We start from the raw sequence: 1,128,763 nt of genomic DNA, 5'->3' as shown, positions 1-1,128,763 counted from the left end.
CCCCCACTGTGACTGCTATTTGACCTGTTGTCCGCTCAGAGACCCTGAGGGAAAGAGAGAGGGAAGTTTGTGTGTATGTGTGTGTATGAGAGGAGTGAGATGACGGGAGTTTCAGCTATGTTCCGACTTGTTTATATTCATTAGAAAGAAATCAACAGCACTTAGTATGTAAGACAACCTCTGAAGATAGGGAACATCTTTTATGCAGTGCAGGAAAAGAGCAGATTCATCTAAGGCGCAGGACTTGGGGATGAGTGGGGAGTTAATTTCAGTGTGTGTACTAGTTTTTACCTCACTTTTGCATTAGGATGTCATCAATGAATAGAATCTCAGCATAAAGGTTTAATTTAAGGGGGACACTGTGGGGGGTGCCCTCTTTCACCAATTCTCTTTGCTCTTGCATCTACAAGCCTGGCATGCCTGACTGTGATTAATAAGAAATTAGAAAGGATCAGAGTGCATAAGGGGAGGTACATATAATCATCCCTTCCCCTCCCAAGCATCTCTTGATAAATATGGTACCTTGATTCCTGGCAGATCCTGGAAGGGTTCTCCCCTCATTGCAATTGTGTTTTCAATGAACTGGGTTTCTTCTCCAAAAAATGACAAAAAATAAAGCTGAAAGCACCTATTAGGGTGGGCATCAAAATCACAGAGATCAAAGTTTCTTTTCATCCTCTCCAGAGACCCTCAGACATCTAGGAATTCAAAACAAAACTCCACTGTAAGAAACCTTTTCAAAGCTGGCACAGTGCTACAGCTTCTATGTTCTGCACTGAGAAGGAAAGCACTGCCCCAGATAGGAGAGCTCCTCAAAATACCCATGCAGGCAGAGGGGCCTGCATCCATGGCACTTTTAAAAATATCTTCCTCTTGAACTGCTCAAAAAGAGACATATCAACTGATTTGCTGTAAGGTTCAGACCTTTAGATTTTAACATTCACATCATTGCACCTAAGTAGTTGGTCTCCATTCTATGTGGCAGAACCAAAGGAATATCTCAAATACAGCTCACAGCTTTACTGCTGTAACTCAGATCTCTTTTAGGAAATGATATATTTCGGTATATGGGTTTTTTCCTCTTCTAAATTTTTGTATAGAACCTCTTGGTTTATGAACAAATACTGCTTTTCCTTTCTATAGCATGTTCCATTTGAATTTGCTGAGCTTTTGACAAACATTTAGGTAGTCAAACTTAAAACTTTTGAGGTAGGGAAACACTAGAAATATCTGCTTTGCAGGTCAGGGTGCACCTTGAAATTATGCAGCTTGCCCCAGGTCACACAGGACATCTATGGAAAAGCTCGAAATTCAAGTCAGGAGCTGTAAATTCACTCCTTTCCTTTAACCACATAGCCTTCCTTGAGGCGCTTCTCCAGTCAGGCTTGCTACTTTCCTGTATTGCAATTATATTAATTCCTCTTTTAGTACTGTTCCAATATGTTTTAACTACATTACTATGCCTAGCGCAGCACACTGCATCTGGCATAGGAATGCAATGTTGCTCTTACTAGGCTGTCAAAGAGAATATATCGTTACAAAAATAAATAATGTCTAGCTGCTTCTGGCGTTTCAGTCCGAGCAGTATTTATCACTTTTGGCTGATCAGTGCCTGATTCAATGCCCCTAAAAAACAATGGGTGTATTCCCAGTTGAATTCAACGTGCATTTAATCAGGTCTTTGCTAACTGTGCTTCCAAACTTCACATTTCATGAGCACTACAGTACTGGCTCTTCTATTTTTAGAGCATTATTCCACTTACTTCACTGTGCAGATTGATACAATGGATTTTCCTCTGCATGGATTATGTCAGTGAATGTATGTTTGTACAAGCAGGCTCTAGCTTTAGTTCTAGATTTAGTTAATCCCCAATGTGATGCTGCCTACATGCGTGGCAATCTGGGATTAATGCTAAAAATAGATATATATTTTATCATAAATGAACAAAAATATTCAGAAAGACAATTAAATTTCATATATGAGTTCAGTGACAGAAAGCATCTTCCACTATTCAAACTGTCGGCTCTTCTGACTGAGCATTCCTCTCCAGACTTCACAGGTGAAGTAAGACAGCTTTCTTGGGCCCAGCACAGTCCTTCCAGACAGAAGTCCTGGGTGGCCTTTAACAAAGAAAACATTGCTCCACAGTTTGCTCCTTCCCTGATGTGAGTTGGGAGCAGCTTCATCAATGGATGTAAAGTGAAGGAAGGAAAGGAAGCTTCCATTAACTGTCCATAACTTTTAGTTCTTCAAAGTATTTTTTAAGTTCCCCATTCAAAAAGCTGAAATGAAACCAGTAGCAGTTTGTAATTGCAGTTCCTCTGAAGAGAGGGGATAACGTATGGGGTGTGATGTGCTGCCTCTCAGCTGAGACAGCCTACAGACACTTTAGAAACAAAACTTACATCTTAAAACTATGAGTAGATTTAACAATTGAACTCTAAAGAATTAAACATCATATAAACATTTCACACTTTCTGTTTTTCTTTCCAAGGGTCCATAGGCTAGTCATTCAATCCTGTGCAAAGGTCATGTTACTATGGATATGACCTGCAAGAAATGTGTTGCCTCAGAGCAGTGCAAGTCACATGAGCAGGCTAAAAGCCAAGACTGCTGATTCACAGCCTTGTCAGGATTTTCATGCTTGTGTTGGTTTCACTGAAGAATAGTCCTTGCAGCATCAAGTCTATGTTCGTCCTTTGAAAGTGTTCATGCAGGTGTAGCTCCCAGAAAACTTGTGGATTTCTTCAAGTGCTGCCTGAGGGAGAATGCTGCAGGAGAAGCAGAAAGAAAATAAGCAGACCAGACAAACCTCTTAGTCTATTCTAATAAGAGAATGTGTAAATATGCATTTATGTATACACATACATAAGTACACATATTCTCAAAAATCAGGTAGTGAGAGTGCACAGACAAAACATGTGTCAGTGTCCTGCTGTGAGTAGGCCTAAAAGGAGAAGGTTACATAAAGTCACTCTTTCTCTACAGAACTATTTATCCGAAAAGGTCTGTAAAAACTGTAGCTTGGAAGATACCATCATGTTTTATTCCTCCCAAATATTGTGCAGAATCTTGCACTCTGAAATACATAAATTTAAACTGAATTCTCTGGTTAACTTCCATCTATTTGTGCTAGGCATGTGACCTCCTTATCCTAAGGTATGGATATAGATCTAATTTCCTGACAGCAACTGTAATGGAAAAGAAATTATTAATTCTTACAATAAAGAAGGAGAACAGCCCTTTTTCAGTCTGTAGAATTTCTGGAAACCTTTGAGAGTATCCCAAATTTTACATTCAGAGCAAAGCATTTATTGTGAATTATTTTTTCTTGTTTGAAACGCAATATTGTAATTATTTTCCACAGAAATCTCATGGCCTTGTTTCAGTTCCTGACTGAAGCTGGTTTTCCAAAGGCTTTAGTGCGAACTCTCATGGAAACACAATTTTAAATGTCCTTTCTCTTCAGTTGTTTCAGGATATGAACTTATGACTTTGTTTCCTTAGGGACTTTAAAATTCCTGTCTTAATCATACACAAAAATATTTTTTTAATAGTTTCATTGCTTTAACACAAGCAATGATCTCTAAATGCAGCTGGGATGTACATACCTTATTGTACAGAAATCCTTTACAATATAAAGCCCAGAGTGCAAAGAGTGGCTTACTAAATCAAAATCAACCACATGCATATGTTAATTGTTAAGAAACTTCCTAGATACAAGTACCAGTTCAGACCTCAGGAATCCAAATTTTGGGAGAGAAACCAGTTTCATAAAGGGGTTATACCCAGGGAAAACATCTACAAAGGGAATCTCAGAAAGTTTTCTCCCTTTTGCTTCTATGACTGTCTGTCATGGGAAGGGATGAACCAATCTGAGCCTGGATATTGGGTTGCCTTGGTGGACAAAGACAGAGGACTGTAAGCCAGTCTTGCCTAACTGGCTAGGCTATTGCTAGGCAAAGGAAATATTTACCTTTTTAGGATGACAAGAACATGCATTGTCCATGGAAGGAGGAGGAAGGCTTGATTCATCTGAACGGCTTCTACTGTCCTCCTAGCCACTGTCTCTGGCTTGAGAGGAGGAAAAAGATTAGGGAACCTGAATAAATAAAGTAAAAAATAAAATAATTATTTGTTAATCAAACTACTTCTTTAAGATATCACTGTCCAAGTCCTGTTACTCACTAAGCTATCACTGGCTACTGTCATTCAAACATGCCCCAAAGCAGGCTGGAGGAAGCAGAAAGTTCCAGTTCCAGCCAGTACTACTGGGTTAGCTAAACGGTTAAGAATGTACATGTTGGTGCCTTTAGGGAGAAGTGGCAGAATGCATTCAGAACCTTGATTCAGGGATTTTCTTAAACTGTATGCAAACCAATACCAACATGCTGTCTTTTCACTGTTGGTGTTTTTCCTCTTCCTCTCTGTTGCTCTTTCTTGATTCAAATCCTTGACAGGTGAAAGACAAATATTTTCCCCCGTTGCTTTTAATACCAATCATAAGGCTTTTCCCAGCTCCAGCAATAGCTTGACACTGCATATTTTCTTGACTAAGAGAGCACAAACTATATTAATAGGTTATTTTATCCATTGTAAAATATTAATTTGGTCAGCCATTAGTCTTTGAATTTAGCTTCTTCTCTTAGATAGAGGTAAAAAGGAGGTACTGATAGCCTTACCTCAGTAAGTGGCTGTCATGCCTTTCAGTGGGAAAGAATTAAGTATTTCAACGAATAAAGAAAGAATTTGTACTGTTCATTCTCAAGTAATTTGTAGACTGCTCCTTTTGAATGACCTCAATTTTCAGACTGCCTCCCTCCCCTCTCCAGTGGCTGCATATGGCCCAAATACACTCAGGGAAAAATAGTTTGCAGTTTTCTCTGTAGAAGCAAATGTCTCACTCAGTACAGGCAGGCTGTATGAATATGCCAGCAAACTGAGGGAACCAGTCTGATGAGTCCCAGGTGGCCTAGAGTGACCCTCTGTTCCCAGGCAGCCAAATGAGACATCAAATTCTCTTAACTAAATGAAGCATTAATTAGGAGTGTATTCTGATGATTCATTTAAAATGAGATGCTTTATTCTAGTTCCCCTGGACTAACCTGATTCTCATGCCCTGAAACATCTCTGTGCTCGTGTGGAAGGGCAGGACTGTTGTGGCATTCACTCCAGGACAGTCTAGCAGCCCCAAGGTCAGGCTCTCCATAAAGGCAAAGGACGAGGCTTTGGAGGTGCAGTAGTCAATGGCACCAGGGATGGCTGACAAGGCCAGGACAGAGTTCAGGCAAACAATGTGTCCATTCTGCAACTCCAGCATCCTTGGCAGGAATGCTTTGGTGGTCTGAAGAACAACAGAGTGGGAAAAAAAAAAGTTTGCTCAGCAGAGAGACAAAAAACCCAATAGTTGCTGAAAAAAATAAGGTGACATGGAGACAACAAGCCAAACTGAGCTGTTCATTATGCTAGGAAAGGAGTGAGAGAGCACTTTGTTGCTTTGTCATTTTCTGAAAGATTCTAAATAGGCAAAGTTTGCATAGAAACAAAACAAAATCTTTCCTAGCATGTAAGTAAGTAGTACCCACAGATAAAGGCCATGAACAGAATGCTTTGTACGTTTAAGAACTTCTTGTAGAGGATAAAATCTTCAACAAAATGATGAAATCACAAGAAGCTCTTTTTTTATTACTATTATCTAATCAAAATGGAATGAGTTTCACACTAGCTTCCTTCCCTGAGCAATGTAGTCTCATGCTCCTCTGATGTTCCATACACATCACTGTACAGAAAACTATCCTCTGTGAGCTCAGGCTTTCTCAAAAGAAATCAAACATTTTACTGGAAATCACAGAATGGGGATACAAGAGCATTGAATACTGTGTTACTACTGGAAAAATTAAATTTTTTTAGACTTCTTTCCTCTGGCCTTTGCCCCTCACATTGTTTTTTCTGTCTCCTTTTCACATCAGGCTGATTCTACCAAGCATCATTTAGAAAGACCTAGTAGCAGCCAAGTGTTTACTGGCTGTAAGCTGTCACTCTCGTTCCCAATCCTGAATACATGTGATACAAGAGCTTATCTTACCCAGAACTGTCCCAGGGTGTTTATATGTTGTGATTTGAGCAGTGCATCATCATCGCTGTCCATCAGGCTCTTACCATGGACCACAGCAGCATTGTTCACCAGGATAGTGATATCACCCACCTGCAAAAAAAGCAAGTGACTTGTTACAAGTAGTATCTCTCCTCACGAATCAGCAGTCACCATTATGTTGGAATATCTGTTATTGCCTAAATACATTATTATCTTCATAGCTTTTGACATTCTTGCCTATAGGCCTTGTAATCCTTCTGGATCACTTAAAACAGGTAGCTAGACTTTGTACAACATAATCTGGATGGTCACCCTTCTTTTTTCCCAGTTTGCCAATATATTTTTTTTCCTCATCAAATATGAGTCGTTACTAAATTCTGCCCACAATCGGTGTTTCCACAGACACTAACCTTTTCCCGCACAGCTTTGGCTTGCCGATAGACCTCCTCTCGATTTCCAACATCACAAATGAAATAATGGCATTCTGTCCCCATCATCCTGATTTCCTCTGTGGTCTCCTTCAGGCATTTCTCAGTTCGACCCCACAGGATGATCTGCAGCAATAAACTTTTGTTAGAGTCAAACTGCTTCTGCTTCAAATCTAAAATAATTAAAACATGCTTCTAACTTCAACAATTGGATTAACATCTTTGATGTAATTTCACTGCCAGCCCTGTTGCATTGTTTCATTTAAGACTAACAATGATCTTCTATTACATGGGGATGGGACGGTGGCAGCTGTATCCCACTGCTGACGCTCTATTTACAGGTTCTTTACAAGCAACGCAATAGCTAACACAAAAAATCAGATCTTTAGCCTAACATGACAAATATATGAAATACTTGGCAAATTTTCTGTATCATGAAATTTCAAATCTATCCCTACTTTTGCTATACACACACACAGAAAGATACATTTATTCTAAAATCACAGACCTTCCTGTCTATCTGGTATGTTATCTACTTCTTGTTCTACATTTGGAGATAGTATCTGCTCTGCAGTAAAACACATGTTTTCAGCATATCATATGTAACTATTTGCAATGCTGTTTGCAGGCTGGTGCCCTAGGTGCATTTCAAACAAGAGGCTCATCCTAATATAGACATTTAAAGTGAGAAATTTCAAGCATGAATTTGTTTTGCAACTAATATATGCAAGATTTCACTTGCCACTCCCATTTAACACAGTAAAAATGATACAATACTTCTTGTACAAAGAACAATTCAGAATATCATATAGCATGGATTTGATAGATAATGAAGACATAACCAGCGCAACCCTATCTGTATTTCTACACCATCATGCAGGTCACAAATAGAAATAACTTGAAAAGTTACCAGGTTCATTAACTTTCATTGTGGGGCTTTATCCAGTATGATTTTTCCTAGTGAGACAACAGTATTAGTCTCAAGTATGAGATGGTGCTTCCACCACTGTCTTTCAAACATTAATCTACAGCTAAACAGATTTAACCAAAATATTTTTATCCTAGTATATAAGCTTATTTTCTATTTCTTTTAAGGCTACTAGAAGGAATATAATTTCATCTCTCTGTTACGTAAGACATCTATATATGAATCAATCTATGCTTTTTGCTCTTCAAGCTCAATCTTCTCAGCATTCATCATGTTATGAATGGTGAGTCACTTGTTGTTCTGCAAAAAATAAATTACTGAATGGAGTATGTTACTGAAATCAGCTGATTGCTCTGTGAGTCAAACAGCAAGATCCAAAAGAGAAAGAAGACAGGGTTGCTACTGCTCACAATTCCAATTGTGAGCATTGATAATCCAAATTTACTACTTAGTACTAAAAAATAAATGAGGACTTCCACATAGTCAAATGAAGGTTTACTCTGATCAGGGGACTGGGAAAATGGGCTTTGAAAATGGAAACAGCTTTGTTGCTCTCAGAACAGTGCTATTTCCAAGCAGTGGCCGTATCACCTGTGATCCAGGATTAGAGTTGCTTCCCATACCACTGTGTGTTGAGTATGAATCTGAATGGTATATTGATTTTTTAATGGTTAAAAATAAGAAAACTTAAACTTTAAAGATTTAATACTCTTTGAGTTTTCCAAAAGTTGAAAGAACAGGCAAAAAAAGTCTGAATTCAATCAATTAACTTAGTAACAGCAAGATAAACATAAAAATTTAGGACCTGCGGTATTCTCTCCCCACAACAAATCTCTTGCAGAGAGCTTTAACGTGCTTATTTTTAAGCACTAATTAAGCTTATCTCATAACTGGTACTAAAACTAATCTCTGGCAGGGTCAAATAGCTCTTCCAGTGCGACTAAGCAAGGCTAAAATGCAGAAGTACCTGGGTCCTCAACCGTTTCCTAAATGAGTTAAATTTACAATTAATCCCATTTATAAATCATTGGCACATCTATGAACAAAAACACACACAGACTGATAGACTTATATTCTCAAAATCACCAAAGGACTAACGAGTTGATTAACCAGAAACTTCAGAGCATGTATAAATATGCCAGAGCCATCTCATGGGAAACCTTACCTCAGGGGAAGTAATTTTCAAGGAAAAAGCTGTGACCAGACTTCAAAACTGTAAGAAAGCATATGGCTAAAAATGTGGCTTGTGTATTGGCCTGTCTTCGAAAGTCTCAGCATATCACCCTTGGCCATCAGGCTTTGGCATTGACACAAAGCTTGTAAAACTGATGGCTATTTACTCGCTTCTGAACTTAGAGCTAGACTGGGTGGTATTTCTTATGCCTACTCTGCAGACTCGAAGGGAAATCAAGAAGGTGAGAAATTTCACAAGCTTTCAGGAAATATTTACAAAATACTGTTCAACTATACGCATACACACTTACTTGCTCTCTCTTTCACAACCTACATCTCTGTGGAAAGGGGAGAAAAAAACACTACAAAATGTCAACCGTAAGCATCAAGTTTGATGCCCACGGAGTTTGCATCAGTATGAGCTTCAGCCTCTTAGCAGGACTGGATCAGTCAAATGCAGACACTAAAAATTAACTGACAAGTTGAAGAGTGATGGAAGGTAGGAGAGGAAGAGGACAGAAAGAGAAATAAGGTGTCAGACAAGGGGAGTAAGGCAAGAAACTGACCTCACATACCTAGCACTCTAGGGTTTCACACTGCTATTGCAAAATAAAAAGTAGATCACTCACTCTTCACTTTAATCTGTTTCAAACATCCATACAGCCTCCTATTCCCAAGAGTTGCCACTGATGCATTGAATGTCAGGAAATATACATGGAAGAATAGTTAAGCAAAGGACGACCTGTCAAAGGAACATCTGTCTGTGATGCAACTCTTGGACATAACATTTTTTTATGCCCCAACAGTTACTTTGGGACCCTTAATATTCTACAGGCAAGTCTTGCAAGGTGACCCCACTAAAATCTGGGCCATCTGGGGAAGACAGAATTTGCTGGTTATCCTGCTGACAGCATTAACTTCAGTACTGATTTTTTTCCATGGGAAGTTTTTGTGTCCTTGATACTGTTCACACTCAGGTGAAGGCTTCAGCCTCCATAAGAGAAAAGCAGTAAATAAAAGACCATTCTTTCATGAAGGGTGAAAGTTCCCTAATGACACAGTGGGAAGTGAGGTTTCCTGCCATCGTTTCTGCTACTTTTTACAGATGGATAAAACTCAAAACTCCATACAACATGCTTTTGGTCCAAATTCAAGCTTGACTGCTCCTACAACATCATATGAGACTTTCGATTTCTCTCTTCCATCTGGCCAAATTAAATTGTCATGGGCTTCCCTCTGGCCTCCTAGGATACCAGATCTTACAGAGAGATAAGACTTTTAGTTGCTGGATTAGCCTCATAGATGAGGCTTCTGTTGCTCCTGAACTGTATCTTTACAGAAGGCTTTGGCTTAGGGTTTCTGTGTAGGCAATGCTTCTCTCTTCTTTTCTTGCTTGCAGCAATTTCATCAATGTTTTTCTAGATCCTTACTCTAGTATTGCCTCCTGAGATTTCTGCAAACCTACTAATCAGCCGCCTTCTCTCCTGAATTCACCTCCTTCTGCAGAATCTGCAATTTGACAATTTGCTGTTTGGCACTCATAAGGTTGTGTTATTAGTTACATTCTCACCAAGCCATTCAACTAGACAGCTTAAGAGTCAGTGGTAATCATGCATGTTCTCCATGCTCCTGAACAAAACCATTTGCTCCCTGTTGAAATGATGAATGATTGTGGGCCTGGGCCTGTGTTTTGCTGATGCCCCGTGAGCTCCAGTTAGCCTAAAGCTGTGCAGTTGGCACTTCACTTCCCTTTACATGCAAGCAAGCATGTAAGGAACTCTCATTTTATTCTTTGCTCAGTCAACATCAAGAAAGACATCATTTAGCTTTATCCTGCCCTCGTTAGGATTTGAGGGCTCTGCATTTGTATGGAGTCTAGATCTGCAGTTTAGGAAGTGGTCCATTTTACCAGGAAGCACAATTTTCCAACTGTAGACATGGGTCTCGGACTCTGGTCTGCGTCCCCTTTCCTTTTTAAGTTTAATACTAAATTGGCAATACGTGTGTCCCAACTGGAGGCTAAGTCCTGGAGATAATGACTCTTACAGACACAGAAGTTCCTGTCTGGGACAGAGGAAAATGCAGAGGAATAAAGGAGAAAAGAGACACGGTGTTCCTTATTACACAGCCTGTCAGGATGTTGCGCAGCCACCCATTCACAGTAATTTAATGGTGGATAGAGGAATATTTAATTTGTGTTTTGGAGAAGTTCTTGGACAGACAGTTTTCCGTCCTGGAAAGAATCCAGCCACTATTTCTTCTCCCCCTTCATCTCTCGTCATCCTCTCCTGCCTGCCCCTCCCTACTGCACTAGACACGCTCTCCTTTCAAAAAGTTACTGACCAGAAAATTGTTGAGGGCAACAGCCCGGTGAGGCGGTTAATCCCCGCTGTGGCAGGCCCGCTCCTGGAGGCTTCCTGTCCTGTGGTTACCTCTGGGTGACCCCAGTGGTTGGCAGTCAGGGAGGCAGGTGGAATGTTAAAGCCATCGCTTATGCTCCAGGCTGCTAGCGAGAGGCGATGGATGAGAGCCCGGGCAGCAGCAGGGTAGGAGTCTTCCTACCATTGGACATACAAGAGAATAGATTTATGATGACAGAGGAACTTCACACGCCCTCCTCTTAATTAACTTTAAAGTCGGTAAGGGCTGTGACATCACAGCTTAGTGCAGATTTTCCCAGGATTTATTAATGAGAAGATTTTTGCAAAACAAACCTGATCTCTAGATATTCTCCCCTCGGGCAAGTCACAAAACTCCTTTTCTGGCCTTAGGAAAATCATTTCAGCTCGAGTGGCAGGCTCAGTAGATGCTGCATCCTCCACTCCCAGAGGACTCGTTTAACTCTGGACTTAATCTGCTAATGAGACATGCCCTGAGGTCAGAGGGGAGTCAAAAGGAAGGTTTTAGCTGCTGTTGTACTAAGGCAAGACTTTCTAATAGAGGCCTGCACTGGCTACTTGCCAAAAGCCCCAAACCTGACTGCAGGTTTAAATCCCGATTTTCACGGTAACCCAAGTGAGTAAGAGTTATGCTTTTGACCACCACAAAATCAGATAACACCACTAATTTATATAAACCGGTCTAGATTGAGCTGCTATCAACCACAATATACACACAGGATCTGTGCTTCCAGAGTCTTGAGTATATTATTGGTGCAGGACATGAAGTTAGAGCTAATTTTACATCATTTACAAGGCTATTTAACTTGTTTGATCCGATTTTATCGCTAGCACAATTCAAGAACAGCAGCAAAGGAATGTTGCCCTTTTAGATCGTCAATTAATTTGGCACTGTATCTTCAGCAAACCTGCTGTGCTAGACTTTATCCCTCCAGTGAACTAGACCGGTATTGGAAAGGTGTCCCACAACAAAAGCATTTCTGAGACTGAACATGTGCCATTTCTTGACACTCCGCTTGGATTATCTGGGTTGTATTTTAGTACAGAATTGTTCACTCTTAGTCTTTTCCAACACAACAACGTGCATTGTGATTAGCAGATACAACTTCCATTCCAAAAGTTTCTGCATTTTATGATTCATGAAGCAATTCTCTGTATCCATTTGCAGACACTGAAAGCTTAAAATGTTGCAGAGAGACGGAAAGTGCCCTTCCTGCCTGATCTCATTATTGCTGCCTCCACAAATCAACCACAACTCCCAGCCACAGATCAGCAGAGATAGGAAGTAGTTGGGAGGTCAACACATTTAATTCCCCCTTTCAACCTCCTTCCTAGTCCAGTGAAACAAAAGTTGCTCAGTTTGAGCTGGTATCTGTAATTGCACAGACCACTACCTTTGTTCAAACAGAGAAAGCCTTTCTGCATCCAATACTGAAAGTTCCTGCATACTTTTAGGAAGTACAAAGTGTAGATAATCCACTGAAGTATGTCAGTCTTATCCCCATGTATTTACAAAGCCTACTAGTACTAACACACAGTTGGTCCTCCGAAGAAATGCATTCCAGTGTATCCCATAATCCTGGCAGACTTTTGCATATCATGAGAACAGGAGGCTAAATCCTACAGCCTCAAAAGTGTTCATGTGTTTTGCTTGTCAATGGCGTAAGGGTATTCTCCTCCACCCCTTCTCCTCTCCTGCCCCTAGGGCAAAGTCAGAAAAGTTCTTTCAGGAGTCCTTCATGGGAGAGGCATGCTAAAGACAGATTACTGGAAGAGTGAAAGGTGTGGCTGTTCAGTGTGAAAAGCCAATCTTTGCTTTAGAAAGGAAAAAAGAACCTTTTGATGCCTGAAGTAGGTCAAAATACTTAACCCAGCCCCTTAGTGACGCTTGTATAAAAGTAAGCAAACAAAGCAGGCCAGTGGCAAAATTTTCTCAGTTCCCACAGGGGAAAGTGAATATCAAAGCTGCAAGGGACAGGTAATAAGAAAGATTACAGGTAAGCATGGGAGGAATCAAGAGAGTAAGCCCATTTACCTATTTTACACACAAGCTTTCCTAGATTAGTATTTAGAAGTTGTAAAGACATTAGACTATAAGAATTTAATTTAAATTTAAGCCTGCCACCATGGCAAACACAAAACACAGACTTTATTATAAACTGGTTTGAGTTAAGGCCAGGAATAATATACAGTAATGAGATTAAAAGTTAGGTCTAAAGAGACTTCGGAAGGAGACTAAAAGAGTGAATTCCAATTCCTTAGTTGAGAGTCAGAACTTTTATTACTTTATATGTTGACTTAGCACTCAATGGGATTAACATTATTCACCTAAACCACCACCAATTCCAATTGTACCCCAGTCACCCTTTTTTTCCCTCTGAAGAAAACAAAACAGCACCTAAAAAGTCGTAGAGAAGTATGTAAACACCTGTCTCCTATTCAATAGAGGCCTTCCTCGGAAAGAAAACTGGTAATTTTCTGTCTGCATACAGGCATTTAAGACCAGCTCCCTCTAAAGAAGTGAACAAATGCCTACTGTTCTCACAGCCAGGACTATTTAAGGACAGGTGGCCCCATGCTGACTTTTTTCCAGTGGTTTTTCCAATTGCTTTCGTCTGCAACATGAACTGCGACTCCAGACTGCCTTGGGAGCAACACTTTTCAGCTCTGTTGTACAGAACAGTTGAGGAAGGGGAAGGGTTAGGGTTGTTTGCAAGAAGAGGTCATGCAGGAGTCAGCCTTTACAATCCTATTAACGCTGGGACAGGGTCAAATGGAGTGCACGTTCCAACAAAAGCACCAAGTGGCCACAAGCTGTCACCCTGCAAAGGTTCATGGAAGCATTTGGGGGGGAAACCGACAGATTTTTAATGGTGAGTGTCTGCCACACCATGTGTTAGAACCGGCCTCTGCTCCAGGGAACCAAAGCACGCAAAGAAATATCCAGCAATAAAATTCTCTGCAAAGCAGAAAGAAGTGGCATATCTAGGGGGTGGCAAGAGGGGTAAGTTTTTTCAAGTTATATATTTGAAGACACCTACCAACAGAAATATAATACTCCATCCTGTAAAAATAACTAGTGTGCTGCCGCCTCCATTTGCTTGGCGTGCCATCCCTATAATCCAGATTCATATAAAAATGTCCACAGAGATCTCAGGAAATTGTGGGGAGGGTAAATATGCAGGTGCAGAAAGCCCTTCTGTACTGCAAGCACAGCAGACAGGATGAAGGGATAGAAAGCCAGTAAATGACATTTCAAAGGAAAAAAAAGAAATTACTGGAACTGCTTGACAAAAATGCCATCGTCCAACAGGGCATTGCAATGTAGTTGCAGGTTTGCTGTTTGCATGTTTTCCTTCCAAAATGCTGCATTATTATTTTTACTTATTGCATATACCTCTCAGGGTAAAGAGTTCTTAACATGTGGCAGGTTAAATGTTCATGTAATATAGTTAAACATTTACTATGATGGAAAGTTATCTTGACACTGAACGGTAAGAGTGTTTGTTTTTGTAAAACTGAAAACAAACAAAAATTTAGATTACAGGGTAATGTTAGAAGTAAGGGACATGTGAAATTAAAAATGTGGATCCAACACAGTATTATTTCCATCACCTGACTGGGTGAAAGTAACTCCTAAAATTGCCTGGTTCAACCAACTGAAAAGTCTACTTTTTAACTAACTAATTGGAAAAAACAGACCTCACATAAATTTATGGAAAAGAAGAACTAAAGAGCTACAAACTGGGTGCCAAGAGAAGTGGATTGTTTTTGAGAGTTTGCCTTTATGAGATGATTTCTGTAACAGAGTGCCTGATCTTGAAATGCTGAGCGGTTTTAACTTCTAGTGGAGAAGGCTGGCCAGTGCATCACCACCGCTGAGAAGGCACTCAGAGACTCCTCGGGCTAGTCCCCTCTAGAGCTTACAAAGTACCCATTATCCTGGATTACCAGTTCAGAGTAAAAAATTGTCAGCTTTAATTCAGAACATCTTCAGTTTTGCCTTAAGCTAAATCATTGTGAGTATTTCATCGGCACTTTACTTATTTTGGGGAATATATACAATTCCACTACAAGCTCTATAAAAATAATAAATACAATGTTATCAATCAGGTGCTATACTCAAAAGGTAACTTAATTAGCCTTCTGATGCTGGACCGGTTCTGAACTTTGGCAGTAGTCTATGATCACTGCTATGTGAACTGGAGCCAAGTTTACTCCACATTGTTAGGTAGACCTGTGATATGTCATTACAGTCCTGTTATCAGTTGAGGGGACTTTGCATTTTGCCGTACTGTCACATTAGCAGAATCCAAAAGTGAGGTGGGCAAAATGGTAAATGTATTAGAAGCTCTGATGAATGAGGAAAGCCACAAGGAACGTTTACAAGCCAGAGGAAGACATAGGGAGACAGACAACCCCAGCTCTTGTAGGAACATCACAGAAAAGGAAGACTAGGGAAACTGTTTACCTTTGTTCAAGGGGAAGAAGGCTTGCAACAAAAACAGACTTGGAAACCTAAGGATGAATAATGTTTCTAATGCTGTCATTATGGACTATCCTCCAGAAAGCCCTGAAATATGCTCCAGACCATCCACGCGCATAATATGATGCAGCTCTTGACTGAAAAAATAATTTCTCCCATGAGGCTACTGGAGAAGTATTGAGAGTTAAAATAGCCTACATGAAATTCATATATAAACTGAATGCTAGCAACAGCTCCAGACAAGCTCCCCTGCAAGCCTCCTTTCCTTGCCTCCAGAAAAAGAGAATTGCTACCATTTTAAAATCATCTAAAAGCTGTCAAAAGGAGTTTTTCTTATAAGTATTTTAGTCAAAGAAATAAAGGATACTGTTAAGAAGAACGCTTCAATATTTAAATGCTTAACTGGTTTCCTATCTTTTTATGTACGTTTCAAAACGTTATTTTTTAATGGTGGCTGTTGCTATGCAACAGGGCAGAATTTCTAAAATCTATTCATCTGTTGTACAAATGACAGTTTTCAGGACACATTTAACTCTCTCAGCCTATTAAGTCAAAGAAGGAGGATGGAAATCAGAGGGTTGTAAGCTCCCAGAGCATGCATCCCCCAAAGGGGTAAGGTGTGGCTAAAAAGGGTCTTTCACTGACTATACCAATTTTTTCAATGCACTGTTAAGATGAAGTAGCTACCCTGCTTCTAAAAAATGTGAAAAACAGCACAGCTCTAGTTAAATAAAATGATATCTAAATGTAGAAACAAAACTTACATTAATTACTTTTATCCAGAAAATGATCAAAGCAATTCTAATCAGATTCTGCTACAATGATACTTATTTAAACTAGAGGGGCTGGTCAGTCAATCACAAATCAAGCTCTAGCATATTAAGAAGTTACAGCTCCCTGGAAGCTACCATCCTTTGGATGTGATTGCCTATCATCACATGCATGCTTTTTAGGCTACTGCAATGCAAAATGAAGTTCATTCACTTCAACATGAACATAAAATCAATTAAGCTATCACAGAACATGAGATAAGCTTTACTTTCCAGTAAAATAAACTATATAAAGTAACCTGAGGGAGGCAGTAATATAATACTGAGGCACAATAATTCCTTAATGTGTTCAAAGTTGGTAACAAGCACAGCTCGGTGTTGAAAGGGTTCTACCTACCAGTAGACTGCAGAGCATTGGGAATCTGTAAACTACTTCTGTGAAGTGTGTGAAATTTAGCCCTAAAAAACAGGCCTATTTTTGGTTGACTCACATTCACTGTAGAACAATCTTTACTTCCACTGAAAAATACTTATAGGTACACAAAAAGACTAAAATAATTGAACTAACTGACATGATTTGCAGGAGTGCTGACTGACAGCCATCTCCACATGCATCAGGGGGAAATCAGTAATGTACTGTCATCATTGAAATTGCACTTAGAAGCCTAAATCCTGATACAAATAACGCAACTTGGCCTAAATCCGTGACTCAAAAGTAAACCAAAAGTATTTTAACTGTTTTTACTGACTTTAGTGGCTAAAGAAGCCATTCTGACTTCATGTATTGCAGAATAGTTCATCCCAGTTATACTGACTCCCTTTGAGATGGATCTTTTTTTCAATCTATAACCAGCATTCTGGCTATTTAGTTGCACTAAATTTCAACGAGTATTCAATAAAATACTGTTCTTGTAATATAATTTCAATGGTTAAGAATTTTCTATCCTTTTTTTTCCCTTTTAACTCAGTCAGGAAGATAAACTAAAATCACTTTATAGAAGTAAGATGCTTTTCTAAATTTCTGATTTTGCAAAAATGCTGGACTAAAATACGATAATGACAGTGGTCAAACCCATCAGCATAGCACTTCCTCTGTGCGAGCAGTAAACAAGTGTAATGTGTCATTAGGAGCTGGCTGACCCACTGATGAACTCTGGGCTGTGAAGGAGATGCAAGGTGCCAGATCACTACGCACACACGTACCCGCACACGTACCCACATGTGTGCATACACACACACACGTCCTTACAGCATAAAAGGTGTCACAGAGCAATCTGCAACAGTTGCACATCATCATCTAGGGAAATGAAACCCTGAAAAACCCCTTTGATGGCTAAACGTTTTGCTTTTAAAGAGGCAAACCTCTTGCTTCCATAAAGCACACATTCAAATATAAACACAACACAGACAATAGTCTCTAAGGGGCCTGGATTAAAATCAAATAACAAGCAACACAAAGAACACTCTACAACATTGCACAATCAGCATATCTCAAAACCCAAAATCAAACAACTCAGTTCAGTGAGACAGGACTCCCGTGTTTCCCAAGAGCCTTGGAAATGTTCTTACATCACTTCTGACAGCTCACTGTGGTCAGAGCCAGCCCTGTTCTATTACCACTTTGGGAAAGAAGTATTTGTACCAGCTGGATGTCTTTAATATTCTACTTGGAAGCATGACCTCCTCTCTTTAAGGCAGTAAGCTGAGTTTTGTCCTCACTGGTAAGGTTTTTTTTAGGAGGTAGGGCACAGGGAATTTGAGTTTGTAGTCAACGTAAACCCAAGCTGCTGAAAGGGGATGTCAGGATTTCCCATTCTCCCTCCAAACTACCACAGCCAAGTCTCGCCCAGCGAATGTACTGATCCGACAGACGAGGTGCCTCTGTTTACTACTAGCAAAGAGATTAAAATGACAGATCTAAGACAAACGCTAATTTAATCTTCATGTAGAAAATACCTGATTGTCCACTGCTATTGTTGATCCATTCTTTTTAAGGGCACAGAAAGGTGAACTCTGCAGTGTCTTTACAACAACATCTTCCACTCCCATTAATTTATTTTAAGTCTAGTATATTTGAGGTTTTTCTTAAGGTCCAGCACCCAGCGTTTAATGACTATCTAACAATTTCTGCTTTCAGTTAAAGTGGTGCAAGTTTGTCCACTCCTCTGATAGGAAGAAAATCTTGAAAATGTAACTTGGGTGTACCCAGTGATTGAAAGGGCAAACAGAACGAAAAAACAATTATAATTACTTAAAATATCATGCTTTTTTTTGAGCAGTAACTCCTGATTTCTTAACGTAGGCCTAGCTATACAGGAGACATCTGCTGCACAGTGAAGCTTCTAAGAAACACTGAAATAAGATTTTGTTTAATGTCTGAAGTTTTCACCTTCTGATACAAGTCAGCACTCATAGCAACTTAGCTAGCAGCTTCAGTCCAGGACTTGCTGGGAAAGAGGACATATCTAAAAGACAAACACTGCCTATCGATACCACTGGTGCAAGCTGCTATCGGTGCTGCCCAAGAGAAGGAACACTGAATGAGAAGTCAAGCTTGAACTCCATTTGCACCTATATTAAATGGTTGTTTCATTTAGATAAGGCATGAAATATATTAGGCAGGTCACACCAACTGCCACCCCATCTTTATATAGACTCTTTCTAACCTGTGGCTAAAAATGTGTCATACTACAGGATAATCACAGCCCAGAATCTTTCCAGGCACCATTTTTATACCACCTCAAAATATGTATAATTTTAAGTTGTTTAAGCATACTCAGAGGTACAGCTGCCACTGATTACATACTGAGAGGCAGATTTATCTCATAGTCACATACGTAAAGCATAACTGATTTCAGCAGAGCTGCATTTGTGCTGTCAAACACTATTTTATTGCCGTAAGCGGAGCACTGACACATTTGCTCAGGCAGTGCTGGACAACAGAAATCCCTATGTTAATCAAAACAAGTAAGCTCTGTAGCACTGTATTCAATAAATTGTAATTAAGAAGGTGGCAACATAAGGGTAGCTGTCCGCAAAATCCTTTTGTAATTATGCATAGTTTATGGCTAAGCTAATAGGATGAACAATTTAAATTAGTTACAAACTCTGCCAAGGTACCCATCTATTCCCAAGTCTATTAATTAGGATCTATTTAATCCCCACTGGGATAAAGGTCAAACAACATGTATTTGACCCTTTTCTACTGGCGTCAGTGTTATCAGCCAATGGATCTGGCAGTGCCTGGGTCTGACTTGTTCGACTCTTCAGCATGTTGACATGATGCTTTGAAGAACAGAGTCTGCGCCCAGCTAAAAAGATCTCTCTAATAATTTCTGCTTTATATTCCTGATAAGCACACAGGTTTAAAAACTCCAGAGCTTGTTCTCTCGCGGTGGTCAGCTCTGAGGCTCTTGTTTTTAAGGTTTTTCCTTTTCAGTCTCCCTTTCCTACACAATACCTTAAAGCAGCAATGGGATTAGATTTGTATCTTCAATTCAGTCCAGAAATCAAAGTGAAAAATGAAGATTAACAACTAACCAACATTTGTTAATGGATTTTAAAACAAACACTCAAAATCAATAATTGTTAGTTGACATTTCCAAACTGTCCAGAAGGAATTTCTACACACTTGTCCAATTTTAGGGGAAGGAAATAGAGAGAACTGTTGCCTTTTTTTCTTCTGCCCATAGTTCCTGTAGAATTAACTGGCTACTTCTGTGGAGTTCATCATCATCATCTATTTGTCCTTGTTCTTTTCTTGGAAAAATTGTCATAAGACTTTCATACCTCTCAGGTTGCTGTAAGGCTAAGTTCCTGGTCTTGGCTATGGTAGTATGATGTAAAATCAGCTAGGTCTTGACGTACTAACTTTGTGTATGTTCTCTTTGAATGTTGCTGATCTGTTTGAGGAATGTAATTCCACGTCTATTCAGTTTTCAAAGCTCCTCCTTCATATTTTTACTATCCACTGCATAGTATCACCCTATCAAGACAGGTTTCCACAGCAGGCTAAAAAAAAATAAAAAATAATTGATTCCTTCTAAACTTTTTAGTCAGAACGCTTAGAAATGTATGCAGGGCTTATGGTCAGTCTTAAAGCAAATTGCTGTGCCAGACTAATTAGACATTCACTCAACAGCATGTTTAATTCATTTCATAATGCAGTAAAAACTACCTATATATGTCAGTGGTTCAGATGGAAATAGTTCTACAAATCTGAGACAACTTTTTCATAGCCTGTGCCAGACTCATGACATAAATGTAACAGAAATACACAGCAGCACATTTACAAGTCACTGTAGGTGATGAAACCATGCAAATAAAATAGGGATTAATCACTTCAGATAAGCAAGGTGAAACATCATAAACCAAAACCATCTTGTCAGCCATGAAATTCAGAAAAGCAGTCTTTTTCCTTTCTTTGGTACAAATAAGACTAAGATCACAGAATCACAGAATGGTTGAGGCTGGATGGGACCTCTGGAGGCCATCTGGTCCAACCTCCCTGCTCAAGATCGTATACCTAGTCTACTGCTTTGTCCAGGTCAGCTCTCATTTTGAATTTCACTGCCTCCTCTTCAAGCTTTCCAGATCTAAGATTCTCTATTCACTTTCAAGGCCACTATCCCCATGTTACTGATCACCTTTCATTTAGCATCAGAGCTCCTATTGCAGCCTTTACCTCCCAGCATTAATTTTTCAACCTCTGTGTTTTCTACCACACTCTGCACCTCTGTAAAAAGTTCCCCAAAACTCTTTATTGTTGCTCTTCAAATCCCACCTTAAAATCTCCATTGCTCTGATGCCTTTCCAAAATCTTAAAAATGGCTAAATGAGTGGTGATGAAATCACTTGCTTTACAATCCCCATCAGGAGACTTCTGTGTTTGTATTCAGCTGTTGCCTTTTGTTTTATATCTACATTGTAAACCCTGAGGTAGGCATCATCTTTTTTCTGTTGTCCTTATACAACACATTTACCATCTTTATGCTAAATTATTTCTGGTGCATGAGTGGGTTTCTGAGGCACTACAACAACATTAATATATAACCTCATCTTTAAAACTTACCTCAGGATTTCTTACAGCATTGATGCAGTCCTTATATTTTGTGGGAAGCCTCATTTAACTGTCTTGATGCCAGTCCTTAAGCATTTTAAAAAGTGCTGGATTTTGGTGTGCCAACACAGCACGGTCTCACTGGGACAATATTTTCACATGACATCACTGTATCGTGATGCGAGATGACAAGCCTGTTACTCTGCAAGTTCCACTTCTTGTTAACATTATTTATTCTCTTTACAACATACTCGGTAACAAAAGACAGGTATGTTCTAAATTATAAGCTAAAATAGCTCCAGCCGGAATGCTGCTTCACAGACATCAACAGATCCGATATCTGATAAATTCTGGCTGTGCTTGCCAACTAGAGACACTTATTCAGCATGTTATTCAAACTGCTGGCCTTGGCACTAGCACACGTAACAGGCTTAATGCCATCTAAGCCTGGGACTGGAAAGAAGGGTTCTTCTGCCCATCCTTAAATTCAATCAACGAGGAAGTGAGCTGCCAACAGGAAGCCATTAAATAAAGTTGCTGTCAGTATATAATCTTTATAGAAAGAAAGCGTTTCTAGAGACCATAAAGTGACTCAATAAAATCTATTCTCTCACGGTTTACCAACAGTTCCAAATTAATATATTATTTTGCATGACATGGAAAAACATTCACTCCCCAATTCTTTTCACATATTTCTGGTTACTGCTAAGTTATGACACGCTCTAATAGTTCACTGTAAGATTAAGTGCTTAAATTTAAGTAAGATTAAAGTAACCATCATTAAAAATATGCCCGAAACTGTTCCGTTCCTATGTTGTTGGTTTTTTTAAACCATACACAACAGGAGATATTAATTACCTAGAACCTGGTATTTGCACTATGGGTAAATATTCTCATTATACTAAAATATCTACAACATAGAAAATGCAAAATTTCCTTTTAGATTACATTATCTTTTTCACTTTGAGACATGTCAGATTGCCTTTTCAAAATGGCTAGTTACTTATTTGCATTGCTAAATTACTACAGAGAAATCCATTAGATATGTGGACTGTATGTCATTCTAGTATCTCCACAGGGCACAAAGAGCATTCAGTATGTGGACAGATGCTCTCTTGACAACATTGCCTTAGTACTGGAATCTAAAAATGTGTATGTAAATTTTACACTGAGCCTTTTTTAAATTATTATACACCAGGCCAACTCAACATCTGTTTGTGCAGTACATTTGCATACAGTATTTGCATTGGGTAAAGTATATCAGAACTGTGCCATTTCTTTTATAAACATCATTTTAAAGGCTTTATGATTTCATTACGTTAAATCATGGTGCCTGTTAAAACCAAGTACATGGTGTTTAATTATATTCTATGGAAAACCAGTTCCTCTCAGCTCTGAAATGATGTAATTTTAAATCAGCTCTTTTCCTTGTATCAGAACTAATCTCCTCTGGGGTGGCCAGATCAGGTCTATTCTTGTTCTGAGCTCAGAGTGAATTGCAGGATATGTCAGAAATCAGTTATTACTTACAGAATACAAGTGTCTTCCTGATGACTGGCCCAGCCACAGTGGATTTAAAAACTGACAGACAGCAAGCAGAAGGACTTACTGAGTTTACTTCAGGTATGCTATCTCATCCCTTCCCCACTCCTCCAGCACATTATCAGAAATTATACGCCTTTGTACATGACGAAATAAATGTTTTCAGGTTTGGAACACTACAGCCCATCTGGATGGAGCTCCGTGGCAGATTAAAATTCCTGTGCATTAAGAACTTGATGTCAGGTTCTTCTTTAGGCAAGAGCTAACTCTCAAATACAGTTTAGTAAGAGTATTCTACAGGTTCTGAAAGTTAAATCAGAGATGAATGTTTGAGAATGACCAATATTTTAAAAGACATTTTAGATTAAGAACTCTTACTGAGTTCTAATGTGAGATACTAATACCTTTTGTCCTACACCTTAAAAAAGGTCACAGCTCTGAATTACTTTTAGCATCAGCCTCAGTATTTTGCCCTCACTTTCAGGAGATTAGTATTAATTTCATTTCCAGCTCTAGTCACAATGCAGTTAATCTTTTATCATATAGCACTGGTATATGTTATAAAGAAGTTTTAAAAAGGTATATACTAATTCATACAAACCAGGACAATATGTCAACATGATTCATAAAGACCAAAGTGAAATATTCATAGAACTACAGATGCAGTTTGTATAGATAATGTGGGAGGAGCATGCCATTGTAGAAACTCATTTCAAAACTTGCCAAATTTTCCATTACTGAGTATACAAGGCTAAATTCTAAGACCTGACACCATTTTTTACATAACCTCTCTGCAATACTCTTGTCCTAAACAGAATTTATAGCCTACAAATCTCACTCAGCTAAAACTCTCCAATTATACAAGGCTCTCAAGCACCTGCAGTTCCTCTGAGGTTTTCAGTTCTGTTGAATTCAGTGGAACACTGAAGGAAACCAGCTCCAGGTTTCAGCAGCAGTGTGGGCTTGCACAGCTCTCATCCCTTCCTCCGTGCTCCTTCTTCCACTGACTTCTTATTACCATCCCAATTGTAATTGAACTGAAAGAGGATAGCACACTCAAATGACAAGGTATCTTCCTAAATGAAGATGTTAAGGTCTGACTTTGAAAATGTTGTGAAAGTAATGACAGAAAGAACAGCTGAGATTTCGGAGTGGGGGGTTTGTAGCCTGAAAAAAATCAGGAGTGATATCAGCAAAATACAAACAAAAAACAACAACAACAAATCTCTGATCAGTTTTCAAAGCAAAAGTTTTCAGGTAGTGCCTTCAGGATCTTTGTTCACTATCCCAAAATAATCACTGTATTATTGCTTTTGTGGCATTCGACAGCTGCCCATCACGTTGCCATCCTGTTATAAGTACCTTGCAGACTTGCAGACATAATTGTCTAGACTCCAGTGCTGACAGAGTGAGGTCATGGCTATCAAGCGGTACATTCCATGCAAGAGCGAAGTTTCCGTTTCATCTTTTTGTTGGTGATACTAGCTCCTTGCCATCTAGTAAGGGCTCTTGTCTGTCCTGGTATTTCAGACTGCTTACCTCCTCTGCTGCACAAACATGCAAACCCTTTGAGTCACATAGTCTCCTGCAATACAGGAAGTGAATGTCCAGAGGACAAAACAGTGAAAAGAGAGATCTTTCAGTGTATTTATGAGGTCATTTCTTGCACAGTGATGAATGTGAAGAACTCTCAACAAGGTTAATAGGAGCTGTTCAACTCTTCTCTGCAGTACTGGCAGACTAACACAAGGCCAGTGCTGCCCCTAACCCATTTGGTATTTTGGAGACATCTCTCATGCCAAAACACCCCTGATTCCCTAGAAGCCCTCTTGTTCATTCATCAATAGCCACAGTTACCACAAAGGCAAATGTATCACAGCTGGGGGGGGGGGGGAGCAAAATAGGAGGACAAAATATACATACTCTGAAAGAAACTGAGACCACAGAAATTATCACAAAGGAACAATAGAAAAGCACTGCTGTATAAGATCCCTTGTAGATATGCTACTGAAGATCCATTCTGCTGATTTCTGAGCCCAGAGCCCTCAGTGTAAATAAAAAACCTAATGAAAATCAATGGCTTTTGGCCAGTCTCCCAACAGGAAAGGCCCAAGAAACTCTTCCAAAGTCACTGTCAGATAACCTTGAATACTAAAATACATACTAGAGTTGGGGAATCTGTTTCTATCATATAATTATATCTTTTTCAGTTACTTTTATTAGGTTTTGGTGACATTTAATAATCCAGAATGCCTAAGAACCAAGCATCTCTTTCCTGTTCAGTCAGACTTCAGATTAAATAATCTGTGAACAAAGTAAGTTAAAATTACAAGGAAAATTTTTAGACATCAAGGAAATGCCCTAAAAGAAAACCTAACAAAGAGCAAGACATACAAATGACATACAGAAGACATACAAATCAACACTTCATCACTGGAGATCATCAAAGGGCGGACAGGGTGGACAACTCTCTGGCAAGGGCACTATAATAGAAAATGCTGTAGGGGAAGCAAATGGTTTAGAGGAAACCAGAAGCATTTTCCAACTCTAACCACCAGTGAATGAACCCATTCAGCCCCTACATCCCCCTGACTACTCACATTTGTAGAGGGCTGTTCTTCCACACAAGAACTATTGTTCAAAGGGGCCAGTCTTCTCAATATTAACTCGATTTTACAGTATAATCTTTGCAAAACACCATTAGGCTTTGGAAGTGTATTTTTATTTCACAGGCATTAAATCATAAACTCATAAAAATATCTCCTTCTCCCTTTTCATTAACACAGATACACTCTGCCGTCTTTGGCTAACCACAGAGCATCAAAAGCTAAGAGCCTTAACAAAGCTACCAATGTGTGAGACTGAGGCAGAGGTGATGCTCTATTGGTCAAATACTTTTAAGGTATAGTCAAAATCCTCAAGAGTTAAAACCAACAATAGCGAAAATTTTTAATTTTGCAAGCAACCAAAAAGGAATTGAAAGCAAAAAAGTACGTTTCTCCAGCAATTCAGCAGCAGCAAAGTAACTCCTCAGCCGGCACTTCTGTGGAAGCCGGACACATCTCTGGGGAACAGCGTGGAAGTGGAATTACAATACTTGAGTACTTCTGGAGAAAATTCAATGCTGTTCATCCCTCATAATAACACTAACATGTCCCGTATCATCTGTAAGCCACTCTTTCTCTGCATATAGCACATTTACATGCTTTTGGTTTTTTCCAGAAGTGCTACAGGAAGCATTTAAACACACAATGTCTCCCACGACCAAGTAGTTTTTGAAAACTTCTACCCGAAAGTAAAAATGGAATATGGATCCTTTGACTTCTTACTATACACCTGAACAGGGATGGTCTAATGATTAAAGTCTCCCTTTGCCTAAAAATTGCTGGTAGTCTTAACTGAAAAAACTAGAAGATAACACACTTCTGTAACTGAAAATACAACTGATGCCGCTTTGTCCCCTTATTGGCCACTTTGTCAGAGGCCAATGAACAACCATGAGAAAAGAAACATCACCTTAGCAGGAAGTGTCTCCTAGACATTTATCTTTCCAAGTCATATTTGAGGCACAATGGCAGAGCAATGGACTTAGAAGAATGGGGGTAGAGAATGGGAATCAGGATGGATTTACATGATCATGCCCAAGAGACTTCCATTCTGTTGGATTGAGAATTTCAGTCTCCGTGCTCATCTATCAAGCAGAAGACACTGTATTTCCATTTGCATAAGCCCTTTTTTGATTTATTTCTTGCCATCTTCATAGCTTTAAATGCAAGATGAAATTTTACAGTAAAAAAGTTGCAGATGTGACAATTCGTAATCTTAGTGAGCTACAACACTTGTCATCTTAGGTGAAAACTGCTCAGATACATCTCATTTGTGATTAACAAAACCAGCCTCTGAAAATAAAGATAGAGTGTAAGATGAAATCCAATCTAGTCTAATTATCAGAGGATATTTCATATCCTAACAGTCTCAAATAACCTATCTTTCAGAAGATTCTAATCTCAAAAATATGGTTATATATCGCCGCCTACCTCCAAAACTCCGCCACTATGTCTGTGTGCGCAAGCGCTGTGATGACTTTTTCAAGATATACTGCACACCCACTATTAGAATCTGAATCTGTATGTTACTGTTTCCATTCACCTCCATGTAACACTGTGCTTGGCCTCAGAATTTCATGCCTTTGGTGGAAGTGTTTTTCTAAACTTGGAATACTGTGACTACACCATCTGATAATCAGAATCTGTTATAAATTATTAATTATGATCAATAATTCAAGCTTTGCATATAATTGTAAGACAGTTAACTGCGTAAGAAGACAACAGAAAAATAGAATAGTTAATTTTCACAAGCCTTATTCAAAGACGACTTGCTAGCCACTTCAAGTCTTTTTTGGTTGTCTAAGGCAAAGCATAAAATTGAAGAGTAGTGCTAAACAGAAGTCTTGCATTCTACATGGAGACTGCATTACATTCACAAAGTCAGGGTTGAGCACAGAAGGCAGGAAAGAAATGAAATCTTAGAGCAAAGGGAATGGAAACTACCTTACCTAGGTAAAATGGCAATTAAAAATGTTAAGGAAGAAGAGGATAAGCCTACTGCAGTGTTGCTTGGAAAATGTGCCACTAGCAAAGGCAGAAAGGCAGTGCCACTACCACAGAGGATCAAAACCTGCTGAGTGCCATATTTGACTTACTGGATAGCCATGATATAACTGAAAGGAGAATCTCATTCAAAGTCAGTAAAAGCAAAAACTGAAACACCTTTATGACAGACATGAAAAAAACCCATAAGGCAAAATGCCCCAAAGTTCTAAACAATAACCAGCAACCACACAGCATTTCACAACGTCCTGTGAGACAAGTACAAAGGTTCCCAACAATTACTCTCATTTATTCTTTCCTTCTAAGATACATAGAGATTTTATAGATAAAACATACAAATGAACTACAGTCTATATCTGTTTACAGTAATTTCATCCTCAGCTCTGTATCTTAAATAGCTTCCTCTCCTTTTGGCCCATGTCACCTGGTTCATTAGGACTGCCTGCCATTGTTCAGCTTCTAGCTGAACTGCAGCTAAGCAGCTCTCGAATTAGCTGTAGAAATGGTGGTACTTTAATATCAGAGCTTAGCATAGCAACCAGCCGGACTAAAAAAATAAATAATCAAGCATGGTGTTCTAACAGATAATATAAATACACTTTCAGCAAATTGCTTGGGTCCAAAGGTCAGTCAACTTGTTTGCTCTGTCTCCAAGAATTTGTAAATCTCAACATGGTGTTTAAACACAAGCATATACAAACATCAAAGTTCAATGCTGACATATTTTACACCTCTAAGTTGTATGCCAGAATAGCTCTATACCACACATAGAAAATTGGAGTGCATGTGTAAGGAAGTGACAAAACACAATCCCAAACTAAATGCAAATTTTTCTTTAAATATCCTCTCATTCTGTATTTTTCTTCTTGTTTATGCTCTATTTACACTCATTCATCCTCTCACACAGACAAGTATTTATGCAGCTGTCTAATTTCACAATTCCTCCCTTTCATTACCCATAGAGGGGGAGATGGAACTTTAAATCTCAAGCCTGGTTTCAGGGTGTGTGTGGTTTTTGTATTCCTGATCGATTCACACATATGGAGACACCTGTACTTACGAAAACACAAAGTTTCAAGGTAAACTGAGGTTCCTGAGCTAGAGAATGGACACACCAGCTACACTGGCATTTCTAGGCTGTTGTGCAGACAGACCAGTCTCTCAGCCTCTCTCCCCTTCCCTCTTTCCTAAAGGAAACGTGCAGTCTCACAGCTCCTAGTCATGTTGTGCTTTTCTTCCTTGCAGGGGTCTCATTCATCTTACCTTTGAGCAGCTCTGGGCTGGCAAAAAGCAAAATACAAGGGACTTCAGAAAGCACAAGACATTAATTTCGCAAATGGAAAACCATCGAGGTGAAACTGAACCCTTCTCGCCACTTCCCCGAGAGAATGCATTATCAGGACCGAGAGCCAGAGCCCTCCTGCACGCACCATTTGCCCCTTTCCGAGGCAAGTCCCTCTCTTCTGGGGTGACACGCGTGGCAGCGGCGGTCTGGCTGTGCCCAAGGAGAGCTGAAGATGTGCTCAGCCTGAAAGGCTGGAGCCGGCGGGCAGCTGCCCCCTCTCACACAGCCAGGACTGCCAGGAAGCAGCCTAGTAAACAGAAATGCCAGCGAGCACTGGCTTCACGCATGGGAATCGCATAGCTCTCCTCCCCCTGCCAGAGGAAACCTAGGCTGGAGCGAAAACCTCTCCTTTGTCAGCAGAGAGAATTCACGAGGGGGCCCCTTTCTCACCTTCACATTTTCTTAGATGAGATGGGGAGAGACAGGATGCAGGGAAGGAGGAGTGGGCAACTTTAAATGTAAGTCAACGCAACGGCTCAGCACGCCAGGGCTTTGCAAAATTAGCGCCCCTCTCACCTTTAAAAGGTGAGCCCATCAATCCCACCTAGAGGCGAGGGAAAAGGCTTCTAAGTCTCCGAGTCGGAGGGCTCCCCGGGAGGGCAGCAGCTGGGGGCTGCCCCCCTCCAGCCGATGCTCACCTTTCTGGCTCCGCGTTTAGCGAACTCCCTGGCCAGGTGCCGGCCGATGCCTCTGCCCCCGCCGGTGACGAGCACGTTCTCCCCGGAGAGGTCTCGGAGCTTGGGCGGCAGCACCACGCACACGGCAGCTTTCACCACCAAGTAAACCATCTGCACGGGGAAAAGCAGCAAAGCGCCCAGCCACTTCCAAATCATCCTCTTGTTCCAGGCAAGTCAGGAAGGCAAAATTCTCTTCCAACCCTTCACAAAACCAAGTTACCCGAGAAAAAAAACCAATACCCTTCATGCACCCCCAAATGGGTGACAAGTCTTCAACCCCCTTCCAAAACTTGGGGGCAAGAGATTCTTGGACTGGAAAAATCCTTCTCTCCCCCTAAAAAAATTGGGGTAGGAGTAAAGTAGTGCAGAAGACCAAGTCACTCCCCTGTTTCTTGATCGGTGTCCTCTGGGATTGTCACATGCAGGTAAAACGGTTTCCTTGCTTTTTAACTGGAAGACAGTTTTTTTTAATTAAAAGAGAGAGAGAAAAAAGTAAAATTAAAAGTAACCATACATCCCTCCGCTTCAAAGACCGACATAAAAATCCAGTATCCAAATGGAAGGGTTTTATACTTGGAAAAATAAAATAAAGCAGCCTATGTCTCCAAATTTCAGCCTGCAGTGCCTTCCAGGCAGCTCATTTCTATTCTTAGACTCAGGAAATTGCTTAAATAAGACAGAATTGCCAGGACCTTCTTTTTAAGAAAGGCTCTATTCAGGGTAAGGTTGTTGTTTTTGTTTTAATATCTATAAATATCTATAGACGTTCTGTCCTGAGCCGGTTGCAAAGGTTGAGCTGATAACCGCCTCTCTCTGCCCCCTCTCCTGTTTTTTTCACTTGGAGTATCTGTGATCACAGAGCAGGAATTACGCCGTGCACTATTTCAGCTCTGGCTCTCACTCATTTCTCCCTATTGCTCTCTCTGCCTATCACAGCCGCGGCGCTGGGGAGTTTTTATACCCCATTAAGCCTGATTGACAGTTAAAGTGTTGGGGAGATTTCACTACTGTTTCTGTGAGTGGCTGGCTGTGCTCTCCCCTCCCCCAGAGCTGTCTTGGAGCCACTGCACACGAACTCACACATGCACGCAGGCTGAGGCGTACGCTGGCTGCCGAGCTGCGGCGTGCAAGTCGGGGCTTGCTGCATGCCACGCTGGGCTTGCTGCATGCCACGCTGGGCTTGCTGCATGCCACGCTGGGCTTGCTGCATGCCACGCTGGGCTTGCTGCATGCCACGCTGGGCTTGCTGCATGCCACGCTGGGCTTGCTGCATGCCACGCTGGGCTTGCTGCATGCCACGCTGGGCTTGCTGCATGCCACGCTGGGCTTGCAGCGGGAACCGAACTGCACTGTAACCCAGCCAGGCAACCCCTGCCTCCGCCCGAACGCACCCACTCCGCAGAGAAGGTGCTGCGGTCTGACGGGAGCCCAGGAAAAAGCAGTTCCAGGAACAGGCAGGGTTAAGGCTGAGTTCAAGGGAGCCGTCTCTGCCTTTACGGAGCGCTGGCAGAGAACTGCTTGCCCAAGATAAGCTGGTGTGGACGGGAAAACTTCTTTCAGCCCTGGATTGCCAGGCTGAATCCAGCCTAGGCTGATCATCATCAAAATCTATTACCGTTGGACCAAGGTTTTTATGGACAACGTGACAACTCATGGATTTTCCATGCTGGAGGATGCTTGCATTGCTGAAAACTGGTGATTTAGTAGCGGGGCAATAAAAAAGGCAGGCTCTGAATGAAGGAGGGAGACTCACTTTCTCACAACAAAAAGCAGTTTTTTTCCTCCCCTTTCCCAAGACACTTTTTGTCCAGTTATGAGGGCATAGTTGCAACACAAGGTCTCCACAGAACTTTAAACTATGTTGTAACAGGAGAAAGGGCAAAGTGCAACTAGGTCCCCCCAACTTGGTTGTTTGCACTGTTAAGCATTAGGCAGGCAAGTTATGTTTTCAGTTGTACTGATTAAGCATTTCTGAGGAGGATCTCACTGCACGTTTGAACTGAGAGCTGTTCATGCACGGTTAGTAGCTGTGGCAGCAATCACAAATAACCTAATATGCAAAGCTTTGAGGATGTCAAAAGATGCCCAAGGATGTCAAACCTGACATTGCTGTCTTCGCAGCTGAGCTGGAAAGGACTTCGTTTTTCTGACTGCATATATCATTAAGAATGTGCCAAAATGAAACCAGTCCCACATGTTAATTCAGGAGGTCTGGATCTATATCCACTATCCTGGGAAGCCATCTAGTGGTAAAAACTAGAAATACTGAAAAATGACAAATTTGAAAGACATCCTCAAACTTCTTTACATCTATCGTTACTAAAGCACCACTGCAATGGAAGTGTATGGGTCTAAGCATCTATACATAGGTAGCCAAGTTATATTACACAACAATAGAAGTGAGTTAGGAAGCTGAATCCCTTTGAAAATAAATTCAATTTAATGCTTTGGAATCAAGCAGATATTTTTGAAAACAGGCGTTGTTCAAAGTGGCCATATGGTAACAGAGCGTTGAGGCGTTATTTGCTTGCAAAAAGAAGAGCAACTGAGTTTTTGGTGCCACCCACATTTAAAAGCTATATCACACATAGTTTTTTTAACACGAAATATGAACAGTATCTAAATCCTTGAATTTCAGCTCTGTTAAAATTTCCACAAAAGTTTTCACTAAAAAAGAAAATAAAATTTAGAGAGAAACTTGCAGTGTTCTTACCTTTAAATGCCAGGTTACCTCATACGAAATAAGCTGTATGACTATCACTGCATCATCATAAAGTGTCAGGAGAGAGGTTTTTGGGGAGAAGGAGATGAAGCATTCTAACCGGAAACTGTAACTCTGTGCATATTGTCAGAATCAGGTAGTATTCCCTAACTTAGCTGCATCTGAAATAACCAGAGCTCAGAGAATTTCCATCGCCGCTTGGCAGCATTTAGCACCTCTGTGTGTTTTTACAGTAATACCTTTAGAAATGGAGCTAGGGGAGGCACCTGGCATTACAATTTTCCTCTCAGTCCAAAAACTCTGAAGGGGAGAGAGAAATTACACAGAGAGCCTAGTGTCTGGTTTAAAGAAGAATGACTCAGTGTCTGGACTGGTAACAAATATAACAACTTTCTGGTATGGGAATAAGGAGCAGTGTTAAAAATGAAAGGATATGAAGTTCATCAAAGTAAATTTGATTTTTTGATTCCTGAGTTCAGCCTCTTTCTGCATAAATCACCACAGACATATTTAAAATAGCAAAGTCAGCAATACTACACCGCTAACCTGTTCAGATTAAAAACAACATTAATTATTGTTTTAAAACATTTGCAGGTCCTTTGAAGCCAGTGGGAATGGAACAATCTTGTGAATATTGATTTCATGTATCTGTTTCCAGTTTGAATAATATTCTAAAATGTATTAGAAGTGGGGTTTTTTCATTCGTTATAATTTCGGTTTATTGATTTATGTGCAAAGTTGCTACCAAATTTGGAGTGGGAGTAAAAAGACAGTTCTAGATATTTAAAATTTTCCTAACTTGCTCTTCAAATTTCATGCAAGTATGAACTATTTTACTTCTTTACTACTTTACTTCAGATTTACCTTGAAGCAGTGAAAACCTGTAGTTACTACGTTGTACAAACGTACAAAAGCAAGAAGCAAAAGCAGACTTATAGTAAAACTGAAGTTACTGCATCTTGCCTGGAATAAATATGGTGAAAAATATATGCAAGTTATTTTAAAATTCACCTAATTCAACCAAAAAGTCAAATAGCTGTACATTCTAGACATACTATATAGAACACTGAGAACAGCTGAGGTTTGTCCCTTTTAATTGCAGTTCCACTCTGAAAAGTGGCAAAAAAGTAATATTCTGGGATTTCATCTGATTGTTGAATAGTAACCATTGCGCTCTTTTTTGGCAAGAGGTCTTTTTCCAAACTGTCACCTTTACAAAAACCAACATGTGCTTTCGTTCAAAAAGTTCATCTCTGTTAGTGAACCCTCCTAAAATGCACTTTCACATAAGTTTGGTTATCCAAACTGCTTTCAGTAAATGTCTGTAGGTGCAAACAGACACTTTGTACATACCTTTGCTGACAGTAACAAGGATCTGTCGCGTCACAGCAGTTGTTCCTAATTGTAAGTTAAAAGTTGTCCCAGAGTGAATCCCTTCCATGTTTCTACTCAGAAGTCTTTAACCAGTGCATGGGAGCATTCAATAAGCAGGCCTGTTAATTTTGTAAAATTGCATCAGTTGCTAATGCTATCACTTAGTTGCAGAATTAATTTTGCATTTTGGATAGTGGCACAGTACTGAACTATTTGTTTCCTATACAGACACTCACAACAAAGTATAAATTGCAAAAAAACTCCAAAAACTTGGTTTAAGCCATTTTCATGGCACTTTAAACTATGTTTTATTCCAGTTTGCAACAAAAGCAAGAAGGCAGTCATGGAATACATCTCAGTGGTAACTCATTCCTTTTTGGCTTCCGCTTGTCTGTTTAAATTTCTGGGTTTGTACTTCTTAACAGAAGTGTAAAGGAAGATGGCTTTAATACAGTTTTATGAATCTATTCTGAATTAATAGGTTTAAATTTAGATTGCCCCTGAATGACCCATTCCTGGGACCACAGCTCAAAAGATGCATTTATGCTTTCTGAATATTTAACCACAATAGTGCCTAACTGTAATAGTCCAGCTTAAAACTAAACCTGTTATTCACATTTAGGCTAGCTAATGTAAAGGTAGGTTAGGAAGGCCTATAGTAACTGAAACCCAGCTTTTGCATTATAGTTAGCGTAGATTTACTCATACTCTCAATAAGTCACAGAAACCTACTTTTTCTTACTTGCCCTGTCTTGAAAAAATAAACAGCAGTGAAAAAGCAACTTTTACCTCCAAAACCAGTTGATATACTCTCTATACACATCACTTGCATAACAAAGGTCCATTTTTGCAGAACATGGATCTATGAAGAGGCTCAGGCAGAGTGTCTGAATGCTTAGATCTTGATGTTGCACCTATATATATCAGCAAAACTCTAAATTTGTTCATAGAGCCTTTGCAGCCAAGTTCCTAGCAAAAGTTCATGCAACTGAAGTTGCTAAACTGCAAGAACTCTTGAAAGGAAAACGAGCTGGAAATTAGAAGCATGCTCAAGGCATGTCTGAAAGCCATTGGGGCTAACCATTCTGTGTTTTCAACTTTAAAAAACCCACCCAAATATATACAGTACATTGGTAAGCAGATGTGAAATAACTGGGAACACAGAACAGCGCTGTTACACAATGGAAAGTCTGTGTTACTAGGGTGTCAAGTAATACCAGTTTTTTACATCAGTGCAGGGTTCTTGACCACGGACAATCTATCACGATCACAGATTAAAACTAAACCTCCTTTAAAAAAGGAAATCTTTTGCCAAGCTGATCTGTTTTTTGTTATATGAAGTACTGCTGTCAGATTTGGATAAATCAAGAGCTAAATTTTTGTGCTTCTTGATTTCATTCTTCCCTTGAGTTCACATTTTCCATTTGAAATGTGTCCCAGTGGTTCTATGATTTCACACTGTCCCTCTATCTGCTATTAAGTATTAAGAGTCTGATACTGTTGCCTTGTAAGTGGAGTTTTGCCACGGACTAAGCTCAAAGGGACCAGGTTTCTGTTTAACTTCCAGCCTTGACAGAAAACAGTCTGTGTCCAGCCTTGTGCGAAAAGCTACATTTGGATGTCTTACTGCTTTCCCAGGGTCTCACAATAATCAGTATCATGAATAAAGATATAACAAGTGTCTTACTGAGTAATTCTAAATTCTAGATGACATCCCTCTCTAGGTTCAGTAGGTGTAAAAATAATTGTCTTTATAAGCAGAAGTACAGTGTTGTCAAAACGCATGTAGGTGCTACCTGGAATTCAGACAAAGGGATGCAACATCAAGAATGTGGTATTTCTTTCAATTGCTCAGTGATTTTAGTACATGTTAGATTTTGTCATTTGTACTAACTGCCCTTCTTTTTTCTCACCTATCTTTAATTAGAAGCCAAATCTGTCTCAATCTGTTAGCCTGCTTCTTCGTATTGGAAGAGAGAACAGTGAAAAAATACCACATGAAAACAGGAATGGGGTGGCTACATTTTGTTAAACTGATTGACCATCTTATGTCCTCTTTAGTACATTTACCTCACTTTTATGCCATTCAATATTTACCATTCCTTCTGACTAATTCCTTAGTCCTCACAAAACTTCTAAGACACACAAAGAACCAGGAAGACAGAAGAATTAAGTCCTTAAGGCCCTCAAAATTCGAGAAGCTTATTGTTTCAAGAGTCTGAACTGAAATCCCACTAAACCAACGTGACACGGATTTTGACAAAAACAGAACAGTAGGCTAATGCCTGTAATAAGTTTGCACTGGAAGCTTGTAAACTAGCTTAGGAAAAAATCTCTAGATAAAATGTTCCCTGAATCCTTTTTAACAATGTCTTTTTAAAATAATTTATTACATGCAGCTATAATTTATTTTCAGAGCTAGTGGTTCACTAGTACATACAGAGATGAAATAATTCAAGTCCTCTAACTGTTATAAGCTTCTTCAAACGTGACAATTCTAGAAAGGAAGCCAAAAAGAGGAGGAATGTTAGGAAGAGAATGCTGTTGTCAAAGGCAAACTTTTTTTGTTGGAAGGCTAGGACGGATCAGCTTTAGGTGTATGAATTGATGTGGGGGAATAAGATCACATTATAAATTGATGATGGGAAAATAAGATCTCTGGAGAGATTCAGCTGAGCTAAGAGAAGGCACAGAAGGATGCTGGGTTCTCCATTCAAAGAGAACCCACAGCATTTTTCATGATGGTCTGAGCAAGGATAAGGTTTGGATTTTTAATAATTTATCTGGATATTTCTAGAACTTTATCCACTGTTAGCAGAAAGTCAATTTGCTCATTCTTGCTGAATCACTGCCATTACCCCTACAAATTGGTATCACTAATCTTTTTAAGGGAAGAGCAGTTCTGGAGGAGGACATTGGAGCAAATGATACATGGGGTAAACAACACAGAGCTTCCAAAGGCCAACTGATCCTTTAACTCATTTATAGGGACTGCTGCCTTTTAAAAAGTTATTTTGTCTTTCCTGATATGCACAATATCACAGGGCAGTGAGGATCAGCTGATTCTTTGGAGGAACAAAGATCCGTTATAACAGTAGCATGCATAAATCCAGATGTTTCCTGGAAGCTGACCTGTAAAATAATTAACAGAGATGCTTTTTCAGAACACTAATCCCTGCCCTCCAATTAAACTTTGTCCAACACTATTTGATAAAAAAAAATTTCCTCTAAACCAACCAACCAACCAACCCCAAAGTCCAAGAGCCCCTCTTCATAGGACTCCTACCTCCCCTCCAATCTCTCATTAGATGCTTGGTTGCTGGTCTGAAAGTCTTGATATCATGGGAAAAATAATGTATATTGGGAGCTCCTAAGTGATTTGGCAGAAGGTAATTGGTATTTTGACATCCGGCTTTTATGAGGGGAAATCTGGATATTCCATGATCTCCTCAGATGATAATATCAGTGGGGTGTTTAAATCTACCACAAAGAGAATTAAAAATTAACAAAGAAGAAATGTCTTTGAACTTTCACTTGTCATATTTAAAAGTATGTTTATATGGAGACATTCAGAACTTAAAACCTATTAATTTTAGGATGGATTAGTTGAACTCATTAAATGCCACCCTAGATATTCCTTCTCAGAATATAAAAGTAGCCTTAATTTTTGCTTTAATTTATGTTGGTTTTTTTTTTCCTAAAAACATTCAAGTTAGTATACCCCCACAGGTCTGGATGGAGTAAGAAGTTGGGAGGGGCTCAGTTAAGCATCCTGCACCTCACAGTGATGGAAGAGATCAATTACTCCCCAGCTTAGTCAAATAACTTGAGTCAGTATTGGAAAGATGCCTACTATGATCACAAGTTCCAGGCCTGCTGAGTAAAGCCAAGAGTTCCATGCTATAACTTACATAGATTTCATGGTTTTCTTACCCTTAACACCTTTTAATTAATTAATTAATTTAAATTTTAAACCACATAATTCAATCAGTTGTACTCGCTGACTTCCACTGAAGTTAACAATTAGACCTATTTTCTTAAGAATCCAGTCTGGTCACTCTTATCATCCGGTACTTTATATCTTATAACTCATGTTGTTTACTCTCATTCCACGCAGCTAAATATTTGTTTACCCTATTGACTAATTCACATTAAAGTTTCTCGCTCTTTCCTGTAATGCATATTTTGCATAAATGGGATTTATAAGCAGATATATTTCATCTGCTTCTTTTAAGAGTATAAGAAAAGCTAGAAGGGACTCACCTTTTTTTAGTCAAGATCCCACTTTTTGAGGGAATACACTACAGGTTTGTTAGCCAAATGCAGAATCTTAAGGCTCATAAAAAGGAGTCTTTCTCTTCTACGACCATTATTACAAGCTTTTATAAGGGTTTTAAAATGGAATATCTGGGAGATTAGTGGGGATAAAGAAATATTTCAGAGTGTTCAGGGGATAAGCATAGGTTGTACTGATTATGTCAAGCTCAGCTGATGCTCATTCGCTTTTTACTTTTACCCAAACGAGTTTTGTCCAGTCACAGGGTGGACAGAAATACATGGAGTTGCACCTGGTCACTCCTTCCTTCACTATGATCACCTCTACTGCTACAAGCATTTGGCTAGCTACATAGTCTAATCACAGCCTAAATCACAAAAAGGATAATGTAGAGTTGTCTTGGCAAAAAATAGCAGACGATGATGTTGTAAAGACATCAAAATCCTTTCTTTAGAATGAATCAGAATAGAGGGTTAGGGCCAAAGTTCTCCAAGTCAAGGGGAAGTTTCCCTCTGATATCGCTGGACCATTGGTGAGCCCAGAGACCCTTGCTGCACACTCAGGTAAGGAGCTTCCAAATAACTGATAGCTCTGTATGAATCTCTAAAAGTAAAATTCCTTTAGATGTACTTCAGAATGCCTGTTCTAACTGTTCTGGCCAGCTGTCCGCCTCAGCAATATAGCAAGGAAAAAAAAGACCAGCACTAAGCAAAAAGCCATAGAATCATACTTCAGACCTATTCCAAGAGGAGAACCATTACAGTTCCTGAACATGGAGACTGGAGTTCAGCATTGCCAGACTTCCATGGGTTCTTAAGTAGAGGTAGCATCTTTCATTACACTAACTAGTACACTTGCAAAAAATCACACATAGCTTTTCAGGCCCATAAAGCAGAATACAATTAAACCAGATAAAAAATAAAGTTAATCTGCAATTTTGGAATATACAAACTAACGATGTTTCCTGGATGTGAGTCTTCTACGTATTAACTTTGACCATGTTAAATAAAGTTGTAATAGCCGGATGTTTGTATGCTTCTAGCATCTGTCAGCCTTATCTGTAGGAGGAGGGTGGAGGAATTTTGGTATGCAAATTACTTCTCTGTGGAGTCAGTCTGGAGGATATAAATATTGACAGAATCATATCCAACAGTTCTCATAAATTATTCCCACCAAAGAAAAATGGAATTCTTTTATGCTCTGGCTTTAATAGCAGGAATTCTAGTTGCTTTTGTGTTACTGGTTTTAATTGCAATTTATCATAATTCCTTCAAGGCAGAGATTCCTCCTGATGTTGACCAGCCATCAAAGCTCCGCTTGTATCATTGCGTGTATACTCTGATGGAAATTCTGGTGAGTTTATCATGCTCTGTGATACTGCGATTTTCAGGAAAGGAAAAACTTGAGTAGAACTATGAAGATATGCATCTAAATATTGCAACTATGTGTAATGGGAACCACACAGTAACACAAATTTAAAGATAAAGGCCAAAGTTTGATTACTGTATATAAAAGCAGCCAGTATGAGGTGAGTTCTTTTAAATACTGAGATAGGCATTCTTATGCTGCAATTGTAATTTGATTGCCTTCTATAATGAAATGATTGGTCCTGTGGATCACAGGAGGGCTGTGGATATAATTTACACGAATGATAATAACTAAACCTTCTGTATCTCAATGGACTTTGATATATTTAAGGTAATGTCCCAAATTTTGAACTATCCGTGCTTCTCTTCTTATTTCTGCAGTGACTGAATCACTGTGTCTTAGTTAAATATCATAGAATCATGTAGGTTGGAAGGCACCTCCGGAGGTAATCTAATCTAACCTCCTGGCCAAAGCAGGTTCAGCTAGACCTGTTATCACTTATTATTTAAGTACTTCTAAGGCAGAGTCACTGTGCTGTGTGCTTTGCCATCAGAGAAAGAAACAGTTTTTTGCCCAAAAAGCTTTCAAAGAAGGCAACGAGAGTATATAAAAGCAGCCGAAGCCCTGTCATGTCTGGCACATAACATGTCAAGAGAAAGCCTGCAAGCAAATCACAGAGTGGTTTCATTAATGTTTGTACGGAGCTCATCTCAAGTAAAGGTATTCTCTAATCCTCTAGTTATACATAATGAATGCAGTATCTAAGGCCCACATCCGGAAAGGTGATTTGGGATACTATAATCTATTAAAGACTTTATGTGGGTTGCTTGAACTTACATAGCAGCATTCACCAAGTCCAGTAATTGTCCCTGGTTCTCCAGTGGCCCCATGTACCTTTCTGCATTGTCTGGCATGAAAGAAGAGTCTGCTGTCCTTAGGTATTTCACACTGCTTTTCATGTTAAGTTAGATATAAACTTGATATAATAATATGACCGTAATATAATAATACGACTGTATGTTACTAAGTTGTCTATGTTTCTATACTTGGTTGGATGAAAAGATTCTTTCAGATGATTCTTTTTACCTGCTTTTACAGCTTCTAAGTGGCTGTTATGCAATAGTACATATTCTATCTTCATCGATAATACGTTCCAGAAATTTCAGCTTCCTTTTTCTGGATAGTTTTAAAGATGCATTTCAGCATTTGCTACACATTGAATCAATTCAATACCTAATTTTCTTTTGAAAATCTTTAGACATCTGCTGGTACTTTTGGTGAATTTCTAGGTTTATGTTTATACTCACAGAAGTAGCCCTCATAGTGTGGATGACTTCACAGGTTTCTTATAAAGCGCATGATGCTTTGTGCATTGCACATGTGCAATGAACATATCCTGCTCATTTTGATGAATGCTGGTCTTCTTGTGCCGGTGACGTGTTTGTTTGTAATGTATGTTGCACTAAAGACCTCTTTTTTCTGCAATACAGGACAGTCTTTTCCTCTTCCACCTTACTTGTGATATGTCTTAGAAAAGCTGCATCAACAGTTAAATGTGTACCTTCTACAGCTTAGCTGTCATACATACAATGCTTCTGCTGCATCTATCCACATACTCTGTCAAACAGAAATCAATGACAATCCCAAATGGAAGAGATGAGAGAAAGCCTCCTAGCTCACATCCTAGTATTTGTTTTAATCTATTCATACAGATCTGCATTCAGACTAACTGTGCATATTGCACTGTGATATAAAGCTTTGATGATAATTATTTTGGCTGGCAAAGCATAACACGTCAAAGTGACTGACAGAAAGACTGTCTAATGTAGTCTTAAAGCCCATGAAGCTCAAAGCGAGTGTTTTTTGCTAGTTGGTATGTGATTTCATAATTATTTTTAAAGTAAAAATCTGGTCCCCATATGATCTTCCACATAAAAAGCCAGTTTGTGCCAGAATTTAGGTGTTCCAGCAAATAGTTTTTCAAAGACCCCATTTTACAGGAAAAGGTATGCTGACATGCTGATCTGGGTCCTCTTTTTCTTACACATAAACACATTTTAGAACTTGACTTATATAATATGTTTCACCTACTAACACTGATCACATCTGTCTAGGAATAGTCATACCTTTTATTTTTTAAGTGTATTGTTATTGGTTCTGAAGTATTTTGTAATTATTGATCAAGAAGTTTTTCAACAGAATACATACCGAATTCCCCATTCTCCTTCATGATAGTGTTTTCCCTGAATTTGAAGGTCCCTCTGTGATGTCAGGAGCTCCTAAGATAAGGAAAGAGGATATTTAGATAGAATGCTCTGATACCAAGTTTATCATAGATATTACTATCTGTCATCTGAAAGCTCTGTAAAAACTCAGGGATGTTAGAAAGTACAGATGAGACTAAATAAACACTGTATGGCAATTCTGCCAACTTCAACCATTCCAAAATCGTAACTTTGACAAAAAGACTGAATTAAGAGTCATGAGAGGTTTTGAAAATTGCTGTTTGGGGAAGGTTATATTGACCCTGTGGTTTCTGCCACAATTGCCTTGGCTCTTATATTCATTTTCCTCTTTGCCATGATACCTAAAAATGTGCGTTTTCAAATGTAAGGCGAGAACTATATCTATCCATTTGTGTCTAGGAACTGGGACTTAAAACACCGCAAGGACTGCTGGCAGTTGTGGCACAGAGTGTTATGAAAAACCTCCAGATCATCTCTCGGTTCTCATCTTTGTCTCTAAATTATTTTTTCTCTCTTCCATGGCTCATGGTGGTTTCTTTTATTATTCCTCACCCAACTTGTTTATTGCAGCCTGGTTTAGATTATTAGGAAGAAAGAATCTGTGTGTTTGAGAAAGGTCTTGGTGAGGAACTGGGTGTTGCAACACACTTGAACTATGTGAGATTTCGCTTCATATGTACATGATAGCTGGGATCATGCAGCTAAGAAAGTTCTGCCTCTTTGTCTTACTCCAACATTCTTTCACAGAAAAATTACTGTTTAAGGCCAATATTTGAATTGTCTCTGAGACAGACAGAGCAGATCTAAATTAAAGGCCAGATACATAAGGTTGGAAAGAACAATTTACAAAAGCATAGCTGGCCATTAGTTTACAAGGGATTGATATAGCAGTGTACACGGAGACTTCTGTTGCTCAGAAGAGAACAATACAATTTGCAAACTGCTTGTGATGATTATCGTCATTCCAGAAGAATGAATTATAATAGTCCATAAGGGCAATTAAGTCACCATTTAATGGGAAGGGACATGTCATCCCTAGCAGGAAATGCATCTGTTACAACACATGTTCAAAATAAAGGAGGATTCCAGTGTGATCTTCAGGCTATCTTAATTATCAGTAGTTGACTGGCCTTGGATAAGAAAATGTTTTGACACATTTAACAAACCTCCCCTGTCTTCAGAATATTTGTTTTCCCTGATTAGATGTAAGAAACTGACTGCAGAGCCATTTCATGAATACCTGCGAGATCTTGATAAAGGCAACAGTTTCACTGATGGGGAAAGAGATAAGATTCAGAACCATTTTCATCAGTTCTTCATTTAGGCCATCAGCCCTTCATTATTGATGATAGGCACTAATGATTTTCTTAAAGCTTATTCTCACTGACCCTGTGGCATGGAGATGACCTAAGATCAGTAAGTTACTGAATCTTGCACACAAACTGGCATGAGTCTTTTTCTCCCAGTATACTAAATGCTGTCATGCTAGGGTGTTGTGGTTTAGCCCCAGCCGGCAATTAAGTACCACACAGCCGCTCACTCACCCTCCCCACCCTGCCCCCCGCAGTGGGGTGGGGGAGAGAATCGGAAGAGCAAAAGTAAGAAAACTTGTGGGTTGAGATAAGAACAGTTTAATAATTGAAACAAAATAATAATAATAATTGTAATGAGAAGGAAAACAACAAGGGAATGAGAGAGGAACAAAAAGCCAGGGAAAAAAAACAGTGATACAACCGCTCACCACCTGCTGACCGACACCCAGCCAGTCTCCGAGTAGCGACCGCTACCCCTCGGCCAACTGCCCCCAGTTTCTATACTGAGCATGATGCCATATGGTATGGAATAGCCCTTTGGTCAGTTTGGATCAACTGTCCTGGCTGTGCCCCCTCCCAGCTTCTTGTGCACCTGGCAGAGCATGGGAAGCTGAAAAGACCTTGACCAGTGTAAACGCCACTTAGCAACAGCCAAAATATCAGTGTGTTATCACTATTATTCTCATACTAAAATCCAAAACACAGCACTATACCAGCTACTAGGAAGAAAATTAACTCTATCCCAGCCGAAACCAGGACATAGGGACATTTTCATCTCACCTAACCTTAAATACTTTAACTGAGGCATCTGAAGTACACAGCTTCCTTTTATAATCAATGGAGATGAACAGAGATCTCCAGAGCATGATTTAACACACCTGAAATTGGAACCGTCCTCAAGAAATGCCTCTTTCTCTTCACTGATTAGAAAAGGAGCTTCAGGCCTCATGACTCCTAACTTCCTAAGCAAATGCCTGATGTTATTTGTGGTAAATCCAGATCACAGAAATTAGAAGGTATTTATAGAATACATTTCATGGAACAAGTATTACAACATTCTGCCAGAAGTAATGGTACCTCAAATCATGAAGATGTACATTTTCACTTTCATAATTGAAATCACAAAGCCACTAGAGTTATTTGTGGTAATACTATAAAGTAGGAAATGACAAATACAATTATCCTAAATATAGTATAGAAAAAGGTAGCTTGTGGCCTTTATAGAGTGGGAAGACTTGAATTCCCTATACTAATTTCTCATTTTTCCTGTTATGTTTATCTAGGCAAAGAACTTAGAAAGTTTGGGTATCTTGGAGGAGCACATACTTATGAGGTTGATTTTTGGTGGACTGCCGGCATTCAGGGATTCAAAGCTCTTCATAAAGGATCTGCATTTTGATGAGGTGCCAGTGAGGATTTACCTCCCAAGAGTACCATCTGCAAGCAAACGGAGAGGAGTCATCTTCTTCCATGGAGGATGTGGGATGTTCGGAAGCATCAGTAAGGAACTGAAAGAGAAAATATGATTATTTAGGATTGTTAAGTATATATTTTTAAAAACTCTCCTGAACCTAAGAAGTGACTGAAGCTTAGTTTGAGAGATTGAGAGACAGAAAGCACTTAATGTTCATTTTTACTTCTTAAACTCTCTAATCTGCCCTTATTTAGTATCTAAATTATTTTTTATAGGATATAGCACTCTTTATGGCATATATATTCTTTACAGTAAGTGGTGCTGCTAAAGAAATAAATTCTTTTTTTGTCTGAAAACCTGACAGAAGTTATTAACACCTGACATTCCTCCCTTTGATCTCTAACTGTAGCATGTTTATTGGGACTTCTATAAACAGTGTTCACGGCAATTCAAGTGGCCTATAGCAGCCATTTTAAAACTTGTGTCCATGATGCATGTACTTTAGTTATGTTGTCTTTTTTTCCAGCTTGATTTATTAGAGAAAGCAGCTAATTGCAAACATGTAATTTAAAAACTTCTAAAAGATACTGTTTCTACAGGCAGTAAACATGCACACATATTAAATGGTGTTAGAATTCTGTAATTGAAAAAACACTTCATTGAGCAAATACCTGTAACCCAAATCTTCTAAATGCAGCAAATTCAGAATTAAGCTTGAAGGAAAACTCAATGTATCTTTAAGTACATTAAAAGAGGCATATTTCTGCCCACAACCTTACCATGGAAAAATTACATAATTAGACAATTTACTGTAACACAATTTGGATGCCTTAGATTTTTGCCTGAATTAGCCACACAGAAATATACTGATTTCACAGGGGACATACCATCTGCACCCCTCATTCTTCAGAAAATAGTCAAATATTCTGCTTCAAATAGAAAATTCATTTAGACTTAGCTATAGTACTCCAATTACCATTTCCACAGCAAAATGATATGACATACCTAAGTCAGTCTCAGACTGACAGTTACTTAAAACAATGTAATAAGCTTTCACAAAGCTCTCGAGCTCTTTTATCCCTTACAACCACTCTAAGCAATTGTGCATAATAATCATAGAATGGTTTGGGTTGGAAGGGATCTTAAAGATCACCTAGTCCAACCCCCCTGCCATGGGCAGGCACATCTTTCAGTAGATCAGGTCGCTCAAAGCCCCATCCAACCTGACTTGGAACACTTCCAATGATGGGGCATCCTGTTCTGGGCAACCTGTTCTATTGTCTCACCATCCTCATCATAAAAAATGTCTTCCTTATAGCCAATCTAATGCTACCCTCTCTCAGTTTAAAACCATTGCCCTTTGTCTAATAGTAATAATAATTCTTTCTTTTCCTTACAGATCAACAATCTCCCTAAATGTAGGAACTTTACAGCATGTCCTGATGATCAAAAGTCTAGATTATTTTTATCCTAGAGAAAATTTGGGTAGTGCACTAAATAGGCAAATGGTCCACACTGAATCATGGCAATATGTCATAAAAATAAAAAGGACGATATTGCTTCAAGTATTCTAAGATATTAATTACATTAACAAACAACATTTGTTCTTCAGGAAGTCATGAAAGAATATGCTGGTACATAGCCAGAAAATCTGATTCAGTGGTTGTGTCTGTTGGGTAAGTGAGCTCCACCCAATGTTAATCCCAGAATTAGATAGTTCCGCTGCTTTCCCCCCTACTTCCCCCACCCTCCTGAACAATGACCATTCTGTACATCCATTTCTTTGAATATAAGAAAATAAACTGAGCTCTAGTGTTGTCTACCCCTCTGTTGTTGATATGTGTGAGCAAGCATGTGCCATGAAATGACAATGAGAAATACCTGATACAGGTTTACAAAGTTACAAAAGTAATATGTATGCCAGCTATTTTTAGTAGAACAAAGAGATTTGTTCGTTTTACATCATTATCACCACAAAAATAATTGCCTTGGTTTGATAATAAGGAATTATAAGCTGTTTTCCCAATTTCAGGTTTTAATATTTAGGGAGCTTTTGGGATGATTTAAAAGAGTAAATAATAAGTCTAAAATGTAATATTTTTTTTAAAACCTGCATGGACCACGGCTACCTTCTAAAGATGTTTTGCTTATGGAAAACAGTTGATGGTATGAAGAAGCTTTAGTTTCCTACAAATTTTTCCATGAAAAAATTAATTACTAAAGAATTTCATTAAGTTGGGAGGAACTGGTTTTGAGAATGAATTGCATATTCCATCTCTCATCTGGGTAAGTCACGATGCATTTAAAGTGACTCTGAAATAAGATACTGATATCCTTTTATTCCCTGGTTATTAGGATGTTTACTTCATGAATCCATTGAATTAATTTCACAGAATAGTGAAAAAACAGCACAGCAGCAGCAGTGTGCCTCAGCAAACAGTGAAGGGTTAAGAGAAAATGCCTGTACTGTTACCTTTGTAGTATTTATCTTTTCCTTATTAAACTTAATCTTCTTCAGAAAGCCTTAAGACCACTAATACAGAGAATAAAGAACCCTGGCTGTCAAAAATGTAGTCTCAAAGTAGTCTTATATGTCACTGGAATCAAATTACAACACTTTAACTTGACTGGGTATCTGACTGTTATGCCTGCCTTGCTTTTCATCATATGAAAGTTGTTAGTTAAGAAATAAACAAAGAGATTGTTACTTTAACATCACTCCTCTGTAATTCACTTGTTCCAATTAATGAAATAAATGAAAGAATTGTCTACAGGAAGCTATTTTGTCACTGCAGTACATTTAATGTATGGTGGTTTATAATATATTATTACATTATTCTTTTTATATTAAAATGCAATAATAATAGACAGTACTGTACTAATATATAATAATACAATGATCAGTGTCCCCAGTGTAAAAAGCTCAGGAGCCAGAACTTGGCTGGATCTTCTGGGTAAGCAGGGTTGACTCATAGCTATACATACATGCAAGGTCGGTCCAAATGAGAGAATTGCAGACTTCCCTGCCGGCATGAACTTTGACTCCCAGGAAGGTGCACTCAGATCAGGAATTGAGTAAACATGTGGCCTTGTATAATGTGGGTGATCGGACTGCACTACTCAAGCCCTCATGCTCTTCAATTATGCTAGAATAAACCTCAATGATTAATGGTCTCTGCATTTTGACAGAAATGGGAGGGGAAGCTTCTGGTTTGCTTCAGCATGCAAAACTTTAACTTAAATAAGTAATACTGGTTTTGGTGAGTTTTTGCAAATATATAATCCATGGATGCATTTAAGATGACACATTCAAGCAATTTACAAATAGGTGTGTTTGTAGTAATTGCTGTCTTTTGTACATTTCAGGTATCATTTATCTCCTGAGTATAAGTACCCAGCCCAGAGTTTGGACTGTCTCACTGCTACTGTACACTTTTTGAAGACTGCAGAAAACTATGGGGTGGATCCTGATCGGATTATTGTTTGTGGGGATAGTGTAGGGGGCACTTTTACTGCTAGTGTTTGCCAAGAACTGGTAAATAGAAGAGATATCCCGAAGATACGTGCCCAGGTACTGATCTATCCATTTCTCCAAGCACTGAACTTTAATCTGCCATCTTACCAGAAAAATGCTTGCATTGCCATCTTGTCCCGGGAACGTACAGTCCGTTTTCTTCTGAAGTACTTGAAAAAGGATTGCTCTATGAAGGAAGCTATTTTGGCAGGTTCTCATGTTCCCGAGAGTATGAATTTGAAATGTAGGAAATGGATAAATCCAGATCTTATCCCAGAGATATCTAATCTGGGCTACAGATCACCATTACCCACTTCATTTTTACCTCAAGTCCACGAAGAAACAAAAGAACTACTTGAGTCAAGGTTTTCCCCACTGTTAGCAGAAGACGCTGTTGTTTGCTGCCTACCTGATACTTGCATAATTACCTGTGAGCATGATGTGCTCAGAGATGATGGATTGTTGTACAAGAAACGGTTAGAGGACAACAACGTAAAAGTGACCTGGTACCACATGGAAGAAGGCTTCCACTGTGCACTGGCATTTTTTGGTTATGGTATTTTCTCTTTTCCATCATCAAGTAAAATGGTGAACCACACTGTAAACTTTATAAAAGGCTATTAAAATGTTTTCTTGAATACAGTGAACTGGTATGCAGACAGTGTATTTCAATTAACTATTTACTAGCTATTTGTACATTAGAATATAGGCAAGAAATAATAAGATTAGCATAGTCTGCTGAATTCTGATTTTCAATTGCTATTACTTGGGAACATGATGTGTTTTTAATCTTTTGCATTTTTTTAAAACCCATTAATTGGTATGCTTGTTTTGCTCTTCTCTTCTTACGTCAAAGAATTAAAATCTCACCATAGCAGAAAACATTTTAAAGCATGCAATATATGAGTAATCAGCAATGTGCATATGCATATCTGCATAATACACACAAAATCAGCATGACAGCACAGATAAAATGCCCTCCCAATGCCTCTGGAGACTGAAGATACTTTCAGTACTTCTGAGATGAGTAGTAATCATAATCAGACTATGTGTATAGGCAACCAGTAGCTTTGGACTTGGTTGTAAAATCTGAAGGAGGGAATTGGGTGTACTTACAAATCTGATTTTAAAGGGAAAGGGCTGACACAGAAGGGAGGTACAGAAATGTGAGCTGTACGAGATGGCTACCTGTAAGTATCCGAGACTGGCAACACAGATGCAGTGAGGGACAACTGCACAAACATAACTGAATGTCTGCTAAACTGTATTCTATAAAGTTCATTTCTGAGAAGCATTCGATTGTATTCAGGGAAGACAGAGACACAGTGTTTTTTGCCTTTTTGTAATCAGATAAATAACCAACTTAGTTGGAATTTGGGGAGAAAGTATGTAAACAGTATGGAAATTATGATGATATGAATTATGATGATGTGAATTATATCACAGAATTATGCCAAAATAATTTATGTGAATATCCAAAACACACAGGGGAAAAAAAAAATCTCATCTCAATTGTTACATAGCTTATTAGGACAGATCCACCTTTGATAAACACAGGTGCCAAGGTAATTGCCATTGCATGTCAAAGTAGGTGGCCACGCAATGCCTAGGAATTGTAAAGTATGTCATCATTGCTATGCAACCATGTTGCAGTTGTAATATTTATGCACACACAGGTATGGAAAGAGGTTAGTACGTATCTCCATCCTGTGCCAGCCAAACTGTGAGTAGGAAGAAAATGGTGGGTTAAATTCTTCGCGGTGTCACCATATTAATTAAATTGGTGACAAGTTAGCAGTTATAAATCTCTGATGCAACAAGTTGTTACTTGTGATTCTTGTTCTCCAGTCCCTCTCAGCAAAATGAAATTATGTTTCTTCGTGCTCTGTTGACACAACAGATATTTTGTTTCATTTGTCCTCTTGCAGGTATTAGCAATTTACTTTTCAAGCAAATAAATTCTTCCAGGAGTAAATAACATGATAAAGTTCCAAATGTTCCACTGTTTGAGGATTACAGGGTTTGCCTTGGTAGTGCAGCCTCATGTGAAATTGGGGATTCATTGTGGTTTCTGATCTCAAGCTGAAGGTTGGCTTACCAGCTTATGTGTCGGGAGCTGAAGCTAGGCCAGCAGAGTCGGTATCTGCTGTAAAAGCTATGCAAAAAGCTGGCTAATATTTGAGCAGCTAACCCTTGTCTGTTCTGCCACAGCTGTACTGTTACCTGTACCTGAGCAAGCTGGCTTAAAGCTAGTGTGGGTACGACTTCATGAACTTCAGTCAAACCTGTGAGAGTCATTAGGCTGATCTTTAAGATCATTTTTATTCTTGTATCACTCTTCTTTGCACATTCTACACCAGGCTTGTTCTTTTGATGATTCTTTGCAGGTGCAGAGATGGTTGGAAGTGCCAGAACTAAGGATGTCCATAGAATTCCACTTTGTATGTTTTAAGTTATGAGATGATCACATATTATTTTACACACATCTCATTCAGTGCAGCGTGTATTATACTCCTTGTCAGTTTAGCAATCCAATACTTGCTTTCTTTTCATTATTCAGTCTCTGGACTTATGCCTCATTTATGGGCCAATGTCCAAACTCTACACTGATCTACTCCTGAGATTTTTCCATGGTCCTTTATCTGTAGGTCTTAATTTACTACAAATATTAATACATTCATAATAGGTCAGCAGAATTATTAGCTCTCTTGAACACGTGCATTTTAATCTGTATTGAGGGTTATAACCATGGTAGTGCAGATGGATAAGTAGAGAACAGCAAGTCCTGAAACAATGTATTCCTTTTTTAGGAGCGACTCCCATATTTTCTAAAATTTAGAAAATGGCAAATTCTAATTGTCTCCACGGAACTTCCTGTCCTCTCATTTATTTTAATTAATTACAGATCTGCTATGTCTTGCACTGCTAAGACAGAATGTTTGTTCATTTGAAGACATTTTATAGTTTCCAAAGTGTGGAATTAGTTTGCAAAAATATCACTCATTTAAAGATTTTTCTTTTTTCTAGAGAAAGATACAAAATAATTTTTACTAGCCTCTTTACTCAGACACTTCCTGACAGCAGGTTCATCTCACGGTCTGCACGTCCAACAAGCTACAGCCAATTACTTAAAACACAATCAAGCACAAACTTGCAGTGCACCTCACCTACAGAATTATGCACACCAATGTTTTTCCACAAGGAATTATGCATACAGTAATCACAGATACAAGTGTGCACACACAAGTTATCGCACAAAATAAGCCATTAACAGATCTTGTCAGTGCTTTGCACACAAGCTTACAGCTAATGGCAGTCAGAGCATGTCGGTGAGGACTTGACTAAGCTAGTTCAGTTCTCAAGTTCAGATTTCGAGCACCAGATGGCTCTCACGCTCTGCAGACTCAAAAGGAGCTTCCTCTCGGGACGTTTCCCAGTATCCCAGTACAGGCATCCATTCACACTTGCCGTGTCCCAATCTAAGCAGCTGAGTACCTAGTTGACACCTAATCGGCACCATCATTCGGAGACAGGCAGAGAGTTCTTGGGACTGCCTGAAGACCACGTTGCAACTGGCTCAGTCTCTGTCTCCCCTAGCATGTGCAGCTACACAACAGAGAACAAGCTGAAGGATGCCAGCCCAGTATTGAGGTTAAAAAAGGTTAAAAAATCAGAAGCCAGAGAGACCATGCTTTGAAAGATTATTTAGGGAATGGTTCTCCATCCTGGGACCCAAGCAAGCTTGTAAATTGCTGAGTCTATGCTTATAAAACATTAAGTATTACTCTGTGTACCTGCAATGCCCAAAGAAAAAAATGGCTTATTACTTCAGGAATCAACTAGTTTCTTTCTTCTACAGCTGATACCAGATTCCAGCACATCCAGTCTTTGTGTGGACCCTCTGGGGTTGGTGAGGGTGCTGCGATGATGTCTGGACCTAGTTAACATGCCCAAAAGAGTCCAAGACCTACCAGCTGTTGGTAAACTGGTTATCATAAGGACTGGCACCAAAAAGATTTAGAGAACATGAACAATAGGTGGTAAGAACCTTAGTACATAGGATCTCTCCCAAGTGTCAGAGGACTTCTTAGATCCCCAGAGGGGCCAAATCTGGTAAGCATACTTAGACCACAGCTAACTCATTGGGACAGCACAGTTTAGCACAAAACTGATTAATTACTTGCAGTATTAAATGCTAAAGAAGGGAGCTGCAACCATGTTTTGTGTAACAGTATTTCCCAGTGATCTTGTCCAAGCTATAAGAAAGCTGAACCCTATACGCACCTCAGTCCTGACAGGTTTGAATTCACCACTTCCATTTCTCAAGACAGTGTCCCAATCACCAGGCAATGTGCTTTTTGCCAACATCACTTATCGAGCTAGACGACTGTATCAAGTGCCACAAGGAAGAAGAAACAAAAAGGAACCTGATTTTTTACTTAGCACATAAACAAATTCTGGCAAGGGAGGGAGAGGGAATGGGGACACTGGGAAATGAAAGTCCTCAAAGAGTTGTTGGATAAAATGAAGAAACTGGGCAGAGGGAACAGGATACGGAATCAGCTTCTTCTCAGAGAGCGGATCACGAGACTTGAAAATGGAAGTTCTTTCCTATTTATTCAAAACAATTAATAAATAGTTTCTAAACTCAGGAATCAAGTCTGAGGTCTTCTTTCCTATGCAGGTCATGGATTATGCATTCTAAAGCTCTGGGGTTCTCTGCGTTTAGTTTCATTTTAATATATTTCTCAAGGTCAGCTCATCCCTTGTACTCTTTTTTTTTTCAATTTAAGGAAAAATTTTACACACTCATTTTACCCATACTGCTATTTTTCAGAGTGAGGATCTGTTGCCTTCAGGTTGAGCAGACTGGTAAAAAGACACTGTTCCCAAAGGTGACATCATATGAGCTGAAAAAGCTTTGCTTTACAGATTTTTTGTTTCAGGTTAAACCTTAACGCTAATGATTTGTGTACTGAAAGACATGTTAGTTCCAGAGGAAGGCACAGATCCTAAAGCTCATTGCAGAGCATACAGAAAAGAGCGGGCTGCTGACGTCTAGTCATTGCTACTAGTACTGAAACCATGAAGTCCAAGTCTAGTTTTCATCAGCTGGAATCATATTTCTACCTGGAATCACACCTGTAAGTGATATATTCATGAGAAGACAGAGACTGCAGTACTCTAAGGCTCAACCAAGAGGCCGATAAAAAACCAAACACAAACCAAACAAACATAACAGTTGGTACAGGCTCTCACCTGCTGGGGAAAAGCTATCAAGGAGGATCAAGCAAGATGCAAAGCGCTGACACTTCAGGCCGCAGCTGCTTCTGGTTCTATTAGACTCAAAGATACAATGGCATAGACATAATATCAGTCATTAAACGTGATGAAATGTGTCTGCGACACTGAAACCTTGATTTCACTAAAAGTCTGAAGAAGTAAGGTGTGGAGGCACAATAAATCAAGAAACTGAGCAGCTCTGAAGATGTTTACTAAGAAATCCTCTTCCATGGGAACGCAGAGGAACTCAGAAATGTCTGAGTTTCAGGTTCAAGTTCAATTGACTGTATTCAAGAAATAGGCAGAGACATAAGGCTTTGTCTTCTCATAACACTGATGCTACAAATGATATATCAAGCACTGGTTCTATGGTGATGGGCACAGACTCAAAACATGTGAGCTGCAAATATGAAAAACTGCTTATGCAAGCCTCTCCCATGACTAATTGTTACTATCTGTTTAATTGTATGGTTTGATTGCCACATGTTTTCATCTTCCTATTGGCATTTTTAAAAGCTGGATGATGGGATATTAAGAGAATTGCTAATCCTGCGCCTTTACCTTCAGAAATACCTCAAAAGTCAGAGGGGGAAGGAAGCCACAGCTGGTTCTTCCATTTGGCTCCTAACAGTACAGTGAGATGGAACTTCTCCTAGCGATTTGTCTTGCTGTTTTGACCGTCTTTGTGGCAATGGCATTCTACTATGAACACCCCAAGGCATAGTCCCTCATGGATTTAGTCAGCGCCAAAAGCTTTGCGTTTTTCATTACATCCTGAACTTTGGTTTGGTCTGGTAAGTAAAACTTGATTAAAGCTGGAGTTTTTAATTTAATTTCTGATAGCAGGGTAACAGATTGGTAAGGTTTTTTAGAATCAATGTTTAAATATATTGCAAACATGCAACTGGATTAATTTGGGGATGTGAGCACTACTGCAGATACCTTCAGCTCACCTGGGTATAATAGACTCTACTGCTTGCTATACCAAAGGTAACAAAGGTAACTTGCTGTTACCAAAGGTAACAGTATGGAAAAAATAAAATTCTGCAGACTGAGTAATACCCATTTTTTTCTGATGGCCTATGTTTTAGCTTTTTAATCCTGTTGCCTCAGTGCAGTGCTGGAAGGCTTAAGAAGCTTACTGCACTGTATATGTGGAACTTCTGCTCTGTATAACACAGTGCTTATTTAGAGAATGAGCAACTAAATTATGTCCATGATCTCAGTTCTCTTCTACAACTGTATCACTCTACTTCTGAGCCATCTGAAAGACAGCTGCCACATTGATCATCTTTTGCCTTTCAATATGTGTATACAACTTTCTTTATTGAGATAGTACACATAACATTAAAGCTGTCTTTCTGTGCCATTGTTTTTGGCCCATTTTTGATCCTCCCTTGTTTGTCATCCTTGTTTCTCTTCAAAACTAAAATGTGACTTCCACTTGTCTTTCTGTTTCATCAGTTATCCTTTCCTGAATTAATTGTTCCCTCTGTCATTTAAAAAACACATCCTCTGTGATACCTAAATCAAGCTTCTTTTCTTTTAGTTGTTTAAATTGTAAAAAAAAACCCGTTCAGTTTCTTTGGCTTGTGCATTGCATTTCACTTCAATTCCATGTTCTAATGTTACTGTTTCTTCCTCCCTTTCCCTGCTACATTGCTTATTAAGTTTTGTTTGAAGTCAGCCAGTAAGCTCCTAAGAATGTGACTCATAATGTCTCTTGAGAAGTGTCCCACCCAGGCCTGAACACTGCTACGATAGTAAAGCAACGCAATAAAATAGGATAGTAATAGAAGTCAGATTACATTTTCTTACATCTACTATACATGTGGACTTCCACATTTTCAAAACACTGTATGAATACCCCTTATCCATCAGACAAAGTTTTATCTTTGTGTAATTCATACGTAAAAAGCTAAATTGCAGAATTTAGAAACTTACTGGTGATTAATGTAGTTTTTAACTTCTGACCTTATAATATTGTATCCTTTCTGCTGGCCAGTGAGAGGCCAAGCAAAAGCACTGTACCCCATCACCTCAAAGGAGCAGAAAGATAAGAATATTAACATGTGGTTATACAAAAGTTTAAGTGCAAGTAAAGTCCAAGTCACGTAGAAACTCTTAGTATCGCTGTTAGGCCAGTTAATTATGCCAAAGTAGCCAAATCCTTTCAAGGGACGACAACCCATGATGTCAAAACTGCAGGGAAAATTAAAGTTTACTAGCATATCCAGTCTTCAGCTGGGACAAAAGATGCATATGAAATCACTGGAGACAAACCAGCATGAGTAGTTGTGCCCAATCTAATAGATTTTATGAAGAAATGTCTGCATCCACCTATGAGGATATATTTAAATAAAAACAGCTACATCTTAATGTTAATAAAACTTCATTGAAAAACCTATTAACTCATCCTTTATTTTTTCATCTAATATTAAGTCTATAAGAAGAAAAACTATCATATCAGTACATATCAGTAAAGCTACACAATAGCCAGGGGACTGATGACTGATCCTGTCTGGGAAATAGAGGGGCTGATTAAATTATGCGACTTACTGTGTTAATAGTTTGTAAGCATCTTGTACCCAATTTATTCTAGCAATGATTTAGGTAGAAGGGCTAGCACAAAGTGCAATTCACATGAGTTCTGGGGTGTACACGGTAGGCCTGTGTACCTGTGTAAAGAGGACAAAGGACCCTAACACCACGGATAGCACAGCTCTGTCACATCCCTCCCACAGACATTACTATATGCATGTTGCTGCAGGCCCTAGTCCTTTGCCTGAACATGTGTCCGGACTCCCACTTCTAAGCCAACTCAGCTCTTACACAGCCTGCCTTCTGGTACATGGAAATCTCCATGCCAGTTGTTGCCAGCGGGATCAGTTTTTCAGTATTTCCCTGTGAATGCCAGACACTGTTGCACTCAGTGTGAGTGCAGAGGCTGAGCTAGACAACGCTTCAAACGAGGTGGCAGTTCTCTAGTCCCGTACTTCGACTGTCTTATGCTACCTGCAAGCCTTTATTAATTTTCAAGCTGTCGTGTCAGCTATAGTGTTAGAAGATCCTTAATGAATATATAACCAAACTGTCCAATTACTGGTTTACAAATTACACTACTAAGCAGTCGCACTTATTTACAAATGTCAAAATGTAGGTCATGTTTGACTGACCTGGTTAATCACCTGCAAAAGAGCAAGCTTTATGAACATGAACATCCCGAAAGTGGGATTTCAATACAATTACAAATACAATTAAAACAACAAACAATACAATTTAAAACAACAACACAAGATTAAAATTTCATTTGCATATTAACAGAAATAACTATGAAGATTATGCATGATGATACTAATTACGGATATCTGCCATAACTGTACGTTGTTGCAGGTAATCCATAGAAGATATTCACAGCTCACAGTGAAGTGACTAAGAGCAATATAAATAAATGCCAATCTCCATGAAAGTTGACCCGTGAAACTAGTGCAGGTTTAACAAAAATGAGATGTCAGACTGCCAACACTAAACACAGCAGTTGATAAGGACTCCTATTTTTTTTTAGTGTTTCCAAGACAAAGAAGATCTCTACATTATATACAAACCACATAGCTAATTACAGGTTTAACCTTTACTGTTACAAAAGTATTAGTGTGAGGAAAGAAAATACCAGAGGAAATTGGGGAATTAAAGAAACAAAATTATTTTCCCATGGACATCATACAGGAGTTCCGTACAAGTAATCAGTACAAGACTAAAACCTGGCCACAACATGATCCTTCATGCATATGGGATCAGCTCCTCAAATGGCCTAAAATAGGGTACCTGCATCAAATTTAACAGGACTACATTACTGAGCTACATGAGGTCTGTGAAATGTGAGGTGAAAGCCACAAGACCTATTGTAGGTTTTTAAGATACATGCAGCATATACCTTTGTATATGCAATTATTTTTGAAACATATATGCATGAATAACGGCAACACAACAAATTAAGTTACTCATTAGAGAAGTGTACTGCTGAAGAGGAAAAGTACAAAATTTAATCCAATATAGTGGAAATACAGTGATACTGCCTCATATTTTTCATCCTGAGCAGGAATAGACTAGAGCAGACAGCTGAAACAGCTTAAAGCCATCCAGATGCAATGAAGTAGACTAGCTCAGAGTGACATAAGACTCTTCAGCCTGAGTGTTTAAGTAAGAATCACTGAGCTGTGATTCTTAGCTCAGTGGTTCAAGGTTCAAAGCTATGCTTGTTCAGGAGGCCAGCTGTGGTAGATGCTACATAATTTTTTTTCTGCAAGTTAAAAAGTAGCATGAGTTTAGCTAAAGTGTTAGCCACATTTCTTCATCCAAAGCTGAAGTCTAAAATGCTGTAACTATTCTCTCCTTATTTTGTTCAGGCACATGGCTACTTAAACACCCGACAAGTTGAAGTATTTGACACCTTCTTTTATCTACTATTAATAGTTTGATTTTTTTTCCTACTGATAAAAACTAAGCCAGGATTTCACCACTGAAGAAGGAAATAATTTGAAAAACACCATGCTCTCATCCAACATTTCTAATAGAATGTAGAAATTACCACCAAAGCTAACCCTATGTTCTGCTAGATAGTACTGGTAAGATTTTTGCCAGAGGTGTAAGATTGTATTAATGAGCCAAGTTACTGCGCTTCTGTGAAAGCAACTCGCAGGCCGGCTTTCCCACAGGCTCAAAGGCCTTGCTTTTGGAGAAGCATGGACACAAGGCAGCTACAGAAGATAAGTTCATCCATTCCCGTCAAATCTACTGCTCTTTGAATTTCAAATTTTGGTAGGTATTACATTGCAATGAAGATGTATCCAAATCACCATCATAACTGGCCACTTCATTGTAAGAACCATCAGGAGACAAAGTTTGAATTGACCATGGAATTTTAGATTTTTCATGCTCAATCTCCAGGTAAGATGGAAATTTGCACTAATTTGTGGTTTCTTTCCCTTTATTAACAGGCAAAATTTTTGGAAAAAGTAGGTATCACCTCAGAGGTCTGTTTCCTCAGGACTGTAATGGATGGAATACCACCATTAAAAGACAAACACCTTTTTATCATGGACTTAAAGTTTGAAAAGGTTAAAGTAAGAATTCACCAGCCAAAAATATCAACCACTGGCCAAAGAAGAGAAATCCTTTATTTTCATGGAGGAGTTGGACAGTTTGGAAGCATTCATAAGTAATATGTATATAATATGAGCTATAACTACAAATACTATGTAGTTTCTGATCTGACATGGTATTTCTTAAATGACAAGAAGAGTTAGTAGGTTAAGCATTATAAATAACAAAATTAATTTCAGGACAGCAGAATAATATTATTTACATGCAGTAGGCATCATGTTGACTTGTCTTTATACAGGTCATGTATCTAGAACTTTTATTCTCTGATCATTTATAATACCTGTTTTCTTCCTTCTTCTCCCTCATGCTTACGAGAAAAGTTGAAAATCTCATTAGAATTTTATTTCTTATTTTAAAGAACCTAATTTGTGTTCACGTGTGTGTGCAAGCTTGTGTGTATGCGGGTATACTGCTGTGTGTCTTTACAGTGGCAAAACAAGGAAAAAATACATTTTGGCATTTGAAATGGAATGGCATAAGAGATTAGATGGTGGCTTATGCACAAGAAAAATTCTTGTGCTAGATTTAGCAGGGATTTTTTGTTTGTTTGTTTTTGTTTGGGGTTTTTTTGTTTGTTTTAAAAAAAACTTCTCATCTTCCATACCACTTTAGAAGTGGCAGCAGCAGTGCCTTCTATTAACTAACTTTTCAAAGAGGAGACTGAAACAATGCATTGGTGTAAATTCCAGGTTTCTTACTGGCAAGAAGATTCCCACAGACATAATGAAATTGTGAGCAATGTCCTGATTAGATCATGCCACAATAAGAGAATGACAGCGTAGCATTAATTGCAGAATAGAGATAAGAATTTAAGAATATTTTCATTCAACTTATTTTTAAAGCAAGTTACAATTCCATTGAAATATTTTGTTTTACAGGCTCCTATGAAAGAACAAGCCGCTATTTCGCTAGAAAAAGCAATTCAGTGGTTGTGTCTGTTGGGTAAGGGGAGTCAATCCAGACACAGAATACGACAGCCATTTGTGCTCCTTCTAGGTTTGTAAGTCTTTAATGCACAGTCACCGCAAGCCAAGCTCCTTGTAAAGTGCATACAGTACTTACATGTAATGATCACATGTGTTTCACCAGCACTAATTACTCTTAGGAAGAATTAGGCAACTAGTCCCCACTTGCTTATTTCCAAATAAAATCCATTATAATAATTTTATAATTTGTAGCCACCACTAAGAGGTGAGAATGTTTTTGTTTCCTAAATCCACATCCAAACCACCTGAAGTTGAAAGCCAACACTGTGTTTGAAGTGTAACTGATTCTGTTAAAAAACCAGTTGCCCAGACCGCTAAATATTTATTTTAGTAGTAGTTCTGAAAAACAGGGGGGCATATCCACATTTAACTTGCAATCAACCTGAGATGAACATTTCAAATTTTTTTCTGATGAGCTGTAAATGCATTTTTAAAAGAACCAATTTTTAAAAGCATTGATGTCTTGGAAATTGGTTAAAATTGCACTAATTACTATTTACATCCTAAAGTATTTGAAGATCCATTAACTTTTATTGATTCTTTTATAAAAGAATCAGCTTTATAAATAATTCAGCTTATGGAAAACCACTGAAAACCTTTCATATTTTCATTATCAATTTTCTACGCTCATATTCTCTAACAATTTGTTGGGAAATGTTCACTTCAATTTCTAAGTAGAATTGCTGATAACTGATTCATACATAACCTGCCTTGCCACCTAATTCTACAATAACTCAGCATGTGCCTTCAGTCACCTAAAAGATAGGTAAAGAATTATTTTGCAAAGATAGAATAGTGTACTGACTCCCCTAAACATTAACAAGAGTAGCAAATAATACATCAAAAACAATAATTACAATCAATTATATTGCTGTAATTATCATCTCAGTATATTTTCCTATCTTCAGAATGAAATATATGAAAGAAAAGATGACAACAGGATCATTCACTAGATATGACTATGTTAAAACACTTTCACTCCTATTTAGGTATCGCTTAGCTCCTGAGCATCCACATCCAACCCCGTTTGAGGATTGCCTCACTGCCACCATACACTTCATGAGGACTGCACAAGATTATGGAGTAGACCCTTCTCGCGTTATCACCTGTGGAGACAGTAGTGGAGGTACACTCACTGCTGCTGTTGCCCAAGCACTGGTGAACAGAAGAGATCTCCCAAAGCTGAGAACACAAACCCTAATATATCGTTTTCTCCAGTTTGTGGACTTTAATTTGCCTTCTTAGCAGCAGAATGAGGGAGTCCCCATTTTGTTAAAGGAACCAACCCTTGCTCTTGGTTTGAAGTATCTTAATAAAGGCTTGTCAGTCATGGAAGCAGTATTTAAAGGCTGTCATATTCCAGAAGACTTGCAACTGAAGTATCAGAAATGGGTGAGTCCTGACTACATCCCTCGTGTGAGTTTAAAACAAGAGGCTACAAACCAAGTACAACACATGCATTCTCAAAAGAACTGTATACACTGGTCAAGTCTCTGTTTGACCCTGGTTTTCCACCACTGCTAGCTGAAGACAGTGTTATTGCTCGACTTCCTGAGGCTTTCATTTTGACCTGTGAATTTGATGTGCTTAGAGATGATGGACTGATGAACAAGAAATGATTAGAAGATCATGGTATAAAAGTGACCTGGCGCCATCTGGAAGAGGGATTCCATGGAACAGTATTCTTAGCTCTTTGTGGTGCGGTGATAGCATTCTGATCTGGTAATAAAGGCCTGGAAAAGATAGTAAATTTTCTAAGATTGATGTAAAGTTCCTTTTCATGCTTTCCTTTCCTGATTCCTATCTCTTATTGCTTGCAAAGATTTTTAAAAAACGTCCTGAATTTTCCTTTTCTTAAATAATCTTCTTAAATTTCTGCATTGCATCTCTCTTTTTACCCAATAAATTGATTTGGTGATGGCTTTTGCTTTCTTTTATCTTATGAGAGGCAAAATCAAGTGACCTTACCTTTCTTTCCTCTACCACCTCTTCACAGTTTTCTCCTGTACCCATAAAAGATCTGGTCCCCACGGCAAGTGTTTTGCAATGCAGTTTGGCTCAATAAAGTTCTGGTAATATTAAAACACAAACTGCGATTTGAGGACAACTAGGGGCAGGTAACAGGGCATGAATCTACAGGTTAAGTGTATAATAAGCATGGTCAATGATTTATCAAAGCCTATATCTGGTGAAAGCTGAATTTGAGGCAAGCTTAAAGAGAACTGAATATAGCAGAAAAGATTTGAGCATGGACATAAAAGAAAGAAGTGGAAGGAAAGCAGAGGAGGTCAGGAAAAGGGTTAGGCCTGGAACTATGGATGTTATAAAAAGTATTGGTTAAGGAATGCAACATCTATTAAAAAAATCATGCATATACCTTTTATATATAGATAAAGGTATATGGGAATGTACAGCAATATCATTTACGTTACAAAGAGCTTGTATTAACTGTAGGCCTGCACTGTCTGAAGCAGGAAGCACTTTCTCATAGAGGGACAATGTAAAGTGCCATGGCAGAGAAAGGAGAATGAAGGAGAAAGAAAAAAAAAAAAAAATAAAAATAAAAATCAAAGTTCATGCTAATCTTAAACTGTTCACAAGATGAGATGAATGATCAAGTAAAACAATACAAAATAAAATGGCATAATAAATGTGTAAGGATATTGTCTTAGAAATGTAAGCAAGTATTGCCAAGGAATGTCAGTAAACGTTTTAAAGACACTGTTCTCCTGAGGTGAATGTCTCACAGTGTAACTGTTTCCTCTCTGTTTTTAATATAATCTTATATCCTGCATTATCTTAATATCTATCCTAATATCTTAAATTCTTCAGTAAGTTATACTTGGTGGCATGATGTATTTCCATGCAGAAATGGAAGCAGGGTTAGGATACAATTTTACTTATAGTCAAAACTTCTGACTATCTTTGCTTAAATTAATACCCGGAACACTACCCACACTATGAATTACTTTTGTTCTTGTCAGGGAAATTTCTAGCTCTATCATTTAAAAGCAATAATCTCTTTATTTGATATTATTGCACATATTTTCTGCCCACCACTGGCTTATTTAAATGATAATCAAAGGAAAGGATGCTGCAGACATGTAAGCATACATGTCTGTGTGCTTTTCATGCAGACATGAAAGCATGCAGCAGGTAAGGTAAGTACAGACAGAAGAAGACACCCTACAAACAATGGAAGCATGTTCTGCAATGCTCTGTATGGCTATGTTATTTATATTCAGCATATGAGAAAATAAAGCCTGCCAGAACAATATGAATGACATTTAGTTACACTCACATAGTATAGTCAGGAAAAAGAGGAAATTTTACAGGGCTCTTCCATATGGCCTTTCTGAATGAATACAATTTGAATAAGCAAAAAGCCCAAAAAATCTTCTACAATATTTTCCTGATTTCTAGGCACACACATCAGTTAACCCTGATTTTTGAATGATGCCCATTTTTCATATGAGCAACCTATCCCACTAATGCTGAAGTTTACTTGCTCCATGGACATCAGTGGCAGTTTGTCCATAAAGTGATAGAAGAGTATATTCCTAACACTAAAATACAGAATAAGTCAGACTAAGGCAAAGAGAAAGGCTGACAACTGTCAAATCTCTCATGGGTATTAAAACCCAAAGAAGACATGCTGAAGATACTCCAGATTTTTTTTTTTTTTACCTAGGTAACTGCGGGTTATCAAGGAGTCTTTGCCTATGAAGAACTTAGGAAAATATAATCTTGACAAGTTAGTTTCCTTAGACAGGGCAGTTACTTCCCATCTCGACAGAAACAACTCATTCCTTCCAAAAGGGAAGGTGAGTATGCCTGAGGTGATAATTTACTCTAGAGTTTGCATCCTGAGTAAAGAGACAGACCATGCCATGATGCTCTCCAGGCAGTAATAGGGTGCGGACAAGGCTGGCCCACTCCAGAGGTATTAACCGTAAATAACATGGACATGAGCCACATTTCTTTAGCTGGTCTCTAGACTTTGGCACAAAGGCAGTATATCACAAATAAAAGGATTCAGGAACAGATCAGAACACTGTCAAGACCTCAAAACTAGTGAAATGCTGGAAAGTTCAGTACAGCTGGGAGGTCTTGACACTATTTGAACAGCTATGTGTGACAGGATGATGTTAAAAGAAATTAAGAAAGGGAAAGCAAATTGTTGTGCATCATTCCCATCACCAGATGTCAGTACACAACTGAGTTTTTAATGCCAGCAAAATAACCTGGCAAACTTCTTTGTGCTCTGGGCACAGAATATGAGTACCCGAAAGACATTATAAAAGGTCAATCTATGTTTTAGACTTAAATATTTTTACTGAACCAGTTGTTATGCCTTCACAGACAAAAGCTGTACGTTTAATAACAGAGCACATTTTAAGCCATAACAATTTTAAAGTTAGATTACCTGTTCTAAACCAATCAAGTTACAGTGGTTTATTACAGAAGTCTACAACTTCAATTATCTTCTGCTTTGCTATCTTTACATCACCTCTTTGTACCACTCTAGTTAAAAGTCAATATACATTTTAAAAATAAGCAGGCAATTAGAAAACATTCCAAATTTATTAACTCTATGATTTATAAAAATATTATTTATGTAAAAGCATTTAACATTTATTTTAAAGCATTTAAAAGCATCTGCCTATGATGCATGTTCTCTGTACTGCTCCTGAAATAAATACGCATAATCTTGCAAACTATGGCTGCTCTTATTCCTGTCAATCTTCTTTCTCTGATTGCCCATTACCCTAATGATTCATTGTGTCTGCTGACTCTCTCGTGATAGTGAAGAAACTGCTAGCCTAAATATTTGGAGTAATGAGTCTCAGGCAAATCTGGCCACAGCAAATTAAAGCCAGTTGCTGGTTTTATATTTGCATTCAAACTACTTATGACTTTATAAGAATACATTTTGGTGTGGTGACCTGTCATGAAATCCCAGGTGGATGTTCCAGAGCAGCTTGTCTGGACTCCATTTGTGTGGAGCAGAGTTCATCCTGAGGAACAGAACTGCACAGCTACCGAGACACATATATCCGAGAACTCGTCCACATTTCAAAATGCTACATAACAAAAACCTTCTGTCTAGTCACTATTTCAAAAATGTACCTGCTCTGAATTGTACCACATAAGATCTGAATTTCCATCACTGAATGCTAATACATTATATTTGTCATCGTTTTTATTTGATTTTTTTTGGATACAGTACAGCTTTTTACTGCAGAATTTATTAGCAGATGTTTAATCTAGGAGTCATTTGGAAGGGACAGACTTCAAAGAATAACGTAGAGGAAGAAAGGAAAGGTTAAAATAAAGATTTACGGCAGAAAAGCCAAAGATTTATGGCTTTCAGTCATGAGTAAGAGCAAAACGCATAGGGAGTAGCTACTAATTTGGGTGGGTAGATGGAGATAACAAAAAGGGAGGACACCGAAAGGCAGGTAGGAGGCAAGCTAAATGAAGAAGGAGATAGATCAAGCAAATACATAGCACCTTTAAAAAACAGTATCATAGAGCACATACTAAGCTGTAATTTCTTAAAACTTCTTATTGTCACTGTAAAGGGCATACTAAATCCATCTCGCAGATTGGAAGACGAAGGCTTACACATATGAAGAGGTCTGAGATGCTTTCAGTCATTTGTTTACATAAATACAAGAAAAGAAATGGGAACTGGAGGACGGTAAGTTTCTTACATGCTCTACTTGGTAAAACTGAAGTTAAATTGCACTACAGAGTCTAATTGTCCTACTAAATTACCTGGAGTAAATTAAAACAAAAAAAAACCCCAAGCAAATTATATTTACCAGGGTGTTTAATTTTGAAATGTACATTAAAAAAAAAAAAGGAACGTATCAGAAGCTATTATTTCTGCTTTTAATTCTTCTTTGGAATACGTTATTTTTTCCTGTTTTTCTTAATTTTATGCCCTCCAGTTAGTTATTAAGCCTGGCTATACTTGATGGAATCAACACCTCAGTCATTATAGCTACTTTACCATGCTTTAGTTAATCCTCATAGTATTTCTCATATTACACATAGTAGCTCTGCAATAGTCAACTATAGGCTAACTGTAGGCTGTGCTTACTAACACAGCCTACAATCAGAAGTTAAATGTTTTGCAATATTTTAGAGAAAGACATTACAAGGAAACCAGTAACACGACATTCACATAACTCATTAGCACCAACTACACCAACACTTCTGCCTTTATTAGTGTTTGGTTTGAAAGCTGCCTGCCTCTTATGCCGATAAACAATTGATGTGAAGTGGATAAGTTTTATGCATTCTCAGTCTACATAGATGTCTGTGATTCCACAGCTACGTGAGCTTTACAAAACCCGACAGGTTAAGCCTGGGGAAACAACAGCAAAGATCACATTTCTTTGAACAGGTATTGTTATAATACTTTGCCTTCCCATCATTACTATGACCATTGGAAATATGCTGAAAAATTAAGAATAGAATGAATTTTAGAGGTGACTAACCTCTTGCATAAATGGAGGCTTGCTGATGAGAAAATGGGAAGAATTTACTCAATTATCATCAATTGCGTACTCACCAACTCATATATTAAACAAGTCAGCCTCCAGCAACACTAAATTCAATGAATTAAGTATCAATTTTGTGAGCTCTGAGTAGCTGACTGTTTTATAAGAACAAAGAACCGTATGTATATCCCTCATGCACATTACAATGCCAAACTCCAGGCTGTGTTAATTTTCTCCAGTTTAGTGGAATCTCTTCAATCTTCTTTAGCTAATGCAAGGCTCTTCTCATCTACGGATAGGTAAAGACTTTGTGGAAGCTGGGGTTTTGCAATGAGCTTGCTGAAAGAATAAAAGAATGGATGCAGCAAAACACATCAGCAAACACCTACGGTTTAAAGAGCTACTACTAGTAGCTTTTTATCGAAGATGGCTCTCTCTCTACTGCCAGAAAGAGAAAAAGCCTTTTTGCTTGCAAAGATGTAAGGTACTCACTTCATGGAGTGGATTGAAAGGGAATAAGACATTTTTTTGACAATTTAACACCTCAAAAACAATTGGAGAAAAAAACACCAAAAACCCCACCGACTGTTAGAAACGTGAGAGACCAATAGTGATCATGGATATTTCTACCCATACATCTGCAGGTACAGGAATGGCTGTCCATACTGGAAATATTTGAAGCATCTCTGAACAAGCATTGGCAGAAAAGTAACATGCATCAACAGGATTATGTGAGTCACATGAGCATTTTGGAATATAAGGCACCAAGTATCATGAAACAGTTGTGAATATGAGGATCCCCAGAAGGACCAAGTAGCTCTAAGACCATGGGATTTGCTTGATTCTGGGAAAACATGGGAACTGTGGTAACAGGACAGGGAGGAAGGACTGAGGTGCTGACATAGCATACAGTTAGAATACGCTCTAACTGAGCACACTCAGAGTATGCTCTAAGAGTAAAATACTAAGAAATTAAGAGATAAAGAGTAAAATATTAAGATATTATTCTGCAACATTACTTAACCAACATTTCTTTAACAACAGAAGGGCTATAATGCATAACTGAAAGATTTTTGTTCAGACTGTCACGACGGTTCAATAGATTCTTACTGAAAACAACGACCAGGGCATAACATCAAAAAGCAAACAAACAAACCCCCCAAACTGTCCTTTTTAAAATTTATTTTTAAATAAAAAAGACAGTAAAGAAACAATCCTTCCAGTCTATCAGATCCATCAAAGTTTCAAAACAGAATGGCATCTGTGAGGTGTTTTGCTTTTGATTAAAGGTGTTTAATTATTGACTCACCGAATACTGTGAAGAAATGACTCCTGCCAATACAGTGTCAGCAACAGCTCATACAGCCACAGCAGACATACACATCCTCTTTGGTACGAAGCTTTCATAATCTGAACTGATCTATTCCAAATATCAGGTATTTAACTAAATTGTTATTGCTTGCTCTTAAAAGTTTCATTTACTGCCACTGCAGTATTAAGTGCCTTTATGAGTTTACTATTCTTGATTACAGGTTCTTTTGAAAGTACAGACTTCTCCTCCTCTGAGGATTCAAACATAAGAAATCATCAAGAATGCTGAAATACAAAGCTGATCTCCATGTGGTAATTTATTTCAGGACAGCACAGGCATCAGAAATAAGCACTTAATAAGAACTGTGTTGTTCTGCTGTTTTGCCAGGAATATATGACAAAACAAATACTCAATAAAAAAACACAGGCTGTGCTATAATATCACTCTACATAGAAATTATTTACAGAACTAATAACCCAAGACATCAATAGGATGACCTTGCTGTGTTGCAGAAAAAGCCCTACGGATAAATGCTGATAAGCCTAGGACAGAATGAGCACTGACCATGGGTATCTGGGTTTGGCTTCACCACTCTACCACTCTGACATTTGTAACTAACTATTATGGCTAAATTTGTGCTCCATGTAAGGGAAAGGCAGCCCCAAATCAGTCACCTTCAGCAAAGAAAAAGCCCTTACTGTGAACAGCTGAAGATTTGCCTATTTCACAAACATTGGTACAAATCTATGTTGCTTTTTATCCCACACATTCTTATCCCCACAAGCTAAAATTGTGCAAATTACCTGTCATGATTGCTTTGCTTTAAGTACTATGCTAATGAAGCTAAGGACTGATTCAGTTTTCAGACTGGAATTTCATTTTAAAAGCCAGGACAGGAAGAAAGTTTGGGAGCCATAACTTTAAAATTGTGTGGAAAATGAAATTCCAATAAGAATACAAAACAGAAAAATTATTTCACCAAATAACTGCCACTAACTTTAATCATCCCTCACTAATAATATACATGTATTCATAATGCCTCTACATTAAACGACAAACAAGAGTTACAATTAATACAAATTCTGAGAGTTTAATTAATGAAAAGCTTTTACCAGAAACAATAGCGGCTTGAATCTACAAACACACCGCCATGTATCTGGAGAGACCTTAATGTATGTTAAGACTTGCACTGCGCATTCCACTATGAAACAAAGTTTATTAAAAAAATGTGGATTTGAGTATTTTTCTTCTCAGAGAAGTATATACCTTGATGATGACTGTAAGTAGCCCCACATCACTAAAATTTAATGCTATGACAGGAATGTCCATCCATAATGAATCCACAACAAACCAAACACAGACAATCTTCAAATAAGGGCCTCTCTGAATAATCATTTCTCATTGCTAGTGAAGAACTCATGATACAAATCAATTCCATATACTTTGAAATCCACCTTTTGTAAAGGACAAAAACTTCCCCCTCCCCTTTTCTTACTATAAGGTATTGTTGCCAATAATATCATTAGCAAAAGAGGGGTGGAGAAAATGAGGGTATTGCAACATTAATAAACTTTTTATTTCTGCTTATGAACTGAGTGCTTAGTCTCCTGTGAAGACACCTCAGAAACACTTGAAAACAAGGCTTAAGGCAGCATAGGTTTTTTTAGAATTCAGTTCTATTGAAGTGAAATGGCATCTGTTTATAAAACTTTAGCAATAATAGGAATGGTTTTAATTTCTCCTGTTATAATACCAACACTGGTTTTGGGGGGCGTTTTTTATGATTTTTTCAATTCAGAACTGCCACCTGGAATCGACCAACCTCTAAAGCTTCGTTTTTTCCATTCAATGTTGATTGCAACCATGATCTTGGTAAGTTAACTTTCTTAAAACTGGGGATTTCACTTTTATTTTGGTAGGATATTTGGGAGCTGGAAGATAGTGGCTTAAGAAAAAAAAGAAAAGAAGAAGCAATTCACCCCCCTGAAGCCTGTAAACATTGTTACGTGAACCAAATCATGTTAAATTAACTCTTAAAACTGATATGACTAATCTTAAAAGCTTATTTAGATTTTTCAGTGCATCTGTCAAACTGCAGCCACCTTACATTGTAAAACTGTTTCACATGAAAATTAAAAAAAACCCCAAACTATATGTATAATGTACCTATTGAACTGCATGTACATATAATAATGCTATCTATTTGGAAGCAAGCCTACCTTTGCAGCCTACATACTCTTCACATTTGCTTCATTCTATACTTACTATTCACAGTCATACCTATTTATTCATAGATTTATACACAGTGTGCTATGAACAATAAAATAAATAAAAAATAAAAATGGATAGGAATGGTGAGGTCTTTCTTCTTGTGTGGCTAGTTCAGAAAGGAAGATACAAGTGTATTTAAGAACAACGTGTTTAGATTTCACTTATTCTTTAAAAATGCCTGTGTGTTTGTGTATTTACTCACATGATAGTGAATTTAACATAATTCCAATATATTCATTTCCATTAAATCCATACCATAAAGACAAAATTAAAAATCTTTCAAATGGGAAGTGGAAATGAATTATTCTGGAAAAAACATAAAAATTGGGTATTTTCAGTTTAAAAAATTCTGTCTGTTTTTTTCCAGTTCAAGATAATAACAAACCTACTCCTTTTCACAAACAGTTATGGGGCTGACAAGTCATTTCTTGAATGCAAGTGTTACAGAATTTAAAAACTATCAAGTTGGAATTTGTTCCTTCCATCTCCAAAGTTTTATGATATTGTCAGCATCATGGAAACTTAGTAAAGATCTTTAGAGAGGAAAAAAAAATGAAGATAAGCCAAGTTCTTAGTGAGTGTGTTAAATCACCTTCTAGATCTATGTATGTTAGTCTTAAAACATCGATTTCCTTGGGCTAAAAGTGACCACTAAATCCGCTCCCTTACAAATAGCAAACTATTTTAATATTGGGCTTCAAAACAGTTGATTTTAAAGATAAGACATTACGGCGCAGCTTGAATACAGTAAGTATCTTCTTTCACACCAAACCTCAAAAATTTCTTTGTAGGGTAACACAATTTTCTTTGTACTTTTTCACGCAAAATATATAGCATCTTTAATACAACAAATACTAAAATATCTTCTAAAATGTTACCTTCTTTTCATTATAGCTGTAAAAAATAGAAACAAATGCTATTTGTCTTCCTGACCATGCTGTATGCCAGAGCCCATGATAATCCCATAGATTTTAACAGAGCCTACTTTTATAAACTACGGTTCTAATCTGCTTTCATCACCCTTACACCCATAGTCATTTCTAACACTTATTTCAAAAACAAAGATTAGTCTTCTCCTTTCCGCCATATTTTCAGCTTAAATACATTTCTGATTATTTTTAGATTCACAAAAATAAACATGCAAAAATAAACAATGAGCAAGAGGACAACTGGCTATGCAGAACAGGGTTGACAGGTTACTTTTTGGCAATCTTCAGCAACATTTAATTCAATCAAAGCTGCTCAATGACTTCTCAACAGTCACCATAACTCCACTGAAGCACTGTCTTCAGTACCTCCTGAAATACAACACAGTAAAATAAACCCAGGATTTTTTTTTAAATTAAAGAGAGTTGGAACCTTTCACACTAATCATTTGCTGAATTCTTTCTTTTCAACAGGGAAAGATTCTGGAGAAGCTAGGGATCTGCAGTGATTTAAGCTTATTGCGAATTGTGCTAGATGGAATACCACCATGGAGAGATTCAAAACTTCGTATCAAAGATCTCAAAGTAGATGAGGTACCGTTGAGGATTTATCAGCCTAAATGGCCACCTACTGGCAAAAGAAGAGGAATAATCTATTTTCATGGAGGCGCTGGCACATTTGGGAGCATTAGTAAGAAATCAGCAAGTTTTATTTTTAAAATCAAATTCAAACCTTTACATTTTTACCTTCAGACATGCGTCACTCAATATCTCACCTGTTCATCCTAATGACAATAGTCTTTGCAATCTCAATACTAACTGCAAAGCACCTTGTGGAATTAATAGTCTAGTGCTAAACCACAACATGCACAGTTAAGGGTAATCACATTTCTACTTCCTTTGGGCTACAGGCAGAGTTGATTAAAGCAGCCCTTAGTAGATCTTGGGTTCTAAATCCAGAACTGTGATCCAGAAAACGCTCAATCAGCTGTCAGGTAACAGCAGATGGACTCTGCTCCTCCTCCTGTTGAAGCTGTTCTGAGAAAGATTCAGTTTGCTGGGGCAGAGAAAGAGAGACCATTAAAACAAAACACATATGCTCAGGTCACTGTGAAGGAAGTTCAGCTCACAGGATGTTCTTGTACCTTAACTAATGGCTAGCTGAAAATAAGATATAGCAACAGTCCTGGAGTAAGAGCTGGAATCCATGTCTCTTCCCTCCTTCTCCTCTGTACTCCATCTTTTCTGGAAATGTAACTTAAAATCCTTTTAGGTGGATACGGAACTCAGCCTAGATCTACTTTCTGGAATAATTACAGTATCATGAAAATGGCAATGCTGTTGCTAAAAATAATACATTCTGGCTTAATTCTTTGGAACAATGCTTTGGTTACTTCTCAAGGAGAAATTTTTAGTTTTGGATCTCAACTGGACTTAAGTGTTTCCTTTAAGCTTGGATAGGGCCTCAAAGTACCGAATTTGAGACATACTTCTGTGCTCAGCACTCAACTTTTGTGTAGAAACACTACAAAACTCAGTGTTTCTCAACTTATAACTTATATAGATAACTTATATAGATAACTCAAGATATAACATGGTCCACAAAAGAATTTAAAGAATACTAAACAAAAATAATCTGTAAATATATTCCCATTCATGCAAACAAGGAATCAAAATGAAGGAAAATATAAATAATAAATGAGCATTAAAAATAGAACCAGTTTGGGGGAGTTTGATTCTTGTGGTAACACTGCACAGAATACTTTATGTCTTTTTCAGAAAGGGAGACAACCTTTGATTGTCTCAGTAGCTGCTGGCTCAGCCTCCTCACTGTTCTGGGTCTCTTTCTGGGCAACCAAGTCTATGTGTGCTTTGTCTGGAAGCCAAGGCACGTAACATGGAAATCTAGATTTCATTCCAGGGATCAGACAGGGAAGTTTGTGGGTTTTGGATCCTTTTCTGTTTCAAAGGGTAAGTCTCCACTAGCACTATGTTAGGCAGACTTCAGCTATCTGCAGATGAGTTTGACAGTCTACCTGGCTTCATTTAGCATCACGCAGAAACAATAACGTAACTTCTAGTAACTTAGTTCCCATTCTGCACTGTGGCAGAAATAATCTACCCTTGTTATACTGCAGAGCATGTTGGTCTGGGTGGAGTGTCAGGCTGACACCAGCTGTGATGCTAGTTTGGGTGGCAGTGAGGACGCAAGAGATAAGCCTCTATCATCTAAGTGAAAGGTGAATTCCTTGCGCTAGAAGAAAAAAACCACGCCACAAAGTGGCATAGTTGTTGCTCACAACACAATTGCTGTTGCACTGCGGGAGCTATATCACATGCCGTGGATTAATACAATACCCATAGTGCGTGACCTTTCATTTGAATTCCCATTGGTACTTGGTAACAGGAAAGCAAATAACATAATGACAAGTTTTTAAAAGGACATAGGGAATCTACATACTAGTAAGCCTGAAGTCTGCAACTAGCAAATTAGCAGAAGCTACAATGAAGAACAGAATCAGTGGACAGAAATATATTAGTTACTCCTTCAAATCCATACAAATGGAAGTCATGCTTCAGAAATCAAGGTAAGCTTTTTAAATGAGTCAGCAAATACATGAATAAAGGAGACTGAGTTGATACAATCTACTTTGATTTCCAAAAGAGTCTCTTAAAGAGGCTACACACCCATGACACAAGAACGAAGGTCTTTCATTTGGATAAAAACTGATTAAAATACAGAAAAGAGATGGGTTGTGGGAGGTTCCTGTGAGACTCCCATAAGGAGATCTGTGCTGGGACCAATGCTAATCAATACATTCAAAAACAGGAAAGATGGCGAAACCTGATATGATACTAAGTCCTTCAAGGTAGTAAATGGCTGGCTGCAAAACTGCAGAATGTCTTTATGATAGCAACGGATTAGACAATAAAACGACAGGTGAAATAGCATGTAGAGAAGTCAAACAGATGAACAGAGCATTATAATATAACTTTATAAACTTTATAAAGTTATATTATATAACTTTATATATTATATAACTTTATATAACTTTATAAAGTTAGGACATAAAACAATGGACTCTAAGCAGACTACTCCCTTGCAGGAAGATCACGGTAGAAATTTGCCTGAAAATGTTGACGTAGTGCACAGTAGCAGTCAAAAAGCAAATAAAATGCTAGGAATTACTATTAGGAAAGGACAAAACAGGAAACTTCTTTATGCCACTGTAATAAATCCATGGTGCATCTAAATATAGTATATTGCTTATAGTTCTGGTTCCCATACCTCAAAAAGGATATGGCAGTACCGGAAAGACTCAGACAGAGGCTGCATAGGTCTGTACAGTGAGTAAGTAAATAGACTATGACTCTTCAGGCTGGAAAAGACAGATAAAGACAGATACACTAAATGCCTACAAAAACATGAGAAGCAAGAGAAGTTAAACAGAGAATGATTATCCACTATTTCTTACAGTACAAAAGTTAATGTTACCAAATGGAAGTAGCGAATGCCAGGTACAAAATGAGCAAATAGAAATAGTTCTTTACATCTTTGTAAGCAAGCTATGGAATTCTTCACTGCTGAAGTTGTTAATGTTAAAATCATGGGTTCAAGAAGCGGTTCAAATAATTCAGGGAAGAAACATTAATCAAGGGCATTAAAGACACAGTTTCTGTCTCAAAGGAGTGCCCTGAGCCTCAACTTCTTGTATGCTTCTTACTACTATATGCTTGTCCTCAGCTTATGCTTCTCCTTAGCCACCTTTTGTTGACCACCAGCTGAGATGTCATACCAGCCTTCTGTTTTTTCCTAGTATTACTATGCTTACATGCTTATATTACGCCCTAACAGCCACTGACCAATAACCAGAAAATGTGTTAGCATGTAAAGACCGCATTGCATAGCAGAAGCTACTCATCAGCGTCATGCTGCGCTGCCTTCCACAGAGCATATGTTCAAGGATCTATATTTTCACTTCAAAAGGATATTTGATTTTTAAAATATCATTTCTGATAAACTTTCTCTTTAGGAGCCTTTGAGAGAATATGCCGCTATATTGCCAAAAAATGCAACTCCGTGGTTGTGTCTGTTGGGTAAGTGCTACTTTTACATAGGAGTATTTATGGTAATACAGTTCACAGTTGAAACATTTCTGAAAAATATGCTGAAAATATTTACTATTTTAGATTGTGCTCCCTATTTTTCGCTTCAGCCTTTCATTTAATTTAGAAATGTGCTTACAGGCAAAGTATTCTAAAATAGCTGTAACACCGTTAGTTTGTCTTTCCAATCTACACTAGTTAAAAACAAATACAATCTTTAAAATTTAGGAAAAAAGGCCTACATAACTACCATACCAGTCAATCATGAACAACGCAAATTAAATGTTTATAATTACTTTGACAATAACCACAATATCTTTGACATTTCAGTTATCGTTTGGCTCCTGAACACCCATACCCAGGGCAATATTTTGATTGTCTCAATGCCACCTTATACTTTATGAGGAATTTAGAAGAGTATCATGTGGATCCCGCTCTCATCATCATTAGCGGTGACAGTTGTGGAGCCAATTTTGCTACGGTTATTTGCCAAATACTGCTGAATAAAAGAGATCTCCCAAAAGTACGTGCTCAGGTCTTACTTTATCCAGGACTACAGGGGCTAGATTTTCATTTGCCTTCCTATCAGCAGAATGCTTCAGTCCCCATATTGTTTCGGAAGCTAGTTATCTACTTCTGTTTTCGTTATCTTAATAAAGAACAATCCATTTTGGAAGACGTCCTACAAAATTGCCACGTTCCTGAGAGTATGAAACAGAAGTATAAAAAATGGATAAGCGCTGACATTATTGCTGACGAATTTAAAATTAGAGGCTACGTACCACAGAAATCCACTTCATATAAACCTGAAGTCCATGAAGCAATCAAAGAACTTTTAACAACAAAATTTTCCCCACTTTTAGCTGAAGACTCCATTATTTGCCAGCTCCCTGAATCCTACATTGTGACCTGTGAATTTGATGTGCTTAGGGATGATGGGCTGTTATACAAGAAGCGATTAGAGGACAATGGCGTTCAAGTGACCTGGTATCATTCTGAGAGTGGTTTCCATGGAATTTTAGGCTTTTTTGGCTATGGGATTTTTTCCTTTTTATCTGGAGAAAAGATAATGGATAGTACTGTGAATTATATAAACAGCCTATAAAAGCATTTTTCAGAACAAAGATGCAAGTCTTACACTATCCTTGGCGAATTTATACTTGGCAAAGAATGTAAACACTTTTGATTTATGTTTTGGATTTTGAATGCATTTTATACTTTCTCATTTCTGCTTCTGCAGTGACTTTTAAACAAATGTTAAGATTATTTAAGGCACCACCATTCTAGAAAACATTATTATAAAAACACACCAATAAGATCCAGATGCAAAAGCAAGGCACCTGGAACATACTGCATGGCTGGCACACATTCAAGGCAAGCAGCAAGAACATCTCCTCCTGAAGATTCTTCGACTGCCCAGAAATGCTGAAGACAATAATCAGGGTCTACTTTGGCCCTTGTGAGAGACAGATGTTTAGGGTATCAGATGAAGAGCCCAATAACTCAGGTTCTGTGAAGTCTTATGTCAGACAGTGAAACTGCAGCTATGCATTTTAATTTCTAGGGTTAGTTTGCACAAAGACTACACTTTTCTTCAAAAAGTGTAGTCAAAAGAAAGGCTTCTCTCTGAAGCAGAAGTTCTCAACTGGAATTACCATGGGTTTGATTTTGTTTGGAATCTGAGAAATGATGTTTTGTTTTGGAACTTGATTCTTACACTGGAATCCCTGAACTTTAATGAGTGTGTGCATGTTAGGGAAGTGCAGAGGTGAGACTTCTTTTCCTTTTTGTACTCTTTGTTTTTCTTTCAAGATTATCTTATGCTCAAGACCACCTGTTATGCTACCTGTTATGCTGTGTTTGTTGAAAAAGTTTTGAAGATCACAGATGTAAGAAGGTAGAGAAGCACAACATTATATTAGCTTATCACTGTAATGCTGTGGCAATTTTGTGCTGCTTTCAACAACAAAAAAAAATAAAGCCTAGCACTTCAAATATTTCTATTACAAAAGCAAGTTACATTTGCTAAACACATACTCACTGATAAACCTAAATGAACACCTCATGGTGAAAGGAACAATGCAACACTGGCAGACAGCGACCACAATCTTGCTAATTCTACCTAGTCAAATCTGTGCTGTGCACAGTAATTAATTTACCAGACAACTGGACTATCCAAGACTATTGTATATGATCACATAACTGTCGAAACATAATAGAAACTGAAAGTCCAGCAACACCATTGGGTGGGCTATTTTTTTTTTCCTTCTATTTCAGAACATTTTACCATGACCATGTGCCCCATTAAAAACACTCAACTTCTCACTGGGAAAAAGTATAAGATTTCATTTTTTGTAAAGTTTTCTAACTAAAATGACATGGTACTTTCCCCCCATCACTTACAATTTAGCTTAAAAAAAAAAAATATGACATGGCTGCTTAATGAAGTTAGATTTTTACCTCTTTCATTTCCCTGGGAATTTGCAATTTCAAGAGCGTTCTGACAACCTAGTTGTTTGAAGAGTTGCAGACTCAGATTCATAATTAATATCTCAAGCACCATTTAAACTACAGCATATCTAGCACAATCCCATTCTACAGCAAGAACAAGATAAAGCAGTTTGATTTGAAACACTTTAATTGCTGATTACCTTAAGTCATTTTATGCTGTTCCTGTTGCACACTGAGAGTTACTGAAGTTTACCTGATACAAGGTAACCTGATCATGAACCTAAACTCAGCCTCCTGTGGCTTTTTTTAACCATGTTCTTTTTTTAGAAGAAAACATAAATACTAAAAAACCTGAGATTGAGGTAATGACATAATTTTATAAGTGCACCTTTCCAAAAAACCACTGGTGACAATCCATTTGGCCCTTTAGAGTGATAATCATCATACGCAGGGTCCTATCGCTGCATAACCCTAGAGAAACGCTTCTTCTGAAGTGTTTTATAGTGTCACAAACTCAAAGCACACAAATGCCCTGTGCCCTTTTTCCACCTGTAATTAATTTAATACTAATGCAGTTTATTCATAACACTCTTCTCCCAGCCAAGGACTGGTTTCTTGCAACAATTCTGAAATGATGCTGGTGTAGATCTTTTAACGAATTCAGGACTTTGACCAACTTACCTTTTGTGAAATAAAGGGAGGGGGAAGAGAGAGTGGGAGAGGGGAAGACACATACTAATGTATTTGTTAAAGGGAGGAGAAAGGTTTTTACTAGAGCAACCTTATGACAAACAAAGAATCAGGAAGTAACAAGCCAAAGATATCTGGGAAAGTCAAATCAAAGACATTTCAGATCACTTTGCTGCTCAGCAAAATGGCAGTTGTTTACACGCTGCTGGTGTTATTCTTAGCAGTTTTTGTTGCTGGATTTATATTGTTGGTCATGGGGGCAATTAATTTTGATTTCTCCAACTCAGAAATTCCTCCTGGACTGAATCAGCCTGTAAAGCTCCGAATCATTCATATAATTTTGATAAGCAGAGCTGTGGTGGTAAGTTAACCCGGTGTGATTTCTGGGGGAAGAACGGTGAACCTGTAGATTTTAAACTTAATGCAATGCTAGAACTCGGCTTGGAATTAATTTTCAGAGAGGAGAACAGGGCATAGCTATCATGCTGCATGTTGTATTTAGAAGCTCAGTTTTGCTAAAGAAACCTTTAGCAGATTTTTTACATTACACTCCATTATTACAGTCCTGCCTAGCTCTTATATTAGGCAGTATGTAAACGCTGCCTAACACAATCATTTGAAAGTCTGACTGTGCTTCTACAATGAATTGTGCTAACCTAGCAATAATTTGATTAATAATGCTTATTCATGTTGGATCACTTATATTTCCATTCTAGGTTCAGAATATATCAGATGCCTTTGGGCCATGCTTTCAAGTTTTCTGGGACTTGGGGATGAGGAATCATGTATTTATTTTGAAGATAAAATTAGAAACTGAACATTTCAGAATTGGTTTGGGGAAGGGGGAGTTTTTGTCACACAAGTGACAAAATTAGGTAACATTTCCCAAGAGGAGCCGAAGGAATTCCACCTCCCCTGAACACATATTTATAATTCCTGCAGCAACTAAGCAGGCTTGTCTGATGGGAATGAAGGGTTCTGGCCAGCCCAACTTCTTCAGGGGAACTGGCCTGTAAAAGAGTGGGAAGCTAACCAGTCGACAAGAAGCTCTTGCCAGCACTCAGCTTCTGGTGATCTCTGCTGACAAAGGGTCTCACTGAATCAGGAGTATTTCTGTGTAATGATAGATGCATAGATGCTGTGATGATGGAAGGTGTTAGAAATACAAGATAGCAGAAGTTGTGCATATATTTAATAAATTACTTAAACACCTCCGACAGGGACAAACTATTTAAAACAGAAAAAAAAAATTATCTGTCAGAAATATTCTGGATTATAGTGGACCACAATAAAGAATTCTAGATACATATCCTCATGCTTTGGCTGCACACAAGTTGTAATTACAAGGCGATTACTTCACTTAAGCAGCTGGAAAAGCCAGTTCTCTTTTTGTCATCATACACTGCCCATTAGTACCATAAAGCAGAATTGTATGCTGCAATGTAAACAACACAGGATGAAAGAAACCAAACAAGTTGAATGTAAAGGTGAGAATCTTCTTTGTAGTTATTCCATTTCTGCTTGGAAAATAGCAAATACAAAAGAATAAATGATTTTATCATGTTTGTATACAATCAGAGACACTAAGACTAGTTTCTATAATGAATTAAAATCAGTATGTTGCAAAATGTATTAGTTTGTTCAGCCTCAAAATCAGGCATGGAGAACATTACAAATAGCTGGAGTCACTGCAGAAAAGGTCTTTCACAGGTAAATATATTGAGTCATAACACTGTACTGACAATCCATACAAATGTGGCAGTCTAATAACAAATATTCATAACAACATATTGCATATTAAGACCTTGATCCAAATCTTCATAAGGACTGAAGTACTGGTTTGGCATGACTAAATAATGTATTTCAAAAGAGAGGTTTTACAAAGTTATGTTGGACCAGTAGCTCTCATTTGTATTCTCTTCATCTTCTGGTGCCTGGCATGAATATCACTATGGCATACAGAAAGAAGAGAAGTTTAGGCCTACTACATATCTCAGGATCTTCTTGCCAGTGCATTCCACACATCAGTGAAGACTTCCGAGACGAATCAAAAAGCACTTATCAAATATATTCTCAACTTAGTCAACTCTACTTTGGGTAAGTGTCCATATCATGAAAATCAGCACCAGAACTATGATCTTTCACTATGTTTTCACGTCTTCTCAGGGGCAAGGACAGAATAACCAGTGAAAACCAAACTCGTTTTCAACGTTAGGTAAAGGACCTGCTGAGAAAGCAAAGGGATGTATGTCACCAGTCTTTGTTAATACCACATTGTTTTGGGATTATGTTCTTTGGTGAACACTGCTGTTCATGTGACCTCTCATGATGCTACCGTTATTTTTTCAGTTGTACTATACCTGTACAACTACTCAAATACTCTATGATTGCCCTAAAATACACGACTTGGACATCATGAGGATACCGCCCATACAGTTCCTTTACTTTGGAAAATACAGAATCTCTTGAATGAACTCCCTATTGTCTTTGCCTTTGAACAGGGAAAGATTTTGGAAAACATTGGGATCTGCAGTCAGGTTAGCTTTGTCCGGTACATGCAAGGTAGAAAGACTCTAGGAGTGGACCCGAAGCTGTTCATCAAGGACCTGTGGTTTGAGAAAGTGCCTGTAAGGATTTATCAACCTAAGGTTCCATCTGCCAGCCAAAGGAGAGGAGTTATGTTTTTCCATGGAGGAGGATGGGTATTTGGAAGTCTTGGTAAGATATCTAATAGAAAAAATATTATAATTTAGTTAAAGAAGTATCTACTTCATAAATGGTAAAGTTGATTGTCACTTGATCTGTAGCAGTTATGAAGTTTGAGTATAACCACAGATGCACTCTCCTAAGTCTTGCTGTCAGAAGAAAGCATCTGCTGTGCATTATGTCCGTTTGTCTTAAAGACAAGGACAATGAGATATGAGGGGGAAAAATACAGCAAGCAAATACTGACATAGGAAGATGAGGGAGTACAAAAGATCTGAGGAGCTATGTTGGAAGGGGCAGAGAAAAGGTGAGACTATTTTCTTTTTGCAATTCTTTGACTTATGCAATAGACAACATTAGTACTCTGGCAAAAAAAACAAACCAAAACAAACCCAAACCCCACCAAATATGTTTCTTTCAGAGACCCATGAAAAGCTATGCCGCTCTATTGCCAGAGGAAGTGAATCAGTGGTTGTATCTGTTGGGTGAGTCTTTCCTCACACTGTTTTTCAGAGATTATTTCCTATAGGGTAAATATCACCTTATAGCTTCTGTGACCATAGCAACAGCCATTCTCAGAGAAATGTTTCTGTGGGACTTGTCAATCAATGTTTTCAAATTCTAAACTCAAAATCAATAGTAAACAGATAGTAAGCCATATACTCGACTTATTCAAGGAAACTGCTTGATGCTTACAGAAGCACTATGTGAATGACAAGCTAATATCATCATCAATATACTAAACAAATGATATCCTACCAAATTAATCTGCAGCAACTATCAGATTAATCTGGTCCAGCTAGCTGCAGTTTATTTATGACAACCTGTGGAGAAGGGGAAAATTCTGAGGTAATCAGGGTACTGCTGGCTGCAGGAACCAGTGTTATCAGCAATACATTTAAAACTAATATTTCCCTCTCATACTTTTGCTGTCTCTTTTTGTGTACTAGGTATCGTTTAGCTCCTGAACACAAATACCCTGCTGCGTATGAAGACTGTCTTAATGCCACCATACACTTTATGAAGAATACAGAGCACTATGGGGTGGATCCTGCCAATGTAATTGTCTGCGGGGACGGTGCTGGGGGCAATCTAGCAGCTGCCGTTAGCCAGACCCTTGCAGGTAGATCAGACCTCCCCAGACTCCGTGCTCAGATCTTGATCTACCCGGCCCTTCAGGCACTGGACTTCAATTTACCATCCTATCACCAGAATCACGGAGTCCCTCTCTTATTCCGAGAACGTGCCGCTTTCTACGTGTTACAGTACCTAAATGGGAATGCATCAAATCTGGAAGAGGTCTTGGAGGGTTCCCATATTCCTATAGATATTAAATTAAATTATAGGAAGTGGGTGAGTCCAGATAACATCCCCGAAAAATTTAAGGTCAGAGGCTACAAACCACATGTGCTACTTGACTGTACAACCGAAGTTTATGAGACAGTGAAAAGATTCTGTGAGCCCAACCTGTGTCCACTGTTAGCTGAAGATGCGATTGTTCACCAGCTGCCCGAGTCTTTCATCTTGACTTGCGAGTATGATGTGCTAAGAGACGACGGCTTGCTTTACAAGAAGAGATTGGAGGACAATGGTGTTCGAGTGACCTGGTACCACCTTGAGGATGGATTCCATGGAATCATAAATTCATTTAATAGTGACTGGTTGTCATTTTCGTCTGGAGAAAGGGGTCTTGACAATATCGTGAACTTTCTAAAAAGCTTATAGAAACAATTTTCTTCCCTTCTATAAAAACTGCCAATTTTCTGTGGTCTTTTATGCTTCTAAATTCCATGTAAGAGGTTTAGATAGGACAATTTGTTAATATGCAATTATGCCAGTGTGATCACTGAAAAAGATATTTCAAGAATGCTATGAAAGTTTCTTTTAGCGCTGTTTGAAGTATTCCATGTGCAGTCTGCCTATTTTAATGATCTAGTTGGACTAGGCACTTGCTACCCTCTCAGTAAATACTAAAGATGCAGTAAAATTTTAAATCAACATCTGGTCTGACCTATTTTATTCAATTATGATCTATGGTTTCATTCTTCCTAGAAGGCTAAGTGAGTTTTGGCAAAGGAGAAAGACTGATCTTACAATGCTGTAACGCAGTGCCTGTGCTATATGCTACACATAGCATCCAAGTCTAGGATCCCCAGTCACCAACTTGCAGAAAATTTCTATGGGCTAGGTAACTGGTATTTTAGACTTGAAAAAATGAAGGCAAAACTGAGACTGTCCCCAACAGAGATACTCTATTAACAGCTTTGAGTAAATTACAATGGAGAAAATGCTCTAAGTGTTTTCCTACGTTTATCAAACATACGAGTATTCTGAAAAATTTGTTCCTGTGCTTAAATACTCTAACAACAAAATAAGATTGATACATTTACTTTTGTAGAGCACACGTTAGCTTTTTTTTTCCCTTATGTTAGTTCCTGTTTTCTTTTCTAAATGTCCTTGTTAAAACTATAAGTTGCAAACTACTTAAAGAATGTCCACAATACAGGAAGCAATATGCTGTGGCTGCAGATCAGATGCAAGAGACAATTTAATCTCCACAGTAGTTGGCTCTCCTTGTAAACAACAACCCATCATAAACTAGAACTTCATTCAGTACTTAACTCTGAACAGTCATTTGTATCATCCGCAATCCAAGAATACCATGCAGAATACCAGGCCCTGCATCAGTCCCACAATTAACGTGAAGCTAGACAGGAAATGAAACACATACTCCTCTGCCTCTTCTCCAGTGTGATGTGTGCCGGCACCTTGCACAACATTTCCAAGGACTTCAAAGTGTGCGGCACCCGACAGATCTGTTGTAACTCGGACTGCTGTAAGGTTTACTGTTATCTGAGAAAGCTAAAGCAAAGATAGGCGTAAAGACACCTCACCTTTGGTTAAGTGAAATGGCATTTTTTTTATATACTGCCAGTGGTACTGCTGGTGATTTTTACTGCTTCATTCATACTAGCAATTATGGGAACAATTCAATCTGAGTACTCCAATTTCAGTATCCCTCCTGGAGTGAATCATCCTGGAAAGTTTCAAATTGTCCGTGCTTCTGTGATTAGTACATCTGCTATGGTGAGTTACTCTGCCATGATTTCTGCCAGAAACGTGGTTTCGGTGTTATTTTTGTAAGGTTGTATGTGTAAGTACCAGAATCCTGCTGCTGCATCAAGACTTAAATGAAGGCTTTCCTTTTTTTGCAGCTGACTTTAGAGGACAATTTTTGTAAAATCTTTTCTGTTAGACCTCACATAGTTTCAGTCAGGTTTTCCCTATTACATGGGGATGAAGCCAACCATAAGAGTCCAAGCTTTATCAGCTGAGCTTCCCTAATTCAGTTTAAATTAATTATTTATAAAAAGTGAGGTGATTGCTTTGATTTCCATTTTGGCTAAGCACAGATGACATTTTTAGGCCATTCTTGGGGCTTTCCAGTAACACTGATGGAAGGCCGGGTGCTTCTTAAGCAGATAAAACCAGAGACTGATGGGAAAACCTTAGAGGAACAACATCTGGGTTGTAAGCCTGTAAGCGGTGGGAAGCTGGTATGAAACCAAAGGACTTGATGATGCTGAGAAGGAAACACCTATTTTTCTCCCCTAAGACATTTTGCCTGACAGAGTGTGAGTCGGACGCATGGGCCTACCTGCTCAGGCGCACGGTGCCAAAGCAACCCTGCTCGCCCAGGCGCGTAGCCTCACAGGGGACTGCCACGGCTCCATCTTCTCCTGTGCCAGCTTTCTGTTGAGGACCAAACCGGAGCGGCCACCAAAGGCGAGGGCAGAGGCGAGCGGCTCTGGAGCAGGCTGAGCCCCGCCAACACGAAGCCTGGATGCCCCGCCAGGCCTCGCAGCGGCCGGGGGAAGGCAGGCGCAGGGTCTCCCTCACGGCAACCTGCCTGGCGTGGTGTCTGGCAGCCTCCCCCGAGGCGGCCCGCGGCTGCTGGCTGCCCCCGGGGAGGCCGCCCTCCGCTCAGCCGGGCTCTCCTCCCTCTCTTCGAACAGAGGAAGATTTTGGAAAAGACGCAGGTGTGCAGCCAGATCGCCTTCACCCGCTACGCGCGCTCCGGGACGAAGCTGGGGCCGGAGCCGCAGGTCTCGCTGGGGGACGCGCGGTTCGGCCGGCTGCCGGTGAGGGTCTACAGGCCCCGCGCGCCATCTGCCGGCCTGCGGGCGGGCGCCATCTTCTTCCACGGCGGCGGCTGGCTGTGCTGCAGCATCGGTAGGGCGGGCCGGGCCGGGCCGTTCCCCCCCCCCCCCCCGCCCCAGCGCAGCTGTGCGCTGCCGCCGTTATCTTCTGGAAGCGGGGGGAGTAATTCTGTCCCGAAAGATCTGAAATCTTGCTGAGCTTTCCCGTCATCTTCGGCCAGCTTAGTGCTCTCGGTGAAGCACTGCTGCCTGTCTTGAGGGGAGGCGGCAAGGCTGAGGGGAAGAGGGACAAGGGGAGGTAAGGTGGCGTGTGAGGGTCGGGAAGGGCTTGGCCAGGGCGGGAAAAAGAGGCTTCCACCTTCCTTGGCTATCGCATCTGGAAACGGAGCGGGCAGCTAACAACCCTCCAACTTTTTGCAGGTTCCCATGAAAAGATCTGCCGTTACATTGCCACAGAAAGCGAGTCGGTGGCTGTGTCTGTTGGGTGAGTTATGTCAGTACCACCCTATGGAAGTCTTTTTGCCTCTTGTCACTTCTCAGCACCACAGTGTTGCATGTCTTGTGGGAAGTCTCCTCCTCAGGAAACCATTTCCCCAGGATCCCAGATCGTCAGACAGAATTTCAAGGGGACTATTTTCATTTCATCCCCTCCCAATCTGCTAATGCACGGAGAGTGCAGACAGACCCCAAAGTAAGGTTCATGTATCTCACAACACAGAGCTATGCTGGCAACACACAAAAAGAAGGAATGCTTTCCAGAAGAGTTTTCTTATGTGCTGAGAACTGACTAATAAACAAACTTGGAAGGTGGTGATTCAGTGATCTGTTTAATTAGATGTAATCACCCTGTAAACTTCAAGGAGTTTTCTAACAGTAAGAATCAAATGCTAATGTATTTTAACACTAATAATACAGAAAAATATAACTCCATCCCAGTTATTTAAATAAACAAATAAAATAATTCTCAAGAGGAAATATCCTAAGTAAAGGTGAGGTGCAGGCTGATTAAATTACTTCATCCACAAGCCAGATGCAGTCTACACCAGAAAAATAAAATGAACTTGTATCACTCAAGTTCTGATCAGTGATGTTCTCAGAAGAAGATCCCAACTATGCCACATCCTTGCAACTTCATTCTACTAGCTGTCATTTATCTGTGATAACTCGCTGGATAAACACCTGTTTAGCAGATAGTAACACTGGGGTTTTTGCTGAAGGAAAAATACTCCAAACAACAGAGGGAAAGCCAAGGAATTTGTAGGAAATTTGTACTTACAGTTATGACATTTCCTTCTCTTATTTTTGTTGTCTCTTTCTGTGTACTAGGTATCGTTTAGCTCCTGAACACAAATACCCTGCTGCATATGAAGACTGTCTTAATGCCACCATACACTTTATGAAGAATATCGAACACTGCGGGGTGGATCCTGCCAATGTAATTGTCTGTGGGGACGGTGCTGGGGGCAATCTAGCAGCTGCCGTTAGCCAGACCCTTGCAGGTAGATCAGACCTCCCCAGACTCCGTGCTCAGATCTTGATCTACCCGGCCCTCCAGGCACTGGACTTCAATTTACCATCCTATCACCAGAATCACGGAGTCCCTCTCTTATTCCGAGAACGTGCCGCTTTCTATGTGTTACAGTACCTAAATGGGAATGCATCAAATCTGGAAGAGGTCTCGGAGGGTTCCCATATTCCTATAGATATTAAATTAAATTATAGGAAGTGGGTGAGTCCAGATAACATCCCCGAAAAATTTAAGGTCAGAGGCTACAAACCACATGTGCTACTTGACTGTACAACCGAAGTTTGAGACAGTGAAAAGATTCTGTGAGCCCAACCTGTGTCCACTGTTAGCTGAAGATGCGATTGTTCACCAGCTGCCCGAGTCTTTCATCTTGACTTGTGAGTGCGATGTGCTAAGAGACAATGGCTTGCTTTACAGAAAGAGATGGGAGGACAATGGTGTTCGAGTGACCTGGTACCACCTTGAGGATGGATTCCATGGAATCACAACCTTATTTGACTACTGTGGTTTGTTATTTCCAGCTGGGGAAAGGGGATTGGACAGAATTGTTAAATTCACAAAAGGCCTGTTAAAACAACTTTCCCTCTTTATGCTTCTCCCACTAATGTCTCCATTTAGGCTCCCAAACCTCAGGTAGTACTTGTCAGCAAAAGTGTGATACCCTTTGATGTGTAAAATACCAATTTTGATATTCATGAACTTAAAATACTGTCTGAACACCAGTCTTTGTCCTCATGAGACTATTGGCAGTTCAATCTTTACAGTTTTAATATTTTCCACATGCTATGTTTCAATCCCTTTTCTTTCAAATCAGCATCTGATTGATTCCTTGTATTTAATTACCGGATGATTTACTTCTATGTAAATAATGTCTGTGGAATGATTTGGATTAAATAACTCCTGTGAATTACAGTCAGGATCTTTGTGATGTCCATTTGATAAGCTCCAAAGCATGACTATTTTAGTTAGGTAAAAAGTACAAGTTAGGTACATAGTGAGCTGGAGGGAAGAGTTAGAGGAAAGCTCGGGAAAAGCAGGCAGAGATTAAGGTCTTGGTGAGGAGATTCAGCGTATATTCAGTGTAGCAAGAGCAGCAGTACGAGGCCCGAGTTAACTGGGGACACCTTGCTGGAGGCAGGTAAGGGCTGCCCTGATTCTGAAATAACCGTAGCTCTACAAACTCCTGTTTAATTTTGGGATGTCTCCATTATGCCCACTGAAGCTCAGGGCAAGAGATACTGGTTGAGAGGGACCACTTATGTTTTGGAACATAAGTTTTGGAAAGACAGTAGGGATCAGTGAACCGGGCTCTTGATCTGTGTATACTGGAAGGTTTAGCTTAAAGAGATAGAAAATATGAACCAAAATGTTTTCACGTTCTTTCAGAGCATGGTTCGCCAGTATTATTTTTTTTAGAATTTGTGCTGTGATGTTTCTCCATGTTTTGAGTTTTCTTTACAGGACAAGGCAGTATTCCTTGACATGATGCTTCATTATACCCTGCTGATGAAAGGAAGGAAAAACAGTAGTGAGCATCCTCAAAATAGTAAGACTGAGGAAATGAAAATCCTAAGGAAAAAAAAAATCCCAATCACAGAATCGTATAGGTTGGAAAAGACCTTTAAGATCATCCAGTCCAACCGTAAACCTAACACTAAAAGACCGAAGAGATCAGAAATTTTTACAAAACCAAATGCTGTCTTCCATTTAGATTTCACAGCGCAAAGGTAGCCTGCTCTTTAGCTTCCCGCAGGCTGCCTTTAGACAAAGAATCCCTAAATTCAAGGACAAACGACATACTCGGGGCCCCTCGAAGGTGAATCCGTCAGGAACGCAGGTGCCCTGCAGCCCACCGGCTCGTCTGAAACGGCAGCGCCAGCCAGAAAGCCCGAACCTCAGCCCCTCCGCGGGCCGCGGCGACGAGCGCCTTACTGATGCTGCCCGCACGGGTCACGCACTGCCTCCTTGAACCGAGATTACACCGCGCCTCAAGCCGGCAGCGCGGCCTCCCCCCGGGGCTCGCTGGCCGCCCGCACCATGACCCCGGCGGCGGCTTTGCAGAGCTGTCACAAACGGCCCGTGACGCCGCCGGCCCGGGCCGCGGTCGCGGCGCGGAGGGGGCCGGGCGGCCGCTGCCGGGCCCCGCGGCGGGCCGGGGAGCCCCGCGGGGCCGCCGCCGGGCCATGGCGCTGCTGCCCGCGCTGCTGCTGCTGCTCCTGCCCCTGGCGGCGCTGGCGGTGGCGCTGGCCGCGGTCCTCCTCGGCCTCCCCAGCTACGACATCCCGCCCGGGGTGAATCAGCCCGCCAAGCTGCGCCTGGTCCTGGCCGTCCTCCTCGGCACGGCGGCCCTGGTGAGTCGCGCCCTCCGCCCCGCTCATCGTTTCGGGGGGCGGGGGAGCGTTTCCACCCGAGCCGGGAGATGGGGGGGGTGGGGTGGGGGGCTGCAGGGTTTCGCTGGTCGCCCGCCCCGCCGCAGCTGCCCGGGCTGGGGTCCCCCGCGGCGAGGGTGGGCAGCCGCCGCCCCGCCAGCCGGTTGCGCGAAACCCGGGGCGGCCCGGGCAAGCCCCGGCCCACGGACTGCGCTGGGAAGCAAAAAAAAAAAAAAAAAAAGAGGAGCCCGGATTAAGATCCGCATGGCCCTGCCGCCCTCGTAGGATGGATGCTTGCGGCTCCCCATCATGGGGGGAGTGCTGCGGGGGAGCACCCTCAGCCGGGACGCTGCTCATGTCACGGGCAAAACCCATTTCACGTTCAGAAGTAGCGTGCTAGGGCTAGTTAGCAGAGATTGCCAGACGGCGGTGTTGATTTAAGTCTCGAATTCAGAGCTGAGCTGGTGTTTTGTCTGATAACTGCCCTCAGCTTTAGGCGAAGTCACCTTGTGCAAGGAAAACTACAGCCCTTCAGCTGCTCCCGCCACGGCTGACGTTTATGGTACAAAATCCGTTTAGGGCTGCTTTTCTTAATCCCTGGGCTCCCTTTTCCAGCATTGCATAAACAGCATTAGAGCTCTCCTAAATTCTTCCTCTGTCACTTGCTGTATCTTTTAATTTTTTTAAATCTTCAATTTTCTCCTTCCCTCCTTTAGCCACAACATCGCCTTTGCACAGACCCAGACCTTGTCTTCCTCCACACTGTTTCTTGCACCATTTACATCCTCTTGAAATTTACTGACTAAGCTACCCAGCTCTCCTGAATCCCACTAGCAGGTGGCAACAAGGGAATGGATAAAGACAGACTCTCATTGGGCATTTAAAACTGGGATCTTGTTTAGTAACTGACCTGTAACAGTTTATTTGTTTGATTCCATTAATTAATTTGGTTCCCAATTTCTTGTTTGTTTGCTTATTATATCAGATTTATATTCTAGCTTGCGAGATCACTGCGAGAGCACTGGGAAAAGAAGCTTCTTGATTTTGCTCAGCAAATCTGTTGTGCAAATAAAAAACAGTAACTAACTTGCACAACACAACTCAGCACTTAAGATCTGCAAATTCATTGAGTTTTATGGTCTAATTCAGGACTATTAGTTTATGCAGTGAAGAACTATTACGGCTTTTATTGCTGTTTCTATATACAATGTTTCATTGTTGTTATCAAGTATAAATGAAACAAGAATGAGCACAAAGATGTGCAGGACAATGCTGACAATTAAAATGTGTACTCCAAGACAGCCAGTTTGGATGTCTTGGAGTATACATTTCTGATGTGATATATATAAAATTTCTGATGTGATATTAGAATGACACTGGATTTGAGTAACGGAAGTAAATTTTTTATAGTCTGTAGGATGCGAGAGCTTGGGAAAATTGTTCTTCTCAAATCAGAGCGCTTGATTTTTATCAGACAATAGGGGTCAAATTGCTGTATGTGAAGCCTAGATTTTTCAATCTGATGGTTCAGATTGAAACCAGCTGGTATGATAAAAGCTAGAACTTCTCCTTTTTGGTAAAACTAATCTAGGCAAACTTAAAACAAATACTGTTTTCTGACTCTGTCCTGGGATCTCTCACTTTCTTACGACTGGGCATTCCTATCAAGAAAACCAACTGTGGAGTTACTTTTCCTCACTGTTTTCCACAGGTTTGTTAAGGCAAAAACCAAGGACTAAACAACCCATTAGAATGAACTCTCCTATCGGTACTTAGCATACAGGAAGCCGTTTAGAGAGTGTTTGGGAGATGCTTGCATAGCCATTACCCTCCTCTGTGAACAGTCCTCACGGTAGTTATTCTAACTTCTTGTGCTGTTATTATTATATCTTCTTACAGTGTATTCATATTTTACAGCATTACCACTTTTTTTTTGTTTGGTAAGCTCTGTGTTTCTTTAAAATTTCCCTCACATACAGTTCAATGTAAGTATGATGCAGAGTTTTTGTACCTTGGCTAACTCAATACTTTTAAAGAAGCCTTAATTTATTTTACTTTTAACAGGGAAAGATTTTGGAGAAGGCTGGACTTTGCAGTCAAATCACTTTTGGCCGATACGTGCGACAGGGACGGAAACTAGGGGTGGATCCAAAGCTCTTCATCCAGGATCTGCAGTTTAACAAAGTACCTGTGAGGGTTTATCAGCCTAAAGCTACCTCTGATGGGCGAAGGAGAGGTATCATCTTCTTTCATGGAGGAGGCTGGGTATTTGGAAGTCTTGGTAAGATATTTGCTGGAGGAATTATAGTAACGTAGGAAGAACATTCTCATCTTTTCATAAAATTGAGATAAGAGGAAGTTTCAGCATGTGATTTGGGAGGAAGTCTGAAGACAAATACATGCCTTTCTGGAATGAACATTCCCTAGCTGTCTCAAAGATTAGAGCAATAGCAAAGCACTAACAAAAATATTTCTTTTCCAGATACCTATGAAAAAGTATGCCGCTACATATCCAGAGAAAGCGAATCGGTAGTTGTATCTGTTCAGTAAGTGAACTCTACCCAGTTCTATTGTTTGGAGATTATTGTTGCTGTGGTACCACAGCAGAGCTGCACTGGTTTTGGAGATGTTCTTTTTTGCAGAGAAATTTCTATAGAATTCAGTGAAGTCCATAAAGAGACAAATAGTGATAACGGAGATTTCACAGCTCTTAACTGTTCATGCCCTGATATACTCAGAAAAGACCTGAATGGAAGTATTTGACACACTAAGAAAATCTATAAAAGCCAATCAAAAACTTAGGTAAAAAAAGTCTTCCTTGTGCTGAACATATGAACATGTAATAAGATGCTCCAAACAATTATGATTTTTAGAAAAAGAGAGAATAATCACTCTGTATTACTCCCATTTTACACATAGGAAGCAGAGGCACAAAATTATTAAATTATCTTGTCAAGAATGCATAGGGAGTTTTCAGTATGACTAAGAAATGTACAAAGTCTCGGTCAGACTCTTAATCAGAAGACAATCCTACTTTACTGAGTCCTTGTGATTAAATACACAATTTACAGCTTATCCGCAATCACTAACTGAGGAATGTCTGCTTAGGAGGTAAGGAATATCCTGACCTGGAGGAAAACCACCCCAAAATGATAGGGCTGGAAGACAGCATAGGATACCGTTTCCTGATTAATACTAATGACATTTCCTTCTCTTATACTTGTCTTCTTTTGTGTACTAGGTATCGTTTAGCTCCTGAACACAAATACCCTGCTGCGTATGAAGACTGTCTTAATGCCACCATACACTTTATGAAGAATATCGAACACTACGGGGTGGATCCTGCCAACGTAATTGTCTGCGGGGACAGTGCTGGGGGCAATCTAGCAGCTGCTGTTAGCCAGACCCTTGCAGGTAGATCAGACCTCCCCAGACTCCGTGCTCAGATCTTGATCTACCCAGGCCTTCAGGCACTGGACTTCAATTTACCATCCTATCAGCAGAATCGCGGAGTCCCTCTCTTATTCCGAGAACGTGCTGCTTTCTTTGCTTTGCAGTACCTAAATGGGGATGCGTTGCATATGCAAGAGGTCTTGGAGGGCTCTCATATTCCTCCAGATATGAGGCTGAAGTACAAGAAGTGGGTGAGTCCAGATAACATCCCCGAAAAATTTAAGGTCAGAGGTGTGAAGCCACTTAGGCCCACTGATTTTATAGCTGAAGTTTATGAGACAGTGAAAAGATTCTGTGAGCCCAACCTGTGTCCACTGTTAGCTGAAGATGCGATTGTTCACCAGCTGCCCGAGTCTTTCATCTTGACTTGCGAGTATGATGTGCTAAGAGACGACGGCTTGCTTTACAAGAAGAGATTGGAGGACAATGGTGTTCGAGTGACCTGGTACCACCTTGAGGATGGATTCCATGGAATCATAAGCCTATATGATTATTGCGGTTTCTCATTTCCAGCTGGGAAAAGGGGATTGGACAGCGTTGTTAGCTTCCTAAAAAGCTTATAGTAAACATCTTAGATTCCACGAGTCTGTTCATACCTTGTCCTAGGAAAATATCTTTTTAGGATATTTAATATCAGGTGATGGGTAGTCAATCAAGGGCAGCCATTAACAATGATAAACAAGGCTCCTCAGAACCTCATTCCAGCTATTAGTTGGAACATGGAATATGCAAACCTTATACAAACTTGTACCATGCTGCAAGCCCTTATCTTTAGGTATGTCAATAAAGAACAACATTATTTTGAATGGACATCCTGGTTTGTCCCACTTGTTTAAAATAAATTGTGTCTGCCTATGAAGAGAGACTGTGTGTCGTGCAGGTATGTGTGGTGTGTTGGTATACAGGAGTATGTCACTTATATCACAGTGTTTTGAGACATACTCTGTGCTCTGACTCTGAATGCTATTAGAGAAAAAAACTCAGCTGACTTTAGTGGGTTAGGAGCCACTGTTTTGCTCAACAGTAAATGTGATGCAGCCCAGAATGTGGTTACTGGAACGACAGTCACCGTGGAGATAGCAAACACAAATGGTTCTACGACCAAGCAGTTCCACACCTCACCCATGTTTCTCAGCACACAGGCAGGCAGAAATGGAGCCCCTTTCTGCCCTAGTTTGAGCACTAGACTGCTGAGTAATCTTTCACCCACGCAACTTGAAGGACAGTTCCAACAACTAGGGAGGGCAGTGCTGGTGAGACAAAGAAATATGACTGCATTGCAAAAAGATGGACAGGATTGGTGGAAAATTGAACCCAAATACTCTACTAAAGTTCTCATTGGAAACTGGCTGGATGAGAGGAAAAGGGTAAGATCAGGAAGGAAGCATGAGAGCAGGAATAGAGTGGGTCAGAATCAGTGCTGTGGAGGTAGTATACTACTGCAGTCGTAAGCTTGAGTCCAGGCTCATCTCAGAAGAGTAATAAAAGGGAGAAGGATAAGCATCTTGCTTGGCCTACGTTAATTCATTTTGTTTACGATCTGCCATTCTTCTCTCTAGGCCAGGACAGCAGCAATGCCTGAGCACAGGTTATATTGTGTGGTTCACACTGCACATAACATTAGCCTATTAAAAATGCTATAGCACTTCCTATGGCAATCACTTCAGACTGCTACACAATTTACATACAACTATACAGCAACAATATATACAACTTAATAATATATACCAACATTATACAAGAGAGGCTTCATTAACCCTTCCATAAGTAATACTTATTATTACTTGTATCAGAGGATCTTTAATAATTTGGATATTGGTTTCATTTACTTGTATAAACAAGAGCATCTCTGCTAGCAAAGATTGCATGCCCTGCTTAAGAGCAGAGCAAAATTTTATCATTAGACATTTAACTTTTTCAAAACATGCCAGTTGGGTTCAATATTGGAGCTGTTAGGGCAAACCCTCCTGACTCTGTTAAAATGACTTCCTTTAGATTTCTTTTTTTTTTTTCTCGAGCAAAATGCTAGACTATATTGCAGAGACTGGCCTGCTGCGGCAGAAGTAGAAACAAAGGACAAAAAAAAGGGTTCATTCGTCCTTTTCAGATGCTAGTTCACATGGCAGGTGAAAGTATTTAACACCAAACCATGAATAATTTTTCAAGGGCTGTACAGTATCTTATATTTACACCAAGGAATCAATCCAGAATTTTACAATGGCTGATTATACCAGCTGACTTTACCATCTGAGAAAAAGTACATAGCACAGGCTTCTTTCCAAATAAGTGCTTTTTAAATGTGTAGATGAAGAAAGCAGCACTGGAACAGAGCTTCTGTAACTATCAGATTGCCTTAGCTATACCGAGTGTTGTATATCTCTCCAGTTTATAAAAGACACTGGGAAACTCGGCAGCAGCATATACAGAACAGACTTCATTTGCTTCCCATATCATAAACCAGACCAAACAGTAAGGAGAACCATGACGGAGAAATGTGAGGTAAGTAAAAGAAATTTCAAATGTAGGGCTGTGTGTGCCAACATTCCAAACAGCAATGATCTTTGGCTAATACTTAAATCATATTTTATATCCTTAAACAACTATATGTGTAAAAGAAGGCACGGCAGCTCCCTGGCCAGTTTACAGGATCCAGAGCTCCCGCGTATGTTTGATTAAAGTAGGATGCCTTTCAGAGGTAGACGAACGCCACATACTTCTTGGTACTCCCTGTTTTTTTTCCCAGTCTCTGCCTCGGAGGGTGACCAGGGCACATGAAGAAAATCAGCATGTTACTACCAGCTAGGACTGAGTATTGTGTCTTCAGGACATTCCGCGGGCTATAATATGAGCTTGCTGCTAAAAGAGGGTTATTTTCATCAGCACACCTCTGATCATGGGAATGAACTGCACTTACACGAGTCCCAGATCTTTCACAACAATACCTTCCACACAAGTAACATCTGCTAGAATGTCCCTTTCTCCGAGGTGCCTCTCCACCCCCAAATATTCTTATCATTCTCTCCTCACAGACAGTTGGCAGGTAGTACATGTAATGCTAGTGCACAATGAAACACTTAAGCAGCACAAGACCATCAGCTTTTCATTTGCAGGCTTCTTAAATATATCTGCAAATCCGTGATGCATGTGTTGAAATCAGACTAACCAGATCTCATGCCATACAGATGTAGTCACTTAATTTAACTAGAAATTTACTTTACTTGAAGTGCAAATGCCCTTATTTTCAGGGATTAAATTATAAGTAATATAAGTACTAACAAAATCTTGTGATATCACTGGTAGTAGAGTCTGACTCAAAAGCATGCTAAGCCATCTGAATGCTATGTGCAAAGACAAATGGCATGGTTTCATGTACATCTCATTTCAGGGCCTGCCAATGCAGCACTTCTTCACCCATCATGAGGAACCAAGAAGCCGAAATTTAGTATCGGAGTATGACGATAAATACAATAGACAAGGTTACAACCCTGTCCTGCCTCCCCGCCGCAGCTGGAATGGACACAAGCTTGCCTGGATTCCTCAGAAATCAGATTTCCCCATTCTTGGTAGTTTTTGGCATTATTAATTCAATCAGATGGAACATGGTGCAGTGGTCAATATATAGACTTAGAGCCAGGAACCTCCTTCTGTTTTAATTCTGAAAACGGATCTTGCTGTGACTTTTGGATACTTTCTTACCCAGTCAGTAGCTTATTTTTCTGATTGATAAAGTGGAAATGTTATCCATACAACAATACTTAATCACCACAGGAAGCAGTGAAGGATAGTGTCAATGAACAGATTTCTCTCCCCTATGCAATAATGCAAGACACCAGCTGAAAGCAAGGAGAGCTGTGAGATACAACCAGAAGGAAAATTCACAGACTATTGTTATGTTTCTGAATTTAAGTGACAGGTACAGCTCTGCTAACTTTTTTAGTGTCTACCAGAGAGACTATGAAGAAGTCAGGACTCCTTACATTTATACCATTACTGCTGTCCTATTGATACCTAACTGTGATTTTCCCTTTCAGCCAGAGGGTAGACACACATGCCCTGGGAACAAAAAGATGTGTTTTGTCCTTAATCTGCTGTCAAAATAGTACAAATATTCCCTATGACAACTGTGGAATGGAAACACCAGGACCAAAAATTTAATTCTATCATTTCTAACATTTAATCATTTCCTGTCTCAGAACCACCCACCAACTATGGCCTTCTTGATCACCTGATGAAAAAATGGCACAAGAAAGAAGCTGGAGTGATGCACAGTGTCTACACCATTTCCTATGAAAGCCCACCGATTTCTGCTTTTGCTACTTGTCAACTGAGACAACTAGCTAAAACTCATTACCTCCCTTCCAACCACGGACATCTTCCCCGAAATGCTAGTAGAATCCTGGACTATGAAGGGGGTCAGAAATATCTACAAGCCATCAGCCAACTGGTGAGAGACAGAAAAGCAAGGGACGCCTCTGTGTAAACTGCTTAGGGTGATCTTAAGTACTACTTAATATAGCTTGTTGCTCATACACATCAGAGTGATCTGTTCCGTGCAGAAGGAATGAGAATGAGGTTATATAGGTGGAGGGCTGTCTACTAGTTAGAACAAGTTGCTGGGTTACATTCTGACCTGAACATAGCTGGGAATATTTCAGAAGATATATTAAATCACTGAAAACAAAATTTTCATCTGTTGGTTTCTATTCAATGAACAGTTGCAGTAAGAAAAAAAACAACAGAGTGGGATTGAACCTGAAAGGATATAAATCTCTTAATTGCTTTGTCTTTAGTTGTTTTTTTTCATTTTTACACAGCTTGCTATACATTTCTTTGAAGAAAGATGAGAAAAGAAACTTGTGTTATTCCATAATATGTCTGAAACATCTAAGAATAAAGTAAACATATGAAATGGCTGCATACCTAAGGACAAGGTGAACCAAGGTTTCTCCCAATGCAGTAAGCAAGCAGACCTTGATTGCCTTTGGCTTTACACACTGAACGGCACTTAACGGTAGATAAGCCGCAAAGTGAACTACATTAGCTGACCTTACATTACCAAACAGTAACCCTAGAAGAAATAGCTGTAGGTGGCCTTTATACTGCTGGATAGGCCACCCTGATACTTTACTCAGTTGAGAAAGTAAGTGAATGACCTAGGTAAAAAGTGATGACAGAAGTCCAAATTCTTATTGCACTGATGTGCAACTTCTGCATTTAAATCATGTTTGGTCCAGAGGAGATATTTGCAAGGTTCAGCTGCTATTGGTCTGAGGCTCAACAATAAACTTGCAGCAAGTCAAAGGCTTAGATTAAACACATCTGAAATGAATTCAATGCATATTTATACCTTCATCAATTTTGCTCAAGATTAGCAATAAAATAATTATTTTTAGGAACAAGATAAAGCATATACCTCAGTCTTGCCATGGACAAGCCTCTAGCCGTGGTCTGTACAGAGTTTTACCTCTGCAGAATTTTAGTCACTGTGATTTAGGCTTGCTTTTTCAAGGTTGGATTTTCAACTGAAGGACATTGACGATTCAGACGTGTGTGTAGAGCAACAGTGGCACCTATTGGCAAAGAGATTCTTCATTAATCTGTGAGGCATCCAAAAACGTCTGCGGGAGAGGTATGCAGACCCTCAGCTGGTTGCATGAATCGGAAAGCAGCACTGTTAATGAAATCTTTTAGAGATGCAAGAGCCCTGATAATGATATAAGCATTACATGGATTTTTTTTGGCTTCAAAGCCCCAGCAAGATGAAAGGCAATTTGAAAAAATTGAAAGCAAAATAGGTGAAAGTAGTCACTGAAACACAGCCAGCTATTAGTGCTGTGCTATAAAAACCACATGCTCTTGAAAAAAACATCTTTAAAATGATCCATAAAGAAGGTATGCCTTACAATGGAATGAAAATTGGTAGATACAGAAATTCTTGTATCCACAAGGAAGTCCATCCAGACTAATTTTATTGCCAATATGACTATAAAAAGTGTGTTTTTCTGTTTGTTACCCATGTGCTAACATTTTTAATAAAAATACCAATCAGGCATGCATTTTAATAGCACAACAAAGCCCATATAATATTTAGAATACAGCTTAGACAATTATACAAAGGTAGTCTTCATTTCACGCCGCTCTGTCGGTTTGCTTAAAAATCTGGTCATCAATCATTCATAATTATTAAATATTTATAGTAAATGAAACATTGATGGTTATTATCTACAGTGCTTCTAAAACCAAAGCTCAGATGTGGAAAGAAACGACCAGCTTGATGTACAGGGAATTACTGAGATGCACAAGTACCACCTATGAGATTTGTATGAAAACATTCATTCCAAATCTGTAAGCTGACTGGGCAGGGCTCCCAAGCACAGGTCTGATCTGTTCAACTATTGAGCCATTTACAAGTAAAATATATGACTACGACACCCAAAGGAACCAAACAAAGCATGCTAGCTAACTGGATGAAATGCATTTTGATAGAAAGCTTCTTAAATAGAAAAATGCACAACTCTATAAGACATGTCAGTTGAATTAGTAATACCCAGTAGCAAACTATCTGCTTTGAACTGTTTAACTAATTAGCTGTTTTCACTTCAGCAATACTAAATACGCATCACAGATATCTAGCTAGCTTTTTGGTGACTCAAGCCTCAAGCTGAACTCATGACAGAGAGTCCAGGCTTCTCCATCTCTTGATCTGAGTTCAGTGAAGGTGGAATCAAACACCAACCAGCCAGTAACAAAAACTGAATGAACAAACGTATCTTTCTCTCAAACACATTGCTCAAATATTCTACAAGACAAAATTTCAGACAGAATAGCACTGATAATCCAGTTTTTTTCCCCTTTTTTTCCCTACAAAATGTAGTTGACCTAGATTATTCCAGATGGAATTCCTTAAAACTGTAAGGTCGAGCCATTGCTGAAAGCAATGCTACAAACACACGGCTACACCAAGAATACCTCATTTATATTTTCTTGCTGACCATTTTGATTAGGTCATAATCCTAGGTTCTGATCCTGTACATCTGTTTTATTGCTAATAGGTAGAGGTAAGCAGATGCACAATTTTTTCCAAGTACTATACTGCATTTGGCAGAAGTGTGTTGAAGTAGGAATGGCAGATAAAAATGAAGGATACCTACACCTATAGCTTATAGACACTAATTCTTGCTGAGACAAACAATGCTGTTTAATCAGTTCCAATCTTGCTGTCCCAGAGATTCCTTTAATAATAAATACCCTTCCCTTGTTGTGTCTAACACAAATACGTTTCCCAACTCCCTCAAATCTTCAGAAATTACAAGGACTTTCATTCAAGATAAAACCACTAAAACAGACATCATTTTGCCTGTGCTTCAAGAACAGGTAAAAACTGAAACAATTAAGATGTTCACAGCTGCCATGGAAAAGAGGTGAGAAAACCTGAAATTTCATCATTAAAAAATTTGCAATAACTCAGAAACCCATTTACTAGTAAATAGAAAACGCAGACAACTAAAGAAAATGTCCAACAGAAATGCTGGGCTACATTATGAAGATGTACACTTTTCAGGAAGAGGGGATATTAATGATGAAAATAGCATAGCCTTATAAAGCAAAGAGATCAACTTGAAATATAGACCTGGTGATAAAAACTCTTGAACTTGGAGACCTCTGAAATATGGATCCAGTTCGGCACTTAAGTACATTTCTATCAAACAAGCAAATAGGTAATGTTTATTCTGGTACACTCTGATGTTGTAAGGCATAATTCATTAATGTACAACAAGCACTTTGGGACTCCTGGGAATCATTGTAATATGCAAAGGACTACATTTTGCTGATGTGTCAGATTTATCCAAGCTTTTTTTGAGAAACTTCTCTTTAGTCTCAGGGCCTTGTGGTCTCTTGTGACTGGAAAGGAAGAGTGCACCGGTGTCTTCAATTTTTCATGGAGCAAATAGATGTTTTGATACAACTCTCTGTTATGAAAACATTCTAGACAGTCTTGATTGCATGAAATCAGCCTCATATTTGAACTTCTGTGACATTAAAGAGACAAAGTAGTAGTTAGAATTGATGCACATCTCTCAAAGCAAGCATATTTCTTGCCTTGAAGGAGACCGATGTCAGCCTAGATGAGCTGCATAAAGAAGAAGATAGATTCTTTGGACTGAGAATTTCAGTCAGGGTTGGGACTCAGACAAGGAACGCTGATTCTGGCTGGCAAGTTCTGCAATAATTGGGGACTGTGGATGCCAGCTGTGAAGCGAGGGTGGTCACAGAGACTAAACGGCAGGGTTTCAGGGAGAAGAGAAACAAGAGGTTGTTCGCATGGTCAGGAGGCCTCTTTCAGAAAGTTATAAATATTCCTTGGAAGGTGCTTAAAAAGAACTATCCAAGTCAGTTAGCTGGTAAAACAGCTTCACTCCTCTGAATTTGAGCACTACCTAATGGAGACACAATGGCTGCCAAGTCCTGTCCTCCAAATCTGCACATTCCATTGCACTGATTTCTTTGAACAGTACCTTTAAGCACACATAGCTCCTGGGACTGGGATTCAGACTCACCCCGCCCCCATAAGAATATAAAAAAGCTTTCTTTGATGGCAGTTACACAAGGCACACATATCTGGCAAAGCTTGTTAAACACGTATTTTTCATATTGGTGATGAAAACATTAAACTGCCATTAGTAACTAGCCTTTTCCTTTTTAAAATTTTTGTACCGTTTGTTGAACTGACCTGAACCGATCAGCTCTTAAAAGGCACCATCTTAAAACCATGCCATTGATACTCTTCTTTTCCCCTGTAAGTCTAAGCAGTCTAAACAGATTTCATTTGCAATACACCTATGATGATAATCTTACTGCCATATGGGGTTGTAACACTTCAGGAAAAAAATTAATTTACTAGCTTTTAAAAATAATTCTTATTTGGTCCTTCTTTTCTAGACAGCGCGACTTTCCTCATAGAAATACTATTACACATCAGCAGGAACTACAGCTCCCATCAAGATTTGCATCAAACAAAGCAAATACCTGAAATGAAGTGCTGTATCACACAGCTCTTGGAGGCAGTGGCATAGAGGACCACATAGGGGCACAGTCCCACTAAGTTACCCATTAAGCAGGGTTAGGCCCTGCTTACTCACCTGAACGAAGAGCGCATAAACTTCCCAAAACGTGACACATTATTTGCAGAAACATCTTACTTAATCTATACTCCACATTTCAAAGGAGCTACTTGTCTTCAAGAGTAGCTGTAAGCAACAAAAATGCAGCAGCATATCATGAACCTGATTTGTGCTACGAGCTGTCTCTAATGAAGACATCCCCTTGGTTCTTTTCTTTTTGTCTTGTTTTCTTATTATTTAAAATCTATACAAGTTTGAAAGGCTATTTGTGGGAATTACTTCACAAAGGAGTACGCTTGGGATATCGAAGAACTGCTGTAGAATACAACTACATTTTCCTATATGTAACTGTGAGGTAGCTCTTAAGCTAGTTGGCGTAGAGAAGAACTCCGTCCTGACACCGTATAAAGGAAATAATTGTGTAGTTGCAGTGATGGGGGCATTCGCTCTAGGTATGGAAGGACCCGAGTTCTATTCAACAATGACCCATAAGGAAACTGTTATATAAATAATATACTAGTTGTTTTGGGGCAATAGCGTTTGCTAAGAAGGAAAAAATCTCTAGGCACAGTCATTTTATAGGGAGTTGCTCTTTATTGTCACATACTTGAATTCTTAACATTGCAACAACCCCTACGGACACCAGCCTCATTGTGCAGAACTCAATTGTAAACAGACAATACAAAGACAGCCCTTGGCCCAGAGAGCTCCCAAACCTAGGATTGTTTAAATACTCTCTCAGGATTTAAAAAAATACATTGAATAAGCCAGTCCATTTTTTAAAAATAAGAACTCAGGACTGGCTGCATAAATATGTACTTACCTGCTTCAGTGCTGTAATTTAGGCTGCTGCCTCATGACATATTTTGTGTCTAATTTAAGGAACTGTATATTTGGACAAGAGGGTCTGGACGCCTGTCAGGTAAATATCGCAAGCTGTAAATTTTCACAGCAGATTTAACACTAAATTTAGTTAGCACTATATATAAAGAGAACATTGACCTGATGGTAGCCCTTGTCCTTGACAGTGGTTGGCCTGAGAGGTAGTTAAGGATCCCTGGAGGAAGGCTGCCGAAGTCTCCCTTACATTCCAAACAACTACATTCTGTCGTGGCAACCCTAACATCCTTTATATCAGCACTTCAGCAGCTTCAGCTGGCCTGGAAGCTTATAGCCTTGCTCTCCCTAGTTCACCTCAGGGTGGGGAACACTCATACCAGACAGAAAAGCGCTTATGGAGAAGAGGCTTAGAGGCTAGGCATTGCCTAAGCTTCTTGCGTGCCTCAGCCTAGCAGCCAATAAAGAGAAAATCTTGGATTTTTAAAATTAAAAATAAAGCAATTTTGAATTCCTACAGTGATACAGAAGCTACGGCTTTGCACATGCTGGTTGCTGATAACTGCCCACAGAGTCAGCTTTCTAATTTTAACTCTTCATTTTGAGATATCTAGAGGAATGCTATAAAAATCAACTGGTTTGTACAGGCAAGCCTGCATTTTTCTTGTGTTCCCTCAAATCCTTGAGCTTTGAAAGGACCGTTAGCTATGTCAATGCTCTCACTGGACAGCCCACTCTCCCTCCATATTCTTGCCATTTTGTGTTATCAGTAATTTTAGTTTTAAATATATACTTAGCACAATCCAAGTATTTGCTTTTGTAAAACAGGTGTGGACACTCTTCACCAAGTATATCACTACGTACTGCATGGACACTTTTCATTACTGCTGTTACTTACAAATATTGAAAGCAAATCACTTAATCTAGCCTCTCAAGTGTTTTAGGCTTAAATACAGCAATCCCACTGGTAAACACAATCTCAACAAAATCTCAGCCAGGTTAGAGCAGACCAAGGCTTAGTCTACACTGAAAATAAGGGCACTGTAGACGTGTAGGGAAGCAGCAGGTGGCAGAATTTGCTCTGGTTTAGTACTCCCTGAAGACCCCACCGTGGTGCCTTGGGTTCTCTGGCATCTAACAAGTGCTTATAAGGAGTGGTCTCCTGGCCTCTGATCTGTGACACCCCGATCGCCCGTGGACACTGAGGCTCACCGCACGCTGTGCAGAAGTCCGAGTGCTAACCAAAGGGCTGCCGGCGGCTGAGATCTGGTACAGTCCCCAGTGGCCTCGAGCCCCTCTTCGATTTAAGGGAAATGAGTACCCTCTCTTTCTTATGGGGAAGGAATTTCTACACGTTCCTTAAAACAGCCATATCTCTGTTCAGAGGATGCAGCTTTTCCAAGCGTCTTGAAGTCCCTGGAGATGAAAGGTGCCATTGTTACTATTCGTTATTTCTGCTACAGTAAAAACGCAGTCAAAGCAGGGTTGAAGGTAAACTCTGCTTGATTTTATGCAATCAACACAAAAACCAGCCCTTGGCACAGGTAGTTGTTGAATGGTACACGGCTGATAGACAAGGTAGCAAGAGGTCTTGCTCACCTTCATGAATAATTTTTTCTTTCTGGAAATAGTAAATGCACTTATTACAGGGTACATGGAAGACAGAAAATGTTGATGCAAGCAGCCCAAAATGACCTGCAGTGTTTTAACATGAACAATTTGCATTGTCACACAAATTCGTGTGATTTACACACTCGCCGCTTTCACCTTTCACACTCCATAATGTAATTTTTGAAGACGTTGCTATATCCAAGAAATGTTGCTCCCACAGTTTTCAGGTGGAAACCAGCCCTTTGTCAGTGATTAAATTACAAGGAGGCAAGGTGATTTGCCTGCAGCTAGTCAGCAGGAGAGCTGGAGAAACAACACAGGCATTTTGATCCTTATTTCCATATTTTAAACACTTGACTAAACTTTCTCCCTACAAAATGTTAGCACAGACCAAAGCGTTCTGCTTGATTGTTCAGACAGCGTTGTCAGCCTGTGTTTACATGATCAGTGTTAGGCAGGGGTGTTGGTCTGTACCTGTTTCCCTGATTAATGAGTCTCTTCTCTAGCTGGTCATTTCACAGAAACAGCTTCTTATTTTCTATTTATAGGGACTATTTGCAAAGCCATCTCAGTCAGCAGCATTGAAATCTCATAATCAGCAAACTGCTACAGGGAAAAATATGTTCCAACTAATATTAAATGAGAAATGTGCTAATTTTTTTTCCCTTTTTTCAGAGCTGCTAACGAGGAAAATCAAAATAGCATCTTCCAGTGAACTGGTGATAGATCTAAGGTGTTAGAAGTTTAAATCGGAACACAAACGAAGCACTCTCAAGCCCCCAAATACTAACCCCGTTAATGGGAAAATGTCAAAAATGCCTGTGAGGTTTCAGATGGCCTTTTAAAAAACTGAACACTGGCACTGAAACCCTGAAATAATGGACCAGCATGTTACCAAGCTGGAATAAATTTCATGGTTTTTTAAAGTGAATGTAGCTTTGGCTTATGATGCTAGTTTGACAATCTTAGAGATCACAGGCATCTGCTTCTGCCTCAAGCTAAGACAGCAGGCGCAGAGGCAGGGTGAATTTATTCAGAGTGCTCTAATTTTATTCAGATTTGTTAGAATAAAAAAACATATTTAGCTTCAGACAGTGAGAAATAGCAGCTTTTAAATCATGTCTTTTACAAAGATTACTGCTGTGGAATCAAAATGGTAGAATTTGCCAGCTTCATAGTTAAAATAACATTTTTCTTTCCTTAAAACATATTGAGTCATAGCAAACTTCCAGATATTTTTAAGGCCTATTTTATGGAGACCCACTATTGCTAATTATTGTCTTCCCTTTAGAATTCTGCAACAGTAATTATTTCCTTATTTTCACATATCTGATGGAATTCCTATGTCAGGAATACAACAGATTGCCTATATAAAATAAATATTGACATGCAGATGTACTGTAATATCAGCCACTGTATGACTAAGTTGAAATACCTAAGCAAAACTTTTCTGTGAAACCAGCATTTATCATTGTAGGTCCTTAAACTCTGCTGGAAATGGCATCGTAATATATATTTAACACAGCAGGGACCCAGACTATATTTCCAGGGGGAAATTAGGAATTCTACAGCATGAGATGCTTTACATACAATATGGTCCAAAGTAAATTGAAAACAGTGGAAAGATTTCCAACTGTCTGTAAAAGACTTATAGTCAGGCTGTTAATACTTCTTAGAACTGCAACTCTTGGGATTACAAATAATTCTATTTCTAGGCCACGATAATTCACAAGACATCCCCCTTTTCTTGTACCCACTTGTATTTCAAAGTTTTGGGGGACATTCTTCCCCCTCCCCCCCCGTTTCTTTCTAGATTAAATCACACACTGTCCAATTAGCCAGTCTCAGCCTTGAAACCAAGAACTGTCATTATTAGGTTATGGTGGCAGATAGCTGCGTAGCACCACCAAATGTTTTTCCTTTGCTTTCAGAGGCAGAGTCCCATTGTGAAAGCTGGATACCCCCTGCGCCCTCTTCTCCTCCCAAAATGTTGGGACTTTCCATAAATGAGCACAAGACGTTTTAGCAAAAGATACCAACTGCAATTCATCTGTGTTTAATTATCCAAGAAAACACGGGCTGGCATCGATGTAGACATGGGTGGGTCTACAAACAAGTCACTGATGCAAGTTCACTATTAGGAACACAGCAACTTTTAAGTAGCAAACCTGCGTACTTGTGGCAGTCTAGCTATAGTGCATGGAGCTCAACCGTTTTGGTGGGTTCTGCCGCTTGTGCCACGTGCTGTGCAGCTGTGATTAGATAATTTCTTTGCACCCAAGGTAGTTAACACTGCAGTCACAGTAGTGGTGTGTCTTTCATCACTGCAAATAGTAATAGCACTCATCCTCCCAGCTGGTATAGAGCAATATGGCATTACCAACCTCAGCATCAGCATTTCTCTTCTCCAAAAAATTTCAGGAGACATTCTGGCCCCACTGAAGTCAGAGGTAAAAGTCGCATTTATCCAGATCTGTTAGACATGCAAAAAGATCCCCAATTTCTCATTTCTTCCCCTTTCACAGATAGGGAAAGGCAATAGCTATCCATTCACTTGCACCAAAGCTTTTGCCATCATGAGTTTGATTTCAGAGACAATTGCCTTCAGGCCCTACAACAAAGTGCAAAATACATGTTTGAAGAGGTTATTTAAACACTTGGCCTCTCCACAGTACAACATACCACCCAGGAAACAAATTCCAAGAACACGTGCCTTTAAAAAATAACCTTTAAAAAAGACAGCTGTTGATGCTACGCATCTAACCTCAGACATTTGGTCGGTCAGCTTAAACCTATGACAGGCTGTGGCCACCTACATATGGAAGCCATATTCCATCATCAGCTAAATATATTCATATTGCAATAGAGGCAGAATACCAAAAAATCTGCAAGTCTCCACTTACTAAACTAAGAGATCAATTCCCTAATTCAGTCACACTCCAGCCACCAGACAAACAAGATCGTATTGTGTGTGTATCCCAAAATAAACCTCATGTGAATGCTCTACTTGGCCAAGAAAATGGAGATAATTAGGAAAGGGAATCATTCTCTTTTGTATACCGATCTATTGATTGATGTGTTTTGCCCTAGCTTAAAAATGGTCTAAGAGTGGAAATTACAGGTGTTTGGGGGCTTTTGGAAACAAATTTTACTTGTTTGCTGTTCAAAAAACCCATACAAACCTAGGGGGTTCTACCTAAACTTCAGGGGCTTTTATATTTTGTATCCATACTTACAGCGATCAGGTGTGTTTCAGCCAACATTTTAGTATTTCCTCAATTAGGGGGGAGGAAGGGAGTAAGAGAGAGAGAGAGACAGATCTGAATTTGCCACACATCTATTATTACCTGCCGGGGCAAATATGTTTGCCTGAGCAAAGGCAGATAAGGCTAATGAAGTGGCTGCTTCACTAATGAACTGAAGAGAAACTGTTAAAATTCCTAAATCTAGAGCACATATTTATTACAAACTTGCTTAAGACAAAACTTATTTGCCTCAACATCTCACATCTCAGAGCTATAACAAGTCCAAATCAAGGACACTTAAAAACAAATGTTTTTTATTGGGAGGGTTGTTTTGCTTTTGTGGGTTTGTTGGTTATTGGGTTTTTTTTTCCCCCCAGTTCATTATCCTAATCAGATTCATACGCATACTGAGCTCTTCAGTGTATCACCTTGGGTATAATACAGCATAAAAAAGTGCTCCAAAACACTGCTAAAAGGTAGCAGAGACCAGGATTTCTGTATTTAGGGGGGCAGAATGTGCTTGAACTGAAATTTAACAGGAATACTAAGGCTTCCCAGTACTCTTACTTCTATGTGAAAGAGAATACACAGGCTCTAATTAAGATAAGCAGTTAGAACATTGCTTATGAATACAGTAATCACAACTTGCTGGTATTGTAATTAATAAAAGCAAGAAAACCAGTTGGAGATTTACCTCCGTCATCGTAACTAAAAACTTTATCAACAAAGTCTAGAAAACACAAAGTAACAATCATATTTATTTATTAGATAATTGAATAAAAACTTATTTCACATGAAAATACCTTGCTGTGCACTGGTGTCATAAAAATCCTGCTGTAAACCTGAGCCATTTAATGCCTGCTCTTTTTTATTTTGCTGATTGTGTTACTCCACAAATAAGTTTAAAAGGAAGGTGTTTGGGGCAGGGACAATTTATCTCCGTGTTGTAACACACCCTTGGATGCTGACAGTAATTCAGCAGGTGGGTTACTGCTATTTTGTATTTTGCAGATATGCTTCTTTTACTGGCAACCTCCATGCTTTCTTAGCCCATAAATTGCCTATTTTCCTCCCACTTCTGCTTTTGTCATAATTTTTTTATGTGAATCTTGTTCTCCTTTTAACTTGGGCACTGTACAGACATAAGAGATCCTGACCTTTGACTGGAATGGGGAGGCAGAACACCCGTAACCTTTTAAAGTGAACAATGTCAGAGGGGAAGGACAGCCTCAAGTTGATGATGCCTTTTGAGTGAATCTCTAGCAAACAAATCTCACTGAGTCACCCCAGGGGAAAAAAAAAAAGCCTAAGAATTTTTGCTGATAATTTTTTCCCTTTCATTTTAGAGAAACATAACGCTTGGTTGGATATACTCAACCAAATGTTTTATGAATTGGGAATCTCCCAAGCTTTTTTATTTAAAGAGCTCTTGATATTCTTTTCCAGCAAGTCAGCATTACTGCAGTAAACACTGAGCCTTTCATAACCTTGCTATGTGTGATCCCTTCTGAAAGTCACTCTGCAATCAAATGTACTGGGATTTCATAATAGTAATTTGCCACACTGTCAGAAATAGGCTTATCATGCTGCTGTCATTGGTATCATGTGAACATCACTCAGTATGCTGTGCCCTTCAAATGAAAGCCAGTGCTCTGAGCCAGTAGTAGAGAGAGAAAGAGGGGTTGGAAAAAAAGAAGAGTAAGAGAACATTAACTCTCTAAAGTCAAGTACAGCCTCAGTCTGAAGGAGGAAGCTGCAGAACTACTGTCTGTGGTGTGGGCACCTGTTTAAACATCAGTAATATTGACTGGGTAATAAAGCTGCATTTTTTTCCAGTCCACCTGAAATCTCTGATAAATCTGTTCCTGTTGCCTCTCATTCTGTGGAGTGTGGCATCTACTAATTTCCAATGCCACAAGAAAGACATCATTCCCAATGCCCACGGGCCGTTAGCAGATCCTGACCAGTTGTTCAGGTTTTAAAAATATATTTCCATCCTTTTCTGCTTTTTTGAAAATGTTTTTGTGAGTAGTTTCCTAAACTTTTCCTGTAAAAAGTCTTAGAGATTTGGAATTCACTAACAGAGCTTTATTTAAAGAAGCAATAGGTAACATCCTTTAAAAGGGGTTCTCACCTGTACTCACAAACAGTGCTTTTCTCAAAAGTTTCTCCTATAAAGTCACACACCCAGTAAACTCTTCAGTCATTTCCATGGTTGTGTCGATGAATCAGGGAAAAAAGAACCCTCATGTAGCTTAGACTGACCAACCAACTTGAATGATAGAAACTTGAGTGGATTTTTACAGTGACAAGTGTCACTGACTGATGTGATTGCTCTTCAAGATTATCTAGAAGCCTATTTTTATTGAGCAACTAGAGAAAAAAATATTAGTCTGGTCAGCTCCATAAATTCTAGCAACAAGCATAAGCTACAGGCTTAATACTGCAGGATTGTTTGGGCTATGGATTAGATGCATCGTGCCTGAAGAGAATATATCTTGGTGGATAAAGCTTTAACCTTCATAGCTGTTCAGGATATTTCTGAACAGCATAGGAAGCAAAAGGAAGATGAAAAAGAACTCGCTAAACCAACATAATCCAAAGCCATAATATTGGTAATGGCTGTTATGTCTCAGGTTACATTTTTAAACTTTTTTCCTCCACAGGAACTCATATTATGCAAAAGATCTGGTCTTCACATAGAAAAGTAATGCTAAACTTAAGATTTAGGATTTTCAAACATACTGAAGTTATTTGGATACCTCCAATTTTTAGCATTTTCCAGACAGCAGGTGCTCAGCACTTTAAGGTCAAGTTCCTCGGGATATCTCAAGTTGCACACTCAGAATCAGTAGTTACTTTAGACAGTGTTTGCTTAAGTCATTTGGTTGTTTTAAGAATTCATTTTATAAATTGTCTGAGACACCCACAGTGATATTTAGATGCTCTGGGGGGACTTCCCTGTGAATGAATCAGCAATGTAAAATAATCAAACTAATGTATTTCTAATGTCATAGTTTTGACACTCAGCGTGGATGTCTCTTCCAGCAACGCTTTTTGTTTAATTTAGACCCCTCCAGTTTTTCATCTGGAAAGTCTAATTTTCTAAGTGACTCTGAAAAAGAGACAATACAAATCTTGTGAGCTAATGGTTACATCTCCTGTAATAGCTTCATATCACATTGAGGTGTGTGTTCTTTATGACCTTTACCTACAGACTCAAGAAATTGCCACAATTTGGTCCCTGGACGTTTCAGGCTGTACTGTTCTCCATTCTTTTGTAAAGAATGCACATGTGGTTTGAGGTTCTGGGATGGCACAAAGAAGGAAACCTCACAAAACTACGTATGCAGTCACTTCACACAGTGGAACTGGCACTTCAAACATTGCACCTCCACTACTGTAGAAATGAACAGTAATTACAGTGTGGGTTTTTGTGCCTGCAAAGCACACAGTGTCAAATTTGTTTAAAAATATTAGGTAAGATTGAATACTGTAGCATATATTAGGCAATCTGTTCAAATATAATTAATTGTTGGTTTCTATTTCTGTTGGTTGTTACATATTATATTTTACCATAAACATAACTCCTGAATGACTCAAGTACTTTATTAGTAGAATTAAGTATTTTTATAATTATTTTTCAAACTGTCGGAGGGCATAGAGGGTAGAAAAATAACATCGAGAATGATACCTGGTCATATTCCATGGACAATCAGCCTGAAATGTAACGCCAGGGCCTTCTACAGAAATTATTCATAACGAGCTCCCCATGAAGGTGTACCATTACTTCCTGTTCTCTCTCATGGACCCAGGAAATCTGTTTTGTTGATAGTAGTCTGCTTTGGTTGTCACAGAAATGCCTTCAACTATGTTGTCCAGTTTCTTCGGATCCCAGGGTTAAATTAATTCAAAAGACTGCCTGCCAGGACAGAGGTCTGAGCTTGTGTCAACATGTCTTTAGAAATGCATTAACAAGTTGCTCCACATGTATAATTAATAGGGAAGAAGGAACCCTAGACTGTCAGAAAGTCTGTACTCCATCCCAGTACATCTCTTATGCTTCTTGATACTTTCTTTCCTTTTTGGTGTTATTTCTAGAACATGGATATAGTTCACCATATATTACTCCTGGAAATGTAAGTCTTATAAAAGCAATAATACCGTAATAAAAGTATTTTGCCTCTCCGTGCATCTATTATACAGTGAGCTCAAAGTGTTTTAACAGAGCTTGATTAAAAATTAAGCCTCTGTACAGCTGCGTCAGGCAGGTAAGTAGTATCATCTCCATTTTACCGATGGTTAAGCGCACAATAGAAAGGTTAACTGCCTTGTCCATGGCTGCTCACTAAGTTCGCTGCACTGCTGGGAGTGAGAACCCAGACCTGAATAAATAATCAATTTCTTGATCTGGTAGCTGATGTGCAAATCAGATAAATTGTGTTTTCAGTTTCACTAGAAATAATTTTCTTCTAATGGCTCTTTTAACCAAGTTAGATACAACTAAAAATTTAATTTTTTTCAACCAAAAAATTCAGTTTCATCTCAAAGGAAATCATACTGAACTCTTTTGCTAAACTTTATATAAACCTTAGGTCAAAGTTGAAGAGAAATCTGACATTTTGAAACCACAAGTTGTTTTCTGAGAGGACTCAGTTGGAAATAATTTGTTTCACCAGTGAGTTTTGACAGGTGAAATGGCTGGTACCTGGAACTGCTTTGAATGATAGCGCTAGCCTAAAAGTCAGCAGTGACAAGTTCTTTTTTTCAAAGTGACAGTATTCATGAAACACATTTGACATAGTTAATATTGAATCCCATACTGAATACATAAGTTCCTTCTTTCTAAAACACAGCACTACAAGCAGCAGGCTCAGAAGACAGGACTTCTGCCTTCAGAGATAGTTTTCCAACATCTACAGAAACAGATTCCAAAATGCCCTGCTTTGCAGCTGTAAAGTATATAGTAATGCACTGAACAGCACATTCCTACCTGCATCTTGTATGTAGGGAAACAAAAGCATGTATATAGGTTTAAGCCTGAGCTCTTGTTCCTTCCTGATTTTGGGACTTTAGAAAGCAGGTTCCAGGTAAGGCAAACTCAGCTGCACAGAGCATGCTGTGCTGACAGTTCAGAGAAAGAGATGTCTCCCTCCATGGCTCCGATAGAGCCAGCTATGGACCACAGGAAAGCATCCCTCTGTTAAGTTTATGCTGTGGTTTTGGTGAAAGGGCAGAAGGTAGAGGAAACAAGTGCAGTACTGTGGAAAGTGGGATTTGACTGAGCGATTAAGTCTACCGTCCAGCTGGTGGACACAACAGCTGTTACTGTCACAGTCCTGATAGCATTTAATTTATTTTAAAACCCTATCTTAAAGCTTTAATATATCAACCATTTTAAATCACTTCATCTGAAGGTGGCAGCTGGGGGGATCATCTAGTAAAGAACATGGAAAAAAAGACAAGTCTTATATGTCACTTTATGAGACAAAGCTTCTTACGCTTTTCCATTTAAGATTGGACGTCCCTAATTTTCTAGCGCTGCAATAGATGACAGACCAAAATCCTAGAGACTTGACAAAGGTTCATTTTTGCTAACAGTAGGCAGGTGGAGAGCAGTTTTATAACCCCCAAATTATTTCCATTACTGAAGTGAGCACCCTCACTGACACTTTCCCTCTCTGAGCCATCCTGTTAAATAGAAAAATGGACAGTTGCCATAAAAGTTTAAAAATAAAGTCTCAGGAATCTATGGTGAAACAGATATGAAACAGGCAAAGAGAGAATTTCATCAGGAACTGCAAAGGAAGGCTTGGAGAGGTAGAACGAGCACTGGGTTTCCCCTGTTGCCTGTAGACGCGGGACAGGGTCTTCACCTTGCTGCAAAAGGGGTATGCGATGGAGGCTTGCCTGAGCAGTGTATCTTGCTGACAGTGAAATCTCAATTCCTGCATCTAAGAAAAGAACAGATGGACTTCAGGATGGGCAAGCAGGCAACTAACTGAATGGCAAGCTTTCCTTAAATAAATACATAGACCATATGTCCTTGGAAGAATCTGAAGGCATTTGGCTTGATAAAAGCCTATCCAGTACGGGGTCAGTGGGGAGTCTTCTCTTCAGTAGCCATATGATTTAGATCAGGTTCTCAAAGATTCAAAGAGGTCAAATAATAGGTAAATTTGAAATCTGTTATCTTCTGTTGAAACCCAGCTTTGGAACTGATTCCCTGTGTGACCATGGGTTTTATAGTGAAACTATGCTAAGCCTCAGTTTCTGTGCATGTAATATAGGGAAAGGGCTACGTAAAGTACTGTGCCAAAGCATGCTGCCTTACATGTGTACTGCATATGAACTGCACCCAGTGATGCTGCAGGGGTGAAAATGAGATAGCAGTAATGACCCCGCATCTTAAAATCTTTTCCACATCTATCTATTAAATCAAAGATCATCTAAAACCAAAACAAAACCAAGCAATCAGTCTAAAGGAGGGCCGCAAAAGTGATCCAAGGGCTGGAGCACCTCTCCTATGAGGACAGGCTGAGAGAGCTGGGGTTGTTCAGCCTGGAGAGGAGAAGGCTGCGGGGAGACCTTATAGCAGCCTGCCAGTACTTAAAGGGGGCCTATAGGAAAGACGGGGACAGACTTTTTAGCAAGGCCTGTTGTGACAGGACAAGGAGCAATGGTGTTAAACTAAAGGAGGGCAGATTTAGACTGGATTTAAGAAAGAAATTTTTTACAATGAGGGTGGTGAGGCACTGGAACAGGTTGCCCAGAGAGGCAGTGGAGGCCCCATCCCTGGAAACATTCAAGGTCAGGTTGGACGGGGCTCTGAGCAACCTGATCTAGTTAAAGATGTCCCTGCTCCTGCAGGGGGGTTGGACTAGATGGCCTGTAAAGGTCCCTTCCAACCCAAAGCATTCTATGATTCTATGATCATTTGATATAACATTTGGCAAAGTAATAAATTAAACGAGCACGGCAGAGATACTTCTCCAACAGCTTAGTCCAGACAAAGCAATTATCTCTTTTTGTTTTTTGATCATCAATCCTACATGCAAGAAAATCCCTCCCTTCATACACCGTAGAAGTTAAACATTCCCATACCTACCACATCCCTCCAAAGATTAGCGTGTCATCTCTCTACGATTCAGCTGAGGAGCAATAATGCTAAAGTTTGGTGCCTATGTTCAGTAATACATAGCTCTGAGGTCTGCAGTGAGAGGGACAGTAACAGTAACAGCAGTAACAAAACAGGAAACATCTCTCTGATTTTTCTGCCCTCTGCATTTTAAGAAGGTTCACCGAAAAATGTCTGCCTGTCTCTACATAACTGTACCCCCAAGGAGATTCTACAAATGACCGCTTGCAAGCCTGGCTAATGTAATCACTACTCCAGCCCCCTTTACAGCCCCTGCTGAGGACATAAGTATGTCTATACTACTTGCTCTGACAAGCTTTTATTTTCCTCAGTGCAAAGGTTATTACTGTATTTGACTGTGGTGCTCTCTGCAACCTGTCTTTCTGACTGGGCATTCACACGGAGGTAGGTTACAATCTTGCTTTATTCTGGGGGGAGGAGATGATTCACTATTTGTTCTGTAAGACTACAAGGAGACACCTTGAAGCAAAAAAATGGCTTTGAAGTGCCAGCTTGCTTCACAGAGCAGATGGCTGGGCTAGGCTGAGGTTAAAGACATTCATTATAAATCCATCATCAAACTAGGACATAGATGTACAGTGATTATCAGATCCAGAGAATGTGCTTAGAATGACAACTTCTACGTTGCTGCCTGAGCTACACAAGACTGCAGTCAAGTTTTGGTAAGCAGGGTCAGATCCCTCTTTGCCGTTATTGACAGCGAGCAACACCACTGAATCCAGAAAGAATCTGGAAAAGCGATATGGCCTCTCTGCACAGAACATCTGCAATCTCCAAATAACGCCACCTATAATCCTAAATAAAATTAGTATTCACCCTCCAATGCAGAAACCACAAACTCAGGTTACCAACGTACATAGAGATTGCCACTACAAAAGGCCCACAGAGTTATTTTCTTGCTTTCTGTACGAAAACATAGAGAATAAACACACACACATACATGACTGCAGAGTTTCCATTGTCCAGGCAGTATCTTCATTAGGTAAATCAGCATATTGCAGTAGTCAAGTTAATGGAGCCCTACCGATCTTTACCAGATAATGACTGGATCCCAAATAATTTAGTAGTGAAATCAGAACAGAGGCCAACATACAATTATTTTTATCAAAACATACTTCAGGTTAAACAGAAAGCAATTACTTCCTTTGATGTACTCGCACAGTCTCACTACCCACACTACTCAGTGATGGATGATCTGCATCCCATACGCCAATATTGAAGAAATCAGTCTGCATGAAATACTTTCCTCTGAAAACAATACAAACTTCTCAGCCTAATGACTTCTGTTCCCTCAAGGAATAATATAAATTAGACTATGTTAAATCTGTAGTCATTTTCCTGCCATATAGTATAATGGTCATGAATTTATGGTTAGAACACTTTCTGCTTTCATTTAAAAAACCTACCTTGCAGGGTTTATTTTAATTTGGTTGTTAAAAAAAGCCATTCCAGATTGAATAATCTCTAAAGCAGCTTTTTCTTCCAATTTTTGTTTTAAAGAAGATTTTTTTTTGAAGCTGTAGACAATATATCTAACTTTGCACTCACAACATTATACCACTCTTGGAAACATAATTTACAATTGGATTTTGAGAATTTCCAACCTCAAGTTACTCTATGATAAAGTATTTCTGGAATATATTTATATATCACCGCCCTGTCACTTTTTACCAAACTCTTATCTCAGGACAGTTAATACAGTGACGTTTAGGACTTGCCATAGGAAGAAAGTAGTGAATCCACTTACAGAACGTTTCCTTGTTCTGTCTGTTGAAGATGCAAACTAGGTTTCTTTGGTTTCTTTTCTGTTGTTTGTTTTTTGTTGTTGTTTTCTAATTAATACAATCACAAGGCAACTGAATTGTTCTGAACAAAGCAAGGGTCTGCACAGTGAATCAGCATTGAAAGACAGACATTTCAGGTTATTAGTTAGGACACTACAGCTCTAAACCCATAACTAGTGCTAATTTGTAGTCAATATTCCACAGTATATAGGCTTTAACATCACCACGTTAAAATTAAGGTAAGTACTCAATGAAGTAACAAACTCAAAAATAATGGTCACCTATGAAAATACTAGTCAATCTAATTATGTCTCAGTTTCCTGTTTAATGATATTTACAATAGATCTGCCTCATCTCATCTCTCTGTTTAGACTTGTATTTTTAAAACCATCAAATGCCATATTTAAATGGAATCTTTTGGAGTTCAGAGAAGTGTTTTCCCACCTTCAGGTATACAGTTCATACTGTTAATAAGGGGACCTTTATGCATTTGCCCAACTGGCCAAAATGACCTTAAGGGATTTATTCTGGTCATTTCCTCCTGTGACCCAAATTCGTATTTGAAGCCAGATCTTCAAAGGATAAAGAGTAATACTTTAACCCACTGCAGATTGCAAACCTAAGCTACTCTTAAGAGAGCAACAGTTTCTCAATTTGAGAAAAACTAGTAGGTAAAAATAGACTAGAATTGTCAAATATGTTCACAGTCATTTCACTCCCTGTTAAATACCACGAAGACCAAACATTATTTCTACTGCAAAGTCTTTCAACACTTGCCCTAATTAAAGAGCAAACCCGCCCCACAACAACAGCAAGCTATGCCTTGGAATGTCAGTTAGCTAGACTGTATCACATTTAGATTTTAAGCGAAGGTCACAAAGCTGGCTTTCCTGCTCAATGCTCAATTCTCAATTCTTTTTTGCTCATTCTTCCAGCTAAGGGGAGTTTCTATGGTGGTGTACAACACCTGTATCTTGTACTTTGCTTAGTTATTGGTGAGTAGCACGACCAGGAGGAAAAAAAGGAAGAGTCAAAATCCAATTGCTTATATTCCAGTGATGTCATCTTGGAAGAATGACCTCACATACCAAAACAACTGAAGCGTATCTTGCTAAGCACCATTGTCTAGATGGACGGTTTTGACTTTCTCAGTTCTGAGTTGATAAGAGATTTTTGTACAGCCTACTAAGTGACATATCACATTTCAGATTCAAATTAAAGCTTTTAAATAGGCAAATAGTGCTTTGGCTGGGAGCAGTAAACTTTAGAAATTCAACTGACACCAATTTCTCCTTGAAATAGACTATACTACTTCATACCTGGGTGTGAACTGGCTAACCTTTAGACCTCATCACTGCTAACAGAAATTGGTGAAAAAGCAGCTCTGAGATCAAAACAATGCTCCTTTGAAGCAAACCTGACTCTACTGAACCACTCTGGCCCAAGCTGTTTCACTCCTTATTTGCAGGTCACCTTCCTGCAAACTTTTCACTTCCCACAAAACTAACAGTAGAAGCCTGCTCTGAAGTGTTTACTCGTATGTTTGACAACCCCCAAAAAAGCACATTATGTGCTGCTAACCCAGTGTTACACAATTTCACATGGCTTCATGGAGCTCTGGGTGGGGTGTGAGAGCCGATAGGAACTGGAGACACACATCATAATTCAGGCATTCTGCTTTGCAACAGAAGGTCTCCTGTTGCGCTCTCTGTCAGCTTAAAATCCAGTAGTTTTTTTCCTGCTAACTCTTTACAATCATAGATGGATGGTTGGTCAGCATAAACAAAATTGTGTTTTTCCTAGTCTGCTGGTTGGTTATTGCTGTTGGTGATTTGTATTGCTGTACCATGCAGAGATAGTACCAAACTGGGATTCTGTTGTTCTAAATACAGTCAAGATATGAAGATACAGAAACCAAGACACAGCGGGAAGATGATAGCAAGATGAGAGTAGGAATCTGATTAGAAAAGCAAGTATTTTTATTACAAAGCATCAGCTATCATTAGATAATGTATCTGAGGTTCTTCCATAGCTATTTTCTACAATTCTATGACAAGGTTATATTGCTCCAATGTTAACAGATAGGACATGAAATAAATGTTTCTGGTGGCTCATGCATATTACAGGCTGCTTGGCACCCAGAGTCCATGGCAGATCTTATTCTCCCAGAAATTTAATTTCCTAATGTATATTTCTGGTTTCCTTTTGGAAAGAGTATGCAAGGATTCAGCGTTTCAACATCACCTTCACCACAATGAATCACAATGACTTACATCCACAGTTTCAGGTTATTAGTTGCCACCAGAGATCAGGTAAGACAGGTTACACCACAAATTAAAACGTCGTTCTCTGAGAGGAATGGTCAGATTCGGAAGCTATCAAAACCCCTGCTTCTTTATTCTGGGGGACATGAGCTGAACTTGGAAACGTGCCAGCTAGCAGCCCTGGAAACTAAGGTAATTTACTCACGTAGCAGGTAGGCAGCACATGCTGAATCAGTAAAAGGTCCTGCATAGAGTTGCTCCCAGGGGTTTGAAAGCCAGCACAGAGGAACCTCCGCTAGGGATGAAGGACTGTCTCAGGCTCAGCATCCCCATCAGGCTTCAGCTGTTCCACTGAGGCTGTCTACAGGGGTGATAGTTACAGCAAGCTCTAGTATGGTTATACACACACCTTCTCCCTACCGCACAAGTGTGCCCGCCCTATCCACATATATAGGTGATTGCACACAGTTCTTCCCACAGCCGAAAGACGAGACCGTTTTTGGTCACCTCGAAATATGCCAGGCTACAGTTTAGCTGTCAGTGTACAATGGTTCACTCTACTATATATCTGAGGTAGGCAAGCAGTATGCTCCTCTTTACGAGCTTCCAGAACCACCCCTTCAAGGTACTTTCCAAATGCATTTTTATGCTGCTCTAAAAAATGATCCATTAATATTCACATCTGAGTAATAATCACAGCAGGACTGAAGCTGCCTCAAAAAGACACTGGCTGACTGAGAATGAAATGCTAGGTTAGGACAGTTGCTTCAGGTGATCTTTATTTTAACATTCTGTGGATTAGAGGTTTTTTTAAACCAAACACTTCTAAAAAGTCAGACTATCTCAATTACATCATGCAGATTTGCTTTCTTACACATTTTTTGGATCCTCACACATACCAAGATCCAGCATTTCATCAAGGAGACATAACTGCAGGCAATGTGACAGCTGCTTCCTGGCCCTTTGAGCCTGCAACATTTTATCTGGGTCACGCATAGTATCTTTCCTTCCCCTTGAAGCAGGTAAAACGTCTGCTCATTTCTGACACTGAGAGATACCACCACTAAAGTAAAGCCATTTTAGAAAGAAAACTGTAAACGAGGACAAACTTTCTACTGCACATTTATAACCACCTACAGGCAGCGCTTCTTGAGTTAGCGATGTATTGCACAGGGACCTAAATTCACCTCTTATGCTTGGCACCATTGTAACTTCACTAATCTTAATACGGGTTACTGCAGTCTGAGAAGGGAGGGCATACTCACTAGATCCCACCCACAGAAGCATTCTTGCACAGGAACACTTCCCGTGTCCACAAAGCTGGAGATGGGATTACCTCCATGTTACTACCTTTGTGGAGGTAAAACTGCAATAATAATGCAGCCTTCAGGCCATTTTCTATTCATGATGAAATTTTCTTTCAAATTTTGCAGGGGATCATTATGGTGATCACTAGTTCTGGCAATATTCCAACAGAAGAATGTTTTGCTCTGAAGATTACATAAAATAAGAAAAATCCCAGTAAGAGCTAAATCCACGTTCTGTCTCATTTACTAGCAATTAGCATTATGCAAAATCAATATTAATAGTAGGTAACTGCTGATGCTTACAATGAATAAATATTACTAACTGGAGGAGTTCAATACTTATGAAATACACATTACTTAGTAGGGGAAAACATCATTAAAGTTTCTTATCCGGAAAAAAACATACTTCGCAAAATCACTGCTGTGATGGAGTATCCAGAAATGGCAGCTTCATAAATAAAGCTTTACTAAGCCTTGCTCTTCAGCTTGCATTGGATTATGTGGGTGTCAGCTTGGTCTGTTCCTTGCTGTTCTGGGGGGTGCTAAGTTCCAAATACAATCAGTGTTTTCAGGGCTTTATGTTGGGTTGAGCAAAAAGCTACAAACTATAAACAAATCTAGATCTTCATTTTGAGGCACCACGGTAGGATGAACCTGCAAGTAAGAGCAGAACCCAGTCAAAATAGTTGAGTTTGAGATGTGACCTCTGCAAAATTACTCAGCCTTACAGGATAATGAAACAAAACTATAAATTTTTTACCAAAGGAAGGGCAGACATTTGCTGAAACATTCACTGAATGTCTCACTGAAAAGTCTGGTAGGACAAATCATTTTGCTAACTGACAAGTTTTGAGTCCATAATAAAACTTGCAGACAAAAAAGTGTGACCCAGTTTCTTGTTCCATGACTGAACAATTTGCACAGCTCTAAATATAAAACTGTTGATAACATATCTGTATTTGTTGCAAAGGGAGCGTACTTCATGAACGGTACGGGGCAACAAGTTGTATATTTCCAACCATACTGCAAAACCCTGCTTATAAATGAGAGAATCAGGCATGGTTTTTCTCCTTTTTTCATACCCACATACAAATAAACATGAAAGCCCACGTTGAAATAATAAATATATTTGTGTTATTTATAATCATGGCACTACACAGTGAAAATCATGTAATTTCATTTTTCTTGAAAGAATCAGAACAGAATAAGACAGTATTGATACAGCATATCCTCTCACCGTCCTACTTAATTCTGTTTCAATGTGTTTTCAGAAATAATAATCTTAACAACGGTAGCATTAAGTCACATTGAATAAGCTGTAGAGCTAACAGAAATAAACACTCTTGTTCTGGTTTTGACCTCAGCATGGTGCAAACCCCATTGCAAGCTCTGTTAGCCAATGGAGTAACTCCACTCATGTCAGTGAAGTCACACTGATATGACATCAGATTAGACCTACTGCGTAACATCTGCTGCAGCCTAACATATATAGTCATTATACATAGCCCCAACATAGTGCTCCCCCCATTGCATATCTCAAAGCACTTGAAAAAGATAAATAGTTATGATGATCTTCGTTTTATAGGTAGTGAAACTGAGGCACAGACAGATAGTGATTTGCTGAGGGTCTTCTAGCTGATCACTGTTAGATGGGGACAACACCCAGGAGTGCTGAGTCCTCATCTCGGACCCTATCTCCTGGGCCCTATTACCCCTTAACACACACAGTGTAGTTCACTCCCGTCTGCCTGAACAATTAGCACAACAGATACAAGAGATTTGGAAGTAACTGTCCATAAAAGACCATTCATATTAACTGAGCAAGGCAATATTTTAACCAAAGAGTGTTTTTTAAGAAATAATAGCATTTACAGTAGTGAAATAGATGCTACTTTTTATCAGATCTAATTCTTTTATAATAGCATACTGTCCTTAGATTGTTTATTACTATGTTATTCTTTACTCTAAGCCCTCACAGCTACTCTAGATAATACTTTAAATACACAGAGCTTTAAAAAAATATTTCCATTACAAATATTTTAAAAATATACTTATCCTAAAAAGCTGTCCAGCACTATTCCAAAAATCTCTTGTAATAAATGTCTTTCTTAATTTTAACAAAAATATCTACCGTTATATAGAAGAGCTCAAGTTTTGACAAATCTATAATACAGTCAGAAACATCTTGGGCCAGATTCCACTCTTGTTTATACAGTTGCCAATTTGGACCATGGTGTTCAGTATTACTTGAATATAATCAGGAGCAGAATATAGCCCTTAGTGTTTTAAAATAACTAAAGGGACTGGATACCGCAACAGTTACTTGTGCCTAGCATTACAGGGAAGGGAAATCCTTTACTTCATTACATCTCAAAATGCAAAATAATGTTATATTTAGTATTTGTGCCATGACCAAAGAGGTGCCAGCAGCTGCAGTGGATGACTCAGACCTAGAATCGTATTCACTTATAGAAAAAAATTTTTTTGGCTGAATGACGCCTGCAACTGCTGTAATTAAATGGAGCATGAATGTTTATAGAGAACATTTGTAGAGAGAAAATACCAACCTTCCTATAATGCTTTCTACAATTCTAGGAAAAATTTTAATTGCATTTTGTTACTTATAAAGTTGTGTGAGCTTAATAGAATCTCCCACTACTTAGATCTAGGAAGGAAACTATTTTAAACTGCTTCCATATTTTCCAGCTGAAATGCCTCTATCCAGCCAGTCCTTTTCAAAGTGCATTTAGAACAAGCTGTTAAGCACTTACAGGAATCTGCATCTCATCAGAAGGACAATCTGGAAGCTGTGAGTTAGTCTTTTAAAACACTGGAACTTTTTTTTTTGCCTTTCCCCCTTTTTCCTCCAATCTTCAAATTTAAATGTTTGATTAAGGATCATAGAAATTAACCCGGTCTCATTGCATCAGGTTACATACGTAAGCAAAGCTAACAGTCTTGGATGCAAACTGCAATTCCTACCTGTGACCGTCATGAGATTATAGAAGGGATCCTTACACATTGTGATTTCATTTAATTCATGTTTAAAGCTTTTACTCTACTTGTTTTCTTCCTAGACTTTGGCTGATAATCTAGTAACTTATAAACCAAGGAAGCTTATGTATATAGACTAAGTTCAGTCCTCACTGTCGTCTTCATCATCATCGTCATCTTTACTGGGAGCACATCTTTGGAAGCAGTGTACTAGAGTTGCTAAGAAGAAGCTTGATAGAATAGCAGCAATGGAGACTGCAACTCCAGAGAAGATGATGATAAAAAGGTCCGTCAATGACAAACTAAATTTGCATTCACTAAAGCTGACCTCAGATAATTCATTCAGAAAGATTCTTCTATTTTCTACAGGCAGGGAACACTGGATTTCATGGAGACCTGCAAAGAAGAGGAAAGGGAAACAAATCAGTGGAATATTGATGAATCCTTTTGCTGCTCTGCTCAGAGATGGAATGGCTGAAGAAAAGTTTTAGGGTTAATTCTAGGTTTATGAATTTGTACAACATTCAGGAAAAAACAGAACAAAACCTGTCACTATCCAAAAGCCATTACATAATCCCCTTGAGTGGCTCCTGGAAATTAACTTATTTCACCGTCACTCTTCCAGGAGGTCAGGTATGACCTAGGACCATGATTTTGAGGATTTTAAAAAGTCAATGTTGAACCCTGGATGCATCTAAATCTGGAGACCTGGAAGCAATTCTTAGCTACTCCATCTGAACACAAATTCTGACTCCAAAACAGGGTAACAGTGATACTGCAGTTCCTTCCACACCTTGGTGCCTTCTACACAACTTTTTTCCATGTAGTTCCAAAACTACAGTTGTCTTTTTCTTCCGGTCAAAACAACAGCTTAGGTTTAATGGATGCTTGTTTGTCTATGACCTGCTTTCACCTTTTCTCTCTGACTTTCATAAGGACATGCAGACCAGCAGATATTATTCCTCCATGCATTATTGAAGAATGCCTAGAGCTGGGTTCTTCATAGTCAAAGCAAAAAAATAAAAATTTAAAAACTGGTGAGAATATAGTTTGATACTGGATAGTAAAAGCATACACTTCACTGCATATGCCCAATTCCCTCTTCATTCACAACAGGGGAAAATCAGGAGAGTATATTAACAGGGCTAGAATGGAACAAATAATGAAGTGAATTAAGTCTGTATGGCTGTTGGCAAGATAGCTTTTATCTTGTTATTAAGGATATGAATGTAAAGGGGAAATACAAGAATTGCGTATTAATGACACGAGAACTGCTGCTGATTTACTTGATACACTTTTACTCTGTGTCCGCTCATGATCACAGAATGGCCTCCCAGTTTTTGTCTCTGCATGTGTGCACACAGTCTATAGGGCATTTCCATCACACAGCTCTACCAGGTAACCATTATGTCACTTTAAATAAGGAATGTGTGATGATAAGATTTCCTCTGCTTTTGTGAATCCCATTTTTCTTGTGGCTAAATAGCTATGGCATATAATGTTTTACCATTAAACCCAGGCTCTTAGGGTTAGTGGTGCAAACCTGACTGGTTATCTGGATCCAGCCCAGCTGTTACGTTGATTTGAGAGGGAGTTTTAGCTAAGTCTACTATAGATCCAATTATCACCCTGACTCATTTGACCTTGTAATGATGATTGCACTAAATTTTGATCCCTAAAAGCCATCCTGTATCTGTCGTATTTGCCTAAAATTCTGTTGCCTTCCCTCTTCTCACTGACAACGTAATAAAAGCTGCCAGCAGAATAGGACAGCAGTCAGCACGCCCAAGGCTGAATGGTTTTCTCTAGGCAAACTGCCACCTTAATACATGCTACATTTTTCCTCTGAGCCTGGAGTGCACTGGCGATGTATACCAGATGGTGAGGCAACTTGCTTTGCAGATCTTTGAAACCTCCTGTCTAGGGAACTGGTCTGGAAAGTAAAGGAGCCACATGGTTTCAAACATCCTCTGAGACCTTTGGAAATCTGGAACCTGAAGTATTCATATATATCATGTCTTGTATACAAGCTGACATACTGGAGCACTTGAGTGTGCCTATGACTGCATGGATGGCTAGAGGAAGTACCCACTATTGCACTCTATAGCTTATGATAGAGCTCTTTGTACAAACCTTTCTACTGAAAGGAGTGAGAGTTGTTCAGACTTGGGAACAGCAACTCTAGGGGTTAATGGGAATAACGAGGAAAAGGGGACACAAATGGATATCCTTCCCTATTCAAAACCATGAGAAATAAGGGATGAGTGAAAAGCCATAGGCTGGAATTCCAAGACCTGTGTCTTTTTAATCAGATTTTAAAAAGCGAACAGTTTTCAGTAAATCAACATGATGTTGACAGTAATCAAAGCAGTTACTGCTGTTGTGTAGAAACAGCAAGAAAATGAATGTAACATACTGCAAATTCGTTTGAAGAGAAAGATCCTTGCTAATAGGAAAAGATCATTGCAGTATTTTGGCAGAAAAGCCCGGTCCAAGTGAATAAGGCACCTAAAAAAATTCCATTCCACTTCTAGCAAGCACAAGAAAAAACATTCTATACAACTGTGTTTCTGTAAAACAAACCACTACAATAGCTGTTGAGACCTCATGAGAACTGCTGTTTTCATAGCAGCTGAGCCATGCTTACAGCATGTCTAAAGAAAGAGCGCACAGGTGACCATAAACAACACTACTTTTGCTATTTCTGACCAACTGCAAAAGAAATTCTCTAGTGTCCTCACCCGCCAGCTTTTAAAATGACCTCTGTGCTAGAGTGGCCTTGATGAGCTGGAGTATGAGTTCTAAGCTTCCATAGGAAGGAAGTAGAAAAAGAATATATTAGAAAGAAAGCAACAGAGCAAAAAAGACTCCAAAAGAAAACTATTGTTCTAAGCAATTCTACATACTGCAGCCCTTGCCTCCAGAAATAACTTAGTATGGTAGTATTTGCCCAAGATCCTAGAGATGGAAAAGAGTGAGCCCACTTATTCATTACCATTACCAACAGCAGTTTTGCCATGGATCAAAACTGAGCCTGTAGACTGTGGGCTCTATTCCTATTTCCCAGGTGCTTTCACCTAACATCACAACACACAGAATACAAATAGAAAAGAATCTGCAACATACCAAGTCACTTAGAGGGTATTTCTTGTTATGAGAATCAGTGTACTGTAATAATTTTGAGTCTGATTATACAATAACGAGAAATAAAAAAGCTCCTCTCCATGTAGCCATGGGTACTGGAATCTAGGTCATGTTCTCAAACCAAATAGATTAGATGGGAATTTTCTACTTGCTTTATTATGTGACACTCCAATGTGCTAGCTCAGCCTCAAGTTTTTACAGAGTTCTTAGTCATTGAGAATAATGGATGCCAATAGGCAAAATACAGCATCATAAACCAGGGGCCAGTACAGAGGGCTGGCTAGCTCTCAGCTATAGTTTCAGCCACCTTGTGTATGCACCATCTTTTCAACAAGAGAGGAATGAACTGACCTCTCCTATCCACACACGAAGCAGTCTGCTAAAATTGTGCTGGAAGCAACCTAGAAGGACTGCAGAGCTTGGTGGAAGCACATGCCAGTGACTGAGGGAGAGAGGAACATTTATTAGTCCATCCTGTTCAGTGAATGTTTTTCTTTGCCGTGTCGTGACCCTACTGCAAAACCCAATCCAGTTAACAGAAGCTTTTCTTTCGACTCCAAAGAGAATTTGGAACAGATGGTTCATTTGTAACAGTAGTAAGACTAGCAGCTATATCTCTGGTGGCACAAGGAGTTTCTCCTCCCAAAGCTAATGCAGTGGTCATTGCAACAGAGCTTCTAACTGCTTACCTGAAAACATCATAATCTGAAGGTCACATGCATGTCTGCTTAAGATGACATATGAACAGTACCATTTTATCTGCTTCCTTCCATAGCAAGAGATTACTTTCTTTACATTATTTAACAGTAGGTTGTCCTTATGACATGAGAATCCAGCGTGCGTGGAGAACTGATGTTCTGTACTCCACCTGTCCTATTACGTTCATGCCTAGCAATAGTTCCAATTTTGTTCTTTGCTTGGGCAGGAAGTAATCCCACATCATCATACACCCCCTGCAATGAACAATGAACAAAAGAATGGCTTCTATAAAGTGATCAGTATTAATTATAACGTGTGTTGTTTTTCCTCTGGGTGATTCCATTGCATATAGACTGGCTCAATCAAATTACCTGTCCCCACACAGAAGACTTCCAGAGCACAGCAGAGTGCCGTTTAACCTTAGTGCTCTACTTTCACACACTTTAACCACTGGAATGGTATTATTTATTTACAGTTTGTTTTGTTTATTTTTAAATTTTATTTTATTTTTTTATTCTGTAGAACCTGTTCAATTTATTCTTTTAAAAAAAATCAGCCAGGCTTCTTGTAAAGGGTACCTCAAAGAAGTTTGATATTTAGTGCTTGGCTGCAGCAAGAAAACCTTTGATGATAGTTATATATATCTCATTGCTCCCACAACATGTTCAAAGAGTTGCTTCTTCATACCAAACAAATCTGTAAATGAAATAACAAGTGTGTGTTATAAATATGTAGCTTATGTTATTTTGGTCAGGGCCATCACATTATCTGTAATAACTCCAGCTGTCCCAAGGACAATGTCACACACTCTGTATCTTTCTGCTACATCATCTGAAGAAGCAGATGTACTATACTGGCAAGCTGTAGTATATTGTTTGCTTTTAAAAAGGGAGTCCTTTGAAGTCCCAGTCAAGGAACGGGTGCTAGATTCTATATAGGCTTGTCTCTTAACACTGAAAAAAATAAAATAAGATGAAAATATGGGTCTGTACCCTGAGGAATAGATTGTCTAAGTAAGATGGGAAGTGTAAAAATGCTGGAACTCGAGAACCATAATGTTAAAAGGGAGAGGCATGTTTTTAAAAAGAAAAAAAAAAGATACATGTGTTTATAAAGAAGTGATGCAGGAGGGTTCCAGGTAGAGTTTATTTCAATGAAACACCCTAATAGGTTTTAGAACAATATGACTTTGAGATGCCTTACTGTTAGAGGATTATAACTCCACTGAAGTCTAGCACTTAAACCTTGACAATAAATTGTAGGCAATTAAGCTGCAGCTAGATCCTAATAAACACTTTGCATTTGTTTCTGTAAAGGACTATGCACAGGCCTACTTGTCTTGCAGAGTCAGATGCTGAAATACCTCCCCTGTAAAAATGAAGCTCTTAGAAAATGGATGCAGCCTGAAACCAGCCTTTAGACAAATAATTAACAACTTCCTTGTAAATTAATGAAAACAGACTGACAATGCTGTAATGCCCCAAGTTATAACTGTGCTAATCTTCCCATCTCAAAAAACCCACAAAACCCCAGATACCAAGTTTCATTAGCATTCTGCTGGTACTTTGCAGCCATCGTTCAACCATGTTTCTCATAGGTACTGTTTGATCAGGAATTTTCAAACAGTACGTGGCTGGACCACTGAGTGCATTGAAATCGCCTGCTCCTGGACCTGACATGGGTTTTCCCTAGACATGTTGACTGATGACGTATTGCATTGCGAGTTTCATTTTACATTCCTCCAGCTAAAGACAAGCAGCGAGAGGTATCACTTACTGCAGGTCTGCTTGACTATTTTGAAGGACTCCCTGTGTATTTCTGTCTTTGCTTATTTCTAATACCCATGCTAACTATATCTTTTATTGGAGAACTTCTGAAATTCATTATTACTTCAATATTACACTCTGTCTGTTAACCCTCAGAGCGAGACTTCCCAGCTATAATTTTGGATGCTGAGTTTAAAAACAAGAAAGAGAGGCCTCAATTCTGTTGGGTCGTTGTAGAGTTCACAAAAAACAGGTATCAAGAGAAATAGTTTCCTAACATTCAGCAATGTACAATAGTATGAGATAATGAAAGCGCCCACTCATACATACGTTGGTATGTATAGGAAATACATCCAGAAAAATATCTGAAGCCATAAACATTTAAGTGAGCTTCATGCACACGTGTTCATTACTATCCATACAATAAATCTAAGAGCACTCATGTTTCTTTTTTGAAAATTTTTTTTCTTTTTTGAAAAGTAAAATTGGTATTTGCCCTTTTGGGTGGAATTTAGCTGTTCTCTCATGTTGCTGAATGTAGTTGACACAGACTTGAAATGTTTAAATGTGCCATTTTCTTTCTTGTATGGTATTTTGCCTCCAGCTATAATTCTCTTTAGTCTATTTAAACACTGTCACTAATGTATTAAATGTATTAATAAGCAGCGAGAGAGATGTTGCCTCTAAAGAGATATGAAATTTCATTGGAAAGAGCCTCAAGCTATCAGAACAGTAAAGCTTAAAAAAACCTGAAGCCTAGATTTAGGTCCCTAAACAAAACTTTTTATGGCCAAGTGGCCTAGAGTGTCACAGATCAACATTAGAGGGTACTTAACAGTTTGTCTCAATGCCTAAATATAAAGTTTAACATTAGGTGTTCACATCTGCAAATGCTGTCCTCACATCTTCAAATCCATGAAAGATGGAAATACTCCAAAAAACCTTAAGATGGAAGAAAAAGAGTGAAAAGCCAGTGGCAGTCAGATCATTTTACTGAAAATGACTAGGATATCAAATTATATATTTATATACGTATATATATAGAAACAGATTTGATGCGCTTGTTAGGGAATCTAATTTCTGTTAAGAATTTCTGCTTGAACAGAATAAAAGCTGCTGAATGTCTGAAATGTCTTAAGGCTTTTAATTCCTTTCCAAAAAAACGGATATTATGTTCTGTACTAGTGATGTGCTAGCATGTGCATGATAGTCAGGGAAGAACTGAATGGCTGTAATGGACAGAACAGCCTGTCCTTATTAGCGGAAGCTTGCTCTGGTTCTGTATTAGTACATGAAGTTAAGGCAGCCTTCTCTACATAGCAGATGAATAAATAGGTACTGATAAAGAATGATAAGTTGAGAGGACTTACAAAATGCTCAGTTGTTCCACTGGCTTTTAGTTAGGTTAGAAGGTCAAATGAAGCCTGTACTCTCATGTAATTATGATGCTTTGTTTTGAAGACAATGTTTAACATTTTCAGTGAGCTCAGGGCTAATCTAGAGGCCTGGACTAGTGAAGTAAGATGTTATTTTATTTACAGAATAAGGTTAGTAATAGATCTTAGATTGGAATGGGATTACAGAAACAGCCCAAGAAGCAAGAGATAATCACCTCATGGCACAGTCTTTCTAAATAGGCTTACAAAAATCATTCCATTCTTCTCACTACACTGATTCACTTCTGAATCTCCTAACTGCTTTCTTTTAGTACTGAATTCAGTCTGTTTCCTGTTCCAGAGGCTGCTTGCAGTCACCTGCTCTGGCTTTTTTCCTACCTCCTCTCACTGCCATCCTTCTCTCCTATTCTTTTGCATAGACAGTCTTTACCTGGAAATACGCCACTTCACCAGAATTTACCTATCCATCCCTATTGAGGAGGTACTAGCTACAGTAGTCTTGAAAGTAGCTAAACAGCATCTGTATCAGTACTGGCACTAAAAACCCCCTTGAGTATCTTAAAAATTTGTAGTCTTGTGCACACAACTTTCCAAAGCGGAGCAACGCTTGACCAGATGAAGAGGAAAACATGGTCCTAGCTATGGCCTTTGTGTTGTGACATGGGATTTGCTGCTGCTAATGAACTTTCTTCCAGTAAAGTTCAGCAATTATCTTAGTTTAGGATACAGTTCTGCAAGTGGACCCAGTTCTGTCTTCTTCAGGCTTCTTTTACCAGCTCTGCTTCTAGTGGTATGAATGTAAACGTTAGCGTTCAGGAGGATGGTGCACTGACACTGTGCCAGCTAATCCCGTCTGTAACAGGGAAGTCTAACACTGAGCACTGATCCTCACTTAAACTTGTGCTACTTCAATTTCAAACATTCATAACATCTATTTCCTTTCTTTATCACACAGGCAGCACAAATCTATTTGGAATTCTGTTGCTGGCCAATTCTGAATGAGTTTTTAGTCTTTCTGGCAATATCATTGTACACAGGTTACCCATAAAAATACCCTGTCTAAACCTTCTCATCAAATTGCTAAAAGTCTTTCTAATACTGTTTTAATAGAGGGCAGCAAAATTTTTCATTCTTGCAATGGATAGTGGGGAACTTAAATAGAGTATGTGTTAAACACAAAAGATTGAGAAAACACCATTGCATCTAGCATGAAAAGCATAGACACTATTTCTTGCAATCCCAGAAACTCTACACAACTTCCCAAAAAGGTTTTTCCAAATATATTGATAAGAAAAAAGTAAAAAGCAAAATGAGGGCAAGATGACAGAAAGGAGACACTACAGTGACACTCCAAGGAATACTTGAACTCTAATTAAAAGTAATGTTAAAAATGCATTAGTCATTAGCAAACAAGGTCACAGGCACAGCTGCCCAAAGCACGTTCACAGAAAGTAAAAAGCAGCAACAGAGATCTCTACAGAGCACTTCAAGGCGGCCACTGCAGACTACTTGTACTTCTTTTTGTTACATGCATTTTATCTGAATCCAATCCCTTCATCGGGATGAGATCCTCAGAGGGGTTCAAGAAATGTCTTTTGCAGTGCTTACACACTACTTTTAAACCGCACTTTTCACCAAAAATTTATTCCAAAGCCATTTGTATTTAAACACTGAAATGGAAGCGTTCATAAACCTTAGTTCTATAGGTCACGTGCACCAGTGACAACCTTTTGCTGGATGAGCCCTGAGTTTCAAACAGTATTACTAAAAAAAGTAGGTAAAGAGCTGAGGCAAGAAAGGAAAAGTGCATTTTTAGCCAGGATAAAACGTGATACAGAACAAACTCTGAAAGCAGAAGAAAGCCCTTCCAAATATAAGAAATTACTGAGTATATTCCTGTAGGATTTCCAGCTCCCATTGAAGCAGAAAATGCAAGAAATCTCAAAGGTGACTCTTGAACTCAAAAAAATGAATGCCAAATTTCCTTAGACTTCACTGAATTCAAAATTTTGAAACATTATGCCCCAAAATTATTTAACTCAACCTATACCCATCCTTCCCTTTATTCAGTAGCTCTCTTGCTTTTAGTCATATTTTTCTTAACTTCTTCTGCCAGAGTCCAAACAAACTCTCTTCTTCCTTCTCTGCTTTGTTCAATTCTCACTTGAGAACTTCAGCCTTGTCAATCACAATTTGTAAAATGCAAGAAGATGGATCAAATATAGGCAAGCAGAGGATAGAACATAATAGCACGCACCTCAGATATACGATTTCCTTGAATTCTTTGAATAATATGTTTAAGACCAACTAAGACCTTTGTTCTTTCAAGATATTTTTTGTTCTGAGAGTTTGCATGCCCCTCACGGAGTAAAACCTTTCATGAAAGTTTTTACACCTATCTTTGAAGGGACAGAGATCTTACAACAACTTTTCTATTTCCATAAAATTATCCAATATTCTTAATCTCCATGCTCCTCCTAATGGGAAGCCTTTAATATGAATCATTGGCCACCACACTGCCGCTCAGGCTTAACAAATGCCTGTAAAATCAAACATCCTTCTACAGAAAATCGTTGTAAGTTTTATAACTTAAACATTTTGACCCATAGTGAACACTTCTCTAGGGTAACGAACAACTGTTATATATTCTCCACTTACCACCATTCTGCTGATCTTCACAGTTCCTTTGTCTACTTTGCACTACGCACACTAATTTGTTTTTAATCAATTAATAACCAAATCAGAGGCGAAAAAATGTGGTTTGGTTTTGGAGTATGACGAAAATGCTGGTTTTAATATCTCTTTATGAGTATAAAAATACATTTGCTGTTTTAAAGGCTGAGTTTGATTGCAGGCAAAGTGCTGAGTTACATTGCAAAACTTTTAGTGCAGTTTCTTTAATAAGTCTGCCTGCAAATCTGGCATGCAAGAGTATTCACTTACTGCCAATTAAGCCTTTATTTAGAAATTTAGGTTAGATGAATAAATGCTGGGATCTGTAAAATGATTCAAATCCCAGCTGTTTGTGTGAAGTGACAAGTTAGATGTGCAAAGGCAGCTCAGCTGGGAAGAGGCTTTACAGTCAGCTAGCCAGACAGGTCAGCATAAGTTATAACTTTACAAGCTATTTCTGGTAGCATGCCAGAAAGAAAATGGACCTGGCTTTTGCAAAACTAATGATTTGAAGTATGGCTTTTGTTCAGATCACCGAGCTCTCCAGAGGCCTTAATTACAGAGGTAGAGAGCTTCAGGATCAGTTACTGAGATTTCAGTTCACATTGACAAAACTCCAATTTTTAAATCAACCTGGTATTTCTTTTGTGAAAAACAAGGGTAGCCTTGACTAGAGTGTCATTTTACTGCAGTGCTAAAATTAAAAGGTGGAGCAGTGGCTGGGCTTAGTAAATAGTTAACAGCTTGAGTGATTTCTCTCAGACATGCAGACAGGACGCATTAACTATTTTAAGTGTCATTCAAAGTGAGGAATCAAAATGAATGCCCAGAACCTCAATCTGTCTGTCAATGTATTTCTCCCCACCATTTATCTCCTGTTTCTTGCTACCAGTTCTGAATCTTGAGGAACTCCTATGCTACAGCGACACTTGCAAATGGCAGCCCTGGATCCTAGTTCATCCACAGCCTGGTTGGAGCATGCTTCTTTTCTGCTTTGGCATATCCTTTCTTCTCTAACCCATGCTGAAGCATCCCAAGCCAGCATAAGACACACGACAGTGTACAGAGTCTTTAGTTTCTTTGCAGCGCTTTGTACTTTTCATGAAAGGACTGGGGATCACCGATGCAAGTTTACTGCCATTTACCCTTCCACACTGTTTCCCTTCTCAGTAAACCCAGGTTACAAAGTCTGCCATTTAAAGGCTGGGGAACTTCAGTCTGTCATGGAACCGTTCTGTATTGCTAATCAGAGTGTATTCTTAAAGAAAACCAAGAGAAGAAAAACACCAGCCAACTCCTTTTTCCTTCCTGCTCTTTCCCATTTGTGTAGGCCATGCAATGCAAATGCTTGAGCTGCTGCAGAATTATAAAAGAAAAGCATGCAGCCAGGATAACTAAGCTCTTTTCTTGGGCCCTGAAAATGTATCCCTTTTTCTTTTGCTGTATTTCCAGGCATAATGCCTGCTGCCCTACTTATCTTGATGTGTTTGCTGCAAGAATACTTCTGTCTCCAGCCTTACAGCAGTATCATGAGGAAGCCAGGGAGCTGAATCTCTCAGTGAGCAGCTCTTTCCACCCCTCCCAGGAAAGGCCAGGCGAACGTGGCTTTGGACAAGTATAACCAGAAAAGTAATGCTAATGTGATTACTTCCTAATGGGTATAATGTTGCGACATCATTAAAAACTGAAAACTGGATATAAAATGCAATCAAATCACAATTCTAAGAATTAGTTTTACACCGGCTTTCCAAAAGTTGTTTTGAAAGGCACTCAATTGTGGCCATATGGTTTTAAAATGTCATTGAGACAGTCTTTCCTTTTTGGGTTTAGTTTTGCCCTCAACTTCGTGAATAATGTTTTGCTAGTTTACTAAAGCAGACAGCCAGTATTTTTGTGGCAGCAGCTCCCAACAAGCAATGAAAACGCTGACTTTGCACGCTTTTCTGCATACGTGCACTAGATCTCACTGATATGACTGGCTGCAAAGATATCAGGGGACTTGCTCCTGGGAACAAACGCAAATCATTTGCTTAGGCCATGTCGGGGGGACAGCTCTGATAAAACCAACCATTTGAATATTTGCTCCTTCCCTCCTTTTCTTCCCAAAACATATCTAACTGAAAGTTTGGAAGATCAGAATAAGCTAGTAATTTTTTAGCTATTTGACTGAAACACAACTGTGGATGAGAGAAAATGCTGTGAGAAAGAACCTCTAAGCTTGCAAGACACTGCGGAGCGCTGGCAATACTATGGGAAAGCTCAATTGCTTGACATTTCCAGACATAAGTTCAGATATGCTTTAAAACACTGACAGGGCAGAAGAGAAGAGAGAGGTGGGCTGGGATGGACTCTCAAACTGAACAGACTCGGTCTGGATAAAGAAGAAGGAGCTAGAAGTTCATTAAAAGAGATGGGAAGCATGGGGAAAGTAAACTGATGTTTAGGATGAGAGATGGGAAAATACTTGGTTCAAACAGAGCAAACTCTAGCTAAAGCATCAGGGAAGGTGGGAGAACAGGCCCAGGTTTGGTTTAGAAAGAATCAAGATGAAAGTTTCACTGAGGCAGACAGGAAAAAACCCAACACTTTTTCCGCAAGTGACTTCTTCCTCAAAACAGCTGTTTTACAGCTAAGAATATTTAGGGCAACCTAGATGAGTATATTAAAAAAAATGCTCCCCAAGGTCACAAGCATAGGAAGAACTTGAATAACTGACTACAGACTCTGGATGATCAAGAAAGGAGAGAAAAGACCTCTGAAATTTGTAGGCTTACTGTGTTTTTCCCCCTTTTTGTCTGAATTCAAAGAAACAGTTACTTGACCTCAACCTGTTCTCCTGAGCTCTGCTCCCCCAGCCTTTTTGCTCTCACCATCTTCTGCACAGACGACATCCCCCCTCAGACACAGCCCAGACACCAGTGATTTCATGTCAGGTAATACTTGTATACCCTCTGTAGCCCTTACACAGTGTTCATGCTCCAAGCAGTTTGCCTTCTGCGAGCAGCTGGGCGGCTCAATGGCATGAATTTATGCCCTAGTGCTTGTTGGGAGGCATGAACTGTGAGATGATCTCCTGCTAAAGCTGGATTAAGAGAGGCTTTGGGGTCGGGTGGGAAATGTGGAGCAAGAGTTTGGATTCCCTATACATGGCAGCCTTAATACTCCACCCCCCCCCCCCCTTCTCTGAAAATGACTGGCCCACATACCAGAATTACATATCCTGCATTTTGGGGTGTTCCAGAGCCATTTCAATCTATTCCTAATATTGGAAGCAGTGCTATTTTAATGAAAAGAGCCAAAATCAAGCTACTGAAGAGAGTTTCAAACACAGGGTATCACAACAAAATACTTCCAGGAAAGGGCTGACAACCATAGTTGCATAAAATGGGGATTTAACTCTTCTGTAGCAGCTTTATAGCTGATCAGTAAAATGAGAGAAAAATCAGTTTTCCTAAGGAGCTGGCACAGAATGTTCAGCTGCTCAAAGGGCTTACTGTAGAAAATATATTTACCAGAGAGCAAATGAAGTCTGGAAGAGAACCAGCTCTGGGCTGAATGAATTTGAAAAGGCTCTTTCACTGCCTATGTAAGTTTAGTGTATAAATCCAAATTATTAGGGTTTAATTTTTAAATTTTATGTCTTAACTTGGAGGAGGACCTGCTGCTAAAAAGAAGCAAACATCATTTTAATGGACTCATTTGTTGAAAACATGCAATTACAGTTTGACCAAAATGCAGTTTGGGTCACTGCAGGCAGCACACAGACAATTTGACCGAGAACCCTCCTTCCCTCCAAGACACACATACAGAGAAACGTACATACTGCACTGTAAGCCACCGAGCTTTACCTTTCTGGAGCTTAGATGCATTGTCCTGTATCCAGCTGAAAAGATTGGCAAAGTCACAGTCACAGACCCAAGGGTTGCCCTCTAAGCGTATAGTCCGCAGGGAGGGAAGCGCTTCTAGGGCTGCCACATTTAGACTTTGTAAGTTATTGTCATTCAATTCTAACACTTGGAGCTGTTCCAGGTTCTCAAAAGCAGCCTCATCCACATCCACCAGGTTATTGTTTCCAAGGCTCAATTTTATCAGTTTTTCTGCTGATTTGAATATCCCAGCATCAAGCTGTGTTAAATTATTGTAGCTTAAGTCTAAATACACCAGTTTGGTAGAACTGCTAAAAGTGCCCTCTTCTAAAGAGGTGAGGGAGTTATTCCTGAAGTCCAAATAGACTAGATCTCCATAAAATATAAAGAAATCAGCTGGTATCGCCTGAATGTTGTTATCAGCTATAAGAAGTTTCCGTACATCCAATGGAAATGGATTAGGAACACTTGGGAGTCCTTGATCCCGGCAATCTATGGTGTGGTAGTCCATACAGCTACAGACAGCAGGGCAAAAATGACCCACGGGTAAGAAAAGCAGGCAGACAAAGACAGAAAAAGGCAGAAGGCAGAAAGGAAAGCATGGCAACATCGTCAAGGATTTGAAAGCTGTGATGAGCACCACTTCTAAGAGAAAGACATTTTGCTCAGCTAGGCAGCGGTGCCTGGTACTTGTGTGTGTGTGTGATTGTATCCAGGAGATCACATATCATCACAGATCCGATAGCAGCAGTCTTGGGAGGGGGGAGGGAGAGTGACTGAAGGAAAGAGGGAGGGAGGCAAATGTGAGGATTTACACTGTCGGAATATTATAATGCTGTACAGTGTAAGGGAAAGTGGTGATTGGGTAAACGGAGGATCTTTCAAAGGACTCCCTTGCTTTTGTGAGCTAAAAAAAGCTGAGAGCCTGTTTGCATATTTGCTGTATATTCCAGCAAATGGGAAGTCACACCTGATCCTGTGAGTCTGACAGCAACAGCCTATGCTTAAAAAGCCCTTCAGGTAACAAACCCTGATGAAATCCCTTGTTTTGTTTCTTCACTTGAGTCTACATCAAGGTGACCAATACCCTATAGAAATGCGAGCGAGGGTCAGGGAAGTATCCTGGCTGACTGCTAAGGACTGTTTTTTCCTTTCATTTGTAAAACAGGGAGCAAAGAGCAGCAAGGGGGGAGCCCAAAGACGAGGAACGCTGACTTGTGCTGTTTCTGGACCCCTTCTCAGCTTTTAGAGCAAGCATGTTAACATTATTTAAATATGACTCATTATCTTTTAACCAAGACCTACTGTAGCAACAAGGAATATGGTCTCAAAAGTGAGCGGTTTTTTCCTTCCTGTTTTAATGACCAAAACAGCTACTTTCTAATACAGCACCGGTAAAGTGCAAATTGTGGACCAAATCTTCAGCTAGTTAAAACTGAACAGATTTTCTTCATTTTCAGGGGGTTGAAATATTTGACAATCAATCTGCTTGTCTCCCACAGGACAGCAGAGATGATTTTGCAACAAGGCGTCTCTGTTTTTCTGACACCCCCAAATCCACACCCAGAAAGGCAAGTTCTCTGCCAGCTGCAAGCTTAACTTTTAACTCTCTCCCTCCCTCTTTATGCACATTGTGTAAGCAGACAGAAATGGGACTGTAGTGCCTGGGCCACACCTATGCGCTATGAGGGAAGATTTTTCTAAAGAGACAAGACTGTATTTGGGTGCATGTGTCCTGAAGATCAGAGCACAAACTCAAACACCTTTGGAAAACTCATTCCTAGGTCAAAGAGAGGCCAGTAATCTCGATTTAAGGTCATATTTCATAACTGAATTCAGAGCATCTTTCATCCAGGACAGGGTACAAAAATTGCCTTCTAAGACAGCCTATTGTCCCAAGATACCTGCACTTAAACTCAAATAATGAAAGCAGTATTATCAACCTCTCCTTCAGTACATATGTAGAAACACTAACTGCTGGGAGGGAACAAAGAAGGAGCCAGACTGTTCTCAATAGCACCCACTGACAGAAAAAGAGGCAATGGGCACAGATTAAAAACCATCTGAACACAAGAAAACACTTCTTTTTTACTGTGAGGGTGGTCAGACACTGGAACAGGTTGCCCAGAGAGGTTGTGGAGTCTCCATCTGCAGAGATATTCAAGACCCAACTGGAGACAGCATTGGGCAACCTGCTCTGACTCTGCTTGTGCAGGGGGATTGGACTAGATGATTTCCAGAGGTCCCTTCCAACCTCAGCAATTCTGTGAACTGCTGTTAGGAAATGAACATGCCAGGAAGGGTTATACCTTTGAACACCTCTCTCCCATGTTTTGCAACACACCTTCTTTCTAATTCATAGATCTTTTAGCTAAACCACCTTGAACTAGCCTCTAGATCCCTCCCATAAACACACATCCTGCTCCAGGTGTCTTTTATGACTTGAATTACTTTTAAAACACCACCCAGAAAGAAATGGACACAGCTGCCTCTATAAATCATAAGGGCAAAGCCCAATTAAATTCCTGAGATGATTATTTAAAATATTTACCATTAAATTACAGAGGAAGTGGAAGTTTGATAGGCTACCTCTGAATAAAAAAAACCAAACACAAACATGCAAAGTAACTCTTGTGGTCAAGATTCAATGAATCAGCATCAACAAGTAACTGCAACTGGTATTTCTCATGCAGAATTGATGCTTTTTAAATGTTTAAGGCCGTATCTTGCGAATACTTGCTCCTGCTGTAATTTACTGTTTTTCTGCTCCTAATTTAATTAAGGCTTTAGGTCCGAGATAAAGCTGTTCCTAACACAGGAAACTTGATATCTTGTAGTAATGATAACTTTATATAGAGAGATCTAGCTCTCTATTTAGTGAAGTTATCAATATACACAGGACTTAAGGGTCCCTATGGCTCCTCCTATGCAGACCCACCCTTTTTCTATGAAATGTACAGAATCAGACTCTGACATTTTATTTTCAAAGATGCCTCAGCGTTATTATGCCTGTTTCACAGATGGGAGACTACAGACAATAAGGCACAATTTGTGAAAGATCCAAGAACATGTTAGTGGCAGGGGTAGGAACAGGACTCAGCTTCCCCAAAAATTCCACCAGTTCTTTCTAAAGCTACCACTCCTTTTTGTAAGAAACAGACCTTCCTTTTGCTCAGCTGCTCACGTGTATTCTTTACATATTCTTTACATTCTTCCCCTGTAGGGGAAGCACTGTAAGCAACACTATCTTCACAGCTTATTCTGCACACTCATATGCAGTTTGCAATATCTCCACAGAATCTGTGGAGCTTTCCTGTCCGAGATGTTTGTGAAGGGGTTGGCAGGAGACTAGGGATTACTCTCAGGCTCTGGATATTTTGGGATAGGTATCCTGCAGGTTTGTCAAACATCGGCCCTGCTCCCACAGCATCCAGGCAAAGAAAGTTTCACTGCCAACGCGTAACAGCACTGATCTTCAGCTACACAAGACCAGCCGCAGTGCCTGCCATCACGGCCGCCTGCCATGGTCTGACACCTTTCTCTTGCTGTCTTTGATTTCCAGAGAGCTTCTTCCTGACCTGTCTTTCTCTGTATAACATTTCCTGTTTCATTTTGTCTGCTCAGCTTTATTCATTCCTTAGTTACTGCTTATTTCTGCACCTCATCTGTTTCCCTCACAGCATAGAAATTCTCTTGAATCTTTTTGAAGCTTCATTCACTTGCCAGACGTTTCAGGCAATTTTGGATAGCAGGAAGGAGATTCTGCAAAGCTGTCTATCTACTAAGATATTAAAGCTTCACTTCTTTAGTATTTTATTTGCATCAGTTACAGTAACCTGTACTACTAAATAAGGGGTTTAGCCTGCTATCTGCACAGCACCATCTTGTGCCCAACAGGACAGCAGTCATTCCACAGCCACTCTGGTCTCTTCCGATAAGCTGTTAGCAAGTTTTACCATACTCCTGTAGTTTACCTGTGCTCTGAGGTTCACTTCTTCCTCTTCCAGTGGCCTATTAAAGAAACCCCAATCACTCCATGCAAGAAAATAAAAGATATAATCCAGGTGGTGTTCTTACATGCTATTTTTAGAGGCGTACACTAAGACAGCAGAGGTGTCACAGAGCAAGCCTAACTAAAACCTAGACCTGAGAAGGTAGGGAAATGCAAGGAGCAAAGCAAGCTTCTAATTCCCTGATTGCACTAAGTCAGAGGAGCCAAATTACAAACCTTTGCATGCTGCCATTCCTGTAATTTGAATTTCATTCCACCTCCACAGCCCATCATACCTTTTGACTATTTGTTACAGTAACAGGGACAACTAAATCATAGATTGCCAATCACCTATTGGATCTGGATTCTTTTTTTTTTTTTTGAGGAAATTTGAAAGTACATTGCAATAGATAGTGCATATCAGGACTTTGTTTGGCTTCAACTGACACTATGGTAAAATACAAAATTGCTCCAGTGAGTAGTCTCAGAAATAAAGGTTTGTTTATCATCTATGCTTCTTCAGTACTCCCAAGCAAAGCCCTCATAGCTTTCTCATCTGTTATCCAAAAATACTTCCAGTACTAAGTTTTAGTTCATATAGTTTTGAAAAGGCACAAGCTTCCCAATTAGAAATTGATGCCAAACAAAACCAAATATTCTTCTCTCCACACAGACGGGATCCCACATAAATCAAATCTCAACTATCAGCTCATTTATCTATGATCCTGGCTTCCAGGATCCCCTAAGGCAAGAGGGACAGGATGGGTTTGAAAAACATGCTTGTAAAACAAACAGGGTAACAATTTCATAATCAAAGTACTATTTGACACAACTAAGGAGTTTGTGTCAAATCCTTTTGCAGAGAAGGAGGAAGCAAAAACAATTTCTCTCCATACCTCCCAGTTGTAGGAGCTGAATAAACGCAACAGTAGGCAGGCTTTGGACTGAAACAACAAAGATCTGGCTTTCCATTCCTTTAATTTTCTATTCAGGATACTACTAAGAGAAACCTCTAAAATAAAACAGGGAGTGACAAGCCACACTGGATCTTTAATGTGCTTGCAGTACTATATCATGGCAAGCAGTAGGAAACTAACAGAAAAACCATTCCCTTTCTTGCCTAGTGAAGTAAGAAATAGCTTTGTGGAAAAATGGCAGAGGTTTCATCTTTCCCTTAGAAACTTCCAGCCCTCCCCTTAAAAGTGCTCAAAACTTCCCAAAATAATTTGAGTAATGGAAGAAAAAAGAAAGAGCAATCACAGTAGACACACACGTGAAGGACTCAGACCTCAGCCAATAAATCCTTACTTACAGGAGACTGAAACTGAAAACTGTCCATCCTCATTCATATTTTTGAATGGCTAATTGAGCATATTTTTCCATGAAGGAAGTTATTATTCCAGGCTTATGCTTCATTGAGTTAAGGTGCATGTCATGTCTGAGGCTGCTGTACCAGGTGCACAGAATGATTGCAGAGGGTTGTCCTCCTCATTATCATACATTAGCAATGCATCATGGGAACCAATGTTCAAACTTGAATGACTAACAGTATGTTAATAAATTAATCAAACACTGAAATCAAGTGCTAAACAACATCTCTGAACAGAAGTCCCATTTTTATTCAGATATTTACCGGTTTGGCTTTAGTGCTTTTTTCTTTTGAGAAAAATCTTCCCCCGCTATGACCAGGCATGTTTTTATGAATGCAGCTAAGGGGCACCTTTGGACAGTTTTCCCTCAGATCTTACATCTAAGAAGGACTGAAAAAGCAAAAGAGAAAAAGAGTATATTCCTTTGTCGTACAATTTAGGAGATGATAGAAACTGTGAAGTGAACTGAAGCTTGTATTACACCTGCCCAGTCCTTCAGTGCTGCTGTCGCCATGCCACTGGGCGGGAAATTACATCAACATTAATCAACGTGGCAGCAGCAATGACTGAATCTGAAAACTTTAGACATTGCAGTTCAGCAGCCAAATGAGACCAGCCTAAACCTATCAAAAGACTTCCATCATCTGCTCTAGACAATGTGGCTTACGCAGACATGTGGTCACTATCTTATTGTAAACCATTTACAATCCCTAAAAGCATTCACGAGAGAGGGAACAGTGTAAATTATATTTCTTTTTTTCCCTCAGGAAGGAGTTTGTATCCAGCTGCTACAGTGTAGTCAACTGCTTGCCCTCTACGTAGTTTATATACTGGTCCAGTATTACCACAGCTTTAAAGCAAATTAAAGGTGACTAAAAGTGAAAGTTCTCCTAAGCTGTTGAACAGAGATCTGCTCATATATATCCACTGCTACTTTTGTATGTAATAAAGTCACAAGTAAAGCTGGTCTGGGGTTTCTTCTCAAAAGCTATTTATCTGGACAGATTCACCGATGGGTCTGTCAAGATCTGAAAAACCTTGGGGAGATAAGAGATCTGAGATTCTTTAGAAGCTCAGAGTTTCTAAATAAAAATATATATAAGAAATCCAACATAGCATTTGTAGAGGAAAATTTATGAAAGTCAGTGACTTCAAAGTAGCAGTCGGAGTTGAACATAACTTTCATATCTGAAACTTGTTTCAACCTGCAGCTAAGTTTCAAGCAGTGAAGCTAAACAGAGAAGAAAGTTTGAGCAAATTCTCAAAGCCCCAAGATATCACAAAATTTAATCCAGCTCTGATGTAAAGCTAAGTAGATTGTTATTTTTAACCCATGATTGCCCTTATAAACATGGCATATTTGCTTCAAAAGACAGGAACTAATAACTCTCAAACTGACTTCCTCCACATCATGCGCTGCACACTCACTCTTTGTAGCCCTTCTATGGAGATCAAGTGCTACACGCTTTACCAAAGCGTTCAGAGGCTGACTGCGCCATTGCACAATCTGGCTGAGCAGAGGGTAAACGGTGTATGTCCTGGTGAAAAGGAGACAGGTTTTCCTTTCCTGTAAGGAAGGAAAACAAGAAATTGTTCTGAAATATCTGGGAAGCAAATTTGTATTATCTCAGTAGGAAGTATCTAGTTTTAATTTGTACTCTGTGCCACCTAGAAAACCCTTTGGAGAGTTCTCTTTGTTCCAATGAACAGCAAACAGATTTACAGCAGTTAAAACAGTTGACAGCTAATGTTTATAAAAACACCACATATATATTCTTTGAGTATAAAACCCCTCCAGATCATTAGGTCTGCATAGTACAGCAGAGAGTAAAAAACACAAAACCAAAAAACCCAACACAAACGAAAAAAGGACTTGAATTCATTTTGCTATTAATATTGTAACATTAATGTTAAGGCTGAACGTCTTTTCCAGACCAAAGAAGATGGTGCACTTGTGAGGATTTTATGCAAATTCAAACCAAATATACACCCAGCAAGAAAACAGTTCCATTTACAAAGGCACGGCTAATTTAATTGGAGGTCAAGGTCTTTTCATGACTCCTCAGCTTGCTTTGATAAGGGGATTTCACAAAGACATTACAAGCTACCTTCCTTGGCTGTATTAATTTCACCTATTTGATGTGGTACAAGCTAGTCACAACAGGGGAAAAAAAAAAACAAAAAACAGGCTAGATCTTCTAGATCTTTTTTCTTAAGCAGAGGAAAAAAACCCCCCAAGACAGTCATTTGTGCTTACTTCCCTTCTCCCATCTACCATACTGACTATTGCCGCATACACTTCATGGACTTAAATATGCAGAAAGCATGTTTCTGTCAGTGGGAATTCCAAGCATCAGATAAGTAGTAGAAATAATGGAAATAATTATTACACCCCTCTCTGTTGCCCTTTACTATAAAAATACTTCATGAAAAATAGAACTAAGTGCTTAAAAGACCAGACTGTAATTTCAAAATAGGGCTTGAAAACTGCCCTTTAAAGCGCATCGCACACTCATTAAATTACGTGCACCATTCCCGCAAGTGTGCAATTCCATATTTTACAGGTTAATTCTGAACAACTGGCTTTCTGCAAAATAATTACTCCACAAAATGCATCCATCTCTGCACTTGAACCATAGAGCACTTAGAAGTACAACGGGACAACAACTAATAGATTAGGACTTGAGGCAGGACAAGGAACAGTCGAATCTTGCACTATGTTCAAATGGAAGTAAACTGACAGAATAAGGGTATGCAGATGTACGTTTGTGTGTATGCGTCCATATCTGAATGAATGCACGTGCAGTTCCTTTTTTTTTCCTAAATCAGATTCAGAAAATCCAGAGAAGACAATCTAGTGGAAACAACTGAAAGTTTGGCCCTTGCACTTTATTTGTAGAGCTCTTTCTGTAGGCAGATTTGCCATCCTTTTTAATCCTACATTAAATAAATGAAATTCCCTTTCTAAAGTCAGGAAATACCTAGTTCTTTTATACCCACATGAAGAACAAACCCAAACAAAATGGTGACAAAGATCCTTGAACCAATGGGATGAACTCCCCTAATGCAAAGGACTCATTTTTACCTTTAAAGTATAAAGTAAATGTTGAAAAGGCCCATACACTTTACTGTATGCAAAAAAAGTTTGTGAGATGACAAAAATTCATTATAGTTACCAATCTCTTGGTATAACTGAAGTATCTACAGTCCTGTTCATGGTAGATGATCCTGGTCATTCACTTGTCTTCACTCTAAAGTGATCTTTCTCTCTTCTTACAAGTTTCTCTGGCTATAGATAAGTATAGTGTCCCTTAGGGAATGCAGCATATTTTGACTTAATGCCTTCTGACATTTCACTCGCCTCGTTAATAAGACGGGTGAAATGTCAGGTGAAATTATATCAGCGAGTGCAGCAATCCCAAAAGGGAGATGTTTGGAGCCTTGTAATACTGCCTCTGGATTTGCTTTTCAAAAACATGTTGATAACCAATGATAATTATTACAATCACTAGCTTTCATCATTGCTTCAGAAGTTACCTCACTGACAATGAATTGGGGGTGCTTCTCTGGTACGCAGTGATATCAGACACAACCTTCAGAATTTTATTACAGTCACACTTTGAATGGTGCATTAGTAATCACTAGCACAGCTGCTCTCTTTAACACAACTTCTTTCAGCCTACATGCTGATACTGCAGTGGTATGTAGTCATTTTAAATACTAGAACTTCAGTAGGACCCTTAGTATTAGAAGGGGAAGGTGTTTTAGTACTTGGCTGCACAGTTCCAGCATCCAGGAGTTGTCCCACACTACTACATACTGCTGTTGTGCAAGGGTAACTCACTGCCCTTTGTCAGGAGGCATATCTGTTTTGTGCATATAATTAACGTTTGGATCCACTCCTTCATACATCTGCTTATACAGCCTTCGACAGTTTTGGGGGCTGCCTCATTTCAGAGATATTAAAGCTGGGAAACCTCATCAAAAGAGGGTAAAATGCAGAATTTCCTCCCTGGTGAACGTTAGTGAAGTTAATGAGCATTAGTGCTGGCAGTATGCAGAATGTAGTTCTCAGGCATCACAATCTCTGGGATGGTTCTACATTTTTTTTCTTTAGTAATATAAAAAATAAATCAATCTCACAAAAGTGGAATAAATGAAGTCTCTTAAATCTCAAGTTTGAAGGAAACCCAGAAGAAAAAGTATGTTTGCTTCAGGCTCTTGTAAATCTTTCAGGAAGTTAATGGCACAGAAGATTAATATGGTAAAAATATTGTTCACGTGGTAACATGTAGAATGTACTATACTCTCTACTTTCTCAGGCTGTGCTATAAGCAAAAAGATATTTTTAGGGATCATGGAATGGCTGCAGACTAAAAATAGAGAAGCCAAAAATGTCCAACAAAACACTTCCAACAAAAAACTAAAATTGAAAAATTAGTTTTAACTGCTAATTTCTGGGGTTTTTTTAGAAAATAACACATTCTTTTTAGTGTTTTCAGTTTTTAACCAGAGATTTAATTTGTTAATTCTTACATTTTCTCTATTATATTCCTCAGTAGGATATAATCTTCCAAGCTTTCTAAAAAGTAATCTCCTATAACTTATGGTAAGAAATGTCTTACCTAAGCATATAATGAAAAGCTTCAATTTATTTCTTGACATAGACACTTACACAAATTACTTAATTCCTTCTGCTGAAGCTAGGCAAACACTTGCTAAAATTATACATGTGGGGCTGCTTCTGATACAGATTTTACTTATGAACGCTATATTTGCTTTTCCTGCAAATACAAGTCTAGCTTCCTGCTCTTCCTTTATCAATAAAGTTTTCTTTGTTTTAAGGAAGAATGGTTTGAAATTAACTTCTTAGTAGGTGCATAAGCAGTCCAATTATTCAAAGCTACCACAGACAGTACTATACCAGTGTCAAAGCATTCACGTGACTATCACAGACACAGGCATGGAATAGTTGCCAAGGCATTGATATAGCATCTGTACAGTCCTCCTCAAAAGTTACCCACCAAGAAACAAGCTTAGAGTGTTTGGAGTTAGTAACAATGAAAGATTTTGATGGTGGTGGGAGGGGCACTTAGTTTAAAATTACTTTTTGTTATATTGCTATTGTTGGGTTCCTAAAAGTGAGACCTTTCTTTTCACCAAAATGACATGAGAAGTCACATGTTATCCAGAAGATAGCGATATCCAGAAGCGTCTCCTCTGGCTACTATTCCAACCAGGTATTACAGGCTATTCTGCAGGATTGCCAAAGGAATACAGTTACAAGTTGTACCACTGGGAAGTGTTTTAATGACTAGTTTTCAAGTAAGATGAATCATTCGAGATGCACTTTTGATGCAAAAAAAAAATCATCCAATAAAGAATTAGTTAATGCAAGTGTTCAAGAAAGCCCTAATGATTTCTGGTTTGCTTTTAGACTTGTCACTTTTCAGAAAGTATAGTATACTGAAATATTGTCACTGATAATATGGCTACTGGGCATCACTCAGTAGAGCAGACACCTTATTGTTACTTTTAAGGAGTACTGTCTGGTACTGCCTGCTGCCTTGTGGCACGTCATTATTACCCTAAGGGACAGAGGGCGAAGGCAGAAGGATGCAGGGTCACAACCGCTGAGACAAGAATAGAGCTCATCATTGCTGATGAGCTTCCTGGAAGATTTATGTGCACAGAGTTTTATGCAACATAAATATTCTACATGTTAATAAAGTACAGGTCAAACTCCCTGGATACACATTCTAAGGCAAAAAATCCATCTAAAAACCAGCGTTTTACCTTTATTCACACTTACAATATAATACCTCAGGGCCTCAGTTTCCCATTTTTAAACAGGGGAAGGGATAAAACTGCTACAAGACTTACAGGCTGTAGAGGGTATAAGATATATGGATCTCAATCTCTTATTTTAGGAATAATCTTCTTTGCTATGAAAGATGCTGTATTATCAATAGTGCCTGCAGGCAATTAAAATTGTTAATATTCTTTGTATTGTACTTGGTGTACAGCTGCCTAAGCCTACAATACATGAATCATGGTCCTCTAATTCAGTTTCCTGCAGTGAAACCAAGAGGATATTAACATTCAAATAAAGAAAAAACCTCTTAATTCACTACTTATATTTCATGAAATAATTTATAGAATAGAGACAGTGTTGGCACTAGAGGGAGAATCTGCAATAATTATTTCCACTCCTGATCTACTGTGTAACCTTGGAAAAGTCACTACAGCACTCAGTGCCTCAGTTTCCCCCATTTCATATGGAAATAACTAGAAGCAGCAACAGGACGGAGCTTTAAAGTTAGGTGATATTCACCTCAAAAGCTTTCAGCATTTCCATTTTAAAAGGCATGGGCTTTTAAATATTTATATTTTAACAATACAATAGTGCCTTGATCCAAAGACACATGTAGATGGCTTGGGAGTATTAAAGTGGTGAGCAGGCCTCCAAGAGAGCAACTGTGTCATTCTCCTTTGTGTCCTAGAATTAGTTGATGTAAGACAGGTCTTGCAAATACAGAGCAAAGCATAAAACATTTATTTCCTATTTTAAAGCATGAATTAACTTACCACTTAGATAGGAAAATCCTGCATTTGAACTGCCTTGCCTTCTCTCCCTTATAACTGACAAGCTAATATCACAAAAAGTGATCTCATGCAATGGTTTGACTAATTGAAAGATAAGGTCTATCTTTGTGAATTCCAGTTTAATCACATTCCTCTAGGTCCACCTTCTACACTCAGACTGGGACTCCACCCCTCTACACATTCTCAAGTCATCATTTCATTTTATCCAGACAAATTATTTATAGTGTAGTTCGGAGAATAATCAAGCCCTGAATCTAATAGTTTTAACTATGATGAACATTCATTAGATTTTTTTTTTATGTCCTCTGTTGTTCTTGTTTCCCTTGCTATGATACTTATTCACTATTTTTCAGGAAAACAAACCAATATTATAAACACTTGGCAAAAATATTTGTAAAGCCATGCTATTAGTCTAGTATTTCTCCTAGACAAAGCATTAGCAGTTGCAGCTGAGACCCTTTATTAAATTCAGTGGTATAGTATTTCATTTTAAGAGATTACAGTACATGATTCAGCTACACATCAGTGGAATCATATGTGAATGAATCCAGATTTTGCAAAATGGCCAAAACATCCACGATCCCTGCCCTGATTTCAGTGCTTGGTTTCATTTTCATTTGAGGTATGCTTTGCCCCTTATTAAAATTCTTCCAATTGCTGCTATCAGTTGAATTTGGTTGCCAGTCAGAAGGTGTGCTGGGGTCACCACAATGGCTGTCATTTCAAGAAAACCCATGGTTTCTACTGCTGAAAGATCACCATGCCTTATTTCTCGCACCAAACCCTTCACTGAAGCATGTATTTTCATACCTATTTGGACATGTGGAAAACCATGCTGCTACTTGAAAGATGCAGCAAAAAAATTGCAGCCCCAAACCTTACTTGTCTGGAGCACGTTTCTCTGTTCAGTTTCTTCCCTGGGACTAGGGAAGCAGTGGAATCCAGCCCTGTAGTGAGTGCGTTTTAAACAAAACAGTACCTGTGAACATATCACTCCCTCTGGTGGCTGCAGAGTACGATGTAGATGATCTCTTTCTGTTTATTCACTTCTATTATTTGCAGATAAATCCCAGTTATACGAAATGTGTCACAGAGTCAGGAAAGGCCACTGGAGAACATCACTCTGCACTCACTCCTTCCCTGCTTCCGTAAGTATCCATCCCCACAATCAGCCTGCTTTTCTGTCCCCGCCTGCCCTACCCCCATTTGAAACACAACTATTATTTCCACCAGCTTTTGTTCATCTTTGCACTTCCTTCATGAAGCTGCTTATTCTTGGGAACGTGCTTTGTATACAGAAAGAAAAAGAAACCATGTTCTTTTATATGTGATTCCTCCCTAGAATCAGAGTTGAAATGGGAATTTTGTCATGGAACTTAATGGGTGTACTATTTCTTATTTATTCATCCATGTGCATTTCATTTCTTCTAAGAGACACACAAGCTTATTCAGAGAGACAATTACTCATTTACAGGAAAACTGGCTGCACCCATATGCTCTGTGTGCCTTAGTCTGTCCATCTCCTTGTAAACCCAGGCAAATCCTGCCCCATGCTGAAGATGCCCAGACAGCTGCTAGGACACAGTACAGCTTCAAATAGCACAGGGACTGGGCTGGATTCTGCTCAAATTCCAAGCAGGTGTGATCTCAGCCACATTGTCAGGATTACAACATTTCTTGGTGCACTTTCAGCATGCTAACACAATGTGCATTTAAAAAAATTAGGATGTAAATTCCTAATGACAGGCATTTGCTTCATCTGTATGAACACACTATAAAAGCAGTGAAAGTCTTTGAAAGTACCAAGAAACAAACTCATAGAACCATTCTGTAATAAATGAGAGACCAAATAGACAGTATGTGTGTGTTTTTCTCCCCTTCTGGCTCCACTGCTGTGTTGCTTTCCTTATATAACTGTTCTAGTTAAAAGAACACTCCTGACCTAAGAAAACCTACATCAACCTTATAATTTTTTGTTAAATAGATAGTGGTCATCCACAGGATTAAAAGTAGTAAGAGTGGGCATTCCATATTTAACTCTGAGTCACTCCATTGTATGTCACGTAGAGACAACTGCTGGCAGACTTCGGAAAGACTTTTCCTGGGTAATGTACTGACTGACAGAAATCCCAACTCCAGTGTGTCCTCCGGAACATGCCCACTCCCTACAATCAGCTCTTACACCATACATAACCTGTTGCATTCAGTGCAATTTATGTTTTCAGGACTGTGACCCCAGAGAACTTCACTCTCACAGGAGAAAGCTTTATCAAGAAAGCAGCTGAGAAGCTCTGCTCCAGGGGTCTTTGCAAACAACATACATATCCCTCTTGAGAAAGGCAGTGTAGCCTGTCTACTAAATGTGTCCTATTCCCTTCAAACCAGTATTTTGCTTCAGGTAGACAATGGTGTTACTCTGAATTAAGAAAAAGATTAAAATTCCTGCTTCTGTGTTAAATGGCCCAAATTCATCTGCTTCTAATGAAGAGCCTTACAGTATGAACCAAAAACAATTTCAATTTTGAAGTTATAAAAGCAGGAAATAAAGTCACTTCAACATCAAATCTCAGACTTTGAAACGTCATAGAGAAATCTTGACATTTTACATAGATCAACTTGCTCTTACATAAAACTACTGTATAGCCCCCTCTACCCTTTCCCTCTCCCAGCCCATCTTAAGTCTTTTCAGGACTGACTGAAATGGCATCATGGAGAAAAGCAGTTTGTACAAAGAACAATTGTCCATAAATCTAAAATGAAACTATTGCAAGTGTAGATGCTTACTTCCCTTCCCTTAAATACCAGTTTATTTTGAGAGTCAATTCAATACATCTGGATTTCCTGGCTAGGATGGGACCTGGCTGCTTCAGAACTGCTCTCAGAGGCACTGGCTCAGTGTGTGCCCGTTTATCAGATCATAAAATATTTTAGGTTGCCTCTACACCTCATACAACCAGTGACTGGAGCACTGGCTTGTGAACAGTGGTATATATTGATTTTGGTGAAATTGAATTATACCAGCTGAAAATCTAGCCCCATCTGTAAAACTGACTGATAAATATCATTACGAGTCTAGCTTAGGATCTCCAACTTCAAGCATTGTTGCAATTTTCTGATTCAATAATCCCTCTTGTCTACATCTGACACCTAGGGTTGCTTACACATCTGTGCACATAATATTTTATAGTCAGGAGCACAGATGGTCAAGGAACAGGATTTGATTTATAGTTGCTTATCTTAAAAATAGCTGCATAATATGAATATTTGAGTTTGTCAATGCTAATACCAATCCCTTCCTATAGGACACATTTTACTTTTCAAACAGTGAATTCTTCTTCTGTCTTACACCAGCTGCAAGTCTGACTTCACATCAAAAGTGGTGTCCCTGTCAGTCAGGAAAGGATGCCTGAAACATAAAACAGGGTGAAAGCAGCATCTTCCAGTTCTCTCATTCCCCAAGACCTGCCCAATGAAAAACTTCTGGATTGCCATTTTAAAAGCTAAATAGAAGCTAATATGTATTCTCATATCTTGCATATGAAATGCATTTCCAGAAATTAGAAACTAAAAGCACAGTGACTCAAAACCAAAAGCTACCACAAAGCCACAGCTATTTAAGGCCTACACAAATCCATGAAGAAATACGATAGACTGACTTCAACAATTTGTGAATAAGGGAAGCCAACAGCCATTTCTGAGGGCAAGGGTCTGTATTTCTGCAAAAGCCTCCTAAGAATCTTTGACTTCCATGTAAATATCTCCATAAGATGGGAACATAATCATCTATACTCTCAGCTTAAAGCCCACTGGGTAGACCTGAGTACATGCGTGTACATATACAGATGACTTCTCTATATACACACACAAAAACGCCACACATCTCATTTCATGAAAGGAATATCCAAATTACCCTCTATTGTCCCACAGAGTCCCACAAGTTGTCAGAGATTGTAGCATAGTGACAGATTTTAATGTTCTGGCTTCCGCCTGACTTATTACAGAGTTTTCCATGAATGTGCAGCTCCATGTGCTGCTAGAATTTCTCTTTCTATAGAACTGTCTCCAGTACAAGTGAAATCTTAGCTTACAACATCTTCAGAACATAGAAAGCAAACCCATATTTTCTCTTCCTACTCTTTCGCTAAAAATACACTTGAAAAGTGTAAATTAAGCATCCAATTTGATTATATCCTTTGTAAATCTGCTCTGTAACTAAAAAGATACTGCCTCTTTCTGTTGCTGAATTTCCTGTTTCTGTACCCCGGGGGCAGCTGTGAGCCCTGCAATATTTGGTCAGAAGCATAAAAACTGTTTTCTGCAAGCTTTATTAATTTTCAAGCCATTTCCTGTTTTCCCTTTACAGCCAAACCCACCCCTTTTGGGCAGGTACTGAAATACAAAACCACCCAAATCAGTCTAAGGAAATAGTCTATTACTTGAAAGAAGAGGAGACCCTGAATGATGGCTACAATTTTTCATTACCTGCTTTCAACAAGGCAACTTTGCTTTACTTTGAGGTAATCTTTCAGCAAATCATGCTGTACAGAATTGCCCATCTCAGTTTTCAAATCCTTTATGTAACAGATTTAGTCTTAGAAAACATTGTATAAGTCACAAGCAGAGAGTGTCCACAAAACAAATTCTTCTGGAAGTGGAAATAGAAAGCAAATTCTATTCATAGGTTGCATTTTTCATAACTGATGTTTAGGCAGCTTTTTTTGATATGTAACCCAAACCCGTAGAAACTATCTTCTGTCCAATTTGAGACACTAGAGGTTTACAGAAGGGACAGGCATGCACAGGCTCAGACAATTTACAGGAGCTCTGCATGCTTGGCACTCCTGAACATCAGTGCTAGAAGGCACAGGTGTCCTCAAAGGGTTTAAAAAAATCAAACAAAAAATCAAATATCAATTCTGGTAATACAGCCCTTAAAAGTTTAGACCTTAATAAATGCAATTAATATATGTAATTCCTTGTGTTTTAGAGATGGCTGTAGTGAAAAGGGGAATAATTCCTGAGATAGTCAGGAAAATGCTAATAAAATTGTAATCTGATATTAAGTACAATTAACAGATTCATGCTCTACCTGGAGCTCTGTAACAGTTCCTTCTTCTCTCCAGACCATTTACCCCAGAAGTTGAATCAGCATTGTCCGCAGAGTTCACTGTCACACTTTGCCTATGTAGTATTCCTTACTTTCTAGATCATAGTAATATTCACTTTCAGGGAAAGAAAGTCTGGAGCTAGGTTTTTGTACTGTAAACAAATTAAATGTACACACCACAGATTATTTCATTCAGCAGAGAAATGCAATCAGTTCCAGGATAAACTGCCAGACAAATCACCAATTATAAGGCCAAACCAATACTAGAGCAGAGATGATCATAAAGCATTACACTTGCAGAAGAGTGTCCTTAAGCAGACTGACCAACCCTAATACTGCAAGCAACCATACGTAGCCATGCAGTCACAGAAATCAAGCTGCCCGCATTCACCCCCTGCGTGACATCCGTCATATCAGCAGAGTTAGAATCGGTGGCAAGGCTGCCCTTGCCAATACTGGTGATGTTGTTTAAAGGCCTGGTTCAAAGCCCATTTATGACAACAGGGAGTCTTCCATTGACTTCAGTGCTCCGGGGTTCATATTGCAACATTGACTGATTCAGAGGAAAAGGCAGCATCCCACACAACTTCCACCACTGAGGCATAACACTTTGCAGGATATAGTCACTATTTTTCTACTCCCCCAGCTATGTTTCATTCTTTGCTCTTACTGAACCAGAGACAGCCTAAGCCTCTCACAAGGCTGTGCAAATGACCGATACGGTCAGACAGAAAGAAGAGATTATGAAATGAAAACAAAAGGGCTGCTTATACTCTAGACTCCTTCCACCTCCTCCCTTAAACCACTGTGATTAAAAACACAGAGCTGCCTGGCAAAAAAAAGAAAAGAGGGTGACCCATGCACTCATATCCTGGCAATTTGTGGGAATCATCATAACACACCCAGAACAAAAAAGACTGAATTACAACATCTCCACATAGACCCAAACCTCATTTCATTGCAGCATTTGAGCACATGCGCAAGTCCACTACCAGTCAGCAAAGACATACACTTAACATATAGGTATGCGCTTACCTTCTATTTTGAAACAAATAGACCACTTAAGTGCTGCTTTAAACATAGATGGATTGTTAAATCAGAACCTTAGAAGAACTCCTTTATTTTCACAAAGCCTATTGGCTCAACAGAATTATAATATAGTGAACTATAGTTTCAGTAAAGACCCTTAATTTGGTATAGTTCAGAGGAAAACTGCTCCCTCATCTCTCTCTGGCTCCATACCCTCTTCCCAAGGGTATATTGGCTCTTCTGAAAGAATTTTGTTGATGTTTTAAATCAGAGGGCTCAGCAATGGCTCCCAGCCTTAATCTCCTTACTCAGCAACATGCTGTTCTCACTAGAAGGCAAGTTGCTGTCATGGTTGTCCTTAAGGAAACAATTTCCTCCCAAGATAACAATTAGTAAGACATTCCTAGTTTTTTCACTAACTTGTTTTGCATCTGTAGGCAAACTTCTTTCCCTTTGTTGCACTTTGATACCATGATAGCATCTGATTTTATTAAATTCTTCATAGTTCAATAAATTTATCTAAAGAGTTTTTCTTTGAGGAACAGGCTGGAGCAGGAGAAATAGGCTGGTATAGGAGAAAGTATTCCTTATTGGGAAGAATAATAAAAATGTTAAAAAGTGTTGAAGTGGCCACTGGAACTTGGACATCTCCAATTCCTGAAAGCTCAAGAGCTCCAGTTCTATATCCAGAATACAGTACAGTTTAAAGGAAGAAGTTATTTAATTCAGCAAATAGCTTATCCTCCTTTAGAAAGGCTTATTCCTAAACCTGAGACAAATTTGTGGATATGAATAATCATAAAAATGAAAGGTCTTCAGAATACCTTTGAAGAAAATGGAATTAAATCCTAAAAATACCTTCTTTTTATTCCTGATGAAAATTTGTTAACATTAAAAAGTCACTGTGTGTTCCAGTTTGTCTTTCATAGTGTACTACATTTATTTTGTTCTGAAAATACACAGAGAATTCCAAATGTTCCATTCTGATAAGGTAAAAAGTTGTTTCTATTTTTCAAAATAAGTTTAATTAAACCTGACATACTCCCCTAGTAAATTTCAGTTTCATATGAGTGGCATTTCCCAATAAGCAAACATTCTTTTAAATAAATTTGAAGCAGCATTATCAAGGAATAATTAATCCCAGATTTTAAGATTCAAGACATGCTGAAAGTTAGTATATGGGAATATTTATTTTACTGTTTTTCTAAAGACAATAAGCCAATATTGCCTGTGGTTTCTTTGCATTGACTGTTTTCATCCCACTCTCCTAGTGATCTTCAATACAAAGAACACAGTTATAGCACCATAATTTATATCTATAGCTAACAAATTCCTTTGGCACCTATCACTTTCTGAAGTAAAGAAAAGCCCTATGGGAGGTGTTGCACTTCCTATCTGCAGCCCCCCTACATCACTGTATCGCTGCTTACCTTTAGATTTGCTTTGCTCCTTTATAGCGCAAAGTGTAGCAGGGTCTTAATGACAGCTCTGACTCACATTCACTGAGCAAAACAACGTAGCCATGTTTTAGGGTTTTTGTTGTTTTTTGTTTCAAAAAAAGATAAAACCTCTCCCACAAGCCTGCCCCACTCTTCTGCAGAGGTTACTTCTTCCACAACTGTCAGTAGAAAGGAAAAAAAATATCTATGCTTCTGCTGCTATGCTTCAGTCTGACATCCTATAGCACCGCAAGACTTCAAGGCACAGAAACTGAGGGAGAAGGTCACATACTTCCTCCACTCAGCTATGTGGCACACTGGTACACTTAGTTCACATGTGAGCACTGATTAAAACTCACCACATTCCTAAATAGACATAAATCAGTAGATTATTACTTGCCCAAGACAAGGGAAGATTCAGAAAAGGATTAATATAAATCATTGCACCTCAAGTCCTGCTTCAGCCCCAGTTGGTAGAGCGTTAATCTAGTCTTGCATACATACCATGCAATGCTGATGTGCAGAAACATATACAAGAAAAAAGTAACTAGTCTTGTACAGACCATTGTACAGCTGTACGACTAATAGTTACACACAAAAAGGAAAAGTCATCTCTGTCTATCGGGTGATATTAGCATGCTGAGGCCAGCAAGCCTGTGGGCAGAGGTAAATGCTAGAGTATGGCTAGGATGTCACTTGAGGACACAAGCTGAGACTTAGACATGCGGAAAAATTCAGACAGTATTTACTGCAGAATTAAATAACCTGTCCTAAAACTATTTCAGTATCCCTAAATGCACATTCACTACCACACTTACTCAGATAAACATGGGGGCTCACTTTGAAATGAAAAACACATCAGTTCACTGCTGGAAATAACAGGAAAAATGTCCTTAGTGTTGTTCCTTAAACGTTTTTTAAGGACAGTTTGCAGAAGGGAGGGAACTCCCTGAACACCTCGCTCTGCTAAATACCCTTTCCCCCTTTCCTAAATAAAAGTCTTCTGAAAGCCACAACAGCTCCTGTAACTTTAAACCTGGGCTGAGATCATAGTTTTAGTACTGACCAAACAGAGTGCAGAGGGCGGGCCTGGCTCTTCTTTGAGGACCACCTTAGGCATGCTCCCACCCCTTGGCTAAAGAAAATAATGCCGACTCCACTCAGTTTTCTTTAGCTGTATAGTTATCATCTGGGAAAACCTTCCCCCTTTAGACTACAGCAGTTAAAGGAATATTCGGAATACCAAAGTATTTTTTGCAGCGATTTCTTTTTGTGATCTCAGTTCTCCCGTGCCTCTAAAAATATTACTCAGAATTTGAATCCATCTGGTCTCAGGATTGGAAAGCCATTCTCTAAGCAGATCAAAGATGTTTATTAAAGTTCAATTCTTCATCTTCATTCTAGGGAGCATGCCTTTCATAGCACTTGCTGAAGAAGGTAAGAAGAAACTTTGGTTAAAATTATTTCCAGTCATTTCCTGTAATTTAAGAGTTTGTGTGTGCTTACTCATAGGCAATATAGTTGCTCTGTCCTGTTTATAAAACTTTCTTTTGAATTCTTAAGCTACTACTGGGCATCTACTATGGCTGTAATGAGGAAAGAAACCCATCAAAAGTTTTCAGATGGGCTGAGTTATGGCTGAGTTTCAGATGGGCTCTATGAGAAGAGAATTTTCTGTGTGTGTTTAAGGGAAGGAGAACAGTACAAGCAGTGAGGGAAGGCATTACATCAACAGCCCTTGGAAAGGTCTGCAGCTTCATTGTAATATATGCAAAGGAGACTGCAAGCAATAATTTAGTTGTAACTGACATTTAGGTGGTGAAACTCTCTATGAAAGTAACTTACAAATCTTTCCATTCAAGAGTTTAGCTTCTATACTTAGAGGCATTACAACAGCTTAGAATTTGAGCCTTATGCAGGGTTTTGCTAATATTAACTTAGCCATAAGAAATATATACAAGGGAGGGAAACTAAACCAGGAAGAATTATTACCCAAGATAGATTTGAAGACTGTTATGTATCTACTCAGAAAAAGTTTTTGGCAAACTATTTTTTGAATTTTGTAAGAAAGATACAATATACACTTTTAGGTAAAACAAATGTTTAAGTCTTTTTACAGCTAAAGGAGACAAGTGATTTATTAACACTAGATCAGAATTACCCTGAGCAGTACTTGATTTCAGGAACATCACATTCAAATTCAGCCTTTCTGCGTAGTATCTGACTCATTATGAATGAACTGGCCATCAGGCAATGTGCCTAATGTATGATGTACGTGCAAACAGAAAGTATGTCTGCAGTGGTGAAATACAGCTGCCGTTGCTACGGAACACGTCCCAAGTACATGCTCTGTGAACAATAACCTGAAACTCAAGCCACTGGTCTTCCAAAGCATAAGTCTACTTGTCTGACTTGCAACTGGGGACCCTAACCGAAACATGTGTCCTGATTTTGGCCTGGTGACAGTCAATATCATTCTGCTGGAAATAACAGAGCTATATCAATATACAGTTATGTGTGGATGTTGGCTTGAAACTTCTAATGGGAATTCCTGTTGTTCTGCATGTCAGAATAAGAGGCTGAAAGTTTGGAGTTATGCTTCAAAATTTCACAGAAAATCTAAAATCCACAGATATTAGGCAAGTCCCAAATATTGCTTTCTAGGCTTCCTCCGAGATAAGCACTTATGGCTCACCCAGCTAGCTTATCCTTAAAAAGCGTCAATATTAAATGTCACAAATTTTAAAGCCATTAAAAATGAGGCAAAACCCACCACCATTTTATAGAATTGCCTTAAGCAGTTTCTAGGATACCAGACTTACAGGAAAAACAGTCTTTCATCTTAAGACTTTTGGGGAATTTTTGAGCGTATTTTCCTCTCAACTCAGAGAGAGAGTCCAGCAATGATCAGGTTGAAACCCTACTAGCCCGAAAAATGTCAAAATACTTCCTGCTTGCAAGATTCTACCTCTGTTTTATTACCAGTATAGTTTGCATTGAACTCCACAGCTGGATCTAGAATATCGTTTACAGTATTTAAGGCTTTCTGTGTCTGTTTAGGTTTTATGACTTTTTCTTCACATGGCACCAATCATTTAGGATACCTTCCAAAGGATACACCAGGAAAATAGACGCCAGATAAAGTAAGCAAGTCTCAAATATTTAGCACATGTATCACCACTGTTTACTGATAACCATCAGCAATTACAAGTTAGAACAGACTTAAAGTGACAATGCCACCTTCAGCAATCTGTGACTGCACTGACAGTGAAGATGGAGAATTTTTTTGACTTGTATAGTACTAGGTGGAGTGGGTATATTCAGATACCTGAGCCTCTGGGGTAGACAATTTGGCCTGAGGGTTTTAGAGAAAGAAAGTCTCCTTATCAGATTCTGATACCTCTTAACCCTGATCAGGCCATAAATAAATCTGCAGCTACCCTTTTGTTATATTTGGGCCCTCCATTTTCTGGACTGAGACTGAATCAAGAAAAGCAGGTTTGTTTTGATCAGGAAGCATATTTCCAAAAGGATTATTTTTGGTTCCAAATTCCTCCTTGAATTGCTAAATAAATTTAATTCAGCTGTTGATCCTTGCTGTAAGCATAGCATTTTTCCTCTTCCAGGTAGTGATCCACAATTTGAGTAGTTTCAATAGTATCTGCTGTCTTCGAGTTGCTGCAAGTTTACGGAAAAAGTGGACAACTGTGAACCAGAAACATGACTGAAAAATAGCAGTTACCACTGACCCAATAACAGGACTATCAGCCAACCTCTGAACAATGTTTCAGTGAAAACCTATGAATCTTAAGGGAGAAGTCAGAAATGCTTAAACATTCTTTGCTCATAGAGAACATGCAAATTAAATCTAACACCAGTAAGTTAAAAATGAATGAAGATTTCAGTTAGTTTCCTTGATTTGTGCTACTCTTGACAGGAATTTTTGGTCCCAGTCAGCAACGTGGTTTCCAAAAGAAACAATAAAAGCTGCTTTAATTGGGTCACATAAAGCAAGACAAAGCTGTAAAAGCATAAGATACAATACTGATGTGGAAGAGGATAAGATAATTAACCTATTAATTTCACTCTTCATATGTGAACTTCCAAATAAAGTTAATGGCAGAAATTAGCAAAAATACAGAAAGAAAGCCTAGTAACAAATCTTAGATCACTGTCTACTTGAAACACATTCACACATGCTCTGTTTGTATTATCTATTGATGGTTTAAATCCTGACTGAAATAGCCAAGTATTTTGTCTTTCTTACAACCAAGGACAGGACTGAGCACTATACAAGCTGAAGAATTTTTAGACTAAAGCATTTCCGATTGAATGATTAGCATATATATATTTGCCCTTCTGTGATCCTGTTCAGCATATACAAACTCAGGCAAATCTTAGCACACAGGATCAGACCAAATGAGTTGAAATGGAAGCTGGCCTAAAATTTTTCTGGGCACAGCATTAATCAAACAATTAAAAGCACAAGCATTCAAATGAGTGCTTTACAGAGGCAACACATTTCCTAATTTGAAACCTTTCCCTTGATGCAAATACCACTGCAGAGAAGGAGATACTCTATTGGCTGTCACATAACACGAACAAAAATTAACATGATTGTTAAACAAGTTACTACATGTCACTTGAGCTGTATCAACTGTCCACATGCCTGATCTTACCTAGAGGGAAATACTAGATTATAACTCCTTACGCAAGTCTCAAAATTAAACAGGTTTATACTAGGTCATGTTACTTCACATTTGTTTTGGACTAAAAGTAAGCACGTGGACAGGATAATTCAGATGAAAAGTGTTATATGATAAGAAACAAAATTGAAGTTTACAGTCAACCATGAAAGACTAAAACCTTTTCTATGTTTTTCAAAATCATAAAGAACAGAATTGACAAAAATCACAAGAAAGGGTTTTTTCAAAAGTATCTTGATTTACCCAAACTCGGTTGCCAGTTCAGTGGCAAAACTAAACAATAAAGTCATGCAACTCACTCTAAACTCTTCTGAAAAATCAAATTCTGTAACTGCTGGTAGTAAATAAAATGAACAGTCACATGTAACTCCAAAAGGGAGCCAGTTTTCTGCTAAATAAGCATGACAAAACCTTTCACCCTGCATCTGGCTGCATCATGAATGAGTGCACTTGCACATGTGTCCTCATATATGCCTCTTGTAAACTACATTAGCATGATATGAATCTAGCTTTACATGTCCCATACCCTAAACTTCATTATCACAAAAAGGAGAAGGACATCTTATTGGATCTCAGTCAGCGGGTTTGCAAATTAATGAGTCTGTATTTTGCAGTGTCTTTGTAAGAGACCAGCAGAGAACAGATAAAATTTGCTTTCTCCTCTTCATTGAGGAAGTGGAGAGGCTTGCCCATCTGTATCTCAAAAGTTAGTTTTTGAATCTGTGTCGCTTTACAAGCAAAGGAATTAGTCATATTTAAAAGCTCACAAGTGGACCTTTCATTAACTCAGGCTGCACAGTGAAAACTGGAAACTAAGGCCAGATTCTCAGCTCCACTAATTCAAGTTTCCACCGAACCCATGCATTTACCCCAGATCTAGTACTTGTAAATCATCTGCAAAAATAAGCAGCTGAGAACCTAGAGAGATAAAAGAGCATTTTAATAGATAAACAGTAAAGGAAGAATAGCCCACAGCATGCAGGCTGTTGGGCTCTGACAAAAGCTTGCAGTGTTTCCTCCTTGTGTCATTTGAGGCAAGCCATACATACATGCATACCACATAAATGACTACTGCTTCCCCAGCTCTAACATATGGTCTGTCTCAGCTGCACATTCGTTTTGTTGGTTTGTTTGCTTTTTGTCTGGATGCGGTCAGGTACTACAGGATGGAACCCAAATGCTGCCAGGTCCTACTATTCACTGCATCCCAGATCCATGCTGCAGACAGGCAGCCTCTAAAAAGGGCCTCCTCTGATTTGTGTGTGCACATAGACCATAACCTCAGTTTGAAATAATGCTGCAGAAGCTTATGTAGCTGTGTGGTACAGAACTTGCTACACAGCATTTCAGAAAAAGATGTAGGATTGGGAGTATAGGTATGCTGGGATGTTCTAAAGAGAAACAAATGAGAAAAATAAGACACATTTACTATTATTTCCAACTCACTGTCTCAGAAGCTTTGCCAAAGACTCTCAAAGGAAATAGAAACTGTGATGCTGTGCACATTCTCATGTTGCTTTATGACTTCGTGTTTTTCCATCTTTGTATTTGTTGATTACAATCACTACAACATCCAGCATAAATTGCATGAGAATAATCCTTTGTGAGGGCACAATTCCCCTGTGTAACCCTTTCAGGCAAATGCATAGTCTCTTAGGAGGGCTTGAGTAGTCTATGAGCTGCTGCTAAATCTGTAAAGGTGACAACCTTAATTCCAAATGCATATTAAAATGTTTTTATGACTATGAAACCCATCCAAATATTAGCTAGTAAGTTATTAGTTAGTATGAAAGTCAGACTAAATATATTTGAACAGATCTTGCTTGCTGTGTGGCAATAAAGCAGCTAGCCAAAAATCATTGTGTGAACAAAATTAAAGCCTAACCAGTTTCCAGTTTGCGTTCAGCATGCATATTTCAAACAAATGAGTTAAGAAATGATCATGCAAACAGTTCTGCTGGCGGATACAAAGGGTTAGTAACCTTCATCAAGGCAGCTGTGAAAGGGCATATGGCTACAGCCTCAGAGTTTTGGGAAGGAAGTGATTCAGGGAAAAAGATTAGTTTATTACTGTATTAGAGGTAATTTCTTAATTCCTTTCATCTGCATTTACACAGCTCAATATTTGTACACAGATTGTCTGCTTTCTGCTGCACACCCTGCAAAATTTGCTGATCCATTACCCGAAGTTTTGTCCTTTTCTCCAACACTCATTTCTTGTCAGCCGTGCAGTGATAAACATACTGTAATGCTGCAGTTTTCAGTGCCACTTACAGAATGATGCAAAACAGACTTACACCTTGATCACAACTCCAATCTTGTTGCCCCAATCAAACCCTTACTGTTCAGAGAAAACAAAGAAATTGCTAGTAAGACTTCAAACAATTGCCACAGGGTCATGGGGCAGCAAGTATCAATAAGTGGTTTTATCCCACATTCATGGGATAGCAACTCTGGGGTCAGTGTACTTATGAGACAAAAAAATCAGATATTGACACAGCAACATTATTAAAAGCATAAACCTTAGAAGACTCATCTCTAGTTCTGCAAGGAATATTTTAAAGGAATATCCCATAATGGACTTAAATAATCTCTTCCTTCTTAATGCCCACAGCTCTGTGGCCAATTTTATCATGCATAAGAGAAAGCTTAGTAAGTTACCACCTTTTCCTCTTGTGGCTTTGTTTCATAATTTTGGTTGTGGGTCATATACATATAGCAAGCACTCAAAAAGCAGTTATTTTTCTCTATATCTGCCCAGTTAAAATATATTTTGTTTTGCTTTTCTGTGGGTATCCTATATATGGGCAATGTAGAATATTGTAACACTCAGAAGACATGTGATTTACTTCAGAAGCAGCTGAATGGTTCTTTGCCACTTGGCACTGTAGATTTAAACTCTGGCTTTGTTCCTTTGGCTAAGCCAGCTCACAGCAATAGAAACCATCTGTAGTAGGGTGTGGTGACCAAAGGAAACTGTTCTGACAATTCAGCAAAACATTGTCATCATGAGCTACATGGAATACCTGAACAAAATCAGTCATACTCTAAATAAGGCTGAGCTAAATCCTTCCTTGTGCATCATGACCATTTTTCAACTGGCAGATACTTTCCAATGTTCATGGTATTTTGTCATCCAGCTTCCTTCATTATATAAAGCAAAGCTGTCAGTTTCTGTATACGGAAACTGCATTAAGCACTTCAGGGTTTAGATAGACAGTATATACTTTCTCCAGAACAACGAGAAGTCTAGACACTTAAACATATGCCAGGGCATTTCTTTATCATGGCATGATATATTACTCCAACTTCCAGAAAGAATTAACAGAAAAAGAGAAAATGCCAATGCTGTGGCCCCAAACAGGCCAAGGATGCTGCAGATGTCATTAATTTTGCAGGAGCCACAGATACAAATGAGAATTTCAGTTCTCATTGAGAAACTTCCTTGCCTTTCTAAAGTCTGAAACTTTTAACCGTCCAAAGGCTCAAAATCCAGAAGGCAAAACCCAGAATCCACTATATTATATTCTTCAAAACCTCTTATTTTCAAAGTCCAAAAAATTTTGTAGCCTGTATTTGGCAGTGTTGACCCATATAACAACAACAAAAAAAGAGACACCTATATGGTTTTTTTTAAATAAATTGCTTAAGCAATTACAGAAAAATAATGGAAAACTACTTTCAGAGAAAAATAAGCTGATGAGGTAGGTTTTGGACCTGACTGTGGAATACATTTAAATTGAGGATGAAGCCAAATAACAGACAAAATTGTATTTGAAAACTACAGAGCTGCTGCTGAGACACTATGTATTCAAAAGGCAGATACCTTATCGAATCATACATTTTTGTTAAACTTCCACCACCATGAATAAAAGTTTCCGCTGAACTACAACTGAACAAGATTCCAATAATGAGATACTGACTTTAAGACTCACTTTGCTCACAACCAAATTAAGGTCTGTGAGTGGAGAACACTTCCTCAGAAAGGGAATTCCTGTAACAGAACATAAATGCTGAGTAAAATATGGCCAAAACAGGATGGCTAACACACATGTATATACACAGCTCTTCAAACACCACCACTTGGTCTGTAACAGTTCAGGAAGCAGATACTGAAAAACAGTCAACTCCAGATAGTTAGCTCAGTAATACCTTAAACAGAAGAGTGGTATCTCCCAAGTGACCCGTCCCACTAAATTCTTTCCCTTGCTTTTCTAGAGAAGCATTCCACAAAGCACCTATCTAGCACAGCTGGATAGCATAAAATATGATATCGATAAGGTACAGACAAAAATAAGCTTGAATTTTAAGATCAAAGCTTTTGTTTGACAGTTAATTTTTTTAGCTGTTATTTATAACGGAAGCTGCTTTTCTTTTTTTTAAATAGGAGCAGAGGGGCAATGATTATTCCAGTTCTTGCTAGAGGGAATCCTTTAAAGTTAGCTATTTTTACCTACTGGTCTTTTATCGCAGAGATGGAAACTCATTCTACTTTGAGGGCTTCCTATTTCAAGGACTAAGCTAAAATACAGGCTTACAACTGCCTTTGCCCACTAGTGTCTGGGTTTCTTCAGACTGCTGGGAAAGAAACAAGATCCTGCAACATTTTTCATCTTCAAAAGTATCTTTGTTGGTTTTGGAGATACCTGAAAGAAACGCTAATGAACAACAGTTTTACAACTCACTCTCCTTTCCAACACAACCACTGTGCTTTGAAAGCAACCCTAAGAGGTTTTTCTAGTAAACCGTCACTCCATGCATAACAATGCGTAGTGAGCTCATCTTCCCCAAAGTGGGTCATGGGATGCTTAACCATGGGATGTTTTCAAAGCAGTATTAAAGTTTTAAAGACATCACATTTTCTCCCAGTGTGAGAAGTTGCAGCCTGATAGCAGCTGGGGACTTTGAACTGAAACACACCCAGCTGGAACTCTGGCAGAAAGAGATGCAATGATTAATTCACATCTGCACCAATGTATAGCTGCAAACAGAAGAGGCCATAGTGCTAGCTGGAGACAATCACAGCACTGAGGCACTGTTTTTATTTACAGCCTCCTCTAAGATAATATTAAGAACATATGCAGAAGCACTACTTAACCCTATGGCTCTTGCTACATTTGGCCCACATCAGAGGAAACCAACAAATGACTAAAGCACATACACACTTACATCCCATTTACATTCTCTTTGATGTCAGTGGCATATCCGCCTTGTACTTGGGTAGAGGGAAAGAAGTTTCACATCCAGTAGTTTCTCTCAATGTCATTTAAATATTTTCTACTTTATTACTTTCTCTGACAGAGTTGTCTAGTATCAAATGTTCCTTCCTACAAATGCAGTACATTGATAAAAAATTACCTCCTAGTTTTCCTTTTGGTAATAATTCAGTCGTGTCTGCTCAACTACCACTCAGACCACCTCCGCTGTCTGTCCAGAAAAACAAACCTGGAAATATAGTCCAGGGACCATTCTCCAGCAAACACAGGACCTCAGCTTGAATGCAGTATTATGCAGATTGGACAGGGCTGGGACAAGACTTTCACATTGATAGAAATCAGTTTGATCTGTGAGCTTTAGGAAGTTAATAGGGGAGCCATATTATTCTAATTTCCCTTTACAGTTAAGGAGAGGCAGCACTTCCAAGGATGACCCAGATCTCAGGCGAGCTGAACTACCTTCTGGAAGTATTTATCTTTCCCTACAGACTATAAAAGAAGATAAGGGCAAGCAGACACCTTATTTAGGCACCTTTATTAAGAACCTAAAATTAGGCAAGATTAATCTGGGCCACCTCCTTTTGTCAATCACTGTACACTGAGGGCAAATGCACTGAAATAGATTTTCTACATGTCACTCATTGTCAGGAATCTGCAATAACTTTATCACACAAAGAATAATTATCTCATGTTTCTTTGTGACATTGACTAATTCTCCACACCTTTGTTCTGTGACACAGTTTCCTTTCCTGCCTTCACTATCAGGTAACTCTTCAGGGCTGAAAGCTACTGTCACACCAAGCAAGTATAAGCAGCTTCTCTGAATAAGCTGCTTGTTGTTAACATATAAAACTTACTTCACTTCCTACTCGGGGTTTTTCTCTGGTAATTGGTTTTCTCCATCTGGGCTTATTTTGCATCTAGTGAATAAAGGATGTTTTTTCAGTTCCGACTGGGATTACGATGTAAACTGATCCATACACAATTCATGTTGTTGAGCTCTATTGCTATTTCTTTCTTTACACTTAACATTTACATAGCATAATCCAAATATTGTACTTCAGAGACATTACTTCATAAGCAAAAAAAATAAGTATTATAAAGTAGTGCCATATCTTAAAATGCCCTGATATTTAGAAGGTGGCTAAATGAACACACCGAAAAGTCAAGTCCCCTTTATGCTATCTCAACAGAAAATTTTCAAGGCTGCTCACCTGGGTTATTTCAATCAAAAATGACCAAAACATTATTTTTACCATCTAACTTAGAAATATGATTTACCCTGGCCTGTTCTAGTCTTTCCATGGATTATAAGGTGATTTTTGGGAGACTGCCTGGCTTTATTAGCCACTCACTATATTAGGCCTCATGTTGGCATAACATGAATATAATTTCTTCATCTGTTAGTGCCTAAAGTACTACTTGCACACCCTTTTGGCTCTTAAATAGAAAGTGTATCTGTATTCAGGCTTATAAAGGTATAAAAATATAAAATCCTATTTACTTGAGTAAACATGAAATAAGAAATCTAAGTTTAGATCAGTGTTTAGTCTCTTGGCAATAGGACAAAGCTCTCAGTCTTGCATTGCTAGAGACGGATGAAAAATTTTTAGTTTGATTCAAAAAGGAGTTTTGGGAACAAGGAAAAATATTTGCAAGTTTCCAGTATAATTCAGATGAGAGTTTCAAGCAAAAACAGAGATTATTTTTTTCCAGTGTCAAATCATTCATGCTCTGTATGAAAAATTTCCTTTAAAGTGCTGGTGCATTTTTTAAACTCATTTCAAAATTAAGCATTGGCTTGTTCATTTGAAATACCATTTTTATTTTAAAATGGGAAGTTAAAAAAATGAACAAAAGTTAAATGGAACTCACCATTAAAGAAAAATCATTTCCAAGTGATATATGTGCAGCTGATCCAAAGTGATTCTATCCTTTTTTCAATTTTGACTGATACTGAGCAAAATGCCCATTCTTTCTAATTTCAGTCAGAGAACAAAATTCTGTTTACTTGCCTCTATATCGTATAGGACACATTTGTATGGTGCACAGGGTGCATTTAGGAGTATTAAAGTCTTTCATAAGAAATAGTCTATTTGGAGCTAGTCTAACAATTCAGAAATAGTCTAACTTCAAATGCAGAAGAGATAAGAATGTTTTTAGGTGACTAAACAAACACAGGTAAAATTAGTAGAAACAGTGTTAAGATTTAATAAAACAAACCGGTCATGAATATTTCTCTTACAGAAAATATTCAAGTGGTACAGTAAATCCCTGTTTTTAAATAACTCATGTGAATATCTGTCATCCTCCCCAAAGAGATCACTACACAGCACTACCAATCTACCACTTACTATTTACCAAATTACAGAGGTATCAAACTACCTTGCAAAGGAAAAAAGGATTATGTATTCTTTGTTCATTATTAACCTATTAGCAGCTGACAGTTTTACCTTACATACATCATAGGCAAATGATGTATGAGCATCCAGGGTTTTCTCCAACCCTCCTAGAAATTCTCTGCTTTTTGAAGAGAATGAACATGGCTCTCATTCACATAACCTACAGTTATCATTGCAATATTTCCTTGCAATAACTCAGTATTATGCTGGCAAAGTATAAACTGGATTTCAAAATGTTTGGACAAAATTTTGCTCTGATTGCTGAAATAAATAGAAGTTAGATGCAAAATTTGAATCCAGAAAATAATTTTCCAGAAATTTTACTTTTTTGCCTGAGTTTTTGCTCAGGACAATGTCTATTATTAGCTCTTTGTTTAAATTTAAACACTGGTATTTGGAATTACCAGAACTCTTATGCCCCAGGCAACAGCATAACAAGCAGCCTCACCTAGCTTTATAATCATGGTGAATTAGAAACTCCCAAGACATATCACATTACATTAACATCATACCGTGTATGGCCATAGTTTTATGAATCAGCATGAAACTTAATCACATGAAACCTATGTTTTCAACATTTTCTTGATACTGCCAGTTATCTTCACATATCCATATCTTTTGTGTTCTACCTTGTTCCATCTCATTTTTCCTACTGATGAAGTTTGACTGCATTTGTAAAGAAAAAGCATTGTGTGGGCCAAAATCTAAATATCTGTTATACTAAAGAGCACAGATGACATAGAGGTCTAGAATAAAACCAGAGACCTCACATTGTTACCTAAAAATTCAAATTATGGCAAGCAGGGTTTGCAACTTTAGAAAAATCTCTGAATAGATTTGCATAGGAATATTTTCTAAACTATAGCTACACCCATAAACATTAATGATAGTTCTAAAAATAAAGGTTGCAGCTGGGACTGAGCTGAAAGATGGGAGAAGGCTCTTATTTTAGAAAATGGAAGATGCTTGAAGTAATTTATCCAAATACATAAGCTAATGCTTAACTTGAAATCTGGAGTAGTCACATCCATGTGGGGGCAGGGGGGGAAGGGGAGAAATATTTTCTTAAAAAATATTTTCTTGGACAAAGTGTTTAGTAATCAATATGTTTCAAGGTTTTGCCAGGATTAAGTGATGTGTACTTAAGCTCTTTGTCCTCCAGCTTTGTCCAGGAATATAACAGAATAAAAAGTTAATCCAAAGACTTTTGCAAACCTAAATGCGCAGGGGGCAGGGAGACTGAACACTACATAGATCTCATGTTTAATAAAATTTAGATGTCAAAGTAGCCAGAACATGTAACTACCAAGTAAAATCCTAACTAATTTTCTAAAATTTTATTCAGCAAGCTCAGTTCTAGAAGGAGAAGAAAGTGCAACAATTGATTTCGGAGACAGAAATAACACAGAATTTGAAGATACCCTGGTGAGTATCATTCTAAATAAAGGTTCCTTTAAGTTACCCTGATTTCATATTCCTGGTATTGTCTTGTGGCTTAGATTTTGAATAATCATTATAAATTATAAAGAATAACCTTGAGTCTTAACATGAAAAAGATCTCATGCCAATGCCTTTGCTTTGCAAGCAATCAGGTTGAAGGTGACAGAATTGAAAACATTTTCTTGGCAGTTCCGTACTGCAAAAAGCATTCATAACCTGCTTATTCACTGCCATTTGCCTCTTCTAACTCCCTATCTCTCTATTAGCTTCACTGAAACCAAACTGACAAACCAGTGTTAAAAAAAGAGGCAGGTCTGCAATATTCTGCAGTCCTCTCCTACACCTTTTGTAATCCTGCTGAGAGGTCATCCGATTTAGAAAGCCTCTAGGCAGGGAAGACAAATCAGCTTACTTGGGTGGTTTTGTTTTTGGTCACTGTACACAAGTCAAAGATGACAGGTGATGGCTAAAAAAGCATCCACAGGGCACCCGACAGACCAAGAAATTTAAATGCTTATTTCATACACATAGACTGAATGTACTGAGGTTTTCTTCTCCCTCTTTTTCCCCCCCCAATTCTTGTAGTTGCCCACAAGACTACACAATGTAACAAATATTTTGCAGTTTGGACAACTGATGACCACAGAAAGTGCATTTGCCCCACCTGAAGACAGCAATAATTCTACTGGTTATGAAGCTAACCCAGAAAATGTTGATGGTAAAAAAAATTTTTCATTTCTATTTTATTATATCAAAGTTCTACTGCCATCTACTAAACAATATCTGGAAAATTCAAATACCAAGTTTAAGGTGCTCTCAAAGGTAGCATTGCTGATTTTTGAAAGGGAAGAGTAAGATTTTTAAAATTAGTCCTTAATAATCACTCAGCATCATAACTTCATAACAGATGTGTGCTGACAAAAGGAATGAGTAGCTATACCATTTTGCTCACCAGTGCACTGCCAGTTCTACCCCAAGGCAGGCAATAACTCTCCAAAGCCATCACTTTCTTTTCAGGCAATGGGTATAAAAATCAGACAGCTCTCCAGAAAAAAAAATTTTTTTGGACCAACTCAAAGATCCTCAAATGCAGAAAACATAACTGGTACAACCTGGCTGCCCTCTCGATTTTTGCTGAGTTGTCTGCCTTAGCTTCCCTGGAGAGACACAAGTTACCATTGTGCACATACAAAGCAGATTGCACCCACATCCATACAGTAGTCAATAAGCAACAGATTGGTGCAAAACATTGATAAAGTGCATTCTGACCTGTTTACCTTGTACCTGCTTAGCTGTCTTCCAGACAGCTTGCTGAGTACCTATGCTTTTGTGTCTGAGTGTGTACAGAAGAATGTACGGGCAAATAAATGGGCGCATGCTCTATATAGCCTCTTTTGGACCAGGATTGTTCTTAGTGGTTCACTCTTGCGCATACCTCTGAAAAGTAAGAGAGCACAAGCATCATAGTTTCTGCTCTGATATTCCAGTCCTGGAACAGTATCAATGACTGGTCATAAGTTTAACGAATCTCACTTTAAAATGGTCAGATGAGCTGTTATGAGAAGAGAGGTCTTTTTGTTTCCAGACCAACTTTTTGATAACTAAGTGCAAATTTAGCACAGTGTCTAAATAAATGAAGAATGGTTTCTCCAATTTATGTGAACAGCAGTAGCCGTTGCCAACAGATGCTCAGAGTGCCCTTTACCTCAAGTACAAACTCAAGAAATGAGATCACAAATATTGGAAGTCTGTGAGGCTCACAAGCATGTCAGATTCGCCTATCAGAATACGTTAGTGATAAACTTAATTCACATGAATGGCAGTCTGTCAATCACATTTCAAGTCAGTTTGTTTTTAGCATATAGGCTTTGCATTGAAACAGATAGCCAAATCAAATCTGGTGACAGTTGTATTTCTACAAAGTCCTGTAGTATGTATATTATTTACTACTTCTCCCCTAAGTAGCCTAAGCCAATTACCTCTAGGCAACAGCTATGAGCAAACACTTCTTTCTTTGGCTAGCTTCTTTTTGAAGCTTCCATGTTCTACAGCCATTTCATATCCCTTGATAAATATGACACATTTGTTTAAAAATTGTACATGCTTTTATCTCCTTTGCCAGCCTGCTTCTCTCAGAGTGTAGACCTCTTGTCTTGGCTTACCATTAAATAACAGAAGCAGTGTTTAGCATATTTGAATTTTAGATAGAATTTTCAGACTTCTCCTAAAGGATATGGTAAAGATTTGGGATTACGTACTTCTAATGAATTAAAAGTAGCATTTGTGTTTCATCTGTTTTTGATGGGGACTCAGCTACAAATTAAATTCCAGAATTAGAGAAGTGTACTAAGCAGATTTTGTACAATCTTCTATACACAAAAAAACTATTTAAGGAACTTGAGGAACTTTTAAACAGACAAAAAGCCATTATAAATAGACAAAGAATAGTTCAGCAAATACACTGAGAGCAAGGCAAAATTTTATCAGCATAAATCAGTCTGACAATTAAAATCTGATTTCTGTCTTAATTATAATTATTTTATACCAGGTATATCCTTATTGATCTTAACATAATCGCACTTAAGTTTCACTAATATATATTAGATCACAATCAGTCCCTTAGATTTTAATTTCTTTCTATTACTTCAGAGAGCTCTTTGCACTCATTCTCTCAAGCTTTTCATTTGCTCACTTCCTATCAAAAGGACAACCTATTACGCAGCCCTCAAACCATTCTGATATAGTCAGTAAGTTTTCCTTGGATATAGCATTATAAATTGGGACGCAAAACTCTGTGCAAAGCAGAGTAATTAAGTCATTATTCTCCTTCTGGTTTTACAGGTGGACCAAGTGGAGAACCAGAAAAAACTGAAAAAGGTATTAAACAGAAGAATTGCTTACAAAGACAAGGGAGAACTTAACTGCCAGGCAACACCCTTCTAGAAGCCACTAGCTACGCCCATGCTATTCTTAAATAAAAGTTTTGGGAGGAGCCACAACCTGGTCCCTGATCTGCCTCCTCTAGTTCACCTGATTACTGTCTCCATGGCCGCATCTACATGGAGCCCTCCAGCCCAAAGGCACCTTTGCAGGCTTGCAGGCCTGCTGAACTTACCAAACCTACTTCAGAGTTCACAAGATACAAGGAAATTTTCCCCAAGGAGTGGGATGCAGCAGAACAGTGTCAGTTCTATCAGTAGCCCCTTACCAATGCTCTCCATGAGAAACATGCTATCATTCCCAATTTCTTCTTTCAGGTGGTCTGGAAACAATTGCACTGGTTGGAATAATTACTGGAATCATTGTTGCAGTTGGAATCCTTGCAGGAATAATAATTGCTGTTGTAAGGAAGATGTCAGGCAGGTACTCGTAAGTAAATTGCTAATTGGGCTTTTCAAACAAGCATCATCCTCTAAGCGAGGTCACAGGAATCACTTTGGAAATGTCTAATGCTTCCATTTTGACAAAATAAGCTATTTTCATGTTATAGAGTGCCTGTTGGTTCAGCAAGAGCAGCTAATGTGATGTAGGTGATCTAAACCCCCTCACATGCTTCAGAAAAATTTGCCAGATGCATGCATGCTGTTACAATATTCATCAGGTGCATGGGTTTTGGATTACTCTGCTGCACAGAGGTAAAATTCACTACGTAGTATTACAGGACCAACTTCTGGAAGTGCTGGATAACATGTGAACACTGACAAGTGATCTTTCTCTTATTACTCTGGCCATTTGTGGAAGCTGTTTTAGTACCAACAAGATTTGTTGGTGCTGTGCAAATCTAAAGTGCTTTACAAATTCCAAAGTAGTAAGAAAACCACACTACATTTAACAAATACTATTCACCCAGCATTAGGAGAAAGCAAAATATAAACTGGGAAGAGAAATAAAGCAGTGACAGGAAAGACAAGGAGAGGAAGGAAAAAAAGATCACATTAACTAAGACATTTGGGTAACTATGAACAACAAAATGACTGTGTTTTGTTTTACAGGCCCTGAAAAATAGTTGAAACCAGCAACCATGCCATTCTACACCAGAAGATACAAGTGCTTCTTATTATAGAATAACTAAAGACTATTCCTGTATTGGTGTGTGAAGATGATCCATGGAAAATACAAAGAATTCCAGATCTATGGGGATCCCACACAACTCTAAAGACTCCCCCCCCGCCCCAGACTACAGATTATGGAACATTTCATAGGATTTTTACTAACCAGGAGTTTACTAGAAGAAAGAAAAAGATTATGCAGTAAGGAAAAACCCAGCAGCAATGAGATTTACATCTGAAATGTGATGTGCAGGTAATATATGCTAGCTTGATTTTTAAATGCTACCAAAGATTATTTCACACTTTATGCACTTCTTTAAAAAACATATCCAGAATCTTTTAAGTGTTTTTGGCTGGTTAAGTGCTTGTGGCATGTTTATCTATCAAATGATGTATCAAAAAGAAAGAATTAGCTTCAGAGAGAAGCAATTATCTACAAATTTAGAAAATACTAGATATGGGAAGCTAAAATCTTTCCACTATTGATACAGATTTTCCGCTCTTGATACTTATGTTATTATGTGGCAAATACGGTAGGCCCAGCTGGAACTGACCTACCAACCGAAAGCTTGCTCATCCGACTGTTGCACCAGGAATTTCCTGTCTTCTCTTGTTAGAGACATGCAGGGATTGAAATATACATCCTGAATTAAAGGGTGCTTGGAAAATACCCAATTTTGATGGGTCACTTTAACCCAGTTACTCAGCACACTTTAGAGCTGACATGTAGAAGCTTCTGAATTAGTGTATACAATTTTTTTCTTTATAACTATCTCATTTTCTAACTGTATAGTTGGCTTGTTTGATAACGTGTGCAACACTAGATCAGAGTATGTCAATGAGGTATAATGCATCTTTGGACTCTACAGCTTTTCTATGGCATATTTAGTGCAGCAGTAGCTGAATGCGCAGAGTTCACAGCAAAGGCTTTGTATGTCAAGTGGCTGCAATGCATCATGTTTTCTAAACTTTAAGGCACTTAAGTGTTTGGTGTAAAAATCATGATAATCCATATGGTCAATAGCTGTTAAACATGTCAACTTATCTAGATTTGCTTTTCTGTTTCTTTTATGTGCCATGAACTATATCAATCTGGGCTTTGGAAATAAAAATTATAATGTAAATTATCTTATTTTACAATAATTGTTCTTTATTTTCTTTAAAAAACTTATAAAATGTTCTAAAATTCCCTCAATTTTCCTAAATTATTTTGCTACCTGTCTTGTCAGTGCAGTGTCTACAACTGACTCATTTGACACTGATAAATGAAACTACCATCAAAACTAAACATGTGAGAAAAAACAATTTAGAAGTCTTTCCAGTGCAGTTCTTAAGCTCATGTAATGGGGCACTCAGTCTGTGATGACTGGTGAGTGGTAAGCTTTATCTTCAGGCTGGTCTATGCTGAGAAGAACTGCAGACTAGATCCAAAGGCTGTGATTTCCAGATACAAGTGCTTTTTTTTGTCCCATCTGTAAAAAGAAACTAGTTTTCTGCAGTCTGAATTTAGACTTTTTTTGTCAATCTCAGAATTAAAGCATATTTGGATACAAGGTTTTGGTTTGTAGCTTGCTGTCTGTAAATACAGTTGTCTCCAAATTGCTGAGCTTATACTCCTAAGAATACTTTACCTGGAACAGTTCTCCCTTCCTTACCAAAGGAAAATTCTAAACTACAGTTTTCCCACAGGGATGACTTTCCTCTTGAATAACTATTCCTATCACATTACAAGCAGTATCCACAGGTAGGCAATTTATAATGAAATTGAATTATACCTTTACTTGTATACCTTGTTTTGAGAGTCTACTCTGATAAAACACAATTAAGGTTGTTACATGTAGAGTGAAATTATAGAGTATGTATGCACCCACCCAAGGATGCAACTAACATTAAGAAATTTCCATGTGTTTGGATTTAAGTACTAATCCCATGCAGTGAAACCTCAGGTATCAGAGCATATGCATCCCAGAATTTGTGTACAGTAGTACAAACCATGGAATAATACATTTGTATGTCACCTCCAGCATAATTTCATTTGATTTATTTCCACTTACACTCAAAAGCTGCATAAAAAAGGGAAAAATTAATAATACCACTGTACAAAGTCATGTATGCACTATCTAAAAAAATCTATAACAAGTTTAAACCCAGTGTATATCTTAAGTCAGTTCTTTACTAATGCTCAGTTAGTATTGGGCATTTTTAAACTACAAAATCCAAGGCCCAAAAGTGGGCTCAACGTAGGCTGCAAAGTTTTCACTACTGTTAAAGCCACAGGACCTCAGTTTAACTTATTTTTTTTAAAGGCATCTTTATTTAAGTGTCAGTAAATTTTTTACCTCTAACTCACTGCATTCTGCAGCATTACTCATGTAACAAAGTCATGCCATTTACCCAATCAATTCTGAAATTTCCGGTATATTAAATCAGTTATCTTTCAAGAAAGCACGTCTGCAGGCTCTTACAGATGAGCACATGAGGTTCCATCCCTGAAATACAATTCACACACACCTTAATACACTTTCGGGTTCCTGTGACTCAGTTCAGTTGAAGACATTTGTCTTGGCTAGAAAGAGTTTAACTTTTCACACTAGCATCTTTTGCCCCTGTACTTTTAGGTTACAGTACTTAAAGGGGGCCAGATTACTTCAGGTATTTTGTTTCCAAGTGTCCATACATCCCACTGGTTTTTCAAAGAGAATTATGACCAAGTTTCATGCTTGACTGTTCTGTTTGCTTCTGTGACTTGTATGAATAGCTAAAACTGCATGTAAACTCATGTGAAAGCATGAAGACTACAGCTTTTTCTTATTGTGGCAACATAAAAGAATAGACATTTCTGTTACTTGAGATTTAACAATTTCTTGTCTGTACTGGAAACTACACTGTAAGATGCACTTGATGTCTGACCAAATGCATGCCGTATGGAATTACGAATTATTTAACCATTGTTGGAAATAGCACAGGTGTCACCAGTTTCTTCTGCACCAGCTCAGTTGCTGCTAACTTGCAAATACCACAAAAAAAAGAGAAAACTGTTCTTATGCCTGTTCCGAATATTGGTTAAGCCAGAAGTAACAAGACTCCATTTGAAAAAATGCATAGCATTAGAGCAGACAACCTTTTTGGGAAGTTTTGAGTTTTCCTGGATCATGTACGGAACACCAGTTGTACAGACTGCATTCTGCTCAAGTAAACTGTGTTTTGCTCCTACTCCAGAATCTCTCACTAAGAGCCATTTTAACTTCATATACCAACTATCTATGTTTTCTGGTCTTAATGTGCCTTTATATTCTGCCCTCTAGTTTAAAGAAAGTTTTATTAATCTTAGGTGGAATCAACCCCTAACCAAATAGCCCATGCTCCACTGAAACATAATCTGGGGGGCTTCCAGCACTGGAGACTCAGCATTAAATATTGGGCTGTACTAAATCTGAACCTGCAAAAATGTGAAGACATTAATTTCCTTCCAATCATCAGCTAGAGTACAGGATACTCAGTATATGGCTGAAGAAAGCAAGGGCTCTGAAGAATCAGAAGACCTCCATTATTCTGTCAACATGAAGAAACAGCAACTGCTGCTACACTGATACATTTGATATTCTGATGATTCATACCACCTTGCTGCCTAGAAATCTCAAGTGTAGAACATTCCCTTCAGCTTCAAGCAAACCTCAAGAAACAATGGCTTCTTCATTAAAGTCTTTGTCATATTTATGTATTCTATACGATACTGAAAAATTCTTAGTGTAGCTCCCTTCTGTAACTTCATGATACAAACATTCTAGAAATATAGACCTCTGCATGGATTTTTAGTCTATGTTCCATAGGCAAACTACTGCAGTGTTCTGTGACTGAGCTTTCATTGACTTGTATTATCTAGCTTCCCATTACTAGTCCAGGACTTCAAAGGTAGGTTGAACACAAGCTATGTGTTTTTTAGAAGAATTGATGTGGAAGATGGGATCTTTTCTGCTTTGCAAGAAGTCAAACAGCACATTGTCCTAGGGCAAATACTTCTGTAAGCTGAAATGAATGATCGGTATACATGCTTGCAGAATCAAGGCCCAAGGTCAGGAGACTTCCTATGCATGAGAACACATCAGGAAACAACAGCTCCATGCTTTCACCAGCTGGCCAGGTTTGATTTTTATTCACAGGGAACAACATTCAATATATCAACACTTGCTTTTAACTTAAAGTCCTTACTCCTGATCACATTCATTCCTTTATAGTTAGTAACAATAATGTTCCCTTTTGCAGCTTGGCTTTGAGTCATGAAAGTGGCTCTCCCTAACAGACAAGCAGGCACCAGGCTTCCTGTGAGAATGCCAGATGTCACTAAAAAATATCATAAACATAGTTGTCCCCTTGTATTTGTGTCTGCAAGGAAGATATACAGCAGTAGTATACTATGAAAGCAATGACTTGATGCATCAATATTTATAATACTTCTAGGCATCAGTACAGCAATTCTTACAAGAGTTCATCTAAGGCATGTTTTCACTATAAGAACAGAAAATGTCAGAAGAATGAATTCAATAAAACTAGCAATAATTAAGTATGAACCAGAAGAATTATGGAGATCAAGTTACTCCTATAAATTTAAAAAGTGTTAATTTATAGTTAAATACCAATTAAAACATGCAGCAATTGCTTTTAAATATACTCACTATTTTAAGAGCACCTGCAGTATGCTATTGCAAGTACCTTAACTATATATTATTTCATTAAAAAGTAAGTACAACCTCAAACTCAAAAGCACTGATGTGTCATTCACATGAGGATAGCAAGTACTACCTCCAGTTCAGGAGAGTACGATTTGCCAAGGGTTATAACTGCAGGTAAGGGAAAAGCCACCAACCCAGGAATCTTTAAACATTAGTCCTCTCACAGCTTCGCATTAGTTCAAATGAAGTGATGTTTCATTATGTTTTATGATAACTTGATCCTTAATATTCTTTAATATAAGATGGCAACAAAGGACACAGGGGAAAAAAAGCAACTTACTGAATCCAAGAACCCTCAGGTCAGAAGTATGCTCTGATTATTTTTGATCAACAACCATTCCATCTAAAAATAACTCCCCTCCACCATCTGAAGTTTTGTAGTGTAGATACCACTGAACCACTGCAATTTAAAGCTTAAGTCAAAACTGGCCTACACCATGCCTGAAGACATTGTTATGGCTATTTATACTCATCTACTTAACTAGATGAAGTATCAGATTAACCATACCCATCCTTTGCCAGACAGCTTTTTTAACCTAAAGTATTAATCACACTGAAGTTCTCAGCATCTAGTTTTGTTAGACATCTACTGATGGATATAGAAGGTAACAGTGGATATGTAACTTGACACTACATGCCATAATGAGAAGTTTGAATTAGTGCTTTGTACTTTTTTCACAGCTGCAGCATGGAGGCATTTACGTATAAATAAACCCAGCATCACACTAGCCATGTGTCTTTGTCCAGGCCTTGTGGATTTAGGCCTCAGACCAAACCCACAGCTCCCCCTGCTCTGCAACAAACAGTTGGACTGCAACACAAAGATCCCTATTCAATCATGTAGCTTGTTAGGCTCTTCCAGGCTGGAGAAGTCAGATTTTCAGACGCTGGTAAATGCTAAATTGGCAAGTGTCTTAGCAGGCAAGGAGTGCTGCACATTCCATGCATTTTCAAGGTTGTGTTCTGTTTCCAGAAAGCAGTTGGGCAAGGATGATTGATTTTGAGAGTTCAAAACCAAAACCATACAGTGCCATCCATGAAAAAGTGGAAAATGGAAGGAGTAGGGAAAGTAGAGAACTGCAAAACATTGTCTTCACTAAAATTTGATTTTCATTCACATTTCCAGATTGAGCTAAAATGAAACAATGGACTTGCCCACCTGTGGGGGCTATTTCATATGTTAAGCCACATCAGTATTCAGATAAACTTGCATCAGGTGAAAAAAATTCTTAAAAATGTTTCATTATGACAGATTAGAAGTTTGTCTCAAAAAAATAATTTGTCCAAGGTCAGGCATACAGGGGCTCTAGGTCAATCTGATCTTTTCCCAGCCTACACTTCAGGTTATCACAGAATCATAGTTCTCAAGTCTTCTGTGGGATCTCACAGCACTAACACAAGGATAAGGAACCACTTAATTCATCCTGGGCTGCTCTTGCAGTTATTAGGGAGGGAAGAAGGAAGTGTTTTAATAAGGACTTAGGTTCATCCACTTCTAGTCAATGATTTAACTCAGTTGCTGGTCAGTATTGCCTTTAAGTTGTTACCAGATGGCAGTCTTCTTGTAGGAAGAGTGACTTTAAGGGCTTATTATAGTACAGAGAAATTCATTTTCTTAAAACATCAGTAGCTTCCTGTTCTGCACAGGAGAAAGAAGACAGAGGGGTTCTCTGAAGAATAGGACAGATTCTTTCTACAATTTTTCCCCCTCAAAAGCCAGAAGGAGCTTCTGTTTTTACCCAGGTTTTATTGGAATTGTTGCTGCATTGTATCAGTATCACTCTTACTTTGCTCCCTTTCCTATTGGAAGATAAGGTTGTAATTACTTTCTGCTACTCTGGAATGACTAAACATCTTCTAACAAGGCAATTTTAAATGTACTGATGTTTCTCTTAGGAAATTAGTACTGTATGTCTCATCTGAGCTGGGAAGCAACTCCCATTTCCTGCTTTTATCAACCATGTTATCTTCAAATAACACATTCCTTTAGAGTCCTGTGGATATTTTGCCTCATGACATTTTTGATTCATCCTATGCAGGAAACAGGGAAGGAATTAGCAGGTTCAGCAGGTGCACTCAAGGGAAAAGAGATGGGAATGTCAGGTTTTCCTCATTTCCTATCTACCATTTTGCAAAAAAAAACACAGCAGTTGAATAAGCAGTAATAACCAAGCATAGCATACACATGTTAGCTTCCTTCTTGAAGGAATGTCCTCTCCTGTGCACTTTGCACTGATGCAATTTGCTGAGAAATAAGGGACAGCCATTTGCAGAACTGTCAGTGTTTTCCTGCCTACACCCATACAAACTGTTTATACAAAGAGAATTAAGAAAAGTCCACTTCTCAACCTAAACATTGCTTTAGAAATTCGTGGTACAAGAGATTTTTGACCTAAAACCCAGCCCTTAAAGGTAAATTATATAATAAAATACAGCTTACATTTAACAGGCAGCCTTTGCTTTATAGTAAAGTAGTGAAAGAATTTACACAGTATAAATTGCTACATAAAGTTACCTCTGTGATGCAGAGCTGGACTTAGCCAGAGGAAACTACTCCCGGCACTAAGATCTGTCTCTTTGCAAGTGACAAAATATTAATGAGGTTATGAAAACATACATTGCTATTAACCACAACTCACAGGGAGGCAAACCCTGCCATCTGTTCATTTAAACCTAGAAGTGCTGAACTTAAGAAATGTTTAACTCATAATTATGAAGTTACTCCTTGAAAACAATTTTCCCTGATGGATTTTTCTAGCTCATTTTGTCATGATTAATAATTAGCTTACTTCCACAATAAGCATGCTTGATTGACTGAGTGGAAAAGTAATAGAAGTATCTGAGAAGGTAAAGCATGCTTGCATTTCAAGCAGAAAACTGAGCAAGAACTACAAGAATGACTTAAGATTTGATACATCTGACAAGAAGCAATATATAAAGAAATACACAAGCTGAATACTAAAATAAAAGACTCCTCACTGCAGGCTAATAATGCAGATGCACCATGACTGCATACTCAGTAAACTGTATCCTAGCACCAGCTAGTGGTAAGAACTACTGAAGGCATTTTTACAAGAAAAATGAACGTGTTCACAATAGAAAAGTTTCAGATTATTATATATGGCCTCCTAGCCATCAAGCCTGATATTATTTTTAAAATGCTTCCAACAAAACCAAATTTACATATTGGTTTCACAGAGTATGCCTACACCATCTATACAGCACCTCAAGAGTTTAGCTGATCCAGTTGCTAGATGTGGGAAGAAACAGTAGTACAGACAACAACCAGATCCTTCCTCCATACTCAGTGCTATTTCATCCTCAGAGCCAGCTTGTCACTGCACAAGTAGTAGGCAGCCAAAACAAGAGTTAAACACTATTCTTACTATGCTTTCCCTTCCACAGAGTACTGCCAGCATCTTCTCTCAACATAAATATTTCTTGTGTTTAAGTTTAAGTGATTAATTCAGCTAAGAAACTCATGATCATCCATTTTCTGAACCCAATCCTGTAGTGTTTGAATCCATTTACAGAGGCAGTCCTAAAACATCTGCTCTAGTTTGCAATGGATACCATCCAGTGTCAGTTGATAAATTTAAATTTACCTAAATTTAAATGGACTTATCTTTATCCCTGTGTCACCATTGGTATAATTAACACAGATGAATTTTAACCAGTTACTAGTCATCACCTGAGTACTACTCCTACTAAGTCCTACATAACTTACCTGATGGGCTAAAGACCTCAGCAGCTGTCAAGTTCTAGAGAGGGCAATGTTCAAGAGAAGCATGTCTATTCAGTCTTGGACTGAAGTCACCCGTTCTGTAAAATGGAGAAGATGAAATCTTAGGTTCCATACCCTGTGATCAAGAGGTAGTGAACTGACTTCACTGACCTGACACCGTTACCCTGCCCCATCAGATATCCTGGTTACCTTTTTGCTAGAGTCAGTCCTACAGGAATTGTGGGAAGGCCACTTGGAGCATGCATATGGCAGCCAAATAGCTAAGACTAACTAGGTATGACCATATCATCAATTCCATAAAGTGGTCTTGAAAAGGAACCTTTCCATAGCTATAGGAAAAAAGCATTTGTTGGCCAGCAGATGAGGAACTTATGTACAGTATAATAGGCAAGCAGTGAACTCAGACAAGAACAACAAGCAAAGTGCAAGACATTTGTGAGTAGTGTAAAACTTCAGTGATAAGCTTGGACACTGCTTTAGGTTGTGAAAAATTAGAATTTTATAACAAAACCTGCTACTGGTACAATGATGACCCAGGCTGTAGAAAGCAGAAGTAAAAATAAGGACTGTGAAGCACCTTGAGGCTAAGTTAGAAAGGATCACCTAAACTAGAAGGACGTGAAAGATACAGGCATACTTAAGTGCTTAAGTTTTAAGAGACTCATTTCCCAGGACATTTCAAGCACAAGTTACCTAAATATCTTAGTAGTTCAGCCAATTCTTTATCTGCCAAAAACACTCTTTTAGAAAAAAATTGTAATATTACTTAAATTCAGAGCTACTAAGTAACCAGTAACCCTAGCAGTTCAACTCTATCAGTCTTTCCCAGGGAAATTATTAGTTCAAGCCATAATATGCAGCACATTGTCTCCTATGTTTATAAGGACAAACCAGAATAGCACAGGAAGTGTTGATAGAGACCTTGCTCCAATTAACAAGGGAAGAATTGGCCATATTGGGTCTAGCTAGTTTCAAGGCTACTTCAGATCCTCTGATGAGGAAAAAATCTTTTCTAGAAATATTTTTTCCTGCCATGGCTCACTAAGACTTCTACATACAAGAAGTTCCCTGTTTTTAACCACATAAGCATCATCTTTTCAGTCACCCTGAATATATGCAGTCAGACATCCAGATTTACAAAAGTGTTTTTGCTAGTATTTGTCTCTACTGTGTGCTGGTATTATGTGCCCAAGTGTGCTTAAGCACACCCAGGTAACCTGAAAGGCTAACTCATTATTTTAGAGAGCACAACAGCAGCAATACTGATACTTTCAGAATTCAAAATATTTAAGTGTTCAAAACTTTAATCAACTAAAGATTTGTAGGCTTCTCTGACCACCAGAAATAGTGTAAATTGAAGTGCAAGTCCACTGAACACCACCAGGTGGTATATATTCTCAACATAAATGCAGGGAAAATAAAGATGACTTGTACACACATTGCCAGATCTACCTAAATTTCAAGCACAAATAAGTGCCTACACAACATAATCAACAGCAGCAAAAATTTCCAGGCAAAGAAAATTGAGAAGTCTATCTGGCAATAAACAAGGGGAAGAGAGGAACAAAGACCAGCACAAACTATACCAAAACTAGACAGTTTGTTCCTGTTCAGTGTGATTGAATGATGGGGTCTGGAAAAACAGTATTAGCAGTCACAGATGTGCCCTGATACAAGTGAAGAATACCATAAGGAAGTGACTAAGTTATAGAACAAGAGTGTTTGAGACAAGGTTGATATTGGAAGCTGTACTTTTATTGTAACAATGGATGTTTCCTTCATGTTCCCCTCACAATTAGCCAAAATCCATCACCTGCCTTTTTAATGCTGCCAGTCCATTAGCCTCACTGGTTCTGGACCCCTCTGAAAACAAGGAGTGATTGGTCTGCTAAAGCATTTCTCACTCTAAGAAGGTAGCATGTTGCAGTAAGCTTTATAGAGACATTTATAATTTAAATGAGCAGCTTGAGAGCCCTAGGATTCATACATGGAAGACTTCTATATCAAGAGTGACATGCTAAAATATTTATAAATAATGTGAGTTTCTACTATTCAATGACTCCAAACTAGCAATATTAATCCCAGGCCAGAGATAAAACAGCATTTTGCTCCCCTACATCCTTTTTCACCTTTTACAAATAAGCAATGACACTCTTAAACTACAAATGCGTTCATGCACATAAAACTCCATTTGTGTCAGTACTTTGGTTATCACAGTTGAGATAAACACTACCTATTTCCAGTAAGAAATGTAGCTTTGAACTTTGACAAAGATTCTGTCCTGTTGGAGCCTACCACAGCTTTAAAAACATACTGCCCATACTACACAGATCCTCAGTCTTCTTTCAAACGTTAGTAAGGCCTTACAGCATAACAGGAGTGAGTCTCATCCAAGTTTTCCCTTTGGTAGTGTTTTGTTTCAAGCAAAGTACTGAAAAAACACCTAACATTTTATTTGTGAAAAGCAGCAGTTATTAATGAAACAAATTAATACATTTTTAATCAGAAGGACATATGCCAGATTCAACTACCTCACATAGCCCTAACACTCTTTCTTTTAAAGAAATGTAAAATACCAGCATCTTTCTGGTCCACCTTTCACTTTTAAAAGCTATATATTAACTGAATCACAGCAGCACAGAAAAGTGTAAGTGATTTGGAACTTGGATAATCAACAAGAAAACAGGGAAAAACATACTTCATTACAGGATTACAGGTCTCACTACATTAGAAGCATATGCAAAAATAGTTGTACTGAAGGTACAGAGGTATTTTACTCAAGGCATGCAGGCTAAATATACAGAACTTGGTTAAGTGACAGCTAGTTGCAAAACAATAGTGTCTATTAACACTTGAGCAAAGCACAGCTGCTTAGAGCAAGAGTGATGGGATAAGCCAAAAATACACAGGCTGTGAAATTACCAGTGAGGCCCCTAGGTAGAATAATTGGAATCCTGTAGTTCAATACATGTAATATTGAGCTGACAAATCATGCCTTATGCCTCAGGTTTCTTCAAGTCTTCTTTCACAGATAAAGTGGAAGTTTGTGTTTGTGGATATCCCATTACTCCCTATTCTTGTGTCTCAAAAGGCAGTAGAAATCTGCGAAGATGATCATAGAATTTAATCCATTACAAGTCACTGCACGAGCAATATAACAATTCTACAAAGCAATTTTACTGCCTCTTGTCTACCCTCTTGGTTTAATGAGTCCCACTGACACCCAAAGAGATCAGTATTACTATTAAACAGCTTAACAACAACACTGAAGGTATTTCAAGCACTTCCCAAAGCAAAGTGTGTATTTTCTACATGATTTATTATCACACACAACTAGCATATTATTATTATTGAAGGATACCCTTATAACAGGTTCACCAAGCATTTGACATAGATACAGCTATATTTGCAGTGTGGCTTATTTGCATCTCTTGTGTGTTCACTTATTCTATTATGTACAGTAGAAGTTCCTATACTAACTTTGTCAGGTTAGTACTTGCACTATTACACCCACAAGCTAATATTCATCACAGGCATTCTCACAGGCATGAGGAGATCTAGCACACAGATAATGGGCTTCTTGTCATAAATATTTTTATTATTCATTCATTTTTGTGAGGCAGGGGCTGGGTTGTGGGCAGACAGACTCAGTACAATATTTTGGAAACTGTTGTTAGGATTTCTAGCAGACAGAAGTACCCTACCTCTTTCCTCTCACTTTTCTTTCATGCTTTAGCTTTTCTTCGTATTACTTCTGTCATCCTGAATTTTGGAAAGAAAAAGAATCTGCTGTAAGACATAAATAGAAACACTATACTATGCAGTACTAAATGAGAACCCTTTACTATATATATATGTAGTAGTGATGCTTAACAGTTTAAAATGAAGTTTTTTGGTCAGGTGATTTCTTTAATGCACTGAGTATCCTTATATGCTTTCAAAGGTCTTGCGGGATATTTCAAACTAAAAATTGCAAATATCAAGCCTAGAAGAGACTGTGCACCCATTTGCATAAGAACAGAAATAGACAGGATACAGGTACAACAGCATATTTACTACCAAATAGCTGACACAGTTGAGGAAATGGCTTAGGAATACCTAGAGGAAGACCAGGACTACACACAGCTCATTCTGATAATGTTCTAACTGTTCGCTACCAAAATTATTGATAAATTGACAGCACCAGACAAGTTTTTTCCCACTTTTTGCAATTATACACATAATATGCTTATAACAGCTACATTTCATACAGATACTGAATGAATATTACTGTTTTCTACTCTGAGAATTTTGACTGAAAAAAATGAACTAATACTTCTCTAAAACACCTACAAGTGCAAGTTCCTTAGTTTATAGATAAAATAAATACAAGTTGATCTAAAAGCCTATCTTGTCTTAGAGATCGATTAGCAAACTCTTCAACATTTAAATTCTTTGTTTTTACTTACTCTAACAGTTATAGTTGAAGTCTTATTAACTAACAGACTAAAAAAATAAAACTTTGAGTAATAGTTTATCTAAGCATTCAAAATTCTTCTAACATTCATAATGCAAACCTTCCAAGAAGCTAAAAGCTTTTCTGAAGGTATTAGCTTTTGCTATCATAAAACTATAACATTACATTAGTAGCAGTTACATACACAAAAACAAACAGGTGGAATGAGCTACCTGAGAAAAGACTGTTTCTACTTAGTTCAGAGCTCCAGCTTTTCAAGAGTCCCTTCTTTACCTACAGTGTAACAGAGTACAACAAAAAGTAGTTAACAGAATAAGTAGTAAGTGTGAAAAACAACACAGAGTTAGGTAGTCTTCATAAATGATTATACAGCTGTAAAGAATTTCATATTGGTTTAGCATTACATTTCTAAACAATAAGAAATAAAATTATATTTTTGAGCAATCAGAAACAATTTAAGGCTTAAAAACCATGCATAAAAAAGCTGTTCAAGAATAAGCATTTAATACTAAAATACATCAAAAAAGCTTTTAAAAATCTTCAATTAAGCTAAGTATAAACCAAGAAAATAATCTCAGGTATACAACATTCCTACTTTATCACTACACAAAACCAAGCAAAAATCTGTAAAGAAATAAAAAATACAAGAAAAGACAAACAAGCAGTCTCACTGAAAATAAACTCACCTTCATGCTCTAGCCCTCAGCCTAAGATTACTGTGGACTTCCACCATGACTTTTAAAGTTACATCCTCCAATCAGTAGCAGGGCGAGTCTTCAAATTAAGCCTCTGAAGAGCCAGTATACCCTTGAGCAGGAAGGAATAGAGAAGTAGTATCAGTATTTGATCAAAAGCCTTTACTCCTTTCAGCCTTAAACAAGTGAGTAAACATTAATACTGTAGTAATGAAACCATAAAAACAAAATAAAATTAACAAACTCAAAGGAAATATTAAGAATATAAATATTTTGTAGTTAACACTGTAAGTTTGTGGGCTAGCTTGTTGATACCTACCCTGCCTGGTTTACAATCTCAGTAACTATACCTCTAGAATACAGGAAAAAATGTTAAAGAAGTAAGAAGATAATAGGCTAATTTATTTTTTAAAAGGACTATGTTTTGAGCTTTTTTGGAAACTCTTTCTAGAGCTCTAAGTATGCTGAGGAAAGTCATAATTTGTATTATTTGTGATACTTTTGTGGGACACTTTATACTTAATAACCTTGAAAGTAGAAAGGTTTGTATTCTAACTGATATGGTATGTATCTTGTTCTATGTTTTTGTTTTTTCTGTTATAGGTATAAGGCTCTAACATGTCAAATGGGAGCCTTAGTTTTTCTTAACCCCAAAATTTTACATAGGTGTAATTAGTCTAGCTTATTTAGAAAATGAAATGTTAATACAGCCAAATTTGAATTAAATTAATTGAGCCTAATAAGTTAAAGTAGTTTAAATATATTTATATGAGGATTTGTTACTACTAAAATTAGAGGTTTCAAAACTGATTTTAGTATACTTAAGCAACAGTTTAAAATATAAACACATCCTGAGTATTCCAGGTGGGAAGATCACTGTGTCCTGTTATTTTTCAGTCTGCTGTTTCTTGGCAAAGTTAAGCATTACCACAGAGGCATTCAAATTCTCTGGCTTCAGAGTGTGTGTTCTCCTTATGCTTGAAAGGTTATCTTTGTAGCTATGTTTGTTGGAAATATGGTGAATTGTTTTAAAAAGCTTCAGTTGACAAGAGTGGGTAGCTGGGTGATTTGCTTGGCTGCTTGCTAAGGAAACCTTCCACCTTCATGGAACGGGACTCATCTATCCTGGTACTATATGAGCACTTTGTGTGACCAAGCTTACTGACAATTTTAACGTAATTCCTTGATGTACATGCACAATGGACGTGAAAACAAAATAATCAAAGACATGTAAAACACTTCTGAACTTTAGACCTCTAATCTATAACTGTATTAATGACTGCCCATCTCCTATGGGTTTAAGTCAGGGGGTTTTCCTCTGGAAAAATGGCAAATTCTTAACATTTCCATGTAAAAAGTAGTCCTAGCCCAGGAGGATTACATGTCTTTGACAGTATTATGAATACAAAATTCAAGTGAGAGATAGAATTATTTTGTTCTTCAAGTTAACGGAAGGGAGACACTGTTACGCCCAGCAATACAAATACGAACACCTCCCAGGAGGTGACCATGGGCTTTTTTCCCTCTCAGGTACTGGCTCAGAAATTACAGTGAAATAAATTTGATTTACACGGGACAGCACAATAGATGTGAAGCAAAAATGGGTCTCAGCCTGTCAGACTGCTAGCCCAGAGAAACCGCCCGCGCCTCCTCAGGGGGCAAGGATCTTTCCATACATCACCACCACTTATTCAAATAATTTCACCTCAGCCACTCATTTTTTTTTCCGTTTTCAGTCAGAGGCGAGAAAACCACCTCCCTGCGGAGCTGCATTACTACGAAAAGAAGAAAAACAGACGGAGAAAAAAAAAAAAGAAATCGGGAAAGAGAACCTGCTCTTCTCGACAGCTCATTGTCTGGGATGAGGGTGGTGGCTGGAGGCCGCGGTGCGGAGGCCGGCTCCGGCAGGTGGGATGAGCTGAGGCGGTCTCGGGGAAAGACGGGGGGTGAGACGGGTGCGGGGAGCTGGGGGCTGCGGTAGAGGGGCGGCGGGCGGGGGCGGCCCCGCTCCGGAGGGGTCCCGCGGCGGGGGGACCTGCCCGCTGGCCTCCCCCCAACGTCACTTCCGAGGCTGGAGACAAAATGGCGCCCGGATGGTACCGGAGCTGAGGCCGCTCCGCGCCGCTCCGAGCCGGGCCGCAGGCGGCGGCAGCGGCGCAGGTGAGCGGGAGGCGGCGGGGCCCGCCGCGCTGCCCGCGGGCGGCACCGCGCCGGAGGGCGGGACGGGGCGTGGGGGCGGTGGGCAGAGCCAGCGGCGCGGCGCCGGGGGCGCGGCTGGGAGGGGGCCCGGCGCGGGAGGAGGGGACCGCGGCAGCGGCCCGGCCCGCGGAGGAGCCTCCTTCGGGGGGGTGGAGCCGCCCCGGGGGGGGCCCGCGGGAAGGTGGCGGCCGGGGGTGAGGCAGCCGTGGCCGCAGGGTGGGCGTGCGGGCTGCAGGTGCGAGGAGTGAGCGGTGGGGCTTGTGCCCTGCGGGAGCTGGATGCGGGAGAGCCTCACGGAGAGAGGGCCCAGGGAGTGAAAGCAAGGGCGAGGGAGGAGGATGGCGGCAGAGGCCGTTTGGAAGAAGGTGCTCCATCCCCTGGGCTGCTTTTTCAGGTTTTTTTTCTTGAAAATGCTGTCTCGGAGGTGTCAGCTGGCGAAGCAGAGCTCTATAACCGCTGCCAGCCTGACGTTGCGAGACAACTGTTGTCTTCCAAATAGCTCGTAGTACACAGTCTTCAAAAGTTTTGGCAATTCACATGCCTTAAAGCTTGCTGCAGATTGAGTGTCTGGCAAGCTGGGTGAGCAGGGGCTTGGAGACATTGATTTCAGAATTGGTTTTCTCACTGGAAATGCGCTTCACAGGACACATCACATAAATCAGAGGTTTCTTCATGATGGTGCAGTGGTACTGTGGGGAAGAATGTTTGGGCTGAGAGAGAAAATTTGCATGTAAGACATTTAGAGCAGCTCGAGAGTAGTATCTTCAAGTACATTCTATATTTGAAGCCAGAGCAGCACATGGAGCATTGCTGATAACTATCTCATGAGCAGGTAGCTGAAGTCTTCAGTAAAGTTTCTAGTGGTTTCAAATTCATATGAAGTTGCAAAATTTCCATTTTGAAATAGTGAAGAAGTAAGTTGTTTTCAACTGTTGAAGAAGGAAGGGAAGGTGATGTGGTTGCACCTGCTATCTGATCATTCAGTGGCAAGAGAAATATTTTTCTTATTTTACATTTGAGTAATCAACAGTGGACAGCTCTTGAAAACAACAGGACTGCTTGCATTTCTGATGCCACTCCAGTTTGCTGTTCCCAGTCTATGCTCTTGACTTTGGGCATGTTATTTTGATGCAAAGTCTTTTCCAGTTTTCTTCAGACATACTAAGTAGATCAGGAGAACTGGAGATGTACAGCAGTGTAGTATGTAATTATTATGTTGTTGTCTTTCGGCACTTGGCACATTTTAATAAAAATGATGTGCACGTTAAGAATTCAGGTTTGCTTTCCTTGCTATAGACAGAGAGGCCTCCAGCTCTTCCAACTGTTGAAATGTGTGATGGTGAATCGGTGGCAGCATTGGCACTCTTCAGATAGAGAACTGCATCATTGATAGAAGGGGGGAGTAACTTTTAAGTAACAAAAGAACTATTGGACTTGTAGAGACAGCAGTGAGAACCATGTAGTAGTACTTGTTGGTTTTCAAGCATTATAGCTCCAAGGATTTGCTAGGGCAGAAGTCTCAGCAGCCTGTCTACCCATGGTGTAGACCATAAATGGCTCAAGTTTCACTTACAGTGAAACCCTAGTTACGTTAAATAAAAGGCAAGTCATCACTTTGGATAAAATATCTTAGGTAGAAATGCCATGATGAGTATGGTGTTTGGAGATTCCTGAACTGATGCCTGCTTAGTGTAGGTATGGGGGTCCGAAGAACAGCCTTCTTCCAGAGTAGCATGGAAGATGGGGGATGGATGTTGAAGTACTTATGTACATTGGTATAACCCATCCTTATTTTTCTACCTGAATATTTGCTTGAAAATGGAAGGGAAGTAAAGCAGAAAGTCAAAGCAACCTACTGTTTTTCTGTAAAAACTAAAATGGCTCTTGAGGACCATCTTCCAGTGCAGTGATGTCCCCATTTCACTGTTTTACATAAAAGCCTTGATCCTTTGAGGTAAACAAGTAATAGTATATAAAAAAGAGATCTGAATATTGTTGCCTACTAGGTGGCTGTCTGTTGAAAACAGAAGTTCAGAGAGATTTAGAGGTGACCAGCATGGTAACATATTTCTGTATCACTGGTATCCAGTTGATAGTTTATTTGCAGTGTGCCTGCAAGACCTACGAATGACGATCTCAACCAGGGGGGGAAAAAATTAGTCTATGGCTTATAGCAATAGCATAGTACCTTGCTCATCATGAGTCGTTTGCTTACTGGTGGAGATTGGAGACTGCTACTTTTGTGTTTTTTATCAGGGATTTATAAACAGCTGGAGTTCATAAACTCATGTGTGTTGAATATGTGCACTGGCATACCTTTTTAAAGTACTGCAATGTATTTGCTGTTGAACTTGTTAGCATGTGAAAAGGCAGGTATGATCCTGATACTTAACAACTCCCCCCCAGTGAAATAATTTCTTTTACCAATGTGTTTTTTCTCTGATTGTATTCTTAGCTGGAAAATATTTCTTCTCTGCCTCTGTATAAAACATGTCTTTAGACAAAAGTGGGAGGCTCAGTCCTGTATTATAAAAAGAAATGACTGAAATGGCCTTCTTCACGTACTAGTAAATCAGCAACGTACTTTGAGAAAATTCCCATTTGAATTTACTGTCTTTGCAAGTAGAATTAAAAGGTGTACTTCTGTCTGAAGAATGGCATGGTATTTCTGTATATTTGCAGTTTAAGTTAGAGACGTGTTATTTTCTGTTGCTTCTCTTGACTAGTTGCTGTTTAATTAAGAAACTCAGGTTATATTTTTGTGTTGGTGATTTCTTGGCATGATTATCTGAATAAATCTGTCTAAGGTATAACAGTTTATTTGGTTACATGGCAGTAAGCAAAGCCTTTTTTCTTAATGGACATCAGGTAATAGATTTTAGTGTTCAGAAAATCATTGTTTGCCCATTTTTTCTCTGTTCTTATTCTGGCAGTCTTGAGTAACCGAAAATGTCTTTGCAATTAAGTGCCCATATATAGTGCTTCTTGTTTCTATCAAAGACATATTCCAATCTTTCAGAGCGAACATGAACTTAAATTTCTTTTTGGCAAGCTTTGTTTCACCTAATACATTGAAAATTTGTGGATTAGAGTATTTCAGTATTGAATTGAAAAAAACGTAAATGTCCTGATGTTAAAAAAAAAAAATAAAATTCATGTGCTGCAACTAAAAATGAAAACAAAGAAAAAGACAATTTCCAAAGCCCTGCAGTATCCCAGCCTGAACCCCAGCCATTAGGAAAGCAGACTGTTGAGACTTTCGAGTTTTGTTCCTAGTTCTGTAATTAACATGTTTTTACCACCGGAGCAGTGACGTAATGCATGTCCCATTTTCAGCTTACAGAGTAGGATTAATACTCTTATGCCTGTTTTTTCCTTTCTCTGAATTGGAAGCAATGATCTCTTTCAAAGTGCTTTTTTGATTCTGGGATTTTTTTAAAAAACCCCCACATACAGAAATGATAAATATGGCTTACAAAATCAGAAGATAGACTATATAGTGTAACCTAGGAACGCTTACTAGAAGTACCATCTGATTTAGTTTGAAAAAGATGATCTGTAATGTTGGTTTTGTATACAATTACGTGCTCTTGTTTGCAAACTTTATTCCCAGTAAGTTACATTTTTTTGTAAGGGAATATTTAAAATTCTTAAGCATAGAATTCAGAAACAAGGTCAAAATGTTTTTTGTTTCAAGCGTTTTGTTTTAGAGGGACCACAGTACCACTCAAGTATGACTGTCTCGTATATTCTTGTCTAAATAAATGTAATTTGTTGCCTAACAATGAGCCTTTCTAAATACACTTTTCTGAAACTCTCAGATGACATGACGCAGTAGATCTTCCTTCTCTTGTGTTTGTTTCCCAGATGCTTTAATGTCTTGAGAAAGTGCATAGTATTTTTGTACTCATGAGATACAGTAGTAGGTAGTGGTTTGAAATAAATATGTCTTGGCAATGTTTTCTGGAAATTAATTAAAATTCAGGTTACTGTACTGGTGAGCGTGCTTCACTTTCAGCGTAGAACCTTTATCTTAAGGTCTTCAGTGAATCTTCAGGATTTACTGTGGTAGATGTTATTAACAATATTCAGGTCTTTGGTAGATGCAGGTATATGTTGCTGTTGAGTTTGGAGGAAAGGTTGAATGGAAATAGTTATCTCTGTTTGATGGAGCTGCTGATGTGACTTTTTCAAAGTACTAACACAGTTGTAGTCTATTTTGTTAACTTGGAAACTGATTTAATGTGGTCATCATCACTTCTTTAGACTTAATATATCACAATTCCCCCGATGACAAATCAGAGCAGTATCATTTTATTTGGGGCTTTCCTGGAAAACCTTGCATTGGACTTGACTGTATGTGTAGCTAAAAAGTCATTAACCTATGAAGTGAAAGCCTGTTTCTGCTTGCAGTGACAAGAGTAAATTTGTTGGTCATACGGGGAACTAATATTTGTGCAGCAGTTGTAGAATTTGATTCATGTTTTCTTGTTTTGGGTGAACTTTGTGCGCTAGAAGTTAAAACCCAAATTTAGTGTTATAGATACTTTGTCTTCTGTTCTTATGTTTCATTTGGGTAGAAAGAAAACTAGTGACTGTACATAAATCTATATATAATCTTAATTTTATTTTTTTTTCCCCAATGCAATTAATCTTGCTTTCCACGTAGTTGAGTTCCGTGTTAAAATAGGTAATGTGGAGGACAGAAAGAGTAGGGAAATATTTTCAGCCATTTTTTCAGTTAGAGAGCTCATACATATAACTTGTCAGAACTGCAGGTAGAAAATTTTAAGATGGAGTGTGTGTTTTAAATTAATTGCTTTATAAATACTTGTTGAAGCTTTTGGTTTACTGTAGCTTAATTTCCTATCTAATTGTTTTTTTATGGTCAACTGGTTCCTCTGGTAACTTGTAGCTGAAAGAGTATAGAGTAGCACAGTCTGGTAGGAATGTACCTAAACTGTGTTATGTGGACATTTAAATTACATCAGTATGTTAAGATTTGTCATATTCTCCTAAGAAATACCATTGAGAGGTTTGGATATAACCAGTTCTGTACAAGCTGCATAAAGCATTTATAAGATTTGTAAAAATACCAGGCTTATTTTTTGTTTTGAAAATTCTTTGAAAACAGTATTAATTCTAAGCAAAATAATTTGGAATTAGTATATGAAATACAAGAAAAGTGTATTTTTACTGCTTAAATGAAATCAAGTAAAAAAAAAAGTATTTGTTTTTCAAATTTTTGACTAATTTATTTAACAATTTGGGTAAGAAAGCTCAGCTTAGAGGAAATTTTCAGCTTGGCAGGACTTTCCTTTAGCACTGACCCCTTCAACCCATCACTTAATTGATATTTACTTGTTGTCTCTCAGACTCTTTACATTTAGTGGCTGAGTAGCGATGGTATTGAATGTTTGCTTCTGTAAGACAGTGCTTTAAATCCTTATTGCCTTCACATATCTAGAGTTCTGGGTTAAATGCCTTCCTTGTTTATTCAGTGTTGAAAATCACATATGTACTTCAGATGACTGTCATTTACCGCAGTGTAACATATGTGCACTTCTTACAGTAGGTTTTCTAAATCACTTTCCAGAACCATGATAGCAAATGGTTATGTGAACAGTTAAGCCCTTGTCATTGAGGGACTGGTAATCTTCAGTGAGAGGGAGGAGAAAAGGTAGAAATAAGCAGCTGGAGACAATAACCACTTAAACTTGTATGCTACTGCCATAGTAGCTCAGCAGGCTGTGCTCTAAAATCATGTCAATAAAAGGTTCTTGCTTTTGTTGTCTTTACGTGAGTAATCGTTTTTTATTTTGTAGCCAAGTGTAGAAAAACAAGACATTTGTTACTAAAAATAAGTTGTTTTTCACACTAGGAAATGTTTTGATGCCTCTCTTGCTATCCAAATTATTTCATTTATAAATTGACATTGTGTCGGTATTGTCCCAATGAACAATGAATAAAAGAGCACTGGATTTTTCCCTGTTATTCAGGCCTCATCTCAAGTACAGAAGTTTATACTGACTCCAACTTTTGCTTTTTCTTTAATCAGCATTTCCATGTGCTAAGGCGACTTTCAGCAGATGACAGCAGTCTGTGGATCAAATTTCAGAAACCATTTGCGTAAAGCATTTGCGTAAAAATGTCTGAAGTAGAAATCATATTTGTCAGGAGGGGAAAATGAGTTAAGATATCAAGGCTGAGGGAAGTAAAGGGTATGTGGAAGATGTGTGAGAAACAACTGCGTGCTAACGCATGAGAAACTTGGAGCCAAAGGGAGCCAAAGTTATTGTCGTGGCAAGATTTAAGTCTCAGGAGTGACTGTAACTAGTAATGAAACCTGGGGAGCATTCCCTGCTTGGGTAGTTCCTTGGTGTTGGCTATGTTCTCCATCAGTGTTAGAGAAGATTTTAGAAAATCAAAGGCCTGGGGTGTATCATTCCTAGGAATTGATTTGTATTTGACAGATGTACTGAAGTAAGTTAGAAAGTTGTAATAGCACATGCCAAAAGGAATGCCTTTCTTCAGATGTTTAAAAGCTGTTCAGATGGAGCTCCTTATCCTGTAACTGGTCTGTGCTGGCAAACTAAATCCCACAGAACCAGTTGCAAAACTGGAACTGAAATACAGATGTTTCAGCCGTTTGGCTAAATGCTATTGTTGCATGGAAATATCAGGACAAAGGAGTTAATCCTGGAAGAGCTGTATACAATAGAAATATCCTTTTCAAGGAATTTTTTCCTTTTCTTATGAATTTCTTAAGCAATGCAGCATTTGTATGAAGAATTCTTACAGTGCAAAGATGTGAAAGCTTATGCGAAATTTATTTGGAGTATATTTTGCTTGAATGCATTTTAAATTAAATGTTAGTATTTATACAAAGTACTTAGTAAAAATCAGTTAATCATTGTTTTAATAAGAAAACTAAAGAGAGGGAAGAAATAGTAGTACTTGAATAAAGTGCTTTAAGTAATTAGGTACCAGTTAACCTCCAAAAAAGGGTATTGTTAATTTCTTGAAAATTCTGTATGATACCAGGAAGGATAGAGTTTCCAGCAATAATGCTTTTTTAATGTGTTTTAAAAAAACAAACAACCCAAAAGGAAGTGAGTTGATGTGCTAGACTCTTAGATATGGCATTGTTCTGATTAGTTTTGTCTTAAGTCACGAGTTTCCAAATTTGATGCCTACTTGAACTAGGAAACCTTTTGAAAGCTCAGGCCTCTGTTAAACAAGACTGCCAAATGTGTTAGTGTCATAAAATGCCTTAATAAAAGGCCCAATTTTAAGGAAGAATTTCCCGTTTCTAATACAGGAGAGTGGAGACTCAAATGCATGCATTTTGTTAATTTGAAAACCACTTGAGGTCTTTCATAATGCTTTGATATTAAATTCTGGAGAGATCTGGCTCCTAAAGTTCTTAAAAGTACTCAAATCTTGAACAAGCTAGCTTGTTTTTAAAAACAAATGAAACAATCCTACTTGAGCACGTTCCTGTTGCATCATCAGTTTAAACTGGGAGAAAGATTAACGGTAGATATCTGTCTTGAGATTATTCGTATACATTTGAGCTATAATAACAACACTATAGCTGGGAGCAGATTTTTTTAATAAAGCAATATGCTGCTTTTTGACAAATGCTGTAGGAAGAGAAACTACAGGTCTGTGTGTACTTTCAATTCAGTGTAAATTTGTAGGTAGGTACGTGTTACAATTGTCTGTTTTTCTTTTTAGGGCTCATGTAATCAAAGGAGTTTCTTTGTTGTGTGTATCTTTTCAGAACACAACAGGAATTCAAAATGAATGAGGTGAGTATAAATGTAAGACTTTATCAAAATACTTAGATGTTAGAACAGTTAATTATTAATAAGAAAAGTAAATCATCCACTAAAAAAGAAATGTTATTTAATATCTTCAGTGTCATTAAATTTCATAATCCTCCTTTCCACAACGTGTACGTTTGTGAGATTTATTTTATTTCATGGATTTAATTTTTGTGTGTGTGAATTCCCTTTACCAGCATGTAAGTTATTACTGCTGGCACCTCTTAAGAACACCTCTCCAGAAAAATCTATTTCATCCTGAGGCTTTCAGTAATAATTAAGCTCCTTACAAAAGTGGCTTGAAAATTGAAGGCTTCCATTTTTTTTTAACCTTTTTTAACCACTTTACCATTTCAAATGTGCAGTGAACAATCTGTCACGGAAACTGATTGATCGGGAAGTTTCACACTTTTCTGGAACCCTAAGTGTTTCCCCTAGAATCGTGTGAAAACACTGGGCAAGCGCATTTCTGTTGTGATGCAGTACTCTACTATATGGATGCAAAAATACCCTGACTGGAGGGTGTTGTTTTAATCAATGCCAAGTGTACATGATTTTTATTTTGCATTTGTCTATCCAAGTAGGAATTATACATCTGTTTGTCTATCACGCACAATTGTATTACTTAACGATACTTTGAGAAAAAGTACATGTTGCCTTAAATTTTTCTCATAAGTAATTATCTCTGGATGATCTTACAAAGTCCCTTTGGCGTGGGAATGTGAACATAGGATATTACACTGAAGGAATGCCATTTTTAATGTGCTAAAAAAGTTGGCTATGAGCAGAAGCCTTCTTAGCCAGGAACAGCCATGGTACGCAGTCATGTAAAATGCTTTGTATACTTTTTCTTATTGATGCCTGTATCTAATGAGTGCTTTTATTGCCCTTTATGCCCTTATTTGATCATCAGCAGCAATGAATACAATTAGCACTTTGCTGAATTTCTCACTAAAGTTATAGAAGTATATACATAATATAAGTGTGAAATGGGTTGGTGGGATGTTTCCTGTTGCTTTTTTCCTCTGATTTAAAGTGAAAAATCTTCAATATATACATGCGTATTTAAAAAGTAAAAAGCAAAATATAATCTCTGTCAGAGCCTTGGAATATGTATTGTAAAAAATACATATTTGTATTATATCTATACATAAATATATTATCTTATATATAATACAAATAACATTTGCATTAGCACACTTTGAAGCATTAGTAGTCTAGTTTGGGGTAGCTAGGTTAACTATTGCTTCACAATTTATTTCTATGGGGACTTGAAATTTTTTTGCCTGTAAGGTTTGTTTTGGATGCACTCAGTGGCATGAAGCGAACAGCCTATTGCTCTGTCTGCTTGAGTAATAATCCTGCTTTATTAGTTGTTCTTATAAGCTTTGGATTCTGCTAAAACTCTGAAAGCTGCAGATCCTAATATTTAATTGTTATCATTGGCTGTTTCCTTCCAATTTTTGTGTGTCCATGTGCCCTCATGTCCTGTCTGTCATCGTGTCCCGTCCCCGCCCTGATCTGGTTCTAGAATTAAGATTTCTGTGCTGTATGGAAACAAAGTCATCCTTCTTATTGCAACTGCTAATATTGCTTATGCAGTGCTGTGATGTATGTCATCTTACAATTAAATAATGAGATGACCCTGCCTCTGGGAGTAGTTACAATAGCTTAGAGTCCTTCTTGGCGTTTCTGGCTTTCACGTTTAGTTTCCAAAGTGTACGGAGCTCATATGGGTTTTTATTGTTCAATTACCATTCATATTAAGTGTGTATTTAGCATCAACCCTGTGGTGTTTTTTCTTGCAGTGCCCTTGTCATTTCATTCACTGTTGACAAGTTGTAGTGCCAGGTCTGTATAAGAAATGTTTTTGCCTGATGCCAAACATCTTTTAACTGTTCTGTTCTTGTATTTCTTTCATTCTGCTTGTCTCTGCTTTTGGTGTGACTTCAGTGACCCGGAAACTAATTGGGCTATTGTTAATTTGGTTTATATGAAAAGACTGCTAGTTTTGTTGTTTATCCCATAGAAATCTTGAAGTAGTGAAGGAAAACCTTTTCATAAATACTTTGATATGGCCTTCTTGTAGTAAGGAGAAGAAGGATTAAAAAAAAAAGTAGCTGTTGGAATTAATATTTTGGGGTTTCCTGGAAGATTGCTGTCTCAGGATAGATAGTATGCATTCTCTATCTCTTTTAAAGAGAGACCTGCCTTTAATATGTAAACTACTTCATCAGAATATGCTGAATAATTTATGTAAAAAAAAAAAAAGGCAAACATGGGGTTTTGATTGGTAGCATTTACTGCATCTCAGACTGCAACATGAAGATAGAGTAGGAAGAAGGTTGTGTGCTACCTGGAAAACTGTATGGGTAGTTATTTAAAAAATGGTGAAGGCATACGAAGGCATACAAATTACACCTGCACTTCTACTAAAACTCCCTCCCCCCATTCCCTCTGAATTTTTCAATGATTATTTCAAATATTTCTGATACATCTTTAATTTTCAAGCACACCCAGTGAAACTGTGGCAAAGAGGGGTAGCCAGACAAGGCTCTTGGACAAGCAGAGACCTTTCTGCTGCTGACTTACCTTTCTTGTGCTACTGGCTGTTTGCCTCAGCAATCTTCCTTAGTCACTTCATCTCCTTTTCACAACTACCTCTTCTAGCTTCTCTGCTGTGTCCCTCTCTTCAATGGCATCCTTTCCTTGATCTTTTAATTTATCTTAATCCTATTTTCACCAAAACATGACACTAACTGAATGTTTGTCATTCATTACACCGTTCAGGATGATTTTTTTCCTTTTCATTCTAATCTCTGATCATCTGTAAACATCTCATTGCAGGTACTGTTTCTGGTCTGCTTAAATACTGCTTGTAACATAATAGTCTAATTTGTGGTTGGTCCATAGGTACAATTATATTGAAAGTGTTGTGAAAAATTACTTAATCAATGTGTTGAAAGGTATTGTCAAAGTGATTGGACTCTGAATCTGATGCAAAGAGGAAAAGATAGTTTCAGTTAAGGCACCCCTTCAGCCCTCAAATGATTTTTCGGCATTATTGTTATGTCACTTCACTCTGGCTAATTTGAATGCTAGCAATGTAATATTTCTGATGATCTTCAGAGTAAGAAGCTTAAAAGTGAAATAAGCTTCAAGTGCATTTGTATTCAAAATGGCAGTCTTAGAGTGAGTGAAAAGTACCTTACTATGACTTCAGTTAAATGCAAAAGGTGGCTGTAGGACATGCACCAGTACACTGTCTTTATCAAGAGGTGAATTTTTTAAACAGAAAAATAAATTTAAATGTGATTGTTAAGTGTTGGTGGAAAAGTGATTGAAATATAGTATTTCTTCGTTTGGTAGACAGACATTCCTTGGGGACAAGTTGTGATCTGGAAAATGTTTTAAGTAGCTACATTTAAATTGCAAATAAAATGAGATTGCACTGATTTAACTGAACTAAGTTGTTTATTTTACTGTATAGTATTTGGTTAGTGATTACCATTCGTTTGAGGTGTGAAATGTATTGTTATGTACTAGGCCATATCCAATTTTCTGGTACTTGTGAAGTCCATTAACATGACAGGTGTTGAATGAGTCTGAGTGTTGTGCTCTCTGAATGTAGCTGCTAGTCTTTGATTTATGTAGGTAGATGCAAAATAAAGTTCTGATTGTATATTATGCTGTACAAATAAACTTCTTTAATGATAGAATAGTTTGGGATATTTATGGCTAAAAGGAGGTGTGACTATTAGGGAATATGCCAGACACATCAGAGGATATGACACAGTGCTCTCTAAATCAGTTGAGTCCAATTTTTAAAGTTTTGGTAGGTTAAAATTTATTTGCAGGCTTGAGATTTTTAACTGCTCATCTAGCTATGGTTGTTTAAAAAAAAAAAAAAACTAACACAAAGAACCAAAACAAAACCAAAACCCCCCAAACAAACAAAACCCCAAAATGAAACCCGCCCAAAAAAACACCCCACTTTTGTTAGCTTTAAACTTGAAGTGCATCATTCTGATAGCTATCTTGTTCGCTCCCTGTGCTCCCCCTCATCTGTGCCTAGATATAATTTGTTAGAAACCACTGTGAAAAATAGTTCTCCCCTAATGAAATCATGGGGTAATGTATTGGAAAGATATTTAGGTTTCTTTGATATGCTGAGAAGAGCATGTTTCTCTTTCATCTGATGAGACATGGCTTCTTGCGTGTCAGTTCAAGGCTAACAGATGTCTGAAAATCCGACTTCTTTCATCACTGTTTTTCCTTTTGGATTGCTGGAAGAGCAAAAGAAAACTTTGCTCTGCTTTGAATAGACTTCAGCTATTATAATTAAAGAATAAGGATTCCCCCCCACCCCCCCCGGTCTCTTTGCTCTCTTGGATGGGAAGGGATTTCTGGCATTCTATTCCTTCCACGGTTTCCAATTTGGGGGTCTTTCTCCCCTACAAATAGCTCTCTAGGATGTGTCTGTGCAGCTGTTAGGGCTTACCAAGGCAGCAATAGAATAACCTTGCTATGACTCCAGGTTTATCATTTTTCTCGTTGTTGCTGTTAAAGCTGGCAGAAGACATGTTCTTGTAACTTAACTGAGCGAGTCATAAAAGTAGAGAATAGTTGCCATAGGCAGCACCCTCACAAAGAGTGAGTGCTAAGTAGAAAAGGTTGAGAAGCTTTATCTGTTTTGCTTTAGAGGTAAAAACCTTAAATTTGATAGCATATAGAGATGCATTCTAAAATATATTTCCAGTAAACTTTCAGCATAACGTATTTCATAAGTGCTCAATGGAAAATGCTCTGAGTATTACTCAGTACATGAAAACTGCTATCGTATCTCTGCTTTATGGTTATATGTAAAAAGCAAGAATCATTTCCAGAAAGTTGGGGTTTACTTGGACAACTGTAGTGTTGCCCAAGTTGTTGTTGTTTCTCAGTTTAATACCTAAAGCTTCTTCAGAGCTTAAGTATAACATCCTTCATATTAGAGTAGTTACTGCCATCACCACCAGTATTTGTTTCTGACCAGAATGATCAAAGTTCCATGTCAGAGGGCAGGTGCTTTTTTTTTTTTAGGGCTGTTGCACATGGTTCAACATATGCCTAGTTCTCACCAAGCACAATTCTTTCATAACGTGGACAGATTTTATGGGAAACTGTGCATGCTTGTAACTTTGAAATTCTGGTCATTTTTATCAGGAATAGTGTTTTGTTGATTATAATTAGGTAATAAAGAGCTAGTTGCTTAATGACAAGTGTGAGTAGTGTTTACTGTTGTTATACAAATAATAGTATGAATAATATTATAAGCAGCCTATTGAGCCTTGTAGGCTCCTTAAAATGGAACTAATCACTTACTAGACCTTCATAAATAATTTATTAGCTTTCTATTGCCTTTAAAATTTTAATATAAAAATACCTTAAAACCTTTTGTATTAATTATAACCTGCTGGCTAAGGATTCTGAGCTGTTGATTTATTTAGGAATTATGATTAACATTTAGGATACTGAAAGACTAACTTTTATGACATTACTTAAAACCCTTTGTTCTCTCTAAAAGCTGCTTTTAGCTTATTCTATTTGGTGCAGAGCAGTAAACTTGACATGCAGATAATTTGTCGATCTTTGGAGTGAAATGGCATGTTTGTAGGTTGTAAATAGAGCAGTAGAAGGACAACAATACACCCAGCAGTAGCTCTGTGAAGTACATTAAAATACCAGCTCCATGTCAGCTACACTACCGTAAGGGTATATGCACATTACTAGTCTCCAGTATGTGCAGGGTAGCTTGTCTCTGTCCACCTAACACTCAGTACTGGGTAGTTCAGGATATGTCTGTGTTTATGGCAGAGTAGATGGTATATCCCAAGTGCAAGTTCTAGTATATACATTGGAGTAGTTAGTTTACTGCAACATCCTCAATTCAATAGGTAAAACAATAACTTTCCATTTTTGGGAACTGTATGCGCTTCTCAGAACTTTGAGTATGATTTCCTCAAGTTACTGTTTAGTCTTTCTCACAAGTGATGATATTTTCACGTAAGGCAATACCATAAACTATTTTAGATTGGTTTTTGGAGACTGATTGGATTGAGTATGCCTGGAGGTCATAATTTGAAAAGGAGAAATAAAGAATTGCTAATATATGTGAAATTATCCTCAGTGTGGTGGGCAGCTGATGTTCTGGCTTTGCTCTGTATCTCCAAAGTCATCGCTTGTGTGTTTCTAGGCAAGTTGTTCCTGTTACTGAAACTTTACATCATTCTTTCCTTTATGCATAGAGGCATGCGCAGTGGTTTTGTTTAGAACTTTTATGTGCATGTTTAGGAAATGATTGACAAAATTAAAATGGAAGGCTGCGTGGGCAGGTCTGGATCCTCAGACCATAAGTGCTCTGGAGCTGGAATTGCCCTTTGTTTTGAAACTTCGAGATGTCCTTATACTCTAAGCTGACATACCAGTTAGCTTTCATTACGAACACAAATAGTACAAAACTAGGCTATACTCAGGAAAATTGCAGTATATCTCAGTTTTCACTTAAAAGAATTGAAGGATTCTTTAAAAACTATAAAGAAAATAAAAAATGCTTAGAATTGTGTGTTGAGTACAGCTAAATATTTTTAGAACTTAACAACTTTTAGCATTTAATTTCCGACTTCTGTATTAATAGACATGCCTTTAATAGTTAAATATTTTTTTTTCCTTTGGTATTGGTCACCATTAATTTTTATGGACAGATATTTATGTTAAGTCAAACAGAAAATGAAATGGATGGTTGATAAAACATAAATGTTTTTCCAGTCATCCTTTTCATTAACGCTGTCAGTTATAATAAAGATAAGTTACGTGCCACACCTCTGAAGCGGATCCAATCAAGCCTACATGATTGTAGTAACGTTTAGGAAATTTACTTGCTGAGGGTCGTAATGGAGAAACTGCTTTGCTGGCTCAAGCAGGTTTATTTGATCCACATTTGTTCTGCATTTTGAAACAGAATTTGCAGAAGATAAGTGTCTAGGCGTTAAGAAAAGATAATGAAAAGCAGTGGTTGATGCTTTAGTGCAGAATCAACTTGCGTTATACTTCTATTTTAGGGACTTTTACCATTTTATTCTTTGTAGGAAACCCAGGGTTTTAAAAAACTGTCAATAGGATGGTTATGAAATAAAATGAAAAAACCTCCTATTCTTCCTGTGTTCTGGCTGTTTTGCTGCGTACTGTTTTAATCAAGTAAGTGTATTTTAGCATGGCAGTTCACTTGCCTCTTGTTACTTTAATTGCCAGTAACATGTTTCAACAGTATAATTTGGACAAATGATGTATGTGTCCTGAAACACTTCTAACCACTTCTCGCATCTTCTGACTATTCGGTATTCAAAAAGTACGCTGCTAACAAAGATTTTGACTAAAAGCATCATGTGTTGCTCTTAAATATACTAGTCTTTCAGAAGCAGTCAGAAACATTTTCTAGCAGAAGAGATTGTATTTAAGATCTATTGTACAGCTGAAACTTAATGAAAACTTTGTGGCTTATTTTCAGAAAAGACTAGGTCTGCATATTAGATTATGTCTGTTGTAGCTGTCTGTAATTTAAAGGGAAAATTAATCTACCTCCTTTACTTTTTTAATTGAGTTAGACGTTCCAGACAGGTTATATGAGAGCTAATATGTTTTCCTGCTGCATACTTCTTTGAAAAATTTGAATTGTTGATTTTAGAACTAGGATTAAACATATTGTTTACAAATATGTTGTGTAATCAGAGTAATTCTAATGCTTCAATAGAATGTTTAAGGAACTGGAGATTTTTATAGTGCTAAGTCATAGATACTAAAACTCTACGACTGTTTCTATGAACACCTATGTGATACTTCTTTGAAGAAGTCTCAGCATAATAGACTAGGCAGGTGGATCAACTTTACAATGTATTTTATCTGAAATTTGGAAGAACTTTAATCAGAAATGGCACAAAGGAGTGTTGTCTCAACATAATGTAGCATGTAACAACACTATTACTGACCTAATTACTTGTTAAATGTAGTTTCTCATGGCATAACTGATCGGTAAAAATAATGCAACTGAAAACTGTTCCATGGATGAGTTTTAGATTACCATATTAATGAGCGGTTTCAAAGACTTAACACTAAGCCTGAACTCATATGAAAACTATGTTCTGAAAAAATATAAATATTTTCCAAGGTATAGAACCAAGGTACTTTTCTGTTAATTCTTCTTTAGGTATGTAGTAGTGCTGTCAGGTAAGTCATATTCAGACAGGAAAAATAAAATACCTTTAGCTCTATTCTCCAGGTAACGCAAGGGAGAATTTCAAATTTGTTTTTAAGGAGAGGCCAAGGAAAATGAATGAAATGACAAATGGCCTAAGAGATACATGAAAACCCTTTAGTTAGATTTACTTGCTGTGTACTGCTTGTAATCAAAACACATCCATTAACTAAAGCAAAAGAATATTTACAGCAACTTTAGTTATCAGTGTTTTACATGTATCTCTCCTGTGGTCTTAGAACTCTGCATTAAAGCATGAACAAGTGTAATTAAAATAATAGTGAAAACTTGAATGTTCTAATAAAAAGATACTTCTACGATAGCATTGTTGATGGATGGGACCCTAGTTGAAATGGCAATTTGGAAATTTTACTTTCATTTCAAGTCAGGAGTTTTTGTAGCTCGGATGGGTTGATCATCTATTGTGGTATTGTTTTTATCCGTTAATGGTTGTGGCCCTTCTGGCTTTTTGACTTGTAGAACACAACTGAATCTACTGTCGCTGTGGAGACCTTAGATGATGTACCTGAGCATGTGCTTAGGGGGCTTCCTGAGGATGTGAGGCTTTTCCCATCTGCTGTTGACAAGACACGGCTTGGTGAGTGCTACAACTGTGAAAAGAGAAGGAAGATTTTTACACTAGCTCACATAAATTACAGTTGCTGTGAAAGTTTGGTGCCCTCCTGTGCTGGGTAGAGATGACGTCTGGTGCATTTATCTGAAATAATTTCTGTTGGAAAGCGTGGACAGCTTCTAAGTTTCTGCAACATCCCAAGATTATGTTCCCAGAACATCAGAACTGGGCTCAAAGGTGGACCAAGATGCAAATAGATTAGGTTATGAAAATACTGATATGTTACTTCACTGGTTTGTTTTCCCTTACAGCACTTTACCACTTTACCACTTTTGTGTTTTGGAACTATCTTACTGTTGCCTCTTCAGAATGCTGCATCTCACTGTCTACTCAATATAAAAAGTTTAATTTATAAGCACAGACTCCATGCAGACTCGAAAGCTGCTATATGGAGCAAAGTGTTGTTTCTGTAATATGTCCAAAATGCTTGGCTTCTTTTTTTAACAAAGTTTAATGTGGGAGAACTTTGGAAGTCAGAATTGCAGACCCGATACTTGATGTTGAAAGCTGGTAGTCTGAGGAATAAGCCTGACAATAGATAAATTGTTGTTAGTAACAGGTTGTAAGCTCATTGGAGCAAGGTTAATCTTTTCTAGTATGAACCTGATCTAGCATGGTCTGAATGAGAATGTTATGTTTAATTAGCAATTATTTGTCAATCTGTTCTTCATTTTTGTGCTATAAAATGTGAAATGCAGCTGTCCATTTTCAGTTTGGTTAAATCTTGTCAATAAATTAGTGGGCAGATGCACATGTTTTAACCAATCCTAAATATTTTTTCCTTCAAAATATACTACTGATTAGTTCCACAACTTTTGTGAGGGCTTAATTTGCCTGGCATTGTTTCAGAGAAAGCAAATAGGATTTTTGTTTTAACAACATGTTTACTCAGCAAAACAGCTGAAATCTGGGACTTTACAATATAAAACCTGTAATGCTTTTATGGTATTTTGAATATCACCTGAAGGACAAGAAAAATCGAGGTTGTTTTTTGTCTTCAGAGCTACAGTAGCCCATGAGCAAAGAATGAAACCAAGTCAATGCTTAAACCTTTCATGATTTAAGTGAGTTTTGGGGAGATGATTGTTTGAATTCGTTTTAGTAAACTTCAGTTTCTGTATTGTGATCTTAATATTGTAGAATGCTCCTCAATCTGAGACAGACACATGCAATCATCTTAAGAAATATGAATTGTGAGTAGAACATTTGCTTGAGATAAGTTAGATTAGTTTTAACTACTGATATGTGTCTCTTCAGGTGTCTGGGCAACAAAATCAATTTTAAAAGGCAAGAAGTTTGGACCATTTGTTGGTGACAAGAAAAAAAGATCTCAAGTTAAGAGCAATGTTTACATGTGGGAGGTAAGAAACAGCTTGTAAATGGAAGAAGATACCTGTCACTAGGTCAATATTTTGTATTTAGCCTTTAATTTTTCCAGAGATTTTAGAAATAGATGTGATGTGAAATAATTGCCATCTATATGTCTACCATTACAAACAGTTATTTATAGACACTTGGATTGAGCAACCGTTCTGAACTACTAAGCTTTAAACTATTGGCATTGTTTGAAATTGCTGTATTAATTTTCTTATGTACTGTCTCTGGATCACGCCTCGCCTTAAGAGTCTATTGCTGATAAAGCGTTGCTTTGTTGGCTTGAACCCTGAGTGATATCCCTTCTGCAACTGAGTCCTGTCAACTGCTTATGAAATTAGGGAAATTAGGAGGATATGGAATCTCTTAAGGAAGCCACAGCACTCCTCCTCATCTAGCTCTTTGAAAACCAGCTTTGTTCTGGGATTTGGCTTTGCTTTTGGAGTTTTTATAAAAGTTCTCAACTGTTGCAGTATTTCTTGTGCTGCTTGTGTTTGGGCTTGCCTTAAAGCAAATACTGTCTGGACAGCTGAATAGCTCGTTAAGCTCCACTGATAGTCATAAGACCTTGGATATTATGTAGATTTCAAAATGTAGGTGTCTTAATCTGGAGTTGAATCCTATCTACGATGTCTTTAAGGCAGTTCATAACTACTTCCAAAGACTTCTTCAGTCTTTCTGAAGACATATACAGCAAACGGTATTAGCAAAGTAAATGGTCAAGGAGGGGAGGGATGGAGGAACTGTGGCATAGTGTGTTCTGGAAGAGAACTTGCTAGTTCACAGATTTTTAGGCTAAAGATATTGATAGTAGTCATCCTTCTGGCCCCTGGCCTGTGAAAATTGAACTGCATAAAACACTGGGTACACATACAAAACTTAATGTTAACCCCTATCAGAGGAATTGATCTAGAACAATTTCCCATAACTGCAAATTCACATTCAGGAAAGTAATAACATGTTCAAGTATAATGTTTGTTGCATTGAGCTACTATTATCACAAGCTCCACTGCGTAAGGTATCTCCAATTTTGATCTGGTACAAGAACACGATACAAGTGAGATTGAATCAGTCAAGTAAATTATTGACCTTGCAATTTTTTCTCCCAGTGCTGGATTTTGAATGTTCTCAGTGGCTATGTCTTAATATTTTTAAAATTTGTGTTGAGAAATGATAGTTGTAAACAAGCTGTTAAAGTTTCATAGTTTGCAATGAAATGGTGATAATGGGAACCCTTGCTAGATGTTGAAGTAATTGTGTGTTGCTTTGATACTGATTTTGGAATTAAAAAAAAGCAGCTAAAATGAGACCGCAGCAGTTGGCCCCATATGCTGATATCTGAAACCACTCCAGAATCTTAACTGTTAGAAAATATGGTTTGTAAAAGGATGGCAGCGTGTGGGAGTAGTTAGGTGGATGGACCGTCAATGAGGAGAACAACCTTTTCCACAAGAATCCCAGTTGTTTCTTTAGTGAAGTTAATCTGAAGAAAAAGTAAGGCTTCTAGAAGCTGGCATCTCCAGTCAATTTTAATAATTTTGAACTGTCATGTTAGAGGATCATTCTGAATAAGATAAGTTTTGTGTGTCAGTGTATGCTTGCTGTGTCTGAGGAGAGAAATAGAGACTTGAACATATTTTCATTTTCTGTCGGAAAAAGGCCACAGATAGGAAAATGACAGCAAGTGACTGAAAACTGAGGGAAATGCCATCTGCCGATTCAGAATGCCTGGCACAACTGTGCTGAGTGATCTTTATTGTGGTTTACAGGAATCACTTCAAGTTGCAATGTTATATAGAGGAGTTGGAGCTATTTCCTTTCTCACAGCGCACAAGGCCTTTAAACAATATTCTGTAAATTAGAAGCTTTAACTGAAAAGTAATAAAGTATTTTGTTTGTGCAAAAAACATAATAAAGTCATATATAAAAAAGGTAATAAAGTATTATGTTTTGCCATATATTCCATACCTGCTGACTCTTTCACAGCACTGTTTGCCTCTGTTCTTCCATTTTAACCGAAAGGATTGCTTTTACAGCCTTGGTCTGTGAAGCTGTTTACATTTTCATATTGCAAGGGCTGGGTGTGCTGAGGAACATTTTTTCAAAAGTCAGCTGATGAAATCCGTGCTGGAATAGTTTAAGGGAGAAGTTTTCTCTTTGCTTGGAAAGAAACTGAGATGATTTTGTCATATTTATTGAAACTTTACCTTTATTGATAAAATCCTATTTTATTAAATCAACAGTATATTAACACAAAAAAAAATTATTAAATGGTTCTTGTTTTAAGCTGTTGTAGAAGTGTACTTGAACTTGAAAATCTCACAGTTGGAAAAGACTTAGAATTATTTGTAAAGTAAGTATCAGAAACAATAAAAAGCCACAACATGGTGTAACAGAATGGGAAAGTTATAGTGAAATCAGAATTTTAGCTTATTCCTTATCTGCAGTGGTGCTAGGTGAATGTTGCAGGAGGTGATGAGCTAGGGAGGCTGGGTTTTGAAAAGAGCTCTTCCAGGCAGAGGCTGATATTTATAGACTTGACCAAAAGGAAAAAAGCAAATAAGATATAACCAAATTGCACATATTTTTCCTTTTTTTGTTTTTCTAAAAATGTGTGAGCTGCCCAATACTTCTGTGACATTGTGTACCTGTTAGTATGCCTACGTTCTGAGACAAAGTCATGGAAGAATGATGGTTCCAGTTGCTGAACAGTGGTGTGCTCTTCGGAGTGGAAAAAAATGTGTAGCATCTGCTGATAGTTCTTACAGGCATCTAACTTGGATTATAATAAGAAAAGTGGGAGATGCATAACATGTCTGGAAAGAGAAGCAGAGTTGCCTGTCAGCAGAAAACGCTGAAGATGTCAGTAACCTTGCTTTATTGCAAGCTGTCTTGAAGTGTAAAACAGGAGTAGGTGTTAAAGTTTTCTCCAAGAATGGAAACCAAAGAATTTACACAGCATCTTGGAACACGCAGAAATTTATTGACGTGATCAATTTTTTTAAGGTGATCACAAGATTTCTGAAAGGTTAAGATTTTCTTTAATACCCTGAAAAAGGATTAAATAGAAATTATTCTTTGCCTTATTGTTCCAAATAAAGCAAATGCTTTTAACTTCTATATAGTTACTTCTCCCAGTTCATCAGATAGTAAAAATAAAGCTCTGTTGCCTTTATATCTTAAAATCAGTCATTTTACTAAATGCAAAATCTAGAGAATAATTTCAGGCTTGCCAAACTGAAAAGAAAACATAAAATGTTATAAGTGTTTTGGCTTTTGAGCCCAAAACCTTTGGAGAAGAGCTTGCAGGCCAAAAGTTGTTATTTTTTTCCAATTGTACCAGTTCCGCTAAAAAGATTGCGGAAGACCAGCAGCAGCACACACACACACCCCCCCACACCCCCCCCCCAACCCCTGCCTCTGCTCATATCCTTTGTTATCCCTGTCCTTAGATGATGATTACTACTTTGTATAGCTTTAAAATATGTAGTGTTTTAGTGCATGTACACTTCAGTGTTAACAGTTGTCCATTTGCTTAATGCCATTTTTCTCTCATAGGTGTATTACCCAAACTTGGGATGGATGTGTGTTGATGCAACTGATCCAAAGAAAGGGAACTGGCTACGATATATAAACTGGGCACGCTCAGGAAAGGAGCAAAATCTGTTTCCTCTGGAGATCAACAGGACCATATACTACAAAAGTTTAAAGGTATCGATGTCTGAAGAATCAGTTACTGCTCTGTTACCTTTTATTATTAATATCTTTTATACCCCTTTATTCAAATCCTATTTTTTTACTATTTGTATTAAACAGATTTTGAAACAATTTGTGGAATATAATTAAAATATTGCAAATGCTACCTTTCATTGGTCTAAATTCTTCTGTGCCAATACAGTTGACATTAAGATCTACTGTTAAAATGTAGGATATGTATAAACACTATGTCTATCTTGTTGGTTAATGACTTGCTGTAGCACCAAATTTGATACAAACTAGAATGAAAAACTATAGCAGATTACATAAAATAAATGTTTTTATATTTCTGTAGATACTGAGGCACTTTCTACTGAAGATTTTTTGCAGAAGTCAGTTACTTTTATGGTCTTTGCATCATATAACAAAGATTGGTTGTCAAGACAGTTTTATAGGAAGCTTCATGAAACAAATTTTCCTGGTTTTATACCCTTCCAGTTTTATTGGAGAGGGCAGGAAAAAAGGTGTAATTTCTGAGGTATTGTGTCTCCCAAACCAAGAAAAAAATGGTTTAACTGTAAATAATGGTAGAGTATGTTAGTGTTAGAATATTGTCACTATAAAGTATTATTTGAACCTCTGATCAAGAACCTACTAGCAGTGAGTTATATATAGCTCAACTTTGTTTTTATTTAAAATGCTTTTGTGGGTTTTGGGTATATGCAGCCTTGCTGTTACGCTATTGCTGTTTCTTACATTTCCTTGTAAGGCCGACAACATCTATAAGTAACAGATCTTCACTTCATAAAAGAATGAGTTGATACCATGCAGTTTTGAAGTTTATAGGGCAGTATAGCAATATATAAAACTGCTATATTTTAGGTCACTCAAACTAGACTGGAAAAAAACAAACCAAAACAACTTCTAAACATTTTCTGAACTTTCCAGTAGCTTTGAGATAGCGTTCAAGTAGAGGATCGCTATTGCCAGCCAGACTACTGACTTCTCTTCAGTGTTTATTCACTGAGGGCAGGCTCCCAATGTGGATCTGTAGCCAGCTTAGTTTTCTCTAGACACTTTATCCTGGGTTGCCTCTGCCTTTGCCCGTAGTCACACTAGTTCATTAACGTAAGTGTGCTTTTGGAGTCACTCTGACACTTTAAATTTCTTTCTCATTGAATCTTTTCTGCAAAGATTTTAGTCCTGATAAAGACAGGCGTTCACATATTTCAAATTTGTTTTCTGATGGGTAACATTGCACTTTGGAAAATGATTGTACTGCTAAAAGAGGCTGAGCACTGCTGACAGAATAACAAATACCTTGCCTCAGCATCTAAAATATCCTTTTGTTCCTTTGATTGTCTTCTCTTGCGACCTGATGAATTTTATCCTAGTAGGTCTTGCCAACAAGATCATGCTGCCAAGCAGCTCTTTCTGAAGGCTATTAGAGCAGCCTATAAGGATTGGGTTTATTGGTTTCAAAATCTGTCTCAGATTTGTTGCAGTGTGAGATTTTGAGTTTGGGATGGGAGGTTCTTCAAAGAGCCATCTTCAGCAGGGTTTATTTGCCCCTGCAGCAACCACTTAGATATGTGTGTGCTGAGCCTTTCCCTGTGTGCTGTGGGATTGTTCATTAGCTTCAGTTCAGTGTTAGCAATACCAGTCCCAGGCAAGCTTCTGGAGATTCATGTTGGCATCTGCAGTGTATGCTAGTTGGAGGGAGCGTTACATCAGAAATGGCATTACCTCCAGGCTGCCTCTGCGCAGAGGCTGTACCTCTTAGAGGCCAGTGTAGAAGCAGTAGCTCTGAGTAGTTCTAGGCTTGAGTGTCGCACAAAGTGGGGCACCGGGACCTGAGCTGCTATAGAACCACTGAGTTGCTTCTGCCCTGTAGACCTAGTTCCAGGAACGAAGTGCAGACATGCTCGAACTGGTTCTGCACGAGCTAGGTTGGGATGGCTTGTATTAGTAATCCCAGCTTCATGCTGCGCAGAAGTAACCAAACTGTTTCCAGGACCAAGTTAGTCCAAGTAGTGTTGCAGCTGCGGTTCAGTGGTGCGCTCCTGCTGTTCCTTGATTGTCACAGGTAACTTGGCAAGTAATTTAAGAGGTGGCTGTAGAAATGTCTGAGTTGCTTCACTATACAAAACTAGGTTATAATGTAAAGTTTAACTTCGTTCCATTTGGGGAAAAAAGCTCACAAATCTGTAATAATGAATGTTTGTTAAAAGTGCATACCGATATTCCAATTATTTTTTGAACCATCTATTTCAATATATTTTATTCTCTTCTCCCACCTTTTAGAGAAGTGATGTGTAAGGAAAATTCTGATCTTGCTAATCTGTGATGATTTTTGAAGTGAAAGCTTGACATGAAATTGGACAGTTTTCACTACCATTAAATATTCAGCATTCAGTCAACATACTGATAAATCAGGTCAAGATTTAGAAAGTCACATTGTGTGTTTTTTAATTGCACAAGTGGACTATTCTTGTAGTTTAATAGGAATATTTTAAATCCAATATTATGTTTAATTTCTTGTCCATTCCAAGAATATGAAAACCAAAGGAAGGTGTTAAGAAAGCTTGTTTTGTCTAGTGTTTTGTAAACTTATTTTTCATTATTCAAAGTGACAAATTAACAGTAACCAGACTTTTAAAATAAAGTTAGTGTGAAGAAATTGGAAGTTAAGCTGCAAGTGACTGACAGTGTGGGTAGAAGTATAATGTAGAGGAGGTTTCGAATGTGTGGTCTCAAGGGGAAGTTACTACATTAAAGCATTTAAATATTGTCTGTTGTATCAGTTTTTATTATCCTATACCTTAGAAACTGCAGGGAAAATTCATACATTGGGAAAAAATTGTGCTGTTTTCTGCTGTCTTTACAAAATACGGTTGCTTATGTGTCTGCTTTTTATTTAAAGGATTGTTTTTGTCTCGCCTTCTGTATCAGAGATGGTGGTGTTCTTATAGGGTCCACATCAGTCTTAGATGCACATCACACCTTACTGACAAATGAGACAAAAGAAAGCATGTAATAAATAACATCTTAAACGTCCTTCTCTTTCTGTGTATAATGTGTTATGGTGTGTACACTGCCATTTCAAAACTGTTGTAAGTTTACCAGCCCAGGTATGTACACATGGTTCCTTCCTGATCTTTGTAACAATTGATAAATTTAGGGGAACTCCATTTGGTGATAAATAAACAGCACAGTTTTTATTTACCCCCAAAAGAGAATTAGTGGCTTGTATGTAATTTTGTCCCGCTTCACCTCAGAGCATTTAAAATGTTGTCATAGCTATTTATTTTTTTCCCAAGGTTTTCTTCAGCTTTTTGTAGGTTTCTGATTTGTAAGTTAAACAGGCTGATTTCCAGGCTTCATTGCTAAGATAAGCAAAGTCCAAATTTGCTTGGTGTAAAGAACCTCAAAACTGCACAGAGCTTTAACTTCCCTGTTCTCTGCTGTAAATGAATACTAATAGGATAGAACTTGTAAGTGAGCACAAGCAAATATTTTTTCTCTTCATCTTTACTGAAGGACTGAGGATATTTGTAGGCTGCTTTGCATATGCTTTCCCCAGGATGCAGATATGAGAGCTGTGATATTTCGATGAAACAGCTTAAACTCATTATGGGGTTTCAGAAGTTCTTCCTGCCTCTCCTAATGAAATGAGCGAGTTGAATAGCCTTGTTCTGCACATAGTACAGGATTTTGTAATTCCTAAAGAAGTAAAATGGCAGTGAAAACCCAGTTTCAAAAAGTCTTCTAAATAAGCTTGGCTGTGGAACTGTCCTTGATTAAGGTGAAATTAATTTGTTTATGGAAGAATGTTTTGTCAAACTGGTTTATAATAACTCGAGAACCTCCCTGTTACATAGGAACACAATGTAACATAGGGTTATACAGTGTGAAAAATGCACACAAGTACTAATGCCACAGGCTGTCCACTGTGGTTACATTTGGGGAGATAAGGCCAGGTCCAGGTGCAGCAGCACAGTATCACAATAAAATGTGGGGTCTGTAGTGGAAAATACATACTGTAATAAGGTCAGACAGGCAAATGCCTATCTCAGTCTGTACAAGACACACTGCAGTGCTTGCGCATGTACAGTGAATTGAATTTTTGGCAATCTGTGCTAGAACTTCTTAGGATATAACTTATTAGGATATTACTCTTGAAAATAACAAATTTTGAAATTACTTTAAACCTTTTGAACAGAAAATACTCTGATTAAGGAATGCTAAATGTTGCAGTTAAAACCTAAAGCACCAAAAAGCATGTGGGAGAATAGTAACTTAATGAGCCTTTCCAAAATTCATACCTTTTTTAACCAAGCTATCCCAACCTGACCACTACTACACAAACAATCTGTAGGTAATTTGGAGGAGGTTGATTTTTGGAGTTGTTATTGGAGGGTGTCATCAGTAAGAGAGCCGTGTGCTCTTGTGTCAGAGTAGCGGTAGAAGTGGCACTTGGTTGGTGCAGTCCTTTCCTTGCTCATATTGCTAGCGAAGGAGCTGTTTTAATTGTCTGGTTTTGAAGCTGCTGCTGCATCTCATTTTAGAAGGACAAGGTTAGAGGGCTTAATTTAGATTCTAGAGTAGTTACACCAAAACTAAATTCATCAAGTTGAATGTTAGCTCCAGCCATGCAGTGAACAAATTGCATGCTCGTTATCATCCTGTGTTTGCATTGCCTAAAATTTTTGCCAGCTCTTTTCTCTGAGTTTGTATATTGTTTAGATTATAAGTTGTTTGCATCAGACAACTCTTCTTCATTCCTTGCTGCTAAACAGCTGCAAAATGAGACCATGCAAATAGGTTTACCACTATTTATCCTGCCAGGCCTCCAGAACTGTTAAGGAAGCCAAACTGTAGGCTCTGCTTATAATACAACTTAAACACTTAACATTATTGTTGGGATCTTGCATCTCTTGTTGTTCCAGTGTCTGGGGGTATGAAGATAACTATCACCTTTATCAAGCGCTGTGAGACCTAAAAAAAAAAAAAAAAAAAAAGCTTTAGAAGGAACAAATATTACTATTGTTCTGGATACAAAAATTCCCTTTGGCTTCAGACTTGAAATAATAGTCTAAGGATACCCTTTGCTCTAACGTAATGACTCTAAAAATAGTATCTTACCTCCACGAGCCCAATGTTCATTAAGCCCTGGGAAAAGGGGGCTTGTAGTTAAAGGAAGGCATTTAAGTTGATTTTTCTTGGTTTTGGATAGAATGCTTCAGGAAATGGAGAGAGAGTGGTGAAGATTTTAAAAATAGGTACAAACACATCTTTAGTCTGCAAACTTGGGGACTTAGTTTGAGTGTGATAATGTTTTAAGGAGCATGTGAAATAGAGAAACTAGTATTGATCAGTTTGGTGACAGTGCTGGGAATATGAGTAGTAATTGCAGTGATGCCTGCTTGGCTAATTTGGTCTTCGGTGTGCATGTTTTGATTGGATTAAAAAAAAATTAGAAATAAAAAATTTGGAATGGCAAACAAATCTTTCATTATTGTGTGTAAGTGGATCTGTTAAACATGTAGTAATGATCTGTTTTCCTCTGTATTCCCTTTAACTCACTGCGCCAGTCTTTTCCCGTACCTTTCCATCTTGTTCCAAATTCCGACTTTAGCGGATGACTGAAGGGTTTTACTCATTATTTAAGGCTTTGTGTGAGGTAGGTGTGTTTAGCTCCCTGGAAAGAATTAAACTGTAAATAGCAGTAGCGATGAACACCGGGGAGTTCACTGCGGTGAGTTCAGCCTGCACGGATTCGCATCGACGTGGGAAGCGAAATTTGGGGTGCGCCAGCTGGAAGCGTCGAGTCTGTGTAGTGATTGTGTAGCCTTGTGCGATGCATTGGTAACGCTGGCGGGAAGGGCCGGGGTCCGGCTGCCGAGGCGTCCCCATGGCGCCGGGGAGGAGGTGGGGTGCTGGGGCGCGGGGGTTACCGGCTCCCGGGGCCGGGCCGGGCGGGGGGAGCTCGGCGCTGCACACGCTGCGCGCCCTCCGGCCGGCAGGGGGCGCGGGCGGCGGCAGCCTTGGCGCGCGGGGCGCCGCGGGCTGCGCGGGGCACCGCCGTCGGCGCCGCCGCGGCCGCTCCCCGCCCCGCGGCCCGCCGCCAACAAGCCGCCGCCTGATTGGCGCCGCGCCTCTCTCTTCTCTCCCGGCAGCCAATCGCGCCCGGCGAGGAGCTGTTGGTGTGGTACAATGGGGAGGACGACCCGGAGATAGCCGCCGCTATTGAGGAAGAGCGAGCCAGCGCCCGGAGCCGGCGGCACTCCCCGAAAGCCAAGAAAGGTAGGGCCCTCCCCGCCCGCCGCGCCGCGCCGCGGGCCCCGGCCCTCCCTGCCGCGCCGCGCCCGCGCCCCGCGGCGGCCGGGCATGGCGGCGGGGGAGAGGGGGGCGACCCGCAAACTTTTGCCGGGTGGGCGGCGGCAGCGGCCGCCGTGACCTTCCCCCGCCGCCGCCTCCCGAGCCGGAGGGAGGGAGGGAGGGCCGGCGGGCCGGCCGGGGGGGTGGGGGGGCGGGCCGCGGGGCGAAACATGGAAGTTGTGCTGTCTCCCGGCCCGGCTGGAAAAGTTGGCCGGGGCGGCGTGAGAGGAGGCGCTGGTCTGCGGTCGGCAGCCGGGCGCTACGCGGGGAGGGAAAATGTCTCCGTCCGGAGCCGGGCAGCGCCGCGGCGACTGGGGGGCTCGCCGGGCGTGTGGAATGCGTGCCCTTCGCGCCCCGGCACGCGAGGCTGGGTCAGCTTTCCGAAACCTGGAAACTTTTCGTGTGGGTGGGGTGGCTGCTGAAATGATTTGCAGGCAGCGTTAACGAGCGAGGTGTCGCCGAGGAAGGGGTTTACGTTACGCGCAGGGATTATTTTTTACTGTAGTCGAGCGCTGGTGCAAATGAAAAACCAAGGCTTTGTTATTTTTCTGGTGTTTAATTTCTTGTTATTTTTAGGGCACCGGTGATCTTGTTGGTTCTGAAATTTTGCAGGCAGCGTGAGTGACTACTTTTGGCTGACTTTGGCAGAGGAGGAAGGATGGGAGAAGAATTTCGGGGGGGTTTACACACTAGCCTTTATGTAAATATGTATGTCAAACCAGACGTCCATTATTTTTTCCATGATTAATTCAGTAGCAATATTTTTTTAGAGTGCATGTGCCTCCACGCATGGCCTTATATAACTGACATTTTGACTACCGTTTTAGGCCAAAATCGCCGTAGAAGCTATCACTTACAGGGAGTAAATGTAAAAAGGAAGTATTTACAGTTGTAGCACGAGGGTATTGATTCCTCCTGTAGGTGAATATGTATATTTTGGAATTCTCTGAAGGTTGCAAACAAACAAGAACAAGGTTACAAACAAGAAGGAAAGGAGGTAATAGTTTAAATGGTGTCATTGTAAATTTTTTTAACTTAAAATTTAGGGCCTGATCTTACTTGTAGTGCAGTTGGCCGTGGAACTCACATTGGGAACAAGCTCAAATATTTAGGAGAACAGTTATTATATAAGTGGGGGTTTTTTTCTTTTATTTTATAGATTGAGGAGGGGGCTGGGAGAAAGAAATGGTGCAACACAATTGGTTATTCTTTTGAACAGTAATTCGTAGGTTAAGCTAATACAAACTGAAACTCAAGCACTGATTTTTATTCTGCTGCCTGAAATGAAAAGCATATTTAGCACATACATAAGTAAGGCTTGGTAAATTAGAGGCTGTATTATGCTTTTTCCTAAATGTGCATTATCTTAGTAAATACAATTTATGTGCCTGTGATTTACCTGAAAGGCTAGAAAAACAACTTGAAAGAATTTGATTATATTACAAATCAGCAAAGCCAGACAGAATAATTTCTAAGGTAATTTTTCATGGCATAGAAGTTTTATTTGCATTTGTGAAGTTATAGATAAAAATATCAGTAAACTAATTTGGTGGGTCCTGAGTTTTTTTGGCTTTGTGCTATTTTGTAGGTTGAAAGTTTTAACAGTTACGGGTTTTACTGATTTCAGACTGTCGCAGTTAGGAACAATAGGTCTTTTCCCCCATTTTATAAACATAAGCTCCTTACCAACGCTCACAAATATATAGGAAAAAAAACCAAAAACCAAACAACAAAAAAACCCCCCAAAAACCAAACCCAAAACCCAACCAAAACAAAACAAAAAAACCCCCAAAAGCCCCAACAAACAACAACCCTAAACACAATATAGATGAAGCATCTGAGAATAACCAAGAAAAATTTATCTATGGAATTATACTCTTGTATCATGAAGCAGAAAGACCAAATTCTTAGTAGTTAGTTGCTTTGAATTGTTATGATTAAACTTTCAGCATCCATGCTGTAAAAGATAAGGCAATTCACAGTATGTGCTTTATTCTTTTCTAATACATGCATATTTTGGAATTGTGTAGTTCTATTTTTAGTAGGTTCCGTTGGAATTATTTTTACTCCTCTACATTTACTCTCAGTTATTTTAGTATTTGTAGTAACATCTGCTAATATTTGCAATTCACAGCAATTTTCTTATAAGAAACATAATATTTTTCTGCTGATTTGATAGCAGTAGCTGCAGTTAGGATTCCAAAATGGCTTCTACTGATATCCCTTCTTTTGCAGATTCAGCTATATCTCTTGGATATGGAAGTTTCTTAGCCCTGGGGTTGAGGTTTTATGGGAAAATAAAGGAAATTGTGATGAACAGGGTTAAAAAGTAATTTTTTTTTTTTAAACAATTCTAACTGTATGATAAAAGGGGGGTGGGAGGAGAAAGATGTTGTGACTTGACTTTTTGCATGTGAAAAATTGGGAGTCAGTACAAGGTAATCTTAGATTAAATACCAATATAAGAAACTTGCTAGAGAGTAGCTCCTCTGGAGGGCTGTGAAATTTGAATTTATTAGCTACCTAAACAGATCAATTCTTTTTTTATAAACTTTTTTTTGGCCTGTGTTGCAGGTTGTAATCTTATGCATTGAGGAGGAAATAGGGCTAAGAAAGAACTGCCAAGTTTAAACAACTGTGAATGAGTGTGTCCTTTAGAAACACATTTTCCAGAAAAGTAAACTGACAGTTTAATACCTTAGAAGTGACTAGACAAGACATTATTTGAGAATTGTATTATAATTTAGTTATTCAAAGCATGCAGTTATTAAATAGCTCATAATTATTCTGTATTCAGTAAAACAGATATCCTTTTGAATTTTTAATGCATCTTAGGCCTTGTCCTTGGACAGCTAAGATAATCTATCATTTGACAAATAGTTTTGTTTCTGCAATTTATTTAATGAACTCTGATACCAGAAAAGGAGACCATTTCACTGGTATTAAAAATGTGATGTGTTTTGCCCAGTCAATCAAAGCTTTCATTATTGTAAAAGTTTTCATATTGCAGTAGGGGAATGCTCTTTATTTCTGAATAAATCCTCACACACTCTCAATTCAGACTGTCTTACCATAAGAGGTAGGCCTGACTAAATTTGTAAAGTCGAGATGGCATTTAAGAATCAGCAGCTGACCAAGTGTAGGGTAGACACAAAGTACAGATTGAACTATTTTCCTTGACCTTGATCTGACCTCTGTTTGCAAGTGATTACTGACACAAGGTTGGTAATCTCCTTTACAGCATATTTAGGATGGCACCTGGCATTCTCCTCTATGTACCAGTCTTCTCAAACATGTTTGCGGAAGGTGGGAGCTTGGTTATGCCTCAGTCATGTTTCTTAAAGCTCGCCTGCTCTTTACTTGCACAACTTCTTCAGCAGTTCAGTGTCTTTTGTATTTTTGTTCTTGTAGTCTGCATTCAAAATACTTTGTCTCCCAGGTGTTAATGTTCAAATAGTTACTGCCTGGCTTGGTTGTAGGTTTTCATACCTGGAGTAAATCCTTTACATCTTTCTTCTACCATGCACAATGGCTTAGGAGTCCTTGAAGAAAAGAGGCAGTTTTTACTAATTTATTTTTATGCGTTGAAACATTGCATGTTGTTGCTAAGGTGATGAGTGCATTTGAGATTTAGAAAGAAATTAGGTAGGATAAAAGGGGGTGGGGGTGGGGCAGGGAATGCAACCCCCCAGAAAAACCAACTTTGTGAACTTGGGTAGCATCAAAGATTTTTATCGGAGCCAGCCCCTGTTATCTTTGACATGATTACTACATGGTTAAGAGCCAGCAGCTGCTGGTGCATGGTCAACAACTAGCAGAAAAATGATCTAATACATTTTTTTGCATTTTCTGAAATTTCATTTGTTAAGTGTTTATCATCTGTTTCTCCCAAGTTGTAGTTAATATGCTCCTGTCCTGCCTGCCAAGCTTGTATGAAAATTTTTCAAATCAAATGCATTAGCACAAGATTTGTCCTTAATTCCCTTTCTAAGGAAAAAAAGAGAACAGCCTGGCTTTCTCTTTACAATTGAATTCGTGTGTCCATTAGAGGAGTAGCATGGACATTTTTTTCCTTTTATCAGGGCATTTCTTCCTTTATATATAACAGTAGTAATATGCATCAGCACTAATATCGAAGATGAGTGTTTCCTTCAAGAACACCTCTTTTGGAGTCTCTGGCTTCAGACTCTGTCTTCCTTTCAAAAGTAACTTTTCACTAACTAAATAAAAGTATTTAAAAGAAAAAAGGATGGTCATATATAAAAATATCCAGTGGTTTTATCAGGCTATAATCTGCTTTAATGTACTAAGTAGGCTCCAAAGCGTAATCAAACAATGCTAAAATAATCTAGGCAGTTTCTGTCATGGATTATGTGGCAGATCAAAAGTCTGTTCTCAGAGGAAGAGAGATGCTGATGTTACACAGGATAAAAGTTTGCTCTGCTACATGCTTGTGAATAATACTTTTTAAAAAAACCTGGTTTTGGGGGGGAGAAGAGGGCAATGCTTTACTTCTCCTGTGCTTGCTTATCTCTCTGTGGTAGTGGTTCCATGCTGTGTTATTCAGTTGTATTTGTGTCTTAGCTGTGTTCCACTTAGCACTTTATCTAGGCAACAAACCCCAGTGGCATAATTCGTACTATTGTCTGGAATGAATGCTGCATGTGCCTCTTTCATATCTTCTCTCTGTACAAAGTCAAGCTGTCAAGAGAGGGGGAAAAAACATTTGTAACTTCATTTTACCAAAAGCACATGCTGCATAAGGCAACTTGAGTGGGAGTCTGTTGTGAAACCAAATGACCTCTTAAAAAACCCAGTTGTCACCTCTTAAAATAGTCTTCTATAGTAGTGCTGACAAAACACCTGAATCGGATTCACCTGTAACTTGGACAGCCCCTGGTGATTATTTATTGTAGTACAGTTTTAAAGTCTCAAACGATTGCTAATAAATCTTATAAAACTTAACTCCTTTAAATGGCTCTTCTGCTATCATGATGTTGCTGTTTCCCATAGTTCTTATCTGATTTCAGGGAGAGCATGAACTGTAGGGTAACTCTTAGTAAATAATACTGTCCCAGAGATAGCGTGAGATTAAGGTGGGTGGGTTATGAATCAATTATCATCTATAATAAATAATTATTATGCCTTGTTTTATACCAGTCTGAATGCCAAGAGCAACTTTAGGCTTCTGCTTCACAGATTTCTAAATAAATGCTGTCATAATAGAAGTTACTCTGGATTTTCTTTTGTCTATAAGCATGACGATTGCTGAAACAGTGTCAAATTGCTGCTGCAGAAAAGGGAAGTGTAAAGATGAAGTAAGCAGGTTAAATTCTGTGATGATAGAAATCCTTGCAGGATTTTTTGTTAATACTTTCATAGGCGTTCTCACTTAGTTGCAAATAATTAGCTGTACTTGAGAGTCACATAAATATGCATCCTGTTTACAAAAGGTAGGCCTTGGATTGCCATTTGGATGTCATCACAAATGGAAATCATGGCCAAACGATGCCCTGATAGTCCGTTTTTTAAGTTACATTAATTTATTAGACTTGTACTTGGAATAAGTTTAAAAGTTTATTTCCAAACAGAAAAGAGCCTGTGAGAAAAATGATTGTGTATTAATTGGAATGTAGCTGATAGAAGGATGTTAAAGTTCTGTGAGTTGTACATTTGTAGCAAGGATAACATGAAATGATACTCTCCCCTAAGCTCTATTTCCAATAGATGTAATGAAAAACTTAGGAACTCAAGGCTTCAAAATCTCCTACCCAATGACTAGGGGAAGATGAGGGAGGAAGAAGGTCAGCAAGATAATCTAGAACAAAACCTTAAAATGAAATTTACTTTGATTTCCCAAAATCACACTGAAGAATTATGTAACTACAGCTAAAAAGCTGCATTTGGGATGTCAAAGGAACTGTATCTCTCATGGCAGCTTCTATCTGGTGAATATCTAATGTATTTGAGGTCTTCTAACCAGCGGAAATTTTCTTTTATCCCTCATAAACGGGGCCCTCTGAATAGGACACTCGTATTACTTTAAGTTTCCATCTTCACTTCTACAGCAACGCCCCCAGTTCCTATGATAGCTGCTGCTCTGAGCTTTCCTGAACAGCAGAGTGAAATTGGTATGATTCATTCCAGCCTTGCTCCTGCCTACGGTTTTAAGAATAGGAGAACATAAGCCTTCATTTCAGAGGTAAAAAAATAAATTATCTGCATTAAAAAAAAAAGAAATTCAGCACTAAATTGCATGTATTGACCCCTTAAACTCAGTATTTCTAAGTATAAACTTTCGGAAATATGAGGCCTTAGCACATTCAGGTATTTCCAAAGTTATTAAAAAACATCAGTGTTTTTGCTTTAGTCAGGTTGTATCATATTTATGTGAACATTGGGAAACTTGTTTACTTATGTGCTGTAATTATAAGGTTAGGGAAGCCTGTAAGGTTTGTTTCTTCTTCAGAAGCCTCCGATGTACTGTTGTGTATACACTCCCTTTAAAAGTTTCCACATGTGGAGCTGGTAATGGAAATCCACAGGTGCTATCAGTGTGCTCCCTTGGCAGTGTGGGACTGTCGCTGTTATCGGTGTATCATGGTATGTATTTGTGCTAGCAGTGGGATCAGACATCCTGATGTTTGTAGTGCCGGGGCCCCCAGCTTTGTCTACGCAAGCATCTGGCTGGTGATGCCCCTGAGAAAGCAGAACTTATAAGAAGAATTTAGCAACGGGCTTGAAGGTGGTCAGGAATGCAGTGTAAGGACTCAGTGCTGATTATCAGATCTTTGTTAAAACACGTACTACGAGCACCTTGCATACTCTCTCTGTTACTTTATCTCTGTGGTTTTTTTGTCCTTAACTTAAAATAACAGTATGGTCTTCATGATTGTAAAAAGTTGGCGTGTTTTTAGCTACTAACTTATTTCTGGTTAGGGCAAATGTATACATTTATCTAACATGATAAAAATATTTTTTGTGGGTTATTTTGTTTTTCAAATTCTAAAGTGTTCCATATTTTTCTTTATACTTTTGCTTTTTCAGCCACACTTCCTTATACTATTTTTTCCAAGTTAAAAAAATAAAATACATCTAGACCGCAGTTGCAGCATTTCCTAGCAAATTGGCTAATGCTGTCTTCAGTTACATAGCATTCAGTGGGAAGTGAAATAAGGCACCAGACAGCTTTCCAGTATTAATCAATTTTTTTTCCTATTGATCAGGGTTAGCTTTGAGACAATGAGTGACCTGGAAGAAAAGAAGCTTGGTATTTCACTACTAATTTTTTTTTTAATTAAGCCAGTGTGTTTTGAAATTATTCTCCTCCTTTCTTAGCAAAATACTTTCTAAATTTTCCTGAAAATAAGTTAAAAGTTACTAAGTTTCTATTGAAAGAATTACCTTCCTTGCAGAAATATTTTATTGTATTAGGATTTTCCAAAACTTTCTTAGAATGTTCTCTTCTGAATCATAGAACTGTTTAAATGCTTCTGCGTAGAAGATGCAGGGAAAATTTGGTGATTGCTGTTTTAGGGAAGAGCTTTGAGATAAATAGACTTGGAGATTATGTTCCAAAATAGGAAGGGGATGAATTCCTGCAGAATAGGAGAATAGACACTGTTTTCCAGAGGGAAACAAGTGGTTTTTTATTCCCTTAAGTGACCTATTTTGTGATTTAGAATTGTCCTGTTGCCTATAGCATACAAGAGAGCAAACTCGGTGAGTTACTGACTGCCTTACCTATGTTAAAGTGTTTGGGTTTGCTGTCTCACTTAAATCGGGATGACTTTTATTCACATGAAGAATCCTTTCTTGAATTCCTTTGCGTTAACTTATGTTAAGTCAAGGGTTTACCAGACACTGTTGCTCTTTCTATGGTTTCCTTACCCTCCTGTGCACTCTCCTACTTCATTTTTTGTCTTATAATTGGAGACTCTGGCTCTTATGGTGGATACAAGGTAAAGCCAATGTTTGACTTTGAATGTATTCTTATTTTATTTACCTCTATCTTGAATCATGTCTTAATTTAGTGAAGGCTCTGAGTTCCTCCTTGTAACGAGAATCTTACATACCTCTTAATCATTTTTACTGCCTTTCTCTAGATGTTTTCTTTTTATGCTTCGTCTTTTCAAAACCATTTGAACAGTATTATTCATATTGATTCTGTATCATCAACAGTACTAAACTTTTTTAGTGCTTGTTTTTATTACAATTTACCATAATTTTGCATTGACCATTTATTCCACTTGAATTGTTTACAAGGAATGTCTTACGCTGAGGGCCTGTCTACAGATGCCCTGTGTAACTTATTAGGCAGTGAAAAACAAGCACATTTAACTTCAAGCGTGTGCATACAAAGTTTTGATAGCTGGTTTATTTATGGGAAGAGATGCAGACTCCATTTGTGTGTGTGGCTGAGAGCTGTTTTCTTTAATGGTGAGATCTCCTTTGTAAGGTAATTTGTGTTTGTAAAGTCTCTCTGAAGATTCTCATGTCACTGGATTACGAAACTGCAAAATATTGAAGTAATTTGATATTCCACTTATTAACTATTTAGTACATTTTCCAAATGAAGAAACAGGAAAAACAGTTGTCAGACCAGAGTGTATTTATTTTTTTTAATCTGTCAAACCTTCAAATTTATTTTGTTATTCTTGCCAAAAGCCTTACACAGATTGACAGGAATGACTTTGTTCTGAAGAATTCTCACTGGCATACACTTGCTGTGTCAAGTTCCTCAAGGAAATGTTAGAGCAGCTGAAGTTTTTACTTGGGTTTAACAGGTATTGAAGTAAGACTCACTGGTATTTCAACATTTGTAGCTAAAAAATTAGATTATGTCTGACCATCAGATAGTCACTAGCAAATGTTTACTTACCTCTTAGACACTTTTTCCCCTGGACTAAGCAAGCGCAATATTTATTTGGATCACCAGTGCATCTAAGTTATTGAGGATGAAAATTTCAGAAGCACTTAGGAGCTTCTCAGGGTTGCTGTTAAGAGTTAATTTTGCTGCCACACTTTCTATCAGCGTTCTGCAAGAGCATTTGATAGACTATGATTAATGCTTTAGAACTTCAAAGAAGCAGTATTATTAATGCGATGATTGACATAAAGTTACTCTAGTGAGAGTATTACAATAGCTGAAAATCTATCATCTTGATTATTATTACTGCAAAATGCCATGGAAATGGGTAGTCAGCTATACATCTATTCTGACTTGCATTGAGAGCCAGATGCCTCTCTTGAGTCTAGTCAAATATGAATCTCGTTTTATTTGGCAGTCCATAAGAAACAATTTGATTGTTGAATGGGAAAGACCTAGTGTTTCTGAAAGTGACTTGATTCATGTAAATTTTCTCGTGCATCACCATTATTCAGACCCAAGTCCAATGAAGACTTCCTTATGTTGCTGCCAGTAAAATTGGAAACTAAGTGTCTAAATAGTAAACTCTGGTGTAAAGCCACTCAACTGCAATGATAGCTGACCTTTCTTTAGCAGTAAGTTTGTATCAGAATGTTAAAATACACACCTTTGCCATAGAGTCACGCTCTATAAGGAAACGTGTGTGATATTGCCGCCGAGTGTTAGAGTTGTCTTGGGCTTTTACCAAGGAGTAGGTCATACTAAGTTTCAGTGAGTTGAGTAGAAAATTGACTTTCCTGCAAAGTATTCTATTTCAAGTTGCAGGTAAAGAGCAGAGAGTCCAGTGTTTCAGATCTCACGGACCCTTGTCAGGGATTGCAAAAGCAAAGTGGACTTTGTGCTGGAAGTTCGCTCATAGCTACCAAATCCTTAACTGTGAAGTGTCAGCCTCCAGTCTCTCCACTCTCATAGACCAGAGCTATGTTTTTTCTGGTTCCTGGCCTCCAAATGAAAATGCCTAAGTTACTTTTCAGTGATGCTTTATTTTTGTGTTCTGTTTTAGTTGACATTTTATGCTATGAAAAGATGTGTGCAAAAAAATTCTACAACTTGAAAGTCTAATTTGATCTAAACAGGTTAATCTTGAATGTAGCAGTTAACTGAGCAGAAGACAAATACATTTGTGCTTTGGGAGTTGTTTTCACTTTATTTGAAAAATGGAGGAAGTTGCCATTCCCTTTAGTGACTTTATGAGCCTGTTGACCTTTCTTGATTTCATAAATTAAGCAGATACAAGTTTGCTGTCGTCTGGTTTGGGGCAAACTATAAACTTAGTAACGTCTGTTGTCGGTTCTGTTAACATGAGCACCAACTGTTGCTATTGTCCTGTAGTACTCTCTTCTACATCTTGAGAAATGCACTGACTGCGCAACTGGAGCATTACAGCTAGAGTTCCTTTGGAAATATAATTCAGTATATCTTCTGTTATCAGAGAAGACTGAGAAGCATTTCTCTAAGAAAATATCAGTGGGCTGCAGCTGAAATGAGTGAAGCACTTGGTTTCACAGAGAAAGCTAAGGAAATCTTTCACAATTTCTCAGCAGATAAACATGATTGGGGGGCTATGTTGTACATTAAAACAATGAGTTTACATAATGTTTGCCCTCCTCCTTTATTTACTTTTATATATTAGAAAGGACCTGCAGTGATATTCTGCCATATGACCTTGGACTGTCACACTGAAGTTGGAAGGAGATGAGTCTTTCCAAATTTAACAGACACAGAGAAGCAAAGTTTTCATGCCTGCAAATGTGTTGTGACAGTAGCTGCTTATTAACAATTAAAGATGTTCCTTGTTGGGTTGGAGACCCAGTTCATAAAACGCTATGATATTTTTAATGGGGACTAGTGGAAACACACTGTGTATTTACTATAGTAGGTAGCTGGTAATTCCATTTTTGTCATCTCTGCTTAAGTTATTAATCATGTTGTTTTCCTTACCTTGTACAAATACGAGTGCATATCATTTGATGTGTATTGTTGTTACATCTCTGTTCTTAGTGTCTGAGCAAAAAGCTCAGGGAAATTAATAATGCTATGCTTGCAGTAAATAATAGCCTATAAAACTGTACAGAAAAAAGAAATACTGTTTAAGGCAAGCTTGCATTGCGTGCCAAAACTGATACCTTGGCACTTTGGAGTGTGCTGGTAAAAGGAGGGCAATAAGGGAGTGTGTGCTCTGGGGAATACTACTGAGTATGTTTTCTAAAGTAGTTTTCCCTTTTTGAAATGCAAGATATGAATCTATTGCAAATCTATTGGATTGCTGCTGCTAACATCGAAAAAAGATTTTCATCGACAGAATTGTGTGCCTTATGTGTTTTTCCCTATGGAATCCCCCAAAGTAAAGATTACCTCTGCAAAATAAGAGAAAAATAAGAGAATAAGAAGTTTAAAGGAAGTAAAACTGGAAATGCATGCCAAGGAGGGGGACGAAATACATTGTAAAACAGAAGGGGGCGATTTTACTGAGAATACTGTTTTGTTGGAGAAAAACTTCTGGCAAATGACATGTTGTAGGTATGGTAAACAAACAGATTCAGTTGGGTAAAAATGAACAACAGAGGACAAATTTGAGTGAATGTAAGTAAAAAATGTTGAGTGTGACCTTGTAGCGATTCTGAGGGGTTTAATTTTATCCATGGGAGATTTAATCTGGTGGTAGCAGCACTGTCCGAATCCTACATCTGTGAGAGGCTTTGCTCTGGTCTCCTCAGTGTTGGAGACTCCTGTTACAGTAATCCCAGTGCTCCGGTTAGATACAAAGGCAGTCCTGTTTCCTGGGAATTGTAGCCCTTGTACAGCTGCATTCTCCAAGTAAAGCCATAGCCTGGACAAACGTTTGGATAAACTGTGCATTTTTTTGGTCTTCCACGCAATTGCAGCTTTTCACTAACCTTTCGAGAGTTCTGTTTGGCATGGTGGAGCAAAATTGCTCTTGATAGCAGAACACCACCTTTACCAGCAGTGTATGAAGGGCATTAGCTTTTGGGTCTGCATGTGGATTCAGCAGTCCTTTTTTCAGTTTTTTTCTTCTCTTTTTTTTAAATGTCACTTATTGGTATCACCACTACTGAATTTGAACATATCCAGTTTGTCAAACAACAGAATAAAATGGCAGGTAAAGTCCTAAGTAGTTACCTTTAAAGATAACTGAGCTAAAAAACCCAGATATTTTTGGTCTAACCCTCTCAAATGTATAGTGATCCAAATAGGATCCCATGACAAATATTTGGGTTATTTATTACAGATAAAGGTAGACTGATCTACTAGTGATCATTTTAAACTTTGTGGTACAAGTAGTCGTGTAAGGTCTTTCATTTGTATTATCTTGCAGATGATGCTATCAAAATGCATGTTATTTCTTAATTGTCTGAGTGTAGCTTCATTTCAGGCCCAGAAAAACATTTCAGGGAGAGCTATAGTGAATGTAGAAGCAACATTTTCTGGATTCGAGTAAAAGCTCATATTCGTTAAAGCAGAGATTTAAATTTTGACTAATTCTCTGTATTTAAATACAAAATTTGGTTGCTCTATTTTGTAACTGAATTGTACATAAAAACTGGCTAAATATAGAGAACACCAGTTATTTCTGGAAAATCTATGCCAGCTGTCATTTCTCTTGTTATTTCTTTTGTTTTAATACTTAGCAAAATAAAACCTAATGGAATATAACTACAGAGAAGAATGTTTATCATATTTTCTGTGATGGGTTGGCTGTGTCAATGGTAGCTGTGGTTAGCTATCAAGTGACTTGCTAGGAATTTGTAGTGAATGGTGGGAGGTTGTGTTATTAGGGAGGGTAGGAGGCAGAAATACACAGCTACGTTGGGCGATTGAGAAATTCTAGAGCAAGTCTGATTGCATAGTGGTGTACTGTCTGCTATTTTAGTTTTAGAAATATTGGCATGGGGCAGAAATAACATTTTTTTTTAAATCTTGCTAAGATAAAAGCTCTATGTTTATTTATACTTAATTGTTTTGTCACAGCTCTTGTGTGGGTTAAAATTGCATAGAATTAAACCCTGTGGATGTTTGTTTGCCATACTTTGTAATTGTTAGGTGACATTCTGTACTACTTAAGTCATTATACATGAGTAAGTCTTCTAGTCTATAAAATTCAGACTTCCTATGACTTATACTTAGGTTAGTCAGAAGGCATAACATATTAAGGATTTGAAAGAGATGCTGCAAATGTGGATGGCATACTATTGCAAACAGATAATATGAACCACTTTTTGCCTCTCTTTCTGTTAGAGGGTGACAGTACATAATTTAATTTACAAAACATGAAGTGTATGAAGAAGACCAGAGACAATTCCTGTTTCAGTTTTTGTGGACTGGTGTAATACCACACATTTAAGATAGGCTTCCTGCTTGTAGGATTTTTCAGCCTAAATGTTTGGGGTTTTTTTAATCTGTTTATCTGAATTTTGTGAATAGCTTCAGCTAAGCTTTTCTGGGCTCATGAACAACTCCGTATAATGGTAATATATTCCCTTTTGCTTCTTGCAAACTGTTGTATCATTTCTTTGTGTTGGCATCGCATACCCCATGATGCTGTGCTAATGTTTCTTGTACTGATTATTATATAATTTAAGAAGTTTGTGGTGAGATAGAGTAACATGATCTTCAGTGCTATCATTAAAGTGGAGACTTTGCCAAACATTTGCAGAAATTGGTGTTTTAAATAGCCCAGCTCAGAATTTTCTTACACTTTCCATGGCAACAAATTCATCTGTTATGCAAATGTCATGTTAACAGTCTCTGTAAATGCATTGCTCTCTCTCTTTTCTGCAAAATGGATATTTAATGCTTGGTATGAACATATTTGAATACACATATATGGTTAGGTGTATGTGCATCTGTCTCCAGGTATATTGAAATATCTTCCCAAGGTGAGACTTTATTGCAGCATTTATAATCTGGTTGGAAGATGCAGTCATTAAAATGCTACTGTTTGTATGTGAAGTGGTGGTTAATGTGTAGCAATATGTTTATACAACAGGCAGTTTGATATTAATAGAATTACTGTGAAGTTTGTCTTCCATGCTTATTCTGTTCCTCTTTCTCCTGCTTTTACTGTGTAAGCTTGAAAGTGTCTTTTTAAGGAAGAGGAGATGCAAGTTCTGCTGGAAAAAGTTACAGAAGAACCTTTGCTCACTGCATTTGGTTTTATTCTTGATGTCAAGCAGCCGTTTATCTCTGCTGCTGCTGTTTGTGGTCTTCGAACAGCAGTAGAAGTACTGGTCATTGAGTTTTGAATTACAGTGAGGGAAAATACATTATCTAAAACAATGGGGCATGCATTTTCTCTTCAGAAACCTTGCTTCTATGACTTTTGCTTTTGAAAGATCCCTCCTGGAGACCTTTAGTATCACTTGACACGTGTGAACCTGTTGCAGGACGGACTATGTGTATGCACTACTTTTGCTGCTCCTACCAGCCTGTGATGGAAGGATGTGGAGAGCTGAACTAAGACAAGGGTGGTCAGCCCCTGGCATTTCGATTACACATGGATCGCCAGCAGTTCAAATGCAGTGCCCTGCCGAGTCTTTGTTGTAAGAACAGTGGTGGGCTTGTGCTAAGCACAAGGCCTGACAGATAATACGAGCCTCCAGCTGTGGGAGGCAGCAATGCAGCAGGGTATGGTGAGGCCAGCATAGCCTGAATGTCCAGTTCTGTAGAACAAGGATGGGACTTTGGTTATAGATAATTTCCAAGATTTTTCCAATTTCTTCCAAAGTATATCGCTATATGTATTATGCCCGTCCACCTTTAAAATTATTTGATATATTAGGATTGGGCAGATTGACAATACAGAACTAAGACTGTCTGTAGCTCTAGATTATTCTCATGTTTCTCAGGAGTCGAAGTTAAAATCACATTGTGATAATTTTTGTATGCTGCAAAACAGCTCGTGTCAATTTGTGTTTCATTTGCTTAACAGTACCTAAAATTATGCCTACGTAAACTAGTTGTATCTGGTAACTTTGTAACGGTATTGCAAGAAAAGTGCCCCACCATTTATTTATAATAATGATGGATTGAGGAAGACAGGGTAATAAAGGCATTTAAATGTTGTCTTTTTCTGCACGTTTTCATACATACTTGACAGCATTGTTGAAATAGGCCTCTTAATGTGTATGTTGCCATTCAGATTTAATTGACATCCCCTTTAATTAAAAGTTTGTTTCAAAAATTGAGCTGTGCCTTGTATGACTTGAATTTCACCCTTAGAATTGCTGGAATACAAATAAAAATGTGCTGCTTTTGCATCCTTTTCACATCTTTTTTTAAGGTTCAGCTTTAGAAAGATTTAGTTTTGAAAATGGAGAAGTCAGTTACTGTTGTCTGTGTTTTTGAATTGGAGAGATAAGCACCTTCCCACTTAGGGGAAGACTTTTGTCTTCCCCTAAGTGGGAAGGGAGTTAGAAAGGGTTTTATGTGTGCGTGCACACCAACAAGTGGGATGCATCTCTATAGCCAAACTGGAAAATGCTCCTAGTACAGCGTATCTTACACTAACAATAAAATAAAAATAAAAACTTTTTCTGGCTTGACTCATACCAATTCAGTCTCTAGAAAAAAAAAATCTACTACCAAAGCTGTTCCATGGCAGCACTTGAATATCTGAACCTTGGGGTCTTGGGAGGCATCCTGTTGGGTTCTGCAGTAATTTTTTTTGCCAGCAGAAGAGCATTTTTCCCCAAAGCTTTTGGTAGGCAGTGATTTCATGTTCTGTTTTAAGTAGCAAGCTTTTGAGTTCAAAAGACGTTCCCTCCCCAGGTGATAAGGTATGTGTCTGTTCAGAAGTACACTTCAGAGTTTTTCAGCTAAGCTTGCTCTAATCAAGTTTCAAAGCAATATTTAAATACAAGTAGTTAAAAGGAACTTTGATATATTGTTGTATTAACAGTAATATTAATGTAAGAAATATTGGAAGTTGATGTTTAAGTAACTTTGTTTTAATAAAGCAGAATTGTTGAGGTGTTATCTTTCAAAGCTGTCACCTTTTCTATTCCTAGCCTAATATTTACTAGCTTTGTGACTTATCCCTACTATTTTTATTCTCGCTTCCTTTTTCTCCAGTAATTTGCAGCGTGACATTTTGAACAACACAGTGGAGTAACCTCACCTATCCTAGATCACTTAAAACTTTGGACAGCAATTTAAAAATGGTTTTATTGCCATAGGCTATGAGGTGGTGGATGCTGTGAGTCAAATATTCTTTGACGCAGTAACATGATGGAGGTGTAAGTTTGCAGTGCTTAACATGCAGCCCCTCTTCAAAAATGAATAGCTATGCAATGAACCTGTAGTCTATACTTTGAAACGTGGCTGTTGGCTTAGATCTTTAAATAAAATATTTGCAGAACCTTGTGGGTTTGAGGTCATGTTTTTGGCAAATTTCTGTAATCCCTGTGATTATATGAATAATCCTCATATACATATATTTATATATATATATGAGGCATGTCATACCTACCAGCTTTCCCTAAACGTTGAGTTCTTAGCTGGTCTCGGTGACTGTAAGCAGCTCTTAACACACAGGTATGTTGCTGTTTATTTAGCCAAGTGGTTTGTGATTTGGCTTTGTCTGAGCAGGTGCTGGTAGATAATAATGAAAGGTTTTGTAAACATGATTTTGCTATGTAATGAGAGGTGGCTAATGGTAGAATTAAAAAAAAAAAAAAGGCAAAAAGCAAAATGAAGGCACTTAGATGCTAACAGAGGAAAATGTGTTAAAAGAACAGCCTTAGTATTCACATCTTCATAATGGGCATTTTGAACTCAATACCTTTTTTTGGTGCTTAGCTACTTTACTGTTTAATCAGTTCCATTTATTAAATATGTAGCATCTTTAACATTTATATGCTGCGACATTCACGGTTGGACAAGATTCTAAGAAGTCACTGCAGCATGTTTCTGCGTTTTTTCATGTTCCTCCAGCTAACACAACTTGGATCTAATTTTTTGGAGCAATTTATGCTGTTATTTTGGATATGACTTTTTTATGTGTAAAAGGCATTCATTTTTTTTCTAGCCTGTCTTCCAGAACAAACAACTAGTCAGATTTTTACAGATGCCTGAAGGTTTAAGGAATTTACTTTGAAAGGCATAACATCTACCAGTATTCTGGATACAGGAACAGAGGAATTCTGGTGCACAGCAAACTGTTTCTCAAATTAAAAATGAGGTTGCATCAGTCTTTTAGAATTCATTAATCAAAATAGTGTGGAAGTGGTAATGCAGTTGTCTTCTGCTGAATTTTCTGTAAGGATTTTTTTTTTTAGCTTGTATATACACTTAATCTTTATTTCATTTTCTCCAATGGCAAAATACAGATGATTTTTTTTTTTTTTTCCCCAATAGGGGAAAAAAATCAAAAGCTGACTTATAGAATAGTGGCAACTACTGGTGGGATTGATGCAAACTTTCACTAATCCGAACCAGTCCCAAAGGGATTTGACTAGCGGGTTTGTATTATTACACTGTAATTTGCATCATGAAACTGTGTGGTGATGACTGTTTGTCAGAGTATAACATGCAAATTTGTCCTTTTCCCTTTAGCCATACCCTTTCAAGGTGGCTACACTCGTCTGTGCTCTAAGAATACTTTTCAAGGGGTCTCAGAGGTAGCTTCTCCACTGTTTTCCAGGAGACTTGAGATTTGGGCAGGTATCTGTGGTACTTCTAAGCAACAGCACGGATAGGATATGGGGTGGATATGTTACTGGGCTGCAGTTAGTTGCTGACTATAAATTTCAAAGGAATACCGGAAACTCATACCAGTAATTCTTTTCCCTTGTTAACCCAAGATTTTTGGGGAGGCAAACGTCTGTCTGTCATGTAAGTGATCAAAACAGTGTTTGAGATCAGACGTGAGTGTCCTTCTTACTTTATGATCTTAACTGTGAACATGTTTGGTGCTGCACTTAAAGGTTATTAAAGATAATAGCATCTTGTACAACTTAGCAATATTTAATTATAGAATTCAGCTCCAAGTGTATGGAAAGACTGTCTTTAACTTCTTCCCTCCTGGCATCTGAGTGTGCTTATTCCATCCCACCAGAAATAACTCAGTGGTTTTACAGTTCCATTAGTATTTTGGTTAACAGCAAAAATACAAGCACAGATAACTGTAGGTTGTCTTGGTTTGATCCATAAAATGAAGTATGGGCAAATAAAGATTATTTCTCTCTCTTAAGTTCTTACTCTGTTGTCATCTGAACTCCTCTGAAATAAGCAGGACTACAGCCTGAGTATCAGCTGATTATCTGGACATTGGCAGTAGCATGAGACCTCCTGTGCCTATTGCAATGTTTGTGCTAAATGTTATACAGGTATTGTAAAGGTGTAAAGGCAGATAATGCTTGTGCTGACCTATCTACAAAAGTGAAGGAAAGGGGAGAAAAAGAAATGATATTTAAAAATTAAGTTGCAAACAAATTGATGCATTCCTCTTTTGATCTTTGTCACTATAGACAAGTAGCTACTTTCCATCTGTTTCTTTCATTCATTTTCCTTTGCATCTTTCTTTTGCAATTCTTTTAACGCACATACACATATATTAAGTTCTGCCCTTCATTTATTCTTTTGTCATTGTTTCCATTTCACTTTCCCTGTGTTTCATTCCTGTATCTTTCTTGTTTAGACCAAGTGGAGGATCCAGCTGGCAGTAGCAGCCATGTAGGACCCTTCAGGAACCTGATGGTAAGTGCACGTGTGTACTTATACTCAGGCTTCCACCAGGTTCTGTATTCTGAGGCATTTTCCCTCTCCTGCAGGCTTCTGTTAGTTCTTGACATCTTAAACTGTAAGAAAATTAAGGGACAGACCGTGGGCTACTCATTGATATCCTTTATATCGGAATCATAGGTTGTGTTTTTCATTGAAAATCTGCAGGAAGAAAATTATGCAAATCTTTCAGGATTACATGGATTTAAAAAGCACTTTGAGAACTCATGGAGGAAAGTCTACCAAAAGCTATTAAATATCTTCAAAAGTTCCTGAACTATAGATATGTGAAAGCTGGGAGAGGATACCAATGAAGTATCACTTTACTATTACTCTATTCTTAAATTCTCTTCCTGGGCATCTGCTATTGAACATTGAGAGCCATGAAATGGATGCATCTGGGACAGTCATTGCCATGCTTGAGTATAGTGGATTCTTTTAACCTTTACAAAGAAAGCTGCAACCTAGAAAACGAACAAACTAAAGCTACTAAAAGGAAAACATCAAAAATCGCTTGGTATCTCTAGTTGATAAGTGTCAGAAATTGATCTGACGCATCTAAAATAATGTATGTACGCAAGCAATTTTGCTCGCTATTCTGAGTAAGGGCAAGTAGGTGCTAGATGAATCTTCTCTTCAAATGTGTTTATGCTTAAAGGCTAAGAACTTGAAACATTTCCAGCTGTATCAGTGAGCAGGTTGCATCTTTTTTTTAGGTGTGTGGCAAGAGAACTTGCAAATTATCTTCTTTCCACCAATAGCATAAGGAAGTATGTGACTTAAGTAACTCAATTTTGGGTACAAATCCTGCTATTCTAGTGATTTCCCAGATTATAGTTGGATTTGAGGTACTATAAATTTTATATTCTATAAATGGAGAACATTTTGGAAGACTTACGCACACTTTAGCACTTATGAGTGACTTCTGTTGTTGCTTTTACATACTTCACCTCACACTTTAAAGAGCACAATATATTTCTAATCTTGTTATAAGAAAGAATTAATTGGGTCTGGGTTTGAAGGCTTTTACAGTAACCTGTCATTATGCTGTGAAATTCAGTGCTGCTGTAGAATTAGATGTAGAATTGCCCAGTGACTTCATCTGCAATACCATCATGTGCTACATCATCTAGTAAAATGTTGTCTGTAACCGTGGCCAAGTTTGGCATAGATGAGAGGGACCTGTGGACCAATCTTTTCCTTTTTGTTTCTACTCCCACCTGTAGAGGTGAGAGGTGAATCTAGAATTTTGTCACTTAAGTCAAGATACTGATGTTGGTCTTCAAATGATAAGCAGTTTGCCAAAAATTTGATACCTCTTAAAGGGTTCTAGCAATTAAACACGTTTTGTTACGTTGCTCCTAAGCTGTATTGTGATGCATGTTTGATTCCCTAGGCATGTTTTGAAATTTTACATTTAGACCTTTTACCTAGAAATGGAACTGTTTTGTTGATTGTGTTACTGTGCGTTTCAAGAGCGATTTCAGGTGGCTTGGCAGATATTTCTGGAAACTTATTTGAAATCCTTCATACTCAGATTGTGGTAGTACCAGTTGTAATTACAAACATTGGAGGTGCTGATAATAAATTATGTTAAAATTGGACATTCAGTAGCCTGTCAGGTAAAGATGCGCTTAAATTCCTTATGCCTGTGTGAACACTAAAATATATGCTAAATCTTCTGACAACTTGCAGGTGTTTGGTATAAAATAGGATTGAGTATTGTATTGTCAAATAAACCAGCGTTGGCTGGTTTAGACACATAATGGCAGGTTTAGACACAGGGATTGTTACAATATTTTGAGGATGTTATGAGATAATTGCTAGTTCAGTTTAGGAAGGGTGCATGTGTATTTTCCAAAGGTGACAAAAATTCATTCTGAGTGACTATTGTCAGTTTCTCAGACTAAAAACTGTTAAATTGGAATAAGAAAATGAAAAAAGGATAATTACATACATGAAGCTGAAACACACCGGAATTTGGGGAGAGCCTGTGAAAACTGAGTTCCTTGAGAGGAAATACAGATAATTACTTAGAATAGAATAGAATGTTCAAATAAAAACAAGCATTTCCTTTTAAAGCTGACCTGTCTCTGATCTGTTCTAGTGGAGGGGGTGCATACTTGGAAATTTTCAGTTTGAATAGAGGAACATTTTTTAAAAGGCATTGCAGCTTCTTGGCTCCAGATGTGAAAAATATTTTTGAGGAAGAAAAGGAGGAACTTGGTGACAGGATTGTGAGTTGGAAGAATGTGCTTCTAAGTAAGAAATGAATTTAGGGCTATGATGCACACTTCTGATTAGAGGGAAGAGTCAGTGCATTAAAAAGCAGCATTTTGTGTGTTAGAGGGAGCAAAGGAGGAGTTTGGATTGCTGCTTTGGGACAATTCTCGCTACTAAGAGGTGATGTGTAGAAGCGTGACGTTTCAGAGGAGGCTGGTATCTCAACCCCAGTGTTGTATGTAAAATAACCGTTCTATACGGAGAATATGGTCTTTGCAATGAATTGAATTGGGAGACCTTAAAGTTTCATTTGTTATTACACAGTCCTTATCATAATTTCTGTATATTATAGGACTGAGTTTTTAAAAGTAATGGAAAAAAATAACAGTATAACTTTGTAGTGCATTGGTAAATGAAGTTTTCAGTGTCTTTACATCTTGTGTCACTGATTAGGTCTTCGCATAATGCCATTTTGCCCTAATCTTCATTGTGTTCATCATCCTGTGTAACTAATACATGCTTCTTAATGTTGCTAACAGAAAGCATTAGCAAGCTTGTTTGTGTCAGTGGACATGATGAAATACCTCTATATTTTACTGTTACCAAGTTCCATCTAATTTGGTTTTACTGTCTTTGCCTTGTTGGTCAAGATCATGCTGCTTTTAGTCTTCTCATAATGTTATTCAGAGAATCATAGAATTGTTTAGGCTGGAAAAGACCTTTAAGATCAAGTCCAACTGTTAACCTAGCACTGCCAAGTCCACCACTACACCATGTCCCTAAGCACCACCTCTACATGTCTTTTAAATACTTCCAGGGATGGCGACTCAACCACTTCCCTGGGCAGCCTGGTCCAATGCTGGACAACCCTTTCAGTGGAGAAATTTTTCCTGATATCCAGTCTAACTCTCTCCTGGTGCAACTTGAGGCCATTTCCTCTCGTCCTATCACTTGTGACCTGGGAGAAGAGACCGACCCCACCTCTCTCCAGCCTCCTTTCAGGCAGTTGTAGAGAGCGATGAGGTCTCCCCTCAGCCTCCTTTTCTCCAGGCTGAACAACCCCAGGTCCCTCAGCCGCTCCCCATCAGCCTTGTGCTCCAGACCCTTCCCCAGCTCCGTTGCCCTTCTCTGGACACGCTCCAGCCCCTCCATGTCTCTCTTGGAGTGAGGGGCCCAACACTGAACACAGCAGTCGAGGTGCGGCCTCACCAGTGCCGAGTGCAGGGGCACGGTCACTGCCCTGCTCCTGCTGGCCACGCTATTGCTGATACAAGCCAGGATGCCGTTGGCTTTCTTGGCCACCTGGGCACACTGCTGGCTCATCTTCAGGCGGCTGTCGACCAACACCCCCAGGTCCTTCTCTGCCGGGGTCCTTTCCAGCCACTCTGCCCCAAGCCTGCAGCGTTGCAGGGGGTTGCTGTGGCCCAAGTGCAGGACCTGGCACTGAGCCTTGTTGAACCTCACACAGTTGGCCCCAGCCCATGGATCCAGCCTGTCCAGGTCCCTCTGCAGAGCCTTCCTGCCCTCCAGCAGATCAACCCTCCTGCCCAGCTTGGTGTCACCTGCAAACTGACTGAGGGTCACTCGATCCCCTCGTCCAGATCATCGATAAAGATATTAAACAGGACTGGCCCCAGCACAGAGCCCTGGGGAACACCGCTGGTGACCGGCCGCCAACTGGAGTAAACTCCATTCCCCAGCACTCTTTGGGCCCACCCATCCAGCCAGTTCTTCACCCAGCGAAGCGTACGCTCGTCCAAGCCTTGAGCAGCCAGTTTCTCCAGGAGAACGCTGTGGGAAACCGTGTCAAAGGCTTTACTAAAGTCTAGGTAGACAACATCCACAGCCTTCCCCTCATCCACAAAGTGGGTCACCTTGTCGTAGAAGGAGATCAGGTTGGTCAAGCAGGACCTGTCTTTCCCAAACCCACGCTGACTGGGCCTGATCCCCTGGTTGTCCTGTACGTGCTGTGTGATGGCCCTCAGGATGATCTGCTCCATAACCTTCCCCAGTACCGAGGTCAGGCTGCCAGGCCTGTAGTTCCCTGGATGTTCCTTCTGGCCCTTCTTGTAGATGGGTGTCACATTTGGTAACCCCCAGTCGACTGGGACCTCCCCAGTGAGCCAGGACTTGCTGGTAAAGGATGGAAAGTGGCTTGGTGAGCACTTCCACCAGCTCCCTCAGTACCCTTGGGTGGATTCCACCTGGCCCCATAGACTTGTGTGTGTCTCAGTGGTGTAGCAGGTCGCTAACCATTTCCCCTTGGATTATGGGGCTCCATTCTGCTCCCTGTCCCCGTCTCCCAGCTCAGGGGGCTAGGTACTGCTGAATTATTACTTCATTGCTTTTATTATAACTCTCTTCAAGTTGTTATTCAGAATGTTCATACAAGTAGAGAAGCCTCTATGGGTTTCTACTTCATCAGGTCTTCCAATTAACATTAAGGATTAATAGTTTATGAAGAAACTTCATATTTGCCATATACTTGTATGAGATACAGTAATTTAATAGCCATATGAAGGTATTGGGTAACTGTATGATGTGAGCTGGTTAACTCTGGACGATACCTTTCTGTTGTAATATATTCTTGCTTTGAAAGTGAGTAAATTAGTTCGGAGTCCTAGGTTTTTAGAAACTCACTGTTATCTTTACTTTTAATTTCTTCTGGCTCTAGAGACTTACTGGTTTACCTGAATGCTGTCCTTTTTACTGATCTGTCATTTGTATTCCTCAGGAAAATAGGGTTTCTGCAGAAGTCTGTTATATTCCAAAGTTGGGTGTTTTAATTCTGCCACTCAAATATGAAAAATAAAAATTGTTGGAATAATAAATGCTGGGTTTTTTCTCCCCAGGAAAGAAAAAGACTCAGGAAGGTAAAAACAAGGGAAAGAAGGCAGTGGATACAAAACAGAAAAAGGCTGATTTGGATTTTACTTCTGCAGATATGAGGGATTCTAAAGAGGGTGAGTTCTCAAGCATCTTATTTTTTTCCTTCTATCTTTTTGAATCAAAGGACACTTTTTGTCATGTTGGTATGTTAGCATGTTATGTTAGTGTAGCAGAGTGAACATGTTCATATTGTTTGCCCAAACTTTTTTATTAGTAAGGAACATGGATATCAGAAGTATGTTGTTAAACATGCAACTCTGACAACAGGAAAAACTAATGTACTGTAAAGTAAAATGTAGACATAAATCCAAACTCCTTAGAACAGAAGAGCAGAGAAAAGTCCTTATTCTGAAATAATGTCTTTGGAGCTTAGTTATACAGTCATTATTTATTGCTATTTAACAGAAGTCAGTGTCAAGGGGAAAAAAATACAGTATTAATGCACTGAGTTGCGAAGCATGCTGTTTATCCTAAAGATTATCTGCAAAGTTTGTTTATAATTTGGCTTGGCTTTTAATTATATAGTTTTTTCTGTTTTACAAGAATGTAAAACTTGCCACTGCTGTGTAACTGATAATTGTTTACAGCTCTGTATAGGTGCTGATTTCTTTCAAGCTTCTTTTCTTGTACTTCTTTTGACCCATAACGCTTCCATTCCTTCACTCTGTTGTCCCTTCTGCTTGCACACCACGTGCACTGCTGTTCCAGGTGTCTTTTGCCTCAGCTAGGGAATGGAGAGGAACTTCTTGCTCTGTACATGTAACCACTTACGCAATGCTGTGTGATTTGTCAGCAAAGTTATTTTCTTCAGCAATGGATGTATCTGACAGCAGATAGGTAAGACTAGCATGCAGAGGTGTGAATAAAGAATCCGTCCACACCAATAAATGAGATGCATCTAGGCTGTGATTCAGAAGTGCAGGAAATAGCCATTCAAGCAATGGCTAATAGGAAATCTGATACGAAGAATGCAAAGTACTATTCCAGATACAAGGGACACCTTGCTATGCATTACAGTGCAAATCCAGATTGTTTTATTGTTAATAATTCAGGGAAGATGGTCAAAAGCCAAAATTTGCTTGACAGGCTTCCTATATGCTTTATCTATATGTATTGCAATACTTTCCTGACACTTATTTGCTGTAAGAATAGTCAGTGAAAGTTTTTGGAGGCTTCTTGAAATGTTCTGAGGTCTACTTTGAAATATTCTGGTACTCTTGAGGCTGGTTTGGGTTTCTTGGCCACAATGTTCAATCCAAAGATTCTCTGTTAAGTATAGGCAGTTGCCTACATTTTCCTGAAGTTCCAGAAAGGAAATTTCCAAATACAGTTTTGCTCTCCGTACTGAATCACAACAGTGAGAAGTAGTGGTGTTGTGTAGGGTCGTAAATGTTGGATATGTTACGTTAGAGGAAAAGGTAGAAGAAAGGTGTGGCATACCTTGAAGTGTTTGGTAAAAATGTCTCATGCTTTTCTTTTCATACTTTGTGTATCAGGTCATAAAGAGGAAGATGAAACTCCTTCTGTTTCTGCTGTACTCTCCCTGGAACAAACAGCTGTGATTCAGGAAATGGTAAATCAAGATGTACTTCCAAAGCTGATGATCCCCAGTCCTACCAGTGAACCACAAATGGTAACTGAAGACAAACAAGGAGAAGCAATAAACTGTGGATCAGATGATTTAGATGATGATGAAGAGGAGGATGATGAAGAAGAGGATGATGAAGAGGAGCTAGAAGATACCAATATGCCTAAAGAAAATGCTGAAATGCCTTTGATATGTGAAGAAAAGTTAGACTCTATGGAAGAGCAAAAGAGTACGTCAGAAGAATCTCCAGAAAGCTCTCCAAAGAAAAAACTTGTTGTGAAAATTCCAAAAGCGAGAGGTGAATCAAATGGTGATGTTCAGGAAACATTCATGTTTCCCTGTCAGCATTGTGAGAGGAAGTTTACAACAAAGCAAGGACTTGAACGCCACATGCACATCCATATATCTACTGTTAACCATGCTTTCAAGTGTCGATATTGTGGGAAAGCCTTTGGTACTCAAATTAACAGGCGAAGACATGAGCGACGCCATGAGGCAGGGCCAAAAAGGAAACCGTTCTTAACACTAACGTCATCACAGCACTTGGATAATGTTGCTGATAACCAGGTAATTGTGGATGATGGTCTTAAAGATGACCTGAATGTTTCCAGTCTTGTGCAAGACTCTGTTGTCTTGGATTCTGAGAAAGTTTCCCAAGAAATGTCAAACTCTGCTTTTGCTGAGGAAAATAAGGAGCCCAAAGAATTGCATCCATGCAAATACTGCAAAAAGGTTTTTGGAACTCACACCAACATGCGGAGACATCAGCGTAGGGTTCATGAGCGTCATCTTATTCCCAAAGGTGTCAGAAGAAAAGGATTCTTTACTGAAGAGCCACCGCTTCAGGCAGAGCAGGCCCCACCAGTCCAGAGCATATATATAGCAAGTTCAGAAATAGAAGAGGAAGGTGAAGTAGATGATGTCTATATTATGGATATTTCCAGCAATATCTCTGAAAATTTAAATTATTACATTGATGGTAAAATTCAGTCCAACAGCAGCACTAGCAATTGTGATGTGATTCAGATGGAGTCCAACTCTGCAGACTTATATGGACTAAATTGTATAATCAGTCCAGTCACAGTGGAAATTTCGCCAAGTTTAAAGGTTACACAAACGCATGTGAATGAACCTCCTAAGGAACCCTCTAGCAGTGGGAGCAATGAATCCAAAAAGAGGAGAACTGCCAGCCCTCCTCTCGTACCAAAAATAAAAACTGAAATAGACCCAGAACCTGTAACTCCTACTAGCTCTTTAAATCTTCCTCTTAGCATTTCAACAGAAAGCTTACCTTTTCATAAAGAAAAAGGTGTTTATTTGTCATCAAAATTAAAACAGCTTCTTCAGACACAGGACAGTACGAAGATAACTCCATCAAGTGAAATCCCTAAACTGGGACCTTCAGTTACGTCATCACCTATTTTGCCTCCAGTATCCAGTAGATTTAAAAGAAGGACCAGCTCTCCTCCCAGTTCTCCACAGCACAGTCCAGTACTTCGAGACTTTGTCAAATCAGGTGAGGGAAAAACTGTGTGGAATGATAATATTTGGAGTTCAAAAATGCCAAAGTTAGAAAGCCACAGCAACTCACCTGCTTGGAGCTTGACTGGGAGGGAAGAAAAAGAGACTTTGAGCCCTCTTTGCTTCGAAGACTATAAAATATCGAAAGACTGGACAGCAGCTCCAACTTTTGGCAATGTGTGCAACCAGCAGCCACTGGATTTATCTAGTGGTGTGAAACAAAGGTCTGACGTCAAAAATAAGAATCAGGTTCCCTGGGAATCTGTTTTAGATTTAAGTGTGCATAAGAAGCCTTGCAGCGATGCTGAAATTAGGGAATATAAAGAAAATTCCATACAGCCAACCTGTAGTGGTGTTAAAAAGAAGAAACCAACCACTTGCATGTTACAGAAGGTTCTGCTGAATGAGTATAATGGAACGGATGCAGCCACAGACAGCACACTCAGTGTAAACAGGAGCGCAAGCCCAAGCAAATCCCTGGAGCCTCAGGCAGAACCTGACATGGATCCCAGTCTATCTGCATTGTCTTCTGTTGACACTCAGCCCCTTAGTTCCTCTGTTTCCCCTGTGCCACAGACATCTGCTGTACCTTCCATGTGCCAGCTGCCTCCTTTGTTAACACCAACCAATCCTCCTTCCCCCCCGCCCTGCCCGCCTGTGTTAACAGTTGCTACATCACCTCCTCCCCTTCTTCCAACGATGCCGTTATCAATTCCAGATGTCTCTGCCAGTGCCACTAACACTTCTTCTTGTCCATCGCCACTTTCTAACACTACTACCCAGTCCCCGCTACCAGTTCTTTCACCTACAGTTTCTCCTTCTCCATCTCCTGTTCCTTCTGTTGAACCTCTTATTTCTGCTGCTTCACCTGGTCCTCCTACACTCTCTTCCTCGTCTTCCTCCTCCTCTTCCTCCTCTTTCTCCTCCTCTTCATCTTCTTCATCTCCATCTCCACCTCCTCTTTCTGTAGTTTCTTCTGTTGTTTCCTCTGCTGATAATCTTGAAAATACTCTCCCAATAATAAAACAGGAAGAAGCTGACAATGAACAACAGAAAGCAAGAGAAGATCCTCGTACTTCAAGTGAATCAGGAGTAGTGCAGGAAACATTCAATAAAAGCTTTGTGTGCAATGTCTGTGAATCACCTTTTCTTTCTATTAAAGACCTAACGAAGCATTTATCCATTCATGCTGAAGAATGGCCCTTCAAATGTGAATTCTGTGTACAGCTTTTTAGGGATAAAACAGACTTGTCGGAACATCGCTTTCTGCTTCATGGAGTAGGAAATATCTTTGTTTGCTCGGTCTGTAAAAAGGAATTTGCTTTTTTGTGCAATTTGCAACAGCATCAGCGGGATCTCCATCCAGACAAAGAGTGCACACATCATGAGTTTGAAAGTGGGACTTTGAGACCCCAGAATTTTACTGACCCCAGTAAGGCCAACGTGGAGCACATGCAGAGCCTGCCAGAAGATTCTTTGGAACCTTCTAAAGAGGAGGAAGATGAAGATCTAAATGATTCCTCTGAAGAGCTTTATACTACTATAAAAATAATGGCTTCTGGAGTAAAATCTAAAGATCCAGATGTTCGTATGGGCCTCAATCAACACTACCCAAGCTTTAAACCACCTCCATTTCAGTATCACCATCGTAATCCTATGGGTATTGGAGTTACTGCAACAAACTTCACTACCCACAATATTCCACAGACTTTTACTACTGCCATTCGATGCACAAAATGTGGGAAAAGTGTTGATAACATGCCTGAGTTACACAAACACATATTGGCCTGTGCATCTGCCAGTGATAAGAAGAGATACACACCTAAAAAAAATCCAGTACCACTGAAACAGACAGTGCAGCCAAAGAATGGCATGGTTGTTATAGCTGGCCCTGGAAAGAATGCCTTCAGACGAATGGGTCAGCCTAAAAGACTTAATTTCAATGTTGAGATTAGCAAAATGTCCTCAAATAAACTAAAAATAAGTGCATTGAAAAAGAAAAACCAGCTTGTCCAGAAAGCTATCTTGCAAAAAAAGAAATCTGCCCAGCAGAAGGCAGAATTGAAAAATAATCCATCCGAGTCAGACTCTCATATCTGCCCCTACTGTAATAGAGAGTTTACTTATATTGGAAGTTTGAATAAACACGCGTCGTATAGCTGTCCCAAAAAACCCATCTCTCCCTCCTCTAAAAAGAATTTTTCAAAAAAAAGCGCAAGTTCTTCACCTGCAAGCAGTGAAAAAGGCAACAACCAGCGTAGGCGAACAGCAGATGCAGAAATCAAAATGCAAAGCATGCAGCCTCACTTGGGCAAGACAAGAGCACGAACCTCAGGGCCTGCACAGACCCAGCTTCCCTCTGCATCCTTCAAATCAAAACAAAATGTTAAATTTGTACCTTCCATTCGATCTAAAAAGCCAAATTCATCTTCGTCATTGAGGAACTCTAGTCCTGTAAGAGTGTCCAAAATGTCCCATGTTGATGGGAAAAAAACTAAGGTGGTCGCTAAGAACAATTCCTCTGGAATCTCAAGCAAAGCATCCCGGAAATTGCACGTCAGAATACAAAGGAATAGTAAAGCTGTTTTGCCAAGTAAGTCTGCTGTGGCGAGTAAGAAAAAGGCCGACAGATTCACTGTAAAATCTAGAGAGAGGATTGGGGGACCTATTACACGAAGCCTACAGCAGGCGGCAAATGCAGAGGCAGCAGAAAACAAAAGAGATGAAAGCAGTACAAAGCAAGAACTAAAAGATTTCAGGTAAGCGTTTAATTTGAAGTTGAAACAACACAGGAACACGTTGCTTGCCGTTTTGCCAGTTTTCTTGGTCTTTTTTGAGTTTCTTATACTTAAATAAAAAAAAAGGTTGCATTTCCTAAAACATGGTTAAGTAGCTCAGTCATGCTGAGGTATGATGTACATACTTGATGCATTTTGTCATGTTGTCATGAAATAATACATAGTTTGTATAGAGAATGTCTTTAATTATAAACTGAATTGAAAACTCTGGAAAAAAATGTCAGTGCCTGAGTGCAAATAAACTTAATGTCATTAAACTTAATGTTATTGGAGACAAAAACCTTGTATTTGATATCGAACATGTATGGTGGCCCAAAATCGTTCTAGGTTTAGTTTATGGTGGTTCACTAAGCTAAAAATCATGACTGCATTTTTTACTTGCTAAAATAACTTGCGTTGTTGGTTTCTAATAAAAAGCATTCTCTGCATATCATATTAAAAAAACCCCCATGACCAAATACTTCAAAACGTATGTGCATACTAATTGAGTCAGATCATTAAACACTTAATATAAGGGAAATGGACGTGTAAGAAAAGTTACATGAACATGTAAATTTGTTAGAAATATCATACTCTTATGTTTCAGTATAAACAAATTTTATAATTAAAGTTCTATTTCTTTTTGAGAAGAAGCATTTTAATCACAAGAAAGGGTAATACTTCAATAAATAAATAAAATCTTAATCTACGTGCCTGAGTCCCGACTTACGTCTTCATGTAGTCTCTCAAATCAATAGGATATTTTGCAAAGTGTTTATAACTTTTATTAGCATGCTTCTGCCCTGTTATTCTTGGAAGCAGGTATCTGATTTGCTGAGTAACTTTCACAAAGCTCACCGGTAATTAAGAGACCTTTTGGGTTTGGTCATTGCAGTGCATGGCTGTGATTAACACCAGATTTATGGCTGAAGGTAGTATTTTTTTTTATCCAAGTAATTGGTAGCGGAGGAGGGGGAGGAACTGGCAGCCTCCTTCAGAACAAGTGTCCCCTAGCAGAATTTGTCAAGAAGTGTCAAAATCCAAACTGTACGCAGCTTGTGTGTCTTACGGTGAAGACCACCTAGGTGAAAATTTTGAGGAAATATTTTGTAAAGTAAAGGTTCAATATAAAATAATTATTTCAAAGTGCTAGAGGGGAATTTGACTTAAAATAGTCAATATCCAAATTAGGACGTGTTGAAGGAGGAAAATGTTACTGGAATTTGGAGACTAATGGTGTAAAAAAATGCCTTTAAGGAACAAGAACTGTCTACCAGGCCTGTTCTCTTGGGACATAAACATCTTCATATTACTTAATTCTCATCAGCTGCTCTTAGTGTTATGTGTGAAACTATTTTACATGATGCCAGAACAGATCAGTAGAATTTGAAGCCAGAATGACACATCTTTCCATCTAAATTAATCATTTGACCTTAAGCAAAATAACTGAGTACTTGGAAATCTGTGCATATGGAAATTGTTTAATAGTATTTGGGGTAAATAGCAATTTACCTAGGGGCAAGATTTCCTTGACTGTCTCAAATACTGTTAGTTTACTTTGGCAGCTTGCAGTCTTTACTGGTTTAATGAATAGTTATTCTAGAAGAATTCTTGCTTTTTGTTTCTGAAATAATGTTCATAAATCTAGATTGTGTAGTCAACTTTTTTATATCAAGTATATTGTATGAAGAATTTTTTTACCTTCATGCACTAATGTCAGCACAGGCTAACTTTGATTCTACTCTGTAGGCACTGTTGTTGGTTCCCACCCAACCCCCCCACCCCCAAAAATCTTAATTCTTAGTATTTTTTTCAAGACTTGCTTCATGTAATATTTGTCTCCAAATTTGTTTTTCACTTTTCGGTTTTTCTGTGTAAACATACTCCGTTCACAAATAGTTTGTTTTGTCATTTATCTTCAGTTTTTGTTTTTTATTTTCTAGGAATCTCCTGTAAAAACAAACCAAACAAAATAATCCCTTAATGACATGGTAGAGCTGTTGCATGCTCAACTTAGGATAAGCACTACGACAATGGATGTGAAATCCACCAAGCTTGCGAAACCAGCTGAAGCTGACTCTCAATCATAAAATTGCCTGCAGGCTTCTTGCTAATATTCAGTGTCAGGCATAGATTTTCTTATTTTGTGCTTGACACACGTGCTGGGCTACAGGATGATTCGGATAAAAGAGAAGGGTACTATTTAAAACAAAACAAAACCCACACGAAACCATCAAAGTAACAGTGGGATTAACTAAACCAAATCTCTTGCTCTTGTGTTTGCTTAGATCCTGGTTTTGTTCGTACCTTCATGAATGGCATACAGGCAGTTCAGTTGCATACTTGGCAAAGCAGGTTCCTTAGTTTTGTCAATAACTCAGTGTAGATTCAGGGACAACAAATGTTGCTGCACTCAAAGTATTTTTATCATGTATTAAGTCTCTTAAAGCCTTTTGTCTAAATGAATCGGTAGAGGCCAACCTAGCACGACAGAATTTCCTTTTCTTCCCACCTTCTCCTCACTTTCTGAGTCTTTTAGATGTCCAGCATACAATGGGAAAAAGCCTGATTTGGATGTTTTATGGATTTTCCAAATTCCTATTTATACACGCAGATGAAACTTTATATAGCAATGAAATACCAATATCGATTTCTAAATACCATATATATAATGAATGCAGTGTATCTTTTTATCGATAAGAAGGCTAGACCAGGACTACATACCTGTATATTTTGAAAGTTAAATATATAATTACTCTAAAAGGTCCTACACCTCTATCTAATAACTTAAGACAACAAATTGGTCTGTTGTTCATAACAGTTTTTTATGGAAATACATTGTAATGTGTTCATATAGCTTTCAAGATTAATGACAGAATTGATGGAAAGTGACTAGTTTCTTTATACAGCCACCCCTTTTATTTTTTGTTCTTGACTTAAAAAGTAATCTACCTCTTAAAATTTGTAGTTTAATACTTGTTTGGTGAATTTGTGCCACTTTAACTTTCACTTTCACTATCATTCCCATTTTGTTACATTTCTGTTATGGGGACTTTATGTTGAAATATTGTATAAAGCATTTGTAGCAAGTTTAAAAAAAATAAAATATTTAAAATTATTTAAATTGTTTTGGACACTTCAATTGTACTATATGTGATTTACATTTTACATTAATTTCATTTTGTTTTCATTTTGGGTTGTTAATCTTGGAGCATGTTCCTGTATTAAAGTTTGCTGTTAGTTATATTGTTTCTTCTATTGGAGAGTGATATAAAGACTATTCTAATGAAACCATTAAAAATTACAATTTGACGTACAAGTGGGGTTGTCATTGCTTTTGAACATTGTAGCCTTGCTGAAGATACTGTAAATGCAGGTAAGCAACCGAAGAGGGATTTTTCTCCTGCAGCATGCAATACATCATGTAAGTTGCGGATGTATTCAAGAGTGTTGCAAGCACTTAATGGCCAACTAGATGGAACTATCATGACACATTTTATATAACTGTAACCAATAAAGTAAACTTTTTAAAAACTTGTGGGAAACTTGCCTTTTGTATGGAAACCAGATGTACCAGGAAAAATGAAACAATGTACATCTAGAAGGAATTAAGTGTGCTTGCATCCTTCAGTTGTCTGCAGCCAGTTCACTGAAACAAATGTATACCAATTCGACACTTCTGAGTCAGTCTTAGGTTTTTGGGTTTTGATTGTGGACACAGTTAATAAATTTAAACTTTTAATTAAAATTACACGCACCATTTCAACTTTTTCTGATATTATAGTGTTCTATTTTTATATGCTTTAAACTTGTAAAATAGTTTACTTTAAAAAAAAAAAACACATGTAAAGAGTTTTGGCTCTGAGAATTTTAGAATGTTGTATTCCACCACCAAGATATGTGTTGTGCCTCCTGCAGTGGAGCTGGAAGCATCTGTGTCCATATTAGTGTGGCAGGTGGGTGGAATAATGTAACATCATTAAGACTAACAGTATTACAGTAGCCAATTTCTTAGCATAGTCACTACTAATCCAGGAGTAAGTTGATATTTTACGTAGTTGTCTGTTCAGATTAATACTTCTGTTTGAGTAAGATTCTTTGGCAAGAACTCCCTGTTTACTTTCTCATGTGATATGTCACTCCTTGAACATGTTATCCTCTCCATAACAAAGTTTTCCCTGAATTTTAGCTGATGGGGAAAATCTGGTGCAATGATGCAGAAGTTCTACCATTGTTCATTGAGTGCTTTTGCAGACACATCTGCATTGTGATAATATACGCTGCAGCTTGATAGTTGCACCACGATTGGAGGTGAATTCTTAGTCTAGCTTACAGCAGCAATTATATGAATTCGGTGGTAGGACAGCCGCAGCAAAGGTTTTTAGTATTGTTTAGGTTTTACTATATTTACTTAAGTGAAAACATTTTGTTTTGCATACCTATAGTTGTATTTGGATATTTTATAAGAATTAGGAAATGTGAAAAAAAGGTAAAGACTCTCCCGTAGTTTTGAAGTTACTGAGGGTGGGACATGAACTTATCCTTAACTAGTCGTTTCACATCGTTCTTCTGTTACTGACAGATGAAATACCAGTTGGTGTTTGGTCTTACTGCAGTCTCGGTATTTTGATCACCTTGTAAGGATTTATTAGAGATGTCTAGCAGTGAACTGATCATAAATAAACCAGCTTCCTTCCCTCATTCCTTAATTTTATGGCAGAAGTCCTGTTGCCGTTGTCTTTGCTGTTTTTCTGCGGTGATGTTAAATCCTGCTGTGTCCCGAGGATGTTGCCACACTGAGATGTTCGCACACATTCGTCCACAGTAGTTCTCAAGTGAAGTGCTGTATGATGGAGATCTGTATTCCAAAATGAGCGCTAATCATCAAGGAAGAAGTTTCATTCCTAAATAGGCGACTCATCACAGATAGGAAATGTACACCTTCTGTAGTTACTATTACTGTTGCATCTCATCTGCATAATTGAATTTCTGTGGCTTTTATAACTGCCTCTTTATGATCTGAATGCAACAATAAAGCCATAACGATGCCCATAAAGTGCTGATAGTTCTTGAAATGCATCCAGACAGACAATGAAAACAATTAAACTTGTCCTGTGTACAGAGACTAACTGACATGCTGGTCAAGATCGAGTGCACTGTCAGTTTAATAAAAACAGTAATGCTGAAGTGTGTATGGAGATGGGAGATCTAACACTTTGTGCTTACCTTTTTTGTGTTGGTTTTTTTTTTTTCCATTATCCGGTTTGCTAGAAGGAGTTAAAACCAGCTTGTATCAGAGGACGTCTTAAATGTGTTCAATCCTAGGCGTTACAAGCAGCCCAGGTGATGCAGCCAGGCCCCCTGCGTACAGTGTTTCCTGCCTTGCTCTGCAAGCTCCTGACCCTTTGTGTATGCTTCCTGCAGTTGATTTAGGCTAGTGTATTTCTGGTACTAGGCTTTGTTGGCTTTTTGTATTGTAAGCCTTTTATTTAAAGTTCTAGTTTAGTTCCTGATGATTTTCTTTAGGGACATGTCATAGAAAACTAGATCCTGGCAATTTGATGTGTAAACTTTAAATTTCAAATGCCGAAATGAATAGTACTCCCTTCAGTTACTGAGGTTTGTGACTTTGTTTCCAAAATTATGGGGCCAGTTCCAGCTTTTTACTGGAGTCAAGTTCAGCTAAGAAGCTGAGTTGCAAGTGATAACCTGTGGCAGACAAATAGCTTGTGAATGACCTTAAAAGGAGAACTTAGAAGACCTGATGTACTAATTCTAGCTTTTATTTACGGCATGCGTGATCTACATGAGTCACATGATATTCTACTTCTGTTCGTGATGAAAATGAGCTAAAGGATAGATTCTGAACAACAAGTGCGTGCTGGTTTGGATCTGAGCTTTTGTGGTAAGTGAATTATGAAAAAGAGGTAAACCTCCACATCTTCTATTTAATTAAACTGGTAAAGAATTAGAAAGAAACTCTTGGGACTAGCATGAAATTTCATACTAGTAACTGAAGATACTGTGATACCAACATAGAGCAAAGCTGATTTTTGAGTCACCCTTACAGAATATTTAAAAATAAAATATTAATACTTGTAAAATTAATACCATATAGTGTTTGGTGTTTTTAAGCTGTAGCTGGAGTTTTGAAAAGTGCTCAACAGTTGGATGCACAAACCTCACAGAAGTTTAATGGGAACTCTGTAAAGCTTCACCTACACAGCCACAATAATCCAAATTACTTTTTGAAGTGGATTGCTTCATCTAAACGTTGTGGACGGACAGTTATCCAGTATCTAGTGAGCTGAGAGCTAAAGACTACTCAAAAGAGATGTCTTAGGAAACACTTGGGCATAAAATACAAATTCAAATGCTCAAGAGATTTCAAAACTTATATTCAAATTGCAGGAAAAGTCCATAGTTTCCTGCTTATATATGCCATGTGATGCATTTTAATTGTATAGTTGCATACTGTATTTTTTTGGTAGAAACCAGGTCACTTAATCCATAGGGTGGAACTGCTCTAAAAGTGAGTAGCAGCTCTCTAGTGGAAGAGGGTATGTGTAGGACCTTCTCATATTTTTTGGAAGAGTGGGAAGGTGAGGAAAATATTTCAGAGCAAGATGCAAGTAAAACACTCTAAGAAAGGCGTGATATATTAAGTGTACAGGTAGTGGTCCATTTTACCCACCAAATGAGCCAATGAAAAATGTTAATGTTATTAAAGATGGGTCTTTATTCCGTATGTATGAATGACTTGATGTCATTTCCTAAACTTGCTTTGGGATCTTGACTTTGCAATTCAAGTAATGTCTTGTAGGTGTGTTTTGAGTGAAATTAATGCCAAGGTAACACTCAGACCGTAGCTGAAGTTGGTGCTACTTCGTGCTCATCACTTACACTCAGGCAAGGGTCCCCACCCAAATGTTTAAAATGCAAATAGATTATTAGACCAGGAGTGGGAAAGGAAGCTGTTGGTGTAAAGCATCCAGTGTCTAATACGAGATCACGGGCAGAACTCCGAAAGGAACAGGAGGTATTGGAGTCCTGTTGTGTCTCTGGACCGCAGTCTCTTCAGCCTCTAACTACTTTTAAACCTCTTCCTTAGTGAAGAGGAAGCCTCATTGCTATTGAGTCACCTCTGACTACTGCTGCCCATGCATACTTCATCGCTTTTCGTGCTCGTTTTGCTGATCCTGCACATTTACTTCTCTTAGTAAGTCTTTAAAAATGCTTTTGGTAGAGTGTACTTTTGAAAGCCTGCATTTGAAAAAGAGCATTGAAATACTGCTTCTTTTTTTTTTTTTCCAGATACAAGGCAGTAAAACACTGAAACTCAAAGGGAAGCTTGAGCAGGCATCAAGTTGGAGGGAGGCTTTTTCTTGAGATAGGTAGCTGCTTCATTCTTCTAATTTATTCAAAGCTCGAGTGGTTTGTGGAACATAGTATAGTAATCAGCAACATGTACTTTGTGTCTCCTTATTTTTTGTAAGACTTTTATGTTTCACAAGCCAAACAGGGTCTCTGAGTCATGTTTTGGATGTCGGTACTCCCAGAAACTGCCGAAGGGTTGTGAGAAACAGCTTTGATTATTCAGCAGGTGACGTTCCATTTTTCAGAAATAACAGGCTCAGCATTCAGTCCGTATGGTGCAGGGTGGTATTACATGCTGGAGGTGTGCTGCCTTTCAAATGAACAGCAAAATTGAGACTTGTGCTACTCATAATGCCCTGTGTCAGTCAAAACAGAATAATCATCTCCTATCTGGGCCTGTTTCAGCAGAGCCTGCCTCAATTCCTTCTGCAGTTTAGGCAATGCTACTCAGCAAAGTTAAATGCTTACGGTAAAGTAAACGTGAGGCCTTTTTTTCAGGGAAGTGATTTTGTCGAGAATGCAGAGGATGTGCTACCTGCTAAGGGTGTTTGAAGGCCCGGCAGCAAGTGGAGACGAGAGCTCAGTCTGTTATCCTTGCTGCAGTTCGGTGTTGAACCGCGAGCGCTGACGCTGCTCCAGTGCCGCTCTTGGGGGGAGTTTGCTTTGGAAGTGCTCAGGCAGACTGAGCAAACTCACTCTTGTGCAGAGCGTGTGCGTGGAGCAGTTTGTCGTGTTCCAGCTGTGACTTGATGGTAGAATTGATGTAGCATTTCATTTAGGTACTGTGATTTCTGCTAAACATTGCAGTGTGGAAGGAGGTAGGAAGATGAGAAATAATGAATTCTTCCATCAGTGAGCTGCACTGAAGAGTTGCACGCTCGAGCTCTGCTGTCATTGAAGTTTGACTGAAGTTATATTCCCCGTTCTTCATGGCAAATGCTTTCACTCATCTGTCTTTTTAAATCAAAAGCACATTTTGTTCTGTGGCTTCTTTTTTATGTAATGAGATGTGCAGGACTGAGGGGTCATACTAGTTCTGCTAGCCTTCAGTAATCATTTGAACTCATTTGGAGTAACCATTTCTGCATAGAGCTAAATGAAAATCAACTACAGTCTTCCCTATGTCTGATAAAGTTTTCTCATGCTTTTCCTCTGTCATGAATGTGATTCAGTAGATAACAAACTTTTTATCAAATTATCAGATTAGATTACTTGACAGTGTAGAAGGTGTGTTTGAGTACTGCTATTTTTAATCCAACATTCTTCACCTTTTGGCTCGCACAATGCTCTGTGCTTCTTTAAAAGGGCAGGGAGGTAAATTGCTGACATGATAGTGTTCATCTAAATTTATAGACCTAGACCAAGATTTCTTAAAGTGACTAATAATTTCTTTGAGCTCAATTTGGAGTACCATCAAGGAGACTGATTTTCCGAAAGAGCTCAGTAGCCATCCTCAGTGCTGAAGGCCTTTAAAGTGGCTACTTCAGATCACTAGTTGCTTTTGAAAATCTGGTTGTGTTTAAGTAAAATGTTATTGATACATTAATTGTAGGTAGTCCCCTAAGTGAGTTGTAGGCATAGTGTGAGATTTTTTTTCAACAGTCTCGATGTTGGTTTGGTGTTTGTCACTGAAGTTAATAGTGGTCTGAAGCAGGATTTCACTGGGAGTGGAACTAAGTCAACAATGAAGAAACTTGAACTCTAGAGCACGTGCGTGAAACAAAACAATTTGTGAGTTATTGGGGAGGAGCAATGCTACTTTAAAGGTATTGAGTTCTTTGAACCACTGTGGTTAGAGAGCTGCTGTGTATCTTCTTGAAAGTTGAGAATGCAAAGGATCTCAATAACAGGTTTTTCCAGTTTAGATTCATGAAAGACCTGACCATAAAATCATAATATTCATGTTGTGTCCTTTAGCATCACGTGATTGCAAGATAAAATCCTGACGTGTTCCAGCTTTTTCACCGCTTTCATAAATAAACGCACGTAAGTCTCAAAATAGCTGCAGTACAGCACGTTAAGATCCTTTTTGCTTTCTGCTGCTCTCCCATTTTTTTGTACACAGAAGCAGGTCTCTTCCACAGAAAACAGAGACATCCTTCTCAACAAAATCCTATCCACAAACCTTATTGTCCTGCTAAATATTTTGTTTCACTTAAAAAAAAAAAAGTTCATGTAATTGCTGGTTGATGTTTTCCCAAGTCCTTGTTTTGTGTATTTCCTTTCCCATTAAGCAGTATGCTAGTGCAAGAGAGTACATGCCAGTTAGGTTAGCAACACGATGTTTTAGTGCTCACTGAGAGCAGAAATCCCAGAAATCTCATTTATCCATGCCCCGAACCCCCCCTCGCTTGCCTTCTGGCCTGTAAAATTACCTTGCCTCATTCTGCAAAGCCAGGAATTTAGGCTTAATCATCCACACCTCTTTATCTTTTTTTTCCCAGGCAGTGAATTATTTCAGAAGTCAGTCTGTGTCAGCTTAGACATTGTTTTATTTAAGAGGAATAAACACTTGATAGAATATGTCCCTGACATGTCTGTTGTTGGAGTGTGTGTGTGTGTGTGTGAAATTTTGGACCACATGCGTGGGTTTTTTAGATTAGGAGTGTAGAACTATATGCCCTGCAAGAAAAACACTTTAATTGAGGTTAAAATGTGAACCTAAATTACCTGAATGTTTTATCACATACTGTGATGACTTTGTTCACTGAACTTCACTGGTGTGACCAGCAACCGTATCGGATCACTGCAGGCCTTCGTTCCCACAAGTAATGTGGCTTATTTTTCTGGGACATTTCTAGTGAACTAAACTGGCAACTTGGAAGAACATTAATTGCACAAGTGTGGTAGAAGACAAGGTAATTTGCATTGAAAATACCAAATGTATTTTGAGAATGTCTGAGGGAAGGGTGTGCACCAGGATCTGGCATTTTTACTAGCTGCCTAGCTTGCGTGTGCTGCTCATTTCAAGGCTCAGTGGCCGGGAAGCTACATGGAAGTAGGAATTTGATTTAGACAAATAAGGTGAAACTTCTGAAGTATTCAGGAGACAATTTAACTTGGGGAATAGTAATGCAGTGCGATAGGGGAACCTTTGCCTTTGTTCCTGCCTCTGCTTTAAGACTGCAGATTTTCTGGGTGACCTTGGCAAATCGCTTTCCTTCTGACTCAGTTCTGCATCTGAAAAATGGGGATTATGGTACTGACTCATACCACAAAACACTTTCAGATCCAAGGATGGAAGACTGTAAGACCTGGGATTTAGTGGATTTTTATTGTAGCGACTCTCGCCAAATTCAGTGATCTGTCTCTCTCTGTAGTTAGGGTGTGCTTTCAGTTGAGAGAGAGGGATTTAGGCCCTGTCTACATGTGAAAAAAAAAATTTGTCATTTAACTTTTGGTTTAGCTTTAATTTATGGTATAGCTAGTACATTTACCAAAACTGTTTATCCTGATTTAAAAGTCCTAGTTGACAGAGAAAACTTAGTGTAGACAAGTCCTTCCTGCTGCCTAACATTTGGTTTCTGTGCCCTTTTTCTTGCAAGCATAGTATATTTTCTGATGCTATTCCTTTTTTCCCTTTTTTTCTTTTCTTTTTCTGGCTAGGACTGTTCCTAAACAATGCTCTTGACAGGGCTGGATGTAGCACGGGGCGTGCCATCTGTCCTCTGCTGTTTGGTCCAGGAGGTGGACTGTGCGCTGTGGTGTGATGGGGCTGGGGTACAGCCCCCTCGCCCCTTCCCAACAAAGTCCTTATTGCTCAGCTGCATCGGCACAGGGTGTCTAAGAATTCCTTTTCTTTTGCCTGTCTCCAGTTACCCCATGATGGTGAAAGCAGGTGCAAAGTGACAGTGCTAAAAATAGCAATCTCCATAGCTGTTCCTACGTGCGATGGGGGTATGTCAGCTCCCCTCCCCCTCGGAGATTAGCTTGCCTTGCAAACCGGCGAGTTACTCCTAAAACATCCAGGCATCCCTCCATTTCTTTAAAAATAGAGTTATCGATCCCCTTCAGTTTCATATCGGTACAGAGGAGGGCACTGATTTCCTAACTGCTTTCGCAGAGCAAACATCGCTGCTCTGCCGAGCTGCACGGGGAGCCGTCGGTGCTTTGCCGTGTGGTCTCAATGCGCGGCTAATTGAGAGCAGAAGGGAAAGGAACAGTAAGAACTCCATTAAGAACTCAATTTCAATTGCTATCTGGAAAAACAATCCCTTTTTATCTCGTTCCTCTAATCCTCACCTTCCGAATAATAAGCCAGTGGTCTATTAGCTTTAAAGCTAGATGAAAGGAGGCTGTAGAGAGGTGGGGTCGGTCTCTTCTCCCAGGTCACAAGTGATAGGACGAGAGGAAATGGCCTCAAGTTGCGCCAGGGGAGGTTTAGACTGGATATTAGGACATTTTACTTCACCGGAAGGGTTGTCCAGCATTGGACCAGGCTGCCCAGGGAAGTGGTGGAGTCGCCATCCCTGGAAGTTATTTAAAAGCCGTTTGGATGAGGTGCTTAGGGACATGGTGTAGTGGTGGGCTTGGTAGTGTTAGGTTAACGGTTGGACTCGATGATCTTAAAGGGCTTTTCCAACCTATACGATTCTGTGAAATTAGGGGGTGAAAGATCCCTTTAGCATACTGGTTTGGGGGGGGATGAGGGGTGTCATTTGAAAATGCAGGTCAGATTTTCTCAGATACTTCGTCTCTTTGGATTTGAGGGTTTTGTTTTTTTTTTAAAGTTTCCCACAGGATCTAGGCATTGGCTCATTGCGTGCAATAACACACAGATGTTATTGATTACAGAGGAACTTTTACAAGTCATAATTAATTTCTTGACATTAAGCATTACTTAAATGGAAACACTCTAAATAAAAAGAAACTAAAATGTCTCTCTTCTAGTTATAGTAAAGAACTGAAGCCAAACAAACTGAACTTATTTTGGATATTCTGCTGTTTCCCCTGGTAACAGCCCTTATATGGGACAACAAAATCTGGCTTTTGTTGACTTCCTCATTACTGCTTTCTGATTCTTACACACTAAATGAATGCTTCAGTATTAAATTCACAAAGGCTGGAGAGTATGATTTACATACAACAATAACAAAACTTTGGCAGACTATTTTAACCACAAATTTTAATTTGGAAATAATTGAATTGCTTACTTTTCAAAATTTCTGTGGTTTTGTTTTTGTGTTGTAATGGAAAATTTTGCATTTCTTTATGTCTAACTTGCAGTTACACTGCCCTACAAAATCTGTATGTAAGGACAAACAGTAACTGAAATTGCCTTTAAAGGGTGTATATTGAACTCTAAAAATAACCTGGAGAAAAACCTCACTTTTAACTTTTCTTAGACATGTTGTTATGTAATCAAATGGTATTTCAAGAGGTGTTCCCTTGGAAGAACATAAGTAGTTGGTTTTGGTTAGGCTTTTGAAGAAGTTGCGTGTACAAGGTAGGTATGTAATTACTGCAAGTCTGGGGGTGCGCAGGTGCGAGGGGGAGCAGACGTGCAGCTGCGTGCGCCCAGGAGGTGCAAGTATGTGCAAGCTAGCAAAAGATGCTGAATTTAAAAACAAATAGGGGAATTTTTTTTTCTTTTAGCGTAAGGAAGTTTAGCGTGGGTATACGTTTGAACTGAGATTGTATGTTTAGAATAGAGCGTAAGCCTTTCTACTTCCCGTGCTTTGACTCATGTTTTCAGGTGTTCTTGAAATTGCAATCGGCAGAGATGTAATACTGTCAGTTAAAATCTCCACTTTTCACTTTCCCTTTGGGATTCTTGGAGTTGGTCTAAAATATGAAGTGAAATAACGTATCATCTGCAATAAAGGCACTATAGCAGTGCTCACTGTAGTGACCTGTGTGCGTCCTTGCCAAGTCTGCCAGTGCTATAGTGGCAAAAGTGTACTGCAGTCTTTGACCTTGGGAAGAATGACCAGATGTGGTATTATGCTTAAATAAAGTAAAATTCCTTTGCCATAAATATGTGTTTTAAAACCTGATATGGACTGTCCTGAGAAAACAGACCGTGGCTCTCTTAGTTGTTCTTTACATAAGTGTGGATTTGTCTGTCTGTCCCAGTTGGAGGGTCTCTAACTGGGACATCGGGTGGGAGGCTGGATGCAAGTTCCAGTTGACGTTGTCTGTTTCCTACTTAAATAAACTAACAGGGTAGGTTCAGAACAAGGCAAAAACCCCCTCTTGCCTTCTGAAGCGGCTCTCAGTACTTGCAGTGTGGGTGGCCTGTCGGCTTGCTTTCTCATCACTCACTAAAGTCCCTATAAGGCCCTAAAGCGTGTCTCTGTTTTTTTTTCCCCTGGTACCCTAATGCATGTGTATGAGTTTCTTCTGCCTCTTTGTACAGTTACAGACTCCGCATGGCCTCTAGATGTCCCTCCTCCTCTTCGCATAACACCAGCACCCGGCAATGCAAGAAGTCCAACTGCACCGCATCCCACTTCTTCAAGGAATAGACTCTTCTGCATGTCCAACCAAACCAGGTACAGCAATGCAGGCAGGCGCTGCCACGGGAGGATGTGCAGAGCTTACCTGTCTTGTGTTTCTGTGGGCAAGGAGTGCAAAGCACTTTACAGATACTATCCGGGCCTCAGAAGACCCACAGCGTCGTTGCTCTTGTTGTAACCGGTCACTGGTAAGAAAGCAGGCGTGAAGGGGGAGAGCAAGGTGCCCTATGTCAGAAACAGGGCCTCTGAGTTAAATCAAGCACAAGGGAGAAGGTCTTTTCTAGTGATGTGTACTTACATTCTCTGGATCAAAAGGATCTGTTAGGGCAGAGTCAGCTCTTTAGCCTCATGGAAGATGTAAGGAGAGTTTTCTTTCATTTGTGAGCTCTTAAGACCCGAGGAGTTGCTCCTCTGGGTCCTGTGGGGAGCTTGAAGATGGTGGTAATTTTTGTAAGGATGGGGTTTGTCCCGTCTGGGAAGCAGTGCTAGCTGTATCTGATCACAGTAGTGGGCAAAGTCCTTTGAGATCTTTTAGGCTGAATGGGTAAACACTGAACAAATATTAACTCTGACCAAAAAAGAATTGCCTGGGAATGTGTCTTATGGCTGGCTGCTTTGGTTGAATGCCAGGAGCTCAAAGACCAGTATTGCAATGCAAATTGCAGTGCCAAGATAACATACAAAAACATTAGTTGGGGTTGTGGAGAGATTAACTGGTGTAATGAAGCTGTATGGGCTTGGACAAATTAATGATCTGGTCCAGTGTTATTGGTGAAGCTGAATTGATTTCCTGTTGGTTGACTTTAAACAAGACACTGTCTTCTGCTCCTTCATTTCCCCACCTGTAACATGCAGATAATTGCCTCCTTTATACCGATGTAATAGCTAATGAACATTATACTTACATGTGTAAAGTTAAAGGTGAGAATGAGTGCCAGCAAAATCAAGATGCTGCAGCCTGAAATTTATTCTTTGTTAAATATGTTCAAAAAAAATAAGATTTGGGGAAAAAGTTAGTAAAATTCTGAAGTTTACTGCCTCCCGAATAATGGGAGTGGTTGCTAATGAAATGTTAACATCCCTGACTGCAGCATAGACCATTTAGTTGTGGGAAACCCAAGCAAAAGTTAAATCATGGGCATGTCTTTCCTGCGCAGCACTCGCTGAATGACTTGTCCTGCTTCCAGCGCAGTGTAACGGGGCAGTTACTCTGACGGCTTAATCTTAAAGCTGACTCTGATTAAATGCAACTCTCTGTGTGTTTTCAGGTACTAGGAACTTTTGACTGGAAAAGGTGAGGTGAAGTAATCCTCAAGCATTATCCTCTCCTGCTTTTTCTCAGATGAGGTGAGACCAGTTCCTCTGCAGATAACAGGGACAGCGGTTTCTTCTGCTGGAAGCAATGGCATGCTTCTGTCATATCGTCCTTCCTTCCAGAGGGAGAGGGAGAGAGCGCAGAGCAGGGCTCCTGCCTTCTCCAGAGAGTGATGAACTGTGGATGCTGGTGAGAGGGTGATCTCGGGGTCCCCTGCCACGTGGAGTCCACGCATCAACAGCCAGTGGAATAGCATGGAGAAACGTTCAGACATTCGCAGGCAGATTAACCGTGTTCAGAGGGTTGATGGGTCTGGATGAGTCTCCTCTTTCTGGTAGAACACAGAGGGGTTTAACATACTATGCAATTAAATTCTGAAAAGACTGTTACATCATTTTAGTTTCTACTTTACATCCTAACGGGTAAAGAACTGGGCATCCCACAAAAATCCACTGAAGGGAGTGGTAGGTTTTGCTGAGGTTTCCACATCTGAAGTCTATGGGTACCCCAGTCTCTTGACTTTGTACCATTAGCTTTAACGGGCATGATGCCATTGCTTTCGAAGTGTGTCAGGACCCACATTTTTTTGGAAGGCCACCTGTTAAGTGATCTCTGTGAAATGCACTGGTAGCCCAGTTTCATAAAGGGACAAGCATCCATTTCTCAAAAGCTGCCATTACATTTGTCACCAGTCTGGTACTCTTGTTACAGCCAGGATTTATTTCTTTAGTGAGAGCGTCAAACATGCATGTTGCTGTGTGGTATCAAGCAACACTTTTCCTTAAATACAGAGCTTGTGTTTGCGACTCTCAATACAAGCATGTTGAGTTTCCGTGGTCCTGTGGAGAGGGCATCCATGAAGGTAGCTGGCAGCCAGTAAAGACAAGTTGCAGAAACATACAGGTCAGTTGGTAAAATGCAGTGCAAAAAGGTCTCTTACCTCGTGCTCCAAAATGGTGACAATCACACACAGGTGCATCACCTGGGGGTGCTTCTCCGGGCCCCTGCAGTTTCACCTCCGGGATGAAAGGTTCCTTCTGTCAAGACAAGTTTTTGCAGGATCCCCGCTAATGTAGCGTCTGGGTTTGGGATTTTTCAAGGATGCCAACGGGGTCGACTGCCCTATTTCCCCCTTATTCCAGTCCATTTATTCCTCTCCTTGTCTTTGCACTCCGCACAGATAAGCACATGTCTGTGTATGCACACGTTAGTTGAGAAAAAACAAGTGCCGGTTGATACTCCTTCCCACCGCCCTGAAAAAGTCAAAAAAGGATCAATTTTATATATATCTCTACATATATATATGACATATATATTAATATATATATGTATGAAATTGCTGAAAACAGTTAATCTTGTTATAGTTTTGATGAAAATCAAATTGTTCAAAATGAATACAAAAGCTTTAAACTACAAACATTGGTTTTGTTCACTGTAAAAATGTTTTAGCTACATGTTGTTTGAGTTGGAAAGAAAAGGTCTTCGGGATCTTGTATTATCTAGCTACAGATTTTTGGGTTAAACCCCTATTGGAGGCTTTCTAAGTGCAATTGTGGTTTGGGGGAAGGCTGAGATGCTGAGAACTAGATGAGCCATAAAAAGCTACATCCCCTCCCATGTTGGAAGTGATGCTTCCAGTTGAAGACTGTGAGACCGTTGAGATACAGGCTTTGTGGGGAGAGCTTGTGCCATTGCTGGCTGCTCTGTCTGTCCTAGAGTGGAGACTCTCTAGGATTTGTCCCCTCTTGAGCTTTTGCTAGCAATAATTTCCTCTTGAAATACGTGATGTACCTAATTCCAAACGAAGACTTAATTTTTTCATAGCAGCCTTGGAAGACTGAGATTCTCATTATTCTTTAAAACTAGTCGGAAGCGAGTATCCAAATCTGCTAGGCAGCTTGGTAAATCGTGGTCAAATAGCACAGAAATTAAGTGTCCTGGCCTTATGTATATCTCAAAGAAGCTGGTGTGCACATACAGCTCTCTAATCAGTTTGGCTCACTTAAGTTTTGCACGTTATCTTTCTTTATATTTTCTCTCCACGTTTTCTCCTTCCTCTCATCATCTAGTATTAGTATGGTAAACCCTGTTCTTTCAAACAGGAATTATCTTCCTGTGTGTCTGGACAGCATCTAGGTAATTTGAAAAATGAATATACAGTGCTAATAAAACCCAGCTCCAATATACTCTGTCTTGAAGCACCAGTATGATATGCCCTTGGTTTTCCCAGTGCAGCTTTGTTAGGCATTTTGTTGAAGATCACACTTACTATATAAATTTTCACTGGTCACTTGAGGATTGTTGCTGAGGAAGAGCTTTCTTGCCATGCAGCCCAAATCCTGCTTTAAACAATCAGTTCTTCTGAGACCCACTCGACTTCCAGCAACAGTAAGTTAAATTAAGTACAGAGTTTCTGGCACGGATGCTGCTGAGTTTAGTGCCTTTAAGGCATACCAATGAGGTTATTAGAGGTCACTTTTGTGCAATTTATTTTTGCTGCTTTTTTTAGCGTGGTATTAACTGTAATAACTGACAAACTCAAGGAGAGAAGTATGTAAATTGTTGTGATATACGAACATTTTTCCCAGAGAAATTCTGGTTTATCACACAAGCCTGTAAATATGTATTTACAATTTTAAAAGCACGTCTTTATGTCCCTGGTTGTAAATGCTCCGTTTTTAAAGTTTTATAACATGTGTTACTCAACCAAGAGACCACAGCACACAGCTTTATATTGTACTGGTCTATTTGAAGGATCCATTACGGTCTAAGCTGTGGCAGAAAAATATCCATGCCACTGACAAGAAATAACCCACGGTTGCACCAGACTTTGCATCATTTTCCCTCAGATAACAAATGCAGTTTTTTGGGAGGGTGGGGGAGTTGATTTTTCTTGCAGAAAAAAGAATCCGTTCAAAATGGTGTCATTTCTCTAGAACGCTGAGGATATTTTACTCACAGTAAATTCAGGAAAGTATGCCATTTTTTTTTTTCCAAGGGAGAATTTCACAGTTTTGCAGCAAATTTTTAACCTCCCCCGTGCCTGCTGATGAAACGTGAAATTTTGCCCTTGACTAATATCACAAGTTCTTGTGAAAATTCAAGGAGAGGGTGGGGAAAAAGCTCAGGTTTTGCATGTAGGAATTTGCGAGGCTGACACCGGTAGCTCTGCAGTGCTCTCATGACAATGCTGATACTGAGAAGTTTATTAAAAATAAACTGTGTGGAGATGTGGTATTACCTGGTTGGTGCTTGGGTTCTGAACATTGCTCTGGAAGACTGAAAGCTCTGTTGTCTGTCCGCCATGTAAAGAAAAAGAACAACAATAAATTAATGTGACAAACCGCATCATGGACATATTTATTATTATTTCGGCAAAGGAAGTCTTCAAAATGGAGATCCAATGTATTCTAGCTCTGAAATGGCTGAATGGGTTGGGGTTTGGTGGGTGGCAGGAGAGGAGGAAGGAGATAGAAATGTCGCCTTGGTCTATCAAGCTCCATGCATGCTCCCAGGAATTACTGCAGCCCGAGCTCTCCTGACAGCCTCGGGCTCTGGGTCTGCACACCTGGATAAGCACACCCAAGCCCTTTGTAGTTTGGACTCTCCATTCAAAGCCAAACCTCTTGTTGAAGCGTTGCAGCGTTGTGGAAGCAACACAGTACAATGAACCTCAAGGGCTGCTGTCCTCTGTCGGAAGGTGAAAGTTTGAGCAGGGCATGAAGTGGGAGGGTTTTTTGCTTCCTAGAAGTGGTCCCTGTTTCATTCATCTCTGTCAAAGAATATGCTCCATCACAACACCTTGAGGGGGAGTTTTATACCTTGTCCAGGGCTGTGGGACTTGGCACTTTTGTAAGGGAATTGCTGAGGCTCGGTGGGCAGCCGCTCATCACTGGTGCATTAATTCAGCCACATTCTTTAAAAAAAATAGCAGATACAACAAACAGGTTTGGGAACAGCTGAAGTATAGGTATTAATATTAATTTCACATAGGCTAAAAATGGCTCTTTCGCCCCAGAAAAATCTGAAGATTCCTTATGCATTATAAATCTGACCTGTTAGTAAAAAATCACGTTGTCACCGTTGCGTGTTGTTGCCTTGCCTGCAGCAGCCCGAGTCAGTCATCCTCCTCTTGCAGTGTTGCAGCCCACCTGATTTTTATTAAATGGCATTCAGTTTCAGTTAAGTTTTGAGTGATCAGATTTTGCTGAACTGTAATTCTCTCCCTGCATGAGAATCTTCTGAAATATTCTTTGACTAAATAGCTACATACTTTCTTTCATCTGCCTGTGCTGTCACAGGAAGCAGAACTAATTACTCCTTTTTATAAGAGCTGTGGCTTTTTTGGAAGTAGACTACCTTCAAAAACAGGCAAGGAGAAAAAGCTTTCTTGTAACGAAGCTACTGCCTTAATGCTGTTTGTTGCACCGCTGTATGTATCACGCTGCTTGCAGCTGCCAGGAGGCAGAAGGACGCAGACCACACGACATGGCCGGTGGCAGAATCCCCTTACAAAATCTCAGTTAGGAAAACCAGTTAGGCTGTTTTCAGCCTTTGATGCCAATTGTAAATAGTCTTTCAAGGCGATAGGACATACAGAGTATTGTGTGTGCTCAAGAAAAAAAACAAAACCCTTAGTGGAGATGGAGGACACAAGTACATCGCACCTGAGATCCCCAGCAGCTTGTCCTCTCCTATGTGAGATGGGTCAGCGGTGGAAGAACAGTAGAAATAGAAATGTACATCAAGCACTGCTGAGTAACATTTCCGTGGATTATGAGCAATGGAGCCTTTCACCTCTGGGTCGTTGGCTTGCATTAAGCCAAGGTCGTTGCTCAGAAATCGTTGCGGCTGATGGCCAGCAGCCCGGGTGAAATGAACAGCGGATGCTCCCCGCCCAGTCCCACAAGGGCACCGGAGGGCATACCGAAACAGAGCTGTGCCTTTTGCTGCAAGAGACGTTTCTGTCAGTTTAGGGATGAGCTAGCCTGGGAAGTTGACGGAGAAGCACGTTCTGGCCTACTGATCATGAACAATCATCATTTATTCTCAAGTGAAGAAGGGGAGGGGGACAGGCAGGTGCTTGGGGGGTAGGAGAGGATTTCAAGCTGTGCTGCATTTGTTTTATGGCTTGCTTTGCAGCTGCCTTGGAATAAGAAGAGGCAGTTGTTAGAGATTAGACTGCTCTGGAAATATTATATTAAATATGAGATGCTAATGCAAATAGGCTCCCCCCCCCCCCCCCCCCTTTTACTGCTCTGCTAAGTTTTGGGTCACCTTGACTTTAGCAGGGCTTAGCAGGGTTGGATGTCTTTTTATTAACTTTTTTTGCCCTTGCTTTGCCAGTGCCAGTGGCTCTGCAAAGAACTAGGCGAGAGGGTGTTATCTCCAGGCTCATCTCCTCCTCACCCCTCCGGCTGAAGCTCTGTGGAACAGACTGTTTGGGGACCAGCGTTACCTCAGAAAATTTGTGCTATAAAATACGCTGCTCATGATTGTACTCACGTCCTGTCATCTACGCAATGTATTTACTCTCTCATACCTTGAATCTTCCTACAGCCAGAGTGCTTAACTGGTAGACTCCCTGAACTTCATTCTTTGGTTTCTCTATTAAGTGGAGAGATTAAGGTTTACCTAGGGTGTATCAATTTAGAAATGCATCTTTCTTTAACCTTGAGAACTGAAATATCCAGACTGTTTCCTTTAGTACTCTGCCCTAGTAGATAATGTCTGTATCTGAATTCAGCTTCTCTTTGTGCCTAGCACTGACTGATTAGAGTCCTTTAATAGTCGGTATTTCTTTTCTACAAGGATATTTATACATTAATGAAGCCATACTTCAGTCTTACTTTTGATAAACTACCCGCAGAATTCTCAAAGTCTTTTAGAGTAGGACTTCTTCTCTCTGCACCACTTACATAATTTTCTTCTGTAGCATTCAAACTTTTATTTTTTGGAAAGAATAAAACCCAACCAAACAAAATTGTCTTTCAGCCAAGAATTGATGGAGGTGTATTCTGAAGGAAGGGAGAAATATGTTTAATTGCTGTCTCTGATGCCAAACCTTGAGTGCATTGCTTCGAATTCATTGTGAGTTCTACAAAATACTTTATTTTCCTTGCGTGACACAGGCATCAGAATTGCATAAAGGTTCCAGAAGTGATCTCAGTAACGTTGTCTGCGGAGGAATAATTGCATCCATGCTTCCCCATGCATCCAGCCAATGATTTTGCCAGCCCTCCTTGTGACAGTGCTGTGCTGGAAGCAAATGCAGAAATCCTTCTCTGTTATTTTTTTCAGAGTCTCTGCCTCGTAACAGTGAAACACTGGCTTCTGCCACACAAGAAGTGAGTTCTCACTTGTTAGTATTTGTTGCTGATGACATCTCATTGAGGATAATGTCTGAATTTTTCCATGTTCTTTCCTGAGTCTCCCTCCATTACAGAATCCTTTGCTACTAAGAACTTATGGGGGGGGAATAACCCCCATATCTTGCAGAGGGTATTTCTAGAGATGTTAAATATCACTGTAATGAAACGCCTATTCTATTGATGTAATGAGTTTAACCGAGTTTCTTTCCCTTTCATACATATTCATGTGGCACATTGTTGTCTCTTCAGTGAGATAATTACATGTGGAAGAGAAGCAGATATCCGTTAAGCTGGCATTTACAAGGCTCTTCTGTCCTGATGTGAACTGCTTCTGTGCTGCTGTCGCTGTGGACTGGGTGCTGGCGGTGCACAAAACCACTCCCTTTGCGTTTCAGGACTTCTGAACTCGCTGTCAGATCAACGGATCATCAGTGTGGAGAAATTGCGTTGCTACATCCCCCTAAAATGACATGGGGAGTCTTGTCAGCAAAGACATGAGTCGCTCCAGACCGAGTGCTAATAAAGGTGCGTTAGATGGACTTTTCATTGCAATTGGTGTGTTGATGGTAACTCAACTGCGGTGTTACTAAGCTGCTTGTGTTGTTACTGCATCAGAGGAAATTACCTGATGGACAAATCTGTTTGGCTCCATCAATGAACTCCTTTGCTAAGCAGAAATACTATAATCATATTGTCTCTGACCAGGAAGCTGACATCAACCTGGGGTAGAACAAGGCTCTTCAAAGACGGGATGCTCCGTGCGGTCTGGTAGATCTGAGATGAAGGGAGTAGACCACTTGAAGTCTACTGCAGTGTTACTTGCGTGATTTTTTCATTTGAAAAGGAAGCAAGCGCCCAGCTGAGATCGCATCTCTCTTCTTCTTGGTAATCGAAAGGCACACAAGACCAAATCTACCCCTTGGCAGCTAAGGCTTTGTCTGTGACAAAGCTCACAGGAAGCAAACGCAGATGAAGAGAGCGAATTTTCGTTTCTAGAGATGACTGTCAGAAACACAGGCTTTCAGAGCCAGTGATCATCTGAAAGCCTTCATGACTGCACAGAACTCCCACAGAGAAAGTGAAGGTCTATCAGAGCAAAACTGCCCGTGAGAGCTCAGTCCGAGGCGGTCACAGTCACTGGACATCTTTTGTGTTCCCTTTTGGTGGCCATGGGAGAGCTCAGTCCGAGGCGGTCACAGTCACTGGACATCTTCTGTGTTCCCTTTTGGTGGCCACGGGGCAGCTATTGGAGTGCTGTACCCATAGATGCTCTTTGCCGTGTACGGGATTTCCCATTAGCCAGGCTGCCAGATCGATGACTCGGGTCTGGCAAGCCCTGCAGGTGCTGGCAGAGGGCAACGTAAGGAAACGCTTGGTGTTTTGAGAAGGGCTGCAGAGGTAATCAAGTTACCTGGTTGGGTTTTTTTGCCAACGGAAGTCTTTTCATACATATTTGAGAATGCTGCCGTTGTTTTTATGTCTCATTAAGCTTAAAAGAAGCTGAAACTTCCCGGTTTAGCACACAGCTTGCGTTAAGAAGCAGAAGAGCAGAATAAGCTCCCACTTACTAATGGGTAGGGATTGATCCTTTCCCTTTCACCTTCCTCCCGCGCTGCCAGTGCAGCACGTCCACATGTTTCATTCACTGCGTGCAAGCACAGCACCTCTTAAACTGAGCTCCAGTGTCTTAAGAAGGGTCACATTATTCCTAACCCTGATGTTTTTCCTTCTCACCTAAAAAGATAAGCTTCGAATCAGGTTCTCTATCTGGTGATTAGTAGTTATTTTCTATGTGGAGTCAATCGCTGTAGCTGATGGAGTTAGCAGGGACACCTGCAGAATGGGGGGGGACCTTAAGGAACCTTGTACATGTTAAATAAACCTCAGATTGTTGTGGCAAGCACAGAAGCCCAGAGGAGGAAATCTGGCATTGGATCCTGCATGGGACTGGGCACAGCAAGGCAGTTGTCAGCTGTGTGGGTAAAATTCAGGTGAGCTGCAGTGAAATAAGCGGAAAATGTCCTACGACATTTCCCTAGGGTCCTCTTAGAGGGTCATTTCTTAGGAGCAAAATGTGCCGAGCTAAACTGGAGCATCCCTTGGCCTGCTGTGCCGAGGTAAGATCAGGCGCCGGGGTCCTCCTGCACTGTTGGTCTCCTCCCAGCGTCTCGCTGGGCGAGAAGGTAATCGATGCTGAGCAGGTACACAGCTCCCAAACCAGCCCAAACAAGAGGGCTTGTTTTCTTGCTTTCTGGTTTTTAGGGACATGTACTGACTCGATCTAATGGCTGCAAGCTGTGAACAATGGTGTTAAATGAAGCGTGGTCGCGCAGCTTGTTGTGTAACCACTGCGGCGCGCTGGGCTGTACGCAGTGCCCCATATAGAGCCATCAAACCGCTCCTGAGAGCAGGAGATGGTGGGGAGCCTGCTGTCTCCCCAGCCCTGTAGCTACAAAGGCACGCTGCGGAAATCAAACAGCAAGCAGGCTTTAACGCTTTCCCGCTTTCCCTATTCCCTCTCTTGGGAAGGTTTCTCCTACCTGGGGTGCCCATCCTGTCAGTGACAGAGTCCTTAGCACCTGCAAAATACAGATTTTCTAAGACCTTTGGGTGGGTTTTTTTTTCTTTTCAAGAACCTTCAATGCACTCTCCTAATGCATAATGGAACTGGGGAGGAGGACAAATATATCTGTGAATTGCTCTGCAACACTAAAATCCCTGAAATCTTGAAGAGCTGGAAAAGTTTTGTTAAGGAAATAGGGGAAAGGGACTTGCAGGTAGCCTCTTGCATTTTTTTTTTTTAAATTACGCTTTAATATGTCGGAGCTGGATGCGGCTGTGCAGTGGATTTTGTAGAGAAGTTGTGAAGCAGCTCTGGGAGGGTTTCCTGCTACACGATCAGGAGTGCGTGCTGCATGAGGTGATGCTGGAGGTAGAACTGACTCTAGTCCCTTTGCTTTTCTTACCCCTTCCCACCCAACTAAACGCCACTCTTTTTATATCCGCCTTTCCTGACGTTTTGCATAGTTTTAGAACGTGCTCCTGTAGGCTTCAAATATCAGCAGGCTTTGCCCAAATGAGTTTGCTCTGGCAGCTGGGCACGGTCAGAGAGAGCAAACAGGCAACAGAGTCAGGAAGGAAAAAACCAGCCACAGGAATAAATACCTGGATGTTGAAGACGTGTGGACCGAATCGCCCAATTTTTGCTTTCCTCCATGTCATAGATGAGGTCAAATTAAATTTCTGTCTTCTTGCAAGGCAAGAAATTGTTCCTGTGTCTTTAGCAACATAAACATGCAAAGATGGGTCTGTTTTTTGTCTGGACTGTGCTCTGCCATAGCTGATCTGAGCCTAAAACCATTTAAATCATTATAGGAAGGAGCAATCTCAGGGGAGGCGATAGCTTTCACAGTACAGAACCAGTTTAGCAGCTGTTAAAGTACTAAATCTACCAGTTTCTTTGGACTAGCAGGGAGAGGGAGTAGACACAATCAAATTAGAAAGCTGGGCTTTTTCTGGGCAACACCAGTTCCCGGCTGAGCATCCACCCTGTGCAGCAGCGTTGCTGGAGGAGCTGCGCTGCCTGCAGCACGGACCAGGAGCTGTGACTTCAATTCCCTGCTGCTAAAATTTCTCCAGGTGTCCCCAGGGAAGTCGCTTTGCCTCTCTCTGCCTCGGCTGGCTGCAGAAAGGGGCTAAGACCACCACCCTGCCTCTCCCGGGTTTTGAGCTACCTGCAGCTCTACCCTGGGCTTTCCGTTGTTATAATCCGGCAGTTTGGTATTTCCACCTAGGCCACGGCGTGTGTTTTCCTAGCCGTGCCTAACCTTTCTTCCCAGCAGGCTTCCCAAAGAAAGCACTGATGACTCAGAGGACAAAATTACGTAGAGCTCCTGGAGTCAGCAGCCCTTGCATTGGCAGAGGGAGTTTCTCAAACGAAGATGAATCAGCTGTGCCAGACTTCCCTGGGAGTTAACTCTTAGCCCCTCTTCCAGGCAAACAGCCCCGGCTGGTGTCTACGCGGGAGGCGGTACCCGAGGCAGCGGCCGCAGCGCTGGGCAGGGGGCGGCAGGGCTGGGTTCCAGCCCCCGCCGCCTGCCCCCCTTCCCCCGGAGCATCTCAGCGAGCAGGAGCGAGGGGGTTAAGGCAGGCGGCTCTGCTGCCTGGCAGAGTTAGCGCTTCCATGTGCCTCCAGAAGAGCTCCCGGGAACAGCCGCTGCAGCAGGGCCGAGGAGAGGCAGGCAGGGAGGGAGGGACGGACACTGCAGCAGGGCAGAGGAAACGTTATTTAACGGCGGCTCCGATCTCCTCCCCCTCGCCTAGTTTTGCTGGGGGGAGAGGGCTGTAAGGAAGGAATAAAGCCCGGGGGGGGGGGCTGATGCCGAGCGCCGGCAGGGCCCCCGGAGCAGAGGCTGCTGCCGGCGGGGGAGGCCGGGGGTCGCGCAGCCCCCGGCGCGGCAGGAACCATCTTGGGCACAGGGCGGCGGGTGCGGGGGCTGCTCCGCCACCGGCCGGGAGCCTCCGCTAAATTCCTGCCGTGGAGCTCGGCCTCAGAACCCCGGCGAGAGGCAGAGATCCTGCGGTACCGCGGCCTCGGCCGCGGCGGGCGGAGCGGGGCTGGCGGGGCGGGGGCTCAGCGCCCCGCGGTGCCCGCGGCCTTGCGCGGGGGAGAGCGCCTCGAGCGGGGACGTGGCCCGGCTCCCGGCGAGGCAGCGGCGGGGCTCGGCCGTCGCGGCTCTGCGCGGAGAAGGAAAGAGACTCGTAGGTTGCTGTAACTCCGGCAGGTGCCCCGGAGGGGCTCGGTCCGCTCTGCCTACCGCTGGTTTGCGCCTGAGGCCACCAGACCCGCCTAGGACGCCCCACACAACTCCTGGGAGAGGCAGAGACAGGTCTCGGTGAAAAACTGATGACGCCCAACTGAAAACGTGCGTGCCGTCACTCTCCCTTGAAAAGAGAGGCAGGAGCATCCTCTGGGCTGGGGTGGGGGTCTCCTCCGGCCCGCTGAGGATCTGTGGGGGACGGGAGGCTTCTCGCAGCTGCTGGGCTCTGCCCCATGACCAACACAAAGGACCCGAAGAGAGCTATGGACTCCTCTCCAGTGACCTCCGGCTCTGCCGCAGGCCCCGTTACCTTCTCGCAAGTTTTCGGGCAGCAGTGTCAGCTGATGGAAGCAGGTAAGAGGGGAAGGCGCGCGTGTACCGTCTCGACATCCTACAACGTCTCGCCTCCTGGTCTGCAGATGTCCTTAACCTCTTCCCTCCCCTGTCCCGTTTCCCAAGTTCTTCCCAAAAACCTGATGTTTTCCAAAGGGAAAGTTGGAGTGACCCCTGTTGCATTTGCACACCTGCCTCAACTTCTCCCCAAACCACTTAAAAGCTTTGCGTCCAAACAGTCACAAATTTGAGGCAAGGGTTGGGGTGATTGCGCGTTTTGGGTTAATGTGGACTGGAACAAGCTGCTCCTCGCCTGATAGTGGAAGTTACCATTATGTTAGGTGGGTACGCAGCACGTACAGCAACTTGTCCAATTTCAAAATAATGCTGTTCATACTGCAGGCTGATTTGCTGTTTTGGAGGGTGACTGTTGCAGTACAGAGCGTCTCTGGGTGTGCGGATCGCTGCTTTGGTATTCAGTTCTATGAAGGACAAAGTGTTTGGGTTTTTTCCTTTGCTTTTTATGGCTGTTTGTGTTACCGTAGCACCTAGAAGCTCTATTCCTTTTCCCACTTGTCTCCATACGTTTGTAACATCTCTGCAGATGGGCCTGATTATCTGTTGTCTGTGTCCCTTAGATATTAAGGAGGGAGTGTGTAACACGACTAATCCCAAATTTTCCATTTTTGCCTCTTGCTTGTCTTACTTGCTCCGCACAAGTGCTCCGAAGCACCGGTCCGTTGAGTGCCCCAGAGCTTTGCACTAGCATCCTCCCTCATACCTGAGTTCCCAAGACTAATAGATTTAGGCCTAATGAATTTTACACGACTTGCTCTCTTTTCCTATCCCTGCTTGCAGGTAGCTCTGACAATGGATGTATTTATTTACCCACGGCTGTGGAGAAAGCCTGGGTTTTTGCAATGATACCATAACAACACTTGCTCTGAATTTCTAGGGCCCATTTTACTCGGACCTAGTGGTACTTTTTTATTACTGTCTGTGATGGTGTATATATCTTAGCAAATGTGTTCTCCAAAGCGTTCCATCCCCTCTTTCTCTCTCCTCTTTTCTCTCTCTTCTCCCAAGCCAATTCTGTAACTAATGATGTTTGGATTGCAGTGTTTCTGTTTACATGGTGAGATCCAAAATATTATATATTAGGGTTTTGCTGCAGATCTCTGTGTGACTTCTGTTGTGCCTCTCATAGTACTTTCACAGGTTGAGCTAAGAGAATGACTCATTAGCTGACAACTACTCAGTTAATTAAGCCTGCAATCATGCTGCTGCCTCCAAGGAGATGTCAGGCAGTTTTTCAAGAAGGTTTGGTATTAATCTTTCTTATTATATGGCCTGGGATCAGTCCAAGGGCTGTGGATCTGTTATGTCAGATCTTACACAAAGAAGAGATGTGTGAGAAAGTGCTGGTCTTGGGTGAAGGTTTTGTTCTCCAAATTAGTAACACCAACCAGGTGGGAAAACACAGGTGGTAATTTTAGTTTTGTTTGTTTCTCTTGTCCCTTTCTTACAGGGAAATGCCAGAGAGGAAACCTGTGAATCTAGGGCTTTTGAATCCCACCTCAGTAACTCAACCATAAGATTTTCTTCCTTCCGGTCCGTCACTTTGGTAGGATTTTCTAGATGTCTTCTCAGGCATGTGCAGCCTTCAGGTGCAAGCTGCAATGCAATGTAAGGATGGCTGCCATGAACGTCACTGATGTTCAAAGCAAATGAGTAGATTATATGTGCGCGAGATCTACATCTGCGTGAGCTTTCTATTCTTACGGCAATAACAATATATACTCAGCATACCCGAGAGCAGAACTTCAGCTGATGTGTTTGCGGATAAGTCTGTGTTCATAGGGCCTTGCAAAACTTGGCTGCCCAAGCTGTCACCGTACTCCGGTGTTTTAACGTGGGCAGGAAGGATGCCCTAAGGAAACAGGAGTGGATACAGGTTTGGGACACCAAGCTCCCGTTACTTAGTTGTGTCCTACGCCACTGAACAAATGACACTTGGGATAGAGCCGTAAAAGGGCTCCGCGTTGTGTAGGGCTGTGCCAGTGCCTTTATAAAGCATAAAACCAGATCTTGCCCCCTGTGATCCTTTTGCAACAACAATTTCTAAGGAGCTTTGCGGAGTAAAGTTCTGACCTGTACACTCCAGATTCCACAAGCAAGACTTGTAGACACCCAGTACCACATCGCTGTCGTTGGTGACATTTGGGCTTTTTTAATAACACTTCGATGTGCTTGAATGATAAAGGTCCTGGCCTTAATTAAATGTCAGAATATGTGCCTGGAGAAATGCCGAACTCTAAATAAATCGCAGACTTGACAGCACAACTTTCATGTACCACCGGGAAAGATCTCATGTTTTCTATAGCTTCTGCCTTTGTTATAGGTCCTCTTTTCCTCCAAAGCACCTGCAAGAAGAGCTGGGGTCTGCTTGCAGAATATACCTTAGGTTTTGTGTAGCAGTATCTGTCCTGGGGCGAGAGAGTACGGCACCCTCTTGCAAATGTGTGTCCCCTCTCGCCTAACGCTGCGCGGCAGTAACTTGCTCTGAAAAACAAATATTGAATGTCTTGAAAGTTAACTTTGCTCCTGCCAGCTGCACGTTTTCCCGTTTGATGGAAGACTGGAAAAGATGTTTTGTGCAGCTGATTCTGCATAATCGGCTGATTATTCATGCATAGTTTTTGTAGATTTGCATAATACCCAAGGATGTACCACGGTAATCACAGTATTAGTCCAAAGAGTGTGTTGTCATGTGGGAGCCCTGCTCCAAAGCTGTTTTGCCCTTTGCACAAGCGCGTGAGCTTTATTTAACGTCTGAAGCACTGTTTCCTTGTACATTGCGTAGGATGCTCTCTTGGAAATTAGTTTTCTATCTTCCTATTCTACCCTACCGTACTGTTGCCACTTTACCTTACCAAGCTTACTATGCCTCAATAAGTTTGGTTGCTGGGATGTGTTGCTTGCAGCTACCTGGGTTTTTTTATTATTATTTGCACTGAGCACAGGGAATAGTGCAGATTGGAAGACTGCTGCTGGCTTAACTCGCTGGTTTGGGAGTTCACTGACAAAGCTCCAGTTTCCCAGGGCGGTAAATCCTTGCTGTTGGAGGCATTAAATTTGCCCGATGCCGGAAAGATCTGTCTGGGTTGGCTGGAGGCACGGTCACCTTTCAAGAGAGAGTACTTTTGAAAGAAGGACTGTAATTCCTTTCTAGGATTGCTCAGAGAATAAGGTTTCATGGGCAAGCCAGGTTGGTTGGTTTTTCTTCTGGTCCCACCTAATGACAAGGCTGATGATTTCCTGAAGGAGTAATTGAGAAAGAGGCTGGCTTCATAACCCAGTCCTAAATCTTCCCGATCTCAGCTGAAAGTCCTGTCCGCCAGGCAATGCTGGAGGACCTTTCTTGTTTGAAGCATGAATTGGAATCTGGCGCAGAGTCTTGCTATAAATTTTGCTAAAACCAAAATGAAACTCAAGTTTTTTTCCGTTTGACAGTTTCTGAATTAAAAAAAAAAATTTAAAAATTGACTGAAAGATTTAGGATTGGCACTACCAAACTAAAAAAGGAGTGAGACTGAGAATTTGAAGGGTATTTCCGCCCTGCCCTCCCATGAAGTATTGAATATATGGAGTGAGACCTGAGCTCAAGGAGAGTTGAGGGCTCTCTTGAAGGATTAGGCTTAGCAGAGAAACCACTTGCTTTATATGTGGGCAAATTCCAAGGAACTTGTTCAGCATAATGCAGTTTTCTGGCGTTATCGCCATGTATTATTCTCTGACTCACTGCTCCATTAGATTGTCATTTTCCATTAATTCTTTGGCTCACAGACGCTGCTGATTTGTTAGGCTCACAATTTTTTTTATATCTTGCCAGTTAATTTTCCATTGGTTATGAAATAAGGAACTCGGTTCAAGATGTGACCAGAATGAACAAGAAGGCTTAAGTGATTTCAAAATCATTCAGACTTTAAGATGTTGCACTGAAACTTTTACATATTATCTTTCAATTACATATATATTATCCAGTATGTGTATTTTGTATCCCGCTCTGGTGGTTGCTCCACAAACAGATGTGAGTTTGGTTTGGCACCAAGTAGAAAATTAAGGACATGATGCAAAGTTGTCAGGAGTTCTTCCATGGAAATTAATGTAATGTGGCTCAAAGCTTTTGCCTTTTCCCCCTGGATTTGTAGCTTAGCTCTTGATCCAGTTCCTCTCAAGAGGAATGTGAGGAAAGAGAGATGCAGCATTACCTCTGCAATAGATTTCTCCTGCAGCACGAAATCCCTGGAATCTCATCTGGTCTGGCATCTTATTGCAAACACAACCTTGAATATGTAACGTAGGATTCCTTCTTCTGGTGCCTGAATATGGTTTTTAAACAAAATTGCATTTAAAAAAAATCTGCTATATGCCCTCTGATTTGGATGAAGTTTTCCTTGGGAACTGGGCTCCTTGAAGCAAAGAGTGCGTATCTGATGTGTGTTGAATCTGAATAAAAATGTGCCTTGAACTGCGAGCCAAACCTAGAGCTCTGATGAATTATGGATTGCATTTGTGTGTCTGTTTGGACAGAGATATCCTGTCACTCTAAGGTTTTCTTTTTTTCCTGTGAAGCACAACTTGAGCAAAACTTTATCTTCAAACTTCAGAACACGGCGATGTTTCCTTTAGCATCTCCTCTGCAACAGCAAGGTGCTTGAGTAGGTAAATGGGAGGGGAAAGAAGCGTGCTTGACATCGAACAGTACTTGGACAAAACTTATGGCTGTGATACAAAGCAGTGGCTCTCTCGTGGCACAGCATGCTGGGCAACACGTCTCCCACCTCCAGCCGCGATGAGCATAAGGAGCAAACAGCCTCCTGGGGACCCGAACCACGCTCCTCTCCCAAGCTCTTTCCAAGTTTACCTTTCCTTGCAGATGCAATGTTTTCATCTCCCCTTGGGGAAACCGCTCCCACCCCTCTTGCTGCTTTGCACCAGAAAAATGCTGGTAGCAAAAGGAGTTTTCAGCAGCGTCAGCAATGACTGGGGAAACTGCGAGCAGGGTCGAGTCGAAAGCGAAGCACCTGGGAGGGTAGCGAAGGTGCTGCTGTTCATATTGATGTGCCAGCCAAGGAGTAATTAGGCCCTTGATGCTGTTTGGGTTCATTTTTTTTTTTACTGGAGAAGGCAGCAAATTTTCCTTGAACAAATTTGAACGTTAAACATTTCCTTGAATATTTCCTCAAGGAAATGCCTCTAGTTGTTGCATCGGACACTGTAGGAGCGCTGACTTGCTTTTAAGGGATGATAAGGCGCTGAGTCGACAGCAGGGCGCTCCCTGATGAGCAAGGAAGCAGGGAGTCCCAGAGCAGACAAATTGTGCAGTGCACAAGTGGGGTCTGAGGGAAACCTGGCACTGCAGCTTAATAAAGGAGCAGAGTCACAGCGGAGCAGGGAGGGTTTTTCAAAACAAAACCACGGATCAATGCTTGTCTGTAAGTTACTGCATTTCCATGTGGGACATTTCTCTGCCTGATAACTCCTTTATAGCCAAGTCCTTTGTTAAGAAAACTTTACTAATATCAGTGCTGATCTAAAGCATGCATCAGGCAATTGGGGAAGAATTTATGGGAATATCTCAGCCCCTTGGAGGATGTTGAGGGAAATCTCTGACCTTTCAAAATGAGGCTGAGGAGATGAACATTTATCATCTGTGCTCTTATATTTTTTTTGTCCTTTAGTCCCTTGTACATTTTTTCCATTATTTAATTAAACACCAACCAAACAGGATCTGGTTTCAAACCTTTTACCCGGAGCTGAAATGAAGCACAGGGGACTCGGTTTCACCTTCTTCCCAAAAGCTGAGGTTAACAGTGCCCATCAGGCACTCAGGGAGCCGTGTCCCTCTCTTATTTTCTACCACGTACGTGTGGTGAAAGATGATTTAATGGGTTCACATTGAAGCTGCGATCCTTTCTGGTCCTGTTTCCTTAAGTACAGCACTTCAGCGAGCCCAGGCTCCAGCTCCCAGAGCATTGGAGCAAACCTTTTGTGACAGCTCTTCTTTCCTCCCACGGACAACAAGAGAAAACAGTCAGCATAAAATTTGTTTGGATCGGTTGGTTTGAGACCACAAGGAATCAGGGCTGGAAACGTGTTCCGTGGCACTTAGCGCATTAGGTTTCCTCTGTGCATTAGTTGCTAATAAATCTTTTACGGTAACAAATTGTTTCATTTGCTCTCCCAAGAGAAGACAAGACGATGTGCAGCAAAGAGACTTTGTTTCCAAAGATGATTGCAAGTCTTGGTTAATTAGCATGCCGCAGGTTAGGTCTGTGCACCAGCAGATTTCTTAGTTTTGGGGAAATAAGAAGCAGGAACAGGTATCAGGTGGGCGATGTGAGATGAATTCAGTGGTCCCCAGGAGTCTGGTCCTCCCGGGCGATAGATTGTGATGCTGAATGCGGGTAGCAATGCTGTTCGACTGCTGGCCAGCCCTGCCACAACCTGGAACAGAAAATTATTTACTGCAGTGTTACAAAACTAGGGCCTGACTGTTATTTCACAGAAATTCAACGGCAGGGGTGGGAAGGTTGCTTTTTTCCTTTAACTAAATCTGCCTGCCCTTGGAGATTTCTGTTCCCTCGGGGTGGAGCTATCATCTGGGTTTATGTCCTGGTTTTATGGCAGGCTTCAGCAGCTTGAAAGCAACCGGCATAAATCTCCGTGCTCATCACTGTGGTGCTTGAGAACGTATAGACAAGATCCCTGCCAACTTTCTGTGTGTGATACTGTCACGCTAAATAACCTGGTGTGCGTTGGTGTAGAAAGAGGTGTCATTTTTATCAAAACCAAACCCCTATTTTTCTGAGATGACAAGAGATGTGTCAGAAACAAACTACTCCAAAAGTGCGTTGAGTTTTGTGTTTTAGGGGAGAACAGGATAATCTGTTTGTCTCCGGGGCCAGCTCCAGCACTAGGAGGAAAAGTCATTTACTTCTCCCCAGAAAAGCAATAAGTAAAAATCCTCCTTGACAGATGACGTGCTCCTGCCTGAGCCAAATAGATTAAGGGGCCACAGAAATGAAATGGGAAGATCACTAATATTTTTCTTTTCCACACAGTGCAATGAGCTCTTACTAGGGATAAAAAAAAAAAAAGTGACATTTATCTCTCTCTCTCCATTTTGCTAGGTAGTGCTGTGCTCCCCAGGAGGAAAACAGCGATCAGTGCCTTGTGGATGGAGTTCACTCGCTGTTTATACCTTTTATTGCTTTACGATGTTCTCCTTTTAGTGACACAAATATTGTGCCGTTGCTACTTGCTTGGGAAGCCGCAGGTGACCCAGGGGTGCTGCCCAGGGCTCCGAAGGGCAGGGGCACGGAAGGCAACGACTAGCTAATACTCTAGAAATGTTAATGTGAAGTGCATGAGAAATCAATGGAGACCGCGTTTCGGTGAGCAAAATGCGGTTTAACAGATTGGAGGGTTTGTTATCTGTGAGTGGTTTTGCTGGTTTGGGTTTTTCAGACTTGCAAAGCTCACGGGAATTGCGGTGCATGGCTGAGATGATGGGTCGGGGTCTCTTAGGGCAGAGCTTAGCTGTTTCTGGTGGCCAAATAGTAGATCCTGTCCTGAGGGTGTTGGATTGTACCTGCTTGGAAGAGGGGAGAAAAACAGTATTTTCTGAAAACGGGAGTGTAGGGTGTCTGGGTATTAAAGAAGTGGGGAAAGCTGGACTTAGGCCGCAACTAAATCCACATTTCCAGTGACGGATCTGGTGCTGTACTCCCCAAAGCAGTACTCTGGGCTTCTGGGGTCGGATTAAGCAGCCACCAGCAGCCGGGAGCTGAGCAAGATGCCCAGTGCTGCGGGTCCGCTTCCCCCCTCCCCGCGGCCAGGTAACTCCTCTGTCACCTGCCCTGCGGGACAGTCCCTTGTGCTGGGCAAATCCACGTAAACGTGATTAATCTGCTTAAAACCAGGCCCATAGAGTAGCCCTTGGAGGGAGGAGGGGGCAGTGACTGTGGGCATACTAGTAAGTATGAAATTATGTATACGTATCTACATCTATATATATAATACACAGCAGGAGGGGTTTATTCTTCAAACTGAGAGGAAAAGCTTTTCCAAAATGTTAGGACTGCCATATGCCATTAAGTATCTGACAAAAAACCCCCAACAACAGAAAGCAGAGAGAAAATACTGAAAATATTTTTCTTTGCATAAATTAAATATAAATTGTTCCCTGTCATCTCAATAGAGGGACTCAATTATTACAGCGTCTGTGTACTAACCAGTTGCCAGCTGATTTATTCCTGATTAAATTATGGGTAGCATTCATCTGCACTCCTGACAGACAAATTTGGTTTTGTCAATTAATGTTCACGAATAGCAAAGTATAAGGATATAATAATTCCTTCAAATGGAAAGCAATCATCATATTTTTATGACACCAAAATAATGAACTGAAAACATGTGTATGATTAGATTTGCAGCTACAAACATGAATTAGTTATCCTTTCTTTCTTTGGAGGCAATTTTAATGGCCGCGCGTTGTTAAAAGGGAAGCGGAATGAAAGGCATTAAGCAAGGTATTTGCCTTTACTGTGGCTTTATCCTGTTTCATGGAAGGCGGGGATTTTTGATGTAGCTAGCTGAGAATTGTGTAAGTGGATATTTTTAAATTGCCTAAATTCTGATATGAAATAATGGAAGTGTTTTACTGGGACATGTCCAGGCCATCAACATTTTAATTGGGAAATCAGCTGAACAAGGCTGAGCTATTGCCTCTGTACTTTATCATTCTGACTAATGCCATGGCTGCAATGGTGAAATTAAAAACATTTGAGCCTTTCCAAAACAAAACATTCCTACAGAGCCAAAATACAATACTCTTGAAATATCTATATGTTATCCTGGCTTTGAATGAAATAAAATATATGAAGTCGTATGAGATGGAGAAGCTATGTTTGAATTCCATTAGTCCTGGGAATGGAAGTGGAGTGTCATCAAACCTCTGTGTAAAGAGAAAGCAGGTTAGGATAGAGAAACCAATGCTTTTTCTGCAGAAGAGAAAGAAAATATTGCTGTGTCCCAGGGGTTGTGGGTTGCAAATGAAGACTGTTATCAGCTGATACATCTGGGCATTTTTGCAATATCATTCTGTAAGATTTGATCCAAAAAGCACTTTTTAGCAGCTCCCAGTAAAGCAGCTAGAGACGGTGACCTTGGAGCAAGTTGCCGTGAGCCTGGTTAATTATACAGTTCATTCATCTGGGTACAAGCTGCATTAGTGCTGCTCCGCCAACTGGGCTTCGCTGCCTGTTGTGTTGCGAGCGAGTTCCAGCTAATTACATTTATTTGTATTTCTACTATTCCTTTTTTCCTGATCACCCAATTGCTTGAGCAATGCGATTATGCTACACGATCTCCTGCACGCATGCTTAACACCCACCAGCGGCTGTCGGTGCCGTGATCCGCTGCGGGATCCAGGGACCAAGTGCCCTTGTTCCTGCTGGCTGCAGCACGGTGCGTCGTGTTCTGTGGGCACCGTGCTGACCGACAGTCGAAGAGGAGGCTGAAACTGCTGCACTCATCTAAATGGATAAAAAAGTAAATAAGTTAAATTTCAGGAAATTCAGAGTGTGTCTGTAAAGACTCGGGGAGGGGGGAAAAAAAAAAAGGAATCTACTGCTCTGAGCGTATGCAGAGCTTGCAGCAAAATGAAACTTCATTCTCCCTGCAGCGTCTTTCTGCATGGATAAAAATAGTTTCTGCTCCTCATTGGAGCTGTTCAGGTTATCTTACAGAGGTGCTTATTATTAGCTTGATTTTGCAGACACCGAAACAAAGGTACATTGTGCTTTGGTGGCTGCAAAATTAAACAGCTCAGCCTCAGATTTGCCAAAAATAGCCCTGAGGATTGCTGACTGATGGCGCGGTGACTGTGACACCTCCGGGAAAGGCGAAGCAGCGAGAGAGGGCAATGGAAAAGCTTGCAAAGCATCAGGCCGCCCCAGCGCTTCCCAGAGCGATGGGATGTTCTGTTCTGTTCTGTGCAGCCAGGGAGGGGAGAGCACAGAGGGTCAGCTCTGCCCTTCCTCCGAGCGTCAGCCTGGCCCGAGTTGTGCACAGCAAGGAAAGTAAACCTGCAGAACTCGCAGGAATTACTCTCGGTTCGTGTACCATTCTCCGTCTGTTCCACACCTCCAGTGGATGTAATTTATGTTTGCGTGCTGCTGCTCCAGGACCCAGTTACGTGGTATTTTCTGTAACGCTTGCTCCAAACACAGCTATAGCTGGAGGGAGTGACAGGTAACAGCTCTCTGTTCCAGATGCAGTTTGCCCGAGCAGAGGAAGGCAGGACAAGTCCCACTTGCAGGAAAAATCCTGCTTAAATCTTCCAAAGCAGTGGTTGCCAGGATTGCTCTAATACGTGGAGGACCCCTTGGTTTTATTGGTCTGTGTTCAATATTCAAGGCTGCTTTGACAAATATCTAACACAAAGACCTCGTGTTTCTGTGATAAACAGTACTTGTGTGCTTAACTGGGAGCGTTCGTGTAATTTCTATAGGCTTTAAATAAGGGTTCAATGCTTTCCTGAATGGGCTGTAAGCTTTGCGGGGCAGGCGCAATGCGGGGCAAAGATACTTCAGTTCGCTTAAATGAATTGGAAGTATTAAGAGTGACCTGGCTGTGGCATCACAGAGCTCTGGGTAGGTTAATTTACTCCTTTTATCCTTATTTCCCAGCTGCTGCAGGTGGAACTCTGAGCACCCGTGCTAGCTCAGGTATTTCCCCTGCCCCTGACATGCAGATTTGCACTCCAAGTGAGTTGCAGTCTGTCTGCAAAGTTACCTCCTCATTTGGAGGTAGCAAAGGCTTTCTGGGCGTTTCCTGGGGATATTCCTTCCAGTAACCATTAGAAAGGTTTTCAGCTTCACTGGGTATTGCGTTAGCAGGTTGCCAAGAGAGCTGTCCTATTTTCCCTGCTGTGTTAAAGATCTCCAGCACAATGTGCTCGAAGGGCTCTGTTTAGGCTGGGAAGATTCCAGCTATGTGTCAGACAACAGGGTCAATTAATATGTCATTTTTATGATTGCAAAGGAATTGGGCTTCCTCCTCTTTCCTTCCCCTGTGGGCAGGTATAATACACAGGGTGGCACATCCTTTGCCATCAGGCAAAGGACTTTTTTAAAAATACCTCTATCCATGACTTTAAAAAAATCTCACTAAATAATCCAGCCCCTCTCTCAGACACGGCTCTCCATCAATCTGTGCGTGGCTAAGGTCGGGAGCCACCCCTTGAATATTTCTGTTTTTCTAGAAAAGCTGGTATTTGTTAAATAAATGTCCTTTCTGCTGGGGTGCTGATGCCCGGTGGCCGCTGTGCTGGGGTCTCCTGGAAAGCAACTCCTTGAGCAGCCGGTGCATGGATCCTGCTTCCCTCTCAAGGACCTGTTCTTTAGTAAAAGAAATTTGGGGGAAAAAAACCCCCCGTTTCTTGGAATGTATTCTGAGTGATAGCACAAAAATTCTCAAAGAAACACAACACTTTTTTTTTTTAAATATTCAGCTTGGGGAATATATTTCCAGTGGCCTATTGCAGAACTGAGAGCAGTTTGTTTTTCACGAGCTTATCTTTTGGTTTGCTGTGTGTTTGTTAATATGCTGATAACGTCCTGACTTGAAAACCACTGAGCCATCATCACAAATTCCTATGGATTTGAGTCAGGCTACTGCTATGGGCAGCCCCAGCTGAGTTGGTTGCTTTAAAAAAATAAAAAAGGTAGGAAAAAGACTTTTGGGGCTTGGATTTATGTTTCTAAATGTCCTCTATAAATAGATGCAATTCCTTAATTGCAAGCTGAGATTTTCTTGCCCTCCCCCCAAGAACCAGGGCTTCAGTAAATACGTGGTAAGTACAGCAAACACATCGAGTTATAAATGTCAGCTACCTGAATTGCTAAGCTAGGATTTGTTTTCCGTAAACAGCAAAATGCTGCCTTTTGCAGATACAAAAAAGCTTTTTATCTTCAAGGCAAACTGTAAATGAACTAGAAGAGTAACTTAACATTCACTATTGGTTAAATTGGATTAAGTCCTGTAAAGATTTATACACATGTAGGAACCCCAGAAAAGGCATTTCAGAAGTGAGATTTTTCCATGAAGTTACAGAATCACAGAATCGTTTAGGTTGGAAAAGACCTTTAAGATCATCGAGTCCAACCGTAAACCTAACACTACCAAGCCCACCACTACACCGTGTCCCTAAGCACCTCATCCAAACGGCTTTTAAATCCCTCCAGGGATGGCGACTCCACCACTTCCCTGGGCAGCCTGGTCCAATGCTGGACAACCCTTCCGGTGAAGTAAAATGTCCTAATATCCAGTCTAAACCTCCCCTGGCACAACTTGAGGCCATTTCCTCTCGTCCTGTCACTTGTGACCTGGGAGAAGAGACCGACCCCACCTCTCTCCAGCCTCCTTTCAGGCAGTTGTAGAGAGCGATGAGGTCTCCCCTCAGCCTCCTTTTCTCCCGGCTGAACAACCCCAGGTCCCTCAGCCGCTCCCCATCAGCCTTGTGTTCCAGACCCTTCCCCAGCTCCGTTGCCCTTCTCTGGACACGCTCCAGCCCCTCCATGTCTCTCTTGGAGTGAGGGGCCCAACACTGAACACAGCAGTCGAGGTGCGGCCTCACCAGTGCCGAGTGCAGGGGCACGGTCACTGCCCTGCTCCTGCTGGCCACGCTATGGCCGATACAAGCCAGGATGCCACTGGCTTTCTTGGCCACCTGGGCACACTGCTGGCTCATCTTCAGGCGGCTGTCGACCAACACCCCCAGGTCCTTCTCTGCCGGGGTCCTTTCCAGCCACTCTTCCCCAAGCCTGCAGCGTTGCAGGGGGTTGCTGTGGCCCAAGTGCAGGACCTGGCACTGAGCCTTGTTGAACCTCACACAGTTGGCCCCAGCCCATGGATCCAGCCTGTCCAGGTCCCTCTGCAGAGCCTTCCTGCCCTCCAGCAGATCAACCCTCCCGCCCAGCTTGGTGTCACCTGCAAACTGACTGAGGGTCACTCGATCCCCTCGTCCAGATCATCGATAAAGATATTAAACAGGACTGGCCCCAGCACAGAGCCCTGGGGACACCGCTGGTGACTGGCGTTCTGCATTTTTATTTAAGTTCTGCATTTTTATTTAAGATTTGATATTCCTTAGAATCAGAGGTGGCCGAAATGCGTGCCATTGTTCCATGAGGGTCTTTCTACCATTTAATATCTATTAAATGGTATATTTATATCCCACCACATAGGAAAAACCAAAGACAACATCATCTCCAGCCTCCAACACACAGGGAAGTTTAAAATGCAATTCTCAAGAATCTAACTGCATGAATCTAATTGCATCTAATGCCAATGATCCTATTGATCCTGAGCATTTTACCATATTCCAGGTACATCTAGAAGTCTGGTACTTCAAATGTTGACAACAAGTAAGCATACATGTACGTTTATCCACATAAAAACGCAAATGTAGGCTGGAGCTGCTGCTTTGCCTTGTAAGTAGAACAGGTTTTTTTAGTTGTCTTTTCTTTTTTTCCCCTTCCCTTTCAGCTTTTATAACCCAGCTGGCCCCCTTTACCTGGGAATGCCCCAGTGTGGTTTGACTGCGCTCCAGGAAAGTTATGGCTTCCCTGCGGAGAGAGGGATTTTGTTATGCTTAACTTTCATTGAGCTTGATAATGTTTCACTTGAGGTTTGCTGCTTTCGTTCCTGGTGATTGAATTAGGGAATCATGGCTTAAGATTGATGCTTTTTCCCCCCCCTCTCTTTCCCTTGGGGAGTGCATTTTGTAATAAGTTTAAAATGATTAATGAGCGAGTGTGATTGTAATAGTTTCTTTTAAGAAAGGCTGAGTAGAAATTGTTAGGCTTTGATACCCGTGCTTGTGATCTTAGACAGGGATTACTGGTGTTTTGGCTTGTCTGTTATCTTTTCTTTTGTCAGACATTTGTTACAGCTGCCAGTCCATGGCGAAATCTGCTTTTTGCGAGTCTCGGCACGGGGTCGGGAGGTTAATGACGGAAAGGATTTCCTCAGGGCTCCGCTGTTTTCATCTACGGGCTTTGGGCTTCTTAAATGGACAAATATCCTAGTCTGGCTAACGCTGCTTTCATTTAACTTTGCACCAAAGTTTTGGATTTCTACAATGCCTGGGAACAGGCCAGGAGAGGGAGGCAGAGTACGCTGCAAAGCAGAGCTCCCTTCGAGTCCGATTCCAATTTGTCCGAGTTTATGGACGTAAAAACGTTCGCACTGCATCAAACCCTCCACCCCGTCACCGGGAGCAGCGCGGGGGCTCTCCTGGGCTCCCTCCAGTCTCCGAGCCATTCCCGCTCCCTGGCTGGTGGCAACACGCTTGCGATACAGCTGCTTGCTGGTTGGTCTCCCTTATTCGTGGTATTGAGCGAAGCCGTTCTGGGCTCCGGGTAACCTCGGGCCCATCCATTCAGCCTGCGGTAACAGCACCTGCGCGGCTCGCTCAGTTAAATTCTCCCTTGCTGGCAGCTCACGATTATCCCAAAGATGGGTGGGGGCTCATCGTGGCGTGCAGGAGGAGTCTGGCAGATCCTAGGCTGAAATCTAATTCCATGAGATGATAGCGGTTTCAGGTTAGCTAATCTGTACAGATTTAGGTTCGTTTCAGGGTAATTAGGCTAATTTAATGTAATTTGATGATTACAAGCAGCAGCATTTGGTTTATCAGATAGGCCACATTTGGTATAAACTAAATGTCCTGAGAATTTAAGCCCAAGAAATGTTCAGCTGTAGGCATCATGTGGTGGTGATCTCACCTGCAGGGGGAAAAAAAAAGGGAAATACAAATTTGAAAATCAGAGCTTTTCTGTCTATGGCTTTTTCTGTTGTGAGAATTTACTTAGTTTCATGTGTTGAAGCCTCCCAAACTGAATAGCAAAATCCCGAAAGAAAAATTGGCCTTCTCATAGCAATAGGTCTGCTATCTGCCATTTTGCTGTAAAAGAAGGCGTTTCAAGGAAATAAAAAATATTTTGGGGAACTGTAACTCTTACAAGAGTCACATCAAAGGCCTCTCATGCTTCTGGGGGTGAGTCCAAATTCATCAATGAGTTTTCATGTAATTGTGTCCTGTGTAAAAGCTTTATTTGAGGTCCCAGGCAACCTTGAAAATTCTTCTGGACTGCATCAATTTGATTTAACTTGGCTTCATATTGGAGTAGATGATCTCAAATTGGCCTGGAGTACATGCACTGTGCTTATTACAGGATTTTGCCTGGTGCATATTTAGGATCGATGCTAGGACAGTGTGACCAAGGAAATGACAAAAGTCTTTGCGTCATGGGTAAGTGCAAAGAAAATGAAATTACTGCTTGGTGTTGCTTGCAGTACCCCAAGGAAGCATGGAGTTACCCAGGCCAGAAATAACTCACCCTAAAATAATTATGTGATTGCAGCTTAGGGCAAGCTGCACATAGAATTTCTTGCCAGAGAAGAGGTTTTAGCTAAATAAAGTTCTGGTGAACAATTACTCTCATAATTCAGTGGTAATCCTGTTGGGGAATTGCTCTCAGTAACTCTTATATTATTAATTAGTTCAACTAACATGAGGGATTAATAAATATTGCAACACTCATGATGAAATGTTTTTTGTTTATTCCCATTTTACACATGGCGTACCTGAGGAATGAAGGTTTTTCCTCATTTTTGGTAGGCACAGAGGTACTGTTGCACTTTTCAGACACAGCCGCCAACTCTTAACCTGAGGGTTTTTCACACTGATACCTCATCTGGAAACTTCTTCTCTTTGCCAGCACGGAGCATGGCATCTCTTGTAGTTTCTCATCCAACGCTGTACTTTGTCCATCCATGCAGGAGATACCCAGGCATTTAGCTAGCTGTGATAGCACCTTGATTAGTTGGGTTTTTTTTTGTTTTTGTTTCTTTTTGGGGTTTTGGGTTTTTTTTTTGAAAAAAAGAGTTAGGGAAAACGTGAATCTTGTGAGAAGACCGTGGTGTCTTCTGGGTCTGGACCAGCGAGGAGTGGTATTGAACACCTCGAAAGAAAGGACTCTTCCAACTAGCTGGCATATTCCTTAAAATCACAGCAACCTGACCCCAAATCTGAGCATTGGAGTCTCCTGCGGCGCAGGCGGAGGCGTGGGTGCTCCTGCGGCACGCTCCGGGGCTGTTGGACGTCCTGGGCAGCAGCGTGAGGGACGATGGTGGGATCAGGCTGAGAGCTAAGCGAGCTGATCAGCTGGTGCTGTTTTGACCTGCTGTGTGGTTTTTGTTTTTGGTTTTTTTTTTTTTTGTCAGCAAATGCACCTGAGGCTAGGCTGACCTTTCTCCATAAGCAGCCTGAGAATTAGTTATGACATTTCTTGTTAGGAAATAAACTCCATGTGCCATTTTTGTCTACCAGTTTTTTTTGCCCCCCTTTATAAGTCTAAACCATTAGCACTCTAATGCATCATCTAGACGATGATTTTTTGTGGCTTGATGGTCTACTCAGCCCTCTCTAGTCTTGTCACCAAGACGTGACAGCATTTTTATGGCTCTCTTGCTAAGAACAGCTAATCAGAGTGCCAAGCAATTGAAAGGTCAATGTGATAAGGAGCGGCGCGCAGCCCGCGTTCCCCTATCAAAGCCTGCTGTGGGGAGAGAACACAGCACGGTACGGACCTGACCTAGTGACAGGCTACAGCAGAAATGAGGAACGATAGGCGTTTATTGGAAGTCACTCTTGTCACAACCTCAAACCCATAATCTCCTGGACTTTCCTGGGTGCTGGAGGGGGCTGTTAGGCTGATGAATGGCTCCTTTCATTTGTTTTACTACATGGAGAGAAGTGCGTCCACTGTGGGTATCCACAGAAGTGCATCCCTTCAGGGTATATTTTTGCATGTGTTGCGAAATGTTTTTCAAGTATCTGCTGCGGTGCCATTATTTCCTTTAATAAACAGAAATAAGCATACCATGAGAAAGAAGTTGCTAGGGTTGTTGCACTATAGTAGAGAGTAACGTGTGCGAAGAAGAGCGCTCGCCATATTTTCTAGGGCTTGTGTGGTTAATAAATGGATGAATAATTAAGTAAACTTACACGTAATTAACTCTTCAGTCTGTGGGCATATGACCAAATTGGACAGACCTTTTGTCAAGGCATATATATTAGCCCTTGGAGGAAATCCCAAATCTTTATGGAATAGCAAGATTCTTTGAGCAAGTATTAGCCGTTTTCCTTGCTGAATTTCCAATTAACTTTACTAGGTCTTATTTTGTTTGTATTTATTTTACAAATACCCTTTATTGTTTTACCACTTATGTCTCACCCTTACAGCTCATCATGTATGGTGTGACTTATGTTTTTCTGTACAATGCTTTAGGCTTCACTGTGTTATCGTATACTGTATTATTCCACACAGAAAATGGTGTAGAGTCATAAAACTACTTGATGGCATTAAATATGTAAAGCTCACTGTGATTCAGGGGAAATTAAGGGCTACAAAACTTGAGGTTCTCTTAGATTTATTTTTTTTTTTTTAGCCTGAATTTTTTTTCTCCAGCTTTGCACCTAAATTTTTTATTTGGCTTTTGCAGGCTTATGTTTTCATTCATATAAAAAAGCCCCTTACGTGGATATTGGATGAATATAAGAGTTATTGCAGATGTATTTTGCTCTCTGGGAGACTGAGTTATTGGGTAAGGATCTGGTCCTTGAAGATCCTGGAAGTATTTTAGCCGATTTGGTTCCCCTTTGCTGCTTGGGTTGTAAAGGAGCAGCGAGCGGAGCGAGTGTCGGTGGAGCCATCTCCTCTGTTGTTATGGGAACACCAGCGGTGAGGTGCCGGGGAAGGCAGCGGGGATGTTATTTGCTGAATGGCATGTAAAATCAGAGCTCTGGAAGGAAGGGCTCTTTCCTCCATAGAGAAATTTACACTCTTGCTTTCGCAGCGATGCTCTGAATACAAGCTGCCTGGAAATAAAGCGGGTTTTGGAGATGTAATCCATGCTGGTAAAAAATATGCTTTACATCCATGCAGTACTGCTATGCAGCCATCTGCATACTGTTATCTGTGGATGTGCAGCTCCTTCCCTTTCTATACTCTTACAACAACTTATAGCCACTCGAGACGTGGGAAATCCATGTTCACAGCTCTCCTGAACGCCTTTTTGCAGTTTATTGAATTATTGTGTGCTTCAGGTCCTGAGGTTCAAAATAGGGTCTGTAGTGCTAAGCTACATCTATTTCACACTGCAATAACAGAGGCTGTACAAGTGTTTAATATAAACCAACTCGCATTTTGAGTAGCATGTCCTCTTTGAAGCATGAATAAAAGAGACGACGTGAAGTCTTGAGGGATGTTTCAGGGTGAGACAGTGCAGACAAGCCGGCTCCAGTGCAGCTGCGCTTAGCAGCCGTAAATATTCAGAGGCTGGTGGGTAAAAACCCTCACCCATGGGTGGAGAGACACTCTCTTCTGGCTCTGCGTAAACCACAGCCCTTCCCTCTTTACCCGGCGAATCTGGCCCAGCAGACGCCGCTTGTCCTTTGCCGTGGCCGTGCCCCCAGCCCACAGGCTGCGCAGGAAATGTATATGGGGAAAACGTATGTGGTTGTAAAGCTTCCTGGCAGCGACCACGCAGCTCTGAGTCTTGTAGCTTTTGGAGGCTGCTTTGGGTGGAGGATATGCAAGCTGGGTAGTTCAAGAGCTTATTTAACGTGCTTTTTCCTACTTTAAGACAAGGCAAAGCCTTCTGCATTTGGGAGCCCGTTCAAGCATGAAGTTCTGAGCTGCAGTGAAGCGTTTCATTACTTTTCACTCCATCTTTCTTCCTAAAAATGTCTAAAACACACGTAACATTAGAAATGCTTGAATGCGTAACAGTAAAACTGCAGAAACTTTGGTGTCATATCTGATTGGAAATTGAAATGGAGTTTGCTAGTGTGAATCTAAATCTGTCTTTCAATGTACTACACGTGAAAAAGAAGGTGGGGATGATGTTACTAGAAGTTAGCATTTATGTAATAATTTGCATACATGATTTGCAGCATGGAGGTTTCTAGACAGTATTAAACCTCATGTTTTAAAGAATAGAATCAGGAAAATAGAAGATGATTTTTTTTTTTCTTTTCTGAAAAAAATGAGTTGCTTCTAGTTACCGTGTTTTATTTTCAGAAGCGCTGAGAATCCCAAACTCTAATGCTTCTGGAAGTTACTTGCTACGTCAGTAGGCGCTCCAGTTGTAGCATCGGGATCTCGCTGGTCTAAGTCCATGGAAGAGTTCACCAGCATAAACCACAGAATTCGGTTGGAAAGGTGCGTGTGCTTTTCGGGGCCCGCAGAGCGGCCGCGCTCCCTGTCCCCCCAGGTCGAAGAGGGATTCTGCTGAACAAGGGGTTTTATGCTATTGCGTACTTCCCCCCAAGACACATTTTTGCCTTGCAGGGTTGTCTTTGCTTAATTCACTAGATCATTTCCCATAACTACAAGAAAAATCAATACAGCAACTAGCCCTCTTATTTTTTCTTAAATATAATTGTTTCATGGTTGCTATTTTTCACTTTTGCATTCTCCTCTTCCCTGCTCTTACCTAGCCAGGGATTAGAAGCCGCTGCTCATCTTAAATTTGGTGATACCACAGGGTCTCGAGCATGTTTGGGGAAGACCAGTGCATGAAAGAGAAAACGCAGCCCCACGTTTTCAGTGTTCCTAGTCATTCCAGGAGGAAAAAAGAAATTGAAATCTTGCAAGCAAGAAATGCAAATGTGTGTTTTGCCAGCTGAAGAACTATAGATAATTTTGATAATTTTGGACTTTCATCTTGGGTTTTTTTCCCTACCTGACCCAAATATGGACTTCTAATTTATTTATTTATTTTAGTTCTGTGCATTGCCAATAGAAACATATTAGGCATGTTGACAGTAGTAGCCTTGTAAGAGACATTAGTTATTAAAGGGAATAAGAAAGATGTGCAATAATTATCTGTGACTTATTTTTCAATTAAAAATAAGCGCTCTTCAATCTAACCTTCTAGTCCTCCTGGAGAGACTTTACAAATGTTCTTATGCCTTTGTTTCAGAAGGGAACAAATGAGATGCCAGTTAATAAAAATCGGTAATGTAATATTTTAAAACCTCAGTTTGTCCTTTCCTGTCAAAGACACAAATGCCTGCTACTCTGCTCAGAAGCTTACCAGAAGAAACCCCCTTCGTGTCAAGGAAAAATTGCTCCGTATGGTAATGTAATCACAAAAGAGAAACTTTCTTCTATTGATTATCCCCTCCAGATATCCCAGTAAAAGAATCATTCTTTGTTTTTTACAGATTGTTTTAAAATTCCTGGTTGCAAATCTGATTGACTTTTGTTCCTTTGGGAAGATGCAATATCCTCTTTTCCCCCTCTCTGTAAAGGCACTTTATTTGTAGGGGCTGTTCAGTAATTCTGAATTGCAGAGAAGCAGGTGTAAGAAGTCTGAGTAACATCTGCGTGACTACGGATGAAAACATTATGGCCGTTACGGTATACCAGACAGTAACATCTTTTGGCTGATGTGCTAAAACAGTGGGCACGGATCTGCCCGCCTACGTGGCTGGGCATACATTCCCCTTTCTCATTTCGACAGCTGGCCTGGGAACGGCAGTGTTGGGCTTTGGCTTCTTGAGGCGGAGTTGTAAATCGCAAAACAACTACGTAAAAAAGGCACCTCCTTATTCAAAAGCACTTTTGACTGGGAGCTGAGGTAGAGATCTGATCTGCTTGGTTCCCCGACAAAAGCTGCTTTTTTACTGCTGGTGCAACACAGGCGCAGGCGGTGGATAAGCAACCTGGGACTCTCTTCTGTTTTATCCTTCACATGAGTTAAAAAAATCCCGCCCTTGTCTGGGGAGCTTTGAGCGTAAGACCTTTCATTCTGATTTGGGAGGCAGAAAAAGGTATTTGCGGGATCAATTGTTTTAGCTGGGAAACTTAGCAAGTTTTATCTGAAGGTTGGGGAGAATATATGTAAAAATGGCCATCATAATTCTGGTTGTATTTCCAAATTTATCTGTACTTCTACTACTGTAGTAGAAATATGTGTACTACTAGAGGTACTTCTACCTGTTGTCAAATCCTTTTACGTCCAAGCTAATAGGTTAGCTGCAAAAGGAAAAATATTTCAGAAGATAAAAGGGGTTTTTCTAATATTAATCCTTGCAAAATAACCAGACATTTTCCTTTCTGTATTTACCAGGTAATCCTTTAGATCTGATGCTTGCGTGTAGGGAGGCATTTATGTGTTTTACACGATACTTTGAGATCGGTGGAAATGAAAAGCAGTATAATTACCCTCTGGCCTTTTATCTTTCTGTGGTGTCACCTCTAGAGAATGCAATGATGGGGTAGAGAAGCCTTCGCACAGCAGATAATCATAGCCATTAGAGGAAACAATACTAACTTAAATACAACTGCGTTTTTCTCAGTGAAACGTTGATGTCGGAGTCTATGTTGATCTATTACTGAAATCATGCGGCCAAGAAACAGCCACGCTCATGGAAGGACCTACATGTAAAACCAATCGCTGAATATTCTAGTAAATTCTTAAAATATTCAAAGGATCGGTATTATAAAACGGGAGGGATGACGACACAGAAAGAACACGAACGTCTGCTTTAAGTGCAAAATACAAATGGGCCTTAATTACAAATTTGCGATCAATGCTGCTGTATTTTGAATGTGTTGGTAAATAATTAATGAGCAAGTGCAGCACAAGGATGAAAATTTCCTTTTAAAACTGTATCTTGAGCGAATGCCAGTGCTGGTACTTTTAAAAAGAGGCAAAGGAAAGGACCAGATTTATGATACAACTGGAATTTAAAAAGCGAAGTAGGTGTTTTATTCGGTAGTTAAATGCATGTGAAGTGTTTCACCCGCTCCGGTTTGTCGTTATCCCTGATCCAGGAGCAGCAGCTGAGTGAGCGGGATCTGTAATTGTGTGGGGAATATTCGCGTGTCAATAAGATCTTGACTGAATGTCACATCCACTTAACGGTGTTTAAAGGGGAAAGGAAATCACTCTGTCTTGCACCCCTGAGAAAGGTCAGAACATCAATTTCTCTCTGTTTGTCTGAAACCAATTGAAAGTACAATGCAAGTTTGCCACTTAAGGATTTTTTTTATTTTATTTTAAAATGGGTTCGTTAGGGGACAAAACGCTGGTAGCTCTGAATTCTTGTGCCGTCACTTTATTTTCCAAAAGCCTGCGGGATTAAAATGCAGGTGTGGCTGTGTTCAGTGAGCGTTTTAGTGGAGAATTCAACGGGGATGCTTTTTGCATTGTCTTGGCTATACTTTAGTGGGTAAAACGGGGAATTTTTCTTTCTAGAAAAATCATATATCCTTGTATTAAGTCGAATTTAATCAACCATACCATACCATCCAAGAACAACAGTCAGTTTCTTTAGTGCAGTTTATTTGCAGAAGTGCTGAGAAATTTGCAGCAACGCTCGAGGTTACTTGCGGTTGTGCCCTGGAAATCAGTTAACATTCAGTATAAGGCAAAGTCCTTTGAAAATGCTGGTCCTGATAGTCTCAGCCAAGCGAGGTATTTTCCAAATATTTCAGAAAATAATGATTATTTTTTGTTTTACCTCTGTCTTGATGTACCTCACTGTTCTGTAGGCAAAATAGGGATGATTATATCGTCCCTATTGGGACAATAGATTGGTGACAAAGTTAATGTTTTTGTATTTATTTAATCTTCTTGTATTTAATCTTGATATCTTAAACTTCAAGACGTATAAAGGGAAAGAACAACGTGGCAGTAGCACTGTATATCTTACCTGTGATACGTATGGAATCTTGTTGTTGCATAAACGTTTTTACTACCACATCCTCCTCCCCAGTGTGAGAATCTGGAGAATCTGGATGTATGCTCCCCAGGTTGGGGCCAGGGTGCCTGGAAGGCAGCAGCTAGGTACCATCGTGGTCTGCCTGGAGCTGGCTGATCCGGGCTCAGGATTGCTCTGGGGGTTCTTTTTTTGACAGGGTTTTGAGCCTAAACCCGCCGTGAGCTTCGCTGGCTTTGCGGAGGGATTGTGGCATGCCCTGCCGAGGTTTGCCTTCGGAGGAGCAGTAGGTAACGCCACAGCTCTGCTCGCTGATAAAACCACAGTGTTTGCACCAAGTCAATTTGCTTTGCTCTCCTGGTAATTAACGTTATGCTACCGTTGCTCGAGAAAGGAGTAAATGCAACAACCCTCTCTTCTGCTTGCCCTCGGTGGGAAGACACCCTGCGTGTGCCTCACCAGCATCGCAGGGCTCTTGGTATCAGCAAACCGCCCGTTCACATAAACAGTCTGAAAAAGCTTGTCCAGGTGGTCGCTAACTCCTGGTATTCTTCTGCAGGGGTAAAAAAATAATTCACTCTCTCTCATCTTGTGGTCAATCCCTTTTTGCCTACTTATTGGGGATAAATGAAAAGAAATCTTTCTCAACAAGGTGCCCTGCTCCACCACCCATCCCCTGGCCACAGGGTCGACAGCTAAAACCCAGCAACTGCCTGGGAGGTTTTGGGAGACAGTGGTGTGATCCCATGGGCTCTTTGCACACCCCTGGGCAGGACGTTTTGCTGTTTCGCTAGCAACAACTGCCCTCTTCTTGTCTTGACCTCAAGGCAAAACCATTGCAATTTTCTTTTAGGATTGAGTGCTATGCAGCTGACCCATTGGTATTTGGAAATACTTGTTCACTAGTCGGCAAAGGCAGTGGAAGGAGCACTTTAAGGGTTAACAATAACATCTTACCACCTTAATTCTATGGCAGAACTGGCTTGGATTTTGGAAGGAATAAATGGCCTTAAACCTGGGAGGGCTGCAAAGGTGCTGTATTTACCAAGAGAGAAGAGGTAACTGTGCAAGAAGAGGCTTGTCCCTGGGTGGAAGTAGCACGTCCCTCTCGAGCTCAAGTCATTGCTGTCACGCCAGCTACTGTCCAACGTGGCTGATGAAATTTTGTCCAGAATGCATAAAATGCAATACTACTAAATTCCAGTTTAATCCAGGGCAGAAAGCAGCTACCAGTGTGTGCAGAAATGCTGCCGTGATGAGTGTGTTGGGAGAGCAAGAATGTAAACTATTGCATGGTTTTGCAACAGGAGCGGAGGAAGTTTTGGACATAAATACACGGGCAATACTCTCTGTGTTGTTTTGGTGCAACAGAGCATGGGCCTGATATCCTCATCACACAAAATGTCATCCTTAAATCTTGGTAGTTTGATCACTTGTCTTAATTTTCATCATTCCTAAAATGCATCCTGATAAACTGTTGACGAATCAAGCTGGTACCACCAGGTTGATCTGTAATTGCGCATAAGTGAAGCTGTTAAAAACGAAAACAGGCCCACCCATATCTTCCTAGATTTGCTTTTGAATTGGTATCTGAAAGTGCCAAGACAAGAGGATTTTACGTCTTCTGAGATGAAGTGGCCTCAAGATTTAGGAGGAAGCGGGTGAGTATCTAAATAATAAATGATACCAGGAAAAACATCATAGGAGAGGTTTTAAAACATATGTTAACATTGTAGAATAAGTTACGCATGAGATGCATTGTCAAGAAATGCAAATATTACCAGATTTGTACAATACTCAAAGTGGTGAAGTGCTCCTTTGGTGAGAGCAATGCTGCTACGGCGACACCGATATTGTAGCAATTTACCAAGCGATAAAATGCAAGTAATTTATTATAATTTTACAGTATTTTTTTCATATGGAATGAAAGGCTTGATTGCCTCCAGTTTAGGCCGTTTCACTCTTAATAATATTGATTTTACCATATATTTTTCTCATGTTTTTAGAGCCATTTTCTGAACTTGGCATAAGATTTAAATTTTAATGCAGTTGACAACATAAAAGCCAAGTTTTAAGAAATCTTATTATGGTAATTACATTTCCCTGCTGGAAGCTAATGTGTATATTACATGGAAAAATACTTTCTGTAGCTGGGGAGCCAGTGTAAAGGGACAGTAAAAAAAAGTTACGAGCACACTTCAAGTCTTTGGTGTAAGGTAATTTCAGTATGTTTGAAGGACTTGAGACTAGTACCTGTCTTCCAGTGCTTTTTTTTATATTTTTTCCCCACTTCTAGTGATGAGAAATTTCTCCTAGAGATGCTTAATTCAGGCCTAACTTTTCTCAGAAAAGCAGTTGAGCTGTTGTAATTCCTAATCCTGGTGTATATTTTATGTATAATGTAAAAAAACAGACTAGGCAGAACAAGTGCAATGTTTGAAAAACTCTGTGGACTATGAAATTTGGATGTGGCAGCAAGAATCACCCAAATTCATATTTTTGGAAACCATTTCTTAAGCATCTGCCTAGGGGTGGCAGAGTTCAGGAGAAATAAATTCATCAAACAAGGTCTGCTGCTTTCTCTGCACAAAGCATTTAAAATAAGATGACCTGGGGGAAGTCCTGGAGAGGTCCCAGAATAGATATAGCCACCTGCTGAGGATGAAAGGTAGATTGGGGTCATCTCTCTGGAATGGGTGAAAATGGGTTATAAAAAGGCAGAGAGTGAGGGAGGTGGGAGGGAGAAGGGGCTGCTTTGGTAGTCCCGGGGAGAAATGGGAATGCTTGAAGCAGCGCTGCGGACTCGAACAGGAATAAAAAGAAAAATAGTTTAGGGTTAATGATTGTCCAGCTCGCTTCTGCCTTGCACGTGAGAGGCAGGGGCAGAATGAGATGACAATGATGCATGAATAATCGCAATGACAAAACACCTGCCTGCCAGTGAGCAGCAGTGAATGAATTCCTTATTCATAGTTTTAAAGCCCAGATATCTAGTTAAAGCATAGCTGAGTTTGGGGAATAGAAGTCAAGAAGATGAATGGTTGGACCTTACTGAATTAAGAAGGAAGAGGAATAAAATAATGCACGTTGTACCAAACGAATACGTTCTGTTTCACAGATTATGGGAAAATCAGTGGTGTTCAGGAGAGCAGGGCAGCACGCTGCCGTTCGTTACCCTCAGCGGCACAGTGTGGATGGGATTAGAGGTTGGTCCTTTAGGGAAGACGAAGAAACTTCTTTCCCCATCTTAACTGGAGAAAAACCTAGGTTCAAATCATTGCTGCAGTAAATATTAAATTATTTATACAAAGAGGAGGAACGGCTGAGAACAGCACACCCAGACTGGCTGGTGGCCCAGCGGCTGAGGGACCTGCAGGGCGTGGGAGAGAGAAAAAGGTACACTTTGTCTGCTTCAAATCAGCAAACTAAACTAAATTTCCCTAGACTTTGGACTTTCTTTAGAAAGGCAAAAGGCTCCTGTTACTACCTGCATGAAATTAATGCACCAAGAGCAACCCAGGAAGGCAAGGGAGTTTCAACTGCAGCCAAAACAGGGCAGACTCGAAGTCCCTCGGGAAAGCGGTTTGGCCACGGTCAGGCTCATGTCTTCCCATTTGTGTTAATGCAAAGGGAAAATCTGAGGGGGGACTGAGTTTAGTCGCTCGCTGGCATCCCAATTCGCTGCTTATTGAGAGTAAGAGCTTTGCCTGTTTGCGTTCACCTCCCAATAAACAGAAATTTGCTGCCAGCAGCTCAGGGTATCCTCTCAGCAGAAAAGCATCAGCCTGGAGGGATGCAGATTTGTGCCCTGCTGAGGGCTTGGAAATAAAATATCCAAAGGTTGCATTGTAACTTCTCCTCAGGAAAAGATAAATGAATAAATTGCAACTAAGCATTAAGTGTAGATAAATACTTTTTGGATCCAGAGGTCAAATCCTGCCCATTGGCCTCAGCCTGCTATTTTTCTATGGAGATAAACAGAGCCTTTTAGGGGAGACCTTTAAAAGACAACTTGCCAAATGCAGCCTGGGCTTTTAAAGACTCCAAGGTGCTTCCCATCACTCTGGTGTCAAAATTTCTTTTCCTTTCTTGACCATCATTACAAGTACGTTGGTTTTTTCCTGACCTTCATTCCTCAGTGCTGTTTCAGAAGCCAAAATACATATAATTGGTTAAAAACCACCCAACAGCTAAACCTCTAAGTTACCAGAAGTGGAAGGTCTACTCAAGTCAGGTATGTTGCTGTATTTTTGGGTTCCTCTTTGTCCCAGTTCTGGTTTGAACGCTCATGCCAGGACGCAGAAGAAGCTGCACTAGGTAGGCAGTGGCTCAGGTACATCATGGGACTCCGGGTCTATGCTAGCATCCCCCCCTTCATCTTGCACCTTCTGCTTCACTTGGGCAAACTTTTAAAGCCATCCTGTGGCTCAGTGCCCAACCTATAAAATGACGTACAAAGAACATACTATCTGCCAAAGGCTTTAGGAAACAAAATCCACATGCAGCCTTCTTTGAAGAAAAATAACAACAATAATATGTGAGCTCATAGGTACCAGGATTCCTCACCTTTTTGCAACAGCGCTAGAAGGCTCACTGAAATCCATAAGCAATTATAGCAATGACTGACAGGTTTTTGATGCCTGCTTTCCCTTTCTTATTAATGAAGTCCAGTCATTCTAAGGAGGACCTTTGAACCTCGACACAAGACACCAGCTGGCCTTGGAGCAGCCGTCAGCGCAATCACCCCTGTCTGCAGGGGTGGAATGCTAAAATCTGCTACAATCTGCTATGGCTGAGCTGCACAGAGCCCATGTGTGGGCTATGATATAGGCGCAAGTACTGATGCAATGCAGCGCTGAGTCGTTTTTGCAATTACCCACATTAGCACCTGCATTTCCAGATTTAGTTCCGATTTCACTGCAATGCCCTCCCAGCTCAGAGGGAGAAAATAAGTCTTCATATCTGTTCTTAATTTCTTCAGTTTTATCTCAATATTTTCCATCCTGTTGGTGCAGTTGTCATCACTCTGGTGGATTAAAAACAAAACCACACCATCCTAAGTATGTTTGCCCTGTTTCTAACAAATATGTTGCTATGGGAACTTGATGTTGCTCTCGCTGTTGCGCCAGATGCACCAGCTATCTGTCCCTAGACTGTTTTTTTCCTAATAAATTAATTGCATTTAAATTAAACATATGAAGTTATTTCATGTCAATTAATTTGAATGTTAAGCTCGGTATTTGCAGAGTTTCTCTCTTCCTACTCACCCCACAACATTAATTAACTCCTCCAGATACTGTAGTCCATCACATAAAGCTGCGGTCTTTCCCAGCTATCTGCAGTTACAATACTCGCTGCCTGCACGGGAAGTAATCAGCGTCCAAAATAATTGCTTTTCACAAGCCTGTAGTCAGCTGTCTTGTCAGATATTTAAGCTGTAATGAAACTGTTTCAGTTTCCAGGAAAAAAATATGCGGCTGAAAGGTACTGTAATTGCAGGTGGAGAGCAAAGCTGATAATGGAACTGTTTTTGTTTAGCACATAATGTTTTCATTTGTTGGTCCTCTTGTGGAGGTACTTCCTCCAGCACTGGCACTGTCATGCTCTCCTCTTTGCGTTTCTGCTGTGGGAGGAGGAGGTTTGGGTTCCTCCCAGTCTCGCTGTTTTGCATGAAGGCAATAAAAGGTGGAGAAGAATTCACGCGTAGTGCAGAGCGGAGGAAGAGCATCCTTTGGCACAGAGGCAGACAAATGGCACCCGATTGCTTTGTACGTTGCTCGTGTACATTCAGCCAGCAGCGGGGACTTGTGAAAATACTTCAATTGGAACTGCTCACTTAAAAAGTCTATAAATAAGATTATCCAAGAGTTGTTTCTAAATCCAAACTTTCTGAGAGCCCAGCAGCAAATGAAGCCATTGCTTAGATTTGCACCATACTTTCTCCTAGGCTTTCTCCTAAAATTCAGAATTCTTGGAGCAGAATGTTTGCTGTGGGTACAGGTGCCCAGCGTTAGCCTAAAGAAAGACAAAGAGGAGAAGACAGTGAATGTATGTAGCCGACCTAAACATTTTATACTTAGCTTTCTGATCTGTGGTCATAAGCTGTAGAGAAACTGGCTGATAAATTAGTAGCCCACAGGGAAATCTTATTTACAAGGAAGGCAACAGAAACATTAATGTATCTTTATTAGCCTTATTTAGACCATATGCTTTCTACATGGTGGGAAACTGCACGGTCCCTGCAGTAAAACAGCAGTGGGTATATGCTGAGTTACAAACTCTTCTAATTTGCATGCTTCCTTAGACCCCTTCAGCTGCTGTTACTTTTTGCTGCACTGAAAAGTAGGCTGATAACCAACAGGCAAGGGAAAGTGGAATTTTCTTTGTCTCCTCCAGGATTTCATTGGGTAACAAAATTATGGAGGGTACCGCGGGAGGGAATGCTGATTTTATAGAGGAGGGGGTGCACAAACTGGAGTTTGTAAGCTTTTGCGAGGAAGAACGTAGGGGGGTGTTTCTGTTTTCTCTCACTGAGAGGTGACTTCTGGCCTCCTTGTCCCCCGAGATCTCCCCCCCAGAATAACAAGAGCTATGGCGCAACCTGGACATGCCATATTTATGGGTTTTTTTTGTTGCATGTTGCAAGATAACCCCTATCAGAGTTAGGAAATGCTGTCCTGTGCTTGCAAAATGACATAGCTGTGCCTCACACATCACTGGGAGACAGGGTAATTCCTTTGGCGGAGGATATCCTCTACAACCACGTATTACATGTAAACTTGCTTGCTCTTGCCTGATTGAAACTGATGCATTTTTCTTTCTTATTACTGATCTTTGACTTGGATTTTGATAGGCTTTTGGGATCGAGTTGCCATCGAAATCGCTATGACCCCAAATTTGATAGCAAATCCTACACTTTCAAAGACATTCATTAGGAAGGTTACTAGCATTTTTTGATTAAGCTACGGTTACTTGTTTTTTAATGCATGCACACGTTTTTCTGCATATGTTTAGATAAATCGAGTGTAGCCCAATGAAAAGGAATTAAAGAGTTGATGACCATAATTTTGAATTTGATTTCCTATCTGGCTTTTCCTATTCTAAGTGTTTCACTTTGCAAATTGTTTTGCTTGGTTCAGGCTAGTGCAATCCTTGCAATTTTTCACTGAATACAGTGAACCTAAGATATCTGGCTGCTCTTAGTGGCAACAGCTTCGTTGCCAAATGTCCCTTGGCACCTTTGAAGCATTATTTGTTTATTTACTTTTTTAAAGGAATGAAAGTCCATGCACCATGGTGACTTCTTGCTCTCCTGTTGAGTCTGAATTTTTAACTGAAACGTAAGCCTAAGCAAGCAGTCTGTTAATTCCTAGCTAACCTTCTTGCTGGCTGATTGTAGCTGGAGAATGGCGACATTCCCATTTTGTTCCTCCCCACCCATGAAATAAATAAATTGGGAGAAATGTGTGGAGTGAAGCTTGGGGGCTACATTAATGCCAAACACAAAGACGCTCCTGCTTAGATTGTACTTCTTTGATTACTCAACTGAGTTATTAGATACATGAAGAACACACATTTAAATGTAAATCCATTCTCCTTCTGTAATAGATAAATGTGCTTTGCCTTGAATTTGTAAGCAGAATACATCACTTTGATATACTAACTGGAACTGAATAAAGCTAGTCAGTAGACCAAGGGAAGGATGCGGATGGCTTTAAAGCGAATGGAACAGAGGAGTCCCTCAGTTAGTTAATTAACTTCAATTTCTATTTTAATGAACTTTCTCTGGTGCTTGTTTAAGCATCCAGATGCTTGCAAATGTTTTTTCCCAACAACAGGCTTTTGTTGGCATGTAATAATTATCAGTGGGGGGTACCTGTCTTCTGTATCCCAGACATACTCTTAGTATTTGCACTGCGGCAGCATCAACGTGCTGGTGGGACAGAGCCGCGCAGCGCCGGCCATGACGCACGTGTGTGTCAGCCTTGGGGCCAGCGGCAGCACGGGTTCAAAATCTGAAAGAGGGGGGAAAAAAACAGTGATTCAGTGTCTTGGCACGTTCCTCGTGACTCTTCTAGAAGGCGGGTGATCAGAGCTGGGTGTTCACAAAAGGTGACCGGTCTGGTGAAGCTCATCTTCCCAGGCTGCTCCTGAACAAGGGGCGCTTGGGCTAAATCAGATTTCTGCTCCGAATGTCTCTCTGGATTTGCTGTCGAGAATAGAGGGGTTGAGAGAGCCTAGTCCTACTAGACCCAAGCTGTCCAAGGTGCATGAAGGTAACCCTTCCCGCAGAGGTTATCCTTCCTAAATCCTCAAATGTTCTTCAGGAATTGGCTGTACTTACAAACGCCAAGGAAATCCCCTTCGCTATTTGTTACAGGAAACTCTGGAAGAAACTTTAATTTCAGAATGACAGCGCAGCAATTTTTCAAATCGCGCTTTGCTTCCAGAGAGGGATTGACCAAACCCCAGGGAACGGCACTGCCTGGCGACGCCTGCCAGAGGAATATGACAAACGACAGTCCCGCAGTCGGATGTCTCGCCTCGGGCGGTATTTCGGAAGTGGGCCGTGCCGGCTGAGCTCCCCAGCAGGAGCAGAGCTAAGCAGATTCGCAGTGCCTTGGAAAATCTCGCCCAGCAGCAAAGCTGGAATAAGCACATCCGAAGTTAAATAAGCGGCACGGTCGGATTTCTGACTGAACGCAGTAAAAAGAGGAATTGTCCCGTGGGTGAAAACCTGGGCTGAGAGGTGGGGGAGCTGCCTGCAGGGCCAGGCTTCCACCCCTCCCACCCGCCCCAGACCAAAGGCAGATGCCTTCCCCTTGCTGACTTCCCCTGACTCATCCTGCCGAGGACTCCCTGGGTGCTGTTGAGCACATCGCTTGTTCTCTCTCGCATCCGTGTCCCTTTTTGCAGTTCAGCTCCTGCACTCTTGGCTTTTGTTTCCTTGCGATAGAAGCACGCTGGAAGAGGAAACGTCTTCTGTATTTTACACAGCAAAACGGGGCCGTGTTCTCACAAACAACTACAAAAGTACCGTCAGGAACCAGGGAAACAAATGGCAGAGTTTCACCTGGGTAGTCTGTAAGAAGTTTTCTATTTTCTTTATCCGGGACTACTTGTGTTGTAATTGTAGATGCAACCGTCCTTGTTAAAGGAGGAATTTCAGTATTCCTCCTATTATTGGGTGCTGCTAATTGGCTGCTTAATTCTTTCAAACATCACAGTCATCTGTGGAATGAAACAGATTTAAAATCTAATAGTAATAGCTGAATAAATGCATCTGCCAACCGTAGAGCTTCTCAACTATTGCTCACTGTAACTGTAATTAGCCAGTTAAAGCCATCAGACATCTGTGTGTTAAGAGATTAGGTCCCTCCTGCTGCTTTCATTAGCGCTGTGAGAAGTGGGAGGGTTAATGAAACAGTACTCATCTTGGAAGCATTTTTTCAGTAATCGTGGTGGCGAGATTTTGTAGTGATGGCTGCATTAAAAACGCCCTGAAAAAAAATTATATATATTACAGATGGATCTATTGCTGTTCAGGTGGTGGGGAGTTTCTGGTTGTGCTCTTGGGTGAGGAGTCCTGCGCAGACTCGAATTAAAAGTTTTCTTGCAATGGACCACTTTTGCCATAATGCTTTGAGATACTTGTTGCAGTTGTTTGGCATTGTTTTATGTTTTGCGTTTTTTTCACATTACCCTCAGCACTTGAGACCGGTTATGAAAACCACAGGCTGGGAGCTAGAGGAGCAGAGCCCTGATTGCAAATAAATTATAAAAGGGGGGTGCCGGTCTTATATATCCCAGAAATAGCCTTGCAAAATCTGACAATTGGTTTTGGAAACTACCTGGTGCTGCTTTTATTACTTATAAATGCCAAGGAAGAAATTAAATTGCTTTTCATACTGTATCTCTCCAACCTGGGGAAGTTTCTGTTGAAATCTCTGGAGGAGAGAGCTTTGCTTAATCCTCTTAAAATTGGTCCGAGTGCTCCAGGTCGTTTGAGCCCTGTTTGTCCTTGGGTCTTCTCTTGCTGCTCTGCAGATGGGGGAGAAGGTTGATTTTTCTGCCAGTTTATTGCCTTATTCTGAATCACTGTGGCGTTGGTTCTAAACCGACTCTGGTATCGGAGGGTGCCCCACGTAAGCCCCAGCACTCGCCCAGTGTGCTTCTTGGCCAGAAGGGTATGGGGCAGCTCTCTGATGCTTCGTGGGTTACTGGGAAAGCAAAGGCTTACAGTCAAATTTCTACACACCAATTCTAATGCCCAGGCCACAAAATCACCCTTTTTCAGGTATAACACAACAGAACACCTGCTGCTACATCTGAGATGTAGCTGTGTTGGGTTTTGGTTGGGTTTTGTTGTCTTTAAGCTCTTTTTTTGAGATGTTGTACTAGAGACTTGATCTTGGCTCTGTGAATTACCTGCTCTTGAACCTGTCTCCATACATTTCTGATTACTTGTTTGACAGAAGAGGTTAATTAAAAATTATGAGTCTGGAGATATAGTGGGGACAGTGGGATGGAGGAAGCTATTTTCTTTGCTGAGGTTGTGCTATAAACAAAGCCTTCTACGCTTTGGGTAAAACTCTGGCAGAAAGAAAATAGGACAGTTAACTTGATGAGGATTTATGTCAGCTGGGTTTCTCTGTCTTTATATACTGCCTACCGTGGAATCTGAGTTATTAAAGCTAGATGATTGATGTACCTATACAGACCAAGGAGTGACCCTGAACCTTTGAAAACCTTAGGTTCATTTATTTAGATTTTCTTTCTCTGTCTGTAAAACTAGAATGGAAAAAAGGAGTTTAGGGCTCACCTGAGAAGGTCAGTGAAGAGCAGGAGCCCTCAGAGGTGATAGAGGTGTTGTGAATATAACATTTCTACAAATAAGACTTAACTAGCGGGCTACATTTTCTGGAAATCTGCTAGAATTAGAGATTGAGCTTCGTACATTCATCTGCCATTTTGGGTGCTTATCTGACTGCTCCACGCCCTTTCTTTTGGTAATCGCTACTCAATATTTCATCTTAAATTGATGATGCGTAAGCTAAATATTTTCTGAATATGAACTGTTGCCGTAAGAGATCCTTTGAACATACGAGGTACAGTGTTAATGAGCTGTGCATTACCTGCATCATTGCCGTATTTCCCCATGCTGAGAGCCTGGGGGAGATAAGACTTTTAATAGTGATGGACTTGCTTCCTGAGGTTTCGTAAGCTCTCAAATTTGCTCAAGGTTTTGGGTTTTAAAGACAGAAGAGAGAATAGACTTTCTACAGCCACCTGTTTTAGTCTTCAACCAGTAAAAAACCTGACTTAACTGGCTTCGTTGAGGGATGCCATGCACTAGGTTTGCCGTATCCCAGGTCTTGGAGCAGTACTTCTATTTCCTATATTAATTATTCCTCCCTGATATCTCAGGACGCAGCCCCCCAAACTTTTTTAATGCACTTTTGAACTTGCAGCGTTCAAGTGGGCACAAAGTAATGGAAGAAATGAGTTAAATTATCCCTTGTTTCCAATTAGGTTTGCATATGAGGTAGCGTGTGCATTGACTTAGCTCCTCACTGAAGAGCGATACTCTACTGGGTCAATGATTGCCGGTTAAGTAGCCCCAAGATACCCTCTAAGGCTAATAACAGCCTTTAAGTAATAGCATGGATCGGTCTGCCAGGTCAAAAGCTATTTATTGTCAGAAACTGTGGTGTTACAGCATGCTTTCAGATGCATCGCCTCTCCATACTGTTTTCTAGACACAGCGAAGTGTGAGCTTACTCAAACTGATATTAACATTTCATTTTTAATGGGCTAATTAAACTGACCACTGCAAAACCTCAGAGGTCAAGCGTAGTTTTGGCTTCTATCAGTTAATTCCATTTTTCAGCAGGACTCTGACAAAATGCTGAGGAAGTGTCGTCTTCGTGTCAGGATTGCACTATTCACTTTAGTGTCTTCTGTATTTAAACTTCTGCTCGGTACTATAAATACCACCTTGTTTCCCAAATTTTTCCAAGGGATAGAAAGCTTATGTAAGTTTTCAAACAGATATAGTAACATGCAAACATGTAATTAAGATCGTAATCAAATACATACAATTATTTTATTGTGCAAGCTTGGAGTTTTAATAGAATTAAAAATGCATTTGAATTCAAGTCCAAGGTAATGAGAAATCAATGTGCCAAAGGCACGCTGGAGCAGGATGGGCATTTGGAAACACCTTCATCATCTCAGCCGTGATTCTGCAAGACTTGAAAAAATTGAATGGACGGTCTGCGGCGGTGAAGCGGGCGTGCGGGTGTTGGCGATGGGGCGACTGTCTGACCTGCCACGGCAAACCCTCTTTGCTGGTGTTTTGCAAACTTGGCAGCATTTTTCTGCCCTGAGAACAGACTGTCTCCGTGAAGTGTAGTTCAGTGGCATGAGATTGCTTTCACTTTTGTAATTATGTGGATATAGAAAAATTCTGAAGACAATAAAATATCTTGAGAAGGAGGGGTTTGAAAACGTCACAGAAAACACAACCGACGTAGTTTATCACAGACACCCACAGGATGGGCCAGAAATAGGGTTTGGGTACAAATCTGTAAATCACAACCCTACGGTTGGCTCATGGAGCCGTCATCTGTACAATTACCTCCTTTCCACTGATGTTGGACATGCTTTTCTTTGATCTGTACAGTGTTTGTAATTTCAAATTTATAGTTTTTAACTGAAAATCTATGCGGCTGAAGAAGATTAAAGTTTCTTCAGGTAGGACACTGGCAGTGCACACAATATTTCTGTCTGATTTAAAAGTTAACAGGATCTTATACCCTGAAAGTGGCAAGCTGCATGTCAATGTGAGGCAAATCAAAAGTTTAAGCTGTTTTAGTTTTCAGTGGGTCTGTATGGATTCTTGTAATTAGCTAATAATCTCTGTGAAGGTGAAGATTTTGGAGATCTTTGCTGACGCTGAGCTCCCTGGGGCTGGCTGCAAAGGCGTGGATTTTTTTCTATGGACTCGTAGAGCTGATCCCATCAGGGAAATCCCTGAAACCTGTAAATCAGGCAAAGAGAAATGTGTAATTATTTCCTATGATACATTTTCATGCATCGCACAGAGAGACTGTGAGGTATGCAGCTCTGACTGTTTCATTTTTGCAACTTGAACTCCCGTGCCTTTTAAAGATCCATATTTCCATGAAAATTCATGGTGGATGAAAAATTTCTAATCTCCCAACCAAACCGAGTAGCTGGAAAGGAGCAGACAATTAAGATGCACGATGCTTTGCTCCAAGTGACAGACCATAAATCACGGCCTGTGGAATATTGCATTTTAATGCACTGCCTAGCCCTCGTGCTCTGTGTATCGCACTGCAGCGGAGCCCCCACCATAGCTTAGAAATGAAGTCACTCTTTGAGGGAAGTGAGGGAGGTCATGCTGAAGCTATAAAAAGGTGTCAGGCCTTTGGTATGTTGCTTGCAAAAATAAAAGAAACAAGTGCCTGGGTATCTGCTTGCTCTCGCTTTTAGAGGAGGTATTTAGGAACGTAGCGGGTTTCTTTCTTGCTGCTCTTTAATAAACGTAATTTATGGCAGGAGACTGAGAAATGCTGTTAGCAGAAACATTTGTGAGAAAAATTAACAGAAAACATGACTTGGGGCAAAGCTCAGAGCAAACTCACTAAATTCTGCAAGGGAAATATTAGCTCAGCAATGTGCTTGGGCACTAAAAAATCCCTATAGTCAAGCAACATGGTCAAGAAAAACACCCTTCTGAATAGAAATGGATATTATAGCCACACACAAGGCCAGATTCACAATTTCCATGAAAAGTAACAGAAGAATGTTGCATAGTAGCAGCACAAAATTTCCCTAAACTTTGATTTTTCTCTGATTGCTCTTTACTTTTATCTTTAACTTACACTGGCCAACCCCCTATTAGGACAAAATAAATGGGGAAGGGGCTGTCTGGAGTAGTGCACATTGATTTCTCTGAATTTTGAGACGATTCAGAGCCGAGTTTCACGGCCCCTCTCCCTGGGGGTGATCCCCAGCTGAACTCATCCTGAACGTGGGGGAGACTCCCCACAGGAGCTGCTGGGCAACTCCGGCTGGGGGGATCTGCCCTTGCTCTTCTCTTTGACTCCATCCATAAATTGTTACGAAGCCGGTTGCTTCTTTGAGAAATGCTCATCTCTATGTGAATTCCTGCTATTTCCCCATCCCCTCTGAGCTCTGGTGTTTTCGCTGTGCCTGAAGTATCCTCCAGAATTTTACAGTTTTGTTTCTTTTCTTTCTGAGGGGTCAAGTGCATACAAGGGGATAAATCAATGAGAAGGGAAAAAAAATAGCCAACCCCCAAAACCCAACAATGTAGAAAGAAAGAAGTGACATTGCCTGTGCCTGCCAGTTCTTCTTACCTTCCAGTAAATGAATTCTTTACAAGTGGCAGGGAGATGGAGGAGACTGTTCCCGATCTATCCCTCCAAAGGCCAGACCATCCTCTGCAGAAAGGGACTCCGACAGGCTCTGACCTCAGGAGCAGCTTCAATCTACCGCAGGCTCAGACATAAATATCTCCGAGTGCTGCACAAATAATTTAAAGGAGAAACACATACCTTTGGGCTACTTTCCTTTGTGCTGGGGACCGCTTACGTACTTAAACAGGAGAGTGATTTAGTCCTGTTGACTCCAGAACGATGAAGATTAGTGAACTGATCCCCAGACACCAAAGATTGTGTTTGTGATTGAAGAGAGCAGTGGTGTAGACAGTTTGCATGCACTAATTTGATATTTGCTCTGGATATATTAATGACCTGTAAATGTTAGATACAGGGTGATGTCCTTCTGCTAGGGAATCAGGTGTGTAGGCAGGTCTCAACACCGGCACCATCAAGAGTCCCAAATTCATCTGGAGCCAGGGACCGGCTGATGAACCCCTCTGCAGCACCCTCTGCCCCCACTGAATTTCCAGTAGAAACCTTGCCCTCGTGTTTGGAAAACAGAAATAGTCTGGCGTGCTACCACTGAAGGTTTGCTGATCTCCAGACTAAACGGGTCCTCCCCACCGCTGCTCTTTCAGGATGCAAAATTGTGCCCTGCCTTTCAGTTTCTACCCAGAACTGGTGCTCAGTTCCACCTGCACTCATTTATTTATTTTTGTTGAAATGTAGTGATCAAAGCGTAAAGTTATAAAAAGGCACGTCCCCCCTTAAAGATTCTTGCATGAATAATTCGTGTGTGTGCGTGCATCACTCATTGTCACGTACAGCATCCTACGTTTGGGACTTGGCAGATGAAGAGGTCATCCCTTGGCCTATCCAAATGTTAATCCAGAGCTGAATTTATCTTGTTTTGTTTTGGTTTTTTTTCCCCCTCCTCAGGTTGCCAGCCCTTTATTTAAAATGAAAATGCCTCTAATTCTCTTTAATTTCTTATGCATAAAAATGGATTAATGATAAGGCAATTTTATGCTACTTGAGCTTGTTTGACCTTGAAAGGTGTAGGAGTTAGTTTGAGTTTTATTTGCCTGAAATGATAATATAATTTCCCACACCTTGCAACACTGTTGTGCACCCTGGAAAATCATAACCCACCGATTGAAAAATACTCAGTCTCTGGGTTTACATCAGTTTTCACTTATTGTGTTCCCCCATCTCAATACCACTTGGAAGTGGCATAATTAATTAAGCTATATGAGAATTGATGTATCTGCAATGAAACCAATTTACTGAAAGTACCAGAAATCGGTTATACTGAGTACAAAAGGAACCTGATTTTGGCTAAGGCCGTTGTAGTGCTTTTTATGAATTCTTGATGACTCCTACTTTATTTGTCCCCTCATCTGAGGCAACTTCAGAAGATGTGGTTGGAAGCAGAAGGAAGCCATGTTCTCAGATTTCCAGCCCAAAGAGTGCCCCTCTCCTTTTTTCATCTCGTGTTTATTATTTTACCCCATCAAAGAAAAAAATGTCAGATACTTCTGTGACAGGAAAAGCAACGTGTAGGAGTAACCAAAGGAAAACAGGCTGGAGGCTTTCTCAAGAAAGGAGAAATCTCATTGTTTGCTCCTTATCAACAGAAAGCAATGGTGACATTAAATGGAGCTGGGTTAACCGAATAATTAATTCCTCTGTCTGAAACCCTGTGTCATCTCTGCATGCGATTAGGGCAGGGATGAAAGGGTTTGCCTCTTGAGCTGCTTCTCTGTTTTATTTCTTAAGGTTATCGTGACAACATCCTCCTCCCGTGTGTGCTCAGGGCTGCTGTAAAGCTCTTCCAAACCTTCCTTTCCATCAGTGACAGTCAGATGCGGGTTTTGGCACATCGGTGCTGCGTGCGAAGCCAAAAAAAGCCCCTCGCCCATCAGGCAGATGTCAAACCCACGGGTCTGAACTAAGTTGTGTGGACGGGATGATGTTTTTCCTTTTTGTTTCCCTTTCAAAGCGAAGAAGGATTACCGTGGCCTGGAAACAGTGGGGAGGGAGTGGACGCTCATGTGCTTTTGTAGTCTTCCTTTGCTGAGCAATGGCCAAAAGTAGGGTTTGCCAAGGGGCAGGGAGATTTCAGTGCAGGAGCAGAGCAGTGCTTTGTCTTGTTCAGTATTACGCATCTGTGGATGGCCAAAACCATGTGCATTAAAGGGAGAAGCAGTATGGTCTATACTGCCTGTTGTATAAAAGCTGTAGTCATTTTTTTCATGAACGACCTCATTTGAATGGCCTTTTTCTTATGATAATTTAGGCTATGCAAGTAACTGGCATAAGGAGCATCTGCATTTATGTTTTGCATTCTTACCTTTTGTTTCCAAAGTGTTGGGTACCTTAAAGGCGTACAGGACAGGGCATGCCCCCCAGGAGCTCACGTGCTAAGCAAGGAGTATTTGCTTTTATTAAAAGCAGCATTACTCCTACAAATGACCCTGTTCCAACCTGCCTGCACCTTTCTCCCCCAAATCAAAAAGAACCACGCCGTGGTTTATGGTACATTCCTTGGCTTAACTGCTGTGTCCAGATTGCACTGTCCATTACATGCTAAGCACACGCAGACTTTGCAAAATGGGGATCGCTAATCTTTGCTTTTCCTAGTTTTCCTCAAACCATTTTAAGACCTCATATGAGGTCAGTGAGAGCTGTGAACTCTTCAAATTACGCTCTGAATAACTTCACATTTGCCCTTTGTATTCATTTGCACTAATCAGTCTCATTCCTGTTACCGCTGGATGAGTCACTCGCTGCTTCCCCACTTCACATTTGGAGTTTGCATAGCATGGTCGATTATGACCCAGTTTGGGTAATTTGTCCTCGTAATGATTCATTTATCACTATCCAGAACCCACTTCAGCAAAACACTTAAATGTGCTTCAAAATGCTGTACTTATGAAGAATTAAAATAAGCACTTGCTTGAATGGTCTGGAGGTGGGGGAAGTTGTGGCTAATCATACTTCTCCCTTACTCATGTTGCTGACAAATGTTCCCACCTTACAGCATTTTGCAAAAAGTAACAATTGGAGATAAATAAATTTGATAAGCAGAATCAAATAACAGCAGCGTGTCATTCCTGATTCGATTTGACATTGTGCTAACATCTGTCTTCCAGAAACTGTGTTGCATTGACGCAAGTTTTTTCTGCTGGAATCTGGCTCGAAATTATACAACTGTCCAAACCATACAAAAAGATTTGTTTCAATTCAAAGATCATTGATTTGCCAGAGAACAACAGAGGGAACCGCAGTATTGGTGGATACCTTTGAAGCACTCTTTATTTAATCATTTGCCTTTTGCAAACAAATGCATAAGAAATATTAAGTAGAATTGCTTCAGTCTGAATGCTGCTCCACATGGGGAATAGTGCTGCAGCCAGTACTGTTTTATTTATTTTTATATATATATATATACACATATATATACACATATATATACATATATATATGTATGCCCTTGCCAGCTGAGTTGTGACAGTGAAAAATTCTACCTGGGTCCAAGCAAAGTTCTTATGTTATTAGAACTTATGTTATTATTCTTATGTTATATCTTATGTTATCAAAGGTCTTATGCTTTTTTATTGAAACCACATTGGAAATTGAATCTTGACTAAATAGGTTGTGGAAAGTTTTAAAGTGTTAACAAGTTGACTCTGCGTCCCAGTAAATACTTCGTTTCATTTGCATTTGTGAGGAAATGTTCCTATTAAAACTGCAGAGTGTGAGCTGCGGCATGGTGTATGGTTTCAGGACAAGACTTTTACACCTTATTAGCACTGCAGTAAGGGAAAAGTACTTTAAAGAGCATTAAGAAAAAAAAAAGTCATTAAAACCATATTTGTCAGCTTTCAGAGATGCTAATGAACAGAAACATAATGACATATTAACAGCTTGAGATCCTCTCCTTTTCCAGGGAAAACCTTAGCCTCACACACTCCTTTCATCCTGGTATGGAAATGCACGCTAATGAAGGCTCTTTTCAGGACAGGAGCTATTTGAGGGTTTAAGATGTGGCAAAAAAAGCCGTATGTGTGTAGCTGCTCCTTTATTTCATTTAACATATAAATAAAAGCCATTAGAAAGAGCAGCAAGAGGAGGCTGTGGAAAAAGCCAGAAAATGGAGGTGTTATACCTAAGCGTTATTTTCTGGTGGTGGTGGGAGCGTGGTGACACGTCACACAAGGAGGGAAAACTGCGAGGAGGTGTCTGATGTTCTCCTTGCTGCAAACATTTCTAAGGCTGAGGAGCAATTCTGAGGGGAGGGAGGTTGTTTTTGCTTTTCATTAGCCTAATCTCATCTGAGTTTAATAGCGAAAACATGATAAACCTCATGTTCTTTTCATTAAAGAAACCGGTATCTATTCTCCTCTAGTTCAGCGCGTGCTATCTGCTGGCATTATTAAAGAGTTTATCATTTTGACTCCTCATGCAAATCACAAAGGGGTTGGAAGGATTTGATCTACAGCTGAAGAACTGATTAGGTGAAACCAGTGGACCCGTGCACCGTAATTGGCACCTAAATATGCTTTAGACAGATGGTGCTGTAGATTCTGCAAGCAAATTACTTCTTGACCATGGCTACTTCTCTTCTGTGATTTAAATCTAGCCTTTATTCTTGCCAGAATACCAGTGGAAGTATTTTAAAGTGTAATTTTCAGCGTTTTACTTCTACAGGTGTTAATACAGTAAAATGAATCAAAATCAGAGTAGACACAAATTTATAAAGTGTTTTTGTTTGTCTCAGAATAAAAGCAGTATCTGTGTGTAACTCGGCCTGAGAACTATATCTGATACAGGTTTCCCATTTCTGTCAGAGGAAGAGCAAGGGTTGACTGCTGAAAATTTATGCAAATAGACAATCTAAAATGAGCTGACCTTTTCAAGCCAGGGAACTTTCCCCTGCACTGATACAGCCTATAAATGTACTTATCTTGCCTTTTTCTCACGTTAACTTCATAACCTCTGATGATAACTTAATGATCATCAGCAAAAGGGCCCTTTTAATGAGAAACATGAAGAATACGTGTAGTCTGAATAGACCGTGAAAACGTAATGTTTTAAATACTGCATACAGATAACCTGCGTGTTTTTGTGCTATGTGTCAGCGCAGCGTTGCCAGCCCCACGTGTTCAAACACTGTGATGGTTCAAACAGCATCCGTCTCCCACCTCTCTGAGAGTGTCTTAAGATCGTCTTTGAAATGTGGTTAAAATACACGCTCTGATTCTCACTATGGCGTTTTCAGTCTGTGCTCAGCTGCGTTTAAGACGTAGCTTTCCAAAACCGAAGCGGAGCTGTTCAATCCATTGCATGTTTGCAAGAGATGCGCTCTGAGAAAATAGAGCTACTTAGGGGTGAAATAAAGTCACAGTTGCTGTCAGCTACTATCAGAACAGAAATATTGCAAATGGTGGTTAAAAGGGAAGAGGAGGAGCCTCCCGAGCACCTCGCCTGGTCTCGCCGTTATTTGGTCTGCGGTTCCATCCGATAAATCAGGAGTAACACCAATGAAACGAGTCAACGGAGTCCCACAAATACAAAGCACTTTGCAGGGGGAAAACCAAACTGCTATAATACGTGAATCACTTCTTGCCCTCTGATTCTCTGTGTGTGTTTCTGTTATGAGCTGCTTTTCAGTCGCCTTCTTGGCCAAAGCAATCCTCTCACAAGAGCAATTTCTACAGCTGAGGCTTTTGCAGAGACCCACCATGGCAGCTCACCGTAAGCTCATGCTGTGCCAGCTGCAAGTCCTAAGATGTCCAAAGAGTCCTCCTCAAAATGCAAGTCATTTCTGGGCTTTGCTTTTCAATGGCTGCCTTTCATTTTCCCCTGAAAAACTGACTGAACAAAACACATGCTTTAGCTCACGCTATCAATAAGATTTTCCTAGCTCAGGATTTACTCGCGGAGGAATTTGGAGTTAATGGACCCGGATGCGATGCTGTTGCTAAGAAACCCTGGCTTGCCTCTGCAATGGCCTTTTGCAGTTTGGCGAGTGCCTCCTCGATGGAAACGCTCCTGTTTCAGCCTCTCCGGCTTGCCCAGAGGAGGGTGTGCTTCGCTCGCAGCTCGCCCGGCTCAGCCTCGCAGCGCCCACGACAAAACGAAACGGGAAGCCAGTGGCCCCTATTTTCTAACCACCTTACCTCTTGGTTTCTGAAGTCATGAATCTCCTGCCTGCCCTTTGCACGTGCCTGCAGCCCATGATGTATTTACTGTCTGGGATTTACTGTGCTGCGGCTTTTCACGGCAGCAAGCGTACTGCCGGGCTTGCATGTCTTGTAGCTAGGAGATGTCGTAACCCGGCTAGAGGCAGAAGGACAATTTAAAAGCATAACCCATCCATTTTACACTGGTAATACGCAGTTTTCTTGTTGCCATGGCAAACCTGGAAAGAAGAGCAGAGAGCACCGTTCAGGTGAGGGAACGCTGCCTCGGCAGGGAGGCAGAAAGTGGGTTTGGGGTCGTTTTCTTTCTACTGGGGTGCAGAAATCCATGGGAATTAAACCAGAGGCCTGTGCTGTGGGAGTTTCCTCGAGCCACCACCGTCTCTTGGTCTGAGATTTGTATGGGAGAGCCCAGGAAACCTGCACTGGGTCCTTATAGGCTTCATGAGACTTTGTTTGATTTGTCCCAGTCTCTGCTCTGGGTGTGCTGTTTGACACGGGGCAAGCAACGTAGTTCCGCTGGCTCTCCCTTCCTGTCTGTGATTTCTGATATGGGGGTGGAAGGGAAGTGCTGGAAGCTGGAGAAAAGGAGGGGGTTCCAAAAGACCAGGGGTCCTTTTTATGCTAGGGTTTCCCAGCGCTTTTCCCTTCCCCAAGCTGGCAGAGCAGCCCCTCGGGTATCTGGAGCCCAGCCATGCTGGCTCACCCATGTCGGGTTGGCCTTCTGTGAGCCTGAAATCATCGCGGGATGTTGAGAAAAAGCAGTGCAGAGGGGAGACACATCGCTCTGCGTGACACCGGCATAAATAAGGATGAAGCCCACCAAAGACCTCGAAGTTACTCTGGTGAGAGCAGAGGTGGCCTCTGTGCAGCTGGAGCTGGTGGGGAGGCTCTTATTGGCACAGGTCTATGCATATGGTTCTTTACATTGCTATTGAACTCCAGCAGGTTTGATGCTGCTCTCACCCTGACTTTGTAAGAAATAGAGTAAATAAACCTCTTGCACTGTGCAGTCTTAGCTCACCCTACGCATCTTCGAAGAACCCCCTAAATATGACACCAAAATTAGTTTATGGAGCTGTATTATAATTTTCCTCTCTTTCTGTCTTTTTGGTTGTAATTAACAGGGACACTTTCTGTCAGTCAAGCGTCAAAATGAAACGCTTTCCCTTCATCCATCAAAATGCTTGTGCCGAAGAGAATGGTTGTTCCCTTAGGCAGCTGCCAGGGGAGAACACAGAGTGATGGGCTGGGTTATTAACAGTGCGAATTAACTTTTAATGTTAATGTTGTTGTTTAAGCATGCTCGGGAGCCTCAGGAAGACGAAAGGTTCCCAGAAACTCGAAGTCATTCTCACTGCCAGCCGAAAGAGATTCTCACACAGGGGAAGACAGTTGGAGCTATAGCTGGTTGGCATCTAAAAAGTGAAGACTGCAGGATGAGTCGATCGGCTCCAGGGCTTTTGCAGGGCTATCTGTCCCAGCCGAAACCAGGACATCATGGCAGCGTAAGGTTCAGATAATGCTACCTACAGGCCTATCCACTGAGGACCTCAGGTGGATTTTGCAGGTGATATCCAGTTTTGGTAGGACGTGTCTGCACTGATTGCATTTGCAGCTCACGCAGCAAGTAAATGTGCTTCCAGGTCTCTTCTTTTGAGGCATCTCCTGCCAATCGAGGGAGCTCCATCCTCAAAAGCAAGTTAGATGCTAAAATGCCACAGTTGCTCAGGAGCCAAAGAACCGTGGGCGTGTTTGAAAATGAAATGAGTCTCTGAGTCACTTCAGGGGTTTTGAACATTTTAATCAAAACCTTTTCTATTTACCTAATATTCTGTGTTACAGAGGAGAGGAAGGCATTTTTATTTCTCTCCTGCTCTGCTCCTGTTCTGGTTGTACCTGATTCACACACCGCTGGGGTATGGCAATGATCTCATCTCTCCAACTGCCTGGCTGCAGTCCGAGCTCCTCGCTTGGACTTGGCACAGGAACACGACTGATGGAAAATCCCCGTCCTTCCAAGCGTTGCTTGCAAAATGCTGCTTCCCCAGTTTCATACCGGATGGCAGTTACTCCTCTTGTCCTTTATTAAACTTTAATTTCATTGCCTTGCCAAACAATCTCGCTGCAAAGGCTACAGATGAAAGTGAGGAAAGGAGGTTAATGCAATATATTTTATCCCTGTCTACAGGGATATTTGGTTTTGTCCTGCTTTCTGACTGCTGAAATAAATGCCACCAGCGAATGTTTACAAATGCAACGTGAGTAATTTAGATATAAAATGTGAGGTCAGCCATGAAGTCAAGGTTCAAAGCTAAATCACAAAACCTAGAAAAGTCAAAACAAAGAAGGCATTGTCTTCTGCAGTTAGGGAAATTTAGGAACACATTATTTTCGCCCTGGTCATCAACAGGAAAAATGCACTTGGTCTTACATGAGGCTTTACTACGTGAAAAAAAGTTATGAGGTGCTCTCTCCCTACTGCAAATCCCATTGATTGCAACAGAGGTAAAATCTGCTTAGCAGGACCATCCAGAAAACCTGATAAATAAAAATAATGATTCCAACAGAGACAAACATTTGAATACTATGTAATTAGTATTGAATGCTCTACTTGTCCTTTTTTGCTGGAAATGTCGTAATTTTGACAAATGATCGTGCTCAGGTAGAATGAAAATAACATAACTGAAAAGAAATGGCAGCGCCCACGAAATTCTGCTAAAATGCCATCCTGAACACAAGAGGAGGATCTGTTTAAACATCATCAAGATTTGTGTGTTTTCTAAATGAAACCTTACAATTGGCTTGCCTTTCAAAATTAGGGTTTTTTTCAGTGACATAAGCATTTCTGCAGGAAGAAAAAACCAAAACCAAACCCAAGAAGAGTTTGACACGTTTCCTGCCGTCCCTTTTTACCGCTGACCGTGTCAGGAGCTATTCCAAAATTTCTTGTTAGGTAGGATGAGAAAAGGCAGAGCAATCTGCCCGCGATCCGGGCAGCTGCTCCAGAGCCATCCCTTGTCCCGTGAAGTACACGGGAGCTTCAGGTACCTTTATTTTGGCTGTGAAGCATGAGCCTCTTGCCAGACTAAAGCAAGACTTGCGTTATTGTACTTCTTGCGAAGGAGTGCAGAAGGAGTAGTTTCCTTCACTGCAGCTTGTATTTCCCATTTATCCTAAGGACAATTAAATCCCGTTTTCTGGAAAGTTAAACCTGTCTGTTTTTCTGACTGCTTGGGAAAAGGCCGGTGCACTGTTACACAGAAGAAATAGAAACACGAAAGATTTTCTAAAACTGCTGCTTGAGTTACTTGCTCTTACTTACAGGGAAAGTTAGGTTTGAAGCTGTGGATACAGACATAGTTGATCACAGGATCATATTCTTTACAAAGAATACTCTCTTCTCACGTTTTATGGACATAGTTAACAGAAATAACAAGTTTAAATACTGGTCTGAAAAATCTGCTTTGTTTTAGGAGGAGTTTATTCAGTTCTGTGCCCATAAAAATAAATGACATACTGAAGAAGTGTCTTGAATGTGGAGCTTTTGCTCCAAAGATATAATCGTGTCAGGCTTATTAAATGCTGAGTATAGTCTCATTTTAACTTCGATTGCATGAATATATTTCTAGACGCTTGTTTTTATTCTACATAAATAGGGTTGGTGATACTGAATGTGATGGCTTAGTGGGTACAAGTCAGAATTGGGCAGTAATTGACACAGTAATGTCAAAATCGCATAAATTACAAATAAGCCAAAATATCCATGGCGTTGTACATCCACAGGTGACATTCTCCCATGAGCTGAATAGTTTAAATGAATAAAAAAAAGGTCTGGATTTCTCAGTCCGCAAAACAAAGTAAGACTACTTCTGCACATCATGGATTATGGGTCTTGGACGAGAAGGAAATGCAGGAGTAAAACAATTAAGAGGCAGGAACGGAGAGCGTGTGGCTCCGCTGGCAGTACGGGTGCAGATGGAGCAGCTGGTGTGGTCCTCAGTGTCACCTTTATCGGCAGCGGGAGCCACGGCCCCCTCCCAGGCTCTCTGAGACAGCTGGGTTTGTGCGAGTGCTTGATAAAGCTTGACCCTCTGATCCGCTGTACTCAGCCGCGGTTTATCAACCTGTGTGTTTCCAGTGTTTGAATTTTAGCTTTTTATAATGCTTTGCCAATACAGGGTTGGTTTTTTTAAGATAGAATTGCTAAGCCCAGGGTTTTGTTAGTGTCAGTTTTAAGCAGTTTTAAGTTTTAAGCAGCAGAGCTGCTCAAGAAGGCGGCTCCCAAGGAAATTTAAATACTTGCTTTAACAGCATCCTCCATCCCTTCTTTCATCTACGAGCAGCAAATATAGACACATTCAAGGGGAGATTTGCAGGTTGCCAGTTTTCATGACTTTATTGCAAGTCTCATAATCGTTGACATTTTTCTTATGTGATAAATCTGTTAGTTTTGGTTTTGGTTTTTTTTAAAGTTTCTAACCTTTTTGGTTAAGAGAAGTGCAACTTTAAGGGTGAAAAAAAGATCTCAAGAGCTGATGTGAACAAACCCAGTTTGTTTAATTTTTACATCTTGTTTTTTAAGCCAGTTCCAGGATTTCTGGTGACCCTCCCTGATGGTTGCATCCCCAGCAGATTGGCACGACAATATTCATTAGTCTCTCAACACTCACGCCAACACGTAACTCTGCTTCATGCTCTTCCAGATGTTTGGTGGGAAACAAATCAAGCTCAGTTGCCTTCTAACAATTTCAGTTCATTCAAAACCCAGAAAAGCCTGCGATTTGTTAAATTCCCTTCAGGAAGTGTTTTCTTCCACCTTTGACACCGAGGAGACGGAGCATCCTGTTTGCACCAGGAGCTGCTTGTTAAACCAGAACAATCCCGAATTCGTAGTTGAATGGCAGGAAAAAGCCAAACGAGTCCCTCACCAGTGGTGGCATCTTGTGTTTGTGGTTTATGATGTTTCCGTGGGCTACAGACGTTGGATTTACAGATGGGAAGCTGCAGCACTAAGGGTTTAGGTGGCCCATCCAAGATCCTGGGGCCAATTCTGGGCCAAGTAGGAACCGGTCCTCCTGTACCCCATCCAAAGCCCATACCACTACCATACCAAACTGCCCACACCATACCACTGCCCGTATGCAAGCACAGATGGGCATCGCTCCTCTGAAGTCAGTTTATAGCAGCTGGATGTCTGGCCCATGCTGTCTTTGTGTTGGCATACGTAATTTCTGTTGCTCACTTCCTTTTTGTCTAAATAAAGTAGCGATTGTTTATGAAATATAATAGTTGCACAATTAGCTAAAGAGGCGACAAATAAATGATTACCCAATAGAAACAAGAAAGCAGCAGCTGTAAAGCTGGGTGTCACCACGCCTTGTCCGTCTTTGCAAAGGGTTTTTTGGTTCTTGGCAAATTTAAATTGAGTTTCTCTTGCAGAAGTTAGAGTTACCGGTTTGGCGCTATGCCTTCTCTATTTCTCAAAGTTTGACGTTGTTCCTGGCCTGGTAGTTTGTAGCTCTCTGGGGAATTAAACATCTCAAATATTTCTGTAAACAACAATAGTCCAGCTGTCAAAGTTTGGAGTCCAGTTTGCTGAAGGAGTCGTGGGCTCTTTCGGCTCAAAGCGCTACCAAAAGCAGCAGGACCCCATCGCTGGCTGCTTTATTCTGTGCTCTGACTCAGTCTCCCCGTCATAAGCATAAACGTAGCAGAGAAATTTATTTTCATTTGGGGTTTTTCTTTTAGGTTGAGTGGTAATATTACTTATTAGTCTAATACAGCCGGGGGAGGGGATAGAGAAGTGTTTAGGCATGGGAGCACTTCTTCAGCTCGCTGGTATTCTCATAGCTCTAGGGAGACTATTGCCCAAAGAGAAACATGTTGTTTATTTTCTAAATGACCCTGGCAGTATTTTAGGTAGAGTAAACACTGAGCCTTTTAATTTTAAAAATTTTGGCCAAACTCTAGTGAACTGCAGCTCACTACTGAGAGGCATTAGCCGTCATTTACAGATGAAGAAACTGAGGCAAAGAAGAAAAGTCCTTTCCAAAGGGCTATAAAAAACCCCAGAAAGACGCAGCAAAATACAACAGCTCTTCTTTCCCTGCTCAGCGCTACCTTGGATACATAATCTCGGGAGATTTTGAGCAGCAGGTGGTTTCTGCAAGGAGAACGTGAACATCTGTCCTTGGAGCATGGTTCTGGAACTCCCATCCCTTTTCTCCTGTCTGCTAACATCTATGCTTTGCGATGGAGGGGGAGTGTGCGGAGACATTACAGAATTTGTTTCCGTGTTGCTGGATTCGAAACATATCCGTGTTTTTAAGGGCAGTTTCAAATTGATGTTTTAATTGAAATAGTTAAAAATTCAACTTTGAAAGAAGCTCCTGCACCATTAAAAAAAAAGGTGGCAATGAAAAGCTTTGGTTATTAAAGAGCTGCCACGACTCCACAGAGCTCCACTTCTTGATGTCATTTTTCGTTTCCAAAAAGGTCAGATTTGTAAGGAGAAACTAATAAGCTGAAAAAATGACCAGCTTCATTTCTGAGCATGTTTTCCTCGGGAACTATAGGGCCATTTATTGGTCTGATGGCTTTCTTTTGCATCTGGGAAGCTCTGAATGCAGCTCTTTGCCAGTTACACACAAAACATTTACAGCCCAAAGAGGCCAGCTCGTTAGTAATTACCGTAATGAGTTCTTCACAGTGTTTCTCTGAAAGGTGATTGAGCCCCTAATGCAGACACCAGATATTTTTTCTTCAGTTAATGGTGTGGTAAATTATTCCTGCGAGGGGGCTCATTGAATGCCTCCTTTGAAACAAGTTAAAGACCACAAAGGAAAGAAAAAGCTGTAGGTCTCTTCTTACCAGTAGCAGGAGAAAATATTGATGGAGTGTTTCAGATCTAGAGCTTCCCAATGTTTCCACAGGCAGGTAGGAGTCTAAGATTGTGTCGCGTAAACAGACCGGCCCAAGCGAATGGACGGGGCAGATGCTGTCGGGTGTATTTTCCAGCTGCACAGACATGGGACAGCTTGGGTAAAAGAATACGGGCTCAGTTTGCGTGGACGGAGCTACTGCCTTGGGATCCCGACGGTCGTGGGCTTTGCAGCTTTGCAGATCAGCTTCTCATCTCCTTGGAAGTGAGAGGTGTTAAACCAGTGCCGTCCTGGTACGAGAGAGGGGGGAACGATTTTCATGAGCTTGGCTTTTACAAAGGGAGATTTCTGCTGCTGCTAAGTGAATAAATTAATTGATGTGTCCAAATGCAATTAGCAAATGCTACAGTGGGAAAGGCTTCCTAATCAGAATCATTAATCAGGCAAAAATGAACTGTTGATGTCTTGCATGTCCTTTTTTTTTGGACCCAGCAAAAGACCCGTCAGCCAACCTCAGTAATATAAATAAGGATGGCATTATTTATAATGTAGCTCTATAAAGATCATCTTTTAATACATTGTATGTGTCTACATGCCATAACCCTGAACGGCCTTGAATTTCCAAGCTTGCACCCGCAGGGCTGGCTGCATATCGGTCCCAAAGTCAGGACTTGGAGCTTTAACAAGAACATTCTTAATTTCTCCCAAAACCTATGCAGAGAGAAGCCATCATTGCCAGGGCGATGAGGGAGTATTTGGGAAGTGGCTGTGATTCAGAGGAAGGAGAACACGCGCTGCTGATCTGCGTGCCGTCAGTCTCTCCGTGCCCTTAATGCCCCAAGCCTGCGGGTTGCCCAAGCATCAGAAGGGGAAGCCTTGTGCTCGGTGGTCTCTGCTGTGTCTGTTGGTATCACCTGGCTCATTGCTGAGAGCATCTCATACGGGTTGTGGCCAAACGGCCGGGGAAATGAAACCTCACAGCAGCAACAGCCTGGATTTTCCTGGTACTGTTGTGGTGAAAAGTGAGTGCATTTGGAGAGCATCCTCATTGCGAGCGGGGTCATCGTTCTGGGGACTGAAGTTGCACAGAAGGTTGTTATTTGATTATTAAAACCCCCAAATTAAGAAATTTAGTTTTTAACTGCTCTTCAAAAAGAGGTGTCAGCTGGACTTATAACGTGGGAGATGTTGAAATCCTCTGCTGAAAGGCAGCTGGGTGCTGCGGGGCCCCGCGTGTTACAGAAGCCTGTGGCCGACTCTGGTGCGGTAGTGCAGATAAGATGGGGACAGCTCGTACAGGAAAGGCCTGAAGTGCTTTGAATTTTTTTTTTTTTTCCTCTCTGCAAAAACAACACCCGTAGATGTTATTCGAGAAGCCGTTTGGTAATATTAAGCGATAATGAATTGCACAATTTGCCCACACACATCATTGCCTTTTGCTGGATAGTCAGAAACACTCATTAGCAGGCGAGGTTTCCCTGGCAGCCCGGAGCTCTACAGACGGCTCCGTGCTCGGCTGGGACAGATTTCCAAAGGATCTGTGCAGGCAGTGGGGCTTTTTGGCTTTTCTCTCCGTGGGAGCAAACCTCCGGTGGCGGTGGCAAGTGCTGACTGCTTACAGAGAAGTCCGGCTGCAATGTCTTCTCTCATTTTTTGCAGCAGAGTCAGCCGATGAGCCCAGGAATCCTTATACCGCATCCTTGTTAAAATTATGATAGTGTCAGTCCTCTTTCATTTAGTTACTCCTGCGAGCAAGAATTAATTTTAGACTCTGCTGGCTTTTGTCAGTAGATCTCAGGATATATTATCTACAGTTTATTTTATTTTGCACTCATCTGGGCAGGAGCTGGAGTGTATGAAATGGGGTCTCCTGGAACAACTTTATTGCTTCAGCCTCTTCCTTGAAGTAGTCTTTGGCACAAGTATATTTTTTCCTTCGTCTCTGACAGAAAGCAATTTCCTTTCTGCCCTGCACGTCTCCGGTGATTCACACCCCGAAGCACCCTGCAAAAACCCAACTTTGTTGACCCGTTCTTGCTTTTGGGGGTGGCAAATGGTCCTCACCCAAAAAAAACCCCAAGACGGCACATCATCTCTGATAGCAGCAGTGAAAAACACCGCGTCCTAAATATATAATTTTCTCCCTTCTCGTAGGTGATGTCAAAGCACTAATGGAGGATCGTTATGGTTCCTTCGCCTCTTGAAATTTTTCCTCGCAGTGAGGAAATGGTGAAATTGGAAGGGGAAAAGCTGGAAAGCTGACAGCACTTTGATAGCTGTAACTTTTACTTAGCTGGCTGTCTCGCTTGCAGCGTTACTGATGTGTTATCAACCTGAAGCCAAGAGGACCGATGCGGCAAGGGAAAATTGTCGTCTTTCTTTTTTTCTTTTTTTTTTCTTTTTTTTTTTTTTTTTGTAAGGGGATCAAGAAGTATCTTTTAATCTGAGCTGAACATACCTGTGTTTATTGTTGAAGTGTTGCTCAGCAGAAATGTTTAAGGCTTAACGTTGAGAGGGATGGAGGGTTTGCCTCATCATCCTTCTTGCTTAGACTTTTAGTGGGCGCAAGGCAGGAAGTTCCTCTTGATTTAAATGAGAAAAATCAAATATCTTCTGCTTATGAGAAGGGCCCTTTGGAAGTTGTGTTGCAGACTGCCACAGGACATCCAGAAAAGCAGTGTCAGAAATTGTTTGGTTTTTTAGGCTTCCTTTGTTTTTACTTGGTGTGTAGGCTGGAGGTTCGGAAATGCATGTTTTACTTTCATGAGGAAGACTCAGACGATTTTATTTTCAAATACGGTTTCCATTGTCTGCATGGAAAATGATTTGTTTTGCTAAGCAGAGTTTAAACATAGCACTACGGCAGATGTTTGTAAAAATCAGCGCAAGTCAAATACCGATCTGCTTTTTCCCCATTCTTACTGGCAAATATTTCTTCTGATTTCTCTGGCATCTCTCTAAACCTAGAGATTTACAAATGAGAGAAGCATTTGCCCCTCAGAGCTTAATGCGCCACATACTGCTCCAACAGCACTAAACTTCCCAAAGGGTAAGAGAAGAAATATCAGAGAATATAGAGCTATTGCTTCAGATAAGGAGGTTAGAATAGCTTAAGACAATGTAATTTTGTTTGTTTTGAATTACTTTAAAATCATAAAGCCTGGGAGAACTGCTCCACCTACCAGTTTCTGGTCGCAGTCAGTGTAAATCTGGAAGGAAGCCCTTAGCTCGAGGAGGATAACTCTGGTATACATTCATATTACTAAAAGCAGATGTGGGCTTATGGCTCAAGCCAAAATTTCGGCGTAAAAAAAAATGATCTGTCCTCGATTCTTTATTGGCCAGAAAGGATGGGATGAATCAATCCTCGTCCATTAGCGCTGGGAAGATGGCTTTCAGGACTGACGCGTCGGATAGAGATGCTAGTGCAGCCTAGGAGTGATAAGAAAATCAAACCTGCTGCTGCCTGCGTGCAGCCATATACCTGCTGCTATTCTGTATGAAAAACCTACGGCTTCCTGGGGCTTTTGAGTGTTGGTTGGTGTGAAGACACATGATTATAAAATGATTGCTTCATGGTGACTTGGAGAAACGTAGCTACGCGTGGTTTCCATCGCACCTATGTGCCTTGCTGCTCCCCAAAAGCCAGTGTCCACAGCAGAGCGTCGCTCGGAGATACCTCCGGCTTCACGTGCATTGACCCACGAGAAGGAGATGTTTGGTTTACAAGCATGATGCTGGCCTGGGTTGTGATGTACAATACCGTGTGACATATGTAAGTCTCATAAGTAAAATCATCATGTAGTCAAGATAGGCGTAAGCTCTTGCTTGCAGGCCATCAAATTTTTGGTAAAACTGTGTTTGGAAAGTGATATGGTGCTGGAGAAATCCTTCTGTGCCTGTGAATGGAGGAATGCTAAGCCCTGATTTTCTTCCTTTCAAGAAATAAACCTAACTTCCCAAGATGGCAAAAGCTCTGTGTGGCTTTTAGTTCCTCACTTCCATTTTTGTTAGAGAGAAGAAAAATAAATCACATCAGCACCACACTCTTTGCTAGAATGAATCCTTCTGCCTGACTTGCAGAGATTTACAATAGAAATGCTGACAGAACCTTATTTATAATGGTGTGAACAAAGCCATGGTAATGGGCCTCGGAAAAGAGAAAGTGCTTAAACTTTTAGATGGCTGAGTACGGGAAATGGATACAGAGACTTTCCAGAGGACTGTGGGCAGAAAACTAAAAATGTTGTCCCTGGTATTGGTGCAGGACATGCACATTGACAAAATACGGGTGGGAGCAGACTAGAAATCAATGGGCAACGCACGGACCTCAGCGAGCGATTTGCACGCCCACGTTGCAGTTTTATGCGTTTGTTAGCAATAAGTGACCACCCCCCGAATCCACTTCTGCTTCCCTCTCTGCGCACGGCTCGTGCCTCCGCAGCCAAAGCGGGGTTTGATGGTGGGTCTGCTGCCGCGGAGGCTCAGTCCCCCGTGGCTGGGTCCTGCCGGCTAAAAGGCGAGGGAGGGTTTGTGGTGCGGGTGATTTTTGCCTACGTGTTATCGGTCACTTTTGCTCTGGAGAGAAGCACTGAAATGTTTTGGCCACAGGCAGTGTTTCTTGAGGCTCCTTCATCTTCTTATTCCGTTCAGCTGCAAATGAGGTATTGACATACTGAACTAAACAAAACCAGACCTTACAGAATTGTCGGTAACAGCTCTTGATCTTGTCCAGTTTAACCTCAGAGTAGCAAAGCAAGAAAGAAATATATTTGTAAATTGTGGGGGGAGAGTGTGGGAGGGAAATGCAGCTTTTAGGCACTCGGTCTGTAATCGCTGCGGTGCAGCGGGAGGGCGGCATGAGATGGATGCATCAAAGCCCTCACATCCCTTTCTGGCAATCACCAGGACAGAGTGCTATGGAAGAAGGCCCAGATTTCACATAATAGATATGCTAAACCGTGTTGTGCAGAGGGAAGAGAAACTGTGATGTGAGAGAAAGTTCCCAAGTGTGTTGATGGTCATGTATTACTTAAAACTTAATCACGAGAGGAGCTGCTGGTCCGTTGCATGACCAGCTTAATATACTACCCACCCCAGTGAAATACTTGTCAGTACGCTGATTTGCTGTACCTTGAAGGCGCCAAGGATGCAGGACTCCGTTGCTTTGATATGGAGGGAGCAAGCCTCCATTTTGCTCGGTGGAGCGATTTGCAAAGCTGAAATCCCAGCTGAAATCCCTTCCCGCTGCCCAGGCTGCTGGGCTGCAGCCTCGGTGCTTTGCCAGCGAGCGCAGTGCACGTGTGTCACCCACTGACGCCCCAAGCCCGTGCTATTGCACGCTTGGGAAAGCTGGAACTGGTTCAATTTATTCCAAAGCCTTTATCTTGAATATGATTTATGGTATGGTTTAAAATGGACCCATCCACCATGGTGAGCCACAAATACCTTTCCTATTAGCAGTGAGCACCCCGAGCCTGGGGAATGAACACCCCGAGCCTGGGGAATCCTCCCACTCCCCTCAGACTGTCCCCAAGGCTTTGTAAGGCACAGATTTTATTTTATTTTTTTTTAATCAAAAATAAACACTCTCGGTAAGGAGGATTCTGTTCTTTCACTCTTGCATTTTGGAGACATACCTGTTATTTGTTAGGGACCTTTTGTCTGGGGAAGATTTGCTCCTTAATCAGTATGGCTTCTGGCTAATCTTTGCTACTTTGAATTTTGTGGCGAGATCTTCTTTGGACAGAACTAGGTCGAGTATATTTCAATTGCCTCATGTTCTTAAAAACAGTTTGTCAGAGAGTCCTTAATAACACGTTGCCTTATTCATAAACAGCCTGAGCAAATCAGGATTTGCAATGTGTACCGCTGAAGCACAGTTCAGCGTGTGACAGTGATGTGTTACTCTGGACCGCAGGCTTACCAAAGGGTTTCACCGCATGAACCGCCGGCAGAAAGAAAATACACTGAAGAATTATTTGAGCCTCATTTATTTAATGAGCCTACAGTAAAAATGAAAGCTCAAAACCCGCGATGCTTTAAAAGCAAATTGCGTCGCAGACTTTTCAAATCTGTAGAAATGCAAGGCTTTTCATTGGGCAGAAATATATTTTGCCATTAGTTCGTATCATTACAGCCTGCATAAATTGCAGCATCATAAAGTGTGTGAAATTGCTGGGGGGCTTCTGTGAGCCATAGAGGTGGAGGTTTCTGGTGTGCATGACTGGGAGCAGAATCCCACTTATAATACCTGGGTTTTGACCCTATGAAGGAGAATTTAAAAGATTAACAGTGTTTCAAATACCGATAATCAGGAAGAAAGAAAATGAGCAATATTTCAGTTGTTGGTTCTGCTCTCTCCTACCCTAGCTAATAAAAAGCCAAATTTTACCTATAGAAGCATGTATATCTATAGGTTATTTATAATTATTGATCCTTATAGCAATAGCTCAGTATTTTTGTAACCCTCATGTCCGTTGTGGCATGCATTTACTATTAAAAATACAACTTCAGTGCTGCAAAACCTTATCACAGAGGGAAAATTGGCTGCAGGCGGATTGATTGGCGGAGCAGTGAGACTGCGGGGTTTAGATTCTGGTTGACTCTGGTTGATATCTGGAAGCAGCCAAAAATTAACACTATAGTGTTAATTTAGACCGCATCATCCTGTTGTTATTGTTGCAGTTCTCCGTCAATATTGGATTTTACGGTAGTCACCAGTCTTTACCATGCCTTTGCTGGCCCTCTCAGCAGAGAGGAGAAGGGCAGTAATGGGGAACAATTTCATTTACACTTTTCAAAAGGAGAGTGCACGCTGTAGCTCATCTCAAACTGAGAAAATGGTCTCAGCTCCCTCCGGCACGGTTTCATGCCTGTTTTGCTTTCCTTCTCTGTCTCCGCAGCCGTGGAGTCGCTGCATTCCTTGAACGACCAGATCTCCCATTTTATCGTCAACAAGTCAAAAACGCTGGACGAAGACGAAGATGCCTTTTTGCCCAGCGAGAAGGAATCTCTGAAAAATGCCATGATGCTGATGAGGCACCTCCTAATGGATGCACAGGTAGGAAATCAATAAACTCCCATCTGTTAGGACACAAGGAAGGCACATGGCGCAGATCCGGAGGCAGTACGTCATTTTTACGGGCGGTTTTAGCAGTGGAAAACATTAGTCCCTGACACTTGTTTAAAACTGACTTTGGCTTCTGAAATCTGCAGCTGCGGGAAGGACATCTCGGTGCACGGAGCATGCAGCTAATGATGGGTCTGGATCTCAGATTTAGGGTTGAAAATCGCTCTGAAGTTTCAGGAGAAAATGCAGCAATATACCCGTTGATGAGAATCCAGCATCAGCCCTAGCAAATGAAAATCATTTTGCCACTAAGCATCTGTGCTGAATGCTAGTTTTAGAAGTGCCAGACACATAACGGAGCTGTTGGTTTAGCCATGCTCTAAAATGCCAGTTAAAAGTCATGAAACGATGTGCAGATGTTTCTTTGTGCCTTTGCCGCTTCGACATAAAATCTCTCACTCTGTAGGTTTACTGTGTTACAGCGTGCTTCCTTCACCCTATAAAAAACCCCCTTTGAAATATTCAGTCTATTTATTTTTTTATATTCCCTTTTAGTCTTTATTTGTAAAGCCTGGATGGCAAATGGCAGCTTGTATTGGAGGGTTGTTTTGAAAACAGGGCGGTCTCCTCTCCCTTCTCCTCCGATGAGCCCTAAAATCTGGCAAAGCGGATCTGAGACTGTCCCGAGCACTCCGAAGCTCTCCAGGGGCGGGGATCCCACAAGCCCCGCTCCACGCTTTGACTGCTCTCTCCGGAGGTTTTTTGTTTATCTGAACATCTTATTGGTATTTCCCGTATTGCAGCTTGTGCCCGCTGCTTCTCGTTAGAAGCCTAACAAGAAAATAAAAGAGGAGGAAATTATTCCTGGAAGGATTAGCAAAATAATCTTATTCAGGGCTTTTCCTGATTGCTATCCTGTGCTAAGCCTGGGTTGCCATGGCAAGTACCAACATGGGTCGGTGCCTACAGTATTACTGCAATTACCCGGTGCTCCGTTAACTAACTGGTCCCCAGGGCCCAGGTTCCTGTGACTTGCTGCCAGCATTTTACAAATTGTAAATTTACAAAGCATTTCAAAGCCTTTGGTCCTACCTACTTTGGCTAGTAGGGGTCTTGTTGCGTGCGAGAAGTGGCCTGGGAATCCCTGGTATTAGTGACGTGTATTTTAATGTTGGATATTTTTGCATGCGGAGTCAATCCAGGCTTTGGAGGCTGCGGAGTGCACAGTGAGCAAACCGTTACAGCTGTGCTCAGGATTTCCTTTCTGTTAGGATGGTGTTGGTGTCACTTCTGCACATCTTTAGCCGAATTACCTCCGTTTACCCCAAACCAACGGATGGGATGCTGCTGCAATGGCATGGAGAGCACGAAGGGTTTGCTTGTGCATTTGGATTTGCTCCCATAGCCTGTGCTGCAGGTGGGAATACCTTTGGCAAATCAGGCATGAGAGTAGGCAGACGCTTACAGGCATCTGCATGTCGCAGATTAAAATAAATATGGGGCAAAAAGGTACCTATTGCTAATCCCCTTGTGCAGGAATCCTTTTTTTAGCACCTGAGAATTGCTTTCCTACTTATCAGTTGTCCTGAATGCATATTAAGCACTGCCTGTGATAGAGTGACTGATTAAGGAAATGCTAATAACAACAGGGAAACGTCAAGCGCTCCTGCATCCTCACGATGCGCCTGGATCTCTTCCCAGAAAGGACAGGACGGTTTTTTGCCTGGGGTTTTCAGGTTGGAAGGATGACAAGGTGGGAAGTGGTAGTGATGAGGAAAAGGATGGAACTAAACAGGTGACAACATCAAGTGCAAAAAACCCCAATAAAATAAATCCTCAGAGGAATGAAAGAAACATGAGGCTGGCAGCAAGGTACCTAAACAGGAATATCACCGCCAGTGTGTGCATATAAAGTACGTACTAACCCTGACTGCAGAGTGCCCTATGGCTCTAATTACACAGGAGGAAAGAATATCACCAATGCAATTATTTCCCTTTCCTTACCTGATCTCATTTCTTCCCAGCTAGTGATTTTATGGGAAGATGGAGCCCTGCAGCTCTAAACAAGATTGATCGTGCAAAGCTCTGTACAAAGATAAGCTGAAATCCAGCGTTTGGCCCTTTTACTCCCTTGTCTCCCCTCTTGGTGTGGACCTGATTTTGGCTGGCAGGTAATTTGAGGAGAAAACATCCAGCGGGAATTTTGGGGTAGAAATTAGCTGGACTGCTGACCCACCAGAAGTGACTGATCAGAGGGGACGGTGAATGGGCGTTTCTCACTTCTCTGACACTATTAATCTGCTTTTAAAACACAGCCTGTGGGGATGATGTCTCGTGCCTGTTGCCTTTCTGGCGTGGAGAGAAAATGTACACGTTAGTGACTCTGTCTGGACACCAGCAGGCCAGGAGATATGGCCAAAGCAAAGGCTTTGGATCCACCATGGATCTAACTTTGATCTTGAGTCATTTGTTTTGACTTAAGATGAATCGTGAAACCAATCAAACGTAGTTTTCCACTTTGGAAAATGCTGTGAGCATTCTTAGACCAGGCTGCACCGGGGACCATGTGCATCTGGCTGTGAAGGTACAGGTCCCCGCTCTCAGCGATGTAGCGCCGAGAAGACGAAATAGCAAGGACGCTTATCAGTGTGGAGAAGAGGGAGCACAGCACAGAGGCATTGGGGAGCTTGTTCAGGGTTTCACAGCCATATTTTTTCGTAGCCAGAATGCGGACGCCACGCTTCTGAGTGCCAGCCCAGTCCCTTCATTAGACCATATTTATTTCTCCCTTGGCTTCTTGGAAGAACCTCTTTCCCCCGTCTGTTTTGTCAATTTACTCTACCTTTCACTGATTTTCATGCCTCAGTTTTTGCGATACTGGTGTATAAGCAACTGTGGCAGTAGTGACTACGGCTTTATTGGAGAAATTTGCCATGCTGGAGGTCACTTGTTGGTAAACAGAATAGAGAAACAGCTGTCGAATGGGGAAAAGATCATCTCCTGACAGGACTTTCTCCCATGGAGAATGGGGCATTACCTTGCATATTTTGCACTCCTCCTGCCTGCAGAAATGTCATTGATGTCAACTGAAGCCGCGTTGGCAAAGAGGAGCGTAAGCACGGTGCCGGGAGCTGCAGTGCGGACCGGCCGAGAGGCGGCTGCCAGTACATCGGCCCCGTCAGCGGTATTAAACTGCATGCAGGGATAGGTAATAAGCTGTGTGGAGTCTCTCAGCAATAGGCTGTCAGCTCAAATTCTGCCCAGGGAAGACAGTGATTTAATGAAAGTCATTACAATCTGCAGGGATCTCTTGACCCCGGCGGTCTCCATCCATTACGCACCCTGGATAGGATTTCCTCATCACGAAAATACCCCGTCGGAGGGATTGCTCGCTGACCTGCACGCTTGCTGCTGGGCTGGCAGAGCTCTGGAAAGGGAGCCTCACCCTCCCTCCGAGTGAGGGTTGGAGCTTTGCATCCAGATTGCTCATTTCTCATATTTGTTTCAGGTTTGCAGCAGCTCCCTGGTGTCGGTCTGGAGGATAAAGGCATCATGTTCCCCTAAACAGAGCTTAGCAAGTCATCGCCTGCACAGCCGACCTGAAAGGGGGGAGAAATCTGAGAGGAAATTGAAATAGTGTTATATGAACGAAAAGGTGTACTTAGATAATGCGGGTGCATAAAAGCAGATGGAAAGAAAAGGTGCATTTATTCTATATGACATGTTCCATCCTCCACATAGTATAGGAATGAATAAACAATTTCATTTCTGCCAGACAGCCCCGTGCAAGATGCTATCGCAGGGATACGGCCGCCTATGATAGATTGTCATTGTTGTCAATCATTTCTGACAGTCCTATTATGCTCGGAAAGGATGTTTTCTCTGTGCATGTTGTTTTATAATCCTCAGAGGTGGAATTTTATAGCCTAGCAGTGTTTTTTCCTCAGACGTTTCCCTAAGCAGGATTTATCACTTCTGAAACACACGTGACGTGAATCCATTATACCTTCAAACTTTAAATCTCCCCCCAGCTTGGCCTAAATTACTTTTTGTTTTGTTTGGCTTTACTTGACTTTCTGTTTCTAATTGCTATTGTGAGAGACTTAACTGGCGTGGAGCAGAAGGTGCATAACGTCTACGAGCTGAGTCATACGCATCAGCTCTCATCTAGCAGTTTGCCCAAGCAATTTGTCTAATGAATCGCAAAGGTGCATCCAGGCACCAGCAGCGGCCTCAGAGGCAGGTTAATCTTCTCTCTTACGTGAAAGAACACATGTAAAATAAAAGACTTTTTTCCAGATGCCTGACCTTAAAAGCCAACCTTTCGGAAGTTCAGTACGTTTAGTTACTTCCATAAAGTGCTCAGTTGGCTTCAAGTGGATTTCAAGTTCTTTGGGACAAATACCATCTTTTCATTCCCTTCCTTCCCCAACAGTGATGTGATCATCATCGGGGCCCTCTTCGGTGGAGTTGTGGGTGGAATAAACAGATATAGAGACAATCTTTTGGTTTGGACCGGACTTTTCAGACGCAGTCATACCACAAATGATGACTTAAGAGCAAGATTAGCTTAGTAACCTTGTGGGGCACCCGGCTTAATTTTAACTGGGTTTCAGTTGTTGACTAGGCGTGAGAGCGTGAGGATGCAGAGATATGCAATTGCTTCTGTGCCGAGGGGTTCTTTTCATTCTTAGGCAAAGAAAGAAAATAAACCTGGCGGTACTTCTAGCCTAAGTTGTGAACAAAATAGCATGGTTGTTGCCCAAACATCATAGGGGGAAGAACCTTTTCATGTACATTTTTTTTCTTTAAAATCTGGTGTTCTAGCACTTCACCTGAATAAAATGGCTCCAGCTCTCATTAACTAGTGGGACAAACCCTCAGCAAGTGTTTACCACAACAGGTCTGTAGATATTGCTGAAAGCTGACAGTAGTTTGGGTAGAGGACTGTGCCCTGTTTTCCTTTGGAAAATAGTATTTGAGTTGTCACCACCACAAGCCTTTTAAGTTTGACACTGGGATCCTGTAAATAAATCATTTAAGGTGAGAAAGAGTCTTTCAGTTTTTCAAAAAAAAGAAAAACCTCCGTGGCATGACTTACTTTTAGCCATTCAACATCCCACCAGCTGTTTATTTTTGGTTTTTTCTATTAGCCTCCATTCCCTCTCTCACCTGGAAAAAAAGGTAATTTCTTGAGCTCTTTTATATTACAATCTTTTCTTCAGTAGTCTCTGTCATCTTTCCGAGGCAGGCTGTTACTGAGACGGCCGTGATAATAGATGCAAAACTAGTAACGGAGCAGTGCTATTTCAGCGACTGACCTTTAAAAATAATCCTTATTTTCTACAGAGGTCTGTTGTACAAAACCAACCATGTTGCTGCAATATTTTGCTTGCTAGTTAAACACTTTCCACCATCTGCTCTTCAGACTTTTAGCAGACAGAGTTCAGGGAACAAAACCCCAAGACCTTTATTTTCACGTGAGTGGGTCATCTTAGTATCATCAGGAAGAAAAGGGAAGGGAGGATTTGCTCTTTGTTTCGATAAACTTATATGATTTGAGTTCTGAAAGCATCCTCGCCACACGGATGTGTTCTGGAGGATGCAGAAATAGATACGACGCTAATTCTCCGTTAAGGAATATTATCAAAATGCAATTGTAAATTGGCATTCATGTATGTCAGCGTTGTGAGTTGGTTCAGCCTGGAACAAAGCTTTGGGTAAAATCAGGATGTATTTTTTAGGGGAAAGCCTGAAAAACAAACTTGCTGCACCACACCTTGTATCTTTTACGTTAATCTTGTCATCCCATTTCCATAAGAAGAAATCTTCTCAGCCACTTCCGAGCCCATCTTCTAATGATCCCTCTAGGTCTAGTCTGAAAGGGAGCACAAAAGACTCTCAGTTCTGTTGAAGGAGGAGAAGATAAAACGCAGAACCTAGCAAGCTTCGTCAAGGACCGTGGTGCGTCTAACGACATCATTAGCATATGTTACACGAGCCCGGTTTGTGGCGCCTGTCCCTAAACATGTACCTGACAACCCGCTGCCTCTCTTCATGGTCGGGGAGAGTAAAAATTGATTTGTGGACTGCCTCTATTAGTTCAATTTATCTGGAGAATGATGTGCTTATAATGAGGGGAGATCAAAGATACCCTTAAAATACGCAGCGCGCTGTAACGTGCACGCTGCTGTCTTTACCAGCGCAGCTCCGTGCATCCTTAGTCACCCCCGAACGGTGGCGTTTGGGAGGAGCTGTGACCCTCTTGAATGTTTTGTCCCTTGGGCTCACTGCGTATTCATCACCTGGTTTTAGCCACCTGTAATTTATTGGTTCATATGGGGGGGTTTAGGCTGACATTCTCTGCCCTTCATTTTTAGCGTGAGGAAGAGACTTTCTGAAATGTGTGATGCCATTTAGTTAGTACTGAGTTAAGTGGCAGAGAAGATTTCCTTACCGTGTATAAATGGAGGAAAAGGTGGGGTTTGTGCAACTCCTGATGCATGACTGAAGAGGCCAAAAGCCCTGTATTGTTCAAACCAATCTATTTTAGGTGCCTTCTGCCAGTGAAGGAAAAGCCAATCCAGATTTGAAGACAGTATTTCTCCGAGTATTTAAATTTAATTTATTTCCAGTTATTTAAATCTGGAAAATTTGCCTCGCAACAGGTCCACGCTGACCTGACATTTTAGGCAGGATGGCCATGGCTGATTCAGGGTCTGTTTTAGCCTATTCTTGTTGTAATTCCAACTCTTGACCCATCCGTCCTTCTCCCCACGTCCCACACTGGAGTGGCCCCGTGGCACCAACGGGGCTCTCAGCGGCGCGGGAAGAGCAGGTTTGTCCAGCGTTTTACGCTGACACCAATCCCTGTGACCAGCCTGGTGCTTGGATGCCGAGTAAGAATAGTTGTTGCTGTACATTTTTCAGTGTTACTGCTTGGCAGGGTTGTCATCTGAGGGTCACCGTGGTCATTTAGCTACAGCTGTACCCTGGCCAGCCTCCGCTCCCATCCTCCCCTGGGACTGGGAAGAAAAAGACATCTTGAATGTGTTAAATGTACAAAACATGACTGTCTGCATCATGGAGAGAATCTAAATTCGGCTGGTTCCTCAGGCACCAATGCTTGTTGTTGCCATCCCTCCATGGCGGTGGCGTGTCCCAGTTTGCTCCTTGCCCGCGTGGTGCAAAGTGTGCGTGGCAGGTCTCAGTGTGTGTTGCGGGTCTCAGTGTGTGTTGCGGGTCTCAGTGTGTGTTGCAGGTCGTCTCAGTGTGTGTTGCAGGTCTCAGTGTGTGTTGCGGGTCTCAGTGTGTGTTGCAGGTCGTCTCAGTGTGTGTTGCGGGTCTCAGTGTGTGTTGCAGGTCTCAGTGTGTGTTGCAGGTCGTCTCAGTGTGTGTTGCAGGTCTCAGTGTGTGTTGCAGGTCTCAGTGTGTGTTGCAGGTCGTCTCAGTGTGTGTTGCGGGTCTCAGTGTGTGTTGCAGGTCGTCTCAGTGTGTGTTGCGGGTCTCAGTGTGTGTTGCGGGTCTCAGTGTGTGTTGCGGGTCTCAGTGTGTGTTGCAGGTCGTCTCAGTGTGTGTTGCGGGTCTCAGTGTGTGTTGCAGGTCTCAGTGTGTGTTGCAGGTCGTCTCAGTGTGTGTTGCGGGTCTCAGTGTGTGTTGCAGGTCTCAGTGTGTGTTGCAGGTCGTCTCAGTGTGTGTTGCGGGTCTCAGTGTGTGTTGCAGGTCGTCTCAGTGTGTGTTGCGGGTCTCAGTGTGTGTTGCGGGTCTCAGTGTGTGTTGCAGGTCTCAGTGTGTGTTGCGGGTCTCAGTGTGTGTTGCGGGTCTCAGTGTGTGTTGCAGGTCGTCTCAGTGTGTGTTGCAGGTCTCAGTGTGTGTTGCGGGTCTCAGTGTGTGTTGCAGGTCGTCTCAGTGTGTGTTGCGGGTCTCAGTGTGTGTTGCAGGTCTCAGTGTGTGTTGCAGGTCGTCTCAGTGTGTGTTGCGGGTCTCAGTGTGTGTTGCAGGTCGTCTCAGTGTGTGTTGCGGGTCTCAGTGTGTGTTGCGGGTCTCAGTGTGTGTTGCAGGTCTCAGTGTGTGTTGCGGGTCTCAGTGTGTGTTGCGGGTCTCAGTGTGTGTTGCGGGTCTCAGTGTGTGTTGCAGGTCGTCTCAGTGTGTGTTGCGGGTCTCAGTGTGTGTTGCAGGTCGTCTCAGTGTGTGTTGCAGGTCGTCTCAGTGTGTGTTGCAGGTCGTCTCAGTGTGTGTTGCGGGTCTCAGTGTGTGTTGCAGGTCGTCTCAGTGTGTGTTGCAGGTCTCAGTGTGTGTTGCAGGTCTCAGTGTGTGTTGCGGGTCTCAGTGTGTGTTGCGGGTCTCAGTGTGTGTTGCAGGTCTCAGTGTGTGTTGCAGGTCGTCTCAGTGTGTGTTGCGGGTCTCAGTGTGTGTTGCGGGTCTCAGTGTGTGTTGCAGGTCGTCTCAGTGTGTGTTGCAGGTCGTCTCAGTGTGTGTTGCGGGTCTCAGTGTGTGTTGCGGGTCTCAGTGTGTGTTGCAGGTCGTCTCAGTGTGTGTTGCAGGTCTCAGTGTGTGTTGCGGGTCTCAGTGTGTGTTGCAGGTCGTCTCAGTGTGTGTTGCGGGTCTCAGTGTGTGTTGCAGGTCGTCTCAGTGTGTGTTGCAGGTCGTCTCAGTGTGTGTTGCGGGTCTCAGTGTGTGTTGCGGGTCTCAGTGTGTGTTGCAGGTCTCAGTGTGTGTTGCAGGTCGTCTCAGTGTGTGTTGCGGGTCTCAGTGTGTGTTGCGGGTCTCAGTGTGTGTTGCAGGTCGTCTCAGTGTGTGTTGCGGGTCTCAGTGTGTGTTGCAGGTCGTCTCAGTGTGTGTTGCGGGTCTCAGTGTGTGTTGCAGGTCTCAGTGTGTGTTGCAGGTCGTCTCAGTGTGTGTTGCGGGTCTCAGTGTGTGTTGCGGGTCTCAGTGTGTGTTGCAGGTCGTCTCAGTGTGTGTTGCGGGTCTCAGTGTGTGTTGCGGGTCTCAGTGTGTGTTGCGGGTCTCAGTGTGTGTTGCAGGTCGTCTCAGTGTGTGTTGCAGGTCTCAGTGTGTGTTGCAGGTCGTCTCAGTGTGTGTTGCGGGTCTCAGTGTGTGTTGCGGGTCTCAGTGTGTGTTGCAGGTCGTCTCAGTGTGTGTTGCGGGTCTCAGTGTGTGTTGCAGGTCGTCTCAGTGTGTGTTGCGGGTCTCAGTGTGTGTTGCAGGTCGTCTCAGTGTGTGTTGCGGGTCTCAGTGTGTGTTGCAGGTCTCAGTGTGTGTTGCGGGTCGTCTCAGTGTGTGTTGCGGGTCTCAGTGTGTGTTGCAGGTCGTCTCAGTGTGTGTTGCGGGTCTCAGTGTGTGTTGCGGGTCTCAGTGTGTGTTGCGGGTCTCAGTGTGTGTTGCAGGTCGTCTCAGTGTGTGTTGCGGGTCTCAGTGTGTGTTGCAGGTCGTCTCAGTGTGTGTTGCAGGTCGTCTCAGTGTGTGTTGCGGGTCTCAGTGTGTGTTGCGGGTCTCAGTGTGTGTTGCGGGTCTCAGTGTGTGTTGCGGGTCTCAGTGTGTGTTGCAGGTCGTCTCAGTGTGTGTTGCGGGTCTCAGTGTGTGTTGCAGGTCGTCTCAGTGTGTGTTGCGGGTCTCAGTGTGTGTTGCGGGTCTCAGTGTGTGTTGCAGGTCGTCTCAGTGTGTGTTGCGGGTCTCAGTGTGTGTTGCAGGTCGTCTCAGTGTGTGTTGCGGGTCTCAGTGTGTGTTGCAGGTCTCAGTGTGTGTTGCGGGTCTCAGTGTGTGTTGCGGGTCTCAGTGTGTGTTGCGGGTCTCAGTGTGTGTTGCAGGTCGTCTCAGTGTGTGTTGCAGGTCTCAGTGTGTGTTGCAGGTCTCAGTGTGTGTTGCAGGTCGTCTCAGTGTGTGTTGCGGGTCTCAGTGTGTGTTGCAGGTCTCAGTGTGTGTTGCGGGTCTCAGTGTGTGTTGCAGGTCTCAGTGTGTGTTGCAGGTCGTCTCAGTGTGTGTTGCGGGTCTCAGTGTGTGTTGCGGGTCTCAGTGTGTGTTGCAGGTCGTCTCAGTGTGTGTTGCGGGTCTCAGTGTGTGTTGCAGGTCTCAGTGTGTGTTGCAGGTCGTCTCCGTGTGTGTTGCGGGTCTCAGTGTGTGTTGCGGGTCTCAGTGTGTGTTGTGGGTCTCAGTGTGTGTTGTGGGTCTCAGTGTGTGTTGCGGGTCTCAGTGTGTGTTGCAGGTCTCAGTGTGTGTTGCGTGTCTCAATGTGTGTTGCAGGTCTCAATACGCTTTGCTCTGTTGCTGCAGAGCTGTGCTGGGGCAATGGAAAAAAGCAATTTCCAAGGCAGGGAGGAGACTGTCACCGTATTGCCGGGCTGAGCGTTGGGATGAGGCGGGGAAGGCCAGCTTAAATGATCTGATTCTCCAAATGAGGCAGGACTTAGGAGGGGGTAGACAACTCAGTCATGGTGGGGGACAAATCTGAGCCGGGACCATGCAAAGGATGGACTCTCTTGCCTACCATCGCTGCAACAAAATAGTTATATCACTAAGTAACAGTACTGAAAAACAACATTGCATTTGCTGCCACCCAAGTCCTGTAAAACCGGAGCTGATTGTAATGCATTGGGTACAAGATGGTTCAGCACAGCAACATCGGCTTCGTTCTGATTTCGTTCTCCCTCTTTCTTATTTTGCTCTCCTTTGGTACTGGAAATGCTCATTATTCTGAGTTAGGTTTGATAGTGCGACTGAAAGCTCAGAAATGCTTTCAATATTTGCAACCCTGCAAGAGTAGAAGACTCAAAAAAAAAAAAAAATCACTTGTACAAACAGGAGAGCACAACCTCCTGTTTAAAGGGTGCAGGAGTGAGATTCTCAACAGGTCTGTTGTTCATTTAATTGCTTATAAATTCGTATTGACTTTTATGTTTTCATTACGGTGGGAAGGTCAGCAAGAGAGAACGATCATGCCAGTGGAGAGGTCAAAGTTGGATGTTGTGTAGCAGCAACTCAGCACTGTGCTTCAGAGAGAGAGAAATACATGTATGTGTGTCTGTATAAAAGGGTATAGCACTTGAGAAAACAAGATAGACACCCTTCTTGAAGTCAGAGAGGAACCAAGACTGATTAAAAGAGAAAATGCATAAAGAAGCCGAGCTCTCTGCAGGCAGATCTCTGCAGGTAGTAGATACTGCAAATCGAGCTCATACCCAGATAATTCCAAAATTCCAATTTCTCTGACTCCTTCACTCCCAAAATGCCCTCGCACCTCTGAGCAGGTGATCCAGGACGGAGCGTTTCAAATGCAGAGTCCTGTTGAACGCCGAAGAAAAGAAGATGACAATTTTGTGTCACTTAAAACGTGATCTATATTCATGAGTGGGGGGTGTGTGTGTGTGAAACCTAAAGCCTTAATTAGAGTTTGTGTGAGATAAACAAGAAGTATCTTCATAAGTGTAGAAGAAGCAATTAGGGGAGACCAGAGTGTATCTGCTATCGCAGCAGTTTAGCAGCAATGCAGATTTTCTGTTAATAAGAAAAGAAAACCCCAATTGTGCAGCCAACAAATGAAACAGAAAATCCCGGTTAGCTTCACTCTGCACTCGGGAAGCATTTTCTGCACAAGTCGAGCACATGACGACTGAGGAAAACGTGTTTTCTTCCCTCCAAACGCTCAATATGTTTTCTTCTGCCTGGAGAGTCTCTTGCTCCATTTCTACTTAACAAATAAGAAAAAAAACCCCACTAAGGCCCCAGAGCAAGCGGCATCAGTACTGTGCCGCTGCAGGAAGCCACCGGGAAGCCCAGGAGCTCCATCACGAAGCAATTACTTCTCCTGAGTCAACTGCAAACTTGGTCTCCAACCTGTAAGCTCAGCGGTCATCGAGGTTGAACCCATCTGGGAGGTGCAAGCCAGCCAAGCTTTACATTTGTATTTTTGTCTCGGAAAGACTAATAAATATTTAACGGCTCTGCGAGATAGAGTGAGAGTTCGCGTTCTTTCTCCATATATCAAGAGCTGCTTTAAGCGCTTGCTCGATAAAAATTAAGCCATTTCTCTGAATTCATGCCTCGGATGCTGGATAGGGAGCTAATTTTGCAAGCAAAAGCTGTCTTGTTTTTGAAAGCAAATTCAAATGGAAGAGCTGGTTTTTGAAAGAGAATGCTGGTCTGCTATTCCTGCTGAAAAGAGGCAAAAATATTCAAAACAGTCATGCGAGTGAACCCTGGCAGCAGATCTTGTCCAGATGTTGTAATCCTTTATACTTAACTCCTTCTAGGCCGTAGGCTAAGCTGCTTTCTGGTGCAAGCATCCATGTTAAATACGCTCTGATTTCACTTGCACAGAGCTTTGGCAAACTGTAGATTTCCTCTGGACTAAAATTTTCCGAGCAAGGAGATGGATTCCCTGGTTGCAAGACCTCGTCATCACTTGAGATCGGCTCTCCCTATTGGGAAAAAGTGTCTTTTATATGTTGTGTAAATTTAAGGATATAATTTAATTCCTATCTTCCTCATTTATCTGTGAGTAGGGAATATTTGCCTACTTCACAGTGATCGTGTGAGGCTCTTCATTAATTAATGTGTAAAAGCTTTGAGATCCTTAGGATGAAAATTGCTTTAAAAGATGCTGTTAATAATAAATATCAAGTAATGCACCTTGGTACCTCTTAGCAATAATTGGTGCTATCATTTCTGCCCAACTCTTCCATGAATTAAAAGGCTTTGAGGGAGACTGGAACCACGAATGGGGTTGGGACCAATTAACGCGTAATCATATGTCAGTTTTTATATCCTTGACTCTTCTGTCATGGGACTCTCGGGAAAATCTCCATGGATTTTAATGGTGCAATGTCAGAATTCAGCCCCAGACATGTTTGTGTGATAATTGCCAGATAGCCTGCGTTCTTCTGGTAACCTGGTTGCTTAGTGATTAAGCTAAAAGCAAATCTCTGCTAGTTTAATATTAACATAAATGGAATTAGCCACTCTTTCTGCAAGTTAAATGTTACAGGAAAAATTTCATTATAAGGAAGCCATGATTTTTTTTTTCCTTTTGATATTTGAATTCGATTAACTATTTTGTTGAAATGCTGATAGTTTTTGACCTGCTCTTTGTGCTTAACCTCCACTCCAGTATGTGGAGATTGGCTCTTACGGAAAATCCAATAATTTGCTGCTCGGTCACCCAACTCAAACTTTTATTAGATTTCAAGCATGCAGCACTTACTCTCCGAAATGTGGAGGCTCTGAATATGTATCCCATGTAAATAAAGAGCTCACATAAAGAAATTACCTTGTCTTTCAAAGATATCAACATTATTTCTATGGAAGGGGAAAGCACCGAACCCTGGAATGACACGTGGGATGGAGCCAGGAGAAAGAACCATGTGAATTAAACCCAAATTAATGCATAAGAAAGTTGGCGCCCAGTAAGGCGCGAATTTACAGCAAAGGGTTTCCCCCGTACCAGCCACCCTGGCAGCCCCTTTTATTCGTTGCCGAGTACGGATTGCACCGCAGGAAGCGCACTGTGAACATGGCTGGTGCCACATGGGGGAGATGTTGAAGAAGAGCTGGATTGCTCCACTCCGGCACACCGACTTCCCAGGGCAGAGCAGCCCGAGGTGTTTAGGAGCCCAATTCCGTAGAATTTCCCCCCGCTATAACATAAGCATTTAAATAGCCCGTATAAAAGGGGTCTGCGGCAAGCCACCTGAAAAATGATCCCTCCTGGCATGAGAGTGCATGCAGCATCTTCCAGTTGCTGAAGGAGCTTTTGTAAGCGAGACCACGAGGGGATGAAAGAAGTAAAACCAGGAGCGACGCAGTCGGCGTGCCGAACCTCTTCATGCTGACGCGGTGCCTTGTTTTAGCGTCTTTGCAGCTCTTGCACTCCTCTCTGGCCAGCCGTGGCTTGGAAGGGAGGGTTTGGGGGAGCAAAGGGGGCTGGCGGGCGTGCAGAGCAGCAAGCAGGATTCCTGGCTGCTGTTTCCTAATACGCAAAAAGTAACGATAGGCCCGGACAAGTGGCTTGTGATTTACTCAGGCCCGGTGGCCGTCTTTCTTGTTTCTTCTTAAAATAATACTTTTCACGCCGCCTGTGAATTAGTGGTTAATGCTTCTTTACGCATGAGAAATCTCCATAAAAATGACTTTAGGGAAAGAGAATATATGTACTATGTAAAAGGCAAAAAAGTAAGGTTTTCTTTTTGAAATACCTTTCCAATCTCTGTTCTTTTCTGCAATGGTTTAAAAAGACATTTGCTCTAGGACTCCGATGTATTTTATAATATTCTAGCGGCTAAGTTAACAGGTAGAAGCAAGTACATTTGTAAAAGGGGCAAGTTGTGAACACAGGGGTAGGTAGCCTGCGGGAAGTCAAGATATCCTAATTTTTCAGCTTAAAAAACAAAGAAAAAGCTACCAATACACAGCGTGTCCCCCAAAAGCAAGGGAGTGCTGCCCCTTTTGAAAATGTGCTTCAGCTGGCTTCAGGGGAGCTTGGGCTCCTCTTTCAAGCGTGACCTTCCCGTTCTGGCCACAGACTGCCAGAGGCTGAGGGAATATAGCCACTTTTTTCCTCTTAGTCTTTCTACATAGAGGAGTTCAAAATCACTGCATGATGTGTGCCCCAATTAATATTCCCCAATTGTTTCCTTTTCCCTTCCAAATGATGTCAGTCTCCATTATTTTTGGCATAATGGCAGTAAGAGGAATGTCTTTTTTTTCTGAAATACTTTATCTCTCATTTTTGTGTTCTTAACAATCTTTACTCATCTCAGGATTCTTTTTTTTTTCTTTTTATCCATCTGGTTTTGTCTTACATTGCAAAAGGCCTAAAATAAAATAATGAAAACTGTCTTAATCTATTACTACTCAGTTTGTACATTATTAATAATGAAGGCAGTGTAATTAGGCTGCAGAATGCACAGTGAACACAACATTAAGATGTCCTTAGCTAACATCTGTGGCTGATGCTTGTCTTACATTGGCAAAAGCCACCAAGATTTTACATGAAAACAGTATTTGTGTCTGGCATTGCTTTTAGAGAATACAGTGGCTTCATTTTTTACTAGCCGCCCGCTAAAAGAAAGCATGAAATTCATAGCCTCCGCTGAAATGAATGCTCAGCTCTATTTAAGTCGTATTTAAGGTGCAGATCCTGGTCTCAGCGGCGTCGTTGCTTTGCTGAAGACTTTTGTCTCTTGCGCCCTTGGTTGTTGAGCTGATGGGACGCGGTGGGCAGAAACTGCTCTCTACGAGGCGCTGCTTCTCTTCTGCCGCTTGCAGTGCTCTTTCCCATGGCAAGCCCCTGTGATCCCCATCCCCCTGCTCAAATACAGCTGCCTGCAAGGAGGCCAGGAAGCAACAAGGTGCTTCTCCACTCTTTCATCAGCGTAAGCCGGTGGTTTGATCCTCTGCCCGTGCAGTCCTGAGGAGTGACCTGTGACACATCAGATCTCTTGAACCAGGGCCATCAAAGGTGTCTCCGTTTCAACTTGTTCCTGAGGTGGTGGCAGGAGATCTTACCGTTAATGCACGCGTAGTGCTGCAAGGACATCGCTGCCGCGGAGCTAGCCGTGTCCGACATGCCCCATCCTGCCCTCTTCAACAGCTTCGAGCTGCTGGCAGGGGACCGGAAAGGGACCTTTCGAAGAAGAGGGACACTTCCCAGGGCAGGCGTGTCAGCCTCAGCATCTTCAGCAAGGGTTGCTATTCCAAAGCAAACTGCTTCAGAGTCCTTCTGAACTAATTCAGACGAAATTTTTCAAGTGTAGGCCAAACTTGGGTCAAACTTCCAAAACTTGTCTTCTTTGAATTTTCACAGTGTAATTTTTTCAGCACGCAAAGTTGCATTTACACAAATGGCATCCGGCCTGAAATGGGAGCTGAAGTGGTACTCGGAGATCCTTCCCGTGTGGTTAAAAATATAAAGGAAGCAGTTCCCGTGATTACAGACTTCTTAAAAGAACCCTATGAATAATGCACTTGAGTTTCTGTTAAAAAGCTGTGGCAGCAATGCTGTAACTCTCAATAATGCATGGAACTAAAAGCATAATTATGATTTTTCCATGTGGCCGGTTGCCACTTCCACAGCTGGGACACTGCTGGGGGTGAGGGGGAGCAGAGGCTCTTCCAGCTCTGGGCACGCTGCTGCCTGCATGGGGTTTGTCAGAGCCCTTCCTTGGTTAATCCTAGATGGGAAAAGGCTGTCTGGAAAATGCTACTGGTATCTTCCTCCCTCAATTCTCTGACTTGGTGAAGGGGTACTACGTCAAAATAAGTGTTGTTTTGTAGGCATTTACTTCCACTGGGTTTTTTGGGTTCCTTCTCTACCACATAGGCATCCTGTTAAAGCTGGTGCAGCAAAAGAAGCCGAATTCTTCCAGATTTCTTGGTGTAAACTTGGAAATAAAGGGGAAGCTTCAAAGCTGCTCATTGCAATCATTCGACATTGTCCTTGCAGCCAAAGCGTGGCCCTGCTCTGCTATCAGTCCCCCATGGACGGTTCCTCGCCAAACCCTCTTTTGTACAATCTTTTGTATGGACTTGAGAGGAGGATTAAGCTGTTACTACCCAAAACGCAGGTGGAAAAGCATCGCCGGTTACTGCCTAGCGCAGTAAAAACCAGCACACTTTGGCAGCAGGTACTGTAGCTGGGGCTTCATTCGCGTGCGTGTCTGAAATGAAAACTGAATAAGGGCTTTTTTTAAAGGGTTTTAAAAATAGTGTTTACAGCGAAAAGTTGCATAGAATAACTATGCTCTCCCCACTCATCTTGTTAATGTAACCCTCCCTGTCAAATCCAACATTATTAGCTGACCCGAATCTTCCTGCTGCTCTTACATTACTCATATGATCAGTGATGACTCTGCACAAACAAGAAAATAAGCCAGTCCTACAGCTGTAGTAATGTATCAGCTCCACTGAAAACACAGAAAAATGCAATGTTTGCAAAAGGGGGAAGGGGAATTGATAGTGCAAGGGATTTTATTGTGGCACATTTGAGAGTAGAGCACACAATGGAGGGTGAATAAAGACCTTGTAAAAATACTTGGCAGCAACTCCTCTAAATCTTTCAAGGTATGAGTTTCTTATTTTAGTTGATTTACTGGTCTGACAAAGCAGCAATCATCGTTAATCAAAATAACTCACTCTTACTCTGGGTATGAAAGCTGAAGTTAGATGAAGGTCATGGAAAAGAGATGATAAACTAGCCTGGGGTGTTTAGTGGTTGGAGTTTATTAGGAAGCCCATTCTAGAGTGGAAACAGATTTTTGCAAATGCTGATTATTTTTAAAATGGATTTTTTAGAAAAGTAAAGTTTGTATCAACAGCAGATTCACAGATGTGATGTTCTTAAGTATGCACGAAGGGATGATTTCCGGACTGCTTTCAGTAGCAAGAGGTGCTGTATTGAAAAGCATTTGGTATTCTCCTGGAGGCAGGGAGGGAAGTAAAGATTTGGATCAGATATGAAGGAGGCGAGAAGTGATATGGGTCTGTAGGCGCCAAACCGCATTTTCTGAGTAAGCTTCAGGAGACTAAGCCACTGACAGTTCTGAGAGATTTCTCTCTCGTGCATAATTGAGATTTCTGTCTCGTGCCTAAGTCCATTTCTATTTAGGTGTCTTTCCCTGTCTTTTGGTGGTGCAACGTCTCGTTGCTACATTCCTCACCCTGCTCAGGTCACCCTAGCCCATGTAGCGTCCCACTGAGGGGGACATCGGTAGACACCTTACTCAGCAGTTTGCCAATGGCTGAGCCCCAAACAAGGCAAAGCTGAACAGGCAGAAGCCCAAGAAACCTTCAAAACGCTTATGCTAATGGCTCTTAACAAGTTCCATGTTTTGCCTTGAAACTCACGTCTATAGCTAAAATGTTATCTGTATTCTGTCTAGAAGTAAGAGAGTAATATCGAAATTCAACCAAAAGCACTTCCCCGAAACAGCGAGGACTGCCAGTGCCTGTAGGCAGTACCAAGTAGGGGCTTGGTACCAGAATTTTGCCACTAGCATTAAGCTGAGACCTGTGTATTTCACTTGGATAACGTAACGCATGACCTTAGAGATGATGAAGGACACTAAGTCCCTTAGAAATTTCATTTAAAACCGAACGTTTTGCAGTTGAGGTTTATTTTCCATTCCGTGTTGTTCTTGTCCTGTGGACGCATCTGATGAGTCTATAACTTTTCATTTAAAAGCTTCCATGAGGCATTTGAAATTTCTAAAGAATATGCTTATACATTTTTTGTTTGCATAATCAGTAACACAAACACTCCTGGGGACCGCAAACATTCACGGAAAGCAAAGAGAAGATCAGCTCCCAAATACTGGGGACCAGTCCAATATTATGAAAGCTGTAAGTTATAATATAAATAGCATACACCTATGTCAGCTCATGAATTAAATTATATTTCCAAGAGATCTCTTGCGGCAGCCTGCTAAAATAATATATTACGTGCTCCGAGGCAGCCTCCGACTGATACAACGAAAGGGGGATAATTAAAGGCTTCTCAAATCCCAAACGTGCCAGCAGCTGCGGGTCCATTCGGGAAGCGGCTCTGGGACCCACACGTGTCCCTCCTGCAAGGATGGAAACCCATCGCATGACACTTGTGGAGAATGAACCTGGCGGGGGAACAGCTTCTCTGCCCAGGATAAATATGTAGAAGTAAGCCACTGGGAATCATGCAAAAAAAGTGGTAGCAGGTGGCAGCGCTTCTTTTCACCCTACAGAATACATATTTAGAGGCAAAATGGAGAGGAGGAGCCAATTAGTGGGATTACTGAGCTTCAAGAGGCAGGTGCTTGCGTTCCAGCTAGGAAACCGCTGCTTCCTATTAGATGAAAAGCAGGTGCTTCATATAGAACAGGGGCTTTGGCCACAAAGTTTGGTTAATTACAGAAGCGGAGGATAAAAAGGGGTAAGACTCCATGGTAGCTTGTTTCTCAATGAATGAAGGACCCATAAGGCAGCATTAAAACTCAATAAAAACTGAATTTTCAGAGCTGAGCAATTATGCATGTTCATTGTGGAAGCCATAAAGAGAAGGTGATATGTCCTACGTGGTCTTTTGAATGGTGGGGAATAGGGAGATGGTGATAGCTTGCATCTGTAGGATATTGCTTTGGGATGTAAGGAATAAAATGGCATAAAAGTTTTGGCTTTGAACAGAATAATAGGACTATGGCCGTACATTCCTACTTAAAATATAGGGAAATGAACAGCTGAGAACAAAAACCTATGGGTTAGCACCAGAGAAGAGGCTAAAATAGAAATCCTTTCCCTCGTCTGGATGTAGCTCTCGCTCGATCTGAGCCGTGTGTGTCTTTTCCTGGCTGCGAAACAGATGGGCTTTATCGGCAGAATACTGGGAGTGAGAGACCCAGCCAGCGCTGGGAGGGCACGGTGCCCATCTCCTGCGGGAAGACCAGATTTTGCAGTAGTCACCAGCAACCTGTCCTGGATAGTAAAGGAGGGACCTTCGTGGAGCTACAAAGCGATGATTACTTTGTCTCGCTCACAATTTAGAGCCTTGAAGTCTGTGCCGCAGGGAAGAGGTGGAAAGGCAAGCGCTGGCAGAGTCCAGGGGAAATTCGGGGAAAATAAGGATCCTGCGTGCTTGGCTTAGCTCCGGCTGCGTGCGCTCTGCGAAGGATGACAAACCGAGTCAGGGCTAAACAGGATCCGAGCGTCGGTTTCCAATTACTTTGGGATCAATAAAAAGCAAAAGAGGGACATAACTTTGCTGAGGTGTATTTTGGGGTGTTCGGGCCGTGTTTCTGGTTAGCGAGGTGGCAGTGCTAAACGTTTTGGAGCGTCTCTGGTGCCCGAACCGTCTGCCGTCAGCTGTGTGCTGCGTTCACCCGTCGGGTTGGCTGCATCCCGCTTTCTGGTGCGTAAAAGAAAATCCCTTGGTTCTGCAAAGGATGGTCTTCAGCAGGCAACCTTCTTCCAAGACAGCAAAGCTCTTGAGACCTCATTAATTGCTGCAAATGTATCGATAGTATTTTTTCTTGCCATTTTTAAAACGTGATCGCTTGTAACTAAGAAAAAAGTAGGATTGGCGGTCAAATATGGTTGCAATATAGAAATAGCAGTTCCCTGGCATGTGACGGGATCAAAGCTGAAGTCAATAGTTTTGAAATGGTTACAGTATTTATGAGACGTGAGATCGAATGGTTAGCATATGTAGATATCATTATTTTTACAGAAACATTTTTTGTAGTAGTACTTACATACAAACATGAAGATGTTAAAGACCCAGGTCCCACTTGCTCTTCCAGGTGTTAAAGGCTGATGTAGGCAGCTGATGGTGGGGGCAGGTTCTGTTACAAGCTGTACGCAAGCTTGCAAGGAAGCGAGCAGGACGTCTGAAGTAAAGGCAAACCTCTGAAGCTTTGGGTGACCCTCTAAAACGGCTGGACTCTTGGGCTCATTATCGTCATACAACCACTCAAGTTATTAAAGGTGAACAGAGCGTGGGCACTGAAAAAAGCTGCATTTGTCCAGCTCTGTGATTGCTGAACAGCTTTTGTAACCGGGAGTAAACAGCAAAGTCCCCGAGCAGAAGAATAGATCAGTAAAAAGCTGCATTAGAAAGAAACCTCCTGGATACATCAAGGACAATAACGGATGTTTTAAACAACACTTTGCTCTGTAGGTGTCACAAAAAAGAGGGCAGCCAGAAGGCAGCCTGATTTCTGGCACTGGCTGATGGTGAAGCACTTGGTGTTATTACAGCGTTCAGCTGCCTCGGGCAAAGGAGGTTAACTGCGAATCCTAGGATAGAAACCTCAGCCTTGTGCTCCTTATAAAAATGAGAGATCTGAGTAATGCGTTTTTAAACAAAACCCCCAAACAGGGGAACAGCTGGAGGTATTTGTGAATGATCCCAGCACAAGGAACCGGCTGGAAATTTTTTTGTGGCTTTCTGGGCCTCTCGTAAGAAACTGAACCGAGAGCTGGATCTGGGATGAAATAGCCCAGCGAGCCGGCAGAGTTGTGAAAGAGCGGTAATTATCTTCTGACAAAGCAATTAAAATTTGACAAGCAAAGGCAGTCTCGGGCAGCAGAGTGAAGCTTATGGAGGTGGACACGGCTCCAAATGTGAGCTTCATAGTGAATTCAAAACACCACGGGGGGAAAAACTGCCCGAGGCAGAAGCCTGGGTGACATTCAGTGTGAGGGTTATACCCCATGGAGCCACGCTGAACTCCCCAAATACCCAGGCAATAGGTAAGGAATTGCCTCCTGCCTATGCCTTTCACTAGGGACGTTGTTGTGGTTTTCCCTTCTAGGCTCTCCAACGCTCCAAACTGATTTAGCTTAAGACTGATCTTTTTTATTTCTTTTTTTTTTTTTCCCCTGGTACCCTGGCCTTGCTTGCACTTTGGGACAGGAGAAGAGCAGCAAAGCCATCATCCTGGACCAGGTTCGCTGTCTAGGGCTGATGGCTTTTGAGCATTTGAAGGTCTGCAGAGAAAGGCTGTGTGTGTAGTTACTCAGCCAGGTGTGCCGCTGGGTTATTTTAAAGAAATGGCCTTATATAAATTTCATTACTATGTGAAGGCGGATATTTGGTTTCTTCTACCTGAATTTTGCCATTTGCTACTATTTTAGCTAAGCCTTGTTAAAGAAAAATAGCTCTATTTTGCTCTTGTCTCTCAGATGTGATGAGAACAACGTACACGTATGTGCCTGGCTACTTTTTCCCTGTGGCTCAGACCCACCAATCAGATAAGCTATGAAAATAATTAAAAAAAAAACACTTAAGGACTGTCACCAAGTCTGACACGGCATTGTGCGTGAGCTCCACGTTTTCTCACATTTGAGAAAACTGGCGCAATAACTTGCAAATCTGGAGGAATGGTATGTGCAGGTTGACCGCACAAATGAATTTAATCGTTTGCACAAAATCTGTTTTGCTTCTTCACACTGTAACGACACTGATCTGATTATTTTTCTTTGCTTTAACTGACAAAATGTATCTCATTGCTGTTTGAATAATTAATGCTATAGGATTCGGCTTTGATCCAGCGCCATGCCAGGAAATGCTGTGCTATCCAATCTGCTGCAAAACAGCATTTCCTAGTGCATTACTTTTATTCTAACGCTATAATAGGGAAGGCCCTGCAGTGCATTGGCTAATGTGGCTTCTTCTGTCTCTTCATCGCAGCAGTTGCCTCTTCCCTAACCTGGGAGAGCTACAAATCCCATTAGTTTAAAAACAGCATCAGCCTGAATATCCTGCTTGCAAACTCCGAACTGTGTTTGTCTGTTAGATATATCTACAGAGTCTGGTTGTAATTGGGGTGGTTTAAAAGCTGCTGGGGCAGCGAAGCCCCACGAGGTGGGAAGTCAGAGGGAACTTACACAAGCTTCGTGCAGTGGGTTTCCTGGTGCAGCTTCCCATTTAGACTGGAGAGTGCTCGGATCTCTGGGGAAAGCCCATCGCGGCCACTGCTGTCCTGGCGCTCAGAGGATATTTCTGCAGTGGGGTAGACTGGTTTACCTGGGAAAAGCCTTGGAGGTCACTTTATTACTTCTCTGAATGATCCATGGACCTGCTGGCCAAAAAGGAAATCCTTCTTTCGTTTTCCAGAGGAGGGAATATTAATAATGGTGCCGTGCCCCTCTCATTATTATGTGGTGGTGTAGCGAACAGGGAATATAATGGGTAACATCAAATAATACAATCACAACAATCAAACAATACAATTAATAACATACTCAGATGATTATCCCCTAACAGGGAGCGCATCCCCTCCTTCCCTGTGCAATCTGCAGGAAGGCTCCCTGCGGTTCTCGCTCAGCACACAGCCCTGGAGCCTTTCTGCCAGCGGAGTGGGGCAGGGACTTTTTGGACCCAGCATCTGCCTTTTGCTGTAAATGGATTGAGAAGGGCGCTTTTTTTATTTATTTTTTTGTTTTCTTTTTTTTCCCCAGCTCCCTCTTGCATGCCGCAACCCCCAACGCCCTCCCCTCAGTATGATGCTTGGCCAAACGTACGTTATCTGGTAGGGTGGAGCGGCAAAGCAAGAGCTGGGAACGCTTTTGACTCTTCATCCCTGCTTTGCTACCGTCTTGCAGAGAGGTCTTGGACCGAGTTCTTGGACCGAGTTCTTAACCCCTTACCGTCTGTTTTTCCATCTGCAAAGCACAGGAAGATTACCGTCCTCGGCCATACAAATGTTTGCCTTGGGATGAGTAGGGTGGTTATTTTATACAGCGCTTTCATGATTTGAAGGGCTGCTCTAATCTATCTTTCATTGCTTTAAAACAATAATGGCAGAAGGCAATGGCTTAAATAACTTGACACATCTGGCCAAATATCAGTGAGCATCAAATTGTGCCAGACCTCTCAAAATGCATGGAGGAGAGTACTTCCGTGCTGACTAAACATCTATCGTGTTCTTCTGTTTTTCAGTTCCAAAAAATGCTTGCGGGGTGGAGGGAAGGCAGGTGGGTGAAGTTGTCCTAAACAATTCTTGGTATGTTTGGAAAGTCTCCTTTTCATCTAGCAGGTATATGGCTTTGCCTGATAAGCACTGTAGACGGCCTGATTTGACAGGATAAAATGCAGCAAGCGGCAACATTAATCTCTTTTAGCCAAATGAAAATGTTGTCTTCCCTGCAGATCTCTCTGTCTTCGCAGATCCGAGAGACTGCTGCCAGGAGTGGAGATGTTTATTTCTAGGGGCTGCCCCTTGCGGTCCCAAAGGCTTCGGTCTGGAGATAGAGTTGGTGTACACCTTGGTCTCCCAAATTCCCATGAACTATTTTAATTGCTTGTCACCGAGCGCTTGTGAAAATCGCTGCCTCCTTTGCAGCTCTGTTCTTTGGGGGTATGGATAAAGAAATGATTGAGTCTGAAGTTCACGGACCTGGTCTGGGTTCCTCCGCAGCAGGCAGGAGGAGCAGCGTGGAGGACAGTAGTGCAACATCAATATGAGAGGAGGATGAAGGCTTTTGCAAGGCAGACTGTGGTGTATGCTCCTGCAAATCTAAGCCTGGCAGTGTGGGTGATGGGTTTGTTGGTACTGGGACAGTCAAAAATCAAAGGGCTAATTTGATGTATTTATCATCCCCACCTCTGCTCCCTGTTATTCATTACACTGTGATCAAAACGGGGTGTGCTGTACTGAGCAGAGTTAGAGTTCAACTTCTAATTGAAATGTTAAAAAAGCCATAGGACTTCTAATTAGGAAAATAAAGTTTAATTCTGATAATTAGTCAAAAAGACATGCTTGACTTTCAATTTTACTTTTTCTGTTAGATGGCTAAGAGCAATGAAGAGCTCGTTATTGAATAAATGGACATGCTTGGCTATACTTAACTGCCCTGTGCTAACAAGATGCTTTCCCTCCTGCTGTGTGTTGGAGGTTTGCTGGTTCCTTTTCCCCAGCGAGTTTCTAGAGAGGGTCCTTGGGCAGCTCGGCTGTGCTTATTGGCAACGTGTCAAAGGCTTTGCTCTGCTCCCAGACTCCTATTCGGTAAGCCTGGGAAGTCACAGAATCACACAGAATGACACAGAATTGTATAGGTTGGAAAAGACCTTTAAGACCATCGAGTCCAACCGTAAACCTAACACTGCCAAGACCACCACCACACCACGTCCCTAAGCACCTCAAAGTCTGCCAGGACTCAGTAAGGAGGCATGACCCGACCAAAAATGACCTGGGACCAGGCGGTGGAGCCTGCTGCTACCACCTTATGCAAACCCCAATTATCAAGATTTCCCTAAGATTACTTGTATGAGCGGGATGTATCAGTAGATATAGCAAACAGGGAATATAATGGGTATTATATATATATTGTATAATGGATAAAGCTCCTTTTGAGGTTTATTTTCAGAGCCTGATCATGAGCGTGTTGAGAGAACTAATGGGCGATGAGAAAAGAGATTGTTTGCTGTGTTAAATGGCCATCCAAACAGCATGTCTGAAATAAAGAAAGGAGAGGGAGAGGGCAGGCAGTGGAGTTTTATTACTGGAAATCTGATGTTTTTTGTAATGCCGGGATAAAAGGAGGAAGACATTAAGCAATAAACCTAGAGGGACTTTTGGAAACAAAACCAGACCAAACCCCGAAACCGACTGTTTGTTTTAAGGCCATAAAGCAGAGTGAAGCTGGTGACGGCACTCCCAGGCCATGCACCTTCACATGGGGAAAACAGCGGGGACCATTAGTGCTAAAAGCCAATATGGGTGGTCCAGTCACCCTCAGAGAAAGGGTCGTAAAAGCGAAGTGCACTTCTGGGGAATTTTCGGAGCTAAAAATATGGATAAAATAGAGGTAAACTTCCCAACATCATTGTTAATCACCTAAGGAGTTCGGCGAGCGTGCAACCTGGAGGTGCATATCGGAGGCGGGGTAAGTTGTGAATGCTGACGTCTGGCAAGAAACGGGGAATTTCTACTTGAGCCTGTGATACCAGTTATAATGGGGGATAATTTCTGAGTGGAAAACACATTAAAAGCATCGCTGTTTCTGCAATCCCCCAATGAACATTTTTCAACTCGAGCTTCTTGGTCTTTTTCTTTCCAGCACTAAAGGGGTCACTGTTACTACACAGCCTCCTGCGACAGCTTTGGCTCCCATCAGAGCTGGCTAAAGGCTTCTGCTCTTGGCTTCCAGTGATTTCAGCATGTGTCTCCCATTTCCTTCTCTTCCATCGTTTCATTACCCCAGTAACTCCTATCTTTGTCTCCTATAGAGTAGTTAGGTGGTGAAGCTTTTCTAATTTTTTCCCACTTGGCACAGGAAAATAAGCTTGGTTTAGCACGCCAACAGTTAATTTTTAAAGGCATCGTTCAGTAGAGCAGCTTAAAAAAAGTCTAAATCAAATGAACTAAATAAGAATGGGATCTCTTCTGTGGATTTATAGGTGGCAAACTAAAATGTCAGGGGGTCGTGTGTTCATCTGTCAATGTGTAATGCAATTAGACAAGATAATTGGGCAAACTAAGTTTTTACTGAGGGCTGAAAAATGTATTAACTTTCTTTCATTAGCTTTGATAGCAGTGCACTGTCATTGGGGGTGGGTGTAAGCTGCAAAACAGCCTGGATTTAGGATCAAGGCAAGAAATTTTCCAATGGGGAACATACATCCAACCCGCTTTCTGAATGTCCCAGGCTCAGCTTGGAGGAGAAGCAGTATCCTGTGTTCACGTTGCTTCACGTGGTGACTGAGGAGGGTTCAGTAACTGAAATGGCGGGGGCAGCTGTAAATAGGAGCCCGGTAATATCTCTTAAGTTAATCAACACTTTACAAAAATCCCGTTGGAGTGTAAACAGCAAGAAAGAATTAGAATTAGGAAACCTGAGCTCTGCTTCTATTTTTTAATTTTCTTTTTTCTAAGAAAGGTTACGAAAGACATCTAGACATCTTAAACAGGGTCACAAGCAACAGGAAGCCACGGAGACTGGGGCACGAGTTTGGAATGCCGCCTTCTGCATGTTTAACTGTCCATCCAATTGGTTGTATGCCTTGCACGTGTTGGTATGTGTTTACATATGCTATCATTTTTAATAGCTGGCCTATTTCAGGTATTGAGTCTGAAATAGTCATAGCCTATACAGGAAAAAAGCAAAAGTAAAGTCTGTAACAGGTAGGTTTAGAATTGTTACCACTGAATTAAAAAGCATGCTTCAATACTCGACGATAAAGTATTAAATGATGTACTGACAATTTTGTTAAACTAAAGTAAGGCAGCACGTTTGATTTAGGCTATCCAAGCTTTCTGTTCACCAAGTGTATGAGGTCTTGTGGTAGTAATCAACTGGCTATATTCAGAGGAAATTGTTTCTTTATGGTATAAAGTGGAAAGACTCTTCTAGATAACCATATATTGCATCCAGCAGGACCCTTTAGTACATTCAGCATCTGGGGAAGGGAGCAAATAGCAAAAAAATTAAGGGAGAAATTGAAGAGCAATGGCCTTGAACTGATGTAGGGCCCTAATTCAGCAAAGCACTCAAGCGCATGTTTAACTTCTAATCTCTGTCAGGTTTGATGAAGGGGTTGTGAACCCAAAAGCTTTTCTATTTTTTTCCAGTTACACCAGCAGGTCTAATGAAAGATATTAATTCAGGCTAAAACTTTGTTTCTTATGTCTGTAGACCATTACCTAGATCTGCGTTGCTGCTGCCTTGTGCCGTGCAACCTGCAGGGACCTTGGTTATCGATGCTTACTGATTATCGATGCTTACTGATTATCGATGCTTATTGATGCTTTCAGCACAGGCTCTTCTCCAACCTGATTTGCAGCATCAGGAGTAAGATTGTCTGGGATCCTTTTTAATGAAGCAACATAAACACACTATTTTTATGTTCTAGCTGAAGGTAGAAGAGAGTTATTTCCCACAGCCATGGGCTCCTGAGTTAATCAAGCAACAGCGCGTAGCATCATAGTGGGTTTGTTGCTGCGATTTAAGCACCACGTAGGAACAGCCACCAGTGAGGGGAAGGACAATCTATTGGTACGAGGCTGAATTCCCTCGAGATTTAGCATTTAAGGTAATTACTGCACTATTCCTTCATGTTTCGTGTACGGGAAGCTCTTGGATAATTATCAAGTTCAGAGGGGAAAGCACACAAATAGAAAATTTGTGGGTTTTTAAGATGTGCTTAAAGGTGGCTTTTTGTCTAGCGTGAACCATTCTGTTCAGTTAATGGGCACGAAGGCAGTCTGCTGCTTCATAAATACAGTTGGAGCCATTTACAGAAGCTCAGCTAAGCCACTGGAAGAAGCAGAAGGACGGGATGCCATGCCTTCCCCGCGCAGGGCTGGGGCTGCCTGGCCGCAGGGGATGCCTGTGCAGGCCAGGCACCGCAGGGATGGCACCGCTGGGCTGAATTAGGATGGAAACACAGCCCCCGGTCCTACGGAAGCCCCCGTGCCGTAGCTCGGGTGGCAGAGGAGGAGAGGACCCCAACGGGCGTTTAGCTGTGATTTATCGGCAGCAAGTGAGTTACGCTTGTCCCCGTTGCTCAGCCACCGTGTGCTTTCCCTCTGCTATGGGACGTTTCTCCTTCGTGTAGGAAATCGGGCAGAGCCGATGAGATCTTCACGTGGGTGTCGAGTGCGGGACGGGTGACGAACCCAGCGGGTCCTGAGCGACCTTTGGCTGATGCAACGGCTCTATCCCGCCTCTGCCAAGGCGGTGCTGCCCTCGCCATCCCCCGCGTCCCCTGCGTGCCCGCTTACAGACGAAGGCATGCCCGCTGCCAGATGACCTCTCCTGCATTTGGATGCAGGTGCACTTGCATTTGCATTTGCATTTGGTGCTTCCCTTTCTCTGCTGCCTTTGCCAACATCACGTTAGCGCGGGCGGCTCCAGTGGCTGTAATGGGAAGTATAAATGCAAATATAAACCACGGGGCTGAAAAACAAGCATGTCCTTTGCCCTTACTGCAACGGGCATGCGTTGGAGTCCATCCCAGGAAAGCCCAAGGCTTGGGCATAGCTTTCAGGGCACAAGGGCGTCAGGGGGGTTAACAAAGCATTTGTATTCAATGTATTGGGACCCCCGTCGTTATAGATTATGTGTCGGATAATCTTGAGCACCACTGACAACACACGTTTTCAACAGGCAGATATCATTAGCTGGTTCTGATTTCTCCCTGAGGATGCAGGAATTTTTGGAAACCACTGCTTTGGTAAAGCTTTCCAGTAGGAATTGGATGATGATGCACAGCACTGTGAAACCTAGAATTTGAATGTGCTAGGTTAATAAACACCAGCAAGTTACCATAACTCACGAATTAAAGGCCCTAATTTTCACAGTCAGGCTGCAAGATCTAATTAAGGCTGGTGGTGCAATTCAGTGTTTGGAGAGTAACTGCCTTGTTTAATTTATCAATGGATTTTGCTACCTTCATTTTTAAAAAGTACTTCCCGTATTTTTTCATAGATAAGCATGATAAACCGGGTAATGTGAAGGGGACCGCAGGGCGTGAGCAGTGCAGTCTCTGCAGGACTGGGAACCAAGGCAAGAGCTTTTTTGGGGCTGTTCAGCACTGGCAGCATTTTTCCTTATCCAACCTCTGTCCGGGGTCGGAGAGTCACTGTACCCAACCTGTGCAGCCCTACAAGCAGGAGCTGACTCTCATGCTCATCTGCTGCCTATTAGCTAGCATGGATTCATCCCTTGTGCTTGGAGAGCTTAAATAAAAGAGCGCGGGGAACTTGAAGGTCTTTGTTTTCAGCTGGGTGATGGGAGGGTGGCTGAGAGCAGGGCAAGGGGAGCTAACGAAGGAAGATAAAGCAAGACGGAGACCTCTTCCTCGGTACCGAGTCCATCTGCAGGAGAAAGGTCTGGTTCCTCGGTGGTTTGCATTTGATTATTACTTCTTGCTGGTTGTTTTCTGGGTAATAGAGGAAGCTGCTGGGTTTATTTTATATCCTTCATCTCTTTAAACAACAGCAAAGACAACTAATGCCCACAATGGACGGTTCGCTTTTATAAATATGAGTATTATTAAGTATAATTGGTACGTTGCTGTTATCTTAGCGGCATGCGCCCCAGGCTAGGTGCCTCTGGTGTACCTGTAGGCCATCGCGTTAAGTCTGGCAGGAGGATTAAACAGCCTCAAGTCACTCTTTGTTTCCTGGGAAATGGGCGGCTAATTGCAAAGCCCACACTGCATGAGGCTTTTGGGGGCTCGTGTTTGGCCAGGTTATCGCGATATTCTTGTTACACCACAGGCTTCTCCTGGTCACAGAAAAAAAACCAAAGAAAGGGGATTATTTATGAAAATTCATGTTGGATGCTTAGAGCAGCTTCCACCCTGGGAAACTAAGTCTTTGCATCTCGGCACCTTCAGGTACCAGGACTCATTAGATCGCAGCGTGCCAAGAAACTGTTCTTTGCACTCTTTAAATAACCCAGCGCCTGCAGGCACTCGCTCCGCACGGGCTGCAGGTGGTATGGGCAGGGCGAGCAGGCAGGGCGAGCAGGCAGGGCAGCCGGTACCCAAACCCACGCCAGAGATAAACGAGATGTGGCTGTCAGAGTATGAGAAAGGATGCCTTTAGTGATACTATTCTCCTGTAAGATATATAGGATATAGAGGCTGTGTAAATGGACTCTGACACTCCTGCGTAGCACTCATGAACTATAAAAATTTCCAGAAAAGCTTTTATTTTGCGTTATCAGCTCTTCTAATCACCTCTCCTACTAGAAAATCACCTGGGAGAAAGAAATGATGCCACTGCTGCAGAAAACTCACCCGAGTTGGCCGGTTAGATTAAAGAGCCGCTTCAATTCGGGAGGTAGATATCATCTCCCTTATGTTCATCTGTGCAGAGTTATGTCCACCATAAACCATTTTTTTAGCCTTCAGGTAATCAAATACCAGCTGTTAAGTAAAAACCAAGTATTTTGACCCTATGCGTGTGTTAAGTACTTGCTTTAACTGGTAGACAATTGGTTCCTCAGAGCAGGGTTAGGGTTAGGCAGCCCCTTTTTCTGGTATTTAATGCTGTGCTTAACCTGCCCTCGGTCATTGTGCTGCACACACAAATCATCCTGCTATCTGCTACGCTGGAGCAAATGAGAGCCCTGCAAAGGGACAAAAAAGCCCAGCTTTGCCGGAGAAAAACCCCAACCAACCCGTGTCGCATTGTTATTCATCTAAAGATCCATGTGAGCGATGAGCCATGATGAGAAGCGTTAGCTGGGAGAGCCTGCTCGGGCAGCATCTGCTCGAGGGGCTCCTCTGCCTGGCCTGGTGGGACCTGGCTCGTCGCGGGGGACAAGGTTCCTCTCCCGCGGCCCTCAGCCGGTTTTGCTCATCAACCCAGTTTCAAGCGGTTTCCTGCTTTGCTGCTTTTCTCCATTTGGCTGTGCATACGCTGTGAGAGCTGGGGGATTCGTTGCACGGGGTTTCTGTTTGATGGGAGACCCTCGGGCCCTCGTTTTTACCGAAGGAGCTAAATATCTTGCATCAGATTTTTGAGCACCCACCGCTCCAGATGAAATCAGTGGGGAGCTGCATGCACTTCAAGTTTCAGAGCCCATTTAGCTTTGATTTGCATCTGGTATCTAGGGCAAACTCTGGGAAGTGTCTTATTTCATCCGGTCTCGCCAACGTCTGTGATTTTTATCAGAAAGTCTCATGGTATTTGGAGTGTTTTTTTCTTAATGTCCCAGCTTTGACTGTCAATTGATCACGTCAGAACTGAATCATTCAGTTAAAAATAAAAGCCCATGTCCCCTGAAACGTTGAGTAACAGTCAGAAAAACACGGAAGCTGCAAGAAAAAGGAAAGATAAATCACAAGAAACCAGAACTTTCTATTGTGGACATCTTGCAGGTGTTCCCCTGGCCAAAACACGGAGGCTTTCGGGAGGTCTGGGTTTGGTAATGCAGGAGAGCGGGCGAAGCGAGGTAGTGGATGGGTTTCTGGATGATTCCATGTAATTTGGAAAGGCAGGCTGCCCACCTCTGCCTGGTTTTATCACGGGTAAATGATAAAAACATTGGTTTTATAAAAGGTAAATGATGTTTTACCAAGGCAGGGAGAAAATGGGAGAGTGACTCCGGTCACGCAGTTCGTAGCAAATGCGGGAAGAGCTCTCCTGGTCCAGCCCTACCGGGTGATGTTTCTTCCACGTGTGGTCTGTTCGTGCGCATTGCTCCTTTGGCAAGTCTCAGTAGCAAAAGCCTTAAAATGAAGAAATACAGAACGTCTGAATGAGCTTAGGTATTTTTCACTGCAGGCACAGAGCAGCCACCCCAGGACGGGACTCGCTGCGGAACACGGCAAAGGCAAACAGGACAGGCTGGGTGCGAGTGGGAGAGGTGCTCTTTTTGAGCAGTGGGGTTTCTGCCGTTGGAGGGGATAACCGAATGGGGGCTCCGAGACAGTTGGTGCGGGGAGCGGGAGCCGGGGCTGCGGTCAGGCTCCGCGTGGCACCCGAAGCACGTCCTGAGCAGCCTCCGACCGCCGCCGCCCGAGCAGAGCATCGCTCATTTTGCATATTTGCCAGCCCGATGTGCAGAATCAAAACGTGCCTTTGGCCTAGGTATCCCCGTAGGCATTAATCTTGCATGAAGCCCTCGAGGCTGCTGTCTCCGCAGCTCCCCCAGCTCTCTTTGTGAGAATCAGATGGCTGATAAATGTTTGACCAAAGCTGCCTTTCCCATTTTTTTTTCTCCTTTCTCTCTCTGCACACCCAGCGTTGTTTCTCATGTCCCCAGATGGATGGGAGGGAAAAGGCGGCTTTTGGACGACCCGTGGCTCTCCGGTCCCCCTGCTCCCAGCTGCAGCAGGCCCTGCGTCCCCGTGTCTTAATGCCGTGCATTCGGCAGCGTGCAAGGAGGAAAATTTCCTTTAAACACGCAGAGTCAGGGAGGTTTCCCGCATGGACGGCTGCCCTTTTGTCCACAGCCGTGACTGCTGCTTCGGGCAGATGGTTCTAATTACAGACATGTAATTGCACTGCTGCACTCGGCCATCCCAATGAGGGAGCACTGCAGGCAGGGCCGTTCCTCGGAGAAACGCCAGCTTGGGGCTTCCAGCGCTGGAGTGAATAGCTGGGAATATTTCTTCTTCCCTCTCTCTCTGCCCCGGCATTCCCCAGGCTCTGCAAATCCTAACTTTCACACACCCAGGGAGGAACAGTCATTGTTATCTCAGGCCCATAAGCCAAGGAAAGAAATACGAGGACAAAAGAGCAGTTTGTGGGGTTTTTTTTGTTCCCCCCACTCCCAACTTCATAATTCTTACATTACTAAATCATTCTGTAATTCCAGCCTGCTTTAGGATATCTTTTGCCAGCCGCGGACGTCCTGTGGAATTGCCCTTTCTCCTCCATTGTATTCGCCTGCTTTCTTGCAGATAATAGCGAATACCACAGCTTGCATCACAACACTTCTTGGAAAAAATACTGTGTGCGGTAGCCATGCTGTCTGACAAGGGGACGCCCAGATGGCGAGAGGGAAAATGTCCTGTACAAGCCTGTAAGCGGGAGGATAGGTGCAGTAAAAACCTTTTCGTCGCTATTGCAGTTGCACAGGTCCCCAGCGCGCAGCTGCTCCGCAGCATAACATCGCAAACATCACGGTAGCAGAAATAAAGGGGAAATTTTCATTTCCCGTTAAAGCAGGTATAGCGAGGCAAAGCACCTTCAGCTGCCTGAGACCGAACCCCACAGACTGGGGGAATGAACTGGAGCGCTGCAAGGTTTCTATTAGGACTGGCTGAGCTCTGCCTTTCAATTGCTGTCTGTGTTACATGGGGCTCCAAAAGTGCTTTTTGCTGCAATGGGAGAATTTGTCACTCCGGCACCTCCTAACCCAGCGCACCCAGGCACGGGGGAGACGTACGGGGGTCTAATCAAAGCAGAGGCCAGCAACCAGGAGCTGCAGTAGAACTGGAGGTACGTGTGAGTGTGTGGTGGGGTATTCTCATCCCCTATTTAATTACAAACTTCTCAACCTCGGTTTTTAGGGTAGCTTTCAGTGAGGGCTGGATTTTATCGCCTCGTATTTAATTACTATGTAGATTCTGTTTAATTTACAAACAAAAATTTAGTAAGGGAATACAACACAACAGAAGGGCATGTGCTTAAAAATAATCTAAGCTATTTGGGAGGCAAATGAGGATTTGCTGGCGTAACGAGAATGAGAAGTATGTGCTTAGTGCCCCTCGCAGATACCAGTCATGCAGTTCACTTGCAGATCTCAAAGCCTTTGAGAAGATAAATTGACCTGTTTTAAAGGGGAGGAGATTGGCCATAGGACTCTGTGCTAGGTCATGACCAGCAAAGTCAGGCAGGGTTAGCCCCGGAGATCACAGCTTGTCTAGAAAATGTCTCATAGCCTGCTCAGATGGTGGTGAGGGCAAGTTTATGTCCAACGAGACGTCAGTGTTGTAGAAACGTTGCAGGGTGAGACTTGGATGCCATAGCATCCTGCAGCAACACGGGCACCTACACCCGGATTCCTCTGTGCTTCTGCCTGGTGGATGGGGCATCCCACTGGGCTTCGCGCGATGCTTTGGGGTGGAAAAGTCCTTCTGTGTCCAGATTGCAGATTCAAGGCTGTGGGGACTGGAAGCCCATTAGGTAAATGGAAAACCGTAACTCAGAAAATTAACTGGCTTCATTGCTTGGGCAGTTCTTCAAAGCTGATTTTGAAAAGCAAAGTTTCTGCTGGATCCTTTGCACTTTTAAAATAGTAGGCGAAGAAATTATTTGAGAAGAATTATGCATTGGTCTCCTCCTTCCTCCCTTTCATCCCCCTAGACTGAGAAGCTGTTTTCCAAACCTCATCTGGACACACATCTAAGTGACCGTGGTAGAGAAGAGCGTTACGCGGGCACGGTTTTAATTAGCGAGCTGCCAAGTGCCCGTCGCCCCTGACTTGCTCTGCAGTGCATTGGGGTGGACGGCAGGACACCCACCGGCTTCAGGGGCTGTGCACCAACCCTGCGCTCCGTGTCCACGCGTGTTCATGCGGTGCCTTAACACACGCGTGGACAAGCAGGGCTGGGTATCGCCTGTTAGCTTGCGCGTGGTGGTCCAGCTCTGCTGATTTAATTCAGGATTGCAGGTCTGTGGCCATAGCAAATCAGAGCCGTGCTGCTTAACCCCAGAGTGGATTTCAGCAGCAGGGACGTTGTATCTCGTAAGACACTCGGATACGTTTGTTTTCGTACCGGCTGTCTTCACCTGCAGCCTCCCTCAGCCGTGCCGCAATCGGCATTTCATCTGCCTGGTCAGAAGAAGATCGTGGTGAACTACAAACGCTGCATTTGTTTCAGATTGCGTTGACCCCTGGGCAGGCTTGATTTGGTCCTCAGTAGATGCCAGGAATGGTAAATGGCAGGTGCCAGGGATCCGTTTTGCTCCTTTTATAATTGTATATTCTGAAATTGGTGATTATAAGTCATTAAAAGCAACAGATTTCTTATTAATGCCAGCACTCGGGGCTTTGCAGTTACATTTCCAGTGCTAATTTGGCTATGAGCCTCTCCAGAGGAAAGCCATCTCCATGCCCTTTTCTGCCGTTTGCCACTTGCCCGCTGCTGTAAGGACTCACTTGTAGCACACTGAGAACTCTGGAAAGTGTTTAATTTAGAAACAGTTCTCTTTAACTTTATATAGCTGTGCATTTCTTGCCCTTTATTTATTTTCATGGCTAAGAGTGCTAGCACAGAAGGAGATTTATTTTTTTTCCCTGAAGCTTTTCATCTACTTTTGCTGCCTCTGGTGTGCCTGGGCTCATGCTCTGCCCACGAGTTCCAGATGTGGAGTCCAGATGTACGAGGAACGGGTTCCCTCGACAACTGTCTCTAAGGAGAGCACCAGTCGGGTGGGGAAGTGCAAATCAGTGCGGGTCAGAGGCAAGACGACTGGGAGAGATGAAGAGGTCGCAGGAATAATTTGCTTAATAAGATGTGTCTTCCTACCTACAAGCAGTTTATGTTATGCTTAGTCCCTGAACCGTGAAAGGTTGTAAATCACTTGTTTATCTACCTAATTTGTGGATGTTTTCATTCTCTGCGTGACATTCAGATCCCTTTTTCTTAATCCTTCTGCTTTGGTGCACTTAAAATCTTGTCGCAATGGTTCTAATAAATAATTTTTAAAGGTAAATTCAGGGTTTCAGGGGCTTATTTTTCCCCAGCAGTATCTGTTTTGGAGCTTCTTTAGTTTGGATAGTATGTTTAGCAAATTACATTTTCATTTTTCTCATAAAATACTGTCCAAATTTTGGGGGCATTTAAAGGGCCACAGAGAGAAGATTCTTGCCAGGGTGCATCTCAGCTGTGAAGGGCTCAGATAAAAGCCCAGGGCTGGGTAATCCCAATGTACAAATCCTCCTGGCTTTGGAGGGATCTCTGCATTCCCATGCCACTTTTTTTTTTCCAGTGAGGACTTTTCCACAGTGTCTTAGTATCAAAGTGGGCAAAGAAAGAAGAAATAAAAAGGAGGAGGCTGGAGAACTGTTTCCCACAGCGTTCTCCTGGAGAAACTGGCTGCTCAAGGCTTGGACGGGTGTCCTCTTCGCTGGGTAATGAACTGGCTGGATGGCCGGGCCCAAAGGGTGCTGGGGAATGGAGTTTACTCCAGTTGGCGGCCGGTCACCAGCGGTGTCCCCAGGGCTCTGTGCTGGGGCCAGTCCTGTTTAATATCTTTATCGATGACCTGGACGAGGGGATCGAGTGACCCTCAGTCAGTTTGCAGGTGACACCAAGCTGGGCAGGAGGGTTGATCTGCTGGAGGGCAGGAAGGCTCTGCAGAGGGACCTGGACAGGCTGGATCCATGGGCTGGGGCCAACTGTGTGAGGTTCAACAAGGCTCAGTGCCAGGTCCTGCACTTGGGCCACAGCAACCCCCTGCAACGCTGCAGGCTTGGGGAAGAGTGGCTGGAAAGGACCCCGGCAGAGAAGGACCTGGGGGTGTTGGTCGACAGCCGCCTGAAGATGAGCCAGCAGTGTGCCCAGGTGGCCAAGAAAGCCAACGGCATCCTGGCTTGTATCAGCCATAGCGTGGCCAGCAGGAGCAGGGCAGTGACCGTGCCCCTGCACTCGGCACTGGTGAGGCCGCACCTCGACTGCTGTGTTCAGTGTTGGGCCCCTCACTCCAAGAGAGACATGGAGGGGCTGGAGCGTGTCCAGAGAAGGGCAACGGAGCTGGGGAAGGGTCTGGAGCACAAGGCTGATGGGGAGCGGCTGAGGGACCTGGGGTTGTTCAGCCTGGAGAAAAGGAGGCTGAGGGGAGACCTCATCGCTCTCTACAACTGCCTGAAAGGAGGCTGGAGAGAGGTGGGGTCGGTCTCTTCTCCCAGGTCACAAGTGACAGGACGAGAGGAAATGGCCTCAAGTTGTGCCAGGGGAGGTTTAGACTGGATATTAGGACATTTTACTTCACTGGAAGGGTTGTCCAGCATTGGACCAGGCTGCCCAGGGAAGTGGTGGAGTCGCCATCCCTGGAGGGATTTAAAAGCCGTTTGGATGAGGTGCTTAGGGACATGGTGTAGTGGTGGGCTTGGTAGTGTTAGGTTTACGGTTGGACTCGATGATCTTAAACTTCTTTTCCAACCTATACGATTCTGTGATTCTGTGAAAATTCAGAGAGAGAGGGAGAAGAGCAGAGGAGGAACATGTGCCCAAGGCAATGAAACAGGCTCCAGGGAGCGGAGAGGATACAGGGATGTTTCAGCACTTCTTTTCTCTTCAAAATCTTCTTTTTCAAAACCCACCTGACAAGTTCAGTGGTTTCGCTCGGAAGGGAATACTCTGGTTGAAGGAAAAACAAATCATAAAACTATGCAAGAGAAGTGGCGAGATCGGCACCGGAGCTGTAAGTCTCTTGCTCAGTCCATGTCCTGTGAAATCAAGATTAGAACAAATATGTTTTTAAAAGCCATCACAAACTGGTTAAATACTGCGAAATCACCTGAAAGCTATTCTAATATTTTAAGAGAAATATTTTAAATTTTTGAAGTGCTTCGAAACATCATTATGAATGTCCATGCCAGGAGCCCGTATAACCCCCGTGATCTACATGGGCGTAGTAGTATGAAACAGGCGGTTTAATAAAATCAGGTGAGTTTTTCAGTGCTCAGCTATAACGAAAAGGTCATGCAAAAAGAGCCCCTGTGTTTCCTAACTCTAAAACTAATGTGAGACATACCAAAATAACCTATTCACCATCAAACTGAAAACAGAAAAGTAGGCAAAATTTATAACAGAATATTCCATTTTTCCCCAGGTCAGGCTACTTTGTCCTTGCCTACATCACCAGAATCAAACCACTTATATTTTCTTGGTTGCTTAAGAGGGTACATAAAAATTTACTAAATACATGTTATTGCCAAAATATTTCTAAGCAAAGTTTATTTGCACGCATTCTGTTGCTAATTCCTCTTGTAAATATTGTGTGAAGTGTTTGTTGTTTTTTAAAATGTGAGCAGCTGTAGTGGTCTGGGAGACAGCTCTAATGAACAGATGTGTGTGTCAGAAAAAACCTATTATCTTGCTTTTGTTCTCCAAAACTCATTAATTTGGGGCGTTTTGCATTTTTAGCTGCAATTTTGTTATACACCAAAGGTGTAACGGTGGCCTTCAGAAGAGGAGATTGGTGTTTTATCTTTACCTTCCCCTCTCCCTTATTTACCCATCTGTAAAATGGAAACCCGTGCATTATCTACTCCAACCGAGTTTCCTAATGTTTCCTTATGGTCTGCAAGAAGCTGGTATAAAATACACTGGAAAAAAGTTGGCTGTAATTCAGTGGAAAATGAGGTGTAGCTAATACACACAGAGTTTCCAGAGCCCTAAACAGTTTACATTAGCATAACTTATGTAAGAAAACATAATAAGGAAAGAATTTAGCATCTCTGAACTCCTCTCTTCATGTCTCTATTTAACCATGGTCTAATTCTAGCTTTACCTAAATAATAACAACTCTTCTAGTGCTTCAGTAGAGGCAGGCTTAGATCTTGTCATTTTGGTGGCCATAGCCGTTGCTGTTCTCCAGAAGCTGTTTCGAGGCTCAGGGAGTGCACGGCAGCAACGTGCAGAAGGAGCTACTGAATTCCTCCGTCCTCCCCGAGATGGCTTCCGTTCCCAGTATACTCCCCCGATTAAAATAAATCCAGCACGTTGTTCAGTGTCTCATACATCACTGGTTTTTGATGCCGACTTTTTCCTGCGAGAAGAAAAGGCAAAGATTTAAATCAGTTTGTCGTTGTTGGGGTGATTTTTCTCTCCAAGCCACCAGCAAAAGCTGGAAATCTACTAAAAAGCAGCGTACAAGGGTGTTAGTCATTTTAGGTCTTAAACTATGTTCCTGCTGAGAAACTTAGTTTTCGAGGTGTTAACATCATCGGGCGGAGATCAGGGGGCTCAGCCTGGGAACGGCCCGTTGGCGCTTTCGTAACAAGAGATTACGAAAAAGAAAATCAAAGCATCTCCCTGATAATTCAGAAAAATTTCCTGCGGGTCCTTTTGTACCACCACCGTGTGGAAATCATAGTGAGCACCAGGGATCTGCAGAAGTCAAAACCTCTGGAGGGGATGTTTTGAGGAGGATGGGGATGGGGGGGATGTTCACTCCTTCCCCAGGGAGGGGATGTTCACTCCTTTCCTTAGATTGTTCTTCTTGAAGCTAAAATATACCTACAGATATATATGGTTATAAGTATAGAAGTGTATACACGTATATATATAACAAATGTGTGTCACTTTGGGGGTGTATTTCCCCATCCCCAGCCTGAATTTCATTTTATTTTATTCCATTCCTTTGTTTCTAGCTCTGGCCTTCTCAAACCATTCATTTCCCCCGCGTCTTTGGCACTGGCGTGTTTTCAGCACGTTCAGCCTTGTTTGTCATCTCGCTATGCTGCACGTGTTAGGGATCCTTGGTAACCTTTGGTGTAATTGAGTGTTCCAGTTACAGGTCGTTTGGGCTGCTTTTCTCCACCGCGAGGTGAAGGGGAGATTATTCGAGGGTCGTTTAAGAACAGGGCGATATCCTCCCTGATTTGCAACGGGAACCTGTTATTATGCAGCTTGAAAACCTACTGGCAGTTTACGCACATACCTCATGCTGCAAACTCATATCTTATTTATTGTCCACCATTTAAATTAAGTCACATTTACTGTGGCTCCAAGGCATCTTTTCCCCCTTGAATCTCTGTTTCCAATTATTTTTCCCCAGATGTCATTAGTTTGTATTTGCCAGGTTGCATCTCATTTTGTTTTCTGTCTTTTTGGTTAATAACAAAAAACATAAGGGGTCACTTTGAGGCAGTGGAACTAATGGGCAATCATGAATATTAGGGAAGCTTGAAAAATTATTAGGGTGATGAAATCTTTCTCATGCTACATGCTAATGAAAACTCAGCATGTGGCTGTTTCTGAGATAATCCTATTGCTAGACTGATTGAAATATCATCGTGAGTGCTTTCGTCCAAATATACATATTCTAAATATATATACATTTAGCTTTCCGTGAAATTGGAGTTCCTTATTCTGCTGCTGATGAACTCTCATATGAAATACATTAGATGGATGTTTGTAAAAATCTTATAAAGCTGCTGTTGCTTGACATTTTATGCATCTTCTGGAGTGATAATCTGGAGTAGCCAGCTGAGCGTGCAGACGCTCAGCGTGTTCTACCTCCTGCCTACAGCCAGTTAATGCCTCCCTCGCAGGTCAGCGGCTGCAATGCAAGATGGGGACTTAGTAGCCTGCTGGTCTGCAAGAAGCTAAGTACAAAGGATTTTAAAACAAATTTTGGAAAATGGTCATATTCGTGACCATATTAAAAAGCAAAATACGTCCTTGCTTCTCCCCTTGCCAGGACCACGCTGGTGATGCGAGCAGAGCGTTATTGGGATGGCGCAGGGAGGTAGCACTTGCTGCGTGAGCCTGAGCTACCGCTTAGTACAGTTTCCAGCAATCACTGCGTGTTGCAGATACCAAATGTAATTGGGACTGGTTTGTGGCAGTTAGGTGGTTAACAGGTCGCCGCTGCCGTGGTCCTCACCAAACTGTCGTGAGGCGGCAAGCGGTCACGCTCTCCAGATGCAGCAAACCTTGACTCACGGGACTGCCATGGGTTCCCCGTGTGCAGGGGAGTCTGAAATACAAATCAAGGGAAGAGCTTTTCCCTGCGTGACCCCTTCACTGTGCTTTTGGTGACTTGTATTCACTCCGTGGGCTGAGTAAAGTCCCAGTCTGGGCTCGGGCTGAAATAAACGTCTGTAGCTGAATAACTGCGCTAATGCAGTGAACGCATAATAAGAAGTGCAGATTGTGTGCTGGGATTTTTTTTGATTCAGTACAAGCAAAATTCTCTCCCCAGAATGAATGGCAGCTATTCATGTCAATGAGAGGAGAGAGAAGGAGTCAGGACAATTTTACTGACCTTTAATAAGGCTCTCAATCTATTTATAAATTGCCATCGATGTGTGGCTACGCATTCAGCTGAAGACAGATGGCAATAGTTGAGTCCAAACACTTTTTTTTTCTTTAATGCAGTAAAACCGTTATGGACTTTGTCACTGTCTTTACTTCAGTTAGGTGCCAACGTTTAACTTTCCTGCAGCTTGGTCCCTCATACCCCAGGGACGATGGCAGGACTCTTCCTTGGGAATGCCTTCCTCACCAACACAGGACACACGGATCTCTCCTCCTCCTCCTCCTCCTCCTCCTCCTGAAGAGCCCCCGTTGTCACGTCTGTTCAGAGATCCCCCTTTGCTCCTCGCTAACCCTTTCACTCATAACATTGTCCTTCAGCTTCACCTTGTCAGATATGGGTCATCCTCCCTTATCTACTGAGTTTAAGTGGCATTTGAGGGACATCGGCACCCGTAAGGATGAAGCCCGTGGGATTAGCACCTCCGAGAGCTGCAGCGGTGCAGGAGGAGATGATGGGCAGCCTTGTATGTCACTGTCTGTCCACCCTCAGGGAGCTGATAGCTTGAAACAGTCTCTGTTAGTCCCAGCAGATAATTCCTGCTTACTCCCCCGAAAAGAGGTCCCTTGATGCTGATCTGACTCCCTGCCAGGCTAACAGACCCCTCGGTGCCTCTCTCAGCCCTGAATTTGTGCCTGTGCACGGCCACACAGAGGCGAAATTTAGCAAGTGCTTCTGAAGCAGGCGTTCACGGAACGAGCAGAGATGCTCGAAAGGTTTAAGGCAGGATCCCTTGCTGTCCCCGCAGCGGAGCGGCTGGCGTGGGCCATGCGAACGGCAGGGAGACCAGCAGCTGCTCGCTCCCCCGGGCAGCCGGGCAGCGGGAGGCAGCGTGGTCCCCCCTCTGCCATGCTAACAGCTGGAACGGCCTTTCCCCGGGGGGGTTTGTGCAGCGCAGGGGTGGGGAGGAGGCCCTGGGGACGGCAGTCGAAGCACCCATCTGTGCGTCATCTCCTCTTTCCACCTGCTGTGTAGGAACCCACGGGAAGGGCAAGGTGCTACAGCATCCTGGCCAGGCAGCACTCGCCGCCCAAAACCTGATGGTCCCTGCGCTCCTGCTGGTGTTTTTGGAAACACGGGGCGTGATGTTGCTGCCGCGAGTTGAGTCCAACGAGGTTCACCAGCAGCAACCTAGCTTTGGCCGATCCCTTTGGTACACAGCGGTGAGGAGACGCTTCTGCTGCTGGGAAAGCTCAGAGATGCTCCTGCCTTTCCAGCAAAATCAAACTGTTGCAATAATCCTCCGTACTGCAGCACAGACAGTTGGTTTAGGTCTGGTTGTGGTTTGACGGTGTTTAATGGCAGGGCTGGCACATGGCTGGTGCACCTCAGAGCTCCCTCTTGCCGAGGCACCTCTCCTGGAAATCTGGGTGCTCTGTCTTTCTTAAGAAAATAATAATTTTAAAAAAGGCTTTGAAAAAAGGGACCAGAATTGAAGTGCTTGTATTTCTAGGCAAAGGGTTTGCCTTTATCCTTGTTTGTCTGCGGTGACCGTCGCGTGGGATGGAGGCAGACCTGTGCTCCGCATTTAAGAGGAATGTGATGAAAAATAATTGAGCTCACCTCACCTCCGGGCGAGCCGCTGCAGCAAGTGCAGGCGAGAGAAATCTGCAGAGCCAGGCTGGCTCTGAATGGTTCAAAACAAATAAATACTTCCCGCGTTAACTAGGAGGAGAAAGGCGAGCAACTCCTTCCTTATTTATCTTCCTTAGTTGCAAAGATGCATTCATCCACAATTGTACCTTATCGCTGCGGCGTTCCCTGGGCACCCAGATCCCGACTTCACCCGAGGACGTTGCTCTCTCTTCGTGGGTCCGTGCAGAGGCCACAGCGTTTGCTTTCACGTACCCCTGGTGCCTCCACCCCCGTGATGCCCTTTTGCAAATCTCCACCAAGCGATGTGTTTCGTTGCCAGTATCGTGGCCTCTGAATTTCTCCAGTTTCTGTAAAATCCTGGCAGACCGGATTACTTTTCTAATCTCACCCAGGCAGGGAAGCCGAGGATGCTTTCTACAAGGCATCTGCCTTTCAGATACTTTTCAGTGGCTTTTGATCAAAATCAGTGCTTTCTGAAAAGAACTTTGATCCTTTCTTCCCTGTCTTTAAGGGACACACATGTAATAACAGAGATTAAATGTTTTGTTACTAAAAAGTGAGAAAAGGCGCCTTTAAAATTCCTTTCCCGTAATAACATAAAGGGTGTCCCAACAGTCTCTCTAAGTGTCTTAATTTGAGGTGTATCTGCTTTCACTAATGTGAGTATCTTTAGTTAATTATTAATTGCAGTAGGAATTGCTTCTCAGTCTCAACATTGTTGTAAAGTGCTTTAACATGAAATCGGCAGAGTGAGACAGGATCGTCGCTCGTGTGGGACTCTGCTCCGTGGGTTCTCCCATCTACAAAACAGTATTTTGGGAGAGGCGGCCGCTGCCTCCTCCCACTGCCCCGCCGTCAGCCTTGGACAAGCCCCTCTTCCTGGCTCTGCTTAACCTCCCTCCCCTTTCCCTGGGCATCTCTCTGTGCACCGGGGTGACATGAGATGTCTCCTTGCGTCTTTGCATGCCACCCAGCATGTGTCCATACACATACGTAAGTAAAATTAGCATGGTACGTAGGTTTCTGCCTTCTCGCTTCACGGTCAGCACAAGGCTAAAATCTGTTTTCTGAATTGCATATATTAAAAGTGATTTTATTATTCTGTTTTTACGAAATAAAAGCTGCGGCTTCTTGGACGTGCGTATTTCCCCGTGGTTTTTCCGGCGGCACGGTTGCGAGGCCGTGCTGCTTGCTGCGCGCCAGGCAGGCAGCCCAGCTGGCAACTGGCCTGAGCACCGCATTCGCCTGCCGAAGGGCTGAAGTTCCCGTGATTAACAAGGGTAACTGGGATTTCTGAGAAGCTTTAACATTCTAAGCAATCAATAAAACAAAAAAAAATTAATCGGTAACATGTCAAAATGTGTCTGTTCAACATATCCCAATAATATCCCTATTTTGTCCATGCAAAACTGTTGGATGGCTGTAGCATGGCAGTGGAGGACATCGATGGTCACCATGGCTGGGTGGGAGATGAAGCTTTAAGAGAGAGCCATTAGTGTGTTTTATTGACATGGAGGAAAATCTTTAATTCTAGACTTTATATAAATAGTTGCTGGGGTCTTTTGGTAATACATTGAGCTGGATTCTCAGAAATCATCAGGTGAAATCTCTGGCCCGTGCTCGGTCTCAGGCACTCGTAACGATCAATTTTAGCCCTAAAAGCTGCGAAGCTGCTGATCACGCGCGTTCCTGTATTGTGGTTTACTGAATCCAAAGATCCCAATTGTACGCTTATTTTATCTTTTTCTTTTTTTCATGTATATCCGCATTCTTTGTGGTGCAGAAGATGAGGCTCGTACACCCACTGGTCACTCCCCTAGACCAAAACCTCCTCTGACGGAAAGGAAGGCCACCGCTGTCTGTCGTACCTCCAATAAACCCTTCTTGGGGCTTTTTGTACCAGGGTGTGATTTGACATATTACGGGGAAGTTTGCGAGGAGGAAATGTTTCTGCTTAGCTGCTGAGATAATTTTCTCTGGAATTACATTCCAGGAGGCTTCTCCTGATGTTTTACCTCGCATGAAGCTAACCTCTTTGGCTTTGTGGCATCTGTGTCTTACAAATGTGCTCTCTTCATAAAAGCTTCGGAAATGCTCTGAAGCCCCAGAATGCAAGAGCTGCAGCAAGGACCAAATTCATGCTATGTTGTCATAACAACAAACAATGATTTGAAATGCAGATTTTTCATCTTTACTCTTTAGTTGTGATTGAAAGCTGTGGAAAATGGGGGATTTGCTGTACTGAGATTGTGCCTATTAGAATAAGAACATCATAATGGAAGTTGGTAGGATGACCAAGGGATAAAGAGTATGATTTATGAAGCATCTAAACCAAGAATTATACGTGTTTATGGGGTGTTCTATCCAGCTATTTCTGTTCAGCCTGTAAGACCAGTGTCACCGCCAGGGAAGCTCTGGGATCTCTGGAACAAACTGCTTTACCGCAGATAAAACGCAAACTTCTGACCCTCTGATAAAAGCAGTGGAAATTATAGAGTCTTTGGCGTTCCGTTCAAAAGAGGTGTTTCGTCCCTTTGAGCAGCTCAATCAAGTTTGCTGTGTTATTTGCAAATAGCTTTTACTGCTAAAAAATGCTGTTTTCTTTCTCCAAGGAAGGAGTCGTGTTATTCCCTGATGTCTGTCACTTCATTAGCCACGGTGCTGGCGTCGCCCCGCTTTTGTGCCGGTGCTGGAGAGCCGGCCGGGCTCCCGGCTCAGCTCACGGCAGCTGAACCCGTGCAAAGACCCCAGGCAGGTATTCTCCACATCTCCTCCGTGAATGCCCACCTGAAGCCATGCCCCTTCCGTCCTGCCATTGCAAACCTGCGGGGTGCTCCCGAGCAAACCCTCCCTGGGGAAAAAGAGCGTTTTTACTGCGGTTCAGCCCGCACGTGGCTCAGTCACCAGGTCCTCCGGGAGAAATCCCCATTGCCGTGGGGAGTCCCGGGGTGCGACCCCACCGCTCCTCCTCGCCCAGGTGTTTGGGCCATCACAGCAGAGCAAATGCCGCCTCAGGGAACGTGTTTTCTGGCACTTTCTCCTTTGACCCTGCAAGTCTCTAACAAGCGCCAAAACTTGGGGAATTGCATTTGAACTCAACAGCCAGTTTTCAGGAGCGACGTCTCGCTCTGCTCTTTCCACCCCTCGGCTCACTTCGCGAGTGCCGAGGTGAGCAAAGTGCCAAGCTAAATGCAAAGGGAGAGAAGGATAAGCGGAGCAGGGGTGTTTTGGGGGACATTTCTGGAATGCCGAAGTGCCCGTTTTGAAAACAACGTCTGACGTGGAAAACCCACGTTGCAGGACAGCATGATTTTGCACAAGGACGCTCACAACTGCATCTCGGCTTGCTTCTCCGGCTCTGTTAACAAAGCGCTAACACCAGAGCACAGAGCTGTCGGGAGCAGCTTTTACAGCATGGAACGTAACCTGTGCCAGCGCCGAAACGTTGATTCTGGGCGCTCAGGATCAAAAAAACCCCCAAAAGTTCTTCACCCCATGAATTGGCAGATAAATCGTGGGAGAGCATTTTTCTCCTCTCGTTATCCAAGCATAACACACAGGTCTGCGTGGTTATTTTGCTTTGCCGAGCAGCCCTTCTTCCAGATGTGGATGAACCCCTTTTTCCTAAATTATCCCGGTATTTGCACGTTTCTTTCCACGTTGTGATATGCGATGCAGTACACCAGCCACGGTGGCGCTTGGGGAAGGAGGGGGTGAAGGTACAGCCCGGTGCTCGGCCCCTGCCTCTGCTTTATTTTTCATTTATATTCAGATAATAGAAAATCACATTCTCCACGTGAACTCCAGTCTGTTTTCTCTACCCTTTTGGGCTTGATTCATGCTCCCTTTGTTACTCTTCATGTTTCTTGATGCCTCAAATGTCAGAAACCTTCTTATTTTCCTTGATAGGTTTTGTGATTTCCTTAGTCATCCATATCTGTCCTAGCTCTTGTACTCATATTTCTGAGAAGGCAGCTCATTTCCTGAGCTTTAGACAAGGGCTTTTTCTTTTCCTTTTTATTTCTAATCTTCATTTCCTTTTTCTGTCCCTGTCCATCCTCTTTCCACTCCCTCATTTATGCTTTTCCTGTTATACCAGCACTTTTCGCAGTTTGCCTGGGTAGAATCTAGCAATTTTGATTTTTATAAAAGAATAATCAGAAAGAAAGTGAATATGCTCGGTATATCTATACAGGCAAGATTTGTTCTGAGCAGTGTAAATATTCTTGAGATCTGAGAGCCCTTGAAATGAATCTTTCACCTTTGGAAAAAAATGTGCTGTTCACATTTGTTCGTGCTCTGCGGAGCACTGGGCCGAGCGGGAAGAGCACGTCAGTAGCCTGCAGTTATTTTCAGACATATACTGCCAGCATCACCTATAGAAACAGCTGTTAGACAAAAACAAGATAGGGAAAAAACGGAAGCAAGTCTCAGCTTCAATTATTTTTGGTGACAGGTGCAATCTCCAAAGCTGCAGAGATTTCTGCTTGCTTCGGATAACTCTCCCCGCTTCGGATGTCTTTCTCTGAACCTCTTTGAGCGTTACTTTGCTGGGGAGCAGTGGCGGGTCTGGTGGCCGCGGCTAGCTGGCTGAGGGTCGGGGCCCGGGGCTGCCGCGGTGCTGGGGGACCTGCAGCCGGCCCTCGGCTTCCCCTGCAATGCTCCACGCCCAAACTGCACCCTAAGAATGTGACTTCTTGATTTCGCCTTGCCTTATTTAATAATAATTCTGGAATAAACAATTCTTATTTAATAGTAATTTGCTGTTTAGGACAACTCACTGCTATGGCTGCTGCGGCAAGGGCAATGGCTTCATTAAGAGATTTTCTATGCTAAATTATACTTTGCATTTTATTCCATGCGGTGGAATTTATTCCTTCCTCCCTCCCCTGCAGGGTCACAGTTGCAGCCTCTCTCTTGCCCATCTTTCTTAGCAAATACCAAGGCAACACATTCTTAATATTTCAGCAACATCTATTTCCTCTGTCAGCAATCCGATCCCACCATATTTCCAGAGGCCCCTTGAGTCTCTTTCAACGATTCTTTTTTGTATTCCACACTTGGAAAAAAAAAGAAAAAAAAAAAAGGAAAAAAAAGGAAAAAAAAAAGATATTTATATTTGTCTTTACCCCTCATGCAATTTCCATTTTCTTTCTCATGCGGCTCACCTCCACCCCACGCACACACACTCCCTTTATCCTGCGCACCGTTTGCTTCTGCCGCTGATGGGTTTAGGGGCTTCTTCCCCCTCTTGATTATTTCTGCACCTCCCCATTCACACACCCTGCACCCTTATACAATTATTCATTGCTAGATAACCCCAGGGCGTGCAACTATTTTCCTTGCACGGTTTTCTACCCTTCTGTGGCCTCAATTGTTTTCCCCCAGGAACTTCAGCTTAAAGCTCTTGCTGTACATCGCCCATCAGGAGCGATCTGCGCATCTTGACTAATGGCAGCGGCGTTTGGTTTGCTTCACACGAGCTAACGATCAAGTCAGTGGTCCGTGAGTACATACCTTTGCACGCTGACTAACGTACATCAGGGACAAGGGGATATTTCAGACACAGGCACAGAAATGGATATGGATGGGTGAGGTTGATCAGCCACAGAAAAAGAAAACCTTGGCAGGTTTCAGGTTATGAAGTACCTGAGATGCGCTTGTTTAGCGGGCTGCATTTACAGGCAGGTCTCCATCCAGCCGTAATTTTGTATTCATAAAGCAAGATGTCTCCTCCCACTGGTGAATAAGGCATGCGAACTTCTGCACTCCTTCTCCAAAGGCTTAAAGAGCGCGTGGCGTAGGTAGTGCCCTCCGCAATTTTACGCCGTCTGTGTTAGGAAAATGGGCATATTTTTCAATGGAATAAATCAACATAAAATACCAACACAGGTCGAGATGGTTTTTTATTCCTGTTAGTAGATCAAAGTAAGTACTAGACTTCCCATTAAGGCTTGCTTTAAACTGCATATGTGTGTTAAAACCCTAACCGTTTTGTTTACAAGTAGGTTGCTAACACGTCTTAAACCACATTTCTCTTAATCCAGATACAATCAGAGAGACAGGGCTTTTACGACTGGGTAAGTGCTCCTCTAGCATTTCACCTACCAGGATCAGATCAGCCAGCGGCAGGAAAGCTGCCGGGTTGTCGTCAGACCCATTAGCAAGAGTTGGGGGAATCTGCAAAATCACTGCAATGCTGGGACGAGTTATTTTTCTCTTCCTTTTAAATCATTTAATTGTGTCATGCCTGACTATGTGGATGATAACAATGGTTACAGCATTTTTAAGGCTGCCTTGGATAGCGAAATCACTTTAGAAATAAGGGAAGTGGATTTATTCTCCTTTTAAGCATGGGGAAAATGAGGAGCGGCTCGGCCAGCTCGGGTCATCCTGGCTCAGAGTGGGGTGTGGGAGCAGGTCTGGTGAGGGGCTGGGCACCTGCATGCCAGCAGCCGGGCACGGCCCCTCTTGTAGAACAGCAAACGTCTCCAAAGCCAGTAAAACTTTCTCAGAAAAAGCCCCTGTGACTCACGGTGGTGACTCAAGGATGACCTAAAGCGCGAGAGGTCTTTGTAAAGGCCAGAGAATTAGGCTTGTGTCTGGGATTTTTCATAGGGGCTTGAGTGCTTTCCTCCTGCTGCAGCTCAACGAGTTCTCATTCATAAGAAAGACGAAATCTGGTTACCTGCAGCTCCTTGAGCTCCTGCTTTCACATAGGTTGGGTGCTGCTGGGTGGAGGGGAGCAGTCGCCTTGAAACACTGTTCTTGTTCTGGTGGGGACCTTGAAATAATGGAATAAACTCAACCTCTCCTGAAGCTTCCTGACCAACTTAACAGGCAGGAAAAGTTCACCTGGTCTAATGAACTCTGGATAAAGATTCAAATTGTTTTGGTCCTTTGTCAGGGTGAATCTGTGGCTCCTGAGTTTCATCTGTTTCTACCCAAGATACTTCATATTTTGAAAAAGCTAGAAAGGAGAGGGGTTGTAGGACAAGAACGAGGAGCTGTGGGGCAACTAGGTCATACAAGGGACCTTGTGATGGAGACAGGAATCTGGAAGCCTTCAAAGCAGTTTGTTATTAAGGATAAAACCCATGCATTGTTATTTTACTTGGACGCATAGCCTTGTAGCTGCCAGGATGTAATTCCCTTAACATGAGTTCCTGGGGTAACAGGTCGGTGTTGTCTGGGAGCCATGCGCTAGGAGGGGGACAGTCTGGAGGGGCCCACACCTCACCTGAATGTACTGATGGGCAGCAGGAGTTCAAGAAATAGCGCTTGAAAAAACAGCTATTTCCTGATACGTTCCAGGAATGTATCTGAGTTGTGGTGCTTTGTCCTCAAAACAGAATTTGCACTTGATTTACTGCCTGGGATGTGTTTGATCACAGCTTGAAGTGCAACATGGTGTGTGGCAGCCGTTCCCAGCAGCAAGGGAGCCCAAAGCTGTTTTTCTTTATCTAGCTCTGTGTTAATAGTCTCTCTTTCAGCATTTTGCCCTTTTCCGTGTGATCAAGGAACCTCTCTAGAGCTTTCTTAAAGTTTGTGGAAGAGTCCAGCTTAGCAGCTATTAAAACTGGTGGGTTTTTTTAATCTGAAGCAGCAGAATCGTGCGTTTCCTCGTGCCAACTGAGTGAGGCGTCTGGACAGGCAACCCGCCACCCAGAGAGAAAGCAGCTGGCCCAGAACCCGTGGAGTCCTTCATATTTTCCCTTGAAGTGGAGTGATGTGGAGAGCCATCCACTGGGCTCACAGACTGGCTTTCCATGCCTGAAACAGCCACAGATAATCCCGGCTGGATCAAAAACCATGGCCAGAGCCGCAGTTCTTCCAGATGCTGGGTGCTGCCGCGGTTAATCTGCTTTTGCGCAATACCTGCCCTTTTAACTCCTTGCTGTGTGCTACATGCTAAACATGTGGCATGGCATTGGCCAAAGAGGGGACGCAGTTTCCAGGATTAGTTTCCTAATCCATTTCCAGTAGCGTCAGAAATGGCTAAGAGCCACTTCACAGGGAGTCGTGATGAGAATTTATAATTCCCCCTCTTTGCAGCACGAGATATTTTCGGCCCGTATGGCTCTATTATGATGCTAAGTAGTCTAAAAATGGTGCTTTTTTTTCTGCTTTCGTCATTTTACATCGAATACAGAGTGTCACCTCTTTGCTGGCAGATCGTGAATGGGGTATGAAAGTCCTGATGTCGTGTGCAACAGCAGAATGCTCTGCAGTTATCTGGGCTTCGAGGAGTATCTCTAGCAGCGCTGATAGGCCTTGAGTTTATGCAATTCAAATAATTTGTTCATCTTCTTATTCTTCCGCGAATATTTCCAGCCAGCCAGGGAGAAAAACCCTATTTTTAGGCTCTCTTGCTGTCGCAGGTGTAGCTGAGCTGCTAACAGAAAATTCTTTGCAAGGAACTCGGTCTGCATGAAGTTGGGTGAGCTGCGGGCAGGAGGTGGGCAGCGCACGGTGCTCACGCCGCTCGCTTGCACGTTTCTATCAGGCAGCCCGTGACACCGAGTTTGGAGGAGACAAACGTCAATTTGTCTGTCAGTAATTTCGGCAGCATCACAGTTACTTTTAATCAACTATTTAAAGACTTCCCGGGTGGTGGCCAAACTCCCGCTGCAGATTCAATGGAGCAATTTACTCTTCTGCTTCTCATCACGCCTGGATCTATTGCATGATCGCACGATGTCGCCTGAGGCGTTACGGCAGAGCCGTGCTGCGTGCCTGCAGGCCCTGGGGCTGTTAGGCATGTCCCTATACCCACTTACACTTCTGCACTGGCGCAGCGTTATTTGTGCAAATCTTTGCTGAACGTCAGGTTTCTGCTGGAGATGAAGCCCACGCAGGCAGTATGGAGATAGCAAAGGACGGAGTGCATCTTCTCCTTCGATTTCCATTTGGCTCCTCGTGAAGATGGTCAGCCTACCACAAAGAGAAAAGCCAGGAATAAGACGGTCTTATCCATCCCTATCGCATGCATGCTCAGAGCAAGGATGCATTTGGGATTGCAGCCTCTGGTGCACATGGATTTCAGCACTGAGGAGTCTGCTTGGCCTCGTAGAGCACCCACAGCCCAGCAGCCGTTCAGCTGCACCAGCCACCGAGGGGTCGTTGCAAAACAAGGTGCAGAAGCTTCCTCTCCTGTCCACGTTGCTGCAGGCACTCCGCTTTCTCTGCAGGGTACAGAAAACGAGAGGCTGATCTATGTGCCCCTAAACCCCCACTGCCCGCAGAGCCGCTGCTGGCAAAACCACCGGGCCAGTGAATATGTTTTGTTTTAACTTGACGGGCTTTTTTATTGTTATTGTTATAACAGCCCTTAATCATCTGGCAGTCTTTAGCTCTCCTCAAGGGGGAGAATAAAAGATATGCAAAGGGGCTCCTAATGGGAAAATATAAGTCAGTTTGACACCGAATTCCCCCTGCTCCTGGAAGATCCTGTAGCAAAATGCGTTGCCAGAGTTGAAGCAAGAGAACTGCTTCACTGTTGTTGCTGGAGTATTTTTTCTCTGCCTTGCCATCAGAGCAATGATGCACAGCTCCATTAAAAAGCCAGGTTTGAACCCCAAACTGGGGTCTCCCTCTGATCCCCAACTGGGAAAATATTGGCATCAGTGACGTGCCTGATGTTCTAGCTAATAATGCATCACCTTGAGATTGTAAAACCCAGGCTCCACATCTATTCCTTGTAGCCTTGTAGTCAGGCTACCTAAGCAATTTCCATCAAGCCCTTAAAGGTAATTTTCCTGAGGTCCGCTCAGCCAGCAGGTGAGATCTCTTTTCAGCTGGAAACTATAGGAATGTGCTGCAGCTGCTCCCTGGGAGATGGGTAAAAAAAGGCTTTTCTATAGAAGTAGAGGAGTCGGCATGCATTTGGGACGATGCTGTAATCCAGGCAACACCTACTGAAGGTCCAGACCCAACCCTGGTATTTAAACAGCTCATGCTCCATCTCAAGGTATGTTGGAATCATCTTTACATTATTGAGGACTAGCCCCAATTTTTCATTTTGGAGTTGCTATGTTAAGCAAAACAACTGCAGTTTCCTGGAGCTGAAAAGCTTAATTTCTTACAATAAAACAAAAAATGAAGTCCTGTTTCTCTGATCCTGGGCTATTTGGCAGTGTGCTGGATATCACTGTATTCACAGGAGACGTTATTACCAGAAATACAAGCAGGTTATTATTACTCATGCTCAGCCTGGGTTTTGATGGGTCTCTCCAGGATCCACTTCTATTCACTGTTTATTTTCATTAGTGGCTTGGACTGTATAACAGATGATACAGTTACAGAACTTGTGAATGATCGGGGGTGGACGGGGTTGCAAGTGCTCTGGAAGGCAGGATTGCGACTCAGATTGACCGTGGCTCATTGCATTGCTGCTCCGCACAAGACAAAATTCGGTCTAAAGGGTAGCAAAGCTTTTCTCTTAGTAGGGCAAAATCAACTCTGCAAAATGGGGACCAGTGACCTTGGCAGAGGTGTGTGCTAAAAGTACGTGGGGTCCATCACGGCTCACAGTAAAAACATGGCTCAGCAATGCAATGCAGTTGCTAGGAGAAAAAGCAAATACCATTTTCAGAGGGCAAGAGGAGTGTTGTATGGAAAGGCATTACTCGCTTTGGGTCGTCACAGGATACATCAAGGCCAAGTCTGGGGGAAAATCTGGTGCCTGTCAGGATAGCGGGACACGGGGATGTGCTACCTACGGGTGCTTTAGGGTCCCTGAATGGGTTCGTCGGAGCTGCTCTGGGGGTGCATCCCCCAGTTTTGGAGCAGGAGGTGGGACTGGGTAGACTCCTGAGACCTCCCTGCTCCGGCATCCGTGATTACCTGCTCCTTGTGTCACTGTGTCACCGAGGCATCCAGCTCACAGCTCAGCAACAAACACGTTTGTGCTGTCAGTATTTACAGCCTTCTGTCTAGATAAAAGCAGGTATTTATATACTTGCAGTAAACCAAGATCTTTATCTGTGCAACTGCTTCTGGTTGCTGTTTAAGCCAGCGAAGAAAGAAGGTTTGGCATTTTCAAGCCTGTGAATGTTTTTTTTTTAGAAAAATAAACCTGAATCTCTTTCAATCTCTTTCTGTCTGAGGTAAATGAAATTCTAAATTGCTCCAGAGTGTTTGAGTTTTGCTGCCCTAAGAAAGAGGACCTTTCAGGTAAACCAGCTCGAGCTTTGCTTTGGCAAAGCTAAGCCCTGACGTTTTCCTCCCCACTATCAAAATTGGAACCAGCTCATATTTGTTGGTGATAGAACCAAACCAAAACTTCCTCCAAATTGCTGCAGAGATGGATAGCCTGGTCAGGTCACCTACATTTTTATTAAACTCAAACTCAGGTAACCTAGGTTTTTCAAAACCAAATCTCTCTTAGTCCTTGTCCTAATGCTTGCACCTTCCTGGACATCCTGGCTGCATCACTCAGATACGTGTCCTGCTTGTGCTAAGGCTGAGCACGTAGGCAGTACTAAGTGGATCTCAGCTGGTGGTTTCAGGTTGTGGTTGCAGTCCCCTGGGAGCCTTGGAGCTCCTCTGCAGGGTCTTCAGGATTTGAATAAGAAGGATGCTGATGGAAAATTGTGAACAAACTGGACTGTTTTAGAGTCTAAACTGTTTTAGACGCTAAATATATATTCAGATTTTTTTTTTAAATTATTTAACTTCATTGCTGGCGTATGAAAACAGTAATTTCATGAGGTGGGCAGCAGGCTAGGGCTTCCCTCAGAGTAAGACAGCTTTTAATGTGTTTCTTAGCTTTAGACTGTTAGAGGAGGTCTCATTTCATCATGGCACGACTGACCCTGTTATTAGCAAAGTCCATCCTTGTTAGGTTTCCACTGGAATAAAATAGTATCTGACCCCGTAACAGATTCTCTTTCAATGAACTACTGGCAAAGATCCTTGTGAAGGCTTTCTTCTGAATAAATTCTTGGCAGAGCTCTGGGTAATGAGATTTCCATTGAATAAGCTGTTAGCAGAGCACCTTTTAACTCAATTCTGATGGTTAGAGAGGAGCCCTGGGAGCCAGGAGTCTCCAGTTTGGGCTCTGGTGGTGTCACTGGGTGAGTAGATGGAGGCCTGTCCTCGCCGTGTCTGCAGGATGGGGATGTCCTCACCTCTGTGCTCAAGCTCGGGCAGGGTTTGGAAATTCCCCCAAAGTCGTCAAAATGTTTTATCGGGTGCAATGACAAGACTATTGAGGACAAACATTTCTGTCCCTATGAGCTTGAATAGTGATGCCAGGTTTACTGTTTGATATGTGAAGTGGGGTGACTTGCTTGACCAACCTGATCTCCTTCTATGACAAGGTGACCCACTTTGTGGATGAGGGGAAGGCTGTGGATGTTGTCTATCTGGACTTCAGTAAAGCCTTTGACACGGTTTCCCACAGCGTTCTCCTGGAGAAACTGGCTGCTCATGGCTTGGACGGGTGTCCTCTTCGCTGGGTAAAGAACTGGCTGGATGGCCGGGCCCAAATAGTGCTGGGGAATGGAGTTTACTCACCTCCGGTCACCAGCGGTGTCCCCAGGGCTCTGTGCTGGGGCCAGTCCTGTTTAATATCTTTATCGATGACCTGGACGAGGGGATCGAGTGACCCTCAGTCAGTTTGCAGATGACACCAAGCTGGGCGGGAGGGTTGATCTGCTGGAGGGCAGGAAGGCTCTGCAGAGGGACCTGGACAGGCTGGATCCATGGGCTGGGGCCAACTGTGTGAGGTTCAACAAGGCTCAGTGCCAGGTCCTGCACTTGGGCCACAGCAACCCCCTGCAACGCTGCAGGCTTGGGGAAGAGTGGCTGGAAAGGACCCCGGCAGAGAAGGACCTGGGGGTGTTGGTCGACAGCCGCCTGAAGATGAGCCAGCAGTGTGCCCAGGTGGCCAAGAAAGCCAGTGGCATCCTGGCTTGTATCGGCCATAGCGTGGCCAGCAGGAGCAGGGCAGTGACCGTGCCCCTGCACTCGGCACTGGTGAGGCCGCACCTCGACTGCTGTGTTCAGTGTTGGGCCCCTCACTCCAAGAGAGACATGGAGGGGCTGGAGCGTGTCCAGAGAAGGGCAACGGAGCTGGGGAAGGGTCTGGAGCACAAGGCTGATGGGGAGCGGCTGAGGGACCTGGGGTTGTTCAGCCTGGAGAAAAGGAGGCTGAGGGGAGACCTCATCGCTCTCTACAACTGCCTGAAAGGAGGCTGGAGAGAGGTGGGGTCGGTCTCTTCTCCCAGGTCACAAGTGATAGGACGAGAGGAAATGGCCTCAAGTTGTGCCAGGGGAGGTTTAGACTGGATATTAGGACATTTTACTTCACCGGAAGGGTTGTCCAGCATTGGACCAGGCTGCCCAGGGAAGTGGTGGAGTCGCCATCCCTGGAGGGATTTAAAAGCCGTTTGGATGAGGTGCTTAGGGACATGGTGTAGTGGTGGGCTTGGTAGTGTTAGGTTTACGGTTGGACTCGATGATCTTAAAGGTCTTTTCCAGCCAAAATGATTCTGTGACCTTGAGTAGAAACTTTTTGGGTAAGATCTCAATGTAACTTCTTCAAAACTGCTCTTCCCTTTCTTTCTGGAGATACTCAGTCTTACTCCCTTATTTGTGTCATTTCTGAAAAGGCAGTAGCAAGTGTCCAGGCATTGCATGCAAAACGTACCTCTTTCTCCTCCCAAATGTCATTTCCCTGTTATTCCAGCTTTCCATCTGAGCTCGGGATTATAAGTGGTTGGCTTTCATGCTACAAATCTTTATAATGGGATTAAGCGGATAAGGACATGTAGAAAATGATTAGCGCTCTCCTGGGAGCCATTAATGGTTTTTAAAGGCCCTCACAGAAGTAACATCTACCGAGTTATGTTGTGCAGGAAGAAACTTGCACTTCCTTTAACACTAATTTTAGAGAGGCTGCGGCTCTTTGGGTAATAAGTATTGATTCCTCAGAGATCTGCTGAGAATTGTCAAGCATATAGATTTAAGTGGGATTCTGGCTGTAGTGCGGATAATACACGGAAAATCACACATTTCATTAACTTTTTTTTTGGATGAAGATAGGCAGGCAGGATGAAAAGTCTCTGTTCCCCTTCCTTCTGATCCTACGCTGCCCACTGCTCTGCAGAACCAAAAGCAGCATCTTCCAGACAATAAATTTTTGCGAGAAAATGCCCTTAGATAATTCCCTTAGGTGAGGTCCTGAGCACCTCTCCAGCCGTGCCGAGGCAACCCACGGGGCTGCGCTGGGGCATTTGCACTCCAGAGCATCGTCCGACGCCGAGGTTTGCAGCAGGTTCAGAGCTCCCCGGTGCGCACAAATACACGTAGGAGCGCGATGGGGAGAAATCGCTCCTCCACAAAGACTTTATTTACCATCTCAAACACTGCAGCGACGAGCTCGTTCTCTGAAGGCACCAGCCATGCTGGTCTGCTGTAGAGAAGAGCTGTGGATTAGCTCCCCCGAAGGGAAACCCTCCTCTTACACCGAGGTTTTGGTGTTTCGCGCCAGCTGCTCTGCGAGCAGCAAGATCTGCGTGCAATCGTGTTTATGTCGCAGCCAACTGGCGTCCTACTCAGACTGAGCGTATTCGTGGAACGCGTCAGAAAGCTGTGTCTTTTTGAGTTATTACCGTGCTAGCTGGGGATTACTGCTGCAGTCAGCCAGAGGGACAGGGACCCCCTCTTGCTCCTCATCCTGACGACTTCAGCAGGCTCGGTGTTGTGGGCGTTTTGAATAGAGATACTCTGTCATCTTCTGAAGGGAAGTCTGATTATTCCAACTGCATTTGAATGTCATCAGGGTTTACACTTTCTAAACAAAGCAAACTGCTTTACAGTGAAGGGTGGATGCATAGGCAAGTGAACACACACATAACTTGGTGAAGAATGAACTGGTTTAAAAGTCTGAAAAGCTGCCTTATTGGAAACACACAACTCAAGTGCAAGGCTTGAGAAGAGCAAAGATGGCTAATGGTGAACAGATAACAATATATATCATCTCTCCTGGTTGGGTCCCTGATGCTGAAAGTAGCAGCTCCTTGGGGAAATTCTGGGCTGCAGGATAACATGGCTAGCAGCCAAAGTAGTCCTAGCTTCTTCAAACACTTCCTAATTAAGTTCTGGCTATTAATCTGTCTTTCTGGGTTAAAGTTCTTCTATGAAATAACAAATTAATGTGAATCATCTTGAGGTAGAGGCATGAGGTCGGTTTGATTTGAAATGGGGTATCATCCAGCCCGTTTGAAGTGGCTGGTTTGTGGCTGAGGCATAGTGAAAGCTTTGGATCTTTTTTTAATTGATCCTAAAGCTGTATGGGCTGCCCTATTCTCCAGTGCACTGATTAAGGGTGATTATAGAATTAGCTGGAAAAAAAGATACAACGGGATGTCATTGCCATGCAGAGATATTCTTGTGTTCCTCAGTTCCAGGCTCTAATCCTCAGAATGACTCATCCCCTTTAATATTTTTCATAAAGCTACTGACATTGCATTGTTATTTACCCAGATAAATCTGTTCATGGCAGCAGTGTTCAGCTGCTCACCTGCCCTGTCCTCCTTCTGAGTACAGCAGAGAAAGGCATCCTTCTCCATCCATCAGCTGTGCCCAAGCAGGAGAAGGCCTCCTCCTTTGGTGAGCTTTGGGCTGAGCTTTTTGGGAATCATCACGGCAAAGCCAGTGGATGAAACGCTTGAAATTAAAGACACGCTGGAGCTGAGGCCCTTGAGGACCAGGGAAAATGACAGCAAGTGTGTCCACCTGCCTGTCCGTGCAACATACAAGTTCATCCACTTATTATCAAAGGATCTAAAAAGCTCAGGGGAAAAAGGGGAGTTGAATTCAGGCCATAACCTGATGGCCTTTGGGCACCCCTGCCCTAAACCCCTCCTCTGAAGGGCCCTGGAAATGACAGGGATTTTTAATAAATGGGGATCTCTTTAGCCTTGAGGGTTGATGGGGTTAAGGTGGCCTTGCTGAGATGTGAACTTGCTGTTCTTGGGCGCTCGCATCTTGAACCCCAACGCAGCTGTGGGTGCTTTTGTGTCTTGTGGGCATACCGAGTTTTTGCCACTGGGACGCTGCTAATTTTCGTCTGCTGGGCTCTTCACGACCCGTTAGACTATAAAATGTTCAAGGCCAGGTCTGTCGTCGCCTTTTGTATATTAAAGGGCAGCAGGAACTGGATCTTGGTGGTGGTTCCTGGGCACAACCATAATAAATGTGATTAATATGGAAGGGTGTAACACGACTTCTGTTTAATTTGTGAGTGAATGAGGTGGTTTGGAAGGAGCGATTCAAACGTCACACGGCTTCACGACAAGCCTGCATGCCGGGGTGCTCTCTGCTCTGTAGCAGCAACCCCTGCAGTGCTGGTGGCCGCAGCATGCAGCTCGCGTTGACGTTCCCATCCTCGGTCCTCCTGTATCCCACTGCATGAAAAAAAAGGCCTCACCACACATTAGGAGAATCTGAGCGAGTGCAATTTTCTCTAAACACCTAATTTTCTACCAGGCCAATTGCACCTATTTTCTAATATGCAGCTGTGACACCGTAATGACTTGTAAAGCACTGTTCTGGGTGCCCTCCTATCTACATGAAAGCAGTCACGGCATCTAACCGCTCTGCTCTGCTTCAGCCTTCCCTGACCTAAACTGCTCACAACATCCTGCTTTTATCAGGCGAGAGAGCCTCGCAGCAACTTGGTGTTTAAGTTGGATGGCTGTAGTCCATTAGCCAGTGCCCAAAACCTGAGCTCTGCCTTCCAGAGTAGCTGATCCTTCTGATCGGTCATTTTTATTAGTTTGAGGTTTGACTCGGGAGACTCATGAGCACAAAGACGGACTTTTTTCCTTGGGTTGGAAGTGTGGATGGAATTTAAAGCAGGTGAGGAAGGAAGCTATAAAAGATCTTGCTGTTATTCACCTTTATTGGGCAACATGCATGATGTAAAAGGGAGAGGAGGAAAATGCATCACTGGTAATTGAGACAAGCTGCATGGAGAGAGAAACCCACAGAGGCCAACAGAGGTTCACGTGCTCACCAGGGTTCAAAAAGCACATTAAAAACCACCAGCAGAGGAACAAAATTAAAAATAGTAAAATGGAGGAGAAGGATTTACACATTTCTGCTTAGAAAATTAGCATTAAAATAAGATATTCTGGACAAGCAAGTATGATGTCTGGTACCTGTAACAGTAGCTTTGTGGAGTAGTTCGTGGATCTCCTGGACACCAGGGACTGTCCTGTGTGGGCTGCAGAAGACAGCCTCGTAGGCTCACCAAGTGGAGTTACTAAGGAAATCACAACAATCAATAACTGAAGAGCTGGCTCTGAAAATCCTACTTTTGCTTCCTCACCCCTCCAGTTCAGCCCCTAGAAGAAGAGGGATCAAGTCTGCTTCTCCGTAGCCCTGGAGGTCAGCTCGCACTGGGGTAACCTTGTCTTTCTGAGCTTGGGTGCCCACTAGCAAAGTTTCTCTCCCCTCATTTCTCTATTATTTTTTTTTTTGCCCCCCCCCAAGATAGGAGCGAACACGTGTGGCTCAAGCCAGACGAGAGCGAGGTGTTGATGCAGTGCCTGTACGCAAAACGCTTCTGCACGTGCTGGGTGTGCAGCCGAGGGGGAAGCTGGAAAGCAATTTTGTTTTCCCTTTCTCTTCACCTCCTCCTGCTCTCCCCTTCCCTCGTTGAAATCTTCTGCTGAAGGAGATGTGGAGGCCGTTTGGGGGAGGCGGGGAGAGATGTTTTTTAATAATACGCCTATTGAAGGCTTCGCGTGTTCTGCCTAATCCTTTGTTTGCCCTTGTTCCGTATCAACTTGGCGAACACGAGCTATCAGTTTAATTACTGGGAAATAGGTAGTGGGAACAAGGAGCAGCAATACAGAGCGCTGCAGAGCTTCCCCTCTCTTACTCTGATCAGATCATTCCAGGCTGGAGCTCTCTTTTGAACTTTGGAGAGGATATTGGGAGACAAGATAAAATGTAGGGCTGCTCTTTGACGTTGCTTTTAGTTTCCACTGCAAAGCTGTTTGCACTGGGAAGTTGTAACTTGGGCATGGTTGGGTATCTCAGTGGCCGCTCGTGTGGCCGCTCGTGATCGTTCCCTTCTGCAGGAGTTTTATTTTGCAGGATGTCCCCCAGGACTATATTGCTATAATAAAGGCAACGGTATCTGGGAGTCAAGCAAGGCATGGGAGCAGTTCAGAATCTCTCCTTAGGGACCCCTGGTTTTGGAGCGGAGGAGAAAAGTAGAAGGGGGAGATTAATCCGTGCAGAATGCACTGCTCCTTATACCACCGTGATGGGTAAATAACGGATAGGGGTATTGGATACAGTTTTCCTGAGAAAAGGAACTTTCACAGTCTAGTCAGTGGTGGTTGGTTTTGATAATCATTCTTTAGCCTACACCCAGTGTCCACCACCATAACAACTAATCAGCTTTAGCCCAAGGTAGCATGCAGCTCATCAAAGTGCAGCCTTTCCCTAGCCCATTGCAGCAAGTGGGTTGTTTCTCAGCATTGTTTTCATCTAAAATTGTTTTCTCTTGGTCTAGGTTTGTGATTCCGTCTGTCCTTGCAGTAGGCAATAACCTAGTCATTGCCTTCTTCCTCATGATGAACGACCTGCTTTCTCACCAGAAAATGGCTTGTAAATCTCTCTAAGTGGAGTTTTCTCCTTTTAATTGATCCTATAGTTTAAGATCACTTTGTAATGAAACTTTTTAGGACTTCAGTTCATAATGATTTTTTTTAAAGAACAAACTCCTATGCTGTGTAACTACTATGATTTAATTGCCTCTTAGCACTTATTGACTCGGTAGACCAGGGGAGATTCGATCTAATGGGGCAAAACAAAGCTCAAAAAATGTCCCTAAACATTTGTGTGTTAGATCTCACCTCTGGAGATGTTACTGTTCTCCCAAGTAGATAATTTGGCCAATTACACTTTTCTAGACACGCACTGCGCTTGCACAAAAAGCACCTGTGAAAATTGCTCATTACAGCAGGCTCACACAGTCGAAGAAGGGTTTGCATCACGAAAATCCCAGTCTCGTTCAGAAACTGTTAAAATGCCATTAAAGACAGCAGACAATTAGTGCTCTGACTCCGAGTGGTTGGGGTGTAGCAGGATAATTCCCGGTTGCCAACAGAAGTTGGCAATTTCTTCTTGGTTTCGAGGCTAACTTTCAGCATCTCTTTGTTCCGTGCAGCACGACTTTCCTCTCTGAGTAACAAGAGATCATTTACTGGATGTCATATCTAAGCCTTGATGAATCTTTGTGAATCTATGGTGAATCTTCGACAAATTAAATATTTTTCAAGAGCACAGAGCCACATGCAAAACTAAATAGCCAAAACAACCCTGGTTTTGCTGCCTGCAAGCTGTTGACTCCCAGAATGTCAGTCCCCCAGCAAAATTATTTCCACTATGCAGTAATAAGCTTAGCTGCTGCTTAGATATCCAGGAATGTTAATAAGTTATATAAAAGATGATCCGCCCTGGGGCAGATGTCCCTCTTGGAGGCACCCAGGAGTGACATTTTGTTCCTTATAGCCAGTGTGGCTCCAGCATCTGGCCATTGGGTTTTGGTACCTCCTTTTTCCTGTGCAAGTCCTTATATTCCAGTCACTTCTTGGTCTTCATAGAATCATTAAGGTTGGAAAAGACATCTAAGATCATCTAGTCCAACCGTCAACCCACCACCTCCATGCCTACTAAACCATCTCCCAAAGGGCCACATCTACACGTTTTTTGAACTCCTCCAGGGAAGAACTGAACAGATTAAATTATGTATGTCTGGGTGACCTTGAGTAAGATTTGCAGGGTCAGGCCTCAAATATCCTATCTCTTCCTTTCCAACATATCCGTGTCGGGGCAATATGTGTGTGCGATTATTCTGGGTGGGTTAACGGGGTGGCAAATTAAAATAAAGGAATCGATGTGCTCTATACATGTCAAAGGATCAACATCTTCCTCTGTGTGCTTGTACATACAGATTAGGTGTGTTACAATAAATCAATGTATTCAATTCCTACGGAGTTGCTGGAGGTATCTCAGGGCTGCAGGGATGGAGCAGAGGTTTTATCGCTCTTTCATCAGTAAACATTGCAAATGATCGATTAGACAGTGAAATGTTCGGGACAGCTTTTGATTATCAGCTCTTCAGCTTCTTAAGCCTCTCTGAACTGAGCTGGGGCTGCCAGGGGCCCTCCAGAACATCTCTTCCCTTCTCAGCGCCGCAGGACCGAGGGCTTTTATGCCTCATGCAACGGCTCGTCCCTTCAGCTCTGGCTGCGCCGGGGGTGCGATGTTTCTCTCATTCCATCGAATCTCAGGCACACTGCAATTATTGAAATTAAACAACGTTAAAACATCTCGGCAAACAGCACTGATTCGGAATTAATCACAATTTTAATTTGACAGAAAGCGATTCTGCTCCGCTCGCTGCGATTTCTCCTGTCCCCACCCACGCACGGAGCCTGCTGCAGGGTGTCTGGGGGAAATGAGACGTACAGCCTGCCCTGCCTGGTAAAAGCCTATTTAAGTGATCAGCCACAGACTTGGTTGGAATATTAGGCAGTAAAACAGGTTTTCTAGATAATGAGATTGCCCCCGGCACTGGAAAATCCATTCAAAGATTCAAGGAACTCGGGTGGATATGGGGACGTTTGGGAGGCAATAGGTATTTTTCTTTCTTAATAACTCGTATACTGAGAGACTATAAATTAAATAGTTTTCAAACACAGGACCCGATCCTGCTCTTGTCCTCATTTTGTACCTGTTTCAGTCTCACTTATTTCATTGGGTTTAACCCTGAGAGAGAAAGGCTAGATGTAACTTCTGAAATAACGTTAAAATCCAAGCATCTTCCATGGTTTCTGGTAGGGTCCATGTACGTGGGAAGTGACCGGCTCTGCTCCATCAACAATCTGATGTTTTAATGGGGGCAGAAAAAGCAAATGAATGTTTTGCCCAGGCCAGGCCGTGACGAGGACGACGCTTTTGGCCTCGGACATCTCTCGGAAAGGATCGCCCATGCCGGCGGTGCGTTTGAGACACCTGTGATAGATCTCTGTCCAGGCTGGCAGCTTTAAGGGAACGCTGATTTCTCTGAATGAAGCAAGACGGGAGATCTGTGCAATGTGTGGTTTTAGTAAATTAAGCGTTACAAATGCTGCCACCGCCCATCCCCCCTTGCATATGTTCCCACTTTCCCCAGTATTAAAAAACAAAGAGTCTGCAAAGCAAAACTGTCTTGAATCTCATTGCCTTGTCTACCGCTTTACAAACAAGGAGAAATCTTGCGGGTCGTATACACCAACTGTGTATTGCTGGTCCCGGCCGTACGGAGACTATGCACGCTCACGCCTAGTCCTTGCTAGATTAGCTTTTAAATATTTCTGTTTTCCAAGAGGAAGAAACAAATAAATGAAGTGTTCTTCCCTGGGGCTGCAACAACTGTTGGGAGGGTTTTGATTACTGTTGGTTGTGTTGCTGGAGAAGATGGCTGTGATTAAATATTTGGTGTGGGGCTTGAAGAGGTGAACCCCAGCAACGGCAGAGGACACAGCGGTGTTGTCCTCGCAGCCCTCGGGCAGTAGCAGGAGCTGAGTCTGGGAAACGCAGGACATTTCCATTCCTTTCACCCAATGTTTTCTCCAGAATCGGGAATTAAGGAAGATTTTCCAACGGTGCCAAGCCAGGACTCATGCAGGGAGGAGAGCAATTGGTGTGCGGGTGGCAGGAGCAGAGCAAAGGAGCAGGGACTGACCTCTTTGGACACGGGGCTGGAAGCAGACGGAGGTGTAGAAGGCAGCCCAGGCTGCGCTGAAGCCTTGCAGAGGGGAACAAGTAGTTGCATTCAGGCATTACCCCTGTCTTGCCCTCCGTTACCCTCTTGTAAATCAGGAGGAGCTTTGCTGGCTTCGGCAAAGAGCAGACTTGGCATCCCTAATGCTCCAAGGGAGGACTGATGCTGGAACAAAACTGGCAGAGCACACGGCCTGATTTTTGGGAAGCGCTGAAGGTAACTCTGGCTTCAACCGAAATCCGTGGGAGCTGCAGGTGTTTGCATCACCGGGTCTGACAGAGTAAGAAATGCAGTCTCCACATGCTGCCTGGCTTCCAGGAATATTAAAAGGCTGCTGTTAAGCAAACTGTTACAGTGTCGTCTTCAGGGTGCGTGCCAAGTTTCAGCCCGGTGCAATCTGCAAAGTGAAGACAGAGGACCTGGGAAATTGAGATGCATCATGGAAGCACTGACAGATGCTTAACTGAAATATTTTCAGGCCATGATGGCAGGATAATTTTGTGTCTCTGACTTTATTTTTAGAGTTAGGTTGATAGTTGCAAAGAGGGAAAAGGAAAGCTTGAATCGTTGTTCGGAAGGAGTCTGCAAGACCAGGTTTCCTGTTGTGCCATGTTACAGTTATTTTCAACACGATTCTTGTTCCTGATTAAAATAATTCAATGTGTTTCTGCAGCCGGCAGGAGGTTGAAGTCGTTTGTGCAATGCGAAATGTAATAAATGTTTCTGAAGGCAGCGAAAAATATTTAGTAAATCTAAACTAGAGTCAAGTCCCATCTCTCTTAATTTGACTAAACAAGGCAGTAGATAAGGCTTTTGCTTTTGCAGAGCAGGAATTTCAATTACTCGCAGGAAGTTTTCAAATTAAGAAGAAGGAGGCTAACAATGAAAATCATTTCCTTAGGTTTCAAGTTCTGCAATGTGATGAGCCAGGATTTAGAAGTGATTAAAATGATAAGTGACTCCGTAGCCCTTGCCAATGCCTGTGCACTCCAGCTATTTATGGCCCCAAGGGCTGGGGGAGCAGGACGCCGTCCTCTCCCAGCACCCCACTGCTACTGGTTGGGTGCCTCGTGTTGCGTGAATGAATTTTTGGTCCCTGTTAGGATTTCGGCGAGGGTCTATGCAAGCAGAGAGGAATTTTAAACAACAACAAAACCCCCCAGACTGCAGGAGTAAAACATCAGCTTGTGAAAGCAGGTCTTCCCTCCTGCAAATCCGCTGGTCTGCACGGGCAAACGTATGGGGCACCCGTGGGGCTGCTTAGGCAGGTCCACGTTGGGGATGGGACTGTGGGAAGGCAAATGCAAGGAGCCTGGAGGTGGGATAATACTGGTGTCATTTTTTGGTTTTCCTATGGCAAACACATTTTCATTCTTTCAGACCTCTCACTGTTACTGATGCTCTGCTCTGGGTTGCCCCAGTTCCCTCACAGCTCCCCTAATGTACAGTGGCAGAAGAGGTGGCACAGTTCGAGCCAAGGTCTGCTGCGAGAGAAGCGGGGCACTTACCTCCAGCTGTGTATCTAAAAGCAGATTTATTTATATTTTTTTTTGTACCGCTGGACCTAAGGACCCACCTCTGCCTGTGGCATGGCCCAGCCACAGGAGGGAGGCAGCCAACAGCCTAATGCCCTCTCGGTGCTGCGAGGAGGTGCCGTCTCCAGATGTGCCGGCACCCAGAGCCTCCTGGCCTCGCCTGGATGTCTCGGACGCTTTAATCTTTCCAGGGAAAAACCAAAGGCAGAAGATGTCAGAGGCGGCTGCGGCACCAACCTCCTTTCCTTAGTACAAGCTCAGCCCAGGGAAAGCTGCTGACCCCACAGAACCTCTGTGGAGGCTTGATCCAAGCCTAGATCCAACCAGGGAGCTCATATTGTGAGTTTTTGGCCTGTGACTCCATTAATAAAGAGGCTAAAATAAGCCTCAAATATTGTTCCAAGAAGCTAAACATGAGCCATCCTATTTAGGGGAGGGAGGGGAATCAGTGTTTAAGTTGAAATGGGAATGGGACTATTATATAAAAGCTACAGTGACGGGATGTTTGAGGAATGTGGATTATTAGATCCAAAAGCCCAGATCAGTCTGTGCTGGGTTCCTCTGGCCTCTCTCGGCAGCTTTTCGGAGGGGTGAGATGGTGTGAAGGGATGAGAGAGGCGGGAGGCCGGGCAGCCCACAGCCGCCCTCAGCCTCTTTATTGATGGCTCCATTGAAATCAGCAGGAGGTCATTTTTAGGCATAACACTTGTGCATAAAGCCCAGGGATAGAAAGATCATGGCCAAATTTAATAAAGCTACTAGCGTTTTCAGAGTTGTTTTATTTATTTTCTATTATGTTTTTTATCACCCTCTTATTAGGCAGCAGCTATTCTGTGGCCGCTTTCAATCTCTTTCCATCAGGCGGCTGCATTGATAATCAATTTTTTGCAGCACAGATCTCTTCCGGGTTTGAATTATTGGGATTTTATTAAATAAATGTGCATTTGTGTAGAATGGAAACTTTGCTCCTTATCGGGATCATCCGTCTCGGTGAAGTGACTTGTAACAGCTGTTCCACGGAGCAAAATCCGATAGAAACACTGGGACTGGATATCAACACAAACATTACTCACCATGGCAACAAAAGTTCCTGCGAGATGGCTCCAAAAGCTGTGTTTCTCTCTGTTTCTTAGCCTAACTAAATATTCCCATGGGTTTTTGCCAGCCACTTCATTTAAAGCTGTCTATGAAATGTTCTGCTTGCATGCATACAAATCACTCCGGAGCGGCACATCCAGATTTGGGTACCACATAGCTCCGCCGTGAACATCTACGGGGTTATTGATTTATCCTGTCTCCCGGAGGCTGGGGAGGGACAAAATACCATTTTAAAGTATCAAAGGCCAAGTCTGAATTTAGGTACTTGCGGAAGAGAGCGCTTGCGCTTTAGGCTGCCGGTTTAACCCAGTTCCAGACTGGGATGCCCGCTCTGCATCCCACCCCAGCAGGTATTGCTGCGAGCGCGGTGTGAAGGGTCGGTGCCGCTCTGCCACGTGCTGGGCTGTAATCGGGATAATCGGGGGGCTTTGCTCCTCCATCCGCCAGTCCTGCGACTTCTCTGTGCATTTACAAAAAGACATCGATGAAGGAAGAAGGTTCACCCCCTGCCAGAAGGGCTGCAATTAAAAACCAGTTCCTCTGTTGACAGACGAGCTGCGTCTTTAGATAACCCTTGGAGACTGCTGAAATAAATATAATTGCTGGACAAAGACTGGCATCTTGCAAAGACGAGCCAGCAAAGACCTAACAGTGATGTTTGCCAAGGCACAGAAATCACCACCGCGGGCAAACGGGGGGCTGTTTGAAGGGAACGACTTGCTCAGCCGGAGGCGGTATCGTGGCTCAGGGCGTCGCGCAGCAGCCGTACTCGGCCCTAAAACCTCCCTGCAAAGGAGCTGCTCTTCCTTTGCTTTCTTGGGCCTTCGGTCTCCTTTTTGCAGGAGTTTTAAGAAAATCCACAGTCGCCATAGCAACCGCCGGCTGCGTGGCACGTGTGCCTTCCCGCGGCACATGCGGGACCGGGTGCCTTCAAACGGGGGTGCGGGGCTCAGCACCCCAGTAACGGCTGGAGCACTGCCTGCCCTCACCCCCCAAGCCTTGCAGGCTGTCCAGCCCAGCCGGAGGGGATGCACTCAGCTGGTACATTTTCTCCCTTCGGTTGTTGATGCGGCGAAGTTTTGGGTGCCCAGAGGGAGTTTGAGGTGCAAGTTCTCACTGTTAATGCACTTCATGCACCAAATCCCCATCCTTGCACCGTTGCTATCCCTCCCCACGTGGCTATCTTGGGAGAGGCAGCGAAATCGTCGTTAATTGTTTTAGCATCCGCTCTGGTAGATGCCTGTGCATCCTGATCTCGTTACGCAGGCCGTTAAAAGGCCACCTTCCGCCTTACCGTGCTGCTTCTGCAGCCAGCCAGCTCCCAGCGCTGCCGCAAAGGGCTTTTTACGCAGCCTTCCCAAAGATGTTTTGTAGCCCAACGTGCCCGGCAGCGTCACTGAGCAAGGCAGGCAGGTTCGTCCTGGGCTTTTGCACAGTTTCCATCGATGTAGTGCCCGAGCATCTTGCAAACTTTTGCTGAATTCCTCCTGGCGGTGCCCGGCGAAGCTGGGAATGTGTCGGCAATGTGCCGGAGCAGAGAAACGGGTCGGGCACATGTGAAGGTCTTATCTCTCCGGTGACTGACAGCTGCTGGCAAAATGCGTTTGGCTGGGGGCTTTTCTTTTGCAAAGTTCCACTGCCCTACTTTAGAAAATAGTGACGTATAATTGAGTGAGTCACCGGGCACGTCAGTTTGTCAGTCAAAAAGACGGCAAAGTCTAAATCTATTTTTTTTTAATGGCTCCTTTCCATAGAAAACTTGCTCCTAGTTATAGTAAAGATCTATTTTAAAGGAACAGAGAAGAAGACGCAAAGAGCAGAAGCCTAGGCGGCAGGCTCCCTTTGAAGCCTGGCTGCTCCCGTCTCTGCGGCGATTCAAGATCATTTTGGCAGTGCGGATGGGCTGACTCGTACCTGCCCGGGAAGCCCCGGGTACCAGGGGTCTCATTGACCCAGCCGGCACAGGTGGATGCTGAAGCTTAGGGAAACGTGCTGCCCAAGTCCAGTGCCACAGGTACCAGGGGTGAAGAAAATTAACTGGGGTTAGGGAAAATTTGGGACAACATTGAGAAAAGCATGCATTAAGGGGTTTGGGGTTTTTTTTGTGGTGTGCAAAAATGCAATTTCTTTTTTCGTGGGAAATTTAAGTGTTGTTTTTTCTCCCCCTGTATCTTTCTTCGTAATTGTTTTATCGCTCGTTAACTTTACCTGAAAACCCCTTTTTAACTTAACCCCTCCTCCCCACACACTTGATGGAAATCCATTGATCACCAACTAGTTAGCGGCACTTGAGCTAACAGACAAACCCGGGAAGGAAGATGATCCCAGGCTGTCTGAATAGCTAGCTCCTGCTGAGTGCGGCAAGATTTGGGTATCTAATTCATTTAGACTCTTCCTCCTCCTCCTCTTTGCAAATCCCAGCCTGGTTGCTCCCAGTAAGTCTATCCCACGCCAGACTGAGCCGTGTTGGCAGGCACTGGGCTCAGCAGAATAAATTATCCCGGCTTGTCAGCTCATTCCCCCCAACTCTTTGCAGGGATTTCGTTATTACTGGGGAGCGGGGGGTGTTGTGCTTGTGTAACCACGTCGGGTTTGGCCTCGGTGATTATGTCATTATACCCACAGCAAACATTTTGCATAAATATTAAATAATCCTACCAAGTCAGACCTTGTTAGCACTGGCAGCAGAAGGCGAGCGGCTCCGACGCCGTGAATTGAGAGCGCGGGAGGGGGAGGTTTGTGCCATTCAGCCCTTCTAAGGCGCGATTCACGATGTGTGAGCCGAGGGAGACGCCTCCTGCATAACTAAATGGGTTCGCTGTGCCATTAGGATTCCCAAGGCTGCGGGGAGTCGCCGGGACCCCGCAGTGGGGACCCCCCGTCCATCTCCCCTCCGACTTGCAGCAGCAGTGGGGTGGGACGGGCTGAGAAGCAGCCCCTGCCTTTCCTTCTCTGTGCATTTACCAGCCCTCGGAATCCCCAAAGACCCTCCTTTTGAAAACAAACAAACAAAACCTGCAAGGATAATAATAATTGGAATAATGTTATTGTCAAGGATAATGATAATTAGAAAAAACTGGGGTCTTGTTCCTTTACCTCCCTTTTCTTTTGAGTTTGTATTGCATCCCCAGAGGCCAGCTCAGCAGAGCACGGCAGTGCCTATGTCGGTGCAGCCCTAAGGGCACGTGCCTACAGTAAGCTTCAAGGTACGGTCGCAGGTAATGAGAAGGGGTGAGAAACATCTGCTGGTAGATCAGGATAGGAGAAAACACCACGAGATAAGGGAATTGCTTCCAAGAAGATGGTTTCGTGGCTGTGCCATGGCCACGCGGGTGCTGGTGACCGGCGGGATATGGTGGTCTTGCTGGGGGAGCGAGGTCGCAGGTGCTGCGAGCGACCAAGTGTTTCATCTGGGGTTTTATAAAGCACGATGGGTTCAGGCTGGATAGTAGGCAGCTTCCCCAAATCCAGCATAATTGGCTCTTTAATCTGCTCAAGAGATTCCTGAGCTGGATACCGGCACTATCTCCTCCTTTTGATGAGGGTGGTAGAAAAAGAAAAAAGAGGAAAAAAAAAAAGGGCACATGATGTGAATTTATTTGCATCTCCCAACAATAATCCAGTCATTCTGCCTGGGAAATGCATGTCCTGCTTAATGCCCCTTTATGCAGGGTTTTTTATGACCCCCAAGAGTTTATTTATTTATTTACAGATTTATTTTGCAGAGATGGAAAACGAGAGGCAGAAAATGCCTTTCCTTTTTTAAATTTAATTTTCTTTTATTTTACGATGTTTTATTTTGTAAGCAGTGGATTGGCCGGGGCTCGGCTCAGCCCCCGGCAGGTGGGAAAACGCCAGCTCCCCGAGCCCCAGCTGTGCCGCTGCAGAGAGCCATTGGAGCAAGTCCCGCGGCCCGCAAAGCAATTGCGTTTCCTACAGAAATAAATGGCAGTTGTCAGAGCCGAGCGCTTCTATCCCGCATTTATCGCCCGGTTTTGCCCATTCCGGCTCAGAACAGCACATGCGGCAGCCCCTGATGCTGGTCCTGGTTGAGGTCTGAGTCCCGGCTCTTCAACACCCAAAGGGTTAAAACTTGGGTATTACTTAATCAACTAAAGCCAGGTACCAGCCAAGACAATCGTCGATACTCAAATGTCTCAGAGTCCCAGGCAGAAAACTGCACCGTAATGTTTTTCCTCTTTTGTATAAATTACATCTGGAAAACGCAGAATTGTTAGGATTTTGAAATAGGTGCCTTATTTCAACTTCGCTTGCTAGAAACGATGCTGTTGCACAGAGTAATTACATAATAAATTTGTTAGAGGAATATAAAGCCATAAAAGCAGTGGTAATGGTTTGCAATTTAATAGCTGAATTGTAAATGAATTTTCCTATAGCAGCTTTAATGTAGCAGGCTGCCACAATTAAGAGAACATTCTTTGGGGTGCCTTTAATTTTTTGTTGTTGTTGTGAAGTTCGGTGTCATTAATTCTCTGGTTTAAAGAAGCCGTATAGTTAACCACTTCAAGCCGTAAAAGACAACTTCGACTTCCTCTGCAACCAACAGAACATTGGCCTGGAAAAGGTGGTTTTAGCCCATTTGGCGCTTAAATTTTCTTATAGTAGCTACCATGGAGTTGTGCCACGTACTGAGCTTATGACCTTCATCTCCTCTCCCTGCTATCATCCATCTCGCTCCGTGATGTGTGGCATCTTCTGCCTTGACGGTGGAAAGCAGAGAGGACTGAGCCACGCTGCCTGGCTCGGGCGGCAGAGACACCCTGCTCATAGCACTTTATCTTTTTTATTTATTTATTTGCTTGATGAAAGAAGATATAAATGGAGGTATGTGGGTCTTGCAGTGCTGCGTGGGCCTTCGGAGCTCTCTGGGCAGAAGGGGTCCCCGTTTTTGCTCCCGCTGCGAGGATGCTCCATCCAGCGATGGAGCCCCGTTATCCCCCCTCCCATGAGATCCTCCCCCTCCTCAGTGCTGATTTCTTGCTCTTCCCCTTTCTCACCCTCTGGATCTCCAATGGCGTTCGAAAGCAGCTCGAGCTTACTCGGAAACAATTTCGTTTGAGCGGGTGCCCCCGGCCCCGGGCCACGGACCCTTCCTGCGGCGGTTTCAGCGGCAGGGTTCCCAGCGCCCGTTTCCCTTGGTTTGCCTCATCAGGTTCCTCTTCTCCTTCTCACGTTCGCCTAATTACAGCTTTCCACTTCGATACCAGCGTCACCTCGGTGGCCTGCGCTTGAAGGAAACGCTGTGAAATACCGTATCCGATTTGCTTGCAAGCATCTTTGGGGCAATTTAAATTTTTGATAATTATTGATGGCATGTAATTACGTTGCCAATAACACCTGCTATTTCTATAGAGGGGCCGGGAACTGTTGCAGCACAGTGTGTTGCAAATGCAAATTGACACAGGCAACCCTAATATGAGTACAGTGGGCGATAATTAAAAGACGTATGTAAGGGCCAGGGAAGCTGATGGAGACCCGACGCTGCTCCGAGGGGCGGCTCTGAGTCCCCTCCTCCCGGTGGTGATCCAGTTTTAGGGCAATGCATAAGATAGTGCACGTCCTAATGCAATTTTTGCTCTGGTGCATCCTTATTACTGTAACTTGAGCTTCAATTTCAGGGGTTTTTTTGTTCATCAGCCCTTAATAGTTGGTAATTTGCTTGTGCTCCAGTCTGCGGGTGCAATGTGTAAAGCCCTGCCCCACTTGCAGCAGGGATTTGACCTTGCTGTTATTCCTCCGTCATCATAAAAAATCCGCCCCCTTGTTGCGTTCTAGACCGAGGCAGGCAATAAAGAAAAATAATTTAGCGAAGACTGGTCTAAAAGCGTGCTCTCGATGTGCCCCCCTCCCCTTCCTCCAAAGACTAGGAGTGCAGCAATGCTGTTTGCGGGGTTGTGCAGGGATCTGCTCCTGGATGCCGGACACGGCCGGAGCGCCGGGATGTGCCAGTTGTCAGGGCACCCCTCGGTTTGTTCCCGCGCGGCCGAGTGACCCAAGCGGCCGATTCCTGCCTCGCTGTGCTTGCTCAGGAGGGCGGAAGGTAGCCAGGAGGTGACTGCAGCCTCGCTGCGCCCGAGGGTTGGGAGAACAGGCTGGAAATCCTCCTCTGCCTCACTCCAGCCCCCCAAAAATACAGTTTATCTGGCAGCTTGCAGCAAAATCACCTCCAAAGGCCAGTGCGCAGTCAGTGCTAGCTCAAGCAGGGGCAGCCTGCGCTTTGCTGAGGTCCGTGGGGCACAGACGACTTGTAGGGTGCTACATGACCGAGCAAAAACGGGGTCCTCTGTTGCAGAAAGTGTCACCCGTCTCTCCCAAAAAAGACCCCAGAGGCATCTTTGGAGCACAGGGGTGAGGTGGGAGCGACGCTGCCCTGCACAGTGATCTCCTGCCGCCGCCCGTCCCGGATGGGAAGGTAGGAAGGGCTCTGCTGACCAGGGCGGTGATTCCTGCTCCGGAGCCACCGCTGTCCTGCCAGGAATCTGCTGGGGGAGGCAGCAGCAGTGGGTGCCGCTTTCCCGAGCATTTATAGATGCAAATGGAGAGCAGGGGAGGGGAGTGAAAAATGTAAGAATCCATTGTAAACCCTAAAGGCACCGCGAGCGCTGGAATCTGAGCTCCCGAGGGAAAGCTGGAGTCCACGGCAATGGACTTCAGGCAGTAAAAAAGCTTGGGCGAGGATGTTTCTGATGAACGTTAAATCCCCGACTCTATTTCAAATATCCCGTACGAACGCACCCCGAGCAAGGTCATGCCATTTAGTTGGATACGCTGCAACTTTCTCAATTTTTCTTGGAAAATTGCAGAAACATTTTGATCTTTCACCCCGCCACCCCAGTGCCTGTTCTTGACCTTGAAATCCGCCACCTGCCGTCTCACCCCTCCTACGTGACCGAGCCTGGCCAAACTCGTCACACGTCACCATCTGTGTTTGATGGGGATGGAGGTAATTTCTGTAAGCCTGGGACAGTGTTTGTACAGCACCCAGCACAGGAGCATCTCGGCCTTTTTATCTAACAAGTGCTTCCACAATATAAATATTTAAGTATAATAAACAATTATGATCAAGTTTCTTGGGTGACTGCACACAGCAAGTGAATTTAAAATTCATTTCCCATGGGTATTCAGGCTTCAAATTCACTTTCTGCGAATGTTCATGCTAATAAAACTCCATTGCACAGAAAGAGAACACAAGAGAGATGCAAATATGACAAGGGCAAATTTGCTTAGGAGTTCAAATGAATATTCACCAACTTTTTGTTATTTTTAAGTATTCATCCCTATTTGCTATAAAAAGATTATTTTAGCTTTACTCTCCAAGCTCAGTGAAGCGTGTATTTCTGAGGTATAATATATATTTCCTCGTACTAAGGGAAAGTTTTGTTACTAGCAAGTAAGGAGTGCACTTAAAATGTACTTTATCTTCAGGAAAAGTCTCTACTAAACCCACGTGAGTTATCACCATCCTGATTACCATCTGCATTTCAACACATCTTGCAGTTTAAGGCTGGGATTTTTCAACTAAGCCTAAGGGACAGAAGAGCCTCCGCTCCCGCTGAAATGCAGGGGGGTCAGAAGCAAATTTCCTCCCTCTCCTTTATAAGCCCCCTTTACGACTTGGTCTGGCTCAGCGTCCTCACAAAACCAAACCCATCCGAGGAGGGTCTCTGTGCTGTTCTGGTGGCTTGCTGCCGAGCTCCCTGATTTTTCCCCAGGTTCTTACACCATTATTTTCCTCTGATTTCTCTTTGCTCATCTTTCAGCTAGCGCTGCCCTCAATTACGAGGGTGCCAGAGATGCTTTCTCTGCACACAAGCTAAGCTCATGGTTGGAAGGACTTGGGGGTCACCCTGTCTCCTGTTTGCCTGAGGCAGAGGTAGCACTGTTTTGACATCTTCATTTGATTTCCATCCCAGAACTGAAAGAGATGCAAATGAGCAATAATGAATATTTTCATTAAAAGTGCCTAGACATTATATCTGCGAACAGGATAATGATGCTGCTGCTTTCTGTAGAATAGTCTGAAGTAGACCCAGACCACTTTATTTTTTTTGTCAGAAAAGATAACGTTTACTTAAGAAAAAAAAAAGTAATTTAATGTAAGTGAAATTAGGGTAATTGCTAATTATGTAACTGCAAATGAGGCAGATCTTTATCTTGAGGCGAGTTGGTCCAGCGCAGATTATGAACGTTAGTTTTAATGGGGTGTCATCAGAAGGCAAGAGAATCAGCCAGACAGTCCTAAGGCATTTCTGGTGCCTGTCCGGACCTTTTGGATAGCGAGGGCCCGAGGGGTGGATCATCACACCCTCTCACCGCAGGTCTGGCCTAACATTTAGTCTAGGAACATAAATGCCGATGTTACAAAAGGTACCGTGGGGTTTTTTTTTGCCTTGTCCCTTTGTCTTGCGCCGGGACAGAGCGAGCTCCCCACCTACCAGCCCTGTGCTTCCCACGCCTCAGCTCCCATCTTCTCCATCAGGTCTGAGGTCCCAGCTTTTTCCAAGCTTAGCGTCCACCCCTGGGCCTCTGGCACTATGACAAATTGCACTCAACGCCCGACAAAACTTCATCCCGGGGTTTTCGATGGGGAGAGGTTTTATTTTTCCATGCACTGGAAGGAAGTTAATAATACAAAAAATGCCCTAGAGCCAAGTACTGCGTTATGAAATCACTGACTTTCTAGGATAAACACATTACCCTCACACAAACTGCAGTATGTGGGTATTGGAAAAATTAAATGCGCTTGAATAGCTTTGTAGATAGATATCTCTGTATCCATAAAACCTACTGACTGAGCAAACACAAGAGCTTGGCAGGTGTCCTGCTCTGTTTAATTGCCATCAATAGGTTTTATATGTATCACCTTCTTAAAATCCCTCTGCCAACAGTCCTGCCAGCTTAGTGATTTGAGTCTTGTCCTGAAGACCTTTGGGGTGACGGACGTGCTGGTACCCACAGAACCTCCTGCCTGCACCGGAGCTTAACAACGTTTAGATTTTTCTAAGGAATCCATCCAGCTGTGCTTTTTTTAAAAGTATTATTTATTTGGCATTTTGCATCCTTATTTTTTTTGGACGGTCCTACGTATCTGCCCTGGCTTTCTCTGAGACCACTCGTAGCGTTCTCTCTCTGAGGAGAACCTCAGCTTTCCCTTGGATCCCTCTGCTCCACCAAGCCCTCATCTGATGGCATCTCCCCCTGCTCTGGTGCACCAGACTTGCGGAAAACTTCCCCGCTTTCACGAAAAGCTATTAATATCAATAATATTAATTTTAATAACTCTCACCTGAGTTAGCTGAAGGGCTAGATAATGCTTCACGCCTCCTCTCTACCAGAGGACTGAGCTCCTCTTGGCGTGCCGGCCGATGACCAGGGCTATCCATCTGGGACCGCAGATTGCTCCCAGCGGCAGCCGGGAATCACATGGAGGGACCTGGCTCCGTCTGCGGCAGCTCGCGGCTGGTCAGGCTTATCTCCAGTTTTCCCTAAAAGAGGAGGAACCGGTAAGAAAGCCTTGACGGCGGGGGCTTCCCCCCGGCCACGGGCCGGCCTGTGGATGGGGAGTGCTCGGCGGGAGGTGATGCTGCAGGCTGGGACGGGTGCCGAGCTGCCTGGTGCTGCCCCGGGGAGCAAGGAGAAAGCGCAGGGATAATGGGAATCATTTTAGATGATTTTAAGTGTCGTATATCAGAAGCAAAGTGAAATGCCCGAGTGAGTTGACAGCACCTCCATTTGATCTCTGCCATGAACGGACTTAGAGCCAGAATTTTTCAAAGGCTGCTAATCGCCCCGGTATTGATTTTATACTGAGATACTTTATCACGCTTGTGTGTTTGGTGTGGGGGCTTTTTGGGGGGGTATTTTTTTTTTTAAAGTAACCTATGTCAGAAGGTAAATGGACTTTATTAGAAGCAGCATACCCCGTGGCTGGGTGTTACATTAGGGTAAATCAGCCCCCAGCAGGTTTCATTAAAAACTCCTGTTTCGACAAAACCCGTGTGCTAGCGCAATACCTAAAAAGTGGGGGGGAGGTTTGTTACCATTTTTTGCTTTGGTACACTGCACTAAAGTAGATAATACGCCGAGCCGTTTTGAGTCAAGATAGCACGAGCAGCCATGCCCCCGTGCTTACAGCTTCGCATTCCCTGGTTTTTAACCCTCATCTCTGCACCTCCGCCTCATGAGTGTCAGAGCGCTGCAAAAACCGCCCGTCCCACGAGGAGCAGCGCTCCTCCCGAGCGCGGCACTGTACGAGAGTACCACTAACAGCCCAGTTCTTTAGGCAAGAGATGAAGGAATTGTTCTGTATTTAACTGGAAAGGCTTGCTGGGTTTTGCAGGTTGCAGTAGGTGCCCTTTTCCACTGAGCCACAGCACCCTTCGCACCCAGTTTCAGCCCATCTGTGCCTCAGTTTCCCCTTCCTGTGAAATGAGGTCTGCAGTATTTTCCTACCTAACCAAAGAAATAAAGTGCTTGTGAATTATCTGATGTAAAGGGATTTCTCTCAGTCCTGGAAAAGTGTTATTTTTCACAGCGTAGATGACTCCAGCCAATCTGCGTTACGAACAGTTAAGGAGATGGACACCAATACGCTCCCAGCCCCAAACGCGTAGAACCAGTGAATACATACTGAAGCCTTAAAACATGGCTATAAATCATGGAATGGGTAAACGTATGAATATTGCTCCCATTTTTCAGCTGCCTTCTCAATGCTGAAACTTTATCTATGTATATTTTTAGAGCTTTCATAGTTTAGTGGGGAATGTAATGGTAGGTTTGTAATCTTGAGCAATACAGGATAGTCCACGCTGCTGGTAGCATCTTGAAAAAAAGAAAAAAAGAAAACAAAGCTAGTTTTATTGTTCCACGCTCCCCAGCCACACTCTTTTGTTGTAAAAGCGGCTGGTTTTTCAGTGTGGCAATCCTCAAACTAGGTGTGCCCCCGTGTCGGTGCCGCTGACAGAACACGGGAGGACGCCGACGCTTACAGCAGAGCACGCTTTCTCCCACTTGACATGAAAAGGAAGGATGCTCTGCCTTGGGTAGCCTTGTAAGAACGAATTAAGTTTCGCTCCTGTCTAGATTGCACCGTACGGTCCCCGAAGCACCTGTGGGAATTTTGCGGATGCCAGCGTGCACCCCGGGTGGCAGGGGGCCGTGGGGACGGTGCGCTGCGCGTGCTAAATCCCCTCTCCTTTACTCTGTGGAGCTCTCCATTTCTGCATTAATCTTAGGATTATTTTAGAGGCCTGAACCCCACTCGAGATCTTATCTTTTACTTACTTCACAAATATTACAGTAAAAAATAACATTTCTCTCCAACATCTTCCTTTTCCAGGATGCTCTTGCTGACTCGTCCCATGTGCTCTGCCCTGCAGACCCCGTTTCTAGTTTTGTTTGCTGGGGAGGGAGGAAAGGGCTGCTCTTCCACTGGTTTTGCCGATGGTATTTATTGCCACAGTTGAAACGGATGGGTACAAATGTTTATTCCTGCCTCCTGCCCAATTTAGGACAGTGATCTTGCCTGTAATCTGCCAGCTAAAGCATCTAGAGGGTCATGAAAATTCAAAGGTGTCTGAATTTCACCGTGCCTCTTGCTAATGTCAAATCTTCATAGGAATTGACTTCACAGGACAAAGAAACTGTCAGATGAATGCTGATTCTGTGTTAATGACAGGGTACATTGACCCACCCCGGTGCGTCATCATTGTTGCTGAAGGAAACACAGAGGCAACCCATAATCACCTTTCCTGCATCTGTCCCACTAACACCTAATTTAAGTATATATTTGTCTGCTGGTTGATCACAGGATTTTTTCACGGCACCTATTATGCTGCTATCTAAGTGCTTCAGAATCTCCCTATTCATTTAAGTTTTCATATGATCCTCATAATAGCGCCTGGACAGCTGGTAAATCGGGTCTGCAGAGCAAACGTCCCGGCGGACTTCCCATTCTTCCCTTCCCAAGAGGGCAGACGATGTCTTGTAGTAAGCCAGTAGGACCTGATCTCCCAAATCACCCCTGCAGTTTTGCAAAACCGAGCTACATTTTTCCCCTCTAATTTGCGATGGGGAAAAGACAGGGAAATGGCGTTTCATACGGACTTTGCCCAAAGTTCTTTCTCTTTGCTCCCTATTTCTCTCTTCCTTTATGGACAGGTATTTGTGAAATCCAAGCGGTTTTACAGAACTTCACCGCTGCTGCCAAGCGCGTAGGTACCGCGTGTGCACGTTTGAGTTCGCGCTCGCTCTCCTTGCTTCTGCAAGTGCATTCCCACTGCCTGTGACTGAGCTATTTTGAAATGCCCAGCTGCACTCGTGGGTCTCCACGACTTGCTGGTGTTCCACCCACCCACCGCTGCCAGGGGTCCTGTGCTTCGCTGAGCCACCCCCAAGCACCCACGCAGCGAGCACAGCCCCGGCCAGGCAGCTCAGCTCCGAAACTGCCCGGAGGGGCCAGCACTGGAGCCCAGGGCATCCTTCTGCATCCTTCTGCATCCTTCTGCATCCTTCTGCATCCTTCTCCTGGGGAGCGGCTGGCCGAGGGCAACGGCTGTGGACCGTTTCAGATCAAGTGCGACCTTGCACTTGGTCAATGCTAAAAACAGCTCCTTAGGGATATTTTAACCCAAACTACAATGAAAACAGTTTTTGCAGCAAAGTATAACCAGGCAGCTCTGCTCCCGCGGATGCACCTTTGGGGCTCACCCCTTCTCTTAGTGAGACCTACAGCACCTACGTAGGAACAACCTAGCAAACCTGCTCCCGGGTGGGGAGAGCTGGGCTGGAGACCACCACAAATCAGAGGTATCGATGCAAGAAAGCTAAATATTATCACAGCACCATCATCGCTATTGCTTCTACATGCACGTAGTCTGCAGCAGGGGATACGTTAAAACAGGAGGGTGGACCAGAGTTAGATTTTTGTCAAGGTTTACATATTGACCCGTGAGATGAAGAGGAGGTCATCTTGGAAATAGCTGCGGCACGTCAACCGTGTTTGACTGCGTGAGTTTTAACGGCTTAATTCACCTTTCGGTTGCGTGGACTAACCCCAGCCAGGTGGGAGATGTGCGACAGTTTATATCTAGCAGATGACAGACGTCGTTCATCAACGGGGAGAAACCCCCCTAAATTTGCACTGAATGCAAGCCGTTTTATGTTAAGCAGAGGCCCTGAACTCCTGGGTAATTACACTTACGGTTTTATAAAACTAAACAATCAACTGCCCGCAATAGTGAAGAAAGCAGATACCAAAAAATGTTAAGAAGTTTTGGGTACCTTGCAGCGGGAGCTGATCCCTGACACCGATACCTGCTTGGGAAAAGCTGGCTGCTGACGTCGTCCCCATAAACATTTAAATATAGGCTGAACGTACACAGATTCATTGGATTGCTGTAATTCATTAAACAAATGTTGGGTTTAATAGAGCTGCGTATAAAGGCTGGTGCCATAGATGCGCTCAGCTGTGAAATATGCCGTGGAAGTCATTTGTTTGCAAGGGGTCTAGAAATCTGCTTCCTATTAATGTAAAATGGGTTTACTGGAGAAAAATCTCTGGGATCACATTTTTCTCTCAATTATCCCTTCTCAGTGGGATTCCTCGAGGTTTGCGCTGGGTAACTGAGATGCGTCTAAGCTGGGGGCGGTTGGATCTGGGGTTTGTTTTGATCCATTAAGCTTGTATCTCGCCGCGGTGATGTAATTCCCCCAGTCCGAGACACTTTATAAACATTAATGGGTTTGTTTTCGTGGTCCCGGGGGATGTGCAGCAGAGGAAGGTCGCCGGGACCCTTTCACCGGCACACAAACGGAGATGGGGAAACGCGTCACTGCAGCATCGCAGGGAAAAACAGAATATTCACCCAAGTTTTTAACCTGCCTATCCTTAGCTCCGTTTAATCCTGTTATAAGAACTTATTAACTAAAGCACTGGCGTTTCAGCTACAGCGCAGCAGTAACACATCAGCAAGGTTTGCGTTAAGCTGCGGCTATATACTCCAACTGAGGAAGAAAAGAGCTGGTGCTCGGTATTTTAAGAGCGAGAAGGGGGGTCAAATGCAGTTATAAATACACGAATAAAAACGTGACCTTTGGGGTTGGGGGGGGGGAATCGTAGGCATTAGCAAGTGTTGTAACTTGGACGGGAATTACTTAGACGAGACTACTGAACCGGGAGCACGCTGTGCTTTTTCTGGGGATTGCTGCTCAAGTTTGCTGGTCTCTTGGACCGGATTTTCTTGGTGTGCTTTGCTTTGCTGATGAACGGCCACACAGCTGCCTCTGGTGACACTGGGAAAGGGCCAAACTGCCGCTGTTTGCAGTGCAGCGTGCCAGGGCGTAACAAAACAGAGGCGCAGATCAGAGATCCCGTCTTTGGCGATTTTTTTTCCAATCACCGAAGGTCCGTTTCAGAGGATGCGCTGAAAGAAGCTGGTGATACTCGCAGCCCTTTCAGCTGGGAATTGTTACTGCAAGCAGAGATACATGGAGCAGCTGAGAAAGTAATGCAAATATACAGACAGAAGGCAATTTTTTTTGGTGGAAGTGAGGCACAAGCAGATAAAAAGCGATCAGCAGAATTTACATAAGCCTTCGCCATCTCAGAGGTCATCATTCCGCAGGATGACACATTGAAATTCATTTTTATTAGATTCTGGCTGATTATTTAATTGGAAAAGAAAGGATTTAATTGAATCAAATCAAAGGGCTGTATTAGATTACGTTCAACCTTAACACAAAAGGCTTTTCCCATTTAGTTAAACTGGTTCCTTTGCATATTGTACATATTAAACTACAAAAAGTGGTAATCTGAATAGCAAATTAAGGTGTTTTGGAAGGCCTGAATGGTACCCATGTGCTACTCAGCCCTTTTTCATCTCCTAAACCTTCTCATATTCCCTCTCCTGGCCAAAAAGAGAGCAAACAGGATGGGTAGTATTCTCAAATCTTCCTCCATCCACATTTATGCCATCTATATGTTCTTGAGAAATAGCCCGCCTGGATGTGATGCTACCACTAGAACACGTTGCCCAAAATTGAGGGTTTTCTTCAGGCTTTCAAGGCTACCCTTGCACCTCCTGAAAAGATGCTGAGTGTAGCTAAGGCTGAACGGAGACTTGAGACTTGTCGGCGTTGACTCAGGTTTCCCGCGTGTCCTTAGGAAATGTTCCCGACCTCTCTGTGCCTCATCTGCGTGGCCGGGACTCCCACCCCTTAGGGACACGGACTGGCTGCACAGCTGTCAAGCTCCTGGTAAAAGCTGGAATTACAAAAAAAAAAAAAGCCCAAGTAATTTTGGGAAATAATGTATTTCTAATTTTGGCTATTTAATTAGCTTTTAATTTAATTTTTTGTTAATTCAAAACTAATAGGAGAAAGGGAATGAGGCCCAAGTCATTTCCTAATGCTTCATTTCATCCTAATTTTGAGGATTTCAGCAAAGGCTTGGCCTTCCGAATGGGAATCAGCACAACTCAAAATAATCCTCAGGTATCGCACTTTGAATGCACACCCTGGCAATATTTTTAATCCTTCCTTCTTGAAGGCAGTTTTGCTGCCGGAGCAACGATCGGGACCTTTCTGCGGCTTGGTGGGTTACCCTTATCTCAGAACCAGGGTCACAGCGCAGGGAGATTTTGGGTTGGGAATGCGTAGGGGTGTGCGCACGCGGCCCAGGGCGCGGGATGGGGAGTCGGCATCGCTGCAGACCCCGGGCAGCAATACCGTGGGGTGCATCGCAATGCTTTAATTGGAGGTGGGCAGCAAACCCCAGCCACCCTCGCGCTGGAAATCCCTTTGCCGCCCCGTGCTTGTGCCTGCACCGCTCGCCTTTGGCCGGGCTCGAGCTCTGCCAGCTGCTATCTCAGGATTGCTGCGACATCGCACGCTCTTTCCAGGCAGAAGCTCGGAGAAAGCAAATCCTGCTTTGAGAGATTGAAATCAATTTTAAATGGACCCAGCTGTTCCCTAGTAAGGACAGGAGGAGGCATGGGGAAGGGGAGAAAATCTTTCCAGATATCTTCAGGGGAATCTCAAAAGGACTTAATAAGGAAGATTTTTTTAAAGCGAGGTTATTAATTTACGGATGAGTCCACAGCCAAGTTTAAGAAACATATTTTTAAATAGCACACATGCTAATGTAGAAATTCTCTTGCATCGGTAAATTAAAAAGATTTCAGCGCTGCCAGTACAGCAACTCAACTAGTCTATTACTAAGGTTAGATTGAGTACGAAGCATAATTTGGACTTTGCTTCGGCAGCTGAATGTGTTCTTGGAAGGCTCAAATCAGTTTTAACCTGATTTTTTTATGATAAAAATAATGTGCCTGCACTTTAAAGCTGACTTCTTTTCTGCTGAAGCTTACGTTTTATTCAAGTGCAATGACTAAGTTTTGCATACACGGTACTGCGATTGCACATTCAGGTTATCTGGTTACGTACATAATTCTCTCATTTGCAAGCAGAATTTGCAGCAAATACTCATGTAAATTAGGCATGAAACCGGGCATTTATCTTGATTAGAATGCAGTTCCTATATATACTTAAAGAATTTTATCTTCTTCAGGGATGGCTGCATAGATGATGAAGAAAGAATTTCAAAAATTGCATCTATTCTCCTTGCGAGTTGTTTGTCCGCCCTTCGGGAATTCATTAAGGAAAACAGCCCTTTCCACCAACATTCCAAGTGCCCTGGCCCAGTGCTAGCGGTTGGGTTGCAAACGCTGCTGGAAACTCTCAGTCAAAAATAACTTTCCCTTGAAAAAGCCACTGTACCATTTGTCTGAACACTAGATTTTCTTTGGTTTACAAAATCCTTTTACAAGGTCTAGATGCTGCTCGACAAGGACTCGGTCCTTTTCACTCTGAGAGAGCTGGCTGTACGCACGATCCCAGATCAGATCTGAGGTTTTGGGAGACCCAGGCCGACCTTAGCGTTGTTTTTCAGCAGACCGACGTGACAGATTTACCCGATTTCTGTTCCTAAAAGCTGCCTGGGGACACTGCATGCCAAACCCCGCTGCTTCTGCAGGGCCGCATCGCAGCGCTCCCCGGGGACCATCACCGCGCGGGACGGTGACGTGCTCCTGCTTTATCTCACGTCAAGCCTCTCCCAGAGTCATCTTTGCAGCTCTCGGAGAAGGGAAGCGCTTTTCTGTCCGTTTTACTGCATCTGGGCTAAGGTCTCTGCAATGCCGGCGCTGATGCAGGAGGAGCATCCTGAAGTTCAAGGAAACGCCCCAAATTCTCAGGTTGTTCAGCCAAAAGCCGGAGTTTAGGCAGATAGCGGAGGATGTAGCAAATCATACAGACACGGGCAGGACTGTTTTGCCCTCCTTCCTTAGGGGTTGTGATTTTCTCCAGCTTTTCCCTCGGCAAGAGCCCTTCCTCGCCGGCCCCGGCTCTCTGCCGCGCTTCCCGCACCCACTCGCATTTCCGCAGGGCCCCACGGGCTCCCACCCCGCTGCCGTGGGAGCTCCTGCCCGGTTCCTAAACCCCTTTGTGAACTTTTCCAGCCGCACGTGGCTCAGGCGAAACCAGCCAGCGCCGCTGCCCGCAGCTTTCAGAAGCGGGGATGGTTCAGGGAGGTGCAGCCCTGCAGGCCACGCTTCCCAGAGCGCGGGGATCAAAATCAAATTCCCGTTTGACGTTGGCAGGGATGAAGCCAGCCTGCACGGCTGCCTTGGCGAGGACGGCAGCTCTGCAGGCTCGCTGCAGCCCAGGCCCTGGCAAGCAGGCAAGTGGATCCCTCCGAGACATTGATAAGGCACAGGGAAACATCAGCGCTCCCTCTAGCAGTCGCCAGCGAGGATACCAAATAATTCTCGATTTTTCACCCTGGGTTCGTGCCACATGAACTGCCAGCGTAAGGACTCTCCCATTAACCGCTGCTACAGCGCTGAGAGCGTACGGGTTGCGCTTCCCCCCGCCCCCCCCCAAAAAAAAAAAAAAAAAAAATCCTTCCGGGGGATTTTTGGAGCCCATTTTACCTCCACCTGCTGCACGCAGCTTTTGGGGTACGGCCGCATCTCGGGGCGAACCCGAGCCCCATTAGCGTTGGAGGAGCGGTATTTGGTATTTGCAGCGCGGCCGGCTGCGCGCACTGCAGCACTCACCGCCGCGCTCACCGCACCCGCGCAGCAGCCCCGGGCTTCCCGGGGGGTCTCGCCAGAAACGCGGGGCTCCCCCCCCCCCCCTTTGCTTGCCCGCCCCGCGCAGGAGGGACCCGCCCCCGCGGCCGACGCTGAGCGCCGCGTAACGCCGCGGATGCCCTCGGCCGAGCCGCGCTCGCCTCCGGCGCGGCCCTGCCCGGGCTGCCGGGGGGGGCAACAGGTAGAGGGCACCCCCCCCCCCCCCAGCCCGTTCCCCTTTGCGCAGCCCCCTCCCCTTTGCTCCCCACTTGCACAGCCCCCCTCGCGTCCCCCTTCGCACGGCCCCTCCCCTTCGCACAGCCCCCCAGCGCAGCCCCCTCCCCTTTGCTCCCCACTTGCACAGCCCCCCGTTGCACAGCTCCCCTTCCCCTTCGCACCCCTCTTGCACAGCCCCTCCCCTTCGCACAGCCCCCCAGCGCAGCCCCACTCCCCTTTGCTCCCCCTCGCACCCCTCCCTTCCCCTTCGCACCCCTCTTGCACAGCCCTCCCCTTTGCACAGCCCCCCAGCACAGCCCCTCCCTTTGCACCCCTCGCACAGCACCCCTCCCCTTTACACGCCGCTTGCAAAGCCCTCCCCAGCACAGCCCCCTCCCCTTTACACGCCGCTTGCAGAGCCCCCCTTGCACAGCCCCCTCCCCTTCGCACCTCCCTCGCCCCCGCCAGCCCTCTCCCCTCGCCCCGCCCCTCGCCCAGCCCACTCCCACTCGCGCGGCTCCCCATCAGGCAGCCCCTCCGCCCGGCCCCCCTCCCGGCACAGCCCCCCCCCCCGGCGGCGCATGCCGCTCCCTCTCTCTCACCTCTCTCCTCCTCTTCCTCCCTCCCCCAGGCCAAAATCCTGCACATGATGGACGACAACAAGCAGCTGGCGCTGCGCATCGACGGGGCGCTGCAGGCGGCGGGCCAGGAGGTGACGGCGCTGCGCGCCGAGCTGGCCGCCACCGGCCGCCGCCTGGCCGAGCTGGGCAGCGACCCGGCCATGGAGCACGGCCCGCACGGCGCGCAAGGTGGGTGCCGCCGGCCGCGACCCCCGCCCCGGCGGGGGCTGGGGGTGATGGGGCGGGGGGGGGGGGGTCCTTCCGCGGGCGCCGCCTGGAAGCCGGCTCCGTTCGTCGTTGTTTTTCATTGTTTGTTTGCGTTCTCCGGGGAGGGGAGGGGAGGGGCGGGGGGTGCCCGGAGCGAAGCCGCCGAGGGGCCGGCGCGTCCCGTCGGGACCCGGCTCCACCCGCCGGGTGCGGATCCCCGCTTGGATTTTTAGCAGGCTCCTAATTCCCTGCTACTTCTTCGATCCCTTCCGGCCCCAACGCCCCCAGCCCAAGCAGGGATTCCCCCCACGCCCCCCCCCCCATCCCCAGCACGCTGCCTAACTCGCCCGCTCCCGGCACGCCGGCCCTGCACGCCGGCTCTCCCCGGGACCCGTACCCCGGCTCCCATAACCGGTTTCGTAATTCGGTAGGGAAGCAGCCATGTTACAGCCGCGATCCGGCCGCTCCGGCCCCGCCGCTCCCCCGCTGCCGGCGGGCCCGGGGCTGCGCTCGGCCCGGCCCGGCCCGGCCCGGGGCGCGTCGCCGGGCGGGGGCGGCGGGCGGAGCCCGGCGGCGGGAGAGCTCGGTTCCGTGCGTGGCTGCAGGGAGCCGACCCCAAACGGCCGATGCCCAGGGCATGCCTCTCGCCAAGCCTGGGGCGAAGGGCTCGCCCGGCCCCTGCGCGCTGCAGACATCCCCTCCCTCCGCCCTAAATCCCCTGAAAAGTTGTCGTCGGGCCTCGGAGCTGGAGCGGCAGAGGCCGAGGGTGGCAAACGGGGTGCAGGGGGAGCGGGGAGTGATTTATGCTCTCGGCTTTGCCTGAAGGTTGCCAGACGGGGTGCGAAATGTTTCTGCAGCGCTCTTGACGGGGTCTGGCTCTCGCCTGGCTGAAATTCACTGCTTTCTGCTGATCAACGTAGTGCTGCCATCACTGCTACTTTAGAAACATTTAAATACAAATGCGTATATCAATTTACCAAATAATTGCAGGCTTGCGTGACAGTTCACCCTGGAGCAGCCTTGGTGTCAGAGCAAAAACAGTGCAAGCCCTCTCCTTTCCTGCTAACTGAATTTACACCTGCGTGATAAAGCCATCAGTAGCTGTTGAAAAACATCAGTAGGTGTTATTGACTTGTTACTTATTTACTGTGAGTATCCCCTGGTATGGCGGTCAGGCGTTATTTAACGGTTGCGTTTTGGTTTTGGTTAAGCTGTAGCTTTTTAAAGGTAGCGTAGCTCTTGGTGGGCATCGCCGCTCCCGGCAGGCTGCTGTTGCACCGCCGGTGTTTTGCTGTTGGTGGCATTAATGCAAATGCATTTAGAGGGATTAATCGGTGGATTTGTTCCATCCAGCTTGGTTTTGCTCTTTCGGTAGCGGGGGTGTGGTGTGCGGAATTCCACCTGTTAAACGAAGTTAATCCATCATCAGGTGGGTTTGCTGTGCGGCGGGGGCTGGACCCAGCAGAGCTTCCCGGTAGCTGCGGGTACGCGGGGAGTGAAGTTACGTGTGCGGCCCGGTATTTTCAAAACTGGTATGCGTAGGTGCCTGTTGGTACCATCTGAACTGGACCCTGCTCTATACCGCATCCAGGCTACCGAGGCGCTTTCTTTTATAAAAATTTGCTGAAAGGGCAGAAGGAGGATGCCTTCATCTTCCCCCGCCGGAGCGGGGGGGGATGAGGAATGCAGCTGGTGACCTGCTGTAAGAGGGCATCGGCGTGAGTGTGGAAATGCAGCCTTCCAGCTAGAAAAGGAGGTAAAACCCTTTGGCTGCTCGTGCACACGCCTGTTTCTGGGGGTGTGCGCTGTGTTTTGTTTCGTTTCCTCTCCAGGAGACTTTTGGAGAGACGTGTGTGTGTTAGCGGAGGGGCAGTGCCTTTGTTCCCGCAGCACGCCCCGGCAAGGGAGGGATGTGCGTGTGGTTCTCCAAGGGTCAGGGTTTCTTTTTTGTTTTCCTCAGTGGTTTTCTAATACGTTGAGCGATGGAAAAACTCCTCTTTGGGTTCCTTTACTGTTGGCGTGCTGGAAAGCAGTCGGTACGCTGTAACGGTGCCGAAGAAATGTGCTCTATTCCCTAAAGCGTGTGTGTTTCTGCTTAATAACTCTAAGTACACGTGCTTTGGAGCTGTGGGGTCCCTGTGACCGGTGGCAAAGAGCGGTCCCATCTTCGGCTGGGTGCGAGAGCGGTACCTTCGGCAGCTGCTGAAGTTGCTGAAGGGTCTGCTCCATCTTCCCACTCTTTAAGCCGGCAAATTTGGCTCAGCGTGCTGATTACCAGGAGCTAGGAGAGAGGACGCTTCCCTAACAAGGTGTGACTCCATGGCCTTGTAGCTGTAGATGCAGTTTTTTCCTTCCCCACGAGTTTAAGAGGCTGTTATTTAAATAGTGATCTATCCAGCCACTTACCACTGGTGTTGTAACAGAAGCCAATCAGTTAAGTGTAAAATTGCATCTGAAGTGCACTGTGTTCGTCGTGCTTATTGAGGAGAAGGGGGAGAGTACTTCGTCTCTGCAAAACCCCCTGATTAGATTCACTCTCTGTTTTGGGTTTCCTCCCTAAGTTGTGTACTATTGTTTGTGTACTGCCATAAATGCTCTCCTACATCGCTCTGTGTTTGTATAGGCAGGCCCAAGATATCTGTAGTGAGCCTTATGCTTTTCCTCAAGTATTTTGAGACGACGTTCAGAAGGATGGGACGAAAACAAGTATCTCTGTATAGCTCTGCTGCCGTGTCTTAAGTAGAAGCGTTGCCAAGCTGTATTACGTAAATATGTTAAAGAAAAGCAGGAGGCTGGTGAATTGGGTGGGCAGCCGCTTACCTGTAAGTGCAAATGTGGGATATGCTGGTGGTGCTGGGGTGGCTGGTGGGTTTGCGGCGGGGATCTGCTTTGGTCCTGGCCGAGAAGCCCGTGGCAGAATTGTCGGGTCCCTTTGCTTGTGGTGGGAAGGAGCTCGGTGCTGCAGGCAGGTGCTCCAGGTCAGTCCCAAGTGACGTGAAGGGAGGTAAAGGTGTGCCTCTGTGCTATGCCTGGTCGGTAATTAATACCGAGTTTGTGAAATGTGTTATTTGTGTAATTATGGTGCAGCTTGAGACAGCTCGAGGTAATAACTCTGCCCCTTTTGAGCACACTGGGACTTTTCTCTGCTACGATGCGCTGTTTTTCCAGCGGCGAGGTACGCTTCAAGGGCCTGTTTGACGTAATTTAAAACAAAACTGGAAGAATTCAGCAAAGAGAGAGAGCAGCGCTGGAGGGTGGGTGTGCGTAGGTAGGTAGGAATGAAACTTGTGTGTTGTTACAGTCCTTAGTGTGAGCGTTAATCATTCGAACCTCTAAGTCCTGACAGGCGTTTTTAAAAGGCGAGTTTGCTGGAAGAAGTATTTTGGCCGCAGCCCGTGTGTAAGCCTGGATGCCGATCGGGGTGGAAATCAATACTTCATGTCCCTGGCTCTTAGTGCGGCAATTACAGGCAGCTCTGGGGAACATCACTGGAGCCGCGTGTCAGCACCCTCGTGTTTGAATTCTTGTTTGAATTAGTATTGGTTGAATTAATTGCGAGCAAAAAGGCGTGCCTGTGCCCTGTGGTCCGGGTCAGGCTGCGGCGGCGGGGTGGGATGCTGGTGACGACGGGGGGGGACGCAGGTGGGCAGGCAGAGCATCGCAGCAAGCGCTGTGGCGGCTTAGTGGTCAGCTGCGGCCCCCGTTCACGCTGCGTGCGCCTCTGGGCTTTTGGCTGAGGGTCTTTGCCGAACCTACACCTGTATTCTCCGGAGTCTGAGTAAAAGCAATATCGGTGCGGAAATCCGAAGTTTGGGTGCGAGGACTCGCCGTGCTGAATCAGGTGGTTGGTCTGTTTAGCCTCATGTTTTTGCTTTAGACTCCTCCCAGCATTAAATGGAAAACACCTTAATTAATTAATGTTGGTAAAGTGCTTGAAGATGTAAGGCGCAATCAATAGCTAAGTGTTATTAATAATACCTCGCTCGGCATTTGGCTTATCTCGCTTCCTATTTCAGAGTGTTGGTGGCACGGGGCGGTCACTGGGTCCCAGCTCGCGTTGCGTGGAGCTGGGGTGCGATGGTGGGGATGGTGGTGTTTGCACGGATGCTGCCGGAATTCAGCTGGGAAGGGAGCAGGAGCTGCACCCTGCCCCTGGAATAACGGATTTCTCCTCCCTGCTGCGCAGGGATCTCGGGCACATGCGGCATAAGAAAGATTTCAGTCGTGTCTTGGTAGTTGGTGATGCCAAAGGGCTAGGAGGACCTTTATGCTCGTGACAGCCTAAAATAGAGTTTTCTCTTTTTCTCTTTGATCTCTGTACACTTTCATAGCTACAATGCAAAGACTTTGACTTTTGCCTAGGAGGCAATCAGTTACCTCTGTGCTCTGTGCTGTTGCTATTTTGTGAGTAATCATCTCAGGCTGTTGAAAATGTACCATTTTCATCTTTTCAGAAATCTTCCCTGCTATTTGTTCTTCCAGAGCTTGAGAGCTGATACTGTAAAGGAACCTGAGGAATTTGGATACTGCTGTCCAGTCGGGTATCGGGAGCATTTTTGCGCCAAGCTTATAGCAAGATCGAGGTCTTGCTCTACTATTACTCTTTCTAATAATTTCCTACTTTCTTTACCTCTGTCCTGCATAGTTCATGGGGTGAGGGAGCAATTCGTTTCATGCTCTGAAACAATTGCATGCACTGGGAAATAAATTTCTGCATAGTAATATTCACATGGTGGTTTTAGATGCAAGGAACTGGCTGCAGATAGCACTTCAGGTCCCCATTACATCTTAGTCTTTGAAGATGTTAATTTAAAATACCCTTTCTGAGTTTTCCTATTCAAAAGCCTCATCTGGCACGGTTAGCGTAATATTTAGATTATCATTCCTTTAGGGCCTGTCCAGGGGAGTTTTAGTGAAGCTCCTGAGGATGAGTAAGCTCAAGTAAACTCTGAAGTTGAAGGAGGACTTAATCCAGGGTTTCTGACTCCCCGGTTTGTAGCATAACCATGAAGACCTTTGGTGTTAGCCTTGCAGATGGGGAGAGGGAGGTAAAACAGGTCCCAGTCTTAAACTCGGGGAAGATTAAGGGCGGTTTTGTCTATTGGATTTGGGCACTCTCCAATAATCACTGGTGGGGCTGGGTATCCTCCAAAAGGACAGCCTTTCCTCCCATTACTTATTCTTTGTTACTCCAGATACGTTAGTAAACTCAGCGTTCTCTGGCACCGGGGCCAGGTGATGCAGACAGATCTGCGTCTTCCAGTATGAAACTCTCTGAGCTGCAAAAAGAGGCTTTGCAGTGGGGGAGGCTCGTTGCCCAGCCTTTGAGGGCAAATGGCTTTCCTCGAGCGGTCCCGACTCCTCTCCTTGCACCAAACAGGGCTGAAGTACATCACTGCAAATCAGGCACTGAACTTCAGCGCTAGCGTGTTATATAGCAAAGCTTCAGTCTCCAGCTTGTTAAAATTCAATTCTCATAATTTCTTGTTGACAGCGAAGTGTGAGATAAGAGCCTTTGGTACTGACGCAGCAGCTTGCAGAACCGGCGTGCTCGTAACGCGGCGCGGCGTGCGGAGCCTGGCTGCGGTTACGTCTGCGTGTGAAACCCTGGGGAACCGGTCGACCAGAGGCCTCGTTTTTCAGGATATGTCCTCACCCACGGGAGGGCAAAGGCTCGGGGAGTTGCTCCTCGCCGCTGGCAGATTTGCAGTCTATTTGTGCTTTCTCTTGCTGTGTAATTTGGCACGAGTCTTCGTGACTGATGCTTTCAGGTATTGAGATGGATTTTGTGGAAGCAACGGGTCTGGAGACCTCAAGCTGGACAAATCTGTGTTTTGATGTTTGGAGAGGAGTCCTGTGTTAACAGGAGGTGGAGTGGGTTCAGCTTTTTTCAAAGAAAAAGCAGCAGCAGGTCTGAGCTGTCCCACCACAGCAGACGTTGAATAGCCGCTTTTGAAAGCCTTGGCTGAAACCCTTCCCATAGTCCGTTTGTTTGCAGGAGTTGCAGAGGGGAGGACAAGCTCTTCCCAAAGTTTTGCTCACGCACCCCTGGCCGGGGGGGGGTGATGGGAGGCTTGGGGGTGCCAGGGTTTGGGGGTGCCTCCCCCGGGGCGAGAGGCTGAGGCTGAGTGATGGTGACGGGCTGCGAACTGAGGGCACCTAAGATAACAGAGGCTTTGTAGGAGGATGACGCGGCGCTGGGTAAGAACAACTTTGCAGACCTATTGATCGTGATTGAGTGTGACACTGGCCGGAGGCGGCGGCTCCCAGGGACATCCTGATACCCCAGTGCCCCTCAGCCGGGCTCTGGCTGCGCGGCTTCAGTAATCTGATAAATTGCTTATTTCTCTAATCTTGTTAGTCCTCTCCTTCCCCAGATCCCTGCGAGGAGCCGCTAGGATGGGGACAGAGCTGGCCCGGTGCGATGCAGGCTGCCTGCTCCCAGCTGGACTCCGCGTGGGTGGTTTTGGGGCAGGTTTCTGGTTTATGGCTGTGCTTGATGAGGTGGCGTGTCCGTGTCCAAAATTTGCTAAATTGCAAAGACCTCTGCTTGTGAGTGCAGAAGATGAGCTGCAGCGGAGAACTGTGGTTTTGCATAGAGCACCTGATGAGAAATGGGCTCTTGCCATTAGGATCTCTGACATCTGTGCGGGCTGCAGCAGGCAGGGCCGTGTTTGCTGTGAGAAATGCAAAAAGCTCTCAAGTTTTGCTTTGCAGATGTGTGGTCAGCTGCAGGTTTTAAGTACACGCAGCGCCGTGGCTGGAGTTCGCTTTCGGATCGCTCGGATGATGGGAAAGGAGCAAAGATGCCCATGGAAAGATGAAGGGGAGCGTGGTGCCATGGTAAAGGCATCGTGGATCTCCTGCGGGCAGCCAGGAGACCCAGTGTTTGGGAGAGGATCAACCTCACCGTTGAAGAAGGAAAAGGGACCGAGGGATGCTCTGCTGTGGCGTGGTCCAGGGCTGGGCTGTGTCCCGGTCTTGGAGAATCGCCCATGTCTCTTGCTGCTTCTGCAGACTTTTTTTCTGGAAGGAGCATCTCTTCTGAGGGCATCCGTAAATCCATTTCTCACCCTTCTCGGTCCTTACAGGGTCATTCTGCCTTGTATCTTTTCATGCCACTTCTCCCTCTAAATTGAAATTTCACAGGTTTTACAGGCTGCATCTGGGAGCTGAACCTTCGGGGTTATCTGACGGGGAGCTGGCGTGTCGCAGCCTTTGCTGCTGCCCTCCCCAGGGACGTGCTCCTCTCCCGTGCAATCTCTGCTTTATTGTCCCGCTTTCCTGGGTGGCATCTGGAGGAGAATCCCAAATCTCTCCATCGCCTCCTCTCTCATGAGAGCGTGCGTCCTCCCTCAGTGGGGAGTTAAATCTCCTTTCTGCAGAAAATAGCATGCATTGGGGGGGGAGGGGGGGAATAGTATTTGGTGTGAATACCTGTGATATGTGGGATGTAAAGAAAGCAGGCGAGCACAATGCTGTGCTGATGCCTATCTTCAGGTTTTTCTGCGACTCCTTTTTGCAACAGCAATCAAACCTGGAGAGCTGACATTGCTGTGGGGAAGTAGGTTTTTGCAGAGAAGATGAAACAGGGCTTGTGCCTCTGCTCCAGCAAATTGAGGCCATTGACAATGTTTGGGGTCTGTAACCAAGAGCCTCGCTGAGACTTGAGTCTCTATTTTCAGTTGCCTTTTAATTCTTGTAAAAACATGGGATTTGCAGAAGTGGACGTGTCCTTTCTGATAGTAACAACCTGCGCTACCCAGCACGTTAACGTGCCAACCAAATTCCTCGGCCACCTTACAACGAGGGGGTTTTCCAATAGCGAATGCATGCGAGCATGCACGCCATTTAAGCGCAGAGATGATGATAGATGAGGGCTGGCAGCGCACCCGCAGACTTCTGCTCCAGCCTGTTATTTTTAAGCAAGCTGTCCGTCATCCTGCCCTGGAAATTAACTGGGAAAAATAGCATGGGGCTGTTGTTGGCCTTCGCCGATGGGCTGAGAGGGAAGCCCAGCACTGGGTCTGCGCGGTAGTTATCCAGCAGGCTAATTGCCCTAAGTAACAGCTTCCCTCGCTCCCCTTTAACAGCAGAATATCCTAAAATGCTTAGTTCGGTGTTGTGTTCTTGTTTAGGTGTGCACAAGAGCGTTGCGTACCCTTTAGGGATGTGTTAAAAGGTCTCTGTAGGATTCTGCTTGTGGTCCTTGGGCTGGTTTGAGCAGTCTCTGCCCTCCCATCACAAAGCGGTATTTTTTTTCAGGATATTTCCGATTGCTGTAAGATACTGTTGCGCGTCAAAATTTGCTGTAGGCGCCCAGGGAAGCGTTTGCCTGTTTTCCAGGGAGATGTGCCGTGTTAGGGGTGGAAAGCAAAGTGAATTGATATGAGGAATAGATTTGAGGAACTTACCTTTGATGTCTAGATTTGGATGGTCTAGAAGCTCTCAAGTTGCAGGAGGGGAAAAAGAACATCTTAGAAAGAAACCTGAAAGACTGCTGTAAAGGTTTTAGTGGACTATACGTAGATTTTCAGTTGGAAAAATCTCCAAATGCAGCTGCCGTTTGAATTTTGAATAGCAGCTGCCCTCTGATGTGGAAGCCGGGATGGCACAGCATTTTTTGGCACGGCCGTCAGAGCTTGGTTCGTGGGGTCCGGGCACAGTGATGCTGCTGGAGGAGACCTTGGGGGATGGGTTTTCAGCTCGGAGCCCTGCTCATCCGCAGTGCTTCTCTGGAGCGACTCTCGCTGAGGGTGCAAGGAAGAGCAGAGCCCAGCTCGGAGTTACTTGTTGGGCGTCGGATGCTCCCTCGGAGCTGAACAATGTCGTTTTGTGATTTTGTGTGACAGCAGCACATTCAGAAAACAGATTCTTCGTCCTGCGACGGCAAAATATTCCCTCTGTGTGTGCTTGGCATCGCTTTTTCAAGTCTTAAATGCACCCAATTATTTGCTTTTATGTTTGTCAATTATCGCATTATCTGCTTGGGCAAAACCGGTCTTTTTATCCACCTGCGGATTCTTAACATTAATTCCTTGAACTTTTATATCCCCTGTAATGTGTCTAGTGTTGTTAAATGCCTTTGTCCAAATTTGTCATTATTTCTTTCCTGCCGAAGCGATGGCTCAGGCAGGAGAGGGGGAACCACTTCAGGTGGAGACGCTGCATGCTCTTCGCACATTTGCATCATCTGATTGAATCTGCAAAGATCGTCGTTGTCATCCTTGGGAACGGAGCTCGTTTTAGAGCCGCGCAGGGTTTCGTTCAAATGAGCTTCAGTTTCCTGCAGGATCCCCGTTCGTGGTGGAGAGAGGTCTAAACCTGATGGTTTGGGGCCAGAGGCCTCATTAAAGGAGTTCCTGAATTTCCATGAGGAGTAGCGGGAGTTGGGGCTGAAGCTGTGCAGCTCCTGTGGGAAAAGCCATCAAAATCAAAAGCTCATAGCGGCGTGGGCCTGAGAAACCGTAGAAGGGCCACCTATTTAGCAAAAAGGCTGTATTTAATGCCATGAAGGCGTATTTTGGAGGAGCGTGTTGTAATATAAGCAAAAATGCTGCAGGCTTTATTAATTACGAGGTACCCAGGCAGTTGCTGAGTGTTGGCTTCAGGGTGGATTCCTGCAAAGCCCTGGAATCCCGATCACAGAATCACAGAATTGTTTAGGTCGGAAAAGACCTTTAAGATCATCAAGTCCAACCGTAAACCTAACACTACCAAGCCCACCACTACACCATGTCCCTAAGCACCTCATCCAAACGCCTTTTAAATCCCTCCAGGGATGGCGACTCCACCACTTCCCTGGGCAGCCTGGTCCAGCGCTGGACAACCCTTTCAGCGAAGATGCTTTTGTACACGGGTGCTTTTGGTCAGTTGTTGGAGCTGCTGCGAGAGGTGGTGGTGGGGACGAGCCTGGGAACGGAGGGGAGCTGAGCGGTTCTCCGCCGGCCGGTCCCGAGCATCTCCTGGGGATGTCCCCTGCCCGGTGCCCAGCGCTGGCTGCCCCAGTTTCGGAGCTGCTGAATGAGCCGTCTTCAGAGGGAGAGAAAGGGGTTAATGGGGCATGCTGGAACAGGGGTTACGATCTGCCACCTTGCCCTACTTGCCTATGTTCTCATGCCCGTGTCGTTGTGTGGCTTTGGTCCAGCTCTGGGACTTGAGCTCCCAGAAGTTGCTTGCAAGCTGCTCAAGTTTTGCTGGAGTTGTGTAAAGCTCTGCAGCGGCCATCGTTCCCCAAGCAAGGCGCGTGGCCCCCGGGCCGGTCGCCGGCAGCTGCCGAGGTTGCTCCGAGTGAGGCACTGAGTACAACTTCTTGCTGCTTTCAGGCAGAGCAAAGCTTCAAAAAGAACTTTGCATTTTCGCCACCTTTGCAGAGAACCTTTTGATGCGCTGTTCCTCCTTGGACATGCATCGTTTCCAGGGTATTTTGGTAAATGATCTAATTTAACACATCTTCTACACCCTGCTTATCGCTGTGGTTTCAGAGTGCATTTGTTAGGGACCAGTTTAATTTTGGGCGTAATTCCTCTGATGGACGCGCTCGCTCTGCAGCGGCAGAACACCTTTGATGCAGCATTACATATATGGCAAGATTAATGGAAAGCACTTTACTAAATAGGTTTGAATACCTCGTAGGTTCCTTAAAGATTCTTTTCTTTTTCATTTAAATGGAACCACATTATCTTGGGCTGAGGTTTATTTGATGCTGCTGTGGTTTGTGGACTGTAGTGCTCCCTGCGCTGCCGGGGTTGGACTGCTGCGCGCCAGAGCGTCTGTAGCTCCTGGAAATAGCCCGATGCTAAATCTGGATATGAGCTTGTGATTATTTTATATTTGTTTTACTGGGGGCGGGGGGAAGCATGCGTAAAAAAGCCATGAGAGCTCTGCCTGTTAATTAGTCCAACAATAACGTGGTAATGACCACCCTGCAGGATTAAAAACCCATATGCAGATAACGCATTAACTCCGCTTGTTGGCAGCATTAAATGATCCAGATAATGTCAAATGAGCAGAGCTGGCTGGTGTGCTGCTGACAGCCTGTCGATGCCGTGATGTCAGCACGCACACCTTTGACCTCATCACGAAGTTTAGTCCAACCTAGCTTTGCACGGTCACGTTTTTCCAGTGGATGTGAATATCGCGCAGGGAGAAATCAAGTAAATCCTCGTTGGTGAGAGACCCTTCATGGATGGCCTTGGAGCAGTATTTGAGTATAGATTTGCAGGGCTGCAGCCTATGTCAGAGCCTTTATTAACGTGCTGATATACCCGGTTCTTGGACACGTGGGGTTTGGTGCTGCTGTGAAGGTTCATTTCCCTTAATCTCGAAGGGTTGTTTCCACCCCTTGGAGCCATCCTTACACCGGGAGATGGTTACCGGCTCTGTGAGAACGTGGGTGACCTGATCCAGTTCTTTGCCACAGTGCGAGCCAAGCCCGTGGGCTGAAAGGTCTGGCGAGGTATTTTGGCACTCATGTGGTTGCAGGGACCTGCCCCTTGGTCAGGACATGCATAAGGGTCTTTGGCTGTTGGGTTGGTAGATCCTTGCTGCGGGAACTCGTGCCCAGCGTCATCCCGGGCTGGGTGCTTGAAGTCACCCAGATACCTTCAAAAATGCTGGTGTTGGATCCTCCAGCATATTCCGAGCTGGGAGCAGCTGAGCTTTTGGGTTCTCTTAGAGAAGGGGAATTATCCGAGCCTTGAAGACTTGCTGTGATTTATGCCAGTTCCTTTTAGTTGCAGCTGTACAGAAAGGCTCCAAATTGGGGGATATTTTGCTTAACTGCAGTTTTTGTGAGGTACCTCTCATTTGCTAATTCATTTTTGGTCGTTACTGCCGATGCAAGTACGAGCTTATCTTGCAGAAATGTTTTGCATCTTTCCTGGACTTGAATCAGCAAATGAGTGTTGATATCTTTGTGACAATCTGGTGAGGACAGGGGAAGTGGAAAAATTGGAGTGATGCTCTGAAGATAATTTTGTTCATGCTTTTTGTCATATCAATGGTCAAAGACACTTATCAAACCAAGTGTCATGAGTAAGAAGGGTGAGGTGGGTATTGCTGGCTACAAGTGGATGGCGTGACTGGACGTAGTGCCGGAGATAACCGGTAGGAAATTATTAAACATACTCTGGTTCCTCTGGGGTGTGTTTTCAGCGTATCTTGAATTTCTTTAAGTGTGTGTACACAGTTCAGAGGGTAATACCATTAATTAGACCAACAAGAAAGACTAATAAAAAAGTATAACCCTCTGTAGTATACTAGGTTTATCCCTGATTAGTAGAGCTGCTCTGATCTCATCGTAAATCTGTGTATATGTCATTAGGAGAGCAGTATTAAGTTGGTAATTAACATTGCCAAAAAGTTTTCATCATTTGTTTTGTTGAAAATGAGTGAAAAATGGTAAGGAAAATAAACCAGCACAGAACTTTGAATGAATATGGGATAAAAGCACAAAGATTTTCCTTTATTCCAGTCTATTAGGGAACAAGGGTGAGGAGAGGAGGCGTGGGGTACCACAGATGCTACGGCTGAGACTCAAACTAAATCAAGGAGGATGTCAGCTGCCCGCCTGGGACTCGTCCCCTCGCCCCGCGGCTTTTGCGGGCACCCCGGGCCAGAGCCCTTTTCAGTATGCACGCAGTGCCGAAAAGGCCATTTCTGCCTCCACGCACGTGAGCACGGCTCCCGTCGAGGCCGGGGGAGTTACGGGAGCCTGTCCAGAGCAGAACAGAGCCCGTGGATCCTAGTACAAGTGCTGCGCAAAACACCGTATTTTATCAGCGCGCTCACGCTCGAGCTGGGTAGATAGCGTTCTGGGCAAGATGCAGCCAATTCCTTCTGAATTTTAGCCAAAACTTTGCCGGGTAAAGCAGCAGACAGCGTGCGTGCTCGCTCGCGTGCTGCTGCGGGCATCTCCGTTTCATAAGGCGAGAGGAGGGGCGCGCAGGAGAGTCGCGTAACTCACAGGCGAGTTGTTCTGGGTGTTATTAAAAGTATTATCACGATGAGGTGCTGGTCAGGCGCCGAACACCGTAAACACGAGTACGGTGTCTGTCTGTGACAAGTGCCGTCGCCGACAAAGAATCCTAATGAGGAGCCGTTGCCGGCGCGTTATCCTGCCGGGCTGGCATCTGCGCACGGCAGAGCTTCCTTCCTGCCTGTTGATTCAGGCAAGCACGAACTTGCTTTCTTAGTTATTTCACCTCTTATAAATGATGGCTATCAGGGAAGATTAGCTACTTTCTGATGAACTCATGAATGTAATTTTTTTTTTTTAAATATTTTAATTTTTTAAATTTATTTTTATGGTGGAGAACAGCAGCACAACCAAGAGGTTTTTGCTGTGGATGGTACCTGTGCTGGATTTTTGTCCTTTTTGCTCTTCAGCATTTCCTTTAAGCTTATTTGCATGAGGTTGAACTGCTACGTAAACGCTCCCCGTGTTTTAACCTGTTGCACAGCTCCACCGTGCCTGTCTTCGTGCTGTGGAAATGAAGGCAGATAACTGGAGCTCCCATTGTGCGGATGTGCTCGCACATAAACGAGGGCACAAAAGCCCTGGCGTGGACCCACATCTCCTACTTATTTGGAGATTAAAAGCTCTTGAGGCTTTGGTTTGTTGTGAAAGTTAATTGCGAAGCACTTGAACCTTGGCAGGGCTCCCGTGCCGAGACTCGGCACGCCCAAGCTGAGCCCTCCAACAGGTACGGGTCTTGTCCGGGCTGGTCGCAGGGGAGGGACCGGTACCTCCAGAGGGCATTTCTTCCCAGATATTTCAGACATTTAGACATCCCAGGAGATGGTCCTCGGGAGATGCCAGTCTCTCCCCGCCGACCGTAGCGTGAGCCAGGGCAGTAGGCGAGATGATCCCACCCATAACATTAATCTTTCCCGCCGGCTGCATCACTGCTGAGGCACCGCTTCAGCTTAATTAAGGGTTGCGTTTGGTAAAGGCCGTCGTGCTTGCGTCAAATTACGTCTGGAGGTGCCTGCAAGCAGAGTCGGTTCCTCAAGGGTGTTCCCAGCACTGTTCGTTGCAAAACACGACTCCATGACCCACTCGGGGAGGCATCTCTTCTGTCAAGTCTTGGTGTCCCGGAGCATCCACCGAGATCTTCTCGGGTCTTTTGGGGTTGTGACCCACATCCAGGACCCTTACGTTTTTGGGCTGATCCTCCAGGTCCTCCACGTGAAGGTGGTTCTAGCTTCAGAGCTGGCAGTGCTGTCAGGTGAATGAACCCAAAGGCCATGCCTCTTCTCTTCATGCTTCGCCTTGCCCCTTTCATTAGCATTTCAACAGGCACGCCGTAGGAGCTTTCTGCATTGCCAGTGCTCTGAGAGATGGGAAGTTCTGTCAACCAGCCAGGCTGCTCAGCCCAAACCTGAAAGAAAAGCAGAAATAAAAGCCAAGCCACATGATTGCATGGGGACAAGGGGTTTTTCTGCGTGTGTGGGGTTTTTTTGTTGTTGTTGGGTTTTTTGTTTGGTTTTTTTGTTTTTTTTTAAAGATGCTTTCTGATAGCTCCTTCCTGGCCAGTGGCTGTGCAAAACCTCACGCACCAAGTCACTGCGGGATCCGCTGAACTACAGGATGGGTGGGCAGGTTGCAGGTGTTGCAGTGCTGGAGATCTGCAGTGGAGACAGAGGGTCTAAGGCTTGCTGTTGTGGGGCTGGTTCAGACAGGCTGGTCCCAAGCTGATCCTAGCCTATATACGTGGCTTGCCTTTGGTCTCCAGTTTTCGTCGCAAGCTCCTGATGGTTTTCCTGACACCGGGGCTGTGCACGCAGGGGAGCGTGATGGGGAGGCACCGCTGCGCGTGAGGGATCAGCTTGGTTGTCATGGGGGGGCAAAAAAACCCCCAACAGTCTCGAGTATGACAAATACAGCGTTCTCCATCTTGAGGCTCCATCCTCCTTTTAAAATAAATAAAAATACTGCCCCGTCGGTATTGTTTTCTACCTGAGCTTTTGTGAAACAAAAGTAAATGTTACTGATCTGGCAGCACAAGTAAAAGGAGAACGAGAAGCGATGTATGAAATGAATTGCTAGCCAGTTTTTATGTTTTTCCGTATTGGTCTCGTAGCATTTCTGTTGAGCAGGCAAGAGCACAACGTTCCCTTACATAATGCTCACATCACTGGAGTATGATTATATCCGACTGTCACAGATGAGGATGCTATATTTATGTCTCAATGAATTTCATCCCTTGGTTTACAGGGCCCGGTCCTCTGGGGAATATCACAAATCCAGTGTTACCGAGTACAATGGCACGTTTGATTTATCAACTCTATTAATGATCTGGTTGAAGGGAGAAACAACACATTAATTAAATTCACAACCAATGATTAACTTGGTGTTGCGAGCACCAGGCAGGACAGAGATTTAGCACGGGGAGACCGGAGTGAGGCGAGAAACGCAGGCAAGGGGTGGCAAACCGGCACGCAAACGCTCCCGTGTTCGCAGCGGCAGACAAAAATGTGAAGAATGGGGATTTGGTGAGAAGATGATGTTTAGAATAAATGAGGGTGTTGGGCTCTCTGCAGTCTCCACCGATTGTGGCCAAAATCAGTGTTGCTGTAGGTGTTGCAGGCTTGTACTGGTGTATACTGGTGCGATGGGAAAGGGGGGTGCTGGGTATTTATGCTCGGGAAGACCAATTAATATTTTAAAAACCAAACCCTACAGGTTGTCAAGTGTGAGTATTTTAGGGCTGCTCTGTTGATGGTATTAACGTAAATTCAGGCTGACCTAAGCGCACTGGGATGAAAACAAACATTTACCCTCGGAAAATCCTCTGACTGAATCTGATTTTCACCGTTGGCTTTGGGCTGTTTCGTGTTTTGCATTTCTTTTCTGTGGGTTTTAGTAATGAAAACAAACAACTTGGCTTCACCTTGGGTTGTACTTCATTTCCAGTCGTTTTCTCTTGTTCTCATGCATTAACGCACTTCGTATGTGCTCTGAGCTGCAAGGAGGCAACAGGATGTACTTTTTCAGTTTGGATTTAAAATGTTTCTTTTCTAGCATGATGCAAAACCTAGTCAAGGCTGACTAGCTTCCCTGGAAGGATCCACACATACAAGTATTCCTACACGAGATGCTAAGTGCCCAGCCAGTTCCGCAGGCTTCAGCGTGTGTAGCCACATGCTCCGAGCTAAAAGCAGGTATAGTGGGCTGACGGTCCCTGCCGGTGCATAACCTCCTCCTCTCTGCTTTTGGGTTGTATTCTTGACCTTCCTAATTGTCTCCAGCTGAAGCTCTCCTTTAAAAGTGAGCTCAGACGGAAGATATTTTTGTGCAAAATGTTAACACGTTTGCTGGGGGAAAAGCCTCTTTTTTTTTTTTTTTTAAAGGTGGAGTAGGCGAGAGGTGGTGCGTTCATTAAAGCAACCAAAGATGCTTTATTTTAGTGCAGGTACCTGTGGATTATCTGTAAGGAGGAAAATGCAGCAAACGCTCCTGTGAGTTACGCTGTACTGAGCACTACGAGGGGAGGTTGAACCAAAAGCCTCTTCCTCTTCACCCAGCGTCTAACTTGGTGCAGGCTGTCGGAGGCAGGAATTTGAGGACCGGTTTGCAAGGAATGGAGTTAATTATTCGGAGCTGGGCTAAATAAAATTACTTTTGGACGCTAAGTGAATTAATTTGTCCTTGTCATAACCCCCAGTACAGATGATCAGCGCTCAGGTTATTAAAAGGCTGGTTTAAGATGAAGAATAATTTTGTTAGCTCACTATCTTTCTTCTTGGTTGGAAGAAGGATGTTATTTTAAAGATCAGTTACCAGTGTCCAGGTCCTATTATGGCATCTCAAAGACACCTAATGTTTTGGATTTATTTTATTTATTTTTAAAGTGTCTTGCAATCAATAGTTTTCTTTTTTTCCTCCATAGCTTTTTTTTCTTTGTGCCACATTTTCTTTTTGTGCTATACCCTGGGGTACAATTAGGGACGTGTGCTGCCATTCTGCATCTGAGTAGTGCCAGGTCTGTAGCAAGCATTAAAGCCCTCGGAAGGTAAATATTGCAAAGGATGTAACAGAAGGAGTCCTGGAAAAAACCCAAGCCAACAGCATCTAGGGGATTTATCCACCCCTTGATGTTTGAAGACTGCAGAGAGAGGGGGATCGAGGGCTTGCAGCGGCTCGCAGACCATGGATGGGAAAGGTCCGAGGTGGGATCAGGAAGCGTCTGTTTGAGCAGCCCCCACAGAGGGGTAAGGTTCGGTGCTCAGGGATGCGGGCAGAGGAGCCCGTCGGGTTTGCCCCAGCGCCGGGCATTGCTGCAGCGGCACAAGGAGGTCCCTTACTCTGCGTTCCTGAAATGCTCATGAGATGCTGCATGAGAAAACTCAAAAAAACTCAATTTTGCTTGCTCTGCTTCTGCTGAGGGTCCTTCGAGCGTTGGTTGTAGACTAAATTGTTCCTCCTTCTGCATCAGGATGGGAAGAAACAACATGGTTAAAACCCCCGGTTACAGCATCCCTGCAAAGATACACAGGTTGTGCCTGTGGGATGGTTGAGCAGATAAGCAAGGGGCTAAGCTTTGCTGTAAAACGCAGGTACCTGACTGTGTTTCACCCAAGAGTGCAGGCTTGAGTAGTCGTGCAGTGGGGAAACGCCACGTTGTCCATTGGGGTACGCGTGGCAGAGCGCGGGGATGGAGAGCTGGACCGGGAGCAAGAGGCAGGTTTGATGCTGTGCGTCCCCCACCCTTCCTCTCCACCTCGTGCCGTTATATAGGGCAGGGGCTGAGTCTGGTTAACGCGCAGCACTGAGGGACCGGGTGATATTAAAAGAAAGCTGCGAGAACGCTTCCTGCGTTGAGCGCTTGAAGGCATCCCTCGTTCCCCCGGCTGTTATCTGCAGCAGCATCCCCGTCCCCAGCCCGTCTCCTCTAACAGAGCGATTACATGCACAGACGCGTGCTCGCTCCCAGTAACGCTGGGAGAAGGTCCCTGGTGCACGCAGAGCCTTTGCAGGTCTAACAGGAGTTGTCCTCCCGCAGAAAGCCTCTGCGGGCGAGGGCTGGCTTTGCACCTTGCGTGGTGCAGGACCTCCTGGCTGGACCAGTATTTTTTGTATTCCAGAAGTTTTTGCGTGTCAAAGGAGCGTGCGGGCAGGAGAGGCGGGCCGGGGGTTCGGGGAGGGAGCGACGCTCTGAGCAGCGGAGGCGAGGTCTTTAAAAGGAGTTTTCAGCAATTTTAAGGTGAATTGTATTCATTGAATTGCAATAGGCTTCAAATGTTCCTGCCATTTGATGTGTCTGCAGAGATCAGCTGCTATTTTGGAAGAGTAATTTATACAATTTAGATCACACTTGTAGGGGTGGGGTTTTTTTTTTGTTTTCTGGCGTTTCTTGTTTTACTAATTGCAATTGTTTCATGTCCTCTAATCTATTATACTTTTTAATAAGGCATATAATTCATTATTTAAGCGGTAGTGTTCTGATAATTAGATGAGTTATTTTTGTCAGTGCTGATTAGTTGGTAAGTACAGATTAATATTTGAAGACGTGATACAGTCCCTTGATATTTTTGTTTCAAAGAGGTGATGTGGCACTTGTTTCGCAGCGTTCCCCACAACTTCATCCCTTACAGCGGGATGAAGGTGCCGACAAATTGTAAAGAGGGTTTGAAAGGCCCCGGATCACGTTTCCCCTGTAAAACTCATTATATTATATGAGAAAAACTCCAGCAAGCACAAGCTGGGGCTGGTATATTGAACTTGCAGCTCGCTGGGCAGGCAGCGTCTCTGTCTGCACGTGCAGCACCGGCTGCCGTGGGGGTCCTTACCCCAAATGGGGTTTTGGGGTGTGCAAGCAATATCTTGCAGGGCACGAACCTGCCGTTTGCTGGATACGTGCTAGAAAAGCTTTGCCCCTTCACAAAGAGAGAGCCCGGGCCTTGATTTTTCCCCTGGAGTTAATTGCGGTGTGGGACAATGCGGGCTTTGTGCACCGGTCCCCGCGCCGGCGGACGGTTTCTCCTCTCCCCCTCGTGCAATGCCGGCAGCGGAGCTGTTCTCTGTTCGTGATGCAGAAGCTGTTTGCAGGATTAAGGCTTTTTTAGTTCATTTGCAGACTGCTTAATGAAGGGTGTGGTGGCCGAGGGGAGGGAGTGGGCACTCGCAGGCTGTTATGACTCAAGTGCAGATATCTGTGGGGTGACACATCCCGGCATTCCCCGTCCCCTGCAAACGCGACCGAGTGAAACAGTGGATACGCTGCAGCGTAATTAAGCATGTGTTTTTGGAGTTGCAGCCTTCTGCCTCCTCCAAGATGATATGAACCATGCTGCTAGAAGAGATTATGTAGTTGGAGCTGAGCCATCGCATTATTCGAGACCAGATCTCTGGGAAGAGGGAGTAAAACTTTTTTCTTTTTTTTTTTGTCACTTGGTCACCCCTACCAAGGGAACCACAGTGCTCTTCAGTGGCTCGTTTTTATTGTAGACTGTTTCAGCCGTCCCTGGTTTAGCAGATGGCTCCAAACACAAATAAGCCTCGGGGATGCCTGTCGCTGCCTGTGACCCCGGGGAAAGTAGAAACCGCATCGGAAATGAGCAGGGACGAGGAGATGCCTGGCATTTTTCTTGAGCAAATAAACGTGGCATAGGGAAAGCCGGGGTAAGCTCTGTGCATTTATCAGTGCCGCGAGCGCAGCTTGGGCAAACCCCTCGCACCACCCTGCGATGCAAAGGGGGTTCCAGATCCTTGGTGGTTCGAGGGCACCTGTGTTAATCGGTGGTCTCTGCCCTATCTGCAAAGGTGTTGTAGGGTTTGCGTGTGTTGCCAGAGCCCCTCTGCTTGAGGAGGGGAGTTGAAGTCATTGGGATGCTCTCCCTCGAGGTACCGGGGGATGAATTTGGCGCTCGCCGTGTCTTTCACGTGGAGATCCAGCTGTGAGCGATGGTGGGATGGTTGCACGGGCTTTGGAGATGAGTTCGCAGACTAGTGTAAAAGCAGTGCAAGAAAAGGAGTTACGAAAGCAGAAACAGAGGAGTGATACTGAGGGTTTCCATACTTCCCCTGGTTTCAAGTCTGTTGGGCTGTGGAAATAAATTAGGGGCTCAGCAACTGCGAATGGGGGACAGGAGGGTCTGCCTGGAGGGCAGAGGTGGAGCAGAGAAGACCAACCATGTCTCCATCACCCCACTGCAGTCCTGTAACGCGGCCCCGGATTTCCAGCCCCTCTTCGCTTGGGCCGCGGCGTTGGAATTGGCGTGTTTTACGAGAAATGGCTTGTGCTTTATGCATGATCTCGCCGCTGCTGAAGAGAGGGGTCAGAGTGTAAGTCGGTTAAGCGGCCGGATTGCCCTGGTATGTTTGCCACAGGATAATGGAAAATTCCTGCGAGGAGTCTTGCTTGATCTGGGGCCAGAGGAAACAGGATGAAGTCTATTCCACTGGCGAAATGATAGAAGAGTACACTGTGCATCTTCCGGTGCCTGCTGCCAATGTTTTTCTAGGCTTGAGATTTTATTTTGAAGAAGAAAAGTAACCATGTTCAAGGCCAACCTGCGGTTGTGCCAGGCTTCTTGCCTTGCGTCCTCTCGCGCTGCTTGTGTGCCATTCCTTTGTAGCAGTTTGGAGGACCGCATGCACGAAGCCTGTGATAACTTCATTTTCTGCTTCCCAAGATGATGGGAGGAACCCAGGGCCGCGTGGGTCCCCTGCAGTTAGACCCTGCGGTCAGCGTCCTGACACGGCATACCAAGCACGTCAAGCCTGCTGACACCGATGAGAGCCTTTCTGGGGCTGCAGCAGGCTTTATGTCCTCTTGCTTTCCCTAAGTGGGTTTGGGTCCACGCTGCTGCAGGGAAATTTAAAAATTACCATCAGAATTTGTGGAGTTAAAGGGAATCTTAGAAAAACAGCATCTAATAGAAGTCTTTGAAAGGAAGTTTTAATATCTCTTAGGACTTTGTGGCGTCTTCATGTTACAAAACCATTTGTGCTGTAAGGCTTTAGACTGAAGGATTCAAATTGCAGTTCTTAGACTGTTATCGTTAATAAAATGGCTTTGCACTTTGATAGCCCCTTTCATTCAAGGATCTAAAAGTACTTTAAAAATGCTAATGAATTAAGCTCCTTGATAGCTCTTGAGTGCAGCTCTTTGTACAGGAATTTGGTCCAAAGCCTGGTGAAGTCAGTGGAAAGATGTCCATGTCATTAGCTCAGGCAGATCCCTTAATCTGTCCCTGCTCGTCCCATCTGCAGCCCGAGCTAATGGCATGGACATCTTCCCATGCCAGGAGCTCTCATCCTTTCCCCATTGGGATTTTTTTTCTTGATCTTCTGCCTGGTTCCACTGCTGAGGAGCACATGGGGGTAGTGGTACATTCAAGGCAAGGGAGGAGGACATAAAGATTTAGGGTTACCTATCTTGTCTGCTGTTGAGCTCTGACTTAAGGTCAGAGATTTAAGAGGAACCTGGGTTGGAAATAATATAGACTAATGCTGTAAGAGAAAGCCCTGTTGGCCCAGCAGCAATGCAATGTAGAGCAATAGCTCCGTGCTGTTCACGTGCCATCGTGGTCCAGCTCAAGGAGCGGTGGTTTCCTCTAGGAAATCTGCAGCAGTGGGAAGAGCCTAACCGTGTCTCACGGTTTCTAGTCCAAGACCATCCCATGAGCTTTATTCCTTCACCCATTTCTAGTTTGTTGGAGGTTTGCCATCGATGTAGACATTCAGGATCACGCCTTGGAGAGGACGGCTCCTTCTGCTGCGGGACGTAGCTGTGGACAGGAGCAGCAGGGCTGGGCTGTAAGGAAGAGTGCATTGCTGCTGGTGGAAACTCTCTTTTGATCCAGTTCATGGCTGTGAACTGAACTAACAGGGGCATTCTTCCCCTTGCCGTATTAAAAAAGGTAAAAGCAGTTATGCCCCTGGCAAAGCCGTAGACACAAGGCGCTGTGACCATCTTGACACCCCTTTCCTCTTCCAGCCATACAGTGGGTCGTGTAATGTCCTTACGTCTGATCAGCCGTTACAATCTGTATTTTATGGATTCTCGCTCTTTGTCACCCTGTTGCAATCTCCCCTCTCCCCTACCTTTCATTAATTGTCTCTTAAAACTATCTCATTGCTGCTCTGCTGATTTTTTCCAGTGGATAAGCCTGTTAGAGATAATCTGGTTTGCTGAATTTCCTTTCCGCTGGGCAATCTCCTTAACAGCCGCCTCGGAGGATTTCATCGTGTTTGGTATCAGGATGTGGCTTCGTATAAATATTCTGTTTCTCCGTGGTTCTTCTGCTGATTAAGGTCTGTTCTTTCTCCTAAATAAATTGTCTCATAAAATACTTCTGCAAGGGGAGAGCTTCACAGAGACTTAGCGTATGTTTGGTACTTCTGAGCTAATTGCATTGGCCAAGATGGTCAGAATTCCCTGTTGGTTTTGGATACGTCAGCTTTGACAGTTCGGGGGCCAAAACAACGGAAGAAGAGGGATGAGAGAGAGGAGAGTTATAACCCTTAAACGTGACATCCCACGTACCGCAGGGTAGAGTCCTACGTGATTGTGGAGGTATCCCCTTTCGGATGCCCCATGGAGAAAAGGCGGCGGCCAAAGGGCACATCCCTTCTCCTTTTACCCGTTTCCCCGCTATGCAGCAATCAATAGTATCATTTAATCTCTTCCAGAATTTTATCAGACTTCACGTAACCGGATAAGGACGTTTGTCACCACCGCTCCTTTTGAAAAAGCTCATTTTCAGCAGTTTTAAAAACAACCCTCTCCCTTTTTATATGTGCTTCAAGGATGCTTTTTCTTTTCCCTGTCCAAATCGGCGCTGGAGGGAGGGTCAGGAGATTACAGTTCTGTTCCTGGCGTTGCCAGCGAGTTGCTGAATGATCTTCAGCAACTCATTTGATTTTTCTGCGCCTCGTTCTCACAAATAAGGATGCTGGTAATAACTTTCCATTGTTAAAGCTCTGGTAATAACTTTCCATTGTTAAAGCTCTTAAAGCTCTTGTATAGAAAGTGCTATATGGGACTCAGAATAATTATTGTAATCACTTGTGAGCGAAGGCACTGGAAATAAAAGTTTCTGCAATATAGGACCTTAGTTCTTGTTGAAGGGAATTATTAGAATAATTTTGGCTGGAATGACCAGTAAAATGTGAATAAGGCAACCTCTTCTATTGAATTTATCGTCTGTGGGGAGCTAGATGATTGAAAGATATGAGAAATGGGGGGAAGGTGTAGGTTTCCATTTGAGCTGTCCTGGGGAAAAAAAGAAACCCTCTGCTTACTCCAGCTGATTTTGGTCTTGTCTAGCATCTATACACCATGTGGGTTCCTTGTACGTGTCGGCAATGAGCCATTTTGGCCATTATTTAAAAAAAAAACAAACCCAAAACCAAACCACCAACCCCCAAACCAGTGACATTTCCCCCATCACTGCTCCTTCTTGGGCTGTGGCTGCACGGGCTGATCTCATGCAAGAAGGCAACTTGAAGCAGTAAAGGCAATATAATGCCGACCATGATTGTCCATAGCGTACCCAGATACAGCAGTTATAGGTGCATTAGGATAATGGAGAAATAGGTAAGTTTGCTCTATACATTTCTCAACTCTTGGCTCCCATCCTGTCCCTTATTGCCTCTAATTTACAGCTTGCTAAAAATAGGTCTTGGAGAAGACTTGGAGCTGTTGAGACGGAGACAGAGCAAGACCGTAAATCACTTGACAGCTCATTTCCTTATAGCAAATATCTTACTCTTATGACTATATGCTTAGATTAAGGAAGGAATAAAACGTAGCAAGAACTCGGTTCGGTTACTGCGTGTTTCAGTCTTATTTCTTTTTCCTTTAATAAATAAGAGCATAAGTAGATAGGAATGGGACAAATCCTGTAGGAAAGGCCTGAACTGGACATCAGTTTCTATCTTTTAAACGTCTCAGATTGGAGGTTTTTGGATGCTCGTGTGGAAAGGAGACTTGTGGTTAGTGCAGGAGCTGGGGTCTGAGCTGCGTGTTGTGCACAGCTCTGTGGGAGGAGCAGCGATGCCCGCACCGAGTGCCATGGCATTAACGCGTCTGGGCTGGGTTATTTCACCCGACTCTCCATGAGATGATGGAGAATACACCTCCACTTCATATCTGCTAGGCCCTTTTAGCTTTTGTTGTCACTGACTCTGTGCTCTGCAGCCCTTCGAGCCCCATTCCTGCAGCCAGTGGGATCTTTGCCAGTAATTCCAGCCGGGATGGGATCAAGACCTTGACGGTCGTTTCCTTCCCTTATGCACGCAAGGATCTCCAGAGCTCTTTGCAAACACCGCTTAATCTAAGGCGCTCTCGTTAGGCGGGTCAGAGGGGTTATTCAGTCGCCGGGTTAGTTTTATTCCCTTGGGATATTTGCTTTATGCTCTGGCTGGGGATGAGAAGCCAGCAGCCACAGCTTGGGCTGGTTTTTTGAAAGACATGGGCAGCTTTTTCAGAAGACCTCCATGTCCACATCTGTCCTCTGCAAAAGCCACATTTCAGAGGGATCTGCTGGAGGTTACCCATATTTTGATGCATGTTTGATTTCCTCTAGCACTACACCCCACATAGCCTTAGCTGCTCTTCCCTTCTTCATCGCTGCCACGAAGGGACCAGCCAGATGAAAGCAGATTGTGCCAAAGCTCCACGGTGCAAATAAGAGTCACGGGATCGAGCCTGTAATAACAGACTTCATCTTCTGGTGTGGCAATATGTGTTTTAGATGAGTGAAATCAGAGCCTTGTCTTGCTGGGTGCAGCTCCTGATAATCAGATCCATTATCCGAACGTCGCGCTGTTTTTTCACAGCAAATATTTCGGTGGTGTTATGCACGGCTGGGTGTTTGCATCATTTAATGGCAGCTTGGGAGAGATGAGTCCTGCTTCCAGATCTGACAATAACCTGTGATAAGAATGCGGACGAGGCTCTTCTTTCACCTGAGCTGCTGTTTCCCGACCTTAACGTCTTTGCAAGAAAAATGCTATATGACAGCCAGGGGTTATAGCGTTGCCTTAGACTTGCACTATCTATCTACATAGCACAACAAGAAAAAGGAGTTATCGCTGTCCCAGGAGGCAGAGAACAAATTTAGGTCCCGATCTTGCATATGCTTGTGCAGCTAATGAGCTTTACTCAATGGAGCCCATTCAGCCCATAGCACTTGTCCTTCGTCTGTTCAGGACCGCGCGTGTGAATGCTTATTGAAACGCCAAGTCAATTGGCGTATTGTTGCACGTACATTATTTCTTATGTTCTTGTTTGAAGCGAGGAACAGTCTCTCCATTATAGGAACTTTTTTTTTTTTAAAAAAAGTAATACAGCTATTGCTGTGAAACTATGGGCCCAGGTAAATTTATGCTTTTCAATTCCCGGGTCTGAAATTGCTGAGCTCGGCTGGTTTTGGGCAAGGAACGTTTAGCAATATTTGTCATTGCGTGGGTTGATGTGGCTCCAGACGTGGGTGTCGTGCCAGCTCTGGGACTTTGAGTAATAGACCCATAATGACTGATTACCCCATGGTTGTTCGGTGGTTGTATTTCAGGACCTTTCTCTCTTAGCAATTAATCTGCTTGTTGATGAACGCTTGGCCAGATTCTGCGGCCCTGCTGGGATCTCTCTTGTCATTTCGGTCATTCGGCAGCAAAAATGGCAATGAGACTTTTACCACATTTTGAACTAGAACTTTACCGATGCTGTTGAAGGATATAGGAGTATGTAAGAACGAGCCAATCCTGTATGCAGCGGAGAACATGAATGCCAAGTGTGCTGTCCAGATGGGCTCTGTGCATTGAGCCAGCCAGGGACCTCCCCGCATCGCCGGGTCCTCCCGGGCGTGAAGCACAGGTCTAAGCCCAGGTCGGTGCATGAGCTGCTTTTACTTTGCTTCTACATTAAAACTACCTTGTGATAGCTACCACTGAGCTTAAAAAACAGAATTTACATAATGATTCTGTGTTAATGATATTAACATAATGGTACTAACAATAGATTGTTAAAGGCAAATCTGCAGAGATTTCTTTTTCCATCTGACCTTGAGTGCTGATGTTGGACTGGCTCGGTATCGCATTTTTTTTCCTCACGTTTGAACTTGAAAGGTTCTTTAAATACTCAGCTCAATGTTTCTGTTTTGCTTTTTCAATTCCTTATTATTTCCCATGGCTGTAAGGCGCAGTGATACTTCGTGCCAGGTCATTTCCAGGACTTGGACCCAAATTAGATTCGGTAGCTGGAAGGCACTGAGCCTCAGAAATGTTTGTACATGATTCAGTTCCTGGAGGACAAAGGCTCATCCTTGGCCTCGGAGCATCGTACACGCGACTCTCCTTGTGCTTCCAGGGACTGGAAGAAGAGAAACGTGGAGGCAGGCTGTTCCCAGGATAGCCCAGCCTAAAATTTCCCGCCTGCATGGCTAATTTTGAGTTTTGTCTCCTTTCCCAGCCAGATTCTCGCTCTGAATCTTTATCAGATGCTAATTAGCATTTGTTCCCACCCAGCACCGGGATGTTTATTAAGCTTTTTGAGAAAGCTTTGCAGTTCTGGCACTGTTGCAACCCTGCCGGTGAAGTCTCCCGTAACCCCTTCATGCCTTGGCTCTCCCCCTTGTGCTGGTCTGCAAGCGCCCAGTGACCCCGAATTACTGAATTTCATCCGTCCTCAGCTCCGGCATCTTGTGACGAGTAAAGTTTAGGGATAAATAGGGTTATGGCAGGATCTGCTGCGCTGGCGTGACTTCCAGCTCGGTGCTTGCTAGAGATGCTCCAGTTGCGTGGTCCTGCGGAGCCCAGGGAGTCGCTGGTGTTGGCTGGAGACCGATGTCAACGTGTAGTTTGAGACTCCAATAGAAGCTGCTGCCTGCTGGCTCTGGGCTGTGTATTGCCCAAGTCAGCAGATGCCATCACGCACTTGCTTGCTGTTGCTCCCCGCTTATTTTTATTTGCATGCCTGGGATTCTTGCTTTCAGCTCAGCAGCAGTAAATGAGCCATTTGCATAATGAATGGTTTTAAAATCTGCATCCCTGCAGTGTCTTGAGCCTTGCCCTTCAGAAGGGCCTGTTTTCCTGGAGAAGGTGGTATAATTCAAAAAGCTTAAATTCCGCTGGGAAATGGAAGTTTGGATGTGCAATACTTGGGTTATTTTTTCAGCTAATTTCTCCTGTGGTTACATGGTGCCCTCGCACAGCTCTGTGAGCGCAGCATCACGTAGGCTTTTGAAGCAAGCAGAGAAAATGCAATATTGCTCTGTGTTATAGCTGGGGGGGTCAGATGCAGCTGGCTGGGGGGGGCTGCAATGGGCAAGAAATGGGGGGGAAAAAAGTGCTGGAAAAGGCTGCTCTGCTCCAATTCCTGGTGGTCATTTCCTGTAGAAGTAACTTTATTGCTTCGTGCCTTGTTTTTTCATGCAAAGTTGCTGGGGGTGGGGGTTGTCTTTGCTCCTGGGTGGGGAAGGCAGCCTGGTTTCTGGGTGCTGCTGTCCTTCGCCGTAATAAAAAAGCATGCGAGCAGGTTTAATTTCCTACCTGTATTTCCTTGAGACCCTCTGAAAAAAACAAAAAAGAAAAAGGCAAAAAGACATTCAGCCCGTTCCACGCTCTCCCTTCTGCTTTTCCCCGTGCCTGTGGCCATCCTGGCCGCGGTTTTGGCTCCTTTGGGATAAATGTTCATTTCCTGCACCCTTGCCGCCCTCCTGCAGCGATGCTCCCTCCGAGGACAACCCTGTCAGAAGGATGTGCGGGCTCGGGTGGAAAGGCTTAGCGGAGAAGCGTTTGTGCTGGGAGGAACGTTAATGTGAAAGTGGCAGTCGGAAGGGGATTTTGGCTAAAAAGGGGAAGAGAGCAGGCCTGCAAGGTGGCAGGGAAGGCCAGCATCAAGAGCTGTGCGTCGGCCCCGGCTCGGTGGCACGTGTGCCCTACGGGGTTCGAAAAAGAGCATGGCTCACTTTAATAATCCCAGCAAGGCATGAGCTCTCCTGTGTCCCCATGGAGCCTTTTGGGGGGACCCCATCTGTGGCCACGGGGCTACCAAGTGCCCAAGACCCCCACGCCCTCCACCTGAAACTGGGACATCCACCAAATATAGTGGGGTACTTCTCCCCCCCCCCCCCATACTGGGATCATGGAGCAGAAAATGGGGTAAATGACCCCAAAACAAGCCCCTGAAGGGGCAGGAGCCCTTGGTCCTTGTGCGCAGGGAGTTTCTGCCGTGTTCGTGCTGCTGAGAAGCCCTGCGGCTCGGCGGGTGATGGCTTTCCTAATCGTTTCTAATACAAAAAAGGAGGATGAATAATGAGCAGCGATAACTCTCCTGCAAATGTTAGCATCCCACTCGCTCTGATAAGATGTCGCTCTCTTTCAAGTCTCTTAAAGCTATCTGTGTTTCCAGGACTCTTATTGCAAAAATTCTGCGAAGCACCAGTTTCTGTTTGTTTTCCTTTAAACTACTTTCACATTTCTGTTTGTCGAGTTTGTTGAACTCGTAGCAAGCTTCATTTGAGGAGGAGGAGGTGAGTGTAGTTGAGTCCTTAATGCAAAACGAACGTGAATCAAAATCCAGTCCAAACCCCGTAATCTCTGCCCCACGCAAGAAAGCTCCACTTCAAGGAATAAAAGTAGGAAAAAAAATAGGTTGGATTTAATTGCTTTGGATGCCCTGTTACAGCAGAAGTGCGAAAAGATGATAAAAGATGCGATTTAAAGCTCAGCAGCGGTGGGTTGGAAACGCTGGTGCTGGTGCGCTGGGAGATGGATACTTTATCCCCAGCACATCTCTGCTGACTTAAGATAAATTGTGAGCTATTAAGTTCCTGAGAGCAATAAGAGGCTGGGAGAAAGTCACTTACTGCTTCCCCTGTTTTGGATTTGCCTCTGTGCTGCATCACTTGCTCCCTGGGGCTGTAAGGAGGATCCCCTTTCTCCTCCAAGATTCTCCCAAATGAGCCCCCCAAAAATGCTGGGGGGGGGGGGGGGGCTCAGGACGGCCCAGCTCAAGGCACGGGGGGGTTGCTTCACCCCATCACTCTGGGACACAATCCTCAGCGGCTGAAATAGTAGTGCTGGGGATGATGGGCATCGTCACAGCTTGGTGGGGACCCCATCTCGCTGCCCGTGGGGGTGAATAAAGCTCAGGAGGCTGGGCTGGAGCTTGTCGTGCCTTGGGTAGCACCCGGGGTCTGGCGTTAGCATTTCTGTCTGCGGTAAAATGCTTTTGAAGGGCTTTAAAACTCATGGTCACCTTCTGGTGAGCAACCCCTGGTAGAGCCCTGATGCTAAATATTGCCCGGCCAGGGGGAAACGGGGTGTGGAGTGCCAACAGCATCTGCAAAACCTCTGGGTCCCCCAGTTTGATTGCTGTCCTGCCGCCCGAGGCGGAAAAACCCAGAGCAGCGGGAGGATGCTGGGGGAAACGTGAACAGGCCAGCGGTTCTGCTCCTTCTTCCTCTAATTTTTCTCCGGGCTCGGGAGGTTGTGCATGGCTCTGCCAGATAAAAGGCTCGAGTGAGGGAGGACAGAGGAGGGGAAGATGCATCTCCTGCATTCATTATTCTGTATGCAAAGAACATCAAAAGCACTAATGGAAAAGCCTTTTTATATTTTTCATCAAAGCAGTTGTTCAGATTTGGCAGGCTGATTTCTTATCGGTTAAATATTTATGAATGAAGCAGCTGTGGGGTACGGCTTTAAGAGGACAGCAAGTAAATGCTCCCTCCCTCCTCGGTAAATATGTTTTTCCACTTGGTCCTTTTTTCTCCCCCTCTGCTTTATTTGTGTTACTTCTATTAGAAGAACTTGTAGACGAGTCAAGACCGAGTTTGCAAACTGCAGGTAGTAAGGTGTGTCTATTTCTTGCTTTACTTAAGTCGGGAAGAAAGAGGGAGACAGTGGTGAGCCAGACCTCGGGGAGACAGATGGGCTGGAGGGGGGCAGCAACGGGGGTTGCACCCTGATTTCTCCCTGCCAGTGCTTCCACGTTTAACCTGAAAACCTCTTGACTTATTTATGTAGCTAATAATTCATCAAGGTTTGTGGGTTTTTTTCTGCTAAGAAAGGGGATTGCACTGACCTAAATGAGGTTTATTTTTTTTCTTCTCTATCAGTTAGACCCACCCACACGTAGGGAGCATGAAATGATTTATGAAGGTGTTTTGATCCCAGTTTATTAATTCCTAATCCTGATTTATTACTGTTCTTTCTAATTTTGCATTGTCACTTGGTGAGTCAGGGAGTTCAGAAAGCAGGGATGAAGAGCTGATATTGAATTTCCAGTGAAATATCAAGTGCTTAGAAATAACGGGCTCACGGAGGGGAAACCTCCTGTCCGTCCGAGGGGATGGGAAGAGCGGCAGTCGGTATCAGCGTAAACCGCTGCGTCCAATCTCATGGGCAGTTATGCTCTCAATTTATTTTAATAAAAATAAGCTGCTTTTCCTTCTGGCTTTATCCAGAAGATGGTATTCCGATATCCCGATGCCGTTACAAATCAGGGTTTTGCAGAGCGACCCTGTTGCTGCCCGTCCCTCCCTGGAGATGGTGGGCAGACCCTGCTGTCCCTAGGGATGTGTGGGGTGGCCACGTTCGATGGCCACCCCACACATCGATGGCCACCAGCAGTCGATGCCGCGTTCGGGATGCGGGGCGCGGAGCTGGGGCGGTGCGGGGACGGGGAGGAGCTGCTGCGGCTTTGTAGGGGATATGGGAATTCTTGGGCATCTCCGATGGCTCGCCGTGTGTCTGCGCAATGCGTAAGGAGGAACACAGCTGTGTAAAATTTAAAAGCTGCATTGCCGTCAGGGCATTGTGTTCTTTAAATATAGATCCTTTGCAACGCGATAACTTCTGTCATTGAAGGATAGTAACAGTAATTGTATAAATATTTATGTCATGTAAATTGGCTCAAAGCAGTGTCCTGGATAGTTCTATGCAATTTCAAAAAGTTGTCTTGAAATCGCAAGTTTTGACCAGATTTGTAGGTGGGTCAGCCCATAAAAATAGGAGCAGTTGTCTGAGCTCGTTTCTATTTTAAAAAGTGCATTCATGCACCGAAAGAGCGTAAAGTTCCAAACGTGCAGTTTATGAAGCAGAATTGCAGGCTGCTTGCTGCTGAGGTTTGCACATCTGCTGGCTGGTGCTCGCCAGCAGTCGAAGCGGGCACACGTATGGATATGTGCATGGGTGAAGAGCCCTGGCGAGTCTCCCGAGGTGCTGTGAAGCCTTCCCTTCTGCGTGGCAAATAGAGAGGAAACATAATGACATTTTGCGTTTGTTTGCTCTTTTAATGTTTCTTTTATTTTCTGTGTATTTTAATATTACAGTGCCTCATAGCAGACTTTCTTATTAGATCCTCATGTTGATTTAGCATCTGGTCAAACACTGCGTAATCGCTCGCCTCTGTCCAGATACCTCCCGGTAAGAGGAGTTCCCCATTAAGAAGCTCTCGCTGTCCTTAATGACGATCATACCCATTTGGTTCCCTTGGTCCTGGTAAAAAAAATGCCCAGCGTGATGCTTTTCCAGGGACGGTGTGACAAAGGGAGAGCGCCGGTGGCCGTCCCGTTCCCAGCCGCTCGGTGGCACGGCACCTCTCCCGGTGCCAGCAACGCCGAGCGGGAGCTGTAACGCGTGTCCCCACCGTGGCCGTGGAGAGGACAGAGCCTCACCGCACCGAGCCGCTGGTGGCTTGCGCTTAATGGAGAAGATGTAAAACCTCGCACGCTCAGCGCGGCATTAACTCTCCGGTCCTAGCACGGCTTCAGCAGCGAGCTGGAAGAAGACAGCCTATTAATCCTTCTGACATCCCCTTTGAATACCGTCTTATTTCAGTCCTGTTAAGCTGTTGGGCCGTAGTTTATGGGTTTCGTGCTGAAAGGAAGAGCTGTGCTGAGCCTGCAAAATGCCACTTTATTTTGGTAACGCCCCCGCAAAAGCAGGCAGCTCGTCCTCGCTGCTGCCACCAGCAATCCTCCTCCGACCCCAAATCCTGCCCGTGCCCAGCCAAACACTTGCCCCTCGCAAAGCCTCGCGTGGTCGAGCATCGCCAGCTGCTTGGAAAGAATGGCAACTTGTGCAGATCAGCTTGCTTGAGGGAAATACCCATTTATTAGCGGGTCACCCAGTTCCCCCTTCCTTTCTGGGCTGAGAAGTGGGTAACACAGCCAGCGGGTTCCCCTCTGCCTCCTTTCTCCTGGCTCTTGCCTTGCTGCTCATCCTTTGCAGGGAGATTGATTGAATTTGATTTTTGCAGGGTGATGGGTTAGCGTGTTTGTGAACCTGCGTGCTGCTTTCCTGCCCACCCTCGCATCGCTTGCATCTGGTTAAAAACACAGGACGTAACGGGCGTTGGCAAACAGGGAGAGAAATATTTAACACAGTCAAATGTAGTCCCTGAACTGATGTATTCTTCTGAGCTAAATCCTTTGCTTTCGTTCTAGCGTAGCTCGTTAACCAAGGCTAATCAGAAGGCCTGTCCACCAGACGGTGGAAGGCAGCGTGAGCGTGTCTCGTGCTGGCAGGAGCTCTGAGCTTGCCTCCTCATGTTGTGGGCTGAAACGTAGCGTGACAGCTCTTTGCATTCCCTGCAAATTTTAGGCTGCGCCGGTCCTGGGCCGATCAAACGGGACCCGCCCGGGCCGTGCGATGTGCCGGCGGTAACCCCGGCCAGTCCCCGCGCTCGCTGCAGCGATGGAGACGCGGCCGATGGAGCTGCTCCGTGAAAGCCCCTGGCTCTCGAGGGCAGCTTCAGCGTGGGAGCGTGAAAGCGGGACCTCTGGGGCGCTCTGCGGAAGGAGGGGAGTGGGACGGATCCTTGCCGGCAGCACTGGCCTCAGTAGCAGCTTCCCCAGCCTGTGCTTTATCAATCAGGGGTTTTATTTCTTCCAGTTGGCATTCCTAGCCCCCAGGGTTTTCTCGCATCTGCCTTGCCTGCACGTTGTTTTCCTTAGCCCGTGGGGAGGAAAAATACCTTTCGGCTTGTCTCTGCCCCATCCCGGTGCCAGCTTGGACATCTGTGCCAGGGGAGCCAGGGCACGGTGGTGCTGGGGCCGGAGGTAGTGGAGGGTGCTGCACGGTCGGTCGTGTCACAGCCACAAAAGTTGCATTTAGCAGAGTTTTCAACCAGGAGCCGGCGGTCCCTGCTCTCCCGGTCTTGCAGGTCTCCCGGTCTTGAATATTCTTGCAGCAATATTCAAGTCATACTTTTGTCCAGGTGTCTTGCAGCGCGTTTGCTGGATGCAGACGGGCCAACAGAGATGCTGTACTCATAAAAGGAGGAGAGGCGAATCCCACCCGTGGCCTGGTCCCACCCGGTGAATTTGCGGGTGCCTCCCCGGGTGGCTGCAGCTCGAGCTGCCGGCCGCGCTCTGTGCAGGAGAGGGTTGCGCTGATTTTTGGGGCAGGGAGCTTTCTTCCTTCCCCCTCTGCAGGTGATAATTCCCTGGCATTATAACATGTCATTCTTCTAGCATACCTGAGGAGCTGGGAAATAATGTCTAAGCCTAGAGGAACAGCAAGGATGGGACCTCCCAAGGGGGGAGAGATTAGGGCAAGGAATTAAAGTTGTCATTTATTTCTATTTTCCATCCCTCCCAGCCTGAAAAAATGGCCACATTCCTGGGGATCCCTTTATTTTACAGCTTTTGAGTTTGTGTTGTTTTAAAAGCCAGCGGATGCCGCCAGTTCCCACCACCTAATCAAAGCCCTGTCGAAGGGCCGGCGTCAAACGAACCGGTGGTCTCGTTATTACGTCCCATTTACCCTCCGGCGGCGGCTGTACTTCATAACCGCCCAGGATGGCTGACAGGTAACCAATGAGACGCATATTCCAGCGACAGCCTCCTGCCCCCCGGGGAGCCGGGACCCTCTTCGGTGCCGGAGCCGGGTCTCATTGTGGCCGGGTGCTTCCCGGGGAGCAGCTGGGGCCATTGTCTGCCCGGCCGCCCCTCAGCCGCTGAGCGCGAGGCCATGGCGCAGCGAGGTTTGCTCTTTTGTTCCCTTCTAATTTCATTGTCCGTTCGGTATGGATTGCCATCAAATGCCTGCGCGTCGGTTGGCTTGATGTAAGAGGGAAGAAGAGTCGCCCAGAGACGCGGGGACGGCTGAGCCGGAGGGATGGAGAAGGGGGGGTGAGCTGGGAGGCTGGCGAGGGACGGGGGGGAGAAATCTGGCTAAATAATTTTATCATTGCAGCTCCGTATTGCACCTCAGCGCAGCCTGATGGTGTATTAATTCATACCTCATTTCGCTGATGGAATCCAGCCCGCAGCCTTGTGACCACCACCCTTAAATCAGTATAACACAGTACACGTGCTGCCGTGTCTTGGGCACCAAAGGAAAAGGAATTGTGTTGATTTTGGAGCAGTGTCTTCCCTCCGTCCCTCCCCAGTGCTCGTTCGTCGTGTTTTACTGTTTGTCGTGATGAAGTATGGAGAGACTGAAATATTTGGATATTTTATATTTTTGGGGCTCGTGCCTGGGGCGGGGTGGGAGGGTCGGGCTGGATGTGGAGGGGTGAGGGATAAATTGGGATTGGGAGGGATTTTGGAGTTGACTGGGGTGGAGCATGGCGCCTGGGATAACTTGGTAGGTTAGAGTTATTTGCTGGTTTATTACTGAGTTAGTCGTGGGCTGTTTCTCTATTTTTCTACTTTTATTGCAAAAATCAAAGCGATGCCAAACTTGGCTGGTTCTGGTCCGGAGGCAGGCACTAGTAAATCCAAGGATGCTGAGGCATTGGTGAGCTGCACGCAGCCCGGGGGCGGGGGGGCGATATTGGCTGCAGCATCTCATTTCGGCAAGGAATTGAGATGTCATTATAGCAGCCCGAATAACCGGCTGTTAGCGAGCGCTGGGCAGCCTCGGGTGAGACCCGAGCGTCAGTCTGCACCCTGCGCTCGGGTGGTTCTAAGCGTCGTTTGGTCCGAGGCTCTTGCCGCGGAGGGCTGGGAGTGCAAGTTCAGGGCTGCAGCACGACGGCGCGAACCGAGTCTGTGGACAAGTGGAGTCTTCCTGCTATTAAAGTGAATTTTGCCCTCTCCTGTCGTCTTCTGGCTCTGGTGGATGTGGCGGCCAGAGGGACTCTAGGAGCACATTTTATTCATCAGAGGTTGCCTTCAAATCCTCCAGCCCTGAACACGACAGCTGCTAAATCACCTGTTATTATCCAGAGAACAAAGCTGTCCTCCATGAACAAAGGAAAGATAAGGGTTGGAAACTGGGGGGCAGGAAGAGCATAGCAGCAGGAAGGAGATGGTGTCCCCCGGGTGAGGTCAGGAGCCACCAGCAAAGCTGCCGGGACTTGAGCGGTGGAGAAACGTCCCAGCACGGTAAATAAACCTCAAGTGATGGCTGGGTCTGTCCGGTGATGCTCCAAACAGCACCCAGCCGCGTGCTGCAGCATCTAAAGACCAAGGAAGAGCCCCATCCAGGCTTGGCTGCAGCTTGGGGTATTGGCTGCATTGCTCAATTCCTTCGAGTCTGTCCTGCGTGGCCGTAAGGAAAGAAACGGGGCGTAGACCCGGGTTTCCACTCAACGTGCCCGCGTTTGCTGCTCTGTAATCGTGTCGCCTGATGCCAGGCTGTCCGGCCGGGCTGTGCTGGCAGCCCCTTTGCAGCTCTTAGTTCTGCAGCTCAGCTCGCAGTGAAACGATGCAATCGAAACCCCAACGCCGATTTCCCCCAGCAGCGTTGTTCGTGCCACCCCCGAGGTTTTCCTGCAAGCTGCTTGACCTCCTGCAAGCTAAATCAGCAAAGCAAGAGATGCTTCTAATAGCCTTTTGATGCTAAGAAGTTAATCCCTCAGTCCCAGCCTGGTGTAGCTGTTGGACACGAGCACCGTGCAAGCAGCCGGGAAGCGGGCTTGAAACGGCGTGGGAGCTGCTTGAAACCCGTTCTGGACGTGGTGCACAGCGGTGGATGAAGTCTTTCTCTTGCACTTCTGCAAGGCTCTTTGCTCCCCGACGGCGCTATCTAAATAGTATTAATAATTAAGGGCTCAAGCTGGGCACGGATACGCTTCCCGGGGGCTGCTGCCGTGCACTTAAGCAACTGCGCCCAAGCCGGCAGATGCCATCTCCTCTGCCTGATGGCCTTGGCCGTCCCCGGCAGCGGTGCATGGGTCGAGAGGAGTGGCAGCGATCGCAGCGGGAGCCCTTCTCAATATTTAAAGACTATTGATGGGCGAGTCGGTCTGGGATGGTACAAAACAGAAATGTCTAGACATAGCAGAAAGCAGAGAGGCTGCTTTCCCTCTGTGCGTGAGGTCTGGCAGGAGAAAAGCTGCTTTATAAATTTTTCCTTTCTCCTTCGATGAAAAAGTTGGGGCGTTGCCCTGTTCTGCAGCCCAGCTGATGATGCTGGAGGAAGCACATCGTGTCGTGGGAAAAACTGGCCGGTGGCTCTAGGTCCAAATCTGTGTCTGCACTGCCCTGGCAGCAGTGGGACATCTTCCCAGCATCTCAGAAGTGAGAGGAGTGCTTCAAGTTTTGCTGCGTTGTCCGCAATAATTAACGGAGAAGTAGGAGGAAGATTTGCGAAGTAACTCTGGAAACAAGGCTCTTCGAGGAAGAAAAACACGTTGATGGGAAGAGAGAATCATTAGCCTGGAATGAAAATAAATGGCTGTTCCTGTAGACCTAAATTTCAGGTGTAAAAGCAGACTTTAATTTCTTCTGCGACTGTTGCAGCAGCCAGTGTTCCAAAATAAAGCTCTTGCAATGGCAATATCATTTGCAATCGCTGTGATTTGGATTATATATGTTAGAGAAGAGAGAGGGGCAGCTGCTGAAAGGCAGGTGTAAAAGGCACTGCGGAGCGTTGTCTGAAGAGGCTTTTTAAAGTTGCTGTAAAACATAAAGAGAAAAGAAATCAAGCTCATTTTTCTCCAAGGACCGTAACAGCCTTTAGGACTTAATTCTGCTTAATATTTTGCCTGTCCTCTCTGGGCTGCGCTGGTACGGTTTAATCTGTTACGGTACAGTTTTGTGAATTTAGAGACGCATTTGAGGGCTGGGCGAGCTTGCTCTCAGCCTTTCCCCTTTCCTCGCTGTTTTTTGGTGGGGAGCAGGAGACAGGATTTTAGCGTATGTATTAAATAACGAGAGGTGTCCTGCTTGGGTGACTCCTGCCTGCTCCGAGTGACCCTTTGCTGTGGTTACCTGTTCAGATATCCTGCTTTTTTCATTCCTCCCTTCTCCCTGTTCAGATGGTCCGTGTCTCTCCGTGCTACCAGGGCAGGGAGCCGCATTAATTTTATGTATCTGTCTCTCCTGTCAATATTTGTGTCAGGGAAGCACTTGGGCAATTTCTTAGAGAAGTCACCGTCTCCCTTCACTGACCTTTTATTTCTTCTGTGGAGGGAGCGTTTCTTCTTTAATATCCTCTGCAATCTTTGTTTCACCTGCCGCTTATTCTCTTATTGCTTTTTATACACTCGCCTATAATCTCCCCAGTTTGCATCTACGTGTTTCCTCAAGTGCTTCCCTGCTCTTTAACCCTCGAGGAGCCGGCTGCTCGTGGTTCCTCTCGTGCATGGCAGTGGCCCATGCTGTGAACTTCTGCTGAAGGGCACCATTAACAGATGAGGATATTAATTTGTTTTAAAATAGTTTTACTGCATAATTGCAGTTGTCTTGAAGCAGAACGCGTGCTGTCCAAGAGCATCTTGCAGCCTGGAGAGGCGAGATGGCATCCTACACCCTCTTCTCATACCACTTGCCATTGATGTAGCATCTTGCTTTTCCCCATCTCCAAGTCCCTTGGAGCTACTGAAGTGACATGAAATCAGCCGTTGCCTTTGGACCCGTTTCCAAATCAGAATGACTGAGTGACTGTAGCGGGACTGCGTTGCATGTGCAAGTAGGTTTTACGCTAGCTGTCCCAACAGTGCTGCAAACCCCGTGGCACCACTGCCGTGAAAGCTGGTAGGCCATGCAGAGCTGTGTCTTTAACTTTCAGACCACAAATTTCCTAGTAAATGCTTTCTGTTTTCTTTCTCAGTATTTCTATTATTTTATTCCATTTATCCCAGTCCTTCAGTACCAAGTTGATAGGTGTCTTATAAACACCAAAGAAAGAAGGTATAAGAGATCATACTCAACATTTTTGGTAGAGAAATGGTTGAGGCCACTTTTTTTTTTTTTTTCCCCCCAGGAAGAAAGAGAAATTATTGTCTCCTCATTAAAATTTCAAAGCAATAAGGTTTTGTTGCTCCAGTGGCCATCTACAGGACCCAAACTCTCCTGGAACCGTGTTGGCCCTTTTTGCCCTCTACATGCCACGCATTCCTCCTGTCCGGATGAGCTGGGCTCTGGGAAGTCTCATTAGTTCCTTGTGACCCCCCTGGCTTTTCGCCATTTTCCCAGTGCGTCCGTCCTTAGAGGAATTCCCCTTTTCTCTCCAATTCCTGTGTTCAGCTTTCGGTTTAGGAGGAGAAGCCCTGGCAGAGGGCAATGGAAATAATTTTGATGATGTTAATGGAATTAGAGGAGCTGACGGGGAGTTTCCCGGGTTGCTGATGGGAACAGACTGCTGTCTTCTCATTCAGCATGTTCGTTAAACCCCCACGCAGTAATCACCACACGTTACCTTGCTTTTGTAGGCACCCCGGCATGGTTCTCCAACGGCAAATTTACAGCCCTGCAAGAACACAGGGAGGGAGAGTGTGCCTAAAAATGCCCGCACTGGGTTTTTTATGAATAGTACTTGAGATGGTTAAGATGGCATGGTGGAGACCACTAAGCAGATAAACACTGGAAGCAATGATGATTTGTCCTTGAAAAGCTCTGTGGGCGGTTCGTGAGGAAAGGGGAGATGCATTGACTTGGACAGCTACTTATAGAAAACAGATGTGCAAGTTAGGAAACACGAGCGATAAATCTGAACCCATATGGCAGCCCTCTCACGAGCATTGAGAGTCACAGCCGGCCATGAATGGCTCTCAGTTTCTCTTCGGAAAGAAGAACTCGCCGTCGCTTGTAGAACACGAAGACGGTTTTGTTTGTGCCCCTCCCCAACCTCCAGTCTTCTTGGATGGAGCAACCTACATCCTCCAGATGTTCCCCATGTGCCAGGCAGGGAAGGAAGAGCAGGGATGTGTATCATTGGGACAGGTTTATGGTTTTTTCTTTTGCAAATGCCAGGATTGAAAGCATGAACAGGTAGTGCAGGATCTGTGCTGGTTTATGAAGCTGCCGGGGGCTGGCACTGATGCGGGTGGCTTTCAGCAGCTCCCGCAGTTGGGTTGGATTTTAAGCAGTCGCAAAGTCTAGTTTCTTGCGAGGAGGGGGAAAAAAAAAAAAAGGGGGACAACTTGAGTTACTGTCTCGGGACCCTCCACAGCTTCTCTGCAAGGCTGGGGGATTTCTGCTCCCTCCCTGCCAAAACGGGCAGGACCCCTTGAACGATGGACGTCTTGGAGGTACCTTCAGGAGGACCCATGTTCTGCTGTTTTGGATCTCAGCCCTTTTTCCCTTTCTTCTCCCCTTTCTCAAGCTTATAAAGAGAGGCAATTTCCAAGCTAACTATGGACATGTTGTTTTTCTCATACCCATCTGAAAACTGCTTTTCAGGCAAGTTGGGGCTTAGTGGGCTGTGTAACCTCCTCTGTGTTGGAAAGCCTATTCTGCAGTCCTCCGCCTCCTCTCAGCCCGTGGCATCTCCTCCTCATCGGCTCTTCTAAAGTCCTTTGTACAGGAATCTAATGGGTTTTATCGGTTATTGTCTTAAGTGCACGGTCTATGAAATTAGAGTCCTTTCCCCACAATATCATAAGAAGATTAAAAAGAAAGCCCAGATTTATGGGAAAGAGAGAATTAACACATTTATAACCTGAAGAAAGAGTGTAGAAATGTATCATAAGCAAGCATTTTCAACTTCAGATCGCAGTTTAACCCAATGATTACCATTCAGGAGTGGGGTGTTTTTCTGTTCTGGAACTTGGTTTGTAGAGATGACTGTGGTGCAGGTCCCCTGTTTTTTGTCATTACCTTGGTCTTGCTGCTCATGCCCCGGCAAGCCGATGTCCCCGTTACCGTGGGGCTGGGCTGTTGTTTTCTTTCCATCTCCTTTTTGATGTATTGCTGCACCCTAAAGTAATTTCTTACCAATCCCATTTGCAGCCCTGTAGAGTAAATGGGTCTCTGGAGGAGGACTGCTTTAACGCTGACAAACTTCATGACAGAGGCGTGCACCAATGGACATAACTAAGGAAATAAGTGCCATGAAGTGACTAAGGAGTCTGGTGCTCTTTGCAGCCTGGCTAAAGTCCACGTCCTCTTCCAGTGCTTGCCGAGAGTCCTGGTTTGGAAGGAAAACCACAAGGCGCTTACTGAGGCCACAGGTAGGAGGAGTGGTGGGGAATGAGGTCCCGGGCAGAGTTCTGGCTTGCCAAGGTTCATGGTTATCCTGCAGCAGCGTCACCCGGAGTCAAACACTTGCTTGGAAGCACACGTGGGGTCATCCAGGGACTCGTTCCGTTCGTGGTGCAGCGGGTCCCTGCTCTCCTTATCGGCCGGTGAGCTGCTCCCTCCCCCGGGCTCTCCGAGGCTTATGGTTTGTTTTGTGGCTTTCGCTGATGGGAGGGTTTTGGCACGGAGCGAGCAGGATCATGAAGGTTAGCCTCCCACCCTATATGTGGGTTTTTTAATATATATATATATATATATGCATTGGTCTGTTGCAAGTCTCATATGCTGCCACCGCTGGGCTGGCCAGAATTGCCTTGTCTACTCCTGTTCCTCTCCCATCTCTCCGTGTTAAGTTGGCATCTTGCATCTTATCCCAAAGACTGCGAGTCCTTTGGACAGAAGCCATCCGTTTGTCCTGCTGGCGCCCTGCTTGGGCGTGTAATGCTGACACCTTGCACGTGCTCCTGTGATGCTTCCGAAAATCCCACCCGTGGCCCTCTGGGCTGCTCTTGGGTCTAGATGAGAAATGCACGGGTGTGCGGCACTTGCGAATGAAGGCGTATTAAACTCAGAAGCGATGACAGCTATGCCAAATTACCTGTTAAACTGACCTCAGTAATGATAACAGGAGAGTCAAATGAGGATAACAGGCTATCTAATAGCATAGGCGAGGCTGTAATTTATGGAATGGAAGGCTTTTAGAAACTTCCAGGGCTAAGGACTCGTCTACGAAAGAGACTGGGACAGCTGTTTAATAAACTTGGTGAAACCTCATTAATTAACACATTTTTAAAGACAATTTAGTGCTCCCTTCAGATAAAAAGTGGTAACATCTTCAAGAACTGGTTAACCTTGGCCTTTTCAGATACATTTCTGGTATTGCTGTGTGTTCTCAGGGTTTGAAGTAGGATTTTGTAACATGAGGGAAGACTCTTCTCTTGTGCTTTGTTTGCGTTAAGCAGGCTTAAGTCCGACTCTGAAATATCCCAAGACCCCAGAAGGTCTGGGAGCTCAAATTTCCCCGGCATCTTTGGAAATCCCAGCTGCTGCGCCTTCCGCCAAGTGTAAGTTTTGATACTTTGCAGATGGCATTAAATCAAAATACTTGCGGTCGGTCCTTTCGGGTTTCGTTTGTTAGTGGCAGCGGTTCATTTCAGGGCAGGGCTGACTGTGTCCTCTGCATCCCGCTTGGCAGCGGAGCTCGGAGGGCTTTCTTATTTTGAAGGCAGCTGAGGAGGAGAGCTGGGCACGTAGAGAGATGGGTGTCAGCTCTCTCCAGCCTTTAGAAGAGCAATTGCTGGTGGCCAGTGTCCTGGCTGGTGTGCAAACCTTTGCTCAGGGTTGGAGCTAGGTCCTTGGCAGAGGTCGACAGGGTTTGGTGGACTCATCCTGGAAGCAGTACCTCCGGTACCTCCTGCCTCTACCCGCATAGAGCCCGCTTTCTCTTAAGCTTTCTTTTGCAGTGGAAATGGTAGAAAAACGTGGAAATCCTGCCGTTGGGGAGTGTCAGCGTTTGCTGTGGCGGTTGGCATTGCTGAGCACTGTTTGTATTGATTGGAGCGGAGGCAATTAAGAGACTCCCACTGCTTTCACTGGAGGTTTCTCTGCATAAGGAGGCTTGAAGCAGAGGGGAGGACCATTACAGTGTATAAACACCGTGCAGGCGCGCGGATGGGGTCTAGAGGCATCTCGCAGCCTCGTTTAAGCCTGAAATATTTCTTGCTGACTGGCAAGGGGGCCAACAAGAAGCACGTGTGTCTCAGCAACGTGCCTCGTTGGCTTTGCGGTGTGTGTCCAGGGAAGGTGCCCTCCCTTCTTGCAAGGGCTGATGAGATGTGGAAGTGGGGTTGGACCCCTCCTCGCTGGGCTTCATCTTAGGAGTTTTCCTGCAATGCAGATTTCTCCAAAGTTCCTTATTCCTGGACTTCTTGTTCTTAAATCTGCCCAGATCCCTTGCAAGTCCTCTTTTGTGGTGGAAAATTATTTCTGTCTGTGAGGAAGCTGAAGCTGTGAAAGGATTGTTCGTGCAGAAGAGAGGAGTTCCGTGGCATATAAATTGTCTGCATGGAGATTTGTGTGGCGTTGCTTCCTTCTCCTCCATCCCGCGCTCTGGGTTGGGTGTTGGCGTTGGCCACGGGCTTGGTCCTTGGCCTCCGGGACTTTGCTTCGTTCCCAGCTAGCAAATAGTTTCCTGTGTTTCCTGGCAAGAGTTCACGAGTGTGAAATGTAGGAATTTGGGATGGGTTTGTATAAAGTTAATTTGATCACTTGGCGAGAGAAGTGGGGTAATCCAGTTCTCATGTGTTTTTTAAATCTGTGTAATTTTCTCTCGAAAGAAGAGAGTGGCAGCAAAGGAGCTTGGTTCTCAGTGCATTAACACATCCCTTATTGTCCTGATGTCTTTAACATCGCTCTTTAAACATGATATTCTGCAGTGGCCCTTAGAGAGGCCCCAAATCCTGTTTAGACGAAGTAAGCCTTGATGAAGCTGGATGTTTCTAATTCGATAACGTGGCTGGGAGAAGGCTAGCGTGAAAATGCTGGAGAAAAGAGTAAAATGCAACCTACTCTCCCTCACGCTGCAACATCTCCTTCTCTCTTAAGCAGGATTACTTGCTGGAATTTGAAAATTTGTGTTTTGTTTAGTAGTAACGTGGATAGACTGCTCCTGTGATGCTGACCAACTCTTGGAAAAGGCAGCAAAGCCGCAGTGTTCCCCAGCAGTGCCATGTTGTGGGAGGTAGGCTGTAGCCCTGGGGCTCGTGTACGATTACGGTCCCGGGAAGTCGGTGAGAGCCGGTGGCGGTGGAGTGGGAAGAGCTGGAGGAGGGTGTTAAGGAGGCAGCAGCCATCCCTCCTGCCTCAGGAAGAGGAAAGAGCCCCGGTGCCGTGCTGGGTCGGGCAGGTAGGATGTGACTCCGCTCCTCCGGAGAAAGGAAGTTTTGAAATTGAAGAGGAATTGCAAAAATGCAGCTCCTTAATGGAAGCAAAACAAACCAAACCACTCAAACTGGATCTCATTTTCACATTAAAATTATGCCTTTGCTCTCAGTTCTAATTCTGCTGGCATGAAAACTCGCTTGCTGCTATAATTGAGAAAAGGTGGAGGAAAACATGTTTTCTTTTGTTTTGCCGCCTTGTGTATTCGACAGCTTTGGGTACGTACTCTGATTTTTCCACTGAGGATTTAGTTTTCTTTTAGTAAGGGTACCGAGTAACACCTGGGAGTGCTTAAAACTCGTCTTAGAAACTGAGGATGGCTCTGCAGTGTATCACAGAGCATAGGAGCATCCCATTTATTCTCTGAAGCTTTCCCCTTTCTGCTTTGATCCGTGGCAGAAGAAGCTCTGCCCAAATCTGTAGAGCTGGCAGAGCAGGACCGAAGCAAAAGAAAGCAAAATACAGTCTGCACTCGGCGCTGGTTCATCCAAAGGACTAAAACCGGGGCAGGTCTCTGGGCTGTGCCGAAGGAGCAGGAGGGGACCACGGGGAAGGGCTCGGTGGCCTCAGCGGTGGCCAGCCCCAGCCAGAAAATATAAAGTACCGGCACGCTAAGCCTCTTGTTTGCTCTAAGCTGTTTATTTTGCTGCTGAAGGGTTTTACAATCTATTTGGCTGAGTGGAAGTAGCCAGAGAACATCATGGTCTGAAATTCCCTCCTACCTGTGTTAGAGATATATATATATTTATATATTTATAATTTACTAAGCATACGTTTACTAAATGCATGTGTATTTACTGATGTGGAGCGAGGGTATTTGTCTTCGATAGCGCGCGGGGACGCAAAGCCCAGGTCCGAGGCCAGGTCAGTACAAAGCAGGAATACAAAAAGCTTTCTGGAAGGCTGGCTCACATCCATTATAATATTACTAAACACCATAATCCTGTCAGCCTTCGCTTCGTAATACGATAATGAGTTATTAAAGCTAAGGCAGGGTACTTTGGGGAGGGAGAGTCTGAGGTTTTGGGTTGGGGTTTTTTTCCCCCTGCTGCTGGCCCTCCCTCTTGCCGTGGCTGAGCCATTTCTCTTGGTTATTCTCCATTCCTAAGATGCTGCAGCGGTTTCAGAAGTTAACAATATTAAGGCTATAAAAATGCCAGTTTCTGAATACTGCGTGCCTTTTCCAGACGAGACGAGCTGTTGTACTCCGTTCCCTGAGACACCAGCTTGCCCCGCAGCCCGTAGGTCCTCTCCAGGAAGAAACCCAGGGTGTGAGCCAAGAAACAGCCACGCACTGGTGGAGTTTGGGGCTGCGCTGACAGCTCAGCCTGGGCAATGAGAAAGGTGTTCCCCTGGCCACACGCGTGCTCTGCTCCACGTTAGCACCCGGCGAAATGGGTGAAGAACTGGCTGGATGGCCGGGCCCAAAGAGTGCTGGGGAATGGGGTTTACTCCAGTTGGCGGCCGGTCACCAGCGGTGTCCCCAGGGCTCTGTGTTGGGGCCAGTCCTGTTTAATATCTTTATCGATGATCTGGACGAGGGGATCGAGTGACCCTCAGTCAGTTTGCAGGTGACACCAAGCTGGGCGGGAGGGTTGATCTGCTGGAGGGCAGGAAGGCTCTGCAGAGGGACCTGGACAGGCTGGATCCATGGGCTGGGGCCAACTGTGTGAGGTTCAACAAGGCTCAGTGCCAGGTCCTGCACTTGGGCCACAGCAACCCCCTGCAACGCTGCAGGCTTGGGGAAGAGTGGCTGGAAAGGACCCCGGCAGAGAAGGACCTGGGGGTGTTGGTCGACAGCCGCCTGAAGATGAGCCAGCAGTGTGCCCAGGTGGCCAAGAAAGCCAACGGCATCCTGGCTTGTATCAGCCATAGCGTGGCCAGCAGGAGCAGGGCAGTGACCGTGCCCCTGCACTCGGCACTGGTGAGGCCGCACCTCGACTGCTGTGTTCAGTGTTGGGCCCCTCACTCCAAGAGAGACATGGAGGGGCTGGAGCGTGTCCAGAGAAGGGCAACGGAGCTGGGGAAGGGTCTGGAGCACAAGGCTGATGGGGAGCGGCTGAGGGACCTGGGGTTGTTCAGCCTGGAGAAAAGGAGGCTGAGGGGAGACCTCATCGCTCTCTACAACTGCCTGAAAGGAGGCTGGAGAGAGGTGGGGTCGGTCTCTTCTCCCAGGTCACAAGTGACAGGACGAGAGGAAATGGCCTCAAGTTGTGCCAGGGGAGGTTTAGACTGGATATTAGGACATTTTACTTCACCGGAAGGGTTGTCCAGCATTGGACCAGGCTGCCCAGGGAAGTGGTGGAGTCGCCATCCCTGGAGGGATTTAAAAGGCGTTTGGATGAGGTGCTTAGGGCCATGGTGTAGTGGTGGGCTTGGTAGTGTTAGGTTTACGGTTGGACTCGATGATCTTAAAGGTCTTTTCCAACCTCTGTGATTCTGTGAAAATGATGATGTTTGAATAAAAAGGTTGGAAGCATCTTGCAGCCACCCCGTGTCTCAGGTCAAGGGCCGTGCGTGTTTCTTGGCAATCCCAGCGTGAGGAAATTGTGCGCAGTGCCAGGAGTGCTGAGGGGGAGGGAGACGGTTCTTGCGCACTTGGAAAATAAAGCAAGAATTAAAAAAAAAAAAAGGAAGGAAAAAAAAAGAAAGTAGAGGAATGTGCCAGCCATTATTTGCAAACTCATTAACTTTGGTTTTGGGAGCACTTGGCAGCTCTGGGCTATATTCAAAGTAAAGGCAGATACTCACATAACCCCTCCACCCCAGAGCGGAGGGAAGCCTGGGTGCTTTTTTATTGCAAAGTACCCTTTTATTTTTTTACCGTCCTTTTCTCCGATCAAAAATAAACACCTTGCAAAGTTGGGTTTGTTGCTGGTTTTTGTTTGGTTTGGTTTTTTAAAGCCTTTTGGATGGGGATGCGGCTGCATCCCTTGGCCCCCATGCTGCCTCCTCCAGCCCTAAGCTGCAGAGCAGCCCTGCAGTGCAAGGCACCGCTCTCCAAATACTTGTTGGAGACAATACAGGTCTCCAAATGTTGTCCAGCAACGCGAGGACATGTATTATTAACTATCAGTGGCAACTTGGAAGCTGATAAAGATCTTTTTATTATTTTACAAGCACAGTAATTACCACCTAGAGATGTTTTCCTATAGCTTAAGTGCTCTGCTCCTCCTTTGGATATACAGGATGTACACGTTTGTCCTCGGCTGCTTGAATGTTGTCTGCAGAAACCAGGATTTCTCCCAGCACACTGAATAGCAAAGCATCACTTTTGAAGAGCTGTTTAAACCACTTTTCTTCTCCCTCTAATTGTCAGTGCAAAAGCTGAAGAAGGGGCAGAAGGACAGATTTGGATTGATTTGCTCCAGCACTCGTTAATTAATGTCGCACTGAAGGAACCCTCCGCTTTGCTCTCTGGGAGAAGACAGCCCATCGTCACGCCGTGACGGCTCGGGGCAGAGGTCTGCGGTGGGGGACCGCGCTGTCGGGGTCGCAGAAGGAACCCGTACCCATCTGCCTTATCGGGAGGTGCTGTCAGACGTGGAAAAACACGAGGGGTTTGTCTTCGCTGTGCTGAGTTGAAGCTGTTGTGTGCAGGCGCATTGTGCCATCGCTACGCTCTTCCCATGCAATTTGTGCGCTCCTCTTGGAGCGGGGGGAAATTTCCGACGGAAAATGGTGGACAAATGACAAAGTCATCGATCCAAGCCTGGCTGCAAAGCGATAGGTAGAAGCTGGCAAAAAGCAAGGTGGTGTTTTCCATACTAAAAATAATAATAATATCCATGTAAATCTGAATCTGTATTAAAAATAGTGGTTTCTAGGTAAATCTGCACAGATGTATTGCTGGCGTAGGAGAGCGACGGTGCGTGGATGTAGGAACGGCAGCGCTTGGTGTGTACGGATAGGAGCATGGGAGGGAGAAAGAGAAATTCAGTGCTTTGTCTGTGGCAGGACTGCGGAAAGGGCCCTCCTGGATGTCATTTTTGGAATGCACATGCTTTGGCCAACCGCTTCTGACAGCGTGAGCAAAAAAGGAAGGGTTTCACCCAGATGTGCAGCTGCCGTCACCCCTGGCAGCACATCTGGGGGGGGCAGGGGTTAATGCAGAGCGTGGAGGTCATCGCTGGTCCCCCCACGTTGGGTGGCCTCAAGGTGCCCTTTGTGGTCGCATGGGCTCTGCCGTCGTCCTCCTCCCGAGGCCATCACCCTGGCACACGTGTCCTGGCGTTTTGGACGGCCACCGAAAAGCTGCCTTGGGCCCAGTGGAGCTGGGGGAAAGGTGGGAGAGCCCACGCCGAAGCGGTGGCTGAAGGGGACAGGAGGTTTGCAGGAGGTGGCATGGGGTTGAAGATACAATGCTCAGGTTGGGTTAGGGCAGCACTTCCCCACCATGCTAATTTTTCTTTCTTTTTTTGTTCTCTTTGTTGGAACACATATATCTTTCTGGTTTTTACCCCCCTTCTCTTCCTCGGGGTGCAGCAGGTGATATGTAAAGGACTCCCTGCTGGCTTTGCCTGATACAAATCTTGACGGCACGGAGATGTCTCCACCGCAGGGTGCACCTTGGCTGCTGCCAAGGCGTGGAGACACCGTGGAAACCGAAGGGTGGGTGAAAAGGGGTGAAGAACGTGCTAAGCCCCGTGGTTTGGGGTAGCTGAACTCCTCCTTCCAGCTTTTCCAGGCTCTGCTTTCCAGGGCAGCATGTGCTGTCGGTCTGCAGATGCAAAGCCACTTTCCTGGGCGTCACCTTTGGGTGGTGCCTGTGTTGATCCCGTCATCTTGCCCAATGTCACGCAGTCCCCACTGCAGGGGACTGTCACCATCCAGGTGGCAGTTTAAGTGCCAGTTCCAGCTGAATACTGACATAAATACACCGTGAGTGCATTTTTTTTCTCTGGATTTCAAAAATGTGGTCTTTGACATTATAGCTCACAAATGAGCAGATCATGGTTCCTCCGTGGTAATGTATCTCTATCAATTTATTTCTCATTAAAAATTTTATGCGCTGCAATAAAAGTCAATAGTGAGAAAACAGTGGAGCTTTATAACCTGTTAAATCAGGCCTCTGCTTATACATACGGCTGCCTTAGGCTGTCGTCAGGGTTTAGACTGAAATGAAATCAATCCAGCGTTCCCCCATCCTGCAGCCACGCGATGCTCAATACAAAAGAAGGGGGGAAAATCGTTGCATTTCAGTGACTCTTACTAAAGAGTTTGGCGAGTGGGAGAGAGGGATCGATCTCTGGATGATCTGTGTTACAGACAGCTTTTTTTTTTTTTTGTTTCCCCTCCTTTCTTTCTGTGCACATGAAAAGCAAAAGAGGTTTGGGTTTGAGGGAGCCTGTAGTGAAAATATTTTTAATTAACAGTGGATTAGCGCTGGAGCCGTGCTTTAGCTGGAACAGCAGAAGACTGTGCCTTGTTTTGCTGGGCAGCCGCGCGGGCTGTTAATTATTGTTTGTGAGGGCGAGAGGGTGCAGTGGGGTTTGTCCCCCACCCTGTCCCTTTCCAGCACCAGCCTCACCCCTTATGGCATTTGCTCCACTTGTGCTAATGGGAATTTATTCCCCCTATTTTTATTCGGATCAAATCGCATTCATTGCCACCTCCAAGTTCACTTCTGCCCTCTGCCTTTGGGAAGGGCTGTGCTGAATCTCGCCCTTGGGGCTTGCTGCGCGGGAGCGGGGCGCACCCCAAGCGATGGTGCCGGTGCCTCGTGCCAGTGCCGAACGTCCCCGCCGCGTCCCCTCCCCGCCATCGATTCGGCTCTGTTGCATCTGGAGGCTCTCGCCACGGTCCCGCTTTGCTCTAAGTGCAAAGGAAGGGAGAAAAATCAATTCCCATCAGCTGAACAGTGCCCTTTGATTTATTGCCGGCGGAGGAAGAAATTCTTTATCTCCTTCTCCTGGAAGGGGTTGGTTTGCTGTTTGTTATTAGGGAGCGATGCTGGAACAGCCCCCTTCCTCCCAACCCTGGTACTGTGATAACCTTTACCATCCCGAGGGCATTCGCTCTCCTGTTTTTACTGCGAGAGCTCTCTTTTGACTACGTAATTACAGGTATTTAATTATTTCTTTAATTTGGAGCTGCAAGGCTGGGCAGCCGCTATCCCTGCGGAAGCAGAGCATGTAAAGGGACTTTATTTTTTTTATTTCAAACCCAAAGGGATACTAAGACGACGACAACGCACTGGATGGAGCTGGCCCACAGCTGTCCCCAAAGGTCCTTTGCCAACGTGTGGTATTTGACGGCGTTTTTGCAATTGCATGAGGTCTTCTCATAGCGGCAAAGCCATTTAGCATCTGCACATGGGTACCCTTCTGCGTGGTACTGCTGTGACGACGGTCTGGTCGGGACAGACAGACGGCAGTCTGGGGGCATCTGGCCTGCAAGCGGGTATTTTCCTCCCGTCCTTCAAGGGATGCTCTGTCCAGGGAAGAGCATGCAGGTTTGGAGGCAAAAAGGCCTCATTTATGAGTGGTGTCCAAGGAACGTGATGGAAATAAGTGCGAGGAATGTGCCTAAAGTTTTTGAGAGAGCCTCAAAAATCTCCGTGGTTTTTTTTTTTGTGCATTGTATGTGAAACTGTGTAATTTCTGGCATTTACCAAACACTCACAAGTTACAGATACTTACATTTAACTTGTTGCCCATGCAGTTCCCCTCATGCCACATAGTCACAAAATTATTCCCCCCTTTTATCACTGAAAGGGGAGGATGGTGCCCATGGGCTGGTTGCAGTGGCTCTGCCTCTGTTCTGCTCTTCGGAAAGGAGAGCAAGAGCTTTGGGTGGCGTGGTCAGATCCGCAGGTAAACCTTGAGGGCACATCCCCAACATGCACCGAGGAGCCAAAGGTTGACAGTTTTTTATTTTTATCTTTTTTTTTCCCCCCCTCAAAGTTTCCTGTAGCAGCATCTGGCACTGGAAGCCAGCATGCACAGTTCACTTGCACGTGCATCCTCGGCATGGATTTGGGGTGGGGGAGAATAAACACCTCTTCAAATATACTTGGTATTCAATAATACTTGATAGAAATGTGTGTCCCTCCTTGCGCATCTCTCCAGTACTGGGGTGGCACCGGCTCAGCCAGGGGCTCAGCAAAGCCCTATGTTTAAGGGGCTATTGAGACCTTCCCCAGCCCCGTATTTGCTAGGTTGAAGAGGAGTTGGAGGCTCTGGCGTCTTCTCCGAAGACGCTCCCTGCAGACACAGCTCCCTTGGCACTACCAGCTGCCCTCCCCTCGCCTTTGGCTGGCCCCCGCCTCTCCTTCGGGGCCGTTTAGTGTAAAATCGTGGGGCGGCGTGCTCTGCAGTCAGCTCTGCTGAAGCCACCACGACCTACAGAGTCAGTAGAGGTGTCGAGCCTGTAAATCACAGGGACGAAAGAAATGCCATTTGAAAGAGGAAACTTAGCCAGCTTCGGCGTATTTGTGCGAGTGGAACAAAGCTCAGACAGCCCTTGCAGGCATCTGGGCACAGAAATGGTCTCCCCGGCATGCAGTGAAAGGGGGCCGTTGTTAATCTGGTCTGCTGTGGGGGTTAGCAAAGGTCCAGCTCTTCTCCATGGCTCATGGTACGTGGTAGCTTGGGCGCTGTGTTCCCCCAGCAGCTTGAGTTACTCGTATTCCTTAGACTTCAGAGTCCATTCTTGCGTCTGACTGGGGTTATCTAGCATGGTATTTTTGGGCTGCAAATTGAAAATAGCACCGCTGCACAGAGCAGAGGGGGTTGTCTTGGTTCTCCTTGCTCCAACTTCTCTCGCTCCAACTCCTAGGCAGTTGGACTAGATGATCATTGTAGGTCCCTTCCAACTGAAATAGTCTAGTCTATTCTTTTTTTTGTTTTTTTCTTTCTATTCTCCTTGCCTTCCAACCCCCGTCACCTCTCCCGTTGGTGTAAATTGTTGCGCTGCCGCAGAGAGCAGATGTAAATGTGTTGATTTACACCCGTTGAAGATTTCTCCCCTTCCTTCATCTCCCAGCTGAGGTCCAGACCAGCAGTGGGAGATGGGCACACCAGAAACCAGACCTGACGGAGCTCTTCTTCAGGGGACTGATTTGAATTGTAATGACTGCAGGGCGATGTTTTAATTATCCGTAATTGCTAAAGCAGGTTAGTGGCCAAATGAGCAACTGCAGTTGCACAACTGGCCTAATTTGTTGGCAGCAAGTGTGAGCTGATACCCTGACAATGTGACTAGTGCTAATTTTGCATTTCTGCAAAAAAATCCCCTCCTTTTCGGGGTCTGGGGTCGCTTTTGGTCTTGGTCCTCCTGGTCAGATGCTGACAGTGGCGTAGCGGGAGGTGGGTGGCCGTTGCTTGGTCTGCTAAAGCTCTCCTCGATGGAAACGCAAGGCGAATTCTTCGTGCCAAAGTTGCTCTGATCGATACCTTTCCTGCAGGATGACTGATTTGCAGATGCTTTTGTACGTGGGTGATAGCAGGACTGCGCAGCAGCAGTATCTGTGATTTAGAGAAGATGGAGAAAATTCAGACAGTCTCAATACCACTTAGTGTCAAAATTAGCCTGTCTCCCCTTTTACTTACTCTGATAACGTTTATCTGTGTGGCTTTCTAGGACATCCAGGTTTTGCATCATCCACAATCCATCAGTTTAATTCCCTCTTTAAAGCAGTGATCATGAGTTTTAAAATAGAAAAAACAAGGCAGCCTGATAGGCAGCAGGGAGCTTGCTTCCAGCCTCGGGCAATGCAGCTGCAGGCATGAAGTTCTCCTGGAGGAGAACCACCTGGGGTGGTCGTGCCCCACCAACAGTCCTAGATCTTTTGGGCAAATCCCAATTTTTTTGAGCAGCAGTTCCGCGCAGATGAACTTTCAGGGCTTTGTGAGTAAAGATAATTTCTTTATAAACCAACTGTGGGCTGGTTTTGCATAGCTGGTGGTGATATCTACCCTGGTTGGGCTTGGATGAAGCTCCTCATTTCTAGCACCTGCCTTGAATGCCTTCCCTTGGGTCTTTCCTCGTTGTTCGTTAGCAGGGAATGGGGAAAGGGGGAACATCTGAAGGGAAGGGTGGGTCTTGGAAGACCTTCCTGGCAGGGGATGCTGCCCACAGCTATCGAGGCAGCGGGAGAGCAAAGCCAGTTGAGGGCTCCTTACATCCCCGGGCTGGCCGCGGTGCAGAAGTGCTCCGTTATTGATGGTGAGAGGTCAACTCAGGGTAGGTTTGTGACAAAATCTGGTCGTTTTATGAGTGAGGTATATGAGATTTTTAGAGTTGCCCGTGAAGGTAAATGAAACACAGGGGTGGTGACCCTGTGGAGCACAACCATCGGTCTCGTTACGGGGATGAGGTATGTGGTGTTGAATAGCCTCAGAAATCTGAGACTGGTGTTAGTTTGGGCTGGATTCTGCTTTTAGGGTGAAGGTAGCTCAATTTAAACTATTGCCCTTGATTTAATCGACATTTTTTTTGTGCGATTTCATGTGAATTTTGGTTTAGAGGACTTCTGAATTGCTGTCTCTTGTCGTTTCACTGGTGCTTTTGGTCCCTGTTTGTGGAACATGCCAAATCCTGCTGTGATAACCGTATAGAAAACACAAAAAAAAGTGAAATTTAAGGGGAAATAAAGCCAAGAGGGTCGTTGGACTTGTGCAGAGCTCGGCCAAGGACCAGAACGTATCAAATGCGCTGCAGAGTTGAGTTTCTTTCTGCAGGATTTTACAATGTAAGGCAATTACAGAGCTAAACAGCATTCTTTAAGAAGATTATAATTCCGCCTCCAGTGCAGACAGCCTTTCTGCAAGGGCATCCCCGTCTGGGCTGTGGCAGTTCTCTGGTGTATTGGGGTTGGACCAGGTTGTTAGCATGGTTGCAGCATTAATTACTCAGAAAGCAAAAGGTTAATTTGAAGTTTTGTGGGTTGCAGAAGGTACTGGGGAGAGCGAGGCCTTTAATTTGGTGCTGTCATGTAGATGCAACAGAAAAATGTATTTTTGCAGGAATGGTTGGTGAAAATGGTTTGGGTGTGCTGCACCCAAGGAGATGCAGGGTCTGTGAGCTCCACTGCTTTCTGGAAGCCGAAATAAAAGCAAACCTCCATATTTCTTGTATTGATTTTGCTACTGTATCCTGGATTTAAAAAAAAAAAAAAGGGAGGATGGAGATTTGTCAAAGTGAATTATTAAAAAAGTCATACTTCACATTTCCTTCCAGTCTGAGAAAGCGAAGCATGTCCTTTGCTATGATATAGCTGCTTTTTATCTCTTATTTTGTTCCAAGGAAGCATTTCCAACCAGTGGCCATGCAGTTATCGCTCTGCAATAACTCAGCGAACTTCAGATTTCTGCCACAAATCTTCTGAGAACAGCTGGAATCGATAGATGGTTTTTGTTTATTTTGATACAGCAAAGCAAGGGGGAAAGAAACAATCAGGCAGGTGAGGGAAAACACGAGCTTCAGCAGATTTATTTTTTGTAGAGAGTTGTTGGTCTTGGTTTTAAAAAAATAAAATGAAAGTGCCGATCGGATTGGATTCAGATTTCCAGCCTGGATTCAAAACGCACACGATGCTCCCGAGCACAAAGACCGCCTTTCACATGGGGCTCAAAGGCAAGATTTGTGCTTTTCTTGCTGGCATTACAAGGAATATTTGAATTATTACGCCCTGGCTGCCGTTCCCACCTGCCAGCTCCATTACAGCTGCGAGGTGGGGTCCTGCGAAGGTGGCGGAGGGGCAGAGGTGGCCCCAGCGCTGAAACCTCGGGGACCTGCAGGGTCTTATTTTCCCCAGGATGGTGACTACCTGTGCAAAACGCTGCTTAAAGCTTGCCCCCGCTTGCTTGGTGCGGGAGGAGCTGCTGTGGCTTTGTGGTTTCATCGCGTGCTTTTTGCTTTCCGAGTGGTCCCGTGGCTCGCCCTGCCGTAGAGCCCCCCAAACCAGAAACCCCCTCATATTGCCCCTTGTAGAAGCCCTAATGCTGGCGAGAGCCAGCTTCGGCGGAGAAGGCAGAGACCTCGGAAAGACATGGAGCATCAATCTGTTTTACGGTGTAATTAGAGCTGGCCAAATTAATCACGGGAAATAAAATTATCCCATGAATTTAGCTCTTTTTTGTGTGTGTGTGAATTAATTGCGACCCCATTCAGGTTTCTGCACCGGCGCTGGCTGCTCATCCGTTTATAGCCCAGGTCGATAATTCCTCGCCCAGCGGATAATTCGCAAACCGTCCGTGTCGGCGTTTATTTGCCGTAGGGGCTCTGTCCCTGCCGGGTTTATCGTGTTTCTGTCCCCCGGTTGAAGGGATGGAGAAGCAAACAGCAGGCGCCGTCATCTGCCCGTGGATGTGAATAAGGCTATTGATGAAAATATTATAGCCAGGCAGCGGTGGTGGAGAGCCGAGCATCCTCCCCTGAACATCAAGCATCTGGGGGGGCTGGTCGGCCGTGCCTGTAGGTCGGAGGAAAGGGGACGTGCCCCCCCCGGCACTGCGTTAATGCCACCCATCCCTCCGCCGGTCAGCAGAGGAAGGGGAGAATCTCTCCAAATCCCTCGCAGTTATTAAAATTGGAGTTTGCTGCCTGTTCCTAGCTCGTAGCTAACTTTAAACATCTCGTGATGCTTTTGGAAGAGCTGCCCTTTAAAAGTTGATCTTTTTGTTCCCGTTGCTGCAGCCCCTTGTTTTTAATACCGACTCGCTGAGGAGCGATAAGCTGCAGAGCAAAGAGGAGCACATACATTTCATTTTCACTCGGATATAGCAGGCATGCAGAAATTATCAGCAATTAAAGTGCATTTGACATGATACAAGCCAAACGCGCTCGGGCATGTTCTTTCTCTGTGTTATCGGAGAGATTTGTAGGAGAATTAAATTGGCTTAAGGGTGGGGGAAAGAGAGCTGGGAGGGTCTGCACACCCAAAAGCACACCTTGCAGCTGCCTCCCCTGTCCTTGCAACCTCGGAAAGGTAAAAATCACCCTGATGTGGAAGGATGGTGTGTTTGCCAGGAGGGATACGCAGTACCCAGGGTCGGATTTGCAGCATCTGGAGCACCGGGTGCCTCCAAACTGCAGCTGCATCCGTGCGTCCGGAGTGCTGCCGGCGTGCCGAGCGGCCGGCTTTAGTGCATCTCCCTCTTGGGTTGCCCCTTGCTTTAAAGGTTGATCCCACGCTGGGACCAGGGTGGGGGCCCGCGCCAAGCAGGAGGAAATACAGTTTGTGTTGTACGCCCGTATCAAAGAGACTTTGTAGATAGCGATCTTCCCTTCCTCACGATGCTCGCTGCGATAGAGCAAGAGGGTGATTAAAAAAAAGAAAGAGAAACCCAAGCAGCCTTCGCCACGCCGGGTTCCTGGGTCGGCAGGGGAGGGGTGGGAAGCGGCACGAGTGGGTGCCTGCCTGGTCTGCCCCAAAACAGGGGTCCCGTGCCCCCATCTTGCAGAGCGGGTGAGCCGGCAGCTGGGGCTCCTGGTGGCCAGCACCTTCCCAGGCATGGGATTAGGTGTGGATGGAGGTATTTAAGTGTCTAATGAACACTAATAAGCACCGGCTGGGATTTAGGAAGGTCGCAGTATTCAAAGGGACTTTCCGTGGGATTTAGGCGCCTAACCAGCTTAGGTGCTTCTGAAAATCCCCCTAAGCTCTTAAATAGCTGCTGAAAATGTACCCTGAAGTGAGTGATCCCAGCCTTCCACGCATCCCCTGGTGCCAGGCACGTGGCTTGCAGGGGTGCCAACAGGGGAAATCGTCCTTGCTCCCCAAATTAACCCCAGGCTGCCAGTAAGGAATAAAACTGAGCCGTCTGCTCCATGCCTTTGCCTAAATCACCCCTTCCTTAGCTCAGACAGCATCCGGCAGGGCAGACATTACTCTTAATTTAAAATGATGGGTTTTTTCCCCTCTTACCACCTTTGGCACAGTTTTTTTCCATTTATTCGCAGTCCCCTACAGCATCTCCCTTTCTCGTGCCTTTTGGCTGGAGTGGAGCTGTTTCAAAAAAAAAAAAACCAAACCAAAACCCACCAAACTCCAAGCGAGCAGGAACTCTTGGGAGAAGTAGCAAAAGCAGGATCTCCTGTATGCAGGGGGAGCGAGCGGGAGGCGAGCGAAGCGCTCCGGGTCGTCAGAGCAGTGCCAGAGATAATTGTAATTAGGGTAATGCCTTCAACTGAACTTGGAAGGTAAGTAAAGAGGGTAAAGGTTGAGCTGAAAATGAAAGGTGGGACCGGATGGCTGTGGGAATTGCCGGTGGGATTGGGGAGCTTCCCAGTTGTTGGTCGGCGGTTCCCAGCCTGGGTACGGGGCTGCTGGGGGTTTCTCTCGAAAAAAGGGGGTCAGGGAGCTCATGTTGGGTGCGTGCATCGCCTGGGGGTGGTTTTTCCCCTGCTGGGACTCCAGGCAGCCACTTAGAGCTGCTGTTTCTCGTAGCAATAGCCCCTGGTGCGGGTTTGGAGGAGTTCTGCACGGGAGCGTGTGCTGTCCCGGCTGTCAGAGCAGAGCACAGCCAGGAAGCAGGAAAAAAAATTTAAATAAAACATCTAGGGAAAAAAAAAAAAGGAGGCTTTTAAAGCATGCTGGGGCTGGGTGATGGTGCTTTGCATGTTGGCTGCTCCTTTCCTAGCAGATCTCTTCCAATGTGTGTTTAGAGCAACTTCTGCTTGCAGGTTAGGGGTACATCTCGGGTTTGGCTCCTGTAGACCCAGCTCAGAGTATAAGCCGGGTTCTTACGCAGGTGCTGCAGTAATTCGGCGGTTCCCAGGCGGGCTGCAGCAGGGAGCTGCTCTGCCCCAGGGCTGGGAGCATCGCTCCTGCTGCACTGGCTGTGCTGGAAAGGCTTGGCTGGCCTGCAGGAGCTTGCTGGGCCAGAGGAAGAAGAAAATAAGTCCAACAAGCCCTTTTCTCCATCTTCTTTTTCATAAACGAAGTGTATTTGATATGCAGATCACCAAAGAGGCAAAAAAAATACTGTGGAACCACAAACGTCCATTTTCAGTGTTTTAAGAGAGTTTTGTCATTCAAATGATATCCTAGGAAAAAGAACTGGGCCATAAGCTGAAAATGGCTTGGTTTTAAACCCAGTATTATTGCTTCCAGGAAGCAGAGCTGAGCTTAGGCCAAACCTATAGAGTGGTAGAAATCGGGGAAGTTTTGGGAGCCGGTGGGGGCCCGGTGCTTGCTGAAGCAGCGTTGCAGGTGGCAATCCTGGGTTTGGGGCTGGAAGCTTTTTATCTTCTCTGTCCGTGATCCAACATGTGCTTTTTAACCGTGCTCTGGTGCAACTCAATTTCCCCCTTCTTATTCCCACCGTGTTTTATTCTGGGTTGGAAGAGGGGCTGGGATGCTGTCGGCAGAGGTGGTGGCTGGGGTGACGCCTCCTCGACGTCCCCATCGTCGCGCTAAGCTGTTCGGATGCCCTTTGCACATGGGATTTATTCACGTGGGGTTTCTCGAGGTGGCCTTCTGCGGGAACAAGCCCCTCACCTGCAGCGAAACTTTGTGCGCGGTCGCTTACATCACGAGGCGAAGCCTCCGGGGTTTATCTCGTGGTGGATAAAATATTCTTTTCAAATGCGCTTGGCAAACAAATGAGCGAGGCAGAAATACAGATTGTGTTTCCTAATGGTAATGCAGTTGCCAAAGAATGTACAAACCGCTATTCACTGGGAGAGAAATTCCTCTTTTTCATGTGAGATGTTTGAGCTGAAAAGCCCAGGATCGCAGCTTTTCTGGAATGGCACTTCTTGCTCTGAATCTCGGTGCAATTGTTTTTGGGGGGAGTTAGCGCTGCTCTGCTGAAGGAGAGCCCGGGTCAGCCAAGCCCTCGCTGACGTCGATTCGTGGTGAGATCCTCCGGACTTCAGCAGGTCTTTAGGCAGCAAAGATAAATGCCAGGGGTCTGTTGCATGGATAGAAATTAGGTCTGTGCTTGCGTTTTCAGTGCCCCGGCCGCTCTGGGGAGAACTGCTGCTTTGCTGCGTCAGGAAAGATGATTTTGGCATTTAATCTGGTCAGGCAGCACGTTCCCCAGGTCCCTGCATCCTCCTTGGGCTTGTTATTTCTGGGATGTTGAATGTCTTGTTACACTGAGGATCACAAAGTTTCCTGTCCTTGTGTAGTTCCTGCTGAGCAGGAGCGATGCTGCCTTGCAAAGGGCACGTTTTGGGCCTCGGCATTTTCTGTGGGCAGGTGCGGCCGAGGCAATATATACGTTTATACGCGCGGTATGGCTTAGCGGTCAGTTTGGGGTTGGTGATCCCTGAGCGGCGAGGGGACTTGCCCAGCCCCGGGGACGTGTCGGCTGGGGCTGAGCATCCCGGCTGCCCCGCAGCTCCCTGAGGACCAGCCCACGGGTTTCCAGTTGGAAACAGGGTTTGGCTTTGAAGTTACTGTTCGCAGCTTTGGGGATAGATAAGAGGAGAACTGAGGGATGGGGAGGTGACTGAGAATATTCATGTGTGGAATTCTCTCTTGCAAATATTATATTTTTGGAGTATGCTTGCTTCCCCTCTCCCCCCCTTGTTTTGGGTGTTAATTTAAAACATGCTTTTGATTTCAAATTAAACAAATTAAAAAGGCCTCCATGTATAAAAGAGTACATTAGACTGCATTAAATTATTCTTGGGAACCTCTCCAGAAGACGGAGAGGGCCTGGGAAGCGCAGCCTCCGTGGTGCATCTCTTGCATGGCAGGATCCAGGGGGGCCGGTGGAAACGTGCCCGTGCAAGCTGGGGGTAACGCCGCGCATCCCGAAGCAGGCTGCTGTAAAATCCTACGCGACCGAGTCAATATTACACGTGGGTTGTGCCCTCTGATGAAATTCCCCCCGGCGTGGCGGAGGTGCGTATCTCCATCGTACCGGTGGTCTGCATTTCTCCCCCAGTGGAGTAAAGCTCTGCTCAAGGAGCTGTTAAAGGAGCAAGAAGTAATTGCTCTGCAGAAGTTGAGGGGGGAAACAATCAATGTGCAGCCCTTGGAGGGCCTGAGCATCCCCTTCGTCAACCTGGCAGCCTCCCGTGTCCCTCCCTTGCTGTATATTACTGAGTATAAAAGGGCTGTAATTATTAAAGTGGTGTGTATAGGAGAATTTAGCCTCTCATTTGAGTTGTCCTAATGACACTGCAACAACTGGTGTGGAAGATAATAGGCTTTGTGGCAGTTACATAGCCAGGGCAATGCCGAACGTGAACGGTTGGGATTCAGGCTGGAAGCCGGGGTGATTCTCTGCGTTTTTGTTAACGCGCGGCTGCTTTGTGAAACGCTTTGGCAGGAATCGCAGAGCTGTCCGTCGGCCGGTCCGCTTCCCCTCGCGGGGTTTGCTGCTGGCTTCCTCCGTCAGCCCTCGCCCCGCGCTGCCTGCTCCCCGACAACGGTCCCTGCGCTGCAGGGGATGCTGCTGGGCGCCGAGGGCTCAGCGTTTGGCTTATCTTTGTGCCCCGCTGTTGCTTCTTCACAGCAGGCACTGTTATTTGTTTCCCAAAAAACCCTTGGATGTCTAAAAATTCGGCTTTTAGTTCACATTTGCATGCCAAGATACCCTGCCATCCACTGAGGCTGCTGGGAGTATTCGGGGCCATGGCATCATTCCAGAGTTACCTTTTTTACCAAAGAAATAGAAGGGCTGTGTTTGTGTTAGGATAACGTTCTTGAAAAACGTGGTTGCGGTCCCTGCTGAAAAGCTGTTTTCTCTCTGAAAGTGAGCCGTGCGTTCGTGCCCATGAGTGCTGGGAACGTGGTGCTTCACTGTTTGCAACAGGTTTGCCCGTTCCTCTGTGTTTTCCCTGTGTCTTTCCTCAAAAATCAGGTGTACTCAAAAGCCCGGTAGCAGGTAAAAGAAACTCAGTATGTGCATTTTTACTCTCGTTATTATTATTTTTTTTTTAGCTTTCATGGTTTTGCAGGGCAGGGGCTGGATTAGGGTTGTTTGCTGCTGACCGTACATTTAATGGTTGTACAGCGGAGCGCTCTTCTGCGGGTGGCAGCCCCAGAATGCGATCCTGCAGCAAGCGAGCAGGGACGTAGGATAAATAGGAGGTGACAAGCCCCGAGCCGGTGACTCGGCCGCGTTGCAGCCCAGGCTGTGATGCTTTTCTTCTGGGGGGGTGTAGCAGGATCTCCTCCCAGCGCTTCGTTATGGGTGCCCTTTTCATTCGCCTGGGTATAAACCAGCGAGCACCTTGCCGGCAGGAGCTGAGCAGAGGTGAAGCCGGTGTAAGCGTGAGGAGAAGCCCTCCCTCGGCTAGAGGGGGACTGAGGTGGTACCCTGGGGCCGGGGGTGCCGTTCGGTGTCCGGCTGGGCGAGGGGCGATGCCCCGACCTGGCCCTTGCAGCCCCGCATTTACCCCTAAGGCTCCGTGGCATCTGTGCGCAGCATCGCCTCGGGTACCCGTGCAATTGTACAGGGCATTATACCCCCCTTCTGTTGCCTATGGATTTCTCTGTTCCTCCTCCGCTCTGTATTTGTACCTTGCGCCACCGGCACAATCAAAACTCATTCTTTTCCCCGCGTGGCTCTTTTGATCTGTTTTTCCTCCCTTCCAATGCTGCGATGGCGGAGCAGAGACATGAGAAGTGGCTGGAGCAGATGCTGGTTGTCTGGTCCTCGAGTCATGGCAGTCCTTAAAATATGGATGTCTCCCCAAGGGCTCCCCTTTTCCTCCCCGAAACACAATTCCTCCAGGCATTCGGAGAGAGACTCCTGGGTGTAAATCTGCTCATGTTTCTGTTATGGGATATTTAAGGCTTACAGATCCCCTCGAAGGTAGAACTGGGACCTGGTGGTATTGATTCGGCCCAAATAACAACGGTCGCTAAGGAGGGCAGAAAGGAACCCGCTCCCAAACAGATGCCATTTCCAGGGAAAAGCTGGCTCTGGGACGAACCCCGTTCTCCTGCACCCAGTCATAGTCTCTTAAAGCTGAGGAGTGCTTTGTGTGGTGCTGGCCCTTCCTCAACCACGCTTAAGGAAAGGAATTGCTCCAGGTAGCTTTATTTGTGGCCCTGAAAAGAAAAAAATATTTAAAAAATAATCTTTTATTAACTGCGGATAATTTTCCAGCAGCAGAATAGTCGCAGCTGCAGTTCCCAGGGGTGGCTGAACTGAAATAACTGCGTTAAGCATCGCAGATAACATCCAGTCCTACCCTATTTATAGCTGCGAAGGCGAGGGAGAGTTTCTTTTGGACTCCTTATCTCTGGAGATGCTGCTTGTGATGCCGTGAAGCTGAACTCGGCTCTCCGGGGATCTCTCCGGAGCGCAGCCGGCGTTCCCAGCCCAGGGCAGTGGCTGGGACCGCAGCCCCCACCCCGGGAGCTGCCAGCCGGGACCGGCTGCTTTCTGGCCAGCCGGCTCGGTTATTTCCGCTACGGAAGGGATTTGATAACATTTTCACTTTGCAGGTGGGCTGGGCTGGTACGGCTTATAGGTGCTTTTCCCCATCTAATGAACCGTGCTCACAGGACACCCGATTTCCAGGCGTCTGTCCCCAAAACTCCCAGCACGCGGGTCCCGCCGAGCATTTCTGGGGCTGCATTTCCACTTTCTCTGCGGTGCTTAGGGCTGCCAGCGCCTGGAAAAGCTGCCTTTGCTGAATTCCCCTTGGAGCCCTGCTTTCCTTTCCCAGCCGGAGTTGGATCAAATAATATCTCTCTGCCGTGCTTTGGAGATAATTTTTATTTGCAAATAGCGTCGAGCCAATGCTTCTCTGCCTGGATCAGCTCCTCTTATCGGAGGGATTATAACTGGCTCACTAAACAATATAATCCCTGTATAACCCCCAGCAATCTTTCAGGAGGATTTTGCAAGTGGCTGAAGAACAGAGTAAAATCTCTGGCTATAGGATTAATTGGTATAAAATCAAGCTTGTATTTGACCACGTGTTTAAAAAAAAAAACAAACCCAAACCACAAACAAACCAAACTATATAAATACAAGTGACTGTATTTCTGCTTGTTTCCTCTTAAATGATCCCTCGGTGGCTCCTGCACCTGTGGAGCCTGATTTATGGGTGCAGCAACCCGGAGGTACGTAACAGTGCGCAAGTTTGGGACTTCAGGTGTCAAAAGCGTTTGCTCTTGGGGCAGTGCTGCAGGTGCAAGGTTTTTAGATGGAAATATTGTCCCGTTTATAGGCCGTGTCTTGCCACGGATGCTCTGGGGCTGTTCTTCATCTGCCCGGCTGCTCCCCGGCCCCTGGGATGAGCCTGGTCCGTGCTTTGCTCCAGGACGTGCCGTCCTGCTGCGCTGCACCTCTCCCAGGCAGATATATTCGTGCCTGGGCAGGTTCAGCAGCCCAGGGGAATGATTTTGTCTCCAAATCTTTTTTTTGTTGTTTGGTTTTTTCACTTTGGAAACTCGGCGCAGAGTTTGCCAGCGCTTTTCTTTTTGCTTGCTGAGCCGCTGGTATTGAATGCGAGTGGGCAGGCTGGATTACTAAAGAGGCTTTGGTTTCCTTGTTGACCGTTCACTTTTTTTTTTCCCCTCTAATAAAAGGAAATCGATAGCAGCGAGCAGCACCGAATAGCTGTGTGTTGCACGGTTTGGTTCTTGTCCCAGGAACCGGCTGGGATTCTCGGTTGTCTTTGCACTTTGAATTTTAATAGCATTAACTATAGCGTAGTCATGTTATTTTAAAATCCCGTCTAAAGTTGCCTTTGTAACGCAGAAGCAGACACCGCTTGGGTTGCGTTTTTCTCCTCCCTCGCCTGCAGAAATCGCAACCAGAATTAAGAGACAGATTTTGAAGGTTAAAACTTCCCAGATTGTTTCCCTCTCAGTTGTCATTTCGGGACGGTTTTGTTTTCTTGCTGATTGCATCAAATATTTGTAATCCTGCGGGGACTGTGGTGCAAGGGTGAATCTCGCTCAAAAAAATAAAAGGGATTTTTTGAATCATTTCTGCAGCGGAGCTGGGGGGAAATTGGTGAAAAGAGCAGTGACCAAACACGGCTAAACTTGGCGAAGGCTGGGGCCGTGCTCCCCGGTGCCTCTCCTAATGCCTCTTAATTGGGTATTTGAAGCATCGCCTGAGACTTTTATATTTAGAAATATTGAGCTGTCAGATGGAGACTCTTTCACCCAGCCTGATTTTGAGAGGTTTGTTTTGGTTTTTTTCTTTCTTTTGGTCTCGCAGGCAGCCCCTGGGAGAGGGGACTTGGCCAGCGTCCTGTCCCAGCACACATATGGCACAAAACAGCTGAAATATTAAAACCCTCCCTGCCTTACTAAGGAAAAAAAAATAGCTTTGAACAACGTTGAGTCTTTGAAATCTTCTGGCTGTGCTCTGCGGGGTGTGTGTGTGGGGGGGGGGTGGCTGGTGTGTGAATGACCAGTTAATTCCTTTAATTTTTCCAGTTTTAAACCTAATCCTGGAGTCATCATTAGGTGGCAAGCATGCCTCTGGCTCTGGGCTCCAAGTCAGCCGTAGCAGCTCTTATTCACGGGGCGGAGGGTTTCGGGCACAGCGACCTCCTCCGTGGCTCTCGCCCGGCAGAACCCCACGCCTTGACGCTGTGGCGCGGGTCACCCCGGACTTCGGTGCCCGTCCCTGCGCCCAGCCTGGCTTTCCCTGAAACGCCTCGTTATTCCGTGCCCCCCTTGCAAACGCCCCGTGCCCGATGCATCTTGCAGAGGGAGCCGGGCATCCTTTTCCCACGCGCCATTGCTTGCATGGGAACGCTTGCACCAAGTTAGGCGCATTGCATTTGCTCCTTCACGGCTTATTTTTCCCCTCCCAATCCCCAAGTTGCTTTGGTTATGTTTTTGTTGTTATTGGCCTGATCTTTTCAGTACAACAATATTTTTTCTGGGGCAGCGCCCGGTGCCAGGCACAGCTTGGGAGAGGTCCTGCGAGGGCAGGGTAGAAAAGGTGCACGACATAGAAGCCTTTATGCGAATAAATAGCAGGAGACAACATCTTTTTTGTCTTGCTCAAGTAATGCACTGAAAACCCATACTTGAATTATTATTCTTGATCGCATTTAGTTTTGAGTTAATACAATTGCTTCTTGGGTACTTGTCTCCTAGGATCATTTAGTACTATTTTCATTTTCTAACTCTAGCTATTCAGAAATCATGGTTCAGGTTATAAAGTATATTTGGAAGAGATAAGGGTTCCTTTTATTTGCTCTGCTTTCTGAGCCTGTGCAGTACATCGGCGGGGGGGGGGGGAATGCAGAAGTCTTTTATAGAAAAAGGGGGGTTGTGAACTTTTATTTATAAACTGAAAGCTGAGATTTTCATGAGTCCATCTGAGTGAAGAAGCTGAAGTTTGGGAGGGGAAAAAAGCAAACAAACAAACAAAAAAACCAAACAAAAACCAACCCACACCCAATAATTACTGTGAGACTTGTGATGAAGTAGTGCAAATTGGCAGCAAATTGGTTGCACATCTTCTTCCAGTAATCTTTTTTTCCTCTTTACTCCTTGCATAAACTCCCATTCCACCTCTTGTCCCCGGTGCCCCTCGTTCTTCCCAGGCACACGCCGCGCCGATGCTGGGAATATCAAGGATGTCACCTTGGAGCCAGGATCCCTCCCCGTGGTCACAGTCCCGTGGCCACCATCCCCTGCAAGGGCAGCAGGACCTTGAAACAGAAAGGGCATCGAGGGTTTCTGCACACCCACCTGTAACCTCAAGTAAGCACCGGATGCCTCCTGAAAGGCATTTAATGCAATTTAAAAACCAAACCGAGCCTTCAGCTGCCTTTTCCCAGCCGCGATGCAGTGTTTGTGTCCCTCGGGAGCGGGTGCTAGCGCCTTGTTTTCCTGGAGCTCGATGTCTTCGGCCGCTCCGTGCTCACCTGGCGGTGTGGTGCCGGGGGAATTGCAATGCTCGACCTCCCCGGGCTTTCCGCGTGTCCAGATAAAACATTTCAGAGCGTGGCTTCCTCCAGAAAGCATCGCTATTTTGCTTCATCTGGTTGGAAATAAAAAATAGGAGTTGGTTTTGCTCTGCTTAGCTGGGTTGCTGTGCTTCCTCGCACGCTCGCCTTCTCCGGGATGCAATTTTCCACCCTAACGAGAGTGCTCTCCCGGCAGTATCGATGCTGAGCTCGGTCCGTGGGGATCCAGCCCCGGACTCCAACCTGATGCTGCCAGAGACTGGGCTTTTGCTACTGGCTTTGGCATGCAACTTCTGTAGCTTCTGCCGCTCCTTTTTGGTTTTTGTTTGGTTTTAAATTTTTTTATATTTTATTTTCCCAGCCCTGGGTTTGCCTGGTGCAAAGCACTGATAACTTTGTGAGCGCAGCTGCCTGCCGGCTCCAAGCGCTGCGGCGCAAGTTAAGATTAATAAAAGGCTGTCGCTTTTATTAACTTTGCAACCTAGTGCGTTATTTAATTCCAGGCAGGCACCAAGTGCAGCCCTCCAAGCTTTAAATGGCTTTTTCTGCCTTTGTGCATGCGTATAAAATAGATGTGCAGCGGGCGGTGTTACGCTGCCCGCCGCAACGCTGCCATTGAGCGACACTGCGGGTATTTCAGAAAAAAAAAGCACGTTTTTGGTAGCAGTTGGGGTTCAGCTCCCTATTTTCAGCCTGCCGGTACAGATTTGGGGTCTGTTTGGTCTTTTTATGGTGCAGGGGTATATTCATTTCATTGCAGTCAGGTGTGCCGTGATATTTAGAGTGGCGGTAAAGTTTTGGCGAAAAAATGGTTGAAAACCTTCGGGCGCTTTATTTTTGTCCTACACCTCCTGGCAGGGAAAGACAAACTTTGCTGCAAAGGAAGTTTTAATAAACATAGTTTGGAAGCTCAGTAAGTGGCACATAAATAAAATGTATCTCCCTCACTGCTTAGGCACTTGGAAGGACCTTCAGGGTTTTTTTTTATTTATTTAAAAAAGGAAAAAAGCTTTTGGAAATGGGGCTCTGAGTCACTTTGTAGGGATGGGCTGCAGACGCGGGAGCAGAGATGCAGTGGGGCTGCCGGGGAGCATCCGGCTTCCGCGGGACGTGCAAATTCACACCCGCCAAGACAAGCACAAGGCTTTTAAATTGACATTAGCCCCTTAAACGTCAGAATCGGGGGCACTTTCCCCGCTGTTTGCCCGTAATTTGCCATTAAATTGATGGGCTGCTTTAGCAGGGAGAAAGCTGCTCAGTAGTGCCCTGCACCGTGCTGTCCGTCTCCTTGCTGCAGTGCAGTTATTTTTATCTATTATATATTGTTCTTGGTAGAATTATTCTGCCCCTAGCCTGTAGATAAGGGCTGTTACTAAATGAATTTGAGCTCTTCCTTGAAGGTTAAATTGCTGCCTTGCAAGTTGGCGAGCAAGGCGGGGAGGTGCTTTCTGTCCTTCCCCTCCGCAAAACACGTGGGCTTCAGCCCTGACCTGGCAATTTTGTCGAGTGTTACTTGAAAAAGGCGAGTATTGCTCCGAAATGCTGCATTTTGTCCTCTGAACCGGCAGCTCTTTCTGAGCCCTTTCTTATTAAGATGCCCACCCGGGCGTCAGCTCTCCGGCGGGATCCTGCAACACAAATTTGGGAAGGTTCCTTGTAGGCGGCCGCGGGGACGTTCCCGGAGGATGCAGGTCACGGGGGGGGACGTGGTGTTTTTGGGTGCTCCTCAAAAACAAAGTGGCAGCTTGTGACCCCCCTCGGAGCAGCGCAGGGGTGTAATTCTGGTGAAAAGTGCACGGTCCTTGGTAGCACCGTCGTGGTGATGCTGGTCCTGCAGCCTGGATTAAGCCCAGCCTCGGTGTTGGCATCGTCTGTGGATGTGAAATACATAATTAATGGCAGCAGTATGGGCAAGGAAGGTGCTGCTGAGCTTGTCCTGACACTCCCTTTCCCAAAGTTTGGTGTGGAAGGATCGGGATGGAAAAATCAGTAGGAAAACATACAGAAAATGTGACTGTTGGCTGCTCTGCCCAGAGGTGAATTTTTCGGTTGGCAAGTGAAACGGCAGCGTATTTAGTTCTGGCCTTGCTGACAAGGAGCGGGTTGGTGATTGGAAGGCTACCGTGGGATACATGGGACGGGTAATATTAGGCTGTATGTCCCTGGAGGCTTCCCCTCAAGTCCTGGAGTAATTTCTCCGTTATTATTTATAACTCGGCTAGGAGGGGTTGGTCACTTAAATGAACCCAGCAGGACGGCAGCGTCGGACCCGTGCAGCTCTCGGCGTCTGCACGAGCATCCCTCCGAGGCGCAGGGCGATGGCTTTTCTGCGGGTCCTTTAGTCGACGGGCCGCGTCGGTTAACAAACATGGCTGCCACGGGTTTTTAGAAGCTGTTAGCATGAACCATTAACTCTTCCTTTTAATTATTCAGGTTGCCTCTTTTAAATTTCTTTTTTAAGTGGAGCTAATAGGCTTTGCAGAGGAGGCTTCCAACCACAGCGGTTCCTCCCTGGAGGAGCTCTGTTTGTGCATCGCCAGCTAATCTCTTTTCTTCATTATCCCTTATCTTCCTCGAGCTGATTAATTGCTTTCAATTGATTTATAAATATTCTGTTGATACACGCAGCGGACGGGAGGGGAACGGGATACGTCCGGGCACATAGGGTCATTGATCCGTGCAGCCCCCCCGGGCTTTCCTAACCCGCCTTGCGAAGCCGAGCTATTTCAGACAGGCTTTATTCCTTTTTTTTTTTTTTTTCTTTCTTTTTTTGCAATTCCTGCAAGCAACCAAATAACTGTCCTGTAGCATCATTTTGAGTCTTTACTGATGCACATGAGCAAACTCTATTGCTTTTTGTGGTCCCAGTTGAATAGCCATTGGGACGCTCGGCACGATCGAGGGCACGCTAAGGTGAGTTTTGTGCTTTGCCAGCTTCGCTAGCGGCAAAGAAGGTGCTGGCGCGCTGGCACGTTTCCAGCTCCATCAGTGCATGAAATCCACTCCCGAATCTGTATCCGACCGCTGCATGTGGCCCCAAAAATGTTAGCGGGTGAAAGCTTTGTTCCTTGCAGCTTTGGGGCTGCTGGACGTGCAGATGGGGACGTGAGCGGGACGTGGGGGGCTTCTGCCCAACCTCCCCTCCGTGCCCAAACTGGGCCCGTGCCTCCGTGCCCAGTGAGTGACCGGTTCGGGGTGAAAAGAAACGGGGTTTGGGTAAATGCTTTTCATATCGATAAATGCGGCAGGTTGCGTGGGCAGCGGCTTGGCTGTAAAAGGATGTTTTCTGTACAGGATTCCCCAATATGCATGTATATTGCTGGAGTGGTTAAAGAAGAGAGATCATTAGAATTGTTTATTTGAAACTCTGGAAGCTGAAGTGCAGCTTCAGAAAAAATAATTTAAAAAAGGCAGTAACATCTGGTTAGTAAAGATAGTGTCCAAACTCGGAGACGAGTTGCCTGCCTTCAGCCCCATTAAAATCATGCATGTCATTGAGGATGCAAAGGGGTTTTTAGAAATGGGAGCACATTTTTACATACGGATAAATTATTAACCTTTCCTGGTAGGCTTCCTTTTTTTTTTTTTTCCCCTGTTATTTCTGAGCACGCAGCCTGTTCCCTGCCGGCCCATCCCTGCTCGGGCGGGCTGAGCTGGTTGGCTCTGGGGACGCGATGGCCCTTGGTGGCCTTGCGGTGACGTTCCCGGCTGTGCAGCGGGTGAGATAAGGCTTTGCAAACCTCCACAAGAAAATGTTTCCAAAAGTTTGAGAGCTGCCACGAGGCTGTGGGTTTTGTTGCAGTTTGATTTATGATGATTTTGATTTGTTATTCTCCTCTTTCACCATAAAGTGGCTGGTGGCACAGGCACAACCTCAATGTATAGCAGCTTAATTACGTGCTGCTAATGAGAGACTGCCAATCGAGCGGGCTGTTTTAGCAGCCCAGGCTGCCGCTTTATCGTATATTTGCAGGAGTTGTGTAATTTCTTTGCCATCATATATGGTAATATATTCACTGCAGGATGACATAGGATGAGGTTCAATGAATAATGTAAAACCCAGAATAACACTGAATCTATATTAGATGTGCTTTTCCCCCCGGCGTTATTTTAAAAGGGAAAATATTGATTCTGGTGGGGTTAAGCAGTTCAAAGCTCTCGGAGAGCCCACGTTTCACCCAAGCCGGGCGGCCGACCGAGTCCCGTCCCGTCCGCGGCCGCAAATGAGCGGCTGTCGGTGCTGTCCCTCGCCTCCCCGCACGCTCGTTAGCGCTGACGAAGCTGGGGAGGGCAGGAAGGAGTGGGTGGCGTTTGCCTCTGGATCCAGATGTGGCAGGAGCCCGCCGCCGGTGCCACGCCGCGCGGCGAGCGGCAGGCTGCTTGCAGAGGGCGCAGCTGAGGTTTGGGGCGCGTGGCCCGTGAGTGGCGGGAATATAAACTGGCGACGAGCTCAGAAATGAGGATTTTGGGGGTTCGTTCCCTTCTAATCCGATGCAGATGTGCTCATCTCGTGGGCTGTGTTGGGGTTTAGGTGCCACAACCCTCCCCAGAATACATATATTTTTTTTTCCCCCCAGTTACTGTCTTTGAATGCTAATTAGGATGGGTAATTTCAATTTGTTTTCTTTTTTTTTAACCAAATTCCCCCTATTCCGATCTGTATCATTTATTTTAGTGGACCGTTATCTTAGTCTCATTACAGCCGTTTAGCATTGGAATGAAAATATCACGAGGAAGCCAGGAGTTGTTAGGCATAAAACGTCTGTGATAACAACAATAATTCTCATGATAAAATAAAAAACACAACAGAAATAACTGTGATGAGTTCAGGAAACTGTACCAAATGAGACCGCAACTGGGAGCACGGGAACCAGCACGATGATGTTTGCCCTTTACTTGTTACTTTTTTGCCTCTTTACATTGCAAAGAGCTTTTGCAACGCTGTTTTTAAGAAGGGGAAAGTCTATGGGTAGGGACATTAAAAAAAAAAACCAAACAAACCACTTTGGATTTTTCTCTGTTTGAGGCTTTAATTAATCAACGCAAAAACTCTCGGCGATGCACGTGCAATTTTTGGGAGCTTAAAATACTCCGGCAGTGCTGGAGGAGGAGGAGGTGCCAAGCGGTGCCAAGTTCCTGAATGAAAATTATTCTTACCGCCTCTGCTTCTGGAGCTAGATCTATGTTAATTAATCCTTCGCCTCATACGTTACATTTTGCAACCTCGCCGCTGTCAATTCTTAACTCGGTAAAAGCAGACGGAGGCTTCCCGAAGCGCTTCCGAAATTCCCAGCCGAGCGCTCTCCTCTGTGACAACGCCAATTTGTCACGAGTGAAATGTTTGACAAAAATGTGTCATTTTTGAGAAAAGTTTTCCTTGAAAGAAAAAGCGGGGGGGAGGGGGAAGAAATCAGCTCTGTTTCGAAACAGCTTCTCGCTGATTTTTCTTTTTTTTGTGAGAGACAGGGATGGAGAAGGGGCTTTCCACGGGTGCGGGGAAAATGTTTTAGCAAGTTTTCCTGGAAGCAGATGGCACAAGGTCTCCTTGTACAAGATGTTGTACAAGATCTCCTGATTTTTCTATTCCAGTCGATGGGAACGTGCTTTTTATGGACAGCTCTGTTCTCCAGGTCGAATTAGCTCTGCAAGGACCAGCTCCTGTCCAGAGGGACATAAATGCATTGCTGACCTTCTGCAGATACACTTCTCACAGGGCTTAGGTTATTCAGCAATCACGGCGGGTGCCTGTGCCTTCGGGGCACTAATATACGTTGACATCCATATGGTCAAGCTGTACTTCATCCACCGCCAACTGCCGTGAAGTGTTTCGGTGAGAACGGTGACCTTTTGAGTGGCCGTGCTGAAGTTGAAGTGCTGCTTCACCCCAGCTTGACTCTCTGTTGCAAGGCTCTGGTGGCCCCTGCCTTTGTAGGTGTTGGTTGGGATTTTCAGCCCAACTTTGAAGGAGTTGGGGGATTTTGGTGGTGACCACCCCTAGCTGGCTTGCTCCAGAGCCTGGTGGGACCTCCAAGCCCAGGAAGCCGCAGATGCAGGTTTGTCCCCCGGTGGAGGCTACCCGGTTTGGATCAGCCCCCTCTTGCCTCGTCGGCAGAGACCTTCTGAGCCGGGCTTGGGTGGGAACGCTCCCTCCGGTCCCATCCCTGCAGAAGGGTCTTGGCTAGGGAGGGCTGAAGGAGGCCGGCAGGTCCCCGCCGGGATTTGGGAGGAAGGGCCAGACCCGCCTGCCCTGGCACCCAGCGCCCGTCCCCTTCCCCGCGCAGGCGGCGGCCGGGAGCTGCGGGAAGTGACTCAATGGACAGAAATACCCCGCTGGGCTCGGCTCCCCCCCGGCCTGGGGCCAGCGTCCCCTCCCCGCCCGCTCCCAACCGTACTCAGCCCCAGCCCCATCCTGCGTGCAGCCAGCAGCAGCACCCCGCGGCCCCTGTGCATGGACAAGGACAAGTCTTTTGCAGAAGGCGCTTATTTGCTAATTAGCAAAACTGCGTTGTGCAGAAATAGGGGTGTCCGGGGTCACGTGGAGATCCCAGTCTCAGATACTGGCTCCGTTATCGACCTCTTCCCTCCCAGCCTCCCAAATAGGTGTGCTGTGACCCCAGGAAAGCCGGCTCTCGTTAGGGCTGATGCCTTCTCCATGTGTTGTCTCTGGAGGAGGCACTGTGCCAGCAAAGCTCCCTGTCGTGTCACCTCCCTCCCGGCAGCAGCCACCGCCGGTGCACAGTAACGGCTTGCTCCAAAGCAAGGAGACGAAACCCAGACCCCAACCCCAATTTAACTGCAGCCAAAAGCGCGACTGCTGCCCGACACGGGGGCACGCTCGGCACTCGGAGCCCGGCTGCACGCCGCAAACCCGGCCAAGGCGTGTGCTGCCTTTTAGTTACCTGGCGCCCTTTTTCTGTGCACCTTCCAAAGGGCTCTTTAATCAAGTAGGAAGGGGCAGGGGAATCCGTGCAGGCGGCATCGCTGCATTAAAGAGCAGCGGTACGGCACCGTCTCGGTACCTTCCACCGCGTGCGTGCGTTGGGGACGAGGACAGGTGCTGCGGGTGTGAGTAGTGCTGCTCGGTCCACTATTAGTCAGCAAGGACGTGAGCCCAGCCAAGGAGGAGCGCAGCAGGTCAGAGGAGGCTCCGAGGAGCTGCTCTTGGCGAGCCTGGGGCTTGCGCAACGCCCGTGACGTGGACAACCTCCTCCCTTTGCTTTGGGTCGGGGGCATCGCCGCTCTGCACCTCCCTGCGCCGCGGCAGGCTACGCCGTGAGGTGCCCGGTTACCTTTGCGCCGTGCTTGTTCGTAAAGCAGATTTAAATCGGCAGGTTCTCCCAAACCCAGCAGCGTTTCCTTGCTCGCGTGGGGTTGCTCTGGCTGCCACGGCGTCCCCGCCGCATGGGGAGCTGAGTCGGCACGGGCGGGCGCGCTCTGACTCGATCCCTGAGGAGGGGAGTTGTGCAAGCAGGGAGCGATGGGAGGTGATGCAGCGGCCGAGAGCGGAGGTTTTGTGGGCTTGGAGGAGCCGAGGCTGGGGTGGCGGCAGGGGTTGGGGCAATGGGAGCGTTGCACGTCCCGGCAGCGATGCTGCGGGCGGTGCCGTGGCGCGCACCGGGCTGCCAGGCAACGTGAACGCTGTCAGTGCCGGCCCGTTGCGTGCACCGGGGCTTGTTGCAATAAGAACCGCAGCTTGTTGCAAAACAAAACCAACTCCCTTCCCATGCCCGAGCCGCTGGTGCGGAAGCAGCAGGGTAGGGAGGGGGGCAATGCTCAGCAGCAGGGCGTGGGGCTGGTAAGGGCCTGGTTTATTGACCCAAGCTTATTTGGTCTATGCGACGGCTGTGGCTGCATCTCTTCCGAGCCGGGGGCGGCTCGCTTCTCCTGCGGTTACACTCTGTCACCCGCTTCCCAAAAATGTAAAAGCTGGTGCACGCGGGGTGTGCCTCAGTTTCCCCGTGCCTCAGATGCCGCTGCTGTAGGGCGGCGGAGCTGCGTTTGCAGTGGCTGGCGGAGGCTTCGTGTGCCGGGCGCTGTTGGAAAGCAAAATATGGTGAATTTCCCCCCCCACGTCCCCTGTCTCAGGCTGTGTTTTCTGAATTTGGTGCAAGTCTTACCCCCCTGGGCAGAGCGAGATTCATCCTCACTAGCCCAGGCAGCGGCAAAGAGATTGGCACAAATTCCGAAGCCCAAAGCGCCGCTGCCCAGTTCTTTATCTCTTTGGTGGGGTCAATAAATTTAAAAAGTGGGTCTGCTGCGGAGGGCTTGGAGACATGTGGCCCAGGCGGCTGGATGAAGGCAGGTAACAGTGCAGCGTGCACCATAGGCAGCAAAAAACCAACACCCAGACAACCCAAGCAACCCAAAAAACCTGGGTTTCGGAGAGTTGGGTTTTTCTAGTGTGTATTTATGCAGCTTTTATTATAGAAAAGCAAGCGGCCCCTACTTTCTCTCTGGGTTTTGCCGTGTCCCCGCTCATCCCATCCTCCAGCTCCCCCTTCCTCGCTGCAGGGCCAGTCGTGGCGGTTTGCAGGGGGAGGCCGCTCTGAGACGGAGCTCCCGCAGCCGTGGGTGTCGTGCAATTGTAACCTGCCCGGACAAAATCAATAATTGCATTGCAGGAAAAGAAAGAAAAAAAAAATAAATTGCATCTACTTCCCTTGCAAGGCACAGCTAGCACGAGCTGTAGCTGTGTGCCAGAGACAGGGCGGCTTTGCGGCGTGTTACCTTCCTCATGCCTCAGTTTCCCCGCTGTGCTGCCGGTGATGGCTGAGTATTGCAGAGAGCGCGGTGGCCGAGCCGGTGCAGCTGGGACGTCGCGGGCGTTATCCGCCGCCTCGGGCTCGGTGGGTGGCGGCAGGAGCGATGGCCGGTGAGCCGGGAATCATTTCCGCTGCCGGCCGGGCTGTGGGTTCCTGCGCAGCCCTTGGCTCCGGGGCAGCGGGGAGAACGCTCGCCCACTCCGGGGCTCGCTCCGGGGCCCCCGTCTCACGCACCTTGGCTCGGCGGCCCGCAAAGCCACTCCTCTGCCGGCGTGACATCAGGCCGGGGAAACTCGGGGACCTGCGAGGGGTCAAATTCCCGGCACAGGTAGCGCTCGCCGTACTTCCGTGCCGTGCCGGGAAGGAGCCCGGGGACCCCCAACCCCGGGGACCCCCAGCCCCGCTGCCCCCCGCCATGAAGTCGGAGCAGGAGGAGAGCAAGCCGGGGACGTGCCGCTGCGAGCACGGCTTCGCTTCGCGCCCGGCCTATTGTTTGGGTCCCTGGGGACGGCGAGGGGCGGCCGGGGACGATGCTCGGGGCAGGGTGCTGTGCCCCTGCTTAGCCCACGCAGGTAAGGGGGGGTCCCCGGCGGGGTCCTGCTGTCTTGCACCGTGGCGGGGGGGGGGGAACGCAGCCCGGCGTGCGTTTCTTCCCCTTGCTTGCTTTGTGCCGTTCTAGCTCGCTTCCTCCTGGGAGAAACAAAACAACGCCGGGCGGTTGGCGAGCACGCCTCGAAGCTGGCCGGGGCCGCACAGGAGGGCGGCTGCGGGTTGCGGTGCCGTCCCCCCGTGTCGAGGGCCAAGCACGGGGCAGGGGCGAGGGGCTTCGGCTCCCCCGCGGCGGTGGGGAGGGCGGGCAGGCGGCTGCTCGCGCCCCGTAGTCCATTTTGTCTCATGGAGAAGTTGGAGCGCGCCGGGAGCTCGCGCAGGGCTCGGTGGCCGGCTCCGGGGGCCGCTGCGGGGGTCGCAGCCCACCGGCCGGCTGCCTTTAAACCGTGCGTGCTTTTGAAAGCCTTTGCAATCTCCAGCCTGCCTCCTGAACCCCTCTTCCCCCCCCACCCTCCGGCGTGCGTGAGATGTTTATATCAGGTTTTATTTCTTTACATCCGCTGTGAGACACCCGCAAGCGTGTGGATGGGGCAGCCGAGCGAGCGGGCTTCGGCTTGCTGGGAATAATCTTATTTTTGGGGGGTGTTGGGGGGGTGCCAGGACGCAGGGGGTAACTTTGCATGCGAGTGGTCTCTGCGTGTCCTGCCCGATGGCCGCGAGCGAGATGGGTGCGAGCGCTGGTTGATGGTGCGCGGTTCGGGCGTGCGACCAGGGGGTCCCGTCCCGGGGCTGCGACCATATGGAAGTGCCGAGGCTGAGCTGGCGCCTAACTCGGGAAATGCTCAAAAATGGTGTTTGCAGGGATTTATGCTCCTTGGGTGAAAACTTTAATCTGAACTTGCTCAGGAGTGTCCGTACCCGCGTCCAGGTGTGACAGCTCGCTCGCTTGCAGCATCATGGCAGTAGCAAGCGATGGAATCTAAAGCTTCCTTCTTTAAAAGTAAAAGATGGATGCACGGAGCCAAAAATCACTTTATTAGCCCGAGAGGCTCTGCAGCACGTGGCCGAGAGCCCCAGTGCCCACCCAGGAGGGAGCTGTGGTGGCCGACGGCTCCTCTGAGGGCCACGGTGCTGCGGGAGAAGCCGTACCCAGGGATGTAGCTGGGACCCGTGGCAGCGGGACTCGGCTGAAGGTGCGCACGGACAAATTATGGGCCCTCGTGTTTATCCTCACGAGGAGGCGATGCTGCTTGGGCTTTGGTTTTGAGCTGCTGCGAGTCCATCATGGTGTCCAGGTGTCGAAGGGAGAGGTTGGACGTGTTGGCTTTGCACCGGTACATCTCAGGCAGCGGCGGTAACTGGGTCTTTTTGCAAATCCGCGTGTATTTTGGGCTAACCAAATGCTTTCTTGAGTGTGACGTGTGCTTCGCGGAGAGGCTGGCTGTTTGCATGCGTGGGGGTGGCAGTGGTTCGTCTCCAGCCCTGTGCCTGGCAATTTGTGCTTTTCCTCCGAATTACTCCTTGCGGAGGTGTAGCGAGAGAGGAAAACAGTACGTAGGGCAGGCTCCTCGGAAGGAGTGTTTGGTTGAACCTTTCTGCAAGAGACTCGGGTCCCAAACTGGGGAGCTACTTAATAATCAACGGTGGTGAGATGCTCTTTAAAAGACTAGCTCGACTCATCCCTAGGGCTTGAATCGCTGTTTTCTTCTCATAATGTTCTTTATCCTATGACCCTTCTGTTTCCCATCCCAGGACAGAGGTGTATGTACATGTATATTTGTGTTTATATATATATTTTCTAGGCTAAAGCTCTGCAGGAGGGAGGAGGGACGAAGGGTTGCACCATGCTCTCGATGGGTGAGGGTCTCTTAGGTGATGCCGTTAACATAGAGATTTTGCATTTTCCCATTTTTCCTCTTTTTTTTCCCCATCTGCCTCTCTGTGCAGGGCCTGTGAAATCACCCTTTGGGGTGATCCACTGCTGATTTTAAGCCACAAGCGAGGCTTTTCTCTCTGCCCGCTGTTGGCCACCATTGTTGATACGCCACTGCTGCAACCCAGGGCACGCTTGCGTCTTCTGGCCATTTTCCTGCTGATGTCCTGGATAGAAAACCCCTTGAGTTGTGCCCAGCAAAGCAAAAACCATCTTGCCGGTAAACTTGCAAAAGCGGCACAAAATGCAGCTTTCACCTAAGATCCTCATTTCACCAACGTAAACCTTGTCGTTTATACTGCGTTCATTTTTAATATGTACCCTCCAAAGACAGAAACGCGTGTACGGCAATCGTGTCAGCTGAGCGACATGGAAAAAAAAGGCTTTTAAATGGATGTTTTTAGAGTGATGTCTGCTCCAAGGCCAGTAAAAGGCTTTGCTGCTGCATGGCCAGCGGATCTGCTGCGGAGAGGAGCCCGAGATGGGATTTGCAGGAGCCAGAGTGGAAACTTCAGCCTCAAATGCTGTCTGGAGGTGTTCACCACAATTTAAAAAAAAAAAAAAAAAAAAAACAAAAAAAACAAACAAACCACAACAACAAAAAAAATCTTATTTACATTGTCTGTTAACACTAATCGGTGCTTAAAGCATAAAGGATGCAGAATCCAACAGCGTCATGGAAGTTTAATGCTATCAACTGAAAGGTAATTAACAGCCAATTATTTTGGTGTGAATGGTAGTTGTCGATTAGTCTGGGAAATGTTTAAGTTGCATTAATTTCATCGCTGCCCGCTTGCAGCAGATTTGGAAGGGGCTGGAATGAGCCAGCATGTGACGGGGCTCGTCCGTACGGGGTGATGCCTCCTTCCACCCCAGGGTGGTCAGGAATTACAGGGCATGGACAACCACCCTCCCCAAAGAAAAAAAAAGGTTAAAAAGAGGAGGAAAAAATGAAAAGGGGTAAAAATGCTGGGGAAAATGTGCTGTGGAAGCTTTTTGCATGGGGGTTGTTGCATTTGGGAGGCGATTCCTAATAGCGAATTCATCTTTGCATCCCAATATAGCAATGCTTGCAAGGTTGAACTGCAAAACAATTTTTAAAAATTATTCTATTCTCCCGATTGTATTTTTGCATTGTGTTGTGGATGCGCGTTGACCACCTCGTGCAGGGCACTGAGCCCCGGTCCGCGTTTGAGGGGGCTGATGCTCACTTCACGCCACGTACAGCTCCTTCACGGCTTCACATAGAGGCACGAACCCAGCCAGCTCACGGGAAGGCACATGGAAACCCCCGCCGAGCTGTCTGTATGTGTAAGAAATAGAGGCTGAAATGAGGTTTCTGAATAATTGGCCCCATTTTCCTGGTTATTGGAACTTTTCTGTAACAATCGCAAAGAGCTGCCTGCGAATGGTGCTTTTCGGATCGTTTATTTAGGTGCTTAAACTTGGCATAGCAGCGGGGATTCCCCCCCCCCCGTTTTAAAACGAAGTTAAAATTTCCCTTGCAAGCAGAGTCGTTCTCTTAATGCAATTTATGCAAATAAAACGGGCTTTCTCCGTAGGACCCTCTCGAGCTGGAGATGCCGGTTAAGACGGGATGGAAACTTGCAGGAGAGGGGTTGCCAGCAGATGCTCGGCGCCGGAGGGGGGAACCGCTTTGGGGGGATAATTGTGTTGGTGCGATTTTGGCGGGTGCGTGCTGACGGGCTGGGGGGAACTGGGAGCCCAGGGAAGCGTCAGAGCGGGGTGGAAATCCTGGATGGAAATGAGGGCAATTACAGGTGTAAGGCAGCGCGTGGGATGGCTGCTGCGGTCCAGCCCCGGTCCTCCTGGCAGCAGGTGCTAATAAAAAGCTTGATATAAGGCAAGAAATTGCCCGTTAAGTGGTTTCCTGAGGAAACTGAGGAGGACAGGAGATGCCGCCATCCCCATCGCTTCCCTGAAACGCCAGCTTCTTTCCCAGAAGACCCTTTAACAACTTTCTGGGAAGAGCGCGGAGGGTTTGACTTGCCTTGAAGCCCGTTCCTGGTTTCTACAGCCAAGACATCGGCGGGAGCCCCGGGAGGGAGTTGGGAAGAGAGCGAGGACCACAGCACTTCGCGATGCCTTAAAAGAGCTGACGGCGCATCTTTGGCTGTTTGAGCCTAGCAAGAGGTGTAGGGTTTTTCCCCTCAAACCTTGGCAGCGTGGATTGCGCTTTGCAATTTTTATATATATAGCTATACAAAAAATGGATTGTGCGTTGCAAGGTATGTATTGCAAAAGAGATGTACATTGCAAAAATAAACATATATTCCAACGCACAATCCATTTTGTGTGTGTGTCTATATATCCTAAATTATATATATATTTAAAAAAAGCAAGAACCTCGGGTATCTGGCTGATCCTGAGTTCAGTAATTCAAGTTTCACCGTAGGTGTTGGCTTGCAGGTGATGGTGTGGGGAGCGCAGTGCTGCATGCTCCTTTCCAGATTGCACCTATAGCTTCTTATAGATCTTGGATTTTAATCTTGCAGTAGTTTCTGCCCGCATCGGGAGCCGAGTACTAAGTTGGGGATTAAATTGCCTTGCTGCATGCTTCGGAGGAGGAATGCTTTTGAGTTTTTCCACCATTTTCTAACTGGGACCAGAGGGGAATGGTGTGGTTTTGGGGAAGCTGCTTTGTGCAGCGCTTTATAGAAAGGAGCTTTGTAAAAACCAGCTGCAAATCTGCTTTTGGGCCATGCCAAAGGACTCCTCCAGGATGTTCTGCTGCAGAATTCCCCCCCGGGCTGCCTTCCCTCGGGCTTCTTTTCCCCTCTCCCGTCCCTGGAGGGGTCCCTGCAACAGGGGCCGGATTTTCTTGGGTTCCCACCAAAATGCTGCGATTTGCAGAAATCCCGTGGGGCCGGTGGCCCTTGAGCAAGCTGCCCTGTCTGGATCCTCCTCTGCAGGTTAATCATTTGCCAGGGAATAGCTCGCTGTATCTGCTGAGCAAAGCAGCTTGCGATAAAAGGTGCAAATGAATTATCAGTGGGGAAAAAAATGGGTAATTAGCAGCGGCCACGGGTGTTTTGTGGGGTCACGTGGGGCTTTCCGTGGCCGGGGAAGGCGCTGGGTGGGTTTTGCACAGTAAATACTACTCCGTGTACGAGTCCCTTGCATCCCCTCCCCGGTTTCCCGAAGGCTGGAGGGGACGAGCTGCATTTCTGCACCCCCGGGGAAGGGGAAGATGCCCTTGGCCTTGGCCGCCTCTCGGTTCTTGCTTTTTGCACGGATTTCAAGAAAGCCTTTTGGACCGCACCGAAATCCCCAGCCCGGAGCTCGACTGTTCCTCGTTAGTGACTTTATTGCTGAATAATTTACAGAATGGGGCCTTGCCAGTTTTCATACGGGAAGCATTTCAAGTATGCAGACCAGATTTTATGCCTTCCTGGTGCAGCTGCTGGCTGGGCCGGGGCAGCCGCCTCTCCCCGTCCGGCGTCACCTCCCCGCCTCGCTTCGCAAACGGTGGCGGAAAGGAAACTGCCCCGTGCGTGTGCCCAGGGACCTGAGCAAAAATAAGGGGAAAAAACCCTGTATTTCATGCTCAGCTGGTGTCCCCCAGGCTGGCTGATACACGGTGGCGGTGGGGAAGGGACCCAACTGCAGTAGCTTGGAGAAGGGGGCTTTTATTTTTTATTTCTGTTGTATTTTTCCGGTAACTGTAACGTGCCTGCCAAGGGATTTATTTTTTTTCTCCCCATGTCCACGGGCATGGTGCAAACCCGATAAATCAATAAGCCCCTTTTGATGAGCAACGGGTTTTCTCCGCGTGTTCTCAAAGGGAGGGGGAAGCGCAAAATCAAACTCTTTGCACGCTTGCACAAATCATTTTGGATCACGATGTCTGGCTCGTGTAGACGATTGCAGTAGCAGTGCCCGTCCAAAAAGTGTTTTGCAGGAAGAGGATTGCGAGGGGGGACGAGGGCGATGGGTGCAACGTGGAAATAGCAGAAAAGCACTTTATTACACGAAGCAGCGGGTGCGGCGGTAGGAAACGAGGCCGCTGGAGCTTCCCCCGGTGCCCGCTGCAGAGGGGCTGCAGGGGACCCGGGCTGGGGTGTGCTGGGATGCTCCTGCGATTCAGGGCTGCGGGTAGAAGCGTCGTCTTCCCCTTTCCAGTCTCAGAGGGGTTTTGTTAAATTTTGTTGCGTACGCCCTGAACACGTGGATGGCTGGAGGCAGAGCTGAAGCGTATCGTATGGGGCAGAGGAGCTCGGCAGCCTCTGTTGGACGCTGGCCATGTGAGCACCCCATCAGCGAGTGCTTTGGCTGGGGAGGTGGCTCTTGTTTTTTTAATTACTATTATTATTATTACTACTGCCACTACTATTATGTATTAACATTTATTTTTAATTTTTTAATGCAAAAACTAGAAACCAGTACCCAGTGGAATCTCTCCCCTCCCTACCCGGTGCCTCCCTATTGCATCCCTCTCCTCCAGTCCCGGGGTGCCGTGGGCACCGCTGCGGCTTTTGGGCTGTGCAAAAAGCGGTTTTGCAAGCGGGGGAGTCACCCTGGCAGCGTTTCCCCGGGGTCTGAGTTTGCAGCGAGGACGCGGGGCCGTGCCGGGAGCCGTCGGTCACTTCCTCACATTGTGTCTCCTCTTCCTCCAGCGCTGCTGCGGGAGGAGGTGGCCCAGCTGCAGGAGGAGGTTCACCTGCTCCGGCAAATGAAGGAAATGCTGACGAAAGACCTGGAGGAGACGCACGGCAGCAAGTCACCGGAGGTGCTCTCGGCCACCGAGCTGAAGGTGCAGCTGGCACAGAAGGAGCAGGAGCTGGCACGCGCCAAGGAGGCTCTGCAGGGTAAGGGCTGCGCGTCCCTCTTCTCACGCGCCTCTCCCCGGCACCCTAAAGTTTTAAGAAGTTAATTAGCGAGGAAAGGAAAGGCCGTCCCTTTTATTTGGACTATGCAGTGTGTTCACCGTGTATACGTGGGAGGTTGATCGCGGGGCAGTGCTCCCCGGGACCCCGCCGCTGTTCTGCCGCAGCAGTGCGGAGCCGGGATGGACCAGGGTGCAGCGACGGGCTGGGAAACGGGGTGTGGGGGGCGTTTGCAACATCGCAAAGGCATTCCTCCATGGCTAGCTATAGAGTGGAGCCGAGAGAGCAGCTGAGATGCAGCTGGAAACGTTTGCGAGGTGGGGGCGGGTTGGATTTGAGCCCCTCAGACGCTTGCAGGAGGGAAGCAGTGAGTTTCCTGGTGAGGGTGATTTCCCTTGTCCCGGGTGGAGTTATCGGGAGCGCTGCAGGAAGCAGAGGCCGGGTTTCCAGGTGACGTGCAGGTTCTCCTCTCTTCTTTGTCTATTGATTTGGGTGTTTCCCCGCTGGGGTTGAGGCTGGGCTCTCCCTCCCTCGCCGGCGACTTCGCTGCAAGCCCCAGGACCGGGGTGTGCCGTGCGAAACGCAATATTGCAGCTTTTCCTCCCAAAACCGAGCTGGCAATAAGTCCAGGTGGGATGGTTTGTTAGCCAGAGCCAGGGGATGATCCTGAGCAGGGGAAAGCTCTTGCGCATCAAACCCTGGCAGCGCCACGGCTCTGAATATCATCTCAAATCCCCAACACACCGCGTGTGACTTCCACTTGTCAGCTCATGTTTGCGGATTATGAAGAGAGGCTGTCAAAAATTCTCAGGCTCCGAGGCTGAGCAGCCAGGGGGGAGAGCCCCAGCCCACCGCTCTCCCCCAGTCCGGGATGCTGAGATGCACAGGGGAGGCAGGGAATTGGGCTGAGTCTGTATTTGGGTGGAGGATTTTGGAAAAAGAAGAGAAAAACTAGCCCAGTCTACGTGCTTTTTATTTTATCACTCTCTGATTTGCAAAAGTATCCCTATAAATTAGTAACAGCCAAAATATCTTCAAAATCTTGCCCCCCCCCCCCCCAGTGTAGCCACCAGCAGGAGGAAGTGCTCTGGGTTTATAAAACCGTAACTGGAGAAGAAAAACCTTAATTAGAGAATATGTGCTCTGCGCAGACAGGGAGGGGGAAGTGCTGATAAATGCAAAATACAGAAAAGCAGAACTACTTTAAGACTATTTGCCAAAAAAAAAAAAGTAATCTAAGAAGCTGCAGTGAGGTCATATGCGCTTCTGTGGAGGATGGTACAGAGAAAAAGTGAGTTTGGCTTGAGAATTGTGAGTATTTAAGGAATATAATGTTGGGTTTTTATTGGGCTTTTATTGGCTGCTGTATGAGCCGCTGGGACTGGTTTTCCAGGACTTCTCTGCAGGTGTGATGGCTAGGAAGAGGGAATCTCAGCTTGCACTTGGAAAGGCACATAACAAGAAGCCTTTTAAAATCAATGCTCCTTCCCTCCCCTGCAATATTGGAAAGCTTTTGCATAATTTGGAAAAGCTCGCCATGCTGGATCCGGCCCCGCGAGCTGGGCTGGAGGCGCTGGGCAGCAGAGCAGGCTTAGCACGGCGGCGGATACGGAGACGGGTAATGTGGAAACGGGATCAGCAGCTGGAGAGGGGAAAAAAATCCTTTTTCCTTTCCGTGACAAATTGTCCATAGAGAAACGTAGGCAAAAGGGGTGGAAAAATAGCGATAACTGCACCTGGTGAATGGTTCTCCCAGGAGAAACGTATCGGCTGGTAGAGGGATTTGGGGAAATAATGGCTCTATATTAAGGAGCTGCAGGATAAGGCAGTGCAAGGAGCTTGGGGAAACCTGGCCGTGCCATCCTGTAGCTCAGGGGTTTGTGTCGGTCGCGTCCCGCAGCCAGAGAGCATCGTCCAAGACCACCTCCCACCTCACAGCGTGCGTCACTGCAAAGCCCCGCAGTCCTCGCTAAAGGATGCCCCGCGCCCGGCAGCATCGGCGTCCCTGCCCCTGCAGCGGCGCGCGACCCGCATTGGGTCGTGTGTAATGTCATTAGCCGATGAATTATATGGAAATCTGTCGTTGCTGCTGGCTCTGAGCCTGGAAGCGCGACACGGTTCAGATAGATATTGGCTCGCCGGGCCTTAACACAGAGGGAAGCGGAGAGGGTTTGCCGGCGGGGTTTACTTTTGGGGGCTCCAGCGGTTTTAACAGCCTTCGTTTTGCGCAGCCGCACAGGGTTTGGTTTGTGCTGATCTGGATGGAGGAGGGTGGGTTCATCATCCCTCCTCGGCCATGCATTTCCAGCCCTTTCCGACAGCATTTTAGCACGGGGGTAAAGCCGGCGATAAGCCCCTGCAGCGTCTTCCCTGTGCTGTGCTAACAACCCCTTGCCGCGGAGGGAAGAAGCAGGGATCTGGAGCAGCACAGGATGCTCTGTGGGAGTAACTCGACCAGTTTCTGTATCCCTGGCAGCACGTGCTTTACGCATCTTTATTGCTCCTTTTTCTAGGCTAATTCTATCTCTTGCATTTTTTTTTTTTAATCAATTAACGTCCAAATAAAATCCCGTAGCACTACATCCTATCGTTCTCTCCTTTGCTGGGGCTGGGACTCGGGATCATGCTTACAGTGTTAGTGCAATTATATTTTTTTTCCTGGCCCCAGCTGGAAAGGGATGGATGTGGTCTGGATTTCTGATGTGGAAATCTCCGACGGGAGAAGTTGCAGACAGCTTTATTACTGCTGGGTCCTGCTGCGGGAAGGGACCGTGCCCGAGCGCCTGGAGGACTCCAGGAGCCTCTTGGCTGGGTGACATGTACGAGCGTGTGGCTAATGGCAGAAACCCCATTTCTGGGAAGGTTTATCCAATATGCTGGAGCTCGCCTGCGGGATTATCACGCGGAGAGCAAACCTGGTTTCTGTTTCCTTTTCGAGTGCCAAGGTGGAGACCTTGGGCTGGCTTTCCCCGCTGCTCGGGAAGGTGTGAACCAGCTTCACGTCTGCTCCGCAATTGGGTTGCAGCCCGGTCTCCTCCCTCCCAAACCTGTGGCTCGGAGCTGTGACCCCCCAGGGACGGCACTTGGGCTGGGACAGGCCTCCTGCAGAAACCCCCAGCACCCCCAGCTGGCTGCAGCAAGGGGGTGGGTAGCAAAGAAGCGGGCGGATGGGTGTCCCAGCAGATGGGTGTCCCAGCCATGGACCACCTGGCCAAGGAAGCCCTCTCCGCCAAGAGGACACGGGGCTCTGTACAGAAAACCCACTGTGTTCCTTTGAAGACCCACCTTAAACTCATAGCAGAAGTCATTGACCACCTTGTCATGACCATGGCAGGTCTGATCTGGAAAGTCCTTGGCCTCGTAGCAGCGTGTTTCCAGGTAAATTCCCCCGAGGCAAATGCCTCACCTAATTTTTTCCTGAAATTCGACATTGCACTCGAATTTCCTGCCTGCACCATACCTCCGCGTGCCCAGGAGTGAGTGCTGGCACTGCCCGACACCGTGTAACGTTGACATCTTCAACGGCAAGATCTTCTCTGCAGATGGTGACGGCTGCGCCCGGGGAGCGCACGCGCCTGTTTAATTACAAAGCAAGGAGCGGCGCTGCAGTTCTTGCGCAGGGCTGACCGATTTTATGGGTTAGTCATGGTGACAATATTGAATTTCATGGTTGGGATGGAGAAACAGGAGAAATTAAGTGAATGTTAATGGGACAGGATGGGTTTATGCATTCCTCTTGCACGGGGCATCACCGAGGCTTGAGCTGTGCCCCCCAAGGATGCCTTTCCCCACGTTAGGAAATAAGTATATGATTTGGTATGTGGAAAAAGTCAGCTCCGATTCCATTCCTGGCGTGAGAATCCCCATTGCACAGGGCAAGAGAAATACTCACAAGCGGATGGGAGCCGGAGGGAGCTGCTCTTCGGGAGGGTCAGAGGGGGGCTGAGTCTGCTGCCAGTGCCCTGGCTTGTGTTTGGGCTCTGCCGCTTCATCCCGGGAGTGAGAAGCCAGGCAGAGACACTATTCCTATGGTCCAAACATAGTCGTTATTCATCTAATAACACATTAGCAAGGCAGTCAAACGAATTATTTGCATGCCCTCCAAGCAAACCTGGGCTAGATGGTGCGACCACCACCGCCTCGTTTTCCCTTAATTTGGTATTATTAATTTCAGAAAGGGGGTGGTACTTACAGCAGCCCCCATTTTAGGGGGGAAAATGCTTGGTTTTAGCATGTGGTAGCTAATTCCCATCCACAAGTTGTTAGATGCTAAGGCCAGACAGGGGCAATGGGGTGGTGGCACCCTCGGTGGTGGCATCACTGGGAGGTTTCAGCCGTGCTGCTGCCCTGGGCAAGGCTGTGCCCCTCGGGTTGGTGCATTGGAGCGATTAGATGTCAGCTCATTAGGTTAAAGCTGGAAACAGAAGGCGCTGGGGAGGGATTTTTAATAGTTTCGGCTGCGAGAGGAGCGCAGCGCAGAGCGGGTCCCGTTACTGCTCTGCGTCCGTCATCCTTCTCCCGAAGGAGCAATGCTCGGGGGACGGATCGTGTGGCAGGAGGTGGAAGCTCAAGTAACGGCAACGCAAGCTGACCTCGTGCAGGATTAATGGTGCGGGTGGGGATGTGGGGGGTGATGGCAAGAGGACGCGTGACACGGAGGATCCCCTGTCCTCTCTCCGTCTGGCTGAACACGGTGACTTGAGGGATAGGGGCAATGGCGACAAGTCCCTGCCCGGCGCAGCGGGCACGTCTCCTCTGTGACTACCCCACCTTCCCCGGTGCCCTTGCATACAGGTATGAGGCTCTGCAAGAGGAACCGAACAACACCGAGGGCGATGGTTCATCTAGCTTGGAGGTGTCGCCAAGGTTAAGTTGGCCTACGCCCTGCGTCAAAACTGCTTCCATAAAGATAAAAAGATGGGTCATTGTCGTAGGAGACTCCCTTCTGAAGGGAACAGCCTTCCTGACGCAGCCGGTGAGTGAGCCAACTAGGGAAGGTGCCTCGCTGGACCTGTTGTCCTTCTCTGTTCGAAAACTTGTGGGTGATGTGATGGCTGGAGGCCGTCTTGGGCATAGTGATCACAAAACGATAGTTTTTGATTCTTGGAGAAGTGAGGAGGGGGGTCAGCAGAACTGCTCCCTTGGACTTCTGGAGGGCAGACTTTGGCCCATTTAGGGGCCTGGGTGACAGAGTCCCTTGGGGGCAGTCCTGAGGGGCAATGGAGTCCAGGAAGGCTGGACGTTCTTCAAGAAGGAAGTCTTGAAGGCGCAGGAGCAGGCCCTCCCCATGTGCCGAAAGACGAGCCGGCGGGGAAGAAGACCGGCCTGGCTGAACAGAGAGCTTTGGCTGGAACTCAGGAAAAAAAGGAGAGTTTATGGCCTTTGGAAGGAGGAGCAGGCAACTCAGGAGGACTACAGGGATGTCGTGAGGTTATGCAGGGAGAAAATTGGAAGGGCCAAAGCCCAGCTAGAACTTAATCTGGCTACTGCTGTAAAAGACAATAAAAAACGTTTCTATGAGTACATTAGCAACAAAAGGAGGGCTAAGGAGAATCTCCATCCTTTATTGGATACGGGGGAAACATAGTGACCAAGGATGAGGAAAAGGCTGAGGTACTTAATGCCTTCCTTGCCTCAGTCTTTAATAGTAAGGCCAGTTGTTCTCGGGGTACCCAGCCCCCTGAGCTGGGAGACGGGGACGGGGAGCAGAATGGAGCCCCATAATCTAAAGGGAAATGGTTAGCGACCTGCTACACCACTGAGACACACACAAGTCTATGGGGCTGGGTGGGATCCACCCAAGGGTACTGAGGGAGCTGGTGGAAGTGCTCACCAAGCCACTTTCCATCCTTTACCAGCAAGTCCTGGCTCACTGGGGAGGTCCCAGTCGACTGGGGGTTACCAAATGTGACACCCATCTACAAGAAGGGCCAGAAGGAACATCCAGGGAACTACAGGAACATCAGGCCTGGCAGCCTGACCTCGGTACTGGGGAAGGTTATGGAGCAGATCATCCTGAGGGCCATCACACAGCACGTACAGGACAACCAGGGGATCAGGCCCAGTCAGCGTGGGTTTAGGAAAGACAGGTCCTGCTTGACCAACCTGATCTCCTTCTACGACAAGGTGACCCACTTTGTGGATGAGGGGAAGGCTGTGGATGTTGTCTATCTGGACTTCAGTAAAGCCTTTGACACGGTTTCCCACAGCGTTCTCCTGGAGAAACTGGCTGCTCAAGGCTTGGACGGGTGTACTCTTCGCTGGGTAAAGAACTGGCTGGATGGGTGGGCCCAAAGAGTGGTGGGGAATGGAGTTTACTCACCTCCGGTCACCAGCGGTGTCCCCAGGGCTCTGTGTTGGGGCCAGTCCTGTTTAATATCTTTATCGATGATCTGGACGAGGGGATCGAGTGACCCTCAGTCAGTTTGCAGATGACACCAAGCTGGGCGGGAGGGTTGATCTGCTGGAGGGCAGGAAGGCTCTGCAGAGGGACCTGGACAGGCTGGATCCATGGGCTGGGGCCAACTGTGTGAGGTTCAACAAGGCTCAGTGCCAGGTCCTGCACTTGGGCCACAGCAACCCCCTGCAACGCTGCAGGCTTGGGGCAGAGTGGCTGGAAAGGACCCCGGCAGAGAAGGACCTGGGGGTGTTGGTCGACAGCCGCCTGAAGATGAGCCAGCAGTGTGCCCAGGTGGCCAAGAAAGCCAACGGCATCCTGGCTTGTATCAGCCATAGCGTGGCCAGCAGGAGCAGGGCAGTGACCGTGCCCCTGCACTCGGCACTGGTGAGGCCGCACCTCGACTGCTGTGTTCAGTGTTGGGCCCCTCACTCCAAGAGAGACATGGAGGGGCTGGAGCGTGTCCAGAGAAGGGCAACGGAGCTGGGGAAGGGTCTGGAGCACAAGGCTGATGGGGAGCGGCTGAGGGACCTGGGGTTGTTCAGCCTGGAGAAAAGGAGGCTGAGGGGAGACCTCATCGCTCTCTACAACTGCCTGAAAGGAGGCTGGAGAGAGGTGGGGTCGGTCTCTTCTCCCAGGTCACAAGTGACAGGACGAGAGGAAATGGCCTCAAGTTGTGCCAGGGGAGGTTTAGACTGGATATTAGGACATTTTACTTCACCGGAAGGGTTGTCCAGCATTGGACCAGGCTGCCCAGGGAAGTGGTGGAGTCGCCATCCCTGGAGGGATTTAAAAGCCGTTTGGATGAGGTGCTTAGGGACATGGTGCAGTGGTGGGCTTGGTAGTGTTAGGTTCACGGTTGGACTCGATGATCTTAAAGGTCTTTTCCAACCTAAACGATTCTATGAGAGCTGGGGGGATTCACTCTGCCGTTCCCATCGCTTGCTGCCAGGGCTGGTGCCGAGCTGCTGAGTCCGAGGCGGGGCTGGTGGGTTCCCCCTCTATTTCTGCCACGCACTTTGGGTGGGAGGGAAAAATAAATAATGCACATAAGCTGCACGAGATAAATACTTTCTGCTCATGGCAAGGGTTTAGGATTTCTTGCTTCTCTTGTTGTCTTGGGTTTATGAACAGGTCGGAGGTTTTGCCAGAGCCCACCGTGCAGACAGACTGTAGGGGAGCTTATTTAGGTATTCCTGGAGGGTTGGGATACAGAAACCTGGCCCTGGATCATCAGAATAAAGAAAAAAGCCATTTTCAGTGGCCCCGATGGCTATTGAAAACCTGTTTTATTTCTCCTTGGCTGCCCCTGCCGTCACGCTGTGGATTGCAATGGCTCGTTTTCCCTGACCGAGTAATTAGCCGGGCTTGTTTGCTAAGGATGTATTAAGCCGCCACAGCAAGCTGTGCGTGGTCCAGGAATTGCTGGCAGCCCTAACTGCTCACTTCTGCATAACTTTTTATTTTTCTCCTGCCTCTTTCAATTAATTTCCTATTAATTGGGTTTGGAATGAAGTTCTCAAATGACTGATAAATCTTCTTTAAGCTTAGGAGCTAATCGGTTTTGGAGGAGGGAGAGCGCTGGTAATAGAGGAGGAAAAAAGTGCATTAATTTTAGCAAATCTCTCAAATATGAACTGAAACAAATGGTAAATTGTCCTGTTGGGTTAATAGGAAAAAATACCCCAATAGGAAAAAATACCCCAAGTCCATCCTCTTCTTGCAGTACTGGTTGGCATGAATATCAGTAAATATTCAACCTTGGGAGATGGTACGTACTCTTCTCCTAATAGTACTTCTGAGCTTTTTTATTTTATTTTATTTTATTTTTGGCAAGCGATGAAGTGTTTTCCGTAAATCTTTTAAGGACCCTGAACACTGCCACTAATCAAAGCAGGTTGTATACTATAGGGGACCCGCTGTTTAATTAAATTCTTTAGGAGCCTTTTGTCGCCTCCAGCATCAGAGAGTGCAAATGTGACTTAAACTTTTATAAGAGCTCTCAGTATCCTCGAGGAAATTAAATATATGTGTGTATCGCAGAGCGTTCAGTACCTGCTTCTGTGGGGTCCGGATCTCGCCCCTCTACGGCTTGGTCAACTTACTCATTTTTCTTTTTCAGCAAGTTTTTAGTTCATATGAAATAACTTGGCAGGGGGAAGGTTGTTGTTAAATACACACAGACGACAGGAAAGTGCTTTTTTAAAAACTTAGATGTGGTCCGGTTGTGATTATTTTTAGAGGGTTTCTGTGATAATTTCCCCAGCTGGAAATAAAGTAAGGAAAGTCCCGGTGTTGGAAGGGGCTGAGTTGTCCCAGGAGGAGTCACGTTCATGGAAGTGAGCAAGGAAGAATCACAGGCGCTCCCTGTCACGGGACAACGTGAATCGTTGTGGCGTTTCTTAGCTGGTTTGTTGTATTTGTGTGTTGATTTGATTTTTGTGGTTTGATCTGTGTTTTGATTTGCCTCCGAAGCTTAATGGCAGAGTAGTTGGTCCAAAGAGTTTTATCTCCTGTTTTTTAACAGATTAAAAATCTCTGTTGTCCCAAATATCTCCTCCTTCTTCCACTATTTGGTCTGATTTTTTTTTTCCTCCACCTTTTTCTCTGCTAACCTGCAAGCCCTCTCCCTTCCTTACTGGCTCCATCCCAAGCACTTGGTTTATTATTCATCTTCCCAGCACACACTTACGGTAATACCTGTGCCCAAAATAATTCCTGCCTGAGTAAATCTCTCCTGGGGCCGGCGGTTGTAAGGAGCTGGGTAGCTGAAATGGGTTCTGTAGAGCTGGCCGAGCAGAGGTGCTGCTCCTCTTTAGGGGGCTGTTTCGGTGCGTTACGGTGGTACGTTGTATACGGCGCTGGGTGATACCCCCTTATTAGATTATTCTGCCTGAGGTCTGCAGTACCTATCTAATAATAATGCTGCCCTTGCTTACACACAGGTGGGAATGCTTTTATTGAGTATTTAACAGAAAGCAGCTGCGGGGGACGAGGGTCCCCGGCCGTAGGAGGGTGGGAGCGGAGCTCCCCAGCACGAGCTTTCCCGTGCTGGGAGAAGGCAGAGCCCTGAAGCCGAGGGTACCGAAGTTGATAATTGCAGGAAGGACATTAATTTTCTTTTAAGCACGCCACGGTAGCGGTTTTCTTGTATTCCTCGGTCAGATCTTTATCCCACGTGCGTCTCACCAGGAGGAGCTCAGAGGCACGTTACGGTGCAGTTAAAGCCCCCAGAAGAAGGGGCTCGTTACGGGGGGCTGAGGGGTAGGAAACACAGCGTGGGCTGAAATGCTCATCGTGGATTTCTTCAGTCTAGTAGAAATAGGTTGGACCTGTGCGTGTGCGTGGAGATGGGTCCCACTCGTGATGGTGCTATCGTCTTCTAGCGGCTTTTGTAATACAGGCAGCTCTTGGTGGCTTTGGGGTTGGTTTTTCTGGTGGGTTTTGGGGGCTTTAGAATTTTTTTCAATATAGAGGAATGACTTGCAAGGCTCGCCTGCTTGCAATGCAGCGAGCGCAGGGAGCATTGGAGGGGCAGAGGGTGTTTCATACCATCCCGTTCCCTCGAGAGCAGCACTTCCTCAGGGTGGAAAAGCACGCAAAGCCTTTCCTATAATGAAAAGCAGTATTTGTGTTCTGATTGCTAAATTGGGTATTATTTTGGTGGGGTGGGGTGTGTCGGGAGCAGGGAGCCACGGGACATTTCAGCCGCAATGCCAAGGACCAGGTTCAAGGCTGGGCAAAGCACTTAACATGCAGAAATTACTGAAGTCCCTTGTCCTACGTGGTATTTCTGTAATTCTCCCTGGTTTTAGCAGACTTCCAGCAAGCTGTCCCTGTGTCGGCGGGCAGCGAGTGTCCCTTGCTGGTGCGTGGGAGAGGGAAAACGTGAAGGTCTTGGTTTCATCTTGGGGCTGCTGAGATGTCCCCATTGCATCCCGTGGTGCCCCCACCCACCCAGCCTCCCGCTCTGTCCCCTCGTCCCCACGCAGCATCGTTGAGCTGGAAGGGGACGCCTGGGGAGCCGTGCCCCGGGCTTGTGGGAGCGCTGCAGGAATCTGCCGAGCTGCTAAAAATAAACCGGTTGTGGTTTATTTATCCTGGAAGGGGAGCAGCAGGTTTTCCTGTGCCAGGCCCTGAGGTTGCGGCAATGTTTTTGCTCCCGAATCTCCTTTTCCAGGGGCCGAGCTGCCCTGTGGAAGGTGGGCGATGCTTAGGAGCCGCAGCGGAGATGCCCTGGGCGTTTTGGGGTGCACGCAGGAGGTGCAGCAAAGGGGGTGAATTGGGCGTCTGCTCCCAGCCCAGCCCCTGAGGTCATAATTTTGCTGCTTTTTTCCTTGAAAAAGAAAAGCAGTGGAGGCAAGGGGGCTGCCGTGCCCCCAGTGCTTGAGCCGTCATCTCTCCCGCAGCCATGAAAGCCGACCGCAAGCGCTTGAAGGTGGAGAAGACGGACCTGGTGAGCCAGATGCAGCAGCTGTACGCCACGCTGGAGAGCCGTGAGGAGCAGCTCCGTGACTTCATCAGGAACTACGAGCAGCACAGGAAAGTAAGTGCGGGAGCCCAGCACCGTGGTCTCGTGGCACGGGGGGGCTGGCAGCGGTGTGAGCGCGAAACCCGGTTTGCAATCGGGCAGAAACCCACCGAAGCCCCAGCTGGGCTCTTGCAGCCGGGCAGAGGCTCCCCTGCTGCAAGGGCTGGACCGCAGCAGGTTAAGGATACGTAAATACTGGAGGAAATCGGGCCAGCGAGCCAGACCTGGGAAATTCGAAGTAATTTTAACCAGGTGCACTGCGGGAATCCCTCTTTGGGGGACTGGCCGCATCTCGCAGCTCCCTGCTCCTTCCCGGGGAGCACGGGGCTCTCATGACACCCCAAGGTACCGTTGCCCTTTGGCACCGCGGCAGTTGGGTGGTCTCCAAGGGGGTCGTGGCAGAGGGTGGGAGAGGGCTCTCTAGTAGCGTGGGTTTCCCCTTCCTGATGGCCACCCCGTGTCCCGGCAGGAGAGCGAGGATGCGGTGAAAGCCCTGGCGAAGGAGAAGGACCTCCTGGAGCGGGAGAAGTGGGAGCTGCGGCGGCAAGCCAAGGAGGCGACGGACCACGCCAGTGCCCTCCGCTCCCAGCTCGACCTGAAAGACAACCGCATGAAGGAGCTGGAGGCCGAGCTGGCCATGGTGAGCTCGATAACACAGCGGGCACGACTCGAGGGTCAGCCCTGCGCCACTGCTGCAGGCGCTCGGCTCAGCAGCTCGAGTGCTTGAAACACCCTGGCAAGTTTTGCTGAAGCGAAATATTTATTGCAATATTGCATTTAAGTGTTTGCTGCAGGGGTTGCATTATTGCAATACTGGCAGAAAAAAAAAATCCATCTCAAAAGGAGCTGGGCATCCTCGGTGCAGGGAGCAGCACAATTTGGGTATTCACTTGCAAAGGGGAGGGTGGCTTTGGTGCAGTGCGTTGCTGCTGGTTCTGCTGCGCCGGGAGATGTTCATACGGTTCGCCACCGCCACCTTGGTGTCCTTCCCCAGGCCAAGCAGTCCCTCGCCACGCTGACCAAGGACGTCCCCAAACGCCATTCCTTGGCCATGCCGGGTGAGACGGTGCTGAACGGCAACCAGGAGTGGGTGATGCAGGCCGACCTCCCGCTGACGGCCGCCATCCGGCAGAGCCAGCAGACCCTCTACCACTCACACCCCCAGCACTCGGCGGACCGGCAAGGTGAGTCCCCGTGGTGGATCAGGGCGCAGGGCCAAACCCATTTTGGGGAGCTGCCTTATTCCCTCACAGAGCTAAAAAAAACGGGGCAAAACACTCCAAAATAGGTTTTTTTGGAAGCGCATCAGAGGCTTTGCGTGGGGTCAGGTTTGCAGCGTGATGTTAATTCCCCGGTGCCCCCCCTGCCTTCCAGCGGTCAGAGTGAGTCCCTGTCATTCCCGGCAGCCGTCCATCATCTCCGACGCCTCTGCGGCCGAGGGCGACCGGTCGTCCACGCCGAGCGACATCAACTCGCCCCGGCATCGAACGCACTCGCTCTGCAACGTAAGGCGCGACGTCACGGGGGGGCTTGCTTTGATGGGGGGCTTGCTTCCCCGGGTTGTGTGGCTGGGGATGCTGTGGGTCCTCCGCTTCCAAAACTGATGTTGGTTTTGGGGTGGGGTAGGGATTGGAGGTTTGCTGACCTGGAGAGCTGCTTTCCTGGGGTTTATCCCAGCCCTGCAGTGATGCAGCCGCCCGGACGAGCTGCTTTTTGCCGGGGTGGTGGGGGGGGGGGTCCCGGGCTGTGTTGGGGCTGATGCAATTGGATCTGTCTGCTTCTGCCGCAGGGGGACAGTCCTGGACCGGTACAGAAGAACTTGCACAACCCAATTGTACAGGTAGGGCACAAAGCCCTGTTTCAGTCCTGCTCGTGAGACCCGGTCCTGTGCTAGTGAGTGATTTGAGGGGGCTCAGAGGCACAGATTAAGGGTTTTCTTATTAAAAAAAAAAAAAAACCAACAACAACAACAAAAAAAACAAACCACAAAAAAACCAACAAAACAAAACAGAAGCCATCCTGAATTCTAAGTCTGGAATGACTCAGATTGCCATGATTTGCCCCAAAATCCAGGTAATGCCGTGGGTGGTTGCTGTGCTCAGGGCCCATCGCGGTCTTGATTTTTGTAAGGCACAGCCTAGATTAGGTTATTTTTCTGTATTTGTCCCTAAAACGGCAGGGTATTCGAGCAAGCCGTGGACAGACCCTTGCTCTGACCATCCTTACATACCTGGAGCTGAAATCCTGAGCTGGTTGAATTAAGAAGCCAAAATCCCTCAGCGTTGCTTTGGACCTAGACCCGAATATTTTCGGGACCTGGACCTGTGGTCCATAGTCCTCGGTGTGGGGCTGGGCGGGGGTGAATGAAAAGCTCGGTGGCCAAGCTCCTCTCTTCTCCCCCCGCAGTCTCTAGAGGACCTAGAAGACCAAAAACGGAAAAAGAAGAAAGAGAAGATGGGCTTCGGCTCCATCTCCAGGGTGTTCGCCCGGGGGAAGCAGCGCAAGTCCCTCGACCCCGGCCTCTTCGACGGTACGGCCCCCGACTACTACATCGAGGAGGACGCGGACTGGTGACCCCCCCACGCCAGGCAAGCGCCGGGAGCCTCTCCCCGGCCTCGCCGTCGCCGATGTACATACTCCCACCCCAGCCCCGCCTGTGGACGTGTTACCTGTCGTCTTGGGAGCGATGCAGCTGTGTCGTAACTTCAGTTTTTTCCCTTTTTTTGTGTCTTTTTTCCGTACCGGTAACTCCTTTGTTGTCGCTTCAGTTTGTCGCTTTGGGTTGGGTTTTTTTGTTAGTTGTTTTTTTATTTCCTCCTTCTTTTGACGAAACTTGAAACTTGAAGGACTGCTGTGTCTCTGTAAATACCAGAAATATTGTGCACTTTGTGCTTGTGACGTCTCTTGTCCGAAACCGCTGTTTTCCGGAGCCCAGCCCGCGGGATGTCCTCGCCCGGGGACGAAGGACCTGCCTAGCTGAGGGACCTTAGAGAGAAAACACACACACACGAGAAAAAAAAATCTCATTCGCTGTGATGTCTTCCTGGCCGAACCCCGCAGAGGCGACGCGGGCTGGTTGTAACGCCTGCCGGTCTGGAAATAAGTGTTTTAACGTTCCTTTTTAGTTGTTTTAATTTATTTGCACAAACCCAGAGGAGCTATTCTAACTAAATTATTGCAGAAGTTTTGGGATTTTTATATTTTTCCACGTCGGTTGGGATGGGGCGGGGAGGAGGAAGAAGGGGGTGTTTGTACTGTACTGTCCTGGGAAGCTGCTGCCGGGGGGGCCGGAGCCACGGACCCCCGCCCCGGGCTGCCTCGGCCCCACGGCTGCAGATGCCCCAGGAGCACTTAACGCCTTGGAAAACGCAAACCGAAATACTTGCCGGGAACTCAGACGGGGGGGAAGCTGGTGGGAGCTTTGCCTGCGGTTTTTCCCCGTATTTGGGGGGCTTTGAGTAAAATATGGGGGATCCGGCATGAGCTGGGAGGAGGGGAAAGGTGATATCCCGAGATATCTCCCTATCCCGAGACGTCGCCCATCCGGGGCCGGTCGCCCCGCTCCCGTTTGGGGCGTTATCGCCGTCGGAGGGGCCGGGGAAATCGGTACGAGTCCCCGCCGGGGAGGTTTTTCTGGCGCCGGGGCGATTTTGAAGCGCGGGTGGAGCTTGTGCTTCCAAATCCCCTGGAAATGCCCCAAAACCCCCCCCCGGCGCGGCGGCCGCTTCCCCTCTCCACTAACACGCACCGCGCTCTGCTTATGCCAAGATAAGTACCTTATGCTTTAATGCTTACGATATAATTTTAAGCTCTTAAAAATGTATTAAGATTTATTTAATGATGCTATAATAGTGTATTATTTTTCTTAATTCTGATACGCGCACCCTGGTTGAAAAAGGGGTATTTTGTCTTAAATCACCGAACTAAATCGCCGATGCCCTCGCGCCGTGTATTCCTGCGAACGGGATGATGCGGAGAGGCTACGGGGGGTGGCAGGGCAGGGTTTGCCCCGTGGCATCTTTCTCTGCAGAGAAGCATTTTTATACGTTTTGTTGGTTTTTTGGTTTGGTGTTTTGTTGGTGGTTTTTTGGTTTTTTTTTTTTTGTTCTCCTTGCGTTTTTATAATTTAAACTATCCACCACCAGAACAGATGAGCAATCTCCTTGTTATCGAGTAGTTTCCTTTGCATTTCAGCTTTTTTGTAAATTAGGAAATAATTCTAAAAATTACTAAGAGGATGATTTATTTAAGACAACTTCGATAAATAGCATATGGATTATGGGTAACATTAGATTTAACTTTTCCCCACATGAGTGGGGGAGAATCCTTGAAGGCATGGATGCAAATATAAAATTATAAAAGATCTAAATAAAGCTTATTTTAAAGTACGGATGAACTGCATGTGATTTTAATTGCTTGCCCGATGGAGATCCTGGGCTGACGCCGGCGGTGGCACGTGGGCATCGCCATCGTGGCACCGGGCGGAAGCCACGTGGGTGCAGGGAGGTGAATGTCACCGCTGCGTGCAAATGGGGGGTCCCTGGGGTGCTGGGGGGATGCAGGAGAGGCTGCGTCCCTGGACTGGCTCTTTCCCACCACCAGCTGCTGGCCGAGCGCTTGCACCCGGACCCGGCACCGCTGGCAGGAGGCTGGGGCTGTCGGTGCGTCCGTTTAAAACGGGGATTTAAGGTAAGTGAAGATTTGGGAATGGGGGGGAACAGCCAGGAGATGTCCCCCTCGGGTAGGGAAGATGTAATGCCAAGAAAAGCAGGTGGGACAGAGAAACGAGAAGTTTTTGTGCTCTAACGCATGCTAGTGGATAAATTAATGTTAATAATTTACAGATGGATAAATTATTATGAATTACTTATGGATGGCGTTTGTCACTTGTAGGGTCGTGCCAGCGCTTCCAGCAGGGCCTGACGCTGTTTTGGGGTTGTGGCTGTGTTCGGAGGACGGACGGAGGACGGACGTGCCGGAGGCGAGGGCTGCGGGCCCGTGCCTTGTGGGTGCAGCGGAGCCGGGGTGGCTGGTGCCCCGGTTCGATGGCGGTGGCATCCCATGGAGGGCGTACGGCGGGGTCGGCGTCCCTCGGAGCCGCTCTCCGCAGTCGGAGCCGCTCGAGGTACTCGAGCTACGGTCGACCGGGGGAAAAAAAGACCATTTCAGACAAGACCTGCAATGATTTTCTGTTTTTCAAAACCATAATGAAGGTAGAGATGAAGAGGTGTACGTTCTGTCTTTTTTTTTTTTTTTTTTTTTTAAATAGAAACATCCTGGGTTTGTGAGCTGCTGCAGAGCAGGTGAGAGCCACCACAGCCTGAAATGGGGAGAGTTTGAGGGGAAAAAAAAAAAAAAAAAGGAAAAAAATAGCTAGAAGCCAGCTGGCTATGCAGCCCTGTCACCTGAAGCTGTAATAGAGTATGAATGAGAATTAAACGTTGCATTAAAGTGTAACTATTGAGGGCGGCAGAGATAAGCCGGGCACAGACTGTAGCGGGGTTTGCCGCACTTGGAGCCGTTCCCTGCAAATATTTGTTTCTGCTCCTCGCTTGCAGCGTGCAAGGGATGGGGTGCGGGTGCTTGCTCACCCCACCCGTGGTTTTAAAAGCTCTGGGAGCAGAGCTGTGGGTGCAACGCCGGTGCCGCATGGCTTCTGCCGCTCGCTTGTTCTAGCAGGGGCCGTGGGGACTGCGCCGGCTCTCCCACGGCCCACGCGTGTCCCCGGGGAGGGGGAAACGGGTGTCGTCTGCTGCGCCAGAGCCGGTTGCAGCCGTGGCGAGCAGAGCGGGCTCGTTCCCCGCGGTCCGTGGGTGATGTCCGGTGCTGAGGGGTGTCTCCTTCGTGGCTTCGCATCCCCCCCCGGCCCTGCATTTCCCCGGCGGCGGGGAGCAGGCACGCGAGGGCTGCGGGAGCCGATGCCCGCTGCATGGCTGCTGCATCTCCCTTGCACGTCGGCCGCGTCCCCGCTGCAGCGTGCTGCGATGCTGCCATCGTGTGAGCAGTCCCCAAGCCGCATCCAGGCCTGCCGCCCGCTGCGGTGCCTCTGGCCGGGAGCGCTGCAGCTGCCGCAGGAAATGCAGGGGACACCGCGGCCGCCCCGGTGACCCTTGCGCCCGCCGTGAATCCCCGCTTGCCGTGTGGCCGAAGGCTCGTGTGGCCAGCGAACCCCCCCGCCCCGCGGCAACTCCTGGCTGAAAATAAGGCTCATCTGTGCCTTGGAGATGCAGAAAGCAGCCCAACAAATGCAACGCGAGGTGGTTTTTAGGCCTGGCCCAGGGTTCGTTTATTTTAAGTCTGACTCGCAGTGTTTGTGCACTTTGCACCCGTAACGTTTTTGTGCAGATGGAGTCACAAGTGCGTTTCCCCAGCGAGGACTTTAGACCGAGAAAGGGAAATATCGCTGCCCCGTGCCGGGGCACGAGGTGTTGTGCCGGGACGGCTGGGGTGCCCTGCAGAGGGGGGCACCTGGGGACCACTGCGCTCCTTTACCGGCCTGTAAGCAAACTGTGCTTGTCCCGGCTTTGGTTGTGGGCGACGTTATAACCGAAGTCATGTTTACGTGTTGCACCGCAGCCGTGCCCTAAAAACCTGTAGATCAGGAGCAGGTTTGAGAGGTGGCAGCAGGAGTGAGTCCTGGGGAGGCTTCCTGCCTTGGCACTGACTCACCCCATCGCCTTAGGCAGGTGATCTCACCTCCCTGGGCTGTATTTTTTTTGCATTAAAGAGCTAAACCTGTATACAGTAAATAGCTGAATAAATCATCAGGATGGACGGTGGGTCTTGAGGTGTGGTCGGTCACAGGCTGTGGGTGATGGGGGCCACGAGCGGTGGCATCTTCCCAAACGCTGGCGTCGAGGGCCGCCGCCGAGGCTGCTGCTGTATTGCTCAGGATCGCGGAAAATTTGGAAACGTCTCTGTTTATTCACCCGTTTTCAGTGTTTTCCTTGAAGGTGTCATCTGCTCTTGCTGCTTTGTGTGTACGCAGCCAACGTTGGCAATGCCCTTCCGAGTCCTCGCCCGTGCAGCCCAGGGGATGCGGCAGTGCCCGAAAGCATCCCTCGCCGCAAGCACGCCGCGTGGCCTTCGGGACGTCCCGCTCCGCCAAGCGAGCGTTGTCCCTGCGACTGTCCCCGCCTTCAGCCCCTGTCCTCGGCTTCCCGCTGCCCCGACCTGACGCAGCCACGAGCAGCGGCAGCGGCGCAGACCGAGCTGCTCCGCTCCATCCAAGCGGGACGCCGGAGCTGCGATCAGGCCCCGCAGCCAGGTAATAAGGTATCCGTGGGGTTTTATCATCACCGGTGAGGGATTTCCTAGCATTTTGCTATTCTAGGGCCATCGCTCATCATCTGCTCCTAACTCTGCAAAGCTATGTTAAACCTTTGCTCAACTCCTTTAAATATCCAGCCACGTGACACCCCCATAGCTCCTCTTTTCCAGCCCTGTTATTCTCAAGCCCTGGATTTCGTATTCTCAAGCCCTCTCTTGTCCTGATCAAGCCACTCGCTTCCCGATGGCACAACCCAGGACAGAGAAGCCCTGAGGAAAATGAAGACGTTCCTCACCCCCTCCCACGCGTTGCGCTGGCAGCGAGGGGGTGGCTCTCCTGCCCAGCCGAGCTGCGCTTTGGCGAGGCAGGGCTAAGCCAGAGCATCACGGGTGAGATGCGGCAGCCCCCAGACCGGCGCCAGGAGGAAGCTGCGGGTTACTTATTATTTTACTTACGCTGTCTTACAGGTTGCCGGATGTGTGTGTGCTTGAAATGGCCGCCGGTGACCTGGCGCAGCGGTTAGACTGGTCGTACCGGCAGCCCCCGGGGACGCCCGCTGCCTGCACCGCCTGGGAGCACGGTCCCGGCGTGAAGGGCAGCGCAGGGGCAGAGCTGGCTCCTCGCCTCGCCGGGGCGATGCCGGCCGGTCACGTCCTCCCCCCGGGTGAGCGCCGGATTGTGCCGAGCGGGAGCGTGCAGAAATGCTTCCTAGGCTGCTGCTGTTCCTCTTTTTTCCCCACTTGCAGAGCAAGTTCGCAGCCTGCAGCCCCAGCAGGCGCTCCCTAAACCGGGGTATAGATACCAAGGCATGGGGAAGAGAGATACCAGTATAGACCAGCGCGTGTGGGCTGGGAACTGGGATCTGAGAGTGAAGCCCTCAGCCGGGCAGGGAGCCCACCACAGAGCTTTGCAGACTTTCATCCCAGGGACGAGGCCGGGGCTCTGCTGTGCTCCACGTCCCCGTGGGAAACACCGGGAAAACTAACCCGGGCTGGAGCGCAGGGCCGGGAATTCGGGGCCAGGCTCCGGCTGGGAGCGGGCGGCTTGCCGGGGCAGATGGTGTGCCTGGCAAATACTGTGCTGGCGTTTACCCACACGCCAGCAGCCGCGGCGAGCAAGGAGCCGGGCGCTTTGGTTGGCGGTGCTGGGGAAGGGGCTGGACGCGGCCCCGAGGGCAGGTTTGCGTGCAGCCTGTCGGGACTCACCACCGCAGGGGCTGTTGCTCCCGGGGCTGTGCAGCGGGGCTGCAGCGGCCCTCGCTTCGCACGAGCCTTACGATGCTTCATTAGCGCGGCTGGGGAAGGATCGTTTAATCGGTGCTCGGGCTGCCCCGGGCCCCTCCGTTTTATTTTCCTGTGCCGGTTGTTGGTGCAGCTTTGCAGACCTTGTGCAGAAATTCACCTTCCCCGCTGCCAGCAGCTGGCGACCTGCTTCTCATGGAGGGGTGCAAGTGCCCGGGACAAGACTGATTTGATTCCACCCCATCGAGGTGGAAATCAAACCTGGAAAACCATGGAAATCAAACCTCCCTTCTCCTGAAAGGCTGTGCTGTCAAGGGAGGGGGTGGCTCAGGGGTTGTGGGACTCGGGCGACGGAGGGAGTAGAAACCTGAGCATCCTCCCCAGCCCCAGATGTGTTATATTTCTGGTGCTAATTAAATGTAAAAAATAACTCTCTGTATTAATATACATATGCAATCTGGTGGCTCTGCTGGCCTGCCTCGAATGGATGGGCTTTTCCTCTTTCAGGACAAGCCATCCGGCTGCAGGTATCCAGGAGCGGCCCGTCACCCGGAGCAAGTGGTTTTGGCTCACTGGTGGAAAGGTTTGGAGGAATCCCGGGACATGGCTGCGCTCTGGGCTGGGCTTTGCAGCGGTGATTTTAACGTACGTGTCGAGCACCTTCCTTTGAGCAGAAAAAAGCAGGGGAAAACTGCTGGTGACCGATTTCTGGTGCTAACACAGGGTAACATGAGCCCCTGGCATCTCCAGCAAGCACCAGGGCATCAAATGCCCCGCTGAAAAGCCCTTTTGTTGCCTGCTGGTGGCTCCCAGTGGGGCTCCTGTTTCCTCCTTGGTGTTCCTGTGCAAGCAAAGTCTTTATCCCACGTATTTGGCTGGATGAACACCCTGGAGATGTACCAGCTTGCCCCGGACTGGGCAGTGAGTGTTTGCAAGGGGAGGATTTGAGCTGCCCGTAGATAAATACCCATGCCAGGATGGCTGCTATAGCTGGAAAGGCAAATGAGCCTAAGAAATGCATGCAAACGCCTTAGCCCGCAGCAAAGTGTACGGCAGAGAAGCTGTCCAGGCATTAGCAGCCATCCAGGCTCTGGTCTCTGAGGGGTGCGAGCGAGCCCCTTTAATTTAAGGACACCAAACCAGTCTGAGTCAGCATCGTGAGGGGAGAGGAGAAAGAAATCTGCTCCAAAGGGAGCAACTGAGCGGAGGGAGAGCTGAAACGGCTCGAGCATGCCAACGCAGAAACGTGCAGCCGCCTCTGGCTCGCCCGGCCCTGCTGCCACGGAAAAGGCTCTTTCTGGCCTATATTCAGCTTTGCAGAGCGGGAACACGAGGAGCGGCCTTATGAATGTCCCCTCTGTGCTCGTGGTCTCCAGGGCCCCTCTGCAGGGTGGGTGACCTTGCCCCGGCTCAGGCCGGGTTCTCCCTGTGCTGGATCAGTGACAGTCACTGTCTAAAGTACATTTTCCCCCCCGCTTTCTTGCAGCTAACCTGCAGAGAAGACAAGTCCCTGCTATAGCTACTGACTGCTGGAGCTGCTGGAGACGACGGGTTTGTGTTTGATACAGAAAGGTGCTGCGGGGAGGGGAAGGAGCGGGGGGGAATTTGCCTGAGTGGGTAAAAATTCAAAACAATCCATACAAGGAAAGAAAAAAACCATATGCGGATAGATTTAATAAATTATTTTTTTCTTATAGCTCTTGAAATTGGTCTTTGATTAGAGAAGGAAGGTGCGAGCAGGGAAGGGCAGCGCTGCCGTGCGCTGGAGGAGGAGCCGGGGCAGGTGAGTCAGTGGAAAATACCATGGGCTCTGTGCGGGGCTGTGCTGGGAGGGAGAGACGCAGGGAAATGGGGGTTTCCACCCCGGCATCCCGGTGCCCCCGAGGCAGGGCTGCAGCACGCTGACTCAGTGACAAAGTTGTGCTGGGTTCGTGATGGCTTTTGCCTTCGCAAGGACTTGCAGGGCTTAAGGGACAGGAAAAAACTGCAGTGGCTGGTCCAGCAAGCGTAGCAACGCTGCTTTTTCACTCGTGGTTGGGGAAAACCCACCCCGAGTGTCATCTCCAACAGAATTTGAGTTCTTGGTGGTGTTTTGTATTAAGGCTGGGTGTGAGAAGGGCCTGCAAAAACACAAGTCCCAAGTGGTGCTGGGATGGCAGCCAGGGAGAGGTGACACCGGATGCGGCATGAATTAGGGTGGACTTTGCTAAAACCCAACTACAGCCTGTGCCCAGCCTCCAGCTGCACCCACGGTGCCACTGCTCGGGGAGCGTGCTCCCGATTTTGTAATTATTGTATGTATATTGCACAGAAAGATTGTTTAGTCCCGTCATAGACACGCACACAACCGTGCAGAGGTTCCCGCTTCCACGCCCCCGTGCATAACTGCGGCTGTTAATTGCTTGTTAGTAACGTCCTACTAAAGAAGGGGCAGGAGCCGGAGGGTTGATCCCTGTGGTTCAGCCTGGAAACCACGGGACTGTCTGGCTATGAGGCCAAGGCACGTGGCCAGCGGCCCCGGTGAGGGCCGTACCCAGAACGGCTTTTCCCGGTGAGCGGGTGGTTAACCGGGAGTGTTTATAGAGGGCAGCAATCTGATAAAAGCGCTTTCCAGGCTCGTTGCGAACACGAGCCCGGCTTTGTGGGGATGTTGGCTTTGCCCTGTGGAATGGAGCGATGAGCCCGAGCAGTTGTGTTTCCTCAAAACGGGGCTTCTGCAATCAGTGCTCAGAACCGCTCATCTGAGGAAAGGCTCTGCTCGTCGGAACAAGCCGGTTTCATGACGCAGATCCCTCGCAAGCTGGTTTGTAAACTAGAAATGGGGGCTGTGATGCTCGGAGCACTGTGTGGGCCCTGCTTGGAGCGGGTGACAACAACCTGCAGCCCCAGCCGTGACCCACGCCTGGGACGAGGTGCAGAAAAATACGTAATTTTTATATATGGCAGGCTGGATTGTAGGCATTGCAGGAAGGAACTGCTGCAGGAGCAGCCTCCGGGGTGCAGGGACCCCGGGAAGCAGGCGGCCTGGAGTCTGTCCCCTTCGTGCCTGGGTGCACAGCTAGCCTAGGAAAAGGAACAAATTTCGCTTGGTTGCCACCATAGCAGGTCCCTTTCCTGACTAAGCGCGTTGTTGCTGGAAGCGCAGACCTTCTGGAGAAGGGGAACCAAAACCAGCCTGTGCGGTACCCCCCGCCCCAGCTTTTTGAGAACTTTTAGAAAATACCCAAAGAAACCACAGCTCCGGAGAGGGGACGGAGGAGGAGGGGGGCAGTGACGCTCAGGATCAGCCCGGCCAGGCTGCTGCCATGTAAAGGGGCTTCCAGGAGAGCAAACCCCCCTCGGGTCGGGTCTGCACGGCCCCCAGCCGGGTGAGAGCCGGGGAGAGGAGCGGCTGGACACGCTTGGGAAGGGGGAGGAGAGGAGGGGAGAGGCTGCCTGCAGCCCGGAGCCCGCTGCAGCCCGGAGCCCGCAGCAGCCCGGAGCCCGCTGCAGCCCGGAGCCCGCTGCAGCCCGGAGCCCGCCCGCCGGCCCGGCCCGGGGGTCTCCGCCGGTTTTCGGTGCCTCCCTGCTCCTGCTCCTCCCCACTCTCCCCGTTCCCAGGGGCGGCTCCCGCTGCGGGTGGGCCGGAGCCGGGGAGCTCTGCCCCGGGCCGCCCCGCCGCCGGGGCCGGGCCCTGCAAGCGCCGCCCCGGGAGGGGAGGGGAGGGGAGGGGAGGGCGGCCCGGGAGGGACCCGCCGCAGCCGCCGCCGGGGAGGGAGGTAGGCGGGGGCGGGCGGGGGGCGGCGGGACCCCCTGCCCCGGGAAGGGACGCGACGGCACCGGAGCGCGGGGACCGGGCGGGGGAGCCGGGCGGGGGAGCGCCGGGGCGGGCTGGGCTCGGTCCCGCCGTGCCCGGGGCAGGGGACGGGAGCGGGCCGGGCTTAGACCCAGGGCAAGGGGCAGGGGCAGGCGGGACTCGGCGCCGGGGCGGACGGGACCCGCTGGGGTTTAGTCCTGCGGTGCTCACGCCCGGCTGGGCCCCCGGCACGGTGGGGCTGGGAGCGGGCCCTTCCCGGCGTGGGGGGTCCCCGGGAGGAGCAAGGGGTCCTGGCCGCCGGCCAGAGCTCAGCCCGGGCTCGGGAAGGTGAAACCAGCCGTGGGGAAGCATCCCCCAAGCAGGGCGTGGGTGAGGGGGTCGGGGCGCTGGGGAGCGGCGGTGTCGCGGGGGTCCGTCCCTGCCGTCACCCATTCGTGACGTGGGCTCGGGGCACCTCGTCGGCCCCTGCGGGTGTCGGGGTGGCCTTCCGAAGAGCGGGGAAGAGAGCAGCTGTCCTTTTGGGAAGGATCGAGAGAAAGGGCGGGTGTGAGATGAGCCCCACGCCAAACCCACCGGTGTCTTTGCGGCCGGTTCCCACGGCTGGCGGCATGGCAGGGCAGTCACGTACCACGAGCCCGTTGCTCAAAGACGTCAGTCCCCGGGAAGGTGCAAGGGACGGCGTGCGTGGAGTCCGTTTGGAAAGCAAACAAAGACAAAGAGAAGGAAACCTGTGCAGAGCAGGTCCGTGCCGGGTGGTTTACGAACTCAGTGCCAGTCAGCAGGGCTTCAGTTCTTCCTGTCGTGTCATTACTGCGAAAGAAAGAGTGGCTTGGAGCTTTAAAGGGCTCCGGCAAATCTGCGAACGTCTCCTAAGTGTTGCTTTAGAAAGAACTCCCTTCGTGAAAGCAAGTCAGCAACTGCAGCGGGTGTTTTACACGCTGGGGCCACGGCTTCGCCAGCTGCGTGGTCGGTCACCGTGGCTGTGTGCCGGGTCGGCACGCTCTCCTGCACCGTGGTTTTGGGATACGGGCCCTGATAGTCATAATTATTTTAGGAAGCTCCTATCCCTGCCTGCTGCGATGATTAATTCTTGTATTGTCTTGATGGGTATGGGAAGAACCGCCATATCCTTGGGTTTGGAAGGCAAGGTTGGGTAGGAAACCCCATCAGGTGGGTGTTTCTCGGGGGCTGTGAGTTTCGGTAGCCCGGTGCCGGTGGCTGGGAGGGGAGGAAGCCTGCCAGCCCCGCTCCACCTGCACTAAACGTGGCCTCTGTCACAGCACCTTGCCAGGCTTTGAGTGCTGGGAACTGCTGGGGGGTGGGTTTATTGACTTCTACTGGCAGCTTTGCCTGGGTGGTTTTTTCCTTCTAAGCCAGCTCTGCATGCTTGCGTGTGTCAGGTGCAATCCCAGTGTGTGTCTTCCCCACGTTGACTTAAAAACGGGCTGTCTCGGGAACCACGGTACACCCAGCGCCGGTGCAATAGAAGTGGACTGAGGTGCCTTGCTGCTGCAGAGGTTGCACGCGAGGGAAACCAGCGTCGAGCATCACCTGCGCTCTGCCGAAGCTCCCCGGGCCTGGGGGAGCAGCGCCTGCCATCGGCAGCGTGTCCCAAAGCAGTTGTCTGCAAAGACACCGGTAGTTGCTTTTTGGAGGCGACGTGGTGGGGGTGAGCGTCTCTGAGCCCGGCGTAGCTGGGTTTGTTGAGAAGCACGGCCGTGTGAGCAGAGATCAGCAGTTCTGCGAGCGCGTCCCGTGAGAGAGGGGCTGCCCTCGGCTTTGCATGGTGGAGCCTGGGTGAGATGAAGCTGCACCAGGAGGTGCGGTCCCGGCTTTCAGCTAACGGGCTCTAGCTGCTGGTGGGCTTTCAGGCTCCTTAAAGCTCCTCCGGCGCAGACCTCGGCCGCTGCTCGGTGGGATGCAGCAGCGTTGCATTGCTCTGTGATGTAGCGGAGCATCCTGCAGCTATCCAAGGCTCTGGATGTCGCGGTGTGACGGCCGCAGAGGGAAACGTCCCAGGTGGCAATGAGGAATGCGTGGGTGTGAGGATGTTGAACCCATCCCTCAACCGAAATGACTCGGAAGTATGTGAGATGTCTTTGATTTTATCTGTGAGTAATTACACGGGTGGGAAAATCCTCGGGAAGGGAAGTTCCTGGGGAAGGGGGAATGTTTGGCTGTCGGTGCCCTGAAGATAGCTGAGTGTCGGTGACGCTCAGCATAGCTTGGTGCTGCGGTGCTGCCGTAAGGCGCTGCCCACAGCCACGCTCCCATGGAGACTGGGAGGCCAGGGCTGGGCAGGGCTGTCTGCCGGCACTCCCGGCCAGAGCCCCGGAGGAGGGATCCCTCCGGCAGCCCACGTACGCGTCTGTCTCCTGAACGTGTTTCTTGTTCCCAGTGTATTTCTTAGGCAGAAACTGGTGTCGAGGCTCTGCCGAAGCAGGTGAATATCCTGCGTGAGCTGTGCAGGTAGCGTGCAGCGGCATAATTCCCCCGCAAACCTCCATCCCTATCAAAATACCTGTGCTCGACTGGCTAAACACTGCTGCTTTGTGCATCGCTTGGCTGCCCAGCCGGCTCCGTCACTCCCCCCGCATTGCCCGGCTCTCCCTTTCTGCCCCGTTGGCTCTCCCTCTCTGCTGTCCGCAGCAGGTTTTGTTTGTGGGTCTTGCTCGTTGGACAAGGCTGTTTGAAAAGTGCCGGGAGAGGCGATGCTGCGTCAGGGTGCGGCGAGATGAAGGACGTAGCTGAAAATCCAGGCTGAGGATGAGGAAGGCAGCACTAGCGAGGCCGATGGCAGCGTGGCATCCCGGGTTAGTGGCTTGCAGCGAGGGGAGCTCTGGGGAGGGGAGATAGGGCTCGGGAGGCTCCCGTGGTGTGACAGGAGCTGCTTAAAGCACTCTAGAAGGGCTGGGAAGCGCTGCGAGGCAGCAGGAATGCCAGCTTTGGTTTCGGAAGACATCAGAAGGGCAGACGGATAACGTCTACGAGCGCTGAAAGGCTCCGGAGGAGAGTGTGTTATCTGGCACGGAGGCAGGGTGAGGTCACAGGCCAAAAACCACAGGAAGGCTGCTGGGAGGAATGGCTTTATCTCTGGCAGGAAACAGCAGATTAGGAAAACTTAAAAAAAAAAAACCAACAAAAAAACCCACCAACAACAGAAAACCCAAACACAAAGGTGCAAAGTGGAGTCAAAAAGAAAGCAGGAAGGAGACAAAGTCAAAGCACTGGGATTTTCCCAGGCTGGCATGCTTTCCCAGGCCGGCGTGCACAGGGCAGGCTGGCAATTCAGCTCCTTTTCTAGCCTGAAGGGAGGCAAACCTCCCAAAACCCCATCTCTGGTTTAGCAGAGCCCGGCTGGGAGGTGTTTGGCCAGCACCAGCTACACACGTGAGCCAGGCTCGCGAAAAGCCACGGGATGCTGCTCGCGCAGCAGGCTGGGACGTGGCGAGGGCTCGCTGACCTCCGGCGCTGCTGCGAGTTCATGCCGGCGCAGTCTCGGTGGGTGCGGCAGCGTTATCCCCAGGAATAAATGGCAATGTCCTTAAGTGTAAATTTAAAAGGACTCTTTGTCCGAGTCCATTACTGGTTTGCAGCAAGCGCTGCTCTGATGGCCGTAATGAAATTATGGGGAGAGAAAGAGTCTGGCAGGCAGTATCCCATGCAGGGATGGCAAAGTTCAAGCTAATGGCCGGCTGCTGCACGGTGATGATTAAGGCTCGGGGGATACGCTTACCGTGGCTTGAGTGATCTGTGCCAGTTCTTAAACCGGTGGCGACTTGATCTCCCGCCCATGTCTGGAGTTACAAAGGATGCGGTGGTGGTGGCAGATGCCTTCAGCTGGAGAAGGGCCGGGCGCTGTATTGTGCAAATGGGGTGTTTTATGAGCCCCGTCGCTGTTATTCTGCAGCCATCAGCGTGGCTGCGGTGGCCGCGGTGGCCGGCCAGGCGGATTGCAGCATCCTGAGCCCGCAAGCGGGCCGGGTAGCTTTTGCTTTCCCATGACACCCTTGTTTTGCAGGAAGCTGCAGCGCCGGGGCTGGGCACCCTGGGCTCCCTTCCGGGGTGGGCTGGCGACAGAGCGGGACGGGGGGAGCACCTTGGGCAGAGTTTTAAGAAAACACAGCTGCTCGCCTGGCGCTGCCTGCAAGAGTGCAATTGAGGAGGAGTTGTTAAAGATAAAAATAAAAAAAAGATGGTGAAATAGCTCTTAAAACGTCTGTAGGGAATGCAAAGAGTGATGAATGTGGGTGCATTCCTGTGCGCTCTTGGCAGGAAGCATAAGCAGCAAAATGTGGAAAAGCCCTGATAGTCTGCACGGGGCTGTCCCTCCAGGTCTCTGTATTCCCTGGTGAGATGCTCTAAAACGGGCTGGGTATTAGTCCAAGTGAACAGGAATCGGCCAAATCGGCAGCAATGCTGCTTTCCCCAGCTCAGCTGGATATCTCTGGGTATATTCTCTCGCTGCTTTCCCCACTGGGGCAGGGGAATTCCCCGCATCCCCTGAGCTGCATCTGGCCAGCAACGTCCCTGCTGCTGGGGCAGGTATAATGTGGGCAGCAAGAAGGGCCAAAAAAAAAAAAAAAAGAAAAATATTGCCTGAGTCCTGCCCTGTCGGTTTTCTGACTGCGCGTGGAGTTCTGTGCTGCTGGTGGATTGACCCCTCGTGTAACGAGGGCTCCGTGCAAGGTCCCTGCCACTGCAGGAATGAGCTTGTGAGGACGTGCTGCGGTCACCAATTAGCAGGGAAGGTGGTTAATGAAAAGGCTGGCTGGGCGTAAGCGTGAAGATGAAGGTAGGTGCCGCTGCAGAGGAGCTGATGCGGGGCCGTCTGTCCCCTGGGGCTGGGGCCGGGCAGAGAGGCGAAGCCCAGCCTGGCTCGGTCTTACCCCCATCTCTGATCATCTCCCCCGAGCCGGGGCTGGGGCCAAACCCCTGGGACTTCCAGCCCCACCTCCAGAAGGCGTCAAGCTCTCTGGAAGTGCCCGCGCACGAGCAACTGATCTCCGGTGTTGAGGACTGGTGTTGAAAGGAGCTGGAGGACCTCGTGGCTGTAATTTGGGAAGGGGTGAGTGCTGAACCGCCGCCAGCCCTGGGAGCAGCTCGGGAAGAGGGTGAGCTGCAGCTCTGGTCATCCAATGTAAGCTAACATGCAACGGGCTCTAGGTTCCTCGGATGTTGGGAGAACAGATTTATTTTCCCCACAAATTTTCCAGAAAATTAGTCTCGTGTTTTACAACTGGTGCTGGAGTCGCACACCGGTTTTTGGAGGCAGGCTCCAAGGGGACGTGCCGCTCCGTGACGGTGTGCTGTGAGCCGTGCATCGTGCTGCGACTCCTCCTCAGGAGCGAGAAAGCCCTGGAGCTCAGTGCAAGCGAGGTCGTCCCGTGCCCTGTGATTGCATCGGGGTTTGACCCATTCCCCGAACTGCAGACTCATTTCTCGTGATCCCGTGACAAAGGTGTTGCTGCTGGAGCATGAGCGGGAAGGTGATGTCATGGGAGGGGAAAAATCCAAAGGTTGCAGAGGGCAGAGGAGCGTGGGTGCCGCCGTGGGCAGCGATGGGTGTCGTGCTTCCTCGTGAGTCACCCGACGGGGTTGGCGTTTCACCGGGAGCACCGAGATGCGGAGCACGATCCGGGGCTGGCTCCGTCGGGGGGTCTGCGTCCCCGCGGTGGGACCGTTGTTGCAGAGAGCTGGTGTCCCCCACAGAGGGGAAGATGCTATCTGCCACCACCCCGCCTGCGTGCCCGTGCCAAAAGCCTTTGGGGTGCGTCCAGGTGCGTTGGCACGCAGTGCGTGAGAAAGGGCTTATCCCGAGTCCTCCCGTGCTGAATTAACAGTCGCAAGAGAAGTCGCAAAGCGTCCCTTGGCTCTGGCAGCCTGCAGGGAGCCGGTGAGAAGTGCGGGAAAGCTTGGCTGAGTGCGGAGGAGGCACGGGTGCCCCCGGCTTTGCAGCTGTGCCAGCGGAGTTTAATGATTCGGAGATCCTGGTGTAAATCATTGCCAGCGCAGCGCGGGGCTGCAGGCGTGCGTGGGATGGGGATGAAGGTGGGTCTGGCTTCAGGGAAGACCCCGTGCTGCAGGTGGAGGGAAGAGGATGTGGGAAGGCAGGGGCTGGAGCGGGGCTGGAGCGCTTGGCCACCACTTGCCCGCCTGATGGAGGGGTGAGGTTGGCAACGGGAGCCCCGGCTCTGCGGTGCCGGTGAGCTGGGGGGGGCAAGAAGAGAGCGGGCTCGCCTGACGTGGTGTAAGGATGGTGAGTAAGGGTTGGGTGCTCGGGGCTTTGCGCAGTGGGAGAGTGCTCCGGAGCGGTTTTGGTAAATAAATTGGGTAAATCATGGAGGAAGAATCCCTCGAGGATTATTAAACGGGTGCAGCCACAGAGCAGGGAATTCCTCCGTTGCCAGATCTGGTAGGACGGCACTGTTTGTGTGCCGCTCCACCCGGTCTGCTCAGGACGGCCGCAGCAGATGCCACCTTGGAGGTGCGGTACCGGCCACAGTGAGATTTTTGGGTGAGTCACCGGTTGGTTTGGGGCTTCCCTGAACCCCCAAGTTGGGGCACCCTTTCACCGCGCTGACCAGTGTCCATCTCGGCGGGGCTGCCCCTGCTGCTCCAGACAGCGCCAGGGATGCTGGACCCAAGACAGAGATAGCAGCAGCTCCCTTCTCTGGCCGCTGATGTCAGGGCACCGGGGTTATTGCTAAAGCAGCGATAGGAGTGCGCTCCGGAAAGCCAAAAGAAGAGTTAATTCAATGGAGAGAGAGACTCGTATGTCAAATTCCCTGCTTTAATCTGATTTGCCTGGGCTGCAGGGCAGCGCAGCGAGGGATCTGCGTAAATCCTGCAGGCACAGAGATGATGTGGAAGCTTAAATCCTGTCCACTTCCAGGGGTGAGGTGCCCAAGGGAAGCTGGAGAGATCGGGAATGGGCACGGAGGTTTAGACACCACGGGTAAGTGTTACCGGCCCTGCGTGTTTTCTGTGCCCACCGTGTGTGCAGCGCAGTTTCCCTGCCCCAAAGCCATCACTGCAGTTTGCAAGTGAAATCTTGGCTGGCCGATGTCTGTGAAACGCCTTGCCAAATAGCACGGAGATGGGAGCTCATTTGGATAAATTTGTAAGGAAAAAGCCCAACAGCCACCCATACGGCCAAGTTTGGAAGACCCCAAAGGAGAAGCAGGGGTGCTGATAAATCAGAGCCTCGGTGGTCCTCACTACAGGCTCGGGCATCACCAGCGTGGCCGGGAGCGAGGGCTGCTGCAGCAGAGGGTGGATGAAGGAAGAGGATGCCTGATGCCATTTGCCTTGCGCGTGATTTTACGAGCCTGCGCGGCGTGGCGAGCGTGCGGCGAGTTTGCATCGCGGGTGCTCTCCGGAGCAGCGGGGGCTGTAGGGGAAGCGTGGGCCGTAGGCAGTGCTCTACGTAGGCTTCGCTCCCCGCAGCGCACTCGGTGCCCCGCTGGCAGCGGCAGGCTCAGAAGCGCTCGGGTAGGATGGGCTGCCGAGCAGCGATTGCTCTCGGGATGCTGGTGAGGACCTCTCGGATGTAGCGTGTGCCGCATCCTCAGCAGCTGCTTGCTAGGACCGAATTGAAGTTGGGGGCAGGTTTAGGGGGGCAGGGGGTGCCTTCCCCGCGGGGCAGACGGCGCTGCACGGCTCTGGCAGCGGGGCTGGGCCGTGCCGTGGGGAACGGCGTGCTTGCCCCTGCCTGCCTGCCAGCAGCTCCCGTCGGGCAGGGCTTGGCAGCTCACGCTCGCCCAATAACCCCGGACAGGCCGCGGGAGCGAAGACTTTGCCCTGCCTGGATCTGCACGAACGCCAACAACCCCCATGCGGGGCCAGGGCTGCGTCTAACGGGGTTGGGACACCCCTCGGTGAGCCCCTGACGCGGTGCTGCGGCACAGAGGGTGAGCGGGCTGCGATGGGGAAGTTGCTCTGCAGCTTTCTCCTCCCTAGGCTTGCGTGCGTATCTTTTCGGGCAAGCAGCTGGAGCCGGTCTGTTTTCTGGGAATTCTGGCTTCCTCTGGCTCTTGACCCTGTGAACTAGGCTTGCGCTTGAGCAAACGTGAAGCTTGGGACCATCGAGCTGGACGGCCGTGCTGAAGGGTGAGGGCGTACGTGGAGACAGCACGCAGCAGCAGCGTATCCGAGGGCGACTTTTAGCACAAACAAGCGTCGAGAAGCCAAGGCTGGGGAGGAAGGGAGAAGACCCTGACACGTTCGCGTAGCTGCACGTGGGTTTTGGCACACGCCAAAAAAACTGGGAGGCTGCAAAGGAGGCTGCTGCGAGGCTCGCTCGGGTGGCGATGGGGGAGCTTTGCTGCAGGGATCCGAGTTACTCACCCGTGGTTTGCAGGAAGGGGTTGCACTCGGAGCTGCCATCTTTTCAAGCTGAGGTCAGGGAGGCGAGCGGCCAGGAGATGCGGTTCCGTGTGTTTATTTTTGGAAAGGGAGCACATCTGGTCCTGGCGACTCAGAAAACGCAGACGTTCGGTCGAGGCGGTGGAGGAGGACTTCCCACCCGTGGCCCGGCTGGTCAGGAACGGCAGTGCTCGCACGGCCCCGCGCCTGCTGCGGCCAGCGGGACGCAGCCAGGGGACTCGCCGCCGCCAGGGGTTACTCCGGGGTGGGCAAGCACTGGCCAGAAGCAAGCCAGGGGCTGTACCGAGGGCTCGCTGTCGCAGCAGCCCTTGCCAGCAGCGTTCGGGGGAAGCCTCAGGGTTGGCTTGGCTGGGAGAGCGGCTGTTTTGCTTTCTCTTCTCCGGGCAGGGAGGCGTTGCAGGGCAGGCAGCCGGTGCCGCAAGCAGCCCTGCTCCATCCCGAACGGGGGGAAAAGAGAAGTTGTACAGCTAGAGATTTGTTTCTGAGCAGTTTCAGGTTCGTTTGCATCAACAGTGGCTGTTTGTCTAAGGCAGCGCAGCTCCATAAAGCAGGGAGGGTTTCTATAAGCAGTGAACTTTTTTTTGGTGGCCTTTTTTTTGGTGCCGTGAAGAGGTCGGTTATCGTGCTCCTAAGGATGTTAACCTAAGTCCTTAGCAAGCGTTAGTAGTTTGGTTCTTTCCTAAGGTTGGTGATATTACAGCCAAGAAAGTAGCAAAGGGTCGTGATGAGAACGGCCAGCAACGATCCTGCTGCTGACTGCCGTGTTATGTCCTGACGTGCTCTCCGCAGGCACGGTGGAATGAGATTTCCAGCGTTCGTGGAATAAAACGATGTTATCGCGGCCACTGAAATGGTAGCTGCATAGCCTTTGCATCCCGCCACGCACTAACCATCGTTCTCCGTCTCTTCCCAGAGCTTGCCGCCTGCCGTGGGAGGGGACGGCATGCATGCTAGCTGGCCTGCACCCCCCCTGCCTCGAGCCATGCTGTAAGGTGGAGCAGCCCGGCCGGCCGACCAGCAGCAGGAGCGATGGCCCAGTCTCGGGCCAACGGCTCGCACTACGCCCTGACGGCGATAGGGCTGGGGATGCTCGTCCTTGGCATCATCATGGCCGTCTGGAACCTCGTCCCCGGCTTCGGCCTCGCCGACAAACCCAGCACCCACGCCGGGAACAGCAGCAAGCCCGACCACGGCACCGGAGGCATTTTGAAGAGCAAGACCTTCTCGGTGGCGTACGTGTTGGTGGGGGCGGGCGTGCTGCTGCTGCTGCTCTCCATCTGCTTGAATATCCGGGACAAGAAGAGGCAAAACGAAGACATTGTTTGCGTGCAGCACCAAGCACCGGTAGAGCCCTCGCACCAGGAGGACAGGTGAGCCTTTTTGGGGAGAAAGGGAGCGGGATCAAGTGTAGGAATGAAACGAAGAGCTGTTAGTCTTCCTCAAGGAGGTCAGGAGCAAGGAGAGTAAGGCTGATAGCAGCATATGCTAAAATAAAGGCAAGCACGCCTCATGGTTTAGGGCTTGAATATCCTTTAGAGATCAGGAAGGAATGACTCCAGCTGTATTTCCTTTAGAGATCAGGAGTCCAGCTGTATTTGTGGTGCTGTAGGTGAAAGGAAGCGTTGTTTGTGTGTAAGCTGGGGTCTAGATGGAGCCGTGGCCGAGCCAGCATTGCGGAGACGTGCCGCTCCTGGCTTTGTCAGTACACAAGCAGCACGCTGAGAGGTAACGCTGGGAGCGGTGGTTAATGGTTAACGCAGCAGAGCGGGATCGCTGCTGCAAGCCAGGCAAGGCGGGCGAGGGGCTGCGGAGGGAGAGGAGCAGGAGATGCGGGACGTGCTGCCTCGCTGGGTGCAGCCGGAGGTGCCAAGCAGCCTTTCAGCTGCAGCAGCGTAGGCAGCGGCTGGAAATGGAGTTTAGACCCAGTGGAAGTCTGCAGGGCTCTCCTGTTTGCTTGGGGAACTCCAACCAGCAGAGCAAAGGCTGCTGCCGCAGCAGGCACGGTCTGAGCAAACACAGGGCGCAGGAGAAGTCCCCGGCCGTCTCGGTCCCTGGGGCGGGCTGTGCCTGTGCAGAGAGAGGCCGGGGCGCTGGGACAACGTGGGGTGTGAGGTGGCAGGAGGAGACGACGGCTGTGCTGGCTGCTGCCTAGGGAATGCTCCGGGGGAGAGCTGCCGTCGGTGACTGCAGAGAATTATTCTGTGTGCAGAGCCACCCAGAAAACTGGTTTTGCCTATCAGAATGTAAAGGTAACTTCATAATGCAAAAGAAATGCCAAGTATATGCGTGCAGGCTATGTGCAGGTACCTGTGGTATAGTTGGTAACGTATGGCAGAGCTGAATATCCTTGCAGAAAAACTCGAGCTAGATACCCAACCCAAAAGGCATCCGAATGGCAAAGACGGAGGGGTGATGTCCCTTTCAAATGGAGTTCGACTGAATGTCGAGAGGCGAGGAGAGAAATCGGTGTGCTGCTGGGGGAAGAAATCACTGCTGTGCAATAGAGAAAGAGGTTTTGTGAGCAAAGAAAGTGGTGATCAAAGACAGACATATGTCACAAGGAAATAAAAACGTGTTTGAATAGAGGTGGGGTTGCGATCTGTTCTGTCAAAAAAAAAGGAACTGGTATAGAATGTAGAAGGGCAAATAATTTGTTAAGGTTGGGGGGGGGGGATATTCTCTCCTCTCCATCCCCTACCCGCAGTGAAGCTGAAATGATGTGCTACTGATAGCCTTAATTTTGTCCCCCTCTAGTCAAGAAGAGGACGAAGATGTGTCTTCCCAGTACTATGTCCCCAGCTACGAGGAGGTGATGAACACGGGCTACTCTGAGCCCAGAGACTCGGACAGGAGCAACAGGATCAGCGTCTCCCTGCCCTCCTACGAATCGCTGACGGGGCTCGACGAAAGCAGCCAGCCGCCGGGAGCTGCCGGCGCAGAGCCCGGCACAGAGCGGCAGCCCGGCCGGCACAGCTCGCGCCTGAGCAAGCGCCTGAAGCCGCTGAAGGTCCGGAGGATCAAGTCGGAGAAGCTGCACCTGAAGGACATCAGGCTAAACCTCGCGGAGGGGAACAGCACCGCCCCTATCACGATAGAGCCGCTGACCCCTCCGCCCAAGTATGAGGAGATCCAGGAGAAAGCACCAGAGAGCCAGCAAATGACTTAAAAAAAGAGGAATCTGTGATGCTGCTGGGGTGGGTTGGTTGGTTGGTTTGTTTTTAAAAAAAAAAACACACTAAGAGGGTCTCGGTCTGTGGGTGCAGAAGCGGTCAGGGCTCCCTGGAAGCTGCGATGTGGAGGACACGATGGGTGTGCAGCGCTGCAGCACGGGGCCAAGGACAAGTTTTCCCTGGGATGGGGCTTTACCAAAGACTATGGGGAAAGAAACCTGAATGCCAGTAGGTCTGCTGCTCTGAAGTAAATGAAGGCTGGAAGTACCAAAAGTGTGATTTGTGGTGTTTTACGTAAGGACACCCAGTGTATCTTCTCACCTCCTCTCCCCTTGCCCCCAGCAAGACTTTTCTAAGCCACCAAACTGATGCTGAACAAGGATTTTCCAAGTGGAAAAGGGAAATGTTCCTTTTTTTTGGGTTTTTTTTGGTGTCTTTTCTTTCTGAGTAAGGGAAACGACGTTGCCAAAGTGGCACTGCAGCTTTCCCCCGCTCCCTTCTGGGCTTGGGACGGTGGCCCAGAACCCAACGCCTGCCAAGGTCTGTGCTTGCTGGTGGGACGTGGGATGAAACAGGCCTTGTGCCCCTCAGGGAGAGGATGGATTTTTTTCCTCGGTTGCTTTCTCTGTTGCATTTCGTGCGCCGATGCGAAGGGACGGTCTGTTTGAGGCAAGCGGATAATAAATCCAGGGGGTTGGGAGCTCTCCGAGTGCACCGCTGCCGGGAGGTGTGCGGCGTGAAACGATTGCTGAGCACGCTGTGCGAGCAGACCTGTTCTAAATAAATATTTTGTACATTGTGTTTGTGTGTGCGTGCACTCGTGCGCGGTTGGCCCTTCCCAAGGTTTGCAAGCCGGAGCAGTATAGAAGCAGTCGGCTGTTTTCGGGCGGATGCGGCTCTGTGGGCATCCCGGCCACCCGCTGCCTCCCGGGCTTCCAGCAAAAGCTATCGACCACAATCGTCAGCGTGTTCAGCCCCGGGTTCCCTCGAATGGTCTGAATTTTGATGGTGTGGGTAGAGAGCAGAATCTCCCATGAATTTATAGCAGATGTTGGCGTGGCCAGTCTGCCCGCTGCCGGTACAGATGTGGCTTTGTAGGTGTTGCTGCTGATATCGGTGTAGGTAAGGACCGCTCAACAGAGGTTGACTTGGCAATATGGTTGATATAAGGTACAGGAGGAGTGCAAGTGACCAAAACGAAGACAAAGAAGAGATGCTGGTGCAAATGCATGTAACAGTTTATCTCGTTTAGTTATTGTTTCATATATTGCGTCTTGTAATTTCTGTTGTTGTATCACAGGAACTTCACTTTGCTGTGCCCCAGGGCATGATCTCAGATAGGCAAAATAATGTCATTAAATAAGGGACTCCCTTATTGAAGAGAAGGAAAAAAATAGTAGAAGAATATACCCCAGATTGAGGGATTTGGGGCAGGGGGTCCCGTGTGGGTCTCCTTGAGGGGTTGGAAAGGTGGTGCAGCTCCGTGGCAGTTGTCTCCCAGGCGCGTGTGCCCCTAAGAGCCTGCCCGCAGCGGGAGGCAAGGCATGAAGTCCCCTCTCCCTGGTGAAGAAACACAACCCTAACAGTTGTCTTGGCAAATGTGGGTAAATATTGGGTTACTGAAGCGAAGCCTCTTGTCTGAGCAGTTGGGAGTTGAAGTTTCATGGAGCTTCTTTACCAGAAAGTCCCGGTTTCTTTCCCCTCTTCTTTACCAGAATTTTTCCCAATGTCTCATGTAGGAAAAGAGCTGAAAAAATGACATAAAGTGAAACGGGCTGTGACTAAGGTAGTAAATATGTGAAAAATGCCCGAATGGCTAATGAGCATCTCCAACTACTTGCATACTTGCCCTGGGACGGTATGTGGAAAGCAGAGGGAGACGTGGGGTGCCGAGAAGTGCGAGTGCTCCCAAAGCTGTGACCATTGCTCTCCTAGGATGGCTCGTCCCTGTGTGAAATTGAGGTGGCACTGTAATACATCGTACGAGAACAGTTATTCCTGAGGGCGAGTATGATGGAGATGTTTTTCCCAGGTAAGACATGCTGGTAGGCGAGAGATCAGGATGTGGTTTCCCCATGCAGTTTTCAAGATTGCACGTATATCCCAGCGTCTCTGGAAGGTAACTCGTGTTCAATGGCAGCTCACAAGATGTGCAGACCTGTTATTAACGCAACCGAGGAAGCCCGGTGCTTGTTAGCTTTAAAAGGCATCGCCGCAGCGCTGGATCGGGGCCGGAGGACCTCGGCTGCTGTGTTTAGCGTGAAGCCCTTGCAAGGAAAGGAAGGGATGAAAATGGTGGCAGTGGGGGCCGGCACCGGGGTATGTGCTGAAGTACCACCCTTGGGTTCCCACAGGAGCGCTCCTTTGCAAAATCTGCTGCTTCTGCCTCGAAATTAAGCGTGATAAAATCTTGCAGGATGTGCTAGCTGTTCTCCTGCATGGGTTTTGTTTGCAGTTGTCGGCGGTGTCCGGTGAGCCCGGGGTACCGAACGGCCACGGCACAGCCGGCCGTGCCCCCGGTCAGCAGAGCAGCCTCTTTGTCCGGGGTTGGCATTCGGGTCCTGCCAAGCATCAGAGCAGCCCTAGGAATAGCAGGAAACCTTTTTTTGCAGTTTATTTGTAGATGGGCAATTTATTTTGCGGGGGAAGCGCTGTGGTGTTGCATGCATGCATCTGAACTGATTTGCTGTTGACTTGCAGCCCGGTGGGGCAATAGCCGCTCTCGCAGCACGATGCCCGCTCCTGCTGTCTGTGTGCCTGTGAGTTTGGCCAAAGGGTGAATTTGTGCTCCGCTTCCTATGTCTTTCAGCCGGATGATGTGGGAATTTCTCACCCGTGGGAGCGGGACTGGGCCAAAAAGCAATCTTGGGGTTTGATGTTAACAAAAATGTGAGGTTTAGGCTCATTTCCAGCAAGCCTGGTCTGCTTTTCAAAAGAAATATACTCGTGTTGTGTATGGCACACCACTGGGGTTGAGGAAAATGCTGTGGTTTGGGGCAACGTAGGGCTGCTGCGCTTCCCTCCTTCCCAAAACTCGTGGGGGGGGTGCGGGTGCTGGAGCTGCACCCAGCTCACCCACCCACCCGCCTCCAGCCGGTCAACTGCCCCGCGATCGCGCCTGAAAGCTGCGCTAACAGAATTCGGAAAGCAATGCAGGAGAGGCACGGGAGCTAGCAGAGTGCAATGGTGGGAGCCCACGCTCATGAGGGGCTGTCATCTGGGGTGCCGTTTGCCAGCGGCGAAGGCGAGACGGGTTTGGGCGGCAGCGGGGCGGGAGGTCGGGGTGCGGTGCTTGGATGGGGGGAAAGAGGCTCAAGTGGCGTCGGTGAGGCCAAACCGGAGGCTGCCGGGGGGTTGTTGGTGGCGGGGGTGTTATTTTCCCTTTTTCTGCTGAAAAAGGGTGTGTGGCAGCCTGGGACGAAGGCACGTTGACGGAGAAGCGTGCCGATGGGTGACAGTGTCCCCGTCACCAGACGCAACGTTTATCCCGTTGCCTGAGGTTGCAAGACCTGTTTGTGTGTGCGTGCACGGTATTAAATAAAAAAAGAAGTAATAAAGGGGAAAAAATGTTCACCGGCAGCTTGCACGGCCCCCCGTGAGTTGTTTGATACGTGGGGAAATGTTCCTGTCTGTGTCACCCGCTGGCAAGGAGAGCTGTGGCCGGCGCCGGCGCGGAGCTGTGTTGTGCTGCCGGGCCAGTTGCTTGGAAAAAGGAGAAAGGGAAAAAAAAAATCCAAAACAAAGAGAAAAACGCACCCAGGAGGAGGGCGGCAGCAGGCTCCAGCGCAGCCAGGGTTTCCAAGGCTACTGCGAGGCTGTGGCCGCGCTGCCGGCTGGAGCAGAACCGCCTTTGGGTTGATTTTGTACGATTTCTAGTGCACGAGTTGGTCGAGACGTTCTTGGCTCAGTTGCGTGTGTTGGATGGGGGATTGCTAAATGAGTAGTTGTTTATTTTAATGCAAGCCTTGCAGGTGAAGGGGCTGGACGATGCGAGCCTTTCTGAAGAGTTCGGAGGGGTGTTTTCAGCTGAAACCGCACACCACGACGATAGGCAGGCACGAAGGGTCCGACATCGTCCTGCAGGTAGGGGTGAGGAAGCCGACCGTCGTAAAATGGCTGGTGGTTTGGGTCTAGGGAGTGGGATGCACCGGGGTCCTCCGTGCAAAGCGTAGGGGCTACCAGCTTGCTTATGCAGGGAGGTACAGCAAGGAGAGGGGGGCTTGGCAAATCGCTAACAAAACCCGAGCTGCTTTCTGGCAGGTTTCCCTGCTTGCCTGTTGATTGCCCGCTGCCAGTCCGCAGGTGTAGCAGATCATCACGCAGCCCTCGAATTCACCGCCTCGGACAACAGCTTTGTCCTTCAGGACTTCAACTCTCCCCACGGCACCTTCGTCAATGGCTGCCAGGTCCAAAATGCGGCCGTCAGAGTGAGTCCGGGGGATATCCTGCGCTTCGGCCCAGGGGGAGCGTCCTTCGAGCTGGTGGTGGATGGGGCTCCCCAGGTAAGGGTGGGTGGGGGTGCCCGGGGAAGGGTGGGTGCTGCTGCCCAGGGAAGGGTGGGTGCTAAAAATCTTAGCAATCCTGGTTCCTTCTCATTAAAAATGGTTAAGTCGAGCTTGGGCTGCAGATAAATGGAAAAAAATGCAAGTAATTTGTACAATTAACTTTTTAAAAAGTCTTGTCCACTACTAGGTTAAATAATTGGAATTGGCGGTAAGGGTATTTTGAAATGCCAAAATGAACTGTGCACAATAAGCTTTTACTACAGGGCTGTGATTTTTTAATTACGCAAAAATTTACATTTTGCCCAGGGAAGGGTGGGTGGGGGTGCCCAGGGAAGGGTGCCCAGGGAAGGGGGCTTGGGGGTGCCCAGGGAAGGGGGCTTGGGGTGCCCAGGGAGGGCCCCGGGAGCAGGAGCAGGCTCCCAGGCTGTCCAGGCGATCCCCGGGAAAGGCGGGGGGCAGAACTGAAAAGCTTGAGCTCCCTCTGCTGAAGAAACTCGGGCAGCTGGGTAGGGAAAAGGAGAAGCCCGGGACAGGTTTCCCACCAGCAAGGTGGACGTGAGCAAAGGTAGGTCTGGAAAATGTCCTTTTCCTCTATTTGCATTTTATGTTTTCTCAAAAGCTGCTTACTAACAGGGAAGTTTGCATTTGGATCAAACCTAGAGCAAACTAAAAGGTGCGGCCCTGACCGGTGCTTTGCTCGGCAGCAGCGTGCGTAGCTGGAGATACCGTGGTGTTCCGCACAGCACGGCCAGGGCATCGCCGCTGACTCCGGAGTGCCAGAGAAATCCAAAGCCGTTGTAAACTTGGGAAGAATGTGGTCGAACGTAGTGGCAGTCTCCTATCTCCGGGAAAAGAACTGTTTAGGGATGTCTGTGGAGGTCATTGAGCTTTTGGGTTATTATACAGTTAAGGATTGATAAGTTCCAGTATGATTTTTATTATTTTGGTTCTTTAGGGAATCCAGGAAAATAGATAGTGAGACAGAGTCCTCACAAACTGCGTGTGTAGCGTGCCTGGTAGCGGGAGTCGCAGAGCCTGGTCTCCTAGCCGTGCCCGTGTACGAATAAAACAGAACTGGAGTCAGCCAGTTTGTGCACCCAGATACTGGGTTTGGAGGTCTCGGCAAGATTCCTGGTGTAGCAAGCTGACCTGCTGAATCCAAAGTTGTCCGGAAAGCCTTGGCCAAGAGACATGTAAAAAAATGCTCTGGTGCGTGACGAAGCCAGAGCAGCTGGGGTGCCAGTGCTGGATAGGTAAATTTGTTGTTGCTGGAACCGTCGGCCTTTTAATTGCCAAAAGTATAGGTATAGGATGCGCCCTGAAAGCAGTTGTGCACCGTGACGCTGAGGAAGCTCTACGGGTGCCTCTTCATTGCTCTGGGCTCTGAGATCCTCCTTTGGTGTGGAACACCTTTGAAGCCTGACCCTGCTGACTGCAGAGAGTAAATAATCCTCTGCGTTGCACCCTGTGAAGTGTGTATGGTGTCTAACGCAGGGCGATCTCTCTCATTTTCAGTAATTATTAGAGGAACGTGTTGTAAAGAGGAGCAACGCCCAGCTAGGAGTCACATCCCTGCAGTGCCTCGGAGCACAGGACAAGTGCCCAGAAAGGGACAGCGTCATGCTGTGGTGGAATCCAGCCGTGAGCAAGCGCCCAGGGTAGCATCAATAGCAAAAGCGATGGGGCTTAGATGTGCTCTGGGAGAAGGCAAGGTGCCGGGAGCAGTGGGGAATGTGCGCTGGGGTCTTTGGCTCTCTCTCAGGAAGATGCCAGGATAACAGCCGGGTGTTGGAGGTCCGCATCCAAGCCAGGTCCGAGGCCACGTTGGCAGATGTTTAGTTCAACCCTTGTTATTGAGGACTATGCGTAAGCCGACGTACGAGACCTTAATGGTGGCTTGTCTCTACCTTACGGGAAAGCTCTGCTCATAAGGAGAACAGCAAATAGTGTCCTAATTACACGTCTGCCAGGCTTAGCGTAAGGTCTGATAAACGCGATGGCAAGCCAGGAGTGCCATGAGAGGCTTTGGTTCAGCACGGTGAATGGGAGAAATGACAGGGTAGGACCGCTTGTGTGTCAGCCAGGAGAGGCGTGAAACGAGGGCTTCCAGGTTTTGCAAATGACGTGCAGAATTAGGGTAGTCAAATCTAGAGAGAGACGGAAGACCTGAAAAAGCAGCAAACCCCAATAATTTCTTTTGGTTTCAGCGAAATATTAGGGATTCCTGATTAAGATCTGATACTTGGGCAATGGAAACAGGAAAGAACTGAAAATCTGCTTCCACTCAGATCTGCGCCCCTGGGTTTTTTACGACATAATGTACGCACATCAGGGGCTAAAACCCTTCCTAAACTCTTGCTGATATTGTGGTCTTTTTCCACCGCAGATGTCCTATCCCCCCGTGAAACGTCGCACAGCGTGGACCGGGCAGCTCCAGTTGGTTGCAGAGCCCAAACCTTCAACTCTGGCATCTCCTCCCCACCTCCCCTTGCTGCAGGGGCAGCATCCCCCCGGCTCTCCCAGCAGCTGGGCTCCCGGAGCAGCCGGCCACGTGCCCCATCCGCCGCCGCGGAAGCGACCCGAGAGTGCCTGGGCCAGGAGCGTGGCCAGTGCCGTCCCACCGGACGCTTTCAGTAGGACCTCCACGGTGAGGCCAGGTACTCCCCGGTGCCAAACCTGGTGGTTCGTAGCCTGGTGTCCTCTCTGAGCAACTTAACGTTGAGTGGAGTTGACCCAAGCAGAGTCGGTGTCGAGAAGTGACGAGTGTCGGCAGCAATTGGGTGCAAGTCCTTGTGCAGTGGAGCTAATCGGAGATCGCGTGTGGTCCTCGGTGGCGTGTGGGTCAGTTAAGAAATGGGCCGTGACGTACAAAGGGGAATGCCGTTGCCCTCGTAGCTGAGGGTGACATTTCCTCTTCCTTTTTCCTTGTGTGTGCTCGGGATGGGCGACGGCTAACTTTATCTGCACCGGTGACTCATGCACCTATTCCCGTCTCCGGTTTGAAGTGATGTTTTCTCCTCCTGTGAAGTGCTGCCTGGCTGCCTTGAGTGCAGGAACTTTAAAGCTGATATGCTTCTGGAAGTGAAGTATGCAACATCAGTGGAGCAGAGGCAAGGCTTTGGGGGAATAGTACAGCTGGAGACCGAGACTTTTGCCGTGACTGTAGCTTGTTGTGGCCTGTTACACAATCCAGTTGTTTTCCTGGCTTGGGGTTGGGTTGTTTGAGCAGTCATAAGCAATACACAGTCAATAGCGAAGTGCCAAAGTACGGCCGGTGCTCCAGAGCAGAGGCGGTACCGTGCAGTCCCTGCAGCATCGCTGAAAGACACGTGCACGGGCAGAATTTGAAATTGCGGTGAAGGTAAAGGGAAGGAAGCACGCGCTCCAAGGTAGCACGTACTCATCTGATTTGGGGGAAATCGAGCCAAAAGGATCCACACGCAGTAATCGTGGCGAGCATCGCTATTTGCACGCGGGAAGCCATAAAAGCGTGGCTTCTTTCTGTGGGGCTGGGCAATGCTGAAAAATCAGAGGAGCCTTTGTCTGCTGTGTGTCTGCTGCCCTTGGGGCTTTTTTGGTTCCCAGAGGTGTATTATTCCTCTCTGTTGTGCAGACTGTTTGCACTGGTGTCTTTGTAGTGCCAAAGAGTTGTTTTCTCTTCTGCTTGTGAACCGAGTTCATGGACTGTAAAGTAGCTGCCGCCTTAGAATAGTTTTGGGACAAGTGAGAGGGATGCTGCAAGAAGCGTCACCGCTGCCGGCAACCAGTTCTCACGCTGACGTTTGCTGCGGTGGTGTTTGCTTTCTTCCAGCCTCGACCAGCACCTCGGGTGACGGTGCGAGCGGTGTGGGGGGAGCCCCTTCCCTGGGGCCTCGCGACACGGATTTCCTCCCGCAGGAGAAGGTGATGCTGGGGAAGGGGTGGGCGATGCCATCCCTGTCCTGGTCCTTGGCAGAGCAGGCAAACCCTGCCAAACGGTCGCGTGTCTGATGGCGAGTCCCAGCAGGGTGCAGGGACTGTCGTCAAAGGGGACGGCTCCCGTGGATGGGGACGGCTCCCGTGGATGGGGACTGCTGGGTGGATGAGGACATGGGCACGGTGGGACGTGGGAAGGCAGGGCGAGCAGGTCCGTGCGGTCGACGGCCGTGAGTCGGTACCCCCTGGAGCAGGCAGCCCGGCATCGCCGTAGCGGGGGAGTGACAGACGGCACCCGTAATCTGCCCGCAGGGTGAACAGCTTCTGCGACTGGGGAAGGAAATCGGTCGCCTTTCTGGTTTGGAAACAGAATCAAAGCAGAAGGATGCGGTGATAAGAGATCTGCAGGGTGAGCTTGCAGCGATGGCAAAGACCCTGGCTGAGGTGGTGGCGAGGAACGAGGTGGAGCTGACCCAGAAGCTGCTCACCTTCGACCGAGAGCTGGGAGCCAAAACGGAGGAGATCAAAGCCTTGAGGGAACAGGTACTGAATGCTTCAATAGGCACCGAGCAGGGAAAATACCCCTCTGATATAGATGTTCTTTTAGTGTAACACCCAGTTTTTCGGAGAAGCAGGTTGCATGTCTGAAGCCAGGGGAAATGAGGGAGGTTTGGTTTGGTTTGGTTTTTTTTCCTTCCAGTTGCTTTGTTTTGCGCATTTGCTGGCTTTCTGTGCAAGTTTCCCTTAAAGAAGCTGGTAAATAAATATCCCATGTATGTGGTAGGATCTGTAACGCTGCAGTGGGGAGGGAAACAGAAGCTGAAGCGGCATTTGGTGGGGGAAAGGCACGCACGAGCACCTCGGGCCAGGCAGCCGGACCCTTTGCTCTTCCCCATCACCCTTCTTGCCCCAGGAAGGGACCGGGCAGTTGCATTTGCAGGGGGAATCCCTGTCCCAAAGGCAGCGCAGCCCCTTGGCGTCCTGGTGAAAACAGGCAGCTGGGTAGAGGAGAGAGGGCTTATAGTTGTCATGGCCAGGGGTATGTTAACAGCGTGCACCCACGTTTTATGAGACCTCAGAAAATGTCCTGGAGTCCTCCTGAGTATCCCCAGCGTGGGAAAAGGGTCAATGCAAGGTGTCGGTCCGATGTGAGGCACACCGGTCAGCAGCCGGGCATCTTCGCCAGCCCGTCCCGGCTGCATCCTGCCTTCTCATCTAATCCTGGGTCTGAAGGAGGCTGTGAAATGCTTTGTGCTCGTCCTGACTGTCTGTCGTGAAGAGGAAATTTTGCTAAGCAGGTTCCCGGTGGAGAAAAGGCGATATAGTGTTGGGGTGCTGTCAGCATCACTGCTGTTACTGCGCCAAGACGGTGCCTGTCTTCCTAAAGCCTCTTCCACCTGTGGATTCGCTCTTCTGTACCCTCCAGTATTTGCTTCATGAAACCGGTCATTTGAGCAGCAGGAAGCGTATTTGTGCTGTCTGCGCGGCGATGATATGCCGAAGTGGATAGCGCAGACTATTCCCCGCTCCCGATTTCCAGTAGGGACTGTAAAAACTGTCTTTGCAGCAGAAATGTGAACGTGAGTTATTAGCGGCTCCAGATCCACGTTTGTGAGTAATAAATAGGTGTGCCTGAGAAGGCGATAAATCTGCAGGCGTTTCTGCCTGCTGCTGTGTTAGCAGCGTCACCCAGCCCGGCCATGGGTTCCTGGCCTGGCAGGCAGTGGGAGGCATTGCTCCTCCGTGCCTTTTACATTAGGATTTTAGCATGAACGGCCAAAGTGAATTTAAGAAGATCCTATCCGAAGCAATGACTGCTGAGAGTTAGTAAAAGATGCTAAAGAGTAACCCCATCAGAGCGTGCCCTGGGAGCCAGATTTCACTCTCCGAAGGGGGCTGTAATCGAGTTAATAAGTGATCCGGTGAGGAGCGCGGGTGAATCTGTGTTTTGCAGAGCAGCAACCTGCAGAAAGGCTCGAGCCAGGTTTTCAGCCATTCCCTCTACGAAAGAGACCTGGAGATTGGAAGGCTGCGGAAAGAAAGCGAGAAGTTGAAGAGGGACCACGCGTTGGCCGCAGGTATTGTATCCCTGGAGCTCCGTGTAGGGGCACGAAGCAGTTTGGGACCGGCTGTCGATGCTGAGTGAGCACTGGCAAAACTGTCCGGGCAACAAAGGAATTGTAGCGGCTCGTAGAAATCGTCCTACCTCTGATTCTGTGTCCTGAAGCTTTGCGGGAGTTGCAGGTAGTGTCTGACATGACGAGTGCCCCTGGAGTGAGGGACAACGTGGGGACGGAGGCAGAGAGTGATGGGACGGAGGATTTTGTTAGGAAGAAAAGCCTCGAGCACCGAACACAGAGCAGGCTCTGAGCCGCTCGAAAGCGATGCTGTTTGATGGGCTGCCGTGCCTGCCCACCCGAGCTGCTGCGGGGCTGCACGTGGCTGCAAAGGCCACCTCGGACCGCCAGCCTTTTCCGATGGCCTTCATCTCTGCCTTCATCAGGCACGAGGAACATCGAGCGTGCACAAAGGATTGGTTTTCATAATGCATGCAGAGTAACAACACTGTTCTGCTTGGTTCCATTGCCCGAGATAAGGGAGCGGTATCGGTGCTTGGCAGGGAGGAGGCATCAGAGCTGTGGATCTGACATAGTAAGGCAGCAAAAACAGATCCGTAAGAGCTGCTCGTCCTCCAGGGAGCGTGTGCTGCAAGGCCCCGAGGAACTTGTTAGCGATGTTGTCACGGAGCAATGTCCAGCACAGCATGCCCAAAGCTGAATCCGCTGTCCAAGCCTGACGGTTGTCAAAGAGGGAGGATGGCTGCTCCGCGGCTAGAGGGCTTTTGCAGGGACATGCTTGGGTAGCCTCTCACCGGAGTTTTTTTTTCTCAGGTCTAGTGACCAGCCTGCAAAGAGAGATTGCCGGGAAGGAGCAGAAAATCCAGCAACTCAAGCAAGATGTTGAAAAAATGAAGAAGGAAAACAGAGAAAAGGACAAGCAGCTAGCAGTCGTTTCTGCCAAGGTTAACATCCCTAAGGAGGGGCTCAGTATTTTACGGTCTCACGTATGGGTTAGCGAGGGAAGCTAGGATGAGAAGGGTCATGCTTCTCTCTGTTAAGGAGCGTAGCAGCTATATTTGTATGGCTGTTTATTGGGGCAGTTGTAACCCGAGGGTCCTGGCTGCACGCAAACCGAAGTTGCAGAGCTCTGCCTCTGGGACGTAGCCGCAACGGGGCTGCGGTTTTGCCCAGGGGCCGTGCGATGCCCGTGGAGCGGCGTCGCCTTCCCCAGCTGAATCCCCCTCCTTGTTCTGCATTCAGGTACTGTGTGCCCTGGATTTCTCTGAGCACAGTAGCTGTTTGTACGCACAAAGCCCTCGTGCCAAAAGCCTCCCAAGCAGCCATGGAAACCCTGTCTTCGTGTGGCTCCCGGTAGCCCAGCCTGGTTTTTCCCTTAAAGAAAGCGGCCTGTGCAGCAGGTTGTTTCTCTGTATTTGCAGCTCCCTCCTCAACTGGCAGAGCTGCATCAGCCGCATAATAAGCGCAGAGCGGGCGCTGCGTGTTGGCTGCCTGACTAGGCACTGTACCGGGAGATTGGAGCGGTTCGCTGTGAATTTTAAGCCATGGAAAAGATGCGCGGAGCCCCTGGGCTGCAGGCAGGGATCACCCTACCCGGCAGCCTGTACCTGGCGGAGCATCCACCCCGAGCAGCTCCCTGGAGATGTGCCCCGCTTTGCCGAGGATCGGCCCTTTAGCTGGTGGGAAGGGGATACGGATGAGCCCTCGAGCCGCCGTGTGCGGGAGGGGGACCGGGCGTCCCGGGGAAGCATCCTGCTGAGTGCCTGCTGGCACCGGGTGGCCCACAGCCACAGCACGCGTGTCGAGGCAGAGAGCACGTCCCAGAGCATCCCTCTGGGGTTTTCCCTGCTCCATGGATGCGGGAAGACCCGGAGGAAGGTGGGAGCTGGTGCCCGCAGGCTCATGGGAGAGGCACCCGGGCGCTCGGGGCAGGTGGAATGGGGTCGGTCTCTGAAACACCGATACCCTGAAACGCAGAGCTGCGAAGCACAGTCTGATACAGTGGTGAATAGCCTGGAAATGTCTGGTAATGTCACGTTCAGCTTACTGTGGACGTTTTGAAGAAGCGTTTGTTTTCCTGCATCCTTCCCCCCTCCCTGTTATACTGTTTCTAAGGCCTGAGGGATTTCTCTCTGTCGGGTACTCCCTGCAGATATTTGTCCTTCTCTCAGCCAGGCCAGGCTTTAATACAGGCATTTCCAGATATACTGGTGCTCTCTGGATACTCTGGTACTGGATACTCTGGTGCTCTCAGTGCCTCGATGGCCCCGTCACGGGCACTCCGCCACCCGTTAGGTATCTGAGCGCTTAGCTGGGCTGTAGCGCAGAAGTACGTGTTGACATTTGCTGCAGAAGTGATGGTATCTGCCTGCCCTGATGATATTTTTTCCTCGGTTGCCATTCATTCTAGTGCTCTAGAATTAAAGAGGAAATGAAGCGTGAACTTGGAGAGCGAGAAGTAATTGCGTGCCGAAATGTGAGTCGCAAGTCATTTGGGGTGAAGGAGCACATGGGAGAGCAGCGACTGCAGGAATGCGTCATTGAGAGAATAATTAACTGGGCATTTGAAGGGAGTTGTTTTGAATCCAGCTCCTGTAATAGAAGGCACCTAACGTGCATAACGAACCGGAGAAATGTAAATTCCTGTAAAAATTGTAACACCGCATTGCAATGCAGGAGAATGGTGTCCATAATAAGATTGGCATTCCACTTGAAAGCCAATCTAACCGTAGTAAATATAGGTTAGAAGACAATTCCAGGGTAAATGAAATGGGGTAGGTGGGGAAAACATATTGCTTAGCAGTTAAAATCCTCCAGAGAAGCAATGCCCAGCTCCTCTGGTGACAGCCCACGCTGTCCCGGGACTCTTGCAGCGCATCGAGGAGCTGGAACGTGACCTGGAGGGGCTGCAGGGGCAAGTCCAGAAGTATTGCGCCGAGCAGGAGAGCGTCCGAAACCAGCTGGCCGAGAAAGCCCAGGTAACCGTCCGGCTGTGGGGTACGCGGCGGAGGGCAGGGAGGGACGGGCACGGCAGGTACCTCGGCCGCCTGGCACGGGCGGCAACGCGTGGGACGAGGGCCAGCAAGCCCCAGGCACGCAGGCTGTACAGGCAGAGGGTCCCAAGAGCTGAGCTCTTCCCCGGAGCCGGAGGGAAGAAGGTAACTGGTGCGGCAGAGGCTGCCCTCTGCGAGCGGTGTGGTAGAAAGTCAAGGATGGATGATGGCCCAGGGACCAAACCCGGGCAAAAAAGCAGCATTAAGCGTCCGACGCTGCAAAGCCACCCCCCTGCGAAAGGATTGCTGCCTGTCTCCCGCTACTTCAAAGCTATATTTGGAGTCGTCTGATGGGAATAGTTGGGTTATAGTAAAAGTGCTTATGGCGTGATTTTCTGGTATTGCTTTGATATGCAAAGGCTCTCGTCCTTGCAGGCTGAGGAGGAGCTGAAAGATGCCTGTGCCAGGCAAGCTCTGCAGCTGCAGGAGATGGGGCGCAGGGAGCGGCTGCTGAGAGCCGACGCGGGGAGGGCCAAGGAGCAGGTAGGGAGGAGGCAGGGGTGGGAGCACCCTGCAATCGGGGCTGTAGGCACCCAAAGTACGGGTTTTCCCACGGGGAAGGACATCGCGCTGGAGTGCAGGAAACGCAACGCAGAGTCCTGAGCACCAAACCCTGGCCCGGGGCTTAACTTGTCATCGGGTGAGGTATAGGAGGCTTATCCACAGGATTTGCGTAGGCATCATAGGAGATGCAGTGAGTTGAATAGGATACAGAAATGCACTATACTCTTTCGAATTGTAGTTATGCGGTCCGGGACCCGTGCAAACCCTCCTCCGTGCCTGCTCCGGGCAGAGGCAGCCCTGTGCAGAATAACATCGGGCTAGATCACCAGGACAGAGCTGTGCTTCGCACAAGAAGATCGTGCCCCCCCCCCCGTTAAACTGCAATGCAGAGTTTTGCTAGCATGAATTTGTTAGGAACCCCAGTCAATGAGAGGCAGAAAAAGCTATGAGTTGTTGGATCACGTTTGGAAAATAACCCCAGTTTTTGTGCAGAGTGGAGCCAAAGGGCAACCTCAAGCTTTTAAGGGCAGCTGGAGACTTTTGGGTCTGCCATGGAGGTTAGCACAGGGAAGCCCCAGGAGGAGGCAGCACCAGCTGCGAAACAGAAGCGTGAAGCACTGACCTGGGTGGGAATGGCTGTCACCTCCTGCAGAGGGGCTGGGGGTGGCATCCCCAGCTGTCCCCAGCCTGCCCTGACTGTTTCGCAGGAGGAAATAGGAGTCAGCCCTAGGAAATCCCCGCTGGAGCGTGGGACGGAGCAACCGCCTGGCTCAGGCGCTCTGTCCTTTGCAACGTATGCCAGCCCTCTGTCATCGTAGTCCTCCCGCAGCCGTAGCAGGGCGGCAGGAGACGTTCGGAAGTCGTCACGTTGTCCCGGGTGGTGGGGAGCCGACAGCCTCCCCCGTGCGTGGCACTGGCGATCGCACCGTGCACCTTGTAGGCAAAGTAACGGGTGCGATGAACCGCAGCGCCTCGCTGCCGGCGGGGTGCGAGCCGCCGGGGTCCGAGGAGGGGAATCAGGGAACCCTGGCGCAGTCGCAGGGTGAAAATGGTGCGTGAGCCAAAGCGACGTCCTGAGGAGAGGGCAGGAGCGTGCACGGGGCCTCGGTGTCGGAGACGGCAGGCACCGGGACTCCCTTTGCATTGGTGTGTGCAGGGTTGGGTAGAGCAGACCGGCAGAGCTGATGATCGATTCTCTGTGCCTTTTGTTTTCCTGTGTCGATCTCTGCTGTAGCTGGCGTCCTTCAAAACCCAAGTGATGCAAGTCTGTTCTCCAGCAGCAGCAGGCGTTGCAGGGAAAGCCGTAACGGAGCAGCAGGTGAGTTGGGAGGCACGGAGATGCTCCCAAAGCCCGGCGTTGCTCGAGTCGGCCGCTGCAGAACGGCTCCGTACCAGTAGTGCTGGTAGCGTCCAGGCTTCTCCAGCTCGTAAGTCATGCCACAGCTATCCCAGGTTAATGACACCGCTCCGTGATGTGAAGGCGACACGATCCTTTTTGTCCCCCAAAGCTTGGGTGGAGTCGGTGGGCTGCAACAGGGAGAAGCCCAGGAGTCTGACGTGGCTACTAGTTTGCAGCAAGCCTCAATCTTTGCTCGCTGAGACAGTCCATGGTCCTTCAGCTGAAAAAGGGTATTAATAAAATGCCTTAGTCTCCTCTTCCTTCACATGCTTTTTCCAGGTGATAGAGAAGGTCAGGCAGATCTCCGACGAGAAGCAACAAAGTCAGGAGAGAGAGAAGTGTCTGCAGGAGGAATTAAGCTCCAGGCTCTCGAAGGAAAAGGAGGTGTCTGCAAATGTCGAGGTGTTCAAGAAATCCCTGCGGGAGCTCCAGGTCAGTCCTTTAAATACTGATGACCAACTGGCAGCGCGGAGAGAAGTGGCACAGGGCATTTTTTTGGCCTGAGGATAGGTCAGAGCAAAGAGAGGCTTGTGCGTTGGCGCTAGCCAGTGCGCAGCTCTCCCGATCAGCGAGAGGTGAGCGTAGCCCCGAAAAGCGTTGGTTAGAAAGAAATCGGAGGTGTCGCAGAAGCGTGTCCTCCCCTGGGCCTGCCGGGAGCCGTTCCCACCAAAGATATCGACCCAAGAGGTGAAGCGTCGTACCAAAGTGTTCGTGTGGTGCTGCGCAGGACTTTTTCAGAGATGATGTGTTATTTGCCAAGTCCCAGAAGCCCGCTAACCATGGAGGCTAGCTTGTTCACCGGCTATATTTTTTCCAGGCTTGCCTGAGGAGCTCCTGCAGCAGTGACAGCCTGCGAGGGGAGCTGGGGAGGCTGGAGGCAGCGTGCCTGGACCCCTCCATCTCAGCCATGGGCACGGCGGTGGTGGAAATGGCACGTGTCCCCCTGTCCTGGCTGGAGGACGCAGAGCGGCTCCTGGCCAGCGTGGGGATGGACCCGCGTGCCTCCGGCAAAGGTCCGTGTCCCGCTGGGTGTCCCTGGGAACAAACCCACTGCAGGTGGGATGTCCTAGCTAGCCAGCCATAGAGCAGAAAGTCCAGCGTGAGGCACTGCTTGGGGATGCCAGGCCCCCACATTGGTGCAAATCTCGGGCGGTTTGGGCAACTAAGCAACCTGCTCAGGCAGCGTTGCGTGCTGTTATTCCCTGCCTCTGCGGCACCGGTCACCCTGTGTAGCCCGTGCCACCCGTAGGGCTCTGGGGGGTTTGTCTGCGGGAGGCGATGCCTGCGTGTGGTGGGCATGGTCTGCTGGCATTGTGCTTATTCAGTCACGGTGGGTTTTGCCTTGGTGGCATATAGGACGTGCTTCTTGGCCGCGCTTGTGGCCGTGGTGCTGGCTGAGATCCGAACCCCTTTGTCTCGAGGCGACAAATTACTTTGTCTTCCCTTTCCTGTGCCACCTCTGTTGCGGAGTGGCAGAGCAATTGCCACGTGGATTTTGCCGAAAACAAGTTTAGGTGAACGCGGTGCGTGGAAAACGCAGCAGCTGTAGAAGCACGGGCCTGCGTCAAAGCATCGCGTGTCGCGAAGCGTCTCTGCAGAGGAGTAATGGCTCTGACAGTGGCATGGGAGGGGGAGCACCGCTCTCACGGCAGCACGGAGCGTTGCACAGGGGTGCAGGGCGTGCCGGGTGGCAGCGGGGTGGAGCGGAGCGGCGTCTGCGAGGGCGCAGGAGGAGCTGCGAGGCCGCTGTGGTTAGCGGCGTGGTAATTATAGCAGCGGGAGGACCGTGCAGCAACGAGCCGTCCTTGGCTCTTGCAGAAGTGTCGGGCCTAGAGAAGACGGGGTGACGCAGCAAAAAGGGTGACAGCGCGTGTGACAAGGAAGACGTAGTCTCCTGGGCTGCGCGTGCAGTCAAGCTCCCTTCCCGTGATGTCTCGGCGATAGCAGCGATCTCCCAGGGGTGGGAATGTGCTGCTGGTTCCAGTAAGCGCGGAGGGGAAACCCTCGGCTGGCTCCTGGGAGCCTTTCCCAGATCTCCGAGCCTGAATCCCATAGCAAGAGGCTCGCGAGGGTCTCTGGGTGCAAGGCAGAGCTGTTGCCCACGGGTGTCTCCTTCCCCGACAGCCGACAGCAGCGCATCCGCTGCCCCAGCCTGGGAGGGAAGCCCACGTCGAGCGTGTTTCCTGGGTATCCCAAGGAGCGTGGGGGGGACCGCGGGGGAAGTTAGCGTCGGTCCCTTCTCCTCCCTGCTGCCTATGGAGGAACGCGGAGCCCCGCCGTCGGGCGAGGGGTGCGAGGGCCAGGGCTGAGGGTCAGCGGTGGCCAAAGCGAATTTCGCAAGGAGGCAAGCGGCGTCCCCAGGCCTCCGAGGATGCTCCAGGTGGTATACGTGGGCTGTGTGATACAGCGAGACCCCGTTGGCTTTTGCAGGGTTGTTGGCTGCTCTCCGGGGATTGTTGGAAAACAGTCAGGAAACTGCCCAGAGGAATCAGATGTTACAGGTACAGAAACGTGTGTGGACGTAAAGCGAGTGGATTGGGGATCTTTCTATCAGTAAACACGATGGTAGTCCTAAGCGAGCCGATGTGGGACCCGAATTGGGAATGTTACGGTAGCAGAGGTCCCTGGGTCTGCGGCAGACGCAGGGAATGGAGAAGACGGAGCCCGCTGTCGGCGTGTCGGTGTCTGTATCCCTAACGCGGCAAGGATGGAGGGTGTAGCGCTCTCTTTAATTGTTTGCTAGCGAATGTACGCAGGATGTTTATTTCTGGCCCTGCTGCTAACACGCTTCCTTTAACACCTCAGTATCTGCTGTCTCCCCGTAGGCCCAATTAGAGAAGGTCCGGGAGTCGCAGGCAGCTTTGCTGCAGGAACACGTCAAGGAGCTGGAAGCGAAACACGAGCAAGACCTACAGATAAAAATCAAGCAACTTATATTGGAAAAGGACAAGGAGAACAAAGAGGTAGGGTGGCACGGTTGTTTTTTAGGAAAATGACTGTCATGCAGGAAAAATAGGTGTCTGTGATAGTGGGGCCGAGCGAGGGGAAGAAGTGTCTAGCCCCAAACTGTCTAGGTGCAGTCCCAAGAGCCTGGGTATCGGCTGTCCTCCTGTATCGATGTGGGTGATTTTAACTCCCCAAAGTATCCCCGGTGGAACTGGAAAGCATCCGGTAATGGCAGGATGCGCTGCTGCCGGTCAGTCCTCCTATATTGATGTGGGTGATTTTAACTCCCCGAAGTATTCCCGGTGGAACGGGAAAGCATCCGGTAATGGCAGGATGCGCTGCTGCCGGTCAGTCCCTGGGAGAAAGCGGCAAGCCAGGAGCACCATCCAGATAGGTGAGCGTAGTCAGACATTGCGCTGCCTGCAGTAAATGGAACGCAAGCGCAGGTCGGCTCCCTTGCAAGCCTTTTGCTCCCTCCCTTCCCCACGCTGAGCTCCTTTTGGGTCTGTTCTGGCTGGAACAGTATATCTATCCCCTATGGAGCACGGGGACGGCTGCCCGGCGGGTTCTCGCTGGGTCACCCTCAGCCCCGGGGAAGCCCAGGCCGCCGCGCCGATGGCACTGGTGCAGGACGTAGCGTTAGTAAAGGTGTGAATTTGGTGCTTTGCTGCATCTGTATGTTGTGATGGGGACAGCATATCGTGGTGGTCTTGTAAGGCAGTTTCTAGCGTGCTTGTGTGTCTGTCCCTTCGGCAATGGTTGTTTCCCGGCATCGAGTTTTCTAAGGAGGTGGGTGAGGAGCAGCAAAGCAGCTCCTCCTGGGTGTCTTTGCTGTACCTTTCCCCAGGCGCTCTCGTCCCCTCCCTCAGCGAGTCGCCTCGTGTCCTGCCAAGGTGTTCTCCCATAACGTGCCCCTGCTCCAGAGCAGTGACCCTCCTGGTTGCTTTCCTCATGGGAGTCGAGGTCTTTTGCTTAATGGCACGATTTATTTTTTTCTGCACTGAAACTGTGGGCTGTCAATTCTCAGAATCTGGAGAGCGCTGTTGCCGAGGAGAAGGACAAGGGCAAGCAATCCATAGAGGAAGAAAAGAAGAAGATCCGAGACCTGGAGAGCCACCTGAGAGGCTTGACTGAGGTCAGTGGCACACATGGGAGGAGAAGCGGAACCGCTCACACTTGGAATAAATAAATCTGAAAGTGCTCTGTAGCATGGCGGTCCATTTGGTCAGGGGCCAGCAGTGGACCATGGGTTGTTTCCCCCCAAATGCACATAGATGCATATCTGCAGAGAGAAAGGTGGATTCTTGCGAGCTTGTTAACGTAATTACTGCTGATTTCTTCATGTAGGCGTTAGCAAGGAAGTCAAAGGAGCAGGAGGTTACAGACTGCAAACTGAGCGAAGCTGTGCACAAGCTGGAGGAAGCCGCGGCACGAGAGGTATTTCCAACAAGCCTTGTGTGCAGGCAGAGGACGAGGCATAAATGTGGTTTCGGTGAAGAAGGCTTCCCCGGTCCCGGCTGATGAGGGGGGAGAGCACCGCAGCCTCCTCCCTCCCTGCAATCCTTCCCTTCCCTCTGTCCTGACTGCTGGCCAGGAGAGATGGTGCCGATCGTGATCCCAAAGGAAAACGGGCGCAACGCTTCCAACCGAGATCATGCGTCTTGTTTCCCAGATGGCATTACAGCAGCAGGTACTCGCGCGAGATGAGCAGCTCCAGACCATTCAGGAGGAGAATGAGTTAGAGAGGCAGAAACTGCGGGAAGAAGTAGCGGAATATAAAGAGCAAAGCAAGCAGCATTCTGTGACAATTGTGGCTTTAGAGAACAAGTTGCTGGAGGCCCAGCAGCAGCAGAAGACACTGGAGGAGGAAAATGCAGCGCTCCTGGAAAAAATGGAAGGTAGCTAAGGGTTGCGTGGGATGAGTCCGTACTGGGAACCTTCTCAGTTAACGTGAACTTGATAGAGAGGTGCAGTAGTGCGCTTGCTGCTATGGAAAGCATGGTGTAAGACGTTGGTTTGAGGTTTGCCTGCATGCAGGACGAGCTCGGCGAGTCCCTGAAGAAGCCGTTTTGCAGGGAGTTGCAGTATATTGTTCAGTGGCTGTGGGGACTGTTGGTAGTGTGCCACGGTCGCAGACGGGGCTTTCCCGCTGGAGAAGGGCTCTTTGCCCTCTAAAGCGACGAGGCTGGAGCACTTTGGGCTGCACCCAGGCGTAAGTGGTCCTGAGCAAGGAAGGACGTAAGGAACTGTTGGAACTGGGCCCTAAGAGACATGGGTTTCCAAAAAAGATGGTCTTCAACGCTGTCGTGGAGGAAAGGATATACATAGCAGAAGCAAGCAGGCTGAACGTGTATGCGTTACAAAGAAGTAATGATTGGCCTTTGTTATTGCGTCCTGTAGGGCTGCGGGCGGACGCCCGCCGGTCGACATCGCTGGAGGTGTCTCCTGCCGCAGAGTCGCACGGTTGTCTGAGGTAAGCAGCGCTTGCGGAGGGTGGTCTTGTTCAGAGGGGCTTGGAGGAGAGCAGTTATCGCCAGGAGAGCTTAAGGGAGACCGAGGGGCTGACCGCAACTTGTCCTGAGATCTTTTTTGTCTGTGATGGCAAAAAGAGTCCTTTTGCTAGGCTGAAATGGTCTTCGGTGCACGTAGCGTCAAAGTGACGCCAAACAGCGTGTGAGTGATCTGCTGTCCCGTCCGGACGGCTCCAGGTAACAGAGTCCCCCAGTGCCATAGGCGTGAACATAGGGGACTGAAAGGCAGTTAAGAAAGTAATGCGTAGGTATTAATCATGAGATGCAGCTCAGGAAGGCGTGCGCAGGCTCCCTGACATGAGTCTTTCAAATGCACTGTGAGATTTGCACTTATCTGTCTCAGGAAATTCCATGAGGAGCTGGCAGCGGCACAGAGCGTGCTCCTGGCCAAGGAGGCCGTCATCGCCGAACTAACCAAAGAGCTCGTGGAAACCAGAGCCAGGATGTCGGACATGAGAGGTGGGTGAAGCGTACTGCGTGGTTTCCATCTTCCCATCCCTCTTCCGAGCAGTAACGAGGGTAGGTACTAGCAGGTGCACGCAGATAGAGATAGATGTCACCATCCTAAATAGATGTCACCATCCTAAAGCAATGCTGTTGCCCTGCTCGGGGCAAAGCAGGCGGTGCATCCCCTGTGGGCGGGTGAATGTCTCCCTCTCCTTGGCTAAGCAATAGCAGTGATGGGGAGTGAGGGCAACCGGATGGAGATGGGGTGGGCAAAATTTAGGCCATCGTTCTCACAATCCCACTGGTGGGCTCTTTGAGCCTAAGGTATCTGAAGCCAGCAGACTGGGAGAGCCCTGCCTGGGCTTCCTCAGTGGGCACGGTTGTGCTTTGGGGAGGCTTTATGGGGGTACCCGGCAGAGCGGACAGAAGTGAGCCTGAGCCTGGAAGCTAAGGGATGCGCGTGGCTTCCATGCTCTCGCTGCCATTAGCACAATGTGAACGTGGGGACAGAGCCTCCGAGGAAGGTAAGAAGGTAAAGGGCTGCAAGTCAGGACACACTGGCAACCCCGTTCTTCTCCAATCTGAAGGAAGACTGCCGTAGCAAGTGGTTACTCTGGCGCATGCCCACGCAAAGAGACCGGCCTTGTGCCGTGATTTGGTAGGGCAAGGTCTCTTGGCACGGCCTGGGATGCGAGGGCTGCTATCAAGGGCAGGGCAAGGGTCCGCGGGGCCAAGCTCCGTTATTGCTGACAGCCCAGGCGATGGCGCGCTGGGAAAAGGGGACGCATCCGTGAACGTCGTTTCACCGAGAACTGCGGATCCCCCAGGGCTGGGTGATGAGACAGCCAGAAACCCATGAAGCTGGTGTGTGCCTAGGGGAGCTGAGCGAGGAGCAGAAGGTGGAACTGGAGCGGAACATGAGCCGGGTGAAATACCAAGAGCGGGAACTGAACCTGCTCAGAGAGAAGCTATCCCAGATGTCCAGCCTCGTGGAGAAGAAGGATCAAGCCCTGAAAGCAGCAGCTGAAGAGTTAAGGTACACGCTGCCGTGACCTGAGGCTTTGCCAAAGCTGCTCCGTAGATGCCCGGCAGCTGATGGCAGTTGGGTATCTCCCTGGGAGCAGAAGGGCAAGTTGGAGAGCATCAGAATTGAGCTCAGCGAGTTTGTCTCTGTGGCAGTGCCACGTGAACTGAACCGGGGGTTTAGTGGAGCTCCTGCCAGGACATGTAACTAAGTCATTTCTAAGTGAATGTTCCCACCCACGCTGTGGTAGTCATCGGCGAGTGCCCAGGGTGCTGCTCTCTGCAAGCTGTTTGGGCAACCTTCATCTGTCATGGTGTGCCACAGCCATCTCGTCTCTTGGCACAGGCAAGCCCAAGCCGACTGTCGGGCGCTGAAGGATGCCTCCCGAGAAACGGTGGAAAAGCCGGAGGATGCTCCTGGGACGCCAGCGCAGGCGGGTGAAGCCTCCGAGAGGGTAAGTCCGCACGGAGGCTGCCGAGGTCTGGGTTTGCTGAGGGTATCGATCACGTGTGCCGTGTGTCTCAGCATCGTGGTGAGACCTGGCGATGGCCAGCCGAGCCTTGGGTCTGCTCAAAGCTGGCTGAAGGCAGGAGCGCGGGGTCGCCGGCCACGCTTTCCCTAGCCGAGGGCTTCCTGCAAGCCAGGGTAGCCGTGCTGGCAGCGCTCCTGCGCAGGCATTGCTGCTGGCTAATGAGCTGCTGTTTGTACGGCACTTTGGAACCATGAAGTGTTGTGTGTGCTAATGGCTGCGATAATTGCTGTTTAGAGTGGATAGCAGCGTACTGAAAGATTTGCGTGTGTTCCCTCCTCTTCCCAGCCTTGCGCAGCCGCAGGTGCTGGCTGTATTGGCGACGCAGAAGCAGCTATAGGGTGGAATGTGCAGGAGCAGGGGTAGCTTGTTGCACAGGACAGGAATAAACGCTCCCTGTGCTAGAATTCCGATTTGATTTCCCTGGTGCTAGAAATGGGAAGAACTCAAAGGGGGTTGCAGCAGCAGATGGAGGGACTGTAGAAATTGTACATCCTGTACCGCAACAGTGGCAGAGAGCGTGCCAGCGAGGAAGGCTGGATGTGTGGGGGCCAAGCGGTGACTCACAGCCAGATGACGAGCGGGAGGTATCGCCCGTCCTCTTCTGCACATAGAGATGGGGAGGGCAAGCGCGGAGCGCTGGAGGTGCAGCCCAGCCAAAGCCGTGGTTCGGGAGCAGATGGCGTCTCACCGAGCAGTGCCACGGGGCGACGGCGGCCAGACCTGAGCCAGTTTGCAGCCAACGTTAGCTGTGTGCAGGGTGTGATGATGGGCCTGCCCCGTGCCAGATTTTTGGATGTTTGTCATAATGCAGCAAGCCGGGTGGGGCTGGAATAGGGAAACGCCTGTGTCTGCGCGCACGGGTGTAGTTTAAAAGAGAATAATGCATGAGATCGTGTATAAATGCAGGCCACAAAGCGTATCGGTATTTGGATGTAGAAAACAGGAAACGCTCTGCGGTAGCACAGAGCACAAGAGAAAAACGGTGACGTGGCCGTTCCAAGCCGCACATCGTCCTTCTCCCGGCTCTCTGGAGCGTTTGCAGGGCTTATGTCCTCACCGGAGCGTTGCTGGCGCAGCGGAGCATGAGAGGGGTCTCTGACACCGCTCTTCTACCCCACAAACCCACAGAGAGGGTGTAGGGTGAGACGCTCCGTGGGCTTTGCTCTTGGCACGTGCCAAGTGTCCCAGCGCCTCTCAGCAAGGCTGTGTCTAAGCCAGGTTTAAGGTGAGCTCGTGTTGAGCCAGACGCAGTCTGGGCGAGAACTGGCTGGGCTGCTTCTTCCAGGAGCCAGCGTTGGACTTGGCCGACCTGGGCGCGAAATGCCGAGGCCTCAGGCACGAGGAAACGATCCAGCGCCAAAAAGAAGGCTTGGCCGAGCTCCGGGAGAGAATAAAGATGCTGGAGAAGAGGCAGTCCTCAGGTAAGCGAGGCTGTCACTAGAAAGGGAAGATGCGTCCGCTCGCCTTTGCCGGACCCCGGGGTCTGCGCCGGTGGAGCACGTGACGCTAGGGAAGGCGCAAGGGGCTGTGCCAGGGGCTCAGGCTCGTTGCTTGCGACGGGCTCAGGCTTCTCCCTTGCAAAGTCAGCGCTCGCGTGCACGCGTGTCAATCCGTGCAGGTGATAGGAAAACATCTCTGAAGAACCCGCAGCGTGGCTACAGGCTTTAGAAAGGCACCTGGTGTCATTTGCAGGCATCAAGCGTCGGTAGGTGTATATGCGTGAGGAGGTGCCACGCGCAGGAGTGAGCAGAGCGAGGCAGCTGGCGAAGGGTTTTGCAGCAGTAGCTGCCGTGCAGTCGGAGCCAGAAGCGAGCAGGCGCCCAGCTCTGTGCTCGATCGCTCCCTGCTTGGGTGCTGCTCTCCTCAAGGCGAGAGAGAGCAGCTGGCACCTACAGGAACCGAGCCTGGGGTGGGGTGGTCTTGCAAAGCCTTGCAAGTGCTGTACGCTGTGAGAATCTTCTGCTTGCCCTAATTTGTTCTCTTTCGGTCCCTTTCCATCCTGAATATCCCTGTATCGAGAGCAGTATGGAAAAGCAGTGCCATCTCAGTGAGAAGCTACAAGTAGAGTAGCAGTTTGTGATGCAATCTCTGAATTGCCACCTGAACAACAGGTTTGCATCCTCCTGAGGTAGAGAAAGCAATGCCCAAACTCTCGGAGAGCGATGTCTGCAGGGAAGGCTGGTGCAGGCTTTACTCCCTAGCCTGTGCACGGTCTGTGTGAGGGCAACCTGGCAAGCCTCAAAATGGCCGAGGTAGGAAGCCACAGCATGTCGCAAGGAGAGTGGAACGACTCGGTGGGTGTCTGTTTGCCTCCAGCTGTCGTGAAGAAGGGTTCAGAGCCGCTGGTGGTCCTGACGAAAGACTTACCAGAGCAAATAGTCCAGAAAACAGGTCTCGAGAAGGACCCTGCACCCGTGTCGGGAGCAAAACTGAAGGCTGGCAAGGTAAGAAGCCAGTTTGTGGTTCGTGGTGCTTGTGGCTTCGTTGGAAAAGTATTCCTTGGAAGAGGGAGAATTAGGCTTTCAGATATCATAACCGAAATGCCAGGGGGGAGGGAGAGGGAGGTGCAAAACCTGGCAGCGTGCAAGATGCAGCCTCATGGAAGGCATGGCTTGCGGAGGGTATCGCAGCTCCTGTAAGGAGCTGTGCATCGGCCAGCGCCCTTGGCCAACCCGTTGGCCGGCACTGCTCGGGGACGCCGCCGCCTGAGCGGGGTGGGAGGCTTTGGACCGTGGTGGCTTTCCCGGGCAGCGGAAGGGAGGCTCGAGGCGGCTCAATCCAAAGCTGGGCGATCTGTGGGTCCTTCCCTTCCTGCACAGGTTCCTGGCCATGTTCCTGATGGGAGATCCCATGGGGCCACCGATGGGGCAGTGAGTTCGGTGATGGCTGAGGCGACGGACCTCGGCGAGAAGATGGTACGTCAGCGAGAGACCTGTTAAAATGGTACCCAATGCTCAGAGGGGGTAGCTCGTTTTCTAACACACTGCAGAAGTAAGCGCGTGGCATCAGGGCTCCACAGGAATGTGGTGAGGGATCACCTGGGGATTTCAGGACCCAGGGTGCGCCGGGCATCTGCCGGGACGTCTCGGGACCCTAGACCACTCAACGGCGCATCCTTCTCCCCTTCCCACCTGCTTTGGGGATGTTCCCTTGGGCGGTCAGGGCTGATCCTCAAGGAGAAGGGTAGGGTTGGTGAGGACAGAGACCTTCACCAACTTAGACGCCCGCTAAATGACACAAGAGAGGCTGCGGAGTGATGGAGGTGGCTGCTAGAGGAGGTGGCCATTGGTAGTGCAGTGGGTGGGTTGTGAGAGCGGGTCTCTTGCCTCCGACAAGGGCAGAAAAAGGTCCAGCAGGGGAAAACAGGTCATCTTGAAAAAGGAAAAATCCAGCCCCAACGAGTCGTGCGGCTGGGAATCGAGCGCTAGGTGTGAAAGGGGCTGGCCTGGAGCTGGGATGAGCTCCGGTGCGTGCGTCGCCGCTGCGAGTGCCTCCAAGCACGCAGCCCAAAGGCACGGACGAAGGGCAGCCGGCCACATGTGTAGGAGCGCTCAGAAAAGCTCACCCAGGGAAAGCACCCGTGGCAATGGCAGAAAGGGGAAGGCATGCGGCAGTCTCCTTGTGATATTTTCATCTCCTCGGCAGAGCAGAATGAAAGCAGATGGCTGAGCGGTGTGATGTTATGTGGCAGAGGAATTGGCAGGCCTAGTAAATAATGCATTCCCTGTTCTTCCTACAGTACCTTGACGTACTTGGTGCTCTGGGAAGCCTGATGAAGGTGAAGGAGCTGTCAGGAATGCAGTCGCTGAAGCACCTTCCTCGGGAGGAGAGGGAAAAAGCGGGACTGCAGAGACGGAAGGACCTGGAGCTGCTGTACGATAAGATCAGGAACCTGAAGAGTCGCCTGGAAAGAAAGGAAGAAATGCTGAAAGATTACGAGGCCGGCATGGAGCAGCTCAGGTACCGGAAGGCGAGGTGGCTGTTACTGGCCACGGGTCTGAGTGAGACCGAGTCCTGGGACACAAAGTGACGGGGAACTCGGGGAAAGGAGCGGTGCAGCCCCTTGCCAGGTCGTGCGTCTGCCTGGCACTGGTCATGTTGTGGCCACGGTATAAAAAACAAGTGGTAGGAGGAACGGCGGAGTGTCCTCTCGGTTCTCTGCAGTGGTGCCTTGCAGTTAAGCAGCGTCAGGGCTGGAGAAACCTTGGCAGAACCCCTAGTCCGGGGTGGCCGGACCCTGTGACAGCAGTGGCATCGGCCGGGATGGAGGAACAGCGTCAGCAGGCCCAAGGCAGGCGTGGGAGCCGATGGGAAGGGCTGTCCAGAGCGCAGGCGACGCTCCCGCTCCACGCGCTGCCGCACAAGGTGATGTGTTAGGGAGCAGGGAGGAGCCCGTGGGAGCGCTTGGGCGAGCCCCGCTGCTGCTCGCCGCACGAATGCGGAAGTCGTTTTGCCCACAGCACCGGAAAAAGCGGTGGAGAAAGACATTTCTGGGCTGGTGTAAACATGCCGCCTATTCAAAGTAGGCAAGAGGTGCGATAGTGATCTCCACGCCGGCCACGGTGACACAGCCACCCAGAGTCCCCCTCCGGGCTCGTACGCCGAACAGAAGGGATCGCAGCCATCGCCACGTGTGTGGTAGGGTGGGTGTGAGGAGGGGGGGAAGCCTTGAAGAGGTGGCATCTTGGTCTTGGCAAAGGCAGGAGGAGAGGGGTTCTTCCGTGGTGTAAGGAATCGGAGCAGGGAAAACACTGGCTAAAACGTGTGCAGGTCCTCGCAAGGTGGTAGCTGCTCTGATGTCCTTTAGTGTCACCCCGTGGCGTGGGGAGGGCTAGGAGTGGACGCAAGCGCAACAGGGAGATGGCTCGAAAGCCGTCTGTCCCGGGCAGAGCCCGGCTGGCGGTCGAGGGGTTGATGTGGGTGACAGACCCCCCCCTTCCCGTTTCGCACAGGCTGAACCAAGCATCGCTGCGAAGGTGCCGGGAGGAGATGTCCAAACTCGAAGATGAAGCCTACAGGGAGGCAGAAGAGAAGGCTCTGCTGAAAGAGGCTCTGGAGAGGACACAGCTCCAGCTGAGCCAGGAGAAGAGGCTGCTGCGAGCGGCCAAACTGCGCAAGGTGAGGACGCGGGAGCGGGTGAGCAAGGCCCACGAGGACACCGGGAGCCCCAGGAGCCAAGCGTCCCCGTGCCCGAGCGTTCAAAGGCAGGTCGCGGTGGTCAGCAGGCACCTCCGAGTTCAACGAGGTGCTTCAAGCTGCGTCTGCCGCGGTGATGTAGGAAGGCACGAGGGGCGCACGGCGCAGCCTGAACGCTCAGCTGTTGGTAAGATGCTCGAGGCAAGTCCTGCAAGTAGGAGGAAGGTGGCTCCTGGCGTTATCCAGAGCCTTGCAGAGGACAAGGTGAAGGAGCCTCCAGGCTGTGCCCGTTCTCCAGAAGGCAGAGTCAGGAAGGCCTGACGCCCTCCGGTCACTCGGTTGTGTGGCTCACGATGGAGGCGAGGCGAGGAGGGGCGAGCGAGCGAGCTGTCCGCTGCCGCAGGCACCGGCTCCCCTCGTAGGTGCAGACGCGTGATTTTGCTCTCTCCGAGATGACCGCTCAGGAGGCGTTTGGGAAATGAAGAGCAGGGGTTGCGGTGAGAGACCCTCAGGGTGTCAGCGGGCTGAAAGCTGCGAGAGCCCTCTTGGCTCTGGGGACTCCTCTCTTGCGTGGGGCACCTCCGTGGTGGTGCCTGCTGCAGCCGGAAAGGCAAACGAGCCCGGCGTGGAGTCTGGGCAGAAGCCAAGAGTGCCGCATAACGCGCTTAGGGAGCTTTTGCGATCGGCTAGGAACACGTGGTGGGTCTGGCGCAGTTTTCTGGCTGTCGAGTACCGCGGGCGTCTGCGCCCTTCTGCAGCAGCAGCGGGGCAGACGCCGGGCGAAGAGCTGGGAGCTGCGTGCGATACCCAACTCCTGCGCTTTACGCAAGAGCCAGCTCCGTCTGTCAGGGAGCCGGGATTGGGCGGTCTGTCTGACCGTCCCAAGAGGCGAGGCATCCCAGGGCCCTGCTGCTCAGCCAGGCTCGGCTGCACGGCAGCATCCCCATGCCAAAGGTGGAGGGCGACGTGTGCGTAGGCAGCTTTATCGATGGGCTGGGGCCACGCAGGGCGAGGGGGAAGGGAAGGGCACGCACATCCCACGGACGCTGCGAAGGCCGTGCCGAGCTCTCGCGGGCGAACGTGGTGTTCGATGTCTCTCTGTGCTGCAGCCTGGAGCCAAGAAGCCTTTCTGCTCGGGAAAGCTGAAGGCCAAAGAGCGCACGGCAGAAGCTGTCACGACGGGAAGCACATAGGAGAGGCACCACGTGGGCCTTTGGTAGGCGAAGGTCTGCGGTAGGACCGGGTCGTTGCACTGTGGACTCTAATGTTGGACGTGGCACGAGGTGCGGGCGCGTTTTGAGGAGCCCCTGTTGGTATCCCGTAGCTCCTGGGCATGCTGCTGTGCCTGTACGGCGTGTAGGACCTTATTTTCCCGCAGTACGTGTTCCATACCGCGTGGTGGGGTTTATGACAATAGAAAAGGTTGTGCGGAGACAGCCCGGTGTATATGTGTGTGTGTGTATTTATATGTGTGTGTGGATACAGCCCAGCGTATACAGTGTACGTGTGAAGTCCGTTGTGTGGGGGTCTGTCCTGTCCCTGCTGAAGTGGCCTCGAGCACGTGAAGCCTGCACGGCGTGAATTGTCCCTTGCACTTGCAACTCCCGTGTCCTCCGGTCCCCGTGGGTGTCACGGGGGAGTTGGAGCATAAGGCGCGATGCAGTATGGACACGTAGCACACCCGGAACGCTGGAGCACAACGCCGACCGGAGCCGCGGTGAGCTGCCACGAAGTAACGGAAAGGAAAGAAGAGGAGCCGTGTCAGCCGCGCTGGTATGTTACAGCAGCAGCGTGGGAACGAGCCCGGGGAGACGAGAGCAAGTCCCGGTCGGTTGGGATGGGGCAATACCACGGGCTCGTCCGCCCGCTGTTGCCATCCGATGCAATCCTGCAGCCACTGTTCCTGTTAGCAAAAGGGTGGGAGCAGACCCTGGTTTCTGGGGAGCGGTGGCATTTTGGGGAGAGGGTCTCTGCGGGGAACGGGCAGTTCCAGCGCACGTCGCCCCTGCAGCCGCTCTGCCTTAGCATCGCTCGGAGCAGTCCGTGCCGAGTCCTCTGCAGATCTTTTCAGCCGAGGATAATTTGGATGTGAGCAAAACCTCGGGGCTTTGGGGAATTTCTTTTTTAATAGGATAAAAAGGTCTAAAAGCAGCGCAGGGGGGCTGCGGCTCGCTGACGCAGGAACCGCATCGTCCGCAGGCGTGCCGTCAGGCGGCCGGGCACCCAGGGGCGCGCGATGGCCGATGCCTAATTTCTGGCACGGACTGCGCGGTGAGCGGCTGTGCCGCGGGGCTCTGGTTGTCGACGGGGCCTAATTTCCCCCCCAGATGTGCCGTGGGCTTCCATCTGCCCGCTGGCCTGGGCTTATCTCGGGGCGAGGCACGACCTCGTATGCCCGCCTAAGGTGAGGGCTGCGCCGCGAGGTGCCGCGGGCATCCCCTGCGGGTTTCTCTGGTGGCTTTGGGCTGGGCGAGGCGATGCTCGTCCCCTCGAGCCCACCCCTGCCCGACCCCCGACGGCTAACGGAAGGGCCGCCGGTGTCCGGAGGTGCCCCGGGGGCTGCAGAAGCCGCTTCCCCTCCCTTGATCCCGAGGAATCGCGCCCGCAGCCCTGCAGATCCCACCGCGGATGGCACCACCGCGGGCAGCGGCGCCAGCCGGTGAGGGCCCCCCCCGCCCAGGCGGCGGGGGAGGCCGGGGAGACGGTGAGGGGCGGAGGCAGGGCGGCGGGGCCGGGGGCTCGGCTCGGCCCAGCCGGGGGCTGCAGCCCGGCCCCCGGGGCCGTCCCCGCCGGCGGGGCGGGGCGGGGCGGGGCGGCGCGGCCATCCGGGCACCATGGCGGCGGCGGCGGCGGCGGAGGAGCTGGCGGGGCGGCGGGGCCGGGGGCCGGAGCCGGGGCCGGGGCCGGGCAGCCCGGCGGGGCGGGCGGGGGGCGAGGGCTCGCCCGGGGGGGGTCGCCGCGTCTTCAGCCCCGCCGGGGAGTTCCGCGAGTTCTCCCGGCGACAGCTCCGCGACATGGAGCGGCTCTTCCGACAGTGAGTGCCGACGGGGGCGGGGGGACGGGGACGGGGACCCCCCGGGGGGCATGAGAGATGGTAGGAGAGATGCCCCTGCCCCCCCCGCCCCGCGCTTGCAGCAGGGACCCCTCCGGCTCCTTGCAGGGGGGACCCCCGGCTCCTTGCAGCAGGGACCCCCCCATTCCTTGCAGGGGGGACCCCCGGCTCCTTGCAGGAGGGACCCCCAGGCGCTGGCGGCTGCTTGCAGGAGGGACCCCCCCCATTCCTTGCAGGAGGGACCCCTGGCACCCTGCAGCAGGGACCCCCCATTCCTTGCAGGGGGGACCCCCGGCTCCTTGCAGCAGGGACCCCCCCATTCCTTGCAGGAGGGACCCCCAGGCGCTGGCGGCTGCTTGGAGGAGGGACCCCTGGCTCCTTGCAGGAGGCTTCCCCCCAGCTCTTTGCAGGAGGGGTGGCTGGGACACCCCCCACTCCTTGCAGGAGGGATCCCAGGGGCTTCCCCCCTCTCCAGCACCTCGCAGGAGGGATGCCAGGGACGCCTTCCCCCTAGCTCCTTGCAGGAGAGACCCCTGCACACCCCCAAATCCTTGCAGAAGGATTTGTCCTGCCCCGTCCCCTGTGTCCTGGGAGGAGGGAGCCTGGCGCCTTGTGCCGAGGCTGGGGAAGGGGGGCTGGAGCATACCGCAAGGGACCCCTGCGTACCCTCTGCCGCAGTGCCGAGGGGCCCCCGCTTCTCTGCCAGCTGTGCAGCCCCCAGGGCTGCGGCGGCAAGGCCAGCGTGGGCGGGCAGCGTGGCCCCAGCATCCCTGGCCGTGCTGCCTGCCATCGTGCACGGTGGAGCGTGAGTCCCCGAGTTTGGCCCCCGGCCCTGGGGAGGGGTGGCGGGAGGCTGGCAGCGAGGGTCGAGCCCTGGAAATTTCCAGGGCGAGACAGAAACGGGGGTGGCTGCGACCACGGTCACGGCAGGATGCACGTGAGTAGCCGGGGGCGAGCGGGACGGCCCGGAGCATCCCCGGAGAGCCAGCAGCGTGTTGGGCGCTTTGTGCAGGCAGCGTGCAGGCAGCAGCACGGCTCCGGGGAGCGTGGAGACGGCGCAGGCGAAGGCACGGCTGTGGTGCGCTGCTGCCCCTCGCCCCGGCCGGCCCCGGGGTGGGAATCTGCGTCAACGTGCTGCGTGGTCTTGCTTGGGTACGGCCAAGTGCTGGAGAAAGCGAAAGGGGATGGAGGCAGTGAGCCCTGAAGCACAAGGCCGGGGGGCTGTTTGGGGTGCAGGCAGGCCCTCCCGGCGTCCCTGGCAGCGCGAGGAGCCCCCTCGTTCCCCACTTCTTCCCGGAGGGCTGTCGCCCCATCACGTGGCCACGGCAGCGAGACGCGCAGGTTGCTGCTAGCAGTCTCTTGGACTGCAGCCGAAGGGAGCCCGCGGGGTGGGGGGACCGTGCTTGGGGTCCCTGGGGGAGGAAGCACAGCCGGAGCGGCCGCTCCTGGTGCCGGCGGTGATGGGCGGCCGTGGGTGCGGGCGCTCCGGCCATGGCGCAGCTGGCGGTGCGGGGGAGAAGTGGTGTGTGGTGGGAGTCTGGCCGGCGCTGCGCAGACGAGGGAGCCGGGCGTGCGAAGCAGACGGGTTTGCTCTGACACCTGCAGCGTCTCGCTGCAGCGAAAGGAGCAGCGCCGGGGCTGCGTGCCTTCCGGCGGGGGGGCTCCCAAGGAAAGGATGCTGTCAAGCCCAGCCCTGCCACGCTGCCCTTGCCGCCGCTGCTGTCCTCGTGATGCGGCGATCTGGCTGTACGGGGTAAAGCAACGGGTGGAAGGGTTTTGCTCTCTACAGGGGAGATGTTGCCCTTTGGGAGCTTCCCCAGGAGAAGGAGAGGGATGCCTGCATCCCTGAAAATCAGAGGGGGGGTGAGAGCGAGGAAGCGCCCCGCAGTTGGGGGATGGCTTACACAGGATGAGGCGGCAGGGCCACACTGGGTGCGATGCTGTGAGAGGGGTCTCGGAGACAGAAAGCGCGTGGGGTCTGCTCCCCCAGCCTGCCTCCTGGGGTTATGATGGCGGTGGCAGCGGCAGGCAGAGGTGAGCGGGGCTGGTGTGGGGCCAGCCCCGTTTCAGGGTCCCCAGCAGCGTGAGAGAGCAGGAAGGCGCGCCGCTTGCGACACGGACGGAGCAGACCACAGCAGAGAAGGTACAAATGAGTCATGGACCCGCAGCGTGGCGAGCGTGGTGCTCTGCGTGGCTGCTGCAGTGCCTGCAGGCACAGAAAAGGCAAGACAAAAAAAAAAAAAAAAAACCACAAAAAAAAAGCCCGGTCTCGATGCTTGCAGCCGAGTAGCTGCTCGCCCACTTCTGCATTGCCCTGGGACGTGCTGCAGGGCCTTCCGCTTGCGCCTGCGGTCGTGCCCAGGAATGGCGCCGGGCGAGGTGACAGCAGCGAGCCTTGCAGAGGCACCGCGGGGAGAGCAGCCACCCACGCCCTGGACCGTAGGAAGCGTGGATCCACGCTGGCTCCCCAGCGAGAGCCCGCTGTGCCGTGCCGAAAGGCCCCGGGGCGGAGGGCAGCGTGCCGCCGGGCCAGCAGGCAGGGCGAGCTGCCGGCTCTGTGCCAAGCTGTGGGGCAGTTGGTGGGGGGGCAGATGGGACGGCGGTGTGGTCGCAGGCGGGGGTCTGAGGTCCCTGCCGGCACCTTGTAAGCAGGCTCGGTAAATGGACACACACCCGGATCTCTCGGGCAAGCCCAGGCCAGGGCTGGAGTGCGGGCGCCGAGGGGTTCCGGGCAGGCAGGAGCGGTCACCTGGAGGTGTCGCAGGGCGGAGGAGGCGGCTGCCCCAGACGGGCTCATGGGCCCCACAGTGAAATGGGCAGGGGCTGCCGGGAGCACCTGCACGGTGCCAAAGCCCTGGGAGCCGGGCAAGCTGCTGACTCCGCTAAGAGGAAGGTGGGTCGTGACCACGGGGCGACGGGAGCAGCGGCGCCTGGTGGCCTTGGCACCCTGGTGGCCTTGGCACGCTGATGGCCTGTTATCCCTCGAAGCAGCCAAGGGGAGCGTGTGCCCAGGCTCCCGGCTCAGGGAGCCAGCAGCAGGTTTGGCAGCATCCCGGGGGTTCCTCCTGCCAAGTGCCTTGCGGAAGCAGAAATGATCCTGCGTGATGCTCCAGGGGGCTGTTAGAGGTTCCCCAGCAGCTTCCCGTGGTCTGGCAAGCTGCCCGAGACCATTGGTGGCCGGGTCCTTGCTGTTCCCACCTCGCTCCCCTGGCTGCGCCTGCCGCCTCGCTCGCCAGCCAGCGTGGGCACCGGGAGTTGGGCGCACGCAGAGGTGCCGGCGCCGGGGGAGCCGGTGCGGGGGGGCTGCATGAGCTCGGTGCCCCGTGGCAATTTGACAGGACCGTGCCTCCATCCCGCAGGTACGATGCAGGGAAAGATGGCTTCATTGACCTGATGGAGCTGAAGCTGATGATGGAGAAGCTGGGGGCACCACAGACGCACCTGGGCCTGAAGAACATGATCAAGGAAGTGGACGAGGACTTGGACAGCAAGCTCAGCTTTCGGGAGGTGAGGGGCTGGGTGGTCTCCATGCTGGCAGGGAGGTGTCCCCGGCCGCTGCTTGGCTCAGTGCTGGGCTGGGGTGGTGGTAAGAAGGTGGGAGGGTGTTGTGGTGGCTTTGAGGGCTCGAGGGAGCTGATGCCAACATCTCCTCTCGCAGTTCCTGCTGATTTTCCGCAAGGCAGCAGCTGGCGAGCTGCAGGAGGACAGCGGGCTGCACGCCCTGGCCCGGCTCTCCGAGATCGACGTCTCCACGGAGGGGGTGAAAGGCGCCAAGAGCTTCTTCGAGGCCAAGGTGAGGCAGGTGCCGGGGCACGAGAGGTCCTGACGCAGGGCGGTGATGCACGAGGGCAGTTAGGTGCCGGGACGACGGGTGGGCGGGAGGTGGAGATGTCAGGGTGGGCGGCAGGGCTTGGTGGGGGTCTCGGGGGAGCCAGCCAGACGTGCCGCTGTCCGCAGGTGCAAGCCATCCATGATGCGAGCCGCTTCGAGGAGGAGATCAAGGCAGAGCAGGAGGAGAAGAAGAAGCAGGCGGAGGAGCTGAAGCAGAGGAAGGCGGCGTTCAAGGAGCTGCAGTCGACCTTCAAGCAGTGATGGGGCGCGGGACCGGGCAGGACTGGTCTGCGGTGCCCAGGCCGGGAATGCTGTGCGTGCCATGTGCCGACCGTGCCGGGAGCGAGGCCCGAGCCGCGTGCCGCCCGCGACTCCCCGAAGGCCGGGCTGCCGGCGGGCTCCTGGCCTGGGCTCGGCACGGCGCCCGCCTTGCTGGCAGAGCCCGGTTGGCCCCGGCTCCCCCCCCCCCGCTTGCTGTGTGTGGTGTCTGTAGGTGTTGTTCGTGCCCCCCTGCGTCCCCAGCGTGCCCCCCCCACCGAGCTGCTCCTTCCCCGAGGGGCAGCGCCGCGGGCAGCAGCACCCTGTCCCCTGCCCACAGCCGTGCCGCGGGTCGCTGCTGCCGCCGAGTCCCAGGGGAGCCGTGCCGGGACGCCTGTCCTGCGGGGAGCGCCTGTCCCTGGGCTGTCGTGTTTTGTGCGTGCACCGTGAGGTTTGCAGGACGGGGGCTTGCCCGGGCGGCCGCGGCGAGTGTCGCGGCGGCTGCGCCAGCTCGGTGCACGGCTGCACGTGGCTGCCTCGCTGCTGCACGCCACGCCGCCTGTGCCGAAAGCCGGGCGTGCCGCGGGTGAGCGTGGCGAGGGCCGGGTGCCGGCGGAGGGGCTGTGTGTGTGTGCATGTGCATGCCCAGGGTCCGTGTGTGCGGTGCTCGGGGGTGGGAGCCCACCCCGCTGGCGTGCAGTCCCCGAGGGGCTGAGCGACGCTGCACCCGTCTGCCTGCGTCTCTCTCAATTTTGGTAAAGGACTTACGGAAAGGCAGCCACTGGCTTCGGAGCTGTATTATGGGCGTTTGTGTTGTATTCAGCCCAGGAGGGCGGCGAGTGTCGCAGCCATGAGCGGTTCCCGTCAGTCGATTGAAGTTCCCGTGTTCGTGGGTGGCTGTAAAGAGGCACGTCTGTCCCGCAGCGTCCCCCGTGCAGCGGTACCGGGGGGGTGTGTTACGTGTTTTTTATTTTAATCCCAAATAAATATTATATTTCGTAAGTGCGCTTGGGTACCTGTGCAGGGGGCCGAGGTGCAGCCGTGGTGTGGTCACATCTGCGGCGGGGGCTCAGGTGGGGGGAAGGCGCCGGCCGGTGAGCAGGGTCTGGCCATGGGCACCCGGTCACCGCTGCTGGAGCCGGACCCCCCTGGGTGGGTGGTGGCAAACAGGGATTGAGCTGTGGCAGCACCGGGACATCAGCGTGGGAAGCAACGGGGGCCTGATCCAGGCGTGTGGAGTGGTGTTATCAAAGGTCTTCAGCATCCCCGCTGGCATCTGCCCGTGTCCCCAGGGGCTGCCCCCCCGGCCCCGCTCTGCGGCACCATGGGCACCCGTGGGGTTTTGGGCAGCCTTGGCCGCACGGAGCATGAGATAAGGGGGCCTTGGCCCTGTGGCTGCGGTGGGCTGGGGGGGCCACGTCTCCTGGGGCAGCTGGTGCTCGAGGTTGGGGTGCCGTTGGGCTGCCCGGCACCCCACGGAGAGCGGCGCGGCTGAGGGGGCTGCCTGCCAGCCGTCCCCCGAGAGGGAGCCTTCCTGTCCCCAAGTTGGGGCCCTGCATCCCTGCCGTGGCGTGGTGCCGGTGCTCGCTGGGCAGATGTGGCCGTTCCCAGGTGGGACGGGTGAAGGCGATAAGATGGGGCGGGGGGGCCCCCGGCGTGGGACAGTCACCACATGTTGGTGGCAGGAGGAGCAACACCAAGGTCCCCGGTGGCAGTGGGTGCTATAAGAGGGCCGAGCGGCCCCGCCGTGGTACCTTGGGACCGCACAACCATGCTGGGGGCTGTGTGTCTCGCTGTGCTGCTGGGCTACGGTGGGTGCGGGCGGCGGGGACGGGGCAGGGGGGACGGGACCCCAGTGCCCGCCGTGGCCCCAGGCACAGGGGCGCAGTGGTCGCTGAGGTCCCTTTGCCGGGTGTCGTGCAGCCTACGGATGCGGTCAGCCGGCCGTGCCGCCGCTGCTGGGCACCCGGGTGGTGGGCGGTGAAGACGCCCAGGCCCACAGCTGGCCGTGGCAGGTAAGGGGGTGCAGGGACGGGGAGGGGGAGGAGGATGGGGACATCCCCGCGCTGATGCCGTGCCCCTGCCTTCGCAGATCTCGCTGCAGTACACCCGCTCCGGGGCTTGGCACCACACATGCGGCGGGACCCTCATTGCCCCCAACTGGGTGCTGACGGCCGCCCACTGCATCAGGTGGGTGCTGGGGTGCCAGGGGGGTCCGCAGCAGGGGACAAGACGTTTGTGGAGACTGACACCCCCCTCTCTCCCCCCGGCAGCTCTAGCCTGACGTACCGCGTGGTGCTGGGCAAGCAGATCCTGTCGGAGGAGAACGAGCCGGGCTCGGTGGCCGTGGACGTGGAGAAGATCATTGTGCACGAGAAGTGGAACTCCTTCTTCATCGTGTAGGGCACGGGACGCGTCGGGGGCGGGCAGGGGGCGTCACGGCTCGGGGTCCCCTGTCCCCACGGTTCGGGGTCCCCCGTCCCCACGGCTCTGCTCTGCCCACAGCAACGACATCGCCCTGATCAAGCTGGCGCAGGTGGTGGAGGAGAGCGAGAGCATCCAGCCCGCCTGCCTGCCGCCCGCCGGCCAGGTCCTGGCGAACAACTACCCCTGCTACATCACCGGCTGGGGACGCCTCTGGAGTAAGCGGGGGGTCCCTGGGGAGGAGGCCAGGGGGAGAGGGAGGGGGTTGCAGGTGCGGGGTGCGAGGTGCGGCTGTCGTTGCAGCGGGCGGGCCCCTGGCCGACGTTCTGCAGCAGGCGCTGCTGCCCGTGGTGGACTACAAGATCTGCTCCCGGAAAGACTGGTGGGGCAGCAATGTGCGCACCACCATGGTGTGCGCCGGCGGCGACGGCGTCGTCTCCGGCTGCAACGTGAGTGCCGGCGCTTCGCGGCGGGGGGTGTCCCCAGCCAGAGGTGGGGGGTGCTGGGAGGGGTGGGTTGGCAGGGGTGCCCGAGCGGCGCGGGGCTGCGGACCCTGCGGGAAGGGCAGGAGGAGAGAGGATGGAGCCACGGTGGTGGGTGGCCAGGGGGGAGGTGGGGGTGTGTCGGTGGGGTGCCCAGGGAGCGGGTACCGAGGGTCTGTCTGTCTGGGCAGGGCGATTCGGGCGGCCCCCTGAACTGCCAGAGCAATGGACGCTGGGAGGTGGACGGCATCGTCAGCTTTGGTTCCGGGCTGGGCTGCAACACGGCCAAGAAGCCGACGGTCTTCACGCGGGTGTCTGCCTACATCGACTGGATCAACGAGGTGGGTGCCCCTTTGTCTCCCCCCATGGAGGGGCCGACCACGCTGTCCCTGTGCTTCCCCAGACGAGGCTCTCACGTGCTCCCCCCCGCCCCCCCCGGTGTCTTCTTGTTGGCAGAAAATGAGCACGAACTGAGGCGGCGGCGTGTGGTGCAACGAGTCTCGAGCGTGATAAAGGCAAAAGTGCTGTGCTGGCCTCGTGTGTCCCGCTGGTTATTTGGGGAGGCACGTGGCGGAGCCGGGGGCGGGCACCCGGGGTTGTCTGTGGCAATGCCGGGGTTTGGCCCGTGTGCTCGTGGGGGTCCCCCGAGCTGTGCGGCGGGGCTGGCCAGGGTCCCGGGGAAGGCGGAGTGGGCAGCCATCCCGCAAGGTGCCCCTGGTTGTGGGGAGGGAGCCTGCGGTGCCGAGGGGTCGAGGCTTGGCCGGTGTGTAGGGGGGAGAGGGGCTGGGGTCTGGCTGGCTGGTCCTGGGGGGCTCTACGGGACTTGGTAGATCCCAGGACGCTTGAGGGGACTTAGCTGGCCCAGGGATATCTCAGAGGACCTCGCTGTCCCTGGGCTACTTGAGGAAAGGTGATTTTTAATGGGGGTCCTGAGGGAACGGGGTTGGTCCTGGGGGGCTTGAGGGGGGCTGATTGGTTCTGGGGGGCTCAAGGGAGCCCGGTTGGAGCCGGGGCCCATGGGAGCTGCATGGCATGGCCGGCTCTGGCTCCAGGTGTCGTGACGTGGCCCAGAGGCTGAGCGTCTTACCGTGGGTCTCCTTCCACGGTGGCCAGAGAAATGAGGCGGGGGGTCCAGCGAGGTGGTGTGTGTGTCCTGGCTGTTGGGGGAGCCGGGGCTGCCACAGGGAGGATGTGCGGTTTGCCAGGGAAAGAGGTGGCTGTGTCGATGGGAGCAAGCGTAAAGAGGCTGCCCGGGACACGCAGACGGGTGCCGCACCGTGAGCCGCTGAGCAGAGCTGCCCACCGCGACGGAGCCTTGGGGGAGCGGGGGTGATGCTGCGCCGCCGTTGTCTCATCGCAGCTGCTGGAGCCCAGCGGGGAGCCCTGTGGCGGGAGGAGGACGATGACGAGCAGAGATTGACAGCGGCACCTCGAGCTCGGCGGGGGATGCGATGGACGGTGCCCAGCTTAGGATTCGTGCTGCCACCGGCCCGGCGAGCAACGCCACTGCCCGCGCCAGAGCCGTGGCGGGCATCGAGTGCGCAGGGGAGAGCGGTGGGGCCGTGCAGGCCACTTGCCAGGGCCACGGCTCGGCTGGGGCAGGGTTGTGCGTCCCTCCAGGGACCGGGCAGCACTTGCCAGCCCGGCCAGCGGGACAGTGGGCAAAGCAGGGGCGCGGGGTGGGAATTGTTTGAAGGGCCTGGAAACGTTCGGCTGAGTTCTGTGGCAAAGGGATTGTACCCGCGAGCTGGTGGGGTAATAAACGCCTGCCCGCAGGACGCGTGGAGAGGGAGGCCCTGTGTGCAGTGCCTGCGCGTGAAGCGGGCCTGGGGCTGGGTGGTCAGGGCTCGCGTGGGACGGCCGGTGGCGGCGTGCTGGGGTCTGTGCTGCCTGGGGTGGGAAGGTACGGGCTGCGTTAGTGAACTTGAGCAACGTGGGGTGCCACCCGTCCTCTGTGGCACGTTCTACCGTGTACCGCCACACGTCCCACGCGTACAGCGTGTACCGCACGTTCCACACGTACCGCGTGTGCCGCAGAATGTGGCAAGCCTTGGCGCGGGGCAGCGGTACCCAGCGGGCCGTGTCCCACGCAGCCGGCGATGGTCGGGATGGAGCGGGCCCGCAGCCGGTGCTGCCACCCGCAGCGGTGTGCATTCCCCAGTAAAAGATGTACTCCCCCCAAGGAGGTGGTGGTGGTCCCTGTGTGAGACTGGGCCGGTGCCGGCACGCTGCGGTGGCGACAGTGCGGTCTGCGACACCGCGCCTGCCCCATGGGGCTTTGCGGCAAGACCCCGCGGCGGTGGGCGGCTGTAACGGGCTGGCAGTGTGTGGCCCTGAGGTGGGTGCGTGACCGCGGGGCGTCTGTTGCGGAAGGAGCGAGAGTGCACTTCACTCGTAAGAGAGAAGCAAAAATACACTTTATTGATATAGAACAGGGAGTTAAGAGAGTTGAACGCGACAGTGGTTTAACAAGATTTGATGGCAAGGTGCACTTGATTATCTACTGCCCAGAGGACAGGGTCAGACAAAACTGTCAGGGAGAGCCTCCCGTTGAGTCACGAGGTTCAGAAAGGATCCCCTTGCTTTCTAAACTCCTCCTCAGAGAGGAGTCTAGGTGCCGCTAGATCCAGTCCTAGTCCCAGACTTGGTCAACGGTGTATGTCTAAAGGATTATATGTGTGTAATTAATCCTTTATATCACTTAGCTAAGATTTCTAAAAGTTGAGCATGCTATTAGTCCCTTACCGAGGGTCTGTTGCGGCGAGGAATCTCTCAACCTCGAGGCGTAACCTTGAGAGGCGTCCCTGCTCGAGGGGAGACCGTGGCGTGCAGCCCGCTGCCGTGCAGGAGAGCTCAAAGGGCTCTTGGGCTGCTCAGTATTTATGGGGGTAAGATGAGAGACTTACAGTCATATTTGTACACCGACCAGATTTTAGTTTCTTTGGTGGGCGCATTGCACAACAGCCCTTGGCTATCGTGTTGTTATCTGTCTCCCGAATCCACTTTGAGCCGGATGCAGCCACCATGACCGGGTGCATCCGTTACGACCACCGCTGGTGGTTATTACCTGAGCAGGGTTACAGGAGAGAAACATCAGGGGCGGGGGGAAGCACACGGCTGCAGCGTCCCAGGCGACACAGACCCCTTTGGGGCGTGCAAATCCCCACATTGGCTGTAGGAGCGCCCGGCAAACTTGAGGGGCGAGCGGGGCGTGCCAGGGCTGCGCCGTGGCGGGGCCGGGGGAGCGGGGCGGGGAGACGTGAAGCGCCGCGCTGTTGCTGCTGTAACCGTCCGTGTGCCTCAAATGCGTTGGAAATGCCTGTAAGGGCGGCGATGCCGTGGCTGGGGGTGCCGTGTGGCTCCTGGTACGCGGGCACGGGGGGTATCGGTGCCTGGGAGGGATGGGCCGGGGGGCCGCGGCAGCAGCGCGGTCCCGAGCGGCGATGTGCGTGGGAGTAGCAGGTGGGAGCGGTTGCAGGGTGGGCAGCGGTGTTGGATGTACCAGCCCGGCACGGCCGGCAACACAGTCTCGGTGTCTTTTCTTGTTCCCTCTGTGAGGAGACGGCCGGATGCCGGCAGGTGGGTACCGAGCACGGGTGAGGGCCGGGGGGCAGGACTGGCGGTGTAGCACGGGCGGGCATCAGGGTCACGGTGTAGGCTGAGCGGTCTGTAAGGAGACGCATAAAGAAACTGAGAACCTATGGTAGCTCGAGATCTGTTGTGTGCTTTCCGTGTGAGTGGGGAATATGTCGAATGTAGACGTGAAATAGCAGAAGGCCGGCGAACTTAAAATCTGACTGGCTCTGTCACCTGCCTCTCAATGGGGTTCGCCACCAAGGGCAGCAGAGACGCGAGGGGTCTCAGCCAGGGTGCGAGGGGTCGGAGGCAGGCGACAGTGTGGAAGGTGAAATGGGAACTGCAAAGCAAGCAGTCGTCTCCCAACAGAAGGTGAGCTCTTGTAAAATGTATTGGGTAGAGGTGCCAGGGCTTCCGTGTAGATGATAGGGGAGCGCCTAAGGGCCGGCAGGACGCGTAAGCGGTCACCGGTCTTTGGGGTCCTTCAGTTGAACCCTGCAGCTTTCACGTGTACCGTGGAGAGATGTCATAGGCCTGCAACCTTCCCCAAGTAGAGTGTAGGGCGGCGAGGCAAAAGCCAGAGAAGCCTTTGACCCCTGGACTAAGCGCGAGGGTAATGGAGAACAGGCGGCCGTTCGAATCTTGTCACACGAAGAGAAGCTGTAGCGGGACATTAGTCTAAAGCGGTAAAGGAAGGTTGATGTTTTGGGACATTGAACGCACACTGACTGATACCTGATACCTTTATTTTGGTTTCAAAAAGCAAAAAAAGGTATCATGGGCAAGTTTTCATCAGACGGAAAGCTTAAAAGGAGCACATGGGCACGACACGTAGCAAACAGAAAGAGCACGCGAGGTAGTAAAGGTAGATAAGCCCAAGGCTTTGCACTCTAACCGAAAACCTAGAGGAAGGCCTAAAAGCTGCGAGGCCAAAGGGGTGTCTTCAGGCCAAGCAGTAAAGCCCAAGGCGGTAACTGGAGACAGTGCTAGTCAAAGGTGACCTGTCTAGTGCAGGCGACTGTTGCAGAAGCATTAGGATGAAACAGTGAACCCACTCATCTTGCCATTGAGCCTACAGATGTGAACGTACGGTGAGAAGGTGGCAAAGTCTGTGGAGGAAAGCTAGGTCAAGAGAGAGGAAGCTGTAATGCCCGTGGCAACTTTCCCAGCCCAGATGTTCCCGTAGCTATGTGGACTCGGACAGCGCCATAGGAGCGCAAGAGGCAACCACGCAGGCAGCTCTGAAAGGAGCAGATTTCCAAAAAGGGAAAGAGGTGAATCTCCCCAGGCGGTGAGCGTATGAAATCTCACCTCGAGGGAGGTTTTGCATCGGCTTGCCCGTAAGACCAGAGACGGTCAAGTCCTAGTAAACTGAGGCTGTGTATTGTCGTGAACAGGATGGGGTCGAAGCAGCGAACTAGCTGGAACTCGGAGTGGCGTAGAGTGGAGGCTGGGTTACCCCAAAGCCTGGGCAGCGTTGCCTGTCAGAGAAAGGGTACTGGAGAGTTGAAGCCTTTACCCAGGACCATTGGGTTCTAGTCAAACCAAACAGCCTAAGAGGTCGCTAAGATGAGGGTTGACCTTTTGTTCTGCCTTGGGTCAGGACGATGGGAGAAAGTCAGCAGAAACTAAAACGGGATGTGTTGATGTTTGCTGTGGCATGGACATGCCCAGGTGTTGTTGAGCGCTCGCTAAAGAGGTGTTCTCGTACTCTTGGAGCTGACGGTCTGACAACGCAACCAGTAAGGTATCATCTAGCGTGTCGCCTTGTAACAGAGGCAGAAAGAAGGTTCTGCAAGGTCCTTGAAAGGGTTGCCTATGGAAACCCTGAGGACAGCACCCTATTCAAAACCTGTAAAACCCTTTAAGGCAGACAAAACATTTGGGTTTTGGTTTCTTTTTTTCCCTCCTCCTCTGGTCAAACGTGACTACCAACAGCATAGGTGCTGTGGCGTGCCTTTTGAGGAGGGACCCTGACTTCGCCACACTCGCATGGCCAAAAGAAGGCGTGCTAATGAGAAAAAGTGAAACAGTATAGAAGCTCGAGAAGCACCAAACCTTGGAGATGAAACAAGCCATGCTGCTGCCGCCTTCTTTGTTCCTGTAGGAAAAAAGAAGCAGCAGCAGTAAATAAAGCAGAAACGTTAGGCAGGTACTTCAGCGAGCGGGTAGGACCAATGGGTTTTCTGTAAATCTTTCTGTAAATCTGGAGCTGTAGGAATACGCTTTTTTTTTAGCCTAGAACTGCTCCTCTGTAACCATGGGTAAAGTAAGGTGAAAGAGAGTCTGGGTTAGGTTTTACTTAATACCACACCTAACCCCTTAAAGTGTCGTGGTGCCCAAAGGGAAGGGGAGCTTACGGTGACCGTTAAACTTGGGAAACTTCCAGTGACCTTACAAACTTCCGGTTGTAAAGTAGGGAAGTAAAGTGTCGTTATACAAGCACCGCAAAGGTGCTGTCAGTGGGTCTTCCCCAGCGGCATTGTGTTTCCCATGCAAGAGTAAAGGCCCTCCAAAAAAAAGCGTTCTACCTCGTGTTGGAGGTGCTGTGTAAAAGCCATGGAAGTATAGAAACGGTGAATGACAAAGCGTAGCAGTTTTCTTTACCCTACTGTTGGTGTCTGGGTGTTGAAAGGTATGGGCGAAGAGGTGGTCTTTTTGCCTGGGTCTAAGCCCAGTGAAAGGGTGAAAAGATGTTTGCCTGTACAAACGTAGAGATTCCAAAGGGGGTTTGGTTTCATTGGAGGTGTCGCGTAGGTGACCTAAGCGTACACTGCACTTAATCTCCTGGTAAAAGCGGTAAACTTATGTGAAACTGCTTACACGCAGTGGAAAAATGGTAACGCCACCTAGTCGGGAAAGCGTTAAACCTTGTTGGGGTTTACCCACCTTCTAACTATCTTCTAACTAACTTGAGACGAACAACCACACAATTGTTTGCCAAATCAGATTTAGCCTTCCTAACCAGAAAGGTGTTCTGTAGGCCAAGTGTAGCATTGATGGTTTGTTGTCATCAGCAAGGAAGTAAACGCCGAGTTGTGTAAAACCTGAGGAACTGCACAGACCGTATGCTGCTGTGTAACTCTCAAGTCGGCGTCACTTCTGTTTCTCAGCACAAGCCCTCACCACGTGGTTTCGGTGTAACATGCTTGGCGGTCCTTGGCACTGTCAAGGTAGGGCAAGTTCACTGAGGTTGAGGGGCGAGGGTAAATGCGGAGGTGAAAAAAGGCAACAGAGAAAAAATGTCATCCACTTAGGATACATTGTAGCTTGACAATTTAGGTTGGTGGGGGTTTTTTTGTTTTTATTGGGGTTTTTTATTTTTTAAGAAACCAAAAGGTTCTGCTTGTCTCAACTTCAGACATCAACATGAAGGCAAGGCCAGGCTGAGACGGTAGGTCACAAACCCTGTGTTTGGGCAAGGAACCCTTTGGGCGCTGGCCACGGAGACCATACCGCTGTCAGTACGGAATGGCAACCCAGCTTGTCACCTCACAGTGGTTTCCAAAACTGGGTGCGACCTTACTGGTGTCTTATAGTGTAAGGAACCCGAAACCACAAGCGAGTGATTTCACTGAGCGGGTTTGTTGGTGAATGAAGGTTGTTAGAAAATTGCGAAGGCGTAGAGGTGGTTGGGACCATTTTATACATGTGAGCTTCCTTACTGCTAAAAGCTGGAGGGTCAAGGGATAGAGTCTAAAAGACCTACTGTAAAAGTCGTCCTGTGTCAAAAGCGACAAACTTTTCAGAGGCCGACAGGAACACTTGCCCAAAAGCGGAGCCAGCCTAGGAAGCTTCTCTCGTACGTGGGCAGAAGAAAAGTGGAAACCTGCCAAGCGTAGGGTGTGCACTGTACGCACATAGCCGCTTTAGTGGGAAGAGTTTGGCCTTCCCAACGAGCATCTGTTGGTCAGAGATTATTCTGAGGTGTCTTCCTGCCAGACCTCTCAAACCCTACCTACCAAAGGCGTGACAATGGTTGGACCCCCGAGACGCCGTTGCTGTCGCTGCCGCTGCCATGTGCATCTACGTAGGATGTCTACCTGCAAGCCGGCGACCACATGGCAAAGTGACCAAAAGAGACATTTCGGTAGACTCTGCTAAGGGAAATGCTACCTGAAGGTTGAAAATGTGGTGTCTAAAACCTTCCGTCATCCTCAAGCAAAAGCGAGACCTCTAAAGACGTTCTGCAGCAGGGCAAACAGATTAGGCCATTTCCGGAAAAGAACTGAATCCAACCAGCACAGGTTCTTTACAGGTACCGGCCAAAACTGTGGAACAACTTACCACAGGGCAGACGTGTCACTCTCGAGCAGCCAAAGCAGCTTGTTGACCAGTTGGCGTAGCTGGCAAAGGATGGACATGAAGAAATCTAAGCAATGAGGTCCGTGTAGGCCCGTACCAGAACCCTGTGAGCTTCGTCTGACGGAAGACCTAAACCTTTCCTGGGGAAATCTGTCTTCTCTAAAAAGGGTAAAAGCAAAGTTATTTTGGTGGGTAAGAAAAACTGTAAACATCTGACTAAAAGGTGTTGAAGTATTGTGGAAACACCTGCCTAAAAGCTGTGTATTAGGGGGTGAAGCCCAACACCTCCACTTGTCAAAGTAGTATCGGGTTGGATTGGTCAGGAATGCCAGTCAGACGAAAGCGTACGCCAAAAATAAAGGTCTCATTGAACCGCTCCCAGGATAACCAGTGTAAGAGAAGCCCCAAGCCAAAGGTCTCACCGGTCATCAGGTACTTCAAGGAGGGGGTGGTAGTGCAAAAGCCTCTGTTGAGTCCGGCTCAGGGAAAGCGGGTGTTAACAAGGGATGGTGTGAGATAAAAGTGTAAACGGCAGAGTCCAACTGTAAAAAAAGCGTGGATTTACGAAAACCCATATTAGCAACAGTGTCGAAGGTTTAGGTTTGTAGACCTTTTCATGGTTTGTCTAGGGTTTTTTTCTGTAGAAATCCAGAACTTCTAATGTAGATGGTGGTAGCCAAAAGTTTAACTGGGAAGCGTAGTCTAAAAAATGTCTTTGTAAAGGACTTTGTGAAGTGAGGTGAAGTGAAAGCAAGTTTCTAACTGTTAGGTTGGCACGTTAGCGGATTAAAGTCTTACAGTAACTAGTGGAGTTGTGGCACTTACCTAGAAAGGGAAAACGTGTGCAATCTGAAGGTCACGCTCAGATTCGATGTCCAAGCCAAGCAGTGAAACCGTATGCCTAACACCTAACACCGTTGGACAACCGTTTGTTCCGAGTAGGATGGGAGATGAAGTGTTATTCTGCCAGAAGTGTGAATCTACGAAGGGTGAAAAAACTAGCTAAAAAACCCCTTAAAGACATTAAGGAGAAGGGTTGTCCTCTAAAACAGCAGAACAGTTACAAAGCCTTATTGGGGTAACTGTTCTAATCAACTTCTTCATCGACAAGCATAAGCTAACACGTACCTAGGTGGGGAAATGTTGCCAAGCGAGATTGGCAACAAAACAAAGGTGTGTACAGAGGCGAAGACAGGTGGTGATCTGTAACGCACTGCATTTCTAACTAGAGTACGCAACTGGCTTTCACGGTTGTAAAAAGCATTTAGAGTAAACAGAACAGTTGTGTGTAATTATCTACATAAACAAACCGCTTACCGTTTAATGTCATTGATAATTAGTGCAACCTTCAAGAGGTAGCTGAGAAGAGCGGTAAGCTAGAAGAAACGTCCAGAAGGTAAAAACAAGGTGAAAAATGTCTGACCGAAGCATTAGGAGCGTAGACCGTTGAAGGGACAAAAGTGTATTGACAGGCTTTCTGACAGAGAAAGGTGATGTTTCATAGCCTGCTTTGCAAGTGTAGACACTTGACCTATGGTTTAAAAGCTGTCGATATAAAAGATTAAACAGAGGTAGTCACAGAACACCAAAAATATTGGCAAGGTTTAGCTGGAGGTGTTTTGGTTTCTTTTAAAGGACGTGTAAGGTTTAAATGGAAGGAGGTGTAAGGTGTCAAAAGGTTAAATGGAAAAAAATACACACCCTTTAAAGAGTGAAGTGGGGGGTTGGGTTTTTTGTGTGGTTTGTTTTTTTTTTTACCATACACACCCTCTAGGTCTATAGTGTTTTAAATCTTTAGGAAAAGGCAACTTTAGTAGGGTGAAAACAGTGTTATAGATGAAAGTTACAGGTAGGATGAGATGAGAAAAAAAACAACCACTTACTACAACCCAGTTGTAATACAGTTTGGTTTTGGTTTTTTGGTTTGTTTTTTTTTTTTTTTTTTTTCATCTCATGCTAACTGTAAACTGTAAAGGTTGTGACCTCAACAAAAATCTGCAGTTATAACAGTTGGATTTTGGAAAGCGTAAACCTTGTTAGTATTGAGACTCCACAAATGGACCGTTAAAAACCCTGAAAACTAGTTTGGAAACCTTAACAATCTCTAGAGGCGGTGCAAGTAGCACTTTGTAACGTGGTTAAATGTTTAAAGCTTTTTGTGTAAAATACAGCTTACAGAAACAATGAACCAAAATCCTCCAACAGTTTACACAAGTCAGTTTTCAGCTTTATACTTTAAAAGAATCTCCCAAACTCCTTAAGGTGAAAGGGTAAGAGCTTGGAGTCAAACTCTTTCCATAAAACTCTCTAAACTCCAGAGCTCTCTAAATCTTTAAACCACTTCTAACTCATCGAAACTCTAGGAGTTCACCATTTTCCAATGGAGTTTTTACAGGCATGTCCAAAAAAAAAACCATAAAAAATTTTTTTGGTAACACAAATACTTTGGAGCTAAAAAAAAAAAAGGCAAACTTGCAAACTGGCACTCCGTAAGTCTATGTTGAAACACTGTCTACACTTTAAACTCGATAAGAACTCTTGAAACTCTAAGAGGATGAAAAGATTTTTGAAAGTGCTTCCAGAAGATTTTCTTTAGAGTTGTTACAGGTGACACAACATGTTGGAACTGAAAAAAATGTGATCATTTTTAATCTCTTGATTAAAAATCTCTTCTTTAATCTCTTGAAGAGGTTTTACCTGGTTTTGTAAACCCAGGTAGTTTGTAGACGAGCTGTCACTCTTGAGGTGTGAGTCGTTCAAAACTGAGTGTTTTAAAACTTATTTTTCCTAATGCAATAATACTATACAGTTGTGTAAACACTGTGGTGGTTTTTTGTAATGAAGTGTCACTCTTAGAGTTTAAGTGTAGAAAGGTCTTACAAAGATAAAAAAACCCAAAGCATAACATACTTTAGAGGATTGTTAAGATCATCTTCCTGTTTTTATGTCTTGTATGACTGAAAAAGTGTACCTAAAAAAAGAAGGTGTTTCACAACAGCCTTAAAAGGTTTTACCTGCACTTTTGACCTCAAAAATCTGTAGGCAGGTGTTGGGGTTTTTTTTAACACTTTAAAACTAGATACTCACAAGACCTTTTAGTTTAGCCTTGAAGGTCTTCTTTTTTAACTGACCTCAAGTTTAGAGGATTGTTTAAGGTCTTATTCCTTGTAATAAAGGATAAGTTTTTTTAGGTTGGGGAGTTTTTACTGTAAACCTAAATCTTCCTGGTAAGAACGGAATGAACAACACTTCTAAAGTTCCTAAGGTCTTGCAGGTTTAAACCTGAAGAAAGGGCTAGCGACAGCATATACACAAAACTGGAAAGTTTAATTAAATTTTGTTACACCTTCAGACCTTTAAAAGTGGATTGTGAAAGACAAAAGGACACTGAACTGTCGTTTTAAAGGTCTGGAGCTTACACTAAGGCATACGGTCTTGTGCAACTGCACTTGTATAAGAGAAGCTGAAGTTCTTTAGGACCGAAAGAACTTTAATGTCTGCTTTACAAAGACCTTAGTGCAAGCTGTGAATAATAGCTGCATAGACCGTTAAAGCTCCTTAGCTTTGTAACACTTGGAGTTCCAACAGTGGCTTAGAAACATGTACTTTGTACCAACGCTCCTGCAGGTCTTAGCGTAGCAGGTCTCATGTATACAGTTCTGTAACAGTTTACACACGTAAAAGACCTTGTTAGATCTTGAGGTCTTACAAGACCTTAAACTGCTCGCAAGACCTAAAGTATGAACCATTGTAAAGGTTTAGGTATTTAGTCCTAACTGTAGTCTGACCTGAAAGGTCTTTTACAAGAGCTTTTGCCACTTAAACGAACCCTTTAAATACAAGGTGTTTAAGTATGGAAAAGTGTATATAAAACAGTGAACTAGCTCCTAAACACTTACTTACACTTACTACAGGAGTAGACTATAGTTTTGTTGAAAAAGAAAGACCTAGAAAGGTAGGAACGGTAACTTTGCCTCTATATTATGGTAGTTAAGAACTATAATGTCATTTTTCAAGTAAGAAGGTCACAAAACACAAAAAAGTGGTTTTAACACTGACATAAGAACCAAAGGGGTTTGTAATAGGAAAACACCTAAGTAGTTATTGACATTAAGTAGTTTGTAGTAAAACCGTAAAACCTGTACACGTCTTCCACACTTAAGGTCTTTGACAAGTTCTTTGTGTCTGTTTCAACTAGGAAAAGACCTAAAGAGGTGAACGTCTTTAAGTGGAAGAATGAACGCTCCTAAGGGCTTTAGGTAAGCGTCAGTGTTAAAAACAATGAGCGAGGAACTTTAAGTAGGTTTGGAGAAAAAAGGGAGGTAAGAAGGCAATTAAGGCTTTTGTAAAGAACAGCATCATTGTGACATGAAGGTTGTCTTCCTAGGAAAGGTCACCTTTTTTACATTGGGACCTATCAGCACAAGAAAAAGCGGCTAAGTGGACAGTAATGCTTCAAACTGGCTTGGAATGCCAAAGAAACCCCCAAAACTGTATTAATATAGAGCTTACCGAGTACTTTAGGGTGTACCTAAGACCTGAAGCAACTTAAGAACTAGGCAGAACGAAAGACGGAAGGTCCTCCGAACTGTCTCAGCAGACCGTTCCAAACAGGGAGGTGAAGTCTGAAAGCCTCAGCTGAAAGGGATGGAAAACCTTTGTGGAACTTTGTAGGACTTTTAAAGGTTTTCAGTGGGAAGGTCTTAGCAGAGCTGTAAAGACGATACAGGTTGAAAAAAACCATTCTTTACACCTTGGAATAACTTTTAGGTTAGCTTTACAGGGCTATGCAAAGACCTTAGGAAAGTTCTTATGGTGTTGCCTAAGAAGGTAAGAGCGTTAAAGCTCTCGGAGCTTGTGAAAGACGACAGCTAGCAACTCAGGATTCCACTGATGCCCTGTTAGGTCTGAGGTTAAAAGCGAGTGAGGTCTTGGTCAACTGTATGAAGGTTTAGTGACTTCCTTACTAAGAACTCACTGAAAGAGCAGTTTGACCATAGTGTAGTCTATCAGGAGCTGGTGGAAGGCCAGGACTTACGTAAAGTTGATAAGGGGGATTCAGACTGGAACGCAGAACGTCTAAGCAAGAATTAGTGTCCTTGTGAGTGAAACACATGCTGGAGAAGTAAGTCAGCTAAAGAGGACTTTTAAGGAACCATCTGAAACAACTTGTAGAAGTGTGATAAGAAGCACCCTCACGTGACCTATCCTCATTGGAATACTAAAAGTCACACCCCTCGAGCTGGAGACCCCGTCCCAAGCAGAGACCCCTCACCTTTGAGCGTGCACAGAATATTAAAGTAGCACTGTAGCTTTAAGGTGAAATAAGCGAACCATAGACCAATAGAAAACTGCTTTGTGTCATTACTTATGCATATGTATCACCAGACTGTATAAATACCGTACCTGCAGGACCGAACTTTGTGGTAGCTTTGTGGAGCTGCCACCTAGCACCCATCTCTGCATAGACAGGAAAGAAAAAGCCTCTGCCCTGGGTGTATGGTGGTGTCTCGCACACCGGGTGAATGACCTCACACTTGCGGGATAACAGTAGTACAGTGGTTTAAAAAAAAAAGATGGTGTACTCAGTGAGTAGAAGGGAAAGAGGTCTTTGTAGACTTCAGGAACTTACCTGAAGTTAATGAAAGAGGTCTTTTGCTCCTTATAGACAATGTAATGGTTAAAGAACCGGTGTCTTTCTTATCTAAAGACTAAATAAAAGACAGAAGAACTCTAATAACTAACTAATTAAAAATACAGGTTGTTCTACTTGTGGTTTTTTGAAAAGTATAGGAAAATTTTTTTTTTTTAGAACTTGGGTGAGTTCCAAGAATGGGAACTAAACAAAGTGACAAAAGTTCAGGTAGTTCTGGACCCGAGTGAAACTCAAGGTAAAACAAAGCACTTTTAGACTCGGTTCAAAGTGCTTTCAAACCATGTCTGAAAAAAAATAACAAGGTCTGTCTTGAGAACCTCTTTTGGTCTTGTGATCTGAAACAGAAACAAAGATCTTGGGAAGAGAAGACACAGCAAGGAATAGTCACGTAATGTAAGCACTACATAACTAAAAGCTTACTAGGGTTTGCTAATGGTATGGATCAAAGTAGTGGTCTTAAGAACTGAATGTGGGCTAAAGTTCGAAGTTCTGTGTATGTACTAAACCTGCTTTAAGTGCCACTTTTTTGGTACAAGTTGTTATTTTTATGTCCTATAGGTTCACAAGAACTTGTCTCACTTCCTAGTGACCTTAGAAGTTTTTGTCTTCCTAGGAAGGTAAAATGAGCTCCTAAACCCTTCTGTAGACATTTTGTAAGAAGTGTTTAGGAATGTGAAAAGAAGCGTTTAGGGTGGTCTTAAAAGGTTTTTGGTTCTGAATCTGGTAACCAGCTTTAAGACCTCTAGACATTCCTAAGTTATTTGTTCTTAAGGTGGTTGTAAACTAAGAACCTTGGCTCTTAGTGTACGACCACCTTAAGTTGAAGATGTCTTCCGAACTTCTTGGTAAAAGTTCCTAAAGGGGTTTAGGTTCCTGATAACTTAAGTTGACATTTAATACCAAATAAAACACTTCAGTGTTCTTTGCTAGCTCCCTTAAGTGGCTTACACATCCTTACTTCCTCACTTCAGAGTTTAACCAAGACCTTTAACCAACTCAGTTAAAGGATCTGGACGCAGAAGTTCCTAACTTCTGAAAGGTCTCTAGTAATTTTTATTGTTATGACATGTCGAAACATCTTAGTAAGGAACGTAACTTCTGAGTAGACATCCTGCCTTTTGACCGTAAGAAAAGTAAAACCTTTCCACGGTCCTCAGTACAAGTTCTTAGCGATAGTGAGTATGAAAGACACGTTCCTGAGTTCTTAAACTTGTAAGAAACCATAACAAGATCCTTTATGTAAGACATTACAGTTCTTCTAGCTTCTTCAGGTTCAGTCCAGAAGACTGATTAGCAATTACCTACGTACTTGTCGTTATTAAAGTTCCTACCCATCAAAAAGTTGATCAAAGCCTTTCCAGAAACTAAAGTTCTTCCAGGTTCTTCAGGTTCAGTACAGAAGACAGAACCTAGAAGTTGTTCTTTTGGGTCTAGTTTCTAGAAGGGCTTTGATCAACTTGTTGATGGGTAGGAACTTGAGAGCCATAAGAACAACTTCTAGGTTCTGTCTTCTGTCTGAAAGGTTCCTAACAATCCAACCAGCTGATCCCAGTTCTTCTAGGTTCTTCAGTTTCACTACAGAAGAGCAACTGAAAGGCTCCTCAGGTTAACTTCCGAAAGCTTTAGTCTTTCAGTTCCTGAAAGAAACGCTACAAATCTGGTGTAATGACATATCTCAAATACAATAAAGGGAACATAAAGTTCTTTAGGTAAAGAACTTCTGAAACTTTCTTTATAAAACTTAATGGAGTTTGGAGGGTTCTTACAGTGAACCGATGAACCCTAAGACAAACTGACTGTAAAAACCTATCTTGTCAACAGTTCACTCGTAACAAGGTCTTTAGTAAGACAGCTGTTTAGACTCAGCTCCTAAGATGGTTGTAGTAGTACAAACCAAAAATTTTAGTGAGTATTAGGCCTTGTTTGAGAGGTAGGAACTTGTTTAAAAGGTAATAGGAACCTAAGGTTTTGGTTTTTAGTCAAATAGGACTCAAGCACAAACTAGTATCTTGGTAGAGGTATTTTTAAAGTTAGTACCTAAACAACTAGGCTTTACCACAAGTCCTTACCCTTCATGAGTTAGAGGGTTTTGGTACTAAGTAATTGCTTGGACTGCAGTTACTTCCTAAAAAAGTCCTGAACAGAGGACTTTCCCTCTCATAACTGTGAGAGGGAGAGTTCTTAAAGCTCTCTAAGACCTTGTCTTGGGTGTCCTTTGAGGAAGACCTTAGGCCTAGAGACAGGTCAAAAACTCCTAAGTTTAGAGTTATACAGTTTGTCTTTTAGGAAGACCAAAACAGGACTGAGGACTGTAGGCTAAGACTTATAATACCTACCTTTTAAAACCTTAAGTTCCTAAAAAAGTCTTAGACTATGGACTGTAAAGAACCTATTGGTTTTAAGTCCTTTGGTTCTGTTGTTAACAAGGCTAAGCTAGGAAACTTTTAACGAAGACAGCTGTTTAGGTCCTTAGGAACTTACTAACCAAAACTAAGTCCTTGAGGGGTACTTGGAGAAGGACAAACTGTTACTGTTAAGAACTTCTTATGACCTGTAGAAACCTTTTACTAAAAGTTTGTCCTTCTCCAAGTACTCCTCAAGGACTTAGGAACTTACTAACCAAAACTAAGGACCTAAACAGCTGTCTTCTTTAAAAGTTTCCTAGCTTAGCCTCGTGTTAAAAAGTTTGACTTCACTTTTTAAAGAACTTTGTCTTGTCTTACTGTTATGAACTTGTTATGAACTCTAGAAACCTCTTAATGAAGTTCCTAAAATAGTAAAACAATCTTTTAACCGATTTATGCATTCAGATTTTTGTTAGATAGAACGCTAGCCTTGTTAGGCTATTACCTTTGTTATTAAGTCCTGGTAACAACAGACAAACCAAACCTTTTACTTTGTTAGGAACGTTACCTTACTTCATTAAAAACTTTTAGGTCAGAGGTTTATTAAACTCACACTAGGACAAACTTTATTAAAAGGTTGGTAAGTCACAACAAATCTAAATCTGCTGTACAGATTTAGGAGTTCCACAGCTCAGGTGTAACGTTTAGTAAAAAGAGTTAGGTTCTGGGGTCAGAACCAACTAGGTTCTTAACTGGCCTTAGAGTTCCTAGCGTTATTAACCTAGGTATAAAAAGGTCTTCATTCATAACGGGGGTTTAATAAAAAGGGCAACGATTGCTTTCCAACTCCGAACTATCTCTACAGGTCTCAAACAAAAAATAACTGGTTTTAGGTTTTGACTGTTTTACAAAGAATCAATAAACTTTTGGGACTTTCTAGTAAGGTTATGAAAGACAAACTGTTCTAAAAATCTGTTTATTATTACTTGTTGAGATCGGTAATTGAGTCGGACTTTTTAAAACTCAAACCTTTTTAGAACTCGGTAGAGGTAGCTATTTAAAACGTCAACTTAAAGTCCTATTATGAAGCTGAATTTTTTAAAAGAATGCTAAATGTAGTAGGTACCTAGAGTTTATTAAGTTTAATGCCAACTCCATTAAGTTATGTTACCTTTAGGTGACTTGATTTTTTTAGACATCAAGTACTTTTAAAGTCTCGGATTGTAATAAAGACATATTCCGCATTCTTCAGTAACTTACAGTTGTTACTATGAGCTCTATTTACTGTTCTTAGAGTTTAAAATCTGAAATCAAACAATAGTCTTAGCTGTGAACTCCATAACCCTAGATACTTAGTTCAATCTTTATTTCTTAACAAGACCTAAGTTTACTGTCTTTGAGGTCGTAAGTAGAGTTCTTATCAATCTTTATAGTGTTCCTGAGCAACTAATAACCAACTCTAATAATTCTAACTTAGACTAGCGTTTTAGACTAATAAAGAACATAGTACCTACTCTTAAGTTTACCCTAATAAAGGAGGTCTTATTAGTTGCTTTAGAACACTATACATTTCTAAGTACCTAGTCTTACTAGGAACTCGAGCTAATAGGTTTTTTTATTATGATAAAAAAGAGTTTAGTAATAAATGTGAGGTGCCTGGTCTTAAACTCGAGTGAAGCAACTTTTAAAAATAACATTTCATTTTTAAACTCTAGAGTTAAATACTTTAACACGGTATCTTCAAATTTAATTATTAAACAACTATTACTAGAGTTAAACTCCTTTAAATAGAGTTCTTAACTTAAACTACTATTTATTTATTATTACTAACCTAAACTCTTATTATTTTTACTAATACTTTTTAGTAGTAAACAACTCTAGGGAGTTTAATAAACCTCTTCATAATCCTAACTCAAGGTAAACCCCAATTAACAGGGATTTTAATATAGTTGGTAAACAGTCTATTAAGCAAAGTACCTAAAGACTTACTTACCTAAAAAAATTAAACAACTATTAAAAACTTGGGTTTGAGTCTAATTACTAGATTATTAGGTTAAAGACTAAGAGGTTTTTTTGAGTCTATTAATAGTTGTTAGGCAACTATTAATATATGTATTAATAAACAACTAATAAGTATTTAAACTGTTATTAATAAACAGATAACCTTAGACAGAGGTAGAGTTTATTACTAAATAAAAAAATGGTTTATTTAGCCTTTTAAGTTAAAGATAGATGAACTCTACCCTGTTATTTCAAAATTAAGGTAAATTTACTATTAAAGGTATTTAAACTTAACTAAGTAGTTATTTAGATAAACATATTTGTGGTTCTGACCTAAGTTAGTTAAGAACTTTTCAATGAGGTAATGTTTTGCTTAATAGCTTAAACTAAACTGTAAACTTCAAGTATTTTTGAGGGTGATTAAGAAGTTAAAAAGTTTTAAAGTCTAAACTTTGTCTACCTCAACAATATTATTTTTAATAATCACCACAGATACAGTGTAAGTTAGAGTGATAAACTCTATTAAACTTAAACCTTTTAAACTTTATTTTAAAAAACTCAAGTTTATAGTTAAACTAAATTATTAGATGAACCTTAGGTTCAAGTTAGATAACTTGAAGTTAAACTAAGAATGTAACTCTAGGTTAAGTTTATTTTGAGGATTTTACGTTTACTTTAAAAAGTTTAATACTTAGTTTAAGGTAAGGTAAAAAAGTTTAATCTCTACAGTTTAAAACTTTATCAAACTCATTTGAACTTAAAGTTTTAGCTATAAAGCGTATGTAGTCTAACTCAACGTTTAAGTTGAGGTTAAACTATACTTAGCATTTATATCATATATAATGTTAGGTTAAACTTTAAACTGTAACCTCAACTTTAAGGTAAACTATATATAAGGTCATTAACCTTTATAAAGTCCAAACGTCACCTTTAGGTTTAAGTTTTCACTCTAACCTCAAAATTTTCACTCTAAAGTTGAGGTTACAGTTTAAACTCAAACCTCAGCTAATAATGTTTATCACACTTTAAACTCTAAGTAAGTTTATACCTCACCTTTAGACTCAGTTTACCTTTAACCAAATTTTAAGATAAACTTTTTAGCAAACTTTACAGTTTACAAATAATGTGTTACTTCATTTAAATTACATAAAGTTTGAGTTATTTAAAATGTATTAACTTTAACCAATCTTACCTCTAAGTAAGCGTATATAACTCAAAACTTATATAAAGGAGAGTTTACCTTTAAACCTATAAAAACTGTATTTAACAGTTTAAGAGTTAGAATTCCAACTTAGATACTTAAACTCTAACTTAGAGTTTATATAAAAATAAACTTCAGGCAAGCTGAGACTTTACCTTTTTAGCAAAGTAACAAGTTATATAGGATTGTAAAGTAATACTTGAAACTTTATAGAAAACTCTAAACCTCTACAAAAATTTTTACTTAAACCTTTTACCTTTAACTTATTAAATTTCAAGTAAATTTATTCAAAACTGAAACTTCATTCAACTTTCAAGTTTAACCACATAAACCTAATGCATTACTTTTAGGTTTAACCTAACTCTTTAAACTTTATTGAGCTCCATTACAGTTAAAATCTAAAGTTAAACTTTAGAGTCTTGTTTAGGATTACACTCTAAAGCTTACTCTTATTTTTAGGTAAATAAAGTTTGAGGTAAAAATATTATCTTCTATTGCTTTAAAACTGTAAACGCTAAACATTTAAGGTAACCTTTAAGGTAAGGTTTTATAGTTTTAAACGTTTGAGTTAAAGTTCAAGTTGAACTCAAACTGCCCTTTTATATAATGTAAGGGTAACCCTTAAAAATATTTTTACTGTCCTTAAACTGATAAACTCTACTACAGAAACTGTACAGCTAATTTAAGTAAGTGTGATAGTTTAAAGGCAATGGTTACCTTTAAAAATTTTATATAACTTACCTTAAACTCTAAGTAAGTGTGATAGATGTTTAAACATCTAAATAAATACAAAGGAAAGGTAAACTTTAGCAAACTTTACTTTAGGTTTAAGTTGGATAAAAACAGTAAACATTTTTCTCTACCTTGTTCAAGCTTTAAAGGTTTTCTACAAATATTACCATTTTTAGGTAGGGTTACATAAACTCTATATTCAGGTAAAAAGTTTTAAAGTTTAGTTTAACCTTAACAGTTTAGTTTAACCATTTTAAGGTTAAACCTTAAAGGTAAAGTTTTATATACACTCAATTACCGTTTGGAAAAAAGGTATATTCAAAATTTAACCTAAAACCTTTGTTACGTTTAGGCTTTTACCTTTAATTAACAGATTTTAGGTTTCAGAAACTTGGAGTTTATTTTGTATTGCCTAAACTTTAAACCTAAACAGTTAAGTGTAAGGGTACCTTTATGAACTTAAAGGTGAAGCAAAATAAAGCCATACAAAATATTACAGTTTAAGTAACCTTTAGCTTTGATGAAAATTTTAAGTAAATACCCTTTAAAGTTTGCAATTTGATAAAAAGTTTGAAACTTCAAATGTTAATAACTGATAAACTAGAATCAAACATTTACACTTTATGATAAACATTTAATCCTACAGTTTAAAGGAACAGTTTGTTTAAAACATTTAGGTTTGATAAAGGTTAAACTGTTTAACTTTGTAAAAAGTAACATTTAAACTTTGCCCTGAAGTTTAAAGTGTGATTGATATTTAACAGTAACAGTGTAAACTTTACAGTTACAGTTTTGAAACCTAATAACTTTGATAAAAAGTTGAAACATTATTAACATTTCAAATGGTAAAAATTTTTACCTTCTTTTTGTGTTGCTTTGTTTTTAAAGATTATAAATGTTTAAAACTAATAACTTGAATGTTTATTCAAATGTAAAACTTTTTACATGCTTACAGTCTTAAAGCATTAAAAAAAAAGTTACAGGTTTAAACCTGTAACTTTAAAGTTAAAACTTTTTTGTTAGTAGGTTTTATTACAGTTTACCCTTTTTAAGTTTTAGGTTAAACTTCGTTTTAACTTTATCAAACCATAACATGTAGTTTTAGGTTGATAAACACTTAAAGGTAACCTTTTTAGGTTAATAAAGTATGATTACCAATTATCAAACTTCTAAAGGTAAAAAACTTTAAGTTTAAACTTTTATTGTGTCTAACAGCTTAAAGTTTTACCTTTTGTCTTGCTTTATCACACATTTGTAGTTTAAACTTTAGGTTTTAAACTTTAAACTGTAAACTTCTTTAAATCTAATTAACATTGATACCTTTAAAAATAAGTTTAAATTTTGGTAACACTGACAATGATCTTTATTATAAAGTTAGATTGAAACATTTTAAAAGTTTAACTAAACTTTACACTTTTAGGTGTAAATTTTACAGTTAAAACCTAACCTTTAATCAGTTAAACCAAATTTTAAAGTGTACTTTAACTTTAAATGTTTAAAATACCTTAGGGTAAAGGTAGACTAGGTAGATGAAAACTTTTTTATTTAAAAAGTTTTATAAAAGTTTACACTGTTAAATTTTTAAACCTTAAAAAACTTTAGGTAGATGAAAACTTTTAAAATCTTTACCTTTTAGGTGTAAATTTTAATCTAACTACAAGTTAATCTCTTTTGGGGCTTTTTTGAGGTCAATAAACTTAGGTGTGTCAAGCTTTTGCTTTAAATGTTTATCAAAGTTTAAAGTTTAAACAAAAGTGTAAACTGTAAAAAATGTTAAAGGTAAAAATATTAAGGTAAAAATTTTTTCTTTTTGGCCTTTATCACTCTTTAGGTTCAGGTAATATTGGTACCTTAAATAAACTGTGCTTAATCTAATCCAATTTATGGTAATAATATTAAGGTAAGCCTAAAAGTTTTTAAACATCTATAAGGTGATATTTTTTTCAGTTTAAACTGTAAACTTTCTCAAACTGCAGAAAGTTAGAGGTTGTTAGGTTTGAAAGGTTTTCAAAAAATATTACCTTTACATTATTAGAATAGTATCAAACTTTAAATAGTTTATAGTTTAATGTATAAAACTATCTTAACCTGTAAAGATAAGGTATATAGCAAGGTATTATTAAGGTAAAAAACTTAAATAAAGGTTCTAAAATTTTATAACTCTAAATTATTTTTACCTTTTTTATATATAGCTTTAGTTTAAAATGTTGCCTTTTTAATATATTTCTATAATCTAAAGAATAGCAAAAATATTATTTGTACTGCGGGTTAATATTTTTACCTTTCTATAGAAAGTGTTTATTAAAATAGTATCAGACTTTAAAGGTAATATAGTCTGATTCTATATAGTTTTAAACCTTTACCTTATTATGTTCTAGTTGAACCTTATTTACCTTAAAGGTTACACTTGATAAATTAGTAATCAAGTCTACCTTAAACTTTTCACCTTTAAACTTCCTATTTTAATAATTAGGCTTTAAAGTACCTTTATAAACCTAAACCGTAGGTTTAAGGCCAAGTAAAGTGTAAAGTGTAACACTGTACCTTACAAACCTAAACTGTACCTTTACAAACTTTAGAGTTTAAACTAGGTTTCTACACTTAATAAAGTTTAAACTGTACCTTTAGACATAGTATTTCTGTACTAAAGTACTTTTCACAACATATCTGAAGTTTAACGCTGTCAAAATATATAAAGTTTAAACAAAAGTTAGGTTTATATATATATAAACCTAAACCTAAAAATGCAACCAATTTTTATGCTAAAAATAGTACGGTACAGTTGAACTAAACTTACCTAAAAAAACAAAACCTAAAAGGTGAACCCGTAAACTTTAACTAAACACATGAACTAAACTTGTTTAGTTAAAGTTTACAGTGTACCCTAACCTAAACTTTTTACAATTTAAACAAGTTTAATAGAGTTCCAAGTGAAGTTCAACTTAACTAAACAGTAACTTATTTTATTATTTAGGGTTTCAGTTTATCACTTAAGGTTTTTTTAAAGTTAAGGTTTAGAGTTTATGTTACAGTACCTTCATGTTTTTAAAGTTTACAGTTTACCCTAAGTACCAAATAAGTTAAGTACCTTTAGCTCAAACCTAGAGTTTGTCTTTAAAGGAAACCTTTATCCAACTCCAAACATTACTTACCTTTGAGTGACACTTTTTATAACTTACATTTTAATTTTTATAAACTTTTTAGGGTTATGTTAAAAAGTAAGTTACCTTTCTAAATAATATTTTTCTTAAATCTAAGGTATAGTTTCTCCCAGACTGAAATCTAAACCTTCTCAACTACAATTATCACATTAACAAAAAGTTTGAGTTAACTCCACTTTACCATATCATTCTTTGATTAGGTTTAAGTGGACTGTTTAAAGCAAACTCAAGCAAAAAATAATACCTCCGGTTGTAAATTTTTTACCTTTAACGCTTTGATAAAAAAGTTTAGAGGTACAGTTTAAGTCTAAGTCTAATCAAAGTTTCACTCAAACCGAGTTTAAGGTAAACCTAAAAACTTACCCTAAAACGAAACTTATTCACACTAAAAGGTTAAAGTATTATTAACTGTAAACTCAAATCAAACTTTCTTTAACAGGTAAACTTTATTAGTTTTAAAATTTAACTCTGGGTTTAGTTTAACTAAATCCTAAACCAACAGTTGAGCTTAAAGTTTTCAGTTTACAGTTAAACTGTTTACAGTTATTTGTGGTTTAGGTTTACCTTTAACTAAAAATTTTAACCTAAAAGTTAAAGGTCTATAATGTAAAGTTTAAACCTTATGTAATCTTTTAAACCTAAATGTAATTTTCATTTTGCTTTAAAAGGTTAAGGTAAGCAAACTCCTAACAGTAAGTTTACCTTAGACTTTAGCTTTTAAACTTTTAAAAAGTGTAACGTAGGTTACACTTTACCTTTTAAGCTCAAAGTTAGAGTTATATAGGTTAAAGTTTTAGTTTAAGTTTAACAAGGTTTAGTTTAAAGTTTAGGTTAAACTGTAAAACTCATGTAGTTAAAAAGTGTAACCTATCTCAATTTTTAAAGTGTAACCTACAGGTAACTTTAGGTTTAGGTTAACTTTTTAATATTACCTGAAAACTAAACCTAAAAAGTTTGATATTAACTCTAGGTTTAAACTCAAAGTGCAAATGTAACTTTTTCCAGTTTTTACACTTTAAAAAGTTAGATTACCGTTACAGTTGAGTTGAATTATTGTATACCTTTACCTCAGCTCAGCTGTAACATTAATATTTTTCACTGTAACACTGTAAAAACTCAACTTACCATGACAATTCAGTTAAGGTAAATTTTTGTTAAAAATTAGGCAGGTTAAACTTTTATATCTATTAGAAATTTAAGGTAAGCTACTTGGTTGACCTTAAATTTCTAATAGATATAAAAGTTATTAACTTTTGAAAGGTAAGCTTACATTTTTTAATTAATATTGTTATTACAATCTATTAAAGGTATATAAAAATATTTTCAATGTGCAAAAAAACTTTAAAAACAAAAGTTTTAGTTACCAATAACTTCTATCTAACTAGCTTATTATAGCTTATTGAAGTTAAATCTAGGTTTATTTTACCTTTAGACTCACTTTAACCTTAAGTAACGGTTAGTTAAGTATTTTTAACTGATATTTCTAGAGTAAAAGTGTTACTGGCACATAGTATAACACTAATAAGTAACTAGTTTTTTACCTAAAGGTAAGTAGGCAACGTTTACCCTGACTAAATAATAAGTGTAATAATAAGTGTAATAATAATAAGACGGTAAGGTATACTTAAGGTAGTTATTTTTCAGGTGAGGTTTCTATGGTACATGTTAGTTACTGTAGGTTAACCTCACACTTTAAAAAATATTAAGTTAATTTTACCTAAAATACAGTGTAGTCTAAAGTGTAAAGTTTAAAGTAAGTTTAGACTGAAAGTTTAAAGTTTAATTTCAACATTTTACAGTTTACACTTAAACTTTTAGATTTTAAACTTTTAAGGTATTTTAATCAATACTTAAAACTTAGGTAATAGGTAATATTTATTATTTCCTAAAACTAAGTTTAGAGTAGTTTACGGTTTAAAATAGGTAGGTTTAAACTTTAAACTTTTATTCTGACCTTACACTTTAAGGTATTTTAGTCAAACTTTAGGTAAAAGTTGGACTATAAAAGCATTTATTAACTTAGTGAAGTGTTACTTAGTTTTACTTTTTTACTTAAAGTGTACACTTTAAGTAAAAGTTAAACCTACACTTTTTAAAGTTTAGTTTTGAGTAGGTTAACTTGAAGTGTAAAGTTTACAAGTAAACTGTAATTAAACTGTAATTAGTTTTAAACCTAATAGTTTTAACTTTACACTTTATTCTAAACTTAAAATACTTAACAATGTTACCTACAATACTTAAAACTTCAGGTGAAACTTTACATTACTTAAGTTAGCCTTAAACTTATTTTTAAAAGTATTACCTATACCTTACACATAAACAAAGTTTTACTTAAAATACTTTCAAACCTAACAATACTAAAATACTTTTTCTTAGTTTAAACTGTACACTCAAAATTTTAAACCTTTTAAAAAAAAAGTTCTATTTGTATATACCTTTTTACAAACTTAAAAATGAAAGTTTAAAACCTTTTAAAACTTATATAACTCATTAAAGCTTTAAGTAACAATAACTAAACAGTGTACACTTAATTTTAATCATTCTTCAAACTTAGTTTTCTGTAACTTTAAACTTGAAGTTAAACTTTCTAAACCTGTTAATAACAAAGAATACAGTTTAATTTTTAAGGTATTCTTCAAAATAACTAAACTTTTAACTTTACAAACATTACCTAGACAACTACAAGTTACATAGTATTAAAAGTTTGATAAATGTTAAGGTAAAGGTTTAAACCTTTACCTTTCAAATTTTAATTTAGATATCTTTAATGTTAAAGCTTAGGCTCAAAATGTTAACTCACCTTAACTTCAAAAATCAAGGTACTTAAACTTAGATTTAAGTTAATATAAGTTACCTAATCAATTTTTATCTAACTTAAAACTTTGACTTTTGTAGGTTTACTTAAACTTAATAAGGTAGACTTAATTTTTAATTTAATTAAACTGTATTAAAAGTTTAGTGTTATTTACTAAGTTTCCAAGTTTAGTTTTACAGTTTTATTTCTTCTATTACTTACCTTTACTTACAGTCATTCATTGACTTTTAAATTGTTAGCTTTAGGTTCTAGTGTATGTTTACCTTAGGTTGTCTAAAAATATGTAATTACCTTGCAAAGGTACAGTTTTTACCTCAGAAAGGTTAAACCGCCTTTGGCTTTTTTAAAAGACAAGTGACTTTAACTAAAAATAATGTACATTTCTGAATTGCACTTATATAAAAGGTCACCTTAAGGTGTTCAAGTAAATATAGAAAAATAAAAAGTATGGTGTAGATTAAGTCACTTTTACTACTTTAAACTTAAATCTAAAACATAAAGTACCATACAGTCTTAGGCTTACAAATTTTAAGTCACTCAAACTTTAAGTTAAATTGTATAAAGTCAATTGCAGTCATTGAGTAAGTTAAGGTTACCTTTACTTAAACCTTTTAGTTTAAGGTAGATTATCTTAGGGTGACCTTTACCTTATTTAAAATCAAATGTGAAGGGTAACTTTTAAAAATCTTATATAAAAATAAACTTAGGTATCTATGTATTTGACCTAATAACTTTACCCTTATCTTATGCAAAGTTGGTAGTTTGTTTGTTTGTTTGTTTTTGGTTTTTTTTTTACTTACAGTCAAACATTACCTTACCGTTTGCTTTACATTAAGGTAACCTTGAGCTTTAGTTTCAGACTTACCTTTAACTAATTAGTTTCAGGCTTTAAAAATATCTTTTCCTTCTGGTAGACTTTAAAGTTTCACCTCAGTTGGACTTTAATTAAAGATATTTTTAAAACTTCTATATAAATTACATAAACGTCTTTATTTTGATTACGGTTACCTTTCTATGTATAAATAACTGTACCTTTTCATGTATTACAGCTAGGTGAATTCCTAAATAATTAAAGCTTACAAAAATACAGTTTCAAGCTTGACTTTGATTAAAGCTTACAAAATCAAAATCTACACTTAAGGTTAGCTTTAAAGTCATTCAAACCTTTATAAGATTTTAGCTTAAGCTAAAAAGATTTTTAAAGCTAAAAAGATTTTTAAGCTGATGTTTCACCTGAACTTGTTTAACTCTGTAAATCTTAAGGACAGAATTACCTTAGCTTAAAGCTTACCTTAGCTTAGGTAAGGAAAACCTAAAGCTAAGTTTAAAGCTACGGTGACCTTTAAGCTAAATTCCCTTAATTTTATAGGATAAAAATTTGTACAGTTATCCTATAAAATTAACTGTAAAATTAGACTGTAAAGTTGTTGAAGTTTATAGGATAACTGTACAAATCTTTAACTTTATATAAACTTCAACAACTTTATATAAACTGAAAAATTTACTTTATATACAGTTTACCAAAACTGTTTTATATTCAGTTTAACAAGTCAAAAGGTGATATTTATTTTAAACAGTAACTTTAACTCTGTCTATCTCGCTTAGCTGAAACTTACCTTTGTATGAAAAAAAAAAAAAACCCTTTATTTCTTTAAAATCTTTAACTTACACCTTTAAAGTTACCTTTAGGTCCCACATAAAGGTAAAACTTCCACCTAATAAAAAGAACCTGTAAGGTAAAGTTTGATAAAATTTTATTTCTTTAAAGTTGTACAGTTCACCTTAACTCATATAGAGACCTTTACATTCTTAAAGTTAACCTTAAAAGGTTAAGCCTATTTTTACCTTGAAATTCTTTAATTTTACAGTTTAGTAAGGTATAAGTTTATTATCTAAGCTTAAAGGTAAACTAGACATTAAAGATTTTTTAAACTAAACAAACTTACCTTTAGTTAAGTTTGATAAATTTCAGTTTACTTTTAGGATTTTAATTTAGATAAACAGGTAACTTTACACTTAACCTACAGATTAGTTTATACTGTTATAATAAACTACCTTTGCTAACGCTAACTGAAGTTTACCTGTACTTAGGTTTGTTATCAAACTAAGTTAGTCCAGATAAAAACTATCTTTGATAATAACCTACCCTTATCAAACTGAAATTTTTAGAAGTAAAGTTTACCTTAAACTGTACCTTTAGGTTTTTTATCTAAGTTAACTTAATCAGATGCTAAAGGTACAGTTAAACTGCAGAATTTTTATAGTGAACATTAGTTATCAAAGTTTGATAATAAAAACTGAACAAAGTGGAACCTTACAGTTCGTTGTTAATATTTAATCAAAGCTTAAACTTTGATAAAAACTTAAATTTTTATAAACTTAAAGGTAATTATTACAAAGTTTAACATTTTGTATTAATCAAAGAATTTTCAAAAATTCATTATCAACTGTGATTACCTGAAAAAATTAATATTTAGGTTTAGTTTATCAGAATTTCAGTTGAAGTGTAAGGAATTTTAACCTAAGTTAGTTTACAGATAAACCCAGATAAATGGTTATTATTTTTGAGGTTAATCAAGTAAGTTCAAACTGTAAAATTCCTTCGATAGGTAAATTTACGGTACAGTTTGGTACTCATTACCTTTACCTGTACTTAAATTCAAAGTTAAATTCTTAAACTTAAATGCAACTTAGGTTAGGTCTGTTAAAAACAAATGTCAAAGAACCTAGATAATAAATCAAGGTAAGTTAGGTAAAGTTACATAAATGTAGGTAAGAAGGTAACGTAGGTCCGTTGTAAGTTAGATTCAGGTAAACTATTACTTTAGGAACTTAAAGGTAAAGCTAAAAATTCTTAGATAAATTTTTAGGTGGAACTTTACCTTTAATCTATTTATAGCAATTTACTTTTAGGAATTAATCTAAAAGTTGTAATCTAAAGAACTTAAAGTTACATAAAATAAAGTTTATAAACACCTTTGACTAAAAATGTTGCTAAGGTGTTTAAATTTCTAAAAATAGATCATTTACAGGTTACCTTATTTTTATACTAACTTTAATTTTTTATACTACCTGACCTAAGGATTTTAGGTGTTACCTTAATTAGCTTCTTAACTCCTAAGTAAGTATAAAAATCCTCTATTAACACCTGTGTTAACTTTGCATATTTTTGTAAGAATTCAGCTTTTACTTTATTAAACACCATTCTTATACGTCTTGTTTAAAGTAATAGTACTGTTATTAAAAGTCAAGGTAAGAAACAAACCTAATAAACTGTTTAAGTAGTGGTAAACGTCATTTCTTAGAGTCTTCAGAAGCTCTTTCTGCGTACAGTTGTTGAGGAACTCTAACTCAGTGCTCCTACGCTGTATTTTAAGGACTCTCGTTCTTGTTTAATAACTACCTGAGCTATTCAAAACCTCTTACCCTATACCTCCGTTATTACTACGGAAGAGTCTTCCAAAACAGTTTGAGGTCTACGCTGAGTTATTAGGCTGTCAGGTTTTAGCACCTTAAGACCTCAAAACTCTTCTGTCATTATTAAACCAAGAAGTTAGCTTAAAAACCTCTGAGGTCTAAACGCTGAGGTGTAAACGACTGTCTGGTTAGTTTAGACCTCTTAGGACAGTGTCTTTTATTGAACTGTAATTAGAGATCTAATCTGTGGTTGTAAGAGGTCTAAACTGAGTTAGACCTCAGAGTGACTTACCTCCCATCAAAACGGTAGGTGAACTTTAAAGTCTTCAGTTCTAAAACCGGCCATCGCCTCAGCTCTTACTGTAATGACACTGTAATCAGAAGAGGTGTAAACTGAGTTTATACCTCTGGGTTACTTACCTCTAATAAATACAGTCTTGGCTTCTAAGACCCGGCCTCGCCTACGCTCTTGCTTTACCTCTAGCCCTCTCATGACAGACTCTTCAGAAAGGCCTGAGCTCCACAGCCTGACACCCCCGCACAGACACCCCCTCACCGACCCGGCCCCCCGAGGCCCAGCCCTCGGCACCCGGCGCTGCAGCCTCGCACCCCTCCTGACGGAAGGCAGCCGGCACCGGCCACCCTTCAGCACCCCCTCCGCCTCCTCCGGAGATCTAGGATGATCTCCTCCTCCTCCACCCTCCTCCTCGTCCTCCTGAGCTCGCCAGGGTATGGCGGGAGCCCGCCCCGGCCCAGCGCTCCCAACTGCCGGCAGCACCCCCGCCCTACACAGCCCCAGGAGGAAGCCTTGCCTTGCCTTCCCTTCCCTCCCCTGCCCAGCCCCGGCTGCCGCCACCCGCCGCGCCAGGGCAGGGGGGGCCGCGGGCGCTGCCGCCGCCGCAGAGGGTTTGCCCGCCTCCACACGCTCCTCGGCGCCAAGGGAAGGGCTGCGGCACCGCGGGCGGGCCCCAGGCTCCCCCCGCCCCGCGGCAGCACAGCCGCCGGCCTGCAGAGCCCCAGCCCTGCCGGAGCACCGGGAGAGGGAGCACCGGCGGATGGGGCTCCGCTCACCGACGCTTCCAGGCCAGGCAGCCGCGGCACCGCTCAGCCGGCGGGGCACAGGGGCCGTCTCCGTGTGCTGGCCTGGGTCCCCGAGCAGCCCGTCTTCGCCTCTTGCGGGGCTCCAGGCACCTGGATGCCTCCTCTCAGACCGAGGCACCCCACATTGCCTGGCACCACCGCCCTCACACACACATCGTCCCACCGCTGCCAGAGGCCACCGACAGCTCCCAGCCTCGCTGTCCCACCACGGCACCTGCCGAGAGAGCAGGGACACGCCGTCGGGAACAAGGAACGCCGCCGCCACCCCCGTCACCTTAACCAGGAGCGGAGGAAACGGTTCTGCCAGCCAGGCCTCGTGCGGACATTCTCCTCCTGCAGCAACACACCTACAGCTTCATTACGTGGCCTCCACAAAGGCGGTAAGGGCAGCCACGGGGCTCGGCCCCACTTTGTCGCAACCCAGTGAGGCGAGAGGCCGATGGACAGAGCCAGATGGCGACCGCTCGCTCGCCAGGCCTGCCGGGCGCTTGACCTCTGCCGTGTCAGAGGCTTGCCGCTAAAGACAGACAGCCACACGGTGGTGGAGAGAAACAGTCCCCCTTGCACCATGCCCCACATCCTCCATCGGGCTGCTGACCCTCCAGCCAGTGACACTGTCAGCGAGTCCTTTCCCTCCATGCCTTCTGACAGGACCCACATCCACCGCTCTGGTGTCAGGGAGCAGAGCCGAGACCCAGAGGCAGCTCCACCGGAGGCCACCTCCTCCTCACCCGCCGCCAGCGCTCCCCCTGCTCTTCACCTCCCTGCATCCGTGGTCCCAAGGTGGGGGAGGAGGGGGGGTCCCACCACAGGCTCACACCCATGCCACAGCTCCCGCTCCAGTCAGGTTCCGAGTCCTTCCTCCCAACATCCTGCTCCACACCAGCACACCCAGACCGTGGCACATCTCCAGCTCCCACCACAAGCACCTCCTTCAGACACCACTCCAGCTCTGGCTCCCTGATGTCCCAGCCTTGACACCTAGACTCCATCACCACCAACAACCCTTCCAGAGTCTTGGCCAAGACCCTGGTGGAGATGGCCCAGGACGGCACACACCATCACACTGGGCAGCCATTTTCACCCCCTCCCCAAGACAACCCATGCCTCCTGAACCTCCCAGAGCCAGCCTCCTCCACTTCCTCTGCAGCGCAGCCTGACAGATGACCACCAACACCCACCATCGCTGCCCACCAAGGCTCTAGCTCTTGGGGCCAGACCCAACAACTCCCATCCCATTCCCAGAGCACCATGCCAACAGGCCATCGGCAAAAGCGGCCACCAGCAGTGCCTCGGCCAAACAGCGATCCCCTGTTCTTGCAGACATCTCCAGGGTGCCAATTTCCACGCTATTCTACCCACGAGACCAACAACACGCTGCCACCACCGTCCAGCTCGTGCCACAACGCCCCAGCTCCCAGCATTCCAACCCTCAAACGCAGCATCGCCAGCAGCCCTCCAACCCTCCCACCCCCCATCCCAAACTCCCCAGCCATCCTCCAGCAATGCCAACAAGGACAAGACAGAGGCTGCACTCAGGCACAAGCCCACACTCATGGATGCCGACGCTCCTTCTCAGCAACACTACTGCCATTGCTCCATAGCACCGGCTGCAGGGCCCAGCCATCCCAGGAGGGGTTGGCACGCTCCACCGGCAAAGACAGGGCCACCAGGTAGGAGCTGCGCCTCAACAAAACCTGCCCCTACCCCAGCAATTAAAACCCCACCAGCCATCTCTGCCCCCTCCCCAACACCCTGCAGCTGCGCCCAGGCGGCCGTGGCGCTTGGTGGAGCCTCTCCTCCCTCCACCACCTTAAGGGGCACCAAAGCTTCAGGCACAGCAGTTAGTTACCCACAAGAAGAGGAGCTCAGAGGCACTCTGCACCCCCAATAAAGGGCCTGTCCCCCAGGACAGGAGCTCTCCACCGTCCAAGTCCCAAAGCCCCAGCTCTTGCCACCCAAGACCACCCCCAGGGTGGGAAAAGGGCTCAGCCCTGCAGCGCGTTGCCCACCATCAGCAGAGTGTCCATGGCCAGGACAGAGCAGGTGGCAGAAAAACCAGAGGCCAGGGCAGCAGAGCTGGGACACCCCACCCTCCAGGGACCGTGTCCCTGACCCCAGCCAGGGCTGCACCACAGCTGGGCACCCAGGCTGATGGGAACATGGGGAACACCACCCACCCCCCCCACAGCAAAGAGCCAGGCTGCCAGGGCCCGCATGACAAAGAACCCCTGGCAAGAGGAAGATTCCCCCCCCACCAAAGAGTACCCCAGCCCCCCAGAACAGAGGAACAGGACCCACACCACAGTGGCATCAAGTTCTCCCTGTCCCCTGCAGCTCCACTGGTCTCTCACAGCCATCATCCGCACAGGCACAGACATTTCACCCCCCACACATACCCTGTCAGCACCCACTGTGCCCGGGACAGCCTCACCCTGCACAAAAACCACAAAAAAAAACCAAAACAAACCCAAACCTAAACTAAACTACAGCCATGGCTGCCATACCAAACCATAAACACCACAACCCACACCAACCACCTCAGGAAAAAAAGGAAAAAAAAAACCCAAAGCCCTGCTCTCCCACACACACACACTCAACTTCCCAGGCACAGCAGGCACTGGCAGCAGCTGAGAGCTACCCCAAGCCCTGTGGCCATGGGTCCCCACCCTGCAGGACATTGAGCTCAGGACCACCCTGGGAGACAAGGACAAACCCCTCCCCTGGGCCAGCACTCACCAGGCAAGGGACAGAATAATGCTCCAGGGCAGGACAAGGCTCGGCCACCAGCAGAAAGAGAGAGCGAGAAGGGAACAGGCTGTGAGTCGCTGCACCAGGGCATCCTGCGAGCCCCAGACACCCCCGTGCCGGCTGGCCCTTCTTCCCTGGGCTAAGCCCCAACCCCACACCCCCTTGGGACAGAGGGGAAAGGGGCAGGGGTTGGACAAGGAAGAGGAGGAGATGGAGACGATTTAACCCTACAAAAAAACCACAGGCACCCAGGGCCATGCCATTCTCTCCCCCTTCTCCCCATCCTTCTCTTCCCAACCCCAGCTGGGGGCAATGGCCTGGGGAGCGAACTTGGAAATCAAACCCCAAGGCCATCCACCCACGGGGTGTGAGCAGGTAAAACTCAGAGGAGGAAAGGAGAAATGGAGAAAAAGGATTAAAAGGCAGGGGGGCAGGAAGTGGGCATTAAGAAGGGAAACAGAGGGCAGACAACATGGGAAGCCTGTGGGTTTCCCCTCAGAAAGAAGGAATACAAGGAAGACAACAAGAGCAGGGCAGGAAGAGAAAAAAAACAAGGCAGAGGAATACAAGAATCACTATAGGACAAGGCAGGGGAGAGGGGAAGGGCAAAAATACAAGGGGCAGAGAGGAAAAATGGGGGAGAAACAACAAAAAGACAGGAGAGGGGAAGAGGGCAAGACAAAAAAGACAATGGAGGAGTGGAAGGGGGGAAGAGGAAAAAGACACTAGGTGGGAAACAGGGACTAGGGGAAAGGGAAGAAGACAAGGGGGGGGCAAGGAAAGAGGGGAAGAAGAAAAAGACCAGGGGCAAGATGAAAATGGAGAGGGGCAAGGGGAACTAGAAGAGAAAACAGGCAGAGAGGAAGGAGAAAGATAGGGAAGAGGAAAAAAACAAAGCAGGGGGACACCAAGAGGACGATGGGGGACAGGCAGGAAGAAGAGACTTAGGGGGAAAAGAGATATTTCAACAAAAGCATTTTAAAAAAGCAGGGCTAGAAGAAGGCAGCAGAAGATAGGGGGGTCCCCACAAAGACCGAGGCAGGGGAAACAACAGCAGGAGAAAGGGAAGAAGGAGGAAGATAGACAGCAGAGAAGAGGCAGGAGGAAGACAACAGGAGGAAGGCAGGAGGACAGACACTAGGAGGGGAGGAAAAAAAAGGTCCAGGATGGGGGGGCATAGGGCCACCCGCCCCAGGGGCCACCAGTCACCCACCCCAGGGGCCGCCAAGCTCTCGTCCCCAACCTTGGCACGCTCAGGGCTGCTGAAGCCACAGCCAGACCCAGCCCTGGCCACCACCAGCCACTGCACCCCAGCTATGGGGACACCCCCACCCCAGCCCCTCGCCCGCTGGCACCCACTGTGCCCGGGAGAGCCCCACTCAACCGCTACAGAAAAAAAACCAAACCCAAAATGAAACAGCTGCAGCACCAAACCATAAACACAACAAACTACAACAACAACCTCAGAGAAAAGGAAGAACCCCCCAAAGCCCAGGCACACCCTCACACTCACCCCCCCCCCCCCCCCCCCCAAGCACACACACACGCTGGCCCGGGCACGGAGGGTGCTGGAGGTGGCCGAGAGCAGACAAGGGACCAGGGACTCGCTCCCAGGGTACCCCCACCCCAGGGCCCCCCCACAGGGACCTGAGGACCCTCTCCAGGGAACAAGAGCTCAGGAACACCCCAGGAAACAGGGACCGACCCCCCAGGCCTGCACTCACCAGGCAAGGGACAGCCGCTCCGGGCCAAGGATGGAGCGATGCTCCAGGGCAGGACGAGGCTCAGCCACCGGCAGGAGGAGAGAAGGGAACAGGCTGTGAGTCACTGCGCCGGGGCATCTGTTGCCCCCACACAGTCCAAGCCAGCCACTCACCAGCCCCCTAAATCAACCACCAGCCCCCCAACCCAGCCAGCCCCGGGGCACCTGGTGCCCACCGGCCCTTCCCTGGGCTGAGCCCCAACATCCCAAACCCCCAGGACAGAGGGGAAAGAGGGGGATGTGGGGGAGATTTAGCTAGAAAATACCAGGACCCACAAGGCCACACAAGTCAGGGGTTTTTTTTTCCCCCTTTTCTCTCTCTTTTTTTTTTTTTTTTTTTACCCAAACCCAACCAGAGGACATGGGCTAGGGGGCAGGAACAGGGAGAACCTGGGGGGAAAAAAGCCCAAAAGCATCAGCCTGGGGCAGGGAGGAGATAAAGCAGGGGGGAAGGAAGGAGAAACAGAGCTAAGGATAAAAAGGCAGGGGGGACAAGCAAGAATAAGGGAAAGACAGAGCACAGAGAAGAGGAAACAAGGACAGGGGAAGGAGGATGAGAACTGAGAGAGACCGGAGAAAGACAGGGGAGCTAAAAGAGAAAAAAAAGAGAGAGGAGAAGGAAGAAGATAAGGGACAGGACAAAGACAAAACAGGGGGACACCTGGAGAAAGGGAAGAAGGAGGAGAAAGACAGTGGAGATCAGGAAGGTGGCAAATGGGCGCAGGAGGCAAATGGGAGAGCAGGGGGAAAAGTGGGAGGGAGAGGACACTTGGGGGGTGCAATTAAAAAAAAAACGGTGGGAGGAAGGGGGAAGGCAGGGAGGCCGGAGGAAGGCAAAGAGGGGAACTACAGGGGGAATGCACTTGGAGAGGAGGAAAAAATGCTCAGGGCAGGGGGGCAAAGGGCCACCCACCACAGGAACACCGAGCTCTTGTCCCCAACCTTGGCACGTTCAGGGCTGCTGTGGCCACAGCCAGACCTGGTCCTGGCACACATGGTCCTGGCCACGACCGGCGACCGCACCCCAGCTGTAGGGACACCCCCACCCCAGCCAACGGGGACAAGCCCCCAGCCCCCCAGTGCCTGCTCTGCGTGGGAGAGCCCCACTCAACCACAACAGAAAAGAAAAATACCCAAAGTAAAACGGCTGCAGCACCAAACCATAAACACAACAAACTAAAACAACAGCCTCAGAGGAAAGGAAAAATCCCCCAAAGCTCAGGCATGCCCCCATGCTCACCCCCACCCTCCCCACACACACACACAGGCCCCAGGCTGGCCCGGGCACAGCGGGCACTGGAGGCGGCCAAGAACAGACAAGGGACCAGAGGCCCTCTCCATGGAACGAGACTCGGGGACACCCTGGGAAACAGCGACAACCCCCCTCCAACACTCACCAGACACCACACAGCACCCCAGTGCCGATGGGACGGAGGTCAGGGGCAAGCACAACCCCGCAGCTGTGGCCACAGCCACGGCTGGCAGCGTCACTCCACATCCAGGGCTCTGCTCAGGCACAGCCGGCACTGCAAGATGGGGAGGAGCAGAGTGAACAGTGGAGCCCATGGGGGTAATCCCAAAAGGGCATCCCTCATCCCTCCCTGAGCCCCCACCGCCCTCTGGCCCCAACACGCAGCCCCGTACCTGTGCTGCCGGAGTGGTCCCGCTCTGCCAATGGACACCTCTGACCTCCACCACGGATGCGCCAGGAAGGGACCGGCCACCACGCTCCGTGCCATGGAAAGAATGTAAGGGACAAGATTGTGAGCCATCTCTGCCCAAAAACACCCACCAGCCCCCTATGACCCCACCCCAGCTGGGGTGTCCATGGGACGCCTCAGTCCCACTGCTCCCATGGTGGGAGAACTGGGGAAAAAAACAAGGGAGAAAAGTGCAGGGTCACCTTTCCCGAGGGAGAATGGGTGCAGGGGAGAAGGGATCAGGGACAGGGGAGAAGGGATCAGGGACAGAATCACCTGTACACCCAGGTGCTCTGTGCACAAGGAGTCAGGACAGGAAAGGGAGCACCAGCACCCCACAGCCTGGGGTGACGGGGAAGGGGACCGTGCTGGAACTGAGCTCTCGCAAATTCTCTGGGCATGGCCAGGCCACCACAGCCACATCCCAGCTCCTGATGGACCCCCCAGCCTCCACCCTGGCCTCAGGCTGCAGGGTCACGGTGCCCAGCTCGGGGCCAGCTCCGGCACCAGGCCAGCACCCCCTGGCCCCAGGGTGCTCAGAGCAGCCCCGGCTCCCTCCGGCAGAAGTGGCCGCACCTCCCCGGGCACTCACCCCCAGCCCTGCGCAGGCACGGGGCTCCCACCACTGCCCTGGGGTGCCCACGGCCCCCAGGAAAGCTAAAAACAATGGGAAAAAAACCAAAATGAATGGCTGCAGCTCCAAACCATAAACACAACAAGTTAAAATAACAACTCAAAGCAAAGCAAAAGCCTCCCAAAAAACTCACACACACGCTCCACAGCCACACACCCCACAGCCACGCACACCCCCAGGCTTTCCCAGGTACGGCAGGCACCACCGGCATCCAAGCCAATGCCATGGCAGTGGCCAGGACCCCACACCACATCATGCCGAGGACGAGCACCCAAGGTGGGCCCCCAACGGTAGGGACTCACGGCCGTCCCATGCCGAGCCCCCTGGGAAAGGCGGCACCAGTCCCGTGCCAGCCCCGATCCCGGGCTGCTCCCAGCATCCCGCCACGGCTGTGGCCGGCACCGTGAGCCCTCCTGCCGGGGGGCAGAGAGCTCAGTGCCACAGGGGGGACAGGGGTGCAGGATGGGGATGAAATACATGCCCCATCCCACTCTCACCTGTAGTAGATGGGGCTGCAGGCCCTTGGGATCACTCCTCTGCTGGCCAAGCACCGGCTCTAGGGACAAGGAGAGGACAGAGACCGACGGTACCTTGGATCTGTTTTGTTTCCGTGTTCCTCTCTTCCTGTTTGCTGCATTTCCACCACGTCATCTTAAAAACCAGTTTCCATATACCAGGCTTTTGTCCTTTTATGTAACACCCAAGATTCACTTATTTTCTTCCCAGCTTTCTCCTCCTTCCATCACAGGATCTCATAGCAGGGCAGATCTCCAACAGGATGCTGCAATCGAGTGGTACCTAGAAACGGAGCTTCCCTTACCCCAGCAGCACGGGCGATAGGCAGCGGTGGCTCCCAGCCAAGCCATCCAGCTTCACCACGAAGGATGCACCGCTCCAGCTGCAGCACTGTCAGCAACTTGGGTAGCTCCAGGCCACAAGCAAAGACCAGCTCCTGCCCAGCTCCTGCCCTGCTCACCCTGGCCCTGGCCCTGCCCTTTCAGCCCCAGCACCACCCTAATTGGCTCAACCTGACCCCCCTTCCCAATTCCCCCCACCTGGGGCCAGGCAGTTCCCCCCTGCCCTCCTCCCCCCCACACATATCCCGCTCCCCACTGACTGCTCCTCACCTCCAGCCATCCCTTCGCACCCCGCTCCCAAGCTCCCATGTTGTGGAGACAGGGGCCACACATCCCAGACCCCTACAGCAGCCGGGGAAGGTCCTGCTCATCCCCTGTTCCCGATTTCTAGGGCAAAGCACAACCTGCCTCCAGGCTGCAGGGCTTTAGAGTCTCCCAGTAATGTCCCCCTCATCTGGCTTCGCTCCACCAAGCCCCTGCCTCTCACAGCAGCCCCGGCAGGTCCTTTCACAAAGCAGGGAGTGCAATTCGGGGGCATCCCCCGTGGAGAGAGCCACAGCAGCCCAAAACGGGCCCCCCCTGGCATGGGGCAGCACCCTTCGTGCAGCTCAGCTTTCGGAGCTGATAGGGACAAAGCATGACTAGAGGGACCTCGTGCTCGTCAAGTAACTGAGGGGGGCTTTTCTTTCAACACGGACACTTCAGGTGTGTGTGGGGGACAGCCAGGCACGCACCCCTGCGGGACACTCTTCCCTGAGCAGTAGGGACTGGAAGCAACTGAGTTAACACCCCGTGGGGGGAATAAGCCCCCCCCACCCTACTTGTAATTGCTTCTTTCAAGTTTTCAGCTTCTTTTGCCATTGCTCAATAGTTGAAAAATAGTTAAACCCAAACCCCAGGCTGAGATTCACTCTGCCGGCAGCACTCCACTTCCTCAAAACACCTGAAATGCTCCCAAAAAAAAGGAGTGTGGAAATACCTAGCACCTGCAAAGGCAGATTGGAGATCCACTGGTTCCCTGCCCACTCACAAGCATCCCTCACCACCCCGGCAATGCAGAAACAAGGGGGCACAGCACCATCTGTGCTTTATGCTTTATTGCGAGAGCATAAAACACCCCACCCAATGAAGACAGGCCGGGCCAGGCAGCCATACGTGCTGCTCTCGGCCCTGTCCTGGCTCTGCGCAGCGAGCGTGGCAGCGAGCACGGTGGCTCACCAACGCTTCCCTTTCCCGCCTTCCCCAAGGCAGCTGTGCCTCCTGAGGGCAGCTCCTCAGTTTCCAAGGATGCTTTCCCCCCAAAATCCCACATACATCCAGGGTTTCGGACGCAAAACCGTCACCGCAGCAGCTCATCAGGGTGAGTGCTTTACCTCAGCCCTGATATTCAAAGCAATCCTCATCGGTTTCCTGCTGTAACTCCCGTTTAGCGTCCAAACAACTCCTCAAAAGGACACGAGCTGCCTTCTCTGTACACTGGCACGGCTGCATGAAAAACGCCACCAGTAACCATGGAAGGCTAAAAATTTGCATGAGCAAAGTTTTTCTCACTCTTCCTGTTTCAGAGAAGCCTTCAGGAGATGCTGAAATGGCATTCACGAGACAGAACAGATGATGGAATAAAACACAAAAGATTTCTTTCCTTTTTTATTGCGTTTTATTGAAAAAGAGAAATATCGATCGCTAAAATCATTCCATTCCACTTAAGCGCCAGACCTTAATTCCATCCATCGGTTATCCAGGCAGCGAAGGACACAAACATCGCAATCACCGAAAAAAAAATACTCAGAGGCCGAGGGCGGCCGTGTCACGGCAAGCTAGAGGCACTCTCCTCTGCGAGCATAGAGACTCCAGGCTGGCATGTGCCCCGGCGAAGGGCTTTCCTTCACCACCCCTGCTCCGTCCCTAACGTTTCCCCTCAGCACAGCGCCAGTCTCTACTTTATCTCCACCTCGCAGCAACGGCAGCATTCACAGATTGCATTTCTCAAGACAGACATCTCGACAGACAGACAAAAGCCACCGAGAGCACCGATGCCGAGTCACGGCAGGCACAGATTTCATCCGGCCGCAGGGAGGTAACTCTCACGCTTGGCGAGGACCTTGGAGCTGGCCTGTCATTTGCACATGAAGAAGAATTTTTTACGGAGAAAGTTGAAACAGCCTGGGATCTGCTTGTACCTCCCCTTGGCAGAGACGGCATTTGACACCTGAGAACAGAAGGAGAGCGGTTGAGGAGCGGGACACTTTTCCAACTCACATGTCGGGGCGCAGCCTCTCGCGGGAAGCACGGTAATAAGGACAGGGAATGGGACTGCGGGACAGGAGAGTGGGCAGGTCCCTGAAAATGAGATATTTTCGCCAGCAAAAACAAAGGGGACCCAAGGGAATACAACCTTTCCAGAAACCCCGGCTGTACCAGCTGCTGCCGCCTCCGGCGGGTGCTTCTCCGCATGAGCCACAACTCCCTCTTTCCCTTCGGGGGTTTACTGAAAAGCAAATTCCCTTTCCACCCATTTTCTTCCAGACATGCCCGTCATTTCCCCAAGGTCACTTCCCTTGCACCGAATGCCAACCGGCAGAGAGGGTCTCACGCGACTCCCTTGCAATCAATAGCTGCCGTGCCACCGCATGCCAAAGAAGCGCCGTGACATCGGGAAAATGACAAATAAAAAAGTAGGCCCCCTCTCCCCTGCCGCCACCACAAAAGACTTTTCTCCTACCCGCGGAGAACAGTACAAGCGTCTGCAAGTACCTGCGCTGGTCCCCTACTTTGGCAATCTTCTCTAGTCAACAGGGCACGCAAAGGAAAGCGTGTATTAGCCATGCTGGTTCCACGTTCCCAGCAAGTTGCACCCCTCGCTCGCCAGGATATATGAACGCAAACATCCAGCGTCATCTTCCCGAGGGCAAGATACTCCTTGAGACTTTACTAAGTCACAGGAGCTCCAGAAGACACAAAGCCCCGAGAGAGAGCACCTGGGGAGATCTCCAGGCATGAGAGACCCAGCGGGTCTTCCTTAAGAGCGCGATCTGCCCGGACGCACGGCAGCACGCTTACGATGGTGCCCCGAGTCCCATCAGCTGGGACTTGTGAGGATGGGACAAGCTCTGCAATTCTTTGGCCGTCTCCTTGGAAAAGGTTAAAGCCCGTATCTTCAGGATGACTTCTCACTAGAGAACCTCGAGGTGATTTTTGGCAGAGTGAGGCCAGACTCTTTCTTCATCGTGAGGCCTCTCCCCAGCACCTCCAATGAGCCGACCCGTCAACTGAACGCTCAATATCGTCATTCCTTTCTGAAGCATAGACTTCCACGCCCTGACCAATCGCAGCGCCAACTATGTCCTTCATTGCGACTACAAAAAGCAGGACGCAAAGACATTTACCCGCAGTAACATGTTCAGCAGGTCTTCTGAACGGGCATATTGCTCCAGCACGCTGTCTAGCATCTCCACGTACCACGAGCCCCTCGACGCCTCCCTCCAGGAGACAAAACCTTCAGAGAAAGAATGAGAACGCGACCGCTAAAGCCAGTCTTCTGGTCTCGTCTCGCCAAGTTACCACCGCTCCCTGGGTGCCATCTCCAACAAAGCCGGTCACCCCTAACCGTCCCTGACTTTGGCCGCAAAGCTACGATTTTTGTGTTACTTCCCCCGTATCCCGCCAAGAATTTGCACAGGCTATCTCACCTGGGAAAGTTGAGTAGGAGACCAAGATGTCGCTGGGCGTGGGCAAACTGGCTACGGCGTCCGGCTCATCCACGTTACCTGCCGGAGTCTGAAAAGGAGCGGCGTCCGACTCCAAAGAACCTCCAGGAGCTTCATTGCCGGGTGAATCGCAATCCACTACAAAGCCTCGATCTCTTTGTTCTGCAAAAAGCGGCAAGAAGACAATCCCTGAAATTCACCTTACCCAAGTGCTCAACCATCGTACATCCTTCCTTAAGAAAAGATGGAAAAAAAAGAAAGAAAAAATTAAAGGCTCTCCAACAAAACAAAGCTTTTCGGCTCTTTGGCTGTGCCGGTTGAGTCAGAGCCGTTGGGCGATTCACGTGAACGCCCTCAGTCCATGCTTCCCCACCGACCTCAGGGCTGGAGACCCGGAGCAGCCAGTCAGCATGCACCACCTGGCCGTGCGCCGCGATGACTCCCCTCCTTCCATCCCGCATCTCCCTACCGTGCAGTAAAACCCTTCCAGCACCGGCGAGTCGGTACCGCCCTGCTACGAGAGGCTCGTGTCTGAGCCCTTAGACTCAGCCCATGCTAGCAGTAAGAATACGTGGCCAATAGTAAGAGAAGACAGCTGGAGAAACAGGTGACGAGCAAGAAAGGAACGAGAAGCCAAAGCCTAACCACATCTCTGAAGCCTGCTTACGCCCAACAGCTGATTCGCTTCAGGAGCTAAAACAAAGATTCACCTCCACCGCAGGCCTGGATGAAGAAGAGTTTGGGTTTTCCTCTCAAACTCGGGCAATTTGTCCCATTGAAATAGTTCACAACCTTTTCTATGGGAATGGGTTTTCCATCCGTTCCGTAAATGCCTCCGGGAAATTGCATATGGCTCGTCTGCAAGAGGAAAATGCAGGAGCTAGTAACACAGAAGGTGAGGCCAGTTTCAAGGGAGCCTGTTTCTGATCGGGTGCTTTGGAACCTAAAGTTCCCAGAACAAATCTCGCTTCCTCACGTTTGTGCAAATGCATGCCACCACGTCAGGGTGAGGGGATGCCCGGGACTCCTTTGCGGCACGCTAAAACCAAGCAATCCGACTCCTCGGATTACTCAACTCCTATCCTGCCTCCTCCAGCGACAGGGTTCTTCATCCTCTGGGATGACAGGCACGTAATAGACACCATTTTCCTAACAATTGCTCTCCTCTCCTCATCCTTTGAGGCCTCTACCTTGCGATAACTAGGCTTTACTACTAATAGCATCTCCCTGGTCAGAGCTGGAGAAACAGGAAGGCCTAAACAACCACAGTACGAGGGTTAGCGCTACCTCCCTGCGCTCTCTGCCCATCATTCACTTCCAAATTATACGCCCCAACTTCCAAAACCGACAGCACTTGTCCACAGGCCATGCTGGATCAGGCTACACTGGAGAAGCTCCCGTTTTCTTTAACCCAGCTACGAGAGTGTAACTCTTTGCAACGTACGGCCATCCGATCCAATCCGTTGCGCCAGACTGTGTCCCTCCCACCCTGCGTGAGACCGCAGCACAGGGCATTAACCCCTTCCCGCGTGGGCAACCTGGCTGATGAGCAAAGGGAGAGAGGCGAGGAACCCACCTGACAACCATGGGAAAGGATCACCACGACGCAGCAGTCCAAGGCTCTGTGGTCCTGCCGTGCCAGCTTCTGCAGCTCTGAAACCATTTCCTACGTAGAAAACGTCACGGTAACACTTTTTCAAATCACATCTCAGCCACAGATTACTGCTGGGCCCTGCTCCTATCAGTCTATCGCAGCCACGCTGCTCACAAGGACCCGGTCGATCTCTTGGCCGCGGGATAATAACGTGCACCGCACGGACAAGCGGCAAAACCCATCAGCAGACAGCAAGTATTTCTGCTGTTCTGCCCTGATTTAACATTGTCTGCTTTAATTACAGAGATTTCTCTCCTCGCCACGTTCTTTACAACACAGCAACGTCAACCAAAACACACTTCCACGGCACGTCTCTGCTGAAACACACCGCTGCCGATTAGGGGCCGGTGGGTGAGCAGAGAACCTTGTTTTCCTTTCAGCGCCCGCTCCGGATGACTGAGCTCCCCCCGCCGCTTCGAGTAACAGCTGAGGCCTGTACAGACAGGCAAATCACACCCCCGGCTGCACACAACACGGAGGCTGTCGGAGCTGTCACAGATATACAGCCTCGCCAATTTCCCTACAAATCACAACCAGGAATCAACCTTCAGGCAGAAGGGTGAAAACACGCGAGGTCCTTTCTCCTTCTGCAATTGCAGCCTGACAATAAAATAACAGGATGTCAGCGGTTGATTATTTCTTTGTGCAGTGCAGGCCGGGGCTTTCGGCGTGCTGCCGATGCGGGGATACGTCCCGCAATGCGCTCCCATTGCTTCCGGGGGCTCGCCTCTCGTCCCTTGCGCGAGCTGGACACGGCCGGCCTCACCTCAGCTTGGAGATCCTGCCGAGTCAGGACATTAAAGCGCAAGGCCTTGAAGCGCTTCTCCAGCTTCTCGCAGTCCACGTTGGAGCCGTCTCGAGTCGACAGATCCGAGTCTCTACTGAAGTGGACGTTGTTGAGGATCAGGCAGTGTCCGCACGGGTCCGCTTTCAGCTTGTAAACCTGGCAGGCACATATCGCAATTAAACACCCTCTTCTTCGGAGCACTCACCAGCTAACCCAACGGGACGCGACGCCAACGAGGAATGGGAGTCCTTAAAGTAACTCGTTTCACAGCTGTTCCATTTCCCCAGGCCTAGGGATGCAGGAGCATCCGTTCTCCACATGCACATTGTTAGCAGCAGCCGGAGAATGCAAAACAACCTGCCATATCGGGGACCATCTTTGCGGAAAAGCGGCTGCTTCTTTACCTGCAGCATCTCCCACGGCCAGCTGAAGTTTCCGGGAGTTTTTTTAGGTATTGGCATCAAACCTCGTCACGAGAACCCACGCGAGGAGCCAAGAGAACCGGGTAGATAAGTCTCCCAGAGACTCAGCTTTACCATCGATGACAGCACTGCAGGAATTTTATGAGGGCTACCCAAACACCCGCATCCATACAGCTATGAGCCTCGCGCATACACGGCCAAACTATTCGCTCTGCATCAGGAACCCGCAGGCTGACAGAAGGCACCTCCACACACGCGCGCTGCCATATTCACAATACTCACTTCCCTGCATGTCTCCCAACGCGCCACAGTGTGCTGCACGCGTTCCTTATTGTCTTCCCGGCTTCTGTTTCTCAACGCTGAGATTACAAAGTCTAAACGCTGCTTCGCAGACAACACGTGAGGCAGTGCCTTAGGAAATTACCAGTTGCCTTGCTGGAAACTGTTTCAGTGCAACCTTTCGCTCTACGATACGTTGCTTGGGCTACAGCTACGGTAATCCTAAGGAGGAGCTGGCTAATGATTGACCTCCTCCGAGCTTATCAGCCCCGTTTGACCAGCGTCAGCCTCAGAGCGAGCACTCTGAGAGCAAGCAGCAAAACCCAGCTGTCCCAGGGCCATTTCCCGGCAGCCTTCGCTGAATGGGGAACGCTTTGGGCCTAACCAAATACTAACCAGATCGCTGTTCCTCTTGTCAACGGCCGAACCTACAACACACAACAGAGACACGGTATTTAGCTCTCTGCGCTCCACAATAAGCCATTATACCCGTTCCTCCTCCCGGAATTAAGGTCAATCCCTCCCTGTAGCCTGCAACGTGTTGGCAATGCGTACGACTTCCCTCTTCCCACCGCGCCACGCGCTGGAAACGAGCGTTTGGCACCCCGTCTCTCTGGAACAGCCTGGGACATGGCTTACCCCAGGCTGGAGCGGGAGGCCTTCCAGGTCTTTCACTCTCAGCTTGGACTGGGATGGACAAACGTTCAGGAAAGTTCACAGCTGTAATGACACAGGACAGTCGGGTCCCACCTTCTCCCCTTTCCAAGTTCATGCTACAAGTCACCGACCCGGGGTCCCCGGAAGGACCTGAACCAACAGGTGCCTGTCGCAGTGACCCTGCCACGAGGCTGCGATATGACATCGCGCCCGTTTTCCCCTTTTCAGGGTTCAACAGACTACAGTTTCTCCCTACAACTGCACGAGCTGGATCTGCACACAGATTCAGCAGAGCGCGAGATGGCAAGGACGTGGCAAAATCGCTTTTTGCCAAGGTACCATGGAGGTCACATGCAAAAAGACGGAGAATGAAGCTCCTAACGCCATGGGCACACAGCTGGAGCTTAGAAGCTTCCGCTGCCAGAAAGTGTGCCATTCTCCCACCAGCTCCACGTAGCCACCTCTACAAGCCACACTCCCGGACGATAAGAAGCAGGACTTCTCAGACTATGCCCCACACCAAGAGGGATGCTGCTCTTTGCCCAGAAAACAACCAGGCCCTTCATACTTACTTTTATTGCGCTTTTCTCCACGTAAGTCCAGCTCAACAGGCCTCAGGTCCACCAGCTGCGGCGGTGCCTGCAGGCGTTCACATTCCTCGATCAGCATATCCGCGAGGTCACCCTGCCCGGTGTCCCGCAGGATCGAGAGGAAGATAGGAAAAGCCTGTTTCCCTCGAGTCTCCAGGTCGATGACCAGCTGCCGGGCTTGCTCCCCTCGGCTGCCGGCGCTCTGCAGAGGATAAAGCCCAGAACAACGCGTGTTCGCTCCAAGCCAAGGCGCTCTGCCCAGCCAGCCCTTCTGACCGGCACCCAGCGAGGGGAAACATGGGCACCTGCATCGAGCACATCTACACGGGGCGAACGAGACCGAGACCCAGCAGCCACAGTCACAGAGGCCCCCAGCAGCCACCCGAACCCCAGCCCCGACCCCGAAGCCCTGCCGCCTCTGCTCAGACAGGCAGCTGCAGCCCCCGTAGGGCTTGGAGGGAGAGGGGACAACCAGGCATTCCCCAGCCTGTCACCGGTGCGTGGGACAAGGTAAGACACCCCCAGGCCTGTCACCAGTAACAGAGAGGGGAAAGGGGGGCCCCTTAAGCCTGTCCTTGGGATGGGGGCCCAGGGAGAAACCCCCATGCCTGGCACCAGCTGGGGCAGGGGACAAGAAGGGACAATGAGATTTGGGGGGGTTCTTACACTTCTTACCCGCAGGGCTTGGGGCGGGAAGGGACAAGGGCGACCCTCCAAGCCTGTCACCAGAATGAGGGGGCAGGGGGGCCTCCCTTGGGCCTGACACCGGGGTGAGGGGACACGGGGGCCTCCCTCGGACCTGTCGCCGGGGCTGAGGGGACACGGGGCCCTCTCTCGGGCTCGTCACCGGGGCTGAGGGGACACGGGGCCGCCCCCCGGGCCCGTCCCCAGACCTGAGGGGGACAGGGAGGCCGCCCCCAGCCCACCTGCAGCTCCTCGACCATGGGCCGGGTGAAGAGGCCGCGGTCCTCCAGCGGGTCCCAGAGCGGCGCCACCCGCAGCGCCGCCACCAGCCGCGCCCGCCCGCGCCGCAGGGCCCGCCGCTGCGCCTCCTCCATGGCGCCGCCGCCGCTCTAGCCGCCCGCCTCGGTGACCGGAAGCGGCACCGTCTCTATGGTGACGGCGCGGCGGGCGCGCCGGAAGCGGCCGCGCAGGGTGGGTGAGGGCGGCCCGTCCGCGGCCCTCGCCGGTCCCCGCAGCACCGGTGTCCGTCCCGCCCCCGCCGAGCCCGCGGGGCCTCCGCCGGCCCTCTGCCCGCCGGAGCCATGGAGCTGGGGCGGGCGGGCCTGGCCTGGGCCGCCGCCCTGCTGCTGGCGGCCCTGGGAGCGCAGGCCGCGGCGGGGGATTTCGACCCGTACCGCGTCCTGGGGGTCGGCCGGAGCTCCAGCCAGGCCGACATCAAGAAGGCCTACAAGCGGCTCGCCCGGGAATGGTACGTGCCTCCCCTCCGCCCCGGCCTTCCCCCGGGCTCTGAACCCGCCCCCCAGCACCGGGGCGGGACGGGCACACGGACCCGGGGACAGACACACGGTGTCGTTCCGCGTCCCCTCGGCTGACAGAGGTAGGCCGCTGTGCTTTGAGGAGCGGGTGACGCTGCCGGGTGGTGGCATTAGCCACCTCACCTGGCTGTCCGGGCCAGACGAGGCTCAGCAGGCGGTCAGAGACGAGCGCCGGGTCTTCCTCGCAGGCCGAGCGCCATGCTGAAACCAAGCAGACACCTTCCCAGTAGCAATCCGTGCTGTACAACCCTCCCAGAGCCTGGCTACGGGGAGGAACGTTCTCCCCGACTCAACTGAGAACCTTTAATACGCCAGCATCCAGGTCTCGGTTTGATACATGGATGCCCAAGGGCAACTCGACCCCCGTGCCAAAGGGAAGCGCGTTGGATCTGCGAGTGTCGTGCTCCTCGCTTCGGTGGTGTGCGTGAGAGAGGCAGGCTCAAGGCGTAGCCTCAGAAAAATCACCTCACCCGGCGCTTTGAGAGCCTGCCTAGTTTTGCCTGAGACATCCCCGAGGGCTGCGACGGGCGATGTTTTACCAGAAGAACCTGGTAGATATGTAGGGCAGCAGCTGAGGGATGCGTCCCCGTAGCGGGTAGGAAGGATACACGCTCCCTGGGCCTGGGCTCGGGCCGTCAGCGACGGATTGGATGGAGGGACAGGTCTGCAGGTGCACGGCGCACGTCCCGGTGCTGCATTTTGGGATGGGGTTTGGGCAGGGAGAGCACGGGCTGGGTATAAAAAATCTGATCTCGGTCTCGGGGATGCTGCTGCCTGCCCTAACTGTCCACATCCCGCTGGCCTCTGACGGGAGGCCGACGGCTCGCTGTGCCCCACCTGGGGAACTGCTGACCCCCTTTTCCTCCGGTTCTGCCCTGTAGGCACCCTGACAAAAACAAGGACCCGGGAGCAGAAGACAAATTCATCCAGATTAGCAAGGCCTACGAGGTAACACACTCTTCTCGCTAAACTCCCGCTGTCGTTAAAAGTTACACGACCTTATTTTTCCCCCTGTAGCTTTGGGCTTTTTCCGCATCCGTCTACATGGAGGGGTGCTTGACCCTGTGGAGGCGGACGCTGTGGACCAGAAACGTTTCCTTGGCTTTCTCAACAGAGAGCCGCTGGATGACACCAGCGTGGCGTCTGTTGCCAGTACTTTGCTCTGGGTCTGCCCTGTTCTCACTAAAAAGCCTCAGATGAGGGAGGAGCGGGTATTTGCCGAGCCCCGCACGGCTGGGGGCCGTCTCATCCATGTCACGCATCCATATAAGCATTTTGGGGGTGATGTAAGCAATGTTCATCACCACAGGGCTTGAGTCGCTTCAAATTATTCTTTGCACAAGTAGGTATTTGCACATCACTCCCGCACGGCTCTTGAAATCGGCTGCCCCAGTTTCCGGTGGCTGACCCGATACTTCCACGACAAGCGAGCTGAGCCCATGGAAATAAAGCAAATCCTCATCTCCCAGCCAAAAAACACAGTCTCTCCGTGAGGCTTCGGGCCACTCGCTAAAACTTCTGGCGCTTTCGATGCGCTAAGAAAACCCTCCATGTTCAAGCAGACACCGGCAAAAGCCGCTCCAGAAAAGAGCGTTAATGCTTAGACGGCGTGACGTCCAGGCTCAAGGAGTGATTGGTGTCAGAAACGGGTGCAGCAGTCTCGATTTACGGGCTCCTATTCTTTGGCTTTTGCCTTTTTTTAGCCTTCTTTACCACAGCAAGCCTGGAGGCGATGCGATAGTTTCCTTTTCCAGAATATTTATCCCTCTGCCATGCGGCAAAGGCTGCGCGTTCCCTCGTAGCCCGTCCTTAGGCAGCTGCACTTATTTACTACAGGATTATTGTCAGGGCAGTTCCCCCTCACGGTTTCAGGCGACCATTCTTCTATCATCTGCTTCCCAGATTCTCTCCAATGAGGAGAAGAGGGCAAACTTTGATCGCTACGGAGATGCCGGGGAAAGCCACCAGCATCGCCAGTTCCACCACTTCCATGAAGGCTTCTATTTTGACGAGTCCTTCTTCCATTTCCCCTTTCATTCGGAGAGGCGCGACAACTCCGACGAGAAGTATTTGCTCCATTTTTCCCACTACATCAATGAAATCGTGCCAGATAGTTTCAAGAAGCCTTACCTCATCAAAATAACCTCGGACTGGTGTTTCAGCTGCATCCACATCGAGCCCGTGTGGAAGGAAGTCGCTCAGGAATTGGAGGCACTGGGTAAGGACAAGGCCGTTCAGGCTGGGCGCGCGTCCCTTGCCCGGCACGGCCGTGGCGATTGCCTTCAGCTTTGCAGGGATGAGTTTCACCTGTAGCTTACCTTGGGCATTTATCCTAATGCTTTCCTGAGCATTACTAACATCGTCATCGATGAGGCTACATGTTAGAAACGAGGAAAAAACTAGTCCCATAGCTCACAAGGGTGAGATGCCTTTTCTCCTGACCGTACGGCTAGCGGCTTAGTCCAACGCCGATGATAATAAATGATGGCGTGGCCAAGCGCACCACCACGCGTTTGGGCCATCAGCGTAAGCGCTGTGTCGCTCTCCGTCCTGCACTTGGATGGCTTTGATAAGCAAAGATCCTGGCAGAATACGGCCTCGGCTTTAGGGCTGCTACCATACAGTGATGTTTTGAGGCTCATTGAAGATGTTTGGATGCCAAGGAAGTATTTTTTACTCGCCCCTCCAGCCCCAGCTTCCTTGTTTTGCCCACAGATGTGGTCTGCACGCACTTCTGGAAAAGCACAAGCTCAGCAGACAGCAGGAGACAAAGGCAGTGTAGTTCCCTCCTACTAAGATTTTTCTCCTTGAGGTTTTAATGTAGCACATGAACTACCATTGGACAGAAGGAGAGAGGACAGCGTGTTCTCTCTCCCTCCCCTACCCCCCCCAGATAGAGCTATGAGTTTTAAATACAATCTTCGAGGATTGCAAGAGGAGGAAAGTACAGAGGTAGGAGGGACAGTCCCACGAATAACTCCCGAGCAGGGTGCTGGGCAAGGGAACGGGTCTTCCGCCTCAATGTTCTACAAGGCGTTTTGGGTTGCCGGCGCTCTTTCACGTGAACCCACTCTCCTTTTTCAGGAGTGGGAATCGGAGTCGTCCACGCTGGGTACGAAAGGCGCCTCGCCCATCACCTAGGTGCGCACAGCACGCCGTCCCTCCTAGGGCTCATTAACGGGAAAATAACCTTCTTCCACAACGCTGTCATTCGAGAAAACCTGCGGCAATTTGTGGAGAACCTTCTGCCAGGGAATCTCGTAGAAAAGGTACGTTGTAGTAGGAGTGTGTGTCTTCTTGTGTGTGTCTGCCTGTTCATCTCTCTGCAGCTGTTTCGGTGGCTAATCTGTTTAACTCGGCCCCCGAGCTGGTCTGCGTCACAAACGCGAGAAGATCCGACTGAGACTGGTGAAGCGAGGCGTCTTGAGAGCTGTAATTACAGCTCCAAACCCCGGAGCTGTCGGAAGCAATGGCGCGACGTGGCTCCGTACCGCTTCTCCTTGTAACCGCTACTACGCGGTTACACCAGTGACTTTGTGCGCCTGCTGCTCTCCCGGTTGTGATACCCCACGGCTGCATACACCAGATACACCAGAGCTGTACAAAAGCTACCCCTGGGTTAGGAATCTGTGATCGGGCCCGACCTACCTGCTGGATTTCACTTCCCTTCTCCTTTCTCGGGGTTTCAGCCAGCAAATTGAGGACCGCTCCCTAACTTGTAGGCATTGTCTGCTAAAACTCACCCACGCAGAGACCCGTTGCTTGTTTTGTCCGGTTTTGATTCAGACCTTTGAAACTGGAGCCGGCAGCACAAGCCCTTTCAAAGTTTTAGGTAAAACCTCCTCCTAGATAAAAACATTCCTGCATTTTGGCCTTCCTCAGTTATTTTTGGCAGTGTCCTAAAGCACTTGCCTCCCCTTTCAGTGCAATGTGGCCGGGTCAGCCCCCACAGCGCTGTCACCTGCCTGTCCTCTGCCTGGAGCCTCGTCCACCTCGCCTCATTTTCCCACGGGGTCTTCAGCGAGGGCTGCCCTTCCCAACGGACTCTCGGCCGGCTGTCCTCTGGGTATTTGAGTTCTCGCCCCAAAAGCAGGTTCTGCTGTCCCTTTCCACACCTAAAGCAGCCATTTCCCCTCCCGCAGCGAGGCGTTCCTCAAAAACCAAGCTAGCCGTAAAACGAGCCGCCGTGATCTCCCTTTTATCTCCTTCCTCTGGGTCAAAGAGGTACCGCAGCTGGAACAGGGCAGGTTTGAATGGAGCTCATGGGTGCCTGTTAACCCTTGGCTTCCCACTATGTATGAAGCGTACGACCCCAATGAACAGTTGTGAGACTGAAAGTGGCATCAGCATTGACTGGAAACAGCCTTGAGAGGGGATGCAATAACTAAGAGGGGTGGTGGGGGACGAAACCGATGGTTGCAGTTAATTTCCTGCATCAAAAAAGCACAGATCGGGCATAGCTGTTGGAAAGACAAACCCACGGTCTGCTTCCTCTAACACCTGGACAGCTTTTCCAGACTCGGCTCTCATTCAGCCACCTGATCGTGCAGCATTGCACACGTCTAACAGCGCCGCGGCTAAACTAATGTGCTGATTCTCTTTAAAGATTACAGATAAAAACTACATCCGCTTCCTCTCCAACTGGAAGAAAGAAAACAAGCCCCACGTCCTTCTATTTGATCACATGCCAGTTGTGCCGTTATTATACAAGGTAATAGGATTTCTATTGCTGCGTTGTTGACGTGCGAATAAATCCAGCTGTTCCAAAAGAAAAAGCAATACTGCCGTGAGCAGAGGTGGATTGACACCGCTCAATACTATTGCCCGGTTCCCAGAGAGCAAGGTGATTTGTATCGGTTGAAAATGGCATGGCCAGATGACCGACCTCATTAGGAGACGGTTTCTCTGTCCTGCTACGCATGTACCCTTAGCGAACATGAAGGCGCGGGTGGGTTTTGGAGGGAGCGGCAACAGAGGCGTGTATTAACCTTTATCGGCAACGAGAGAGACTTTTGCGGCACATCTACTTTGGGTTAGTGGAAAGCCTGTTTCCTAAGAAACCCCTGCTACCGTGCCGGATGTCAGGTTGTAAAATAAAGCTGCAGATCCACTGAGGCTCCCTGTACGATGACTAAACGAATGCAAACCGCAGCTTGGCAAAGGAGAGGAAGGGCTTTTTCCTCTCGCGGCGCCCGCCCGATGACATTTAAACAGCGGGAGGTGTTCTCGAAGCAAAGTCACCGCAGGCACTCGGGGGAGAAAACGTCGTTTGCTCTCTAATGTAAACACGCGCTGGTGCTTTCTTCCCGACCAGCTGACTGCCTTCGCCTACCGAGATTACTTGTCCTTTGGTTATGTGTACGTCGGACTCCGAGGCACCGAAGAGTTGTCCCGTCAGTACAACATCAACGTCTACACTCCCACCATGATGATCTTCAAGGAGCACATCGACAGGCCCGCTGATGTCGTGCAGGTATTGCTCAGAGCCCTCTCCGAGAGCTTATGTGAAACGGATGCTGAGGTTTGCTGCCTGAGCTTGCGATGAGGGGTCGGTCGGTGGTGCGTTTCAGAGTAAAGAGCGTTTGTTCTCAGCGGAAACGGGAGCTTCGGCAGAGGCAGAGCGCGACTGTTAGGAGGGAGGGAGCTCGGTAGGCTTCAGCGATGGTGTCTGACCTTTTGAGGAGGGTGGCTGCAGGTAGCGTCCCAGTCTCAGGGCCTCAAAACGCCTTGGGCGATTCCAGCGAGGACCGAGCTGGCTGGCAGCCTTCCCCAGGCTTCGGACAAGAACGTTGCGACAGCTTTACTCTCCTTGTGCCGCCCAGTACTGACCTCCGCTTTCTTTGTCCTCGCCAGGCACGAGATATGAAGAAGCAGCTCATTGACGACTTCCTGTCCCAGAATAAGTTCCTCATGGCGGCCAGACTCACCAACCAGCGATTGTTCCAGGAGCTGTGTCCCGTGAAGAAGTCTCACCGTCAGCGAAAGTAAGGCTCTGCGGGTGACCTGTCCCCCTGTTTTGTTCCCCGAGGCTCGGGGGCTGCTCCTAAAGCCACTTTTTGTGTGATTCTGAGGGAGAAGGGAAATGACTGCATTGGATCGTGCTGGGTCTCCGCATTGTTGGATAGGTCTCTGGCCATTCAGGATCGTTGTGGCTAGTGGAAAGGGGATGGTTGTTTCCTCTCACGTCCAGAATGGCTCTTAATCCTCCATCTCGTTGTGTTGCCTAGGCACTGCGTGGTCTTAATTACCGGAGAAGGCGATAAGTTTGCTGAGGCTTATGAGACATTTTTGACTTTTGCTGTGGCCAACACCAAAGACACGCTGAAGTTTGTGCACATCTATAATGATCGGCAGCCGGAATTTGCGGACGCCTTGCTGATGGATGAGGAGAAGTATCGGGGAAAATCAGCTGTGAGGGTTTCCTTGTATTCCCCCCCCCCCCCCCCTTCTTCTTTTCATCTGTCGTTCTAATTCACATTGCTTTAGGTAGGATGCTATACCTTGATCTGACACCTAATTCTGGGCAGCGATTTGAAGCGTCACATCTTCCCCGTAAAAAGGACCTTCCTCTCTGACATCTGCGATGTTATTGGCTCGTCCAGGTGGTCATTTTGGAGAGACGCAATAACGCGGGGAAGATCGCCTATAAAACCTTGGAGGAGGCCTGGCAAGGCAGCAAAGAGGACAACTTCATCCTCCTGGATCTCCTGGACCAGCTGAGGACAGACCCCGGCCTTCTCTCTTCAGAGACCGTCCTGGCAGACTTGAATGATGAACTCGCTCCTGTAAGTGCACGGCCTTTCCAGCCACCTAATGACCGTGTTACCTTTTGGGACGGTCCCACTGTGGTCCGTCACGGGCGTTAGTTATATTTTAAAATACCAAGGCAAGACTCTTAAAGGTTTTCTCGCTCACAGAAGGAAGCTCGTGGCATGCTCCAAAGCTGCTTCGGCTCAGGGTTCTCTTTAAGGGGTGGGGGTCCTATCAGGGTCCTGATTAGCGCTTTTGTCATTTGCTTTTTTCTTTTTTCTTTTTCAATAGATGTTCCTTATCCGATGGCTCTACTCCATGCTGGATTATCTCTGGGACTGCTGGGACAGTTTGTTTCACAGTAACTGGTATGGATTGGGTGTTAATGAGTCTCGATAGGGAGCAGGATTGCTATTATCTTGTTCAGATGCGTAGTAGCACCAGGTTCTTATTAACAGGAATGGAGAACATATCAAAACACAGAGGTGCCTGTGCTCTCTGGAGATTTAGGTGAAGAGCGCTGACACCACAGTGACGTTAGCTTCTGCCTCGAGTACTGGGCGCTTTCGCCTTGAGGCTGAGCGTGGATGGTACGCTCCTGAAAACACACGTCCATTGCCATTTTTCACCACGTCCCTGTCACCTGCTTTTAAAATGGATCCATTTTTGTCCTCCTCCTTTTGGGCGGGAGCCGGACACTGCTCAAAATCTCGGTCGTCTTTAAGACCCCAGGAAATGAGCCGAGTTACTGGGGAAACTGCACGGTATTGCTCGAGGCAGACGGGAACTAAAATTCGAGCAGAAACTGCGCAGCTCCTCCCGGACCTGACTGCTGTTTGCAAATCTTCCCCTCAGGCGAGAGATGATGCCGCTGCTGTCCTTGCTCTTCTCTGCGCTCTTCATTCTCTTTGGCACCGTTATCGTTCAGGCTTTCAGGTGAGTGCACGCCAAAACGCCCTAGGGGATCTTACGGTCCAGCCGGTAGCACCTCCGTCCAATCTGGTGCCTTAAACACACACAGGATAATCTTCCTTTGCAGTGATTCGAGTGATACAAGGGACTCTCCTCCCTCTGAGAAAGAAGAAACCGCCGCAAAGACCGAGAAGAACGATGCGAGCTTCGGCAAAGAGAGTAACAGGTTCCCTCTCTCTTTCTCCAGACATGTTTTCTGCTGACGCGTTGCTCGGGGAGCGCTGCGCAGGGCACGCGCAGAGCGCGTTAGGTGGACGGCAGAGAAGGGCCAGAGTTGCCCGGATGTGGTGCGGCCATCCGCAGGCGCAGCGAGGCGAGCAGGCGTGGTGGGTAGCCAGGACCCGGGCCAGCAAGGATGGGGGTCCACAAACTTGATTATTAAGCGATTCCCACCAAGTTTTCCCCAGACAACGTCCTCGGGGGAAAGGTAAAGGTCTGACTGACTTGTTGAAAAAGATCCGAGTCTGGCCGTCACACCAATTAAACTGGCTTTAGCTACAGGGCACAGCATAAGGAGGCAGGGAACAAGTTCACGGTTTGTCTGTCCTCAGTCACTCCCAGTGCCTCGTTTCCCTTTCACTCGGTCACTGTTTCGTTGCAGCAGGATTCCCAAAAAGGGCTTCGTCGAGGTGACTGAGCTAACGGACATCAACTATAACAGCAACTTGGTACGCCTGAGGCCGGGTCACATGAACGTGGTCTTGATCCTGTCCAACTCCACCAAAACCATCCTCCTCCAGAAGTTTGCCCTGGAAGTCTACACGTTCACAGGGTAGGCTGGGGCCCTCTACCGGGTTTCTTTCTCTTTTAACAACTTGTGTAATGCCGCTCTGACGACAAGTTAGGAGCGGCGTTGGCTCGACTGCCAGGAGGGAATGCTTCTGGCGAGCGAAGCGGCCTCCGCGCTCAGCAGCGGCGACGGGCCGCCCAAAACCAAGCGGCCTTTCCTGCCTGTACCCGGTGAAGGTGGCCAGACAGGTCTGGCACTGCTGCCGCTTTGGCTGTACCCACATTTCAGCAAATGGAGAGCACGGCAGCACTGCACGCTAGGTCATTGTCACCAGTGCTGGACTGGGGTAAAGGAGGAGCTGTGGCGACACGGCTCTGCGCCTGCCCTTGTTTACAAAGGCTTACCTGTCTGGTAGGAATCCGCCCGGACTCGGGAGACATGCTAATCCTGCTTCTCCTCTGCTCTTCCCCCAGGAGCAGCTCTCTCCACTTCTCCTTCCTCAGCCTGGACAAGCACCGAGAATGGCTGGAGTACCTGTTAGAGTTCGCGCAGGATGCGGCCCCCATCCCGAACCAGTACGACAAGCATTTCCTCGAGCGTGACTACACGGGCTACGTCCTGGCTCTGAACGGCCACAAGAAATACTTCTGCCTCTTTAAGCCTCACAGATCGGGGGATGAGGGGGGAACCCTGGGATCGTGCGAGGATTACGATTCCTCGCTACCCACGGAAGCCAGAGGGAAACCCTCCTGCAGCCCGGGATCTAGATCCATCAAAAACAAATTACACAAATTGTCCTTTTGGATGGAACGCCTCCTAGAGGGTTCCTTACAGAGGTTCTATATCCCCTCGTGGCCCGCGCTAGACTGAGGGCTTTTACAGAGATTCTAACGGACAAACTTTTTATGAAGATGACAAGGGACAGCTCTTTCCAGGATTCCACGAACAAGCGTGACGAATGGACCTTAGGTTTTAGATGAACTCTCCTAGGGCCGGCGACTAGAAAATACCTCCCCGTGTCTGGAGCCCGGGAGCGCAGCCAAGCGCGCCGAAATTCCCTCCACCGACTCCTTCGTGCGTTCGGATGCCGTACTACCGAAGAGCCAAGAAGTCTGTTTCTCCCTTCTTGTCCTGCCGCATCTTCTTCCCGAGTCGCCCCTGTTCCATCTCTCATTTTACCTCGGTTGAAGAAAAACCCGTGACTTCGCCACCGCAGCGACTCGGTCCGGACCGAAGGCGGCCGGTGGCGCAGGTCGGGTCGTGGTTCTCTCTCCCCTTCCCCGTGTGCTTAGCCCATGGTGCATGGTGTAACACTGGCAAGACCCTGCAGACCCTCCCAGGCCCTGCCCTTCCGAAAGGCCTCCTCCCGCCAGGCAGTCGTACTTTATCGGCTTTCCCCGTGGTAAGTGATCTAGAGGACGGTCGGGAGCGTCTCCCTCGTAGCAAACCCGTAGCTGGGACTCGCCTGTGGTGCGGGCTAGTAGGCGATCTGCATGTTTCATGCTCCTCGTGTCCTAGTTCCACGTGCAGCTTCACCAGCTAAACCGTAACCGGGGAGGGAAGGGGTTTTGCACGGCCGTAAATACTGTAAGGTGTTGAGCCATTTAAATGTCACATTGATTTCTCAGATGCCTTTCTGCTTCTGTCGATTTTAGACGATGTATCCTAGAGCCATAACTTTTAACTGTGTCCTCAGATTGTAGGCGTGAGCTGCTATGAGCCAGTAGATGTGTAAAAGAAACTCTACCTAGCTGCTAGGGAGTTGGTCCGGGCTCCTTTCGAACACCCTTACATCTGTAGTACAAACCAACCTTTCTTTGTATCAAGGAACCTAAATCTTCGATGATTGTATTCTTGAAACGTTGCCCCAGAAGTGCTGTAGCATCAGACCGTCGCTTACGTGTCAAACTCCTTTTGGTTTAGGCGTGGGTTGAAGATGCTTGGTTTCAGCCTCTCACCTGTTTCCTTCTTGCCACAAACCTTTGTTTCTCAGCACGCAGGCTGCTGCCTGGGGTTTTTGTTTGTTTGCGTTGGGGTTTCTTTGTCTTTTTGAACTCGTAGGTCTGTGTGAAGCTAGAACAGTCGTAAAGCGCAGGGTTTGGTTTGTGCTTTGCTCTAGCAGTGCTCCAACAGCTGCTTTCAACACCGCAGGGGGAATGGGTGGCCCTTTGTAAGGCGGAGGGAAGGCGAGCGGCAAACTCGCGGCCGCTTTCCGCTCCTCAAGCGATAAAGCAAAGCAGCAGGGTTTCTCTTCGCAGCCAGGACTGAAATCCTGTGGGGCTTGCGCTTCCTTTTCACCGCTCCGCGGCAGACGCCGTCGCCCGGGCTGGTACTCGCTGCGCCTCCTCCTGCCGCTCGGCGCAGGACCCACGCCCCCGCGGTACCGAGTCACCGTTAGGCCACAGCTCTGCCAAAGCACGGGGTCTGAGTGGGGCGGCTTTTGCCATAGGGCTCTGAACCCAACGGTAGAGCACTCGGTCGAGAACACGGCGTTAATTAAAAGCTCGCTCGGCCCTTGCCGCCTTAGTTACCATCTTAGCAGAGCAGCCAGCAGGAATAACAACTACACCAATCTCTGAGCTAGCTGCTGATCCCGTACAAAATGCAGGAATGCTCAAGTCATTTGGCTGCCTACGTGACCTAGTTGCTCACAAACTCTTGGCTTGCTGCATTCTTCCCGCCCTGGGAGCAGATTGGCGTGCTTCAGCCACCACAGGTATCTCAAAGGCCGTGTATGACGTACTTCCAAATAAAGGCTACGATGCTACCAACTGACCCCATGTGAGGTTACTTAATTTTAGCTCAGCAGACTCTGAGCTTGGGCTGCTGCACGAGTGAGGCACTAGAGCTGAGGGAAAGAAGGAAGGTGAGGTCTTCTCCCTGCCCAAAGCTCCGAGGCGCACACGTACTGCTGAAATAGAACGGGAGGGGGAACGAAACGCTGGCCTGATGCTGCTAGGTTTCATTTTCATTTGGCTGGAGCGATCGCCGTAGCACTCTTGTGTTTTTCCCACAGCCTACCGTGCAGAACGTGGCTAGAGTAAGGTCGTAGCCCGGTGGAAGGCTCCGCGTAACTCTTTAAATGTTTGCAAAAGCAAAAAAGAACACTCTCTAGGTCTCTGCTGTCTATTCAGCTCGTCAGAAGCCAGGAGAGAACCCTGGACACGTTAAAAAAAGTGCCTAGTTGGGCTACAGCAAGGGAATTCAGCCCCACCCCAAGTAAGAAGATAAGGCCTTATGGCCTTCAAAATACAGTTCGTGTGCTGCACACCTGCCTTTTTTTTTTTTAATTTTCTTTTTAGCACAGGTAACCTCCCCTTTTAGACAGCATTTTGTTTAAGGAGTGCTTGCAGCAGTCCACCCTCGCCGGCTGTGGCAGGATGGGAGCACGGCTCCTGTTTAGCTGTAACTCTGCTCTTCACGGCTTTTAACCAGGTCAGACTAACTCAGCTTGTGTCGATGTTTTATGGAAAAACTTCTTTTGTGGGCTGAAGCCAACGCCAGACTGTTCTAAACCCCTCGCTGAGGTAGCGTTAGTGACCATCGAGGAGCACGGGTGCTTGCTTTCTTGTAGACGAGCGTGGTCAGAGGCTGCTTACGCCTGAGGTCTGTCCGCCCTCTCCCAGCAGGTGCAAGCCATTGCCCCCTGATAATTTTCCAACCTGCTGCCTCCAGCGGCGCTTGACCCATATCGTAACGTCTCATCAGCGAAATGCACTTGCGATTCCGTTATGCACATGGCGGTCGGTGACCCAAAGATTGAGAAAATGCAGTCCTAATGCACTATTCTAGCGAAAGCCGAGCAATCGCACACCGCTCAGAAGCTGAAGCGAAGGGATAGAGACCCCTAGTCTAAAGGTTGTACCAAAACTCCTCCCTGTACCGAGCGTGGTGGGCAGCAGCCGTCCGCGGCTGCCTGCCTGCGCTCTGCCATTCACCGAAAGCCTGCCAGGAACTAGTACACTAACGCAGCCCGAGAAGTAGGACTGAAAACTAGGTACATATTTTGCACTTTTGATACTGGGAGGGGGGGGAAATTAACTTATTTGGCAAACTTGTCTTTTTTTATTTTTGGTTTTTTTTTTTTTTTTTGTATTTGTGAACAGGCACTGATGTCATGTTGTTTTAAGACGATTACAGATTCGCAACCAAAATAAACTATTTTAATGTGTGATGAAGTGGCTCTGTGTTTCCATGTACAAACGGACCACGCCTCCGCGTCAGCTCTGAAATGCCAGGGGCGATCAAACCGCTCCTGCCACAGGCGATGCCTGGTTATCCCCAGCAGGAAATTCAGTCAAATATCCCCCTCCTCTCAGACCGAGCCCCGGGCCACCTTCGGCGGCCCTCCCTTCCTCCACATTCATTGTCCTGCTGCTGTGTCTTAATGGGAGAAACCTTTTACCAGCGACAGCTTTGCCGTGAGCCCCTGTGAGCCAGGTGAGTAATTCCAGCTGTGAGAGCAGAGGCGAAGCGCCATTAGCCTCATCTTTCCCTTTCCCAGGCTAAACGCAACAGCTACAGACACCGGTAAATGGGCTGTTCAAACCCATTTGCTACCTACAGTTTATCAGCTTGAAATTACCTTTTCTAGTGGCAAATGGCATTTATTCCTTGCTGCAAAGCCCGTGTTCGCTGCAACCGGTCGAGGGGAACGGGACACAGAAAGCCTCGGCCGAGGTCGGAGCTGCCCTCACATTGTCTTCACTCCGGGGAGAATGCACAGCATCTCGAACAGCAGGTTTGCCCCCAGGAGGGCCGTGTTACCTAAGACAAGACAAAAAGGCGGGGGAAAAAAAGCAAGCCAGGAATGCGCAACTGCTTTCACCCACGGCGGTCTGCCGCCTCTGCCAGGGACACGTCTTAGACTCACCAGAGACATCGTACATCGGTGCAACTTCTACAAGGTCACATCCCACTACGTTGAGTCCTTTACAGCCACGAATAATCTCCAAAGCCTAGGGAAAAAAAAAGAACAGGTTTGGGATCAAGAAACTTATCTGACCTGGCAGACTGGTCGGGGCTCTGCTTTCCCCTTGTGCAGCTAAGGAAACCCAACCTATACAGACCAAATCACAGCAGTTCAACATTTCCTTTCCTCATTACCACTCTGAAATGCTCCCTGGTCTCCCTCACCCTTCGCTTTGCTGCGCTGGTGGCACGACCTCCTTTAACGGGAGCAAAAAACGTTCCCTTCACACTGGGAAACGAAGCTGCGTTCCCCCTTACCTGCGCAGGCGTCAGCCCGGCTATCTCCGGCGTCCCAGTGCCGGGGGCGTACGCGGGGTCTACTCCATCGATATCGAAACTGATGTACACCGGCTTGTCCCCCATCTGCTTCCTCACCTCCGCCATCAGCGGCACCAGGGACCTCCTCCAGCACTCTTCAGCCGGGACCACCCGGAAGCCCTGCGGGCGCACAGACAGGAAGGCAGGCAAAGCCGAGCATCCCCTGCCCCGCTGGGGATTTCTGCCGGGATAAATCCTCACCCCAGGGCCAAGCTGCAGAGGCGCACCTTGAAGCAGCCTCTGCCCACCCCCGCCTTTCTGATTCTCTGCTCAGCTAACGGCTCGCTGTGCTGGGAGCGCCTGTCCTGCGGGCCACGCCGCTGGCACGGGACGAGACGCAGAAGAGACATTTCTTTTCCCGCTGACGCTAAGGGAATATTAATGACATGGGAAAGTTCATGGCAGGGAAAGAAAGCAGCGCTCGGCGCATGCCTGCGGCCGAGCTTACCTGGTCCCGGCAGTACTTGTAAGGATCGGGGTCATAGGAGGAGCCTCGGATGCCGATCTGGACCACGCGGCTGCAGTCCAGCAGCCCTTCCTCCACGCAGCGCCGGAACGGGGTCCCGTGGCAGATCTTCTCCCCCAGGGCTGTGTCTCCGGTGTCGGTGTGAGCATCCACGTGCACCAGTCCCACGGCACCGTGCCTAGTCGAGACGGGGGTGGCCACGTCAGTCCCCATCCCGTGTGCGATGGCCCTGCCTGCGCCGTGGACGGCAAACCAGGAGCCTTCCCAAGGCTCCTTCCCAGGTCCTTATTCTACATCTCCAGGTCAGAAACTTACTCTTCTGCCACGGCCTGCAGGATGGGGTACGTTATGGTGTGATCTCCACCTGCAACAGGACAGGGAAGAGGGTGTAACACGCTGCAAGAGGTGCTCAGCGCTCATGACATTTGTTCCCCGGTGATTTTTGTCCCCTTGCGTTTATTCTGCACTCATTTATACACCCCAGGGCTTCACTCCCTAAGGAAAACCTGAGGCTCCCAGGTGCAGGTTGCTTCCTCTCTCCTTTTCCCTCCTCGGAAAAACAGGGGGACCACCGAAGACGCGTGACTCTGCTGGCAGGGGCAGCCCGTGGCGTGGGGCCCTTGACCGGGGTTATAAATAGGTGCTTGAGTCACTTCTGAGGACGCTGTAACTGATAATTTGCCCCACGTTACTACATACGCTTGCCTCATTTAGGGATGCCAAGCTGCGACAGCTGGAAACTTGAACACGCGTCCAAATCACGCCTCGTGCAAAGCAGCACGCTGCCGGGCGCTCGGTCAAGCTCGGAGCTTTTCAGAGGGACGCAAACTGCTCTTGCTTTGGGTCCTGCTCACCGGGACACCGAAAGCGCGCTGCTGATTGCATTTGCGGATGAGCTTCAGGCTGTGCACTGAAACAGCCTCTTGGCTGACCCATTCTCCCCGGTTTTGACACAAGAGGCATCACTGATGGCAGTACTTTCAGCAGAGCGCGCGTAAACGTACCCACGATTTACCCATTTAGCCCATGACTTAGCACAACACCCCGTGCAGAGGACAGATTCATCGCTCACCTTCTACCATGTTCAGACTGAACGAGGGCAGGAGGAGAGGGAGTTGGGATGAGCAGGGATGCGGTGGCAGGGCAGGGAGAGGCAGGGTCCTTACCCAAGGTGAGGGGCACGCAGCCGGAGGCCGCTATCCTCTGGTGGGACTCTCGGATGAGGCGGCAGCTGTCAGGCAGGTTGTAGAGGTTCACGTTCACGTCCCCGATGTCAGCCACCCGCAGGGAGTCGAAAGGCGCTGCCCCGGTGCTGCCGTTGTACCTCCTCACCATCACCGACTCGGCCCGGATCTGGCGTGGACCAAACCCGGGCAGAGAGCACGGCCAGGGAAAGCTGCTGGGCAGTTCCCGATGCCAGCACCGCGCACCCAGCACTCCTCTCGCGGGAGGAGAGCCGTGCCGGCGGGCCAGAGCGAAGCACCAGCTTCCCTGGCACCCCGGCTAGCCCTTACCTGGCTCCCGGCCGGTTGGACGTGCCCGTGTCTAGAGGAACACCAACGAAAGCTGCGTCCACTCCCTCCGCCGACACCTGAACGGGCAGTTTCATCACGGAGCAGACACCCACGGGCCGGGCCACGAGCTGGGCGCTGGGGGGCACGTTGGACTGCGAGCCCCAGCGGCAAGGGGCCCCGTGCCCCAGGGCCGGGTGCCGGAGGAGCCCCGCGGACGCACTGGGCGAGGAGCCGGAGGCAGCCAGAAGAGCCGGGGGCCACGGGCTGCGGCGTGGGGTGGCCGCCGCAGCAGCCGCAGACAGCTTGAGAGCGCGGAGCCCGGCTTCCCGGGGCAGCAGCTGGCTGCAGCCAGCCCAGAGCAGGCGCCTCATCCTGCCCCACGGGCTCCAGCCCTCTGCCTCACACGGAGCGGAGCAAGGGGCACCGCGGAGGCTGGAGTGCCGCAGCCGGGCAGAGAGCCAGCCACCTCCGCCGTCCCTCCCTCCGCGGGGTTCAAAGTGCAGCCGGACACCCCGCTGCTCGGGGAAGGGCAGAGATTCAGCTTGGGCCTCGTGCTCCCCCTCCCAGCCGCCCCCTTTCCCCACGGCAAACGCCGGGAACCAACGCGGCAGCAAGGGGCTTCAGCTCGCGCGTCTCCAAGAGCCTGCCTAGGGATTAGCATGACAGGGCAAGAGGGACGCGCTGGGAAACGTTCCCGTTTTGCTCCCCTCGGGCATTTGCAGAAAGTAAGGCAGCATTTGTTGCATTAACAGCATATACTTTTAAACTGCGCTTTACGAAAGCACCCGGAATGCTGAAGAATCATAAAAATGTCTCATTAATGAAAGGCAGGCTGTAAAAGAAAACAAAAAACCATCTAACCTCAGCAGAACCGTAGACAGACAAAATGCAAGCAAAGGAGAAGCAATAATAGGGATTTAAGAACCAGAGGCGGTGCTGCGGGACAAGCGTTTTAGGCCTTTTTTGAGGACAGAGAGATGAAATGAGATGATTTCCAGGGGAAGCAAGTTTCCAATGTCTGGAGTTAACCAGCACAGATCAAACCCTGGTTGGCCTAAGAACGACACACTTGCAATCAGATGGCTCCAGCTCCTAATTCTGCTCCCTATGCGTGTAGGGATTGGACCTGGGCGGAAAATCAAGGGAAAAAAACCAGAGTATGTTCACAGCAGAAAGCCTGCTCCACACAGTTGGTTTGGCTATGGAATACGTGTGTATTCCACGCCTGGTACTGCAGGGACGAGGAAAGACTCAGCATGCCAACAAGCGGAGCTGCGCCTCGCTGAGCTAACCAGCTCTTGCTGGCTCAGAGAAACAGCAGAACAACAGCAAGAGAGGTCAGCGCGGAGATCTACCAAAACAGCGACAGTATTTACTCTTCAAAAAGCTCCAGAGATGGTGTCTGAGGAACTGGCCTCGCTGCTAGGTACAGGGGCACAGAGCCCACAGGAGAGCGCGCACGCAAATTCAAGGCAGCCATCCCAGCTACAAACACGCTGCAAGAACTCCGTATCTAGGAAAAAGCAGCAGCAGCTTCGGTTAGGGTCAAGATGAAAAAGTTCTTTTTCTGCAACTTTTTGCCCAAAGAGCTCATTTTCTGTGATTTCCCAGGCTCTGTGCTCTTTGCTGAGCCTTCTTTACAGCCCCAGCAGCGTGCTGCGTTCGCAGGCAAAAGGAGCGGGGCCATTTCCCGGTAGGTAGTTTCGCACTGTTGCTGAACTAGACGCCGTTGCAGCGTGCGCGACCTTGCCGGCACGTTACTGCGTGATGATTTGATACATGATGTCATCGACCTGGAAACTGCAGGAGCAGCCAATGATTTACCGGTCAGGAGCGTACGAAACGGGCACGCTCACACGAGGCAAGGTCCATCCCTCTTCGGGAAACTCCGCTTGGTGGAATAAAATAACATGTTCCAGAGGCGGCACTGGAAAGAGCCGAACGATCTTCTAAGATGCCACCGAACCAGGGCTCCCTCGCCCCCTTGCCCTCCAAGCCAGCCTAAAGCCTGGATCCCATGAACGGTGGTGAACCAGACTTAGAGAACCCACTCAGGAGCCGAGCTTATCTTCCATTTATTGTGCAACAAGCATAAATAACTCTCCCCAAGCTCCCCTAAACACAATTACAGATATGGAATCGAATGAAGTTTTCATGAACACAACTGTTGCTGTTCAAACATCGATGTCTCCTATCCTCCCCGACCAAAGGATATTACTTCACTGTTAAACTGAAAAAAAAGGTAGGTAAAACAGAAGAGCATCACGCTAAACTCTTTAAGCAGGCACTGCTGCTCAGCCCTTATTTCGTTTGCAGTATTTTCCCTAACTGGACACGGTCTGACTCAGCCTTGGACTCTGCGGCAGCAGTCGCTGCACCAATACAACAGTTGAGAAACAAATCTACGCGGGTTTTGGGTTCATTGTACTTGCGCTATTTAGCATACACCTGGCTAGATATGTAAGGGTGCGTTATCGTAAGAAGCGAGCAGCTCCTGATGCTCACCTTACCAGTCAGCACCTCACTAGGAGGCTTTTAGGCTGTCATTTTACGGCAAGATACATCCGTGGCTGCAGAGGAATATCACCTTAAGACCACCGCCAGTTTCCCTAAGAAAAGAAAGATTGCACGTCCCTTTGTCAGCTCAGCTTTCTCAGTGTATTGCTTAAATCCGTGATGCTTCCGTGTAAAGAGCAGCTAGACAGGGCCTCCTCCCACACACCCCCCCTTCTGAAAGGGAACTTGCTTCATCCAACACACAGCTTAGAAGTCAATTATGAGCTCCCAAATGCAAGCAAACCAACCACGTACCTCAGGACACCTGCAAGGTCCGCAAGACCTCGCCGAGAGAGTAACGAAGCGAGGGCATTTCCTCTAGCAGGGAGAGAAAGGCAGTGTGTACTAACACTTGCTAGAGATAAACTCAACCTCTTGAAGACAGGCCTGCAGTTTTGTTCCCTAAAGCGCTACAGGATTCCAGGCAGACAGAAAAGACAGATTCCTATGTGCCTTTAGAAAGTGCCGTTTATCTATCGCACGGTCGTGTCCCGGATGGTACTCTTCACCCAGACCGGCTTCTCCAGGCCAGCAACAGGAATATCGCTGCCCAGAGGTCTTCATACTCAAGGTTTGCCAAAAAGCACATCTTCATTTTGGTTTCTACCCGGCTTTTATCCACCAGTCCGTCCATGAGCAAAGCGGCCGCAGACTGGCAGAGAAGCCAGGCGATCATCTGGTCGGGTTTCAGGGTCTCGGATGCTAGAACACTTTCACCCCAGAGGCTTAGGTGAAGCACGTTAGCAGCAACTCTAGCAGTCAATCTCTGCAAAAGGAGGGAGAGGGAAGATTAGCCGATCCTGCTGCGCTCACGTCACATCGCTAGCACGTAGCATCTACATTGCCAAAAGTCCCCCAGGCCTCCTCTAAGGCACCACACGGTCCCGGTGAATTAAAGAGCTCTGTGTGACTATTTATTATCAGGCAACTGCACGTAACCCCCCAATTCAAGGACCAGTCCCTGACACAAACGTCCACTGAAATCCCTGGAAGTATTCAGTGCTGCATGGGAGAGGCCGCACTGTACTTCAGCAAAGACCTTCTGTTTGTCTTTGATCACTATCTGGACTGCAGCGATAGCTGGATTACAGTCCTGCACCCGGAGCCCTCCAGGGAGAAACAATCTACAAACAATACTCCCAAAGACTGGCTCCCACAGGCCGGTTAGACGACGACTTCAAGACAAGTTTCTTACCTTGTTGGGATCCCTCTGAAGTAGCATCTTTACCACTTGCTTCACCTCAAGGGGCAGGTGATCGGGCAGGCTTGGCAGCTGGTCTTCACGGTAACTTCTGCTTTCCAGAGTCGAGGCCCCGGGGCCGTAGAAAGGATTGGCCAGGCCAAGGATTTCATAGGCGATCGCTCCAACAGCCCAAGCGTCGGCTTTACTGTAGTTGATCACCGTGCCTGGACCAGGTGACGCCGTGATCACCTGTCACAGAGACGGGGATGTTCAAATAAAGAGCTCTAGTGCGGGCTCTGGGCTAACACTAATTTTCAAGGGTCAAGCCAGCATTTCCACTGTAATAAACTGAGAGAGACTGAAACCAAAGCTAGGTTTCATCTAAATCTCTGGTGTAAATATTCCCTATTGGCATGCTCGGGACACTGCTCAGTCCACCAGGACACTGGGAGGAGCCTGGTCATTGTGCCCAGGCTTTAGTCGTTGCCCCTGACCAGCATTCAGAGAGTCCTGAGGGCTGTCTCACGCTGGGATTTTAGGTAGACAGCAGACATGCAGATGACCAACCGATACTGCACCGGCACTTAAGCAATGCAAGGCAAGGTGCTCCAGGTCAAGCGGACAGTTAAGGACGTCTTCGCTTTTATTACTGTTACCATCAGAGAAATAAAAAGGAACCGTAAATAATTTTACAACCGCCTTGAACTTCATCCAAAAACTACTGTCGCAACACAAGGACCGCTGCTACATAAACTTCTTTTAACAGCTACACAGAAAGGGGCCTGAGAAAAGACTGAAGAGCAAACTTCGTGTGGGAAAGGTCAATTCCACCTCGTAACACCGACTAATTACGTTTCACCTTTTAGAGCTCAAGGTGTCTGTTCGACAACTGCTCAGCACAGGTCCGAAGAGGACTTCTTTTATTAGCACACAGATGTTTCACAAGCGTAACTCAAGTTCGGACATGGACCTCCTACGCCGCTTTACGGAACACGGCTCTCCGTGACAGCACAGGGTGAATTAGTTACGCAGTAACCAGCTATGGGTACTGCCTCGCACGACCGAGTTACATCAATAAGCAGGAACGGGCAGAAAATGACCGATCTGATCAGAGAGGCTTTCAGCAGTTATTACCACGAACACACACCAGCAGGGACCACATAAGCAAGTATTGGTGTGCACACGTAGGGGAAGGCTCAGGGACAAATCACAGCAAAGTGATGTGCACGCACGCCCTCCACTGCTTCTACACCTAATCCCACCCTTCTTCAAGTCCCTATCACAGCCTGCGCCACAGCTGGGGCTGCAAATTTTAATCCCGACAGCAGGATGAGCAGACAACCAGCAACACAAACCGTTACTCCAGCGGGATTTACCTCGGGTGCCATAAGACAGCCATTGCCGCCCCGATCCACGTAAGAGCTGGTGAAAGGCAGTCTCAAGCCGACGTTTTCATCTGCCAAACAGCAACCGAAGTCCGTGATCACCAGCCAGGGGCAGCCAGCTGCGAACGACACGGGGCCAGCAGAGTTAGCATTCAGTTCGGGAGTACCTGCCTGTATTAGACACCACATCACATGGACACCAGAGACAGTCTTCGGGAACAATCTCAAAACCCCCAGGAATCAGCACAACCATATGCTGTTTTCCTCCTTCTCCTCTCTATTATTAGGTGAAACATTGGTTTTATTCCAACAAAACTTGCTATTCCGTTGCCTCTTTAGAGGATATTACTGCTCCCCATGGAATATGTGTCTCCCAAGATGTTGCGGATACCATAAAATTGAAGACGCATAAGGTGAGAGGAGGAATACATGATGGAGGAATACATTCTTTTTTTTCCCTTTGTTTTTATCCATAGCAAAAGCTATCGACATATAGACAGATACTTAGCCATAGCAAAAGGCTGGAGAAACTTTGCGTTAGTTCATAGTTCTTGTCCTGATGACAAGTCAAACATTGCAAAGTAGAATCATTACTTCTCCAGACTCCAATGCAGAAAAATCGATGCTTTAGATCATTCCTAACCACATTCAGCATAGCTCCACAGCAGCTTTTCCTTCAAGAAAAGGATGGCATTAGTATGACTGAAAACCTTCCACGGCTGCTGCACCAAGACCTTTAATTACACTGATCTGGCTGCCTGCTATTGTGTCCTGCCCATGTGAATCTCAATCATGCTGAAAAAGAGCTCAGGTAATTAAAATCTCAGTTGGAGGGGCTGACAGGAGAACAAGACGATGAAAACACTGCTTTTGGCTTTAACACCGTCGGTTCCCTTGCCTTCCAACAGATGTTTCATCATCCCAGGGTGCAGCACTATTAACCTGACCGTGAGGTGGGATTTTAAGAACTGCCTTGTGCTACTTGGCTAGCGAGAGATGACAGAGCCGAGAGCCTGAAGCAAAGGCACCTCCGGCATCATCAGTGTGGCACTATTATATGCCCATCTGCTCCGGCCAGCATTCGCTGCGCTTGTGCAACGCCTCACCTTAGCAATATGCTGCATCTCTCCATCTGATTGCAGCGCAACGCTCCTTTCAAGTCCATTTTAATGATTCAAAACCCAAGGCACAGACAGGATAAATGACGTCCCCAGTGCCGCAGTGACAGCACACAGTAAGCTAAAAACTAAAGCTGAGATTCTTCAAAGGGTTTGATGCCAGTTTTTCCCCCAAACACACGCCTGGGTAGGACTTCCCCGCATACCGACACGACTGCACCACTTCTGCGTGTGACTCAATTGGCATTTCTACTCCATGATCTACATACCGGAATCAAATTCAACCAGGATGTTGTCAGACTTCAGGTCTCTGTGTGCTATTCCATGTCGAACAAGATGGTCCACGCCTTCCAAAAGCTGTAAAATCATCATCGTGGAGAGACGAACATCTGGACTGCTCTCCCTCAGATACTGGCGCAGGGTGCATGGATAACTAGTCGGAACAACGAAAACCTCAGAATTAGCATCCTGGAAGCTTAACGCTTGCGGTTCAACCTCAGCGCTGGCTGGCTGGGGATACTGCACGCTTGTATGTGCCAAATTCTTCCTGACCTCCGCGACACCTTCCCACCTCCCAGCCTCAACCCGACACCGCTCCCCTGTCCGCGGTTCTCAAACCCTCTGTTTTGCAACAACACGCACCACCGAATTTTCGGCGCTCTCGCCCGAGTTCAACAACTATGAATAAAATAAGCCTCTTGAACAGCATGGCGAGGAGCTCCCGGTATACAGTGGTCATTCTTACAGGTTTTTATGTACCGGTGTTCTATTTGGCATGAAAGAGGAGGCAGATTAATAATGCAGACCGTACGAGCAAAATGAGGAGATGTGCTAATCAGGAGAAAGAACATATTATTGAAATACAGAGAGGACAGAGCACTTCTCCAGGCACAGGCAGAACAAAAGGAGTGGGAAACAGAAGGTGCTTTTATGTCCATGCCACTGCAATACCCATTTAAAACCAAAACTCAGCTGAGAAAGCCAGAGATGAGAGCACTGATAAATCTCATTACCCATTCTACTCCGTCTCTAGCGGCGTGTTCAGACTAGGGGTGATGTTCAGACTTAGAAGGGCAGACAAATGCGGACAAGCTCCACATTTCTTACTTGAATTTGGGGTAAATATTAAAAAGAACGCCTTGTCTTCATTGTCAAACCAGAGTTAAAATCTCAAGGACTTGGAACACGTCTTGGGAGGTGTTTCCAAGAGCGTACTCTGCTTTTTGGCAGCAGCCCAGGGCAAATCTTTGCAAGGACCTGTGTAGCAGCAGAATACACAGCCCCACTGGGCAGTCTCACAAAAAGCCCGAATCGCATCACAAGCTTCTTTCTACCTACTTCTTCATCACCAAGAAGAGCGTGCGGCTGTGACCGATCCCTCTGGGATTCAGGCTTAACGGAAGAACGTCGGGATAGTCTGCGAAGGCTCCGGGCAGCAAAGGGACAGAGGACGTGAACGCTCGTATCACCTGGATTATATTCGGATGAGGCTGCAACTTCTTCCGCCCAAGGACAGGTTTTCTGTGCAAATGTACAGATACCACAGATGACATCGATCTCCTGGTTGGTTCTGGTTTATCACAGACACATCTCTGTATTTTCTGGAATTACTTTTCATTAATATGCTCCCCACCAAAGAGTTCCAAAGCAGCGTGCAAACATGTTTATTCTGCAGCGAAAACCTTATTAGAGAGAGCGTTAAGGCTGCTCAGTACAGATTACAGGACCGCACATTAAGCAAATATTCAAACGTTCACATCCTGGAAATCATTTGGTTAGAAAGAACAGTGACAGCAACCTCCCTGCCCTCACAGCCAACTTCCTAACCGGTGCCTCAGCCCAGCGTTTCCCACGCTGATGCAAAGCACCCGCAGCCTGAGCGGATCCACCGCAGCAGCAGGCGGGTCCCAGCACTTTCTCCAGGGTTCGAAATCTCTCCTGGTGCTTCCCACAGCAAAGTGAACCATCATCAAGGCAGTGCCGCCTGCTGATACACCAACGGAGGGTACGCAGGCCAAGACTTCACCTGTGGCTGTTCAAAGGACTCTGTTGTAACCAGATTTCCCTATATACAATGGTCAAACAGGAAATACTGGTGCTTCCCCAGTGCAGCAGAAGCAGCTTTGCTGGAAACCCTGACATTTAACATGCAGCCTTTAATTTTATTCAAAGCCTACTGGCCCTTCCATGCTGCTAAAAAGGGCAGAGCTAGTCACAGGCTGCTTCTCAGTTCAAAAAGAACTCCGACAACAGCTTCAGAGAAAAAAAAAAAAAAACAAACACAATTACTTTGTTAGACATAAAATAAAGGTCAACTTCACAGTAGGCCTATCAATTTACACCCTCTATTTTACAGCACAGGCAGGAAGCACTCACTACAATGAAAGGCAGGCTACCTATCTGTATCTGCAAAACAGATCTCTCTCCCCTCGCATCCCCTGAATGTCAAATATCCCTTTGGCTGCTCTGTTGCATTCTCAGCTAGCGACATACCAGGCAGCGTTCATTATTCATTTGTATTGGCAGCTGAGATGTATTTGAAATTTAAATCAGACAATCTGGACTGCAGACTCCATTGTTTCAAATTGAACAAAAAGACGCATTTTTGAACAAAAAGATAGGTAAACTCAAGACAATTTAAAAGTTGCTATGCAATTTTCCACCTTCATGCTGTTTGCTGGCTTTTCTGTCGGGTGAAAGAGTGGGAACCAAGTCATTTTCCATTTTCTTTCTTGCCAGTTTCCCTGCCCTAGAACAGTTTCCACCTCCTGCCCAGCACCCATTTTACAACCAAACCAGTTCTAAAATAGTCAAATTGTATTACAGTCAAATTGTTTGATGTTTAATACAGTCAAATCGTTACCGATTGTAGGCATTCATTTCTGTAATTAAAAAGCACCGTGACACACATTTAAATGATTTTTAATTAGCTCCTCCTAGCCTTTAACAATATCTGCAGATATCAAAGCATTTTACACATGGGGAAACTAAGACACAGGGCACAGAAGTGCCAGGCCACAGTCAGCCATCAGACCGCTGGCAGGACCCCAATCGGTCCCCAATTATTGGCATACCCTTCTGGACTACACCATCCAAGCCAGTACAGTTTAGCTGTAGGTATTCCCCACACGCCAACAAGCCATGCCACAATCTGCTCCACAGAGTAAACAAGATGGTGTTAAATCACTATTTGAACAGCGGTATGGCTATGCGGCTTCCTAACCGTGCTGGAGAAAAGCACGCCAGAGAAAAATCCCCAAGGCAGCCAGAAGCCCGTCCCTGCATGATGTTTGAGGCGTGCGGCGCCTCTGAAGGCACCGGTGTTCAGACAAAACATACGTACACGCCTCCTTGGCCGTTAATAATCCCAAAGCTTCGTTTTTATCTACTTTCAGGAACTATTATAGAGACCCCTGGCCATCTTCTAAACAGTACAGACATGCTGCAAAATTAATTGACGTATAAAATTAGTGCATCACCAGTTCAGAACTGCCGCCATTTCCATCGTGACTGTACCTGCAGCCAGAGACAGCTCCGTATTCTCCAGCTAAGGCAACCCCGGTGGCTGGAACAAGCTCTCGGCCCATAGCATCGAGGATGGCTTCACTTGATGAACCAGCCTGCAAGAGCAATTACACACCACATTGATTTAAGCTCCAAAATCATCCAGCCTCAATACAGACTGAAGGCAGATAATCCTGACGCTGGCACTGTCTGTGAAGTTAGATCAACTGAAACTAGATCAAAGGGACTCCCTTCCCTACTTTGAAAATCGGGGAAGGCAATTAACTACTTAAAGAATTTACCAAGGGACGTGGTGAGGCCTTTACGTGCAGAAAGAAATCCGTTTGTCTCTTCAAATGCATCTTCGACTGTTAGCGCTCTGAGCTGTATGTTAGCACTCATTTTCAACCTTAAAACCTGGCCGGAAAAGCCCACAGCTAAATGCCAGGGTATTTCTGGAGCCCAAGGAATTTCAGATGTTGGCACTCTGGAAGGCTCTCTTAGAATACCCACTTGTCACATCAAGTGCCACAAAAACTCTTCAATGGGAAAAGCCACGTGGGTTTTTTTAAATGTGGAATAGCCACATTTAGGGGTGGATCATCAGAGAGTCACCCGGCTGGGAAACGCTCGCGCAGATCTCGCCCAGTCACTTCACGGCAAGGGGACCCAGCACGCAGGTTACTGGCCCAGCCCTGACTGCGACCACTGACTCGCACCTCAGCTGCACTTTGCAGAAGAAAATGTATTTCCATCCTGACACTGACAAGGACACCGATTCCTAAAGCACTGGCAGCAGTGGCTTTCCATTTCTTGCACTTTGCCACTACAGCCAGCTTCAGGAAAGCTTTTCTTCCAGAAACATCCTCTATAACCAACAACTCCACCACCAGCAGCTCTCAATGCCGATTCCAGAGGAATGATGAATGCTAATCACCTTGCTCTGGGACTGCTCGCTAACAATCGACATCTCCAGTGTCATGTATCAACAGCTTTGTTTTTGACACATTCATCGTGCACTACATAATTAGCGCTTTCAACACTTAAGCGTTAAACATTTCAGCCAGACTTTCCCAGTGACAGACAAGGAGATGAAGAACCGACTCCTTACCGAAATGTTCCACATCATTTTGATAGCTAATGGAAAAGCCTCTTTCGGTTGGTGATTCTCTACGGGCTCCTCTTCAGCCGCCTGTGAAGCCAAGCCACTATCCCGCTGCACAGCTGGCCCCTGCCCTGCGAGACGGCTGCTCTCCGCACACCCCTGACGATTGCTAGAGAAAGGAATAGCCGCTTCATACACAGCAGCGCTGCAGCCCTTCCCGATGGGTTGGCCAATGAGGTATTCTTCCAGCTTGAAGCCCTGCCAGCGGAAGGAGCTCAGGGGATCTTTCTGCGGCTTGTTCTTTCCAACAAACACTGTCTGAAAGGAATAAGAAAAGACAACGATAAAAAAACCCACTCAGTTATTCGAGACTTCCCAGCGAAGAAGAACTCCCTTACTGTTTAAGCGGTATTACGCGTCCCGTTGGGTTGGTCCAACCTGAAAGCCACAATCAGGCTCTAACCATTAGGCTCAAATCACTATAACCACAGGGAAAATAATTTGCAGACCGTATATTTTTGTCTGAAACAGATTACACAAAAACAGTCTTTACCACAGGTTCCCTTTCCAAGGGCGCTGCAGAGGAATGGGGAGGGGGAGTCACTGGCTAATCCAGAACATAAATACGTTTTGTAAAGGCAAGTCTAACTAAGTACTTCTAAAAAGAGATGCACTGTTACACTTTTCTCCCCCTCCATAAATAAATCAGGCAAATAGCTTTTAAAAGAAAATCCAATTAAGAGCAACAGCAGATGGAAAAACAATGCCCTGAGCTTTTGTGACAGCTGAGTACGAGGGCTGGTTAGTTCAAGGAAGAGTGGATCCGTGATGGGAGAAAGCTAGGGGAGGAAATCAAAAGAGACATGAGAAAACAAAGCACAGGAGGGCTGTTCTGGAGTTTAACCACAGCATTCACGATCCGAGAGGTCTGGTGGTGCCACAGCTGTCACCTGGACCGATATAACCCAGTGCACTTCCCTGTGAGCTACAACCCCGATGCGCCGGTGGCCACCCTAGAGATATGCCCCATGGCAAAGGGACAGATTCAGGGACGGCGGAAGGGGGAAGATAGCAAATTTAACCACCCAGCGAGGGCAGGGGAGAGAAAGCATCCTGAGAAACTTCGGGGAAAGGCAGAACCTCCACGGCAATGTGTTTGTCTGCCCGTTAGTGGGGCAGGTGACAGCTGGCTCTGAACACCAAAGGTCTATTTTTACCCATGAAATATGTCCAGCACCATCCGTCCCCAGTGCCCTGCCGCACGGCCTGGCCCAGCCTTGCAGGGTCCCCGTCTCTCTCGGGGAGAGGGGCCAGACCTGGGGGCTCACACCAGCCTCCTGGGACACGAGGCCCCCATCACCAGGGCCCCGGCCCCCTCCCTTTGTGGGGGGACAGGGACTGAGGGGCTCCCCAGAGTGAGGACCCCCCCGTACCTGCTTTAGGGTGGTGAGAGGCTGCTGACCGAGAGGCTTCCCCAGTACCCTATTTTTGGGGAGGAAGAGGCATCTGTGGGGCTGCCCACAGCAGCCCCCGCTTTGGGGATGTGCCTGAGGGCTGCTCATAGCAGTCCCCGCCATGTTCCTTGCGGTGAGATGGGGAGGTGTAACTGAGGGGCTCCCCACAGCAATGATCCCCCATCCCCTTCATGAGGGGTGTCTGAGGGGCTCCCCACAGCAAGGATCCCCCATCCCCTTCATGAGGGGTGTCTGAGGGGCTCCCCACAGCAAGGATGCCCCGTCCCCCTCATGAGGGGTGTCTGAGGGGCTCCCCACAGCAAGGATCCCCCGTCCCCCTCATGAGGGGTGTCTGAGGGGCTCCCCACAGCAAGGATCCCCCGTGGCCTTCATGGAGGGTGTCTGAGGGGCTCCCCACAGCAAGGACCCCCCCTCCCCTTCACGGAGGGTGCCGAGGGGCTCCCCAGAGGGAGGCCCGGGCCGGGGGTCCCGCAGCAGACCCCCCCCGAGGGGACGCGGCACCTGGATGTGGCGGCACGCCGCCTCGGCCCGTCGCTGCTCCTCCAGGCGCGGCTCCACCAGCCCCAGCGCCATCGCCAGCGCCAGGCAGGCCCCGCCGCGGCCCCGCCGCGCCACGGCCGCCAGCCCGCCGGCCGGCCCGCGCAGGAGGAGGCGGCGGGCGGCCGGCAGCCAGGACAGCCAGGGCCGCCATGGCGAGGGCTGCGGGGCGGGCCGGGGGTCGGGCCGGGGGTCGGGCCGGGGGTCGCAGCGGGGGGCGCGGGGCGGGCGGCAGCGCTGCAGCAGGCGCAGGGCCCGGGCCAGCAGCAGCCGCACCGCCATGGCCGCCGCCTCAGCGCAACCGGCCGCGGCGGCGGAGGGGGCGGGGCCGCGGCGGCGGAGGGGGCGGGGCCGCGGCGGGGCGGGGGCGGGGCGTCAGCCGCGCGCGGCGGAGCGCCACGCCCCTCAGGCTCCGTCCCTGCCGGGGTCGCGCGGCGGGCACGAGCCGGGCAGAGGCGGGGAGCGGGGAGCGGGGAGCGGGGAGCGGGGCCGGGCACGGCGGGGCCGGGCCGGTGCGGTGCGGGACACGGCCAGGGCACGGCCCGGTGCGTGGTGGGGCAGGGAGCAGGGCACCAGCAGCGCGCCGCCCTGGGCACGGCCAGGGCACGGCCCGGTGCGCGGCCCCGTGCACGCCAGGGCACGGCGCAGGGCGGTACCCTGGGCATGGCCTGTGCACGGCCGGGGCACGGCCCGATGCACAGCAGGGCGCAAACCGGTGCACGGTGGCGTGTAGCCAGGACACAGCCCAGTGCACGGCAGGGCATGGAGCACGGCACCGCCCTGAGCATGGCTTGCGCACGGCCAGGGCACGGCCCGCTGCGTGGTGGGGCAGGGAGCAGGGCACCAGCAACGCACCACCCTGGGCACGGCCGGGGCACGGCCCGGTGCACGGCAGGGCACGGAGCAAGGCAGTATCCTGGGCATGGTGTGTGCGTGGCCAGGGCACAGCCCGGTGCACAGCAGGGCACGGGGCAGAGCAGTACCCGGGGCATGGCTTGTGCGTGGCCAGGGCACGCAGCAGGGCACCAGCAGCGCACCGCCCTGGGCACAGCCCGGTGCACAGCAGGGCACAAACCGGTGCACGGTGGGGCATGGCCAGGACACAGCCCGGTGCACAGCAGGGCATGGAGCCTGGCACAGCCCGGCGCACGGTGGGCCACAGCCACGGCACGGCCCGGGGCAGAGCCCTGCCCTGGCGTTGCTCATGCACGACCCAGTGCGCAGCAGGGCGTGCAGCCCAGCACGGCCCGGTGCAATGCGTGGCACGGTGCGGGACACGGGTGGGCACAGCTGGGCAGGCCCGGTGCAATGCGTGGCACGGTGCGGGACACGGGTGGGCACAGCTGGGCACGGCCTGCGCACGGCCAGGGAGGGCAGGAAGGTGCTGGCTGCGTGGGCAGCGCTGCCCTGGCCACGCTCGGGGCCGTGCGTTGCACCGGGCCGTGTCCTGCCTACACGGCCAGCACCCTCCTGCCCTTCCTGGCAGCGGGGCGGCCCCGGGGCCCCGCTTCCCATTCCCTGTGATTCATCATTCGCTGCAACTGCAGGGGATAAACCAGGACTGCTTTTATTTCACGTGGGCATAGGCAGTAACGCCCAGCCCAGCGCTGGATGGGAAATGTAACGCGTTCGTTTTTCATTGTGCATAATTAAATTAATATTACAATCAGCAAACGGCATTACTCTGGAGGCAGAAAACCCTCCAGAAGCCCTCAAAACCTCCTCTCCCTCTTCATCCCCACAAACGGAAGAAAAGCAAAGAAAACAAGCTGGAGAGAAACGAGCAAAGGACACGCTCGGCATGATAACTGTCCAGTTCCAGCAAATCACCTAATCTGAATTGGCTTATTAATAACTGCTGGGGTTGATGGAGCCTTTCCTTTTTGCTTCTCATTTAGAGCTGGAGAATTCAGCATTTTTCCCAAGCAATGATTTTGGATTATTCAGGAGTGGTTTCTGTACAAACAAGCCCGAGCTTGAGCCGTGCATCAAACCCTTCTCCACCCGTGAACTTCCCCCTCGACTACAGCGATATCTGGACGCTTTTTTTCTAATAACAGGGAATTTCTACGATTTGATTTTGCCATTTCCCCGGGGCGAGGTGGGGCCGGCATCTGCAAATCAGCGCTGAATCAGAAGATGGGCGAGAGGAACGGGGAACTTAACACTATAAATGCATTTCCCATTGCATCGTCCCCAAAAAGCCGCTTACACACCGGGGAAATTGGGGAAAACCATCCTCCCCTGCTGCCGAAGGGCAAAGGCCAGTGGCAGTCGCACCACTCACACCTTCTTCAGGTCCTCGGGGCCGAAGGAGAGCGGCAGCAGCTCCTCCAGCCTCTTGACGATATAGGTGCCGTCCGCTTTGGTCAGGTAGACATCCCAGTCTGTGCCGAACTGGAGGAGAAGAGGGGGGAGAAGTGCCTGATGCAAAACCTGTGCTTGTTCCTCAGATTACTCAAATAACCCTGGTTTTTGGCTGGGTTCACGGGGAGCATCCCCCTCTATTGCATGTTTTTTGGGGCAGCTTTTCAGCATCACCTGCTCAGGCGGGTATTTTGGGCTCAGATCCTGCGTTTTTGCCCCCACAGGGTGAGCCCCAGTGCCTCCGAACCTGCCGAATCTGGCCTTCGAGCTGAGCCCCACGGCCCATTAAATATTAACCACCCAAAAACGGGCTGCAGGTGCCGGGGTGCCTGTGAGGAGGACGGAGGCGAGAGCAGGACGGGCTCCGCAGGGAGCTCGGCTTTTGCAGGAAAACTCCTGTTTTCAGGTTTGGCAGAGCCAGGGTGCCGGCTCCGGGGCTGAACTCTGCACCCAGCAGCTCACGGGAGGAATAAAACCCCCTGGGGAGGGCAAGTTAATGAATTATCACCGGGCACCCGCTCCCGTGGGACAGGGAGGAATACCCCTTCCCCAGCGGACAGTGCAATTTGAGGAGCCCAGAGCCGGCCCTGGGGCTGAGGACGGGGGGGATGCAACCCCCCCCTTTGCACCTCCTTGTGTTTTGGGGGGAGATGCCTGGGGTCAGGACAGGCGGGGACCCCCACGTGAGCCGTCACCTCTCTCATCACTTGTCTGCAGGCGCCGCAGGGCACGATGAAGTGGTCCCCCATGTCACTGCCAAAGGAGAAGGGCACAGAGCTCAGTCTTGCAGTGTGTGTGGGGGGAACACCTGCAGAAGACCTTCAGGCACCAATAAATACAGAGCCACAGCAGATTTTCCCCCCAATTCCTCCAAAAAACCATGCAAAAACCTGCCTCCCCCCCCCCAAAACGCTCGGGCTGCTGCAGCAGAAGCTGCCCCTTGGGCGCACCGGGGGTTTTCCCGCTGGCCCCCCGGCCCGTCCCTCGCCGTGCCGGCTCTCGGCACACCCTCACCTGGTGATGGCCATGGCCCTGAAGCTGGTGTGCCCCTCGGAGATGGCTTTCTGGATGGCGGTGCGCTCGGCGCACACCCCCAGGCTGTAGCAGGCATTCTCCACGTTGCACCCTGCGGGGAAGCCCCTGGCACCGTCAGCCACCCTGAACCCCTCCAGGCAATTTTTGGGGGGGGAATTTTCAAAGAAAAGCCCTTTTCCGTGCACACCGCCCTATCTCCCGCTCTCTCCAACACATTCCCCGCTTCCCCTAATTATTTCCCGTATTTTCCCATCCGCCGCGATCTTTGGCTCGCTCTGGGATGGCGGCTGCCAAGAGGCAGCCGGGGCGGAAGGGACACCAGCACCCTGTGCCAACCCCGCTGCACCCCCACGCATGGCCAAAGGGTCACGGGGGGGACCCCAAAACCCAAGGGGGGGATCACAGGGCCCTGGCTTACCGGAGAAGATCTCCCCGCCGGTGGTGAGCAGCGCAGCGCCCACCGGGAAGCGGCTGTAGGGGCAATAGGCGCAGTTTTTGGCCTCCCGGCTGCGGCGCAGCAGGAGCTGCAGGCGCTCGCCCTGGGGCTGGCCCGGGGGGGCAGCGGGGGCCGGGTGTTGCCGGCTACCCTCCATGCCTGCGCCCGCCTGGCCTGCCCGCTGACGCTGCGGTTAAATATTTCCTCGCCTGGAAAATAGGCTGGCCGGCCCCGCCGGGATAACGCCCCAGCACGCTGCCGAATGCCGGGAAGCATCCCCAGGGGCAGCCCTGACCCCCAAGGCATCGGGCTCAGGGGGTCCCGCAGCCCCTCCCTGCCTGCTGTCTCATTTTTTCCAACTTCTCCTTTTTATTTTTTACCTCTGTCCCGGCAGAGCACTTTTCCACCGCCGCCTCGGTGGTTTTTTTCCTCCCCACTTGAAAACTGGTTACGTGGCTCCACAGGAAAATGTCATTAAATCCTGGGGGAGGAACAACAGCTCCTGATCAGTGAGATCAAAAGAAATAAATTAATTTGATTGAAAATAGAAAAAAATATATATAGAGATCTATCTTACATTTTCCCAGCTCTTTTAACTACTGGCTGCTCTTTTAACTACTGGCTGCAGGGAAAGCTGGCTGAAGGCAGAGGCGATAAAAGCCCATTTGGGGATGCCCTCGTGCCGCTCGAGCCCAAATTTGGTTCGGCTGGTGCTTCCGTGGGACTCAGCCCACGTGGGGTAAAGGAATCCTGGGATGCCGGGCTGATCAGCAAATTGCTCTTTAATTAAAGATATCTCTTCTTTTCCCCTTGCTGGAGGAGCTTAATGCCCCATTTTCTGGCTGCAAGGACGGGTGTCACGGCCCCCTCTGATTTATCACTGGGATTTTTGTCCAGTTTGCTGGATTTTGGGAGGATTTTGATCTTACCCACCGGTTTTGCCAGCAAATCTTGGCACTGGGTCGCTGCTGACAAGCCAGGACGCGGCACCCGAATTGGCAGCAGCCCCTGATGTGGCGTAAATGCCGGGAGCTGAGAACAGAGCGCGGGGCAGCAAGAGGACCACAGGCACCCCGAGAAATCAAAGCCGGGATGCTGAGATCAGTATTGTCCCAGGGGGGATAACCGGGCAACCCTCCTTCCTCGTGCTGTACAGGTGCTTGTTCACCCTGGAACCTAATGACAACAGTTAGCTACTTGCAAGGGCAGCCAGTCAAGGCAATAGGCAGCTAGAGGAGGGATTGGCAGCCCTGAATCAGCTCAGAGCCTTTTTCAGCTTTCAAAGTGCAAATCCTGGTTGTTTTCCCATCTAAAATGGGCCGCAGATGCTCCTGTGGCCCCCACCCCCTTACGTGGCACGATCCCCCCCAAAACCTGGGAGAGAAAAGGAAAATCAGCCCCAGGGCAGCCTTGTGGGAGGCACCATGGGAGCAGACCGGAGCAGGGAGACCCCCCCTCCTAAACAATGTGGGATCTGTAAATAAAGGAGCTTTTGGGGAGAGTTTAAACCTGTCCTGTCAACATGAACGCCGAGGAATTAAATAAAGAGTCCTCACCTCTGTCCATGAGGGCGAGAACAGAAATAACGAGAGAGAGAGGCTGGCCACCTCCCCGAAACCATCCTCATGCCGGGAGCAAACCACACACCCCAAGCTGCAGCAGAAAAGCCAAAAAACCACACAAACTCATGCATTTCTGTATTATTTTGGCTGCAAAAACCTACGAGGCTGCTGAGGCCGCGACAGCGAGAAGAGTGGGGCCGGTGCTGCCTGCCTGCGAAGCAGCTATTTTAAGGTTGCAGTTGCTTCGCTCAAACCGTAGAAAAGCTGGGAAGCTGCTGGGAAATGGCTTCCCGCTCCCTGCAACACCCCACTCGGGTTTTCCTCCCCAAGTGGACTAAAACTGGGGGCACACGCTGTTATTTTACCCCTTTCTCCTCCCCGTTTTTCAATCCCAAGGCAGCCGGAGCATCTTTGTGGGTCCCCCCACTGCACCCACAAGAGGCCCCAAGGTGGTAAAAAAAAAAGGTGGAAATCAGGGTTTGAGCCAATGGAGCTGAATCCTGAAAAGCTGCAGACTCCACTGTGGGGCTGAAATCTCACACGCTCCCCAGAAATCCCCCCCAGGCTGTGCCACGGGGAACCATTTCATTTTCCCCGGAGAGAAGCCATCCCCGGGCCTCCGCCGGAGTTAAAAGCAACAGGTTAAAAGCCAAAAGCTCAGCCCAAGAGGAGCAGCGAGGAGGTCTGGCTGGCTTGGAAATAATGGGGAAAAAATGGGGTTTCTGGAGAAAAAAATGCCAGCAAACCCACAGGATCTGCAAACCCCGGCGCACCTCCTCGTGCAACGCTCAGGTTCGGGGAAAAAGCCCCTCTTTTCTCGTGCCAGGGTCAGGAGCCGACATCTGACCCTCCCAAAAATCATCCCTCCGGGTCCTGCCCTAATTTCCCCCCACGCGGGTGGGCTCTGGCACTGGGGGTCCGGCCGCTGCATGGTGGTGGTGGGGGGGTGTCTTTATTTTACCAGCATCTTTATTTCCCTGCCCGAGCACGAAGCGAGCGCGCGTCCGGTGGCGTGCACGGTGGCGGGGGGAGTCTGCCGGCGGCTCCCCGCGTGCTCGGGGCCGGGGCGATGCAGCATCGCGGGGAGGTGGAGCAGCCCACGGAGAGCTGCGTCCCCGCAGCCGCCGTCGCTCCCGCAGCAGGCGCAGGCAGCAGTCGGAGCGCAGCGGCTCCTCGGCCGAGCGGCTCCGCGTCCTCCGTGGGCTGACGGCATCGGATCCGGCAGCTGCATCCCACCGTGCCAGGGTAGGGGCATCCCCCCCTGGGTGGGGGGGGGGGGGGTGCGGAGACACCCCCCAGCCAGCTTTGGGGTCCGGGGCAGGGGGGTCCATCTGCTCGCAGATCGGTGGGGCCGGGATTAGCGGAGGCGTGCGGGGCGGCCGGGGGGCCCCTCGGCGGAGCGGAGATGCTGCCCTGGCGCCGGAGCAAGTTCGTGCTGGTGGAAAACGAACGTAAGTGCAAAGGCAAGAGCTTGGGGCCGGGGCTGAGCTACGCTGCGTTGCTGGCCGGCTTCCTGCGCTCCTGCCCGGACCTCCTGCCCGACTGCCCGCTCGAGCGGCTGGGCAGCGTCTTCCGTGGCAAACGCCAGAAAGTGGAGCTGAACAAGGAGGACCCGACGTACACGGTGCGGTACCTGGGCAATGCCGTCACCCTGCACGCCAAGGGCGAGGGCTGCACGGAGGAGGCGGTGGGCAAGATCTGGGCTAAGAGCGACGCGGGGGCCGGCGGGGCCAAGATGAAGCTGACATTGGGGCCCCAAGGCATCCGTATGACCCCCTGCGAGAAGGGAGCCCGCCGGCCGGGCCACGCGTACCTCCTGCACCGCATCACCTACTGCGCCGCCGACCGCCGGCACCCAAAGGTCTTCGCCTGGGTTTACCGGCACCAGGTGAAGAACAAGGCGGTGGTGCTGCGCTGCCACGCCGTCCTGGTGTCCAAAGCCGACAAGGCACGTGCCATGGCCCTGCTCCTCTACCAGACCTCCGCCTCCGCCTTCAACGAGTTCAAGCGCCTCAAGAGGCAGAACGATTTCCGCCATGTCCAGCAGCAGCTCCTGGGCGATGCCATCGTCCCCTTGGTGCCCCTCCGCAGGCTGCTCAACGCCAAGTGTCCCTACCGCCCGCCCGCCGAGAGGGCCCGCTGCGCCCCCCGCCTCAGCTCCATCCTGGAGGAGGAGGAGGAAGAGGCCTTCGGCACCGGGGCACCCCGGGGGGACGGCGGTCCCGCCGCCGTGCTGCGGCTGGCCAGGGAGATGCGGGGCTGCAGCCTGCGCGGCCCCCGGCCCCCGGCGTGCTGAGCAGCAGTGGCGGGTCACCCCGTTTTGGGGATGAGGTGCCCTCCCTGCGCCCCAAGCCGAAGTCGGACCCTCCTCGGGGACAAATCTGGACGAGACGGCGGCTTCGTTTGCAAGGAAGACCCCGGGGGGGGTGGGCTTGCACCTCGGGGACCCCCCGGCCCCCACACACGAACCCACTCTCGTGCCTCCTCCGCGGCGGCCATAATAAAGTTAATGTGTGTTTTCTGCAGTGTAACGGCGCCTGTGTCTCGCCTGGACTGAGCCCTGGCAAACGGGAGAGGAAGAGTTAAGCTCGGCACCGAGGCAGTTTTGGGGGGTTTATAGCGAATTTACCCCTCGCTAGGGAAGCCAAGCCGGGGGGGGGCTGCGGGGTCCCCGGTGCTTTCTGCACCCTCCCTGCGGCACCAAGGTTTGGCGAGAGCTGCTCCGCGTAGTCATGGCAACTCGGTTTTTTAAATATAGAGCTGGGGGGGCCACAAGGCTGCCCGTGCCGGGGAGGCTGCGATGGGGGTTTGGCCCCTCGGGTCCCCAGCGGAGAGTGGGGCTTGCCTGCATCCCGCACTGCCCACCCCAAAAGCAGCGCCGAGGCCCTGCACGTGAACAATTTACCCCAAAATTACTATTTTTTTCCTCCCCTTTTGCTGCTTTCCCAGAATAAGCAACGGCAAGGGGATAGGTGGGGGGAGCAGGGCCTCGTCCCCCCCCAGCACAGAGCCGGCAGGGACCTGCCAGCCTGGCCGCAGCCCTGCATGGGGTGTGGGAGAAGGACCCCACAAAATGGGGCTGGGGGCTGCATCCCCACAGGCTCCATGCTGAGCCGTGTCCTCGCAGTGGGGGGGCCCTTTGGGGCCGTCGGGTGCTGCTGCCCCACACCCTGGTGAGGGGGTGTAAGCAACCCCCCCCAAGGGTGCTGTAGGGCTGGGGTTTGGGCAGATCCCCCTGCTCCAGCCCAGGGGGCACAGGCTTTGGCCTGACACCCCCCAAGATTTGGGGGGATTTGGGCTGCCCCCCCCACCAGGCCCTGGAGGGGGGGGTGGGGGCACTGGGGATGCTCCCCCCGGGCCCTGGGAGCATTAGGATCTGGGCCCCGCTACCGATATCCTGAGGGGTGGCTGGGATTTGGGCTAATCCCCCCCAAGGCCTTGTGGGGCCGGGGTTTGGCCTCCCCCCAAGACCCCCGGGGAGGCTGGGACCTGTCCTGCCTCCCCCAAGGCCCCGGGGCTGGGATTCACCCCCACTAAGGCCCCGTGGGGCCGGGATCCGGCCGGCCTTTCCCCTCCCAGGCCCCGTGGGGCTGGGATGTGGGCTCCCCCGCCCCCCAACAAGGCCCTGGAGGGGGTCAGGGCCCTTCGGGCCGGCCGGGGCCCCCCTCCCGCCCCGAGCGGCGGCCCGGCGGACCGCGTCTCGATGGTCGCGGTGCCGCCCGCCAGAGCGTCGCGGGGTACGTCATCACTCGGCGCCGGCGGACGGTTGCCGCGGTAACGGCGCGACAGCGGCGGCGATGGAGGGCGGCGGGCGGCCCTCGGCCGTGCAGGCCGCGCTGCTGGCCGCCAGCACCGCCCTCACCGCCCTGGTCTACTCCGTCTACCGGCAGAAGGCCCGCGTCGCCCGCGGCCTCGAGGTGGGTGCGAGGGGCCCCGGGCGGCGCGCAAGGGCCCGGGCCCGGACCGCGGCCTGGTCCCGGCGGCTGAGCCGCGGCCTCCGTTTCCTCCCCGCAGGGCGCCAGGAGGGTCCGGCTGGACGGGGACCTGCGGGCGGTGCTGCTGGAGGCGCCGGGGCGCTGCGTCCCCTACGCGGTCATCGAAGGTAGGGGCAGGGCCCAAAGCTGGGGCAGTGGGCCCGCATCCTCGCCCCAACCGCCCCCTCGCCGGGTGGGTTTCACCCCCAGCCCCGCGGTTCTGCTCCCGTCAGCTCATCTCCCCCCCGTCAGGCAGCCACTGGCTATCCTGACGGCTCAAAACACGAGCTCTCGGCTCTCCAGCCCCCTGTCTCGTTCAGATACCGCTCGTACTCGCTGTACGCAATCAGAAACGGAGCAGAAAATTAACGAGCACCTCACACGTGTGTCGGATTTGTCTTTCAGGCGTGGTGCGGTCCGTTAAGGAGACCCTGAGCAGCCAGTTTGTGGAGAACTGCAAGGGCGTCATTCAGAGGCTGACGCTGCAGGAGCATAAGATGGTGTGGAACCGAACAACCCACCTCTGGTACGTGCCCGGCGCCCACGAACGTCCGGCTTTCAGACAGGCTGAGGTGCCCTTGGAGGGCCTGACACGCTGAAATGACTTCAGGCGTGGCCAAGGTGACCAAGGTGCCCCAGACCTGAACCGCACAGTGGCCCCGTTAAGCTGCCGAAATGGGGCACGTCTGGCTCTTTTCAGGGCTGTAGCCTTTCAGAGTTTTATAGGGGTTTTATACAGAGTTTTATAGATGACAAACACGTAGAGTAACCCAACATGGGCAGAGCAGTTATCAGCAGCCCCACGTTGTTGTTACGGAGGTGGCCACAGGATGGTATTGCCCGACCAAAACGACACCTTCAAAACAGAAATTCAGTTGGATTTGGGCAATACCTGCACCCAGGGGACCTGAGGATGGTCCTGAGAGCAGCCTGGCCCACGAGAGCTGCTGAAATGAGAGCACGGCGACGCTCTTCGAGCCTCAGCTAATTGGATAACGCTTATCAAATTTGCGTGCGTGACAGGCAAGCGCTTCTCCTCACAAGGCGGTTTCTGGCAGCCAGGAACACCACAGGGAGATGAGGGGGAATTAGGTGGGCTGAAGCACTCTCCTGGTGACAGCGGAAGCCCACGCTACTTCTGCAGGGACTGCAGAAGAGTTGAGGTGAAGGCGGAGGGCCCTCGTGCGCACCCAGACGGTGCCGCGAGGGGAGAAGCGCCGCTCTCCAGTGAGTCCCACCCAGATAAACTTGGCTCAGGACAGGTGACAGCTGGCAGTACCCAAAAATGGCAGGTCAGCCCAGGCGGTGTTTCCCTGCCGGCCTCAGGGGAAGCGCTAACGCTTGCGTTTGCTTTATCCCTTTCTCCTTCCCCAGGAACGACTACGAGAAGATCATCCACCAGAGAACCAACACCACTCCCTTCGACCTGGTCCCTCAGGAGGAAGGCGTCGGCGTCACCGTCAGGGTGATGAAGCCGCTGGACGCCGCCGAGCTCAGCCTGGAGACGGTGTACGAGAAATTTCATCCCTCCGTCCAGTCCTTCACCGATGTCATCGGCCATTACATCAGCGGAGAGCGCCCGAAGGGCATTCAGGAGACGGAGCAGATGCTGAAGGTGGGCACGGTGCTGACGGGCGTGGGAGAGCTGGTCCTGGATAACACCACGATCAAGCTGCAGCCCCCGAAGCAGGGCATGCCCTACTACCTGAGCGGCGTGGATTTCGACTCCTTGCTGCAGAAACAAGAATCGAACGTCCGGTTCTGGAAAATCCTGACCGTCGTTTTCGGTTTTGCCACCTGCGCCGTCCTGTTCTTCATCCTACGGAAGCAATACCGGCATCACCGAGAGAGGCGGCACCTCAAGCAAATGCAGGATGAATTCCGGCAGGCCCAGGAGCGCCTGATGCGCGAAATGAACGTGGAGGGCGGAGAGACGCTCAAAAACGCCTGCGTCATCTGCTTGAGCAACACCAAATCCTGCGTCTTCCTGGAGTGCGGGCACGTTTGCTCGTGCAGCGAGTGCTACCGGGCTCTCCCCAAGCCCAAAAGCTGCCCGATCTGCAGGCAGGCCATCTCCAGGGTGGTTCCCTTATACAACAGTTAAATTTCTGTGGCCGGGGGGAGCTTTTGGCATTAAAGCTGCCTCTCGCAAAGGGGTTTTCTCACCTCGCTGCTTGGGTGGTTGATTTTGGGGAAGGGGAGGGAGCTTGAGTGAGCAGGGTGCTTCGACTGGGGCACAGAGCCGGGTCTTCGAAGGCGACGGTCCAGCTGATCAGGGCTCACATCGCGCTCCGGAGGGTTTCGGGGCAGGAGACGAGGAGTCCTCGCGAAGGGCACGGCGCTCAGCTAGGAGACGCAGTTTCAAGCTCTTCTGTTAAGAGTCGGACTCTCGGGGTTGGCATCACGGTTTACTGAGCCTGCGGTCCCTTACCCGGCTTATAAAAACGTTGTGGGGGGGGAAAAAAAAAAGATGTATTACAGCTTCTCGGAGGCTGCAGGATTCGGGCGAAGCTGCCACCTAGCTCAGGTGCTGACGGAGCAGGGACTGACGGAGCAGGGAGGGCTTTCAGAGAGCTTGTACGGCGGTTTGTGTGAACACAAGTAATTTTGTGATCATCCGCAAAAGCAGTTTGTGACCGTATCACGCTGGGATGCGAGAACAGGGAGGTGAAAACGCTGTGGGTGATTTCTGCACTTGGCTTGAGCTGGGATAAAAAAACCCTGGGATGTAAAGTAATAAAATAGGATGAAAAGTGTGTTTGTCTTGGATCGTTACGTCACCCTGAGGGGGGTGAGGGGGTCTGCTGCCCCTCTGCGCTCCCTGGGGTGTACACGCTGCGCCGATGAACACCGGAGGAATGTAAATCGCTGTCCCGAGCAGTGATCGAGGTCGGGGTAAGGGGGGTGGGATCCGGTCCCTCTGCACTGCATCCCACACCGGTTGTGACAGACACCGCTGTCCCCTCGCCTGCAACGCAGGCGGTACCAAAACCCCAAACTTTCACACCGAAGAGGAGAATTCCCTTCCCCGACTCCCCCGTTTTGCCATAAATCACGTACGGTAACTGCACCCGAGAGGGTTAACGCACCCAAAGCAATGCTTCAGTTAACGTTTGCTGTGGAGGGCAACGAGTTTTCGATTAGAGAAGCACAGGGGCAGGGCGGGGGAGCCCCTGTTTTGGGAGCCTGGAGTAGGAACAGTCAAAAACCCCAGGACTGAAGCAGCCCCCGGGATTTGGGGGAAGACCCCGCGCTCCGACTGATGCCTGCAGGCAGGCAGAGCCGCTCGCGTCCCCCTGAGGGGTCCCCGTGCCCCGGCACATTGAAAAAGAAATAGTTTTCCATCGACTGCCAGGAAAAATGGTGAATTTAACAAGGAAACGGGTTATTTCCTCGTTAAATGTTAACCAGGCTGGTCGGGCAGCGTCCGAAGGCCGCTGTGGTTGCACGGCACAAAACCACCGGCTTAATTTCCCCGCCGGCCCGAGGAGCGGGGCCTTGGGCAGCCCCAGCGCCGGGAAGGGCCGCATCCAGCCTGCCTGCCAGCTGTAGATGGCGGTGGCTGCCCGCCGCAGCGAGGCTGCCTGCCTGCACGCTGCTGCCGGCAGGAAAAGCCAGAATCCCAGCGGGAAAAGCCAGACTCCAGCCCGCTGGTAGAGACATCGCTCCTCCGATCGCGGTTATCGCCCTGCCTTGCCCTTCGCGCCCTTCTGCTGCTGCCAGAAAATAAAGTCTCCTTTTATCAGCGGCTCAAAGTGCATCGCGTTAAAAAAAAAACCACAAGAAACCCCCAAGACTTTCCCCGAGGGATCGGCTCTGCCAAATCACGCACCAAACGCTGCCATCTTCCCAAGAGTGTGGATTTCAGATCCAGACCGGCTGAGACCCCGTCTCCTTTTCTTAAAAGTAATTTTCTGCTGTAAAAATCATATTGAGAGGCTTTTTTATTTTGGCTGTTACTGCCTATCACTCCCTGCACCATATCAAGGCTTTGCCTTTCCCTCCCCGGCTGCAGTTTCTGGGGGACCAACCACCTCAAAAAGCCTTGTCCCCTCGACGGGGACAGCGGGGAGGTCACCCCCCCTCAGGCGGACCGGTGCAGGATGCGGCCTCGAGCCTCGGCGTTTTCCCCAGGGAACAGAACCATCATGCGAAGGCTAAAAATACGCTTTTGGGGGGGCTGTGCTTTCCCCGTTACCTTTCGCCTCCTGGTTTCAAGCTTTCCCCCGTGATATCTCAGGCGTAGATGCAACCTTATGTAAGGAGCTGACAGCTCGGGGGTGTGCGGGGGTGCGCGGGAGAGGGGCTCACACGGCTCCCGGAGCTGAGGATTTCAGCAGACGAGGGGTTTGGAGATGGGAGCAGCCCCGGGGGCAGCATGCCCCGGCCCCAGCGTTGCAGGGCACCCTGTCCTTCCCGTGCCCCCGTCCTGCTCAGCCCCAAAATGAGCCGGGCTCCTGCTTCTGGAGGAATCCGCTGGCAGAGGTGTTGTAACCCAACCTTGCGCAAATGGGTTTTTTGCTGCCATCCCCACTGTCCCCCCGACTCCGCTTTGCAGGGGATGCACCAGGGGTGCACCAGGGGTGCCTGACCCCCCCCACGTAGCTGCGGTCTTCCCCAGAACGGTAGCCCCAGCCTTCCCATCGCCTCTTGGCCAGGCTGGGAAATAACCCCAATGGCCTGTGCTGCTGCAGCGAGGCCGTGGGGAAGACTCCTCGGAAAGCTCGCAGCGACCCAAAAGCCCTCCCGCAGTCCCCGGGGAAAGGCTTGTGCAGGGACACGTCCTGGGGACCGACAGCCAAGTGCGCCCAGATCGAGTCCCTGCCTCACAGCCCCCCACGAAGTGCCAGAGGCCCCGCGACCGCTTATTTCGGCTGGGCTCCCCAGGGCAGCTGTGGGGCAGCTCCGGGCTCAGCAGGGATGCTGCAGAGCAGCTCTGAGCTCCCCAGATGTGGCTATGGGGCAGCCTAGGCTCCCTGGATGTGGCTGTGGGGCAGCCTGGGCTCCCCAGGGATGCTGTGGGGCAGCTCCAGGCTCCCCGGTAGTGGCTGTGGGGCAGCCTGGGCTCACTGGGAGTTGCTGTAGGGCGGGTCCAGGCTCTACAGGGGTACTGTGGGGCACCCCGGGGATGCTGTGGGGCAGCTCCAGGCTCCTTGGGGATGCTCTGGGGCAGCTCGGCTCTCCCCCAGAAGTGGCTGCGGGGCAGCTCCAGGCTCCTTGGGGATGCTCTGGGGCAGCTCGGCTCTCCCCCAGAAGTGGCTGCGGGGCAGCTCCAGGCTCCTTGGGGATGCTCTGGGGCAGCTCGGCTCTCCCCCAGAAGTGGCTGCGGGGCAGCTCCGGGCTCCTCAAAGTGCTGTGGGGCAGCCTGGGCTCGCCGGGGGTTGCTGCAGGGCAGCTTCGGGTCCCCCGGGGACGCTGCGGGGCAGCTCGGGGCACCCTAGGGATGCTGCGGGGCAGCTGCGGGCTCCCCAGAGACGGCTGCGGGGCAGCCCCGGGGATCCCCGGGGATGCTGCGGGGCAGCTCCGGGCCCGCCGGGGACGCTGCGGGCTCCCCGGAGTGCTGGGGGGCAGCCTAGGCTCGCCGGGGGTTGCTGTAGGGCAGCTCCGGGTTCCCCAGGGATGCTGCGGGGCAGCTCCGGGCCCCCCGGGGCCGCGGCGGGGCAGGCCGGTGGGGCAGCCCCGGGGATCCCCGGGGTGCGTGGGGCAGCCCGCCGGGGGCGGTGCCGCTGCCGGGGGCCGTGCCGCGCCCGCCCCGTCCCGCCCGGTCCCGCCCCCCGCTCCTCTATCGCCGCCGCCGCCGGAGCCGCCGCCGCCGCCGCAGCCGCGGAGCCGCCAGCAGCGCCGGGCCGGGCCGGGATGTGACGGGGCGGCCGCCCCGCGCCCCGCTGCGCCGCTGCCCCGGGCCCGCGGGCCCCGCGCCCCGGGAGGCTGTCGGGGGGCGGCGGCGGCGGCGGGCCCCCCCCCGCCGCCCCCATGTCGGAGGGGCCGCCCTACGGCGAGGGGCAGCTGGCGGGGGACGCGGCCGTGGGGCAGCTGCCCTTCCCCGTCCGCCTCCGAGGCCCCGACGGCCTCCTCGCCGGCGGGCAGGGCAAGCGGCCGCCCAAGCTGGGGCAGATCGGCCGCAGCAAGAGAGGTGGGTGCCGGCGGGACCCTCCCCGGGGACGGGGCACCGGGGAGCGGGGAGCGGCCCCGGGGACGGGGCGCGGGGCACCGGGCAGCCCGCGGGATGTCGGGCGCCGTGTCCCAGGGACCTTCTCCGGGGCGCTGGGCTGCGGGGACCTTCCCCGGGGACGGGGCGTCGCGCCCCGGGCACTTCGCCGGAGCGTAGGGCGGGAGGGACCTTGCCCAGGGGCCGGGCACCGTGCCCCGGGCACCTTCCCCAGGCTGCAGGGCAGCAGGTACCTTCCCTGGGGACAGGGCACTGTGCCCTGGGGACCATCCCCGGGGTGTAGAGGAGAAGGGACCTCCCTTGGGGACAAGGCACCCTGCCCAGGCACTTTGCCGGGGCGTAGGTACCTTCCCCAGGGACGGGGCACCAGGCACCGTGCCGGGGTGCAGGGTACCGGGGACCCTCCCCAGGGACGGGGCACGGGGCACCCCGCGGAGCGTCGGGCATCGTGCACCGGGTACCGGTTCCCCTCTGGGGCACCGTGCCGGCTTTGCTGCCGGCCACACCAGGGCTGCGGACCCCCCCAAACCCACCCCAGGGTGCCCACCACCCCAGGGTGACCTTGGGCGAGGGGAGCACGCGGCAGCGTATTCATGACGGTTATGTTTTTTTCTGCTTTCCAGTGGTTATTGAAGATGATAGAATCGATGATGTGCTGCAAAATCTCTCGGAAAAGGCCCCTCCTGGTGTTTAAAGCCTGCCTGGGGACCCTCTGCTGAAGCCGGGGGGGGCTGGGGGGGTCGGTTTACAACGGCACAGGTTATCGGCAAAAAATAAAAGCCCCACAACGCCGCAGCGACCGCGCCGAGCAAGCACTTGGAGAGCCGTCCTCGCCAGCCTGCAATCCCCACCGCACAGCAGCACATCCTGCCCTCCAGGAGACGCGCGGAGGGGAAGGCGGCGAGCGAGACAAAGCCCAACGACAAATAAAAAATTTATAATAAATAAATAAAAAATAATTGGAAAAATAATCACCTGCTCCGAAACCCCCGCCCCAACCCGCCGACACGAGGGATGAACGGAGGCATCGTGCCGCGGCTCTGAATTACTTGCGATTTCTTTTCTCGGTCCGATGAACCTTGCACCACGCTAGATCGGGGGGTAAGAGGAGAGGGGGCAGCGGAAGACGGGGGGCCAGCCCCTGGGGTCTCCCCCCAGCCAGGGTTGTTCCCAGTGGGTACCTTGTTTACATTATTTAATCTTGCAAAAATGAATCCGTGCACTTGGATGTACCATGCTACCCCCTTCCTTATGATTTTTTTTTTATGTTGATGTCTTTGGATGTTAGAAAATGATATAAAATATATATATATTTCATTTTAGTCATGTTTTAAGGTTCTCGAGGGGAAAAACAAACTTTTATAAAGGAAAGGCCTAGAGGAAGAATTGCTGGTTTATTTTTTAAAGCTTGTACTTCTTGGTTGCTGTGAGCAAAGGGACAGATTTTATATGTACGGGGGGGCGGGGGGACGCTCGGCTTTTCTATCTACCATGCAGTCTGTAGTGTGGGTGATCTTGTTTGGTTGGTTTTTTTTTTTTTTCTTATATTGTGGCAGTTTCCTCTCTTTAATAGACTGTATTAAAAAAAAAATATAAAAAAATCTAATGTGATCACAAGAGTGCCAAACACTTGGAGATGCCGGAGGGCAGCGATTCCCTCCCTGAGTCGAGCAGCACTCGGGGCTTTCTGCTCTTTCTAGGGCTCGGTCGATCTCTCGTGGGGTTTTCTTTGACTTCTCTTTTCTAATCTTTCTTTTTAACTATTTTGCATGACGTGCATAAAAAAAAAGAGGAAAAAAAAAAAGCGCCTCTTGTGTGAGGGCTTGGTTTCTTGTTTCTGTTTGCGACTCTGACTGACAGACCTCAAGGCAGGTTTGCTTTCCTCCTTTTCTTAAATATTGTGTATGTTGCACTTTTATCCACTACACAGGGCTATTTCTGCAATGTCCAAATAAAAAGGAAAATGAAACAAAATGGAAAAAAATTAAATAAATGCAGATCTGCCGTGCTTTCCCGTGTGAGCATCCCTCCCCGTCCACCTAAATAATGCCAGAAATAACCAAGGAAAACCTCGCCGCTCTCTGGCACGGACCCCCCGCGACCTGAATAATTAATTATAATTAATATTTATTTATGGGATTTTTTTGGTTTTTGATGGGAAAACACCTCTGGGGCACAGATTTCATGGAAAAATTCAACATGAGGTCCCGAAAGCAGCTGCTGGGGATGGAGACCCAAAAAGGCGTCCATCCCCTTCGCTGCTGGGAAAGCCTGCAGAAAATGGGGATTTTTATCCCAGCATCGCCTCCCTCCCCACCAAAACTCAAATCCCGGCCGATTCCCTGCAACCGCTGCCGTTAATCATTGCCCAGGAGCGGGGCAGCGTTAATAAGAGCCATTATAGCTCCCGCCTGCGCGACCGAGGGCACGAGCAAACCTGTGTGCCGGGGGAAGAAAATAATCACGCCAGGGGAAATGGGTCCCCGGGATGGGGTTTTATTGCAAAGAAAATAACATACTGCAATAAAAGCAGCATGCCGCCAAGCAGTGCTGGCATGGCTTTGTACACTGACGGCCTGGGGGGCAGATTGATTAATTTGGGGTGGGACAGGGCACCCAACACCCCCATTTTTGGGGTGCCAAGGTTGCAAGAGTCTGCGCAGCGCTCCCCTCCCCAGCATATTTGCTATTTTTTCCTCCATTTTTAACCCCCGCAGGCTCTCACGGGTCCAGGATGGGATGGGGAGATTTGCTGAAGTGCTCCCTTGAAAAATCCCCAATTATTTTAATTTTTTCCCAGCAGGTTCAGCTCCGAGGTCACAGCCGCGTAGGTTGGACTCAGTGGACACCACCAACCCTTTGGCCCCAGGGTTTTCTGTTCTGGGTGACCCAATGCACCTGCCAAGCATGAGATGGGCCCACAGGAGGGTTTTTTTTTTTTCCCCAATCTAATGGTTTTTGCCCCAACCAGCCTCTGGGTTTGGGCACGGCTTTGGGGAGTGCAGACGCAGCCCACGGAGGAGCAGAGCATCCCGCATCTGCAAAGGAGGCAGCGCTGGGTGGCTCATAAGACCCATAACCACGGGCTGGATGCGGCCACCAGCACCTGGTTTATTAGGTTTACCAAAAAGCTCCTGTTTTGTGTGAAAACCTGATCTATGGGTCTGCCAGACCCAACTGCCCACTTTCTCCCACGCATCGAAAAACCCCTGAGCACCCAAATCCCCTGAAACCCAGTTGCACCAGATCAGGTGCTCCAGGAATGGGGTCCATGCCTGGCCCCAGGAGCCCCCCAAAAACCCCTTGACACCTGGGAGAAGCCAGGGATGAACCAGAGAAAGCCTGAAGCCCGAGGGGGAAGGGAGCTGAAAGAAGAGGAGATTCTGCTAAATTATAAACCACTCTTTTATATGCATCTTTCATGCACAGCACATAAATAATGGAGCAGGAGAGCCCAGCACATCGGTGAGCTCGCTTACGGGGAGGACGCAGGATGGAGGGGCGAGAAGAGAGGGCTGCAGGATGGATGGTGGGGAAAGACGTGCCCAAGAGGCCGAGCTGGGGATCCCCCGACCGTGCATCACCGGGAGATGATATTCTGAAGGAGGATTTAAGGATTAAGCTGGCCACGGGGCAGGAGTTTATTGCATACATTATTTAACAGATGGCCCAACGCAGGCAGCCGGCTGCCTACGGTCTCCCCGGTGACCTTGGCCGGGAGATGCCGGGGCCGGGCAGGGAGCCTGGTGCCACTGCTGGGCTCCGGTTACCGGGACCGGAGGAAAAAAAACCCCTGGGAGCCAGCACCCAGCAGCTCCAGCGCCAAATCCCCATGGAAACCACAAAAAACCCACCCAACCCTGGCCCATATGGGCTGCTTGTTTTGGCAGTGGTGGGAAAAAAAGGAGGGGGGGGTGGAAATAAAAAGAAAAGCCCTTTGCAGGTTTATTTACCGAAAGAAACTTGGCACCTTTGGAAGAAGCAGGGTGCTGGAGGGACAAGTGAGGTGCAAAGGTCCCAGCGGCACCCAGAGCGCTTACAAAATCCCACTCTCACACTCAAACACGTGCTTTAATCCCATTTCCCCTGGGGATTTTGGCATTGGGGGAAGATGCTAAAACACTTGCTCCCCCAGCAAAGCCAGCCCCGGCCCCTTATGCCCAAGAGCCGGGGGGGTATTTTTATCCATCTCTAAAGCCGCTCATTTTCTGTGGGCTTTAAATCCCTGCAGCAATTGCGGCATCAGCCCTTTGCATCGCGTAAGCCCCCCGGGGATGATACCAGCCCCGGGGTGCTCAGTGCAATGGATGCCCATTTTGGGGCTGCATCAGTGTCCCCGCCACTCATTTCCCACATCGCCGGAGCCGTTTGCTATAACCCACAGAAAAACACCCCCAAAATCGAGGGCAGTGGGTTGCAGCCAGGGCGAAGCAGAGCACAGGGGAACGGGCAAACCCCCCAAAGCGCTTCCCCCGAAAGGACGCCCATGTAGCAACCGCCCAAAATAAATATTCTTTTTTTTTTTTTTCCTCCACCAAAACTAGGGCATGTTAAACTAGGCCAGCGCTCCCCTGCAAAGTGATTTATTTATCGTGGGGGGAGCGAGGAAGGACGGCGTGGGACCGGGGGCTGCAGAGCAGCGTGTCCAGGGCAGGGACGCTCCATCCTGCCCCCAAATGCTGTGGTTTTGGGGGAGAAAATGGGCTCAGTTTTTCCTCTTTTCTTGTTGGAAAAAAAATAAAAATCACAATTACTCAGAAGGGGGCAGTTTTAGTGACCTTTGGTGGGGAAGATATGAAACTGGTCATTTTAACAGTGTCAAACCCCTTTTGATCCATTCGCTCAAGACCGCTACTGTTTTCAACTGCATGTGGTTAATGTTTTATATTGCAGCGTTACCAACATAAAATATGCTTTAGCGAAATGGAAAATGGATGAAAACATGACGGAAATTTTGCCCTGCAGAAAAATTCCTTCCCCCCCCCCCCCTTTTTAACATAGGAATGAGGAAAAACCCAGAGATCTCCCTGCCGGGCGATGGAGCCGCGGGCAAGGGGGCTGGCCAAGGGGGACGTGGGGTGCAGCACCCTCCTGCCGGGTGCTCCCCCATCAAATGTGGCCTCGGAGCTTTTTTTTTTTCCCCCTTAATTTCCCTATTCCTTTGGGTTTCACCCTGGGAAAAGGGCTTCTCACGGCACGGACCTGAACCATCGCTTGTTTGGGGGGACTTTGGGGGGACGCGGGTCCCCCATCCCTGAGCTCTTTGTCCCACAGCCACTAGAGGCCACTGAGGCTCTTTGATCCCACCTAATTTATTCGCTTGGGACATTTGGACACAACATTAGTACCCAAAAGGCTAAAACTGGGAGAAAATAACATAATGCACGCAGGCAGCAAAATTGAGGGCAGAGAAGGGCTCATCCCCAAGCTCCATCGGTATCCCCAGGACATCTCTGTCCCAGGGACCCTCTGGGCAATGGGGAAAGCACTTTTTTCACCTCAAATCCGGTCAAGCCACTCAGCTGCCCAGGCCATGGCGAGCACTAGCAGGATTTTTGGGCATCCTGCCCCAAACTACACGTCTCCAGAGGACAGGGAAATGCTGCCCCACATGTGGCTTCCCTCCTGGGCCAGCACACAGAGGAGCTGGGCTCACCAGGAATTTTTTGGAGGGGTCAAGCAGCCAGGATGTGGCATTTCCCACCTTGGGAGCATCCTGCAAAAAAAAAAAAAAAAAAAAAAAAATTCCCAAATCCTTCCTGCTGCCTGCTTCGGGGAGCCTGAAAGCAGAGCTGCCTGCCTCCCCAGGCTTCTGATTCTCTTTTTGCCTGGAGTTAAAATTTCTAGGATATTATAAACAGCTGTTCCTGCTAATGAGGACTAAGCGAAACATCAGACATCTTAATTTATACGTTGCTCAAGGTGTCAAACTGTTGCATTACAATAACAAGTGGGAGACACCTCACCAAAAAATGAGAAAAGTTTCACTCAGAGCTAAATGCAGAAGCAGATGCTCAAATAAAGACCAAGCCCGAGCAGAGAACCTGGCTCTGCAACCCCGCCAATGTTTTTCCATTTAAATATTCAAGGTTTGAGGGGGATTTTTTTTTTTGGGGGGGGGGCGTGAGGATGCCTGCACAGCCTCACATTTGTGCAACCCGGGAGCATTTTCACACCCTCAGCGGGCAGGCGAGGGTCGCCGCTGCCTTCTCGGGGCTGCCCCAGTTCCCAGCCTCATCGGCCTCGGCAGAAGATTTCCTGACGGAGATTTTCTGCGACGGTTTCTCCCCTGGGTTTCGGCGGGATGTGCCTGCAATAGCAATCGCCTGGCCTCCTGCCAGCGATGCAGCGCGGGGGATATGAAGGAAACCAGAGGAATTAGGGCTCCCCTCCACACTATGGCATTGCCATTATTAATATATATTATTTTTGCAGAGGTGCATGTGTGAGACCCATACGAGCCCTTTGCTTTGAAGGCCTCGGTCCTCCCAACGGCTTTTAGGCATCCTCCCACCCCGCTCATCCTTTCCCATGGAGTCACTGTTGATGAGCAAGCATGGAAAAAAGGGGAGCAAAGCAGCTGCCGGGGGCACCTCCCGGGGTCCCCAGAGCTTCATGTGCCCAGCTTGGAGCATCAGCCCCTTCCCAGGGTGGGGGACAAAAGAAAATAAAGCAAAATAACCAAACCACAAAAATAAACCCCCAAGCAGGCCATGTGATTTAACACCCCAAAATACCCGGCGGTGAGTCACCGCGCTGGGTGCGGAGATGGGGCTGATCCAGCTCTGAGTCAGCCCAGCGGGCGCGGGCAGACGGCACAGGCTGTGTTTGCCCCCCCTCCGCAGCTCCATGTTTCCCATTTTTGCTCCAAACCCGCACAAATACAAACAAATACACCGTGACTCAGAGGCACGCAGCGGGGCTTAGCCCACAGCACCCCCTCCTAACCCCCAGCATCCCCAAATCCCCAGCGGTGCCACAACGACGGGGCCGGACATACCAGCGTCTTGCAAAAGCCAGGCCTGGGAAGCATTAAAGGGGCTTTTTAAAATGTGTATTTTTGGAGGGGGACACATACACAGGAGGTTTTGCTGATGCCGCTACAAGGAAGCACTTAGGATTTTCCAGCCAGCTCTAATTAATCAGCATTTCCTCAGCTTAGCATCGTTTTAAAACTGAAGCACCAACTAATTCCCCTCGGTCACGGCCAGAGGAAGCGGACACGGAGCAGAGACCCTGCCCAGGGCTGGCTGAGATGAGGGGGTGAAGTCCCGTGGCTGGGACACCCGCATTGCAAGGGGCGGTGGTGCTGGCAGGGCTGGGACAAGGCTCAGCTCCCGGCTGGGTGCAACCCGGTCCCAGCCCTTCCCAAGCCACAGCACCCTCACCATCCAGCGGGGTGGAAAACAGCAAGAGCAGGGCTTATTTTGGAGGAGGTGCCTTTAGAAAGCTGCCCCGGGGTTATTTTCACCTGATCTGGACAAATACATGGGGAGGGAAAACTCTTAAAACACACTGCTGTGTGCTAGGTCGAGCGGTGTGCAAGGTCTAGCATGGTGCAAAGCCGAGCTGTGTGCTGGGTTTAACCTCCCACGGGGTTTAACCTCCCGGGATTCTCCAGGCCGGGTTAATCCCCAGCCTCGTTGCCCAGGTTAACGCACCGTCCCCGTGCCACAGGTTAAGGAAAGGCAGACGGCGAGCCGCCCCGCGCTGGAGCGGGATGAGACCCGGCAGCATCCTCAGCATCCTCAACCCATTCCCATGGCAACGGGTTCATCCCCAAATTGGCCGCGGGGGCCGGGGAAGCGAGGGGTGAGGAGGGGGCTCAAAAGGACACCTCGCACAGCGAAACAACGGGGTTTAATAAAAAAAAATCCACAACAAAACTTTGCACCTCGGTGCACCGGGTGCGGGTGTGAGGGGAGGCTGAGGCTGCAACCCAGTGACACCCCCTGGGCCAGCCCCATCAGGGGGTTCGGGAGCTGCCCCCCATGCCATCGCCCCTGCATGCGAACGCCGCTCCGCACAGCTCCTGATCAGCCCGTTTCAGGTGTATCAGCCTTCCCGGTTTAATTCCCAAACTGGCTGGGAAGTCCGGAGCTATAGCCTTTCCTGGCTCTAGCCAGGAGCAAACAGCCACAAGACCCCCCAAAGCCTTCAGCCTACAGCCCTGAATGCCAGAAAAAAACGCACCCAGGGAAGGTGCGGGCAGGAGGGAGAGCCCAGGCAGGCACACAGATGCTCCCGGGCGTACGGATGCCTCCGGGCCCCCGCAGCTGCCCGCCCCCGCAGCCATGCCACATGAGGCTCCCGGTGCTTGCATAAGCCACAGTGGCACGTGCAGCGCCAAGAAGAGAGGAAAAGCGAGCAGGGATCACGGCCCGAAGCTGTGCTGTGGGTTGGGTCCCGTGTCCTGAGCCCGTCTCCCGCAGGGGAGTCCCGTGGGCCCTCCGGCAAGGACATGGCGCAGCCGGAGCCGTCCCTAAATGCGGTGGCGTGACCCCCTGCAGCATGACCAACCCCATCGCTTCACCATCCTTGCTGGGGAGACCCAAAAAAGGAGGAATTCCACCCGCCACAGCTCAAGCCCAGGAGAAAACTGCTAAAAACCCCAAAGCCAGTGAGCAGCGTGCACACCAGCCCTGTAGCATCCTGCACTCACTTGCCTCCACTTCCAGCCCTGGGACTGGGGGTATCCCCAAGAGAAGACCATTTTTTAAAGACTTTTAACCAAGCAGGAAGAGGTGTGCGACAGGAAAGCACTTTGCAGGGCTCGGGCAGGCTGGGAGCAGCATCGCCCGCTCCCGGGGAGCCCCTGTGGAGCTGCACATGCACGGGCAACCATCAGCCTTCGGCTCCGAGCCCTCACCCTGGGAGGAATATACACTACCTTTAAACCGGGGTCACAGCAGCAACCCAGGCATGCCTGAACCCCCGGTAGGTTTGCGCAGGGAGGCTCACCCTCTTTAGCACCAAGATACGCTGTTTCTACCCTTCGTGGTGCTTCGGCATCAGCTCATCTCATCGCCTTGCACAAGCGCGTGGCGAGAGAGGGTTGCAAGGAGCTGCAGCCCCAACCAGACCACCTCTCCCGAGAGATTTACACCCCGCAGCCCAGGTGATCACACTCCCCAGGGCCCGTGCCCCCCCAGACCGGCGTGTTGGGGCTGGGGCCAGCGCACGCATTTGCCCCGACACCCTCCCACCCTGCAAACCCACATACATTTGTCACGCTACCCGCATCCCTTGCTTTCCTCCCTTGTGCACAGAAAGGGTTAACAACGACAACAACAAGCTGAGAAAGCCCCTAATTCAGTGAGCAGGGAGGGAGGGGAAGCTCACAGACCTTTAGCTTCGCTTTTTGAACATCTGCAATATAATATCTGCGTGTTCAGGAGATTTAATGATTTTAACAATTAAAGGGACCTCCCGAGAGGCTGCGCACAGAGGGGACGAGCACTTGCAGGACTCCTGCTCACGTGTGCATCCCAGCCCAGTGCACACTTCCCCTGGCAAAGGTGGCTTCGCAGGTGGCATAAAAAAAAAAAGAGAAAACCAGAAAAGGCCACTGCACAGGGGGGCCAGTTCTCCTGATTTAAATGCAAGCCCCAAAATCCACGCTGCAAAGCCATAGGCATCCCCAGAGCCGAAACAAACACTTACTAGTGGCCCTTGGGCAATGATACCAGCTCCTTGCAGCATAAAGAAACAAATTTCCATCCTCCTGTCTCACGTGGGCTGGGGAACGGCACAGGAACGGCACCATCGGGGCTGCAGCCACCCCAAAAGCAGAGCCCTGGGGCAGGGACAGCCACGGCTCGCTGGCAGGATCAGGCTGCCCGGAGTCCGAGGCACACACACGTCCCTCTCTGACACCTCACAAACCTCAGTCTCCGGCCTTATATTGCCTTCGGCATAAATAAATTACAAAAACTGTCCTGGGTGTGAGCAGAGGAGGGGAAACCAACCCAAAAGGGCCCAAACCCCAGGTGCTTAAAGAGCTCCCAGCCCCATGTGAGCACTGGACAGGCTGATTACCACTAATAAACAGTATTAAGGTGACGCTTAGCAAAGTGCATACGCGGGGCCACCGAAACGCCACCAAACCCTCCATTTGCCTGCAAAGCGGAGCTGCGGGAGGCGGCGAAGGCGGCGTGCGAAAACGCGGGGCGGCCGGCAGCTATTTCTGCGCCGTGTCAGCACCCACTGACAGCAGCCGCAGTTTGCTTCTGCGATGCATTGGCGTGAGCGCCCCTGAGAACACAGCAGAGCTATAGGCGTATTTTTATGTACGAAATCCACGTATATATATGTATTTCTACGTTATCCCTGCGGTGCGCTCGGCAGGATTGCAAGGCGTGGAGCTCGCTGATTTTGGGTGCAAAGTTGGGAGTTTGGGGTCAAAGCAAGCTGCTGGCAGGCGCTGGGCTGTGGCCATGGGGTCTCCGTTTAGGGGCTCCCGGGACTCCTCATTTCCCCTTATCTGATGGGCAGAAGCCTCTGGAAATCCCTTTTCCTTGTGCTCAGGGTCACTCTTTTTTTCCCCTCAATTTCTGGGACTCGGAGACAGAGCCAGGCAAATGCAACCGACTGTGTAACGTTTTGCTCAAAAAGCTTCTTAAACAGCCACATATTTCTATTGGATTTCCCTTGCCCTTCGCTGCTGATTACTGGAGTATTTATATATAAATAGAAGCTGTCTTCCCTGTAATCTGCTTGTTTCTTCTAATTAACTCGGGGCTGCTCTCATCGGGCTGCTCAGCCCCTGGGTTTTGGGGGTGCCGGGACCCAGTGGTGCTCGGTGAACCCAAATCTGCCAAATTTCAGCTGGAATCACTTTTTAGCTGGTTTTGAGGGAGCAAAGCCCCCCCGGCGCCCGGAGGCTTGGAAAAAAACCCTTTTCCAAACTTTATGTGCTCAATATCGGCCCTGGCATCCTCCCCGTCCACCCAGCCCCCTGCTCGAGGCAGCGCTCAACCACGATTTCTTCACCGCACCTTCCTCCATCCTGACAAAGCTTTCCCCTAATTTATGGAACGTCTCGATTTGCTAATTATTTTAATCATTATTACTCATCTTTCCCCTTCTTCCCCCCTCAATACTTCGTCCTGGGCCTGTCAATCACTTTAATAGCTGTTTACAACCTATCATCAAGTCTTGCATAACATCCACATGACTTCGCTCAGATGCCTCCGACACCCAAAAGCTGCCCCTGAGCTCTATTTCGGGAGCGATGAAGCCCACGGCACCAACCGGCCGCATCCCCCGCCAACACGCCCGGGCTCCGGGATGGGGAAAATCATTGGGAAAAACATCCTCGAAGCAGAACAATTTTGTAGTTCGTATAAGACAACCCCACGCTGCTCCCTGGTCTGGGTTTTGGGGGTGAGGGCTTGTTTGGGTGGCTGCTGACCCCCTCCCAAGCATCGCAGATAGACGTTGCTCTGCTGCATCTCTTTGGAGAGATGAGGAGCAAGAAGCATCCCGAGCAGCCCCGGACCACTTTGCGGATGCTCTTGGGCGGCTGCGGCTGCAGCATGGCCTCTGCCCCTTGCCCTTCTCAGCAGCAATGGCGGGGGGACAGAAACAAAGCACGGCAAACGCTGTTAAAAAGCTCATTTTCCAGCAAAGTTCTCCGCCCCGTGGCATCGCCCGTCGGCGGTGGGTTGGCGGGCGGACGGGGGCAGAGGCGCAATCTGTGCTTGAATGGCTGCCGGCACATTGCCAGCCCTTTTCGGCAGGCGATGGCTGGGTTGCGGGGGGGGACACACACACGACGGCTCTTTTTTAAGCTCTCCCGTCCTCCCCCTCTCCTGCAGGTTTCATAACCCTTCAAAGCAAGGAAAGGCTCCTTCGGTTGCCGGCTAATGAGCCCCTGCGGAGGAGGAGCCGTGGCCCTGGCAGGCAGGGATGTTTGGCAGCAAAATCTCCCCGCCGCGGCACGTGTCGGGGCAGGGGGGACGTGGAGGGGTCTCTGCGGGGTCCCACCGTCTGCCATAACCCCCCCAGGACCCGCACCGGCAGCCCCAGGGGTGCAGTTTTGCACCAGAGTTGCCCCAATTTGCCCAGTTCTCTCCCCAAAACGCCCCTGGGCACCAATCATGGTGCGATGCCGCCCAGGGCTGGGAAACCTCTCCCTCCCCACGCGGACGCTGCGTGCAAATATTTATTTACACAGCGTAAAGGGGGTTATTTATTAAGCTACGGCTGACAACTGTATCCAAACTAATTTCTCTTAATAAGGCACTTGCGGTCACCCTGGCAACATCAGAGCACCCTTGCTTAAGACAATGACTTAACCGGGTGAAAATCCCCTCGGATGCAAAGGGGGATGCTGAGGGGGACCCTTCAGAGATGCTGCGGCTGCAGAGACCCGTCCCCACTCCTGGGGAGACCCACTCCATCCCCGGAGAAGACGGCAGTTCCCAGCCTCTCCTAGCAGCCAGCCCCGCTCTCATTAGCGGCCCAATTAGGCAACGAAAGGCCAGCTAATAAATCAGAGTTGCCGTGGCACAGTGGGCGGGCACAGCCAGGCACTTTTTTAGCACGTGGTGGGTCCCAGCAGCTCGTTCCCGGGGCGAGATGATGGGGAAAGCAGCGTTTTCCATCCATGCGACTTTGCCAAGGGTGCAGCAAAGACGGGCAGCGCCGCGGCAGGGAGGAGAATTTGGAAAGGGAAATAGGATTAGGAAGCAATCACCAACCCCTGCCCCGGCACCCTTCCCCGCAGGCACAGACAGGGGGGCTGGTGGAGGTGGGGGGACGAGATAGAAACAGCCAGCCCCTCTGCTCTGGTCCCGAGGGGACTAAATGGGGCCATAACTATCTATTTTTTTTAAATATATGTCTATATACCTAGGTCGCCAAAGGCAAGAGGGCATGGGAGCAGGTCTTTGCTTGCCAAGAGGAAAAAAAAGGACAACATAGCTCCCACCTCCTGCTTTGGGTTGGAAACATGATGGCTGCTTTATTAATAACCTGTAATAACACTAATTAAGGAAGGTGTAGGATGAAGGCAGAAGGATTTCAGCATCCTTCCAATGGCCCGGGTGACCGGGTAAATGCTGAAAGCCCTGATACTAGAGATAGAGATGGTAGCAGGATTTCTCTGCTCCTCTTCTCTGCCTCACGGAAGAATTAAAACCAACTGCTCCTGGTTTGTAAAACCCCGTATCCATCAGCTTACAAAGTGCTGCGCAGTTTGGGGTTTGCAAAAGCACAACTCCCCAGAACCTGACGGAAGCTCCTTCCCCTCTGAAATCCAGATCTTAACTCATGCACAAAAGTAGGATGGGATTTTTTTGGACAGCTCACGCAATGCTCCAGCCAGCTGGGGTGCCCCTGGGGAAGAGGGCAGGCACAGCCCCGGGAAACCCACCCCAAAACAAAGGACTCGCGCCAGGCAGTCAAGCAGGCTGTGATTTACTGGGACAACAACACTTCTGCAACAGAGAACACGACTGCACCAAGGCTCCCGGCCAGCAAACCCGCAGCGCTGCTGAGCATTGCCACGCTGGGACCCCGGAGAGGTGACGCCGGGAGCAGAGAGCGGAGGGATGCTCATGGATCCTGGTGCCGGTTTCCCTCCTGTCTGCCCCCCAGACACACAGATGCAAAACAGAGACCTGCTGAAACACGGCAAGGCTGCTACACGCCAAGGGAGGGAGTGAAAGGCAGGCAACAGGTTTCGGATGGACTCCACGAGCATTGCAGCCACGCTGGAGGCGACGGCATGCGATTCCCTCCATAGGCACTTGATCCGCAGAGCTGCCACCGGCCGGATCCTGCAGAAAAGCCCATCCTGGGGGCCACCAGGCAGGGCCCAACGCTGCCGGGGCTGGACAGCCAGTTCGATGCCTCCCCAGTTGGCAGAGAGCAAATTGGGAGACCTGGGAGTGAGGGCATCCAGCTCCTTGTGCAGAGTGTGGGGTGGCGATGGCGAGTGTCCTCACGCCTGCCGGGGTCCCAGGCAGCAGGTTTAAGGAGACTCACCCCCTCCGTGTCCCGGCACGGACCATCCTGGAGCATCCTCTGACGCTGAGCCAGCCACGGCAGCTGGGCAGTGGCGCCGGCAGCGTGCACGGCGCAGGTCAGGGCTGGAGAAGCGAGAGCAGTGGTGAGAGCAGCGTTGGGCTCCGAAACAGGGTCACCCACTTCATCCCCTTTTCCTTCCCTGAAAGCCAAGGGGATGTAGGAAGTGGTGCACCGATGCCGCGCGCTCGCCCCTGAATGCAGAACAAGGGACCCGTTGACTCCAGGAGCCCCCAAAGTGGGGGGGACACGCTCGTTTTGCCGATGGCTCCAGATTAACAGCTCCTAGGAGTCAGCCTGGGTCTTTTGGGAGAAGCAAGGGATCAGAAACCAGCTCACTCGTAACCCCAGGAGGGCAGAGATGCACATGCCCCAGGAATAAACCCTGCTCTGGTAAAGTCACGGCGACCGGAGGGGTGGTGGTGGGAAGGAAGCTGAAGAAAGGCAGAAAACAAGAGGTAGGTTTTGCTCATGAGCTAAAATACTCCCGATCTCCACCAGCTCTGCTCAGAAAAAAGCAAAAGATTTCGTGCAAAGCAGATTCCTGCTCACGACACTTCGCTAGGGAATGGAGAGGATGCTTTCGTCCATGGGAAAGTTTCAAAGAAAAGATGCTTTGTCTAAGGAGGAAACACCCTTTCCCATATTCCCACATTTCCCCAGTTTCCCGGCTCTCTGCAGCTGGACAATTTTCAGCTCTTACACTCACGCTCCCCTTCTTACCCGTTCCTCCTTGGCAGAGGAGCCAAAACCCCTATGCCTGTGAATCAACTGCATTTCCTTTGATTTTTCTAAGCCCCCAGACAAAACCAGACTAAGTCCAACCAGAACTGAGGCCTTTCTCCAGCAGGAAATTAAAGATTAAAAAATTAATTAAAAAATCCCAAAACCTGGAACCTATATTTCCCCCCGGGAACGCCACTGAATTCTAGTAAGAAGTGAGCTTTTGGAGAAGCTCCCAGCTTCTCCTCCCTGTCTCCTCCTCTTCTTCCCATCAGCTTCTGGAAGCCACAGTCCTCGTGGTGCCTCCAGTGCCCTCAGTCTGCTACGAATTACGGTGGATAACGAAGCCCCTGGCAGTCGCCTGTGTATTGCTGGGCTGTGCTGGAGCCGGTGAAGGGACTTTGCTGCACCATGGTGAAAGCTGCCCGTCGTGGAGAACAGCTCGGCTGGGCTCCCGTGGAGCCGTGGTACCCACAACCGGTCTGGGGATGCAATTTGTGTCCGGCCACCTCCGGGCTTTAAGCAGCACGAATGCAAGAAGCGGAGATGGGGAGAGCGATGGTTCCATGTCACCCTGGGATTTGGGAGGGCTCTTCCTCTCTCTCTTCCCTTCGAGGGGGTTAAGGCGAGGGCAGGTCTGGCCACGGCTCTCGGGATAGATGCTGCGAGGGCCCCAGGGCCCACCAGCTCAGAGGGGTTTAGAGGGTCAGGCATCCTTAAGAGAGCCAGCCTCCGAGCCTTTGGATTCCAAGGCAGGTCCCTGCGGTTCAGAGCCAACAGATCAGCGCACGGGAGGCTCGTGCGGAGAAGGACGCAGGGAATTTGGCAGGGAATAAAATTCCTCCATTATTTAAATGCAGGGGATCTCTATTTGGTGTCGAGCGCAAGGGGCTGGTTTCCTTAGCCCGTCCCTTCCTTCAGTCCCAGGTGCCCTTGCTCTGCCCGCAAAGCTCCGAAGGCACGCTGTCGGCTGCAAGGGGTCTCGCAGACCCCCTCTGGGATGGCAGAGGGGCTGAGGGAGCCCAGCACTGTCTGGATGTGATGGGGTTTGGTCCCAGCCTCCGACTGGCCTGGCTTGTCTGTGCGTCGCTGGGTCGAGGCAAGGCAGCATCCTCCCAGCCGTGACAGCGGGGTTGCTCTTCAGACGGTCAGTCCCAGCCTGGATTTCTTTGGTCCATGAGATGAGCATGTTGTCAGATGTTCACCTTCGCCAAAAGACATCTGAGATGCAGAAGCCAGGCAGGGGCCTCGGGGCTGGGGGATGGCGGCGGGGCAGAGATTTGGGGCTGGGAAGAGGCAGCCAAGTGAGGACAGGGCAAGCCGAGCAAGTGTCAGGGAGACCTGCGCTGGGACCAGGGCTGGGCACCAGAAGAAACCAGGCTCACGGGGAACTGCTGTAGCTGGAGGTGCTGCTCCAGTTAAAAATAAATAGCATCCTACTGTGGGCAGCCGTAGGTACCCTCCCGGGGCAAAATACCAACCGCTGAGCACAGGATTTTGCCCGGGCTGCTTCCGTTTGCAGGGCTTGCTCTAATAAACACGCACGGTCCCTGCAGTAGAGGAATTGAGCTCCTCGGAGATGTTTCCTGCTCCTGCGCCCTCAGTAAGCTGCCCAAGACTCTCTCCTGGTCCTCTTTAAACGCTGCTTGGGTTGTAGCACAGCAGGTTGAACTCCAGGTTTTCATCCCAGTGCCGGAGCAGGACAAAGAGCTGCTGGGCTGCAGCTTTCACCGTGGCCAGGCTGTATCCCTCCGGGAAGTCCTGTTCACTCAGCCACAGGCTGGCCTTGGCGGCCACCAGCTCCCACTCGATGAAGTAGGAAGCCGAGCTGTGCTCCAGCCAGGCCAGGGCCACCGCCGTGGCCCACAGCATCCCCTCTGGCTCCGTCTGCTGCTGCAACTCAATGTCAAAGAGCAACGCCTGGACCTCGGAGCCATCTGTCTCCGAGCCCTGGCCGCTGTCAGCTTGCCACTCGGCCGAGGCCGGGGTGCTCTCCGGGGAGGAGAAGCGGCGGATGGTGATGGCTGGTGGAGAGAGTTCCTTCTCAGCTTTCAGGGCTTTGGAGATGCTTTCCACTGCGCTGCCTGAGAAGTGGCGAAGGCGGCCAGTGTCTTCTGCGTGGCTGCCAGGTCCCTCCGACATCGCACCCAGAGTGACATCTCTGGTGGTGGGACTCTTCCTGCGCACGCCATCAGGAACCAGGAGCTGCCGGCCGGAGCCGAGGCTTTTGTGCTCCCCAGAAGGACTGGCCTTCTTGGTGCTGTAGGAGCTGGAGGGGCTGAGGGCCAGGCGGTGGCAGGCAAAGGGAGATGTCCACTTCAGCTTCTCCATGGGGATGTGGACAGCGTTGCAGAAGGCCGAGTTCATGAGAAAGGCACCGCAGGCCAGCTGCAGAGACGCCTGCAAGGAACGGTGGGCACATAGAGAAGCTCTGAGATACCAGCCTCTTCTGGGAAGTTCAGAAAGAAGGCATGCGTGGATGGAGCAGCTCTCCATCTCTGAGCAGACCATTGGACATGGCTATCAGAGACAGCAAGAGGCAGGATCCGGGGGGACCCTCCTGCCCTCTGCTCCCCTGCAGTGACCACGCAACCCCAGCAAGACCCGGGAACGACCTGCTCACCAGGGGAAGGTAGTCTATGTTCTCATTCTCGCCCTCGGAGCTGGCTTCGCTCACTCTGCTTGGAGATTTACTCATGAAGCCTCTGGCAGCTCGAGTCAGCAGCCTGGTTTTATTGAGGGTCAGCCTGCAGGAGGACGAAAAGGTGGCCATAACCTCCATGCCCCTCCTGACATCCACCCTCCGCTCCAAAAACCATCCCTGGTCCCCAGACACTGGCATCACGCTCGGTCCTGGCTCCGGCTGCTAACCCTGGGGTGTCCCTCCTCTCCCCCTCACTTGTGTTTGCATCGGACCCACGGAGCTGCAAGACATCTGCTAAGGTCAGAGGAAGGTTGAGCTGGCCCATACCTAGCAGCAAAGAGGCTCTCGATGGATTTTTGGGCTTGTGCAGAGGAAGCAGACAGGCTCTGTAACGGCCCTGGGAAGAAACACAAAGCTGGGGGTAAAATGAGGGGCTACAGGAGAGCGAAAGGGAGCAGAGTCTCCGTGCTGGGATGTGGGGTGCTTGTTCTGCTGCTGAGTCTTTGGCAAAATCCGTCCTCTCCCCTTGCCTCATTTTTCCTACATGGATAATGAAATTCCCATGCCTCCCAGAAATAAACCTGGGGCAAATCTACACCAAAGGCTCCATCAGGCTCTGCCTTTTGCACCCCTGGAAGGAGCCAGGTCTTGTGCTCACAGGCCTAATTTTAGGTCATAAGGTTTTATAAAAAACCCAAAAACTCAGCAGAAGTATTTGGTGAAGAGCCCAAATCATGGACTCGATGCACCTGCACCCTGGCACGTACCGTCAGCTCTTTCCCCTACCTTCGGGGAGACCGCAGCGCTCCCAGCTAGAGGAGGAAGGGGTGCTGCAGGGCGACAGGCTGCTCTCCTCCGCATCTGCAACGGAGGAACCTCATCAGCATCACCGCCCAGCCGAAATCGCCACCGCACCGGGCTGCGGCACGGCCGCTCTCCCTCTCCGCGGCATTATCAGGTTAATGAGCCTGATCAGGGACGATTTTAATTCAGCTGCAGACCTGACAATGCCAGACGAGGTCCAGTCCAACTCGTCTTCATTAGCGGAGGATTTGGTGACAAGCAAGTGTCTCACATCCCCTTGCCTCTAATTACACCTGGTTTCATCCCTCATGTTTTCTGTGTTACGGCTGCCAATTAACTTCCAAGCATCGTCAGCAGCCACTGCCTGCGACTTGGGAGTTTCAGGGTAAATTGCAGCTTCTTCCCCGTTTAAGGAGATGGACTCCAGCCAGACACATGTCTGGTGAGCACCATATTCAAAGAGGAAGGCAGAAGAAAAAAAGACCAGAGAAGATGTCCCTTCATAGGCTAAACCACCGAGATCTGTAACACCAGGAAGGAGACAAAACCCCAGGGAATCTTACTCATGCTGTAAAATCCATCGTCTCCATTCTGGCCGCAAGCTGACTGGGGACGTCCAGGGGAAAAGCCACGATGCCTTCTGTTTCCCGAGCCCAGGCTCCTCTGGCTGCCTTGCTTGGATGCTGCCCCTTGGCACGAGAGAAGGGAATTCCTAGCGTGAGAGAGGGACTGGCAAACACACGATGGCAACATAACCCACAGACTGATGAGCTTGGTCATCTCTGGGCATCCAGACCTAAGGGCAGACCTTTTGCCTGGCCATGGGCAAGAGGTTCTTGCCACCAAGAGTGGCAGGCACGCCGTTAGGCTCAGCCATAGCCTTGGGTATATACGTCTGGTGCTGAATTGAGCCGTGGCTTCACAGGGTTTGCTCTGAGTGATGTTTCTCAGGTGACATCCTCCCTCCCAGGACAACGTTTCGCCCCTCCGGCCCCATGTTACCCGTGTGGGTGTACTCGATGACAGTGGGCAGGTAGGCATTGGTGCTCAGGTCCACCGGCATGAACGCCGTGTACTTGCTGATGACGTTGCAGGCCTTGCTGGTGTGGACAGCGTTGACCTGGTACCGCCGCCCAGACCCTGCCATGTGAGAGACACCAGGATTAGGGTCCACGTGCCCCGTGGGCTCCATCCACCCCTCAGACCCAGCTCCCAGACCCACCTCCATGCTTGGGCTCCATGCCCAGCAGGGATTGTATCCCTCTAAACTCTGCCTACTGCTTCTTCTGCTCTTATTTTACATGCACAGATGCACTTCAGGGAGGAGAAGTTTGACAAGACCCAGGGACATGTGCAGCCCAGAGCAGTGATGTGTGGTTGCTGTTGGACCCTCTGAGTTTGATGCCACCTCCCAGCTCCAGGTGACTAACTCCTTAAAAATAACCAGTCACCCGACGTGTGAAGCAGAGGAGCACAGAGGAGCACAAGCTCGAGCACGTTAATGTGCAGCGAGGCTGCGGAAGCAGGAGAAAAGCGCAAGGCAGCCGGAGGGGGCTCCCATTTGGCAACTCTGTGAGACATTCCCTAATATTTCACCACTGCCTGCCCCTGTGTTAACTCGAGAGGCTGCTGAAGCTGCTGGAAAGCCCACCCTGGGGCAGGGCAGGGTCTGTCCGCAGCCAGCTCGCAGGCTGGCCGGTAGCTGCGCATTACCGTGCTCGATTTCACACTCCTTCTCGGCAAGCTGCTCAAAGTCCCGGATGACCGACTTGGCTGCCAGGTGGTGGAAGGTCTCGCTCCACAGGTCTGCGTCGCCATCCGCCTGGCCGTCCCGCTCTCGGAAGAGAGGACGGATATCAAAGGCGACTTCCCACTGCACGGGCTCATTGCTCCTTAGCCCCTTCACCACCGCCTTGCAGAGGGTCCTGGGGGAGTGCGGGGAGCCGTGGGCAGCGCTGAAGTCCAAGTCCTGGGGCTCCCAGTCGGAGGAGGTCTCCGTTTCAAACGTGAAGGAAGGATGCTGGGCAGACTCTGCAGAGAGGGGAGAGGCGGATAATTAATCACATCTGTGGGAGCTGAATTCCCCACTGCCACCAAGAAACCATAATTAATAATTCCTAATTTTCACATGGTGGCACAGAACGTGAGGCAACGCCACCAAAACCCCGGCTCGGACAGGGCAGGCTGGCCGTGCCTCCCTCTCCCCAGTTACCCAGATCCCCGGGGCTCCGGCTGTCTGATGAAGACCTCAGGCTCGCACTGGCATCAAGCGGTCCCAAGCCCCTTCCCGGAGCTGCCTGCTGCAGCCCGTCCGGCACTGGCGGGGAGTCGGCGTCTCGGCAGAAGGACATGCAGCCGCGGTGGAGCAGGGATGGCCGCCGGGCACCCGTGCTGTGGATGCTCGTGGCAGAGACATGCGGGCTGGCTGCGAAGGGCTGAGAGCAGAGCAAACGTTAGGGCCGGAGCCGGCCGCAGCCGATGGCACGGACCTGCTCTGTCCCTTCTGATCCCACCTGCTCCCTGCCCGATCCCAGCATGAGATGCGATCGTGCAAACACGCAGGTCCCTCTCTGCTCAGCCCCGGCTGGGATCTGTGCCCAGACAGAGCCCTCCATCAGACCTGCAGGGTGTCCCCAGGGGACCCTGGCCCCTGGGGCTCCTTCCCCAGACAGGCAGAAGGTGAAATATGAGTTTCATCCCTCCAGACATTTTAATGACTTCACTTGGGAACCAAAGGAAAGAAGGGAGACAGAAAGATCAAGGACCAGTTGCTTAGTAACGAAAGGAGAGAGGCGCAGGGGATGGGGAGAAGGGAATTTTTATCTTTTTTTTTTTTTTTTTTTTTTAACAAGACTGTTTCTCCACTTTCAGGAGACATTAAACCCCCCTCTAGCATCTCCGGTGCCACATCCCGCACGGACGTCCTCCTCCATGGCTAACAGACACACCGAGCTCTGGCTGTTTCTATCCCCATCCCCGGGGCTGTTGGGTCCCCCTAAAACCAACAGCCTCTCTATCTTCTTAGCACAACACCAGCAAGGGACAGAGGTGGTAAAAAGCGGTGGATCTCAGTGCTGGATGGAAAGATGCTTTCCCTCGGTGGCAAGCAAGAAGGTGGCCTCCATCACCACCTAATTTTTGATGCTCTATGAGACCACCAGCAAAAATGGGAGGCAAGCAGCTCCAGGAGCTACTTACCAAGCTCGGATTGAGATATTTAAAAGCAAGCCGGTCACAGAAGCCCTTGCCAGACCCTTTCCATCCAAACCTGCTCCTTCTCCTGCCCGAGCTCTTCTCCCAGCCAGAGGAAGCCAGCCGGGAACGGAGCTGGGGGTTTAAGCTGCCCATCGCAAACGCTGACCTTTCCTTCCCAGCACGGCATGCGCAGAGACGAGCTGAGGGCTCACGTTCACACCCTCAAAAATGTCAAGCCCTGGCAGCCGGACTGGGAGCTGGGAGAGCCGCTGGGAGCCCTCGCAGCATGAGGGATAGCAAATCCAGGCTGCAATTAATTAAGACCAGAATGCATGCTGTTAACGATTTACTGCCCTCCAGAAGGGAGTCGTTTCCATCCCTGCCTTCATGCTGAGCATCCTGTGCGCAGGAGGATGCTCTGTGGACCGTCGCAATGCAGGCAAGGTCACTGGTACCCCGAAAACCTACCACTGCTTGCCCTTCGTCAAGCGATGCTGTTCACCACCCTCACTGCTGCAGCTGGAGGGTAGAGGGCTCGTTCCTCCCTGTGGAGCACTGGCCCTGCTTTCCCTTTGCCCCCTCATCTCACCTCCAGCCCCCCTTCACCCAGCAGCAGAAGAGAAACGAAAGCCCCAGACATCCTGCTCCGAGTTTCCATGGGAACAAAAGTGCTGCTGGTCCTCCCAGCCCTGCAGATGCTGATTTCAGAGCACAGCATCCTGGCAATGCCGAGGATGGGAGAAAACCATCCCCACCCTTCCACAGATCAGCCTAAAAAGCTTCCCAAATTTCACCTGCTATCTGCAGCAGGCAGGGGACCTAACACTGCTCAGCAGATGTATCCTCACACAGGTCCACGTCTCAGCCCGATGCTGCGTGTGGGCTGTGGTTCCAGCTGGAGCAGCAGGGGATCTGCTTCGCGACTGACTTTTTTTTCCCCTGCAGGGCACAGTTATGCCACAGCCATATGGAGAGTTTGCATCGCATGGCCAAACTCTAGGTAAATACGAAGGGAGCAGCAGCCTGGGGATCAGACGAGCAGCAAGGTGAAGCACAGGCCGCTCAGAGGAAGGGGAGAGGCATTTAGCAAAGAAAAGCTGGGCTCCCGCAGGGAGGGAGTGCTATGGGGTATCAGGATGGCACTCTGCTCCCTGCTTGGCTTCTTTCCTACATGTTTGTGATGTGCTGCAGCACAAAGCACTGGCACACATATATATAAAAATATATATATCTCAAGACTAGTGTGAGCCAGGCTCTTTCCCTTATGCATCTGAGATTTTCCTGCTGCTGCACACTGGCCTCTGCCTGCAGGCAAAGCCTCTCCGGGGGTCACGTACCTGGAAATCCACCTGCCAGGGATGGGGCTCACCTGCTGCAGGTCCTGCAGGTGGGTTTTCCGAAGGGGGTTTTTCACCAGGGCGGTGCCGGGATCACTGGCCGTGGGCACCTTCTTGCAAGGCTCGTGGTCGGCAATTTGGGTGGTGCTGTACGCCCGTCTCCTGGAGGAAGCCTTCACGTCCGTTCCTGCACGGTGGGAGAGAGGATCAGCTCCGCTCCTGAGCGGGAGCAGCCAGCACCACCCTTGGCTCGGGGTGGGCAGAGGGAGCCCAGCCCTGTGGTCCTCCCAGGGCCGAGGGGGCCACGCTCAGCCCTGCCCTAAGCGAAGCAACAGAAGGAAATAAGAGTCTACACTCAAAACTCCTGGGAATGTCGGGAGAGAAGATTGGGGAGGTTTTGTCTGAGCAGTTTTCAGCCGGAAAAAGCCTGACTGCATTTCCCCAAACCTCCCCGGAGAAGACAAAGGGTTTACTAATGAAATTTCATTAGCACAGACATTCTCCTGTCAGAGCAAGAGTAAAATTTCATTTGGAAAGGCATGATTTCTCATTGCTTTTGACAAGGTTGAGGGGATGAGCAGTGCAGTTCCACTCTGAATATAAGGGAAGAACACCCGTGAGTAACAGAGGTTTCCTTGTCGCATGGAAATGCAACCAGCTCTGGGGTGCAACCAGCTGCTTTATGCCACACGTTGCTGATACAAGCACCCAGCTGAACTGTGATGGTGAGGGGTGACACCCCGGGGACAGGGCTTTGGATCCGTTCCCCACCTCTCCTGACCTCGAACTGCAACATCAGGACTTGCAGGGAAGGGACTGCTTTGCAGGTGCAGGGACAGCCTAGCTGGGCTACCCATTTGCTCACTCCTCTCCTCCGCACACTGGAGGACAGCTTGAGAAGCTTGTAAATAATTATATGGCCAAAGCTAGAGCTGCTTTGAAAATCTCTGGAGAAGCCAGTTCTCCAGGGCTTCCCTTGATTTCCTGACAGGTTTGGATAAAACATCCAAACCAAATAGACTCACTCGAGCCTCGGGAGATCTGTCATCCCTCCTGCAAACCCCTCCAGCTCTTTGCAGAGATACAGCCGAAGAGACTTATTTGTCAGACAAACAAATTGGCAGAGCAGTGAGAGAAGCTTGATTAGAAAGACAGGGGCATCACACCCACGCTGGTACAGAGGAAAATCTGACCGGTGTCCGTGTCCGATTCTCCCCCAGGATCTCTGCCCACCACCAGGTGATCAAGGGCATGCTCGGCGGGGCAGCAGCCCTCTGAGTCTCTGGAGTGGTTCCAGCTCTCCACGCCTGCTCCCTCCTCCTGGGAGTGAAAGAAAACGGAGCTGCCCGACTCCTGGGAACGCACCATGCTGTACCGTCGCCTCTTGTCCTGGGGGAAAGCAGAGAGAGGGAATAGGTCCCACCGCTGCATCCACCAGCCACCTCCCAGCCGAGAGGAGCCACTGCTTGTGCACCAGCGCCCTTATCCACTGAGCTCCTATTTCTCCCTGACGTCTCACCCACCATCTCCCTTGAGGACAGCGCAAGGAAGCAAGAGACACCTCCTGATCACGCACAAAGAGCTGAGACGCCCGCTTGTGCAGGTGCACACCAACACCCCCTGCTCCCGGGACAGCCCCACCAGCCAGCGCAGCACGGACTCACAGATCTGGGGTTGGAGATGTACGGGGAGGTGTCGCAGATGATGCCGTAACCGACCAGGCGGTCACCAGGGAAGAGGCAACTGGTGCTGATGGGGGAAACCAAGACCTCGGTGCTCTCAGGAAAGACCCACTCCACGGACACATCGCTCAGGACCGGCGCCATCGCCTTCTTCAGCGACTTGATCATCTGAGGCAGAAAGCAAAGGGGAGCGGTTATGCAGCAAGTGGACGTTGCGTGTGCCACGGCGCACACGCCGTGTGTTGCAGGGGAAGGGGAAAATTTCTCCAAACAAATCCATCAGCTGATTTGTACCCTCTTCTGACCTTAGAGGGGAGCCTGCTCCCTCTTAGACCGCTCTGATACGCATCCCAGCATCCCCAGCCCCTTGGCACGGTTAAACCAAGGGCAGCAGAGCAGGTATTGATGAAGCACAGGGCTGATCTCACACGGCATGTTGCCAGCTCGGAGCAAGGTGGGCGCTTGTGGCCAGAGGTATCTTGCTCCGGTGCGAGGCAGCATCCCCTGCTGCCCCCAGCACCCAGGAAAAGCTGTTGACCTTCACTTGTCTGAGCCCCGGCGCTGCCCCAAGTGCCAACACTCACGCACCGACTGACAGCACTACTGTTTTCGGTACAGGTCCTCGCTGGCACAAGCCACTGCCGGAGATCAGCAATGCTCTGCCAATTACACATGTGGAGAAGACCAACATCCACGAATATCTCATGGACAAACCTACCAGGGAGCCATCTACAAGAGCTTCCCGGCACACCAGGGGAAGTGAACACCAGATTTAGAGGCAGAACAGCTCAAATGTTCTCTATTGTTCACTGCTTTTTCACTGGCTCAGGAAGACACACCAGGCTGTGTTTTATAAGGCCATTAATTGATGCCTCAGACTGCTGAAGGCACCAAGCTGCACAGCCCGCAAAGCTCTTTATTAATAGCTCTATAAAAAAACCCTCTCCCTTCACTGTCTTTGCTTTTAATTTGCATCAGAAATGCCGATGCCGTTCTGTCTTAGAGAGGTTTTCGTGTGCTCCAAGTTCCTGCAGAGGGGTGGACTGCTGAACTCCTCCTTTGGAGATCAAGAACGTAGGAGCCAGCTTTTTAGAGATATTTAGGAGCTAAAGACCCAATTCTCTCTGGGTTTAGTCATCCAGCGGATGACGGGCTAGGCACCGTGCTTTCACCAGGGGACAGAGCCATTCTTACAGCGTATTTGAGGCACGTCAGTTTACTCAGTCTTCATGGGGAGAGTGGAAATGAAGAGGCTTCCCCCTTTGCTTTAAAGTTGGCTTCATAGGCAAAGCTATCGCAGCGTATTCCTCTCCCTCAAACCCTGGGTACTTCTCGCCTGAGCAACGCCAGGGCTGAGCCTGACTTCAAAACTAATTGGCTGCTTTGATGTCGGTTCCTCTGCCCTCGCCAGTGTCTGAGGCAGCAGCTACCTTTGAAGCCAAAGCTGCCGTATCGCAGCTATCGCTTCTCCCCATCCCCACGCGGAGGGTAAACGCACCCTCCCACTCCCTCTGCCAGCCGGAGATGAAGATGCTCTTTCATCCCCTCCCGCTCGCCCACCTGCTGCCGAGTGGGAGTTGGAAAGGCAGCACCGGGATGGGGAATAAGGCCCACCAGTGAGCCGTGGCCTCCCCCTCGCTGAACCAGAGCATCGTTAGAGCCCTGCAAGGTGGTCCCCGGGAGCGGGCAGCCGTACCTTGGGCTGCAGCCTCTCGCCCTCCGCCAGGAACTCGGCGATGCCCCTGGACACGGCAGCCAGTCCCCGAACCAGCCTCCTGCAGGCGTTCGGCCCGATGCCAAAGCTGTAGCACCTGCAAAGGGACAGGGAGCGTCAGGATCCAGGGGACAAGCCACCCCAGCCCCCAGCCCCACGCAGCTCACCCGCTCCCTGCAGGCAGAAGACCCCCCCATGGCTTTATCCCACTGCTATGCAGTTATCTAGCATGTCCGGAGGAAAATAAACCGGCTCCTCTTTTAGGTGGCTGGCAGGAGGGTCGGGAACCAGCAGCCCCCTCCTCTCAGCAGACCTCAAACCCCTTTCCCAAAGAGCAGCCTTCAGCTGTGATGCTCAGGGGCTTCCCAGCAGGACCCAGCAGGACCCCAAGCCCTTGCCTCCTCTGCAAACAAAAACAAGCTGCTTTGCTGCCAGTTCAGCTCTTTTCCCTGCTGAGTGTCTGTGGTCAATAGCACTAAAGACCCAGTAATTATCTCTGCTCACAATTAAAATAAACGTTTTCTCAAGGAAAGAGGAACCAGCCGGGCGAGGCTGCTCCCCTGACTCCCAGCTCAATGAGTCAGGATTTGGTTTTGGCTGAATGATGCAAACCCAGAACCGAGCTGGAGCCTGGGCAGGGAGGGCAGGATGAGCAGTGCCTGGTGGGGATGGATGCGGTAGGAAGCCAGGAGGGATGGGGATGGGTGGGATTCGGCGTTCGCCCAGGGCAGTGGATAGCTGAGGAAGAAACCACCTTCAGCAGCAAACTGCATCCGCATGAGGGGCTTTTCTCTCAGAGGTTTTTAATCCCCAGCTGGCTGCAAATCTTAGGTCAGCCTCACACCCTCTTAAATAAGGCTCTGATGTTCTTTGGAGACAGTGGCCACACACACGACTCGGCGGTGCGCTGGGCACTGCCTTCCAGGGTCACCTGAGCCCACGCTCTAACTCTGATTGCATTTAGCCCACCATCACGCCTCTACAGGAGCGAGGGATGGGTTGCCCTATACAGCTGGGAAGCAGTTAGACCGCCGTATAGTAAAAAAAGGACAGAGCAGCTTTCCTGAGAAGCCCTGAAGTCTGAGGGATGGAAGAGGAATAAGGTTTTCTTACATTTTTCTTATGTTTCATGCTCCTTAAAGAGGCAGAGGAGAAACCAGACCAGCCTGTCATCAGGGCTGGGGAACCAGGCTGAGAGCTCGATGCACAAATTAGCTGCTTTTTACATTGCTCTCTTTCAGCATATTCAATTCTGCGCAGCCCCATCCTGGAAGCAGCTGGGGCCAGACCCAGATGTGCTTTAAAAAAATAAAAAAACCCAGCAAGGAAGATTGCTCGTGTGTCAATCTCTCCTAGCAGGAAGCATCAGACAAGAGCCTGTGAAGCTGTCAGCCCAATTATCCTGCTTTTGATTGTTTAAAAAGCATCTGAACTTCTGGGATCTGTTCCAAAGCCTTTGAGGTTCTGCCGTGGCTCATACCAGCAATCTCTCCTGCCTCTATCTCTGAAGCGGGGACGTCTGTGAGATGGAGCCATGTTCAAGGAGAAGCATGTCCCCCACCACGCCAGGCTTTCGCCCCCACAGCGGCAAGCCCTGCTGCCCTCCATACCTGGTGGAGCAGGAGTGGTTCCGCAACAGCTCCAGGACCTTCCCCGTGTTGCTGATGGCCCCGTCCGTCAGCAGAAAGAGCAGACGGGGATGGCCCCTGTGGACAGGCTGCCGAATGACCCATTTCAAAGGCGATAAGATGTTGGTGCCACCCATATCAGCCCGGATCCTCTTGATGCTCTCGCAGGCGATGGCCAGGCTCTCCTGCCCAAAGGAGGGGCAGAATCGTCAGCCTCCGCACCAGCACCAAGCACCAAGGAAATGTGGTTTCCCCCTTCACCCACCTCGCAGTAAGTCTGACTGGCAGGAAAGAGGGTCTTGAAGGTGGATCCGAACCCAATGACGTTGAAGAGACACGCTGGCATCAGGCTCTTGAGAATGACCAACAGGGCGTCCTACGGGATGGGAAGCAAGCAGACATCAGGCACGCCGGGTCTTTCCCTGGCTGCCCCAGCTTCACCAGTAAAAGCTCTGCCCAGGTCCTACCTTGCCATCACGCTTTACTCCCACCTGCATTTGTCTGCATGCATTTGATAATAAAACAACTGTTTCTTTCACATGCACTGCATGTGAAACCACTGCATATTACTCTGCTCTTTCCAAAGTCCCTTAATGGTATTTGGGTCCTAAAGCAGTGAGGAAAATGGGGAGCCTTCAAAACAAACAAACAAAAAAAGAGCTGAACAAATTTTTCTGTTTGTTTTTAACTGATTAAATTTGTGCTTGCAATACGGTACTGCAGCACGGAGCTAGTGGGTGAGAAGCAGAGTGTGAAATTGAGAAGTGCGACACGCAATGCATTTCAATGTCCAAACTTGCAGAAAATAAACAAACAGCTTAAAGTTACACAAAAGGAAAAGCCTCCCCCATCCCCAATTCTCTTGTATTCATAGCTGGCATCAATTAAAATAACTGGGAGAGACAGTTTTAAGCTATTTTCTTTACCAGAGGTGGTTATCTAACTTGCCTATTCCTGGTCTTTACATAAGGGAAGAGCAATTTAAATTGTCTCAGACATGTGATGGCCGTGGACAACTCCAGGACGGAGCTTGTGTTAGCAGCAACTGGGCAAGAGCTATCCAAGGAGCTCCTGAGCTTGCAGGGGCAGCCGGAGCAATTACCGTGGCAGGAGAGGAAGGCCAATGTAAAGCAAAGTGCTGGCAGTGCTCAGGAGCGGCTCGGTTTTTTCTGTTTATATGCTGATAAAGGCAGACTCCTGCCAGTCTGCCTAGGGCAGCAGAAACCCTAGAGCCAGCCCCAAGAGAAGAGCTGCCAAGGTCAAACGAGCGAGAGCAGCCTCCTTGCTTTGTCATACGCGGTGGCAAAGACGGAGCAACCGCGGAGGGTGGGTGCTGGAGCCGCAGGCGGAGAAACCCCCCGCCTGGGCAGAGCCACAGGGAGACGGGTGGCAGGGCAGTCTGGTTCCGACCCCTGTAAGACTCGGCAGCAAGGCAGAGCCGGAGCACTGCGAATCAGCGAAAAAATCCACGAGAAGGGGGCTGCCCTTTAACAGGCTCCGGAGGGCTTTAAACCAAGCTGTTATCTCAAACCTACGAGAATATATTTATACCGCTGCTTCCCAGATGGCTCCTGGGACGCTGGCTCTTCCAAATCTCTACGTTGACATCCCATCTTGGAACTAATTACACGGAAAAAAAAAAAACAGATTTCCAAATATTTTTCCCAAAGTGGGCAACCGATGCCTGCTTTCTGTTTCAGCAAGCTGAAAGATTTATTGCTTCTTTTTGGTAAATATTGATCTTGATCCTGTTGCACTCAATATCTATAGGGCAGCTCAATAAGAAGAGATGTTTGCCTCCAGAGAAGTCAATTCCCAGTTATTAGTCTAGTTTTGCCAGCGAGCCCGCCGGGTGCGGGCACCGTCACGGGCCTGGCTCTTCTCCCCGGCTGCACCAGGACGGGAAAGGAACCAGGTGCAGGAAATTTAAACCCCTGAACTTTCCACCCCAGCCACTTTGGCCGAGTGCCCTCCTCCTCGGCAGCGAACCGCGTCCTCCCGGCTGCCTGCAGCCAGCCCACGCCACCCCATCCCCTCCGTTTCCATCTCCGCAGCTCAGCTTTCCCCGTTGCGCACGTCCAAGCCCTGCCACGCCGCTCACCCAGCAAGCTGAGGACAATGCAAACGTCTCCGTCAAGCATAACCCACCCAAACCCACTGAGAACAGCCCCTGCCACGAGGTCCCTGATATTTGCAAGTCATAAACAAGGTTGGGGGACTCAAAAGAGAGACAGTGGTTTTCTCCCTTGAGGTATCTCCTCCAAAATCTCCGATATCTCCCCCGAAATATTTTTGCAGACGGGGAACCATCTTTTTCCTGTTTTTACAGCCCTCCTGTGGATGGGATCCCCAGTTCAGGACCTCTCGGAGAAGGGCTCTGTCCCTGCAGGGTCCCCATCCCCATGGGGCAAACCAGCCTCCAAGGAAGCTGCAGAGACCACGGTGCCCAAACCCAGCCACGCTGTGGAAAGCAAAAATCTGGTCCGGGGCAGAGATGCCTCCTGATTCCCAGGCTCCGAAACACGCTGAGGGAAGGGGGTACCACCTCGGAGATATCCTGGCCCCTTTGGTGGATGCAGGGACAGGGGACAGCCTCGTATCCCAGGGGACCTGTTGCAACCATCCTCCAGCTCCCCAGCATCCCGATCCTTGTTGCCGGAGGTGGCCGTCCCCTGGCAGTTCCCATGGAAACTGGAGACAGATGGGTACAGAGATGGGCTAGAAGATGCTCCCTGCTGCTCGCCCTGGGTGGCAAGTCCTGCAGAAGGGGGTGCAGCCATACCCAGGGGAGAGTTTGGGTCCAAATCTGGGTGGCACTTGGGTTAGGAAAGGGTGTGAGCAGGACGCCTGGGGACACAGCAGCTCGGAGAATCTCTCAGACATCCAAACGCAACCGAACCCCTCAGATGAAGCCTGCCTCTGCAGTTCCCTCGCTGTCCTCCACAAAGATGCATGGGGCAGTGCAGACCCATGCCCTGCTCAGGAGGATGCGATATTCATCAAGCTATTGGGTCCTACCTGGCCCCAAAAATCAAGACAGCAACTTTTCAAAAGAGTTTTTGCCAGAGACTGCAGCTTCACACCGAGACCTGCCAGTTGGCAGGCGTCAGACACCAACCTGGCCTCCAAAGTGCGTTAGGCAGGGATAACGATAATTAAATAGTTACTGGAGTGATTTCCCCTTTGATGGACAGAGTGGTCCCCAGCGGGCTCAGGGCTCCAGATCCTTCGGGCAGTGGCACAAAGCCAAGCCCAGCTCTCATGGGGCAACCTGCAGCTGGGTAAGAGTCATACGTGCCAGGGGAACCTCAGACCTACTCAATATCATGACAAGGCCTTTCTACAGCTCCTTTTTTATCCAGAGGTCTCAGCACACCTCTCATAATCCTCCACTGGACTGCAGGTATTCATTTCCGTTTGAAAAAGAGATGCATCATGCTCAAACAACTTCTCTGGGTGCACAGAGGTGCCCATCAGCAAAATGTCTCCTAACGCATGGTCAGCACATCTCCTTGAAGCATCCCTTGGAGCTCCCTGGAGGTTTCCCACCTAGGCAGCAATTGCCCCAAGCCCTCCTGGAGACAGGGAGAACTGGAGCAGGGATGCAGAAGACAAGCAAACCGGCAAAGAGGGGGAAGGAAAACACCTTTGCATTTGATGCGCTGACAGGAAGAAGAGGAAGAGGAACAGTCAGCTTCGCTGCAGGTACCTAACAAGCCACACGGTTGAGATGACTAAAGCTACAGCATATAATTACCCCCCGTCCCCTCATAATGAGCACTCATCAGCACTCAACAACCCCCACTGCTCTCTAATATTCATCCCTCGTTGGCACGCAGGCACTTCCCCTCCTGCGTGATACCTTGACACGGTTGATGTTCACGCCGCTCATGCTTCTGCTGCGGTCTACGAGGAAGATAAACTCTCCTTGGGCCTTCTGGAGGTCTGGCTGGACGGTCCTCAAGTCAGGGCAGAAGTTGAGCATGATGACAGGGTGGTGGGGGATGTCCTTGTTCAGCCGCTTCCTGATAATTTCCGTCTGCAAGGAAGAAGGAGAGAGCTCGAGAGGTTGATTTTTCTGCCCCTTTTCACTTCGAGGGCAATCAGAGCAGGGCTGCGAGCCCAAAGATGTAAGTGCATGGCCTTTTGTGGGCAGGGATCGGCTTGTTCTGGCTTCAGTGGTGACAACACCTGAGCTCAGGCTGTGCCGCAGGTTGGTCTGCCTGTACCCCCTGCGGAGCTGCTCCGTGGGGGAAGAGGATTCCTGCCTCCTCCCAGCCACGCTCCCGCTTTGCCCAGGAGAAAGCGTGCTTTGCCTGGGAGAAGGCTGGCAGAAAGCCTAAATCAGGGACCCCCTGCACACATGGATGAGAGCCTGGAGAAGAAATGAAAAGACCTGGCCGCACGCAGCACCTTGCAAAACTGGTTCTCCAAACATTTCATTAGATCCCTCCCGAAAACGTGGTTCATTAGCAGTTTAGCATTGCGCTGAGGCACACCGGAGGTTTTGCCCGTGGTCACTCAATAATGAAGCGTGAGATGCAGCCCTCTGCAAGCTGTATTCACCGCTTCGACTCATTCCTGCCGCTTCTGGTTTGCTGTTTTTTCTGCCCATTTCTTTTATCATTTTTCTTTGTACGGATTGAAACACTTTGGAAAGCTGAACCGGTCACTCAGGACATCGTTCGATAGGAACCCGCGTGATATATGTCCCTGTACTGCACATTTCTCTAATGGCTCTCTGCATTTTGCCTCATTTTATTTCAAGTATCAATCTTCATTTAAAACGTGATAAAATTAAACTGGAAAAAACCTCTCGTGATGGGTTTATAATCTGTTGCTGTGTGTATATAAAGCAGTCCCGGGTTCACGATCACGGCTGCAGTGAATCAGCGCATCGCTGCTTTCGAGGGAGCTCCGGGACCCCACATCAGCACAGCCCAAGGTCTTTCATCCCTGAGTCTGCAGTGCGGAAACATCCACCGCAATAAGCAGCTCGGTCCTTGGGGCTTTGTTTGCCTTTTTTTCCTCTTTCAAAGGCTGTTTCTTGCTGGTTTCACCAGAAGTAAACCAGACCCCAAATAACCAGGCTTGTTTTCTCCAGCCGTGAGTCATATTCCTAGATCTATGAGCTAAAAACCAACCTTTATTTTACATAACTCACTAAACTCAAGAGTCCCTGCGGACCAACACATGCACGCGGGCTTCGCTTTCGGCTGCGCTGCCCGAGTGCTGCTTCTCTGACCCCTGTGAAAAGACGGTTCCCATTCACAGGAACACGTACCTTGCGGTCAGCCACCTCCCGCTCATCCTCCTGCACTTCACTCTCATGCTTTGGAGCATAAATTAATCAGTCACTGGGAACTGGAATGGCTTTTTCCATCCCCTTTTTCCTCCAGCAATATGACATTATTTTGTTTAACGTCTTTCCTAGCACAGATATTTATCACATTTCAGACCAGAGGGATCCTTGCTGTCTCTCTGCCTGAGGACCGAATCGTGGCCCCGGACCCGCCCGCAGCACTGCCTGGGATGCTCTTGGGGACCCAAGACAAAAAATCGCTGTGCGATCGGGATGAGCCCATAACCTGGATTTCCCACGGACTTCAGAGAGAATTTTACAGGCAAGCCTTCAGTAAACAGCCTCAGAGCTGCTGCTACAGGTCAGCCAGAAAAGCAAGCATCTCAGCCGAGCCGTCTCTTCTCCCCCCTCCCCTCCCCTCCGTTCCCCTTCACCCGTTATCCAATTACAGTAAACTAATCAGATCTTGTCGACCGAGAGCTGATTCCAGTGCGCATTCGTCCCCACCACCCTGCTAGCTGACGAGCATCCAAGGTTTTTGCATAACAAACCGAGGGATGAGAATTAATTATCATTTACCGCTGAAATTTCTGGGCTAATTCGTTTAAGCCGAGAGGTGCCCAGTGTCGTGCTCTGAGTAGCAGCAATTCTAGCCCATGATCTACCCCAGATATTCAGGGCATTTTCTCTGCTTCTTGCCCTTCTCCTTGCAGTTGCTTCCCAGTCCTCTGGGGCAAAAAGGTGGGTTTCCTGCAGAGAAATGGCTCTGGAATGATCCCCCCCCCCCAGATGATTTGACGTGCTAAAGACACAGAAATAATTAGAGAGCCATCTGAGCTGTAGCGTGGGAGTTTCATTTTGTTCCACCTGCCACACGCTGAACACAATTAAAGGAGATGCCTGCCGTGTGAGCAAGCGCAGCCCTGATCCCAGCATCGCGCTGCAAGAGAAAGCGAAGGGCAAAAGGAAAGAGAAGAGGGTTGATGTGTCTCCGGTGAAAGGAGAAATCACGGCAGGCACCGTCGCAGCAGGTTCGGGACGTCTGCCAAGCGGGGGCCCAGGCTCAGACAGGTGGAGAATGAGTTTTAGGGGAAATGAGCACCCCCCGTCGCAAGCGAGAACATCTGTGCATGTAAAACAGGGAGCTGACACAGTACGCCCGGGGCTGCGGTTACACAAGTGCTGTGTGTGCCTCCGGTGAAGACGCCCACCCTGGAAATTCGGAGGGCTCTGACCAGTCCACTGCTCTGCACTGGTCCCAGGCACACTGATGTGGCAGCTCGGAAGCGCTAGGCTGTCACTCATCGCTGCAGAATTGCTGAAAGATGAGGCACAAATCCCAGAGCAGATATTTTTCTATTTGCTGATCAGCAGAACAAAGAGAAGTTTCTCCTACCTTGTCTTCAGTTCAGCTCATTATTCCAAGTAAAATCACTTATTTCTCTCTGACAGCTACCCAGAAACAGTAAACATTTACTGAGCAATTAGAATATTTTATTCTATGTCATTGCAATAATTATAATACCCTTAATGCTATAACAATGTACCTATCTAATTATGCTATGCTAGACTAGTACTAATTATACACTCAATAACCATCTTGGAGCTTCTTCCACACTCAGTTTATCAAAAGCACTGCAGAATTTTCTCCTCTTCCTCCACATAAGCCCCTCTCCGAGGGAGGATGCTGCAGAGTTTATTGGGCCAGTGTAATATCTGGTACTGCAAGCAATCATTTACTCGCACAGCTCCAGTCCCAAGAAGAGCCTCAGCTAACACCTGCAGCTTTTGCTTCTCACCTTTTTCTCAGCACTGGGGTCCTTCTTAGTGCCTTTAATGAAATCGTTCTTCCCCTTCAGGTGTCGTTCATACTCTGCAGGCGTCATATCACCTTCTTCCATTAAGACGTGAGGCATGTGGGGCTCTGGAAATGCAGAGAATCGGGTGAAGAACAGCCTTAGCTAAACTTTAGGTTTTTAAGAGATGCAGGCACTCTCAGCTGTGAAGACAGAGCAATATCTCTGAGCTTGGGCAGCATGAGCAACCTTGAGAGGGTTCGGGATCCTCTCCTAGCAAGCCTAACCCCCAACAATACTTGCAAAACCAGGGCTAATCCAGCTGTCTCCAGCACTAGGGGGGAAGGTCCCAGGAAGGGGCAAGACGAGCTGAGAGGAAGCAGAGCCCACCTACCACTTGGATGGATCAAGATCTCCACGGGTCTGTCGAAGGTGTGTTTATTGGCCAGCGTGATCACGATGCTCTTGGCGGAGCGAGCGGAGGGGTCGGCGTCTGCTCGGATCTCATGTGTGGGGCTCTCAACGCCTGCCCGGGGAAACCGAGGGGCGGTTAGGGACTGAGGATGGGGAAGACCAGGGAGAAGAGATAGCAAGACGGCAGAGGACAGGAACCAAGCGGACTACGCGATGCTTCTGCTGTATCAACACCCCACATTAACACCAGCGCTGTACTGGTAAATCCACCCAGCACAGGTAACTTGCCAAAACAGACTCCACATTAGGGGGGCAGAGAAGGAGGAAGAGTGTGGACATTGCCTTGAGGAGGTGATAAACCAGCCTGGTGCAGCAGGACGGCCCCAGCGCTCCTACCTGCCAGCAAGCACGGCCCTCGGATCTCCAGGTGGAAGCTGAACTCATACTCGAAGGGGTTGGTGGCCTCGCTCTCCAGCAGCTGAGCCAGGCAGAACCTGCTCCCTTGCTCTGGGCTCCCCGATCCACAGTAGTGCTTGTCCCTGCCGGTGAGACAAACCCCAGTGAACACCGTGCACATGTTATATCCCCCCAGGAACCGCAGATCTGCTGGAGGTAAAGCCTGCAGCAGCTCTCCAGCCTCCCGCAGCAACAGTGGGCTTCTGCTCTGCCAGTCCTGCATCCCCCCAAATCAGTCCCAGACAGATCCCATCCCGTGGTTTTTCGTACGTTCGGAGCTGGTGGCTGGAAAGGCTGCTGGCACTCTCCAGGCTGGGCTGGGGGACCCTGGGGACACACACAGCCGGCAGAAGGACCCTCACAGCCCCGCTGGGCAGTGTCTGCAGCTCAGAGGAAGTGCTGATGAAGATGGAAATGCCTTCCAGGGGAGGAATCATGCCCAGGTTAGCCACAAAAACAATCCTCTCCAAGTCCTCATCCATCATGATCCTTCCTGCACAGAGAGAGGACCACACCGGGGAGACACGGTGTCACAACCGTGGGAAATGCTCCTCCCCAGGCCTCCCACGACCACCTCAGCCCTGGATCAAACACCCAAACCAGCCCTCACTGCACACACCAGCATTTCTCTAAAGAGCCCGAGCCCCAGCCCTCTGCACCGCTCCTTCAGCTGTCCAGAAGCAACAGTGCTTTCCAAAACGGATGATGAGACTGCCACTTTTGGCAAACAGTGAAAGGACACGAGCACCACAACCCAAGGCTTAGCCTTTCAAAAGGAGCCACCTCGATGCCATGGCATACGACAGCCAGCCACCCCCTGCCACCTCTCCATTCCTCTTCCCCTGGTTTTCTCCCCCTTGTGCAGTAAAACAGCCCTGACCCCCTCACCGCTTCCGTCGCGAGCTCTTCCGTCGGGGAGGCTGCAGCCATCGAAATATGTGTCATCTATTTTGGCTTTGTCTTTGATCTGCACCGTCACGGCACGCCGGGACACGGCCGCCTCAAACCCGACGACGGTGGTGCACTCATCCAAGGGGTAGACAAAGAGACCTGCCAGCCAGAGGGGTTTTTAGCAACACCAAGCACTTGCCCAGACCCACCAGCCAGGACCGCAGGGGCCAGCTCCCTCTTGGCACTTCCATGCATGCTCCTGGGATTTTTCACGCTTCCAAAATTGTAGCCCTGGACCGTTGAGGGTACAATCGAGGACACAATACCCTTGGCTACTCTTCCTGCAAGGATCTAAAGGTTTAAGGCACGCACAGAAACCCAGCACTGCGATATCCCTGGCTCTAAAGCTCCCGTAGTAGCTCTTGCACTGGGAGATTCACCCCTTGAAACTTGCCTTCAAAAGCCTGGGCTTCTGGGTTGCGGTAGGTGAGCAAGGCTGTCATCCCAAAGGCATAGCCGCTGACGCACGATGTCACCTCCGACGCAGAGAGAGGGAGCGGGGAGCGGGTCGTCCAGTTAATCAGCCCTGGCATCTTCCCGGGGGTCCGCTGGTGATGGTGGGGTCACCTGCAGCGAGCTGGAGAGAGGTGGAAGGGCGAGAATGAATAAGGAGACCCAAGTGCCCAAAACACTTGCGTGCCCCCGCCACCTTATTTTGGCTTCTGCAGCCCTGAGGACAGAAAGGGGATTGACCCGGGACAGAACAAGACCCAGGCTTGACTGCTCCACTGGTGGAGATGGGGATGGAGACAAAACCCTGGTGGGAAGATGCGGGCAGACACTTGCCCCAAATCCATGCCGGTGCATGGGAGGAGGTTCGGATTAAACCTGCCTGGCTGGGGACAGGCAGCCCCAGAGGTCGACACTGCAGTGCTGGATCACGCATCTCACCAGCTCCCGCACCCACCTACTGCTTGAGTCTGGGCAGAACGGGTTAACATCTTTCTTTGGCTCTCCTGCTTCTCATTACCCGCCAAAATGACAAGTTTCTCCAGGATAACACTATGACCTTGAGATATCTTCTTTAGCCTGAGGGAAGGAAGAGCAGGCAGGCAGAGCCAGGCATTCTCCCTGCCCTCCCACACCCTTGCCCACCCGCGGCAGCCCGTCCGTGGTCCTTGCTGCATTTCGGGGCGGTGGCATGGCTCTGCTGCCCCTCGCCTCCAGATCCCTTCTGCAAAGGCTGACTCATCCCTCCGCTTTGCTTAGCAGAGACATTCAGATGCAAAGTGGCTACTTCTGCCAATTACATTTCAACACTTTTCCCCGAGCAGGTTTTCTTCTGTTCCAGCTCATCTCCCTCAAGACCAAGGGTTTCAAAGGAGACCTTTCAGGTAGCTCTCGGGCCACATCCAGCTCCCCTGGGGCATCGGGAGAAGTTGCTAGGCAGCAGTTCTCCCTGGCTGGCTCTGCAATGCTTTATGCAATGATTTACAAGGCCCAGGAGGAGCCAGCAGCAGTGAAATACATCAGTTTCTCATTTCCTAGCAGTCCTATGTTATTAAAACCACCTTTATATGCAAATGCCACGGAAGACATAAATGGCAGACATCAAGGCCATGAGCTCGCCGAGCGTTCGGGCAGGAAAACGGCACTAAGGGAGGAAAAAGGGAGAGCAAGGGAGAGCAAAGGAGAGCAAGGGAGAGCAAGGGAGAACAAGCAGGGCTGGCTGGGATGGGGGAGAGCAGCCAGGGTACCCAAGCAAATAAAACAACCACGGAGGAGAAGATGGAGGGCAGTAAGGAGGGCTGTATCTCAAGGCACACTCCTGATTCCCAGCCAACAACCTCGGCCGTTCACGATTCAATCCTCCTCTCCTTCCACCACAAAGGCTGCTCACACCAGGAGCTGCCCACGGGGGTCAGGGGATGCACCCAGGGAGATGCAGCTCAGCTGCTCCAGCACGGGAGTCCTCCATGAGCCCGTCACACACCGGGATGCTTCAAGCCATGCTAACAGGGCTTGTAAAGTCAGAAGCTGGCAAGAGTTCACCGGCTACAGGGAGAGATAATGAAGGTCGCCTCACTGCTGAGATGTGGCAGAGGCCATCAAGATATTGGGAAGTGATTAAATGCCAGAGGGGGAAGAAGGAGGGGGGATTATTTTGCCCTAGGGAAGAAAGCAAGCAAGAAATAACAAGGGGAAGATGCTCTCTGCCAGCTAGGTGCAACGGGAATTATTATGGGGTTGCCAGAGAGGTGAATTCAGGCTCCAGGAGCGTGACTTCAGCCTGGCAGCTCTCTTGGCTGCGGTGGCTTACGACAGAGCCACGGTTGAGATCCAGGCCCCTCACCTCTCCTGCGCAGAGGCTTAGGACATGCCTCCCATGGGAGCTGCTCTGCCAGCAGGGATTTCTGCATCACCCAGGCCAGCACAAGCATTAAGGGACCCTTGGTGGGATGCAGAGCCCCGTGCCATGTCCTGTATAAAGGACGCCAGGAGAGTTGCACCTCTCCTGCAGCTCCAGCACGGCTCAGAGGAGCCCTGCACCAGCCCTGCCTGCTACGCCAGCTGCAGGAACTGCCCCACAAGGACAGGGAAGGCTCGCAGGGCTCTTCCCAAGGCTTGGAGGGCTCTTCCCGGCTGCTTCCCTCGTGAAGGCCCTTGGGACAGGGCTGGGAGGCAGCAGGGTGCTGCCAGCACAGTCCAGGGGCTGCTCCCCGCAGATCGTGTCACCAACGCCATCAAGTGACTGCAGCATGGAAAGGGGAAGGCAGGGAGGCTGGCGTGGGGGAGAGCAGTGGGAGAGCTGGCATCTCTCTCCTGTGTCCCCCCAGGAGCTCGCCACCAAGCCCCCGGCTGCTCCCCGTCCTGCCTTTGCTGCTCCCCGACCTGCGCTCCGTCTCCATCCAGGTCGCAGGGCTGGACCCCCAGGACGGGAGCTGGCAGGACCCCACATCCCCAAAATTACCACCAGAATCGCTGCTGCACAGGGCATCCCTGCATTCACCCCGTCCTCAGAGTGTCCACTCAAACGCGCCCTGCCTCCTGCGCACAGCAGGCGTGGGGCCATCCCACGGACCCGGACAGATGCCTCCCGACCCATGGCCTCATGCTGCGTTTGGCATCCCGGGAGGGGAAGGGGAAACCGTCGGCAAATACCTTCGGCCAGCTTGCTGCATCACCGAAAATACCCCATACCCGTAATCCCATCGGCCGGGGAGCAGCTCAGGGCTGGGGACAGAAGTCATCCCTTGGCCAGCCACGCTCAGGACCCGGCACAGCGGGATGCTACCGTGTTTTTCTTTCTTTTCGTTGCTTTGTAAACGCTCTTTCCTTGACAATCTGCTCCTCTCCGTGGCCACGGAGGAGGGAGCGACGCTGGTGGTAACGTGCTCGCCCCGCACCACGTTATACCCCTGGACAATTTCCGTGCACGATTCACAGGAAAGGCACCGATGCTGCACCGACGTCTGCGGACGGTCCCTGTGACGTGCAGAGTGCGCAGGGCTTTGCTTCGGAGCGCAGACGGCACTGCGACGCGCAGGCTCGCCCAGAGCTTGCACCAGCCGCTCCACCTGGCTGCAGGCGTCTGCCCCAACACAGGGGTGAGGCTTGGGGCTGGATTTTAAAGGACTGGGTTGGAAAGGGTGTTTATGTGCCTGAAAAGGGGGTGCAATGCCTGAATTGCTGCTCAGAGCTGCCTGGGTGCCCGTCTGCATCTCTAAGCACTGATGTGCCCTCAAAAAATCTGGCTTTTGAGCATGTGTAGTAAAGAGAGGCAGAATAATGCTCTTCTAAGGTGTATTTTCATGCATCGAATAGAAGAACAGAGCAACCTGTGGCTACTGTAGACGTGGGCACGCAGCATGGCGTCTGTACAGCTCCCAAAAACGGGTTGGGGTCCGGGCAGTGCCACCACCACAGGGTCACTGGCACCCACAGCTGACAACAGGCCAGTAAGACCCTAACCAGCACTTGGTAGCTGGGATAAAACCACGCGATGTCTGCAGCACATCCCCGCCTGGCCCTGGTGTGGGAAAGGCAGATGTCCAGAGGCAGCCCCAGCTGCTTTTGCCCCCCGAGACACGAACGCAGCCGTGTGAAGCCCAGCCCTGGTACCACACGTTGCACCGGAGGCATTTTTGGGCTGCTGAATCGCTGCACCACCCTGCTGTAACCCCTTACCAGCCCCAAATGAGTTTCCTTGGAAATCTCACCTCCGGGTCCAAGCCAGACCTGGGTCATACCCACACTGCTCAGAAGATGATTGTTTTTCTGCAGCTGGGTAAAATATTCCTTCCGCTTCATCTGTATCAATCAACACTGACATCCAGTGGCTTGTCAGGATGATTACAGCCGGCGTGCCTTGTGGAGATGTACAGATGTACAGCCCTGGACAGACCACCCCGGCTGCTGGCGGGGTGCCCGTTGCACCACAACCCTTTGTTAGCATCTCCGGAGCCTGCTGGGCCACCACCACGGGGAAGCAAACCCCCATCTGTTTGCAAAACCAAGACGGGAGAAGCCTTGGGCTTCCCAAACTTTTGGGGCTCTCAAGCAGAGCCACGCTTCAGTATATCCCCTGGCTTCGCAGGGGCAGCACGGCTCGGGGAGCAGCCGTGACCACGCTGCTGGGGGACCCCTGACTTCGCCTACCTGACCCACATCAGCTGCAGGTCACACCTAAGGCATGTGGGACCCCTCCAGCCGCTCTCCCCCAAAGCACAAGGCTCAAACTTGGCCAGGGGACTGGGATCGACCCCCTGAAACATTTCTAGGAAGCAGTAGGGACAAACAGTGTCCTCAAGGGTGCACACAGCACTCCCCTGTCTGAGCCCCTGCACAGGGCAGGGAGGGGAGGCTTTGCTGGTTGACAGCAGCACCTCCTGGAAAAGAACACGGATCCACCATGGCAAGACCTGTGGGAACCTCTCATGAAAAGCTCCGGTAGCCGTTCATCCCGTCTCCAGCCTCCCCTCGCCTCAAAATGCAAGCGCGGGGTATCCTGCCCGCTGGGAAAACCAGCAAAACAGCCGCTGCGTTTCACCCCAGAGCCGCTGCAGGGTCACAGCGCGGCACCCCGCTGCCGAAGCGGTGACAAAGATTTCTGGCCAGAGACATGCATCCCTTTGGGAGCCGGACAGCGCGGCCCCGAGGGGCACCCTGAGGCCTCGGACATGGAGATCGGGAGGACGCGGGGGGAGCACGCTGCTCCTGCCAGCACCCTGCCAAAAGGGGCACCCAGCAAATGCAACCGGGCTCCCCCTTCCCGGGGTGATGCAGCGCCAGGTTGAGATGTGATTGACAGCCCCAGCAGAGCCAGATTTTGGGGACTGTCAATCATACCCCCAGCAGGTCTCTCGGGCTGTCGACATTGCCCCAGAGCTGGGTCCTTGGACCGTGATTCACGTCCCAAGCCCCGTTTCTAGAGCCGTCAATCACGTCGCTGTGCAGACAGCATTTCTGATACGGGTTTAGTTAACCCCTGCCTCGCTGGGCTCGCAGCTGCGCCGGTGCGTAGAAGGTCTCTGGGCTGAGCCGGAGAGGGAGGTTTTAGCCCAGACACCCTTCAGCTGGGCTACAACTGCCAGGCAGCCAGCCCCGTGCACGGGACGCATCCGGAGCCAGGGAGACACGCCGGGCCCCCCGGAGCAGCACAGCCCTTCTCCATCCACCCCTGTCCTGCCCCAGGCAAGTGTGGTGAACGCAAGCCAGGTTCTTGGTGCTTTGACCCTTACCGGGGGGATCAGAGCCCCCCTCACCCTGCCAAGGTCAATCCTCCCTTCCCCCAAACCAGCGTGTCCACAGCTGAGATGATATCCCACCTGCCTGCCCAGGAGAGCAAAAGCCCGTCACCCCCAGCATCGTCCCCCCCATCCAGCCTCCTTCGCTTTCCCTGCAGGGAGATGAAGACAGTCGCTATTAATGTCTGTACGATTTTGGGGAGCGGGGGGGGGGGGGGAGGATGCTCAGGGGCTCACCATCCAGCTGGGAAAAGGCAAGGCAGGGAAGCAGCAGCTTGCAAAGTGTGGGCTTGTGCCTGCAGAAATATTATGACAGGGATCTCTTCACAGAGCGGCTTTGTGCTGAGATTGTGCACAGCCTTGGAGAGTAACAGCCCGCGCACACACACCCCCCCCTGCAGAGCACACACAGCCCAGCCTGCTAAAAAGGTGCAGGAGCAACTGGAGAGTAGCCACTGCTTTTCTTACCTTTCCGGGAAGAAGAGAGAGGAGGAGGAAGAGGAGGAAGGGGATGGGGGGGTTGGAGCAACTTCACCCACTCCCGCCAGCCCCTGCAACTGCCCGCAGCTGGGCTTGGGGGGCAGGAAGGGCAGAAGAAATCCCGAAGGCGGCAGGCACTGCTTCAGACCGCTTTTGTCTCTGAAAGACACGGAGGGAGAGCTGGAGATAAGGAGAGAGAGAAAAAGGGAGGGAGAGAGGGAGAGAGAGCAAGCGTCAGGGCTCGGGGTGGGGGGAGCGCTGCACGACAGCCACCTCAGCAACCTGTGGCATTCGTCGCCCCCCGGACCCTCCCCGGGGCCCTCTCCATCGGGCAGCGACGGTGGGGCTGCCAGCGCTGCGGGGTGGTCCACGGGGGTCTGGGATGGGGAAGGGGGCTTACCTCAGCGGCCGCAGCAACACGTGCCCCTGTGGCGAAGCTCAGCCCGAGAGCCGGGGAGGGTTTCTCGCTTGCCAGAGCGAGCACCCGGCTTCCAACTGGCAGCCAGCTGATGAGCGCACACTTTCCGGAGCTGTTTGGGTGACCATCATTAAGTGGAGCCATTTGTTTTGTCAAGGAGGTAACCATGACAATCACCCTGTACACACACCGCTGGCTTCTCCGCGCCTCCTCCTCTCGCTCCCCTCCTGCTCCCGGGGGCTGCAGGGGAAGGGGCGAAGCCCACCCGGGCGGAGGAGACGCCCTTGAGATGGGCAAGTTGGCAGGGAAAGGCGGATGCAAGCCGGCGTCCGAACTCGTCTTACCGATCACCGCAACTTGCCTCCCCAGGGTGAGATTTTCCGCAGCGGCTGCTGGGAGGGGAAGAACCCCCCTTTCTCCCATCGCCTTTCACTTCTGTCCTCCCCTTGGTCTTTTAAAAAAAAGGAAAGCATCCTAAAGCCCCCCAAAATGGGGTCTTCTGCAGCCCTAGGCCAGATCTCCCCGCTTCCCCCCTTGCTCTTGTCTTCTCTGCTCATCCACCCTTTCCTCCCCAGGCACATCCCAAAGCCCCTCACCAAGCAGCCCCCCAGCCATGGGGCACACAGGAGGTCTAAAGGGGACCCTCCCCGGGGGCAAAGGGCAGCGATGCTCTAACAGAGGGACGTGCTTGTGCGGGATACAGTCCCTACCCCGAGCAGCTTACACTTAAACGCAGGAAAAACGACTTATAGATGAAAGGGGAAACTGAGGCAGCAGGAAGGGCACCGACTCAGCCACTGTCCCAGAGCAGAGCTGGACACCGAGCCTGGGTCAGAGCACGCAGATGGGTAAAGCTCCTCCTCGCTGCTACCTAAATTCGGTGATAATGGCGCTGCTGCCGACAGGTAGCTCGCTAGCATTGAAAATATCACCGTCTCCCTCGAGAGGAAAAGCTCTCCGACGCAGCAGTGATCTGCAGGACGACAGAGGTTTTTCCCCCCGCCTCGTCCTACGCAGAGACACGGATCCGCCCGCAAATCTGTCTGCTTTGAGCGTCCCACCGCAGACCCGTCCCTGGCAGTAAATCCACTACCGCCGGCAGACCAAGCACCCACCGGGCTCTGTGCTGAAACATCTCTTCCCTATAACCCCCCCGTCTCCCTTTCCGCCCGCATTCAGATGAACCCGGAGCATTTTCTTTCTCCCCCTCGTCTCTAAGCATATGTCCGCGTCGTAGGAGGACCGGGGTGACCAGATGTATAGTGTCCCTAATGAACCATCTTGTCTTCACTGAGGAGGACGTGCTTTAGGGGAAACGGCAGGAAACTCTGCAAGCAAACACCCAGTCGAGAGCGTTAAGCCCAGCTCCCAGAGGCTGACTTAAGCCCTGAAGCCTGAGAATTTATGGTTCTTGCTAGACAAATAAGTCAGCCACCGAGAAGCCCACGTCCCGTGTTTCCAGCGCCTGTTAAAATGTTTGCTTACTATGGCTTTTGGCTCCTCCGAAGAAAATAACATATGTCAGGAGAAATCCTGGGATTCATACCAACAAATCTAGTAGCTGCGGCATATTTATTTATAAAACAGAGCGGGATCCGACATGAAGGCTGAGGCAGATGTGAGACCTTGGGAGAACAGAAACAGAGTTATTTTAGGGGGAACTAATATTTAGTGCCAAAGGTGAGGCTGCATCGCCAAGGGCATCAAGGTGATGTTCCAAAGTGCTGCCACGTGCTACAGTAGCTCACAGGGGCCTTCAAGCAGCATTCGTTCCTCCTCATCTCCTCCAGGTTGGCCATGCCTAGGAAACCCCACCGTCGATAAGAGCCACCTCCTCCCAGGGAGCAGCAGCTGAGAAATCAGATGGGCTGCAGCAGGGGCATAAAAGAGACAAAATTTGGGGGAGGACAAGCTAAAAATAGAATTTGAGCTCACCAGAAGTCCCGTCTTGGTAACCTGGGTCAGATAATAGCTGGTGGTAGGCAGCATCTCTAAACATCAAGGCACCGCAGAGGAGTATTTCCAGTCCTGTTTCATGCCTGGGACCAGCCCGGGTGAGTTATGGGACCAGCTCAAGGGCATCCAGTGGCCAAGCACAGGGCAGGCTTTCCCAGCTTCTCGCCCGCTCGTTACTCAGCTCACTCATGTTTCATCGTTACATGAGTACGCAAGCGCAGCGCTCTCATGTTCACACACTCAGAACACAGCCTGCGTCAATGGGCTGGGAGGTTTGGGCATGATAAAAAAAAAAAAAAATGAAAGACCCTAAACCAAATCTCCTGCTAGATGGAGAGCAACGAGCGCTTCTCATTATCTCCATGTGCTGCTCTGTATGTAAATGCAGTTTTCCTCATTCTGGAATCCTCTGGAAAAAAACATAAATCACCCTGTTGGTAGATGGTGATGATAAAAAGGGATAACACAGGGCTAAGCAGGGCCTGCCTCCTCCTCTGAGCGGGTATGCGCACGGACAAGGAGCCTCCGACCTGTTCGGTGGGTAAGGACCACAGTTAATTCCAATGAAATTCCCCAGTGCAACATCTGCCCTCCCAAGATCTCTACTTCTAGCACAGCCAAAGTCCACTGACGAGGGGAATTAAGTATTTATTTAATGTTACAGTAATCTGAATATTTATTTCCTGTTTAAAAGGATAAATATTTGATTATTTGATTACTGGTCCTAGCAAAATCAAGGACCCTGTACGGGTGGCCGAGCACACACGCTAGGAACCCACCCCTGCCCCAGAGGCTGACGGAGAAAAGTCTTTCTTCATGTACAGAAGATGCAACACAGAAACACCCGCGACCGGCAGCACGATTGTGCCTCACTGACAGTCCCGAGAGCATTGAAAATCCCAAGAAATTATTGCAGCTAAGGTCGAGGATTAGAAAGGAGGGCTTGGAAAGATCTGCCTCCAGCTAACGCTGCCAGAACTGTCCAGAATGGGCAGTTCTCCTTGTTCCCTATGCCTTGATTTTCCCGTCTCTAAAATGGGGCTAATCCCGATCACATCTCTTTACTGGAGGTGTGTGTCTCTGCAAGAAAACATTACAGCAGGAAGCACAAGCATCTCTCTCTCTGCAGCTAAGTGCCCATCGGCCTCTGGGACTCCTGTCTTTTCCATGTTCCTTTTTATTTTTACCCTAATTAATTAATTAATGTCTCAGACTTGCTTTCAGCTGCCTGCTCTGTTCCCATTGAAAATTTCCTTGCGTTCAGCTCCTGTGTTCAGCATCCTCCTGGGCGCTGCGATGAGTTGCCATGGAAAAAAGCCATGATGTCACCTCTACAAATAAAACTGCTAGGCCCCAAAGTTCACGCGTGTGGCTGCGGGGGGATCCGGATGTACAGAGGGACACGGGGCCCTCGCCTCTGAAGAGAAATTAGATGGACAGGGGGAAAGCATCAGACGACAATACTCGATAATCACGGGTTTTAGTTGGAAGGGAAAAAAAACCAAAACACCCACAGAGGGGCATTTGAAGAGCAATAGCGAAGGGCCCGGTCCTGCCTGGGCTAATGCACCAATATCAGCAAAATTGCATGAGGTGCGGACAAGATTTCTCATGCACAGAAAGAAGTAAGAGATGGAAAATTTCAGGCTGTGGGAGCAAACGAAGTGGCTCTGTGTCTTCATTAAAAGGGAGGGTAAATACCGAGACAAGGAAGTAACCCTCGTCTTGGGAACTTCTGGCTGATGCCTACAGGCTTGGCCACTTTACTAGTCCTGCCGCATATAATAAAAACACAAATTAAGACCCTCTTTGAGGGCTGCTCCTTCCACGCAAGGTTCAAGGAAGCACAAACACCGCGCAGGGAACAGCAGCCCAGCGAGGAGATCCCGCAGGCTCTTCCCACACTTCCTTCCTTTCTACTTTCCCTTTTTCTCGCCTTTATTCCAGGAGCTTTAAAGTACAGGGTTGATATCAGGTCTAAGCCAGCTCCTGCCCTACAGCGAGAGACGGGACACAAACGACTTTTCCATGTTCCTGCCACTTCTACGCCTCCGTGACTCATTCTACAACCTTGTTTTTCACCTACATCTCTATTTCAGAGACAGAAAGAGCTGTGGTTCCCTCGCAAATGTCACCGCGTGATTTCCCCCAGCCTCAGCTCCCAAAGGGCCTCCATTACATGGGAAACCCGAGCCCCACTCCCACACCGCACAGGGGGCCAGACCCCACAGCATGCAGCAAGGCAGGGCCTGACCCCAGCCCCACACCGTAGGGGGGGGCTGGGCCCCACAGCATGCAGCAAAGCAGGCCCTGACCCCCAGCCCCACACCATACAGGGGGCCAGACCCCACAGCATGCAGCAAGGCAGGGCCTGACCCCCAGCCCCACGCCATACAGGGGGCCAGGCCCCACACCACACAACGCACCAGGGCCTGACCCCCAGCCCCACGCCATACATGGGGCCAGGCCCCACACCACGCAGCGAAGCAGGCCCTGAGCCCCAGCCCCACGCCATACGGGGGGCCAGGCCCCGCAGCAGGCCAGCACCCAGCCCCACAGCAGGCAAGGTCTCGGCCCCACACCAAGGCCAGGCCGCACCCCCCGCGCCCCACAGCACAGCCCGGGGTGGGACAGCGACCCCACATCCATCTCTGTCCCCCCCCTTTACTATCCCCTCCCGCATTGGGGGGGGGCCGGAACGCACCGCTCCCGGAACGCCAACGCCGCGGCCGCGGTTGCCGCCGGGCCGCGGGGGGGGGCGGGCGCGGTGACTGCGGGCGGCGCAGGCGCCCTTCCCGCGCCCGGCGCCATTGCGGCTGCTCACGGCGAGCCCGGCGCCAGCGCCCCCCGGCCCGGACATGGCCACCGACTCCTGGGCCCTGGCCGTGGACGAGCAGGAGGCGGCGGCCGAGTCGGTGAGTGGGGAGCAGGGGGGACCGGGGAGGTCCCGGGCAGCGGCCCGGCCCTGAGGCGCGGGGCCCCCGGGGCTGCGCTGGCGCCGCCGCCTCCTCGCAGCACAGAGCGAGCGCCGGAAACCCCTTTTCTCCCCATTTTCTTTTCTGGCGCATCCAAGGCGCAGGGAGGCCCCTGTCCTTCCCCTTCGCGGCGGGGCCCTGCCGGCAGCACCGCCTCGGGGTGTCGCTGGGCCTGGGGTCTTCCTTTAGGTGCAAAAAAGCCCCTTTCTTCCTTTTTTTTTTTTTAATTTCTTTTTTTTTCCCTCTTCATTTTTTGAGAATCAAAAGGGCAGGGAGGCCCCTGTCCTTCCCCCTCACCCTACATCCAGACACAGCCCTGTCAGCAGCACTGCTTCAGAGGTGGTCACCGAGCCCGCAGTCTTCATCCAGGAGCCAAAAAAATCCCTTTTTCTCTCATTTTTTTTCTGCAAGATCTAAATTTGTTTAAGGTGTTGGGTTTTTTATTTTTCTGAGCCGCTCATGTGCTGCACTTTAGCATGGAGAGCATTAAGTCAGCCCCTGGACGTGCGGGAAGACCCTGAGGGCTCCTCTCCCTGTCACATTTCTGGTGGTAAAACAAACCTTCGGGGAGAGGGACGGGTCCTGGGGCAGCTGTGTCAGCCAGGCCTGCGCTCGGCTCGAGTTTCCATCCTGGAATGTAAATTTTCTCCCATTTTGCTATCAGCAGAGCTGTTGGGGAGGGGAGATGCAGGGACAGAAAACAAACCCCTTCTCTGTGTCGTCGTTACAGCTTAGAAAAAGTTGGATTTGCCTTAAAAGTCTTGAAATCGAGTTTATTTTGCTGACTTCATCTCGTTTGCCTTCGAGCATGGGTTTTTGCTGGGGGCCGTGCAATAGTTTTAGCTGGCGGTAAATCTGGAAGCCTTGATGCAAGCTCAGGTTTTCCTGGCCAGTGGTAAAGCGTAGGTACGGTAGCCTTTGAATGACTCTGATTTTGTGTTTTTCCTCACTCGTAGTTGAGCAGTTTACACCTGAAGGAGGAAAAAACCAAACCAGATGCCAATGGTGAGTTACAGCCACACAAATGGTCTTAGAAAGGGTGTAATGTTTTTCCGCTGGTTTTGGAGCGCTGCTGCCAAAGTAAATTCCCAATTAGACAAGAAATTCCAGAAAAGGGAAATATAAAGCTGAGATTAAACAGTGGTGTAGACTAAATATCTGGCTCATGTGCTTGTTCTGCTAGGCTGACTTTTTAAAATCGTGTTTTGCTGTATTCGAGGAGCTGTGCGGGCAAAATCTGTTGGTGTGGTTGATAAACTGTGATTGGGCCGTACAGAGCAAGCCGTAACTTGGGTTTCTTCTGCGCACCGGTAGAGCAGGGCTCTCGCCGGGAAAATGGGCTGTTTTGTAGCTTTTTGCACAATATTCAAAACCTAAAACTCTGCGGGTGTGGGCTGCCTGTCCTCACATCTGCCCCAAAACCGTCTGTTTTACTTTAGGTGCTGTTGTCAAGGCAGATGACAACGTAGAGAAGACGGAGGATGAGGAGAAGGGTAAGTGCCTTCTTGAAAAAAGCTGTGGCAAGGAATGTTGAAAAGAAATTAATTTCCTATATACTTAAAGTAAGTCTGCCTTATGTCTCAGGATGGATGGTCTTGTATCCTGCCCCAAGGACTTAGTTGTAAGACATGTCCTTCCTCCATAATACTTTTAAAACCATTGGGTCCTGTAATAACTTGGGAGACTCCTGGATTAGAGTGGAGAGAAATAAGGGGATAGCAGTATCCTCAGAGGCAGGACTGGAGACAGGAGCAGTTGGATAACCTGGAGCTGGAATTGCTGTAGCAACCAACATGTTGCGTTTATGAAATGGCTGTTAAGAGGAGGGTAACGGCTCTAAATCCTTCAGAAGGTGGCTTTAGAAAACAGATTTATTAGCAAAACCCCAAAGTGCAGCAGTTTAACCTTCTGTTTTGATCTCACTTCTCAGCCCTTGCTGCGTTTCAGCCCTGGAATCTTTCAAAGTACTGTTTGTCCTCAAACTTTCCTTAAAAAGAAGATACACCTTAAAAGGTGTCTGCCCACATGTCAGATAGTAGTAAGGCTTTAAGAGGCTTTTAACCCTGTCCCACCTTCCAGTTAGATGCTAAGCTATAAGATCTTAAATAAGCAGAGTTCTGTATCTGTTGAGGTCCCCCTTACAACAGTGCTCTCTTTGATTTGTCTTCCTGAATACTAAATGTGAATCTCTGGGCTATCCTGATGGATGTCTCACTCGGGAAGTCTGGGCTCTGTTATGACGTTGCTCTGTAATAGAGAATCTCAGTATTTGGATGCATCTTGTCCTTTTGAAGTGGCTCAGTAATGCAGCGTTTCAGTGGGAGCGACACTGGAAACTGGCTATGATGTTTTGGTTTTTCCCCTACCTCCTTTTTCACCAGAGGACAGAGCTGCCCAGTCCTTGTTGAACAAGCTAATCCGCAGTAACTTGGTTGACACAACAAATCAAGTGGAGGTGCTGCAGAGGGATCCCACATCGCCTCTCTACTCTGTGAAGTCTTTTGAGGAGCTGCGACTGTAAGTGCCTGTCGGTTCAAAGCTGCTAGAAGGGTAATGCTGGGACGAGCCAGAGACTTCTCTGCGTTGAGCTGTTAAAACCTGGGAACAGAAATATTAAACAGATGCCCTTATGACTATATTTTTCAGCATATTGTTTGGCCTGCTCAGCTGTAGGAAGCTTCGTTCTTGAACTCGGGGAGAGTAGCGTTGACTCGCTTTTGGTGAGACTGCAAGAGCAGATGTGAGTTCGGAGCCGATCAGATAGTTGGAGCCTCCCCTCGTGTCCTGATAGATTCCCTGGCTGCGTAGGAGATAGCGCTTCAAAGTGCATGGGTTTCTGTTTCAAGTTACTGCAAATTTGTCATTAATAAATTAGCATATCATTTATTGTATTATTTAAATGCAAGGATAATTATTTTATCTTGGTGCCTTGTGAAGGCTTCCATATGAAACGAGCTTATTTTAAGTCCTGGTTGGTGTAGAGCTAGCATTGCTTTCTATAATCAGCTCTAGCAACACTATTCTGAATTTAATGTGTGGGTTTTGGTCTTTAAACGCACAGTGGAGCTCACCTGTGATAAGCTGGATGAGGTGAACAGAGGAGGGAGGGCTGTTCTTCCACGGCCACTGTCACCAGGGTTATGTGAATTGCAAACTGAGACCTTTTCTGTGTCGGAGGCATCGTTATTTCGCCACCAGTTCTCTAGCAAATGCAGGGAGGCTCGGAGCAGGTGTTCCAGCAGCACGGCAGTGTTTTAGAAACCACAAGATTTGTTTTATTGGCAGAAGTAATGAACACGACCATCTTCTGTTCCTGTTCTCTGATGGTTATTTGTGAAGGTCCAGCAGCAGCAGCGGTGAATAATACAAAGGGAAAAGCTTATCTTTTCTCTGCCAGCGATATTGGATTATGTACTGGAGAGACTACTGGTGTTAGTATTTTCTGACCCTTCCTGTTGAATACCTTTACCAGTGGAGGTTTCAAGTGACGATAGCTGTATTTAAGGCATGATAGATTGATACCTTTTTTTAATGTGCTAAAGAGGCTGTCCTGTTGGGATTGTTGGTGGTTATATTGATGATCTCGGGTTTGTTGCTCTTTTGCAAAGCTCCACGGGGAAATCGGAGCCGATGAGACTTCTCACCGTGAAATGTCAGGATGTCGCTTCACTTTGTTAGCGTTAGTGGTTGAATGTCTACAAAAAAAGCTGAGGTCCTGTAGTGCCTGTTAGACTAATTCCCATCTTTCAAAAGCCAAACAGTCCAAGTGAGTTAATGATGGGGGCAGCCAGACTAATTGAGTCTTCATTTTGTTATGACTTGGTGTATCCTTGGCAACTGTTGCAGAGCTGGGCTTTGTACGTCCTTGCTTCTGAGCAGCACAAGGTGACATTTTCAAAGAGCTTTTGTTCCATCCGTCGTCTGAAAGTAATACACGATTTTAAAAAAGCATGTTGTGCTGAATAGGAGTGGGAAATGCTGGGCAGGAAACCCATAACCTGCTTTGAAAGGAAAGCCCTTACTTCTGAGCACCACTAACAGCGCTGCAGTAAGCACTTGGAGGTCATCAGCTAGAGTTCACTAGCACCATAACCTGAATTTTAGGTTGTTCTTGGATCTCCTTGTCTATACGAGTGTCTGCTGAGACTAGAAAGCTCCCCTGAGAAAAAGCAGTTGCTGAGCATTTGACAATTAGCAGTGTCACCACACACTTAGGTTGAGTGCTGGGTTGTAACCATGGATCACGAGGTGTAGTCCCGGTCAACTAAGTTCATCAGTCATTTACCAGTTTTGGGCGCTCAGCCACTACCGCTCTGGTGTTAAGATGTCAGTTGGTATTAGAGAATCCATCACGACTTACAGAAGTCATTGCAATGATTTCACGACATTACGCTTCATTCTGTTCCTCACGTACTGAGGTCGCTTTGCCCCGAATTTGGGCCTTCAAGGAGTGATAATTTTGGCGCTGAGATTAGGCATCGCTGAGGAAAAGGGATTGGCCTAAAGGACAGGATTAACTGTTCTGCTTTGGGATTCCCAGGATTGTCCGAAAAGCTGCTTTAGAACAAGAAGCCCAGCGCTAGCCTTAGAGCTGTGACACAAGGTTTTCCATGTAGCTGTGAAAGGCAGGCATGCAGGCTGGGGTTTTTGCAAAGCTTCCTTTCCAAACTTTCTGCTGTCACTTGTTGTAGCTGCCAGGCACTGATCCAGGGCAGCTCTAGGTCCGGCTGCAAGGTTTTTTCTCACCTTTTTGTACACAAATGAAAACCAAATATACTTTAATAGGTCACGGTATAAAAACTCCTCTGTTTTCAGGAAACCACAGCTCCTGCAAGGAGTCTATGCCATGGGCTTCAACAGACCATCTAAGATACAAGAGAATGCCCTGCCCATGATGCTTGCTGAACCGTATGTACACATACTTTCTACTCCCGGTATAGGAAGGATTTGAAAGATTTAGTGTACTATGACTGAGCTTTGGAGGGGAGGATGGTGGTGGGGGAGTTGTCTGGGCTGTGGTGGAAGGGTTCCCATGCCACGGTGTTTCCGTGATCACAAACTATGTGATGGCAGCCCTGGATTTGTCCTCTTCCTAGGGCTGGTACTGAACACGCAGTGCCACAGTGTTCGGCCGAGGTCAATCCCATTCTCCTAGTCAGTGTAGGGGAGAAATAATAAGGCTGCTGTGGAACATAGCTCCAGAAATCCTGGGTGGGTGGGAGTAGTTGAGATGCTGCGTTGCCTGTGTGGCTGGTTTTCCTCTCCGCACCCCTGAGCTGAAATGTGTGAAGTGTGAAGACGCTAGGGGGAGATGCACAAAATGGAAAAGAACAGCCAGATAATTGCAGTTTTCCTTCCAAATCTCCGTAATCAAGAGGTCACTTGTGCTGAAAGAGGGTGTTGGTAGAGGGCAGAAACTAACTTCTGCCCTGTGGAGCGTAGCTGGCCGAGCTAGGCACCAGTCCAGAGCAGTGATAAATCTAAAAGGTATTAAAATGACACTCGTGTTTTCTTTATCGTTCAACCCCATGAGTACGTTGTCTGGGTGGTTTGTCTTGTTGAGCTCATGTCTGCTGTACGTTCTGCAGCCCACAGAACTTGATCGCACAATCTCAGTCCGGTACTGGCAAGACGGCTGCCTTTGTCCTGGCCATGCTCAGTCGTGTTGAACCTGGGAATAAGTATCCACAGGTAAAGTTTCTGGGATGTGACTGTTTTGGGGGGTTTTGTGGTGGTGCAGTGCCACCTAGTGAAGAGCCTGGGCTTCTCTTGAGACCGTTGGTAGTAAATTCATAGCTCGATGAAAGCATCTCTGTGATGCTGTTTATGTCAAGTGCTTAGCAGGGGCTGCTGATTTGGGGATCTAGCAAAATGCCTTTAATGCAAAAGACGTGGATTTTGCTCACAACTTGTTCCTTTCAGTCCCTCCCTTGCATCACTCAGGATGCCATTGCTCTGTGAGGAGTTAAATCAGAGGGATATAATTCTGGGAGAAATTAAATCAGAGAAATATTGCAGGCTAGAGGGGGTTAAGTAAGTGGAATTTGGGATGGAAGAGGAGATATCTGTGACAATAGAGCAGAAATGCCAAGAAAGGCTTTTTTTAACCCTATTTCCTTATGAGATAGTTGAGCGGTGTTATCAAGGCCAGAATTCTTTCCTTAAAAAATGCTGTTCTTGTCTCTGAGTCTAACTGTAGGTGTTAGGTTCCTTGTCACTACTGTCCATATATGTCCCCCAGCAGAGTATCTGCACTCTCAATTCTGAGGAGCAGAATTGAATGCAGAAAGCCAGTGGCTAGGTGACTGTACTGTACCAGCTCATTCCCCTAGCTTCAGGATGCAGAACTGATGGGCTTTCAGAAACCGTTCACCTGCTCGCATGTTCGTCTTCAGGAAAACTTCAATAATAAGGATTTTTAAAAGCAAGTGTGGTAGTGTTGCCCAGGATGTTGGTCATCTCAAATGCATTATCTTTCTATCCCTCCAGTGTTTGTGCCTTTCCCCAACATACGAGCTGGCACTTCAAACAGGAAAAGTGATTGAACAAATGGGAAAGTTTTATCCGGAGCTGAAACTTGCGTATGCTGTCCGAGGCAATAAATGTGAGTAAGGTGAAACACTACCAACAGACTGTAAATGAGAAAATGGTGTTCCTTGGGTGCGATACAGTAAACGAACAACTGAGCAGTCAAATGGTGAAATAAGCTAGTTCAGAGAGGGGCAGAGCATTTCACTGTCTGCGCAGCCATCTTATGAAAGCCTTCCTTTCTGTCTCGGCAGTGGAGAGAGGTCAGAAGATCTCTGAGCAGATTGTAATCGGCACACCCGGCACTGTGCTGGACTGGTGTTCCAAACTGAAATTCATAGATCCCAAGAAAATCAAAGTGTTCGTCTTGGATGAGGCTGACGTGATGATAGCAACCCAGGGCCATCAGGACCAGAGCATCCGCATTCAGAGGTAAGGACTCGGCGTACGTTGCCTGAGGTGATTTTTGTTTCTTTTGATTATAGCTATTTTGTAACGTAGGGACAGCAGGGCTAGATTCTTGACCGGTGTCTTCACCGATAAAGCAACAAGATTAAAATGATATATTTAGCTCTAATCCAGATGGTTAATAGAGGCAGAATGTCAGGGGATGACAAGCAGTTTCATTTTCTTACAGAATAAAAAGCCTGTCCCTGGAGCAGGGTTTATTCATTTTTAAGAATGCAAGTCTGGATGCCACTGGTCCATGAGGGAACGATCAGGTGTTGGTAAGATTAGTGTTAGTATTTCCAGCCACGGAAATAACTGGTTCTGAGGTTATTGTTCTGCTTTGCCCGCAGTGTTAATCCCATCAGGATATCAGGGGGGTGACAGTGTTGCGTGGGAACCCTGCCCATTTTGCTCTGTCTTGCAGAATGCTCCCCAGGGACTGCCAGATGCTTCTGTTTTCAGCCACTTTTGAGGATTCTGTGTGGAAGTTTGCTCAAAAAGTTGTTCCTGACCCAAACATTATCAAACTGAAGCGAGAGGAGGAGACACTGGACACTATTAAGCAGTATTACGTTCTGTGCAATAACAGAGATGAGAAGTTCCAGGCTCTCTGTAATATCTACGGCGCTATCACCATTGCCCAGGCCATGATCTTCTGCCATGTGAGTCCTTTCGGGGAACGCTAGTCCCAACAACCCCGTTAGTGTCTGCTATTGCTAAAAACCTGGCCAGGCGTGCTTTTCAGAAAGAAACTGAGCACATGAATTGGCCTTTTCTTTGGCTTTTCTGCCTCCCTCTTTGAGTGAAATCTTGAGAGCCATGATAGGACTAGCTGGTTTTTTTTCTCTGGGTTTGTCCATCCAGTTCGTTTTTATTCTTGAAGTCCTCTGAAGCAAAGATCAGAGTAATGCAGTTTTCCAAAACAAAGTATTACTGAGAACTACTGAAAAAAACCAAAACCGTGAGGTTGGAAAATGGATAAAAATAGAGCAGAATGAGGGATGGGGAAGTCTTGTAGTTCTGCAGCTGATACGTTACTTTTCCTGGGAGTCTGTTTCCCTCGGGTAGCTGGTATATACCTCAAGCAGCATATACCTCCGGGGTCTCCCTGTGAATCATACTGAGACTTCTTTTTTTCTGGAAGCCACCATAACTTGTGGAAAAAACCCAGTGCTGACCATACCAGAACAGCCAAGTAAAGCTAGCTCAGGCAAGATAAAACCTGTATTTGGAGTCTGCTGCAGCAGTCTGCCTTTATGCTGTCTCGAGATGTAATAATATCAGACATAATCGGAGCTTGAAAAACCAACGTAATTGGAAACTGTTTAATTCAAGACTGTGTAGAGCCTCTATTGGATTTCACAACTACATTCAGCTCTAACCCTGCCATTTTCCAAGCTGAGTAATTTTGTTTTCTTGACAATGCTCGTGAGTTTTTAGCATACATATGTAATCCCTCATAGAGTGAAAGCTGAGGAGCAGAGCACAAAGGAAAAATGTGTACTTTTCTTAAACAAGGGTTCCTGTGGTGGCAGATGCACGCTTTCCTCTTTCTGATTTGAGAGCTGGGAGCAGCGTTTGTAACGGAGAGGAGGGTGGGCACAGCACTTAGGAGCCATTTCCTTTTGAGATACAAATCCTGAGTGGCTGCGGAGCTTCCAGTCAACCCCAGAGAGGTTTGTTCCTGCTTTACAGCGTTAAAACTTCCTCCCAAAGATGGGCCTCACTTTGTGTTTCAGACTCGGAAGACGGCCGGCTGGCTGGCGGCGGAGCTCTCGAAGGAAGGCCATCAGGTGGCATTGCTCAGTGGGGAAATGATGGTAGAACAGAGAGCCGCGGTGATAGAGCGTTTCCGAGAGGGCAAAGAAAAGGTGCTGGTGACCACAAACGTCTGTGCCAGAGGTAGGGCATGGCAGAGCTGGGCCAGGGAGGGACAGAAGCAGCATTTCCTAAGATAAGATACTGCTGGCCGGCTTGCAGAAAGGATTCGTATCCTCAGGTGTTCCTGTCTGGGGAGATTAGGGTCCTTAAAGTAATTCCTGGACTCTGGGCTGCTGACCATGTCTGTGCATATCAAGATGCCTGTGGGCAGACACAGGATTCCTTGTAGGCTTCCTGTGGCTTGAGATGAAGAAGTCCACCCTGTGAGAATTTTATGCTTCTGGCGCCAAGCCTGGCTTGTACTGCTGACCCTCAATGTTTAAAATAAACGTTCCAAAATACGGATATCTGAAAAGTAATGAACTCCAGTAGGAATTTGTGTCGCAATTTGATATCTTAGAACAGTTACGACAGCATAGTACTTGGAAAAAACAAGAGGCCTTTGCAGCTTTGGAGAGGAGGGGGGAGTTTCCAAAATATGCAAGTCCTGGATAAAGCTGAGCAGCTCCACGTGTTTTTCTGTTAGCCATTTCAGTGGGATTCTCTGGTGCAACAGCTAGATGGTTTTTATTTCCAAGTGCCCCATAAGGATATTGTGGAAAAGATCCATTTCAGAGTTTGAGACTATCTTTTAACTCCTCACTCAATGTGGAAGCAGCCACATGGCACCTCTGTGAGAGCTGTTGGAAATTCTGCTGTTGGGTAACCTGGATATGGTGACCAGACTGCACACAGAGGAGGCTGTTCCTGCTCTAAAATGGTTTCAATGTAGTTGTGTAATCTGATGCTTTCTTTTTATCAGGGATCGATGTAGAGCAGGTCTCTGTTGTTATCAATTTTGACCTTCCCGTGGATAAGGATGGAAATCCAGATAACGAGACTTATCTGCACCGGATTGGACGTACAGGTCGCTTTGGCAAGCGAGGACTGGCTATTAACATGGTGGACAGCAAGCACAGCATGAATATTCTCAACAGAATCCAGGAACATTTCAGTACGTACCCTCAGACTTTCTCTAAAATTAGATGTTATTTCTGCAGAGTTCTGACTAGCTGTATACTGAGCAGATCTAATGGATATTTGTTGAGCCTTAAACTGACCGCAGAAGAGCACATCAACTGTGTTTTGTGTAATGTCACTTAGGATTGTGAACTGCTACTTATGATGGGGCAGAAATACATCAAGTTGTCTGTTTGCTGGCTACCTGGATCGTCCTTAAAATGGATGTTCCAGAGGTGGGTAACATTCAAGTACCCGGATGGGCCTTTGATAAAAGAAAAAAGTTTTATGTTGTAGTTTTAAAAACCTGACTGAACATCTCATGGATAAACCTGAACTCAGGACCAGCTAAAGAAAGCAGCTTTCCCTTCTCTGCTCTGTGTTACGAAATCTGACTTATTTCTCATCTTTCCCAGACAAAAAGATAAACAGATTGGATACTGACGACTTGGATGAAATTGAGAAGATAACTAACTGAAGTACAGCTGCTGGAACTGGTGTGTACCCTGCTGTGGAAGCTCTCCCACTACAATTGGATCAGCGTTCAGATTGGCACGCCTCTCAGCTAGTCCCGAAAAGGACTCTTTAAGATATGAGTACACAAAAATTACCTCATTTTAAAAATTGCAGTTGGACTTCAAATTGTGCAACTATGGGGAGGAAGAGGAAATGTTTACAGAAGCTTTTAACATTTCTTAGTTTAGCCTTAAAACAGGAAGATCTTTTGAATTCTAAGAAATACACTTGCCAAAAAATGGGCGATACGTAATTATCTAAAACAAATTTAAAAAAAAAAAAAAAGCTTTATTGCCTTTAAATGGAATAAAGTTCAGCATTAACCTGATCAGTTAAAATTCAACAGCTAAATATATTATGGACATAAGAAAAAAAAAAAAAAACCCACAAAAAAACCCCAAACAAGGCAGCTGGTTTTTGGTTAAAAACTCAACTTGTACAGAACAGGATGTCATTCTCTTTGGCGCTCCCCTGAGCTCTTTAAAACTCATTTCTGGCTTCCTGATGGATTTGCCCTGCTTTTCCTTACGTAAATTGTCCTAAGGATGTCTCCAGTAGCTCATACTCGCAAACACAGGTGCCGTGTTGCTTTTGCTGGGCAGTATTTATTTTTCATTTGTCCTTGATTTGTTAGAATGGCCACTATACGTAAAGCGGTGCGGTGGTGACAGTGCTTAAGTACATACTCTAGAAGTTCATCTGAAGCGTTTAACCTCGCCAAGGTGTAGGTGGATGGGGTGGGGAGGGAGGGGCAGTATGAAGGGAACTGTACTAATTAATTTTCTGAATAAAGTCACCTCCGTAAAATGCTAATGACTGTTGGAGTGGGGGTTGGACACCTTTAGGCAGGTGGTGCCAGTTCTAAGACACTGCTGTGAAGCTCCGCGTGAATAACGTACAGAACTGCTGGGCTTCACTGGTCAGTAATAGGAATAAAAGAAGAAAAAAAAAAATCATGATAGTGTGTATTGACCAAAAAAAAAAAATCTGTAGAACACCAAATTTACCTGTTACAGTATGTTTCAGTACCAGAGTTTTGAGTTAAATTGCTCAGCCAAATTGCAGACGGGAAGCGCTCCACTTTCATTGTGCTCGTAGTGCAAAACAGGTCATCAGTCCCTCGCCCCAGGGTGATCCTTGCCGGAGAAGGAATGATTTGCAACTTCTGTGCTCGGGCTTTTAGTTCCATTGGGACCATCCTCGTGCGCACAGCTGAAAGCCTGTGGGTTGTTCCCCCAGCCCGGTTTCCAGGAGAAGGAGGCTCCTGATCTAGAACTTAGGGTGCACAGCTCTTTTTGGGGAAAATGGGACATGCATGAGCAGCCATGGGCCTGCTACTCGGTGCAGGAATCACTTCAAAACGAATGTATAAATTGTAAATTTAACTAGGAATTTTCTTTGCAATTTTGGCCATCATATTCTGTTCAAAGACAGGAACATGGATCCTTTTACCAAGTAAAAAAAGGCTCATTTAAAATGTACCTAAAATTTTAGGAAATTGTGCACCCTTTTATCAATTTGTATAAAGGCTTTAGTGAAAAAAAAAAACTGTTAAAATTAAACTTTTTGTATTCTGGGGTGTATCTATTTTTATTCTGTTGGAAACCTATTTAAAGTGGCAGGTGAGTGAGTGCTTGCGTGTCGAGTGGAAGACTTGTTTCAATCACCTACTTTAATAGTACAGCTGAATGACCTCGTGACAGCAGAGTATTGGGTTGAATTGTCATGAAAGCTGCTGCTGGTCCTGTGTGCTGTTTCTAATGTACTTTTAATTGGAATAAAGAACACATACTGAACGATGTCTCTGCTAATTTCTTGCTTGAATACTTTTTTGTTGTTTAAAAGCCTTAGGTAAGGACGTTCCAAGCCAGGAGCCCAGATGAGTTTTCTATTTATGACCTTCTCAAAGCATCCTGTTGACAGAGTGAACTTCACCTGATGTAATGCTGAATGTCTGAAGTTATTTTTAAGAATTCCCACAAGGAAGCTTGTTAAATGATACCACATAATCAACGAGGTCAGATAAATACTGTTCTTTCCCCCCCCAGTGCTTCTTGTGCCAGACTTTGCAGAGTTGCTGCTAAGCCCTCCCCTGCATCCCCAGAAGACTTTTGAAGGGAAGAGAAGAACCGGGGGAGAAAAGAGGTGTTTTCCCTGCACTGCACTTGCCTAGATCAAGACTTGATGTGGCTTTTTAGAAAAGGAAATAATTCACATGCACATCTTTGGAGATGCTGTAGCATGGGTGAGTTTGTTCAGCTGTATCTTAGATGGAGGTATTCGGGAGGAATATCCTCCAGCATGAGAAGGGCTGTCCCCTGTGATCCAAGTTGCTCTTACTCTTCTGTTGTTGGTTAAAGCTTCAGCCCCTGTACGCTCTCAAACCTGTGTGGTGGTCACCGTGACAGCGGGCAGTCACTGATCTGAAGGGCTTCTTTCTTCACTGCGATCCTGTATTTAATACAGGATGGAGATACAAACTCCAGGAAGGCACGTGCAAGATGGTGTGGACGGCAGCGGACCATCCAAAGTCTGATTTGGACAGTCCCCGAAGTATTTGCCATCAAATTAATGGCATTCCTCGTTTAAGAGGAGATGCAATGACTACGCCTCCAGTTTACATAAATCATTTTAAGTTCAAGTTTCAGCCTAAAAGGTTTTATTGATTGTACTACCACACAGTATGAAAACATTCTGAAACTTAGAAGTAACATAGCGTACACAAAATCAGAAGAAGGGAATTGACCACCTAACGCTGAATTAAACACAGAAAACAGTTCCTGTTCCTGAACCCTTAAGTGAAAGACTTTGCTCCCCACTGAGGTTTGATTAAAAGCACCCATGCGTTTCGGTATCCTGGTCTCCCTGAAGACACTGGGATTGCTACTGCGCAATTACCATCGCCCGCAGTAGAAGTAACACTATTTCATCAGATACCATCTTTATAAAGCCTCTGGACCCTGAACATTTGCTGTAGAAGGAGATGCTGTGCTCCTGGTCAACACCAGGATCAGCTTTCCACTACTCTTACGGTTCTGAGTTGGTTTGGCAGTTACACTGAGGTTAAAAAATGTTCATTTTACCTCAAAATATTAAAACTAGCTCAGCTGCATGGCAAGTGGTCTGGTTTTTGGGTAGATTGAATTATTGCCTTGGAACTGTAAGAATTTCCATTAGAAACCTAGAAGACTGTTGGGGATTTTTAGCACAAGCACACTGTATTATCTAAAACCTGCCAAGTTACCCTACCGGCCTTTTTTAATGATGGTTTAGTAAAATATGGTCTGCTGCCTGAGGCAGTTCCTCAGTCAAATCCAATTAATATATTTTTACTTAAAAATTCTCAAAGTAGCACTTGCTTTCTTGGAGGAACTCATTTCAGTGTAAAGGTGTTAACTGGAAATATTTCGTACATCCCATCTTAACTCGCCATCTATTCTTACCTACGGATCACACAAGTTGAATGAGAGAAGAAGAACTAAGTAGAAAATCCTGCTGCTCCCCAATACAGCCAAAATAATAACTATTTGTTCTTAAAAAGACAATGTAGTCACACTCTGAAAAGCTGCACTGAGGTTATTCAGAAGGAGCTGAGCCCTCACAGGTATATTACCATCCGCCTTGCAACTTAATACTTCACAATAATCCATTAATGTGTTATTAGTGTTATTTCCAGATGGTTTTCGGGTTTGATCTCCTTTTCAGTCACTCTTGAGAGGATGATGTTTAGGATGATGATAACCTACTGAAGATGGTCCTCCAGAGTAAAACAGTTCCATTTCTACCTTCCCAAAGGTGCCTCTGCACCCAGATCCACTCTGGGGAGTGGTACCTTCCTGAAATACGGAAAAGGACAAGGGGAGAGGTCTCGGAAACTTCAGTCTTCAAAGAAAGACATCAGCAATTTCAAAAAAACAAAAAGGCCAAAAGTTGGTGGTGCTCAGGAAGCAATTTGTGATGGCACACGTGAAAAAAGATGCTATTCATGTAGCAGGTATATACACTTGAAATACTATTTCAACACATATACACAAGTCTGCTTCACAGGGAATTTTTGGAAGATGGCAAGATGAAGAAGTAGGCCGAGGAAATACCAGAATTTCAGGGTTTTGGAAGAAGGAATGCATCCCACTCAGCAGAACAACCCAGAGCGGCGTGATGGCATCTCTGTGCACCTAAAGATCTGCATCGTGCTGCTCTTTCTGTTGGATGCACAGCACGGACTTGTGGAGAATCCCACATTCATGGAGGGACCTCGTAAGGTCAGAGAAACTCCTTCTGGGCACCTCCATCGTTTGAAGGCTGCAGCGTTTGTATTTGGCTGACATTTTCTGTTCTGCCACGGCAAGGACTGTCTGGAGGCTGTCAGTGGGCCTGAAATAATGTTCAAATCTCTGACCAGAGGGAGACCGAATAGCGAGCAGCAAGTGCGACTCTTCTGTCAGCGGCTCTTCCAAACTTACAGTCGACGTTGAAGGGCTCTCTTGCCTCATTTTCCTTCCCGGCTTCTCAGGAGGACACTGCGCGTGTGAGCTCTCTTCATCGGGGACATCGCTTTCTGACAATATGCTGGCAGTTCCTTGCTCTCCAGAAAGAGTTTTGATTTTCGGAGCATCCTCCTGCCCCTCACTCACTTTCAGCCGGTCGGTCTGTTCAGCCACCGCTTCCACAGCGCTGCTCCCTATGCCTTTCCAGCCGATGGAGGGGAGCACCCTGTACTTGTTCAGGGAAGAGGAGGTCCTCAAAGGCACTTGCTGAAGGAGCTCTGGGATTTCCTCGGGACACACCTGGCTGGCCAGGAACGCTGGTTTTGTGGACGATGCTCTCCGGCTGTTCACTAATTTGTGGGGAGCTGCTGGTGGCTGGGAAGATGGCACTCGGCAAGGGCAAGTTTCCATGCTCTGAGAGTAGTTGAAGGTTGGCCTCGTGCGTCCCTTGGCAGATTTTGGCCTGGTGACGTGCATGTCGACGGTGTTTGTCCACAAGAAAGCGGCTGCTGTGCTTGAAGGGAAGTAGCGGTGAGATGGTGCTAAGGTCAGAAGAACCGCTGTGGCCATTGCTTCTCGAGGCACCTGCAGACAGGGTAGCAGAGGGAAAAGTTACAGGAATTGGCCAGAAAGCTTCTGGAGAGCTTAATCTCCCTACAGCTCCCACTTCTGTGCTGCACATCAGCTAATAATAGCAATAAATCTGGCGTATGACTGTGTAGGCAGGCAGCAATCCTATGGTTCAGTAACGGCTGAGTCAGAGACGGCGCGATATGTGTATTTATAGGTGCTGGCCTGGTCAGGAATTGTTTAAAGTTGACCCGGAGCATCGGGAAGTCGTGCACTTCCCAACTTAAAGAAAGTTTTTGATGGAAAGAACAGAAACATTTTTTTCTGAAGCTAGAAACTCAGTGAAAATGGGAGATGAGTGAACTTCAAAGCACAGATCTGGCCTTCTTGCTGTTCCTGCAGTGAAAGATTAAGTTCCCATCGGGGACTTCTGGGTAAGATTGACTGCACTTCGCTTTTTAAAAATCTCTGAAGACCTTTGAAATTGCATATGTCTGATTCAATACAGAGAAACCCATTCTGACTTCTGTGACCAAAATCAGCCTAACAGAGATTGATATTAACCTCCATTAAAGATGAAGCCGTGTTCTACTGCATGTTCCCCAACTCAAGCTGTGCTCAGACCACTTGTGCTGTACCAGGACAAAGCCCAAATGCCCAGACAACTGGGCCACAACCTCACAACAACATTTTGGAGACGCGCAACAGGGTCACGCACCTCCTCTTCCTTTTCTGTGCTTTGCATAGCAGGCTTTATCAAGGGGGAAAAGAAAATGTCAACTTTGATTGCCTGGCATTCTCCAGCAATGGTAAAGTCGGACTCACCTGCTGCTCATGACCCCAAACCAAACAAAGAGAAGGGAACAGCCACCGTGGTTGTTCCACAGCCTTCTGCCAGCGATGTGTTATTTAACGCTTGGTCTCTCCTTCACTGCTGTGAAATGGAAATGCTCAGCAAACCAACCGAGCAAAGCCAAGGCGGAGCCCCAGCACACAGGTGCACCCTGACCAGCTCCAGTATGAAGCTGCTTGGAGATAAGAGAGATCCGTCCCTCTGCAAGCCTCGAGCAGAGCTACGGACAGGGACACACCGCCCAAGCGACTCATCGGAGTGTTCTAGGAGCCTGTGGGAGGGAGGGGTGTGTGCCTTTCATTTACTGCGTCTAACAAATAAACTCCAAGGCAACAAGCTGTAGCTCGGCATCCTCCGAAGAGGAACTTCCAAGCACATGAGAGCACTTACCAGGTATCACCAGTTATACTGCCAGTTCGAAGAATAAAAACCCCAAAACAAACAACCTGCCAGAAGCCATGGGTGACACTCCTGGGTGAGGGTCTGTGCTGCTTCAGCACGGTGTATATTAGAGGTTTACCGTGAGGAGCTGTTTTAAATATGGCACGTTTTACATTCGGGTGCCTGGGTGAGGGATTGGGATGGGGAACTGCAGTCAGGGAGGGCTGTGCCCACAGGTGGCCCAAAACACTGCAGCCTCAGAGCCTGGGAGGGCAGGCAGCCCCAGATCCCTGGCCCTGCAGCACAGTCTGCAGCACACAGCCCTGCAGTGCCACAGTCTGGCCCCAGCCCCACAGCTGAGCCTACTCCTGGCCCCACGGCCAGGCCCCGACCCTATAACCCGGCCCCACGGCCAGGCCCCGACCCTATAACCCAACTCCACGGCCAGGCCCCGACCCTATAACCCAACTCCACGGCCCCGCCGCCCGGCCCCGCCGCCCCTCACCTGCCGCCTCGGGCCGCCCGCGCCCGCCGGCAAACACAGCCGCGTTGCCACGGCGACCACCCCACTTCCGGTCGCGCGACAGGCCCCGCCCCGCAACCACAGAGACGAACGGGCCGGGCTGGCCGGAGCGCCGCCGGTTACGGTCCTCCAGCCGGCATATGGCGGCCCGGGGGGTGGTAGGGCCGGGATCCGGCCGGGTTCCCGCGCCCTGGCTCCGTGCCCCGGGGCTCCCGGAGCGGAGCGAGGCCGGGGCCGAGGTGGGCTGCCCGGCCTGGCTGCCCCGGCGCGGCAGCGGCCCGTGGGATGGGCCCAGGGATGGCCGTGACGCCCCGGTGTGGGTCTGAGGGTTGTAACCAGGCCCGGGGACGGCCGTGATGTCCCGGAGTGGGCCCGGGGGACGTAAGCGGGCCGGGGACGGCCGCACCACGCTGGTGCAGACGGGAGGGGCATACCTGGGCTGCTGCGCCCCTGCACTGGGACCGGACGTGGCTTCGGGCCTTGATGGCGGCACGGGGGCGGCCCCGCCACCTCGCCCGGGGCCGGAGGCTTCGTCCTGAGGGGCACAAGGAGACGGGGGTGAGCGAGGGTGGTGGCAGCAGGGTCCTGTCCCAAGCAGCTCCACCCCCCGTGGGTGAGCGTCGTACCGAGGTTGCTCCCATCCCTCCCACAGGGCCTCTCGTTTCCCCCGTCCCACCCAGAGGAAAACCACGCCGTTGTCACCCCACTTGAATACTGAAATCCTTTTTTTAAAATCCTGAAAGTTTGCAATTACGGTGTTAGACCCTCTCCTGAGCAAAGGCAGCAGAAGGGGAGCAACAGGATGAGGTTTTAACCCCCCCCCGGTGACTTGAGTTTCATGACGGTGTGATTGAACAGCTTCACCTGAGTGATCACTGGATAAAACCAGACAAATAAACACCAAACTCATTAGTTTCGATGAGAACACCTTTAAAAAACTACACTTCACGCACAAGGTCATCCGGGGACCTAAAACAACTCCTCTGGGGGACTTTTACGCTTGCGTTGTGCTGGGAGAGCCGCAGCCTGCAAGCTTGGCATCCCGGTGTGCGGGTGTGCGCTGACAAGGAGAGGGAGTCCTGATCCCCCGGGCTATAAACATCCCTGAGTCAGTTTTCGTGGTGGGAACGCACCACATAATGCTGACATTTCCATCTCTCCCCGTTAATCCCATTTTAAACCCACTTCTAGTTAACCAGATGCCTCTCCCACTAACAGATGCCCAGCAAAGGCAGCAAGAAATAAGCAATAAATAACTTAAGATAACTTATCCACCGTCAAATCGGGGATCCCCACCCCACAGATGGGGGAAAATCAAGGCGTACCCACGCACTAAAAAGGTCAGAAAATAGTTGCATATCAGCTCATCCCATCCACAGGATGTTCAGCAATATTGCGCTTTGCAGATCAAAGCACCGGGTGTATTTACATTTAAATAAAGCCCTGAACAAACAGATGTGCGGGTTGATACCCCTTTGTGTTTGCTCAATAGGAAGGCTGAAAAGTTTTGTATTTCCAATGGGATAATAACTTCCACGGGTGGTTTTTAAGCCCTCGGGTTTGTGGCTCGATTGAAGAGAGGGTTTATCTTCGTGTGCTTGCTCTCCTGAGATCCTTCACCGAGAGGGAGGGCTTAAAATGAGGGGCTTTGGTTAAAGCCACCTGTGGATCCCCAATCTGCATGATCCCAGCCCTCTGGTCTCTGTTTAGGCCCCCGGATGGGGCCTTTCACGCAGGTTTAGTCAAACTCACAGCCAAAACCCAGGAGATCAGGGCCATCTTTCTACATCGGGGCCAACACAGCAGCAAACCTGCCCCAAAGGGCAAGAACCTGCCGCGCCAAAGCACGCGAGCACGAGCAGTGCAGACAATGAACAGCACGAGGGGGAAAATCTTCTATAATGGGAGTTTTTTGTGGATGAGGTGGGACGGGGATGCTTAATCATCAGAGATGCCATGGTTTTAAAAGTTGGCCGGGGAAAGCAGGGGGTTTGGGTATCGGCATGGTGCCCGTTGGTTTGCGTTGTGGCATTTCGAGATGGTTTCTTGTGCAGGTGGCAAGTGGGTAAGCCACTTGGCATGCCTGAGTGGGGAGGCAGACGAGCTGTTGCTCCCCATCCTTTCCTTATCGGGCTTGCATGGCTTTTTATTCCACTTGGCAGCAGGAAATAGAAGGTTAGAGGGAAGAAAAGCCCTGGGACAGACATCTCTGCCAGCCTTGGAGGACAGCCAGGAGGTGATGTCCCTTCCAGCGAGCCGCTTTGGCCGCTCTCAAAGAAATCCAGCAAAGGGTTTTCTTCTTGAATACAGACCCGTGAGCCATTTGCTTACAATCTGCCCCCCCCAATTCGCTTCCCTAGAAGTGTGGTTAATTACTGAGGGTGGAGCCCTGCATACACGCCTGATAGCGCGCGTTTGTGTGTGTGTTTGCTCTCAGCCCGCGGTTTCACAGGGAAGATAGCAGCTTTTGTTTCTTATCTCCTCCGGTTTTCTGCCTCCTTTGTGTCTTCGTATCACATCTCAGTTATGGTGATTAAATAAACTGTATTCAAAAAGCATTCCAAGTTGGGTTTCCATGGCGTTTCTAGCCTTCGCTGCTGATGATTTAATTTCGCGGACCCCTTGCCCACGCACGCCCGGAGTCTCCTGTGCCCTGACGGCAGGGCAGGAAAACTAGACCCATGAAATGAGACTGCGGTGTTCGCCATCCTCCCTTCGCCTCCCCTTGCCCGTCGGCGTGGCCAGATTTGGATGCAGACATGGATTTGAGGGGGCATTTGCAAGGGAAAGACCCAAGACAAACCATCTCTGAGGTTGCAGGGCGTGAGCTGGCAAAACCAAGCACCCACGTGAGACGACACCAAGGGCAAGGTGCCGCCTCTGCAGCTGGAACAAGGATGCGACCACCTCTGCGGTGCCAGCTCTGCACCTCCTGGGCATAAATCGCTTTTGTCCTGTCTCTCCAGCCACCGAATCCCGTGACTTTTAAAACCACGGCCGAGACCTCGACTGGCCTCATCCAGAAACCGCGTCAGCCTGAGATGGAGACAGCTTTGTGCCCAGCCGATGAGCAGAAGCGAGATGACGGACGGAGCGTTGCCACCGTCTGCGCTGGCAGCACGCTGGCTGCAGGGAAACTCATGTTTCTTGTAAAGGAGAGGCATGGGAACCTTCTCCTTTAGCAAGTGGCCACTCGGCAAGACCTGCTCTGCAATGAATAGTGCCGTCAGCACAGATAGAGGAGGGGGTGGACCTCGCCATCTATATAAAGCGAACCCGCTAAGCTAGCAGTCTCGGAGCTGCGAAGTCCAGGCGGGGTAAGGAGAGAGGGGATTTTATTGCCCTTTTATTTCATCAGACAGCTTGGGGGGTGGCAGTGGGAGGCTGCAGATGGTGAGCTTCTCCCTGCAGCATCAGCCCTGGGCAGGACAACCACTGTGTCCCTGTACGCATCCCTGTCAAGCGCCACATCCCAAAACCAGAGTCAAAAGGCCCCATCAGGAGTCAGCTGTGTGCACTCGGGCACGGTGATACCTTCACAATGCTGTATATCCACAGTGACACTAATGTCACCGTGCGGTGCTGCCAGGGTGCACCCAACCGGCTCCGTGCCCTTGGCACAGGCATGGGGGCAGCATCTGTCCTGCCCCTGGGGTGCTGCTCATTGCCCGCCATTGCTGTTTCCTCCTCCAGGGCTGGCCCAAGGATGAAGAATCTCCTCTTTGCTGTGCTCTTGGCTTGCGGTAAGTGCCCCGGTTTCACCGGGCCAGGCTGGGGTCCCATCTTCATGGCAAAAAAGACGTACAAACCCAAAGTCTTTATGCACGATTCAGGTTTTTGTTTCAATTTTGCAGTTTCTCTCTACTGCTTCATGTAGCACCGCTGTAGTCCTGAAGGTCTTTGTGACGGTGAGGCTTTGGGATGCTGACATCCATATGTACTTTAAGAGGCCCTGGAGCCTGTTGTCACCTGCTTTCCTGCCTGTGCCAAGCCCAGGGCTGATCCTGGCAATGTGGCGTTGCTGGCTGCAGGATGCAAACGTGGCACAGCCTGTACAGAGAGCAATAATGCCTTCTGCCAGACCGAATCAGGTAGCTGCAGAAACCAGACATAATCCTGAGGAGGTTTTGGGGGGCTTCTAATGGTTCACATGCCTGAAAGCATGTATTTCCAGCAACACCAGACTTATCTAATTCCTCCGCCTGGTGCGAGGCACGGGGAATGCTGCCTGCCTCCCCACTCCGCACTGGTGCGAGCCCATCTCTTCTGTCCCTCCGTAGGGCTGCTGCCAACTCGTGGCAGCGTTTTGGAGCTGGAGCAGATGATCGTGTCGGCCACGGGGAAAAGCGCCCTGCTCTCCTACAGCTGGTACGGGTGTTTCTGCGGCATCGGGGGCAGAGGGACCCCGGTGGACTCCACCGACCAGTGAGTACCTGGAAAAGCATCGCCACTCGCTGCCTCTGTGCAGGGTGTGTGGGGGTCCCTAAAAAGCTCCTCGGTGGCAGCCTGCCGACGCTGGTGTGCTCTGAGAGGGGGTTTTGTGCCGTTCCCCAGCCACATCTTGCTGCTGCCTTGTCATCCCCTCCTCCCGGTCACCTTAAATTTGAGGCTGGACCTTCCTTTACCTTTCAAGTGTGGTGAGGGAGGGTTCAGGGGCAGCGGTTTGACATGGTGTCCCCCACAGGTGCTGCTATGCCCACGACTGCTGCTACAGGAAGCTGCGAGAGGGCAAGTGCAGACCCCTGATAACCCCCTACCACTTTGACGTCACCAACGGAGACATCGTCTGCAGTGAGTACCACCGAGCGGGGGACCCCCACGGAGGTGGGAGGGAGGAACACCCCAGCCCCGGAGGAGGGTACACAGGAGGACATCCCCCCCTGGGGTGAAACCAGCCTGATCCCAGTTGGGTGTGTATGCGAGGACGCAGCGTACAATAAATAAATGGGCACTGCAAGGGATGCGGGCAGGTTGGAGAGGACGAGCACCGGGGCAGGTTGGAGAGGACGAGCACCAGGGCACGCTTATTCATGCACTTCCCCCAGGGAGCTCCAGGGGAGTGCCACGAGGGGACCCCATCACCGATGCCAGCTGGGAAAGCCACCGCTGAGCACCGTGTTTTTTCCCTGCAGGTAACGAGCAGAGCTGGTGCATGAAAGAGACCTGCCTATGTGACAAGGCGGTGGCTTCGTGCTTCGCGAGCACTTTGCATTCCTACAATAAATCCTACCGCTTCTATTTCAAGCTGAAATGCCGAGGAAGTAAGCTCCAGTGCTGAGGAGGGGAAATCTGCACCCAAGGTTGCAGATTTTGACTGGTTTTCCCCATTGCTACGGAAAGAAAAGCCTGATGTGGGGGTTGAACGGAGCCGGAGCTATCAAGACTCCCCACAAGGTTATGCTCAGGGTGAGGAAGAGCATGCACTCATTACAGATGGAGATCCCCCTGTTCCCAGAAACACACGTCAGCTTCCAGTTTTTGGTCCTTTCCTCCTCTCTTTTCTCTCTTGATTTCATTTCCCAGCAAAGATAATTAAATAAAAAGTATCCAAAATGATTCTCCATGGTGTTTTTCTGTAAGAGCCACTGAGCTTGAGGCACTGCAATGGTGGCATCTGGGCTGCCGAGTTTGGGAGTACTTTTGCATCTCACACCTTAGCCACACCATCTGCCTGACACCCCGATATTTCCATGGTCCCGACAGCAGCCTGAAAAAGCTGAAGGTCTGACAGCGGCTGTAATTTACAGGTCTGTCGCCAGGTCTGTCCCGCTGCGGAGCAATACTGCTGCTGCTGGATCCCCAGCTATGGAGGAGCACTTTGCATCGAGAAACGGGGACACAAAAATGCCACCAAGTAAAACTCCCTGGGGTTTGTTAACAAAATAATTCCCCAGCGGCAAGCCCTCATGACAGTTGGGTTTTTTGGCTTCTCCCAACACCCCACTAGCTGAACTCACTCCCGGAGCTAAAACAAAACAGTGCATTCAGGGGCAGGCTAGATACAGCCAAAAGGTGTTTTTACAGGAATAACAGAAGTGGGAAAATGGGGGAGACGATTTGAGACCCTCCTGTGACACTTACGTAAAAACGGTGGCCAAAATTAAGGCTAAAGAATAGTTATCCACAGAGGAGGGAAGACTTCAAAGCCTCATCCATCCCAAAGCGCATGCTAATTTAGGAGGGTAGTTAAGTTGGTGACTAAATGGTTTCTCCATAAGGGATGAGTTCTGCATAGGGGTTGCCATGAGGAGGTGGAAAATCATACAGAAAGAAAGAAAGGGAAATTGCATTCACTTATCCCCAAACATCCATTTCACTTCATTCTCCTCTCATGGTGGGTGAGCCTTTAATCATCCAGTATCTGCGTAACCCCGTGTTTCTGGGAACTGCACATTTACAGATGCTTTTATCATCCATATACTTTTCCCAAAGAACCCATAACTTGCTCTGAATCACCTTTGCAGCATGGCAGTGGGACAGTTCCCTAACCGTACGACTCCTCAAAAACCCCAAACCTGCTTCGTTTGCGGCTGCCAGGATGCAAAAGCTGAATCAGGGCTATTATTCCCCCCCTGATACGGCACCATGGGGAGGGCAGAGAAAAAGGCCCTCGGGCATCTCCAGGCACGGGCAGAGACCATTGGCTTCCTCCTCGGGCTGGAAATGACACTGCTTTGCCGGCTCATCCCCCCTGGTGCCAGCCCCCGTGCGTGGGGTATGGAGCCGGGGCATTGGGGGGATTTCTTGCATTCCTGTAAAGGGGAAGGATGGCGCCTTCTCCTTTGCAGAAAAGCCCAGTCGGCAAGATTTGGGCAAAACAAGCATCTGACAGCGGGGAGCAAACTCTATATAAAGAAAGCCCTGCTGGCTGCAGGACCCTGCAAGCAAGCGGCAGCTTTCCTGAGGTAAGCTTGGAGGAACGCTTTTCCTCCCTTTCCTACTTTAACCAAAAGCCGCAGTGCGAGCGGGGAGCAAGGTCCATGCTGGGAAAGCAGGAGCAAAGGAGAGGCTACCTGCGATGCCAGCCCAGAGGCAGAGCAGCAGGGTGCAGCCCTCGAGGGCTGATCGTTCCTCCAACTTTTCTTCCTTTCCCTTCATTTTGCTTTTTCCCACCCCTCCGCCATCCGATTCCTATTGCTTCCCATCCTTGACGCAGCAGCGCTTTGTGCTGAAGCGATGGTGACGGGCGCGTCCTCGCCCCCCTCATCTCCCCTAATCCCTGGAGGTGAGGAGCATCTCTGGCCCCGGACAAGGGGGGAAGTAAAAAAGAAAGTGGTTGATATAATGAGGAAATTACATGGCTTTGGTTTCCTCTCCCAGGGCTGTCAAAAAGATGAACTCCCTCCTCGCCTTCGCTGTGCTGTTTGCTTGGGGTAAGTGTCCTCACTGGCACCAGTCCCACGGCTCTCCGTGCAGTTCCGTCCATGGACCAGACTGGTGATTTCTTAATCTTTCCTCATGACCACCTCTCCAAAACATGCAAGAACTCTCCTGCACTGAGCCAGGGATACGTTTCCTTTCCATTGCATCTACTCATTTTTAAGACATCACCAACCTGGTACCAATTCGGGGGCCGGAGGGGTGTGGGGATGCTGCTGGGGAGCCGGGTGTGGGCATGAGCCCCACTGATTTTCCCCCACAGGCTTTTCCCCAGCTCATGGGAGCCTCTGGCAGCTGCACAAGATGATCACGAAGGCGACGGGGAAAAACGCCTTGCTGCATTACTCCTCCTACGGCTGCTACTGCGGCTTGGGGGGCAAGGGGCAGCCCAAGGATGCCACAGACAGGTAAGTACCCACTTTAAAATCTCCCTGCCTCAACACATCCTTGTATGGTTTCAAATTTGGGGGGGTAGCGGGGAAAAAAACCCCAACCCCCAAAGCCTCGAGCTCCCGTACAGATGTTGCCAGCTGCATGATACCTGCTACGACAACCTCCTGAGCCACCACTGCAGAGCCAAGATGCAGGGCTACCGCTACAGCTGGCACAGCGGCAGCCCCTCCTGCAGTAAGTAGGACCCTGGCAAAGGGGGTGTCACCCCCCCCCAAGCCGGGGCTGACCCTGGGCTCCCCTCTGCCTGCAGGAGAGGGCTCCTGGTGCGCCCAGCTCTCCTGCGAGTGCGACCGCAGCCTGGCGCTTTGCCTGAAGCAAAGTATCAGGAGCTACAGCAAACGCTACCGCTTCTACTCCAAGCACTGGTGCCGGTGATGGGAGCCGGGATGTGGGGCCGGAGCACGCACGCTGGTTCTGCATCTGGATCAGCCTACATCCCTGCCTGCACGGACCATGTTAGTGCTGCTGTAAATTTAATCAACATGAAAATAAACAATGTGCTTAAACCGCCCCGGTCCTCTGTGAGCTGCTGCTGGGCAGAGAGAGAAATCCCCGGAAATACTGAACATCATCCTCCCCAAAAACAGCCCAAACTTTGCAAAAACTCAGCCTCAGTCCCTGCGTCACTCCAGGCTGCAGCCCACGGGGAGAGAGGGGAGTTGGCTGGCGAGGGAAGGGGCGTAGCATAAAGCATTTTTGGGACAGACAAGTCATTTCAGCGCTTCCAGTTGGGAGCCCGCAGGCCGGACACAGAGGGCAGCGCTCTCCCCAGGAGAACGGACTGGCAGCGAGGAAGCGGAGCCGGAGCGATCCCCCAGTGAGCGACTCCCACCCTCGCCCCGCTGCTGCGATGGGGTGGTTGCATGCTGCTGCGGGAACAATAATACGGGGGGGGATGCTGGGAGGAGGCAGCAGGCATGCTGCTTTCTGCCATTTTTCATGCCTGTAGATAAAGTGTCATTGCTTTCAGACAAAAGCTCAGCGGGGAAGTTGCAGCCCCAGGGGGTAGCTGCACTGCTGCTGCAAGGTGATGCCCTGGCTGCCAAAAGTGGTGGGACGGGAGGTGGGAGATGCTCGGGAGGTGGGGCAGCTTCAGAAAGCATTTGCTTTCAGCCAAGAGGCAGCGACACAGATGCAAGGGAGCACTGCTGCCTTCCTCCCTCCAAAATTTGGGGGGGGATTTGACCTGAATTTCAGAGGGACAAGGTTTGCAAAGCAGCGCCTGTCGACCAGCCATGCTGCCTGGCTGAGTCTGTCCTCCGTTTCTCCTCCCAGGCCCGAGTGAGAGGAAGATGAAGGTCCTGCTGATGCTGGCGGTGCTGCTTGCCTGCAGTAAGCGCATCTATTCCCCGACCTACGGACGGGAGCCAGGCTGCAGCCCCGCGCCGATGCAGGGAGCATCCCCAAACCCCCATGCACTCCATGGGGAGACTCCCAGCAAAGCCCTCCTCTCCCCCCTGGCCTCGTTTCTGCATATAATTTGCAAAAGTCACATTTTCCGGTCACTCTAGGTGTGTTCATGGCTCATGGGAAGTTTCCACGCGCATTCGCACCGGGACTCGAGGGAAGCACCGTAGGAAATCTGACCGCCCACAGTTGCTACTCAGGATGGGGCAGCAGCGGCACATCGAAGGCTTCAGTGGACCGGTACAGGCAGCACTGCCCAGGGTGGCTAATGCTGGCCCTGGGACAGCTAACACTGGCCCCAGGGTAACCCTGGGGCTTGTGAGCAACCCCAGCAGCACCCTCTGAAGCTTTGCAAAATGCAGACCAGGCGATGCGCAGCGGCAGAAAGGGAACAGGTTTTAGGGAAGGGGGGAAAGCGAGGCGGCAGTCCCCCTAATTCCAGCCCTGTAGTCAGTAGGGTCATGCCAGTGGGAACCGGCTGAAGTCAACGGGATGGCACCAGAGCACGGGGACAGTCCCAAAGCCAGGATGCACAAGGGCTCTTGGAGCTGGGCAGGGGTTGCACGGGGAAGCAGAGAAGAGGCTTGGCATGGGAACGGGCTCGAAAGAGCAGCTTCTGGGTGATTTAGAGCAGGAGAAGGATGCAAATGCTGGTGGCTCTTCCCACCCAGCTTGCAGAGCCTGTTTCAGGTAGGTTAGAAGCAGCCGGTGCCACGTTTCGGATGAGGCCAGGCTCTCCTTCTCCCTGCAGGTGCTGCCTGCTCCGTGCCTGCTGCTACGCCAAGCTGGCTGCACGGCGGTGCCGCGTGGGACCGATCCAGCCCCTCTCGATGCCCCGGGCAGGAATCCCCACCTGCCGTGAGTCCCTTCAGTCGCGGTTCAGGATGCCTCTTTCCAGACCACCTCCCTCCTTTGTGGTGCCCTTTTTCAGGGTAGCACCCCGGGGATCTTCCCAAAAAGAAGGTCTCAGACGTGCTTTCTCTCTGGTCCCTGCAGGCTCCGGGACCTGGTGCCAGAGAGGTGCCTGCAGATGCGAGCGGGCAGCCTGGCTCTGCCGGATGCACAGCCGGGGGCTGCCCCGGCGTCGCAGCAAGTGCCGGGGACGAGCCGGGCGGTGTTGAAGCAAAAGGGCTTTTTGCAAAACCACTTCCAAGCTGGTAAGAAAAGGGATGTAGGAGCGTTTCCCAACCCTGGCCAGGTCTTCTCCTCGGGGCTTTTTGGCTTTGACATGAGGACAACAACCGTCTAGTGAAGTTGCATCATTATACACTGGATCCGAGGAGGGAGAGCAGCGCAGATGCAATGTTTCAGCAGAGAAAAACAAGGGAGGAATGGACACCTGCGCCTTGTCCCTGCAAAGGGCAAGATGGAAACCAGTGCGAGCCTCTCAGCTGACACTCATTTCCCCTTGGCTCGAGCTCCCCACGCAGCCTGTCAGCTCCCTCTGCTTTTTGCTTCACTGCAGGTTCTCTTCTGTTGCTCCAAAATAAAACCAGAGAGCGCAAAACATTGGTCCTCAGTGTGACGTGACTCAGCTGAGCCCAGCGACCACCCCTTGCCACCAGGAAGAAGCTAACCTCTTCACTAGGTTTCCCATTGAAATACCCAGAAAAAAAATTAAAAACCAGAGGTGAGCAGCAGAGTTGAGAGCCCGTTTTGAATATCACCTCCAAAGCCTGCAAGTCAGTGAGTTAGCACTGAAAATAGGGACCTCTTGTGTCCTGCAGCAACATTTCCAAATGACTTAGGAGCTCACCTCTGCCCGGGTCGTGCCTGGTTTCACCAGCTGAGGCACAGCACAGGGAGATACATATTGCTGGAATAAAAAGCCCCTTTGCACATGCAAATTTGTAAGGTTAGTCCAGCAGCAGCTCAAAGGTCAATGCACAAATAATCAGAGTGTGGAGCAAGCAGCAGGTCAGGGAGATGATTTATAATGCTACTGCCCCAGCTGCCTGCATTGCCCACCAGTATCATCCCCTTTTTGCAGGAGAGGGAGAAGTCAGTCCATGCCACCTGAGAAGTGATGCATCTGCACCCCTGAACTACCCCCCCCCCCCGCTCAGCCCTGAGCCTTCAGGCTCTGAAAATTTGCCATTGCCCCGAGCTAGAGAAATCAAAGCCGGTGCAAAGGGCTGCGAGCAGGCATGATGCTGCGGGAGGGCCGGGCACTGGCAAGTTTTGCTGCGACGGGGTGGCCGGGAGCTTGCTCTTGCCTCACGCCCAGCATAGAGCAAAACATATTTCTCACTAGAAAAGAATGTTTTGGCCCAATTCTGCAACAACCCCGAGCACGTCCCCTAGGAAAAGGCTGTTCAGGCTGTGGCTGCTTCCCCCCCCACTGCCAAGCATTCCCACGATGCAGGTTTCCTGCCCAGCAGACCAATTCAGCAGGGTTGACCCCCTGGGAGGTCTCAGCGCTGCAAATCCCCGTGGGGCTCAGCAATGAAGCATGGCCACAGAAACAGCAACGAAACCCCATTTCCCCGGAGGCTGATGCCGTGGGCATCGGCAGCTGTAATTCCCACCCTGGCTTGCCCCAAAGCTGTAGTCAACGGCACCAGGAAATATCTCTTAAATCAGAAATGCTTCCCTCTGGCTATAAGCCAGGCATCAAGCTCTACCATCCTCATCCAGCAGCATTTAGTCCTGCGGGAGATGAGGAAGGAGTGGGCAGTCCTTTGCCCAACAGCTGCTGTCTGCAAGGCATAAATCAAGGATCAAATCCTCGCCGAGATGCGAGAGGGTCGATCACACAGACAGATTGCAGGCCAGGATGAGCTGAAACACACTTTCCCTGTTTAAATTCTGGGTGAATTTTAACTATATATGTATTTTTCTGCTTGGACATCTGGCTGTACGAATCCGTTCATACAGAGTTTCAAGTGCTGATGTGTTGGCTCAGATACTGCACCCCCTCGGTACATTGCAATAAATTGTGCTGCAAAAGTTGTGTTTTGCATGTTGCGAAAGAGAAACAAAATCCACATCCTCCCAGGAGGTGTTCGGCCCCCGGGCGGGGGGTGAGGGGGGGTCTTATTTCACATTTGGAGAAGGGCTACTGCAAACCTGCTGCGGGTGGAGGAGTTGGGGCAGATGGTCTTTCACCTGGAAGCTCAGCCAGTCCGATGCACAAAAATATACCTTATTCCCCTGTGATAAAAACTGTCTGCAAACTCAGAAAATCTCGAATTATGGCAAGCCCTGGTTTGGCTAATTAACTTGCCGCCGTCCCGGAGGTCTCAAATTGGCCTGGAGAGCTGACACGTCAAATGGCACGTGCCAGAGGGGGGAAGAGATTTTGCTGAGGCCCTGACCCGAGTTCCCTTTTCTCACTATCTCTCTGATTTCCACACGAGTCGCATCCTTGTTCCCCTGCCTCAGTTTCCCTATCAGCAATGGGGGGGGATTTCCTCCCCTGGCTCGTTGCCTGCCTGTGTAGGCAGTTCCTGCACAGCTCCCCGCAAAGCAGCGCAGAGCACTGTGCACCTGCAACCTCTGCCAGAAGAAAACTGCTAAAATTACTGTTCGGCATCGCCTATTTAATTTGAGATTCTCTCCAAGCAAACAACATAACCGTCCTCTTTTATTACCTTTCCATTATACACCACTTGCATTTTTTTTCCTTACCCTGTTCCTTGCCTTATTTTGCTCCTACATAAAGGTGAACCAGACACCTCGTGCAACGGTCCGTAAACCTTGCCTGCTCTGTTTTGAGAGCAAGACTACGCGCAGGACCCAGTACACATGAGGAAAGTGATGGAGCATCCCCATATGCAAGGAGCGTCTGGGCACTGACAAGGTCCTGCTAAGAAGAAGACCGGCATACGGGGCCTTTGCTCAGCCCTACCTTCAGCCGCAGCCCGTCCTGGAGGACCGCTGGACCTTCCTCGGCTCACGGCGCTGCATCTCACCCACTTTGGTAAGTCAGAAGTGGAAGATGCTTTGCACTGGCTGCGTTTGCTCCCTGCCCAGGTAAGGCATGATGGAAACAGTAAGATACAGAACGGTGTTTTCTAACCAAAACATCAAAAAACTAATAGTTATCTAGGAACAAAGTGGTTCCAGTTCTCCCTCAAGTTCCTCCATTTTGCTCAGGGAGGCATTGGGATGCCGACATGCCCAGAGCCGTGCACGGACTCAACCCCAGTCTGCCCCACTCATCCCAGTCCACCGAAACCTCCCCTGCAAAGGGTTCCCTCAGCATAGGGCATCCCGCAGCTGGAGCCTCCGGCAACACTGAGAGAGGCTCGCACACGCAGCAGGACCGATATGGTGAGGATTGTCAGTATTTGCCCACTTTGGGTTCTCCAAAGGCAGGGCCCCACCGAGCGGGTACGTGGTGGCCATAAAAGGTGCGACCGGCAGCACCTCGGGCTCACCCGAACACCGGAGCTGTCACTGCCAGACATGAAGCTCTTGCTGCTCCTCTGCTGTGAGTACTCCCCGTGCCAGCTGTCACCCTGCCGGACGAGGCGGTGGGGAAAGCCTGGTGCTTGCAATTTCTATCCATAAACAATAAAGTTGGGGAGCGTGAAAATACTCGTTTTTGCTACAGAGGGATTGGACAGGAGGTTGCTTTTCCCAGTGCTGCTAACCCCCCCATCTCCAGTCGCACGGCTGGCCCCCACCGCCTGCAATGTGATTCAGTTCGGGTCAATGATTAAGTGCAAGACGGGGAAATCGCCGCTGTCTTACAATGGTTACGGCTGCAGCTGCGGCTTGGGGGGATCCAAAGAGCCGCTGCATGTGACTGCTAAGTCGGGACCTGGTGAAGGCAGAGCAGGTGCCCCCAGCCCTCCTCGCCTCCCTCTCCCTGGGTACAGCGAGGGGAACGCTTGCCGCTGCTCCTGGGAGCTGAGATAGCAATCCAAAAATCGTTGGTCACCCTTAACACCTCTTTAAAAGTTGCTTAGTAGCAGTAGCTGATGGGAACGGTTGCACATCGGCCTTCCTTCTGCCTTTGTAGCATGAGGCAGAAATGCATCGGGATCCAACTACCACCTGGGCTAATGGAAAGCAGCCATTAGGTGTTCTGCAAAGTCGCTGCAGCAGAGCAATGGGAAGGCAATTAGAGAGCTGTGCTGACGATGCCAGAAAGGTGCAAGTCACCCTCCCTCGCTCCTGAGGCACGGGCAATGCCGAGGAGAACAAGGCTGTTGCATGACCATGCACCTAACCTGGGCACAAATGCAAGACATTTCTCATGGGAACTGTGCACCACCAGATGTTTACCACCATAGTATCGTCCCCACCGCTCCCTGTCCTGCCCTGACCACAAATCTTGTGCTCCCAGGTGCTGCCACGCCCATGACTGCTGCTACAAGAAGCTGTCTTCCTCTCGCTGCGGTCCCAAACTGGTCACCTACAAATACTCCACCTGGGGAAGCCAGATAATCTGTGGTAAGAGACGGCGCAGGGTCAAAGCCCCGAGCGGGAAGGCACAACCATCCACGCTCTCAGGGGACCTCTCTTCCAAGATGTCCTTTAGATCATCCTGGCTTGGAAACCACTTGCTGGGGATGGAAATGAGGGAAAAGTGCCAGGAATAGGGAAAACATTTATCTGCTAGGACTATGGTGAAGTTTAGAGCTTAGAGACCTCCCAAAGGAGTGGGCTTGCCCTTCTGTAGAGGCCAAATACTGAGGGTTTGAGGTGACCCTCCCATCTTGGATGGGGACCTGGCACTGCTGCCCCATTTCCCCAGAGCAAACACTGTTGTTTCATGGCATCATGAATAAGTGGATCAAAATAAAGCATTTCCCTGTGATCAAAGCAAATATCTATACATACATAGGTAGATACAGTAAATTAAATGGTCCCCCCAGGGCCATGCATGGTTTGTAGCCAGGTAGCTCCATGCACCAGAGGTAAGAGGAGGACTACCCGAGACACCCCAAACTCAATGTGGGGGGCTGCATGCACCGCAGGGACAGTCCAAAAGACATCCCCTGACTCTTGCACCCTTTGCCTGACTCCATCCCCCCACATTTTCTTCCAGGATCCAGGGCTTGGTGCAAAAGACAGAGCTGTGAGTGTGACAGGCGGGCAGCAGAGTGCTTCCAAAGGACAGCCAGGACCTACCGCAACCCTTACAAGAATTACCCCAACTTTCTGTGCAGGAGCCTAACTCCCTCCTGACAGACATGCCGGGCTCAAAACCTGTCGGAAACAGTCTAAATTGTGGGGGTTTTGCCTTCCCTGCGGCCAGGCGGGGCACGGCCCTGCGGCACCGAGGCCACCAGTGCCTTTCTCTGGAGCCGGTGCACAGGGAAAGCCTGCTCCCCACGATTAAATAAATCATAAAAGCGAGGGAACCCCTGCAAACAAAAATAAATTTTCAAAGGCAATTTGTAAAGTGTGTCCAGCATTGTGTTTGTGTTTTGGGAATCGATGGTGGAAGGGGTAGGAAACAGTGCAGAGCTTCACGTCTGATTTTCTGAGGTAAATATTTATGCATTCATACAGTTTTGCATCTTTTTCTTAAAAAACATTTACCAGAAGTGACATTTTAGCAGCTAACTGGTAAATCTTAGCTTTAGAGGAAAAAAAAGATCCACAGAAACAGCAAGCGGCTGCTGCATCCCAACCCCAAACCAGGCTCCAAACCCTGCTCCCCTCAGGGAGCTTAGCCACAATGCAGCCCCATCCCTCTCCTAACGACTATTTAAGCAATTAATACTCACTAAAGCTGTGGGGGAGCGTGGTCATGGTGGTCTCAAGGATTTGGGGTGGCTCTTTCTTGCACCCCATCTCCAGCAAGCCCAGGTCTCCTCAGGCCGCAGCTCCCTGCGGCCACCTCATCCCTTACCACAGCTGCACAGGATCCACAATTAGCTCTAACGAGCCAGGGCCAGCTGCCCCTCACACCTTGGCCTCGATGGAGGACCTCCAGTTTTAATGCCATCTCCAGAGATGTCTTTGGCACGCCTTCAGAACAGGGGGGTCCTAAAATTAAGGTGCTTTAAGGGTATTTTCTTTGCATTTCACTTCAGCGTCAAGGGCTCCTGCCTGACTCCATTAAGCATGTCATCATGAGCAACATCCCTTCCCCTTCCTCACGCTTCCTACAGTAAATGTCGTATCTTTGTAACTCCAAAACACTCGTTTCTCCTTTTACTCGTTTTCTGGTGCCTTGTCAAGGGCTTTGGGATGAGAAAGGAGCGAGCTGGGACAGAGCTGATGAAGCCGATGCTGCCCTCTAAGGTTTGTGCCTGCAAACAGGCTCTGCTCCAGGCAGCAGCAAGCTCTACACGAGCATAAACCATCTCCATTTTATACGACGCTGGAGTACGGGTCTTCATGCACAATTTCCCTCCTTTTCTACAATTCCTGAAGCTCGTGAAAGCCAGTAGGTGAACGTACACCCCACAGCCGGATCGCATCCCCAGGAAGGGTCCAGGTTGTGCAGACTTGTTAATTTAATCTGAAAGTTTTGCCTTTAACTCAGAGCATGCCCCGTACACACAACTCCACTCGCACAGTTCAGCTGGCACATCTTTGCAACCTTTATTGCACTCAGCATCCAAAAAGAGAGGAGGTTTGGTTTGGTAACAGAAGTGGGTGCCCTGCTGAGAGTCCGGAGGGGGAAAGGAAAAGAAAACGCTCCTGTAGTTTCAACAGACTCCAACAGAAAAGGAAGGCACCTTCCAAGAGCAACTGCAGATGTGGATACCACAGATGACGTGACTTCTGCTGCTGGTCAGGCACTGCAGATGAGGTGAAGCTGTTGTTAACATAAACCAAAAGGCAGCCCTCCAAGATGGAACGGGGTACACCAGAAACCAAGTAGCACAAGCAGAAAAGCCCTCCCCATACACAGCAAGGCCAAGACATGCTTATGGACATCGGACAGAACATGGCTGAATGCTTAAAACTTCCAGTTCAACTGAACTCCTTACCTGCAGGGGCAGGATTTGGAAAAAAAAAAAAAAGTCTGGGGAAGACAGTGGCGGTAGACAGGATGCAGGGAAAGCAGCTTTCTACATTGTCCTGCTGCGTACTCACCTTCAAGAGGCTGACAGTGACCCTGTTGGTCCAGCAGCAGTCAAAGCACGCTCCTGGCCCTCTTCCCACTTGTGACCCTCAAAGACGTAAGCTAGCAGCTAGTAACAAACAGTAATCCTCCTCAAATACCAAGGGAACGTGCAGTGCTTATTGTCCTATGACTGCATATTACGAAGTGCAGTTAGCTCCACCAAAGAGTAAACATGAGCGATGAATCACGATGTTTCTCTTGTTTCTCGCCTCCCTTCCTCCTGCAAAGAAAATCCACGACCTGTTTACAAAGAAAATTCTCTGCATAAAAGTGAGTTTCCCGAAGAACCCTGCATAATGATTCCCTAGAAAAAATACACAGCGTAAGGGCAGGTGGAAATTTCAACAGCTAAAGGAAAAATCTAAAACAGACAAAACAGAAGTTTTAACATCTTTGGATACAAAATATTTTTGCAGGTAGAAAGCTGTCCTGGCAAAAATGAAGAGAATTTGATTGGTCTAACAAGACTTATGAGCCCAGCACGTTAAGAGTTTGTTTTAATCATATTACACTGGGAAATGAAAGCATTTTCAGCCACATATTTGGTTACAGGCATCAGAGGCCATGAGCTGAATGTCAGCCTCTCAAGAGAGGCTATTTAAGACGTGTTGCTGTTGCAGACCTGCCCGTTTATCCCGGACAGGATGAGGTTAGGTTCTGCAGGTCCCTTCACACCTACAGAAGCTCAGCTTCCTGTCTGCTGGCTACAGGACAACTCCCTTCCCAGCTCCCCAGGCTTGAAGTAACAATAATCCTCATATCAGCTCTGGCTCAGGAAGACAAAAAAGAAATTCATTAAGATCAAACATCTTATTGGTAGTGTACAACTGCAAATTCTTACCATCTTTTCAAACTTGCAGAACCCACATGCCTTTCAAATCAAAAGACAGCTGGGCAAGACAAAGGTGACACATTTCCCTGAATTATCTTGCTATGCCCGCTGTCTTCAACTCATCACACCGGTGAAGTGACTTGCAGTTTCTCCCCATTAAGCTATGACTTGCCATTCTTTCCACTACTGTAAAGCGACTGTGTTGGGGGAAAAGAATTCCAGGAAGCAACATTGCTAACAACAGGCTATCTAAGGCTGGCATAAAATGGATTTGACCAAAGTCATTTTTCACTTCAAGAATAGTACTGTGAATTCAATGCTCATCCATGCTCTTCCTGCCTAAGAAATACTGCTCAGATTTCCCTCTGCAGTGGTTCCTCATGCCTACCGCTGGCACTTAGAACAGCACTTAACAAGCTGCTTCACTTGCCAGGCACTATGTCCCACCATAAAGCCCAAGAGCTGCTTTGTATTACTTTTTATTTCCACCAAGCTCATTACAGGAACCAAAGTAACTTCACCAGCATTAAAGCCTGTTCTCCTACACCACCAGTACATAAAGTAGAGCTCCTTTCTTTTTATTCTTCAAATGCTCCTGATAAACAGTAGCAGAGCATATGAAGAAGTACTAGCTCAGATCTTGGCAGTTCAGTCAAAAAAGGCATTTATATTTCCGTGCTGATTTGGAAACTTCAAAGAATGCATAGAATTTTTTTCAAAAGCAACATTCCTTACTTTCAAAAAATCTATTTCGTCTCTGCCCTGGCTGATGAGGTGCCTCCTGTTATCTATTGTGCATGTAAATGCACATGTGCTTTCTTCAAGCTTAATGCTTGATAGAAGTCCAAAAACCTGAGTGAGGCTGAAACACTGCAAGCCATAAATCGAGGGCCAAGTCCCACAGTCCTTACACTTCAGTTCAAATTTGCAATCCTATAGTGGAAAGCATCACAGGATTCAAGCCATACATTCTACGGTACTTGGTGACCTTACCGAAGAGGAATTTGGGATGAAAAAAATCCTACCCTGGAAAAAAGCTTGATTTATGAAGAGTGAAGTAGGCAAGGTTCCCAGTGATCACTGCTACTTGGAAGCTTGTTCCCAGGACTCTTGATCCTTTGGCTATACTAATTTCATTTGGAGACTAATGACTACCAAGCTTCTGGCTTGGACTAAAGCTCCAGAGTAGCCCAAAAGCTCCCGAGTATGGCAAAGGAGATGAGATTCCAGATGTCCACGTAACACAACTCAACAGAAATCTCATGCCTGCTCACGTCGCATTTTACTACCTCATTAGACTTCACCAGATCGGGTGAATCGGCTCTGCAGTCTCGCGAGTCTGCTGTCATTACTTTTTTTTTTTCCTCTCTAAAGGTCTCAACAGCTAGCAAATGAGCTGATCTCAAACTTAAGCAAGAAGCAAGCATGGACGCAGCAATCCCATTCTCCCTTCACGTATTAATCACTTTGAAACAGCCTAGTGCAACGCAAGCAGTTCTAGTTAGATTAAAACTTATCACCACATTCTTGCATGGGAAAGAAAAGAGGAATCTCATGTTTGATACAGTGTTGGCTGACACACTTAGCTTTGGAAAGGATTCTGGGATTCTGTTCCCTTACTTTTTAAATTTAAATAGAAAAAAACAAATCCAACATGTTCCTGAGTTGAGAACTGCTAAGCCTTCCCTGACAGCAAAGTAAAATAAAGCTCTTCCAAGCATAATCAAGTAAAAAGTTGCTATAAAAAAAAATAATCTAAGCACTCCAAGAGATCTCAAAGCAAATCTAGCACTGCTGTGTGAAGAAAAGGTTCTCACCTTCATCTAACTTCAAAATTATAAAAACAAGTCTCTACTTTTTGTGAAGTTCAAACAACTTTTCTCACACACAGGTTGATGCAGAATTACCAAATAATTGTTTGCCCCACAACCGAAGAAACAGGAAATTCATGTGTGCTTAGAGATCTCCGCAGAAGCGGATTTTAAGATAACAAAGGGTGCTTGGAAATTTGCTTAAGGGGAGTTTTGTCTTCATCAGTTTTATTTGCTTTTCTCACCAGAGCGCTCAGAACCCATTCAGTCATATGTTTAGAGCTGCCATGGCCTTCACCAAGGTGACCTGGTTGTTCGAGTCCGTCTCTCTCCTGCTGCTATCTGCACAGTTACTCTTGTTGGCCAAGACCTTTTGTCGGTGCCTTTCTTCCTGCCGCTTCTTCTTCTCTAGCCGCTGCTGTTCCTTCTTTTGTTTTTTAGATACCTGAAAGGGAAGGATGAAAACACACATTTTCTGCTCAGTTGGGGAAGAATAATACACTGGAAAGGAGACAAGCAGATATCAAAGCAGCTGCCAGAGAATGTTTATTCCAAACTATTTATCTGGACTTTGTTTTGTGTCATCTTGGGAAGAGTGCCGCATGTCACTATTAAATGTTTGTATCGGAGAAGTCACAGCTGTAGCAGCAACAAAATCCGGTAAGGGGAAGCTCTTTTTAATTCAAAGGAGATGACAGCTACTGATTAAGCAATCCTAAGCATTCCCCTAATCGTTAAAGGACGTGTAAATCACTGCCAAGCCACCCTTCACATACCTTTGTGTTTCTGCTAGCTCGATTCTCTTCATCAGATTTAGCCTGTCCTTTGTTGTTTTCTATTTCATCTTGATGCAAACTCTGATTTCCAAAGATTCTTGAACCAGTTCCGTTTTCTTCCCATGAAGTTCTGCTACACGATTCCTGATCTTTGCTCTGGGGATCACACTGTTCCTCAGTACCTACCAACGAGAGAGGTTTTTCTCAGACACACTCTACCCAGAAGCTGTCTCAGTGTCAGCCATTTCCTTCTTGCAGACTTTCTGGAAGGGCTTTTTTTGGAAGTTGGACTGAATCTGCCCTCACTAATAACCTTCTTGAGCACAGAAAGGTTGAGGCGGCAGCACAGCCAACTGCAAGCTTCAACCACTACTGTCCCTGCTGAACTGCTGTTTACAGTGAACACTAACGTCAGACAGCATTATTCTGAAGCACCAAGTGACAAACTCCATGTACTTACTGATTCTTTCCACTTCGTTCACTTGAAAAATGGCAAATATTGCAGATTCTATATTGTAGTCTTCCACTTCCAGAATCTGGCTTACTAAATCAATGTCCTGTCCACAAGAGGAGAAAGATAACACTGAAGAGAGTTACATTCATTTAACAACCATCTGCACCACTGAGAAGGGGCTGCTGTCTGCTTTTATGACCTTTCAATTAGCCTATGTTCCATTTCTGAAAAAGGTGAGGGAGAAAACCTTAAAATCCTGAAGATACCAGGAAAAAGGAATATGCTATTTCAGCATAACTGTTTCACTCTTGACCCATTCTGTTCTATGCATTTGCACAGTGCAAGCGGCAATCTGCAGGAACCACACAAGCCTTCCACTGACAACGGCTAAGATTCACAGAATATCTAGTCATTTGAGACGTTCAACTACAGACATCCTCAAAGGATTTAAAATTTTACAGAATTCGTTTCAAAGTAAATTTTCTGAGAGATTGCAAGACAAACCTTCCAAAATCATTAGGTATCCACACAGAGTACATATTTCATCTGCATTTAAGGGTTGAGTCTAGGATGAAAACCATCTGAGTCTACGACGAAAACCATCCTGATCTGTGGCTCTGGTACTGAAATTGTCCAAGATTAATACCTTTTAGAATTCTTCCCAAGAAGAATTCTCCCCAAGGCTACTTTCATGTATCAGGAAGGTTTGAACATTAAGCATAAAAAGGATACTCAATACCTACCGAACATCCAGTTGCATTACACACTTTTTGTATAGCATCTTCCATTTCAACTTCAGTCTCATCTTCAGAGTCACCCTTCTGAGGCTTCACCTCCTCCTCCTTATTCGAATCATTGTTGCAAAGCATCTGCAAGAAAAACAAAACCCAGCAGATCACACAAGCACATGCAGCAATTTCATCACAGGCAGTAAAAAACCTGACATCATAATAAATTTAATTATTATGGCACACTTTTCTCAGAAATATCCTGTGTCAAAGCATCTTGGAAATTATGTAACCTCCATCATCATTGACACCGTTTCCCATGACTCATATGCTGCTGAGCAAACTCTCACATGCTACAAGATCATGCATACCAATAAACAATCACTGGCTTTTGAAGTGAGGTATTAATTTTTTTACAACACCACACGTTACACAGTAGCGTTCAGAGAACCTCAAGGACAGCACGGCTTACTCCTTAACATGAGAAAGTGAGATATGAAGAGGACTACTGGATCCAGCTGTTGCATTTCCATCTCTTTCCTCCCTTCCCATTGTTTTTGCATTCGAGGTGCACAAGTATGTAATTTAGATGGGGTTGCTTCGAGACATCTACAGCCCACATCACAGCATCAGATTCAGGACTGATTTTTAGCCCGGTACTTTAAACACTTCACAGCCTGTCTCAAGAGAGCAGGCAGCACTAGGTACAATGACTTTATGGGCTTTTCTATCCCCAGCATGACACAGGGACCAGACTCTTTTCTCAGTCTCCATGCAAATGAGAAAGGAAATCAACTAGTAACATTCATCCGTTTTATTTATCACCCACAGCTGACTCAGGTCATCCTATCATAACCAACCTCCATCTGAAGATACGCTGGAGCTTCAGAATCGTCATTGATTCTCCTCACACTGTCATAGTGCTCTCCATAACGATACGCAATATGAAGTTCCCTCACATTGTTTTTGTCTGTGCCGCGAATCTAAATGAAACAAATAAACAGCAAGTGAGGATTTGGAATCAACTTCAGCATCGTTTTTTTCAAAGTAGTATTTTTTAAGCAATGATAAACACTGTGATCGGAAGCAAAGTACGTAGCTACTGAAGCATCTTTAAGCAGGAAGAGTTGACCTAATAATCCGGACCTGCCTACAGTGACAACAGAGCTTCTGTCTCAAGGATAACATTTGAAAACCAGATACACAGCGTTGGGTCAGTTACATCATAACAAACAAAACACGGTATGAAAATATTTCAGTGGAAAGCTCAAAACTATTTTCTAATCTTTCCACAGAAGCTATTAGTTTTCTGATCATCTTCCCAGACCCAATTTCCGTGACAGCTCCCATTGAGCGTACAATGCTTTTTCCCCCTCAAACATGAGGAAAAAAAGAGTCCATTCAAGTTATCACCACAGTGGAAACAGTCACCCAGAGTAAGTTTTGTTCTGCAGTTGGGACAAGATGCTGTTTTAACAGTTAGCATTTGAAGTGGATAAGTTTTGTTTTTAAAAGACTGACTAATAGAAATAAAGCCAAACCATGAAAATGTATTAACTCCATTGAGGAGCACTGTTAACAACCAAATGTTCCTTTGCTTTGTCAGCACCAAGTACAGCAGTCTCCGTAGAAAACTCCTGCTCCGAGTATTATCTGTACTGATGCAAGAATAATTCCTACGCCGATCATCAGTGTCTCAAACTATTAGCTAAAAGCTACACAGCATTCCAACTCTTGCAAGGAATGCAGACAATTACACTCTATTTGCAGATCTCCTTTGCTTACCTGTCAAGCCAGAGTTCAAAGATCTGACAGCCTTCCTGGAGAAGATGTCAGTAAGCAAACGACAAGAAATGCTTGCTTTAGGGTCCAGAATTTCCCAATCCTTTTACATCTTTGAATCAGCTTATCCCAACTTACAGAATATACATCAAGTCACCTTTCAACCATGTCTGTAGTTGGTGTTGCACTAAAGCCTTCAGATTTCTCAACAGATATTCCCCATTTACCTATTTTACACCTGCTCACCTTTAAGTTCCAACTCAACACTTGGTTATACTTAACTCCTGCCTTTTATCCTATTAAGTTATTCAACATGTTGGATCTGAGTAAGACTTATTTTCAACATTTCTCCTCTGCCAGAGCCCAAATAGGTATCTAATGAATCCCAAAGCTCTTGAAAGATTATTCTGAAAATTAGCCAATTTAGCTCTCAGTGGTGAAGCTTCTTTTTGCGTGCTCTCTCCACAGTACACTGGAACTGTAAGTAAAAGATAGCTGCAGATAAAAAAAGGCAAAAACACTGAAAAAAGGTAAGCAGTTATCCAAAAAGCCAATAAAATAACCTACACATCTGAGCTAACTTGAAGCTCTACATTTACAGTCATTACCAAAAAAGCTAAAGAGTGTTTAAAGCCCTAAAAAAGTCCATGCAGAGATGCCCACCTCCAAAGAGCTTTTGACTTGGACAGAGTTTGAGAAACAGCTAGAGGTCCTGAACACTTCTGCTCACATTCTTCCAGCTTAGCTGCAGTGGATACAAAGGATTCTCTTAAAATTAAAGGATAACTCACCATCTGCTTTAGAGTTGGGACCAAGGGAGATATTTACTCCATCTGCTTTAAGCGTCTTGCTGATCTGCCTCTCTGGAAATACTCTCTTTGGAATCTAATCTAAAATTTTGCTGGGGCTCCAAAGCAGAGAGAGGGAAAAAAAAGTATGTACATGTACAGAAAATTAAGAAAAAGGGTGTCCTGGGTTAGTCAAGTCTAGCAACTTGCTAACATTGTCACCATGTTGTGATCCCCTACATTATTAGACACCCTGATGTATCCTCTGTGCCGGTCGGAGACTCCTCATGTTACAACTATTAACAGCTCTCTTTACTTAAGCCATTCTCAAGAGCCTAAGACAACCTTTCACTAACAAGACTACACTCAGGCAAAACAGGACCTCATCACAAACTCTGTATTTACAACCCTGGAAAGGTCAATGAATGGGGAAAAAGAGTTTAAGGTCTTCCAGAGGATATACAAAATATCAGTAAGAGTTGAACACACTGAGGTGAGTATCCAGTTCAAAACAGTAACAACACATGAACAGCACCCCCGTGAACTCTCCTGCAGGGTCATTACCTCTGTACACTCTCATGGGTCAAGCAGTTGAGTATCCCCACTCATTTGTGTAATTGTCAGAATCACTTTTTTTTTTTTTTTTTTAAAATATGTAGGTTAGCTGTCTTACTGTCCACGGCTGCCATGTAAATAAGAGTTTAAACTTGTTTGGGTTCAGGAATCTACCTGACACTGTTTCAAACGCATTTAAGACACCACTCACAGCCTTCATCTGGTCCTTTATCTTTATTGCCCTGTTTAATTTATGTACTTCATTGGTTCTGTCCATAAATTGGGGCCAGAAACAATCCTGACTTGAATACAGGTTCTCACTTGCTCAATGAACAGGCAGAGATCGAGCGTGGACCCATTCCAGTGTGGACTTGCCACAGAAAAACAACAAAAAAGAGAGCAGGAGGGACCCGAGGGATTACTTGTTCTGGTGCCCCACTGTCAGAGAAAACCACACACACAGTCCTTTCCAGAAGCTGATTAAACATTGCCTTAAGGTTTTAAAACTTCCTCCCTCTTCTGCCCAGTCCAGAACCTCATTTCTCCAACTGTCAGAAACCTTCTCATTCCAAATCCCACGCAGAATTGATGGAGCTTCATTCCAACACACTACAAGGACTGCCCTGCTATACCTTCACTTCCTTATTCCTGAACCTTATCATACAGTTTTCCTTAAGCCTGGCTCAAATTCCTATCAGAAAAGTCACCTCATATGAAGTCTGATCTTCAGGAGAAAAAAACGTATCAATGAAGCCAGCAGCTTAAAACCAAACTAAAACACGCTGCTCTGTCTCCACATACTTATCTTTCACGCATTCACTGTTTTCTTTCATTCCCTCTCCTCCCGGATGAAATCTGGAGTGTTTTCCTTCAAGGCTGAAAAAGCAGGCACAGCTCTACACCACGTCCAGCTAACTATGGCTACCGACTGCTCTCTTTTAATAGATCAGGAAGTTTCAACACTATTTGTATTCATCAGCTAAAAATTAGGCCAAAATATAGAAGTTTTGTTTCTCACCTGCCACAGCGGAGCATTAAGCTGATGAATAACCACATTCATTTGATTGTTCCTTGCAAAGGCCACAATAGCATCGTTGCCAGCAAAGGTACCAGGCTTTGCCAAATTGGTAACTAAAGGAAAAAACATTCAGAAGAGTTGGAAACCTAGTTTCTGACACTTCCAAAAGCACTGGAGGGATAGTGAGTAACAAAATTTCAACACAAGCCCAAGAAATTCTGGAAAGGAAATCCCAATCGTGAAACAATGACTGCTGAGGCAAGAATTTGGCAGCAACAGAAGTTAATGCGTCTTAAATGACCACAGAAACCTCCAAAAAATGCAGTACACCCTTAGATTATGCAAGGCTGTCAGCTCTGCGTTAGCTTGGGAGGAAGAGTGCCACGTACTAATGGCCAAACCATTTTCCTGCATCACCCCTATGGTACTTGTCACATCCTCGAAGCTGTCAGAACAAAGGCTGTATTGGTCTCTGCTTTGGATCTCCCCCTGGGTTACCAATACGAAATATCAAGTGTCAAGGAGAAAAAGAAACCCACTCAACACCCACCAGCGTACAAGGAGAGCTAGACAATTTTTGCAAGTTCCTTTTGAAAACACCAAATTTTTACTCCTTGGCTTTTTTTGCCTCTTTCCTTCCCCAGGTTTCTCCTAAATGTAAACAACTTCCAAGACAAATATAATCTAAGTTTAATAGCTCATCTTTCTACAGAAGCATAACAGAGAGAAATGTAAACTCACTGTTTCTAAAAACTAGAGAGGAGCCCTAACATAGTTCTGGGATGAGGAACTGTTTAGTAAGAAGGTGCTCAAATGAGATGTAATCACAGTACACAATAACCCTTTCCATCAGTGTCCTGTGGAGACCATACCGTGTTTCTCAAAGGGCACATCATCCTCCACAAAAGGCTCAAAATCCTCCCGCTGCTTTATCATGTAATCCACCGTTTCCTGGCGATGCCTGAGGTGGTTCCGCGAGTGCCCCTCAAGCTGGTCACCAAGGGCCCGAAACAAACAATTGCTACCAAGAGAGAAACCACAAGTTAGTGTGTCTGAAACACAGCTAACAGATACACCACTAAATCAATGACCCTGGCATAGCAGCGGAAAGAATATGGTGTTAACGGGAAAGGAAAAGAGCTGTGCTCTTTCTGCCCAGTAAGTTCAACGAGGATATGAATGTGAAGTAGCACCTATTCCCTGTGCTTTCAACAGCTGCTGAAATTAGAAGAAATGCTGGTAGGAACATAAGGTTTTGAGTGAACATGTCATCAGCTCCAACAGAGTAAGTCACGGGCAGTAAGACTGCTGGGCCAAACTGTCTTAAACTGACACTGAGACAAATGACATAATGCAACAAAGGACAATCCAATGACCTTCTAAGCAATTTCACAGCAGACACATCTAATGCCCCATTCACCCAATACTTTTGGACCTTCCTATGCTCCGCTCAGCAGGCCAGTGGAGCCCTCAGCCCCCCTGGGGATCAGGCCTAGGACTAGCAGAGCCCTCAGACCAGCAGGTGACAGGCCAAGGGAGCCATCAGCCGCAGGGGACACAGGCCCTGCACAACCACAGAGCAGAACCCCCCGATCCCTCTGGGTACAGCGGGGAAGCCCTCATCCCTCCGGAGCACTTTCCCCGAGGGGAAAGCCCTCAGCCCCCGGGGACACAGGCTCACCACCACCCGCGGGGAGGAGAAAGCCTCAGCCCCCGGGGACAGGACGCCCATGGAAGCGCCGGCCCCGGGAGTGCCAGAGAGACCCGGCGCGGCGCTCACCCATCGCCCGGCACCTCCCGCAGCTTGAGGCCGAGGGCCCGGAGCTGCCCGGCGAGGCCCCCGCCGCCCGAGCCGGGGCCCGGAGCCGGTCCGGCGGGGGTCTGCCGGGGCCGCCGCGCCTTCCTGGCTCCGGCGGCAGGCCGGGCCTTGGCCGCCTGCTTGCGGGACATCCCCGCCGGGCGGGCACTGCGCCTGCGCCGCCGGGCGCCCCTCACGTGACCGCGGGGCTCCACCATCGAGAGAAGGTGCACGAGTGGCCAGAGCGCCGCCGCTCTACCCGCCCGCCCCCCGCCGGCGGATTCCTCCAGGTGGAGGAGGACGGCGAGAGGAGGGAGTCCGGGGAGGGAAACTGAGGCAGGGGGAAGCAGAGGGCTTTAAGGATCAAGGGCAGTGGGAACTGCGAAGGGAAGGAGGGCGCAGGCAAGCGTCAGGAGCAGCTGGGAGAAGGGGGACCCGTGGGGTAAAGGCTGGGGGGGACGCACAGAGCAGCGCCGTAAATCATTAACACCGCACCGAAGGGCTTCGCCTGGGACTGCCAGACTGCACGCCTCGTTAGCTTTGCTGTTAATTGTACTCCTCTGCCCAGGAGCTCTTCCTCAGGGGCACGGCCACAGCCCCCCGTGCCCTCTCCCTGCTGCCCAGCACACCTCCCACCTCCCCCGGCCTGCAGTGACCCCCCACGGGTGGGTGCCGGACGCTGCTCTCGTTTTCTTCCCCGGGTGTGGGCCAGCGCGGGCCACTTCAGCCGGTCTGTCCCTACTCGGCACCAAATCAGCGCTCCGAAAGGAACCCAAGAGGAAATTAAGAAAGATTGACTACCCGCGAGGTGGCACCACGAGAACATGGCTGACAGCAGCGATGGGTCTGGGGGAGAGCTGAAACAGCGACGATTAATTAAGTGTAGTACGTGTCACACGCGGGGCCTTCACGTCCTGGTTCCCCGGGCACTGAGGGAAACTCCTGTGAACCGCAGAGCAGGGCTGGAGAAGGGGGCACAGCAACAGGAGGGCAACTCGGCCGGGGTACGGCTCTCGGGGAAGATTTCCTGCTGTCCTGGTGCTCTGCCGCTCTCCCCACAGCATCCAGTTAGAGAGGTCACCCACCGCCAACACCCTCCTGTGCTGCCCCCATCAACCCATCCAGTCTGTCCCCTTACTCTGGCTTTCCTTGCCCTGGTTTGCTCTGCAGCTATCGCGACAGAACCTGCCCGATGCCGTCGGAACTGCTGTGCACCAGTCGAATTTACATCTAATTCCTAGCGCGCTCTGTTCAAAAGGCGCATCCAAACAGCGTTGCGATGAACACTAAGAAAACACCCCAAATGTGGGGACGGACACCGAGATAACAAGTGAATCAACTCCCTCGGCACAAATGTGCCATGGAAGCACACCGCAGACCAAGAAGGGGAGATAAAATTGCCAGGTAGGACTCTCCCGCGAGGCGTTTCAGGTCCCATTTATCGGGTCAAATAAGCATTTATTAGTACCAGCTATGAGGCTGCTTCCGAGCACGATCCGCTGAAGCTTTATTCTCCACCAGGAACAACCTCCTTTTCGACCTCAGGGTAAAAAATGCCTTGTCGCACCAGACGACGCACCGTAACTCTGAAGGCGACTGCCCGTTGGCAGCAGCTCTCTCCTTTGCTCGTACAGACACTGGGTAACAGGGGATACAAGAAGAGGCTTCACATCAAGACAATTTTTAAGTCACGTATTTTTTTAGGTTCCTCTTGTCCAGAGTCACAGCAATCTGAAACACAGCTTGAGCACGGGAAGAAGCTCACAGGACTATCACCAGTTATCTTCTCCGATGTTTTGAATATTATTGTGCTCAAAGCCATATGACAAGCGAGGATTTTCCTCTGAAACAACACAACTGCTCTTTTATATCCATTTCCTGTCATAAACAAGTCCATAAGAAGCATTCCATAGAAACACATCTTCTTATGCAAACATACTAAAAGCAGGAAAGCAGGATGAGTATATAAACTGACTAGAAATGATTAATGAAACAGTAATTAGCCTAAGTAGCGTTAAAGGGCTATAAGCAATTCAGTTAAGTACAACCTGCATGCAAGCCAGTGAACATCCCTTGTGATGCCAAGGACAAAACTGAGTCAAAATCGGGGCAGGTCCTTCGACACTTGGTAGAAGATTTCATCAATGGGAGGACAAGAGCAAACAGACGTTTTTAACCCAAAATGACCACTAAAAACTGGGCAGAGAGACCACACACTGCCTGAACCGCACTGCTGAAAACACAGCTCAGGAATCACACGGTTGTGACCTCCTGAGCCCCCACACTAGATCACGCATCCTCCCTTGGCATCCCTGATCCACGTGGCAGTAGACAGCACCCCCGGGGAAGCGCAAGACGAGGACCTCTCCGAGCCATGATGCGCCCCGCTTCCCCTTCCCTCCAGCAAGTTGTCCTTGCTGCCAAGGTGCATCGGTAGCAAAACAACCGCACCTCTCAACCAGCTCCGAGTTTCCAGCACGCACAGTCGAAAGGCACGCAAAAGTCACTCCCACCCACTGCTAGAAGACGGAGCAGTCAGACATGGAGGCACAGATTCATCCCACCTAGCTTTTAATGGAAATACTTAAGTTAGGAGTGTAGTTGCCCCTCTTGGTGTCTGTTCCAGCTTCCCAACATCTGCAAGACAGTTTAATATTGTTCTAATGATTAAGAATCTGTAAATTTTTAAGACATTTCCATTTTGGACATGGGAACTGACAGATGGAATTTGAAACTTCTAAAGCATTGTAAAAACGGCAGGTCTGTCTTCTTCTTCCCAGATCTTTTCTTTTTAACAGCGTTAACTTACTAATAAAAAGGTATGTGAAATGCAATAGAAAATTATCCTATTTTTAAACATAAATGAGCCTTGCAGTTCACCATCCCACTTCCAGACGTTATTGCACTTCAACTATGAGTCCCACTTCTGCAACTGAAAGACCTTCAAAATTTCAAAAATTTGGGGTCACCCAAAAGTCCAAACACTGCTACATGCCACATCAGCAGAAAGACAGCAGGAACACCCAGACACTTCTACCAAGTTTGCTTACAACAAACCTTCTGCTATTGCTCAGCAAATAAGAACAAGCTCTTCTCACCTCATCCCCCCATCAGCGAGTCCATGAGATTAGAGTCTTCCTGCACTCCTTGCCCTCCTAAATTGCAGTTGTTTCATTTCATTGTGTTGTTTCATTTGTTTCTGTTGGAGGGAGAGGCTGGTACATGGTAGCACAGACAGCTTGAGCACTCAGGTGCACCTGAGGCTACAGACTTGGCACTGTGTGTCTTCTACCGGTAATGCTGACCTAGTCCAACTTTCTGGGATTAGTGACCCAACCCTTCCTTTCCTTCCTTCCTTCCTTCCACAGGCTTCTTACTGAGAAACCATCTGTATTTTACCCCTCAAATAAAAAGGCAGGAAGAAATTAGATAGTGAAGGATTTTGGTCAGGCTTTTTTTTTTTTCCCAGAAGAGCTGAATATTCACAAACCCACCTAACAGAAGGGTGTTCCTGAGTGCAAAAAGTTGCCTGGGAACACCAAGAAAAAGAAAATGATCCTGCCAAGACACTAACCCTGCCTTTAATTTCCAGATCTCTCTCACGGACTCTGTGAGACCCTATGTGACCCTAAGTCATGCTTCAGTTCGCACCTGAAGCCCTCTGATGACTGAAGCTGTGTGTCAGTCACTTCTCCCAAGTAACTAGCAATAGGACGAGAGGAAATGGCTTCAAGTTGCATCAGGGGAGGTTTAGATTGGATATTAGGAAAAATTTATTTACTGAAAGGGTTATCAAGCACTGGAACAGGCTGCCCAGAGAGGTGATGGAGTCACCATCCCTGGAGGAGTTCAAAAAACATGTAGACATGGCACTTCGGGACATGGTTTAGTAGGCATGGAGGTGCTGGGTTGACGGTTGGACTAGATGATCTTAGAGGTCTTTTCCAACCTTAATGATTCTATGAAACCAACAAGGATGCTCCTAGGAGAAGAGAATTGATAATAATCAGACATTCAATACTCCATGTTAATAACCTCAACCTCATTCTTTACTTTGTGCTGTAGGGTAACAGCTCTAGGGTAGTGAGTATTGCTAAAGCAAGAGCAGACTCCCTTCCCAGAGCACTCAAAATTGGTGATACTTACACTCTCTCTAAGCAAAGCACTACATTCAGTACACCAATGTTAATGTTGAGAATTCCTCCGAATCTGTCACTGTCCAGCAAAGCAGTGTTTAGAGACCAATGAAATTGCTTTCAACAAATAAAGTACTGATTTAGTAATAATGGTGGTGTCTGGCTATCACAGTGAACAAAGCTGCAGCCTGCTAATGCTATGGGGTCTGCTTCTGGACAGGAATTGCTCAGTGACACTATCAGCCGTTGTAAAATGTCTTGGCCACAAAGTTAATCATTAACTCAGGTCCCCATCGCATAAAAACATTGTATTGTAAGAGCACAACACACTTCGAGCTGTCACTAATCAATCATGCACACAACAGGAATAAAGCGACACATAAAAGGAGCCAGAAACTCGGCAAACCCTTCAGATAAGGGAAGACCAACTGCACTGAGGTCTACCTCCATGGAGAAATCCAGTGACGAGCTAAACCATGAAAATGGATCGACAGCTCCCGGAGTACCACAGGCTGAGAAGGACAGTCCTGTGCCCACTGTGGAAGGCGCTGCAGAAATGAGCAGAGCAGAACCCCTAACAGAAAACACTGCAGACGTGAAGAGACTGGGATGCACTGAAGAACGTATTAAAGAAATGGAGAGACCTTCAGGCACAGAGCGAGACAGTCCCAATGCCTTTAAACCAGCCATTTCGGAAAGAGACTGTCCAAACTCAAAGCCTCTCGTTACGCTAACGAACTCAAACTCTCCCGAAGTATGCAGTTTTGAAATGAACCACCAGTGTTCAACCACAACATCTGTTGACATGGACTGCCTAGTCTGCTTCAACAAGTACAACATCTACAGAGTACCAAAGCTCCTGGACTGCCAGCACGCCTTCTGCGCAGTCTGCCTCAAGCTTATCCTCAGGAAAGAAGAGAGTGCCTGGATAATCACCTGCCCCCTGTGCAGAAAAGTCACTTCTGTGTCAGGAGGACTCATCCGCACACTTCAAAATAAAGGAGATATGGAGCACTTGGAAAACTCCGATTCAAATCCGGAGGTACATGTCTCTGCCATAGGGCTGGACAGCAATAGCTGGACTCAGACCAGCCACGATGCTTTACACAGAGACGAAAATGCTCCAGCAGACAACAGACTGGCTATCCAGAGACTTGTGCTGCTCCTGCTGCTTGTGGTGATTCTCACCATCCTCATCCTCCCGTTTATATACTCCGGCCTGATAAAATGGGTAATTTGTCTCATGCTTACTTTGGGGTTGGTCATGTCTATGGTGCTTTGCTGCACTCCTAAATTCTACTGGAGGTGCAACAGGGACTCGCTCACCTCCTGCCACAAGGAGACCCACATCACTGCTATTGCCTGAAACAATTAATGTGATCTGCCTAGAGATAATGGACTGGTCCTGCCGGCAACGCTGCATGTTGGGCGCGCTAGTCAGTTACTGGACTTTGAAAGCAATCATTCACGTCATAAATTCAACAGGTGGCTAAGGTATCCCACTAAGGCTCAATGGCAATGCACTGTGTTGTTTAATTTCATTACTGGAAACATAGTAAAATATTTATATGTGTTGATATTTATGAGTTAAAAACTGTAGAGTTTCCACACAATTTTTATCCCAGACTAATAATTTTGTTGTTTTGCTTTTGTCATTTTGTTCTTGTTCATGTCATCTCCTGATTCGCACTGCAGAACATTATCTGAAACACCTGACAGATGATGTCCTGTGAAAATCCCTAGCTGTGGTTGCCTTTTCCCACTCTCTTAACACACATACACCTTCTCTTGTGACAATGTGGGGCAATAAGACTGCTAAATCAGGGACTGGATGCCCAGCCTCAGTGGAAGAGAGCAGTTTTAACCCAGGTTATCACTTTAATCCCTATCACTGCCCAAACGGTTGTTGGCAGGGATGGGAAAGGGACTGGGAAAAGGGGATGTCAGTTGATGCCATTTTAAGTTACACATGAAATTGGAGAGGAAGAGGCAAAATCAACACTCCTAATCTCAAGTCTGTGGCTTGCAAAGGGCAAGGCTCTCAAAAGCTCATGACACTCCAAATTCCCCATGTTATTTAGCACAGAAATAGTCCCTCTCACCTGCACTCCCTTATCTGGCTACCTGCACCACCTCTCTTCTTGCCCTCTTTACAGTAAGTATGACATTGCCCTTGGAGATACCCAGAGATAAACAGAAATCTGTCAATTGCTATGCCATACCACATGTGATATTTTTGTATGTAATGTGTCCATTAAAGTTTAATAATGTTAATTGCTTCTGTGTTTCAATTCCTCACTGACAATAAATGTCAAAACATTTCACAGTTTCCTCACTGACAGGAACTACAGCTGAGAAAGCGTATTAGGGAATCTGTACAACTGAGTTGGTGAGTAAAGCAAAGAAGTAATGTGTTGGGTTTTTTCTTTGATTTAAAAAAATACATAGTTGCTAAGAAAATATCCTATAACCCAACTAAAATGAAATTGGAAAAAAATTAGGAGTTTGCTCTAGTTACGTTACATTTTTAAGAGTACCATGGATCTCAGTAGACCTTGGATCAGGCCTGTGGTAAATATTTGTGTTCGATAAGAATGGAAACTGATGTACTCCAGTTGCTCAGTATATAAATATACATAGTGTCTCACCAGCAGATAAAACAGATTAGACTAAGAGGGTAAGGAGCTGCTGTCCTCCTAGAGTCTTGGAAAAAAACAGGTCTATTTTCTGCCTAAGAACACAAACCTTCAAGGGAAATAAATGCTTTGGTTTTTCTCATCTATTTGGACAGCAACTGACTCATTGCAAAGTACATATGTAGTAACATTTGCTAGTAACTAACCAGAAAAAAGCTTTTCAATTGGGAAAAGGCAGGTAGTTTTAAACCCAAATACTATATTATTCCAAATACAAAGACTGGACCAGATATTCAGCTGTACTGAAAATAATTTCAGAAACTCTTGCCAAGTCTTTCAGCTCATAGACAATTTTCCTGTCGAGTTCCCTTCACCAACACTAATGGGTGACAGGTACCGTAAAGGTTTGTAACAAATATATTAATATGGGCCTGAACGTAGCGTGCATGAATGCATCAGAGTAAGCTAGAAGGGTTAAAGGAAAATCATGTGCTAATTGCTACAGAACACTGATCTCATTCAAATGACCAAATAGCAGCAAGGAAGAAACAGACTGTCCTAAAGATAAGATGATAAAGATGAACTGGACTAGAGCCATAAAATAATCCCCATTAAAAAAAACAACCACCAACAAAAAACAAAGAAACAACTTGGGGAATTTTGCCTAAGAAGGGAAGAGACCAAGCAAGATACCTACCACCACCAACTACAGAAGGGTGTGTGAGTCACACCCAGTATCAGTTTGCCATCACCAGTCAAGAAACGTAACGAAGATTTTAGAGGCAGTATCTTTTGTCCTCTGTATCACACACAATGGAGCCTGGCCAGCCTGTGTGGGCTTGTCAGCACATGGGTGTGAACAAAGGAAATCAGAGAATGAAAGTGAACAGGAAAAATCAGTTTGTTACGTATCACCCTGCCCCCCCAAGATTTTATTCAATTTTATTACACTAATTTCTACAGTATCAAAAAAAAAAGGCCAACAGAAAAGGGCTTCCCTCAAGGCAGTATACCAAGGCAGTGGGAAGGAAGCATATATGCTGTGCGATGACCAGTGAGAGACTGGCTCTCTGAAAGAACCCCCATGGATCCATACAGTAAGATCAGCAGCCGTGGAAGTCCAGGTTTCCACCCCCACTGCTTTGTATCAGCACCTTCCAAACCTGCGTTCAGCAGTTCAACTGAAATGTTTCTTCAGCCTTTGAGAGCCCCTAACAATCAGCTGATTCAGAGTTCGTGGATGTTGGTGGGAGTCATTACGCCCTAGACCTGGTATCTTTATAACAGCTGTTGATTCTCATCTGACAAGATAAGGCTCAATGACAAGGTAAAACCTTTGAAGCAGCAACTAAGTTTATGGAGAAAAGGCCAACAAAATTGTATTCCTACTCTAAAACATAAAGGATTTGCTTGTACTCAGTTTTAATTCATGCCAGTCTTTTTGGCAAGAAAGTTTCAGCTCCGAATTACCTTGCCTTGCTTACCTTACCCAGCTGGCTCCCAATTTCAGCTAGTGATTAGGTAACACACTGTAGCCTGAAAGAGAGGTTCATAACAAGAAACGGGCCCAGGCAGGCATATTCAGCTGTACCTCACATACTGCACAAATACCCAAGAACTGTGATTTACAAAGACAGAATCCCACTGACACATTAAGAGCATGGTAAGACCCAACACCGGTATTTAAGGATTACAGTCTGCATAGACAGAATCCTGGACCAGAAAATTCAAAGGTGTTTTGTTTTAACAATGCATGTACACAAGCCAGTTTTAATTAAAAAATGTGCCTATCCTTTTGTCACACTGTGCTCCCACTCTGCCCCTCTGCCCTCAGGGCCCTTCCCAAAGCCACAGTTTTCCCTATTCCAATCCCTTTTCAGGCTTCTCATCAACAAACAGCACCACCATCGCCCACCACAGTCACTAGTTACTTATATAAGAGAGTGAGACAGGTGCCTGAAAATTTTTGAGTGTAGGTGTTCTAAATTACTGTTAAATGTAGAAGTCTCACTTTAACTACAGAACTTTAAATTATCCATAGTTGTGCTGGCTTTGATTACTATTAAAATATATAATAAGATCCCAAGTTTACAACATCTGGTAAAACTCACTCCTAATTGTCATTCCACTCAGCTTATGTTTTGGTCCACTTCTAACAGCTCTTCCGCATTATCACACAGATATAAACAGGCAAAAATAAACATGGAATAAATAACACATTTCACACTTCCACATCGCTCCAATTCTGTACGAAGAGAACTTTAGGTCCTCAAACACAGAGCTGTCAATTCTACAAGAAACTAATTTGCAGATCTTGGTCTGAGAGCACAGATTTGTGCCCAGGTGATTCCTTGCTTGTTATGAATCATTTGCACCTTGTCCATTGTGTTGTGCAGTTACCTAAGTCACAGGTGAAGTAGATAACTTCTGCACCCTACCTGGGATCAACAGAACTCACCTTCTGAACTTCAGTGTCATACTTAATGACTATATGATGATGCTTAAAATACCTATACTTAACATGAGTACTTGTGTGAGTAAACCTGAGGGGGTCTAATATTAGTAGCAAGCAACCAGGACAAGATATTTGGCCAAATCAAAATCAGCTTTAAACGGAACTGGTACCCAGAATTTTTTTAAAATTTATTCATAAGTAAGTCCCACATAGCACATTTTAAAGCATAAACTGGTTACCCCAGCTACCAAGCAACCAAAACTGGTTTTGCTGTCGTAAAACACAATCATACAGAAAAACTGCTCTTCTTCCCCTGAAAGAAATTAATTTCTCCAAAAACTACTACGCATTGGACTTGGGGTTCCAGCCTGAGACTGCTCTCAGGGCAAATGCATTTCTTAAAACCCTCAAAACACAATGCAAAAGCCTTATGCTCAGGTAGCTGAACTAACTCTAAAGCCTTAGGATTTCTGCAAGGCCAAATAACCACAATGGAGCAAAGCCTCCCGAGCTGACTGCGCCAGTAACCCTGCTGCTACTAGAAGCAATACATACATGGCCCTCATATTTGCCTGACGAGTGCATATATATATATATAGATATACACACACACATACTTCAGCTTCTGTTCATATGGCTTTGGGATCCCACCCAGTAAAACAGCACAAAGTGCGAGACACCACTGACGCTTTAATCTTCCTCGGGGACACCAACCTGTCCTGCATCGGAGGTGGCAAAGAAGTCTTGGTGCAGCAATCTGAGAACAGCTTCACCAAACGCACATCGCCACCTCTCTCTGTAACCCTCCCCCAGAGAGGGAGGAGTTCTCACAGGGGAAGAAGAGCTTTAAAGGGAGGAAAACGGCCAGCACCCACGTAGGCCTAAACCCCGAGCGAGGCACCAACGTGGCGGACGAAGCCCAAGATTGCGGATAAAGGTAGGCAGCGAGGAAAAAGCAGCTATACCCATCTCGTGGTGGAGATGGACCTACCACCACCCCCATGAAGGGACCGGGAGTCAGGTAAGGGCCAGGCCGAGGTTGGCTGCCAGCCCTCGCCATCACCTCAGCCCAGCGCCGCTCCTCCCTACGCTCCGCAATCTACGCGCCTCGCTACGCCAGTCACGTAGGGAAGCGTAGAGAAGCAGAACCGCAGCCGTACGCGGATTACGTAGTGGCGGCGGGAAGGCCGGGCCGAGCCGGGCAGGAAGGGGCGGGCGGGAGGCGGCGGAAGGGAGCGCGGCGGCTCCTATTTGAGGCCGGGCCGGGAGCAGGTCGGGTCCGGGCCGGGAGAGGTGGGGAGAGGGGCTGGGTACGGCTGGGGTGCAGCTCCGCGGGCTGAGGTGGGTGTAGCGGGCGGGACCCTTTCCTCAGGCCGCTCCTTGAGGGGAGGGCTGTGGCGGCGTCCGCCTTGCTGCTGGGGGCCGGTTTCCTCTCCTCAGTGGTTGTCAAAAGTGCTACTTTCTGTGAAAAAAAAAAAGTCTGTATTCTAGCAGCAGAAATTTAAAACACAAAGGACGTGCGATAAAAGCGAATATCGGCAGCTGTGGAGATGTTGGTCCTCACAGCTTTCCCAGCGGAGGTGTTTCCCTCACGTTTTTCCCGCTAGTGATTTCTCTCTGCTGGTCACATCCCTCTCCACAGCTTTGCCCACCTTCTGTGTACTGACATTGCTTCTCAGTCACTGCTGCTACAAGCATCGGGATTAACGAGATCAAACGCACTCTGTTTTGCAGCTACTTAAGCTTTTAGCTTTTCCACGTCCCCTCAGTCCCTGAGCTCTGGTTTACATTTAGCATGCATTTCTGCAGCAGTCGTCTGTATCGCATTCGCATGTTTTTGCAGGAATACGTGATTTTATCTGGGACACTGAATTACATTCCATGTTCGTACTTTGTATCTACAGATTAAAAGCGAAGGCTGTGGTGCTCCCAGTATGTAAGCACATGTGTGGCTCTGGAGCCCTGTGCAAGTCCCCAGGAAAATTCATCTGCCCAAATGTTTCTGCAGTCATGGTGTCCAATGCTTAACCGCAGTTCAGGTGTGCCTTGGTAGGGGACTTTTTGGCCAGCCCCATCTGAATAATTATCTACAGCTACTTCTCTGAAGTTGATGAGATGTCTCGTTAACTTTTGAGGGTCTCGGAGATTAACATGTCAGTGATTTGGTCACTTTTGTCATAGTTTAGGATGAACGTGATGCCAGCATCTCTGTAATTCTTCCAGCAGTAGGGAGCACGTGTGTATTGTACAGCTTTAGATCCACAAAAGGATTATCTTTCTGCTTTCCAAATAGGATTTTGGGAACTGCTGTATAAAATACACCACCTCTCAAAAAAACCAAAGGTCTTTGTGTGAAAAGTGAGCGCTGGAAGTGATAAAATATTTCTCTTTCAAGTGACAGTGCAGATTATGGCAATGCTCTTGATTGCTGAATCACATTGTTCGAGACAGAGACATGAATTCCAGTGCCACAAGCTGTAAATAACTTTCTGGATATACCTCTAGCTCTCAATTCTCTCATCTTTGATTTAGTGGCAAAACCTCTTGGCCCAAGTTTTCTTTACTAAGTCGCATGTTGCCATTTTTTATGCTGTGTGTCTGAAAATCCAAGCCCATTTTTTCCTAGATATTTATGAAGAAATAGATATCTATGCTGAGGGATGCACATCAAGTGTACCGATCAGAGCATCTTCAGAACAAAGTCTTTCAAAAACTTTCTCTGGGTATTCCAGCTGCTCAGCATTGTGAATTATTCGTTGCATAAGAGCAATAAAGTTGCATGCAGGAAGCCACTATGGTGTCGCTCCACAATTGGTCACATCTTTTATGTTATTGGGAAACAAAGTTAAACAGTTGTACGGTTTCTGGATCCTTTTTAGCTGCTTCACTTTTCATATGAGCCTGTGTTCACAAATCAATAAATCTATTACAGCGGGGAAGGGGATTTTATTTTCAGTGCTGTCTCCCATAATAATCTAAAAAATCTGTGTCCAGAGGTGAGTAGACGTGCCACGTAATTGTTTGTAAAGTTATTGAAACTTTAAGTGTTAGATTATTTCTGGGCAAATTGATCTGTAAGTCTGGATGTTTTAGGAAGATCAGAGCCTAGAGAGTGATGTGAAGTGGATTTTGGGGGTCCAAATGAGGGCTTTGGAACTCCTCAGGTAATAAAACAATGTTGGGATTTTGTAAGAAAGTCCTGTAAGGCATGGAGGCACGTCTCACGCCGCCTTCACAGCTGCAATTCAGCAAGTGTAAATGCTGCTGTGTGTTGAGGTTGGTACCGGAGCGGGCCCGCCGGGGCCGGGATTGATCCCAGCCGCCCGCACTCCCCGGGGAAATGTAATCTGGCCCTTCCCTTCTCTGGTTGGTATGGAAATAACAGAGTTTATTTATTCCTGCGGACTTTGTGCTCCCATGTTGCTGGAATGTGATGTTTCCATGGAAACGCACCGAGATGCCTTAGACCTGTGTGCTCGAGTCACGGACAGCATCAGGAGATAGGTGTTGCAGGGGGACTGAGCTCTCCCAGGGAGAGAGGTGCAAGTTATGATAACCATCGACCCTTGACTGATGAATTTTCCTTGCATGCATACATCAGCCGTTAAATAGTGCAAGCCTTGAGAAATATGAATCTCCTTGAATAAATTTCTGAGCGGGAAGACACAACAGACACCTTTCCTGGAAGACCATGACAAATGGCATGCAGATAATAAAATCTCTTTAAAAAGAGCTGCTCCTGTGCTGCATTTCTTTCTTCTAGGACTCTTAAACTATCCCATAAATGGTGTCTGCATCCTCTGAGATTCAGTACTTGGTTCAGTACGGGCTCCTAATTCCTATTTAAGCCACTTTCCTTGCTACAGGGTTCAGAAGAAAGGAAACATTTAAATAGGAAGTATATAATGAAATAGGTGGTTTGGGCCCCTTAGAACCCTCTTGAATCTTGATGAAGTCAGTAGAAATTTCAGGTGATGTAAGCGACCTGTGGAGCCGATTGTTACCCATGTTGAATGGTAAAATGAGCTGTTGTTGTGTCTGCCTGATTTCACTCATCTCGGTTAGCCGCTGGTATCATCGGGGAGCTCCCGGGGAGCAGTTGTAAGCTGTTCAGTTGGAAGAGTGCATGTCTGCGCTCTAAAAAATAATATTTTGGCCCAGCTCAAGGTCCCTGTGGCACAGGGATCTTATGTTCAGGGAAAAAGCAGTGGCAGGCTGTGTAGAGGAGAGAACGTTACAAGCAAAGCATAACAATGTCCATGGGACACATTAAAAGTCCTTCTCATCAGAGGCTGCAGCTGGACTCAACTTTCTTAACGCCATCAGCAAAATAAACAGAGGAGCAATTTGGGTTGAGGATGAGAGAGGCAAATTATTTCCCAGGCAGCTGTACTGGTCCCTGCACCAGGTGCAGAGCTTTTATTTTACATGTTATTTTTGTGGTAAACATGTGAATGATATGCCTGAACGGAGCCCAGCCTCTTTGCATCTTGAAGGAGATGCCTCCTTTTGCTCTGTGAAGTATTGTCAGCTCATTTTGTGCAAAACTTTTGAAAACTGGAGAACAGAAAATCTCCTGTTGTCTTCTTTGGTCACAGCACCATGTTGGGGGGGGTGCACAAGCTGGACCTTGACAGACTTGACTTAATACCGACAGCAAGTGTGACGGTGAAAAAGCAAAGGCAATTTGTCTCCTTGCTTCCTGGTTTCTAACTGTTTGTTGTTTTTTTTTTCTTCTCCTTTTTCCTCTTTGAACTTGCAGGTAAAAATGGCTGCAGAAGAGAAGTGGAAAGGTTGGGCTTCGAAACAGCATAGCGGGGCTGAACAGGCAGGTGAAAAAGAACCGTGTGTGCTTCTGGGCCAGCAGCTGGGTGAACCTGGAAGATTTGCTTATGCAGCACTTTGTGGGATATCCCTAGCATGGCTGTTCCCTGAAAAAGAGCAAAGGTACTACGTGGGGTAGCAAGGGGTGAGCAAAGGAGGTGGCTTTTGGGTAGAAACTCAGACGGAGCTGGTATCAGACTCTGTGTGGGCTCTTCTGAAGTTAAGAGGAGTGGAAGATCCTTTTGACATTAGGTGTTTTCTTAATTGTATTGAATTTCTTTCTTACACCTTTAAGATTTTTACATTTCAAATTGCATCCCTTAATACTGCAGACTTCAAAGCATGTATTGAAGAAAGGTCTAGCTCCATTCTGATTGCTTGCTTGTTTGTTTAGCCAGCTTGTGTAGCCACTCGCCTTCTGCTGACTTCTTATGATGCTTTTTGTGTGAACAGCAACAGATCAACATTTGAAAGCAGGGACCACTCAAAGCTTGCAAAAATCCCCAGTTACAGAGCTTTAACTGCTACTGTTGCCTTACAGCTCCTTCAGGACAGAATTCATTGAGGGCTTTGTGAAATGGCTGGACCTGCCCGAAGCTGTCTTACCTGCCATGACAGCATTTGCTAGCGGTTTAGGAGGTGAGGGCACAGAAACTTTTGCCCAGATTTTGCTGAAGGATCCCATCTCGAAAGAAAATCCAGTTGTCATTACTCAAGTAAGTTCACACACTCCTCTCGCCCTTGTTTGCTTTTGCAGAAGAGATTTCTCATACGTGTCTGTTTGCAACTGAAGTTCTGTTTGTACAGTCAAGGAAGTAAAATGAGTGTTTCTGATATGCGTATATTTCTGAGCAGCTGTGTGGGTGACTGGCAGTCTCTCTATCCATTACCAGCTCGTGGAACTGATGAACATGAGGCACCGTTACTGTCTGTTGAATTAATGCTTTGTGTCTTTGATGCTTTTGCTCTACAGAGAACTGTCAAACTTTTAATTTTGACTGTATTATTGCAGTGGTTTTGATTCATATGTGTGTAACACTGAACCTGATAGGCCTGGTTTTCATTTGTTTCAAAGCCCCTTCACTATACCTGTAATACAAAGCACCTCTACGTACATGCTCCAAATAGCACAATTCCCAGAGTCTTTTTCCCAGAGTCAGTTTTGGCTAGAAGGAAATAAGTTACTGTGACCTTATTTTCTTTCACTGAGAAAGTATTAGTGAGACTGGGACTACTCCATAATGTTCTGATGTAAAAGCTTGACGTAAAGATAAAAGAGGTAAAATATTTCGGTGGCATTCAGCTTTGCTGCAGAGTCTCAGCCGGGGAAGATATCTCCTCATCCAGCCTTACGTTATGACGTGCAGGGCGAAGAGCACAGTAGGCTGCTGCTGATGCCAGGCATAACGTGGCCACTGTCACCTCACACCCTTCGCTGGATACTGCATGCAAGGAAATAGCGAGGCATCCTGCGTGCAGGCAGAACTCTGATATTGAGTAATAGTTATCACACGCTCACCTTTAGCAACGGCCCGAGAGAACAGCAGATGCGAGAACAAGGGTGCGTAAGTAAAGATACGATAGGAGTGAACTTCCTTGGTCATCGTGACCAGCTCCCATTATCTCAGCCATCTTTTGTGTCTTCTAGTCAGTCCATAAAAGGCCTCAGAGGATCTGCTCCAACATCTGAATGTTACAATGCCCAAAGTCCTGTAACAGTATAAGTACAGTGACAGAGAATCTTAAGCTTAATTAATAAGTTAGGACAGATCATCTAAAATAAGAGCAGCTGTTGTGATGTTGTTTGCTCAAAATCAATAAATCCACACTGAGTTCTTTCTGCATCTAGATGGCTTGGTATTTCCCAGGTTGTTTCTCTCGTTCTCTCTGCTTCAGGATGGATCCTCTAGAATTAAGCAAATTTTCCTGCCTTGCTGCTGAGTTTATTAAGGGTGAAATTTTGGTGAAATTTAACTTGTGCTTGCTCTGAGCTTATGCTGCCTAAGGGTTCCTTGTGCTTTTACAAAAGTGGCTCTGGATCAGTGGGAGCGCATGAGCATGGTATTTTGCTCTGAGCCAGAGAACTGTGGCACTTGTCACCTGGATTCAGGTAGAATACAGAAGCCGTAGGTTCAACTAATTCTTTGATTAGTTGAAAGCAAAGATCGGGAATAGCTATCAGTCTAATGCCACAACATCAATACCTTATGCAGTCATGTATATGGGCAAGGTGATTGATTTTGTCAAAGGAAAGACAGAATTAAAGACTTCTGTAGAGCAAGGCAGCAGAAGCATCTTTGGGAAAGCATACTGGCATGTGGGAAACTTCAGTGTATCAAGCTGAGATCAGCTTTTCCCTTCTTACCTGAAAATAAACAAGCTACGGGACAAAGCCTTGTGAATTCTTGATATGTTGCTTTATGGTGTTCTTGCTTTTTTGTATTCAGCTGCTACTGATGCAACATTTACTGTTTATTTAACAAGTACACACCTTAATTGCTCAGTGTGTTTAGTGGCAGGGTCCTGTCAGCACTAGTGCCTGCATTTTTGAATGCCCTCCATCTCAGCGGGGCTGAAGGGATGATACGTGAGGTCAGGAGACTAGAGGTGAGCTCACCATTGATTCAATGAAAATTGGAGGATTATGGATTTTTATCTTTGTTTGCATTCATTGCAGATGACTAACACAGGCAAATGTGGGTTAACTGAATCCTTTAAGGACAGTAGTCATAACACACAGGCCGTGAGTGTGGTATGAGAAGGCAGTGTAACAAAAAGAGGTGAAGAGGTTGACTTTGCCCACTTTTGTTTCATGATTATAGGTGAGAAAATGTTGGAAGTTCTTATTAGGAATCAGTTTTTTGCTCCGAAGATACTTAGAATGCCCATTTTCCTGTGTTTTTCTACACACATCCACTGTTGTTGAGGAAATGGGTTTTGAAATTGCAGCAATTAATAAAAAGCTGGCAAAGACTCTGAATAAAGATCGCTTCCTTTTCTTTGTAAGGTTTCTCACTCATACAGGTGGTAGTCATGTGCATAGAGTTCACAGGGAGATTCAAAACACCAACTGGCCGCACCTCGAATACTGTGTTCAGTTTTGGGCCTTCACTACAAGAAGAACATTGAGGGGCTGGAGCGTGTCCAGAGAAGGGCAACGAAGCTGGGGAAGGGTCTGGAGCACAAGGCTGATGGGGAGCGGCTGAGGGACCTGGGGTTGTTCAGCCTGGAGAAAAGGAGGCTGAGGGGAGACCTCATCGCTCTCTACAACTGCCTGAAAGGAGGCTGTAGAGAGGTGGGGGTCGGTCTCTTGTCCCAAGTGACAAGCGATAGGATGAGAGGAAATGGCCTCAAGTTGTGCCAGGGGAGGTTTAGACTGGATATTAGGACATTTTACTTCACCAAAAGGGTTGTCCAGCATTGGACCAGGCTGCCCAGGGAAGTGGTTGAGTCGCCATCCCTGGAAGCATTTAAAAGACGTTTGGATGAGGCGCTTAGGGACATGGTGTAGTGGTGGGCTTGGTAGTGTTAGGTTAACGGTTGGACTCAATGATCTTAAAGGTCTTTTCCAACCTATACGATTCTGTGATTCTGTAACTTCAAAACAAGACTGAAATATAATAACTGCTGCTTAGAGGATGAAAACAAACTACTTGTGAACTATTCTAATCAATGCTGATTGGATTCCAGATGACTGCACAGCGGTACGTGCAAAGCCTAAACCAATTAGAAATACTTGGGAATGCTAATTGGCACAGATGCAATAAAAACAGTAGTTCCAGTTTGTCAACTGATTACCTGTATCCATCCCTCACCTCTTGAAATACATGTATATAAATGCTTAGGCCAGATTTTGAAAAGAGATTATTTGCTATTAGGTGCCACAGATGATACTGGGTATATTGTACAGAACCTGAGTCAAGACCCACGACTCCCTTTGGAACACACAGGGAGAAGTTGTTGCCTACAAATGGGCTCTGCACAAACCACAAGCCTGTTGCAAAGTCATGGCAACAAGGTCACAAGCTTCACCTTATTCTAGACTTCAGGCTCTTTGCTTGGTCAACTTTCTGCTTGGGACTCCCAGCCCTGGACCTTCTGCTGGGCTTTGACACCTCTATGCCAACCCTTCCTCACAAAACTGCAACCAGGGAGGAGGTGATGGTGCCCATGTATCTAATACTTGGGTAGTTACAGTACTCGGGCTCTGGGAAACCCGAGTTACATTCCTCCCTCTGCCTATGGGGATTAATGTTTCCAATTCCCACATCCCACCAACCAGCCTGGGGAACAGTCTGCAGTGTGTGTGCGTGCACAGAATACTAATTGTGGCTGGACCTTAAAAGAAGCCTTTTTTTTCTGCAACAGGGTGATTGGGGGAACAGAGGAGACCTGATTCAGTGACTAACTTAAATTAAAAGAGTTATTCACACACTGGAGATAGCAAACCAGGACCTTCCTTTTCTTGGATGAGTGCTCTGGCCATTGGGATGCAGGATGAAGGAGCAGTGATGACTGCTTTGTGCAGAGCCCAGCCCAGCAGATACCTTCTGGAAATCCTTATCCCATTAGGATTTGCAGGACAGGCAAGCAAAAGAAGGCTTCTCTGTGGATGCAAACAGGCACCCAGATATTCAGCAGTAGAGGTGTGTGTATGAAAACATTAGGCAGCAGTGGAGCGAAGGTTTTGGGGCTATACCTTGTGAAAAAGCACCCATAGGTGGGAGTTCAGCTGCCCTAATCCTTTGGTTTCCCTAGTCCTATGCAAAAGCTCTCTTCTCCTTTATGAAGTAGCAGATGCTTCTCATGTTAAAATGATATTCAGAGTCCAGGCACTTACTTTTGCCTGGATAATACCTACCGTTTGCCCCTCTTCTAGTAGGAGTTGGTTAAGGATGGCTTGTTCTCTGTTCTACACTTCTTGTGCAGTAGGGAAAAGAGACATTTTTACGATACAAATTTTGCTTAGGAGCTTACGGGACTAATAATCATAAACTCTTTGGCAGCATCCTACATCTTTGGCTGCATTTTTTGTGTTCCCAAAGGGCTGAAGGATTCCCTGTAAAATTCAGCTGTGCTTTATTTGTGTGTAGGAGAAGGAAGTAGCTAGACTGAGCTAATGCTTAGTGTTGTAGTTACATAAAGAACTTAAAATTTATCCAGTGACAATAAAAGAGAAGAACATAGTAGTAAAAACACTGGCCTCTTTTTTCATGGATTTGTCCATAGAAACCATCTATTGGATTGATCTGTTTCTCCGATTTTTTTATGATGAAGAGCCAACACAGAAGTCAAGTCCCTCAGTCTTGACAGATGACCATAAATTCCGAGTTTTCTATTTTTGAGTACTTAATCCAAAAGAACTTCATGCCAGTTCAGCCTTACCACCTAGAGCTATGAATTCCCAGAATGCTAAAGAAAATAGGGGCCACTAGTCCATCAGAGTAGCATTCAAACCTGTTATTCATGTTGAAAATATGAGTATATATGCCTGTATAGCGAGCAGCAGGCATTAGAGTGGTAGGAGGATTAGAGCTCTGTTTCTCCAAACTTTGAAGGACGGTGTAATCGTGGTGCTTTCAGTTGCAACCGGATCGCTAATAACAAAAAATACAGGATGCTTCAGCATATACCAAGCAGGCACTGCCCTCCCATCCTGCGCTTATCTACTTCTGTCCCGCCATTTGTACCTGCATATGGAGAATTTTGTATTGGAAACATCTGGCTTTGCTCTGTGCTGCCCTACAGAATTGTAGCTTGCTGGCTTCCCATGTTCATGAACTGCCATGCTGCATAGTCCAATGGGTTTTCATGCCTCCATTTTGAGACCTCTGGGCATATGTCATCAGTTTTAACTTTAATATACTTTTCTTCTTTTTAGGATCTTCTATCCTTCTCTCTTAGAGATGGTAAGTTTACCTAGCATTTGTTCTTTGTAAGAATAATGTAGATGAGTTTACATCTGATACTTTAAAATGCTAAAGAAGCTCAAGGTACCATCCTATTTTATCTTAGCTTCCTTTATAGCAAAAGCAGCACACTCTTTCCCTGCATCCACTACAGGAAAAGCAACTATTATATTAGGAATTATTAATAATACCTGTTAAAAATTGAACAACTGTTTACCTCCTTATCTTCATGTCGTGGATTGGCATGCAAATGTATGCGATGGTAGAAAAGTTCTGAACTGAAATACCTAGAGTGGGGTGGTTTTTCTCCAGTGTTTACAGGGGAGCAGGTGACCTCTTCCTTTAGGAAGGCAGTGAAGCTGTTATGAAAATCTCAGCCTAGCAAATGTTCTGCAGATTGCTTGTTGCCTAAAAAGAAAAAAAAAAATATTCAGGGAATAAATTCCAGAGTGTCCTGTGAAGCCTATTATAAATAATGTGATTTTACTCATATATTATATTATGCATAAAACAATTTTCTGGTTTACAATCCGTAACATGGATTAGTCTTATAAAATTAATGAAATAAAGACTGCCTACTGAACAAAACGTTCATTTCTAAAAGAAGCCTGTTTTATAGCACTCCTTGCATTTTTTAAACCTCTGTGTTTTAACATGTTCTCACAGGAAAGAACTCACTGGTTGCTGATTAGCCTGTTTCACTGCAGAACAAAGTACCATTTTTGTTCTTGCTTTATTTTTAATGGAAAATTGACAAGTCGGTTATTGCAAAACTGCTTATTTTGCTAAGCTGGAATTTAAAAGAAATATATTTTCAAGGCTTGCTGACTTACTGCCAAGCTGGCTAAGTAAAAAGCTAAGTTGTGTATTACAGGAAGCAAGAAGGCTACTCGTTAAAACACCTGCTTGGGCTTGCAAGACATGGCACATATCGGGGATGAAGTGAAGATAAAGACTGTCCTTATTTCTCAACTAAGCACAAGTTTTAAAAGTGGCATCATTAAAGCCTACCAAAGTAGTTTGGTATCTTGGTAATGATGGTAATAAATAAATAAACTTAATAGATTACCAAATGCCATATTCGTCTACATGCAGTGGGTATCAGAAACATACTTTGTAGTTGGGTCTTCCTGGTATCTTCACCCACCCCTAGAAAAGCAATTGCACTTTTCATCCCAAAGTGCACCAAGAACCCTTTACAAAAGCCTACCATCAGCAAGCAGCAGGTGCTACTGAGAGAAACACATCAAAAAAGCAAGAGTTGGCACAATTAATTTAAGATCTATTACATTTAAAATGTCTTTTCTTAGAGAACACCTGCTTATAAGCCCAGGAGTAATCATTACTCCTATCATGCATTGTCTGAGTGCACTGTCCACTCCTGCATCTCCAGCAGTGAAGTATAAATGCAAACAATTGTCAGTGATGCTGCTAGGTGAGTCGGTGTGTAGTTTTAAACTCCAGAGTCCCTCCTGCTGCCAACAAGATGAATTGAATATAAAGGTTTTGTATGGAGGTGCATTTTTACAAGATACCGTATCTTGCATTGGTGCATAGTGTCATGTGTCATGCTACCCATATATATATTTGATATTTCCAGTTAGGACTGGTCTTGCTGCAGCATTTCTCTGTTGAGAAGAACGTTGCAACCTATCTAGAGCCAAAAACGCCTCTATCACAGAGCATGAAGACCGAAGGATTTGAGATCCTTTTTCTGCCATAGAGGCAATTACCTGCTGTAGTGACTCTATTCACAGGATGAGGTTTGCAGGGATGAAGGATTTTCCATTTATCGTTCTCTTCTCTAGATAGTAGTAGTTGTCTTCAAATACATGGAAGATGAAGAGGGCCTGGGAGAAGGAGCTATGCTTGTATGTAACATAGTCCTCTAGCACAGCTGAGTGCACCACTCACTGTTTAATCTGGTGTGATGCAGACTGATTGATTTCCTGGGCTTCCCTCTGTTTAAGGGTACTACGATGCTCGAGCAAGGGTGTTGATCTGCCACATCACCTGGCTGCTGAGAATCCCCTTGGAAGAGCTGGAAGTCCTGGAGGAATCTCTGCTTGAGAGCCTGAAGGAACAAAAAGAGGAAGAGTCAGAGTAAGAACATTTGGGTTGACTATGGGATGAGAAAACACTGCGGGTGCTTGAAAGCTTAGCAGTAATTACTTGTGCCTAAGTCCAGTCTCTGATCATTTCCCCCATGGCTCTTAGCGTAATCATTTATGGCTTGATTAGGGTTGCAGAGCCCTCACAGCACTTTGGCTGCACTGGGAGGCAGGAAAGCTCAGCATTCTTAAAATCAGAGCTGAGACCCAACCTTGCAAGCTGCTACTCCGCATTGAACTGCCTCATTTCCATGTTCAGTTGCCTCTCCTAGACTGTAGATTATGCTTAAATACATCACAAAGCTGTCGTGTCTCTTATCTCTTGGCCCAATATTCTTCAGGTAGAACTGCCTCTTGCAGAATGAAGTTCCTATAAATGTCAGGGTTAGATCCTCAGCTACTCATTTTCTATGGATCTGTCCTTCTCTGTGCCTGTTTAAGAGACAGCTGTCTAACTCCTATTGAAGGTAGATTTCTGAGGGCAACAATCTGCATCTTTAGATACTTATGGACCTGACTCCTAATTCTTTGTTATTAATATAATTCTCTTAACCGCCACTTCTTAGATGTGAAACGGCCAAAAAGTTGGTACCTACAAGAAATGTAGTATTATTATATTGCACTTATCAGGCAGGAATTGTGCAAAGGTTTAGCAATATGTAAGGTAGTAAACATGTCCGTATTGGACTTTCAAGGGACCGATTAATATTTTTATCTGTCAACTCAGCAAACAGGTTATGAGATTAATCTGAATGCTAATAAAGGTTTTAATCAATGTCCCTGACACAGTACAGTTCAGATGTTACCATGAGGTCCAGCATGTGATTTATTTAAATAAAGCTTAACTTTATAGCACACTGTAAAAAGGGAAAGTCAAAATAATCTCAAAGCTCATGGACTGCTAAACAGGACACTATTTGGCATGCAGGAGCAAGGGTTGGTATTAATGGGGACTGTTTTGCTGTGGCTTGTGGAACCAGACTCAGTCCTGGGCCTTTAGCACAGGAAAACACCGATGCCGAGGGTGGAGTGTCTCTTGCAAAGATGATACTCCAATACCTAATTCTGTATCAACTGGACTGGCTCTTGAATGGGCTAGCCAAATTTGAATGGGTAGCCAAATTTGCAACCCAAAAAGATAGCAGTGTGTCTGATAATGGCAAGAGTGATTGGAGAATTACGCTGCATACTTACAAGCATGGCTTTCAAACATTGCGGCTAGCCCAGTGGGTTTTGTGCATATCTGGTGTGGCGAAAGCCATGGATTTCAATCTTGTTCTTTGCCCAAGTTGCAGCCATGAAAGTAAATACCTATTAGATAAAAGGAAAACCAAATCTTTATAATGAGAGCGATGCAAGACTGCACTGCGACCACGTTCATTAATGCAGTGCTAAAACGAGCACAAGGCTGAGATTTGTGGGGAATCGATGACCCTTTGTTTGTTTTCAAGTTAGGATTCAATGGGGAAAGGCAGCAGAATATAAACCTGTCACCACTTTGACCTCACAGACTTTTGGGGGCAGGGAATGTGTTAACATCTGCTTAGGATGCTTCCAGCTTTGACCATCCACTCCAAGAGGTTTTGGAACAGTAACAACCAAGCAGGGTTTCGACAGTGGCGTTTTTTATTGATATTTGTTAATGGAAGGTTTTGCTCCTGCCTTTGTTGCTGTGGGTGTGTTGGACTGTGGCCCATAATGTGCAAGGTTAAATGTACAGTCATCTCTAGAACAATGCTCCAAACACTCAAATCCATGTTACTAGCACCAAGCATGTTCTGACTTGTAGGTGTGAACCTCTCTTTTGTACATGGTTCTGTAAAAAACTGGAAGACATGACATCAGTTGCTTGCTAATGTGTACTCCTGACACTTTTCATCATTGGAAAATGACCTGAAATTCCACCTATAAAATCTCTCTAAACGTAATTTGGCAAGAAGCTGCATATCCAAGATCACTGAGGGTAGAGAAGTACCAGAAAAGGCAGTTAATTACCACGCTGGATAAAAAGCAGTCTGGTAATCAAGTGATAATTGTAATGCAGAAGCTATTAGGAAAGCAACTGTCAAAAGTGGTTGCTAGCAGCTACAGAAGGAAAGCAATGACAGGTAAAAGTTCTCATGACAGTAGTTTTACTTACTGCATCTTCTGGCAGGCTTTAGCTGCAAATTATCTTTCTACCCACATAACTCAAATTGCTCATTATTGCAACTAAAGCCAGGTTAGCCGTATTTCAGCTCTCTCAATGTCATTATTTTCAGCCCAAGACAACAGCACATTGACTATAAAAGCTGATGAACCACTATGTAGAACAGAAATTGCTGGATAGTGCCAACTTAGGTATTAACAGTCAGACTGCAGCACTTGTTTAAAGAACTCCAGGAGCAATTTCTTCCAGGCATTCGGATTGGTGACTGCATGCACGAACTAGGGCATATCCAAATACCGCCTTGACCATGGGGTTGTAGAAAGTCAACGTGCTTATACAGAAATTGCTGAAGAGGTAGCCATTGCAGGCAGCACTGTTCTCTGCAGACAGCTACATTTGCTGCTGCAGCAGGTAATACGCGATGTTTTTTTGGAGGATCTCTGTGGAGACAAAGTCTCCATGCCATGCAAGTCAGTGGGAGTTCTGCCATTGACTTCAGCAACGCAGGATTTCACCCACTGTGCTTCATTCTCCTCCTGCTGTGTTTTACAAAGCTGCGTATTGTTTGGGACTCATCTAAAATTGTCTTTATCAAAATTACAGTGCGCTTAGGGGGTTCCAGGAAGGATTAGGCAATTATATGGATAATGAAAATCCACAATTAGGCTAGGATTAAGAGGGAAAATATCCAAGTTTGGAAGCAAGATAAATTCTCATGTTTCAAGGCCCAGATGAACTGCTGCGTAAGCAGGCTAGAAGGAAACTTCATCTGTAAACAACTTATTCCAGTATCCTCTGTTTCTCGCACTTTCCTCTGAAGTGGGAAGTATTTCTTGTAAGAGAGAAACCAAAGACGGTGGAGAGAAGCCAGAAGTAGTACCTAATAAGTGATATTTGTTCCTGTTAGTTTTATTTACCTGTTTCTGATAAGCTTGTTAAAATGTAGCTTAAATGCACACAGACAAATTAACTGACTGTGTTTAATAACCATTTTATTATTATATTGTGATGTGCAATTAGAAAGCAGCTCAGTGTAAACACTGTTGTTGGAAAATAGTTTAATTCCAACTCTTTGTTTGTTATCACAAATTACCCCTATTCCCTTTTGTTTCAAACACTTTTCCCTGTTTCCACTTAGCTTTCTTGTGTTTTTTTAAGACGCATAGGCAGTATATAGTTATTGAAATGCCTTTGACTTTTTGTTTCTTTTTTTACAAGCTTCAGCCCTATTAGGAAGGGTTTTCCAAGTAAGTAACATCTGTTGGCTTTTGTCAGCAATTAAATCGTTTCAGTTTAAATCTGTGGGTTTATGTCCATGCTCATAAATCTGTGTGTGTTGTCACAGTCCACACCTGCATGTTACTTTTTACTGTTCCCGGTAGAGAAATTACACTGAGGAGAATAAAAACAGATTCTGATGCAGCACTGTTATCCATCAGGCTTTTCCATCAGCTTTTGTGCTTCTAATCCCCCCACAGAACTGCAGAAGTATCAAGAAAAAAGAAGGAAAGAAGAAAAAAGCTGAAGAGATACCTGCTGATCGGTTTGGCAACCGTTGGGGGAGGAACAGTGATCGGTGAGGCTGCCCTAGGTGTTTTGGAGACTTGCTCTTGAATTGCATGCACAGCACTAGGGGCAGAGGGAGGGGTGTCTGAATTACATATTCAGCAACAGAAACCATCATACCTTTTAGCCCAAGCTCTAATTTTAAAGCGTTCACTGCTTTTCTTTGCCAGGCTGAAAGTAGTATGTCAGATACCAAAACACCACCCCAAACAAAACAAGACAAAACAAAACAAAAACACCACAAAAGAAACCCCAAATGCAAGAAAAGTATTTTCAGCCACACAAAAATAAAAGTGAAAGGATTAGCTGGAAAAGTTATTCCAGTGTAGCTTCACTGGCTGGGGAAGTATTAAACTGAGGTTGTCACCCTTAAAAAATGTATTATCCTCTTTTGCTCTTGTGTTACAAGAAGATCAGATCTTCAACTCTAAATTCAAAATAGTGTGAGACTAGATCAATGTTTCCTAAGCAAGTAGGGCATAGCTCACCCCAGTCTACCACACATTTTTCCTTTGACTTTTAAATTATTCTTCATTTTTATTGAAGTCAGTCAAAGAACCTGTGCAGAGATTCAGGGCCTGGGGCAGGTCTCAGAAAGCCCCTTTATTGGTAATGCAAAAAAGACCATAATTTGTGCTCTTTCAGTAGCATTAGCAGTACTCACACAGCACAGGGAAATGACTGCTTCGTTTTTGTAAGTGATAATAGTTTGCTGATATTACTTGTTGCATCTTCAGGCTTGACAGGGGGTCTTGCTGCCCCTCTGGTTGCTGCGGGAGCTGCTACTATCATTGGAAGCGCTGGAGCAGCTGCTTTAGGTTCGACTGCTGGAATTGCTGTCATGGTATCCCTTTTTGGCGCAGCTGGAGCTGGCCTTACTGGTAAGAGAGTGACCGCACGTTTCTCAGCTACTGAGGCACGGGATCATGTCTGCAAATGCAGAGCTCATGACTTAACTGAGCTCTGCAGAGCAAGGGAAGCAACTTGAGGTGTAATCTTACAACTGTGAAATTTTTATTTCAATGCTGATTAAGATACTATGTAGCCCCTGATGACCAAGTAGGAAAAGAACATTTGGTATGTAGCTAATGAAGGAAATGAAAGCTTACTGCTTTGGATTAGAAAGATGCTGCCATGGAGAGCAGCAGCTGTTAACAGCTGATGTCTGGTCTGCAGCAAAAAAGCCTTCTGCTGGGATTCCCTCCGATCACACAAACTCAGAAGGATCATGTTGGTTCCATACCAAGCTCTAAGTAATGCATGGACTGGCTGAGGGCTATGGGAAGTAAAAAATGCGATCCAGATTACTGAAGTAGTTTCTTACGAACTTCTACTGTTAGCAGAGCCTGTCCTTGCTGTGCGATTTCTGAGACTCGTGTTTCTGCCTTGCTCTGTGTAGGATACAAGATGAAGAAGCGTGTGGGAGCCATAGAAGAGTTTGAATTCCTCCCACTTACTGAAGGAAAGCAGCTTCATATTACCATAGCAATTACTGGATGGCTGTGCACTGGCAAATATGGTAAGAACAAGACGAGGAAACTGAGAGAAGCCTGGAGAGCCGTGTCTGTGTTCCACTCCAGGCAGTGTTTGTGCTCTCGTAGCACTGTGTCTTCCCCATACTCACATGGCCTGGTAGCTAAAACAGATCGACTCTCAACATAAGACTTTGTAACCCAGTCTGCAATCCCAATCAAAACAGAGGAAAGAGAGAGGGCAGTAAATTGGTAGTGATGGTAGGATTGGTAGTAGTCATAGCAGGATTGTTTCTGTTAATAAATGGTGTATGGTTTTGCTAGGAAAGGTCTGTTTGGGGTGGATGATTTCCAGCACTAGTACAAAGTGTCTCACCTATCTCTGAGACCTTATGTTTATCCTCCAGCAATTAACAGAAAATAGTGTCTTTTTTCTTTCTCGGTATCTGCCAGCTAATGAGGTTTATTGGCAAGAAAGTTCTGTCAAGTTAATCCTGTTAAGCACAGAACTCAGGAGGTGAACTTACAGGCAGCAACCTTGAAAGGTCTGTAGTGTTTTACTTTCCAGTATAGCTTGTCATATAAAATATGTCAACTGTCTGCTGATGTGTTCAGCAACCTGACTGAACAGCTGCCAATTTATTCAGAAGCATCACAATTAACACTGGATATCATTAATGCAGAAGGATGTCTCTGTCCTGTTGCTTGTTAGGTTGCAGCTTGCTGTCAGAGCGAGGTTATTTTCACTTTGCATTACTGCGCTTTGGCTCTTCTCATTGTCTGCTTGCCAGGGGTCCAAATCCTTGGGGTTGGAGGACTCCCAGGCACTGTTACAAAGACAAGTGTGTCCCTTCAGGAACCTTTTTGTGTCTGTTTGCCCTTAAAAGGGAGATACAAATGACACACATTCTTCTTCCATAACTAGCAATCTGCTATAACATTTAAAAAAGCAAAACTAGAATTGTCATCCGTTTTCCTCCCTATAGCTGTGTCTATCTATTTACACACTTGCATGACTTGTTAAAACAGAGGGTCTGAGGACAGGATTTTTACGGAATTCGCTACCTTGTGATTTCTGAGCTCCCACTAGCTGCCTATCTGTACGTTCACAAATCTAACAGTACATTGCGGTGTGATCTGGCATGGGGCTCTCTCATGCCACTTTGGTCAGCAACTGCCTCAACCTGCCCTGCATCGTTTGGGGAAGGAACAGCGTGGGAAGGGTTTTAGTTAATTAAGATGAAAATTCTGCTCTGCCCTTCAGAGTTCATCTGCCATTAATAGCATTGCCAGGCCCCTCCTGGCCACTTAGCACAAGCTACACTACAAGCAGGAGAGAGAGTACAGCTTAAAAATTGTTCTTTCAGTCAAAAATTAGACTTGCACAGTGGAAATTATCCGTTATCTCTCAAACATCCAGGCACTGCTTTTGATTAGCACCTGGAGGGAAAAAATTAAACTGAAGTGGCTAATGAGGCTAGATGGCAAAGTAAAAATAATTGCAGTCTGGATCTGCAAGTGCAGATTCCTTGTTTTCAGACAGAGCCATTACTGCAATCCTTGCCCATCTAACTGAAGTGCTGGGAAGATGCTCTGCAATAGATTTTGATAAGATCTTACATATTTTCCGTGCTTCTGGTCCCATTAAAGTCAGTCCATGCAGCCATTCAGCACATCACCTTTCTCAGGACAGGCCCTCCGTTGGTCTATATGAGAAGATGGAGCTGCAGGACTTGGCCTGATGTCTGATGATAGGAGGAATGTCCTTAATACCTGATATAATTAATGTTAATGTCCATCTGTCTTGGCAGTCTCTAAGGCAATTGAATGGGTCATGAAGTCTGAGCCTGTCCACACTGCCAAGGCAGATAAAGCTGCACAATTATTTACAAAGCCCAAATTTATTGTAAAACAGTGGAAATATGGAGTCTAAATCTGTTTTAAATATTATTTAAAATTTTAGTTTTAAATATGATTCCTCGTTATCACCGTATATCAGTATATTCCAGTGTCCTGCCGGTTCTTTTCTGATTCTTTGTTGGGCTCATCTTGCCAGGAGTCAGCCATTGTTGCATTTTCTCTGAACATGAATTCCATCTTTGCAACCTTTCTCAGGGAGCTTCACAGCACCATGGAGCAGCATGTTGCAATCAAGTGAGCAGTATTGTCTGGCCTGGGAATCCAAGTACTTGATGGAGCTTGGCAACGCCTTAGATTCCCTGCTCAATGGTTTTGTGAACATGATGGCTCAAGAAGCACTAAAATTCACTGTCTTGTCAGGTAAGAACCTAAATTGTATCAGATCTGTTTGAGTGGCTCTTGTGCAGTTTCACTGTGTCTGTTTAAAGGAGCTTTCCTAAACAAGGAAGAATTCTGAGAAGGCATCTCCCTTGGCAGTATTGGCACTGCCGTGCAGAAGTGGCCTGAGAACCTTCTCTGCCACATCTGTAATTTAGATTGCTTTCCTGGATTGCTGTGCCTCTGTGTCATTGACTTGTTCTTTTAAAATTACAGCTGGAAACACCTTCCTTCACGTGTGACTGTGTTTATTTCTCTATGTTATTACACTGTGTTTTACTGCTTTACATAAACCTTTCAAACGTGCAGGTTACATTCATGTACAGCGTCTGTTTGCCTCCATATCAGAACATCACATTCTTTCTTATCTTTAGTCTAGCAAAACATTTCTCAGATCAGCTCTTGAGAAAGAAGAACTGGAAATGACAGAAGGTCCTAAGTTTAGCTTTTAACTTCAGTGAACCATCTTGCTTTTGATGTTTCCTAAGAGCAGCCCAGATTTGTGACTATGCCATGCTGTTTGCTTTGTGTGTTGCAGGTATTGTGACGGCCTTGACTTGGCCAACTTCGCTCTTGACTGTTGCCAGTGTCATTGACAACCCCTGGGGAGTGTGTCTCCATCGGTCTACTGAAGTAGGCAAACACCTAGCACATATCCTGCTCAGTCGACAGCAGGTAATTGGCTAGAAATTATCCAGGAATAAAGTCTGGAAGGGATTTGGCCCACGGAGGTTAAGTTTTATAGTCATGCTACTTAACTATCAAGTGCTATCTTTCCAGGGAGAAGAAATAATAAACTGAAAAATTAAAAAATTATCCATGAAGGTGACCAGCATGTATCTGGTTCATTGAGGAAAAATAGGAAGTCCCAAGTGAATCAGAGAACTCTGGCTAAGATTTGTTCCATTTAACCTAAAGCTTTTCTAAAGGAAGAAGAGATGCAGGTCATAAATGACAAGTGGCTTAGCCCTGTCACAAACCAGCCAGGCCAACTCACCTAGTGGAAATTTGAGAACAGAAAGTAAAGATAGGTGAAAAGGAAAAGAGAATACAGAGTGTTAAAAATATTCACTGATAATTAAGAGACTCGAGCAGAACACTGTAAGAGAAGACTGTAGCCGTAGATGCACCGTGAACCATGTTTTTGCCTACAGAGAAGTGGAATGGGCTGGTACCTGAAAGAAGCAACAGAAGTTCTTAAGCCTCCCTGAGAAGGCTCGCAAAAGATGTTTCTGCCCCGCCAAAGCCTGCCATTATTTGCTGGGCTATCACTGGCATGGAGAGAGGCTGTTTTCTGCTGGCCACGTGTTCGTCTCACAGGCACGTTAGTCCGGTATCTATTATAGAGGAGCCCTATGGGAGCCGTGGCCCCAGAGCTGCGTGTCATAAATAACAATGTGAAACAGCAGAGTAGAAACAAACTGGATTTCTCATAAAAATACAATCTGAGGAAAGGCAATAAACTTTATTTCATACAAGCCCTTTGTTTTGCTTGGGGGCATTTGTTACTGCCTTTTAAGCATTCGCTATTGTGAAAACACACATTCCAATGTGCTGGAGCGTCTACAACTAGTTAGCGTGATGTCTAGGGAGTCCGTTGCACACCTGCTCCCTGGTTAATACAAAGAGCGTTTTCCATTGTTGTTGAGATTAGGCTCCCTTTGATCTTATAGAAAATCTTATTAGGCTATTCAAAATAAAAGCTTACCCCACATCATTTTTTATAACAGCCACACAGTGCTGCTGTCATTCAGTCTTAAATCTAGAAGTGGTCAATATTTTTGTATTACAGCTTCTTCTTCTGTTTATTGAGACATTTCTAGGAAAATTTTGTTCCTTGAATTAGGCTTTCATTTGGAAATTTCAAAACAATGAAAAAAATTGTTTTGTTTCTGTTTGAAAAATTGTTTTCTGTTTTGTTTCTGTTGGAAACATCTACTTTGTTGTAACTTCTGATCATTGGATTCTTTCAGTTGATTTTCTGAGTATAAAAAAATACAAAATCCTCAGATACGCAGAATTCTGAATGTTGAACTGTGCATAACTTTAAGGATACGTAATCCCTTTGAAATCAACCAAATTGCTCGAATGTTTAAAAGATCATGAACAAGCGTAAGTGCTTTGCGTATCAGGGTCTCGGGAATCCTATGGCCAGTCTCTCTTTCTAGGTCTAGAACAGTATTTGATGGCATTTCCTCCTTTCCTTCTTTCTTAGGGCAAGCGACCTGTCACACTGATTGGCTTCAGTCTGGGTGCAAGAGTCATTTACTTCTGCCTGCAGGAAATGGCTCAAGAAAAAGGTAAAATTCACCTTCTAACCTTTTTCTCCTTTATTTTCCTTACTGCTGGTAGAGAAGTTTTTCTTCCAAGAGGAAGAGTTCTTCTGGAACAGAGCTTGGGTCTTTTAGGATAGGACAGAAACCTAAAAAAATGGTTTTGAAATGCATTTGGAGCCAAATTCTACTGTCATTTCCACCAGTTCAGTGGATTAAATCTGCTGTCTTCACTCGAGGTGCTCCAGTGTGTCAGTTTGGTCTCCAGTCTGTAAACAACAACTTGACATTTTGTGACATTCGAGTGCTAGATCAGTCTGTGAGCTGCCCACGCGCCACTGTGATCTTGGCAGAGGATGCTTTGCCTTTATTGGAAGCTCTCTGTAGCTATTGTATCTGATTCCCTGAGTCCTCCCTTCCATTTAAGTCACTGAAATGCCACTGTCATCTGCTATTTTCATGGTAATTTTTCCCCAAAGTCAAGTATAAAACCATCTGTCAATTTATTACCCGTTGTGGTTCTGTTTATTAATAGATTCTATTTTTAATTTAGAAAAAGAATAAAATCATTATGATCAGTTGATGTAAATTGCATCTTGGAGTTGAGTCAGTAGTGAGTGTGTGCATGCAGCCTGCCTTCCCCCCTACGTAGCTAATTTAATTCATTAACCATTTAGCCTCACAAAGAGTCACTAATAAATAAGGAGCTTTATAAAGGAAAATGTTCAATAAAGTCCAAGAAGGTGGGAACAGAGTCAAGTGAGGACGGAGAAGGTCAGCATTTTTTCTGTTGACAGCTGTGTACCAGAACTTCACTTCTGGTTTAAGATGCAAGTCCTCAAATACAGGAATTCTGTTCTCAAAATAAATCTAATCAAATACAGAATGATGCTAATGGAGTTATATTGAAGCCAGAACCCAGATCTTAATCTGGCCCTAGATCTACTCTTTTTGTGTCCTAAGAATGCCAGGGGCTGAGATATTTTCAGGCTTTTATTTAATGGTCTGCAGTTTCTTGCTGGAATAACATGGGACCGTAGCTAAGTAATACATGAAAGGAAATCATTAGGGGTCTTTAAGGTTGGCTGCCATTCTAAAGAAGTCTAAGCATCGTAATTATGTATCATAGCAGCTCCCCACTGTACACTAATTTTTCAGTTCCTTAATTGAATTATGAAAGCTGAGCTGTTTGCTAGATGAAAAGCAGCATGTTTAGCGCAGATTGCCAAGGCGTTCTTCACATGCACATTCCAGCGCAAGCCACAGAAGGAATGGAGCTGAGACCTGGGACATCTGAGACTGATTTGGGTTTGGACTTGGATGTCTCGCACAAAATAAATACAAGGCCTAGTCTTGCGGGCCTTTTGTATCCAGATGGCAGAGGCATTTCTGAGGACAAATAACTAATCATGGATTATCCAGAGAAACACCATGGCAGAAACTCAAATTCTGTTAAAAGAAAATACTCTTCTGCTAAGCAATTAAATAACCTTTGGGATACTTCATCACAAATTACTTTGGAAGCCAGAGCTTAGTAGGTTTCCAGAAAATTACATTATAGCAGAAGATGTAGTAATGACCCGTCAGGGACAGGTTACTACACGGGAAGATCATTGGTCTGATTTCTTCATCACGATTCCCATGCATTTTAGTAAATAAGAAGTGTAAACTAATGAGAATGGATAATGGCCTGAACCTGAACCTTGAAGCCATACTGCGCTGGACAGGAGTGAGGAATCACACATTACATATTTGTCTAATAGTGATCACAGTGTCCTACAGAACTGCATGTGTGACCAGTATCACCACTGGCTTATCATCTCTGCTGTGGTTAGGTATCAGGAATACTGCTGCCACACTCTGCCATGAAACACTGTCCTTGGCACCGCATCTGCACACTGCCCGGAGAGAGCTAAATTCCACCCCATTCTCTTTTCAGTGAGGACTAACATGATGAGATGCTTTCCTCTTGGCCCAGTGAGTTGTACCCTAAAGACACAGCAAAGCCCAGCTCCCAAAGACTGGTTATGGCCTCTGGTTCAGCTTGTATCTTCTGCACCTTTTCTGGACAAATCATCTTAGCAGTTTTTAATTTTTGCCCGTCAGTAATTGCTTTCTGTTTTTTCCCCCCCTGCTGCGCAGACTTCATTATTCTTCATCATATAAAAGATTTGCAAACTGTGAAATATATTTAACTTATCTAGAGTGTCAGCAACTATGTAGGCCAGTGATCTGTTCTCAGGTTTCTGTCCCCCTTGGTCAACATTCGAACAAAATGAGTCTTTTTCAGCCAAGACTAAACATTTTTGTTCTGAGCAAGAAATAAGCTGTACAAAGGACTGGAGAAACAAAAGCTTCCAATACCTTGCCCAAATGTTCAGGATTCTGATGAATTAGCTGTTTGTTTATTCAGTTGGCTCACACTGTGGCCATGGAATTTAGTACCTTGGTTGGAACGAGCTCCCCGTTCGCAAGGCTCTGGGTTTCTTTTTCATTGCCCATGATTATGGGAACAGGACTTTATTGCTCACAGATTACACTAACAAAATTGAATTGCTCTTTCCTGTTCTCTTGATTGGTGCAAAATTTGTTTTGCAATAAGAAATAATACCATGAGAGCTCTTTTGGATTGTTGTCAGGCGCTGGGATTTACACTGCAGAGAAAAATGCAGGCACTGCAAGGCAGCTCCAAGTCTTTTACTGCTATTAGGGAAGGGAAACCAATCGATGTACATTTAAAAAGTCTAGCCAGGCAGCACCTTTCCGTCATGACTTGATGTGGTATGCAGTCATTCTCACTTTCACTTCCCCATAAACTTCAGCATATTATTTTACAAAGTGCGAACGCCAGCCTGAGAACGGTTTAGCTCACGTCTTGCACACACTGGTCTCCCACAGGTGGAGAGTATGGATTTGGCATGCTATGCCCATGAGTCTCCCAAGACGTGTGCTGCTGTGAATTTCATTTAACTGCTATGGCATCAGGTGCTTGATCTCTCTTTATAAAGAAGATTTATTAATAGATATTAATATATTGTTTAGCAGTTTAGGAAAGTAGCAGAGCTGCCCACTATTTCTCAATCAGTCATTATTTCTACTGAAATTCCCCAGCTGCAGCTGTCTGATAAGAGGAAGATTTATTATGCTTAAAAGTCAACATTCCTTTTCAGCAAATCATGCCCTGGGCATCCAGGTTAAAGTACCCTTCAAGAAAATCAAACCAGTTTGATAGATTATCACTTGGTGTTGGCAAATGCCTTTGTTGTTGCCAGTTCCCAATCAATATTAAGAATTTGGGGGTTTTCTGTTGCATGTACAGGTCATGTTTTTCATGAACTCAGCTCTAAGGACTGGTTGTGGGAAGAGTTTATCATGCTTAATATAGGACATTTGCTCACTATACGGAATGTCAGTCCCTTTCACCTGTTTCAAAGTGTAACAGTTCAGCTCTGTGCAAACCTAGATCAATAGGTCTGTGGAAAAAACTTTCCACAGGTTTGCTGCTTGAACTGCAGCTTTCTGGACAGAGGCCCAGCCACTTCTCCCTCTTGCCACTTCCTCTTGCCCAGCCAGTTCTCCCTCTGAGATCCTCAGGATCTCTAATTTTCACAGTTACTGACTCCAGCTGGAACTGCGGACACGTAACATTTATGCAAAGTGATGTTTAAAATTGTCCTTTCCATTGTTTCTGTCTTTAAAATTTAAACCACAGAAATGATGATTTTTCTATAGTGCACATCTGAACATACCCCTCCTTCATGTACGTGTAAAGATATATTTTCTGATCCATCTTCTAATCTGAGCTGTTCTGCTTTCATCTTAATAGACTGTCAAGGGATCATTGAAGATGTGGTCTTACTGGGAGCTCCAGTGGAAGGAGAAGCCAAGTACTGGAAAGCTATCACAAAAGTGGTGTCGGGCAGGATCATAAATGGTTATTGCAGGTCTGTACGTGCTCAGTCCCCTGCTTCGTTATCCTAGCGTCACTTCGAAATGATTTTGTACACTTATCCCTTTTAAACATTTTGCAAGTGAATAATTGTTCAGCTGGTGAGTACATTGATTCAGTAGCGCCAGAGACAGCAGTGCCAGAGCCTCTTCCCTCCGGAGGTCTCTCTCTCAGATTAATTGGAGATGACAGTCTTCAGGAGACAGTTGAAGGCTGTTCTGTCTGCAGCTCTTGGCTATTTGCAATGCGTAGTTACACTGGAAGCCTGAGGTGCTCAATATGTAGGTCCTGTTCATACGGTGTCAGTGTTACATCACCCTGGCAGCTTAAAGCTGGGTTAGTGTGTTTGTGTGCATAATTTCACATCTTCTAAGGCCCCTTTAAATCTCAGCTTTATGTAAAGGACTATAAATACGGCCGTTAAGTTCACTGACAGTTAAAGAATGCGAATTAAAATCTATAAAAGCTTTGAGATACAATTCACTAGGGGCTGCTTATGGGGAACAAGATGTGAAAATTGCAATGGAAGGGAAGGAACTCAAGCAAATTGAAGATTTTTTGTATACCTAGAGTCAGTTTCTGGTCAAGATAGTCCACAGGAACAAGATATTTTACTTACAAAGGAGGTATAGCTGGAATAGCTGTAGCAAATTTATTAAGGATGTGAAAGAATAGAAAGGTTACCTTGAAACCAAATATCAGGCTTTTAAAACTGCGCAGGCAACTGCTATGCAGAGTTGTGAGCACTGCTGGGTGAGAAAAGGGAGATTCAGAGGCACAAAACAGCTGAAGCAATCTTATAAAAGCTATTAAGAATTCAAGTGACAGTATCAAATCTAATGACTGTGTATTGGAAGATAATTGTGACAAGAACACTGCTTACCAGCACAATTAGAAGAGGGGAAATTAAAACGAAGGCATGAAGCAGGGAAGACTAAGAGCATGGGAAAATAAATTGAGAAATAACCAGGCAAGAAGATTAGCAAAGAACATGTAACTACATGTCAAGACAGTTTATAAAGCCATGAGCCCTCAGGGCAAGGACAGTTGAAAATGCTGTTGGTACTTTCCATACGCACATACATATGGATGCCTACATACATACGTATAAGATGAGGAAGGATGGTATTACTGTGCATCTAACAGTGTATTAATTTACAAAGAATAACTAAATAAAAGAGTTAAAAGCATTCAAGATGAAAACAGCAAATTATTAATCCCATCTGTCAGTTAAGCTGAAAATTGTTGCTTTTGTCCCTTTTGGATCACAGGAGGGTTTATGGATGCCGGATGTGCATACCAGTTACAGTATTTCTTCATGTGACATAAGGATAAAGCACTTGCTGCCTCCTTGGGAGTGCTTCTGTGTTCCTCCAAGAAGCCATAAATGATAGTAATTGTTGCATGTAACCGAATTTGCCCTGGCAAATACTGTTCCTCCCTGTGTTATACAAAAATCAATTTCACTGCAAAAAGCTCAGTGTATTCATTTCCTATAATAAAAAAAAAAGATCTTGTTATAGTTCAAAGCCTGCATGTGCTGTTGGAATAAAATAGGATGTGTGTTTGTACCTCTCTGTGTGCAGTAATTTGGTTAGTCTCTGCTTCGGCAAGCCCATGTCTTGAATGTGGAATGATGTAGAAATTGTAGCTTGTTGCTCACAAATAGGAAGAAGCAGGTGAGGAGACTGTCGGGAAATACTCCAGTACGCTGGTTCTCTACTTTGCCCTCAGATGCTGAATTTGAGGGTTATTCAGATAGCATGAGGGGCAGCTAGAGGAGGTAACTAAGAGATATGGAGAATTTCTGTGAGGATATTAGATATGAGAGAAGGATTACACAAACATTTTGTGGTAAGACCTCACCTGATTCTGATTTCTCTGGTCTCTCGCTTATACAAATTGTGGCCTCGTTCTGTCACTTTAGGAGTAACTCTATTTAGGTCAGATGAACCACATTGAATAGAATTCCTGCAAGATCAGATTTGGACCCAATTTGTTGAGCTTCAGTCCAGTGTAGCTTGTCTCCTTCGGCTTTGATGCCTGAAAGAACATGGAGAGTGAAAGCCAGCTGTCAGAGCCGTCCCATCCAATTTCACAGCAGGGTTACAAATTCCTAGTGGGAAACTTTAACCAAATTAGTTAGACTTGCTCAGCTTTTGAAAGAACCCGTGCCTGAGTAGCGTGGATGCGTTGCAAAGATTTTGCAGAGCTCTGTGTAGACTTACGACTTCTAGCATAGACCATTTTGGAGTGGACAGGAGCAGCCAGAAATGGTGCATTTCACCTGCTACCATCACAGAGTACAAATACCACTTGCATCCAACTTAAATCTACTCTATAGAGTGTAGTGGCGTTTAGGTGCCCAGATTTTATGCTGTTGCTCAGCGCAGGAGAAGAGGTTATGTATTTCCAAAGGACACATCGCCTTCTCTCATCATGCTATAGTCTACCCTGAAACTGTCACAGTGACTTATGGCAATACTTTACAGTGGGAACAAACTCTTCCTAGTTCTGTCATTGAAACTGTGTATTTATACAGTACCTATAAATCAGGAGCACTCCGAGAAGCTTCACAGTCGATATTTATGTCAGCAACATTGGTATTGTAGGCCTCATCGTATTTACAGCTGTCTACAGGCTGGAGAACTTCTACCTTTTAGTACATTAAAAAGATTCAATATGTGAATGCATTGCAATTCTAAGCAAATACAGAAATAAATAGAAGGGTCAGATTTTTAAACCTGCTGCATGTAATGAGACTACACCCATGAATCAGGGTTAAATTCAGACTTACACTACTGTGTCCGAGGAACCTGCCCTGAATTCGGCAACTGCTGTGCTTCCCGCATCAGACAAAGTTGCAGCAGGTCTTGGTCCAGACATCACTGTGCTTCCCTGCCCTTCTGCTCTCCTCCTGGTCTCAGTAGTCACATATTGCATTGGTTTGGCAACAGCGTTTATTCACACTCTTCTTCTGCTCTGCTCCTAGGGGGGACTGGCTGCTGGGGTTTGTATACAGAACCTCTTCTGTCCAGATCAAGGTTGCAGGCCTCCAGCCAGTCGACTTGGATGACAGGAGGATGGTAAACATGGACCTTTCATCTGTAGTAAGTAGTACTTATATTCTCAGTTTTTTCCATCCGTCCTTTGCTTGCAGCACTGTAACCTCACACTCATTGCTTAGGGGAAGACAGGATACTGAAGAGAGCACCTCTCTTGTGTACATTGTCCCTCTTTCCTTTCTTTGAGATAACTTTCATCTCAGACTTCACCATAGATGTTGTTGGCCCAGCCAGTGCTCAGTATTGAGCAAAATAATGAGAATTTGCCTCTCTTGTTGGATATGTTTGGGTTTTTTTGGTTCTGAAATGTCTCACACTGGAGACAGAAAATGCCATTATTCTCCCAGGAAGACCTTGCTGTCTTGCAAGCCCCGGATCAGCAGGTAGGTAGGATCAGCAGCTGGGAAACCTGGAGCTCAAACACAGGACTGCGGAGCAGGTGCAACCTGCAATCTTATCTTGGTGGAGCCTTCAACACTGTGCGGGTTCATACAGGGGCAAGTTGATAGGCCTTGTACCTTGGTCCCTGGGCTGTGTTGACGCCATGGTGCAGGAACCAGTTTGTAATTACAGCAGCTCTGTGATATCGATGGCTGGTTTGCTAGGTCCAGACCTGGGCTGCTGCCTTTTTGGAGTGTAGGTCTCCAGGAAGCAGAGATTCACCTGGATGTCTGGTAGACATTCAGTTTCCTCAAAGCTGTCTGGTGTCATTAATGATAAGCCACTTTGTGTCTAGCAATATTCAACTCAGTTACCCTAAGCAAACTAATGATCTCATTGCCTTGTCTTTACTCATGAGTGAGCTCTTCCACAGATCATCATGCAGAACTTAGCTTGTGTATTCATATTCACAGTAATCTTGGACATGCGATCTTGTTTTTCCATATCTTAATGTTTTAACTCATTTTTCACTCTCTGCAAACTGGACTGGAAGATGCTCAGCACAAAGCTCAGGATAATTCCATGGTCATTGTTCCTGCCGTGACTCCTCCCGAATGTCCCCACAAGCTGGTAGGGATTGTCAACATTGCTCTGGAGCCAAAGGCACTTTTAAGTGCTTTCAGATTTTTTGGAGCATCAGCCCGCTGAGCCTATAAATACCCAACTGTTACCAGCTCATTTCATTCATTATAACTGAGCTACATACAGCCCTTGCCAGAAAACACAGGGCTTAATGCTGTACAGATAAAATAGAGACTTTGCAGAACAAAATACAGGCTTCCCAGAAGGAAGTGGTATAGTAGAGGCTTTTAAACATGGCCCAGCACTGTAGCTGTTCTTGTATCTTTGCATCTTACTGGGTTGCCTTGGTTAGCATTTCCACATGCTCCCACATCCATTTTTTCACCATCCCCAGAGTTGCCATCAGTCGCTTGCGAGCAGTGACATCTGTTGCTGGCATGAAAAGAAAAATGGCCAAAGATGTCAAGCAGTGGTGGCACTAGGGGGACTTTTCCTGTTAGTTCAGTCCGTGTTACTCTCCTCTTTTTGACTTCTCTTCAGAGACCCTCTTTCTGTTGACCTTCTGCTTCCTGAACTTTAAAACCCCCTGGAGTCCTGCGGACTTTATCCTGCCTGGCTCGCAGCAGCCTCTCCGTTTTTCCCCCAGAGGAGCCGTATTTACATTTCAGCTAAATGAATAATGGTTGCAGAGCTGCTATCTGCTAGTCTTCTATTGTTGTGCATCTGTATCCGTGCTGCATGATGCCAACAGACAATCCCAGTGCTGTTCTCATTTCAGAAAGAGCTGACACTTTCACTTGCTTAATCTTACTGCAAAGCATTGAGGGGAAAAAAGAGCAACCCCCGCAGGGGGGAAAACCTGTATTAAGTAGGTGTCATTCTCTTGATCCATTTTCCAGACCATGGAGCTTTATGAAAAGAAATACAGTGCATTCTGATGAACATTTTAAAAGTAAAAGGAGCAAGAATGGGGAAGGAAATATTCAGGGGCAGTATTTTTTAAAGTGGCAAGAAAGCAAAGATGGATTTTGCTGCAAATATAGTGCAGTAGCGTAACAGAAATAGATATAGAGATATTTTCTATAATGGAGACAGGCTCCATCCCTGCAGATGCCCTTGCTGGAGGTCCCCGTGAGTCTCCTGCCAGGAATAAGAAAGGACAAGCTGTGATAGAAGAATAAAGCATAGATGATGCAAAGGTGCTCAGTGTGCAAATATTATGCAGGCAGCCTCAGTATTTTAGGCATCTCCCAGTCCATCCATGATGAAAACTGGACTGGACCAAAGGGCTTGGTTCTGTTTGCTGGGGTAGCATCAGAATCCTCAAATGAGTGGAGGCCTAAGAGACCTCAGGATAAACAGGAGTTCACCTCCCAGGCATTTATTGCATGTCTCTCTTGATTAGTATGTTTTTTATCTGACTGTCAGTAAAAAAACTGAGGGAAAGATGTCCTCCCACTCAGCAAATGCAGTTACAAAAGCCTTCCTAATGGTTACAATGGGACTGATTTATTCAGTAGATTTATTTGACAGCACCTGTTACAGAGACCGAGGAAGTAATTGAGCTGTAGTGTATTAGATTGATTGCTGTTTGTTCAAATGGGATATTGTAGATTACATTTTGCATTAACATTTGAATATTGCAGAAATGCTCAGAGTCAGAATGTAGGCAGAGCATTTTCACAGAGGCTCACAAGTCAAGAAGGGTGCTTAAGTTTCTCCAGGCAGTTTTACCGCAGCAGAAACCAGGGATGAACTTGCAAGCTTGGGGACAGTAGGAATGCCTGGCTGGAAGTCTAGTAGCAAGCATGGATGGATCATGACAATTATTGCAGAAGTCAGTACTGTTTTCTCATTAGTCCAGTGTGAAAATTGTCTTAAAGATCTTTAAACTATGATTAAGTTTTGCATCAACTTTAAAACTCCTTCCTTTCCCATGCTTTCGATGGCAGCTAAATTCTCCTTTTCTTATTCTTCATCAACACGTTGTCTGGATGGCAGCTGCCTACCTGCTGCTGGTGCTCACAAATTCCTGTAAAGGCAACACATGGCAATACCAACTGAGAGTAAACCCCTCCTTATGCAAACACCTGGAGTGCTGAGCCATGCTCTGTACAGCCCACAGACTAAAGATACAACGTACTTTTTAATCTCTAGAGCAGTCGTTGCAATGGTACGTAGAGAAAACATGCTGATGCGTTTCACAGCCATGTTCTTCTCCTGCAGCATCTCTGCACAATGGAAGGCAAAACAGCAGAGCTGCTTTTTAGAGTCATCTGTGTCACACATCAGCACACCTTTGCTTTTTCCCTCTCAGATACCTCAAAAGCTTTTTACCTCTTCTTTTCTTTGCTGCTGTAACTGAGCAGTGGGAAAGCTCTCTGTATGGCAACGATTAAAACCAAGAATAACTGATCTCTCTTTCCAAAAGCTCTCTCAGAAGAGGGGCCTAGTATTCCCACTATGAAGGAAGGCAAACAGATTCAAGACAGTCTGGCCTTCAGCCAGGCAGGTACACAGCGTACACAAATACCATAAGCAGATGAAAAGTCTGAATTTTGTGAAATCCAACTGATTTGGCACTTCTGTGAGTCAGACTTTTTTCCTAAAGCGCATTAAACTGTGGGGTTTTTTCCCCTGTATTCGCAAGACTTGCAGCAAACAATTAGTTGTGGTTACGAAATGCGGATTAATTAAGAACCCTGGGGAGTTCAAAAGGCAAAAGGTTGCCTGTGTCTCATTACACCTTTGTTTCACTTATTTCAAATGAGCAGTGCCACCTCCCATGGTGACAGGCATTAGCGGGATCAGAAGAGCAACAGCTAGGAGCAGAACTCAGCTTCAGGCAGCGGCTCGAAGGAGCCTGGAGAGCCTTCTCTCACATCTGGGGCACATGCAAGTCTCTGTGGAAACAAGTCGATTTGTCTGCTAGGCTATAAGGTCACAGGGATGATTTCTTCCTCTTTGTATGTCCCTGCAACCCTGGAGTCTTCAGTGGCTTAGTTTTCTGTGATCCTTCTTGCTGTTGATTTGGGAGCGCCGAGAATGACACATTGAATACATATTAAATACATTTTTCCCTTTGGGATCCAAGCAGAGGGTGCTGGCAATGTCAATATGTTAGAACAGAGGAAGAAACTGAAAAAGATTTTCCAGAAAAGTGCAAACGGAGCCATTAATAACTTGCAGTTTGTTTTTGCTTTGTGGCAGACACAAACTCAAAGGCTGGTGTCCCCCCTTGCTTCAACACAGATGTATTGCTTGATCCTGATGTACTCTTTGGAAGGCTGGGGATATTTAGCTGCTTCTAAAAGCAGCTAAAACCATTTTATAGCGCTCCTTGAGCCTTTATTTCGTAAGTCTGGTGCCAAACTTCACATACGCACTGCCACTCAGAAGCAGCGTGGTGCCATACCAGTGTGGTCTTCCTGCAGATTTATAGAAGTAACTTTCCCGTTTCCTCCATTGTGCCTGGAACGTGTGTGTATCGTTTCACGGTGGGATTCCACAACATCTGTTTGAGTGCATACAGCGTTCGGACACCCCGACTACCCTGGGCAAAGCTGAATTTCTGGGACTGCACCCATCTCCTTTAGAAAAGCAGAGTTTACGAAGTGCCACGTTTTGGAAAGATTCACAGGTAGTTTATGTTTACATCTAATACAATTCAACATATGAAATTTGCTATTCCATTTGAGTAACCAGCAAAGTTTTTATACCATTACATCTTTCTCCCATGGAGTGTAATGATTTGCATCACTTATTACCTTTTATAGATTTTCTCTTATACTTTACACATTAGAGCACCTTGCGTTTGAAAATAGGACTGTTCTTGCAAAGCCAGACATTGCAGACTCCATTCTTGACAGGTTTGCAGTGAACAGGTTTGTAGCTGTTGACTTTGCAAGCAGCTATCCCGATCACACAGACCTCACTTGAGCAAAACTGCCAGCAAAAGCAGTAGGAGTTTTCCCTAAGCAGTGTTAATAATGTTTGATTCTGCAAGCGTGGCTACACAAAGCACAATAAGGTGAATTAGGGATAGAGAATTTAGCTTTCTATTTCCTGTCTTATGGTGGAACATGAACGCTAATTCTGTATCATTTGTGTGTTCAGTTTTGAGCTTCGTTTCTAACCTCTTCAGCTAACATGGAAAGAAAATTCAGTTGCAACATCCAATTAAAACTGTTAATCAAGGGGAAGACTGACTTAGCTGACACATTGTGTACCTGAGGTTTTCTCCTGTAGCACCGTTTCAGCTAATGTGTTTGAGATCTTGCAATTACAACAGCATGTGTTACTGATATTAGCTGAGTGTAGCTGAAATACCATGAAGCTTATCACTGCCTGCTGCCCCAGTGACACTAGGGCAAGGTAAGGTCTTAAACTGTCTGCAGGTCCCGGTGCGATGGATTTGTAGATCGTATTGCTAAGGAGAGACGTTGCACTACTCCATAGCTGTTGAAATTTCCCAAATGCCCAAGGCTTCTTGCCCAGATACATCATTACCATCAACTCATAAAGGAGATTAAGGGATGAATAAGCCGAGAACAGGTCATTGTCCCCAAAGATGGCAAAAATTCCCTCAGTTAACCAAAAGTCATCTTGTTTCATGGAGTTGAGCTGAGAAGCTGGTTTGAATGCCACAAAGATGGTAACGTTTCAGCTGCCAAATCTAGTGTATTCTGGGAGCAAGCTGGGGAGAGGAAGGGTGATCGGTCGCTTTCGGTGTCACGAAAGAGTTGTCCTGTGCTGCAGGCAGGTCCTATTATATCATCCTGGTTATGGAGACTGAATCTCATCTCAGTGTTTTCATCTGGACTCTTGAAAAATTCTCCATAATCCTGGCTTGATCAATAGAGCAGATATTTTGGATCACTAGTGGACTGCTGTAGTTCATAATGTCAGATATCTGGGTCCTCCAAGCTATTTTTAGGAACAGTCCAGTTTGATATATCAATCCAGTCTTTATTTTTGGGGATCTCTTTTCCTCTGAGGCCCAAGAGATTATGTTCAAAATATTCCCCAGCGGTAATTATATGCAGAGTTTATGCTGGGTCTTTTAAAACATTCTTTATACCATCTAATTTAAATAATTTCCAGTTGGATTAGCACCAAAAAATAAGTATGTGATTATAGCCACCTTAAAAGTGAGTGGCATGTTTTGCAACTTTGATGTAGCTGGAAAGACTCTTGAGTGTTCAGACACCAACCTAATAGCTAAAGAAAAGAACCGATTCCACTTCTGGCAGTCGTCAGTGAGAGCATCAGCAAAAAAAATAGTCAACAGCAGCTCTGCAAACAGTTGAAAAATTCATGGAAGCAGCTGTTGCCTTCAGATGGCTGGCTTGGTGTGCGGAGTGCATTACCTGTCAGCAGAAGGACGTTTGTGAAGGCACCGTTCCCTTGAAACTCTTTCAAGGGCTCTCTTATTAATTCAGAATTTATGAAGCTCTCTCTTCCTAGCTTTGTCCTGCCCGTCATCGCTGATGTACAGCTGCTCTCCATCTCACCCCCTTAGGGCTTCAGACTTCCAAAACTTACTTCCTCCGTTTACTTCCTCTTGTTATATTCTGTATTTTACTCCTCTCCATCATACAGTCCTCTTGGAATTGGTGAAGGTAAATTGAGAGTAAAGCTGGCAGAGTTTTTCAGCAGTGGATGACTCCAGCAAAAAACCCAGTGTTTACTCAGAACTTTCAACATCGACATGTTCCCACAAATCATATCAAAGTTTGATGGAAAAAGTCCTTGGAAAAAGTTATTGCATTGGTGTGAAATTGGCCCGAGTGCTGCCTGAGGGTAACGTCCCTCAGTTATCGTCCCAGAGGTGAGAATGACTTGATCAATAAGTTGTGGCTGAAAGATGATTGCATGTAAAAATTACAGTCTTGCTCAAGAAACGTCGCTGTAATTAAAGGAGAACTTTTACCAGTCAACTTAGTTTTTAAACGAGAAGAAAAAGAAGAATTGAGTGACTTATTCTATTCACAAGAAGTGTAATTGTGCGAAGGGATGATTTAGAAGCAAAGCCTGTTAGCTTCAGCTGAATCATGCTCCAATCTTTATTCCATCAGTTTTTCAGAGCAGAAATAGAAACATTAAAGAGGAATAATGCAAATTACATTGACAGTATTTTCACAATAAATTCAGCTCTATAAAGTTTTCCTCAAATATATTTTTATTAGCTTCTCCTCTGCTGGAAGCCAGGACTGTTAACGCTCAGGATATACCTATAGTGCAAGGGAGGACTTGCTGCAGATGCCAAATTCACATTGTTAAATAAATCCATTTAAATTCCAGCTTCTGAATTAGTGGACATGTTCACTGTCCTCACTTTTGGAAAACATTGTTTCCTAAAAACCTGAATTTTATTTCTGTTTTAACATCATTCAGTCACAGCCTCTTTCAAGGTTCGTTTCATGTTCTTCTGGTTCTCCCCACGGGAATCTGCTCTGCCACTGGCCTTTGCCAGGTCCAGCCATATTCCCCTGCCTGAGCAGTGTTAGGTCTTTGCCGTAAGCTTTCAGAAAACTCTGGAAAAACAGACAGGACGTTTTCTGCCAGGCTGAATGCCCTCTATCATGCAAGACGTACCCAGCACTCTGAATTAAGGCTTACGCTGACATGTGGGAATAACTCTGACCAGAGGAGCCTGCCAGCTTGGCAGAGATGACTGCATTTTGAGTGATAACCTGGCATAGCTTGGGAGTCCTCTCATCAATCAGTCTTTGCCACCATCTGGCAGAGGAGGGCTGCACGGGTTTGGAGGCAGTACCCAGAACTGACGATTTTTGGAAAGCAATAGCGGCACTTGAGTTTCTTCCCTTCTTTACCAACGCTGCCCCAAAACTGGCTGGCAGTTTATTTCAGAGCGCAGGGTTGCACTCCGGTTCTCTTCCTGAACGACAAATTCACTGCCACTTTTGGACACGGAGAGTAAACCCAAGAGCTGAACTGGCAATAACAAAAGTTGCTGAGCTGGCTCTATTGAGATATGCCACCCGCAGGCAGTTTGCATTTCATTGTGTGCGGACACAAAAGGGTCTGACACACCAGCAGGAAGAAAGGGCTGCTGAAAAGTGAGGTGTGATTGTTATCTGAGCTTCAGAAACTACAGCTCACTCCATTAACTCTTTTCACCCCCCACAAAATACCGTTTTCTATTAAAACAGATAGGTAGTATTTGTCAAAAGGGAATCGTGCAACTGTGCTGCCCTCCAAGGTAGTCATTACTGCTCCTGCTGAAATAACAAAGCTCTGGAGAGACGTTTTAACTTGAGGGTATCTTTTTCCTGCATGATAAAGTTGCTCTTTGGACGTGACGGGCTCAAAAGAAATCAAAGAGGTGAAATTCTCAGCTGGATTAATGACCTGCGCTCCTGTGACTTGCAGAGGGTACCTGTGCATCCCTGGCTCACGCTGCATGCCTCCCTTGCTCCTCAGTAATTCTCTGTGAATCCATAGGACGTTTGGTCAAGGAGAGCAGGAGGAAGGCACAGCCCAGCTGCTCTGTCCTTTGTCTCTCCCTGCAGGTAGCAGAGAGGCCAAGGGACTTTCAGCTGAGCTCTTGCAAATTACGCAGCCCTGCAAAGCAAAGAGCTTTGTGAGCTGCGCCAGGCTTTGGAGCAGGTGTGTGCTCTTTGCATTGGCCGCTTGGGATCGGTGGAGGAGCTCTTTCTGCAGGGAGCTGGACAGGATCTTAAAAGAGTTGGCTCTGGAGTGAACAAAGACTTCTGCCATATTGAGCAGAGTAACGTCATTGCGATATCCAGTGTTGTGATGGAGTAAGAGTCTTGCCTGCGCTCATGTGAGTCCGTGGCAGAGCCAGGATCGTACGTAGTACCTCCTTTCTCCCAGGTCCTTTCTCTGTCCACCACCTGGCAGGCTCCCCAGGCATCCCTTCTGGGCTGTGGGGTACGCCTTGCGTTCCTATAGCTCAAAACCTGAGAGAAGTCGGGATTCTTCCCCTGTCCTAAAGAGCTGGATGGACCCTGTGTTGGTGCTTTATCTGTTCTTTCGCAACGCTGGGGACAACCAACCGCAAAGGCAATTGAGTGGAGCCGTGGAGATTGCACCAGCTTACCGCTAATGGAGAGAGCTGCGTGGGAACTGCAAATTGATTCCATTATCATCTGTTCTCAGACACGCTGATCTCTGTCCCCTGTCCCCCTCCACCTAGAACTGCTGGCATTAATACGGAGAGCAGCATCTGTGCTGCAGAGCTCGCAGCTCGCCTTGGTACAGCGACCACCAGTGGGTTGGTTGCAGGCCCAGGGGTGGCATTATTGGTTTTCAAAGCTCCCGTAAATTGAACTGTGTTTTTATGACGCCGTAACCAGAGGCACTTATTGTACCAAATAAAAAGACTTCCATTTGAATTTAATAGATGCAGCTGATTATGCTCAATGACATTTTTGACACTTTTGGGTGGATTTGAACTTGAAAACCTTCCCAAACTTACTGAACTGACGGCTCCTTTCAGCTGACGGATCGATCCACCTGAACAACGCTATCATCTGTAGTCCCTTGGAGATCTTCTTGTGCGGTGCTGTAGTCCTGCAGCAGAATTAGTGATACAGGCAGCTGGCTTTGTTTTCCCATGAATCAAAGCAACCATAAAATCAGATACAACAGGGGAGAAGTCACCTAAGCATAAACCTACCCCACTGCTTTCATTTCCTTATAACAAGCATAAATATTGCTTGCTTTGGTTACAACAACACTTTTCTATTCCATTTATTCTGAAATTCCTCCTGCACTTAGTTCTGACAAATATTCAAACAATTGGTTATTTCCCTTTAAAGTTTTTATTGTCCCTTACAATGTTTTAGGTGTTCCCATCCCTTCTCCAGCACAGCCTACCCAGCGGAGGAATTCAGCTTTTCAGATTGCAGATGAAAACAGGCTTTTGAGAGATGGAATTGCTGAATTTCCCCACCAGGATGGCTTCACAGCTTTAAATTGGCAAGGCAATTTGCTCACTGTTCTTTTGCTGATGGCTCAGTATTTAATGTCACAGTATAGCAGAGAAAGGTATACTGTCACAGTATACCTCCTCTTACGCTTCTCAGGGCTTGCGTTGGTCTGGCTTTATGGAATCCTCTCCTGGGCTATCCTGGAAAGAGAAGTGAGTTTCCTTCGAAGAGATATAGTGGTCCTAGCAGACCTGCAGTAAGGGACAGACTTTCAGGAGGTCTCAGCTTCTCTTTTAGCTGCATGAGGAAAGGCTCAGCTCTTCAGAATTGCTCATACCCAGCGTCTCTCGGTAATCGTGGTGCTCAAGGAAGAGGAATTCCCCATTGTTTTAGTGGAAGCTGCTGGACACTGAGGAGTTACGAAAATCTAGTCCTTAGGGTGGCAGAGGAAATTTGTTCTCTCTGACTAATGACTAGGTAACATAACAGGCTGAGAGATGCCCAAGTGCTGACCAGGGCAGGTAGACTGTGATGCCTGTAGAGGTTTCAGAATACAGCAAACCAAGAGACTTCAGCAACCCCTCCCAGTAAGTCCATTTCCTTCTTGTTTCTCTCCACCTTGTCCAACGCTGTGCTCATTTCTTTCCTTACCACCAAGACCCCCTACTGAGTAGTAGAAGGTTCATACTTTTTCAGAGACCAATGTACGCATCTTAACAGCCAGTCCATTAGTCCTTCAATGGTTATTTTAATTAACTAATCTGTTCAAAACATCAAGAGCCTGTTGAGCCATCTGGGCTGATTAAAGTCGCATATTGCATTACTAATGTGCTGATTAAATCATTTTGCTCCAAGTCCTAAGTGCATCCAAATGTTACCACTCAAAAGCTGCTTCATGCAATCAGCTAGGAGGTTTGAATTTTGCCCGTGCGGGAAAGGAGGCTTGCTGTAGGTTTGGGTAGAGGTGTGCTGGTAACCCTGGTTGCTGGCATAGCGAGGAAGGACTGCCCAGGCATCAGCCAGCCTCTCGGACCTCAGACTGAGCTGGCAGGGAGGTGAGCAGAGGGTCCATGGCTGGGTTTCTTTGCAGAGCTCTTCCAAGAGCTCTTACCATCTTGTACGAGCAGACAGCCCCTTCCTGGGGGACTCGTACACGCGGCCGGGAAGCAGGAAACCTGGGACCGTGGTGTCGGGTATTCCCTGCGGTCGAAATTCCCTAATTACTAGCAAGATTTGGGAAAGTAAGAGGCGGTGTTGCCTGAGACAGCTTTCTGGCTGGGTCAGGAAGGATTTAAACTGTTAGAAATCTAATTTACCAAAGATGCTAAAATATCTTAGGATGCAAATCATACCCCTTAAGCTTTGCTGAAATCTACAGGCCAGCTGGTGAGTGTACCATCGAAATAGCCTCGACTCAGCCTGACCGCACTTCCCTCTCCACAGAAAAACCCACTATAAATCCACCTTGCGCTCACAAGCGCTTCCTCCCATTTTGGCTGTGAGAACAACAGCAAAGGAGATTTGAAGGCTGGTCTCTAGTAGGATCTTGGCTGTCGTCACTTCAAACGCTCGGCTTGCACAGGACACCCGAGAGAAGGCAGCTTCTGCCTTTCCAGCCAGGTAGCCTTTAGCATATGACAATAATAACCTGCAGAGGAGGTTTTCTCTCCCTCCTGTGCCCTGACTGGAAGGGTTCATTCCAACATCCATCTCAGAAGGGCTTATCTTACCATGGAAATCACATTACAATAAAAATGTGTGGGGTTTTTGCACATATTGTTGACTTTAATTTGGTTTATGAACCCATAACTCTCAGGCTCCCAGTTTTATATGGTGTGGGACAGATCAGTGCACCTTCCAGCCAAGAACCTTAACACGCTTGGTAGCTGTTGTGAGATTTAATGACTATATCCTAATTTAAATAAGATAATCTTTGCTTTTACAAAGGAGCTAAGGCACAGGCAGGACACGTGATTTAGCAGAGAACAGGGAGCTGAACTAAGACAACTTGTCTCCTACCTGGGCGTCTCTCACCATGGCAGATCACCTCCGCTCTTACCCTCGTGGCACCCAGAATCTGGGGTTTTGTAACTCAGCAATGCCCAAGCATTTAAACAGACATCTGTCAGAGGAAAAGCAATGCTGCAGCAGCGTGTGCCACGAAGGGTGCAGCCAGTTGGGGTCATGCAATGGACAACTGCCTTTTTCAGACCTCATTCGTTCAGCCTTTCAGAGCTAAAACCAAGTCTCACGGCAGCGGTGGCTTTTGAGATGAAGGACTTGACTGAGCTGGGTTCCCCGCAGCTTCCCCACTAACAGGACTCTTGTTGCTTGCAGGTAAACGGCCACCTGGACTACATGAAGCAAATGGACACGATCCTAAAAGCTGTGGGCATCAAAACCAAGGAGTGTCAGCTGGAAGAGAAGGGCAGTGGCAGTCTTTTCTCTCCTCTAGCCAAGAAATCACAGCGGACAGCAGGCAGCGAGACTCGGGAAGAGGAAAACACCGTGCGAGAGGAGGATGCGGCTGATGGTGAGGCTCTCCCAGCCGGTTGTGCTCACCGCCGTGATTCCCCCAGCTGTCTCTTGGGAGAAACCTCGCTCCCCTGCCCAGACTGGTCAAACAGTGGGGACAGCAAGAAACAGGCAGCGGGCGAAGGAGCAAATTAGAGCTCTTCATGTTGGGCAGAGATGCTCAGCCAGCACTAAAACCGCTTTCAAAGCACCGTCCGTTGCACTGGGATTCCCAAAGGAGTATCAGTAGAGCTGGCAGAGCTGTAGCTGCAGTTTTCAGACCCTCCTGAGAGCCTGGAGCGTGGCACCGGGCATCACTAGACCAAAGCTTTTGGAGCAGCCGCCCACGGCATCTCCCACAGATGAGAAAGGGCTGATTCCTGCCTGAATCAGCATTGCTCCTCAGGAAGCAGCGGCACTTCCCTCCTCGCAGAAACTGGGTTTATTCTTGAGGGAAGCAGCTGTCACCGTTAGGGACTGTGTCTCTGCTATACAGCTCTTGGGAAAGCAGGTGGCTCTGTGGGTATTTTTAAGCATATCGTGGAGAGGGGCTTGTCACTAGGAAATTAAAAATATTTTTCCACCAGTGGTCGATTTGGTTTTTGGTTTTCACATGAGCAGGTGTGGTGCGGGCTCTGGCTGCCCAGCAATGTACATCTTGGTGTCCGTGCTTCGGCTCTGCTAACCAGGGAGGCGAAAGGCTCGGGATACCTGGCTTCTTTCCCCCATCTGCTGCCAGTTTGCTGCCAGGGCTTGGGCACTTTCCAGTCAACAAGACTGTTTCCCTATCTGCAAGCTGAGGGTGATGAGTGTTCGAGGCCTCATTACTATTAGAAACATGCTTTGAGTCCCTAGGTGAAAGACAGCAGAAGAAACAGAGTGGGCTTTTTATGATTTATTACTTTGTGAAACTTCCTCCCAGGCTTTGCAAGCCAGCAACCCACAGAGACTTTCATTTTGTGTCCCACACACATCTCCAGCCTTAAAAGCCCCCTCTAGACATATTTTTAATTGGCTTAGAATAAAACCAATACTTGGCATAGGATAAACACGAATCGGTTTGATTTCTACCTCCTTCCATAATAGCGAATTGGCATCCACTCTCTTCTCCCTCAGTCTCAAACCGGAGGGAGGGACCCTGCTTTACATCCCCTGCCATGCAGTCTTCCAAAACCGTATGGGACTGATCCACGTCTTCCATAAAAGGTCCTTTTCTGGCCTGTTTTGCTGCTCAGCCCAAGAAAACGCAGTCTAGCAGGAACATGGGAGGAGGATAAACCCCCTTCTGAGAACACCTCTGGGTTTCTGCTTTAAAACAAGTGCCGGTTGGTACGAGTACCTTCCCACGTCCAGGTCTGGAAGGTCTCATTGACTCACGAGAGGGGCAACAGTGCGATTGCAGCTTCCAATTTCAGTCCACACGGAGTCCTCCTCCTCCCTCCCCATTCCAGCAGCTAGTTCCATACCCACCTCTCTTTTCTTTCCCCATCTTTCCGCAAACCTCACCTGCAGATGATTTCTCACAAAGTTTCTGGGGGTGGCAGCGTAACCTGGCAATGCACAGCAGCTTTGGGTACGGTGCCCCGCTTTTCCTCTCCCCAGTTCCTACCGCCAAGGGGGGCTCAGACCTGCTCGGCTCTGATTCTCGAGCGGTGCCTCGCTGCAGAGTGATGGGAGATGTCTCTGAGAGAGGCTATGGGATCCCGCAGTGACCGGCCTGTTTCGCCGGTCGATGCCGCTGGCTGCAGGAAAGGGATACGATTTCTCTGCCGCATCAGAGGATCTGTCCACAAGCAAACACCTGATTACAAAGAATTGGCTCGATGAGAGAGTAACCTATTATTGCTTTTGAGCGTTCAGCTGGAAGAAGTGGTCTCTCTTTGTCCATCTCCTGAAGCCTGTGTCTGCTGACTTGGTGAACTCACGGACTTTTGGAGTTCATCGTGTGTTTTTCTACTCCTTTTTAACTGGAGTTGTACTCAAAGCATGTTTTTATATAAAGCCACTTGTGGAAAGATGTACATATTTATCTTCATGCTTGATACCAAACCCAAGCTATCTGTCCACAGATCTGTGGCAAAAATGTATTCAAGGGTTTGGTGTTTGAACCTGCGCTCAGTCCTCCGTTTGTCACCCTCATTTACCATTGACCACAGCCGTCGGCTGCAAGGGGGGTTGTAGCGAATAAATGTCAAGTTAGTCATAAACCCACTTGTTGTTCAGTTCTGGAACATACGTGGGCAACGTGGAAGGAAAACTAATGAGACTTGCTTGGCGTGTGGCTGCTTCTTCCAGCATCCCGTGTGCGAGGGATGCGTTGTATTCCGTTGTACAACCGTGAGCTTCAGGAGCGTGCTCAAACTCATTGGCGTGAGCTCGGAAATAGGCAGCAAGGCTTGTAGGGTACGAGTCCAGGGAGGGCGCAGCAACCAACCACCAACCCATCTCTGCATCTGCAAGGCACTTGAGGAAGAATTTGCTAAAAGCATTTGTTGTTTTATTTTCTTTTAAGTGCCCGCTTACCACATTAGTCACTATTCTCTCTGCTTATGGCTACAAGGAGGGGAGGGGGGACTGGCATTGTCATTTAAAAGCCAGTATTCATTTAGATTCTTATTTGGATGGGGGAAAATTATATTTTCTAATGGCTTCATCTAAAAATTGATGGATTGTCAGAGCAAAGTATCATGGTCATATGCCAAAAATAGGAAGCTGTAGGATGAAATCTAAAGGGAAGCTTATTCCGTTACTACTGTCAGGATACCCATGGAGCCACAAACAAGTTGAACACCCACACCCTTGCTGAATATCCAAAAAGCAGTGTTGAACATTTTGCATCAAATTTAAGCCCCCGTAGTGCAGGCTGTTCATGATTAAACACGATGGTTTCGCTGTGTTGCAACTCACTGCTTTCGCAGGAAACCGAGACAGATCCAGTCCAAATCAAGCGAGGAAATTAAACTCCAAGAAGACGTGCTGTTCTGTGGACTGAAGCAGCCCCAAACCTCTTGTCCATGAGTCACGGGATGTGGTTTCCACCGGTCCTCTCGGTGCGCTTGGTGAGATAGAGGTGACCCGCTGAGCTGTGTGAGTGGAAGCTCAAAACCAAGCCTTGGTTTAAGTTTAGGGAGACATAGGCTGGCAGAAGGGTCTGGAGTCCGAGGTTCAGACTAACCGGAGATGAAAAGGCCACGAGAAGCAGCTCTCGGAGAAGGGTGAGGGATTAGTGACCGTGAGCAAAGGAGGGATGGAAAGAGAGAGAAACAAGGCAGATTAATTCAGCAGTAGAACGTGGCTTTGCACTGTTTAAACCTACCCACAGAAATGCTCGGTGACGACGTCTTCTCCACGGAGAAACGCACATTGCGTTTGAAGAGGGTGTCGAGCAGCAATGCGTGGGCAGGGAGATGCCTTGCAGCAGCTCGGCCCTCCAGAGAGTTTGCATTGGGCTGGGGGATCCTTCCCAGCACGCAGAGGTCTGTAACCCCCCGTCGGCATCTCCCCCGGCCGTAGCCCCACGGACGCCCTCGCTCAGGCCACGGGGGTGCCGAGCTGCTTGCGCTGCAGCTCCGCGTCCGAGGGCTCCGCATCGAAAAGATTGACCAAGCGGGCGCCGGCGGCCGGGAGAGCCGGGTGGCCGTCGCCAGCCGGCAGCAGGCTGTGTTCGTTCCCCAGCGCCCCGGAGTCAACTGAGTCGGTCTCAGCCTGCAAGGTGAGGACGTTCTTGAGGGACGTGGCGGCACGGGGTCCGCTGTTGGAGTTCCTCATGGAGAGGGAGATGGCGCTGGGACGGGGCTCCCCCGAGCGCCGGCAGCAGGGCAGGTATTTGCCCATGGCCCTCTTGAAGTCCCTCATGAAGAGCGGGTAGATGATGGGGTTCATGGTGCTGTTGCAGTACCCCAGCCAGGTGAGGACATCGAAGAAGCCGGCCGGCACACAGCCGCAGACTGCCTGGCGGGGGGACACAGCAAGGGTTAGCAGCGTCTCCCACCTCGGCCCCCATCCAGCGCGGTTTCCCAGGCATGCCAACATTTTCCTTTCATTTTTCCTTGCCGTTGCTCCCTGAGGAAATTGCATCTTTGGTCCCAGAGGCTTTCCAGCAAGACCTGCAGGTGCCTAAGGTTGAACCCAGCTGGATCCAAAGTGAAAAAGCTTTTGAAAACCCAACATAAAAAACCCCATACATGCTTACCTGCGTCACGTTGGTGACGAAGAAGGGGAGCCAAGCCACGAAGAACATCCCCAGGAGGATGCCCAGCGTCAGGCTGGCCTTCAGCGCCTTCTTGCTGTGCTTGTTGGCAAACCTCCTGCTCTCGCTGCCGGCCGCGGGCTGGCTCGGGGTGCGGGGAACCTGCAGTGGGAGACGGGGCAGTAAGCGAGCGCTTCTCCCCGGGCCGGAGCCGCCGGCACTGGTGCCAGCCTCCCGCCCAAGAAAAGTGGCGTTTGCTGCTGCAAATCCTGCAAAAACCCCGCCGTTATTTCCCTTCTCACAAGGGGCAGGAGGATGGCACACACCGCAGTCCCTGAACCAGAAATCAGGAAGAGGAAGCAACGAAAACCTTCAACATTGAGAGTATTTTCTTTTTTTTTACTGTAAAATAGGGGCTTTACCATTAAGACACTTCTTTTATAGAAAAATCCAACTCAGCCAATGTTTTGGTGAGGATAAAGCATGCCCTAAAGAGGCAGCTCTAGCTGCTGATTAGAGCAGCAAACTAATTATATTTTTAAAAGCAGGACGTCAAACATTTCAGCCTACGAACACCAGAACTAACTCAGTCCTCTATCCACTCTTGCAATCTAAAATTAAGTTTTTATCTCAGCCCTTCGCCGTAATTAAATGAGGCCCCGTTGCCACTCAGCTTGCTGCCCAAAAAGGGAACAAAACTCTGGTTAAAAAGATGAAACTCGAGGGTTCCCTGGCTGACACCTCGTTTTCAGCTCCCCCTCAGCCGATTCGGGGCTCCTAGGAATCTGCTGGCACGCTTGCCGCTGCTGAAATACGGGGGTGGATGTTGGTTTTCCACAGCGGAGCAAAGCACCCGAGCATCCCCCGGTCCCCTGAGCGGGGCAGCACTGGGGCTGCAGGGTTGCGGCAGGTTGTGTTTGTAGAGTCCAAAAACCCGGCGTCCGGGGGGAAAATAAACATTCCGTGCTATGGTCTGTTTATTCTTTGATTCTCATTTTCCTTTGGAAAGTCTGGTACGTCTTATCACGTGCGGGAGAGCTGGCCGGGTCAGAGAGTCCTGGCTCCTTTCTTAAAAGAGAAGAGAACCACAAACTAAATCAAAGTATTTAAAGGCAATTAAGTTTGTCTTTTCCCTGTAGGCCATGAGGTCTATGAAGCCTATTACGGGGAATTAAAGCTGTTAGATGTAGTGGCAATTACCTTCTCCCAGAGAAATACAAACAAGCGCAGCCACGTTTTGGTTGTAAAAAACACACACGCTGGTTTAACCAGCAGTCGGGTAAGGAGGTACTTCGCAGTTCCTGTTATCGACCGGGTAACAAAAATAGAAGCTGGCTCTTCAAAATAAGGTGCTCTCCAGAATTTGGTATTTGCTATTATTTAAAATCCTTCTCCCCCATATGTCTCACGCCCACCACGGCCAAGACTTACGAGTGGAAAGTCAGATAAGATTAAAACCCTCTGGGATGACGCTAGCCAAGAGGGGGGCGAAACTGCATTTATTTTGCACCGCTGAGCGTTTTCGCCTGTATCTTAATTTATTTCTCTGCTTCTACTCATGCTGTTTCTGTGCTCCTGAGCAGCTGAAAAGCACATCATCGCCAGGACAAGACATGGGGCACCTCCGAGGATGCCGCCGAGCAGCCGTCCTCCCATCACGGAGGTGGATGTTGCCCAAAATCTCCCTCCCTGCGGTCTGGTTGGCAATGCCCGCTGCCGGCTCCGGCCCCGAGGCCGTCCCCATGGCAGAGACACCCCAGGCACCCAAAGCACAGGGGGCTGCAAGGAGCAACGTCCCTGTGGCCACCTCACCTGCAGCGTGGTCTCATCGGTGGTGGCGGTGGCCACGTTGGAGGCGAGGGAAGCCACCTGCACTGCTTGCTTGCGGGCTGCCAGGAGGATGCGGCAGTAGGTGAAGGAGATGGCGGCGGACGGGAGGAAGAAAGTCAGGCAGGAGGCCACCAGGGCGTAGGGCAAGCTGACCAGCAGCCGGCACTGGTCCTCGTCCCCCCGGGAGGTGACGTTTGGGGACTGGACCTCGAACTCCAGCTCGTGCCAACCCATCTTGATGGGCAGGAAGGAGGCCAGCGCAGCCAAGGTCCAGGTGGCCAGGATGAGCCAGAGGGCTCTGCAGGAGGTCATTCGCAGCTTGTATTTGAGGGGGGAGATGATGAGCAGGTAGCGGTCCAAGCTGATGATGCAGAGGTTGAGGATGGAGGCGCTGCAGCACATGACGTCGAAGGAGTACCAGAGGGAGCAGAAGTCGCCCCGCAGCACCCAGCGGCCGTAGAGCTGGTTGAGCATGGCCGGGGGCATGACCACCAGTCCCACCATCAGGTCGGACATGAAGAGGGACACCAGGAAGTAGTTGGAGGTGTTGCGGAGGGAGCGCTGGGTGACGATGAGGAGGATGAGGAGGAAGTTCCCCGCCGTGGTCAGCAGGATGATGAAGCAGAGGAAAGCAGCCACCCAGCTGCTCCCCACCAGCAGCGAGCGCTCCCCCAGCACGCTGGCGTTGGGGGCCCCCAAATCGCCCTCCATGAGGAGCCGGGCAGCAGGGCTGGCTCCGGAGCTGGGGAGACCTTCTCCGGCCGTGACCTGTGCTAGGTGATCATCGCCAGAGCCAGCTCCAGGGGAAGAAGTACCATCTCTCTCTCGCTGCTCTGTGTCCGTCCTCCTTTCTCCTCTCCTCCTCCTCTCCCTCTCTTCCCCCGCTCTCTCTCTTCACTGGCAATCAGGGCAGAGTGACGTTCCCAGGAGCCGATCAGCAGTAGCGAGGTTCCCCTCCCCGTTACTCACAGCCAGGCATTTCCTCGTCCCTGCAAATCCCCCTGCGCTGGGACATCCCTGGACCCTGCTTCTGGATGCTGGGGATGCTCTGGATGCCGGGATGCTCGAGATGCCAAGGATGCTCTGGATGGTGGGAAGCTCTGGATGCTCGGATGCTCTGGTTGTGCTGGACCAGGGAATAATCTGGACGCCAGGATGCTCTGGATGCTGCAGATGCTGGGATGCTCTGGACCCCCGAATACTCCGGATGACAGGGATGCTCTGGACCCCAGAATCCTCTGGGTGCTGGGATGCTCCGGACCTCAGGATGCTCCAGGTGACAGGGATGCTCTGGATCCCAGGATACTCCGGATGCTGGGGATGCTCTGGACCCCCGATGGTTGGCTCTCTGCCCCCCAGCTGGGCTTGGCTACCTGCAGAGTGCTGTCCCCTGGGGCAGCAGGGCCCCACCGAGCAGCTCCGTGCCTGAGCTCTGCTGCTGCTGCAGCCAGAGACAGCAAGGAGAGGCAGAGCAGCCCTGAGGCGAGTACGGGAATGCTCCCAGCCAAGCCCGCCTGTGAGGAGGAAGATGCAACACGCAGGAGTGTGGGAAGGTGTCTCTCCCCCGGCAGAGGTGCGTCCAGTGTGCAGGGGTGCGTGTGAGAGTGTGTGTGTGTGTGTGTGTGTGTGCGTCTGCAGGTGCCAGCCAGACTTTTACCTGCTGCTCTGTGATGCACAGAAAAGGATGCAGAAATGCCGATTCGGAGGAGGTGGGGCTGGGGGGGAGAGGAGGAGATGAAATGAGATGCTAATGAAAACAGGGATCTGGTCGAAACTCCACAAAGTGGCAGCCAGAGAGTTCCCTTTTCTGTCTTAAAGAGACAGCCAGCACCGCGCTCTGCCTCCCTTCCGCCGGCCGCCGCTGCCAAGGCCGGAGACCCCAAGCTCGCCCGGCAAGTGGGCAGCGACCCACGGGCCAGCAGGTCTGTGGCTAAGCCCAGCCGGCAGCACCGAGCGCGAGGCTCCATCCTCTGCGCCAGTCGGTAAAAAGCAAAATTTTGCAAAGCCAAATAAAAAGCGACAAAACCTGCATGCAATAGCCCACAGCTGCCTGCTCAGACAGCAGCCAGAGGCATGGAAAGGACTTGCTGGCTGATTTTCCAGCACTCTGCAGCCAGGGATGGCGGGTGTGAGCAGAAGCCAAGGGAAAAGGCTGCACCCGCACCGGGACAGCCGGCGGTCTTGCCCCTCCGCTCCGGGGTTATTTAGGCTGGCCTCGGTGCAGCCCAGGTCCCTGCCTTTGCAGGGGCAACCCCGGATGGACCCACGGCAACTTGCCCTTTGGCAAGTGGGAGGCAACATGCCAGAGGATCCAGCGGGTCCTGCTGGCTTCTTCCCCCCTTCTAGTTCAGAAGACGCTTCTGAATCTTTAAGCGCTGTTAGGTATCCCATGCTACCACCCCACGCTTCGGGGCCAGTATCTCGGGGTGCTTGGCAGGGACTGATCTGGTTTTTCTCCAGCTTCCAAAGGTTTTTTTTCTTCCAACAAATGGCTGCAGTTTCTGCTGGGAGGAGACCAGCACCGAGGGCACTGACTCCAGCACAAACCAGAGCCATGCGTGTCTCTCCGTTGTGCCCCTGGCACCTACCCCTGTGGTCACAGGGCCAGACGTTGCCCTTTCCTCCCTGTGCCACCGCCAAAGCTTTTGTTAACACGCTTCCCCCGGGAAGATGCTGCTGCAGATGTGTGGGCGAGCACCAGCTGTGCACGCCGCACGCCCCACCGGCCCCATCCCGCTGCACCCCCAGCACCCTCTGCGCTGCCCCAGCTGCCCGCCCCGGAACAGAAATCTGTCTCTTTACCAAGATCTATTTTTCTAATCGCTTTTCAACAACTTTGTCGTGCTTTTCCTAGTGGCTGAACGGGCAATTCAGGCCTGGAAACCACCTGTGAGCAAGGGACAGGGGAGATGCAAAGCAGGGCTCACCTCTGCGCATGGACACAGCCCATAGGCAGCCCAGTGCCCCCCCAGCACCTCCGTGCCACTGGAAAGCTGTTCGCTGGGAAACAGCCGCCGTCACTCATACGGGACAAGCTCTCCTGGGAGCTCGTGCACGGCGTCTGCCCTCCCTCTGCTTCCCCAGGACCCTCTCCTTGGATGCTCCCAGCCAAACCTCCCCGGCCACCTCTGCGTCACTCTGTCCTGGCAGGCATCCCAGGGCAGAGCACACACACGCGAGGCTCTGATCGCAGCAGGAGGTTTCTTTAGAAAAGCGCTTGTACCAGGAAACCCTCACTTCCTCGTCCCATCTGTGCTGGGAACAAGCAAGAAAACTCCCCCCAAGCCCACACTGCGGCAGCCTCCCCAGCTAGGATAAATCAATGCAGCAGCACAGATTTATCCCAGCTGGGGCCACGCTAGTGCTCAGCGAGGAAGTCGTGCCACAGCGCAAAGCCACGCTTCCTTCTCAGCCCTGCTGCACCCCAACCTTAGGAGCATTTCAGTTTACCTCCAGAGCTTCTGCTTCAGAGAAGGAGATTGGATCAGGAGTGCGTCCTCCACAACGAGGTATGTGGGAGGTTTTGGACGCTTGGTTTGGATGTGTTTGCTGGGGAAGTGAATCTGAACTGATTGAAGCAAAATGCGTTTAAAAAAACCTGCCTTAGAATGAGGTCCAAAACCTACCGTTGCCCCTGCAAAAGCTTCTCTGCTCCGGCAGCTCTGCTGGCCTGTTTGTGCTCTCTCCCCTGCACTGTTTCTGGACACATCTGCAGGGGATCATGGTTTCCACCAGCTCTGCTCTCCACTACCACTAGCAGGGAAAGCAAAACCAGGTTGTCAACAGCCATCCAAGTGTCAACATGGCAAAAAAAGGGCTGGTGAGAAGGAGTGAGTACAACTGGAAGGCTGAGAGACCTCAGTGAGGACATCCAGGCAGTCCAGGGCTCCAACAGTGCAAGCTACTCTCAGGATCTCTTTCCATCCTTCAGCTGGGATGGCTCCTTAGGGCAGATTTTGGATGGAGGCTGGCTAGCTACCGGTAAAAGATTTGTGCCTTCATCTGCAAAACAGCCCTCCACTGCCTGCCTCTGCTGAAGCTCGGGTTGTCTCGAAAGGAGGTGGAGACATCCTGCTCCGAACGCCCTGAACTGCAGCTCCTGGAGTTCATAGGAACAGTCCCCCTGCTAAATCCAGCTCCTGTTTTCACCGTACACCAATAAAAAGGCCACGTGAGGGTGGTCAGTGACAGCATGGGTTTTTCCACCTTTTCCTGGCTCTCTGGTAAAGTTCCCTTCCTTGGGAAGACACTCCACAGCCTGAAACCTTACCTTAATGCACAGGACACCTCCACCCCTGCCAGGGGCCTCCTTTTCAGCCCATCCCCTTCGTTGTGGCAATTGCTGCCTTAACGCAAACCCTCTCCTGCTTCACCACCCGGAGAGCTGCTCTCCAAACTCGTGCAGAGCCCCCAGAGCCCAGGACTCAAAGAGCCGGGCACTTGCAGGGCACAGCCTCCTGCTGCTCCAGGAGCAGACGGGACCTTCCCCGGGGTTAGGCTCAGACAGGGGAGCATCCCCTGATCATTTCTGAGGGCACAACCACGCTGGGTGGCCAGGCATCAGTGGGACCGGAGGTTTGCAAGGGCACGCTCTGCCCTGCCCAGCGAACGCTGGATCCAAATACCCTTGGAAACAGCCCACTGGTTTTCAGCCAAGGCGCCTGTGTCCCCTCCTCACCCACGAAGGGATGTCCATGTCCACGTCCAAGTTCGCCTTCCTCCGCTCCAGAGGCACTCCTGGAGGCCATGAACATCTGGACGCCACGAAACACGCTGGATCAAGAGTGTCACCTAGTGGCAACAGAGCTGATAAAGATCGTATGATCCCGCAGAGACCCCACGCACTTCCCACACAAGTGGGACCAACAGCCCTTAAACCTCCAGGCTGCAGCGACATGGGCCCTTGAGTGCAACCATGCCTGGGCCACAGCGGATGTGCAGGCTCCCCATGTCCACATGCAGCCCATATGCTGCGTATTTGGGGTCGGTTTTCCTTTTAGCAGCTCTCCCTCCTCCTCCCAAATTGAATGCAGCAGAAAGCTAAAGGGAACCGTCGCTCTCCCGTGCCCTGTACCCTCCTGCACTGCTGTCCCGTCCGGTGTCCTGGTGTAAACGGCCTCTCCCCCGTCAGCACTGAGGAGCCTACAGCCAAAAACCAGACAGGCATCAGAGCACTGAGAAATGGAAGTCAGAACTAATTTATTTAAGAAAAAAAAAAACCTTGTAAAAAGGAGGGGGAGGCATCGACTACAAGCTCTGGAAGCTCTTGTCAGGACAGCGCCAAAGAAATCAGCTTTATACAACAGAGAGAAAGGGGTAGCAGGAGGGGCCCAGGGCCATCCCCCCACCCCGAGCCTCCCCACCCCTGCATGAGCTGTCCCCTGCAAAGGTACATGGGCATCCCGGCACTCGTCCCCCTTCTCCCTCCCACCATTAAAGTGCAGCAGGGAGAGGGGGGAGAGGGGCTGGCTCCCACCCAGACCACCCCAGCGCAAGCCTGCTCTTGGCCTTCCCCTGCGGGCCACAAAACGCGAAGCCCCAGTGCCCGTGGCATAATCCCGCTCCCTCGTCCCCAGGGAGCTACGTGGTGGCCCTGAGGACCAGCAAGGTAAGGGCTCTCACCACCACGGTTCCCAGCAACCTCACGCACGCAGTCCCAGAGGCACATCCTGGGGCAAAACGCTCCCCAAGAGCTACCTACTGCAAGGGGGCTGGGGTTGAATTAAGATCCAGTGGGTGCCAGGAGGAACCCACGTGTCCTTAGGCAGGCAGGGCAGATAGGAGGAAGAAGGGATGCCGCTGCTCCCGCGCACCCCAGGAGAGAAGTGCATCTCTTGTGGGACCGTGGAGAGGCTGCGTCCCTTCTTCCTCCACCCCAGGTACGAGCCGTTTACAAGAGAAAAACCCAGAAGGGCTCAGCAAGGGCTCCGCAGCAGGTTCAGGAGCCTGCGGACAGCCCCTGGGGAGCCCAGCTCAGCTCTTGCTCTCAGCCGAAACCCCCTCGTCCGGGTTCCCGCTCCTCTCAATATATTATTACTATTATGTGCAAGTAGTTTTGCATCAGAAAACGCCGAGCCCTCCTCTCTCGCCCTGCAGCTCCAGCCCCACGTCCGCCCCTCAGCCCTGCTTGTGCCTCAAAACATTCCTCCAGCCCCGGGGTGTCGTGGAGAGCAAAGCGTGAGGGTAGCTATTAGACAGGAAAGACTCCACCACCCCCCTCCCTCCCCAAACCCCGGCCCTCTCCCTTGCACACACCCCCTGCCCGCGCCACCGGCTGCAAGGACAGTCCGCAAGGGCCAGGTCACTCGTCGCCCTCCTCGTGATGGTGGTGGCTGGAGGCAGGAGGCTCTTCCACCTCCTGTTGGTGGTGGGCATAGTGATGGGGGCTGGGACCTTCAGCGGGCATGTTCTCCTCTGCGTTCAGGTAGACATTGAACAGGGCTCCCTCGTGGCTCGGCTCCTTCCCGCAAGCCTGGCAGCTACAGTGAAGTATCTTCTCCACCAGCTTGTCAACCCTGGGGATCTCGTCGTTGCCTGGACAGTCCAGTGTCACCTAGGTAGAAGGACGAGGACACAGTGAGTGAGCATGCAGGCTCAACACCCGGATGGCCATCCTGCTGCGGGCGGTCTGACCTGCCCCGTGCCCTGCAGAGTTGGGGTATTTTAAGCCAGAAGCGATGGCTCGCTGCCCGTACAGACAAACCTCGCAGCCAGTCTGCACAGCAAGAGTTCTCTGGGAATGTCTCGCAAGGTCACAAGCTGCAGAGACCCAGGGAAAATGCACCGACTCAAGCGCAACGCTGCTCCCAGGCACTACTGGCACCGAAATATCGGTCGTAACTGCAAAGGCCACCCACAAGACACATTGCTGAGCATCTCAGATAGTTTGGACTAAACCATCTGCCCAAATGACTGAGTTGAAAGCAAAGCAGAGAGCTGAACCCAGCTCCCTGGGTGCCTAGGCTTGCCTCGGAGGCAGGGTTTATGGCTCTGCCAGGATCAATGGTGGCATGAAACCGTGAGGCCTGAGGGTGACTGGCAGACGGGCTGTGGGAAGCACTTCTGGACATCGAAGAAGGCAAAAACTCCCAAGTGGGAGGAGGCGACAAAGGGAGTGGTGGAGAGAACAGGCACGCGGGATGAGCACAGGGATGAATAATGCAGGGACTGACGGGGGATGCTTCTGCAAACAGTGATAAATGCATCATTCATCACAGCAGTCACATTGCTTCCCACAGCCCCTTCCACCCCGGCACCCTGAGACAGAGAACAGTCACCTGAGAGACGCCCTGGAAGGAAACTACGAGTGGGAAAACCTCAGGGAAGGAGAACAACTTGCCCTAAAGTGGTGCAGAGCAGAGCTGAGAGCCCCTGAGCAAGGCCCCACAGAATCCCTGGAGCAGGCAGGGATACTCACGATTTCCCACATGGACTGGGCTGGCATGCAGGAGTCGCAGTGAACCAGGGACTCTGTGGACTGAGGGAAGGTGTTGGGGACGCTGTAGCTGAAACACTGTCCCAGGCAGGCCCTGCAAAGACAACAGGAGGGATGAGGGCTCAGGGGAGGTGCCTGCTCTTCCCAACCCAGGCAGAAGGAGATTTGACCTTCCACTGAGACAGACAGAAGCCAGCCGGGCAGAGGCAGGACATTGTGCCTGGCTTCTTGTGCGAGTGACAGTCCCCAGAGCCACTCTGGTGCCATCTGCAAATGGAAATCAGCTGCATCCAGCTCTGCACTGAGGGTGGATCCGTACCTGTTCTGGATGGACTTGGACTCGCAGCCGCTGTGCCCCACGATCTGGGTGATGTTCTTTGCCTCGCACCAAGCGCTCTTGTCCGGGAAGAGGGCGAGCTTGTTTATGGGGGGCGGTGCAGCCAGGAGCAGCGCTGGGAAGAGGGCACCAACCACGAACCATAACATCATGGCCAGCTCTGCCAAAATCCTACAACTGGAGACAGAGAGCAAAGCATTAGCAGGAAAGAAAACAGACAAGCCGGCCCGCTTCTCCAACCCCATGGCAGTTCTTGGCTGCGACAAGCACAGGTATGTCCTCCCAGTGTGTCGCTACTCACATCTCCCTCTGTGGCCAGGGAGGCTCCCCAAAACACCGCACGGGGAGTGGGACATGCTGCACTGCCTCTTCCCTGTTCAAAACCAGCTCTGGAGCAGGCAGGCACCTGCATTACTTCTCCCGAGCTTTGTGCCAGGAGCAACAGCAGGCTTTGCATCATTTCCCACCCAAAGCTGGGCTGGGAGAAGTTTGCAAAACAAAAGTGTCCCTGCCACGGGCCGAGCCAGGCTGGAGAAGTCACGGACGGCACAAATGTTTTTATTTGAGGAAGGAGCAGACTTCTCCACTTCCTTTTCTCCCACCTTAAAAGCCAAAGCTGGCCTTGCTGCAAGCCTTCCCAGGGAAGAGGGACCGCTTTCCCGGGAAGGGAAACCACTCTTCCCGTAGAAGTGCGCAGCAGGTGTCGCTGCAAGGCAGCAGCAAGCAGGGAGCCGTGGAAACCTCAATTCAGAGGCAAGAAACCCGCAGAAACGACCAATACGGCATTTATTTTTATAGAGCCACTGAAATTCAGCAAACAGTTACTCTGAGGAGGGGAACTCAGTCTGCAGACAAGGGGCGTCCTTTTAATACCAAGCGTAAACCTCGCTCGCAAAGGTGGTCGGCCGAGAAGGTTTACTTACCACCCCCAGAGAAATCCCACGCAGGGCTTCCTTGCAGGCCAGCTGTACTCCTGAGCCAAGGTGCCTGCATTAACACTCCCAATCACTGGGGAAAGGCAGATGGAAAAGCATCATAGAAACAGGGAAATTTTTTCCTTTGTGGGGTTTGGATGGAGTCATAGCGAAAGGCAGACATTTATACTTTCTAAAATATTTGTTAGAACCATGTTATTTGTTATTTCCTTCTATTTATTTATCCAGACGAAGATCCAAAGCCCACACTGGAAAGACTCCTGTTGATTCCCATGGCTCCTGGGCCCAGCCCTCTAACGCTCGCCGGGGAAGGAGAGGAAAAATGCCTTGTTTATCAGACGCCGGTGTCAGAGGCAGCTCTGTGCTGGGAACTCCCAGCTGGGCGTTCCCCCAGTCGCTCAGTCTATCTGCAGAGTCTTCATCAACACATCCTCGGCTGGAGGACCACCATGTTTATCTAAACGATTGAGATGGCCTACTAAGCACCTCTCACAGCGCCAGCTCAGACATTTTAAGGTCATTACGGGGCAGAGGGTTTTACCCTGTTACCCCTCCACTGAGCCCAACCTCCTGGATCTGAATCAAGAGAGAGACGAGAGAGAGATGCTTCCCCATCCTCCATCCCAAGGCAGCCAGAAAAGGGCATCCTCACTCCCTGGCCGCGGGATCTCTGGAGGAATCAGGCGGGTTCTCCGCTAAATTTTCTTCTTTCCTGATGATGCAGGACCCATAATGGTATAACACAGCAACACCTTTATAGCCCTGGCTTCCTAATCCTCCCAGCACTTGTTCATGTGAATCCCACGGGTGCCCGGTGAGAATACCTGCTCAAAGCAGGGTTTGCAGGTCTTGGTTTGAGATAATCAGAAGGTTTTAGCCCCTGAACTTGCACTGCCGTTAACAAGAGCGGTGTGGTTAAATACATTTGTCCTGAAGACAACTCTTAGGGCTTACTTCTGCTCCCTGAATTTTCTTTCCATTTCAGTGGGAGGAATTCTGCAATTTCTGCTAAGAAGAACAGAGCTAAGCTGCGCACACACGCACTTGGTTTGCTTGGTTTTCTGAAATGAGCATCACTCATTCCTCAAATGCCAGCAGCTCTGTGCTGAGGAATCCCGCTCCCAAAGGCAAGTCCGAGATCAGAGCTGGGATGTGACCCAAACAGCAATCACAACCCCCTGGGGAACAGCTGAAATTCCTCTGGAGTCAGCGCACAAGTTCACTTCCACATGCCCGATTAGAGAGCAATTTCCTTCTTTCCAAAGAAAGGTGGTGGCTGGTTTTTTTCCAGGTTTCTATGCATCTCTACCCAGCAGCAAAGAGGCAAATATTTCTGTCTGCGCTGACAGCCTTGCTTCCCTGGGACCTTTTTTTTTTTTCCTGGAAGGAGGTGTTCAATAGCGAGGTGTTTCCGCAGCGCTGGTGAGCAGACCCATTGCCAGAGGCACGAAGGATCATCTCTGAGCATTTGGGCTCCTGTCTTGCTCCGATACCGAGAGGAAGATGAGTGAGGACCTGGCCTGGATTCAGGAAAGCGCTTGAACATATGCTTAAGCCCTCTCCTTTCCTGAGCAGGGATGTCTTCATAGCCAGGGCCCCCAGCAGCACGGGCGCTGCTCCGGTTTGCAGAGGGGCAGTGAGTGAGCAGGGGAACAGGGTGCCTCTACAGAGCTGGAGCAATTGCAGCTTCACCCCATTCTGCAGGGCACTCGGGTGCTGAGCACTGCTATTCCCCGCTGATTTTAAGCCTTGAACAGGCCACATCCACATGGTGTTTTCCTTCTCCCAAGAATGCCCTGGAACCCGCAGGGCCACATTTCTAGTAAGTAACAAGGTTTATGCCAGTGCCTAGGAAAACATCTGATGCAGCTGAGTTTGGGAGGGAGCTGGGGCTGGAAACAGCCTGCTCGCAACCACGGCGTGTTCGCTGGCATAGTTCAAACCAGTCATGCGAACAGAGCTGCCACTAAAACCATTCATCTGACAGCAGCCACAGGGTCGGAGACAAAAGCACCGTGTTTCTTCTCCCCCTGGCTGGGAAGGGAAGGAAAAAAGGAAGACAAGGTACCCGAGCAGGTTTGCAAACTCCCGATTAAATAAAGGCATTGAGCACATTCCTCCGTGACAAGCTAAATTACACGTTGCAGCTCCTAAAGGAACAAGTGTGTGCTCCCCGGCGCTGACCCCGGCCCTGGCCTGCCGGCGGGGGCAAGCACTTCCCCGCACACAGGGGCTTCTTTCTCTTCTCCGCACCGGGGCACATTTTTTTTCCTGCTAGTCAAAGCTTTTCAAGCAGAAAGTTCAGCTCAGTTCCGGCAGACCCATCAGCCCGTGAGGGTCTCCCCCCTCCCTCTCTGCAGGGAACCGCATGGCAGCTTCCTCCGCCATCCCTTCAGCACACATTTGAGAAATCAAATGACTCAGCCCTTGAGCCTGGCACATCCCGGACTCCGGAGACAAACAACTTCTCAGCGCACGCACAGCTGCAGCCTTGTGGTGAGCGGCCCCGGAGCCCTTTTCCAGCCTGTCCCCAAGCCCGAGGAGCTGAGGGGCAAAATGTCCAAGGCTGATGGGTCTCAGCTGTACCAGCTCAGCATCCCTTCGAGGCCCAGAGAGCCTGGCAGGAGTCCTGCCAACAGCTAAGCCTCCCATCAGCCCGGTTTTGGGATCTGGTGGTAGCACGCTCAGATGTTTTGTGTCACCTAGAAGAGCTCCTTCCTCCCATCCCGGCAGTCCCGGGGGCTCTCAGGAGTCCCACAAGCAGGACAGTCCCCGCCAACACCTGGAAGCAGCTGGGAAAATCTACATCGTTACATCGGCTGGAGGACAATCACGGGAATTACCTCGGAGGCCACGTTCCCACCATCCAGCCCACAGCTGTTCCCAGCCATTTGGAAACCAAACACTTCTGGAGGAAAATAAAAAAGATCTAATCAGTTTTACCCTCTTTTTCCAGCGGCAAGTTTACACCATAATACAAGACAAGCCTGCAGGTGGACATGGGGAACATTTCATGAGTAGTTTAATATATTTATAGGTATTTTTCTTATCCAGGATCTTGCAATTTTGCCAAACACATAAAAACACAGACACAGGTATATTGTGCTCATGGCCACACACGCAGCATCCCAGGTTCTGAGAGACAAGAAACCCCTAAGCTTTACAAACATTGCTTAGCCAAGGCTCAAAGCCTGCAAATACGGCACAGAAATAGTGTCAGCTCTACGCTGCAGCTAAGGAAAATGAGGTACGAAGCTGGGAAACGGCCTGACCTCAGTGCCTAACTCAGCGATTCAAGTCCTTGCGTGAGACGCATGAGATCTCAGTGAGACGGACAAGGCGAAGGTTTCAGCTCTTGGTCTGGATCAGAGCTAGGACCTCCACCTTCCTCTCCTGCCTCCCTGGACACACGGCTGTCCTGCCCGACAGAGCCAGCTTCCCACCCAGCCTGGCTCTCAAGCTACACCATGCCAAGCTGCCAAGAGCAACCCCAAGTTGGTGTTAGACATGAATCACAGCAGTACCGGATCCTGCCTTTGTGTTCAACTAGTTATTTGTGCCATCTTGCCGAGAAAAGCTGCTGCACGGCGCTGCCGGGAGAAAAGGAGGCCCCAAAGATGTGTTGCTGAGTGCACTGCTCTGTGCCTCAGTTTCCCTGCTTGCAAGACCCGAGACAGAGGAGCGCCGTACGCCGAGCGAGCTGACGGGTGCAGAGAGCGGGAAAGCACGGGGAGGTCTTTGGAGCGCCAGACTTCCTTCGAGGGAAGAGGCTGCCCGGGGCAGGAAGGGAGGGACGGATGCCAACAGCCCTTGCCCCACACGATGCGGCGTGCGTTCCTCGATGGGAAGGTGCTCGGGGAAACGCCTGGGTGCTGCAGGGCAGGTGGGAGTCAGGCCGGGACATCGCTGTGCGGTGGGGGAGTCATGCAAGGACACCATGCTGCAGGGCAAGGCGGGGTCGCTGCCTGGAGAAGAGAAAGCTCTCCAAGGACTCGGGTGGGATCGCTCCTCTGCGGGGAGGTGGCCAGGAGCGATCTCTCTTGCAGGTAGCTGTAAACGCTAAAAGGCAACCAATTATTTAGGCACCTAAAAGGAAGCAAAGCCACAGTAAGTGTCTGATTTGGTGGCAACTGGAAAGAAACATGTACCTGTCCTAGAAAGATCCAGGGCATGGGTCTCCTTCGACACAGGATTTTGTCTGTACAGTAACTTCTGAATACTACAGGGAATTGCCTCTTAGGAATCTCAACTCAAATAATATTTGCTTACACGGAACAAAAAATATCATAAGCCAGCATTATTAGCAGGAAGAGTTTAAATCTAAACTGTGAAAAGTCGCTGCGTACTGATAATAAAAATATCAAAACAACTGATTTTATTCAATACTTGTCCTCATTCAATCCTTCCCCCTTTTTTGAAATCTGCATTTAGCTAAAACCTTACATTTTTCAATTTGGTTGCAAAAAATACAAAGTACAACATTCTCTGGGGACTCTACCGTTACGCCTGCAAAAGCCCAAATTAATCTGATCGATGCCAGGACGGTATCGCCAGGGGAGAGGGAAGAGAACTATGCACTGAAAATGTCTAGAGGTAATTCTTCAGGACAGCAAGACAGATGAGTGCTTAACTGAACACAGCCTCTTCTGAGCTGAGAGCTTCAGTCTTGCTTCGCTGAGCTGCAAAATCTGGGAAGAAATTACAAAAAAAATAAAAAGGGAACTACCATAGGAAGACATTTGATATTTAACATGCACAAGAATCAATACTAAAAACTTTTTGATAATGGAGCAAAAGCTGTGTCATTTCTCACTCCGGATCTGGCTGTCTCTGCTCCTTTCAAAAGCAGGAGATGTTAGAGCTTCCCTTTCCGTAACATATTAATTTCCACTCAAGCATGGTTGGGCTATTCACAGAAATAAAGCAGAAATAGAGAAAAGCAGCGCAGCATTTTTAAAGCCCTCTCCCCTCCCCACTTTGGCCAGAATTTCAAAAGACTTTGGTAAATTGGGAGTTTAAATCTGGCTTCTCAACCATGCACTGAGCACTCGAGAAACTCATTTTATGCAGCTGGAAAAAAAATCCAAGCTCCTTTACCTACAAAAGTCATTGGAAAGTACCTATGGACTTAGATAGGCCTAGAATGGGGTCCTAACGGAGCTCTGCTGGAAAAGAGACACGCTAATGCCTGTGGAGGAGGCAAGAGTAATATAAACAGTTTCTGGTAATTTATTTCAATTGCTCAATTTCTTCAGCATTAAGAACCATCATGGCCAGGAAAATGCATCAACCTAAAGCATAGGAATATATCCTGGCCCCACACTACCCTCCACTCCCTCTCGTCTTCAAGCACCTGCTCAAAATGTGGGGCTCTGCAGCCCCTAAGAGCAGCGGGGCAAGCGGGATGGGAGCAAGGATCAGCTGTGTTGGGGACCTGGAAAACAAGCCTGGCACTAGCCTCCAGCAGCCGGCGGTTTTGGGGAGCAGTGGGACCAGGGTGCCTCAGCAAACTGGGGAAAGGGAGAGCGTACAGGCTCTGTCTGAGACCCTGCGCAAGGAGGACTAGTCTGCCACATGCTTTGGCTACAACAGTCCCCAGCGGTAGGTCGTATCCGAGTGCACTGCAGATAATATGAGAAATAAGCACTTTCAAACACAGCTGTTAGCAGCGTTTCAGCCAGAGGCCTTGCTCGCATGTCTGGACCTGAACGAGCCTCGACTCCCTCCTGCGTTTCCCCTGGAGCTGGTGTTTCCCACACAGCCGTCCCACACGCTCGCTGCCGCAGAGCAAGCAGGCAGAGCCACCCGGTGCGGGCAGCGCTGTCAGCCTGGCTGGGCCTGAGGGTATCGGCTGGAGCTTTGGCCACGCAGGAGGACTACCGGTGTCCAAACGTGGACCGTGGACCCAAAATCCTTTGAAAATCCCACGCAATAAGAGTGACTGCTGCCCTCCAGCTGGGCTGCTCTCTCTAAAGCTGTCCCTGACCCCTGCAAGCAGCAGTTTCCCACCCAGCGTGGAAAGGGCTGTCTTTTCCTCCACCACAGCATCACTAATCGAGAGCCTGACCACTATCGCTCGCCGACGGCATCTCCCCAAAGCACCTGGCTCGTTCCGGAGCGCACAGTCACACCGTTTCCCCTTGCAACTGAAGCTACAGCCTCTCCCCTCCTTTTTCGGTGAAAACAGCTTTCACGGGGCCGGCGGTAAAATCCGCACCGCCTCTGGGAAGGGTCCCAAGAGTCGCTCACTTTTACCCGTGTTTGATTTGCACACAGGCACCAGAGATTTCCCCGGGGAGCGGTTCTCCCAGCAGGCCCAGTTCTGCTTTCACTTAGAGTGAGGTAAACTGGGACTGGCTCCTCCGAATGACTCCACTGGTGCAAATGAGATCAGAATCTGGCACCGCTCGTCTTACTCAAAACAAGCATAACTGGAACCAGATAAAACCAGTTCTAGTACATAGTGGCCACCAGGATTATTATTTTTTTAATTTAGCACACACGCCGCGTAAGGCCATCCTGCAGTCAGAGATGGGAGTTGTCTCGAATGCCAACCACGCTGGCTTTCAGCTTGCTCGGTCATTCATTACCAAACTTGCATTAAAAAATCAAGCCGTGTCCTACGCAGCGGGGTTGCGCTTGCAGGATCAGGTTCCCAGCTGCTGGAGCGAGAGGTGGAAAGAGGGAAGGAGAAAGGGGTTTGTGGCTGAAGCTGTGGATCTTTCAGCGATGGTTCAGGATCCTTCCTGCCGTTTCCCTCTCCCTTTACACCCGTTTGGGCCATGTGCTGGCCGCAGTAGCAGAAATCCAGTCGACTTGAGTGCTGTTTTGCCCTCTTTTAATCTCTGCTTTACACTGCACCAGCCTTCTCACTTTTGATGACGTAAAACCCAACGTCTGTGTTATTTACCCACGGCACTGACTGCAGTATCTTCCAATACCGAAGCATAAAAACACGCAGCAGTGCAGGGCCAGAGGCTTTCGGGGGTAACGTAGCAGCTCACAGCCCAGTTGGTATTTTCAATTGCTACCGGGCGTGCTGGGGGCTGACCTCACACTTGACATTTAGATAGTCTCTCCTAAAACTGCAGGATTGGGCCCAGTAACCACAATGAAATCAAACCGTGAACTGAATGCCGGTCTTTTCCCCTCTCTGGACAAGTCATCTGAGCTCTGTATCAGGGAAGAAGGAGGCTTAAGCCACATCTGAGAGAGTGACCAAAGCGAGGGCCCGATCCTGACACCATTTCCAAAGCTCAACTCTAAAGGATTGAAATCTTGGCTGGAATGGGGGTAACAGCCCAGCCCAGCTCCACAACTGGTAGAAAGGAGTGTTGGGTTGCTCCGTCCCCACCATCGGAGCGAATTTACACCCAGGGAAAGCCCTGGCCCCCACCGCCCTTTGTCGTTCCCTCCCTAAACAGCCCTGTGCGAGAAACAAAGGTCTGGGAAACAGCAAGCACAGCCCCTGCCAGTGCTAACGGGAGGCGCGGAGGACAGACCACCCCTCATTCCCACTCCAGTGCTCCCCCAAAAGGACGATTTTATCAGCCGCTCAGGTTTTTAAGAGTCTGATTTGAGCAGTTGAGAAGTTTCTTTGCCCTAAGCCGTGCTGGACCCGTCGGCACTCTGGTCCTCGCTTTATCGCAGGGGATCTCCGAGCCTGGGTGACTACAGAGGAGGGGGATTTTTTCCAGCAGACTTCAAAAAAAAAGAGCAGGAGCAAGGCCCTAGGACGGAGCAAGTCCCTGGCTCTGCCTGCCCTGTGGCTGCTGCAGCTACGATACGGGAGCCGGCGGAGGTATTGCTAACACTTTACTGGGAACAGCACAGAGCTCAGGGAGGAATAACTGCCCAGGAGTTTACTCTGCTCCTCGGGCAGGTTTCCCACGACCATACCAGCGTAAGACGACCTCGGCAATGCCAACACAAGCCGTGAGCAAAGTTACTCCAATAAGGGCAGGTCTTCAAGCCTACTTTAAAAGCAGTTTGGCTTAGGGCCCAATCCTGCACTTCCTGGGCACCCAAAACTCCCTCCAGCTTCCCTCCGGAAAGACGACCGGGCACTCAGGAAGACTTTGCTCGTTCGCCCTCTTTGCAAGACCGCAAACTCCCCAAGCTGGAATTCAGCGCAGAGAGGTCAAGCCAAAAGCCCGGATTCTTCTCAGGGCTGTTTGCAAACACTTGGGATTTTTACACTGAAGGCAAATTCCATTTCCCATCCTGCGGTTTGCAAATTTGAGGCGAGCTGCCTTTTTTGAGATGGGAGACTGCCTTTGAAAAGCAAAAGTACCCATTGTATACAGCTGATTTTTGGCTGGTTGGACACTGCAAAGAGGACATTAAGTTCTTTGGCTAAAAATACAAGGGAAAATCTGGGCCTCGCCATATCACTAGGATCTTTCCCACTCATTTCAGTCGGGCGCAGATTTTTCCCAAAAAAACCCGCATGGCAAAGCTACGGTGCCCCAACTCCATGAACACTTCACACAGGCAGAATTTTGGATTTGATGGGGTTAATCCTAGACGTAAAAGTTAGATTGTGGAGCGGAGCCTAAGTTTCTCGTAAGAGTGCCCTCGTAAGAGAAATGCTAGTAGGCAATGAGGGATTGTCCGGACCAACTTTAATGCAGCCTGAAAAGGAGCTAAAGCGTGCTCTGTCCCCAGAACATCTCTCAGAGAAAAAGAGAAATCCCCACTGTGCATAAAACGCAGCGATTATTGTATATAACAAATAAGAACTGCCGCAAATACTTAGACAAACTGAAATACTGTGTTACGACTCAAGAAGCAGGTAGAGATATATCGGATATAAGCCTTTGTAATATTCCAGTAAGCACAAAAACTGTTTGCAGGATACGTGGATGTAAATTCATCCCCAGCGCAAACTTTTCAAGTAACAAAAGTTTACTGCCCTTCCACCAGGAAAATTTCCTTCCTTTATGACACCCGAACTACTACGCGTCCTCTGGAGTTGCGGTTAATCGATATACTGAGCGTTCCCGTTCCTTCCTCTGCACTTTTGTTCGAAACCCGAACTAGATGGGAAGGACTCTGTACCACAGATGTGCAGCCGACAGAGCGCGGCTCCCCATACCCTATTCTTTTATTTTATTCGAGCCGAAGCGGCGGTGGAAATAGTTTAACGACTGCACAGCAGATCCCCCGAAGTCCGCCTCATCTGCAACTGATTTCTGCCCGTGGCAATATTCTCATCCTCCCGGCCATCAATCACCCGGGGGGAGAATGGAAGGGAGAGGAAAAGAGGCGGAAAATCTGGTGCTGATCAGCGGCGGAGAAAAAGAAGCCGGTCCGCTCCGTTTGGGGGCTGGGGGGGGCGAGGGGGGAGGCACAAAGCCACGGGGTACTCACCACCCAGGCGACGGCGGGCACATCCCATGGGGTCCGGGGCCGCGGGCGGCGGCGGGCGGCTACAGCCCCGCGGTGCCCGGCGGCTGCCGCATCCTCGGCGCCGCGGCCCCCGGAGGCGCGGGGCGGGCGGGAGCCTGCCGCCTCCCTCCCCCCGGTGCCGGGCTCCGGGCGGTGCCGCCGGCCCCGCCGCTCGCGATTGCACAATCGGGGCGGGGGGGGAGCGAGAGGAGGGGAAAGGAGGGAGGGCAGGAGGGAGGGAAGGGAGGAGGGAGGGAGGCGGGAGGGGAGCGCCGGCTGCAGCGCCCGCCCGCCCGCCCCGCCGGGGCGCCGGCTCAGCGCCGGGCCGGGGGGCTGCGGTCCCGGTCCTGCTCGCGGGGCGGCAGCGGGGGAAGAGCGGCGGGCAGAGCCGCCCCGCTCCCCGGGGCTGCCCCCTCCCTCCCCGGGACGCCGCCGCGTCCCCCGCCGAGCGCCCGCCGAGCGCGGCCGGCGGGGAGCCCCGCGCAGCCCCGGGAGGAGCGGGCCCCTCCGGCCGAGCGCCGGAGCGCGGGAGCCCCGCGGCCGCGGATCCCCCGCGGGCACCCCCCGAACACCCGCGGGCCTCGCAGCCCCCGCGATGGGCGCGGAGCCCTCGCACTGACCGCCCGTCCGGGGCGACGAAGCCCCCGACAAGTGCTAACAGCTAACGGGGAGAGCCCGCTGGCAACGCACGTCCGTAAAAACGACGTGTCTGTGACAGAAGAGCCGTGTCGAAGGTAACTTCCCAGCGTTTGTTCCTGCAGTGACATAAACAAAGTCTGGATTTGGCTCACTGAGCGCAAACAGTTCCTATTTAAACCTAATACTTGATAGAGAAGGCTTGGGGTAGAGTCCTAGCTGCAGTGAAGACTTTGGGAAAGTCCTCCTCCAACACCAGAGGGGATGGTGTTCTCTTCTTTTTTCTTTTTCCTTTCTTTTCCCTTCCTCTTTCTCACCTTTTTCTCTTCTTTTTCTTTCTTTCTTTTTCTCTCTCTCTTCCCCTTTCCCATTAAAAAACTAACAGCCAAACACAATCCCAGTGAAACCCCATTCATCGCTATCTTTCGCAGTCACGATAATTGTTGGAGACCGGAAGGGCTCTGTTTCTGTAAAGGCGCAATTAATCTAATAGAGGCCTCCACATTAAACGCTGGCACGGCACTACCCAAATCAAAAGATACCTGCAAGGCTTGGATGGGCTTTGCTGGCTCCTGTTTGTGTGAAGATTTGCACAGAGATCAGAGAAGCAGGAAGAGGAGATGGTAAGACAGCAACAGCTGTGCTGAGAGAAGTGTTGGTAGTGCCCTGGCAGCGGGCCCGGGGAGAAGCGAGGAAAGCAAGCTTTGGGGCTGGCTGTTAGCTGAAGGAGGCTGGAGGCTGCCAGCGAAGGAACGGTTTCCCGCTGCTTGGTTCCTTCCAGCTCCGGGACAATAGGATTTTGTAAATAGGATGGCAAAAACCTGCTTCCAGCATCGCTTTCTTATCCTGCTAGATGGAAGGATAACTATTTCTACCCGGCCCCAAACTGTACTGAACTGCTCAGCTCCAAAAGGGCCAACAACAGACCAAGGAGCAGCCTTTCGCCATGACCACATACCCCGTCGGGAGCCCGAACTCTCATCTCCCACCATTTTCACGCACTGCTGAACTTGGGCTTTTAACTGATCTCTACCTGCCTCTCATGGCCAGCATGACCAGTGAGCTCCTGCCCGGGAGGCTATTTTATTCTGAATAATATGAGTGAAAGAGGAGACATCAGAGGCTTGGAAGCAACTTCTCAGGTCTGTGGATGAATGAGGAAAAATAAAATGTAGATGCAACCAGCTATGAAGCAACAGCCCGTGGGTATTAAGGTGAAATTCACCCAAGTGTATCAGGTCCAGAGTTCCGTATTTTGATGTTTTTTGTGGAATCCTCGGCACTGGGGTGTGATTACTCTGAGTGGAGCACCAGGCTGCACGCAGAGATGGGAGCCAGCGTGCAGTTCATTCACTGCTTCCTACTATTCATTCGTGTTCCAGTTCTGTAAACAGCCAAACAGCAGAAAAGGGAAACACAGCAATCTGTAAATCTGGGGGTGGGGAGGCACGAGGAGCAGAGCGCAGGTTTTCTGGTGTCAGAAGAAACAAGCAGAGGTGCTGTATGACAGAGCAGGCTGGCTGGAGGATGAAAGAAGCTGCTGAGAGGCTGTCAAAGCCCTGGGCCAACACTTTTCCCCTTCCTCTCTGGCAACGCGGTATCGCAGCCAGAAGAAGGAGTGAAGACCCAATGCCTGCAGATGTCATTTGGACAGACACTGGCTCAGGCACGGGCTAGAGGCAGCCGCTCTGCAGCTGGGAGCAGAGGGAGCGCAGAGGGGCAACACCGGCAGGAAAGGAGCCGTCCCCACCGGTCAGGCCCCTCGCCCCTAGCCAGGATTGCTGGCTTCAGCAGCATTTTTAGACTCTTGCTCCACATCACCCTCTCGTTCACCAGCTCCCGCTCCCCGCAGGCTGTGGGGAGCTTGCTGCCTGCCCCTAAAACACCCGTGCCAAACCACGCTGTTGTTTTCACGCCGAGCGGTGCAACACGTGGGTTAGTACGACACAAGTCTCCACTCTCACCCCCCTGACGACAGCCCATTTCATCAGCCTGTTGTTTTCCACCACAGATAGACACCATATGAAAACACAGGTGCACAGAGCCTTGCCCAAAACATCCACGCACCCACCTATGTCTTCCCCCTCAGCCCTTTCCCCTGCTGCTGGATCACCAAGGCTTTTGTGCACTGAGACACAGCAGAAACCTGCTCTCAGGTCTCCAGGAGCTTCCCTCCCTCGCCCGCTGTTGCTGTTTTGGGCCTGCTGACAAACGCCCACAGTGCCAGGGGCTCCCCGCTTGTCAGGACAGGACTAGGAACTGTGGGCGTGAGAAGTAAAAGGGTGTATTTGTAAGTTAAAAATAAAACTATTCCTTTTATTTGTGTCTTAACACAGATTTCAAGGCTCTCTGCCCATAGCTGGATGCTAGAAAACACATGCAAGGAAAGGCAGCTGGGAAAAGAGAGAGCGAGCGAGAGTGTGCATATCTGCAAAGGGCTGCAGGGAGCAACGAGGGGAGAATTGCCCTTCACAGATCCCCGCAGCTGGGCCCACACTCCATCCCTCCCCCAGCGACTTGTGTTTTGTTCACCATCCCCATGACACACTGCAAAGGGTCCAAAGAAGCACTCTCAAGGGCTAAACCCCCTTGCATGACCCACGAGGGACCTGGGAGACTGACGTCTGGGTCTGCCATGGACTACCCTGCCCCCCCTCGCATCAGCCAATTCACTTCACTTCTCCGCATCTCGTTTGCAAAAGGGTACAAAATTGTATTGCAGCTCCCCGGAATAAAGATGGCTCTTTATCAGCTCCCTTCTCTCACCAGACCATCATCCGCTGGAGCTGAACTCCTACTTCTTGGTTCCTAAATAAGTCCTAAGACATCTCCAAGATAACAGCCCAGGACCTCAAATTGCTGTCTGTAAGGGCATACACGCCTGACGAGAAGGGAGCAGTACTCATGTTAGGAGACGGAGGCAAAGGTTTTACTACTCAAAAGGCTGGGGGGTGATTTCCCATCACCATCTCAGGTAGATGAAGGGAAGGGACAGTGGTGGCAGGTAGGGTGTGAGGAGCGCATCCTCCCATCGCTGCCAAGCACGCGACTCACATCTGTGCAGTTCCAGCACCCACGAGCAAGGATGGAGCAGTCCTTACAAATACCATTCCTGCTTTTTAACATTCACCCAAAGCACGTGGGTGCAACAGCACTTCACTGCTGGTTCAGACCACCAGGTCAATCCACCCTCAGCTTAATAACATACACAGAGGTAAGGAGAGGCTAGAGGGGAAGGTTCAGCCACAGGAGGAGTTTGGACCAGCAACCTCCATCAGGCCACAGCTTTAGGATAACAGAATTGAGCTCTGTGCTGAATCTCTTGGCAGAATTCAGCACGAGTCCTAGTGGTAGCTTGGCTACCTGGCTTGAACTGCAAAGTCCAACTTGCCTGGCCATGCGTAGAAAGAGAAATGTAGGGACAGACCTGGCTGGCAGGGACTGTGCTAGGTAGTAAAGGAAAAGGATTTATCATAGAGCTCATTAGAAAACATCTGGGCTCAGCAAATGACCTGGAATGCGACTCGGCAGCGGGGCGCTCCTCTCTTCCCGAGTCCCGAGAATGCGAGCTCCCGCAGGGTAAGACTCGAGCCAGCTGTTTCCTCTAATCCCATCAGCCTTTCCTTCGACAGGGGTCCAAACGCTCGGCAAGCGGGAGAGAACGAGAAAGTCCCGTTCCCTCCCCTTGGTGACTGGGATTAGTGGTTTCTCTGTAGTGCCGTGCCAATGCATTTTGGGGCCCTGGGGCAGCAGTAAAAAAAAATGTACCCCTCCCATCTCTGAGCAAGTCCAAGTGTGTTTAATCGCTTTATTTTCCACCTTGCCCAATCGCTCCCCGCTCCCAGGCACTCTAGGCCCCTTCGTCCCTCCCTCCCTTGCTTCCCCAGCAACTCAGGTCATGCAAAATCCTTCTCCTATTCAGTTCATGTCTGCAGGGGCAGTTTCTATCAGGGAGGGCTGGGAAGAAGCTGTTGGGCTTCATTTGCAGGTGCCCTCTTCCCTACAAGTTCAAACAGTTTTTTTCCTTCTACTTCAAAAACACCAGTTTCCTCCGACTCCATTACAACCGGCTAAATCCCCTCCGATAACCATCTTATTTTCTGCTGCACAACTTCCCCCTGCTGCAATCGCTCAGAACCTCTTATTATATTAATCATTTTTCTTGCAGCACTGCCTGAAGGCCCCAGCCAAGCTCAGGGCCTCGTCACAATAGGTGCTTGTATGTGTTTAGAGACAGTTCTGGCACCGAAGCACCTACAAACTGTCAACCAGCAGTACAAACTTAGAACATACACATGTGTGCAGGGAACATTTTGCACATTACCGAAAGGAAACCAGCACCCGCCTGAAACGGGGTGACTCAGCCCAGAGCAATATTGCACTGCTGTTGCATAGAAGAGGCTCATGCACAAACTCTCTGGCCTTAGAGAAAAGCACCCAAAATCAGAAGTCTCAAAGCGCCCGTTTCTGAAGTCCTGCTACTGCAAGAGAGCGTCAGCATTTTTTAAAAAGAAGGTAACAGAGGAAAAAAAAAAAGTATGTATGTATTCGCTAACAGATTAAACTCCTCTGCTCCCACTCCCCTCGCCTTACAGAAGACAAATGCAAATATAATCCTTAAGGTGATAACATGATTTTCATATTTTGGAGGGTGTGGTTCATAAAAGCATAGAAATGTGGGACCCTGAGAAATCTGCTTTCATTGCCTCCCTCTCCTCCTGCCCTGAAGCAGGATCATGATTGTTGAGTTTGTGAAGCAGATAATACTACTGCAGCTGATGAGGAACTGAACGAAACTGGCCAGGAGTCTTAAGTTTATCACTACTTTCTTGAACATGCCAAGCAATCTGTGCTAGCACTGGACCAATTTTTCATCATTCTGGTTTTAATTCTGGTAACAGGGACTGCCTCAGTGGCTGTTCCAGTGTACGATAAGAGTTAACATTGAAGCCTCAGTTAAATAATGATAGATTCATCCTGTGCTCAGAGGAGTCACAATGACCTTCTCTCTATCTGCCAGCCTACCTCTATTTATACCTAATATGGATACAAAATCCACAGCTTAGCAGATAGTAAACTAGAGCCTCCCACAAGCATGTCGCCTACTAGGATGCTCCCAAAGATTTAAGGGAATTATTTCTCAGGCCTTAAAAGAACCCAGTAAATTCACTTTCTCTGTTCTGTCTGACGTGGTGCAGGCGGCAGGACTATGTGGACTTTCCCATACGGTCCTTCCGCTGCACCTCCAGTCCTAGCCCACAAGCACTCCTGCAGTTCCAGCCCCAGGCTCCCATCCATCATTCAAAGATGCATTTATTGACATATGAAATACCCCAACTCTCAACAGATTATCTACGAAACCATGTAATCTTCAGAGAGAATTAAACAAAAAACGGGCCCTGTGCCTGGAAAAAGGAGCGGGGGAAGCACACACCATCAGCCATTCCCTCAAACAAAACCAAGGAAAACAGTCCAAAAGGGAGGAGCTGGAAGAACAAAGCAGCAATGATCAGCACAGAAATAGGTTGTCTTACATCTGAGAACCACACCAGGGACATCTTCAGGGAGTGTCTAACAAAGAGGGTCCTTGAGCTACAAAAATTCTGCATTTAGTTCATACCAGATTAAGCCATGGGACAGAGACCAGGAACACTGCAGTCAACCTTTATGGCCTTAGAAGTTTAAGGGAATTTATGGCCAACAAGAACAGTTAGATCATCTGATATGAATCCATGTGTGTTACAGGTCATTTGATTTCACACAGTCACTCCTAGGTCGAGCACAGTAACTTGCATTTAAGACATCAAGAGTTGAAAACTCCACCCATTCCTCTACTAGCTTATCCCACTCTCTCTGCTTATAATTCAGTGCCTGACGGCTTGTCTGCATGGGTCAAGCTTCGGCCTCCAACCATTGCTTCTCTCTGCCTCTCCCTGTTAGCAGCAAACCCTTCAGTTCCTGGGTTTTTGTAACCCCAAAGTCCTGTAGGTATGACCAGCATTTGTTGCGCCTCGATGTAGAACTTTACATTTGACTATATCAAAATCTACATTGCTCCACTTTCTTTTTCATTTACATAGCATCCCACCAAATAGCAATTATTCATCTGCCACCATTTTTATATTTACTTCGGGATAATTAATGAAAATTGCAGATAATACAAAGCATTATACTGACTCCTGTGGGAGACACGGCATCCACAGACCCCAGAGTGCCATTGTTTTGCAAATCAGACATGGAGCCATTAGGATATGAAATTATTTTCTTCTCCTGTAGGCTCCGTCAACCTTTGAACCCAGAAAGAGGCTGCTAAAGAGAGAGATGACACAACCCACAGCTGCTTTGGCAGTTACCTTCAGCCTAAGCCTCTTTTCCCCTTACTCCACTGATAACTACACCCCTTTCTCCCTTATTGCTCTGTGCTATAGCACATTGTCCTGGAGAGAAGGCGCAGGAGTTTGGCAACAGAGAAGCAGGTGACTGGATGAAAGGGTGGATAAGAAAGTGTAGAAACACTCCCCTTCCACAGCACACCTTCACCTTGTTTGAAACAATCCCCTTCCACAGCACACCTCTACCTTGTTTGAAACAATCCCCTTCCACAGCACACCTCTACCTTGTTTGAAACAATCCCCTTCCACAGCACACCTCTACCTTGTTCTTCCAGCATCTTCAAAGAGCAGAAGCCAAAGTGTTTTGTGAAGCCTTTTGTGGAGTGCAATTCAATCCAGCGCAGACAGGTAGTGAAGTGTGGGGTCCCACAATATGCGCTAGCTGACTGTACAAAGCTGAATTTTACCTGGGAATGAAATAGGTCTTAAAGCCATGACCAAGTGGAGAGAGTATCACCATTTCCATTTTACAGGGGAGAAAACTGAGGTGCTATCACAACTGGACTCCTAAATCCTCAGGGAATGCATGGCTCATGGGATTAGTAATGGGTTTGGGTTAAGCTGTTAGTCACTACTAACAACTTCAAGTGCAGCACCGAGGGGGAGGAAGAATACCCTCTAAAACTTCTAAAAAGAAACACACTCCTTCATACAACTGGAGATTTATGAACTGAATTTGAACTGATAAGGGCATGACCTTTTCTAGGAAGGGGCATACACTCCTAACCCAGAGCTGAAGTCTTTACAAGCACTACCAATAAAGACTATAGATGAAGAGTGATTTATTAGTCACCAACAACTTTCTCAGCATCTTTATAAGCTACAGGAGGTGGGTATCCACCACCACGAGGAACATCCAGCTCTAAATAGCTAGCAATGCTGTACAGCTAAGTGCTGACAGCCAGAAGTCACAAGAGAAACAGCGATCCACAGCTGAATTTCCATAAACTATGTTCCCATTTATTTTCAATCTCAGTTAAGCATTTCACTGTGGGTGGGCTATAGGCTGGACTCTCAGAGCAGTCAAGACACAGTACGCATTGCATACAGCTGCCTACTGGAGCTGGCGTGCCAAAATCTGCACCAGTCCCATTTACAAAGGCAGGGGTGGGGTGGGAGACGAGGAAAAAGTTTGTTTATTTCTTACTGTCGGGATGTGTGTGGTAGGGGGGAAAAGCAACAAAACCCAGCCAGCTCAGAGCAAAAGGAAGGGTGAGCAATGCCTCGCTGATTCAGAAGACTGCTGAAGAAAGTGGTTTTCCTAGCAGGTCACTGATCACGCGTTCCCCAGCTCTGCCAGTAGCCTCTCCCTTCTAGCTAAAGCATAAGAGCTATACCTCATGGTAGATCACTACCACAACAACCACAGTCTCCTTTAGTCCACTCATGAACCCACTGCTTGCATTTGCAAACAAGCACCTTTGTGATTTCTTTTGCATTGCTCGAAAAACTCGGAGGGAACCCAATAAAAATATCTGGAAAACCCATTCCTTCTCCTTTGGAGAATCATCCGTGTGAACTCTCTCGAAGAGCTGAGTTACGCCATCACTGCTGTGTTTCCACTACTGGAATGATATTGTCTCCTTGATATCCTCCCTCTATCTCGATCTGTTACCTAAGTTTGTATTTAAGGTAGATCTACTAAGGCAGCGACTATCTTCTGGTATTATGCTTATGTTATACCTAACACAGCGGTGTCCTGTTCCATGAGAAGGGCTCCTCGATGTGGCTGTGATACAAAGAACTGGTAATACATTTCAATATTTTCTCTCCTTATCAGATTCAGATTTACACCAAAGTCAATATTGAGGATCTCAATGTTTTACACCTATTAGTGATTCTATAAGCAATCACCTCCCGGACAATAAAACAGAATTCCTAACTGATCAGAGATTTGCCATTAAGAATTTGGGGCAATTTGAGGATAGCAAATAGTTGCAGAACATACCCCTCTGGAGTCTCCCAGACTATGAAGTGGGCAGCCTTCCCCTGAGACTCCATGACCTGCCACGTGAAAAGACAGTCAGAAAGGACGGCTGATGGAGTCAATGGCTCAAGACTCAAATTAGAGTCCCAGCTGCATGCCACATTCCCTCCAAGACTCATCACTGACCTTGGCTACAGCTTCTCCCATCTTTAGAATGGGTATTAGAAACCTTCCTACCTCCCTTAATCCCATCTGTTTCATTTGTAAATTCTCCAGGGCAGAGACTGGTGTTTATTTGTGTGTACAGCACCACATACAGCAAGGTCTTGATCTTGGCTAAGGCTCCCAGGCATGATTGAAATACAAAGAAATGACGGGATCTTGATCAAACATGAAGGACTCAGATAAACAATAGAAAAACAGCTTGATATTTTTTTTCCCTGCAGTCCCTGCTTTTCTGTGACTTGTTTATTCATCTCAAAGCCTCAGTAGACATCTAATCAAGCTGCTAAAAGTCAGATTTGTGGGCAGTCAAGCACTTAGGGAGTTGTTAAACATTCAAAAACAGTTCTATTCAGCAAACAGCTGCTTTTTTTTTTCCCCCCCCTTCTCCTAGATAGCAGTATGGTTTCTTTACCCACTGTATACTCACCATTTTCCTATTCAAATTGCATTGGGGTGATACAGTAATTTCTCCACTGAAAGGTCCCATTAAGTTTTGGGTAGGGACACCTGACTTTTTTAGGCCTATCTTGTTCGCACTTTTTGGTACTGATTCAAATCACGCTACAGTTAGAACCAGCAATGATTTCAGCAGGCTTAAGAAAGAAGGAAAAATGTGATAGTTTCCAGATGAGTGTATTATACTAAATTTAACATGCCTTTTGGTACTTAGAATTTCCACTTTTTCCCCTTCCATTTATGTAATTAGAAATCAAGCAGCAGGAAACCGTTCCTATTCCAACCTCAGTTGGGAACAGTATGGTCTCATTCCCATGGAGGGAAACAGGAGACTTGTCTTCACAAGGAGATATTTTGCACAGCTTACACGGACAGGTTCAAAAATAGGTTTTGAATAATACAACTTTAATTAAACCAAAACAAATACAGGCCCATTATGGGCTAGTTATATATGCATATATATATCTCTCAACACAAACAAGAAGCAAGGCAGCTGTGAAAAACAAAAATATTAAATTCTTACCCCACTTAAAGAGCAGTGACAAAATTTAAATTCCACTTTTTGGAGTAAAATTGTGCAATTTTTCCACACTCACCCTGGCAAATTTTATATTAATGAGCAAGAACACTTGTTCTGATTATTCTCACTCTAGCAATGAATGACTCATTGTGAATGGATATCTACAAGGGTACCCTCTGAGTTCCAGGGCCAGAAGAACCACTTGATCACAGGTCACAGTAGGTCATATAAAGTAAGAATTAACTCTAGGAAGTCATATTTGAAATAAAGCAGAGCATACCAGGGCAGGACAACTCAGTACCAGGGACACTAAATCAAAATGGAACCCATCATCATGGCCCAAACAACACAGTGCTAGCTAAAGCTTTTTCTGCATGTTGACAGTAGTTATATTCAGAGTGTTGCTACTGCTTTTGGTTCTCCTGTTTCTTACCCAGGTTGATGCTCTTCTCTCTAGCTGAACCCACTGGCTTACCAGACTGCTAGCATCGCAGCACACACGCACAGAACTCAATAAAAACACTTTCCAAACCACAGAGAAGCTATGGCTCCAAAGTACATAGTTCAAATTAAAAATTGGGGCCAGATAAAATGGTTCAAAATTGGGAAGAAAGAAAGAGATCCTGTTTCCAATAAGCTGTTTTGACCTGACTGGTGAATGCAGTCCGGCAAGGGAGGAGGTAGAAAAACAAGGACATGCTCAAGCAATGGTCCTGGATGGTATCATGCTTTGACAGTCTTTAATGCTGCTCTGGCATTAAAGCTATTTTATTTCACAAGTCCATTGCTCTAGGCAAGCTCTTCAGCTTCTGTTGACTCTGGGCACAGCTCAACATGCTGCTTCAGTGTGCAAGATCCACATGCAAGTGCCCAGGGGGATGTGGGGGTGCAGGACTGCTGCAGCACCCAGACCAAACCTCAGTCCCACTGCTCAGTAAGATAAGGAGTTTCTCAAGCTCTCTGAACTCAGAAGACTGCCCCTCAGTCCATCCCCTTCCTTTTTTGGCATGGTTTAAAAAACAAATATTGCGCAACTTGTTTTCCATTGTGTTTTCCTTTCTGGAGAGGAATTTTTTTGTCACTCTTCCATCTGCCAGTGCTCACCATGCAGCAGAACAGGCTTTCAATAAAGGAAAGCTCCATATCCATCTATACCATTCCCCTTCTGTCTCGGGAGACATCTTGTGCTACATGGACAATATGCAGCAAGCATGGGAGAAAGAAGAGAGGTCCTTGAGAGCCATCTCAACAGCTAGAAAATTGTGCTGAGTAAAAAAGCGGTGAAGACAACCTCTCGAGTCAGGAGAAGAGCAGTAGACAACATGCCAACAAGTAATTACAAGGACTGGGGTAAATGTAAAATAGAAGGGAGTACGTGGACCAGTGACTTGCCAAGGTAATAACGAGTTTTAAATATTTGTGACCCATTCCCAGACACGGAAACCTATATGTTCACCCACAGAAGAGGGGTGAAAAAACAATCAACCTAAAAGGTAAGCTCAGAGCCAGACGGCATGTGCATATGTTTAATTCGCCCACTATCCTGCGAAGTTTCAAACTTGGGTCACTCCATGACTCAAAGCTACAAGAGAGAGCACTGGCTAGCTGCATCAGTCACACAGTTACGATTTGCCCTTTTGGATTGTGCCTCTTCGGAGAGGACAACATTCCAATTTTAAAGGGCAACTGTACAAACAGGACATAGGAGTATTTATATTCCTCTCCAAACACCGGCACAAGCAGCAGGAGTCTAGTGGGTGATTTATGAGGTGGGAATGCTTCTCCGAACTGTATGTTAGATGGGGGTTGCCTTTCAAGAGTGGAGAGGAACATACGGCGGCTGTCTTTTCTGAAGAGCTCTCACAGTGGCTTTTACCCAGGTGGTCACAGCTGCTAGGTACTCAAAAATGAAGTCCTCTCCTTCCATTCTCTCTCTCTCTCTCTCGCTCACATACAAAGTCAACACACCAGAGAAGGCCATTTTTCTTTTATTTATTTCCCAGAAGAGCTCTTCCTTGCACTTTCCAGACACGATACAAAACAAGCAACAGAACTTTGTTTCATGTGCAGCAACAGTTTGTTGGAGTATAAAGAGTTACTGGTGATCGTTACTGAAGAATGTTGGCTTATTCAGGGGCACTTCAGTATTCCTGAGGAATAATCATTGATTTCTCCTTCCTTCCCACTGGGATAGTCTTAGTCATTAGTCACTGTTCCTGTAAAGCAAGAAGGCTTATATTATTAAAAAGCCATTTGGGTTCCTTACATGGAAGGTGCTGCACGATGTAAAGCAAGCCACTTAGCCTTGTAACATTTCCAGAAGGTAGGCTAACATTTTCATCCTTTGCTAGACTGAGGAGTTGAGCATGGAGAAGTTAAGCAGCTATTTTCATACCAGAAGCATGCCATGTTTTCATGCATGTAAGTCTCCATTCTGGTAAAATGGGTACTTCAAAAAAACCCAGCATTATTGTTCAAGTTAACTATTCACAGATTGAATAGAAATCAGATAGAAATCAAAGCCACAAAGGGCAGGAAGAAAGGCTCCAGTTGCCAAACTTCTTGTATTGTTGCACATCAATATAATCCACACTGCAATCAAAGTACAGGGCTGTGGGATTTTGGGTGATAAATAATACAGGCTAAATAACCTGAAAAATATGATACTTTCCATTTTGCAAAGAAACCTTAGGCCACGCAATTCTCAGCCATACCATTTTAAGCCTTGAAATAATTGCTAGATGTTGATTTTAAATTCAGCTGAAGTCACAGTGACATCCACTTGATCAAATTACTTAAAAAGCCCTCAGAATCTTATGACCACAAATTAGAACTTTTCTGCATTTTAAGTAGTCTCTTGGCCTAGATGCATGGCTCTTGCATTGGTGTTAGTGTTTCATGATCAACTTACTAACCCAAAGGATGGGCAGCATGATGATCCACATTTCAGCTAGAACAGCTGCAAAGTTGCTTTGTAATCTCCTGATTATTTGGTATCATGAAGGTCCTCTGTCCTCTCTCATTCTCACTTAAGATTCAGAATTAAGAACTTGATCCTGAAGAATCAAGAATCCAGACTGGATAAAGCCCCGAGTAACCTGGTATGACCTCATAGCTGACCCCGGTTTGAGGTCAGACTAGATGACCTCCTTGAAGTCCTTTCCAACTTGAGTCACCCCGTGATCCTATGAACTTGACAGGTTTGGAAAACTAGAAATAATTTCGTTCAAGCTAATCAGTGTTACATTTCTCTCTCTCTTAATAAAGCTGATTTTCTTGCAGAATCTCACATTTTGACAAGTTAGCATTTGAACAGAAACTCAGTTTGGTAAAGGAAGTCTTATAGAGTTTAGTTACAGCAGTATTTTCTAGGAAAAAAACAGATGAGTGATAATGCAACAGTATTTTCCATGCTCCTAACCAACAGGAATGAAATAATTTTGTTGTAATAACCCTGGAGCCATTATCCATGACATGACATTTTGGAGAGAATTAATGACATTAACCATTAGATGGCTTCATCCGCATCTTCCCTCTCCCAGCATGTTCAGCCTTTTTGTGCCAGAGATAGCTAGTGGAGACAGTGCACTGGAAACTATTTGTATAGTCTTGTGCCATGCAGGCAGCTGCGCTTCTTCTGTGAAGTGTCCTTTCAATTACCTCATGCTTCGAAGGACCACCCTTGCTCCAGAGCACAGATTAGTCCTTAATCCAAACAAAATCCTTTAGTAGGCTGACCTGAAAGTCGGTTTTCTGTTGCCCAACATCCCTAGTAACAAGCATCCTTGAATGACTAATGCTTTCTCAGAACATGTGAACAGGGCATTTACCATTCACATGAAGGCACAGACATGTCATTCCAGTTTCTTTTTGGAGACATAAATTGGAGGAATACCCTCAGGACGGTGTGGGAAGCTAACATGTTTTGATGTTAACAAATCTGGCCAGAAGAGTCATGCACAGACTTTTGATTCTGGGCTGTAGCTGGCAATGTTGTATCAGCTGCATCTAAGTCACAGTTTCTCTATATTGCTATCCAAAATATTTTATTCTGAAGAAGTTGTTCAAGAATCTTGTTATTGTTTCCCTTTCTTTACAGGCAGCTGAAGACAGTATTTGTAAACAGGTATGTCTGGTAGGGCTGCAGAAGGCTGGCAAAAGCTCATCTGCCAGTAAATCTAAGGAGGACCAGACTCAACTTACAGCTCTAGATGTATCAGGAAAAAGCCTAAAAACACCTTCAGGCCTCCTTCATTAGGCAGACGAGTGATACAGGAGCAATTTTGCATTCTGTGTACTTGCCATGAAGAGCTCGTGGCAGAACATTTTACCTCAGTACTTTCTGAAGTGCTAAAATAACTATAAATATGTCCTGATGGATGCCTCTCCACCGATATCAGTGAAAGGCTTTTAGCAGTATATGGCTTTGTGGATCCAAAATATGGATGCACACCCCCTTTTTTTTTTTTTTCCAGATGCCACAGTGATAAATTACCATAAGAACAGCTCCAACTTTTACATGTGAGGAAATAAAGAAAATATTAATGCAGTCAGTTTGTGGACTTAGTGCACTGTAGGCAGTTTGCAAGCGCACAAATTGTTCCTGCTAATTAATCTGGTTTTAAATATTCTATCCTAGCATGGTCAGTGATAATACTGAACTCATTTAAGTTATTCTCTTCAAAACTATTTAAAGTGTACAGTTTCTTCAGACTAATTATTACATTACTATCCAGCCAAACAAGCCACAAAACTTACAAGTGATTAGTGTTTTCCTGTTGCAAAAAAAGAAAAAAAACCATAGAAGATCAAAGATCTACTTCCACAGGCAGATCTACCTAACATGCCTGACATGACTTTCAGTTTCTTCCTAGCTCATCTCTTTCAAAGTCTGAAGACAGAATCTTACCGTTAGGTTAGTTCTTCAGCTTTCTATTCTATTCTATTTTTCTAACATGTATTTTTATGGTTGTGTTTTCAGGTTGTGGGAAAACCTACCTGCAGGATCTGTTAAACTAATCCCATGTATTCAGTCTAGTAAGTTTACTGCTAAACACACCAGACATGAAAAATTTCTAGAGAGCAGGGGAACCACCCCCGCTTCAGCCACACAAGTTTCCTCTTACCTTCTGTGTTCTTTTGGGAAAGGCAGAGGAATATCCATTTAAATGGTGTCTAGATGTACCGTTTAATGCTAACTTATAAACAGTTACCAGTTAATAGTAGCTAGTACTGATACTTACTTTTACAAATTTACCATGGAGAAGATACGGAGACTGGAAGTCATGTTGACAATTGGAATAAGCCATTCCTAACCCCATCCCTGACCCAAAAGCGATAGGCCATGTCTTTCCTGTGGTGGAAGGCAAGCAGAGAGGAAAAGTTAAAGTCAAGAAAAGCTGTTCATTTCACACGACAGTGATAGCATTGTTAAATAAGCACCAAGAAAGAATAAATTACTGGAAGATGCATATTAGGCATTTTCAAGTTCTACAAGTCCTAAAATCGGCTAAAAACCAGACCACTTCAGAAGAACAAGCGTAACAGTGAGTAAGACATCATATTTAGAATTTAATGGAGAGCAATCTCCAAATTCAAGATATTACTGAAAATTATTCTGTTACCAAAGCATAACTGAAAAAGAATTTAGATCAGTTTTAAAACCCTGGCAAGACTGGCATAAACTGATGTCTAGACACATGGCTCCAGTAATTTGGCTCAGGGTTTCCTGCAATTCCAGAATTTGAGCTGAGCACAGTAGGAGCTTAGAGAGATGCCGCGTGTAACAATCTTGTTATACAACAGTTAAAAGTTTAGGTAACTCCATTTCAACTGAAAAGACGTGACCAATAATGAAAGAATTGGTCTAACATGCTGATTAAGTTTTACATGCCTCAAAGATTTCTTGGTTTTAAACTGCACCTATGATAGACAGAAATTAGGAAACCAGGCAGTCAAGATTACTGCAGCATACTCACTTTTGAAGAAGATGACTGAGAAAACAATTCCTAATCCAAATCCAGCACCTGTAAGAAGAAATGCAGTGAGTGAGGACTAAGATAATGCAAAGTAATGGAAAATTATTTAGTTCTTTACAGTAATTCTTTGTTCCAACTCAGGAGTATCAGACTACATCTTACTTCAGCACACCAAACAAAAATCTTCTTAAATAGCAATTCTGAAAAAAATAATTCTTGTTTTCTTAAGTAACTGTAAACAGCTAATTCAGATTAGAATCCCAACATATACAAGAACATTATCAGAAGGATCTGGGAAACAAACCAGACTCTCATCCCAGGGAAAGTTACTGAATTTCTGTCACCATCTACAATGTGGAATTAAGATTCATTTGGCTCATTGTCAGCAAATGAGAAACACTTAAATGAAAACTTATTGTGTCCTTGAGCTTTAGATTTTGCAGATGAATATCTTATTGTATTTCATTTATCTCACTACTTTAACTACTTCAATGTGTGTCCTGAGGGCAGCAAAACTTTGATGCTTTGTGTTACCCTATACCTTGCAAAAGAAAGCTCCAGGCTGCTTATCTTTCACATCCACAACATTCATTATGGAGCATATTTAAACACATTAGGAATGAATGACTTTTCACATCCTTATACTATATATAGAAATAACTGCAGCAGTTGAAAAAAACTGTATCCAAGCACCATTAAAGAACTCGGCTGGCATATTTTAAAGTCATTTTTCCTTTCCTTGGAAGGTGCGCTTATGATTTTTTTTGCAAGAAGTCAGGCAAGTCTGCAAAACTCCTCTCATGACCCAATAAATATAACAGTGAAAAGTTTGAGTTCAGTGGGTAAAGTCTACCTTTAATTATATCCACTAAGGACAAGAATTTTAGATAAGGCGCAGAAGTACAAAAGTTTAAAGAAGGGGAAAAAAAAAAATCAGTCATGCATATGCTCATTAAAAACATACCTAGCAGTTTCAGGTTTATTTTGTAGCAAACACATCCTGTTATGGGTTTTAATTCTCTCCTTTCAATACAAGAAATCTAACATAACAGGTTTTATTAATTAAAATACATACTTTTTTTTTAATATCTCTAAAAGCATGTGATCCTTATTTAAGCTCCTGTTGAATGCATTACTAAGTGGGTTGAGTCCAGAACAACGCCAAAGAATCCTATACCCTCTTGGCGTATAGGAGTACATTGGGTTTTTTTTTTAAGTTTCCTTCTGCTCTTTAAACCTTTTTTCTGCAAAAAGTACACTAATGGTAGCTCTTACTGAGGCACAGATTATTGAAACAATACTTACTGCACTACCTAGTAAATTAAATAAGCACACCACATTTTTCACTGATTCAAAAATCCTCAAATATTAGAGCAGAGATGACCGAACAGATGATCTGAGCAACCCCCCTTATGTTTACTCTCCTGTTAGGACTTCACTCTCCATATTTACTGAGAGCTGGAAATCAGAGTTGCTTTTGAAAACTCTTTTCATTTTACTACAGATTTGCAATTGTGACAGAGGTAACTACTTTACCAGGTCATTACAACTTTGGAGTAGGCTTACAAGACAGGCAACTGCAGGGAAGAACTTTGACCGCCTGCCAAGTGGTCCTGACATAACTCCCCCAGACATTTTAGAAACCGAGCATTTCGCACAAGGTCAGGTTTTCACTCTAATCATTTGCACAGCTAAGGGAAAGTCTCAGTTCCTCAGATGTCTGGTCAGAGCTTCAGGCTTTTTCTGCATTTCAGACAGTACAAGATACACCGCTTGGAGCATCTTGTATAAACAGCTAACTACTCATAGCGTGTCACTGACCAGCATTTATATGCAGACTGGAAGAGACATCATGCATTACTAAGAGCACCATCCGTGCTAATTCCTCCACTCCCCCTCCCCAAGTAGGGCCTTCCTTGTGTACCTTTGCTATAATACAGCTGGTGTTGGCTCTCGCAGAATGTTTATGCTATTAAGGATAATTACTATCTTCAAGAATTCATCCAACGGACAACTGTTTGGCCCTCTGACCTGACTCCCTCTGCCAGTCTTTTCCTACAATACGTAGTTACGCTGCCTCTTTGTTTTGGGCTGTTGTACTGTAGGTCTGAAAAGGACTTTCTGGAGGTAATTACTTTCCTTTCAGACAGCACTAGGCGTTGTTTGAACTGTTCGGTTCAGAAGGACTGTCATGCAGTGAGTGATACTGGTCCTATGCTTCCTGTCCAAGAAAAGATCCCCTCTGCCAATCCAAACAGTTTAGCTAATCAATGAGAAATGATTTACAGGATGACAAATTCTGCATCATCTCGATGCAGAGCCCAGGCAGTTTCTAATGTCACCACATTTTCCATGTTACCAGTCAAACCCACATTATTCTTACCAGAGTGGTGGTAAACTGCTTACTTTCTTGTCTTAAGAAAAGTCTGCACTAAGGAAGCAGCTATAGTTAACACAGTTTCTTTCCATCTGTGTCCAGAAATCTTCATTATCTTTTATTCTCTCCACCTCCTTCAGATGCTCTCTCACGTTACACCCCCCTTTGTAAGGGCTCCACACAGATGCCATCAATGCTGCTTCCTGTTGGCCATGGGGGAAGCTACAGGATATACTTAAAGGTGAAAAATTTATTATTTCTGCCAACTGCAATTCAGCCTAAGCCTAAAACAAACCCTAGGTCTTCCCCCACACTAATACCCAACACCACTGTTAAGCAGATGTGGTCCAGCATGACTGACTTGTTAAGACAGAATGGTCTTTCCTAAGAAAGCTTTTTTCTGAAGTAGTGATAAGCCTGGTTCTAGGGAAGGGATTCTTCTGTTTCATGAAGATGCACAGTGTCAGTTTTAGAAGCTATCACTGCACCCTGTTCCAGCTGGAAGGGCAGTACAGTGGCTGATCAGTTTAAAAAGGTGATCGTAAGATATCTAGGGCCTCGCTTTAAGTAATGAAAATGCTACAAGAGAAGTAAAGGAGGAGATCTGACAGCTAATGGTTTTTTGTTTTCTGTACGAGAAGGCAACTTGAAAAACAAAACCAAAAAAGCACCTTAGCTTCCCTCATCCCAAAGGCAGTTTGGTTCATTCCTTTTCTGACTGAGGAACGGACTACAGTTTATGCTGAAAACTGTTGCTGTTCGCAACACCTGATCAACAAGAAACGCTCAGATCTGCCCCCTCACGTCAGCCAGTGCATATACAGCATTTGCTCTTTTCTACTTGGTTTTAACATTTAAGCATTGGTTTTAACTTAAGACCAGAAGCTTTAGCTACATTTAATTTCTTAGCCCATCTGGTTAAGAACCTATTCCTGTCGATAGTTTGTCACTCATCTTCATTCCACTAGAAAGTATTTGTGGTTATGTGGTCATTTCCTGTGTCTCCAGGACCAAGGGGGAGCTAAACCATCTTGTCTTGGAAGCAAAGTAACGCGTTTCATTTTAATTCTATATAAAGTTACACCAGAGATAAACAATGGCAGAGCTGTTGATGAGTTTTACAGGTTTAAGTTCTCACATGCTCAATTTCCTTTTAAAGAGGCAACATGTTGCTTCAAAGAGCCTCCCACCTGACCAGGGGACACTCAGTCTGCAGCTGTTTCTACTAAAGATCAGCACCTCTAGGCCAGGCTTTAACTTCATAACAATAAAACATGAAAGGTTTGTCTTACAATAAAAACAAACGAACATGGAAAAGCTAAAGGCTTGATCCACGCCGGGCACATTTTCCCTCCTTTTTTTGCATGACAGACTCTTTGGAGGAAAAGGCCACAGGAAAGAGTACAACACATTTTTCACCTCCTCTGACAGTTTAAAATGTTTAACTAGAAAAAGTCTCTTCCACCCTACATCTATCACTTCAGCTTAAACTCATTTACAGTCAGTGTCAACAGGGGACAGGACAGTTCTGTGGACATCTTACTCCCGCTCCCCAGTAAGCGTCCCGGCCGTACAGACCAGCACAGCCACACGGAATTGGTATTAGGCAGAAAGCCCAGTCTCCAAAACTTTTTCATTCTACTTTTTTGGCTCATACACCTTCCAAGAAAAAAAAAAAAAAAACCGTCACAGTACCTCAAATCAATCTAACACACAGAAGAGCACGCGCCGTATACCCAACAGGACATCATAAAAGTGTCTCGGAGAGAAACACAAATCTTCAGGATGGGCTCCTGCCCCATAAGAACATCTGGGAAATGCTTTTTCTATAAATTTAATCAACAGTCCCTCTAACAGCGATACTACACGGTTCTCTCCTAGGCTACCCAAGTAGCTACGGGCTGAAGCAGCTATTGAGACTGCCATACCTAGGTATACTTTTCTTTAATAGCTGGAAACTCAAAATAGAAGGATTAAAATATGCTCGTTGACATCTGGCGAAGGTGTTGCTGTCACTATAGCAGCTGGAAGTTTTTCAATTATGTAATCTGATGACAAAAAGAAAACTATTATTTTCCTCAGCCATTCCTTACACACAAATACAAAACAGAGAGCTTCAGCCTCCTCTCCTTCAGATTCTGTTATTTTACAATTAAAAGAACTAAATGATTGAAATAAAATGGAGAAGGAGCTCCTGGAAGATGGCTTCTTGTTCTAACAAAATAGCAACCACTCTGTACAGACAAGACTCTCTAAAATAGGTCATGGACTTGTCCCAACAGAGAAGATTCCTTCCCAACTAGAAAGAGAGCTTCCGTTAGAATCAAGAAAATCTATTGAGCTCGGTTAGCTTCTCTCTGGGGACAGTGACAGCAACAGCTTCAAGGTCCAACAGCAGATCTCATCCACAGGCCTGATGCAGTGGAAGTTTCAAATGAGCATCAGCTCAGTCCAGTACTAAAATTTGCTTTAGGTGAGGAAATACCCAAGAAAAGTCAAGATCTTTGAAACAAACAAAAAAGGCAAGTAACTCTCAAAACTATATTCTCCCTCCTGTTGTAGGGTGTCCCGTCCTGCCCCCCTCCAATCCCACTTTGACAAGATACATAGATAATTGTTTTGCAAAAATGGGGAGGAGAGCCTTCTTCATACACCAGGGCCTTTACAGGGCAGCACTTAGCACCAGTTAGAAATCAGAGACCGTGAAATCACTTATTTACAGAGAGAATTAATTTTAAGCAGACTCTTAGCAAGGTCTTTCATGGCATGAATCAGATTTTCTTCAAACACCAACTTTGAAGCTTTCATTCTCATCTCCCCCGTTGTGTGGATTGTTTACATAGCAGACAGAAAAACGAGCAAGGACACTAGAAGAAAACATCGTGAAACTATATACCAAGTACTCGAGGAAGAAGCAGGAAAAAAGTGTGTTTTGTTCTCTTCTAGCATTTGACTGTAGTAACACAGAATACTTGGAATGACAGAATATAAATATCCAAATACCATTATAATACAAAAATCCCAACATGCTTGCAGGGGCCGCTTTCACCCTTAAGCACTCCTGCAGTTCAACCGCTGCCCGCAAGCCAACCTTAGATAAACACCAGCACTTTCGCACATGGACACACAGCAGCGGGAAGTATCGCTGTTAGCCCATGATGTCCCATGTAATCACAGTGATAGTCTTGTAGCCAGACCAGAAACTTTTAATCCTCACACTGGTGAATGTACTGGTGAGATGAGAGGGCACACACATTTCCTCCCTCTTTTAAAAGGGGAAGGGGAGAAGAGTGGCAGCTGCTCTTTGAATACACAGCACAACAAAGGATCTCATCAATATTGCATCAAGCTTTTAGACGAAATCAGGGTTGCACTCACTTTAGAAGCACATATATAAGAAATCAGCAAGATACTCATAATATGGGAAATACCCCTGACAGAAAACTCTACCTTGTCTAACTACAATAAAATATTCCACTAATGAAAACAATAGCATTGCTAAAAAGAAGTTTTGCTGGAGTAAACACATCCACACTTAGGGCTTTTGCAAGCCTAACTATGAGGGTTGGCAATCATGCTTCTTCACACCCATCCAACATAGGTTGACCATTACTGACGTCTACTGGCCCAGCTAAGAAATAGAGGCAATTTAGAGCAAGAAGCATTATGGTGGCATCTTGCTAGCAGAAATGCTACGGAAAGAAGCCTGATCCTTCTCAAATCTCTCACTATCAATTTATTATCACCAAGGATGTGCCAGCAGCCCGAAAGGATTTTCCTCAGAGAACTAGATCTGATATAACAAAGAACAAAGACTTGTTCCCACCTACGGCTGCAACATTTCAAGGACCAAGTAAGTGGTTTAGGATATCACTTGGCTAGAGTCCCCTTCCCCTGGACAGTGTCACTATGTGCCACCTCCCAAAGAAGGCACAGCAAGCATCTTACCAATGCACTAATGCAGAGGACAAGGAAGTCAGTGCACTTTGGATTCATTTCCAGCAGAGGAGATCTTACATAGTCTGGGGTTTTAAATGGCTGCACTATCAGACGGATGTCACAGCTCTTCTTTCAGGTTTTCTTGCACACCAGAAATATTGCCAAGAGCAGGCTGGAGCAAGGGTCGAGTGTGGCTTCCCCCCAGCGTCGCTCACAGCTTCAGTTAGCAAGCTGATCAGGCACACCTAGGCAGGGCAGGGTTTCCTGACTAGGTCAGATGGCCAGCCAAGAGGAACAGCAGGACACAACGCAGTTCGGAGAAGAGAGACCTGGATTCCTGAAGATCTTCCTGTCTTTTTCTTCCAAAAGCAGCCCCTTAATTTGTAGACGGTCATTGTACTCAGAACTCTGCTAACAACTTAACTAAATATTGCTGTTAGATTTTTGACTAAAAGCCTATTCTCGGAAGAGCATTTGTCCACCTCTTCCAAATAAAACATTTTTTCGTTGGCTGTATTGTCTCCCTGCACAGCCTAAGCCATAAGCAGTTAATATTTACACTACTTGGTCTGCTACAAGATACAACTAGTAGAATTGGATCTTCTCCCATATGACAAAGGAAAATAACTTGGGGTTACAAACAAGGCTTGCATAACAATGCAGTTGTGTGCTCATATAATATTTGTGTTCTCCAGTATTAAAAAAAAAAATCCCAAGTGAAGAACAAGTCTTTTGACCTGGTAGCAAAGATTGGATGGCCACATTACAATTGCCAAGCAAAAAACCACTTCAAAACAGGAATTTCAGGATTCTTGTATATTTAGAGAAAGTCTAATCCAGTTTTCAGAAAGTATAATCAAGTTTTATCATTATATAGACTAACTTTATCCTATTCATAACCATGTGAAGGGTTATTTAAAAATACTGACATTGCAATCCATACAATGATTCTTTCTGAAATATCCAATCTGTGGAATGACACAAACAATACAATTTCACCCTTGCCATTAACAGAAACCACTATTCAAGCAGGCCGGATGATGCAAGCCAGAAGAAATCATGTAACAGTTGCAGGAGAAATGAAAGTGCCCTTTTCTCTTAAAAAAAACCCTATTAAATGGAAATTAGAAGCATTTTATTTTCAGATGTCAAAACAGAGGATTAGAGGAAAATGAACATTAGTACACTGGGTTATCTGCAAGCTTCCAGGCTGAATTTTGGTCAAACACAGACATACATCAAAATGTGTCTCAAAAAAACCCCAAAACCAAAAAAACCCTCACACAAACAAAAAAACCAAAAAACAACCAAAACTTCAGCACAGCAACTTAACACACAAGCCAAGAAGTAAACAGCTTTCCTAGGATTACCTTTCAGTATCAGGTAAATTACAGTGTTCAACTCATTTAAAACTACAACAGCTTCAAAACAAATTAAGACACACAGGCACACAAATCTCCCTCCCCTTACACACATACTCTTTATTGCCTCCCCGTTCCCTGGAAACAGCATATAATAATAATTTGTCCAAAATTATAGCCTTGCAGAGAAAAAAACCCAACTCTGTCAGTCCTTCATGAGTAATCATCTTTCCAAATAAAGCGGCATGAACTATCAATCAGTTAAACAAACAAGCAAACCCTTTAAACAGGGTTTGAAGCTGGTAGGATGGAAGAAGACTACAATACTATTTACTTCCCTGTCTCTTCTCTGCAGACCTCTATTGATAAAAAGGAAGAAATGGTTGTGAAGGCTGGAGAGGACACAGGAGTTTATAAAGCTTTGCAAGCTGGGAAGAAAAAGAAAGCAGAAGTAGTTTGATTCTCCTTCCCCCTACACGAAACAAGCAGCTTTTCTGATGGGTGAGAAAAATCAGTATCAGGAAGAAAGATGGAACAGAAAGTTAAATTATTTAAATGACTGCATGGGTGGAAAGGCTCGAGAATGGTGCGAAGCCAGAGCCAGCATGATCTGGATCACCCCATCGGAGAAACCGCCTGCTCAGCCAAGAAAGCACAACCCAGCCCACTACACACAAAACACTGTGGTTACAGCTAGATTTAGAAAGGGAAGGGGAACAAAAACACCTAGACCCATCCTCATCATTAGCAAAACAAACAAATGTCAGTCCTAGTAAAAAGGAGGTGAGCACATAAAACTCCATTTAACAATGTTTCGATGGTTTGTGCAGGCATACAGAGGTTTACAGTACTTAACTCTTTGAAATGAAATACTGTCTTAACGACACCGGACAACATATTCTGTTTTGAACTAAGAGGAAAGAGCTTTAATACTAAATTACAAGATGCACCCAGGTAGTGACCAAGGGGTCTAAAACATAATACAGCATTTCAAAAGATCTAACATAAGATAAATACATATTTGGGACATTTTAGTGGCAGGAGATCAAGTTTCTTCCAGGAGCTTGATGTCCAACTAAAACTCCAAACTACAAACAACACAACCAACTACGAATATACTGGTTTACGCAACTGTAGTGGAAAGCCTGACAGACTAATACATGATAGGACAGGCTGCATAGCCCCCAGCTATTATTTAAAACATACTATTGCTAATAAAGTCATCCTGATAGCTGCTACTTCCCTTTCTCACTCTCTTCTGTTTCCCACATCCCTCCAGCCCTCAAATTAATCCACAGGAGTTATCTGTCTCTACAGTTCTCACACACACTGGAAAACTGGAAGTGCAAGGCTTCAGAAATGCAGTGCTTTCCTTTATTTACAGGGTCTGGAATGGGAAAACACAGGGCTAATCACAATGTTTGTTTTCCCCAGCCATTGGCTGGAAAGATCTCTCTTGCAATAGCACTCAGGAAGGATGTAAAGGAACGTACGGGAAGGAAACTGTGGCCACCAAAGGAAAAGTCTGACAAAGTGAGGATTTGGTAAACTTCTATATCCCACGTAACAAGCAACGACATTCTCAAGTAAAAAAAGTTTATTTTCTTTCTTTCTTTCCAGTATAAGAACTCCCCTTGATAGTTTATTAGAAACTCCAGCAAACTTTGCAGCAATATTACAAGAACAATCATCACAACCACGCAGGTTTTTAAAGTCCCTGCAGAGAAAACAATCATTTCCATGGAGATAGTCTGAGAAAGTTTGTTATCAGCACTCAGTTAACAGTTTGCGTAGCTAGGCCACCGACTCACTTCACATTTAAAGGCCATCATCATCTTCAGCCACAAACTACTGGAGTATGAAGCAACTTCTGGGTTGTTCTGGCTTCCAAAGTTCATACCGAGTCATTTGTTGTTAATGCCATGGAGGAGGTTGCCAGCAAAGACAGTTCAGTTACTAAATCAATCGTAAAAGCACACAAAACAGAAAAATGCTAGCACACACGAAGAGAAACACACAGCTGAGGCCATCGCGCTGGGTTTAGTGCTAAGGATAAAATTAAAGAGCTGCAGCCCACATGCCCTTTTTGGGCAACCTAATCAAAAACATGAGTTTTACTGAGACCGCTACTCAATGCCATCATACAGCTAACACTGGGAATCCTTGGTCTAGAGCACTAGCGCGGAAAGTCTACACACATTTTCTTTCTTCTGTTGCCACTTCAGGATGGAAGAAAACACCAAATTAAAACGAAAGGCTTGCTGAAGAGACATGCTGCATCGTAATCACCTCTGTATCCCACTTTTTTCAGCCTCCCGGAAAGGCTTTCCATGTACAGGATTCCTACATGTACAGCTGCAGCATGGAACAAGTTCTTGTTTATAATTTGGCATACTTAATATTTTATGATAAAGCAACCAATGCTATGGAAACATAAACATATCTGGATATGTTTGTCAGACAAACCTGAATTTCATAAGGCAAAACATTGCTCTGCAGCACTTGACACTTTTCAAAGGCCTGTTATAAACAATGGAAGTTTCAGTTTACTTAAAATTATTAAACATCTTTTCTAATGGAAAAGTATTAGGCAACTAAAACCCTGAGTTCCTCATCAGCTTTCAAGCATAAGGCCACTACAGCAACAAGAAATAAACATTCACATTTCTCAGATATTATTTATGGTTCTAAAAGAGCCTTCTGCACCAACACGGAACGCATACGTTTCATCTCAGGTACTTCACTTCTTGCTCTATACATTGCATTTAAAGATTTGCTTTGGTATACACACTCCATAAAGCCAAAACCTCTCTCTAGTCGATTTGCCAGCCTGTCACATGAAGAGCACTGAACTGCGCATACACAATTACGATCACCCATAAAACTCACAGTTCTACGTGAAATGTTATGAATGATTTGTGGCAAATCTGAAGCACTGCAGGCATGCGCATAGTCCTAACTTTAAGGACAAATAAGCACAGAAGAAAATCAACGGAACTGTTCCCCTACTTAAAGAAAAGGCACAACTGTCTGCAGGGTTGGGACACCGGACGGAAAGCTTCTCAATGTCAAACTGCACACACTGTACTAAGTAACACATGCCAAAGCTATCAGCATGTCACGCTGCATATTGCTTTTAATAAACACAGCCCACCTCATACACTGAGTGATGTGAACAGCTCTGCAGAAACAGATTTCGGAAACCAAGCCGTCATCATAGCGAAACTAAAGGCAGGCAAGGTCGTGGCGCTGAAGGACCCGCTTATGCCTGCCCGGGGTCCATTCATTCAGGGCAGGAGGCGTCCCGCTAGGCGCGGAGCTCGGCACAGAGGGAGATTTCCCACGGAAACCTCTCCTCTTCAACGGAGGGAGTAACCAGAGATCAAAACCGACCCTCCGCTACCGGATCGCGGGTAAGACGGGGCCGGGCCTGGGAGAAGAGCCCGGGGCGGCCGTGGGAGCGGGTCCAGCGGGGGTCTGTGCCCGCGGCCAAGGTCACCTTGCCAGGCCCGGGGCCGCCCGGCTCCCTCCCGCCGCGCCGGTCCCCGACCCCCGGGGGCAGCGCTGCCCTGTGCTGAGGGCGGAGCCGCAGGACACCCTGCCGCCCGAGCACAGCGCGGCGAGGCCGCCGCCAACCTAGGCCGGGCCCGGAGCGGCGGGGGGCACAGGGCCTCACAGGGCCCTTCCTCGCCGGGCCCGGCCGCACCGCGAGGCCGGGCGAGCAGCGGCCCTCCCAGCCCCGGGAGCGCCCGGCCGGCCGCCACCGCTCCTCCCCGGGTCCTCCCCCCTCCACCCTACCCTCCCCGCCCTTACCCAGCTTGACGGCGGAGTCCGCCAGACACCGGTCCCACTTCCTGCCCAGCTCGCCCTCCGACGCCATCTTGGCCGTCCCCTCCCACCTCAGGCCGTGCCCTCGCCTCCTCCCCCGCGAAACTCTCGCGAGATCTTCCGGCGCGGACGAGCGGCAGAGCGCCACATCTCGCGAGATTTCCTCCCGGCCCAGCCGCCGTTGTCAAGGTTACCGGCGGGAGGGTGCGATGGCCGCCGCGCTCGACCTTGGGCCCGGCCCAACAGCGCGCTTTTCCCCGTAGGACCCGGCCCACCACAGCCCCGTCCCTTCCTGGGCCCCATCCCTTCCTGGGCCCCATCCCTTCAGCCAGGGCTCCCGCTGTGTCCTTGTGAGGCCTCGCATCCCTGAGCCTAAGGCAGGATCCCTATCCCCTCAGAAGCCCCCTGCTTGAGCCCACCCCTGTCGACCCGCTTCCCTCAAGGCTCTCACCTCATCTTTAGTAAGAGCTGATCTTTGCTGTAGCGTCCCATCTCTCTCACTGCAGGGTTGGGTATATCCAGCTGGACACGCATTCCCATGTAGGTTTTCCCTCGCCAAGGCTTGCAGAGGTGCTGTGTCCTACACAGCTCCTGTACCTTTGCCGGCTGTCCTCAACACCTCTTCAGGGCCTAAAATGAGGTACAGGGGTGCGAAAAAAACAGCTGTTGCCAATCTCTATCGACATCCCAGGGATCACCTCTTTTACTTAAGAGCAACCTGGGCCCCACACCTTCTTGCTTAATTGGGAAGAGCTGAATAGATCAGGAAGAAAAGACTACCATAATCAAGAAGTTATTCCATATAATAGGATGCTAATATTACAGTAAGGAGGTGTGGGAAGGGTTCTCACTGATTTATGGGTCTTTGGCACATCCTGAAGTGTGCTACAGCGTTGTGGAACCAGGAATGTAAGTGTGAATATTTTCAAACTTACTGCAATGAACTGTATATTGCAAATGTGTAGGTTTTCTGGAAGTCATTCTCCAGAAGCCTTGTGAAAAAATACAGAATGTTTTTCAAGCAATAATGTCCCCATTCACACTTGGTAAGGCAATTTTTAGCTGTGATTACTTGTTTTGATTTCTTCAAGTTCTGACAGTTTTCTTTATCAAGTCAGAGAGGAGGAGGCTCTACTGCTTTATAAAACTGGAAGTTTTAAAAAATGTTAATTAAAGACTAAAGCAACAAATAGAAGTAAAAACTCTCTTTGGCAAAAATTTTGCCAATTTTTTTGGCAAAAACTTTCTAAAGTTACTATTGTTTGCGGTCTTTCATTTCTCTTAAAAGTATAACTGGTTTTGATCTGGAGCAATGATGAAAGATTTTTCCTATATTTGGTTTAGTTCAACTCCTTCACGTATCACTAAATAATCACAATTGCCTATTACTTTTACTTAGTTAAAAAATCTAAATAGCTTTTTTAAAACTGTTTTGGAAGGCACTTGGTTAAACTAAGTCCTTGCAGGTTCAAGATGTTTCCCTGGAGAAGGCAGTTCTTGTTCTTCTGTAGAGGGATCTTCCTTTTCTCCTCCTCCCTCTGCAATTTACTCAAATCACTTGGCATTGCTGCATAGTTGGTATCACAAATAGAACCATGCATCAAGCTACTTATAAAAATACCAACAGGATCAAGCAGTTTTTTCCCTGACTGGATAAAGAAGTTTTTTTCTGAAACCACTGACCAGTGGTGTGTCCCAATATGCCAGCTCCACCCTCCCATTTCCAAACAGCTCTGGAAAATATCAGGAGGGGAAAGATACTTGAAGCCTCCAGATAATTCTTTCATTTTTTTTCCCCAAAATTAAATTCCAGAAATCGGTGTTTAAAAACAACCCAGAAATGTGGTCTTCTCTTTGGCAAAAACAAATACCCGGTGCAGGCCAATGTGTAGTCTCACTTCACACTTACTCATTTTCAGACTGTTAGGCTCACTGGAAAGCGCTGTTTCTTCGGGGGTGAAGGAAGCGGTGGTGAGCTGTTGGACTGTAAGGCGGTGCTTCATAAAGGGTTGCGTTGCTGTGTAATGGGTCTCAATGTATTCTGACAGCCTTGCGTCAGGATCCTGGCATGTTAAACCCTTCCTAAGGAGATGGAATAGTTCAGTATAATTGTTTTGAACCTCCAGCTTCCTTCTGAGAAGTCGGTCTGCTTCTTTTAAATCCCGGAGTCACTGAGTGATCAGAGGGGGCTCTGGAAAACGTTATCCATTAAGGATCTAGAGCACATTCTCTGTACCCCTTCCCCACCCCAGGGAAAAATTAAGGCAGGAGGGAATGTGTCCAAAGACAGCCTTTTCTCTCCATTGCTATAGTTACTTGGCAATTAGACCCTCTCAGTGTAATATTGAGTATTTATTATTGTATGACTCCAAGGTGATGTTTAGAACATGCGGTTTTGAAAAACCTTTTTTACATTTTGTAGCCCAGCATGTGCTGTCCCAGTGTTCCTTCCCTCCCTTCTCCCCTCACGCTCTCTTCTCCTGTCTTTCCAGTAAATAAATATATGAAAAAATAGAGGAAGCTGAAATGAAGCCAGAAAGCTTAAAAAAAAAAAAATCCCTGCCTTTCTCTGATGGAAGTCAACTTCTAGTAGGTCCAGACCTTGTATCACCAGTTTTCTTAACTATATACCTAACTTGTGTATTAACCTAGTAAGACTACTCACAGACTAAAAGCTAGGCATTCACTTAAATAAACTGCTAGTTAGTTTTTCAGCAGATGGCTATCAAACAAGCTAGAGGCAGAATTGGGAATCTAAGATGAGTAAGTACCACTATTATTCTTCAAAATCGCTGTTTCCCTGGTGTCTAGTGGAAGAAGCTACGCAGAGGACATGTCCACACACACACGTGGAGGTGAGGAGCTTCTCTGGGGCCACCCTGGCCAGAATTCAAAGCCCCTTTTCAACATAACAGACTTTCTTTTAACTGTTAGCCCTAGCTTTTACACAGTGCAGTGTAGGATGGTTCACCCTCACCCCAATAGTTTTTGCTTTAAAACTTCCAAGCAAGTTTCTTTTAAATCTCGATCCTTCCACAGGATGAGCGTATTGTCTCATCCTGTTTTTTCAAAGAATCCTATAGTATCCCTCCTGTCAGTTCCCCACTGGATACTAATACACTCTTGATCTCCACTTTTCCAAAGAATACACATGTAAGTTGTCCCATAGTTTTAAATAAAATGAATTGCCTCCCACACACACATATTTTTTTTTTTTCTGCCAAGAGTAGCAGTGATCTGCATAGAAAGACAGCAGTGTAGGAGTTATCTGCTTGAAATGGTTGACGCAACCTTAGTAGTGGGCCCCCACTTCGCTGTTTCTACTTCCAGAATGCTGCTTTCACATTACAGAGAGAATCAGACCTGGGCAGGAAACATCAACTCTCGGTCCCCACTCCAGTTTGTTGGGTTTTTTCCCCTCACACATACAAGCTGTGTTCACCAGCAGATACTGATGCTTATTTTTCTCTTTGAAAGCCTTCTTGCTATCTGAGCAACAACAAAAAAAAGTCAAATTCCAAAGTCTGAGGAAAAAGAAACCCCTCCTCAGCAGGACTTTGCCCTAAAATGGGAAAAGTGCCAGAGACTCCATTAAGTCTACTTTGCTATTCTTATTGATTTTCTGTGGAAGGCAGTCGGATACTGTGGGGATGAACAATAGTCTAAAGGCTGAGGTAGACTTGCATTAGGAGAGACAGCTTGTGAGGCAGGGTGAAGTATCATTCAGTCTTTTCATGGTGATCACATTCATGTTAATAAGCAAGTCCATTTTGTGTCTGTGCTAATGTATTTTCATGCCAGTTTTGCAAAGCTGATGTAATGTTATATTCGGTAGTGTGGTACTGCTGGTTACAGTTGTCAGGTACGGCCGATTGAAGTGGAACTCTGAAAAATGGAACAAGATGTGTCACAGCTCGTTGTGCTAATTCTGCTTTAAGCTGCTTTTGCTGTGAATACAAAGTTTGCCCCAAGAATCTCTGGAGGAAAGCACTTGCATGGAAAGACTGATCAGAGTTTTTTGTTAACTCTTATGTTAGAGGCATTAAGCACCGCTATGACACTTCTCGTCTTTATTTGATGTGTAATCTTTTGTGATCATTTTTTAGTTTGGTAGTAAAAATAGGAAAAGAACTAATGCACTGTATTGATAGAGGTTTTCTAATGAATAAGCCTGCAAAAGAGTGCTATTTTTCAGCTCTTTAAGTATGTTTTTCCATTCGTCCATGTCACTGGCTAATTCTATACAGATTCTAACTAGTGAACCGTGACTATTGTATTAAAGAAGAATCCAGGCCCTTACAATTCTTTTGGCTGGTATATTAGCAAGCTTCAAATGAAGTGCAACGTGTCAAGGAAAAAGTAAGGGAATGGAAAATTTTGTTTCTTTCTGGTGCATTTAATCAGCTTCTCCTCGATTCTTTTTTAATGACAGGCTGCAGACATTATTACTACAGTTAATGACCAAGTTTGACAAGAATGTTCTGAATACTCTCTTTGCTCAGGCTAAAGACATTTCTGAAAGCTGCTGTCTATCAAGCTTTCTGTGCTTAAAATATAAAGTTAAAAGAGCAGTTGCAAGCACAGAAATAAACAGCATCCTAGGATATGCAACTAAGTGGAACATGCTGGAAAACGAGCGATCCCAGTAGTTGTCCACTATTATGGATTGATATTTAAAAAAATGCCTCATAGTCCTTTTCTGAACAAGCATTGCTGGGTTTCTTGAGGTGGGATTTCAGCTATGTCTCGGTCACATTTGTCCATCTTGTATTAAACATTTTGTGGAATACAATTGGATTGAAATCTGTGGGACGTGAAAACAGTGTGGCTGCAAACAACTCCAAGGCATGTCCAGACACAGTGTTCTCAAAATGTGGGCAGGGACTCTTGGACTGAAATAAAGCAATTGTTATTAGTGGGTGAGGATGTTACTTTATATGTGGAAAGAAAAAAATAGTTCTTCTATGTCCAAGATATGGACCCAGATTGCAGAGATGTGACTTTTTAACGTGACTCTCTGCTAAATCCCCTCTGTGCATGCTGGCTTCATCTGAGCGGCTAAGTCTGCTCTGACTGTGCAAGAGGGATGTGGGACATGACTTGGTCTTACCTATTTAGGCAAAACGATTATAAGAAAATGATCAAAGACAGAAAAACCTTGTGCCTCTAGCAATATGCGTGCTTGAGTGATGTGTAATCTTTAATTTCTCTGCCGTTACTGTGACAGTGCTGCACTGGTAGTAGAATGTCTCATTTTGGGCCAGTATATGGACATCTTAGGCTGCTAGGTTTATTGTCTTTTACATCAATGAAATGAGCAGATCTGCTTGGGTGCTGATGAGGTAGAAAAAAGTCTGGTTTTAGCATTCTTTCTAGGGAGGGGGAATGCCTCAAACCTCACACTAAATGGGGAATATGTTGTTTTTCATTAAACATGGTATTTTGATTTACTCATCAGTTCCTGTGGTGAATGGGGAAACTCTTAAAACCTTTATATTCCAAGAGTACCCTCAGCAAAGTTGCTTTGGAATCGGAATGGGAGGGAGGCTTTTTTTATTGTTTATGTGCTATTTTGACAGTGTGTACAAAGATCTCCATAGTGAGAACTATCTGTGGCTTGAATACGGAATTCCAAGACGTTGGGTAGTGGTGTAGGTACCTTTTTCCTATATTAGTTTCCAAGAAATGCTCAGTTTTCAGCCTCAAATCAAGTGATGCTGCTGGTTTACTGACTCTGACTAATAAAACCCAGCAAGCTAAACTTTACCATTGCTGGAAGACTCTTGCAGCAGTAAATTAAATTTATGAGAACCCCTAATAAAAGTTTACATATCTTTCAAGAGCCACAAGCTTGACATGAAAGAAAATGGGCAATCTGACCTAGAAAAAGCTCAAGATGTCTCTTTCTTTAGTAGAAAAATGGATATTCAGAGAAGCATTAAAGTTTTCTCTAGGACCTTGTTTCTAAGCATGTTCTCACAGTCACCCTTGGTCCTGGCTAAACGCTGGAATAAATAAAATAAATAGCATTTCACCATGCATGCAGGAGTATAAAATAAAAAACACATTGTGTCAGACCACAAATGCTTTATGAAGTTCTGGCTAAATGTGAGAAGTACTTTGTAATGCTAATAAGTATTTATCCTTTTGCTTCCTTGAAAATAATCAAATGTACAGGGAAAGCACATGTATTTAATAGTTGCTGATTGCAAGATCAAAAGCCTTGTTATTAATTGCACATGAATCTGATGTTGTAGGGCTGTTAAGCCATCAACTGACATCATTGTTTGCTTCCTTTGTTTATAGACTCTCGTTTTAAAGATGCGTAATGCCTGATACGAAGCCTTTTGAGCATGCTCTTTTCTGTTTAGGTGGGTGATTCCATGCCAGGAGGTATGGGAAATGTCTCTAGCGCAGGTAACGCTACCTCACAGCACTCTAATTTATCGACTCTCTCTGAATTAGCTGTATTTGGTGTCAACCCCTCCATGAATTGCAAGAGAAGGCAGGATGGCTACAACTGTAGTTACATATGCAGAGCCTTCTGCCTGCTGAGATCCACTCCACACTGCAAACTGCAGCCTACCAGGGAGAGTCTGGTCCTACATCTTAATAAACAAACAACAAAAAAATTCCCTTCAGCATGTCCTGCTATAAACAGCTGGTCCTCATTTGAAAAGATCTTACATCAATTGCAAAAGGCATCTGCAGATCTTCTTCATGCAAATATTTTGGGGAAAACAAAAAGCAGCTGTTTATTCTTCTTTATACCTATTCACAGGAAAACAAAATCCAGGATGCTTGTATTTCTTCTGCTAAGGAAAACATCCTCTTGGCCTCAACATTCATTTGGATCTCAAATTGTTTAAAATATACCGGGCTGCATAATTCTGCTTTTGCTCTGCTTCTTCAGCAAGCAGCTAGAAACAGCTTATGTAGTTACGAACAGAAACTATCTAGAGTAGTCACTGAATACTTTGCGTGACTTTTGTGACAAAAATAATGAAGTTTAGAACATGCATTTTCAAATTTATCAATCCTGTCCTCCCAGGCCCTGCCCCGAGGAAAACACGCACATTAGGTGTGTGGACCCCTGTAAAATGAATGAGCGATTTGCCCTGTGTAATGAACAGGCTTGCTTTTCTTAATTACTGCTGGTAGGCGCTGCTGAGGGAACAGAAGGACTGAAGGATCTGCGGATTGCAAAACAGAAGCCTCTTGGGATTGCTGCATCTTACGCACGGGGTTTAGGGAGGTTAGGCTGACTCGTCTTGGCTAAGAGTTGAATTCGGAGGCTCTAGAGGAGGAAATGCCTTCTGAGGTCATGTGGCCTCTCTACTAGTACATGGCAAGATTATTTCCCTTCTCAGGGTTTATTTGGTAGTGGGTTATTTATGTGCTTTTGTTTTTTCTGTGAAGCAATATAGCTCCTGTTTCTCTTGAGATTGTTCTACTGCTTTCTAGCCTTTGCTTCCCGGGTTCATTTTGTTCCTGCACTGAAAACGCCAAAGGTTTAAACATGGCAATGGAGGAATGGAAAAAAGTGGGTAAAGGCTAACTTAGCAAAACAGATGACAGCAGATTGTCAGAAGTATCAACACACAGGATAGCTTCGATTTTTCTCATTAGTGTAAGCAGCGATAGCTGTTACGTCTGCACGTGGTCATTTGTTGTGCAAATTCACGTTTAACAGTTATGCCTCAATGCTAGCTACTGTAACTGGGTGCACGTCTGAGCAGTTCACTTCCCTGGAAATCGAGCTCATTCTTTTCAAACGGAAAGCTACGGCTGGTTTGCCCTGTGAAGTTAGACGAGCAGTCAGATTTGTTATCTCTTAGAAGGTCCTGTTTGGGGTCTAATAGCTAAACTTAGAGTCGAGCCACAAACATCTGTGATAATGTCTGAGTGAAAAGACAGAGCTTGGCCTTGGTTGTCTCCTGGCGGAAGGACAGACCACAGTGTTACATCCAAGGGAAAAATGAAGCGGTGTGCGACTCTGCTTGTCAGCATTTCCAGTTTCTACGGCAAACTGAGGGAAGTAAATGGAGTAACAAAAGGGCTTCTGGCTCACGAGGGCCGAGTCTGCAGTGCAGGAGCCAGAGAGCACCGGCGGAGGGTTCTTGGGATCCTGGCACCAAAACTCTGGCAAAACACGGGCCAAGTAATTGTTCCAAGAAAGCTGCAGAGGAAAGTGTCGTCGCATAACGAATCAGATGCTCTCCTGGGGTAAGTGGGTATGTCGCAGCTCGTACGTGCACAGGTCCATAGGGAGCAGTACAAGCCTGAGTCTGGAATCGAGACCAGTTTTACCCGAGATGACTGAAATACGAATTAGTGTGTTAGGGAGAAGAACTGCTTTCTTTCTGGGACAGCCTGAGAAAAGCAAAAATGTCTTATTTGCGCATACACCCCGATTTGCCGATTTCTGTTGCGCCTTTGGAGATCCATATCACGGCTGCCTGAGCCCTGAAGTCATCAGGATCCGTGAGCACCTGCTTAGCTTGCAGCAGGTACCAGCATGCTTCGCTGAATCAAAGGCTAAGCTTCCAGAGAAGGCTGGACACTTGCTTTTCAAATTAATTAACCCCGGCCTTCTTCAGCAGCCAGAGGCTGACTGGTTTTGCTTGTCACTTCGGAGCTGAAGGAGTCGGTGGGTCGCAGGCAGCACCAGTAACGATGGCTAACAATCAGTTAAAGTCCAGTTTTCAGCGCTGATGATCTTGCCAAAACGTCACCAGTTCGGGCTGACGTTTTCCGTGCTAACTGCCTGCCTCGCGCTGCTTTTCGTTTAACCCTAAGGACCGTTTTAGCGTTTAAAAGGTGTTTAAAGGAGGCAGCTGCTGCTCCCGCCGCAGCCGGGGCCGACTGCCGGCCGGCGCCGCGAGGGCGGAGCTGCTGGCTCGCGGCCCCGCCCCTGTCCCCGCCCCCCGTCTCCGATTGGCCGCACTCCCTCCGGCCGCGGCCGGGCTTACCCCTGCGCTGGAGTTGGTGGCGCCCGCCGCCCTCTCGCCCCTGGTGCTGCTCCCTCGCGGGGTCCCTCCGCCCGCCGCTCCGCCCCCCCCTCCCGGGGCGGGGGGAATGGTTCTTCCCGCTCCTCCCTCCTGCCCCTCCCCGCCCCGTTCGCGCGCCGCGCTCCATACTTGGCGATGGCCGGCGAGCCGCGCGCTGATTGGCGGGGCGGCGGCAAGGGGGCGGGGCGGCGCGGCGCTGACCCGGATGTTCACTCCTAGGCAACGGCGGAAGTGGAAGGGCCGCGGCCTGCCTCGGAGGGAGACCGGACGGGACCGGGAGGCGCCGCCGTTGCTACCGCCCAGCGCAGCCCCGCCGAGCCGCCATGGTAAGGACGCGGGGGGCGGCTCCTCGCCGCTGCCCGCTCCCCCTCCCCGCGCCCCCCTTCCTCCCGGCAGTGCTGCCCCTTCCCATCCCCCCGGTGCCGCGCCCCGGCGGCTCCTTCGCCGCCCTCCCCACCCCCACGGTCGCTTCAGAGGGGAGCGGCGGAGCGGATGGGCCTCGCCCCGCCTCCCCGGGGCGGCGGTGAGGGAGGGCCCGAGCCGGTGCTGCCAGGGCAGAGGGAGGGGGTGGCCTGACCCCTGGGGGCGGCGGCGGGGGGCTCTGCCCAGGGCTCCGCAGGGCCCGGGGGCGCGGGGCGTCCGGGCCCGTCCGGCTGCTCTGCTGTCCAGTTACTTCCAGGTTTCTGGGCCTGGTACCTGGGGTGGTGTTTACAGAGGGAACGCTTCCGCTTTGGCCGGCCAACCTTACCGCTCGGCGTGGTTGTAAACGGAGCGAGCGACTGCAGCAGCAGCGTTTAAGAGCGATGGGGGCCCAATCTGCTGCTGCCGGCGTTCATAAACCCCAAATTACCGCCCGTCGTCTGGCATTTCCTCTGGAAGCTGGACTTGCTCGTTAAGGTGTAGTAAGATCTAATGGAATCTGTAAAATACAGGACAACCAAGCGCGGTCAGAGCAGGTGGAGCTGCAGCCGTGGGTGCTGCTCTTCTGCATGGCTGCGAACTTTCCGTTTTTCAGAGGAGAATCTCTAGGTTCTTCAGTCATGTAGAATAATCTCCATCTTGCCGTGTGTTTGCTGAATGGATTAGCCCAGGTCACAAAACCTTTCGATTTCATTTTGGCACCGTGTGTAAAGGGGGCAGATTTCATCAGCTCTGAACAAATCCAACAACAAGGACGGGAGCTGGCCCGGGCCCTGGTCTGCTCCCAGCTCTGCCTGGATGGACGTGTGCTTTTGCAGAGCCTCTTTAAGGCAATGCAACCCCCGTGGATGTAATCGCTTGTATGGAACCACTGAGATACTTTATACCCTTTGGGAATTTGTGATTCAGGTTTTCCAACATAACAATTTAAGAATGTTCAAATGTATTTAGATTTAAAAAGCAACCCAGTGCCTGGCTATATAGCACTATAAAGGCTGGTTAAGCAAGCAAGTGTAATCCTTTACTTCTTACCTTCAACCATAAGAGTTTCTGAGGCAACACCGTACGTTTTTTCTTCAGAGCTGAAGACCACGGTGATCCTGCCACCTGTATTACGCAGGATAAAGATCTTTAGTTTCTGGTGAAAGAATGGTTTCTTCCATTCTTTGAATGGTTAAGATCAAGGTTCTGCTCCTCTGTTCTCATTTGAACAAATGACATGCTGTACCTGACTTCTGACTGGGGGCGTGGCAGGATGGAATATCTTATTTCAATTGTGTGTCTTAGTTTAAGATACTGAAGTCTGTAAATGTGAACCCTGACTATAGAATTTGAAATCAGGATTCCAACAAACTATCCTAACTTCTGCCATGGCAAAAGTCCTCGCAGGAAAAGAATTCAAGGAAGACAAGTAGGCTTCATGTAAAATAACAATGGTGTTACCGGTTTCTTTTAAGGGGATATGAAAGCACGCTGTAAGACGAATCCAGCCAGGGTTTAAATGTAACTATTTCAGTCTTTTGGAGGAGGTAGAACACAAATCCTTTAGAAGTTTCCTGAGTGTTATAAGCTTATGCTGTCCTCTGATTTTTCGTGTTTAGTCATGGAGACCACTGGGCATAGGAGAAATTTGATCAGAACTTCCAACCCTACGTGCTAGTCTCCAATGTTGAGTGGACTTCAGGGATGAACCTGCGGCAGCCGCTCTGTTATTCGTATATTGTGGTGGCTGTGTACATGTCTGAAGACTCGCTCAAAGAATGTGGCAACTTAAGCGTGGTTTATTTAGGTCCAGTAGGAACGTGCAAGACGAATCACTGATCTTGTTTGCAGAAGACAAAATGATGTTTTAAAACTTTACCGACTCTTACAATTATCTTAATGTTAGGCAGGCAGTGCAATTGCAGCATCCAGTTTCAACTTAAGTGCAAACCCAGTGTTTAGAGTACTTCCAGGATCTTTCATTTTAGTGGGTATGAGAACACAATGCTGAAATGGAGCATTGAAACGCTGAAATGGCCCTTTCGTTGAAGACAAGGGCAAGTTTCAGGACAGCTGTGAGAAGCTGGCATGGTACAGGGTATTAGGTCAAACACCGTCTTGGTACCATGGGGTTGCCGATATCTATGTAGAGCAGAGAGATGGGAACCTTTGTCTCTTCTGCACCACCTCAAGTCTGAATTGCTCCTGGTGAGCTTAAGTGAGGATTCAGAAGTGTGTCCGCATTTCAGTCAGGTGCTCGGTGAAACAGGGCAGGGCAACACATGAAGCTTGAAAACTGCCTGGATGGATGCTGTCTCTTGTGCTAAAAATAAACTGAATGCATTGTTCAGGGTGAAGCAGGACTTGGGAGAGTGGGTCCGCTGAGATTTCTGGAATTGCAGGTTATGAATGGATGGAATCCAGTTACTCTTTGTAAAAATAAAAATCTTCCTTTCCAGGTTACGTGAACTGTCCTGATCATGTTAGCAAGTATTTCTTCTGCTACGCAACTCTTCAGGAACAGGCAGACAATTTTAGCAAAATTTATAATTTAATCAACCGTAAATTCAAACTGTCTAGTGTAGTGCTGGCTGCACGTCATCCGTTTAGAATTTGTGAGGCAGCTAAAAAGCACTGAAGCACAGCCAAGGACGCGTGATGCGACACTGACACTCAATACATAAACCTCGCGTGCTGTTCAGAGTAACTAATATTTTCAAGGTAGGGGCTGTTTGTCTTGGGCAAGCACGTTGCTGCTCGATAAATAACTTGGTTTCGTGCAACTGCTACCAAAAACATATTAAATGATTTGTGAAACTGCATGACTAAGGGTAACGCTTTTCCAGCTGCTTGAACACCAAGCCCATCTCTCTTCTAAACTGGTCGTGTCACTTTTGAAACTCAACCGTATAGCGTGAGAGCTCAGAGTAGGTTTTCAGTGTCCGCAGAAAGTCCTTTGCACCTTGTGCCTTCTGAGAAATACTGACTTAAGCTATTTTGTAGAGTTCACGTTTTATTAGTATCTGAGCTTAGCTAAATGTTATCTTAAAAGGCAAATTCCCAAAATAATCAAGTTAGAGGATATCATTGGGATGGGGAATACTGCCATTGCAGTGATGCTTAATCTTGTGGTTCATTAGTGAAGGAAAAATGTTCTCAAGCTGAAGTTGTTCAAACAGGATTTCCTCATATGGTAAATATATATGCTGATATCTTACTAGTTGACATCTGGGAGTAAAACAAAATGAAAGTGCAGTTCAACTCTTGAATTACTATTTTTACTCCTTATGACTGTAGTTGAGTAGAGAAATTACTCCCTTTGGTAAGAAACATTGCTGTCCTATTCAGTTTCTCTGGTTGTCAGCTATGCTTTCCGTCAGTTGACTTTCATGTGTGAAGGATAGCCGATTAACTCGGAGGTTGCACACAATCACGCAGCACTCCCCGGTGCTGCGTAGTCGTCCAGTTTGGCTTCGGGTGGGTGGATACTTCTGAAGACTCGGATGGGCAGTGCAGGTGCCGGTGTTTATTCTCCTGCGTGACCTTTGGAGGGATGTTTGGTCAAGTCCAAATGGCTCCTTACTCTGCTAAGTAAACTTGTAGAGAGGTGTTTTGTGTTGGGTTTTTTTACCCCCCCCTTGAGCTGCTACATGTTGTAGTAGTGCCACCTCAAGTTGAAATAAAACTGAATATGTTTCAGCGTCTGCTGAAGAGCTAGCAGTTTTACCGGAGAAGCGTGAAATTCTGCAAGGTGCCTGTATAGGCAGCATAAGCTGGAGTTTAGGTCTATGCTAAGCCCTGTTTTTTACCCCACTTTAATACAATGTGATGTTTAAAGATTTTTTTTTTTCAATGGATCTGACTGCAGAAGTGTAAGATGCTCAAAGTGATGTTGATCTGTTTTTATTTATATTCTTAAGCAGTCACTGTGCATTATAATTTTCCACTTTCCCATTGATTTATGCTCGGAGTCCTGAAGAGTTTAAAAAGCCTCAACCAAATCTTTGTCTCTCTCCTTAATGCATAAGGTCCAAAGCATGTGTATGCTTCAATTCTTCCTAATCCTTTGCCATTTCCAGGAAGAAGGGCAAAAAGAAAATTTCACTTAAAAACAGGGGACTTCAAATTTGCATTTTCTTTATGGATGAATCCTGTGTGGCGTGAAGGAGCAGTTAATACATCTGAAGAACATAAGCCTTTCCCAAGCTTCCTGCTCTCTCTAGCTGGGCTCTAGCCCAAGGTTTGTTTGCTGATAGGTTGTGTTAATTAAAAAGCTCCAACTTTCAATAACGATCAAGAATTCAGGCCAGTGCAGTGGAAGTGTGTGGCCACTTTCAGCTGGAGGATAAACTTTTTTTTCTTCATCTTTTCTGTAATGCCTTCGTAAGTACTTAATAGTCCATGAATGAGGTGTTCGTGTTGACATTAATGTGAGAATTGACCAAATACTATCAGTGGATGCCTAAGAACTGTAGCTGAAATCTGCAGTGCATTTGGAGAACATTAAACTATTGTGGCTTACCTGAGCTGAATAATACTGGATTCCCATCGCCTGGACCTTGATCAAGTGGCCAAAATTCACCTATGTGGTCTTAAATCCTAAAGCAGGATGGGGACAGATGCTTCCCAACGGGTTGTCTTGGGGAGTTTGAGCCCTTGCTTGGGTGGTAGAGGAGACGTATGCTTTTGAAATTTCCTTTATGGGGCACAAGGGTAAATGATGGTTGAGCAAGTTTTAAAGACATTTCCCTGTTAGTTGAGCTGAGAGGGTTTCTTATGGGAAGCATACTTGAGGAAGCTGCTGTGCTTGTTTCCTAACTAAAATGTTGTAATTTTCCAGAGTAGGTGCTGTCTGGGCAATGCCAAATGCAGTGGCAATCCTGTCCTTTTTCTGGGTTTTTTAGATACAATGAAATTTTGAGTGAGGAATCGAAAACAGGATCTATTTCTTACTTGTGCCCGAAACAGGCTTCTATTTAGAATTACTTTAGTTGCATTAGATAATATCTTGTGCTGTGTTTCTTAGAGTGGTGGCCTGAGCCTTGGCATCAACCAGTAAGATTAATTTTCTTGTATTATCTGGTGCTGTTCTTTTGCCCTACCTTCCTCTTCTAGGGTTTAGAAGGAAAACATGCAGCATGCTTTGAGCTCGTGCTCTTTGTGCCACTGCTTCCAAGTTGGGCCGAAGAATTACAAACTGTTTTTGCATGCACTTGACTTATCTGTCTGCCCTTCTCATAAATTACCAACTTTATTCCTGCTATATGCAAATTAAACCATACTAGTTTATATTTCATCAGCGTAGTCTGTGGTATTTTTCAGCGCAGGGTTGGCTTAGGAGTCCTGACTCTCAGTTTAAACCCATGAGACGTTACTCGAAGTGTTTGCAGCCGTGCCACAGAGCATGTCCTTGCTGGTGCTGTTTCCCTGAGTATGAAGAGGATGTCCTCCATGCCTTTTTGTTACAGAAAGTGGAGCTGAGTTCTTTCCTGGTGCCCTGACTTGGAATTTCAATCACGTCCTTGTTGCAAAGCAGGAGGGTTACCAGCCTGGGTGAAAGCAGAACCCAGGATCTAACAATTCTAGCAGCATCAGCTGAAACAAGACTGAAAACAGTGCTTAAGTAAGAGGATTTTGTGCGGAAGGAAAAAGGGTTGAGGCTGCATTGAAGACATAAGCTTAGTGGTTGCCTTAAGCCACCAATCAAAGCCACCATAAATAAAATACTCTTTATTCTCTCGGGGAATTTTGTTTGCATTTCTTCAGGTGATACTTTTTGTCTTTTCTGTTACACAAACTGCTGAGTTTGGAAGCGATGTCCTGTTACCTGCCTTCCCCAGTTATTTTTGCTTTGGTAAATATCAGGATTTAAAAAAAGCTTGCTGCTAGCAAAGGTGATTGGTGGCTGGCTGATAGCCTGTGCTTGCAATTTGAGATGGGCTCAAGAAACAAGAGATGAGTCTTTTGGTAAGTTAATTCAAAGGAGGAGAGAGCCATGAAATGGAGGAATGAGGTAAAATACCAGCTGCATTATGCAGACCGCAGCAGTTAATAGCTGTATTTATCCACCGAGTCCTGTCGCTGTGCAAATTTAGGGGTCATCACGGAGAGTTTTGAATGTAACACTAAGAACAGGCATGATCCTGGCTTGGTATTGACAGGTCTCCACTGGATGGTCAAATACAGCTTTCATGTAGCCATTAGTACAGGCAGAGCTATTTCAGAGCTTGGTAAGGTGAAAACTGGCCAAAGGGAATAAGTATTAACTTTGTATTAAATGGAAGGAGAAATCTGATGTGGATTGAGACTGGCACGTGCATGTTATGTGAAGCACTGCTTCTGCATAAGCTGTCTCTACTACTTAGATTTATTAAAAATTTTGTAGAACTTATATGTACTGTTAGATCATAAGCTGTTTGTCTGCAGTTGTGACTTGAGGGTAGGTCAGACGTTCAGAAGCAGCAAGGAAAGCATAAAAAGACTGAAAGAATAGGCAAGTCTGGGAACTATAGCAAGAGAAGGAATTCCGGGGAGCGTGAATATCTTGTTAGGTGGAGATGTGATATTCCTATGGCCTACATATATGCAAAACCATTAGCTTCCTAGTTTAAAACTTGAAATCCTTAACACTGAATCTCTTGGACGAAACTGAACTGTCTTGCAAGCTTTGCAGTGTAGTCAGCAAGATACGTCTTGCTAGCCACAAGCGAAAGGCATATTAACCTACTTTTTTGACCTTTTAGGCAATCGGAGAACATTCAGGGATGAGGGCTAATTAGATAACCTCTCTCTTTCTCCTCTCTGCTTGCCAGGCATCCGATTACTTGCCAGAGTTATCTCATGAATTTACAACCCTGGCTACTAGGCTCCAGGACACTGGAAAGTGCTGAGTTTGTTATATTAAACCAAGCAGCTGTGAGCGTGGCAGCGGCTTACCTGGGGTGACGGGGGCTCTACGAACAGATGGGCATAAAGCATTATACTGAATTGGTGATGCTGAATGTTTGTGTTGGTTATGCTTTCAGTAAGCATGTCAATGTTTGTTGTCACCTTGGTGATAGAGTATATGCCTCCCTGCTGCTATAATAATGCACGCTTTCTCAAATGTTTTTGATGTAAGTAACTCCTCATATGAGAAAATCTAGGTTGCGGTTAACTGGAAGGAGAACCTGGATCTGTCAGGCCAGGACCAACTTGCCAAACTTGGCTGTTTCTGCAAGAAAAAATTGCTCCGTTTGAATTGAGCAGTTCCTCTTCTGATCCTTTCGTCACTAGGCTGATTCGAACATGAAACAAGCAGCACGTAGAATCAAAGAGCATTTTGAAAAGATCATCCAGCATTAACAGGATTAAAAGAAAGCATCACAGACAATACATTTGCGGATGTTCAGGGTGACAAATGGCAGTGTTGAATCTCAAGAGCTGTTGTGTTTGTAGTAATTATGGTTTCAATTAAAAAAAAAAAAATAAATTGACCCCTGTGAAAATTAAGTGGTCCTTCTCTAGAGACTGATTTGGGCACTTCCTCAGTAATATTTGAATGGAAGGCAAGAAGGCAATGTGACTGTGAAACACGGGTCATCAGACTTATGAACCGACACAGACCTACTGTATTAGCTTATTTCAAAGACTGAACTAACCTAGTTAGCCAGTTAGTAGCAGGTTTACAGAGAAAGAATGAAGTAATGAAGTAGGAGGATGGCGACGAGAGAGTGTTAATCAGTAATTTGGGATACATCTGCAGAGTTGAAGCTAAGAGCTGTACAAAAGGATCTTGCAGAGGTAAGGGGAGTTTTCACAAAGGGGCTGACAAGGTCAGGAAGAAGATCCTGTGAACAATTTCCTGTTGCATCGGCTGCGAAAACTTTACCAGCCGCTTGGCAGTAATCCTTTGTTTGGTGTGAGTCAGTGTGAGCGAGGCGATGGGGGAAGGAGGGTGGTTAGGAAGTGGCTTCACAGTTTTTAGAAAGCAAGACTGACTTGCCTGCATATCACCTTAGTATATGCCAAAGTATTTGTGAACCTACAGAAAATGATTGCAGTATAGTGCTGAACTAAGTCACAAGGAAATATCGAGAGGCATCTGAAGTTACTTGATGCATTAAGTAATACCGAATGGTTACGCTGTCGGTAAAGCTGTCTGTGTGTGGATGTCTGTCTTTTAGGGGTACGTGCATGCTTGTGCTCAAGCCAACATCTGTTCTGGTAGTGAAACTATCAGGCATTACAGGCTTCCTTATGAAGTGTTTGCAAAATCAGGACAAGTTCTCATATCTCAGTGCTGTGCTGTAACAGGGTTTTTCATTTTGTTCAGCTAAGATTTCCTATCTGTAGTTATATCTAACAAAGAAAATGTTATTTTGTGTTAAATCCAGACTTAAAATGGGAGGGGGAACCCCTGCTGTACAGTAACATTAGTCTAATTAAATCTCTTAATGTTAATTGGCAAAGGTGGTCAGCTCTACAGTCAACTTCAGCATCTTTAATCCCATTTATTACAAGTTAGCGATGCTTTTTTGCAATCTGTGCCACTTTTCTATGGAGCTATTTTACTGCTGTCCCCATTTTACTCTTTTCATGTGGGGCTAATAGATTGCATATTCACTTGATGCCATGATTTATTGGGAAATGACTTTTTGCAAACTTTATGCTTCACAGGAATTCTTGGCACCAGATGAAAGCTAGTAAATTACATTGTCATGTTCAATGACAAGTTTAATAAATAAAACATTGTTTCTGTTACCCAGAAGACAAACACTGGTGCAGAAATCATTAGTGATCGTGGCAAAAGGTCAAGATGAATAGCCTGTTCCCAGAAATCCTTGTTGCTCGTCCATCCTGCTCTTCTGTTTGTACGTGGTGGCTCTTTTCATTAGACAGGTGATGGAGACTTGCGTTGGACTTTATATACTAAAGCGACAGCTGTTAAATTAGTTTTGAAACTAGATACAAGTATCTACCATCTCAAAATACATCTTTGCTGGGAAGGAGGTGCCAAGCAAATGTTAATTTTTTTTCACTGTGTACTCTACACCTTTGTAGACGTGCTAACAGGAACTGAAATGCATCTAGCTGGAAAAACAGTGGCGAGGAGTGCAAACTAGCTGCAGAACCAAACTCCAGGAGATGCTGAATTCTTACTTCTAAAGCAAAGAGTGAATTACAGTCAAATGGCCTGCTCCGGACTATCGGGGTTGTTAGTTTTTTCTTAACAGATGCAAAACACCTTGACAAATAGTTGTGCCATGAGATTGAGCTGCTTAATAAAGTAATGCAAGTGGCTCTGGTTTATTTAGAAACTAATGGATGGAAATGCCTTCAGTGTATTATAATTCACTTGATAGTTGTTTCTAGAGTTGAGCTAGGATGTTGGGTAATGTCCCATGAACAGTGAACAATGCTCACCTGATTTGCAGGTAAGAACGATGAAGCAAAGTGAAACACAAAGTGTGATTGAAAGGATGCTTGAAAGCATCTGCCTAAAGGTACGGCAACAAACAAGGATTTGGCAAAACACTGATTGCAAGCTTTGAGGTGCTCACGGAGCTTGAATGGAGGAGGAGATCTCTTTGGTAGTTGCTCCTAGAAGACCACTGCCACTCCTTTAATCTGTCTAGGACTTGCCATAGTTGTGCTGTCAGCCTGAAATGGTGAGAAGTATCCAGTGTCATTAGCATGCTGGTGGCAATGAAACTTAAGCTGCCTCATTCCCTCTCCTTCCCAGAGATTATTTTAGTCCCTGTGTGAGTCTTTGGAGCAGACGTATAAGTTACTCTTTCCTGTAGAACCTCTTTAAAGAAGAGATCCCTCATGAGCACTTGTCTTTCTGAAGTTAGTGGGTATTAAATTTCTGGAGCAATGTAGAACAAAAGCTGGTCAATGCATCTGAGGTTTAGAGTAGACCTCTCATTTTTTTGACAAGCACGCAGGTGCATTTGTCAGTGAGTACAACACCTAGACTTGAATTTAGAAAACAAGTCATGAAAGTGTTTTCAGTCATTAATTGGGGCTAGTACTGCTTCTCCACAGTGTGCTCAATCGTTTTAAAAGTTAGAGCACAGTAGAATAAAAGAAATAATGTTCTGCAGGAGAGCATCTCCGAGGATTCGCTGAGTCAGAAGCTGTGATGTGACTTGTACGACTGCTCTGCAAGTAAATACCGTTTACAGGGGAGCGATGGGAGACCAAGTACAGCAGCTTCTGCTAAAATCTTCTGATCCATCACTTCTTGCTTTTATTTTAATCTTTAATCCTTCTCACTTGTAATTCATGGAATAGGCACTCTCAGCAATTGATCTGTCTGTTTGGTCTTGACCACAGCGGTAGTGTGACTGCGGCAAATTGAGCTAAACATGTTACTAAACATACAACATGGTCATAAGTGTCTGAGATAATATGCAACATAAGTGTCTGAGGTAGTAAAAGAGCTGCAGGTTTGGGTAAACCCTCTTAAAACCCGGAGTATAGGTTAAATCTCAGGTAACTAGCAACAGAGAGTTGTCAAAACTTGTGAATAAAGCCTGCAAATTTCTGTAAGTGTGTCTAGTGAAATGCATGTGTAAAGATACTTAATAACATACCACGTAAGTGTCTGAGATAATAAAAGCCACTGGATCACATCTGAACCAGAGAAGACAAAGCTAGAAGTAGTTCAAGAGAAGGAGAAAGTAGTCTGCATTGGCATCGTGTTCTTTCAGTAATCTTTGACCTGTTCTTTTATAACTATCCACAGCATAGTGTGTCTTCAGCTTTTATTACATTTGATTGTTTCTTAAATATGATATCGCTGTTTCTCCCACTAGTACACCTTGCTGTCGGGAGGCTGTGATTTATAAGTACATTACAAATGGTTTTAGATAGGATCTGCCAGAAGAGGGTTAATAGTCAAGGGAAAAATAATGTAGAGAAACAGATTGCAGGGAATATGTGCAGCTGATGGAAACGTCACGAGTGCAAAACTTGTCTGGGATTCATAGATCGTACAGAGTTATTCCCCTTCCCATCTAATATCCTAAAAAGTGAATGCTGACAGCCGAGAAGGGAATCCTGCGACTTAACATACTACTGTACTTTTTATTACACAGGGGTTACAATAATTCAACCCTTTGCTAAAGCTTCTAGCAGTAATACTATCCTATTGTGTAATTTGAAAAGGGAGTCTTCTGCCTTTTGAGCTCTGGAAGTTGGCAAGGATTTAAATGACAAGCAGGAGGGGAAGCTGTGTATCTGTTTCAATTAAAAAAAATTTAGTGTTTTAGTACCACAAAGCTGAAACATTAGTCAGACATTCCTGTTGGGAGAACTGACAGGAAATAATATGATTTACAATCTGGGGTATGTCTGCAACATAAAAGGAAGGAAAAAAAGTAATTTGCTGGTTGTGTACTTCTGGCCCTGGATTAATTTACGAAGATATTTTGCTTGTAAACTGACCAGTGACCAAAGTGATCTGATGTGTGATTGCTTCAAATTGCGTAAGTTGAGCAAATGTTCTATTTTTGGTGTCCCTTTAGGTTTTTATCTTATATTTCTGTTCTCTGAAAATTGAGATGCCAGCTGGTACCTTAAGTTTGGATAACCTTTCAGATGCCAGTCTTGAGCAAAACTTGTGCACGAAGCACCTCCAAGACCTTTGTTTTATCTGTTATAACCCAGCTGCAGGGTCCTAACAGCCTTGGCATTTCAGGGCCAAACATGGGCAGCATGGACCAAATAATGAATGTTCTTCCTACGTGTGTGTGGCTTTTTTACCTTAATCCTAGCTACTGAAGTAATTTTTAGGTCACCCCGTTCTTCTCAGCTGGCTTGACAGATGGGGAAGGGGGTAGGCAGCACAATCATGCCTTGAGTAGAAGTGTTATATTTGGTTTGCTGGCGGGAAAGATTTGGTGGCCCAAGTGGCTTATTTCCCAGAGGGGGCTAAAATAGGGAGAAGCTACCACTGCAGGAGCACTGAACTACCTCAACTGGTTTCTCTTGGTTCAGGAGTTAGCTCAGAGTAGTCTTAATATAGAAATACAATACAGAAGTGAAACCAGCCTGGTTTTCTTTTTGAAGAAACTGCCCAGTTCTGTTTATGCTTGGCAATAACATAGTCAAATGAGCAGGAACTATCAGAACAAAGCTGTGAAGACCAGGGAATTAAATCTGCAGGTCTTTGTGATAAATAGAAGCAAATTCCTGCTGACTGTAAGGCTGGGAGCTTTAAATGAAATCTTTTACCTCCTTTCAAGTGGAATGGCTTAGCCTTTGAAATGGGTAGAGCTGCAGGTTTGGGTAAACCCTCTTAAAACCCGGAGTATAGGTTAAGTCTCAGGTAACTAGCAACAGAGAGTTGTCAAAACTTGTGAATAAAGCCTGCAAATTTCTGTAAGTGTATATAGTGAAATGCATGTGTAAAGATACTTAAAAAGAGAACTGAAAAATACTTGTAGGTGGTAACTCATCAGATTGCTAGTGTCTGTTGAAAAGAGAAAACCAGCATAGCTTCAGTGAAGTGTTACCAGTTCTGCCGGTGACACTGATCTTTGAAAGGCTTTGGGTACACATCTTGGCTTAGAATAACCTCATTTATCAGGTGACAATTCTGTGCAAAATATAATGCAAATGTGGTATGGTTTGTTTGTTACCTTAGTCTGGCAGAGCATATTTGGGTGCCACGAACTGTAACAACTGCATGAGAAGTAGTTTACTTGCTTGCAGGTTGGCATCATCTTGGGTCAGCTCCTATTGCCTGGTGTTATCAGCGGACAGTATCCTGCCAGGGGACCATTGACAAATGCTGGCTATTCCTGTGCCCTGTCCCCCCTTATCCTAAGGAGCTGTGTTGTTTAGGGGACATGACGAGTGGGAGCCAAAATGAAGTTCAGTGTTTTGCCTGTTTTAATTTTGGCAGTTTGCATCCTCTTTCATGGTAACTGCATACAAATGTAAGGTCAGAAGAGTCCCTTGCTCTTAAAATGAGTAACAATGACCGTAGCGCACCCTTGTTTCAAGCACTGAAAATGGAAATACATTGTTTTATTACACAATCTACAAACACACCTTCTCAAAATGCCTGAACAAAGCTAATAGTAACTTCCTGGTTTTTTTATTTATGTGTTCTGCATTGAACAACATCTGCCCATACTCAGGCTTTGAACAACATTGCTTACAGTGTGAATGGAATTAAAGTATACAACTGTGCCTCTGTGCAACTACACATTTATACAACTGCCTTTTTTTCAGTAGTATTTGTTTTTCTTTGAGTCTCAACACAGACTGCCTAGCCACAGAGGCCTGTGGCTGTTATGAGAGGGTTTCTCTTTTGGAAATACGCTAAGTACAGCAGAAAGACTGAAGGGAAGAGCAGATCCAGGCAAAGGAAGCTGAACAAACATAGCTACTCCTATAGACATATTCATAACATTTTTCCCTGTGGTAGTACCATGGGAACGCTATAGCAGATGCTTAAGTGCAGATTCTAGGTATCCAAACATCTTTAGAGGAAACTTATTAAGGAGCTTTCATCTAAGCTAATATTTTCAGTCTTTGAGATTCCTATGATCTCTAAATCCTTCAGTGACTTGAGCTGTAATAAAACTTCATTTAGAATTTCTGTCTGAACTCCCTACTCCTCCACAGGAGCTCTGTGCTGGATGAAACAGGAATGGTGGAAAACAGCCTCATATCAAGTAAACACTAAGCTCATTAAGTCCTGCAACCTCAAAGAGCTTGGCTTCGAGAGCAGCCCAGACTGGGAGACAGCCTGTCTAATCACCTTCTCAGTGAGCAGGGGTTTATAAGCCTCTTCATGTCTAAAGGCAAGAATTCTGTAGAAATGTTTTGTCTGGAGATTGGTTAAGCAACCATGTCTTCAGTATGCAGTGCTACAAGAGAGTTAAGCAAATGGAAATCCAGAACAGGTGAAGTTAAGAGAAGTAGGTTGGGTAAACTGTGGTGAGGTAGGTGACACACATCCCAAGTCTCCGAAGAACACCTTCGTCTTAGGTTGTGTGAAGGCTTTGTGGGATTTTTCAGTGCCTCTAATAACACGCTGCTGTCAAAATTGCAGTAGTAGTACATCCCTAGGAGTGTTCACCCTTCTATAAAATCAGGGAACCGTGTGCTGCTGGTTTTGGATGTGATTTCTATCTTTTGTATCTAAGTACCTACGGCTACTCTAGATACTCCAGCTGGGGCAGAGGACTGGAACCAAAGGATGTATTTGAACACAGACCTGGTTTTTAAAACCTTACTTCACCTACAGTGAAAGAACCAGAAACAAAAGATGCTGGTAGAATTACCTGTTCAGTTCTGAAATAGGACATACCAGATGTGTCCAATACCACAAGGTACCGCTATGCTCTGTAATCTGTGTGCTTTGTATTGCCTTTTTGACTGTGCCAGCACGGATTTACGCTGGATTAAAGTGGCCGTACAACCACAGATTTAGGGACAGAAATACAGCAGAACCTGTCTTTATTTCAGTGCTTTAAGAGATCTTCTGGCAAGCCATTTAATTAAATGCTCTGCAAGAAAACTGAAGAGTTCTGCTGCTCAGCCTTGCTTTTACCTCTTTGATACCAGGAAAATACAGTTAGTATGTGCTTGAATATTTTTGTTTTTTCCATTGCACACAGCCATGTATGCCACCCGTGTCTGAACCCCTTTAAGAATCTCTGCCTTAGAGAGTCTTGCTGGTGTCTTTTTACAGCTGTTATTGAATATGTTGTTATAAAAATGGTCAGTCCAAGTTCTTTTGGTTAATCCATAAAACACTGCAAATGTAGATACTCCTTCATTCAGCGTAGCTTATTTCAAAGCTATGGCACTGTAAAACACTTATTCTGGGGTTGCAGCTTTAGTGGTGCTTTTTAACATCATCTTTCCCTAGGCTTTTTTGTCTATTAAACAATTCCAGCTGGCAGAGGAGGACAGAGCACTTCCGTAAGTGTTCCCACGATCCCAAAGTGAGGAGCATGACCTTGTGACCATGTGCCAGCTTCCCTTCCTTGACGTAAGAGATAGTGGGAGGTAAAGACAATACTTGGTGAGAAAGATCCCCTGCCTGAGCTTGGCTGCTGGAGCTGGGCAGGCGTAGGCCATCTAAATAGTATCTTTCTCTGGGCCCTGAAAGGTTAGTAGCAAAAAGGGAGTAGTTTTTGCTTCCCCTGAACATCTAGTGAAGATAAGTAAAAAATTTTGAAAATCTTGGCCATCACTTTTGTGCATGAATGCGATGATAATCCGTTCAGCAATTGATTTGTGGTCACTTTCCAAGATACGTAACTTCACTCCAGACTCATTTCAGCCAAGGACTTGCTTGTCAGGTTATCCAAGTATTTAAAGAGAATGGGGGGGTGGGGGTTATGTACGTTATTGAATGTGTCCTCCTTCAGTGACAACAGGTGACTGTCATAAACTTCTGTTCTTGGTGTCAGTGCATCCTGCTTTTCAGGTTGAAGCCTCAGATCTACAGGACGCTATTGCAGATTCATGGGAGTTGATGCCTAACTGTCTGTAGAGCTGGAATATTTTGCTAAGATTATGTCCTATACCCTGAACTGGATGAGAAATAAATATATAATCTCCCAAGTCAAGGCTGTCTGACTTGCTGGCTGTAAAATATTTATCTTTTGATAGTGAATGGGTAGTACCTTTTAAGAACAGCTTTCATAATGGATGTCCTCTAAATGGAGAGCTCCCTCCTTTCCTCATTGGTAGGGTATAGCTTAATTGCAGGAAACTTTGCTTCCTGTTTCTCCCTGACCTGGGGGCTGCTACTTGAATAATACGATAATGTAACTGCTTTAGTTTTGAAGCCTTTCTTAAATAAAACTTTTGGAGCTTGGCAGAACACAGGAGGGAGAAGTTAAAGCTAAGCTTGTTGTATATGGGTGGCTAGAAATAGCAAAGAAAAAAGGGAGGGGAGGAAGCACTGAAAACAAACTGGCTATGCTTCAGCTGCCTGCTGACCTGCTGATCAAAGTAACTCGTGCGGATTTTGGGTACTGTTAGGCTTGCAGGAAAGTGTCTGTTTATATCTGTTGGCGAGAAGGAGAGCTAAAGGTTATGTCAAGAACATGGTTCAGCTCATCAAGTGTTTGTGGTAATGTCTGTTGCGCATTTTTTGACTCTGAAGTGGAGTTTAAGGATTTTTTTGTGTCAGAATTGGATGTGAGACCAGCTGCAATAAGCCCTTTGGAGTATGTTGCTGTGATTTCTCGAAATAACTGAAGTCCCTGATTTCTCAGATACAGGCAGCTTTTGGTGTGTGTTTTGTAGCAAGAAGGAAATAATGGATCATACTTTGCATGTGTGTTTCATTCTGGTTTTTTGATAAAGCTGACGGAGGGAGAGAGAGCTCTGTTGGAACAGAATTTGTCTTGGATACTAGTTATCTCAAGCTGAATGGCACAGTACAAATGAGGAAGTGTTAAAACTGCTTCGGGAGAAGGAACTTTCAGTTCCCTAACCCAGATTATTATTGAGATAGCATGGAAAAACAATGCATTAAACATTTGCACCAACGTTGGAAACAGATTTTGGTGAGGTAAGGACTGGACTCCTTTCTATCAACAGCAGTGTTAAATTGGCCGCGTGACACCAGTTGAAGCTGTGCTCTTAAATCCATAGTCTAGAACACTTTTTGCAATACCAGGTCAGTAATCTGTGATCAAATGGTACTGAACTTTATTGAAATCTGTTTGTATTAATACAAAACGTGCTGCTGCTTAGAACTAGAAACTGTATCTCTCGTATCAGAGGAGTCAGCAAGCGCTGGAGTTCGTGTGTGTGTGAATGTGATGTATTACCTGTACATATTGTGACGGAGGAATGTTCTTGTTTCTGCAGAGTGACCAGCAGCTGGATTGTGCCTTGGATTTGATGAGGCGTCTGCCTCCGCAGCAGATAGAGAAGAATCTCAGTGACCTCATTGACTTGGTGAGTATTGGATGCTCTAACCGAGTAATGGCTGAGTCCTGGGTGTGGTGAAGATCTGGTATGTAAGAACATTTTCCGAAGCATCTCAGAGCTGTGGTGATTTGTTTCTCTCCTTGTCTTTTGGCAAGGTTGAAGAATACAGCAATTGCCCAAACAATGTCAGGCATCTACATGTTCATTTTGGGCAAGCCAACAGGTACTACTGTGTATACGCGGATGCGCTTTCGGATGAAGGGTCATTAGCAGCTTTCTTGATGAAGTCATCACCAGTTTGGAGGCTGCTGTTTAGGAAAAGTAATTTGGAACAGTTTATACAAGGTGGTTGCGTGCCCTTGTGCGTGTGTATTGTCTCCTGATAAACTACCTGCCTGTTTGTAGTTTGACACAGGACTTGTGCGGTAGGCAAGGTGGATGTGCTACGGCACATGCTTCAAAGACGTTACTGAGACGGAATACGTCAGAACACTGGGGTTCTGGAGAACACTCAAATCTATTTATAATTTATGCTATATCAGGTATTCTGCAGTCCAGTGAGTATCCAAAAAAACCCAAAACCTAGCCAACCACCTTGTGCCCAATACCTGTTTTCTGCTTGCCCCTGAAACATTTGTTTTCCTTCTACAAACTGCTGATGAAGAAAATTAACTTAAGAAGGATACGTGTGCTCATTACTAGTTGCAAAAGAGTTAGTTGCACACCCTGTGGTGCACAATTGGGCTATAATAGGCTAGCTGGAGTCAACTGTCCCTGAAAACAGTGTGTGGCACAGTTGCCTCTGGCGTAACTTAAAGTATTACTGAAATATGGATATAATCTATATAGAACCTACTATATGGGCAGCTGGGAAAGTTTGTTTCTATTGTCCAGCCTAAATATATGGCTTACTTCTGACCTAAGCTTCTAAATTTTTGCAGACAGAGGACATTGAGGCTGGAACAGGGCTGTTAGACCTTTCAATAAAGCCTTTCCTCTTATCTGTAGTGAGAAGTACATCCCTTTTCTGTGGCAGGTCTGCATTTTATGCATGATGCTGACAAACCTTGTCCAAGAGACCCTAAAAATCTGATGGTTCTGCACATAGCAGCTATTTGAACTAGTGTCTCTTGATTAAATTGTTTAAATTGTTTCTGAGCTGTTTTGTCATCTTTGTGTGCAGAAGAGCAGCTGCTTACCAGGTAAAAGTTTAGTTGAGGAGGTCTGTTCCTAAGTGGTATTGAAGCTGGTGTTAGCGAACTTGGGAGGAGTCCCATGGTCAAAAAGCTGTGGCTGACTTTAAATTTATCAAACTCTATTTAAATACTGCTTTTAGTTACATAAGCCAAGGTGCAGGTAAGAAAGGTAAAGAAAGTATTCCCCGCAGGAAGGGATTATTTATTTCTTGAAACCATGTAGTAATTGGCTACATCTGTGCCACCAAAACTCTTGGCAACCTAAAGCATCGTTTTTGTGGCTGTTGTTGGAGATAGGACACAGAATAACTAAATCATTGATATGATCTGGTGTGACACGGTTGGTTTTCTGATGAAATTTGGAGGACTGAATGCCTATCGGGCTTTGAGCAGCTCCAAGTACCATTCAGAACAATGAGTTGTTTGGGGAGCTATGGCAAGCTTGACTATATAATTGGTATGAGGTTTTTCTAATGACTCGGAAAATTGCTGGTTACCTCTAAATGTTGGAATTACTTTTGGATGGTGCTCATTAGTGCTCTACATGCTTTCCATCAGCAACACGCTCACTGGGCTTCTTTTCATATGGCAAGTGTAACATGAAACAGACCAGTTTGAATGACGCTTGTTAGAAGGAGGGTCTGTGTGATTCCCACACGAGTCATTGCAGTCCCTTCTCTGGGGTGGAGATGGAACAATTTGTTAAATCCAGTATGATTTCTTCATTGTCGAGACATCTGTAGACCTCTTCTGCAGCCCGCGCTCAGCCTGACGTCTGCAAGACTGAAGTCTACGCTCTAGCTAGACAAGAGCAGTGTATGCACTGCCACTGCCACCTGTAATAGTTCCAAAAACATCATAAGCCAGACTCAGGCGAATAGTTTTTTGACCTTTTTTGGCAAGTTTCATCCAAACCTTTACAGCTGACATTTTTATTCTGTTTCCTGTACCATTACCAGACAATAACCTCCTTGAAGTAAAAGGTCAGACTCCAAATGCATGACGAGCATGAGCAGGTTCATTAAATTTGTGATAGAATTATAGAAGATGGCACCCTGACTTCTGCTTACTTTGTGCTTGGTTTCCTTGCTTCATTACACTGCCATGCTGGAGTAGACGTGAAGCAGCGGCCCGCGTCATTTTTTTTTGTTGTGAAGCGTAGGTTATTACTTGAAGTCTGCTTGCAGACTTTTGAAGTCTGCTTGCAGACCGTAGTTTTTCTGTAGGAATAGATCTCCAGACTGATGAGTGTAGCTACTGTTTTGGTGCTTGCTTAAGATCCGTTGAAAGGAGATGAAGATGACTTAGAAATGTCTTTGCATGCAAAAAGGTTTCCAAAACTTTGAGAGTGGGAAACAGACATCTACTTCCTAGGCTTGTGTTCCTGCTGGGAAGGATGACTGCACTAAGTTCCCTCCCTGAGGTCCCTCGTACTCTGTGAAAGCCATGCTCTGCTGTTGCTGTTTAATAGAAGAGCATCTTGGTGCCAAGATGAGTATGTGACGTATGTTCAAGACTGTACGTTACTGCCCCCAAGTGTTGGGCTGACAAGGGAAAGGGTCCAAACTTGAACATGAAGTAAAAGGGTGGGTGGAAGAAGAGAATTTCTGGGTCACTGGCCCTCATCAGACCAGACACTTTTCATTCATTAGCAAAACAGTTTGTGGTTTGCCCTTTTACCACATCTGTTGTTGCATTTTTCAGACTGCCGAGTCTTCAATTAGAGTTCATTAGAGACCTTGTCAATCACAGGACTCCAGAAGTCCAGTCTGAAAGAAGCTGTGCGTGGTGCTGGTAATGTGCCTTGGCATGGAATGCTCTGGTTAGAATTCAATTAGACGTTATTTGTAGAGACTACTCAGAGGCTGTCAAAATGTACAAGAGGACTTCTTAATCTCTACAAAAAGAGTTTAGTGTAGGCACATACCTTTTTAAGGACAACTAATTTAAATGAGAATAATTTTCCATGTAGCTCCTCTGGAAACGGATAATTGAAGTCTTGGAGCATCCACCTGTCAGCCAAGTCCGAACTGTAAAGCAGGTCCCGTAAGAGGAGTGCTAAAGATGATTGCACTGCTCTTACATGGAATTGTCATGAGGATAAGCCAAGTGATAGCACTTGTAACATTAATACAGATTTTAATTGTGTACCATAAATACTGCCTCACCTCCTTATTGCCTCACGTTGTCCAGAAGTTGCTGCTGTTGATATACTGTGCTTCTCATCGAAGTCAGTTGTGAATCACATCTGTTCTCATCACTTGCTGAAAGGAGAATGTTACGGTATCTTCTGGATGGAAATGTTTCTTCTATCAGTTAAGAGTGACATCTTGTTTTGGCTCATGAAAATCACAGAGTGCCATGAAGTGAGGAAGCTGGTAGAGCTCACTTCTGAGTGGATAAATGGTTTATACTGAAAGATCAGAACAATCTGAGAGAATTGTCCTCCTGCTTCCTTTCTCTTAAGATGAGTTGTACAGTAAGTCAGTCCCCATGTACTTTTAGCTGTGTTCTTTCCAAGAGAAACGCCGAAGAAGGCATCAGCTTTCAGGTAGTGCTGTCGTGGAGGATCTCCTCCTAGGACACCTTGGAAGCACACATAACAGGGTAGGTGAGTGATAGCTGGGGTCACAGCCTCCAGAATCCTTTCGGGGTTTTTTGCGAGACTGACGTGTCTTAGGGGGATGCATCTCTGGGAAAGGTGGAAGATGGAAGTTGGATTTATTGTGCACGTGGGCCATGTGCAGCAAATAAGGGGCCTGTGACAGGATTGTCTTGATGGCTTTGACTTGAGTATGGAAGTTGATGTGCTCTCAGTCTCGGTAAAAGTTAAGCAGGTTCCTTTTGCAAGTACGAATTTCCTGCTGAGTGTTTAATTTGGATGTTTGCCTGTGTGTATTTAATATAAATTAGATGAAAAATCCAGCTGACTCAGAAAAATCAGATGGCTGGCATAAAGTGGGGATGGAGAATCATCCTTACAAAACTGGCTCACAAAATGGACAAGCAGACTCGCCAGGAGAGTGGGGTTTGCTCACAGCCACAACTTTCTTCCTTTCTTTTCCCAGTTAAGACTGATATTCAAGTAATACTCCACTTATTCCCAAAAGTGAAAGCTTTCTTGAAGTACAGAATCAAGCTGTGCTGTCATGGAAGAATTAAAGCTAGAGTTCTTTATAGATACAGCAGTCAGTAACTTTACTGGTTATTTTTCAAGGGTCTGTTTGCAATTAAAGATCTGGGAGGTGATCATCTTTGTGTTCTCATGACAGGAAAATGCTTAAGTATTTTTAGTAGAATGTGTTACTCTTTAGAAAGTCCCAGAGTGATGAATTTAAAAATGTATAAACGTACAATTTTGAAATATTTGAACAATATTCAGGACCTTGCTTCATGTAGCTAGAGTGCCTCCAGGCAAGTATCAAATCTGCTTGCATGCCGTTAATAACTGAAGATATATGAAGCTAGAGAATTTATCCTGAGGAAAATTGCATTGCTTGGGCTGCACAGACCATAAAGAACATGAGAATGTGACTGGAGCTTTTTGTATTTTGAGTCCAAGAGCCTAAGCAGTATGCAGAATTGAGGAGAAAGATAAAATAACTGAATGCAGATGGCCAACTGAACGTCTAGGGAGGGTGGAAGATGTTTAAAAAAAAAAAAAATCAGACCCAGTGAAAACTTAAGAGTGGAAGCAGAAGTGCATTGACAGGCTCGTGGTCTCAAAGCTGAGTTTTTGACCTGCTGTTCTTCCTGGCCTTGTTGGCTTGTGTGATAGGCTCTAAGCCACCAGCAGCCAGTCGGGTTTCTAACGCAAGGGTTATTGGCTAAAGAAAGGGGCTCTGGCTCTCTGAATAAATTTATGGTTGTTCAGAGCCAGTTTTCCATTTGGCGAGTGGCTGTAAGCAGGAGCTTTTCCAGCTAGAAAAGATTACCTCTGGATATCTTGATGGTAATTGGAGATAGCAATTAATATATATAAATTGTTAATGTGATGCTTGGCTTAGAGCTAGCAACTCCACTTACTTGCATGAGATTGTAAAAGTGAAATTTCACTCCTGGCTTCGTATTTACTTACTCTTTTTCTTTTTAAGCCTAAACTGTGCCTTTTTTTCTTCCAGGCTCCTGCCACTGAACTGCTGGTGTTAGAGATCCGTAAAATGTCTGTTTAAATATCTTTCTAAAGGAGTGTGTGGGGGACATCACTTGATGACCTTGAATCCTAATTAGAAACTTATCTAACCTCTTTTAAAGATGGGGGGAGAAGCTAGGATATAGAAACATTGCTGGAGAGAGTATGCCTCTGCATATCCCTGAATTGTTGCTGGATGTCTCCAACACCAGCTGGACTCTTGACACAAGCAGTCAAGACTTCCCAAGATATTGATATGCTGTGATGGCTCATGGGACTTGTGACTGGTAATGAGATACAGAAGCCTTCACCTGCAGGTCACTAGTCAAAGTCTAGGGCAGTCTAGCTGTGCCTGCCAGATGGCTAGCTTTTGTTTCTCACTAAGCTACAGAATGGTGAATCTAGCAAAAGCCCTATTTTATGCAGCAAATCATAGGAAGAATGCCAAGGATCCTGTTTTATGAACGGTAGTCACCTTTCAGAGTTTTTTAAATGTAGTTTCTCGAGCTGAATTGAAAAATTCTGTAATTAATGTAATGTTTCTGCTATGACATCGCTAACTAGACAAACTTGGATCTGTAATCTTGTTAATGTTTGCCTTTTTCCAGAAAAGCTGATTGGTTTTAATTTTGGTTTTGCTAATTCTTGCAGTGCTGGAATTCAGTGCAAATACTTGGATAAAGCTGAGCTGTTTCCAATATCAATTACATCTGGTCTTGAACACAAAAGTCCATTTAAGTGTCATTTAATAAACAAAGCTTGAAGAATGTGTGGCCCTTGGACAGCTGATGGATCAAATTAAGGTTTAGCAATGTGTGGATTTGTGGGAGTGACTTTACTAGTGGTTTTAGGCCCAAGATGAGTGGAGCCAGGCTTCCTTCTTGAGTTTCCACAACATCCGTTAGGCCATGTCTGTGTTCTGCAGGAACAGGAAATCTTGAGGCTGTGGAATGCCTCAGAAAAATTATAATAATAATTAGATGCTGGCCCAGAGGGGAGGAATCTGGCTGAAGCAGGGTCGTGTGCCAAAATGGTTATTTTGCAAGAGTGCCGGGTAACTTGCATGGGCTGCTCTTTGCATTCGAGCGATTTCCCCAAGTGATGCGGGCAGTGGTTTTGTCCACTTCTGTAATGATGTAAGTTGTCTTAAAAAAGAAAAATCAAGTCTTAAGAGTTTGCATGCAATTAAAATACTCGCTTTCCTGTTTGGATGTGGCTTTTAATTAAAAACCGCTCTAGTCACATGTATTCAGATACCTGCATGTTATAGACACAAATTCAAAAGACAAATGGATCCGAATGCTGCCTTTGCTAATCTTTTGAAGCTTGCTTTGTCTTCCTTCTGGTTTTTTAAGGAAAAAACGTTTCACCTTTAATTTTGCTGCATTTAGCATAGTTTTCCAGTGTGTACGGTTCCTGTGGAGGTACATGCTGACCTCTGCATGGAAAAAGACTATTTCCGAGCACAGAACTTTACACTAACAATATTGCGATTTCAATTGTAAACATGATTCATTTCAGTCAAGGCTGTAGGAGAAAATAATAAACTTAGTGTACTCAAGTTGTATGGTTAGTAAGCCAAAATATTAACTGTCCTGAATATGTAAGGTGCAGAATTTGATGCAATTCGGCCAGCATGATCCAAGCAAGGATGGAGAGTGGATGTAAGACGTGGAGAGCTGAAGTACTTTTCTTATTTCCTCTAACCTTTTTTAGATGCTTGTTTAATCATATTTTAAAAAATAATTCAGAAACAATTGCTTAGTTGATAATAAGTTCCTTTACCAGAAAGTGAGTCAAGAAGGAATGATTATTAGGTTAGCTACTCCAAAAAGTGTACGGTTTCGACTTTGGCACAAGTGATTATTTGTCTTGATAGCAGAGCAGTTGACTTAATTAAAACACTGTCCACATACCTGACTTGCTCTGATGGAGAATACTGTTACATGAGACAACAGAATCCTTGTTCAACATGCAGGAGAGTATGCTTAACTCACTTTTCATTCAGTTTTTCTTTCCTCTGTACTACACATTCATTGTATATCTCCTTGGAAAAAAAAAAAATCCCACAAACACAGTGCCCTGTTGCATGGTACGTGCTTCTGAATGATGCTGCTGTTCAGTTCCAGGCTGAGCAGCTGAGTCTGGACCCCCTGAGATTCCTCTTTTTTTTTTTTTTTCTTTCCTAATTTACATTGAGGGTGGTCTCGCTCCATGGCTATGCATACAACCACCGTAATAGATGATTGAGTGCTTATTTGTGGAATCACGTGTGCATTAGGGTCCAGAGCACGCTGTGGACCAAAGTAAATTAATGATGGCCTTTAGCTAAAGATATAAGGTTAAGATTGTATTCTACATTTGACCTTCCACTGCTGAGAGGGGGAAAAACTTGTGTCAAAATAAAGATGGAAGCCCAGTCTTTGCTTATAAAACAATCCTCATAGCTTCAATGTTGTCATCGCAGTGACGCTTAGTTATAGTGCAGTGATGAATTGAACAAAATCACTGCTTTGGCATTTCATTTGGCCTGGGGAGTGGGTTAATTCTTGCGTTTCTAAATCTAAGTCAAAGTTCCCTATATAATGGCTGTTGGAGACATGCACTCAGGCACCTAAGTGCGTTTTGGCTTTTCAGATAACATAGAACAAGCTAATAAGAAAAGGTAACAATGCAAATCCTCTGTTGCAGACTGAAAACTCAGAGGATCCGTTGGTCTTCTAAGCAGAACTGTCTTTGCTGGGATCAGAAGATTTGGATGTTTTCTCGCTAAATATAAACTGAATTCTGCAACAGTTTGAATGTGCACAAAAGTAATTTAAAAGCTTTAGGGAGGTTCAATACTTGACGTGGAGAAGAATTTAAGGAAGGGTACATGCATAGTGTAAAATAATTGCTCAGTGCTTACACTGCAGGAGCTAGCTTAGCCTGGCTGTGCCAAATATCATTGCGTGTTCTAAAATGCAAATGACCTGAATTCAGGAGGAATCAAATAGTCTCATGAACGTGTAGCTGAAGTGTTTAAAGCTGCAAATTACCTTGTTCAAATTACTGCATTTGCCTTGTAAGCAGCTTTGTAACGTAGAAGAGGAAGACCAGTATGCATAAATCTTGTAAATTCGTTCTTAGGAAGGAAGTATAGCAGCTGTTGAAAGTTGATGTAATAAATGATACAGAAATGATTCTCTTGGGGTAACTGTGCCACACTTGGATGTTTTTCTGATAGTTAGAATTACATGAGTAGTTCCATCAGCTGGAATATCTCTGTTCTTTTTATAAACAGTGTTGGAAATTTCTAATACTTCCAAAGTAATGAGTGGGTTTTCTTCCCTGTTTTATTCTGAAAGGAGAAAGAGAAAAGAATATATTGCCTGAAGTCCTGTAGAGTCTCTGTAGCAAAGAGACAATGGGTATATAGCATGTTATTACAATAGACTATTATAATATGGTATAGTATATTCTAGTAAGTATATGATACAATGCGTTCACTGTTATGGCTGTAAGACTAGCCACAGCTCTTAGAAATTGGAAAAGTGACCGTGCTCATGAATATCTGGGTTACCAAATCATCCAGAGATAAGTTTACTTCACCATTACTACATGGAAATTAAATAGATTGCATCTTAAAAACAATGCGTTAAGAGTTCCTGCTAGTCAATAAGAAACTGTGCTCTCCCACTGAGCGGTATGGAAACACCATACTAGGCATGTGCTATTTTTAAAAGAAAGTTAAATTTAAAAGTTACTTGTGTGGCTTTTTGTAAGGGTCTTAAATTCAGATGGTTATTAGGAGCTTTTCTGCAGGGGAATTGATTCTGTCTTGAGTTTGGGATTTCTTTTGAAAATGCTTTGTATGTATATTTGAGTTTGAAGAATTGTACAGCGAGACCTCTCGTGCTCTCTAACCGCACGTGTAGCATAGGGCTTTTCCCAAAGAAATTGAATAGAAACAGAATCTGGGAAAAACGCCACTTTTCTCCGAGTTGTGTTTTCATCACTATAACTCATTCTAAACGCACGTCAGAGTGAGGAGTCCGTTCTTAGACGCTTATCTCTGTGCTGATGGGCAGCTGGCCAAGGAGCAGCCGAGAAGAAGGAATATATTCAGCTGGTCACTCTTCGGAACACCACGGAGCCTAGCTCTTAATGATGAGGTGTTTTGGGTCTTGTTGTGTGTGCATCCGAAATTGAAGCAGTCATCTCAAGTTGCTCTCTGCCTGAAGAGTCAGCCTAAAATTAATAGCTAATGGAGAAGCGAAGGAAGAGGCAAAGTGGAACCAGATGGGCTCACGAACACAGATACATCATTTCACTTAACTTGGGCCATGACACTGCTGATTTGTATCAGCTCCGTGGAGTATTAGGGTTGTCTGTTTTCAGAAAAAGTAAAGATTTTCCTAAGAGCTGCTTGCTTCCTGTCCACTTTTATTTACTCGGTGAATGCGTAATGGTTTTGAGGTCGCTGCAGCCAGGTCTCCGAGTATCAAATGATGAATGCCAATGAGAAACATCTAACTTTTTATAAAAATACTTAACTGCCCTGCTCTTTAATCTAGGCTCTTCAGTTATCCCTTGTTACCACATTACAGTGTATATAGACCAAAGTAAAAAACCCCAAACTAATATTTCAGCTTTTTCAGCGCTGTCAGTAACATTACCAACCATTTATTGGGTTTTCTCTTGTTTTTTATGTGTTTATGGGGTGATTGTGTTGGTTAGGTGTTGTGTCTCTTGCTAACCACATCTTGTTTTGTCCTTTGGTCTTTCTGGGTCTTTTTTGTCTTTTGCGGTCATGTTGTTTTATATTTGTCCCTGCTTACTTTGACTTAATATCCTCTGTATGTTATTGCCTTGTACTTGGGATTAGGAATGTTTTTGTTTCAGGCAGTTTGATCTCTTATGTCGCATCTAGTGCATTAAAATAGTTTGTGCTTATGCTTTTGGGAGCTGTTGCACCCCTAATGTGTTTTTTCTCCTCTAGGTTTCTTTCCTTTGAAATCATACCAACCAGTTCACTGAATCAATGGCTTGAAGAGAAGAAAGCACATTTCCATGTTTTCTTTGTTCCCTCCTCCCTCCTCTTTTCATTTCTTATGAGTTGTGAATTCATCACTTCATGATTAATTTTACCCTCGATTGCATTTCGTCTTCATGTTTGCAATTGGGTTTTCATCTCTACAATGCAGAATGAAATGTGGAAGAGATTCCACATTGGCTATTTCTTTTATCTTCTGTATTAGTATGTCGTCACCAATATATTCAAGAACTTACTGATTGTCCTGTACCCTGTTGCATTCCCAACCTTCTGTTGGGAGAGAGCATTTTACTTTAGTCCCTTTCCCTTAGGGGGGAAATCTGGAATGCTTTTCCCAAGGGAAATAACCAATACACTAATTGTTTAATAATAGCTTCAGGAATGATTTGTTGATCGTCCCTCAGATAGATCGGGGCACGCTGCTGCACGTGCCCTAAAGTATTTACGGGGGAGATGAAGTTCCTGGAGGAGGCTGCTAGCATGGCCAAAGCCTGCAGTATAGGAATATTGATACTGATAACGGGGCTGCTGTCAGCCCCAGAACGAGAGGCCATGGGATGGAATTTGCTTGATTTGCTTGTGCTTGCATCCAGGCTAGCTTCAGGCTGCAGAATGTCGTCTCATCTCTTTGCAGTACATCAAAGCCTCTCTGCCACGTTAAAAGCAGATCTTGTAGTCTTTCTCCACACGAAGTGCAGGGAGACAGCTGGGATTATGAATCCATTAAAAGCTACCTGTGTAGGAGATGTGTTTGATTTATATGTGCACACGCACAGACACACGCGTATTTTTATTAGCCAACATGGTAATGTTTGGCCAGCTGCCTGGAAACTACTCTAAACTCTACCCAGAGTGGGAGCTTGTGAAAAATACGTTCTAGCGTATGGATGGTGTATTCTTTTAGCAGCTCTCTCGTTTCCACTCCATTATAAATATTTACCTTTATTCATCAGTCCTTGACAATCACTTTACTGGCCGTCTTTGGCAAGAAGCTAACATGGAGAATGTATATATTTAAGTGTACTGGACCACACTAGTGGTTAGGTAATTAAATCTGAAATTATTGGAGGTGGGAGCATAGGATTGTGTTGTAACTTAAGTGCAGCTTGCCTTTTTTTTTTTTTTTTTAAAAAGGGTTTCTGGCTTTGGGACAGATGTGGGCTATTAATAACAAAATCTGTTCTTAGGGATGCCAGTCTCTTTTAACCTTAATGTGTTATCCTCTCTTCCCTCCCTGTTTTTTTTCCTCCAAACCATCAGGTCCCAAGCCTCTGTGAAGATCTCCTCTCCTCTGTTGATCAGCCATTGAAGATTGCACGAGATAAGGTGGTAGGAAAAGACTATCTATTGTGTGACTACAACAGAGATGGAGACTCATATAGGTGAGTTCATATCCAAAGCAAGGAGCTAACTGGTTTACTTTGTAAATGAGAACTACGTACAAGTATTGCAGTCCTATCTCCCTCTTATTCTTAGCCAAAAAAAGAAATTTAATGATATTAAACTCTTCTTGGTGATGAAGCTGGGACTGTTTCAAATCCTCTTCTCTTGGCTAAGACATTGACTATGGAAGTTGTTCTTGGTATTTCCCTCATGCGAAAGGGCATAAACATCTTCATCTCCAGACCACCGTGAAGCGCTTCAGTTTCAGATAATGTGGTTGTATGGCTGCTAATCTGATGACCTTTGCAAGGCAGGTCCCCACTGTCTGTCTCCAGAACAAGATGTGTTTTATCCTAGAAACCACAGTGTTTCTGCACGTTTTCTTTACTGTGATTTGCAGTCATTCATTGAAGCCTAAAATGTGATGATGTTATCTTGTTAAAGGAGTGACTAACATATTTCTCTTAGGTTTTCTGTAGAATAGTTATGTCTTAGAGAATTAAAACCAGTTGGATCTCTAGAAGAAATGATTGTGATGGCCTTGGCATGAAATTAAACCATCTATTGTTGCTAGGTTGTAAAATCTTTGGAATGGATAACAAGAGAAAAGAGATGATGCAAGCAGTCGGTTCCAACAAAATCATCTTCTGCTTCTACAAAACAGGGTGGACTCATCAGCTGGGAAAGGCTCTTTCACTCACGTTTTGCAAGGGATTGCATCTGACTTTGGACATGCAATGTCATTAGTTCTCTCTGAAAATCTTGGCCCAAGTTTTTTAGCAAAGAAAAGGAATCCGTCTCTACCGAAATAGCTAACTTATTCTGAGGACTGTAGACAAAAACAATGAAAATATTAGAACAATATAAGTTGTATGTAATTATAATATAATTAATTTTGAAGTAGAAAGGACTGTAATACTGGAATGGTACAAAGAGTTTTCAGTCTTTTGGCTGCCACTTTGAACGCAGTCTCTCTTTTTAATGTTTTTATTCTATACCTTGCCATTAGGATGATTACAGCTGAGTGACTATAATCGCCGAGGTATTTGTTGAGCATTTATTTTTTCCCCCTTTTTTGCATTGCCTGCCTTTTCTTAATGGCTGTAGCGACAGTGGCATAGTTCCAAATATTCAATTAAGAGTCACAAAGCTTATAGTCCAGAAACCTTTGTGAATATTGCATCACCTAGCTTTTATTCTTTTCTCTTAACAAAAAGGGTGCTAGGCTGTGAAGTAATGACCACCGTTCATCTTGTGTCCTGAGTTAACAGCTCAGCCATTCTGCTGCTTCTGGTTATGATTGTAAGGGTTACATCTCTGGCTCTCCTTGCAGCTTCATGGTAATAGCTCACATTTTTAGTGCTAACAACTGGAACTGATCTACAGTAAGAATTTAGCTTTGCTTTGTGCAGATTTGCAGTAGTGTTTTACATTCACCTGGCCAGAATATTTCAAGAATTCTATTTCAAAGTGGAATTCCAGAAAATATTTTGACATTTTTTTTTCTTTGGCTCAGGCCATCATTGCAGAAGCGAGTAAGCTTATAAAGGATTCTAGATTAATTGGTTTCAATTACTTTGAGTTGCAGGAAAGGTACTTACCTAAATTGAAAGCATATCTGTCTGCAGATGATTTACACAGAGAACATGCTGAGATTCATTTTGTCCTAGAAGTAGGAGAAGGAGACTGATAATGGATGCAAAGTTTGACAGTGTGTCTGGATTGTGGCTGAGTGTAAATCTTAGTGAGTTTTTTTAAATATAACCTATTGCAGTGGCCAAGAAGTAAGAAGGTCTCTAAGGTGAAGTGTTCACTCATGTTATTTAGGGTACTAGTCTAACATTGAAAGTTTGTTCAACCTTCTACAAAAGAGCCTGGTGCCTTTTAAAAGCATTTGTGCATTAAGCTTGTATGTCTAAGTTGGTCAGATCTGTGTTAGCAGCTACACGCATTAAAGCAGTTCTAAATTAGTAGCTAGAATAGAGTTTTATAGGCTCTGCCCTCCACAAGGTGTACTCACGCAGCTGCATCCTCTCTGGCAGATGCAAGAGAAGGGATTAGATCCTGTATTTCTTGTGGGTCTTTCAAGACATGCTTTCTCACTGAAGTTGTGATACGTTTCTTGCAGTCCCCTTGCATCCTATTTAGGCTGTTGACATGAGCATCTATCACCAGTGGCACAGGAAACTTGAAAAGGCCCTTGTTAAACAGTATTGTGACACGCTGCAATAACTAATAACACTTGCTCCCCCCGCCTCTCCATGTTTAATTAGCACATGTGGCAGCCCTTTCTTTAAGGTTAGTTTCCTGCTTGCCTCTGAGATTTGCTCAATCTCTTTCTTTCTGAGAAGATATTTAAATAGTTACAAGGAAACAGGAGGACTTACGTTTCTTAAGTCACTTCAAAATTGTCAGGACTTATTAAGTAATGGGGTTTCAGAGAAGGTATTTAATTTGTTTGTATAGAATAGGCATAATTTATTAATTGCTGGCATTAAAGAATGCTGTTCTTCAAGGCTTTCGATTCAAGCATTCTGGATTGAAGTGATTCTTCCTTCTGGAATTGATTGGTCTCAGCTCTGTTTCGTGAAGTAAATTCTTTCTTTCAGTACAAAGCAAAAGCCTTTGAAAACCAAGCGATGCTAACATGTGCATGTGTTAATCCCATTCTGTGCCTGTGTTCAGACACTGTTACTCATACCTCATAAAATCTGAAGTTGTTACTGGGAAGTGGCTCTTACACTAATTTAATCAATTAGGCTAAAATCTAGGAGGAGTTTACTGTGCTTTTAAAAGCTTTCAATATTTCCACAAAGGTTTTTCAGAACCACACACTCGATTAGAAGTCCCAAGAAATACTGTTCCCTGCCTGCAACATGCTACATCCCCAATTACTGCACACTTCAAACTAAACATCAGTTTTCTTCTTATTGGAGAGGTTGCTAATTGCATTTCTTTTAATACTAATCCAAGGATTTCAAAGCATTTTGCGGACAAGTGAGCCTCATGCCACTTCGGCAGGAAAGGTGGAGCTAGGTAGTCAGACTTTCTCACTGGGAATCAAGTTTTATAGGGGTTTTTTTGAGTGGCTTTACAATTTGACTGGGAATTAGCTTTGAAAAAAAGCTGCTGCGGGATGTTTGGCCATTGAGCTGATAACTCCATCTGTTTCATGGGGCAGCACACAGGGGAATGAATATCCTAATGCTTAGCCCATCACAGTTTACTCCTTCCTTGTATTTAGACTTGATTTTCTCCATGTCGAACATGGATCGGAAGGTAGATTTTTGGAGTCTCTCTTGGATCTTCATAAATAGATAATTTTCAGTTTCTTCATATTATCGCACTACTGCTTGTGGGAGCAGCCTTTTGTGCGCATAGTCTTGCAGGCACTTCTGCGAGTGCTCCTGTAATAACAAAGGTTTGTGGAGGATATCAAACAGCCGTGGAATCCACATTGTGAAGGCAGAGCTTTTATTAATTTTTTTTTCTTTATAAGACTTCAAGGTCCCTGACTTTGTCCATACAGTTCCACTCTAAGTATGTTTGATCACTCTATTAAATGGAATCCGTATGGGGAATCTGGTGCCAACAACACTGAAACCTGTTAGCTGAAACAAAAAACATTCTCTTTTAGGGAAATTAGAGGTCTGACTTTTGAAATTTAAGTGCTTGTTCGTCTGTCTTTCTTCAAATAGCCTCCATTTAAGTTTTTAAATGTGTTGTGAGTACTCTTCCCCAAAAAGAAAAAAAAATACAGGGTTGTGTTACGAGGTTTTTTTTTTTAGGTGAAGTTGCTGCTGGCTCCAACTGTAATGGGTTGAAAATGCCACAATCTGCTAGCAAGAAGAATCTATGTTACTAGGCTTCCCTTAAATCCCATTCCTGCAGCCTGCAAAAGGCATCTAATGTTTACAATTAAAGTATCTTAACTGTGGCTTCTGCATGGGTTCTCTGCTCACTGATTTCCTCATACATGATGGAGAAGCACAGTGTTCCGAAGTTACAGGAAACAGTAGAATTTTTTTATGAATTTGCCTTTTAAAATTTAGTAGAGAAAGAAAAAGTAAGCGCATCCTAATGAATGCTGCTGATAAGGTAGCAGTACACTTCTGCATTGCCAGGCATACAAACCCTGGCTTTGCTTTTGCAGACTTCATGATGGCAAGGTCAACGCTCTGTCTGCCTGAACTTCTTTGGTGTCATTTGGTTTTGTGTGTACTGCCTGATGGGTGTAGGTGTGCCACTTGGGAATCCCGCAGATAACACCGGTGGTGATTTCTGTGTGAATCTTTTCCAGATTTCAGAGAGTTGTTAGGTAAAGGAGCACTACTGTAGCTGTTGACTTTTCTCCAAAGCAACCGAGTTTTAAGTAACTGTTTTGAAATGAGAACCACCACCTGAAAAACATTGCTCTGGGTGGACGTGGCATAATGATTTAGCTTTTCCTGGTGTCTCACCTTTTGAGTCAGATGTGGTAGGGAGGAGCGAAGTGTTGTAAAAGCGCAAAGCCAGAGAGAAGCAGAGCCCGTTCTTTGTGCCTTGCATTAAACAGATGTCAAAACTAGATGCCTTTCTGAGAAATGAATAACAAATGGCTACTGAGGAAAAAGCCCTTACGTATGGACTGCATTAAGACCTAGTGCTAGTAGGCTGGAGTATTTTGAAAGTGAGTAGGTAAAGGGTAGAGGTACCTTTCTTTAAACCAGCAGTGATATATGTAGGTTGGTTATTCACAGGGGAAATGAAAAGGAGAATGCAGGTTTACAGAATGGGAATTATGAAAGTCTCAAGCAGATGGGCAAAGGGTTCCATTAATCTTTTAATACCAAATCTTTCATTAAGAGCACAAAATCTCTTCCACACCTGCAGAAATCATAGTAAAACCTGCAGCTTTACAAACCCTGTAAAATCCTTCAAACTGTTCAAATGTTTTCCTAATGTTATGCTAAAAGTAGAGTTTATTTCAAAGCAAAATAGTGGAGGAGAATTTGGACCTTAATTGTAGACAGCAGTGTTTGGCTCAAATACTGTCAGATCCCAAATAACCTACACAATCAATTTGTATTTGCATGAAACTAAATAATGTGCAACAGCTGAGGCCTCATTTTTGAATATTTAAGAAGGAACAGATTCAAACCCAAGCATGATTATTTATACAGTAGAAACCTGAAGACGGGGAGTGTTCCCCAGGTACGCTGTAAATTTTGAGGAGTCAGTGTCCCCTTTTTGTCAGTGTTTGAAATGGCTGTTGAGGGTGAAATTTGTACAGATAGACTGCTCTCAGTACCTTTTTGGTTTTTTGGAAGTTCAGCATCTGTGGATCAGGTCAGATCCACTGATCTCAAACCTTTCAGAGTTTGTCTCGGTTGTCTAACCATCTCTATTTTACTTGTCTCTTTGGCAGATCACCGTGGAGTAACAAATACGATCCTCCCCTGGAAGACGGTGCCATGCCATCTGCTCGGCTGCGCAAGCTGGAGGTGGAAGCCAACAATGCCTTTGACCAGTACAGAGACTTGTATGTCAGTTCTACCGTACAGAGCCCTCTGCTTTCCTTGTTTCCTTCAGCAGGCATGCAATACACACAACGAGTCTAAAATGTGGTCACTAGCTGCCTCTGAGAGCGGCATACCAATGTATAGCAGAGGAAGAAGGGTAGGCAGCCGCTGATCTGCTGTTGGGAAGCGTATCCGCTGTGATTTCACGATACGAAAACATGATCAAATTTGTCAGCTGATGCTAAAGGCAGATGCTGAGGTGCTTTCCTGCCTCCCTCCCCCCTTTAACAGATTAATGGAGTCTTTGTCCTGAAATGACCTGTGTTCTCTTTGATCTTGACTCAATTCAGTTTAAACCATCTGCTTTTTCCGTTCCCTCAAGACTGTACTCTCTCAAAATATCTCTATATATAGCAGCAACTTTCACATCTTCCAGTAAAATGACAGGCGCTAGTATACTGAAATGCAGCAGTTGTATGGGGATTCATGTACTTCTGCTGCAAGGGCCAGTCTCTGATGCTTGTTTTAGGCCCTGTCTTGTTAAAGAGGTGTAAAGCAAAGGAATTAATAGAGCATGTGTAAGGTAAATGTAGATTAGGCAGTGTCTTTTTTAAAGCAGCAATAGGAAACTGTCCAGGTGACTTGTCAGTTGAACAATTTTTCTAAAAGGTGGGACTGCACTGGTCTTGCATTGCAGTCACATCTGAGGCCTCGAGATGTGGTCAGGTTTAGCTGTTGCCTTTATAGATTGTGGTCTCCTAAGCAGTGATGGGATGGAAATAGTAATGCTAAATCTAAAAAGCAAGTGTGTGTTGCAAAGCAAAATGAACTTACTGCTTTGTCCAGTAATGGGATGCTTTCTTACTGGAGATGCCTAATGACCATGAAAAAGGTGAACAACCCTCATTGCTGCTTCTTATTGCCCAAAAATGGAGATAAAAGACATCCTCAGATGTGGTTCATCATGTGTCACTGTACTATTACAATGCTAACAAAAGCAGGTAAAAAGGTACTTTTCTTGCTGTATTTTCTACTCATTTTAAGATGTGGCTTGATGTAAATGTAGCCTGTCCAAATGTGTAGTCTTCACGCTTTTGTTACAGGTATCAAATTTTTACTTATTTTCATGCAGTATTTTCATAGATCTCCAACTTCTCTTGTAAGTAACAGTTGTTATTGGTATCTGAACTTACTGGAAGGAAGGAATTTTGCATATGCAGCAAAGAGAGGTTTGCAGTTACTCCCCAGGTGCAGAACAGACCAGGCCCAATAGGATTTTTAATACACTAAGATGAAAATGAGTAGGTTTGTGGAACCAAGGTTGTCTTTTTAAATCCCTCTCTGATCAGATGACCCTGAAGTCATGGCTGGATACAATAACTCCTTTAAAAAGGTTTCATTTGCAGGAAGGAAAACGTGGTACCGGTTACTCTCAGACTTAGGTGAATCTGCTGAACCCTGTTCAGCATGTGGTACAACAGTAGTCTTAATACATTGTATGGAAGTAAAAGGCAAGATTGTAATCAAATTTCATCTTTCAGTTTGTCAGTCCAAGTTTTACAGGCAATACGTTGTTGGAGGACATACAGGAGGGATTTCTCACAAAGACTTCATTCTCGTGTCATCAGCTAGAAATGACAGAGGTATTATGGCTTGTAGTGTAGTCAGACTAGATAAGCGCATCTGTCAGCACAGTAGGCTTTGATGCATGTTATGATCTCAAAAATGTGTCAGAAAAAGAGAAGAAGGGTGGCTTACATTTTGCTGAGTGGTGTAAAAATTGTGGCATTTTTGGAAAGAATTTGCAAAGTTAGGGAAACTTAACCTGACCATTTGAAGGGTTCCTCATGCTTCAAGTTGGAAATGATTTGTACTTTACCTACAACAGAGATTTGGATAGAAACATGCTTTTGTTCTAGTAGTTGGACTCTGCAGTTTCCTTAATAAGACAATTGGATTTTGTATTTTGACAGCAGAAGCTTAATTTTTACTTGGAGATTGTAGGGGGGGGAAAAATGAGGTGGGGGTAACAAGTGCCAGCTTTTCTCACTGCTGCTTGCTGGTCTTGCCAACATATCAGGTTGGGAATGCCTGTAACAATTACCGGCATAACAGCTGCCGAAGCCATGTGGGAGTCTGAAGTGTGGGGAAGGTTGTAGTGGGAACAAGATGGCAATTGCAGTGATGTAATTTCCATGGTCTGCTAGAGCTGGAAACTAATACTGCGTACCCACTGTAGAGCCAGAAGTAGGTCTGAGCCATGTGATGTCGATTAAAGGTGTCACTAGCCTTCTGGTTTGGCAGCTTGCAGCACTGGGAAAGGAGTGCACGATGCATTGGTTCCAGGACAAAGTTATCAGTGTCACTTCAAATTCCAGAGCCAGTGACAACAGAGATTTTTTCCAGCATTGTGAAATATTTCAGGCTTGTTTGAAAGCGTTGATGTGTTAATCAAAAAAATAAGTAGCGTGCTGGCAGTCTTCAGTACTGTTATCTTTTGTGGAAATTATGGTTTCTCTTATACGGGAGGATTTATAATGGGTCCACCTTCCAGTAACGGTGTTCATTTTGTAGGCAGTGTGGAAAAAAAGTTTCTTGAATTGACCTGCAGAGACTTCATTGTCTCTGTTCACTCTGATGGGGTTGTCTGTCCAAACAGGCCGTTCATAGGCGACGCAAATCTAATCGATACTTCGCATTACAAAATCTTTCTTTAAAAATGTGAGTTTAAGTGCAGTGGCTGTTGCACTGTTAGACTTTCCGTTTGCATTGCAGATTAAGAGGATGAAAACGATGCTGAGAGAGAAGCCTCTGATCTGACACATCAGGTTCTCATACAGCAGTCCCTTAAGAGGCTGTTCTGTCCCTCTCTGTACGGGGTAGAGAATGTTTTTGAACTACACCTCTAACCACAGCTATGCGGTGTTTTATGGTGGAGAGGTAACAGTTAATACAAAAATAATCTTATGTAAGCAGTCATTCACAGAGAACACCAGGCTCCAGTGTGCTTGAATTTCCTGGGCTGTTAGACATTTTATTGCTGTAATGAGGGTTCCTGCTAGGTTTTTCAAAGCAGTTTGTGGCTTTGTTGCCAGCCTTGCTGGGCTAAACTGCTGGATCTTGTGCTTGCAGTCATCTAGCCAGTATGGACTGCCCATCTAAGACGTTGTGTATCTTAATACCGTGTAAGCACTTGTCTCTGAGACATTGCTGTGCATGGTGCTTGCTTCACTCCGCAGCTTTAAAATACATCTTACACCGGTCGTTCCAGTGGGGAGTGGAAGATGAAGATGTTTCCTTTCTATAGAAAAATAAGTACTTTTGAGAATATATGCTATTCCCACTCTGCTCTCAGCATACGGTCCAAGCTTCCTCTGGATTATCTCCCGTTTTACCTTTACACACAGTAAGTGATAATATCTTGGAGAGTTCATCTCGGGCGTCTCCCAAGACTTCAGATAGTTTCAGTTTTTCCTTGTGTCAGTCCCATTTGGCCCACATACCATTCCTTTTTAGATTTCTGTTCTAATCAGGTGTGGTAAGTATCCACCTACGTTTAGTGAGTCATCGGCATGTATTTGCCATTTCCCAAGGGGTTGGCACCTGCTAGCGTGGGTGTTTTGAGGGAAACGGCCTGTTATGCATTTGTTAACAATTTGTGTGAAATAATCCATACAGATTTGCCTGCTGGTGACTAGTCTTAAATTGGAGTTTTGTCCCCAAAAGCTTATTGGCCAGCACACTGAGTGTGACTGTAGTGTGAAAACAAGTTTGGAGAAGTCTTGTAGTATCGCATGGAGTTGTTTTGAATCATGAAAGCTTGAGAAGAAAAACTTTGCTGAATCTTCAGTGCCTCCTAACCAGTGCTGAGTTGTTCCCTGTAAGTGTCTGTTTTAATGCAAACTACCTTTAAGTATCTCTAGAGTTGCCCACCTTTTATTTCTGGAGGCACGTTCATGTCTCTCTGGGTTAGAGAGGAATTATACTAGGTTTTAATTCCCTCTCTATTATATATGTTAAACAGCAAGCATATTTCTTGGTTATCTGTTTTAGCAAAATGCATGTCACTTTCCCAAAAAACAACTGTTTAATTTTGATCTCCTGCTGCCAGGCTTAACTCAGACACTGCCTGAAGCTAATGCCCTGGTATGTTTTTGTTCAGCAGGTTATTATTCCCAGATGGAAGTCTAATATCTTACGCCATTCAGTTAGAGCCTTGGCTCTCCACTTCCAATATCGTGAAGATAATTTCTTCAAACACATGGTTGTAATTTATTGCCCTTTGCTTGACGTGTGTGTGCAATTGATTGAAATCAAAGCATAATGAGGACCAGGGCATCTGGATAAATCTATCTATTTTAGATTCTGTGTTCTGTTGTTTTGGGTTGGAGATAATCAGTGCTTTAATTAAGTAATCTAATCGCTCTTTGTTGTCTGGAAGAAATCGTTTCTGAAGTGATTAAATAGGCCTCCCTGGGGAAGGATGCTGCTGATCTGAATATTTCTACAAACAAGATGAGTTCTGGCAATTTTGGACCTGTTTAGTAAGCTGACATACATTTAGAAAGCTATCCCTTACCTCTTTGTTTCTTCAGTTAAGTTGGATTTATTGGTACTTTTTATTTTCAACAGCTTTAAAAAAAAAAAAAAAGCTAAAATGCTCCTCTTAATCATTCTGCTCCTGAAATGTTTTTATTGATTAAGGTTTTGAGTTCCCTCAACAGAGTAAGCCATGAAGCCTTTTGAACTTCTGCTTCTATCTGCGTTTTGATGTTGATCCATTTTCAATTTGTTATATTAGAGCTCTGGACGAGGAATTTGGTAGGAGCGGAAGGAGGTCTGGGAGAGGATTGACCTCTAAAATGTCTTCATTGTGTGTAATCCTCTCATTATTGAATTTTGAATTGGAATCCTGTCCGAAATGGAGTTAGTCGTTCAAATTTTTGATGGTGTTAGCAGTGCTGAGGGTGGCACCCCTACCAGCCAACACTTGCAGTACTCTTTGAAGCATAGATACTGCCTAAACTGAATATCCATCACCTTTCTCTTTTCAGCTGGAGTAGGAAAGGCTACATTAATTTCCTGTATGCATGTGCCTTCAGCAATGTGTAGATTCAGGAGCCTTTTGCTAGAGAGCTTGAAGGGACTGAACTGCTGGTCAGGTACAGTAGTGAAGTCCCAGTGACAGACAAGCTTACCCTTTAATTTTTAGGGTGCTCAGGGCTGACTCTTGTTCTTATCAGTGTGTTTAATCTCACTGAACAGCCTCGATTTGCTTTGGGATGTCTCATTTTGGCTTGACTCTGTGGCTCTTCACCACTGAACTCTGTGCCATCGTCTCAAGCACCAAGTATGTTCAAATGTCCTGTAAGCTACTGGATAGCTTTCCCCTTTTCAGCTGTTTTTACCTTTTCTCTTTGTTTTGGATTGTGTGCTTGAACCACCTATGATATTAGCCTTTGTCTACTTGTCTTGGTATGAAAAAATGGCAAACCTCTGTTAATGCTGCCCTTAGACTAACTCTTCCAGAGTACTGCTGTAGTTTGTCATCTAACTTCTTCCCTGCCTTTGTATGTCCCTTTACCTGATCTGATAGACCATGAGGTACTCTGAGCAGAGTTCATTCCTCTCCAATTTTGAAAATACTTCACACTTCTCGCAAGGTTTGTAGCAATTGCTGTATTTATCTGTTTGACCCAATTTGATTTATTTTGTGCGTGGAACAGGGCCGATTCCACCAAGTAAATAAGAGGAGGGCACCAGATGTAAGAGGTGTAATTAGTGTTTTTGGTTTTAGCACAGCCTGCCAGTGCTCATGCCCGTAGGTGTGCATGGGGGAGCGGTCGCTGAGCTTCGATTCCTGCAGCCTGCAGTGCAACTTTCAACTCACAAAGTGATTAGGCAGCTGTGAGCTCTTTATATAAGCGTTCCGTCTGTGTTTAGATGTAAACCTAGTTTGCCTAAACTAAAAAACCATGGAAAGCTTTGAAGTGACTTTATTGCCATTAGCTCACTGTTCCTCATTAATGGTTACTAGCCCTTTGTGATGGCTTTCTCTTGGGCATGATAGTTACTGTGGTTTTCACAGCAAGGGCCCTGCAGATTGAATCCAGATGCATTTGTTATGCATCCTAGCACTAAGGAAACCTGACTTTCCATCTCACTGCTGGCTAGGGTTTTGCACAATAGGGTGTGACATCAGGATTATGTCATCTATGAGATTCTTGCCTCTGGGTTAGACTGATAAGTACAAGATGAAGTCTCATAAGACAGACCTAAACTGCCAAGATGCTCGCTGCTTTAATGTTCGTGTGCTTTTAAAATTAAGACCATGGTGTTTTCCCAAGGAAATTGTTTAGATGTAAGAGTAAACAGAGCAGTGTTGGGGTCTGTTCCTTAGCTCGCCCATGGGCAGCTCAAAACTCAAAAGAGAATCAATATTGAAGTTGTTGATATATATTATACAGATTAGAGCAAACGTAGAAGAAGAGGGGAAAAAAAATTAAGCATACTGTCATGCTGTGAAGACTAAATTAGTTGCTTTTCATCTAACTTTTTTTTTCTGTTTTTGGGTGCTTCATTTGGGAGCAGCTCTGTGCAGACTACATTCTTATCTTCTGAATCTGAGAGATTCAGCGGAGGAGGAGTTTTTCCCTTGGGTTCCCACGGTTCTCTGTGATTACATAAAATCTGAACACTGGAGAGGGAAAGCTTGTATTAGGAGGTCAGCAGTGATGATGCAGCACTATCCGCAAAAACCGTTTTCTGAAGGTTTTAAATCCCTAGTAAGAAATGACTTACACGCTTTCAAAAATGGAGTGAGACTGAGTTTTAAAGTATCAGTTTGTTACGATACGGAATTTTTGAACTGATTGTCTCTAACAGTACATGGCTCTGCTTGCACTTACAGAAATTTACCTCATGCTCTCACAAATGTACGGTGTTTTAATGATGGAAAATTGAAGACAGAGTAACTTGACAAATAACGGCCACCTTGTAGCATATCTGATATATGCCTGTTTGAAGAAAGAAGTATGTCACATGAAGCCTGTAGTCTGCACAGACTTTGGCAAACTTAATACATGACACAGAAGACTTCTGCTGCTGTCTTCCCCTCCTACCCATATTTGAATTATAGCTGGCAGAGTCTAAAATGTGTCAGACTGTCGGTGGATGAAGCAGTGGGCTGTCTCTGCAGAGCATGCTGGTCGAACGGATGGGTACGGGTGAAAGATTTGTAAGCGGTCGGCGCTTCCTGGTAGTTAATGAACCGGTTACGCGTTTGGACATGTTACAAAGTGACCCATTGTCTTGCTTATTAGGTGGCTAATGGAACTGTTTCCAGGTGACTTCTCAAAAGGGATTTGGTCATTAGTTTCCATCTGCCAAGAGCAATTGGATGGTAAGGAAAATGTGAGCAATACATGTTGGTGGTTGGGGTTTTTTTGTTTTTTTTTAATAATGAAAGGTACTGGAAAGCTCAAAATGGGAGGTTCTGGGAGACTTCTAGCCTTCAGGATCTCATTGTTTGGATACTGTTTTCCTTCCTTTGCAGAGTTCTTGCACTTCACAACTCTGCTTCGCAGTTTGAGTCATCCCACCGTGGTCCAGATGTGTGCTTTTAAGTACAACTGGCATTGAAGTTACACATACCTAACTAGATTGGTATGTTTGCTCGAGGGATTTTTGCACCTGTGTATGCTGGAAAGAATTTCTGTAAAATACCTGTACAGAGTCCACAAGCATACTTTGGGCTGTGTTCATAAACTGTGGTGAAAAACAGCTGGTCTAAATACACAAACATTTTACCTTCTTCATTTTAAGTATTTAGGTAACATTCTGAAAGTGTTATACAGTTGCACTCCTGGGACTGGAGGAGGAGGGAGAGAGGAATTGTAAATCATCTGTACTCATGCCAATGGGAGAAGTGTTACATCCTGGTTAGTTCCTGGTACCAACCTGTCCTTTTTATTAAAGAATAGGCTCGTGAGCCTCATTACTAGAGAGCTGGGTGGAGGACACCGGCAACAAAATTATTTAGTGGCAACTCTGATCTCTTGATGTTGTCCTGAAGACTTTTTCCTCCTCGCTTGAGCTACAAGATGGCAGGTGATTTGAATGAACACCTTGGCAATGTCTTGAGTTTGGTGGAGGGTGGGTTGCTGAAACTTGCCACTTCCTTCATATTTCTGTTGCTATTTATGTGCTGGTTTGAAATGACAGGGTGCAGGCATAGGGGGAAGGACTCGGTGAGAATTGTGCCAAGTCACTTGCCATTACAGTCATCTGTTTTACTAATAGTTGAAATGTGTGCTTCCTCACCTAGTCTTTTAGGTAATGTTTTTGGCTTGCTGTTAGACGGTAGATTGCGGCTTTAGTCATTGTCACTCCTGTAAAAACATTTGTAGCCGAATGCTCAGTATTTTCCTTTGCGGTAGGTTTTTTAAATGACAAGTTTCTTGGAAGTCTGTTGATCTAAATACATGGAGACATTTCCCTTTCTATGCTGAACTTCTGTAGCTGGAAGAAATAGCTATGCAACCTTTAGGGGAAAAAAAAGAAAATATATTTTGCTACTTTAAACGAGCCAGTTTGAAACACTGTGCAACTCTTTTGAAGGTTTGCATAGCCAGTCTGAGGTTCCAGGTATTGGTACTTTGGCATCAGGGTTTTGTGGCTTAGTGCTGCGAGAGCCATAAGCCAGATACAAAAACCCACCCAGTGTCTCTGGCTCTCAGTTACTTACTGGAAAATACACAAGTGTTTTTATGGATGAGTGATTTGGTTCTGAAGTGTAATTGAAAGTCATAGCTTGTTTTTATTGCTGTGTGGTGGAAACTCATTTTCTCAGTATAGGGTCCAGCATTCATTTGCAAGGCTTGTGAGAAGTAGAACGCTATCGGGAAAGTTACGGTGCCTTTTCTGGTCTGCCCTTTAGTGGTAAAACAAAGTGATTAACCTGTCCTCCTCTCTTGAGGTCTGTGCTGGAAGCTGGGGGACTTCCTCCCCTATCACATCCCTCTTGAAGTTACGGCTTTGTTCTGGCCACAGTCTCTCTATTTCGTGGATACAGCTCCAGTTCCTTAAACAAGTTTCCATCTTGTGTCTCCACCCGCTTAAACTTCAAACACTTCATAAAGCTTTGGATCACTCTTAGCTTAAATATTTTCTTTTATTCTTGCGTTTGTAAAGTAGGTCAGTCTTAAGTGTGACATTTTTTTGTATAAAACAGCTTTTTCCAGGAGTTCTGTGGATGATGAGTAACGGATATAAAACTTAAGTGTTTGATCATGACATTAAAACCAGAATTGATTTTGAGTGAAATGCTATTCTGAATTTTGTCAAGAGAATGAATGATTATGTTGGGCCTTATGCCTTTTTAATCACCTTCCTGGGCAAATTTAGAAAAAGCGATTTTACCAGAGATGGCAGAACACTGGCTGTCCTCGGAGAGGACAGGGATATCATGTGGCAGTGTTCTGATTGTTAATAAAAGGACATGACAACCATAAGACTATGTTTTTTTTCATTGTTTTATGAGAAACTTTTGCCTGTAGGTAAACCCAGAGTACATCCTGGAGAGATCTGTGTCCTTAAGCAGGAGAGGAGTGTTTGCTTTGCATTGAACTGTTGTCCTTTGAAAATGGCTTATCCTTTAGGGATGTTTCTGAGGTACCCCAATATGAATTGGAGTTTTCCTCCTACATCAGACCTCTTGTACATCTCAAAAGCGTCTGCCGATTGCTTTGTGCTGGGCCTTGGATGCTTTGGGAGAGGACTTGAGCTTCTAAAGAAGACAGACTGCCTTTTACGACCGCTCTGGTGCGGGAGGGTAACGTACCACGAGCAGAGGTATCCAGAACGGGTGATCAAAGAAAATTCTGTTCAATCCAGGAGCTATGTAGTGCTTGCAAAGTGTTTTGCTGCAACTACTACATGTAACTTTGATGGGCCTGTGCTCTGGTTTGCCCATCCATTTCTTTAACAGAGAAGATATCAGCTTATGCCTTCCAGGAACCTTTTCCAAGCTGGTTACCTCTCTGGCTTTGATTTTAATAAGTGCTGCTTTTTAATCTGTGGGTTTCTTGGAGGTAGTCCAGCCTTCTTGCAGCAAATCCAAGTTCATGAATGTAGATTTAAATTCCTACCAATCAGTCTGTCATCCAGTTTTCTATTATGTAGCAGCCAATTAACCTGTAGCACTTCTTTATTTTTCTTGAAGAAAACAGGTTTCAAGGAATGTTCGCCTCTCCAAACATGTCTTTCCTGGGTTTAGATAATCTTCAGAAATCCCACCTCAGTGCATTTTAGTTGCTGTGTGAGGAAAGGTGAAATCTAATGTAATGATCAATGATATATATTTTCTCCCCATGAAGGAGGAGTGAATTTTTGAAGTGATTGTATATTGCTGAAGCACAGAGGAGGCTTTGGCTAATATATATCCCAGCGTGCCTTGGATTCATAACAGTTCAATCACTGGCATTGTTGTTTGAGTCTCAAGATACTGGATCTGGCTATGGCAAAGCAACTTTATTGAAATAGCATGTTGGTATTTAAAACAATATTAATACTATATTTGATTCATTAAATATACAAAGGCAAGTTAAAGCGTTTCCATGTGTGCACTGTTAGTTCTGGCGGGAGGTTCTTCAGATGGTTTTATGTGGTTTCAGACAACATTTTAGCACATTCTTAAAATACCCACAAAAGCCTTTATGTAAAATCTCATAAAGGTGAACCACATAAAAATTATTTTTTTCCTGTTTCATGTCATTAGGATCAAAGTACAGTAGGTAAGAATAAATTTCCAAAAACCTTGTTTCGGTCCCTCTCTTAATTAATGTTTCATGCTCATAGCAAGCTCATAAAGTGGGTAATGGGGGAACTGTCTGTACACACTGTAATATTCTCAGTGGCTGCCAGTTCATTTTGAGTGAATTCACTTATTCTATATGTGAATTTTTTATTTTATTTTTTTTAAGGAAACTTGGTCTGGAAATGGACAGTAGCTTCTGCTCTCTGGCCTTTGATTCATGCTGTCCTTTTGTCAAAGGAAGGGTCACTTAGATTGGAACTGAGGTTTGCTGCGGGACTGAAGTTCCCATTAACTGCATTAACCAAAATGCATTTGTGAATTCCCCAGGGGATATAAAAAGGGTGTTTGTTGGTTTGTTAGGTTTAAATCGCCTGCTGGAAGTCTGGCTTTAGCATGCCTGTGGAGCAAAGGGGTTTCCTTTTTGAATGGTGTATTATCAGTGGCTTGACAAATGTCATGGGACAGTGCTGTGTGTGTTGGTTACTTAAATGTCCAGGCTAAGCTTGGAGATGAGTAGCAGTAGTCGCTCATTAAAAATAAGATGATGTGGTGAGTTAATATGAAGTCGTACGCCCCTCTTGGGGTCAGCATTGTTTTTGATACAGACTCGGATGCATGCAAGTAAAAAGAACTGGGGCTCTTTTTGTGACTCTGCCTTCTTGAAACAACATACTGGACTGATCTGTAAGTGCAGAGAAAATGCTGGAAGTTGTCTGTGTTGTTTGCATTAACTTCCTAATATCTTTTCTCCTAACTTGTAGAAAAGTATGGGTTAGTGTTCTTGAATCTACAATACTTCAAGCTAATACATGAAGTCCAAAATGCACAGTAAATCAAATCCTAAATGCCATTAACAACTGTCAGGCTCATGTTTAGAAAGGACGGGAGCATGAAGGTGGGAGGGTTCAACAAGTTTTTCATGTCGGCGATGAGTGATACTTTCCTTTCTTGCAGAAGAGGAGAAACATGCAGTCACTTGCAGATCTGTGATAATCTCGCTCATGACAGTAAGAGGCAGGAACATAGAACTGTTTAATCTGCGTGATTCTCTCCCAGTTTAGCTGCTGGGAACTGTCAGTCATGCAGCTCCTCATGTCTTTGGATGATGAGCTTTTGCTCTCCTCCAGACAATGAATTCTCAGGTGTTTTGTCTGCTTTATGTATGTACTTGCAGAACGGCGGTAGGCGCTCAGAAGAGTGTAGAAATGTCCGACTACTAAAATGTCTTGTCACTGATCTTCTGTCTCAGCTGGAGTTGCCTCTCCTCCTTTCCTTAGTTCTTCGCAGGAGATGGTGATTCTGTGCAGCATGAGTTCATCGCTGAGATCTAAGAGTTGTGTGCTATGAAAGAGTATTCCTTTTTGCTCGATTCTCCTTATGGCTGTTTGTTTTCTTGAGAATGGAAACAGTTGGTTAAATGCTGTTGAGTTATAGTTTTGGTTTTCTAGAAGCCAAATTGGTTCTTGTGCATTTTTCTTCCTACAGTGTTGGGTTGTTTACCGTTATGTTAAAGTGCGTCTTTCATCTGGCACATAAGGAGCCTAGCACTGGTGTCATAAAGAAGGACTTGGGTTCTGCAGATGTCATTGCTTTGTGTACTTTTTGCTACCAGAAACCTGAGAGTTAGGTAATCTAGCCTACTCTCTGTTGTGTACCGTATCTGAAGCTGGAATAACATGTAAACCTTGACATCATCCCTTCATTTCTAAGAACCTTGGTTTCAGTTCAACTCTATTTGCAATAAATCAGCTTCACACAAACTTTTGAGACAGCAGCGTAAAGCTACTTACTTGCTCCCTTTTGTCTTAATTAGCGGACTTTGTGGTAAAAGAACTTCCAGACTTTCCCAATAGCAAGAGAAAAGGGGAAGAAAAAAAAGAAGACCAAACTAAAATAAAGCCTTATTCTCAGCCTACTTTGTAGCTTGTGCTTTTACCAGCTGTTATAGTTAATTGGAATCAGAGGAATTGTTTGCTCAAGTACTGTAGAAATCTGTAGCTAGCTCTGTTTCTCACTAGACTTTTATTCTCCTTTAGAGAAATGTACAGTTTTTCGTAATTAAAGTCTCTGTATTATAAAATGATTTAAACTGCTGTGTTTCTAGGTATGTAACTGGTGAGAGTGTGCTGTCTTAAAAGAAAAAAAAAATTCTTTACTAGGATATAGAGATTGTGCTTATTTAAGATTATTATTGATATCTGACTCTGGCTTGGATCGTGCTTACTCTTAACATGCTTATTGGATTGCGTCCTGCAGGTATTTTGAAGGTGGAGTCTCCTCTGTCTACCTCTGGGATCTGGATCATGGTTTTGCCGGGGTGATCCTCATTAAGAAAGCTGGAGATGGATCAAAGAAGATTAAGGGATGCTGGGATTCCATCCATGTGGTGGAGGTTCAGGTACAGCCTCTGGGGCAGCTGATATTCCTAAGTGAAAACAAAACCCAGTTAATTCCAGACAATTAACGAGCACAGGTGTTCCACTGAACAATGCAATATTGTGTTAGGGGCTGTAAACTTCTTTCCCTTGTTAACTTTTGAAAATTCCCTGAAGCAATCTGGATAGAGATAAGTCAGAGCTGTAATCAAAAAGAATCCCAGAAGAATTGAAAGTATGTTACTTGCTGTGCATATGATCCTGAGATTATTTTTTTTATCATAAAGGTCTACAGATAAATATCACTAATTAGGTAATAAAAGCAAGGTAATAGGAGGTTAAATTGCTCTAACTAGATTTGCTTTGGAAAATTAGGGGAATGTGCACACTCACAGTTGTTTTTAAGAAACAGACTGTGCTATGTGAGTGGAGTTATATATATCTGTCCTGTTGCTCATGGGGTCTTCAGGGCCAGCCACCATTTAGTTTTTGAAGGGATTTTAACTTTTTGTCTCTATTCTTTTTGTTATCCTTCCACTTCTAGGAGAAATCCAGTGGTCGTACTGCTCATTACAAGCTGACCTCCACAGTGATGCTGTGGCTGCAGACTAATAAAACTGGTTCTGGTACCATGAACCTTGGAGGGAGCCTTACCAGACAGGTATGTCTGTATATTGGCACGAGCGTATGCTGCAGACCCAAGGCATGCCTTTCCTTATTTATATACCCAGTAGCCCCAGTCAGGAACAAAAAGTTGATTTTGTGAGGTGTTGTATAAACATCTATTCTCCTGCTGCGTATGCAGCCCAGTGAAGCAGTTAATGCATAAGTGTGTAATTACCAGGAAGCTCCTTCAACTTTGCTTGATGGCAGTATAGCTTTCAGTTGAAAATAGAAAACATTCAGTAGGAGTTTAGACTTGCTTTTAAGTCTTAGTTTTTCTTTTGGTATTCCTAAATTTTTATACTTCCATATGTGTTATCCAGACAGATATTTTTATCTGTAAGATTTGCCCACTTTCTCACTGGAAGATTCCAACAGGATTATAAAAATACAAGATGACCTCTTCTGTTATGGGTCTCTTTTAAAAGCCAGCTAGGCCACCATGAACGAACCTGTATTTTGCATTGGCTATAGGATTTTTCTGTTCTTAAAGATGTTAGTTATCTTTTAGTATCCTTCCTTAGTATTTTCCTCCTGCAGTACCAGGACACTGATTTTTAAAAACTCTCTAAAAAACAAAACAAAAAAAGTCCTCTTCTAAACATTTGTGGGTTTTGTGCCAGTGTTAATTACTTTGACTTCCTCTTGAGAGAGCTGTTTTTCGCAAGGAAGGTGCCAGACTGATGACTGTTCAGGCAGTGCTGCTGCCTTAGTCTCTGACAGGCAGAATTTGGACTTGAGTTCCCTGGGTGAAGGTGCTTCTGCCCCAGCCACCTGCCAAAGGTTGCAGTCTCCCTACTTCATGCTGCTGATGAATTGCGGTTGCTTAAGATCTGGACTGTGGAAATCAGTGACTCGAGCAGAGTAATAAACTCTGGAGGACAGGAGGCATATTGTATGGTCATGAGTGACTAGAGAGATTGGCAGTAGCCAAAACTCCTTTATGAGACTTCCCAGGGCAGACTGTTGCTTTCGATACAAAGGACAATGCAGACTCTGTTAAACAGTTCATGTTTTTGTACAGGTTTGAGCCAGGCGAAGGAAAGAAGGATCTGTGATTGCAGAGAGGAACTGAAATTGTGTTAGTATTGCAGTCACAGAAGCTTGCCCTAGACCTAGGTGATTTTTCTTTCCTCGTTGTTGATTTACAGAAGAAGCTGATGGAAAAGCGGGGGGAGGAAAGGCATCTGGAGACAGTTTTGAGCATTGCGTATTCTTTTAAAATGTTTGCAGTAATTACACCCGAGTTATGGTGACCCGGACAAATATTTAATCACAGGCCTTCCTAATACTTTAAATCATAGCTGTGAAGTGGAGGCCAAGGGCTTGACTCTGGCCGTGGCCTTATGGTGCGTGAGAGCTGTGCCAAGGAAAACAAGAGTCTGTTGAGAATGGGTGTCCTCAGTACACCTTGGCCTGAACTGCTAGGCCTTGTTTAGTTTGACTTTCACTCTCTAAGCTTTAGTGGGGAGATTCATGCTTCTGTCATCATTTTAACAGCAGATCATTTAATTCATATGTGATGCATTAAAGCAGGGGCCTGCTTCCAATGTAAGTAACCATAAAAAAGCCACTGGGGTAATGATGCACTGCTTCTGCACAAACAATGGAAACTTGAGTTTCAGAATTTAGCTCTGGGCTGGAGATTTTCTGTTTGCAGATGCCATAGTAGGCTTAATGGGACAGACTTCGTCAGAGTCCGTGGCAGAAAACAAGAATCTTCATGCTGCCTGGAGGTATGCTATGTGAGGAGGAGCTGTTTGTCCTGAGCCACTTACTTAGCTGTAGCTGGACTAAACTCCTGAGTGCAAGGCTTTTACTTTGCTGTAAATCCAGTTTGCCACATCACCTAAGGACAGCAGGTTTTGTTTTTACATTTTGGTAGGCTTTTTATACAGTCTGCAGCAAACTTAGGCACCGAAAGTAGGTTTTAGTTCTCTCTCAAATGGTATGTTACAGTTTTACCTTGACAATATCAGTAATCTGGTGTTCTAACCATAATTTTGAAATAATTTTGTCCATGGTAAATTGTACGTGGTTTTGGTCAACTCAACATTTAAGCTACTTGAACCACCTTTGATCCTAAAATGTGAATAGCAGATGTCCTTGTGTTTTGGTGGAAGCTTTTGAAGTGTTCACAAGCTTTGTAATATCCTGGCTTATAAACTGATGGCAGGGAGAACCTTTCAATGCTTTGAAAGGGAAGTCTGTTGAGAGCCATTACTTTGAAACCAGTTTTGCCTCGTAGCTGCAAATCAGGTATTTTTCGAGTGATGACTGGAATGATTAACTTGGTGGCCAGGAGCAGGCGCAAAGGAACAGCTAATGTAATGCCTCCTAATTCACCACCTCTGGCAGCGACGAAGAGCTGGGCATGTCTCACATTGAAATGCTATGGGGGAAGCATTTGCAACTTCATATGGAAACACTTGCTCAGTAATTCCCCTTCCCAATGTCTGCAGATTACACTCGATGCAAGTAATCAAGCAATCCCATTTGTTCGTCTGTGAATGGACAACGTGGTAGCATGGTAGAGCTGAACTTGGATCTAGAAGTAAGAGTCTAGAAATAGCTGTTCTCTGCTGTCATTTCCTGTTGGTGAAATACTGTTGCCCTGCATCAGACACAAACATGGGGGTTTTTCTTGCCTTTGTCAAGACTATTTGGAAAAACCGGTCTTTGCATTTCTTGAATATCCCCGGACTCTTGTTACTACAAGGCTCCCACTTAGGCTATTCCTAAATGTTGCACTGAATTTCTAAGAATAACTTTTTTCCCCCTCTCTCTCCAAGACACCATGTATTTGAGTATTCTTACACCTGGCTTGAGGCCACGTCATGTTACCTTCTGGGTAGATATTACTTAGAGGTCCTGTCCGTATCCAATGTCTACTTTAATGTCATACACTGAGAATTGACAGATCTCTTCCAATTCATTGAACAACTACTTGTCAGTGGGTTTCCAATGTGGTTTTTAATGTACTACAATAGGAGTTGTCGCTGTCTTTGTTTATAAGGGGAAAGTAACTGTACAAGCATTTTACAGGTAGATGGAGGACTCGGCCTCTTTTGGGGAGTTGAAAATCTCCTTTGTGTAGCTTTGCTTTGCTTTACCTGGTGGTTTTCAAAATGAGGACTTCAGGCTTTTTATCAGTTCAACTATGGAAGTTTCTTTTTAAGAGTTGGAGTATAGACTAATTCAAACAAAATGGCATGTGATGTGTTCTGAATGGAGTTTTGAATTTTTGTTTTGTTTAAAATATAGGATTTCAGATTCTGTCTTGGTCCAATAGAGAAATGTGTGTGTATATACACACAGAAGTATACAACACAAAAACATACGTATAGTGATATATATTCTTTACATAATTTATGTATATACATAATTGATTTATATATGTGCATGTATAAACTTTTCTCTTGAGAGGATGAGAGAAATTCTTAGCCAGCTCTATGCATGTAGGTTCCATAGATCATAATTTTGGTCTGAAAACTTAGGGAGAATTAAAACTTAAGTGACGTATTCACACGGGACACTTCATTAGATCCTTGTTGAAGCAGTCCTTTTGTACGGAAGAACATTTGTCTTTTTGCCTAGTGAAGATTTTGTTCTAATCTTTAGCAATATCTGTTGTTGTTATACATAAATACCGACACCATGTATGTAGCCATCTCTGTTTTGACTCCAGAGGATGTTATAGAAGAACTTTTTGGTGGAACTGGAAGGGGAAAGCTGATTTTTTTTTTTTTCCATTTTTTCCCTTGCTATGGTCCTCCCCCAAAAGGCATGTGATGTCAGATAGAGAACTTCTGTTTTTACAATTTCCTAAACAAGGGTGCTCTTCCAGACAGTCTGTTCTGGAGATGAGCCTGGATGCAACTCAAGAGAGCGCAGAGTTGAAGCGCCGCAGACCAGGGTGGAGGAAGTAAGTCCCAGCTCACGTCCGACACTGGCAGGCTTCAGTCAATACAAGGACTGAGGCTGGAATTTGGATAGGGAAGGAGTGATTGGCATGTCATATGCCATCTGCCTTGACAAGGGGCCACAGATTGAAGTGCTGTACATCTGAGAGGAAAGGACAGGACATGTTACCTTCAATTTACAACAGAGAGCAATGCTTGCAGGGAAATGAAAAATGCCAGCAGCTCTTCAATTACCTTGCGCATTCTCCAATGACTGCAGGTAACTCCCACCCCCCCTCCTGATTCAAGCCAGATGCTTGGCAGATGATTTTCTCTGACAGACGTTAAGGTCCTGTCCTCTTTGTGTACATTGGAATTACTTGTGTCGTTTGCCATGGCAGAGTATTGCTTTGGCTGAATTTTGAGGTTTCATTAGGCTGCACTTTTATTTAAGGTAAGAGCAGCTGTATGATCCTGTTTCATTTTAGGCAAAGTAGATTTAGCCTTCCCATTTTCTGGCAAATAGTCAAAACTGCACTTTGTTGGACAGATTTCTGGAGCCCCCTCCTTAAAAGCAAGACTAACAGGTGTCTTTCTGAGATCTTGTTGCGCACAAAGAACCTGTGTGCGTTTCCTAAGCCAGGATGAACATTGTGAGGAAGTGCAAGTTTGCTGAGAAAGAAGTTGGCTCAAAACCTATAGTTTATTTACATATGGAGGTGTGGGAAGGGGAGGATATAAAGTTGTAGGGGAAGTGAAGCCTGGGATTTCGGAATAAAGCCGCACAGATGTGCATTGATTTTCATACTTGAAATACTCTCTAAGCGAAGGTGGAACATTTTGGAGAGCTGGATGAAGGCTGATCTGTTGCAAACTGAGCTCTCCCTGCGTTAAGGAAGATGTGCCCTGTGATATATTACTGCTCAATAAAACACCAGCAGAGACATTCTGCCATTTATCATAATAGGTAAATCCTCTGAGGCTTGTGCTCTGCAATTAGGAGAGTCATATATTTTCATCAAGTTGAGCTTTCATGTAAAGGCCTATCCCACCGACTTCCAGATGTCGTAGCATTAAGCGGGGCATTGGGGAGTGTTTTTCCACCAGAGGGATCTTCAAGTTGTAGCTGTCACGATCCGTAAGCTCCCCCTCAGCAGTTGTCCAGTTTCCTGGAGGCACTGTCTCTTTAATTGCTAGCCGAATAGTATTTTGGGGTGCAGAGGGTAGCAGAGATGTAATGAACAGTAATTGTCCGGGAAATTCTTTCTGCTTCACATGAACATATGGATTTTTCCAGTGGTTCAGTTATATAATGGCTGGTTTAGAAAAAGAGAGAGTAGAAGAGTTGAGCACCTATGGACTAGTGGCATATGGAGCTGATGTAGCATCCCCAGATTTGCTCATGGTTTTGAATGTACAATTTGGTAAAGGATATGGGATATCTTTGGTTATACTGGTTAGAGTAAATATACATGAAGGCCATGAAAGGATGAGGTAAGTTCTCAGCTGATTTGTGCAAAGCTGCAAGCTCCGTAGAGCTCACAACCTTCATTTATCTAGTTACAGTTTGAAATAAGCGTTGGAGAAAGGCTTATTTCAAAGAGGCCAAATGTTGCCTCACTGATATCCAAATAATTCCACATATTTTCCACCTGGAGACTTCAGTATGCCCGCTGCCTGTGGCTTGGGAGCCTTTGGCTCGCATTGGTCTGTTTGTGTTTCATTAAAGAGATTTTCACGTCGCTCCGTGGCCAGAGCAGCTGTGGATGTTGTTGTCAGTTCTTCAGAGCAAAATGGTGGATGAGTTTCCTTCTTATCTTGATAGTATTTTTAGATGCTTTCGTGATGAACTGAAGTGTTTATCCAACTTAAATTTCTCTCTTCATATTAACTCTTCCTCCAAATAACGTTTACAGAAAGCCCAAACAGCTGCTATATTCCATGCAGGAAACATCCAAAGTGACCAGCCAGCCATCGAGAGCTTAATATACCCAGAAGAGTGAGTTTCCCCTCTGAGTCAGACTTGCAGCAGATGGCTGGGGAAATGAGGCAAGGAAGCCAAGCAGCATATCTCTCGAACGGAGAGGAGCGACGGAGCCATGTAGATTGGACTTGGCTCATTCTGGAGCGTTAGGTTTTTGGCTGAGCTCAACAGCAGATGGGGAGTGACAGTGGGAAGATGAGCTGCTTGTTAACATCAACTTACAGAAAGGAATTTCCCCTCAAAGCACATTAACCCCTTTATTTAAGCAGCTATAGGCTTTCTGCTTAGGTCTGTGCAGTAACAGCCACCGGAAGGAACCTTTAAAAATCCCAACAACTCTGCTGTTTGTATAACATGGCTGCTTACTGACTCTGAACTCCATTAAAACAGCCTCTCGTAACATCTGGGCTTCTATAGCATATAAAAATGTTTTCCTTCTGGCAGCAGTTTTTATGGAGATGTAATAATATACATTTTGCAGAAAAATAATTCTATTTTCAGATTCTGGTGCTTACCAATGAGGTCGGCCCGTCCAGGTGTGGAGGAGACGCAGTGGGGAGCCTGTGGAAGTAAATGACCCACTGCCAGCTCCCCGGCTGCCCCAGATTTGGTCAATTTGCTGTTAGTTCCCCAACTCACCGTAACATGTATATGTGTGTTTGCGTAGTTCAGATTTATATTCTCCCTCTCCTGCAACCGGATCCGTTCTCCAGGCAGCATGTCTCCATTACATGTAAACAATCTGACTGCAATCTAAAGGAAAAATTAAATGTCCTTGTTCTTTTTCTCCCGCTCTTCTAGGTTATCTTTTGCCTTCAGGGTTCCAACTAAATTACATGCTTCCCCAAGCCTGTTAGAGACTTGGCTTATTAGAAGAAACCTGTAGCTGGCCCAGATTTTTAAACTCTACCCTGAGGGAGGGATATGAACAGATGGATAAGAGAATTCAGTGGGATTAGTAAAACCCTTTGAAGACTGTTCTTCCCACTACATTTTTCTCCCGGTTTTGTTTTCATGCCATCTCAGCACATCTTGTATCAGTTGAGGTTCCTGGGACTGATGTTCATTGTTCAGCAGCTTGTCTGCGTCCAGCCAGAATTCTCATCTCAAGAACTGGGGAAGATGGTCTTTTCCCTAGCGCAGGTCATGGATGGCCAGCCATGGCCTCTGGATGAACATTATGTGGGGCAAAGTCAGATGAAATAAAGCAAGTATTGCATTCTGCAGTACCAGCTCCCAATTTTTGAACTTAGTGATGAAAAATCTCACCTAGTTCAGGTACCTGTCTCCTGTTCAGATACCACACTAAGAACGTGGTATCATTATACGCTAAGTTGATCCAACTCTGAATTTCTACTGCAAAAGGCAGTCGTCTCCTTTCCCCCCAGACTTACCGCTTTGTACTTCCTTCCTCCTAATAGTTAGGTAAATGTTGGTTCAGCTTTTTGGTCTAAAAAGAAAAAGGAACTACAAACTGTCAAATTTCTCTTTCCATATTATTGCAGTAGTTTAAATCATCACCAGTCTTGCAGGTAGGTGTGGGTTTTGTATTCTTTGCACCTTCCCTCTCTACTGGAAGGTAAATAATGCCTAAGGTGTCTTTTGCCAGGAGATCCTGAAAATGGAGAATGTGTCCCAGGTGTGGTTGGAAGTAGTGTTTGAGATGAAGATTAAAAGACACAGCTGTTTTTGCAGGGGTAGTTCACAGCTGTTAAACTGACAGCACCATCCTTGTGTGCATCTCATCAACAACAACCTTGTTTTCATATCCACATGCTGTGCTACTGTGCTTCTTGTCGTGTTACGTGTTCGCTATCGTAGATCTCCTGCAGCCCCTTAGTAGGTAGGGAATGACAATTTTTGTAGTGCCTGTCTACACCAGGGATCTACAGCAGGGTTTTATTTTGAGTCATGGTTTTTATTACGTTTGTTATCAACATGTGAGCCTTTGTCTAGTTCTGGGAATTTCTCAGTACGTTACTAGTCTGTTAGCATATTGAAAGAATAGTTCCTCTAGGATTTTGAGACCCACTTCTTCCATCCCTTCTCTTGATAAGGAAAGCTGTTCTGCATCGGCCATCAAATTTCCATGTTACCAATGGACCTGTGTCTTTCCTTTCTAGATGGAGAAAGATGAGACTGTGAGCGACTCCTCTCCACACATAGCCAATATCGGACGCTTGGTAGAGGTAAGTGCTGTGAAGCCACCGCAGCTTGAGCCTCCTGCAGGTTCTCTTGCACATATTTGGTCCCATGTCTAAGAATTCTGTTGTACACTTCCTTTTGTCTTTACGAACAAGTTACTTATTCATATGGTATCAAGTCTAATCGTGCTAATGTTGCTCAGTGTCTGATGGCTCAGTACTCCTCCTATCATGTCTTCCAACAGCTTGTAGATACAAAAATGCCACTCTGCGCTTTGTCTCCTGCTCATTACAGCAATAACCTTCCTGTAAAATAAGTGGTCCTTTCCTCAGAACTAGTTAACGATTTCCTACCCCCATGCCACTATAGCCACTTTTGGGCAGACTTATTTAAAGCCAGGTTGTGTTATACAGAACTGTCCCTTTAACTGAAAGTTCAGTGTGTATCAAGTGCTTATTAAATCCACTGGAATTGGTTTTAGTATTTGATTTTATGGCAGCTGTCAGTCATGTGTGCTCAGCATGATGAGTGAAGGATGTGATTGCATTAGCTGCTCAGAAGGGCTTCATTGCAACACCTAGTTTGCTGTTTCATTGCACTGTCCTGTATGAAGGTGTTCTTGATTTCCTTGATCTTCATAGCCACTTTGGCAAGAGAGGAGGAAATTCTCAACTAAAATAGACTATAATGTATTTTTTAAAGGAACTGGGAAATGAAAGGAAGCCAGGTACTTCTTTTTTGATCCCTTGTCTAAGTGTTTGGCTTGAGTGAAAGCGACCTAATGAAAAAATGCTGCTTATTTACAAGATCTTTCTCAAAACTGTTTGCCATGCAGTTTTAATGAACGAGTCGGCAGCTCAAAAATTCAAAGTAACCCATAAGCACAAAACTATTGACCTGTTGGTTATGCTAAATGACTGCCTTGCCACTTATAGTCCTTTCAGTGCCAGGAAATTATGGAGTAAGGTTGGGGTGAAATGCATTTTCCTTTTCTGCAACTGAATGCAGAAAAATGGATAGCTGGACAGAAACTGCCCTCTTGTGGTCCAGAAAGACATCTCATAGCCTAGAGTAATTAATGCGGAGGAGAGGACAGGAATAGAGCTAAGCCTTTATTTGTTTGATAAGAGCAGAGAGAGGGTCGTATTGTCTTCGGTGAGAATTCACATAGTAGGAGTACACTGGGTTGAACCGAGCTGTGGCCAGTGTTGTACATCAAGATGAACACATAAGATGCACAGAAGAGTGCACGTGCACCAGTCCTGAAAACAGCCGACATGACTAAAGATCTGGTTTCTTTCTTTTCTCTAGGACATGGAAAACAAAATCAGAAGTACACTGAATGAGATTTATTTTGGAAAAACAAAGGACATCGTTAATGGGCTGAGGTAAGGGGCTCTCCAGCTGACTATTGGACCCCCTTCGCTTCCCTGCATTCCGCTGCAGTGCCTGTGGTACAGTCCCCAGCCCAGCACTGATCTGCTTTTGTTTGCTGGAACTCCCCTTTCCTACAACAAGTCTTTTCATGTCCCTAATCGTTCACCTCACTGTGCTGTGGAAACGTTATTTGTTGTGTGGAGGTTAGGGAACACTTCTGCTTTGTAACTATAGAAATTTGAAGCAATGTTTTAATCCCTTGTTCCCTCACCAGGAAGAAAATAGCCCAATTAGCAACACTTGTATTTCAGAATTATTTTTAATTAGGAGTTTTATTCTTCACAGTCCTGAAAGTGGTACTTAAATTCTGACTTCTCTTTCTACTCTTCTTAAAAACAGTCAGTTGGTCCCGAAATTAAGTCATGACATTAATGGTTTGCAGTATTTAGACTTTGTTTTAAATTCTGTCTTTCTCTCAACACTGCTGGTCAAAATACAGTGTACTAGAACAGATTAAGTGAATAAACTCCCTGTGCCTTTCCATAGGGAAACTGTACTATACTTTTCAACTCCTGCTCATTTCTGGTCAGGAATTTTACATAGAAATCCCAAGATGGTAGTTCTCATGCTCGTAGAGGAAAGTACAGAACTGCGATGCCAAATAATTTCATTTTAAACTGCAGATAGACCTCCTAGCACAGTGTGATAATGTAGAACAAACAAATGGCACAACTAAGTAGACTGCTGTTCCCTCACATACTGAAATGTGAAAGAAGATAGAGTAGTGGTGCTAATTAAATATTTGTGCTGCCCTCTTAACAGCATGGGCAGAGGGAATCGACAGTATCTGAGAGAGCAGCTGTTCTGGGGGTTTTTTTTCCAAACCCCAGCTTTCATAACAGGCCTCTATTTTCATTTGTGGTGTGCAGGGGTTTATCCAGGAAGCATTTATTAACGTTAAAAGGAAATATGTAATACAGTCTTTTTCCTTGTGAACATTGCCTTAAGCTTTTGTAATTGAATCTATTTCCTATGTCTCCCCATTGCTCAGTTTGAGTCATGTTACTTTGTGCATCGGTGAGATGATCTGCTCAGAACTGGTAACATACAGAGCATCTGGCTTTGGCTTTTCCTCTAGGCTTTTTCCTGTTTCTTCTAACCTATGTATTTACACTTATTCTTCCTGAGTGTGCTCCTGGTGGTTTCCAGAATACCAGCTCTGTGTTACTGAGTTCTTCTGACTGTTCTTTTCCCTGTTTACTTCCCTCGTTTCTAAACTGCTCTCTGTAGATCTATTGATGCTATCCCCGACAACCAAAAGTATAAGCAGTTGCAGAGGGAGCTTTCTCAAGTGTTGACCCAGCGCCAGATCTACATCCAGCCTGATAACTAAACCAATCCAGGTACCCCCTGCCTGTGAGGTGTGACAACCAGCACTAAACCAGCCAAGACCTCTGCATGATGACTGAGACCAGAACTAACCCCTAACTCCTGCAGACTGATGAACGACATTTGATCCGTGTTTCACCCAAGGGTTATTTCTTAATACGGCCAACTAAATGCTGTGATTTTTATTTTAAATGTTGCTCCACCCCTTCCCCCCATTTGAAATATCACACTCTGAAATGTGGCAGGATTTACCACTTTGCACTCTAGCTTGGGAGCAAGAAAGGAGCACGTGGTCACGTACCCCAAGCAGTGTTAGCTTGGACTGATTCGATCCAGAAGCCCTGGGACTCTGTCCCTTGTGCACCATCAGTTTTTTTACAGCTGTGGTACACCACTTCAGTGAAGAAAGTCCCTGTAATCTTAGTGTCCTCCCTGCAGAAAGGAATGAAATCCTGGAAGTCTCGCAATTTTGAAAGAAAATGACCGGTACTTCCCGTGACTTCTGAGTAAATGTGAGCTCACCCCACACGCACATCCCCTGTTTGCCTGGTGTACCTTGAATTTCCTTGGAGCTCGACATCCAGTCCTGCTCAAGCTCTACTGAAACATTTCTAGCCTCCACTTGCTTGTGCTGTGCACAGCCTCTAAAGGGCTTTGTTCATACGCTCTCATTTGCTCTGGAGCTTTGAATGTCTAGGACGCACGGCAGTGACTAACCCTGAGCCAGTTTAACCTTCCACTCCAATTCATAATGAGTTACAGATGTTGTCTTAAACACGTTAAGCTGACGAAGGGGAAAATGCACTGTTTGTTGATAATGGCTGAGAACCACTTCTTTAGCCTGTGACAAATGCAAATATAAAATGTATATATTAAAGCAGAAGTCTCCAGAGACAAGAGAATGGAAATAGTGTTATAAAAATGTTAGGAAAATAACTGACACAAAGAGCGGTCTTGTTTACAGGAGACAGCATCCAGGCAGAATGAGGTAGCTTTGAGTACTGAAAAGGGTGTGAAATAGGGTTTATGTGGGGAGAAATCCTACCAAACTGGATCCTAACCATTCTCTGTGTTGGCAGCTCCTGAAAAGTCTAGTAGTATTGTTCTATCAATGATCATATTTAAGAGGATTTTTTAAAAAATTGGAAATCTTATTGTACCATTGCAAATGGAGGTTCCTCCGCAGCTGTCTTAGAGGGCAGTGAGACAAGATGAGAAAAGATGTAGCTTTTTTTTCTATAACCAAACTTTTAGCAAAAGGGAACCCCTGCAATAAGCTCGCTGACAGTATCTCTGTTCTTTGGCTGCTTTGATTTGCTAATTACTCTAGGTAAGGTACAAACTGGAAAAGCAAATTCAAGAACAGAAACTCTGGCCGCTTTTCCCACTGGTGAATACGCTGGAGGGAAGTTTTGGCGTGGCTGCTCGACCCTGGGTGAACAGTCTGCAAAAAGGTTCAGGAGCTCCCCCAGCCCGGCCCTTTTCCTGTTCGTGGGTAGAGGCTGGATCTTCTCTGCCTTCCCGTCACGGTCATGTGGAGAGCGAGAGCGCTAACACCCTTCGCTGGTGGTACACTGGGCTTTTTCCAATCTGTAACGTAAAAAATTGGGAATCTCCCTCCAGCAACTGGAGGCTGAGTGGAGCTTCTGGGGAAGCGTGTCTTTTGGTGCCATCCTTGCTAGAGTGAATTTTCCTTGGATATACTCACTGAAGTGTTCACTTTGCCTTCTGCTTTCCGTATTAAAACAGGCAAGCTGAGTTTTGTTTCCTCTAAGCCTGGGTTGAGGTGCTTCTCCTTCCTATTGACTCACATGCCAGAAGAACTGTTAAAAACGCCTTCTCTCAAATGCATCACCTCTGACTTGCGTTTCCTTCTTCCCCACAGGTCTGTGCAGACTTTTGCAGACAAATCAAAACAAGAAGCTCTTAAAAACGACCTGGTGGAGGCTTTGAAGAGAAAGCAGCAAAGTTAAAATACTCTTCATGCTAACAAGACATGCCATGCACTCGTTAGATTCCTTTCTTAGAAAACTCATCCCCCCCTTGCCCTTTTCTGTTACGTCACATCACAATTTGCATCCAATACTATCCATGCAACGCCATCTTCTCCCCATGAATAAAGCTGTACAAACTTTTTCAGTCTCTGAGGCCTACTTTGCACCACATTTTACTATTGAGACCTTAGGCTACGTTTCTGTAGAAGTCCATGTATTTTTTTTCCCCCCTCTCTTCCACCCTCCCCCATTTATATGCATAAACATGGATCATTGTTTGTCTTTTCCTTCCCACCCCCTCCTGCCTTTTGTTACATTGGTGTAAAAAATGTAAAACAAAAATTTATTAAATACTGTGGTGTGTGAAAGGAAGAACTGGAAAAAAAAAAAATCTATTCCACGTATGTTTGGGGGCTGGGCACAGGGGATGGCTGGTGGGAGGGAGGGAAGAGAGGGTGTTCCTCAGTGTTGTACTATACTGACTAAACCAGATTTGCAAGGAGACGTTGATTAGGAGACCTGCTGAAAGTTCTGCTCTTCTATAGCCTGGTTCCAAGGCGCTTTTCTGTCAATTTTTATGGAATGCAAAAGGGGTTTTTGTTTTGATTTTGTTTTTTGTAAAGCTTAAATTGAATCTACATCTGATACTTGAGCCTCCATACTAAAGAAAAAAAGAAAAAAAAGACTAAAACAAAAAAATAATAAAAAAAAATCCCAGGAAGCAGTGTGTGTGGTTGGTGTCCTCCTTATTTCTCTTTCCTTCCTGCAGGGTTACTTGGGGTTTGTGCTGTAAACGCTTTCCTTCGTAGCACCTGGAAGCAGTCGCTCCGGCTGTAGGTAGGTAGACGGGTACTGGCGAACAAAGGCAAACACGGAGCACATCGGTAGTCCAAACAGCTGCTGGATTATGTGGCCACAGAAAACAAGAAAGCTTTTTTTTTTTCCTTTTTTTTTTTTTCTCTCTTGCATCCAAATCAGCTGAAACTTGTTTGTTTTAGAGAGGGTGTGATGTAGGGCTGCTCTTCGCAGGTGGAGCGTTACGTAGCTGTGGTACTCGTTTGCCTGCTGTTCTTCCATGATGCTGGCACCGGGATGTGACCTCCTGCTGCACGCTGGGATTGATGCTTCGGGCATCCAGCAAACACAGAACAGCTGTATTTAGAGGAGAAGGATCGGTCCAGCTTTACTGGGTGTGTTAAAAATAGTCTGGGGGGGAACCTGTGTGTTGAAACACTCCAATGGGCAGAGGAGAGGTGTTCAGGTTCACCTGACGGGGTGAGGTGGATGGTTCCAGCCATTGATGCTCACCCAAAAACTCCTTCACTTGGTCCCTAGGTGATTTGTGAACCTCATCCAGGCTTTCCCCCTCTTCAAACCCTTGGTGGCCAGAGGGAGCGTGCACAGCTTCAGGTCTGCTGCCTACTTTGACGTGCTTTGCTTACAACAAACTCTTAATCCTGGGGAAATGGAGAAAGCAAATACCTGCTGGGGTCTTCCTGCACATGGCCATTGGAATTGGCCTTCGGGTGAACCTATGCAAATTGAGACTGGTGGCATTAATATTGATTAATGCGCTCTAATTTTGCTTTTCTAACGTGGCCTATTTCACATCCAGACATCTGCAGGTGATTACAGTCCCGTGCCGGAGTATTGACCCGGGGGCCTCCGGTCCGTAACGCAGCTCGTACGGGACGCAGGCTGGGGAGAGGCACACGCAAGCCTGCCTCAAAGCCGGGATCCCCAAGGGGAACGCGTCCAGATTTTGTTGTCCTAGGAAGAACCTTTTTTGAAGTTGGAGATAAGGCTGCGTGAACCCTTGAAGCTTGGAAATACCGCGTTAGCCCAGGAGGGGGAGGCTCGTGGTTCCTCTCGCCTGTTGCCAGTTGTCGCGCGCTGAAGTTTTCAGGGGGTTTGTTTTCCTTCTCCAAAGCCGCCTCTGCAAATGAGCCAAAAATGGATAAACTTAATGTATAGGCTTGGGGTATGCAGAGACACCCTTATTGCTTGCGTGCAGGGATGTACCCTTTGCGCAGAGCCGTTGTAGAGGTACGAGCTGCAGGGTAGACGCGACTACAGCAGCAGTTCGTTCCTCTCCTCAAAGCAGCGTAACCTGGTGGTTCGGGTGCAAACCTCCAGCTTTGGCTTGGCTGCCGCAGCCCCCGGCCTACCACCGCGTTACGTGCTCGCTCTGGGACGAGCCGTTTCTGGTCCGTGCCTTTTCTGGTTTAACACTTGCCTCTGCAAAATCTTGAATTGCAGGCTCTTCTGGGGACAGGGCTGCGTTACAGCCTCAGAGGGGTGAGAGCCTCTGCGACACACGGATTTCCATCCACCACCACCTAGATGGCTGCTGGCACGTAAACACATATATATATATTTTTACCTCCTTATATTAGAGGTTGTTTTTCTGGCTTTGAGGAAAGCTCTCGGCTAGCCGGTACGTGGCAATTATCTAGTGTCGTGAACTTCGTTTCCGCAAGGTAGGTGTGCCAAATCCCATCCTATCCCCCTGCGTAGGTCCGCTTAGTAAATCCAGCTCTCGGGAAACCAACCGTGCCTTCCCCAGCACTTCAGGGCTGAGCTAGCACACGCGAGCGGAGGTTACAAAACACTCCTTTAATAAAACCAAGCCCAAGGGTCTTTATCTGTAATAAACAGGTATTGAGGTCTAACGAAGCTGTGCTTTCTGTCTTGCTAGGAATCCGCTCATGGTTTGTATTAATTAGCACTAGATATGGATTGTTTTTCGGCAATTCCTAGGGAAAGACAGCAGAGGAAATCCCTGCTGGCTCGAGGACGGGGAAGAGGCAAGCAGCCCCATCGCCCACGAGCCTGCAGGGGAAGGGACTGTGAATTAACGGAGCGAAAAGCCCAGCAGCTTTGTCTGAGGAGCTCAAAGAGTCTGAAAAATATTTTTTCTTTCCAAAAACAAATGGGTCAGCTCCAAATACTGGCACAGCTTGTGTTTTCATTAATCTGCCGTTGCAGTTTGACAGGCACGGGGCAGTCCGACTCCTGTTTCACGTACGATCCGGGCTGAGCTGTGTGATCACAGAGCTGTGGCTTGGCTTCCTCGGGAACGACAAACGTCGTGGGACTGGCTGAGGAATCGTAAAATAACGATAGCACAGCTAAAGCCAAAAGGGGCACGGAGCGGGGTGCTGCGTGGGTGGGCAGCAGCGAAGCGCTGGCTCTGGGGAAAGCAGCTGGAGAGGGAGAAAAGGGGAGCAAAAAAGAAGAGTTAATAGTGACTGCAGGAAAGGGAAAGTTCTGGTTTTTAAAAGGACAAGTTGTGTTAGCTTTTCTTGAAGGGCCTACAAGCTTTGGTTGATTTTCCTCTTGCTGGCCCAGTGGGATTGAGCTGCTCCTCCCCAGCAGAAACAGCTCAGCACACGGCCCGGAGCCTGCGGCACCGGGCCGAGGCAGCCATCTCGTGGCTATGCCACCGCTCTGCTCTCCCCTGCCCGCCCGAAAGCTGCTCTCCTGCCGGGGACACGGCTTCTTCCCAAACCACCGCTGCTTCTTGTCCTTCTGTGGTCAAGGAGCCGCCGTGCCGGTGTGCAGGGCCCCCGGGGGGGATGAATTCAGTGTTGGGGATAAATTCATCAACAAGAGAAGGCAGGACCAAACACCAGACCGAGCAGAGAGGCAGCGTCTTCTGCCTGGGTAACTGCCTCTGCAGCTAACCAGAAAGCGATGGAGCAGCTTCCCTGGGAAGCCCATGCGATTAAACCGCGGGTGAGGCAAAAAAAATGAGAAGTCAGAGGAATGGGGACTACGAGACACATTAAGAAAGAGGCAGGAGCTGCCAGATGAACCGACAAAATAAAACCAAAGGAGGCACGTGGGGCAAGGACTTGTTTTATAGACACGTGAGCTGTGCTAATTAAAATAGGTCTGTGTGAACCGAAACACTTTGGTTACGCTGCTCCTTCCCTTTCTCCTTCTGAGCTGGTTCCAGGCAGTGCCGAATCTTCCAGAAAGAGCTCAGTGGCGGAGACGCGAGGCCCACAGAGGTACGTGGTGCTCGTGTTCGTGGCAGGTCGGTCATCTCTGTCCCCTCCCGCAGCCCCGCAGGCTCTTCCCACGTTTGCCAGTACCGAGGAAGCTCCAGATCACCCTTGAGAGACAGGAGGTAAAGCAGAAGCGACCGGGCTCAGCTGCGGGGCCTAAGAGCAGAGAAGAGCGACCTTCTGAGGTATCAAGTGATTCCCTGTTTATCCCGATAGCATCATTGGTATCAGAGGCAGGAGGGCTCTCAGCAGCGTCCTCTGCCGCCTGGCTGGGCTTAGCGTCTCAGCAGCACAACATGGCACCCACTGGCTCAAGTCCTCTTCTCCCACGAGCCACCAGGATGGAGGGGCCGGTTTGCCCAGCTTTAGGGCCAGCTTTCTCGTCTGCATCATCCTGTTCTCGCTCCAGGGCAAGTCCCCTCGTCAGCTCTCCAAGCCGTCACGCTGCTCGCCGAGAAGAGCATCCCTCTCTTCGCGAGTACCGGGTCTTCCTCTCCTATAAGCAAGGAACTGGAAGGAGATCTGAGAAGAGGTTAAGGCTCTTCACGCAAGCAGGGGTGGATCTACATGACGTGTTGGGTCTCACCACCCGAAAAAAGGCTGTTTGTGCCGGGGAGGTGGAAACAGGACAACGAGCCTAATGCAAACAACGGTCTGAAGCATTCAGCTGTTGCAACACCATAAATTACTCACCGGCACGTGAGTGAGCAAGCACAGCTCAAAAGCAACCGCTGAGTAGCGTCAACCCACCCGCTCCTGCCTAACCCGGCCTGTCCCGAGACGGGATCGCTCCCTGCAAAGCCTTGCCGGCGGGATGCGACCCCGGTGGGATGCGATCCCGGTGGGATGCGTTGGCGGGGAAAGGATACAACCACATCGAGGGAAAGGACGCCCAGGCTGCCCACCAGCCAGGGGAGGTGGTGCAGGACATAGTCGCCTTCGCCTTGCCCCGGCTCGGGGTTCTTCAGGAGGACGCTGAGGCCGTAGAGCAAGTTCCCCAGCATCACCAGGGCAAAGAGGGAGTAGGAGACCCCGATGGTGGATTTCCTCTTGTACTGGAAGAAGAGGGGCCAGAGAGAGGAGCTTGGGTCTAGCTCTCTGAAATCTCATACAAAGTAGTATTAATCACCCTCCCCTCCAAAAAAAGAGAAGAAAAAAGGTGGTGACTTAATGCCAAGAGCCCCTTAGTTCCCCTTTTGCTTGTAAATAAAGACAAAATGAAAGCCCCACCCTCAAATATTGGTATGTTAAAGGGAGGGGAGAAAAATGAATCTGGTTTCAGAGCAGAAATACAGAAAAATAGTCCCTTATGAAATGATCAGAGACGGGGACCTGGGACCTCTGCGCAAAGAGGAGAAAGATGATCCCACCGCCCCTCTTCAAATTGAAGTCTCAGGACCCTAGGGGTCCCCAGGACCGAGCTGCCGTCCTCCCCTGCTCGCACACTTACGTTAGTGTAGATCTGGGGGACTCGGGAGCAGAGGTACAGCACGGAGGAGATGGAGCCGATGGTGAAACCAATGATCTCGCTCCTGGTGAAAGGCTGCAAGGCAAGGGGGGGCCGCGAGCAGCCCCTGTGTTTTCAGAGATGCGCTTACCACCCACGCCACGGCTTCCTGCGAGGCGACAGTGGGGCTAAAACCCAGCCTTTGATCTCCCCATCTATCCCTCGCCCCGCTGAGCACTAAGCGGGATCACACTGGTCCAGCAGGACATGCCCACCCACCGGACAGTTTTATCTTCTCTCCCTCCATCACCCAGATTTAGGAACCGGCTCACCTTCGAGCCAAGCTCATCCATGCGAGCAGACAGCAGAGACCTCCCTTTAAACATCACTGGGTCCTGCACCACGGCAGCGCCTCTGCCCAGGAAGGAGACGGCCGACACCGTCCCCAGGGAAAGGAAGACGAAGGCTGCGTTGACCGGAGCAGCGACTGCGGGGAATCAAGCGGCGGCTGGTTAGGGAGGGCTCCTCCATCAGCCCCCAGCGCAGCCCAGCATCCGTGGTGGGTGCCAGGACCCCCTGCGCATAAAGAGACCTTCAAGCTCTCCCTTATCTCTGCGGCAGCGCAGCCAGCACCAAGTAACTCGGGCAATAGCTGCCGCGGGCGTTTTATCTCGCAGCGATACGGGCAATTCGTAAGTTATCAGGGAGGAAACTGCTGCTATCTCAGCAGACCAAGACCGCTCAAGTTTCTTTGCTGTAGGGATCTTAAAAATCATCCCGCCTGTCTACAAGCTTCTCGCTGTCTTAACTCACAACGTGCACGTTCAAATCCCCGCAGACCGAGCCCACCTTCGACAGCAAGGCTTGTATCATGTTCTGTAAACAACCTCTCCAGCATTAAAAAAACTATATAGTTGATGGACCGTCTACCAATTGGTTTAATAAATTCAAATGGCTTTAATAAGTTAAATAGTTTTCAGGGTCCAAACAGATGCCTGTTTGTAGTTCACAGAAAGCTGCTATGCTAAACAGAGGTTTTTCTCTTGCTGCTTGAGCCTTGCAAGAACTGCAGAGCCCTGTTCACATTCCCTTTTTACTCCATCTGAAGAGGGAGGAACTTTTCCATCGTGTCAAGGCTGCCATTAATTGCAAGAGGAGTATCGACCCCAAAACAGCCGGCAAACTTCAGCCCTTCCCTTAAAGCGCTGGCCTGGGACAAGAGATCTGGCTGTGGTTTCCAGCTCCAAGATGGAGCCACCGCGTAACTGCAGGTAAGTTATTTCTTTCTATACTTAATGCAACTCACAGGGAGTTTATTTTCAACCCGGACACTGCACATGGTGGTCTGCAGAAGCCCCAGGCATGGCTGGTAGCTATTTCCTAGCTGTGGCTTTCATGGGTGCTCAGATTACCTAAGAAAAAAGCCAGGAAGCAACAAGGGGCATCTAATAGCTGCATCAATGCGTCTGCAAAGCATCTCTGCCTCGATGCATCTCCCCCAGGGATTGCTTCCTCTCCTGGCTCCGCAGCCAAGGAGGAGCCAGCCCGAAAGACGTGCCAAGGGGAGCGCACGGCCCCGCCGTGCCCGGAACCCCAACTCACACCCTCCGCCCCGGTTCTTCACTTTGTAGTAGCAGTAGAGAGCGAGCATCACCAGGTCTGCGAGCACGTAGTAAACAGCCGTGTAAACCTGCGGGGAGAAGGACGGGTTGGTCCTACCTGCAGAAAGGCTTCCAGCTGATGGCCGGGAGAAGGGAGCATCCCCGGGGGAGAAGGGAGCGTCCCTGGGCCCTTTGAGTCTCTGGTTGCCGGTGCTGGATTAAGCAGCACCCACCCCATCCCTCCTCCCTGGAGTCTGGGGTGTTTGAGAGCCGACCCAGCCCCAGCGAGTCGGTCGGTACCTGCAGCGGCAACTGATCGGCCAGGAAGGAACCGATGAGGTTTAGGAGGTCTCCGCCCAGCCACCCCAGCAGGAAATATATGGAGAGCGCCTGGTCCATGATGCCCGTTTTGCAGGCTTGGTAAAACTGCCTGCAGAGAGGGAGTCGGGCAGAGACACAAACTGTTACTCCCGGCCGGTTCAGCGCTACCTGGGAGCCATCCCCAGGTTTCCCTGTTGTTCCCACCTGGGTCATTTCGCAATTGCCACCCGCCCAAAGCACTCAGGGGGCAGGGAGAGGAAAAGCAGAGATTTCCTCTAGCAAAGCCACGTGCTCCCCTGCAAGCTGGCCCCCGTGAGAAGTCCTGCAACGCACTGGGTGCTCGCAGCAACCCGCTGGGCTCAAGCCCTCGTGATCCATCCCTCGTGTCGGGGCAGAAACCAGCAAGGAGAAGCACCAGTTGCAGAAACCGCCTCTCTGGTTACGAAATTATCTGATGATACACCGAGAGCGAGCGTGACCCCTCACGTCCCCATCTGCCACAGTTGTCCCAGCACTTCCGAGAAGCCCAGGGCTCCTGGAAACATTTCTTCTGCACGTATGACCTGCAACGACTGCATTGCAGTTGGCTTACGTGGGTTATTACAGCTGCCGAGCATAACAATAATAATACAATAACAAACAAGGCTTTGGGGCTGCACCGCCTGCTCCCTCTCCTCCTGCTAAACCCAAATTTTCCAAGCCCAGATTGCTTTTGCCGGCTAGATTTAATAATTCAGGCAGCTTGAAATCTGACTTTTAGAGAGCGGTGTTGTACCAAGGGAAGGGCTCGGCTGGGCTTTGGGAGCGATACTTACGGAAAAGAGGCAGCCGCAAAGCAGAAGATGGAAACCAGCCCCAGGACGACGCTGGCGATGTCCCGGCTGTCCTGGGCGCATTCGTTGAACACGTCCATCACCCAGCGGGAGCCGTTGGGACAGTCGGAAAGATTCCCGGGCAGGAGACCCCTCCAGCGCCGCGCATCCATGGCCTCCGGTGCTCAGCTCGGCCGAGGGATGTTTATTAGTGTCTGGCAGCGAAACTGTTGGGATAACGCTGGGGAAAAAGCGGTAACACGGGAAAAAATGAAATTAACCCTGGGGAAAAATATATCTATCTTAGGAACACACTCAGGGCTCCTCCAAGCTGGCCTGCATCACAAAAACCTCATTACTGGCTAATACACCTTTACTGGCCTTAATTTCGCGTCCGGTGGGATGACCTGATGGGGAAGGCCGTCAGCCCGCCAGGATTTGGCCTCAAAGGAGAAATAAAACCCCACCGGCGCGTCCTTGCAGAACAGGGACTTACCTTCCTTTGCTGACAGCGGTTTGGAAATTGGCTTTATTTTTCTTTGCAACTCCACTGCTTTTTCAGAAACTTGTTTTTTTTCCTTCGCAACTCCACTGCTTTTTCAGAAACTTGTTTTTTTCTTTGCAGCTCCACTGCTTCTTCAGGAACTTGCTGGGTTTCCCCTACAAATCTGCTGCTTTTTCAGAAACTTGCTGGTTTTCTTCCAAATCCGCTGCTTTTTCGGGAAGTTGCCGGTTTTTTTGCAAACCTGCTGCTTCTTTAGAAACTTGCTGGTTTTTTTGCAAACCCGATTTTTAGGAAACTTGCTGGTTTTTGTGCAAACCTGCCTATTTTTGGGGAGCCGGCCGCTCCCGCCCGCCGGGTCAAGGCAGGGGCTCGGGGACAGACCCGGCGTCGCTCCCCGGCGCATGCGCGCCCGGCCCTCGCCCCGGCGGGCGGGGCGGGTGCTTTCCCCGCGGTCCGTCACGGGCGCGCATGCGCCGTGGCGGCGGCAGCAGCCATGGCGGCGGGGGGCGCGCGTCCCGGGGTGGTGCTGGGCGCCATGGAGGTGGGGCGGCGCGCCGGGCCCGAGGCGAGCGCCGCGCTCCTCCGCGCCTTCCTGCGGCGCGGATACCGCCTCCTCGACACCGCTTACATGTACGCGGGCGGAGAGTCCGAGCGCATCCTGGGCACCCTGCTGGCTGGCGGCACGGAGCCCGGTACGGCCGGGGCCGGTCGCAGTGGGGCTGGGGGGGGGGGGGCTGTCTCTGAGGGGAGGGGTCATTCCTGAGGAGAAGGGTCTTCGCTGCCAGGCTGACACCATCCCTGAGGAGAAGGGCTTTCCCCCAGGCCTGTTCCCTGAGGAGAAGGGTCTTCCTTGCCAGGCTGACACCCTCCCTGAAGAGAAGGGCCTTCTCCCGAGCCCGTTCCCTGAGGAGAAGGGTCTGCTCTGCCAGGCTGACTCCGTCCCGGAGGAGAAGGGCATTCCCCCAGCCCCATTCTCTGAGGAGAAGGGTCTGCTCTGCCAGGCTGACACCATTCCTGAAGAGAAGGGCATTCCCCCAGGCCTGTTCCCTGAGGAGAAGGGTCTGCTCTGCCAGGCTGACTCCATCCCTCTCAGCTAGTGCTGACCCGCAGGCCCTGAGGAGAAGGCCTCCCTCTCTAGGGCAGACCTGCAGTCCCTAAGGAGAAAGGCCTCCCCTGCTTGACAGACATGGTTCCCGAGGAGAAGGGCCTTCCCTGAAACACCTTGAGCAATGCTTGCATGATGCCCCTTATCCCCATTCGCTTCCTGAAGGCGGAAACGTCCCTGCTCATTCTTTCTTTCTCTCTGCCAGTGGAAGTTGCCACCAAGGCAAATCCCTGGGATGGGAAGACGCTGAAGCCCGAGAGTGTGCGATCACAGTTGGACACGTCCCTGGAGAGGCTGAAGAGGATGAGTGTGGAGCTCTTCTACCTCCATGCTCCTGACCATGGGACCCCAGTGGAGGAGACGCTGCGTGCCTGCAACGAGCTGCACAAAGAAGTAAAGTGGGAAGTCCAAGCCTGGACCATCTCTCGATTCCCTCCCATCACCTTTTTAAACCAGGGCTGCTTGTTGTGCCCTTCTGCAGCGCTGGGTTTGTGCAACACTAGGAAGAGGGGGACACAGATGACCAGGGCAAAGCCAAACAACTGACGCTCTGTCGCGTGTTCATGTGGTGCACTTTGTTCTCAAAAGCTCTTGGAAGTGTTAGAACATCTGAACTTTGCTTTCAGCCGTGTTAACTGGCTAGGTTAAGATTAGTGCTGGTAATGGGCGAAGAAGAATTCCTGAATTGCATTAATCTAATAGTGCCATTTAAATTAGAAGGTGTGAATTCAAAATGAACAGAACATTGGAAATATTTTTGTCAGGTCCTATAATTCATAGTCATCTAGAAGAGGTGAACAGGGATGAGGAAAGAACTCTGGAATAAAATTTGGCAGCTGTCCTTTTCACCGTATGCATCTTGCACTGCCTAGGTACAAATGTGCTTTTAAAATCTGGAATTGAATACCCTTTTATTCCGCTGCAGGGAAAGTTTAAAGAACTTGGTCTATCGAACTACGCAGCATGGGAGGTCGCAGAAATCTGCACCATCTGCAAATACAACAACTGGGTGATGCCAACTGTGTACCAGGTGAGGGATGGGGGCTTGCTGTGGTCCAGCAAATCTTTTGTGGAGGCTGAGATGAGGGTTCAGATCAGAACAGCATACGGATGGTTCTCTGTGTCCTTACAGAGACAGTCACTGCAGGGAAGGGTGGTCTGGGAGCCTCAAATCTTGGACCAGTCCCCAATGTGCCAGATATAAACACAGATAAGTGCTCCAGTTAGTCTGGGAAGTCCTTTCAGGACACGCGTGATTAGAAAGCTGAGTGAGATCACTTCTCGGAAGAAGCTGAGTATGCGTTTATTGCTCGAGTCAGTGACTCCCTTGATGTGGAACTTCAAAGTTTTTGCATTACTTGCAATCCTTTAGAAAGTCTGTTCCTAAGCAGATAATAACCTTGTGTGACCTGAAGCCGCCCTTCTGGATGAGGTAAGAGTAGAGTATTGTCAGGGAAGGGGTGGGAAAAGGCTGTTCCAGGTGCTCATGACCACTGTCAGGAGATAGCGTTTCAAGTTCTTCATTTCCCTCATCTTTGTGCAGGGTATGTACAACGCGACCACTCGCCAGGTAGAAGCCGAGCTGTTCCCTTGCCTGAGATACTACGGACTGCGGTTCTACGCCTACAATCCGCTGGCAGGTACGGGGAGGGAAAGGACGAGACTTTGAGACAAAAACATGCGAAATGGGGGCTGTAGAAGAGCCAGCCCATCGCTGAATGTGCTGCTAACCCTTTGCAGGAGGGCTGCTGACCGGCAAGTACAAGTATGAGGACAAAGACGCACGCCAGCCCACTGGAAGGTTTTTTGGGAATGACTGGGCTCAAGCCTACAGGGACAGGTATGTTTTGAGCTGATAAGATGAGCAGGGAGATGCGGCAGGAGTAGCTACATAAAAAACCCATACTAATAATCAGCTGAGAGGAAGCAGAATTGACCAAAGCTTGTGTAGTGATTACATCTGCACATGTAGTTGGGGCTGTGGCTTGTGACTGAGCTTTGCAGTGTGGTTTTTAGGCTCAGCTTCCTCCCAGCCTACAGTGGGGGATTGCAGAAGTCCTCAGAGGCTACAAAGAGTTGTATGAGGCTTCCCGAAAGCCTTTCCAATCAAGTTCGAATACAGATGTACCATTCAGTAGAGGTCCCAAGGGCAATAAGAGTGATTTCTTTTCTTGCAGGTACTGGAAAAAGCACAATTTTGAAGGAATTGCCCTTGTAGAAAGAGCTCTGAAAGATGCTTATGGTTCCAGTGCACCAAGCCTGACCTCCGCTGCTTTGCGTTGGTTGTACCATCACTCCAAGCTGCAGGTAAGAGCTCGACGCGGCTGTAGTCAGCAGCCTGCGCAGCACCACCAGAGTTGGGCAGCTGTTGCAGCACACAAACGGGGAAGTGTCTCTGTACAAGCAGTTATCTTTTAATCTGCATACCCCGTGGGCTTGTGGCGTTCCAAAGTGGATATTGCTGTATGGACTCTGCCTGACAGGCTGTAGGAGTGAGTCAGCTCTGCATTTCCCCATGGACTGGCAGAAATGAAAGATTTTAAGCGCCAGTTACTGGGGGCTTGGTTTCCCACCCAGACAGCTTCCCTGCGAGGAGATGACTTTGCTTTTCATCAGACTAGGAAATTAATGGATCTCCCCAGAACATTCCCCCTAGTCCACTATAAAGTAGGATTTGGCAGCTTTTGAGGAGTTGGCATGACTTAGAGATGTTCTGGCCTTGTGAACAGAACTTCCTGCTGTCAGTTGTCTAAACATCCAGGAGTTACTGGCCTTTCTTTACTGGAAAGAAACGTTTAAAGTTTGGCCTGCAATGGCTTGGGAGGTGAACTAGGTTTCTTTTGGGATCAGCAACTCCTCTTATCGCTTTCCAGGGTTCTCTTGGAGATGCAGTGATCATTGGGATGTCCAGCTTGGAGCAGCTAGAGCAGAACCTTGACTACAGTGAAGAGGGTCCGCTGCTCCCAGCTGTCGTGGAGGCGTTTGATAAAGCCTGGAACCTGACTGCGCACGACTGCCCCAACTATTTCCGCTAGAGAGTAGGGTAGGGACAAGAAAGCGGGTGTCATGGGGGTGGATAATTGAGCACAAGTCTCTCGAAACACGGGAGAGGTACTTACCCACCCTGTCCCTTTGATCGACGTGTAAATGGGTTGTGATTTTTCCTTGTACTGATGCAGCTTTGTAGGATCCACTACCGCTGTCAGCACTTGCCGTGTTGGGCCATGCCTTATTCTTCCTCCCCTCATGGACCTTCAGCTCTCTGCAGCACACACTCTGATTTAAAGATGCAGTTGAATGGGGAAAATGGACACATAACTGGATGAAGGCCCCACTTCTGCTTTAATATGATCTTCAATAATTACGTACAAGAATAAAACCTTTTTCTAACGCAGAGCCTATCTCTTAACTGTAGCTGTAACCTGGCTGGCATCTCCTTGTCAGCGCTCGGTGGCTTTGAGCTAAACAGCTGCTTCTGCAGCTTTTCCCAGAAGATAAGAGCAAACCCTCAGCATCTTCCCCAGCGTCAGGCGTGCCACGTCTAAGCTGCATTACGCTTGCACACTTTCTGCCTAGCTTTCATGTTTGAGGTGGCATTTGCTCAGATCCTGGGGTACTCAAACAGTAACAGGCAGCAGTGACAACCATCTCAAGTTTTATATATAGATTTATATAAAAAAAAGCATAATTAGGTCATCTTTTACAAAGAGCATGTTTGAGCCGATTGCCCTTGTCCTCTGCAGGCAAACAGGGAAGGGAAACATCCTCCTCTTTTTGTCTCTAAAATAGAGTAGAACTGTCTAGAGTCCAAGCACAAGGACTGCTGCTAGTCCTCATTGCTGTCATCGTCATCCTCCTCTTCCTCCTCCTCTGCTGTGTCTCCCACAAGCTTCTGGAAGTCTCCCGTCTCAGAATTCCACTGAAATTTGATGGTGACTTTAAACTCCGCCATCTCGTAGCCAAAGAGTTTCTAGGAAAGGACACAAGTCTGTCATTCCTGCTCCACTGTCTCCATGGCCAGCCTGGCAAAACCACTTCTGGTAAATATAACTTCCAGATGGGAACTGCAGCAAAGCAGGAGCCAAAATAATTGCTGCAGAGTTTTAGCACTCGCATTAGAAATGCGTAAGGATGTTCGCTGCACGCCACTGACTGAGACCCAGAAGTACTGCTCACCTTCCTCTGAGAACTCGTACCCTCCAGGGGAATTGCTGAACCATTGATTATTTTGTATCGGGGAAACGGGGGCTCACGCAGAACGACATTACTCACCAGGACGCGGGCTTGTTCAGGGGTGAGAACATCCCCTTCTTTACAGACTTCGTAATCTGAAAGTAGCGTCACCACTCCTGCAGGAACAAAAGCTCTTGAAATAGGCTCACAAATGCTGGGTAAGCCCAGTGAAACGTGGGGTGCAGAGCTAAGACTCTCTCAAACACCGCCCTTTGTAGCTTATGCCTTTCCATGCAAACGTTAGTACACCCCAAGAAGCTGGGTGAGATCAACGCTAAAAAAAACCCCCGCACATCTGGTTTCTGAATAGGATGCCAACGCGCTGGGTTAGGCTAAGCCTAGTTGTTTCCACTCAAAAAGAACGGTATCTCGTAGAAGGCTGGTTGTTTCACTCGTCCTTTGACATCGGTTTGGGAAGAATGGCGCAAGAAGAATGTAATGACAACAAGGAGAAAGCTGTCCATCAGGATTTTCTCTAAAACTAAATTCTACTCGATCATTTAACATTCTCTTTAAAAGATCTTATCTGTGCAGATGAAAAATGAAGCTTGAAAAATGAAATCTTCGCATACCTTTCTTTAATGCCGTCGGCAATCCCAGCTGCCGTAACTGAGGCTCCATGGAGTGGGGGAACTGCTCCAAGGGCCCCGTGTCCAGGCTCACCGCGTACGTTGCCTTGTTCCCTGCGCGGGCAAAGTCCACCTCTTTGAATTTGGAGAACCACCTGAGACAGAGACGGGTAGCGAGAGCTTCAGCTGCAGAAAGAACATCCCTTGGGCTAAGAGGGGGATTACGGCACGGCCTGCCGTAACTTCCTCCCTGCTGTTGCGGGAATGGCAGAGAAGGATGAGCTGAAAAGCCTCATGAGACCATCACTGCTTTAAGAGACACATCAGCAAGTGAAATAGTCAAGTGGGAAAAAAAAAAAAGGCTGCCCAGCACTTCAAAGCCATGGCTGTGACACAGGCATACTCACTCGTCCACCTCATCCCTGGTGCGGTTAGTGAAGAGCAGACCAACTTCACCTCTCAGGTGTTTGCTGACCTGAAAGAAAGAGGCCGCCGTGGGACTCGGGCAGCACCCAGGGACTTACCTTCCAGGGGTCGGTCCCGTACAGCTACGAAAGCTCTGTTAACAACAGAGCTTTTGTGTCGCGATACGGATGGATTCAACTAAAACACCCGCCGAAAGGTGACGCTGAAGCCCTGTCATCCCTCGGCGTTATTCCGTGACCCAGCCGCCGTGGGCGAGGCGACGCCTTGGGACACACAGAAAACACCCCAGCCCCTACCTTGTGCAGATTCTCCTTGTACTCGCTGCTCGGCTCGCGGCCCAGCGCCACCATCATGACTTTGTTCTTCCCGAAGAAGATCCTGGGGCGGCGGGAGGAAGAGGAGGAGGAGGCGGCGGCTGTCAGCTCCCAGGCCGCGCTCACCCCTCGGCCGGCATCCCCCCGCCGCCACCCCGGCTCACCTGCTGTGCTTCCAGGCGTTCCGGACGTCCTTCAGCTTGTTGTTCCTCATGTTGGCAACGGAGAAGACGAAGATATACTTGTAGGTGTCCACGCATCTCCGGAGCTGCAAGGCAGCGGTTAGGCGGGAGAGGGGGACCGGGGAGCGGGGCACCGCGCGGGGCCGGGCCGGGCCGCACCGCACTCACCTCGGCGATGAGCGCCTGCTTGGCCTCCAGACCCTTCCTGGGCGTCCGCGTCAGGGAGACTGCGGGAGCGGAGCAGAGAGGCCGCGTTAGGGCGGGGGTGGGGATGGCGGAGCGGAGGGGGAGGCGGGTCGGGGCGCTCACCCTTGCGGTCCCGCTTGGACTTCGGCATGGCGCTGCCGCCGCCGCCGTGCTTCGAGGCCCCCTCGGCGCCGCGCGGGCTGCTGGGATGCCCCCGCGGGCTGCCCCGCGCGGTGCCTGCGCCCGCCCCGCGGCGCTCACACGGGTTTTCCGCGCAGGCGGCGGCGCGGCCACCCCCGCGGTGTTAAGGCCCCCGCGACGCCGGGATCGCGGCCGGCCGCTGCCATGGCGGCGGGGCTGTGGGCGCTGCTGCTGCTGCCGCCGCTGGCGGCCGCCGTCTACGAGGACCAAGTGGGCAAGTTCGACTGGTGAGTGCTGGGGGAAAGCCGGGGCGTCCCCACCGCGCCGGCGTCCTTCTCTGCAAGCAGGCCCCGAGCCTGCTGTGCCGCCTCCGCCCGTCGGGCCTTCCCCCTCCCGCCCCCTCAGCGGAGCGCCCCGTTGTCCCGTCTCACCCCCGCTCGCGTTTCCTCTCCCAGGAGGCAGCAGTTTGTGGGGAAGCTCAAGTTCGCCTCCTTGGAGGCCTCGCAGGGTTCGAAGAAGCTCATCGTGGCCACCGAGAAGAACGTCGTGGCCGCCCTGAACTCCAGGAGCGGCGAAATCCGTGAGTGAAGCGGGGTTTTGTTGTGGGGAATACGCCTGTTGTGCTGGGGCTAACGTGTCGATCAAGCGTGCTATGTTTTCATACCGATAGATAATGCTGGTGCTATTGCTTTGTCAGACTGAGGGGATTCAGCCAGCAGTTCAAAAGCTGTTGCTTAGGGCAGGCAGACTGTTCTCTACGTAAGCTTATTGCTTATTATTAAAAATAATAACAAACAAATGCCTTTGGGGGAACAAATCTTGTTCTCACTTAACTCTGTGTCTTTCAGTGTGGCGCCATGTAGACAAGGGCACTCCCGAAGGAGCAATAGATGCGATGCTGATCCATGGGCAGGGTAAGGAGAACATGCAGATGGTGTGCTGGGGCTGGCAGTTGTCCTTGTCCTGTGGAATCTCAACCACTTCTTAGACCACAAGTTGAACTTGCCAGAACTCATTGCCTTGTTGATCTGTGGTAGGATACAAGTTCTACGTTCATCTCCTTTTCTTAATTTCCTGGGCAGATGCCATCACTGTGTCCAATGCTGGGCGTATTCTGCGTTCCTGGGAGACCAACATCGGAGGGTTGAACTGGGAGACGTCCCTGGACACTGGCAGGTAGTGTTTGCACTGTCTTTCCTGTAATCCTGGTCTAGGGAGGAAGAAAGGAGTTGTTGACCTTGTTTGGACTTGCATTATAGGGAAGAATTCGTTAGATGTAAGGTTTCTGAAATAACATTTGGCTGAATTCCTTAGGAATGCCTGAACCTTGCAGTTAAATCTAATGTTGTTTCTATTAGCAAACCAGTAAGAGAAAGAGATACAGATTTTTTTCATAGATGGATTTTGTTTTTAAATATACCACACGTTCAGCCTGCATCTGGTTTGGGGTGTTTGGATTCCAGCCTAATGCTCTCTGTTGAGATCAGCAAGGATAGATAAAGAGGACTATAAATTGTACTTCAAGACCGATGTGAAGCGTTTGAAGAAGCTCTTCAAACAGAGTGTTGTTTTTTTCTTCTAGGAGAAAATAATTTTCTGACTTACTGTCTCTGACCCGTGTTTAGTTTCCAGGTGGCTAGTTTGGTGGGGCTACAGGACGTGGTGAAATACGTGGCAGTCCTGAAGAAGGCAGCCATCTCTCTTCACTACCTTTCCAACGGGCACCAGAAATGGGTGGAACACTTACCAGAAAGGTAAGAACGAATTTTAAGTGGAAGTGTAAACTTCTGACAGGGAGCCTGTTGCCTTGGAGAGGAAAGGATGCTGTACTTGCCTTATGCTTTTGAAGACATCTGAAAGCAGTCATGCGAGAAGATGATGCTTCATGGTTGCCGCCTCTCTTGCAGTGAGAGTACTCAGTACCAGTTGTTGTATTCCCATGGGACTGGAGTGATCCACGTGCTTGGAATCGTTCCCCAGAGCCACTTGAACGTTTTAACATTCAGCGTAGAAGATGGAGAAATTACAAAACAGGTAGTGCTCTATCATGGATCCAAAATACTGAATTTGGTGTTAACAAATGTACTTCCAACTAGGTGGGATGGGGTGGGGTGTGGCGTGCGGAGTGATTAATTGTTGTGGTAGTACAGATAAACTGCCCTTTCACTGAGGCATTGTATATAGAATAATAAATGGATTTCACTGCTGAATGCCCTGAAAGCAAAACTTAATTAGGCTTGCAGCTGTTACTCAAGACCATCCTGGAAATTTCACGCTGATAGATAGTTTCTCCCAGGGTGATGGGTAAAAATAATTCTGACTTAAATTCTTGGTTGTGTCCAAGTAGGTTCTTGGAAGATTTTGTTCTGTTGACAACTTCATTTCTTTGTTTATGTCTCGCTTGGCAGATCAGAGTAGCAGCCCCGTGGCTGAAGAGCTTAAACGGCGTGTGCAGCGTGGTGGGGGAGGCAGTGCTGGTGTGCATGGACATGGACACGCATTCGCTCTATGTTTGCTCCTTGGAGACGGAGCAGGAGATGAAGCAGATCCCGCTGCAGGTGGGAAGTGCTGAAAGAGCATTGTACATAATTCATTGTCCAGCTGGTCTGGTGCCTGACTGAGCCTAGCAGCGTAGGGGGCTCTCCTGTTGGCAGCCTACAGAGTGATTGAAGAGGTGTGGGGAGAAGCATGATCCGTAAATTGAGGGAAGGGAGAGAAAACTGTATATTGTGTCTGTCGTTCCTTCTGGATTGATGTCTCCAGAATTTGCTCCAATGGGAGCCTAGTTCCTGCTTCTGCTGTATGTTTATCCTGACATGGGGAACCTCTTCATAAAGCTTATATTGCTGCTGATAAAAGGAAGGTATTAGTTTCAGTGAAGAAAAAGTTTTCATGAACACATATGCTTGTCTCCCTTTCACAGTCACTTGACCTGGAGTTTGCTGATGGCTTCCAGCCCAGGATATTGGCCACTCAACCCAATGTAATCAGTGCTTCGCGGACTCAGTTCTTCCTGCAGCTGTCTCCGAGCCACTTCTCTTTGCTGCAGTACAAACATGGGCTGCTCAGCCACCTCCGGGACTTCCAGCAGGTAACCAAGATAAATGTACTCAAGCAAGAGGGCCAACTACAGCTTAAAATTCTTTAAAATAAATGAATACTCTTGTACTATGCATTCTGAACAAACTTCTGAGCTTCTCATTTCAGTTGTGCTCTCAGCTGCAACACTTGAAAACTGTTTGATTTAATTTATACTAGCTGCTGAAGTATTTCCAGGCATCGGTGTAGGTATGTTTTGTTGCTGACAACTGTCAACGTCGGGGTAGTTTCCTGGTTTTGAGGTGGATAAAGAGACACGCGTGTCTAAGTGGCCAGTGGTGCAGCAGTACTTTTGTTAGGCCAGCTGAGAGGTTTTGGAAAGCAAACAAGCTTTAAAAAGCTCAGTAACACTGGACATGGTGGTTCAAAAGCCTGTGGCAGGTCAACTGTTTCCATCTTCAGTATTTTCAGTGTTACAAGAGGTAATTTTTTTTTTTTTATTTGATGAAACAATGAAATTTAAAATTTGGCTGTGAAATACCTGTTTTTAATTCCAGTATGGCTTAATTTGCTGCACAGGTAGTTTTTGGTGGGGTTTCAGGATTTTCTTGTTTGTTTTATGATTTCCTGCTATTTTTTTTCTTTTCAGGCAGCTCTGGTGAGTTTTGCAACAACTGGGGAGAAAACAGTGGCTGCTGTCCTGACCTGCAGGAGTGAACTGGTTAGTACAATTTGCCTGTACTATGTAACCAGCACAGCTCTAGCATGGATATGCACTGGGGGTGGGTTCCGCAAGTATTTTCCTTCACAGGCCGAGGGATGGGTAGTAACTTGAGGAAGAGGAAGATTTAATTAGCTTCTCAGACATATGAAGACAGTGGTAATGCAAGCAGATCTTGATTACATCTGGCTAAGGCTGTCTCTGGCTTGATGAAGCATGCTGTCCTGTGTGCAGCCTGTTTCAGCCTTGTGTAAGCTGGGCATGTAACCTAGGAATCGGGGTTACTGATCTATAGAAGACTTCAGTTCTTAGGGATAGCGAGCTTAGCAAGGTTTCATTTTTATCAGAAATAGAATAGAATAGAACAGAACTGTTTGTTGCCTGTTTTCAGAGTCAAGCTGAGGCTTGTCAGGCACTCAAAAACCTATTTTTTTTTTTATACTCTTATTGGGGTCTGAAACGATGTTATCTCATTTCAGAAACCTGGAAGTTCTGATGGCCTTCATGCTGGAAGTACTCTGGAGGATTCCCGGAAGCAGGTATAAAGCGTGCTTGTTCCCAAGAGCAGCAGAAGTTCCTGACAGTCTATTTTCTTCTTTTGCATGTGGGAACAGAAAGAAAAAAGGTGTTACCCTATGTTTTTGGAGACTGATGTTTTGCAGCAGCTCCATATAAATAATCTAAAAATATCTTGAAGTCACAGTTCTCACTCAACTAGAAATCCTTCTGCAGAATTTGGTGTGGCATGCATGTTTAACTCAGCTGTTTTCCGCCTCTTGTTACAGGAATCCTTAACCTGTTCCAATCAAACCTACAATATTAATCTCTACCTGGTTGAAACTGGACAAAGATTGTTGGATACCACAATTACCTTCAACCTGGAGCAGAGCGGTGCCAAGCCACAGCAGGTGAGCAGGGAGAGATTATTTCAGTCCTGTGGTTTATTGGACTTGCGATGCCCTCCATACCCTTATTTGGCAGGATTGGTAGAGCTTTTCACCTTCAGACAAGGTGAAAAGCATTCTGCAGACACCAGATTACTGCATGCAGTCACACGGTTTGTTCTTGTTTTGCCTGAGAGTTCTGTTTTCTCCAAGGAGATGATGTGATCATCAACCTCACTGCTCTGCTTGCTCTTTTTTCCAGCTGTACATCCAAGTTTTCCTGAAGAAGGATGACTCTGTGGGCTATCGAGCCTTGGTGCAAACAGAAGACCACATGCTAATGTTCCTCCAGCAGCCAGGTAACTGGCAAACAGCTAACCTATTCCATTTTGAACAGTGCACACCTTGTTGCTGTAGAAAAGAAAACTCCAAGTCCCAGTGATTATATTTTATCATTGCTTTCTTTGGAAACTGGCAAAATTAATTTTAACTGTCCCATGAAAGGTACTGGAGACTCTTTCACCCTCACAAGACATTTCATCTGAGAAAACAGTTCTGCAGTGTTCTTTGTGCAGACAGAGCCTTTGAATTTCATGGGCTTTCTGCAGATTTCAACACTCTTCTTGTAGGAATTGAGTCCAAGTGCTGTTGTAGGTCTTCCTCAAAGTTTCTTCAGAAAAGATCCTCATGGCAAAAATGTTAATTTGCAGAAAGGGTTGAAAGGGCATCTCAGTGACATCAATTTTCCAACATTCCACTCGTATTTATTTCCAGGAAAAGTTGTATGGAGTAGAGAGGAGTCACTAGCAGAAGTGGTAAGCTTGGAGATGGTGGATCTACCTCTGACAGGTGCACAGGCTGAGTTGGAGGGAGAATTTGGAAAGAAAGCAGGTAAGCCGTAGATTTAATGGAATTACCTTTGTGAGTTTGTTTTTCTTCCTGAACAAATGTATTTATTGTTTTCTTTTTCCTCTGAGCTGAGAGGATTCAAATTTCTACTGACGGCAATTAAAATGAGGAGAAATAAACCCGTTTCTGTCTAAACTTTTGAAGTCCAATGCCAAATGCGGATGGCATGAGCGTATTATGTTGTTATATTCAAAAAACAGTCAGCAGCCGTATGAGGGATTTTGGCCATCTCTCCTCAATGTTTCCCTTTGACTCTTTCTGGAAGACTCATTTGCAATAGCTTTTGTTTTTGCTTTGTTTTGTTTTTTCTTGCTGTCCTGGATGCAGCCATTCAAGGTAACCTCAGACTGCATGCAGCGTTTTCTAACACTTCTGACTAATGCTTCGAGTGGAACTTGATCTCCTCTCTGCTTGCTTTCCTCAGTGGTGAAATATAGTTGAAGTCTGATATTCTGCTCCTTTCAGGAAGCTAAATATAAACCCTGACTGGGAAGAATTAAGTATTTTTTACTTCAGGGGCTTCTGTAGCTCTGAGTAATGAGTGCAGAGGGAGATGCACACCTTATAGGTGGGTAAGCTTTAGGTGGGTGCTTGCTGTGAGTGTACTAGTGAGAAAGAAGAAATACAAAGGAAGAGATTATGTACTCTGCAAGAAGGTTTGCTTTCAGTTGATGAGAGCATCTTTTGGAATGAGCTATGCCACTGTGAAGTGGGGAAAGGTTGGTAAATGACAGAATCTATCATAGAAATGGGAACTATAACTACTATTCTGTAGTGGGAGGCCAAGGCAAAGAGTTATCATGCATGGCATGATATGGTTCATGCATGGCAGCATTTCTTCTACTGGCTTAGACCATAATTTCAATTGTGGAGTGGGATGTAATGTTTTTTCCCTCGTTATCACTGTTGGTCTATTTGCAGATGGTTTGCTGGGGATGTTTCTGAAGCGGCTGTCCTCCCAACTTATCCTGCTGCAAGCCTGGACTGCCCATCTTTGGAAGATGTTCTATGACGCCAGGAAACCCCGGAGCCAGATTAAAAATGAGATTAACATTGACAATTTGGCCAGAGATGAATTCAACCTCCAGAAAATGATGGTGATGGTCACCGCTTCGGGAAAGGTGAGGAAGCCAGGGTAGGAATCTGCTTCTAGACTGTAGCTAAGAGTCTCAGCTCTGAATTCCTACCCCCGTTTTTAGGCAGGCTTTGGGCAGAATGTCGTGAGAAGATGCGCAGAATGTTTTGTGCAAGCTTTGGAGAGGGACTAAGACTTTTCTGTCTTTGTCATATGCCAAAGAAAGATGCAGTGCTGGAATGCGAGAGATGTGTTGTTCTAAACTTTGGCTTTACTGTGTCTCTCTGCTCAGCTTTTTGGTATTGAAAGCAGTTCTGGCACCATCCTGTGGAAGCAGTATCTCAAGAATGTGAGACTGGGCTCCTCCTTTAAGCTGATGGTCCAAAGAACAACAGCCCATTTCCCACACCCTCCACAATGTACCTTGCTTGTTAAGGACAAGGTGAGTCCCTTTCCTCTGTCCCTCCATTGAACTTGCTTAGCATGGAAATCTGCCCTTTGCAAGGGCGGCAGAAAATACCTTTTTGAGTATCTGGTTATCACTTATGATATGGTTTGAGTCTGGTTATCACTTATGTGGGGACAGGAGGGGAGTGAGACCTGGAGGGAAACAGACACACAATCCTAAAAAATTTAAAGATACTAATTTTGAAGCCTTTTATTGAAACAAAAGAAATAATTTAATCCAGTTTCTTTGGTGAGTTTCTTTGGTGGTTTCTTTGTGAGATAAGTCACATGTGGTCTCCATTAGCTAGGTGACAATGGCTGTCCTTTAGCTAGCTGCAGGATGTTTTGTACTCCATACATGAGGGAGGAGGAGACACTATTATGTGTTGAGACCGCTTCAGCAGGTGGCAGGTAGGATTTAGTTAAAGCCATGAACACCATGTTATGCCATGGTGTGGCTTTGACAGAGAAATGTGGGATAGAGTATATGCGTTTCCAAACGGAATATTTTGAGGATGGAATAGCTGAATCCAGGGTATGAATAGTTGACACCAGCAGGTAACGGGTAGAAAACCAGCTCTTTTGTCTGCCTTAAAAAAAGTTTTGCGTCCTGTTTGTTTTTTAGGAAACCAAAATGAGCTTTCTGTATGTCTTTAACCCCATCTTTGGGAAGAGAAGTCAAGTAGCTCCTCCTGTTTTGAAGCGTCCAATTCTTCAGACTTTGCTTCTGCCTATTATGGATCAAGACTATGCCAAAGTACTACTCTTGATTGATGATGAGTACAAGGTAAATTGCTTTGCCTGGAGGAAATTTTCTTCATGTTCGGGTTAATTATTCCCCTCCGTTTTGGTGCAAGATAAAAAAAAATGTTGTTGAGTCACATTTCACACAAAACTATGAGGTTATTCTGGTAAGACAGACCTCATCCTGGTAAACATGTTTGAAATAATCTTTGTGGTGTTTTTTTTTTTTTTTCTTTTATGCATTAGTTGGTTTTTAACCTGTGTTTCAATTCTTCTTTTCCAGGTTACAGCTTTCCCAGCAACTAAAAATGTCCTTCGCCAGTTAGAAGAAATGGCTCATTCTATCTTTTTTTATCTAGTTGATGCTGAGCAAGGAAAACTCTCTGGATTCAGGCTGAAAAAGGTATGGAAGACTCATTACAGTCTAAGTGATGTCACTTTCCTAAATGTCCGCTGGATAATGGTAGATCTCTTCATTTGGTTTACGGAGTTTTCCTCAGAATAGAAACAGTTTGGCCTCAAAATGTGCCTAAGAAACTTTTAAATTCAAAAGCAGAGAAAGCTCCCTGCATCTTAATTGTGGAGATGGTCTTTTGAGGACAAGATAAAACCTCCTACGTCATGCTTTTTTCTTGCAGGACCTGACAACAGAGGAGAGTTGGGAGGTGATCATACCCACCGAAGTACAGAGGATAGTGACTGTGAAAGGGAAGAGGTCCAATGAGCACGTGCACTCCCAGGGCCGTGTGATGGGAGACCGCAGTGTTCTCTATAAGGTGCCGTTAGAAGTTTTTGTTGACTTTTTGTTGACGCATTATCTCACGGGAAGATCTCAGCACCGTTTCTAGGCACTATGATTAATTGCCCTGTGGTGCCATTTTTTCCTTGTATAACCCTCTGCAGAAGATGCTAATTTTGGTGGAGATTTCTTTTATAAAATGTTTTCATGCAGCAATTAAGTCAGTCAAACATCTGATGATGCGGAAATAGCTACTTGATTTCTTCAGGTGATTTGTGCTAAGAAGATACTTTGTTTATTATATGCCTTGTCCCAGATGGACTGCAGATAAACAAGGTGCCTGTGGCACTAAAGTTGGGGGTCTCCGTTGTTTTTTCTTTTTCTTTAGTCCTTGAATCCAAACCTGCTTGCTGTGGTGACAGAGAGCACAGATACACATCATGAGCGCACTTTCATTGGAATATATCTGATTGATGGGGTCACAGGCAGGATCATCCACTCATCGGTACAGAAGAAAGCAAAGGGACCTGTCCACATTGTTCATTCAGAGAACTGGGTGGTGGTAAGAAATTATTCTTATCTTCTCATTCTTTATGTTTGGGAGGTAGGGGCAGTTGCTGAACCTGCATGGAGAAGACTTTTTGACCATTCTCTGTGATTTCCTGCTTCCTCTGTATTATTGACTCTGCTTGCCCCATATTCCTAAAAATCTTCTCTTGTTTCAGTACCAGTACTGGAACACGAAGGCACGTCGGAACGAGTTCACTGTGCTGGAGCTGTATGAAGGGACAGAGCAATACAATGCCACAGCCTTCAGCTCCCTTGACCGCCCAATTTTACCTCAGGTTCTCCAGCAATCTTATATCTTCCCATCTGCTATCAGCGCCATGGAGGCCACCATCACCGAGCGAGGCATCACCAGCCGTCACTTGCTCAGTAAGTACATGCTGCTCTGTTCTGAACGCATTTATGCTACCTGCATGAGCCACGTTTCGCACTGAAAACCAAGCAAAATGCAGTTTGCTGACAAAAATCCTGCCTGTAGACTGCCCTGGACTCCCGGCAAGTGCAAGGATAAGCACCAAGAGAGCACTTATGTTAGCTGTTAGAAAATGCTGTCAGAAATGGCCATTTTTAAGATGCATTTCTTTTAATGCACAGTTGGGCTTCCCTCCGGGGCCATCCTCTCCCTTCCAAAGGCTCTGCTGGATCCTCGCCGCCCAGAGATCCCTACGGAACAAAGCAGGTAAGGCAAGCGCGCTAGCCGCTGTTTCTGGGCAGCTTGGAAGAGGGATGGATTTTGTGTTTAATACGGTAGTGTGAAGTAGAACAACTTGTCCTGGGCACATTCAGGGCACTTCTTGCATTAAATTAAGCGAGGTTGGTTTGTTCCCGGCCTGTGACGATGGAATACGTTTGTCTGTAATGCAGCAGGTCTTATCATTAGCAAGACCAGCCTGTTGTCTGCACTCTAAGAGTAACTGTCTAAAGTTTTTAGAATGACACTTATTTTTAAAACTTTAGAAGCCTAAAAGGAGGGTGCTGCAGTGTAGTCCGACCCAGCTGGCATGTTTGATTTTCATCTTGCAGCAAATATGAATCTGCACTGGGAAAAGCTGCTAAATTTGCTGGTCTAGGGCAGCTTGTGATGATCAGACTAGGAAACGCAGGCAATGTCCTTCATGTGCTGTCTGATTGCATTTTGATGTCTCTTTAAATGCCTTTCAGAGAAGAGAACCTGATTCCCTACTCCCCTGATGTGCAGATCCATGCCGAGAGGTTTATCAACTACAATCAAACCATATCCCGAATGAGAGGGATTTATACAGCCCCCTCTGGCCTAGAGTCTACTTGTTTGGTGAGTTCCGGGCGGAGGCTTCAACGTAGGGCCGTGGAGTCTGTGGGTAGAGCAGCGTGATACCGCAGCCTGTGGCAGGGAGATCTCGAACTTACAATCATGTGGCTGTTCACCGCTTAAACATTTCTTTTTTTGATCAGAACTATAGACCTGAGTCAATCATTTTTGATGTATCTGTTTTTCTGCTGGAAGCTGCATTACTGGCTCATGGTCTCATCTCTTTAGGTTGTTGCGTATGGCCTGGACATCTACCAGACCCGAGTGTACCCATCGAAGCAGTTTGATGTCCTGAAGGACGACTATGACTACGTGCTGATAAGCAGCGTCCTCTTCGGGCTGGTTTTTGCTACTATGATCACAAAGAGACTTGCTCAGGTGAAGCTGCTGAACCGTGCCTGGCGGTAAGGCTGCGGGTGAAGGGAAGGCTGAGGCTGGAGGTGTCTGAGATTCGGACTGGCTGAAGATCTGCCACCCACAGCATTGCTGCTGGGTTCAGTCAGGAATTCCAGCTTGCGTGACTGATGGATGCGAACATCTATATTACGTTTTTGCTGGAGGATATTTGGGAGGAAAAGCTGCTAGCGCAAAAAAATGATATGCTGCCTACATGTCTCCTGGTGAGAAGAAATGGGAGAGAGATGGAAAAGAGACATCGCTCCGTTATGACTAAAAAAGACATCTTCCAACCCTCCGTTAAAGCCCTAAACTCTGCCGTCACGTCATCTCTCAGATGTTAGTGAAGATAATACTAAGGATGCGTGTTCTCTTGATCCTCGCCTCTCCCTCAGCGCCAGCCATGACTCTCATCTTGGCGAGGGGAGCGTTGCGGGGTTGTCGGCTGCTGTGATGTGAATGCTAGACTTGGTAATATGTGAGCTACTGTATGCGAGGCCTGAGAAGAGGAGGAGATGATGGGTCATTTCGTTAGGAAGAAGGTCAGAACGCGTGTGGATGTCGGTGGGAAACGGCCTCATCGTGTCACTTAATTACGTTGCAGGGCTGCGGGCGGAACTTGAATGTGAAGTCTCTCCATGATCTTATTTATTACGATGATAACATTAGTTCCTTCCCACTTTTTAAAACTCTCCTGTATTTGGTGTACAACACTGGCATCAAGGTGCTGTAGTTCAGCAGCGAAGAACCTCGCACCTTTTCTCCTCTGGATAATGGCTGTTAATTCTTTGTACCTGGATTTAAATCGTCATAATCAGGTTTCGCAGCGAGTTGTGGCCCCGTGAGAGGCCGTGTCCTGTCAGCCGCCTCCCCGCCGTGCAGATCGCCTCAATAAAAGCCGTGTGCTGAGGAGCAGTGGGTGTTTTTGCCTCTTTCGGGCTCTCCGCAGCCCTGACCCTGCGGCTGCTCCCACACCGCCTGGGCGGAGCGCGGGCAGGGCGCCGCCACGGCGCATGCGCTCCCCCCCCCCCCCGCCACGCTCACGGCGCATGCGCCGCCAGCAAAGTTGCTGACTCATGTACTGCGCAGGCGCCTAGGCCGGGCCCTCCTCTTCCAATCGGGAGGTGCGACGCGCGCGTGGGCTTGGGTCACTTCCTGTCTCGCGGCGTGTGGGGGGGGAGGCACTTCCGGCCCGCCGTCCCCCTCCGCCGCCGCGGCCCCCCCTCGCCCAGCGGAGCGGCAAGATGGCGGCGGGCGGCGGCGCGGGGGCCGCGGCGGAGCCGGGCTGGGAGGTGGCCGTGCGACCGCTGCTCTCCGCCTCCTACTCGGCCTTCGAGATGAAGGAGCTCCCGCAGCTGCTCGCCTCGGTTATCGAGAGGTGAGGGCTTACCTGCCCGGGCCGGGCTCCGGGGGGGGCGGCCCGGGCCCTGCCTCCCCTCAGCGTCGTTCCCTCAGGGCGGGGGTGCCCGGCGACGGGGAGCCCCTCGGAGTTAGCGCTGGGGGGGTGCCGCTGGCGGTAGCCGGTGGGGCGCTGCGGGGAGCGGCTGAGGAGCGTCCCTGTTGGGGGCTGGGCCGGTGGCCAGCGCCTGCTGGGGCTCCCGGGGAAAAAGGGAGCCCCGAGCAGCGTCCAGGGAGTTTCTCCCGCCCAGCCTCCTCCCGCTTTCCTGGGGACTGGGAGGCTCTCGGGGTGGTGCCCTTGGGACCTAATAAGCGGGGATGAGGATGCACGCCCGGCTGTCCGCGTTGGCTGCTGCTGGGCCGCAGCAAAAGCACCTTTGACAGTTACCCCGCGGAGAGGCTTCGGGACTGTTCTGGCGGTTTTGCTTTTGTTCAAGCGCGTTACGCTTTTGCAGGCTGTGCGGTGAAAGTCGTTGTCTCTCCAAGCCCGTCTCCTCTGGTGACAGACTCGTGGGGGGGGTCAGTGTACGGCATTGACTTCCTTTCAGGTTTCTACCAGTGAAATACTGGTCGTGCTTTAAGGAGAAACGAAGCTGAAGCAAATCAAGTCTGCCTCTTCTTAACCAGAAAGGTTAAACTCGGAGTATGAGAGCACTCATTGGAGCTATTTAATTTAACTTACAGCTTATTTTATGTTCTAAAACACTAGGTATGAACGCTACAACATTATGCTCGGTTACAAAGATATAACCCTGACCGCAATAAGTTGTTAGGAAACAAAAAACAAACACTGCGCTCAGGAGGATAATAAAATAAAGCCTTGTGGTATTTTGCTTAAAATAGAATGGCTGAGCATACAAATGATGGATGTTTCAAGTTAACGTTCTGTGCCTATATACATATAGTCGTGGTTCACCTAGAAACCTGCATATACTCAATATTTATGTGATTTGGGCAGTTCTTAGGCTAATCTTTCTTTTAGAAACCATTTCAGCTTTGCTTTTCCTTGTGGCGCTCCGCTGTCACTGTGCCTCAAGTTCATTATTGGAGTGTTTCGTCAGAAGAATATCACAGAAACGTTTGAATGGACGCGCTTGACTTTTGGGAGAGGTCTGTTTCCTCCGTTAGTGAGAACGATGGTTCCATTTTCCCCAAGCCAGCAGCTTGTTGCCTTTAAGTAGCGCTGCCCTGAGGTTTGACTTGTGTGCCTTTCGGACCCAGCAGGATTTAATGCGAGCGCAAGGCCTGTGGAGTCTTGCAGGACGCTATCTTTTATTTCATGCCTTGATATAACGTGTGGCAAATCACGGAGGAAAAAATATAGCTTGTTTGTGTTTGGAGCCATGCTCTTCTATTCTGAACAAATAATCTATCTTTAGATTTCTAATCTAAAATATTTTATCTGTTCAGCTTATTTTTAGAAGATGATTGTTAGCTCTTGTAGTGGGACCGTTGGTTGACACCATCTGCAAAGTGGCTGGATTTCCCCTTATGTAAACGTGGTTCAATGACAGCGAAATCACTAGCATTTTTCTTTTCAAAATAAATTAATAAACTCCTTTTCTTGACAACTCTTACATTTCATTTTTAAGTTTAAGCATCATCAAATTACTGTAATTCCCCTATTAGAAGGTATATTCCAGAACTGATAGGCTTTGGCCTCTTGTTTGACACAAATTTTGGAAATACTGACTTAGAAAGTTGCAGCTGAAGTGGAACTTGGTTTACAAAGTCTGTGACAGTTTCAGGGAAGGGTTTTCAATGGGGGGGAACTCCTGCACCTGCTGCTGTGCCTTTTCAAGGAAGAGGCTGCTTTTGTGCCTGCTGCCTTACAGAAAGGGTCTGTTTTAGGCCTGTTTAAGATTTGGAAACAGAACTGAGAAAGGAGGTGGTTTTTGTTGCTGTGTGTTACATTTGATATTGACACCGAGGCTTCTTGCTTAGCGTGAATAATGGTTTTCCCTGGGAAGGAAATGTTATTTAAGTAATAAATCACAATAAAATAGCTGAAAGTTATTATTAAATCTCACTGTATATGCAAAATAACACTCTAGTACATCACAGCTTAAGCTCTTATATTTTATTTAGGTTTATTTGCAAGGACTTGATGATTAGTTGACAAATGGTTTCCACTTTTCACTACCGTAACAAGTCCCTGGCTTGTTTTAATAAAACTCAAGCCTCTTATTATCCAATCCAGACGAAATTCCCTATCTTGTTCTGGTTTCTGCACCTTTGTGTTCTTATATCTTGTGGGTATTGTGTCTCACACAGCTTGACCTATACAGCAGAATAATCGTTGGGGAGCTGCTAGTTTCTCCCGTACTCTGTTATTCCCAAATAGTTCTCATTTGTTCTCTGAAGATACATTGCATACACCTACTGCTGCTAATTTATAGTTGGGCATAATGAGGTAGGTGAGCAAAATTAGCGCCTGAACATAAGAGAGCGTGAACTTTTTTGCATGTTCAGTCTCTGGGCTCGTTAGCCATCAGCGCACTCCTGGCAGGAGAGGGCGAGGTGAAGCCTGGTGAATGAGAGGTTGAAACTCAAGTCGCGTTATGCTGCTGAATATCTTCAAGTACAGCCTCTCGCTTCATAGTGGCTACTTTGCTATTTCAGCTTTTTGGGTAGACTAAATAAAAAAACCCTCAGAACTAGGAAATCAAAGCTACAAAGCTGTTGAGTACTTCTGTTCATTTTTCCAGAAGAAATAGTATATTCTGTAGTTTCTTCTGTTTCAGCTGCGTCTCCCGTTATGACTGGAAATGATGAGTTAGGATAGAAAAAGGGAAGGTGACTGGGCATAAATTAGGCATTTTTCTGGTCAGCAGAGAATGGTGTGTCCTCGTCCTCCTCCCACCCTGCCAAAGCTGGCATCGTTGTGTGCAGGTGGGTGAAGGGGATACATGGGTTCGTTTTGCCGTGCTCTGCAGCAGCGCTAGTCATTGCCAAACTTGAGAAGTCATTGTTTTAGTTGAGTATAGTGTGTTGCGATAGGCTGATGCCCTCTGTTCCCCACCTCCCCCCCAGAAATAAACTCTGTTGCCAGAGGTGGAGAAGTCTGTGTCTCGAGAGGTAAAGTGGCTAGTGAAGTTCAGTCATATAATCTGTTCTTCTTACTTGCTCATTCACTTCATGGTATAAAAGTTTCTATCATCTGAAAGTGTGAAGGAAATTAATTTAAGCATTTAATAGACATGCGTCCACATCCCTTGGTTTTGTCGCAGGAAAAATCAAGGGCAGAACTAGCTATGGAGGCAGAGCTGTGTTTCTGTGCTCAAGGTGGTTGCCTTCAGGTTTCTGTGCAAATGGGATGTGGTGTGACACATTGCTGCAGCAGCCTTTAACGTGTCATTTCTGTACATAAATAGGTGTTCTCTGTGGCCAGCGAGCCTCACTGAGAAACCTCAGGGACTTGACTTTCAGCGTGTTGATGCATATTTTGCTTTACAATTTTTACTTTTAGTTTGAGTTGGCGTGAAATTTTCACTCGCTCTGAGCTTTGTGTTGATTTGTGTGCGGGGCAGAATGATGCGGATCTCTGAAGTGGCAGGCCTCTACCCATGAGGCTGATTATGGTGGACGCATTTTTCTCTGCTGTGTGTTACCTGCCAAAAGTCTTTACTCCCCAGCTTGTCGCAGATACTGTGTTGTGTATTTGTTGTTGTTATGCAATTGCCTGTTTTGGTCCTTCTGTTTTGCAGGATTGCATATACTCCAGTTTGACTCCGTGCCTTGACAGAAAGGGAATGCCTTGTGCTCCAGTCCTGGCAAATCGTGCCTAGCGTTAGCAGAACAAACAGTCCAAACTTTATGGGCAGCTGAGTTTAGAATAACTTAAAGATTAATAAACCTCCGACTGGGAGAGCAATTGTTAAAGAGGCTGGCCTCTTGATGGTATAAAGGAGAAACATTTGCAGTATTGGAACTATTTCCTTAAATTTTCTATGTGGATAGCGATGCTGGTGCCACGATCTGTCTGCTGCTGGAGGACTCAGTCCTGAGGACACGGGAGATGGGGCACAAGGGAGAGGATTCCGTTCTCAAAACTTTGATTTGGAAAGAGCATATGATTTTAATGATCTTGTCTTACATCTGTTAATAGATATAACATATTCTGAGTGTTGTGGGGTGCTGCTCTTGCGCTGTAGACAGTTGACATATCTCCTGTTCTCCTGTTGCAGTGAATCTGAAATCCTGCACCATGACAAACAATACGAGCCTTTTTACTCCTCCTTCGTTGCACTTTCTACACATTACATCACTACTGTGTGTGGTCTAAGTAAGTATTCCCTGTCCTTTGCTGCTCTTGTTCTTGTGTTGTGACTAGGACATAGGAAAAGTAAACTAGAACTGTTGTCCTTTAGGTATTTGTCTCGAGCCCTCTTTCTGAATCAGACTTTAAGGCAGAGTGCGTGAGGCCAGCATTACTAGCTTTTATACTGGCAAAATGTCAATTCAGATGGAGAGGGAAACTTGCTGATAGGGGTGTTTGGCCACCAAGTACTGGGCGGCGTTGACTTTTTGGTTGCGTAATCATTGGCCTGACTTTATTTAGCAAAAATAATTTTTGGTCAAATGAAGCATTTAAATCTGTTTTCAGGACTTTTAAATTATTCTTTAGCAGTTACATTACTATGTTGGAATTAATGATCAGAACGTTGTGACTCAAAATATTTTATATTATTTTGGCTGACAGAATTTGGCAATTTCAGCAAAAAAGTGGGTTTGGTCAACTTGTTTCGTGTTCTTCAGTGCTTCTGTCACTATTAAATAATGTTGCTGGGGAAGCCATTGTATCTATCTACATTACCTTGTCCGGGTCGAAGGTATTATCCTTGCTTTACTGACATTTCTTGTGTTGTGTTTTAATGAGACTGAATTTACATTGCATCTCTGTGTTAGGTGTGATAGATTGTGTATGCGTGTGTGTTGCATAGCATTCTGTTTTACTGAAAGCATTAAGAACATCTTACACTGAATTATTTAAAAAATTGTGCTGAGTGATGCAAGCATCTGCTTTTTTCAGTACCAAGAAACCAATTGCAATCAGTGGCAGCTGCTTGTAAAGTCCTGATTGAATTCTCACTGCTGCGTCTTGAGAACCCAGATGAAGCATGTGCTGTTTCCCAGGTGAGCACAGATTTTGACTGTGTGGGCAAGCCTGAGTGCGAAAATGGACTTTGGCCTCTAATCGGAATATTGCTCTAATGTTGCATAAAGCCAAATTAATGAAGTTCTTAAAATATTTAAGGTGTACCACTTTGGTAGAGACTGATACCTGCTGAATCTTCCCTCTGCATTCTTTACTCAGAATTTCAGCTTGTGAGCAAGCTGAAATAAAGGTGATCTGAAGCCTTGGTTAATTCTGTTGTAATTGCCTACAGTCTGATTTGGTTTTGTGTAACAACCTGGATCAAAACTGTTCGTCAAATTTTTAAAGATGGATTCTTCCCCAGTTGTATTTTAGTCTTCTGGGAAAGCTTAAATCTATTTCAGAGAGGAAAGGCATGTGAGAAGTGTTCGCGTAATGTAGCTTCTGATAGGGCCAGCTTTAAGCCTTAGTGTGTCATAGGAGAGAGAGCTTTTCCAGATGCTTTTCTATAACAAGCACATGGGACAACGTTAGCGACCTGAATTACCTGCAGTTAGTAAGTTGTCACGATCTTTGGTAGGAGATGAGAGTGGATTCGAGGTGTTGCAATAGCCTTACTAGCTGAAGTTGCAGTACTCTTAATGCAGCTGCTTAGAATACATGATATTGAGGAATAATTGCAATCAAGAGAGTTTAAATTGTACTTGATGTCTTTTTCTTTGTAGAAACACCTCATTCTACTGATAAAGGGGCTGTGCACGGGCTGCAGCCGCCTAGATCGAACTGAAATTATTACCTTCACAGCAATGATGAAATCGGCCAAGCTGCCTCAGACTGTCAAAACCCTCTCTGATGGTAGGTGTTTTAATTTATGGTTATAGCACTGTGGCACTTGAGGTAGGCATAGAAAATACTATGGGTTTGATGTGTGAAATGATGTTTTGCTGCTTCCCCTGCAGTAGAGGACCAGAAGGAGCTGGCCTCCCCGGTGAGCCCAGAACTAAGACAGAAAGAAGTGCAGATGAACTTCCTCAATCAGTTGACATCAGTCTTTAACCCTAGAGTCTCGTCATCACCATCTATCATGCCAGAGACACAGGTAAACAAATGGCCCTAGAATAGAAGCAGTCTGAATTTTAGCATTAATAACATTGGTGCAGGCAAGGACAGAGGGCAGTAAGTGGTAGTTTTTTAATATACGTGCGTAAAGAAAACCTTTCTGAAGTATTTAAATCCTACTTGCGTGTCGACGAATGGCAAATGAGAAAATACTGTTTGCGTTGTATTGGCAATAGTAGTTTTGTTGCCTCATGGAAGCTAATGTTCAGTGATATTGATAGCTCTTTTGAGTTCTGCTGCTGATGTGCCTTGCTCCTGTGTAGAGACTTACTGCAATACCGTGTATTTTTAATGCTTCCATGTTATATTTAGCACGTGCTTGTTTTTAGGTGGAAGGAGAGAGCGAGGATCAAGCTTCCACAGATCAAACCTCTGCAGCAAAGACAAAAAGCATATTCATCGCTCAGAATGTAGCCAGCCTGCAAGAACTGGGTGAGAATCAGCTTTTTAGGACCAGGGAAAAAAATGCTAGAGGAAATGACTCTCCAGTGTTACACCTTAGAGCTCTGAATGGGAAGAAGCTTTCTGACCTAAAGCACTTGTTCTTTGGGACTCACTTGGTTGCATGCTGAGGTTACCAAGGGAGGTTGTGACTGTAATGTAGTTTTCTTCATTGCAGAGGAGATGAGCTCATTATATTTGTATGCAGTAGCTTTGGTTTTTGGGGAAAAAAAAGGTGGATGATATAAAATAGCCTACGGGATGGATTACTGAGCAGGTGTGGATTAGACCTGGTGTGCCATGTAACATGCACGCAGAGCTCTGTGGCACCCGTTATGAGTACTGGCTGAAAATTTCACCATCTGCTTTGTGTGTTGTAAACTAGTCTTTATCCTATTACCTCATCTATGGTGATATTTTCTCAGCACAAAGAACAATTAAGTCAATTATTGATGACTGTTAGATCTGTTCTGCTTAGGAGCTCTCCCATGGAACAGTAAAAATAGCACTGCTATTTTTGTTTCGTAGGTGGCTCTGAAAAACTGCTGAGAGTGTGCCTGAACCTCCCATACTTTTTGCGATACATAAATCGATTTCAGGATGCGGTGTCAGCCAACTCTTTTTTTATTATGCCAGCCACAGTGGCAGATGCCACTGCTGTTCGTAATGGGTAAGAGTCGGTCGTTACTCTTCTTTGGTAGATGCAGGGTACACTGTATGAGAGAAAATAACGGTGCTAGCTATGCAGTATTGGTTATTGTGCTGCTCCTGTGAGCTGTCTGATGTGTACATTGCATTGCTGAACCTTGACGTGTCATTCCTATAGATTTCATTCGCTGGTAATAGATGTGACCATGGCACTGGATACTCTGTCTCTGCCTGTATTGGAGCCCCTGACACCCACGCGTCTCCAAGATGTGACGGTTCTTGCTCTCAGCTGTCTCTATGCAGGTGAATGGATTTCCTGTGTTTTCTTTGGAGCTTTAAGTAGCTCTCACCTTTGCTCTGCTTTGTTACCTGCACGTTTGAGGTTCAGCCCCCAAGTAACGTTTATTTCTCATGAATTTGAAAGCTATGCAGCATACTGCATAGTCTGGTGACTGGGTTAATGTGAAAATTGTACAGTGACGCTGAAATTCTGATATATTCTGCGAATGTTCTTTTTGGTATCTGAGGGAAAGACTAAGTGACTCAACATCTTCTTAATAGCCTGTAATTTCTGCTCTTTTTTTTTTTTATGTTCAGAGCATAATATATTTTTGCAATGCTTATGGCTTCAGCTTAATTGGTTATACCCCCAAATCAACCTTGTTTCCCAGGAGCAGTTTAAGTACACCAGAATCCTGGGTGTTTAATTGGTATGGGTAGGACTTTAAAGGGATATGGCAGTCGAGTATGAAGATTGCCTTAATAATGGTATTGAATTACATGGTAAAACATTTCCCCTTTTAATTGTTCTCACGCGTTTCTGTAGGACAGAACTTGACTCTTTTGGGGGTACCTCAGAAAGATTTTTTTATCTGTCAGCTGTAATATTGAGTATTCCCAGCTCTATCAAGTTTATGGGCCTGTTAGATACCCCTTGTTTTAATGTGCTAAGTAGGAACATTGAGTCCCAAGACTGGCTCTTAATAGGAATGTTATCTCCACTTGCTTTCAATCAGGTGTGAGTGTGGCAACTTGCATGGCCATCCTACACGTGGGTAGCACTCAACAGGTACGAACTGGGTCAACAAGTTCCAAAGAAGAAGATTATGAAAATGATGCTGCTACTATTGTACAGAAATGTGTAAGTAGATGAGAGAGTATTTGTTGTTTTCATTCTTGGCAAGTGAAGTGTGTAGAATTTGTATTTATTTGCATTGCAATACGTATCTATTATTTCTAGGCCTTAGACTTGCTGATAAAGGAAGTAATGGGGTGGCTAACTGTAAAGGGTAAAATACAATTGTATTTGGCGTTTTAAAAGTGTGTGTCATGGTTTATTATTGCCCAGTGGAGCGCTTAAACATACCTGTGGTTTTGGATTTATTTGCAGCTTGAAATCTATGAAATGATTGGACAAGCCATCAGCAACTCACGCCGGGCAGGGGGTGAGGTAAGATTTGCATCTCAGGAGGCTTTTTTCACTGTTTTTGTGCTGGTATATTTTGGCATTTGGATTGACACTATTTTGTCCTTTTGGTGCTTTTTTTTTTTCCCCCCTTCACTTTTGCGATGACAGCATTATCAGAACTTCCAGCTGCTCGGGGCTTGGTGTTTGCTAAATAGCCTCTTCCTCATCTTGAACCTCAGCCCCACGGCCTTGGCTGATAAGGGAAAGGAGAAAGATCCATTGGCTGCTCTTCGCGTCAGAGACATTATTGCTCGTACGAAGGAGGGTGTTGGGTCTCCCAAGCTAGGACCTGGGAAAGGGTATGTAAATACCTCACTGAAGTAGTCATTGTCCGTGTATCTAACCATGCCCAGCAAGCAACTACTACGGGGTCTTGTTGGTCTCTTGAAATTTTATCTGCATTTGTAATTCAAGTCTTAATTCTTGAAAAGAAGTCGTCGTCTTCAGTTTAGCAAAGCAGTTGCTTCACTCAATTTTTTTTTTTAATATATATATTTTTTTTTTTTTTTCCCTCCACCCCCCCGAAATTACATTGTATTCTTTATGTTTCCGTAGGCATCAAGGGTTTGGTGTTCTGTCAGTGGTGCTAGCAAATCATGCTATCAAATTGCTCTCATCGCTCTTTCAAGATCTGCAAGTGGAGGCATTGCACAAGGTATGTAGGTAGCATGTACGTTCTTGTGAAACATTTTGCCTTCTCCACTGAAACACGCTTTAAATTATCTTTTCAATGCTGTCCTCCAGGGCTGGGAGAGTGATGGTCCGCCAGCAGTGCTGGATATCATGGCTCAAAGCACGTCCATCCAGAGAATTCAGCGGCTGATAGATTCTGTACCACTCACTAATTTGCTGCTGACTTTGCTATCTACTTCCTACAGAAAGGTAGGAACTGGCATACAGCTAGAGAACTTCTGTAGCTGAACCACTCCTACTAAGTGTCACCTGCCTGGGAAATTCTCACTTTACTGTGTCTATGCTAAGAAGAATCTAGAATTCTTCTTTCAGAAGCTGTCAGCCAGGGCCTCTTTCTTGCCTCTTTTCAGAGACTGTTAATTTGACAAACTTGTTCTAATAAAATCTTTCTGTAAGCTCAGTGGTATTTGTGAGTTTAGTGAGACGATGAAAAGGCTGTATTCAAAACCGATGCTTTTAATGTTCGAGCTGTTACTTGAAGTGTTGCTTACAAGCTTGGCATAGAGTATTTGTTTTCAACCATGCTGCGTAATTTTTAATACAACTTAAGGGGGACAAGCCTTGAAAAACTGTTAATAAACTAGTTGAGGCAAATTTGCTAGAAGAAAATTAAAATGCATTAGGAAGTTACTCTTGTTTTCAAATTCTTATCTTTCATAATCCTAAAATTTAACTTGTTCTGCTGTTCTTCTAAGGCTTGTGTCTTGCAGCGTCAGAGGAAGGGCTCCATGAGCAGTGACGCAAGTGCCTCCACTGATTCTAATACTTACTATGAGGATGATTTTAGCAGCACTGAGGAGGACAGCAGCCAAGGTAATAGAGTTTGCAGCAAGCAACTTAAGTCAGGATTTTACGCTGTCTTTCAGATTTAGTGGAAACCTGGCTGCTGGTCTTTTGCCTTCTTGGACTGGAATGTCATGTAATGCTGAAAATATGAAACAGTTTGTAAGATCTGTTTGGCAGAAGTAATGCTGACTGTACTCTTATGTAAACTAAACCCAGAGTGGCTGGGATTTGGCAGTATTTGCTTAAGAGGAGAGTGGAAATAATTTCTTCTTGTAAATTCCTGCTGAAGTGCTGTAAAAGTGCTTAGCCTTGTGATTTGGAAAGGAAAAATGAAGATAGCAGATGCCTTAACTGTGCTCACTGAAACTCTTTTTCAGGCTTTTTCTAAGCTGAGTAGTTTGCATACGGTAGTTGCTTATAATATTATGCTTTTTGTTTTCCTGCCTCCTGTGTTAGATGATGACAGTGAACCAATCCTCGGGCAATGGTTTGAAGAGACAATCTCTCCAAGCAAAGAGAAAGTGGCCCCACCGCCACCCCCTCCACCACCACCTTTGGAGAGCTCACCTAGAGTGAAAAGCCCGAACAAACAGACTGCTGGAGAGAATGGGAACATCCTGGCCAGCCGCAAAGATCCAGAGTTGGTATGGGAAGGTCTTCAGGCTTAATGAAATAACTGATGTGCTGTAGCGTGGTTTACTTGTCAGTGACTAGCTGCATTGACAGACAACATGATAAATGTCGGGTAGTTTAAGTACATTGCTGATGGAGAATCAGTGACTGTCTTGGCTTTGAAGAAAGACATTTTCTCTACTCTTCTGTCAGGTGGAACATCACAGTATTTGTTAGTGACAGGGAAGCAAACACTGAGGATAATATCTATTTGGGTTACAGAGGGAAAAGGAAAATGAGGGCAGAACTATAAGCAAAATGACTTGCTGATAGAATGCTTTTAGCTCCAACTCCGTTGGGTAAAGACAAAAATAAATACTGCAGTCAAGAAGTTAGATACTTGCAACCTTTTCAGAGAATTCTAAAATCGGTCCTGATACAGAACACAGTGCAGTGAGCTGGATTGCGATGAGTAAACCTGTACTCCACTGCCGGGGTGGAGTTAGGGCACTTGATTTATTTTGCTGGTGGTTTGGTTTTTGTTTAATGTTGTCTTGTACTCCCTCTGCCTTTGTTGCTTCTATAGTGTGTTTCTCTTTTCTTTTCAGTTTTTGAGCCTAGCTTCAAACATTTTGAGCTTTATCACTTCTTCTATGCTGAACTCCAGGAATAATTTCATTCGCAACTACCTGAGTGTGTCTCTTTCGGAGCAGCACATGGCTACACTAGCTAGCATCATCAAAGAAGTGGATAAGGATGGGCTTAAGGGTGAGTGAGCAGAACTTCTCTGTTAGAGAACACACGCTGTAGGATTTAGAGGTGTATGTTTTCTTAGTTTCATGTGGAAATTTTAAATGTAGGAGAGCAACGGTAGTAAATGGCTTGATCCCTGTCTTACAGGCACGTCAGATGAGGAGTTTGCTGCTGCACTGTATCACTTCAACCATTCCTTGGTGACCTCAGATCTTCAGTCTCCTGCCTTGCAGGTAAGTCTGTGATTGAATGTATAAATAAAATGAAGAAGCGTTGGTGTCTGTTAGTGTCTCTACACAGACTCTCCACACCTAGAGTAGCATGTTGATGATTCCGTTTGGCCCTAGGGTATATTCTTTTGCAAACAGAGCTTGGAATATTTTGGATCCAATGAGTTGGATGGCCTTTGCAGTCATCCAGTACAAAACATCCTACAGAGCGTAAACTTAACATCTAGAGTTCAGATTAATCCACTGAACTTTGAAGGTGATGAAAGCTGAAAAGGAAATTAGTTTGTATATTTTGTTTTGGAGAGTTGCCTCTATCCATGCGTTTATCAAGAGGCATTCCTGCAGATTTGGTTTGCTGTCAGGACTGATGCCAAAAGACCTTGGAGTTCTCTCAGGAGAGAATCAAATTAATCCTTTTGCTTTCATGTGCTAACTTTGTAGCCTCTAGGTCTCTTTGCTAGGTCATGGGCTGACCTGACTTAACACTGTAAGTAGAGGTTATAAATCTGCTTACCAGTCAGTGAATTTAATTCCTATACTTTTCGTTGACTGTTTTCTACTGTATTTAAAATACTCTGGGGTTTTTTTTAAAGCAGTTGGACTTTTCAGAAATCTGCCTTTTTACTATATTTGAGAAGAAGCAAGCATTACTGTGATCAGTCAAAGGGATCTTCTTCCAAATTCTTAGATACTGAACATAGTAGCATAATCTCTCCTGCTGTGATATTGCAGTAAACGAGTAGAGCTCATTAATGCAATTTTTTCTGCATTGGTGTTGAAAGTTTGTTGTGTCTTAGGTGGCAAAGTGACAGCGTAAGTGTCCCTCAGTAGCTATGCTATATATTTGAGATAGGAGAGAGATTGCTGTGTGAACCCCTACGAGCTCTGAGAGTCCTGCTGTTTATTGTCACCTATATGTTCAGATCATACTTTTAATTAAGGCATCAGACAGGACTTGCCTCTTTTCAACAAGTCTCTGTTTTGTTGCAGAACACACTTCTTCAGCAGCTGGGAGTTGCCCCTTTTTCTGAAGGTCCGTGGCCTCTCTACATCCATCCTCAAAGTTTGTCGGTGCTCTCGCGGCTTCTCCTGATTTGGCAGCATAAAGCCACTGCCCAGGGAGATCCTGACGTTCCAGAATGCCTTAAAGTTTGGGAAAGGTGAGGTAATTTTATGTTAAGCTGAAAGTCAGTCATCTCTTACCTCTCTCATTTTCTATCAAGTGAAAATTCTCTGGGACCAGAGTAACACGTGTGTGTGTGTTCTCTGAGTGGTGATGGTATGTGATGCTTGGAGGAGCAGAGGGTCAGTCTTCCGTGTTGCTGGAGCCCTTCACCTAGAGCATAGGAAATGAAACCTAGAATCAGGATTTAAGCGGGTGGAGGCTGAATCACTTACAGCAATGCTGGTTTTAAAAAGGGAAGGCAAATGTCTTATTTCAGCAGGTTTCTGGTAGGTTCTGTTATGATGGTGGCAAGATTTTTCCTCTCTACCATTACCCAAATGTGAAAGTCTCTGATAGGGTTTAGCTGACTTAAAGCTGTAGTGGACAGCCTTTCCTGTGGGAACAAGTTTGCATCTCTCTTTCTCCCTTTGAATGATTGTTCATATTTTCCATCAAGTGCATTTGCTGCTAATTGAATTTCTGTAGGTTTTACTGTTTGCATAGTCTCATTCCAATACATGATGCAGTGAATAATTTGTGAAATCGCCAGCATTAGAAGAATAAGCAGAAAAATATAATTATGAAAATGTTTCTCTATAACCTCTAGCTGAAGAGATTTTAAGGAGGGATCTAAGCAAGGAGAAAAGTAAACTTTTTAAACTTCCTCTCCTATTGTCAGGTTTGTGGGCACACTGAAGCAAAATGCCTTGCAGGGGACTCTTCCTACTGACACAGAAGATCTGAATGTTGAACATCTCCAGCTGCTGCTGCTTATTTTTCACAATTTCTCTGAGAGGGGCCGCAGATCTATCATGATGCTCTGTATCCAGACAATTGTGGAGCTGACAGTGAACATGGATACCCAGCAATGTTCTGTGCCACTTATCGTGGCACGTCTACTCTTGGTATTTGACTACCTGCTCCATCAGTATTCCAAGGCCCCTGTGTACCTATTTGAACAGGTAAGATTTTGAGATCATGTTTGGGATATTTAGTTGGTCACCCAGCAGCAACCTGTCACAGGCAACCGTTTCATGTGTTCTGGTCTCTTCGTGGCCTTTGCGAGTAAATCAGTTTTGATGGTTTTGGAGTTATAATGCATGATTAACTACTGTTGCTGATTCCTAGCAGCAGGTTCAGTTTGAGTGTAAATTCCTTGTGTAACTACTGTCCTAATAAATCCTGTTAAGGACAGGATGAATGCCTTATCTTTCAAAATCTTGAGTAAGTGGGTATTTAGGCACCATTTCACAAATAACTTGTACGCCGTGTCCTTGCTTTAGCTTTTCACTGTTGAGGTTTTTCGCACTGTTCTCATTAACGGGATGCTAGTGTTTTGCATGTGGCTTTTTCAGTTGTTGGAAGCTTGACCATTGATTTGAACTGCTCACTCCAGAATAAAAATCATCAGATAGGGTCCAGGGCTTCCCTCAGAAGCTGGGAATGATTGTGTTTTAGCAACAGGGTTGTTTGTATTTTACAGCTCTTTTTCTGTTGGTGGTGGCAGTGGTGGTATTCTTTCCCCCTACCCCTTAATGACAAGGATGCCATGGGTGGTTTTTTGTTTGTTTTTTTTAACTTAGGTGCAATATAATTTGCTGACTCCACCCATTGGCTGGGTGAGTGGATCCCAGGACAGTAGCAGACGAACGTCTGTCCCACTTTATCACGGGTTTAAAGAAGTGGAAGAAAACTGGACCAAACACTGTTCATCAGGTAAGAAAGAAAATGTAAGGAATTTTTTTTTATTCCAGGATTTGCTTTTACAAATAAATGAGAGCCCTTCCTGTGCCCTGGTGTGGGTAACTTTTCCTACTTTTAATGGGCGTAGTTACAATAGGCAGATAATGCATGTAACGCAAGAAAAGTTTTATTAAACAAAATTATTGTCGTCTAGGAGTATGCTACAAGTAATTCAAAATAAGTGTGTACTTATTATGCTAGGATTGTATGAGTAGGAAAACCTTGGCTGCATATACCGTAGGTTAAAAGCACGTATAATGTGTCATGGAGCTAGCTTAGTAGAATCTGATATTAGTCTTAAAATGTGAAAGGTTGTGGGGATGGAGGAGAGAGGATAACACGATACTGCCAAATTAAAACTTTGAACATTATTTTTTGTCCTCACATTCCAGATACAGTTCCACAGCCCAGATTCTACTGCATCCTATCTCTAGAAGCTTCTGAAGATGATCTGAACCGTCTAGATAGCACGGTATTGGGATTTCTGTTTTAAAGACCTTTCTGTAAGCCTTGAGGGCCATGTTGATTGGGCAAGTGCTGGGCAAAATAGTCAAGACTTGATGAAGCAGCTAGAGCAGAAATCTTTCATCAAGCAGAGATAAGCGTAGTGGCTGAATAAGATAGTATAGGATTCCTTTTTGTGCCCAATTACATGTCAAGGAGGTCAGCATGCAAAGTCTATGAAGACGTGTTGGACTACTTGTAGTAATGCTTGTGATTCAAATATGTATGCTATGACAGAGTGCCCTTTCATATCCACACTTACTTTTCAGTGCTGTTGAAACATCTGAGACAAAGGCACATGGCATTAGAGTTGCTTTCCTATCATTTTGCTCCGTGTTCTTCCTGGGTTTTGTTTCCTCGCTAAATTTGTTGTCACCAAGGGCTTCCTTCATGCATACTCCCTTATAGCCAGTTCATTGGTACTCCAGCTGGGGAGAGAAATACCCGACAGAACTAAGTTCCTGAAGTTTTATTTTGCATAGTTTTGGTCTGTGGGTATTCTGAATCCTTAAGAGAAGAGCTTGATTGTATATAAATGCAGAGCTGTGCAATTTGGAAAGCAACGATCCTGACTTGTCATCTCTTGCAGGTTTGTGAGGTCCTTTTCTCTAGGACTATGAAGTATGATGAGCTTTACACAGCCCTGACTTCCTTACTTGCAGCTGGGTCACAGTTTGATACACTCAGGAGGAAAGAGAACAAAAATGTCACTGCACTGGTAAGACTGTGTAGTTGTAATGTTGTCTGTGTTGAGGAATAACAAGTTTTCAAACTTAGTATTTTCAACCAAAGTAGTTAACCAAAGTATTTTGGACAGTGATTGGAGTAATGGGGAACTTAAAAATCCCATAGCTAATGGTAGTGTTTATGGTGACAGTACATCTTACAGGAGTTTTTAATTCATAACATGTTTTAGACTTGCTGTATGCCCCTGGTAGTTCTGGGAGGTCTGGCTAGAATATGATGAAATGGAGAAATTTTGTATAATCTTCCCTTCTTCTTTTCTCACTCCTCTTTGTTGTATAATTTGTTGTATAATATGACAGAAACTCAGTCCAGTATGTGCTCATCTGATTTGACACATCTACAGGAGTCTAGAGTGTCTGATGAGGTAATTTCAGTAGCTGTAATGATTGAAACTGCGATCTTTCTGTATTAATTTGTCCAACTGTACTTTTGTTTAGGAAGCCTGTGCACTTCAGTACTACTTCTTGATACTGTGGCGGATATTAGGGATTTTGCCTCCGTCCAAAAACTACATGAATCAATTGGCTACGAACACACCAGAGATGAGTGAATGTGATATTTTACACACATTGCGCTGGTCTTCCCGTCTGCGAATCGCATCTTATGTCACATGGATCAAGGTACAGCCTCATCATTATAGGGTTGTTTTGTAATGTTGTTGATAGTAAGAACGTTGGTCTCTTGTTGTTCCATGCTGACTGCATGTGGGATTTGTTATGTGGGCATGGTGGTGAGAAATGGGAACTTGTATCTGTGTTTTCTGAAGTGTTCTAGCCTGGTAATTGGCAGAGCGGTTAATTACAGAGCACCTTTGAAGTGACAGGTCTTTTTTTGGCATCTGTAGGATCACCTTACCAAGCAGGGCATGAAAGCTGACCATGCTGCTTCTCTCATTGAATTGGCCTCCAGCAAGTGCAGCTCAGTGAAGTATGATGTGGAAATAGCAGAGGAATACTTTGCTCGGCAGGTAAAGTGGTGTGAATGCAATTGTGCATGTGGAGCTTCTATTTTTGTGGAATGATTTGCACTTACCATTACATCCCTTTGCATTTTAAGATATCTTCTTTCTGTGGTGTTGATTGCACAACTATTCTCCAACTGCACGAAGTTCCCAGTTTACAGTCCATTTACACCCTTGATGCTGCAATTTCCAAGATCCAGGTTTCTCTAGATGAGCACTTCTCCAAGCTAGCTGCAGAAACTGATCCACACAAGTCTTCAGAGATAACCAAGAACCTCCTGCCTGCTACGCTACAGCTTATTGACACTTATGCTACGTTTACCAGGTACAGTCCTTAAGGTTGCTAGTAGGAGTACAGTTTTATTCTGTGCACAGGGCTTTCCTTGCATTTTGTTTGTTGTTTTCTTAGAGCTAGGTGCTTTTTTTTTTTTTTAAATAGTCCAGTATAATTACTCTAACTTATGTTCTCTAGAGTGTCGATTGGTTTAAAAGAAGAATGGAAAGTAGCTTCTCAAGCCATGTATGTGAAGTTGTTGTTTCTAGGTAGCCTCCTTGTCTGATCTCTCAAGACTTTCTTGCAAGCTTGCAAAACCAGCTTTTCCTCCAAAGATGAAACCTCCTCTTACCACTCTCTAGGGCAGTGCTATTAAGGTTACTTCACTGAGATAATATTGAGACTGTCAGACCATCAAGAAAGAGAGGGGGTTTAATTCTTACATTAAGAGCCTGAAGTCTTCTAAACTCTCGTTAGAACCTATGTAGAAGAAAGCAAAAGTAAATCAGCTTTTTCTTTTGAGTGGGTACTTTTCCTGGTAAGTAGCTTAGAGGTGATAAAAGCCCAGAACTCCCTTAGTGGTATAACACAAAGCATGGGGCAGAACTTCAGAAGTTTGCTTTCTTATCTGTCACTGTATTGACACACTTAGTTCTGAAATGCAGAGCTGTTTCCTGAAATAAATCCTTTCCATCCCGAATGCAGATCTTACTTGCTACGGAGCGTCTCTGAAGAGGGCTCCACTGAGAACAAACCCTCTGAAGAGAAGCTACGAGGTTATGCTGCTGTCCTGGCCATTGGATCCAGCCGTTGCAAGTCTAATACTCTAGGTGAGGGTACTGGATAGTTCAGGTTTCCTTCTGTCTTACATGAAGCTTTCTACAGTGCTGCCAACATTCAATTTCAAAGCTGTATGCTGGCTTACATGTTCTCGACGACTTTGTTCAAATGAGTGCATTATCCTGTCAGCAGCAGACTGGGAAATCTTTTCCTTTTAGTATCCTAACAACTGAAAAAGTTGGGCAAACCTTGAAAGAGTAACTATCTTGAGGGCTTATCTGGCTTATTGAAATGCTTTTATAACCGTGTTGGTGCTCCGGTGGCATGACATAGTAAGGGGAATTATGAAATGTTGATATGTTGAAGACTGCTGCGAAGTAGATTTTTGCCATGTTTCCTGTTTATTTAATAAAGTGAAAGAAGCTGGGAAGCTCTTGCAAACTTTAGGGATAATTTTGACTTGTAGAAAAGCATGAAACCAGCCCTCAGTAGAATTACAGCTCAAGTTAGCTACAGTTGTGTTTTAATCAAATTATCTAGTTTTAAACAGTGTTGTAGAAGCATTCTGGTTTTCAATAGGACCCATGAAATTACTCAATGACTTAAGATTCCATATTAATTCCAGGTCCAACACTTGTTCAGAACTTGCCATCAGCTGTGCAGACTTTATGTGAATCATGGAACAACATTCATACAAATGAGTTTCCAAACATTGGCTCATGGGTGAGTCCAGCCTCATGGATTGATCTGGTCTGATCGTAGCTCCATAAATTGCTAGGAATGGCAGGCAGTGTGTCGTTCTGTTAAAGAGAAACGGTTCTGATTTTTGTGCGTGTGTGTCTCAATCCTTAGCGCAACGCCTTTGCGAATGACACGATCCCTGCAGAAAGCTACATCAGTGCAGTTCAGGCTGCCCACCTCGGTACTCTCTGCAGCCAAAGTCTACCTCTTGCAGCTTCCCTAAAACACACCCTTCTCTCCCTGGTCAGACTCACTGGGGATCTCGTTGTGTAAGTGATGGGTTTTTATATTACATTCTTGTTGTATGGATCTGTCTGCTCTTCTGAATGTCTATCTTCATCAGACTGTTCAAGTGCAACGCTTAGTGAACCGGCGCTGTATTTTAAACTAAGCCTTTAACAGAGTGACTTTCGGTGTACAATTCTAAATTCTAAATGAAAGAAAAATAGCCTTTTTGTCTTGACCTGGTATCTCTAAAAGTCAGACTCCCTGAGAGAAATCCTGAGTCCTTTTGGTTAAATAGGAACTTGAAGAAACTGAGATATAAACTGAGGCGATATGGATCTAGTTAATTAATTTCTGTTTTGTTACCATTCACTTGTGTGATGCTTTCAAAGCATAAGGAAAAAGTGAAATGAAATAATTTTTTTTCCCAGGGACTTACTGTGAGATATTCTGAAACAAAAAAATAGTCGTTGACGCTGCAGACAAGTCCAAAAGCCGTACTATGCGATAGCGTGACTGTCTAGGAAAATGTTGTAGCTGTATATATGCAAAAGTAATGTGTAGAGTTTTCCAAATGAGAACAATTTTTCTGAGAGGAAAAATGGCTGGGTCATTGTATCTATCCTGGCTTTCTAAAAAGGGTTTTTATCACAGACTTCCATCCAGACTTGTGCCTTACTTGGGTGACTTCTTGATTTACCCAGTAAGGGTGTTCTCGGATACGTCATACAGAGCGTTAACTTGTTTTCTTTTCTTTTCAAGCTGGTCAGATGATTTGAACCCACCACAGGTGATTCATTCCCTACTGCCCCTCCTTTTGGAGACCAGCACAGAGAGTGTGGCAGAGATAAGCAGCAACTCCCTAGAAAGGATCTTGGGCCCTGCAGAATCAGATGAATTCCTGGCACGTGTGTATGAGAAATTGATCACAGGATGCTATAACATACTGGCCCATCACTCTGATCCAAACAGGTAACGGGCTGTGTGGCTTGTAGTTCTCTTCCAAGAAAGCTGTACATGACAAGTTACTACAGTATGTTTAAATATCAGTGTTGGTTCTTGAACAGCACAACAGAAAGGCGAAAAATCAGCTTATTTTTATCTGTTGAAGACTTCTATACTTGTAGACTAAAAATACAACGTATTTTATTCATGTTACCAGAATTTTCAGCACTGCCGTTCAGGCAGCGTGGATTTTAATCATCTCTTGTAACCCTGGACAGAGCATGCATATATTTGGATAGTTTTTTATTTAAGCAAATAGAAAATTATGTAAATGCCAGCACAAAATCAAAGCTGAAGATGCTGACCTAACTTGCTTTATATTCCTTTGTCTCTGTTCTTGCTGTTTATAAGGATGGCTAATCCCTGCTTTATCATAGCAAACTAGCGGGATTTCTACTTCCCGCCCTTACTCTCTGTGTGTATAGAGAGAATAAGCTTGATGCACAGATGGGTTGATTCTACACATCTGAAACATAAAACCATTAGGCATGATGATGTTGCATCTTTTTAACACTGATCCTCTCTGGATGGAAGGTATTCAGAGGGAGATCTACTGCACCTTCTGTTAGAGGATGTAAACATAATTGGATTTTACTTGCAGGGTGCGTTGTGGAGTGGGGATGAGCACAGGAGAGAATGGGGAGGGGTAACACTAAAAGAGACTTAAAAGTGTAAAAAGAGCAGCCATTTAGAGGAATTTGTAGTGTAAGGCATCTGAAAGGTCTAGATTATTCTAGGTTTCTGACTGTGTAACTTGCCTACAGCATCATGTGCCACTTTTTTTTCTGAACATTTGGTGGATTTGTTGGTGTTTATGTTTATTCATCAATTATTTTTCTCCTGTCTCTTGGAAGGAGAGCTGCTTTCAGGTAGGGGAAAGTTTATTAGAATTGTCTTAGCAAAATTGATCACTTCTTGGCTCTCAGAATTGGAGTCGCTCTTATATACTCTTACTTAATATGCATCTTTTGATCCTCAGTGGCCTGGATGAGTCCATCTTGGAGGAATGTTTGCAGCATCTGGAGAAACAGCTGGAGAGCAGCCAGGCCCGAAAAGCCATGGAGGAATTCTTTTCAGAAAGGTGAAGTCATCCTGAAAGTTGTAGCCCAAGAAATTTATTTCTCTTTCTTTTTCTCTTAGCTTGTCACTGTCAACACCTAAGTGATGTTAATGCCATTGTGCAGGAAAAGACAGAACACTGTAAGGATGGGATACTCTTCAAGCAGCGCAGTAGAGTGTGAAAAGATTTTCTCTGTGGGAGAGGACCTTGGTCTTCGTCACTCCAAATAAAATATTCAGCGAGTTCTCATAGTGATCATCAGTGGGGAATCTTGCAAGATGATTGTTTTGTCAAAGGCATTATAAGGAGGTTTTTGAGAGATGCCGGTCTATAAGGCAGTTGCAAAATCCCAAGTTCTCTCAGTGCTTCGTCAGGGCAATAGGTTGATAATTTTGAGGGTGGAGGCGGGATGTTGGCCTGGCTTAGAATTATGAAGACAAATTGTGATGGAAGCAGCATAGCACAACAACAGTGTTCTGAAGAGATGAGGGTGAACTGGAGAGGAAAGTTGTTCTCTACTGGAAAGCCAACCATTGTCTGGTTTTGCTCTCTACTTGTTCAGCAGTTCAAAATTGCAGCAGTCTCGTGGCTGGCTGCTGTACTTTGTTAACTTGAAAGGGAAAAATAGGCAAGAAAATCTTGAATTTTGGTTTGGAAACCAATACAGGCCCTTTTGTGACTTGATACGTGGAGGATACTGATATGCTACTCAGGAGCTGATGAGATTTACAGGATTTAGTCTGAGCTAAGAGTTTGCTTTTTGTCTGAAAGCAATTTCTGTGGCTTGGCTGCTGTGCTGAGCAATGTTGTACAAACTATTACCAATCTTAAATGTGCGGGCAGATATAACTAAGTGCAAATGAAGAAAAGGAATGGGTTGTTTTTTACAAAGCTGACTTAATTTCCCCCCCCTGCCCCCGTATAGTGGAGAACTGGTCCAGATCATGATGGCGACAGCCAATGAAAACCTCTCGGCGAAGTTCTGTAACAGGGTGCTGAAATTCTTCACCAAGCTCTTCCAGCTAAGTAAGTGATTGTTGAATCTCTTCTGTCCTGCCTTTGTCCACATAATACTGTTCTTGTATTAGACTGCGATATGACGATGCTTGAAAGAAAAGCTGTAAAAGGAAGTGGAGTGACAGCTTTAAGCTTTTAATGGACAGCCATCTTCAAACACGTTCATTGTAGCATCTGTCACTCACTAGTCATTTTCTCCACCAGCTGAGAAGAGTCCCAACCCCAGCCTGTTGCGACTTTGTGGCTCTTTGGCTCAGCTAGCTTGTGTGGAGCCTGTACGCCTCCAGGCCTGGTTAACCAGGATGACCATGTCCCCACCCAAAGATTCAGATCAACTGGATGTTGTTCAAGAGAACAGGCAACTGCTGCAACTTTTGACAACTTACATTGTTCGGGAAAACAGGTAAAGTACAGCCTTTGTCATTTCTTCTGTGTGCTGTTCATTTCTTTTGTGCTCTAGATTTGCAAATTACTTGTGAGTTGCTGATGGCTTCTTGTCAGCTTTCTGTTTGCCAGGCGTGGCTGTTTGCACTGCTGTGTCAGTGCTCTTGCAGTGTGGGACTTAGCTGTATTTCAGCGGGTGATGTACCGTGTCTGAAACTTTCTTCTTTTTGATTAGCCAAGTCGGAGAAGGCGTGTGCACTGTTCTGCTGAGTACTCTAATACCAATGGCAACAGAAATGTTGGCCAATGGTGATGGCACAGGCTTTCCCGAACTGATGGTTGTGATGGCAACTTTGGCTAGTGCCGGACAAGGTGCGGGACACCTCCAGCTTCATGGTGCTGCTGTTGATTGGCTAGGCAGATGGTAAGAGCGAACTGTGTACTGCCGTTTGTTCATTGGCATCACTTAGACTGATTCCTCCCCCCCCGGTAATTTGGGGACAGAAGTTCATGTTTACTGACACACGCTTATTTTTTAGTTTATTGTTTGTTGTTTGGAATATAAAGTGTCTGAGAGAGGCTGATCTGTGTCCCCCCGTTAAGAACAACCATGTGGTTTCTCTGTCTTTTCCACTCTTGATGGTTGAATTACTGCATTTATAAGTTTCCTGTTGCTAATCTAAAGCAAACTGAATGCTTGAAGCTGTCGGTGAGAACTGAGTTTATACTTCCCAAAGACTGCCAGTTGTGATGATCTTCACTGTTTTGCGTTACAGCAAGAAATACCTGTCTCAAAAGAATGTGGTAGAAAAAATGAATGCAAACGTCATGCAAGGGAAGGTAAGATGTCACTGTTGCTTAACTTGCAGGAATTAAATCTCAAGCGTGAGCTGTATCGACTATCTGTTTTGGTTGCATAGTGGGAGTCTTAAAGCAGTTTGGTCGGGGGACTGTTATATTTTCTTGCCTTATAGCAGCTATTACGGGATCTAAGTTGCCTCTCATTTTCATTCATCTCTACTTTATAGCATGTGACTATCCTGGAGTGCACATGCCATATTGTTTCTTACCTGGCCGATGTCACTAATGCACTGAGCCAGACCAGTGGCCAAGGACCAAGTCATCTTTCTGTTGATGGAGAGGAACGGGCAATTGAGGTGGATTCAGACTGGGTGGAAGAGTTAGCAGTGGAGGAGGAGGACTCTCAAGCTGAAGATTCGGTAGGCAATAGTCACAGTTAATGCTGCAAATGAGATGAAGATTTATTTTGCAGCTTCCAAATCAGAATTACTCAGGTTATAAATTTAGATGGTGGTGTTTATTCCTAATGTGAGACTGAGTGAAGAACCCTAGTTGTCAGATCTGGAAGAGAATATCTGTCATTCGTGCGTAGATCTGTTAACTTTGTGAAATCAACAGAAGTTAAAAGTTTTTTGGTTTTTTTTTTTGGAAAACAGGAAGAAATGCAGTAAGACGGGTTTGTTCCTACTGGTTTGTTTGTCAGTTACTAGCTTTTATATCAACAAGCAACTTAGATTAGGCTTTTAAATGCTGTTGAGTGGAGAAAAAAAAAAGCTGTTATTAATGCATTCTTTAAAATTTGTCATCCCAATATATTATTTTTCTTACTGTTTTCTTTTTTTTGATTCACTCTTTTGAGTTGCTATAAAATGTCGCCATCTTCTCTTTCCATGTGATTTGATACCAGCTGCCTTAGTTTAGCTAGGTGGTGCTAAAACTTGCTATTCTTAAAACGCGCACTTAGTGTCCGAGGAACGTCTTCTGTACCATGGACCTTTGCTGTAGCTGCAGTTACAACACCTTTCTAAAATAACTTTCTTCTTGACAGGATGAAGATTCTCTTTGTAATAAACTCTGTACCTTCACCATCACACAGAAGGAATTCATGAATCAACATTGGTAAGAATCTCAAACTTGTGTTCAGAAATTCAGACTGATATTTCTGGCCATTGAGAAGGAAACAGTCTGTGGACTGCAGTCTGCGGAGCCTTCCTGAGGCACTGTATTTTATAACTCATCTGGCTTATTTTGTGCAGGTATCACTGTCACACTTGCAAGATGGTTGATGGGGTTGGTGTTTGCACAGTTTGTGCTAAAGTTTGTCACAAGGATCATGAGATTTCTTATGCCAAATACGGATCGTTCTTCTGTGACTGTGGAGCCAAGGAAGATGGCAGTTGCCTGGTAAAGTGTCTTCATGTCAACATACCAGCTGTGATTTCTTGAGTTTTTAAAGTCTTTTGCAGAGGTTTCTGTTCTGCAGTACGTTATGTCATGACATGAGTGCATATGAGTTCTAAGACTTGAAGGCCTTGGCTTTATAATGATAATTTACAGCTTGTCTGGTGATTTATTTTTTTGCACCAAATAAGTACATTGGCAAATCTCTGTCCTAGTGACTACTGGGATTCCACCTACCTTTACAGAATTTACAAGTTGCTCAAGCTACGCAGCAGTCAGATAGCAGCTTTTCCCATGTTTTCCACTGGAAGCAAAGAAAGTAACTTGATCTTAAATATGAAAGTTTTTCTAATACTTGGGTAGAGAGTGGCATGCAGGATACTGTTGTGTTATTTCTTTAAAATTGTGGTCTAAGAGAATTGCACTCTATTTCTTTAAAATTGCGTTAATCTTGCTGCTATTACAATCTGTATTCATTTTGTCAGTGGTAAAATTGAGTTGGGTTTGGGCTTTCAGCATTGCTGTGTCATTCCCAGGCTTTGGTGAAGAGAACTCCCAGCAGTGGTATGAGCTCTACCATGAAAGAATCTGCCTTCCAGAGCGAGCCCAGAGTGCCCGAGAGCGTCATTCGACATGCAAGCACCTCTCCTGCAGAGAAAGCCAAGGTCACCATCAGTGAGGGGAAGGGCCCTGACGAAGAAAAACCCAAGAAGAGCAGCCTGTGCAGAAATGTTGAGGGCTGTCGAGAGGAATTGCAGTCCCAGGTATAATTATCAGCTAGCTTTTAAAAGAAGATGGTTTGTGATGAGGATCTTAGGCAGACTGTGCTGGTCATCAACCAAGTTGCTTGATTTTTATGCTCTTTGTTATGATAAGAGGGATCATAAAGGTTGTGTCAGTCTTTAAAAACCAGTTGACATGCAGCTCTTGTGAAGACTCCCAGCAGGAGCATCTTGTGCCTCACTTGCCTTACCTATTTCTTGTAGGCCAACTTCTCCTTTGCACCTTTGGTGCTGGAGATGCTGAATTTCCTGATGGATGCCATTCAGATAAACTTCCAGCAAGCTTCAGCCATGGGGAGCAGCAGTCGTGCACAGCAAGCTCTCAATGAGCTACATACTTTGGACAAGTCAGTAGAAATGACAGATCAGCTGATGGTATGATACTAAAGGAGTGATTAGATTACAGATAGGTGGGATCACTTTTAAACAGAAAAATTTCAGTGATGTGCTTTTGTATGCTTTTACTAATGACTCAGGTCCCAACTCTTGGCTCTCAAGAAGGTGCTTTTGAGAATGTCCGCATGAACTACAGTGGTGATCAGGGCCAGACAATTCGGCAGCTGATCAGCGCTCATGTGCTGAGGCGGGTGGCAATGTGCGTGCTGTCGTCCCCACATGGACGTCGGCAGCACCTGGCTGTGAGTCACGAAAAGGGCAAGGTGAGTTCTCTAACTCTGTAGAGAATGTTGGATTGTACACGACAATGAAACAGCCTTAGAGCACTGAACAACAGGCAGAATATGATTTGTTCTGCCTGTCCTGAGATCTAGATCTTCTGTAAAGGATTGCAATAGCTTAGAAAAACCTCTCATTCTTCAGAGAAAAGAGTTCTTGCAGCAGAAACAGTGAAAAGTGTGGGGACACAGTCATAGAGCTGAAATTGAAATGCCTTTTTCTGCTCAGTTGTAAAGTTGGGTAACTATGTTCATTTGTTCTGCAGATTACAGTCCTTCAGCTCTCAGCATTGCTCAAACAAGCAGACTCCAGCAAGAGAAAATTGACGCTTACTCGCCTTGCATCTGCACCCGTTCCGTTTACTGTACTGAGCCTAACTGGAAATCCCTGCAAGGAGGACTACCTAGCTGTGTGTGGACTGAAAGTAAGTGCCTGACAAACCCTTTTCTAGGCAGTTGGAAACATCATCTCAAAACCAGCTGTATTTCTTTCCTCTGAGGAGCTAGCGCGGAGCTAGCTCCAAAGGTCTGTCACTAATTTTAGCTCATGAATCACTTTCCTACTAGATATATGAAGTAAAAGAAGCAGTACGTATATGAATAATATAATAAATGAGACAGTGCCTCAAATAAAATAATACTTCTTATTGTATTTAGGCCAATTTTACTTTAAGACAGGAGTCAAGGTTTAGTCATGTGAAACTTAATGTGTTAGAACTAGGCTGTAACAACTAGTGTTTTGTAGCAAAGACACCTCTTTTTTGTATTCTCACAAATTTAGATTCAGCTTTCACAGTGCAGAATCCACAAATCTATTATTTAGCTAAGAAACAGGTGGACTCTGTGGTTTAGGTTTGGGTTTGATTTTTTTTTTTCCCCCCCTTTACAAACTTTCATGTCATTCATCTTAAATGTAGGAATTTTAGATTCTTACTCTACGAATCATTATTGGCACTAAGAGGAATGCTGGATTTTAACTCCATTCTTTGCTTGAAATGTTTTTATATATGAACATTTTGGTTTAATACTTGACCAATTTTTTTCATTACTCCAGGACTGCCACGTGTTAACATTCAGCAGCTCTGGATCAGTCTCTGACCATTTGGTACTTCATCCCCAACTAGCCACTGGAAATTTCATCATTAAAGCTGTGTGGCTGCCAGGATCTCAGACAGAGCTTGCTATTGTGACTGCAGACTTTGTGAAGGTATGTTTGATCATAAGCTATTGATACGTGGTCGTCTTCTTTCAGGCATTGGAGTCTGGATCTTTGTGGAGGTGCATGTGGAAGAATGTGATAATATTCTTAATTAGAAATAAATGGGAACTATAAATTTGTGTTGTTTGGCTACTGTTGCTGTAAGAAAAAGCAAAACTGGAGAACCCAAAGAGCAAAAAAATTAACTATAACATCTAATAGGCATTCCCTTGTCTCAACTTTTGTCCATTTGCACTGTTTTGTATCGTAGTAGTTAATTATTGTCTTGATTCTTCCCACAGATTTACGATCTCTCTGTAGATGCCTTGAGTCCAACTTTCTATTTCCTTCTACCGAGTTCCAAAATCAGGGATGTCACTTTCCTTTTCAACGAGGAGGGGAAGAACATAATAGTAATCATGTCCTCCGCTGGGTACATCTATACGCAGCTCATGGAAGAGGCGAGCAGTGCCCAGCATGGACCATTCTATGTCACCAATGTGCTTGAAGTCAATCATGAGGACCTAAAGGTACCACTAACTTCCCTTTCTTGCAGTGGCTTTCTCTCTTTTGTTTGTGTCTTACATTTGAAGGCAGAAGTTTCCTTTTTTTCCTTTTTTTTCTTTTTCTTTTCCTTTTAAGCCCCTGATCTAGATCAGTGAGCTTGCCATTCCTCTAAAGAGAGAAATATCCTTGCAGTGAAAGGGGGTGGGGTGAAAATTAAACCCCTTGATCCTTTCATCTAGAAAATGGAGCATGTTTTCCATGGCTGGCTCTGAAGTCATGCCCAGCAGGATTTCTCAGCAGGGAGATGGCTTCAGAGCAGTGCTGTTCTCAGAGCGAGGCACTCCAAAGGTGCAGTAACCAGAATGGATAAAGTTACTGACCATTGCTGGGGCTGCAGAGGTGGAGTGAGCCTTTGTTTCTGGTCAGTAGCAGCTTTGTAGTCTTGGGGGTGACTTTTAAAATCTGTCCGCGTTTCACTCAGTGTTTTTACCCCAGCCTGCTCCAAAACAGGGGAATAGATGAGAAGGCGGCCCTCAGGAGAAAGCTCTTTTATGAGCTGGGAACATGGGGAGTGCTCCGTGTGAGATTGTCATACAACATTCAGGCACACAGATGCGGTAGCTGAGGGCACTACCTACAGCCTACGGGTATGCAATCTCAGTATCTCCTTCAAAAGGCTTTGAAGTATCTAATGGATGAGTTCACCAAGGAGTTGAGCTTAGAATATTGTCATTTAGGGCTGTGTTCTCTCACTGGTGGGGAGGGGGCAGGGGAGAGGCTTTTAAAATAATTCCATCATGAGAAATTTAAAAACCTGACAGAGTGTTTTGGAGGATGTGTGTTTATCTTAAATGTTGTCATTTCTCTCTGATCCTGCAGGACAGTAACGGCCAGGTAGCGGGAGGTGGTGTGTCAGTGTATTACTCCCACGTGCTACAGATGTTGTTCTTCAGTTACTGTCAAGGCAAATCCTTTGCAGCCACCATCAGCCGGGCCAATCTGGAAGTGCAGAGGCTGTTCCCAATTAACATAAAGAGGTGAGGCTTGTGTGGAAGGCTCCCCTGAAGTTTTAATTTCTGTATATTATTAATAATTATTACTAATTATTCTTAACCTCCCAGCTCTGAATGGCCAAAGCTTGTGGTGAAGATCCCCTTTTTGACTGATGATTTATTGCTACTTTTCATGTTGCTTCTGCCCTAATTGCAGAACGATTTGAAACCAAAGCTGGCTGTTTCGGCAGTGGGGTGCATATGCATTTTTTCTTCCCGCTAGGATTTCACAGCAGAAAGGTGGCTTCAGAGCAGCCTTGCTGCACAGTGCAGAGCTGCTACTGGTGCAGCAGCTGGAACCGATGGGATTACCCACCCTCGCGGAAGCTGCAGAGCAAGAAGCCTTTGTTTCCTTTCGGCCCCAGTACTGCAGTGGACCTTGTGTATTGTGCATATTAAGGCTTAATTTCAGGCTCCCTTGAGGGAAACCAATCTCTTATGCTATGAATGTGGCAAGAAAAAAGCTGTTCTGTCATCTGTTCTGACAACCAGAGCTGGGCATTTAGGCCACAGACTCTTCACTAGCCTGACACAAAGCCACTGTCGCGAGTAGGCTCTGTAGAAGGGTCAGGTTCCAACAGTTCCCTAACTTCGGTCGAGTTTGGCTTAGTCTTTTTGCAGCTTTATTTTTTTCCAGTGAGCAGAGTCACACAGATTCTCCTGCATTGGCCTTTGCTTAGTGCCACTGGGTGTGCTGAAACATGGAACTGTGCATCTGTTCAGATAAAAAGAAAGCTGAAAGCCATTTTAAAATTACTTCCTTATTTTTGGGCATAATATGTTACTAAGTAAGTGTCTTTCCTCGAGTTTTCAGGGTAGAGATCAGGGCTGTGAATTGGGGTGCTCGTGCCTTCTGCCCACTCAAGTGACTGTCTCGGGTTTCTCACCTATAAACTGGGCACTGATGTTCCTGGCTGTTCATTAATGCAGTGCTTTGAATTCCTGCTGAGGACGAAGCTTTAACTGATTTGAATGGCGATGGATTTTGTGTGTTTTCACCTGTTGTTGCTTCTTAAATTAATGTCTTTCTGTCCTTCATTTCTTGCAGTTCAAATGGTGGGAGTAAGACCTCACCGGCACTGTGTCAGTGGTCTGAGGTGATGAACCATCCTGGCTTGGTGTGTTGTGTTCAACAAACCACAGGTGTCCCACTGGTGGTGATGGTGAAGCCGGACACCTTTCTCATCCAGGAGATTAAAACCTTGCCAGCCAAAGCAAAGGTTAGTCATAGTTCCCTGTATTTTTGGCCCTTTGAATGTGGTTTCTTGTTGTTCCATCAACAAGATCTGTAGTCTTTGCAGCTTTTCTGATGCAAAGAGTTTGTTTCTTCAAGCAGCAGTTGCCAGGTCCTTTTCTTGACCTGCATTGCTTGCCTTTGCAGATTCAGGACATGGTGGCCATCCGTCATACAGCCTGCAATGAGCAGCAGAGGACCACTATGATCCTCCTGTGTGAAGATGGCAGCCTGAGGATCTACATGGCCAATGTAGAGAATACCTCCTACTGGCTCCAGCCCTCTCTCCAGCCTAGCAGCGTCATCAGCATCATGAAGCCAGTTCGCAAGCGCAAGGCAGCTGCTATTAGTAAGGGACTTCTCATACGTATCTTGTGCAAGGTAGCGGTGGCAAATGTACACGCAAAGATTGATCGGCATCATATAGATACTTCAGACGTTCACTTCTGACAGTTACCGGTTAACCTCAGGGCTAAGTACTGGCCAAGTCTGGTTAAAATGTTTCCACAGATGTGTATAAAAATACATAGCTGTCTGGCTCGCATGGGCATTTCCAAAGGAGGCAAGCTCATTCTGCAGCTTTTTTAGCACAGCTTTGCCTGTTTAGAATGCATTTTGTCAAAAACGTCTCTCTTGCCTTTTAGCAACTCGCACATCCAGCCAAGTGAACTTCCCTATTGACTTCTTTGAACACAACCAGCAACTCACAGATGTAGAGTTTGGAGGCAATGACCTGCTGCAAGTTTACAATGCTCAGCAGATAAAGCACCGGCTCAATTCCACTGGCATGTATGTGGCCAACACAAAGGTAAACAGGGCAGTTTGGGGATTCTGTTGGGCTTCTAGGTGATGTTATTGTCCGAATTGATATCATGCCTTTTCTTAGAAGTCTGCATTGTTCAAATGACCCTGTACAAATCCCATGATACTGTTAGGTAAACAGTGGAGGTGCCTGTGTACAGACTTCAGATTCTTAGTTTAGGAGTGAATTTTTGACTTGATCTTTCTGAGCTGTGATTTGTCTTCTGCAGCCTGGGGGTTTCACCATTGAAGTGACGAACAATAACAGCACGATGGTGATGACAGGCATGCGAATCCAGATTGGCACACAAGCGATAGAGAGAGCGCCCTCGTACTTGGAGATCTTTGGCCGCACCATGCAGCTGAACATGACCAGGGCTCGTTGGTTTGACTTCCCTTTCACTCGCGAGGAAGCCTTGCAGGCTGACAAAAAACTAACCATCTTCAGTAAGTCTTTGTTAATTGTTTGCTTTGACTACCTGTTGGTTTTGCTTGAGTGGGCTGAAGCTACTGTGCTTTACCTTGTAGTAGGGAGGGTTTCCACAACCTGTTCATTTGACCTGACTACAGAAACAGTTCGAGGGACGGATCCTGAACATTTAATAACTTTATTTATGGCCCGGTTTCTTGCTGCAGTGGATGAATGTGCAATAGCTCAGTTCAGCTCAATAATTTTCTGTTGAGGTAATAGAGGAGGAAAGTGGCCTTGAAAAGGAGATGAAACTGTTGGAGTGACTGTATATTAATGACGCAGTGTATTGACGCAGTGTAATGAGGCTATGCTTGTTTGTATTCAAAAGAAACTATTTTGTTAGTTTTTAAGAAATGTCTCTCATCGCTGCAGTTGGGGCTTCTGTGGATCCTGCTGGAGTCACAATGATGGATTCCATAAAAATTTATGGCAAAACTAAAGAGCAGTTTGGATGGCCTGATGAGCCCCCCGAGGATTTCCCATCTGCTTCAGTGAGCAACGTTTGTCCCCCAAACTTGAATCAAGGGAACGGCACTGGAGACACGGAGTCGGCTACCCCTGCTGCTGCCAGTGGGACTGTCCTGGAGAGGTATTCCTACAGTCTTTCTTTTATTTCTCATTGAAAATGGGTAGTTGCTGTAGAGGGGACCTAGGTACACTTGCGTGCCTTTCTTAACTGGGAGAACTTAAGGGAGTTAGGGAGTTGTTCTCACAGCCATACAAAACAACAACTGAAAAGCCAATGATTATCTTCTAAGGAGGGCTTTGTGCTTACTCTTGATTTATCTGGTGGAGTAGATGGATAGATCTGTGTGCATGCTTCATGTTGCTAAGTTCATTTGTTACAGCAGTCTTGAAGAGCTAGAAGAGATTTCTGCCTTGGTACACTTTCTCATTTCAAGCTGGCCCTTTTTCATTCTCTACAGCTTACAAAGTTTAGGCCTCTCTGAAGTTAAGTTCAGTTTTGAGGAGGACTTTGTGTGTGACCTTGCTTTAGGCGAGTGGTTCCCACCAATGTACCTTGTAGCCCATAGGTCTCAGGTTTAACTACTGTGGTGGAGAAGGTGTTAGGTCTCTGCCCCCCCTGTATCCCTATTGAGAGTCAAACCACAAGGGTTAGCTGGACACGTACTTAGCAGAAGAAAGAGAACTTTTTTTTTTATATCCACCCCATGTCCTTTCCCTGACCTCATACTGTCTGTGCCATATGGGTTGTAGAAAGCCTGGCAAGCTAGCGAGGGTAGGAGGGAAACAGATCGGGGAGAAACTAGCACTGCTGAAAAATGAGCATCTTAAGGGATACACTGCTTGACTCTGAGTAAATGGTGGTTAATTTTGTCTTACTGAAATTCTCAGGTAAAGGTTCAGGACTTGAAGTGGTAGTTGTAGACATAACTACCACTGAAGGACCTGTTTGGCCATCCTTTAATATTTTGTCTAATAGTTCATGGGATTTTTTTCCTGTGCTTAATTTCTCTTCCCTCCTCTGCTGTGACATCTCCACAAGATGTCCCTCTCTGCACAGACATGCTTTCTGGTTTTCCAAAGCAGTGAGATTATATTCTAAAAACTCAGAATCAAAAAAATTATTCTTTTTATTTTCACTTACGTGTTACCGAATGCAGCATGGTTACCTTATAAAGAGCCTCTTGAGTAGGAACAACTAATGGCAGGCAAGAGGCAGCTTTCCTATCAGAAGTTTGGTGTCTGTACTTCAAATTTAACCTTCAGTGGTGCTTTAAGCAATGTGCTTGGCTTCTCTGTGCTAGGTGGCCTGGATCTCCTTTATTTGTTTTGCTATTAGGCAAGTGTCTGCTGCCCAGATAGAAAGAACCGTGCTTAGATTTACTGTATATAGCGCTCTCCCGGCTTCCTGATTTCCCCATTTAATTTGCCTTTTGCTTAGAATGTGTTCTAGGGAGTTTTTCTGTGAGCTTTACACATTTTTATTTTTTTTTCCTTTTTCTTTGCTCCCCCAAAGTTCTGAAACTGAGTCCCTAACCACCCTGGACCGGTTAGTATGCCATCCTTTTCTCTGCACGAATGAGTGTGTGTCAGAGAGACAGAACACATGATGTGGCTTTTGTTGACTGTTTTTTTGTTTTCCAAGTGACATTTGCTTCTTTACATTCTGGTCATTGCATGGCAGATGGTTTAGCAAAGTGTAAAGATGAGGCAGTTTGCAGATTTTTGCTGTATACAGCATAACTGTTGCTTGTTCGGCAGACTCCTCTTTTCGCTTTGTTCCCGCCTTGCGTCTTTTTATCCCACGTATATTCCCCTACTAGCTTTGTGGAGGGTGGCTGCGGGCAGGGGAAGGTAATGTTATTTATCACCACCAGACCAGACAATTGTTGTTTCTTCTACCTCGTATCCAATCCTACACTGTTATTTCTCCCCTTAATGCTATCTCTTCCCTCCTTTTTCCTGTATTCCTGCACTGCTCCTTCTGGTGTGTCAGATGGCATTTCAGGTAGTTCTACCGCGAGGCATGAAGTGGTGCTGTAAGGGAGATTCAGCACTTTGCCGCGAGTTGTAAATAAGGTTTTCCCTTGGGGCAAGTATTTTACTAGCCTGCCTTACTGCTGTCAAAAGTTTGGACTTCAGCATCTCTCACTTGGGTCATACCCAGTGCTCCAAGTTAATTTTCCTCGGGAATATTTTGCGCTGAAACTCCAAATTGGAAAGAGCAACCTGTGTGAAAATAGCAAGCGAGTAGAATCTTGCTCCCTTAGAAAAGTCGGTTACGCTTTTTCCCATGTGTCATACCAACCCTTGATCTGCAGTCATATGTACGTCTGTGGGCCATGGTGAATTGGTACTGTCAAGACAATCCAAGTTATCCCTGCTGCAGGCTGTGTAAGGAAATGTTTTATCCTCTTTGGTAGAGAAAAGCCCCTGTCTTTCAGCTGTGGATTATTAAAGCAGTCCTAAGTTTGTCTGTGAGCGTGAGCCAGGTTTAACTCTGGTCTGTAACACAATGAAATGATATGCATGGTGCCTGTGGCAGGTTTTATCATGCTTTGATTTTGTACTTGGCATTCGTTAGCTGTCTCTGAGCTACTCATGACTGTAGCCCGCATAAAGCAAAGTGCTAAGGAGAGAGAAGGGTTGCTGTACTCAAGCCTGCTTTCCTTTCTCCCTTCAGGCTAGTAGTGAGTTCTTTAGAAGCGCTGGAAAGCTGCTTTGCTGTAGGACCAGTCAACGAGAAGGCAAGTAACTTTCTGAATACATTCTTGAGCTTTCAGTGATGGGGGAGGACGGGTAAGATCAGCAGCACCTCCTGCAGCCCTGGGGGCCTGATACAGAAGAGAGCCGCATCCGTTTTGCTCAGAGCACTGATCTGAAAGTTGACTTAGCGAAAAGCATTTGAAACTAGTTTAGAATTACAATTGGCATTTGCATTTATCGCTGGTGGGATTTTTGTGCTGTAGAGTGACCTCGTTTTCAAAAACAGCAGAGTAGAAGCCCATAAATCTCAAAAGGACTTTTCTTGTGTAGACATGTGAAATGTTCCTTAAATGTCAAATAATAAATTGAGGAGGCTATCGAAACTGTATTGAAGGAAGGCAGAAACTTGTATGCACAGGGCAAGGAGGGGAGGGAGCTGCAGGCATGCTGAGAAATGAGACTCATGCATCACCTTAATGGTAAATGTACTGAAGAATGTTTTTTGTCTGTTCTTGGGAGCAGGAGAAGAATAAGGTGGCAGCTCAGGAACTGGCTACTATGCTGCTGTCCATGCCAGCTCCTTCCAGCGTCCAGCAGCAAACCAAGAGCCTCTTGGCTAGCTTGCACACCAGCCGCTCAGCATACCATAACCACAAGGTAACGTGGTGCAAGGATTTCAATGTCTCCAGTAACTTGCCAGTTTATGGTTGAGGTGCAGCACGCCCCTAGAAAGCCCTTCCTCATGCAGCGTAAACCTGCTGGCTAGTTTTCCTTTAGCTGCTGCTGCCTGCAATGCCGGCTTTTGTGTTTCACCGGAACTTTGCTACTTAAATTTTTTTTGAAGATTTTGATGGGAAATAATGTCAGTTGATCTTGAGAAATCAGGATCTCTAAACACATGAAGTTTGTTTGCAAACTGCGTAGCTCTGGTTTCTGGTTCCACAGGCATCTGGCTTAGGGTGATAGGAAAATACTAGGGTAAGTAGTGGTTAGACTATGTGCTAGCATCATTGCAGTAAATGCACAGGTGCCTGCAGATAGCCTTTGCTAACCACTTGAATGGTTATGTTTATACACTGGTGTTTCCATCCGCATTTCAGCCTGAGGGGAAGAAAATGTGAAAATCCATTCTCAAGCCAGATTTCTTCTGTTACACGATGACTTCTTAATATTAGTTGTCCTTCTTAGATGACATTGGCCAAGAGTTAAAGCAGCAAGTGCCAGATTTCCCCAGGGTCTATCCTGCAGTTGTATTTCAGTTGCCTTGTTGTGCTGCTGTCTGTTGTTTTTCTTTGCCTATGTTATCTTTCACTTTACAGGATCAAGCATTGTTAAGTAAAGCCATTCAGTATTTGAGTTCCTCAACCAAAGAAGGAAAGGACCTTGATCCTGAAGTGTTTCAGCGGCTGGTCATCACTGCTCGATCCATTGCTATTATGAGACCCAACAATCTGGTCCACTATACAGAATCAAAGCTGCCACAGTTGGAAACAGGTAGAGAAGTCTGGATTTTTCTTAAACTTTCTTTTGTGACACATTTGTTAAGCATGCGATAGTCCTTGTAATGAGGACATCAGAGCCTCTAAGAAAAGCCATTTCAAGTAAACTTGGTGTTACCCTGCTTGTTAATGTTTTCCCCTGCACGTATCTGACAACTGTTTTTCAATCTGTACAGAGAATGAAGAAGGGCAAGAGGCCCAGAAACACGCTGAAGGAGATGGCTGCACATTTATTACCCAGCTGGTCAACCACTTCTGGAAGCTACATGCATCAAAACCCAAAAACGCCTTCCTTGCCCCTGCCTGCTTGCCAGGTGTGCTAGCTCTTCTTTTGCTATTGTAAAGCTTGTGTATTCTGAAGGAACCTCTTTTAAGCTTGTAAACAGAGAAAATGACTTGTTCCAAACTAGGCTTAAGGTGTTAATGATGCAATGAATGCTTTCTAAGGTATATCTGCTCTAATGCTTGTGTTCAAAAGTATGCGTATTGTGCTAGTAAAAAGGAACTGATGGTTGGTTTATTCGCATTTGACTTCATGGGTGGTGTTAGAGGATGTTCAGTGGTGCTGGTATATGGTGTGCACAGTATTCCATTAGGAAGACAAGACTGGTGTGTAAGCTCATTTTGGATTGAAACTTCAGTATATTTGTGGTGCTAACATTGTGCCTTGAAGTCCACAAAAAAAAGGTGCTTCCTGCAGTGTCTCACTCTATGTGCTGAAATGGAAAGATAGTTGATTACAGCCCTACTTCTGTTCCTCCTCAGGTCTCACTCATGTTGAAGCCACAGTCAATGCTTTGGTGGATATTATCCATGGATACTGCACATGTGAACTGGATTGTATCCATACAGCATCCAAGATCTACATGCAGATGTTACTTTGCCCAGTATGTAGTCTTGCTCTGCTCTGCATCAGCCTATAACACTGGTAATATGAAGAGAATTAAAGACAGGTAGAATGGTAATACATGGTATGGATACAAAGTAGAGGCATGCAGCCAAAAACACGGAGCCAGAAGTGAACAAAGGAGAAATTTCTCTCCTTGTGTTTTAGTAATGTTTGTGATGTGCTGCACATGAAATGATAAGTATTGCTTTATTGCTGGGGGAAATGTGGAGTTTAGAAGTTGGGCAGTGGCATATGTCTTACATGAATCATGACCAACAGAGAGTCATAAGTGTATTTTTAGCTATCTAAGTACTGTGAATAAGCACTTAAAGCTTAAGAAGTTTAATGATTAACTATTAACCCTCTAGGATCCTGCAGTGAGCTTTTCTTGCAAACAAGCTTTGATCAGAGTGCTGAGACCAAGGAACAAGCGGAGACACGTCACCTTGCCATCCTCCCCTCGGAGCAATACTCCTATGGGTATGCGAGATCCATTCATCTTTGCCTTTAAATGAGCGTGACCTACTTTATTTTCTTGACTTTTCTGACAAATAAAGTAGTCTTTTAAATGGGACAAAACCCAGTCTTTTTCATTTCTTTCTCTCTCTTGCCCCCTAAAACTTTTTTTTTTTTTTTAAATATTCACCTCTTCTTTGATGTTCTTGGATTCAAAGAGGAGATCTCTCCTCTGATACTCCCATTTCACTGTTAGGGAAATCTGACTATTTTATCTAGAGGGTAGTAATCCAGACTGTCCTAGTATTTCTGTGCATATTTTCAAGTTCTTATAAATCAGTCATAAAGAGGTGTGCAGACCAAAACTAGGGTATTGGGTCTCCATCCAAGAGATACTTTTTTGGCATTGACATGAATTGTAGTTGTCATGGAATCTATTAGTGACTGGGGGTAAACTGAGGACAGCTTAGGTTTTTCTCCCGCATTAATAACCTTGTTCGTGATGATGTGAGGAAAGAGCACGTTTGTGAATTAATCCTTTGTAACTCAGGAGATAAGGATGATGATGATGATGACGATGCAGAAGACAAGCTGCAGAGTTCTGGGATAGCAAATGGCGAGCATATCCGACAAGAAAGCCAGGAGCAAAATGAAGTTGATCACGGGGACTTCGAGATGGTGGTAGGTCCAGAGTGCTTCTCTTTGGAGTCTTTTAAGTATGTTAGGTACTTGAGTTTAGTTATGATGAACCAGTTTGTAGTGCTCCATTAGCTGGTGGTGGTTTCGTGAAAGCTCTCACTGTGTTTCCTCTCCGTAGTCTGAATCTATGGTTCTGGAGACTTCTGAAAATGTGAATAATGGGAACCCTTCTCCCCTGGAGGCTCTTCTGGCTGGAGCAGAGGGATTCCCTCCTATGCTGGATATTCCTCCAGATGCAGATGATGAAACAATGGTGGAACTTGCTATTGCCCTGAGCCTGCAACAAGATCAGCAAGGTAAGATGTAGGCATTATTGGCAGTCAAAAAGGTAAATACAATATGAGGAAACTGGGAAGGAAACAGAGCAGAAGCAGTTGATGTCACCACCAGCAAAGCAAAGATAGTAGAACTGTGAAATGTATAGCGAAGGCCAGAGTTAACTAAATTCTCTCATAGAAAGATACTCATAATTCGTTTTCTTCTTGCAGGGAGCAGCAGTAGCGCACTTGGACTTCAGAGTTTAGGACTGTCTGGCCAAGCACCCAGCTCTTCTTCTCTTGATGCCGGAACGCTCTCAGATACAACAGCATCAGGTAACTGTTCACTGCAAGGAATCAAGCTTTTGTGATTTTGACCTAAATAATGACTTAAAATTGGTTTGTAAATACAGGTTTGAAGAGCCAGTTATTACTATTGGCTTCATGTGGTTTTGATAGCGTATTTATGACCTTTTCCTGCTTTGATGGACTTTTGTTATAGGCTTCTGAGGAAGTTATTTCCTCTTCTTAAAATAAAGCAGACAAAGTAAACCATATACTGTATTTCCTTTGCATTTATAAACAACCAGACACTGTTCTTCAAATAACTTGTATAATTGTCTATTTGATGAGAAGGTTTCCTTCTCAGGGTATCCCCTCTCCGCTGCTTTTAGCAGACTTAAATGTACTGCTGGACACTTCTAAGTTCCCTTTTGATTTGTAGTTGACACAAAAACAAAGACAAATATTCGTGGCTTTTCTTTCGTAGCATGTGCTTCTTTTGAAGTTCTCTCAAGGCAGTGTTTTTACTTGTAACAGCTCTCTTTATTCTCTTAGCTCCAGCGTCTGATGATGAAGGCAGCACAGCTGCAACAGATGGCTCAACTCTTCGGACTTCACCTGCAGACCATGGTGGGAGCGTGGGCTCTGAGAGTGGTGGCAGCGCAGTGGATTCTGTAGCTGGTGAGCACAGTGGTAAGTATCTCTTGCTGCGCCAGTGTCCGTACGTCTGTTTTCTGCTGTAATAGGACTTTATCAGAGTGAGAGGGGGTGGGTAATCCCTGGGAAAGAAGAAATCTCGGTTCCAAATAGATGATGCCATGCATCACTTTATGGTTACTGCCAAAGTGCTGTACAGACTGAATACTTGCTCACTTTTTGTAGTTTTCGAGAAGTGTGGAATCTGCAGTAGTTTTTGCTGGCCTGTAATAATAGAATGCAGTAGCCTAGAGCAAGACTGAAAGAATTCACTGTACTGCCGGATAAGTTTAGATGGGACAGAATTAATTTATCTCTTTTTTGCTTGGGACTGATACCCAGGTAAAACTAATCACAGACTCTTATAAAAAAAATTTGTCTGCGCTGCCCATCCTGTATATAATACACCTCTTCTGACTCGGTTTAAATTACTGCTGTGGAACCAATTCAGTTTGGGCCACAAAGATGAGACTGGCAAACAAAAGAATGCTAGGGGCATTAAGTTGCATCTATAGAAATGACTCTTTTTCTAGCTTTATGAAGATAACCAAAGACACCGTCTCCTTAGAACCATAATTCCAAAGGATAGTTCAGCTGTGTCGCTTGCTATGAAGCAGGCAAGAGGCACGTTCAGTTGTGCCGATTTGTCTTTCTCTTTTTTGTTTTTCAGTGTCTGGCCGTAGTAGTGCCTATGGGGACACGACAGCTGAGGGCCACCCTGCTGGACCAGGCAGCATCAGCTCAAGCACAGGCGCTATCAGCACTACCACAGGCCAGCAAGAGGGAGATGGTTCAGAAGGGGAAGGGGAGGCAGAGGGAGACGTCCACACCAGCAACAGGCAAGGGGCTTGGTTTTCCTCTTCAAGAATAGCACATCTGGTCTGCAGTGTCATGGTTTATAGAGGAGTGGACCATAGGTGCTGAAATTCACAGAGTATGATTTGTGACTCTGTTGGATAGTAAAAATCGAAAGTCAGAAACCTAGAATAGAGCTAACTATGCCATTGGGAAATGCCTCCCTCTGTGCATTCACCATGTGACATGTTACACATACCTAATGTGTGTCCCACAAAACTGCTGCCTGTACAAAGTGATGAAAAAATCCTGCATGAGTCTATTAAACAGAGGAATCACTAAAATCTGCAGCTTGGGAGCTTGTGAAATTCAGTGTTAGGAAAAAAGTACGTGCAGGAGTGCTAAGCGCTTTGGGAAAGATCTGCAGTTTTTCATTCTGTGTGAACAGATGCTCAGTCATTTTTACAGTGCAGGTTGGAACTGATTTTTAGTATCTGTTTCTAGACAATTGAATTCTGCAAGTAGTCATGGTAGGCAGTGTAGTTCTGAAGTGAAGAACTACGTCCGTTGTCAGAGTTGCTCTGCATCTTTGACATCGCTTGACTGTAAAGTCTGAGGGAGTCCACTCCTGTCTGTGCTGATTTGATGACCTTAGGATTTCTTCATGCTCTGAATTTATGTGGTAAATTGCAGTGCTCTGTTGATAATCCTGCTGGGTCTAATCTTTCTTGTGATGTGTCTGAAGCCCTTCGTTTCTGATTCCTCATTTCTGACTTCCCAGGCTGCATATGGTCCGACTGATGTTGCTGGAGAGGCTGCTGCAAAACTTACCTCAGCTGAGGAATGTTGGAGGAGTCCGGGCCATTCCTTATATGCAGGTAACTGAGGAAGGCTCAAGGGTTAAGCCTTAATAAAACAGTTAATCACTACTACTACTACTGCCGAGTTTCTGCTTGCACATGTTTTTCCTTTTCTCTTTCCTGCCCAGTCACAGCGTGCGAGTCCAGCTCTAAAGTGTTTGATTGGTTGCACAGCATTCCTTACCAGTAGATTTTTGTTAGATGCATACCCTTTCTCAGTGTGGCATTAGTTGGCTGACGAGTCTAAGGGCTAAAATCCTTGAACCCCGATGTATTTGGGAGGGTCTTTTGGGTTTATACTGAATGTTCATATTGGTGTGTGAAGGTGCAGGCAGAATTTGGGAAAGAACATAAATTAAGCAAGATAAGATCTGCAGGGGTTTTGTGAAAGATAATCTGTATTTATCTTAAGAACATGGAACCTGCCTCCTTTTAATTCTCTGACTTCTATTCCCAGGTTATTCTGATGCTCACAACAGACCTAGATGGAGATGATGAGAAGGACAAGGGAGCTTTAGATAACCTTCTGTCCCAACTGATTGCAGAACTGTGCATGGACAAAAAGGTAAGCTGTGGTATGAGCACACACTCTTCCATTTGCTCCTTCTAGACAGGGCTTCTTCCCAGGGAGGAATTAAATGCACAGGAGTCATAGAAACACATTGCTGTGTGGATGTGTTCGGACAGTTTATTTCTCTTGGCTCACTTCACATAAGGTAGAAAATGACATGAGTGTAACTCTCACTGTTTCCTGGTTCCGGCATCCACAAGTGAGCATGGCAATTTGTTTCGCTTGAATTCAGCTCTTAGAACAGGCATGATCAGTGATGTGTAATTGACATAGATACCTTTTCATTTGTGTGATACTGTTCTCTGGCATCCAGGCCACTGCCTATTCTTATATTGAGGAATTTGTGCTGCTTTTTTAGTATTACTGCTTGAGCTTAAATTAGAAATGCTTCATGAGGATCAGAGCACTGAAATTTAGATGTTTAGGACATGGTGCTCAGCACTGTAATTAAGCAAGCAAGCTCTCTCCTTGCAGGATGTGTCTAAGAAAAATGAACGCTCTCCTGTGAATGAAGTGCACTTGGTGGTAATGAGGCTGCTTAGCGTGTTCATGTCCAGAACGAAGTCAGGATCCAAGTCTTCCATTTGTGAGGTACATTCTTCAAATTGCTTTGTCAGGGGGGTGATGTGGCTGGGGGGCTTTTGTTCATCAAAGGTGGTCTAAAAGCTACTAACTGAAATAACTGGTTTAAAATTGAAAAACAGTTAAAAGTGCTTTGGAAAAATTTATGAGGACTCTGTAATGCTACTTGACACTTCTGAAAAAAGATCTTTGCTGAAACTCAGAGTGGAGGAAACCGACATTTCAAGACAACTGGATTCACTTGTTTTGTGCGTGGTTTCTGACTGAGCTAGGGGCAGCACATTAATGATGTTATTTAAAACAGTCTAGCAGATTTTTTCCTTGCATCTTACTGGTGCTGAAGGGGTTAAAGAGGATTTGTAATGTGATTATTGGAAAGCAATATGCTGCTGTGTCAACGTAAAAGTCGCTAAGAGGATTCCTTAGATATTTGTTGCTAAAAGGTACAGTAATAAGGCATAAAAAGCAGTATGTGTGGTGGGAAGGAGATTAATAAAAAAGCATAGAGGTTAAAAAATTTAGTCTGAACTGCATCAAATTTTAATGAGCTTATGAGCTGTGGGGTTTGTTTGGATTTACAGGGCTGCTTTAATAGTTTTATTTACAGTAGCTTTTTCTCCAGCCTTTGTTATTCACTTGAGCTTCCCACAGAAATCAAAGCTCATCGTCTTGCAGAATGCAGGTGGAGCAGTACCTGGGTGGAGCAGAGCTTCTGAGCGGCATCGGCAACAGGGACTCTTTCTCTACCAGAATTCACCCCCAGCTGGCCAAATCCCAGATAAACAAATAGAAATCCCAACTTTTTAAAAAAAAGGGGGCTGGGGGGGGAGAAGGGAAAAAAAAAAAAAAAGCCCTAGTCGTCTAATCCATAGCAGAGTGGCCTCTGGCACATGTGTCGAGGGGAGATTAGACTTAAGAGGAGATTTTATTTGTTTTCCTTTACTAAGCGCTTGTTCAAAAGAGTCTCTGTAAATATTTGAGTTGCTTTTCATAAACACAAAAAACCAAAAACCCCAACCTCAAACAAACCCCAAACTTAAAAGCTTCCTGTAAAGTTTCATAAAAACCTGCTTTCTTATCCATACTGTCAGCAGCTGCTGTCTGATTCTCACAGCTTCCCCTGCTCTTCCGACACGGTGGTTCTCAGGTGCTCTAGTAATCCATCTCCTCTTTGTTTCAGTCTTCCTCCCTCATCTCTAGTGCCACTGCTGCTGCGTTGTTGAGCTCTGGTGCTGTTGACTACTGTCTGCATGTGCTGAAGTCTTTGCTGGAGTACTGGAAAAGCCAGCAGAATGATGAGGAGCCTGTAGCCACCAGCCAGCTCCTGAAACCTCACACTACTTCTTCTCCACCTGACATGAGCCCTTTTTTCCTCCGCCAGTACGTGAAGGTGAGTCCTACCCTATGCTGTTAGCCTTACACAGCCTGCATTAAAAGGCCGCTGCACAGAAGCAAGCAAAAGCATCTTTGCAGAACTGGTTTTCCCTTAGTAGCGCAATTAAAATCCGTTCCCTTAGTGTGTAGTTACAACTAGGATTGCTCCGAGTTCTCTGACAGGGCAGCCCAGCTCGCTATATCCATCGATGCACTCCTAAACCAGGCAGTTCTGTGGAGCTGCTGTCACTGTTTCTGGTTGAAGTGTTAATCTTCCTGAAGGGAAGCTACTCCATCGTGTGACTCCTTTTGCTTGGCAGGCAGAATTTCTGAACCACTGCTACTTATTGTGGCAAGGAAGCCTAGCAGTTGATGGGGATTTCCACACTAAATCCTAGACTTGTTCAGCCACCATGGTGCCTTTATGCTAAGATGCTGCTGGGGGGGGGGGCTTTGATATATGTGTAGGTGCAGTGAAGAAAGCCTAGTTAAATGTAAGAATGTCTTCTAAGTTGGAAGCTCATATATTAAAATGCCTTTTTACTACAGACTAGCTTACTGCATCCTAATAGTTGCCATCTAGTTAAAGTCCTCATGCAGGTTTGTTGGCTTATTTTTATTTATCAGCTGGGAGCCGTTCTAGCTGCAAAGGTGCAGAAGAGTTTTGTTTTTAGAAAATCAATACGTGTACCCTGTAGCTTGTCATGACACCACACTGGGAATGTTCAGTGCCAGAGCCTGATCGATTGCTCTTGCTTTCAGGGTCATGCTGCAGATGTTTTTGAGGCCTACACTCAGCTCCTGACAGAGATGGTACTGCGGCTGCCCTATCAGATCAAGAAGATTGCAGACACAAACTCCCGCATCCCACCTCCCATCTTTGATCACTCCTGGTTTTACTTTTTGTCTGAGGTGAGAACGTGATACACCTACAGGTTTTAACAAAAATTTCTAGTAATTTTACCTTTCATGGGAGAGATGAGCTTTTTTTGTAGGACTGATCTCGGACCCATCTCTCTTTTGTTTTTGTTTTTCTCCCACTTGAAAGACAATGAACTCTCAGCTTTGTTTTGTTCCTGTTGAACAGGAATCTATAGGAAAGCATATATGAAAAATAAGATCGCTGTTGCTCTCTGTACCTCAATGCTTGCTGCCAGAAAACTCGAACAGAAAACTTTCTCTGAGATGGTACAATGTAACATCGTGCTCAGCTGTTGGTACTTAACTTAGTCCTTAAAAAAGAAATCAGTAAGATATTTGGAGTATATCTTTACATTTCCTTTGGTTGTATAGCTTCCTACTTGAGATAACAAGTTATCTTGCATTTGCAGAAATTTGGGGAAGGATTTCTTAATTAGGCTTAACTAGCTTTTTATTTGAGGTCATAGATGACAAAGAACGGTTTTCAGAAGCGGTTTCATAATTGCACGGCTCAGGATGCTGCAGTGTTGCTGTGCAGCGTTTCTTCTGCCTGTGACTTGCTTTTACGGGTGACTTCACGGTACCTTAAAGCTGACAGATTCATTAATGCATCTCCCGTATCTTTTCTTTTTGTAAGAAAACACATCATATTTTTGTTGGCGCAGGTTGCCTACTGGTGAGTTCACAGTGCTGATATTGTAGACTTTTCTTTATCTAGTACCTGATGATCCAGCAGACTCCATTCGTGCGCCGCCAAGTCCGCAAGCTTTTGCTCTTTATCTGTGGATCAAAGGATAAATACCGCCAGCTCAGAGACCTTCACACCTTGGACTCTCATGTTCGTGGAATCAAGAAGCTCCTAGAAGAGCAAGGCATTTTCCTCCGTGCCAGTGTGGTCACAGCAAGTTCAGGCTCTGCCCTGCAGTATGATACGTTGATAAGCTTGGTAAGGAAAAGCGTGCCACTGTACTAAGAGAAAAATGTATGTGGCACTTATGTAAGATGTCACTAATAGAAATACGTGGTGTTTAATCCTGTCCCATTGTGCCTTTCAGATGGAACATTTAAAGGCTTGTGCAGAGATCGCCACACAGCGAACAGTAAACTGGCAGAAATTCTGCATTAAAGATGACTGTGAGTTCTTTCTCAGAGTATTTGAGGGAGCAGAGGGGATGCATTATGTGTCTTGGTTTGAATCAAGACTTCTCAGATGGGGAAACTCAGCAGAGAAGAAGGGGGGACACAGCTGAGAGTTTTGAGTAGGACTGAACTGTTTCCAGTACTAATTATCACAGTGCTCTAATTGCATCTGTTCCTTAGCTAAAGACCACAATATGGTGTAACAGATAACTTACAAGAACAGGAATAGGAGATCTGTGTTCTCTTGCTTGCACTGCTCTTGTTCCAGTGTGTAGTTTGGGATGAAACACTTCAGCTTGGTGTATCCAGTTGTTGTGCTTCTATAGTGTAGGAATAGGAAGGTTCTACGAGGTTGTGGGTCCTTGTAACGTTCAAAGGGTTTTTTGTTTTGGGCTGGGGTTTTTTTGCTTGCCTTTTTTTAATTCAGACTTCAAAGATTTTCTTCTTCTCTCGGCAGCGGTTCTCTATTTCCTGCTTCAAGTCAGCTTCCTGGTAGATGAAGGAGTGTCGCCAGTTCTCCTGCAGCTGCTGTCTTGTGCTCTGTGTGGCAGTAAAGTGCTGTCTGTGGCTTCATCCTCTGGATCATCGAGCACCTCTTCCACCTCTGCTCCTGCAGCTTCGGGTTCTGGACAGCCAGCAACACAGAGCAAATCCTCCACTAAAAAGAGCAAGAAAGAAGAAAAGGAAAAGGAGCGAGAGGGTGAGCTGCAGCTGTGCCCTGTTCTGTGGTGGTTTTAGGGATGAAGTGTGCTCCTCTCAGCCTTTCTTATTTCTATTTAGAGAGAACTGCTTGCTTCTCGTTGTTTCAAATACCACTGTTGTGAAAGGGTCATGGATCGTGGCAGGGGCACTTGCAGACTTCAGCAATAATTAGGAGAGAAGAGCAGTTTTACCGTATGTAGATGGGAGAGAGGCAAAGATGAAGCAGTATGCCCTAAGAGTTGGCACTGAAATTAAGTGCTGAGTATATCCCAAACACACTGTGAGTATTTATTAACTTGAGTGGACTTTAAGTTACCGAGTGTAAATTGCTTGTTCCAGTGACCAAGTAGCTGCCACCTAACTTGGCTGTCCTGGGTTGTAGGAGGTTGAAATGCTCATGGGAATTAAAACAAGTACTGGAGATGCACATGCAGTTAGCTCTGCTCTTCAGTGGTTATGTTCAGACTTGTTTCCTCTGTCTGACTTGCAAGCTGTGTTGGAGCCAGGGCTGCTGCTTAATGGATATCCAAAGTCCTGGGAAAGTAATTAAGCTTTCCTATAAAAGTCATGGGCATAAATTCTCTCTTGGCTTTTCTTCAAGGAACCATTTTGGCTTTCTCTATCAGATGATTCTCTGTGAGTCTTTTCACTGCCCCATGGTTGATCCTTTTCTTTTTATCAGGATGTGTAGCACATGTCTCATGTTCTTACTGCTAAGTTTTCCAGCAGTTTTCTTCTGTCTTAGTCAGGAGTACTAGGTTATATTTTTGGAAAAAGAAGGGAACGCTAAACTTGCTTGTTGCCTGAAACACTGTAATTTGTCCCCATTATCCTTGCTCTATCATCTATAAAATAGGAAACTGGCCTGCCTGTGAGATACTCCATTCATCTGCGTTCTTACGTCTTTCTTGTGCCATCCGGTGTCCCCTAGGTGAGAGTTCAGGCAGTCAGGAAGATCAGCTGTGTACAGCTCTGGTGAACCAGCTGAACAAGTTTGCTGATAAGGAGACCCTCATTCAGTTCCTGCGTTGCTTCTTGCTGGAGTCCAACTCGTCCTCTGTGAGATGGCAGGCCCACTGCCTTGCACTCCACATCTACAGGTGAGCTGGGAGGGAGTCTCTGACCTGGCTCTTCTTAGCCAGTCTCAGCTCAGTTATGGAGAGCTCTGTCCTTGTGTAAGAGTTAATGCCTGTCCTGAAGGATGCTGAAGCTTGCAGATGATTGCATCCCCTTGAATTGCTCACACTATTTTGCAGTTATTGGGGCTGGAGGTAGAAGTTGTGACTTATTCATTACTGATCAACTTGAGTTATCATCTGCAAGAAGCATTTTATTTCTGTCTGCAGAATCTGGCTCCTGACATCTACGGGAGTTAGGTATTTGTGGGAGAGTGAATTTCTGAGGCAGATGCAGACTCATACAGTTTAAAAGGTGGGAGTTATGTAGGGAAAGGCCCACTTCATGGTGCTGAACTCCTTCAGGACTCTATTCAGTTGTTGCAAGACAGCTGTTTTCATTTCAGAGAGTGCAGGAAAACTGCTGGTGACAAGAAGAGATGAGATTTAACTCTGTGAACTCTGATGTATAGCAAGATAATAGTTTCCAAGTCTGGTGACTTGTAGCATGTATTTTCCTTTTGAATAAGGTTGCGTGCTATGCGATCTATATAGCTATCTTTACAAGCCTAATTGATATGTAATCCATTCAACAGGAACTCTAACAAGTCTCAGCAAGAATTACTGTTGGATCTCATGTGGTCGATCTGGCCAGAACTTCCAGCCTATGGAAGAAAGGCTGCCCAGTTTGTAGATCTCCTGGGATACTTCTCTCTGAAAACACAGCAGACTGAGAAAAAGGTATGGTGTCATTCTGTAAAGGACGTACAGCATCCCAGGTCCTGCTGCTTCCGATGAATTATGTTAGTGCTGGTTTGTGGTACAGCTGGGACAGATTTTCTGTCAAATGAGCTTTTAGTGGAAGTTTTTTTTGTTCCCAAAATTTGAATGTTAAAAAAGGCAGGGTCCTTAAAAAATTGGGTAGTGTGGATTTTTTGTTTTATTGTTTTGGGGAGGGTTTTTTTGTTTTTTTTTTTTTTTTTTAGAAGAAAACTTCTTTCCCACAGGAAGCCTTTGTGGGAAAATACATTTATCTGCTAGCTCTAATTTTTAGATTTTTGATATTTCAGCTCCTAGAAATCTTTTGTAACCGCGACTCTGGAACAAAGGAAGTGGTGGGATTTCTTAGGGGACCAGTGGGCTTGAGAACAAATAATTTAGACGCACTGATACTTGCATGTGTGTTTAAAGAGCTGGGAATGCCTTAGGAACCTTGGCAGGCATTTGCACTGATTGGCTGACAAATAGCATTGTTATTGTGGTAAAGGTCTAATTTTAGGATCTATTACATTCCTGGGTAATGATTTAACCACATAAATTCCTGTGGGTATAGTGCGTGCATCTTCTGGGGGACCTAGGACGCCACAAGATGAGATATCTTTATGTCTTTGTAGCAATTAAAAAAAAAAGTTGAGAAGACAATATTTTCCTAATTGTATTTCAGTTGAAGGAATATTCCCAAAAGGCTGTGGAGATCCTCCGGACTCAAAACCACATTCTTACCAACCACCCTAACTCCAACATTTACAAGTGAGTTACTTCTGACTTTGATCCATTTCACTAAAGAAGCTTTTCAGCAGATGAGCTGCGATCCACAGGGGAATACACAGTTCTTCTAATAAAATTGTGGTGGAGGAAGGACCCCTACTGAGATTGCATGCTGGCTGCAGCTGGCTTTGGGAGAATAGCAGATTCCTTTCTGCCATCTGAAAAACGTGACATCCTATGCGCTATCAGTAGTAGTTTGGCTTTAGCTTTTTTGCTTTCATTTTCAGTAAATGTTACAAAATATTAGGAACAATTGGAGCATATAGACTTGCAGAATTAAGCATTGTCTTCTTAGTCATAGCTTGGCAGTTAATAATTGTACTAAAGTGCTACATAGTGAAAAACAATAATTTTCAGTGTGCTTTATATTGTAATGCTTCTGTTACTAAATCTGGGACTGGTGACTACAGGTAAACTACAACTATTCTGATTGAATGGCTTGTTTTTAAAACACAGTGAATGCCAAATTACATATGTCAGTGTTCTTCCTCTCATTCCAGCACTCTGTCTGGGCTGGTGGAATTTGATGGCTATTACCTGGAGAGCGATCCTTGCCTTGTCTGCAACAATCCAGAGGTGCCCTTCTGTGTAAGTAACTGCTGTTCTTAAACCCTTCCCTGTTGTAGGGATCCCAGCCATTTATAGCAGCGTGATTTGCTGTGTTTCGGAGTTTTTTGGGATGTAATCATACAGGCAGCGTGTCCTTGTTTTTTTGTCTTCTCAGTACATCAAGCTTTCCTCCATTAAAGTGGACACGCGGTATACTACCACCCAGCAAGTGGTGAAACTAATTGGCAGCCACACCATCAGCAAAGTGACAGTGAAGATAGGAGACCTGAAACGAACCAAAATGGTCCGAACCATCAACCTGTATTACAACAACAGGACAGTGCAAGCCATAGTGGAGCTGAAAAACAAGTATGTTTGTTCGTGGTTTTTGTCTGCAAGTCTCTGAATTTGACGTTATGATTTCTGCTGAGGTGCCTGGCTTCTTGTTTTAGCTAACGTTCCTTTTTAGACTATTACTCAGCACTGTCAGCCCACGTTGGGTGGGATTGTTCTGAATCTCCTACAATAAATTGTTGAAGAAAAGATCCAGATTTCACCTAGAGCTTGAAATATGCCCGTAAAATTTGTGTATGCAAACTTTGTACAGGCTCAGTTTTAAGCACCTAACTTAACTGTGTGGAAACCAGTATTGATACCAAGAGCACCTCCTGGAGAGTTTCACTCGGAAAGGGATTTGGACCTTGCAGCATGTCCAGAAATGCCAAAAGCATTAACATTACTTACTTGAAGCCATACAGTAGAATTAAAATTAGAAGTTGGATGGCCTAACTCTTGGCTGCTGCTTTACCCACGAAAAATGGCTCCTTTTCAATACATTGCTCAGTCTGGAGCCAGTTCTGCTTATATGCTTTCCCTTCTTACTTCTTGAGATGTTCTCACCAGAATCAGATCTCTTTGGCTTAGGGATTAATCTGTGCCTGCCGTTTATTGCTTATTTGAAGTCTTAATCCTCTGTGACATCACAAGTGGCTGCTGTGGAGAGGATTATGATGTCACAAAGAGAGGATTCTGACTTCAGGTTGAGAATAAGCAGTGGGAGCAGATGAGATCTTTAGAAATAAATATCCTGTTTTCATGCAAATGTCCTTACTAATAAAAAAATGGAGGTGAAAATCCCTAGAAAATGTCTGTAGAATTAAAGTTTTTCCATGAGGCATCAACAGCTCTTTAATCCTAAACAGTCTCTCTCTATGAAGAGGATAAAGGCTTAAAATGTATTTCTGGCTACATATCATGTCAATACAGAAGCTAAGGAAACGAATCCTAGAACTGCTCTCCATTCATCCCATTTAAAGTAGATTTGGAGCCGAGACGGTTGCGTTTGGCTTCTCTTCGTACGTGGGCAGGGAGGGTACTTCCCCACTGAAAAACCACGCCGCTTTCTTTCCTTTTCCCAGGCCGGCTCGTTGGCACAAAGCTAAGAAAGTCCAGCTGACCCCAGGCCAGACGGAGGTGAAGATTGATTTGCCGCTGCCCATTGTGGCTTCAAACCTGATGATTGAATTTGCAGATTTCTATGAGAATTACCAGGCTTCCACGGAGACCCTGCAGTGCCCCCGGTGTAGCGCGTCCGTCCCAGCCAACCCGGGGGTGTGTGGGAACTGCGGCGAAAACGTGTACCAGTGCCACAAGTGCAGGTACGTCATCCTCGTTCCTCCCTACGGAACCAGCGCCAGGGGTTTATGGAGCCCTTGTGCTGTTGCCCGTGTTGGATGTTCAACAAAATACTCTGCTATTTAAATACATGATTCTGGTTAATACAACGGCACAATCAAATTAGTCGAGAAGTATAAAACAGGCTTACAGGGATTTAATGTTAATACAGGCTAACAAAGGAAGCCTGATATGACAATACTGAAAAAACGCAGAAGTTTCAGATCAAGCCCTCAGAAGTTTAAAAAAGAAAATTCCCAGGAGGAGGTTATTTTTGGCCTGCCTGTTCAAGGGCATGAGGCTGGAGTTCAATTACACGATTGCAGGGGGGTTTCTCCACAGGATCCCTGACTTAGTGTGCAGGACGGACAGTGCTCGCTTGTTTGTTCAGAGCTTTTGTTGTACTCTCCTCATTCAGAGCAAGGCTCAGGGCGTAATTTACTGTGCGCTATTCAAGCTTTCACTACAGTGTTATAAATCCTTCTCTTCTGCGAGTTTTGTCTCCTTATCTGATATCTCTTCTCCCCTTATTGTTGTCCCATATTCCTCTCTAATCCTCATGGGATTCAAGGTGTTTAGCAGATTCTTTCCATAGATCAGCTGATTCCTGGTATATTGAAAGGTTTCCGTATCCCTTCTTGAATTATGGGAGCTATAAATCAGTTCGTGTCATGCTACTCTAGTCTGCAATGGGATAATAAGTATGCTGTAGCTAGTCCCACTGCAACTGGGTAAAGAGTGAAAGCTATTGAAAGCCTAGACCTTAGAAAACAAAATGGTTTCTTTTTATCTGTGTTCTCGTAAAGGGCACAGTGCCTTAGTCCGACGTTCTACTGGCAATTACTGTAGTTAACGTAGAATTGTTGTGAACAAATCCACGTCTGTTTCTGTTTTTTCTGGCCAGAATGTGGCACCGCTTCTGTAAGAATTTTTGTTGTTGTTGTTGCCTGATTTGTAGGTTTTGATTCTCATGTACCTCATGTATTTCACTTGTGGCTTCCCCAAGACAGTTTGATAGGTTAGACATTTTAAGGGCCATCCTTCTCTTTTACCTACTGAGTCCATTCGCAGCTTACTTCATTGCCTCGGTTACCTTGATAAAGCTCAACTGCATTCTTTGACCTTTCTGCCTTGCCTTTCAGATCCATTAATTATGACGAGAAAGATCCCTTCCTTTGCAATGCCTGTGGGTTCTGTAAATATGCTCGCTTTGACTTCATGTTGTATGCCAAGCCTTGCTGTGCAGTGGATCCCATAGAGAATGAAGAGGATCGCAAGAAGGTGAGACTAATAGCAGAGTCATTAATGAAATGCTGTATCTCTTGGCCAGGTCAACAGTGTAGGGACATCAGAGGTCCATCCCTCTTGGGAGTAACATGAAAAGCAGTGCTCCTTCAAGGCTTCTCACTGACTAATGCATTCCTTATTTACTGTCTTGCTCCACCAAATAAGTAATTCTTCAAAAGACATAATTCAGTCCTTTACTTATAAACTAGCTATTTAGCACTGCATCTCTTTGCCTCGCTGTACAAGGGGGTGAATTTGGGTTGTGCTCTATGTGTTACCATCCCATCTGAGGAGCCCTGCTAGTGAATGAAGAACCCATTGCAGTATGTGGCCTGCCCTAAAGGGTAAGTGTGCTGAGTGTAGTGTCAGCAGAATGGTACTCGTGGCAGAAACAGGGTGCAGGAACAGCATTTATTTATTTTTTTTGCCAGAGAAAGGCAAAAGAGACAGAAGACTTGGAGGTTGGTGGTTGTAGTTCTGTAGAATTAAAAATTGAGTCTGAGCATAAAATACGAGTTTCCTTTCCTTTTTTATTCTTAGGCAGTAACAAATATCAACACTCTCCTGGACAAGGCTGACAGAGTGTATCACCAGCTAATGGGACACCGACCACAGCTGGAAAACCTTCTATGTAAAGTGAATGAGGCAGCTCCTGAAAAGCCACAGGTAACAAGGGACATATGGATCCTGCACAGAACCCTAAGTTGGTGAGGCACTGGCCTTTATACTGCCACGAGCAACTAAAGGTCTTTGCCTCAGATGCTGTTCTGCAGTTGTTATTTTTGTGTGTAGCCACCATATATGATTCTTTTTTGTTTACCCCTCTGTTCCAGGATGAATCTGGTAGTAGTGGAGGAATAAGTTCTACCTCAGCTAGTGTGAATAGATACATACTCCAGTTAGCCCAGGAGTATTGTGGTGACTGCAAGAACTCTTTCGATGAACTTTCTAAAATCATCCAGGTATGCTGGGCTTTGATTTGAATTTGGGTCACGTGTTTTCTTCTGTCACCAGATACAGTGCATATCGGAAATAGAAAGTAAGACGTTGCCATTCTGCATTTAACGATGTTGTTAACAACAGGTCATCAGCTGCACATTTTCAGGGAAATAACAAAATAATAATTTCTAAAAGCTCTGTTTACCATTTAATACTATGGATTTGTCATATTTCCAGTGTTACAATGCATGTAATGTAGACAACAAGCCTTTAAACAGGGCAGATAACTGGGAGTTAGGCTGATATTTCTAATGAGTTTCCTAAGTCTGCCATTGATATGAAGGATTTCAGGTTTTGAGATACTTGATTAAAAATGTTTCTCCACAAAATATACAGTGAAAGTAACCTGTGAATGGGATTAGCAATTATGTGCTGCCTGACAATTCCACAACTTTAATTTCTCCTTTTCTGTGTTTCCAGAAAGTGTTTGCCTCTCGAAAGGAGCTCCTGGAATATGATCTTCAACAGAGAGAGGCAGCAACGAAGTCCTCGCGAACCACTGTCCAACCCACATTTACTGCCAGCCAGTATCGTGCCTTGTCTGTTTTAGGCTGTGGCCACACGTCATCAACTAAATGCTATGGCTGTGCCTCAGCCGTCACTGAACACTGCATAACGTTGCTCCGGGCTTTGGCGACCAACTCTGCCATCAGGCATATCCTTGTGTCCCAGGGCCTTATCCGAGAGCTCTTTGACTACAACTTGCGCCGGGGCGCAGCCACTATGCGGGAGGAGGTCCGTCAGCTCATGTGCCTTCTGACCAGGTTAGGTCTGATTCAGTGTTTGCAGCCCTCTGACTTCCAGTGAACTCTGGAATGCCGCACGCTTGTAAGCGCACGATCAGGAAGGAGTAGCTTTATAGGGGAGCCGTCTTACATCAGCAAACTGTAGACTGTAACGGCTTGTACGTTTGTTATCAACTAAACTGAAATCCCAGGAGCTTTTGGTATTTAGTACAAGCACGGCATAACGGTGTTCTCTTTTTTCCTTCTGGAATTAGGGACAATCCAGAGGCCACACAACAAATGAATGACTTAATCATTGGGAAGGTTTCTGCAGCTCTGAAGGGACACTGGGCAAATCCAGACTTGGTGAGAGACTCCAGTCTTTTCCTCTTTCTTTTTTCTGCCCCTCTGAAACTGCTGGTGTATTCTAATCATTGCATCTTCTCTATTATCATGGTCTCTTTGTAATACAGAAGGTGTCTTGATAGGAATTAAGATAAATGTTAGCATAAAGCACAAAATTATGTGCTTAGGTATATGCCTAAGTTTCCTCAGGCAGTTCTGCCTGTCTCAGCTGTTGCTTGCAGCTCTCAAATAGGTTGTCAGTCATCCCAAATGAGCATGGGATTAAATTTACTTAGATCGATGTGTTTTGCACCTGTGTTTTTTAAATATCAGAAGGTGAAAAGGACTGCTGCGTCACCCAGACTTCTTAAGCCTTTGAACATGTCTGTGTTACAGGCTAGCAGCCTCCAGTATGAAATGTTGCTGCTAACAGATTCCATCTCAAAGGAAGACAGCTGCTGGGAGCTCCGACTACGTTGTGGTGAGTTCAAACGACTAGTGTGAAAGCTTTATTTTAAAATGCTATGCCCAGGTCCATGCACTGTAGTAAGATTTTAAGTAAGGGAACTTATGCCAACTCAGATAGCTTGTCATTAGGGTTAAAATGGAGTTGGCACCAGATAGCTTTGTCTTGGGGTAGTGCGTTTCTTGAAACAGGAGTGCTGAGAAGTAGAAAGATGGAGCTGTAAAGGGAAGGATGGCAAGACTCTCTTGCTGTAATAGAAAATAATTGTCTTCCATCAATGGCTGCATGACAATGTGATAGTTTTGCTTGAGGATATGAGGTCTTACCTAACTCTAAGCACATTTAATGTGCTGTATAGAGCTGTGGAGGTGTCCTATCTGAAGATCTTCTAGTGGAATGAAAATTTATGTCTGTCTTTCAGCTCTCAGCCTCTTTCTGATGGCAGTGAACATTAAGACTCCAGTGGTTGTTGAAAACATCACCCTCATGTGCCTGCGCATTCTTCAAAAGCTGATCAAGCCACCTGCTCCAACCAGCAAGAAAAATAAGGTACTGCCTTAGACAAATGCTGAGCAAAGCATCTGAAAAATTGCTGATTAAAGTCTGGCACACTGATCTCAGTGATTAATAACTTTGTGAGGAAGCCAAGGCTTGCTCTTCCTGGTCACGGTTACTAGGGAAGCGCAAGTCCTGTGACTCTTGTCTTTGCAGACTGCAAAATTACAGGTAACTGCTATCCATTTTTTACTGTTCTTTGGTGGCTTTGACCACTACTGTTCAAAACAGGGCTCTGCTTCTTTCTGCTCAGATTTGAGGCATGGGGAAAGAGCTACTTCAAAGCTACAGCTTGGTTATTTTGGGCAGGCTTTTGGTGCTTTCAACAGCTTTGTAGAATCAAGTACCTAAATATGGTAGAATCAAGTACCTTTGACTCAGATTTTTAAATACAGAGCTACAATTCTGATAAAAATGATATTGATTGTGGCTGCTCCTTGATTGTAATTCAGGATAACATTTGCAAGAGAGAAGGTATGTTTCTGCTTTGATCTAGCTATCTGATAATCACAGATAGATGTCAAAGGATGGGTTTACTGATATTTCAGTAGTAACTGGAATGAGGCATCTCTCTTAGTTCATCATTAACACAAACTGTATACCCTGCTGTTGTCCAAGAGCTGCATTTACCTATTCATGGAGCAGACACAACCAGTGATCCACCTGCAGGAGTTGCTGTGGCTTTCTGAAGAATCATAGAGCTTTTTTGTTTATTAGGATGTGCCTGTGGATGCTCTCACCACTGTGAAGCCTTACAGCAATGAAATCCATGCACAAGCTCAGCTGTGGCTCAAGAGGGACCCCAAAGCATCGTATGAAGCTTGGAAAAAGTGCCTCCCTGCCAGAGGTAGTCCTGTGCTTTTAACTTTGTGCAATTTTGTGAAGGAACATGTATGTCCCTCCAGGTTTAATAACGAATGTACTTCTGTAGAGTTGTGTTGGCTTCTGTCCGATGACATCTGATACCATCTTCACACTTAGCTGTGTAGTCCTTAGAGATTGTAGCACTGATTTTTCTAGGCTGTGTTGCTCAAACCTTGAGCAGAAAATGCACTGTGCCTGAAGATAATCAGGGGAATGTAAAAAAAAATAAACTTGTTGCTTATTTAAAATGATACCAGCCAACTGAAAAGCTGATTGAATTCCCTGAGAGGCTATGGGAATTGCATCTGGCTTGGAAGTGAACGTAGCTCCACGCAGATGTGGAAATGGCAACAGAAAGAAATGAGAAGCTACTCAGCTTCTCAGCTGGAGTTTGGAGTGTTCCAGTATGAAGAAAAAAATACAATGGCAGTTTGCAGTTAATAGCTGCTGACAGTTCTCTTGAGCTGTGTCCAATATTGCAGGTATAGATGCCAATGGGAAATCTCCCAGCAAAGCTGAGCTTCACCAGCTCTACTTGTCAGAAAAATATGTCTGGAAATGGAAACAGTTCATGAGTCGCCGTGGGAAGAGAACTTGCCCTCTGGATCTCAAGCTGGGACACAACAATTGGCTGCGACAGGTAAACATGGGTGAAAACTCCAGTGGGACGCACTGGGCAGAGTTAACAGTCAGAGATTATTGGTAGTTTGCCGCATTTTATGCGCTTTGCAGATGATATAAGCGGTGATATTTGGGGAGACTGTAACTGACTGCATCTAATTCCAAGTCAGGTTTGCAGCTTTGTTCCCTTAAAAACACTACCTCTAAACATCCAGCAGTCTGCATGTTCTTGAACTCTGAACCTTTCATTGCCACAGTGCTTGTACCTGTCTACTTAGCTGTGTTTTGACTACTGAATTTTCAGAGGTCCTGGGCAAAAGTTTTTCTTCTTGTCTATGTGGTTTAGTATGTGACCTACGCAGTGCATTGTTTAAACATTTTGGTGGTGAGCAAAGTAGGCATTCTCGCAGAATCAAGTGTTTGGAAGAACAAGAGAATGCTGCCACCAGGTCACCAAACTGTCCTAATGTGTGCTGTGCCTTTTTGTAAGATATCACTAGTTCATCTGTGCACATCAAGTGATACCATCTTTTAATGCTCTTACTTTAGGTGCTGTTTACTCCTGCCACTCAAGCTGCAAGGCAGGCTGCGTGTACTATTGTGGAAGCTCTGGCTACCATCCCCAGCCGCAAACAGCAGGTCCTTGATCTCCTGACAAGGTATTTCTGTGCTGCCAGAATTTCTGTGCTGCCACTCTTGACAGCTCCAGGATTATTTTTCTTTAATTTCCGTGAGAATCTCTCCCTTCTTCCAACTTTTCTCACACCTTTCCCTTGTATACCTCTGGTTCACAGGTCTTTTTGGGCTGGATTCTAAAATTTAATTAGCTGTGATGGTATAGTTCTAGGAAGACCTTTTTTTTTTTGCTGTCTGGCAATAGTGCAGTTCTGTGCTTCTTCCAGAAGTAAGCAGATGGTGTTCAGCTGTGGGGACAGCATTTCCCCTGCCTCTTAGACAGCGAAATAATAGGGTGAACTCCTGTGACAAAACTTACCCCAATTGACGCTAGTAGCACAGTTGGGGAACTCTTTTTTTGGGGGGCAAAATACCACTTTAGCCACTGAGTAACGAGTATCAGTTATGCTGTTAGCTAGGAGGATAACAGGGAGGATAGATTTCTGGAGTTTTTTTCTTTCTTTCCGTGGTGTCCTTAAGCTGTGAATACCTCTTGTTACTGTGAAGTGATTGTCAGCTTGTGTTTCTCTTTACTAGCTACCTGGATGAGCTGAGCATTGCTGGCGAGTGTGCTGCCGAGTACCTGGCACTGTATCAGAAACTCATCAAGCCGGCCCACTGGAAGGTCTACCTGGCAGCCAGGGGGGTTCTGCCCTATGTTGGCAGCCTCATCACTAAGGTATGGACTTGTATGGAGGAACTAGGTAGCAACAGAAAGCTTGTCCCTGACCAGTTGGTTTGGCTTTTTTGCTTTGAAATCTTCATCTCTTTGTTCAGTGCCCTGTTGCTGACCCTTGGCAGGTTTATGAAGTTCGCACTTGTGCGCTGTCATCTCTGAACAGAAAGAGCTACAGTGGTTTTAGCCCCAGCTGTAGCATTCGTCAGCACAAACTGGCTGGTACACATTAATTAACTGCTCTGGGGGCAGCTATGCTAAGGGGTATAAATATTGCTACACTGCCTTGGCACCAGGTCCAAGTTGGAAGCTGTCTTAGCTGCCAGACTGGACTCCGACAAGCCCTTAATGACAAGGGAGGATTAGGTGTGCTACCATTCTTTGAGTGTGAATTACAGCCTGTTGGAGAAGCACCACGTTTAGGTTGCAGTTTTCAGAGTGTGAGGTCTCAGGAGTTTGCTGTGGTGATCCCTGGTGCACTCCAAAGAGGCAGATGACACTCTCCGTATTAATGGTGGCCTTGAGTCCATCATGGAGGGCCACTAGAGCAAAGCAGTGGTAATAGGTAGGTATAGGGAGAAAATGAGGAGAATGATTGGGGTAGTTTTTCTCTCCTCTCCCTCTTCTCTCCCCGCTGCTGCATTGCAGTTCTGGTTTCTCTGTGGCTGGCTCTGTTTCTGTGCTGTGTTCCTTTGCACTGCGTGTTAGACGCTCACCAGCTAGTCATCATTGGCATTGCAGTTTCTTGTCCTAATGGGCTTGTTAATTATTTCCAGGAAATAGCTCGTTTACTTGCCTTGGAGGAAGCAACACTCAGCACTGATTTGCAGCAGGGATATGCCTTGAAGAGTCTCACAGGTATTTGGTGGCATCAACACAAGCGCTGTAGTAGGATTAGAGATGGGGAGATCATTGTTCTGTAACAGCATGTACCAGAATGTCAAAGAGATGTGATTCAGCGTTTTATATTTGTCAGCATTGGATTTTTGCCATCAATTTAGCACTTAATCCCTAAGTAGATTTTTCCATCTTTTTTTGTGGTCAGTTTTAGTTTTTAGTTACCTGAACTGTGGTAATGTATCATGAGAGAACTTCGTCACATCACTTTTCTTCTCCATTTCTTAATTACATTTATTGTACGGTATAATTCCCAGGACCATTGCAAACACTGCTGATGTATTCCTACCTGTTATTTCCTACCTACTTATTCTATGGTAGCTTTTCTTTTTTGAATCTTCTAGGGCATGCTTTTTTCAAAAACTTGTTGGAAATGGAAATACATCATTAGCTAGGTCATTCTTTTTTGTATCCTCTTCCATGTTCTTCAAAAATTAGTGGACTAATTCATAAAGCCTGGCTTCTTGCAAGAAAAAGCATAGTTGATAAATATGTCATGGGAAAGAATCCAAGTGTTCACTCATTCTTTACTTATAGGAGTGGCCAATTTGGTGATATAACTGACAAGTCACGTACCACACTTGCTGTCACATCATCAGAGCTAGCTTAAATATTAGAAGGGGAGCAGTCACCTGCTTTTGAAATATCTTGCGACAGAAAGAAGTCCAAAAGTGCAGAATTTTGTATCAAGCACTTAGAAAGCTCCTTATACCCTTTCCTCATTCCCTCACCATGGTCCCATATGGTATAAATTATAAGGCGGCTCTTGCAGGCCAGGAGTTTTGCCTGCAACCATTCAGTTCATAGAAGTGAGCTTTAAACCACAGACTGACAATGGGAGTTGTAACAAGCCATTTCATTGTGCTGCTTTTATGATATTGTGCCGCTTTTATGATATTGTGCCCTATTTGCTGGCCACGTTAAATTTAGAGCTAAGAAATCAAACTCTCTCTCCCAATTCCTGAATATCTCATTGCTTTACAGGTCTTCTGTCTTCCTTTGTGGAAGTGGAGTCCATCAAACGGCACTTCAAAAGCCGCCTGGTGGGTACAGTCCTGAATGGTTACCTGTGTTTGAGGAAGCTAGTGGTACAGAGAACAAAGCTGATCGATGAAACCCAGGACATGCTGCTGGAGATGCTGGAAGATATGACAACAGGTAAAACCACCTTGGTTCCTTAAATCCAGAGTCTGGGTCAACCAAGATGAAAAAGCAGATAGTTACAGCCTCACAAAGAACTTCTTTCCAAAAGACTACTGTAGTGAAGGGGGTTTTTATGGCTTGGACCTTCCGGTATTTCCTTTTGGCACAGAAAAGGTAAATAACATTCCTGGAGTTGTCTCTTATGTTCCAGGAATTTAAACCTCCTCCTTGTTATGGGATTGCTTTACTGCAGCCCAAGCATGCAAAGAGTTCTCCTAGTAAACATACCAATAAATAGCCTTTCATCTTTTAAGTAGGGGATATGCAAAAGAAGAGGGCACCAAAGTGTGGTGCTTATTGCAGACAGATTTACTGTGTATTCTGAGTTAAAATGGAACCTGTAAAATTGACTCCTGTGTCTTTTTTAATACTTCCATTTCTTGGCAGGCACAGAATCTGAAACCAAAGCATTTATGGCAGTGTGTATAGAGACTGCAAAACGTTACAGCCTTGATGACTACAGGACTCCAGTCTTCATCTTTGAGAGACTATGCAGTATTATCTATCCTGTAAGTATAGAGATGGCTGTAGCATTGCTTATAAAGTTAGACTTCTTAAATAGATACAGTTTCTCGCATTTCGGCAAAAAAACTGTAATAGTGTCTACAATAATGATTTAATAGCCAGTGTAGAGCTGTAGTAATATGGTATCCCAGTTTGGGGTGCTAGTATTCAGGTTCCCTGCTGTGGCATGCTCTGTGCAAGAAAGCAGAACCAGTAGTATTGTTTCACGCTGAGGAATTTGCTTACTAAATGATACAAGGCATCCTCTACACGCCACATGTGTGGCAAGGTACGGCAGGATGCACCAGTGACGACAGGACTGAAGGTTTAGGGACATCCTATCACTTGCTACCATAAAAATGCAGGAATGGGAGCGTGGTTAGGGGAAAACTTACTCACTCCACCTCTGCTGCTGTTCTTTAGGAAGAGAATGAAGTGACCGAGTTCTTTGTAACTCTGGAGAAAGATCCCCAGCAGGAAGACTTCTTACAGGGCAGAATGCCAGGAAATCCCTACAGCAGTAATGAGCCTGGCATTGGGCCACTCATGAGGGACATCAAGAACAAAATCTGTCAGGACTGTGACCTGGTAGCTCTGCTGGAGGATGACAGTGGAATGGAGGTGAGAATGCACAAGTGTGGGTTTCTTGCAGGGATGTGTGGGGATGCCGTTTCTAGGCAGCTGATGATTGCTAGAATGGTGATGCAATGTGAGCTAGTTCTTGACTTTTTTTCTCCCTTGCAGCTTTTGGTGAACAACAAGATCATCAGTTTGGATCTGCCTGTGGCTGAGGTCTACAAGAAGGTGTGGTGTCCCACTAATGAGGTATGTGTTATCTTTATATATGTTAACAGCACAAAGCACCTGTCCTTGATATTATCAAAAAAATGAGAGGAAAAAAATAAAAATCACACGAATCAGGATTTATTTTCTGGCCTATAATTTCTTGGGTATAATTGGTCAGCACCTTTTTGTGCTCTTTTAGGATAGACTGTTACTCAATTCTGCACAATAAATGATTTAAAAGCACATAATGCTGACCCAGGTGAGTGTATGGAACTTAGCTGTGTAGCGTATCAGATATGTGAACTGTCTTCTTGAGTAACAAACTTTCTTACATTCCTTTGGGGAAACAGCTGAACTTTGTGTCACCGCCTTTCAAAGCGCATTTCACACTCCATCTGCACGTGACAGTTTAATGCGTGTGTACAGACAGAGACACCAGATTGCTCCATCACTCTGCGCTTCAGAGATGAACCCAAGTTATTTAAGCAGAGAGAGCATCCAACATTTCTCCATATTACTTTGCATTTCTGCTCTTGTGCTTGTGTAGGGATCTCAAGAACTTGACAGATTTCATCCTCCCAGTTTGCTCTTAATAGTGGGTATTGCCTGTTTTTCAGATGAAGAAATGGACCCAACAGTCATAAGGGACTAGTCCACCATGTCACAGTAAGCTTGTTCCAGAGGTGGATGTGGTCCAGAACAAGCTCTTCCCTTCCTTTTCTTAGGAATAAGAATACCAAAATTTTCTTATTTTGGTATTCTTAATACTAAAATAACCTCCCACTGAGAAGGAATCCATCAGACTACATCTTGCCCATTACGAATATGTTCTTTAGAGGCACTGCTAGTAGCACTTGAGATCATAAAAGAAGACTGATTTGCCCAACCTTTCTTGTTCATTCCTTGTTTACTCTTGGGTTGCAGTCACCTTTGACTGAAACCTTGGTTTCCTGAAACCACTTGTTTGCTATGCTTGTGGGGAAGAATTCAAACAAAATGCCTGTTTTCAGTGAATTGTGATACGGAGAATGGTTCTCGTCAAGCTTTATTTAAGTAAAAAAAGCCTTCTGTACTGCAAAATCAAGCCCAAAGCTAGGTGACAGTGATAATTTTTTTAGCAAGGCACCAACTGGGATAGGGAAGTGCAGTGCTGGTCCTAATCTGTGAAGTCTAATTTGAACTCTAATCAAGTTAGTGAGGGAGATCATCGCACGCGCTGCCCCAGCCTGCCTGCCCGCTCGGAGCAGCGAGGTGCCGTTCCTGTGAGATGCCGAGCTGTAGCCGATGTGCGGCTCTCCCAGGATGCAGGGCTGATGGTGAAAGGCAGAGTTTGCTCAGTGTTACTGTCGATGAACAGCTTTCATCTGTCTTCCTTTGTGTGCACCTCTGCAAAGCACTTCTGGAGCTGCAGCTCACGTTCCCTAGGAAATAGACAGGCACACAAGAACGCAACCTCAGGCCCCTTTTTGTTTCCCTTGTCTCTCACTGGCTTTTTTTGTTCATCTGCCATTTTACCAGGGCTCCTGTGGTGTTAATTGCTGGTCTCTAGCGTGGCCTTTGAGCAGATCTTCCCCCCGGGGCTTTCCCTGTGCTTATGTATTTGCTGTGACATTAAGCACTGCTTATTCCACATTAGGCTTAGTGCGCTCTCTGACAGGTTTTCTCTCGCAAGGTCTCCTGCTCCCAAATCTGGGATTTTTCTTTTCTGCTTTTTATTCAGACCTATGGATTAAAATGGAAAGTTTAGTGATATGCTGTCAGTATTTCCAGCTGAAAATGCATTTGGAAAACTAGCCCTTTCCCAGGTTAAAAGCACAGCTTGTGCTTCAGTGGGTTTGGCTGTATCATTTTAGTAATATACTGTCTTACTGAAAGCTCATTAAATTGCCTTTTACTCCTCCTCTTCCATTTTCCATCACTGCAGATTTTATCTATTTGAAAGCACTCATCCAATTAGCTTCTCCTGCTTCATTTACTGGGCTGTGCCTGATCCCTGTATTTCCCAGGTGTTGCTGTGCAGTACCCTTGGAGGGAAAGGTTGCTGTGGAAAGCAGGCGTTTCGCTGTAGATGAACACGTTTTGCTTGGCTAGATCTTTCACTGGTGCTAAAGGAAACTGTTGGAGAAGGTATAAGGAGGAAGGGACTGTTTACTACCAGCCTGTCCATCTAATTGGCAATGCTAGGAAAAGGTGGACAGACCAATAGATGAGTTATTGATGTTTTTGCAGGTGGTGGCTTTACTGTTGTTTTTAATTCATCTCAGTAAGGGGAGAACGAGGGAGTGAAAGATTTCTCTGTGTTACCATCCATAGTCAAAACAGCACAAAGGAGAACTGAGGCTGGAGTGTCTGTTACGCAGTGTAATGAGAACCAGACTTGTATATAAGTGTCCACAGAGGTATAGTTAATATAATGCTCTCCTCTCTTGCAGGGAGAGCCGATGAGGATCATTTACCGAATGCGAGGGTTACTGGGAGATGCAACTGAGGAATTCATCGAGTCTCTCGACTCCACTACTGGTAATGCACTTGTCTCCTGAAAGCTGGGATTAGATTTGAAATCTGAGGTTCGCTGCAGAGCAATGACACTATTATCCTCAGCAGTGAGCTTAAAGTTGATTGACATTGCTTTTGCTACATTTACCTGCTTCACGTAGAGTGGAGGAGGATTTTAACAGCGTTTTAAGTCTATACTTTAAACGTGAACGCTTGCATGGCACAGGACCGTTCTGCCTGGCCCTTCTTCATATTCCTGCTCATAATTCTTTTCAAATTTGATACAGTCAAAGTGACTTGAACTGCTGGTAAATGTGTCCTCCTGTACTTTCCATTTTGCTTCACTGTTTTGTCCCTGCATGACAGGGCACTGCATGAGCTTGCCATATTGTGGCTGCTTCCTCTCTTCACAATCTTTGTCTGTCCTGTAGATGAAGAGGAGGATGAGGAAGAAGTTTACAAGATGGCAGGTGTCATGGCCCAGTGTGGAGGCTTGGAGTGCATGCTCAACAGACTGACTGGAATCAAGGACTTCAAACAAGGCCGGCACCTCTTAACCGTGAGTCTCAGCTTCTGTTCTTTGGGGTCAGGAGTTACATGCTGGAAAATGTCACAAATGTGAGTGAAGTTTAGTTGTCTGCCTTGTGTTGCAGCAGTGTTGGAGCAGAGTTGAGAGAAGTGTTGGAGCAGAGGTTTCAATTCACTAATTCATGAAAACCTGAGAAATCCTTCTTTCCCTCTCTCATTCCTCTTGGTTAACAATTCTTTACAAAGACTTTGAAGTGTGTAGAAGCTGAGGAGTTGGTAAGACTAAATCCTGTCTTGCTAGAGTGATCGTTTTCTGCCTTGGCCTTACTCGAAAACCAAAGCTGTCCTAAGGTTAATATTGGTCTAAAAATCTGGCTTGTACTTTACCCCAGAAGTCTGGAAACTAGCTATATAATCGGGTGCTTTTAGTTTCAGCAAAATCCTCCTGCTCATTTTGAAGGTACTGTAGAGAATGTATTCTCTGTATTTTGTAGGTGCTGTTAAAACTGTTTAGTTACTGTGTGAAGGTGAAAATAAATCGTCAGCAGTTGGTGAAGCCAGAGATGAACACTTTGAATGTCATGCTGGGAACTCTTAACTTGGTAAGGACAACCTGGACTTTCACCAAGTGTTTTCCATGAACTCCAATTAATTTAAACTACCTCTGACTGTCATGCTGCCTTATGACAACTACAGGAGATCTTAAATATTGCTGGACTGGCACTGCAAATTATCTGTTAGCCATTCCTTGAGTGGAAATGTGTGGGTCAGTTAAACCAGTTACTGCTGGTGTTGCAATAACTGCTGCCATCTTCTCCAGGCTCTGGTGGCTGAGCAGGAAAGTAAGGACAGCGGAGGAGCAGCCGTGGCAGAACAAGTGCTTAGTATAATGGAGATCATACTGGATGAATCCAACGCAGAACCTCTGAGCGAGGATAAGGTGAGTGCCTGGGGCTTAGTGCGCAAATGGAAACGTTGACTGGGATTCAAGGCTTCCAAATATCTTATTACAGTGATGCTGAGCTTCAGGAGCTGTAGAGGAGTGCTAAATGGGAGTCTAACCCTTGTTATGCTTGCTGGCATGTCTTAGCAGGCCTTAGAGGTAGGGCAAGAGGAGTGCCCTGAACCAAAAGCACTGTGAGGCTTCTTTAGGACGATTCTTGCACAGTTGGGATGGGGGTTATTAGGCGCTGCTTGGATCCCTTCCTTGCTGCTTTGGGCCACAGGCCAGTGAGAGACAAGAAAAGACACAGCTCTGCCTTGTTTTTTTGAGTGTTTTCGTACATGTTGAAAACATGATTGATTTTTCTAGCTAATTGAGGATAAAAACTATATCTCAACTAGACTGAGAATAAGAAGAGTTTCTCGCTCATCTTTTGAAACTATTGGTGTATAGGAATCTGACGTCCTTTGGGTTGGAATTATTAGACCTTTTTGACTGGAAAATGCTTTAATAGTAGGTGGAAGAAGTCAGGTATCAGCTAGACGAGCTGATACAGCCATTCCACCAGACATTTGGGAACAAGGCTGGGTTTTGTTCTTCATCAGGCTATCTCTATCAGGGTCTAGACCACTAATCCTTCAAGACTGGAGTAGTCTACCAGCTACTAGAGTGAGGGTTTTCTTGAAGGTCATAGATTTATTCCTGAACATAAATTGTGCTCTTCTTCCTTTGCAGGGTAACCTCCTCCTAACCGGTGACAAAGATCAGCTGGTAATGTTGCTTGATCAGATTAACAGCACTTTTGTCCGTTCCAATCTCAGCGTCTTGCAAGGCCTATTACGCATCATCCCTTACCTGTCCTTCGGGGAAATGGAGAAAATGCAGATTCTGGTTGATCGATTCAAGCCCTACTGTAACTTTGATAAGTATGTTGTCATATTTCAAGTAAAAGCACGTGAAATCAGTTGTGCTGACAAGTCTATACCTTTTTTCCTCATTGATGCTTACTTCAGTGTAATGCAAAGCTTCAAAGATTCCTGGTGCATAAGCTTAATTTCCTATTTCACTTCTGAGCCATTTTTAAAAGAAATACGTGAGCGTGTAGCTCAAGAAATAGGGCTTTAGAGTATATTCTGAGGTGACAAGGGTCTGAGTAGCTTTTCTGAGTCTGAGCTGGAGTAGGTACGTGCATTCAGCGATAATGTAATGAGAATTACAGGCAGAGATTTTTGGAGAGCCTCCAAGTTACCATTTCTTCTCTTCATTCAGGTATGATGAGGAGCACAGTGGAGATGATAAAGTTTTCCTAGACTGCTTCTGTAAAATAGCAGCGGGAATAAAGAACAACAGCAACGGCCATCAGCTGAAAGATCTCATCCTTCAGAAGGGAATTACACAGAATGCCCTTGACTACATGAAAAAGCACATTCCCAGTGCAAAGAAGTAAGAGTCACTACTTTAATGCATGTGATAATCCTGAACATCCTTCTCTCATTTCATCACCACAACCACCTTCCAAGAATGCCATTAACAAGTCCATATTCAGAAGCATTTAGATTTGGTACAGCTGTGATGCAGAGGGTTTGGTGAGACAGTGCTACTATGGAGGTGGGCTAAAAAGCCTGTAATCTTCCCATTTGATTGGAAACGCATCCGAGCTGATTTCTTGGATATCACGATGCTTGTGTTTCCTGCCTGTTCCCTACATATTGCACTGTAACAGAGCCTTTGCTGGCCATTACTAAGCCAGCTCATGAACATAAAACAAATCCCAGGCTAAGAGTTGACCCTATGGCTATTAGCATGCACAACATGGCAGTGGGAGTGTGAATGTCACTTCGTTAATTAATGGAGAAGGGACACCGGGGGAAGGGTGCTTGTCTTGCCTGCAGCCTGCGCTCTGCAAGCTGTGCTGCTGGCTGACCGCCAAGTGCCTTTTCGGAACGGGTGACTGCCCTTCAGCTGCTGCTTCTTGTTTTCTGTGCAGCTTGGATGCAGACATATGGAAGAAATTCTTATCTCGACCTGCACTTCCTTTTATCCTGCGCCTGCTCCGAGGACTTGCCACGCAGCACCCTGCTACACAGGTAAGGAGACTGTTCTGAAAGCCAAGTAAGACATAGCTGCCTTGTTACACTGCTTTTTGTGGCCGTAGCTAAGCAGATATTTGTATAATAGTTGATAGCTTCAGGTAACATCTGTTAGTCTGGAAAAGGCTGGAGGGCAGAGATTTTGACTTAAATATTTTCTCATGCTGCGTGGTGTGAGATTTACACACCGATGTGAAGAGAAGGTAATTTAGGAGTGTGAACTGTATAGTATTGATAGGCTTCTTGGGGCATGATTGCTGGTTTAAGAATGCTGTTTATCCAGCATCCACATCTGAGCTCTTAGTAATGGCCAGCACAGGGGCAAATTGCCCCAGTCTCATATGCAATTTTAGGGTCCAGGGTCCATAATGTAGGAGCATCAAAGAAGAAAGTAAGACACTTAGCAAAAATTGTTCCAGATCAGTGCTTCAGCTCAGCTGTCATGGGTGAGGTTGGAGGGAACAGTTACTGTCATGTGCACCCTTTTTCTGAAGAACGTGCTGCGTTTCAATCCCTATTAGGTGCTAATAGGTACAGACTCGATTACCAACCTGCACAAACTGGAGCAGGTGTCTAGTGATGAAGGGATCGGGACGTTAGCAGAGAATCTTCTGGAGGCACTAAGGGAACACCCAGAGGTGAATAAGAAGATTGATGCTGCCCGGAAGGAGACGCGTGCAGAGAAGAAGCGTATGGCCATGGCAATGAGACAGAAGGCCTTGGGCACTCTGGGGATGACGGTAATGTCTGTTTGCATTGACGGCAGACTAGTGATCTAGTGATCTTTCATTTCTGTCTTGCTAAACCTGCCACACAAGGAATTGTGTAAAATGATTTACTGACAAATATTGCAGAGCTCAAGCCCACGGTTTGCCTGGTGCTGCTGGGAGAGTAAATATGGTTGCTAATAGCAGGCTGGGAAATGGGTTGGGCATTCCTGTTACAGTGGTGGGGATGGTGGCGTTCATAATTGTCTTTTTAACCTGCTTGAGTTGTTCTCTCTTTCAGACGAATGAGAAGGGTCAGGTAGTGACCAAAACTGCACTGCTTAAACAGATGGAGGAACTTATAGAAGAACCGGGTCTGACTTGCTGCATCTGCCGGGAAGGATACAAGTTTCAGGTAAAGTGAGATACATTTGCAAAGCCCTCTCACCAGCTGAGGGGACTTGCTGGTATCCAACTTGCTCAAGGGTTGGTGCGTTGGCTCTGGGAGATCAGGAAATCTCAGGTTTGGTTCTTGGGATCAGTAATTTCAGAGGCGGTTGGGAAGTGGAAGCGTGTTTCCAGTGAAAGCTGGATGTTTGCAATGAAAGCTGGAAAAAGATTTGATCAGGGTAAGTTTGAGGTAGGGACTGGGAGGGATTAAATTCAGTGCAGTGTCAAAATAGCACAAAGTGTGAACTGTTACAGAAGTGAATGATCTTTAACATAGCTGTTGTGTCACTGCAGCCTACGAAAGTCCTAGGTATTTATACTTTCACCAAACGCGTTGCACTAGAAGAGTTTGAGAACAAGCCCCGAAAACAACAGGGGTACAGCACAGTCTCTCACTTCAACATTGTCCACTACGATTGCCACCTTGCAGCTGTAAGGTACGTTCTGATCACAAGCTGGATAGTGGTGGTTGATGTTATTTTCCAAGGTGGTTTGTGAGCGTGGCACTTGGCCTTGTAACTCAGGATGGGTTTGATTATAAGTTGATCACTTTGCAGCCTGGAGTCAGCCTTGGGCTTCTCTGTTGTGGTCTGCTTTAGTGTGCCAAATAGAGGTCAGGCCTGGACACCGAAAAGTGAAGTCCATAATATAAAGAAGCTGTGGAATTGTCAATTTTTGATGGTTTCTTAGACAAAGACTTGCATACTTCTAACTTGCCTGGGTGTGGCTTGCTTTCTCAATGCAGACTTGCTCGCGGCCGTGAAGAATGGGAGAGTGCAGCCCTACAAAATGCCAACACCAAGTGTAATGGGCTCCTGCCAGTCTGGGGACCTCATGTGCCAGAGTCTGCTTTTGCTACTTGCTTAGCACGGTGAGTAGAAAAAGTTACTTCTCGAGGTGTTTTGCATTTGGGTAGGGGAGTCGGTACATTACCACAGAGGCATGCTAGTTTCAAACCATGGAATCGAAGATGATGGCACCTAAATCTTAGTAAACCTGAGCCATGTCAGACTCTACCATCAAGAGTACATCTCCTAAAAAAGTGCAGGTGTCTGTTTGCTTCCTGGCTTCATATAAATAAACAAATTCATTACCTCCTTAGCCCCCAGTCACTCCTGAAGATGCAGTGTGCAGTAACAATGTTGATTCATTTGACCCCCTGCTTTACAAACGAAACCTGTCTAACACAAGCGGATTCCCTTGTGTAGATTTCCAGACCTCTGTTGGATGGTAGTGAGTTACAGGAGCCTGACCACTTACCTAGAGCAGATGGAGATGGTTCATCCCGTTGTCAGTATTCTGGTCCGCCTTGTGCTGGGTTTGTACAGTCACGTTAGAAATCAGGAGTGGTAACATCTTTAATGCATTTCAGCCAGGGAGCTGTATCCCAAGCCCTGGCCATGGGAAAATAGTATCGATGAGCGTATATATGTATGCAGATGGAATTGGATTTGCCAGAGTAAGCCGAGAGCCTCCCTTTGGGGAGGTTAATCGAAGGTAGCAGTGCTTGCGTTTTTATATCCTGTTCATTCTTTAAAGCTTTTCTCAGAAATACTTGCTCAGATTCTGAGCTATGGTTGTGGGAGAAGAAACTTTATTAAAGTTTTTAAAGGGTTTTTAATAAAGTAACACTTACTGCTGTTTTTCAGACACAACACGTACCTCCAGGAATGCACAGGGCAGCGGGAACCCACCTACCAGCTCAATGTCCATGATATTAAACTGCTATTTCTCCGTTTTGCGATGGAGCAATCATTCAGCGTAGATACTGGAGGAGGAGGAAGGGAGAGCAACATACACCTCATTCCATACATAATCCACACGGTGCTCTACGTCCTCAACACGTCAGTACCTTTCTCTTAGCAACAACCTCTGCCTTCCACTCTTAGTCTCAGAAAGGTCTATAAGGGCTGCGATTTGGGCTTTGTTACATGTGTGTGGCAAGAAAGATGGGAAATCACACAGAAGTTTTAGGAGGAACCAAATTGCACATCTTGAGCGGACTGTTAGAGGTTTACATTGTTTGGAGTAAAGCGTTGCCGCCTGAACATGCAGGATAACAGGGAACCTATTGAGTAAAAGCAATTGGGAATTAGCTTCTCTTTCCATTCTGGATGTAATTATTACCTCTGGAGTGAGCAACAGGGTTATTAGATTAAAGAAACACTGCCAGCTTAATTTTCTCTGGAGCAGACAGAAGAGAGACACTATGATGAAGTAATTGTTGTTAGTTGAAAACTTAACCCTGGTATCATTTTATCCAATATTAAAATAACACAATCAGTTTTGTTTCCAGTTTTGATATACTGGAATTCTCCTGTAGTGTTCAGGTCCATCAGGTTTTCCTGATTTTTAAGATTTTTTTTTTTTTTTAAACCAGTAAACAGCAGCATAGGAACACTTCTTCTGAAGTGTTTCAGTAAGATCTTATTTCTTCAAAGCATAATAAGATAAGGGCGTGCTTTGGCTTGACACTATGTCTAAGTGTACAAATCTACAGACACCTAAATGCTTTGGAATGCATGAGCTGGTTCTGATAATACAGTGCCCCATGCGAAAACGTAATGCCCATACGCCTTTTATTTATGTAGTTAGATACTGGAAAGTAATACTAATTAGATGAGGGTATAAATGTTAAAATACATGCCTCTTCAACCAAGGTCACTCCAAATGGAGTGCAATGAAATCTCTCTCACTTTCCCGCCTGGAACTAATCAACATTTTGGCTCTAATACAATTTGTCTATTGTTTTTAATATCTATCTCCAGATCCCTGTGCTATTGTTTTCCGAGTCCCTTGGGAGACAAATAAATGAAACTATTCTTTTCATCTTGTTAGTCTGCTTGCTGGCACCAGAGAGCCCAGAACCCGCTGTGCGGCTGTTGTATAAAAATGCATTATGTAGTTTCCAGACATTATTTTTTTCTAAAGACATGTTCGATATTAAATGGAGAAAATGGAGACCTACTAGTCGGCTACCAGCTGCATCATGTAGCAAATTAAAAGGTCACACAACGCTGATACCCAGACACAGCTTTATCTGCTAGGGATACTGCTTTATACCTTACTGATAGGGAAGGCATGTCTAACTTAAAAATCGAGGGATCTGCCTAGTTGGCAGCCTCTTCCTGATGAAGTAGAGCAATAGACTGTGGTAAAGCATGATACATCTTCACAAGGTCTGCTGCAGCACAGAGTTTGCACGGTCAGCTCTGGGTTGTCAGGACTCCTGAAGAGACTGGAGCTAGGGGAAAGGAAAAAAATTATATATATAAGCTTACAGTAAATACGCTATCTTTTTGGTTTTGAAATTGGCATGTATCTTCTCCATGATTGCTTTTGCGGTAGATGAATAATATAAATTGATTCTAAGGTCTGGCTGTCGGAGCTGCAGTCAGATGGGAGACAGTATAACCTGAACTCACGGACTGGCTGACCTGACTATTTCTTCTATAAAAAAAGGAAAAATAGCTCTACAGTAGTGTTGCCCTCTCTTGGGGCAATGCCAACTGCCTTGCAAACCTCTCTAGTACTATACACAGCTCCAAGGAAAAGCGAGTTTGCTAGGCTCGTATGCTTCCCTGGGAACCACTCAACCAGTGGATGGCTATCAGGATGAAACCTGATAGTGCAAAGCTAGCACTGCTTTTTCCTGTGTTTCCTTTATAAAAAGCTCCTGAGATGTAGCAAATTAACATGCAAGAGCCAGAACAGCTGCTGAAACTTTTCTTGTGTTTCAGAACTCGAGCAACTTCGAGGGAAGAGAAAAACCTCCAGAGCTTCATGGAGCACCCCAAAGAGAAGTGGGTGGAGAGTGCCTACGAGGTGGACGGGCCCCATTATTACACCGTGCTGGCGCTGCACATCTCGCCCCCCGAGAAGTGGAAAGCCATGCGAGTGGAGATCCTCAAGAGGCTCCTCGTCACCTCCCACGCGCGAGTGGTGTCACCAGGGGGAGCCAGCAGGTCAGCCACGACCCCACTGCTGCTCCGCAGCTGCCAGCTTACTCATATTACTGTCACAGTAGTCAGAGCCACACTGCAGCTTATGGGGAGCGAAGGGAAGGAGCGTGCGTGTTTTAGAATAGCAGATATTAACCCTTCTGAGTAGCTTTGTACTCAGCGTTGCAGAGGTATGAGCAGGAGCATTCAATTCTGGATGGTTTTTGGAGCGGTTGATCGGTGGAAACAATCAGTTGATCAGTGGAAATGATGCTTTTCCTGAGAGTAGAGCTAAAAGTGGGAAAATGGTGAGATGCCTACTTCCCCCCCACCTCAAGTGAAACACTGTAGAAGCTTCCGTTGTGTGCTGTTTCAGAGCTGCGAGCATGCTCTCTGCTTGCCTGACTAAAGAAGCTGTTTCTGTGCTCTTTTGATCAGTGCACCAGCTTCCTTAAATAGAAAAATAGAAATAGAAATCAAATGCCATTGCTTTTAAAAAAGAAAAAAATCAATAGCAGCTGTCAAGCACTTGAAGTACAAGAATAAGTGGCTGTGCCTGCCTGACAAAAGCACATATTTCCAGAGAAGGAAGAGGAATTCCAGTTTCTGAAAAGATGATTTTAAATAGCTGTCATAATTAGGAATAAATTCATTATTATTCTAAGTCGCCTTAAAGGGCATTCTTATTCTGATGACATTAATTATGTGTTTGATAAAGTCATTACATTGTAGTAACACACAACACAGCATGCATCAATGCTATTAGAGGCATCAAAAGTGAAAGAGCCCTTAAAGGGGCTCCTGTATTGATTTCTGTGCTAGTTTCTGCTGCTCAAGCTCAGCCCGCTCTGTGTTCATGTCTCCTATTTCCACCACCCTGCCTGAGTTCTGGGAAAGGGGGTTTAACAGTTACAGGAGGTACAATCGTGGAGGTCTGGTTTCTCAGCCACAAGGGCGTGCAGCTTTTCACGTGGCCTGTGGAAGAGACTGGTAAAACAAAGCCCCTGTGTGGGTTTGCTGTGGACGTTTGGTGTTTTTTAAAACCCTCGGTAAATGATGCTGTTTCTTTCCCAACTTATCTGTAAGTGTGTGTGTAATAAAAGCATATTGAAACGGACATAGCAAGAAACTTCCAGCTAAACCATCCAATCTCTGGAATTTCAGGGGAAAACACTCAGAAATCATTCTCAGGAATTATGTCAAGGTTTATTCAAGGGCTTTCTTTAATCCCTGCAGACTAACAGAGCACAAAGCCTTCCACTGATAATACCGCTCAGAAATAGAAATATGGCAATTCTTATTTCCAAGGTCTGTGCTTATTTATTCTTGTGGAAAATCAGAAAGAGGGCGATGGACGGTGAAATGCTCTGCAGAGAAGTGCCAATACCTTGCATCTGTAGGCTAAGGCAAAGAGGAAACCAGCGTCTGTAACGTCAGAGTAATATGTCTGCATACAAAAGGTTAAAATTAGCATTCCATGTTAGATGCAGTACAAGGGTGTTATCTGGGAGTACAAGGGTGTTATCTGGGAGCACCACCACTCAGGCTACATCGGGGTGGAGTGAACTGAAGGTTAGAGACGCAAGGACTCACTGCTACCTTTAGTGAGGGAGATGGAGAGAAGTCACTATAGGAATCAACAGTGCATCTAAAAGCAGCTGAGGATCAACTTGTGATCCTAAAAAGTGCTTGTAAATCTTATTAATGAAGATGCAGGCAATACTCTACATTCCCTCGTACTTAAATGAAGGCAACAAATACTGCCTGTGCCCTGTCCTGTGGTTAGGTGTTTTATCCAGCTGCTCAGCTGGATTAGTTGGCGTAAGACAGATTTGAGGAGAATCTTGCCAAAAATGTCTTCTGTCTGCCAGGAGCTACAGCTATCGCGCTTTGTCTGCAAGACCAAAGTGACGGATACTCGGCACCTTCTGGGTTTTAGAAACACTTTGTATTTAAACCCAGAGATGAAATTACCGGGATGGATAGGAGTTTTGGGTTTGTTCTTTTTTTGTAAATATAGTTTACAAATTCCAAAGGACTGAATCAAGTGACCAATTACCTGCTCATTATTACTGAACCAAGAATTCTGGCTAGAAAAATCCTATAGACACTTTGCAGTATAGCTTTCTTCTGGAGTTTGGGAGGAAAATATGCTTTTGATTTTTTGTCCCTTTGCTCCTGACTGTGACCTTTCTAAAATATTAATGAGAGAAGCGAGGTGCCCAAAGTGTTAATGTCTAACTTTCTGCTGGCAATCCATGCATAGCTGATGAGCCTGAACCAGCTTACATTAATGAAAATGCCGCAGCTATTATATGAAGTAGCTGTTCCAGAAGGTAGCTACCAGATTTAACCCACAAGGGCCTTTTAGTTTTCAATTAAAGGAGCAGACTCCAATTAGATCAAAACCATTCACATAAAAAGAAACTCTGTCTTGCAGTATTTGGGAGTCTAGAATTAGCCTCGGTCTAAGTTGCTGTTCTTCCCGTGGAAATTTAGTCACCTTTACTAATTGGTTTTCCTTTAAATAATTAAGCCTAGCTGCCCAAGCAGACTGCCACCTACCAAGTTGTCTGTTTTTAGGGGCAGACACATAAATGTAGCCTTGTAGAATAAGAACAGCAAAATCTTCATTTCTCCCCCCAAAACCCCAACTTTTGGCAGATTGCAGTTGGACCCATGGTCAGACGATATCCTTTTGTCTTGCTGACTTGTGTCAGTGGCAGCTGAACTACTTCTAGATGCGTAAAAAAGGGCGCTTTTTTTCCCCAAAGCTTTTAAGTGGCAAGCAGGAAGCGGCATGTGATGGAGGCAGATGTACCTGAGAAACGCATGCAAGAAAATTCCAAACCCATTAGAGTTGCTGGCAGGAGGTTCCGCCTTGCCAGAACCTGTTTGTGATTAATCCTGTAAACTTTGAGAGCTGTTACCCCAGGACAGCTCTGCCCCTTTTATAGCATTTCTCCAGCCAGATGCTGAATTTCCAAAAGCAGAAGTCCTTCTTTCATGGCGATAGAATAACCAAGAAGATATTAAATGGAAATTCCTTCATTTCTTCCAGGGCAAGATATTTCCCTCCGAGTCTTTCAGAAATGCTTTTGTGAGTTAGGAGCAAAAATCTGTTCTCTGTCATTGATACAGACTGTGTCTGAAACCGAGATTTAGTTCTTTCTTCTGGAATCTGCTGTACTCCAAGCAGTGAGCATACAAGTGGGGGCTGTGCATTGTTTTTTCCAACTTTGCTGTTGACTTCCTACATAGTCTTAGCAGTGCACTTCCCTCTGTGCTTGTTTTCTTCCTGTGAAATAAGGTTTTATTGGCTAACTGCTTTGGTTACACTAGGCACAGCTGGTAAAGCGACTTCCTACCCATAGGAATCGTTGCACAGAAATTATGGATGCCTAATGTTTGTTTCGTATCCAAGAGCACACAGCAAAGCTTACTTGGAGCCATTCCCCCTGTGCATTATTGATAGGCTTTTTGGCCGTTTCAGCTTTCGTGCTATTCATCAAATCGGTTACCAAAGCGTAGTAAAGTGATTAACTCAAAGATTGACTTCATTATCTTCCTAGACTGGCAGATAAGACAGTGAAGGAATATGCAACGTACCGCTCTGGCCTTCTCTTCTGGGCCCTAGTAGATCTCATTTACAACATGTTCAAGGTAAGAAAAAACATTGAAGTTCATCTGTATCAGCTTTCTAACCTGAGCAACTACATGCGTTTGAAATAAAAGCAGAGTTTGAAGCCCCTTTTTCCAAGATCCTTGTAAACATAAAACTTCACCTTGTATGAGAAGAAAGGCCGCAAGAGGCTGCCTGTGCTTATTGTACCCCTTGCAATTTGGTGTCTGAAGGACTGAGAGACTTCTCCAGTTTGCAGCACTCCTCCTGTATTGTATGTTTACCTATTTTTTCTGTTCATCATTCACTAAAGCAAGGACATTCAGAGCTGCACCAGGGAAACAGTTGGGTAAGGAAGGAGGTAGGGGCATCCACCAGAAAGAAACTCGCAGCTTCCAAAGAGGGTTAAATAATTAGGGTGAGAAAATACCTGCGACCTTGTTTGCATTCTGTACAAAAAGATTATAAAGTCACATATGGGGTAATTTTTCTATGTGGCTTGTTCACAAGAGGCAGGGGATGCAAGTCCAAGAGCAATGGGAGAAGGCATCAGGGTTTGCAGTTATTCTTCTAAATAGTTATTTTTTGGACTGATTTGGTCCCATTTTCCCCTCTCATAGAAGGTGCCTACCAGTAACACAGAGGGAGGCTGGTCCTACTCTCTTGCTGAATTCATACGACACAATGACATGCCAATACACGAAGCTGCAGACAAGGCCCTGAAAACCTTCCAGGAGGAGTTCATGCCAGTTGAAACGTTTTCCGAGTTTTTGGATGTGGCTGGTAAGTGTGCGCTTTCCCTTTTATAGGCTGTCTTATGCAACTCGTGACTGCCGCTTGCTTGAGACAGCAGCATTCCTGACACTGCTGCAGCAGCTTGTTTGTACGAGGCAGCGAGAGGAGACCTTGGCACTCCAGCTATTGCCTAAGCTATTTCAAAAACAGTTGGGAGACACGCTTGAGCATCCCCAGACAGGAAAATTTCTCTCACCTGATCCTGCGGGTCCTTCCCCTGCTCTGTTAAACATACATCCTGACATCACAGCTTAGGGGTGTTTTTGGGTATATGTGGTCTGAAGGCTGATAAATGGATGCCAACAGTGTACTTGAGGCAGCAGTTCAGTGCAGCCAGAGTTCCTGCCGTAGGGATTTTGGTATCCCCAGGGGTCAGGACATGCTGAAAATTAACGTGCAGGGAGGCTGCTCTTACTTCTGTTAGGAGTTAGTAGTGTCCCAGGCCAGTGTCTCACTGTCCAGCGTATGGAGCTGCCAGGCAGCCAGCTAGCAGGGTCCCTATAGTAGCTCTGTTGCACAAAAGCAAGTGCCATATGGATTTAATGTACACACTTTGGTCCCTTCTGCACATGCATCCGACAAGGGTTTATCTTCGTCTTGTCCATACTTAAAATAACATTGCAGCTGTCATTATTAACTTACACATGCCCTAGCACAAATCCCTAATGGGGGCAGGAGAAACCGCTTTGTGGATCTAATTATTCTGTATTGTCTTCTTTTGTTTAAAGGACTCTTATCAGAAATCAATGATCCTGACAGCTTCCTCAAGGATCTTTTGAACTCCATCCCCTGAGCCGCCAGCACAGAGAAGCGCTGGGCAGAGACTACACTAGCTTGCCTTCCATCCCTTTGTGTTCCTCCTTGTGCAGTCTGTCCCCTCCCTGAGGAGTACTGCAGTTTTTTGGGTTTCTTTTGTTTTATTTTTTTTTTTATTTTCTACAATTTTTCTTCTTGGAGTGATTTGGAATTTAGATTTGTTTTATCTTGTATTTCAGTGCTGTCTGTAAAGCCTTGTGTATTCAAGCTGGTTGAAAGAACTTGTACAGAGAGGAATCCAAACCAGTAAATCTTAATGCTTTAGTGTGCACCTCTTTGAAGTTAAATAAATCAAACAAATGGGTAAGATGGGTTTGACTAGTACTTCAACCATGCAGTTGCCTAAATGCCAAGTTCTTTCTCATCTTTTCTTTCAGAGCTCCTTCTCTCAGGGCTCAGAGCTGCTGCTCTTTCCGGCCCATAGCCTGGACAAGGAGACACAGGAAACAAAAGGCTCGTAGTGAGCAAGGAAGCAGACTGACACTGTCTTTACTGATTGTACATGCAGAGCAGGTTTCCCCTTGTGGGACATGAGCCTTAGAGACTCGTGGACTGCAAGGACAGCGTTTCCTTCCACCCCTTCTTCACCTGGGTGAGGGCAGCTGTCCCAGCCGCAGGCAGCTCCCCTGGCGCTTCGTGTTACCCCTCTCCAAGGCATGTTGCATATCACAGTGTCTTTCCTGACTTTACTCTCACCAAGGCTGTATTCAAAGCAAGCGCGCATGTTGTTGCCTCCGGTCGTGTAGTACTGATGGCGACGTTACCTCTCAGTGGGATGTTTCTCACATCGAATTTATTTTCTCTCTCTGGTAAAATTTTCAGCTTCAGCAAAATGCATGGAAAATAGACACTGCACACTTCTTGAGCCGGCCACTTGCCCTTTTGATAGCTTGCATTTTGGTGTGCATGCCCTGACCTGAAGCCAAGTACCTGCTTTGAATACAGCCTTGCCTTTTCTCACCCAGTCGTGCATGCTGGTAACTTACCTTGACCACCAGTTCTGCTGTCCTGTAACCCAGCTGACATGTGGTTAAGCTGGAATCTAATAAAGCTTTCCCTGTCTTCCTCGTCTCTGTTTGAACTTGAATTTCCGCAATCCTAACACAGTCCCATCCCATAAATAGTAATTATTTTAGAGGCTGAATAATTCAGCAACCTATTTGATGCCTTTTGTTAGTGTTGAGCACGCATTGTGATTTGGCAATTAGCAAACGGGTGAAGGCGCGGTGTTTTTCTTCTCGCCTCCGTGGGTGCTTATGTCACTCCTGGCAGTCAGATTTGGTTCTGGGGAGGAGTACTGAATAGCAAGCTGCCTCGAGAAGTGTGGGTTAGTGTCTTGCAAGGGACTCGAGGACATGCCAGTGGGCTGCTTTGTCGGTTGGGTAAATCTGTCTTGCCTTTTGAAAGTGCTGGAGAGGGGCTAATGTGTGGAGTTTGCTCTTCTTTAGTACAGCGATATTATGCTTCACCTGCCTTTTAACCACATAAAAGAAAAAAACACACCTTGTTTTAAAAGCACTGTAAAGCCAAACCTAACAGTCTTCTCTCCAAACAAGCAGCTGTAATATACCTATGGGTAGATGCACAAGCATTGCTTACCAATACCGGGGTGCAGTAGCTTGGGCAATACTAAAAACTTTTTGAGTAAATGACCTTTCAAATCAGTACGATTCCTGAAAGCAGCAGTGAACAGGTAAAAAGAAATCAGGTTTGTATGACTGTGGTTCTAATGCTTCTCGCAATACGGAGAGTTCAGGTGCGAGACTGAAACCCCAATGCTTTTTGACTTTGTCGTTTGCGTAAGATTGACTGGTTCCAGACAAGAACTATTAATGTGATGCCGAAAGCAGGGGAGGAATACTAGGCTGCCTTGCTACCTACTTACTGTCTTTTCACAGAAAAATACATCTTTTCCCCTTCAGCCGCAGCCTCAGCGTGCCAGGCAGTCCCTCAGCTTTTGCTTTACAGCTCTTGCCTCGCTGGCACAAAGAAGGATGTTAGAAATACCTTGCGCAGTACCTTTCTTCAGCTTACCTAACAAGGTAACTTCAGCGTAGCTCCAGTTTTTGCTGATGCAAATCCTGCTATAGCGCTGTTTATGCTGGCACAGGTCTTTTGTGAAAACAGTCTCTGCTATTGCAGGAACCGGTAATGTTTATACCAGCAAAATAATACTTTTTCTACCTGTGCAGTTGGATCAGCAGATCCTTAAACTTACCAGGAGCAGAACACGATCGCCGTTTGTTCACCGATGTTATTACAACTGCAATGTTATTACAACTTTTAAGATCCTGACTACAACTTTTAGGATCTTAAAAGGAGGTCATAAACTGTGTGCTTACCAGTATAAGCACTGTTGCAATAAATTACTCAGGGCTACTCTAGAGGGTTTCGCAAAGGCCCAGAGATGTATTTTGGAAAATAAAGGCAGCATATCAAGTGCCTCCCTGCCCAGAGTGCAAGAGGGCTGTGATTTATGGGGAAGCCAGATTTGAAAAGAAGGTGGAAACAGCATGATAGTGCTTCCGCGGAGCAGAATAGCTTGGGAGGGACTAAAGACTAACAATAACAACCCCAGAAGACCTAGAGAGGGACAAGAACAAAAGAAAAGTGTTTTGGAAAGTTTCAGCTGACCACACACAGAGACTCAAACATTCGCAGTACTGCACAAAGGCGATGCACTCCAGGCTGCAAAATCCCGTGCGGGCTGGGGCTGGGGAAGTCACAAAGACTTTTGGGGAAGCGTGTTACTTAAATTAGAAGTAAGAGAGGAGCAAGGCTGAGGGAAGATGCCTTAAAACAGGTAAAAAGTATCAAACTGATGAACCAAGCCACTAGCTGAACAATAAAGAGTCAACCCCTCTCCAAAAACAAATAGTTTATTTGCGAAAGACATTTCTTGGGGAAAAAAAATCCGTTGTGATGCACAAGATCCAGTGTGAGCTCCGCAATTGCTTTGAACCTGACTTCATGGGCATGAGCTTCCCCGAAATGATCTGATGTCCTTGTGATGGCTGTTCACACTGGGTCAAACTCTGGTAATTGCTCGTTAATTAATCTTGAGAACGACGCCTCCCAAGGAGAACAAAGCACCCAGCCCTGCCCCGGTACCAGCGTCGGCAGGGAAGCGCCAGGCTCTCGCGCCTGCTGCAGGTAAAAAGGTCCCCGTGAGCCCAAAATCATTTGTTGCCGCTGCCACGGCTCGCTTCTGCGATCCCACAAACTTATCGGGCAGGTGGTACCCGAACAAAACCACCTGGTTCTGTAAAGATGGGAAGCCCTTGACTTTCCCCCTTGTATTTAATGATGGTTTCCTTTGTCCTGCTGCCTCCCCGCTTCATAATTCCCTTTTTCAAGCCAGGCAAATGCTCTTCTGGAAGCTTTGCATGGCTGGGTGCTCTTTCCAACAGCTGTCCCGCCGGGATGGGAAGCCTTCCTCCTGCTCCTCTCTGCCCTGCTACCGACGCTTCCGACTAGCTCTCCGTCCAAGTTCCTCTCCTGTGTTTTGTCTCTTACTGCAATTGCCTGGAAGTATTTTCAAACAAGCAGTGGGATTAGAGCTGCTGAGCATAAACACCCTGTGAGCTGCGACGTTTCAATGCCATAAAAGATTCCCTGGACTTTTTCCAATGCGGGAAAAGTGATTTATCTCCCCGAACGCATGTCCGCGTGGCTTGTTTTTCAGGCAGGGGAAGGGCACGTGGGTCACGTGTGTTCAGCAAGACCGTGGTGGAGCCTCCATGATTACATGGGTACACCTTGGGGTTGCAGTTTCTGATGCAGAAATTTGGAGCAAGAAGCCTCTTTTCCCTTTGTCCAAAGGTTTTGGGGAGCCTTACTACGTGTGAGCACGCATGATACTGAAGGCTACCTCAGTATTAAAACAGCAAAAAACCTTTTCATACAAAAACATTGCCGGTTTCTGCTGAGACGTTGCTCAAGGAGCCTACAGCAAAGAAGCGAGACACCAGACGTGCGCCACTGACCACTGAACCACATGAAAACAGCTCCTACAGCCGGGCTTGCGCTTACGCTGGCAGAAAAGTGTTTGCTGAAACGGGGTTCAATGTTACCGAAATGCCTCCCGAGGTGCCCAGACCGCTGGCTCTGCAAAGCCCAGAGGCTTTTCTCCGTGCCAGGCGGCTAATTCCCAGGGAAGGACCCCCAGTTTGCTCCATTTGAAGGGCACCGTGTAGGGCGGGACTGTCCCTGCTGCTCCAGCATCGTCAGCGGAATTATCAGTCGCCCCTCCTCAGCTCCTGGCTCTGCAAACCTCATCTTCTCCAGTCTCGCTCTCAGCATCACCGGCTGCTGCGTGGACACTACACCGGCACCGTCCCTCGCCTGCATGAACCCGTATCGAGTCCATGTGCTTATTTTGGCTGTCGAGCACCTCTTCCTCCGGGAAGATCACACCAGGCTCCGCCAGCCCGGCCCTTTCTGTCTCCGTTGCAGGAATAACCGCTTTTGCCACGCCGTGAGCACAACCCTTGCAGCGCCCGCTATGCAAACAGCGGGCACCATCGCGCCAGCTTTGCCGTCTGCCTGTGACAATAAAGCAAATATTCTGCAAAATTCCCTCCCTGCCTCAGCCTTGCCTTTCGGGCCAGCCCTGTTTTCAGTTTGGGGCTTATTCCTTACCAATCTATGCTCCATCAAGCTCAAGGACTAGATCGGACGTCCTCCAAGCAGGTAAGTGACATAAATGAGTACAAAAAAGCACCAAGTCCACGTTCCTAAATTGCCTTTAAACTCACAAGTGAAACCAGGCAAGTTTTTAGCCGCTCTGGAGAACGGCCACCCTGCCAACCCGAGGAGCAGCTTTCCCAGCGCATCTCAGGAGACCTCCCATGGTCCGTGCGAGCTTATTTAGAAGCCACCCCGTGGGTCCCGTTTCTGCTCCCTGCCTACCTCCAGATACAAAAATCAAGATTGGCCTTGACTTGTTTGCTGCACATCGCTGGGGTGCAGCCCGGCCACGTTATCACCCCAAGCAGGGATGATTCACAACTCACGTGTACGGAATCGAGGGCACGGAGAAAAACAAGCCGCGCGGCTTGCAAGGACCGCTGGAAAGGATGCTTGGTGAATCAAGTACAAACTCACTTCAGGGATGTCCCCCCCCCCAGGTACCCGAAGTTGCTGGGAGAAGCCAGCCGCAGCTGCCTGAGCCTCCGGGAATAGTTACTCCCTTGTTGGTTTCCAAGAGGGGAAAAAAATAATGGTTAAACCCCCATTTGTGGATTTTTTTGGCAGGATTGATCCTGCTGGTTCACATCGACTGCTCAGCTCAGGGAAGAACCACCGCCTCCATCCCTTTTATCAAAACCCCAGAGATCAGCAGGGATCCCTCTCCCCATCCCGAAGGGGAACGAGCTGGTAGGACAAGCTGCTCTTTAGCTAAAATTAACAATAAAATGGTGCAAATGACATGTCGAGGGGAAGCCCTTGCGCCGCATTTTACCACTGAGCCCCGAGGCAGGTTAGGGGCCCCAGGCATCGCCCCCCCAAAAGGCAGCATCCCCAGAGACTGGGATGGGGAACGCAGCTTTCAGCCCCCTGAGGTGTGTAAGAGGTCTGGCCTCCGCCTCTTGAAAGATTTTATTTATTTTTATAGTGCTTATTAAGTTTTTATTAGAGCAGGATAATCCCATGCTCGGTGCTATTCCCTGCATCCAGGCTCTGTCTCTACAGGTCCCAGATTTGAAGTGGGAGTTATAACCTTCTCCAAACCTCCTCTCCTGCCCCGCAATGATTTTTCCCTTCGTCCCACCATTGCCACGGACCCGGGAGGGGTCAGACACGTTCCCCATTGCCTAATTCACACAGCCGGGTGCTGCAGAACTCTCCTCTACATCACCCCGGGAGCATCAGGCACCTCACGATGGATTTCCCAGTCCAAAAAAGCAGGGGCTTCCTTCTGGAAACATGCCACCGCCCCGACACTCCTCTGCCTGACTCAGCCTGCTCCCTTCCCTTGTAAAATATAAACCACTTTTAGGTGAATCATAACCGAGCCTGAGCTGTGGGCGAACTCCAGCCAAACCTGGTGCAACCCTCCAGCAAGTCCTCGGTGACCTGCAGATGTCCAGGGGGGCCCGGAGCCGCAGGAGAAATGGTTTCGATGTAGAGAGCCCAGGCCTGCTTTTGTGGCCACTGCGATTAACCCCGACCTGCTCCGCAGGGGGAATGCATCGATATTTTTTTGCATTGGTCTCATGCCACTGGAGAAGGGGGTTAACACCCTCCCTACAGCCCTTCTCTGCTGGAGAAGGTGTATGATATAGAAAAGGGCATATATTAAGAGGAAACTGCAAAAATTAAGCTCTTTGTGGTTTAAGTTCAGCTTTGGCGTATGAAGAGAGGCTGGGCTTTTAAAGAAAAAATATATAGAAATGTCGAGAACATCATGTTTGGTCTTAGCTGGTCTTGCCAGTGATGTCGGGTCCGGCATCTTTTGCATCTTTCCCCGCCATGGGGAAGCGGTGAGGGCTGGAGGAGGTGGGAGAGGAATAAAGGAGATGCTTTAATTTGGGGAAGGAGGCAGAGGGCAGGGCAGCCAGGGCAGCCACTGATTAGTGGGCTGTGGGGCTCAAATCGTTTACATGTAGAGATCTTTACCATGATGATGATAACCCCACTAATTACTGTTATTAATGATAATCCCGCTTAGCTCTTGTTCTTTCCCAAGCGTTGTGGCAACAGGACCTCAGTAACCCTCGGCGTGTGCCCCTGGGGTCAGTGCTGTCCTCGCCCTCCAGATGGGGAAATTGGGATGGGAAAGGGCTCGGGATGTTCCTGCAAAGGCTGGAGTCCTCTGGGCCTTGAACGCAAATTACAGCCCTGGGGAGCAACGAAAGCCAAAACCAGCGCCCCAGGACAGCACGTGTGCCCGGCTGATAAAATCTCATTTTCAGCCCCTAATGGGTGTTTGTGATGACGTGTTGCGTTGGTGTCTCTGGTTATCTGCTGTGTTGGCGTTGGTGCTTGCCACATCGTCCGGGCAGCTGAGCATCTGCGTGTCGGGACACCCCACGAGCCGTTCTTTGGGTGTTTAATCCCTGCAGCTTCTCCCAGGCCGTTTTTTTTTTTAATCTTATTTAATGAACAAATATGAGTGCGTTCTAAACCCAGCGCCATCCTTTAATTATTCCTAGTATTTGATGACAAAAACCTAATGCCCAAATGATGAGATCAGACATTAAAGGCATGTCTCCCGAGTGCCAGGTCATTAATATTTCTCTTCCCTCGGTCCGTATTTTGCCTGCTGTAAGCAGTTTTGATATAACAAGCTCGGTGACTGCATCAGCTGGCGCAGTGGAAAGGTATTTACCAGCCATAGGCCACCGGGCTGCGCTACGGGCTGGGAATCATTGAAAACTGGGCGTCTAGCTGTCAAGGCGCTCCACCCGAGGACCTCTCCCTCAGAAACACCCCAGGACATTGGGAAATCCTCGAGGGGAGCCGCTCCGAAAGCTTCGGCTCATTGACTCACTCCGCTGACACCAAGTTTTCTCGAGGCCGCCACGAGCATCCCTCCGGGTTCAGGATGGGAGGCGGAGGGCTGGAGTGGTCCAGGGTGCGATAGCAAACAGGATCCCCTCTATATGGCAGACCCCGTTGTCCCGTGCTGGTGGAGAAGGAGGGGAGGCAAGAAATGCCTGCCCAGGGAGCGGGATGCTCGGAGGAAACCCAGTCCCGGAGCAGAGCGGGGTGCCCAAGCCAGCTACATCCAGTACTCCCATCACCAGCTCCCACCAGGAAGCTTTTCTTCATCCGTGTCGTGCAAAACATGTCAGGCTAAAAAACCCACAGTACGAGGGATGAAAACACTCAGCTAATGGCTTCTGGAAGAGAGAGTTAGGGAGCTAAAAATATATCCCAATTCAACTTAGCCGTCTTCTGTGCTCTGAGATTTGACTGCTGCTCAACCCATCGCTGAGCCCAGTGCGGCTTACAAAGTGTGGAGCAACAGCGAAAAAGAAATCATATCATATCATATCCTTTCCCAAAAGACAAAAATTCTTTGAAAGTTGTTCCACATTTAAATTAATCAGGCCAGGGTCTACCTGCTACCTGCAGAATGAAAAGCTTAGCACCGACGGGATTGAAACTGTGCACTTGGGCATGCACAAATTAATGATGCAGCATCCTGCAATTATCCTCAACGAGCTGCCAGAGCAATCACTGTGTCCTAAAACGCACCTGCAGCAGCCTGTACGGGCTTATCGATGCATATTTGCTGCTATACTCAATACAGATGCAAATATTTAGTTACTAAGGAAGCAATGAATATTGCCACAGTCTCCAAGGAAATACTACGGCATGTCTCAACCTCTCCAAGTCAGTGGATGCTTCGCAGTCACTCTCAGCATCTTTACCTCTTGCTGCATCCCTGTCTCCTGAGTTCACCCACCTTTTTGGGTTGAACCTGGTGCAGAAGCTTTTGTTTCCAAAATATTTACCTGATCTCCATAGAGAAGATCATCCCCAGCCCGGGTGAGAGGGGATGAGGGATGTGCTGCAGTCAACCAGCCTGGCTCCATCCTTCGCATCCCCAATTCACTGCTGAGGACAAGTGTAGCTCCTCGGCCACGTGAGCAGACCCTCAGCATCCCTTTCTGCCGCTGAGCTCTGTTGTGGTGCTGATGCACATAAAACCCCCAAATGTGGCAAAATGAGATTTTTACCTCCAAAAAAGTGACTGGAGCAAAGGAATAGACCTGCAATGGGAGAAGGTGCTGGATTTAAGCAGCTCCTGTTTCACAGGAGCTGATAGAACTGGTAGAAAATATATGGGGAAAAAAACACTGTTTGAGGAGGAGAAACCTCCTTTAAAGGCAATAAGGAACCTGCAGGGAGGAAAAGTTGCTGTTTTTGTAACCGCTGATGTAACTCATTCCTCCTGCATTATCGATAGCAGCCAACCTGCCAAATACTTTCTGTTTCCACAGCGTGACACGGTGACCGATGCAATTCCTGACACGATCCAAGGGCTTCCCTTATACGGCTTGAAACGATAACCCCGGTGACTAACCCGGCCCTTTCTCCTCCGAGCGACACCTCGGCGATGTGCGAAGCGGCGCAGACTTCGTGTCTTCATGCAACGACCGGGTGCGTTTGGCAGGGTCTGAGTCACCGGAGGAGTCACCGGGGCAGCTGGCGCGTTCTTGCCTGCCTTCCCACGTGCCTATTGCAGGGCACAGGCAGTCAGGGATGGCTTCTGCTCTGATTTCTCAAGAAACAGCCCTGATGCTGGTGCAACCACTGGAGAGTGCGGGGAAAGGGGCCGGCTGGAGTCGGAAATGCTTTGCTGGCTGAAAATGCAGCTGGGATGTGGCAGGGCTCGTTGCAGCAATTCATCAGCTGCTAATCCCACCGCCCCACTGATGCTCATGCACCGTCACACAGGTCTGGGTTAAAAACCAACCATTTTGGGGAAGGCACTGTTAAAAATTCCACTTATTTCAGCAGCCTGTTTTGCCCCAATATCCTTATTCAGGCAGCAAACTCCAAGTGCAAGGGTAAGAGCCCCAGGTGAGCGATACTAATCCCAGTTTAACCACTGAAGCTTGCTGGTTCTTCAATGGCAGCCTCAGAAAGAAGCTACCTCTAATGACTGCAGAGTCCAGGGTGAATAAATCACCCTTTTCCATCTCTGAGGGCGGTGAAGAGCAGGCTCGGGTGGTTACCGCAGCCCAAGGAATAGGAAGGGGGATGAGGGAGGGATGCTGCAGGTCGGCCAGGGCTTTGGAGGAGATGCTGCTTCACCGCAACGCCGCGAAGTCGGAGCCGAGGAGGGGTCCCCTCTTCCCGCCGAGATTATGGAGTTGGGCGTTGTCAAGGGCTGGGGAGTTGTACGCATGTTAAGCCAAAGGATTTTTGCTTCTTTGTTTTAGAGGGGGATTTATTCAAATACGCAAACCGTAACTCAGTGCTGATCCCCGTCAGCCCGGGGGAGCATCGTGCATTGGCTGTAACTCAGCACAGTACGTGTTTGCTGGCGAGGCTGCTGAGTTTGGTTTGGTTTGGCTGAAAAGGGGTTATTTTGAAGGAAGACAGACGCAAGGAACCAACAACTTTCCACAAGTGTCAGGCTAACAAAGCTCCAATGTATAATCAAACCCAGGAAAATTAATATTAAAAAAACCTAAGCAGATGTAGAGAACAGTCCTGAAGCAGTAACTGAGGTTTGTGAGTGAAGCATGCTAACAAAGTGAAGGTAAAAACGGGTGTAAAAATCAAATCCAAGGGTCCAGATTCCTCAGCCCCTGCTCCAGCCTGCATTTGGGTGAAGCAACTGAGAGCCAAAATAAATCCAGTGCATTATTATTAGCATTGGTAGGGGTGGTCACCGTTATTTAATTGCCGGATGGTTTCTGCATTCAGAAATAGCACTATTTCCCATCCCTTTTCCTCCCTGTCCAAATAGGAAAGGGCTAATCAGTGCTTCATTATTTATATCTGCAATTGGCAGGCAGCAGAGAGCTTTCCGCAGCAGGAATTGGAGGAATCCCTACAGGAATGTCCCCAGCCGCCGCGGGGTATCCCATGCACCGGACTGCCGCTGCTTGGCACGCCGTCGGTGGCAGTGGGTCAGCTCCGCAATTGCACGAGCCCTCGTGGAAGAGGGATTCCCATTTCTTCGAGCCTAAGCCTAATTAATTGTTGTGATTAATTCAGGATGATTCACTTTCCGGGGCTGGGATGAAACCGTAGCCCAGCGGTGGAGCGGGATGCTGGTGGTGACCGTACGCGTCCCAGGGATGAGCCAAAGCCCATTAGGAAGAAGACTCATTGATTTAACGACCTTTGGATCGGGCCGTGGCGAATCCATCCTCACTGCCGTGGCGATGGCTGCTGCCTAACGAGCAATCACGATATGCGTTGTCTCACCGGGCAGGTACAAAAGCATTAATTAACTGGCCGGTTTATCATTCCCTCTGATGTTTTCCTGCTTCCTTAAGGGAAAAAATAAAATATCTCTTGTTGTTCAACAGGATTTTCCCAGCTGTTGACCACACGGTTTCGGCGGTTTCTGAAATCACCCGGCTCTTTCCAGCATCACCGCCTGCCAGCGAGGATGCCATGTGCCTAAAAAATGGAAAATTACCCAGATCTGGGAGAAACTTGCTCTCGGTTGGCTTCTGCCCTAATAATCACCTTATTATTGGCAGTTTTAGTTTATTCTTGCACTTTGTGAGTATTGCTGTGAATCTGCAGGGGGGGTACACACCATGAAAACGTTTCCCAGTGAGCTGCAATTATTTTCTTTAAATACGGCTCTGTTTGATGCATTGACAGTGCCCAACATCAGCAGTTACAGCCGGGCCCTAATGACCAAGGTATTAAAGGTTTTCCCGTAACCTCAGCAATGAACACAGGTTACAGTCAACATAAACTGAGGCTAAAGCGTTTTTGTGCTCAGGGAGAGAGAATCTTTTCAGGTGTTTCTTTGAGTCACCCTTTTAATAAAGTGCCTCCACCCAGTACATCTATTTTTTTTTCCAGGAGGTGCTGGGAACACACGGGCTTGTGACGCATTAGCAGAGCCCTTTGAAGAGCCTTTGGTCACGGCGCTGAGCGCAGCTCGCAGGTGCTGATGGAGTTTCAGCCGGTGGATTCTGCTGCCTGTGTATTTCAATAGCAGTATTACCTGGCAAAGCACCGTATTTTTATTTCAAAAACTAATTGAGCAAATAGCGTTACTACAGCTTTACACCAGTGTTACTGAGAGTTTTCCATGTACTTCGCTTGCTCACGAAGCGTCGCTCCGATCTGTGGTAGTGAAACAGAGTAATCACATAATTCAATTAAACAATATCCTTTGATTGCCGGGTGGCTCAGAGGTCCAGGAGCAGCAGTTGGGAAACGCTTATTTAATAACTTAATTATTATAGTATCAACGTTATTTAGCACTTAGGCAGGACTCTGCATTCGGATAACAAAATTCACCCCTTGTAATTTAATCTTATCAATTCAGTGACTGCCCTGGGAGCCAAAAGCAGCGCTACAAAGGCGGAGAGCGTTTCACAGGGCAGAGCGACGCTTCCTCACCCATTGTACATTAGCCAGTTGATCTGGGGGCACGCTGAGGGATCAGGAGCGCTGCTGGAACCGGTCCCCCCCCAAATCCCCCCCGCGGCGAGGCCTCGCTGGGGACACGTGGAGGGACCCGCCGCGCACATGCGGCACCGCGGGGGCGTGGCTTGAGGGAGGGGGCGGAGACCGGGGCGTGGTTACGGGGAAGAGGCGTGGCTATGGGCCGGGCGAGGCTGCGGGGAAGGGGCGTGGCCTGGCGGAGGGGCGTGGCCTGGCGGCAGCGCTGCCCGCAGCGGCTGGCGCGGGGGGCGCGGCGAGGCGGAGCCGGGTCCGCCCCGCGCCGGCGGCCGCTCAGTGTCCGGGCAGCGGCGGCGGCAGCCGCAGGAGCGCGGGGAGGCGGCGGCGGCACCGGTCCCGGCCCCGGTCTCCCCTTCTCTCCTCAGCGCCCGCCCCGGCGGCCGTTAGCGGCCCGCGCGCTCCCCGACGGTCACTCCGCCTCAGCCGCGGCGGCCGTTAAACCGCCGCTTCCGGCCGCAGCGCCCCCGCCCCTCACCTCACCTCAGGGGCTGAGGCGGCCGCCGGGCCATGAACTCGCTGTTCTTCGGGGAGATGGCCCGCGTCTTCTCCCCCGGCGCGGCGGCCGCTTCCTGCCCGCTGGTGCCCGGCGGTGGCGGCGGCCCCGGCAGCCCAGCGGCAGCAGCAGCGGCGGCGGCGGCGGCGGCGGGGGGCCCGCCGGTAACGGCGGCGCTTCGTAACGACCTGGGCTCCAACATCCACCTGCTGAAGGGCCTGAACGTGCGGTTCCGCTGCTTCCTGGCCAAGGTCCACGAGCTGGAGCGGCGCAACCGGCTGCTGGAGAAGCAGCTGGCGGCCCAGCAGAGCGAGCGCGACCGCCGCCTGCGCTACAAGACCTTCTCCCGCGACCAGGCCGTGCAGACCGACTCCGGTCTCCCCCCGCTGCTGCCGCCGCCGGGCCCCGGCCACGGGCTGGCCGCCGCTCCCCTCGCCTCGCCGCCCCACTACAGCCGTTTGCCCGGCACCATCTGGAGCTACACCCAGGTGCGGCGTACCGGAGGCGGCGGGTTGGAGACGGTGCAGGGGCCCGGGGTCTCCTGGATCCATCCGGACGGCGTCGGGGTGCAGATCGACACCATCACCCCCGAGATCCGCGCCCTCTACAACGTGCTGGCCAAAGTCAAGCGGGAGCGGGATGAGTACAAGAGAAAGTGAGCGGCTGGGGGGGCCGTGAGCCTGCGGGGGGTGGGGGGGGGATGCGGGCCGCCGCTCCTGCAGTGCGGGGAAACGGGCGAGGCCCTCCGGGGGGCGGAGGAGGCATTTGGGGAGCGTGGGGAGGCCCGCGGGGACAGGCCTCCCCCCGCCCCGGGTGCGCTCCCTGGGAAGGATGCTCCCCTGGGTTTGGGGAGGCTCTGCCTCGGGGAGGGGGGGGCTTTGCACCTCGGCTTGGCGTCCAGAAGATTGTAGGGCCCTTCCCTGGAAGGCTGGAGGGCCTTGGTCTTAAAAAGGAGCATTGTCAGCTTGACTTAAAAAAAAAAATTTTTAAAAAAATCCTTTTTGGAGAAGGGAGATAATCTGTTATTAATATTGCATTGCATAGTTATTCCTAAATTTAGCTTGCCTTAATTTTCTGGACTAATCACTCCAGTAGTGGATTTCGTGTGCCAGCTCTCCGAAATTAGCTCAGTGCTGCAATATTTGGGTTGCAAATACTGCAGGGGAAGGTTTGCACTCCAAGATGTTCCTCTGAATTAGTCAAAACAAAAGCCCTGACGGCAGCCTTTGTAAACCCTGGTAATCTGGAGGCTTCTCTTAGCCTGTTGGGAAGCCCTGGGTTTTTAACTGGTGTTCTTCCCCCCGGTGATGGATAGCGTTCCCTTCGGTTTGCTGTATTTGCCTGCTCAACGTTGCTGTGGCAGAGATGGAGGCCAGAGGAAAAAAAAGGTGGTTGGGATTCTGCAGGGAGATTCCTGCATTGTCTGAGAGCTGCCTGTCCTTTGGGGCTAGCGTGGGCACTCCCGTTCTGAGTTTTGTCATCTTTAGGCCTAAAATGCTTTTCCTCCTTTCCCAGCCTTGTATATTTTTGTTTTTCTGCAGAACAAATTTAATCCTTTCTTTTTTTTTTGGAGGCAGCCGGCATTTCTCGGCTCTGTGGCCTGTGAAGCGTAGCTGAATTTCTTCTGTCCAGGGTAACGGGACTGCAGTGTGCTCTTTGCATACCTCTAGTCATCAGCTTTTGTAACAGACGTCTTGTGAATTAAATCGGTTTAGAGAGGTTTTATAGGCAGGCATATGCTGTTCGAGTAGTAATTTCTGGCCTATTTGTTAACTAAAGTCCCGTCTGCTTTAAGTGCATCTTCTTAAAGCTTGCGTGCCTTGATTGCTCTGTACTTTGTGGCCACAGCACCTACTGAATCTGGATGGAAAAAGAAGTTGACATCTTTTTTCAGTCTAGAATAGTAGATGCCATCATGGCATGGGGTTGTTTTTGTTTTTATGGTTGGTACCAAGGAGATGGGAGTAGCAGTGCTTCAGAGGAAGTTGTGCTTGGTGGTGGCTTGGTTAAGGAAGATATGTGGTGCGTGTGGGTTATGTCACCAGAAGCTGGGGAGACTTCTTCTTTTTAATGGATATGTGATTTTTTTTTTTTTTTCCTTAGGGAAGAGGAGACTTGTGAGCCATCAGTCTTTCTACTGATACATAGTTGAGTCTGTCTATTCTCCTTTCACTCACTTGTGTACAGCAAATTTTCACCCCAGAGTCTGTATTCAGGTGTGAGTGCACACTCACGGGGATTGCATAAACCAAATAAATTCAATGGAGCAAAGGGGGCTTCTTTGTAGGCAATCGCAAACCTTCTCACCACCCTTCCTGCTCTTGAAACAGGTTTTTCTCCTGATGCTTGAAAATAAAATTTGATTAATAGATATCGACACGTATCACACTAGTATTATATCTGCAGTGTGTCTTTTTATGGTACGTTCATTACTATGTAATTGGAATGATTATTCCACTCCTCTGTGACCTTCACTGATCAGATGGGCATCGCACGTTAAGCTCTTTTGGGGTAGATTGGCTCTTTCATTTGTGGCCTTGAGCACACTTTTGCATGCCTACGGAGTAATACTGTGCTGTTTTAAATTTAATTCTTGCAGTCAGAGCAGATTAGTCAATTTGATTTCATTATCATGAGCTAATGGGGTGTTGCAGTGTTTGTCAGCAATCCTGTAAAGATTGGTACCGATGTTTTCTTGTTTGTTTTTGCAGGGAAGGGATTCTCTGTTGTGGCATGTTTGTGTGTACGTACGTGTATATAAATACGCACTTTGGGTTTACCTTATCTTGCTGTGAACCCTTTGATGATCTAGTTTTATTTAGGGAAATGAGCTCCTAGTGGAAAATCAGCCTTGTGCCCATCTCCTGACGGAGCTGTTAGGGCCTGCAGAAAGTTAGGCGCGTGCACGAGTTTCTAACGCAGACTTGGGATCTTGCAAAAATGCGCGCGGGTTTTTTATAAACAGCCGGATGGGCAGCCCCTTCACCTAGCAGGCAGGTGGTCCTTCGAAATGGCGCTGCTCCAGGTCGCAGATCTCTTTGTGTTGGAAACACCGTGTTTGCTAGATGTATTTGAGTGGGTTTGTAAGCTGCTGTTGTTGTTTCACACCAAGAAAACAACCATTTTGCTTAGCTGGAGAACCAGCAGCACACAGCAGCCTTTTTGAAGCCATCGGGCCTTGCAACCTGACCAACAAGCCACCAACTCGATGTGCAGGAATGCTTAAGCAGATAGCAATATGTTACATTTATTTCCTAAAACAGTGGAGGCTTTTTTCCTTTCCAGGATGACCACTTGATTAAGGAGGTCACAGCTAGCAAATGTTTCTTGTTTGAAATATTTGGCTACCAGGAAGACACCAGGCAGATGATTACATTGCGAAGTCAGTGAATACTGCTCAGGTGAATGCTTGGTTTCAAAGACATAGCTCATATGTGATGTGTCTGTTCTTGTTGAAGACACAAACTCATTGATGTCATACTTGTGAATTGAAAAATGCCATGGTGGAATTCGGCGGTGAAATAATAATCCCTTTTGTTTCCTTTCTTTTAAAGGTAGCTTTACTGCTACTCTTAATAATAACGGAAGATCGCCTAAGATGTTCTTTCAGATGAAATTCTGTCTGTGCAATTTTGGGGATTACCAATGGCTTCGTTCTAGGAAAATACATTCAACTCCTTTGTTCCATCTCCCAAAATTGTTTTTCTCGGGCATCCTAACAAAATAAACTGCTTTGGAGTTCTGAGGTCTAAAAAATACTAGAGTGCATAGTCAGTAGAGCACCTAGATCATATTTTACCCATGTTTTTGTTTGCATTTGAAGTACAAATGGGAAAAGATCCCCTCGAGGAGCCCAGCAGATATTTCAGACCAAAATTGCTTCCCCCCCCCCCCGATCATGTTATTTTACACAAATGGTACCTAAATGTGAATCTTTTCCTACTTAACATGTTGTCTTAATCTTATATTTTTTAGTAATGATCATGATTTTACACTGTGGATTATGACTTCAGATGTGGGAGTTAGCAATTGGAGGAGATTTATAGGAAAAATGAACTTAAAATTCATCCTCTCTTGTTTTTTCAAACTATGCTAGCATTAGAAGAGCTTTTGGCCATAGATCTGGTTCCAAATCCCTTGTAACTTATTATCTGTTACTACCTTTTTAACAAGAAAAGGTACAATTGCCCACTTTCTTTGCAGTTAAACTAGCTCAATAAAAAAATACTTTCAGGGACAGTTATCTGAAAATGGAGGCAAGTGTCTGATTTTGTAAGTTGAAACACACCGGTGAAGTGTTTTTTTTCTAGACAGAAAAAAATTCAACCGTACTGCTTCACCTCCTTTGAGGCGAGATTAAACAATTGTGGGTTTTTAAATGACCAGTGTTTGAATCTTGGATCTATCCATCCCTCCGTCTGCGGGTTTAATTTCAGGCATGTGACTGTGCCGCTGCCCTGCGAGGGACTTTGGGTTACTGTGATCTGTTTAGGTTATTTAGAAGAAAAATCCGCGTTCCGAAGAGGGGCTGGGGATGCGAGACCAGCACGCTCCGCCGTTAGGAAACTGCCTGCCCCTGGTACGTGCGTGCTTTGGGGTCTGTCCTTTAGGCTTCGGGCAGCTGAGCTGAGTGGAGGCTCAGCATCTCGAACGAAAGGTGATGCCCCGTGTTTCTGTTGGTAAGCGTGCGCCCAGGTATTTCAACCTACTTGGTTATGGGAAGGGGGAAACAAATGTGCTTATTTTCCCCCCATCGGTCAAGTTACGTTGCCAGTCGAGGCAGAAGCGCCGACAGCCTGTCTTCTGGCTAAGGCAGGAGGTCAGAATGCGTGCATACGGAATATGTCGGGCAGTGATGCTGAGCACGGCGCACAGACCTGCCGAGAGGCGGTTCCTTCGGGCGAGGTGCCTCACCTTCCAGCTTCTAGGCTTGCACGGAGATCTCCCTTGAAGATCTGAGCGCATCGCTGTGTGTTATGACAGTCAAAATACTGCTGCGTGTGGCCAGCGAGAGTCTGCTGACTTGGTGAAAACCTTCTGCAGTCATTCCCTGTTCTCCCTCCCTTTTTTTTTTTCCTTTCAGCTGCAAGAAGGCTGCTGATCTGTCTGTGGAGAGCTTTAGACTGAACACTTGAATAGATTTGTATATTATGGTTTCAAAATTGTTCTTAATTGGTGCAGATATTGAGTCTGCCAGATGTTAGTCGTCTTTTCCAGCAGACTTAACTGTTACTAAGGGCTGAACTGGAAATAATTGTTTTACCTCAGGATGGTATTTCATTTGGAAGATTAATAAAGTCCACTTGAAAAAGAGATTATCTTAAATTTGCTGCAGCTGGAAAGGACAAAGATTATCATTGTCAGAGGCAATGCGCGTCAAAACTAACTGGGTCTTGTTTTTTTAAAGAAGGGAACTTAATAAAAATGTGCTTAAGATAAGCCCTGGAGGAATGTCTGAAGACTTTTAAAGCTAAAATATCAGTGGTAACAAGATGCAAATGTTACACATAGACCGAATAAAAAACAAATAATTTTTTTTATCCCTATAGAAGAATGTAACCAGCACGTTAGCCTTCAGTCTGTGTTTCAATTGGTTACAGAGCTGGTAATAATGCAGTCTCTGTGTAAAGCCATATATATATTTAATTCTGGTATTTCTGCTTTTATTTTTATGTTTTAAAGGGGTAGTTATGTTTCAATGTGGCTTTTCACTGAAATTTAGTGTTCCTTACCGCTTCCAAAGCAGTCACGCAGCCTGGTATTAGAGACTTCTGGATACCCCTTATAAGATGTGAAGTTTGATGTTAAATGCTCCCTCTGGTGAAACCTGAGACTCTGTCTTGAAAATACTTTTTTACTTGCAGTGGGAGGACATGAGATTTTCTCTGTGCAGAATGGATAAAATTGTCTAATGTGAGAAAACTTGTCCGTCTAACAAAAATATACATCCCTTATAATTGTTGGTCAGAAAGTTGCACTGCTTGGAGCTGTGCAAATTAAGCACTCTAAGAATAATGTTTGTTTGGGTGTCAGATGTTTTTCTTTAAATTATGCCATTGCTTCTAGAATGCTGCTGCAAAGACATGCATTTACGATATACACGCAGATCTGAAGCACTCTAACAAATCTCTGTTTCCCCCCCTTGGTATAACTAGAAACTGGGACTTCTGGGTTGTAGTAATGTAGGAGAAGTTTTGGAAGGAGAGGAGGACATTTCCCTTTGATCCTGCTTTCTAACAGTGCTCCACAGTGGGACTGGCGCTGTACTTTGTTAAATATTTAAGTAGATAAATCTCTGTGTGTGCCTTACTTAAACTGGCTTGTTAATGGGAGCAACCAGGGAGGGCCAAGATATGTTATGACTGATTTGGAATAGCTGTCTTAGCTGGGCAAGTTAGCTCTTTATTCTCAACTTTATCTTTGGCGAACTATTAACTCTGAATTCTAATTAAAATAATGAATTCGCAGATGAACTAGATTGGATGTGGTGGAGAGAAATATCACCACCTCGTGTTGTGGTTAGAGTTTCAGAGAAACTTGGGCCAGGATCTGTGCTGTTTTCTTCAAAGAACAGCTTCCTCTGTTGCAAGAGAACCAAAGGACTTTCTGTGTATATTTTGAATTTACTTTTTGATTCCTCCTGTGACTCATGGTGGGAAGCTTCGGACTTTCTGAAGGCAAAAAAAAACAGACTTTCAGAGCACAGCTTAAGCGTTGAGTAGGTCTGGGAGCAAAACCCCCCAAATACCTCTGATCTTTAACCCAAATAATCTCTGAAGACCCTCATAATTTAGGGCTGAGGTGAAAACAAACACAGCAACAAGTTTTTTCTAGCTCTTCATCATCTGTAATCACAGGCTTTCGTTGCAGCAATGCAGTTTGAGTGCTGGGCTTGCAGCTAAAGAAAGCCCTGAACCCACGTACAGTTCAACAGCTGCTTTTTTTTGTGGTTAAGGTTTTGTGGGGATGCTCTGCCAGCTCTTGTGGTGGCTTCCTGCATATTCTTTTCTGTGACTAAATTTATTTTTTTTTTTTTTAGTTCGCTAGAAATATTCACAAGATGTTGTTCTTTACTGTTTAAGTCGCCATCTTAATGTTTAAGACCAGCCTTCTTGTTTGTAGAAGAAGGGAAGAGATTTCTTCCAGCTTGGTCTTTAAAAATAGTTAAAAACTTAACAGTACATACCTGTACGCTGTTTAGTCTAACTGAAGCTCTTCTGCAGCCTTGTGACTACTCTGAACTAAAATATTATCTTGTCCCAGAACCCTGAACTGATAAGTAATAAAAGGTAATAAATAGTAACAAATGGGACAAGACCAATTTGGCTTAGTAAACAAAGCACAGGGAAATTGTATAGTGCACGGCTGTGCTTTTAAACCAGTTTTCGAACTCTGTTCTGCCCTACCCCACCATACGCCTGGCTTCTATAGGGTATTTTCTACGTTTTACTGTCTCCAGTTTCATTTTGTATGTGTGTTCTCCAGCTGCTTTCACGTGCTGGTATTACCCTGGTCACGTTTTTCTCGAGTTTCTATGCATGTACCTCCCACCCTTGCATCTCAAGTGGGGGAACTTGTCTCCACTTTATTATACGTTTAGAATAGGGGGCAAAAATAAGATCATTGTAGTATGGCGATAGCTTGGACACACCGATAGATTATTGAATTTCAAATATATTGTTAAAATGCCTTGGTTTGGGGTTAGAGGTGAATGGCCGTAGTTAGTGACCTAGAGATGCCCGTGCCTGCTGATTAAGGAGGAGTCATTTAGGAGGGTGGGATTTGGTTTTGATGCCAAAGAAATAAGTAATGTGTATGGTGTTTCATAATCCCTGGCTGTCACCTAGTCTAGAAACAGTTCTTATCAGATCTTTCTGCTTCAAAGTAGGCTTGGAAGAAGCTAAGGTGATATAACAGTGCCCTGCTAGTGTGTTACCTGGATTGCGCAGGTCGTGCTAGATGTCTGTGAACGCATTGGGACAATTCGGTGGCTTTTTCTAGTACTGTTGCAGCAAGTGGCAACTGGGAGGCATATACTTTTACCATGATAGGATTAACAAGGTGCTTAGTCTCAAAAGCCTTTTAAAAATGAAATTATTAGCATTTGTTTAAAAAACTTCAAATTTGTGGGGATCTTTCTCTTCTGTTTTACTGGCTGTGAGTGGTGTTGATCCATGTACAAAAATGACATCAACTCTGCCTCTGGGTCCACTTCAATAACAAGAGCATCGGGAGAGCTCGGAGAGAATGGTGCTCTGTGCCCATTAATGATGCGTCCTGCTTGTTAATGACACAGAACATGGACTGGTTGCATTGTTACTGTATGAAAGTGAATCACAGATGATGCATTTCTTCAGCCTTTTGTTCAAGCGTTTCCACACTCTAACTCATCTACACGTGACTGGATGGTTAGTCGACTCAATTTGGAAGCATTCTGCTGGACTCGATGTATCCCGCTTCCCCCAAAAGATTGTTAATTTGAATCCCCTTCCAAGTAGATTTTGGGACTGAACCTAGTCACGTCTGCTTTCTGTGTCATGGCTTCAAAAAAAAGCCCGCTGCTGCATTTTGGATCTTGTTCTCACTGGGAAAATGCTCAGTTGTCCCTTTTTTGGCTTTTTCTGCCTGGAAACCACCAATGTGCATTGCTTTAGAGAAGGATTTTAGCTGTGTGTGATCAAACGGATGGCTTGCATTGCTACTGTTAGTAATGGGGCTCCAAGTTTAATCTTCAATCTGATGCTAATTTCAGTGGATTTATTCTGAATTTGCACTGAAATACAATCGAAAGCAAAACTTGGCATTACAGCCTGAGCCTAAATTCCGTGTAACTTCACAAATCTCTTGGTGCTATGGACAAGCCAAATGTTTTGATTTCCCAATCTTAAATGGTTTCATGAATCTGAATAGAAATTACAAAGCCTTTGTGAACAGGTAAACTTCAGATCAAGTTCGGTATCGTATGGTTATTAATACCCAAGTGTGCCACCGCATTACAAACCCAGTTTTGTTTGCTTTGAGATGTATGGAGATTTTGTGTATGTTAGCAGAGATCAACAGTGATTGAAAGACATGGCAGCTCACAGACTCTGTACGAAAAAGGGGAATACCAAGGAAGAATTAACTTTATCCTCTTCATGTGGGCAGGAAAACTTACTAATTTTACAGTGGCTCATTAACATAGAGAACAGGGATGTTGAAGGAAGTGAGGATGTATGGTAGGATTGGATCCCCTTTACCCTTAAATGCAGCAGATGTGTTTAGTCCATGCAGTGACTCATGCTGGGATTGGAGATCAAAGGGGTCCTGGCTCAGTATTTATTCCGAATCAGTGGTTTCAATGGAAAATATATTTCTGTCTGTGGATTCTTACAGGTAAAATTTATCTGCATGTCTCTGAGGAGAGAAAATAGAATTATGTCATTTTTTGAAAATTAAGCTTTCTCTGATATAGAGAACAGAATTTATATTTAGCAGGCCCGTGTCTGTTCAGTCATAGCAGTCAAGTCCTGACAAGTCAAATCTAGTTAACAAAAATGCTAGGTATTGGTGTAATTTTACACAGATCTGTAGAATGGCGTGGGTGCAGTAATATTGAATTATAATTGGAATATTTTAAGGGTTCGAAAAGCTATTGTCACTAAAACTGCTACAAGAAGATTCCCCCCTTGCAGGTGCGAAAAAAATCTTTATTTCCCCCTCTAACCCTTTCAGTAAAGCATTGACCATATGATGAAGCATTGAGCACTCTGGATTCTGTTCCTAACTCTTTTACTGATTTTTTTTTTTTCCCCAAATGACTATACCAGAATCAACTCACCTTTGACTGTTTCCATCATCCATGCGGTTTTGAAACCCCTCTTTCTTTTTTTTTCCCCCCTAGAGAAAGGGAGAAAAAGGGAGTGCAAAGCACTTAAGAACTCCTTAATGCCCTGGAAAATGTTTTTCCACTAATCTGTATTCTTAACCAGAGCGTAGAACTGCCGGTTGTCAGTGGGAGACCAGCTTTTCTTGTTAAAAGGGACAAAGTGACCCTGGGAAGGAAGTCCCACTTGCAGAGATGCTGTACAGAATTTTATCCTTTCAAGAATGGCTATGGGATGTAAGTAAGCTCATTTTGTGATAACTATCCCTGAAGGACAGCAAGCTCCTGGTGGCAGCATGTGATGAATCTGCAAATAAACCCATTTTCTTCATTGCTTCCCTTCCCTTTTTGGGCATTAGATCCTTCTATCCATTTATATGCAATGCAGTCAGACTCTTCCCTGTTAAATTTCAATGGCTGGAAGGAATTTACTGTCTTCTCTACTTACTATTTTATGTAGGGGATCATAGGAGCCTTACCGTCGTCATGTCAAGGTAGGCCTTATTGCTAGGGGTACTGTGAACTGGGTGTTGATGCACTGAACTACTGGCGTTCTGTTGCAGCCCTGAAAGAGGTGTCATCCTATTTTCAAAAGCCTTTTTCTTTCTCCAGCGCTCAGTGAAGCATTAATTACTGTTTTGATCTTTCTCCTCTAAAATTCACAACGAGATACGGCTCTAGACCCCTGGGCAGGGATTTATTCCCCATGGTGAGCTAGTGTGGCTCTCTCATTGAGTGGGCTTTGATTTAGGTGGGGTTTGGGTCCATGACTCAGCCTAATTCTCCTGTAATTGTAGGGCAGTCGAAAGGCAGGGGAATGAGGTCACCGTCTCAGTCACTCTGTTCCTTTTCACTGGCCTTTTGCATTAAAACAGAGTTTGTACTGGAACTCTTCTGCTGTCCATCTCTTCCCCTCCATAAAAAGCACAGGGTTGCCACTGCCAGTAGTTTATACCCCCCCACTAATAAACATTTGCAGTGTTTCAGACTGCCTTAAAATTGGATTTAATTTGTGAAAACAGCTACAACTTTCTTTGCAGCAGTAGGCAAACTGAGCGTACTCCCTTTCAGAGGGTAGATGAGGCTTCAGTAAGTCTGGGACTAGTATCTTTGAGGGTATTCCAGCGTGGGCCAGTGTTCATCAAGTTTCTTTTCATTGTTTGCCTGTGAATTCGAGTACTAAACAATTAGTTCTTGGAAACTTATGCAACCGAGACAGCAAAAACAACTATTATGTTTGTGTGAATTTAAGACTGATCTGCCTTTGTACAAATATTTTAAAATGCCTAATCTTGAAGTTTATATCCTCCAAGCTGTCATCTTTATTAATTCTCTTCCATCTAAATGGCATAGTACCGTGGTAATTCTGTAAAGGCTAGTCACCATAATTAACTAGAAATACTAAACTGTGTTAATCTGCCCTTTGTGCTAGAAGTGATTAAAGCAGCTTAAACAGAGTGAGCATTCTTACATTTCGTGAAGGACCGTGTGAGGAGTACTGTGTATTTCCTCAAGTGTTATAGGAGCCTTTGAAGAGCCGTTTATTTCCTACCCTTTGTTAATACTTGTGTTCTTAGCATCCTGATACTGCACATAAAAGCTACACTTAAATATATTTACCTTTACAAAGGTAATAAAACTCTTAAAAAGTAGATAAGATAATGGACGTACGGGAGCATTGTTGGGAGACTTTGCTATGTGCTGGCTATGTATCCCACCTGCCTTCCTGACTCCTGAAAGCAGATAAGCATTATCTCATTTTAATAAGCAGTTTCCTTGATCTTTAATAGGTTCAGTAAAAGTATTCAGTATTGGAGCAGAGATTAAGATGACTTCTAGCTCTCGGTTTTGAGGCTGGTTCATAAAGGATGTGGAGGAAGAGGGAGGGCAAATGGAGATAAACCTAAAGACAAGGTAAGGAGAGCACTGAGCGCTTTAGCTGCAACTTGCAATTATTCTTGGCATTTCAGGCTGAAGAACTGCAGAAGTGAATGAAAATGTTGTGGTAATACATTCCAGCAGGATCTCTGGTTCCTTTCCACGGAAGAGTAATCCTGATATATTATCACTCGGTCTTATCAGAGCCTTTCAGAATTAGTTTGAGTTTATAACAGCAGGGTGGTTACAACATGGCTAGTGAAGGGAATGGCTATTATATAGAAAGCATTTACTTGTGAAATCAGTAAGTCAAATGAAGACCTTTTATGAGAGAGGATGTTAAAATACCAGTGTTTTGAACTTAGTACAGGTTACGTTCTAACAGCTAAGCGTAGCTAGCTGGACGTTTAATTGCATCGTTCAGTATTTCTTTACAGAAATGGAGCAGTTTTTCCCTGAAATGGATGATTTGCCTGATTACTGAAATGAGAGAAGATGGGAGAAAGAGGTGGGGTTTATGTGTTAGTAGGTTGCAGTAGGTGTTGAAAATGGTGCTGTCTCTGATCATTTTGTGTCGTGCCAGTGACGTATTTCTTTTTCTTTGAAGGTCACCAGCTAGCCCAAATGCGACATGTGCTATTTAGTCTGATGTATTCCTGCAAGCAATCCTTCAGAAAGGCTATTGGTTTAACTAGGATTTTTTTCAGCTGTTAACTGTGGAAATCAGGCAGACATCCTTGGTTTGCTCTCCAGAGTAATACTGAGCTTCATGCTGGCTTACTGTGAAAACCCCTCTTCATGAGAGATCTAGCTGGGGATCTGTTTGGTGGAACTCAACTTGAAGCCCACAGACTTAAAGAGAGTGTAAATGTTCCACTGCCAGAAAATCCCTGCTCCGTCTGGAGAGCAGGAGACCCACAGTGCAATGCCAGTGCTCAAAACATCCAGGTTTTTCTCTTTGTAGCAGATTGCCATGAAGTCATAAGGCAGTTCTGAAAAGAAATAATCCTCACCCTACATGGGAAAAATTTCCTGTAGTTAAAAGCCTGCTAGATTACTTCTCTTACAGCTGTGATGTAAGAATCTTCCATGTAGTCATGTGCATCAGCTGAGATAATGCACTATTTTAACTTGGCAGCCTCCAACAGGACATTCATGAAAGCTTTCATTAGGTGTTTGTAGAAAATAGAAAGGAAATGCATGCCACAGAAGTTTGCCTGTACTTTCCGACAGCTTAGGGTTAGATCTTATTATGGCTTTAAATCTCTTTTGTAACTACTTGTCTCCTCAGCTGCCAGACTTTTGGCAAGGTGTCTGCGTTTTGCTAAGAGTCCTTAGCAGCAGTAGGAGGTGAGAAATTACAAGTGAAATGTCCTGCGCACCATAAAAATACAAATGTATTTTTAAAATGGTGATGGTGTATATTAGGGCACGCTTCTATGACATCTTTTTAAAGTTGCTGCAAGGCTAGAACTATATAGAATTATACTCCTTCGTTACAGTAAGCATTCTTGACTATAAGTAGATTTCAAATCTGTTTTATTGTATGCTTTCTTTTTCCTCCCACCCAAAAGCCCTCCTCCATACTAATTTTTTTATCAGCTCTCGAAGTGTCTCCTGTGTTCTGGGGATAAAAAATGGGAAAGAGAACTGAGAATTAGGGGTAAAAAAAAAAAAAAGAAAAGGTGAGGGAAGAGGCAATACAGTTACCTGGAAATATGTGGATTCTTCTTGTGCTGCTAAAGACTAGAGGGAGAACCTTGAAAATCAGCTCAGTTCTCATGTACTGGATTTTATGTAGAAGCTATGAAGCTCTTGGAGTGCTTGCCTTCAGAAACAAGTCATGTCAAAGTCTGACGTGGTCATGTGTGCTGGTAACACTTTTACTGACTGTTAGATTTATTAATGGGTATTTTATATTACTCCTCTAAAATTAATGTGCTGAAGTGGAGATAAAGGACTAAGAGTTTGAAGTGAGTGAGCTGGGGAGAAGAGAGACAGGATGGGACTCCCCGCTTTAGAAACCACAGTATACCAAGGTCAGATCAGTAGTTACATTTTTAGCGTGGGGGATAGGAGTTGGAAGTTGTATTTGGTGGCAGGCTGCAGAAAGCTTTTATTTATTACAAATATTTGCTTAACACTACTTAGTGTGCAGTTTACAGTGGCATGGAGTTTTTTTTCTAAAGTACTCATGTGAGTAATCTTGCATCTTAGCAAACTATTAAAACTGTATTGAAGGCCTGGAATAAGATTGATTTTTTTTTTTTTTCCCTTCTTTTAAGCCAGTGAAGCTTCAGATTCTGGGACAGGCATGCTGGTGCCTATCTTCTGCTGTTTAAATACATTTGATTAAATTAGGAGCATTAAGCAATTTTTAAGTTTCCCTAAACAATGGATGAATTTTTCTGTGGTTATTATGTGAGTCAGTTGTAATAATCCCTTTTCATTGTGCAGTTGCGTTGCTGAAACTGAGCACTGCAGTATTGTTGGTAACTCACTTATAAACAACCCAACTTCCAATTTGCAGAAGACATTTTTCTCGCTCCGTTCTGTTCTACTGCAGCCTGTATTTATTTCAGTAATGATGTGGATGTTGGAGATGAGCTGTCCAAAGCAATCACATGGCTGGACTGGGACACTGGGATAATGGCATACTGTGTTCCACAGTTCATACTCCTCGCGCAGACTCCCCTTTGTCTGCGCGGGGTCTGTGAAAGCTTGTTTTGACCTTTTCAGTGCAGGAGACTGCAATTCTACAAGTTTCTCACATTAGCACTTGTACCAGGCTATTTCTGTATGTTGACCAAAAGAATTTGAGAAGATGAATCGTCTATGCAATAATTGCAATATGATTTAAAAGCACTAGATGGGCTACTGTTTCCTGCCCTGCTATTGCAGGGTTAGCAAAAAAACTGCTTCAAGATGTCCAGCTTCTGCTTCTCATTTGTTCAGAGAAGCTTGTACGTATCTGTGTCAGACCCACATAATGAAATTTAACCCCCCTGCCATACCGTAGGTGGGTAGATAAACATAAAGCAGTTTCTCAGAAGGAGTAGAGAATAACAGGCAGCTTTTTGACTTTTGCAGGAAGTAAAAAAACCTAAAAAGTCAGTGCTTTTCTTCAGGCTCATAGTATCTGTTCTGTTCTTTGTCCTTCACTTCAGTTTTATAGCATCCATCACTGTATTTCAGTAATGTTTTCTTCTAAGAGGATAGTCGGGAGTAGTGAGTTTACTTGGATGAATTTTACAGCACTTTTCTATGTATGCCTGTGCCAAAGTGTTAGGACAAAACACCTGAATGTTTGACATACTAATTACCATAAAATTGCAGCTTGTTGATAGGCGGAGCTGCAAAATAAATGTATACACATGATCAGCTGTCTTTAATGCATGAGGTTTGTAGTACTTATGTTTGCTAGAGATTTCCTTACATGGGTATTCGGTATTTGATAATTAACTTGTAGCTAGCAGCGCTATACAGTAATGTAATCCTGTGCTTTTCAGATTACCTGGTTCAAAATGAGTCAGAGTAATTACTTTATCTGCAGTTACGACAACAGTTTTACAGGAATGTAATGTTCTTTGCCTTGGCTGTTTCATAAGCTGCGCTTGCAGTTGTCTTCTGCAGGCCTAGAGTAGGCAGAGCTCTTCTGTATACTTCAGTGGTTAATGAGATAGGGGTTTGCCATATTAATGTGTAGAAATGGGTGTAGTGCTGCTATTTTCTAGAGAACAGTTTGATCGGACAGAACTGACATGAGCGCGGACTCGGCTACGAGCTAAAAATGAGACTATACTACGACGGCTTTTGAGAGCGCTGCTGTGATCTCTGTAGAAATGGGATTTCTTCCCAATTGTATTAGTTGCTCGAGTTCTCCTTTTCCTCTTCGTTTGGTAGTTGTGCTAGTCGGTGGGTTGCTGGCACAATGAATGCTCTTCAGCGCCGTGAGACCTGGCGGAGGTAAATAAGAATAGCAGCATGGGAAACAGCCTTGGAAATATGATGCTGTCCTCCAATACAGTGAGATCAGGATGTGTCCATTTATTAAATTTCCTTTTTATTGTTAATAGAAATATATATTTTTTCCTTTCTCTCTCTATATAAGCGGATATACCTACAAAATGGGGGAAATGCCTTGGACTTAATTGATACAAGAGGAAGAGAACTGCGAATTTGAGCATTGTCCCAGGAAGACTGATGTAGTAGCTACTTTGACTACAATAAAATATTTACAAAGATGACTTAATTCTGCACAGTTGAGCTAAAAAGAAGCCCAAAACGCAGTGCTCTGATTCTCATCTTGCCAAAAGTGTCATGCTATATTGATCGATGTCAAATGGGTGTTTTGGTATAAATCTTATCAGATGTTTCATAGTTAGGCCTAATCATATTTACTATGCCATGTGTGGGCTGTATCATATTCCTGGAATCGGAGCTGACTTGTCAAGCAAACTGCCTGACATTTCCTTTCAGAATGAAATGTTGCTGCAGGTATCTTGAGGCACAGAGACGGGGTGCTGGAAGGTCCTGCTCCCCAGCAGTGGGCTGCAGACATTGGGTATCTTGTTGGCGTAGGGAAGAGTAATTGCCTGTCTTAATGACAAAGAGCAGCTTGCTAGAAGTTGATATCCTAGCTAATTTAATTGTTTTGCAGCTCACGTGTCTATGGTGTGTTTCTGATAGCTGCAAGGCTGTCTCAATAAAACTATAGGCTGATCTCGCTAATTGGAAGCTTGAAGTTCATCATAACATTTCCCTTTTGCAGTGGGGAACTTCCTAGAGGTAGGCTGTTGAGCCGTTCCTCTTCTCTGGGTTGCACACTTCCTCCCTCCCCGCTTCTTAAGGCTTTCCCTAGTCTTGAGCCATTGGTATTTTTCTAATTGTAGGCTGTTTTGTCCTTACCTCGCTCTCTTGGCTGCTTTTCCTTTATTGCACAGAGTAAATCCTTAACCCCCCCCAAAGCAGGCCCAGAGGCCAAACTTGTAGGCCTTGCATTTGCCCGGGTTGCTTTTTTCACAAGGCTCTTTTGTTAGAAGCAGTTCTGGGCTAGCTTCAGGCACCGCTAAGCTTACAGGAAAATGGAAGGCAGGCAGTCCCCGCTTTCTCGTGTTACTGAACAAATCCCTCTCCCCTTCCCTGGGGTCTGCCATACCTAGCGAAAAAACTGCATTTCAGCTGTCAAAAACTGCACTAGATCCACACCGCAGAATTATTTGTTCATGCTTAAGAGACGTATATTTGTTCAGGGGTTGTAAACACTGTCATGAAGATTTTGACAGGAGTGAAAAATGAATTTAAGTTGCTGGTGCTGAGGGGAGTACAGCTCGTGTTAATTCTGCCTGCAACACTTTGCTGCAGCCTGTCAGTGCTCACCACTCTGTGCTGAGAAGTAAACGCAGCTCGATCTATTATTTCTTGTGTTTGTGCTTGCTGGGACAAGCGGGGCACAAATTTATAGATCTGTCTTGACGTGCTGGCAAACATAAGAGGAGGGTACAGAAAGTAGTGTTTAGTTTACCTTATGTATTAGTTATCATATCATGAATTACATCGTAAGTCCTGCTCTGAGAGCTCGCGCTCTGATGGTATCTTATCAACCGGAACGGTTTAAGACTAAGCAGAAATAATTTCTCTGCAGGAAATGGTTGTGTTGCTGTGATCAGCACAATGGTTTAAGGTGTGGAGGACACTAGTGATAAAATGTGATTTTTAATTATACTCTGATTCTAGAGTATGGATACTTAAGAAAGATTGAATAGATGAAGGCCTTCTGTGGTTTTGCTCCTTAAAGTGTAAAAGCTCTGTTCCTCCAAAGCGGTTAGGATTTCCGTATGCCTGAGATGAACGGGAGTAGCAGAAGAGCCAGGCAGAAATGTAAAGATGCTATGAGCTTGCATGGAACACCACAAAGAATTACCTTACCTGATCAGGTCCGTTTCAGGAGGGTGTAATCCTGGCCATCGCTGGTAGGAGTTGTGGCTTTGAATGCTTCTCACAGGTTTAACCTGTTAAGCAATATTTAAAATCATTTGTAGCTGCAGAATAGGCAGGTCAGTGATAAGCAGGTTTGGGTTATGTTGTCATGGGCCCCATCTTTCTCTTTAGGGGAGTATGAAATGGGTTTAGAGAAGCAAAGAGTGGGCAGTACGTGGGGAAAGAGGAAGCTGTACAAAACTTTTATTTCCAATTAAAGTAACTTATCTACTTGCAGAAGTTCTGGACTCTCTCCTGCAGAGTGGCTTAGAAACCAGGATGCTGATTAGGTTATAAACATGAGGGAAAATAAAAGACTTCTTTGCATGGCACTTGCTCAGTTCAGAGCTCCAACACCTCCATGTTCTGAGAGCAAGCTGAATTGAAGCAATCGGGGAAGATGGTTCTCTGAAAGTGGCCTTACTTAAAGTGAAAGCTGGGCAGCAGTGAGCTTGTTGGCTTTATCTGTTTTACCCTGTTTTTCAATCTACCTACAGTGGAAAAAAAATTTCATTATTTCTTTTAAGGCATCAGTATTTCAAGTGAATTTGCTATGATGTGATGTGGAAATAGACTACCAACATTAATAGCCTTGGATGCACTGGTAAATAGAAGGCTTCCAAGGATTTCCTTTCTTCACTTGGTTAGCTGTGAGACTGAAAATAACTGAAGTTCATAATTGGCGCTTTTCTTTTGCAAGGACAGGAGATTGTTTAGGTGCTTTCTCTGTCAGGAAGTTGTATAAAATATTGTGAAAACACCCAACAGCAGCCTCACCCACTGTCTTAGACCTATTTTGAATTAGTATCTTGTGTCTTTGTTAGTGGACTTCTGTGTTTGGGGCTGGGTGCAAGTACCGAAGGAGAGGTCCAAAGCTTATCCAAGTATCAAAAGAAACCTTAGATTTAAAACTCGCCTTTACTTACTGCCATGTTATTGGCAAGAATAAGTCACGCAGGAGCGTATGACTTGTTGCTGTGCAGCTTACAATGTGTTTAATGTTGCTGTGAATATTGCACAATTATATGTAGATTCTCCTAATGTATTAAAAGCACCATAATTTTCTTTAGAAAGGAATGCAGGCATGGCTGATGCTTCTACTTGAAGTTGTTGAACTCTTGTGACGTTATGCATGGCTTGTGTTTAAACACCTCGTGTGGTCGGGAACAAAACACAAATGAACTTGCAGATGATTTTTATTGTGGTTCCAGTAACAGGCTGGAGCATCTTTCCAGGTGTATGTAATGGGGAGGCATAATTATGCAATGTTTTTCTGTATAGTAAGTCCTTTTAGTAATTCTCTTCACAAGCAATTGCTGTTGTTCAAAGGCCTGTATGCTGTTTTAAGTAGAGCACAAGTCTAGAATAGGACTTAATATTAACCTTTCCTTATAATGAAACACCCAAGTATTAACAGTGTAAAGGGTACAAGTTCTGCTATGCGGTGATTTTACCTGTATCATCTGGACCATTGCTACAGGTTCAAGGATGCACACTCTGCTGTCACTCTGATGTTTGGGAAATTTCATGCTGCAAGGACTGACTTCCAGCAAAGAGATTCTGCGGAGAGCATGTTGCTTGCAACAGGCAAGAAACATGACTTCCTTCAAGAGTGCCGCTGCCGTTGTGTTACAGCCAGGCTTTAATGGAATTGGACGTTCACATTAAATTAATACATTTTACATGGAGCCCTTCCACTAACATTTAATTTGCTTCAATAAGAAGTCAGGGCATGTGAGATCAAAGTGGTCTGTGCTTGGGGTAATCTGGAAGAATCCCTATATTACAGTATCTTAAAAATGCTCACTTAAACAAGAGGTAGCATTTGTGAATAAGCTAATTGCTTAATGCAACCTTATATCTAATTTAGGGCTAAACTAAGACTGAATAGGAAAATGATCTCTTAAGCAAGGATTCTAAAAGCAGAGAGAATGGTGCATGGTTTCTTTTTTTTTTTCCTTAACAGAATAAAGAAGGCTTCCTAGAGGTTTTTTAAAAATGAAATCCATCTTGCATGGCCCAGTTCTTCTGAGCTTAATGAAAAGATGCAGATGGCTATTTGTATTTACAATTCCGAACTGCCTTCTTGTATCGGGAATGGCTTAGTGAGATTGCAGCTGTAGGTTCTTCTCTCAATTAAGAAACACCATTGCAAATGGTTAAATAGAGACTGATGCAGCAGCAGAGTTTTAGTATCATGAATGTTTCTCTACATCTGTCTGGAAAGACTTGAACATGATGCTTTCTCATCCCAAACGACCACCGTATGTTTCTCTCAAACAGCGTGCCCTGCCCAAATTTCTGTCTTGGCCAATTACAGGATTAGGCTGTGGATCCTTTTGTGTGGGAAGATAAGTTTGTACATCTGATGGGCCGTTAAGTCAATTCAAATGAAATCAGTGTATAATAACCAGAGTTATAAACTGTAATGTTGATCGTTATTATCTAGGTGTTGGAGAGGGGATTAGTGGGCATGTTACTGCAGACCCACAGTGAGAGGCAGCATGTAACAGCCGTGAGTAATGCGAAATGATTAAATCGGTTAGGCTTGTGCATGTTAAGTGTTAAATCTCATGCCAGCGCTGGTGAGCAGTGCAGTACGCCTTGCCATTTGGAGTTCCTGTAAACAACGTATGGGCGTCAAAAAGATCCCAACACGCAAAAGAACAAGCAGTGCTGCCGCAGAGGAACGGGAGCACAAAGATGTGTCTCTAACCTGTGACGGCAGAGCACGAAGCCTCCCAGGCAGCGCCGGAGGTGTAATGACTTGGTCCTGCCATAGCATGGGTGTGTTCTTCCATCTTCGTGCAGGTGTGGTACATCAGGGAATGCATCTTAGATGCTTTGTATCCAACAGATGAGCAAGGCTGGGTGCATCTCGTGCCAAAAATGGAATAGTGGTGTCTTAGCGTGCAAGAAAAAACAGCTATGCTGTTCCCTGAAGTAGCACTGACATCATCTGTTCAGTGTGTTTATGTTTTTAGAAATTGTTAGCTGTTAATATTTTCGTGAGCATTTTATAGTCATTGTTCAGACTAACACTTTGGTTTCCTGTTGTGGACTTAAGCACTCAAAAGCTATTAGGTTTTCCTTTCCGTTACTGCTTTTCTCCCCACAAACTGATGGGAAGACGCTCCAACCATAATGAAACAGAGTGAAAAGCTTTAGAGTCAGTACCTGAGAGAATGGCAGGGGAAAAACTTAGACCACTGTAAATGTTTTCTGTTGTTCTGTTTCTCTTTGGTTTTCTTCTCTGCACAACTCGGTATACAACTACCAAGAAGAAGAGTCTTGTCTTTCTAAAGTGTTTTTCTTATGAAAAAAATATGTTGTCATTAAATGTTATTTGAGGAATATTTGCTTCCTTGAAGGAGGGATATTTTTAATGAAAGAAATAGTCGGTTGATACCATCAGGCGTCATTAACTATCAACTGGTCTACTTGTGCCATTCTGCCTTGAGCAAAAACATATTTAAAACAGTAGGTTTATATCTGGCCTATTTTGTAAGCACGTTGTCTGTTGTCTAACTAATACCATACTCACATCTAAAAATCCTGGGTTTTAAAAAGAAAATTACTGAACCATTTTTGGAAAGGCAAACTTGTCTAAAACTAACTTTCTGTTCTAAAGAGGTTTTGTGAATCTGCTTCAGTGGGCAATTCTCTTCACTGGTCTGTACTCCTAAACTTGACTTGATGATACTGGGAGAGAAGAAAGGAAGATGCTTGTGTTCATTGATGCAGGTATACAGGGACTGGGAAAGGGATTTGAAGCTTATTGTGTCAACATAGACTGCTCAGTTTAATTTCATGAACATTAAGGCTTGGAAACTTCGAGAAGCTTTTAGGGGACGTTATCCAGTTCTTGAGATGTCTCCATCGGCTTTCTTCGGTGTAGAAGATGATGTTAGTGTTGGTGAACTGGTAGCTACTCTTCCAATTTCAAAGGAAACACACAAGTTTGTGGTGTGACTCAGCTTTACGAGAACACCGCTTTAAGCAATGTTAATCCTAGCTGACTATTCATGTGTTTTGTTTGTCTAATATCCTTGTAACGTAGCTGTTCCCGTTAAAGAAAGCCAGCATCCTTTGTTCTCCTCTAAGCTATGTAAGACACGACTGCAGAAGTCGTTTCGGGCCTGAAGCTGCAATGACTGAATGCTGCTGGAATGTAATGCGTCACATCTGGTAAAAGGGGAGTAGATCCATAGCTTCCAAAATTCAGACTAGCCCTTTATTTAGGGGGTGGGTAGGTGGGGGTTGGAACTAAAACATCCTTGGAAGGTGAGAAAGAAGGAAAAAAGCTTGGTTAGATTTGAAATTCATATTGCTGATTTTTTTTTTTTTTAAAGAAATAACTGAAAATATAGTAAGAAGCCCTGAAGTGTGGTGGATGTAGATGGCACCGTTTGCCTTTTTGGGTCAGAAAAAAGATTTTTGGATACAGCTGGAAATCATAGCAATTGATGCATCTGAGCCAAGAAATAAGTGTATTTAAGAGCAGCAGGAGCAGCTGGCTAGTTAATATCCTGCAGCAAATATGTGAAGACTGCTGGTTTTTTTAGCTTATAGTGTGTACAGCCATTTCCCTTTTGGTTATTGTTGTCCTCGTCATTCCTGCGCTGCTTCTCCCGTGGTTATCCAGCGAAGGATTTACTTGTCTGCTCCACTTAGCCGCAGAGGTGATTAATCAAGTGGTGTTTCCCCCTTCCTTGAGATGAAGGGAGCACCAGGCTTTGGTCCCTTCCATCGACATTTTAGGCTGCGCGCGCAAGTGGCATCACTGGTTCTGTTTGCTGAGAAGCAGAGGGCATCCACAGCCTGCTGGGATTAAGATTCTGGAAGACTAAGTCTTCTGCTTTTAGACGGTAACTGAAGAGAAAGATATTGATTACTGGGAGAATAATTTAGAGTATGTTGAATATTAAAGACCTCAGAGCCATAGTTAGTGTCTTTTCAGTGGCATGCTGACTCCGTACCACTGCATTTGTTGGAGTGTGTAGTAGCACAGCTGCCACGGTCCCTTTTAAAGCCTTGTGTGTTACAGCAAATACAGGATGATCATATGAATGAGCAATCTTTCTATTGTCTCACTGCATTGGAAGTTTAAAGGGAGAAGTAATCCTCTGCCCCATTGTCATTCTCTACCTTCCCATCCGTCTCCCTCCTCTCTTTGCTACAAATAGTTTAAGGTTTAAGTGTGAGGAGAAAGTAAGATTGGCATTTTTAGCTGTTAAATGAGGTTAATCAGCTTGGTAGTGGGTGGGAGAAATGTGCTCTGAGGTTAAGAATGTGATATTAATGGTTAGCAGGACCCTTGTTATCAGTCCAGTGTAAATTTCCTTCTGTTAGGCATGAACTTTTTGGTTAAAAATTACCTGATTGTTTTATTGTTCATATAATTGAGAAACACAGAAATGGGGGGGGTATGTGTGTAAAAGGAGGCATCCTTTTCCTCTTCTTTTAAAGACACAGTCTTGAGTTTGATGGAAGGGAATTAGGGCTGTGAAATCACTGTTCTGCAAAATGCATTTTAACTGGCACAAAGCAAAGAAATGGAACTACTGGAATTTCTGCAGGATGAGGAAGGTTAGCCTGAGCAGACTGAGATGTGTAATTTTGGCAGCTGCCCAGAATGGCTAAACTGCTGGGGAGGAATGCTAATCCTTTTTGCTAGCTTTTGGCATAGTCGGTAAAAATATGCAGATACGTTTTCCAAAAATATGTCCCTTTTTTTGCAGAATGCACAGTGCACCGTGGGGATGCAAATAATACAGCAGGATAACCTGAATGCAGCCAGTATTCCTCGTTTCAACAGTTAAAACCTTGAGAAGCAGCGTATCAATTTTTGCAATGTCTGCTTGACTTCCATCCATAAGTGACAGCCTGCTGGCAGAAAGACTGGGAGGAATGATTAAAGCCATGCAACACTCCTTCTGTAACAGAAGGAGACCATCTTACAGATTGCGAATATAATTGACTGCTTTAATTCATGTCACCTTCTCGACCTTAATATTAAAGTCTGAAAAATGAAGTTACTATTTTTATAGAAATGTACATGTAATTAGTAGTCAAAAAACAAATGGGATATGGAAATATGAGGTAAAACATTTGATGACAAATGCAAATTTCAGCCTAAATATTTTACTCTGCTTGGCAGTAAATCGTTGCTGGTAAAAAGATGCACAACAAGTCTTCCTGCATAAATCAAACTTCAGCTCTACAATGGAGAATTGACACGCTGTTATGTTGGCTATTCCTGCACCACAATAGCAGGAAAGAGCGGATGTAGCCAGTGTGTCATCTTGGCGCTGCGCTCGGCAGAGCTGCTGCTACTGCATTAAGATGTAACCTGTTCAGGTGCCTCTGATCGCGCCTGAAGACAGCAAACTGCAATACCGCTGTGCCTGCCTGCGTCCTTTCCTGCTGAAATGGTCCCCCCGGTTCCCGTTTCAGATGGGATTAAATTTGCACTTTGAATGCAGAGACGTATGGAGTAGCATAGTGATTATGTATGCATCGAATCAGCTGCCTCGATGGGAATATCCCACAATCTAGCTATCACCAGATTTCTTTGTGGGTTTGAAAGTAGGATGAAACGACGCGTTTTGGCAGATTTAACCGTGCATTTTCAAGAATGCTTTTGATTTAATAGATTTCTGGGCCCATGGTTTGCCATTTTCAGTTAAACTATAAAAAGTGCTGAAGTGGCCATAGAAATTATCATGATGGTACTCAGAGATCACATTCACAGGATTGTTTTTAATCATGTGGTATCCAAAGTTTCTTTTCCGGGGTGTAATTCCTGTTACAATAGACTGAGCAAGTTTCGTGTGGCGCTGCTGCCCATTAAAAAAGTGGCACAAGCTTTATTTTCTCCCTCCCCCTCAAACTCAAACCATATCCATGCGTGTGAATGTGTATCGTCACGTTTGCAAGAATCTTAGCTTTTGAGTTACTATTGTCAAATACTGGGTTTTGCTCTTTCAAGGGTTTCGGTGCTTAAAAAGATGAACTGCCGGATATTTTTACACTTAATCCAATAATGAACTCAAACATAATGATGCTTGTAGTATGAGGTTTAATTATAGAGTTTGTAACTGTAATTCCTTTTCTTCTACCCTTTCAGTACTGCGGCAGCAGTGAGTGGATATACCCTGCATTCAGAGATGCTTGTCTGAGTACTCTGCTTGCAATTGTAGTGCTGGGAAATGATTGAGGCATGTAGATTATTGAGGATTTTGATGTAGAAGGCACATAAATGTATGAATCGATTGGACTGAACAGATAAATAGTAAGACTGCTGATTCAGATAACTTACCTTCAACTGATTTTTTTTTTTTGCACTGAATATTTCCCACCTTATTTGCAACCAAATATTGCATAGGAGAGCAGGAAGAGTACTGATCCCAGTGGAAGTGGATTTAGCTTTTATTCTCTTACAGACTTAATGTTAGTGGTTTGAGGGTGTATGAGTGAGGGGGGCCATCTGCTTTACATTTCAAATAGCTGTAGGATGATGATAGTTATCAGAAGACTTGTGATTTTGAGGGGGGAAAATTACTTTTCTCCACAGTTAACACTTTGCCTGCAAATCTTGTCTTTCAGATGGGAAGAGGAACTGACGAGAAGAATGAGCCTGGAATCTATGGTAGAAACCTTGCGAGAGGTAAGTTTTGAATAGTATGTATTGAAAAGTAGAGGTTTTTCTCTGCACCTTTTATTATGCTAGTAATTATTTGAACTTGTTTAATTAAAAAACTCTCTTCTAGCTAGAGCAGCTGACTGCATTGCTGTGTGCGAGAGAATAGTGTTAATGTTTGGAAGCTGAAGCAGGAAGGTGCTGAAGTTTCTGACAGAGTGAAACGTGGGAGTGGTGACATGCCTTATCAGCCCTGCTCAGGTTAAGGGAGGAAGCATATGTTGGCCTATTACCTCTTAGTTCTTTGCATGCTTTCTCTTGCAGGAGGCGCAGGAAGCGGAAGCTCTCCAGGAGGAGTTAAATGAAAAGATTGAGAGACTGAAAGCAGAACTTGTGGTCTTTAAGGGTCTGATGAGTGATGTAAGTACACTGGAGAGCAGAGTGGCCAGCTCCCACTGCCTTTGTGAAATGTGTGTGTCATGCAAATGGCTTCATTCATAAAAAGGTTATGGTCTTAGTGAGTGCTGCTTTGTAGTTAGCATTATGGCTGCCTTTACGATCTAATGCATCAGACAGATCACCCTTCCCCCTGCTTCCTGTCTGGTCTGTGTAGAGATGCATTAACTTGCTGCTTAGCCCATAACCCGGACTCTTCCCTCCCTTCCCCGTTCTCCACAGCTGGCAGTGCCGGCATTCAGATCTGCAGCCATGGGAAAAAAGTCTTGGAGGACTCACAGGTTAGGGTAAAGGCTTCATCACCGTGCAGCACCATGTGCTGCCAACAAGGGGGTTTGCTCTGAATCACACAGTCATGTTCGAAAAGGAACACACTGTATGTTTCCCAACTCCCTTTATGAAAACTCTGAAGAGATTAACCCAGTATCGCTGGTTCAGGTATCTGGCTTTGTTTCCAGTGCTGCTTTGACCTAATTTAAAAAAAAAAAATACTTGTTTTCTCAGGAATTTCCTCATGTCTCATTAGATACTGACTTTCCTTCGAAGCTGGGGGATCTTTTAGAGTATGACTGGATAATTTTCTTGCATTTAGACATACTGAGAGCATGTACTCGTACAGATATCTAGAAAGATAAGCCAGGTAAACATTAAGTAAGGTGCCTTTCTTTATAAGACTGAAATAGTGCTGATGCCAGTTGTCTAATGAATCTGTCCTATTATGCTTATTTATTCTGTAATTTTGTGTAGAGCTTCTTCCTTCTGTCTTTATATAAGCTTGCAGAACCTGCTCCCTGGTGTCAAATACATTCTCTCAGGGCCGCTAGATCTGTTCATGTGAAATTCAGCAGTTAGCTGTCTCTTCTTTTGGTGTTTAACCAAGCATGCCTATTCTCGATTAGAGGCAGTGTGAAAGGGAGAAACTTGTTAGGGCTCCATCACCGTGATGACTTTTTCACTGAGGAGGAAATGTTGCTCAGTGTGTGTAAGAAGAGTGGTGGTGAATGCAAACATCCTCCTCAACTTGAGAGAAAGCGTGCTTTGGGCTTTGCAAACTCTGTAAGGTAGGAGAGAGCCTAAGGAAAGCAGTGAGAGTGCTTGTTCTGAATCCCACTGTGTAAATATTTAGAGCAGAGAAATGCAAAATGTTGGCATGTGACTTGCTTTCCTGTCTAAGAATTGCTGGTACCTATTCAGTTAATAAGGTTGTGTTTAGAGTGTGTCAGTGTTTAGAGATTTCTTTTTCTCTGTGTGTTTGGAAACCAAAGAACTCTAACTTGTCCAAAGGTGGTTGACAGGGGCTGGAGAAGAACTCTGTCTAATAATTTAAAAAAAAAAAAAGGAAAAAAAACCCTAAAGCTTTCTTCTTGGAAAGGGGATTTGGTATTTAAGAAAGCTCTGCAAAGGGTTTTTCTGCTTTTCTGGTCAAAGTGGAAGCATTGCCTAGCCATTGAAGTGGTACTTTCCAACAGAGTAAGGCTCATCTAGGCTGGAAAATATGCTTTTTGTGGAACAAAGTTTCTTCATAAGGAGCCAGCTGTCCTGTATGAGTTGGAGTATCTCTTAGAAATTATGTTTATAACTACTGCTCAGAGTGAAGCAAGACAAAATATTTTTCACCTAGAATGTTTGCTAAGCTGGAAGCCAGGTTAATGCCAATGAGGAGTATTTTCTGTGTCACAAGCTTTCATGGATCTCTTTAGATCCAGTCTTGATTTTATGTTTGCATTGTATGTATGAAGTTGCTGCGTAGCCTGGATTCTGTTTTAAAAGCAACTTCTCCTTGCAGGCACAGTTTTTCTGTCTGAAATGGGGGGAGTGTTGCATACGCACTGGTTTTAGATTTCATTCTATTCTGCACAGGCTCAGCAGGGTTTTTCTCCTCCATTTTTAAAGCTTTATTGACCCAATAAAAATTTACTGTTGCCACATCTAGAGGTTGTTTTGGGGTGGGTGTAGGTTTTTTGGTGGCAAATCACTCTGAGTTGAAATTTTATTAGAATCAGATATGAATGTTAATTGTTAGCTGTCTAGTCTATTTAGATTGTGCGTGTACTGCCTGTCCCGGAGAACAAGATGTAATATTGTTTAAGAATGGTATGCCCTGGGGTTAGAGAGATACTGTGGGGTATCTCTTCTTTCCTGAACTGTATAATAATAGAAGATAATCACTACTGTCCTTCCTGCAGCCCATGACAGACCTGGACACAAAGATTCAAGAAAAGGCCATGAAGGTGGACATGGACATCTGTCGGCGAATCGATATCACAGCCAAGCTGTGTGATGTAGCGCAGCAGCGCAACTCTGAAGACGTTTCCAAGATATTCCAGGTGATTAGGCCATGAATTTTCCATAGGGTAGGACAAGAAGTGAGGGGACAAGAGGGAGCAGTGTTGAGGAGCGTGGTCCAGGTCATTTGCCTTTTCTTGAAATTTCTCTGTGTAGACGTATTTTCTTCTTTCTCAGTCTTGAAGTGTGGCTATCTTCTGCAGAAGCTGCTGTAGTGCTAAGAGCACAAAATTTAGAGTTTAAAAAAAGAAGTCTCAGGATGACCTTTAAGACATCCTGTTAGTCTGATGCTAGTCTACGATGAATGCGGGGAAGAAAAGCATTGCAGGGTCTAGGTTTGTATAAGTGGCTTCCTCACATTTGTTCCCTTCGCAAGTGAGGGGTTTTAAGCTTGTAGAACTGTCATCTGAATGTTCTTATTTCTGGCTCAAGCTCCGTGGCCAGAAATAACGCTTCTGTGGTGGTGAGCTGTGACTGCTTTGTGAGACTAGAAACTCCAGTTGCTTTCCTTGAGCTATTGTGGCTCCTTGGTGCTAGTAGGAAAGTCACTTAATTTGCTCCAAAAGCAAGCAGTTTCAGCTCTGCATGGAGCAAACCTGTAACTCCCAATGCAGTTGGTCTTCTGTCATAAGTGCAATTTCAATTGTGATTAACCCAGCTTCCTTCTACTTTGATCAAAATATGTCTTGTTCAGTCTTTCAACAAGTCTGAAGCTTTTCTCTGTATAGCGATGCCATATAGTGTGCTAAATGCTGTACAAAAACACTGTAAAAGATCCTTGTGGTCTCTGGTTGTGCTTTCTGGCTATAGTGAAGTTGCCTAAATGTTTGATGGTTGTTGTTGTTTGTTTTTTTTCTTATGTATCCTGAAAGATTCAAATCTCCTTATTGGAGACAATTATTTTTCTAGCACGTTGAGCCATTGCATTGTGCTAGTGGCTCCTTCTTGTCTTTGAGTAGAATTGCTATGTCTTTCTGCTCAAAGGTAACTGCAAAGTGCACTTTTGGTCAAGCATGCAGTGGTTAAAATGATCATCATGGAAAACAATACCAATAAGGGACGGCTTACATGCCAAGTAGAGGAAAAACTACAGTAGGTTGGGAGTGGACTGTGTGTTTGTGACTCTGTGGCACCATCTGTGAATATCGTTTATGTTCACAGTCCTCAGATGAAGAAGTGATCCTCTGCGCCCTTTGCAGGGGTATCCCTTGAGTTCTCTGCACGTCTATGAACTTCATTTCTTTGAGGCTGTCCAGGCATTTTCATGGTTCGGTTAACCCTTCTTCTGTCAACCTGAAGACTAGCAGTCTGCCTCTGCTGATGGGGTGGGAATGACCCTGAAATAAAGGCTATCTAGAAAGGCTTCCCGTCTACTCTTTCGTGGTGGTTCAATGCTGGGAGCAACAGCCTGTGGTGGTGGCAGGAGAGGGAGAGTTCTGTCATTGCTCTCAAGCCTGCTGCCTGGGCACTCCTGCCAGCTTATGCTTTTGCCCTGTATCATTCTAACCTCTGCATGTTCTCTGGTAGATCATAGACTGGTGTCAGTGAACAGATGAACATCTGTAGAGCGCTGGCAGCCTGCAGCTTGCTTTGCTCTTCGCCTTTCTGAACTGCTTCCTTGTGCTCTGTGTTCACCACTCATTAACAGATGCAATTCCCATCTTGAATACGAGCAATCCCTGAATTGCCTGGGAACTGATGAACAGTTATATTCGCTCAAACCTAATGCCTCTCCTCTCTTTATTTCCGCCCCTCATGGCGCAGCACCTCAGTTGAACCTTCTAGTTACTGCTCTTCTCTCCAATTAAGGTGGCTTCCAAGAAGAAAGAACGCAAGCTCCCATCCGATGATGACCTCTCTGAACAGGATGGAGACAATGGCAGGTTCTCTGACGATGAGGTCAGCTGTTCTTTGAACATCACGGATGAAATGAAGCGTATGTTTAATCAGCTGTGAGTATTGTGGACGATGTGGGGAAAACTTACTCTGAAATGCAGACTTAGTCCTGGAACACCTGAGCTGCCAGCATGGTACATACGTGAAGGTTTTCTGGAAGTTCAAATGAAATTAATAAAATAAAATCTTTGTTCCTCCCTTACGAGGGGGAACTATAGAGAATATAAAAAATACAAACATCTAGTTTTACTACTATATGCTGTTATAACAGTAGCAAAAGAAGAAATGTGCAACAACAACAAAAAAAGTACAAAACTTGAGTCTGTTCTGTATGTTTGGCTGAATATTAGATTTCTAGAGTTTTGGAAAGAACCTTGCTGCTGCTTGGGCTGGATGGAATTTGGCAACGTCACTGAAAGCTCAGTTCAAAATGGATACAAGCTTCTCTAGTATTTTGCATGATTTTTCAGTTGAGCTATAGGCAAATGGTAGCGGTGGATCTGTCCAGAAGATCAGCTCTAGCAGTGGACAACAGCTTACAGATTCCAAGAATGTCGGTGTTGTAAGACTCGCTGCAAGGTCTGGTCTCCCAAACTGGAAGAATTAGGCAATTTATTTTGCCTAAAGCTTTACCCCAAGTTGGAGTGTTAGGAAGCTTGTAGCAGCCAAGAAGAGACTCTCTGCACCTTGGTGCTACATAAAGCAGCTCAGGACGCTGGTTGCTGATGTGCCCTGCTGTTCTCTTCTCCTGTTCTAGAAATAGTGGAGATGGCCACAGCCTGGTGAGGCTTTTGAGAGTCCCTGCTGTTTTCTTTCGGCAGAGAGAAGCCCCAGCATGCACTGTAGGCCTGACTTCCCTAGCGTTTGAATATGGGTGTCTTCTGCCAACTTCTGCAGTGATTGCAGAGGGAAGAATTCCCAGTGCTTTCCCACACAATGTAGGACAGTATGTAATATGTAGGAGTACACAATAAATTGTCTAAGAAGCACTAGCTCCTCTTCTGTTGTCGGCTGTTGCCAGAAGTTCTGTTTTCAGGGTGTGTGTGTCTGTCTTTCCGCCTGAATTTCACGTATAGGAGGGCATGTTTTTTGCAAAAGTTGTAGGTAACTCCTCTTGTTTAGGACTCTTGTGTTAGATGTCTTGAGGCCCTTATTAATATTCAGTGTAATAAATACAGATTTTTGACTTCTCCACTGCTAGAATTCAGTGTGACAGCAGATAGCATGTGGATTTTTTAGAAAAACAAGACGCTAAAATTTAGCTACTAGGTTGGTAATGCGTTTAGTTTTTAGGTTTTTTTCTTAAACCTGTCCTGTGATACCCGGTTTTTATTGGTGCTGCTAATGAAATTCTTATCTCCTGGTCCTGTTGTATATGGCACAAAGTGCTGTAGGAATCTTGTTGGTAGATTCAAATTGGGTTGATCTAGAACAGCGTTCATGGCTTATTGGAGACGGTACACTTCTAAGAATGTCTGAGTTTGGGGGCTTTGTGAAGTAGAAGATAATAGCTTACAAATAGCTGAATAGCTGGCCTCATTAACAGAAACAAAGCAACTTGCATTTTATCTCTAATGAACTTAATCCTGAAGTGTCTAGTTGTGAAATGTCAAAATGCAGTTGGCTTTGAACAGTGTGTACGTCTGAAGTAAGCAGCAGTCAGGACTGGGAGCCTTTGTGCTCTCTGGCAAGGATAGCTCTTGCAAAAAGAAACTGATTTGAAGAAGTTGAATTGCAAAAGGCACAATCATGTATGTACAAGTTTATTGGGTTTTTTTTTATTATTTTTTAAAGTCATGCTGAGTACAGACAAATAGCCTGTCTCTTCTGCCAAGCTCTTCAGCCTCCTAAAGACAGTATTGGACTCGGCTTCCGGACTGAGATGTTATCTGCTTAAAAGGAAGTGAGCTAAAGTAACAAAAATGCATCCGTCTGAAATTAGCAGACTGCTGCTGGGAGCAATTTCAGATTTTTGTCAGGCCTCCTTAACAAGGACAAGAAGCAGCTACTAGTGTTTCGCTCTGCTCCTGTTCAAACCAAAAGGGACTGAAGTGCCTTCGGAAACTTTCCTTTATTGCACAACTGACTGTACTAAAGGGGCTTGACCAAATAACAGTGTTAAAGGCCACTCTTGCCACTGTTTGTTCTCAGGCTGAAGTGGCTGTAGTGGTATTTGTTGTTCAAGTCAACAACAAGTACTTATGCTCACCTGCACATCATTTTGGGGTTCAGTTTTTTTCATAGTTGTTGCTTTTGAAAATAATGTTTTTAAGTGCTGCAGGGAAAATGTTGGCTGAACTTCAACATGAAAATCAGCAGGGAGTCTTCTAGTGGCTGTTTCTTGTAAAATTCCTCAAACTGTGTTTGGCCTTATTTTCCCATGTATAAAAAGAATAGCTTAAAACATTTTTGTGGTTTCACAAAGAGGGGAAACTAATGTGCAGCACCATCTGGAGGACAGAGCTAGGACTGTGTACTTGAACCAGGAATGCTAACGAGGATCTTTTATTCTGCTTTGGGGTGGCAGAGAGCCCAGGAGCCAGGGGCTTGGCCAGTGGTAAAGCCTGTTAGTAAAAACTGTGAGGATTTTCAGCTGGTGCATTGCCTCCTTCATTCAATTCTCATAGCCCCTTTTTTCTAGAAGATTAATTGAAGAACTGAGGGAGTGGAGCTGATGTAGTTTCCACTAATGCTTTTTCTGTTATCTTAACAGTCGTGAGACATTTGATTTTGATGATGACTGCGATAGTTTAACGTGGGAGGAGAACGAGGAAACGTTGCTTCTTTGGGAAGACTTCACAAACTGCAATCCTTCAATTGACCTCCAAGGAGAGGTGAGTTTATTTTATTATTTTCTCAAACCATTCTCTGCAGAAACTGTATCTCTCAGCTGCTCTTTTAGCCATTTGAGCCTTCGGATATTTGACTGGTGATCTAGTTTGCCACGCAAACTTGCTTTGATTTTAAAATCCTCTTAGTGCTTTCTCTCTGTGGTTGCTTTTCAGTCTGTGCAATCAGTTTATTTGCCAAACTTCATTTCTTCTGCTCCTTCAAACTGAGTATTTAAAAGTATCAAGCGAGTGTCAAAAGATCCAGTGCATCTAGCTGTTATAAGAGCATCATACAATCTGTCATCCTAAGCAGTTGTTTGTCTAAAGCCCTCTATCTTCCACACAGCATCTCACTTTCTCTGTAGATTATCGTTCACAGTTTAAATGTCAAAATACTACAGCATAATGTGGGGGATGATATTGCACAGTTGTTCTAGTGGGGAGAAAAATAAACTTGATATGGTCCGTGGAAGATGTTAAAGTCCATCCAGCCCATCACAAACAAAGAAGCTGTGATTGTGGGACTGTGTAAGGCCCCAGGGATCTTCTGAACCCGTGAATCTTGTGCTTCCATCTTCCCAGTCAGTAGGAATCTGCTGGTGATGGTGGATAATAAACAGCTTGCTTTTAATCCTTAAGATCCCACACAAAGTGAGCTAATGGCTGCATGCTGCCTCACTCAGTGATTCCTGAGCCTTTTCAAACAGGCCTAAAGAGAGATTGAAATGGCAAGGTCTGGCTTTGTGCGGGTAGTCTTAAATGTGACACTATTATTTCATTACTGAGTAGCACGACAGCGGTAGGTAAGAAATAATCCTGCCTTCTTCTACCACCGCTGTAGTGTAAAGATGCTGAGGCAGCATTCTCCTGAATATTGTCTTGTGTTGACTGCCAGGGGTGTGTTCATTTACATCTTCCCATTTGTGTATCATCTGGCATACTCTGAAATTGCGGAGATTACTCAGAAGTGCTAGGACTGCAGAAAGTGGTGTACTTAGCTACGTGTCGTCTTTTGAGCAGGGAGAGTGGCAGAGTGATAATGTGTAGCCATGTGCTGGAATTAGTGACAGATTTATTTGCATATACCCATGTGTGCATGTATATAAGCGCAGCTATCAGAGGAATATTGCCAAACTCAGACCTTCCGTGCGAAAACTCTAAAGGTTTTAAGAAGCTTAAATCCTTCTAAATGAAAATTATACAAGGAAAGGCTAGATTTGTCTTGTAGATGGCGATTCAGAATGAAGACTGCTCTGTCTGTGCCTGGTCTTTAACATAGTGCTTTGCATGCCTGAATCTTCCTTCCACTGGCTTTATTCCTTTCAAGTTCTTATGCAGTGCCCTAGCCACCTTCTTCTTTTATGACCTTCCTCCTTAAAGCGCTTCTGCATATAAAAGGATAAGTGGAATGATTCTCGTAACCATAGGCTGGTTAGCCTGACGTTGATACTGGGTATGATCCCGATAAAGCTGCCACAGCTGTGGCCAAAGGATGGAAGCGTAATGAATGCTCATCGGTGCAGTTGCATTAAATTGATGATAAATGTTTTTCTGGAAAAGGGAGGTAGGTAATAACATGAAAGAGAGAACAATGACATTGTTTTAGTCTCTTTGTGACAGCATGAAATAGTGCTGTATGCTTTGTAGCCCAGACTGTACTGTCAATCCAAAGCAGTGATGATACGGGAGCTGTTGTCTGGCAGGACGTTTCCTTTGGGACGGCATGTGTTCCTACGGGTGATATTTTCAGCGGTAGCGTGCTGGAGTGAGCTTGCTTTGTCTAGCAGTTAAGTGAAGAATTTCAGTAGGAAACAATGTGTGCAGAGCCTACCTGTGAGGTAATGGAGACCGAAAGGACTTGAGAGTAATAATATGTAATTGGAAAATGAGAATTCCGCTGCAAAGCTGTAAGTAGTGGTGTGGACAGTGCACAAAAAAATTGTTTCATGGCTGGAGAGCAGTTACAATCTATCTAAGTGCGATCAGACTCTGAAAGGTTCAGGAAAATCCATGGGTTTGGTTCTTGGGCATGCATCAGGTATCTGTGTTTAATTGCTGGAGCCTTGGTCTGTAGCGTCCTTGATCAGAGACTTTATCTTTGTGTGTACAAAGCCATTGTCATGGTACAAAAATATGTTTCCTGGTATGTCAGTGTTAAGCAGCAGACTGTTCCTTGCCTGTGTAAAAATGTATTAAAAAAAAAAATCTTTGCATGGAAGAGCATAACAACCTGCATTTCTGAGTGAGGTTAAACAAGAAAATCTTCAGTCTGTTACTGAATTCCTTGTTAGTTTCTTGCTAATTCTTTGTGTTCTCCTTTCCCCTGCAGGAAGAAAACCTGGGAAACTTGATCCACGAAACAGAGTCTTTCTTTAAAACGAGGGACAAGGAATACCAAGAAACAATAGGGCAGATAGAGGTAAGGAAGTTGGTCATGACAATATGAATTGTTTCTAATGGACGAAAACACACACAGTGTTCTGGTCTGGTATACCCACAGAGGAAAGGTGGAATGTCTATATATCTAAGAATGCAAAGGCATTTTCCTCTGACATACCCTTGTGATTTTTTTCTAAATACCATTCCCTATACAGCCCTGTTATCGAGTAAGCATAAATCTGTAGCTGGTGGAGAGAGAACCTTCAGAACAAAGAGAATAAAAATGCATTATTCTTCTTCTTCCCCTATTTGTCTTGCATATCCACTGTCACACTGGGAAATGCTTTACAAGATGTGGCCTCAGAGGTTGCCAGACACAACAGCTGTAGCTTCTCAAAGTCGTTGCCCTGCCTAGAATATGCTTTCATTAATTACTGCATGTTGACAAACAAGATGCCAAGCAGCAGCAAAAAAACTTGAGGGCTGTTTAAAAACAGTGTTGAGCTCTGATTAAAATACACTTCATAAGCTGATGAATACATTGGCAGTATGCAACACCGAGGTTAAGCATATACTGTGCGGGTGTTTTGCATTGGCTCTGGGCAGCTTTAGCATCCCCACCAGTATGTAAAATCGAGTGAAGCTGGGAGAAGCTGCTAGCAACTCACCTTAGGCTGATTATTTTCTCTTCTTTCTTACAGCTGGAATTGGCCACGGCCAAGAGTGACATGAATCGCCACCTTCATGAATATATGGAAATGTGTAGTATGAAAAGGGGCCTGGATGTACAAATGGAGACCTGTCGTAGGCTTATCAAAGGCTCAGCTGACAGGTAATAAGATATCACCATTCTGCCTGTGGTGCTTCAAGAATTTATTTTGCTCTCTTTTCCTGCCAAGTTGGCTAAAGGCAATAGTGTCTTTTTGTCCTAAAGCTTTGTCCTCTAGATAATCTTGTTTTGTTCAGGGTCAAGTATCAGTCTTAAAAGGAACCCTGTAACAGTGTATAAGTTCCTACACACAGTAACACTTTCAAGGATTCAACACCTAGTTAAAAACAGGGATATCGCCAACAGGACTGTATAAATGGACCTACCTCTTTTCTAACTTGGACGGATGCTTAGTCTTAGTGTCATAGACCTAGAACTCTTAAAACAAACAAACCCCCAAATTAAAACTTGACTGTGGACTTGTATGAAGAACTTGTGTTTTAATCTTCTCATGTTTTAAGAACCCTATACTATGAGGGTGTTTTCTTCTCTCTTGCTCGCCCCCGGTAGACATCCTGGCTTAAAAGAAGAAGACGATAAACTTTTTTTGAGTTTTCAAGACTGTACTCATTATGGATGATGAGAGTCTCTGTAGGATATTCATTGGACTTAGTTTCCATTTCCCCATCCGTAAACCAAGGGCAGCCATTGTTTTATAGGAGATGGCAGGGGTGGGGTGGCAGGACACGAGATGCTTGAGTTTACTACTGATATTTACTGTAAACCCGAAGTTTAATGTTAATAAAGGATGTTTTAAATTGTATCTTTCTCTGAATTTTTCTACAGAAATTCTCCATCTCCCAGCTCTGTAGCCAGCAGTGACTCAGGAAACACAGATGAAATTCAGGATGAGTTGGACAGAGAGACGGATGTGGAGCCCATGGTCAGCTGATACGTAGCTGGAGCATTCCAGTGAAAGGGAAGATACAAGAAAAGATTGAAAAACAGTACACTGATGGGGGGAAAAAAAAAAGACTTGTAAGCCCTTGCACAGGGTTTCTAAGGACTCATTCCTACACGCATCCCCACCCCACCCAAGGATTGGTGCTGTAAATTTCTATTGTTATACAAATCATAAATGCAGAGTCCTGTAAGAAAACATGGTGTTTTAATTGTGCCTTTGCCCCAAGCTGAGCCACTTTGAGCTCCAGTGGAATATTAATAGCAGGTGTTTTTATAAAAAATATTATTTAAAAAAAAATCTGGTAGCAGCAGAGAATGGTGCTGCAAAGGCTCTGGGTATTTCAATAAGCTTATGGTTTTATTGAACTGCTGCACTGATCAGCAAAAGGAACACTGGCAAAATGAGAAGTGAACCAAGACAATTACGGTACAATTACCCATGTCTGGCACAAAAAAGAATGCCTCCAAATTGAACTGTAAACATTTAAAAATAATAGCGGGTTTAGAAGACAGCTTTTAGGATTAAGCAGTTATCCAATATTAAAAGGAATTTCTTCATTCCATCTTTTTGGATGAAGGAGCCTTTGAGATTTGTACAAGCTTTCTGCTAGACTCCAGAATCTGAAGAAGCAGTCTCAGCTCGGTGGCAAAGCAGGTGGACAAAGGAGGGTTCAGTGGGGTGGGACTATCACTGATAAACTACTATGCAAAAAAAAAAAAGCTCGCCTTATTTATATGGAATGTTTGGTCCCTGCTGAGCTACAGTTATCTCTTGGGGAAAGGAAAGCTAAAAACACATTTGCACATGTTAGTTATCTGTAGAGCTTCTTTTGAGGAGGAATGTCGTACTACAATGCCTTTGTTTCCAGTGATTGGATTAAGAGGGGAATCAGCCCTTCAGTTCCCGTGTTGTTTTGTGTTTTCTTTTTTCAGGATTTTTTTTTTAAACCATAGTGTTTGCAGATTTTACTTTGCTGACAGGGAGATAACTCCATTTTATGCTGCTTTCATGATGTTTAGAGTGGGATAGTTGAAGCATCAGGATAAACTGACATGCGGTGGTATAGAAGTAGGCTTCAGACATGACGTTGGGAGAGTTCCAGACCACTGTTCTTCAGAAAAGCTGAACATCGGAAAATACTGTAATCCTTTTTAGGGCGTAGTAAAATGAATCCCAAACTACTGCTGCCCTAGAATTAGGGAAGAACAGCCATGTGCTTTCTCTGTGAGAAAGTGAGAAGACCTAGGCTTTGTCAGTCTTTCTGTATTTTTACACAGGAGAAAGCAGCATCAAAAGTCAGATCACTTGGTGGTAGTTGAGGAAACTCTGGCATCATCAAGCTGTTGATGGTTATTAATGGGAATTGTAGCACCTCAGCCAGGTAAAAACAGGGTATAAACCTCAGCCAATAATTTTTTTGTTTGTTTTTTAGACCGAGATTGAAAGTGTAGTTAATACTGCCTAAAGGTAACTGTGTAGTTAACTAGCAGTTGCAAGACTTGGAGTAAACACCAAATGTATTTTTTCTTTTCCTGCCAGGAAGCTTAGAAACTGCTATGTAGGAGCAGTGCTAGGACTGGACAGGGAAATACCCGATTTAAGCACCCTCTCAGTGTTATGTAAAGGTAAGCTGGCCAATCTTTTTAGCTTCCTGAGTATTGTTTCCAAGCTTCTCTTACGCATTGATCTGAAATCAGCGGGGTTGCATTGTAAGCATACAGCCAGTATAGATCAGTGTTGCTTTCTTCCAAAAAGAGCACGAGTGTCTCGGCAAATGGCGGGTTCCTGGGCAGAAATGCCTCTCCGTCGTGTGCAGCTATGCAGAGAGGCAGGACCTCGGAGGGTTTCTGTTCGCACTGTAACTGTGGGCACAGTAATGTCTTCTCAATTGGCGTTTCCTGTGTTTCATCTGCCTGGAGTTTCATCGCTGTTCCGATCCGTCTCCTGCTTGGACACGCTGGTGCTTCTGGGCCGTGTCAATCAAATGGGCTCCCTGTGTTTTTCAGAGTGGGGAGGAATACTGGCATGATCCATCTGGATCCACGCTGTGGAGGCCACGATCCACAATCAACGGCTTCTGTCCAAGAAAATAGATCCAAGGATATTCTTGTGGTTTCCTTACTGATTGAAATACTCAGTGCAGTTATTCATAGAGTAGCTAGCAACTTCTTGGTTCTTGTGGTGTGGGTTAGGGGCTTTTTCAAAGCCTGTTTCATCATGTAGATGTAGATAACTTTTCTCTGGAGAAGAACCTTTATTCCAAAGTGCTCATTCCTATTATTTCTTAGGTGGCCAAAGTGGTAAATGTCATGTTCACTAGGGCTGCAAGTTGGGGTGGGTGGGTGGGGGCAAGAGATTTGATATTTTTTTGAGGGGGCTGGGACTGCATGTTTTCAATAAAGTACTCTTAAGGTTTTCAAGCCTGTATGAACTTCAGCTGCTAATATGTAGTTTCTCACGAGGCTGAGAAACCATTTGCCAAAGCTGAATGTCTGTAATGCTTTAGTGACTTTGGTGGAGGCGTTGTTAAGCAATCTACTTGCACAGTGAATCAGCCTCGTCGGAGGCTGTCGTTCAGCTCTCCTCAATTATGAAATGCTCTTTGGTACTGGAGAAACTGAGCAATTCTAACGGCTGTCCGGCTTAGCTGCTGTTTTGGGGTTTTTTTCTATAAAACTCAGTGTCCTAGTAGGAAAAAGGCTGAGTGTTCTTGAAACTAGTAGCTGGTGTGTTGAAGGTAGGAAAGAATATCCTCGGTTTGACAGTGAGAGCCAAGTGAGGAAGCAGAAATTCAGCTGTCGAAAAGAGCTGGCTGTAACGTACGGTTTATCTCATAGCCATAATTATGAGGAGCATCTGGAATAGGGTTGCATTTGTTGGTAAGTGTAAGGGATGTGGGTCTATAGTAGAAGATATAGAAATAGTGTGTGCGATGGTGATGTGTATGACGGTAAATTACCACGGTTGTTGGTGTCTGTTTCTTATAACCATATGTAATCCATTTTTAAAGAAGAAAAGGTGTTTTCGTACTTGGGATTGGGGTTTTATTTTCATTTAGGCTGTACAGGGCTCGGTGGATCAGCCTTTCGGGAGTTACGAGGGTTGGTCCTTGATAGTTTCCCTAGGAGGTCTTTGGTTTAGTTTCAAGCGATGCTGCTGATTTAGCTGACAGTGGTCCTGTTCTGTTTGCGTTTAACCACTCTGTAGAAACCAGATCAAAAGCTTGCCAGAAAAAAATTGTGAAAATGCTGGAAATGATTTTGATGACCTCTTTCTTTTTCCTTTGTAAAGCTGTAAATACTTTATTTTTGTTTTCTATTCTTAATGCGGTGTCATATTGACACTTTTTTAGACTTACAATCAGAAAATCCTCCTCATTGTTTCTCATTTTTTAAAAGGGGATTTCAAGGAAGCAAATTTTTTTGCTTGTTAGCAGTGTAATAATAGATCAAATTCCTAAAATGGGTTTGTACAAAAAATGTTTTCAGTAAACAAATGGCAGTTGCTTTTGTGGATGCATGTTCAAAAACGTCCAAAGAATAATGTGGTACAAACACTTTTTTTCAAAGACTTAGTAATTATCGTATTAGTTCACACAATGAAAAAACAAAATTCTTTTAAAAAAAAAAGTGTCTGGGGGGGGGAATGTAGTGAAACTCATCTAAGCTAAATGTGTAATCTATTTATAAAAAACACAGTATATATTCTATTTTTATTAGAGGTTTTTAAAGTGCAAGCAGAATTCTGTTAGCAAATGCAATTATTCCCTTGTAAAATATCTTCTGCTCTGATGGGACTCCAAATTCTCAAACGGTTTCAAGCGACAACATGGAAACAATCTAACAGGTATGGCTGTGAAGCACTCGCCTGTCGCTTCCTCGGAGCGAGAGGGGGAAAGAAAAACAGGTTAACAGCTTTTCTGCGACTGCAGAATGATGCTGTTTCCACTGTTGAGTGTTTTTCTTCCCCTGATTGCGAGGCATTCTGCTGGAGAGGGTAAGGACCTCGTTTGCTCCCCAAAATACCGGGGGTGATTGCAGCACAGTAGTCCTAAAATCAGCCCCAAAGTGGGTTTTGTGTTCTACCTGGTTGGAAGATAAATTGTGTTTGTCTACACCAGTATAAATTGGAATTAACTTGATGAAACAAAATAATAGATAAGAATTGTGCCTGAATATAGATCTAAAGCTGCTAATATGAGAGATTTTTTTTGGCATAACCATTCCTGCCAACAAAAATACGAGTTGGGTCATCGGTCCAAGGTTGGCTGAGGAAGAGCCACGGCGATCGGTGGGTGCTCACAGCCTTGCCACAGCGCTGCGGTCTCTGGAAAGCAGCTATTTCCTTATGTTTCCCTTGGCTCTGGAAAAACGTGGAAGAATGTTTGTGTTGGAGCGCGCGAGGAAGAGAATTGCAATACTGGGAAGTCTCTGATTGTGTTTCAGGTTTGAGAGTGCTTCATTTTATAGCTGAATGTTTAGAGCACGATTCATCGTAGCAAAATGAAGAAATGCTAGTGCTTCCATGGTGTTTTAATACCCTGATGAGGATTTTCCACATGTTGCTTCAGGACTTCTGGTTTTTTATTCTTTTGCACTGGTCCAGGACTTGGTTGCAGCAGAACACGCAGGTTTTAAAAATGTTTGCCTTCAGTGTTAAGTCACCCAAATGCTTGACTAAGCTTTTAGTAGAATGTAAGTTTGAGTTTTAAATGAGAAAAGACATCGCCAATCATGGCAACACATAGTATCCTGGTGTTAATAGTGCTGGGTTGAGAGGTGAACTCGAAACACTACCTGCCAAATTCTTAATTCAGTCCCTTGCCAACCCGTTTCTGGAGAGGGGAGCACTGAAGGCTTGAACCCAAGTCTTTGGCAGAGCAGTGAAGAAACAGTTGATTATTTCTTTTTGTCTGTTTTTGTGTATAGTTCAGTGTCTTAAGACCCTTCCGCACTTGCGGGAGCCTTTCAAAGCTTCTCTTTTGAAGAAGCAACAAATTGTGTTTAAGAAGGGGTATTTGATGCTTCTAGAAATCACGATTCCCTCCTAATTTGAGGCACTCCAACAGTGAAGCACTTCTGTAAGCACAGGTGGTGCTCGTAGGTCTGGCTGGTTCCATCTTTGGAGGAAATAATGATATTAATGCTTAAAACAAACCCTGGGGTGGCTTCAAACCTGTGTCATTTCCATGGCAGAACACCCCAGTACCACTGTGCCACAAGCCCAACGCCTGTGGCTCGCGGGCTGCCCAAGCTGACGATCCCTGCACAGATTTCATCCAAAATCCTAAAAATTTATTTCTTATGAGCGTGTTGAGGATGATTAAAAGCTTGGTCACTAGACACACTTCTGTAACATGGTTTCACCAAAAAAGACTTGCAATTCAGCCCTTAAAACGCCTTACCTGCGGCTAAAGTGTACGTCGCTAAGTTCTGCCAAAAATGATTATTTATTATTTAATGTGTTTAAGTGGAGGGTATTGATGACTCTTTCCCCATGCTGTGTCACTTCTTGTCAGTTCCTCTTAGGTCATGTAAGAATTTCTTTTATACACATTAAAACAGACTACTGATCGGTGTGGAAATGAACCTGTTTACCGTACTGTTGTAAATATTGTGCTTTATATTCTGTATATTAGCTTCTTTTAAAGAAAAAGACTTAACTGATGATGCTATTCGATCTCTGTTGAGGAAAGGACGAAGGATGAACCATTGCTCTGGAGTCGAGATGTAAATCGATTTCCTCTGTGGCTGGAAGTCTGTCCTGGGTATTTGCAAATGGTACACGCACTTACTGGCGCTGCATTTCGGACCATCACAGGCTTCGGAAATCTAATCCGCTTTAGCAGGGGCACCGAGCAACACCCGCAGTGAGAGCCAGAAGCATTCGCACTCCTCTGAGTTCCAGCGAATTATCTCCATTTTCCTTTTTTAGTGCCAAAACCAACCCCACCGCCCCCTCCCAGGTCTGCTCTCTGCCTCCCCGTACACCGCTCTCCCAGCCCCTGTCTGTCCGTCCGTCCTCGGCCCCGCTGCCCCTCCGGAGCGGTTCATCCTTCGTCGCTCGACCCATCGGTCGCGTACCCCACGGGCTTCTCTGCGCAAAGGGGCGTGCGGGAGGTTGTTGATGAAAACGGGTTACAGTCGTTCTCTGGTTACAAGGAAAAAAAAATCCTATAAAATAAATACCAAACTCCTGGTTAACATCTGTGCGTGTTAATTCTTGGGTTGCAAAACCCCCTTTTAGGGCAAAAGCTGCTTGTGCCTTGGGATCCTTCCTCCTCCCCAGACCCTCAGCCTATAATACTATAATACTATAAAATACCCCAAGCCCCCCTAAAAATTAGGATCTTCCAGCTGCCCCTCTTCAAGTACTGATCTTCCTTTCTGGAAATAAAAATACCCCCTGCAAAAAACACCCTCCTGCTGGCCCCCTGCCCCCTGTTTTGGGTTAAAATCCCCTTTATTTTTAATTTCTAGTTCCTCAGGGCCCGGGGAGCAGCTTTGCTCTTGCTCCCCACGCAGGTCCGCGCCCGGCCAAAGCCGCCGCCTCCTCGGTGCTGGGGTTTGCCTTTGGGCTTGGGGCTTTGGGGTTTTTTTGTAATTTCTTTTTTTTTTAATTATTTTTGGCTCGTTCCCGCGCCCCGCCCCTCCCACGTGCCGCGGCGCGCGGCCTCCCCGTTGGCCGGGCGCAACCACCGCCGCGCGGGGGCGGGGGGGGGAACAGGCGGGGACACCCCACTCCCACCCCACGGGGGGGACACGCCCCGCAGCCCCACGCCCAGAGAGTGCGCGGGTGTGGGGCCGCTCTGGGAGCACCCCGCTTCCCTCCCCTTTTTTAATTTATTATTTAATTTTGCGGGTTTGCCCTTGTCCGTCCCCCCGCGGCGGGTTGGGCGCGGCCGTGGGACGGGGAGCGCGGCGGGGCCGGGATGTGGCGGGCGCTGCGGGGGCTGCGGGGCGGCGGGTGAGTGCCGGGGGCTCCCCTTCCCCTCCCCGCCCCTCCGCTCCCCTGCCTGCCTTGAGGGGGGGGGGGGGCAGACAAACCCCCTCCCCCAAACCCCAACCCCACCCCAACCCCGCTTCTTGCAGCGCTCCCACGCGTGGCGGGTGGGAGACCCGCGGGCAGCGCCGGGGCCCCTTCGCCGCGCGTTGCCTTCCCTGGCTTTTGCCCCCCCTCGCTCCCCGCTGCCCGGCCCCGGCGCTGCCTCCCCTCCCTTGCGGTCTTTTCCCTTTCGGGCCCGTTTTTGGGGGGGACGCTGCCCCGCTGCGCGGGGGCTCGGTGGGGTGGGCTCCCCGGTGCAGAGGGGCGCGGTGGGGTGGGCTCCCCGCTGCGCAGGGGCCCGGGAACCGCGTGGCCCGAAGGTGCCAAGGTGCGAGCGCTCACCCGAGCGTCCCAGCCCGCCTTTTGCCCCCGCGCCCTGGACTTTGCCAGGAGCTGGCGCGGCGTTGGGCTGTGGGAGCGGAGCGGATCGATTCGGAGCTTGCCCTGCGCGTCGTCCCTTCGAAATTCCTTTTCCAGCACTTTTTTCCTAGCAAAGAGAAGGAACGGCTGGCTGGGGGCTATGGCCAGGCTCAGTTCCTGGCTCCGGCGTCATCGCCCGGCGGGATGGAGCGCAGGCGTGACGACGCGGTGCCAGGCCTGGGCGTGCGTAGCTGGTTTGGCCGAGGAGCGCGGCGTTAGGCGATAAAATGCGTTACCTGGAGGTTGGGGCGTGGAGGGAAGGAGGAAATTTCAGGGGCGATTTCAGCGTCTGTTTTGCTCCTCTCCTAGGCGGAGATGGCAGCACGGCTCGGCCATCGAGGTGACCAACGAGCCGATCCTCGAGTTTAAGGCAGGGAGCCCCGAGCGAGCAGCGCTTCAGAAGGTACCGCCGCAGGGGATCGGGCTTTTGGGGGGTCTTTAGGGTCCCAGTTTGCGCTTCTGGTGCTGCACGGCAGCCCCAGGCTCTTCCCTGGTGGGGGGAAGCCCCGTCCCGCCCAGCGCCCGCTCCTTCCCTTTGGGGACGGAGTTGTAACTCCGGTCCCCATCCCTCCAGCCCGCGAGCAGCCCGTGCCCAGGGGACCGACGGAAGCCTGTCCCCAGGTTTCCCTTTGCTGGTGGGGCTGGCGGGGAGGGTGGATGGAGAGGGGGCGGCTGGCGGAGGTTGCCTCTGCAGCTCCCACCGCGGTGCTCTCCTCCTCCTCTCGCTTAGGCGCTCGCCGACCTGAAGGGCAAGACAGAAGCCATCCCGTGCGTGATCGGGGGAGAAGAGGTGTGGACGCCAACGGTGCGGTACCAGCTGTCGGTGAGTTTGGGGAAAACCTCTTTAACAAGTGAGAACAGAGCAGGAGGGAGGTCTGTCAGACTGATAACAACGGAGGCTTTTCTTCTCTTTTCAGCCATTTAATCATGGGCACAAGGTGGCCAAGTACTGCTATGCCGACAAGGTGAGCGCAGCTCGTTGCTCTCCCTCTTCCTTTTGTTTTTTTCAGGGCAGGGGGGGAAGCGGCAGCAGTTCACCTGGGTTTAGCGAGCCTTATCTCCCAGCGGGGCTGTGAGGCTTGCGGCGTGATGCGCTTTGAGATTGCTGGTGAGAAGTCTGATGAAAAGCAAATTGCTGCTCAGATTGTGATCAGGGAGACTCCAGGGGCGGGTGTTGGCTTTCCAAGTCCCAGGGGTCCTGGAATAAATCGGTACCAGGAGCTGCAGATTTGGGGTTGTGATGGGAAGGTGGCTGCTGTGGTTTGTGCCTGGGGGTGGATGACCCCTCGCCTTCCCCTCCGAGCTGGTGACGGAGAGGTGGTGGGTTCTTCCTTGCTGCCTTTCCCCTTTTCTTCCGCAGGAGCTCATTAACAAAGCCATTAACGCTGCCTTGGCAGTGAGGAAGGAATGGGACCTGAAGCCTATCCAGGACCGAGCCCAGATCTTCCTGAAGGCAGCTGACATGCTGAGCGGCCCGAGGCGAGCAGAATTGCTGGCCAAAACCATGATCGGGCAGGTAAGGGAGATGTGGGATTGACCCAGCGGATAGCTGGGATGAACGGGAGGGAATGTGGGGAGCCGGGAGCCAGGGAAAGGACGGGAATTGCTGCCAAGGTATTTTTTGGCATTGGGAATGGCTGTAATGTTAGAAGTGCCTGTAGCTGTGCTGCAAGGGGAAACAGGCTGATCCTAAAGCCAATCCTTGTCTCTTTGCTGAGGGAAGAAGGGAGGTGAAGCTGGGAGTCCTCAAGCTTCACGGGAAAAGGATCGACTGATGTGGGCTGCGATTATCAGGGTTTACCCTTGTGAAATGCCCCAGCAGCCCTGGCTTTCCCAGGGGAGGCAGGGAAGGGCTGCGGGGGAACGCGGGTGGATGTGACGTCCCCTGGCACAGGCGCGGGCTGCGTTTGCCTCCGCTCGGTGCAAAGGAGACGTGGCGGGAGGGGGACTTGCAGGAGGCCACATCTCTCGGAAGCGAGCACGTGGTCTGCGTGAGAGGCAACCCACAAACCGCACCTGGGTGTGCCGTGCCGCGCCGCGCCGCTGCGGCCCACGGCTGCTGCATTCCCCCCCCTCCCCTCAGTGCTTCTATGTGACGCGACCTCTCCCGGCAGGGTAAAACAGTCATCCAGGCAGAAATCGATGCTGCTGCGGAGCTCATAGACTTCTTCCGATTCAATGCCAAGTACGCCCTGGAGCTGGAGAACAGCCAGCCCATCAGTGTGGACATCAGCACCAACAGCATGGTCTACCGGGGGCTGGAGGTGAGAGGCCGTCCCCCTGCTTCTGGAGCTCCCTTTTTTGCCCCAAGCTGTGGTGTCACGCCACGGCGAAAGGAGGCACCGCACTCCCACCGGTCCCTTTCCTCTCCCACCCACAGGGTTTCGTGGCAGCCGTCTCTCCCTTCAACTTCACAGCAATCGGCGGCAACCTGGCAGGGGCTCCGGCGCTGATGGTGAGTGTCGTGGTGGGGTTTAAGGAGAGCCAGGGATGGAGAGGAAGGTCCGGAGAGAGGCTGGGAGGGGGACCCGGTCTCTCCGAGGCTGCGGTTTGCCTGGTCTGGGATCCAGAAGGAGCGAATTTGGCCTCCCTGGTTCTCTGGTGCCATTCAATAGGACACACCTGGGGTCCTGCTTCTGTTGGGCCCCTTGAATTCAATCAGCCCTCTTGCAGTTAGTCTCAGATGTCTTTAATTACAAGAAGGCGTTCTAGTGGCTGGATTTTAGACCTGGTGTGATGGGGGAAGTGCTGGAAAAGGAAAACTGCTCAAATCTGCTCTTCTGGGGTTTTTATTCTGAAGCAAGGTGTCCTTTCACCCCTAGGCTGGGTTTTAGCTCGAGAGAAGGTCAGGGTGCTGCAGGAGGGAGGGGAGACGAGAAATGCAGCAGGGTTTTGTTTTCCTGCGTGGTGCTTGCTCTGTGAACGGGGCTTCAGGGTGCTGTTGTGACACGAAAGCGTAATCAGTTTGTAACTGCTCAGGTTCCTCTAAGAGGGCACTTTTTGGGTACAGCGGGTGCGTTAGGGTAAAGGTGGGAGAGAGCGGGTCGTGGGCCTGGCATTTAGCACTGAACTGGGAGACAAGAGATCCTGGCAGACATGAAAGATGGTCCAAAAAGTGCAAGTACTGGTAAACAGCATTTCTGTACGTGTCCCACCCCAACGTGCCCCTTGAGCACGGGGAGCACCTGCCCTTGCAGGGTGGGTTTTGGGGAGAGACTGTAATAACCTGATGAATTTGGGCCAGGATTAATTCATTTGTTGTTGCACTGGGAAGAAACCCACAAAATCGCTCCTTGCTAATTAGGCTCACATTGCATCCTGGTGCCAAAGATGGTCCCTCCAGCAGCAGTGTCCTGTGTTGGAGGTGGAAGAGGCTGTGATAAGGGAGAACACCAAGCTTTTTATTTGGGGATGTCCCATTTTAAAGCAGTATTCAAGGTGAAGCATTTGAACCTGCCAGTTTTGTAGGGGAGGAGTGGGGAGAAGGAAGGAAGAGGGTGAAGCTATGTGGAGCTGGGGAGTTTTTTGGGGGGGGAGACGCGTTCCTCCCACCCCGGGATTTGAGGAAGTCCTCGGCTTTGGGGCGCTTGGTGATAAACTCATCCCAGAGCGGACGAACCTTGCTGGGACGGGGCAAGCCCGTGCTGGCAGGTCTGGGTGAACCGTTTTGGGCATCCTGCAGTGCATCCACCTCTCCCTCCTCGAGTGTGATGCTAAATTCCCACCGGGCTGCTGCAGCGCAATGAAATCCCCCTGCGCGCCCTGGGCCTGGGGCAAAAAGGAGCAGGGCATCAGCAGGTGGCTTGAAAAGCTCAGCGGCAGGTGGTACCTGGAATTAAATTTAGGAGAAAATGGTGCTTAATAGGTGGATATTAATTAGATCCCCAGTGTTTTAGTCACCACAGTGCGCTTCCCAGGGGATTAAACATTGCTCTTGCCTAAATAGCTGGAGAGATCAACGCAGTTAATGCCATTGCAGCCCCAGGAGCGGAATTTCCTCGGGACCAGAGCAGTTGCAGCACTGCACCGGTATCCAGGCTGCCGGGCATACTGTCTCCGATCGTGGCCCGAGTTAGATTTCCCAGTTGGCTGGGGATTTTTTGCAGAGAGTGGTTTAGTTTTCTCACCGTTTGGAGTGGAAGGATTAGGGTGGGCCAGGAAGGAGCTTTGCCTGCACCCCGAGTCCCTGGAAAGCAGACGCCTGGTTGAGACAGGGTCCAAAAATCCACCTCCTGCTCCCCCGGGACTGCGACCCTGTTGCACAGTCACGTGCGGTGGGGGCCCAGCAGCGTGACGGTGACGCAGGGGAGGTCACTGGGCCCCCCGTGGCCCCGCGGCTGCGCACGGAGCCGAAGGGAGGACGGTGGCACGGAGCCAAAGGGGTGGGGTGCCCTCACCGGCGTTTTAGCGCTGTGTTTTCCAGCCAGTTGTGCTGTTTGCTTGTGCGCGATTAATCCGGGCTTGAGGTTTTATTTCACTGCTTTGGCTGGCACAAACATCTGCTGGGTCATGCGCAAGCCCGGTGGCAGCGAGTGACAGTTCTCGCAGTGTCCTAAGCACTGTGTTTCTTAGCGGTGCCGTCCCATTTCCCGAGACATAAAACAGGTCCATGTTTTGCGGCTCCTCTTAGAGAAGGCAAAGCTCTGTGTCCCCAGCAAGGGAGGGTGGGAAAGGCTGGCACAGAGACCTGGTGGTGTGAAAGGGGAGGATTTTTGTGCCTTCGGGTGACCAGGGCAATCACACGCCTTTTCAAAACCCATGCTTGGAGTAAAAGGGCGGTGTGAATCACCCAAAGGTGCCATTGCTCCGGTCCTGTCCGCTGTGGGCTGCAGGACAGACTTTTGCCAGAGCGTTTAAGCGTTGCATGCCCCTGTTTGGGCTGAAGCCTTTCCTCGTGTGCTGACTTTCTCCCCTCCCCCAGGGAAACGTGGTCCTGTGGAAGCCCAGCGACACCGCCCTGCTCTCCAGCTACGCCGTCTACAAGATCCTCCTCGAAGCCGGGCTCCCTCCGAATGTCATACAGTTCGTGCCAGCGGATGGGCCCGTGTTTGGAGACACCGTCACGAGCTCCGAGCACTTCTGCGGGCTCAATTTCACTGGCAGCGTGCCGTACGTTGGGGAGGGGAGCAGCGGGGGGAGAGGGGCGAGGAGCTGCTGGCTGAGACGATGCCGAGTGCTCACCTGCCGGTGCTTGAACGTGTAGGACAGTGTTGAGTAGGGTAGCAGGCAGACAACCGGCCATCCTTACACAATGGAATTAAAGTAGGGTTTTAAAACTGATTAAAAAACCCGTCTGACCAGGTTTTCTTGCTACAGGGAGTGCATTTAATAGCAGAGTGTTTCTGTTGCTAAACTCAAGGCGCAGAGAATAGATAAAGTTGCATGTGACGCTGCCCTGTCTCCCCGGGATGCTGTGATTTGGCTTAACGAACCGCACTGTGCTGGCGGAGCGATGCCAGCTCCAGGTAGATTTGCAAACTTGTGCTCTGCCCGTGTGTCGGGGTGTATTAGCAATGCTGAGGGCCCCGGCAGCCCGCAACGGGCTATTAAACGCGGGGACCCCGCTCCACGGGCGAAGGACATGGTCTGATGAGCATCATGCTTTAAAGGTGGGAAGCTCATAAATTAGTATTAGTGGCTGTGCCTCCTGGTGGGAGGTTATTAGCATTTTTATTGTTTTGCAGCCAAGGGGTTTGTCACAGTAAGGACCGAAAAGAAGGGGGGAAAAAGGAAGAACAGAAACTTCTGCTGGGCGCTCGCTCCTGCGTCTTCTCTGTGACACTGCAAGAGTTTCTTATTCTTAAAACGGGGGTTGTTGTGTAGTGCCATTGCTTTGATACCTAAGGTCTCATTCTCAGCTAGCATCTCCTCTTCCACTTGCCTGGCATCCCTTCTTTTGGGGATGGACACAGGGGTTTGCGGGGGTCCCGCTCAGCAGGGCACAATCACCCACGTGTGCCTTGTCCAAGTGCCACCCCTGTGCAAAGGCAAGAGTGCATTCGCCAGCTCCTCCCTTCTCTTCCAGGACTTTCAAGCGGCTCTGGAAGCAGGTATCCGAAAACCTGGATCGCTACCGCAATTTCCCACGCCTGGCTGGAGGTAACAACTGCCGCCTCTTACACATTTTTTGGGGGGGAGGCCGTGTAGGGGTGGGCGGTTCAGTTTCCCCCCTGCTCAGGGAGAAACTAAAGGGATGGCCAGGATTCCTCTCCTCGTGAGCAGAGAGCAGATGACACAGTAAATTGCGTCCTGTCCACCTCTGTGGCAGAAGCGTAAAGCTTGTTCGTCTGGGCGCGCTGGGTATTTGGAGGAGCTTACGGCACCAGCTCCCACCGGCATGGGATGGGCTTTTACAGTGGGGAGCTGGCGCTTGGGCGGGAGGCGGTGACGCTCTGGGGTTGCAGAGCTTCCACGCTGAGTTTGGGAACTCGGGCGAGTCCCTTTTCCATCGGTTCCGTAAGCCTGCGCCAGCTCTGGGGCTGTGCCCCCAGGATCGTGGCACCGTCCCTGTTCCCTGGGGAACAGTGGCCCAGGCAGGGCGAGCGCTGGCCGAGCCCCTTGCAAGGGACCTGGCCGTAGCTTGTGCCGTTCGGAGGCGCACAGCCCTGACAAACCCTTACTTGCCCCTTTTCCTCCCTTCTCCGGCACCAGAGTGCGGCGGGAAGAACTTCCACCTGGTGCACAGCTCGGCCGATGTGGCCAGCGTGGTGAACGGGACCCTGCGCTCAGCCTTCGAGTACGGCGGCCAAAAATGCTCGGCTTGCTCCCGCCTCTACGCCCCGGACTCGCTGTGGCCCCAGATCAAAGAGAAACTGCTGGAGGAGCACAGGAAGATCAAAGTGGGAGACGTGAGTGGAGCTGCCGGGCTGCTGAAGGGCTTTGCGGCTCAGCGGGTGGTTGATGGGATTAGAGACTGCGGTAACTGGCTACTAATTCCTATTGAACCGAGCTTTTTATCCACTGGTTCTCCCCACCACCGCCCCTCCGTACCCCCCTTCATCTTTTTTTAGTGATTAGAAATTAACTTGTAGCCAGCGTCTGCAGGAAGGATTGTGTAAGTAAGTCGCTGAATACTGCAGACTAATTGAAAAGGGGTGGCTTGCGCCCTCGAACAGAGGTGTGTTTGGAGCAGGGGGGAAGTGTTCTTTGGGGAATTTCAGCTCCTCCTAATTTCAGAGTTAGCTTTTTGGCACAGGATGTACTTACATTGCCTCCTTTCTGGCTTCCCCCAGCCCGCCCAGGACTTTGGGACGTTCTTCTCTGCAGTGATTGATGACAAGGTGAGCTCACCTCTCCTCTTTCTGCTAGTGCAAGAGGGTAACGCCACCAGGCTTTCATTGTTAGGTTAAAGGTTTTTTATTACAGCAAAGTACAAACATCAGTGATTAGTTAGAGCTGATTATCAGCCCTCTTTTGCTCCCTCCTGTAGGATTGCATGCCCTAGTCACTGCCCCTCTTGAAAAGTGGGTTATTTTGCTGAGAAATCCTCTCAGCTGTAAGGTTCCGAGTGCCCAGGACTGTATTTCCAGCTCCCACTCCTCCTCCTGAGCTGGAAGAGTGCTAAGAGCAGCGTAGCGCTGAAGGGGATTGCCCAAACCTCCTTTTAGACCCCTGAACCCACACTCTTTTTTTATTATTTCCTTTTCTCAGTCTTTTGCGCGGATAAAGAAATGGATCGAGCACGCCAAGAAGTCGTCCAACCTCACCATCCTGGCAGGAGGCGGCTGCGACGACAGCGTTGGGTACTTCGTTGAGCCGTGCATCGTGGAGAGCAAAGACCCACAGGATCCCATCATGAAAGAGGTGAGAGCAGCTCGCGGGGAGGTGGCAGGAAAGGTGCAGAAGGGGCTGGGGGTCCCCATCCTGAGGTGCCCGCTGGACGCATAGAGAGGAGTTGACCAGTGCTGTACGCTAAGTTGGTGCAGGGATGTTCCTCTCCATCACCGTTTTAGCTAATGGGGTGCTGAAGTGCCCACCGCTTATCTCTGGAGGCTGTTCCCACCGAGTGCCTTTTTTTTTTTTGCTGTACAGGAAATTTTTGGCCCGGTCCTCACGGTGTACGTCTACCCCGAGAAGCGGTACAAGGAGGTGCTGGAGCTGATCGACTCCTCAACGCCCTATGGCCTCACGGGGGCAGTCTTCGCCCAGGAGAAGTAAGTGCCAAAATCCCCGCTGCCTGCGGCATCCGGACACAGCAAAGATGCTTTTCCCCTTCTGGGGTGAGCCGTCCGTCTCGCTTCTCTCCAGAGCCCTGCCCTGCATGGTGAGGAGGAAAAGAAAGCATTTCCTGCAAAGCTGACGCTGCTTTTAGCCCTCTTGCTGCTGAGGAGGGAAGGGGACGCATCGAAGGTGGTTTCTCAGCCCCAAAATGCTTTTTTGGTGAGAAATTCTCCCGAAGGCAACACGTGGAGCATATGGGAGGATGCGCCCCCAACCGTCTGAAGCAGGAGGAGGGCTAAGAGCAGTGTAACCTCAAAGGGGGACCATCCTTAAGTTATAATCACCTTCATTTTATAACAATAAAACTTAGAAAGAGAAACAAACTAAAAGAAAACAAAATTGGTATAATTTAATTGAGTTCTAAGTACAGATGATCCGTTTCAGTGTGTATTAAACAACATGCAGTCCTGGAAACGCGTGCAAAGAAATGCAAACACGCTTTTTGCACGATTTTAATTGCGATAGAAGGGTAGAGGCCTCCGCACAAGTTTTTGCCGTTGCATCGTGATCACAGCCGTTCTGTCCCTCCTTAGGAGAATCATCGACGAAGCCAGGAACCTTCTGCGCAACGCGGCCGGCAATTTCTACATCAACGATAAGTCGACAGGCGCCGTTGTGGCTCAGCAACCCTTCGGAGGCTCCCGCATCTCAGGTGAGATGAAAAACTCCTGGCTGGAGATGGCACTTACCTGCACGGCCGCGCGCTGAGCCGCATCCCCCGCTGGGCAAGTCCCCCGTCCTCCATCTCGTGGTCACCAGCGCTTGCTTGCTTTCCTTCTGAAACAGGCACCAATGACAAACCTGGTGGTCCCCACTACATCCTGCGCTGGACGTCTCCCCAAGCCATCAAAGAAACGCACGTGCCCCTGACGGACTGGCGCTACGCCTACATGCAGTGATGCCTTCTCCCTGGCCCCGCACCGGTACTACTGATCCTCAACGCACAGAGTGGCTTCGCAGCTACAACCTTAAAAAGCACTTAAACCTACTGATCTTTAACCCGACGAGCTTAGGTTTTATTTTTAAAGAAAAATTCTATTATTAAATTGTTAACTCAAATAAGAAAAAGTCCTTGTGGTTTTCTTCGTCGTGTAAGCATGCTTAGTTAATTAATTAAGGGGTGGTTGGAGGTGTGGTTGCAGAAGCATACCTGGACCCCGGTTTCCCTTTTCCTCCCATTTCGTCCGTCCCGAGCGGTCCGGCGTGGTTCCCTCTCAACAGGGCTGAGCGCGCTGGAATTAAAGCGGGAGATGGGCGTTAAGAGGCTGGCCCTGTCCCAGTCACCTGTAATGTCCTTCCTTCTCTGTCCCCAAGGCCTCCTTTACCCTGGCAGAGCGTGAGCTGTGCCAGCAGACATCACTGGAAGTTAAGGGCTGCCTGTACCAGCCTTCCCGGAGGTGTGGGAAGCCTGCCTTGTTTTAAACCAGGGATCAATGTGGTCGGAGGTCTGAGCCATATTTTCTCCCCGTTCCTGAGCAAGAGCAAAGCCCCCAACCCACCCAAAGGTTTTTGATGGAGGAAGAGAACTTGGCAGAAGGTGCATAGTGCCAGGAGAGGGCGGCTGCGAGAGCGGTGCTGCTTAGGCGTAAGTTTAAGCGCCTTATGAAGCCAACGGCCGGGGTTACCTGCACATTACCTTGCAGGGCCTCGGGGAGGGCTCAGGCATCAGGAGGCAGGCAGCAACACCCCACTTGGTCCCCTTCTCTCAGGGCAAGGCCAGGCTACCTCCGGTGCTTCCCATCAGTTATTGGCTGCTTCCACTGCTCCAATCCGTGCGTGTCCGCTGGAAGAAAGCAGAAAGATTTTAAGAGAAAGTCTTTCAATAATAGGAACGTTCCTGCACAAGCTGCTTAGGTGGATGTAGCATCCCTCACCACCCCTAGAAGGAATTTAAGTATTAGCAGGAGGTGCTGGGACAGCAACTGGAGGTCTGCAATAATGAGAGCAAGATGCATTTCCCAGCTTGTTAAGCTCTGACCGGGACCCGCTCCCATCCCAGGGAGCTGCTCCCTGACACGGGCCTGTCTCTGAGGCTCTGCGAGCTGCCGAGTTAAGAAGTTAAATTAGTTCTGACCTTTGGGGTTCCCAGTTGCTGCGACCTGCGCAGGCTCTGCCTCACCATCAGCAAGGTCTCACCGATGGGTCCTGCAATGCAAACAGGAAAAGGGATCTTGGACACAAAGTCTTGCATCCTTCCAGGATCATTTCGAATTTAGAAACGTATACATTTGTAACACCTACAATTAATAACTGTTCAATTACCAGGATTTGCAGACAGAGTGGATAACCCTGTTAAGGCTCTTGTAATAAGCATTAGGTATTGATCTTGTCCATGCCTGGGCTGGTATTGAGCATGCAGGTCGTGAACAAGTTGTATTAATACCTGTGAATCCTGGTTGAACTGAGAAAAACTGCAATAAAATAAATTACAAAAAAATTTGTGCTCTTTTATGAATTATTTCTTCAACTGGCTGCCAAATAAAGAGCTAGATCAAGTGTGCATTCGGGACCTTTAGTGCATGCGATCTGGTAAGAAAAGATGGGAACAATAAGGCACTCCCCAGAACCGCTGCTTCTGCCTCTGAACAGGCTGTTGCTGCTTGTCCTGGCAGCTCTGTTCAGTTTGGGGACCCAGCTGCAGGTACTCTCCTTCATGCTGCTGCACCCACTGCCAACCAGCCCTTGTGTATATTGATTATTTCTTAAAAAACAAAAAAAAACCCCACCTCTCTGCTCTCATCTTTAGCAGATAAGCCAGGATACCTGGGCTGCCACAGCTCTGCCTCTGCACACATACACTCCAGAGCCCCCCAAAAATCAGCCTTTTGGCTGCCCTTCTCACTGCATGCTCATCCCAAAGAGAAAAAACCCCACAAAATAAAAACACCCCAGCTTTGTATTTTCTGCTAAAACTAAGACGCTCCCCTTGCATGAGGATAAGAGAGGTAGGAACGATCGAGTAGGCGCCTAATTCAGTATCACCCGAGCTGCATCCTCCTGCTGCACACTGGGAGGGCACGTGGGAGCCCAGTTCGGCTCCACAAAAACTCCCAATCCCACAGCAGGGAGGAAAGGCCCAGACCCACCCCGACTCCAGGGACGGTCTCCGAACCCCCAGAGATCATCCAGGTGGGACCACAGCCATGTCCCATTCAGCCAAGTCACCTCCTGCCACCCAGTCTAGGATAAGCCCCCCAAAGCTCCTCCGAACGGCATCCCCGAACCTTTCCAGATTGTTCCATCAGCTCATTTAAATCTCATTAAGGGCTCGGCCTCGCACCCCCTCGCCGGGCAGCCGGGAGATCCGGAGAGCCACGGCCCAGGAGCCGAGCGCTCGTTCAAGCTGCTTGCCTTTGGCTCACGCCTTTTATGACTTAAGGCCAGAGTGTCAAGTGGATTTTTTAGCCTTAACTCTGAATTTCATGGCTTTTGTGACTTTAAATCAGTCCCCTAATGCTATTTAAACAGTTGGCTTTTTGAAGCTGATGATAAACGCTTCGGTAGGTGTTTGGGAGAGACAGGGTCTTTCACAGCAGACCCCCAGGCACTCTCCTGCCTGCTCGGATGCTCCTGGGCCTCTCTGCCCTTCGCCGGGATGGGGAAAGGGGTCTGGGGAGGGCACAGGGGCTCGGCATGATCCCACGGGGCCCAGTAAAGAGAGGCAACAGGTTTGGAGCATCCCCGGTAGGGATTCAATCCCATTCCCACGCGCAGCCGGAGCTGGCCTGGCTCTTAGCAGCCCCCACCGCATCCCGAAGGGCTCGGCTATCCGTCCTCCGAGCGGGAGCTGGGTGGGAGGCTGAGCCGGGCTCTCTCTAGGAAGTGGCAGATTTTCCCCTCCGATAACACGCAGCTCCATCTGCTTCCCGTTAGCGGCCCCGGCTGAGGCTAATTGGCAGATCAAACCCTCCGATGTCCCGTGTTAGGTATGTCGTTAGGAGAGTCCGGAGCAAGTATGATGCTTCTTGGACGGAGCCCAACCGCCTTCCCCACCACCCTGGGCTGTGCAGGGGTGCTAATGTAAACCACGCCGAGCAGCCCAGGAGCTGGGGGGTGCGGAACAGGCAGCGAGACACTTGGAGCCCTCGGCAAGAGGGGCAAGTCTCGGCTTGAAAGCAAAGCAAAGCAGGAAACCGAGGCAGCGCGGACCTGTTCGTCCGTGGGGGGATAAAATGGGAGAGGCAGAGGACGGGCAGCACGCCCTGCCGTAGGGAGCCCAGCACAGCAACAGCCACCTTTCTTTTCTAGCACCGAGCAGGGATGCTCCTGGCTTTCTGGGCAATTTAAAAATTCCCCAGATTGAACAGGAGAGGCAGTGACCATGGTGATGCAATTGCTGCCCTAATGTTTGCTTCACTGATTTTTGCCTTTTTTTTTTTTTTTTTTTTTTAAAGGAAAGGTTTAACTCTCTAAGGGCAATATTTGCAATTCCCCACTCTTAACACACACGTCGGGAATGGCTGCAATTCAGGACTGGGCACGGGACTGGAAAACGGCATTGCATCCCAAGGACAAAGGGGATAACCCATTGCCTCACCACAAACACAGCACAGGAGCACAAAAACTGAACCACAGAGCGGGTGCTCGACTGCGTATTTGGCTTAACGGGGGTTCGAGGAGAGCCCTTAACCCATGAGGAGTCAATAAATGAGGTTTAAATGCTTGCACTGGGCAGCAGATTGCAGCAGTGGGAGCAGTGCGCTGAATATGCTTTGCCGAAGGCTGGCTGCGTTGCAGGATACGTCGGAGGGTGGCAAAGCCCTGGAGGGGGGGGACACGCTCTAAATTCGGGAGCTGCTTCATAGCACACATGCCTGGAAAGGGGCTGGAGCTCGGGTCACCTTCCTGCTTTGCAAAGTCCCACCACCGCTTCCCAACGGCACCGTCTTTTCCTGCCCAGCACCCTGGGAAACCTCAGGAGCCAGATTCAGCAACAGATCCCCTCTCCGCCCTTACCTTACAGGATCCGACCTCCGCAAAGCAGCGCCCACCTGGAGGCAGATCCCGCAGCCCAAGCCGCATCCCTTCTCCGGAGGGGCACGGCCCCGGACCACCGCACACCTTTGCTCTCCCCCTTCCCATCCCAGGGTTTTGGGCTCCTTTCGCAGCACTGCCCGGCCGGCGACTGCGGCACCGGCCTGCGGGTGAGGCCGAGGGCTGCTTCCCCAGCTGGAGCCTATGTACAGCCTGCAGCCGGCCCGGGGGGGTGCTGCCCATCCTGTGCCCCTCTTTTCAGCAAGCTGGGTCAGGGGAGACCTTTAGGCTCCCTCCTTCCCCAGCCTGCCTGATTCCCTCCTAGAAGTCCTATATGCGGTGGCCTAGGGGCAGATTTCCTGCCCAGCCAGTGTTGTAGGCTGGAGAGCGAGTACTAAACGCAACCCAAGGGGCTGCTTTTGCCTTTTGCTGGTGCTAAGGGGGTGGTGGGCAAGTGTTTCTGGCTGGGAGCAGGGGGTTCACCTTGCTCCCCAAGGAGAGGCCAGAAGAAACTCACTACACGGACGCTACAGGGGTGAAGGGCCACGTAGGACGCAGGGAAGGGCGGATGGTTGCAGGACAAAGGGAATACCTCACCTTTAAAGACGGCCCCAAGCCAAACCCCAGCTTTACAAATCCCCTTAAGCTCTGCTTGTCGGAAAACTGCCCGAGACTGAAAACTTTTTGGACCCCATGGTTCCAGTGGGGGGGGGTGTCTGCATGCAATCCCCCTGTGTGTCCCCAGTGTGTCCCCCCCCGTGGGCAGCCAGGCCTCGCAGGCAGGGACGCTGCTATTTACGGGGTGCGTCTCCTGCCCGGTATGGAGGCAGCAGCTCGCAGCACGGGTGCGCGCACAGCCCCCCCCCAAAAGTCCGCCCTTCCCTCCCCATGCAGGGCTTTACATCGTGGGGCAGCAACAGCCTGGCATCGCCTACACCACCTCCGGGGACTGATTTTCGGGCACAGCCCGTGTCTTTCTATTTTTCCATCCCTTGAAAAAGAGGATGAGGAGGAGAAAAGAGACACAGGGGTGAGGAGGGTAGCGAGAGGGAGGGAAAAAAAAATGCTATGCAGGGAGAGCCCGAAATCCTGAGCACCCTGATGGTTTTCTAGCCAGGATGGAGACGCTCTTGGCCTGGTTTTTCTCTCTTTCTGCCTTATATTATTTCTCCCTTCTTGCTATTTCTGCCTGAGGCTTCGCCTCCCCCGGCCTCTTCCATGCTCGTGGCTTTGGGAGAGCAGAGAAACCCTCGAGGGTCCGGGGAGATGTTTGCAGTACAAGGACTTAGCGGCAGATGGTGGTCTTTATCCCGTTCTCCGCAGACGGGGAAAACCAGCGGCCCCACAGCTCCCACTGGGCTGCAAGACTGGGGTCGCTCACCCATGGGGGCTTGGGACTGGGAGCCTGCGGGCCCTGGGACTGGGAGGAGCGGCTGTGGGACTGGGTGGGGGTAAGAATGGGTGGGTTTGAACTGGTGGGGAGAAAGGAGAGAGCCGCCGGGTTCAGCTCGAGAGCTGGACTTTCCCACAGTGCGGATGGGAGAAAGCGAGCAAAGAAACACCGACCGGCAAGAAGGGGGAGAGGGTTTGAGTACGTCGGCCCCGTTCAACAAACAAGCTGTGTTTTTAAGGGCTGTAGCACTCCCCATCCCCTCCAAAAATGCTGCAAAATTACGGAGAGTCTTCTAATATTTAGCATTTTTTGCTAAAGCCCCAGGTCCTGGAGTCATGAGAATACAGCGGGACGTCAGCTTCCAGCTAAAATAAATAAAGAGGGGATTCACATCCCCCAGGCTAGTACTGCAAAGCTGGAAGATGTGATTCCCCTCCTTGGGGCCAGAAGAAAATCCTGGAAAGCAAATAAAGGGACCGGGAGGCAGAAAGCCCCCACAGCCCCCCCACCTCCTCTGCATGACCACGCTGCTCACCGAGCAATGAAAAAGCGAGGGATACATCCCTCCGGAGGAGAGCACCCTCCTGCCCAGGGCATCTGAGGACACCTGGTTCCCTTCCTCCCAGGCGTGGGTGCCTCTTCTCCCAGAAGAGGAGAATGCGCGCCTCTCAGAGGCATGCATCGGCCTCCGGGCGCGTCGGTGGGAGCTCTGCAGCTCTGACGGGCGGGGGGGGCGAGGAGCATACCTAGCCCAGCGTTTCTCAGTTTACCCCAGGGAGGGCTTGTCTGGGAGCCTGAATTATTTTGGAGCCAGGCTGCTTGAGAAGAGGAACAGGTGAAGGCGGCCGGCGCGGCCGCCAGCAGAGCCCGGCTCGGCGTCTCTCTCCTCCTCCAGCTCTCCGGGGAAGCCCCCCCAGGAGACAAATTACTCGCTGTTGTCTGACGGCCTCGAGGTTGGCTCGAAAGGCGAATAAACGGGGTTTCTGGCAGCAGCGGGGAACCGCGGCAAAGTTGGCCCAGGGCAGCTTGGGATTAAGAGCAAACTTCTGCATCTGCCAAGCTGCTCCCTCGCAGCCCTTCCCCTGCCAGCTGCAGCCGCCGCTGCCTCCAGCCCCGCTCTGCGTGGTCAGATCAGGCCCCGAGGGATGGGGAGAGGCCGGGGGCAGGACGAGGCACGATCTTCCACCTCGAGCCGGACGGTTCGCACAGCCTCAGCCCCATTCCCATGGGACCGGACCCGATGGGAGGGACGGTGCGAGCGCTCCCCGATCCGCTCCGTGCCGAGTCAGCCTGGTCAAAGGCTGGACCCTGCCCTGCGGCGGACAGGGAGAGCTCGCCATCCCTTTCCCTTGGGTGTGGGCACCGTCCTGCACACAGCGATATCCCTGTGTCCAGCCACCAAATGCCACACCATCATCATCCCCGCGTGCCTCCGGACCGAAGCAAAGCATGAACCTCGTCCCTGTGGCCACAAGGACAGATGGTTTTCCCTTGTATCACCATTTCTTCACACCCGGTGGCCACCTGCACGCGTAGTCCCTCTTCTGGGGGGGTTTATCCCCTAAGTCCTGCTCCCGTCCCTACAACCTACCCCCCGAGCCCAGCAGCAGCCCCCGCACAGCAATCCACCCTCCCGACTTCGCAGCCCTTCGCAGCGCATCCCCCCCCTCCCTGGCCCTTCGTTTGGGTGCTTAAAATGTATCTGCAGTACCATCTCAGCTGCTATTTTTCATCCTTCAGCGATAAGGCATCTGTGTGTACACAGCACCCAGAAAATTACTTACAAACAGCAGCTTCCTCCTGCAGATTTTTTTTCCCCCTCGTACCAATTATTAATGTTATCACAGAGGCAGCCCTGCTCTGGCGTTTTTTTCGTTTAAGATTTTTCTCCCCGACCTCACTTTGTTTTTTTTTTTTTTACCCCCGCCCTGCATCGTGATCGCCCATTTGAGATCACAAACCTGACATTTCGGTGCCTGCTTCACAGTGCCAGGCGGGCAAAACTACCGGGGACAATCGATTTTCCCCGCATCGTCTACCGGTGCCATCCAAAACATTTAATCAACGCAAGATCAACCCTTCCGGCAGCTCCCCGCTCGCTTTTTTCTTCCCCAGCCTGTGAAAATATGCGACACCCCGAAAATGAGGGATGCCAGGAGCAGGGGTTGGAGCTGGGTGGGAGCATCCCTGCGCTGGGAGGGTGGGAAAGGGAAGGGGCCAGCCGGGAGCAGACCAAGCGACAGGGTCTCAGCGGGGAAACCAGTGCCCCCTCCGCAGACAAACTAGCGTCCACTGGGACGGCTGTGGAAATGGTCTGCGGGACCTCCAGCGTTGCATCTGCAGCCCGGTGAGGGTCAACCAACACAAGCAAAGGGGATCCCAGCCTGGTGCCTACCTAAAAGCGCATGGCAGAGTCTGGGGGCTTGTAGGCAACAGGATTAATCTGGTTTTAGGCTCTCAGAGAGATTTGCTAGGTCAGCATTTCCCTGAGCTTCAGAGGGTGCAGCCTGGTCCTCAGGTACCGCAGCTGGGTGCTCAGACGAGGTCTCTGCCACCCTCTCGCGCAGATGTGCGGGTACAGAGGTGTTGCCATCCCATTTAGTGGATGGGGATGTTGAGGCACAGTGGCGGGAGCGAGCCTGGGAAATAACTGACCCCCATTGCAAACAATGAAGCGGCAACGGGGCTTCCCAGTCCTCTGCTCCCACCGCCGGCCCGTGGATGGTGGTGGGCATGCGAGGGGACTCTGGGAAGGGGGTAAAAGCCAAAAAGCTGGGGCTGAGATTGCTACACATTGACGGCACCCCTGAGGATGTGCCATTTCTTCCTTGCTTGTCCGCCGGGCTTGTACTCCCTGCTCCTCTGCACCCGGACAAACTCCTCAGGGTCAAACTCCTCAGGTGGAGCAAGTTGGGGGGGGGGGGGGCAGAGGCGGCAGTTGCAGGGGGGCACACGGCTTCGAGTAAAATCCACGCACGTCAATCCGCAGGGGAAAGGCACGGGCCGGGAGGGGAGCGCCAAAGTGACGCCCGTCCCCCAAGAATGCGCGTCCCCCTCCCTCTCCGCCCGCGCGCCTGGCCCTAATCCGGGGGTGGCAGCGGGATGCCTGGAGACAGCTGTGCCTGCCCCCCGCCGCCCTGACATCACCCACCGGCTATGAAGGCGCTTGCCTTGGCCAAGGGGTCCTTCTCCAAGTGTTTGCAGTGGAGGGGGGGCAAGAGACGCCCACGCTCCCCTTAACCCTCTGCTTGCAGAGGAGGAGCATTGACCCTCCGCTTGCAAAGCGGCTCCAGGTAGCGTTTCTGCTCCCGAAGAGAAACGCTTTTGCAAGTGTGCAAAGCAGGGTCGTTCCCGCATGCGAACCCCGCTGCTGGGACAAAGGCGGTGTGACTCTAGGCTGCCGTAACCGTCTGAGCGCTGCGATCTGTAAATACAGGCAAACAAAAGGCCCCGGCCGACCGGTATGGTGGAATAGCCCCAGTGTTTCCCCCCCAGCTGCCCAGAATCCAGCTGTGAGCTTTGTTTTCTCAGCCCCAAGTCTCTGCTGCTGGTGCCTCAAAGCAGGGAGCAAAAATAGGTGGAAGGAGGGAAGGAAACAAGAAAGCTCCAGCTGGCTGCACCAGATGGGGACCCAGAAACGCGCCCGGTCCCCTCGCCTCTGTTTCCTTTGCTGCTCTCACCTCTGTGGTTGCTGCTGCTTAGGGGCTATACCTCAATACCGTCCAGCAAAACAAGTCCCAGGGTGGTCTGGCTACGCCTAAAAAGGATGCTGGCATCAAGGGAGCTGTGCTAGCATCCTCTGCTTCATCTAACAGCTAATTCCCCGCTCCTGGTAACTCCTCTGGGTTTGTATGTTAGCACCTCTGCAGCTGGTTACCTTCAATGTTTTCCTGCACAGTCGATGGGTTTGCTAAGAGCTTTTGGATTAAATACCAGGGCGCAGCTACCCGTGCAGATACTGGGAATGCCACTGGGATAGTCCCGGGGTCAAATGGGAAGGCAGCTTTCCATAGCAGGCTGACTGACACCCCAAATGTGTGGCAACAGATGTTGGAGAAGGGAGTTCCCTTCAGTATTTCCTATGAGCCAGGGCTGGACATCACAAACCCTTCCCCTAAGCTGCTGCTAATGGCTCAAGGCTGACCAAAAGAAGTGACCCACCCAGGCAGGATGTTCAAGCCCCAGAGAGATGCTGCTTCCCCTCCGCCCCTCTTTCGTCCTCCATCCCTGGCTGGGTAACAAGTGGGACGACCGCAACCGGTCCCAGCTTGCTGCTGGGCTTGCAAGGGGGGATAGGATGTCAGCCGGCTGCGCCCTTGAAAACGTGATCCCCTCTGGGCCGATCTGCCTGATGGAACCACTGGAACCATCAATCAGGGCAGGAGACACGATCATATTTTATAGCCAGAGTTGCTTGTGAAACTCAAGCTCGGCATGGCAGCCACTGCTCTGCTCGCTTGGAAGAGGAAGGAGAAGCCTGGACGCATCTTTAACCCCTTGTGATGGGTCCTTTGAGCTGCAATTCTGCAGGAGCCTCGGCTGTTCTGCTTGTGTGATTTCTTCCCTTCTCTATCCTCAGCATCTGATGCTGTGGATGCAGCGTAGGGCATTGTTTAACGAGATTGCAAACTCTCCTTACGCTCCTGAGAAGCTCCACGACACAAGCAGGTGACACAGAGAAGCACGGATGCACAGAGACGCTCCTTCCCACGCTATTTACAGCCCACAGCTACACCTTCCCCCAGACTTGCTAAAAACAGACGGCCGCATAAAACACAAGCAGGTCTGCACGTTCTCCTCGACTCCCACAATACCCAGCCCTGACTGCAGGGCCCAAGATATTCCCAATGCATTTGCAGACTTGCAGCTAAAATAGATATTGCATAAGTTGCTCCTTGTCTGTGCGCAAATGCAAGCAAACCTCTACCCTGTTAATGCTGCTCTTTGTGAAATTCCTATCAGCAATGCTGCTGCTGTTAAGCTCAAATCAAAGCACTGCTCTGGCCAGATAGCCCAGCTCTGGCTTCAGAAAGTTTATCCCGGTGTCCCGGTCCTTTTGTTTCCCCTCTCCTTGGGGAGCTTGTTCCTGGCCATGATCCCACTGTGCGATGCTGTTCTCCGGGAATTGCTCTGGTGGCTTCGGTTACGCTTGCCCAGGAACAAAGCGGCTCTCCCCGACGGGCGAGCATCCTCCCCGCAGGGGGAAGAGGAGCCTTGCTATTGAGACGAGGGGCATTCGGGAGGCCTCGAGGACATTTTTACAGCCCAGCCATGCCAGGCTGATGGATTGCTGATTGGAAGCAATCATAAAGCTGGAAGCTTCCAAAGCTGGAAGCAGTCATAAGTGTTGGAGAAATGACAGCTCCCACAGGGATTGAATGCACGCAAGGGGAGGACGCAGCTGAGGTGGAGACAAGTCCCTGGGAACGATTTGGGACAGCCTCTGCACGGCGCAGGCTCTCTGCGTCCCGGAGGCAGAGAGGTGCAGTGTGCGATCGCTGGCTCTTCTGCACCGGGCGCTGGCTGTCGCGTAGCTCAAGAACACAGGGCAGCTACAATGATCGAAAGCAGAGCCTGAATATATATGCAGGGAGTGTAGTAATTAGCTAAACTGAATTTTTGACGTGGTGACTGGGACGAGGGGGTGAACCAACCGTGCCACGTGGACCCATCCCTCCTTCAGCACAAGGATCCCCGAACTGCGATGCTCGAGGGTACCAAGGTCTGTTGGACCAGCCCTGCCTGCCCTTCTCCAGATGCCAAAGGCATCTGAGATTTGCAAACCCTGCACATGCCAGCCCCTGCGGCCGCCGTATTTGCCACGAGATCTTGCTAGCAAACAGCAGATTATAAATTAATAAACCTGTCGGAGGCGGAAATTGAACGCACACCGAGGAGACAAGCTGGAAGCAGTTTCCACGCTATCAAAAATAGGAACTGGCTGATTAAATCAGGCCTGATTTCCAAGAAGCTGACTCCAGGACTGTGCAGTCTTGCGCCCAAACATGCCGAGGACTTGCAAAGTCACAAGTTTGTGGCTTGGGGAGCTGAGGGGTGAAGTGATGGTGGGGGGAATCAGCTAAAACCCTGACATTGACCTACTCATGACTTGGAGGAGCCAAGAACCGAGGGGTTTAGTCTACACCAACGATAAAATATTGTTGGCTACGGCCAAGCTGCTGCTCCCTGCCCTGTCCCACACCTTTTGGCTGCTGTCCTGCTCTCCACCTTGTGTAGGGCTGAGGAGGGGGCTTTAACATCGAGCAGATAAATGGCTCTTGGAGCAGGATTTCTTGTTCCCTGTTGAGAGGCAGAGACTAACTGAATATGGAAGGAGAAAAGAAGAAAGAAGGAGGCAAAATCCGAGCCCCTGGATCCCGACTAGGATGTGATCCATGTCAAGCACCATAGCTTGGGATCTGCTCCTTAAGCCCGTTCCTGGACCAGAAATCCCTGCTGGCTCTGAGCATCCTCGTCGCCAAACGATATGGTAGCAGGGCTGATTTACTACTGCCCAGGCTGCGGGGAAGGCGATAATTCCTCAGTAACACCTGCATTTACGGTCTGCTCAGCCGAGCTGCCTCCCCCACTTGTCAGCTCCTTTTAACCGCAGCTGATAACTTGTCAGAGGCTCTTGACATTGTTTTTTCCCTGAGCCAGGCAATGTGGTGAGCAGCTGCGTGCAGGGAAAGTCTCATCTTTCTGCTCCAGCCAGGGAGAGCCCGCCCGTAACCTCTCCACCTCCCGTTTTCATTACGAACGCTAAGACTTTGGCACCACTTCAGACTCTCCCTCCTGTCCCGGGCTGGGGGGGAAGCCAGCTGTGATGCCTTCTCACAGCCTGGGAAAATAGCTCAGGGCTTCACTTTTCCCTGAGAGCCCTGAAATTCGAGTGGCCAGTGCTCTTGCTCCCTCCTCCCTCCTCCATCCTTCTCCCCTTCGTTTTCCTTCCCCTTTTCTCACCCTAACCCACACAGCCCTTGTTTAAAATTAAGCACTCTTCCTCCCTCATTAGGGGTGAGATCAGGCCACCCAACCCACACCCTACAAGGAGCCTCCGTGCCCTATACATCCCACACCTATTTTCCCTAGAAATATTAACCCATTCCTTCTCCACCCCATTATTTTGGGGACAGTAATTTCAACCATTCCAAGGTAGTCCTTAAAATTACACTCTCCTTCTCCATTTCACTGCAGCCGTACCCGTACGGTAAGGTTGAGGGCATTACTGCTGCTGGGCATATGTTCCTATACCTCTTCGGGGTTCCAACTCCCAGGCAAAGAGCCCACATTACGAACCTCCGAAACCTCCCAATTAATAATTAAGTCTATCAATGCATCTCAGTCTTAAGTAGTATCGTGCTGTTCCCCCATGACGGATGAAAACACTATCCCTGTTTCGTAGATGAGGAATCGAGGTGCAAAGTGATTTCACAGCTTCGCAGTACAACGGAGCAGGGCCAACGGACGTGAACCTAATTCCTACAGCTACCCAGGACCGCTATTTCAGCGAGCTTATCCCTGTTTTACCACTGAGGAACTCCCCCAACACACCACAGACAGTGATTTCTGTAGTTCAGGCATGAAACCATGGTGCAAAGCCACCTATTTCCCCAGCAGGGAGTGGAGCGACAGCCAGGGCTGCTGTTTTCAAACTGGATTCCCCAGTTTTGCAAATATTTGGCATCACACCCAGGTGATGGATGCTTGTGTGCAAAAAAAGGCCGTGCAAATGGACCATCTACGCAGCTGAGACCTTTGAAACATCTGTCAGCACCTCCAGGCGATGCCTTGCTACACCCATCTTTATGCAAAATAATACTTTAATGCTGCTTGGCAAACACAGGACCCAGCTCTCTCCCGAGGCTGTTGAGACTCCTGCAAAATGCCACCGGATCAGAGTAGTGATGGTTTACACCCATTCCGTACTACAGAAAGCTGTAGCACAAGATGCAGCCAATAGCCAGCGTATGGAAATAAAGCCTCTTCATTCGGGCAGGGCATTAATTCCTGCCCAGGGCGCACTTAGCATCAAGAAAGAAGGGTGGCTGCATCCCACCCTGCAGACAGTTGGACAGAGGGTATAGCTCAAGTGGTTTGGGAAGGAAACGTGAGTGTTAACAACACAAGTCTTACTAAGATAACGTACCTCTTCTTCCTCTGGTTTTCTCCTTTTTTGTTCTACAGGAGGGAGGTGGCTGCTCGAGAGGCCAGGGGTCTCTCCAGGTCTGAACCTTCCCTCCAGCAGGAACTGCTGGTAGAAGCTCTGGACGTGCATCTCAATCCCATGCAGCGGATGACTTGGATTAGCGATTTGTCACAACCCCCTCAACTCATCGGGTTTCAACGATGGGAAAGACACACAGATGTAAAATCTCACTTGTATGGCTTTGATTTGAGGTTGGACTGACAACCGTGTGGAGCTCGAGTTTTGATTCGGGTTCAGACACAGCTGAGAGCCGTTATCCCAGAATTGTGACCCAACACGATCGATAAATTTGGTGGCGGGGACAGAAATGGGCAGGAAGGTTTTTAGACCAGGAAATCCAAACTTCAAGACAAAGCCTGAGCTCCTCAGAGAGCCTAGCACCAGACTCCGTCTCCATTTGCCAACCATCACTCAAACCAAAAAGTTTGGCCCCAAAAAATTAGCATGAGAGGCTCACAGATGTTGCAGTAAAGCTGGTTTCTGTTCTCTCCCCTGCCTGGTGCAGTTGGAAGAGTTTCAAGGATTTGAGGAAAATGAGCTCTTGTACCTTTTCTTCCAAAGGGAGGATGCCAGCGCTTCCAAAACACCCAGGTTGAGCTGGATGCCTCCTTCTCCCATCTCCTGGCAGGGCTACCGAGGGCAGGGCAGCAGCGGTGGTACCCTCTTTGCGAGGCTGCCGTTCTGCCTAATCACTGCAATAGGAGGAGGCAGCTTTTAACAGCTGTGAAATGCTACAGGGATCGAAGCAGCGATGCTCTCGCCAGCTCCCTCTTCCACCCCTGACACAAGTCATTTATTAACTTCTCCCCTTGCCTTCCTTCTGTCTGTCTGATGCTGGGGGTAGGCGGAAAGGGGACAAGACCGAGGGGGCTGGATGCCATCGAACTGCCCTGGAAAGGAGAAACCCACTCGCACTTTTGATGTGTTCAACACGCAAAACCCCAGCTGACCCAGTTGATCCCCCCTTCCCCTCCACAGCTTACCTGGTAGGGAGGTGTGAAAAAGGTAGCAGGATGCTGTGAAGGCCAGTGGGCTGAGCTCGGCTTGGGAGAGGTGGTTTGGAGAAGGTTTATGTTGCTTTTCATTGCATTGAATTGCATTTACACCGCAGCAGCAGAGATGGAAGCAGCCGCTGATGACCTGAAGCCCATCCCCTTCTCTTGTCAGAGGAGAAGTCTTTACACCGGGCACAGGGAGAGCAGATGGTTTTCCCAGAGGGGTCCTCAATGATGGAGACGACCCTTTCTCTTGCAGCCAGCGCTTCTCCCTGCGGACAAGGGATAGAAGTTGGGTTAGAAAAGGGAAATTCCCGGTTTGGGGAGATAGAACCAAAGGGTTGCACTTGTGACTTGCAGAGATTATCAGAGCAAATGTTGCTGTTCCTCTCACAGGTTTTTGGCCTCCCACGTGAGGCAGGACTGTGGCCAGCACCAGCTCAGGTCAGCCACGGCTTTCCCCAGCTTGGTTGCCCACATTCGATAACACCCAGTTACTTATTTTGGATTGACTCCCCAATACGGAGGGACGTGAACAGAGGGCTTAGCTCCCATGAAGACACCATGAACTTCGGGCAAGTTTGCTCCTAGTCATGAGACCTCGGGGTGCCATATTGCCCTCTTTTACACCAAATTCATCTCAGGGAGACTCCAAGAGCTGTTGCACGTTAACCTCAAGGAAGGCAGAAATCAAGCCATCAAGCAGCCCTGTCCCTGCGTATTTGGGTGCAGCTTGGTCTCTCTATCCCGAGCAGTGTGTTTTCCCAGCCCCGTGCAGCTGGAGTACGGAGGATGGAGTAGGACACGATGGGAAAAATGACAAACAAAGCAGAACAGCACATCTGACGCCCTGTGAATTAATCAGAGAGCAGGGCCAGCATGCTGGGCAAACAAGACCTAGAATTGCATCTCTAACCTTGATTAAATTAGAAAGCTCTCCAACTAATACAAACACCCCTCGGTAAACAAGGGAACGGGGGCTAATGAAGTGGATAAGAAGCAACTTGACAAGTGACGGGGCTGGTGAGGGAGAGGCGGGGAGGGAGTAAGGCAGGGCCAGAGATTTAGAGAGGAGAAAAGGGAGGAGGAAGGCACAGATAGCCAGAAATGGGAGAAGAGAAGGATGAAGGGAAAAAAGGGAAAGGCAATTTCCTTCCAAAAATGTTTTCCTAAAAACCCAACACACAAAGAGAGTGTCTCTTTTCTGTGAAAAGAGATAGGAACATTGGAGAGTCAAAAGTCACCAGCAAAGGCACTCGTGCAGCCCCTTTCCGCCGTACAGGTGCCCCTTCGAAGGCATGAGAAAGCCTCAAGGCCGCGATACAGCCGCACTCCAAACCAGCACGACTCTGCCCGCTCCCCCACAGCCAGCTCTAGACTGGCTGTAGTTCGAGAGGGGTCCAAACCGGTGCCGACAGACTGCACTTGACTGAGATGTTAATTAAATTTTAGTAGCTGCAGTTTTGCAAACAGGCAGATGGTTTTTCTCACCTGCCAACGCCGGGCTCCCTCCCTACGCACACCCCATCAACAGTTTCATGTGCTGCTTCTCCCTGCCACCCTGTCCCTCATGCGTAGACCCTCCTTGCTCCCTCATTAAGCAATATGTCTCATTTAGTTAGGATGAAAATTATGGGACCAGCTCTAGGGTAAACCAGGAATGACCTGACTGAAGGCACTGGAGATGCATCAGTGTCAAGGGATGCGAGAACAGAACCCACCGAGACCCTTCTCCTTCCATTTTGGGAGCATTCACCCTCCACACCCAGACATAAGGAATAATATAAACATTGCTGAGACCCTCATCCCTCCCCACAACTCCCCAGCATCCGGACCAAACCTTATCTGGAGACGTACCACCCAGCTACGATAAAACCCTGCAGAAAGCCCCCGACTAACTACCCAAGTACAGCTGGGAGTGAGAAAAGGAGCAGCCAGGCTGGGGAAAGAAGAGGCAAAGCGGTCTAGAATTAGCTTGGGGTGAGTATATCCCCATGCTGGGCGTATGGCAGAGCTCCTCTGAAGGGATGAAGAGCTTTCTGTAGACGACGTGGCTATAGAAAGGATCTTGCGATGCTGAAGCACGGCAGAGCTCAGTGGCTGGCAAACACACATCGCCAGCGACAGAGCACAGCCAGCGCTAAGCAGGCATCCCGTAAGCTGGCTGCTTTGCCCGGAGGCTGGGAAAGGGATTTGGGGGTAAGATAAGATAAAGTAGTTTCTTTCCTAACACCTTCTCTAGCATCAGTAGAGCTGGTGCAGAGAGGCAACATCCACCGAGGGCTGTGAAACAATGCTGAACTGTATCCCCTCACATCTACCCCTCTGTCTCCCGTCCCTTCTCGCTCGTGCATCCTCTGCCTTTTCCTGCCGGCTAGTTAAAAAAAGTTAAGCGTTGCTTTTTTCGTTCTTTTTCTTCTTTCTTTCTTTTTTCAGTGCGTGGCAAACCAGGAGGCAGAGCAAGTTGATTCCCACCCCTCCCCACCTCCGCTATGCCAGCGAATTTCCAATTTTCAGCTAATATCAAGGTCGTGACAGAAAGCGCAGAGGCCCTGGTAGGACATAATGGCAGAAGAATTGTAAATGTTGCTTTTAGTGAATGCAGAATGAGGAAGGGCCAAGGAGGGGAAATTTTCCATTCAGCGCCGGCCTCTGAAAAGCGAATACATTTTCTCCTCCAGTGTGTCGCATTAGATTTCCAGAGGTGCTCGGCACCAGGTACATGTCATTAGTAACAGTTTGCGTGGTAATGAATCCTTTTATTTCTCTTCCACACAGCTCATGAATACATAAAGAGGCTGGTTTTAGTCGCATCTGGTTCAGCTGCAGGAACCTCACATAACTTAATTTCGTATCCTCTTCAGTAGGGTAGCAAACCCAGCTGGGGCCAGCCTTAAAGGCGCAGGGAGGCTTTCAAAAAAACTAAGTAAAATCTAGGCTCAGAGGTGAGGATTTGCTTGGGGCTGCCTTGGAGCTTGCTCCATTCCCTGGCCGTCTTCCTAGAGACGGGGCACCCTTTGTTTTAACACAGAGGAAGGGATGGGCTTGAGTTCGGCCAAAAGTTTGCCTGTTTGGGGCAATGGCGGGTGCATCTTTCTGTAACATGTGATGGACGGAGCTAGCCTGTGTGCCTCATGCTTTCGGTTAAAAAGAAATCCCCATTCCTTGCCCTGGGAGGATGGAGCCGATGCTCACGACTGTAGGTAGTTGGGTCTTTCCTGAAGTTAAAAACTTGCAGCCAGGAATTACGGCTGCGTTAACACCCTTGTTCTGCAGGCGAGGAACTGCTGCCAGCACTCTGCCAGCATAATTGCTGTGCTTCCCCTTCTGAAGCTTTACCTTTCTTAATTATAATTAATTGCTTTGCAATTTTAATAATAATAATAAAACTCTCATGCTTTTGGCTCTCTGCAACCACCCTTCGGGGCCATGGCTGCAAAGCTCTGCTGCAGGAGCTGTTGAACGGTGACAGCAAGAAGTGGCTGCGAGGGAAGAAGGATTCCCCAGCCGAGCGAAGCGCCTGTTGAGCACGGCTGGAGAACACATTAAGCCCAAACCCCCTCAAGCACCCAGCAAACCCAGCCGAGGCCAGACTGGCACAACGTCTCGCTCACAGAGAGGCTCGCTGACCTCCCTCCTGCCATGCCTAGATGACAACTGGAGCTCAAGAGCATTCCTTCAAAGCTGTTTCTCTAACAAGGTACCATCTGCAGTGTCGGTAGACTCCTAGCTAGAAATAAGATGCTGGGAAGATATTAGACATTCAGATGTCCAGTGGGCCTACAACAGGAGTGAGTTGAAGCCACCGGTGAGCTTAAGCTACCCGTTTAAACTGAAGGTTTGAGAAGAACATGGCTCTAGACAGCATTAGATGGTTCCCAGGCTAGGCATGGTCCTGCAGAACAAACCACTAGTAACCGAGGGCTTCACCTGAATAACAAACTGAAACCCATCGTTTCCTGGTGTTATCAGAGCTCATGGGCTCAGCAAAGCTAGGCTGGACCTCTTCCCAGAGTGGCAATGCTCTTGCAAAGTTTGGGAAGTTGCTTTTAAAATTGAGAGCTGAGGTCTGCAGAGGTGTCACCTCTTTGTGACAAGGTTGGGCTGAGAGGTAGGTTGGGTACATGAAAGCCTGGCTGGATGATGGCAGCTTTGGGGATTGGTAATGAATAACCCCTCTCTTCCAACATCTGGAGCTGGATGCGGACCTGCTTTTCCCACATCCTGATCACAAGGTGCTCGCTGGCTCCCCAGGAGCAGCTGCACCTCTGTCGATAGAGACATGTGTTGGCTTTATTTGGGTTAAATAAAAGGCAAGCAAAAACACACAAGTGAAATATTCTTCTTAGTATAGATTTGAAGCTTGAGCCTGGGACTGGAGAGACCCATTTGTCTGCAGCTTTGGTTAAAAGAACAAACTCCTGGTGAAATAAAAACACAGGACTACCGACAAAAGCCCAAACGCGAGCCCTAAGCCAGCCCACGCGAGGGCTGCACCTGGGCACTCGGGGAACAGAGCTATGGAGGGGGGCTCTGCTTCGTGTGCTGGAGCTTTTCCTATAACTCATCTCCTAATTCCCCTCGCCGATTAGAGTGGGAAGGGTGCACCCAGCCCTGCCTGGCCCATCCTAATCCCACCGTCCTGCTCTTTTACTTCCCCTGCCAGACCCCTCCTCTCCTCTCCTCCTTTAGGAGATGGGGAGGAACGCAGAAAAAAGCAAGATGTCTCTTGAACTCATGTATGGTTCTTTTTTCATTTATGGGCACACTCCCTCTGTGCTGCCCTGCAGCGTCTCTGCAGTCACTGGGCTTGGCAAAAACGGATCAGGCTCTTTGGGATGCCTCCAAATCCAGAGCCTCTTCACTGAAGTCAGGGTATTCAGCATTTTGTTTTTACCTGGACAGTTAATAAGAGATCAGAACCTGCCTCTTCTTCATATTTCGGGTGACAGCGGAAGGCAATATTGTGGCTGGGATGCAGTGGAGATTGCCAGAGCTAGCTCTGGCTCTGCCTGGTGGTTGGGGCTGAGCTGAGGCTGTACAAACTCAGTTCAGCTGTGACTTCAGCCTGAACCTCAGTCCCAGCAGGGCAGCAAACCTGGTCCTCCCCTCAGCCCCGAGGAGCTGTTGCAAACGATGCCCTCAGCGTGCTTGGCACACCACATTTTGTTGCTGGAGTATAAAACAAGCAGCTCCAACTTCTGTTACAATGCTTTTCCTTACCAAATTAATAATAATTTCTCAGCTGAAATTATTGATGGCATTAAAAAATAATACTCAGCATTTTTTCTGCTTATCTATTTTTCTAAACTGTTTGCTATTAAATATAACAACTTGCTAGATTTTCTAGATTAAGATAGGAAAATTTAAAATAATATGTTAATAAAATATAAAAACATTTATAATGGGGGAGAATAATTTCCTGGCCAATTCTAGTATCCTCTGCCAGGTTGCCCCTGCCACAGGTAACTGGATTTTGAGACTTCATACTGGACAACTCTCAGCTCCTCCTTATTCGTGAGTACCCAAAACACTGAACACTGTAATTTCCTCGGGGATAACATACAAGACTTGCAAAATTTGGCTGAATACGTCACTTTGATAATTAAGGAGCTGTGCTGGTCTCAGACTGCCCAAGCCCCTGTGACGTGAGCAGCCACAGGGGACGCTCACCTCTGCCATCTGCAACAATTTTTTGCCATAAGCTCATCTGAATTTGCCAGTCGATACAAGATTATTTTTCCCCCCTTCCTGACATGCTGTTGTGCTGAACACAGGTCACAGAGCGTGACTTTTCTGGAAGAAACCTGTGCCTCCAGGGCTCGTGATTTTGGGGTTAAAATCTCAGAAACATGAATCAAGGTCAACAAACCTTGAAGCAACAAAGGCTGGAAATATCACAGCAAGCTCCCTGTTCCCCACAGAGATGCTGCAGGCAGAGACACAGCTCTGGAGAGAGGGTGGAATGGAAATCACAAAGAAAAGTTATTGCATTGCACCCAAAGCAATGATTATGTGCTGCAGAGGTGTTTGGTGAGAAACCCACCTGCACCAGAACTTGGCTTCTTGGACATTGGTGGGACTTAGCAGGGGAGGACCGAGGAAGCAGGACAAACTCCGTGCACGAGGTTTCTCAAGAATGCTCTCCACAACACAACCATGCACAAAAAGCCGCAAACATTTTAACTTAGAGTTGGTCGTGCCCACCATGAGGCCAATATTCAGCATTATCCCACCTCACGCCAAGTTTCCACACAAACGGTTTTAAATGGAGCCGAGTTTTACATTCAGGCCACACAACAAAGCAAACAGGACACCTCCCAGCCCCATCCTCCCAGTTTGTTAACCCAATATCCACAATACATCAGAAAAAAATGCATCTCTTCAATTGCGTGCTGCAGCAAAGGCTGCACCAGCTAATTTCAAGGTACCTTTGATAAGCGCTGCAAACCCCACGGTGGTTCTTCCAGCACAGGACTGGCTTTTTACTCCGCCTGGGCTAATGAGCAGCGGTGCCAAACCTTTGGGCTTAAAGACAATGACTTTCACCTGTACAATACAGGTGTTTCCATCAGCAGGCTGCAAAGGCATTTCTAAAGGACTCTGCTTCCCTTCTCAGCCATAGCACATGCATAAATGTGTTATACATTTACCATCTAAAGATATTGGGTTGCATTCTAGGTAACAATTTAACCACAGCACACACCCACCCAGTGAAATATTCCTATGACCCATTTTATAGAGGAATTTTAAAAGGACCAGTCTGATACAGATCTACCAAAGCACCGGACAACATCACTAATTTTCAGGCACAGTTCATTCTCCCGATCCACTAGTGGCCTTTAATTTAAGTACATGCTAAATAAGAGTGCAGGTTAGGCGGGAGGACAAAGGGACAGAGCTCGAGACCAGTTACAGCCGACAACCACCCCCCCCACCATCAGTGGGTGTCTAGGGGTGGTACAAGCATCACTATAAATCAGGATGGGTTGGGGAAATCTCGATAGAGGCACCTTATCTTTAGCTACTTAAGTATGAAATTTTATCCAAAATATTTGTCCTAATGTTTCAGAGCCGGGTGTCCAGCTCCTATTCTGGTCCCCACAGGAGGTTTTCTTGAAGGCGGGGAGGGAAGAAATCGCGGCATCGCCTCGGCACAAAAAGTATTCAACGTGGGTAACCCTGGTTGAAGGAAAGCGGCTGGGGAGCAGAGCATTTGGCACCGCTCCTTTGCAAAGGCTCCTAGAACCCGGGCAGGCGTCGGGGCCGCTCTCGCCCACCCTCCTCTCCCCACCAAAGTCCACCTACTCCTGCAAACTTCCCCGTCGTTATTTCTTTTCTTCTCACTCCCCCTCCACGGGCAAGCGCGTGGGTCACAATTTCTCTGATTCGCCTTGTATCTCCAGCTATAAAAAGAGAGCATAATGGAAAAATAATTAAAAAATAAAAGAGAGGAATAAAAAACATCATTTTAAGGGAGAAAGGGGAGGGGGGCCAGGAGATCTGCGGAGCTAGTAGATAACCAGCAGATGTGATTTTTGCAGATAAGCGTAGTAATTTAGATAAATCTGGAGGCTTTAGAGCCTTTCGCTTGCGTTCCTTTTCTTTCTGTCTGATTTTTTTTTCAATTTTATCTCGCAAGTCAAGAGGAGGGGGAGTGAGAAGGAGGGAGAGGGGGGGAAGCTTAATCTTTGGGTAGTTTTTCTTTTCTTTTTAATGTGTTTTTCCCCAGAAGGTGGGATAATGCGAGCTGCTCTCCCCCCCATGCACATACACACACACACACACACACACATGCACACAGAAGCTGGGGCTATGTTTTTTAAAAGCGGCGGACAAAAATCAAAATATTTGAAAATGTATTTCATGGTAATTATGTCATATTTCATGGACTGATGCCACTACTGAAAGAGAGCCTGAATGCCTTAATTTGTATAGAAATTGTAATCATTTGTTCATTTCAAGGTGAAAATTGCATTTTTTAATTTAAATTGTATCCTGCGTGATAGTCTATTATCTAGTAAAATTGTCTCCATGTCTGAATGCCTTATATGCAGCTGCAATGCTTGTTACAAATCCAGTTATATTCATAAAAGCTTTGTCGACGTCTCGGGAAATGTGAACAGTTTCTTGTGGGTTTCTTCTCTCTCTTTTTTTCTATTTTTCCCCTCTTCCCTCCCATTCTCATCCTCCCTCCCCTTCCCCCTTAGTCTTTTTTTTTCCAGTTGAAATAAACCCATATCTACTATTAATAATAATTAGCCTGGGTATATACAAAAGACAATTCTGTGTGGAATAGGGCGAGGGACATGCAGAAAGCATTCAGGATTCCTGCTTATTTATTTATTTTGAAGCGAGCCACCTCGAGGTTGCATATTGCTGGGGAATAAGGGACGAGAGAAGAGAAAGGACAAGATAAAGGAAGGCAATAAGATGAGGGGTGAGGTTTTGTGCGGCAGCTCCTGTAAATAAAACTCAGCCCCAAAGGATGGCATCGGCAGGCAGGGGCAGAGAGAGACCCGCTCTGACGTAAGAGAGAGATTTAAGTTGCTTTGGTGTTTCGGAGATTTGGGACGGTGGTGGAAGGGAGGCAGAAGGTCACTTTGTTTCCAGCCCCTGGTTTTGAGAAAGCCCTAATATTTTATATCGTGATACATCTTATCCTACAGTGAATTGCAGCTTTGTCCCTCCTGGTGTCTGGTTTGATCGCTGGTGTGATTTAGGGATGCCCAGAGTCTGCTGGAGGGGAAATAGAGTCTGTGAAGTTAACCACGGTGTCCAAGATCCCCTGAAGCACCGGTAAAAGGCCAGATCTTCTAATCTCCTGTCTTCTGCCGTGCCCACTGCAAATTCGAGCTTTCTTGCTGTTTTGCAAGAGGGAACTCGGATGGAGGCAATCGCAGCTGCCCTTCTGGGCACCCTCAGCTGGGCTCTGCCGCACCCATGCAGCTCTCCACGGAGAGCAATCCTTCTCCCCTGGTCTGACTTTTCCTGGGAAGGCGGAGATGGATGCGCCCGCATCTCAGCCTCCTCGCCTTCCGCTCCTGCTTCAGCCAAAGAGCCGAGGACACCCCATCTCCCGGCACACAGCTATTCTAGGGAAACTACAAAAAAAAGTCAGCTTGGAGTAGAAACGCTGCAAATACTGGCCCAAGGATGCCCAGCATTAGGGGATGGACTGACAGGAATGCTACAGGAATGCAGGATGAGCTCGCTGGCTAGTGTAAATCAGCAAAACCAGTTAAAATTCTGGGCTGGTTTGCACCAGGTGAGAATGTGGCCTGCCCAGGACAGGATATTAATTATATTAATCCTTAAAAAAGAAAGAAATCGGCCTCACAAGGAAATCCTTTTTCAGTCATTTAATTCCCTTTCATACACCTCTCCCTGCTCAGAATACCCTGATTTTATGCAGGTCCACAGCCTATTATAATAAACTTCTCTACACCTATTCTGAAAAGAAATTGCTCATGAAATGCTGCAAAGCTAAAGGCTGCTGAGCCAAATTTGCCGGCACAGTCGCTGTCTGACAGTAGCTACAACCACTGAGACGAGCAACAACGGATCTAAACATGGGTCATGAGATGGGTCTGACCTCTGAGCCAGGCAAACATCCCCCGAGGATTAAGGCTCGGAAAAGGGGGGTACCAAAACGCTGTTAGCATGACGGTTCCTGCAGGGATGCATTCGCTTAGGCATGCTTTACGTGCGGGTGTGGGTGTCTCGGGATTTCTGCAATCACGCCTTTTGCAGCTTCCTTCGTAATCTCCCCAGTTCATCAGAGAGATTTAGCAGGTGTAAATAGCTAAAATACCTGTAGCTAAAATACAAGGTGGACCCTGCATCCAAGGGGACATGGTAGGGCAGGAGGCACCGCTCAGGAAAAGTGATGGAGCTGGAAAGGAGCAGGTACAACATGGAGAGCAGGGAGGAACTGTCCTCCCAGAAAAGACGTATCAACGCACTCATCACCCCATCTTGCTGTCCAACAGGTTGCATCTGAATACACCAGACATCTGAACTAGTTTCACTGGGGACTTAGAGCGGTGTTTGAGTCAGAGGGGAAAGGCTGACATTTTCCAGCGATGCAAGTTCCTGCCGTAAGTAGGATGTAGTGTGCACAGGATGGGTGCTCTGCACTTCCCCAAAAATCAAGCTACTGATGCCATTTGGAGCTGAGCAAAAATCACGAGCGGGTTTTAAAAGTCTTGGTGCGTTGCTTTAAAGAGCGGGGACTGGTGTTTGGAGAGGGAGATAGGTGCTTGGGCGTATCTTCCAAGCTTCCCTGGGGACTTTCCTAAATTAGGCATCACCTGCACACTTCCATGGCCCCTGGATCACACTTTCAGAATGTATTTTCAGCATCAATACAAAACAGAGTACTAAAACCCACCAAAAACTCATCGCATTCACACCTTGCAGGGCTAGGCTTTCTGCCTCCCTTTTCTCTAATATTTATCGCACCCCAGTCGAGATTTGGGGACTGGTCAGTTGAGACACAAACTAAATTCAGGCACCTAAAACAACGTGATCCTGCATAAGTCACCCAACCTTCACCTGTTTGTAAAACAGCTTTTGAAACCATTAAGTTACAGCGATGCTGGAAGAGGTAGAGTGATGGAGAAGAGAAAAGATTAAAGCTGGTTTAAACAATGTTTTCGGAAACATTTTGGTTTTATAATAGGAACCTTTCCCAAATTATTTTAATTATTCAGTTTTTAATAAAGAGAAAGGCAGAAAATTTTCAGTTTCTTTAGTTTTAGCTAAAAAGAGGTTTTAAGTTTGGAAAGGTAAAAATGTTTTGCTTCCCTTCCAGGTTGTTCTTCTCTTTTCTTGCACGCCTTTTAAAACGAAAAAGAAACAGAAAGGTGGAAACAATTTCAATATTTAAAATATTTGTATCTATTCTTCATATTTCCTCTGAGAAAAATATTTGTGAGAATGTCCAGGAAAATAATGTACATACATTCAACTTTTGTTTTTAGTAATTCAAAAGAAAAGTGCTAGTTACCCTGCCAAGTGCTTCTGCCCTCCAAAACTACATAGCGTTGAGATATATATACATATATATATATTAAAAATATATATGTGCTCTGTGTCTCTGCTCGCTTGGAGCCGCACTGTCCTGTGCTTTCTCCAGCTGCTAACGCTGACTGCACAGCTCCAGGGGAACATGCAGCGGGGGGTTCCGGGGAGGCTGCAGTAAGCGCATGGGCGATGGCTCAGGTCGCAGAGGGCTGCAGAGGGCTTTGCTGGAAGCTGGAGGGAGTACGTGTGAAATGCAAATAAATAAATAAAAAAAACAAAATAGAAAGCAGAGCAGGAAAGGTGCACAGGGTTAGACTCCATCAGGGCAGACGAACGGCCCCTCTCAAGCAAAGCGCAGGTGGCCGTACGCAGCACTGCGGGTCAAGTCCAACGACACGGGACAACGCGGACACGACGCAGTGACGGGGGTCAGCACCCCATCCCCAGCCTGCAGGACGCGACGCCTTTGCAAAAGTTAGCAGCTGGTGTCAAATTGACTTGAATTTGATTTATCACCGGCTTATCGGCAGATTAAAGTTGATGACAGCTTAGAGCCATAATTGACCGGTGATACTTGTAGCGGGAGCTGTATCGGCCTGAGCAGCTCCCTTGTGGGCTAGCTTGCGCCCTTGATGTCTTTCAGAGGACAACGGATCGGCTCTGGCAAGGCCTGGGAAATATCCTGCGCTCCTCAGATAAGGTTTGAGTCGTTAGGAGAGAGGACGAGGATCTCAGGGAACAGTTGAGGGCAGTGTTGAAACGCTTGCAACTGCAGGGCTGGCAGCAACAGAGCCTGAACGTGACCATTGCTGGAGCAAAGTCATTTCTGGGAGGGCTGGCGAGGAAGCACAAAGCTGTTACTTTTCAGCAGCAGGCCAGCACAGATTTAAAAACAGGGACGTGGCTAGAAATAATGTTGTCTTGTTTTAGGGCTCCTGGAAAATGACGGTCCCTTCCTCTACAAACCCCTCCACGTGCGAATGCAGTGTGGCTGGCTTGGCCACCGCCAAAACACGCCGGCTCTGGGGTGAAAATCAAGTGCTGCTAGTGAGTGCGGAGCTAAGGTGGGAAGGGGGGTTATGGTGTGGGTAAAATTTGCAGATGCCAAATATAATTCCCCTAGGATGCAGCTAGGAAGCTGGGGCTAACGCTCCTGCTCTGACGGCAGAAGTCGGTTACGGTTCTTACACAAAGGCGAGCCTCTCCCTTTCGTAATTATCACAAAAAAAAGGGTTTTCTGACAGCACGGTGCCCTTGGCATCATGGAAGAGCAGTTGTTTCCAGCCTTTTCCCCATTGCAGACCTGTAACATTTTCCAGGGGTCCCCATCAAGGCCCTCAGAGCTCACCAAAGCTTCAGCCTGTGCAGCCCCTGCGTGTCCAGAGCTGTCCCAGCCCTGGGCCAGGCGCCCGCAGCCCCCCAGCCCGCTGCCCTGCTGCAAACCCATCTGCTGGGGCGGCCAGCCCTTGGCTCGGGTGTTCCCCATTTTCCCGTTTTCCTCCCAAATGTGAATTACCCAGGCAGCGGGAGCAGGCGTGGAGTGGAGTCACACCCACACTTTACCTGCACTAGGACAGGCTCCACCGCCCAGTGTTTCTTTTTCTAGGGCCAGAGGAGGCTTTTCTGTCTCAGCGAGGGAGGCTGATTTTCTTAGCAAAAACACTTTCCCT

General features: G+C 46.2%; 44 protein-coding genes, 5 long non-coding RNA genes and 1 pseudogene across 99 annotated transcripts in view; 33 read left to right on the top strand and 17 right to left on the bottom strand.

Annotated features, from left to right (window-relative positions):
* Positions 1-185,120, bottom strand: part of DHRS3 (dehydrogenase/reductase 3) — a 190,273-nt gene extending 5,153 nt beyond the window's left edge. The window contains exons 1-16 of one of the 9 annotated variants that reach the window (XM_072883800.1): positions 185,059-185,076; positions 184,350-184,456; positions 181,337-181,431; positions 142,314-142,452; positions 122,308-122,375; positions 119,392-119,639; positions 117,884-118,039; positions 44,138-44,319; positions 41,461-41,531; positions 33,588-33,727; positions 29,474-29,962; positions 6,506-6,649; positions 6,087-6,206; positions 5,107-5,345; positions 3,978-4,103; positions 1-2,772 (exon numbers count right to left, since the gene is read on the bottom strand). The exon at positions 1-2,772 is cut by the window's left edge and continues 5,153 nt beyond it. In XM_072883800.1, coding sequence (XP_072739901.1) covers positions 2,688-2,772; positions 3,978-4,103; positions 5,107-5,345; positions 6,087-6,206; positions 6,506-6,649; positions 29,474-29,668 — 909 coding nt within the window. In that variant the 5' untranslated portion in view covers positions 29,669-29,962; positions 33,588-33,727; positions 41,461-41,531; ... (6 more) ...; positions 184,350-184,456; positions 185,059-185,076 and the 3' untranslated portion in view covers positions 1-2,687. Of the gene's footprint in view, positions 2,773-3,977; positions 4,104-5,106; positions 5,346-6,086; positions 6,207-6,505; positions 6,650-29,473; positions 29,963-30,592; positions 30,694-33,587; positions 33,728-40,089; positions 40,120-41,460; positions 41,532-44,137; positions 44,320-83,804; positions 84,331-117,883; positions 118,040-119,391; positions 119,640-122,307; positions 122,376-142,313; positions 142,453-155,057; positions 155,077-181,336; positions 181,432-184,276; positions 184,312-184,349; positions 184,457-185,058 lie in introns of those variants that run through there. The other 8 variants (XM_072883802.1, XM_072883798.1, XM_072883801.1 and 5 more) reach the window with 8 other exon arrangements.
* Positions 39,067-48,363, top strand: LOC140661730 (arylacetamide deacetylase-like 4). Its single transcript, XM_072884307.1, has 4 exons — positions 39,067-39,237; positions 44,095-44,311; positions 45,838-45,901; positions 47,592-48,363. The coding sequence occupies exons 1-4, from the start codon at positions 39,067-39,069 to the stop codon at positions 48,361-48,363; spliced, it is 1,224 nt and encodes a 407-aa protein (XP_072740408.1).
* LOC140661627 (arylacetamide deacetylase-like 4) lies at positions 53,663-60,940 on the top strand (annotated as a pseudogene).
* Positions 68,685-75,404, top strand: LOC140661622 (arylacetamide deacetylase-like 4). Its single transcript, XM_072884054.1, has 4 exons — positions 68,685-68,867; positions 70,667-70,883; positions 74,227-74,290; positions 74,630-75,404. Exons 1-4 carry the CDS (start codon positions 68,685-68,687, stop codon positions 75,402-75,404), a joined length of 1,239 nt encoding a protein of 412 aa, XP_072740155.1.
* LOC140661522 (arylacetamide deacetylase-like 4) lies at positions 77,625-81,871 on the top strand. The gene is made up of 4 exons (XM_072883797.1): positions 77,625-77,801; positions 79,942-80,158; positions 80,568-80,631; positions 81,097-81,871. The coding sequence occupies exons 1-4, from the start codon at positions 77,625-77,627 to the stop codon at positions 81,869-81,871; spliced, it is 1,233 nt and encodes a 410-aa protein (XP_072739898.1).
* Positions 83,991-86,673, top strand: LOC140661729 (arylacetamide deacetylase-like 4). Its single transcript, XM_072884306.1, is given in 4 exon segments — positions 83,991-84,288; positions 84,727-84,790; positions 85,633-86,091; positions 86,093-86,673. Coding segments are annotated over 4 exon segments (1,200 nt in total). The 3' UTR covers positions 86,472-86,673.
* On the top strand, positions 87,944-92,454 carry LOC140661585 (arylacetamide deacetylase-like 4). 2 transcript variants are annotated; one of them, XM_072883991.1, is made up of 4 exons: positions 87,944-88,185; positions 90,268-90,439; positions 90,686-90,749; positions 91,445-92,454. In XM_072883991.1, exons 1-4 carry the CDS (start codon positions 88,018-88,020, stop codon positions 92,217-92,219), a joined length of 1,179 nt encoding a protein of 392 aa, XP_072740092.1. In that variant the 5' UTR covers positions 87,944-88,017; the 3' UTR covers positions 92,220-92,454. The 2 variants fall into 2 exon arrangements, with proteins under 2 accessions (XP_072740092.1, XP_072740091.1); XM_072883990.1 differs by having other exon boundaries at positions 90,268-90,484.
* Positions 92,328-96,136, top strand: CFAP107 (cilia and flagella associated protein 107). Its single transcript, XM_072884305.1, has 5 exons — positions 92,328-92,431; positions 92,681-93,023; positions 94,042-94,155; positions 95,042-95,219; positions 95,850-96,136. Exons 1-5 carry the CDS (start codon positions 92,328-92,330, stop codon positions 96,134-96,136), a joined length of 1,026 nt encoding a protein of 341 aa, XP_072740406.1.
* LRRC38 (leucine rich repeat containing 38) lies at positions 120,139-188,467 on the bottom strand. Of its 2 annotated transcripts, XR_012045802.1 has the most exons (7): positions 188,338-188,467; positions 186,497-186,617; positions 186,023-186,083; positions 185,059-185,116; positions 184,277-184,456; positions 181,337-181,431; positions 122,256-122,375 (listed from the first exon to the last, which is right to left on the bottom strand). XR_012045802.1 is itself a non-coding variant. In XM_072883807.1 (2 exons), the coding sequence occupies exons 1-2, from the start codon at positions 136,132-136,134 to the stop codon at positions 122,122-122,124; spliced, it is 882 nt and encodes a 293-aa protein (XP_072739908.1). In that variant the 3' UTR covers positions 120,139-122,121. The 2 variants fall into 2 exon arrangements, 1 of the variants encoding a protein (XP_072739908.1); XM_072883807.1 differs by lacking the exons at positions 181,337-181,431; positions 184,277-184,456; positions 185,059-185,116; ... (1 more) ...; positions 186,497-186,617; positions 188,338-188,467 and adding an exon at positions 135,507-136,134 and having other exon boundaries at positions 120,139-122,375.
* On the top strand, positions 156,187-174,006 carry PDPN (podoplanin). Of its 6 annotated transcripts, none has more exons than XM_072883810.1 (6): positions 156,187-156,503; positions 168,736-168,815; positions 169,416-169,548; positions 171,672-171,707; positions 172,088-172,189; positions 172,823-174,006. In XM_072883810.1, the coding sequence occupies exons 1-6, from the start codon at positions 156,434-156,436 to the stop codon at positions 172,834-172,836; spliced, it is 435 nt and encodes a 144-aa protein (XP_072739911.1). In that variant the 5' UTR covers positions 156,187-156,433; the 3' UTR covers positions 172,837-174,006. The 6 variants fall into 6 exon arrangements, with proteins under 6 accessions (XP_072739911.1, XP_072739915.1, XP_072739914.1 ...); XM_072883813.1 differs by having other exon boundaries at positions 156,188-156,503; positions 169,455-169,548; positions 172,088-172,199; XM_072883808.1 differs by having other exon boundaries at positions 156,188-156,503; positions 172,088-172,199.
* A 91-nt stretch (positions 188,468-188,558) lies between the features above and the next one.
* On the top strand, positions 188,559-263,016 carry PRDM2 (PR/SET domain 2). 5 transcript variants are annotated; one of them, XM_072883793.1, is made up of 11 exons: positions 188,559-188,665; positions 196,445-196,518; positions 198,342-198,384; positions 205,304-205,421; positions 206,715-206,818; positions 210,390-210,542; positions 216,707-216,833; positions 240,654-240,764; positions 242,187-246,558; positions 260,312-260,447; positions 261,680-263,016. In XM_072883793.1, the coding sequence occupies exons 5-10, from the start codon at positions 206,810-206,812 to the stop codon at positions 260,418-260,420; spliced, it is 4,881 nt and encodes a 1,626-aa protein (XP_072739894.1). In that variant the 5' UTR covers positions 188,559-188,665; positions 196,445-196,518; positions 198,342-198,384; positions 205,304-205,421; positions 206,715-206,809; the 3' UTR covers positions 260,421-260,447; positions 261,680-263,016. The 5 variants fall into 5 exon arrangements, with proteins under 5 accessions (XP_072739894.1, XP_072739892.1, XP_072739893.1 ...); XM_072883791.1 differs by lacking the exon at positions 198,342-198,384; XM_072883792.1 differs by lacking the exons at positions 198,342-198,384; positions 260,312-260,447; positions 261,680-263,016 and adding an exon at positions 248,520-250,262.
* Positions 263,017-272,067: 9,051 nt separating this feature from the next.
* KAZN (kazrin, periplakin interacting protein) lies at positions 272,068-513,367 on the top strand. Of its 5 annotated transcripts, none has more exons than XM_072884020.1 (10): positions 272,068-273,271; positions 330,548-330,705; positions 416,655-416,832; positions 497,850-498,041; positions 508,866-509,002; positions 509,457-509,627; positions 509,982-510,171; positions 510,362-510,492; positions 510,777-510,827; positions 511,394-513,367. In XM_072884020.1, the coding sequence occupies exons 1-10, from the start codon at positions 273,151-273,153 to the stop codon at positions 511,559-511,561; spliced, it is 1,497 nt and encodes a 498-aa protein (XP_072740121.1). In that variant the 5' UTR covers positions 272,068-273,150; the 3' UTR covers positions 511,562-513,367. The 5 variants fall into 5 exon arrangements, with proteins under 5 accessions (XP_072740121.1, XP_072740122.1, XP_072740123.1 ...); XM_072884021.1 differs by lacking the exon at positions 272,068-273,271 and adding an exon at positions 305,073-305,204; XM_072884022.1 differs by lacking the exons at positions 272,068-273,271; positions 330,548-330,705 and adding an exon at positions 415,970-416,009.
* On the bottom strand, positions 488,434-491,140 carry LOC140661603 (uncharacterized). The gene is made up of 3 exons (XR_012045827.1): positions 490,696-491,140; positions 490,415-490,557; positions 488,434-490,001 (listed from the first exon to the last, which is right to left on the bottom strand). It is a non-coding gene; the product is annotated as an uncharacterized lncRNA (long non-coding RNA).
* A 5,816-nt stretch (positions 513,368-519,183) lies between the features above and the next one.
* LOC140661615 (uncharacterized) lies at positions 519,184-525,351 on the bottom strand. Its single transcript, XR_012045828.1, has 3 exons — positions 525,031-525,351; positions 521,868-524,387; positions 519,184-520,561 (listed from the first exon to the last, which is right to left on the bottom strand). It is a non-coding gene; the product is annotated as an uncharacterized lncRNA (long non-coding RNA).
* TMEM51 (transmembrane protein 51) lies at positions 521,169-533,632 on the top strand. 4 transcript variants are annotated; one of them, XM_072884042.1, is made up of 3 exons: positions 521,169-521,256; positions 530,596-531,052; positions 532,437-533,632. In XM_072884042.1, the coding sequence occupies exons 2-3, from the start codon at positions 530,712-530,714 to the stop codon at positions 532,846-532,848; spliced, it is 753 nt and encodes a 250-aa protein (XP_072740143.1). In that variant the 5' UTR covers positions 521,169-521,256; positions 530,596-530,711; the 3' UTR covers positions 532,849-533,632. The 4 variants fall into 4 exon arrangements, with proteins under 4 accessions (XP_072740143.1, XP_072740147.1, XP_072740144.1 ...); XM_072884046.1 differs by lacking the exon at positions 521,169-521,256 and adding an exon at positions 521,716-522,035; XM_072884043.1 differs by lacking the exon at positions 521,169-521,256 and adding an exon at positions 525,893-526,089.
* A 3,207-nt stretch (positions 533,633-536,839) lies between these two features.
* Positions 536,840-562,522, top strand: FHAD1 (forkhead associated phosphopeptide binding domain 1). The gene is made up of 27 exons (XM_072884003.1): positions 536,840-536,935; positions 537,148-537,354; positions 539,744-540,014; positions 541,169-541,260; positions 541,585-541,815; positions 543,227-543,350; positions 544,164-544,294; positions 545,761-545,826; positions 546,224-546,328; positions 548,142-548,225; positions 548,586-548,738; positions 549,124-549,319; positions 550,737-550,807; positions 551,132-551,269; positions 552,280-552,387; positions 552,600-552,689; positions 552,925-553,150; positions 553,653-553,725; positions 554,127-554,242; positions 555,107-555,266; positions 555,600-555,708; positions 557,072-557,207; positions 558,103-558,230; positions 558,606-558,701; positions 559,526-559,746; positions 560,739-560,904; positions 562,032-562,522. Exons 1-27 carry the CDS (start codon positions 536,840-536,842, stop codon positions 562,113-562,115), a joined length of 3,678 nt encoding a protein of 1,225 aa, XP_072740104.1. The 3' UTR covers positions 562,116-562,522.
* A 1,228-nt stretch (positions 562,523-563,750) lies between these two features.
* Positions 563,751-569,056, top strand: EFHD2 (EF-hand domain family member D2). The gene is made up of 4 exons (XM_072884210.1): positions 563,751-563,956; positions 567,334-567,481; positions 567,633-567,767; positions 567,932-569,056. Exons 1-4 carry the CDS (start codon positions 563,757-563,759, stop codon positions 568,064-568,066), a joined length of 618 nt encoding a protein of 205 aa, XP_072740311.1. The 5' UTR covers positions 563,751-563,756; the 3' UTR covers positions 568,067-569,056.
* A 778-nt stretch (positions 569,057-569,834) lies between these two features.
* CTRC (chymotrypsin C) lies at positions 569,835-571,474 on the top strand. Its single transcript, XM_072883994.1, has 8 exons — positions 569,835-569,874; positions 569,987-570,078; positions 570,156-570,253; positions 570,337-570,462; positions 570,569-570,705; positions 570,791-570,936; positions 571,161-571,310; positions 571,426-571,474. The coding sequence occupies exons 1-8, from the start codon at positions 569,835-569,837 to the stop codon at positions 571,441-571,443; spliced, it is 807 nt and encodes a 268-aa protein (XP_072740095.1). The 3' UTR covers positions 571,444-571,474.
* Positions 571,475-573,389: 1,915 nt separating this feature from the next.
* Positions 573,390-601,134, bottom strand: LOC140661586 (uncharacterized). Of its 2 annotated transcripts, XR_012045818.1 has the most exons (5): positions 600,991-601,134; positions 600,471-600,549; positions 579,101-579,392; positions 578,833-579,009; positions 573,390-574,636 (listed from the first exon to the last, which is right to left on the bottom strand). It is a non-coding gene; the product is annotated as an uncharacterized lncRNA (long non-coding RNA). The 2 variants fall into 2 exon arrangements; XR_012045819.1 differs by lacking the exon at positions 579,101-579,392.
* A 9,495-nt stretch (positions 601,135-610,629) lies between these two features.
* CASP9 (caspase 9) lies at positions 610,630-618,188 on the bottom strand. The gene is made up of 10 exons (XM_072883728.1): positions 618,006-618,188; positions 617,062-617,281; positions 616,472-616,552; positions 616,229-616,260; positions 615,111-615,287; positions 614,267-614,356; positions 613,401-613,548; positions 612,673-612,852; positions 612,370-612,479; positions 610,630-611,192 (listed from the first exon to the last, which is right to left on the bottom strand). Exons 1-10 carry the CDS (start codon positions 618,135-618,137, stop codon positions 611,100-611,102), a joined length of 1,263 nt encoding a protein of 420 aa, XP_072739829.1. The 5' UTR covers positions 618,138-618,188; the 3' UTR covers positions 610,630-611,099.
* Positions 618,189-618,221: 33 nt separating this feature from the next.
* DNAJC16 (DnaJ heat shock protein family (Hsp40) member C16) lies at positions 618,222-631,195 on the top strand. Of its 2 annotated transcripts, none has more exons than XM_072883727.1 (14): positions 618,222-618,511; positions 619,460-619,526; positions 620,481-620,796; positions 621,663-621,847; positions 623,185-623,289; positions 623,893-624,051; positions 624,432-624,562; positions 624,806-624,989; positions 625,181-625,363; positions 625,620-625,696; positions 626,184-626,264; positions 626,368-626,466; positions 626,905-627,072; positions 627,504-631,195. In XM_072883727.1, the coding sequence occupies exons 1-14, from the start codon at positions 618,345-618,347 to the stop codon at positions 627,898-627,900; spliced, it is 2,319 nt and encodes a 772-aa protein (XP_072739828.1). In that variant the 5' UTR covers positions 618,222-618,344; the 3' UTR covers positions 627,901-631,195. The 2 variants fall into 2 exon arrangements, with proteins under 2 accessions (XP_072739828.1, XP_072739827.1); XM_072883726.1 differs by having other exon boundaries at positions 626,902-627,072.
* Positions 631,196-631,620: 425 nt separating this feature from the next.
* On the bottom strand, positions 631,621-634,670 carry AGMAT (agmatinase (putative)). The gene is made up of 7 exons (XM_072884178.1): positions 634,301-634,670; positions 633,952-634,155; positions 633,101-633,149; positions 632,768-632,963; positions 632,260-632,439; positions 631,904-631,988; positions 631,621-631,797 (listed from the first exon to the last, which is right to left on the bottom strand). Exons 1-7 carry the CDS (start codon positions 634,668-634,670, stop codon positions 631,724-631,726), a joined length of 1,158 nt encoding a protein of 385 aa, XP_072740279.1. The 3' UTR covers positions 631,621-631,723.
* A 1,688-nt stretch (positions 634,671-636,358) lies between these two features.
* Positions 636,359-647,475, bottom strand: PINK1 (PTEN induced kinase 1). The gene is made up of 8 exons (XM_072884088.1): positions 647,127-647,475; positions 645,157-645,468; positions 644,058-644,161; positions 641,880-642,062; positions 640,811-640,974; positions 639,415-639,542; positions 638,051-638,287; positions 636,359-637,621 (listed from the first exon to the last, which is right to left on the bottom strand). Exons 1-8 carry the CDS (start codon positions 647,442-647,444, stop codon positions 637,361-637,363), a joined length of 1,707 nt encoding a protein of 568 aa, XP_072740189.1. The 5' UTR covers positions 647,445-647,475; the 3' UTR covers positions 636,359-637,360.
* A 1,952-nt stretch (positions 647,476-649,427) lies between these two features.
* On the bottom strand, positions 649,428-651,276 carry CDA (cytidine deaminase). Its single transcript, XM_072884252.1, is given in 5 exon segments — positions 649,428-649,559; positions 650,225-650,282; positions 650,544-650,655; positions 650,983-651,165; positions 651,168-651,276. Coding segments are annotated over 5 exon segments (576 nt in total). The 3' UTR covers positions 649,428-649,445.
* Positions 651,277-653,967: 2,691 nt separating this feature from the next.
* Positions 653,968-655,044, top strand: FAM43B (family with sequence similarity 43 member B). The gene has a single exon (XM_072884040.1). The coding sequence runs from the start codon at positions 653,968-653,970 to the stop codon at positions 654,856-654,858; it is 891 nt and encodes a 296-aa protein (XP_072740141.1). The 3' UTR covers positions 654,859-655,044.
* A 1,281-nt stretch (positions 655,045-656,325) lies between these two features.
* On the top strand, positions 656,326-659,278 carry MUL1 (mitochondrial E3 ubiquitin protein ligase 1). Its single transcript, XM_072884195.1, has 4 exons — positions 656,326-656,479; positions 656,577-656,664; positions 656,942-657,062; positions 657,911-659,278. Exons 1-4 carry the CDS (start codon positions 656,360-656,362, stop codon positions 658,638-658,640), a joined length of 1,059 nt encoding a protein of 352 aa, XP_072740296.1. The 5' UTR covers positions 656,326-656,359; the 3' UTR covers positions 658,641-659,278.
* Positions 659,279-662,344: 3,066 nt separating this feature from the next.
* Positions 662,345-664,673, top strand: CAMK2N1 (calcium/calmodulin dependent protein kinase II inhibitor 1). The gene is made up of 2 exons (XM_072884008.1): positions 662,345-662,669; positions 663,329-664,673. The coding sequence occupies exons 1-2, from the start codon at positions 662,510-662,512 to the stop codon at positions 663,397-663,399; spliced, it is 231 nt and encodes a 76-aa protein (XP_072740109.1). The 5' UTR covers positions 662,345-662,509; the 3' UTR covers positions 663,400-664,673.
* A 13,652-nt stretch (positions 664,674-678,325) lies between these two features.
* On the bottom strand, positions 678,326-700,375 carry VWA5B1 (von Willebrand factor A domain containing 5B1). Its single transcript, XM_072884005.1, is given in 23 exon segments — positions 678,326-679,859; positions 680,083-680,206; positions 680,431-680,500; positions 680,890-680,964; positions 681,471-681,596; positions 681,910-682,047; positions 682,621-682,938; positions 683,120-683,342; positions 685,440-685,462; positions 685,465-685,626; positions 686,633-686,828; positions 687,104-687,289; positions 688,818-688,932; positions 690,446-690,648; positions 690,729-690,839; positions 694,326-694,502; positions 697,565-697,689; positions 697,956-698,087; positions 698,372-698,514; positions 698,702-698,924; positions 699,320-699,481; positions 699,777-699,959; positions 700,290-700,375. Coding segments are annotated over 22 exon segments (3,936 nt in total). The 5' UTR covers positions 699,916-699,959; positions 700,290-700,375; the 3' UTR covers positions 678,326-679,094.
* Positions 700,376-710,681: 10,306 nt separating this feature from the next.
* On the top strand, positions 710,682-723,073 carry LOC140661514 (ATP-dependent RNA helicase DDX19B). The gene is made up of 12 exons (XM_072883776.1): positions 710,682-710,838; positions 711,855-711,903; positions 712,338-712,391; positions 713,280-713,415; positions 715,714-715,806; positions 716,487-716,589; positions 717,388-717,502; positions 717,681-717,858; positions 718,301-718,538; positions 719,616-719,778; positions 720,560-720,751; positions 721,173-723,073. Exons 1-12 carry the CDS (start codon positions 710,782-710,784, stop codon positions 721,232-721,234), a joined length of 1,440 nt encoding a protein of 479 aa, XP_072739877.1. The 5' UTR covers positions 710,682-710,781; the 3' UTR covers positions 721,235-723,073.
* Positions 723,074-723,923: 850 nt separating this feature from the next.
* On the bottom strand, positions 723,924-728,124 carry UBXN10 (UBX domain protein 10). Its single transcript, XM_072884251.1, has 2 exons — positions 728,069-728,124; positions 723,924-726,344 (listed from the first exon to the last, which is right to left on the bottom strand). Exon 2 carries the CDS (start codon positions 726,327-726,329, stop codon positions 725,448-725,450), a length of 882 nt encoding a protein of 293 aa, XP_072740352.1. The 5' UTR covers positions 726,330-726,344; positions 728,069-728,124; the 3' UTR covers positions 723,924-725,447.
* Positions 728,125-731,316: 3,192 nt separating this feature from the next.
* On the top strand, positions 731,317-733,364 carry LOC140661628 (basic phospholipase A2 homolog APC-K49-like). The gene is made up of 5 exons (XM_072884066.1): positions 731,317-731,403; positions 731,780-731,829; positions 732,367-732,511; positions 732,771-732,877; positions 733,219-733,364. Exons 2-5 carry the CDS (start codon positions 731,793-731,795, stop codon positions 733,362-733,364), a joined length of 435 nt encoding a protein of 144 aa, XP_072740167.1. The 5' UTR covers positions 731,317-731,403; positions 731,780-731,792.
* A 2,055-nt stretch (positions 733,365-735,419) lies between these two features.
* Positions 735,420-736,294, top strand: LOC140661599 (basic phospholipase A2 daboxin P-like). The gene is made up of 4 exons (XM_072884007.1): positions 735,420-735,459; positions 735,729-735,873; positions 735,987-736,093; positions 736,170-736,294. The coding sequence occupies exons 1-4, from the start codon at positions 735,420-735,422 to the stop codon at positions 736,292-736,294; spliced, it is 417 nt and encodes a 138-aa protein (XP_072740108.1).
* Positions 736,295-736,628: 334 nt separating this feature from the next.
* Positions 736,629-738,756, top strand: LOC140661598 (basic phospholipase A2 A-like). Its single transcript, XM_072884006.1, has 5 exons — positions 736,629-736,736; positions 737,195-737,251; positions 737,431-737,566; positions 738,078-738,184; positions 738,323-738,756. The coding sequence occupies exons 2-5, from the start codon at positions 737,212-737,214 to the stop codon at positions 738,445-738,447; spliced, it is 408 nt and encodes a 135-aa protein (XP_072740107.1). The 5' UTR covers positions 736,629-736,736; positions 737,195-737,211; the 3' UTR covers positions 738,448-738,756.
* Positions 738,757-741,736: 2,980 nt separating this feature from the next.
* LOC140661727 (group IIE secretory phospholipase A2-like) lies at positions 741,737-743,467 on the top strand. Its single transcript, XM_072884304.1, has 4 exons — positions 741,737-741,761; positions 741,939-742,086; positions 742,623-742,729; positions 743,328-743,467. Exons 1-4 carry the CDS (start codon positions 741,737-741,739, stop codon positions 743,465-743,467), a joined length of 420 nt encoding a protein of 139 aa, XP_072740405.1.
* Positions 743,468-744,810: 1,343 nt separating this feature from the next.
* Positions 744,811-756,096, bottom strand: OTUD3 (OTU deubiquitinase 3). Of its 3 annotated transcripts, none has more exons than XR_012045821.1 (10): positions 755,889-756,096; positions 754,981-755,129; positions 754,109-754,221; positions 750,826-750,948; positions 749,981-750,106; positions 749,244-749,340; positions 748,784-748,965; positions 748,253-748,452; positions 745,334-745,584; positions 744,811-745,052 (listed from the first exon to the last, which is right to left on the bottom strand). XR_012045821.1 is itself a non-coding variant. In XM_072883997.1 (9 exons), exons 1-8 carry the CDS (start codon positions 756,056-756,058, stop codon positions 748,276-748,278), a joined length of 1,137 nt encoding a protein of 378 aa, XP_072740098.1. In that variant the 5' UTR covers positions 756,059-756,096; the 3' UTR covers positions 744,811-745,584; positions 748,253-748,275. The 3 variants fall into 3 exon arrangements, 1 of the variants encoding a protein (XP_072740098.1); XR_012045820.1 differs by having other exon boundaries at positions 744,811-745,035; XM_072883997.1 differs by having other exon boundaries at positions 744,811-745,584.
* Positions 756,097-760,160: 4,064 nt separating this feature from the next.
* RNF186 (ring finger protein 186) lies at positions 760,161-761,555 on the top strand. Its single transcript, XM_072884171.1, has one exon. It carries the CDS (start codon positions 760,395-760,397, stop codon positions 761,406-761,408), a length of 1,014 nt encoding a protein of 337 aa, XP_072740272.1. The 5' UTR covers positions 760,161-760,394; the 3' UTR covers positions 761,409-761,555.
* A 4,376-nt stretch (positions 761,556-765,931) lies between these two features.
* Positions 765,932-807,300, top strand: TMCO4 (transmembrane and coiled-coil domains 4). Of its 4 annotated transcripts, none has more exons than XM_072884258.1 (14): positions 765,932-766,070; positions 769,896-770,080; positions 770,499-770,673; positions 775,839-775,866; positions 777,837-777,969; positions 781,605-781,702; positions 782,430-782,573; positions 783,092-783,211; positions 785,280-785,444; positions 786,001-786,137; positions 787,678-787,762; positions 791,562-791,679; positions 794,677-794,794; positions 806,968-807,300. In XM_072884258.1, exons 2-14 carry the CDS (start codon positions 769,902-769,904, stop codon positions 807,298-807,300), a joined length of 1,833 nt encoding a protein of 610 aa, XP_072740359.1. In that variant the 5' UTR covers positions 765,932-766,070; positions 769,896-769,901. The 4 variants fall into 4 exon arrangements, with proteins under 4 accessions (XP_072740359.1, XP_072740358.1, XP_072740362.1 ...); XM_072884257.1 differs by lacking the exon at positions 765,932-766,070 and adding an exon at positions 766,357-766,405; XM_072884261.1 differs by lacking the exon at positions 765,932-766,070 and adding an exon at positions 766,384-766,426.
* On the bottom strand, positions 771,271-818,279 carry HTR6 (5-hydroxytryptamine receptor 6). 10 transcript variants are annotated; one of them, XR_012045845.1, is made up of 10 exons: positions 813,146-815,890; positions 811,337-811,495; positions 810,461-811,095; positions 804,177-805,830; positions 794,230-794,340; positions 793,551-793,727; positions 779,172-779,288; positions 777,600-777,940; positions 776,154-776,274; positions 771,271-771,667 (listed from the first exon to the last, which is right to left on the bottom strand). XR_012045845.1 is itself a non-coding variant. In XM_072884262.1 (4 exons), the coding sequence occupies exons 2-4, from the start codon at positions 813,872-813,874 to the stop codon at positions 810,676-810,678; spliced, it is 1,308 nt and encodes a 435-aa protein (XP_072740363.1). In that variant the 5' UTR covers positions 813,875-815,664; positions 816,790-818,279; the 3' UTR covers positions 807,568-810,675. The 10 variants fall into 10 exon arrangements, 4 of the variants coding, with proteins under 4 accessions (XP_072740363.1, XP_072740364.1, XP_072740365.1 ...); XR_012045846.1 differs by having other exon boundaries at positions 771,273-771,667; positions 804,177-804,271; XR_012045844.1 differs by having other exon boundaries at positions 771,275-771,667; positions 804,177-804,271; positions 810,052-811,095.
* A 66-nt stretch (positions 818,280-818,345) lies between these two features.
* On the bottom strand, positions 818,346-831,446 carry NBL1 (NBL1, DAN family BMP antagonist). Its single transcript, XM_072884266.1, has 4 exons — positions 831,243-831,446; positions 820,918-821,112; positions 820,581-820,692; positions 818,346-819,716 (listed from the first exon to the last, which is right to left on the bottom strand). Exons 1-4 carry the CDS (start codon positions 831,263-831,265, stop codon positions 819,465-819,467), a joined length of 582 nt encoding a protein of 193 aa, XP_072740367.1. The 5' UTR covers positions 831,266-831,446; the 3' UTR covers positions 818,346-819,464.
* A 133-nt stretch (positions 831,447-831,579) lies between these two features.
* On the top strand, positions 831,580-836,349 carry LOC140661712 (uncharacterized). The gene is made up of 3 exons (XR_012045851.1): positions 831,580-831,994; positions 834,233-834,599; positions 836,065-836,349. It is a non-coding gene; the product is annotated as an uncharacterized lncRNA (long non-coding RNA).
* A 7,039-nt stretch (positions 836,350-843,388) lies between these two features.
* On the bottom strand, positions 843,389-858,995 carry MICOS10 (mitochondrial contact site and cristae organizing system subunit 10). Its single transcript, XM_072884279.1, has 4 exons — positions 858,885-858,995; positions 847,395-847,442; positions 846,660-846,769; positions 843,389-843,632 (listed from the first exon to the last, which is right to left on the bottom strand). Exons 1-4 carry the CDS (start codon positions 858,949-858,951, stop codon positions 843,624-843,626), a joined length of 234 nt encoding a protein of 77 aa, XP_072740380.1. The 5' UTR covers positions 858,952-858,995; the 3' UTR covers positions 843,389-843,623.
* Positions 858,996-868,129: 9,134 nt separating this feature from the next.
* CAPZB (capping actin protein of muscle Z-line subunit beta) lies at positions 868,130-929,244 on the top strand. Of its 2 annotated transcripts, XM_072884276.1 has the most exons (10): positions 868,130-868,236; positions 885,149-885,238; positions 896,835-896,956; positions 902,365-902,478; positions 915,531-915,672; positions 916,194-916,310; positions 924,322-924,387; positions 925,655-925,731; positions 927,011-927,123; positions 928,995-929,244. In XM_072884276.1, the coding sequence occupies exons 1-9, from the start codon at positions 868,234-868,236 to the stop codon at positions 927,111-927,113; spliced, it is 834 nt and encodes a 277-aa protein (XP_072740377.1). In that variant the 5' UTR covers positions 868,130-868,233; the 3' UTR covers positions 927,114-927,123; positions 928,995-929,244. The 2 variants fall into 2 exon arrangements, with proteins under 2 accessions (XP_072740377.1, XP_072740378.1); XM_072884277.1 differs by lacking the exon at positions 927,011-927,123.
* A 3,704-nt stretch (positions 929,245-932,948) lies between these two features.
* On the bottom strand, positions 932,949-938,217 carry SLC66A1 (solute carrier family 66 member 1). Its single transcript, XM_072884274.1, has 8 exons — positions 937,794-938,217; positions 937,301-937,538; positions 936,465-936,594; positions 936,166-936,253; positions 934,896-935,050; positions 934,567-934,659; positions 933,986-934,171; positions 932,949-933,638 (listed from the first exon to the last, which is right to left on the bottom strand). Exons 2-8 carry the CDS (start codon positions 937,468-937,470, stop codon positions 933,540-933,542), a joined length of 921 nt encoding a protein of 306 aa, XP_072740375.1. The 5' UTR covers positions 937,471-937,538; positions 937,794-938,217; the 3' UTR covers positions 932,949-933,539.
* Positions 938,218-938,265: 48 nt separating this feature from the next.
* AKR7A2 (aldo-keto reductase family 7 member A2) lies at positions 938,266-942,301 on the top strand. Of its 2 annotated transcripts, XM_072884273.1 has the most exons (8): positions 938,266-938,494; positions 939,113-939,300; positions 939,833-939,937; positions 940,451-940,547; positions 940,648-940,747; positions 941,085-941,214; positions 941,781-941,950; positions 942,087-942,301. In XM_072884273.1, exons 1-7 carry the CDS (start codon positions 938,296-938,298, stop codon positions 941,940-941,942), a joined length of 981 nt encoding a protein of 326 aa, XP_072740374.1. In that variant the 5' UTR covers positions 938,266-938,295; the 3' UTR covers positions 941,943-941,950; positions 942,087-942,301. The 2 variants fall into 2 exon arrangements, with proteins under 2 accessions (XP_072740374.1, XP_072740373.1); XM_072884272.1 differs by having other exon boundaries at positions 941,781-942,301.
* Positions 942,302-942,556: 255 nt separating this feature from the next.
* Positions 942,557-945,065, bottom strand: MRTO4 (MRT4 homolog, ribosome maturation factor). Its single transcript, XM_072884278.1, has 8 exons — positions 944,941-945,065; positions 944,800-944,858; positions 944,614-944,717; positions 944,432-944,513; positions 944,117-944,184; positions 943,713-943,864; positions 943,180-943,256; positions 942,557-942,877 (listed from the first exon to the last, which is right to left on the bottom strand). The coding sequence occupies exons 1-8, from the start codon at positions 944,966-944,968 to the stop codon at positions 942,734-942,736; spliced, it is 714 nt and encodes a 237-aa protein (XP_072740379.1). The 5' UTR covers positions 944,969-945,065; the 3' UTR covers positions 942,557-942,733.
* A 25-nt stretch (positions 945,066-945,090) lies between these two features.
* On the top strand, positions 945,091-956,679 carry EMC1 (ER membrane protein complex subunit 1). The gene is made up of 23 exons (XM_072884271.1): positions 945,091-945,245; positions 945,414-945,538; positions 945,807-945,872; positions 946,041-946,134; positions 946,584-946,712; positions 946,866-946,992; positions 947,367-947,516; positions 947,882-948,049; positions 948,647-948,718; positions 949,198-949,257; positions 949,504-949,626; positions 949,865-949,961; positions 950,377-950,493; positions 951,433-951,632; positions 951,879-952,028; positions 952,659-952,820; positions 953,061-953,180; positions 953,416-953,553; positions 953,905-954,078; positions 954,242-954,452; positions 954,678-954,762; positions 955,245-955,374; positions 955,600-956,679. The coding sequence occupies exons 1-23, from the start codon at positions 945,163-945,165 to the stop codon at positions 955,777-955,779; spliced, it is 2,961 nt and encodes a 986-aa protein (XP_072740372.1). The 5' UTR covers positions 945,091-945,162; the 3' UTR covers positions 955,780-956,679.
* A 270-nt stretch (positions 956,680-956,949) lies between these two features.
* UBR4 (ubiquitin protein ligase E3 component n-recognin 4) lies at positions 956,950-1,035,583 on the top strand. Of its 4 annotated transcripts, none has more exons than XM_072884270.1 (106): positions 956,953-957,145; positions 961,353-961,450; positions 962,198-962,301; positions 962,989-963,118; positions 963,223-963,362; positions 963,712-963,814; positions 964,352-964,493; positions 964,650-964,774; positions 965,488-965,612; positions 965,862-965,921; positions 966,048-966,238; positions 966,495-966,594; positions 966,684-966,821; positions 967,328-967,445; positions 967,875-968,062; positions 968,639-968,798; positions 968,931-969,016; positions 970,004-970,173; positions 970,858-971,140; positions 971,762-971,894; positions 972,314-972,393; positions 973,015-973,143; positions 973,610-973,792; positions 974,017-974,139; positions 974,229-974,458; positions 975,113-975,237; positions 975,813-975,910; positions 976,040-976,197; positions 976,916-977,125; positions 978,138-978,239; positions 979,144-979,244; positions 979,440-979,638; positions 979,855-980,043; positions 980,396-980,459; positions 980,648-980,839; positions 981,469-981,539; positions 981,677-981,824; positions 982,358-982,585; positions 982,808-982,978; positions 983,080-983,262; positions 983,544-983,702; positions 984,332-984,484; positions 984,778-985,005; positions 985,862-986,019; positions 987,083-987,254; positions 987,416-987,617; positions 987,913-988,076; positions 988,300-988,516; positions 988,914-989,130; positions 991,690-991,753; positions 992,235-992,369; positions 993,032-993,206; positions 993,388-993,525; positions 993,977-994,098; positions 994,469-994,580; positions 995,107-995,237; positions 995,374-995,551; positions 995,744-995,848; positions 996,356-996,487; positions 997,161-997,329; positions 998,067-998,163; positions 998,603-998,710; positions 999,191-999,307; positions 1,000,479-1,000,688; positions 1,001,435-1,001,584; positions 1,002,312-1,002,539; positions 1,002,649-1,002,727; positions 1,003,191-1,003,433; positions 1,004,367-1,004,535; positions 1,005,147-1,005,291; positions 1,005,995-1,006,080; positions 1,006,599-1,006,686; positions 1,006,823-1,007,016; positions 1,008,066-1,008,305; positions 1,009,464-1,009,602; positions 1,010,149-1,010,274; positions 1,010,442-1,010,570; positions 1,011,028-1,011,371; positions 1,011,608-1,011,698; positions 1,012,074-1,012,158; positions 1,012,565-1,012,692; positions 1,013,416-1,013,545; positions 1,014,045-1,014,202; positions 1,014,733-1,014,842; positions 1,015,396-1,015,537; positions 1,016,311-1,016,392; positions 1,017,416-1,017,589; positions 1,018,022-1,018,143; positions 1,018,562-1,018,759; positions 1,018,883-1,018,963; positions 1,021,357-1,021,444; positions 1,021,852-1,021,979; positions 1,022,443-1,022,550; positions 1,022,769-1,022,888; positions 1,023,627-1,023,817; positions 1,024,161-1,024,334; positions 1,024,879-1,024,978; positions 1,025,503-1,025,721; positions 1,025,990-1,026,103; positions 1,026,433-1,026,575; positions 1,026,884-1,027,009; positions 1,027,788-1,027,982; positions 1,029,879-1,030,103; positions 1,033,652-1,033,742; positions 1,034,322-1,034,484; positions 1,035,225-1,035,583. In XM_072884270.1, exons 1-106 carry the CDS (start codon positions 957,012-957,014, stop codon positions 1,035,287-1,035,289), a joined length of 15,486 nt encoding a protein of 5,161 aa, XP_072740371.1. In that variant the 5' UTR covers positions 956,953-957,011; the 3' UTR covers positions 1,035,290-1,035,583. The 4 variants fall into 4 exon arrangements, 3 of the variants coding, with proteins under 3 accessions (XP_072740371.1, XP_072740370.1, XP_072740369.1); XM_072884269.1 differs by having other exon boundaries at positions 996,350-996,487; XM_072884268.1 differs by having other exon boundaries at positions 996,332-996,487.
* A 6,852-nt stretch (positions 1,035,584-1,042,435) lies between these two features.
* LOC140661711 (uncharacterized) lies at positions 1,042,436-1,046,750 on the top strand. Its single transcript, XR_012045850.1, has 3 exons — positions 1,042,436-1,044,426; positions 1,045,996-1,046,215; positions 1,046,313-1,046,750. It is a non-coding gene; the product is annotated as an uncharacterized lncRNA (long non-coding RNA).
* Positions 1,046,751-1,047,626: 876 nt separating this feature from the next.
* On the top strand, positions 1,047,627-1,091,007 carry IFFO2 (intermediate filament family orphan 2). Of its 3 annotated transcripts, XR_012045776.1 has the most exons (10): positions 1,047,631-1,048,580; positions 1,073,256-1,073,316; positions 1,073,614-1,073,709; positions 1,075,932-1,076,072; positions 1,077,841-1,077,983; positions 1,080,641-1,080,761; positions 1,083,088-1,083,177; positions 1,083,839-1,083,969; positions 1,084,693-1,086,435; positions 1,090,506-1,091,007. XR_012045776.1 is itself a non-coding variant. In XM_072883610.1 (9 exons), exons 1-9 carry the CDS (start codon positions 1,047,940-1,047,942, stop codon positions 1,084,796-1,084,798), a joined length of 1,530 nt encoding a protein of 509 aa, XP_072739711.1. In that variant the 5' UTR covers positions 1,047,631-1,047,939; the 3' UTR covers positions 1,084,799-1,090,384. The 3 variants fall into 3 exon arrangements, 2 of the variants coding, with proteins under 2 accessions (XP_072739712.1, XP_072739711.1); XM_072883610.1 differs by lacking the exon at positions 1,090,506-1,091,007 and having other exon boundaries at positions 1,084,693-1,090,384; XM_072883611.1 differs by lacking the exons at positions 1,075,932-1,076,072; positions 1,090,506-1,091,007 and having other exon boundaries at positions 1,047,627-1,048,580; positions 1,084,693-1,090,384.
* A 597-nt stretch (positions 1,091,008-1,091,604) lies between these two features.
* Positions 1,091,605-1,101,551, top strand: ALDH4A1 (aldehyde dehydrogenase 4 family member A1). Of its 2 annotated transcripts, none has more exons than XM_072883609.1 (15): positions 1,091,605-1,091,776; positions 1,092,584-1,092,677; positions 1,093,005-1,093,097; positions 1,093,192-1,093,239; positions 1,093,635-1,093,790; positions 1,094,389-1,094,538; positions 1,094,655-1,094,729; positions 1,097,196-1,097,383; positions 1,098,300-1,098,373; positions 1,098,926-1,099,122; positions 1,099,507-1,099,554; positions 1,099,925-1,100,077; positions 1,100,306-1,100,427; positions 1,101,028-1,101,146; positions 1,101,281-1,101,551. In XM_072883609.1, the coding sequence occupies exons 1-15, from the start codon at positions 1,091,742-1,091,744 to the stop codon at positions 1,101,391-1,101,393; spliced, it is 1,665 nt and encodes a 554-aa protein (XP_072739710.1). In that variant the 5' UTR covers positions 1,091,605-1,091,741; the 3' UTR covers positions 1,101,394-1,101,551. The 2 variants fall into 2 exon arrangements, with proteins under 2 accessions (XP_072739710.1, XP_072739709.1); XM_072883608.1 differs by lacking the exon at positions 1,091,605-1,091,776 and adding an exon at positions 1,092,276-1,092,457.
* Positions 1,101,552-1,128,763: the final 27,212 nt, after the last annotated feature.

This window comes from Ciconia boyciana, chromosome 19 (genome assembly GCF_034638445.1).
Source record: "Ciconia boyciana chromosome 19, ASM3463844v1, whole genome shotgun sequence".
Lineage (NCBI taxonomy): Eukaryota > Metazoa > Chordata > Aves > Ciconiiformes > Ciconiidae > Ciconia > Ciconia boyciana.
The sequence above is the reverse complement of the archived record's forward strand: the minus strand, read 5'-3'. Positions and strand labels throughout refer to the sequence as shown.

Coding starts and splice junctions, on each gene's coding strand:
- LOC140661599 (XM_072884007.1), top strand. CDS start 735,420: ATGAACTCCCTCCTCGCCTTCGCTGTGCTGTTTGCTTGGG. Junction 735,460..735,728: donor CGCTGTGCTGTTTGCTTGGG/GTAAGTGTCCTC, acceptor TTTCCCCCACAG/GCTTTTCCCCAGCTCATGGG. Junction 735,874..735,986: donor CCCAAGGATGCCACAGACAG/GTAAGTACCCAC, acceptor GCTCCCGTACAG/ATGTTGCCAGCTGCATGATA.
- PRDM2 (XM_072883791.1), top strand. Junction 210,543..216,706: donor TATACTACAAAAGTTTAAAG/GTATCGATGTCT, acceptor CTCTCCCGGCAG/CCAATCGCGCCCGGCGAGGA. Junction 240,765..242,186: donor TATGAGGGATTCTAAAGAGG/GTGAGTTCTCAA, acceptor TTTGTGTATCAG/GTCATAAAGAGGAAGATGAA.
- TMEM51 (XM_072884042.1), top strand. CDS start 530,712: ATGGCCCAGTCTCGGGCCAACGGCTCGCACTACGCCCTGACGGCGATA. Junction 531,053..532,436: donor CCCTCGCACCAGGAGGACAG/GTGAGCCTTTTT, acceptor GTCCCCCTCTAG/TCAAGAAGAGGACGAAGATG.
- TMCO4 (XM_072884258.1), top strand. CDS start 769,902: ATGGCTGCAGAAGAGAAGTGGAAAGGTTGGGCTTCGAAACAGCATAGC. Junction 785,445..786,000: donor AAAATTCACTGTCTTGTCAG/GTAAGAACCTAA, acceptor TGTGTGTTGCAG/GTATTGTGACGGCCTTGACT. Junction 787,763..791,561: donor GGAAATGGCTCAAGAAAAAG/GTAAAATTCACC, acceptor TCATCTTAATAG/ACTGTCAAGGGATCATTGAA.
- MRTO4 (XM_072884278.1), bottom strand. CDS start 944,968: ATGCCGAAGTCCAAGCGGGACCGCAAGG. Junction 944,859..944,940: donor GTCCAAGCGGGACCGCAAGG/GTGAGCGCCCCG, acceptor CCGCTCCCGCAG/TCTCCCTGACGCGGACGCCC. Junction 944,514..944,613: donor AACGCCTGGAAGCACAGCAG/GTGAGCCGGGGT, acceptor CCGCCGCCCCAG/GATCTTCTTCGGGAAGAACA.
- MUL1 (XM_072884195.1), top strand. CDS start 656,360: ATGGAGGGCGGCGGGCGGCCCTCGGCCGTGCAGGCCGCGCTGCTGGCC. Junction 656,665..656,941: donor CCCCTACGCGGTCATCGAAG/GTAGGGGCAGGG, acceptor TTTGTCTTTCAG/GCGTGGTGCGGTCCGTTAAG. Junction 657,063..657,910: donor AACCGAACAACCCACCTCTG/GTACGTGCCCGG, acceptor CTCCTTCCCCAG/GAACGACTACGAGAAGATCA.
- AGMAT (XM_072884178.1), bottom strand. CDS start 634,670: ATGAGGCGCCTGCTCTGGGCTGGCTGCAGCCAGCTGCTGCCCCGGGAA. Junction 633,150..633,951: donor CTGCGTGCCCCTCACCTTGG/GTAAGGACCCTG, acceptor GTCCTGTTGCAG/GTGGAGATCACACCATAACG. Junction 632,964..633,100: donor CTGCAGGCCGTGGCAGAAGA/GTAAGTTTCTGA, acceptor CGTCTCGACTAG/GCACGGTGCCGTGGGACTGG.
- KAZN (XM_072884020.1), top strand. CDS start 273,151: ATGACCAACACAAAGGACCCGAAGAGAGCTATGGACTCCTCTCCAGTG. Junction 510,172..510,361: donor GCACTCGGCGGACCGGCAAG/GTGAGTCCCCGT, acceptor CCTGCCTTCCAG/CGGTCAGAGTGAGTCCCTGT. Junction 510,828..511,393: donor TGCACAACCCAATTGTACAG/GTAGGGCACAAA, acceptor CTCCCCCCGCAG/TCTCTAGAGGACCTAGAAGA.
- LOC140661585 (XM_072883990.1), top strand. CDS start 88,018: ATGGCGCTGCTGCCCGCGCTGCTGCTGCTGCTCCTGCCCCTGGCGGCG. Junction 88,186..90,267: donor TCCTCGGCACGGCGGCCCTG/GTGAGTCGCGCC, acceptor TACTTTTAACAG/GGAAAGATTTTGGAGAAGGC. Junction 90,485..90,685: donor CTGGGTATTTGGAAGTCTTG/GTAAGATATTTG, acceptor TTTCTTTTCCAG/ATACCTATGAAAAAGTATGC.
- LOC140661522 (XM_072883797.1), top strand. CDS start 77,625: ATGGCAGTTGTTTACACGCTGCTGGTGTTATTCTTAGCAGTTTTTGTT. Junction 80,159..80,567: donor ATGGGTATTTGGAAGTCTTG/GTAAGATATCTA, acceptor TGTTTCTTTCAG/AGACCCATGAAAAGCTATGC. Junction 80,632..81,096: donor TCAGTGGTTGTATCTGTTGG/GTGAGTCTTTCC, acceptor TTTGTGTACTAG/GTATCGTTTAGCTCCTGAAC.
- LOC140661622 (XM_072884054.1), top strand. CDS start 68,685: ATGGCATCTGTTTATAAAACTTTAGCAATAATAGGAATGGTTTTAATT. Junction 68,868..70,666: donor TGATTGCAACCATGATCTTG/GTAAGTTAACTT, acceptor TCTTTTCAACAG/GGAAAGATTCTGGAGAAGCT. Junction 70,884..74,226: donor TGGCACATTTGGGAGCATTA/GTAAGAAATCAG, acceptor CTTTCTCTTTAG/GAGCCTTTGAGAGAATATGC.
- LOC140661514 (XM_072883776.1), top strand. CDS start 710,782: ATGGCCACCGACTCCTGGGCCCTGGCCGTGGACGAGCAGGAGGCGGCG. Junction 713,416..715,713: donor TCTTTTGAGGAGCTGCGACT/GTAAGTGCCTGT, acceptor CTCTGTTTTCAG/GAAACCACAGCTCCTGCAAG. Junction 717,859..718,300: donor CAGAGCATCCGCATTCAGAG/GTAAGGACTCGG, acceptor TCTGTCTTGCAG/AATGCTCCCCAGGGACTGCC.
- UBXN10 (XM_072884251.1), bottom strand. CDS start 726,329: ATGGCCACAGCGGTTCTTCTGACCTTAGCACCATCTCACCGCTACTTC.
- SLC66A1 (XM_072884274.1), bottom strand. CDS start 937,470: ATGGATGCGCGGCGCTGGAGGGGTCTCCTGCCCGGGAATCTTTCCGAC. Junction 936,595..937,300: donor TTTGCGGCTGCCTCTTTTCC/GTAAGTATCGCT, acceptor CCCTCTCTGCAG/GCAGTTTTACCAAGCCTGCA. Junction 934,660..934,895: donor TGGATGAGCTTGGCTCGAAG/GTGAGCCGGTTC, acceptor CTTGCCTTGCAG/CCTTTCACCAGGAGCGAGAT.
- AKR7A2 (XM_072884273.1), top strand. CDS start 938,296: ATGGCGGCGGGGGGCGCGCGTCCCGGGGTGGTGCTGGGCGCCATGGAG. Junction 939,301..939,832: donor GCAACGAGCTGCACAAAGAA/GTAAAGTGGGAA, acceptor ATTCCGCTGCAG/GGAAAGTTTAAAGAACTTGG. Junction 939,938..940,450: donor TGATGCCAACTGTGTACCAG/GTGAGGGATGGG, acceptor ATCTTTGTGCAG/GGTATGTACAACGCGACCAC.
- LOC140661628 (XM_072884066.1), top strand. CDS start 731,793: ATGAAGAATCTCCTCTTTGCTGTGCTCTTGGCTTGCG. Junction 731,830..732,366: donor TGCTGTGCTCTTGGCTTGCG/GTAAGTGCCCCG, acceptor GTCCCTCCGTAG/GGCTGCTGCCAACTCGTGGC. Junction 732,878..733,218: donor CAACGGAGACATCGTCTGCA/GTGAGTACCACC, acceptor TTTTCCCTGCAG/GTAACGAGCAGAGCTGGTGC.
- LOC140661598 (XM_072884006.1), top strand. CDS start 737,212: ATGAAGGTCCTGCTGATGCTGGCGGTGCTGCTTGCCTGCA. Junction 737,252..737,430: donor GGCGGTGCTGCTTGCCTGCA/GTAAGCGCATCT, acceptor CGGTCACTCTAG/GTGTGTTCATGGCTCATGGG. Junction 737,567..738,077: donor TCGAAGGCTTCAGTGGACCG/GTACAGGCAGCA, acceptor TTCTCCCTGCAG/GTGCTGCCTGCTCCGTGCCT.
- DNAJC16 (XM_072883726.1), top strand. CDS start 618,345: ATGGAGCTGGGGCGGGCGGGCCTGGCCTGGGCCGCCGCCCTGCTGCTG. Junction 624,563..624,805: donor AAGTCTCACCGTCAGCGAAA/GTAAGGCTCTGC, acceptor TGTGTTGCCTAG/GCACTGCGTGGTCTTAATTA. Junction 625,697..626,183: donor AGTTTGTTTCACAGTAACTG/GTATGGATTGGG, acceptor TCTTCCCCTCAG/GCGAGAGATGATGCCGCTGC.
- NBL1 (XM_072884266.1), bottom strand. CDS start 831,265: ATGTGCCCGCCGTCGCCTGGGTG. Junction 821,113..831,242: donor TGCCCGCCGTCGCCTGGGTG/GTGAGTACCCCG, acceptor CTCTGTCTCCAG/TTGTAGGATTTTGGCAGAGC. Junction 819,717..820,580: donor CCCAGTCCATGTGGGAAATC/GTGAGTATCCCT, acceptor CCTTCTACCTAG/GTGACACTGGACTGTCCAGG.
- ALDH4A1 (XM_072883608.1), top strand. CDS start 1,092,375: ATGGCCAGGCTCAGTTCCTGGCTCCGGCGTCATCGCCCGGCGGGATGG. Junction 1,093,098..1,093,191: donor CGGTGCGGTACCAGCTGTCG/GTGAGTTTGGGG, acceptor TTCTCTTTTCAG/CCATTTAATCATGGGCACAA. Junction 1,094,730..1,097,195: donor CAGGGGCTCCGGCGCTGATG/GTGAGTGTCGTG, acceptor CCCCTCCCCCAG/GGAAACGTGGTCCTGTGGAA.
- UBR4 (XM_072884268.1), top strand. CDS start 957,012: ATGGCGGCGGGCGGCGGCGCGGGGGCCGCGGCGGAGCCGGGCTGGGAG. Junction 1,002,540..1,002,648: donor ATGATACGTTGATAAGCTTG/GTAAGGAAAAGC, acceptor TGTGCCTTTCAG/ATGGAACATTTAAAGGCTTG. Junction 1,022,889..1,023,626: donor AACCTCTGAGCGAGGATAAG/GTGAGTGCCTGG, acceptor CTTCCTTTGCAG/GGTAACCTCCTCCTAACCGG.
- LOC140661727 (XM_072884304.1), top strand. CDS start 741,737: ATGAAGCTCTTGCTGCTCCTCTGCT. Junction 742,087..742,622: donor CCGCTGCATGTGACTGCTAA/GTCGGGACCTGG, acceptor TTGTGCTCCCAG/GTGCTGCCACGCCCATGACT. Junction 742,730..743,327: donor GGGAAGCCAGATAATCTGTG/GTAAGAGACGGC, acceptor ATTTTCTTCCAG/GATCCAGGGCTTGGTGCAAA.
- LRRC38 (XM_072883807.1), bottom strand. CDS start 136,134: ATGTTGCCATGCTTTCCTTTCTGCCTTCTGCCTTTTTCTGTCTTTGTC. Junction 122,376..135,506: donor TGCATCTAAGCTCCAGAAAG/GTAAAGCTCGGT, acceptor TCTTCTTTGCAG/GTCTCCATGAAATCCAGTGT.
- CTRC (XM_072883994.1), top strand. CDS start 569,835: ATGCTGGGGGCTGTGTGTCTCGCTGTGCTGCTGGGCTACG. Junction 569,875..569,986: donor CGCTGTGCTGCTGGGCTACG/GTGGGTGCGGGC, acceptor GGTGTCGTGCAG/CCTACGGATGCGGTCAGCCG. Junction 570,706..570,790: donor CGGCTGGGGACGCCTCTGGA/GTAAGCGGGGGG, acceptor CTGTCGTTGCAG/CGGGCGGGCCCCTGGCCGAC.
- CAMK2N1 (XM_072884008.1), top strand. CDS start 662,510: ATGTCGGAGGGGCCGCCCTACGGCGAGGGGCAGCTGGCGGGGGACGCG. Junction 662,670..663,328: donor GATCGGCCGCAGCAAGAGAG/GTGGGTGCCGGC, acceptor TCTGCTTTCCAG/TGGTTATTGAAGATGATAGA.
- OTUD3 (XM_072883997.1), bottom strand. CDS start 756,058: ATGTCCCGCAAGCAGGCGGCCAAGGCCCGGCCTGCCGCCGGAGCCAGG. Junction 750,107..750,825: donor CAGCGTATCTTCAGATGGAG/GTTGGTTATGAT, acceptor TTTTTCTTGCAG/ATGCTTTGCAACAATGATTC. Junction 748,966..749,243: donor GAACGAAGTGGAAAGAATCA/GTAAGTACATGG, acceptor TCTCGTTGGTAG/GTACTGAGGAACAGTGTGAT.
- EMC1 (XM_072884271.1), top strand. CDS start 945,163: ATGGCGGCGGGGCTGTGGGCGCTGCTGCTGCTGCCGCCGCTGGCGGCC. Junction 945,246..945,413: donor CAAGTGGGCAAGTTCGACTG/GTGAGTGCTGGG, acceptor TTCCTCTCCCAG/GAGGCAGCAGTTTGTGGGGA. Junction 952,029..952,658: donor CCTTGCTTGTTAAGGACAAG/GTGAGTCCCTTT, acceptor TTTGTTTTTTAG/GAAACCAAAATGAGCTTTCT.
- CASP9 (XM_072883728.1), bottom strand. CDS start 618,137: ATGGAGGAGGCGCAGCGGCGGGCCCTGCGGCGCGGGCGGGCGCGGCTG. Junction 617,282..618,005: donor CCATGGTCGAGGAGCTGCAG/GTGGGCTGGGGG, acceptor TATCCTCTGCAG/AGCGCCGGCAGCCGAGGGGA. Junction 614,357..615,110: donor GGCAGGATCTCCAAGCTGAG/GTGAGGCCGGCC, acceptor TTTTCTACGTAG/GAAATGGTTTCAGAGCTGCA.
- CAPZB (XM_072884276.1), top strand. Junction 924,388..925,654: donor ATATCGGACGCTTGGTAGAG/GTAAGTGCTGTG, acceptor TCTTTTCTCTAG/GACATGGAAAACAAAATCAG. Junction 925,732..927,010: donor GACATCGTTAATGGGCTGAG/GTAAGGGGCTCT, acceptor TGCTCTCTGTAG/ATCTATTGATGCTATCCCCG.
- MICOS10 (XM_072884279.1), bottom strand. CDS start 858,951: ATGGCGTCGGAGGGCGAGCTGGGCAGGAAGTGGGACCGGTGTCTGGCG. Junction 847,443..858,884: donor GGACTCCGCCGTCAAGCTGG/GTAAGGGCGGGG, acceptor TTCTTCTTACAG/GTGCTGGATTTGGATTAGGA. Junction 846,770..847,394: donor CTCAGTCATCTTCTTCAAAA/GTGAGTATGCTG, acceptor CTTCCACCACAG/GAAAGACATGGCCTATCGCT.
- LOC140661730 (XM_072884307.1), top strand. CDS start 39,067: ATGGAATTCTTTTATGCTCTGGCTTTAATAGCAGGAATTCTAGTTGCT. Junction 39,238..44,094: donor ATACTCTGATGGAAATTCTG/GTGAGTTTATCA, acceptor ATGTTTATCTAG/GCAAAGAACTTAGAAAGTTT. Junction 45,902..47,591: donor TCAGTGGTTGTGTCTGTTGG/GTAAGTGAGCTC, acceptor TGTACATTTCAG/GTATCATTTATCTCCTGAGT.
- CFAP107 (XM_072884305.1), top strand. CDS start 92,328: ATGATAAACAAGGCTCCTCAGAACCTCATTCCAGCTATTAGTTGGAAC. Junction 93,024..94,041: donor GGCTGGATGAGAGGAAAAGG/GTAAGATCAGGA, acceptor ATATCTCTCCAG/TTTATAAAAGACACTGGGAA. Junction 95,220..95,849: donor ATCAGATTTCCCCATTCTTG/GTAGTTTTTGGC, acceptor TTCCTGTCTCAG/AACCACCCACCAACTATGGC.
- FAM43B (XM_072884040.1), top strand. CDS start 653,968: ATGCTGCCCTGGCGCCGGAGCAAGTTCGTGCTGGTGGAAAACGAACGT.
- PINK1 (XM_072884088.1), bottom strand. CDS start 647,444: ATGGCGGTGCGGCTGCTGCTGGCCCGGGCCCTGCGCCTGCTGCAGCGC. Junction 645,469..647,126: donor CGGCGTGCCGCCACATCCAG/GTGCCGCGTCCC, acceptor TATTCCTTTCAG/ACAGTGTTTGTTGGAAAGAA. Junction 638,288..639,414: donor GCTGTCTTATGGCACCCGAG/GTAAATCCCGCT, acceptor TCTCTGTGACAG/GTGATCACGGCGTCACCTGG.
- PDPN (XM_072883808.1), top strand. CDS start 156,434: ATGTTTATTAAAGTTCAATTCTTCATCTTCATTCTAGGGAGCATGCCT. Junction 168,816..169,415: donor CAGAATTTGAAGATACCCTG/GTGAGTATCATT, acceptor CAATTCTTGTAG/TTGCCCACAAGACTACACAA. Junction 171,708..172,087: donor ACCAGAAAAAACTGAAAAAG/GTATTAAACAGA, acceptor TTCTTCTTTCAG/GTGGTCTGGAAACAATTGCA.
- EFHD2 (XM_072884210.1), top strand. CDS start 563,757: ATGGCGGCGGCGGCGGCGGCGGAGGAGCTGGCGGGGCGGCGGGGCCGG. Junction 567,482..567,632: donor GCAAGCTCAGCTTTCGGGAG/GTGAGGGGCTGG, acceptor CTCCTCTCGCAG/TTCCTGCTGATTTTCCGCAA. Junction 567,768..567,931: donor AGAGCTTCTTCGAGGCCAAG/GTGAGGCAGGTG, acceptor CGCTGTCCGCAG/GTGCAAGCCATCCATGATGC.
- RNF186 (XM_072884171.1), top strand. CDS start 760,395: ATGCACACAACAGGAATAAAGCGACACATAAAAGGAGCCAGAAACTCG.
- HTR6 (XM_072884262.1), bottom strand. CDS start 813,874: ATGGAGGGCGATTTGGGGGCCCCCAACGCCAGCGTGCTGGGGGAGCGC. Junction 811,496..813,145: donor CCGATGAGACCACGCTGCAG/GTGAGGTGGCCA, acceptor CTCCCACTGCAG/GTTCCCCGCACCCCGAGCCA. Junction 811,096..811,336: donor TCGTCACCAACGTGACGCAG/GTAAGCATGTAT, acceptor TCCCCCCGCCAG/GCAGTCTGCGGCTGTGTGCC.
- FHAD1 (XM_072884003.1), top strand. CDS start 536,840: ATGCGAGCCTTTCTGAAGAGTTCGGAGGGGTGTTTTCAGCTGAAACCG. Junction 541,261..541,584: donor ATTTCCTCCCGCAGGAGAAG/GTGATGCTGGGG, acceptor ATCTGCCCGCAG/GGTGAACAGCTTCTGCGACT. Junction 552,388..552,599: donor ACCTGAGAGGCTTGACTGAG/GTCAGTGGCACA, acceptor TTCTTCATGTAG/GCGTTAGCAAGGAAGTCAAA.
- IFFO2 (XM_072883610.1), top strand. CDS start 1,047,940: ATGAACTCGCTGTTCTTCGGGGAGATGGCCCGCGTCTTCTCCCCCGGC. Junction 1,073,710..1,075,931: donor TTAAGGGTCTGATGAGTGAT/GTAAGTACACTG, acceptor TCCTTCCTGCAG/CCCATGACAGACCTGGACAC. Junction 1,083,970..1,084,692: donor ATCAAAGGCTCAGCTGACAG/GTAATAAGATAT, acceptor ATTTTTCTACAG/AAATTCTCCATCTCCCAGCT.